At 42.8% G+C, this 1103132-nt stretch overlaps 5 protein-coding genes, 1 long non-coding RNA gene and 3 pseudogenes across 12 annotated transcripts; 3 read left to right on the plus strand and 6 right to left on the minus strand.

The window, feature by feature from the left end:
• Positions 1–21126: 21126 nt before the first annotated feature.
• Positions 21127–768619, plus strand: MAGI2 (membrane associated guanylate kinase, WW and PDZ domain containing 2). The gene is made up of 23 exons (XM_066633432.1): positions 21127–21427; positions 194578–194694; positions 456839–456958; positions 502707–502922; positions 514375–514585; positions 524482–524561; positions 589922–589979; positions 599134–599255; positions 601380–601508; positions 602252–602434; positions 634358–634993; positions 675948–675979; positions 681580–681769; positions 691928–691969; positions 696153–696244; positions 700894–701086; positions 710752–711000; positions 721246–721431; positions 725585–725759; positions 729604–729844; positions 735964–736107; positions 749051–749189; positions 765609–768619. Exons 1-23 carry the CDS (start codon positions 21127–21129, stop codon positions 766406–766408), a joined length of 4656 nt encoding a protein of 1551 aa, XP_066489529.1. The 3' UTR covers positions 766409–768619.
• Positions 48048–48167, minus strand: LOC136657731 (5S ribosomal RNA; annotated as a pseudogene).
• On the minus strand, positions 359067–359180 carry LOC136657849 (5S ribosomal RNA; annotated as a pseudogene).
• On the minus strand, positions 655408–655527 carry LOC136658216 (5S ribosomal RNA; annotated as a pseudogene).
• Positions 768620–785717: 17098 nt separating the features above from the next.
• Positions 785718–900254, minus strand: PHTF2 (putative homeodomain transcription factor 2). 3 transcript variants are annotated; one of them, XM_066633097.1, is made up of 18 exons: positions 900080–900254; positions 872804–872883; positions 844170–844226; positions 834125–834194; positions 832092–832250; positions 827375–827540; positions 826579–826743; positions 818483–818684; positions 814934–815092; positions 809547–809765; positions 809250–809378; positions 808018–808290; positions 807200–807331; positions 800968–801054; positions 795775–795930; positions 791520–791615; positions 790222–790347; positions 785718–788623 (listed from the first exon to the last, which is right to left on the minus strand). In XM_066633097.1, exons 2-18 carry the CDS (start codon positions 872846–872848, stop codon positions 788603–788605), a joined length of 2262 nt encoding a protein of 753 aa, XP_066489194.1. In that variant the 5' UTR covers positions 872849–872883; positions 900080–900254; the 3' UTR covers positions 785718–788602. The 3 variants fall into 3 exon arrangements, with proteins under 3 accessions (XP_066489194.1, XP_066489195.1, XP_066489196.1); XM_066633098.1 differs by lacking the exon at positions 900080–900254 and adding an exon at positions 898177–898211; XM_066633099.1 differs by lacking the exon at positions 826579–826743.
• On the plus strand, positions 899796–906096 carry TMEM60 (transmembrane protein 60). Of its 5 annotated transcripts, none has more exons than XM_066633103.1 (2): positions 899796–900125; positions 905432–906096. In XM_066633103.1, the coding sequence occupies exon 2, from the start codon at positions 905482–905484 to the stop codon at positions 905884–905886; it is 405 nt and encodes a 134-aa protein (XP_066489200.1). In that variant the 5' UTR covers positions 899796–900125; positions 905432–905481; the 3' UTR covers positions 905887–906096. The 5 variants fall into 5 exon arrangements, with proteins under 5 accessions (XP_066489200.1, XP_066489197.1, XP_066489201.1 ...); XM_066633100.1 differs by lacking the exon at positions 899796–900125 and adding an exon at positions 900748–900855; XM_066633104.1 differs by lacking the exon at positions 899796–900125 and adding an exon at positions 900870–900987.
• A 6900-nt stretch (positions 906097–912996) lies between these two features.
• Positions 912997–967750, minus strand: RSBN1L (round spermatid basic protein 1 like). Its single transcript, XM_066633802.1, has 8 exons — positions 967114–967750; positions 940558–940677; positions 935431–936074; positions 924256–924393; positions 923221–923363; positions 920382–920549; positions 914277–914385; positions 912997–914046 (listed from the first exon to the last, which is right to left on the minus strand). The coding sequence occupies exons 1-8, from the start codon at positions 967682–967684 to the stop codon at positions 913399–913401; spliced, it is 2541 nt and encodes an 846-aa protein (XP_066489899.1). The 5' UTR covers positions 967685–967750; the 3' UTR covers positions 912997–913398.
• A 107-nt stretch (positions 967751–967857) lies between these two features.
• On the plus strand, positions 967858–1062968 carry LOC136657079 (uncharacterized). The gene is made up of 3 exons (XR_010794734.1): positions 967858–968005; positions 1006241–1006328; positions 1062315–1062968. It is a non-coding gene; the product is annotated as an uncharacterized lncRNA (long non-coding RNA).
• PTPN12 (protein tyrosine phosphatase non-receptor type 12) lies at positions 975084–1065569 on the minus strand. The gene is made up of 18 exons (XM_066633681.1): positions 1065381–1065569; positions 1017943–1018051; positions 1011669–1011745; positions 1009990–1010085; positions 1008186–1008224; positions 1007070–1007141; positions 1003896–1003955; positions 1001243–1001385; positions 998921–998987; positions 998534–998611; positions 998308–998406; positions 988278–988363; positions 984542–985521; positions 979931–980008; positions 978689–978780; positions 978425–978455; positions 977461–977577; positions 975084–976021 (listed from the first exon to the last, which is right to left on the minus strand). The coding sequence occupies exons 1-18, from the start codon at positions 1065477–1065479 to the stop codon at positions 975960–975962; spliced, it is 2385 nt and encodes a 794-aa protein (XP_066489778.1). The 5' UTR covers positions 1065480–1065569; the 3' UTR covers positions 975084–975959.
• Between the last annotated feature and the right edge of the window lie 37563 nt (positions 1065570–1103132).

A 1103132-nucleotide genomic window follows, 5' to 3' on the forward strand; every position in this document is an offset into this window, starting at 1 on the left:
AGGGACATAAGGATATTATCTCTCCTGTTTTCTTGAGATTGTTAATGCTGATTATGTGAAATCAATAAAAAGCATTTGCTTTACCCACTGATGTGCATCTTGCTTCCAAATCCCTCTGATGTGCATCTTGCTTCCAAACCATTGCCCTCTGGCAATATAAATATTCTTAGTGGTTCAGTATTAATTTGAGGAGTAATCCATGATCAAGTAATCAGGTGATCCATGACTGGAGCGGAGCAGACAACCCCATTTACTACATGTGTGTCCTTGACAATTTCGGGCCATCTGCATGGATCCACTGAAATCCTTTCCAAGGGTCAGAGGTTGCAGCTGTGGGCAGACAGAGCTAGCGCTGTGGCTGGCCTGAGTGGTAGAAGCTGCCTCCGTGTGGGTGAGTGGAGGAGAGAGGGTTAACACTCACTCAGACCCTCCTCCTGGGAGTAACCCCATAGGGTAGGCAGGCTGGCTTCCCTCTTAGAGGGAGGCAGCCAAAAAGCCTTCACCTCCTGCTCACAAACCACCACCCTCAAAATTGTCCAGGGCTTTGAAAGCCCTCATTGCAGGCTGCACAAGATCTTCATTGCCTGGGCAGTCTATCTGTAGCTCCTAGTTTCTATGGCAACAAAATAATTGGACCAGTACAGCCCCATGTGATATATCAATGCGTGGAGTCCAGTGTTGGCCACTTTTGTGGCTAGGGAATGGCACCAGTGTACCCCAAATGGGCCAAGTGAGGATGGGGTGACCGAGGTTTGTGGGCACCCCCAGACAACCAGTACTGTATGCAGTATGACTGGAATATTTTGAATTTGTGTTTAAAAAATAAGACTTGGAGGGTTAAAACAAGAAACTAGTTAGGGAAGCAAATATACATGGACCATCACAACTCTTTTGACCCAAAGGTATTTATTTAATTGGGCTTAGGTGTCCTGATCTCCCAAATCAGCAGTGGTATTTTATTTACACTATTAAGTGAAATGGTTTTTTCAGCCTCTCTAAAACCTATAAAGGGAAGCAATTTGAACAGAATTTGTTTGCGGATGTTGTTTTAAAATGAAAGCTGAGGACTTGTTGATGAAACAGACACCAAAATAGTTCACGCAAGCACTGGGAGACATTTATGAGTGGTATCAGGTCTTCAGGGAAAATTACTAAGCTTTCATTTCATGCATGGTTCCCATGGATTCTTACATTATAGTTTGTGTACATGCAGTAAAGATAGCAGTGAACAAGCTATAAAGTCAAGTAACAGCCCAATCCTACCCTGTGCTGGAACAGATAGGCCGGCTGGCCTGCGCTGTTTCCAGCACAGGGTTGGGGCTGGCAGTGATGTAACCCAGGGCAAGGGGAATTTACTCCCCTTCCCTCGAGTAATGCGGCAGCAGCCCAAATGCAGCTACTTAGATCTGAGCCACCTAAAAAAGATGGCACAAATCAGAGCAGCCTGGCACTAGGCTGGGCCGCCCAGGATTAGAATCCGGCCTAAGTGCCAGACCCTGGCTCCACTTCCCTCCCGGGCCTGGCCACCCATGGACCTACCTTCCCCCCATCCCAGAATACCCCCACAATGCTTCCCACTGCCTCCCCAAAACCCTCATGCTGGTTGTCTGTTACTGACGCAAACTCACCCTCTGCCAGCACTGCTGGGGCCACATTCGGAGTCAGTCTCCAGAGTCTGATGCAACAACCCTGCATCGGCCTCCCAACTCATCCAGTGGCACAGAAATGTCTTACAGCACTTTTGTGACACCGGGAGGCTCGCACAGGGGACTTGTGCTGGCTTAGGGCACACTTTGACTTCGCACTAAGATGTTCAAAAGAATTAACATGCACCTATTTATGTATTTTCCTCAAGTATATAAAATCATACATACGAACAGAAAAATAATACCTGGTCTGTTTTTCTCTCAATTTGATTATTATTGTGTGCTTGGCAAGGTGACTCTCCTGAGCTTTGAATAAAACAAAAAATGCATTCTTCAGACAAATCAAACATACTTTAAATGTATTACATTAAAACACAACTGAGCAGCCACACTTCATATCTTCCTTCAGATTGCATATGCCTTGATTTCTTTTTTTAATGTCAAAGTCAAAAGATTGTTTATTGTATTAGCTAATAGCCATCACAATAAGATAAAACATGTAAATCCAAAAATACATCAAAGATACAAACAATGATAAAATGATAAAATGAGGTCAAAATCAAGCACAAAAGGCACCTACACCCATCATATTAAGGAATCTACAATCTACCGCTATTTCCCCAGGTAGTTGGCACGAATAGTTCTGGCAGCTTTGGCAAACAGCGCCACGCTATAGGTGACCGATGGGTCATAATCGGAAAGTAACCAATACAATTTTGTAAGTGTGTTCTCCCCTTGAAGGGTAGCCAAAATAGGCTCCAAAAATCTTATCCTAGGATTTTGATAAAGCTGACAATGAAGCAGGTAATGTACAATATCTTCAATCTGTCCTGCTCCGCAAATACAAAGCCTCAAATGCCTGGGAATGGACATATATCTGCCATCTAGAACTGCAGTTGGCATGGTTTGAAAACGCAGTTCAGTGAACGCCTTTCTCAAGGAGGCAAAGGTAAGTGAATATAAATATTGCACTCTTGAGTGACTTGGTTTCAAGAAACAGTACAACTGGGAGAAATTTGAAGATCTTACTATATCTAAATCCTGATCATTATCCAGTTTAAACATCCATTCCCTTAGCATTTGTTTTATTTCAGAAAAGACAAAAAAGTCAGTAGAAAGGGCTTTAGATTTTAGGAGCATTTGCACCTGAGTGGCCCAGCCTCCTCTTCTCCACTGCTCAGCCAAACAGAGTTTAGGAAGACGATTTTCCGACATGTCCAGGACTCTCTTGTAATAAGAAATTATAGCCACGGCAGCCCTGGCCTTAATAGATACCATACCTGTCTCCATTCTAAGAAAAGCTGCCGGAGTAGATGGTGGAACAGCTAAAATGTGCCTCAAAAATTTATTTTGAGCAACTTCGGGAATATATATGTTGTTCTGTTTAATACCCCAGATCTCTATACCATATAACATTTGGGAAATTACTCTCCCCGAGAAAACCTTTAAAGCTGGAATTACCAAGTTGCCTCCTCTAGAATGGAAAAATTTTAATAAGGCATAACTTGATTTTTGTGCTAATGTTTTAACATTCTGAAGTTGGAATTTCCAGCTGTTTCTTTCGTCGAAGAATACACCCAAATATTTAAAGGCAGGAACTTGTTCAATCTTGCGATCACCCAAAGTCCAACTAAATTTTGGAGAATGCTTGCCAAAAACCACTATTTTGGATTTGGCGTCATTCACCTTCAATTGCTCCGAATCACTGAAATCCTGCAGCTTATTTAGGATTCTCTTAAGCCCTTTCCTATTCAAAGATAATAAAACAATGTCGTCTGCATAAATGAGGGTTGCAATATTTTGATTTCCAATTGAGGGGGGGAAATGATCTGCATGAGTTAGAACGTTTACAGTGTTGTTGATATAAAGATTGAAAAGAAGTGGGGCCAACAAACACCCTTGTCTAACACCTTTGGTAGAACAAATTTCCTCCGTCAGTCTACCATCTGCACTTATCCTTACCCTCAAGGTGGTATTGGTATATAATTCTTGCATTAAAAGCAGCAACCTCCTATCAATATTAGTCCCACCAAGCTTATCCTATAGACGATCCCTAGGGACTGTATCAAATGCAGAAGAAAAATCTATAAATGCTGCAAAGAGCCATTTAAATGGCCTACTTGTATATTTACAGATTAAATGATGAAGGACAAAGATTTGGTCCACTGTACTATGGCCTTTCCTGAACCCAGCTTGTTCTTGATGCAAAATATCATTTTCCTCAACCCACTTAACCAACTTCAGAAGGAGATAATGACAGTAAATCTTAGAACTAATATCCAGTAGACTGATTGAGCGATAATTCTGGGGGTTGGAATTATCCCCTTTTTTATAAACTGGAAAAATAATACTCTGTCTCTAGCCTTCCGGGAAAAATCCTGTGGCATTAATGTAAGTAAACAATTTGGCAAGGAAAGGGACCCACCATTCAATGTTGGTCTTATACACCTCAGGAGGAATCATGTCCTCACCAGGTGCTTTTCCTGTTGCTAAAGCATTAATAAGTTCACCAACTTCCTGTTCCGTGACTGGGGGCCATTCCGGTGTTAATGCCAAAAGTGACTGACTATTGCTAACATTATTTTGCCTGGCATTGGCATCACTGTCAAATATATTACTAAAATAGGAACACCATGTACCGGCAGCAATACAGTCATTCATTTTACAGCTAAGACCCGGGTTGGGAAGTGAAATCAAAGACCAAAACTTTTTTTTGTTCTTTTCCATGGCAGCCTTCCCCAATTCCTTCCACTGAGCTGACATATATGCACTCTTTTTTTGCTTCAGAAGTTCCTTATGTGTTGAACAAAATTAGGTCAAAGCATCTAAGTCTGAGGCTAGCCAAGTTTGTCTTAACTTCCTAATCAATTGAGTCAGATGTTTTTTGGCCAATCTACATTCCTTATCAAACCAGCTACTCTGGTAATGGGCAGAACCAGGTTCCCGTGACTTCTGAACTAATAAAGGCCTTAACTTTGAGATAATATAGTTAAGGCCTTCAATAGGATCCATATCTCCTTTAACTATGTCCCTATGCAAAGCCACAAAATTAGGACTGTTTAATAATTCCCTGATTGATAAATCAATAGTGGGGGACCATTTCAATTGTTTCCCCACAACAATAGTCCTCTCAGCAAAATCAGTAGAAATAGAAGGCAGCTGAGGGATTACTGTAGATATAGAGAGACACACTGGTAAATGATCACTATCAGGACGATCTAAGATGTCATAGTTCAGCTTAAAAGATAATAACCTGGTGGAACAAAAAATATAATCAATGACACTTGCTGCCCTACTGTTTTTTAAGAAAGTGAAATAACCCTTAGAATTATCCAGAAAACTGCCATGAAGGCATGTTAACTGAAAAGATGACATTAACTCAACTAACCTTCTACCTTGTGAATTAGCCACCCTATCTAAGGAGGAGTGATCAGATAAAAAAGCTTCATTATGATCAAAATACTTTCTACTAATATCCGAACCTACTCTGGAATTAAAATCACCACATAAAATTATAGCAGCATTCGGGTATTGCGATTCACAATAATATATAACCTCCTCCAGATCTTCCCAGAAGGAGGTAACACTCCCAATATTATTAGATGGACAATATACATTAAGGCAAACCAATGCATTTAACTCAGAGCCCCAGTTACCTATCAACAAAACAGATAAAATACAGTTGCTTTTGGACCGATAAATAACTTCTGCCACCACATCCAATTTGACAGAAACCATAATAGCTAGACCTCCTCTTGCTCTTCCTTTTACATGCGACTTAAGGGCAGGAAGCAAAAAGGAGCTGTACCCTTGCAACAACATGGGAACAGCATCAAGCATCCAGGTCTCCTGCAGACAAAGAAGGTGAAAAGATGAAAGAAATTTCAAAAAATCCTGATCATAAGTCTTATTCTGCCAACCTGCAATATTCCAGGATAAAACAGTGAGTCATTGCAGGTCAAACTCTGCCTCTACCAAGGGATTAGATGGAGATAGAATAGGCTGTGATGAAGATTCCCGATCAACTTGCAGCATCATTTCGGCAGGATTCCTATTGGAAGTTGACTTCAGCAACACCTTTTGTGTTACCTCTTTCATCGCCACCTTCCACTGCCACTTTCATCGCCAGGTTCCACCTGGTTTGGGAGAGGCCAAGTTGACTGATGGACTACATGATGTAATTTGCTTATGAGTTGTTGGGAACACAGTTAATTCATCAGAATGAGAGACTGTAACAAAAAAGGTTTCTGGAATGTGTTGCACTGGTGACCTACAAAACTCTGTCCTTAGCAATAGGGGATGAGTAAAAATACTGTTGGACTCACCCAGCTCTAACTCCATATCCATAAGAACAGGACGAACAGCAGCATCAGACACCACAGGGCTCTTGGGGAAGGAAGATGAATCAAGATCCATTTCACTTCCCAATTCCAACTCCATCCCAGGAACTGTCTGACTAGAGGAAAAAATTTTGAGTAGGTTTGTTAATCTGGCCTGTAAATAAACTGAGTCCTCCTCACCCAAAGATTGCCCAGTCGATTTCTCAACTGGTGGAGATTGAGAATCAGCCGGAGAATAATAATCATTAGTCCTAGACCTTACGTTAACAGTCTGCCTTCCCTTATTTATACAGAGGGGCCGAATGTGCAAGTTTTGAAACATTCTATGTACTAAAATTTGAAATCTGTTCTTCAGGCTCTCAGCAGCTCATAAAAGTAGCCCTGGAATCCTTCTAGTTTTAAAAGTTAGAGACAGTCTCTTATATCCACGACAAGAAGGCAAAAAATAATGGCTTGTTAATTCCGAGGGATGAATAAATACCTACAGCAGTTGAGATATAGCTCTAATTATCAGCCGCTTACTCCTCCACCAAGCAGAGTCTGATACAGGAACAGAAAGCAAAACACAGTTTTGCTGTAAAATCAACTTCACTTTATCTTCCTCAGCTTCTGAAGAGGGGGTTAAACACATTACTCCTGGTATTTCTTCATTTCCAACCCTGTGAGATCTTTTGTTAGAGACAGCCAAAGTCTGGGTTAGAGAGCCAATTGATGTTTCAATCGAATTCAAATGACCAAGAATATACAAGAGGGTGTGACTGGATATCAAACAAGCCTCACTTAGTTGTTGGGTGAGTTGTACCATTTGTAATTGTAAGCATTTTTTGTCTCTAGCCAAAGGGTTTGTTTTTATTTTCTTCCTCTTATATATAGGCAGAGACCGTTTGATTTTCTGGGGGGAGGAGGGCTACCCGACACCACAGGACTATCATGAGTAATACATGCCGAGGCCTTCAAAGGGATATGCGTACCAGCAGAAGGAGATGGTAGAAATTTTTCAATCCTCTATTGCTTCGACCTTTTGTAAACACCCTCCTCCAACTTGATAGGACTTTTCCGAAATCTCTTCTTACCTCTTTGTGGAAAGGCACTCCCAGTGAGCAAAGACATAATGACCAATCCCAATTAACAATCCACAACCATCCAGGCTTCAGAAGAAAACATATAAAAAGCTCTCAACCATAAAAACATAAAAAGTGGATCCAATATCAAAACAGCTGATATGGGCAGAAAAAAAGGCCCCACATTAGTAAACAACAGCTAAAATCACGTAGAGCTCTTTAGAGAAGCCTGCATCTGGTCGGCCATCTTATCATCTAGTCTCTCTTTTTTTTTAAATGTACAGTACTTATCCTCAGATGATCCTATTTCTTAATTAACATTCTGGAGACTTTGCAAAAGTATGATGGAAACACTGTACAATAAAATATACACATTTAATTACCTTCAGGTTTTAATCTTTTTTCAGAAGTGGCCACCACTGACCTCTCTGTACATCTCTTTACAACGGTGGTTCAATTCCAATATCAGTGGATGTAGGAGCTGAGAGAAGCCAGGGTGGTGACATGCAAGGGGGAAGTGACAGTTGCTTGCTGTCTCCTTCAGGTCAGGTGCCCACACTAAAGGGGTGTATAATATAGATTGGTTTGTTGTAAATGAATAAGGGCACAAGCCTAAGCAGGTCTACTCAGAAGCAAGTCCTATTGTGTTCAATGGGACTTACTTCCAGAAAAGTGAGGCTAGGATTGCAGCCTAAATATAGCCCATTTTATTCCAAAGTATTATCTTGTGTCTTCGTGGGTGGTGCCAGGGCAATGCCAGGGTGGCAGGGTGGGTGGTGTTATATCTCTTTTGTATAACCATTGGAGCCTGCTATCCAACACATATGAAGAAGTAAAACTTCCTTATGGTGTTATTCTCATCATATTCAGACCCAGGAGCCATGAATTTGACCACATTTGGACTGCTTCATGGGTAAAAGAGAAAGGTGGATACTGTCATTATCAGAAAAAAACTGCAGGAGCTCAGCCACAGTTCTGTTACCAAGCAAATTAAACTGTTGTTTTTTTCATCCTTGGAAATGATGCCACGGATCTTGTTAAGTAAGTTGTAAGATATTTACAAAAGCCCCCAGTGTGTTTGCTTAGGCAGTCTATTCCTTTGTATGCTTGTTTATATCTCTGCAGCCAGTCAGCACTGGATGGTGATAAAATATTCAACGCTTTTTCTGAGTTAGCCATGGGTAGCCCTTCTTGAGTTTCCAGCTATTGTAAAATAAGGCGATAATAAAAGATGTTTTCTCTACATGTGTATGTAAATATTTGTTCCTTCCCAATGGAAAAAAAAAACCCCACACACCCAAAACGCAATTCTATTCTGAAAAGTATTCTTCAGTGTTAAAACTCCCAGAAAAATTTACACTAGAGATCCCATTGTTTACATTGGACCTAGGCCAGGCAAATATAATTTGCGTAAGAGCACCTTGCTGAGCCATTACTATTCAATGGGAAAAGCATCAATAATAGGATCTTAATTATTTCTTAAGGATTTTTCTCCTTACAGTATTTAAGTAGAAATGAGTGATATGACCTTCTGGAAGGATCACCGGACCAACATTTTAGAAGGTGGTATCTGAGATACAGTCAAAATTAATGATGTATGTTTGGTACAACTGCAGTCTTTTGAAATGACTATTTGTTACATTGTGTGAATGTTCCAAGAGAAGAGAGACTACACCTGAAACTAACAGCGTCCCTTGAGAGTAAGAGAGCAGCCCTGCTAGCAGCTTCTTGATGAATTACAGCAGGTTATTCACTGCAGAATCAAATGACAAATTGGAGGCATAAAATATGGTGCAAGGGTGGAAGACTATTTTTAATAATAATTGTAATAACACTAATAATATTATTTCTACTGTTGCTAATAATCATAACAATAAATATAACACCACTATTGTGCTGGTTATATTAAAAAAAACAAACCCTAAATGGCTTGAGACTTGAATAGCTTAAGGTTAGCCTCCTCTCATATGTTTCTGCCTGATTACTCCAGTCATCATTTCAGGTCTCACTCTGGATGCCCTTGACTTTGAAGGCATGGTGAGTATCTTCTAGGAATAGGGCCTTTTTGTGGTGCTAACCTTGTGAAATATCTTCCCTACAGAGGCCAAGTTGACACCCCACCCTTCACTCCTTCAGGAGATGCATAAAAACCTGGCTTTTCCATTTGGCTTTGAGAGGCAGCGGTGATGGTGATGACATTGAGTGGTGTTACTCAGGTGTGGATTTCAGTTTTGTTTTAATTTGTTTAGTGTTTTTGCCTTGATAGGTTTTGCCTGTTTGTTTATTCCATTCCTCTCACCATAAAGTACCTTGAGTTGCCTTAGTTACCAGAAAGTCATTAAAATAAATAACTGACAACGCAATCCTAACCTGCGCTGGAATGGGGAGGCCGGTTGGCTTGCCCCATATCCAGAGCGGGGTTGGGACTGCCTGTGGCTCAGCCCTGGGTAAGGGAAAATCCTCCCAAACAAATGAAATTTCTCTGAAAAGTTTGAGGGCACAGTATGAAAAGCGCATTGACTACAAAGCACATTGACTACAGTTGTGGACCTGTCATTATGTTCTATGGGACAAATGCCCTGGGCGTGAGCCTCTAGGACCCCGCAGAAGCCTCTCTGAGGAAACTGAAGAAACTTTAGGAAGCTTCCCCAAAATAGCCCTGGGTCGCATGAGGCTCTGTGAGCCTCAGGTAATTAGGAGGGGTGGATTTTTGTGTGTGGGAAGGTGATGACAGCCTGAGGGGGGCGCCATTGTGGACCTTTCCCTCCGGGGCGCGGGGCTGGGGAGGTCCACCACTGATTATTACAAATTAATTTGATTCTAAAAACTAGGGAGCAATGCATGACTGTCGACTCTTTTTTTAAAAGGGTGAGAAATATTGATCCTCCAATTGTATCACTTTCTGATAAGGCACCAGGATAGTGTTACTATGGGCTCATTTTGCTGACAGAGATTGCTAGCAGGGGGAAAAAAAAGCTATTGTTGAGCCAATTGTACCATTTGAAAATAGTAACTTACTCAACTGTGTTCACAGAATACCGTTCTGTGTACAAAGTCCAGACTGTACAATAGTGCAATTGAATCCTCTTGAATGCTTGCTTACTTAATATATTTTTCATCATCCAAAATGGGCACATCACATGACCTGAGAGCCTGTGGATGCAAAAATCACACAATGCATAATCTGACACCAGGACAAATGGTACCAATCAGCTGAGCTTGCAAGAGCAGTCACTGAAGATTTTGGCCTAGTGGGGTGATAAAAACACATTGATTGTTGTATCAGAACAACAAAAGCAGAGTTTCAAAATAAAAGTTTGCATTTCGTTATCTTTCCAATATACGGTAACCTAACAGGTTGATTTCATCTCATTGTTTCTGAAAGTGAAAGACAGGAGACACCAGCAAGAGGTGGGGGTTAACAGTTATGCCCACAAAGCCACAAAGGTTACAATCCTAGCCACACTTTCCTGGAAGGAAGCCCTATTGACTATAATGTGACTTACTTCTGAGTAGACAAGCATAGGATTGGACTTAAAGTGTCCAGGATCATTGTGCACACTGGGACTGCTGAAAAGCAGGAGTGGGTTACCATGAGTCCATTTAACTCAGGATGGAGATGATGTCATGAAGGGGGACACTCATGCATAGGCATTAACTGGAACACGAATGAAGGTAGAATGCTCCTAACATCAGGGTGCTTCTTTTTCTTATAAAACAGCACCAGAGGGCTCAGTTATGATCAGGGTAACCATCCATAGGGGAGAGATAAGTTAACTCGTTCACTTTGCACCATTTTCCCATCAAAAATATCTCCTGAAGCAGGGGCATTAAGAGCAGATCTTTTCAGAAATCGTTAGAGCTGAATACAAAGGGTATGAACAGGAGGATGCATTCCTTAACTTGGCAACATTCAGGTGTGAGACTTGGCAACATTCAGGTGTGTAAAGTGATTGCTGCACACTGCCTGGACGTGATGGTCAGATGCACCGGATCCATCCTATGGGCTGGAGTTTAGAGGCTCCTGATCTACAGAAAAGCTTCCAGCTGCAATTTCCTGTACCTCTTTACAAGAATGTGGCTGCAAACCTATGCTCACTTCTCTGAGACTAAGCCCCAATAAAGACAATGGCCCTTACTTCTGAGTAGATAAGCATAGTACTGTGTTCTAAACCAGTGGAGGAAAGGGAAACTACCAGGAAGGTTGACTGGTGGAACCAGTCATTTTGAGGGATTTGAATATTGCTTATAATAAGATGTGAATTTCTGAACCGAGGGAGCTCATATTCAGTCCTCTCCAGTGCCCAAATCCATACCCACCTAGATTCTTCCCCACCCCCTCTCCAGTTCAAGGATCTCAGGTAGTCAATTTCAACTGGGTTCCAGAGGTCTTTGGGAAAGACCACTGCTCGAAAACTTGGAGAGTTGCCCACAGTCAGAGTAGACAACATTAGATTTGATGGTCCATTGGTGGACCATTTGATGGTCCATTGGTCCAACTCTTTTTAGGTTGTTTCATATGTTCATATACTTTTTTAAAAAAAGCACTGTAGACTCTCTCCTTTATTAGTCCTGGCTGCCTGTTCTTATCAAGAGACACATTTACAACTACATTCAACATCAAGGTCAATTTCTCCTGATGTGTTTTTATAACCTGGCAAGTGGCCAGGCCACAGGTGGCTGCATGGACCCTTTTAAGCAACCTGTCCCCGTCTGCAGATAAAACCACCTGGAATAGAGCCAAACAATTTGACAAGAGTACTAGAGCTACCTCCGCCTGAAATTCTCCGTCAAGTGGTAGCATCCCTGTCAAGCCAGATGTGAGCTAATTTATTTACAAAGTGCTCAGCAAAGTGGGCACAAAAAATTACCTTCGAGGAACTCTGTTGGCAAGTACAGCAAAGCTCCAATAGCGCAGCATCTAATTGAACAGTACTCCCAGTAGTCCAGCATCAAAACGGATGTCAAACTGCCATAAGAGCAAAGTAGCCCATTTTGTCATCTGCTTTCTCTTTTTAAACTGTGGTCTTCTATCATTGTTGTGAGGGAAAACAAATAAAAACTGCAATGTACTTTGCAAGTTAAACACACCATATTAATCATTAAAAAAAGAAAGAAAAATGAAAAAAGAAAAGGTTCAGGCAACCAGAGCTTGGGGATCATTCTAATCTGCTTTGGCTACCCAAGCTAAATTGAGGGATCAGAGCCCAGCATAGGTTTCTGCCTCCTCCAAGGGGGCCAACTCTACCTCCAACACCGATGCAGCCATGCAAATGGAGCATGTGCTGCATCCTGGGGTGGTGGTGGGCAGTCACGGAGGCCTCCTCAAGGCTAGGGATAGTTTGTTCCCTTACCTCAGGGCTGCACTGTGGCTACATCTGCGCTGAAAAATTATATAGGATTGAACCCCAAGTCCCTCTTGCTCTTGCTCTGTCTGTGTTGCAAGGGGCAAGTAGAGACTCCCATGCTGGCCATTAAGGGCCACCCCTCTTCCCCAAATTGCACAACAAACTCCTTCTAGTCCCCTCACTGCTTCCTGTCCTCTCACTTCTGCCACTCTATAGCACCTCCTAATAGTCCAATGTATATGATAATCCGGTATCACCTAGGTCCCAAAAGTGCCAGATTATCAGAAGGCTACTGTATATGAAAGCCTGTTCACACCACAGTCAGACTGAATTTAAATAAGGATTGCTACTTATGGCCAGATTTGTAATCAAGCATGAATCACGCCAAATTGACAGGATTTTTCGAAAGAAAAAAAAAGTTCTAGAAATAGGCTAAATGTTTTGTGTTTTTTTAAAAAATCTAAAATAAAAAAAATACAAACTTGGAAACTATTTTTTTTTAATTCTTAGGAAGCAAAGAGAAGAATTTTTGAACTTGAGAAACGTGCATAAATTGTATTATGTTTTATTTGTGATGCAGTTTTTCTTTTCTTGTTAAAAATCCAACTGCACATACCACAATCTGCCCCCAAAGACATATACTGTACATATCCTGAGCATGAAAGCCAACACAGAGCTGCTCAGACTTGTGCCAGAGATTTCTCTAGTGCAGATCCAAGTAGGCCCATAGAGGCTGTTGGGGCATTACCTGGGGCAAGGGGACAAATGTCCCCTTACCTCAAGGAGACCTCCAGTTGCCTCTTTTCCCACTCTGGATACAGCTGAGTTTGCACTGGCCCCGCTGCACCTGCAGTAGAGGAATTTGGTGAGGATTGGGCTGTTTAATATCCATTTATTCCCTGGACCTAAAGTTCATCAGAGGAGGCTAGAGATCTTGGAAGATGATTGAAGAATAGATTCAGGAAGGGGCTTTTTAACTTTTTCCTCTCCAGCAGTTTTTCCTTGAACAGTACTGCTCAAGTTGATTTTTTTTTCCCCAGTGAAGGGAGACTTTTTCAGTAGAAAAACCAGAGGGGAAATAACTTAAGTGATATGGTGGAGGCCTCCCCACCTCCTCCCAGACCTGATATGCTCTCCTCCCCACCTTCCCACACCCTATCACACCCCCTCCACACCCTGTTCCACCTTTCCCCCATTCACCTTTCTCCTGTCCTCCTGCTGAGCTGTGGAGGTCCCTACTTGCTGGCGGGCACTGACCTCCAGCTGGTGGCAGGAGGCTAGCATAGGCCTCTCCATTGGCAGGGTAAGCCTCCATACTGGCACAATGAGCCTTACAGCATGTTAGCAATACTGGACGTGCTGATCCCACCAGTGGAGGCCAGCATAGGATTGGGCTATAAGCTAAAGGTTGCAATCTTACACCCACTTTCCTGGGAGTAAGCCCCACTGAGCACAATGGGACCTACTTTTGACTTACATAAGGTTGTGCTGTAAATCAATGTTCTTCAACCCATGGATCACAACCCCCCTCCCCGGGGTTGTGGTTGAGCTTCTGCCCTCTAGGCTGCCTAAATGATGAGGCCAATGATGAGGCCATTTAGATAAGTCACTGCCCCACCTCCACTGATTCCTGTATGCCATCTTCAATTGATTCCAAGCACAGAGGAAGCATTGCTGGGTCTAGAGTCACTACCCCCTGTGACTCAACTTGAAAAAGTCATAATGGTGGCACTTTCCAAGTCTCCAAGTCTCTTTCTTTTAGAGTCCTTTCACAACTCCAAAGGACTCGAGTTGACTCGCCCCCTTTAAAAAGCCCACCTTGGATAAAACGGGGCGGCTGCTGGGCTGTATGTATGTGTGTGTTGAGATCTCTTTGAACACTCCCCTGATGTCCCTGCCCATCTGTAAACAAAGCAGGAGGGGGTGGGAGGGACTGTGAGAGAGCCGGGAGAGAAGCAGCAAGAGGGAGGAAGGTCACGCGCAGAAGCTAGTAAGTTTACCAGGACAACCCAATCCTTGGCAGCTCTGCACACAAGTAGTTCCACTTCAGCCAGTCATTCAGTGAGGGTCCTCCTCCCCACCAGCCATGGTGGAAAGTGTGATTGCTATGAACTGCCTCCTCCCTTCCCTGCCTCCTCCCCTGGGCTTCTGCAGTCAATCCTATGGCAAGAACCCCTTTGGCTCCTCCTTCAGCCCTCTCTCAGCCAAAAAAATACGAAACCATCCATCCTGCATTCAATGATCATCCCTTCCTTCCTTCCTATCAGAGAGCCTGCTCCTGCCTCTACCCCCTTCCCCTTGGATACAAATGCAAACATTAACCCTTCCCTGCCTTGTATATGGAACCTCCCTGCTGCTCACCTGGTTGGAATGATGGTTCCACAAAGTTTTTCACATTGTGAAAACAGTAAGCAAGGACACCCAGACACAGGCAGACTCAAGTCAGCACATGTGAGGATGAATGCCAAGTCAGGGGAGCCCTGATTCGTGTGTTTTTCTGAGTCTTCCATGCACACAACTCATGAGTCAACAAGTTAGCGAAAAACATGCATTTTTGCAACTCCAGTTCAAGTCATCCAGTCAAGACCCCAACCCTGGCATTCCAGCTAACTATTTTCTTCTGCAAACCTGGCAAGGGTGCTTATAAAGTTGTTTTATTTCTCTTTCAAAAACTTTTTGTGACCCACCAAAAATTATCTAGCGATCCTCTGGTGGGTCCTGACCCACAGTTTGGGAAACACTGCTTTAGTGTTTAATGATAGTGACATTATCACAGAAATAATAGCACTTAAATAGCAGGATGGGTTTTGCACTGCCTCGCTGCCATTCAAGAATTTTCACAACAGAAAACCTCCATCTGAACTATGTACTTAAGCACACATACCTCTGTGTTGAATTGTGGTCATGAGGATCATACTGCTTTTTCTTGTTCTGTGAAATTGCTATTTCTCAATGAGCCCTCCCAGCTTTATAGTTGTACATCCATCACTCCACTGACAATGGAATCAAAAGACTATAATTATCTCAAGTACCATATCTGCTACAAATTAAAATCATATGCAGGTTCATATTGTTACCGATAGGTTTTTAAATGGAAACATTTTAAACAACAGTCTTAAAGTGGGAGTATGTATTATTTAAGACAAGGAATAGAGCATAATACTTAGATCAATAGCAGTCTGATTTTAACAAGTACTGGAAACCTCAAATAATCCTAATGAGCTACGTTTTAAGGTCAGATGGAGGGTTAGGTTTCAAGAAATAAAAGTAAGGCATCCTCTTCTAGTTATTAAAGCAATTCATAAAACTGTAAATGTGCCATTTTCCCCAGTGAGAGCCTTCTCCATAGCTTAGGTGAAGAGACAGAGATGAGATCTCAAAAGGCTGTAGGTTGTACTGTGGATAAACTGAATAGACTGTTTAATATAATTAACTGATTTCTAATATCAATACGCAGTGGACATGGTGCTTTGCAGAGGAGGCTCATTTTGATAACTTAGAGAGAGAGAGAGAGAGAAATATATTATAGGTACTCTGAGAAGGAGTCACATGCATTATGGCAGAAAAACATAAGAACTATTGAATGGGGCGGAATACATTTGGGTGGTTGACTCTGAGGAACTGCTGGAGCAAACATCATGGGCAGAAAGTGGGGGAGGGGGCTTTAATGAAGAATGATTAGGAGTGGACCTCAACAGGTGGGAAACCCTGGCCTCTGAGCTTGGAGGCAGGCTGTGCAGCATGGCCTTTCCCAGTTTGAAGAGACACTTGGCCGACATACTGAGGCAAAGAGGCAAAGAAGGAAGGCCCATAGCCAGGGAGACAGACCAGGGACAGACTGCACTTGCTCCCGGTGTGGAAGGGATTGTCACTGCCAAATCGGCCTTTTCAGCCACACTAGACGCTGTTCCAGAACCACCATTCAGAGCGCGATACCAGAGTCTTTCGAGACTGAAGGTTGCCAACAGATTACACCAATAAATAAGGTGGCCAGGTTTTTTAAAGAGACAATTGTTCTCTCATTTCAGGCTGTCTAAATCCTAGTGATTAGAAGGGGCACCAAGGGCAGATGGCCATGTGGAAAGACTACCAAGTTATCATACTTCGATGCTTTCCCACCAGCATTCACAGCAGATATGGACAAAAGTAGGCATGATGGCAGTAGCCTCTGGTATTCAAATGCAAGTTGCACCCAACAGCTGGGCAGCTTCAAGTAGAAAAACGGTGAGTGAGAAGAGAGCTGAACCTTTCTGCCACCTATTACTCTTCCCTCTCACGTTTTCCCTCAGTTGGGCATTGAGAATAGAAGTAACCCAGTCAGCAGAAAAATTACATAGCCCTGTGAAACAGAGGGTCAAAATTTTTTATTTTTTTTTAAGAACGGTGGTTTTATATGAATGTGGGGTGCTGATTCCAAAAATGATATCTGTTTTGTCTTGACCTATGCTATCACGTCTCATTTCGGAGATACAGCATAGCCTTATTAGTGAATGGTTCAAGCAGCTTGCTTGTGAGGAAGCTATGGAGTAGGCTAATGAGGCTATGCCGTATTTCTGAAACTAGACAGGATAGGGCAAAACTGGTGCCATTTTTGGAATCAGCACCCCAAATATACCCAGAAAGGAGTCTAACTTTTAAGACAGCAACATTTGTGTTGGCCTGTGTGGAGAGAGGTTGCAGTGGAGAAAAATTAAGCTCCATTTTGTCACCTGCTACTTACTTAATAAAAATACACCCCCCCCCCCCAACACACAACACTGCTTTCTTGCTAGACAACATTTGAGGATACAGGCTTGCTGTCATCACTTCCAATGTCATTCCAATAAAGGAATTGATTCCAAAACTGGACATGAGTACTTTCAACAACTGCATTGTAAACACAGCTTCTTGTCATTCCATGCTACGATGTGATACATGGTGTCCTGTGGACTTTCTCCCTTTCTAAAAACCATTGTTGATTAGTACTAATGCAAAGAAAACAGGAAGACCAAGTGCTTTGTACAGTCTCATCGGAAATCTTATAAATGCTACTTCCCAAAGTTCCATCCTGCTTGTTACACTACAGCAGCGGTTCCCAAACTTCTACAAGGGAACACCTTAAGTGTGTGCAGGGGAGGGGCTATCGCAGCTAAGCTGTTCCCAAGATTGTGCTGCTGCTGGGGATGGAAAATATTTTTTTACTTACCAGCAGCCAGCATTGAAGTCCTGGTGGGTCAGGGAGGTCCAGGGAGCCCTCCGCAGGGCTCCCCGCACCTTACCCCGTGACTCTGGTGCTGGCTGCCAGTAAGTAAAAAAAATCCCTCCTGTCCTGGCAGCAGCATTATCCTGTGTAGGACAGGGAAAAGTGCTTCCCTGGCAGGTGGGACGCAACACACCAGTTTGGGAACGACTTCTCTATAGTGTAATAAAAAAACTGAACCCTGGATGGGGCAGGACAGATGAAAGATTTGGCTATGCAGACAGAAGCAGGCTTGATTCTTAAGGACACAGGAAGTTAGGGGCAGGTAACAAGATTAGCCCCTCCCCTTACAATTGTGCCCCTAAATACAACCTTTTACTTTCTCCTGTCAGAAGGGAATGTCTGCCATTGAATTCTATACAAAGTTGATGCACATGCAAGAAAGACAGAAATGCCATTTTCAAATGAATGTGCATCAGCTTTTAAACTGATTAATGGCTGTGTAGGAAAATTGATTTACAATTGCATTTCAAGCTTGCTGCAATTTTTGTGTCACTTGTGAACAGAAGTGTTCTGTCGGAAGGGCATATCAGTCCTCCACTACTCACCATGTTTTCCACAGAGCTATACAATTTTAGATGGGGTTTTTTTAACACTTTAATCTCTCCTGCCATGTATGGAAGAGTCTTTTTGGTCACTATTAATAGGCATGATGTTTTCAAAGTTAGAACACTGTGCCTCCACATTTTTACCTCCCTAACAATGGATTCCACTGTAATGACAAGAGCTAATGTAGCACAGTGGTTAAGGGAATGAGTCCCTTCGGGGAGAAAGGCGGGGTAGAAATAAAGTTATTATTATTATTATTATTATTATTATTATTATTATTATTATGAACTATTAATCAGGATTTATGTGGTATGAATCCTGCATCTGCCATGAACTCACCAGGTGGCCTTAGGCAATCTATGCGCTTTCAGTTCTTTTTCTTCCATGTCTGCAATCATATAGGTCAGTGGTTCCCAAACATTTTACCACCACAGTTCACTTCTGGTCTCCCTTCTGGTCCAAAAAGGGCTCCACCCCCACTCTGCTTGCCATCTCCTGCCCTCCACTGTTGCCCACCTGGGGAAAGACCATTCCCACAAATTCTTACCTTGTATTTTCTGCAGAAGTTCTCTTATGTCAGCATCCAAAAACTCACCCCAGGGGGCCCAACTGCCTCAAGGAGAGGAATACAGGGTGCATACAAGCTTTGGACCTCCACAACATTCAAGTGCACTCCAGGGCAACATGGGATTTTGATACTTCAGGATAGGAACAACATGGGAGGAAAAGGAAATTGCAGGAATGCGTTAAGCTGCTAAGCACACTGGGAAGTGTATTTGTAAAAACTAAATACTCCTCTGGGTTTGTGACCCACCAGAAATTGGCTTGCGACCTACAGTTTCGGAACCACTTATATAGCTAGAAACCTACTCAGTTGTTTGTATCTTCTCTTTTGTCCTTTCATGTCCCCAATTCCCACACACTTTAAAGAATTTTCTTGTTTGTGATATTTAAAAGACCATGTATGGCACCAGCATTGGAGCACATAGAAATATTTTAATTAAAAACAGTAAATGACACTAGCTCTTTTAAGATGACATAACAAGATTCAATGAATGCTCCATGGGAAAGAGATTGTAGTGGCAGGCCTTGCTTCCAACATGCACACTATCAGTTCATTGCTTGAACAGATCCTGTCAAGCTAACCCTTGCATTCAAGCTAACCCTTTTCAGATGTTACATGTGTAGAATGAGTGTCCGCCATGGGTGATAGTGGGGTGTCTGTTCAGACACTTATAGGGAGGAAGACTAGTGCAGTGATACCACATCCTATGTGCATTCATTTTGCATGCATATAATGTGTGAAAGGGGCTACTGTCTCCTCTGTACATATGGTTGTGATTGATGCAAGTATTCTTGCCAACTCCATCTCTGTGGAGGCCCCCATCTGACAGTGCTACCATAGAGATGAAATTGCCAAAGACTGTTTGGCCTTGCCTTATATACAGGGCAGCTTCTTTCTGAGGCTAAGGAGAGAAAGGGGTGGCCTGGGTAGGTAATATGAAGGGGGTATAGGACATGGCTCTATGGAATTGCATTGGAATCTAGAAGTAGGACATTAGGCATCAGCCTTCAGGGAAGTGTGGGAGGGCAAGTGGTGATGTTTAAACTTTTGGCAAAGGGACCATAGCAGCTCTGAGAAAGAAGACCCCTGCTTGAAGAGTCGCTGCCAGTTCATGTTGGAAAATGCTCAGCTAGAGGGACTAATGGGTCCAGTGGCATAGCTAGAGGGGTGCAAAGCACCAAGTTTTGCAGGGAGCCACACTGCAGCATACAAGCGTCCCCTCTCCCCTTCAGAGCCATTCCAGGTGGTTTTGCTCTCCCCACCTGGAATGGCTCTGAAGGGCAGAGAGGATGCTTGCACGCTGCGGTGTGGCTCCCTGCAAAACTTAGTGCTTTGCACCCCCTCTAGCTACGCCACTGAATGGGTCATATGTTCAAAAGGGCAGAAGCACAATGCCTGCTAACCAAAGGGAAGCCTGATTCCCTCATGACCCAGAGTTGACCCGTCCAGGACAGTCCCCTGGCCCGCTGCTGCCTCCAAAGGCCACCGCTTCAGCCCTGCCCCGCTCCGCTGCGCCCCCTCTCGACTCGGAGGCCCCCCCCCCACTGTTGCCTGGCTGTGCGCCTCGCGCCGCTGGGCAGCTGCAGCGTCAGCGGAGGCTCGCCCTGGTCCTTCCCTCCCCGGAGCGCGCGCGCGCGCCTTTGCGCAGCAGGAGCGCAAGGCTGGCGCGCAGCGGGGAAAGGCTCCTGAGGGGGGAGACCAGGCAGAAGGGAGGGGGGGTGGAGGGAGAGAGAGAGGAGGGCAGGTGGGTGACGTCCCTCCCCCAAGCGCGGCTGGCCCCAGACAGCCTGTGGGGGGCAGGCAGGCAGGCTGAGGAGAGCCGGCTGGGGCTGGAGGCGTCGTCGGCGCCTGGCTCAGCGGGTCCTTCTGCTTCCCTCCTTCCCCACCCACCGCTGGCTGCTCTCCGCCTTCTCTCTTCCCTGCTGCTGCTGCCTTGCCAGGCAAGCCCAGCCAGCCAGCCAGCCTCCCTCTCGGTCTTCACTACCGGGTCAGCTCGGAGTGTGTGAGCCAGACAGACATCTCCCCACCTCGCTCCCGCCTCCTACTCCAGCATAGGCGGCGCTCCCTCCCCCCTCCATCCACTTACTGTACAACTAGTACACGCCACACACACACACAGAGACGCAGCCAGCATCCTTGCTGCTGCTGCTGCTGCTGCTGCATTGGCCATGGCCAGCAGCTCCCACCGCACACGCAGCTAGAGAGCTGGCGAGGGGAAAGAGGCGCCCGCCCGCCTGCCTCCCCTCCCTCACCCTTCCATTCTCCTGGCTCTCCACCCAGCCGGCCACCCCCACTCTCCCCCCGCCCCTCCCCCTCCACGCCGCCTCGGAAACTCCAAGGACACCCCAGGCGAGCGCCAGAGCCCCCTTCCCAGGGCCATGTCCAAGGGCTTGAAGAAGAAGAGCCACTGGACGAGCCGGGTGCATGAATGTGTCATCGTGAGGAACCAGGAGGGCCAGCTGGGCTTCGAGCTCAAGGGGGGAGCCGAGAACGGGCAGTTCCCCTACCTGGGGGAGGTCAAGCCCGGCAAGGTGGTCTACGAGAGCGGCGGCAAGTTGGTGCCTGAGGAGCTGCTGCTGGAGGTGAACGAGACCCCCGTGGCCGGGCTCACCATCAGGGATGTGCTGGCCGTGATCAAGCACTGCAAGGACCCCATCCGGCTCAAGTGTGTCAAGCAAGGTAAGGGCGGGGGGGGGCTGGGGGCGCCTCGGGGTCCGGGCTGCGCCTGGAGGCAGCCGCGGAAGTTTCAGGCCACTTTGCTTCTCCTCCTCCCCGCCCTTGCTGGCTGCAGCAGCGAAGCATCCTTGCGCCTGCCTGGAGATGGGGATGTGGTTGCACGGGCGAATTTCATGTGCGTCAGTGAGGGCGCTGGAAGTGCCTGGCCGGCTGCGCCAAAGCTGGGGCGGAGGAGCGCCAGAAAGTTCGGGCAGGGCCCGGCTGGGACGGACAGACAGCCAGCCAGCCTCGCACGCTGATGGGGGCGGGGGGGGGGAGAGATGTGTGGGCAGGACTTCCACTGGGATGATCAGAGTCTTCCCCTCTGCAGCAACCGAACAAAGAGTGTATGTGAAGGCATCGCAAAAGTGCCTCTGAGAACGTCAGTGTGCTTCTAAGTAAACATGCATGGAGGGGGGTAAGCGCTGTTGGGCCGTAGTCCCGGGGAGGCACACTCACCTGGAAGTGAGTCCCATCAGTGGGGTAGCTAGAGGGGGTGCAGGGCATTAAGTTTTGCAGGGAGCCTCACCGCAGCGTGCAAGTGGCCCATCCCCTTTGGAGCCATTCCAGGCGGGGGGGGGGAGAGCAAAATGGAGTCTTGCCCCTCCTTTTTGGTCCCCCTGTCTGGAATGACTCCGAAGTGGAGAGGGAGGGGCCCCTTGCACGCTGCGGTGAGGCTCCCTGCAAAACTTAGTGCTCTGCACCCCCTCTAGCTACGCCACTGAGTCCCATTGAACTTACTTCCCGGAAAACAGGCATCAGATCGGTCTGTGCTGCTTCTAGTACACATGGCATGGCAGGCTTGAGCCCCAGCACCATTTTTTTTCCTCCTAGAAAATGGGGTTGGGTGAGAACCCCCCCCCTTTCTTTTTGCAAGGAGAATAGCAACTCAGATGCAGGTCATGGAGAAGAAGGAAGGTGGGGAGGGAGAGTGTGGCTGAACATCATGACAGCTCTTGAACCAAACATCTTCCCTGGAAAGCATCAGCAATGACTCACAGCCCAATCCTTTGCCTGTCTCCTCAGAACTAAGACCCATTATAGTCAGTGGGGCTTACTCCCTGGAAAGTGTGTTTAGGATTGTACCCTTAAGCCTCCAGGGTAACAGCAGTAGTAATAGTAGTAGCCATGGCGGAGACCAGCCTGTGCTAAGAAGCCGCAACGTGCAATCCAGAGCGTTCCATTCTCCTGGGATGATGGTGAGGATGCTTGTTATGTTATTATTGCCAGTGCTGAGCTTCATCCAATAGGAGGGCGGGTAAGAGTCGGGGGCGGGCCTTCGTTTAGGAGCTGGGTTTTCCCCTGGATCTGCATAATGCCTTGGGCGTGTTCCCCTCAAGGCTCTGGCTTGCTGCTGCTTGTAAGGTCACTTATCACTACAAGTTTCTTCTTTGGTTGAAAACGAGGCTTTTGACCTAGTGAAGGAGAGGATCCCTGCTTTTGTTTTGTTTTTTAAAAGAACCAAACCACTGAAGGGCAAAGAATTGCAAGGGAGAGTTGTGACAATTGATGAGCAGGATTTTATCATCACCATCATCATCATTGCAATCCTAACTTCAAAAAGTAATGATTGCAGTAGAGCAGTGGCTTCCAAACTTTTTAGCACGGGGACTCACTTTTTAAAACAACAGTCTATCACAGTGGTTCTCACACATTTAGCACCGGGAGCCACTTTTTAGAATGAGAATCTGTCAGGACCCACCTGAAGTGATGTCATGACTGGAACTGACATCATGACTGGAACTGAAATCATCAAGCAGGAAAAATTTTTGACAATCCTAGGCTGCAATCCTACCTGCACTTACCCAGGAATAAGTTGAATTTACTGTCATGGTTAAAAGCTTATACATAGTAGCCTGTTAAAAGTACAGGTCTGTAACATTTCCCAAATGCAATAGCATACCATTGTAAAATCAAGTGTGTGTGTGTGTATATATATAAAATAAAATATTGAAATGAATGGGGACCCACTGAAATTGGCTCGCGATCCACCTAGTGGGTCCTGACCCACAGTTTGAGAAACACTGCTCTGTCGGGACCCACCTAGGTTTACCTGACTTTAAAAAAAGATCTAGAAAGAAATAATATTTTATTTAATTTATTTATAATAACTAGTAAAAAGACCCTCAAACTTTTATCTCCCTATATTTACACATGCTTGCAAACTGCAGGAGCTCAGCTCTTGGCAGGGTAATTAGCAGCTACAGTATCTGATTTTTTGAATACCTCAGAGCTTGAGGCAGTTATTTGATCTTAGCATCACCCTTTGGTGACCCACCAGAAATCAGGTCACAATGCACCAGTGGGTCCTGATTCACAATTTGGGAACCACTGCTGTAGAAGTTTTGCAATATAGATTTCCACAGCTGCCAGTTTCAGTGAGAAGCAGCCAGCTCATAAGTAATGCTTGATATAGCAATAATGCTGTGGTTTGAGGGCTATATTATCCATGCTTTGAAACCGGGTTTGTTGGTCACAGAGGCTAAATTCATGTTATAAATCAATCTGTCCTGTTTGTGCTGTCATCAAAAAAAGGGTTGTTGTTGGGTAAAGTGAGGAGTTTGAAATAGGGGAGACAAACTAAATGTACCCCCAGGGAAGGAAATCAGTAAGACTCAGCATGTCCTACTCTTATGGGAATAGGTGGAAGTTTGTTAATAATGGAAAATCAATACTTATCAAATATATAATTGGAAAACTGCCCTGGGGCCTTGGATCCCTAGACAAAAAACAAATAGAAACTTGCAACTAATAAGTTGCTTGTTTTCAGACAAATGCACAGTGTGATAAACCATAAATATTTGTCGCTGAATGAGGAAGACCTTGAGTGCTTATCTAGCAACAAACTGTTTGAGTGTCATAGCTTCAGCAGTGCTACTCTGAGGTTTTGTGTGCTTGTTGAGCATCCTCTTAAAGAGAATCTCACTTATGGACCTGGCCACTGTGGCATCCCAGGGAGCAGGTCCGCTATGCCGCCCTCCTGCATCATGCCACCCCCCCTTCCTTGGGATACTTACTAAAGTGCATGGAGCTTTGTGCGGCATTCAAGACTGCTGCAAAAGCCTTCTGAGGCTTCCCATGCAATCATAAACAGTACTTCCAGTTTCCTGGAAGTACTGTTTAAGACTGCTGTGAAAACCTCTGAAGGCTTTCGCAGCAGTCCTGAATGCTATGCCCGGCCTTGCCTGCCCTTTGAATAGTCCCAGAGGGTGGGCGAAGGCAGCAGTGGGTGCAGTGGTGCTGCCCCCACAAGGCCTGCATGCATGGCACCTGGGGCTTTTCCTCCCTGCCCACCACTGAGCTCACTAGGCCTCTCAAAGAAAAATTCCCAGGGTTTTATGGTAGTAAAGAAATAGTTAAACTCTTTTCACTTTACATGACTATACTTTTGTTTAACTACTGTAGACTTTTTACCATAGAATCTTTGTGACTATTGGGGTCTCTTAGAAATGTGCCCTAAAACAAATAATGCTAATCCATAAGAATCAATTTCCCATGCTCTGTAGGTACTGCCTTGCTGGAACTTTACAGTCCAGTCCTGTGCATATTTAGTCAGACGTAGTTCAATGAGACCTACTTACAGGTAAGCATGTATAGGTGCAGCCAATTTATCCATGGATTTTTTAATCTGCTGATTTGAATGGGGTGGGGGAACTGAAAGTCACACACACCTTTGCCTCCTTTGCCCTGGGCTGGTGTCTCTATCCCTTTCCAGGCAGCCCAAAACACTGCAAAAAGGCTCTGCCTTGCCCAGGCAGAGAAATAGCCCAGGAGCCCTGGTTCTCCTTTTGAAGGAACAGTAACACTCCTGGAGCCCCTGAGCCAACCAAGTCTGAAGAGGGGGAGGGGGGCAGAAAACCTCTGTAGCCAGAGCACAAGCAGCAAGGTGGAGCTCGCGTGCGTGCTCGCTCGCTCGCTCTCTGTCTCTGTCTCTGTCTCTGTCTCTCTCTCACACACACACACACACACACACACACACACACACAGGCAGGTAGGTGCAGTAGCAACAGAGGGGATTGCTTTACAAAACCCAGGGAGTGTTTACTGAATCCCCCCCCCCATGGTGCAGGCAAGCAAGCCTACCCAGCAAGCAAAGCATGAGATTTAGGTTACAATCTGATCCACACTTTCCTGGGAGTAATTGTAGTCAATGGGGCTTACTTCTGGGTAGAAACACATAGGACTGGACTCTTAAAAGCTCAGCATCCCACCTGTGGAAGAAGCAGGGACAGCTGGCAAAGGGAAGGGCTGAGTATGGAGAAGGAGGCAGTAGGTGGAGGAGAGGGGATTGCTTTAAAAAACCCAGGGAGTGTTTGCCAAATTCCCCCCCCCCCCCCATGGTGCAGGCTTTCCTGCTCCAGCCTACACAAACAAAACAGCCCAGCAAGGAAGCCTGCCCAGCAAGCAAAGCATGAGATTTAGGCTACAATTCTCTCCATACTTTCCTGGGAGTAAGCCCCATTGACTATAATGGGGCTTACTTCTGAGTAGAAACACATAGGACTGGACTCTTAAAAGCTCAGCATCCCACCTGTGAAAGGGGAAGGAGGGAAAGGCTAAGGAGGGGAGGGGAGGGAGGAAACAGCTGGTGATTGATAACAGGAGGGGATTGATAACAGCTGCTTTAGTTTCCTTCCAGCCCCAAGTGTCAGGCTGCACTATTTACGTAACTCTATGGAATGTAGCACAATGAAGAAGTGTATACCGGAAAATAAGAAGGGCTCCACTAAGTCCAGGAGGGTGCCTGCATGGCTAACCAGCCAAGTTAGAGAGGCTGTAAAGGGCAAGGAAGCTTCCTTCTGTAAATGGAAGTCTTGCCCTAATGAGGAGAATAAAAAGGAACATAAACTGTGGCAAAAGAAATGTAAGAAGGTGATACAGGAGGCCAAGAGAGACTATGAGTAACACATGGCCAGCAGCATTAAGGGGAATAATAAAAGCTTCTTCAAATATGTTAGAAGTGGGAAACCTGCCAGAGAAGCGGTTGGCCCTCTGGATGGTGAGGGAGGGAAAGGGGAAATAAAAGGAGACTTAGAGATGGCAGAGAAATTGAATGAGTTCTTTGCATCTGTCTTCAAGGCAGAAGACCTCGGGCAGATACCAGTTAAAAGAGAAGATGTTTCAGACCTCATTGATAAATTAAAGATCAATAAGTCACCGGGCCCTGATGGCATCCATCCTAGAGTTATTAAGGAATTGAAGAATAAAGTTGCTGGTATCTTGACTAAAATATGCAACTTGTCCCTCAAACTTTTCCTGTGACAGATCAGGAGAGAGATCTTGGGGTGGTGGTGGACAGGTTGATGAAAGTGTCGACCCAATGTGCGGTGGCAGTAAAGAAGGTGAATTCTATGCTTGGGATCATTAGAAAAGGTATTGAGAACAAAATGGCTAATATTATAATGCCGTTGTACAAATCGATGGTAAGGCCACATCTGGAGTATTGTGTCCAGTTCTGGTCGCCGCATCTCAAAAAGGATATAGTGGAAATGGAAAAGGTGCAAAAGAGAGCAACTAAGATGATTACTGGGCTAGGGCACCTTCCTTATGAGGAAAGGCTACAGCGTTTGGGCCTCTTCAGCATAGAAAAGAGATGCCTGAGGGGGGACATGATTGAGACATACAAAATTATGCATGGGAAGGATAAAGTGGATAGAGAGATGCTCTTTATACTCTCACATAACACCAGAACCAGGGGACATCCACTAAAATTGAGTGTTGAAAGAGTTAGGACAGACAAAAGAAAATATTTCTTTACTCAGCATGTGGTTGGACTGTGGAACTCCTTGCCACAGAATGTGGTGATGGCATCTGGCCTGGATGCCTTTAAAAGGGGGTTGGACAAGTTTCTGGAGGAAAAATCCATTACAAGTTACAAGCCATGATGTGTATGTGCAACCTCCTGATTTTAAAAATGGGCTATGTCAGAATGCCAGATGCAAGGGAGGGCACCAGGCTGCAGGTCTCTTGTTATCAGGTGTGGTCCCTGGGGCATTTGGTGGGCCACTGTGAGATACAGGAAGCTGGACTAGATGGGCCTATGGCCTGATCCAGTGGGGATGTTCTTATGTTAACGTGTTTTTCATTAATCGTGCTGGGAACTAACTCGGATAAATAGGCTCCACCTGTATAGAATTGCAGCCTTATCCACCCTAATGGAGAAATATAAAGGTTACCTTTCCAGACCTACCATCTTGCACTATTTCATTACAGCATACATGAGTAGTGAACTCAGGCTCTTGAGTGCCCATCAGTGTGGAAGCAGTAAAGTCCTGAGCTTTGGGGATTCTTTAGTGCACTGGTTCCCAAACTTTTTAGCACCAGGACCCAGTTTTTAAAATGACACTCTATTGGGATCCACCTAGTTTTATGAGACTTTTAAAATAGTTTCACTTTACCAGCTGCTCAAGCCTCTGTTTTTATCCTTTTTACTATGGTGGGGGGTGGTGGTGACTGCCTTCTGGAGCATTTGTTGAGCTCCACATTCATTGGATTGGGCCAATGGTGTTCCCCTTTGCCTGGCCATTAATAGGAGGTGAGGTACAGTCATCTATTCATGAATAAGTGTGCATGTGTGGCTTAGTTTCACTTTCTGTTGGGGTTCAATACATTTTCCATGGCAACTTGGATGGGAGGAACTTGAGAGTTGGGGCCTGCATTCATCAAATTGGGACCATCTGGTAGAGTTGCATTCCCCTTGGTCTGCCCTTTGAAGTTGGTTTGCCTATTTGTGAGTGAACGGACATGTGCTGCTCCATTTGGTTTCCAATATGTTTACCTTGTCAGCTATCAGCTCATCAGTTTTGCAACCCATCAGAAATCGGGTTGCAACCCACAGTTTGGGAACACTGCTCTAGTGCAAGAGGAAAGACTGTAGAGAATGAGAGAACATAGGATAATTTCCTCCTTTATGAATGCCCAATCCCTGCAAAGTTTGAAGAGCAGTAGAGCAGTAGAAAACACTTGTTCTGGGCATGCTGAAGAGCAGCAGTTGCTGAGGATATACTGAAACACTTTGTTGCAAGTCCCACTTGTTCAGCTTCAAATAGTTAAGTTTAGATAATCTCTTAGGGCGCAGTCCTAAACCACTTTCCAGCACGGACATAAGGGCAATGCAGCTCTGAGGCAAGGGAACAAAGATTACCTTACTTTGAGGAAGCCTCCCTGAGTGCCATCCAACTGCAGGATGCAGCACACGTTCCATTGGCACAGCTATGCCAGTGCTGCAATGTTGATTAGGCCTTGATAACCTGCAATTATTTCTATATTTTGCATGCTGCAGGTGATGAATCTGATCCCTTTCAAATTGTGCTATTGTGACTCATATAGGGTGGTCTTAGGATCAAACATTTAAAGTCTGTCATGTCTTGATTTTTGCAGAGTTTGTTGGTACTTGAGTGTATAGTGTTTAGATAGTATAGGTTTGACCTTTTCTTCTGACACAAAAGCATGGAAGCATGATAATTCACATGCCAAGTAAAGGAGAAATTGTTGGCAAAGATTTATTTTGTAAAACTTAATCTGTGGGAACTGGGATCAGTCATGCTGCTATTCTGCATGTGGTTACTGATGGGAATCTTGTGTTTTTGTAATCTAAGAATTTATAACACCAATGCAGATCATTAGCTTAACAGTTTGTAATACTTCCAAATGAATTTAAATGACAGGTTGATGTAAATAGTCTTCAGTTTAACGTGTCGTTCCTTTTTCTTGGTACATAAAAAATGAAAGTATATTTTCAAATAAATTATGTTGTTGCACATTGTTAGAACTGCACAACAACTGTATCAATATCTTGTGCTCATATTGTTGTGTATGATAATGTGTTGTCTACTGATGTTGGTACTGTTCTACACTGTCCTTTAGCAGGCAACTCCTTCCAAATGCGTGTGTCAGATGACTCAGCTTTTGTATAGAAAAGGCATATCCAATTTATATACAGTGCATCTGCCTCATCCATTGTTCAAGTTTATCTGTTTTATAGTTGAAGTGGTTTTTAAGCTTTTCGGCTAGCAGTTCATAACTGTCTAACACAAAGCTACATAGCTCAATGGTTAAACCCTTCCATGGGGCTTGTAAGCATCACATGCAGTTCACACTGAGAAATTGGGAACCAGGATCTATGAAAACTACATTCATAAGAAGTATCGTTGGAAATATTCTTAGATTAAGGAATATATTTCCTATAGTAACTAGCTCTGTACTACACTGTCTTTCTGCTGATGGCTCCACCAAAGGAGGACTCAACTTTAGGAAAATTTGACTTTTTACAGTAAGTCTAGAGCAGTGTTTCTCAAACTGTGGGTGGGACCCACTAGGTGGATCGCAAGCCAATGTCAGGTGGGTCCCTGTTCATTTCAATATTTTATTTTTAATGTATTAGACTTGATGCTACCATGGTATGTGACTGCATTTGTGGAAATGTTACAGACCTGTACTTTTGACAAGCTCCAATGTACTTACATTCTTTTAACAATGATAGTAAATGGGACTTACTCCTGGGTAAGTGTGGGTAGGATTGCAGCCTAGGATTGTCAAAAAATTTTCCTGCTTGATGATGTCACTTCTAGTCATGACATCACTTCCAGAGGGTCCTGGCAGATTCTCATTCTAAAAAGTGGGTCCCAGTACTACATTTGTGAGAACCACTGGTCTACAGCAAGCTGGGCCTTTCAAATACGCAGTTTGATTTCTATACTCCTCCTGTTTTGAAGTATGCAGTTTCTGAATATGAAGTCTACACACCCATTAAAAAAACATTGTTTCAAGCAGTGTGTATTACAGAAAAAGACAGTTAACTAGTGTCTGTTTCTGTAACCTGGTTCTTTTTTTAATGAGTCATGAGGATTAAGGTTAATTGATGAAGGTTAATTTCTGCATAAATTTATCAGTTATTTTTCTTTAAATTCCTTAACTGAAGATGCTGAATTAATATACGAACTCGTATTAATATTAATTAATATACGAACCCGTATTCTGAACTTGAATAGGCCATATGACTTTCTCGGCTTGTCTCTTGGAGTTAAAAGCCATCAGAGTGAACTTGCAGTGTGTATGAAATGTGCAGGGTAGAGCATTTCTTTTTTAATATGGTAATTTAACGTCTCTGGGTGTATGAATGTTCTTACAAATCTGTAGTTAGGTTCACTATTGAAATCAAATTACTGAATGTTTCTTTTTCACAGTGACTTGTTGAGCTTTTAAGCATTTCAAAATATGTTGCCACTTAACTAATTTGTGGTTGAACTTCCAACAGATCAAAATTTTTAAACAAAAACCAGTTTGCAAAAGATGATTTCATACACCCTGAGAAATTTTCAAAAAATCTGTCCTGATGCTGTTAAAACAGATTTGTTGGGTGTCATTGGCTCCTTTCCTGAGCTCCTTTACTTGTCAGTAAGCTGAATTTTAGCAATGTTTACGTAATTATAAGTGAGTGCAGTTAGAATGTTATCTTGCTTAGGAATCAAATGATGTTTTTGAATAGGTATTGTGTAACTAGACTCAGGCTGCAGTCCTGTACATGCAAACCTGAGAGTAAGCCCCATTGGACATAGTGGGACTTACTTCTGATATATAGGATTGCACTGTCAGTTGCTTAATTACATGAAGCTGTTTGCTCAGGAGGCATCTTGGCGTTATGTACAGGTATGTGCTGTGTAATGACAGGGATGTGTTCTACAAAGCCTGTGGTTGTGTGCATCTGTTGTTGCCTACACAACCACTAATGGCAGCTGGGTTGCTCCCCAAAATGCTTTGTGGCACTGGGAAACAAAGAAAAAAGCAGCTAGTCAGTGGAAGCACACAAAGTACCGGTTACCCAGTTGAGCTGGCAAGGAAGAAGATAAGAAAGCTAGCCCGGTGAGTTTGGTGGGACCACTGTTGAACATGTGGTCGATCATTTGTTGGAACATTGGTATGTGGCAGATACCTGTGCTTTCCTTCTGCCTGTGATGTGATGGTCTGGATCAGGGGTGCCCAAACCCCGGCCCTGGGGCCACTTGTGGCCCTCAAGGCCTCTCAATGCGGCCCTCAGGGAGCCCCCAGTCTCCAATGAGCCTCTGGCCCTCCGGAGATTTGTTGGAGCCCGCACTGGCACAGTGCAACAGCTCTCAGCGTGAGGGCGACCGTTTGACCTCTTGCATGAGCTGTAGGATGAGGGCTTCCTCCACCACTTGCTGTTTCATGTCTGTGATGCAGTAGCGGCAGCAAAGAAAAAGCCAGCCTTACTTTGTGCAAGGCCTTTTATAGGCCTTGAGCTATTGCAAGACCTTCATTCATTCATATAAGTTCATCTTTAATATATTCATATATGTAAACTTATGTAAATTTATTCAAATTTTAAATGTAAATTAATCCCCCCCGGCCCCCCTGACACAGTGTCAGAGAGATGATGTGGCCCTCCTGCCAAAAACTTTGGACAACCCTGGTCTGGATAATGGAAGTACATTATTTATTCAGTTTCTACCTTACTTCCCCGGCAATGTTCTGGAGGTGGCTTATAAAGCATAACGAAGCTAACATGCAGTGCAAAAATATATAAAATGCATCAATCAAATTTAAATTTTAATACCACATCCCAGCAATCATAACACAGCATTGTAGATATGTGTGGAGCATACTGTTTCAAAGGTGAAGGTTAGAGATCACCTTATTGGTCTTTGCAAGTAGGAAAGGTCTAGAACCCACACTTTCAAGTCCTGCTATGACATAAGTGAGTAAACTTGGTTTGTTTTTAAATGCAATTTTGATCCATGTAGACATTGTTATTATTATTTAGTTTTTACATGGAGCTGTTAATTGTTAATAGAGCCTGAGAAGGTTTATAGCCTGCACTACAGAAGGTTGCATTTGTCACAGACTTTTCCTAGACTTTGCACACAGTTGATTGTTGACTGCAGCTTTTTTTAGAAGAAGTTACAACTCCTTATCAAGTGTGCAGGTCTGCACCAACATAAGGCGCAGTCCTATCCAACTTTCTAGGACCGTCGCAACAGCAATGCAGCCCCAACATGAAGGAACAAATGTTCCCATACCTTGAGGAGGCCTCTGTTAATGCCTCCCCACCACAGGATACAGTGCATACCCCATTGGCACAGCTGCACCAGCACTGGAAAATTAGATAGGATTGGGTCCATAGTTGACTCTGTCTCAGTTGTGACATAACTACATTTTGTATGACTGGTAGATTATATTTAGAAGGCAGCAAGACATATAAACTATCCTGTATAGTCAGGTCTAGAAATATATTTAATTGGGAGTTTTGTATTACTATCTCCAGTAATGATGATCTTGCTCCTTACATTTGTAACTTGCAATTTCATATGCCCTACCCCAATTAAACCTTGCTCAGAGATGAAATGTACAGTCTAGTCACTTTTATGCTTTTAATTGCTGAATGGGTGCTTGTGGCCTGCAAGGATTTCATTTTGTCCAGATAAGTGGCATCACAATGAGTCCTGTGTAGCCACTGTTATTTGGGAGTTGAACCACTCAGTTCAGATCATGAGCTAGGGGAGATAGCAAACTGGTGGAAAATACAGTGTCAATGGGCAATTGACAAAAAAGTGGAGAGAGGTGGAGTGCCTCAAGGATCTGTCCTGGGACTGGTGTTTTTCAATATCTTCATAAATGACCTGGAAACAGGGATAAGCAGGGAGGTGGACAAGTTTGTGGATGACACTAAACTTTTCTGAGTGGTGAAGACCAGAAGGGATTGTGAAGTGCTCCAGAAGGATCTTTCCAAACCGGGAGAATAGGCAGCAAAATAGCAGTTGAAACTTATGTGTTTCAATATAAGTGTAAAGTAATGCACTGGTGATGGGAACCAAAGTGAAAGGACAGTGGCTTCACTGTGCACAAGCAACCTCATGTCCCTTACAACTTGGTACGTGTCCAGGTACAATCGGCAGCCAGCGCAGGTCGGTCGGCTGTGTGCAGTGTGTCCACCTATAAAAACTCTTTCACACACGTGCTAGCAAGCGTAGGTAAGGGACTGTCTCATGGCTTCTTGCTATTCCAAGATGGGACAAACCAGACAAAACACATGCCCACAGTATCGCATTCAGTGGGCAACTTATGGAGGGTTAATTAATACTCTGTGCAATGGTCGAAGTGGTCAAGATACAACTTACAGAGATGGTCAATATAGAGAGGTTGGTCTCCCATAGTGTATATGCAGTGTCTGTCCATACTATGAAAATTACATCAACTTAAGGAGGTGATCAGTATAGAGAGGTGGTCAACTTTGGAGGTTCTACTGTATTTTGAAAACTAGGTTTGCAGAAAGACATAGGAGCAAGTGAAAAGATGAGTATGGGGAACATGAATTACAGGGTGACCTGGTGTATTGGAATCGCGGAAGATCTGGTGAGGAGGTAGGGTGTGTGTCAGCAGTGATCCCTTTATGGGCCCTCGAAGTGCGGGGTGCCACAGGGTTCAATTCTGTCCCCCATGCTATTTAATATCTACATGAAACCACTGGGAGAGGTCATCCAGGGGTTTGGAGTGGGGTGTCATCAATATGCTGATGACACCCAGCTCTATCTCTCCTTTCCTCCAGACTCCAGGGTGGCGGTTGAGGGCCTGGAGCGCTGTCTGGAAGCAGTGAGGATCTGGATGGGGGCTAACAAGCTGAAATTAAATCCGGAAAAGACAGAGGCTCTCCTGGTTCGGAAATCCTCGATGCAGGTGCTGGATTATCGGCTTGCTCTGAATGGGGTTGCACTCCCTCTGAAAGAGCAGGTCCGCAGCTTGGGGGTCCACCTCGACTCGCAGCTGCTCCTGGACTCCCAGGTGGCAGCTGTGGCTAGGGGGGCCTTCACGCAGCTTTGGCTGGTGCGCCAGCTGCGGCCGTACTTGGATCGTGCAGACCTGGCCACGGTGATCCATGCCATGGTGACATCGAGGTTAGATTATTGTAACACGCTTTATGTGGGGCTGCCCCTGAAGACAGTTCGGAAACTGCAATTAGTGCAGAATGCGGCGGCCCGTGTGGTCACTGGAGCTAGGCAGTTTGATTCTGTCAGTCCGCTTCTCCGGGGGCTACATTGGCTGCCTATTCGTTTCCGGGCCCAATTCAAGGTGCTGGTCTTGACCTTTAAAGCCCTATACTGCTCTGGGCCAGGCTATCTTAGAGATCGCCTACTCCCGTACAATCCGGCTCGTCCTCTCAGGTCATCAGAGAAGGCCTTTTTACATGTGCCGCCGCCTAAAGAGGTACGTGGGACGGCGGCAAGAAATAGGGCCTTCTCAGTAGTGGCACCAACGTTATGGAACTCCCTTCCCCTTGACTTGAGAATGGCTCCCTCCCTCGAGACCTTTCGGCGAGGCCTGAAGACCTTGTTGTTTACACAAGCCTTCTGACTCTATGACCTTTTTAACATCTTTTATACATCTTTTAGTTTTTTACAGGCGTGATTCCTCCTTGAACTGCTGTTTTATGCTCTTTTTATTCTGACTTTTATCTGATTACTGTTTTTATGGTTTCTCTTAATGTGTTTTTAATATGTTTTTATCTGTTAAATTATGTTTTAATCTGTTTTTTTTTAATATGTTGTAAGCCGCCCTGGGTCCCTTTGGGGAGAAGGGCGGGATAAAAATAAAGTTTATTATTATTATTTATTATTAAGGGTCAGGCCTGGGCATTCAGCAGACAGTGTGCTGCACAGCTGCAGCCACTTGAAGGCAATAAGGCCCTTAGGCATAAAAGCACCTGATGAAGGGAGAGTTTGGTGTGGGTAGTAGAAGGAGGAAAGCTGGAGACTGGATTAGTGGACTGAGGAACTGATGGCTAATGGACTACTGGAACTGTGGCTGGACTGATTGGTGAATGGACTTTGGCAACTGCTGTAACAGACTGCTGGAAACACTGAGATTGGTGTGTGGCTGCCACGCCCAAGACCTGCTGAGGACCAAGGTGGTGCTATAGTGGTAGGAGGTGCTGGCAGGAGAGGGTAGGAAGGAGGACCCCTGCGGTTTGAATGAGTGAGCTACCCTGGTGGTGGGGTCCAGCAGTACAGAAATGGGGCCATTGTTGGTGAACACAGGGGAGCTAATTAGTTTAAAGTGGTTATAGGTTCTCTAGGTGGAGCTTGGCCTTGGAATCTGGCAAAACACCTGGTCCCTTAGCTTTTGTGATGGTCTTTGTAGCTATTGTTGTTAAATGGTACAGGAGAATCATGAACGGTCTGAAATTTGAAAGAGTGTAGATTTCATTATATGGCTCCCTACGTTTTCCCTTGTAATTCAAATACTAAGAACATTAACATATTAATATCTTGGTACATCTTTTCTTCAGTGTACATAAATGTTCCACTTCTTAGGGACAAACTAGCCCTTGTAAGAGAATTGGAGATGCTGCTGCTCTGTGTCTATCAACGTCTTCTTTGCTCCTGTAATGCAAACAATGGAGAATGTGATTGCATTTTTTGACTTCTGCCATCACTTCACATAACTGGCAAGGAGGCACTTGCTATATCACAAGAGAACACAGTGTAGTGGTTCTTGTTACATCAGTTTTGACCCTGGAAAATGAACCAAAAGAAGGAGGAAATTAATGATACTTAGTATTTGTATAGCAGTTTTTGAGTGCTTCATGTGTATTATCCAGATGTAACCTTACAACAGTACTGTAAGGGAAGTGAGTATTTCCCCATATTGTACCTGGAAAGGTGAAGTCAAGAGGGTGTGATGTGCATTTTTTAATATCTGTAGTGTAAGTGTATTACCTCCCACCAAAACAAGTGCTAACCTGACACATTCTGCAAGGATAGATCCAGATCTCTGGCTACTACTAAAAGTGTCCCTCTTAAGCTGATTCTGAAGGGTAACTGAATTCCCAGATCCCAAGAACCATCCGTTTGTATCTGATTCTTATTCAAAAAAGTCCTTCATTCATACTGTAGTTAAAACAAGAACACTTAGTTTCCTCAAGGCAGTTTCCTCATGACATCTGTACTAGCAAATTAGGGTTTGATCAATCCCTCCAAATCAAGATTGAAAATCACATTCATGATCCTTCATACCATGAGAATCAGGAAATGTGACGGTTGAATGCATTATCTATGTCAGTGTTTGAGTCGGGTCCCCTAGGTAGGTTGCAAGCCAATTTCTGATGGGTCCGCCATTCATTTCAATGTGTGTTTTATTTTTATTAGACTAGATGCTACCAAGGTATGTGACTGCATTTGGGAAAATGTTACAGAGCTGTACTTACTATGTACAAGTGGGGCCTCCATATCTGCTGATTCTGTATTCATAGATCTGGATCAACATGGGACATCAGGACCTGCACTGAGCCAGACTTGACCCAACCCGAGCCCTCTGGAGGTGACCAGAGGGCAACTTCTGTCACCTCTGGAGGGCTTAAAGGGGCTGAAACCATGGATTTCATTATCTGAAGTTTTCTGTTTCAGTGGGGGGGGGGGTCCACTGTTGTTTGCAGCTAATGAGTTTCTATGTGAGAATAATGTGCTTCATTCTGGCCACCATCTGCTTAATGACATCATCTCCTGCTAAATGATGTCCCTTCTGGCCCTCAGCAGACGCCATAAAGCTCAGTATGAAGAACACAGTATGAAGCAGGTTTGATACCCTTGACCTAGACCAAAACCTCTTTGGACTTTTTGGCCCCTATATTAGCACCTTGAATTGGGCCTAGAAGCACAGTGCAGGCAAGATAAAATGGAAGTGATATGCTACACAAACCAAGCCCCATCATTAGCAGCCTGGTAGCAACAGCAACATTCAACACTCTTCGAGGGCAGGCCTAGTTTGGTATAAGCTCAGAGCATACCCTGAGGGGAGGACCTGCTGGTGAAAATTCTCATCTTACCTAAAAGCAGGCATGCTGAAAATGTAATTGTCACCTTCTTCCGTAAACCCTAGTAGTAGGTTGTGTATCTGTAATCTATGACGGGTGCCCAAACCCCGGCCCTGGGGCCACTTGTGGCCCTCGAGGACTCCCAATCCGGCCCTCAGGGAGCCCCCAGTCTTCAATGAGCCTCTGGCCCTCCGGAGACTTGGTGGAGCTCTTGCTGGTCTGATGCAAGTGCTCTCAGCGTGACAGCCAACTGTTCAACCTCTCATGTGAGCTATGGGATGAGGACTCCTTCAACTACTTGCTTTTTCACGTCTGTGATGCAGCAGCAGCAGCAGCAAAAGAAAGGCTGGCCTTTTATAGGTCTTGAGCTATTACAAGACCTTCATTCATTCATATAAGTTCCATCTCTAATATATTCATTTATGTAAATATATTCAAATTTGAAATGTCAATTTTTTTCCGGCCCTCAAAACATAGTGTCAGAGAGATTATGAAGTCCTTCTGCCAAAAAGTTTGGACACCCCTGATCTATGAGCTACCTTTTTTTCCTAGGTACTGTATACCTGTACTTAAACTTTCACGAAGTGTTTGGTTGGCACAAGGTTTTTCATATAAACCTGCCAAGTATTTACTTTAAACAATGTCTAGATGAATCATATGCTCATTAATTTTGAAATACAGCTTAATGCAACATAAGACAGTTTTTGGTCCAAGCAAACATCTTAGTATGTTGTTGGCAAAGTAGCACTCCAAAGTAGTTATTCTTTCATGTGTACATTTTTTGATGTGTTGGATGTGAGGCGAAAAATTATTTGCACTCAGGTTTATACACATCTGTGTACTTTTCTCAGATTTCTGACCATTTTCATGATTGTGTCTGCATTAGCACAGCTTCATGAATCAATTGTGCGTTAAATGTGCTGCTACGATATGGAACAGAACTATGGCAATGTTAGAGTGTTACCATAAGGAATTTCCAGGACCATTTGCCCTGCCTTGTATATGCAGGAATCTCTTGTAATTAATAACAATTTTTATTTTATCTACCCATAAGCACTGTGCAAATATAATGTCAAAAAGACAGCCCTGCCTGCAGGCTTACAGTGGCTTTGTACAAATACAATGCTACTCAGTCACCAGATTATGATTTGAGTATTGCCTTTCTCACAAGGGCATTTCTTCTTTCTCTCTTTTCAGCTATAGTATTACTATGGTTAGTCTTATGCGTGCATCAGTGTTTTTGTTAATTGCCGTTTGTGCCATCTAGGTTACAGACCTGTTAGTTACCATGCTGTAGTTTTAGTTACAGTTTACATTTTAGTTACATTTTACTGTAGTTTGAAACTAACTGTGGTTACCAAAAACATTGGTCCAGAAATGATTCTAACCATGGTAATCTCCAATGCTGAAATGGGAAGGGGAAATGAGAGAACACTCAAGCCCAAAGGGCACTCCCAGTTGCCTAAAAAACATGGTTTGGAAAATGGGCAGTATTCTGCCTGCAGTGAGTCAATCTGACTAGCATATGTGTCCTAAAAAGAGGCCACAGAAGAATTAAGAAAAAGTAAAAATGTGAGGTGTTATAAAATATCTTTAATAGTAGAGAAGGGAGATTCTTTTATCAGGCATCTGTTTGTTTTCCTTGGCTGGAAAAGGAGTTGTTTCTTTTGTGAATGGAATTCCAGCCAGCATTCAAATTGATGTGATGGCAGGAGATCTATGAACAGAACTGGATTTATTGTATTGCTGTAAGCAGTGATTTTAAAGTGAAGCATGCACAGGTGAGAGTGCACCCCTCCCCTGATTGACTTTCTGTCCCCTCCTCCCTCTACTTGGAACTGCTTTTTTCTGGTCTTCAACTTTTTGGGGGCTGGAATCTGAATAAATGAGTGCCAGGGACCCCACTGCTGATCCCACCTACTCTACCCCTATCAACACCCACTCCCTGCCTGTTATTCATAGTACAGAGTAATAAAGAGTAATTATTAATGACTAGAAAGATGCTATCACAAGACTCTGTCTTTGAATAGGATAACAAACCCAGTGTCTTCAACAGTGCTTTAGGAATGGGAATTTTGGAGTGATTCTGCTTCCATCTCTGTCACTATCCAGGCATTTGCCCAAGATTGGGGTGAGAAATCTTGGACAAATGCCTGGATGTAGACACCAGTGAAGGCAAAACCACTCCTAGCTGGAACCACCAACTAAGCAGGCATCTGAATCTGTTCTTCCCCAATCCATTCCTTGGTCCACCCACTGTCTCTCTTTCTCTTGTAAGTTATAGATTGAAAAGCCAATTTTTGGGAATCTCATGGATTTGTTGCATGCAACTTTTAGGCTAGACACAATGCTTCCTGCTTAAGCCTGGTAATGATTTGCTTGCACAAGCAAAAATGTGTGTATGAGGGAGGGAGACAATGTGTTCATTTCTTGTTTGATGTTCATGAACAAATTGATGTTCATGAACAAGTTCATACCTTGTTTACATTTTTTACTTGTTGTGATACTTTGTACTTGATTATAAAACTTTGTAAGCCGCCTTAGGCATTTGCTTCGGCCTGGGAAAGGCAGAGTATAAATTTCTTAAATAAATAAATAAATAAATAAATAAAACAAATTTTGCTGTGCGTGGGCTTGTGAGCTCTTTCCCCCCATGCCCAGCAACAGCAATTAGCAACAAAATAAGATACTGGAAGGGCCACTGAGCATAATCAGGGCAGTGCAGATGATGGTTGCCAACACCATGCATTGCAAATGCATTGCAAATGACCCCCCCCTCCCAAGCAGGAGATTTAAGAACAGCAACAAGGACTAAACAAAGATAGTGCAATCCCCTTCCCCCATGTCTCCCCCGGCTTTACACATAACATGCTTTCCCCCTCAGCTGTGCACAACAGAAGCCTTGAGTCTAAACTGTAACCTCTCACACAAACAGCCAATACTTGGACTGACATTGAGGTGGCAGTAGGTAGTGGAGGGCCTGGAAGGGGAATCACAGACAGGTGCTGCACCTGAAATGGAAGTGGGAATGTAATGGGCAGAGGTCTTTGAAAACAGTTTATTTACCTTACTCAGAAGTAAGCACCTTGTGTTCTGTAAGCATGTAATCCTATCTTAGTCACCAGAAACCAATACCTCTAGTAATGGGGCCAGGGACTAGAAAAGAAATGGCACAGCAACCTGAGGGGGAGCACCTCTGGCTAATTTCTAGGGAAAGTTGAGCAAAGGGAACAGGATCATGGAACTTCCAGCCACATTGCCGCCTCACCGGGGAGGCTGGCAGTTTACAATCCTGTTAGGGCTAGAAGGATTGATATCTTCCAATTATTGATATCTCTCAGCTCTCTTCCTGAGAATGGAAAATGGGCCAAATGTCAAGAGCACAAGTTGAGTCATTCTATTTTCGCAAGCTTAATAAGGCAGAAGCTTGCAGGCGCCCCCCACCCCAAATAACAACTCTTGAAGCACTACTGGCAGTAAAGAGGCTCATTGGTGGCAGATGCCACTTGCACCCTGAAATACCAGAAAAGATTTCGGTGGAACTTGAGATCACAAGCAAAATTTAGATACCGTTGCTCATCCCTGTGTCACTAAAGGAAAACTGCTCTGTGCGAGACATCCTACATTTCACAAAGAGTGACATTATCTTGTCATCGAAATGCAGGTCCAATAAAAACAAGAGACTTCAGCATGTTAGAAGAAACTTGCACTTTTATATTCATCATTCAGTGGCACTCAGTGGCAAACCCTCAGTGACTCAGTGGGTTTAATTTGTGTTAGGATTCACCAAGTCTTAGCCCTGGCATCTGTTTCAATGTTTGGTCTCAACCATGGAATATTTGAAGTCTAGATGCAAGTGTCCCTGGGTAGCTGCATTTATATTTCCCTTAGACCAGGGATCTCCAAACCCCGGCCCGGGGGTCAGATGCGGCCCGCAGCGAGCCTCTATCCGGCCCACAGACCACCCTCTGATCTCCTGAGAGTCTCTGGTCCAGTTGACCAAACACAACCAGAGTTGTGCTTGTGGGGCGGGTGAATGGGGGTCCATTTAAGTGTGTGCTTTATTTCTTAGCCTATGTTCATGCTTGGAGAAGTCCTGGACATTTGAGCCCATTCATTTATTCATTCATCTAAGTTACATCTCTAACGTATTTATTTAAATTTTATATTTAACTTTTTTCCTGGCCCTCGACACTGTGCCAGATATTTGATGCGGCCCTTTGGCCAAAAAGTTTAGAGACCCCTGCCTTAGACATTAGAGATTAGGGTAGTAAGGGCCTCTCGGTCCTTCAGACAACTTGAACTTCACTTTTTTTGAAATTAAGTTCTGTTGTGTGGAGTCATAATTTATGTGTGTCAGCAGGCCATCGCAGCTTAATCACTACAGATGGAGCATTCAAGTTGCCTGATGTCGGCTTGGCTACAATACTTTTAAGTGGAGACAGTTCACAAATTAAGCTGAGACAAATCACACAAATCAAATGTGTATGAATTTGTGAGCTAGTTCTTAACTCAAGCTTTGGCATGTCTCCAGGGAACAAAAGTGCCAACATAGTTGTGGAGCAGTCACTGAAATACTTTGCTTCTGTGGAACTGGCACTCAAGACATCCTCTGCATGGAAGTCAGTGGAACTTGGGGAAAGGTGTCATTTTCTGAACTGAGATTTTTTTTTTTAATGCCTGAGTTGCCTTTTCCTTCAGTGCTGTTCGTGCTGATTTTAAGTTTAGTTTCTGATGTTTACAGCCTTTCAAAGTGAGAGACAAACTGGAGCTGATGCACAGAATATGGTTGCCTTTAAATTAATTCATGTGGCAGCTGCCTCCATTCAGAAGTGAGCACCATCCCACACACAGAACAAGAGATTTTCTCCATGCCAATAAACAAGGTTTTGAGAAGGTTTAGGTTTGCAGTGGCATGTTGAAAATGATAGAATTGTATGGTGGGGCAGAAATGGCTTGCTGTATGGCCACCACGAATATTAGTTGGAAGAAGCTTGCACATGATGGCCATACGATGTAAGCTGACTCTAGGTTCTTCTGTTATTTCTTTCCAGCACAGTGTATATAAAATGTTCGTAGCCTCCATGGTTAAAAAACTGGGGAAAATATAAAGAGTTCTACCCTTGTGTAGCATACTCCCTTCACTTTTGGAACTGACTGTAGTGCAGTAGTGCAGCATTACACCGACACTGACATTACTGCTGACTGTGGATGGCTTCAGATGGTTCTGAAAACTCACTTTAAATCCTGGTTGCAAACTTTGTGGAACTTGCCCCCTGGTTTGAAGCATAGTCAGTGTTGGCAATGGTACAGTGTACTTAGTTGGCACCAAAAAGTGAAAGAGGGAGAATTCTCACATGAGACAGGAAAGAGGGGAAGGGAGTATGCAAATCTTTTAATTAGAAATGTTATATCTGTACTGGTACTCTGTCTGGTAGGCTCATCTGTTTACTGTGCACTTTTAAAAGTGCTCCTCTAGAGTAAAGTTGCCTTAAAGGAAGAAAGAACTTATATTTATGTTCCCATTAGTACAGTGTTTCCCAACCTTGGGGATGCACCCCCCTCCCCTGGCAGGTGTTCCCAACTGTCTTTTGGGTTAGGATTTTTTACTTGCATGAATTTGATGGCAGCAAAACCTGGAAGTGCCATTCTAATGGCACTACAGGTCCCCTTAAGAGAGCAGCATCCCAAAAGAAGGTTGGGAACAAGTGCGTTAATACTTTACATTAGAAAAGCATGCAAGCCTGGCTGTACATGAGACTCTGACATATTGGGAAGGGTAACCCACTTAAACTGAAAATGAAAAAACCCAGAACTACTTAAATATTTCTTGCTTTAAAAGTGGCATTATTGTATATCACAAGTGTAATGATATACAATCACAGCACTTTTGAGTTAAAGTAAGTAAACTATTTCACCTGAGCAGCTCATACATTTGGTTCTAGAGTGGAAATATGCAGCAGTTTTTAACAGAACACAACAGAGCTACCTAAGTGTTCAAGACTAGAAAGCAAAGAACGCTCTCCTTACTTAAAACTATCAGGGGATTGGGTTAGGCAGAGTGTAATTATCCAGCTAATTATCTGCAAAGCCACTGTATTAGCCTTCCTAAATCCATCTTTAAATTCATCTCTGCTACAACACCTATGGAATCCTCTGTAGCTTTGATGTACTGTGACTTCTGTAGTATTAAGCATAATTGTTTCCTGTTTCCTCTTCCTCTCTGCTGTCCAGTTATTGTACTTACCTGTATGGCTCATAAGGTGTGGAAAATTAGGAGTTTTTTGAATCCATTTAAGCAGTTCTTCAGCAGCATCAGACAGCAGTACAAATACAATGCATGATGATTAGAGTACTAAAGCCAAGAGCCAGAGTTCAAATTGTGGCTCTTATCTTTGGGTAAGTTATTTTCTGCTTTTATGTGCTATGAAAAGTACACGAGGCTGTCATTAATTCCTATAATCTACTAATCTAAACCTTATGAAAGGGGGTTCAGAGGGAAAATGTATGATAGTGTATCTTGGGTGAATACAAGTGTAGTTCACATCCAGATTATGTTATATTGAGGTAAAAATAGATGACCACTAATGCATAAGCCCTTCTAAAAACCCAGTATGGCTTTAACCTGCAGTCTCTGGCCATGTGGTGTGACCCTTATCACTCTTTCAGCCCAATCCAACCGAAATCCCCACCCGGCGATGCAGTGCCCATCAGTGTGGGCTACTCTACATCACATGGGGGATTTTTGTCTGCTGGAGACAATCTTGCCCAAGTTCCCTCTCCAAACTTTCCAGAGAAGGTAGGTTCACTTTCCAGCTAATTAGTTCCCCTGGCTCAAACTTGGCTAGCTCTAGCAGCATACAAAAACTAGCACTGTATCCCAGCGTCAACCAGTTGGTATCTTGCTTGAGGGGCTGCAGGGGTCTCCCCTCCCAGTCTTCAAAGCAGCACCCCTTCTAGGTGCAGCAGCACCCCTTCAGCTCTCCATCACTCAGCAGTCTCCATTCAGCTAGTTTACCTGGCAGTCAATCAGTCCATTAGCCAGTTCATTAGTCAATTAGTTAGTCTGTGAGTCAGTCCACCAGTTCATTGGTCAGTCTGCCAGGTTGTTAGTCCATCAGCCAGTCAATCAGTCAATTTAGTCTTCCTTACTTCCTTCCAGCTCTCCTCCTTCTACTACCCAAGCTCTTCCTGTTCCATGTGCTGCTTACATCCTGTAATGACCTGGCTACCTCCTGTGGCTGCAGCAGTACAGCACACCCACTGCTAAAAGCCTAGGTTTTGACTGCATGCTTCCTGGACTTGTTTGGGCAAGAGGCCACTGTTGGCACCACACTCTATCTTCTCAGGGGACCTTGCACGTTTCCACTATCAGGTCTCCTTGGGGTAAGCCCCAGTAGCCGTAATAGGTGAACTCGGACCTGTGCCAGCAGATCGAACTGTGCAAGCAGATCAGTTCCAGGAAGGGTTTTCGGATTCAACCCTGAAATTGGCATAAAAACAGAGTAAAAGATGGGGGGATCTAAAGTCTAAAACAGAATGACTAGTGGTTCTAAAATGCAACCAAAGGCAGCATGTCCTTGATTACAAGATGTTGAAAACAAAGAAGTAATGGCCAACTCCAGCCAGTCCTACTTGTGAATTTTTTTGAGACATCTGGCTGGCTACCATATGAGTCAGAATGCTTGCTGGATGGTAGATATGTGGAAGTTGTGCTTATTCTTGTCAGTATGTATAGATTTTCTTGAAGCGACACCATGTGTAAGTACAGGTGTGTGCTGCTTAACAACCTTCCGCTTAACGATGGACCGCATATACAACGGTGGTCAAAGCACAGCAAAGAGGCTCTTAATGAGGCAGTCAGGACTCCCATGGCCTGCAGCAGAGTGTCTGTTTACACAACGAAAACAGTAGATTGGGCTTAATATTCACTTAATGACCTAATTGCGTAATGACAGGAATTAGAGAATGTATCCCTGTCGTTAAATGGCGCACACCTGTATTCATAAATTACAAAGTTTGTATGAAATAAAAATGCACTCAGGTTTGCTGCCTACTGAATCCCCAAAGAAGCAGAAGCAGAGTTTCAAGTCCCTTTCCTTCTAGCACTTTGACTTATTTATTGTACCCTGGCTCCTCCCATTTGGGAATGTGTGTTCATTATTTCATTATCCTTAAAGCTATCATGTAAATAATAATGATGGCAAAATTTGGTGATTTGGGGGTGAAACGTGGGAGTAGATTAAATACCCCTTTCATCCAAGTCGTGTTCCTGCTCTGGCATGGTTGTTACTTTACTATAAAGAAAAAAAATAGCACCTAACTAGATAGTGATTTCTCTAGGCTACAGTCCTAAACACACTTATTACGAAGTAAGCCCCATTGGTAGAGGTAGGTGAAAATGGTTTTATTTTTCGAAGATTTGGTGTTTTCCAAAGTTAGAAAAACATAAAGCACTGTTATGTTTATTAAAATTTACATTATAATTATAAATTATAATTACTTAAAAAGTGTACTAAATAGGTGTCCACAGATGCAACCAGTTTCCTTACCCATGCACCCCCATTAAATAATAAATAAAACTAAATAAAATGGTTTTATTTTTTGCATTTTTTTTTTTACAAAAATGAGAAGTGCAGAAAGTAATGTTATGTGTTTTTATTTCATTACCACCGTTTTCATCCACCTCTACCCACTGGACAAAATTGGATTTCTAAGTAAACATGTGGAAGCTTGTGCTGCTAGTTAGGCCTTGAGAAGCACAAGAATATGTGTTCACTCATGTTTCTTTATGAAGAATGTGGGTTCCTGCAAGCTGCATGTAAATCATTGGGGTTACTTGGGAAGACACTCAAGGCATAGCAGTAGTGTTGCCATCAGTCTAGTTCCACTAATGAAAACTATTTTCTAAAAGTAATTTTTGACCAACAATTCTACAAAACAGCGTTCCTTTCTGCATAGTTACCATGTACCACTTATTGACCTGCATCCATGACTACCATTCTAAAGATAGAAGTGTACTCTACCTTGTTTTTGAAGTCCTTCTTCCTTGCTGTTTCTAACACGTATTTAGCATATACAGTATTTGAGGATGGTTTTGTTTTTTTAAAAATTCCTTCACTTTTATCTCCCTTCCTCTTCTCACTCCATTTTTTAATAATGTGTAGGAACTTCTGATAAGCCAATGCAAAGATTATTTTTCCCCAACACTCTCTCATCTGTGTTCTAGTAAAAATTAGTTTCTGCCTTGTGCTGTAAGTGCACTGACATTGGTGGGATCCCTGTCAGATCCTTTCCAGGCAACCCCATGCCAGCACAGCTCTCCCAGTAACCTACTGGAGTCCTTTCTATAAATGCTAGCAATATCCTTCAGATCCCAGCACAGCCTGTCATCCATGCAGTGGCATCCTGCTGTCGTTAGTGTAACATCAGTACGTTGTTGGTGCGTCATCAGTGTGACATCCAAGGAGCCTATCTCCACACCCACCCAGCCCCAACACTGGTGATCAGAGAAGCATCATTAGGGTGACCTGAACAGGGGGCAAGGACAGGTGCAGAGCCAATATGTGGCTACTGCTGGGGAGACCCCCTCCCCCACTAGTCACTAGGAATGAGCAGCGCAGCAACAGGCACTACAAGGACACCATACACACAAACATACACATCCAAGGAATACCTGTTTGAGCAAGGTATTGAGCAGAGCAAGGGTAGAAATGTAGATTCTTCAGAAGAGGACCCCAAAGTGAAACACACAAGTCTTACCATGACAAGGGCTCATGCCTTTGTGGGGTATTCACCAGCTGAAAGGAAGTCTTTTGCCAGAGGAATAGTATAAATCACGGTCTGAGGCTAAGAGGCAAAGAAGGAAGGCCCATAGCCAGGGAGACAGACCAGGGACAGACTGCACTTGCTCCCCGTGTGGAAGGGATTGTCACTCCCGGATTGGCCTTTTCAGCCACACTAGACGCTGTGCCAGAACCACCTTTCAGAGTGCGATACCTTCAGTCTTTCGAGACTGAAGGTTGCCAATACCAGTATAAATCACAAGGGGTGCCTCAACTGCGCTTAGTCAAAACATGATGCTGGTAGATGTAACCTGGGAAGCAGGTGAGATGAACCCAGCCAAGGGACTTACCCTATCCAGCAAGGCACTCACCTTTTACTGACTGGCCAGAAATACCCATGGCAGGGACAAAAGAAGAGGAGGGAACTGGCTGTAGAACCCTCACTGGGTACATCACAAAACTGCTCTCTAAATACCCAGCCAGAGAAGGAGACAGGCAAAGTACAATTCATCTGCCATTTAACACCTTGTGACATTGCAAACAGGCACACCTGCCGGGGAGGCTATAGTTCATGGACCATTCAGAGAAAGCACTGCCAGTCATAGGCCAGTCATTCAGCTGGAATGTGAACAGCCTGCCCAGCAGAGCTGTTGTGCCATTGCAAGTTATCCAACAGATATTCAAGTAACAGGTTCCAGAAAAGTCTGGCTCCACCAGTTGGTTCACTGTCTGCCATGGAGCTTGCAAAACCTCAGGGGCTTGACTGGAAAGTGGTAGGCCACCAATGTCATCAGGCTGCAACCAGATTCTCCCTGGTCACTGCACGCAAAATGAGGTCTGTGCAATGTCTTCATTTGTAGGATAGCTGCCTACAAGGAGATACAGAGAGAGTGAGTGGCAACCCAGCAGGGGAAACAGAAAAGAAATAGGCAGCAAAAATGGTTGGCAACCTTCAGTCTTGAAAGACTATGGTATAAGTCTACAGCACCCAGTATTCCCAGGCAGTCTCCCCTCCAAGTACTAACCAGGCCTGACCCTGCTTAGCTTCCGAGATCAGATGAGATCAGGCATGTGCAGGGTAACAGTTGCTGCAACATGATTGGGATAACCCTGCTGCCAGGGAGGGAAGGTTTGTTTACACTTAACGGGGGTCGCTAAGGCTCTCTAGAGGGTCTGGGGAGCCTGCAACTCCATCTGCAGCCCTCCCAGCAGCTATAAATTGTGGTTTAAAAGGAAAAAAAAAAAAAAAAAACACTTCCAGTTTCATGATGAAACATGAAGTGCTTTTTTTTTCTTTTTTAGCAGCAGTTTGGAGCTGCCCAGAGGGCTGAAGAAGGGGTTGCAGACTCCCCAGACGCTCGGCAACCCCCAGGTAAGTGTAAACAATGCTACACTCCTTGGCAGCACAGTTATCCCAATTGTGTTGCTGCCCCCTCCCCTGCAAGTTCTTACAGGGTCCAAGTAGGACTGTGGGACCCACTGGAATAAACAGTGCTAGGCTAGATATACCAATGGTCCAATTCAGTATAACTGCCCAATCCTATTGGCGCCATACACTGCCAGAACAAGGATTCTGGTGGCATACAATGCTTTGCAGCTGTTGCAAAAGGTAACACACTGGAGCACATGAGCTAACCACAGATGACCTGCAACCAGGTCCATATGCCAGAGGATTCAGGCACCCACCAGCAAGTATATATAGGGGGTAGGAGGAAGGCAGAGGGTGGGCAGAATGGGGCAGTGATGGAAGCAGGGAGGGGGTGGATTGGGACTGGGTTGGGCTTGGCAGCAGCACTGTCTGCCAAATCCGAACCCTCTTCCCAAGCTCGATCCATCTTCCTGGGTCCATGTGATCTACTTGACCCACCAGGCTGGCAGGCACTTATTCTGTGGCAAGGGAACAAAGCTTCCCTTACTCCAAGGAGGCCTCTGGAGGCCAAAACACGCCTGTGGGATGCAGCCAGTGCCATGTTGATGCTGCTGTGTTGCTGCGCGGGGGGGGGGGGGCTAGGATTGGGCCGTAAGTGAACCTTCATATGTGTATATGCATCAGATAGGATAGTTTTTGACTTTGGAGGCTTTCAATAGTATGGTATTGACAAGACATACTAGTCAGCCCTTCTTATGCCTAGGGCCAACTGCATTTTGAATTACATGTCAAAGCAGCGGTACTGGAATGCTCTCATCACTAGCATAGGTTTCTGTGCATCTGAAAGAGCATAGTGTGGCTGCTGTGAGAATTCTAACTTATTTGACAATGAAAATAGTACATTAGGAGCATGTTCCATTGGCCATTTATTCTCCAACTGTAGTACTCAGATGGTACAATGCAAAAGACCTTGTTGGAAAAGGCATGGATTAATATGCTAACGTGACAGTGTGAACTTGCATGTTTATAGTTTGCATATCTATAAATACTTTGCATAGTGTTCAGGTTATGTTGCCTAAAGCCATAGGTTCTGGATCTGCTACAGCTTGAACTTCCTTTCTGTCTTCTTTATTCTCCTGTGTGTACATGCCAGCCCTAATAATGGCTCTCTCTTAATCCTAGCTTGGCATGCTGTAAGAGCAGAGCAATGGAGCAAACCAGAATTGTGACTGTGTAAACCTCAATTTCCAGGTTTGGATACAATGTGAAACCACAGTTAGTATAAACTGTAGTTTGCAAATGAGCTTCAAAAACATACTGATTTGTTGCCCTCTCACAACCCATGGTTTGGTAGACAGGCAGCAATTCAGATGTTCAAATTAACAATAGTTACGTGAAGCAAACTGGTTTTGTGTGATTTGTTTGAACCTGCCTATTAAACTTCCAGGCCCAGGTTCAGCAGTGTGTCCATTGAACCAGTCTGAATTTCAGCACTGAGATAAACATTTCCTAGCATTTGTATCATTGTAGCAGGCCAGCAAAAATCTCAATAATTTAAAGTATGGTTATTATAAAATCAGCTTGATTAGCAAAAAGAATGTGACACAGAAGAAAAAGGGGAGAGTGTAGACTTGAAGGTGAAACATAGTCATGAATAATTTCTTCTACATGCTTAGCAGAGAATGTTACATATCAGCAGATCACAGCAGGGGATTGCTATAGTGGTGTGACTATAATAGTTCTTGACTCTATTTTTTCACTCTTTTAACCTTGTAAATTCTATTTGGTTATTGTGTCTCATGCATTACATTCAAATAGATCTGACCTGAAAATAGGTCTTGTAAGTGCACAAAATACTGTTCTTTCCACTACTTTTGATGTGGGAGCATCTTTGCCATGTCCCTCCTGTACATGAGATGGAAGCAGGAAATTGGAAACACCCTCGTGAAAAGAAGGCAGGTCAAAAGTAGCTGTCAGTTCATCCTGACTTTCTGTAGCTCAGTGTTCCTCAAGCCATTTCGAATCACCTGGGGGGCCAGGCATGTTGTGGGGTCAGCTCATGTTTTTGATTTGGAATTTTTTTGCAGCAGGGCCCCCTTTCCCAGGTTCTTTTAATTCATCTTAGAGAGAATGACCTGCTTCAGAGGAGGACTGGTTTGGCCTTGAGACATCAGGCTCTTAGTGATCTTGTTCTCCTTCAGGAATGGGCCCCAGGAATTTGGATCATATGGTCCAGTCTCCTCAGTGTAGGGTCTGGAGTTCTAATACTGGGTCAGGTAAGGTGGATAGAGCTTGGAGAAAAGTAAACAGAGGCCTGGGGAGGGTTGTAGTTTGGTCAAGCAGGGCATTTTTTCACCCACATTGCCATTTTATTTTTGGACCCTATATTGTTTTTGGGGGGATGGGTTCCATTCATCTACAGTGGATACAGCTATTTATTTAAAGGACCTAGGGCAGGGGTGCTCAATACATCGATTGCGATCGACTGGTCGATCACGAGGCAAAATGAGTCGATCGCAGGCTTCTCTCCCGTCCACACATCCCTGGGAGTGAGCCCCTGGCAGGCTCCTCCCTGGGAGAGGAGCCGCTGGTAGGCTTTTCTCCTGTCCACGCATCCCTGGGAGTGAGCCCCGTTGACTCTACTGGGGCTGACTTACCTTTCCCCTGTTTTTGCACTGGTATGTATGGAGATCTGCCCCCCCCCCAACTTCCATCTGTTGGTTCTGTGTGCAAGGGGTTTTGCACTGGTCTTGCTGTGATGTCTATATAGAGATCTTCCCTCCCCCACACCTTTCCCCTTTTTTTGCACTGGTCTGTATAGAGATCTGCTGCCCCCCCCCCCACTTGTATTGGAATTGAGGAAGATCTGGTGGGGAGGTAGATGTGGTGTCAGCAGTGGCCCCTTTAAGGGTAAGGCCTGGGCATCCAGCAGAGTGTGCTGCACAGCTGCAGCCACTTGAAGGCAATAGGGCCCTCAGGGATATAAGAGCACCTGAGGCAGGAAGGGCTCCACTTATTTATGTGAGTCAGCCTTTTCCTACATGAAGATCATTAAGTCCAAGTACCGGTCCACCATGACTGATGAACACTTGGAAGTGTGCTTGAGGCTGGCTGTCAGCAGCTACTGTCCAGACTATGCATCCTTGGCTGATTCACTTCAGTGCAAGTGATCAAAGTAAACTCAAGTAATTACAAAAAATGTTTATAGTTAATTATGTTGTGTTGTGCAATATTGGCTCATGCGGTTATGCAAGGTACACCAACATACATTGTGCACATAAATGTTATATGTTATGATGGCACGAACATTGTAAAAAAACTCTGGTAAATCTCCGGGCCTTGCTGGGTTTCAAAGTAGCTCTTGAGCCAAAAAAGTGTGAGCACCCCTGACCTAGGGCATTTGTGACCAATTGATGGCTTGTGGGGTGGGGGTGGGGGTAAGCTCCAAGCTAGAGCTGCCCCATGTTGCAGGGTTAGTGTGGGACAGGGAGTTGACTGGGTCATATGGTGCATGTATCTTTCAGTTTTTGTGAATCTAGAGACTCTGGAATCATATCAAACATCTGATTTAAATGAAGTGTGAAAGAGAGAGAGAGAGATTTTAAGGAGGTTGAATTCAAGGTTAAGAGAGGACAAGTTTTTCAGGAATGCTAAGAAAGGCAGTTTTGCACTGTACATGAAAACAGGGTTACTGGGTTTCCTGAGCTTCAAACACAGCAAAACTTGAGGAGGTGGAGCTTGAGAGCTCCAGAGTGATTCCTGAAAGAACAGGGTCTAATACAGCCTGTCGACACTGGGTAATTTAAAAAAGAGATCATGTTTTTCATTCTAACTTGATCTTTATCCTGGTTTTTTTTGCTTTTTTTCTGGTGAATTTTCAAAATATTTTATGCTTCATTGGTGTTTTGCTTCTTAAGTAACTTCTCCCAAGGAAAGATGAAGCCACTCCCTTGTTTTTTCATCTCCAGCAGCTCCAGTAAAATCTGCTCTTGAAAAGCAGAACAAAAGTGTGTTGTAAAAACTGAGTTTTTACTCCACGTTTTTCTAAACGTTCAGTTTAGGAAAAAGGTTCCTGGGGGAGATATGATTGAGACATACAAAAATATGCAGATGGATAGAGTGGGTAGAGGGATCTTCTTCTCCCTCTTGCACCACATCAGAACCAGGGGACAGCTACTAAAATTGAGTGTTGGGAGAATTAGAACAGACAAAAGAAGATATTTCTTTACCCAGTGTGTAATTAGTCTGTGGAACTCCTTGCCACAGGATGTGGTGATGGCTTCTGATCTAGATGCCTTGAAAAAGGGCTTTGGACAGATTTCTAGAAGAAAAGTCCATCACAGGTTACAAACCATGATGTGTATATGCAATCTCCTGGTTTTAGAAGTTGGCTACCCCAGAATGCCAGGTGCAAGGGAGTGACTAGACTAGATAGGCCTTTGACCTGATCCAGTGGGGCTCTTCTTATGTTCTTAAAATAAATACATGGGATGGAGGAAACTGCAGCACTGTGACGGAAGCTCCACCCTTTGGTCTTACACACATTTCTTATCTAAAGTCTGAAAAGAACCCTACGGGATCTGTTGTTTGACATGGGTGTCCAGGAACTCTGGGTGTTCACTGAATGTATGAAGAATGTCTCAAAGGGCCAATGGGACAGAACTTCACAGTACTGGGGAAACCCATGGTTAGGATCTTCTGCAGTTTTTGTTTTGCTGCTGCTGGGCAACCTGGTAGGTTAGTGCTGAAGTTCTAAGATGATGATATAGATGAGGTTTGTAACACTTTTCTCACATACTCTTTCCCCAATGTGACTGCCCTCTCCCTCCATACCAGGGGTGCTCAAACTTTCAACTTTAGGGATGCTGGACCTTTAACAAGTGTATAGAAGAGAGAATTTCAGCAGGTGCAGCTTGTCATCTGTGGGATGACAAGCTGCACCTGCTGCAATTCTCTCTTCTGTACACTTGTTAAAGGTCCAGCATCCCTAAAGTTGAAAGTTTGAGCACCCCTGCTCCATACTGTTAGCGCTGACAGGAACAGCACCTGTCATTTCTGGTTTGGATATCAAAATCATACGTACCCACTAGTAAACTTGAATGTTTAAATATCTGAAGTCCTCATGTTGTATCCGGACTGTCTATATTCAGATATTGCATACTATTGTTCTATTTAGCTTTGTTAACTTTAACCATTATTTTTCTCTTTTCAGAACTTAGGGATAATAGTGTAGTACCAGCTTTCCTTGCTGATGTGATGGTTTATGACTAGATACATCCCCACATATTGTTATTCTCAGGATTTGAATTAATATATTTTGCTGTATAATCTAGCTATGTTTTTATGAAGGACAGAACAGACTCAAGATATGTTACAAATAACTGTAGAACCTAGTCCCTCAAAATTATGATTCTTTAGTATAAATTCTGTTAATGGGGGGGGGGAATAGAGAATGCATTGTAGAATTATTCTGGCATATTTGTTATGATTTTTAAATATTACTCCTAATTTAAAAAGATAAGAATTGCCTTGCTGGAGCAGATAAAGATCCATCCAGTCCAGGGGTGCCCAAACCCCGGCCCTGGGGCCAGTTGCGGCCCTTGAGGACTCTCAATCTGGCCCTCAGGGAGCCCTCAGTCTCCAAAGAGCCTCTGGTCCTTTGGAGACTTGCTGGCGCCCTCACTGGTCTGATGCAACTGCTCTCAGCCTGATGGCCCTGCTAACTGGGTAAGAGGCACTTTCTTCAAGTGGGTGTTCCTCTTTTTAGCATGGGGAGAGTAACTGACCCACCTCACCCCAGCATTGTCTTTTCTAGTGGCTGTCTGCTGGTTTGTTTTGCCACTTTTTAGATTGTGAGCCCTTTTGGGACAGGGAGCCATTAGTTATTTGATTTTTCTCTGTAAACCGCTTTGTGAACTTTTTGGTTGAAAAGCGGTATATAAATACTGTTACTAATAATCTCTAATATATTCATTTATGTAAATTTATTCAAATTTGAAATGTAAATTAATTCTTTTTTCCCCGGCCCCTGACACAGTGTCAGAGAGATCATGTGGCCCTCCTGCCAAAAAGTTTGGACAACCCTGATCTAGTTCAACCATTTCTTTTTATTTTTTCAATTTAGCCAACTGGATTATCTCCGAATAGATTTGAAAGTGATAGCCTTCTCCTGTTTTGTCATCAACATCTGATATTTAGAGTTTTGCTGCCTCTGAACATGGAGCAATTGTGGCTTTTTTTCCTTTTGGTATCATGTATATGTTTGGGCACTAACCAGAGCTGTTTAGTATAGATTGATCAATTATTTCTATTTTTCCAAATTTGGATGTGAGTTTAAAACTGTTTTTTAGCACAGGTATTGAAGGGGATCTGTAGGTGAATGCTGTTCTAAAAATGTGGGTGAGGGGTAGTACAGGGTTTACCCACTTCTTTGTCTGATACTAATATGTTTTCTACTCTGAAAAAGATTAAGCAGAGCTGTTTCATTTTTCTCCCACTAGACTGGTAAAAATGCCTGGGATGCCAGAGGCAAAGTCAGGGATGTTAGAAATATGAATAGGTTGGGACACTTTGACTAAATTGTTCCTTTTATACATTGGTGAAAATAAGTTGTGTTTCTTGAACAGAAGTGAACGGAAGTATGATTGAATGTGAACGTTTTGTTCCCTTGCATCTGTAAATGCTGTGGTCATTATTTTTAAAATTACTGTAGATACTTGCCTATAAGACGAGAACTTTCTGCCAATAAATCAACTATAAATCGTCTCCTCGCTTTGTCTGACCACTTTATCTGAGTGACTTGGGGCGCGATCCTAACCCCTTATGTCAGTACTTTCCAGCACTGTCACAGCGGTGTCAATGGGACACGTGCTGCATTCTGCAGTTGGGTGTCATGCATGGAGGTCTCCTCAGATTTGTCTTCAGGGCAATGAGGTTGAAAGCTGCAGCCAAAGTTAACCCTTTCAGTCCTCTGAGAGAAAAGTAAGTCAGGGCACAAGGCTTCCATTTAAATCAAGCAAGCCTCATTCTCTTTGGCAGGGTCACACCCAACCCTTCTGCACCATACTGCAAACGTTTAGCAAAACATTTTGCACTATTTTGCAAATTTTGCAATATGCACCATTATTTTATTCTTTATTTTTGAGATATTTATATTAATAGATGTATATGTAGTATATGCAGTATTGAATGTGGGATGGATCCGAATGTGTTATATGATTGCTTGATTATATGATTGTTGTATAATGTTTTATGTCTATGTCTTGGAGTGCATTGAAATGTCGTTGTACTTTATACAATGACAATAAAGTATATTATAAATGTTTGGCAGAGGCCTGGTTTTTAAAACACCAGGATGTAATCCTCATTTCCATCTGAAACAAAGTCCAAGGTGCACCATTACTTAAAAATAACACCCATGGAAAACAATGGGTCTACTTCTGAGTAATTTGGGTTGCAACTATGTGTAGCTGTACTTGCTCACGCTGAGTTCTTATTGCTTGTCTCTCTGCTGTGAATTGAATTGCACACTCCCAGTTATGTGTGTTGTATGTTGTATATTGTATGTAAAGCTTCTGGCTTAACACGCCAGGCACCTTAAAGAAGGATTTGATTAATGGTTCTACTGTTATATTGTTTACAGTGCACTTTCTCAGAAGTTGTGAAGAACAGAGTTTAAAATGTTAATGAATTAAAATGTGTCTTATTATCTTTATATTTTTTTAAAATAAATTAGAGATTGTAAAGTTCTTAGATAATTACTGGCAGGTTATTTTTCAGGATTTGGCTTTGGGTAAAATCAGATAAAACTATAGTCAGACACCCTCCTAAGTTTACCCCCCCCCCAACTTATCTGAGGGTCATAGAAAATATCATGATTTTTGGCTTAAAACCTGTCCTTGACTTATCTGTGAGATCGACATGTACCTGAGTATCTGCGGTAATTAACTCATTTTGACATTCTAACTTTAATGGCATAATCCTATATGGCCCTTGCACTGGTGGACCACATGTTCCACCAGTGCATACTATCACAAAGGTGCTGTAAAGCATGTTTCATTAGTGCTCTGGTGGAAAGGCTGGAGCCTAGCTGCTGGTGCCAGTGCAAGGACCGATACCCGCCAGAGCAGGTAAGCTCTGTGCTGAGGCGTGCAGGGGCAAAGTGGATAGTAGGTGTGGAGAGGTGTAACAGGGTGTGGGAGTGTGGCGACGGGGGCAGGATTGAGCCCAGGAGGAGTGGGATCGGTGGCACTGATCTGATCCTTCTTGCCACTCCTAATCCTCCGGCATGGATCAGCTTGGGCCAGCAATATCTCTGATGCAGGTTTGAGTGGACCCATTGCTCAGAAGACAAATGTCTCCTTCCCCCAAGAAGGCTTTCTGCCTGCTAAACTCCCCTTCGGGATGCAGCTTAGCCTGGACTGGTGCCGCTGCATAAACATGGGGAAGTTTAGGTAGGATTGGGCTGCCCATTGTGTTAATAAAAAGACATGGTGCTCAACTCTTATTTTGCCACACTAAAATAGCAAGACTTTTATATATAACTTTATTAATCCACAGTTTCAGAACAGCCGCACCTTCTGAGTTAAACTAAGGTCAAAATAAGAACAATTTTTAAAAGTTACCCAAATTAATGCATAAATTTGTTCTCTGAAGTGTGAAGCAGTGCCACACAGTTGATGTTCAGGGCAGCCCTCATCCACAGGGGTTCAAATTCTAGAACCCCCGCGGATACCAAAATCCGTGGATGTTTGAATCCACAGATTTGGGCCACCTTAACCCTTCGAAAGTGACTAGAATGAGTTTACAGTCACACCCAGATCCTTTCTGAGGCCCATAGAGACCTCATATGGCCTCTGTGGGCCTCAGAAAGCCTCCCAGGTGTGACTGGAACAAGATTTCAGTTGTGCTGGGAGGTATTTAGTGGGGTCCAACAGGTTTCAAAATCCACAAGTCCACAGTTAATGAGGGCCCACTGTATATTAGCTATTGTAATAAACAGTTAATAGGTAATGGAAACATTACAATAAACAAATGGAAACATTTGCCTTAGGCTGATATTTTTAACAATGTGATCTGGGGAAACGTCGCTATAATTAATTTTCCTTCCAAATAAAATAACACTTGCAATTTTTTAAAAAGCTTTTTCTGTTGTGATACCGATTTTGTTAGAATGAAGGGTTTTGGCATGCTATCCAGCTTTGTACAAATTTTTGCAATTATTGGTGGTGTCGCCAAATGAGTTGGCTGGTGTGGTCTTGGGTATGACACTGATGTCTTCTTAGCTATTTGCCGTGGGAGACTACAATGTTCATTCTGAGGCTCCTTCCCAGGAGTTGCTCAGGATTTCATGGCTGCAGTAGCAACTGTAGGCCTGTCTTGGGTAATATTAGCACCCACATATTTTGGTAGGACAGAATTTAGACTTGATATTTGCTTCTGGGCAAGAAGATGGTGATCTGTTAACTAAAAGAAGAAACTAACATCACTATTTTGTCATGGTCAGATCACTGCCTGGCAAAGTTTAGAGCAGGAGTGTCAAACCTAAGGCCCAGGGGCCAGATGCAGCCCGCAGTAGCTTTTTATCTGGCCCTCAGGCTCTCAGCTGCTGAGCAGTGCTGAGATGTTACTGCTGAATATCGGACTCTCCCGTATCTTGAAATATGAACAAGATTTGCATATTTTCTCTTTGTCATTTGCAGCTAATGAGTTCCTAAGTTAGAAAAAGTGCTTATTTTTGGTTATGGCCTGTTTAATGACATCACTTCTGGCCCTCAGCAGGCATCATGACTGCTATTCGGCCTTGCTATGAAACGAGTTTGACACCCCTGGTTTATATTCATCAGGGCTCCTATGTTCTGCAAGGATGGGGGGGTGCGATTGGATGGTCTGCCCTTTAAGGCTTATGAATCCTAATGGATTGATACTGCACTTTCAGATTTTTCTGTGAATATGTCTGGTGGTCCTGTTGAAGTCCTCACTGACCTCTGGAATGGCGAAATGGCTATGGTTGTCAGTATGATCACTCCTTGGTATCTTCTCCCAACTGAAGAGTCAGGGTGGCCCTTTGGTTTTCTTCAGCACTGCAGAAAATGAAGCAGTTGGGAAGACAAATTGAACAATTTTAGAGGAAAATGCATGCTGAGTTCTACACGGACAGCTCATTTTTGAACCTGCTGTATAGCAACTTCCCTGTCACCATGGTGTCAGAGAGACATCTAGCAGAACTATTGCAAGTGTTATAGAACCTGCTGCCTCTTGGCCTGCAAAGTTAAATAGAAAATACTTTTGGTTGCCTACTGAGACCAATTTGTGAAACACTTTGCGAATGAAATTGTTTGCATCTGCCACAACTTGGACTTCATGTTAACAGTTCTAGGTGTGGTGCCTTTTTTGCCTGTTCCTCCTAAGATAATGAAGTCTTTTCAGCTTATTAAGGCTGCTGATTGTAGACGGGATGCTTGAAAGTGTAGTGAGGTCATCCATGTGCATTCTCAATCCTTGACCAATCTGGCTAGTGAAGACTGCCAGAGTTGAGCTGGTTGATTGGGCAGGGAGGGTAATTAATGCTTGTTGGTAGAGGGTTGTCTAAAAAATGGTAGTTTGTATGCCATCTGCCAAAGAAGGCTCAACCCCATCTGTTAGTTACTGGCCAGTATCCAAGCTTTCATTCTTGGGCGAGGTACTCAAGAATGTAGTGGCAACCCAGTTCCAATGTTATTGCTACTAATTATTACAATCTAGCCTCCAATGTGAATTTGGGACTGAAACGGCCTTAGTTGCCTTAGCAGATTATTTATGCTGGCAACTAAACAGGGAGAAAACATCCCTGATGGGTCTGCTGGTCATCTCAGCAGATTTCAGTACCATTAGCCATGGTAACCTTCTGGGCTGCGGGCCAGGATGGGACTGAGTGATGCTATTTTTCAGTGACTGCAATTCTTCCTGCAGGGGAAGATCCATAAAGTTGTGCTGAGGGGGGGGGGAAGCTCCTGCTTAATACTATGATTCCAGGAACTATGGTTCCTGCTTAATACTATGGCTTATAATGTTCACAAGTTTCTACCTGTCCCTCATGTTCTTCAGTATCTTCATGAGATTGCTGGGGTGTATTATCCATGGGGTAGACATTAGGTGTCATCAGTGTGCTTATGACAGCTTGAGTGCAATCCTAATGGTGCAATAGGCCAGTGCAGGCCTCCAGTGCCAGCCCAAGAGTGTTGTGAACATGCTGGACAAGCTGACACCAGATTTACTTCCATACAAGATAAGCTTGCGCGAGCACGGGCAGGCTCGTTGGGAGGGGTTGGGAGGGGTGATGATTGGACGCAATGGCAGGTGGGGAGGGGTGTTTTTGGGCAGGGGAGGGTGGTCTGAGAGGCAGATTGGGTCTGGGAGGGGAGTGGGATTGACTACGGCAGTGCAGGCAGAATCCTAACCCCCTCCCTGCCCTGAGCAGTCTTACAAAAGTCTTACAGATTAGGAGGTCTTACAGCAGTCTTACAAAAGTCTTGCTAGTGATTTAGCTAGCACTGATCCAAGTAACGCCATGGGGTGACTGGGGCATTACTCGGGGTAAGGGGAAAAATATCCCCTTACCCTGCATTGCGCTCCAGCCACCTCCTAACCTGCGCTGATGAATACAGCGCAGACCACTCAGCCTGCCTGTTCCAGCAGTGGTTAGAATTGGCAGCTAGTTGTATATCTCTCTGCTTTCTGCAGCTAAGGAGGCTATGGGGGTTCTGAACTAGTTTTTGGAGTCATTGATGGGCTGAATGTGGGTGAACAAATGAAATTAAATCTGGACAAGATTAAGATTCTTCTAGTAAGGAGGCCAACTGATTTGGGAATGGTGTGTCGGCCTTTTCTGGACAGCACTGCATTCTCCTTGAATGAGCAGGTTCGGTTTGGGAGTATTACTGGACCCAGCTCTGCTCCTGGATGTCCAGGTGGTGCCTGAGGACTGCAGTGCTTTTAACCTGTTTTGACTGGTGTGCCAGCTGTGCCTGCTTCTGTCTCAAGTTGACCTGGTCATGATGATCCATGCTGTGGGTCAGAGGCATAGCTTATGTATCTGGCACCTGGGGGCATACAATTTTTTAATGCTTCCCTGTCACATCCAGGAGGTGGTCTGAGGCTTTTTTTTCACCTCGGGTCTGCCATTGGGAATGTGGGTTGGCACCTCCTGAAGGTGTGGTACCTAGGGCAATGCACCCCTGCCCCCTAGCTATGCCACTGCTATGGGCACCACATGATTGGGCAGTGTATTCTACATGGGGCCTCACTACATAGAATTCACTGCCTAGAGAGCATTTGCCTTCCTGCAAATGTGTTTTGTCAAAAGACTGAAGACACTTTGCAGGTGTTTTCTGATTTCTCCTGATGTGTTATCCCCATTGATGATTTTGTTATTACTGTTTTATGGATTGTTATTAATTCCGTTGCAGTTTTTTGACCGTGGTTCTGTATTGGCTTGTTTGTGCTGATATTGTAAACCGCCTTCCGTTTCCCAAGGAAGAAAGGCAGGATAATATAAAAATAATGTGCTTAACTGTGCGGGTGACAGCACAGAATCCTGCAAAACACCATAGTACAGTGGTTCTCAAACTCTCTGGGAGTCTAAGAAGCACTGGTAAGTCTTGACAAGGGCGGGGACTGGAATGGGGGAGATGTCCCAATAGTGCCGCAGTGATCGCGATGCCGCAGGCACCCAGGTGAATTTCAACATACCTGGGGGAACTGTGCAGCCTCATGGAGGCTCACAACCCTCTCTATGAGACTTGCCTCTGTTGCAGTGGGTTCAGATCTGCAGTTGTAGCCAATTTTTTGTTTGTGATTGGAGCTCCGGGGTGAAGAGTTTCAGTATAACCAGCACGATTGCCTACTATTATACTGGTTATCTGATATTTTTGTTATAGCAGTCTTCAGTAAGACATTGTTTGTATCTTTCATTCTCTGAGAAAACCACTGAAACAATATCTTCCGTATCACTAACAAATAGGCTACTCTGAGAAGTTGGGGTATATTTATATACATGGGGAAAAAGTAGCCCTTGCAAGGCTCATGAGGTACAGGGGGTGCATTGTTCCTGAGCCCAGGAGCCAAAGGGGGGAGCTGGAAATTTGGGGGGGGGGAAGTCTCAGACAATGTTTGCATATATTGTGTAAGACTAGCATTCACATTTTGTACAAGCCTACATAGTTTCATATATCGTAATTTGTAGAAATTGTGATCCAATTATCATATGAAATTATGGAAAAGGGACCCAAAAGAAACTTTGTACCCCCTGATAAAATTCCTCTCGGAGACCCTGAGCTCTTTATACAGAATTGCAACACTAAAAATCAGCATGGGTAAAACTTGTTTTGAAATGCCTTATTTTTTATGAGAAATTTTCATGAGTATAGAAATATTTGTGTTCACAAGATCTGTCCTAGTTATTTGTTCTCTAAGAAATGAGAGAATAGTAAGTGATTTTATCATCAGTGTGAAGCTAATGTATAACCTGAGATGACACCTGCAGTTTCTAACATGAGCCTTTCCGTGGTTTTATACTTTTGACTAAAATTAGCCTAAGCTTTTATTATTGGCAAAAAAAGGGGGGGGGAAAATGTACTACTGGCTTTCACAGCCTTCAGATGATTTTTAAAAAATCTGTTGCTAAGATTGGTTTGAGCAGGTTTGCTTCTGTTTTAGAAAGATGAATGTAATAAGATAGAAGTATCACTGTCTGTTGTGCATGTGATTCCATTTTTTTCTAGTTAACTGTTTTTTGTAGTGTTTTTAAAAATATGCACAACTTGTTGGAACAGTGATGATATTGGGATAAAAGGTCTGTATATCCCACACCATAAGAAACTATGTCCAAATTACACTACCTCAACTTTCCTAAACAGCAATTTTATCTGTCTGTAGCTTTGATGCAAGCTTTGACAGGCTTACAATACAATCCTATGCGGGGAAAAAACAATCCTGTGCATGTCAATTCCGAGTTAAGTCTGACTGACTTCAGAGGGGCTTATTTCCTGGTGAATGTGTGTAGGATTGCAGTCTTAGTGTTTTTTATTAACTAATAAAATCATCCAGAAACTCCAGAGCACGGTAATGAGAATTAGCTTTCAGTCACTGGTTTTTTATTTTTAAAATTTTAAGAAAAACAGGTTTCAGTCTGTTCCTCTATAGATGATAAGCTGCTCTTGCAGATGACAAGCTGTACCTGCTGAAATTCTCTCCTCTACACAAGTGTTAAAGGTCCAGGAACCCTAAAGTTGAAAGGATGGCCATCCCTGAACTGCATGCAAAAGTTAAATTGCTTCAGATGCCAGGGCCTGTGGCACTCAAGGAAGCAGCACTGTGACTTCCTGCAATGTCATGACGTCACTGTAATGGAAATGTGCAAGATCCCTCAAGGAGATAGGGTATTATGTGGTGTCGGTGGTGGTCCCTTGCTCTGACAGGTGTGGGAAGCATGGGGTTAAAACCACTGCTTTTAGCAGTGGGTGTGCTGCACAGCTGCAGCCACTAGAGGCAACAAGGTCTTCAAGGATAAAACAGCACCTGGAGTGTGTGGGTGTAGAAGGAAGGAGGTTGGAGAGACTGAGAGAGCAGAAGGAAGAAGTTTGGAGGAGAGAGGACTGACCTATGGACTGGCAGATGGATTAATGGACTGAGGGACTAAATGTGCTGGCTGACGGACTACAGGACCTGTTGACTGATCAACAGACTAAATGACTGGTGGAAGGACAGACAAATGAATGGACTACTGAGAATTGCTGGAACAGGGACTGCTGGAACAGAGACTGCTGTAGACGCTGGAGACTTTTGTGTGGCTGCTGTGCCCAAGACTTGCTGAGGACTGAGGTGTAGCTTCAGTGGCTAGAGAGGCTACTGGCAAGAGAGGGGAGGAAGGTGAACCTCTGCAGGATGAACAGGTGAGATGCCCTGATAGTGGGGTCCAGCAGTGCTGCAGCGCAGAACTAAGGCCATTGGGGAAAGAAGGGGGAACAAATTAGCATTATAGTAATAATAATAACAACTCACCTTTCTGGTCATCGGATTACTCCTCTGACTTTATTCAAAGGCGGTTTACATAGGCAGGCGTTTCTAAATCCCTCAAGGGGATTTTTACAATCATAAAGATTCTTTCATTCAGAATGGATCTTCCTGGTTTGGTCTCACTTCTGGCTTACAGTTCTCCCACGCAGGCTGATAAGCAGCTCCATCTCTCACACGGTTGGCAACCTTCAGTCTCGAAAGACTATGGTATAAGCCTACAGCACCCGGTATTCCCAGGCGGTCTCCCATCCAAGTACTAACCAGGCCTGACCCTGCTTAGCTTCCAAGATCAGGCATCTGCAGGGTAACAGGCAGCCAAGACGCTTCTTGCTCACACCAAGAGCAGGTGGAATCACTTGGCTGGGCTTGTCAGCCGCTTCGCCATTCTCAGCTGTTCAGGGAGCTACCGGTGTCCTCAAACTGGTGAACTTCTGATGTTATCTTCGGGCTAACGGAGGTTCTACCCTCTAGACCAGACCTCCTGCCCACCAGCTTAGAGTGAGTATAAGTTATCTATACAAAGCTTGGCAAGGGAATTTGTCAAAACAGTCGCTTTCAGGGTTCTCTAGCTGTTTCCCGACTAGGATGAAAAGGTGCATGTGCCCCAACTGCTCCCCCAGCTGGGAAGCAATTGGAGTGCGCATGCATGCTCAAGCAGCCGGTTGGGCAATTTTGCCTGATAGAGGGTGCATCCACTCCAATTGCTTTCTCTCTTGCCCCAGGGCAGATATGCCTCTGTTCACATATATATGAATTTTTGGTTGTATCATAAGAAAGTTAGTCATGACTAAGTCCCATTGACATTTGTGGGACTTAAGCCTTACTGGACCCATTGACTTCTATGTGTTTAGAGCTAATAAAGACATTTTAGTTTTCTTGTGATTACTTTTTTCCCCAAGTATCACCTCAGCAAGTATAATTTTCATGAATGCTGCCTTTGCAGACAACACTTTCTTTTTTTAAATACTACCTCTGGCAGAAACAGCTGCTGTGTGAAATAGTGTGTGGCTTGCTCCAAGGTTTTCTCTGCTGCTACTAGGTGTATGCTTTTAAACACAGGGTTAACATGCACACATTGGGGAAAGCCATCTTATGTAATGGCATCCTGTATAGTGGCCAGTGGAGTAGCTTCGTAGGGATGAGAGTGAAAAATTCAACTGTGTTAAAGTTGGGATAAGGGAACAATAGTTATACATAACACTACTGGTGAAGGGGAAATTTTTAAAAAGCATTTCAGTGTTTCTGGCAGCCCAATCCTAAACTGTCCTGGAGTAGGTAGGCCAGTTGTCCTGCCCCACATCCAGAAAAGGGTTGGGGCCAACAGCAGCTCAGCTCTTGGCAGGGGGAATTGCTTCCCCTTACCTGTGTGTCGCACTACAGCAGCCTCAATGGGGCTGCTTTGATCTGCGCCACCTAATGAGGTGGCACAGATCTGAGCTGCCCTGGGCTGCCCGGGACCGGGTTTAGGATCTAGCACAAGTGCTGAATCCTGGCCCCGCCCCCTGCTCATGGGCTTGCCTGCCACCAATCCTCTCCCTGTCCCAAAATGCCTCCTCCCTGCCCTCCCCCCCACCCACCCCATGCTGGCATAGGCTTACCTGATCCACTGGCCCAATAGGGCTTGGGTTGGCATCTGGAGGCTCACACACATCTGTGCACCAGCCTCCCTTCTCAGAAGGTGGCACAGAACTGCTTTATGGCACTTTTGCAACACTCTTCAGCTGGTGCCAGCTGAGGGCACCCTCTGGATGGTGCCCTGAACCACTGGCACAACTGCATCCTAAGCATAAGCAATTGCTGTAGACAGAGAAGGGGAATGAAGGGGAAACTTTAAAAGGGAAAGAGGCATATAATGTGGGGAAGAAGGCTCTGTAAGCCTTACAGAGATAGAATTACAAAAGTGGTCCTTTTTAGTGGTCCACTGTAGACCAGGCGGATATATCTTTTTGGGACTATGGGCCAGATGATTTTGGATGAACTGTGGCTGTATGTTGGCTATCCCTGCTCTAGGTGATCTAAAGCAGTTTGCAGTCATACATTAAAACCAAAAACTATTTTTAAAAGTAGCAATAAAACTAGATAGTCAACTTAGAGCATCAATCAGAGGGCATCACAGAGATCAAGGAAGATTTACTGGAAGAGGCAGGTAATTGGGTTCTGTAAGAAGGGAATCAGTTGCAGTTAAGATGAGAGGGAATTCTATGAAGTGGGAGTTACCCCTAAGAAACTCCTTATTGTTCACCAATTCTCAAAAGGTGGAGGGACATGCAAGGGGGCCTTCTTATCAGTTTGTAAAGGATGGGCAGGTTTGTATAGAAATAGGTGATCCTTCAGGTATCTTGGTCATAAGCTTAAAGCTTTAGTGTTACGTCTGCACAAACCTAAATTGTTGTTTAATAACTGTCAACTATGCTTTGAAACCATGATTTAAAGTGTGTTGGCAATCCTGCTTAAAAGCAAACTTGTTTAATGTTAATCATGGTTAGCTCAGATGTAATATTAAATTAGCAATTTTCCTCTGCTGTGCTGTGGTACACTGGTGTGCCACGAGGCTGCCTCAGATGTGCTGCAGGGCCAAGGAGGCAGGCAGCAGCCACATGGGGGAAGTGGCTGCTTTGAGCCTCACGTGGCAGCACAAGTAAAAGCAGCAGCCAGAGAAGGGGCTGGTCGCAGCTGCTTTTTGTCTCGCACAGCAGCATGCTTTTAAGAAGCAGCTGGAAGAGTCCTCTTTGAAGCTCCTCCTGTTGCTTGCTCCTGCTACTGAGCAAGACCGAGGCGGTTGATGCCTGCCCTGCATGCTGATTGGGCAACCAGAGAAGGCTGCAGGAGCTCTGGGCAGGAGCTGTGGAGTGAGTGAGAATGAGGGAGCCTGACGCGGAAAGCAGGTACGAAGCGAGCGAGTCTGCTGAAGCCACCAACCTAAGGATTGGCTGGCTGAAAAGGGTCCTTGAGAGTCCCTTTTCCTTGCCACAGTTTGCCTGCAGTGCCCCAAAGCAACCCTCCCTGCATTGCCTCCATCGACAGGCACTTTTTGGCTTTTAGAGTCAGGGCGTTGGACCGCAATCCTATCCACACTTATCTAGGAGTAAGCCCAATTGACTATAATTGGGCTTCCTTCTGAGTAGACATGCCTAGGATTCTGCTTTTGGTCACACTCTTTTTTTCTCAAATACATGAGTAAGCAATTGGCATTTCTATCTCCTCTTCTTCCCCACCCCACTCCCTCCCGCATGCACATCCCCCCCAAATCTCATAATCGCAGTTAACACCTCTTACTATCCCTCTCCTTTCTCATCCCCAGTTTCCAAAGGTCCAGAGCCAATTACCTCACATTCTCTCTCTCTCTCTCTCCCACCTCCAGTTAAATCCTGCACTTGTTTCGAACATACCTCCTCATTGCCCTTCACCCCACCTTTCTCTGCTATGTGCTCAATCTGACCTCTCTTTGCCAACACTTCTGATAACAATTTGATTACTTTACTTCAAAACATTTTTCCTCCTTTCTAGAAATAACATATACTTCCCTCTCCAAGCTTCTTGTGAATTTTTGTCATGTAATGATTTAATTGTATTTAAAAATTAGTTGTAATAATTTAATGTAAGTAAAAAACTGGTAGCATGCCTTGACAATTTTAGTGCCTTGTCTGTGTGCCATGAACTGAAAAAGGTTGAAAATGGCTGTACTAAACCATTGTTTAATGTCTGACAAAGGAAGGAATGCAGGAACTAATTCTGGTCAGGGAAAAAGCAGTTATTGAAAAACAAACACAGAGAAGACTAGCTCCTTATTTTTGGCATTCGTTGACACTAAACCTAAATGGTTTTTGGAAAGTTGGCAAATGTAGATTAGTATGACCAAAATAACACTGATATTAGCTAAATAAGTGTTTGGGGGGAAAAATTGTTACAATCCGCTCTTCTTCCTTTGGAATCTGCTTAGAGCAGGGGTCTCCAAACCCCGGCTTGGGGGCCAGATGCGGCCCGCAGCAAGCCTCTTTCTAGCCCGCAGCCAACCTCTTGTCCCCTGAAAGTCTCTGGCCCACTCAACTGAGCATGACCAGAACTGTGCTCTGATTGTGTCTGGAGGGTGTTCTGAGGGCCAGAGGGGTTGAATGAATGAACCCATTCATTTATTAACTCATCTAAGTTCCAACTCTTATTTATTTAATTTTATATTTAATGTTTTGTCCCACCCTCCACACCACACCAGATATTTGGCCCTCTGGCCAAAAAGTTTGGAGACCCCAGCTTAGAGTGTTAAATTAGTCTCTTTCGCCAAACGTCTCAATTCGCTAAAGTTCTTTGGTATGCCAATTTGTAATAAAAAAAAGAGGAAATCCTTATGTCAGTTTATCTTAAATCTTGGCATACTTGCTTTGTTACTGGCATATCAATGGGGTTAGCTTTCCACCCTTCTATCTTATGCCACCCTAAATGTCTCTCAGAGGCCGGGCTTTTCCAAGTGCTGAGCCTTCTTTTGACTTCACCATCAGCTTAGTGCTTCTTAGGGTCAGGCACCAGATATTGAGGTCAGTCTGCATTGATTTGAGCCATATGGGCTCCTGTATTTGCAGCAGAGGGAGTGGATAATAATGCTGATACTAGGAAGGAGTGTAGTGAAGAGTGGCACAGAAATATCCTGGTGTTGAGGGAGTGTTAATAAATGCCATTGAGCACAGTACAAGGGATTAACTTTAAAGCCCCTTTGGTATTTCATTGCTGTGTAGCTGATCAAATGTGTTGGTTTTCAGCTCAGCTTCCAAACTGAGTCACCAGTATCATTACTGTGGCTTTAGCTATTTTGAAGAGAGGGAAGAAAGTAATCCCAAATGAGGACAGGGTGCTTTTAAATACCTCTGCATTGGAATGGACAAATATTTCTGGATATCAGCTCATTTTATTTTTCCCTTTTGCATTCCAGTCTGTGGCGCCAAACTGACATGGTTTGTATACCTTGATGTTTAATGTGTTAATGTCAATTGATGTTTATATTTTAGTGTTTGTTTATTGCATTGTCTGTAATGATTTTAGGCGTCATATTATTAGCTAATTATTGTAAAGTCTTGTGCAAACAGCAGTACAGAAATACTTTAAATTTCTATCATTCTGTTATGAAAAATGGGGAGATCTTTGACCTAGAAGGTATCAGTTGACACTGGCCAAGGTAGACAACATTGTGAACTATTATACTCTATGTATGCAACCCAGCCAGAGGTTCCAGTCCAAAATACATCTTAATAGCGTAGCATCTATAGAATCAGCACAGCACCCCATAGCTAAAGATCAGAATCAGCGCAATCCTAACCCCCAGGTTAGGCCTGGACAAGACCTGGGGGTGTCGTGAACGTGCCATAAGAAGTTGTGCTAGCCTTCTCGCGCCAGATCTAGGCCCAGTGGGGTAAGTTCGCATAGGCAGAGCTTGGCTGATGCAGGGGTCTGGGGGTGTGGGGAGAGTGGGGAGCAGACGGGAAGGAGACATTTCAGGGAGGGGAAGGGGGAGGGGGAAGTGGGTGTTCCTGGGGGCGGGAGAGTGGGGAGCAGGATGTGGGGCTAGAATCCGGCAATTATGTCGGATCCTGACCCCATTCCCGGGTGGCATGGAGCAGCCTCCAGCTGCTCCGCTCTACTGAGGTTTGCGCAACTTCCTGAGGTGGCTCAGATCTGAGTAGACCCATTGGGACTGGTACAGCGTGACACGGGGTTAGGGGAAAGTTTCCTGTTGCCTTGGGTTGTGCAGATTCTGTCCCCAAACATGTTCTGGATACAGTGCAGGCCCACTGGCCTATCTGGTCCAGCGCAAGTCAGGATTGCGCTCGACATCATTGATTTCCTTAGGCACTATTCATTTCACATTGCTATTGGCAAACAGTTAAGACAGTGGTTCCCAGAGTTACCTTGGGCTAACAAGTGTCATAATGTAGCCCTGTGAGAGACTACATATATGTTTTATTGATTTGTAAACAGGATGGTAAAATAGAACCATAAATACAAATAATAATTAATCTGCTGTTGTCTGAGAGCTGTAGCACTCTTGAAATGGCCACTGATGAAACACTCCATGCACTGTCGGTGGCCATTTTGTGACAGCGGAACTCTGTTTTAATGTTGTAACATGCTCTGGCCAGAGCATCCTGCATAGGATTGGGCTGCGTTTTTGCTGCCCATTGTCCAAATGACTAGCTCAAGATTTTCTTGTCTGTTCAGAGCTGTAGAGGATGGTAGCGATCTTCCTGTAATTGTTCTGAGCCCTCCAAATTACTATTTGCAGTAAAATATCTAATCTATTCCTTTGGAAATTTACTCAAGATTATAATCTTTAATGATTATTGCAGTGGTTCCCGAACATTTCCGGCTTGCGGCTCCCCTGATCCTTGTAGCCATTGGCCACGGCTCCCCATTAAAACACCTCACCTCACTTAGCCCAAAATGGGGATGAAGGTGTTATAACTAGAAACAAAAAAAGCTGCCAGCACTCTGAGACTGCAATCCTAACCACACTTACCTGAGAGTAAGCCCTATTGAACAAAATAGGACTTACTTCTGAGTAGACCTGGTTAGGATTGTGCCCTGAGCTTGTTAGCAACACACCTAGAGCATTTTGGAAAGGGAGGGGGGAAGTGATGAATTTGCTGGGGGAGGGGAAGACTCTGTTTTGTGTGTATCTGCTAATTGCAAACTGATGCAAACTGAGACCTAGAGACTGTTTGGCTGCAATCCTAACCTCACTTTCCTGGGAGTACGTCCCATTGAACACAATAGGACTTACTACTGAGTAGACATAGCTAGGATTGTGCCTTTTGTCTTACAATAGCAGCCAACATGGGAAGTACCCCCCCCCCCCCAAAAAAAAAAATGGAGGCAGGAGGAAAAAGGGGGATGGCTGAAAAGGAATGGGTATTTTTATTATTTAATCAATTTTTGGAGCCAAAGCCATCAAGAGTGGGGCTTTTTCTTTTTGAAGAGGGAGGAAAAAGAGAAAGTTCAGGATCCTTGGTTAACCTGACACAGACCCCAAGCCCATGTAGGCTTACTCAGAAGGAAATTCCATTTTAGTCAATGGGGTTTACTCTCACCCTAGCTAGGATTGTGCCTTTTGTCTTACAATAGCAGCCAACAGTGTCCCCCCCCTCCAAAAGGAGGCAGAAGGAAAAAGGGGGATGGCTGAAAAGGAATGGGTATTTTTATTTTTAATCAATTTTTAGAGACAAAGCCATCAAGGGTGGCTTTTTTCTTTTTTGAAGGGGGAGGAAAATCCCGATCGCCCAATTACAGCAGGGAGATCGGAGTTTGTACGGCCTGGCTGGAACACAAGAGCCTCTTCCCCTGAGGGGATTGGCGGAGGGCTGTAGCTGGTGGGAGCGGAGGTAATTTAAGGAAACAGCAACAGCCCCCTTCCTTCATTGCTCGTGGGCTAGGATCTCGCCACCCTTCAGGGTTGGGTGCCCGGCATCATGGTGGTCTGGTTCGACTTCCTACAGTGATGGGTGTGGCATGGTGCCAGCCACTGTGCTAAGGTGGAGAGAATGAGGAAGGTTGCCAAAGAGATTGGCCAGTTTGTGGCATGGACCGATGGACGGGTCATTGTGCATCCAGCCATTGCCTTCTCGATGCCTGCTCTCTACAGAGGAGATGGGGGCACTTGTCTGAGCAGGGGGCGGACATCTTTCTGAGAGACCTGCAGGATGGCCTTAAGGCGCTTCTCCCCCTGTTTGGAAGCGGGGGGGGGGGTCAAGTGCTAGGCTGACCCCTTCTTGTGGCAGGTGGTGCGGTAAAGGTGTGCTTGGGACTGTGGAGTGCACCTTCAGACAGCATAGGCAGGGCAGAACCCAACAGCAATCCTCAGTGGCCCAGCGGCATGAGGACATTACCTGGGGCCCTGGCCGGGACCACAGGGGTTGAGGAGGCTCGAGGAGGCACAGTCTGTGGTCCGGCTGCCTTCCCCTTATGGGACAGGCCTGGATGAGCTGCATCACCCAAGAACGGGGCGTGGCTTGGAGTTGGGTGCACGTCCTGCCTGGGGGACAGAGTTGGTTCTGGGGCCGCCCAGTGGTCCCACCTCTGCACCACACAGGGGTTTCGCTGCCCCTGCAACTGTAGGTCTCAGCCTCCTTTTCTGTATTAAAATGCTAATAAAGTGACCCTTTCTCCCACGTGTGTTGTCTCAAGTGTTCATTGGACTGTACCCAGACAAAGAGAGAGGTGAAGATCCTTGGTTAACTGGACACAGACCCCAAGCCTATGTAGTTCTACTCAGAAGTAAGTCCCATTTGAGTCAAATGGGTTTACTCCCAGGAAAGTGTGGAAAGGATTGCAGCCACACCGAGCAAGATTACAGCTCACCCCAAAGTAGATGGGGGCTGCTCACACGCATACACCCTAACATGCAGATGCCACCCCTATTTCCCCCAGGCAAGGCGGAGGAATGCAGGCCGGGGCATTTGGACACCCCCCCCCCACTAAGAGCAGACTGGCTCTTGCTGAGCTGCTTGTACTTACTCTTCCCTCCCAGTTTGAAACCTGCCAGGAGCTCGCCCTGTGCTGATGAGATGTAGCACCTCTGCTGCTGCCCAGCCAGCCTTCTCTCTCCCACCTCCCCCCACCATGCTTCGCATGCCTTACCCACCTCGTTCACTGCTGCAGAAAAGCAGCAAGTCAGCAGGCAGCACATGCAGCTGAGCAGAGCAGTGCAGCTACGGCCACCTCTCTCCCAGCAGCTAGCCAAGCCTCCCTAGGGAGCCGGGATGCACAGATTTAATACCTCAGGATTATTGTATTAGAATGTTCCTTGATATTGATCTTGATCTTGATTGGTATTTGTTTGGTGTTTAACATTCAAAAATACATTTTAATATAAAACAAAACTTTGTTCATTTTCTTTGTTTGCTTGTTTTTTTGTCAATGCCATCTGTGTGTAAGTACATGACTTAAGGCTACCTGTCACTGGTGATTAGGTGGGAGCTAAAGGTGATAAATATTTTGTCCAATAGCTTATGCCTTCTGTGGGAAAGCTTAGACTGAAGTTGTGTAAAAGCTTTCCAGAAGATTGAGTTCTATCCACGTTTTCAGTGCTGGTGCAGCCATGCACATGGGGCATACGGTGCACACTGTGGTAGGGGGTTAGTCATGAAGACCTCCTCCAGTTAAGGGAAGATTTGTTACCTCAGGGCTGCATTGCTGTTGCATCGGCACTGGAAAGTTGGGTAGGATTGGGCCCTGAATCAGTGACAACAAGGAGCTTTCCTAAATCTGGCTCTGGGATTTTGGGATTGCAATTTTTTTTTAGTAAATACAACTTTTTTAGTTTTAATTTATGACATTTCCAACATGAACATTACTGCGTGACAGTGTAAAACTTCCTATTAAAGTTGGCATAGACTGCAATGGGCTCTCTGAATTCTACTTACTACTAGAGGACCCAGGAGGGCATGGCCGCTTTGGCTGTTCAGCCATCATATCTGAAGTTAGTGAAGAATAATAACATGTTAATCTGTGTAAATTTTAATTATTGTAACAGAAATAATCATGCCTTGTTTTCTTTCTAAATTGCTTTTCAGCTTAAAAGGTTCTTAAAGCTATTTAAATATATAAAGATGTAAATACCCTTTTTGTGACTTGAATTCTGTACTGTAATTTTATGTTGAATAGTACACACAATCAAAAACGTTGAATAGGTTCAATTCTACCTGTGTAAATTAAGCTCTAATTCTTTATAAATATCTAGAAGTATTTTAATTTTATGAATCAGTGAAAAAAAATCATTTTACTTTTTGAAAAGGTACCATTTTTCAAAGTATGCTGTAGTATTCATCAGGATATAAAATTAATTTTTGTTCTATTTCATAATAAAAAAGCTTGTGACTTTAGAATGAGGATTATGCATGGCTCATTAATGTTAATGCTCATTAACACATACATACATATACATACACACACACACTTTCTCTTAACAATCTGGCAACTTTAACCATTTATATGGGGGGGAGTTTATTTTGTAGATGAATTTTGACGCTTTCTAAGTTCAAGCATTTCATTTGAAGTGGGTCTGTGTTTTTTATTTAGAAGATTTATACTCTTCCCCCTCCTCCCCCTCTGATAATGGAACATCAGAACAGCTTACAGTATTCAATAAAATATAATGAAAGAAAGAGCACAAATTTGAAAGCAATACATAAAATGCAGCAGCAGCAATAATAATAATAATAATAAAAGCATCTAAAAACAAGAACAGCTTGCCACACCAAATAAATCAAGCAACTAATAACAGAAAAACCAAACAATATCCAACAACAGAGAGGAAATTTAAGGTAGGAAGGCCAACCGAAAAAGGTTTTTAGCCCCTTCTGGAAAGACAAGGAAAGGAAATGGTCACCAGAAAAAAGCTCACATGGAACAAAGCCCGCACAAGCTTTGTCCACATGGGTTAGTGTTAGGGGATTCAGTGGTTAGGGTAAGGATTAGGGTTTTTTTTTCCTGTGGGTAATTCTTGGGTGCCTTTTTTCATAGAACCAAGGAACCCTTCTGCCAGGGAGAGCATAGTTCTCAGTTCAATTAGGAAAGAGTTCTGTTATATATGTATAAAGGTTGGCAGCCCAATCCTATGCATGTCTACTCAGAAGTAAGTCCCATTAGAGTCAGTGGGGCTTACTCTCAGGAAAGTGTGAATAGGATTGGGCTGAGAGTCTCATTATTCGAAAGGGTTCTGTTCCCAGAACTCAGGTGGATAGCAAAAATCATATTAAAGCAAATCCATTTAAAAAACAATGTCTCTTTGCTAGGCAATTTAAAAACAGCCTTGCTGACCTTTGTGATGTAAGACAGAGTCATTAGATAGACAATCCATCAATCAGTCTCTCTCCAGGTGCTTAGAAAGGCTTTGCTCTGAGCCAGTGACCCCTCCAGGTGAACCAGAGAGTGCTGGGAAGGAATGCGAAGTGATTATCTTTCTTTCATGTTCTCAGGGGGAAGGGAGGGGCTGCTTGCATTGGAGTGAAGCTGTTCTAAGTGCCTGGAGAGAGAATGATTGATTGTCAGCCGACTGCTCTCTTTCACATTAATGAAGCTATTGTTAAATGACTTTTTTCCTTTAATTTAAAGGGCCTTTTCATTGTGTTGAGCTAAAACCTCAGGTAAAAAAATCCATGGATAATTAGGTTATACTTATATACAGATATGTGCCATATGGAGATGGTCACTGCTACCCTCACTGCTGTGAACATGGCTTTGATCAGGGCAGCACTCAGAGCCTCCTCAGATGACCTTGGGGCTGAATTGGTTCATATGGCAGAAGGCGGTGCCTCAGGCTGTAAATTAGTTGAAAAGATACCCTTTAATGTCATACATGCTTCTTCAAAGTCTTCTACATGAGATTAAAAGGCATGTTAGAGGTTGTACTTCATGCCAGGCTTACTAATCTGTGCCTTTTATTATTGGAGTTGGGTAACCATATCAAGCTACTAAAAATTAACCTAACTAAATACTTAAGCCATAGATAGCATGGACCCACATAATTTCACTGGCTAATCTTCTATGTCTGTGATATTGTTTGAATATTCAGGAAAGGGTAAACTTGAGACATTCATTTTTGCAAAAGTCTTGACACATACAGAGATGACACAAATGTCCTTTGCTTGCATTTTTTTTTTGTCTCACAGATTAATTTTTCAATTTATGGGCAAACCTCAGATACACAACAGGACGGAGCAGGATATTCCTCAGCCAAAACAGCATCATGGCAGCTTGCATATAGCTATGTCCACATTGTTATACCACAGTATTCATATAATCAACTCAGTTCTCTCTCTTGTTTTTTGTTTTTTTAAAGCAAGCCTTGAACACAGTATAAATGTAGAATACTATGGATACCATAGTATCATAATATGACCTTAACTACAGACTTCAGTTCAATTGTTCCCTTCCTCAAAATCCTTAGATGTTACCTTGCTCTTCTATCAAGCATCAAGGTGACTTAAAGGACTCCCTTAAGTGTACTGTGGGATTTTTATTTCTAAGGGCACAATCCTACCCTGCACTGGAACAGGCAAGCCAAGAGGCTTGTGCTGTATCCAGCACAGAACAGGTACCCAAAGCCGCTCAGCCAGAGGTAAAGGCCGGTCAGGATTGCGTCCTAAGGGAATTTGTTATTTTTCTTTCCCTGTTCTTGTCAGTGTTTGCAACCATAAAACATAAGAGGAGACCTGCTGGATCAGATGAGCCCACATAGTCCAGCATTTGAACTGAATGGTAATCGGCTAGATGCTTCTGGAAAGTAAGCAACAGCACCCCTCAAATACATTACATGGTTGGGTGGAGGATTTAATATCAGTCAAGGTACAATCCCAAATTTGTTTTGAGCCAGTGCAAGTCCCCTGGACTGGCCTATGGGTGTTGCAAATGTGCCATAAAGCATATTTGTGGTAACTAGTGAGCTGGTTACACTGGTACAAAGATACATACCGACTTCCCAGCACCTGATCCCATTCAGGCAGGAGTAAGTTTTTGTACTGGCTGCGGGCAACCAGCCCGGTGGGGTGGTGGGTTGGAGAGGGTAGTGGAAGGGCAGAACGAGTGAGCAAGGAGGGCAGAGGGTGGTGAGAGGACAGATCCAAATAGCCCTATAGGGTGGTTGGTGCATGACACAGGGGAAGGGTAAAAAAATCCCCCTACTTTGAGTTGCACACCAGCCACCTCCTAACCTGCACTGGATACAGCGCAGGCCACTTGGTCTGCCTGTTCCAGTGCAGGTCAGGATTGGGCAGTCAACTGCTTTTTTACTTTCTGATATAAACCCTAGAAAAGTGATACCTGGCTTTGTAAAAGTGGGATTGCTGGGAAGAAAAGATGATATTTCTTGTAATCTAGTATCCTACATTTATTTTGTAAGTAAAATCTTAACAGTCCAGAAGATAGAAAGATCTTTCATATGCACTATTTAACACCCTATTCATAAACATTTGTTCTGACACAAAGCCAACATCTTGTGACAAGGCACTGGCATAGCAATTGATACACATTGTCCTAAGTACCCACATGCTGGCACAGCATGTCCCAGGATTAGGCCATAAGCATGAGAACATTTAACTGAGCAAACAACAAAGAGCATAATTATATTTCTGACAATGCTTTCTATTGAAGCATTTCAGTTTTGAAAAATTCTTCCTTCCAATTTGCCTTTACAGAAATTTGGTAGTTTGCATTGTATTTGCCCTACTGTTTACTTGAAAAACACAAATGAATTAACTGATATTTAACAAGGTTTCTGGAAGTTGACATTCTAAGTGAATATAGAAAGTCAACGTTGCTTAAGATTGTTTTGACATTGTTGCTGGCTGCCTCACTCATATCATCATTGAGGGTAAGGCCTGTTGGAGAATTTCCAACATGTCTTGTAGTGGTTACTCACTAGGTATTAAAGGAGCCAACTTAGACAATGTATTTCTAAGATAATCTAGTTGTCTGATGTTTCTAGATACTTCCCATGACATTGATTATAAATACAGTTGTGTGCTTGCTTGAATAGCCAGTTTAAAATACAAGGCAAGCATATTTTTTTTGAAAATTGGGAAGTTATAGTTTAAAGCAGTGTTCACCTAACTTCTGATAGAGGTTCTTCTTTCCATAAATTTAAAATTGAAGGGAAGTCTATTATATCAAAAAACATTTTCTGTTAAGGGGGTTGAAGAATAAGAATGTTTGCGAAGAATGTTTGTGTTCCTTTCTGCATTGGTACCAATTTGAATGCTTCAGTCCCACCTGGTGAGGAAATGTAGCAGGTTTTTCTGCCCCAACAGAGGCTGATTTAAAGGAGGTGGACCAAAAGAGTGAATCTCACTTTTATCTCAACTTTTCAATGTTAAAAGTTTCTAAGAGTACAAATGTACAACAGATAAAAGTCAAACAGCAACACAAGATCCCATAGTAAATCCTATTTACTATCATTGTTAAAAGCATATACATAGTAACTTGTTCAAAGTAGAGATCTGTTAACACTTCCCCAAATGCAGTCATGCACCATGGTAGCATCAAGTCTAATATATTAGAAATAAAATATTGAAATGAATGGGGACCGACCTGAAATTGGTTCATAACCCACCTAGTGGGTCCTGACCCACAGTGTGAGAAACACTGGCTTGTAAGTCATCGGTTTTAATGGCAGATAACACATGGGCAGCCCAATGTTATCCCGCACTGGGACAGGCCAGCTGTCCTGCCCGGTATCCCGGGGCTGGCTGTGTCACAACCTGAGGCAAGGGAAATCAATTTCTTTTATCTCAGGTAGCAGCCCAAATGGGGCTACTTGGAACTGCGTCACCTAAAAAGGTTGCAGAGATCCAAGCAGCCTGGTGCTAGACTGGATCTCCAGGGAGGGGGTTTAGGATCCTACCTAAGTGCTGGATCCTGGCACCACCCCCTCCTGGGCCCGTCCTGCTCACTGCCTGCCCTCCCCATCCTGGAACACCCCAGTTCCACCCTCCCCAGATCCACGTGCTGCCAAACTGCTGCTGGCACAAACTCACCAGTTCCAAGGCTTGCTCCAGTGTAGGGAAGCTGGCACATGTCCTTGAGCTGGCCTCCCTGACTTTCAAGGAGGTGCAAACATGCCTCATGGCATGTTGGCAACACTCCCAGGCCGGCACAAGGGACTTCCGCTGGCCCAGGATTGCGCCCTGAATAAACTCGGAAAATAAAGTCAGAATTGCAGTTCACTAAAAACTCAGGGAAATAAAAGAAATCTTAACCTTGTGCCTAAAATGTCATGCAATCATAGAGTTTGAAGGGACCTACAAGGTCATCTAGACCAACCCCCTGCCTGTAGCAGGACATCCTCTTAGAGCAGCTCCCTCCAAACTCTGGCCTGTGGGATGGATCCAGGGTTTGGGAGAAGCCGTCTGCTCCATGGGCAAAGCTTACTGTTCCGGCCTGCCACAGCCAAGGCAGGTATCTCCCATTCTAACTGTAACTTTGAATTTTACAATGAATTCTGCTTCCTATTACATTAAGTCTGAAGTGATAGACTGAATATTTCCTTTTTTTCTATGTTACGAAATAAGAAAAAGCATACATGTAAAAACTACTTAAGTTTTTAAATTAAAAGAAAAGGAAGTGTAATTGGTCTATACAACAGGGGTGGCCAAACCACAGCTCATGAGCCAAAGACATATAATATGTGGCTCTTTGAAGTAATTATTTAACCAGTCTATATACCGCTTGGTGACCTTCTTGAAAAGCATTATATAAATACTGTTGTTGTTATTGATGATGATGATGATGATGCATGGTTCATGAAACAATGTTGGCTGAGCGCCTTTCTGCATCATAATTAATATAAATGGTAAATCCAAAATTTTCAAGCTTTATAATTATTTACAGCAGTGTTTCTCAAACTGTGGGTCACGACCCACTAGGTGGGTCGTGAGCCAATTTCAGGTGGGTTCCCATTCATTTCAGTATTTTATTTTTAATATGTTAGACTTGATGCTCCCATGGTATGTGGCTGCATTTGGGGAAATGTTACAGACCTGTACTCTTAACAAGCTACTATGTATATGCTTTTAACAATGATACTCAATGGGACTTACTCCTGGGTAAGTGTGGGTAGGATTGCAGCCTAGGATTGTTAAAAATTTTCCTGCTTGATGATGTCACTTGCGATCATGACATCACTTCTGGTGGGTCCTGACAGATTCTCATTCTAAAAAGTGGGTCCCGGTGCTAAATGTGTGAGAACCACTGATTTACAGGGTATAAACTGAGATTCCACTGGATTAAAACATAAGTTTAATGTTCATAGTTAGTAAATATATTTTGGAATTTAAAAGTTTCTTGAGCATTGTTGCTATCAAACATCTCTTACGGCTCTCAAACATCTGAAGTTTATCGTATGTGGCTCTTAAGCAAGTTTGACCCCCCCCCCCAGCTACATGGTGTGTAGTTTGACTTTCATGTTTAAATAGACCTCTTAGTTGTTTTCTTAGCTCTCCTTATTTTGTTTTACCTGCAATCATAAATACTGCACATAAGGGACCTCTCAGTGTGAAGAAAGTACCAGACGTGTTGGGCCAAACTAATCACTAATGTAAACCCACTGAAGTTAGCGGAAATTTCACCATGAGTTGCTTTGATGCTCACTGTATTAATTATTCATAAAGATGTCTCCTTTGATAGAAGGCAAAAAAAGCCACACTTGAAAGATACTGTGCCTTCTGAGGGTTGGCGTAGCAATCCTGCTGGTTTTCAAAATGTATTTCAGCAGAGGTAGCATAACTGTAAAGCAGGAACTGCTGGATCAGTGAGTAAAACTCAGGCTCCTCTGTGTCACTTTGAAGATGGAATACTCTCTCTCAGGATGTACTGTCAAAAGTCAGAAGGGATGGAGTGCCGTAGCTCTGACTGTTTTTATCATTGTGCTTTGACTTCAGAATCCTTTGGGTTATTCTTTATTAATCTACCACACACACCCCTCAAATCATACCTTCTGGCTGCTGATGCTGTTTGAATTGTTAAGTTAGCTTGACTATTTAGTTTCCCATTCCAAAGGCATACTCTGAACAAATGACCTCGGGTGCTGTTCTAAATATTTAAAACTGTTCTTTGTATTTAGATGTGTTATGCATGTTCTGGTGGCATTTATTTATTTACTTGGAAGAATTACAGTGCAATTCCATGGCAAAGTTGCACCAACTTCACTGCTATGTTGGTCATATCCTAAACGTATCCAGTACAAAGTGGGAGGGAAAAGCAAGAGGCAAAAACACAGGCAACTCCATACTTGCTTAGCCCTTCCACTTACTCCACCAGCATCCATGGAAACTCTCATGCAGCACGGAGCCAAAAACCATAACCTTGGCTCCAAAACTGGTGGCTAGGGAAGCATCATGAGGGTGAACCAGGCAGGTCAGGTGGTGGCAGCAAGCACAAGTCCAATGCGCAGCCACCACTGGGACAATGCCACCCCCAGAAATGAGTAATAAAGCAATAGCTGCTGCTGTCAATCATGGGAAGACAACTGACTCTCTCTCTCTCTCTCTCTCTCTCTCTCTCTCTCTCTCACACACACACACACACACACACACACGTATGCATGTGTCCATGCACACATCACATAAGGAAGCCACAGCACTTCCCACTATTGGAGCTACTGTGGCACAGACAGTAAGGAGGCAAAAGCAGAGACCTGCCAGGAATTCCAACACTCAGAGTTCAACTCACCTTATGCCACTCTCCCAAACACACAAGGTATCCAAAAAATACCTTTTGGCTATAGCAGACCAAGGGAAGGAAGATTGGGAGAGAACAGCTATGTAAATTAATACTGTATGCAAGTCTTTCTGTGGCAAGGATTTGAATTCCTGTGGGGAAGTTCGCCAGCTGGTACGAAGTCTTCTGCAAGGGGAAGGACTGGGATTAGTCACAAGGAGAACTTCAGCACCTTGAAGGGGTGGGGGTGGGGGGCTAAAATCCTGCTCCACCCAGACTAGGAGCCAAAAAAATGCAGGTTTGAGCGGAGCTAAGGGGCTTGATGTAACCAACAGGACACTTTGCATGATTGGCCAGAAACACCCATGGCAGGGAAAAAACAAAAGGTGAAATTAGGGCTTGAACCCACATTAGCAGCTCTACAAAGCTGCTCTCTTACCACTAAGCCACAGCAGGGAGCACGCACAGACCAGCTTGGGCTCTTTCAATTATCGGGTCATTATCTGCTCTCAGCTGATGAGCTGCAAAGTTGTAATAGGAAGGCTGAATGAAATTGGGTGCACTTATTTGCTCTTATCTCTTTCTATGTTCTCTAACTCTTATGTAAGCATGCCACCTGACTGCTGTAGTTGTGATGTGTTAGCAGTACCTCACTTATTGCCTAGAGATCAGACCAGCCATTGCCCATTTAAGATGACTGTGGTTATATACTACTAATGTCATTAACTGCTCCTCACGGTAGAACACTGCTCAGCAGAAGCAGTATTGATGAAAGGGGGGCCCATGATAATTGGGTTCTACACAACACAAAAACACACCGTTGGAGGGCGCAGGCAATCATATATTGACATATGATTATCTAATCAATCAATACATATCTTCTAATCTTGTTCCTCTTCTAGTTTAGCCTCTTAATATCATTTATGTATCATATCCTATCCTACATAATATATCATGTATACAATATATTCATCTAAATGCCCTATCTTATACATCTACAACTTCATTTTCAACCAAGCATAGAATGGTCCCCATTGCTCTATCTGTGTCGGTTTACGTTGTTGAACCAAAATCTCTGTAAGTCTATCCATTTCCTCCACATTCATTATTTTCTCTATTAATTCATCTTTCGTTGGAATTTTAATACCTTTCCAGTATCTAGCATATAAAATCCTTGCAGCAGTTAATATCATAATAACTAAATACACATCATTTCCTTTATAATATCTAAGGTAATATTAAGCAAAAATAACTGGTTTCAGCGGTATCGTAAATCCAACAATCTCTTATATTAGATTCCTTACCATTTTCCAATATACTTGCATTTTTTACATGTCCACCAAATATGATAAAATGTCCCTTCTTCACATTTACACTTCCAACAATTTTTTGATATGTTCTGATTCATTTTTACTAACTTTACTGGTGTCATGTACCACCTATAAAACATTTTATATACATTTTATTTAAAATTTGTTGCTCTAGTAAATTTAATATTTCCAAATCTGTTCCCGTCGTTCTAATGTAATGTTATGGCCTATATTTTGCACCCATTTTATCATACATTCGTTTATTGTTTCTTCATGCATCTCAAAATCCAATAGGAACATATACATTCTTTTGATATATTTTTCTTTTGCTTCTAAGAATATTTGTATGTGTTATGTGTTTGTTTATATTTGTTTGTTTTTATTTTGCAAAATAATTAAAAAATAAAGTGTCCCCACTGGCAAAAAATAATAGTAATTGGGTTCTCCTATATCTTGAAAATGTGATCAAGTTTTGTACATTTTATTCTTCTGTCATTTGCTGCGAATGAATTCCTAGGTGAGAACAAAGTGCTTATTTCTGATAATCATTTGCTAAATTACATCACTTCCTGCTTAATGACATTAGTTCCAGCTCTCAGCAGGCACCATGAATGCTATCTTTGGCCCTCTGTAGAAAATGAGTTTGACACCCCTGGTCTAGAGCAGGCTCCTCCAAGCCCCAGCCTGGGGGCTGAATCCGGGGTTTAGGGATAGCCTTTTGCTCCATTAGTGGAACTTACTGTTCCACCTCCTTGCGGCTCATCTTTTGAGTAGATCAGAGCACCAGGGCACTCTGGGCAGTCACGTATGCCTGGATGTCCTGAAGCATAGCCTTCTGGAATACCAGGCAACGGACGCAACTGCCCCGAGCATCCCAATGCCCAAATCTACTCAAAAGGCGAGCCATGTGGAGGCGGAATGGTAAGCTGCGGTCTGGACAGACTGCATTTTCAGAACACAGTGATCATGAGTTTGGTGACTGCTAGTCTACAGGACGCTCTTGTTTTATAACTTAAAGCAACTATAACTGGCTTAACTTGTTTTATAACTTAAAGCAACTTAAAGCAACTTAAGGTAGGAAAAATGGTAAATTTAGCTTCTTTGTTCTGTAGTCTGCATGAGCATGTTGTTGGCATCCTTCAGTCTCGGAAGACTCTGGTATCGCGCTCTGAATGGTGGTTCTGGAACAGTGTCCTCTCCAGTGCGCAAAGCCTGGGTAAAGTAGGTATGGAGGATAGGCTGTTACCCAAGCAGCAAATCCTCCCTCTCCACGTCGCTGAAATGGTCCAATGGAAAGGCAGAAGCCAATACGTTTGGTTCCAGCGGCGTTGCAGGAGTTGCCAGAACGTGACTGTGTTCAGCCATGAACTGCCTCAGGGACTCCGGCTCCGGATTTTGCCTCAAGGTTGACTCCTGAAGCCTTTTCCATAACTGGATGTAGCCACAAGGCAGTGGAGGTTTGGGATCAGAGTTTTCCTTCTCTCAGATAAGCTGCCTTCCCAGGCTAAGGAGTCCCATCTACCCAGGGGCTGTTTAGTCGCCTCTTACGACAAGTACAGCCAAACTGTGGGCCTATTCTTATCCCCAGCCCCCAGGGGAAATATATGCATGAGCATATATGCATCAGCATATGCATGAGCATATAGTCTGGAAAATGTGGTGTTTGGGGTCCATTTATTTTAAGCTCCCTTTCTTCTATTTTGATTTTGAAGTTGCACTTGCTAACTTTTCTGTGATAGTATCTTTCCTGAAAAATAGATGTTGCTCCAGTCCTCTTCATTAGTGGCGACTGTTGGTATAGATTGTTGTGGAGAATGAGAGATTAGTAACACAATAGGTTATTCATTAGCTGTTCAAGTATAGGAACTTGACAGAAAATCATTGCAATCTAATGATTGTTTTACCTTCTAAATAAAATGAACTTAATGTTTCACACAAATTCTTACAAGTTACATTTTGTTGTCTTATAAATTAATCATTTTACTAAATTCCTTTTATGATTCTATAAATTTCCCCTACAATCTATATTCCTCATCTTTTAGTTCCCTTATTTCTGATCCCTTTGCCCAAAATCTGCAGTCTTACAAGTGAGATTCGCAAACTGGGCATTATTTCACCATATGTCTCTTGAGATGTCATAGGCTGCATATCAGCCAAGCCACTCAGCAGTGCATGTGCAAGAGATTATGTAGCAGATACTCGATTTCGTTCCTTGCGAACTGTGTGCAATTTATGGGCTCATCTGCCCTCCCTGGGCTGTATTTTGCCATTTTTAGGTGTTTTTCCTAGGCACAACCTGGAAGTAAGTGCTGATGATGTCATTGCTTTGTCATGTCTTTGGAACTTACTTCTGGGTTCCATGACTGGAGGCAGCAGGAGCAGGGTGTTGTGGGCCTGTTAGGTTTTGGAAGTGCTGTCTTACAGGTTCTGTGCTACTGGCCCACTCTCAGGGGTGGATCCAAGGGGGCCATAGGTGCATGGCCTCCCCAAACTATCTGGCAGCAGGAAAGGTCTCCTGCTGGACTGGGAAGCAAAATCTGGAAAGGGAACATCCACTGGGCGGGGCACCGGCAAGATTGGGTGGAATGAGAGCCCAGATCAACCCAGCTGGTACATCTGGGCTCCAAATGCAGACGGGAGCTCAGGTCTACCAGCTGGGTAGACCTGGGCTCCCATTCCAGCCAATAACTCAAAGTGCAGGCAGGAGCCCAGGTCTACCCAGCTGGTAGATCCAGGTTCCAAGCCCAAGTCTACCCACCTGGTTGACCTGGAGTTGGTAGTGATAATTCCCCCCTCCCCCCCACACACACAAACACAAACACTGGATCTGCTACTGCCCACTCTTGATGTGGGGTGAAGTCACCCCATCTGGTGAAAAATGGGAGGGATACACCCTGTGCCTGCCCACTGCCTCCAACCAGCTGGAAGAATAAGTGACTGGCTGAGAGAGCTCTCACTCTTGCTTGGCTGCTGCCACTCACTCCCTTGTTTGGCTAGGTGAGAGAGGGAGCAGGAGAGAGGTAGCAGCTGGACCAAGAGTGAGAACTGACTGTATGTTAGCTACATTGCCTTCTCTCCCTCCTCAGCAAGTGGGAAGGTGTAGAGTGGTGGCCACTTTGTCTACAGCAGAAATGGAGTCGGTAGGTAAGGGGGTTCAGGAAAAGCTGCCAGAAAGGATCAGGATGATCCTTGCAGTACTATATTGGGAACAGGCTTGGGCTCGGCCTGTCAAAGTAGCTCATACAAATGACAGAACTACCCTGGAGTGCACTGTCTGTCTGGATCAAGATCACTTTGTCAAGTGATAATTTTGCCACTTGCACATGCTGATGTGTGGTGAAATGGTAATCTTCTCTTACTTCTAACAGTACCTTGTTTATAGCAACGGTGCGAGCCCTTACAGATAGCCATATTTACCCAAGTACTCCGGGCTACTCTGATCCTGCAGTTGCTTGATCACTTCTTATCAGACCTTGATAAGACGATAACTATTTGACCACACATCTACTGCTGTCATAGAACAGTCTCTTGTAAGGCTTCAGGATCCTTTGAAATGTTTCAATCCTGTCTTTGTTAATGTTTTTCTTGTTCTTAAAAACTGTACACATTCCATCAATCCCTTAATAGCAGTAGCTAAACAGATGCTCTTGGTGTGTTGCAAGTGATTAGAGACATGTTGCTGGTTTTCTGGTTTTCTTTTTTAATGTACTTCTTATAGTATGAAAAGTAGTATACGAAATAGTTAGCTGATCCTGCATTACATACACGACACCAGAGATGGATGACTTAATCATCATGGAAGACTACATTAGAAATAATGAGATGGGTGCCCATGGGTATTTGGCATATTGCATTGCATATAATTAACACAATTTATCATTTTCATAGTGATGCTGGATGCCATGCTACCCTGGGTGGACGTTTCCTTTATTATAGTGGTTCCCAAACTTTTTAGACGCCCTAAATGCTGCTGCCTGACTTATAAATGCATGCCCCCCATGCTGTTTATTTACATGAAAGCACGGGGAGGGGGGAGTATCATATGGAGATTTGGAGTTGGGTGACACCAATACTCAGATGACTCTCAGATCTAGGTCTCTTTTCCATCAGTTTTCAAGGAGGCTGTCACAGTGGTTGGGGCCTGAATGAATACCAATAAACTGAAATTAAATTGGGATGAGACAGAGCTCCTCCTGGTCCAGAAGGCTGCGATGCACAACTTGCTCTAAATGAGATAGCACTCCCTTTTAAAGAGCAGGTTCCTCTGGCATGTGCAACTTGCTGCAGGTAGGTCATTTTGTGAGTGCCACAGCAAGAGGTAGTGACATAACAGCCTTGCCACCAGATTCTGCTTTCCCCCCCCCCCCCGCAGGAACTAGTATGCCAGAAGAACATGGGTGGAAGGGGAGGAACATGAGAGTGTATGGGGAAACGACTTGCACCAGTACCCCATTTTTCTCCATTTATTTTCCCTTACTCACCTTGGATCTGTGCCAGCAAAGTAGCTGGTGCAGATCTGAAGTGACCCATTGGACTAATGGAGATTTATCTCCTGATAAAGGAACTAATGTTCCTTACCTGGAGGAAACCTCCATGACTGAAATTAGATCATTAAGTGAATATTCAGTCCAATCTTTTGTGTAAACAGACACTCCCTGCCAGCCACTAACTGGCTGCACAGGCTACTGGAGATAGTTTGCCTCTTCTTTGCATTAAGAGCCTCTGTGTTGTGTAAACAGACACTCTGCTGCAGGCTATGGGAGACATGATTACCACATTAAGTGCATCTTTGTTGTGCTTTGTCCACTGTCATATATGTGGTCTGTCATTAAGGGAACCGTGGTTAAGCGACAGACGTCTGTATTTAGTCACAATAAACAGTGCTGGGAAGACATAACGGGGTGTGGAATGGGTGGTTAGGGTCCCAGGAAGGGGGTGAGATCTCATAGTTGCTTTATTTATTGGGGTCGTGGCACAAAAAAGGTTGAAGACCACTGGTCTAGCCTATATCTATAGCTTAATCCAGCTACTAAAGCAGAGAGATAGATACAATAAGGACCTTTTAAAGAAAGAGGAATTGATGGAAGACAGTGGAAGAACTGGGTTTGCTTCTGTTACCCAAACTTGCTCTATCCTTTTCTAATAAAGGATAGAGCAAGTCTGGGTAATAGAAACAAACTCAGTTCTTCCATGGTTGATATCAGGGGTGCCCAAACCCTGGCCCAGGGGCCACTTGTGACCCTCAGTGACTCCCAATTTATTATTTTTCCCCCACATTTTTATACTTCCCTTCCTCCAAAGAGCTCAGGGCGGTGTACAGTTGTTCCCCTTCTTTTGTCCTGACAACAACCCTGTGAGGTAGGTGAGGCTGAGAGAAAGTGACTGGCCCAAGGTCACCCAGGAAACTTCATGGCTGAAGGGGGATTGTCTAAGTCCATCTCCCAAACCACTACACCACTCCGGCCCACAGGGTGCCCCTAGTCTCCAATGAGCCTCTGGCCCTCTGGAGAATTGCTGGAGCCCGTGCTGGCCTGATGCTACTGCTCTCAGTGTGAGGATGATGGTTTGACCTCTCACCTGAGCTGTGGGATGAGGGCTTCCTCCACTACTTGCTGTTTCACGTCTGTGATGCAGCAGGGGCTGCGAAGGTAAAGCCTTGAGCTACTGCAAGACCTTCATTCATTCATATATTCCATCTCTAATATATTCCTTTATGTAAATTTATTCAAATTTTAAATGTAAATTAATTCTTTTTTTCCTGGCCCCTGACAGTGTCAGAGAGATGATGTGGCCCTCATGCCAAAATGTTTGGACACCCCTGGTTTATACCATACCCTTGAAAAGCCCTGAGAAGTTTCAAATGTTTAGTGACAACACTCAGAAATTCACTTTGGCAGCCAGTTCTCTATTCCCTTCAAGTCTCACCTTTGGAGGCAGGAGTGGTCAGTGGTGGGATGTCTCCATTAGAGTCTCCTAGTAACAACTGGTGAGCAGGGGTTTTTTCCCCGTGCTAGAGATGGCCCTTTTGGGGGAAGGGGGATGGAAGAAGGAAAATTGACAGACCTGGCCCTACTTGAGCAGCAGCGTTGTGATTTTACTGGCTTCTGCCCTATTTCTGAGACCAATTCAAAGTGCTGATCATTATCTTTTGAGAACAGGATATTTGAAAGACCATCTTCTCTTGCATAATTCTGTATTCCTACTTAGGTAATTTGGGGAGGGTCTTCTCCATGTGTCAGAGTCTCGGGATATTTGAAGACAGCCTTTTCTTTAGGGATTCCCATACTCTGGAACTTTGCCCTGGGAAATATGGCTGGCTCACTTCACTTAAGATCTGAAATAAAACAAGCATGCATAGGGCTGTACTGCCTATGTTGTAGCCCTGATAAAAGAAAACAAGCATTCACCTTCATAATGTGTGAATCAAAGCTTTGAGTTGGCTGCATATGACATGATGCAGCCAGGACAGACTTGATTAATGTTGCTATTCCTTAGAAAGCTGATTCTTTTTTTGCTCCTACTCTTAGCATCATCCCTATTACATAAATCATTACCAGGGTAAAAGAAATGTGCCCTGTCTACTTTTCCTAGTTGGAGAACAGGTGCAAATTCAGACTAGTTAAATGAAAGGCTTTTCTTGCTAAAACAACATATCAGAAACGTGGCCAAAGTCATACATTATATAAAAGTTGTCATGAATTCATTCTACAGCACAGTTACCTATACGGATTTATCCAAAATTGACTTTTTGTAACAAGCCATTATCCATAATGTAAAATTGCATAGAAATACTATCCTGTAATCCACTTTCACCTTTAGACACTTAGGCAATACTCAATGAAATATAATAATTTATCTTACTTGTCTTGAAAAGGCCACGAAAACAGTCCTATCATTATAACTTTGAACAGAGCTTCTAGGTAAAAGCTTCTGTGCCTAATGTGACTAAGGGCACAATCCTAACCAGGTCTACTCAGAAGTAAGTCCTATTTTGATCAATAGGGCTTACTCTCAGGAAAGTGTGGTTAGGATTGCAGCCTTTGGGGACAGTCCTAACCCACTTTCCAGCACTGGCATAGCTGTGCCATTGGGGCAGGGGCAGGCATAGCTGTGCCATTGGGGCAGTTGCAGGGCAGTCACGTAGGCCTCCTGAAGGTAAGGCAATGCTTATTCTCTTACCTGGGAGTTGTATTGCCCTTACCTCAATGTGGGAAAATGGGTTAGGATTGCGCCCAAAGAAATATACACATTTGCTGGCTGTGGGAAGTCTGCCATAAAAAAATTTATTTATATATGTAAAATATTTTACCACATTTTCTATATGTTTAAGGCAACTTACAACAAATATATAAAGTGCAAATATGCCATAAATAAAACAATATAACAACAGTAAGAAAACAGGGGGAATTAATGCTGGTAGGTAAAGTTTCAGATTCATCTGGATAGTTTAAAAGCATCTTTATATAAAAATATCTGCAGTGGTGAAACAATACGCAGAGTGGGCCAGATGGCCAGATGACTCTTCTGAGCTAGGGAGTTCCATGAGCTGTGTGCTGCTAGAAATATCTCCATCATTAAAGTGGCTTCTTGATCTGTATATGTCAATAGCACAATGACAGTTTCTCCATTTTAATCAGGGTTTAGCTTTTCAGGTTTCATTGACTTTCAGAAGCGGAAGCAACTTTCACTCACACAAAAGAGGCTACTGATCAACCCTGTTTTTCCTCTCCAAGTGCTGCTCCAGGCACCACATCCCATGTATTCTGGGAAAGTCTTCAAGAGCAACTCTTGGGAGCCATAGGGAGCTACAGCAGCATGGCAAAAATGCCATGCTTCACATATGGGATTTTACTTGCATTTTTTTTTGAATTCTGCTATTAGGATATAATTTGAAAACAGATTTAATGCTTGGTTGCATTAATATATAATCACTTCACCGTCTCCCTTAAAGACTTCTGCTGCTTAAAGATGTCACATTGTTGCTGCCACAGAACAAGTGAAAAAAAAAGAAGTGCAATATTTTATTTGACTAACCGCAGGGTGACCAGATAAAATGGAGGACAGAGTGCCTATATCTTTAACCATTGTATAGAAGAGGAAATTTTGGCAGGTGCAGCTTTTTAAACCCTTCCATGTTGAACTGCTCCCTCCTAAATTTTCTCTTCTATACAAAGGTAAAAAGGTATAGGCACTTTGTCCTCCATTATGTGGTCATTCTTGATCAATACCAGTTGACAAAGGTTACAAATTCTCACTATGTTCTTTAGAATCACGAGAAAGTAATTCATTCTCAGATGCGCAAAGAACAAAATGATATAAAGGTATGCATTGCTTAAGGACAGGGATGCATTCTCTGTTCCCTGTTGTTAAGCGGTTCCATTGTTATGTGGATGTTTGGTGCCATCTAGTGGCTATTTGCAGTATAGTATCTATAGCATGTAATGGAATGAAATTGACTAGCATGTAAAAACCTTGCCTTCTTATCTTAGATGACTGCTGTTTTATATGCAGTTCATGATCTGTGAGAGGGGGTAAAGGGAATAATTTGTGCATGTGTCCAGGACAGTAGTTCTCAAACTCTCTGGGAGAGTTTGAAAGCCATTAAGTTCTTTGGGAGGGGGGAGGCAGCAGGGATGAGGGGAGGCAGCGGTGCGATCCCTAGGATCGCGCCACTGCCTCCTCCCTGCCTCCAGCCTGCCCCCACCCCTTAAGGGGGCAGGGGCCAGGGCCCGCAGGCTGGGGCGTCACAACGCCCCAGTTTGAAAAGCCCTGGCCCAGGGTAATAAAGCGGGCCCAGAACTTTCCTGGGATCTTATATTTTCCTATCTCACCTGTCCATGTGGGATGCTGGGTGTGCGGTTGCTACTGGCCCTATGTACTGGGCCAAGGAATGCATACGTGATACTCCTTGTCAAATCTGGGAGCAAACTGGCCTGCTACAGTAGCTCTTTGGCATGTAGATTCACTTGCCACGAAGGAGTGCATAGGAGCTCAGGGTCACAGCTGTGGGGCTACAGCTACTGCAGAAGTATGTTTTGATACATACAAAACATTCTAACAGTACACTTTCCATTCTAATGTGAACCTAAATACGAGCCTAAATAATATGAGCCTAAAAACTTTCTGCAATGATTTTCTATATTTAAAAGATTTGAGAGAGACTTAAGAGTGTGTTTGGTTTTCCTGTATCTAGCTGCTGACGCTGCACAGGCAGGCAGACCTGGGCTCTGCACTGGGAAGCCCACTAGACCTGGGCTCCAAAGATTTTTCTGGCTGTTGCCATCCTCTCCCTGCCCTGTTTTGCCTCCTCCACACCCCTGTTCTGCCCACCCATGTCACCATCCTCCTCCGCTCTGTTTTGTCGCCTTGCCTTTTGGAAGGGGCCCCAAGGAAACCTTGTACCCCCTGATAAAACTCGCCCTGATGCAGTTGGTCATTAATTGGAACATTGTTAAGCAACAGACACCTGTAATTCAAATCACAAATAGTTTATTGTGCCCCAAGCAAAGCAGCTCTTAACAGTTGTTCAGACAGTATGCTCTTCAGACCCTTCTACTGACCTGAGAAAATGAGCTGTAATCAAATTGCGGTTTGTCAGAGCTAGCACACTTCAAACTTTTTACTAGATTTACTAGATATGTCTTTGAAAGTTTTGGCAAAGGTTATTTCTACAGATCCAAAGACAGAGGCTTCATCCACACGACTGGTTTGTGTTTGCTGGCTCTGGGGAAAAAACTCCACTTGTGCCAAATATGTGAAATCAATATCATGTGAAGCTGGCATGGATCAGATTTTCACACGGATCAGATTTTCACACATATTTTCACACAGTCACAACTTTCAACACAACTTCATCAATTCAGTAGTAACAGGGCAGTGGGAGAGTTGTGGTGCTTAGTTTATATAGATAATGCATTCTAAAAGAGATGTCTTAGAGCACAATCCTAACCAACTTTCCAGCAGTTGGTTTCCTAACCAACGAGGTAAGGGCAATGCAACCCCTGAGGTAAGGGAAACATTGCCTTACCTTGAGGAGGCCTCCATGACTGCTCCACAACTGCAGGATGCAGCACATGCCCCACTGGCACAACTATGCCAGTGCCGGAAAGTTGGTTAGGATTGCGCCTTTTATTATTTGAAACCTTAACTGCCTGCAGAGCTTGACTGGAGTGTCTCGTTTCAAAAATAAAATTACTTAGGATGATCTTGTATAGTCGTTCTCAAATTTTTTGGCACCAGGAGCCACATTTTAAAATGACACTCTATTAGGACCCACCTGGTTTTACCAGCCTTTAAAAAAGGAGATCTAGAAAGAAATAATATTTTATTTATAAGTAATAACCAGAAAAAGACCCTCAAACATTTATCTTCGTATATTTACACATGCATGTAAACTTCAGGAGCTCAGTTCTTTGCAGGGTAATAAGCAGCTACAGTATCTGACCCTCAGGGCTGATGTAGTTCATGGGCTTTGCAGTATTTTGGCTATAGAGTGATTTGTGAATGTAGCTTGCCATTCTGCAGATATCTTTATGAGTACCAATGAAACCTCCTCTGCAACTGAACGGAGGCTGCAGATGGTACTGATGGAACAGTATACTGCTTAAACAATACTAAAAAGATGTCCAATTTTCTGCTGGAGTAATAGCAGCCGTGCAGTGCCAATCCATGGTGGGCAGTTAATGATAAGATTAAAGTGCAGTTGCTGCCCAAAGGATACACAATTTCTTTGTTTCCACTGTTGAATGGTCAGATACAAGGACATGCTAAAACCCCTGAAAAATATCATTCATTTGAGGTAATAGTGGGACACGCAAAGAGTGTACAGCTAGAAGCAAGGAGGCTTCTACCATTATACCTTCAGTTCTTTGAAACAACAATAACATAAACTCATAACAATTTCTCTCACAGTGTAGAGGATGGTCTTGTTTCCCCTCAAACTGTATTCCACAATGCATAGACCTTGATGTTTCTCAAAAACATAATTGCAATCTTTTGGATAAAAACATTATGGGCCAAGACAGCCAAAGTCAAGCACATTTAAGTTCCACTGACTTCAATGAAAGTGTCATGCATGTGCTTCATTTTCTTTTCAACTCTGAATAGAATTATTCATGATACTAAGAAGTACAATGTACTTCATATGTACATATGTAACTAGTAGTACTGTGAAATGCTTAATTTTGATGGAATCCTTGCCTCGCATATTTACCATAGGTAATTGTGTTCTCTCTGTTGCAGCAATTTGACATCTGTTTGTTAATTCTGTGAACTCAGTTACTGAGATTTTGAAGTCCCTTTTCTCATTACCCTGAGCATCAGAGTGATGTCCTAATAGGGTAGGAGGATATCACAGCAACTTAATTCCCAGCTGCCTTGTTTCATTTCATGAGTTAAGACTTTGCAGAGGAGTTTTCCTTTAACTGTTGCTCTGCCTGTTTGTTAATTAAAGAAAAACAGAGGGAGTCTTAATAATTAAAAAAATGTAATGGAGGTGATGGTTGCAAATGGCTTTTCTGATTTAAGCTACATATAATGCTTATTAGAGAGAACCAGGCAATCACTTGTTGGAAGATGACTCACTGTGAGTCTTGGAGAAAAAAAATGGTCCCAATCCAGTTTGTTAGATGTAACTAAGGGCCAAGCTGGATGATATGCCTACTGTCTGCCTTGTGAGTCAGTCTACTCTCTGACAACCTACTGTCAATCATGGGTGCTTGATTTTTCTAATGTAAGTGGCACATGAGGGGAGATCTGGATCAGGACCATGGGGGGAGAGAATTTGTTTTAGTCCTTCATTTTCACAGTGGTCCCAATATGCATGATCCCCACAGCTGCTGTTTTTCCACAAGAGCAAAGCTCCCACTGGTGCCTATTTTTCTGCTGGAGCAAATAGGAACTTCCCTGCTTGTGATTTTGCATTAATAAAAACAACAACAAATAGTCAGATCCCAGTCATGAAATGCGTATCATCAATTTGGATCTAAGACTTAGTGAAAGCAACAGAATTTTAAGTAAGTTAATGGCAACTAACTTGTACCTCTCCTTTATACTGAAGCTTGATCAAAGCCATTGTTGATGTCTTTAGAAAGACGCACACAGAAGGAACTACAATAATGAGGAACCTAAGTTTCAGAACACATCTTTATAACATTATTGTATCTTAATACCACTCCCAGCATTGCTGTTTTCTCTAACTAGATCTTTCCAAAACACTGGTGAATTTTCTTCAAATGCCTTAAGCTTTAATTCCAACACATGGAGAAAGTCTTATGGTATTACAATTGTCAGCCTTGAGTATAGCCAAATAAGTAAGCCAATCATAAATTTAAATGTTTTCATACAGGCTGCGCATATTTTAAAAGTTTTTTTTTTTTTTAAATCTGACATAGAAGATATTTTGATATCCTAATCGCGCATATCTTTTTTGCAAATTGTGCTAGAGTTTTCATAGGTTATACATATAAGCAGAGATCAGCCTTTGCATTTGTGGGAGCTCTTTGACGTATGCTTCGTGAGAATCAGAAATGGGAGTAAAGCTAATTTGCTGTTCATATATGAGGCTTAGCTAAAATGTGACTGGGCTCTGTTGAAAAGATTACAGGCTCAGGGCCCAATCCTATCTGACTTTCCAGCTCCAATGCAGCCGTAATGCAGACCCAGGGCAAGGGAACAAATGCTTCCATACCTTGAGAAACCCTCTGTGACTGCTTCCCCACCACAGAATGCAGTGCATGCCCCATTGGCGCAGCTGCACCAGAACTGGAAAATTGGATAGGATTTGGCCCTCACTGATTACTGATCCAGAGAGCCTTTTCTGGGCACTGTTGGATCCCCAGTATGCCATGTAGACCCAGAGGTATGAGTTTGTGGACTCTAGTCCTTCCAATATTTTTCCAGTCTTATCTGTATTTTTCCAGGTGGAAAGCCCAGGATAGCAGCATTCTTCCAGCCCTGGGGAGTCCCGAGCAGTGGTAAGGCCCTGTGGCATAGCTCAAATGTCTGTCTCTGATTATGTACATGTCTTGAATGTTGAATACATTGGATATAAAATGCGGGGATAGAATGGGTGTCCCCAAGGAAAAGTGAATGAAAGTGTTTTCTCAGTAACTATGGGGAAATTATGTGTCATTTTACCTCTTGATATGCTGTAGTAAATAAATTACCCACTGGCACAGCAGCAAAGTTCAGAGTTGGTAAGAAATATGCTACCCTGTCTTCCATGACTCCCTGCCAGTTCACCCCCTTTGACCAAGAAACCCCCTCCCCCCAATAAATACATGATGCAAGGATTATATTCAAACCAGACTTTCTTTAGCACTCTTACCCCATATAGTGCAGTTATCTACTTTGGAGGAGACAGCAAGCTATAATCTGTTCCCACCTGACTGAGAGCTTGAGGATACTGAATTGCACTGTCTCTACAAGCCAGGCTTTGCAATCCAATTCCAGGTAATTACCAGTCAGCATCCCCAAACCAGACAGCCTCAAGATCAGTTCTGATCCCTCCTCCCCAGCTTTTGCTTTGCTGGGGGTTCACACCAAATCCTGATTCCTACTCCCTGCCTGCACTAGGTCCATCAGTTGTGACTGACCTGGCTAATACCACCACACCTTTAGGACAGTTTGAGATAAGCAAAAATATTCACCAATAGCAAATCAAGTAAGAGACAAAAATGTCTGCTTGGTCCCAAACGATAACTAGCCATCCTCAGACTATCCTGAGGGTAGGAGGGTGGGTGTCCCATTAAGCCCTGAAGCACACTAATGGGTCAGGGTACCTCAAGCCCACTCCTATTCAACCAACTCCCAAAGAGGACTGTAATTTCCAATCCTTCCTCTTGTGAGGGAGGAACCAGGCAAAGATAACATGACCTTAAACATGGTGGCAGAGGTATGTATCCTCTTGGTTCAGCAAACAAACTGGTACTCAAACTGCATTCTGCATTAGTAGTAAAGCTTCTCTACAAGAAAATACTTTGGCTGATATTCAGAGAACCACTTAACTCAGTGTTTCTCAAACAGTGCATCGGGACCCACTAAGTGGGTCACAAGCCAAATTCAGGTGTGTCCCCGTTCATTAAAAAATTTTATTTTTAATATATTGGACTTGATGCTACCATGGTATATGACTGCATTTGGGGAAATGCTGCAGATCTCTACTTTTAACAGGCTACTCTGCATATGCTTTTAACAATAATAGTCAATGGAGCTTACTCCTGGGTAAGTGTGGGTAGGATTGCAGCCTAGGAATGTTAAAAAATTTCCTGCTTGATGGTCAATTCCGGTGGGACCTGGCAGATTCTCATTCTAAAAAGTGGGTCCCGGTGCTAAAAGTGTGAGAACCAATGACTTAACTAGTTCTGCATACTGAAGTAAGCTTTGGACTTACATTTTCTCAAACAGCAGCTCTCCCATGCCATATGACAAACCACTTTTGAGAGTGACTTCAGAAGTTGTTTGTGATATGGCACAGGGAAAAACAGGTAATGAAAAAGTGATAAAACAAAATCCCCCTGGCCATGCCCAAACCCTTGAATGCACCTAAAGTATTTCTTTGGATCCAGACCACAGAAAAGTGAAAATATGAAGCAGTCACCTGTCTTAGAGCAAAGGAACATGAATTCATAGCATAAGTGGAGAGATGGGGGGGGGAGCTTTTCGCCTCATCCTTTCAGAGTAATGGATGGGAGAAATGGAACTGCTGCTTGTAGCAGTACAATGTCTTGTCTCCCTCTGATACCTTTGCACATGGACAGTGTTGTGCAGTTATGAACTATATGACAAAGCTGTTTCATTTCAATGTTAATATCTTATTTTTTGTTCTGTGAATTTTTGGCATAATGCTAGTTGAAATTTTGATCTAAAACTGCATTTTTATCAGTCATATCAGTAGCAGAAATGGGCTGAATGCTACGCGACACTTCTGTAGTGTATGTTTAGCTTAACAACATCCAACCAATTGTAAAATGAAAACTGTGGATGAACTGAGTATCTGCAGAGGGTGAGATATAAAAAATAGTCTTATCCTGTAGAGAAGTTGTGGTTGATGGTGGTGGTGGTAGTAATATTAGGTTGGACATCCCTTATCCAGAATTCCGAAATACAGAATATTCCAAAAATACATAACTTTTTTGAGTGCCAACATGACTTCTAAAAAACGTTTTTGCCTAAAGAAATAAAATCACAAAATGTGTTTGAAAATAATATATGAAATTACCTTCAGGCTATGTGTATAAGGGTTATATGAAACTTAAATGAATTTTGCATTTAGATTTTGGTCCCATCCTCAAGTATTGGCCTTAGGCCCCATCTCCAATGCGTCTCTTATTGTGTATATACAAGTATTGTATTCCAAAATAAGGAGAAACCCGATATCCAAAATGCTTCTGGTCTCAAGCACTTTGGATAAGGGATGCCCATGATGTACTGCTTTTCAACCAAAATGTTCACAAAGCAGTTTACAGGCAAGGTAAAATAACTGAATGGCTCCCTGTCCCTAAAGAGCTCACAGTCTTAAAAAAAAAAAATACAGAACACCAGCAAGCAGCCCCTAGAAAAAGCACTATGCTGCTGGTTACTCTCCCCCTACTAGATATAAGAGCAACATTACTTGAAAAAGTACCTCTTCCCCAGTTAGCAGGAATTGTTTCTCAGCTGAGGGTATCTGTGACGACAACATCGTTTATACTTCTGTTCAGCTTTGTTCTTCTTGCAATGCTGTCAGCTTAAGCTGTAATAGAGAAGGAACACACAACTCCCAGAAGAGGAAGATTTGACCAATTTGCACGGTTAGTTGAAGAAACAGTTACGAAATGACAAGTTCCATGGATTGCTATAGTGTTCTGCAGTAGCAATCTATAGCCAGAATTTCACACAACCAAATTGTGATAGCTCACGTTATGTGAACTGGATCTTACATTGCAACCAATGGTGGCAAAATCGTGGGGCTGTAGCTCAGTGATAATGTACATGTTTGGCATGCGTAATTCCCTGTCTTATTTTCAGCCAGTTAAACATTCTTGGGGTGAGTGGACTATGGAACATTTCCTTTGAGAGCTGCTTTTAATTGGGCTGATTGGATTTAAAGTGAAGCACCTCCCTATATCTTGCATACTTGTACATCCCTGGTAATACAGGTAGTGCTGTGGTTGACTCTGAACTCAAGGACTGTGGTGCAGAATCTACAAATTGAATTCAGTTAGGAATCAGCACTGCAGAACCATAGAAATGCAGATACAGGCTAGCTCTGGTTGCCTGCTCATTGAAAAAAAATCCCTTTTTTTGGCTTTTCCTTTCATAAATAATCTTCTAATATCTGTGGGACTTTGTCGTTTCTTCCAGAACATTGCTACAACTGTATGCTCTGTAATGTGTTATGTCAGTAGTACAGCTCTTCTGTTTCTAGAGATAGCATACTGTGTTCCTGAGGCATTTGTTTTTTTTTTGAGAAGTACATTCTCAGATGTATATTCTTCCTTCTTTGTATGTTTGCAGTTAACTAGTGAGCTGGAAGGCATAACTGGGCATCTGTTGTAATGGGATGTTTTTATGCCTCTGGAGTATTGAGCTACAATAGGCTGAATAACTTAAGCTAAACAAGAAGAGGCAAGATACTGGTATGTTAAACCCTGGGGCATACATCTTATCCTCAGTATGTTGAATGGCAAAAGGCAAAATGTCTTTGGAGATAAAACATAGGTACAGAACAACATATATAAGTAACTTGATGGTTTTTCTAGTTTTTTTAAATTGACAAAATAGAAACCTTAGATTTCAAACTTGGCATAGAAATATAATGGCTAAGGGTGCAATCCTAACCCCTTATGTCAGTGCTTTCAAGCACTGACATAAGGGCAATGCTGCTCTGAGGTAAGGGAACAAATATTCCCTTACTTTGAGGAGGCCTCCGTGAGTGACACCTAACTGCAGGATGCAGTGCATGTCCCATTGGTACCGCTATGCCAGTGCTGGAAAGCACTGACATAAGGGGTTAGGATTGGGTGCTAAGGGTTGCGCCCTAAGTGATTGAGCTGTAGAGCATCCAGTTCTTGTTTCACCAATGGTATAGCTACAGTTGGGATGGCACGTGCCGCAATGTGCTCTGTGACCCTTCCCACTTGCCACTGAAGCTAGTGTTGTACCTGAGTGCAAGGGGTGCAAATGCCCCAGGCACCAGGCTTGGGTGGGCATGCTGTGCTGCCATCCACTCCCCCCAGCGGCGCCCCCCCATGGCACTCAGTCAGCAGGCCAATCTGAGGGCTGCCCCCTGAGGGCCACCCCCCAGAGGCATTCTGAGGGCTGGGGAAGCCGCGCAGAGCCTCCCCGGCCCTCAGAAGGCCTTGTAACACTTCTGATTTTTGGCCTTCAGAATGCCTGGGTGAGCAGTGGGCATGGGGGGGTGGCACTTCCAGGTGGGGGGGCAGCACTCTCGGTGGTGTACCTCAGGCACAGCAGTGGTCAGGAATGCCAGTGGCTGGAGCTGTTCTGGGCAGTGACGGCAATGTGCTGGCGCTTTCCAAACCAAATGAAGTGTTGTACTTGTGTTATACATGTATAAGTACCTGCAGTACTTACTGTGCCATCCCCCCATAGCTATGCCACTGTCCTTAATATCCCATCTGTGTTACTAGGTAGTCTCAGACAAGTCTTTATCAACCTTGCCCTTCTTGCAGCTGCAGCATGGGGATAATCATATTGGCCTACCTTAGAAGATGATTGTAAGGATTTCTTCAACAATCCTTAGCATTTATATTATTATTAATTATTATTATTAACAGTATTTATATACCGCTTTTCAACTAAATATATAATTCAAATAAGTAATTCAACTATATAGCGTTTTGCATGTCCTGAAAAAACTTTATATATGCATTACCTTGATGTAGTCCTTACAACCCTATCAGGTGAATTTTATTATCTCCATATTGAAGCTTATGAGCTGAGGCTGATCAGGATAACCTTGCCTAAGGTCATCTAGTGAGTTTATGGCAGAGGTGAAGCTCAAGCTAGGGAAGCCTTCCTGAGTCATAGTTCCATTTCTTAAGTGCTACACTACAACAGCTCTGTACATCACTTATGTAAATATGTAATATGCATTGAATATTAAATAATATGTAGATCTAATGTTTTATTAGATACAAAATACACTCAGGGCGCAATCGTGAGGCACTCTTGGGCTGGCACAAGTCGCTTGTGCTGGCCCAGGAGGGTCACAAATGTGCTGTGAGGCACATTTGTGCCTCCTTGTGAGTTGGTTAGGCCAACACAAGGCTCTAGGGTGGGCGGGGAGGAGGCGGGGGGGAGGTGGCCCTGGGGGCGGGCGGGTGGGGAGCAGGAGGCAGGGCTGGGATCCAGCTGTTATGCCAGATCCCAACCCTATTGCCTGAAGCAGCATGGAGCAGCCTCAAGCTGCTCCGCTCTCCTTGAATATGTGCCACCTTAGGAGGTGGTCCAAGTCCGAGGAGATCATACTTGAGCCAGTTACCTAACTGGCACAGGTCCAAGTAGACCATTCAGGTGGTGAGGTCTTCCCCCAAGCAAGGGAGCAAATGTTCCCTTACCCATAGGAGACCTCCAGGGTTGCCACTCTCCTTGTGGGATACAGTGCGCTCCCCGTTGGGGCAGCTGCATTGTCACACAGTGGGTTGTGTAGGATCAGATCGCCTGTGTAGTGTGGGGCATAGTAAGGGGTAGGCATCATGGAGGCACAATGGGAGATACTTTCAGGCATGTTGGATAGCAAGGAAGATAATATTATTTATCAGTATGCCAAGGTAGCTACTTTTAAAGAAATCTACTAGTTTAGTTATCTTATCCTGTAGTTTTCTGTTGGAGTAAGTTTTGTTGTATAATGGATTCCTTTCTTTTTTGTTTTTTAATATTTTATTGCTTAATACCTATAAACAAATAATTTTTTTTACAGACTTATTGCTATGTCCCACTGATTACTGTGTGTGACCTAACAGAGTCCTTTACCTGTACACCTCTGAAATAATCACACCGGACAAAGCCTTGGAAAATAGGGTCATTTTATTGAACTCAAAACAATACCTGCAGCAGAGAATAAACAATTTAACTCAACCACCCCACTCCACCCCACGTGTGGGCAACTAAGCTTGGAGAAAGGGTAGTAACTGTCTGCCTCCCCCAGGATACTTGGGCATCACATCCTGGCTCAAAGCTACCTTCAGTCATTGCCCAAGTGAATTTATCCCCACTGACCCCATACTGTCGAGGCAGCAGAACAGTGCAGCTCCCACAGGTGAAGCCGAATGGAGTTCATTGCTTATTCCAGTCATGGGACTTGCCAGTCAGCCTCACTGACCTGGGCAAGTATCATGTGAGTGGTCCTGGCTCAACCCCTGACCTTGCTGACCTCAGAATGCCAATCTCTACCCAGACCCCACGCCACACGGAGGAGGGGTTAGCCAGTCCACCCTGCCCCACTCGAGGAGCAGCCAATTGGCTGCCTCCCTTTACATGCTTTTGCCCGGCATGATTCAGTGTCCAGTAAAGGGGGGAGTGAAGGTATATGACTTTTCACCACCATTCTTTCCCATCTCTTTTTCTTGATAGCATCTCACCCTATATTTTAAAAATGTTTCTCAGTGGTTCTGATTGCCACTTTTCTGTATCTCAAGGACTTTCACTTTAAGTTGGTTTCTGAACCCAATTAAAAGCAATTCCTATGTGTCCTTTGAACATCAGCTTGTGTGGCCTGTGTTAAGGGCGCACATGAATAAATGGCACTTTACAAAAATACTTGATTTTTATCATATAGACTACTTAGCAGCCAGCTTTTAGGTTCACAGTAACAAACAAAAAATATTTAAATTGGTCAAATGATTTAATGTGCAGCTGCCAGAATACAATAGACATCCAATAATTAAGTTTAAATTGCATAGTAGAAAAGCTGATAATACGTACTCAGTTACTATATAAAAATACAGAGAATGTATCCTTAAAACCCTTAAAAGCAGCAATTAAATTTTTTGGAGGGCTTGATAAACAAACATTTTATGTCTTACAAAAAAGAACAGAGTAGAGGGAGAAGTGTTCAGATAAATTCAACTTGGCATCTTTTTTTTATACTGTCTGATTTTTTATTTCTCCTTGCAAGATGCATAAGGTGTTTCAGAGATCATTTTCAAAGTCACGTGATTCTCATTTGTTCCTGGAAGGGTTTGTGTTAAGTATCAAGCAGACCACAGAGAAAAGGAACTTTCTAGCACTGATTACTAAAGCTCTGTCTATGATAAGATCTAGCAAATCTTCTAGCCTAGCTTTGCTCCATTTCAACAGAGGTTTTGTAATTCCCTGTCTCCATTAAACTCAGATTTTCACATTTCTTGGAACTGGTTCTTTTCTTGAATGCTAGGCTGTTTACACAAGCAGGCCTACTTCTGTGACCATTTGAATGCATGAGATTGCAGGCTAGAGTAATACTCGGTGGGAAGAATAGAAAACATAAAATACAAGATCAAGGTTCTCTTGCCTTTCTGTTCTTTGGGACCGCATACGAATATACTCTGTGCACCGTAATTTTGTACCTTCGTTGGTTCTGAGCAGGGGAGGACCAAAGCTGAGGCAATTTTTAAGCTAGCATCAAGCAATGAGTGGCAAGGAGAAACAGAAAGACTTGGGGTACTTTTAATCCCAAATCTATTGCTACTGCAGACAAAGCTACTATAATCTACAATCAGGAAGTGTCTCAGAAGGCAGTAAATCTGCTTCTCCCTACCTCTGCACCTTTCTGCTTCTTTGTGGTCTCTGTAAACAAAGCAGAAATTGCAGGTTGAGCTGGGACACTTCTAACATGTCCCACATTTCCTGCTTTGTTCAACAGGACTGTGCAGAAGGAGAGAGAAGGGGGGTAGGAGGCAGTTTACACAGTGGGAAGGGGGGCAGGAGATCACTTTCTGCTGCCCCTGACTCTGGGCATGTGGATAATCCAGTGTTACTGTATCTTATAGCTCATTGCCCAATCATATAATTGTTCTGTTATGCAGCTAGACTAATTTACACAATGAACTGATTAAAAATGGCATGCTAAAAGGTATCTGATCATATGAGAGAAAAATGCAATGACCTCCTCAGCTGTAACACTAGTAGTGTAATTCTACCCTCCCCGTGTGCTGGTATAGCAATAGCTGCACTGGCCTAGGTTGTTGCAAAATGCTCTGTGACAGTGGTGTCACTAGGATGCAGGACGCCAGCAAGTCACCCCCATGATGCTGCTCCTCCCATGTAGTGGGCGGGGCAGTGCCCTGGGTGGTGGGTGTGGTGATGCACCATGGCCCCGCCCCTGCTGGGTTTTTGGCTATAACTTTTGATAGAATAGATGTATTTCAACACCATTTGTTTCATTGCATTCTGCATTAATTCACACATCCAATGATGTCTAACATGATGGTATTATTTGAAAATATTAATATTTTAAAAAATGTTGTCCAGTAGTGGTGTCATCCCCCCCCATGTGCATCACCTGGTGCAGCCCTCAAGCCCCGTAGCGATGCCACTGCTCTGTGACAGTGTGAGGGTAAAGTGCTCTGCAAGACTGTGGGAGTAGTGAGGGCCAGCAGGAAGGCCTGTGCTGCCTTACAGGTGCTAGATCCACTTGGAGTGCCTGACAAAGCAGGTAAATTCCTGCCAGACAATGCTGGGACTTGGGGAGGGGTGTAACAGGGCAGAGGGAGGGGATGCATCAGACCCGGGAAGGGGGGGTAGAATTGGTGGCAGCAGTGCACGCTGTATCCTATTCTTCCTCCCTGGCTTGGAAGCCCAAAATGAGGCTTCTCAGACCTGTGCCAGCAGTCTCACTGGCGTGGATCCATGTAACCCCATTACGCAGGCTGGGGCTTTAGCTGGGGTGAATGTCCCCTTGCCTTGAGGAGTCCTCCAGCGTGTACCTTCCCAGATCTGGATACAGTGTGGGCTGAGTGACCCCCGTTGCTCCAGCACCAATTAGGATTTGGCTGTAGGTCAGTTTTGGATGTGTGAATTAGTTGAGAACTGACACTGAAAACACACATTAATGTTACATTGAGATATTATGTATATTGCTCCAGAAAATACTGTTTCAATGAGATTTGTGGTGTTCTGTAAACTCACAACAGAAACAGGATGTTAATTACTGATGCAGTGCTAATCCTTTCCCCAACTTTATTTCATAGTGTTCTATTATGTTTAATACTTTTAGAATCAATATGAAGAGTTCTGTTGTAATATTAATTTAAATTGTTTTCAGAAATGATCAGTCCAATTTCCCATTCCTGATATCAGTACTGGTCACAATCCAGCACGCCATTAAGACAAGCCTCTTATCAAGTAAAAAAGATTTCTGTTTAAAGAACCTTTCCTTCATTATGCAGTTTTAAAAATAGTTGTATTGTTTGATTATTTTAATTGTTTGTATCTTGAGGGCCTCTGGTGGATAAAAGAGATGTTTATAAATGTAAATAGCTCATGCTGTTTGCAGGGGGGACTTGTTTATTGTTCCTGCTTAAAAAAATCACTGATGTAAATGTTGTGACAAATCCTTGTCATGATTCTGTAATATCCAATGAAAACATATTTTCAGGTGGTCTTCAAGCTTTCAATAATATCCATTAAAAAATGAAACTGGAATTCTACAAATTTTATCACAGTTCTGAAATTTTAAATCAAGAAAATATTTTTAAAATCTCATAATGAAACTCACCAGAGCAGGCTGGCAAATATATAGTTAAAATAGTGATTTGTATAACTTTGAATCCCACTTCTATCTTTCTGCTATGCTCATTTTTTTATGAGAAGGAAATATAACATTTATGGAATGTGATGTGTATATTACGTAGCTTGTGTTTCTGATCCCCAAAGAAATGATATGTTTTTAAAAGTCTTAGTGCAATCTTACTCTTTCTCAGGTTACAAAACCAATTTAGATAAATCAGGGATTATGTTGTGTTCCATAGTACAGATGTCATCCCTTGTAATTTTCCCTTGTGACATTTTTCCTTGGCTGAATTAGGTATTTAGATACTGATTTTTCTGAACTTTGTGTTACAGAAAGAATTGTATTGTATATTTTGGTGTTTCATCAAATTAATGTTTCAATTTTTAAGCCAAATTCATGCTTTAGTTCCAAAATTTGTATGCTGCAACAATTTACAGAATAAACAGTGTTAAATTCTAAGACACACACTCTCTCAAGGGTCACTGTTACTGCCAAAGTGGTGTTGGCTTTGTTGCACTGCCAGACAACAGCAAATGGCTTGTGTTTTGAAGGATAATGGAACTCTCTCTCTATGGCATCAGACATTTCCTGAATTCATAATTGCTTTTAACGTTTAGGCTTGGTTAAAATGCCACTTCTTCCTTTTTTTCTTTGCTTTTTTTTTAAATGAAGAGCATATGTTTTATGTTGGCAAACAATGGAATGTTTTGGGGGTAGAGGGAAGGGATTAACTCAATGGCAAAACCTACAGAAAAAAAAATTATGGATTCATTATAACATATTGGTTGTTTTGGTCATTCATAAAACATACATGTGTAAATAACTCGTTGCTGATTAGTTTTTACACTCTGTTTATATGATCTGATATGGGGGACTCTGGTGGCTATTTCTCTTGGAAAAGGGGAATGTTGGCAGGTTGTGGTGCAGCTCCAAGTTATTTAGATTCTCTTGTTCACTGCTTGCATTCTGTTTTCCTGTTAGTACTCTGTCACAGGTCTTTTACAGTTGTATTTAGTGTACAAAAAGGCAAACTGTTGTGACACATGCCAGGGGAATCCAGAGTGCCTCCCTCCAGCCAAGCTAGGACATACTGTTTTATGTTCTCTATGTCCAAACGATATTTATAAAGGATTATGCTACTGTGAAAATGAGCTCAAACCACTAGGATTTTCCACCACCCCAGAGAGGCAACACACAGTCCAGTCCTATCCAACTTTCCATCACAGGGTTATGTGCTGCACCCTGTGGGGTTGGGGTTGGGGGCAGCCTACTCAAGGTAAGAGAATGCTTGTTCCCTTACTCCAGGGCTGCATTGCAGCTTCATCAGTGCAAGAAATCTGGATAGGATTGGGCCCACAAAAACCCTAAAAGGATTAATCCTATAGGCAGTTTGGCCTTTCTTGAAACATGAGGTTAACACTAATCAGCTATCACCCCAGCACAACCTTAAACTACAGGAGTTATTAACTTGCCCCCTTATCAATGCACTTTTTTCTTTTTAACACTCTCTGTTGCACCTCTACGGGCTGTTATTGCTTCAACAGTTCCCAGTGCACTGATAGCATTCTTGCATGGCATGTTTCTCTTTTAAAATATTTTTCACCAGGCCTCTGTGGGTAGTGGTTGCTGCAGCTGTGCCCAAAGTGATGATAGCATTCTCAGTAAAAGGGATTGTGTAATGTAAAAGGGAAGTGTAATGCATGTGCCTGCAAAGCATGAGGGTATGCTACCCATCAGGCAGTCATATCACATGGACGGCGCCTCTTCCCCACCAATGCTTGGTTGTCTGAGGATCATGAGGAACACTTCCCCTACAGCCTGCAGGACCACGCTGAGAAAGGGGGTACTTTTGAACCTCTGTCCTACCAGGAGAAGAAATCCAAAATTTGATCTAATCTCTTGGAACTCTTTCTTTGGCACACCAGGCAAATTCTTTCCCTTATCTGCCTCCAAAGCTCAAATTGGAGGGGAAGAGTACCCATTGGGTAAAAATGGGAGGTAGATCTTGGCTCTATAAGAGACTTGGTTGTGTTCCCCGCCCCCAACATTTCTGGACCTTATATAAAAAATCTTGGTATTGTTAGAAGGTCTGGTCTAGAGCAGGGGTGTCCAAAGTTTTTGGTAGGAGGGCCACATCATCTCTCTGACACTGTGTAGGGGGCCAGGGGAAAAAAAGAATTAATTTACATTTAAAATTTGAATACATTTACATAAATGAATATATTAAAGATGAACTTATATGAATGAATGAAGTTAGCTCAAGGCCTATAAAAGGCCTTGCACAAAGCAAGGTTGGCCTTTCCTGGAGGGAGCCCTCATCCCACAGCTCACGTGAGAGGGCAAACCGTCACCCTCACGCTGAGAGCAGTTGCGTTGGGCCAGTGTGGGCTCCAGCAAGTTTCCAGGGGGCCAGAGTCTCATTGGAGGCTTGGGTCTCCCTGAGGGCCGCATTGGGAGTCCTCGAGGGCCGCAAGTGGCCCCAGGGCCGGGGTTTGGGCACCCCTGGTCTAGAGTGTAGAGCCTCCGTTAGCCCGAAGATAACATCAGAAGGTCGCCAGTTACCTAGTTATTGCTATTGTTATATGTATAGTTTAACAGGAATGCTCACCTGGTGCTTTTGCAGCATCCTTTTGGTCCATCTCTCTTTGTATGTTAGACTAGAGTAAAAAAAAATGGTTTATGGTTTCGTTTTTTTAAAACTCAAATGTTTGGCTGGACTTGGCCGCATGCCAAGTTCTCTGCAGAACAATGTTGATACATTTGAACAAAGGCACTGGTGTAACAGGCTTCATTTGCAACTTCTTAGAAGAGAAAAAAAATGGGTTTGTGCTTTTAAAATAAGTCTGTCTTGCCTTTTCAACACACAGGCTCAGTATCATTGCTTCAAGCTCAGAGACTTCATATATAGGCCTATAAGGATAGCTACACAATATTTTTAGAGCAACAGGCGGCACACACACGCTGGAACAGTATTAGACACCAGATCCCCCAGATATATTATAGAGGATCATTGTTTTAAGCTTAGTTCTCTTATTGTTCTTGTTCTTCATTTTAAAACCAGTTTTGGTGCATGCACAAGTGTAACTAACAATATAACACATTATTTTGAGTGAGTTGTAGTGGTCTAACTGTATTGTAAGGGTCTATGAAGACATAACAACAAATTATAGTCATTTTCGGTTCACATTGCAAAGGTTAGGTTCTCAGAGAAAAGCCTGAGGTAGCGGTTTTTGTGTTTTTAGCAGAGCCCGCAACCTTTTGCAAGTATGTTGCATTTCACAAGCTACAATGAAGGCCAAAGTAAGTCATTATGAGATGAGGTCATTTTGAGCAAAATTGAAAGTGCAGTGCCATTTGCTGACTGCTGGGAGTCTGTGAATTTTATATGATGTATGTATAGAATCGCCTAATCTATGATTTGTAACCCACCAATGATGTGTTTCAAGGAGGAAACCCCAGATTGTCATAAAAGCAAGTTCAGGAGGGCGCTCTGGGTGATTTTCTCTCACTCTCACTTACTCTCACACACAGGCTTCTCTCGCACAGTGATTTCACTCTCACTTCTGACTCTCAACCTTTGGAACCTTTGGATTTACAATAAATGCTTGGATTTGATCACCACCATTGCCTATTGAGTTTGCTTTGGAATCTTGGGATCTCTTGCAACATCTGGGATTACCCTGCAACATCTGGGATTACCCTGCAACATTATGGATAAAGAGGGATGGTCTTAATATGTGCAGTACAGATAAGTGAAAACCTGTACAGGGAAGAGTGTATGTCTTTTGGCTGGTGTCTGTGGCAGATTTATGACAAGTGACACAGTTCCCATCCAACTTTATCCACACCATTTCATGAACTCTTAAAATGTGTTGTTTTAAAGAAATAATGCAGAGGGAAAGTGTGTTTCCATTGTCAGTGTCCTTGAGTCTTCATGCAGATTTCAGTCCTTTGAAGTTGTGATACTTTAAGGGAGAAATCAAACTTTTGTGTAATCACTCAACATGTCTGGATATGAGGTGTTTAAAAAATATATATATAGTAGCAAGATGGGGTGCTGGAATACTGCAGCAGGGGTTAGGGGTATTTAGTACTTTGACCTGCCATGGTTTTGATCCCAATTGCAGATCCCCACATGCTAATTTTAGATTAAAATTATCACTTTGTTGTTCCAGTTACTCTCAGTGGGCAAAGAGGGGGCAAAGAGAGAGCCTGTGGTTATAGAAGGAAGAGACAATGCAAAAGGGACGGGGGCACTGAGGAGGGGTATGGGTCGAGCAGGAAAAGGGTGGACCCACAGATGCACTGTGCACTAGATTTCTGAGTGCAGAAACTTGGAATCACCCCTGGATGTTATGCAAATTATATTTAAAACTGACTAAAGAATAGTTCCACCTATCATGCTCCAGGCCTTTACACAGTGACCTTTAGCCCTGAATAGTTAGAGAGGCCTGTTTTATAAATTTCCAGTGCAACTTGTGAATATGGCTCAAAGAGAAGGAATGGAAACATCAGAAAATCACTTCATTGTTGTATGCTGAATGAACTTCTGTGTTGTATTTTAGAAATAGTGATATATACAAGCAATTGTCTACAAGCTATGACATGATATAGCTTGTTGTGTGTGATGAAGGCTATTTATTGTTGGGTCTAGGAAAGGATTCTAATTATTCTCCAGTACTGACACTGTGTGAATTGGAGAATAGCTGTGACATGTTACATGGTCCTCGGCTTCTCAAGGGCTCATTGCCTGAAGCTGTACATCAGGGGTCTCTAAACTTTTCGGCCAAAGGGCGAAATATCTGGCACAGTGTCAAGGGCCAGAAAAAAAATTAAATATAAAATTTAAATAAATACATTAGAGATGGAACTTAGATGAATGAATAAATGAATGGGCTTAAACATCCAGGACTTTTCCAAGCACCAACACAGCCCAAGAAATAAAGCACACACTTAAATGGACCCCCATTCTGCTGCCCCACAAGCACAACTCTGGTTTGTTTGGTCAACTGAGCCAGAGGCTCTCAGGGGAACAGAAGCTGGCTGAGGGCCGGATAGAGGCTTGCCGCAGGCCACATCTGGCCCCCGGGCCAGGGTTTGGAGACCCTTGCTGTACAGTTTCTGGCTAGATGTTTGAAGGCTGTTAGAATTGGTAAGAATTGGCAAACATGAGATTTAAGTGAATGAAGAGTGTTTTTAGTTCCTTAGGCACACTAGGGTATGATAAAAGTACGTATATGAATGTAGTGCTTTCCCATAATAACAAAAGTAGGGTGGAATTTTTTAAAATCCCTTGCGCAAGACTTTAAAACAAACTACCACAAGAATCAAAGCAGGCTGTCTCGTTTTTGTGTGGCTGTATGACTTAGAAATTTATAAACTGTTATCTAGCAAGTGATGGTTGTTGGGTATAAAGATGCTAAAAGAGGATTCTTTTCAAGTGTAGATGTTCCTGCCTGTTTTATGCAAACTGAAGGGTATTCCATGGTGGCTACTGAATTTGTATATACTCAGTATGAAGCTGTTAAAATATCCTCACAAAGTTTTGATCTAAAAGAAAATTTGTCAGCAGTGAAATGGTGGGAATACATGGCTTGTACCAGTCTGAGTAATCTGTATTTCATATAATTCTCCCCTTTGAGCCATTGATCAAAATTTGCTCTACACGCTGGCAATTGCTTTATTTACCACAGGTTTTTTTATTTAGTTATACCAGTGAGAGACCATGGATATCACCACTGTCAACTCTCAAACGTTTTGTGGCAGGATTGAGAGGGATAGGTGTAGTTTGTGTAAGAGAAGAGTAGTGGAAGTGGTTTGAACACACATTTATTGCACTCTGAAACATTTCTTTTCAGGGCTTTGAATGTGTCTTCGTACCACTTTTATTACACTTGGAATTTCTCCATGACATGAGCCTCCCTTGGCTAAACTAACTTGGACACATCATGACTCATGCAGACTTTTGGTCCTGTTCCTCCATGGACAACAATTCAACTGCAGCTCTAAATTTGCCAACCGTGTTCAGCTTACACAAGAACTGAATTTTCTGTTCTGGAAATACATTTATAGGAATTTGAAAGAAAGTTTGAAACCATTTGGTTTTTGAAATATCCTTGTGGCTATGCGTCAAACTTTTCTATGTAGCTTCTTATGGGCACAACCTGTCCCATTTAAGCTCCTCACTCACAGCCCAATTCTGTGCTGCCTGGAGCCAAAGGCTGCAGCAGTGTTGGAATGGCTACTACTGCATCCTAGTGACATCAGGCAGCTGTAGGTGGCTCCCAATGCCTCCTCAGGGGAAGGGGACATTTGTCCCCTTCAATTCTGTGCCAGCTGTTTAGCCCATGCTGTCCTGTGTCGGACCAGGAGGTCTGATATGAGGCTTTGAATACGGTGGAGCTGAGTTCTGCTAGTACCACCCCCCTCCCGCCCCACTCCCCGTCCCTGCCATGCCTTCCCCCACCCCAGAATGCCTCCCCCCCACAACTCCACTCACCTCTCTGCCACCCGGTACTTACATGGAGCGCCAGGCAGCGTTCTGCCGGCCTCTGACCAGTACTGGCCCAGTGCAGTCTTGCACCAAGCCTGCTCTGGAGCTAGGCCAGTGCTGACTGCTGCAAGTGTGCCTTACAGCATGTTTGCGACAGTGCCACGCTGGCGGTGGGCTGGCGCGCGTTGTTCAGTATAGGGCTCTGAGGCAGTCTCCTCTACCACCATCCTATGCTCAAGATTGTGGTTCCCTGAAAAGTATGGAATGTTTGTGCATCTTGACCAGCAAAGGTGTATACTTTCAGAGCTAGTGAACATTAATCCTCTATCTACCAAAACCTACAAACTAAGCTTAACAGACAACTGAAGTACCTAGACTCTTCGGCCCAAATCCTAACCAACTTTCCAGCACTGGCATAGCGGTGCCAATGGGACATGTGCTGCATCCTGCAGTTGGATGGCACTCACGGAGGCCTCCTCAAAGTAAGGGAGTGTTTGTTCCCTTTCCTCAGAGCTGCATTGCCCTTATGTCAGTGCTGGAAAGTGGGTTAGGATTGCACCCTTCAACAGTCAACTAAATACCTGCTGAAATTATTGATCCTAAACATGTTCGTATCTAGGTAAGTTAATATCTAGAACTTATGTGTGTTGAGTATAAGGTCAACAGTAGCTAGGGTTTGCCTGAGGTGCTTGCTTTCTCTTACAAGAGAAAAGTATAGGGGAGATTTCTGTTTACTGTTACGTATAGAGTGGGTCCTTCTTGAGTTTGGCACCTGTGGATTTGACCCAGGTGCTGACCCATGCTGGAGGGCTTCACATGACCTCCTGGACGTGACTAGAAGTGTCTTCCAGTCGCATCTCGAAGTGTTCCTGCAGCTGGAACGCTTAAAAAACTTGAAGGATATCAACAGAGAGCAAATTTAGCACTTCCTGTTGACCTCCTTCAGTTTTTTACAAGTGTGCTAGCTGCTGGACGCCAGCTTGCAAAGCACTGTAAGCCTTTAGATTTACAGTGCTCAGTTTAAGGAAGATTTTCTTCACCCAGTAAGCCTTTAAACCAGGTAAATGGGAGCATGGAGGGGGGTTTTCCCAGTATTCGCAGTTTCCGGTATCCACAAGGGGAACAGACCAGAAACGCATCCCCCATGGATACCGGGGCACACCTGTATAACTAAAATACCACAATAATGCACTTCATACATTTATTCTGGTGACTGTTTTAATAATATATGCATGTTAATAATAAAGCATAGCTACTAAACAGTATTTTGCATAATTAATAAAGTGTTAGTAAGATGGGACGTTAATTGCCGCAGACTTCTTATACAGAAATGTAATAAAATCAATGAACCATACTTTAAAAAGATGCTTATCATGTGTCATATACGTGTCTCTCTTTTATTCTTTTCTAATGTTGATAATTAAGTTTCTAATGTTGAAAAGGCCGCTTACTTTTCAGAAGCACCAGTTTTACCAACAGCCTAATCCTTCCCCTGCCTAGCTATAGCTTGCACCCATGTCAGGAAGGTGCACGCTGCATGCTATGGGAGGAGGAGTAACCTGAAAGCAAACCGGAGGTAAGCAAAAATCTTTTTCTTGCTGGCTGCCAGCAAAATGGCTGGCATGGGTCTGTGGAGACCCATGGGTGGCCTATAGGCTTACATGGTGGTAAGTAAAAAAAAAAAAAGTTTACTTGCAGCTGGCATAAGTCTGAGAAGGCCCAGAGCATTCTCCCAGAGTTGGGATTTAGAGGATATGATCCTGGTGCAAGTTGCCGCTGCCGGGACCCACCCCTCTCCTCCCACAATTCTCCCTGAAACTCCCTCTGTCCCCCTCCCCCATCCATGAGGCAACCCAAGTGCTGATTTACTGAGGCTTGCACAGCCTGGGATCTGCAGAAGTGGGGCTCAGATTGCAGCAGTGGCTTGAAGTGACCCAGTGGCAGAGCACTCCATGCACCATTACTGGGCATTTGCCAACGGGACACTCCTCCGTCTGTCACAAGTGGTCCATAGGATTGGGCCATTAATAGATTATTTCTGTGATGTAGCTTTATAGCTCTGTAGATCTTGTTCACAGGAGTCATCTCTACATTCAGCTGGATCTCATCCCAAATCATAGGCAGAATTCATTTAGGCTGTAAGAGCGGTACGTTTCTTACATAGGAAATTATTATTATTATTAGCTGGTTGATAATATTTGTTGAACTTGAATAACTCCCAAGATAGTATGCATGAGTGTTATCCAGTAGAAGCCTTAGATATGGTAGCTTTTTAATGCTCAAAGTGTATTTTGAACTTCACATGTAAACCATTTTAGCTCCTTGAGGAGAACAGCAATGACTGTTTCATCTTTGGCAACTGGCTATCACCAGCAAAATCTAGTCATTGCTATTAAGTAAATGCAAGTTCAGTGAGGTAATTAAAGATTAAAGCAGAAAATCTTTATTGTGGCATTAAATCAATCCATAGTTCTGAAAAGCATTATCCCAAGCACCAAGTAATTAAAGGGTACTTAAGTGAAATGCATGCTGATAAATTAAGTGATTTTCACAAGCTGATTTTAGTAATGATGTCTTATTCAAATGCCCATAAAATATCCTATGAGGGATTGTGGTCCTGGACTGTTTTAAAAAAAGAAAGTACTATAGTATGACAGAGTGATACTTAAAAATGAAAAAGATGAAGCTAAACTTAATTCATATAAAAGTTTGAATTTATTTGCAGAAGTTATATTACTAAACAATAAAACTGGTACATTCATTTTGTGTGTGCCCACATCACATCCTCAGCTTAATAAAGAGCATGTCACTGAATTAACAGCCAAGAGACCTTTAATCCTGTTCAGATGAAGGCAGTATTTGGAAAATTTTAAGATCTTAAAAGGCCTTTTGAGGGCCCCACTAGAAGGACTTCTGAGGCTGGGGGAGGCCGTGTGTAGGGGTAGCCATGGAGGGGGTGGCATTGCCCCTACGCAAGAGTGCCACCTGGGGTCCTGAGACCCCTGTGACCCCCTCTCAGCTACACTACTGCATAATTAATCGTGATTCCGTGTAATGCTTGTAAGTCACAGACTCTCATACTCTCTCCTTCCCTTTTGCACATAAATAGAAGTCTGGTCCTGGTATGGAATGAGAGAAGAATTTGCTCGAACACCCAAATCTTGCAAAACCTTGTTTGTTCTAACCAAGCTGCCTTGAATGCCCTTTGGGGAGAAAGGTGGATTAAAAATCTAATAAATAAGTAAATATTTTGTGAACAAACCAGGTCCCAATCAATCAAAAACTGTTATTGGCATGGGACCCAGTTTCATAACCTGGTTTGCTTCCAAACTCTGGCTAGAATAGCAAATCCCCTTTCGTTCTAAACCAGAACCAGATATTAGAAACTATCACCACTCAGGCTCTAAAGCAGCAGCAGTCCTTCTGAGGACCATGGTCTGTGGGAGTGCAGCCACTGTCAGTGTAGTTCCCTGCTGATCCAAGGGCCACCCTCTTCTTCCTTTTTAAAGAAAAGGGAGAAGGGGACTGCCCCTAGTATCATCATGAAACTGCACTGACAGTGGCTGCAGGAGTGCAGCCACTTTTGGTGCAATTTCAGACTGTGCTGCCAAACTGGTGGGGGAAGCGGGTTGTAGCAGCGCCCCCACCCCCAAGTCTGGCACGCAGGGTATTTGCCCCATTGCCCTCTAGGTACACCACTGCTCTAAAGAGAATGGGTAATGCAGGAGTTGGAACTCGGAATCAGATTTAAACCATAGTTCTGCATGATGTCTGAAATTGAAATCTGAGTAATCTGGCTGTAACAAGACCCAATGTGGGTGGCTGTTAGTCTTTTCAGAATTCCCTAAAATGTATGGCTAAACTTTGTGTAGCTACATGGGGAATGTGTGGTTAACTTTGAGAATGCAACAGCTTGAGAACCATTTGTTAAATGAGCATATGAATTGCCCAAGATTGAAATCTTGGGGTCTTTCCCGACTCTACCTGGATTTGACTTAGGATAGTGGTTCCCAACCTGGGGTATGTGTACCTCCAGGGATACTTACCAGTATCTTTAGGGTTACTTAAAAAAGAATCAAATAATGGTGGGAAAAAGCAGGTCTGTATTAGAATGCCTTGCAGGGCTGGCAAGGAAGGCAGGGAGGTAGCTAGCTGGTTGCTAAAGCCTCAGAAACTGCTAGTTGCTGGTCATTGACTTGTGTGTTATCAGATATGGACCAATAGTTGAAAACATAAATTTGAAATAACAAACTATATTAATTTTAAATATTTTGCTAATATGAGGGGTACAGTATAGAAATAGGGCTGTCAGAGGGTACACAAGTGAGAAAACATTGGAAACCACTGACTCAAGACCTTTTGCATGCTAACCAGGGGCTCTACTAATGAGCTACAGCCTCTTTTGTTTTATTGTATTTTTATTTTAATTATAAGACATTTGGGGTACTTTCTGAGTAGAATGGCAGGATTAAAATCCCCAGACAAATAAAGACCCCCAAAATAATTTATTATGCTATGGGGCTCTCATTATTCAGAGGGATACAGTAATGAATCCATATCAAATAGATATGATATGCAGAGGTTCACCTAAAAATATCTCCAGACACCAAACAATAGAACTGTAGAAAAGCTATCTATAAAACAATACAGAATACTGTCTCAATAATAAACCCATCAATTATACATATCACTGCAAACAGTCTGTGTCAATATGGTGATTCAGCAATAAGTAAATTCCTGAATGAATCACTTCAAAAGTTGCCCTAAAACTTGTAGGCTGATATGCATAAAAACTTCACAATTTCTCCGCAGTCCAAAGTTTTCCACTGCTGGAAAAAAGGGATGTTATAGCAATTAATTCTTAAACATCTCAAATGCTATGCAAGAATAGTAAGGCACATAAACTGTGAAAGTAATGAAAACATTTATGAAAGATTGATTCATAAGAAGATTGCTACAATATCTTGATACAGGTTGGGAGGCAACTAAAATCCTACAGCAGATCTGAAAAGTATTGTTATGAGCTATACAGTTTTGTTATGCAATGTGGAGAAATAAATCTCCCTTATCTTCACATGGTTCGGCCATTGATGGGAGGACAAATGGGAATGGATGGAAGTTCCAACAACTGGAATGGTTTTGGAGGAGTTTGGTGAGAGTACAAAACTCAGTTTAGTGTTGTTTTGGATTTGGGCAATACTTTATATCAGCCATGGATCTAGTACTGTTTTGGCACAATCTTAAGCAGCGTACACACCAGCAGGCGCTATCCTTTGCGAAAGTGCTGTAAATCACTTTGCAGTAGCATAGCTGTTGAGCCTGGTGTAGTGAGCCTGGGAGGGGGTGTGATTTTAGCATCTGTGCATGCCATATTTTATCCTCCTCCTGGGGCCTGATTCTTTCAGACTTGCACCAGCTATTTAGCTCGTGCAGGTCTAAGTAGAACCAATGAAGCTGCTAGGGCTTATCCTAGGGCAAGAGGACAAATGTCCCCTTACTTTGAGGAGCACATGAGCCTTCCAACTTCCCCCATAGGATGCAGAACATCTCGCAATGGCCCCACTGCATCAGCACGTGCACGGTTGGGGGGGGTGTTGGATAGGTTTGGGTTGCCCATGTATTTATTTCTATACTCCTATAATACCAGCTCAGCTCATTTGAAAGTAAACAAATGATTGCAAGAACATTATAAAGCCTCCAAGCCTCCAGAGCAGGGGTGTTCAAAGTTTTTGGCAGGAGGGCCAAATCATCTCTCTGACACTGTGTCGGGGGCCTGGGGAAAAAAAGAATTAATTTCCATTTAAAATTTGAATAAATTTACATAAGTTTACATAAATGAATATATTAAAGATGAACTTATATGAACAAATGAAGGTCTTGCAATAGCTCAATGCCTATAAAAGGCCTTGCACAAAGCAAGGCTGGCCTTTCCTTTGCTGCCGCTGCTGCATCACAGATGTGAAAGAGCAAGCAGTGGAGGGAGCTCTCATCCCACAGCTCACACAAGAGGTCAAACAGTCACCCTTACGTTGAGAGAAGTTGCGTTGGGCCAGTGTTGTTGGGCCTTCAACAAATCTCCGGAGAGCCAGAGGCTCATTGGAGACTGGGGGCTCCCTGAGGGCCACATTGAGAGGCCTTGAGGGCCGCAAGTGGCCCCCGGGCCGGGGTTTGGGCACCCCTGCTCCACAGGATGCTTGTTAGGGCTATAAAAGTCACTCTGAATTTCTCATTGTTCTTGACAGGGAAAACCATTTAAAACAGTACCTACAGCCTCAGTCATGGGCTATATTCATAGATTCAGCTAACCTGAAAGATACTTGGAATCGAGCCCTTCTGCTGGCATTTGTTTCTGTAGCAAAAACATGAAGAAAGTGTCATATGTTCTCATCAACTAGACCAGTGATTCCCAAACATTTTAGAGACCCTTGAGGCTACTACCCGATTTATAAATGACAAGGGGTGTGGCTATAATGGTAATTAGGCAGCAGTGCTCCCCTGCTAGTAGCAGCTTGTTTAGCCCTTGATGCACACAGCCTAATCTTTTCTGTCACAACCCAAGAAAAATTGGGTCATGACCCTCTGTTGGGTCCCGGACCCACAGTTTGGGAACTGTTGAACTAGGCCATAAGTGAGGGGAAACATTTGATATGAAACTCTAGACAATTTTTGAATATTTATATGTGTAAGTTTATCCTGTATTTCCACATATGTGGGATAATTTTCAAAGGTATTGAGAATGGTAGATCCACTCCAGTTTAAATTTACAACAGAATTATATAACTTGTCACATTGCATTCCTAGATCTGTAAAATAACTCAGCTTTCTAATGGGAAGCTGTTAAGATCCTCAGTTAATAGAAAATCAGCATATTTGGATCAATATCTTCACTAAGTCCTAGTCAACATCCACCTATAAAATAAACCTCAATTCTCATCTTGACTAATAAAACCATCTGTATTTCTAAAACCAGGCAGCTTCAATAAGAGCTTTCTCATACTAATATAGTGTTTCTTAACCAATGGTTTGTACTTGAGGTGGTATCCGGTGGTACGCTCAGGACCTCCAGACCCCTGCCATCTGGCAGCGAGACCAGCGACACAATGTGACAAGCAGTGCTAGGAGGTTTGGCAGGTAGATCTTCAGCATGTGGTTTTCGCATGCTCAAAAAAGCTCTCCCATTTGCCCTCTTACCAGTGTTTGTTGCATCACATCTAGCCTCTGAATCATCACCAGTTACTTCCAGTAGTTCTTCCAATAGGTAGACCATGCAAAGTAGTACGACAGAGAACAAACATTGAGAAATGCTGGTACCCAACTTTTCAGGTAGACATTTTGAAAGCAAATTTAGGTCATGTTACCTTTGTGATTGCCCCTAGTCTAAAAAACAGACAATATTAACCTTCATTCCTCTGCAGTTACTTAAGTAAAAACCATTAGTCTGGATTAGATTCTGTAGTAAAACTGAGAGAGAGCACATACTGGCATTTCTTGACCGAGTTCAGGAAGCAATCAATCATTTGACCATTAAGAAAGGAAATCTGTCTGCGTTTAAACATTCCAGATCAAATTCTGCTCCTTCATCTATATATGAGTGCCTGAGAAGTCAATGAGTAACTGCCCTTTACAGGGCTGATTCTTCACCCATAAATGATATCTTATTAAATAATCTACACTGGTTGCTATTTTAAGATACAAGCTCTCCATAACTAGTGACAGTGGTAGCGTACCCATATATTTATCATGTGAACACCAAGCTTACTAAGGAATTAAATTAATTCCAGTAAATTGGGGAAAATGCAATGGATTTGTCCGTTTAACATGCCTTCCGTATTCAGTTGTAAACAATATTATTAACTGTGTTTTGTGGCTATCAATCTATGCTTCCTCTGGATGTTACAAGAGCTGCTGTAGTATTGCTTCTTTCTTGGATAACGTGAGAAACTCTGGAACACGCTCTCTGCTGTGATTCCTTCTACACCAGTGTTCTCAGTTTTTAAGGGTTGACACTGGTGTGGGGGGTACCTATTGTATTGGCTTCTAACACATGGTGTGGAGATTCTCATTTGGGAAAATCAATGCTTCAAGGGCAGCATTGGTATCAACTGTGAAATAAATCCATTGTCATCTGGGGTACCATTTGGAATGTGATTGTTTTGACGTGGGGTACCATTTGGAATGTGGGGTACCATTTGGAATGTGAACGTTTTGACGTGCACGTTGGGGGAAGAATACCAGGCAAATCTCTAACAAAAACCCTTGACTTCCGACGGGCGGACTTCCCTCAAATGAGGAGGCTGGTTAGAAGGAGGTTGAAAGGGAGGGTAAAAAGAGTCCAGTCTCTCCAGAGTGCATGGAGGCTGCTTAAAACAACAGTAATAGAGGCCCAGCAGAGGTGTATACCGCAAAGAAAGAAGGGTTCCACTAAATCCAGGAGAGTGCCCGCATGGCTAACCAGCCAAGTTAGAGAGGCTGTGAAGGGCAAGGAAGCTTCCTTCCGTAAATGGAAGTCTTGCCCTAATGAAGAGAATAAAAAGGAACATAAACTGTGGCAAAAGAAATGTAAGAAGGTGATAGGGGAGGCCAAGCGAGACTATGAGGAACGCATGGCCAGCAACATTAAGGGGAATAATAAAAGCTTCTTCAAATATGTTAGAAGCAGGAAACCCGCCAGAGAAGCGGTTGGCCCTCTGGATGGTGAGGGAGGGAAAGGGGAGATAAAAGGAGACTTAGAGATGGCAGAGAAATTAAATGAGTTCTTTGCATCTGTCTTCACGGCAGAAGACCTCGGGCAGATACCGCTGCCCGAACGGCCCCTCCTAACCGAGGAGTTAAGTCAGATAGAGGTTAAAAGAGAAGATGTTTCAGACCTCATTGATAAATTAAAGATCAATAAGTCACCGGGCCCTGATGGCATACACCCAAGGGTTATTAAGGAATTGAAGAATGAAGTTGCAGATCTCTTGACTAAGGTATGCAACTTGTCCCTCAAAACGGCCACGGTACCAGAAGATTGGAGGATAGCAAATGTCACGCCTATTTTTAAAAAGGGAAAGAGGGGGGACCCGGGAAACTATAGGCCGGTCAGCCTAACATCTATACCGGGTAAGATGGTGGAATGCCTCATCAAAGATAGGATCTCAAAACACATAGACGAACAGGCCTTGCTGAGGGAGAGTCAGCATGGCTTCTGTAAGGGTAAGTCTTGCCTCACAAACCTTATAGAATTCTTTGAAAAGGTCAACAGGCATGTGGATGCGGGAGAACCCGTGGACATTATATATCTGGACTTTCAGAAGGCGTTTGACACGGTCCCTCACCAAAGGCTACTGAAAAAACTCCACAGTCAGGGAATTAGAGGAAAGGTCCTCTCCTGGATTGAGAACTGGTTGGAGGCCAGGAAGCAGAGAGTGGGTGTCAATGGGCAATTTTCACAATGGAGAGAGGTGAAAAGCGGTGTGCCCCAAGGATCTGTCCTGGGACCGGTGCTTTTCAACCTCTTCATAAATGACCTGGAGACAGGGTTGAGCAGTGAAGTGGCTAAGTTTGCAGATGACACCAAACTTTTCCGAGTGGTAAAGACCAGAAGTGATTGTGAGGAGCTCCAGAAGGATCTCTCCAGACTGGCAGAATGGGCAGCAAAATGGCAGATGCGCTTCAATGTCAGTAAGTGTAAAGTCATGCACATTGGGGCAAAAAATCAAAGCTTTAGATATAGGCTGATGGGTTCTGAGCTGTCTGTGACAGATCAGGAGAGAGATCTTGGGGTGGTGGTGGACAGGTCGATGAAAGTGTCGACCCAATGTGCGGCGGCAGTGAAGAAGGCCAATTCTGTGCTTGGGATCATTAGGAAGGGTATTGAGAACAAAACGGTTAGTATTATAATGCCGTTGTACAAATCGATGGTAAGGCCACACCTGGAGTATTGTGTCCAGTTCTGGTCGCCGCATCTCAAAAAAGACATAGTGGAAATGGAAAAGGTGCAAAAGAGAGCGACTAAGATGATTACGGGGCTGGGGCACCTTCCTTATGAGGAAAGGCTACGGCGTTTGGGCCTCTTCAGCCTAGAAAAGAGACGCTTGAGGGGGGACATGATTGAGACATACAAAATTATGCAGGGGATGGACAGAGTGAATAGGGAGATGCTCTTTACACTCTCACATAATACCAGAACCAGGGGACATCCACTAAAATTGAGTGTTGGGCGGGTTAGGACAGACAAAAGAAAATATTTCTTTACTCAGCGCGTGGTCGGTCTGTGGAACTCCTTGCCACAGGATGTGGTGCTGGCGTCTAGCCTAGACGCCTTTAAAAGGGGATTGGACGAGTTTCTGGAGGAAAAATCCATTATGGGGTACAAGCCATGATGTGTATGCGCAACCTCCTGATTTTAGGAATGGGTTAAGTCAGAATGCCAGATGTAGGGGAGAGCACCAGGATGAGGTCTCTTGTTATCTGGTGTGCTCCCTGGGGCATTTGGTGGGCCGCTGTGAGATACAGGAAGCTGGACTAGATGGGCCTATGGCCTGATCCAGTGGGGCTGTTCTTATGTTCTTATGTTCTTATGATTATGAGTCAGCAATGAGATTAGTGTGAGGAAGGGCAAAGTTGAAAGAGCATATATTGTGATTTTTAAAAAAAAATTTTTATAATCATAGCCATGTCGTCTACTTAAGATACTAATGCTTTTTCTTAAGCAAATAGTTTAATAATAGTTTGCTTTTTCTTAAGCAAATAGTTTAATAATGCCTTTGGCATGCGTACTTACTAGAATGGCCCATTTAGTTGTCTGACAATAATCACACAACATTGAAATAATGAACTGGTCAGAGTCCGTAGTTAATAATTGCATTGTGTCTGAAATGAGGGAATATTGCTGTTCCTACCTACCCTCCCCAAGTGGTCTCACACTCAGTTTTAATTAAGCTTTTCTGGATTAGAAGAGCATTCCTTCAAGCTGTTTTCAATCATCTTCGACAGTAGTACACACAAGATTCTCTCAGGGAATCATGAAACCCTTTCTAACTGATGTGACAAGAGGTTAAAACTTGCTTCTCTCCACTGCAATTCTTTTACAAGCAACTTGAAACTATACCACTACTATAACCACATGACATTCCTAGATAAGTACTTCATCTAGTCCATTTTTCAAAGTAATTTGAAATTTCATATTTGTATGTTTGGGATGTAATTTATATTACCATGCATTCCCCAATAAATACAGCCGACAACAGGTATGGGATTAAATGGGCCACTTTATTAAATTACAACAAGAGCAACAAGGCAAAATAGGTAAACAATACCCATCCCAAGTGCGGGGTTCTAAGTGGGGGAAACGGCCCTAGCCGTCTACGTCCCCCAGTCTCATAGGGCGTCCACGACTCCAGGCGTAGCTCCATAGTTATTAAGCCCGCCTTTCACCATCGCCCGAAGAGGGTAAGCCAGCCGAACTGCTATGCCTTCAGGTCACCCCTGCAAGGCCCCAAAGTTCAGACCAGGGGCTAGCCAGCCTGCCTCCCCGAGCTGGTCAAGCATCCCATATTTTTGCTAACTTTCACCATGCCAGCAAGGACGGAAGGTATTCTATTGCTTTGATTACTGCAGCTGTGTGATTAGCAGGTTCTACTCCTCTAATTCTTTCCAAAGGGGGAACTGTTTGCCTGAGTCACCTCAATAGAGCAGTGCATCTGATAGACAAACTCTGTGCCCTCCTTTCTCAGCAAAATGGGAGATGTGGGCCATTCTCTATCCTGCTGTTGGATGCACATGGGGGGTGGTGGAGGTCATATGTTCGCAATTTTCGGTTTAGTGACTGGCTAGTCAAAGACCATTATTTATGCCTAATATAGTAAATATGTATATGTTTGATTTTTCATCAATACTATGGGCAGCCCAATCCTGAGCTACCGGCACGTGGGGCTGCAGCGGCACTGAAAATGGCTGCTGCTGCATCCAGAGCGCCCCCGGCAGCTGCTGCCTCCTCCTCCGGAAAAGGGGACCTTCATCCACTACCCCTGGATAAAGTGAGTAGCCCCACAATGGGGCTACTTAATTTGATTATGACCCAAAGGTCGGCGTAGAATGAAAAGCCTCCATGTCGGGCAAGCGGCCTGACATGGAGGCTCAGGATCTGGTGGAGCAAAAGTCCACCAGTCCCACCTCCCTCCCGTCCTGCTCCCTTCCCCTGGCACGCTTCCTCCTCACCCTTTCCCCACCCTTCCTTTGCCTCCCCCCTCCCTGGAACACCACCTCCCCTCCCCCACCTACCTCTCTGCTGTCAGGCAGTCCACATGACTGCCAAGTGGCGGAGCTCTGGTGCTCCACTGGTGCTAGCCCAGCACCAGCTAGTGCTGGGCTAGCTCCAGTGCTCCAAGCACACTAGGGAATGCTGCCACCTGGTGGTAAACTGGCACACACTCTTTAGGACCAGGCCTTTAAGAACTCAACAATAAGTTATTGCATTTTGTTATTGACAATATTGTTCTATTTTTGGTATTTTAATTTTGTTGTTAGCCACCTTGGGCATCCCATTTTATGGGAAAACAAGCAGATGCAAATAAGAAACAATACTTTTTAGGCACATTAACACAGGTCATATTTAATTACTGGATACATTCCTTCAGCACCTGGGAGATTTTATTCCAAATCTGATTTGGAAGAACAACATATTTAGAAAATATTGTATAAGGAATTGTACCCACAATTTTATTTTTAAGAAGCCATGCACACTTTGTTAAAATAATTTCATTTCTGTGCACCTGTTGAATGGGGAATTGTTTGCAACTCTCTGCAATTCTTGCCTCCTAGTCACAAAGCTATAACTAACTAGTTAGGGATTTAGCCCAAAATGCATTGCAATAGTTTAAATTTGTATCAGAATATGATCATTTATCCTAATGCTTCTTGAAAGATTTTAAAACATGTGTCACCTTTCCACAGTACATTTATATTTAGTTTGTGTGTTAGATAGCAACTTTGCTTAAGTTGAATAACATGGTTGAAATTCAAATATACAATACATTTGCTAATTTGGTGCTTGATATTAGATAGTTATCTAATCTATCTAGTTATCTAATTTAGGAAAAATTATATTCCTAAAAGCATAAAAAAGTGAATTGTCAAAGCCACAAACTAAAATTAATGAAACACATTGCTGCCACCCCACAGGAGTCAGCATTCACCCTGCCACTTCCCTGCCTCTGAAAGACAGCCTAGAAGTTTGTTTTTTAAAGTTGTAAATGGATGGAAGCCATTTGAACTCTTGGGAGTGGGTTGGCTGCAAATCTAAATAAACATTTTAAATATATATAATTCATTGGATGAATTTATTATTTATTCTTGTTGGCTGAGGGAGTTTTAGCACTGGATAAACTGAAAAAAGTTTTTTGTTTTGTTTTGTTTTTAAATTCATTAATCTTGACCCATGTGGCCATAGAATTTTCTGAATTATTTATGTAGCACGTAATGTTGGGATATTAGTTCATTACTGGTTTCTTAGTGCCATCTACTGCATTTGTGTATGTACTTGTGGCAGTACTTGGTATATAGTAGGACCAGTAGACATAATGCTTAGCTTTGTTATTCCAAGATCAGAATTACAAATAGAGGTGTTGGCAACCTCTGTGTTATAATTTCACTAATACTAAAAGCGGCTTGTAATTCTCACATTTGTTACAGGGTTTTTTTTTTCCAATAAGAGGTTAGGTATGGCTGCAACTGCTGTTTTTGCTGCTGCCATCATTGTGAACCTCTTCAATGATTTTTTAAAGCTAAGTTTTAGGGGATTCTGTGATTCAACAAAACTTTCCAACAGATATTTTTTGTGTAATCATGGTGCTGCACCATAATGTGGCACTACCCTTTGTCCGCCCCCCCCCCCATAGCACATGAGTCAGAGGCATGAAAATGGGGCTTACCCATTAGCTGGAGCCTCTGGAGTGGAGCATTGCTGAGGGGCAGGGCTTTTTTTCTAATGGAACGCGGGGGGGGGGATGGAGTTCTGGCACCTTTTTGCAGGGGCCCCTCCCCTTCAGAGGCATTCCAGGAGGGGGGGGGAGCAAAGCAGAGGCAGAGTAGACAGGCACAGGATTGGACTCTAAGGCTGCCATCCTATCCACAGTAAGCCCCATTCACTAAAGTGGACTTCTGAGTAGACATGCATAGGATTGGGCTCTTAGGCTGCAATCCTAGGCACTTTCCTGGGAGTCAGCTCCATTGACTAGAACAAGACTTACTTCAGAGTAGACATACCTAGGATTGGGCTGTTAATCCTGGCAGAGATATATATCTGCACCCGTTTTCACCTGCTAAGGGCAGGTGAAAAGGGATTCTACATGTGTACAATGTTCTGTCCAGCCTTGCCAGAGATCCTCCTCATCCTTCCCCCACAAGCATGCCCTCCGCCAGCCAGCGTTTGCAGCTCCTCTCCAGCAAAGCAAAGCAGCTGCTCAGGGCAGCAGAGAACATACAATTGCATGCCAAGCACCTTCCCAAAGACACAGAGTATTCTGATACCTGAATTAAACCATATTTAATCACTTGTTTGCAGCTGTTTCTGTGTGCACCTAAGGACCCCTCTCGTGTAAGAATTCCTTTTTTGTTCTTACTCCCACAGTTGCTTAGAGTAATTTTACTACATGGAACTCATGTAAGCCATTTTTTGGAATCCATTCACTGCTTCCTCTCCTCGAAGTAGTGCCACACTACATACTACACGCTACAAGTGCACCTGTACAGTATTTTTCCCCATGTGTAGAAAAAGTAGCTAGGGGGAAGGAGATATGGAGATTGACAGCCCAATCCTATGCATGTCTACTCAGAAGTAAGTTCATCTTTAGGGGGGAAGCACATAAAAATATTTTATTTCTCCAATAAAAAATGGTTTATAAATAAATAAATAAATAAAAGATTAACAAGTTGTGAGTTCCTGCACCTTTTTTTTCACAAAAAAAGCACTGCTGAGGGGGTTGGGCAGATGCTCCTGCCCGACTCCTCAGTTGTGTGCCATTTGCCAAGCCCCTCCTCCTTTGTTCAATCTGAGATTAGCTGGCTGCTCTTTTCAGGTCCAGGTAGGAATTTTTTGCTGTCACCCTGATTAGCTCTTGGCTGGCAATTTTTTTCACCTACCCCAGACTAACATGGGTTTGGGTGTATTAGGTTGTCCCATTGTTGTTTAATTTTATTAGTCACTTTAGACAGCTCCAGCCAGTTGTGTCTTCCTGGAAATCCTGCTGCGGCATTGCATTGTAGACAAAACTGGCTGGAGCATCGCGTTGTCCTGATTGAGGGACAGGGAGAAATGCGGTGTTCCAGAACTCAAACACCAGTTGCACCAGGGAATGCATTTCCGATATGCAGAGGTCGACACTTTGAGCACCACTGCTCTAGAATAAGTGGTTTGAAGAGTGCAGCTATACATGCTGATGACACCCAGCTCTATCTCTCCTTTCCTCCAGACTCCAGGGTGGCGGTTGAGGGCCTGGAGCGCTGTCTGGAAGCAGTGAGGATCTGGATGGGGGCTAACAAGCTGAAATTAAATCCGGATAAGACAGAGGCTCTCCTGGTTCGGAAATCCTCGATGCAGGTGCTGGATTATCGGCTTGCTCTGAATGGGGTTGCACTCCCTCTGAAGGAGCAGGTCTGCAGCTTGGGGGTCCACCTGGACTCGCAGCTGCTCCTGGACTCCCAGGTGGCGGCTGTGGCCAGGGGGGCCTTCGCGCAGCTTCGGCTGGTGCGCCAGCTGCGGCCGTACTTGGATCGTGCAGAGCTGGCCACGGTGATCCATGCTACAGTGACATCGAGGTTAGATTATTGTAACGCGCTTTATGTGGGGCTGCCCCTGAAGACGGTTTGGAAACTGCAATTAGTGCAGAATGCGGTGGCCCGTGTGGTCACTGGAGCTAGGCGGTTTGACTCTGTCAGTCCGCTTCTCCGGGGGCTACATTGGCTGCCCATTTGTTTCCGGGCCCAATTCAAGGTGCTGGTCTTGACCTTTAAAGCCCTATACTGCTCTGGGCCAGGCTATCTTAGAGATCGCCTACTCCCGTACAATCTGGCTCGTCCTCTCAGGTCATCAGAGAAGGCCTTTTTGCATGTGCCGCCGCCTAAAGAGGTACGTGGGGCGGCAGCAAGAAATAGGGCCTTCTCAGTAGTGGCACCAACGTTATGGAACTCCCTTCCCCTTGACTTGAGAATGGCTCCCTCCCTCGAGACCTTTCAGCGAGGCCTGAAGACCTTGTTGTTTACACAAGCCTTCTGACTCTATGGCCTTTTTAACATCTTTTATATATCTTTTAGTTTCTTACAGGCGTGATTCCTCCTTGAACTGCTGTTTTATGCTCTTTTTATTCTGACTTTTATCTGATTACTGTTTTTATGGTTTCTCTTAATGTGTTTTTAATGTTTTTATCTGTTAAATTATGTTTTAATCTGTTGTTTTTTGTTTTTGTTTTTTAATATGTTGTAAGCCGCCCTGGGTCCCTTTGGGGAGAAGGGCGGGATAAAAATAAAGTTTTTATTATTACTATTATTATTATTATTATTATTATTATTATTATTATTATTATTATTATTACATAGACACAGTATATTTAGTATCTGAAACCACTTTGGCTTCCTTCTCCCCCCTTCTTTCCTGTTTAGTTTTGCATCAAGAATGATTTCAGTCTATTAATCTGCACCTGATTCTACCAGGAGATACATTTGCAAAGTTAATTTTAAAAACTGGCAGAGAAAGCAGGGAGAATTCAGACTTTCCCAGTGTCCAAAGTTGAGTGGAGAACTAAATCAAAGTGTCTTTTGTAGACATATGCTATCAAGGGTACCTTATCGACACTTTGTTCTGTTCTGCTTGCTCACTCAGCTGAGTTTATTTCCCCTAACTTCATAGTAATATATATTTGCTCAATAGCACACAATAGTCTCTCCTCCAAGGAGCTGATAAGTTGGTTTGCAGAGTAAAGGATTGTTAAAAGTAATGAAATACTTTAAAGGTACTTAAGTAGTACACAAGAAAGGATGTGCAATTGATAATGATTGCACTATTGATGTTGTAAGTTTGTTCTTACTCAAAAAATATAGCTTCAAAGTGTATCTGCATATTTAAAATGAACATACATCAATTGTATGATATTCACAAAACTGATATAAATCTTCACAAATGGTAGCTGTGAATTCTAGCCAAAATGTTTGGTTTTATGTTTCCCTGCAATAAAATGTACTGCATAACACATTTATCTTTATGCAATTAATGAGGACTCACCAGCCAAAAGCAATTCTCTGCTGACAGCAGAATTCAGAGCCTTCTTTAAGTACCTCTGGACACAGAGATTCATTACTGCTTCTGTCCTTTAGATTTAAATCCTTTTCAACCTTTGGGATAGATCTAATGACAAGATAGACCTTTATAATCACTTGAGCAGACACTGAAGAGATCCTTGTCAGCGTAGCAGAAACATAAAGCCTTGAGTTGATCTTGGTTCCTTGTTCAGTGATGGACCTCTCATTATGAACGATCGGGCACCCAGGTGCGATTAGGACCCCACAGAAGCTTCTCTGAGGCTCCTGACGGGGTCTGAAAGTGTGCTTCCATTTTTCCAGAAGCACAGTTTAAAGCTTTGGGGAAGCCTTAGAAAGCTTCCCTAATGTGGCTTGCAGTCGTGCGAGGCTCCAGGAGTCTCAGATGAGTGAAGAGGGGCGAATTTACACCTGGGGGGTGGCAGCATCCAGCAGAGGGGCCATCTTAGACCTTTGCCCCGGGGTGCAAGGCTGGGGAGGTCCGCCACTGTCCTTGTGTTTCTTTGGAACAATCTGACAATATTTTTGTATATTCCAAAGTGGTTGTGAAAGCTTTATTTCTTGTATTTGTATTCAGGTGGATTGGTTTTCCATACATACATGCCTTATGTGAAAAAAATATTTCAACTTTCTCAACTGTCAGTGGAATCCAATGTAAAAAATTCATTTATTTTCCTAAAATGTAGTTCAATGCCACAAGTTATCTTCTATAATGCCTGCCAAAAATCTACCCGATGTCACATGCCAGTTAAGAAAACATAGTAAGAAAACATGCAGTCTTAAACACACTAGTGCAAGTGGTTCCCAGACTGTGGGTTGGGACCCGCTGGTGGGTCGCGACCTGATTTTTGGTGGATCGCCAAAGAGTGATGGAAAGATCAGATAACTAATTGCCTCAAACCCTGAGGCTTTTGAAAAATTAGATACTGTAGCTGCTAACTACCCTGCAAAGAGCTCAGCTCCTGCAGTTTGCAAGCATGTGTAAATGTAATGCTTGAGGGTTTTTTTTTCCTAATAAATAAATAATTTCTCAATCTCCTTTTTAATAGTCTAGTAAACCAATGTGGTCTCAATAGAGTGTCATTTCAAAAAGTGGTCCTGGTGCTAAAAAGTTTGGGTCACTGCAGTAGGGGACTTTACAATGTCTGCTGAAACATCTCAGCACTAAGGTGTGGTCAGTGTGAGGTTAGGATCTAGAGCAGCGTTTTTCAACCGCTGTGCCACGTCACACTAGTGTGCCACGAGATCAGAGCAGACAGGCAGCAGCCACACACGTGGGGAAGCGGCTGCTTTGAGCCTTACGCGAAGCAGAAGGAAAAGGAGCAGGCAGCCAGCCAGCAAAGGGGCTGGTCGCAGTTGCTTTACACCTCCTGCTGTTGCTTGCTCCTGCTCCCGAGCGACAGGAAGGCTGCAACCCGATCCTGATTTTCCTGGGAGTAAGCCCCATTGACTATTATGGGGCTTATTTATGAGTAGGCACACCCAGGATTGGGTATTAAGTCCTTGCCTCCTCTGCGTGCTGACTGGGCGACAAGAGAAGCTTGGAGGAGGTCCCAGCGGGTGGAGTGAGTGAGAACGAGGGAGTCAGGAGCAGGCAAGCAGGTATGAAGCGAGTGAGTCTGCTGAGGCCACCAGCCTGAGAACTGGCTGGCTCAAAGGGTTCTGGATAGTCCCTTTTCCTTGCCACAGTTTGCTTGCAACTCCCCAAAGCTACCCTCCCTGCATTGCCTTTTAGGGGAAGGGCATTGGTCCCCAATCCTCTCCACACTTACCTGGGAGTAAGCCCCATTGACTATAATGGGGCTTACTTCTGAGTAGGCATGCCTAGGATTGGGCTTTGGGTCACACTTTTTTTCCCCCTTAAATACAGGAGCAGGCAGTTGGCACTTCTCCCCACCCCACTCCCTCCCAGAGGCACATTGCCCTCCAAATCTCATAATTTCAGTCAGCACCTCTCTTACTGTCCCTCCCTTCACTCCTCCGCACCTTCCAAAGGTTCAGAATCACTTGCTTCAAGTTCTCTCTTCCCCCCACTCCAGCTGAATCCTGTAGTTGTTTCACTCATGTCTCTTCACTGTCCCTCACCCACAGCTCTCCTTTGTGCTCAGTCTGACCTCTCTTTGCCAGCACTTTCTCGCATAACACTTTAATAACATTTTTCATCCTTTTCGCAATCACATATCCTTTCCTCTCCAAGCTTCTTGTGAGTTTCTTTGTCATGTGATAATATAATTGTATTAATTATATTAACAATTAATTGTAATGTAGTGATTTAATGTAAGTAAAAAACTGGTAGTGTGCCTTGACAATTTTAGTGCCTTATCAGTGTGCCATGAGCTGAAAAAGGTTGAAAATGGCTGATCTAGAGCAATGATTTTCAATCTTCTTCGTCTTGTGGCACACTGACAAGGCACTAAAATTATCAAGGCACACCATCAGTTTTTTGACAATTGACAAGGCACACTATGCTGTTGGGGGGGGGCTCACATCCCCCAATGGTCCTTCTAATAAATGACTCTCCCCCAAACTCCCATGGCATATCTGCAGACCACATCTGCACAGTGGTTGAAAATGGCTGATCTAAGGGATGAACCAAGAGTAAAGAGCCCAAGCCATGATATAACTGGTGCCCAGTTAAAGTCCTAGTCCAAACGAGAAGTCTGTTAGTCTGTCCAGGAGAGCCCTGTGGCTAGTCTGGCTAAGAGAACCAGCCGAAATCTTTAGTGCCCCCAAAGATGGTACAGCTTGGTAACTCACCACATGAGATAATGGTCAGGACCAGCTCCAGGATGGGGGGTGGGGTCTTTGGCACATGAATATCACAGGACTTCCTCTGTATGGAGCAGTAATTTTACCTTGGTGAGGGGGGAATTGTCTGGCAGTGGAGATTTGCTCCTTCCACTCCTGCAATTGCTGAACCAGTGAATATGTGCAGTGTGACAGCAGCAAGCCTTTCTCTTCCTACCCTCAGATGAGAGGAAGAGGAGCTGCTGGCACCAACTATGGCAGAGGCTGTCTTATCACTAGTTGAGGAAGCACTTGGCATGCTTCTTGGGCACCAGGAGGTATTGAACTAGTCTTGAGCAGCATCTCCTCATCCCTCTCTCCCCACTGGTGAATGAATTTCTTCCCAGGGAATGCTGTAATATTTCTGAGAGGAAGTTCATTTATAGATGTGAAGGGTAGTAGAAGGCAACAGGAGTCTGTACTGAGAGACTTGTATCACCATCCGGTCTGCATGAAAGCAGGTACTAAGATTCAGTGGTCAGACAGGTGGAGGCTTCTGGGCTGGTGCCCACCTTGATCATCCCATGTTACCATCCTTAGCAGCAATGCAGTGAGTCAAAGATTCCCAGTTCTAGTCCCAGGGGCTCCAGACTGAATGTGATTCTGAATTTTACGGGAGTTCAAATAATTGAAGCGATAAAAATTAATGATCCTAAAATATAGCAAGTAATTAAAGCTGCACCTAGGAGCTATCTTCCAAATATTGTTTTTCTCTCAGAGCCAAACTACATGTATTGTAGAAGGAGGCAGGAGGAGGGCAGGAGGTCTGGTCTAGAGGGTAGAGCCTCCATTTGCCTGAAGATTAACATCCACAAGGTCGCCAGTTCGAGGCCACCGGCACCGTGCGACCTTGAAGCAGCTGGCAAGCTGCAGCTGAGCTGTTCCATCTGCTCGGAGCGTGGGAGGATGGAGGCCAGAATGTTAAACCAGATCGGAGTGTGACACCTTGAATGTGGTGGTTCTTGAAAGAGAGAACCTTCTTTCAATTTGTAAAAATCCCTGCGTGGATTTAATAAGCCTGCCTGTGTAAACCGCCTTGAATAAAGTCTTGAATAAAGACCAAGAAAGGCGGTATATATATACTGTATATTATTATTATTATTATTATTATTATTATTATTATTATTATTGTGGAAAATCAATTATTCAATCTCTATGCATATTATTCTTTTCTTTAAAAGCAGCCTCCTATTTGGGGCCTGCTGCTTGGATCAGTGTCATGGGTCTGAAAGGAAGAGGGTTAATCCTTTCCCTCAACTCTTATTTTTTTTTTTTTTTTAAAAACCTATAATGTAATTAATGCCTATATCAGATTAATAGAATGCCTTTCACAAACATAGATGTGCTAAAGAATTTTCTAATGCATTCTGTATGTTGGTTGAGTGTCACTCCTCTAGCACAATCCTATGCATTCATTGCTTACTCAGAAGTAAATCCCAGGCCAGGAACATGTGCATAGGATTGCAGCCCTACTGCAGCCTCACTTGAAAATAAGTATTATCATGGGCAAGGACTAAAGGTGAAAGACTTATTTTAATGCAGCTAGAATTTTTTTAATAAGCAAAATTTATCTCAGTAATCCAGGTGACCTAAAATGGTGTCAGGATTATGTCCTTAGACCCTTTCCTTTTTTATTATTGTTTGAAATGTAACTCGCACCATTGTACTTGTGCAATGTCGTTATAGGGCTTTGATATAGAAGATTATGTTCTGGTATGTATTAACCAAGTAGCAGTTGGTAGTGACCACTTCAGTAATGGTGTGAAATGAACAAATAATAGAGATGTAAACCATGATTAATGTAAGTAAAGAACTTCCTTTGTAATTTGTCTTCTGAAATAAGTTACAAGCAGTTTTCCTGTCTTTCTGACAGCCTTTCAATCTGAATGGACAAGCTAATTAATTTCACAGACACATAAATATCAAGCATCTGTTGAATCAGTGTATGGGGAATTTTCCTATTATGCTTGCACAGAATAGAATATTTAAGTAAGCACTAGGGCATACTCTTAAAATATTTATTTTTAAATGGCTAAAATGGCCCTCTCTCTCATATGTCTTAGGTGGATTGGTTTTTGTTTCACAATTCTGTTTGTTTTTTTAAAATATGTATTATGGTGACATAAAGGCGGTATTCTCAATTAGTGTTATCACCTTTGAATCTAACACCGAATGTAAGACCTTTTTATACACTCACAAAAGACTCCTGGAGTACTTGCTTCCTCTTGTTTCTTCTCTTGGATTTGGATCAACTGATAAGATTTCGCTCTGTTTTCTTTCATCTCTGGAGTTATGGAGCATTGCAGTAAGATCTAGGGCAGTGGTATAAAACATAAGGTTGGCCTGTGGAAGCTCTTTATCTGATCCACATGATAATTGGACTCTCCCAATACTGCCCTTTTAGCAATGCTGGTTCTGTGAGGGAGAAACAGAATGAGGTCTCAGAAGGCAAGAAATGGTACCAGGGAAGGGTCAGTTCAAGAGGAGTGAGGGAGGAGCTGCCAAGGTGCTGGGAGACCCCAATTATACAGAGCACCCCTTCAGCAGCAGCACTTCTGCTGTCAGTTTGCAAAACACCTCTCAGTTGCTAAGCTGCAAGATGAGCCTTGGCAGAATGGCCGCTATTGAAAGGGTGGCCCTCATGTTAAATATGAAAATCTTGAAAATTTGATCAAAGTTTGCATATTTTCTGTCTGTTGTTTGTCACTAATGAATTCCTATGTGAAAACAAAGTGCTTATTTCTGGCTTAATGATGTCACTTTCAACCCGCAACAGGCACCATGAATGCTGTTCTGCCCACTATTTGAAACAAGTTTGACACCCCTGATCTTGGGCATTCTGTATTGTGAGTCCTCATCTTTGGTAGTCAGATCATGGTTTCACTTGAGAGTTTCAGAGTTCTAGTCTTGTTAGAGTCTCTAGGTTAAAGGAATAAAAGTTCAGGTTGAGGTGCAGCAGTCTAGGGCATGTTTTCTGCTTGACTTGACAACTGTTGCTATTCCCTATAGTCTAGTCCCATGTCCATCAGAATCTATCCATGAAGCAACATACATTAGCTTGGTGTTTCCCAACCCTCCAAGTGCTATCCTCTTTCCCCTCCCCCCCAAACAGGCGGCTCTAGGTTCCATCTCCTAAGGACAGGCACTGCCCTTAGTTCCATTGTTCTAGGCCAGGGGTGCCCAAACCCCGGCCCTGGGGCCACTTGCAGCCCTTGAGGCCTCTCAATGCGGCCCTCAGGGAGCCCCCAGTCTCCAATGAGCCTCTGACCCTCCGGAGATTTGTTGGAGCCCACACTGGCTTGATGCAACTGCTCTCAGCATGAGGATGACTGTTTGACCTCTTGCATGAGCTGTGGGATGAGGGCTCCCTCCAATGCTTGTTGTTTCATGTCTGTGATGCAGTAGCGGCAGCAAAGGAAAGGCCAGCCTTGCTTTGTGCATGGCCTTTTATAGGCCTTGAACTATTGCAAGACCTTCATTCATTCATAGAAGTCCATCTTTAATATATTCATTTATGTAAACTTATGTAAATTTATTCAAATTTGAAATGTAAATTCTTTTTTTTCCCTGGCCCCTACACAGCGACAGAGCGACAATGTGGCCCTCCTGCCAAAAACTTTGGACACCCCTGTTCTAGGCCCTAAGTCTCAGGAGACCTGGCATCCTAAGAAGTCCCACATGGCTGACTCTCCCGTGTATTAGACCAGTGTTTCTCAATGTTTGTTGTCTGCTGTACCACTTCACATGATCCACCTACGGATCACACAAAGTGATACAAAGTACCACTGGAAGTAACTGATGGTGACATCATTCCCAGTTACTTCTGGGTTGGGAGGCCAGGTATGACACAACAAACACTAGTAAGAGACACAGGGTGGATGGGAGGGCTTTTTCAAGCTCGGAAAAGCATGCTTTGCAGCTCTGCCTGCTGAGCCTAGCCTTCTAACACTGTTCGTCTTGTTGCATTCCTGGTCTCACTGCTGGGTGGCAGGGGTCCAGGGGTTTCCCAAGTATCGCCAGACACAGGTGGCACCTGTACCACTGGTCGAGCAACACTGTATTAGGCAATGGTTTTAGTATCCACACATGCAGGAATCCCCATGAGCATAACAGAGCCCTGTTTTCTGTCCCACTTTGTGGCACCCACCAACCAATTACACCAAATGAGAGTGGGAATCTTCATTAATCTATCCAGTACTCCCACCTCTACTTGATCCATAGGTTATTCATGAGCTGCCCAAGTAACAGCAGAATCCTATACATCAGGGGTGGGAACACTTTCAACTTTAGGGATCCTGGACCTTTAACAATTGTAAAGAAGAGGGAATTTCAGCAGGTGCAGATCTGTCCCACAGATGACAAGCTGCACCTGCTAAAATTCTAAAGGTCCAGGATCCCTAAAGGTGAAAGTTTGCCCACCCCTGCTATACATGCTTATTCAGAAGTATGTCCCACTGTATTCAATGAGGCTAATTATCAAATAAGTATGTACAGCAGGGGTGCTCATTATGTCGATCGCGAGCTACCAGTCGATCTCAAGGCGAAATGAGTCGATCACAGGCTTCTCTCCCATCCACACATCCCTAGGAGTGAGCCCCTGGCAGGCTTGTGAGCCTAGGGAGTGAGCCTAGGGAGTGAGCCCAGGGAGCCCAGGGAGTGAGCACCTGGCAGGCTCCTCCCTGGGAGAGGAGCCGCTGGCAGGCTTTTCTCCCGTCCACGCATCCCTGGGAGTGAGCCCCATTGACTCTACTGGGGCTGACTTACCTTTCCCCTGTTTTTGCACTGGTATGTATGGAGGTCTGCCCCCCCCCCAACTTCCATCTGTTGGTTCTGTGTGCAAGGGGTTTTGCACTGGTCTTGCTGTGATGTCTATATAGAGATCTTCCCTCCCTCACACCTTTCCCCTGTTTTTGCACTGGTCTGTATAGAGATCTGCCCCCCCCCACTTGTATTGGAATCAAGGAAGATCTGGTGAGGAGGTAGATGTGGTGTCAGCAGTGGCCCCTTTAAGGGTAAGGCCTGGGCATCCAGCAGAGTGTGCTGCACAGCTGCAGCCACTTGAAGGCAATAGGGCCCTTTGGGATATAAGAGCACCTGAGGCAGGAAGGGCTCCACTTATTTATGTGAGCCAGCCTTTTCCTACATGAAGATCATTAAGTCCAAGTACTGTTCCATCATGCGGTTATGCAAGGTACACCAACATACATTGTACACATAAATGTTATATGTTATGATGGCGCGAACATTGTAAAAAAACTCTGGTAGATCTCCGGGCCTTGCTGGGTTTCAAAGTAGTTCTCCAGCCAAAAAAGTTTGAGCACCCCTGATGTACAGGATTACACCTAAGTACTTCTGATGTTTACTTTGACTCTAGAGCAGGTAATTTCTTTAGGTTGCCACCAGAGTTCTCCACTGAGGGGAGAAAACCTCTATTGGTTATGTCTTCATTTCTAATTATATACTTCTCATGTCAACTCTTGGTAATTTATTTTTTTTCCCATACATACACCAAAGAGCCTCAGTTTCTTAAGCCAAGAAATTGGGAATGATATGGGAAAATGACCTCCCCTCCTATAATTTCAGTGTGTGTTCACACCAGCTTGTTTTATGGGATATATTCTGGAAGCTGGTGGTACTATTTGGATCAAATCCTAGTTGGAATTACTATTTCATCGATATCGTTAGTGCTAATCTATAGATCATTAGAACTGCTGATTCAGCCAGGGGTTCCCTGTGGAATGCCACTGTAGTTTTCCTGAGAAGGTGTTAATAGTTTTTCACAGGGGAACTGTTGTCTGCATATCTATAATTGGAAGCAGTAGCAGATGTGAAAAAAGTGTTACTAGAAAAGTCAGTACAAGGAGAACAGAGGTGGAAGAATAGGAAACCTGATAGGCATGATTGTGTCACAGGGAATGACTAAGAAAGCAGTGGTTTTTGTTTGTTTTAAATGTGTGGGATGTGGCTCAAACCAGAGAGGGACAGCTGTTATTTAAAATCTCTCCCATACACACACCACTTTAACCTCACACAATTGTTGTGAAGACAAAACAGTAAAGCTGCATCTGCACAGCTAAAAGTGTGGTCAGAATTATCAATAAAAATAAAAACTTTGCAACTGATATTTGCCACTTCACATTGGGCAGCACAAGTAAAACTTGATTTTGGAGGGGGGGGAACCATATTTTTGTTCTGTGTTTAAGCTGTTAATTTCATTGTAGGAATTAAGTAGTCCTACTTTAAATTAGCTTTTTCTACTGCATGTGAGAACTGTACTACTACTGAGCGTAAAAGTATGTGTTTTGAAGGGGTTAGTGAAGCCAAATAAGTACTTCCTGCAACTTGATGCAAAAGCACATGGAGACCTAAGGACAGGGTTTGGAGGAAAAGGTACCTTTGTCCAAATCAGAAGAAAACACAAAAGAAATGCAAATTCCCAGAAAAACCTCACTGCAAAAAAGAAATCTGATCTCAGCATTTTTTTCCTGACTGTTGACAGAGGCTTTGGCGTCAGCAAGGCACACTACAGACAGATGCTGTAGTTACAAGGGCAGAACTAGAAAGCAGCAGATGTTGCAGTGGTGGACAGGATGACAGCTGCTGTATCAGCACTGCATTTTTTCCTTTGCCTCCTGATGAGAGCCCAGTCTGGAACACAATTGCTCTTGCAGTTGCTTCTTATTATAGCCATTGATCAGTCCCTAATTGCCACAGCCTTTCCTACTAGCTGGTAGTGTTTATGTTTGTGCTAGAAGAGATCTGTGTGGTTCAGCATTTTGTACCTGAAGAACTGCAGTGATCACTACATATGGCTCTGGGGATTTTAGGGGGAGTGTGGGGTGATAGAGATAGTACTCCTGTTGCTTAACCTGAAGTTCTGAAGTAATTGTATTATTAACATTATGTAGCATCATCTGTGTTCCTGGTGCTTTGCACAGAGTGAAAAGATAGGTCCATGCCTCAAGGGATTCCAATCTGGATATTGAGAGAAGAGAAACAACCAATGAAGGGGATGGAGGCAATGTTAAATAGGGGGTGCACATGAGCTGCGTGCATAGAGTAGGGAGCGGGGCCTAAGGCAAGATACCAAAGGCTTTACAGAAAGTGGATTTTAAGAAGGGATTTGAAGGAAGTTAGAGCGCAATCCTAACCAACTGTCCATCACTGGCATAGCTGTGTCAGTGGGGCATGTGCTGCATCCTGCAGTTGGGGGGCAGTCACAGAGGCCTTCTCAAGGTAAGGCAATGTTTGTTCCCTTACCTCGAAGTTGCATTGCCCTTATGTCAGTGCTAGAAAGTGGGTTAGGATTGCACCCTGAGTCTCTTCCACAGACATTCTTGGATATGTTCCTATGCATATGGGGATTCAAATAAGAAAGGGTAGAGTTGTTTGAGGAACATGAGACCTTTGGGTGGTTGAAGGTGCTGGAGCTGAAAGAGCTCAGGTCATGGGCAGGAGTGTCATGGGTTATGAAACGGAGGTGCACAGCTGCATCTGCGTTAGGAAGTTGAATAGGATTGGGTCTGATGGCTGCAATCCTACAGTAGCAAACCTGGCGCTTTGTGAACAGGGCAAATGCCCCAGGCGCTGGTTCTGCGTGCCTTTAGGACTGTGCAGGAAGCCTCATTTAAGGCTTCCGATGAAGTCGGAAACTGCTTCCGGTTTGCCAAAAGCACAGTTTAAGACCAAGGGGAAGACTTAGGAGACTTTCTGGGTTGGTCCTGGAGCTGCGAGAGGCTCCGTTTTGCTTCAGGTGATGGGGGGACAGCTCACACGAGGGGTGGGGGAGTAGCATTGCAAACCTTTGCCCCAAGCACAGTGCTGAATGGGTTTGCCATTGCAATCCTATGCACACTTACCTGGGATTCTCTTCTAAATAAATACGCAAAGTATTGTCTTGGGCTAGCCATGCAAAGATGAGACATAACTGGATGTAATTTACTTATTATTCTCTGAAAGCAGCTAGATTACTGTGCAATTAGGAGTGAAAGCCTACATGCAGAATACTTGGTCGTGATCTTTTGGAATGAAGCTGCAGTTGACATCCAGCAGAATGAAAGGGAACATTTATGCTTGCTGCACACACAGCGTGAGCACTTAGCCACATGAACACTCATGGTGTATTCATGCCTCCATCACTATTATAGCTATGCAAAGCTTTAGAATCAGATGCTGGGGAATTTATCTCACACATGTGACTAATGATTGCTACACATTTAACTGTTATATCAGTACTTCTCAGTGTTCAAAATGTTTTGTGTATATAATCTCAGTCATCCTTCTAAGAACCATGTAAGAGAGATCAGTATTATTATGATACTGTCACAGAAGCAGAGCTGAGAGATTTTGCTTATTCAGGACACATTTTTAGCAGTGGAAGCTTTGGTTTTCAGGAAAACTAGATTTAGGGGGACCCTCATCCAAATGAGGATGATGGGTAATGGGGGGGGGGTTGGTTTTCTCTTCCCAGTTTCATGGTTTCATTCCAGATAAGGGATAAATATAGTTGCTCTTGACAGCACAGACAGACAGCATAGAGGCAGTAATTACATGCTTCTTCTAACATGTAATTTGACCTTGAGTTCATGGTAGGGGTGAGGCTAATAGGGAAGTGCCCAGCATACCCTTAGGGATCATAGTATATTTACAGCCTAAAGCTGATTTCCCATGTTGCCTACTACTTCCTCCCCTCCTTTTGTAAGCAAAAATCAGCAAAAAATTCAGGGAAAAAAATATGGACATTTTAAAGAAAACACCTAATTAGTTTTGTTAGAATTCAGCTTCTCATGAAATTTCCACAAGTTCTCATGAAATTTCCACAAGTCCAAGTTCTTACAGACTGGAGAGTTCTTCCTTTTTGTAAAATTTTAAATGAGACTTCTGCTTAAATAAGCACAATAGACAAAGGGGCAGCAACTGAAGGCCTCCGAAGAATACCAATTGGCTATACAGTTGCCAGGCTAACTAGAAATTGGCATCTGCAAGATTAGAACTTGCTCATAGAGCCACTTAGGAGATGACAGTTGAGGCAGAAACCCTCTGTGATTCCCTTGCTCCTCTAGAAAAGCTAATTTGCTAATATGCATCCAAATTAATAAAAAAGGCGGTTATATGGCCAAAATGAACTGTAGTTCTCATCGCAGCGCACACCAATGACTGTTTGCCTATTGCAGATGGGGCTTTACATAGTAATATTACTCACAGGGGTTGATTGAGTCTACATCTGCCCTGGACCCATGCAAAAGACAGAGGCAGCACCGGAAGAGGAGATTAGACAGTGGGCAGCAAGTGTTCTACCACGACTAGATCTTCTGCGTGCCAAGAAAGTACTCTTTCACTGAGCTATGGCCTCTCCCAAAGTAAAAGCTAATCTTAAAACAAGCAAACAAAAAAAACCGAATAAAGCTGCTAAAGCAACAAAAGGTCTGAGGGCCCAATCCTCAGGGAACGAATGTTCCCTTATCTTGAGGAAGCATCTGTGGCTGCCTCTCCACCACAGGATGCAGCACGCACCCCATGGCATGGCCGTACCTGCACAGGAAAATTGGATCGGTTTGGACCCTGAATCCATAGTATTGATTATAGATTCAAATTGGTGATCTCCAACTAGAGTACACTACTGAAAATGACCTCTATTCTAGTTGTAACCTGTAGAATTGCTTACAGTGTGGATTACTGCCATCATTTCAGGAACTTCCATGTGTTGGTTTTTCTTTCTTTTGTGATACTCTGGTAGATAGCTTTGCTCCATTTTGCCCAGTAAGAACTTTAATGTGCAAAGATTTAAACAGCAGAGAATAAGGCCCCAACATCCAAAAATTAGCTAGATGTTTCTCTTTTCTTTACAATATTCCTTGTTCTTATGTTGTTAGAATAACTTCCAACTCTGACCTTCAGTTACAGGCTCTGGCATTTATTTGTTTTTGAGACTAGTTTGAAAATTGACTAAAGTTTTAGTCAGATTTCTTGAATGAAGAACTTGTTCAAAAAGCTCAGCATGTTTCTGATCACAAATAACCTTTCATCAGGGGGATTTGGTTCCACCCCTTCCCTCCAACAACATACCCCATTATACTCCTCTTCCCCATTCCCGAAATGCCCCCTGTGCCAGCTTACCTACTCTGGTGCAGGTCACTGGCCATGGCAGCAAACATCCAACGCTGCTGCTGCTTTATGGTGGTGGCTCAGACATGGCCACTGGTGACATGCTGGGCACACTACAGCAAAGCGCTTGATGATAGTGGGATTCTGTCCCACTGGCATTAGGCAGCCCATAGATTTTGGCTGGTAGGCTGCAATCCTACATACAATTACTTGGGAGTACGTCCCACTGAACTCAGTAAAGCTTTCTTCTGAGTAGACATGCCTAAGCTAGCACTGTGAATTTCAGATCTATTTTCTACACGCACAGCAGAAAATACATGTACCGTCAGAAGTACAAGCAAAATACACTGTTTATGAATATTACAAACCAGCTTCCTGAACTGATCAGGTGTAATTGACTGTGAAGCACAAAAATTCATAGCTCACCTATTTTCAGAAAGATTTCAGTATGAACCTGAGCATTTCTTTCATGAAGAATGTTAATTACAGCAAGTATAGCAAAGAATAGCATTAGTAAAAAAAAATATCATAAAGCAAAGAATACCATTAGCTATTACATTCTTGTTTGAACAGTCAGTTTTCAGAAGATGGAAATTAATAGGAAATGAAAGCCTTGCAGATTATATATTCAATTCATAATGCTTTATCTGATTCCAGTGAAATGCTACAAATTTGGAATGTGTGTCTGTATAATATCCTAGTGGTTATATAAGAAGCTCTATGTTGTCTTGCTAAATGAGATAAAAGCCTTTACAGTATTTGTGGTGGGAAAAAAAAAATGGGCTGTAAAGGACTGAGTTTCTGGGCAGTTTCTGGACAGTTATATATAATTTATATATAAATTATAAATTTTGTGTTTGTTGTGATTAAAAAATACAAAATTGAACATAATAGAATAAATAGAATACTGCAGAGTGGCTTGACTCCAAGGCAGGGTGCTGAGAGGCAGATCCAATTGCCAAGCAGACAGATGAGGTTCACAGAGGTCAGAAGCAGCAGATGGATCAAGCGAGGCCGGGGTTAAGTGCCAGATCAGAAGGGCCAGAAGCAGCAGATACAGTCAAGACAAGTTGGTGATCTTCTGCTGGTCTGTCAAAGAGAAGAACGTGACTCAGTGCTGTTACTCAACTGAGTGACATTGCTTTTTCCGCTCAAGTTAAAAAGCCCCAAATGTTGTAGCCTTTCCTTGCAAGGAAGATGCTCCAGAGTTGAACCTGGAACAATTATTTTATAGGGCCAGCAAGGCCCCTACTGCCTCAGGTCTAGATTTGGGCCTATCACTTGCCCATGGTCCTGTCCTGTCCTGGCCCTTACACTAGTAGGCTAACAGAATAATTGAATATATAATCCTGGTCTCTCACTTAAGCATCTTCTAGGTCAGTGATTTTCAATCACTGTGCTGGGGCACACTTGTGTGCAGTGAATGTCTGCAGATGAGCCATGGGATTTGGGGAAGGGTCATTTATTAGTAGGGGGATATGAGCCCCCTGCCAGCAGTGCAGTGTGCCTTGTCAAAAAAACGGATGGTGTGCCTTATCAATTTTAGCACCTTGTCTGTGTGCCATGAGATGAAAAAGGCTGAAAATCGCTGTTCTAAGGAATGATGGTTTTCAAAATAAACAGGATAGTGTTTCTCAAACTGTGGGTTGGGACCCACTAGGTGGGTCACAAGCCAATTTCAGGTGGGTCCCCAATCATTTCAGTATTTTATTGATGCTATCTTAGTATGTGACTGCATCTGGGGAAATGTTGCAGCTCTATTAACAGGCTACTATGTATATGCTTTTAACAATGATAGTAAATGGAACTTACTCCTGGGTAAGTGTAGGTAGGATTGCAGCCTAGGATTGTTACAAATTTTCCTGCTTGATGATGTCACTTCCAGTCATGTCATTACTTCTGGTGGGTCCTGACAGATTCTCATTTTTAAAAGTGAGTCCCAGTGCTAAAAACTTGAGAACCACTGAAATAGGACATTAATCTACCATAAAAATAACTAAAACATTACTTATCCCAGTTTTTAAGGGAAAAAAAATGTTTAATAAACATTGCAGGAGTACTTTGGAAAGATGATTAACAATGTCCAGACTGAATGTGGGCTTCAGGGTATTTTGGATGTGGTGCAAGGCGAAGAGATGGAAATGCCAATCAATCTTGGAGACAGGATTTGAATAATTCGCAGTTTTTAAACATAGCCATAGAGGGCAGCAAAGAACTTCCGCAGAACACTTAGCTGAAATGCAATGTGCAATTATTGCTTTGGCTTTCTGACTGCATTTTCATTTTATCAGAAAATTGAAGCACTGTGAAAGAATGTGCAGACCTTTACCCACTTGTCAAAGGTAGACACAAAAGGGAGATTGTTTGTTTTGTGTGTGCTGAGGTTACTGGATAGAGCAATTGGAATTAAACTTGACCCTAGGCAAAGAATGGTATCAAATCAATATAGAGTCTGCCATGAGAGTGAGTCAAACAGGGTTCACCACCCTCCTTGCTTCCAACCACCTGAGATATTTAAAATTAGAGGTTTAATAAACCTGTAAAGGTCTGTTGATGCATCACACTTAGGCTCAAGGTGTTACATTTGCTTTTAGATTATCTATCTATCTATCTATCTATCTATCTATCTATCTATCTATCTATCTATCTATCTATCTATCTATCTATCTATCTATCTATCTATCTATCTATCTATCTATCTATCTATCTATCTATCTATCTATCTATCTATCTATCTTGCAAAAATACATTTTAGAACATGATTTGATGTACGTCCCCCCCCCCTTTTACTTTTTAAAACCTTTCTAATGCAGACCTCTGTATCCACAGTCTTCCATATCCACAGTGGATCTGGGAACAGATCCCATGCAGATACGGAGGGACTACTGTTCACAACCAAGAGTACTTGACATGCATGCTCAAGACTCTGTTTATAATGTCTTTCTGTGGCATGGTGAGGACACTGGGTCTTTTTGACATTATAAACCCATTGTTTTTTCACAAGTAATTCTGGTGAGGTATTCCGTTTTTATTCGTATTTTATCCTTCCTCTTGACTTCATAAGAGAAATGTATGATAATTTAACTGACATTTTACAGATCTTGCCCGAATAAAGAGTTTGACTGAGAATGCCAAAGAGTGCTGATGTAGATGCTCTGGCTCCTTGCTGCTATAGCAGTAACCCTATAAGACAGGTTTGAGATTTTGGTGGTGGTGATTTTTATTACTTCATTAGAAGTGCATAAGGGAGATGACACAACTCGGTGGTCGAGCATCTCATTTGCATGTAGATGGTCTCAGGTTCAATCCATGGCATTTCCAAGCAGGACTGGGAAATATTCCTGAGACACTTCCAGTCGGTTTTGGTGAATACTAAGCTAGATGGTCTGGTGTTTTGTCTCAGTATAAGGCAGTTTCCCATGCATACTTTCTAATGTTTGGAGAATACACTCTATAAAAACCCAATGGAGTCTCAAAACAGAGAGAAAATAAAGCCAATCAGTGTTTATGGAGAGTGGGGGGGATGCAGTGATAATCCTTATGCATTCAAAACATCTAAATATCTGGGAAGATAGGTAGGGTAATTCAGTAACAAAGAACCAAACTTGCTCTGCTTTGCCGGAATATTACCTTGTTTGTTGTAGTACCATGGGATATGGAAGGGAATTACTGATGGAATTACAAGGCTGACATGGAATAAACAGGATTTAAGGCAAATGTAACTGTGCCCAGAATTGCTGCCTCTTTGTCTAGCTACTCTATTTCTAAAGGGAGGCAGCTGGACCCCCAGTACACAATGCATCTGTGAAATTTGTGTTTAATATGGAAGACAGATGAGGCAGACTTCAAAGCATTTGCAATGGCTAATATTGTGTAAATGATGTCATGGTGGTGCAGGATTTATTTTTAATTGTTAGACCAGCCTGGGGAAATACTGTCAGAGTGCAATGATAGCCTGTCCATTGCTCATTTGAGCATAACACAGAAATAACAAAGGGTTTGCCTTAGAGCTAGTTACAGTGCAGAAAAGCATTGTTTGAAGGTTTTGGTTTTCTGTTTTTGTTGTTGCTTTTCCACTGCTCAAACAGCACAGATTTAATTGAGTGCTGTAATAAAACAGGATGTTAGGACTTTTTGTGGTGCTGCAGAAAAATGTAGCTAAGAGATTCTCAAGTTAATTGTAATCTTCCAGCAGGAAATGTTTTATCGTGATCACTTTTTGTATTTTGATAAAGTTCTCTGATGCTTTGAAAAACAAAAGTACATGAAGACAGGTGAATCTGGGATGCTATTTTATAATAGACACATAATATTCTTAGCCAGGCAGCCCAATCCTATCTAAATTCCCATGCAGTGGAATGCAGAGGTGCCAGTGTAGCTACTACTGCACCCCATAGGGAATTTTTGGTTGCTGGAGCTTTGTTTGGGGTAAAGAGATATTTGTCCCCTATGGGTCAACTCAGACCTGTGCCATCTCAGTCTCGCACAAGTCTGCATTGATCCAGGCAGGCACATCAGGCCCAGGAAAGGGGTCGGGATTTGGCGTGTGCTATAAGTTCCACCCTCTTCCTCCCTGGCCTGCTCTGTATTGCCCCTGTTGTTGCTTCTTTCCACCTATGCTCTCTTCCATTCCACCTACCCCTCCCCATTCAACCCCCTATCCGCCTTCCTCCAGTCCCCTGCATGGGCTTACTTGCTCTGGCAGGTCTCCATGGATCGACCAGCATGACTTTTAATAAGTGTTTATTGTTCATCAAGTTTATAAAAAAGAAATATCTCACTAACAATGTAATAAAAGCATAATACAATCAATAAGGAAGACATTTCAGTTAAACATATTTCAGGTTCAGTTTTAATTTCATGTCTATTACATCTGGCAAATACCTGCTTATTTCATATAAATATTATATATCCCAACAATCTAAGGTCAGTAGTGAGACAAGGCCTTTAACAAAGTGGCCTGCAAGCAAGGTCTATTGCTAGACATACTCTTTTTTTCCCTTCAACCATAATGTTTACACTTTCTAATATCAATCATAGGATGTTTGTTTTTGGTGCTTTGAGCCATTGGATAGATGGCTCAAAGTATGTGTGTCTGTGTGCATGTATGTGTACAAAAATATGCAGTCAACCCCTTTTTGAAGAATACATTAGGCTAGAAGTTTTCAGACTGGGGTGTTGCAACGCCCCAGTCCGTGGGCCCTGACCTCTTTTCCCTTAGGGGGTGGGGGCAGGGAGGAGGCAGCAGTGCGATCCCCAGGATGGCGTCGCTCAGGGGGCTGCAGAGGCTTGGGTGCACTTACCAGAGCTTCCTGCAGCCTCCTGGGAGTGCAGGGAGCCCTGCGTGGCTATCTGCAGGACTCCCGGATGCTCCAAAAGTGGAAGTGGAGCGATTGCGCTCCGCTAAAGTGGAAGTGGAGCACGATTGCTCCACTTTCACTTCTAACGGGGTTGCAGGGACTGGGGTGCACTGCCCAGTCCCTGCAGCAGCTGTCCTGGGGTGCGGGGAGCCCTGCATGAGCCTCTGCAGGGCTCCCCAGGTCAGCAGAAGCGAAAATGAGCGATCATGCTCCACTTCTGGTTTTGCGGAGGTGGAGCGCGATCACTCCACTTTCACTTCTGCTGACCTGAGGAGCCCTGCAGACGCTAGCTCAGGGCTTCCCGCACCCTAGTATGGCTGCTGCAGGGATTGAGGAGTGCATCCCAGTCCCTGCAGCCCCCCGAGCGACACCATCCTGGGGATCGTGCTGCTGCCCCCCCCCCGCCCCTGCAAGAATTTACTGTGGCTTTCAAACTCCCTGTGAGTTTGAAAACTGCAGCATTAGGCTGACCCCCTTTTCTTTAGATTTTGTGAAGGAATGAGGAAACTGCTGCTATCTATGGATATCGATTGGTCCAAATATACAGGTGTTGGGAGAATAATAATTCAGTAATCCTCCACAAGACATCTATTAACTGTATCATTTTCTATCTCATCTCTGAAAAAACAATAGTTAGGTGTACAGTACAGATAGAGTGTCCTGAATTGTCCCTTTTGAAAACTGTCAAGTTAAATTTGGTTGAGCAAAAATCGCAGGTAATAATAGAAGGGAAAATATTTTTGCATAAATGTGAAACCTGATGCTTTAGTGACCTACCAAGAGATAAAAACAAGTAATTAAATTGATGAGTATGTGCAGATTCTTCTCGGTCAAAGTCAAGTGAATCAAGAATCAGCTGCACAAAAGAGAAACTCTACAAAGACTAGAATTGATGTAAACATGTCATTCAGCAAATAAATATTTCAGGTCTTTCTTATGATAGTACAAAGAAAATTGAAGAATTGGATTTTGTGGAATTACTGGTTCTCAAGGGCTCAATTTCTTTAAATCTAAAAATTTAAAATCTAAAAAATTTTACTTTAAAGTTAAAATACAGGTGGAGCCTATGTATCCATGTTAGTTCTGTTCCATGACTCGGCGCGATTAACAAAAAGCGTGTTGTGCTAAATTCCATAGAGTTACGCAAATACACTGCAGCCTGACACTTCTGGATGGAAGGAAACTAAGGCAGCTGTTATCAATCCCCTCCCCTCTGCTCCATACTCAGCCCTCCCCATTGCCAGCTGTCCCGTTGAGCTTTTAAGAGTCTAGCCCTATGCATTTCTACTCAGAAGTAAGCCCCATTGTAGTCAATGGAGCTTACTCTCAGGGAAGTGCAGAGAGGATTGTAGGCTATATCTCATGCTTTGCTTGGTGGGAAGGCTTGCTTGTGTCCGTGATAGCCTGCACCATCTCAATGGGGGGGTTGCTTGTGTCAGTGATTGCCTGCACCATCTCAATGGGGGGGGAATTTGGCAAACACTCCCTGGGTTTTTTAAAGCAATCCCCTCTGTTGCTACCTCACCTGCCCCTGTGTGAGTGAGAGAGAGAGAGAGAGAGAGCAAGAGCGAGAGCTCCACCTTTTGCACATGTTCTGGCTACAGAGATTTTCGGCACCCTCCCTTCCCCTCTTCAGCCTCTTTGCTGGTTCAGGGGTTCCAGGAATGTTACTGTTCCTTTGCAAGGGGAACGTCTTCTAGGGCTCCAGGGCTATTTCCCTGCCTCGGGGAGGCAGAGCCTTTTTGCAGTGTTTTGGGCTGCCTGGAATTGGAGTGAGATGCCAGCACCAGGCGAAGGAGGTAAAGGTGTGGGTGACGTTTGGTTCCCCCCACCCCATTCGTGTTGAGACAAGTCCGCAGATAACAAATCCGTGAATAAATAGGCTGCAGCTGTATGTCAGTATTGTACTATTGATGTGTCAATGGCCGCTTATGTAGATTTCAAATAATCACTTTCAACAGAGTTTTGATACCAAAGCTCTGCTTTCTATCAGTTTTGAAAGCAAATGTTGGGCTCACCTATTTGATCTCTGACCGTACTTGGTCTAACTCAGGGCGCAATCCTATCCTGCGCTGGAACAGGCAAGCCAAGAAGTTTGCGCTGTATCCAGTACAGGATAGGGGCCCAAAGTGCCTCAGGCACCTTGGCCCCTATGGGTCTCCTCGGACTTGTGCCACCTCCTGAGGCGGTGATAACAGTGAGAACAGTGATAATTGCTGGGTCCCAGCCCTTCTGCCCGCTCCTGGGGCAGCCCACCCTCCCAACACCCCGGAATGCCTCCCTCCCACCTCCTCCCCACCCAACCCAGAGTCTTGCATTGGCTGAACTTGGCTGATGCAAGACTCGGTGCCTCGTCCGCACAACTCACGAGGAGTTGTCCACACGACTCACGAGGGACTTGCGCCGGCCCAAGTACTTCTCTGGCTTGTGCCCTCAGTGTTTTTCAACTAGTGTGCCACAGGACATTGGTCTAGAAGTGTGCCATGGGAGTTTGGGGAGGGTAATTTATTAGTAGGACCATTGGGGATGTGAGTCTTCCACCGGCAGTGCGGTGCGCCTTGTCAGTTGTCGAAACATGAAGGTATACCCTGAAAATTGTAGCACCTTGTCAATGTACCATGAGATGAAAAGGTTGAAAAATCACTGGTCTAACTCCTCCCTTTACGTTGGTGATGGGAGAGTCAGTATAGAAAGAATGCTGTGGTTCTCTACATGGAACCTTGAGCTCCCTTCCTTTGTGTCTCAAGAATCCTAGTGCTCACAAACTCACTTTTTGGAGAATCTAAGACAACCACCTTAAATTCTAATTTCCCATGCTTTTTGGAGCATGAAGGAAAATGGAAAGCACTTTAATTCTCATCATAAACTGAATTATTTCTCATATTTTAATAATTTTATGCCTTGTGTGAAAATAATATTTCATAATATTAGAACTTGGAGTCTCCCAGTAGAATTCATTGACACTACATTTATAACAGACAAAAGAAAGTGACTCTTTACACAGTGCGTAATTAATTTATTGAGTTTGCTGTCACAAGATGTGGTGATGGCTGTAGACTTTGATGACTTAATAATAGTTTTAGGGCCCAATCCTATCCAGCTTTCAAGCACTCATGCAGCCGCAGTACAGCACCGACACAAGGGAACAAATATTGCCTTACCTTGAGGAGGCCTCCATGACTTCCCCCACCACCACAGGATGCAGTGCATGACCCATTAGCATAGCTGCATCAACACTTGAAAGATGGATAGGATTGGGCTCTTAGACAAACTCATTTGGACTGAGGCTACAATTTTTTGGGAAGAATATCTGTAATTAAAATGAATGTAAATTTTAATGTAATTAAAATGAATGTACTACCAAAAATGCTTTTTCTCTTCCAGAATATACCAATATTACTTTCTGACAAACCTTTTAAAGAGTGGCAGAAAGATGTGACAGGTTTTATATGGCAAGGGAAAAAACCAAGAGTGAAACTTAAGATTTTGCAAGATGCAAAAGAAAGAGGAGGTTTAGGACTGCCTGATCTGAAGACTTATTATGCATCATGTTGCTTTCTGTGGCTTAAAGAATGGATATTGTTGCAAAACAAAAAATTGTTGAAGTTAGAAGGATATGATTTAAGATTTGGTTGGCATGGATATCTTTGGTATGATAAGTTGAAAGTGAATATGGAATTCAAGAATCATTATGTTAGACATGCATTGTGGAAGATATGGAATCGTTATAAGAAAAGGTTTTACAACAAAATTCCACTCTTAACTTCACCACAAGAAGCACATTTTGGTTTGGGAACTGTACCAGGAGATAAATGGTTATTGTATAAGAACTTATTGAAATGTAATCAAGGTCAATGTATTTTGAAGTCTAGAGAGGAATTGATTGTAGAGGGTTTTGACTGCCAATGGTTTATGTATTTACAATTATTAGAAAGATTTAAAATTGATAAAAAATTATATGGTTTTGAAGAGGGAGAGACAATATTGGAAAAACAATTAGGATCAGATGAGCAGGTAATATCTAAAATATATAAATTGCTTTTGAAGTTTGAAACAGAAGATGAACAGGTTAAAGAATGCATGATCCGGTGGGCAAAAAATGTGGGTTATGAACTTTCAATGGACAGATGGGAGAAATTATGGATAAAACAGACAAAATTTACTTTGAGTGTTAGCATTAAGGAAAATATATATAAGATGATCTATCGTTGGTATGTGACACCAAGTAAATTAGCTAAAATGTATGAAACTATGTCCAATAGTTGTTGGAAATGTAAGAAACAAGAGGAAACATTTTACCACATGTGGTGGACGTGTTCAAAAGTTAAAAAATATTGGTCACAAATTCATGCACAGATACAGTTGATCTTAAAAACAAATATACAATTGAAGCCAGAAGTATTTTTATTAGGTATGACAGATGAGTATGTGGAAAGAAAAAATGAAGTTTTATTTTTGTATATGATAAGCGCTGCCAGAATACTTTATGCTCAAAATTGGAAGACTATGAATATACCTTCGGTGGAGGAATGGTAGATAAGACTTATGGATTATGCGGAGATGGATAAATTAACAATTTTGCTTAGGGAGAATTCAATAGAAACCTTTTTGAAGAATTGGAGTCCAGTTATTGATTTTTTGAATCAGAGAGAGGATGGGGATTTGAGGTATTTTGGATTTGAAGATTGATTTTGAAGTATTAGTGGTATAGATTAATATTTGTTAATGTTTGGACTGTATGTATTTGGATTATAAGTATGGGAATGTTTTGGCTTCGCTCGTGCTGCTTTATTGGAATTTTGTTTATGTGTGTATTTGTTTTTCTATTTTATGTTTATTATAGTTAAATAAATAAATAAATGACAGAAAAAGAGACTGAGGCTACAATCTTATACGCACTGGTAGTGCAATCCTAACTTGCGCAGGAAAAGGCGGGCCTGCGGGCCTGCACTGTATTCAGTGCAAGTTTGGGGCTGGCTGTGGCTCAGCCTGAGTCAAGGGGAAACAATTTGCCTTATCTTGGGTAGCAGCCCCAACAGATCTATTTGGATCTGTGTCACCTGAAGAGGTGGTGCAAATCTGAGCAGCTCAGAGCTGCCCTGGGCTGCTCCGGGAATGGGGCTAGGATCCGTCATAAGTGTCGGATCCTGGCCCTGCCTCCCACTCTCCGCCTACCCGCCTGTCATTTGCCCTCCCCCTACCACAGAATGCCTTCTCAGAGGCATCTGGCTGCTGTTAGAAAAAAGGTGCTGGGCTCATGTGATCCAGTATGACCATTCTTGTGTTCTTGTTGTTAGCAAATAGGAGCCACTTTCCCCAAATCACACTTTCATGTACTGGACAGCTCTTATGTAGTTTATGGGAATCAGAGCAAATGGAGGCAGGTTCAGTGATGTAAGTGGTATAGCTGAAATGCCAAGGACATGGCTTGTTCATCAGACTGGAAGAGTATTGTACTTGATGTTATAAAAGAGAGCAGTGGTATAAGGCCATTAATGCCAAGTACCCTTTTAAAAGAAACGTCTATTTTGGTATAGGGCTTTTTCAGAAAAGCATATACTTCAGGACTGAGTAGGTTTCAGCCATAAAGTATGTGCCAATCTCCAGGATAGGAATGAATGGCAAGCTATTAATGCAAAAAAAAATGTTCCATTATGTCCAAAAATAAAAAAAAAGATGGAAAAGGAAAATGCAGTGGAGCATAAATGGTTTCACATAGAATCAATTCTCCTGTGAAATAAAATGATCATAATAGAGGTTTGTTAAAATAACCTTCATTCTTCCCTCTCTTGGTTGATAGATTTTTTTTTTCCCAAAGGAGAAAAAAAGAAATGTAGATCCATAAAGTAAAATAAAAACCCTTTCTAAAAGTTGTTTTGTTTTTCTGATATGCAATCTACAATGCTATTCGAGCTTTTTACATTTTCTGTATAAAAACATTACTCTGACAAAATAAAAATGGTATCCATTCTCTTTGACATCAAAGAGTGTCAGGCACCTTTCTCTCAGGGTAGTGAATACCACTTAGCAAGAGCCACCAAAATTCTTCTCTGCCTGCCAGTGATCGTCTTGACTTTTCCTTTTAGAGGCCCATGAGCAATCAGTGTTTGTTCTCTCCTCCTCGATGTTGCCCTCATTCTGCCTGAAATAATGCATGACAAGCCACACATGTGCCCTACTCTCCAGGTGAGTTCTGCAACACCTGGCATGATGAATGTAGCCAGGCTGGCAAGTTTGTTGCTGTGGAAACACAGGTACTGAGGATGGACCTCCTTGCTCTTTGAGAGCTCCTTGGCTGAAATCATGGTACCTTTTTGTCCCACCTTCTGCCACCCCAGTCATCTCCAAGAGGCAGATAGCATCCAGGAAAGGCAACATTGCCACCTTGTCAGTTGTTCCCAGACAAAGAGATTGTTTCATAATGATTCAAATAGAAAAGCCTTGAGCAGATGTGCCCCTGGAACAGACTGTGACTGTATTGCTAGCCTGAACTGTTCTGTAGGCCTCCACGTGTTGGTCAAAATGTGGGGATACGTGCGTTGGTGGGAATCTTGTGGGAATCTTGTGATCAGTATGTACCACTTTTCTGTTGTACCACTCATTGCAAGGCCAGATGCAAGGGAGGGCACCAGGATGAGGTCTCTTGTTATCTGGTATGCTCCCTGGGGCATTTGGTGGGCTGCTGTGAGATACAGGAAGCTGGACTAGATGGGCCTATGGCCTGATCCAGTGGGGCTGTTCTTATGTTCTCATTTAATTCCCACCTGTGTGCATACACCATTAGGTGCGCATTCGGATCAAAACATGGAGGGTTTAAAGAGGAGGCAAGGCTTGCCACTGTGATAATGGTCCCCTTTTCTATGCTTATAGTGAACATATGTAAAGGCTTGCGTATAATGGCTGTGTGAAATTTATCTTTCATCATGATCTGTCTTCTTCTGCAGTTCATCCTGAAATATTGATGATAATTACCATATCTTTTTTGCTTCTTCTTTTAAAAAAACTTATTTAAAAATACGAAGATAGTATTTTGGCAGTACAGGTGTGCCTCACTTCAGGATGGGATACATTCCCCAATCCCCATTGTTATGCAATTAGGTCATTATGTGAACATTCAGCCCCATCTAGTGTCTTTGTTGTGTAAGCAGACAAAACTCGGCTAGGTGCTCACTGCACAGGCTACTGGAGACTGATTGCCTCATTAAGAGCCTCTTCTTTGTTGCGTACACTCTGTTGCAGGCTATGGTGCAATGGATTAGTTTTATTGAGTATTTCAACTTGAAGAAATTGTGATTTCAGACCAATGTAAATCCAAATTGGTAAAACGGGAAGGTGATTAGCAAAGTTCACAATTTTTACTGTATTACAGATAAATCCTTGTTCTAGACAATGCATATGAAGACTGTTAATGTATGTGTTAAATATAGAAGATTCTGTTCAGATAAAGGATTGGTGTAGATGACATTGAAGACCTTGTAATTCTATCTTCACCCATAAGTGGTTACTACCATTTGTAAAGTATGGGAATGTTTGACAAAGGTCCTCCTTCTCTCCCCCCCTCCCTCCCTCTCTGTCTGTCATCTTTCAATTTTTTCTAGTTTGGCATTATTAATTAACCATGCTGATCTATTTTATGAAAGACAAATAATTAAAATTTTTAAGCAATTGGAAATCCTGTTAGTGATTCCAATCTTGTCAAAAAATATTTCTAGGAGCAATGAAACAAGCACAAAAGATGGTGTTCCCACACGTGCTCAGTGACTTGTTTAAGCTTGCACCTGTAGAGAGACCCATGTGTTTTAGGAACCTTTGACTGTTGGTATGTGGTGCACTTCAAAAGAAAGTTGGCATTTGAGATATTTAAGGAGGTGGCAGGAGTCAGAAGTAATCAAAAAGTGCAGTACAATTTATTGAAGGGTATATTACGATAATAGGGGGGAGTGCAAATGTAACCAAATCAACGTGCAGGCTGTGATTCAAAGAACGGTTTGTATTCACTAAAAGAAGTGCTTCTGAGGCAGTGCTGTACTTTTACTAAATTGTATCTATTTCCATTGAGAAATTCCATTCCATTCCATTCCATCCAATTTTGATGAGGAGAGGAAGAGAAGCAGATCTGAGGGAGAAAAAGATGAGTCATGGGGTGAGGATGGAGTGAGACATAATGTTTCTGAAGTTGGTTAGGTCTGAAATAAGTGAAAAGTGGAGGTCATTTTACTGTCTGGAAAGGGCAGAAAGGGCAGAGCAGAGGCAGGGAACAGGTTGAGAGAATTTCATCTATGGAAATGAGGGTGGTTCCGGGAGGGCACACACACAAAAGGATGTTTAGTGGGCATAATGGCTCTAGGGTTAGAAACACAACCTGTGGATACATGCAGAGGAACTGTGGGGAAGCTAAACAGGACCACAAGAGCTGACTGTGGCTTGGAACGCAATAGCAGAGAGTACTTCCAAAATATTGGTATTAACTCTCAAACAAGCAAATTTTACTCCCAATTTTTACTTCCAGTTTTACTCTTAGGAGGGGCTGAGCAAGCAGTGACTTCCCTAGTTGTCCAACGTCCTTGCTGGGTTAGTTAAGAGAGCTGGGCCTAAGGGAACTTGGAGGCAGATGTCCAAGTTCCCACCCAATTTCAGTAAAAAAATACAGTTGTACCTTAGCATCCACAAGAGTTCTGGGAATGGAATCTCCACAGAAGCTGAAATCTATCAATTGAATAGACTGCGGACTGACTCTTAACATGACTGTTGGAAACCTCTGGTCACATTCAGAGGGTACAGGTTGGTCCAGAGGATCGACCTGTACATTCAAAGGAATAGGGAAACAGAGAAAGAAAACAGTAAGCTGCACTGCCCATGGGCTGTGTGTGAGAATAAGTGAGAGGGAGAAAGGAACAATGGTGAAGGTTCCTTCTCCATTGTCTGCAGAGTTGATTTTTTGAGGAACCAGGCAGGATGGGAAAGGGTGCCTCAAGCCCAGGTGGCCAAGTGCACAAAATCAAACCAAGAGCAGTTACCAAGTAGGATGTGAATGCATTCTGGAAATACTTGTGTAGAGGGAGATAACTTATTGGGACAAGGGCAAAATCTCCTTTAAAGGAGAGCACTACAGCACATAAGGGAGAATCCCAAGGATAATGATGATATATTTATCATCATCATTATTTTTTTCCATTGTGCCACAAATAACCATGGCATGTTATAGCATCACAAAAAACAAAGGATCCCTGGTGCAGATGTATGCAAAGAGTAGAGAGTGTGGATGAATATGAAAGCATGGCTAGTACAGGTATGCACTGCATAATGATTTTCTAACCAATGACAGACCGCATATATGACTGCGGTCCCATATGATTATAATGGAGGTTTGTACAGGTTTGTAGCCTAGGTGCAGTAGGCTGAACCAGATTTTTCCACTAGATCAGGGATCTCCAAACCCCGGCTCGGGGGCCAGATGTGGCCCGCAGCGAGCCTCTATCTATCTGGCCCGCGACCAACCTCTTGTCCCCTGAAAGCCTCTGACCCACTTGACTGAACATGACTAGAGCTGTGCTCTGATTAGAACATAAGAACAGCCCCACTGGATCAGGCCATAGGCCCATCTAGTCCAGCTTCCTGTATCTCACAGCGGCCCACCAAATGCCCCAGGGAGCACACCAGATAGCAAGAGACCTCATCCTGGTGCCCTCCCTTGCATCTGGCATTCTGACATAACCCATTTCTAAAATCAGGAGGTTGCGCATACACATCATGGCTTGTAACCCGTAATGGTTTTTTCCTCCAGAAACTTGTCCAATCCCCTTTTAAAGGCATCTAGGCTAGACACCAGCACCACATCCTGTGGCAAGGAGTTCCACAGACCGACCACACGCTGAGTAAAGAAATATTTTCTTTTGTCTGTCCTAACCCGCCCAACACTCAATTTTAGTGGATGTCCCCTGGTTCTGGTGTTATGTGAGAGTGTAAAGAGCATCTCCCTATCCACTCTGTCCATCCCCTGCATAATTTTGTATGTCTCAATCATGTCCCCCCTCAGGCGTCTCTTTTCTAGGCTGAAGAGGCCCAAACGCCGTAGCCTTTCCTCATAAGGAAGGTGCCCCAACCCCGTAATCATCTTAGTCGCTCTCTTTTGCACCTTTTCCATTTCCACTATGTCTTTTTTGAGATGCGGCAACCAGAACTGGACACAATACTCCAGGTGTGGCCTTACCATAGATTTGTACAACGGCATTATAATACTAGCCGTTTTGTTCTCAATACCCTTCCTAATGATCCCAAGCATAGAATTGGCCTTCTTCACTGCCGCTGCACATTGGGTCGACACTTTCATCAACCTGTCCACCACCACCCCAAGATCTCTCTCCTGATCTGTCACAGACAGCTCAGAACCCATCAGCCTATATCTAAAGTTTTGATTTTTTGCCCCAATGTGCATGACTTTACACTTACTGACATTGAAGCGCATCTGCCATTGCATCAGGATTGCATCTGGAGGGTGTTCTGAGGGCTGGAGAGGCTGAGTGAATGAGCCCACTAATTCATTTATTCATTCATCTAAGTTCTATCGCTAATTTATTTGTTTAAATTTTATATTTAAATTTTTTTCTGGCCCTCAGCACTGCGCCAGATATTTCATGCAGCCCTCTTGCCCAAAAGTTTGGAGACCCTTGCACTAGATGATGCTGTGCAATAAGAATGCATGATGACCAAAACACTTAACAATTCATTTCTCAGATCATAACTCCATGGTTAAAGTGACACATACCTGTAGTGCATTGGTTCTCAGACTGGGGCGTTGCAACACCCCAGCCTGAGGACCCTGGCCTCTACCCCCTTAAGGGGGGTGGGAGAAGGGGGAAGGCAGCAACATGATCCCTAGGATTGTGTTGCTAAAGAGGGGTGTAGGGGCTATTCTTACTTACAGAGGGCTGGTGCAAACTGCAGGAGTTGTGGGACCCTGCACAGCCCTTCGCAAGGCTATCCGTGTTAGAATGTTGGAAAAAAGCAATCAGAAGACACTTCCTGGTTGCAATCCCCAGGATTGCATTGCTGCCTTTGGCCCCATCCCTGCAAAGACTTATCTCCGGAGGTTTACTCCCAAGAAGTTTGAGAACCTCTGCTATAGTGCAAGAACATGCATTTAGTTCAGTTACACATACTTATGTTTATTTTCAGTAGGAGTTGAAGACTCAAATGTAAAGGCAAAGGTTTCAGAGAAGGGGAAACTAATGCGCAGTAGCATGTTTCTCTGCCTCACCACTGCAGTGGAAGCAGAAGCATAGGTGCCAGCTGGTACAGTTTTAATCTTCTCTGGATTATTTGTCTGTTTAATAACAGCAAAGCCAATTTACAGGGCAAAAGGAATCTTATGCTGAGTCAGATTCAATATTTCCACATATCTTTGAACAGTCTATGTATCCATGAAGTCATAAGTGCACACTTCTGCATTATCTATTACCCAATCTTTTTTTGCTCTTGAAAGATGTTCAGTATAGAGTATTCCTCTTCAACAGTCCAGGCTAGCAGGTGTGAAAATTTTTCCCAGCTGAGGATGTGACCCAGTTGCGTTGTGGTAAAGGAATAGTTCTGGGTTATGGAAAATTTTACATTGAACAGGATGCCTAAACTGTGAAACCTCAAGAAAATTACACTTCTATTCTATATGTAGCATTGTGGTGAATCTAACCTACTCTGATGTACGACTGCTATAATTTATACTTTAAGAAACTACAACTGCAATCCTATACTTAATTTTCTTGGAGTGAGCCCCGTTAAACCCAATGAGGCTTACTGTAAGTGTTAACTATGTTAAATATAGTCTGTGCATTTTTCTCCCTGTGGGTTTTGTTATTTCTTTCATAAAATTCATTGTCCTAAAACCACAAATCTCTCTTGGCAGATTAGGAATAGGATTGCTTTGTAATCAACTGAGAATGTCAAGCCCAGATTGGATAACTTTGGGCAAAAAACTCAACCTAAATTTGACTCAAATGGCTCGAAGCACTATTTTCTCTTAAACACTTTTCAGTCACATAGGTCCTTAGGTACTTTGCAGGTACTTAGGTACTTGCAGAAACTGTCAGGAAGATTCCAACAAATACAAACAGTAAATAAGAGTTTGAATTTTTCCAGCTTCTTAGAAAGATGCTACTCATTTTCATAATGCTGAGATTTAGCTAATGTTCATTGAAAAGCAAGAAATATCACCTATGAAATATGGGAATGGATTACTCTTCTTGACAAAATTGTTTGTATAGTATACTTAAGAGTAGTTATATATCTCCTTCAAGTATAATGTTCTTGAAGCAGTTTATATAGCAGAATGAATAAAAAAAATGTTGATGGTTGTTACATCAAAGTAGACATCTCAGTGTTGAAACCATTCTGATTGGTCGATACAGTCTTGTATGGCATCCCTGCTGCAAATTGCAATGAATAAAAGCACCTGGCATTTCCAAGGCAAACCTTGCCATGGCAAGTAACGTGAAGTTACATGGTAATTATGATTTTGTACAGTTGAGGATTATGTTCTGTTTTGGCATAGCTAGGCCCCCAATGCATGTGTGCAACTTTCCTAGGAACAGAGACAGAAGGCCCTGTATGTGGGGCTTCAGACATTTATCACAGCTGCCAGACTGTGGGCATTAGGGAACAAATCTCCAGATTGCTGCATGAGGACTTGAAGACAACAGATAGCAAGAATAACTTAATTTCTGGCAAAATCTTTGGCAAGAAAAATATAATGAGGATATAATTTTGGAGCACATCTTGAAAATTACCAGAATCGCACCCATTTCAGCACAGGAATGCTGGGAACAGGAGGTACCTTAGCTCTTCTAGTCTAGTCAAAGCAGGAGAGAGCTATCCACAAGCATTTAAATATAGGAACTGAATAGATGACTGCTCTCTCTAGTGGTAGCAACAAACACACACATATTCATATCTCTTGTTATTGTACAGGTCTAACTTGGATGCTATCACTCTTCTAGCACACAAAAGGAACTGTTGGTAGTCCAGAGATCACAGTTTAAGAACCACTGCACTAGGTTGACTGACAGCATAATCCTGTGCATTTTTACTCAGAAGTCTGTCTCACTGTGTTCAAAGAGGCTTACTCCCTGGTAAGTTTGCATAGGACTGCAGCTTAAAATGGTATTTTACATGGCCTTCTTATATAGCCTCAGTATAGGCTATACTATACTATACATACACATACACATATACATATATCTTATATCTTACATATATCTACATATATCTTATAATAATTATGACTTCTAAAAACATTTACATAAAAGTACCATAGATGGCAATATTTGGTATCTCTTCTGTGAATTGCCTAGCACTCTTGGTAGTCTTCACTAACAAAATTAACTCATCCATAATAGGGTTTTAATTAGTATGTTGCTCAGAAGAGCTATTTTCCATAAAAAAAATTAAAAAGCTGTGTTTACTGAAGGATAAAAAAGGAAACCTTTATTTTTGTGAGGTGCTGACTTAAGTATTAGATAAGTTTTTTTTTTCATTTTGGAAATGCAATCAATTTATATCCTTAGTATCCGATAGAACTGTGGTCAGCCCCAAATAACACTAGGTCAGTGGTGCTCAAACTGGAGACTCACCATTGAAATGTAAAAGGGTCACTTTCCCCTAAAGGAGAGTGACCCAGAAATGGATGTCCCAATGGTGCCACAGCAATTCCAGCAACAAGGGCACCCAGAAGCATTTTAATGTACCTGGGAGGACAGTGCAGCCTTCTCCGTGAGCCTCCCCTCTGCAGCAGTGGACTCTGATCTGCAGTCGGAATCCATTTCTGGTTAGGCTGCAATCCTAACACTTCCCTGGCAGTAAGCCCCATTAAACAATGTTTAAAGAAGTAATACCAGACCGTTTGAAAGATCCATCTGGAATGTTGTTTGGTTCTTGAAAGATAGAACTTCTCTGTCATTGTAAAAACCCTCTTTGGGGTTTAGAAAAAGCCTGCCTATGTGAATCACCTTGAATACAGTCAAATGACCAGAAGGGTGATATATAAATACTGGTTATTAAATACTGATTATTATTACTTCTGAGTAATCTTGCATAGGATTCTGCTGTAATTATCACATTGTTTATTTTGGGATCAACTCACTGTGTCTCAGAACACCTTCTGGACATGACCAAAGTCACCAACGCAAACCAGAAGTGGCTTCTGGTTACGTCCAGGAGGCCTTCTGAGGAGGATGGTGTGACCTCCCAAGGGCCCGGCATGGACTCAGGTAAGTTATTGCGGCATGGTAACCTTGGTCACCTCAGATTTTAGAATCTGCGAATTTCTGTATTGGGGGGGGGTGTTGTGGAACCAATCTCCCGCGGATACCAAGGGCCAACTGCACTTCATTTTATTACGTGATAATGCAGGCCTACAAAATTGAGGGTCAGAAAAGTTTTTCCCAAACTTTATGGTGATTTGCTATGAATTTGGGGTGCCAATTCCAAAAATGGCATCCGTTTTGCCCTATCAGGTCTAGTTTTGGAGATATAGTATAGCCTCATTAGTGAATGGTTCAAGCAGCTTCCCCATGAGGAAGCCATGGTGTAGGCTTCCTCATGGGGAAGCTGCTTGAACCATTCACTAAAGAGGCTATGCCGTGTCTCCAAAACTAGACGTGATAGGGCAAAACGGATGCCATTTTTGGAATCAGCACCCCAAATATACCCAGGAATTGGTGTAATGTTTAAAGAAGCAAAATGTGTGTTGGCCTGTGTAATTACCTTAGAATTAATCTTCTTCTCTGTAAGTCAGTTGTCAGTGCATTCTACTGAATAAAAAGTTATGTGTAACTTTAGTTTGCATACTCCTGTACTTTTTTGTCTGTCAACTCTTAAAGCTCATTTATTCCATTCTGAGCAGCAGTTAAATTGCTATCATGGCCAGTTTTACTGCATTTTCTGATTTCTATTCAGGAACCAGAGAGTTAGCACTATTCTGCTGACAAGATGTTACGATTCATGCTTGTGTTCTGAATAACCAGACTCTGGCTACTCACCCAGACTTGTGGGTGTCTCACTGGGAGACTTGTATTTTAATGTTTCCTGCAGATGGAAACAACAGTTCTGCTGGTTGTGTGATATTGTAGATCACACATACACTGATGTTTTCAGAGCATTAATTCCAAACTAAAAACAGCAATCTTCATAGAAACAATAGATATGGACTGCCAAAATGATGTTCTCTCCCTCCCTCCCCCTCTGTGTGTGTGTGTGTGTGTGTGTGCGCGTGCACGTGTAAATAAGGCAGCATAATGGGCTGCATGCATGCAGCTTCAGGAGGATTTTGTTCTGTGTTTGTAAATAGCCCAATAATGGAAAACAACATTAACAGAAAGGGCTTAACCAGGAAATTGGCTAATGAGTTGCATCACGTGGTATGCTTCTGAATAGTTTACAATACAATTGTAAGTTAAAATTGAGTTAAAATATAGAAGTACGAAGCATTTAAAAATAATATCTATTTAATGTAAAGCTAAATTGCCTGGCTGTTGTAAGCTGTTTCTTGAATCTACAGTTGAATTAGCAATGAGAGCAGAAAGCATCAAGGAACACCCTTGAATTTTCTAGGTTTCTGATATCATCTACAAGATGTTGCAAGATGCAAGTTGCAAGATGGAGTTGTGTCTTGGTATAATTTTGTTGTGAAGGATGCCGAGTCTGTCAGTTTTGCTTGTCATAGTCACACTACTGTGTTCAGTAAAGTGATCTTAGAATAAATGTCTTTTCCCCAAATACTGTAGTCCAGTGTTAACATGTTTAATGAAGTTTGTATAAGTAGAAAACAATAGTGAAGATGGTGTAGGGGCATCTTATTGCTTACAGAACTCTTGTATCACAAAGTGAATTGAACTTGGACTATACCTGAGTAGCTGAATAAACATGAATGGAGCTGAGTAGCTTCCCACAGTTTTTCCCTCCCCATTTCTTTGCTTAGGGGTTTCTACCAGATTTCTCTTCTTTAACCACAGGTTCCCCTGATAAGGGCTGAAGTACAGCATTACCTTCACCTACTGACTGATTTTGTTTTAATAATTTAATACACTTTAATCTTGTTAAATCAATAAATTGTAATGTGCCTGAAGTCATAAATGACTTCAGTATGTACCATGGAAGGTTGGACAGGGCACCAAAGGGACATCAGTGGTTTGTAGGTAAAGAAATGTCAAAATAAGAGAATAATAAGAGACGCTGTTAACAGGTGTGAAATTTTGCTGTGTCATCTATTGTAAAATAAGTGCAATTCTTTCCGTATTTACCCAGAAGCAAGCCCAACTGTGTTCCATAGGGCTTAATCTCAGGTACGTGTGTCAATGATTGTAGCCTGAGCCATGCATCTCACAGCTTTGTCATGAAATGTGATAAATACCCCAGCTAAAGACATTCCCCCCTTATGTTTAACTATCCAAGGTGCAGGAGTCCTTGCTTCCGTTGTATGGCAAACCCTATTAATGCAAATTAATATTGCAGAAGTAAATTCTGCACGTGCTGTAATTACACACCTGTTGCTGTTTTGGAGCACAGCCAATGCCCTGCTCAAAAAAGTCAAAATTGTTTATTGTATTAGCTAAAAGCCATCCCAATAGGATAAGATAAGATAAAATATATGGATCCAGGTATACATCAAATACAAACATTGATAAAATGATAAAATTAAGTCAAAATCAAGCACAAAGGCATGTACACCCATCATATTAGGGAATCTCTTTTACAATCTACTGCTGTTTCCCCCAAGTAGTTGGCACGAATAGTTCTGGCAGCTTTGGCGCAGTGCCCTGCTCTGAAACGTCATCTACCCAATATTCGATTTGCAAATAATTTTGATAATGCTTCTCTGTGCGCAAAGTACTTTATGACTCTTGTTTTATCTGTGGCACAGCTGCATCTGGTTCCTCCCTGTCTCAAGACAAGACAAGACAAGAGGGAGGGTTCCTCCATCTCTCAATCATCTGAATTACTGCTGCACAAACAAACAAAAGGGGTTCGTCTGTGACTCCCAAGTAACTTAAGAAAGCAAAGCTATTGTCAAGAGAAGGTGGAGGGCTTTCCTTCTTGTGGTTTTACAGCTATAAAGCTTCCACTTAACTTTCTGTTTGTCTTTTGTGTCAAGTGCAAGGCAATTTTTCATGATCTCTCTCCCTCTGAAGTCTTCAGCCTGTTGAGTTCAACAAGAGCTTAAAAACTGACATTAGGAGTATAAAGCTGAAAGCAGCCAATTGATTTGTAAGCTGGAAGAGCCAAAGGCAAAGTTCTTGACAACATACAACTGCTGAGCCACAGGGTCTGCTTCTGAAATGCTGTCACAGATCATTTCCATTTGTAGTGCAAAATGTATAGGACAAATGCAGATCTTAGCAAGTGCCTGTCTTAAAATCCCAACAGCACAAATATTTTAAGATCTTTTATAGTTTTTCAGAGAAGCATTATTCAAAGAAAGTATTCTAATGGGAATTAATCATGGACTGTGCCCTGGCAGGAGTATATTTGTCAGTTAAAAGGTTCAGCAAGCATAGTATATAAAAGAAAAAGTAGTTGTGAAGTATAATATGTAGTGATGGTGATTCCCATTTAAGTATCATGAACTTCAGTTAATTTGCTTGTAAAAGTTTTTGTAACCTGCTGCTCCTCCAAGGAGCTCAAGGTTTTAGTTTCACAACGCTCCTGTGAGGTTGATTAGGCTGAAAGAGTGACTTGACTGAAATTATTTACTATATTGTGAATATTTATATTCTACTTAACCACAAAAAGTTCAAAGTGGTTTACATAGTTTAAGGAATAAGAAATAGTTTCATGTCCCAAAAGGCTTCCAAACTAAAAACAAGGACATCAGCCGCAGCCCCTAAGGGATGCTATCTTGGGTTGAATAGGGACAGTTGCTTTTCTTCTGCTAAATGTAATTTTTAAAAGTGTGCCTTTTACCAGTCAGCTAAGGTTCATGCCTTATTCATGTCTGCATAGCATCTTTGTCAAAGGCTATTTGCTGATCTTTTTTTCCTCTTGGTTTTTTTCGCAGGTTTTGAATCCCTTTGAGACAGAAACCTCTTTTTCCCCCCATTTATTTATTCTGCTATGTAAAGTGCCACTTTTGTTTAAAAGTAGGGTGTGTGTGTGTGTGTGTGAGTGTGTAAATATATACCCACACACATTCTCCTAATAATAGCAATAACTGAGCAGAGATTTGAACATATGTCAAGCCCAGTGTCCTTAACAAATCACCACTCTGGTCTAAGCATGAGTAACCACAGTGGCGCTGGAATACTTATCAGTGGTGCTATCCCATGCTGTCCCAGGAACATTTGGATGAAGGCAGCAGATGGGCAGAGCATGACATGGTGTATTCCCACCAAATCTCACTGGGCAACTTTTTCAAGGGATCTGCATAACCGACACCGCACTCATGCTTGTTTTGCTGGAATAGTGTGAAATCGCACCATTACAGTGCTTTACTTCTTGCTACTTTCTCTTTGAATTATTACCTGGACTTTATTTTGACATGCAAATGTATCAATAACACTAGGAAAGAAGAATAAGTGGAGAAAAATAGACTGAATTGCTCTGCAGATAAGTACCTTCATTTACCAAAATAATGGGAATACAGCTTTATTTCTAGGGGAATGAAAAAGCTCTCACAAACCTAAATTGCAATTAGGGGCATGTTAGATTTTTGCACTGCGTTCCTGTTGGGTATTTTGGAATGACAGGTAAATAGGTACCCAGGAGAAGAATGGTATCTGCTTAACCTTACTTGAATACAAGCTGTTCAGATGCTTGTATATGAATACCAACAGTTGAATCAGTTGGTTATGCCATTGAAACATTCATTAATCTTTAAATATGAGATTGTTCGCTTTGCATACTTGTGGGGATTTTTAGTGCTTTTCATGCACTTAACCTGAAAAGAGCTTTATCGAGCAATGAATTAGTTTTGCTTTAAATTGTGAATGCAAAGCTAACGATTGCTACCAAAACATTCACACGTTAAAGAGTTATTTATTAAACTGGAGGACTGTCACTCTTCACCTGTATATGATGATGGAAAAGGATTAGTGAAGCATAAAGCCATTGTTTGCTGTCTTAATGGTATAGCCTGCAAACGTGAGCTGAACAGTAATATCTGCAGACAACAGACTTGTAGTGAAACACATTTTCTCAGAGAATGAGATGCCAGTTGTTCTACTGGTAGAAGAAAAGAAATTCAGAAATGCCATTGTAAGAAATTCAGGGCCCAATCCAATCCAACTTTCCAGCTCTGGTGTAGTCACAATGAAGCCCCGTGGTAAGGGAACGCTTGCTGCCATACCTTGAGAAGGCCCCAGTGACTGCCCCTCCACCACAAGATGCAGCGCACACCCCACTGGCACAGCTGCACCAGCACTGGAAAATTGGATAGGATTGGGCCCTCAATTAGTACAGAAGAAAAAAAAATATTAGTTTTGTTTCTGTTTCATGATGGTGTGGCTCTTTGTGATATATAAATTTAAAGGAGGTAGATGAACAATTCCATCTAGCTGTTCACAGTCTGATGATCTCTTCTCTTTTCCCTTTTACAGGGATGAGAATGACAATCAGCTTCTGTTCTTGATAGAAGTTGATTGTATGTTGTATGATGTTTATCATGTCAGCTATTTAAATTTGTCTTTACCTGCATGTCATAACCTCACTGCTTCGTTCTATAGTATAGTGTAGTTGTACAATATACGGAAGATGATATTTGCAGTGCATCCAGGGTTGATTCTTTCTTTGAGTACAGAATGAATTGAGAGGGCAGCAAGGCTAACTCAAGGAATTCAAAAGGCATGGATTCCACTTCCCAGCTTTCTGACTCAGGCAGCCCAATCCTAACTTGCACTGGAACAGGGAGGTCAGCTGGCCTGCACAAGGTTGGGGCCCAAAGAGGCTTGGCCGAAGGCAAGGGGAATTGCTTTGCCTTACCCCAGGTAGAGCCTCAGCAGCCCCGGTGGGGCTATCTAGATCTGTGCCGCTTGAAGAGCTGGTGCAGAGCTGAGCTAAGTCGGGCTCCCCAGGAATGGGTTCAGGATCTGACACAAGCACCAGATGCTGGCCCCACCCCTGCTCTCCCACCGGTGGCCCCACCCTATAACACCTATTCCCCACCCTCCCCATGTCCCCCCCCCCCCCCCAGATCTCCCCTGGACCTTACTTGGTTCCATCGCCACAGAGGCTGAGTGCAGCCTCTGCTGGCCAGTACATGTCCATGTGCTTGTCTGGCTGACATCAGAAGAGGTGCAAACAGCACGTTTGCGACATTACCGGGCCGGTTCAAGGGACCTGCGCCGGCCCATCCCCTGTTTAGGATTGTGCCCTAACTTGCTCTTTCTCTCAAGCAAAATGAATGAACATGTAGTGTGTAGGAAGCAGGCATATGAACAAGTGAAAGAACATACAGCTTGTGTTATACGTGTATTGTGTTGCTTGACAAGCCTTTTAAAATTTCTTATATCAATTGCATGAAGCATGACAATGCAAAGATTATTAGATTCAAATATTTCTTATAGCACTATGGAACAAAGAGATAGCAACAGAAAAGCATACTTGCTAATCAGTCACCATTAAACAAGCAAATGGGACATGACTCCAAAACAGTTTGTTTCTTATCACCAATAAAAGTCAACACTCTTACAGGACTAGGAGCATCAGGAAGAAAAAATAAGTGACAAGGTCCATTGATAAGCCGCTACACATACTGGAGGGGAGAGCTGAGATAACCCTTCCTGTTTCACACTGCAATAATTTGGGGCCTCTGGTATACGTGGCTCTCCCATCTAAAGGTAATGGTGGTTTGATGCAGACAAGATGGAATTTCAGAGCTTTTATTCAGATGGAATTTTATGCTTTTTAACATGGGGAAAAGGCCTAAATATAGGGCAAATACAACTTGATTAAAGTAAAAATGAAACGTTCACCAACATCATTTAGTGTTGAGCATTTGAACTGGGACTTGTAGCGACTTGCTACAGACAAGAGTGATGTAAGGGGTTGACCAGACTGGGCACTGGATGAGGACCGCAGTTATCAGAGGTCCCACAAGGCCAGACCAACCCCTGACCCCTCAGTACTCTTGGCAGTGGTGGCACTCAATGACCCATCGGGGGTGGGTGGAGACCATGAGGGTTTGTACAGGGGTTTGCCCAAGTACTGACCACAGAAAGCTCATTTTGCCAATCATTTCCAGTAATTCCATTACTTTGTACATACTAAAAACTTACAGACTCCACTGGCTGGGACTGCTAGTATAGTTCAATGAGGGGAGGTGGCAAGACCAAGAGATTATTTCAGCTTTGATATATTTGAGCTCTTCCTTTTAGCAAGCCAGAAGACTGTCACTAAAATGTTGGCTATCTTCTTGTTCTGCAATATTTGAATAGAAAAGACATAAACCAATTGGAAAGAGAGATTTGACACTGCTGCCTTCATTAAAACATAACCTTTTTTGCTGCTTGTTTTTTACATTCTAGGCAAAAGTGACACTGATTAAATCTGATTTTTTAAAATCATGAACTGCAGAACAGTATTTAATATCTTGAAAACTCCTTCTTTAGGATATTTATACATGCAGACATTGAAGATGAGAGGAATATACAGAAGCAACTGAGAAATGTTTCGGTCTTCATGAACATTCTTTGGCTAGAACCATAAGATTAAAGCTGCATTGGGAAAAATGCAGATAGGCTAAGAAGAGAGAATTTGCAAAGAGAATTGACAGGCAGAAGGAGAATACTTAACCCTTTCCTTGCCTGCGTTCCCCCCAAAATGCTCTCCTGGCCATTTGTAATCATTTTTCTTGATCCCGACTATGCAATCTGATGCAAATATGACTGAAAGTTTCATGCCTTGTTGGGGCAGCTGCAAGGAAAATTTGCAGATACAATTCTCTCCCTTCCTTACACTTGTATTATTTCAGCAAACATGGGTTTGAGAACACTTGAGAGCCTGGATAGTGTAGTAAGTTTTGTGGCTAAGTGAGGTTTTGAACCTGAACCTCCCAGAACTATTTCTCAGCCTAACCTACCTCACAGGGTTGTTGTGAGGCCAAAAGAAGGGAAGGGACCCTTGGAGGATAAGTGTATAAAAAAGTGAAAAATAAACATTTGCCTTGCATTACCTAAACCACACTGACTCAAAGGCAAATCCTGAGCTGCCCAGCTCACAGGGCTGCGGCGGTGCCAAAAATGGCTGCTGCTGCATCCAGTGTGCCCCAGGCAATCATAAGAACAGCCCCACTGGATCAGGCCATAGGCCCATCTAGTCCAGCTTCCTGTATCTCACAGCGGCCCACCAAATGCCCCAGGGAGCACACCAGATAACAAGAGACCTCATCCTGGTGCCCTCCCTTGCATCTGGCATTCTGACATAACCCATTTCTAAAATCAGGAGGTTGCGCATACACATCATGGCTTGTACCCCGTAATGGATTTTTCCTCCAGAAACTTGTCCAATCCCCTTTTAAAGGCGTCTAGGCTAGACGCCAGCACCACATCCTGTGGCAAGGAGTTCCACAGACCGACCACACGCTGAGTAAAGAAATATTTTCTTTTGTCTGTCCTAACCCACCCAACACTCAATTTTAGTGGATGTCCCCTGGTTCTGGTATTATGTGAGAGTGTAAAGAGCATCTCCCTATCCACTCTGTCCATCCCCTGCATAATTTTGTATGTCTCAATCATGTCCCCCCTCAAGCGTCTCTTTTCTAGGCTGAAGAGGCCCAAACGCCGTAGCCTTTCCTCATAAGGAAGGTGCCCCAGCCCCGTAATCATCTTAGTCGCTCTCTTTTGCACCTTTTCTATTTCCACTATGTCTTTTTTGAGATGCGGCGACCAGAACTGGACACAATACTCCAGGTGTGGCCTTACCATAGATTTGTACAACGGCATTATAATACTAGCCGTTTTGTTCTCAATACCCTTCCTAATGATCCCAAGCATAGAATTGGCCTTCTTCACTGCCGCCGCACATTGGGTCGACACTTTCATCGACCTGTCCACCACCACCCCAAGATCTCTCTCCTGATCTGTCACAGACAGCTCAGAACCCATCAGCCTATATCTAAAGTTTTGATTTTTTGCCCCAATGTGCATGACTTTACACTTACTGACATCGAATCACTGCTGCCTCATTGGGAGAAGGGAACTTCTCCTGGGTAAAGTGAGTAGCCCCACAATGGGGCTACTTGATTCTATGATGACCCAAAGGTTGGAGTAGAATTCAGAGCCTCCGTATTGGGCAGCGAGCCTGACATGGAGGCCTGCCCCACTCTCTCCTGCCCTACTCCCTGTCCTGGCATGCCTCCTCCCCACCCTCTCCCCGCTCCCCCAAGCCCTGGAACACCTTGCTTCCTCCCTGCCTTCCCTCACGTCCCGACCTACCTCTCCACTGTTCAGTGGTCTGCGTGACCACCAAGCAGTGGAGGTCCAGTACTCCACTGGCGCTAGCCCAGGGCCAACCAGCGCTGGGCTAGCATTAGAACTCCACCAGTATTAGGGTTCGCACATGTGCTTAAGGGATGTTTATGACAGTGCACACTGGCAGTGAGCTGGCGTGCATTCTTTCTAGGATTGGGCCCTCATACTGCTGAAAGTTTATCCCTCCAAGAAACTGGCGCTGTTCTATGACAGAAAAATACCTGGAAGGTCTCACAAAGTACCTGCATTCTCCCCCACCCCCCCAAAAAAAAATGTCTGAGAGATTACGATGCTTTAATGTTATTAAAGCTAAGCCTTAGATAGGTGCAAATGTGGTCTTATGATGTCCACATAGAAGACCCTGGAGACTGCATTTCTGCAATAAGAAGACAGTGCTTGAGAAATGTATTGTAGATAAATGTTCTGTGTTAACCAGTTACACTGTTACAACAACTGAGGATCAAGCTGTTCGTGCTGAATAAAGTTGCAATCCTGTGCACACCTGCCTGGAAGTAGATCCCATTAAACTTAAAGGAACTTACTTCTGAGTAATCACACATAGGGTTGGTGTAAGGATATATATATTTTAAATTGTACAATTTCTTTAGTCATTTCTTTCTCATAAGGGTTCAGCTGCAATAAAAGTGAACCCCTGGTGAGTTAATGTGAATGGAGAATCAGTTGTAAATTCTTTTTTGCTATAAAGCTAGAGATCTCATCTTTCTCTGTAGTTGTTTCTGTGTCTCCCATCAATTATTAAAGTGGCAGTCTTCACTTTGCAATTACTTCAAGACAGAACAAGAGAGACTGGATATTTGTTTTGATGGTGCTATTAATTGTATCTTTTAGGCTGGTATGTCTTTTTTGCTCAGAGTAAAAATCCATTCTTGGAGTAGTGCCAGTACAATTTGTTGACTTGTGCAGGAAAAGTATTGGAAGCAGAACACCTTTCCTGTAGTCTGTGTCAGAGTTTTTAATATTAATAAGAAAGCTAAAGAAAAAGAATTGGTTAGTTTATTAAAAACTGATCTTTGGACAGAATTCCCCTTGTGGGAAGTCTGACAAGGTTTTGGTAATCTCTTTTTGGACAGACACAGGTTACGTGAAAGAGTCAGGCTGCCAGCTAGGCTGAGTTTCCTCTACCAGAGATGACCCAGCTGGGAGAGGTGGAGGGGGGAATTAGCAGAAGGTTTAAAACAAGCACAGAGAAATGGAGGATTTTAGAAGGGAGGAATTGTTGTTATGACCATTAGAGGAAAAGAAGAATTACCTGTCAGATTGTTACCAACAGATTGTTGGGTAGATTGGCGAATGGTATCCTTTTACAAAGTGGGACTGGACTGTGTGGCTTCCCATTTTCCCAGTGAAAAAGGAAAACTACAGCCAGAAAGATGTCCCTTAGTGAGTAGGGAAAGTAGATACTCTGGAGGTGAGGGTAGCTACTGAGATAAGAGGCTTTCTTGAGTAGGAAATCTTAACCAAAAAATAGACAGGGTGGAAGTATCTATGGAGGAAAGAGACAACCAAATCAGACAGTGTGGACACCTTCAGTGGGATAGAAAACACCAAAATTCTGCCCACAGAGCAGGGGTAGTTGTAGGACTTTGAAGAAAGAAAAGAAAGACATTCTTGGGTGGATTATGTTATCTGCAACATCTCCTGGGTGGGTGGGGGGGGGTGTAGTCAGGAGTTTCCAGGCTTGATTCAGTTAAGGCAGAGGTTCTCAAACTCTCTGGGAGAGTTCGAGCCACAGTAAGTCCTTGGGTTGGGGGAGGCAGTGAAGCGATCCCCAGGATTCACTTAGAAAATGAAAATGGAGCAGAAGTGGAGAACAATCGCTCTGCTTTCAATTTTTCCCTTTGGGGAGCCCTGCAGACGGTTGCGCAGGGCTCCCCACATTCCTGGGAGGCTGCTGCAGGGACTGGTAAATGCATGCCAGTCCCTGCACGTTACTGCCTCCCCCTTGCCCCCCTTAAGGGGAAAGAGGCCAGGGCCCTCAGGCTGGGGCGTCGTGATGCCCTAGTTTGAATAACCCTGAGAAAGTATGTTCTTCTCGGAGGGCACAGAGATTTAATTGCAACCCAGTTGGAGAGGTTCTTGAGGGACAAAAGATATGGCAGACTGTGGCCTGCATCTATGCTTTAGGTCAGGGGTGCTCAATAGGTGGATCGCGATCTACCGGTAGATCGTGAGGCAAAATGAGTAGATCACGAAGTGCCGACCCCCCCCCCCCCGCTTCAGGTGCCTCTGGGAGGAAAGGCCGGAGTAAGGCCCATTGTACTCAATGGGGCTTACTCCCAGGTAAGTGTGGCTAGGATTGCAGCCTCACAGCCTAATCCTAGGCATGTCTACTCAGGAGTAAGTCCTGTTATACTCAGTGGGGCTCAAGGTACACCAACATACATTGTACACATAAATGTTATATGTTATGATGGCGCGAACATTGTAAAAAAAACTCTGGTAGATCTCTGGACCTTGCTGGGTTTCAAAGTAGCTCTCGAGCCAAAAAAGTGTGAGCACCCCTGCTTTAGGTCATTGGTGGGAGAGGCTTCTTTGAGAAGGAATCTGAAAAGACTGTCCAGATACCCTGGCCCCTGGGCAGTTGAACTTAATTTATTACACAGGAAGACTTGTGCTTGCAAACAAGTTTATTGTTTTTGCAAGACCAAATCTGCAAGACCTTAGAGCTGCAGTTTTCAAACTCTCCGGGAGTTTGAAACTCGCAGTAAATCTTTGCAGGGGTGGGGGGGGGAGGCAGCAGGGACAGGGGGAAGGCAGCGATGCAAAAGTGGAAGTGGAGCGCAGTCGCCCCACTCTCCCTTTCCCTGACCTGGGGAGCCCTGCAGGCACTCGCGCAGGGCTTCCCGCACACAGGGATGGCTCCTGCAGGGACTGAAGGGTGCTCCCCAGTCTCTGCAGCCCCGTCAGAAGGGAAAGCAGAGCGATCGTGCTCTGCTTCCGGTTTTGCAGAGTGGGGTGCGATCACTCCGCTTTCCCTTTTCCTGACTTGGGGAGCCCTGCCAAAGGTTGCGTAGGGCTCTCCGCACCCCTGGGAGGCTGCAGGAGGCTTGGGCAAGTGCACCCAAGCCCCTGCAGCCCCCTTTTAGGAATGTCAGCTAAGGAACCAAGATGGAGTTAGGAGAGACTGTGCACACAACTGGAGGATGGTCAATTTCTGTTTAGGGAGGTTGCATTGCTTTTTTCCAAATCACTCTTCTTCATTCATGTAACACAATTTAAACAGGTGACAAACCACAAGGACAGTTGTATGTGCCAATTTGGACGAATTCATAGTGCATTACTTACCAGCCTTTTGTTTACTGGATAGAAAAACTTTTGCCTACAGAACCTGTCATGGAATAGATGGGAGGCATCCTTTGTACATGAGGAGTTCTTTGAAAAACTGTGGCAAAATTCCCATAGCAAAGAAAAAAGCTGGGAAGCACAATAGCAAAGAAAAGAACTGGGAAGTAATAATATTATGCAAGAGAGCAACAAGGCCCCATGAATAGATGAATCTGATAACTAAAAAAAAATCCAGAGTGTGTAGATGTCTCAGCAGTGAAGAAAGTTTGGGGTGTTTGAAAAACAAACAGAAAATGCACTTCTGTGAATTATTTTTTCAGTGAGTAAAAGATGAAATCTGCAGTACCTGTGTCTCTGCTCTTTTTATGAATCAATTTCATGGGTATAGTGGCTTATATAAGATCTATTTTACTTCCTAGAGCAACTTATTCTTCCTTCAAGGTACCTTGAAAATACATAAACCAAAGAGCAATAACTGATGTTGCATCAAAGAAGGCAAAACAATTCTGACATACTTTTGTACTTGCTTTTTACGTTTGCTATCAATACCATGCACTTTCTATTGCATCTTTCTATTCTGGGCTGCCCATGAAAAAGAAAAAATTTAGGTTCGCTTCAACTTTGATTGCTCGTTCTAGTCACACAAAACAGAATGGTGGTAAGCAATGCCCTGGAGATTAATCGTTGCAGAAAGTTTCCTCTCAAAAATATTTATCTTCTAGCTAGCAAATATGTTGATTTGTCTCGATGTTAAAAACATCTGTCACAGTAGATTGCATGTAGTTTGGCAAATGCATGACTTAACCCAGAGCTACCCACTCCTATGGCAAATTGCATGTTGGGTGCTTTTCAGGATTGAAATGATTTTTCATGGTCACAAAATGCTCCTTGGGAAATCTAATGTACTTCCAGAATTTTTCTGTTTCACATCTGTACACAACCCTTTGTTACTTTGCTGATTTGCTGGTGTCATTTATTTTCCCTCATGTCATCCTAGACCAGGGGTGCCCAAACTTTTTAGTAGGAGGGCCACATCATGTCTCTGACACTGTTGGGGCCCTGAAAAAAGGAATTAATTTACATTTCAAATTTGAATCAATTTACATAAATGAATATAATAGAGATGGAACTTATATGAATGAATGAAAGTCTTGCAATAGCTCAAGGACTGTAAAAGGCCTTGCACAAAGCAAGGCCAGCCTTTTCTGTGCTGCTGCTGCTGCATCACAGCTGTGAAACAGCAAGCAGTGGAGGGAGCACATCCCACATCTCACTAAAGAGGTCAAACAGTCACCCTCATGCTGAGGGCAGTTGTGTTGGGCCAGCGTGGGTTCCAGCAAGTCTGGAGGGCCAGAGGCTTGTTGGAGACTTCCCACAGGCTCAATTGGGAGTCCCCAAGGGCTGCAAGTGGCCCCCAGGCTGGGGTTTGGGCACCCCTGTCCTAGACAACCATAGATCACATAGCAAGCATAATTATTTATGATGTGATGTAGCCATCCCGATTGGCTGTGTAGCATTGTCACTGAGGCTTTGTTTGTTCTCATTTACCCTCACTTTCGGGGTGGGAAATGCCTACACAACCAAATGACATAGTGTAATCTTCTAGCACAGTGTTTTAAGATTTCATTGCCAGATAGGTAGCATTCCCTGGACAAGATGGAGATGTGTGGCCTTGATTCCATTCCCACATTTCTTGGATAACCAGATGCTCGTCCATCTGTGAATCCGAGCTGACATCCCTTGTTTTGCACAGTGCTGTAAAACAACAGAGGTTAACAAGCCAGTACCTGAGGCAACAGATTCCTCTTCTCTCTATGAAGACTTTTGAGCCCTTTTGAACACTAAAAGGATTGTCAAAAATAGAGGTGGTGAAAAAAAGAGCAAATTGTGCAAAAAGTATATGTCGTAGTGCAGGGGTGTCAAACATAAGGCCTACAGGGCTGATCAGTCCCACAGAATCTCCTTATCCCAATCAGTGTGATAATTAGGGCTCTCTCAATTATCAGGTCATCATCTGCTCTCAGCTGATGAGCTGTGAAGTTTTAATAGGAATGCTGAAAGAAGTTGCCAGCTGTTATCTCTTTCTGTTGTTCTCTAATGCAGGAGAGAAGCACTGGCATCGCTAGGGGGATGCGGGGGGTGCGGGCCTCACCGGGTGATGCGCCAGGGGGGTGACGCACCCTGGAGGGTGACGCGCTAACTTCACGGAGTTAGGAGCTACCGCGTCATGCCATACACTGTTGGATGCGGAATGGCCAGCGGAGTGCAATGAAAAAACAGAATTGAAATAGCTCCTTTCATTCAAAAGTAATGGCCAAAAAACCGGAAGGAAAAAATGCATGGAGCCCTATGGAAAGTGAAAGTGAGCCGTATCGCACGTTTACTCGCGAATAGGCATGCTTGCCATAGTCCATCGGAAAGGGCAGCTGAGAGGAATCCAATGACACTGGAATGGTTCCGATCCAATGAATGCAGCCCCAAAAAAACACTGGAGAAGGAGGTCCCTCCCTCCCAGCTGCGAGTCTGAGCCCGAAACAAAGCCACATGGCCACATTTACTTGCGAGTAAGAGGACTTGCCTTAGAGGCAAGGTGAGAGGCTCCAAGGACATCAGAATGGTCCTCATCCAATGAGTGCAGCCCCCCCCAAAACACCCAAGAAGGAGGTTCCCCCCTCGTAGCTGTGAGTCTATGGAGCTCTATGGAAAGTGAAGCAGCCTCATGTCGTGTTTACTCATGAGTAGGCAGACGTGCCTTGGCTGGTGGTCAGGCCAGGCAAAGGGGAATGTGAGGACACTAGAAGGGTCCAAATCCGATGGAGCTGGAGATGTTCCAGAAGGCAGCCTCCCCCTCCCCACTAAAAAGGGCAAAAAAGAGGCTTCAGCTGGTAAGGGGAAAGTTTTCTATTTTGCACTTACAAAGCCAGGAGGATCTTTATCTTGATATGCTTGAAACAGAAGAACTTTAAACTGGGCACTGGGAGGCCTGGAAATCTCCCTGATTCTTTTGGGGGGGGGGGTGTTATTGCAGGCAGACTACAGAGTAAGCCCCATTGACCACTATGGGACTTACTTCTGAGTAGACATGCATAGGAATGGGCTCACAGGCTGCAATCCTACCCGCACTTTCCTGAGAGTAAGCCCCATTGACCATAATAGGACTTACTTCAGAGTAGATTCACTTGGTGGAACAGGACTGGTTCCCCCTTATTTAATTTTATTTTAATTTAATTATTTATTTTAATTTGCTTGATGGTGTCACTTCTGACTATGACATCACTTCCAATGGGTCCTGGACAGATTGTCATTGTATAAAGTGGGTCCCAGTGCTAAAAGTTTGAGAACTGCTGCAATAAGGTGTTAGTAAGTTGACACTGTGTGTGTGTGTGTGTGTGTGTGTGTGTGAGAGAGAGAGAGAGACACCATTAGTGACCAAAATCACTAAAATCAGAATTTGGAGGCATAATACCATCATTATTATTTGGAGGCATAATACCATCATTATCATTATTATTATTATTATTATTATTATTATTATTATTATTATTATTATTATTATACCACTGATATATCAATCAGTGCGCAATTTCATGGAGAATGCAATGAAACAAACCACATTGAAATATCTGTGTTCTAACAAAAGGTACAGCCAAACAACCAGTGGGGGTGGGGCGATGGTACATCACCACGCCCACCTTGGGGGTTGTCCCACCCACTGCATGGGGTGATGAGCAGGCGGGAGGCGACGCGACACCTATCAGGCACCAGGTGACGCGAATCTTAGTGACACCACTGGAGAGAAGCCAAGCAATGTGTGTGTGCAGATCACTGATAGAAGTGATGCAAGTATGTGCTATACAAATAGAACTGTCCTCTTGCTTGCCTCATGTCTAAAAGAATGTTGTGGGGAAATGGACACTGTACCTTGTACAGTGGTGCAAAGAAATAAGGGCTCCCAACATGATCAGGGGCTTTTTAGTTTGGGGGGAAGGGAAAGGTGAGAATGGTGTGATGGGTTGGGGAAAAAGAGAGGTTTATGAAATTACCATAGACATGGTTTGTACTGGGAAACAGAAAAAGAGATCCTCAAAATGCAGGGATGTGCCAATCCACCATGGCTTGACTCTAATCTAGCCCTGCTCCTGCCTCTCCCCCTTTGACTTGACTTGTGTCAGGTCTTAATGGGTGGCCTTGGGGACCTGTCCAGGGCATTTTTGGGACTCCATTTGACTTAACTGCAAGTCTTTTTGGCAAACAAGTCAGGCGTGGCCCCACAGGGCAAAAAGGAGGTGTTGGTGTGGGTGGGTGGGTGGAAGTGCTCATTTCACTCTCCCCCAATGTCCCCATCCCATCTGTAAACAAAAGTTCTGCTGTTCTTTGAGTGAGGGCCGCAGTGCAGTAAAGTACTGAACAGTTCCTGACAAACCCCAGCCGCAATAATGTTTTTTCTCTTCTGGCCTTAGAGGAGACCCCCACCTCCACCCACAGGAAGCTACCAGCAGCGAATGGGTTGCTTGTTAGCAGCTAATTAGCAATTAGTTGACCACATTATTCTGAAAATTACCAGGGTAAATTAGACTTCTTGTATTAATTTCCAAATTGCACTATTTTGAAAATGTGCTAATTAAGAATGCGTTAATCAAAAGCTGCCTGTAATGGGGAGGTTTTTTTTAAAATGTGTCTCTAGTCAGTGAAGTATTCTGCACATCAAAAAGACATATTTATAATTCAAAGATGAATTAAATGTTTAAATATTTATTATTGCTATTCTATAGCAGGGTTTGCCAAACTATGGCCCATGGGCTGGATCTGGTGTTTGGCGAAAGCCCCCCCCCCCCCGGTGAGTGGTACTTATTGTTGCACCACGCCGCTGCTTCTCCGTTCACCCAGTCTGGGCATAGGGATGATCTGGGCAGTCACACTTGCCCAGATATTCTGGTGCAAAGCCTGCTAGGGCAATGGGCAATAGATGTGCCTGCCTAAGTGTCCCTTTGCCCAGGTCGTGTGAACAGAGAAGCAGTGGTGCAGCAGAACGGTAAGCGCCGCTCAGGACAGGGAGGGCTTTTTTGGTGCACAGCGGTCTCCAGTTTGGAGAACCTTTGTTCCACAGAATCATCAATGTGCTTTGTGCTTTAAAGGATTACAGAAGAACAGTGCCTTTTCCCATGGAGCTTCATTAAACTTTGACTTGGAGACAAATGGAGAAAGATGAGGAAGGGAAATTGAGGCAGGGGTAACAGGAAAAATATGCCTTTACTAAGATTTATGTTCTGCATTATTGCAATCTGCAGTAGAATAATTCCTTAACTACAAAATGCAAAGATGTTCCTCAGCATCATTTAGAATTTCTCATGAATAATACTTCTGTTTGCTCAATAGGAATGTCATAATTCTTGACACATTTTCAGTGTTTGCTTTAGTCACCACTTTTAAGGTCGCATATAGTTAAAGTCACTTTAAGACATTATTTTTTTTGAGGGCCAATGACTAATTTTTCTCTCCATCTCTAATATGAATCATTTTTAAACACTTGCAGTGAGTCTCTGTTCTGGAACTTGCATATAAAGAGTTGGGTGACTGGTATTATTGGAAACAAATACAGATGGGAAATCTCACATATGCAAAATACTTTAGGGAAGCCTCTGCTCAAATCTTGATGGAGAAGCCAGGTGCAATAGTGACTTAAGCAGCTATTGAAAAATATTATTGCTGTACCATGTGCTGGGTGATGGGGAGTTTAATATGCACAGATAGAGAAGAAAATGTGTTGCTGTGAATCCTGGCTTCAACAGCCTGCCAGGTATCTTTATTGTCCTATGATTTTGATCACTAGTGTGCTGTTTTTAATTAAGTAACAGCAACTGTTGAAAATGTCATAAATGAAATGATTAACAGTATGAGTATACATTAATTTCAGCCAACTAGATTGTAGCAATGGATGCCAAATATTTTAAAAGGTAAATGTGAACTTATTGTAGATGCTTATTGTCTTATTGTGGCTTACAGTCTTTTTGTGGTGCTTCTAGAGATGGAAAACATAAATCCAAGGTGATGTAGCTGTTAAGTGTGTTGTTGCAGGTGGTCTTGGGAGACCTGATCTCCAAGCACCAGGAAGCTCACTGGAGAACATCAGGTCAATCACAGAAATTCAGCCTAACCTACCTTGCAGAATTGTAAGAGTAAAATGAGATAACCTCTGTTTGTCCCCTTGAGGTCCTTAGAGGAAGGGCATGAGATTAATATTGTCTCAGTGGTACTATTGGTGCACACATCAGTATTTTTTTCTGGAGACGAAGGGCATCACTGCTTGAGTCAAGGGATGTGATTCTTCTGGTTTATCCACCATCTCCCTGCATTCAACTTGTAGAGCATTTGTGAGAATTGACTAATTTCAAGTCTGAATAATGTACTTTGGTCTTGTCATTTACATTTGCCAGCAGTGCTAATTAGAGGAACAATAGGGGCTTAACTTAACCAGAATATAATAATATTTTAAAACACTAAACAGCTGGTTCTAAACTGCTGAACTCTACAAGATCAAGCTAATGAGATTTGTCTTTGACTTGCTGTGTATTGTTTTTATTATGACTGGGGTTAAAGTCTTTCCTAGTACAATATGCAACAAAACTTTGATATTTTGTTATTGGAATTATATATAAATTATGGTTATTTTTTCTAGACTGCTGAGTATGGATTATTTTAAATGGGTGCTTATTTCTATGATGTATGCTGTACGAAATGGCAGGAGTGCTACATTCCAATGCCTGTTCTTTTACTTGCATGGGTCTTGCCGCACGACCATCACTTTGTAAATAACTATTGTAAACATTATGCAATATTATACTAGTGCATTCCTATTGACTTCATCTGTGCATCTGATGGCTGAATTGCCTCTGTTTGTGTGGTACTTAGTTCTGTTCTCAACTAAATTCCTTGCCTTATTAATGCTAGTTGACAGACCTTGTTCATGTATACGGTATTTTAACAAAATGGAATTCCTGGAGATGCTATCAAAAATAAAACTGATATATTCTCTGTTGCTGAAAATTATTTAAAATATTCAACAGTATTTTTCGTTTTTACATTTAAACAAGCACTCAGCATTGCAAAATGTGAATGCTTGTTTAGATGTATTTTGACTACATATCCATCAGGCGAGGCTAACCATGCCAGAAATTGATTTCAATGGGCTTTGTGTAAATGGTAAAAAAATACCATCTGTCTTGTTGTTAGGCTGTTTCATCATAATTCTTAGGAAAAAGATACTTATAGCCAGAATGTCATACTAGTCCAGTAGAAGTCAATGATGAAGCTTTAGGTAACTTTAAGAGGCCCTAAACCAGGGGTGCTCAATAGGTGGATCACGATCTACCAGTAGATCGTGAGGCAAAATGAGTGGATCGCAGAGTGCCGACCCCCCCCCCTTCAGGTGCCTCTGGGAGGAAACACCGGGAGTAAGGCCCATTGTACTCAGTGGGGCTTACTCCCAGGTAAGTGTGGCTAGGATTGCAGCCTCACAGCCTAATCCTAGGCATGTCTACTCAGGAGTAAGTCCTGTTATACTCAGTGGGGCTCAAGGTACACCAACATACATTGTACACATAAATGTTATATGTTATGATGGTGCGAACATTGTAAAAAAAAAACTCTGGTAGATCTCCAGGCCTTGCTGGGTTTCAAAGTAGCTCTCGAGCCAAAAAAAGTGTGAGCACCCCTGCCCTAAATGTTGCACAGTGTCTTTAGGGTTCAAAACAAACTCAGCAGACTGAAAATGTGGTGATTTCCAAGTCTTTATTCATTGCCAGCAATGGGCTTCTCTCGGTGGTTCAAAATGGGAAACACAGAGAGCTGTGGTCTCTCAGTGTCCCAGAGAAAAAGCAACATTCCCTTCTGGGTGTGACCATTTATACCTGTAGGTTCTTTGTCTCGAGAAAACTCCAATCATATTTGTTAGAGCCTATGATGTTGGATATGGGGATTTTCCATTGGCTATTGCCATATCTGGAGCATACATTTAAATATCTCAGGTTACTGTATTCGCCATTTTGGAGAACTCCTCCCCTTTCTGTAATGTCAATACTATTTCAAAAGGGGGCAGTGTGCCTCTATCCTAATTTTCCCAATTACACTAATCTTGTAATAATCCATTTATTTAAATCCGTGTTTATACTTATTTTAATCACCAATTTATCTTCTCTTCTAATCTAATTTTAATTATTTTGTAACTTTTTCCTACAAGAAGTTATAAAAGATTTCTGATTTCTATAAAATCTCAGTTCTTCTCTGATATAAACTGCATTTTTAAGAGAAATCTCTAGCTGGAGGCCTCTCTCTTATCGGATTCTGCCAACTTTGATATGTGTAGTCTTCACTAGTTTCATATCTGTTCTGTCAACTTTGAGTTTGAACAGACTCCCTGTTCATGAGTCTGTGCCTACCAAGATTAATTATTCTTATTACTAGAAATATTCTTAAATTCACTATCTATTCTGGTGCCTAGGAAAGTCTGGGTATTTTAGTTAGTTGTCAAATTTGAAATATTCCTGCTTAGATAAGAATTCCACATTCCACATTCCACATTAGCTGTACTGCCTTTATTTTGCAAGCCTCACTCTAAGGCAGACTTAAATCCTTTTAACTTTGTTTTCTCTTATTAATTTAACTAATATTCAGCAAAGAATATACTTGCTAACTTCTGAGTTTACAAACAAAACATTCTATGTGCTACTCTTCCTTTTAAATGACTTTAGAACAGCTTTTAAAGTCCCTATTTGGTACTTGAGCATCTGAATCACTGTTCAGAAGCTGCATTTTCACTTGTGGATTTCATGTGACTTCTGTTGACCTCTAATCTCTCCTACTAATTATTTTACAACTTTTACCTAAACAAAACACTTCTGCTGGTAGTTTGCTTCTGTTTACGACTTCATCAGTTAACCCTCATTACCCCCATTAGGGTTCATAATCTTGCTACTGTCTTAGAGATCATAAAAGGCTCCCTCTTGTCTAAATGTAAGCTTTTCTTCTGCAGCCTAACTCTTAGATGTTACACTGCTTCTTTGTAATTACATTATTTTAAACTTTATTTTGGTTTAACAATGTCTTTTGGCTTTTTTAAAATAATCCAATATGCTCTTCTGTGTGTTTTTCCCTTCTCTGCTCAATGCTGTCTTGGAATTGAAAAAGAAGAAGGGGGGATTCTTTGAAGCTTCAGCTTGAATCTATAAATTTTACTAGTTAGCTTGACAACAAATTGCTGTTATCTTGATTGTGTCAAATTGGTTTATTGCTTAATTAATTAACTACCTCTGTTTATCTATCTGGGACCTCTCTGTGTTAGGCTAGCTCTGACTCTGAAGGGTGACACAGAGTTCCTTCCTAACAGACTTTTCCTTGAGGACTCCTAGCTTGTAGTCCTTCCTCTAAGGCTTCTGGGTAAAATGGATCTAAACTCTTCTTGGCAACTGTGCTTGTGAACATGCTAACATACATATTTCTCTCTAACATAACATAACATTTGATTCATGTAAATTCTGATATCCCAAATGCTCTCTCTCATGAGTCTTCTTTGTGAGATGTATTTGCATCTAAAATATTTTGGTTCAGCATAATGGCTACATACAACTTGTAACTTCCAGGGCCTTCCCTCATAAAATGATACGCATTGCCATTCTTCTAAGCTTTCCTTTTCAAGCAAAAAATAATTGAGATTTGTTTTCTGACTCTATGTTCTGTTTGATTTTGATTTTCGTAAGGATGCTTGGATAATACTCTGTTATCTTCAGGCACGATCTTCAGGCTTCATTTCCCCTGGGGGCTGGGGATAAGAATAGGCCCTCAGTTTGGCTGTACTTAAGAGGCAACTAAACAGCCACCGGGTAGATGGGACTCATCAGCCTGGGAAGGCAGCTCAGCTGAGGGAAGGAAAACTCTGATCCCAAACCTCCACTGCCTTGTGGCTACATCCAGTTATGGAAAAGGCTTCAGGAGTCCACCTCGAGGCAAAATCCGGAGCCGGAGTCCCTGAGGCAGTTCATGGCTGAACACAGTCACGTTCTGACAACTCCTGCAATGCCGCTGGAACCAACTGTATTGGCCTCTGCCTTTCCATTGGACCATTCCAGCGACGTGGAGAGGGGGGATTTGCTGCATGGGTAACAGTCTATCCTCCATATCTACTTTACCCAGGCTTCGCACACTGGAGAGGACACTCTGTTCCAGAACCACTATTCAGAGCATGATACCATAGTCTTTTGAAGATGCCAACAACATGGTATTATTTGTCATATTTCACAATATAACTAGAGCAGCTCCTGAAATTGGCTGTTTTCTAATTTTGGTTTGAAAAATGTCATTTCAATGAACTCAGGAAATGACTCCTAAATTTTTGTTTGTCTTCCCACTTTCTGCATTGCTTTTAACAAATTTGCAATTTATATTTATGATGCAGAAAAATAGCAGACTGTTCTCTTGCATGAGCTTCAGATGAATGTAATATTTCTCTTATGTTTTCCTGAGAGAACTTGCCAAACCAAACTTACTTGGCTGTGGCAGTCCTTAGTAACTGAATGCATATTTGGTTCACTTCCACAAGAGCACGTATGCTCACCACATGACTGAGAAGTAATTTCCCTGTTCTGCTGCCAAGTTCATTACTACTTGGTGCTTCTTTGTTCCTAGCAGTTTTGGGATACTCTCTCTAGAAAGGATAGATAAGCTTGAGCAGTCAGGATCCATTCCAACCTTTACAGTACTTTTCAATACTACTTAACAGTCTCTTTGCTAATCTCACCAGGTTAAATCCACTTATGCCACCCACTCACACACAGAGTCACAAAATACCCTTTGGCTGCAGCAGATTGGGATATTTGGCTGCCCTTAAGATGTAGGACACAGATTTCCCCAAGAGAAGGTCTTGGTTTTCTGTATGTGAGGAGGGGCTTGGATGAGCCACAGGGAGAGCACCAATCAGTAGCACAGGGGGTGGGAGGTCAGTCTGCCTCAGATGACACACTCTGGGAGATGTTGGGTGCACCACCTGAGCCCCCACTGAGCAGAGGTCTGTGCCACGTTTGGCAACAGTTGGGCCTTTCCACCCCCCTAGGCTTCAAATGGCTGTAAAATGGCAGCCCCCAGAAGCACTTCGGCTGTGGTGTAATGACGTCATCACATCACTACCAAACAACTTCTGGGTGCTACACAACACTTCTGGTGGATAAGGGGGTGTCACACAGCACCCCAGGCAGCACCCACACTGTGGACACCACTGGTGCCAACAGCACAGCGAGTCTGAAATTTAAAACCCTAGCTTGTTAACCGTTTCCTGAGTTTTTACATCAGGTGAGCCGTAGTTTGTTCTTAAAATGTCTGACAAAAACATTCATTCTCCCTCTAAAACGTTGCCAGACATGTAAGAAGAGGAGAAGGGAGTATGCCAGCCTGCAGCTCTTTCTTCGAATAGCTCTAGACTATGTTTAATATTCATTTGAACTGGGCTGCTGTGTTTATGTGGTATAGAACTTTAAGCTATTTGACACTAGCAATTATTATTTATTTATTTATTATTTAGTATCTTTCACATTTAAACTGCCCTTCCTACAAGGAGCTCAGGGTGGTGTACGTAGTTTCTCCTCTGTTTTCTCCTCAGAACAACCCTGTGAGGTGGGCGAGGCTGATAGATAGTGGCTGGCCCAGGGACACCCAGGAAACGGATTGAGCATATTGTGAAATCATAAACTGGGTAGAGTATTTTGAATTATCAGTGAAATGATTTCATGTCTGATCTTAGTCAAGGGCGCAAACCTAACCTGCGCTGGAACAGGCAAGCCAGGGAGCTTGTATCCAGTGCAGGATAGTGGCCATAAGCTGCTTAACCGGAGCCCAGGGGAAACTTTTCCCCTTACCCCTGGGTAAGGACCAATGGCCCCCTATGGGTCTCCTCAGACTTGTGCCACATCCCGAACTGCCGAACTGCCGAACTGCCAGCCCCATCTCCCACTGCCCACCCGCCTGCCCCCAAAGCCATCCACCCTTCCCCCGCCCAGGAACACCTCCCTCCTGCCTCCTCCCCACCTACCACCCTGCTTACCTTTTCTTCTTGCATTGGCCCAGCCAGGTCTGTGGAGGCTTCTGTCAGCCTCCGCAGGCCGGCACTTCTCATAGCGTTGGCCTGCTTTCCTCTCGAGGAGGCGCAAATGTGCCTTACAGCACATTTGTGATCCTCCTGGGCTGGCGCAAGTGACTTACGTCGGCCCAAGGGCGCTTTTGGATTGTGCCCTAAGAGATTTAGAGAACAATCCTACCCTGCGCTGGAACAGCCAAGCCAAGAGGATTACGCTGTATCTAGCTCAGGATAGGGGCCCAAAGCGGCACAGCCAGAGGCAAGGGGAAACTTTTCCCCTTACTTCCAGGTAAAGCATGCTGGCCCCTATGGGTCTCTTCAGACTTGCGCCACCTCCTGAAGTGGTACAAGTCCGAGAGTGGAGTGGCTTGAAGTCGCTCCAATCTCCCTGGGAACGAGGGTTGGGATCCGGCATAACTGCCGAATCCCAGCCCTGCCTCCCGCTTCCCGCCCACCCCCAGGGCCTCACTTTGCTGCCCAGGAATGTCTCTGCCCCACCTCCCTCCCTCCCACCCCAGAGCCTTGCGTAAGCCCAACCGGGCAAATGCAAGGCTCATGGAGTAAGCCGCCACGGAAGCTGGTTTCATCTTTCGTGTGCTGACGCGGCTTACTCCCAAGGAGGCGCAGATGTGCTTTACAGCACATTTGCAAGCCTCCTGGGCTGGCGCCAGGGGTGCCTTTGAATTGTGCTCTAAGACTAAAAAAAGAAACAAGGCAAAGTGTTAATGGTTGAGATACTGCACAATTGATTATCCTTTTGGAGTAAAAACAACATGTACCATAATAGGTTCTGCCCATGATGTAAGACGAGTAAGTAGAAATGTATGAGCCATCCTGGATCTATTTTACAAGAAAAATAATAAAACTGTTTTAAGGCTAAGAAATATTTCAGACTTCTTACAATGTGAAAATAGCAATAGAAATAGGAATGTTTGTTTTACAGTTGCCACTGTACTGCAAAATAAAACTTGGCAATAACACTCCATCTGTAACATCTGTGGATTACAGAAAGTCTAGTTTTATTACATCATGGGCTGGAGAATATTATAAGCCTCCTTTTGTTGATCTCTGTCATTTTCTCAGAAATGAAAATTTTCCTCTCTGGGTTTGAATCTTTTAACGAGTTACAGGCTGCTTTAATATTCTTTGTACATGGCTTTCATTGTATTTCTGAACAAAATGGATATTAACAGCTTTGGAGAGATGGGGTGGGACTAAACGTAACCCTATGAAGTGTAACCCTCTAGCGGGGGACTCCAGACTTTTCAGTATGAGAGCCACATCGAATACATTTTCACATTTTACACATTTTCACGGGCCAAATAAAAGTTTCCTAAATGAAGGGCAGTGATTTTCAATATTTTTTTTCCCCATGGCACGCTGACCTCAATGGTCCTTGCCTCTTTTGATGTCATATTGGGCTTCCATGAGAGTTCTGGGTACTGTGACATTTTTTTTAGGGAAACTGTCTGTAGTAACGAATTGTCTGTCCTCTTCCTCCACTGGCTCCCTAGACCCACAGAACCTGAAACATTTATCTAAAGCAAGCAATTGACAATATTAAAAAAAATGGATAATGCATGTGTGTTGGCATCCTTCAGTCTCGGAAGACTATGGTATTGCGCTCTGAATAGTGGTTCTGGAACAGAGTGTCCTCTCCAGTGCGTGAAGCTTGGGTAAAGTAAATATGGAGGATAGACTGTCATCCATGCAGCAAATCCCCCCTCTCCACGTCGCTGGAATGGTCCAATGGAAAGGCAGAAGCCAATACGGTTGGTTCCAGTGGGATTGCAGGAGTTATCAGAACGTGACCGTGTTGAGCCATGAACTGCCTCAGGGACTCCGGCTCCGGATTTTGCCTCGAGGTGGACTCCTGAAGCCTTTTCCATAACTGGATGTAGCCACAAGGTAGTGGAGGTTTGGGATCAGAGTTTTCCTTCTCTCAGATGAGCTGCCTTCCTAGGCTAACGAGTCCCATCTACCAGGTGGCTGTTTAGTTGCCTCTTACGACAAGTACAGCCAAACCGAGGGCCTATTCTTATCCCCAGCCCCCAGGATAATGCATACTAAACTGCAAATAGAACTAGATTGGTTTCAAATATGTACATGAATTTGCTTCTTTCTTGAAGTTAGGGAAACGGAATTTAAGATTCTTGAAAAAGTTGCACAAGTCATGCCTTGCATCATTGCATAAAGGTGAATGACTTAAGTTTGTTATTTCAAATGACATGTTATCCCTGGCATTTTTGAGTGTCAGTAGGCATCTTCATCATTGCGCATATTCTTGGTGTGGTTGAGGGGAACATAACATCTGCAGAATTTTAACTATTTTCATCTTCTCCAAATGGACAGTTAATTGTAAGCATAATAATAATTAGCAGAACCCTTTTTCACTCTCTCTTTAGACAGGTTTCTTTGTATGCATATAATGTGTTAACTGTCATGGAAGCAGCCAGTTCAGGAATTCTGAGATTCAGAACAGAGTTGTGAAAATGAGCTGAAGAATTTGGTTTGAGTGCTTGTAGAGATTTATGAAAGTGTTCTCAGCATTTCATAGCAACTTGGTGTTTCCAACATCAGAAGGCTAACACTTTTGTTTGCCTTTAAGTATGTATTTCATGAATGAAAAGGGTGAGATTAGTGTTGGGAAAGTGAGGAAGAGAATACTGCCTTACTTTTGACTTTTTTCTATACAAAAGAAAATAACATTGTTGCAAATGTACTTTTCAAAATTTTGTGAACTGAAGAAAAGTAATGGAGAAATATTAACCACAGTTCTTTAATTTGTTACTGGGTAAGAATGACTGGTTTAATATTTGCTGTAAAATTGATATTTAACAATGGCCAGACTAAACTGGCTAGACTAGACAATAGTAAGTTTTCATGGTTATCTCTATGTCAAATAATATTTTAGGCTACCATCTTATAATGCTTATCTGGGAATAAGACCCATTTAATTCAATGAGACTTAGGGCCCAATCATATTCAATTTTCTAGTGCTGATGCAGTCATGCCAACAGGGTATGTACTGCATCCTGCTGTGGGGAGGAGGGGTGTCATGGACACTTCCTCAAGGTAGGGGAATGTTTGCTCCCTTACCTTGGGGTTGCATTGCAGCTGCATGAGCATTGGAAAATTGGATATAATTGGGCCCTTAGCAGTGGCATCACTAGGATTTGCGTCACCTGGTGCAGGAGGCCTGCACATCACCCCATGTAATGGGCGGGGCAACACCCCAGGTGGTGGGTGTAGTGATGTACCATCGCCCCACCCCCACTGGTTTTTTAGCTGTACCTTTTGTTAGAACACATACTTTTGCCCTTTTTGGGGGGGGATGCTGCCTTCTGGAGCATTTGTTGCACTCCAGCTCCATCTGGACCCTTCTGGTGTCCTCACATTCCCCTTTTCTGATCACCCTGCCAAGGCTCCTGTGCCTACCCGTGAGTAAATGCAACCACGTAGCTGAGTTTGCTTTCCAAAGAGCTCTATAGGGCAGCTGGAAAGGAGGGACTGTCTTCTCAGGTGTTTTGGGGGGCTGCATTCATTGGATCAGGACCATTCTGACGTCCTTGAGTCATCTCAGCCTGCCCTTTCTGACGCACTAAGGCAAGTTTGCCTACTCACGAGTAGATGCGACCACGTGGCTTTGTTTCCCGGTCAATAGACACAGCTGGGAAGGGGGAAACCTCCTACTCGGCTGTTTTTTTTGGGCTGCATTCATCAGATCGGGACCATTCTGTTGTTGGATTCCTCTCAGCCTGCCCTTTCCGATGGACTATGGCAAGTACGCCTACTCACAAGTAAACATGCGATACAGCTCGCTTTCACTTTCCATAGGGCTCCATGCATTTTTTCTTTCTGGTTTTTTGGCCATAACTTTTGACGGAAAGGAGCTATTTCAATTCTGTTTTTTGCATTGCACTCCGCTGGGAATTCCACATCCAACGGTGTATGGCATGACATGGTAGCTCCTCATACTGCAAGTTTAGTGTATCACCCCCCCAGTGCATCACCTGGTGCGGCCCACACCCCCCTAGCGATGCCAGTGGCCCTTTGTTCTCAGCAGACATGAACAGAATTGGGCTCTTAAAAAAGTAATTAACTGTACTTTATGGTATTGCTTTTAGTAAAAGTTGTACATGGGGATTTGATATCATAGGAACATATTTTTAAGAACAGTATTAGTGAAATAGGGTAAAATATCTATATTGGTCTTAAATTAGTAGTATGTGTTAAGGTAGGAAACGTGATATATCCTGTCTGTAGAGCAGGGTACATAAAATTCAGCAGACACAACAGAGTCTTTGAATTAGCTGTTGTATATTTGGGCGAGGAGTCACACATAGAGTAGTCAAAGCAGTCCAGATCATACACATTGAATATAGCAGTCTCAAGTTACCTTATCCAAGTCAGTATCCACAAATCACAGTCAGTCAGTCAGTCTAAGGTCATATACAGTATATACATAAACAGTAATCCATTTGCCAAAGTCTCCAGCAGCAGTTTTACAGTTTAACACCTACTGCACTGGTGGAGTTGCAGGCTGTGGCTTAAGTGGGCAGAGCAGCCAATCCAGGCCTCCACATCTAATTAGGGTGTAGCAGGCACAGGTGCTGTGTCATTCAGCTGATTCAGCTGCTTGCAACTTTCCTTGAACCAAATTGTTTGCTATGCCTCTGGCTTTACCTGAGCAGAGGGCTAACAGTATGATGCATTCCATAACTAATAATTTATTCCAGAAAGCCTTTGGTGACCGGTAGAGGGTATGATGACTGCTTTTTAGTAATTTTTTTTTCACTGATAGTTTTTATCAGTGCTGCTCTTTGGCTTTTATTCTCTATTTTATAGTTTTATCTGTGTTTTATAGTTTTATGTATTATCTTTTATGTATTGTTATTAGCCACCTTGGGTGCCCTCCAGCAAGAAGGGCAGGGTCCAAATCCAATTCAATCAATCAATAAAATACCAACATTGCTATGGAATTTATCAGTTTTGCTCTACAGCCCAATCCTAACTCTCTAGCACTGATGCAGCTGTGCCAATGGGTCACACCCTGCATTCTGTGGTCGGAGGCAGTCAAGGAGGCCTCCTCAAAGTAAGGGAAAGTTTGTTCCCATCCCTTGGGGCTGAATAATTTTCAGCCCTAGAAAATTGGATAGGATTGGGCTGCTAGATTTATATCAATAAAAACAAAAGACAGTATGATATTTTCCATTTGTTTCTGGTGAATTGCACAGAAATATGGGAATTATTTTGACAAACATTTCAGCAAGGAAATAGAGATATTTTAAGTAATACAATAAATTTTCCATGCATTATTTTCAGTAATTTTATTGGTTATTCAAAATTAATATCAATATTTTTGAATTAGTTATATAGATATTCTGGTGCCTCCCCCCCCCCCAGTATATAGAGAATCATGAACATGTATGGAGCAAAATTATCAAGGGTGTTGCTTATCCAATCCTGTTAAGTGTGTTGCCAGTGAAGTGTTTTTAAAAGTTCCTTCAGTTCATTCTCCATGCATTACAGTACTTGATAGATTCAGCTGTTGCAGTTCTCTCTTTTATCAATGATAGTCCAAACTACAAATTCTAATAAGGAGCTTGGGAGTAGAGTCCTGCCATGCAAATAGCCATATTACTAATTGGATGAGAAACTAAACACACCAATTGGTTCTATGTACATAGCTCTCCCAGTCAAGCTGTCAGAGCTGTGAACCATATCTGTGTGATTAGTGATAGATCACTGTTTCTCAACCAGTGATATGGGTACCAGTGCTACTTGAGGTGGTGTCTGGTGGTACTCACAGGACCCCTGGACACCTGCTGCCTGGTTGTGAGATCAGGAATGCAACACAACAAACAGAGGCAGGAGGCTCAGCTGGGTGGGCAGAGCTCTAAAGCAGGGGTCTCCAAACTTTTTGGTCAAAGGCTCGCATCAAATATCTGACGTGGTGTGGAGGGCCGGAAAAACAATTTAAATATAAAATTTAAATAAATACATTAGAGATAGAACTTAGATGAGTGAATAAATGAATCAATGGGCTCATTCATTCAACCTCTCTGGCCCTCAGAACACCCTCCAGACACATTCAGAGCACAGTTCTGGTCATGTTCAGTTGAGTGAACCAGAGGCTTTTAGGGGACAAGAGGTTGGCCACAGGCCGGAAAGAGACTTGTTGCGGGCCGCATCTGGCCCCTGGGCTGGGGTTTGGAGACCCTTGATCTAAAGCATGCTTTTCCATGCTCAAAAAAGCCCTCCTGTCTACCCTGAGCCTCTTACGCAGGGTTGATGATGTCATTACCAGTTACTTTCAATGTTACTTTGAATAGGTGGACCATGTGGGGGGCGGAGTTAACATTCAGTGCAGTAGCAGGGGATCTCGGAGGACTCTGGAGGGAACTGCTAAATAGATGTGTTTCCAGAGGACCTCAGCAATGAGGGACTCTTCACTCACTAAGAAGAAGACATGAAGGCTGGGAGCTTGAACTCGGGGGATCTCTAGGGATGGTGGTCGCAGAGGAAACCCCCAGAAATTGCTCTATGCTGGATCATGTTATATACAGGACACCATCTTCGGAGAAGATTTGGAGAAGACAGATTCAGATAGCTGGGTACTCCCCCAGGGCCTAGATACAACAACATGACAGTGAAAAAAGCTTTAAACTGTGAGTAACCAGTTCATTAAAAGGCTATAAAAAGAACTGCAATCAAGAGATTGGAAGGAGGGAAAGATAACTTTAAGATTATTTACGTTGGCTGGTAGCCACCAGAGGGGAAAAGCGCGAACCTGGATTTAAAGAAACCCTTGCTGGAGTATTTTTTTTTCTTTTTTGTAATAAGGGTGACTGGAAGAAAAGGAGAGAGATAAGAAGATTAAAGATCACCCTGCTGAAATGGTATGCATGGAAAAGAAATAAATAACTAACCTTTAATGGCTGAAATAACTTTTACTTTCGCTTTCCTAGCAAGAAGGCTTGATTCAGACCTGGTCATTTAAAGGCATACTAACTTAATTTGACAGTGTTATTGACCTGGATTACTGATCCACCCCTTTTGGATATTAAAAATTAAGGATTACCTTGGACAAGAAGGGATGCAAGATAATAAGACTTGGATGACTCTTTAATTGTTTGACTGATTTGACATTGTTATTGACTGGAAGTGGAATATTGATTTACCCCTTTTGGATATAAAAATTGGAAATTAGCCTTACAAGAAGGTAAAACAAGATAATGAGAGTTGGTTGATTTTTTTTAATTGTTGGACCATTTATTTCTGTTTTTTTACAGCCAGAGGTATATTGGCTTGATTGGATATTGATAAGAATGGCATTCAAAAATTTAAAGGATGTTAGTAAAAGCCAGTCCTTATTAAAGAATTTGTTGTGGGATTTCAGAAATGAAATGAAGCAACAGGTCAGAAAATTATCTGAACAAATGAAGCAAATAAACTCCTCCCTGACAAGCATGCAAGAACAGATTACAAATAACAGACAAGAAAAAAGAATGGATCAAATGTCAGATGAAACTAAAGAAGTGGAGATTTTTGAAATGAGACAGGAGATGGAAAAAGCAACCGTTATTATCAGAATTAAGAATTTTAAGGAAGAAAAAAGGGAACTTTCAGAGAGCACATCGTTTCAAGAAGAGGAAGAATTTTTGGATTAAATCCAAAAAGAACAGAATGAAGAAAAAGAAAGAAGAAAGGGATTAAGAAATTTAAGAGAGTTAAGAAGAAATAGGTGGGAGGAGTAAGAAGGAAAACACCAACAAGATGGAGAACAAAGAAAGTACGAAGACAGAAAGTGAAAATGGCTGAACAATAAGTAGAATTTTTTCTTTTTGTAGATATTAATGGACCGAATTCTCTTTAGAAGTGAAGAGTATTCCATTAATTATATCAAATCAAAGCAGATGTAAATGAAAACAAACTTGGAACACAAATATTGCGAAAATTAAAGTGGTATTAAGATAACTAAAAGGGTTATGTTTTAAAAGAGAAATTATATAAAATATTTTATAGATGGTATTTAATTCCAGAAAAAATAGTAAAAATGTACCCTGGGTCATCAAACAAATGTTGGATAAGTAAGGAATTGAGGGAACTTTTTATTATATGTGGTGGATATGCGAAAATGCAAAGAAATATTGGAAAATGATATATAAACTGTTACAAGAGATATTGAAGTGTGTATTACCATTCAAACTGGAAACATTCCTCTTAAATGCAACATCAGAAATTAAGAATCAGATAAGAAATATTTTATTTTAAATATTAGTTTAGTGGCAAGAACAGTGTATAAGTAAAATTTGAAGCCTTTTTATGACTGGATAGATAATTTTAGATTAATAATTTAAACAATCAATTTTTTAATCAGTAGATTTACAAATATGATAATTTTTGGTATTGATGAATAATTTTGTTTTTAGACATTATCAATTTTTTTTTTCCTCTGGACTAATGTATGTTGTAATCGATGGCCAATACCCTCATGTGTAACCTGTGTAGTCTCAGCCCTAACCTATTTTTCCTTACCTGTATCTGTAATAAATAAATAAACTTCATTGCAAAAAAAAAAAAAAGATGAGTAGGTGGACCATGTGAAGTGGTACAGCAGAAGACAAACCTTGAGAAACACTGTGATAGACCAAACAGTAGTTTGGCAGAAACAAGGGGAGGGCTGTCCTTAGATTGTTACTTTCCATGAAGCATGCTGATCTGCAGGATTGTTGGCTAATATAGGGCTGTGTAGGAGGCACATATTTGAATCTGGGCCCAATTTTTTTTTCTTAGTTGCAAAATTATCCTTTCTGAAGTTGTATAGTCAGGGCATGACTATTTGAAATAATTGCAAGTGGAACTCAATATTTAATTTAAAAGTAAATAATCTGATTGATCTTTCTTCTTGTTTTTCTACTAATCAGTACATACTTTGTGACTTTACCAGGAGGCATTGTTGATAAGGATCTTCGTCACTACCTCAATTTACGGTTCCAGAAGGGTTCAGTGGACCACGAGCTACAGCAGATTATCCGAGACAACCTCTACCTCCGAACCGTGCCATGTGAGTCTGAGAAATGCCCCCCCATATGTATTGCTTTCTAATGGCTGATTCTTACAAGTGTTATAAGTGCTGTGATGAACTATCATCAGTTCATTCATCTGATGAACCCTTAGAGGGCTGCCTTCTAAGATGGTTTGGAAACTGCAATTAGTGTAGAATGCAGCTACCTGGGTGGTTACAGGGCTAGATATGAGTCTCCTGAACTACTGCTTCCCCAGCTACACCGGCTGCCCATTCGCTTCCAGTCCAGTTCAGTGTCAGTGTCAGTGCTAGTATTAACATTTAAGGCCCTCCATGATTTGGGTCCAGGCTATCTGAAAGATTGCCTCCTTCCATACGTTTCCAGCCTGACCTCTTTGGTCATCTGAGGGAGCTCTTCTACAAGTGCCAGATGAGAGGGGTGGTGGCTCAAGAGCAATCCTTCTCTGTAGTGGCACCACAGCTATGAAATTATCTTCCAGGGGAATTGAGAACTACAGGCGTGCACCACTTAACAACCATTCGCTTAACAATGTACTGCGTATATGATGGTGGTCAAAGCTCAATAAAGATGCTCTAAATGAAGCAATCGCATCTCCCATAGCCTGCAGCAGAGTGTCTGTTTACACAACAGAGAGGCTCTTAATGCACAGAAGAGGCAATAGGTCTCCTGTGTAGCCAGCAAGTGTCTGGCAGGGAGTGTCTGCACAACAAAGGCAATCTATTGCCAGTAACCTGTGCAACCAGCTAGTGTCTGGCAGGGAGCATCTGTTTACACAACAAAGGCAATAGATTGGACTGAATGTTCACTTAATGATCTAATGGCATAACAAAAGGTATCCGAGAATGTATCTCTGTCCTTAAGTGATGCACACCTGTACTCCTCCCTCATGGCTTTTTGGCAAGGTCTTAAAACATACCTGTTTCATCTGCCTTTTGATTGCTGAGAGGATATTCGTGTCCTGTGCCTCTAAAATATTGCTATGGCTTGACTGCTTCCCTGAACTAATTTGTTCCCGCAATGGCTCAACGAGAGATTTTCTGTTTTACTTTGTTTTGTTTCTAGGTTACAGTTTTATTGTTAGAATTAATGTTTTTAATGCTTTGTTTGATTCTCTTTTTTGGCTTTCTTTTTACATACTGTGATATTTGTACATTTATTATGGAGCTTTTTAAGTCACCTTGGGCATTTGCCTCGGCTGGGAAAGGCGGGATATAAACTTCTCAAATAAATAAATCATAGTGATTGTTGTTAATGTAATCATTTGAAAACTGTTTCTCTGTTCAGAGTGATTATTTCTGGATTATGTATTCTTGCATGGAGGCTGTCCCGAAAGAATTTTTGGATCCACAATGTGTTGAAAACTGTCCAAGTACACATGACTTTATTCTGTGTAAATACCCGAAGCATAAGCTATTGAAGGTCATTCCTGAGAACTGGAATATCCTAATCAGAATTCCATGGGCAGTTTTAAGGCCTCCCAGTTCTTGCAGGCTTTAGAGGGGGAAAAGCAAGAGATAAAGCTCAGAATGTGTAGATGGATAACCATTTGATAACAGATATACTGTTGATCTTAAATAATGTTGGTACAAAATGTTAACATTCTCAGCATTTTCAGTCTCTTTTGAACTTTCACTTGTAAGCATTCTTTGGTTTATTGTATTCTTTCTTGGCATGGAGAAAGATATATAAAATAAGAAATTGTATTTAAAATGAATCAATCTTAAGTAATATTGCAGCTTTGAAAGTACAAATGAAGATTGGTGCTTTTAAACCACCAGGGAAAGTGGTTTATCCATCAGAATAGTTGGTTTTATGTTGGAGGAGAATGGTTTAAAATATGTGATCAGTAGTATTGTAACTAATGGATGATTTGGAAGCTGCAACAGCATCTGTTTTCTTCTTTGAAGTTACCTTTAAAGTCAAGTAAGAAAGGAGCAATTGAGTAGTCTGGCTTGTTTAAAGTGAAAGATAAACATATGTAAGAACAGGTGTCAAGATGGAGTATTTGGTCTAGAGTATTTTAAGCTGTGTTTATCAGAAAACATTTTCTGAATGATCAGAAATATTATTCTCATAGGCTTGTGGTTAGATTTAATTTAAGAAGTATAGAAAATAATTTTAAAGAAGTAGGGCAATGCCAAAACCTGAAAAAAATGAGATGTAACCTTGGTACAAAATAGAAATGCTAAATGTGAGCTACTTAATGAACCACAGAAACTAAATGTATGCAGATTAGCTGATTTAGAGCTGTCTTAGAGCCTGATTTGCATACAAAAGGGATAACATTGGGCTCAAGCATGTGCCTGAACTATGGAACTTATTGATTAGTTGGTTCTTAAGTGTCTTAGGGCGCAATGCTAACCAACTTTCCAGAACTGGCATGGCTGTGCCAGTGGGACATGTTTTGCCTTCTGCAGCTGGGGGGCGGGGCAGTCATGGAGGCTTCCTCAAGATAAGGCAATGTTTGTTCCCTTACCTCGGAGTTGCATTGCCTTTACCTTGGTGCTGGAAAATTGGTTAGGATTGTGCCCTTAAGATAACATCCTGAGCTAATACTTGTATAACTACAAGCCACCCTCACTTCTCCTTTCTGACTCTCCTGAGGCCCCTGAAAAAACACTGCTGAGGGTCAAGGGACCCTTGGTAATGGCATAAGATGTGGCACAGGGAATTTCAGAGGAGGGGGATACTTGAAACCTGTGTGAGAGCCTACTTGCCTCTCTTGTAGCTTCCACTGCAATCTCTTCTTGGCAGTCTTCTGCATCTCATCCCATAATGTTGCTGAAGATCTTTTGCCCTTGACAAAAGGGGTTTTGGGGGAGTTGGAAGGGAGGGCTGGGATAGGAAAGTTGGATTGCACTCGTAACAAAGATTGCTTGTTGCATGAACATACGTTCGTTCAGGATGTTACCATAAGGCAACTGATGTGAGTAACTTTTGGTATGGACTTCTTTTCCTGCAGTGACATTCCTTACCATAGTATTCATACTAGAATGAAGGAAAGTATGATCCAACTGGCAGCAGCACAATCCTGGGGAACGTGTTGCTGCAAACAATACTTTTGTATTGCTGCAATACTGGCCCCTTAAGGGGCCAGACTAAATGTTTGCTTAACTGGTGGGTCATGACCAACCAGTTTGGGAACCACTGTTCTATTGTATAACAGGTTTTTTTTTGTTTGTTTTTTGCCACTTGGAGTGTTCTGACAATACAGTACATTTGTGGGTTGTCTAGAAAGTGCTTGTGGATGGAATGTACCATAAAATTAAATGACTGCTCTTAAATCTCCATTGTGGTGCTATCTAGTGGCACAGAAAACTATTTTTTTACTCTTGTTCTTAGAAGTGAAGTAGCTGACAGAACGGAGGCAAATTCCTTGGTCTGTGAATTCTTGTTGAGAGACTTTGCTGAAGGGAGCAAGTGCATTAATTTTCAAGCTAACTTTTATCACCATTAGTGTTTGAATTCAGTTGAAATGTATTGTGATAAAGGTATAAAGGGCTAAAGAACAAGATAAGGAGTAGTTTTAAAATTACTGTACTATAATAAACTAGGAAGACTGACCAGGAAATGGTTTATACTGATAGGAAAGCTTGGCAAAGCTTTGAGCATCAATCATGACAGATTTCAATTATTGTTACAGTGACGTGAATGACAGTAGCAAAATTTCTAAGTAGGAATGCATATTTTCAGAAATTGTGTTAAACTATAGAAGGAAAAATGGTTTATCACTATAGGGAACAGAAGTAAATGGTGGATCATGAAACTTTATTCAAAACACTTAAAAATACTTGTAAGGAAAAATATTCTCATAGCATCTGACTTTTAAATGAAGGCCTGATTAATGCAGGCTTCATGACAGTGCAGTTGTTGCTTCTTCAGTGTACCTAAAAGGTTTACCTAAAATGGAGTAGGATATGGGATTATGGAAAGTGAGCAAGAATAACAGGCTACATCAGTTATCATGAAATAATCCCATTCCTGGAAGGTGTCAAGTTAAAACCAAAGTTGTTGAAATCTTTCTTGTTTGCTGAACGAGTTCAGTAACTCAGGTGATAGCTACTGGGGAGAGGAAAGCAGGAGTTTTAAAAGAACTTTGATGAGATAGCAAATGTTATTGATGACTTGAAATTCAGCACAGAGATGTTGAGGGCAGGTAACATAAAATCCTAATAAAGTTCCTGCATCTGGCAGAGATGACAAAAAGTAATGGAATAGTACACAAATAGCTTATTAAGCAAGGTAGATTGAAATATAAATTTTCATGTAAGAATTCATTGTGTTGTTTTCAAGATATAAATCCCTAAATGGGATTCTGACTTGGTATGGATTCTAACTTGGCAGTAGCTTCTCTTATTGTGGCATTCTGCCAAAGATGAATGTAATTCTGTACAATTTCCTGAAGTGCCCCGAAGAAGAGCAAATTCTCCCTTGTATAAGAGCAGGACAGCTATATAGAAAACTTTCTTTTCCAGAAAATGACCTCATCAGTATTTGTGTGTTTTCTTTTGGGTGGCGGGGAGGGCGGCGGGGACAGGACATGGTCGATACTAAGGGATATCTGGGTTCTAACTCCATTGTTCAGTCATGAAGCTGACTTGGTTGTCTTAAGTAAGTCGCTATCTCAACTTGGAGGTGTCAAACATAATGGCTCTTTTTCCGACCCCCATGATAATTGGTAATCAGCAGAAACGACAGTGCTGAAAGGGCGGTGCCAAGAGGTACAATTATCATGTGTACCACTCTTTCAGTGATACTGATTCTATCAAGGCATTGGGAGGGAGAGAAGGAAGGAGGCCTCAGAAGGCAAGGGAACATTACAGGGAAAGGGGCAGACAAAGGGGGATGAGAAAGGGAGAAGGGAGACACTGCCAATGCACTAGGAAGCCTAATTATCATGCGGGCTGCCCTTTTAACACCACCGCTTTTGCAGAGCATCTCTGGACTGTTGAGCTGTGAAGTGACACCTTGGCAGAAGCAGCACTGCTGAAAGGGTTGCCTGTGGCTCTCTAATTTCTTAAAAATATTTACATATTTTCTCTTCTATCATTTGCAGCTAATGATTCCCTTGGTGAGAATAAAGTGCTTATTTCTGGTCACATCCTGCTTAATGATGTCACTTCAGGCCCTCTGCAGGCACCATGACTGCTGTGCAGCCTGCTGTATGAAACTAGTTTGACATCACTGCGTTAACTTATTCTAACTCCCCTGGGCTGTTGTGAAGATACACTGGTATTAACATATTCCACCCTCCTTGATGGAAAGGCAAAATGCAAATATGATACCAGTATTAATCTTTTAACTGTTTGCCATTTCATTGATGAGCTAGTTCCACAGAGCTGTAAAATAAATATGTAAATAGACTCTGTTTACATATTTATTTTACTGCTTAATAAAAGTCTCCTGCAATGCATTCTAATAAGTTTGGCTGCGCTTGCATGAATAAAGGGCCAGACAGTTCCAAAGGGCTTGATCACAAGAGTGTGTCCTATTTCTCTTCTGTATATAAATGGGAATGTATATAGCAGTGAACAGAGATACATTTCTCTCTTGTTTCCATGCAAACAGGATATTTACTGAAGTCATGCAGAAATATCCTAGAGTTCTTGTTCAAGGAAATCCAACAATGTTATCCTACGAGTTAGCCCTAACTCAAGACCTCTTGACATTGAAGGCGATGTACCAAAATGCTTATCCCCCTTATCCCTGGATCCAGTAGTGTAACCAGAGGGGCAGTGGGACGGGTAAGTACTGCAGTAAGTGAGCAACCCCTCCCATTTACTCATTCACTGTCAGAGCCATTCCCCAGGCCTCCTAATGCCTTATAAGTCAAACATCACTTCCAGTTTTACAATTAAAAAAAAAGGAAATGACTTTTTTTACTCTAAGACTCAATCTTAGCCCAACAGATGCCATGGATGGATGTGTTCAGCCTCTGCGGGGCTCAGAGGACCCTCTGGAGGTGAGAAAATGGAGGCGAGGGGGCCCACGGAGGGGCGAACCCAATTCTCATATAAGTGAATCCATGGATACGGGATCTGCAGGCACAAAGGCCCCCTCTACTTGGATCTTTTTGGATTCAACATAATATGATTCAGAACAAAAGAGAAATGTGACAATTGCAAAGAAACAATGTCATGGCTAAATTAAGAAATGATATATAATGAGTAAAAATGTCAAACATTAGCAGATGTTCTGACCAAAAAAACACACTGTGGGCTAGATATGGCCCCCGGGCCATAGTTTGGAAACCCCTGGCCCGTAAAAACAAATATGGTGCTGCCATTCCCTACATATACTATGCAAGAGAAGGAATTGAGTGGGGGATAGTCAGATGTGGAGGGATGAAGGGCAAATTAGGAAACATCGAAGGCTGGCACAGAGCCCCACAGAAGGAGTGGGAATAAGCCTTGTAAGAAACATCATTTTGGTAAACTTGGCTGGGTCTGTAAACATTTTTCTACTGAAGTAGATTTTGAGGAATTCTTTAAAAGAAAATTTAAGTGGCTTTGCAAATAGCTGAGACAGAAATTCATGTAAAAATCTAATACCCTCTCCATTAGATTATACTGTCTCAAAGATAGATTCTGAAGAAGCTCTGTATGCCATAGAAAACAGTTTATGTAATGCATTATAAGCTATTTTTGCCTCTTCCAATTATTTCAAGGCTTTTGGCAAAAGTTTCGAGTTGCTTTAATTGCACTCTAGCTGATTGTGCTAAGACTGTGGAATGAGTATGTCTTACTATTTTTCATTATGAGTATTAGACACGTGTATATACACACTGTCAGCGTGAGTACCTAATAATTCTCGTTATGAATCACCAGAAAGGATTTCAGGTTTATTATTTCCTTACTAATTTTAGTTCATGGTTTTAGTGCATGTCAGATTATTGCTTATAATCATAGGTTTCTGCTTTACATTGTGAGACATCATCTCTGTCTCTCTCTCTCTCTATGGAAGGGAGGGAAGGTGAATGCTAACTTTACAAAGTATGTTTCAACTTGGAGTAACAAAAGTAATTCTAATTAAAGATTTATCTGACTGTACAATTAGTGCTGGGAAAGTACAGTAAGATACATATTAATAATAGGTTGAAAGTGGTATGTTTACACTGGCATATCTTGGGAGATAAGTGGCCAATCCTGGTAGGATACAAGTAATAACTGCAGCAGTGTTGCAAGACAGCAGTCTTGATGATGTCCACAAGCAGATACTGAAATGCCAGGATTTTAAGAGGTTTACCTCACATTAAATAGAACATAGATATTAGCATGCAAAGTCCTAATTCTAACAAACAGAAGATTCATTCTATGATGAAAAGTCAGCTGTCTTGCCATTGGCCTTTATGTTGCTAGAAGCAGGTTTTTGTTCTTTGCCTCTTAGGCCAATCATTTTACAGTTTTATCTCACACTAATTGCAACAAAAACAGCTTGTGTATTTTTTTATACCTAGAAAGATATCCTGACCAACATATTCAAATCTACCAAAATTTAAGTGTAGAAAGGTCTGCCATTCGGGGATACAATGTTTCATTTGTTCTTCTCAGCAACCTTCTGGGGTGTCCCTTGGAGGAGTCAGGAACCTCTGCACAACCTGGAAGTGAGTCATTAGTGCTATTTTTAGCCAAGAGAGACTTGGAAACAGCACAATTTGACTACGTCAGGGGTGCTCACACTTTTTTGGCTCGAGAGCTACTTTGAAACCCAGCAAGGCCCAGAGATCTACCAGAGTTTTTTTTACAATGTTCGCGCCATCATAACATATAACATTTATGTGTACAATGTATGTTGGTGTACCTTGAGCCCCACTGGGTATAACAGGACTTACTCCTGAGTAGACATGCCTAGGATTAGGCTGTGAGGCTGCAATCCTAGCCACACTTACCTGGGAGTAAGCCCCATTGAGTACAATGGGCCTTACTCCCGGCGTTTCCTCCCAGAGGCACCTGAAGGGGGGGGGTCGGCACTCTGCGATCTACTCATTTTGCCTCGCGATCTACCGGTAGATCGCGATCCACCTATTGAGCACCCCTGGACTACATGAAAGTAAGAAGTACAATTGTTGTGCTTTTCCCCCCTTCTTTAAAGGGCATTTAATTTGTGACCCTGGTATCCGCAGTGTGTTAAATCTGTGGGTGCCAGGTCTGCAGATACCATGGTTGCATCTGTGTACTGGCAGTGCAGTTGTGAGTGACATATAGTGAGAGCGTATCTAATATGGGGACAGACCCTCTATATGGTTTCTGGAGGGGTTTTAAAACGTTTTTTATTCCACTTGGTTTTTGTGGAGGGAGGGACTTCTTCTAGGGACTCATTTTTCATTTAACACCTAAAGATCTTTGGTTACTGATTTTATATGATATGTAATTATATGTTGCAGCCTTTGTATGTTTTAACTGTTCCAGCGCTGTTTTAATTGTTTCAATCAGTTTTGTTTTGTTGTTTTTACTGTAAGTTGTATTGTATTTTTATTGTTGTACATAATTTTGAGTGCTGGAAAAGTAGGAGAAAAATCTTTTAAATAAAAGAATCTGTAGATTTGATTTTTCAGAAATAGAATAACGTATTTTCAGTTATGTAGAATAGCATGCAGTTGAGTTGACATTATAACCACCGTCCTTTAAATATATTACAATCTTGAAACTAATATGCAACATTTTGAAGGAATTTAACTAGGTCACTTTATACAGCTCAGGAAAAAATTGAATTAAAAATGTTGGCTTTTCTGTACTACTTTTAAAATAAAACCTTGCCTTGAGTTCCTTGCTTTGAAAAGACCAAGCAAAAGACTCCTTAGTCATTGCAAACCTTTTCAGATGGGTCTGGTTTACATTTCAAGTATAAGTAGCAGAGACATCACACATCATGCATTCTATATAAAGGCTTAATTCTCCTTCCGCTAGCATTAAGGATAACATGATTTATTTCAGTGAATGCTAGGACAGGCTCATGCAGCTTAAATCACCATTAAGTTTTCATAGATAGGTGTAAACTTGTGTAAGAATTATTGTAGAATTGTACTTCTGTCACTATGTCCTCTCTTCCCATAGGTGGCATTTCAAAACCAATTTGATGTAGAAAGATATTTCAGTTGCACTAAAAACTTGTGCAATATTGATTGTCACATAGGTTAATTATTCCTCTCTGAGGATTTCTGGAGAACCACAACACTATGTAGATCCTGTGAAGACCAAGTGCTAGGCATACTTGCTTGAGTATTTTCATGACAATGACCTTTAATTGTACTTAGCATTTGTATAGTTGCATTTTGTGCATTCAGTACACCCCCTGACTGCTGAGTTAAAGCTTCCCTACCTCTTGCCATTATCCCCATCCAGCTTGGGTCTGCCTGTACAGGTGGAGCCTATTTATCCGTGTTAGTTCCATTCCATAACTCGGTGCGATTAACAAAAAACGTGTTGTGCTAAATTCCATAGAGTTACGCAGATACACTGCAGCCTGACACTTCTGGATGGAAGGAAACTAAGGCAGCTGTTATCAATCCCCTCCGCTTTGTACTCAGCCCTCCCCAGTTGCCAGCTGCCTGGCTTCTTTCACATGGGATGCTGATCTTTTAAGAGTCCAGCCCTATGCATTTCTACTCAGAAGTAAACCCCATTCCAGTCAATGGGATTTACTCCCAGGAAAGTGTGGAGAGAATTGTAGGCTATATGATTTGCTTGGTGGGAAGGCTTGCTTGTGTCGGTGATTGCCTGCACCATGGAGGGGGGGGTGTGTGCTTTGGTGATTGCCTGCACCATCTCAATGGGGGGAGGAATTTGGCAAACACTCCCTGGGTTTTTTAAAGCAATCCCCTCTGTTGCTACCACACCTGTCCCTGTGTGAGTGAGTGTGTGTGTGTGTGTGTGTGTGTGTGTGAGAGAGAGAGAGAGAGAGAGAGAGAGAGAGAGAGAGCTCCACCTTGCTGCACATTCTGGCTACAGAGTTTTTCAGCTCCCCCTTCCCCTCTTCAGCCTCTTTGCTGGCTCAGGGGCTCCAGGAGTGTTACTGTTCCTTTGCAAGGGGAACCTTTTCCAGGGCTATTTCCCTGCCTGGGCTAGGCAGAGCCTTTTTGCAGTGTTTTGGGCTGCCTAGAAATGGATGGAGACGCCAGTGCAGGGCATAGGAGGCAAAGGTGTGTGTGACTTTTGGTTCCCCCACCCCATTCTTGTTGAGACAAATCCACAGATAAAAAATCCGTGGATAAATAGGCTGCACCTGTACATGCTATTTAATAAGGATGGGCCAAGACTCGGATGACTCAGACTCTACTTGACTTGTTTGGACTCGAGTGTCAAAAACATGGAAGCTAGCTCGGGACTTGGGGGTTTTACCTTTGAAATGAAAAGACTCAAATATACTTGATTCCAGACTTGCTTTTGGTGTGCTTGCGACTGTTTTTGTGTGTGCTTGCTTGTTTTATTTCCTGCTACTTCTGAGGCTTGACTCGCTTTTCAAAAGGACTTGAGTAAAAATGATTCGAAAGTCATTTTCTCATTGGCTCTGGATGAAGGGGCAAGGAGCACAGAAAGGGGGAGGATGTGAGCTTAATGCTCACTTTTAGCAGGCAGACAAGAGGATTAATGTTTCACAATTGGTTGGAGGGAGACAGTGATGATGGTAGTGGCAACCTCAGGATTGAAGGGCACCCAGAATTTGCCATTCTCTCACCCTCCATAATCCACTGCTTATGCAACCCTCATTACTTCACCTGGGCTACTTTGGGGCTCTCAGCAAATGCTCTATGTGGCTGCTTGATGCCAGCCTGGACCCCTCCCCATCAAAATTTAGGACATGAGATCTGTTTGGTTAGTCAGCATTCAAACACAGCAAACTTAGGCACAGATAGGATAGAGCATTGACCTGTGGGAGATCTACAGCAGCCTCAGGTTGTAAAGGGAGATTTTCAGTGGTGATCAGTAATTTAAGATTAAAAATGGAACAAGCAACCATGTGTGAGAGATTTGACTGGGGTTTCAGATCTCCAGACCTGATCATTTCTTTTTCTTATATGCATGGAAACACACTCCTTCAGGTTCTTGCAGTCTAGTCATGGAAGCTTCTATCAATGTCTTTTATTTAATGTTGAACTATCTTGTGAGTTGTAGTCCACCAAGCTAATCACTTCTCTCTATTTTGCTCTTATCCTCTCAGCAGTATATAAGCATCTTGAGTTTTATCCTTTTTAATCATTCCCCAAAGTGCAGCAGAAGCAGGAATTAATTTGATTCCTTTTGCCCTTGCTTGCATTTTGTTAAAATAGTATAACGACTTTTCTGTGTCCCCTGGACACTGCTGTAATGTTTGTAGTGTCCTAATTTCCTTTTGCTCTGTAAATTCCTTGTGGTGTTTTTAAAGATGTGCTGTACACAAAAGCAGTGATACTTCAAAGCTGAAACAGCAGCAGATCAATTTAGTCAGGTCCCTTAAATTAGAGAACACAAAGCACTTCATGCTGCTGGCCAGGAGGATTAATAAAAGCACAAGATTATACTGAAGAGGAAACATGAATAATTCTTAGAAATGACTCCTAGCCTTCATGATTCAGAAGCAATTTTCAGAAGTGCTTAAATATTTCTCATGCTTTATTTCTTCGTCCTCAGTCTTGCAATAGCATGCAATCAGAGCCCCATTCGTTTCAATCTCCTGCTAAATTGCTTTGCTTCTTTCGCTATCATTGTTATGGCAAGACTGTGCCATGGATTGCTTGATTTTAGGTGTGAGTAACTCCCATTGCTTACAGAGCACTGTCATTTGGTTAGGAGAGCCACTGTATCTGTATTTCAGTGTATAACCTGCAATTCAAATTGTTGCTTATCTGTGAAGCCACTGAGTAACGCTGGGCAAGTGAAGCTTTCGCATAGCCTAAGCTGCTTAATGTGAAGTTAAAAATGCCATTCTGATCTCTTTGCAGGGGGAAAGTGTGTTACAAACATATCTCTGTTGGACCTCAGTCTGATCCATTTTTTCTCTTTCCATAGTGTACATATGCTGGTAAACAGATTGGCCAAAGGCTGATGAATTGGGTGACCTTATCTTTCAACTTCATCTCTTTGACCATCTTTGTTTTATTTATTGCTGGCAAACTATGGAACTGTGGATAAAAGTAATATGAATACAGCACAATTGAAGTAAAATTATGCTGTCAACTTCAGTTGTACACATTGTTCAGAATGGCATCCATCACAGAAGGCAGGTGCAAGTACATTTATCGGGGTACATACCTTAAAGCAGAGGCCTTAGAAAATGAATGGAAGAAGAGTGGGTTTGCTAGTTCTAGGCTACAGTTTAATACTGATGTGTCACACATGTCATAGTTTGCCAGTTCAGACGTAATGACAAGCTATGGCTTCCACAAAAGTGGAAGCAACTCATTAAAGTGAATAGTGGAGAGAAAGAGGGCGCATGTAAGGAGCAGCACATGAGCATAAGTTGCTTTCATGTCATGCTGAACCATGGTTTAAATGACTAACCTAAATTAAACCAATGTTAATGATAAACTTTGATCAAATATTACTGGATTTCTGTCACTGTACAATGTGGTATCAATATCACGTAGCAGATAAGCTTATCATTTAAACCACAATAGTTGCAATACTAGGCTTCTTTGTGCAAAGATCAGTTGCACTTAAACATCCAGTATGGTGTAATGGCCGCAGTGTTGATTTTTAGGCATACAAAACACAGGTTTAAAATTTACACACACTTATGAAGTTCACTCACCTATGAATCACTCTTTCTCCACCTAAAAACTGTCTCATAGGATTGTCATGAGGCTAAAATGCTAGTCAAAGCTACTTGAAGATAATACAATTAAATATGCTGGGATAATATGTTAGGATAATACAATTAAATATGCATATTTCATGTTGGCTACAGCTTTTGTATTAACCCAAGGTGAACTAATAGCCTAGACAAGCATTCAGAACTTAATATCCTTGGTATTATACAGAAACAGTAAATATTTTATATTAGTTAAGTTGGGATTTTGGAAAGCCTTGCTCAAGCCTCACTCAATCCATGAAACGTATTTATCAGGTGGCATTGGGTAGGGCATGGTTTTAAACTATTTTACAGACTGCTTGTGGTGATAAGTATTTTAAAATGCTTGTATGGCTTATATATTCTGAATATAAAATAAATACAGTGGGACCCTGGTATCCATGGATCCAGCATCCACGGATTTGACTTACCATGGGTGGCAGTGGATAATGGGGCCTCAGGGTAAATGTACTTAAAAACAAAAAAAGCATCAAAACCAGCACTTCTACCTTGGCATGGTGAAACCGTGCAGCTTCCAAGGCTGTCAGGGCTAAAAATAGTCATGATTTCCAGTCATGCCAAGGTTTTTCTCTCTTCCCAGCATCACTATGCCTTATTCAGCTACTAGATGGCACTAAATGTTATGTGCTACCAGATGTGGGTCTTTAGAGCTATTTTTAGCCCTGAGAACCTTGAAATGACCCAGTTCCACCATGCCAAGATAGGAACACCAGTTTAGGTGCTTTTTTTGTTCTTAAATATATTTCCACAGTATCCATGGATTTCAGAATCTGTGCAGGATTACAGAATGGAACCCCCACGGATACCAAGGTCCCACTGTAACAAAAATGTTGGAGAAGAACACTGACTTGTTGAATTACATAATATTTCTGAATTAGGATTCCTGGTAATTGCATGTGAAATTGTTCATTTGCCTCATTCATATTCATTCTAGACAATGTTTTAAATAAACATGGTTTTAGTTGTAAAATTATCTGAATGCAGCAACCTTTACTCCCAGCCATTACAGGTTTTCTTATTACTATTTCCATGGTAAGAGAAAAAAAATATAAGATCTGACACAAGCAAGCTAATTTGGGAAATAATCACTAAGCTATATTTACTATAGGTGCTCTTCAGGGACAAATGACTCTTCCCAAGGTCACTGTAGTGTCACTTGCTGGATTTTGTATTTTACAGTTAGCAAAGGCTGCAGTCCTGTAGTTCTGACTCCATAAGAAGCTTTGCATTGGTATATTAGCAGTGTGTTTAAATACTATTATAGTAATAGCTCTATTAACCTATTCACCGTGAACTTCTTTTCATAGTACAGAAGGAGTAAATGCTTACAAACAAACAATTTCCAGTTGTAGAATCAGCTACTTTATGTACAAACAGATAAACTGTATCTTTGTTCAAGGCCAGAGAGTTTTGAGGGAAAGGACTGTAATCAGAAAGCAATAAAATTGATATTTAGAAGATTCATGACAATTTTTTGTGGAAAAGGATGTTTACAATTTTATTCTCCAATGTTAGTCTTGTAAAAATGGTTTTACCGCAGTTTTTACAGTTAACCATTTTAGGGTGCAATCCTAACTTGCGCTGGAACAGGCAAGCCAGGAGGCTTGCACTGTATCCAGCGCAGGACTGTGGCCAGCAGCGGCTTAGCCAGAGGCAAAGGAAACTCTTCCCCTTACCCCTGGGTAAGGGCTGCTGGTCCTAATGGGTCTCCTGAGGTGGCACAAGTCCGAGGAGAGCGGAGCTGCTTGAAGTTACTCCGTTCTCCCTGGGAACAGGGGTTGGGTTCTGGCATAACTGCTGGATCCCAGCCCCGCCTCTCGCTCCCCACCCGCCCACTCCTGGGGCCGCCCATCGCCCTCCCTCCCCCCGCCCAGGAACACTGGGCCAGCCAAACTGACAGTTAGGATTGCACCCTTAGCTTATCACACATTCTACTACCCCACTTTAATAGCTGATGCGTATTAAAAAGTTGGGGCTCAATGGTAGAACAAACACTTGGCATGCAGAAGGTTCCAGGTCTAGTACCTGGCATCTCCAGGAAGGGTAGAGAAAAATTCGTCTTTGAAACCATAGAGAGCTTCTGTCAACCACTTGTCAGCTGTACTCAGCTAGATGGACCAATAGTCTGACCAATAAGGCAGTTTCCTATGTAAAGTTTCTTTACATCTTTGTGATAATACAAGCTAGCCCAGCATGAGTTACAGGTTGAGTCTCAGTATCCACAAGGGTTCTGTTCCCAGGACCCACAAGGATGCCAAAAATCACGTTAAAGGAAATCAGTTTAAAAAACAATGTCCCTTTACTCAGCTGTTTAAAAACAACCTTGCTGACCTTTGTGATGCTAGACAGAGGCATCAGACAATTATTCTCTCTCCAGATGCTTAGAAAGGCTTCACTTTGAAATATTGACCCCTCCCTTCACCTGGACGGTGGGGAAAGAATGCAAAGAAAGAGGAGGTGATGATCACTTGTATTCTTTCACATGCTTGGGGGGGGGGTCGCTTGCCTGGGAGTGGTTCTAAGTACCTGAACAGAGAATGATTGATGGTTTGTCTTCCAGCTGCCCTCTCCCCCATTAACAAGGCTATTGTTGAACAACTTTTTCCTTTAATTGAAAGGTCCCTTCTCATGGAGATAAAACCTTGGGTGAAGAATTCATGGATAATTAGGTTAGACCTGTATCTTGTCTTGGAGGAGCTTGGTCATCTGTAGTTATGGGCAAGCTCCCTCCATAGCCCTCAGACTAACTAAAAAGTGACCCGATAACTTTTCTCCAAAAATGGTAAACAAATCAGGTTATTTTCCAAGACACTCCAAAGCTCAGAAAAGGAACTCCCTCTCTGGTGCCTCCCTCTAATTCTTATCAAATACTTACTTTCCCATCTGGGTAGAAGCATCAACTCTCATTTATCCTCATAAGAACAGCCCCACTGGATCAGGCCATAGGCCCATCTAGTCCAGCTTCCTATATCTCACAGCAGCCCACCAAATGCCCCAGGGAGCACACCAGATAACAAGAGACCTCATCCTGGTGCCCTCCCTTGCATCTGGCATTCTGACATAACCCATTTCTAAAATCAGGAGGTTGCGCATACACATCATGGCTTGTACCCCGTAATGGATTTTTCCTCCAGAAACTTGTCCAATCCCCTTTTAAAGGCGTCCAGGCTAGACGCCATCACCACATCTTGTGGCAAGGAGTTCCACAGACCAACCACACGCTGACCAACACACACGTTTAGTTTATCCTCAACTAAAATGGATAGCGTGTACTTATAATTTGTTTTCCATTGGATTTATCTGTCCTTCATTGCATATGAACTTTTCCTTCCTGAATGTGTTCCTGTTTATTTTGGATATTCCTATTCTTGGTACTCTTGTCTAAACAACTTATCATACATATCAAAAACAGTTAATGAAATATATCTTCAAATGCCTGAAGTTGCTCTGTTTTTCTAGAGTACAAATGGTATTCAGGGAACTTACCCCTTTTTAGAAATTACAATAAATGTTGTTTGCTTACAATTACAGTAGTTACAATTACAATAAATGTTATTTGCTCCTTAATGCTGTTCTGAATTAGATGGCAATCCCTGTGAAAAAGAAAACAAAAGCTCAGCTCATCTGAGAAATTGGACTGTGTGGGGATAAGGGAGTTGCTGCTCAAGGTCCCAGCTTAGGAGGATCTGGCTTGAAAAGTTCCTTGTTGATGGTTTTGGGCTCTGCATTGCTCATGTTCCTCTGCAGGTGCTGCTGCTGACCTTCCAGGTTAAGTTAGCTTCTCATCTTTCTCTGTTTCAGAACCCTGGTTACCTCTTAAGACCAGGGTCATGGCTACTTATATGAGTTTTGTGGTTAGTGACTCTTCTTAAAGTTTCTGGATGCACCAACCTACCATTTCCTCTTCTCCTTCTGCTCCATTTTGCTATCCCTTTTTTGAATAGGCCAGTGGTTCCCAAACTCTGAGTTGTGGCTCCCTGGGGAGCCACGGAAACCAAGCAGGGGAGGCATAGAATCCTCACAAAGAACCTGCTGCCCTATACAGTGTATAGGATTGTAGCTCTAAGGGGGAAATGCGTCCAATGGCCCTGTAGGTTAAGGGAGCCACCAGCTGAAAAAGTTTTGGAACCACTGGAATAGGGAGTGAGAATAGGGAATTTTGAATAGGGAGTGAGAAGAGGAGCAGTAGCAGAAGCTGGTCCACCCAATACAGAAATATGCCTCTGTCAAACTCAGTATAGGAAATAAGTAATTCCAGATCCTACAAACATATAGATCAGGCCCTGTAGATGTAGATCTGGGATGGGCAGACTTTAAGCTTCCTGGAACTACTTGTTTTCTACATCCTCCTGGAGTGTTGGCCATAATGACAACTTGGGAAGGTTAAACCTCTCTGTTTTGGTTATTTTTACTTACATACACTTTCTAAACAAAAACCAAGGCCCCAAACCCTCTGTATTGCACTTTGCTCAATACTCATACTCCAAACATGTCTGGGCTAGGACTTGAACCCAGATGCCAGGGAGGATACAAAGAATTCAAATCATTGAGACACAGGGAGGGTGGGTAGAAGATTCAGAAGTGCCATCAGATCACCACCAAACCTACTGATATTTCTGAAGTTCCTTCTGCTTTTTGCTGGTATAGGTACTATGTGGTTTTGGTCCTGTACTTTCAACAATAATCATTAATTTCAAAACTCAGTTTGATATCTTGGTTATTGTCAAATACATTTTATTTAAAAATGTAACTTAATTGGACTCAGTCAATACGCAGGTTGTCAAAGTACTTTTTCCAAGCATAAAAGTGCATTTAGCAGGAGAATTAAGGGCAGTACGGAAAGGAATATCAAAATCTGTTAGAAAACAACTACTGGAGAGAGACAAATGAGATGGGGGAAAAACAAAAAGTTTTTGAGAAAAAGAAGCTTCTATTAATGTGAAACTGTTCCAGAGCTACTTGAAATGAGGAAGATGCTTTGAGATTAAAGTCTGATACTATTGTGCCTGTTAAATTCAAGAGAATGAAAACACAGTATAGAAACAAACAGAATACCAAGTCTGTAGTAGTTGTAGGTATGAATGAGGAAGTGTTTTCTACTGCTGTACTCCTTAGCAGAAGACAGGCAAGACATAGTGTAGAGGCTGAAAGATAAATCAATGCTGCTTCCCAAGAGGCCATGGAATATCTTATCAGATATTCCTGGTCAGATATTCCTGCCACTGTGGCAGAAAATTGCATAGCACTGGTACACAGAAGATATTTCTTGATCTGTTTTATTTTTGAAAGGTCCATTTTGAACAACTGGAATGTTGATCCCCAAAGTTTCAGTTCTGTTTGAATTTCTGCAGTAACCTTTTGTCCTGTTTCATGTTCCATGCCTCTTGACAACTTTCATACATGCACAGAATATACAATCACATGACAAAACCCTTTCCATTGATTCTTTATTTTTCACTTTTTAACCAAACACTCCTTTGTAATTCATCTCATCCTAAAGCACAATTGTATTATATCTTTCTCTTTGCCTCTAGAGGGGGCACACGGGGGGGGGGTACAGATCCAATCTGCAGTTAACTGAAACCACAGATACAGGATCCACAGTCATGGCCCTCCCTGTATATCCAAATAAGTCTTTGATGATTTTTAAAATATATTAAACAATTTTTTTTAAGTTCAAGTTGGTTCAAAAACCAATCTAATTTGCAACTGACACATTTTCAGGTTGTGAAAAACAACTCTCAGTTGCAACTATACTTTCTGCTTTCCCTTCCTCCCTACCTCAGTTTTTGAACCTCAACGAAACCAACGGAAATGTTTAGATTCATGCTGATGGCAGTCAAAATAGTAAGTGGCGTTAGTGTGATATACTAACATATATCGCTCTTGGTTAGCCGCGCATCACTTTCCAAATCATGGCTTTTTTCTTCCAAATTCCATTATAATTTAGAATGGTAAGTTTTACATATGATGTTTTGAAATAACTGAATTGTATTCACATGGGACATTGCCATAGCCGGCAAGGGGGGTAATACATCACATGATCACATGATGGGGTGCCATGTGAGGCTCAGCCAAGATGGTGGCCACCACATCTTACTGTTTTGATCTTGGTCAGGGACCACTTAGAAACTAAGAGGCAGTGGTGGGAGGAGGGTGGAAGCAAGGAAGGAGGAGGAAGAGGTGGTCGCCAGATTGCAAAAGCACGGTATCCTGAGGGAACCCAGAAGTGATATCATGGTGTTGCAGTTGCCAAGGTTCTGGGTCCCCTAGTTACACCACTGTCATGGGATAGGGTTTCAAGCAGCATATCCAGCAGATGAATTAATACTGCAGTTAGGAATATCTAGTGTTCAGTTTTCTAAGGATGTGCTTAATAATACTGTATTGGTATGGGGGGAAAAGTCTTATCAATCTGCAAGAATTCTTTAGTGCTTCACAAAGCTAATACTGTCATTTATTGTCTGCTAGACTTTGCATTTTTGAATTCATTTTTTTCCCTCCTGCTTTTAAGACTAATATTTACTCAAGGTATGTTTTTAGAAAAAATGGCTGCTTACACATGATAAAGATCTTGCTGTATGCAAAAATGGTATTTGTGTGTGACTCGCTGTACAATGTGAATAGGAATGTATGTGTTTGTATTACAGTAAGTACACCATTTTTATTTGGGCCAAAGGTCTTATAATTATTTGTCACCTGTGACATTTAATAAGCACCAATATGTTTCTCTGTTTGTCATCCTAAGCTTTTCCTCTCTACTATTTCTTGTACATCTCTACAAATATTGAATACACTTCTACATTGGATACAACTTGTAGAGAATATCCTTTTTATTATTTCCTTTTATGGCACCAAAAGCATTTGCAACATAAACCTACTGGTCTTTCTTATTTGAAGGATATCTGACAAGATCCAGATAGAACAGTTATTGCCTTTATAATGTTTAATGACAGTGTATAATGTCAATATAATAACATTATACTTGCTTTAAATATTAGATAACTAGTTTGGCAGTAGCCAAACCTCTGTGTCTAATGTCAAGAATGCCCCAGGCAAAAGTAACTTTCTTAGGTTCCATTCTCAGCTCTTGATTTCAGATTGTCAGCACATAGAATTCACTTTGATTTGAGTACAGGTTACTTAGGATTAAACTAAAAGTTGTATACTAGAAATCTTTCTATATCTCTCAAATAATGTTTTGTCAAGGAGCAGCCTGAAGCTGACTGAAATCTTCAGTAATGAAACTTCCTGGTCTCTCTGCTTTGCCATGCTTAACCTTCTGACCAGCACAGCAAATCAGTTTATGTAAATTATTCTTGGGTTTGATCATAATTAACGGCTAAATATCTCCGTTTAAGAAGGATGTAATGCTTAATAAAAAAGCAATCATACTGTAACTTTTTCTGAAAGCATTTCTGATTCTCTTGATCAACAGGCCATAGTTGCCATGGGAACAGAGTAGGGATACCCGTGCATCTGATGAAAGGGGCACACTCCTTCCTATGTTCTGTCTCTGCAGGAGCAGTTATTCATTATACACATTGTCTCAAAAAGGCAAATGATGTTGAGTTGGGAGGAGATCGTAACACAGCCCTTGTGCACGGTCCCTGGAAGGACTGTGAGAAGGTGCAGAACTGGATAAGAGAAGGGAGTGTGTGAAGTGAGGTGACAGCATGACTTAAGTTTGGAGGAAAGTAAGCTCCAGATTCAGATGAACTATAGGGAACCTTCAGTTGTCTGCCCTAATATGACGAGATCTACCCCTGAAATGCTCGGAGACAATATGGGTTGGCAGGTATGGAGGTTACAAGAGTAATTTTCTATTCTGCATGCTTCCAAAAGACAATTATGGAAGCCATGAGTTTTACTATAGTTTGAGCCATACATTCTTGAGATAATTTGAGTGCACAATTCATCACATCACTGCCACACTCTCAGTATGGATATGTGAATTCATTCCCAAAGTGACTAAAATAGATGTATGCTGATTCACAGTGACGTGTGTTTTTAATAAGGGAAGTTGAAGCAAACTCATTTTAGTGGACAGTTTGGTAATGAGAACATCAAAAAGCCCTGCTGCCTACCATGTCCATCATCCTGATTCCTGCAGGGACTAAGCAGATGCCTCTAGGAAGCCCCCAAGGAGGACATCAAGGCTATGGCCTTATCGTGCTCTTGCCTCCCAGCAACTGGTGTTTAGAGCAATACTGCCTCAGAACATGAGGCTGAATTAGCAATCATGGCAAAGGACTGCTTCTTGGCCTTTCCTCCATGAATTTGTTGGCTTCCTTTTAAAGCTATGTAAACCCATCAACCCATCTCCACACCTTTTTAGCAACTGACGCCATATGCTAATTATGTGTTGTGTAAAGAAGCATGTTGTGTTTTATCTCCTGCATCTCCTGTCAAATCAACTTCACTGATTCTGTTATGAGAGAGAGGAAATAATTCTCTGTATCAGTCTTTTCCACACAATACATCTTTTTTCTAACATTCTGTTGTATCAAGTCCTTTTTTATAAACTAAAAAAATTGAATCCTTCCTCAACATAATTTGTACCGTAGATAGTGCCGTAGTACGTGGAATTTTTGCTAAGTAATCAAGCTCCAATTCGCCTTATCTCCGGGTCAATCAGAGGGCAGAACCTTTCAACTCTGAACAGGTTCTTGCTAAAGCAGGCTCATTTGTTTCTATAGTAGTGGTTTTCACCAAGAGGAGGGGACCAGAGGAGGCAGGCAGCAGCCCCTCAAGGGAGAAGCAGCTGCTTTGACTCTCACAAGGCAGGGGGAGGAGCAGCCGCTTTGCATCTTCTGCTGTGAGCAAGAGGAAGGCTGCACCCGATCCTCCTTTACCTGGGAGTAAGCCCTGTTGACTATTATGGGGCTTACTTCTGAGTAGACATGCCTAGGATTGGGTATCAAGTCCCTTGCCTGCCCTGCCTGCTGACTGGGCAACCAGAAAAGCCTGGAGGAGGTCTGGGTGGAGTGAGAAGAGGGAGCCAGGGGCAGGCAAGCAGGTAGGAAGCCAGCCACTCTGCTAAGGCTACGACCCTAAGAATAGGCTGGCTGAAGTCCCTTTTCCTTGCCACAGTTGCCTGCAGCTCCCCAAATCGACCCTCCCTGCCTCGCCTTTGCCTTTCAGAGGAGGGGCGTTGGGCCACAATCCTCTCCACACTTTTCTGGGAGTAAGTCCCATTGACTATAATGGGACTTACTTCTGAGTAGACATGCCTAGGATTGGACTTTTTTTATGAAATACAGGAGCAGACGATGGGGGGGAGAATGTGAGGCAAATGATTCTGGACCCTTGGAAGGTGTAGATCAGTGAGGGGAGGGACAGTAGGAGAGGTGCCTACTGCAATTATGAGATGGGGGAATGTGGCTGTGGGAGGTGGTCGGTGGGGAAGAGGAGGAGAGAGAAGTGCCAATTACCTGCTCCTGTATTTGAGAAAAAAGAGTGCAACCAAAAGCCCAATCCTAGGCATGTCTACTCAGAAGTAAGTCACACAGGCACATCCCCCCTAGTCTTTGGCTGCAATCCTAACCACACTTTCCTGAGAGTAAGCCCCATTGAACAACTTACTTCTGAGTAGACCTGGTTAGGCTTGTGCCCTTTGTCATGTAATGATTTAATTGTATTAATTATATTAATTAAAAATTAATTGTAATATAGTAATTAAATGTAAGTAAAAAACTGGGAGTGTGCCTTGACAATTTTAGTGCCTTGACAGTGTGCTGTGATCTGAAAAAGGTTGAAAATGTCTGTTCTATAGTAACTTTCCTGGGAAATTCCAGCCAAGGTTAACCTTTTATTCTCCTCCGTTCCCTTTCGCTGCTGCAACCTGGTTCCTTTTTGCAAATGCACTTGGCAGAAGTCTTTTTTTTTTTTCAACACCAGGATGGGATCCTCCTTTCCATCAGAAATTCAATTCAGGCTACAATTCAGTTCAGGCTACAATTCAATGCACTGTTACTTAAGAATAACACCCATGGGAAACAGAGGGTCTACTTCTGAGTAAAAAGGTTTGCAAATATATGCAGCTGCATCTCTCTGCTATGAATTGAATTGCACACTCTCAGTTATGTGTTATGGGTTGTATGTTATATGTAGAGCTTCTGGCTTAAAACACCTGACATCTTAAAGGTGGATTTGATTCATGGTTCTCCTGCAGTGGTTCCCAACCTTTTTCACTTGTAGATCCCTTGGCAGCCCATTTCCATAAATTGTACCCTTCATATTAGCAAAATGTTTGTAATAATACAAGCCCTCATCTCCTCTATATGAAAGCCCAGACTTTATGTATTTCACAATGTTTTCTCTTTTTATCTGTTTGAAGAACAGAAGACTCTGCCTTTGCACTGTTTTGCACCAGAAGTGTGCTGAGAAATTCTAGGTGATTGATCATTTTCCATATTAAATGCTTTTTTACTGTGCTTTTTTACTGTGCTGGTTTTCAATCACTGGTTCATACATTAATTGATGACCAAAAGCTAGCTATTGGTGGGGCTTTCACAGCCAACTAGCTACCTCCCTTCCTGCCTTGCTGGTCCTTGCAAGGCATTCTGGAGCATGATCTGCCTTTTTCTGCCATTATTCCATTCTCTTTCAAGTACCCCTAAAGGTCCTGTTGAGTGTCCCTGGAGTAGATGACTACCAGGTTGGAACCACTGTTCTACTGGTATGTTGTTTACAGTGCACTTACTCCAATAGTGTTTACAAAAAGGTGGTGAAGACCAGAATTTAAAAAGAATAAAATTGTATCTTATCTTTTACTATGTTTTTAATAAATTAGAGACTACAGTTCTTAGGTAACCATTAGTGGTAGGCTATTTTTCAGGATCTGGCCTCGAGTAAAATCAGACAAAACTATAGTCAGGCATCCCCCTGAGTTTAAGACTTATCTGAGGGTCATGATTTTGGCTGAAAACCTGCCCTCGACTTATCTGTGGGGTTGACTTATAGGTGAGTGTCTGCAGTAATTAAAGCATAATCTTATTTCAAACTACAGAATCTTTTGTTACATATTATGATGCATTTTCCCTTTGATATGAACGTATTAATCCTAAACATTAGATCTCCCTAAAGGTCCCCAAACTCTGCTGTAATCACAGATTTGCTACTGAAAATGACTCCATCTAATGAAACGGCTGCCTCTCTATTCTGGGACTGACAGTTTTACCGGGAGTAATAATATTATTGTTTGTTGTCATATATTGTCATATATTTATATGCCACTTTTCATTCAGTAGATAATCTAGTTGATTACAGACTGTTAAGAGCAATATAAATGATAAAACAATTTTGAAAACACAATTGAACAATGCAAAGCATTGAAGTGTGGGCAATAAAACAGAATGGTTGCAGTAACAAGTAAAATAATTGGAGGCACCAGTAATTGCATTTCAGCAGGATAAAATGCCTTATGAAGGAAGGTCTGAACCATCCGTCTAAAAATAGTAAGTCAGGGATTCAGCCTTATCTCTATGAGTAAGGAATTCCACAGCTAAGGTGCTACTACTGACAAGGCCCTGTTTCTGATATGTACCCGCTAGATTTCTGTTAATGGTAGTCCAGAGAACCGGGTCTCTCTGCCTGGGCAGATTAATTTAACAGACACTTCTGTCTAACCAACTGGAAGATATGCTGGGAGAATCCAGAGGCTTTAAAAGCCTTTGGAAGAGAGGGCTGCAGCTGGATAATACCTGCAATGATGACACCCAGATTCAGTGCTCTATTTCCTTATGGCAGGTCAGCCTTGACTATTGAGAATGGAGTTCTAAAGCCGCTAAATTTCGAATGGAAACTTTAAAATCACTACTAGTCATCTACTGTCCTGACTAGAAGGTTACAGCCTCAGTACCTGGGTACAAAACTGTGAGGCTGTTAGGGGTAGCCTGGGAATAGGGTTAATGTTTATGGTAAATAGGAAGTCACTAGGGAAACGGGTAAGAATCAGTAAGCAGGTTGGAGGCACAGCCAAGGAACTGTGGACAATCCAGTCAGCCGCTTCTTCCTGCTTGCAATTATGAGGGTTCTTGGGAGGCTGGACCCAAAAAACAAGAAACTCAAGTGCTCTCAGATATGGTTACATTCCAAAGCCAACATGGATTTTGGAAGAGGCAGGATTAAACTGAGGAATCTGGTTGGAGTTGTCTTCCAATGTGGAGGTGTATGTTCTAAGACAGGGCTAGGTAAACCCTGGCCTGGGAACTATTTGCGGCCCTTGGGGACCCCCAATCCAGCCTGTAGGGACCCCCCAGTCTCTAATGAGCATCTGGCCCATCCGAGACTGTTGGAGCCCACACTGGCCGACAACTGCTAGTCGCAACCGCCAGATGCAAACTGCAAGCTGTATTAGAGCAAGGCCTTTTATAGTCTCCATGTGTTTTCTGCTTTTCCTGGGGATTATTTTAATCCCCCCCCCCCCCATTGCCTCTGAGCAATTTACATCTCCATGTGTTTGTGGCTTGGTATCTATGTTTTCACTGTTCAAGAGGTGTGTGGCAAACAGTTCATAGTTCTCATGTGGTTCTACATGCCTATATTATAATTCTCATGTATATTATAAAGTCAGTAAAATTCATTCACTCATATGTTCCATCTCTAATGTATTTATTTATGTAAATTTATTTAAATTTGAAATGTAAATTAATTCCTTTTTTCCCCACAGTGTGAGAGAGATGATGTGGCCCTCCTGCCAAAATGTTTGACCACCCCTGTTCTAAGAAATGTCACTGCTTATAACAATAAATAATGCTTATGGTTTTTATTTGACCCCCTAAGAATTATTACTTAACAGTTGGCTGCATAAATGCTGTATAGTGGTAGTCAGGTTTACAAGTTAAGACTGCAGTCCATTACACACTTAGTATGAAGCAAGCCTAATTGAATAAAATGGGGCTGACTTCTGAGGGAGCATGTATAGCTGTAAAAGGTAACATGAAAACTAAAACGTTTATATTATTTGAAAGGAGACGTGTTAAACTGGACTCTTCAAACAGTTTCCTGCTGCTCATTGCTGTGAAGGTCATAATAATGTTGTCATATAATGCATATTGTATCATTAGAGGTGTTGACAACTTAAAGCAGTATTTGTATTATAACATAAGCCTTGAGAAATTCATAATTAAAGGTTCCATCAGCTTCTTGGCAAAGGATTTTGACATTTTCGACAAGTGTAGCATTTTTGCACCATAGAATGAAATTGACTGTACAATACAAAGCCTCAGGGAACAAATATTGTGTTGTGTAATATTTACTATTCAGGCCTTGAAAGTATAGTCAACTAGGAGGAAGAAAGGTCCTTGTGGCAATACTATCAAGCTTATGTTGTGATGTCTGCTGATCCCTCCTCAGAACTAATTGTTTTTCAAAAGCAAACTCAGGGTTCTGTGTCTTGGAATCCAGAAGTCTGTAGACTGAACACTCAGAGATGGGTTTGCAGTAAATTGCATTTTCTCAAGGTATAATGAAGGTTGAATAAAATTCTGAAGGTTTTATTTTAGCCTCAAGGTTTAAAAAAATCTTTATTCAACTGTGTGAGAGGGAGGGAGGGAGGAAGACTTGACATCGAATATATACAGGATTATATATTCGTGGACAGCCCACTCCGAATCTTATCCATCTGGCAGCAGCCTTCCCATCCCCTTTCTTTCCTTGGACCTCTGCTGGCAAACGTGCTGGTGCAGGTCTGAGGAGACCTGTGGGTTGGGAGGTTTGCGCATGGGTAAGAGGATTTGAAATCCCCTTCCCCCACTGAAGCTACCTGTCTGCAAAATGCCAATATAAATACAAGTCATTTTCCATGCTACATGCCAGCAAGTTTATGTGTGCAGGCACATTGTAGAATGCCCACAAAATGTGGTGCTCACAAAATGTCATGTTGGGGTGAGCAGAAGAGAATGCGTCCTCTCACTCTAATTCTTCCACTCTATTTTCAAATCTAGGGAGCAGATTTGGGTGCCCCCCCCCCACCAAACCTTTACCTAAGGCAACCACCTCAGTCAGCCATATGATGAGCCAGCCCTGACATCAGTGTGTGGCCACAGAAAAATGTTGGCTGTTTTCTAGGACAGACTCCTTGACCCATGGTAGCAACAAGGCTCTAAATGACTAACCTCAGTGTTCTCATTGTACTATTAAGATTGTGTCCTAAAAATCTGCTTTAGTAAGCAGAAACGTTAGTGCAGGTGCTCAGGATTCCTGAGCAGATGCACAGGTTTCCTTGGGAAGTGTTTATGGAAACGGACAGAAGTAAGACCGTTGATGAATTAGATGCTTAGTTCATTATAACAGCTTATACTACAGGCTAAAGCCCTCACCCACATAGGTTCTTGTTTTTCTAGAAGCTTTGTCAGTTTAATGACTTAAAATGTTTTTCTTATGGTAAGAATTAAGCTATTCCATGAACATAGCACAGCAGATCAGGGAAACAGATGTTGATCCTAGTAAGACTGTTAGGGTGAGTAGTGGTCTTCAAAGTCCTGCTTTGCTACAAAAATAACTCTGCATAAGCAAAGCTATGAATATAATGTTTATGTATCTCACCACTGTTTCTGTACTATGATGTAGTATCAGAAATTAAACAACATGGTGCATGACACATCTAAATAGTTCATAGTTCCTGCTAAGTGAGGGTGCCCAATATATACATCCAAATCCTAATAGGATTGTTAATTAAACAAAAATGCTCATAGATTGAAGCTTATATGACTGTGTAGAGAGCTCTACGTCATACCTTGACTAAATATAACCATGTGTCTTGAAATATCACATTTTCTTGGCTGTCAGCTGCCAAGAAAGACCTGATAATTCTATTGCAGCAAGTAGTTGGCAGTATGACATTTGAGGTGCTATGCAAAGCATTTCCCAGGCAAGTTAGCCGAAATACTTGACATCTCAGCCACTGCATTGATCAAGGGTGACAGCTGAAGAAAAGGCCTAAGAAAAGAAGGAAATAAATCCATCAGTCTATGAAAGTCTTTTCATTTAGAGGTGAATTGTTTGATTTGTAATGGCTTCTAGTGAGTTCGCTTGGCTTTTTATTTAAATAAAGGTTTGATTGATTAGGTTATAGCCACCTGTTCTAAAACTCTGCTGCTTGTCTATGAGTAAAATGTTTCTTTTGTCAACTGCCCTGATGCTTAAATAATTTTATAGCAAAACTAACTGTTGACTTTGTTCTCCCAAACCATTCTGCCCCATTGTGTGGTTCATGGTCTGCTAATTGCCATGATTTGAGTCCTGGATCCAGAACAGCCTGGGATGAAGGAGAAGGATGAGAGCTAGAGTGATTGTGCATAACTTAGGACAATTATTTCAGGCAGCAGAAACTGATCCAGCAGGGCATGGTAAGGAATGTGCCACAGGAGAAAGATGTAAGTACTTCATTTTTGCAGTTGCAGTAGAATAGTGCAGCGTGGCCCAAAAATCAGGATGTAATTTCTGGCAGTGGGGGAAAAAGAGCTTGAAAATTGTTTTCATGTTAAAACAATATACTTAAAATGTGTTTAGCACAAAAACAGTGGCTTTCAGTGAACATGAGCGGGAGAGCTGGAGCCTATTGGATTAGTGCTTCAAGTGAAGTGTGACCTGAACGATCCTTAGCTTGTATCTGCTTTTGATTATACAGTTTCAGTTTGGTTTTCCACGATAGTGTTTCTGTTACCAACACTGGAAGCTGTGATCATCTTCCTTTGTGCACTTGTAAATCTGAAATGTAATAAATCTGAAGAACAGCCTAGTTAATTATCCTCCCTAGATATGCATGTAGCAGATGTAAACAACCACCATGTCTTTGCATGTCCTGTTTTTAACTCTGAAACTGAAATTGTCCAGCTTTACTAGTAGCACTAAGTAATAGCAGTAGTAGCACAGTAGCAGCAAATTAGTAGCACTGCTAAAGTAATTTGTGTGTGCTTTTGATTTTAACTTAAGGTGTAGAATGAGAATAGTCTCTGTAGTGATTGGGGGGGAAATGAGTTAGCTTTTGAGATTCGCTAATACAGCAATAAAGGAACAGGTACTGGTGCTTTAATGGCACCAATACTTTCATTTTTACTAAAAAAACAAGAAAAAACACCCAACTGAATATGAAGGAGGGAGAGAGAGAGACCTAAGTGTGGGTTGTTCTTTGATTAGAAATAAAAATTATATTTAGGCAAAGACTACAGTAACAAGAATATGAGTGTGACCAGCATAAGCAATCAACAAAGGCATCTCCCTAATCACTTTTAATACACATTATATTCAAAGAACTGAATGACTAGCTTCTGTTGGCACCAGGTGTTACCTGGCACATTTTTATATACACATGCATGTGATACTGGGTGCATGCCAAGCACACAAGACCAAAACCAGTCTAATGGCATTAGCTTGGGCTGATGGCGAGGAACCAATAGATATCACACGCCTTAGGAAAAAGGGTAAACTTTGGTTCTTCAGAGCAGTCTTTCCCCTGTCCCGTCTCAGCAGACTAGTAGCTGACTTAGGTTAAGCCTTACCTTTCTTTTTGAGAAATTTCATGACCAGCTGCTCCTTGCTTAGTCAGCAGGTCTACAACTGCCACATCTTGGCAGAGTCCTGACTCCAAAGTAAAGCCATTAATATACACGAGGTGACTTTCAACCTTGGCTTCGCTCACCAACTTCACTGTAAACTCAGTCAAGAATAGTATAATCAATAGGGCACAGGGCTTCTGAGCAATCAGAATCCTCTTCAGGACATTAAACAATAGAGCACCCATCTTGGAATGGAAGTGGACCATGGAGGACCATCAAACCACAGAGGACTGAGTCCTTGATGGGTTCACCACAAAGTAGCCTCTATGCTGTATGTTACATACCCACTTCTCCTTGTAAGAATTAATGCATTTTCTTTCCTTCTACCTAGAAACTGCTGACATTTAGGGCTTAGTCGTGAAGGAGATGTAAGAAAAAACATATCTTCCTTGCAGGAAAATCTTTCCTACCATTTCTGGATTGGCCTGGAACCCACTGGAAAGCAATGACACCTGGACCTATTCCAAAAATGCTTCCATGCTAATCAGAAGTAATGCTTATGCCTTCTTTTTTTGAATTTTTTAAAGTGGTATTTAAAAATGGTATATAAATATATTCACAATAATAATATATTCCAGTAGTAGAGGAATCCCCCTATTTTTAAAGTTTTAGCATAGAAAAACCTCTTCCATTCAGTCTTATTATTATTTAAACAATTTATGTTACCCTTTTCAACCAAACAAGTTCACAAAGTGGTTTACAGAAAAAAATGCACACATCCCCAGATGTCAGCCCATGTCAGAATGTATTTGGACAAGCATTACCACAGTGATCCAAAGAACAGTGGGAGTGACCAAAGGAACCACAACTGATTTAATGAGCCATTTGCAGTGTCACTGTAACTCCCTTGTGTACGTAGACATGCATGACTTAATCTTTGAGACAAGCATATGCTATTGGCAGAATCAACCAGGTAGCCACACTAGCTCCTGCTACTATCTCAGTTTCACATTAGCAAAGGCAAAATCTTGATCTTGTGGCACATATGTATGTGCATATATGAAAACATAATGGGAAAATAACTGTATTTTGTTATCACTTAAGGGTTAATAAATATTAATAAAAATAAAAATGTAATAAGAGCTTGGAGCAGCATTGCCCAGTTCTGGCGATACTAGTTTATTGAGGGTTGCACTTGAATTTAGCGCACATGGATAAGCAGCAGCTGACTACATGGCAGCAGAATGGAAAATGCCAGATTTGTTCTAACAACATGATGCTCTGCATACTTATAGCTGATGCAAATACGGATATTGTGTTAAAATAGAGGATCTTTCTAAATTGCTAAGCAGCAGATTAATATCATTAATTATGAAAATGGGTTGAAAGTGACAAATTTGAAAACTTCTGAAAAGTACCTTTATTGTGAGCTATTTACAATACATTTGTTGCCATCTTCACCACGCTGGCCTGTGAATGATGCAACCGATGCAGTGCACGTATATTGGTGGGTTGCAGGGAGCAGCAAAGAGACGGCGTACCTTTCATGGTGAGACTGCCGTTACCTTCCTCCAGCCCAATGTGGATGGAGCAGCTCCTATATTCTTGATGCTTGCTAAAGTGAGCAAGGAGTGGTGCTGGAATTGGATGCAATGCCACTTGCAGGATTCTGGAGGGCAGTGTACTGCCGAGACCTTTTACATGCCCTCTATGATCCTTGTAGGAGGTGTGGTCCCTAATTCTATTTCCTTCCTCCTTTTTTACACAGGATCAATACAGGATGATGTGCTTTGCCTGGGTTCTGTTCCTGCCAAGCCACCTTGCTCGCTCTCGCTCTCTCTCACACACACACATATAGAAGACAGTTCTAGGGTTCTCTGTTCCAAGTTGTAGGAACCTCTGTTACTTCATAAGATGTATATGAAAGTATAACTCTGTGAATAAAATATTTCTTTTGAATCCTTACCTAGTTCCGCTCTTGTGTATGTTTGTTTGATAGCAACTAGCCAGGTGGTATATGTTACCATAGGAAAGCGGGTCCCTTCACTGACTGCTCTGCTCCCCCCCCCACTTTCCCAAGTGGATCAGAAGGCAATGGTCTAACCCGCTATTTCCTCATGTTGCTCCTTCCTCACATGGTTCCTTTAAACAAAACAGAAAGCGTGAAATATGCTGGGAGTGGTACATACTTCCTGTTTTGTTTAAAGGTATTTCCCCTCCCTTCTTTTGTTTGCTTTAAGTTTTAGCATTTTATCTGCATTTCTGCTGGCCATGATTACTATTAATCAGGGTTTCCATCTTCACCAGGGCTTGTAGCATGATTACAAACCTTGATTAAAAGGGATTCTGCTTGGCATTAGCTATGTTGGCTTCCAATTTGCAAGCCATGGTTTTCGGGTAGCCAGTGTTTACAGCTAAACAAGTCTCGAAGTCTATAATTTTGCTGGCCTCATAAATGAATCGTGGTTAAAAAAACGTATATGAATGGTGAGAGTGTGAGTTTAAAAAGTTGATACTTGTGAGGAAGAGTTTTCAGAAATCTACTATGCAGGGAGAGCATGGAGTGAGAAGTGCCTTCACTATGAGGCAGGTCTTACCACCTGCGATACAGTACAGCCAAACTGTTTACAAAGAAAAGGAAATGGGAACCAAAGTTGAATTACAAAGAAGGTACTGTGCAACTGCAAGTACTATAATAAGATAATCTGTTTCTGGATGTGTGCTGTTAAATATAGCATTTCCTAAGCTTTGTAAAAAGGGGTAAATCTATTCACAGGAATAGAAAATGGGGCTGTTCTGTTAACATGTTTTAGACTGTTCTTTTGGGGGCTGAGCTGCAATCTGTTTTAAAAAAGGGCAACTCTTCTAAATCTGTCAGAACACATCATGCAGAAATTTGAAGGATGCAGAATATTTACTTTAGAGCAAATGGCCTCCAGAACAGATGTTAATTTTGATTAATTTTTTTGCAGAGCCAAATGTGTTTTTTTTTTTCCTTCCAGTGGAGGATAAAGTACTAAAACAGTTTAATTTTTCACTGCAACCTCCTCCTGGTTCTTTACCTCTTGTGACACTGTGGTTTTAATCTCCCTTCTCCAGTCACCTAAAACCCTACTAGGCATACTCTAGCTTTTATCTGATTTAAAACAGTTTTAGGTAGAAACTTCAGATGCAAAACCTCTCAACTCTTTCCCAGTGTGGTGCAAATTTCATTTGAATCAGTAATTTTGTTGTTTATATATAGTTCAATATTATGTATTGTTCTTGCTACATTTGTGAACTGTCCTGTAGACCAGTTTGGCTGAGGGGTGGGCTAGAAATTTAATTAGGAAATAAAAGGTATTGTGAATTCATAAACCTAGGATATAGGAATGTATCCTTAACAAGCAGTAAAGTTTTATGTGTAAATAGAGTAAATATGAACAACCTACACATATCATACTTTTTATATGATATAAACCTACCTACACACTGACCTATCATACTTTTTATATGGTATATTCAATAGTCATTTACATTGGTCACTTATCCAAGCCACATATAAAAAGGATGTGAGCATTCCTAACATCCCCTGCCCCTTAAGGACAGGGACACGGCTTCTCTGGCTGGTGGGTCACCAGTTTGAGAACCCCTATGTTAAACCTAGAATTGTATGGTAATATGGAAATGTATTACTGTTTCATTCTCTTCTCACTCAACTACCACCAACCTTGCCTCATAAATATCAGCAGCTATCAAGGATGTGAAGCTTGCCACTTCAGAGGGAAGTAATCCTTTGATTAGTTCCCACTTTGTCAATGACATTCAATCTTGTATAGCAGAAGGTTGTTACTATCCATCATCTGTGCAACTAAGACTACAGTCCTCTGCACACTTATGTGGGAGTAAGCCTCCTTGAAATTAATCAGACTTCATATCAGGTAGACAAAGGGTTGTTCTCTTAGACTCCATAACAAAAAACAGTAGGGAAAAAAATGTATGTTTTTTTCTTATCCAAGTATATTTTGAATATTGATTGAGATCCATAGATTTGCCTTGTGTGATCCAAAAGCTTAACCCACTTAAATGTTTTACTGTTGCTGTTTGTTTGGCATCATGGATCACAGACTTAAAAGTCTCTCAGGCTGCAGTCCTGTCCGCACTACCTGGGAGTAAGTCCGACTGACTATAAAGGGACTTACTTCTGCGTATACATACATAGGATTGGACCTTTACCTTCAAAGGTGGTTTGTGTGTGCTATGGAGTTGGAGGGGAATGTTTTTCAAAGTGAAGCCTATCTCCTTGGGCATGTGAAACTGCTTGCCCAATTCTTTACATCCTGGCTATTATTTGTTACATTGTGTGATGCAAGTATTTTTAAAACATCTGTTCAACTCTTTTTCCTGGCTGTTGTGAAAAAGTGTAGATAACTTCAGTTTCTAATTTTTACAAGACTTTCATAAGCCTCTACAGGCACAATCTATGCCTTTCCAGCATGTGGGATTATGATTATAACTTCAAAAATATGTATTGTGGGAGACTTCAGTTGTAAGGATTGTAATATATTCAAATTCTGTAGACTTAATGTTATTGAAATTGCTGTAACTGGTGCTTTTCAAATTGTATCCTGGTGACACAAATCAAAGATTTTTCAGTGGACAGATCTATATACAGCACAGACAAGATCCTATGAACGACAACTTGCCACTACTACAGATGCTATTACTACATGCATCTGTGGGATACTTCTAGAGCAGGAGTATCCAAACGTTTTGGCAGGAGGGCCACATTGTCTCTCTGACACTGTGTCGGGGCTGGGAGGGGAAAGAGTTAACTTACATTTCAAATTTGAATAAATTTACATAAATGAATTTATTAGAGATGGAACTTATATGAATGAATGAAAGTCTTGCAGTAGCTCAAGGCCTATAAAAGGTCTTGCACAAAGCAAGGCCAGCCTTTTCATCACTGCCACTGCTGCATCACAGATGTGAAATAGCAAGCAGTGGAGGGAGCCCTCGGCCCAAAGCTTGTGTCAGAGGTTGAACAGTTGCCCTCACGCTAAGAGCAGTTGCATCAGGCCAGCATGGGCTCCAGCAAGTCTCCAGAGGACCAGAGGCTCATCAGAGACTGGAGCTCTCCGTGGGCCACATTGGGAGTCCTTGAGGGCTGCAAGTGGCCCCCAGGCCGGGGTTTGGGCACCCCTGTTCTAGAGCATTCACATGGGACCATAATGAGATCCAAGGGGTGGGTTGATACTCCACAGGAATACAGCATGTGCCCTAGCATAGAACATTCTCCAGAATCCTTCATAATATGCCAGGATTCTTCCACAGAGAACTCAGTGTAGATTGCATTCCCCTGTAAGTCATAAATCCCTGCTACTTGGAGAATGCTTTGTATGTTTCTTTATGTGTGTTGGAGTAACAAATACACATGTGCACAAAAACTCAAGCAGAATAAGAATTTATTTATAGATCCCTTTCATTGTATGTTGCATATGTCAGATACTAGGATGTACATTTAAATAGATAATAGAGGGTTTTTAAAATCCTGCTGGGCATGTTGAAATGTGGATTATCTATATAATGTACTTGGAGAGCCAGACTTTCTGCGTATGTTTTTCTTGGGGCTCAAGCTCTTGTACTTTCTCCTGCCAGATATTTTTATAATATCGTTATTCCTAAATTTAGGATTACTTTTACTAAAGCCAGGTGTAATGTACTCTTATCAGCAGTCTTTTTGGGACGTTATGCAAGGCGTCCGTATTCAGAGAGACTGTGCCCCTGCCCTCATAATGTGGTGGAGACAACTGCCCACATTGTTTTGCAATGTCCATATTATGATGATTTGAGATCTAAATTTATCTCCCCGATTTTTGGTACTGAAATGGGGATGCAGGTGGAGGAGCTGCTTGCTTTTCTGCGATCTGATGTATATTCTGATATATCATTCAGGGTTGCCCACTTCTGTCATGCTGCACAGTTGGTAAGAAAGAAAATTGAGAATGTAAATCTCTGATTTTATGACTTTATATATGTGCAAAGGGGTGTTGGTCTTAATTTTGTGTATTTTGTTTTGTTGCCTGTGATTAGCTGGTCAGATGACCGTAAACTAACTAACTAACTAACTAACTAACTAACTAACTAACTAACTAACTAACTAACTAACTAACTAACTAACTAACTAACTAACTAACTAACTAACTAACTAACTAACTAACTAACTAACTAACTAACTAACTAACTAACTAACTAACTAACTAACTAACTAACTAACTAACTAACTAACTAACTAACTAACTAACTAACTAACTAACTAACTAACTAACTAACTAACTAACTAACTAACTAACTAACTAACTAACTAACTAACTAACTAACTAACTAACTAACTAACTAACTAACTAACTAACTAACTAACTAACTAACTAACTAACTAACTAACTAACTAACTAACTAACTAACTATCTATCTATCTATCTATCTATCTATCGTAGTTGTGTTTTATGACTAGTTAATTTTAGTTGTTAACTTTTTGTATTGCTCAAAGTTCCATAAAGCTCTCTGAGTGGTTTACAATGAAAAACATCTACATACAAAAATGAAATGGAACCAGTAATAAAATTAATCAAATAACATATATAGCATAAAAATGAATCATTCCAGTTGAAAAATACAAATATTCCAGTTGAAAAACCAAATTTAAAGCTTTGAAAGCTTTTTGAAATGCAAAAGGTTACTTTTCCAACACCTATCTGAGCACATATACTTGAATTCACCCAAGTCAATCGCACATAAGATGTGGGCCAACTGTATCAATTCTTTGTTCATTTGTATCATTAACTTCTATTGCCTCTCTAAATAACTAAATATATTTTGATATGATCTGACAGTTTTGTAATAGCTTTATCACCATGAAAGATATCATAGATGTGAAAGTTATTCTAGAAGCCTACTTCTCTTCCTTGAACTTGCCTTATTTGATGGAGTTCCAAAAATAAAATGAAAGACAGAAGCTTTCAAAAAAAAGTGAGCTAGCAAATGCACCAGCTCAACCAGTAGAGGGAACTATAACACAATGCATGATGAGGAGATCTACCATCTCCTTCCAGAATTGGGTAAGAGTAAAGATCAAAACTGATAAACCTTTACATATCATAAATTAGTTAGTTTGCTCAATGATGTTCAAGTATCCAAATTGATGCTTTTTGTCAACAGAATTTGCCCAGCTAACCATGCAAAATGTCTTCTTCCATTTTTTTTATCCTGCATTTTTTAATGATTGTTTGATCCAGCCATTGTTTACGTTGTATACTCATAGTCCCCAGAATGTTGTAGAGCTCCTGGTTCAGTCCTTGGTTATCTCCATTGGAAAAGATCTGACTGAGACCCTAGAGAGCTGCTTTCTGGGATGGGCACTCAACTTGGATTGACTTGATTCGAGTCATGCTAAGCGGCAGTTTTTGACGACTCAAGTGGATTCAAGTTGTGGACGTCACTGACCCCAATTCAACACAGGGCCAGTGTCTTGAAAAGTGTTTGAATTCAAAATGACTCAAGACCCTATCTCTTTAATGCAGCAATTTTCAACCTTTTTCATCTCACGGTACACTGACAAGGAACTAAAATTGTCAAGGCACACCATCAGGTTTTTTACAATGAACAAGGCACACCATGCTGCCAGTGGGGGGCTCACATCCCCCATTGGCCCAACTAATAAATGACCTTCCCCCAAATTCGACACACCTGTGGACCATTTGTGGCACACCAGTGGTCGAAAATGGCTGCTTTACTATTTCTGTGTTCTTTCTTACTTACACACCCCACCACCACCTTCCTTTTTCAGTGCATTTTGTCTCAAGGTCTTATGACTCAAAATGACTCAGACTCATAACTTGAAGGACTTGAAATTTTTTAAAATCAAGTCATGACGGACACATACTGTGACTTGCAAGTTGAGTCACAGGGTCGGTGACTTGTGACTCAACTCATGACTAGAGTGTAGTGACTTGGGCATATCCCTGGCTGCTGCCAATCAGCAATGCCTGCTTAGATAGTACTAATGCTCTGAAATGTATAAAGAAGTTTCAGAAGTATTTGGTATAGTTTTAGAGATTGGTCATGGATGAAGGAAAAGATCTCTCAGCTTGGAAACTGAGTTCTGGCAAAAAAAATTCTGCATTTTTTTTTCTTAGATTTAGAAAAAGGAAACTGCCTTTTATCTTTAAAAGATAGCCATGACTCATGACAGGAGGTGTGTGACAAGAGGTTAACATTTGCCTCCTGCAATTTTTTTCCCCAGAAATTGTCCCCTGAAGGCACCATATACAAAACCATTTGTAGTGTCCAAGTTGTCTTCAAAGGCTCTCATGATACTGGATCACAGTGGCCAGATTATCTTTGTCCTAGAGCAGTGGTCTCCAAAGTGGAGACTGCTGCATGTCGCCAAAGGCTTCCCCAGTGCAGAAAACACTTATTGTTCTGCCAGTGAGCCTCAGCAAAGCACCTCCATGCTCCTCCAGTCTCTGCCACATCCAGCTGCTTCTGTCCAGAAATCCAGATGCAAAGCCTGCTGGGATCTTGGAAGCGTTTCTTGGAAACAGCTGGCTGACTTGAAGACTAGGGACACGTGGAGGTTCTTTGTGGAGGCTCCTCTGCAGAATGGTAAGTGCTGTTCACTCGGGGGAAGGTTTAAGCAAGATACCAGATCTGGCCCTTGGGCTGACCTCTGGAAAGCTTTGTCCTAGAGGGTCTACCATTGGTGTGCCATCCTCAGCCGGTGGAAGGCACTTCATGCTGCAGGTGCTGCATGATCAAGGGGGACAGTAAGGCACCTCCAAACAGCACCAATAAACTGTGGACTTACAGCCCAATCCTGTGCTGCCTGGGGCGTGGGGCTGCCGCAGCACCAAAAATGGCTGCCATGAACGCCAACCGGGTAGTGCTGGCGGCACCTCAGGAGAGAGGGATTTCCGTCCCTTCCCCTGGGTGAGGCGAGTAGCCCCAGAAATAGAGCTGGGTGTCATCAGCATACTGATGATGCTTCACCCTGACTCTCCAAATAACCTAGCTCAGTTTTGTTTTGTTTTTAAGCTCCCCTGAATCTTACATGGCAATGTTGTTATGGAGCTCAGTGGCTGCTATATGCTGTCGGTATGCCAAATTTTTGTTTGTTTGCTATTATAATTCAGTATAACAGCAGTTGATTGGGAACATGGTGATAGTTCTGATATAAAGTGTGAATTGCATGATGATTAACTTTTTTGGTAATTCATGTAGCACACCGTGCAGTATTGAAGTGGATGAGTGAGGTGCTACATGCACAATACATGAAGCAGTAATTTGATATCTGTTAAATTATTCACTGGGCATTCTTGTTTAAACATGAATGAATGATAAGTTACCAGAACAGGACTCTGCATGTTTGATTAGTGGGTTTCTATTAATGACTCCTCATGGTTGCTTACTTTTTGATATGCCTGAAGATTCAGAAATGACGTGTATAGATGGAGAGCCCAACTCTTGCTTTACACATGCGGAAGTCAAAGAAGAAGGTTGACTTGCCAAACCGATGTGCAAAGGTATCAAGATGAAACATCAGTCTGCATACTGTGGCAACCATATGAAAGTCTATAGTGATGGGTAAATGCTCAGTTCTGTGAATGAATTCTCAGAAAATATTTGGTTTGTTGCCTCTGAAAGTTCTAAATTGACTCATAATTGCTAGTCCCAATGTGTAAGCCCCACTCCATCCCCTTTCTCTGGTGGCTGCTGTAATGGAGGCTCTCTCACACACACCCTTCCTTGCAGTGGCAGGTCAGGAACAGACACTTTTATGTCTTTACTTTCCACTGTAGTGGCATTCTTGGTGCTTAAGAGGGAGAAACCTTCTACCATTAAGGAGGACAAGGGGAGTGAAGAAGAAAAAGATAGGCTACCCTTTTGATTCAGACAGTGTGTTATCTACCTCGGTATTGTCTATGCTGATGAAGAGCAGCTCCCCAGGGCTTTAGGCAAGATCTTTCCCAGTCCTACCTGGAGATGTCAAGGATTGAACCTGGGACCTGCAGCATGCAAAACAGTTGCTCTGCCTCTGCCGCCTTCTGAAAATTAAGGAGAGACCTTGCCACAGCTGCATCATCAGCCAAGCCTGTAAAGAACACACAGTTTTTATGCTTGTTGATGGTTGAAAAATTATCGCTGGCATGATTGATAAACAAATTATGAGAGCTGACACATAGTTATGGGAAACATTGTGTAAGCAAAGACGAAGGCCAGAATCCAAAAAACGATGCATCTAGTTTCAAGCATCCTGGGGATATTTGGACTTGTTTTTTGTCATTGTTGTTTAAACAGTGGTTCTCTTTGCTGCTTGGCAAACATCTTGTGATGCTGAGCAACCCGATAATGTTTATGATTATTATCCTCATGAAGTCCTTGGGAAAATTCTCATAGGCTTCGGTAGGTATCATGACAATCCCGAGTTTGCCAGCATAGTAGCATTATATTATATAGCATAAAATATCTCTTGAATAAGTGACACTACAAAATCAGTCCTGCATGGAGTAGGTGAGGATCAAAAGAATCAGACCAAGGTGACAAGAAAATCTTTTCACTGCAAGAAATGAGCTAAACAAAAGCTGGCTTGATTGGTTTTCTGGTTAAATGGAGGTGAAAAGGAGAAAGTGAAAGGATGCATTTAAAGAAAGACGTGAGAAGATTTTCCAAAAATTTCAACGGTTGTTTTCCACGTCCTAAAGCTGAGATCAGTTAAAAATGTGGTTTATCGCTAAATGCAATGCCAAAAATCTAGAACTGAAACAAGATTAATCTTTAAAACAAATGCTTGTTCTTATACTTCCCATGTCAGTCTGAGTCTTTATTAAAAAGAGAGAAAGAAAATCTAGTCTACCGAGGTGGTAATAGATTTAAGATTTGCAAACTGTGTTTTAAGTGCATCACAAGGGATCTTTGTGCCATGATGTTGTGGACCAAGCAGTTGCTGTATGTGGTCATGCCCAGTGCTGGAATTAAGTCTGTGGGGGCCAAGTAGGCTGCTGACTTTTGTGGGTAGTGGTGTTCATTCTTTACCTATGCTACAATATGACTTTTCACCATTAACAGTGATGGGGCTGGGTGCCTTGAATTAGAGGCAAATAAAGAAGGTGGGCATCAGCCACCAAAAATGACTGAAGAGCATCCAGGGTTGCTACTGCTGAGGTAAGCTCCCACAAGGGTTTATGTTTGCCCACTCTTCCATTCTGTCAAGATCATCTTGGATCCTGTTCCTGCCTTCCTGGATATTATCTACCCCTCTCCAGATCCATTAACAGAATGTATTAGACCACTTGCCCTTACAGAGTGTATTTCCCCAAAACTACCCGTGTACTTGAAGTTCCCGTTACTAACATATCTCTCTTATTTGAAAATTGTCCATTTGTTCCAGGAAAGCACTGTCCAGGTCTTTCTTCTGGCAGGGCAGTCTATAAAAGACCACAACAGTCATCTCACCATCACTTCCTTTCCCTTTCATTTTTACACAAATGCTCTCATCTGACCTTTCCCTCTCACCTTCATGGATTTCCTCACAGATGTAAACTTGTGTAACTCATGGTACTACTTCTCTACCTTTCCTATGTTTGTGTTCCTCTTGAATAAGGTGTTTGTCTGGATTACTTCAGTCCACTTCTGTGTCTCATCCCACCAGGTTTCAGCAATGCCTACTAGATCATGCTGACCTTTTCTTAGCAACAGTTCTAGTGCCTCTTGTGTTTTCATCATACTTTGCACATAAGTGTAGAGCAGTGATTTTCAAACTTTTTCGTTGCATAGCACACTGACAAGGTGTCAAGACACATCATCAGTTTTTTGACAAATGACAAGGCACACCATGCTCACATTCCCCAATGGTTCTACTAATAAATGACCTTTCCCCAAACTCCTGCAGTATACCCGCAGACCATTCACAGCACACCAGTGTAATAACTTTAATAATAATAACTTTATTTTTACCCCGCCTTTCTCCCTGAAGGGACTCAAGGCAGATTACAACAGGTTAAAACAGATTAAAAACATAATTTAAAATTATGTTTTAATTTAAAATTTAAAATTATTTGCAGTGTACCACAGCACAGTGGTTGAAAATGGCTGGTGTAGAGCAGTAGGTAAATAGTTGTGGAGGTAGGGGGTCTCTCAATGGTGCCACAGCTATCAAGGCACTGCAGGAACCCAGGGGCTTCCCCCTTTACCTGACAGCTTGTGCTGACCTCAGGGAGGGACCAGGAGTCCCGCAGCCCCCTCTGCAGGCTCCTGATGCTTGAAATAGCTCCATTTGGGGATTGGAGCACACTTCTGGTTTTCATTTTCAAATATCAGGGAGGCTTGCAGAGGGGGTTGCAGGCCTTCCAGACCCTCCCTGAGGCCAGTGTGATCCCCTACTTATGGGAAAAACCCCTGGGTTCCTGCGGCGCTGCAATTGCTGTGACACTGTCAAGACATCCATTACTTAAGGGGGAATGGCCAGGTTTTGGTTCCCAATGGTGGGTGCAACTCACTACTTTGGGAACCACTGGTGTAGAGGTACCCAAAGCCAAGAGTAGAATCCTCATCCTCCTCCTCTTTCATTTTCACCCTTGTATAAGCATTTTATATCAGTGCAGTCCCAGTCATCTCTACGTCACCCATGTTCCCTTTGTCTACCTTCAGTTTTGTGTTGAATTTGCAACACTAAATAAAAGTAACCAGGACAGAAACTAGCAACCATGGTTCAAACATTATCCCATGCAGTGCTCCTCTCTGCATAGTGGAGGAACAGACACACCCCTCCCTCCACTACACACATCATCGCATGTATGAAACATTCCACTGCATAGGATATCCTTTTCTGGCACAGAAAGAGCCCCATGGATTAGATGGGTTGGATGCCTTGAGTCCCTCTGGGGAGAAAGGTGGGGTAGAAATAAAGTTAATAATAAGTTAATAATGCCTGTGTGATCAAAATGAAGATGACTTTATACATAAGGTCAGTTGTATGAGGGGAAAAAATGGGGTGTACCTACTTCTCCATCACACAAAATGGAACACTACTGGGGATAATGTATGAAGTAAAAATAAAATAAGACTTGAAAACAATTAGTTTTCAATTAACAAGTGAAAACAATAGGGCAGCTCTTATACTGGTAGCCTGGCAGGCCAGTATTTATAACCAATTATTGTTTGATTAATGGGAGCAACTAACCTCTTTCCAACCCCATTCTGATAGAAAATGCAGGTGATTTTCAAGTCTTGAGTGAAGGAAAGGTATTACCTAAAATGATTCTGCTTTGAGAAACAGAGTGAACTTTTTTTTTTACAGGGGCCACCGCCAGGGGTTGTATTCAAAGAGTTATTTCCTTTAACACAAGAGGTCAGTCCTTGGAGGAAGAACTTTTTTTCCTATAGAGAAGGTTTCTTTCATCAAAGGGAAGATTCAACCCAGTGACTCTGCTGCTATTTCAAACCCAAAGGATACAAATGTGGTCACTTAGGATCCAAGCTGAAGAGGGGGTAGGCTGTTTCCTCCGTGTTTTGAACTTACTGCAAAGTTATCTCCAAAGCTTAACTGTTCAGGAACATGGAGCAGGACCTTTGTGAGGAGGCAATGCAGGCCTCCAACCACGTGACAGCCATTATTTATTTATTTTCCTTGAATACAGTCTTCTGTGTATAAAAGGGATATTTTCAGAAAGTTTGGTGCTGAGCTTAGACCCTGGTCACACACTACACAGGTGTTTTCTAAATGGACAGTAGCCAAAGAATGAGGCTTGAACTTTCACTGTGGCATACATTTGAGTTTTTCATTCAGAAAAAAAATTATGTCTCCTGATAGTTTTTTTTTCTGACTAGATTTCCCAGTAACCCCAAAGGCAGTGACATTTTTCTTAGAAACGACTATAGTCAAATTATACTCCAGCCAATTCAATTGAAATTTTGCAATTTAAATAGGGGGTGCCTATAATCATGGTCATTGCTCTGGAGTGATCCCATTTGGAAGAAGCAACATTAACAGGCGAAACCTATGCAAGCACTGGCAGAGCAGTGCCACCAGGCGAAGGGGGTACTGGGCTCTCTGCCGTTGCTGAGTGTCGCGTGCTGTCAGAAAAGTGCCTTATGGTATTTTTATGACCCTCAGCACCCCAGGTGCAAGTGTACCACCGGCACTGCTCTCGATAGAATTGGGCCCCAAAAGTAATTATTTAAAAGGGACAAAGAAAATATTTCATGATAGAAGGATGAAGGTAACCCAAACCCTCTGATATTTGGCAACTCTGCAAAATTCACCAGCAGTGATACCCCCTTATTAATTTGTGTTTCTGTAACTATGTTTAGCTCAACTTCCATGGTACACCAGAAGAGTGAGAATCACCCTTTTCCTTTTTGTAGAACTAAGTTATTTATTTATTCAATTTATACCTTGCTTTTTTCTCAAACGGGCACCCAAAGCAGCTCACAAAAATAAATCTAATAAATAAATAAATATTGATAGGACATAATGTATCATTTTTGGCAAACAGACTTTGCCAGATGATTTATTATACCTGTAGTACTCCATATTTGGAGTACTTATTTATTCTACATGTAGTACATATTTGAAGTAAAAATGTGGCTAAGCATATTGTCCTCATGGTGCCACTTCATGTAATTTTTGTTGTGCTGACAGTTGTGAAGTTCTGGGTAAAGGTCACTTTGCAGATACATTTTTTTCCTTCCACAAGCCCTCTAAAGAACAATGAGTGAGGATGAACATGACAATTTAGTTCTAATTATAAAGAGCAGGTTTTTTTGGGGGGGGGGTATAAGTTGTTTCATCATGATTCTGATTGGTTAGACTGGAAATTCTTTTCTGTGAAGTCACCGGTTTCATAGGTTTATTATGACTCCACAGTACCCTCCTATAAAGCTCTTAGTTTTCACATCTTCATTAGAGTTGCTGCATCATACGTTGGACATTTATTGATTGATTTGATTTGTACTCTGCCTTTCTCCCTGAAGAACACCCAAGGTGGCTAATAACAAATATATAAAAATACAAAAGGCACTTTTGTATTGTATTGGCAACCTTCAGTCTCGAAAGACTATGGTATCGCGCTCTGAAAGGTGGTTCTGGCACAGCGTCTAGTGTGGCTGAAAAGGCCAATCCGGGAGTGACAATCCCTTCCACACCGGGAGCAAGTGCAGTCTGTCCCTGGCCTGTCTCCCTGGCTATGGGCCTTCCTTCTTTGCCTCTTAGCCTCAGACTGTTGGCAAAGTGTCTCTTCAAACTGGGAAAGGCCATGCTGCACAGCCTGCCTCCAAGCGGGCCGCTCAGAGGCCAGGGTTTCCCACTTGTTGAGGTCCATCCCTAAGGCCTTCAGATCCCTCTTGCAGATGTCCTTGTATCGCAGCTGTGGTCTACCTGTAGGGCGCTTTCCTTCCACGAGTTCTCCATAGAGGAGATCCTTTGGAGATCTAAAAGGCACTAAAATACAGGCAAAACTATAAAAACGATATAAACGGACAAAATAGAACAATAAAAGCATAAAGCAGTATAAAAATAGAACATCCAGCAGTAAAACACCAATAAAAAAACATTAAAACAAATTTCTAAAAACAGTTGTTGTAGGGCTTCAAAGACTTCCCTAAATAAAAATGTCTTCAGGCCATTCCGGAAGGTTAATAAAGAGGACACTGTACTCAGCTCAAAGGGGAGGGAATTCCATAACACAGGCACCACCACTGAGAAGTCATGATATGACCATGCACATTCAGACTTGCAAACTTAAGTATATTCATTCATTCATTCATTCATTCATTCATACATTCATTCAAAAGACTTATTTTCTGCCTTTGCAGCTTTCTGGGGCTTGCATAATAATAGGTGCCTTTTATTACATAATAATAAATATAAACAAGCAATTAAAAACAATACCATGCAAACAGCCAATAAAAAGTAGCCACACCCAAATTAAAAGCTCTACTAAATAAAAAGGTCTTCAGACTCCTGCAGAAGGCCAACAAGGAGAATGTAGTCCTGAGTTTGAGGGGGAACATTCCAGAGGGCAGTGTGCCCCAACAATGAAACTTCCTTTTGAACAGATATGCCTAGGATTGCATTGTTAGTTTGGTTTTTCCAGCCGTATCAACCCATTTACATGTAATCACCTTTAAAGGCATTGCAAAACCACCATTTCCAACAAGTGTATGATTTTACTAGTCTGGTATGTTTTATGATCTGGTAAATCATTTATACAATGATTACTCCATCATGTACCATCTTGGGACAGTTTGCTTTTAAGTTGAACAAGACTGTGCATTACATATCTTTTGTGAAAAGCATTCCAAGTTGCTTTTGAAACTGAATGTCCATGATCTTTCTCCCATTTTATATGTACCCAGATAATAAGCACAACAGAAAAGACTTTTTGGCAAGGGGTTAATGATAGAAGCAAACCAATTGGGAGCTTCTGTGTTTGCTTTGTGTCCCACTGCATTTAAGTTTCCTGTTTAAGGTATGAAATAGCAGCCATATTCTACATGCAGGTCATTACTTTGCAGGGGTTTTAAATACCTTTTAAAACACTTTTGAATACGCTTTGTTAGTATTTAGAGAAAGCATCAAGGCTGCAACTGTGTTCACTTTCTTGAGGGTAAGCCCCAGTGAACACAATGGGACTTACTCCAGTGCAATAACAACAGGATTGTACTGTAAGACTCAAACACAAAAAGATGGATGTCCCATAAGCTTTCTATGCAAATACTTTGATTTGGATGACCCCAGTAATATAATTGTTTCATAAGTCTAGTTCCATGAGTGGGGATCTCTCACTGATAATGTTCATAAGTGTAATCAAACTACAATTCCCAGAATTCTCTGGAAAAAGCTATGATGAACTGGTATATGGGGTGCAATGATAATTTTCCCCGACGTGTGTTTTTACTAATATTTTAAAGCCCAATCCTGTGGTCCGCGGCATGGCTGCGTGCCATAAGACACATTTGCGGGGCTCACCGCCAGGCTCCTGTCGGTGCTAGCTCTGCGCCAGCCGGTGGCCCAGTTCTGCAGCTCGGCGGTCTCCCGGACCACCAGGCTGTGGAACGGGAGGTGGAGGTGTGGACGGGGACGTGGTGGAGGTGTTCCGGGGAGGGGGGAAGCCGGCGGGGGTGGGCAGGAGGCATGCCAGGGGGTGGGCGGGAGGCGTGTTGGGGGAGGGAGAGAGGCGGATCCGTGGAGCTGTGCTCCGCAGGTTCCAGGGTGCTCGTGCAGGGCTGCGTGCCCTACAGGAGCGCCTTTACTTTAGTGCCGACCTTTCGGTCGGCGCTGAAGAAAGTAGCCCTATTGCGGGGCTGCTTACCTTACTCGGGGGAAGGGGACAAATGTCCCCTTCTCCCGAGGAACCTCCTGCGGTAGCGCGGGAGGCGCTGGATTCGGTGGCAGCCCTCCTCGGAGACTCTGAGCCTGGGCGCTGCGGGCAGCTCAGGATTGGGCTGTTATTTTCTAGCTACTTTAAGTCACTTTAGAAACTCATCAGTGAAATTAGCATTGACGTTAGAAAAAATGCTCCTATTTGTACCACTTTGCACTGCTAAGACTCTGCATACTCACCGCAAGTGATAAAACTACTCACACTAACTAAAAGGAAAGGGCAATATGCTAGATTCAAGTCAACTAAGCTAACTGAGATGGTGGTACAAGAAGGGGAAAGGAACTGTTCAGGACATCTCAATGACATTACAGGGTATTTACTCAAACATTATGTACTCAGTTATCAGCAAGAGATGTGATTAGGCACACTTGGTGAATGTGATGGATGAAGAAAATGCCTAAAGCAACATTCTTCATTGCTTGCAAACTCTCATTCATTTGGATATTCTGGGTTTTGTTGTTGTTACTCAGCTTTCATTATTTCCCCTGTTTTTCACCCAAAAAGGTTTTCCTTTTTTTGAGAGTGCTGTATTTAGTATCGTCAGTCTTATTTTCAAAATTACATGCATTTTTCTTTGGCTCTTTGAAGTGACAACAGGCATAAAAAGAAGCCAGTGTTTATTTTAGCTTTTCCTGACCTACTTTGGCTAATTGTCAGACTCAAGGACATCTCTAGCAACAGTATGACATGCATTTGTTGTAATACAGGAATCCACTTTTATTCATGTGATGTATTACATACAAAGTGGCTGCTGAGAAATCTAAAAGATGGCTAAGGACTGCTATTCTCAAATGACATTCACCTATGAATTTTCGGTGCCCCAGGCTGTCAAAAAGTCAACACCAGAATCAAAAAATGTACTGCCAGCCAATTCATCCCAACAATGTAATAGCCTTTCAGTATTTTGGTCATTAATTGCTCTTTTGGAACATATTTGCATACTGTAATTTGGAATTGCTAATTTTGCTGGATTGCATTATAGCATCACAGGAGCCTAGTTGAAAGGAACCAGGAAAATTATTTGGTCTAAAGATTTTCACTGAGATGGGAAATTCATAATGCACATAAGACCAGTGTCCACCTACTGTCTTCTTTAACCCATTAAGGGCACAATCCTAACCCCTTATGTCAGTGCCAGGTGTCATTGTCCTAACGTTCCAGGTACCCAGCTTTAGGGCAGTAGTTTTCTGTTTTCTGTTGCATGGTGCAGAGTTGTCGATCCGCTTGTCGGTTTTCACCCTAAACCCCACGCACCCCATGAGGTTAACGGACCGTGGCGAGGCAACACCTTACTGGCTGGGGACTGCCCAGCTTAAGGCGGGCGGTAGCTGCCCAATGAGATGCAATGATCTCTCCCACCGTCGGAAGCAGCCCCTGGCGTCATGCTCTATGCCAATCGAGCAAAGACTTATAACCGGTAAACTGCTGCTTCCCGTGTTGTGCCGACGCCGTATGGCGAAGTTGGAGTGTCCTCTCCAGTGCGCGAAGCCTGGGTAAAGAAGGTATGGAGGATAGGCTGTTACCCATGCAGCAAATCCCCCCTCTCCACATCGCTGGAATGGTCCAATGGAAAGGCAGAAGCCAATACGGTTGGTTCCAGCGGCGTCGCAGGAGTTGCCAGAACGTGACTGTGTTCAGCCATGAACTGCCTAAGGGACTCCGGCTCCTGATTTTGCCTCGAGGTTGACTCCTGAAGCCTTTTCCAGAACTGGATGTAGCCACAAGGCAGTGGAGGTTTGAGGTCAGAGTTTCCTTCTCTTAGATGAGCTGCCTTCCTAGGCTGACGAGTCCCATCTACCCGGTGGCTGTTTAGTCGCCTCTTACGACAAGTACAGCCAAACTGAGGGCCTATTCTTAGCCCCCAGCCCCCAGGGTAATGACAATTAGGACAATGACACCTGGCTTCTCTGATGACCTGCAAGAAATAGACGACGCACGCAAAACAGCTGTCATCGACATGGAGCTGAGCAGACTGCAGATGGACATCGTCGCCCTTCAAGAGACTAGGCTGCCAGATTCCGGATCTGTCAAGGAGAGAAATTTCTCCTTTTTCTGGCAGGGAAAACCACCAAACGAAACCAGGGAACATGGCGTTGGCTTTGCGGTCAGAAATACCCTGCTGAAATCCATCATCCCACCTACTGTGGGAAGTGAAAGAATTTTGTCCCTGCAGCTCCAGTCATCAGCAGGACCTATCACTCTCATCAGTGCTTATGCACCGACTCTGTCGTCTCCAGCAGAAGCCAAAGACAAATTCTATGATGACCTGGCCACCACTGTCAAGAAAATCCCTGTAAAAGAGCCATTGTTCATCCTCGGCGATTTCAATGCTAGAGTTGGTGCTGATAACAGTTCATGGCCCACTTGCTTAGGTCAGTTTGGCACTGGGAGGATGAACGAAAATGGCCAACGCCTGCTAGAGTTTTGCTGTCATCACGGTCTCTGTGTCAGCAACACATTCTTCAACACAAAGCCCCAACATAGAGTCTCTTGGAGACATCCAAGATCAAAGCACTGGCACCAGCTCGACCTGATCCTCACCAGACGCTCCAGCCTTCCCAGCATCAAGATCACACGCAGTTATCATGGTGCTGCCTGCGACACTGACCACTCCCTGGTGTGCAGCAGAGTGAAACTGCAAACAAAGCGACTGTATCACTCGAAAAAGGAAGGAAGACCTCGCATTGATACCAGCAAGACCCGGGATCAGAGAAAAGTGGAGGAATTTGCACAAGCGCTCGAGGAATCTCTTCCAGGCCCGGCCGACGCAAACGCATCCAACAGATGGGAACATTTCAAGAATACCGTTTACAACACCGCCTTGTCCATATTCGGCAAGAAGACCAACAAGGCGGCAGACTGGTTTGAAGCCCACTCTGAGGAGTTGACACCAGTCATTGAGGAAAAGAGGAGCGCTCAAGCAGCATACAAGGCCTGTCCCAGTGAGCGCAACCTGCAGGTCCTCCGAACTGCTCGCAGCAAAGTCCAACAGACTGCCAGGAGATGTGCTAACGACTACTGGCTCCAGCTCTGTTCCGAGATACAGATAGCAGCTGACACGGGCAACATCAAGGGGATGTATGATGGTATCAAGCAGGCCCTAGGTCCAACACAGAAGAAAATTGCCCCTCTGAAGTCTGCCACAGGCGAGGTCATCCAGGATCGGGCGCAGCAGATGGAACGCTGGGTGCAGCACTACTCTGAGCTATATTCCAGAGAAAATGTAGTCACCGAAGAAGCACTGAACAACATTGAGTGCCTGCCTGTGCTGGAAGAGCTTGACAGTGAACCAACCCTAGAAGAACTTCACGTGGCCCTGGACTCCCTTGCCTTTGGCAAGGCACCTGGAAAAGACAGCATCCCTGCTGAAGTCCTAAAATGCTGCAAAGAGATCATCGTCACTGAGCTGCATGAAATCCTCTGTCTCTGCTGGAGAGAAGGTGGAGTACCTCAAGACATGAGGGATGCAAACATCATCACGCTGTACAAGAACAAAGGTGACAGGGGTGACTGCAACAACTACCGCGGCATCTCTCTCCTTAGCGTTGTAGGAAAGCTGTTTGCCCGAGTTGTACTAAAGAGGCTCCAGGTACTTGCAGAGAGCGTCTATCCAGAATCGCAGTGTGGATTCCGAGCCAACAGGTCCACCACTGATATGGTATTCTCCCTTAGACAACTGCAGGAGAAATGCAGGGAACAACGACAGCCACTCTTTATAGCCTTCATAGATCTCACAAAGGCTTTCGACCTGGTCAGCAGAGACGGCCTCTTCAAGATTCTCCCCAAGATTGGATGTCCACCCAGGCTCCTCAGCATCATCAGATCTTTCCACAAGGACATGAAGGGCACTGTTGTCTTCGATGGCTCCACATCAGACCCTTTTGACATCCGAAGCGGAGTGAAGCAGGGCTGTGTTCTTGCACCAACCTTGTTTGGGATTTTCTTCGCTGTCCTGCTGAAGCAGGCCTTTGGAACTGCAACAGAAGGCATCTATCTCCGGACCAGATCAGACGGAAAGCTCTTCAACCTCTCCAGACTGAGAGCAAAATCCAAAGTCCAGCTGAAATGTCTGCGTGACTTCCTCTTTGCCGACGATGCAGCTGTCACTACCCACTCTGCCAAAGATCTCCAGCAGCTCATGGATCGTTTTAGCAAGGTCTGCCAAGATTTTGGACTGACAATCAGCCTGAAGAAAACACAGGTCATGGTTCAGGATGTGGACTCACCTCCCTGCATTACAATCTCTGCACATGAACTGGAGGTTGTCCATGACTTTGTGTACCTTGGCTCAACGATCTCCGACACTCTTTCTCTCGATACCGAGCTAAACAAGCGCATCGGTAAAGCAGCTACCACGTTTTCCAGACTCACAAAGAGAGTCTGGTCCAACAAGAAGCTGACGGAACATACCAAGATCCAGGTCTACAGAGCTTGCGTCCTGAGTACACTTCTGTACTGCAGCGAGTCATGGACTCTTCGCTCACAACAGGAGAGGAAACTGAGCGCTTTCCACATGCGCTGCCTCCGACGCATCCTCGGCATCACCTGGCAGGACAAAGTTCCAAACAACACAGTCCTGGAACGTGCTGGAATCCCTAGCATGTATTCACTGCTGAAACAGAGACGCCTGCGTTGGCTCGGTCATGTCGTGAGAATGGATGATGGCCGGATCCCAAAGGATCTCCTCTATGGAGAACTCGTGCAAGGAAAGCGCCCTACAGGAAGACCACAGTTGCGATACAAGGACATCTGCAAGAGGGATCTGAAGGCCTTAGGGATGGACCTCAACAAGTGGGAAATCCTGCCCTCTGAGCGGCCCGCTTGGAGGCAGGCTGTGCAGCATGGCCTTTCCCAGTTTGAAGAGACACTTTGCCAACAGTCTGAGGCTAAGAGGCAAAGAAGGAAGGCCCATAGCCAGGGAGACAGACCAGGGACAGACTGCACTTGCTCCCGGTGTGGAAGGGATTGTCACTCCCGGATTGGCCTTTTCAGCCACACTAGACGCTGTGCCAGAACCACCTTTCAGAGCGCGATACCATAGTCTTTCGAGACTGAAGGTTGCCAATACTATGTCAGTGCTTTCCAACACTGGCATAACTGTGCCAATGGGACATGTGCTGCATCCTGCAGTTGGGTGTCACTCACGGAGGCCTCCTCAAAGACAGGGAATGTTTGTTCCCTTACCTCAGAGCTGCATTGCCCTTATGTCAGTGCTGGAAAGCACTGATATAAGGGGTTAGGATTGAGCCCTAAGCCACATGGGTGGCTATTCTAAATTGCTCTGGTCAGCTACCGTTCTGATGGCCCCTGCGTATTTTGAACATATACAGAAAAAGCCCAAGGTCAAGCTTTTTGGGGGACTGTAAAATTTCTGAATTCAGTTGGAGTTTGGCATGTATGCTTTCCTAGCATCAAAAGGTTCCTGCACCTGATGTCAGAAAGAAGGCTATGCTAGATCTCTTGCCCTGGAGATTTCCACACTAGAGATTTCCAGAAAGAAATTGGAAGTTGAATGCTATTTTAGTAGTGCTCATTTGTTCTATTTCCCCCCCCCCCCCAATAAAGACAGAAAGCCTACTGTTCCCATTTTTATGGATGATCTGTCAGGTGGAGATTATTAATCTTTTGATGTTGTTTCTTCCGAAACCTGTAAAGATCAGTTATAATCCTTCATCGGTTTTGCTGTGGTATGCTATATGCACTCAGAGTAAAGAAAATGAAGGGCCCAAATCTATGATCACACTGCACTGCTGGAACTTGGCGTTCCAGTGGCACAGCATGCTTTACGGTAGTTGCAAAAGATGAAGTGCCATTCTGCTCAGCTGAACTGCTGCTGTAAGTGATATGTAATTGTACTCCCGTGTTCCAAGGAAATGCCTTGGTACTAGTAAGTCAACATGGGGAACAGTCAGTTGATGGGATGAACAGAATGGGGTGGGAAGAGGAGAGACTGGGACAGGGAGGAGGGTGTTTCAAGACCAGGAAGGGGGGCAGTACCAGTGGCAGGAGTGCTGCCGATATCCTATCTGCCTTCCAAGGTCTACTTGAACATGCACCAGCAAAATTGCTGGTAAAGGTCCAAGTAGACCAGTTCAGAGAGCAGAGGCTTACTCTCTAGGATTCCTCTGCTTCTGCTGCCTCTCCTCCTTCCTGGATTAGAAAAAGGGGCCAGAAAGAAGGAGGAAATATGGAAAGAAGGAGAGAACATTGCAGAGTGAGAGAAGCAGAGGGTATCATGTAAGGAGGGCATGCCACCTCAGGTGACAGAAGGCCTCAGGTTGGTTATATTCTGAGGAACCAAACAAACTAATTTTTAGCCCGGTAATATCAGGCAAAATGGTTGATTGGAAGTTATTAACCTAGAGGTCCTCTAAAGGAGCTGAAGCTGAAGAAAAACATTTCCTGCAGTACTCTACTGCCAAACTTTGAAGATGCTGCCTTCCTCTTTCATCTAAACTGTGTCCATTTATTTTCTAGGACTGGTAAACTGTCAGGTGAATCACAATTTGCAGGCCTTGGGGTTAATTTATAGAAATACATCTTCATACCACTGATATGGTATTCTCCCTTAGACAACTGCAGGAGAAATGCAGGGAACAGCGACAGCCACTCTTTATAGCCTTCATAGATCTCACGAAGGCCTTCGACCTGGTCAGCAGGGATGGCCTCTTCAAGATTCTCCCCAAGATTGGATGTCCACCCAGGCTCCTCAGCATCATCAGATCCTTCCACAAGGACATGAAGGGCACTGTTGTCTTCGATGGCTCCACATCAGACCCCTTTGACATCAAAAGCGGCTTGAAGCAGGGCTGTGTTCTTGCACCAACCTTGTTTGGGATTTTCTTCGCTGTCCTGCTGAAGCATGCCTTTGGAACCGCAACAGAAGGCATCTATCTCCGGACCAGATCAGACGGAAAGCTCTTCAGCCTCTCCAGACTGAGAGCAAAGTCCAAAGTCCAGCTGAAATGTCTGCGTGACTTCCTCTTTGCCGACGATGCAGCTGTCACTACCCACTCTGCCAAAGATCTCCAGCAGCTCATGGATCGTTTTAGCAAGGCCTGCCAAGATTTCGGACTGACGATCAGCCTGAAGAAAACACAGGTCATGGTTCAGGATGTGGACTCACCTCCCTGCATTACAATCTCTGCACATGAACTGGAGGTTGTCCATGACTTTGTGTACCTTGGCTCAACGATCTCCGACACTCTTTCTCTCGATACCGAGCTAAACAAGCGCATCGGTAAAGCAGCTACCACGTTTTCCAGACTCACAAAGAGAGTCTGGTCCAACAAGAAGCTGACGGAACATACCAAGATCCAGGTCTACAGAGCTTGCGTCCTGAGTACACTTCTGTACTGCAGCGAGTCATGGACTCTTCGCTCACAATAGGAGAGGAAACTGAACGCTTTCCACACGCGCTGCCTCCGGCGCATTCTCGGCATCACCTGGCAGGACAAAGTTCCTAACAACACAGTCCTGGAACGTGCTGGAATCCCTAGCATGTATGCACTGCTGAAACAGACGCCTGCGTTGGCTCAGGCATGTCGTGAGAATGGATGATGGCCGGATCCCAAATGATCTCCTCTATGGAGAACTCGTGCAAGGAAAGCGCCCTACAGGTAGACCACAGCTGCGATACAAGGACATCTGCAAGAGGGATCTGAAGTCCTTAGGAGTGGACCTCAACAAGTGGGAAATCCTGCCCTCTGAGCGGCCCGCTTGGAGGCAGGCTGTGCAGCATGGCCTTTCCCAGTTTGAAGAGACACTTGGTCAATAGTCTGAGGCTAAGAGGCAAAGAAGGAAGGCCCATAGCCAGGGAGACAGACCAGGGACAGACTGCACTTGCTCCCTTGTTGTGGAAGGGATTGTCACTCCTGAATTGGCCTTTTCAGCCACACTAGACGATGTTCCAAAACCAACTTTCAGAGCGCGATACCATAGTCTCTCGAGACTGAAGGTTGCCAACAACAACAACATCTTCATAGATGCAAAATAAATTCACTGTTTTAGCTTCTAGTTGTTGATTTGAGCCACTTCAAAACCATTTCAGCTTTGGTACAAGGGAGCTCTTCTCTGGTATTTGCCTGCATTTGGGGACGGGGAGAATGACTGACATAGCTAATAATATGAGCCCAGATGGAAAGGCATCTATTCAGTACTTGGGATTTCTGTGTTTGATGCATTTGGGAAGTGGTCAAGATCATGTAGGTGATGTTTTCTTACGAAAAGATAAGAGCTCGGGCAGTTGCTTGTGACACTGATTCTGCAATGGTCTGAATTCTTATTCAAAGGAATATATTTCCCCTTTTCATATCCTTTTGGCCCCTAATGGTCCTGGATTATTTTTCCAGTTCAGGTGTTACTTTTTATTACAATGTTATGAATGCTGACATTTGTATATTATAATGGTAGGCTGAAGCCCTATTGTAGGGGTGACCAAACCCCGGCCCTAGGACCACTTGCGGCCCTCAAGGACTCCCAGTCCAGCCCTCAGGGAGCCCTCAGACTCCGATGAGCGTCTGGCCCTCCGGAGACTTGCTGGAGCCCATGTTGGCCCGACGCAAATGCTCTCAGCATGAGGGCTCCACTGCTTGCTGTTTCATATCTGTGATGCAGCACGGCAGCAAAGGAAAGGCTGACCTTGCTTTGTGCAAGGCCTTTGATAGGCCTTGAGCTAGTGCAAGACCTTCATTCATTCATGTAAGTTCCATCTCTAATATATTTATTTATGTAAACTTATTTGAATTTGAAATATAAATTAATGCTTTTTTCCCCTGGCCCCTGTCACAGTGTCAGAGAGACAATGTGGCCCTCCTGCCAAAAATGTTGGACACCCCTGCCCTATTGTAGAGTAGGGTGAAGCCAGACAGCACTTGTGGACCACTTCTCCGTGGTGGCATTCCTCGCCCACCTGCAGCTGAAGGTGAAGGGGAACAACAGGGTTGTGACAACTGGATTATATGGTTTTCAGAACTCTAGTAATATTTTTTTTCTGTTAAACTAGATCTCCTTCTATTTTCATTATTGAGCAAACAGCAGAACCTAATGGAAAGTAAAACAAAATACATTTATGTGTCACAGTCTTTAAGAACATAAGAACAGCCCCACTGGATCAGGCCATAGGCCCATCTAGTCCAGCTTCCTGTATCTCACAGTAGCCCACCAAATGCCCCAGGGAGCACACCAGATAACAAGAGACCTGCATCCTGGTGCCCTCCCTTGCATCTGGCATTCTGACATAGCCCATTTCTAAAATCAGGAGGTTGTACATACACATCATGGCTTGTAACCCATAATGGATTTTTCCTCCAGAAACTTGTCCAATCCCCTTTTAAAGGCGTCCAGGCCAGATGTCGTCACCACATCCTGCAGCAAGGAGTTCCGCAGACTGACCACACGCTGAGTAAGGAAACATTTTCTTTTGTCTATCCTAACCCTCCCAACACTCAATTTTAGTGGATGTCCCATGGTTCTGGTGTTATGTGAGAGTGTAAAGGAGCATCTCTCTATCCACTTTATCCTTCCCATGCATAATTTTGTATGTCTCAATCATGTCCCCCTCTTTTCTAGGCTGAAGAGGCCCAAACGCCGTAGCCTTTCCTCATAAGGAAGGTGCCCCAGCCCAGTAATCATCTTAGTCACTCTCTTTTGCCCTTTTTCCATTTCCACTATGTCCTTTTTGAGTTGTGGTGACCAGAACTGGACAAAATACTCCAGGTATGGCCTTACCATCGATTTGTACAACAGCATTATAATATTAGCCATTTTGTTTTCAATACCTTTTCTAATGATCCCAAGCATAGAATTGGCCTTCTTTACTGCCACCGCACATTGGGTCGACACTTTCATCGACCTTATTTTCCAGTACAAACGCTTTGATTGTGGGAGAGTCTGGAAAAAAATGCAAAGCCTTTATTGTAACACAACGTCCTATCAGTGCCTAACAGGTAATGATAACCAAATTGAATGGTGTTGAAGCTGGGCAGCCATGCACTAAGGAGTGATTGTATAATGTATTTTTCTTTCTTACCCAGGGAAGGTATGCAGGGAAATTATTAAAAATAAATTAATTCAGCTTTCTAATTAAAGAGAAAATGCAGAAAAGGACCGAGTTATTTATTTCTGAACTGCAGTATACCATCTTTAAAATGCACACCAGGCTAGAGCCTTCCTAATTACTTAGCTCCTGTCACTACTCATTACTACGGAAATTCTATTATTCACATGGTAAAGGTGGAGTAAAATATGCCCTAAGGGGAGAGGGCAAGCAGGGAAAATACTTTCCGCAGGCTGTTGATGGAAGTGTTCCATTTACTCCTGATCCGTATTCCAGTCCCAGGAGGGACTGAACATAATATGAGTTAAGGCAATTGCATTTTTATTATTGCCCCCTGTAGGAGAAGTTATTGGTATGAGGATGGAATCTCTCTGCAGGATTCCAATTGTCAGGCAGGGAATTGTGATAAAATGCTAGCCCTATCAGGCCAGTTCAGAACTGAAGGTGAAATATGCTGGTGTAACAGTGTGATTTGATTTTTTCCCCCTAAATGGAGGTAGAGGATAGAAGCTAATATCTTTCTTAAAATATATCAGTACAACTTTTACTTACATCCCATTTATGTGTATCCTAGTTCCAGAGTTTGCTGTACATCATACATGATGTAGTTTGCATCATCATTCTCTGGCTGGCAGAGTCTGTGTAAAGGCTTCAGTCAACATTGTTTCTCAAACACCAAAGTTAGAGATACTATTTGCATACTATGCAAATTAAGCCCAACTGTTTACATAGATCCTGCTCAGCTCAAGAGCAATTATAAAAAAGAAGGCAACTGTAAAGTGAGCCTTAAAATAGTTATCTGATGTATGGATTCAGTGTTATCCAACCCCTGCCATACACATACATAAGGTGCTTCAGGGCGCAATCCTATCCAACTTTCCAGTACTGGTGCAGCCGCAATGCAGCCTCAAGGTAAGGGATCAAATGTTCCCATACATTGAGAAGGCCTCTGTGACTGCCTCCCCACCGCATGATGCAGTGCACATCCCATTGGCACAGCTGCACCAGCACTGGAAAATTAGATAGGATTTGGCCCTCAGTCTATTCTGGATCACATGAGTAAAAAGCAGGAATGTGTTCTAGTCATTGAGCTCAAGTTGTGAGTTGAGTTGTGAGTCAGCAACCCCGCGACTAGACTAGATTTGACTAGATTTTTGAATGTGAGCCTTTGAGATAGCAGCCTGCTTTTCACTTGATGTAAAGCACAATGTACTTGGATGGTGCTGTTGTTGCAAGGTATGTTGCAAGGTTGAAGAATGCAACTCAGTAAGACTCAGTACTCAGGAGTGAAGGTTTGCAGGCTGTTTGTTTATTGCATGCAAGTGTGGCCCATGGAACTAGTGTCCAAAGCAAGGGAGCAGGTTTTCAATAGTGTCAAGACCATTTATACAATTTTTGGCCCTTTGTCCTAAAATCTAGACCTCCCATTAGCTGAAATTTTACATCAGAGATGGGGCAAACACATAATAGGTTACAGATAAAGTACAATTTGCATTAAAGATGGGAACAAGAGGTGGACTTGTACCTGATAGGTGTGTTTCAGGTTACAGATTTCCATGAAAGGTAGAATTAAGCATTAAAACATATTAAATTACAAAGTTTCTAAAAACCAGCAGGGTACACTATAACACCATTTATCCAGGGCTCAATAACCTGGTCATCATTCAAGCCAATTATACCGATTGTTTTGACAAAGTTTAGAATAACATCATTAAAAGAGATGGCATAATGTGATCTGCCTGGCACTCTTATCTGCATACCTTTCCTATGTGTTGGTATAAACACTAAGCAGCTGTGGGGCCTCTCTACAAAATGAAGGCTTTGTCCTTTTATTAAAGAGGTTTTTAAAAGCTTTACTAAAAACAAGCAACCTTGGTTCCCTATGGCCTGCTTCTGGTGACTACTATGTCCCCTATATGTGGGTTACAATCTGGGGCAAGGACTGCTTTGTCTTAATTCTGTCAATTATTATTATTATTAACAGTATTTATGTACCGCTTTTCAACTAAAGTTCACAAAGCGGTTTACAGAGAAAAATCAAATAACTAATGGCTCCCTGTCCCAAAAGGGCTCACAATCTAAAAAGATGCAAAAGAACACCAGCAGACAGCCACTAGAACAGACACTGCTGGGTGAGGTGGGACAGTTACTCTCCCCCTGCTAAAAAGAGGAGCACCCACTTGAAAAAGTGCCTCTTACCCAGTTAGCAGGGGTCAATGTGTGCTTTTTACTCTAAAAGCATAAAAGTATAGTTACAGAGTTTTCCTGATAGATACAGATGTGTTTTAACTTTTGCCAAGTCTCTAGCCGTTGCCTGGTACTGTTATCTCTGAGCTAGATTCCAAAATGTAAACCACCTGAAGCTGAGGCCTCAAGCCCAACTTCAGCCAGTTTTCAGTCAGACTTGCAGAATGATTCTTTATTAAAGCCCAGCAGCTTTTTCCATTGTGTGTTGCTATGCTTTAGCAGTGCAGCTATTAGGCTGTTGACTTGGTGGCCTGCCTGTCACCCTGGTCACTCTGCCACCTTCTGTCACTGTTATCATCATCCTTATCATAAATGAAAGTATCAGACAGTTCTCTTTATATGTGAATTTGCTGTCTGCGAATTCACTAATACTGTGCTGGTCACTTGGGGTGGGGGTGGTCTTGGTGGTCTTGGCAAAGCTACAAGCAGGCAGTTGGGGGTAAGAGAAATTGCATTAGGAGAAGAAGAGAGAGTGGCCTTCTCATGAGCAGAAGGCAAGGCAGCACTGGCAACATGCAGGGAGGAAAGGAAGAGATGCTTATACAGCAGGGGTGCTCAATAGGTGGATCGCGATCTACCGGTAGATCGCGAGGCAAAATGAGTAGATCGCGGAGTGCCGACCCCCCCCTTCAGGTGCCTCTGGGAGGAAACGCCGGGAGTACGGCCCATTGTACTCAATGAGGCTTACTCCCAGGTAAGTGTGGCTAGGATTGCAGCCTCAAAGCCTAATCCTAGGCATGTCTACTCAGGAGTAAGTCCTGTTATACTCAGTGAGGCTCAAGGTACACCAACATACATTGTACACATAAATGTTATATGTTATGATGGCGCGAACATTGTAAAAAAAACTCTTGTAGATCTCCGGACCTTGCTGGGTTTCAAAGTAGCTCTCAAGCCAAAAAAGTGTGAGCACCCCTGCTATACAGTATATGACTGACAAGAAAGGGAATTGCAGTATTCAGCCAATTATACTCGCATTTTTTTAGAAAGTTGTCTGGATTGGGTCAATTTTCCACTTCAAACAGGCATTGGTATTGGTCTGTGCTGTACATCATACATGATGTAGTTTGCATCATCATTCTCTGGCTGGCAGAGTCTGTGTAAAGGCTTCAGTCAACATTGTTTCTCAAACACCAAAGTTAGAGATACTATTTGCATACTATGCAAATTAAGCCCAACTGTTTACATAGATCCTGCTCAGCTCAAGAGCAATTATAAAAAAGAAGGCAACTGTAAAGTGAGCCTTAAAATAGTTATCTGATGTATGGATTCAGTGTTATCCAACCCCTGCCATACACATACATAAGGTGCTTCAGGGCGCAATCCTATCCAACTTTCCAGTACTGGTGCAGCCGCAATGCAGCCTCAAGGTAAGGGATCAAATGTTCCCATACATTGAGAAGGCCTCTGTGACTGCCTCCCCACCGCATGATGCAGTGCACATCCCATTGGCACAGCTGCACCAGCACTGGAAAATTAGATAGGATTTGGCCCTCAGTCTATTCTGGATCACATGAGTAAAAAGCAGGAATGTGTTCTAGTCATTGAGCTCAAGTTGTGAGTTGAGTTGTGAGTCAGCAACCCCGCGACTAGACTAGATTTGCAAGACGTAGTGCATGGTCGTCACAACTCAATATGAATAAAATTTTGAGTCTTTCAACTCACAAGTAGACTCATTTCTAGAAACAGGTCAAGTCAAGGGCTTCCTTGAGCACAACTTCACAGCACAAAAAAGCACTTTAGCCATCCTCCTCCTCTCAACCCTCCATCCGCATCTGCTGGAACCAATGGTACTCTCCTCCCACCACATCTGTTACTGCCGCTGGCCTGAAGACTGGCTTCAGAGACCATGAGGTCTTTGGCACAACACAGAAGCTTTGGGAAAAAGTCAGCGAGAACACACATACACTACAGAGAGTCAGGACAAGTCAGTTCAAGTCCTGACTCTTTTTTCAAGTCACTGGCCCCAAGTTTTGAATCAAGCTGGGATCAGTGACATCCACGACTGACATCCACTCATTTTTGCGCAACAAATCAAGTCAATGCAAGTTGAGTGCCCATCCCTGGTAAAATTGTTCACTGTAGGACAACTTCAGGCTCTGTGCCCTGCATGACTACCTTCCTATATGCCATAGTGCAGGGTTAGGTAAGCAGTAACCTATAAATAAAACCAGGGCCAACCCAAGACCCCCTGCCCCTGAAGTACCATGCCAGATGCTGCCCCCCCTTACCCATTTATTTGCCAGCATCTGGTTCTCCCACCATCCAATGTCTAGCTCAACCCTCTCCTGCTGTCCACATTTCCTCTTTCTCTCTGCCCTCCTCTTCCATTTCCGATCCACAGAGTAGAAGGAAGCGAGGGAAGGCAAGTAGGCAGACAAAGATGGGTGCCCCCGCCACCAGTATGCTTCCTGAGACAACCATGTCAGATGTCCTCATGGATGGACCAGCCCTGAATAAAGCCTACTCATAATAATTTAGTAAGTCTACAAACGTTACATTCCATCTCTCACAGCTCTTGGGCATTTCAGGGTCAAACTACATGTGGTGCAGGAGAACCAGACAAGATCTCCTGGCATCTTCCACTTTACCAGGAGACCAGATCTCCTGGCATCATTTACTTTAGGCCATGGGGAGCCCAATTTTGATCAGACTGTGTGGTGCTATAGGCAAGAGAGGATAATCCTTTTCCCTGTACCATTTATCCTATTTAAATGTTCCCCATAAATGCTGCTATTAGCAATGGCAGTGGTTTCCCAACTGGGGGTTACAAGCCCCCAGGGTATTGTGAACTGATTTTCAGAAGGTCATGGAGGTCTCATTTACTACCATAGATGCATTTGCGCAACATTAAAAAGTTGCATTTTTACATTTTCAGGGAACTTCCAAACAAAGAAATACAGGTTGAGCTTTATTATTTGCATGGATTCCTTTCCAAGCATTCACGTGGATGGCACAGAACGCACTATAGCAAATCAATTTAAAAAACAAAGTTTCTTTGCTCCAGTGATTTTAAAAACAGCCCTGCTGACCTTTACTATGTAAGATAAGAGTCATTAAGAAGACAATCCATCAATCAGTCATCCTCCAAGAGCTTAGGAAGGCACTTCACTCAGCCCTTCCCTTCACCAATGCAAATTGATCTCCTGTCTTTCAGGTGCTCTGGGGAAGGGATGGGTTGCCTAGAGAGAGGAGGATTGACAGATTGTCAGCCAGCTGGCTCCCCCCTCTCTCATTAAGGAGGCTTATCACACATGCAGCCTGCCTTCTTCTACTACAGCAGGCAACCATGTGATCATAAGGGTTCTCAGCTTCCCAATACTTACAGATCTAATCTGGATGAACCCAGAAGTGCTCCCAAATAATAAGAAAAGCGTAATTTATTTACACTAATACTTAAAAACATAGCACTACAAAGGTCCAGAATACTGACATCCCTCACAATACATTCTAAATAGTATTAACCTCCCCAAGAAAGCTCAGACACTCCCCACCAACTGGAGGAGGTTTTATCAGTAACACAGCTCACTCCCCCCCTTCCTTCCCTTCAGCCTCACAGATGTTTTCAACTCCCAATCACAGGCACAATCATCCCAGGTCAAGAGGGAAAAAAATCTCAGTTGGTATGTAAAGTAAAATGACTCCAATTCCTACCTTTCCATGACAAGGCTATTGTTAAAGGACTGTTCAATTTTTTAAACTGATTTTAAGGGGGTACATTTTTTCCCTTCTCCAGGGATCAGCACATTCCTTCTCATTTGCAGTGGCCATTTGTGTTGAGTCAAATCCCTGTATAAAAAATCCGTGTATAAATAGACTGGACTTGTATGTTTTTGAAAAATTTTCAAGGTGTTTTCACATACCTGAAAACAACTGTTGCATTAGGTAACCTGTGGTAGTCTGCATACATGTTTTTTACAGGCACTGATCTGGTGCTGGGTGAGTCCTATGTAATTCATGCAAAAAAGTTGAACTCTTCCCAGAAAATCTTTAAAAAAAGACATTGTTTTACTGACCACACAGCTTAGCTATTGAAAAAATTTCAAGGTGTTTCCATATACTAATTCATCCATGATGAATCATGTGATTTATTTAACAAGTGTGATTTATTAAAACAATGGCTTCACTTCCTGCTTAATGAGATCACTTCTAGCCCTAAAGGCACAGCAATGTCACTTTCTGCTTAATGATATCACTTCTGGTCTTGGGGGGAGGGGTCCTTACAGTACCTAAAAAGTGGAACTTCGTGCTAAAAATGTTGGGAACCATTAAGGTATATAGTAGAAAGAAGCAGCTACTTCTGTCAATTCAGATGGGACAATTTAAGTTGGGTGAATGAAATGGTGAAAAGGGTTTCCTCCTTTCTGCTGCACTTTGATCCTAATCCCAGATTGCTCCCCAGAGCGCTTTAACCAATGCCAAGTTTGGCCCTGACATGCTCAAGGCCAACAAGAGTCACAGTGTTACATTTGCAAACATAGTGCCCTAATAAAGGCAATAGTTTTTTTTAAAAAAATTTCCTTCATGATCTTGTTGATAAACTGTGAATGACTTTGCATTTCTCCTATGTGAATGAAGACATTTGACTGGAATAGGTAGCTGTTTGCATAATGTTTTGCACTTCCATCACACTTCACAGCTTCGATATGCTGCAGAGACATTAATGTCATAAGGCTTTTGCAAATTATCAAGCCTGTTTATAGATCAGCCTTTGCTATTTTGAGTACTCACAACAGCTGACATGTGCAGAGGTAGGGGAATTTTTCATATATGGTGCCCCGTCTTTAAATATATAGCATTATTTTACATTAGATTGGAGAAAACCCCTTTGTTCCCATGCCGCTGGCCACTATCCTCTGAGCCTGGACTTTATTACAGCTGACTCATATCCTCCTAGTATGCTGGCACACTGTGAGGTTTACCCTTACAGCAGCCACTCTGCCAGGATGTGCAACCCTGCCACTGGTGCAAGGGTCAGACATTCACACACCACCAGCAGAACTGGTGTTCTGCCAGCAGAATGCCAGGAGTCATGGCAGGACAGGGCAGATCTAAGTAGCATTGGCTCCCAGTGTATCTGGAGCCCTCATTCTGAACCTAATACGCCTTGCCAAAGTCCTCCCCCTCCCACCCCAAAGGCTCCCAGTTTGGCCCATTTCCTTTCAGAAACTGCTCTCCCCACCACCTTACCTGACGCGAGCTGGTGGCATGCATGTGGGGCCTCCAGCTATTTGCATTAGCAACCCCAAAGCACACAGCAGTGGCCTGGCTTTAGCGTCACTGGCCCAGGAAAGTAATGGATCAGAAGGTCTGCTGCCGTAGGTAAGATTGGACCATAAAATCTTTTAAAGGTCTTGTGGACCCCAAATATGCACCAGCAGAGGACTGTGTTTGATATGTGCTTCTGTGTGATGCATTGTTCATGTTTTTCCTTCTTCTATTCAACTTCCAGTGGGTGTGCATGTAATTCTGTTGTATGTCTGCAGTAAGCATCAGTTAGTTATTCTTGATGAAGAGATTTAGCAGAGTCGCTCACTCTCAGATAAACTAGGGGGATGGGCTCCACTGAAGGTGAACAATTACTGCTCACATATTGAACAATTATTGTTCACTGAAGGTGAACAATTATTACACAAAAATAAACATTTTTAGCTGTGAAACTGAAGTGGGTCTCCAGTTTTAATGTGTGGCCTCAGACAATGCTGCCTTGGGCCAACTCTCTCTCTCATTTTAAATGACAGCTTTCTCAGGTGACCTTGGTTTTGATGGACCTAACAAAAGACAGAAGCAGGGAATTAAACAGCATTTAACATATGCCAATCAAAAAGAAATTATACAATGCATTGGACTAAAATGACAATTGGCACCTTGGGGTGGGACTCTTCAAAAATCATAATTGGTTCAAATTTTACGTGTGAATTCTGACCTGTTGTTAAATTCTCAGAACCAGAGAGAAAACCAGATGCAAACTGGGAGCAGTGCTTAATGACAGTGACAGAGCAATTCTTTGCATATCAGTGCTACTAATTATGCTGAAGCAGATAGTGGCCATTTAACCATTTGCCAGAGAAAGCTTTCATGTCCAAGGCCTGTGATCCAGGCTTTCATTGACCTGGCAGTCCTGCCTGGCACATTTTAAGGACACCCAGGAATTTTAAGCAATAAAACTAGTCTGTTACAAGAAACAAATTGGTACCAATTGATATAGCTGCTTTTCTTATTTTCTTTAATTCTTTCCTCAAAACTCACCCTTTCAGTAATGCCTTTGACTTCCTCCTCCAGTCTCCATTCTGTACTAAAAGTAAACCCAAATAAGGGCCCAATCCTATCCAATTTTCAAGGGCCAGTGCAGCTGTGCCAATGGGGCATGCACTGCATCCTATGGTGGAGAGGCAATCACAGAGACCTCCTCAAAGTATGAGAACATTTGTTCCCTTACCTTGGGGCTGCATAAGTGCTGGAAAGTTGGATAGGATTGGGCCCTAAGTGTGCATAAAATTTTCATATTTTATATGTTTATAGGTTTTCATGACCAGCAATAATCCAACAATTTGACATTTATTTATTCAGGTGAGAAGACCATGGTTGTGTCAAAGAATTAGAATCCATATTTTCACATTTTCTTCACCAATCTTTCTCTACTTCTACATTTCTTCCTTCTTCTGCTGCCTCTCTTGTGTCTCTTTTTGAATGTGAGCCTTTGAGATAGCAGCCTGCTTTTCACTTGATGTAAAGCACAATGTACTTGGATGGTGCTGTTGTTGCAAGGTATGTTGCAAGGTTGAAGAATGCAACTCAGTAAGACTCAGTACTCAGGAGTGAAGGTTTGCAGGCTGTTTGTTTATTGCATGCAAGTGTGGCCCATGGAACTAGTGTCCAAAGCAAGGGAGCAGGTTTTCAATAGTGTCAAGACCATTTATACAATTTTTGGCCCTTTGTCCTAAAATCTAGACCTCCCATTAGCTGAAATTTTACATCAGAGATGGGGCAAACACATAATAGGTTACAGATAAAGTACAATTTGCATTAAAGATGGGAACAAGAGGTGGACTTGTACCTGATAGGTGTGTTTCAGGTTACAGATTTCCATGAAAGGTAGAATTAAGCATTAAAACATATTAAATTACAAAGTTTCTAAAAACCAGCAGGGTACACTATAACACCATTTATCCAGGGCTCAATAACCTGGTCATCATTCAAGCCAATTATACCGATTGTTTTGACAAAGTTTAGAATAACATCATTAAAAGAGATGGCATAATGTGATCTGCCTGGCACTCTTATCTGCATACCTTTCCTATGTGTTGGTATAAACACTAAGCAGCTGTGGGGCCTCTCTACAAAATGAAGGCTTTGTCCTTTTATTAAAGAGGTTTTTAAAAGCTTTACTAAAAACAAGCAACCTTGGTTCCCTATGGCCTGCTTCTGGTGACTACTATGTCCCCTATATGTGGGTTACAATCTGGGGCAAGGACTGCTTTGTCTTAATTCTGTCAATTATTATTATTATTAACAGTATTTATGTACCGCTTTTCAACTAAAGTTCACAAAGCGGTTTACAGAGAAAAATCAAATAACTAATGGCTCCCTGTCCCAAAAGGGCTCACAATCTAAAAAGATGCAAAAGAACACCAGCAGACAGCCACTAGAACAGACACTGCTGGGTGAGGTGGGACAGTTACTCTCCCCCTGCTAAAAAGAGGAGCACCCACTTGAAAAAGTGCCTCTTACCCAGTTAGCAGGGGTCAATGTGTGCTTTTTACTCTAAAAGCATAAAAGTATAGTTACAGAGTTTTCCTGATAGATACAGATGTGTTTTAACTTTTGCCAAGTCTCTAGCCGTTGCCTGGTACTGTTATCTCTGAGCTAGATTCCAAAATGTAAACCACCTGAAGCTGAGGCCTCAAGCCCAACTTCAGCCAGTTTTCAGTCAGACTTGCAGAATGATTCTTTATTAAAGCCCAGCAGCTTTTTCCATTGTGTGTTGCTATGCTTTAGCAGTGCAGCTATTAGGCTGTTGACTTGGTGGCCTGCCTGTCACCCTGGTCACTCTGCCACCTTCTGTCACTGTTATCATCATCCTTATCATAAATGAAAGTATCAGACAGTTCTCTTTATATGTGAATTTGCTGTCTGCGAATTCACTAATACTGTGCTGGTCACTTGGGGTGGGGGTGGTCTTGGTGGTCTTGGCAAAGCTACAAGCAGGCAGTTGGGGGTAAGAGAAATTGCATTAGGAGAAGAAGAGAGAGTGGCCTTCTCATGAGCAGAAGGCAAGGCAGCACTGGCAACATGCAGGGAGGAAAGGAAGAGATGCTTATACAGCAGGGGTGCTCAATAGGTGGATCGCGATCTACCGGTAGATCGCGAGGCAAAATGAGTAGATCGCGGAGTGCCGACCCCCCCCTTCAGGTGCCTCTGGGAGGAAACGCCGGGAGTACGGCCCATTGTACTCAATGAGGCTTACTCCCAGGTAAGTGTGGCTAGGATTGCAGCCTCAAAGCCTAATCCTAGGCATGTCTACTCAGGAGTAAGTCCTGTTATACTCAGTGAGGCTCAAGGTACACCAACATACATTGTACACATAAATGTTATATGTTATGATGGCGCGAACATTGTAAAAAAACCTCTTGTAGATCTCCGGACCTTGCTGGGTTTCAAAGTAGCTCTCAAGCCAAAAAAGTGTGAGCACCCCTGCTATACAGTATATGACTGACAAGAAAGGGAATTGCAGTATTCAGCCAATTATACTCGCATTTTTTTAGAAAGTTGTCTGGATTGGGTCAATTTTCCACTTCAAACAGGCATTGGTATTGGTCTGTGGAGAACTGTCAGACACATCTACGTCGGCTTCTGCATCTGTTGCCCCACCATCTTGGGCATCATCTCAGGCACTCCATCTGAACTTTCACAACCCTGTTGATGAAGAAGTACCTATGATGAGAGGTCTCTGGAAGGCTACCTGAGGGCTGCTCTGGGGCTGGGGCAAGCCCAGGGAAGTAGCCAAGAGTTAGGTGGAGGAGGGCAATGGATGAAGCAACCCCCTCTCCACTGCTGAACTCTGAGGCCTCATTGTTGAGCCAGTAACGAGTCAAGGGATAGCCAGCACAGAGGAAGAAGTATCACATAAGATGTTGATGAGCCTTTACTATCACCCAGTTCAATAGACTTGAAGTTAAGATTCAGGTTCATAAAGTTCATATAGTGTATGGTGAATAGGGTCCCCTAGAACCTAACCCCATTTTTCCCATAGGCTTAATGATTCAGTGTCCGCTAATTCAGTATCCACTAGGTTTTCCAGGAACCTAACCTAGAGGTTAATGAGAACTGACTGTAGTACATTGATGCGTTGTGAAGCTGTCAGAGAAAAGTTTTGGCAGGGGCAGGTCTAGGTTGGTTTATGTTGAAGGCAACCAAGAGATTGATTCTATGTTTATATAATGGTGGGGTGTGAATTTTTGAAATGAACAAAAGCCGGGTTGCACATTAGGGTCAAACAGGCAGTAAAAGATAGGGCAAATGGCCAAGCACAACTCTCGTGGGACATGACCTGTAGGACAGTGTTTCTCAAACTGTGGATCGGGACCCACTAGGTGGGTCATGAGCCAATTTCAGGTGGGTCCCCATTCATTTCAATATTTTATTATTAATATATTATACTTGATGCTACCATAGTATGTGACTGCATTTGGGAAAATGTTACAGAGCTGTACTTTTAACAAGCTACTATGTATGTTTTTTGAACAATGATATTCAATGGGATACTCCTGGGTAAGCGTGGGTAGGATTGCAGCCTAGGATTGTTAAAAATTTTCCTGCTTGATGATATCACTTCCGGTCATGACCACTTCCGGTGGGTCCTGACAGATTTTCATTCTAAAAAAGTGGGTCCTGGTGCTAAATGTGTGAGAACCAGTGCTGTAGGACATGGTCTGTAGGACATGGCCTCCGTGGACTGCTAGTTCTGTTTTTTTCCTCATTCCAACTACAGAAGGCAAGGGTGGAAAATGGAGTTTTGATGACATTAACAATTGCAGGTCTTAAATGTGGGCTGCTATATCATCACGTTCCTATTACATTTTTAAAAATGGGTGAAGAGATCAAATCTGACAATGAAGGATGGGAATGGCTGCTTGCTCATTTGTCCTTGATGTTCACTGCTTCTTCAAACCAGAGGCTGTTTGGATGAGGGGGGACTGCCATGTTTTCTTCATGGCATGATCCATCCTGCACATATGATCTTCCACTTGGCTGCTTTTGCATCCCTCCCTTCTGGCTTCTGATCCAGTTTATACATGCAGAACAATGAAGCAATGAGACTTTACAAGCTATACCACTTTAGGCTGCATGTCCAGAGAGTGTCTTTTGTAGAGAACATCAAACAGGCACATAAATAAATTTTAGTATCCTGCATACTTCTGCAGCTGACTTGCCTACTGTCTTATCTTGATAAAGTGAGGGGAAAATGTTGAAATGACATTAGGAATTGCTGGCTTGGATTCTGTAGCTTGGATTCTGTAGCTGATGAACAGGGTCAGTTACTCTGCATTCCATCACCACTTGTAGGAAGCAAACATCTTGAGGCATCAGTTGCCCCTAAAGCTCCTTTGTGGGTGCTCCTTTATGGTGAAAGTGTTCTGTAGATGTTATATTTATCCTTTTGGATGCTTGTCTAGACTTAAGGTTAGATCTCATGCAGAGGTCTCCCCAAAAACTGTCATAATAGTTTTTACATTTACTTTATTGGTGGGAAAAATTTTTTTTTCAGAGCTTGCTAGACTAGCCCATAACATTGTAGTTAACTGTGCAGTTAACTACACAGTTAACCCCTGCATAGCAAAATTGCAACAGAGTATTATAGCGTTCAGGGTGACATGGATGTGAAATTAAACTATAAATTGAATTACCCTTGCTAACTGGGAAAGAGGCATCCTTCAAAATGATATCCTCTTTTTTTAGCAGGGGGAGAACAGTTGTCCCTCTTCACCCCAGCAGGCATTGTTTACAATGGCTGTTGTTGGGGTCTCTTCTGTATTGGTTGAATCAGCCATTTTCAACCACTATGCCATGGCACACTGGTGTGCCACGGAAGTTCTGCAGGTGTGCCATGAGAATTTTGGGGAAGGTAATTTGTTAGTACGGCCACTGGGGGATGCGAACCCCTGACTCGAGTCAAAATGGCTCAGGAAGTTCCAGAAGTGAGTCACCCTGCGCGCACAATGAATCTTGCATGAATTGAGTCAAAGCAGGCCGGGGGTGGGTTTAGACTCGAGTCTTGCCGTGGTGACTTCAGCCCATCCCGGCTCCCTAGCATCCCCTAACTGGGTGTTGAAAGGGCTACACCATTATATATTTATATATATGTATGTATGTATACGTATATGTATATTGAATGTCTGTGCCCAATAGATTTGTGACTGCTTCTCATTTTATATCATTTTATGCATGTGCAAGCATCCAACTACAAAATATGCACATCTTGCATTAACTAAGAATTTAATATAGGGTGAAATAGCATGAAAGCAGTACCTGGAAGGCATGGTATGCTTCCATGAAGTCTGCTTCCATGACTTTTGCCATTTTGGTTGAAATTCTAGCTCTACGTGACTTGTGACTAGTCAAATCCAGCCTTGTTTGAAAGTCCAACAGGAGCTTTAAACTTCTTTTCTTGTAGCTATAACATTTAGGTTTTAATTTGACAAGCTTGATTTTAGGAATTAGGCATAGAATTTAAATCATAATTTCAGATCATCTTGTTCCCTAAGATGATCACCCACTATGTCCACCAGTAAGGCAAGATAAATTTATACAACAATAACAATGCAGTTCCATAGCACTTTTCACATGCTCAAAGCACTCCATGTGTAATCTTTATGCAAGGTCTTACAACTACACTGTAAGGTGAGTAGGCTATAATGTAGCTGCAACTGAAAGGAAGACATGTACCTCAAGCCTTCTGGTGATTTGATGTTAGATGCAGGATTTGAACCGGAGAAGTCCTGATTTTCAGTTCAGTTATTTTAACATCACTTTCACCAATGCCACTATAAATACCTTCTAATTTTCTCTTCCTTTGGTGTAATAGACAATGCAACTGTCAGGGAGTTACATGGCTTGCGTACACTGATAAAAATCTTTTGGTGTGCAATGGAATTCTAAACTAATGGTAAATGTAACACCCCAAAACTTTATTTTAAGTTAAAGAAGTAAAAGTTTTCCACATAGAGAATATAAATAAATGCAACCATCTTTGCTGGCCAAGAGTGTGAGAATTGGAGCACAATGTTTTTGAGCATCTATCTTTTCAACACCAACATCAACAACTTTCAACCTTGATACAAACGAAGCACAGTTTAATTGCATGAGAGAAAATGTCATTCATAGTCAAGAGGCATCGAGTCATCATTTTCACACAAGTTGTCAGTTCAGCTTAGTCTGTGTTGAATTTAACGATAGACTGTAGCAGAAGAACATGTCATCAAATACCTGCAAAGGTCCTTATAAATATTAACCTAAAATTCAGGACATAACTTTTGTGCAGTGATTTCAGTATGATGCTTAGGATGTTGATGACTTGGAAAGTAACCAAAGTTCCCAGAGGCAAAAGGCCATCATGCAATCCAGTGAACCTCTAGACTTTCAAAATATTTTGTGTGTAAGATTAATTTTTGGTAAACTTGATATTACTTACATGACTGAACAACAGATGGAGCTTCAACAGTCAGATGTACATGTCAAAAAGATTATATAAAGCAAATGGTAAAGACATCTGAATGGTTTTTTAAAAAAATGTTGAACATTAATTGAACTATTTTTTTTATAGACTGCAGAGAAGAGGTCTGTTTTCATTCAAACTAATGTGTATACAGTGGCTGCATGATTTGTTCCACTCCATCTCAGGATGATGGTGGTGGGACTCTCGGTCAGTGTTGCAGTTGTATCATCATATCACAATTTGCAATGTTCAATTTACGAGGAAAGAGATGAATGGAATATGAAGATTATAAATAGCTGAGAAATAGTTATGAAAAGTTAGCAAAATAATTTCAACATCCTTCAATTAACCTTATATCATTTGGAAATTGAACAGTTTCTTAAATTTCACAGGATTCTAGGTATTAGAAATTGAATTAGGTGACATTTACTTGGGGAGGGGGTATGAGAAAAAAAGCAAGTCCTCAGACAAGGGTTGATCTTTCAGGCCTCTTGTCAGGGGTCAGCATTTTGGGCAGCGATGAACTCAGATCTCATGAGGACCCACCAGGGTGGCCTCAGTAGATCTGCTGTCTGAGTTCAGAGAGATCGTTCATCCCTTCATTCACCTCCCCTTTAAATTTCTTTCTATTTTTTTTAAAGGAAACAATCCAGCAGATGGGAGTGCAGAGGAGCAGAGTGCAGCAAATGATCAAGAGACCATCTCCATCTCTTCCTTCTCATCTTACCTTTCAAGTGGGCCATCTGTCCACTGCCGTCACCTCCACTGCCGTCACCTACCCATCCAATTGAAGCAAACAGGAAGGGCAAAGAAGGGGCAAGAGGTGGTGGCAGACTGATGCCCTGCCTGAAAGGTAAGATGAAGAGGCTTGGGGGGGGGGGTGTCTCCACCTCCTTCTCCTACTTGCCCATCTGGCATGGAGGATGAGAAGGAGGTTAACAGAACCAAGCAATTCTGGTCTGATTGCTCATGAAAGCACGCAGTGCTGCCACCCTTTTGCTGCTTCCTGCAGCTTCACTGCCATGATTGCTTGAAGAGCTGACACTGGACCGAGAAGTGGACTGCCATTGTTCTGATCTTCCTCCCACCCACTTTCAGCTAGCAAGAGGAGGATCAAGAGAGCTGACTGAAGCAACGGATCAGGCGCTGGGCTTCAGGGGGATGGCACACAGACTTGGAGTGCTACCCACCCCTAGTCAGTTTCCCTCTCCCCCCAATCTGCAACTTGAAGTGGCTGCTTCAGTGAGCCTGATGGCTAGGCCAGCCCTGGGGCCCACCACTGATCCTTCACTCTTCCTTCTCTGCCACACATATGGAAGCTTCTGCTTCCTTGCCTGTTCACCTGCATGTCTACCTATTGGTGGTATGAACAAGTAAATGGCAGTCATAACTAGGAGCAGCCATATGTTCATTCGTTCTCAGCAGTGTCTGCTCATTTACTTTTTCACTGGCAGGTGGGTGGATGAGCAAACAGCAGTGGTTCCCAACTGCTTCTCTGAAAGAGGGGAGGAACAGCCACAGGCTGAAGTGCACAACTGAAGGCAGGCAGTTAAGGGCCCAATTCGATCCAACTTTCCATTGCTGATGCAGTCATGCCTCTCTGCAGTGGGAGGACAATCACAGAGACCTCCTCAAGGAAGGAAAACATTTGTTCTCTTTCCTGGAGGCGGCACTGGCAAGTTGGACAGGATTGGAGCCTCAGTCCAGTTGTGCCAGGTTTCCAGTCCCATCTCCATTTCATTGACATAAGGAGCCAAGCAGAATGTGACTCAGGGGTCACAAAAACCTGAGGTCAACGCTATCACCTTTTGTGTTTCTACTGCAGCAGTCAATTAACATTTTTCATGAGGAACTTCTTTTTAAAAAATTGTCTCTTCTAGGTAGACTGCAAGAACCATGTATCAAAGTTAATTACTATGAATTACTGAGACATCTGACTGTTGAGCAAAGCAATTGCTACCCTGGACAGTATGAGATATCTTAAGAGTGATTTTCGCACTACCTTCACGTGTGATAGCACTTCGTTTTTCACTTGACAACCTTAAACTGAGCACTTGAGCTCTTGTTTATGAAAAACTCTTATCAAGCCTGCCTCCTTTTCCAAAATTATAGATAGTTCGTATCATGTTCCTGCCTGCTTGCCTTTAGTGAAATGGTAAGCTGTCTCGTTTCCAAAAAAAGACGCTCCATGACAAGAAAACCATGATAACAGATTGCTCAATGAAGCAATAACTGATAATTGAAACTTATTATGAAGAAAATGGCACATGGTGACATGAACATTTATCATATAAATTCATTCTCAGTGATACTGTAGACTGAGTGGGAATGTATACATGTGATGAAGAACAGTCATGAAATCATCCTTGTACTTGTAGTTTTCATTTGATTTTAAAACTAAATACAAGAAGAAGCATGGAGATTGGAGTACGCTCCAAATATATTCACTCAGTCATCCTTACAACAATACTTGTAAGATAAGCAAAGATAACCAAGCATTATTATCATCATTTTGTATATATCGGGCTGAAGCTAAAATAGGGTAACACAGCCTAGATCAGTGGTTCCCAAACTGTGGGTTGCGACCCACCATTGAGTGTGTCAACTGGTCCATTCCCCCTTAAGGGAAGTGGCCCAGTAATAGTGCTTCCGACAGCACTGCAGCAATTGTGGTGCCGCAAGGTCCCAGCATTTTTTTAGTGTTTCTGGGGGGCTGCTGAAGCATCCACGAGGGTCTTGAATGTTCGCTGCTCCCTCCATGCAGCTGCACAGAGCTCCAATTGCCAAACGGAGCTCACTTTTGGTTTGCGCGAGTGAGCTCCATTTGGCAATTGGAGCTCTGTGCAGCCACACAGAGGTGGTTGCGAGCCTCCAGGAACCTCGTGGATGCTTCAGCTGCCCTCCAGGATCACTCAAATATTGCTGAGACCCTGCGGTGCCACAATCACTGCGACATCATCAGGGCTTCCTCCCTTGCTCCTGCCCCATCCCCACAAGGACTTGCAAGTTTCCCTACTCCCTGGTAGGAGTTTGGGAACCTATGAACTAGATAAATCATGTTTGAGGTGAGAGTTAAAATAGAAAATTTTCATTTCCTTCAAAAAATTACGTATCACGTAGCTTCTGAATTAAGGAAGAACTACACATTTACATGGCAAACACATGTTCTCAACTCTGCATTTGTCAAAGTCAGGCAGGATGAAGGGAATGTGTGTGTGTGGGGGGGGGAATCAGCAGATAGAGGGAAGGTGTGCATTAACCTGCCTTCCGCTTATCACTGTTTTTCCTGTAAATGCCTCATACAAGCATTTTTCCTCAGACGGGCTCTTTTTCTGTGTCAAAGTCTAGATAGTAAAAAACTCAATTTAGAACTGTTGGTACAGGGGGCATTTACACAGGACAACTGGTGAATTTGGGAAGGAGTAAGCATATGCCCACCGCATGCTGATTTTCTTAGCAAGTGACACCCTGCCACTACCTTATGCCTTATGAAGAAAATCTTGGATTTAAAAACTTGCATGTTTTCTTATTCATAGGTTGTTCCACTGTTACTAGTAGTAACTAGAAATCTTCATAATAAAGAATATTGGGTAGAATCTTAAGGCCTTCTGCATATAGAAATAGTCTTTCACATGCAGAAGAGCATTGCCCAGGATAGTTACCTGGAGAAAGTGATCTCTGTCTCAGAAGAGTTCTTCCACTGTTGGACAGCATGTTGTACTACTTCCTACACATGGTCATTGGTACCCAATGTGTGGCGGCAGTAAAGAAGGCCAGTTCTATGCTTGGGATCATTAGAAAAGGTATTGAGAACAAAATGGCTAATATTATAATGCCATTGTACAAATCGATGGTGAGGCCACACCTGGAGTATTGTGTCCAGTTCTGGTCGCCACATCTCAAAAAGGACATTGTGGAAATGGAAAAGGTGCAAAAGAGCAACTAAGATGATTACTGGGCTGGGGCACCTTCCTTATGAGGAAAGGCTACGGCATTTGGGCCTCTTCAGCCTAGAAAAGAAACGCCTGAGGGAGGACATGATGGAGACATACAAAATTATGCAGGGGATGGACAGAGTGGATAGGGAGATGCTCTTTATACTCTCACATAACACCAGAACCAGGGGACATCCACTAAAATTGAGTGTTGGGAGGGTTGGACAGACAAAATAAATTATTTCTTTACTCAGCGTGTGATCGGTCTGTGGAACTCCCTTTCACAGGATGTGGTGATGGCATCTGGCCTGGATGCCTTTAAAAGGGGATTGGACAAGTTTCTGGAGGAAAAATCCATTACGGGTTACAAACCATAATGTGTATGTGCAACCTCCTGATTTTAGAAATGAGCTATGTCAGAATGCCAATGCAAGGGAGGGCACCAGGATGCAGGTCTCTTGTTATCTGGTGTGCTCCCTGGGGCATTTGGTGGGCCGCTGTGAGATACAGGAAGCTGGACTAGATGGGCCTATGGCCTGATCCAGTGGGGCTGTTCTTATGTTCTTATTGAGCTACCTTTTGCACAAGTTGAAAAATGTATCTTCTGTTAGTCATTGTATAATAATGTGAAGCACTGTTGCCACTAAAACACCTTGCACAAGTGTAATTGTGGTTGCCACCCTGTGACACTACTGTGGATACCCTGTGATATCTTTCCCTAAACCCTGCAATGCAACCCCATCTCCCTGGGAAGAAGGCAGGGCCCACCACAGAGCTGTACTTTTGAAAGTTGTGCAGAGCAATCCTGTCTTTTGCAGGAACAGGCAGGCCAGGAGGCCTGCGCTGTATCCAGCACTCCAGGGCTCCAAAGTGGCTCAGCCGGAGGTAAGAGGAAACTCTTCCTCTTACCCCTGGGTAAGCTACTGTAGCCCAAATAGGACTCCTCCGACTCGTGCCGCCTCCAGATGTGGCATGAGTTCAAGGAAAGCGGAGCGACTTGAAGCCACTCCATTCCGCTCGGGGACCGGGGTTCGGATCCAGCATAATAGCCAAGTCCCAGCCCTGCCTCCCACTCCCCACCCATCCCCGGGACTGCCACTGCCCTCACCTGCCCTGGAACACCTCCCTCCTGCTTCCTCCCTGCCTTCCCCAGACCCCTGTATCAGCCAAGCTCAACCAATGCAACCTACTTTCCGCAAGCCGCCACAGAGGCTGATGCAGCCTCCGTGCTCCAGCTCACCTCCATGTGCTGGTATGGCTTGCTCCCAAGGAGGCACAAATGTGCTTTATGGCACGTTTGCGACCTTCCTAGGCTGGCGCAAGGGACTTGCATCAGCCTAACGTGAGGTTAGGACTGTGATTATAAGCACTTAATAGTTGAATTTTATTTTTAATACAGAATAAAATCTTGTAAGTTTTGTTGCTTTCTCTTTTGAAATGGGCATCTCTCATCACATGGGCTATTAAAACTGAGTAGAATCAGATGTGGGTGTATGTGGTGAAAGCATTTGAATTTCTTGGGCAATTCTAAATTGGTTTGAGGCCAGAGGCATCTGTGTTATAGGGAGAGGCTGTATATTTTTCATTGATATTTCTGAATATTTGAATCTAAGAAGAACATACAGTTCCTGGCTCATAGAGTAAAATTACATCAGTGACACTAATAGAAAAGAAAATCGACATCTCCGCTACTGTGACAGAGGAATATATATTTATTAACAAAATATATACGGTCCTTACTGCTTAAAATTCATGATCTCTCACTCGCTACAGTGTAAGGGAAGCAGTAAATTTTCCAAGCAGAAAATTAATGTTAGGTTAAAATTTACTAACTGAATTGAAACTTGATAAGAAATGCAATTTCTCATTATCACTCTAATTAATGAGGTTGAATAGATGGTCCCCGTTTGTCAATATGGAAGTCATTGAGGAAAGTACTACGTATTCTTTTTATGCTATTCATGATAGGCTTCAGCAGGTATGGTTGGCAACCTTCAGTCTCGAAAGACTATGATATAAGCCTACAGCACCCAGTATTCCAAGGCGGTCTCCCATCCAAGTACTAACCAGGCCTGACCCTGCTTAGCTTCCGAGATCAGACAAGTTCAGGCATGTGCAGGGTAACAGTTGCTGGCTTTAGCATATTCAACTTAAAATAAATAAAAACTGAAAAGCTTTCTGCAAATGGATGGGTCCATTGTGAAATCTTGTTTTGTTACAAACTATGGCAATAAAAATGGTGAAAAAGGAGAGAAGAATTTGATTTTTGAGGGTAAATGTGTACTTTGGCACATTTTAGTATAAGGTTGCTGTACTTCCACTTGTGCTTCTCTGAATCTGTCTGGCCCCCAGGGATAGATTGTGGGTTACCAAGCCGCAGTCAATTGCCCTGCCTCCCCCCCCCCCTTGATAAGGCACAGGGCAGTGGCAGGAAATCCAGGGCAGCTGACTGCCTGCCTGGGCTGCTGCTGAGCAAGGGAAGAGGAGCAGAGTGAAGGGTCCATTACTTGCCCCTCAGCCGCTCCTTGTGGCTTTGTCCCACCTGCCCTCCCGGTCTTCATCCTGAGAATAGCTGGTTGCCCATTGGGGACTGGGTAGGAAATTTTTGCTGCTAGTCAGGATTAGCTCTGAGGCTGATGGCTTTTTGCCTACTCCAGGAGGAGGCGGGCAGGGTGGTTAAGTATGGTCACTTTAGGCAGGTGTTGTGCGGGTTGGGAGGCAGTCTGAACCTTGGCATCCACCCACAGGCAGCAGGGTCAAGGGGTGAGTCAGATTTGCTGACACCTTGCTTGCCTGGCTCGGGGAGGAGGACCACCAGCCCCTTGGCTGGCTGGGGCAGTTAATGCCACAGGGTCCACCCTGTGGCATTTTCCCCCAGAAAGCTGTCCCAGTCCATGGTTTGCGTAGGTCGGCTATGACAAGCTGGACATGGGCATGGTAGTGCCTGGTCTTTCAGACGGGTGGCATGCCTGTGGTTAGTTGAGGGGAAGGCAGATGGTGGATGCCGTTTTCCCCACGTTAGAACCCGCGCGGCATGAGGGGTTTGAGTCAGGCCCTGCTGCAGCTTTTCCATGTTGCTGTATTTTAATAAAATGGCCCAGGATTAATCCCAAGCTTCTGCCTCGCATCTTCTTTATTGGGGGATGCAAGGGTAAATAGATTTATCATCTTTTAGCCTATATAAGAACATAAGAACAGCCCCACTGGATCAGGCCATAGGCCCATCTAGTCCAGCTTCCTGTATCTCACAGCGGCCCACCAAATGCCCCAGGGAGCACACCAGATAACAAGAGACCTCATCCTGGTGCCCTCCCTTGCATCTGGCATTCTGACTTAACCCATTCCTAAAATCAGGAGGTTGCGCATACACATCATGGCTTGTACCCCATGAACATTCACATTTAACAGTTGGCTCGCACTTTTTAAAATGAATTTATTAATCGTATGTACGGTAAAATTTAAAATCTGAATGCAGACTTCAAGTATATTGTAAAATTATGAAGCACTTCCAACATCATGTTATCACCTTTTCAAAAAATGCAAGGCAGCCTCCTAGAATAAATTATACTTTTTCCCACCATAGCATTGGAGTTGAATTGTGCATCTGAAGGTGGAAATGACATATTTGGCCACATAGTCCTTTTTGACAAGATTGGTGAAAAATAATTCTAAACTTTTCAGCTATAAATAGTTCCATGTGAAATGAATTTTACATCATGTTATTGTCAGTGGTAATGGTCCAGTTACAAAACCATAACATACTAGACAGGGCTGGCATGCTTGCTGAAGAAAAGCTTAGAGCTGGATTTATTTTTTTAAAAAAAAGACTGCACAGATTTTTATTTTTTATTTTTTAGATTTCTAGAGCTGCTGCCTAGACTCATTCACGTGGTTCTCAGAGAAAACCTCCAGACTTATTCATGGCATTCCTCCCAAGTCTAGGCAAGCACAAAGACTGTGAACTGACTTCAGATAAAATATTAAAAAAGGCAGGAGGTCTGGCTCAGTTGGTAGAGCTGCCGCCTTGTATGCTTGAAGATCTGAGGCTGCCAGTTCGAAACAACCAGAAGTACCTGAGAACTGACGACACTGATATACTGATGAGCTGACCCTAGGTGGCAAAGAGGAGTTGCCTTCAAGTGGAGCATGGGAGGCGAAGGGCCAGAGAGAGGCCAGACCGGGAAGGAATCCAGCTGGAAGGAGGAGTTCTATGAAAGTCTAGAACTATTCAATTGTAAAAATCCCTACGGGGGTTTAGAACAGCCTGCCTATGTAAATCGCCTTGGATTAAAGTCTGAGGAGAAATCTGATGACGAAAGAAAGACGTTATATAAATACCTGTATATATGAGAAATATCCATGGTTTTGTTCTTGTTCCAGGGCAGATGGTCAGTGATAAATAATTTCATTCAGAGTTAAGCTGTGGTCTGCATTCAGTTAAGGCCATCAAATGAGATGGATAATTTCCTTGCACCTAAAATGTTGTCCTGCAGCTGTACATTTATTTTTTAATACGTTTATGTACTACTTTCAAAAAAATGTTCACAAAGAAGTTTACAATTTAAAACAAAATTAAAGTCTACAAGTAACAAATCAGCATAAACTAGTTACGTAAGAGCCAACATAAAATCAATATAAAATATTTTAGCTAAGATTCCTTCAGAGCCAAAGGGAATAGCAATGTCTTGAGGACCTATTTAAATATATCCAGTGTATTGCAGTAGAAGGTCAGTTGTAGTAGTCTTGCAGGGAACTCGATCATTACCATTTTTCTCATTGATGGTCTTTTGAGAGGCTTCTAAAGTTTGCCACAGAACAGTTTAAAAACCATTCAGCTGGACATTAGCTAGTCCAGTGGTTGAGCCATCCTCAAATAAATTACTTTTATCTCTAATGAAAAAAAATTAAAGAAATAATCTCTGTAACTTGCTTTTTAAGCATCCTTTGCAGCCCACCAAAAGCTAAACTCCAGTTTCCTACTAGGGAAGCTGTATTCTGTTGCAGAGCATATACTTTACCTGGAGTCTCCAGTTCAAGAGGCATGTAAAGCAGCAGGATTTGGAAAGGTCTTTGCCTAAGACACTGGAGAAAGGCCATAACTCAGTGGTTGAGCAGCTGCTTTGCTTGTAGAAAGTCCCAAGTTCAGTCTTTGGGATCTCCAGCTAGGGCTGGGAAAGACTCCTGCCTACAACCTGTGAGAGCCACTACCAGTCAGCTCAGACAGTGCTGTGCTAGATGGGCCTGAGTTAGTATAATGCGGCCTCATGTCTTTTGTTTTATTACTGTGCGTTTTGTTCTTAACATATGTCATTTCTAATCAAGGAAAGATAGGGCTAAAATTAGAATATTCAGTTTGCAAATTATGTTATCATTTTTTATTCATTTATTGAAGATATTTATGCCCATTTTTCTACCATAAAATGGTCCCCAAGGCAGATCTACTTAACTAATTAACCGCTAATCCCAAACTTCTGTGTCATATTGCTTGTGTTCATGCTATTTATCTTCTTCCTCCTGTCACTTCAGCCTTGTCAAAGGGCGGAATCCTATAGAGCAGTGGCGTCACTAGGGTTCACGTCACCCAATGCAGATTGACACCGCTTCACCCCCCATGCAGTGGGTGGGGCAACACCCCAGGTGGTGGTTGTGGTGATGTATCATCACTCCGCCCCCACTGGCTTTTTGGCTGTACCATTTGATAGAACAAAGATAGAACACATTATGTATGAAATTATGCATTGATTGATATAACATGATGGTATTATTCTTCCTAATTATGATTTTAGTGATTTTGGTCACTAGTAGTGTCACAATAGGTACCAGGGTGTCAACTTACTAACACCTTATTGCAGCAGATCTCAAACTTTTAGCACTGGGACCCACTTTTTAGAATGACAATCTGTCCAAGACCCGCCAGAAGTGATGTCATGGTGGAAGTGACATCATCAGGCACTTTAAAATCAGGCAAATTAAAATAAATAAGTATAAATAATTAAAGTAACACAAATAATTAAATAAGCCAAAGCTGACCCTGGTGAATTTCCTCTGTAGCCTGCCTGCAATAACACCGCCCTTCAAAATCAGTAAGGTTTTCAGCCCTACCCAGTGCCCAGTTCAATTTAGGAACTTCTGTTTAAACCAGATCATTGTCAGGATGCACCTGGCTTTGCAAGTCTCAAAAAAGTTCACCTCATCAGCTGAAGCCTCTGTTTTGATCCTTTTTAGTTTGCTTACGCATGAGTAAACATGACCGTGAGGCTTAGTTTCGCTTTCCATAGGGCTCAATACATTCATCTGGTTGGAAGGAGGGACTTCCTTCTCAGGTGTTTTTTGGAGGCTGCATTCATTGGATCAGGAACATTCTGGTGTCTTTGGATTCCTCTCAGTCTGCCCTTTCCAATGGACTAAGGCACATTCACCTATTCACGAGTAAACGCACAATACGGCTCACTTTCACATTCACTTTCCATAGGGATCCATGCATTTTTTGTTCTCCAGTTTTTTTTGTCATAACTTTTGATAGAAAGGAGATATTTCACTCTGGTGTTTTGCATTGTATTTAGCTGGAAATTCCACATCCAAGGGTATATAATATGATGGGGTTACTCCTAACCACTGCGATTTTAGCGTGTCACCCCCCCAGTGCACGTCACCCCCCGCACTCTCCTAGCGATGCCACTGCTATAGAGTAGTGTTTCTCAAACTTTTTGGGAATTTTACTCCTAAGGTATTTCTTTGTGGGGGTGGGACAAGGGCAGCAAAGTATCCCCAGGATTGTGTTGCTAACGGGGATGAAAGAGGGGATGCTTTTACTTACCTCAGGTTTCTGCAGACTGCAGGATTTGCAGGGAGCCCTATTTTGCGAATACAACTAGTATGGGAATGCTAGAATTGTGCTTCTTTTCAACATTCTAAGCTTTGGGGAGCCCTGCAGAGGGCTGCACAGGGCTCCCCACAACTCCTGCAGCCTGCAGCAGCCTATAGTAAGTAAAAGCACCCCCTTTCACCCCTGTTAGTGACACAATCCTGGGGATTGCTTCACTGTCCTCACCCTCTCCACCGCCCCTTAAAGGGACTTGGGGAGGTTTATACAAATTGGTGGGTTGCAACCCATCAGTTTGAAAACCACTGCTATAGAGTCTATACCAGGGGTGTCAAAGGTACAACCCACGGGCCGAATGCGGCCCGCGCAGCCTTTACAGGTGGCCCTCGTAATCCTGGGGTAGTTCCAGGGCCACCCCGCCCCACTCATGATCACTGACCAGCTCCGGTCGTGTCTGGAGGAGAATTCTGAGGGCTGCAGATGCTACGCTCAGCATCCCCAGCCATCAGAATCAGAATGACGTTTACAGGCCTCGGAGACCTTCTGGTCTTGTGTGAGCTCAAGGCCTAGAGCAAGCACGCGGTTGGCTTTCCCTCGCTGTGGCTGAGGTGTGAGGTGCGCTCCTGCTTCGTTCTTCTCAGCGCAGGCACCACGAAGCGTTCCTCCTTGGGGCTTTGCCCCTCCCCCTGCACCAGCGCTCCTGCGTTGCAGCTCTTGGGGCTTTGCAGTCATCAGCGAACGCTTCTCATCGGGGTTTGCCCCCCTGCACCAGCCACCAGCGAGCTCTCCTGTTCAGGGCTTCACCCCCCCCCCCCCGCACCAGCCACCAGCAAGCGCTCCTGTCTCATCCCCCCTTGGAGTTCCTGCCCCCACCAGCCAGCACACCTTGTGCTTCAGACATTTGGGTTGCCTCGAAGCACTCTCCACTACTTTGTTAAGGAGAAAGGTGAATCTGCCAGCAGCTGCCTGCTATTTTTCCCCTGCTCTTTTTTTCTGTTTAAAAATTAAAAAAATCATAACCATGTGCATGTGTGTCTGCCCCAATTTCTGCATAATAAGTTTCTTAGGCTGCAATCCTAACCACCATTTCCTGAGAGTAAGCCCCATTCTAGAAAATAGGACTTACTTCTGAGTAGACCTGGTTAGGATCCTGCCCTTAGCCATGTGTGTCATGTTCATGTTTGGGACAACTTACTCTTGTTAACTGCTGTTTTCTCTATTCATATGAACAAGCCAAAGTATTGTACTCAGCTCAGTGTGAATGCTGTTCTGAGGGTTGCAGTCACTTGCAAGCAGCAACATAAATGAACAGTAATCACATCATTCAAAAGTGATGTTTTTTTATTTCTATTGTTTCAAAATTGTTCAGTTGTGAGTAACAGCATTATAGGGGTCGGTGGATATAGCCAATAACATACAATAGTTGTGAATAGTGATTACCCGCTCTATGGTCAGTGTCTGTTATATAACTACGATGTGCAATACCGGCCCTCAGCAGGTGTCATGAATCCAATGTGGCCCCAAGGATGAAATGAGTTTGACACCCTTGGTCTATACAGTATAGACACTTACCTTGGAGTAAGCCCCATTAAATATAGTGGGACTTACTTCTGACTAATTGTCTATATAGGGTTGCTCTTTATGCCTGTTTCATCAAAAGCTCTCTTAGCATTCTAGTGCAATTTTGGGTTTTTCAGACTTGCAAGCAGTTTTCATGTCTTTCAGGCTGCAATCCTAACCACACTTTCCTGAGAGTAAGCCCCATTGAACAAAATAGGACTTACTTCTGAGTAGACCTGGTTAGGATTGTGCCCTCAGTCACTCTTCTGAATGTTAAGCTATTTTGGCCTGGCTTTCCCTTAACATAGGTGGAATGGGTTTCCCTTCCAAAACATACATGCACTGAGTGTAATGGTATATTAAGCACTTCTTTGTCCCTGGAAGTTGAGAAAAGCAGCAGAAACTGAAACCGTATTCAATATGGCAGCACAGAGCGAGACATTCAGTGGCTCAAATGGAAAATGGTGCCAGACCAGTTTGGATGGGCTTTCTGAACCTCGCTGGCAATATTTGAAGAATACCAATACTGCAAGCAATTTGAACTGAAAAATTTCAATACAGGCTTTTTCATCATGTACTCCTTCTTTTCCATCAAGCAGCCCTTTTGAAAACAGCACCAATGCAAACTTCAAAAAGTTGGGCTGCAAATTCTGACGTGACATCACTCCATCAACTGTAAACCTCTGGCTAGCCTCCCAGTGTTTCCTCCTCTGCTGCAGCTGTGTGGGAGACATAACCTGCTGAAAATTCCAAGTGATAAAAATTAGCAAATTTATTACAGATGTCTTTCATAAAGAAAATACATACACATTCTACTTTGTTTCAAGATGTAGCATCCCAGTGTTTCTCATAACAGCAGGCGAAGTGTTTCCAAGAATAAAACTCTTCTTGGAGGGCATGTTTATGTAAGAATGTAATTAAGTTTGTTCACATCTTTTTAGTTGCTCTTAAGTCACTGAATGTTTTGAAGATATGGGTCTGAGTCACACCTGAAGTATTGATTCTGGACCAGTTGGCTTGGTCATCCCTAAAATCTCCAATTTATCTGAATTCTGTTATTCAGCATTTATCACCCAAAGGGCAACTTCCTTGGCTTGCTGGTCTTTTTCTTTTTGTCACAAATAGCACATGATGCAGTGCTATCATGTATAGGCTCCACAATTTATAGCAGTGGTCTCCAAACCGCAGCCTGCTGCGTCCCAATATTACCCATCCGAGTGTGGCATGGTGATGGTGAAGTCTTTCCATTCCATGCTGCAGTTTCCTTTTTTCACACCTAAGCTCTGCAGCAACTTGCACTGGGCAGCTTCTTCCCTCCAGAAACCAGAGCGCAGTGTCTTCTGGGGCTATGTGCAGCAGAAGCAACTGCCCAGTGCATGTTGCTGCCGAGATCAGGCACAGAAAAAAGGATGCTGCAATGCAGAATGGAAAGCCTTCACCACCACCACACCTAAATGGGTGTTGGATCAGGCCCGTGAGCTGGGTTTGGAGGCCCCTGATTTATAGCCTTGTATGTATAGGGCTTGTATTTTCTCTCATGGAAGTGCAGGGTGAATTTAGGTCAAGTAGCAACATATAATTTTTGTGAAACCAGAGATAGCTTTTTTGAAAAATAAAGCAGGCCTGGCAGACCTTCCATGTTCCAAATTTGGAATAATGCTAACATGGAAGGAAATCTTGGTATAGAATTATTCACAAGTGATATATAATTTAGAACCTGAAATTTCTTGGAAGGTTCCTTAAACTAGCATTACCAACTCATTCTCATTGTGCCAAGTCTGTAAATTGATTGTTTTTGTATGTGTGTTGTTCATACAAAGTGAAATCACAAGAGGGATTCAGTGCCTTTGCCAAATTATAGCACTAACTAAGGCTCATTCTCTTCCTTTTTTAAGCCCAAGGTTTTATGCAAATTGAGTATTGTGGAGAGAACCAAAGGAATCCAGGTGATGTAAAGTTTTCCACTCGGCTAACTATTCTTTAAAAAACTAATATACGAGTTTTTTTATTTTATCTCGTATATGAGTGTCTCATATCTCAGACACTATTGGAGAAGTGTATAGGTTAGAAGCATGAATCATCTCTCTTACAATACTGCCTTTGAAATATGCTATTAAAATATTTCTTAAACCAAGAAATGAAGGTGCAATTCAACCTTGCTGACAGAGTGGTATGTGGGTGCTCAGAAAACTGATGGAGGTTCAAGGCTTGTCATGGATGTGGGAACCTGAATATTCTCTCATAGCTGGTTGAACAGAAAGCACTGCAGAATACTTATGTGGGGCTGTCACATGACTTGAATGCTATATCAGGAAGGCCCTGCATGTGGAAAGTTGGGGAGAATGGTAATTTAAAGCCCATATCCCACATGCACAGGGCTTTGGGGTAGTATTACGCTTCTCAATTCCTCTGCCACCTCCATTCTGAAGTGACAGTGTATCAGGAACACTGTGCCATGTGCTTTCTGAATGTTTCAGTTGGCTTGGGTTTGAGCCTATCTTAGACAGCACAAATGCATCAGAAAGGAACAAGCAACTGTTAAACCAAAAAACACACCTCCATACAAGGGTTCCTACGTACTAAAGTGAAATATGTTATGCTGGGGGACAGTGGAGATTCTTCCACCTATAGTGATCAGTAGCTCTACACAAAGATAGTTTGTTGCTGTTGGAAAGTATCGCTGCATTTCCTGAAGAACATCACATCTGAGTAACACATCTACCAGTTACCTTTATGAGTGACTTTAGATAAATTGAACCATGAATGGATAACAATCTTAGCTGCTTTATTTCTGTCTATAGATGGGGGAGGGGCAATCTAGAGCTAATGAATCAAGTTGCTTTATTCACTCATTCCCTGAAATTTTGAGTACACAGCAATTTATCTTGCAGTGCAATTCAAGTGCCTGGCAAATAAAATTACAGCTGTAATAAAAGAGAACTGTCCCAGTGTACAAAGCTAATGCTATCTCTAGTAATTAAGATACCAACCAGTCTGATCACTGCTGTTTTCTAATGTACAGTGGAGCTGCTGGATGCTTTTGTCTATTCCCTTTTTCTTTGTGAGTGAACAGATAATGGGATCACGATTTAAGCTGAAAAATAAACTGCATTACAACGTCTTAATTATTTGACCATTTGGAGCACGATTAAATGTCTCTTAAAAAGGGGTTGTTAGGTTAGTTAGCATTTCCAAGTTTTAAATGAAAATCCAAATGATCTTTTAAAACTAATTTGCTTGAATACTTTGCTCTGATGTTGCAGATATCAGCCAATGCTTTTACAGAACAGGTTTATTTATAAGCTAACTGGAAGTGCCAGCTGGTTTCCATTACTGACTTTAGACTCTGGTTGTTGTGTTCACTGTGCTTAACTTAGCCAATATTAGTATGGATATTGTTGAATGGCATAAGTAGCTTGCCTTTAATGAAAAGTGCCATTAGTTTTGTATATGTAAATACTTGAGAATATGGCTGATTTTGAGCTGTCCTGTGGACAAGTTGTTTGGTCTCTTGCCTACTTACCATGTAAAAGATGGTATTCTTTTTATGACATAATTGCATGTACTTGAAATAGTTTCACTGGGTTCAGCAGAACTTTTTCAGTGAAATGCCCTGAATTGAATGGATGGGCACGGACCATTGGTGTAGTGTTTTTCTTTCGTTGGGGTTGTGAACATTGGATGAAGAGGATTTAGGATATGGGGTACATTGACTCCTCCTTGTACCTCTCAAATCCCACCTGCGTCAATCTTTCCCTTGTTTTGGCTTCTCTGCTAGTGCAGTTGCTCTGGTGTCCAAATGACATTCAAGGTATATTGGTGCAATATTTGCACTGATGTCCATGTCATATCTGTCAGCAGGTAGACTTTTGCACCAGCAGGGCTGTCATTGTGCCAGAATGCATGGAGATACATTGCCATATCTTGAGGATAGGATTTGGCTGTAATGGAATCTGATGTACTTTCCAATAATGCAGTGTTATTCAAACTGTGCGGCACGGCTCTTTAGGGAGGCACCAGGAACTCAGTGGGAAGGCGCGGGGTGTCCTCTGGCAGTGATACAGTCACACCCCTGGGCAGAATACGAGCCCATCTTCTGCCCGTCGTCTGCACTTTTTTTTTAAAGCAGATGAAACGGGAGTTGCTCAGCTGCAAGAGTGGCTGCTGCCGCCCCGCCCTCTTCTCCCTCCACTGCTGCCACCTTCTGTGTTCGCTGCATGTTGTTTCCAAAGCTCTTCAACTCCAACCCCCATCTGGCAAATACCGAGCATGCTCATTTTGCAGTCCTTTCCCTTGCTGACCGTCAAAAAGAAACCCTCCTTGATCCTTGTCTGGTTGGTTCCTCGTTCCCAGCCTGGGATCTTTCTCATCAAAGTGAAATCTCTTTTCAACCCCCTCCCTCTTCCACTTCCCCCTTTCAATCTCCAAACCTTCCCGCTTTCCTCCCCCTCCCCAAATAAAACACTTCCTATTTTACCAGGGGTCACCAGGGGTCTTAAAGTTGTTTCCATGCAGTTGGCAAAGGGGGGGGGGGAAGAGAGAGAAGCACAGTCTTTACTTGGCCAGGAGCAGAAAAAGGGTACTGTTTTTAAAGTGATTTATTAATCTTGTTGTTTGACTGAAGAGGAAAGGCTGTATTTTTAAAGTGATGAATCTTGCTGTTTGAAGGGAATACTTATCAGCCATTGATGAAGTGATTGCCAGCCCAATCCTATCCACACTTTCCTGGGAGTAAGCCCCATTGACTCTCATGGGACTTACTTCTGTGTAGACATGCATAGGCTTGAGCTGTGCATCTCCTAGTATAGGAGACAAATCAGCTTCCTAACCAAACTCTTATCAGCTCTGATATATTTTCATGGTCTATTTTTGTTTTCCCCACCAGCTGCTGGAAAAATTTAATTTCATTAAATTAATAAAGGGTTCAATCCTATCCAAGGAGAATGGGCGAAATGACTAGTTGGATTGGGGTCCACAGGAGTGTGTGTGTGTGTAATGTTGGTCAGACTGGTTGTTCACAAAGTTCATTTGATAAAACAATTCTATTGGTATGCTTACAAAGTTTAAAAAAATGAGTCCTCCTGGACCAGACAAAATCTACCTACTCCAGTATCCTGTCTCCAACAGTGATCAGCAGCTGATCATTTATAAAGCATGTATATTGCTGTGTATTAATAATATAATTAATAATTATTATTAATTAATATTAATAATTAATATTAATAATATAATTAATAATAACACCAATTAATAATAACAGGAGAGGAAACTGAACACATGCGCTGCCTCCGACGCATCCTCGGCATCACCTGGCAGGACAAAATTCCAAACAACATAGTCCTGGAATGAGCTGGAATCCCTAGCATGTATGCACTGCTGAAACAGAGACGCCTCCGTTGGCTCGGTCATGTCGTGAGAATGGATGATGGCCGGATCCCAAAGGATCTCCTCTATGGAGAACTCGTGCAAGGAAAGCGCCCTACAGGTAGACCACAGCTGCGATACAAGGACATCTGCAAGAGGGATCTGAAGGCCTTAGAAGTGGACCTGAACAAGAGGGAAACCCTGGCCTCTGAGCAGCCCGCTTGGAGGCAGGCTGTGCAGCATGGCCTTTCCCAGTTTGAAGAGACACTTGGCCAACAGTCTGAGGCAAAGAGGAAAAGAAGGAAGGCCCATAGCCAGGGAGACAGACCAGGGACAGACTGCACTTGCTCCCGGTGTGGAAGGGATTGTCACTCCCAAATCGGCCTTTTCAGCCACACTAGAAGCTGTTCCAGAACCACCATCCAGAGCGCTATACCATAGTCTTTTGAGACTGAAGGTTGCCAACAACATTAATAATACTCGTATATTTTTAAGATCTGCATTTAATTAATGATATGATTGATATAATTAATTTTAATATAGTTAATATATATTTAACATTTAATATTATTAAATATTATAATAGTTAATACAGTTAATATTTCTGGCCACTTCCTGTTTAATGATGTCACTTCCAGCCCTCAGGAACATGATGGGGAGTCATGGCCAACAGCCACGGGGGTCCAGGGAGCCACTGGCCAGAAAAGTTTGAGTACCACTGCAATAATGCATTATATTTTTAGGAGAAGTAATTGACGTGGATGAAATGCAGTTCTGAGTTCTGATTTTTTCCTTCATTTTCTGAGGTTTTATTTTTTCATTTGCCTAATTAGGACTAATTTTTTTTGTTTTATTACTATGTATTTGAGCTCCAACTTAATCATCTCTCACTCCTCATATCAATTAAGTCATCACATTCAGGGCGCTAGCTCAACTTCAGCAATTACAGGACAATCATCTAAGTGCTAAAGGCTTGTCTGCTCAAAATAAGGCCACTGGAATGGACAGATGACCTTTGGGAAAAATTACTTTACTGTTAAAGTGCTTTGATGAACTAAAAATTCTGACTAATCATTTATATTTAAGTTCTACAGGAAAAAAAAACCACTAATAGGGTGCCTCAGTGTGAATATTTACTAATTAAGAGAAGAGCCACAAAATTCACTGTTTCGCTGAAGACAGTTTCTCAAAGTGGATGTTGTATCAGATCTGGCCTTTCTATGCTTCAAAGCTATCTTCCTTTTCGGTCATTGGGCAATGTTTAAAAAGTGAGCAACACATACTGTCAAGACTAGAGTAACAGATGTCACTGCTTTATCTATTATAGCTACTAACTTCTTTGGGACCTGAAGAATCCTCACCTACCTCACCTCCTTGACATGGGAGAAAAAGCAACACACAGAAGCAGGCTGCCTTATACCTATTTTAGTCTACAAGTGTATACAAGTAACACTTGATACAGTATGAATTGTCTCATCTAGTTTTGCAACCACCATCCCCGACCACAAAAGGCATGTTCCACTATGCTGCATACCTTCTCCCTAGTTAAGAAAAAAATATATATTGTGTTAATACTTTTAATTAGTGTATCTGGTTTTAAGACACCATCAGCTGCCACTTGGCAACTTTGTAGCAGTGGGGTTCCTGAGGGGTAGCGGCGGGGGGCAAATGTCTTGGGGCATCATGCATATGTGGCCTGTGGGACACCCCCCTCCACTGTGCTGCTGCCGCCATCGCTGCCTGTTCTCTAGAGCCCTTCTAAGGTCTGGAGATGCCTCATGTGATGTCCTCTGGCCCACCAAAAGCCTTCTGAGGCCTCCACAGGGCATTAAACATTACTTCTGGTTTTCATGAGTAGAAAAGAGTATGCTACAAGAGGCTCCAGAGCAATGGGTAAGGGAGGGAAACAGCAGTCTTCTTGGGGGGGGGGGGAGAGGGTCAGCATTTTGTGATCCTGGTCCTGGGTGGCACTTGGGCAAGGATTGCAAGTGCTTCCAAGTGTCCAGCAATGTCCAGTTCAGTTGTGAAGTGGCAGCAGAGGTAATCCCAGTGGTCAGTGTGGATCAATGCCATTTTTTCACCAAAGTGCCCAAGACACAGTGTCTTATCCTGGGCATTTTAGGAAAAAAAAAGGTGTGTGCCAGTGGGGCTGTTTCTACAACTGCCACCTCCTCAGAATGTTCTGTACTGATGCTGTGTCTGGGTTCTTTGAGGGGAAAATGGCATCCAACAACCACCAAGAAGTTCCAGAATGTTATACCTCTACCATTCATATCAAAGTCATTGTCCTTCCTAAGACCAAAAACAACTGCAGGAGAGGATTTGGTGGGACTGTGGTGTGAGGACAAAGGATTAAAACCTCAACCCTGAGCACTGCCATTCTCGTCCTAATAAAGTCCTCTACAATTGCTATTTACAGAGGAAAAAATTGAATACACCAGGCCAAACAAACACATTTAATATAAAGTGTTGTTTGGTCCTCAGCTTCGCAGGCTTTGTTCTCTGTCCAATTATTGTGGGAAATTAAATTAAAATATTGTTAATAAATTACAGGGGTAGGTGCAGGGAAACAGGGCCTTATTGGTGGCGTTGCCAAAACTCTGCAAAACTAAATACTGGGGTGCATTTTGAGGGATACTTGGACTATCGAGGGATACCGAGGAAAGTGGTTTCTGCTTTAGCTTTGTGATGGGGAGAATATGATCATATGAGGATTTTTATAAAGTGAGACATTGACACTGCTTAGCTGGGCACGATACTACAGTGGACTTGACAAAATAGTTTACCTACATTCCAATACTGTTGATGACTGGACTACCATGCAGAACTCAACACGACACTGAAAGTGACTTCAGCTGTTATAAAATGACTGATCCATCAATGGCTGTTTTGTATGCAGTGCTGCAAGATGCAGCAGCACTACAGCTCCACTGTTGGACCCTGCTGCACCTGCTGGACTAGGTAAGACAGTAGTGAGGGCAGGGAGGAACAGATGGGGGAGAAACTGAGTAGGGAAGAGGAAGGAACAGGGCAGGAGGCAGTAGGAGGGTGGATCCAATGATAACGGCATGTGCAGGATCCTATCACATTTTCAAAACTCCTGCCCCTTTTCTCTCCTTGGGCAAATGCCAACAAAAGTGGTAGAGTGTGTCTGAGGAGGGATAGGTGATCCCAGGGTTGATGTGGGGGTAAGTAGAAATAAATTAGCTCCTATGAGCCCTTTGTCTGCCCCCCCTCCGCCCACTGGATGCAGCACACACCTTTTTGGTTGCATTAGTGTGTGCGTGTGGGGGGTAGAATAGTAGTGGCCTATTAATTCTGAAGAAGGGACATATGAAGCTCTTCTGAAGGTCTTCGGAAGGTCAAAAAAAATCTGCAAATAACTGTTTGCCCTGGTTTATCTTTATATTGTTTGAAAGTTAGCTAGTATGTAAACAAAGCAACTGAAAATAGAATTGTTTTATAGATGAGGGAAAGGCTGAGCAGTGCTTCTCTCCTGTAAATAAGGAGAAGGGAGCGCAACAACCATGGCTGGATGTTTTTGTTTTGAGTAGCATCAGTGCTTGAAAACATATATCATTCATCATGTTTCTCCTATTTTATTATCAAACAAGCTAGAAATAAGTTGATTCTTCATGAGTTATGGCATTCATTTCACAAACAAGAATGTAGGAAATTCATTTCTCCACAGTAAAAGATAAAAAAATCATTAGGGAAATATGTAGGTTGTTCAATTGAAATGATTATATTGTATGAAAGCAAAAAAAAAAAAAAAAAGACTTGACAGAGAGTTGTTTTGATTTATAGTTTAAATGTGCTTGGTAAATAAAGCCAGTTATGTATGTATGCTGAAATTACTATTTCCTGAGTGGAAAAACACACAACAAACTTCCATGGAACTACTAATTAATTTCCTTTTTCCTGAATTACTGGGGAAAAGGAGACAAATGTATTATTGTGTTGACAGCACAATCAATAAAACATGCTGAACATCATTTTGATTTTGCTGAAGTCAATGGTAAATTAACACTTAGCACAAAAGAACCAGGACTTTTACCACCAAAAGTCTTACCACACAGGAAGATCAATTCTGCAAGATAGAGGATTGTCAAGTAATCAAGTACTTGCAGAATCATTGAAATATCTTTAGAGGGAAAGGGAGGACCAATGTCTGTATTCTGGAAACCTTGTATTGGCAACCTTCAGTCTCGAAAGACTATGGTATCGCGCTCTGAAAGGTGGTTCTGGCACAGCGTCTAGTGTGGCTGAAAAGGCCAATCCGGGAGTGACAATCCCTTCCACACCGGGAGCAAGTGCAGTCTGTCCCTGGTCTGTCTCCCTGGCTATGGGCCTTCCTTCTTTGCCTCTTAGCCTCAAGACTGTTGGCCAAGTGTCTCTTCAAACTGGGAAAGGCCATGCTGCACAGCCTGCCTCCGAGCGGGCCGCTCAGAGGCCAGGGTTTCCCACTTGTTGAGGTCCATCCCTAAGGCCTTCAGATCCCTCTTGCAGATGTCCTTGTATCGCAGCTGTGGTCTACCTGTAGGGCGCTTTCCTTGCACGAGTTCTCCATAGAGGAGATCCTTTGGGATCCGGCCATCATCCATTCTCACGACATGACCAAGCCAACGCAGGCGTCTCTGTTTCAGCAGTGAATACATGCTAGGGATTCCAGCACGTTCCAGGACTGTGTTGTTTGGAACTTTGTCCTGCCAGGTGATGCCGAGGATGCGTCGGAGGCAGCGCATGTGGAAAGCGCTCAGTTTCCTCTCCTGTTGTGAGCAAAGAGTCCATGACTCGCTGCAGTACAGAAGTGTACTCAGGACGCAAGCTCTGTAGACCTGGATCTTGGTATGTTCCGTCAGCTTCTTGTTGGACCAGACTCTCTTTGTGAGTCTGGAAAATGTGGTAGCTGCTTTACCGATGCGCTTGTTTAGCTCGGTATCGAGAGAAAGAGTGTCGGAGATCGTTGAGCCAAGGTACACAAAGTCATGGACAACCTCCAGTTCATGCTCAGAGATTGTAATGCAGGGAGGTGAGTCCACATCCTGAACCATGACCTGTGTTTTCTTCAGGCTGATTGTCAGTCCAAAATCTTGGCAGGCCTTGCTAAAACGATCCATGAGCTGCTGGAGATCTTTGGCAGAGTGGGTAGTGACAGCTGCATCGTCGGCAAAGAGGAAGTCACGCAGACATTTCAGCTGGACTTTGGATTTTGCTCTCAGTCTGGAGAGGTTGAAGAGCTTTCCGTCTGATCTGGTCCGGAGATAGATGCCTTCTGTTGCGGTTCCAAAGGCCTGCTTCAGCAGGACAGCGAACAAAATCCCAAACAAGGTTGGTGCAAGAACACAGCCCTGCTTCACTCCGCTTCGGATGTCAAAAGGGTCTGATGTGGAGCCATGGAAGACAACAGTGCCCTTCATGTCCTTGTGGAAAGATCTCTGGAAACCACTCTCCAATGAGTGGAAACCACTCTCCAATCTCTGGAAACCACTCTCCAAACAATGGCCAGAAATGTATTTTGTCACACAAACTGATTCTAACAATATGATCAGAATAAAGTAGTCACTAACTTGTAACTACTGTGAGAAAAAAAAATATTTCCATTAAAAAAATAACTTTTCATGTTAACTTACTCTGTTTCCATTCATTTATTCTTTGTTCATTCATTTTCATTCTTCGTTCACTTTCAGATGTTTCTCTTTTAAGAGACAGTGTTTCTCTTCCTTGAAACTAAAAGCTCCAGACCAAAGCTCCTTGCATCTGGGTGCTGGACATTTTTTTTCTTACCCGTTTGTTCCATGAATCTGCACTGTTATGCGCAGCACGGGTAAAAAATGGCTTCCACATGGAGGTGATTATGCAGTGGAGCTCCAGTCACAGGCTTTTTTTATTACAAGTAAGAGAAAAACTTTCTTTTTATTAAAAACAAAAAAAATTGAGTGGCAATGAACATTAATGAATTGTATATATTTGTTCTGGGCACATTAATTCTGGAATGAATAGAAATAGATGCAAATGAGGTCCATTCATTTCAAAAACAAACGCACATGCCTATTATTTTGCATTAAGGATTTTACAGTTGCAAACTACATATGCTGTATAATTAAAAAAAAAATCCATCTAGGAAAGACCAGAAACTTCATAAAACAGTTTTAAAAGTGTTCAGAAACATAGAAAAGTACAGTTACAGCAGCAGATGAAAAAGACCCCTTCTGTAAAAGCTTGCACAGATAATAAAACCTACTTCTAATGAAGCATTGAGTCTTTGGTCCTCTTCCAAATCAGCTCAGGACCTCCTCCCTTTGTGTTTTTGGGACCTGCATTCATTGAATCAGGACCATTCTGGTGTCATTGGATTCCTCTCAGCCTGCCCTTTCCGATGCAGTAAGGCAAGTTCATCTACTTGCGAATAAAAGTGCAATACGACTCACTTTCCTTAGGGATCTATGCATTTTTTCTTTCCAGTTTTCTGGCCATAACATTTGAAGGAAAGGAGCTATTTCAATTCTGTTTTTTGCAGTGCATTCCACTGGGAATTCTGCATCCACCGGTGTATGGCATGATGCAGTAGCTCCTAAAGCCGCGGTGTTAGCACGTCCTCCCCCAGGGCGCGTCACCCGGTGCAGCCCGCACCCCCCTAGCGACGCCAGTGATCTGGACTTCATTAAGCATGTTCCAGTATGGGGAAAAAAATGTCAGTTTGTCATGTGTCCTGTTGATTAAACATCAGCAACATGTGAACAGTTTGTGGAGCTGCAATCTGCCTTCTCTCTTGTCTCCTCCAGATCAAAATGACTTTTGATCTGCACAATCTGACTTTTGTTGCTGAGACTTAGGAGCAGCCTTTGCTCCCTCTGTATGCCAGGGCACAAAATTGTATATATACTTGATGGTGTGCAAAAGCCAAAGCATGCAATCAAGAATAGCTGTGGCCAGTGGTGTAGCTAGAAGGGGTGCGAAGCACTACGTTTTGCAGGGAGCCTCACCACAGTGTGCAAGCAGCCTTTCACCCTCCCCTTTGGAGCCATTCCAGGCAAGGGAGCCAAATAGAGGTGAATGCCTCTATTTTGCTCCCCTGCCCGGAATGGTTCCAATGGAGACAGGCTGCTGGCACACTGTGGTGAGGCTCCCTGCAAAACTTAGTGCTTTGCACCCCTTCTAGCTACACCACTGGCCACAGCTATTCTTGATTGCATGCTTTGGCCTTTGCACCCCCTCTAGCCACACCACTGGCTGTTTCTAATGTCAAAGGATCAAATCAACTGTATTACATAGGTTGCAGTCCTGTGCACATTTACCTGAGAGTAAGACCCATTCAGCACAGTGGGACTTACTTCTGAGTATTCAACTATAGAATTGTACTGATGATGACACATACTGAATGGATGCTGGGAGAAAAAGCTTTGCTAAAGTCTACAATTAGCTGAAGAGCTCACTGTTGGTGAGATTCTTCAAAATAAGTGCCCAGTTGACATTTTCTAATTCATTTGTGAAAATTATGACAAGCAGAAAGGAATGGCTTTGGAGAAAGAATGCATTACTCATTGTTTGGTTTCAGACAATTGGCTACCATTCAAGGGAAAGCCGACTGTGTATTTGCTTATCTGTTTGGCAACAGAGGGAATTAAGTCTGATGGAAACAAATCAGGAGGTCTATGTAAATAGTTCATAAAGTGCTTTTCGAGGGGAATGATAAAAATGAATGAGAAATATGGTTGGGATGTTAGAACTGCCAGTTACTTAAAGATGATTGTGTGTGTGTGTGTGTGTGTGTGTGTGTGTGTGTGTGTGTGTGTGTGTGTATCATACTACTGCCCTTTGATTTTAACCAGTTATAGTCCAATCATATGTATGTTTACTCAGATGTGAGTCCCACTATGTTCAGTTGGACTTTTTCTAGGCAAGTGAGCATAGGATTGAACACTTACAGCCCACTCCAAACCATTCCTATGCCATGATGCAGTGGCACTGATACAGCCTCTGCTGCATCTAACACAGAAAGAGAGGCTGCTGGAAGTCCCCTGTGGGAAGGGGACATTCATCTCCTCGGAATAAGCCCCAGCAGCCAGCATAGGGCTACTCAAGCCTGCACCAACAAAATTGCTGGTGCAGGTACAAGCAGCCTCATGTCAGCAGATCAGGCCCTTGAGAGGGGATAGGATCTAGTAGAAGCTTCTGCCACTGCCCCACCAAAGGCCCAGTCTGCCCACCCATACTCCCATCACTATCTTCCCCCACCCCATTAACCTCCTCCCCACCCTCCCCCCACCCTGTTCTGCCTCCACGCTGCTTGGTGTGATACTTACTGCCCTTGGTACCCAGTGCCTCTATCACTGACATGAGAGGCCAATGTGCGCCTGCACTGGCTCCTGCCTCCAGTCGGCTGTTGTGAAGTGCTTTCTGGCATTTTTGCAATAGCCATTACCAGGGCAGCCAATGACAGACTGTTGCTGTGGCCCTGGTGGATTAGGCCATTAAGCAACTAATTAAACAACTGCAGTAAAATGTGCTGTGTTCTAATAGTTATTCAATTATTGTTCATCCAATAATAATATTGGAAAAATCTTAATTGTGTTTTTTGCATCACCAGCAATAGGAGATGTAATCCCCCCCTGCCCATATATATATATTTTATTTTATAAGATAAGAGTAAATGAGGAGTAAGCCCTTTGCACTTAGGCAGCCTTTTTTTAAAAAAAAGTATGGCATTACTCTCTCCTTCCAGTATCCTTCTATGACATTAGAGTGAGATAAAAATGGAATTAATAGTATGTATAAAACAGAATACAAAAATGTTCCCTTTGGCTACAGTGATACTTACATGGTGAAACTATCTGGAAGGCAATTGACTCTCCTTTAAAGTCAATGACTCCAATTGGTTTTAGTTCAATTTTGCACTTTGGAGTTTAGCATACTCTTCTTGCTCTATTTTGGCCTTTCAAAATTTTTCTCAAGATTAGTCTATTTTAGATATGAATAGTTTGTTGATTGTTTATTTGGTAACATAAAATAAAGCAAGTATTAGCTAAATTTGGCCTGCATTGGTTTTGATATTTTACCCATAAATAAACAAAGCTGTCATACAAAATTAGAAATATAATATGGAACACTGTAAAAGGGAGACTGACAACAGAAAGGTCGGTTGTCAGGTCAATGTATTTTCTTACTTCAAGTCCCACGATGGTTTTTCCCTTGACTTTATGAATAGAATAGAATAAATGGAAATGCATCACTAACATGTTGTAGTGTATCCCCAGCTCCTAACAGCTGTATGCTTGTTCACAGCTTTGGTCAGCCTGTAGCAAATTTTGGAAGTCACTGTTGAGGTGGAGGTGGGTGGGTGGAGATTTCTAGAAACAAGCAAGTAAAGGACAACTTTTTTTTTCTTTCCATCATCCTGAAACCTTCCCCTGTGATTTAGCACTGAATAATTCAGGCTTGGCTCAGGCTTGTGGCCCCATACCTTCATTGCTCGCTCTCAGAGGCAGATTTTTCTAGAGAGTGAACACAGATGAAGCCAAGGGCATTTTTCTTTTACCACTCCTATTAATTTTTCTGTCCCAAGACATGCAGATAGTGACAGGTTGTGCCAGGTCCTAGAGAGGTGTGGCCTCTGCAAGCATGCAGAGCACCCACCCCTCAGCTTACCTAGCACGTTGGTAAATCCTTCCTCCCTTTCCTTCCCCCTCCCCCCAGAGGATGGAAGAGAAGGTAAGCTGCCACTAGTGTTGCCCCAAGTGGTTCTGAGATAATTCAGGACTGCTTCAGATGATGCCCTGTTGTCCTGTGGAGGGGAGGGGGATGGTAGGGGGAGGGCATTTCCTCCTCTCCACCACCCCTTACTTGACATTGTCATAGGGAGCCTGGCACTGTCGCAGAACTGCCTGGGAGAAAGTTTATTGATTGGCAAGTGTTTTGATCAGTCACAGCAACCTTGAACTAGAACATATAACACTGGTGATTCTATATATTTTTTTAGTTCTATATGCAATCTGCACACATAGTTAAGCAACAAAAGAGTCGCTATGCAACGTTGCATTTTCTAGTTCTAGGCTACATTGATGTACACAGCTGTTCTGCTGGGTCATATCCATCCTGAAAAGACCCTGATATGGGTCTTTAGGCCTGTGACCCACCAGATTCCACATGAGGTGCTGCCCCTGCACATTCCCCCGACCCTGTGCTCCCTTTCAGTGTATAATATACTGCTGGGTGTTTAAGCATGACAATTAATCTCTGTTGTCTTTTTTTTTCTCCCCCAGTACTTTCAACAATGCAGAGCCCTTGAAAGCTGAATGTTTTTGAATGATTAAAGTGTATGTGTTAAAATGCTCTTTTAATTTTAATGGAAAAAACTAATATTATATCAGCATACCTAGGGAGACACCAAGCCTTTAAAAAACTGCCTTATTTCTTTTTGTCCTGTTTCACCTCCAAATTGATAGGCACAGACCACCTCAATCCATTACTAGAGGGAACTATACTACATTTATCAAACTAGAAGATGCCTGAAGTTAATCCAATTTAAACCTGTTTAAGTGTGGCATACCGTATTAGACTTGCATTCTGATTTTGTACTCTTCAATAGTCTGATCCTCTTACTCAAGTACTGAGAACCAACTCTGTCTCCCTATACTGGAAAAAACACTATCCATCAGTGCTGCTGTCTTGGGAAGTGCCATCATTGTTCGTAGTTTCTCAGGGTAGAGAAAGGGAATGGAGTCATTTGCCCAGGTATCCCCCCACAAACATGCGTGATACAAAGACTTGGTTGAAACAGGGCCATGATTTATTCTATAACAAAGCTGCGCAGCGATTGGTGCAATGCAACGGGTCCTGTCTATGCTCCGCCCCCTTTAGCATGGGCACCTAACTGGTGCCTAACAGTTCCTTCTGAGCCCTCCTTTGGGCGAACCACCTTGGCTCAGAACCTGAGCTTGCCCAAGGCACCCCCAGGTTCTTCATCACCAACCCCTGGAAACGGGGGTCAAGCCAGCCGAATTGTTCTGCCCACCCTTAGCGGGGCAACCACAAAGGTGAGCATCCCAATTCCATTATGGGGTCAAGCCAGACTGCCCGCGATCCGGGTAGCCTCGGTGCTTAGCACTGGCCTTAACCCGGCCTGTTGCTTGCCAGAAGGTAGACACCAGTTCCCTATTTCTCCTCCCATTCCCGCACTGTCCTGCCACATGGGGGGGGGGGCTAGCCTGGTGCTTAGCATCTCCCTGCCCCATCTAAGAGTCCCTGCAGGACCCACTGCAAGTCTGACATGCAGAGATGGTTCCCAACCTCTGAGATATGCACGCCATCTCCCCTGTAAAGGTGAGGCAGAGAGCTTGCTATATCAGGGTGGTGAAGCACCAGGCTGCCAGCTGCCAACACTTCCCTCCCCAGGTGCACATTCACCTTCCTTCTGGCTCAGTCACCTCCAGCAGGGCTTGTAGTACACCTCCACACCTGACGCGGAAGCAGATCTGACCATATGATGATCAGGCCCGGCATCCAGCTTCTCAGTGTGGCGAGGTCTTCTGCAGCCTGCTGCCTCAAGGACAGCCCCATCCTCTGGCAAAGGTCATTACCGCCAAGGTGTATGAGAAGCACCTGGGGAAGAGGTGCTCTCTGTATATACTCCCATACCATGGGCAGTAACTGCCCCCACTTCATCCCTCATGTGGTGGCCCACTGCACTGAAAGCTGTGCTCCCAGGCCCAGCTGAGATCCGAATTCACTCTTGAGAGCTTGCTTGTGAGCCCAGAAGACAATGGAGTGGTCACAGATCAGTGCCCTCGCTGGCAGGGAAAGGCCCAGACCAAACAATTAAAGAAGGAAAACAAAACAATGTAAGTAAACAGGAATAATCAGGTGATAACTAAACCCACCTGTCTTGGGCACACTTAGCTCTAAATGCCCAAGATCTCCACCTACCTATTCTTTTGATCTCTCCACTATCCCAACCCATGCCAGCAGCAGCCATTGCCTCCCCTATCCTAAATGAATGAAGGCCAAACTTGACTGAGTCTTGGCCAAGGCCGTCCAAACACTTCCTCACCACAACCAGGAACTGGAACCTGGTGAGGGGCTCCAGCCTCCTCTGCCCCATTGGGGGGCCATCATTAACATCCTGGGAACCGCTCACTTTGTGCGCCCCCTGCGTCACGTTGGCCCCACTCCCAGCACAATGGTGCTTCTTCCACCTGTGCACAAAGAGCGGCCCATTGGACACGCCTCTTTGAGCCACATATTCACGCAGCCCTGCCACCCGGCAATGTGGGGAGTTCCCTGCCTCATTCAGTTGGACCCACTGTCCATGACCAACTTGGTCTGTCTTTGACCACCTTGGCCTCAGCCTCATGCCAGTCTGGGTACAGTGTACATCTGTGACCCGTAGGGCACGCTCAGAGGTGTCCCACCTACTTTGTGCCAAAACTTCACCCAGGCGGAAGGCCCCAAAAAAGAGAACAAGGGTGGTGGCCCTAAACAACAGTGCTTCAAATGGAGTGGAACAGACTGCACTGAATGACTCACATAGTGAGGCCAGGAAGTCAAATATAATAGGCAGCCTACTGTCCCCTCCCTTAGGGGCCTCCCATGACCACCCTGTTAACATTCTCCGAAAGCGAAAATCCCCAGTACAGTCAGATAGCCCGCACACCTTGGCCTCAAAAGCCAGGGCTGCCAAGTAGCCTCCAAGTGTATTACTTGCCCTGCCATTTGACCTGAGCCTGACTAAAAACTGCATCACATGCTCAGGGGGGATGGGCCAAACACCTGGGAGGCCAGCATTAGCCCTGAAGCCCTCAAACTCGCCTACTTTCCTTTTATAACTTGCCTGGGTGCTTCGGGCCAGGGAAGCATTCACTGCCCTGTTGACTTCTCGCTACCAAGGTTCCACAACCACTGGGGCATGGGGTCCGGCTCTTCCCTCATGCAGGGTGCCAATTGGCGAAAACGCTCCTCCTGGAAATGAGAGAGAGCATAGGCTATCCCATTAGCCAAGCCTGGAACATGCCTAGCCACAAATAACATGTTAAGACGTAGGCATTGCGGTACAAAGGCACGTACTAAACGCATGACTCTTGGGGACCGGGAGGTTTACCGATTTATAACGTGAACTACTGCCAGATTATCGCACCAGAATTGCACTGTGGAGTCCTTAAACGCTAACCCCCAGAGGTGAACAACAACTACGATGGGGAAAAGCTCTAACAAGGTCAAATCAGCTGTAAGCTGTGTGTGTGTGTGTGTGAGAGAGAGAGAGGGGGGGGAGAGAGAGATAGAGAGAGCACACTAGAAAAGAATAATATACTTTTATGCAGTTTTTTTCGAGGTACTTCATTTTGCTTCCTGAAATGTTGGCTCATTTTTAAATATTCTACATGTTAATAATGTGTTTCTTAAGCATTAGAAATGAATAAATTGTCCATACTATAAAAGAGTAAAGGCTATTTTCATTGTTCTCTGAATCTTCATTAGTACAGAAGAATATCCTCCTATTCATAATTCTTTCCATAACATCTCATGAAATGAATGCTTTGTGCTAATTTTCTTCAAGACCTCCTTTTGCTTCTCAGGCACCCATCTGTACATCCTTTATATTATGGAAAAAGATTTGTATATACATTTCAATTTCAAACCAATTTAGCAATTTGTTGAATTAATTATTTCAAAACTTCAGCTGAAAACCTCTTTAGAGAAACTCAGATATTCTAATTTCATTTTTCTAAAGCTAGATTGAATTGTTTCTAGTATTAAGCATATATTGGAGTGATAAAGATATAATGAAATTGTTCTGTAATTCACATAACCAGTTGTTACAAGCATGTTGTCCAAAGGTGAACATTACAGATGGGTAGACCTTCCACATCTAATATGGAAATTGTTTTTGAAAGATAAATTAATTTCATAGGTGTTTGCTGGATACTCAACATTGCCCTCACCATATAGACTCAGGGTCCAGTCCTAACGTGCAGCCCAATCCTGAACTGCCTGGATCACTGGGCTGCCGTGGCATCCAATGCACAACTGGGCAGCCCATGGTAGCTCCTCAAGGGAAGGGAAGTAGCCCCGCAATAGAGCTACGCAATTCTGTGGTGGCTCTTGAGCTGGCGCAGAATCAGAATCCTATGTTGGGCTGCGTGGCCCCACACGGAGGCTCAGGATCCAGTGGAACCGAGTTCTTCCCACCCTCCACACATCCTCCCCACCCTTTGCCCAACTTCTCCTGCCTCCCCCAACCCTGGAACGACTCCTCACCACCTCCCCACATACCCTCATTCACCTCTCCATTACCAGGTAGTCCGGGCAACCACCAGGCAGTGGAACACAGTCCCAGTGCTAGAGGTAGCCCAGCGCAGGCTTGCACTGGGCTAGCTCTGGTGCTGGGCCCTTGGTAATAACTTGAAAACATGCTTTACGGCACATTTGCGACAGTGCATGCCAGCAGCATGCCACAATGTTCAGGATCAGGCCCTAAATCCTTCCCTGCTAGTGCAGCTGTGCCAATGGAGCACATGTTGTATCCTTTGGTGGGGGCAGTCACAAAGACCTCTTTTGAGGTAAAGGAACTTTTGTTCCCTTACTCCAGGGCAAGCTTCAATGGCAAGCCTCTGATGCCCCTCTTTTCCACCTGGTGGTGGCCAATCACTGTGTGTTACTACTACCTCATTCAGCCCCTTTGACCTTCCTGGCCAGTTGAAAGGAGATGAGGGGCACACCATGGCATAGCGGCAACAATAAACTCAGTTTTGAAAGATGGAGGGAGAGATAGAAGAAGCCAAGCAGAACAGGGAATACCATGACAGACTAGAGCAGGTGAATGGGTGGGAGATCAAAGGGAGCTGCTAATGGGGGCTTGGCCAGAGCAACTCCCTCAGCATCAAAGTCTCTGGTGGGTTTCATCTCATCTAGGATTTCCAGTCCTGGCTCTTGTTTATATTCTGCTAACCTGAGCGTCAAAGCAAAATGATAATAGAAGTACTGCTGTGGCCCATGTGCACTTTCTGACCCACTTGTTGAAGACTTCTGCTGTAGTGTACAGTGTTCTTTTTACTCTCTGCCAGCAGTCCACTGATGAAGCACTCACCAATTTCTGGCTCCATCTCCTATGGGGGTTGGCATTCTTGCAAACAATGCTGTACTAGATGATCCTTAGTTGGATCCAGTAAAAACTTAGTGAGCAAAAATGCATGCTCAGGGTCACTTACTAAGCTTTAAGCATTGAGAGATCTTTAATAGGCACTCTTGTCTTGTAAGTTAACATGCATCTTAGACCACAGGGATTCTAGTTTTTAAAAAAAGAATAATAGGAGACCGTGCAAGGCTGTGCCGTCCAACCCTACTACATGCCACACCAATTTGCCTGATAAAGCAAATTTTACAATTAATATTATCAGTCAAAATTAAAACAATGTGCATGATAATGATCATGCTTTTTCATGCTGATGATAAGCTGAATGATTTCTAGCACTCTGAAACAAGAGAATTGATCTAGCTTTTTTACTTGAGAACAAATCCTTGACTTCCTGCCAACCAAAATGTCTAGCCACATCAAATGTCCTTAAGCAAACTACACTTGATTACTTTGGAGACTGTGGCTGTTAGAGTCACATGGAGTTTAGTATAAAATTGGTATAGACTGATATCCTCCTGTGCACTACTTCATCTCTGCTATTAGGAAAAAAAATTAATATTGAATGGAAAGAGCTGAGATCTGTAGTGGGGGGAAAAGCGTATTTCTATGATGTGATAATGAAATACAAATGCAGAAGCTGTTTCTGAACATTTAATGAACCTGGAAGCTTGAGAAGCAGACATTATTCCAAAAGGCTACTTTTGCTTTAACAAACAGAATTTAATTGTGTCTTTTTGGTCACTGGTTTTTAAGTTGTTTGTAAATGACAACTGTGTCCTTTTGGATACATGGTATGCTGATTCCCTGTAGAAAATTTAGTACCATAAGTGTGCAATCCTAACTTGCACTTGAAGCAGGCAGGCCAGTGGGCCTGCACTGCATCCAGTGCAAGTTTGTGGCCAAAAGCAGCACAGCCCAAGGGAAGCTGAAATATTCCCCCTTACCCAGTGTCACACTACAGCGGCCCCAGTGGGTGTACTTGGATCTGCACCACCTGATGAGCTGGTGCAGATCCGAGCAGCCCGGAGCCATGCCATGCTGCCTGGGAAAGGGAATCAAGATCCAGCATAATTGCCGGATCCTGACCCTGCCTCCCGCTCCTCGCCCACCCGCTGCCCACCCTCCCCCCACCTCAAAACACGTCCCTCTCACCTTGGCCTTGGAATGAGGTGGAATCCGAGGGGGGGGGGAGTGAAATACTACAGACAGTTTGAAACTTCTAGATAATGCCAAACTCCTACATGAAGATAGCATGGTTTTTGGCACAGTGCAGCCATTTGGAAATTTCCGAGAGACTTCTCCACACAGACTGATCAGAAACAGAAAAAAAAAAAGCCACCTTGAATTTAACTTGAGGCTTCGCACTCTCAAGCTTTGGTCAGGAGGACCTAAGTTTGGCCTCAGTACCATGCCAGTCTGACTTTAGGTGAGAAACACATGTTAGGGCGCCCCCCAAAATAATAGGGTGACTATTATGTCTTACTATGTGTCATTGTATAATGCTAAAATTGATGTTTACTATTTGTTGTTGCTCAGGTGCCCTCGACTTTACTGTAAGTACCAGAGGAGAGTTTTTGTGATCTTTCATTTAAATGACAGTTTACATATTTATAATAAACGTTACCTTTGGCTTATTCTGTTTACAGTTTTATTTTCATAAATGTAAAACTCTCTACTGCACTCTGAGCTTAAAGTTATTTTTTCCCCATTCCTGATGAGTCATTTCATCTGTGGTATTCTTCAGATCAAATTTACCTAATCCATGATTGAGACTACTAACAGGAAACTGGTTCACTGAACATGAATTTATATACAAAAGAAAGAGCTCACTTAGGGAATACTCATAGTACTTTGCTCATTGAAAAAAAAATGCTAACCTCCAGATTTTGTTAGACTCAGATACTTTGGATTTAGCTGCAAATGAAAGGATCTGAAAAGCTATTTAATCCACCAACCTCCTATTTGCTGAAGCACAGGTTTGATGGTGCCTCAATGTTTGTTTTATTTCTTTTAATAGTTGTGTTCCCCCTAATCAGTGATGTTATCCATAAGCATGCCACATTTAATTCTATTGTCTGTTCTGCCATCCTTAAATAAAATAACCCTTATTACATATTCATTAAATGTACAGAAAACACTCTACAAATCATATCTCTTTATTTTAAGAATTTAAAGCATGGGCCTGCTTTACACACAATTTGATGATGTTGACATTGATGAGTGTGATTTTTTCTGAAATCTGACTACACAACTAATATGTTGGTTTTACAAAAATAGGAGCTGCCTTATCCTGTGTCAGATATTTCAGTATTGACTGGCAACAGCTGTCCAGGGTTTCAGACAGAGAGCTTTCCTTGTTCTTCCTGGAGATATCACCAAGACCAGAGTCATACTTTTCTCCAAAACCTTGGTAGGCATTGTGGCTACCAAGTAGCACAAGCTAGTTAATTTTTCAGAAAAGCAAATACTCATGGTAATTTTTATTCCTAACTTTCCAGCTGTTGCACCAAGGCAAAAAATATCCTTTCCACTTTGATCAGTGGGTCTGTTGAAATGCAGCTTTTTTATACCATCACTACACATGGTGTGTTAACATAAAATGAAAACACATGACCCTGCCCCGAGGCACTCGCAATCTAGACCAGGGGTGCCCAAACCCTGGCCCTGGGGCCACATGCGGCCCTCGAGGCCTCTCAATGCAGCCCTCGGGGAGTCCCTAGTCTCCAATGAGCCTCTGGCCCTCTGGAGATTTGTTGGAGCCCTCACTGGCCCAATGCAACTAATCTCAGCGTAAGGGCGACTGTTTGACCTCTCGCGTGAGCTGTGGGATGAGGGCTCCCTCCACTGCTTGCTGTTTCACGTTTGTGATGCAGTAGCGGCAGCAAACAAATGGACATCATATAAGTTCATCTTTAATATATTCATGTATGTAAACTTATGTAAATTTATTCAAATTTTAAATGTAAATTAATTCTTTTTTTCCTTGGCCCCCGACACAGTGTCAGAGAGCTGATGTGGCCCTCCTGCCAAAAACTTTGGACACTCCTGATCTAGACAGACAAAAGTGGAAACAACAAAGGAAGGGGATGGAGAAGAGGGATAAGCAGGATAAAAAGCTGTCATTGTTTCAGGGCACAATCCTAACCAGGTCTACTGAGAAGTAAGTCCTATTTTGTTCAATGGGGCTTACTCTCAGGAAAGTGTGGTTAGGATTGCAAGCTCAGTTGCACATACTTAAGCTTAGTTACTGTAGGAAAGGTGGACTAAGGCATTGCACAAAGGCTTAATGGAAATGATGCATTTAAGGGGGATTTGAAGGATATAAGAGAGGCATCTTGCAGGTGTTCCAGGAAGCAGTTTTCTTAAAGTACTCTGTATGTGTCAGTATTGTCTGAATCCCACTGAACTGAATGGGACTTACTTCATGCATAGGATTCTGCCATTTGTTTCTAACAGGAAGCAATACAGATAAAAGTGAAACAGAAGTGCCGCCATAACACACTTTTTTTGGCTTTTTAAGTAATAAAGTCAAGAATTGTGTTACAGTTGCAATGTTTATGAGACCTAATATCTGGAAACGTAGCTAATCTTTTCCTTTTGCTTTTGATTTGCCCGTGCAGTGATCTAATAAGACATATTCTTTGTAAATCCAAGGGATGGCTTGAAGTAGTCCTTTATGCAACCTCAGTGATAAGGTGTTAATTCAGAGGAAACAGAAATGGGGGGTGTCTGTTTCTTTAAACAGGCATGCAGTGTAATTTGTGCACTCTCAGTTATGCAGTAAGGAAATTAGGAAAGGTTTGCCTCTCAAATTGCTGAATTCTGGGGCCACTTTTGGAGTTGGAAGCATCTTTACCTGCATATGTAAATATTCTAGTTGCACTTACAGAAAAATTTACTTCTGATATCTCAGTTTTGCTGGTGGCATAAGTGCTACTAGACATTGCAGCTTTATGCTTGTAAGGTACAAGACCATCTGGCGAAGTGAGGAGTGATGTCACTCTTGGTAAATGCAACGTTGCTTTTACTGAACACAATGGTGGTGTAATTTTGCTCTGCTGTTGAGTGAAATAACAAGGCAATTGCTTAGTTGCCCAGACAGGCTAGACTGAACTGCCAATTTCATTGTTTAAGGGCACATAGTTTTATGCAACCCAGTAATCATAATTGAATTCATTCATGTTTTAGTTCAGTTCCGTTCATTCCTGTGACAGAATGAAAGGAAAGGAGGAAAAAGCCTTCCTGTGATTTGCATTCATTGTATGAAAAATTCCATGGCAGTTTTCTTTCTAATGGCTGTTTTCCAAAGGATTTGAAAGGGGCTGGGCATCCATATCTTATTGCAGTTCACCATTGTATGAGTACCCATAGTGACTGCACATCAACTCCATTGTTTTGTGCCAATTCGGATCAATTTATATGTAACAGGACTGTATGAGAAATCTTAGCTGTGTGCAAGCATTTCACCGAGGTGCGGTGCCATTTCAAAGGCGTTAATTGTGTGTGCAGGACCATCCATGCACAGCATTAGCATGCCAGCTGTCTGTGGATTGGGAGATACACCCTGCTGCTAACTTCATATTAGAGACCTAGTATGCACTGTATGCACTCTTTAACAAGATGGCAGCAGTGGTAAGATTCTCTGCCCACGATCTACATCACTAGCATTTATTCATGGGATTGTGGAAACTCATGACATGATTGTCCTGTCTCCTCTTGAGTTGTACTAAATCAGGCATAGGTAAAAGGTCACTCCAAAGTGACCACTGGCTCAAATGGCTCAAACTGGCTATAATCATTCTTAGGCTGCAATCCTAACCACACTTTCCTGAGAGTAAGCCCCATTGAGCAAAATAGAACTTACTTCTGAGTAGACCTGGTTAGAATTGTGCCCTTAATCCTTCTGCCCACTTCCTTCCTTTTTCTGGAGAGCTAAGCCGTCCATAGCTCCCAGAAGCTAGGATTCAAATCCTACCCCAGCCTTCTTTGGAGCATGGGCAAAATATTGAGTCAAGTGCACTACTGGGAGGTGTGTTTGTACGTGCCTGTGTGTGAAAAGCAACCCAAAAATGTACATTATTGTTCAGTTTTGTGATTGACTCCACTATCCTAAGCTGCTCTGCCTCCCCAAGCTTCCATTTAAATAAGAGCTTCCAAGGCTCTCATTTAAAAGAAAAAAAATAATTATCTCCTAGAGATGCCTAAAATCTGCTGAAACTCAGTACGGGGATGCTAGTAATCCCTGAGGTGACTGTCATTGTCACACCAACTCTAATTCAAGGCTAATATCTACATTATACCTGTCTCAGGGAGGTCAGCAAAACGAGATTCCTCAGAGTGGATACTCCACAGTGCATTGTGGATAAGCTTGCTATGTGGGTCACTGCTGTCACATAAAGACTTTCCTCATCTTTGCTGCTACCACCAAGGAAGTTCAGTGGGAATGTAGAGGTTTCTGCATCCATCATAGCAATTCACATGATGAACCTTTCTATGTGTTGGACTTTATTTATTTATTTATCTATCTATCTACCTATCTATCACATTTTTATTTCTGGTATGAATCACTTGCCATGAGTTTTTTTCAGTTATGTATCCATTGCAAGTTCACTGGCCTTCAAATGCGGAAGCCACAGATAATTTCTTCTCACATTTATCATCTTCAAAGCCTGCCAATATCTGTTTGCCAGATTATACGCATTCCATGTGACACACATGCCATAAAAGGAAAAAGGATGTTTTTCCCTCCTTCACAATGAATTGCTTGGTATCTGATTCTGCTTTAAAAAAAGAAAAGAAAAAAAAGAATGCCATTTTGGTTTCAGGGCTTACTAGAAATGTGATGCTTGCACGCACAAATTCACATATTTTTCCAGTCAGGACCAAAAATATGAAATTAACATTTAATTTAAAATTTTAATTTAAAAATTTAAATTCTTATTTCAATTTTAATAAAGTTAAATTTTAATTTTAAACATTGTTCTGGATACTCATTCATGTTCAAATAATTGGTGTTTTTCTTTCCCCCAGAATTTGACAACATGGTATTGTGAATTATTCTATTGTTTCACTACATGGTTTTTCTGACATACCATTTTCTTTTATAATACCTGAAGGTTAAGTGAGCAACCTGGAGCCCTCACTGAAAGCCTTCTCCTGTCCACAAGGATTTGAGTAGTTACAGAATTCTAGTGAAGAAAACTGTGCATTTTGAAAACTTGACATGTAGTCCAAAAAACAGACATGTATGTCTGTTTATGTGAGATGGTGCCCTTAGAGTGAAGAAAAATTTAAAAAAAGATTTAAGCTTCTGGTGTTAAGTCTGACAACTAGGCAAAGGCTAAAGACTATCTCTCAGCTTCAATGAAAAATTGATGCTTCATAGTTTCTTATTCTATAATCTTAGTGTAGGTAAAATATCTGGTGAAAATACCAAAGACTAAAAATGAGGCATTGTTTACGAAGCCAAGGTGTCTTGTTGCCACTGTGTATGATTTCTCATGGAGCAGATCCAGTGTTGTGGCCTAAAAAGACCCAGTGTGTGGATGATACATTCCTGTGAGATGTTGTCACAAGTTGTGGCAGCCCAAAACTGTCTGCTAAGGAAGTATAGAATCCCACTGTTGTTTAGCATACCTCCATACTTTCTTAATTCTATATGCAACTTTCTACTTCTGTAATGGATAGTTTTAGGCTCCCATGACTCACAAAGCAGCCAGGGCTTGCTCTGACAGCCTGTGCAGTAATGGAAGGAATCGTGAGAGTGCGCCCTATGGACCAGTGGGATGGAGAGATAAGTTCCTAGATGAGCCTCACACAGGCACTCCATCCTTTCCCCGTCCCACCAACCGATTGGTTGGTTCTCCAAGAAATCTCCACACAGAGAGGGTCCTGAGGGACAAAGCTGATTGATTGTGGTGGACAGGGGAAGAAAGTGACTGTGTAACAGCCAATTTTATCTGTGCAACAGCCAGTTTTACTCAAACCATTGTCCAGCACCTCTTCCACTGGTGCTGACTGCCATAAGGAGATCTTTGCATCTGCCCCTTCCCCCACCAGATGCAACCAGATGCATTTTGGCACTGCTGCATCAGTGGAGGGGGGGGTGTTGGAACGTATAGGATTGGGCTGTAAGACTCATCCAACTGTTTCTTATTTCTCCATCCCAGGCCAATCATACTTGCTGCCCAGGAACCTTCTGGACAGGGAGGATCCATAAGAAGCAACCTGATTGGCCAGGGGAAAGCAGAGGAGCTTGACCACTGGAGTTTACTCCTATGGCCCAGTGCATTATTTTAGGAGCTGTGAGAGTGAGCTGTGAAACAGAAGAGAAACTGCGCCCACACACCAGACTGAGCCCAGACTTGTAAGCAGGGAGAGAAGAAAAGGAAAGGGTGGAATTAGATATGTGAAAGGGAAGCAGTGAGAGAAACTATGTGTTGAGGTTCCCAAGTGCACATACTACGTGCATACAAGTGCACTAGCAACAGCCCTGATTTTTCAGTCTCTATTCATGGGGAACAGAGAGAAAGAGAGATTGTCTTATCTAATGAGGCCACCGTAATTATTAATGACTTCATAACTGATACACTCATGCATCCTAATTCTGTGAGTATTTCAGAGTGCAGTCAAACCAAATCCTGATTGGCTATCCCTGTAAAATCAAAACTTCTATGCATGTCCATTTTTTGTTTGTTTTCTCAATTTCATTGAACGATCTATAAAACTCGTTCAATAAATCAATATGAATCCTATGATCCATATGAGTTGCCTTCTCAAGGTGACTTGTAAAATGACACCTACAGAGAAACAGTCCTGCGAATCCATAAAAAGATAAAATGTATCTTAAAGCTTATCAGTTATGGTTTTAGCAATTTAACAGTGTGTCTTTTGATATTATTAATAAAAATAGATCCAAACAAAAGGAAAAGACAATAGCAAATTCACAGCAATGTAAGGATTCAATAAACCCAGCATGGGGACTTCTCCAATTATATATTTCAGTTGCAAAAGTACAAAAGAATTATTAAGCAGCGACAGAGTTGACTTTCAAAAAAAGTCTTAAAAATTAGATTTTACCTGCCCACCCCATGTTTCCCTCTGAACGCCCACCCTGCTGGCTTACCTGCAGTGCTGTGGGTAGCCAGCAGCAGTGGACCTCTGGCACTGCTGCCATTTGCAGTAGTAGTAGTGGCATGGCCACCACCAGTGCATGTAACACACCGCTGTATGGCCATTTACAACAGCCATTCTGCTGTCATAAGGCCCAGTTAGGATTCAGCCATTTCTTCAATTTCAAATTCTTTGTTTTTATTTACATTTCATTCTTCAGCCAACTAACCATTCATGTCAGAAATTGGAACCTGTTAAATTCTGCATCCTTTCCTGCATTTGATGACGGCCTAGCAAGGTAAATGAGACCTGCTGATTTCCAAATCCTGTAGCATGTGTCAGCTGCAAAGTTTCATTTTCAAACAGCCCAATCTTGTTGAAACCCCTCCCCCACGGATGCAGCTGCATCACCAGAGCACATGCTGCATCCTGAGAGGGGCAGCCCTGAAGGTCTCTTCTGGGTAAGGGAATACTTGTTCCCTTGCCCGGGTGTAAGTGCCCACTGCCATGCTGGGTCTACTTGAGAAGTAGGAAAGCGGATCAAGACTGAGAAGGTGGATAAGGTATTGGTGACAATGCTGCCACTGGTGCCACCACTTTCTGCCTTCAGTCCACCCTCCTCCCCACCCCAGTATCCTCCCCATTCCTCCCCCTCCTCACTCTGTTCCATCCCTCTCATCCCCCCTCCCATGGTTAGTTACAGGTGCCAGGACTCCTTTCCAGGCCACTGGTGTGCGTCTGCACCTGCCTGTGGCAGTGGCCCAGCATTGCTGAATGACATATTGCATTTTGCAACAGCCATAGAGGACCTTATGCTCATGGAAGGCTGGTTCTGGCAGCTCAAGGCCTTCATAGGATTGGGCCATAAATGAACGAGTCTTATTTTATCCAACCACTGCAGTGTTAGATAAGAAGAAACAATAAAATAAAATATGGGGAATGCCCTAGCAGTTGCCTTCAGCTGGGAAAGAATGCTCAAAAGATTAGTCCAAATGTCCTGTAATTCACTAACCAAATGAGTCTGATGAAGAAATAATATGTCCCTCTGTATTCATGTTGTGTGAGCGACTTGGCATTGCGTATTTCAAGAGTTGTGAGCCCTCCAAATTTTTGAGTAAATGTAAATCTTGTCAGCTTCTTGTCTCACATCATTTATATAAATAAGGAAGCCATCCTGTGCAAGGGGTTTTAGCACCTTAGTATTCATTTAAAATGTTCACTGAGGTATGTGTAATGTTAGTGAGCAGCTGCTTGTGACTAACAGGAGCAGAATCTGAAGGTGGGAGGAGGAGTTATAATTACTGTTGGATTGAATCTATTGAACCCCGGTGTATCTGCTATAGCTCAGATGGGGGGGGGCAGGAAGTTCCAATATTGGGGGGAGGGGGAGCTTACCTGCAGCACAGTTTATCTTTCTTTGAAACATATGTGGGCAGTGGCAGCAACAGTTTCTGGAAGCATCACTTGTTTCCGCAGGAGCTAGTTCTTCCCACCTGCCATTTCCTTCCTGGAATGACACCATGGCATGATGTTCCATACCTCCTTGGTACATTCTGGAAGGGAAAATGCCAGGCAGCAGGAGCTGACCACCAAGGAAGGAAGCCATATTTCTAGCACAGCTATCTTCACCCACAAAGGTGGCAGCTTCTCCCATTCTATTTTAAAAGATAAACACTGCCACTGTTGCTGGTAAGCTCTTCATCCCGCTTACCCACCCCCCACATTTTTACAGTGTTTGTGGTCCGCCTGTGAAAATTATGAAACCTCCCCCTCTCACTTTCACCACCCACAACAGTATTGGCAAAATAGGAGGGGAGAGTTTCAAGCATTAGTGTAAGTGAGGAAAGAGAGCCAGAGTATGCAGAGAGGGAGAAAAGGCAAATATATACTTTTATAAATATATAAAGAAATACTTTTTGTTTATACAGTGCACACCATTTTCTTTATAGATGCTTATAGTCTCAGGGTTTGTTAATTATCATTATTATAGGCATTATTAAGAATATATAAATTTACAATTGCAGGCGTGCACAACTTAGTGAAGAACCACATATATGACAGTGGTCAAAGCACCACAAAGAGGCTCTTAGTGAGGCAGTCAGGTCTCCCATAGCCTGCACCAGAGTGTATGTTTACACAGCAGTGAGACTCTTAATGCACAGTAGGGTCAATCTATCTCCAGTAGCCTGTGCAGCCAGTGAGTATCTGGCTGGGAGTGTCTGTTTACACAACAAAGGCACTAGATTGGGCTGAATATTCACTTAACCTAGAGCCCAATCCTAAGCATGTCTGCTCAGAAGTAAGTCCCATTATAGTCAATAGGGTTTACTTCCAGGTATGTTTGGATAGGATTGTAGTCCTAATCGCCTAACAACAGGGATTGGAAAGCATATTCCTGTTAAGTGATGCACACCTGTATTATACTGCAAACAAATTGTTGCATGTGTTTTATTATTTTTTTACTAATTAAAATGTTATTTTAGAACAATTTCTCTACTTCCATAAGTCTGAACTCAAATGTTTACCTGAATATCCCCCTTATGGTGCATGACATATCTTCTTCAGGTCCACTTGTAACTAAAATAGGTCCTGCTATTCACCATCACATGAATCATACCAATTAATGATTATATTATTTCCAGAAACTAACACCTAAGGTGAAATAACAAGTACTGCAAAAATCTAGGCATCACAAGAAAAGAATAAAACATTTACATTAAAGAAAACAGAAATAGTTGTACCTCAATCAGAATACACAGAGAAGCAATCGCTTGAAAATGTGCAAACTTATGATGTAGCTGTCTGGGGATCTGAACCGAAACAAATAATCAGCCCAGTGCTGTGCTCCTCAGCATCCATACCCTGACATCCTTTCAGCATTCTTGCAACACTGACTGATGAGATGTATTGCATGATCTACTGACAGTGTATGAAACAGCATTTTTTTTTTACTTCATATTGTAAGCACTTAACTGGTTGACATTTGGTTCAGCAAGTCTTAGGATCAGGTTAAGTTAGTCCAAAGGCAGTCAAGAAGTAATTAGTCATGAAGAACTAAATAGCTGTTGAAATAAGAAAAAGTGTCATTTAAAAATAGACAGTTACAGTTGCAGTTGGCAACCTTCAGTCTCGAAAGACTATGGTATCGCGCTCTGAAAGGTGGTTCTGGAACATAATATATATATAATATATATACAGTATTTATATACCACCTTTCTTGGTCTTTATTCAAGACTTTATTCAAGGCGGTTTACACAGGCAGGCTTATTAAATCCACGCAGGGATTTTTACAAATTGAAAGAAGGTTCTCTCTTTCAAGAACCACCACATTCGAGGTGTTACACTCCGATCTGGTTTAACATTCTGGCCTCCATCCTCCCACGCTCCGAGCAGATGGAACAGCTCAGCTGCAGCTTGCCAGCTGCTTCAAGGTCGCACGGTGCCGGTGGTCTCGAACTGGCGACCTTGTGGATGTTAATCTTCAGGCAAATGGAAGCTCTACCCTCTAGACCAGACCTCCTGCCCTAGAACAGCGTCTAGTGTGGCTGAAAAGGCCAATTCGGGAGTGACAATCCCTTCCACACTGGGAGCAAGTGCAGTCTGTCCCTGGCCTGTATCCCTGGCTATGGGCCTTCCTTCTTTGCCTCTTAGGCTCAGACTGTTGGCCAAGTGTCTCTTCAAACTGGGAAAGGCCATGTTGCACAGCCTGCCTCCAAATGGGCAGCTCAGAGGCCAGGGTTTCCCACTTGTTGAGGTCCACTCCTAAGGACTTCAGATCCCTCTTGCAGATGTCCTTGTATCGCAGCTGTGGTCTACCTGTAGGGCGCTTTCCTTGCACGAGTTCTCCATAGAGGAGATCCTTTGGGATCCGGCCATCATCCATTCTCACGACATGACCGAGCCAACGCAGGCATCTCTGTTTCAGCAGTGCATACATGCTAGGGATTCCAGCATGTTCCAGGACTGTGTTGTTTGGAACTTTGTCCTGCCAGGTGATGCCGAGAATACGTCGGAGGCAGCGCATCTGGAAAGCATTCAGTTTCCTCTCCTGTTGTGAGTGAAGAGTCCATGACTCGCTGCAGTACAGAAGTGTACTCAGGACACAAGCTCTGTAGACCTGGATCTTGGTATGTTCCGTCAGCTTCTTGTTGGACCAGACTCTCTTTGTGAGTCTGGAAAATGTGGTAGCTGCTTTACCGATGCGTTTGTTTAGCTCGGTATCGAGAGAAAGAGTGTCGGAGATCGTTGAGCCAAGGTACACAAAGTCATGGACAACCTCCAGTTCATGTGCAGAGATTGTAATGCAGGGAGGTGAGTCCACATCCTGAACCATGACCTGTGTTTTCTTCAGGCTGATCGTCAGTCCAAAATCTTGGCAGGCCTTGCTAAAACGATCCATGAGCTGCTGGAGATCTTTGGCAGAGTGGGTAGTGATAGCTGCATCGTCGGCAAAGAGGAAGTCACGCAGACATTTCAGCTGGACTTTGGACTTTGCTCTCAGTCTGGATAGGTTGAAGAACTTTCCATCTGATCTGGTCCGGAGATAGATGCCTTCTGTTGTAGTTCCAAAGTCCTGCTTCAGCAGGACAGCGAAGAAGATCCCAAACAAGGTTGGTGCAAGAACACAGCCCTGCTTCACACCGCTTTGGAAGTCAAAGGGGTCTGATGTGGAGCCATCAAAGACAACAGTGCCCTTGCCTTTATATAAACAAAAGCTAATAGATATATGCAAGAAGTGAGTATGTGGAAGGGAAGAGGATTTTTTTAAAATTATGGATGTCAGTGCTTGCACTTTTGGTACAATGCAGAGTATGTTTTTAAAAAATTGCTAAGTCTTATTGTGTGCCCTCAAACTCTCAGAGACAAAGCAAGTAGTGTCAATGCAATGTTACCGTTCTAGTGTTAATGGTTAGTTAATCACTATTTCCATTAGGCAAGCACGGAGGAGTGCTTCATTTGTTTGCCAGAGGGAGAACAAAACATATTAGTGTTAATTATTACAATTTCAATTCCCAAATCACCTGCCTGCATATGAGAGCAAGAGAGTTCTGTGCATACACTATCCATCCTTATGACTGGTTAGTCATTTAGCATACAGAGTTGTATGGTCATGATAGGCAAAATCTACTGGAAAGGCCCTTCTCAAATGGTTGCATCAGCATTTTTAGCAGAAAATGCATCTCTGTTTTTTAGCCATTTAATAGTACTGGAATTGATTAGATTAAAGCATTCATTCATCTATTCAGTAAAATATCTAAGGGCCCAATCCTATCCACCTTTCCAGAGCCAGTGCAGCTGCAATGCATCCCTGAGACAAGGGAACAAATTCTCCCTTACCTTGTGGAGGCCTCCATAACTACCCTCTCACCACAGGATGCAGCACAAACCCCATTGGCATGACTACACCAGGGCTGGAAAGTTGGATAGGATTTGGCCCTAAGTGTGCTGTTTGAAATTTGAGTCACTTTAATGCAGATTTCTGTGCTATTACATAATGCATGATCAATAGATCCATGGCCATAATGAAAAATGCAGGGAATTAGAGTTTTATTTGAATTAACAACAAAGGAAGTGTGTAACCACAACAGGCACACATACCATCTTCAAAAAGAGAAGAAATGAAAATGTGGTAACCAGGTATTGTGTTCACCTAACCATAAAAATGTGATGAAATTTGATGTGTCAAGGTTTAACAGGATGTGGCTAGATCGTTTCTCCATTGTGGTGTCCTTCCTGCATTCTCAAAACCATTCATAAATGAATGGTTTCCATGCAGTGGGATAACCTTTAAAGGACATTGTTCCAGCCATTTGTAGGTGATGATTGGTGAAACTTTCCTTGTCTTTTGACAGGATGATACAGATGACCAAACTACTCCAGGGGTGGCAGGTTCACAGTGGTTTGGTCACCTGAATTTACTCAGAGCTTAGTTATACGAATGCAACAATGTATAGTGCTGACTGTTCAGTATGTAGCAAATGGGACAAGTCTTTCCTATTACTCTGTACTGCAGATCCAATCAGATTCTACTATTTACACTTAAGGATTGAGTGCAAACCTATATCCTTTAGGTGACTCCATGATGTCTAGAACAGCATTTCTCAATGCTGCTCTTACAATGTACCACTTGCTCTGATGCTCTCCTCACAAGTACCACCAGAAGTAACTGGCAATTACATCATTGCCAAATACTTCCAGGTTCAGACACGGGCAGGAGGCTCGAGACGGGCAGGAAGGCTTTCTCAAGCACATGAAAACTGCATGCTAGAGCTCTGCTCACTGGGTCCTACTACCATTTGAAGCTGCTGACATGGTCTTGCTGCTGCACATACCACCCAGTAAGCATACCACCAGTTGAGAACCCCTGATCTAGAACATTTTAAAGGTTATCTCTCATGTCTGCAAATCATTATTGTTTTTTTTTCTGGTGTCACAGCTCTGCATTTGTCTGTTTAAATTGTAAGAGCACTGACTCACACTGCTGTGCTAGGGCAGTATTCTGTACATACTTGCATGAATTTCTCAAGTATATATCATGATGTTGCAAAAGGATACTACTCTGAGTAGTTCCTGGGGCCCTTATTTCTAACCTGTTTCAGACTGTGGTTTAAACAATACAATTAGCAGGAATCAACACTCTATTACAGGCCAATAGTGAGTTAAAATTGTCTTCCTAGAAGGGTGGCTCTTCCATATACAATTATAGTAGAACCTCCAAAGTTGACCACCTCTCTATAATGACCGCTTCCTTAAGTTGACCTAATTTTCACAGTATGGGCAGACACTGTATATACACTATGGGAGACCAACCTCTCTGTATTGACCACCACCATATGTTGTATCTTGACCACTTCGACCATTTCACAGACCAATGTACAGAGTATTAATTTACCCTCCGTAAGTTGCCCACTGAACATGATACTGTGGGCTTGTGTTTTGTCTGGTTTGTCCCATCTTGGAAAATGTTTTTTAAGATTATGAATTTTCAGGGTTTTTTTTAAACACTAATTGTGGGCTGTTTATTCTCTGTCTCTTGATATAGATATAGATGATATAAATAGTAAGCATCACAAGAGGATCAATTCTCATTGCTATTTGCAATAAAACTTTTAAAAAAATCCAATCTAAATAATAACTTGGCCTTGCATTTGTTGTCCTGGGAGCAAAACATGATAATATTTAAATGCCTTTTTTCCCTATATATTGACCACCTCCCTATGTTGACCAATTTTCTCCAGTCCCTTGGGTGGTCAACTTAAAGAGGTTCTACTGTAGTTTAAAACTAGGGACCCATTCACACATGCATGTACAACACTCATTGATGACTGTTATATTTGGTAGTGCCTTGCAAGAGTGATGTGAGCTCACTTTATCTCCAGCGCAATGCTTTTCCATGACGTCAGTTCGCACATTCAGCTTCCAGTCACCAAACGTAATCAAGTATTCAAATATGTTTAGGGTTTACAAATGGAAAATTTCAGGGCAGAAGAACTCACATGCCCTTCCCCGCCATAATATACCTTCAGTGTGAATGAACTGTGGCATACACATGACCTCCTACATGATCTGTTACTTTTGTGCCCCACCAAGTGTAAAGCCTACACAACAGCGCTATCTGCAAATTGGACCCTGTGGGGTGGGATTTGTTGGCCACTCATGCAATACGTTTTTCAGGTATACTTGTAATGTCTTTGCACCTAACAATGTCCTATGTACAGGTAACTTGCCTATGTTAATGCACCAAAGACTTTGTTTATTTATTTATTTATTCATTTATTTATTTGAATATTTATTCTGCCTTTCCTTCCAAATAAACACACCTGGTTGTGATTTTGCATGTAAACACAATTGCAAACAAGAATTTGAGCCTTATAGAAGGGCACACACAGCTGAAAAAAACTACATGGACCCACCTTGTGACATATTACCGTAATATAACAAGGCCTTTAATAATCTGCATCACAGACACATTTTGTGCACCTTAACACAGTAAAAATGATGTAGGGACCTTAGATTTTCTACTGTTTGTCCTTTCAGTTAGCTTGAGCTACATTTTTCCTTCTTTGTTGCATATCTATTTAAGCAACTAGCACCGAGGTCTCTTCTCAGCTTTAATAATTTGAGCAAGTAATGCAATATTTTCCAGAACAGATGTCCCGTGCTGCTAAATGAACTAACTAGCATGGTATGCCTTGAAATGGTGTTCTTCATTTTAAATTTTTTTCATCTTAAGAGATGCCCCATATGCTTTAGAAACATAAAAACTGGGCAATCCAGTTGCTTTGCAACAGAAAAGTAATATCAATATCATATCCTAGTCCAGTGTTTCTCAAACTGTAGGTTGGGTCCCACTAGGTGGGTCGCAAACAAATTTCAGGTGGGTCCCCTTTCATTTCAATATTTTATTTTTAATAAATTAGACTTGATGCTACTATGGTATGTGACTGCATTTGGGGAAATTACAGACCTGTACTTTTAACAGACTACTATGTATTTTCTTTTAACAATGATAGTAAATGGGACTTACTCCTGGGTGTGGGTAGGATTGCAGCTTTGGATTGTCAAAATTTTTTCCTTCTTGATAATGTCACGTCTGGTCTTGACATCACTTTTGGTGGGTCCTGACAGATTCTCATTCTAAAAAGTGGGTCCCAGTGCTAAATGTGTGAGAACCACTGTCCCACTGTCCTCGTAGCTCATCTAATCCTTTAAACATGATCAGGCACATATATAAGCACCTCCATGATTTGCATCTTATGCATATCAGCACTTAATACAAGCAATATAAAATAATTCTGAATGAGTACATGTAGTTATTTAATGTATGTATAACAGCCCAATCCCGAGCTGCCTGGGGTGCAGGGCTGCAGCAGTGCCAAAAATGGCTGACGCTGCATCCAGCACACTCCAGGCAGCCATCGGTGGCTCCTCGGGACTTTTGTCCCCTTCCCCTGGGTAAACTGAGTAGCCCCGCAATGGGACTACTCAATTCTCTGGCAACCCAAAGTTTGGCAGAGAATCAAGAACCTTCATGTCGGGCGGTGTACCCAACATGAAGGCTCTGGATCCACTGGTCCTGCTTCCCTCCCTCTCTGCTCCATCCCCATGGCACATCTCCTTCCTGCCCTCTCCCTCCTCCCCTCCCTGGAACACTTCCTCATGGCCTCCCCCCACACCCCCGCTTACCTCTCCGCTGCTTGGTGGTCCGTGCAACTGTGGAGTGGCAGAGCTCTGGCCCCCGCCTAGCGCTAGTTCAGCGCTGGGCTAGCACTGGCACTCGCCTGGTGCTAGGGCCCACAGATGTGCCTAATGGCACATTTGTGACAGTGTGCGCCGGCAGTAAGCCAGTGCGCACTGTTCAGGATTGGGCAGTAAATCACCCTTCTTCAATTATGCCATGGCAGTCTACAAAAAGAATAACAGCATTGCAACAATAAAGATACAAAATAAAACAATATAGTAAAGCATCACATAAAGTAGCTCTTTAAAGGTACTAACCAATCATGTCATCCAAACAATACTGGAGGCCATAGCGGTCTTAACATGCTGCCTAAAATATAATAGCAGACCTCCTTAGAGAGGGAGTTTCACAATCAGGTTGTCATAGAAAGGCGGGAAAAACACTTCTTGCAGGTTGATCATCCATCTCAGTACTGCAGGCAAAGCCACCTGAAGGAGAGTGGTGGCAGGTGATTGTATTATTCTAGTGTTTTGATATGGGACTTGACATTCCTTCAAGTAAATGACAGTTTCCCAAGTTGTACCTTGAGCAAACAAGCCAAAATCACAGGTGCTACACCTAGGGATGTGAGCTCAAATCAGGGCTCCCTGCGGCCAGTCTCCAGTGTCTTACCTCTGGCACCACCTATGCTCTGACCTTTGCTAAAGGGTCATAGCATAGGTGGTGCAAGAGGTAAGGAACCTTACCAAATATCCTTTGTAGTGTCTAGGGGACAATCCCCTGGGGGCTGGGATAAGAATAGGCCCGCAGTTTGGCTGTACTTGTCGTAAGAGGCAACTAAACAGCCACTGGGTAGATGGGACTCGTCAGCCTGCGAAGGCAGCTCATCTGAGAGAAGGAAAACTCTGATCCCAAACCTCCACTGCCTTGTGGCTACATCCAGTTATGGAAAAGGCTTCAGGAGTCAACCTCGAGGCAAAATCTGGAGCCGGAGTCCCTGAGGCAGTTCATGGCTGAACACAGTCACGTTCTGGCAACTCCTGCGACGCCGCTGGAACCAACTGTATTGGCTTCTGCCTTTCCATTGGATCATTTCAGCGACGTGGAGAGGGGGGATTTGCTGCATGGGTAACAATCTATCTTCCATATCTACTTTACCTAGGCTTCGCACACTGGAGAGGACACTCTGTTCCAGAACCACTATTCAGAGTGTGATACCATAGTCTTCCGAGACTGAAGGATGCCAACTAAGGGGATAATGTTGGGCAGGATGAAATGGGCTGATTCCTAGATATGACCTGACCACACAGTTGCCTCTAACCCTCAACCAGAGAGATTCCCTAGAATTCAACTACAGCCTGGTCATGACTCTGCCTTTTTTCTAGACTCTCCACTCCATGAATCTGGCCTGTCCTGACTCTAGTCAAGGTGTGACCAGGATGATGGGAAGGGAGTTTTTGTTCTAACATTGCACCAGCGCATGTATGAATAAGAATACCTTTGCTTCATCAGGAATTACCCGGTAGATAGATGGGTGATCAGGAAATACCGAGCTCTGATAGATGTAATTTAAAAATCTCAGGTGTGCCGAACATGTGTCCATGCCATTTAGAAGTATTTCCACATAGAAGTGCCATTACATATGAATGCTTTGCATAACAAATGGCACCTCCTGCCTCATGAGAGGCAAGTAGCTCTTCCTTTTTAAAGCGTTATCTGGCACCCATCATCTCATTTCTGAATGTTTCAGTAGTTGGCTATTTTCAACAAATCAAGCACTGTAGGTGTGAGAGCCTACTCAGCAATGTGGGATGAGTTGCTCATAGAATCTCTTACTAAGTAGTTTGAGGAAGTGATCATCTGCCAAGCATAGGTGGGGCCTCAGTATCTGCAGGAGATCCATTCTCAGACTCGCCCCCCCGCCATGGATACCGAAAATCACAGATAAGCAAATCCACAATTTTTGGCCTCTTATGCCCTCCGAAAGGAACTGGAGCTGTACTCTGGTCCCCTCCGGACAGCTTCTGGAGCCTGGAGAGAAACCAGAAGTGACATTTTAATGCCTTTTAAGACATTCTGAGGCCCTCTGGGGGTTTTCACCTCCATGTTTCACCTCTAAGGGGCACTCTGAAGCCTGCAGAGGAAGCAGGCAGATGTGCACAGATACCGAGGCCCCATCTGCAGTTGTTGCTGAAGAATGGAGAGAATAGAGCCTTGAAATCAGCTGTAATACTGAAATTGATTCTTTACAGTAAGGCACCTACGGAACTTACCATAAAGAATTTCACAAAGCACCTAAGGAACTTACCATAAAGAATTTGTGATTTTTACCGGTCCATGAATAAATGATTGAAAATGACAGACGCTGTGTGATAATATTGCACAATACAAACAGTAAAGTTGTTTTGGGTTTGAACAAAAGGTTTTTCCAAAGCGTTGATGGATGTCTTTGATTTTTCCTGTTTATAGTGGTGTGAAATTGCATGGTAGAGCACTTTTAATACAAATCAGAAAGAAATAATACCTTCCCATTGTTTCACTGTTTTTAGCTGTAATTTACAAACACCGACACTCCTTCCTATGTCACAATGTTATTTATTTGACACTTCCTATTAATGAAATTTAATTACAGTCCCCAAAGTCAGTATTCTGACCCACTTTATTTTGAATTACAATGTCAATATAATCATAGATTATGAAAAAATATATACTGTCATCCACACTTACTCAACTAAAACATAATATAAATGGGGGAAAGTTGAGACAACTAAGTAGAATGATATTGATATCATTCAAATTGAAAGCATTTTACATCCTTGCATTACATCAAGGTTCATGTTTATTTGAACCTGACAAGGCCGTTTGCAAATAAACATGAACCCCAGTCTCAGTTCTAGTAGTAAATCTTTAGCAGTATTCACAAGCAAGCACGTAAGACATCATTTGAAATATTTTTGGAGTCAAACAAACTTCCATAGGGACCCCTTCACTTCTTCTATGTAAGTCATTTCATGTAAGTCTAAAACACTTTACTGAAATTTAAATATTTTCCTATAATTAGCAAAGAGCCTTTAGAGTTGCATTTTTTAAAACCATTTTTTACCTTTGCTTGTTGTAAATAAAATATTTTATTGCAGAGTTTCTCAAACCGTGGGTTGACCCAGCAGTTGGTTTCAAGCCAATTTTTGGTGGAAATAATTAGCTGGAGTGCTAATCTGTGGTATGAAGTAATCTTCATACCCCATTTTCTGTTTTTCTTTTGTAATTGGTGTTCTGTAGATCATGTATGAACTAAGTTTCAGCCTTTCATCTGGCCTGGTCCCTAACTGGCCATCTTACTCTCCAGTTCAGCCTTCTGTGTACCCTGGAAGGACTGTTAAGTTTTGGAGGAACAGTCCTTAGGGAGTTTCTAGGGACTTCATTTCTAGGCAAAGTCTAGCATATGTCTACATATATAATATACAGCAGGGGTGTCCGAAGTTTTTGGCAGGAGGCCACATCAGCTCTCTGACACTGTGTCGGGGGCTGGGGAAAAAAAGAATTAATTTACATTTAAAAGTTGAATAAATTTACATAAGTTTACATAAATGAATATATTAAAGATGAACATATAAACGATTGAAGGTCTTGCAATAGCTCAAGCTTGCACAAAGCAAGGCTGGCCTTTCCTTTGCTGCCACTACTGCATCACAGACGTGAAATAGCAAGCAGTGGAGGGAGCCCTCATGCCACAATTCATGTGAGAGGTCAAACAGTCGCCCTCATGCTGAGAGATGCTGCGTTGGGCCAGTGTGGGCTTTAACAAATCTCTGGAGGGCCAGAGTCTCATTGGAAACTGGGGGCTCCCTGAGGGCCACATTGAGATACCTAGAGGGCCGCAAGTGGCCCCAGGGCCGGGTTTGGGCACCCCTGATATAGAGCACAGGATCTCTATTATTATTTAAAATTTATTAATTACACAGGCCTACAAAACTGAGGGTCAGAAAAGTTTTTCCCAAACTTTATGGTGGTTTGATATGAATTTGGGGTGCAGATTCAAAAAATGGCATCCGTTTTGCCCTATCATGTCTAGTTTTGGAGATATAGTATAGTCTCATTAGTGAATGGTTCAAGCAGCTTCCTCATGAGGAAGCCATGGTGTAGGCTTCCTCATGAGGAAGCTGCTAGAACCATTCACTAAAGAGGCTATGCCGTGTGTCCAAAACTAGATGTGATAGGGCAAAACGGATGCCATTTTTGGAATCAGCACCCCAAATATACCCAGGAATTGGTGTAACGTTTAAGGAAGCAAAATGTTTGTTGCCCTGTGTTATTATTTCTAATAAATAAAATATTTCTATATCTCTTTTTTGTCTAGAGGGCAGAGGATTGTTGTTTTTAAAACTGGGTCCCAGTGCTAAAAATTTTGGGAAGCACTGTTTTATAGGAATGCTTTTGCTCAATGGTTTCTGAGCATTTAGCACCGAGACCCACTTTTTAAAATGACACTATATCAGGATCCACCTAGGTTTACAAGACAGAAAAAAAGATCTAGAACAAAATTATTACACATAGACACAAAGATGCTCAGACATTTATCAGCCTATACAGGTGTGCCCCCATATCCGCAGGAATCCATTCCATGGACGCCCCCCCCCACTATTATAGAAACCATAAATACAAGGGACACCTGTATTAATGGTAGCCTCCATGCACACACACCATGTGCATCCATTAACATTGTTATAAAAGCTTACCAGGCAAAGTGTTCATGTTTTTACTGGTCGTTATAAACGTTTAAGCTTATAAACATTTAAGCTGAACATGTTATATCTTTATTGGGCTTTTATCTCTGGATAAATACTGTAATTTTATCCAAACATGGAATGCATTATATCATTAACTTGGACTAGTTATAATTTGTGCCATGGTCTCTCCAGTATAATTGAGAGGAATCATGGGACCTGAAGCAGCATGCCAAAAGCCTGCCCCCTTACCTGATAATGTGCCAACGTCTGCTCCTCCCACCCTCCAATGTTCTAGCTCAGCATTCTCTTCCCCTCCACATGAGGTATTGGGATGTCCTGGCAGCCCATAGCACTGCCATGATCTACTCAGTCTATTCAACCTGTGCTGTCCTTATTGTATAGTTGTAACTAACCGGCATTGCCAAAATTCTGATAGCTGAGGCATAATTTTTTCTGAATTAAAGATAGTAGCATGTGACACTCTTTCAGCCTATATATATATATATATATATATACACACACACACACACACACACACACACACACACACAGAGAGAGAGAGAGAGAGAGAGAGGTTAAAAAGGGGGGACAGGCTCCTCCTACCCTTGGAGGAGCACACCCTTTGTGTCCCTTTGTGTTTCTGCATGACTCAATGATCTGGGCAGATAATTTTGCTGCATTTCTGCATGGGAATTGATTAAATTATCCAGTATAAGTACCTGCCTGCAGCAGACACTGACTGGAAGAAGGAACAGTAGCATAGCTAGCTGGGGGGGGTCACAGCACTAAATTTTGCAGTCACCTGAACAGCCCATACAAGCAGCCCTTCCACCTCCCCTTTGGAGCCATTCTGGGTGGCTAAAGCAACAAGGAGACCCCTTCATTTTACTCCAGCTGCCTAGAATGGCTCCGAAGGGGGGGGGAAGGGCCACTTGCACGACACATTCAGGTGCCTGCAACACTTAGTGCTGTGACCCACCCCTAGCTACGCTACTGAGAAGGCAGGCCTCAAACAGTGAATCCTGTAGATATGCAACCAATAGTCTCTTCTGAGGGTGGCTACTTCAGCCACATGGTTGCCTTAATTTATTTATCTGGTGTGTGATTACACACTTTTTAGTCATTGTTGCATATAGATGCAGTATAGATCACAACCATAAAGAAGTGGGGACACCACCGACCAGTCTATATGAACAGGCTCCCTGGCTGTGCTGAAGTGGTTGTATGAAGAAGCACCATGAGATAAAATCTCTGATCTGACCATGTCTAACCTGCGAGAAAATTCAGATGTTAACATGTCAAATATAGGAGGAGGGGTTAGTTGTGTTTGCATTCATACAAGACTGAGATACATGACTACCATCTCTGCTTGGCTCTCACCAAGGAAAAGTTTAATTATACATCCTTTCTTGCCACACTACCTTTCATTGATATCTTAGGGGGATTGAGAAGAGGCGTGGATAAAACACTAATTATCTCTTCTCAGAGCTATATTTTTCCCTATTGCTTTGTAATGTAAATGGATTTTTTTTATTTTAAAAAAAAGGTAAAAAGAAAAGGGAGGCAGCTCAAAGACTCCATCAGTGTGCCTTCTGCTTTTAAGAGAGGAAGGGTCACCTGACTGCCACCTAGACAAGCTCTTTTTATCTGCAGGAAACCAAGAGTAATAGGTAGAGATGGGCATTGAATAGGTCATCACTGCTCAGAAGCGTAAAGAACCTTGACTGAACGAGAGCGGAGTTCGGCTGCCAGTGGGGGTTGGGAAGAGAGACAGAGAGAAGAGGGGAGCTGCTGCTGCTGCTTGCTTTGCCTTTAGAGAGAGAAGGGAAAACAAAAGCACTCAGCTGCAGTTTTGTGTTGCTGTGTCTGGCTTAAGCGGAAAATTCTAGACATCCATGCTGAAAACTGCCCAGCACAGCTGAGACTTCTTCCATCGCAAGAAGGTTATTTCCTTCCCTTCAAAAATGGGCTGGATCGGTACAGGTGGCTTGAATGTCAGGAGAAGGCAGACTGGCTGAGTGAGGATCATGGAAAGGTAGGGGAAAGGCTCTGCCTGATTTTTCTGCTCTTATTCTCGCTCCTTTCCTACATTTTTGTCTGGAGCCACTGAGACCCAAAGGCGGCGTGGGTGGGGGAGGTCCAGTGGTAGGCTTTTAAATATCACAATGTCAGATCAGAATTAATAGTGCTAGCTGTCATTGACCCGAAGTGGACTCTAAACTTGATTCTGAGTCACACCTGGCTATGTAGGAGATTTGAGTGGTCTTTTGTGAATATGAGGGGACCTCTCTTTCATTCAGAAACTGTCAGATAATTGTTGTGGTAATGTAGGAAACAAAATCAGCAGCAGCAATCCATTGTGCCAGAAAGGCTGCACAGAGGCTTTGGTTATTAGGAGTTTAATGATGAAGAGAATAATTATTGAGTTTTTGGAGGTGGTATTGTGATCAGGAATTGGGGTGCAATTTGATTTGGATTGGTTCTTCATTGTCTGAATTGAAACAGAGGACTGTGCAAGATAGGTAACTTCTGAAGGTTTCCTTCTTCAGGTATGCCAAAAACTCCTTGTTCTCTTAATGTCACTTTCTGACTGAATTTAAAAGCACAGAAACATAAAATTGCCCAGGCTCCTAATGAGTTAAAAGCAAGTGATGAGGAAGAGCCACGATTTTGCATTTCAGAGTTCTCTATTTGCTCAAGTGTGACTGTTGTCATGTAAGATAAAAGCTCCCTGTCTCAAGCAAACCCAACCACATTTGTGTTTGCTTTCCTTGTGAATGATGGACTTCCTTTTGTTCTTGAACATGCTTTTGCTATTGCCTTTTGGAGGAAAAAGACCAAAAAAAAACATTGTGTGTGAATGCATAGGACTTTGTATTTGTTTTTTAAATATTTGAATGCACTATCTGCACAAATCCCCCATTGTGTAATTGTTTCTGCTCTGAAATAAACAGTGTTTGAGGTCCATTGGAAAGAACCAGGTTCAGGGGGGATGCACAAGAGATGGGCTGATGCTTTTAATCCCATTATCTGAAATGCATGCAGAAACATATATTAAGCAATCACTGACATTCACCCCCATGTCCCATCAAAACCAGAGCACAGCAGAGACAGCCTTAGGAGCATGCCAATAACTCAGATTTGTAATGGGCCCTTTAAATTTTTCTCTGTAAGGGGTGACTGACTGGGTGCCCCCTTTGGCCAAAATAAAATGCAGCCTGACAGTGCACAAGCAGCTGTGTGCTGACATTTTCTCATGAACCTGGTGAAAAATGGCTCCATATCTCCTCTCCAGCACCAAGAAGATGGTCTCTGAGAAGCGATGCGTTTCCTCTGAAACAATTGTTTGTTCTAATCATGGAGCTTTGCTGAGTCTGCCTGCCTGGTTCATTTCAGTTCACTTGTTTTGAAATCTCTGCTGTGTATTGTCAGGGATACTTGGGCCAGGGTGGGGGAAGGTTGGTGTGTGTTTTTCCTTGGAGTGGGGACCCATGGCAATATACTCCTGTCAATAGACAGGAAATGTTTATTACATATGGGCTGTATGCATGCTGGCAACAGCATCACTTCCGACCCTATTAAAGGGAGAGAGAAGTGTGTTTAAAATGTATATGGCTTCAATAGTGCCCCACCCACTAGAAAGGGGGGGATATGCAAAACAGCTCTTGCTAAAAACTGAACGGTTTAACCAGCAATCCTTCAAATATGAGCCATTTCTGAATGAAGAAACATGCTCTTATGCTTAGATTTTATGATAAGATGTAATGGGAAAACCCATGATCGCAGTATTACTAGGCTAGGAAGAAGGGGAGAAGTCAAATTTTTTATTGCATTGTGCTACAGCATGTGCTCATTGAAGAAACTGCTGAAGCAAATAACTACTTAGCACTGGCAAAACTACAGTTTTGTTTTGTTTTTGGAGGGGGTGGATTGTCTATGTACTCAAGAAGGAGAAAAGCTCTTGTTAAAACATGCTCTGCATTTGGGGAAGTTTAGGGATGACAGTCTTGGCTGTCTTCCTGTTGACTCTTAATGCCACGTGTCATATATGATATAATATGATATATATATGATATGATATGCTGAACTCTACTGGAATTAGCTTAAGAGAAAACAAAATTTCTCTGTTACCCCTCCTATGCCTTGCTCAGCAAGAGTTAAAAATGTTTCAATATTTGCTTCTAGTGCAAGCATGGGCTATAGAAAATTGATAAGTATAAAGGATATAATCTCCCAAAATAGTGGGAAGATTGATTTATGAATGTGAAATCAACATTCAGAAAACCCCACAAAACACTCTGCAATGAAACTGCTAATGCAATGGTTTCTTTTATTCTATATACCGAATAGACTGGATTCCAAATATATAATTCCAAATATGAGTGGAATCAGGGAAGCAGCAATTTTCAGACCCTCTCTTCTATTGGCTCAAATGTAGTGCCAGTTGTTTGGTATAAAAGGCATAATCCCATAGACTGTGTTAGAAATGGTGTAATGAATCAAACACAGTTTCCCCAATGTGCGTCCCAATTTGGTTTCACAGAACTAAAAGCCTAGAGGTGCAGAGTAATTCCCCTTCATCAGAGAAAATGGTGGAAATGGACCTTTAAGTGCGCACATGCTGCCTGATTAATGGTTTTATAAATGTAGATAATTTCCCCACCATAAATGGCCTGCTCAGAGGAAAGCAACGCAATTTACATGGTAGGAAGATGGGAAAAGAGAACACGTCGCCAGCAAAAATCCGTCTTTGATGCTAAAGAAGAGCAGTAATGCCATCTCAACATTGCATATCGCATAAGCAGAATGTAAATGATTGGAGTGATGAAGAAAATCCAAATGCCTAATTCCGTTGGGCCATGTTTGTAAAACAAAGAGCAGTGCAGCTGCAGCCTTGGGTACAAGACAATCCAGATGATTTTCAATCATATATGTTTATAAGTGTAAACAATGAAAAGCACATGCTGAGCAGGAAGAGATTAGTTTTCACATTCACCCTACACCATTTGGAGTCTTTGTGTGGAAGGATTCAGCATAGCTGAAGAAAAGCTCCCAAGAAAACAAAAAAGAAAAACACTGTGCAACTGAGGCTAACTCCAATCTGAATAAAACAGCCAGGAGTAAATTGTTGGCTACCCAGAACAGTCTGTTCACCACTGATTTGGCTGCAAAGAGGAATTGTTTCTAGGTGAATTCACAATCCAATTATGTTTGTCTTTTGTTTTTCCCAAAATGGAAAAGGAATTCGTACATATTTGCTCTTTCTTAGGGAAATATGTAAATTAACATTGCTTGTTAAACATATCAATTTAAGGCCTAAGCCTGTTTGTGCAGAGGACTAGTGCAGTGACCGCTGTACCAGTGCTAGGTGTAGCAAATGTGCCATAAAGCACATTTGCAGCACTGTGTGAGTAAGGAGCACTGGCAGGAAGGCCTGTTCCTTCCCACTGATTCCAAATCCAGAGCTGTGGCCTCCAATGCTGGTGCATATAGCACTGAGTGGATCAGGGGCTGGGGGAGAACAGATGTGGGGAGGGGTGTTTGGGGGTGGTGCAAGGGCAGGGAGGGGAGATTCTTGCCAAGGATGGGGTGGAATTGGCAGAGAAGGATGAATTCAATTCCCCTTTCCAGACCTGGAAGCCCTACATGGGGCTTCCTGGACTTCCACCAGTGATTTTGCTGGTGTAGATCCAAGTAGCCCCATTGGACAGGGCAGGCTGGGCCTTGATAAGGGGTAATAATATACAGTATTTATATACCGCCTTTCTTGGTCTTTATTCAAGACTTTATTCAAGGCGGTTTACACAGGCAGGCTTATTAAATCCACGCAGGGATTTTTACAAATTGAAAGAAGGTTCTCTCTTTCAAGAACCACCACATTCAAGCTGTTACACTCCGATCTGGTTTAACATTCTGGCCTCCATCCTCCCACGCTCCGAGCAGATGGAACAGCTCAGCTGCAGCTTGCCAGCTGCTTCAAGGTCGCACGGTGCCGGTGGCTTCGAACTGGCGACCTTGTGGATGTTAATCTTCAGGCAAATGGAGGCTCTACCCTCTAGACCAGACCTCCTGCCCAGGGTAACAAATATTCCCTTGCTCTGAAGAGACGTCCTGTGCTCAAACCCAGCACTGGATACAAGTAGGCCATGCAGCCCTGATGCACCAGCACTGGATAAGATTGGTTTGCCCCATGACCCTCTGGATTTTGACTCTGTAGGAGACACCTTCTCTAGTGAGCAGTCACTTTTGAGGGCCAAGGTGAGCACAGTGGATACCACTGGATTTGGACCTAGGAAAACCAAATTATAAGGAACGGCTACCTTTGATGTTGTCTTTTTCATTCTCTGTTACAGTGATTTTCAATCTTTATTGTCTCATGGCACACTGACAAGGTACTAAATTGTCAAGGCACACCATCAGTTTTTTTGATAATAGACAAGGCACACCATGCTACTGGTGGGGGCTCACATCCTCTAATAGCCCTACTAATAAATGACCCTCCCCCAAACTCCCATGGCACACCTGCAGACCATTTGCAGACCAGTGTGCCATGGCACAGTGGTTGAAAATGGCTGCTCTATTACAATAATACACCAACGTACCTTGAAAAAATACCAGGTTTGCCATCCTCAGAGCCACCAACTCAAATTAGCCAACACTAACCAACTAAAGCAAGAGTTGCCAACTTTTTGTGTTCTTGGAAAGGGAAGCTACTATATTTACCCACTACTATATCTAGGACTAGAAGTGTCGCTTAATGCAATTACATTTCCCCTCACAAATGGTCAAATAGCATAATAATGTTGGTACTATCTAGCACAGGGGTCTCCAAACTTTTTGGCCAGAGGGCCGCATCAAATGTCTGGCATGGTTTTGAGGGCTGAAAAAAAAAATTTAAATATAAAATTTATATAAATAAATAAGAGATGGAACTTAGATGTGTGAATAAATGAATCAATGGGCTCATTCATTCAACCTCTCTGGCCCTTAGAACACCCTCCAGATGCAAACCAGAGCATAGTTCCAGTCCTGTTCAGCAAAGTGGGTCAGGGGCTTTCAGGGGACAAGAGGCTGGCCGCAGGGCGGATAGAGGCTTGCCGCGGGCTGCATCTGGCCCCCAGGCCAGGGTTTGGAGACCCCTGATCTAGCAGTAAGCACTTAAAAATTACAGAGCATATATGCTCAAGGATAACCAGGACATTTCACATACAATACAACAGCAAGATATAGAATCAAAGTTATCTTTCTCTGTTACAACTAGATCGCATTTTTGTTGATACTATAGGCAAACTTTCTATTACAACATGACTGAAATGTGGTCAGGAGCCATACAAAAATGGCTCTGAGGCCTGGGGTTGGCCTGCAGGCTGTCATTTGAGCATCCCTGATCTGCCAATCACAGTCACTAAGGACACAATCCTAACCAACTTTCCAGCATTGGCATAGCTATGCCAATGGGGTGTGTGCTGCAGTTGCACGGCAGTCACGGAGGCCTCACAAGTTAAGGCAATGTTTGTTCCCTAACATCGGAGTTGATTTGCTCTTACCTTGGTGCTGGACAGTTGGTTAGGATTGTGCCCTAAAGCTTGCAGCCCCAATATTGGGTAGATTTTAAAGCATTCCTTGTGACTGTTGTTTTTATTCCATACAAGCTTTGAAGACATCCCAGGGAGGCCAAAGTAGGATGAAGGGACAGAGTGACTCTGGGAAACCTTGAGTTACACATCACATCATTCTGATTGTCAAGTCAAATCCACAAGTGGTGCTGTGACTAACCAACAGAAGAGCCTTGACTAACCAACAGAATGACTCATTATACAACAGGAAACAAATCTGCTTTCCACTGCAAGACAGACATTGCTTGTAATAGGGCAAAACCTGGAGCATAACTTTTCACTTGAATTTTAATGATAGCATGCAGCTAGACTTGAAGTAGTTAAAACAATCAGATAATGGGATCCGATTGCCAACATATCGTCATACATGCATTTTGCACTCCTTTTAGGATGCTGGAACTAGGAAATGGCCCTTAATCTTCAAAGCATTCAAGTACTGGAGAGTCACTGAAAAAGGCTACAATGGAACTGCATTTGTTTCTGTTGATGTACCTAGTTGTCAGGAGATTTTAAAGGTGCTGATTGACGAGGGTGGAATCTGTATAGCCGGCTTCTTGGCTGGAAGATGCACCATAAATCATTGTCTGTAACTGAAACACATAAATCTGAGCAGTGCCTTCTAGTACCTATGATTAATATGGGGGAAGGGCATCATTCTCTGACAAACCAATGGTTCCCAACCTTTTTAGAGGCTGCTGCCTAATTTATAAATCTCCAGGGGTGTGGCTATACACATGATTGGGCAGCAGTGCTTCCCCCTTCCCCAAGTATCAGCTTGTTTAACCCTTGATGCACATAGCCTAATCTGCCTTGTCTGTTTTGCAAATTGGATCACAATCCATTGGTGGGTCCCGGACTCACAGTTTGGGAAGTGCTGGACTAAACCATTGTTAAAAATGCCACGTTATATAAATGTCCAGTCTGGATACACCACAATAGGAAGTCAACGTAGTTCTTCAGGCTATTCTTTTCAGATATGCAGCTTGAGTAGAATCAATTAGATTGGTGCTAGAAGTGATCCAGAGGGATGACATTCTTCTAGAATGTCAATAAAGTGCAAAGTAAAACTGTCAGTGACACAAATGGCAAAGTGGGAGGCCATGGAATACCTTTCAGTACTGTGGAGGGCACAGTTCAGTATTTGCTTAAGGTACCAGGTACATCTGCGTTCGGCATTTGCGCTGCAAGAATGTGAAGCAACACTGTACTGCTTGAAAAGCTAAGCCAGAAGGACCCATTAGTCTGCCCCAATTTAAGGTAGTTTATTTTTTTATTATTGGAGAGCTATTTATTTGTTTCTTGGACAGTGGTAGGACTCGGGGGGCAGGGAGGGCAAAAACCCAGGGTGCAACACCCACTGTGCCCCCACCACCATCTCCACTGCCTGCCATACCACCCCTGTTGGAACCTGTTTCCTGTTGGAACCGTTCCGTGGGCAGGCAAAGCCCCACGTAGTACTCCAAAGCACACAAAAATCCTTCTGAGGCTTCTAGCACAATCTCAGCAAGTACTTCTGGTTTCATCAGGAAACCAGAATAACCCTTTAAGGTTGAACCAGAAGCTTCAGAAGGCTTCTCAAGTTAATCAGAACATCGCATGAGGCTCTGTGTGCTCTGGTGAGTATCCCGGGGGGGGGGGGGTGGCATGTGATGCAGTAGGGTGGCATGATGTGATTGATCCAAGATCAGTAATGGACTTGGCCCCAGGGCAGCATAGGGCCAGGTCCATTACTGATCTTGGATCAATGTGCAATTTGCAAAGGAGTATTCAGGCACTCCAGTTATGTCCTTTTTGTCAGAATCATTGCGTTTGACTAACGGGTATCACTTTGCATTGATCACAATCTTTTACTGACTTACAGCCCAATCCTATCCAACTTTCCAGCTCCAGTGCAACCACAATGCAGCCCCGGGGTAAGGGAACAAATGTTCTCATACCTTAAGGAGGCCTCTGTGACTGCATCCCCAACACAGGAAGCAGTGCATACCCCATAGGTACAGTAGCACCAGCACTGGAAAATTGGAAAGGATTGGGCCCTAAGATAGGCCAATGAGAGGTATTTTTATATATATTTTCTATAATTAATTGGGGCCAAAAAGCCAGAAGTCTCTTCCCCTTAGTTTGGTGAGTTCTTTTCTTCTTCATTCTTCTAGGCATCTCTTAGCTTGGCTTACTTAGGAAAAAGCAAATACGTTACAACATTGTGCAAAAATACACATTTCAAGCAGTAGATGGTTAATGAAAACTAATGTTCTGAAACATTAAATGGCCACATTAATCAAGAGATCACATTAATCAAGATATCACATTAATCATGGATTGGCCTTGCCCATCATTGGGTCAACTTGATCAGGCCAACTCCTGAAGCTTTAGTGTTGGTGGTAGTGTAGTGCCAAAAGTACTATTAGGGGGTGAATTGGAAAACAATGGGGGTCTAGGGCAAGGTTTTGTCCCAGGGCATCCAGCAACCTGTTGCCAGCACCGACACTGGTGGCTCACTGATGACTTTAGCAGTGGCTAATTATTTATTTATTATGTATTTATTAGATTTGTATTCCGCCTTTCTCCCTGAAGGGCACCCAAGGTGGAAGGGCACCCAAGACTGAAGGGCACCTAATCCATCATTGCATTTAAATCACTTTTTTTAAAAAATTTTTGCAAGGACAGCCTAAGTTTATAGGTGCCAACAAAAGTAAAGTCAACAACAAAATAAGTTCATCTATTCTTCTCTTATCCTACCAGATTTACTTACAGAAAGAGAGAATATTAATTTTATTAAAAAATTGAGGCATTCATGATCATTTATAATTACCTGTCTTGCTTACCAGTTTTAAAACTCTCAGGTTCAATTTAAGGTTGTCATTCTCAGGAGACACAGTATATAATTCCTCTATTGTATTACATTATTAGTCATTGTGGTTTTATTTTTTTAATTCAAGCTAACCCATTTTGGCTTCAGAGGCTTCAGGTGGAGTGTCTGCATTTGGGAAGCTTTACAGTTCCATTCTGCGGATTCAGCAGTCCCTCTGGTTAATCCTAGTTGTAACCTTGAGCTATGCGGAGTGAGGACATTTGATAATTATGCTTCCCAACTGTGGACGTTACTGCCGATTACATTTAGAATTGCCCACTCAGTTCTTTTCCCTTAAAACTAAAGTGAGGAAACAGATTTGCTGCTTCTTCCAGATGTCCTTGGCAGGGGGGAGGGGAAACTATTGATAATTTTAATTGACTCGATTAAAAAAAATCCTGTTGACTTTGTTGCCGCTGGAAGGAAATTATTGGTTCCTGAATTGCTAGTCACTCAGCTGAGTCAGATCACATATAAAGTGTTTAATCTTTTAATCATTAAAATAGAGGTGCAGACAATGGAAATCATGTTCCTCCTTTACCTATGCTTACATCGAAGATAAAAAGCTGTGGTCACTTGGTAATGAGGGCGTTGTTCTCTGTTCATGCTCAGAGCACTCTGCTCTCTAACTTTCTAGTGCTGAAGCAGCTACAGTGCAAACCCCAAAGAAAGAGAAAACACAAGGAGGCTTCAGTGACTGCCCCCCACCTCAGGATGCAGCACACACCCCTTTGGAATAGCTGCATCAACACTGGCAAGTTGGATAGGATTAGGTTTAAGAAAAGCGATGACAAGAAAAACTGACAGTATATTTCATTCGTGACTCCAGGAGGTTTGGGATTCACTAACTGGGTGTTAAGCAACTTAACTGTGCGCATGATTGCAATCCAGACTAGATTATTTTTTTATCCTGTGAAAGCATATCTTTTGTCTGTCAGTTTATTGGAAGATAAGTTGTATGAAATTGTATGGCTTATCTACAGGGGTATCTGAAAGCAAAATAGGTCACACTGGAGAATGCAAGGGCTAGGTTAGATTTTATATGCCTTGGTAGCGTAGATAAAGTAATGTCTGAAAAGGAGCAGCAACATAAGATGTTTGCAGCAAAAGATTATCTGGCCCTTGTGAATATGACTCAGTGTCAGAATCTTCTTTTGTACTTAAAATCCATACATTTAAATTTCCTGTCACATCTCAACCGCACTGTTATTTTTTTTTTTACCAACGCTTTATTTTAAACAGTTGTGATCACAAGTGGGTTACCAAGAAAATAAATAAATCAGTGTGACATTCAAATGATTACATGTTGGAACAGAGGTCTTTATTTAGCAGGCAGTGCTTTAGTTGCCCAAGAATGCCAAAGTGCCTGAAAACTACCATCTTAGTGCACACTGAAGCTTTCAAAAAAAGGAATCGGTTTAGGACTCATCAAACTAGGGTTAAGTTGTCTGGGATCAGCATTGCTGCCTCCATCCTTGCACCTACTAAGCCCCCCAGTAGAATTACCTCCCTCCCCCATGTACAGCTCTTGAGGCCCGAGTTCGGGTAATCTAGACCAGGGGTGCCCAAGCCCTGACCCAGGGGCCACAAGTGGCCACTTGCGGCCCCAGGGACTCCCAAACCAGCCCATGGGGAGCCCCCAGTCTCCAATAAGCCTCTGGCCTTTCGGAGACTTGCTAGAGCCCATGCTGGCCTGATGCAACTGCTCTCAGCGTGAGGGTGACTGTTCAACCTTTTGGATGAGCTATGGGATGAGGGCTCTCTCCATTGCTTGCTGTTTCACGTCTGCGATGCAGCTGCAGCAGTGATGGAAAGGCTGGCCTTACTTTGTGCAAGGTCTTTTATAGGCCTTGAACTATTGCAAGACCTTTATTCATTAATATAAGTTCCATTTCTTAATATATTCAGGGCGCAATCCTAACCCCTTATGTCAGTGCTTTCTAGCACTGACATAAGGGCAATGCAGTTCTGAGGTAAGGGAACAAACATTCCCTGACTTTGAGGAGGCCTCCGTGAGTGACACCCTGCTGCAGGATGCAGTACATGTCCCATTGGCACTGCTATGCCAGTGCTAGAAAGCACTGACATAAGAGGTTAGGATTACGCCCTCATTTATGTAACTTTATGTAAATTTGAAATGTAAATTAATTCTTTTTTTTCTCGGCCCCGGACACAGTGTCAGAAAGATGTGGCCCTCCTGCCAAAAAGTTTGGACACCCCAATCTAAACAATCAAGTAACATACTGCTACTAAACCATTCACTAATCCACAGCTAACACTGCAGCCAGTAGCTGGGCCACAGCGAGATTCCCCAACTACTTATGCCTCTCCCAGGGCAGACGTCCTGTGGTGATGCTAGGGAGGCAGGTTCTGGCCTGGAAAAGGGGCAGGGCTGCACATAAGTTTTTAAAAAAAAAAGGTATATCCCAGTATAAAGGGTTCGGTCAGGGCCAGTAATGAGGCAATAACAGTAGGATGCAAGGCTGAAGGTTCTAACTCCAGAGGCAGTGGAGGAGACTGTTACCTGAGAAGGTTGTCCTTTGGCAAGGAGGAGGAAGTGGGTGCTGTATAACTCCCTCTCATCTCAAAGTCAACAGGGGAAGTCTGGGCAGGAGGATCCCAGGTGGATGGAGAGAAATGATCCAGAAGCACAGCAAGTGGATACTGTATGTACAATGGAGGAGGAGATCCCCCCCTCCAATGAGGATCAAGGGCTGAGGAGCCCCACATAAATCTAATTCCATTGATCATGTCCAAGGTATATCTTCGGTTTGGGCAGGGCCAGCATCATTGGGCAGTTGCCCAGGGCCCACTACTGATCCCTAAGACCACCTCTGTGCCCATACCCCCTTCTTGTGGTTGTGATGAAGCAATTTTCTCAGCTTTCACACAGGTGGGTGGTCCTCATGAAATACACAAAATATTTGCCACAAATATTAGGAGTTAGTTCTGTGTGGGGATGATTAGCAAGCTCTGTGTTGTCAGCCAAGTTAAAATAAAATAATGTAGTAGCTTAGTATACTGCACCATTCAAACTAGATCTGCAGACAATTCATTGGCATTAAGTTGCAATCAATTATATGTATTTGCAATTATCCAGTAGCCGTTCATGATTTCTTCTGTGCTTGAGCAGAACAAATTCTGGTCTGTCTCTGAAGCAAACATGGGTTGTCGAAGGTGGAGGTGGAGCAGGAGAGGTTAAATGCTGGCTGGTAATTGGGAATGAGGGAGATGAGTTGGGGGGACTGAAGATGCCTCAACCTTAGCTTTTGCTCAGGAGTGGTCTGAGAGAATTCTTTCAAAAAAACCCGAAAGGGAATACTGAGTCCAGCATCAGGAACAAAAGTCTTGCTGTAACATATGATCATGTCCTAGGAGTCAACCCAAAGTAGAGTTTTATCCTATTTAGTAGAAATGTGGGGGGGACGGGGACCAAAGTGGTGAAGCTGTTATGGACATGTCATTCCACTCCACACAGAACCTCCAATTTCTTTGAATTGTTATCTGTGCCCAGCCTTTGGCTCCCAGTGTATGTAATCGAAGCAGATCCACTTTTTAATCATTAACAGTGTTGAGTGTATTTAAAAGACTTTTAAAAGGGGCAGCAGGAAGGGCTGCTTCATGGATAATGAACACATTTCTGCTGCTTCCCTATGCCAATGTATAAGCCTGTGTTTCTGTGGTGGAAAGATGCTACATAAAAAATATTTGAAGGAGCAGAAATACGTCTCTTTAAAGAAATGGAATGTTGCTCATGTGACTGTGCTCTTATTTGTCTATAGAAGGAAAACAGTTTACAAAAGCTATTCTATTTTAGTCATCTGTGAAATTGTTCAGTGACAGTTCATTATCACATAAAACCTACCTTTAACGTTTGCTTCTGACTTGTCGATACACATTATAATAACAGCCCCTTTTCCGTTATTCTTACCAATGATCTCAATTAAAATGGCCCTACCTACAATAGGTATCCAAGTATAATGGAGGATGGATGCATTTAAAATTGCTAGACACTGTGGATGGAACTATATGCTACACACAGAAGCAGGGACTTGTGGTGGATGGGGAGGCAAGTGAGGCAGAGCCTCCGCACTGGAGTCCTTTGAAAAGTGCCACCACTGTGTGAGGCGCCCAAGCACCCACAACTCACATGCAGAGCAATTTTAAATGCATTCATCCTCCACTATGCTTGGATAACAATTGTAGGTGAGGCCATTTTACCTTCTCACCTGCTTCCCCACCCAACGCACATCCCTGCATGGGAGGGGACAAGACGATAATTCTGTCCAGCTGCAATATAAGAACATAATAACAGCCCCGCTGGATCAGGCCATAGGTCCATCTAGTCCAGCTTCCTGTATCTCACTCACAGTGACCCACCAAATGCCCCAGGGAGCATACCAGATAACAAGAGACCTGCATCCTGGTGCCCTCCCCTGAATCTGGCATTCTGACATAGCCCATTTCTAAAATCAGAAGATTGCACATACACATCATGGCTTGTAACCCGTAATGGATTTTTCCTCCAGAAATTTGTCCAATCCCCTTTTAAAAACATCTAGGCCAGTTGCCATAACCACATCCTCTGGCAAGGAGTTCTACAGACCAACCACATGCTGAGTAAAGAAATATTTTCTTTTGTCTATCCTAACCCACCCAACACTCAATTTTATGTGAGAGTGTAAAGAGAATCTCTCTATCCACTCTATCCTTCCTGTGCATAATTTTATTTGTCTCAATCATGTTCCCCCTCAGACACCTCTTTTCTAGGCTGAAGTGGCCCAAACACCTTAACCTTTCCTCTTAGGGAAGGTGCCCCAGCCCAGTTATCATCTTAGTCGCTATCTTTTGCACCTTTCCATTTCCACTATGTCCTTTTTGAGATGTGACCAGAACTGGACGCAGTACTCCAGGTGTGGCCTTACCATTGATTTGTACAACAGTATTATAATATTAGCTGTTTTATTCTCAATACCTTTTCTAATTATTCCAAGCATAGAATTGGCCTTCTTTACTGCAGCCGCACATTGGGTTGACACTTTCATCGAGCTGTTCGCCACCACCCCAAGATCTCTCTCCTGATCTGTCAGACAGCTCATAACTGATTAACCTATGTGTAAAGTTTTGATTCTTTGCCCCATGTGCATGACTTTATACTTACTTACATTGAAACGTACCTGCCAATTTGCTGCCCATTCTGCCAGTTTGGAGAGATCCTTCTGGAGCTCCTCACAATGACTTCTGGTCTTCACCACTCGGAACAGTTTGGTGTCATCTGCAAATGTTGCCACCTTGCTACTCAGCCCTGTCTGCAGGTCATTTATGAAGAGGTTGAAAAGCACTGGTTCCAGGACCGATCCTTGGGACACACCACTTTTCACCTCTCTCCATTGTGAAAATTGTTCACTGACACCCACTCTCTGTTTCCTGGCCTTCAACCAGTTCCCAATCCAGGAGAGGACCTGTCCTCTAATTCCCTGACTGTGGAGTTTTTTCAGTAGCCTTTGGTGAGGGACCATATCGAACGCCTTCTGAAAGTCCAGATATATAATGTCCATGGGTTCTCCCGCATCCACATGTCTGTTGACCTTTTCAAAGAATTCTATAAGGTTCATGAGGCAAGACTTACCCTTACAGAAGCCATGCTGATTCTCCCTCAGCAAGGCTTCTTTGTCTGAATGTTTTGAGATTCTATCTTTGATGAGGCATTTCACCATCTTACCTGGAATAGACATTAGACTGACCAGCCTATAGTTTCCCAGGTCCCCTCTCCTTCCCTTTTTAAAGATTGGTGTGACATTTGTTATCCTCCAATCCTCCGGCACCGTGGCCATTTTAAGAGATAAGTTGCATATTCTAGTCAAGAAATCAGCAATTTCATTTTTCAATTCCTTGATAACTCTTGGGTGGATGCCATCTGGGCCCAGTGACTTATTGATCTTTAATTTGTCAATTAGGTCTGAAACATCTCTTTTCACCTCTATCCAACTTAATTCCTTGGTCAGGAGGGACCGTTCGGGCAGCAGTATCTGCCCGAGGTCTTCTGCCATGAAGACAGATGCAAAGAACTCATTCAATTTCTCTGCCATCTCTAAGTCTCCTTTTATCTCCCCTTTTTCTCCCTCATCATCCAGAGGGCCAACCGCTTCTCTGGCAGATTTCCTGCTTCTAACATATTTGAAGAAGCATTTATTATTCCCCTTAATGTTGCTGGCCATGTGTTCCTCATAGTCTCTCTTGGCCTTCTGTATCACCTTCTTACATTTCTTTTGCTACAGTTTATGTTCCTTTTTATTCTCCTCATTAGGGCAAGACTTCCATTTACGGAAGGAAGCTTCCTTGCCCTTTACGGCCTCTCTAACTTGGCTCGCTAGCCATGCAGGTACCCTCCTGGACTTAGTGGAGCCCTTCTTCCTTTGTGGTATACACTTCTGCTGGGCCTCTATTACTGTTGTTTTAAGCAGCCTCCATGCACTCTGGAGAGATTGAACTCTTTTTACCTTCCCTTTCAACCACCTTCTAACCAGCTTCCTCATTTGAGGGTAGTCCACTTGTCGGCAGTCAAGAGTTTTTGTGACAAATTTGCCTGGTACTCTTCCCCCAACATGCATGGCAAAACAGATCGCAGCATGGTCACCGTTCCCCGATGGCTCAGTAACATTTACATCTCTGACCAGGTTCTGAGTACCGCACAATATTAAATCCAGAGTCACCTGTCCTCTGGTGGGCTCCATGACTAGCTGCTGTAAGGCACAGTCATTTAGCAGAATCTTATTGTTCCCTCACTTTACCTTCCTGCATCTTCTCAACCTCATATCTTTTTCCTCAACTGGTTTGCAAGAGAAGATTGCATGAGAAGGACTTTGGAAAATGGGCGGGGGGGGATGTGAGGTTCAGAGAGAGTTCAGCACATTCACTTTTACATTCACTCCTTTGGCTAGTAAAATTTGGCCCTAACTACCACCCCCGCCCCGCCCATACAAGTTACTGGGACAGTTCTATCCCTGAATACATGGAATTGTCCCCATCATCTAGTTTTGCACAGAATTCCAGAGAATGGGCTATATTTCTAAACTGGATTCTTTCATTTAAACTGTGGCCTATCTTTAGTTAGTCATGACTAATTCCCATTAATTAAAAGATACAACCAAATGTGTCCAGTCATCACTATAAAAAAGAAGGGCAGAACAATCCTAACCTGCTCTGGAACAGGCAGGCTGATGGGCCTGAGCTGTATTCATTGCAGGTTTGAGGTCGGCTGTGGCTCAGCCCAACACAAGGGAAAACTTTTCCTCTTTCCCCAGGGTGATCTGTGGCAGCCCCAACGGGGCTACCCAGATCTGCACCACCAAAATGGATGGTGCAAATCCAAGCAGCCCTGACCACCTGGGAATGGAGCTCCCCCTTCCACTCCCTGCCCTTCTTCCCATGGGAATACCCACCGCTCGCCCTCCCCCTATCCCAAAACACCTCCTCCCCGCCTCCTCCCCACCCTTCCTACACATCCCCAGACCCCTGTGCCAGCTAATCTAGACCATCATAAATTTACCAGGCCCTGGGGAGTCTGGCATATGTCCATGAGCCAGTCTGTCTCCAGAGTGGTGTGAAAGTGCTTTACAGCACATATACAACATTCTTCAGCCGGAAGAAACTTGTGCTGGCTGAGAGCGCCCTCAGGATTGCGCCCTCAGTCTGCTTTATGTATCAATTCTAGTATCAATTAACTTAATATGTCTGAAGACTAGGAAAATATAATTTCTTAATTTTGACTGGAAAAGGCTGAAAGACTTATCTTTTCCTCAAGAGCTGGTCTTATAGCCTGGAAGGATTTGAGAGGAGAGCTTCGTAAGCGCTTGCAAAATTCCAATCTTGGTGATATAAATTTAGTTTTGCCAGTGCAAAAAGGAGAAGAGAGGATCTGATTGCTTGAATAGTCTTTAAAGGAGTGTGGAAAGCTGTCATTTTTAAACTACCTGAAGGTTTTCAATTTGAGATGAGGAATCTAGATTAAAGAAGCAGCTTTGGAGCATCACTCTCACAAAGGATTATAAACCAAGTGGCACGGTAGTTGTCATGCTTTATTGTACAATGTAATACTGACTCCTCTGTAAGGCTGGGTGGTACACAGTGTCTCCCCTTCCCCTCCTTGGTGATCTTTATGTAAAAAGCAGTAAAAATATTGGCAGCAGTTACTGCCAAGTGCGCAAGTATTCTGTGGCAAAGGAGGGCCATTTAATGTATGGGCTTGCTATTCCTCTATGGCTTTGTTTTGTCCTCTTTTTCCCCAGCTCTTTTTGAAGCCTATTGCTACAATCGAAGCATCTGTGTGACTTCACTGGATGATTATCAGAGTATTTCTATACTGCTTTTCTCATAGACTCAAGATATATATGGAATTCCATGCAAGGAGGGCTACTTGTCTCCTTCTCTTCACTGTCAGAAAATGATTGGGGGGACAAAAGGAAGTACTTCTTCACACAGTGCAGTATTTATCTATGGAATTCAGTTCCTCAACATGCAGTGACAGCCATTAATTCATGACTTTAAAAAGAGGATTAGATGAATTTGTGGAGAATCAGTCATAATGGCTGTATCCAGGTTCCCTTTACATCTGCACACCTATTGCCTGGGAGCAGCACCTGAAGATAGCAGGTTGCTTACATGTCCTGTTTCTGGTCTTCTAAGAGCCAACTGGGTCTGTTGCTGTGGGAAACGGAATGCTGCATAAGATGGACCTTTGGTGTGACCCAGCAGGGCTCCACTTCTGTTCTGTTGATGCTTCATATGTTCATTATTATTGTATGGGCAAAGCAGTGAAGATAAAAGTGCAGCCCTTGTTTTTGTGGAGCTCGGCTCCATGTGTACTTCAGTGCACCTGCAGGCACGTCATTGGCAGTGAACTTTTCATGAGAGCTCAGATTCATTTCCTGAAGGCAATTGTCAGATCTGGTGTGTATGCAATAGCAGCAGTCTGATAAATGATATGAAGCAAATCATTTGTAACTTCAAACTGAACGAAAACTTTGCTGAAATATGAAAAGCTTCATAGGACCACTTATCACATTATGATTCCTGTAAAGGTCTGCAAACTAAGAAAGCTGAATGGGTTTCATATATTTGCACATCTGGCAGTGCAGCTGTTATGTGGGATACTGGTATATGTGTGTGCATTCCTCCAGTGGCTTAGCTAGACGGGAACAAAGCATTAAGTTTTGCAGGCACCTGAGCACACCTCCGTTTTGCTCCCCCTGCCCAAAATGACTCTGAAGAGGAGGGGGAGGAGCTGCTTGCTTGGCGTGTCCAGGCACCTGCAAAACTTAGTGCTTTGCCCCCCCTCTGGCTATGCCACTGCATTTCTCTGCTTGTGAGGATAATGCTTATATTTGGGAGGATGTAAGAAGGAGCTCGTGAACTCTTACCTCCCCCCCCCCCCCAAAAAAAAAAAGAATTGTTCAGTATGCCAAACACCTCTATGGAAGGCAAAAAGAGACATACCCTTTATTTACACTTTGAATGGTGGTTAAGTTTCATTCATCTCAGTAATGAAGGACAGGTGACTTAGATGATAGATGTGGTCCTGTGTAATTGCATAATTGTTTTGAGGCAGCCTACACATCAAGAACTTGTGTTGTCTGTCTACACAAATGAGTAGTACCATTTCATCATCTGCAAGGTGTGGCCATCCCATTAGGCAAGAAACATACGTGATTGATTTATGTAGAGCACTGGCTGTATGAACATGGCATACAAGTTTATTTAGGGACAGTGGCAGTTTCAGAGGAGTCATATTTTCAGACTGTTTAAAAAGTAGAACTTTTCCTATGTCACGTGAAGTTTTTGCTAAAGGGCTCACTAATTGATACACATTCCAATCCTACCTAAATCCCAGCGTGGCTTCTGCTGTACCCTGTGGAATTTTTGGTTGCTGGACGTCTCCTCAGGGTAAGGCCTCAGCAATATCACATGCACAACTCCACATTAATCCATGCAGGAAAATCAGGCTTGGGAAAGGGGTTTGGATGCAGCGCACGCTGGTGCTCCTAATCCTGCCCTTCCTGGGCAGGAATTTGCTCATCTCCTACTCCCATCCCCACCCTGTTCCGCCCTCCCTGCTGTGCTCAACCCCCTGCCAGCCCTCCCCTCACTCCTGTGCTGGATTTAGTTGGTCCAGCTGGTGTCCCAACGACCCCCGGTGCCAGGACAGAGACTCTGGCCTTCCCACAGGTACACCTCCGCCTTGCGCTGTTGCAAAGTGCTTTATGGCAGTTTTGCAACCGTGCATGCCGGGGAACATGTGTTCTGCCAGTGCAGGCCCTCAATCAGATTGGGCTAACAGCCTTCTTTGAGTATCCACATTTTTAAAAAGTCATTTCAGTCTCTCCACCCCTTTCATTTTTAGCCTTGCCCTGTGAGGCATTCAGTCTCAGGCTGAATAGCTGCTTAAGGAAGAGTTGCAGCCACAGATTAAATGAATATGCATCCATGTGTTGCCATGGCAATGTGGTGCAGACAGCTCTTCAGTTCTGTAGGAACCTGGCAGGAACATTAACTTGCATTAATATGTGATATGGACATTGCAAAGCTACACGCATTTTATATTGTCTCAACCTTGGGTATGTCCTTCCTAATTGTGCTATGCAGCCTCCTAATGGTTTTTTGAATATCATATATGAATTGAAGATAATTTGTCTGTATTTGTTTCTGTCAATGTACTATGTTGACTATACAATGTATATGTTGTCTGCATTGATTAAACAAATTACAGGGAAGCCAAAATTCCCATTCTTCCTTAAATGGATATAGGCTACTGATAGAAGAATGTGCTTATAGAGATGCTGTGAGCTTTTGGGTGAGGCTGTTTGAAATACTGAACGTCTCTGCTCAACAGCTTACGAGCAGGACTAGGTTGGGTGCAAACCTCCTTGACCTAACCCTGAAGCTGTTTGCTTCTGTCCATTTTCTCTTACCCCTGTGCCAAGGCATCCAGTCATTAGTTAATTTGGGGCAGGGAGACGAGGAAGTGGCAGAGGGAGAAAGGCATCGGCAGAGCATCTTTTCTCCACAGGCCTGCATAAAGACTTCAGGTCCCAGCAGCCCCTGTGGGAAAATGAAACTCCATACATCTTTTACAGGAAAACATCTGCAGGGAAAAGATGGTCCACAGAGGTTTGGAGCTCCTGTTGCTGCCATCCAGTTCTGCTACCTCTTCTCCCTGCCCCAAGATAAGTGACCGAGGGCCCAATCCTGTCCAATTTTCCCATTACACTGCTTCTGTGCCAATGAGATATGCACTGCTTCTTGTGTTGGGAAGGCAGTCTTGGAGGCCTCCTCAAGGTATGGGAACATTTGTTCCCTTACCTTGGGGCTGCATTGTGGCTGCCCCGGTGCCAGTCCTTGCACTCCATTTCTAGGGAGAGTCTAGCAAATGTCTACACACATGCTATATGTAAGGTCTCTAGCAGCCTTGGGAGCACAGGACTCTTGATTATTATTAATTAATCAATTAATCAATTATTGCTGTTAATAATAATAATAATAATAATAATTAATAAATAAATATTTCTATCTAGGTCTCTTTTTTTGTCTAGTAAAACTATGTGGGTTGTGATAAATTGTTGTTTTAAAAAGTGGGTCTGAAAAGTTTGGGAACCACTGCTTTAGATTAAACAATTCATCCCCTCTTTACCCTCTGCCATTTTGTCACGTATTTGCCATTCGGTTATGCTAGAGAACTGAACTAATTTGTGGAGTACAAATAGGCACTAAGGCTGCAATCCTAACCACACTTTCCTGAGAGTAAGCTCCATTGAACAAAATAGGACTTACTTCTGAGTAGACCTGTTTAGGATTGTGCCCTAAGAGTACTAAATAGACACTGTAGATGAAGACTGTAAAGATAGAAAACAAAACTGTATTATAAAAAGGTCATACGTTTTACATTTTTCAAAATTATAGTATCAATCTAACATGGATGTTTGAAGACTAGGCCCATCCTGAATTCTCTTTAGGAATGTTGCCAACAAATTTTGCTACCAGCTTTTAGGTTTCAATGTGGGGAAATTGCTGGCTTTCATCCTAATCTATTCTATTCTATTTAGATTCTTATAGTTCCCTCATTATCACATCTTGAAGTACAGAAAGTGTTGTGAAACATGTTACATATGGCTCAGTCTTTTCCTCTGGCACCCCCTTGACAATTATTTTCTTAATTAATGGATATACATTACCAGAAAGCAGAGACTCGCTGTAAAAATAATTTTTTTAAAATTAATTACATGAAGAAAAACCACCTCAGGACTTTCCAGTAAATTCTCTATGCACCTGATGGTTATTTTCTTTCTGAGAAAGAGGCCAATGATTTTTATATTACACGAATGCTTTAGAGTGAGAAATTACTCTTTGATTTTGATGTGATTAAGTACATATGAAATATAAATCCGTTACGCCCAAACACAGTGTGTTGAAATGTAGCAAAAAGAGATGCTAAATCTAGCTGATGTTTTTGATTACCATTCAAAGAAACAAATTACATGGCATATGTTTAAACGTGATGTGCCATTGTTTCCTTGCGCTGAAGCCATTGTTCTTTTTCTTTCAAAAGTCTGTGTGACTTGACTTCAGTCTTCACAGCTGATGAGTCCAGACTCTGGAAACTGAACACGATGCTTCACTAATTGCAGGATGAATGGTTGCAGACTTTTTTTTTTGGAAAAGGATTAAAAGAATGAATGGAAGATATACTGTGTTTAGCTTTTTAAACTTTGGACTTGAAAGTCATCATACCTAACATTTAGATAGTTCTTTTGAATATATTACCTCAAACGTATATTAGTATTATCATCACAAGATAATAATGTATATAATCTTGACATAAGTCTTACAACAATCTTAAAAGGTAAGTCAATATTATTAATGTATATCCCAGCTGGTGAAAGAAGTCGCTATTTCATGTACCTTTTAGACTTGTAGGGCTGAATGGGTTTTCCTGGCTTCATTTCGTATCCCTTCTGTGGATAAAATGCTTCATCCTTGTCCATTGGTTAGAAAACTTCTCATATTAGTTTTGTTGTGCCCCCTTAAATGTCATATTAGTTTTGTTGTGCCCCCTTAAATGCCCCCTTAGGAATGTGCCCCCTTAAAGATACCCAGCTACTAGGCTGCCCAGTGAAGCCTCACAAGCCAAAGGGCAATGTAAGCAAATTTCATGTTAATCCTCACACGTGATGCTAGGGGTATCTGGCTTGTGCCCATCAGCAACTATAAAGGCAGCTCTACTAAAACCTGCCGGTATCTTCCCTATTTTGCAAGTCCCTAGCGTAATCCCACCTTCCGCTCCTGGGCCTAACTGAAAGGCCTTGTTATCTAGCACCAGTAGTGAAGGCATGAGAGACAAAACGGGGGGGGGGGGGAGGGGGAGGACCTTCCTTTGGGAAGTGAGCTGACCTGCCAAGTCTGCTGAACCTGCATGTACATAAGAACAGCCCCCACTGGATCAGGCCATAGGCCCATCTAGTCCAGCTTTCTGTATCTCACAGCGGCCCACCAAATGCCCCAGGGAGCACACCAGATAACAAGAGACCTCATCCTGGTGCCCTCCCTTGCACTGGCATTCTGACATAGCCCATTTCTGAAATCAGGAGGTTGCACATACACATCATGGCTTGTAACCCGTAATGGATTTTTCCTCCAGAAACTTGTCCAATCCCCTTTTAAAGGCATCCAGGCCAGATGCCGTCACCACATCCTGTGGCAAGGAGTTCCACAGACCAACCACACGCTGCGCGATGAAATATTTTCTTTTGTCTGTCCTTACTCTCCCAACACTCAATTTTAGTGGATGTCCCTTGATTCTGGTGTTATATGAGAGTGTAAAGAGCATCTCTCTATCCACTTTATCCTTCCCATGCATGTCTTCCTCCAGCAGCTGGATCTGAAAGTTTATGCCACCCATGCTCAGGTGGCATACTGGTCCATGTTGAACCAAGGTCTCAGAGGACTGCGCTCAGAGTCTAGGCATGCCCCTGAGCCGTCTGCCAGGATGCTCTGCCTAAAAGGGGGAAGAGCCTCTGCTCTTATTTATTCAAGAGACATGCTGGGCAAAAGTGTCTGCATGTTCATTTCAAAATGCCTAGAGAAGTGAAGCTCTCCCCAGATGCTTGCAGGGTTTCAATGCTGGTTGCAACTTGAGACTAACAAAACTAACAAAATACCTTTGTCCCAGGCCAAGAAACTAGCAACTACACTGCTACATTGATTTAATGGTGACTGATGGTCAAAGGGTTCAACCAATGAAGTAAATGGGGGGGGGGGCTCTAACTGGTGCCGCTCCCCTTTCTGGCTGCTGGCAGAGGCAGTGCGTCCTCTGCAGCTATCCCGTGCTCACCCTCAGGGTCCAGACTGGGGCCAACTCCACCCTAAGGTGTGCGGAGACCGCTTGCTTTATGCTGCAGAGCCAGCAGGCATGTGCTCGTAAACAATTGCCCCTAGTGACGTTGCTGGACAAGCTGCCTTCAAAAGTGCATGGGATCTGCACCCCTGGCACATTCCCCAGCACCTACGACTACTAAGCCTTGCCGCTAGCTATCAGGTGACTGCTACCTTTCCAGCTCCCCCAAGCCCCTTTGGGCGGCATAACCAGCCATGCCTCGAGCCCCACTGTGGGATCCTCAACCCCCAGTGAGATTTTACTAGGTAGCAAAAGCCCTAAATCTAGAAATGCTGCTCACAAGCATAGCCCTGCTGAGCACAATACACCATAGCCCTGACTGGCATGGTGTCTTATGTCCCCTTATTCCAAATTGGCTGGCCCCAGAGGGCACATCTAAATTACGGCTGAGGCGTAAATCAAAATCCCTTTAGCCAAATTGTCCGATATTTGCAACTCCTTCCTCTCTCCAACCAAGGGGGGGGGCAATATACCTGTAAGATACTGGGAGTTTCTCTACCATCCCGACCACCAGACCCCAGACTGCTCCTTGTCAGGTGCACAGTCTAAGTTGCCCGGGTTTCTTGGGGGGGGGGGAGGCAGCAGCCACAGCCACCTGCGCAAGCCAGTAAGGTGCTCCCTTTTAAGCCCCCCGGGGGGACTGAATTGGGCTGGCGGTAGTGCCCTCCTACAGGCCGGTGCAAGATGGGAAGCCCCAGTTCCTTGCATCCCCATGTGCCCCTTTAGGAGCTACTGGATCTGTGCTGGCTTGCACCCACAGGAGCTCATCTTATGCCTGTATACTCATCAGTAAGTCCCATTAAAACCGGTGTAACACACTCCCAGAAAAGTGTGGACAGGATTGTAGCCTGGACAGGATTGTATAAGTCCAGCTATGTCTATGCGGAAACAAGACCCCTTATCCTCAGTGGGACTTATTCCTTGGAAGTTGGAGCAAGGATCTGAGCCCTATGTTCCAAGCCTCTGCATGCTGACTCAGAGGCAAGCCCCATTATAGCCCTCACAGGGCTTACGCCCTGGCAAGTGGGGTGAGGACTGGAGCCCTATGTTCCAAGCCTCTACATGCCCCCTGGGAAGCAAGCCCCATTTTAGCCCCCACGGGGCTTACTCCCTGGAAAGTGGGTGAGGACTGCAGCCCTATGACCAAACCTGCATACCCCTTTGGAAGCAAGGCCCCTTATAGTCCATGGGGCTTACTCCCATGAAAGTGTGGCTAGGGTTGCGGCCAGAATCCAAGGCTCAGCCTGCCTACTCAGAAGCAAGGCCCATTATAGCCTATGGGGCTTACTCTCAGGAAAGTGTGTCAAGGATTGCGGCCAGAGTCCAAGGCTCTGCCTGCCTACTCAGAAGCAAGGCCCATTATAAACTGTGGGGCTTACTCTCAGGAAAGTGTGTCTAGGATTGTGGCCAGAGTTCAAGGCTCTGCCTGCCTACTCAGAAGCACTCACCTGCGCCCAGGCCGTGCAAGCCATGGCGCAGGCTGCGCCCCATTGCCCCCTGCCCGCCCCCACCGTGACCGCTGAGGCACAAGGCCAGAAGCAGTGAATGGGGGCTGAGGGAAGGGGGGGTTCATTCACCTGCCCTCACGACCTTCCCGTGTGGCTGGGGGCCCTCTCAGGTTGGTGCCCGCCGTGCTGGAGAAGCAGCAAAGGGCCGGACTTTGCACCCCCCCTGCCACTGCCACACCACTCAGAGGTACTGGGGGGTGGGGGGATCGGCTGCCGTCAGGTGGGGGCCCGTCACGGCGACCCCCACAACTGTCCCCATGTTTTGAGGCTCCCCCTGTTCCCGCCGGGACGGCAGGCTGCTCCTTGTGCCCTGGATGGCGGGGGGCATGCAGCTGCGACCAGCTGGAGCCAACTATGCTCCCAAGTGGGGCGTGGGGGGCCTAGCCTGCCGTGAGGCAGCCCGCCGGAGAGGCGATCCACCCCAAACGCCATGGCAAATGCTCCCAAACGGGGCAGGGTGGGCAGCTAAGTGTGCCCCCTCAATTGTCTCCCCCAGCAGAGACCCTTTCCCTAAAGCTTCCCCCTTCCGAGGAATGCTCCCTTACCTCTCCCGGCACTGCACGGCCCATCTCACCCAACTACGAGGAGGCTTCCTCTGCACTTGAGCCTCCGGTGCGTGATGGGTGCTGTCCGCTCGGTGCCCACGAGCAAAGAAGGAAGGGGGGCTGTTGCTGTGTCCTTAAATTACCTCTGCTCCCCCCAGCCACAGCCCTCCGCCAATCCCCTCCGGGGAAGGGGCTTGTGTGTTCCGGCATACAAACTCCGATCTCCCTGCTGTAATTGGGCAATCGGGAGACTGTGAGCTTTTAGATATTGCAGCTGTGCCATGAGATGAACCCATGGGGCAGTGACTTCCATTCAGCCATGTTTACATGGTATTAATATTAATTAATAACTGTATTTATATATCGCTTTTCAACAAAAAAAATTCACAAAGCGGTTTACAGATAAAAATAAGTTATGCATTCAAAAATATCATGATGTATCCTGTCTTACTATGCTTTCCCTAATAATTTATAAGTAAAACCTGTCTATGACCAAACTCCCATTTGTTTCTTGATACTGCCATGTGGGTGTTGTATCAGTTTAGTACAGTGGTATTCAGACTGGGGCATCGCGACCGCCCCGGTCTGAGGTCCCTAGCCTCTGCCCCCTTAAGGGGCGGGGACAGGGGGGAAGGCAGCAATGTGATCCCTGCAGGGCTCTCCAGCCGCTTTGAAGTGAAAATAGAGCAATCGCGCTCCACTTCTGGTTTTTCGGAGGTGGCGCGTGATTGCTCCTCTTTCACTTCAAAGCAGCTGGGAGCCCTGCAGGCGCTCGCGCAGGGCTCCTGACACCCCTGGAAGGCTGCTGCAGAGACTGGTGAGTACATCCCAGTCCCTGCAGCCCCCCTGAGCAGCGCGATCCTGGGAATCGCTTTGCTGCCTCCCTCCCTCTCCCACAAAAACTTAGTTGCTCTCAAACTCTCCCAGAGAGTTCCATTTGTCTAGTACGTTATTTATCTGAATGTTGCTATTACAGTGTTCCACTAGAGATGGAGACGTAAAGCTAGCAGTTTAACATGTTAATGATATATGTTAAATTGCAAACACCAGTAATGAGGAACCGATTCATGAGTAATGAGTTTACAATTCCCCTCCTCCCCATGGAGATGGCCAGATCTATGCACTGCTGAGAATTGCAGCAACCTAGTGTGAAAAACCAATCATTGTTTCTTTCCTCCAATTTAAGAAAAAACTTCACACAATCTGGACAGTAATTTATAACAGCAAAGTCATGTTATCTAGTTGGTCCTCCTTATTTGACTTTTGATATTGCAAGACGGGACAGAGAAACACTACCGTGTAGCAATAATGCCAAAAACAAAGATAAATGCATTTTTACAAATGGTTTTCTCATCTCATATAGTAAAGGATTTTGTAAGTGAGGATTGACAGGTGAAATATTAGAAACCATAATTGGGAAGAGAGGAAAGCATCAAGGCTAGAATCTTATGCACAGATAAGCCATCATGAGGGTCATAAATTTCAGATCAACAAATGCACGTATAAAAACAGCTGTCAGGAGTCTTTAAATGAAGCTAGATCTTCTAATTCACATGCTCCGGAAATCCCGAACAATATCTGTCCTAATGTTGAGCCTGTTTGTTTGCTTGAAAATACTACAATCCTGTCTGCTGCTATTTAAAGCACACAAGGTGGCTCACAATAGACCAACATGTCAAAAAGCAACATATGAAGTCAAAATGAAAGCAGAAAAATACAAAACCAGCTCATCAGATAAATATAAGCCAAAGGCAAAGAGACAGATAAAACAAACCTGGTGTGGGGAGGCTCCAAGAAGAAACACTTAAACAACCCAATGGATCAAAACTAGTCTGCTGGAAGAGAAACGTCTTTCCCTTGGCCTAGAACAGGGGTCTCCAAACCCCAGCCTGGGGGCCAGATGCAGCCCGCAGCAAGCCTCTTTCCGGCCCACAGCCAACCTCTTGTCCCCTGAAAGCCTCTGGCCCGCTCAACTGAACATGACCAGAACTGTGCTCTGTGTCTGGAGGGTGATCTGAAGGCCAGAGAGGTTGAATGAATGAGCCCATTCATTCATTTATTCACTCATCTAAGTTCCATTTCTAATTTATTTATTTAAATTTTATATTTAAATTTTTTTAAAGCCCTCCACACCACCTCATGTGGTGACCCTCTGGCCAAAAGGTTTGGAGACCCCTGGCCTAGAACTAGATCATTTAAGGCAGAACATTCCAGATGTCAGCAATTAGCAAGAAACAATTAGCAGCAATTAGCAGGATATGCAGCAGAACCTCTCTCTGTGGTTTCAGGGAACAGGCAAGCCCTTTACGTATCCTGATCCTACCTAAGCTATTTAGGGTTTTAGACAACAATTGGGGCTCTGTAGCTGTGGGACTCATTGGTTTCCTCCAGTCTTTCAGATTTCATAAAAGAGTTTTTCTGCCCAAAGGATCAGGTGAGGCCCAGCCTGCCTCACAGCAGTTTGCCCGTTGCATGTTCTAGGGAGCCTTGGGGTGTTCCTCAATATGGAATTCAAGCCCAAATCCTATCTAACTTTCCAGCACTGACTTAGCTCTGCCAATGGGGCATGTGCTGCATCCTGCAGTTGGGTGGCAAACATGGAGGCTTCCTCAAGGTAAGGGAATGTTTGTTCCTTTATCTGAGAGCTGCATTGCCCTTATCTCAGTGCTGGAAAGTTGGTTAGGATTGCGCCCTCAATTGATTAACAGTGGTCCAGCTACCCTTTAAGACAGATTGTCCACTACTGTTTATCGTCCCCTGCAACTCATAGCCAGAGAGGAGTGTTATGTGTTTTCTAGGGTACAGCAAGTCCTCACTTACCTAAGGCAGCGCTGGCCTCTGGGTAGTGTGGAAAACCCTGCAGACACCTCTGTAGAGCTCCCCAAGCCTCCAAAAATCAGAAGTGGGTCACAATAGTTTGTTTTGTTTGTTTTGTTTTGTTTTTTGCTTTTTGGAGGCTTGGGGAGACCTGCAGATGTGACTATGGGCCTTCCCACACACCCCAGAGGCCAGCACTGCCTTATGTAAGTCTAAAAATCCCCTTTGGGCCCCAGCAGCAATGTGATTGTGGAGATCACATCTCTGGCTTCACCATTGCCTCTCCCCTTAAGTGGGCAGAGACAGAGCTTCCCTGGCTGGGGTGCTGCAATGCCCCAATTTGGGAACTGCTGAAACCTATCTACAACTTTAAGTGAGGACTTTTTGTATGTTCTTCATTCACATATAGTGAGTCCTACAGGCTTGACAATGCCCCACCCCACATGAATTCACAGTGTGCTTCAGGAGGATTTGGAATCTGCTCCCCAAATCTTTTGCAGTGCACAGAGGGTGTGTGTGTTTTACAGTGAAACTTGAATGTTGCTGTAATTCTAATGTTTTATAAGTTATAGTCTAGTTTGGATTGTTTATAACATCGTAATATGCTTTCCTAAACTTTGGGATATGGGTATACCAATATTTTGTTCATTATTAAATATTGAACTTTGCACAGGATAATAGCTGATGATGTTAAGACATAGCCATCTGAACAAACACATTTGCTGTTTGTATCTTGCTGTGGTTGTCAGTGGGTTTGTCAGAAAACCTGTCTTTCTCAATTATAATTGACACAGTGTTCAGATATCATGTTTCAAAAACACTTTTGCCCTTTCAACTTTTAGGCAATGGGGTGGCTAAAGAATTAATACATTCCTTGTTAGACCTTTATATAAAAGATGATCACGTAGCACTTTTCTGCTTGCCTGTTCTTTAAAGCAGGGGTCTCCAAACCCTGGCCCAGGGGCCAGATGCGGCCTGCAGCGAGCCACTATCTGGCCCACTGCCAGCCTCTTGTCCCCTGAAAGCCTCTGGCCTACTCGAGTGAACATACCAGAGCTGTGCTCTGATTGCATCTGGAGGGTGTTCTGAGGGTCGGAGAGGCTGAGTGAATGAGCCCACTCATTCATTTATTCATTCATCTAAATTCCATCTCTAATTTATTTATTTAAATTTTATATTTACATTTTTTTCTGACCCTCAGCACTGCGCCAGATATTTCATACGGCCCTCTGGCCAAAATGTGAAAATATAAAAAGTTTGGAGATCACTGCTTTAAGGCAAACTATGACAACCACCCTGTGTAGGATTTACAAGAGGGTATTGTTTTTCCCCCCTGGCAATATCAGATGTATGTGCTGCTGTTGCATGTGCTGCTGTTGCTCACTATCAGGAGTGTAACTATTAAGTGGGAACGCACAGAAATGGAATTCAAGTCTAGCTTTGTCTCAGGGGTGGTGTTAAGGATCGGCCAGGTTGGGCACTAGCACAACACACCCATCACACCTGATCATACCATCAATATCAGTTGTAGCACCCAATGAGCCATCAGTCAGCTGGAAGATTTTGTCCCAGGGTCCCCATAAACTGGCCAGAGCACTGCTGTGTGTTCATGTTGAAATGGCTGAGTGTCATCAGATCTGGGCACTTAGACAACTATGGGCGCAATCCTGAAGCACCCTTGGGCCCATGTAACTCCCTTGCACCCTTGCCTGGGATGTGGGGGAATTCCCCTTGCCTCCAGCTTAGCCAATTCTGGCCTCAGTCTTACACTGGATACAGCGCAGGCCTCCTGGCCTGCCTGTTCTGGCACAAGATAGAATTGCACTGCACAACAGTGCTCAGGCATTTATCAACTGTTTCCAGAGACAGACTACAGTACAGTGCAGAGTACAGGACAAAGTGAATAGATGGAGTTTTGACTAGAATAAGAGGAAAGGAAAATAGTAGTTTCTTGGAGAGGCACAAAAGGAGCTCTGTGGCAAAGTAAATAGACTGTTCAGAGCAGCTATTTTCAACCACTCTGCCGTGGCACACTAGTGTGCCGCAAATGGTCCCCAGGTGTGCCGCGGGACTTTGGTGGAGGGTAATTTATTAATAGGACCATTGGGGGATATGAGCCCTCCACCAACAGCATGGTGTGCCTTGTCAATTGTCAAAAACTGCTGGTGTGCCTTGACAATTTTAGTACCTTGTCAGTGTGCCATGAGACGAAAAAGACTGAAAATCACTGGTTGAGAGGCTTGGAGTTTTATAATAATAATAATAATAATAATAATAATAAAACTTTATTTATATCCCGCCCTTCTCCCCAAAGGGACCCAGGGTGGCTAACAACATATAAAAGAGATTAAAACATAATTTCACAAACAGATAAAAACATATTAAAAACACATTAGCAGAACCCATAAAAACAGTAGTCAGATAAAAGTCAGAATAAAAGAGCATAAAACAGCAGAGGAATCAGGCCTGTAAAAAGCAACTAAAAAATGTATAAAAGATGTTAAAAAGGCCATGAAGTCAGAAGGCTTGGTTAAACAACAAGGTCTTCAGGCCTCGCCGAAAAGTCTCAAGAGAGGGAGCCATTCTCAAGTCAAGGGGAAGGGAGTTCCACAACGTTGGTGCCACTACTGAGAAGGCCCTATTTCTTGCCGCCGCCCCACATACCTCCTTAAGCGGCGGCACTTGTAGAAAGGCCTTCTCTGATGACCTGAGAGGACGAACCGGATTGTACGGGAGTAGGCGATCTCTAAGATAGCCTGGCCCAGAACAGTATAGGGCTTTAAAGGTCAAAACCAGCACCTTGAACTGGGCCCGGAAATAAATGGGCAGCCAATGTAGCCCCCGGAGAAGCGGGCTGACAGAGTCAAACCGCCTAGCTCCAGTGACCACACGGGCCGCCACATTCTGCACTAATTGCAGTTTCCGAACAGTCTTCAGGGGCAGCCCCACATAAAGCGCGTTACAGTAATCTAACCTTGATGTCACCGTAGCATGGATCACCGTGGCCAGGTCTGCACGATCCAAGTACGGACGCAGCTGGCGCACCAGCCGAAGTTGAGCGAAGGCCCCCCTAGCCACAGCTGCCACCTGGGAATCCAGAAGCAGCTGCGAGTCCAGGTGGACCCCCAAGCTGCGGACCTGTTCCTTCAGAGGGAGTGCAACCCCATTCAGAGCAAGCCAATAATCCAGCACCTGCATTGAGGATTTCCGAACCAGGAGAGCCTCTGTCTTATCCGGATTTAATTTCAGTTTGTTAGCCCCCATCCAGATCCTCACTGCTTCCAGACAGCGCTCCAGGCCCTCAACCGCCACCCTGGAATCTGGAGGAAAGGAGAGATAGAGCTGGGTGTCATCAGCGTATTGATGACACCCCACTCCAAACCCCCGGATGACCTATCCCAGCGGTTTCATGTAGATATTAAATAGCATGGGGGACAGAATTGAACCCTGCAGCACCCTGCACCTCAAAGGCCAGGGTGTCGAACAGGCATCCCCCAGCACCGCCATCTGGGACCGACCTTCCAAGTAGGAGCAGAACCACCACAAAACAGTGCCTCCAACTCCCAGCTCGGCCAATCGGCCCAGAAGGATACCATGGTCAATGGTATCGAAAGCCGCCGAGAGGTCCAGCAGGACCAACAGGGACGCACTCCCCCTGTCCAGTCCCCGGCGTAGGTCATCCACCAAGGCGACCAAGGCAGTTTCCGTCCCAAAGCCCGGCCTGAAACCAGATTGAAAAGGATCCAGATAATCCGCTTCATCCAAGACCCTCTGGAGTTGGGCCGCCACCACCCATTCAATTACCTTGCCCAGAAACGGGATGTTGGAGACTGGCCGATAGTTGTTCAACACAGTGGAATCCAGGGAGGGCTTCTTCAGGAGGGGGTGAACCACTGCCCGCTTCAAAGCAAGTGGCAACGTCCCCTCCCCCAAAGAAGAGTTGACCACCCTCCCCGCCCACTCAGCCAGTCCACCCCAGGCAGCTCTTATCAGCCAAGCTGAGCAAGGGTCAAACAGGCAGGCAGATGGCCTCACACTCCAAAGGAGTCTGTCCACATCCTCAGGCTGCACAAGCTGAAAAGAATCCCACAACACTGGACAAGCAGTTGCCAGGGGGACATCATCAGACATTGTCAATGTGGCATCCAAGTCGTAACGAATGCGATCGATTTTATCTGCAGAATGTTGCGCAAACACGTCACAGCGGCTGACCGTGTATTCCTCCTGGTCCACTGGTGGGGCCTGATGGAGGAGGCCCCGCACCACAAGGAACAGCTCTGCCGGATGGCTATCAGCAGACGCAGTGGTAGCAGAGAAGAATGATTTCTTCGCTGCTACCACCGCCACGGAGTAGGCTCTGTAATGAGCTCTACTCCGTGTCCGATCAGATTCATCATGAGTTTTCTGCCACCGTCGCTCTAGACGTCTGCCCTGCCGCTTCATCATTCACAGCTCCTCAGTAAACCAAGGAGCCGCTCCGAGTCTGCGACGTGGCAGAGGTCGCTCCGGAGCAATCTCATCCACTGCCCTTGACATTCCAGAGGTCAACCAGGGCCTCAGATGAGGCGCCAGTCTCAGCAGTGGGAAAATCCCCCAGAGCCCTCAGGAAACCTTCAGGATCCATTAGCCTCTGGGGGCGGACCATAGAAAACGGTCCCCCGCCTCTGCGGAGGTAGGAAGTCGCAACCAGCCTAAACCTTACCAGGAAGTGATCTGTCCATGACAACGGAGTGATCTTGATCTCCTCTACATCCAGATCACTGCCCCCGTGCCCAGCTGTAAACACCAGGTCCAACACGTGTCCTGCAGTATGTGTCGGGGCTAAGATCTTCTGGGACAGGCCCATGGTTGTCATGGCAGCCATGAAATCCTGAGCTGCACCTACCGCAGGGGCCTCAGCATGAACATTGAAGTCCCCCAGCACTAACAGGCTTCAATGCCACCCCTGAGATCACCACAGTCAGCTCAGGCAGGGAGACTGTTGGGCAGCAGGGCAGGCAGTACACCAACAGAATCCCAATCCTGTCCGGTCCTCTCAACACAACATGCAGGCACTCAAACCCAGCAGACTGCTGGACAGGGCACCTGGTGAGGGAGATGGACTCAAGATAGACCACTGCAACTCCCCCTCCCCGTCCCTGCAATCTTGGCTGCTGCAACACCTGGAAGCCTGGTGGACAAAGTTCAGAGAGACTAATGCCTCCCTCCATGTCCAACCAGGTAGACTTCCCAGCCAAGGGGAGAGCCAAGACTTGAGACTCATAATATAAAGGATCTAAAGGATGATGTCTAAAGGCAGCTTGAAAGCTAAGAAGGTTCTGTCGTTTCTATGAAACTTGAGAGTCTAAGAAGCAGTGTCTTCTACTTTTTGGCTCAAAGGACTTCTGTTCTCACCTAAAACAAGAGAGTAGGAAAAATGTGTGCGTGCTAGAGAGGGGCAATAAGCAAGGAATCACAGCGGCAGGCTCCTTCCACAGGCAGATCCTTCCACAAGGCAGATCCTTCCACAGGCAGATCCTTCCACAAGGACATGAAGGGCACTGTTGTCTTCGATGGCTCCACATCAGACCCCTTTGACATCCGAAGCGGCGTGAAGCAGGGCTGTGTTCTTGCACCAACCTTGTTTGCGATTTTCTTTGCTGGCCTGCTGAAGCATGCCTTTGGAACTGCAACAGAAGGCATCTATCTCCGGACCAGATCAGATGGAAAGCTCTTCAACCTCTCTAGACTGCGAGCAAAGTCCAAAGTCCAGCTGAAATGTCTGCGTGACTTCCTCTTTGCCGACGATGCAGCTATCACTACCCACTCTGCCAAAGATCTCCAGCAGCTCATGGATCGTTTTAGCAAGGCCTGCCAAGATTTTGGACTGATGATCAGCCTGAAGAAAACACAGGTCATGGTTCAGGACGTGGACTCACCTCTCTGCATTACAATCTCTGCACATGAACTGGAGGTTGTCCATGACTTCGTGTACCTTGGCTCAACGATCTCTGACACTCTTTCTCTCGATACCGAACTAAACAAACGCATTGGTAAAGCAGCTACCACATTTTCCAGACTCACAAAGAGAGTCTGGTCCAACAAGAAGCTGACGGAACATACCAAGATCCAGGTCTACAGAGCTTGCGTCCTGAGTACACTTCTGTACTGCAGCGAGTCATGGACTCTTCACTCACAACAGGAGAGGAAACTGAACGCTTTCCACATGCGCTGCCTCCGACGTATTCTCGGCATCACCTGGCAGGACAAAGTTCCGAACAACACAGTCCTGGAACATGCTGGAATCCCTAGCATGTACGCACTACTGAAACAGAGACGCCTGCGTTGGCTCGGTCATGTTGTGAGAATGGATGATGGCCGGATCCCAAAGGATCTCCTCTATGGAGAACTCATGCAAGGAAAGCGCCCTACAGGTCGACCACAGCTGCGATACAAGGACATCTGCAAGAGGGATCTGAAGGCCTTAGGAGTGGACCCCAACAAGTGGGAAACCCTGGCCTCTGAGCGGCCCGCTTGGAGGCAGGCTGTGCAGCATGGCCTTTCCCAGTTTGAAGAGACACTTGGCCAACAGTCTGAGGCTAAGAGGCAAAGAAGGAAGGCCCATAGCCAGGGAGACAGACCAGGGACAGACTGCACTTGCTCCCGGTGTGGAAGGGATTGTCACTCCCGAATCGGCCTTTTCAGCCATACTAGATGCTGTTCCAGAACCACCTTTCAGAGTGCGATACCATAGTCTTTCGAGACTGAAGGTTGCCAACTGGTACAGTGGCAGGGCTTGAAAACCTTTCAAGGCATGTTGAAAGTTTACTGGTTCTGGACTCTGGATGTAACATGAATAGTTGAACAGTAACTTTCTTCAGACAGTTGTCAGCCAATTGACCATGGATGTAGGCTGGTGCAAAAGGTAAGCCCATGCCTGCCAAACCAGGCCAGCATGGGGGCCTGTGGGGGGAAGGGCAGGAAGGAGGTGTTTCAGGGGAGGGGAAGGGGGGCCATGGGCAGGCCACAGGTGAATGGGGGTGGGGCCAGTTTCCACCCACTTGTGCTAGATCCCAACCCTGGTCCCAAGCATCTCGGAGCAGCTCCCTTGCCCCAGGCTGGAATTCCCCTTGCCCCGGGCTGAGCTGCAACCGGCCCCACCCCCACATCGGATACAGGGCAGGCCAGCCAGCCTCCCCATTTCCAATGCAGGTTAGGATTGGGCTATCAGTTATATAGTATATATTATGAACAGAGAAGTATGCTCACCCTCTTTTTTTCCATCAAGCAAGCCATCCTATTTGGCATTCTTCCATCTTTTAAAGCATCATTTCTGGCAATATGGTGTCTGTAATAGTTCTGTCAGTTCCAAGTCTCCCAAATGGAAGACCAATATTAGTATTAATATTCACACTGCCTCTGGTATATCTGTGCTGGGCTTTTACTCATAGCATATCAGTGTGATCCTTAAGGCATTTATCAACTTTTCCATTGGCATGTTGGAGCATCCTCAAAGAGAACAGAAGGCAGCATACAATTTACAATTTACACTTTGGAGGGAAAAATTGTTAGAACTACAAAATGGAAACTGTAGAATATATTACTTACTAGCAGGCTTATTGAATTGCTGGTTTCTCATAAGAGGGTACTCCTGTCAAAGGCAATACAGAATACATTACATGGCTTATGGACTGCTTCAAATGCTGCTCTATTGGAAATGGAAGGTGGATAAGTGTCTGCAACTTAATAGTTCTGTTTGACAAAGAACTTAAGCAACTGCCTATACCTAATAACAGCTACATATTCAAAGTATTGACCAATTAAGTATCAGACGATTTGGCAAATATTACAGAAAAACCTTTCTATAAATTTTAGAGAGGGTAATGCAGGACCTCCTTGGTAGGAGGTCTGATCTGGAGGACAGAGCTTACCGCAGTTCCTCGTCTATAAGTCGACCCCACAGATAAGTTGAGGGCAAGTTTTGAGCCAACAATCATGGAATTTTCTATGACCCTTGGATAGGTTGGTTGGTTGGCAACCTTTAGTCTCGAAAGACTATGTTATAAGCCTACAGCACCTGGTATTCCCAAGTGGTCTCCCATCCAAGTACTAACCAGGCCTGACCCTGCTTAGCTTTCGAGATCAGACGAGATCGGGCATGTGCAGGGTAATAGTTGGAATAAGTTGGGGGTTAAACTTAGGGGGGTGTCTGACTATAATTTTGTCTGATTTTAAACAAAGCCAGATCCTGAAAAGTAACCTACTACTAATTGTTACCTAAGAACTGTAGTCTCTAATTCATTAAAAACATAGTAAAAGATCATAAGATACATTTTTATTCTTTTTTAAATTCTGGTCTTCACCACCTTTTTGTAAACACTGTCAGAGTAAGTGCACTGTAAACTACATACCAGTAAAACAGTGGTTCCCAGCCTGGTATTCATGTACTCCCAGGGACACTCAACAGGACCTTTAGGGGTACTTGAAAAAGAATGGCAAAAAGGCAGGCCGTGCTCCAGAATGCCTTGCAAGGCAGGAAGGGAGGTAGCTAGTTGGCTGTGAAAGCCCCACCAATAGCTAGTTTTTGGTCATCAATTCATGTATAAACCAGTGATTGAAAACCAGCACAGTAAAAAAAACTGAAACATAATATGGAAAGTGATCAATCACCCAGAATTTCTCAGCACACTTCTGGTGCAAAACAGTGCAAAGGCAGATTCTTCTGTTCCTCAAACAGATAAAAAGAGAAAACACTGTGATGAATAAATGAAGTCTGGGTTTTCATATAGAGGAGATGAGGGCTTGTATTATTACAAACATTTTGCTAATATGAAGGGTACAATTTATGGAAATGGGCTGCCAAGGGATATGCAAGTGAAAAAGGTTGGGAACCACTGCAAGAGATCCATGAATCAAATCCACCTTTAAGGTGGACATGAGGAGAACCATGAATCAAAGACACCTTTAAGGTGTCTGGTTAAACCAGAAGCTCTACATACAACATACAACCTACAACCCATAACACATAACTGAGAGTGTGCAATTCAATTCACAGCAGAGAGCTGAGATATTTGCAGCCCTTTTTACTCAGAAGTAGACCCACTGCTTTCCATGGGTGTTATTCTTAAGTAATGGTGCACTGAATTGTAGCCTGGGAAGGAGGGTCCCATCCTGGTGTTTCAAAAAACAGACCTGCTTTGCAAGCATTTGCCAAGCAAAACCAGGCTGCAGTAGAAGGAAGGAGAATAAAAGGTTAACTTTGGCTGGAATGTCCCTGGAAAGTAACTATAGGAGGTGCCTGCCTGAGCTGAGCAACAGCTCAGCTGAGAAAGGAAACTATTCAGAGTTGAAAGGCTCTGCCCTCTGATTGACCCGGAGATAAGGTCAAGTGAGAAATGGAGCTTGATTAGTTGGCAAAAATTTCACGTACTATATGTGAGTATCTATGGTACTCTGTGCCTGAAGATAACATCTGTAGGTCACCAGTTTAAGATCACTGGGAGCTTCCATGAGTGTCTAGACCTTGAGAGGTGACTGACAAGCTGAGCTGAGTTTTTCCATCTGCTCTTTGGTAAGAGCAAAGAAGCTGCCCTCAGCTGCATGAGAGGGAAGGAGCTGCTTGTCAGCGTGAGGCAACTGTGGCCAGAATGGTTACCAGACTGTTGAAAGATCCATCTGGAATCTTGTTGTTCTTGAATGATTAGAATTCTTTGTTATTGTAAAAACTCCCTCAGGGATTCAGAGAAAGCCTGCCTATGTGAACCACCTTGTATTAAAGTCAAAGGAGTAATCCAATGACCAAAAAAGATGGTATATAAATACTGGTTTTTGTAGTAGTAGTTGTTGTTGTAATACAAAAAGCTCAGAGTGTTCCTGCAGCTTAGGAGAATGGCTACACCACTAAAAGATAACAGCTGGAGTTTGAAGGGTTCTATACTCCTAGAACAACATTGTAAAGACACTTAATTGGATCTAGTAAGCCTGCTGAAGTAAACCACCTCCAGCAATATCTGAAGTGCACTCTGAAGAGAAGGCCAAGTGGTATATCAGTGGTTCCCAAACTGTGGATCCTGCCCTGATTTTTGGTGGGTTATGGAACTGACAAACTGATAGCTACAAGGAATATTGAGCCCTATGGAAACCGAAACACAGCACCATGTGCACATTTGCTTGTGAGTAGGTGAATGTGCCTTGGTTCACTCTGAAGGGCAGGCCGAGGGGAATACAATACAACCAGTGATATTGATATGATCCCAATGATATGATATGATCCTAATGATATGATATATCCCAATGAAATGAATGTGGAGCTCACCGAATGCACCAGAAGGCTTTCTATCCCCCACCATAGTAAAACAGGTTTGAGCAACTGGCAAACTGAAACTTTTATAGTCTCATTAAGCTAGGTGGGTCCCAACAGAGTGTAATTTTTAAAAGTGGGTCCTGGTGCTGAAAAATTTGGGAAAGACTGTGTTATATAAATACAAAAATAAATACTGGCAAATAGTTGTGTTTTGTCCACAGCATATAAGCACGTGACACTATGTGCTATTTATTGTATTTGAAAATTAAACTTGCTCATCCTAAATGGGTGTGTGTGAGCTTGTTTGCACATAAAAGAGAAATGTTTGGTGTTAATGTTGGTCTTTCTGTGCCTGAGACTAGCTCCTAATTCTGTATCCCTACCCAGAACTAGAGTGAATTAGAGATTCTTGGAATTCTTTCAAAGACCTGTTGCTAAGATTCCAAATTGACATTACTGATCCTTGCATCTTAAATCTCAACTACATCTGTAAACTGAATTAACAAATTAACTGCAACAAACTTTGCATATATTTAGCAAACATTATCTAAACTGGGGAGGCAGACAGCATTCATGAAGCCTGCTGACACCTGGAAGTGACATCATTAAACAGGATGGCCAGAAATAAGCATTTTGTTCTCACATGGAAACTCATTAGCTGTGAATGACAGAAGAGAAGATGTATAAATCTTGACCACATTTTTAAGGTATGGCAGAGCCCAATTATCATGCTGGGAGAGAGCCCAAATATCATAAGGGCCAGATAAAGAGTTTCTGGGGTCCGCATCCAGACTGTGGGCCTCATGTTTGACACTCCTGATCTAAACCAACTGGGACAATTTTAAACTTGAACATGAAGCTTACCTCATTTTTGCTGCATCACAAATAAGACCAAGTAGCTCTAGTGTGCATGCATACCGATGGTGTTACTTGACCAACCAGACACTTCTATTTATGTTAATGTTAATTTATTGCTCTTGGGCTGATACCACTGTTATCGATACTGTTGTTGATTTTATTATTCACCATGAAAAAGAAAGGAACCTAATCTTGGACAAAACTCAAGGCTCTCATTGGCATTCCCAGTTCTGGTTCTTCACAAGTTCCTTCTGTACAGCTTTTCCATGAGTTCCTGTACAGCCCTATGGAAAGGGGATGTTTTCATATATTTGTGTATGTGGTGCTCTGGGATCATCTGGAACTTGAGACTGGCTAAACTAGGTACTAGTGGTGCTGGAATGTTCACTGAATTGAGGGGCACTATATTATTACAAAGTTTTGAAAGAAACAATGATAATGAATACAGGATGGGGCCGTTATTACTGTCTCATAGAACCTAGCCATGTACACACTTCATCAAAGGCAGTAATAACAGCAGCAATTGATAAAATTGTGTATATAAGAGCAGGCATGGTGCTTTAAAGATAGGTTACCTGAAGTGTTTTTCTGCTGTGAAGGGATGTGGCTCAGAAATGCTTACTAAAGATCATACCGCACCATTGGTGTAGCTTTTTTTAAGAACTTCAAAGCCTCACTGTAAAGGCCAAATGTACCCTTTTAGTTCTGTTCCAACACAGCTTGACAACCATTGCACAGATCTGGAGTGAGAAACAGCCTTTTCTCCGCAGCATTTCAAACAAATGTACTAATTGATACATAACACAAGCAGCACGCTGTTGGCAGCATGTATGACAGGTTGAAATCACTGTGTTGGTGTTGCTTTTCCTACTCTGGGAATTGCTTTTGGCATCACATTTCACAGCCTGTGGAATGGTCCTTGTGGGGGAAAAAATATTGGGATGCAACAGCACTGAGATTTGTTAGAAACTCATTTTCATTTCTTTTCTTTGTTTCCTTTTTTCTAGTAGGATGAGCAATTTTAATCTCGAAAGAAACTTAATAATTGGTAGGCTGGTGAGTGAAAGCAGTACAAGAATACTGTGGGAAAAATCTGGATCAGGTAAAACAGTCCCTTTCCAGAGATGTTCTTTGTAATCCACACATTGCACGGGCTTTCTTTTGGCATGCACTGTAGTAAAGCTTACTTTCACTTAGAAAATAACAGGTAGTCAACTGCACATTAAGCTCTCATTAAGCTATCAGTGATTTTCAACCACTGTGCAGCAGCACATTGGTGTGCCGTGAATGGTCCTCAAGTGTGCTGTGGGATTTTAGGGAAGGAACATTTATTAGGAAGACCATTGGGGGATGTGAACCCCCTGCTGGCAGTGTTGTGTATTTTGTCAGTTGTCAAAAAACTGATGGTGTACCTGACAATTTTAGTTCCTTATCAGTGTGTCATGAGATGAAAAAGGTTGAAAAATCACTGCTCTGTATCCTTTAAATCATATCCATAAGATAATGTATTTATTAGATTACTTCTTGAGACAGACTTTTTAAAATTATGAATAACTACTGCATCACAGACGTGAAACAGTAAGCAGTGGAGGAAGCCCTCATCCCACAGCTCATGCAAGAGGTCAAACAGTTGCCCTCACGCTGAGAGCAGTTGCTTCAGGCCAGTGCGAGCTCCAACAAATCTCTGGAGGCTAGAGGCTCATTGGAGGCTGGGGGCTCCCTGAGGGCCGCATTGAGAGGCCTTGAGGGCTGCAAGTGGCCCCAGGGCTGGGGTTTGGGCACCCCTGCTTTGGATGACCTTTAACTGCCAAAAAGCAACAAAGTTGTCCATTTTGTGAACTGTGCAATTCTCAATTGTTGCCCTTTGTGTGAACTGTGGTGTGCCAATTGGTCTATTCCACTCTTGTTTGTTTCCTGTTTCCTAAATGGGCAAAACATTCAAACTGACCTGGTTTAAAAGAAAACTTAGAGTTACTGATTTTTTTTTTTAACTCATTAGTTCAGGGGCATACTTGGGCAGGACACAGGAATAACAGGAAAAAAGAATAGGAGAGCAATTGTTTCCACTAAGAACCAACAGTCACTCTCAGAGGAGGCCTGCCTGCCATGCTGTGTTTCAGACAACATTCCTCTGAAGCATCGTCCATGGCTATTATGAGGTATTAAAAAACAAATGCTCTTAAAATACAAAATTAAAAGCTGTAGACTTAGACTTGCTCACAAAGGCAGGTTGTGTTGCCCCTCAGCTTCCAGCCATGTGAATTTTTCATTCAAACGGTGACTTAAGGAAATCCCAGATAGTTACAAGAATGGAAACTTGAGCCTTGAGGAAAGCCAGATAGTAAGAAATGTTCATGTTTCTAGTAGCTGTTAAGATGAACAGGAGCAGGGCCTATTTGGGGGGGGGGGTTAAAGGGGGTAATTTGTACCCAGATCCAGGGTCAAAAGGGGACCCAGGATTCAAAGGAGGGGGCCCAGAAATTTACTGAAATCTTATATTTTCCTATTTTGCTCAGACTCGCTGCCAGCGTGGGATGCTGGGCTCGCGCAAGCCATGTGCACTAGGCCGATGAATAAATACATGACACTCCTTTACACAGTGTCAAATCTGGGAGGAAACTGGCCTGCTACAGTAACTCTTTGGCTTGTGGATCCACTTACCACGAAGGAGTGCATAGGAGCTCAGGGACACAGCTGTGGACTACAGCTGCTGCAGAAGTATATTTTGGTACACACAGAACATTTCTGTTATAGTGTGAGCCTAAATGCATGGATACTAATTTTCTGCAATGATTTTCTATATTTAAAAGATTTTAGAGAGTTGGGAATGCATTTGGTTTTCCATATTACTGCATCTAGCTTCCAACGCTGTGCAGGTTCTGCATTGGGAAACCCGGTAGACCTGGGCTCCAAAGATTTTTCTGACTATTGCCACCCTCCCCCTGTTTTGTCCCCTCCCCACCTCTGTTCTGCCCACCCTTGTTTCACCCTGCAATGATATATTGCATCTCAGCTCTGTTTAATGGTATAAAAGAGGGCACTGTATCTGCAGATCCCATATCTATGGATTCACTTATCCGTGAATCAGGTCCATGGCTTCCCTACATGTGCTCCCTGCACATGCCCCCTCAGAATGGGAAGGGAGCTCCATTTGCTTCACCTTTGGAGGGTCTTCTGAGCCAATCACAGGCTGCACACGTTCCTCTGTTGCCTCTGCTGGACGCAGATTTACTCTTAGTAAAAAAAAAAATGAATTACTTTTTTTCCCCTGAAAAACCGGAAGTGATGTTTTAAATGCCTTATAAGACATTGGAAGACCTGGGAAAGTCCCGTAGGGCCTCCCAGATCTGTTGTTCCACTTTCACATGCAGTGCTGCCCGTATCCACTGTTTCACTTAATTGCGAGGTGTTCCGAAATTGAACCCCCACAGATATGCGGGCACGCCTGTATTCTGTTTGCTTCCAGGGTTCCCTTTGTGCTCTTCAAGGACTTGTTCTCAAAAACTCTCTCTAGACTTACAGTTTCCTATCTTGCCTGTTTTTCTTCCCTGGTTTCACAAGAAGAGGAAAATAATCAGAATATGCACAGGGTTCCCCCTTCCCTTAATGTGACATGCAGATTTTGAACATAGTTCCATCCTTGGGAGTAGTTCCTATTGGCCACACATATGAGAAACCTGCATATCTCTTGGTGATTTCAGGCCCAGTTCACAAAAGAATATAATTCCTTGATGTATCATCAGTTGATTACACAGGCCTACAAAATTGAAGGTCAGAAAAGTTTTTCCCAAACTTTATGGTGGTTTGATATGAATTTGGGGTGCCGATTCCAAAAATGGCATCCGTTTTGCCCTATCACGTCTAGTTTTGGAGATATGGCATAACCTCATTAGTGACTGATTCAAACAGCTTCCTCATGAGGAAGCCATGGTGTAGGCTTCTTCATGAGGAAGCTGCTTGAACCATTCACTAAAGACGCTATGTCATGTGTCCAAAACTAGACGTGATAGGGCAAAATGGATGCCATTTTTGGAAACAGCACCCCAAATATATCCAGGAATTGGTGTAACATTTAAGGAAGCAAAATGCATGTTGGCCTGTGTTACTTAACACTCATTGTCTGGCAGTTGAATTTGAACCAACCTCATTGAAAAGCATTCCGTTTCAGGGGATGTGTAACATGAAGGTTGTATTTTAATTACAGGCACTTGTGCATGCACACATTGTCATGATTACAGTAATTAAACAAGAAACTTTTATGTGTGAACTCATCCTCAGCGCTGAGAAATACTGAATTTGCAGTGATGTAAAACAGGAGTGGGCAGACCTTAAGTGTCCAGGTGCTGTTTTCTTCCCCCTCCCCCCGCACTACCATTGCAAAATAATGACTTGGAGAGATGGAAGGTGTTGCAAAATGGTAGCTTGAAGAGGCGGAGCCAGTTTCAAAATGGCAGCTTGTGCAATAATTGACATATTTGGGTTGACAGAAAGAAAGAGGCATATCAAAATTATTGTTTTCAATTTTGGTAATGGAAAAAAAAATGTTTCAAGAGGAAAACACACACACTCCCACCACTCTGCTGGGAGTCAGGGAGAAAGGTCATTTTAAAAAATCAAACTGTCGAGGTGATTAGAAATGAGGTTCAGGAGTGATTTTAGGTCACCATAGGAACAACTAATAGCTATGATCTTCTACTTCCCTCTGATGCAGAAGCTCCATCTGTAGTGTTTAATAAATGAAGGATTATTCAAAAATGAAAGTCACTAAGTAATGAACACGTATGTGTGAATCAGCCCTCAGTTTTCTATCAGAAATATTCTTTGCTGGAACGATTCTTCTGGGACACCTACTGATCCCAGCAGTATTTCCATTTAATGAAGAGAGTATTTATGCATCCTAGGGCGCAATCCTATCCTGCGCTGGAACAGGCAAGCCAGGAGGCTTGCGCTGTATCCAGCACAGGATTGTGACCAGAAGCTGCTTAGCCAGAGGCAAGGGGAAACTTTTCCCCTTACCCCTGGCAAGGGCTGATGGCCCCTATGGGTCGCCTCGAACTTGCACCACCTCTGGAGGTGACACAAGTTCCTTGCGCCGACACGACGTCCTCGTAAGGAGACACAAATGTGCCTTATGGCACGTTTGTGACCCTTCCAGGCTGGCGCAAGGGACTTGCATTGGCCAAAGGCGCAGTTAGGATTGCACCCATAGTTATGAAATTCTATCCAACTTTCCAGCGCCAATGCAGCTGCAATGCAGCCCCATGATAAGGAAACAAACACTTACTTATCTTGAGGAGGCTTCCATGACTGCCCACCACAACCACAGGATGCCCTATTGGCACGCCTACACCAGCACTGAAAAGTTGGGTATGATTGGGCCCTCATTTATTTAAATAAGGTATGAATATACTGCCTTTTTTGAATATGCTTCAAACATTTTCTCAAAACAGTTTACAAGTAAAGAATGAGAAATATAAAAGTCAAGACTAAAATTAGGTAAACATATACTTGAATATAACATTAATAAAATATTTATAAATCACCAAGCAAATAGTCAAGTTATGTAAAAAAAATAAATTCCTCTCAATTCAAGTTCTAAAGCTTTATTGCAAAGAGTTTCCTGAACATGTTGCTGATAAACAATCTTACAATTCACAAAATGGCAGTGGGAGTGCTTTAAAATGTACAAACTGTGGTTTACAATTATCATGGCCAAATGCTCGCATTCGTACTGTTATGAGAATGACCTAATGATCACACGGTGCATTTTTTGAACTATCAGGAGCTAGACTGAGAACAAAGGCTTTATAAAATAATGGTTATAGAACAGAGGTGAACATGAATTAATTCAACAATTCTTTCCCATGCATCCATCTTGAATCTGTTTCCATTGAAGCTAAGTGTCTGTTAGCTTCAAGCAAGAGATGGAAGCAAGATTTAATGCTGATTGGTGATAAAGCAAGCTCAAGGCCATGAAGGTAAACTCCTGGCATTGCTTATTTAAGCATCAAAAATTTGGAGGACAGTGGTAAGCACATACTTTGTATGTACATATAATAAAGCTCCCAGGTGTAATCTCCTGGTGAGACTGCACATCTCCACTTAAAAGGATCTTGGCTAACAAGTATGTACCATGCAGTCAGTAAAACAACACCAGCCTATATAAACCAATGGTTTCAATCTGTATAGGCAACTTCACTTGTCATATGATTTGTGAACCTGTCAGACTGTCTCTTCTTGCTGGCTAGAGTTGCTGGATCACAGTTGCCCAAATAAGAGATATTTGAAGCTTTTGTCCCTGAAATAAGAGTTGTCTGCTGTGTTCCATCAAAGCACAAACTCTGGAAATAAGAAACATCCACGGTTATCCACAGAACTATAGTCAGGATTATGTATATGCCACAATTCTGTGGCAGTGAAGAAACAGCACAAAATTCAGCTTCCGGAGAATCTCAGCATGTTTCTAGTTGTCACATTTGTGAAAATAGGTTTGAAAATCTGTGAGCAATCTTAAGAAGCCGGAGATTTTCAAGTGGTTGGGGTCAGGACTTCAGTATCTTTACCCTTCCCCTAAGTCAGACAAGCAGTACCAGAATATATTATGTAATAGGAAATGTGTAGCAAACTTTTTGCTTAATTTGCATAATTCAGTCATGTTGCTTAATTCAGTCTTTCTTGGCAGAAAATTTGAATTTTCTGGCTGCACCATTGAAAGTGTTCACCCCCCCCCCCCCCCACACACACACACAGCCCTACCTATGTTGCTGTCTCAGACACAATGATTCTAGAATAAAATAAAACACAGAACATCCATTTCACCCTGTGAAATTAGGTAATGAACCTACTGGCAATAAATTGTGGGAACAAATTAGGATGTGGAGGTTAAGATGTAAACATGACTTTGAAATAGTTTCATATTACTGTTGCAAACAAGAGCAGGTTCCCTCCACACATGCACACACAAGTGAAAATGTTTCCATATATACTCTGGGCTAGTCTAAGACCTCCCAGGGCCAGAGGCAGAGTACTAGTTGCGGCTGGCCCCTGTCTTATGTGGTGCTTTGCTATGTCTATTACCTTACCCAGGAACACAGCAGCTGATCTGCCACACTTCCTCTTCTGCTCTTCCTTTTCCAACTGGGAAAGTGCAAAGAGGAAGAGTGGATGAGCCAGACAGATGGACAGAGGTGGGCACAATGGCTGCTCCTACCATGCCACCTGACTGAACCAGTGTGGACAGGCCAGACCTATTTATCCTGTGCTTTTCTTTACTTTTGCCTGTCTCTTCTGTTGCTACGCAGAATCAGCAAACTGGAACGTAGGAGTATCCTGCATTCTGAAACACTCACAAACACAGGCTTTATAGATACATTGGCTTCCTGCCCCTATGCTAAGGCAGAGTGGACAAATATAGCTGGAGAGAGGGAGGCTTTCCTTTGCTATGAACTCGCCATCTAAAATATAATTGTGAAGACAAATATTTTGAGCAGGCTTCAGTTCACTTTTGCTGCCAGCATTGTTCATTTTTAAGTAAACTATAGGTAGGTTAATGGAATAGATCTGGCAGAGAAAAATGTGCTTTTATTTCAGGATCCTATTAGGAGAGAGGGGATTGCTGCATTTTTTATAGGACGGATTTGATAACCCTTGTGCTAGCAAAACTCATATGGACTTCAGTGACATTTTTGCTAAAGTAGGAAACACCAGATTTGATTCATGCATGTAACCTGAAATTACCTTCAGAATGTGCTTTGGCATCTCAAGTTAGAACCTCTTTAATCCATTTTCCTTGAAATTTATTTTCAGTTCTGCCTACTCCAGTTTCATGTTCCTGCAGTACTGTTTCACTTCTATCTTACAGCTTACCTGCAGCGTTCTCAAATGCAGGTGGATTGTGTAAGCAAGGGCATTACATCAAAGATTTGAACCATTTAATGAAGAGTGGGTGTGCCAGGGTATGGGAGGAGGAGAGGAACCACGTTGGAGCATGCAAAGCAGATTCAGTCCTGCAGTCTGCACTGTACCCATTAAAAGCAGCAGGCATGGCCTTTACACCAACAGTGGCTATTTCAACATAGCTCTTTCATACTATTGCTCCTAGGACGACAGCACCTAGCAGCTTCCAGAAGAGCAGGCAAGGGAACACATCAAATGCAGACATATTCTGTTTTGTTTGAGACAGGACCAACCCTAGACATTTAACCCCACTAGAAGGCCAACAGGGACGGGATAGTTCTCAATTCAATTGCGATTTATCCTTATCATTAAAAAGATCCAAACATCTGTGAAATTGATTGTGATAAACACCTTGCACTCTCCCTCACACATCTGGCTAGCCAGCTGTTAGAAACAGGATGCTGAACTAGATGGACCCCCAGTCTGATGGAGCAGTGTGCTTTGTAAATATTTCTGTGTGTTCCAACCTCCTGACTTGTGTCCATTATGAGGGAGAAGTTAAGTTTTGTTTTGTTTTTATTGTAGTGGTTTTGTGCCATTGCACTCACACATCCATTCATCTAAGTGCCTTGAGACTGATCCACAGTGATTGCTACAGCATGAACTACAGTACTACAGCATGTCACACAGATACTCTCCTTTCTCCCATCAGCCTCCTTGGCCCTTACAAATCCCAGCCATGTCTAGAATCCCAACAGTGCCCAATCAGAGAATAGTGAACCTTAAATTACCGAGAACACACCTTACTACCCTTCATATATTATTCTCAAAAGGAGAAAATGTGTAGATTCAAGCTCTCTGCATGATGGGCAATTGGCTTATGTCAGTGGTCCCCAAACATTTTAGAGGCCTAGAGGCTGCTGACTGATTTATAAATGCCAAGGGATTTGGCTATAATGGAGATTGGGCAGCAGTGCTCCCCCCACAAGTAGCAGCTTGTTTAACTGTGATGCACGTAGCCTAATCTGCCCTGTCAGTTTTGCGAACCACCAAAAATTGGGTCACAACCCACTGGTGAATCCCGGATCCACTGGCTTATATCAGTGGGATATATAGTAGGATATATTGGGATATATGGATATATTGGGATATATATATACAATATATCAGTGGGATATATTGGGAACCGCTGGCTTATATCAAAACTGAATGTATTCTAAACCAAAGAGCTGCAATTTTAAATCTGAAATGCCAGATGTTTTCAGAAGCTATTTATAGGACTGATACAACAAATATAAGTGCATTACATTTACAGGATGTGCATGTTGGTCATGATAAAATATATTCCTCATATTAAGAAGTGTGATTTCAGAGATGCTCCTATCTGTTAATTCTCTTGTGTACAGTAGCAACATATGTTTTTTCTACCTCTACAGTGCTTAATATAATGCAACTGACACTTACAGCCATAGGTTTTTCAAGGGAGTTAGCTCACACTTGGGAATAACTCTAGTGGGGACTCCTGAGGCTTGAATGTATTTACAGGCATATGGAATCAACAGGGGACCACCTAGCCCATCCATGGGGACCTAGATCATCATTCCTCTCTTTGGTTTTATACAATTGAGCTCTCTATTGTTAGTGCACTTGCAAGAAGTTTCTTTCCATCTCCTCAGCTGTTTCTCTCCCACTCCCACCACCAAATGATACTCTGTCTTGACTGTTGTGCCTAAGCAAAAATGTTCAGGACTTGCACAAATTCCTTTCAGTCAATTGAAGCTAAAGCTGTGGTAGTTATGCATCTTGATGACAGACATCTGTTATTGGCACACCATTATTGTTCTTTCTTTGCTGAAAGTTTGTGCCATTCTGTTTCAGCTGAAATTAAGTTTTTGTGACCCTGGCAAGTGCCAAGCCTTTTAGAAATATATGAAGGCAGCAAAAATAAAAGATATTTTTAAAAACAGAAACAGATATACAGCATCTCACAAGGTGATTTCCTGAAATGTGGGTACATAGATATTGTATGCAGAGAACTGTTAGTATCTTTCATGTAAATCAGCATCCTAGAATTATACACTGGGTGAATTGCTGATAGATTGCTGATAGAAGTGAAGCTTGATAGCCAGTCATGGGTTCAGATTTCTGATAGAAGTGATGCTTCTAAGGAAGTCAGTAACTTAAGGCAAGGGTGTGGTGACTAAGGGAAGCAGTGAGTGCTGAGTGTGAGTGCTGGTTGAAGGAGGACCAGAGGATTTGGATGGCATGGTCATTCTAGTTAAATCAAGCTGGTCATTGCCGATTTTAAGATGACACTAGTTATGTACTGCTCAGGTTGTGAACTACTCTGCATGGTAGGGAAAAAAAGATTAGAGAGAATGTAACTCAGCAGAAGCAGTGCTGCTGAAAGGGCACCCCATGTGAGCGTTATACAGGCATGCCTCCATATCCGTGGGGGCCCCCATGTACTCTCCCATATCTTGAAAATATGATCAAGATTTGCATGCTTTCTCTACTGTCATTTGCAACTGATGAACTCCTAGGTGAGAATAAAGAGCTTATTTATGTTCGTAGGTTTTCTTAGCCAGCAATAACCCAACAGTTTAACATGTCCAGGTGGGAAGACCATGGTTGTGTCAAGGAATTAAAATCCATGTTGTTAAAAAAGGTCCAATGTTTCATTCTGTAACTTTTTCAGAACTTGTCAGGGAACAACCTATAGGCAACCTATCTAGGAGTTCTGAAAAAGTTACAGAATGAAACACTGGATCTTTTTTAACAACATGGACTTTAATTCTTTGACACAACCATGGTCTTCCCACCCAGACATGTTAAACCACTTATTTCCGGTCGTTAGTTGCTTAATGACATCACTTCCTGCTTAATGATGGCTCAGCAGGAGCCATGGATGCTAACTTTGGCCCATTGTATGAAACAAGTTTGACACCTCTCTCCAAGGCCATACTATATCATGACCCAAATTGCAATTGTTATATATGAAACTGTCCTTAATAACCCTCACAGAATATTGTTGCCTTGGATGTCTTAAGTTTCCTAATTCAATACCTCCTTTATCTGGAGATTTGCTTATCTAGATGATGTTTTGATTTTTAGTGATAGATATATTTAATAGTATTTCAATATACAGCACTACCTTGACTTTCACCCAATTGATTTCTGTCACTTTGCTGTTTCAGCTGTTTTCAACTATAATCACATTTCAAATTTTGTCCATGTGCTTTCCTCTTTCTTCCAGTTTCATCCAATCTTCCATGTCAGTGTTCTTATTCTTTACTAAGGTTTTGCACACATTTGCATGTGTTATATAGGTAGTTATGTACATTTTTTGCTAGCCAAAATAAATTTGCAAGATAAATAAGGCTATATTTTGATGTTCATCCATTTTTTACTTTCATGCTTGCTCTGGTCCCTGATCTGATGAAGGTAGAAGGTACTGCTATAACTAAATGAACTTGAATATGTAGCTTTTTAGTCATTCTCTTATACAAATGCGTCAATAGCTGGTTTCTAAATTGTCCCACGTCAAGTAAGTGGCCCTGGAGATGCCGCCATGTGGAGAATGCAATGTCTCATCCAGAGTTTCTGTGCCTACACTGACCACTTCCTAGAAGTGGTTCATGCCAAGTGCAGTACAGGAAAAGATAATACTTTTGTCCCATGGATCACTTCCAGGAAGTAGCAGCTTCATCTGTTGGTACACCTTGTATCCAATTGGGATAACTATGAGAACTTATTTTTTCCATGAGGCCCAGCCTCCCATGGCCATGTGGCCCAGTCACTTGGGCAGCTGCATATGGACTGACAAACATTTGAGCTGGTTCTGCTTTGGAATCTCAGTAAGCCGGTGAAGAGAGATCACTCTGCTAGTGAAAGGCACTTTCAGTTAGAATTTCTTATCATCCAATCTTAATTTGTGAGCCTAACTTCTACATTTTACATAGCCTAAATTTTACATAGAAACCGATACATGAAAAATGGTTTGTAATAATGCTTGTTTTCATGACGGACTTGCAGCTTGCAGAGCTGAGCAATAACCCCAGACAATCCTTATGCCTTTTCTCCAGTCCCCATAACAACCTCACTGTCTATTTGAGACACTTGATTAGTAATTACTCTTTCAGGAACAAAGTATGTTATTTTATGGAATGTTTAAATAGAAAACTAGGACTGGTATGCTAAGGTTAAAGGCTTTCAACTTAAATATTCGTAAATCTAAACTTGTTAAATAAAGTACTTTAAAGACTTTCTTTTTCAAACAACTTTTCATCCTCATTTGCTTCTGTACCCCACATTTTATTGCCAATTTGGGGCTGGTATTAGTGATGATTTTCCCTTTTATATTTCTTTCTATCCCAATACAGCCTCTTCCAGTTTTCATTTGTGAAACCGGAAGTGGGTTGCAATATTATTTTGACATTCTTCGCAGGTTGGGGAGCCCTGTGGAGGCTTCCAAAGGGAGGCTGCTGCTGCTGCATCCAAGTAAGTGAAAGAGAGCCCCTTGCGCCCCTGGCAGCAGCATGATCCTGGCAATTAATTAATTATTATTAACAGTATTTATATACCGCTTTTCAACTAAAAGTTCACAAAGCGGTTTACAGAGATAAATCAAATAACTAATGGCTCCCTGTCCCAAAAGGGCTCACAATCTAAAAAGATGCAAAGGAACACCAGCAGACAGCCACTAGAACAGACAGTGCTGGGGTGAGGTGGGCTAGTTACTCTCCCCCTGCTAAAAAGAGCAGCACCCACTTGAAAGAGAGCCTCTTACCCAATTAGCAATGGCATCGCTGCATTCTCCCTCCCTGCCCCTTAAAGGGGCAAAGGCAGAGAGGTCCTCAGGCTGGGGTGTCACGACACCCCAGTTTGAGAATTTCTGCTCTTCTAGTTTGCAGAAATGCTGCCCCCCCCCTTTGTTCATTTGACACCATCACTATACAGGCCCTCCTTGCACCCTAATCAAAGTGAATTATGTGAGAATTGACAAATAGACTAAGGTGTCTTGCTGAAATCTTATGAGGTAGGAGGTTTCATACAGAGAGAAACACTCACTCAGACATCAACAGAAAATCTGGCTGTGGCTATATTTTTATGGAGGGTAAATAAATCTTATTACCTACTAACTTGTGTAGATCAAGCTGCTCCTAAAGACACAGGTGTATGGTGCTGGTAAAGAGTTGGCAACTCTAATAGGATATGTTTCAAGAGTTCAGGTGTGTGGGGGTTAAGTAGAAAAAAGATCTCTATTGTTGTCATTCTTCTGACAGTCAGAATAACAGAGGTTGTAGACTACCCAGCAATTCCTGAAGTGGGAGGAGGTATTCATCCCACTCGCGTGGAGGAGTATTCTCAGATTCATTAATCCAAGCTTCGTTTAATGTGAAAAGTGTTTGCTTCAGACTTCCCACTGAAGTCTGTGACACTGCTGCCATATCCTGCTATGTACTGCTGCCAGGTGTACTTGCTACTTCTGTGAGGATATACAATAGAATGATGGTTGCTTTTTTTTCCTCCTCAATCGACCTTTAAATAGGAGGAGTTTTTCAGACTGTCTGCTGGGAAGCTGCGTTCTGAAGACACTCGAGTGGCAAAATCGTATTGAACTAGACACGGTTTTTGCAGTTATCCTTGTGTTTTGTTTCCTTTTGTCCTTTTGCTGCTGCTATCATACCTGCCATTTAGAAGTAATCTAGGCAGAATGGAAATTACATTTTCTACTGTGAAATAAAAGCATAACATCCATGTTGGCTCCAAGCTCACCCCTGATAATTCCTATATCCTTGTATTTATTATGTTTATGTGGTTACATGCACTATCCTGCCGTTCTTCCATCATGGAACCCAAGGAAGTGTACATGGGTTTCTGCCCAGTCACTCATCCATGTCACACCAGTTCTGTTTAATAGTGGCCAACATGTGAGTTGAAACAGTTTAGAGCCCACCTGGGAGCTTTAAGTTTCTACTTCTGAGCACAGAACCCCATGCTTCATCAGAAGCTGTTTCCAATTATCTAACTGTTGGGAACAGCTTTTTGGAGAGAGGAGTCTGCAGTCTGAATGAGTGAGAAGCCTTGATGCATCTACTCCAGCCAGCTTACTTCAGATAATAGAGACACCCAAAAGAGGCCCTTTTTAAAATGACTTAAATGTCTTAGCAGGCAGTCCTCTGGGTACTCAAGTTCAAAACTGCATAGCGGTACAGTCAGAGATTTAGTTGCCTTTTGGGGCTGGGTAGGAATTTTTTGCTTCCTGCCTGGTTGGCTGTAGAGGGACTTTTTTCACCTATCCTTGACTGTCCTCTGGGTGGGGTTTTAGCCAGGTTGGTCATGTCTGGCAGGATAATGTGGGACAGGGAGAAGAAATAGGGTTTTGGTGTCTGCCCTTAGGTAAGCAACAGATCAGGTCGAAGCCAGTGCTAGTCCTCTGAGGCTACCTGGGTAGGGGTTTGGCCTAGTTTGACCCTAGGCTGGAATTGGGATGCTCACCTTAGTGGTCATCCAGCTCAGGGTGCTCAGGATGTGCAGCTTCATTGACTGCATTGCCAGGGGTTGGCAGTGAGGAACTTGGGGTTGCCTACAGGTGAGTTCATATTCAGAGCCAGGATGGTTCATCCAGCAGGCAGTTCATTCAGGCGGGTCAACTGTCTCCTCCTAGTTAGGTGCCCGCACTAAAGGAGTAGAGTCACAACCTGCTGCAAATAAAAAAGAGGGCCCTCTTTTTTTTATCCCACAATCTGCACCATGCATGTTTTGTGGGGCGATACTATTACTCTAAAGAAAAATAATTTTTAAAAAATGTTTTGTGGAAGTTGCAGCAAGAATTGTGCCAAATCCTGTCCAACTTTCCGGCACCAATGCAGCCGCAATGCAGCCCCAAATGTTCCCTTACTTTGAGGAGGCTGCAGTTTACACCCATGGGCTGCAGTTTACACCCAATTGGCACAGCAGCATCAGCACTGGAAAGCTGGATAGAATTGGGCCCTAAATTAGAAAGCCTTAAGAATCTTTAAATATCAGCTTTTAAAGCCACAACTGGATACTTAAATAACAGGGTCTAAGTTTCAGAAATGTTTTGTTGGCTGTTTGAATGGATAATGTTCAGGACATTGTAACAAAAGGCCATGGATCTATAATTGGATATGGTTTATGTTGAGAACTCATTGAACATTGTTGCAGTTAGATACCAAGCAATTATATACACTTTTTTTCCTATCACTGTGTTGCGTCTATACTCAGCGACTTCCTTGTTGTTTAACAAATTCTGGTAAAGATTAGAATTAAACTAATTTGGGTAGTGTGAATGTAATGATAGATATGGGCCCGCTAAAGATTATATTGAGGGTAGCAATGAAATCTTAGTGGTTTTTACTGACGGTTGAGCCTGTCAAGTTTCAAACCATTGTCCAAAAATCAAATGCAACAGATAATATCTATTATCATGTTCCCTGGGTTGTTGCAATTGTCAGTTAGCTCCATATTAATATTTCAATACTGGTTGGTACAATGTACTATCCTGTGGGAACAATGCCATGTGCATGCACAACATCAATCACTTGAAAGGAATGATGGTTCTATAAGAGTGCAAGATAGGACTACAGTACTTCTACATTTCTCTTGGTGCTAGGGCAGTCTTGCTGTTGTTAGAGAAGAATTTAATATGCCACCATTCAAGCTTGCCACTTAAGAAGACTGTTATTGATCATTGGTCATTATGTGTAAACAGCTCATTGACTTAATACTAGAGAATTGTGGCAACTCCACTACATCAGGTTTTTCTTTTTCTTTTCTTTTTGTCAGAGCTGTATGTCTATTGTTCTGATCTTAATACAAGTGAAATAGGAATTGGATAGATATTTTTCTGCTGGTATTCATTTTTTTAAAAAATAGCATCACTGACAGCTGTAGGTTGGTGTTTTATTAATTAAGAATAAAATGTTAGATAAATGGATGATGGACAGCTAGATGTACTACCCTATTAACTATTTAGCAGGTGTTTGGGATGTTGAATGAGTATGTCATTTGAAGCATAGTCATAGGGTGTTGTGTGCACATTTCTTGGAAACAAATACAGTTGTGTCTCAATATCCACTGAGCTTTGGTTCTGGGACTCCCTGCAGATACCATTAACTACATCAAATAAAAGCGGTTAAGACAAAACACAAGTCAGGCGGTCAACTGTGGCTGCTGTTTCCAGCTCATTCCGAGAGGAGTGGCCCCCTCCCATCACCTTGGCTCACTGGGAAGTGGAATGTGAAAGTGATCAATCACTTCCACATTCCATTCTTCGATGAGCAGGGTCAAAGGGAAGGGGTCAATTTTCTTGAAGCGAGCTGAAAATAGCAGTTGTAGTAGTTTCCCTGACTGATTCCCTAGAAAAGCAATTTTTAGAATGAGGATGTGTTTTTCCCCCCTTCTCCAGGGATCGGCAGGCTCTTTCTTACCTGCAGTGACCATCAGTCTTGAGTCTAATCCGTGGATAAAAGTCAGTATACAAAAAGATTGGACCTGTAATTGGATCGTGTCATCTGATGGGGAAAATGGTCACATTATTTTTCAATTCCCTATGTTAATTTATAAATAAATATTTATTTCAAAACATTTAAAATTTTCTGAACAAATTGATCTCATTTTGGTTCTTTTTAAATTTTGCTTTAAAAAGACAAAAAGAGTACAATATAAAAGATGACATTACAAAGATTAATACAAAAATGTAAGGACATAGAAAAATTTGAATCTTTAAAAATCATAATTGAACATCACTTACATCACATTCATGTAGGTCCTAACTGCAGAAGATTTTATGGAGAAAATGCAAACACAAAACTTTTGTGCTCAAGTTATGGCAGTGGAGCAAAATTCCCAGAAGTTTAATGTTGGGCAGCCCAATCTTGAGCTGCCCGGCGTGGGGAGCTGGCTGCCGTCGCATCCAGCACACTCCAAGAGGCCACTGGCAGCTCCTTGGGAGAAGGGAACTTTTGTCCCGTTCCCCCAGATAAAGTGAGTAGCCCCACAATGGGGCTACTTGATTCTATGGCAACCCAAAGGTCACCATAGAATCAAAAGCCACTGTGTTGGGTGGTGAGCCCGACATGGAGGCTCTGAGTGTGGTGGAGCAAAGCTCTACCAGTTCCACCTCCCTCCTTCCCCCACTTCCTCCCCCCAGAATGTCTCCTCCCCACCCTCCCTCCACCTCCCCCTTTCCAGAACACTTGCACCTCACCTCCCCCGTGCCATCACCTACCTCTCCACTGCTCAGCGGTCCACACAACCACTGAATGGCGGAGCTCCAGCACCAGCCAGCGCTGGGCTAGCACCAGCAGAGCACCGGCACCAGGGCCCACAAATGTGCCTTACAGCATGTTTGTGACAGTGTGCACCCGTGGTGAGCCAGCATGCCAAGCTCAGGATCTTGCTCTTAGTTGTCTACAGCGCTGTAACACTGTCAGAAAAATCTGATAGCATAATATCAGTGTCAGGTGTTCTGCTGTGTTCAAACACACACCTGGACATGTCTTTAAAGATGTCAGGGCAGACGTGAGATTAAAGTGTTGTCACTAAAGCAACAAGATAGACCTGGCAGAGAACATATCACCAGTTGCAGACGTGAGTCTGAACATGCCATGCTCTAAACTGCATGGTGAGGCAACTATCAGATGTGTATTTCCTTAAACTGACCCATGTATCACCTGCAGCCATTCAAAAGCTTATAGATGCACTAGAGAGCCTGTAGAAGCTAGGCCTAAGCACAGCTGCAGCAAGCCCAGTCTCTTGGGACCCTAGCACAGATCGCCTTCAGACAGAAGATAATTAAAGGGAAAATGAATGGCCACAGCCCATTTTCTTGGCTCCGTTTTCTTGCTCTTTGTGTCTCTGAGGAGCTTTTAAAAAAGAATTATAGAAGCAGAGCTACCTTGCCTTCTTTTTGAATAACCAGCATGTTGTAAGAGAACTTGGATCAATCAAGGCCAAATTGTGTGGCAGGTATGCCTCATCAAATTCAAAGTCAGATCCATTGTGCCTCCCTAATGCATACTGCAGCACATATATGGAGCCTGGGGTTTTTAAGTGTTTTCACCCTCTAGTGTACTGAGTCAGGGAAAACAGTAGCACTGCTGAAGCAGCCCAGCACTGCTGACTCTAAACAACAGATAGATCCAAAGGCTGTCCTGCTATCATACAGGAGACCAGTGTTGGAACTACAGGAGAGGCTGAGATGGCCCAGCCTCTTAGCTTTTGTGCTGGACATCTTACAGCCCAATCCTAAATGGGCTGGGAATTGACCGCCCTGCCAGGCTAGGCTGTCACAAACATGCTGTAAAGCACATTGCAACAGCACAGAAGTTAGTAATGCTGGTGGGAAGGCCTGCAACATTCTGCCAGTGCAGCCCACAGTACATGGCATAGCAAGTAAGCTCTTTGATGATCAGCAGAGGATGGAGGAGGGCAGGAAGGGGTGTAATGGGGTGCGAAGGTTAGTGATGAGGGGGTGGGCAAATTGTCCCAGGGAGGGGTGGGATCGGTGGCAACTGCACATGCGGGTATCCTATTTCCTTCCCTGGGCCAGATCTGCTGGCCCAGTTCTGCTCGAACTTGTACCAGCTATTTTGCAGGTGCAGGTCTGAGTAGACCCTTTGCCACAGCTTGGTTTTTCCCCCAGAGGAAGGGAACAAATGTCCCTTTACCTCGAGGAGACATTCAGACTGCATAATTCCCCCCTGGGATTCAGTGCAAGCTGCACTGGCTCTGCTGTATTGACATGGGGAAATAGGACTGGGCTACCAGTTGTGAGTCAATATGTTCCTTATGGAAACCAAGAGATGGGGGAGACGAAGCCTCATAATGTGATGGTGCATCTTCTATCCTGGTGTGACTTTATGTTTTGAAAACAGATAAATCTCTGATTCATGATTAACCAGGAGATCTGCTTTTGTTATCTATTGCTTTTGCCTTACTTCTCTTTCTTTTGTTATGGGAGTGTTAAATATTTTGTAATGTTTCCTACTAACCAGTGGGTTAGAGCAGAAGGTTCTCTTCCTTTAACAGAAGGAAGTTTCTCCCATCAGAACAAGGGAGATTTTCAATCCAACCAATTTAAATATATATATATATATATATTAATCATCTAGATTTTGCAGTAGAAAAGTGCAAATCAATATTTTTAGTCAAGTTTCTTGGCTTTAATTTTGCTTATTAACATTAAATGGAATTAATCTTTGAGATTCATATTACTGTAAGCGCTGTGATGTCAGCATATAATAAATACATGGAGGAGGGAGCATGACCACAGTGGCATTGCTTCCATTGAAATTTGTGTACGGAACCTACTCATGACCGAAGACCATCCATTTCCAAGAGTCCTGGATAGGACAAAGATGAGCTTTCACATATCTTGATCATAGGTATGCAAAAATCATACCTAAGCTTGGAATGCCTGCACAGAACTACAGGTTTGCCAAGATTTCCAGAGACAAGGCATGAGGCATGACACTTGATAAAATACTGACACCTAATTTACTTAATAGGGAAATACTAAAAATAGTCTCAGTTGCAATCTTATGTCATCATCCATAAATCAATAAGAGTGAACTGCAATATTTTATTTATATATGTATTTTAAAACATTAATTTCCTGTCATTCTGATCTAAATGCTGAACTGATTAAGGTAACTAACATTAATTTGTGCTGTTTAATATTTATGAACTCCAGTTAGCATGTACAACAAGTCTATTGGAACTGACAGTCCCTGACCTTTTTTTTTTGCCTGCTTTCATTGTGAATCTATAGTTTGTTTATTCCTGGTTATAGCTGAAAAGTAATGACTATTTTGTCTGGCTGTCCTTTAAAGTATGTAGGAAGAGGGGATTTAAAACAACCCTAGTTGTCATTGTCTTTTTTTTACTTTGAAATGGAAGAACAATACAGAAACCATATTTATTGGCATTTACACTGATGAAATTGAAGAATGGCTTTTTCAGGGTCAGGATTGATTGTGAATTAATTTATCTGAGCTAAAAAATACCAGTTCTGTAAGACTGCAGACGCGTGTGGCCTCTGGGAACCAAGTGCCTCGGGAACTAAGTGCCAGGTAAGGCACGAGAGTTTAGCATCTGGGCGAGTTCAGCAGCAGGGCGAGGAGGCCAGGGCCCCATACACTGCCCTTCTCTTCCCTTGAGAAGAGGGCTGCTATCCAGTGTAGGGTTTATAAAAGGACCCCTAAATAAAACAACAACAACAACAACAACAACAACAACAACAACAACAAAAAGCTATGCAGTCAGACAGCCAGCAGCAGGTTGGGGGCTATCCAGTGTTCTGCATCGAGTGCCACATGTATGATTATATGCCTCTGGGGCATAAGTCATGGGTGTGTCCTCGGTGCAAGGAGCTCCAGGGTCTCAGGGAACGCGTCCCCTCCCTTGAAGCCTTGGTGGCCGACCTGGAGAAGCGCAGGCAGGCAGAGGAGGACCGTGGGGAGACTTCCGGGGACGATCAGGCTTCGTCCCAACCTCAGGCGTGCAGCTCCTCGGCTGCCCGGGTGGGAAGTCTCGGGACTGGAGGACGTCATCCTGGAGAGGAGGGAAACAATCCCCTAGGCGGGACCCCTTCTCCAGGGGATGGGCCCGTATCTGAGCGCACTCGGGATACTCCTCGGTGGGAGGGGGGTCGGGGGCTTCTTGTAGTGGGGGATTCGATTATTAGAAACATAGAGAGGGGGGTTTGCGACGGATGTGAGGACCGCATGGTGACTTGCCTGCCTGGTGCGAAGGTTGCGGACATCACTTCTCGTCTAGGCAGGCTAGTAGACAGTGCTGGGGGAGAGGTAGCGGCTGTGGTGCATGTCGGCACCAACGACGTGGGCAAGTGTAGCTGGGAGGTCCTGGAGGCCAAATTTAGGCTTTTAGGCAGGAAGCTGAAAGCCAGGACCTCAAAGGTAGCGTTCTCTGAAGTGCTACCTGTTCCACGCGCAGGGCCAGCTAGGCAGGCGGAGATCAGGGGTCTCAATGCGTGGATGAGACGGTGGTGTAGGGAGGAGGGGTTTAGATTCGTTAGGCACTGGGGAACTTTTTGGGACAAGCGGGCCCTGTACAAGAGGGACGGGCTCCATTTGAACCAGAATGGAACCAGACTGCTGGCGCATAACATTAAAAAGGTGGCAGAGCAGCTTTTAAACTGATCCCTGGGGGAAGGCCGGCAGGAGCCGAGGGGCATCCGGTTCGGGACTCCTCATCCCTATGGGATGAGGATGGGGAGGTTAGAGAACAAGACAAAGGCAGAGTAGGAGAAGAAATTGGGAAAGGTAGGGTGATGGGATGTGATAGACGGTTTGGCACAATGAGAGGATGCAGGGACAAAGGAGCGAATAAGCAGCCCATCCTAGGGCATTCCGTGTATAAATGCTTTTATGCGAATGCCCGAAGTCTACGAGCAAAGGTGGGAGAACTGGAATGTCTGGTGACAAGGGAAAATATTGACATAGTGGGCATAACGGAAACCTGGTGGAATGCGGAGAATCAGTGGGATACCGCAATCCCGGGCTATAAACTCTACAGGAGGGACAGGCAGGGGCGTGTTGGAGGTGGTGTGGCCGTTTATGTTAAGGAAGGGATAGAATCCAGCAAAGTAGAGATTGAAGGTGGGTCCGACTCCACCGTAGAATCTCTGTGGGTTAAATTACCAGGCTTGTGCAGCGATGTAATACTGGGGGCGTGCTATTGTCCTCCAGACCAGAAATCTGATGGGGACCTTGAAATGAGGAAACAGATCAGGGAGGTGACAAGGAGGGACAGGGTTGTAATCATGGGGGACTTCAATTATCCTCATATTGACTGGGTCAATTTGTGTTCTGGTCACGATAAGGAAACCGGATTTCTTGACGTGCTAAATGACTGTGGCTTAGATCAGCTAGTCACGGAGCCCACCAGAGGACAGGTGACTCTGGATTTAACAGGTGACTCTGGTACGCAGGACCTGGTTAGAGATGTAAATGTTACTGAGCCATTGGGGAACAGTGATCATGCTGCAATCCGTTTTGACGTGCACGTTGGGGGAAGAATACCAGGCAAATCTCTAACAAAAACCCTTGACTTCCGACGGGCGGACTTCCCTCAAATGAGGAGGCTGGTTAGAAGGATGAAAGGGAGGGTAAAAAGAGTCCAATCTCTCCAGAGTGCATGGAGGCTGCTTAAAACAACAGTAATAGAGGCCCAGCAGAGGTGTATACCGCAAAGAAAGAAGGGTTCCACTAAATCCAGGAGGGTGCCCGCATGGCTAACCAGCCAAGTTAGAGAGGCTGTGAAGGGCAAGGAAGCTTCCTTCCATAAATGGAAGTCTTGCCCTAATGAGGAGAATAAAAAGGAACATAAACTGTGGCAAAAGAAATGTAAGAAGGTGATACTGGAGGCCAAGCGAGACTATGAGGAACGCATGGCCAGCAACATTAAGGGGAATAATAAAAGCTTCTTCAAATATGTTAGAAGCAGGAAACCCACCAGAGAAGCGGTTGGCCCTCTGGATGGTGAGGGAGGGAAAGGGGAGATAAAAGGAGACTTAGAGATGGCAGAGAAATTAAATGAGTTCTTTGCATCTGTCTTCACGGCAGAAGACCTTGGGCAGATACTGCTGCCCGAACGGCTCCTCCTGACCGAGGAGTTAAGTCAGATAGAGGTTAAAAGAGAAGATGTTTCAGACCTCATTGATAAATTAAAGATCAATAAGTCACCGGGCCCTGATGGCATCCACACAAGGGTTATTAAGGAATTGAAGAATGAAGTTGCAGATCTCTTGACTAAGGTATGCAACTTGTCCCTCAAAACGGCCATGGTGCCAGAAGATTGGAGGATAGCAAATGTCACGCCTATTTTTAAAAAGGGAAAGAGGGAGGACCCGGGAAACTATAGGCCGGTCAGCCTAACATCCATACCGGGTAAGATGGTAGAATGCCTCATCAAAGATAGGATCTCAAAACACATAGACGAACAGGCCTTGCTGAGGGAGAGTCAGCATGGCTTCTGTAAGGGTAAGTCTTGCCTCACGAACCTTATAGAATTCTTTGAAAAGGTCAACAGGCATGTGGATGCGGGAGAACCCGTGGACGTTATATATCTGGACTTTCAGAAGGCATTTGACACGGTCCCTCACCAAAGGCTACTGAAAAAACTCCACAGTCAGGGAATTAGAGGACAGGTCCTCTCATGGATTGAGAACTGGTTGGAGGCCAGGAGGCAGAGAGTGGGTGTCAATGGGCAATTTTCACAATGGAGAGAGGTGAAAAGCGGTGTGCCCCAAGGATCTGTCCTGGGACCGGTGCTTTTCAACCTCTTCATAAATGACCTGGAGACAGGGTTGAGCAGTGAAGTGACTAAGTTTGCAGACGACACCAAACTTTTCCGAGTGGTGAAGACCAGAAGTGATTGTGAGGAGCTCCAGAAGGATCTCTCCAGACTGGTAGAATGGGCAGCAAAATGGCAGATGCGCTTCAATGTCGGTAAGTGTAAAGTCATGCACATTGGGACAAAAAATTAAAACTTTAGATATAGGCTGATGGGTTCTGAGCTGTCTGTGACAGATCAGGAGAGAGATCTTGGGGTGGTGGTGGACAGGTCGATGAAAGTGTCGACCCAATGTGCGGCGGCAGTGAAGAAGGCCAATTCTCTGCTTGGGATCATTAGGAAGGGTATTGAGAACAAAACGGCTAGTATTATAATGCCGTTGTACAAATCTATGGTAAGGCCACACCTGGAGTATTGTGTCCAGTTCTGGTCGCCGCATCTCAAAAAAGACATAGTGGAAATGGAAAAGGTGCAAAAGAGAGCTACTAAGATGATTTTGGGGCTGGGGCACCTTCCTTATGAGGAAAGGCTACGGCGTTTGGGCCTCTTCAGCCTAGAAAAGAGACGCTTGAGGGGGGACATGATTGAGACGTACAAAATTATGCAGGGAATGGACAGAGTGGATAGGGAGATGCTCTTTACACTCTCACATAATACCAGAACCAGGGGACATCCACTAAAATTGAGTGTTGGGCGGGTTAGGACAGACAAAAGAAAATATTTCTTTACTCAGCATGTGGTTGGTCTGTGGAACTCCTTGCCACAGGATGTGGTGCTGGCGTCTACCCTAGACGCCTTTAAAAGGGGATTGGACAAGTTTCTGGAGGAAAAATTCATTATGGGGTACAAGCCATGATGTGTATGCGCAACCTCCTGATTTTAGAAATGGGTTATGTCAGAATGCCAGATGCAGCGGAGGGCACCAGGATGAGGTCTCTTGTTATCTGGTGTGCTCCCTGGGGCATTTGGTGGGCCGCTGTGAGATACAGGAAGCTGGACTAGATGGGCCTATGGCCTGATCCAGTGGGGCTGTTCTTATGTTCTTATATTAAGACAGAGAGAGAAAGAGAGAGAGAGAGAGAGAGAGAGAGAGAGCCGCTGACACCCGGTGGAAAATCTGAAAAATGTTCTATAGTACGTAGTTAGGAACATCCAGTTACGTTGATGCTGAAGTTGATGCTTACCTGCTTTTTATTTTTAGACTTGCTTTGAAGTGTGGTGTTCCTGTTGTTGTTGTTTTTTAATTTAGTTTTTTGAACATAAAATGGAAAGATAAACTCTGAAGAGTGATTCTCTAGAGGTAGGTTGATACGGGTACCTTGTGGATCACTGAACTTCTCCTCTCTTAGTACCAGAGAGGTTTTAAGGAAGAAAAAAAGCTGTGCTTGTTGAGTTGGTACCAAAATTATGGGACAGTATGCCTATATTTTGAAAACATATTTTGCATTATATTCTTTTCATGCTTTTGTCACTTGTGCATTAGAAAAGAAATGATAGACTGTATAAAGGGGGGGGGGAAAAGGAGGGATACGGTATATCCCTCCTTTCTAAAAACAAAACTGAACTTTATAGAATAAAATAGCAACACAAAAATATCATACAGTAAAATTGGATAGTGTATTGTGACCTCCATAATAAAGAATGAGAATTTTGCCCAAACAGAACAGTGTTACATTGCCTTCTGAAGAAAAATAATGTGGTGCCGAGACAGGCTTCTTAAGAGAGAATGCTACAAACAGGGGTCATCATATAATGAACCATCATGATCAAATTATAACAGAGATACCAATGGGACTAATGGACTTTTCCTGATAATATTGCTGACCCTACAAACTCAGATGGGAAGAAACAGGCCCCAAGATATGAACTTAAACCAGTAATTTTCAACCTTTTTCATCTCACAACAGACTGACAAGGCACTAAAATGGTCGAGGCACACCATCAGGTTTTTGACAATTGACAAGGCACACCATGCTGCCAGTGGCGGGTCACATCTCTCATTGGCCCTATTAGTAAATAAACCTTCCCCCAAATTCCTGTGGCACACCTGTGGACCACTCACGGCACACCAGTGTGCCAGGACACAGTGGTTGAAAATGGCTGACTTAGAGCCCAATCCTGTGGTCCACGCCGCGCCTCTGCGGCACGGACCACAGTCACAAACGTGCTGTAAGGCACATTTGCGGGGCTTACTCCCGGGCTCCCGCCGGAAATGGCTCAGCTCCGGCCAGCACTGAGCCACCGCCCAGTGGGCACCCTCGTTCCGCAGCTCAGTGGTGCCTGCAACTGCCGGGCTGCAGAATGGGGGCATTCCCGGGGGCATGGGGGAGGCATTCTGGGGAGGGGGGAGGCATGGTTGGGGGCGTTCCCAGGGGAAGGGGAGAGGCAGGTCCGCGGAGCCAGGCTCCGCAGGATCCAAGGTGCTCGGGTAGGGCTGCTCGCCCTACACGAGCACCTTCACTTTAGCAGCAACCAAACCGTTGCCGCTAAAGTGAGTAGTCCCATTGCGGTAGTAGTCCCCTTCTCCCAGGAGCCTCCCACGGTAGCGTGGGAGACTCTGGATCCGGCGGGAGCCCTTTGTGGAGCCGCCAGGTCCAGCAGCTCTGAGCAGCTCAGACCATTAAAGGTTTATTAGATCAGCAAGCCAACTAGCACCAGACAGAAGCCAATCAACAGCCAGTGCAGATGCAACAGCGCAAGTCATCTATGCTCATGTCATCCAGCTGGGAACAGATAGTGGTGTCACTCAAGGGATGTGGCTGCACCAGGTGATGTGCATTGGGGGGGGGGGAGACACCACTACTCACCAAAAATGTTAAAATCTTGGTATTTTCAAATAATTCCATCATGTAATATGCCAATTGATGCATAATTTCATGCAGAATGCAATGAAACAAACTGCATCAAAGTATCTCAAAAGTTATAGCAAAGAAAACCAGTGCTGTGCCATCACCCTGCACATCACCCAGGGCATTGCCCCACCCACTGCATGGGAGGAGGTCCATCATGGGGGTGACTTGCTGGCTGTGCTGGGTGATGTAATCCCTAGTGACGCCACTGATAGAGGGCTTTTGCATGCATTCTGAAGCTTTGTAACACATGCCTAAAATACTGCAAGACTCAGTCCTCCAGGTTTCTAAAGCTTGCATGCAATTTACCAAGTCCTTCTGCTGTGAGAAGACCGGTAGCCTTCTGAACCTGTACAGATGGTAATCCCAGATTCAGCCACCAACTAAGACTAACAGCCCAATCCTATCCTGTGCTGGAACAGGCAGGATAACTCGCCTGCACTGCATCCAGTGCAGGGTAGGAGGTGGCCGTTGTGCAACTCAGAGTAAGGGGATTATTTCCCCTTACCCCATGTAGCATGGCAGCCACCCCAATGAGGCTACTTGGATCAGCACCAGCAATTTCACTGGTGCCAACTGAGCAGCCCGATGTAACATCCGGCTGCTTGGGAGGGGGGTTAGGATATGGCCTAGGTTGACCAGGCTGGTCCCTCTCCCCTCCTGTGCGCGGGCCAACCACCGCCCCACCCTTTACCTGCCTTCCCTTCCCCCACTCCAAAACATCCCATTTCCACTATCCTGCCACCCTTCTCAGCCCCCAATGCCAGCCACCCTCGGCCAGCACAAACTCACTATTTGCAGGTCTGTGTCCGACACGGGAAGGCCAGTGCGTGTTCTTGCACTGGCCTTCCTGGATCACGAGGTGGTGCAAACGTGCCTTAGGGAACATCTGTGATACTCCTGGGCTGGCATAAGGGACTTATACGAGCCAAAGGCTGGGCTTGGATTGCGTCCTAAGCGAGTAGTATGTATCCAGTAAAAATGCACACCTCCTTGACCAAGGAAGGATGAAATTCATAGATAGCAGAACCGTGCAGTAACAAGCTGCTGTGTCTTTTTTTTTTGGGGGGGGGGTCTTTTAACCTTCAGCTCCTTTACTTTCATCCCATTGATTATAACTGAATCTGATTAAAACGAAAAATAGTTGGGTGTAACCAGCACATTGGTAGTCTTGCCAGGCCCAGCCTTCCATGAGATGAACTGAAGCAGTTGCTTCAAGCAGCAGATGGGTGGGGGGCACATATCTGCCTACTTGCCTCCACTGCTCATTCTTCTCATTCCACTCCCTGGACTGGAAAGGGAAGAGGGGGATAGAGAGGAGAGGAAGAGGAAATGTTGAGAGGAAGAGTGCTGAACTTAGAACATTAGAGAGTGGAAGGGGCAGAGGCTGGGGCGTAATCGGGTAAGGAAGGGCAGCATTTGCCATTCCTTCTCAGACTGGCCCTGGGCCTTCCAGTTATTATTTCTGTCACACTTCCTTTTTATATTGTGTGTGTGTGTGTGTGTGTGTGTGTGTGTGTGTGTTTAGCTATACAAATCACAATAATGGATCTTGTTCTGATGTTGTAGTAAAATATGTTAGTGCATTATCTTACCTTTTCATAAAAGGTTTTACAGTTGGACCTTGGTATCCATGGGGCATCCATTCCTGGATCCCCTGCAGACGCCAATATGCTCCCTGTACCTCCCAGACGTGACCAGAAGAGTCCTCCAGTTGTGTCAGGGAGGCCTCCTGAGGCACGGGGTGGCCTTGCATGACCTTCCCACACTTCAAAAGGCCTCTGAAAGACCCAGTTTTGGCCAGAAACCGGAAGTGCCTTTCAGAGGCCTCTAGCTTTGCACAACCTCCCTGGACCTCAGATGGCCTTCCTCCTGGATGTGACTGGAAGACTCTTCCAGTCCTGCCTGAGAGTTACAGGGAGGCTGTCTTGACCTGCATTGGGTGAAACCCACAAGTTCCAACCCACGGATAAGGAGGGCTGACTTGTATCTGACTGTTGAAAGAACTGTTAAAATCAGAAAGCCTGAATTTTAACACAATAGCTATCCCACTGATTAAAATTTATTCTGGCATGTTTGTTGCAAAGCACAGAATGCACGAAGAGAATATTTTAAATTTATTTTAAAATTTCACTTCAATTATTAAACTATCAGGGCCTTTTTCCTCTTGTTAGAAAACATTTGGGTTTTTTCAATTCCATCCTGTGGATCTATTATTACCTATTTGATCCATGGTCTCCTGTTTATCATTTTAATAATTGTTAAATGGCTTGTACTGAGTCCTTAATTACTTGCAGCAGCACAGCATAAAGGAACAGGAAGCTTCCATGACAACAGAATATAGATTCATGCATCACTTATTTCCCAGTTTCAGATCTAGCCTAGGCCACTAGATATCCAAGTGTTATTAAAGCTAAATGTGATTGACTGTATCTTTTGACTATATTTTCTGAAATGTCTATTATCCTCTTTCAAAATATAGTCAAAGTCATTTTATTAGAATGTAATGCATGTTGTATACATTATGTGGTCTTTTTGGACAAATTATAGTGTCTATGAAAGCTACCATCATTGCCCAAAATAGCTCAACTTCTTATGACCCAATCCTAGGCTGGGCCAGCACCAGTCTCCCAAACACTGCCTGGAAGATGGCTGTCATGGTAGCCAGAAAGAGGGAGGCACTGGTGGGAAGAGTGCTGGGTCTCTGCAACAGTTGGCCTGGGACCCCTCACCAGTGAGTTCCCTGCAAAGCAGTGAAGAGGCATTCTGGGCTGGGGAGAAAGTGGGGGAAAGCAGAGAGGGGCAAAACAGCATGAGGGGTGTGGAAAGAAAGGTGCTTCAGGCCCAGGAGGGGGGCAGGGACAGCAAAGTAGGCCTCCACTGGATTCCAATTCCAGTTCCAAGCCTGAAAGCCCTACATGGCTACTTGTTTCTGCGCCAGCATTTGAACTGGCCCAGATCTGAGTAGCTCCATTGGGCAGGCTGGGGCTTGACACAAGGTAAGGGAACCAATGTACACTTACCTCAAGGCAGCGGTGTAGCTAAGACATCTGGCACTCGGGGTCAAAGAAGATTTTGGAGCCCTCCCCCATGAATGTCCACCATGAAAAACGGAAGTCCCTGTTTAAATGTTCTTTAAAGAGTCTGAGAATTAGGAACTAATTCCTAAAGCAGGGAATCAACTCAGAAGCAGGGGAATCAATTTGCTACGCAGTGAACACAATTCCTTAAGCAAGAGATAAAATAAAAAAAATTAAAATCATTTGCTGACTTGGGAGATAAAACACCTTGAACAGAATTCATTCCCCAAACCAAGGAATCAAATTCCATAGCAAGAGCAAATTACTGACCAAAGATCCCCTAGAGTAGCAGTCCCCAAACTGTGGGGCCCAAATCCTGGTGGGTCGCATGAAGCTGAGCGCAGCCATCTTGAATCTCCATCCACTAATAGCAGAATGCAAGCTTCTGGCCAGCAGCAAACAAACAAATTTCAGCAGCATGGTGAGAATTGCAAAAGGTGATGGTGCAAAAGGAGAAGGAGTTAGAGTGCATAGATGGGAGAGCAGTGCAGCTCTCTGAGCAGCCAGAGAGAGAAGTTTGGACCACCTTAGACGGTGGTGAGAGAAGTCTGGACCATAGATGACCAAATCACCTTACAAGTTTGGAGCACTTTACATTTGTCTCTTGCAGCCACAAAAATAATCTGAGTAAGGGAGGGGCAGCCCAATCCTGAGCTGCCCGCAGCGCCCAGGCTTGGCGACTCCGTGGAGGGCTGCTGCCAGATCCAGCGCCTCCCACGCTACCACTTCCCCCGAGTAAGTGAAGCAGCCCCGCAATGGGGCTACTCTCTTTAGCGCCGACCAAAAGGTCGGCGCTAAAGTAAAGGCGCTCGTGTAGGGCGCACAGGCCTCCACGAGCGCCTTGGATCCTGCGGAGCTTAGCTGCACAGATCCGCCCCTCCCCTGACACGCCTCCCGCCCGCCACCTGGCACACCTGCCTCCTCCCCAGAACACCTCCCCCATGCCCCCACCTCCCGTTCCGCAGCCCAGCGGTCAGGGAGACCGCCGAGCTGCGGAACCCGGGTGACCAGTGCGTGCTAGCCCAGCTCCAGCCGGTGCTGGGCTATCTCTGACAGGAGCCCAGCGGTGAGCCCCGCAAACGTGCCTTACAGCACTGTGGTACGGAGCTGTGCCGCGGACCACAGGATTGGGCTCTTAAGCATTACAGCAACTCTGCCTGGAGGAGCTCGTCAACTTGTTTTATTTTTCTTATTGCATTTGGGGAGAGGGAGAGCAGAAGAGGCAGAAACACACAAGTGGCCACAAGCCCTCACTTGCTGGTAATGACGGGCACAGGAAGGAGCCAAGGAACTAAAGGTCTCAAAAAATCTCCACATCCCTTCTCAGAGTATAATGCTGTGTGGTGATGCTGTTGTTATTATCCCCAGTTATTACAGTCAATGGGGCTTGCTCCCAGGTAAGTGTGGATAGGATTGTGGCCTCAGTGACTTGTCACATAGGAGAAAGGGATTCTAGATCTGTTTTTGTGAAATACTGTATCCACGCAACCTGGGTATGACTGACAGAACAAGCTGGGTTGGAGCAGCTTCCATCCTGCTCGCTTCAGACTTTTCTGATTGTAGATGAGGGTTTGGCTCTTTTCTTTTCTTTCTGACTTTCAGTTGTAATTCTTTCTTAGTTATCAGCCCGCAAACCCCAAGCAACCTGATTAAATATTTTTCTTGGTTTTCAATCAGTTCATGGCAACTATGTTTATTTATCATTAGTCATGGCATTTTATCTTTCATGTATCTTTGCACTGTATTCATGTGGAGTGGTGGACACACCAGTATCGTATTGAACACCAAAGCAGGATCTCTTCAAACCAGAGCGCAAATGTGCCAGAAGGCTAAGGCAATGCTTCAAACTTTATATGCGCGTGCACACACCCCACAAACTTCAGCCCAAACTGTTTATATTTAGAACAACAACAAAGCAATTGGACCTTAGAAATTTGTACAACTTTTTGTGAGCAGTAATGTGCTTTGGGCGGGGCCTCAGTTGTTGCTCACATCATATCAATCCAAAGGTTAGTTCAAATTTCTGAGATGTCTCTCCCAACTCTCTTGAAAGAGATTCAGTTTCATTTTCCACTGCTCAGGAGATCCTTTCAGCCTTCAGCATCTTTTATAAAGATGTCCACTCTGCTGCTGAGCCCACCAACTGTTTAAAGTCAGATAAACAGAGCCTTGGAGTTTGCTGAATTGCCATTTAACCTTCATAAATATAAATGGAAAAGTTATGCTTATCTTACCTTGCAGCGTGTTGTCCAGAATACTGTCTGTTATTGTCCTGCCTCTCCAAAAGATGCTAACCTTCCTGTTTCCAGACAGATAATTTGGTTACATTATATATACATGCCTGTATGTTCATAGGTCTATTAAAATGCATATTGAAGCTGGATCAGCAAATTATGCTGCATCAGTAGGGACGGTACTTTTTGTGATTTGGTTCATTTCCCAAGAGAAATATTTTTCTTGTATATCATTAAAAGTGTAAAACATTTGAAGACCAACATAAATATTTCACTTACTCCTAATGTCAAGGAAGGAAAAAGGAGAGGAAGATTCTACTCTCTCACTAAGGGAAGATAACTAAGAGGAAGTGTCTGTTGTTTGCTAGTCCATGTTAATGCTTTCTCTAGTCATAATGATTTATCATTGCTTCAAGGGGGTTGGATTTATAAATAAAGATTTATAAATAAATTTGGTAGCTATATTTATCTCTGTTCACTACAGATGATGTATGAAGATGCAATTTAATAAAGCAACTCTAGTTTGAGGTTACTGCCATAGAATAAGTCAAGATAATAAATTGAATGTGGGGTTCTCATAAACGCTTTTTAAAAGAAACCCAATAAAATGAACTTGAATTTTATATCGGATTCCACTAAGTCAATGAATCAGACATTCTTTTTAAAGATTTTTTTTCCATTTATAGGTGGAGCCTGTTTATTCATGGATTTTATATCTGTGAATCAGACAATGCAGGTCCCCCAGAGTTGCGTTGAGCCAGACATGGCTCCACCTGAACCCTCCAGGGTTTTTGTTTTAGCTTTTTAGCCATTCTGAAGCCTTTAGAGACCACAGGCAGATGTGCAGGGCTTCAGAAAGCCCTCCGGAGACAACTGTCCCCTTCAGAGGGTTTAAGGGGCTGAAAACTATGGATTTGCTTATCCGCAGTTTTCAGTATCCCCAGAGGTTCCAAAAATGGATACTTTGTGGATACTGAGGCCCTACCTGTATATTTCTTTAACATGTATAATGAGAAGTTAAATATATTTTTACTGCTCCTACAAACCACAAATCTTCTCATATTAGTCCAAATATTATTTCTATCTTTGTCTGAATATTTCTGAAGTCATATTCCTGTTCATGATTTATCCAAATTATAATGAAATCCAAGCTAAGTATTGAATTTTTTTTCAACATAGATTGATTTTTTTTTTTTAATTTTATGACATGGGTAACTTTCTCCATACTACAAAAACTCAAAATTTATTTAGCCAGGTTGTTATATATGGCTCACGTCCTTGTAAACATGTAAACAGAATGTGTTTTTCTCATTAGAGCCTAATGAAAATCAGCTTAACTCTTAACTTTGACATCACTGAGCTCTCAGGCAGACATTAATAGGCATCGTGAAACAATGTTTAACTGTCCTTGAAATGTATACCAGGTTTTGTGAGGATTTCTGGGATAGATAACTGAAATGTTTATTCCCTACAAGACAGACAAGACAAGACATGGTCATTTATATAAAGCTGAGTTTCTCAAAATCATGGTAGGCAATTAAACCTTTTTCTGCCCAGCCCACATTTGATCCCTGTTGCATAAATGCGACGTTGGGCAGAAAAGGCTTAAAACTATTATATTGCAGCGCAAGTTAGGTGACACTTTCCCATTCTCCAAATGACAGAACATTTTATATTATTCAGTTAAGCAGCATTAAAATAAACACTCAAAAGTCTTATTTAATGTAATCTCTTCACTATGTGACTTTTTAAGGGCAAAGAGTCACCGTTTTTAACAGTTCAATAACAGGCAGAAACCAACCAATTACTTTGTCCCCAGTTGTGATGGCTTTCTATTATGATTTTTGCCAGTCATGGAGCTAGTAAAGGCACAACAACACATCTGTCCATGATACATGAGCAGCCTCGTACAGTTCATAAAAGAAGAAAGATGTTGACCACTGTGACACATTCCCAAGGAGAGGTCCTTGTAACCATCCTTAGTCCAGTTATTTCATTCCTCTGACTGAAGAGTTAAACCCAGCACACAAGATTGGAATTCCTCTCTAATTCTAACAGAAATGGCTCCATTTTTACATATACCTGACCCTTGGATGTATCCAAAGTTAACCCTCATTTTGCTTTGGTCAAAGGCATTTTGCTTTGCTCTTGAAAGGCAGATTCCCCTAAGTGTTTCTTTAGGTTAGCCACACTCACTACTGAATCACGATGTTTTCAGATGTGATGCAGGGCCCAATCTAAGTTACCAGTGCCAGTGAAGCTGCAATGCAGCCCCAAGGCAAGGGAACAAATGCTTGCAAGCTGCAGGAGCTCAGCTCCTTGCAGGTCAGTTAGCAGCCACAGAATCTGATTTCTGAATAGCCTCAGGGCTTGAGGCAATTGGGGCCCAATCCTATGGGCTGTGGCACTGACCCAGACTGTTGCAAAAAATACCATAAAGCACTTTTGCACTGGTGCTAACATTATACCACCAGTGCTGAGCCCAGTTCAGGCTCTGCCACCATATCCTAACCCCACTCCCGGGCCAGGAAACCCAACACTGTGCCAGCTCTATCGGGCACAGATCGAAGGAGTCTCTTTGGGGCTGCCTGGATTTTACACAGGTTAAGGGAACATTTGTTCCTTTACCTTGTGTATTCCTGGCACTGTTTCCCTGGTCCTACAGGGGTTGGTGGTTGCCATTTTGGCATTGCTGTAGCCCTGGGTAGGGAAGGATAGGATTGGACTGTTAGTTATCTGATCTTTCCATCACTCTTTGGCGACACACCAAAAGTCAGGTCACAACCCACAGTTTGGGAACTGCTGCTTTAGAATATTTCATAAAACTTTTGGGAAGAAACCTTATAAGCTTATAAACCTTGAACTGTGTAATAACCTATCTTACAAGGCTGGAGAGCCTCATACCCAGCTCATGATGGGTATTGAGTATACAGTCTTAAAGCAGCAATTTAACTAGATGATCTGTTACCTCCCTTGAAATTCTTATCTGGGTTGGTTCATACAAAAATAGCTGCCTTGTTCATTTTTAATCCATAGTGACTGTATCCATACATTCATTTATATGCAATGGCTTCAACAGAACGGAATTTTCTATAGGATGTAACAAACCTTATTTTTGTGAGTTTTACAACAGAATGAAGACAATCCCATATTCTGCCAGACAAGCTATAGCACACAAGCATATTGACCATGTAGACTCAGCTGCTACTGGAAACATGACAACCTTTTTGTGTGCAATAGCCCACATATAAACTTTCAACACTGCAAAGAGTAACTATTAGAACAAATGTGTACATGTATTAACTACCCCTGCCACTATTACAGTATTTACTGTTACCAATGTTCTAGAACCTGTAAAGAATGACAGTAGAAAAAACCATGCTTCTTCATGTATGGCAGATGGTAAAGGTGGTGAATGAGTAGATAATTGTTTAATAAATGTGTAGTGCAAAGAAGGTGGACACTTTGCAATGAAGCAATATGAGTGGGATGAAGAACAGTACAATAGTTGTCCATAGGGATAAGTTAAGTGAGTTTCTGGGCAAGAGTTCACACCCATCAGAGAGCCCACCTGGAAGGGCTGACCCCTAACCCCCTTCCCTCGGTAATTTGGCAATGGAAGTACAATTTGGCTGACAGATTCATGCCATTGCTGCTCTTGGTACCCCATCTGCAAGAGGAAGCTTTTATAGTGGACCTTCGGTATCATGGGATCTCAGTGTTCCCATTGCCTAGTGTGTGTGAGAGGTAGCTTCTACCTCCCCTTTCCCCTCACTGGGAATCTGAGAGGAAACCGGAAGAGGACTATGCCCCCAAACTCCCAGTACTGTCATACTGAATCTAGACTTTAGTTTCATTGCAAAAAGAAGAAAAATGTTCTTGAAAGGGGAGTTCAGATTTATTTTCATTAGTGCCTATTCTCTGCAGTACAATGAATAATAATGTAAGAACTGACTTATCTGCATTAATGGTTTCAGTTAGAATATGTGCAAACAATTTGGGTTTAAAAACTGCATTTATTAATTTGGAAAGAGATATCCCTCTTAGCTTTTAGCACAAAAGGTATTCCTCTTAGCTTTCAGTACAATCTGAACACAAACCATAGTGATTAATTTAGAAAAAAAAAATATAATTCTTAACTTTTATCTCCAAGTGCTCCTAATTGTATTATAGATGTGAAATAGTTATGAATTTTATTTATATCCCAGTTTTCCCAGATCATCACTGATCTGTCAATTAAAGTCAGCAAAGGCACAATCCTATCTTGCACTAGAACAGGAGTCTTGCGCTGTATTCAGCGCAAGATTGGGCTGCGAAGTGGCTCAGCCGAAGGTAAGGGGAAACTCTTCCCCTTACCCCGGCTAAACCACTGCAGCCCCTATGGGTCTCCACAGACTTGCGCCATCTCAGGAGGTGGCACAAGTCTGAGGAGAGCGGAGCAGCTTGTAACCACTCCACTCTGCTCGGGAACGGGTTGGGATCCGGCATAACAGCCGGATCCCAGCCCTGCCTCCCACTCCCTGCCTTCCTGCCATGGGACCACCCTCCCCCAACCCAGAACAACTCCCTCCTACCTCCTCGCCACCCACTCCAGAGCCTTGCATTGGCCGAACTCAGCCGATGCAAGACTTGCCCTGCAAGCCACCAGCCTCCGTGTACCTGCACACCTTTGTGCGCTAGTGCAGCTTGCCCCCAAGGAGGCTCAAACGTGCTTTACGGCACATTTGCAACCCTCCTAGGATGATGCAAGGGACTTGTACCAGCCTAACTCATTGTTAGGATTGCACTGCAAGGTCCCAATCCTATCCAACTCTCCAGTACCAATGCAGCTGAAATGCAGCCCCAAGATAAGGAAACAAACATTCCTTTATCTTGAGGAGACCTCCATGACTGCCCACAGGATGCACAGGACCCTGTTGGCACTGCTGCATTGGCACTAGAAGATCAGTTAGGATCAGGTTGTTATTCTTCTCTTCCTCCTCACAAGGCTGTTGAATTTTTCTGTGGGGGACCAGGGGGTGGGATTATGGTCTTGAAATGCAATCAGAAGTCTTCCAGAATCGCTTTCATCCTGACAAGAGTTCAGGAGCAGTTAATGTTGTTTTCAGTCCCAGGGCACTGAGGCCCTCCAGGTGCCCTGAATGTGGATGCACCCTTGCACTCTGATGGCACATTTGCTATCACTGGCACCGAGAGTTCAGGGTCTAGCAAAGCCAGGTGGGCCCCCTGATAGGTATCGGCTAGTAGCCACCTGACCAAACCTGGGTATTATCCTGTTTTAAACTTGATACCACTTTGGGAGCTGAGCAAAATTTCTTTGTTGCAGGAATCTGTCACTTTTAACAGCAGCAACAAGAATTCTGGTAACTAAAATGTAATGTAAATGGCAGGAACTAGTGGTGATTAATTGTAGCATATTCAATGCCAATAAAGGTTCCATACAATACAATTGTAGCATATCCTTTATTTAATAGCTGTTAGAACCTTTCAGAATTATGGGCGCCTAGTCTTTGTGATATCGGTAGAATGTGTTTTAGGTCATTGTTATTCCCAGGAATGGAGCCTCACAAATCCTTTATTGCTGAGGGTCCAGTTGCTTCAGATTGGAGAAAAATGATATATGGTGAGAATATAGGACTAGAAAGGAAGGAGTGATAAAGGGAGGAGTGATATGGAAGATTAAGAGTTAGGTAAGTGGAAACAGAAGCACCCTGGTGGATGAAGGAGGTAAGAGCTGGTCTGACAAAGACTGCCCAGGCTGCGCACTCGCCTACTGCCCACAACTATTCGGTCCATCTGGCCAAAACTAGAACTCTCAGCAACTATAGCAGTTGTACCACCCAGTCTACCAGTAGGGGGCATGAGTGGGTAACATAGGGGGACCCAGTCCAGGGATTTGTAACGGTTTCCAGAAACTTAGATCTGGAGCTGCCGAATACACTACTTGAAGGAGTTTCTTGATGGGTGTTAAAGATTTTTCAAGTTCATAAAATTAGAGATGCAGTGAGTTAATTTTATCGTGTGGTGTTCCATGATTAGTCTGAAAGGAACACAATATCTCATTTAATGCTTATGTCATGAGAACTATATGGCTTCTCCACAGCTGTCAACAACAACTTGGCCTGTGCCATTCAGGTTTAAGCTACTTTGGCTATTCCGTCCCTTGTCTCTTTCCCTTTGCTTTTCCATCCTACAAAGACTTAATGCAGCGATTTTCAACCTTTTCCATCTCACAGCACATTGATAGGGCACTAACATTGTCAAGGCACATCTTCGATCTTTTTTTACAAGTGACAAGGCACACCACACTGACAGTGGGGGGCTCACATTCCCCAGTGGCCCAACTAATAAATGGCCCTCCCCCAAATTCCTGGCGCACACCTATGCACCATTCATGGAACACCAATGTAGTGGCGAACCTCCTCAGCCCTGCGCCCTGGGAAAAAGGTCCACGATAGTGCCCCCTGAACACAAATCTGCCCCCCTTACCTGGAGTGCACATCCTCATGCGACTCCAGGATGCATCAGAGAAGCCTCCTTAAGGGTCCCCGACGTTTTAAACTGTTCTTCTGGAAAACCAGAAGCACAGCTTCCGAGAGAGGCTCAGAGAGACTTCTGCATGGTCCTAAAGGCATGTGAGGCTCCACGCCCAGGCATTTGCCCCATCAACTGAATTGGAGGTCCACCACTGCACCAATGTTGAAATACTGGTTGAAAATCACTGACTTTTAAATGGAGTTGGATGACATTTGAATAGTTTTATTTTTAAACAGTGGATTTAAAATTTGTTTTAAATTATATTGTACATCTACTTCATATGACAGTGGATTTTAAATTTGTTAATTTGTTGCCTGAACTACCTAGCCAAATGCCATAGAAAACTCAGCACAAATATTCAAAAGCAAAAAAAAAAAAAAAAAAGGCATCTATGGAGTAGATGTTGTGTACCATTTATAAGTATTTGGCTTTAATTATAACCCTCTGAGTGTTGAAACTTGTGTATTAAAAAAACAAAACAAAAACAACCCTGATCTATTTATGCATGTCCTTATTAGACATCTCAGTGCGCAGACCGTTAATGAATCAAATGACCCAGACTTAATCATGCAAATGCAAACAGTGACGAAAGTGGTACAAAATTGTGCTATCTATGAAAGGGCGAATCACTTTCATGGCACTTTGTCATTCGCACTCTGCATTAATATCCCCTGTGATCTTGTGGCAGACCATAATACCTGGCATGATGGGCAATCAGGGCAATTTGCAAGGAGTCACACTAATGGCTTTGCATTATCTCCTTGTGACAAACCTTTTAACATTTGTCACTACTTTGCATTTATTATTCAAATCTTGAACATTGGTTGGTGCTTTATTCCTTGTAAGACAAGAAAGATATTTTCAAGTCAACGTGTAAAAGCTCTCTCTCGCTCTTTCTCCCCATGTGTCTATCTCTGTCTCTCTCTGTATGTGTGTGCTTGTGTTCCACATCTCTCATGCAAATGATAAATCCTACAGAAGCTACGTAGAATGCAAAGCGTAGGAAATACCATTGTCTTTCCTCTTGCCACACTAAATTCATACATGCTGTGGGGTGGGAAGAGTCTTGAACTGGATCTCCCTGCAACTAGTCTCTGGCTACTTAGGTACTGTGCCACTCATGATCTGGTCCTTCAGCTAGTCAGTCTAAGAGTAAATAGCAAAGTTGATTAGAGGTATGTACCTTATACTTCACCTGGAGAAAGGGTATCTTCTAGGGTGCAATGGTGGACTTGATGCAGCCACCTGGCCCAGCTTTATAGCACCTACATCTCCAAACCAACTAAGTAGTCTGCACAATTCACTGAAATGGCAATATATACTTCCTTGCTTCTGGTGAGTTGCTGGACTGATTCCTTTTGCACTTGATCTCAGCCTGCCACCTATCCCAGCCATAACCAAGGCATGATGCAAGTACTTAGGTACTTCTCATGCCTGCAAATGCCCCAAATGAACAGATTTTATATCAAGAGTTCTTCTCAAATATACTTTAGCAAATGTAATGAAATTCAGTTTAGTTATTTCCATTATTAAAAAATGTACTTGCAGTGTTGGGACACTATTCTCTATTTTCCTTTTTTTTTCCTCTTCATACAATAGGGACTGATTAAGACACCTACCTTTGTAGGCCCTTGAAATAAACTGGCCTTTACTGAAGCTAGCTGTGCAGTGCTTCAGTTAATTGGACGTCATTTATGGTTAGTTTCTCCCCCACACCCTGTGTCTTCTGTAGAGTCAGTCAAAACTATTTGTGAGCTGCAAGGTTATTAAACAGGGTGAAACACTGGAAATAGTAGCTGGGTTGGCTGCTGGGTTGGCCAGCTGGGTGGGCTGCTAGCTAAGGGCCCATGCCAATCAGATGCCTCATTTGAGCAGGCCAAACTTTGAACCCAGCAGTACCAAGCGGTGATGATGGTGGCACACAGTGGTGGCAAGTTGGCTGAGAAGCTTATACTCTGCTGCACCTAGCTCCTGCCTCTACAAATGAAAGCATTCTTTAAAGGCCTCTGCATCACTGTGCAAAGCATTTAAGGCAGTGTTTCTCAAAGTGTGCTCCTAGGAACTCTGGGCTTTCCCTTCAGGGCTCAGTGAGGCTCCATGAGCACATCATAAGTGGCTGCCATCTGTCCCCTGCCCAGTTTGTATGTCAGTCCCTCCCACCTCCCCTCTTTGTGGCTCTCCTTCCTCATTCCCCTCCTATTCTGGCTCTTCACTGCTAGTGGGCATTGGGTTCGGTGCTGCACCACTCTATGCATGTGCCAGCTCTCTGGGACTCCCCAAGACTCCATGCATGCACAAGCAGGGCTCTCTGGGGCTCCTTTAAGGTGTGTAAAAGGCTCTGGAGACTGAAAAGTTTGAGAACCACCAGTCGAAGGTATTCTTTTATTAGCTGGTAGGGAGGAGCTGCTTCCAGCAAAGATTCCATCAGTTCACCAGTGGGAAGGATGGGGAAGCCATTGCCAGCTGCTACCACCTACTCCTGCCATTATGCTTGGTGGGTTTGAGGGCTCAACGTGCCCTGGAGGTTCAGTGCATGGCTTCATCCTAGGACCCCCAGCAATCTGGCATCAATACTGTGTACTTGGAGCAGTTCCTTAACATTTTAAAATCAGTTTCTAAGAAGGCATGTATAGATTAAGATTGGAAGTCAACATAGAAATTTGCAATCTGTTTTTATCCAATCAGGTGTACCATGCAGTTCAGTCATCATGAGGCATCATGGTGGGCCATTGTGAGATACAGGAAGCTGGACTAGATGGGCCTATGTCCTGATCCAGCAGGGCTGTTCTTATGTTTCTTTTTCTGACCTGGCACTATGATTTTGAGGATCTAGACTAGGGGTGTCAAACTTGCTTCATACCAAGGGCCGAACAGCATTCATGATGCCTGCTAAGGGCCGGAAGAGATGTCATAAGGCAGAAAGTGACGTTATTATTCAAGATACGGGAAAGCCAATTTTCATGTGGGCTGCCCTTACAGCAGTAAGATATCAGCACTGCTCAGCCGCTGAGAGCCTGAGGGCCGGATAAAAAGCTTCCACAGGCCGCATCTGGCCCCTGGGCCTTATGTTTGACACCCCTGATCTAGACAAAGGCAGAGATATAACAGCAGTACCAATTTTGAAAGAGGTCAGGTATCAAGCTCTATACCATCTCCTATTTAATCTATGGATTGTTGTAATGTGTGTTAGAGCCACAAATCCTGGGAATTAACACAAAATCTCATTTGGCCCACACTAATAGAAGCTACCATCCCACATCCAAAAATGTATTGATCAAGGGAGATTGTTTGTGTAATTTTGGTTTTTCATTTGTTTGAATGATGGAAGTATCTTGCTTGCTAATGAATTCACAGATGAATTATGTAGAGAGCTCAAACAAAGGGCACAAGTAAGTCAAATACTTCCTTGAGTACGGGCTGTAGTTAGTCCACTGAAGTGTTCATTGTCTGATGCAACTCTGTGCTCCTTGACATTATATTTGTATTCAGCATATGAATTACTATCACGGTTTTAGTCTTACTGTAGAGAGATGTTGTTATCTTTTCTGATAGGGCCTGTGGGCCTCTGGTACTGCAGAATATAACAAGGCAATGATGTTTCACAAATTATTCCTCTCCTGACATTGTTCCCAACATTTTTCTTTTATCTTTTTTTTTCTTCTTCATACAATAGGGACTGATGAAGACACCTACCTTTGCAGGCTCTTGAAAAAAACTGGCCTTTACTGAAGCTAGCTGTGCAGTGCTTCGGTTAATTGGAAGTCATTTGTGGTTAGTCCCCGTCCCCCCTGCATCTTCTGTAGAGTCAGTCAAAGCTATTTGTGAGCTGCAAGGTTATTAAACAGGGTGAAATGCTGCTAATAGTAGTAATGGGAAATACACCAGTTGCTGACAGCTTCAAGTTTTTGTTCACTAAAGCGGATAAGCTGTTCACCCTTCAGTCTTGTAAGTTAAACCTGTAAAGCAGGGCTTCTCAAACTAGGGCATCACAGTGCCCCAGCCTGAGGGCCCTGGACCGTTTCCCCTGAGGGGAAACAGTCCCTGAGAGTTTGAGAACCACAGCTGTAAGGTATCTGTTGATTACATTTGTATAAGAATCAATCATATTTTTAAAAATTATTTTTAAAAGTTCTACTAGTATTACTATTACAGGGAATGATTTCCCCATTACTCCAATCACATCTTTAAAAGGTATGCCATGGATCAACTGAATAGTCCCTTTCTTATACATACATAAGCCAAGCAACACGGATCCAGGGTTGACCCCAGCCATGAGGTGAGTGAGAAAGGCTGCCTTGATGGGTACAGGCACCACCTCTCATGCTGCCTCAGTTTGCCTCTGCTTGTCTCCTCCATGGTCTTTCTCTGCTGCCATGTTTTCTCCCTTGTTGGAAGTGGGGCAGTACTTCTTTAAACTTTCTTTTTCCTATCCACCACACTGCACTGTTTGAAAACAGAATGGCAGAGCAAAGCCTACAGAAGCAGCAGGTAAAAAGGAACATTAGGATGGGGTCTTCCAGAGCCACTGCAAAGAACTGAGGGCCCAATTCTGTCCAACTTTCCAGCAGTGATGCAGCTGTACTAATGGAGCGTACGGTGCATCCTGTTGTGGGAGGGCAGTCACAGAAGCCTTCTCAAGATAAGGGAATGTTTGTTCCCTTATCTCAGGGCTGTATTGGTGTATTGGAAAGTTGGATAGGATTGGGCCCTGAGGCAGCAGAGCTGGAGGAGGCTATTCCCACCACCACCACCTCCTCAACTAGGTCATAAAGCTACCTCCTCCCCCTTTTCTTCTCCTTGCCCAGCAAGGAGGGAACAGATCCACTTATCTTGTCGCTACTGCTCCCACTGTTGCCTCTTGTATTGGTTCAGCATGGCCAGGCAGGGGAAATTCAGCCATGACACCACCATCTCTTCTCATGGCTGGGGTGGGGAGAATTACCATCCCATCAGTTTCTCCTTCTCCGCCATCTTCTTCTCCTTGTCAGACTCATTTACCACATTCAGCCAGCGGATCAACTGGGGCCACCCCAATTGAATCATATCATTTGCTATATACACACAGTTTACTCTTCTAAATGTCATTAGGGCAGTGTGGGAAAAGACAATGAGGGAGTCAGATCCTGCACACCTCTCCTAATGTATGAATTAGTGCATAGCCAGAATCTTGCTTAGGCTGGGCTTACCCTAAAAGGAAGTTGCTGCTACCAGGTTCAATCTGATTTCTGCCAATAAAGACTGGTTTTTTACACAAGTCTTTTCACTTGAATCTTCTGATTTGTTTCTGACTAGTATGCATGCATGCATGTGCGAACACAAACACATACACCTGATTATATTATCCATGTGGTACTTAAGGATCATTCTCCTTTAAGACCAACATGGAGCTTAGAAAGGTAGCTGGTGCAATGGTTGGTGGCAGAAGCTTTCCAGTTAATCCCCCCAACTTACTGTCTGTGTCTGGACTTGGTCCCAGAAGCCAACCAACCTGTTCTTGATAAATGTAGTGCAATAGAATCTTGAAATTCAGTTGGGTTGTACACCCCTCCCTATTTTATTATGGCTATTTTGTCTCCTTGGAATTCCAGTCCCTGGAGCCCTTAGGCTTGCAACAGACCAGTTCAAATGTTGAAATTAGACCAAAGAAATATAAATGTGAATGTGTGTTGCCAACAGCTTCTGCTGCAAATGTGAAATATATTAGCCTTTCAGTTCTCAACCACAGTGAAATCTGCAAGTCTCAGATGATGCATTTTCATTACTGCCTGGAGATACCCAGAAATAGGGTCAAATATATATAAGGAAATAAACAATCCTGCAGAATACTCATTCAGACATAAAATTTAATCCAACGTATTTGTATACTTATTTATAAAAGTCTATCTTGCTTTTTCCTCAAAGACTGTCCAACTTACTTGGAAATAGGTTCCACTGAGTTCAGTTGGATTTCGGCATTTTTGAGTGTGTTTAGGATTGCATCCTTTGACAGAGTCAAGTGTTTTGACAACAAAGTGGAATATGAAGAATGAGTGAAATGAGGAATGACAGAAATGTGGTTGCATTTTTGCTTCAGAAGGACAAGTCTTCTCTGAGGTGAAAAAAGCAAGGGTAGCACTGGCAAGTTATGAAAATTATTTCCCTCCACCCCTGAAAAATCTTTCTGGAATTGCATTATCTTTGGCATTTACTATCCTGAGTTTTATGTGAGTTTTGTTGTACTTGCTTCAGAATTTAAAGGTGAACTGAAAGACTTGCCTGCCAAGACCCACATCAGAGTTCTCCAATTCCACTACTACAGTTGTAACTAAGAGGATAATAAATAATGCCGTGCACCATGTGTGTTGATGAATGTGAACAATTTGCCTATTTTTAACTCATACAGAACTAATGCTTTAAAACAGGGGTGTCAAACATAAGGCCAGGGGGCCGGATGCAGCCCACGGAAGCTTTTTATCCGGCCCTCAGGCTCTCATCCACTGAGTAGTGCTGTGGTGTTACTGCTGAAAGGGCAGCCCACATGAAAATTAGGCACTCTCATATCTTGAAATACGATCAAGATTTGTGTATTTTCTGTTGTTTGCAGCTAATGAGTTCCTAAATAAGAAAAAAGTGTCCAGCCTATTTATACATGGATATTTTATACACATATTTGACTCAACATGAATGAGGCCCCTGCAAATGAGAAGGAATGTGCTGATCCCTGGAGAAGGGGAAAATGCATCCCTTTAAAATCAGTTTAAAAAAACAGTCCTTTAACAATAGCCTCCTTAATGGGGGGGGGCAGCTGGCTGATAATCCATCAATCCTTCTCTCTTCAGCGGACCCCTCCCTTCCCCCTGAGCACGTGAAAGAAAGGTGATAATTTTGCATTGGTGAAGGGAGAGGCTGAGTGAAGTGCCTTTGTGAGCTCTTGGAGGAGAACTGATTGATGGATTGTCTTCTTAATGACTCTTATCTTACATCACAAAGGTCAGCAAGGCTGTTTTTAAATCACTGGAACAAAGAAACCTTGTTTTTTAAATTGATTTGCTATAATGCGTTTTTTTTGCCATCCACCTGAGTGCTTGGAATGGAACCCACGTGAATATTAGTCTCAACCTGTATTTTTTATTATGACCTGTTTAATGAAATCGATTCCTGCCTAATGGCATCACTTCTGGCCCTCAGCAGGCATCATGAATGCTATTTGGCCCTCAGTATGAAACAAGTTTGACACCCCTGCTTTAAAAGAAGGTTGTCTTGTTAAAACCTAAAATTATGACTAATGGCCCCAACTCTATGGATCTATCGATCCACTGTCGTAAATGACCCTGTGACTGCACCAACGTTGCATCACTGTTGCATGTGATGAAGTTGCTGGTGAACACAGATAGCAGCCCTGCAGTTGCACCAGAATTGCACAGATAATTAATTGGTCAACCCAGTGAGAGGGCAGTTCAGTGGAGATTTGGGGCAGAAGGAGGGAGGGCAGTGGGTGGGGAATGAGCTGCAGAGGGTGGATCTTGGTAGGAAAAGCACATGCAGGATTCTAACCCCAGCTCTCTAACCTACGCGCGCCCTTCCTGCACTCAGCAAAATAGCTGGCCTGAGTCCGAGGAGACCCATAGGCAATCAGGCAGCATGTTTGGAAATATGTGAAAAAGTTTTTTACTTATCTCTTGCTGGCTGTCTGCTCGTCCCCTCCCATCATAGCATGCAGCATGTGATCCGTTTTAGCAGCTGCATGCTATGAAGTGGTAGGGGATATACCCTTTGATTAGGCCATAAGGCAACAAAATACAGTACGGTCATATATCTATATGATACATTTACAGGGAAAGGACACCATGGCAACAAACCTTTCAATGTTTCCCTGTTATTGTACGATGTTATCTGTTTCTGTACAACAACAATAAAATAAAAATGCCATAGTACTGTATTCTAATCATATTTCTTACCTACAAGCACTTCTGTTGTGTTTCTCTCTGCTCCTCTGGTCATAGATCTGTTGGTTTCTCTGTCCTTTTAATCTTCAACTGAAGTCCAACTGGATTTACCTTGGATGTTCTCCAGTTACGGAATCTAGCTTGGGTCAGTAAGGGATAGGCCCATATGTCTGAAGAAATGTCTGAATTTATAGTGTTCTGGGAAACAGAATAAATTTGAAGTGTGTCTGCCTTAAAAGAATAACTGTTGTCCACAGCTGTAATCATTCTGCTTCTGAATACCAGTTAGAAGGTAAGAATAGGAAATTAATATTTATTTAAAAGATTTTTACCCCACCTTTCCTCTGCCAGAGCAGACGCCCAAGGCGGCTTAAAATTCCAACTAAAATATACAATATAAAAACAATAAATAAAATAACAAATATATATAAATTTATTTATATTTATTAAATCAATGAATGAATACAAATAAATGTAATGAACCTACAGATACAGAGTTGAAGTGTACTAGCTCCGATTGTTTCTCTGTTTTTTTATGAATTTGCACAAAAAACCATTTGATAATGGAATCTGCATCAAACTTATTGGAGCTGAAGGTTTAATGAAATAATAGACTTCAAATTTATGTAGTCAATCAATTTACTGTAATTATAGGTATAACAAGGCATCAGGGGACAAGTAAAATAATGAGACAGAATGAAAAACAATGATTTACAGCATAATTGTAGGCATGACTACTCAGAAGTAAATCCCACTGTGTTCAACAGGGCACACTTCCAGGAAAGTGTGTATAGGATTGCAGACTTAGGGCTCAATCTTATTGGGACTGGGCCGGCCCTCCATTGACGCTGAGTGTCACAAACGTGCCGTAAGACACGTGTGAGTCAGGGCCAGCTGAAAGCCTGTCCACACACTGCCTGGGGCTGTGGGCAAACGCTGGGCAGTGGAGAGGTGAGTGGGGTAGGGGGAGGCATTCCAGTGTGGAGGAGTGCAGGGGGAATGCGGGGCAGGGGAGGTAGAGGAGTGGGAGAGGGTGGGACCAGCAGAGCTCTGCTCTGCCAGATCCAGAGCCCCTCATTGAGCCTCCCGGGGTTACTTTACTGCTTTAGTCAAGTAGCCTCATTGTGGTGCCTCCTCCCTTACCCGGGGGAAGGAGACAAATGTCCCCTTCCCCCGAGGAGCTACCAGCAGCTGTCTGGCAGCCATTGGTTGTAGCGGCAGCTATTTTGGTGCTGCTGCTCTTCTGGTTGCTGAGCAGCTCAGGATTGGGCTGTTAGTTATTTCTAATGTACAATTTGGTTTCTTTCTGAGTAATTTCTTTCTTTCTTTGCTTTTTCTCTCTTCAACCCACCCTCAGAAAAAACAAAAACAAAAAAAAACCACATCAAGATTAGTGTTGTGACTCCAATTGATCTAACTTCTCAGAACATGCCCAGACAACAAGAAAATGCTTTCTCAGGCAACAGCAATTAGGTAGAATCTGATTGTACCCTTCCCCCAGCCTGTTCCTATTTCCCTGCACTTTTAACTGCTCAGAAATAAGCTCTGGACCTCTAGCCTGTAATTAAAATTTATCAGGATAAATCACTGCAAACAGATCACCTTAAATGGTTATATCATTTGTAAACAATTAAGCATTGTACATTTACTACATGCTAAAGCAGCAGGTTAGTACAAATACAAAAGGCAGAACAGGAGAGAATTTTCAGTAAAATTCCCTGATGCAATATAGCCAGTTCGTATTTGTAAGTGCACTTGCAGGAAGCGCTTCTGTTAATGATTTTTGCAAGTGATGCTGAGAGCCCATTTTGTCTCAATAAAAACATGTAAATGGGGTACTAGCTATGGTGGTATGCAGCTGTTTAATGCACAGGATCTAGGCAAAGGTATACATTTGTGTGTTAAAGAACATAAGAACAGCCCCACTGGATCAGGCCATAGGCCCATCTAGTCCAGCTTCCTGTATCTCACAGCGGCCCACCAAATGCCCCAGGGAGCACACCAGATAATAAGAGACCTCATCCTGGTGCACTCCCTTGCATCTGGCATTCTGACATAGCCCATTTCTAAAATCAGGAGGTTGTGCCTACACATCATGGCTTGTACCCCGTAATGGATTTTTCCTCCAGAAACTTGTCCAATCCCCTTTTAAAGGCATCCAGGCCAGATGCTATCACCACATCCTGTGGCAAGGAGTTCCACAGACCAACCACACGCTGAGTAAAGAAATATTTTCTCTTGTCTGTTCTAACTCTCCCAACACTCAATTTTAGTGGATGTCCCCTGGTTCTGGTGTTATGTGAGAGTGTAAAGAGCATCTCCCTATCCACTCTGTCCATCCCCTGCATAATTTTGTATGTCTCAATCATGTCCCCCCTCAGGCGTCTCTTTTCTAGGCTTACTATATCTAGGTTTACTGGTTCAGATACTGTAATAAAGTATGCGCTACAGATCACTGATTGCCTCTCTCTCTCTCTCTCTCTCTCTCTCTCTCTCTCTGGTATCTGGTCTGTCTTCCTAACCTCTTCAATAATAAAAAATGGCTACTACTGAAATTTCTCTAATATGAAAATGGTGAGTGGTATTTAGGCATGCATAATGTAGTGGTGGTACTAGAAAAAATATTGGGAGACACAGAAGGGGCAAAGTGCAGTTCTGGAGAGGTGAGGTTTGCCCCATGTTAGATTTTGGTGGAGACACCAACCTTGTGGAATGCCTAGCCCACAGAGATCCAGCTAGCTCCTACCCTACACTGCAAGACACACCATGAAGCTGGCGGGATGCTGACATCCCCCATTGGCCCTACTAATAAATGACTCTCCCCCAAACTCCCACAGCACACCTTCAGACCATTTGTGGCACACAGTATACCATTGCACACTGATTGAAAATCGCTGGTCTAAAGGATGATACTGTGCTACGTGGCAACAATAGAGCCACGTAGCAAAAACACCACAAATCTGATATCAATTTTATATTAATAAAACTGTCATTCCCCTCTCTCCCCAGAATCCATAGAATTTTAGTTTGGGGAAGGTGCTAAAGGTTCTTTCCTAATGTCCTTAGCATCTCTGCTAGAATGGCAGTTCCCATGATTCCTTAGGGCAGGCCTTTTCAAACTGGGGTGTCGTGACGCCCCAGCCAGAGGGCCCTGGCCTCTTTCCCCTTAAGGGGCGGGGGCAGGCAAGGCAGCAACGCAATCCCAGGATCGCATCGCTAAGGGGCTGCAGGAACTGGCATGTACTCATCAGTCGCTGCAGCGGCCTCCCTGGGGTGCGGGGCTCCCCGAAGCTTAAAAAGTGAAAGCGGAGCAATCGCACTCCATTTCTGGTTTTGCAGAGGCGGGGCGCAATTGCTCTGCTTTCACTTTTCAAGCTTTGGGGAGCCCGGTAGATTCTGGGGACCGCGTCGCTGCCTTCCCTTCACCCCCGCTGCCTCCCCTGCAAGGACTTACTGCGGTCCTCAAATTCCCTGTGAGAACCACAGCCTTAGGGAAAGGAAATGGCTGTTAAACTAGTTGAAATTTGTGTAAAAACCTGCCTTTTTATTTCTGTTATCTTTCTGATGCAATTCCCTAGTGATTCTTTTGCACATATTTCAGAGGAAGACATACATTTGTCCTAATTCATGCATTCAAAAAACAAAATCTCTCTCTCTGTCATATAGAAGCCAATCTAGATTCTCCTCCATCTCCATAAACTCTAGCAGATACTCATCTGTGTAATCTTTATCTGCAGCCAGGGCTTCTTCAAACGTACTACTTCTCTGGTTTCAAATCAGATCAGGGTCTCTGGCTTTTTATAGATTATCCTAGCTACTGTACTGCCTTGAAGCTGGCTTTACAGCATCATTTTGATGACTCAGGGCCCAATCCTATCGAACTTTCCAGCACCGCTGTAGCTGTAATGCAGGCCCGAGGTAAGGGAACAAATGTTCCAATATCTTGAGGAGGCGTCTGTGACTGGCTCCCCACCACAGGATGCAGTGCATGGCCCATTGCACAGCTACACCGGCGCTAGAAAACTGGATAGAATTGGGACCATAGTAAGCTACAGACCATGCTTTTGAAAAGGACTGTGCAACCATGTTTTCAATAGAGAGAATGTGAAAAACAAAATTTAGGTAGAGACTGTATTGGTATAAATTGTAAAGGGCAGTGTAGGCATCCCTCCTGCTGTCATACAAATTGATTACATTATTTAATTTTATCCAATTTGTCTCAATTCATCAATCTTTCCTTGACTTACCGTCATTGTTAATCTAATCCAGGCAGTGAGTCATCCCATTTCTTTGATTTTTTTTCTCTTTTGTTTCCCAGGGAACTTATTCATTCCTCTGCTATTTGTGGAGGAAAATAACTTATACTGTCAACAATTTTCATTTTCTTAAATGAAATAGTAGTAACTAAATTATGCTTACTAGGGCAGCCTCAGGAAAGGTACATTTCATTCATCTACTCAATGAGCACTGACAAACTTATGTATATGCTTCCAAGAATGTATGAATCACACAGATTGCTCTTATTATCTTCTCTTTCTCTCCATACTCATTTTGAACTGCTGCAGTGTTTAATATTTTTGTTCATCTGTTCTGAGCTGTCAGCCTGAACTCTTTACTGTGGCAAAGTGCTTTCCAACATGAACTGTCCCCCTCACAAATACTAAGGAATCATGATTACAAAAAATACATACAGAACAATAACCATAGATTGTCAGTTGACTGAGCCTTGTTTCACTATTTATTGTAAAGCATAGGCCAACTAATCTTATAGTTGTGCATGCCATGTCCCACCTATGTTGGTCTAACATCAGTGTAGCTTCTGTGCACTCCCAGCAGAAAAGCAAATAGAAATGGTAAAAACAGCAGAGAGCATAGGAACTGTGTTAAAACCACTGCCCAACCGTCCATGCACCAAGATGACTATGAGAAGGGTTATAGGTATGAAAGTATAGGAATACCTTTTCATGCACTTTAATACAATCGCTCGCTGTTGGTGGACTGTTATGCTGAAATACCTGAACCGAACTGGTTTAGTTCAGGGTATGATTGGATTGCCAGTAGGTGTCAGAACAAAGCTGAAGTGATGGGTGTCCAGACCAGGAGTGGATAACAACCAAAACTCCCTGCATTTAGTTACTGAAATAGACTATTCAAGAGGTTTTACTTTGTTGAGCAGGCTTCTAATATTTTTTCCAAGCCTGGAATAAATTATTATTTATTCCAATAATCAAGTGATTCTCAAACTTTTTAGCACCGTGACTCAATTTTTAGAATGACAATCTGATGGGACTTTTTGGAAGTGATGTCATTAACCTGGAATAATCTCATAGCCAGAAGTGACATCATCAAGCAAGAAAATTTTTAACACCCCCATATGACAAAATCAAAGCAATTAATTAAGTAAGGGCCCAATCCTATCTAACTTTCCAGTGCCAGTGCAGCCGCAATGGAGCCCTGAGGAAAGGGAACAAATGTTCTCTTACCTGGAGGAGACCACTGTGACTGTTCCCCTACTGCAAGATGCAGCACATGCCTTGTTGGCACAGCTGCACCAGCGCTGGAAAATTGGATAGGATTTGGCCCTAAGTTAATTAAAGATTTACAATAAGTATAAGTTTAAACATTTGTTCAAAATACAGAAAAACCCTCCTAGCCCTCCCAAGCATTCGCTGATCTGTTTTTAAAAAATTTCCCAAACATCCCAAAGGCTGCAGTCCTATGCATACTTACCCAAGAGTAAGCAACATTGACTATCATTCTTAATAACACGTACATAGTAGCCTATTAAAAGTACCTATCTGTAACATTCCCCAAATGCAGTCACATGCCATGGTTGCCTCAAGTCTAATAATAAACTGTACATTGAAATGAATGGGGACCCACTTGAAATTGGCTCATGACCTGCCTAGTGGGTCCTACCCCACCGTTTGAGAAACACTGCAATAATCCAATGTATTCATATGATTGCCAAGCAAAGAAGCTGATATTTTGCCATTCCTTTCTGGGACTGAAGGGGACTCTGAGACCTCAGCATGCAAAGTCCCAGCTTGATCGTGCCTTATTGACTGTATAACTTATTACTGAATGTGAGCTTGAGAAATAATATGTATCCTGTAACAGCATGTGAATGGTGTAGGGAGCAAATGTTCCCATTCAAATAATCTGTATGCCATAGCCACATAACGTTTTTGAAATGGTATCTTCCATGCTCATGCTGTCCTGTGAATAATGCTAGAATTTGAAATGCAGCTTGATACTAACCTGTATGACCATTGTGTAAGATTTGCCCTACTGATATTAGAACTACCATATTTACATTGCAGTTTAACCACTCTCCGTAGTGCTTGACCCTGGTGTGTTTATTTAACTCTCTTAAATGGTATGTCCACAGGCATAAATCTGACCTTGCTTGATAAGCTGCTCTTTCAGAAGTCATCATTTCTTGAAATAATATGCCAGTGATTCTATTTGATCTGTAAACCAGAGGCATTACATTATTCTAATTGAGTGTATTTAATATTACGTAAGAGTGAATGCACAGTGCTTGAAATCTTCAAAGCAAATATAGTTATTTTTAACACACAGCATTATGTTAACAAAGATACCAGCTTGAAAGAGCCTCTTTAGCACAGAAATACCAGTGTTAGTGGCATATTTGTTATGAATGTCCAACTGTTCATGTCTAGGTGAGGGGTTATTGGCTCAGTTCAGATCCTATGCCAAACTATGTTTTGCACTAACCATTGTTAAAAGCCAAACCATAGTTTTTAACTACTTGGCTACTTTCATCTACTGTCTGCTCAGCATTCCAATCTGTAGCATCAGTGATCTCTGAAGGCAAAACAACAGCAAAACTGGTTTGTTAATTCACACATTATATCATACTTCACTAAGCTCTAACCAAGCTTTGCAAATTCACGTCAGACAATTTTCTATTCTGTTTTGCTGACTGATTTTAGAACTATGTTTTGCCAATTCTGACTTTGACCGACCTTTAATCCTGGCTTGGCATGGTGTTAAGATGTAATGTTTTCAATATGTGCCTGAAGGCTGTTTTTGTCCTTGTGCAGGATCCATACCTATGATTTCCAATGAAAGCCCACTTTGAAGGCAAACTATTGCCTGCTCGCACAAACTTTGTGTGGACTTGTACAAAGTCCCTACTAATTCTTGTCCCCACACCAATGTGCTTGCTAAGCTCCATTGCCCATATGTACAGTGTTTATCTACACAAACACTGTACCTAGAGTCTTTTTCTCCATTAACTGGAACACCATAAAATCTACATTACAGATCATGGTGAGAAAGGTTCCATAAGTATAATGGTTTTTCTTTTTTATTATTATTGTATTGTATTGGCAACCTTCAGTCTCGAAAGACTATGGTATCGCGCTCTGAAAGGTGGTTCTGGCACAGCGTCTAGTGTGGCTGAAAAGGCCAATCCGGGAGTGACAATCCCTTCCACACCGGGAGCAAGTGCAGTCTGTCCCTGGTCTGTCTCCCTGGCTATGGGCCTTCCTTCTTTGCCTCTTAGCCTCAGACTGTTGGCAAAGTGTCTCTTCAAACTGGGAAAGGCCATGCTGCACAGCCTGCCTCCAAGCGGGCCGCTCAGAGGCCAGGGTTTCCCACTTGTTGAGGTCCATCCCTAAGGCCATCCCTTTTCCTTTTTTATTAAATTACCTTATATTCAGTAAGGAAACAGGCATAAGGTGACTTACACCTAATGGCGCCGCCACCAGGTGCATCTGCACCAAAGTGGTTACCGCTGCATCAGGTCTCCTGAGGGGAAGGGAACTTTCATCCGCTTTCCCCAAGGGAAGAACCAAACCCTGCAACGGGGCTTCTCAAGTCTGCGATGGCTATTTTGAAGGCATAAGGTTCCTCCCCTGTCCTGCCCTCTCCCACTTCAGAATGCCTTCCCCTCACCCCTGAGGCCCTCACTGCCACCTGGAGCTCTTACCTAGCTCTGGGTGGCATCCAGCTTGGCTCAGTGGTGCTTGGCTCAGTGCCAACTGGAGCTGGGCTGGTGCTGACTCAGCGCAGGATGTTCTGGGCAAGCTTTATGGCACATTTGTGACATTCAGCACCAGCGGGTACACTTGTACTGCTGATGCTAAAGAGCTCAAGACTGGGCTCTAAGGGCCCAGTCCTATCCAACTTTCCAGCACTAATGCAGCCATGCCAACAGAACGTGTGAGGCATGCTGCAGTGGGGAGGGCAATCATGGAGGCCTCCTCAAGGTTCATTTGCTCCCTTGGGGCTGCCTTGGTGCTGAAATGTTGGATACAACTGGGCCATAAGTGCATGTATATAAGGATTGAACCTGTTCTTTTGAAGCTATGAGAGAGGCTCGTTTCAGTAGAAGATGATATCTTGCACCAAGCCTTGTGGGATCCATCTAGTTGTCAGTGATGGGCTATGCAACAGATTGTATGCATTGTAGTGAAATGGATTTAAACTGCCTATTTGCAAGATTGCAAGCTTCGTGGGTGAGTTAAAAGGTGCTTCTAATTTCAGATAGCAATGGAAGTGCATATATGCCAAATGAAGATGATCCCATTAAAACATTCACAAGCTCAAGGGGAAAAAATAGAAACCAGATTGAAAGCCAAATTTAAAAATCTATAATGGAACATAACAATGCAAATTACACAGCGAAGAGTTTTTCCATGTGTGGGTGCATTATGTCATGAAAAGACATATACAGCGACTGCAATCTGTTCTACTATCTGAATATTGGAAACATAACATTTTCTAAGAATGTGGACTTGGAATACACTAAGTGGCCATGAATGTGTGTGTTTGCTACCTTTCATGTGAAGATTCAGAAGGAGGTGTCAGTGCCCATTTGCTGTAAAAACTAGTAATTTCCCTTTGAACATATTTGCAAGAAATAGAGATATTTATAACCATGCCTCCTACAAAGTGTTTTCTTTATCACCATATATAGCATTATAATATTTAAAGAATAAAACACACATTGAAAACATGAAAAATTAGCCTTTATTTATACGCTTTGATTGAGGTCCAAGAGACGCAGCACAGGAAAGCCCCATATGTTTGCAAATTCTTTTCTCCCATAGGAAGCACTCTGTACTCAGGGCTCTGAGGAATGGAATTTGTATCAATGGCACAGATCCAGGAGCTGCTCTATTTGAGTCAGTAAATTTTTCATATTTGGACCCAGCTCTATGATTACTGAAGAGGAAATAAGCAAATCATATTTCATATTTCACAGTAGATTCACTGTCACCACAGATACCTACTCCAAGCATCTTGTCGAGTTGAAGCATCATTCCAGGAAGCATTAAGTACATGACACATGGTTAAGGCAACAGCTGTCAGGGAAGAAAATACTGTTTCTTTGAATGAGGAGTCTATAATTAATCTGATGAAACCATTGGCTGCAGGAGGCTGTGATGGTAACTTGCGTACTGAATAAAGGAATTGGTGGCTACTGTATCTAATTCATTATCATATGCTGGATAAATATCATGGTTTCATCATCCCATGCTTGTCATTAGATGATCAGGCCCTGGGCCCATCTAGCCGAGCATCTTGTTTCTCATTGTGGCTAGCCAGATGCCACTGGGAAGCCACAGGCAGCAGATAAAGCATGCCCCTCACCTGCTGGTGCTTCCCAGCAATTGGTATTCAAAAGCATACTGCCTCTGGAATTATCATCTCGCTATGATGGCTGGTAGGTGTTGATAGTTCTCCATAAATTTGCCTAACCCCCTTCAAAGCCATCTAAGTTATTGGTCACAAGATCCGTGTGACCTCTGATTGGCCACCATTGAAACAACCATACAGAAAAGAAATAATCTGGACCACAAACAGAAATCACAAAAGCTCAAGCTTCAAAAGGGGGGGAGGGACAAAAAATGTATCCAATTTATGCAGAATGGATTTACAGTAAACAAAAAGAAAAAAAAATTAAACAATTGCACATTTGGAATGAATCAAACAAGTAGTAGCTACAGGAAAAGAAATTAAAATCACTATAATATAAAAAATGCATGAACAGTTGTATAATAGCCAGATTTACAGCCCAATACTAACTTGCTCTGGAGCAGGTAGACCAGCGTGCCTGCTCTGTATCCAGCGCAAGTTTCAGGCAGCCAGGGGCAAGGCGAAATGCTTCCCCTTACCCCTGGGAGAGCCAGTGCAATCCCAATGGGGCTACTTGGATCCGTGCCACCTCTGGAGGTGGGGCAAATCTGAGCAGCCTGAGACTGCCCGGGAACAGGGTCAGGATCTGGCATAACTGCCAGGTCCTGGCTGCGCCTCCCGCTGCCCAACCACCCGTCCCAGGAATGCCTGCTGCTCGCCCCCACCCCAAAATGCTTTTAACTTAACATAGTAACACCTGTATCCCAATACATAGTATCCCAATACAATAACACCCAGTAACACCAGTTCCCAATACATTTGACATACAAAAGGACTGCTGGATGAGTCTTTAAACTTTTTTCTTCCCCACCCCAAGAAAACCTTTTCTGGAGGACAACTGTCTATTGTGAATAAATTCTGTACTTATTTATACATATGTGCTGGGTTTTTGTTAACCCTGACTTTTTGGTGATGTTTTGGCCCCTACTGGATACTCGGTATTAAACTACCATAGATACTCACGTGAAATTAGTATGTGAAATATAGTACGTGAAATGTTTGCCAAGTAATCAAGCTCCAATTCTCACTTCCCCTGATCTCCGGGTCAATCAGAGGGCAGAGCCTTTCAACTCTGAAAACTAAGCTGTTGCTCAGCTCAGGCAGGCACCTCCTATAGTTACTTTCCAGGGACATTCCAGCCAAAGTTAACCTTTTATTCTCCTTCCTTCTGCTGCAGCCTGGTTCTGCTTGGCAAATGCTTGCAAAGCAGGTCTGTTTTTTGAAACACCAGGATGGGACCCTCCTTCCCAGGCTACAATTCAGTGCACCATTACTTAAGAATAACACCCATGGAAAGCAGTGGGTCTACTTCTGAGTAAAAAGGGCTGCAAATATCTCATCTCTCTGCTGTGAATTGAATTGCACAATCTCATTTATGTGTTATGGGTTGTATGATGTATGTAGAGCTTCTGGCTTAACACACCAGACACCTTAAAGGTGTCTTTGATTCATGGTTCTCTTCATGTCCACCTTAAAGGTGGATTTGATTCATGAATCTCCTGCAGTGGTTCCCAACCTTTTTCACTTGCATATCCCTTGGCAGCCCATTTCCATAAATTGTACCGTTCATACTAGCAAATTGTACCCTTCGTATTAGCAAAATGTTTGTAATAATACAAGCCCTCATCTCCTCTATATAAAAGCCCAGACTTCATGTATTCATTGCAGTGTTTTCTTTTTTTATCTGTTTGAGGAACAGAAGACGCTACCGTTGCACTGTTTTGCACCAGAAGTGTGCTGAGAAATTCTGGGTGATTAATCACTTTCCGTTTCAGCTTTTTTTCTGTGCTGGTTTTCAATCACTGGTTCATACATAAATTGATGACCAAATGTAGCTATTGGTGGGGCTTTCACAGCCAACTAGCTACCTCCCTTCCTGACTTCCTGCCTTGCAAGGCATTCTGGAGCACGGCCTGCCTTTTTCTGCCATTCTTTTTCAAGTACCCCTAAAGGTCCTGTTGAGTGTCCCTGGGAGTACGTGAATACCAGGTTGGGAACCACTGTTTTACTAGTATGTAGTAGTGCACTTACTCTGATAGTGTTTACAAAAAGGTGGTGAAGACCAGAATTTTAAAAAGAATAAAAATGTATCTTACGATCTTTTACTATGTTTTTAATAAATTAGAGACTACAGTTCTTAGGTAACAATTAGTGGTAGGTTATTTTTCAGGATCTGGCCTTGGGTAAAATCAGAGAAAACTATAGTCAGACACCCCCCTAAGTTTAACCCCCAACTTATCCAAGGGTCATAGAAAATTCCATGATTGTTGGTTCAAGACCTGGGGTCGACTTATAGGCGAGTGTCTGCAGCGGATTGCCCAAGCGGTAGATTCACATGATATAATTTTGTGTAGTCTTTATAGTGCTTTTCCAATTAACAAAGCATTTTGTATACATGCAGTCCTTAATTTATGTAAGGGTTCGATTCTGAACACCCCTACCCAAGTCGATTTTTATGTAAGTCAGATCTCTTTCTGCGCATGTGCAACTCCATGGAAGGGTTTGGGACACGTCAGGAAAGAGTTGTGCAATGAGAAGATAAGCACCAAGTCTTGTTGTGAAGGGTTATGGAACACTTTGCTTACGTTCAAAATTATGTATGTTGAGGCTTACATAACTTGGGAACCTTCTGTATTACTCCCAAATCCTAACAGCAGCCTTGTGGGGAAGGACAATAATAATCTTTATATTGAAGATTAGAGAGAAAGAAGCTGAAAGAAAGTGGCTTGCCCAAAGCCATCAGTGAAATTCATGGCTTGGGTGACATTTGAATGCCTGCCAAGTCAACAGAACATGTAAGCTGCAATCCTATATATGCTTCCCAGTAAGTCCTGGAAGTAAGTTCCATTGACCTCCATGGGGCTTAATTCTGAGTGGACATATATAGAATTACGCCATAAGGTTCACAGATGTACACAACCCGATCATCTCAGAGCACCTTTGAGGAAATTAATACTCTCATAGTTGAAATAGGTGTCCTGGAAAAAAACATTAGCCCCGCTCATTTCAACTGGAGAAAGTGAAGCCTAGTCTTAACTGTCCCATTGAAATCAATGGGGCTGAAAGTGCCTAATTTGACTGTATTGTGCCAATTCTGTTCTGCAGATAAATGAGCTCCCATCTTATGCACTTAACATAAGGAAAAAGCTTTTCAGCTGAGACTAGGCAGGCTCCACATCATTAAACTTTAACACTGGTAGATAGCACTTTGTCCAATACAACATCAGTTTCCTACATTCAGTATACTGGATTGGAAGTCTTTCAGGCACCAAATCAGCCTCAGCATCTAAAAAACACTTACTGAACCGAGGAAATAAGGATGAACGTATGTTAATGAAGGGTGACTAGTATGAAGTGGACTGACTTTCCTATATTATTGGTCATTACTCTCTTTCTGCCTTTCATGCATCTAGGATTAATGAGGCATTTCCCCTTACCACAGAACCTTTTGCGAGTGCAATTTCTTCCATTTTAGGCAGCAAATGAATTAACTGCAGATCTTCCCATTTTGAAACTAAAGATAATTTATGGTAAATTGATTCTCTCTATAAATATTTTGAGCAAGAATATATTGGTGGGGGGAGGGAACAGGCTCATGAATAAGCAAATCTATTATCAATTCTGCTATTATTTAACATTAAGAAAAATCAGTCTGTCTCAGTGGTACCAGAATTTCGTTTAGTTGCTTCAGTGCTTAGCTCTGAAGTTCTCAAGACACTTGGAACTCCGTGCACCTGTTTTGACTGGACTGAGAGGTGGCCCTGATGTGCAAAGACTGGGAAAGCCCCTGCTCACATGGCATTTTGTGTGCACATTAGAAACGCGGTATCTCTAGCAAAGGAGCTAGATTCATGCTACAATTTCATTTCAAAGAGAAGTACAGTAGAAAAGAATAGTGTGTTGCATTTGTGATTCAGCCATTCCATGAGCTTGGGTGGTATTTGGAATGTTTTGGGCTGGTCACAAACTGGGCATCCATTCCAGGATTTATATAGGGGCTGAAGGGCAAGGAAAATTCAAAAAAAGCAGTCTGTACAATACAGAGTGCATTTTGTTAAGACCGTTCTGCTGAACTAGTCTCATTTTCAAGAGTTTTTATCTATCACTCTACTACATAGAGGGAAGATAGACACAACTGTGTTTTTTTTAGTTAATAGTTATCACTATGTAACATACATAAAATATCATAAAACAAATTCGGGCACGATCCTAGGAGCGCCCTGGACTGATGCAAGTCCCTTGCACCAGCCAAAGAGGGTCACAAACGTGTCACTTGTGCCCCCTTGGGAGTCAGCTGGGCCAGCACAGGAACGGGCGCCAGCTATCAGAAGCTGAATCCAGCCTCCGCACCAACTTCATGGGGGAGCCTTGCATCAGCCGAGCTTGGCTGACGCAAGGCTCTGGGGGGGTGGGAAGGAGGCAGGAGGGAGGCGTTCTGAGGCAGGTGGAGGGTGGTTCTGGGGGTGGGGAGCAGGAGGTGGAGCTGGGACCCAGCAGATATGCCAGATCCTAGCCCCTGTTCCCAAGCAGCGCAGAGCGGCTGCAAGCCATTCTGCTCTCCTCTGACTTATGCCACCTCCAGAGGTGGCGCAAGTCCAAGGAGACCCATTGGGGCTGCGGTAGCTTACCCGGGGGTAAGAATTTCACCTTACCTCCAGCTAAGCCACTTTGGGCCCCTGTCTTGTGCTGAATACAGCACATGCCTCCTGGCCTGCCTGTTCCAGCACAAGATAGGATTGTGCTGTTAATTGGATAAAGGCTGCAATCCTATATCCATTTTATTGGGAATTAAGCACCATTGAACTTAGTCCGATTTGCTTCTGAGTAAAAATGCTTAGAATTGCACTGAACATGAAATCCATGACCATTGGAACTATATCTTAAACCTGCAGTTTATAAATCAATCTAAAATCAATGGGTCTGTCTGTACCTTGAGAACTGATTTGGTTTTTTCTATGCTTAAACAATCTTGAAACTTCATTTGCAAAGGAATCTAGTCATTTGCATCAACACAGCATCATAGGATGATTAAAAGAAATAAACCATTACATTTACCTGTACTTAGTCAAAGCACATTCTTATGCAAGTACATTAAAAAAAATCATAAGAGATTCTTGGGCCTTTTGCTATCATACACTATACTTCTTTGTGCTTCTGAAGGTTATAATTTTCCTCATGTACTTTCAAAGCATTTCTGTTTTAAAATTATATCAATGATTTATCAGGCTCGTTTTAAGTGTCAAGCAGAGTGAAAGCAGATATTTTCCTACATAAGACGGATATAAATTACCAAAAAATGAATTTCATAATTAACATAAAATACAGATAATTTCAGCTCCTGTGATATATGGCCTTTCTGGCTTCACTGTGTTAACATGCTAATAGCACAATCTTGGACAGTCTGACTCCTTGGATAGTTTAAAAATACAGGAGGCGACCTCGTAAAACAAGATAAAACACTGCAAACAGTACTAATTTCTCCTCAAGTGAGGATGAAAAAGGGAATCAGTTTTATGCCGGTCAGGACTTGGAGAGGTGTGCCAAATAGCACCCTCACTTACCTAACAGTGCACCACCTATTATTACCACTGTAGCTTGTTCCTCTTCCCTCTAGTTCCTAGATTCAAACAGGAAGAAGAGAATGGAGCAGAAGAGGAAATGTGAAGAAGGAGAAAGTGGTGGGCTAGAGTGCTTCTGTTATGAAGGCAGAGGTGGGCGCCCCTTCAACAATCTTCACCTGAGCCAACTGCGGCTACAATCCTATCCACATTTACCCATTGACTATAATGGGATTTACTTCTTACTTACTTCTGAGTAGCCATGCATAGGATTGGGCTCTGCATCAGTTAGCCTCATGGATGGACCAGACACTTCTGTGGAGATGAAGCTAAGAATTGGTATCAAAATTTAAATGAATCTCTTTCCCCTGAAAAAATCTGACTGTCTACTTGCACTCAACTCAATAGATTTTGTAGGGCAGGAAATAGAAAAGAATATGCCTTCTGTTTCATTTGGCACTGCCATTTGGTGAATCAACCTTTCATCACTGGAGTCTTCAGATAACAAGATTACAGAAATTTACATGAGCACGATTTACTCACAGTTTCTGGACATAATCTGCTGAGACCCTCTCTTGTACAAATCCCAAATCAGTAGAAGCTTGCCAAGTGCATGCCTGTCAGTGCTGTTTCCGTTTATCTTATCAAGGAAGCCAAACCCCTTAAAGATCTGGTAGAGCGTCACATATCCACACTGGTTATACAGGCTTATTTGGAGTGGGTGTGAGAGGGATCGACTTTGACTTGGAATAACCTGAAATAAACCCTGATTTGCACTGCTTTGCAAGTGATGTGTGTGGGGGGATGCCTAATAAACAACCAAAATACAATTAGACCAGTACAATTTCTGAAAACAAAGGTTCTGTCTATTCTAAAATTTCCCTGATACACAGGCCATCATCCTCTTCATTAGGACAAACATTCTGGATCAGTAGATGATGCTCCTACTTCCTAGTGAGTGTTTTTAAAAACCAACACCAGTTTTATTCAGCCATATTTTTCTCAGCATTCTTTGTGCTTTGTGGTTAAAACCCACTTTGCAGTATAATTTATTTTCTCTTTCCATTTTGCCTTGTTCAAATGAAAAGTATGTTAAACAGATGGCAACAGGTTTGGATTTTTTGTTATTGGTCTTTTTTTCTTCCAAAATGAAGGGCAAGCCATGCCATAAGTATTCATGCCCTTCTATATATTTCTGGCATGCATTTTAGAGTTGTTTTAAAGGAACATTCTGTGGCTATTAAAACAGAACAAAAGGTTAAATCAGTCCATAACATAGCCTGCTAATGAGACATAGTTGGCCTTGGAAACTGAATGTGTTTTTCCAAAGGAAGAATGCACCCCAGAGAAAAGGTCATTGTACAACTACAGATAATCTCTTGCATAACAACTCAGATTAATAGCAGCCAATCCCTGTGCTTGAATGGGTGTACATTACTGTGGCAGTGCATAGATGGCCTTGTACCAAGGCAGCCATAGTGGCAGTCTAATGCCATGGCAACAGGGGCATTATATTTATTTCTTAGTCCTATATCCTTGCTTTCTTCTATCATGTAACATAGGATAATGTAAGTGGGGCTCCTGGGAAGCAGTCTCTCATTCAGGCATTGACCAATCCCAGATTTGCTTCTGTTGGGCAGGCTAATTCCATGAGAATGACTTTCCTGCTACTAATGATTGTATACCCTGATAGATCAGTTTCATTTTAGGATTGGCTTTTGGATTTGTGTAGGTTGTAGGCCCACGAGATGTTGGAGCCCGCCATCCGACATGGTATTTGTGTTCAAATTGTTCCACTTTGTGGCAGTGACAAAATCATGGTTTGCAGGATTGATAAAAAGTTAATTTTTATCTTTTTGATAAAATTAAGCAGATAATAAAGCAGAATCTGTCCGGTAGGAACTATGCATTCTTAAGTGTAAGTTGCATTGCTGTATGTCATCTGACTCCTCTTAGCTATCATGTAATGTCTCTGAGGAAGTGGCCCATCTTCTCCTTGAGTAGTTCCAGCTATCTTGAGGCTCATATACACAGACAGAGGTTGCTGAAAAGTACAACCATGGGAAATCATGTACACAGATCGGGGGATATAGTCACTCTACTATAAACTATCTAGGAAAAAACAATATCCAATGAATGAGTGTAAAATGACAGATGAAGCAAATTTCTTCAGTGATTGCGGCATGTCTGGAAACCAAAAGAAATTTCATTGATGTGTTTGTGTCTGTGTTTGTGTCGGTGTTTTAAAATGTGTGGGCTCTTAGTGCTATCAATTCTGAATCATGTGCACCCACTTAAAATTGTGTATGAATGTTGTGGTTGCTAGCTGTTAAGTTAAATTCTTCTTGTTGTTGTTTCCTCCTTTCTGTTCTTGTCTTGTTGTAGATGTTTTTTGTTGCAGCAGAGAGAGAGAGAGAGAGAGAGAGAGAGAGCCCAATCCTAATGAGTGCATGCTGGCTTATTGCTGGCATGCAGTGTTGCAAACATGCTGGTCCTAGCCCAGCACTGACCGGCACTGGGTTAGTGCTGGTGGAGCACCAGAGCTCTGCCACTTGGCGGTCAAGTAGACCACCAGGCAGCAGAGAGGCAGGTGGGGAGAGGCGGAGAGGGCGTGTTTCAGGGTGCAGGGAGGCGGGGGAAGAGGGTGGAGAGGGGGTGTGTCGGAGGAGGGAATGGGGCAGGAGGGAGGCACAACTGGTGGAGCGAAGCTGTCTGCCTGACATGGAGACTCTAAATTCTACACTGACCCTTGGGTTATTGTAGAATCGAGTAACTGGGTTACTTGCTTTACCTGGGGGAAGGGAACAAAAGTCCCCTTCTCCTGAGGAGGTGGCGATGGCTGCCTGGGGTGTGCTAGATGCAGCGGCAACCATTTTTGGTGCCGCTGGCAGCCCTGCACACCAGGCTGCTGAGGATTGGACTGTAAGTTCTTAGAATAATGGAATGAATCACAAATGGAAAAGAGGATGGGGGTTACAAAGAGAGTCAAAAAGTATTGTATCACTGTTACAAACGTTCATAAAAATAAAAAGTTTATGTCTGTATAGATATGGCACTAACAATGCATAAAATGAAGAAAAAAAACTATCATTTAAGCATTCTTAAGTTTATTTCTTTCAATAGAAAAACAAACCGCATGCTTAAACCTCTCACACTGAATTGTTTTAAAAACTTTCCCTATTCCTGTGTCTATTTCCACCTCACTGAAAAGTGGTATTACATTTTTGGGACATTTAGCTGCAAAAGAAGATCTGTAATTTTCACTGCTTTAGCTAGGTGGTGACCTTTGCCCTTATCCGTCCAGTTTAGATTGGCCTGTATGACCCAGTCTAACGTGCAAGTATGTGTGTATAAGCCCCACTGAAGCCAATTGGCTTAAGCACACCTAGATCTGTGATGGATTGTGGCAGCAATGTTTATATGTTGCACTCCATATTAAAATATGAGAACAGTGTGAGGTGATGGCATTCTGTGTATACTTATTTAGTTATGCTGTTTTTATTTATAAGCATCATATTCTGCCTTTCTCTATGATTTGGGTGACTCACAACCAGAATCAAAATGTAATACAAATTATACAAAAACAAAACTAACAGAGCACACTATCAAAACAACAGTGTAAGAAAAAAAAAATTATAAAAAGCACTATATCGTCCCTGCATTCTTCTTGGCTACACAGTATCTCTGTCCATCTCAGTCCATGATCTGTTCAGCAGAGTCCGTGCTTCAGTGTTCTTTAACTCTGTATGGGTGAACTAGTCATGACAACAGTTTGTGAAATAGGTGTGAGGTACTGGTTGCCACTGAGTCTGTAACAAGATGTTGGAGAGCTGCTGCTGTCAAATGCCTGGATGAACCATTCAGAGTAATCTGAAATCAAGGCGAATGATTCGAGGATCCAATCCTGAAACCCATGGCACCCAGCGCTCCATCAGCACCAAAATGGCAACCGCAGGCTCCTGTGGGCAGGGCAGTTACTGCCGGAGTCTTCTCAGGGGAAGGGAGCATTTGCTTCCTTCCTCCGGGCAGACAGCAGCCAGCGGCAATGGGTCTCCTCAGCTCTGTGCCTGTGTTTTAGTGGGTGCAGAGTCTAGGAGACCCCGTGTTGGCCTGCCTAGCTCATGAGGGGGGGGATCAGGATGCAGCAGCAGATGCTGTGCTATCTTCAGCCCCCTCACGGGCCCGATTCTCCCCTCACCCATTTCCACCCTCCCCACGCCTTTTCCCTGCCCCCCCCCGAAAATCTGCACTGCCACTCACTGTGGCACTGAGGCTCAGTGTCAAGTGGTACTGTTCCAGCACCAACACTCAGTCCTTGCCAGGTGCCACAAACATGCTTTAGGGTATGTTCGTGCCACCTGTTGCTGGCTCAGAGGCTCAGTGCCAGTTTCAGGATTGGGCTGTGAATGGTCAGTTTGCTTTTTGGGTCCCTGCCTGATGTGCTGAATGACCCATCCATAGCTTTGTCATATGCTTACTTTAGGGCTGCTGGATAGATAAGGGCTGGGAACACATAGGAAGGCGAGTGCCAGAGACATAGCAGGTTGCTGGGAAATATGCTTGGAGGTGGCTGAGGTGTTGGCTTCTGTGAAAAAGGGTCAGAAAAGTAGAGAAAAAATACCTTTTCAGAGTATCTTTTTTTTCCCCTTGGGATATTGGAACCTTCTGAAATAACAAAAAAAGCATCATAATTGTGGTATCAGTTGTCATGAAAATTGAAGACCCAAAACAGTATGTGACCATTAGTAACTCTGAGCTGTCTCATGTATGCATATATCTTATATGGTATGTCACAGGTTTTACCACTGTATTGTAAAAATCCATATAGCCTCTGTGTGTAACCATTTTCTTGTAGCAAGAGGCACATTTGTTAGCTGAAGATGCTTGGGAACAGACCTTGGCCTCTTCTATTGTTTAACTAAAGCATGTGAATCTAGCTTTATTAGGCCATATCAGTAATAGAAAGATAAATTATGTTTGATGCATATCAAGAGGGTTCTGACGGTCATTTCTGAACAATGGGTGGTTTTGGAGGTGGAGAGTCAAGTACAACCACTGTGCATGACAACGTTTTATAACTAAATTCTGAAAAACTAGAGTAGTGCACGTACTTTATTTTAGGTAACAGGAATATGGCCAAATATGGTGGTAGGTAGGCTTATTTTATGAATATTATGATAGACATGCGTAATAGGTTTAAAAGCTTTAGGCACCATTGTTAGGATGTGCAGTCCTTCGTAGCTGGCCTGTGTTAGGTATACTGAATGTGCACCAGAGCAATTGTTCTTTAAAATAAAGAGAAGAAGAAATCTCTAAAGTGGGAGCTTCCTCTGTTTCAGTGTGTGATTTCTCCAGATTCAGAACTTTGGAAGAAAGGAGTTAATTCTTCCCACACAGTTATCAGGTATCAATTATGTTGTTTAAGTAACAGAATGTTTACCATGAGAGCATATTCCAGAGTCCAGGTGGGAAGATTATTGTGGTTGGGGGCAAAATATTCTCCAGTTCAGGGGTCACAGCCAGCGGTTGCTTCTATCTCAGTTGTCTCTGAAGCACTTTTACTTCTGTTACAAGGTCGTTGCGTTAATTGTTGTGTCCGCAGCAATCTTCAAACAAGCTCAAAGTGAGCTTGAAGAGCAAAGTTGAAAATAAACTCAAAAATAGACTCGGTAAGCAAGCTTGGTGAAAATGAGCAAACATTTATTCATTGCCAGCAATGGGCTTCTCTCGGTGGTTCAAAATGGGGAACACAGAGAGCTGTGGTCTCTCAGTGTCCCAGAGAAAAAGCATCTTTCCCTGCTGGGTGTTACCTTATATACCTTTAGGGTCCTTTGTTTGAGAAAAATCCCAATCTTACTCGTTAGAGCCCATGATGTCAGAAATGGGGATTTTTCATTGGCTATTGCCATATCTGGAGAACTCCTCCCCTTTCTGTAATGTCTATACTATTCCAAAGGGGACACTGTGTGTCTATCTTAATTTTCCTAATTTCTCTAATTTTGTAATTATGGCTGTATTTTAATTAGTGTTTATACTTATTTTAATCATCATTTTATCCTCTTTCTTATTCTGGATTCATATATTTCATATCTATTTTCTAAACAAAGTTATTAAGAGATTTCTGATTTCTTGTTGGACCTCTCTCTGTTCTGATATAAGTTGCATTTTCAAGAGATTCACATTCCTGAGATAATTGTCTCTTATCGGACTTTGTCAATTTGATATGTAGTCTCACTAGTTTCATATCTGTTCTGTCAACTTTGATTTTGAACAGGCTTTCTGCTAATGAGTCTATGTCTACTAAGATTAACTATTCTTATTATTACTAAAAATATTCTTAAATTCACTATCTGTTCTGGCGCCTAGGAAAGTCTGGGCATTTTAGTTGTCAAGTTTGAAATATTCCTGCTTAGATAAGAATTCCACATTCCAAATTAGCTGTACAGCATCTATTTTGCAAGCCTCACTTTAAGGCAGACTCAAATCTTTTTAACTTAGTTTTTTCCTTATTAATTTAACTAATATTCAGCAAATAATATACTTGCTAACTTCTGAGTTTACAAACAATAAATTTTGTAACATTCTATGTGCTACTTTCCCTTTTAAATGACTTCAGAACTGCTTTTAAAGTCCCTATTTGGTGCTGGAGCTTCTGAATCAAACTGTTCAGAAGCTGGCATTTTAAACTCTCCTTCATCATTTGAGGACCATGTGGCTTCTGTTGACCTCTAATCTATTCTACTAATTATTTTACACTTTTATTCAAACAAAACACTTCTGCTGGTAGCAGAATCTGTCACTCTCTATCTACTTTTATTGCTTGGCTAATTTGCTACTGTTTTAGAGATCATAAAAGACTCTCTTTGTCTAAATGTAGGCATTTCAGTCTGCAGCCTAACTCTATTTTAGATGTTACACTGTTCCTCTGTAAATATATTATTTTAAAACTTTATTCTGGTTTAACAATGTCTTTTGGTTTTAAGAGGCTCAAAGCTATTTGGATTTTTAAAATCCAAATTACTTCTCTGTTCCAGTCTGACATACAGATGGGGGGGGGCCATTAACTCCAGCAGCAAGCAATTTGAAGTCAGATGTCATAAATCTTGTCAAGAGGGATTCTTTGAAGCCCATAATCTAATCGAGGTGTCAAATTGTTTTATGACTGGGGAATCTCCTGCAACATTCCATTTCATTACTCCTGCTTCAACGAACTTGCTACCCCTAGCTCTGATTCTAAGGATCACACAAAGTTTATTCTGATTTTCCTGTATTCCCTATTTCCAAACTTATTCTTGTATTTCCTAACTTATTTCCTCTTTGCATCTACATTATTAAACTTCTCCTTTAATTTTGTTCTTATAAAAGAGCAATTGGGGATGTATCCTTGATTCCTTCCTAACAGACGTTCCCTTGAGGACTCCCAGCTCGTAGTCTCCCCTCTAAGGCTTCTGGGTAAAATGGATTCAAACTCTTCTCATATCTTCTTGGCAACTGTGCTTGTGAACATGCTAACATACATATTTTCTCTCTAACATAACATAACATAACATTTGATTGACATAAGTTCTGATAGCTCAAAATGCTCTCTCTCTCATGAGTCTTCTTTGTGAGATGTATTTGAATCTGGAATATTTTGGTTCAGCATAATGGCTACATACAACTTGTAACTTCCAGGGCCTTCCCTCACTTTCACGTATAGAAGTCAATGGAAGTCATTTCCTTTTATGATAGAACAAAATGTGTCATAATGATGGAGAGATCTATAACAATCTGATAAGTAAGATGAGTCTATGTGTTAACAATAATTAGCACTGCACATGCAGAGCCTATTGCCATATAATCACCTGCTTTTTGATTATTCACAAGTGCTTCTGAAAATATTCTCAAATGGAATGCTCAAAGTTGCACATTAAGGAAGATTATTTTGAGGTCGATGAGGTAGCAGCAGGAATCATAATCAGCTGAAAGAACATGTATACATTGCAGAGGAGTCACCACCTGAAACTTATCTGTAGCTGGACCGTGACCAGTAGCCATTATATGTTGGCAAATTATATGTTTAAACCTGGAACTGTGTGAATGAAGGTGCATTATCTCTATATTGCATATTGGATGTATGATCTTTGATTCAGCAATAGATATGTTATGGATGACCTAAGTTTGTGTCCTGATACATGTAATAATGCTGGTAGGTTTCTGTTTGTTTGCCTCCCTCCACCCACCCCCCCAAATGTTCAGACCAGAATTGATTTAAATGTTGATATTTTTTCTTTCTTGGCACCATCAACTGAAAGAAGATATCCCCTATATAGGAGATGTAGTGTGAGATACAGCCAAGCTTCAACTGTTTCCTCCATTGTAGCATGAGTGTTTTGCTTGGGCAAAACATCTGAGGAATTTTAAGGGGATCTAGAAGAGTTTTGATAAGATCAGTGAACTCCTTCCAGATGATTTCTCACAACCCAAAGATTACTTCTCTGAATAGCTGAATTGTATATCAGTAAAGTACAGTGGATGAATTTATACAGTAGAACTGGAGTCCAAGTTCAGATATGGACAGAAGAAGAGAAGCTCAAAGGCCCATCTAGGTTATCATCCTTTCTCACAGGGACTGGCAGATGCCCAGAATCAGGAGCTTAAGGCATATCCCCACCTACTGTTGCTCCCCTGCACCAGGTATTTGAGGTATATTGCCTTTGAATCTGGAGGTAGCATATAGCCTTCAGAAAACTTCTGTCTACAAGTTTGTGTAATCCCTTCTTAAAGTCATCTAAGATAGTGGCCAGCATCATATCTTGTGGTATTAATTTTCACAGAGTAATTGAACAAGCTGGGTATAATACAATTTTAAGAGCTTTGCATTATATTCCATATTGTGAAAATGGAACACAGCCCCTTCTATCATTACAATGTATCAGGCAATGAAGTCTGTCCTAAATGTTTGCTTTATTTGCTTGCAAAATGACTCAAGTGTTTGGGTCATAAAAGTCCTAAATAAGTAATGTATTACTGCGCCAGTCTTGAAAGCTGCCAGTTCAAAAGTATTCACATACCATCCAAGATTTTGTCTGTGAAATTTGAGTCCACTGTGAAATTTACATCTCATTCTGAAAACTGCTGAAACACAGTATTTGTATTTAACTGCTGACCATCCATCCATTCTAGTGATGTTTGAAAATTACATCTCTGCACCAAAAGCATTCCTGAACAGCCCTGAGTGTATAACTCTTATAAGTACAAGTCAAATAAATTGGTTAATAGGTAGGCCTGTTTCAGTTTTCAAAGCATCAGCAACCAATTTCCAATCCAGAATATGTTTGTTGTTCATGGAAGGACAGTAGTAAGTGAAGGTATACTACATTTTACAACTCCCCAGTGGAACAGCTTTGTATGTAAGCCAATCTTGGAAGTTGTAAATGGAGTTGGCAATTTATACAAACATTTTGTTCTTCTGATGGAATGGAAACTCGGGGGGGGGGGGGAGATGTACCTTTGAAGGAATGGAGACAGGGTGTCAACAAAGAGCATCTCCTAGACTGATGTGCCATCCCAGTACAACAGGGGAAATTGAATATTTCTTTAAAAGCTCTTGCATAAACAGGGACACTTATTCAGTTCATCTTTAAAGATTGAAAAAGCTTCCCCATATCTTAACCAACTTCTCATGAATACTAGACAGATTTTAGATGAATTACTGTATATAGTAAGTTCTAGGGGAAGTATTCCATTTTGCTACATCAAATGTGATGCCCCTGAGCAAGAAATCACCATGGCAATGCTGTACATGCACCTCATATAAATAAATGTTTTCATTCTCTGCCTTTTGTAGTCAGTTTTTCTTCTACCAAGTTTTATCCCTTCATCCATACAGCAAACCAAAATGAAATAAATTTTATTCTGCCTCTCTTTAGGTTCATAATCTACTTCTGTGTGTTTGTACTTAAAATTCCTTCTACATAACTAGACCCAAGGTCTGCCAGTCACTTTTTTCCCATTAAAAATCATGGGTGGAATCGCTTACTTAGATCAGAACCAAGCCAGGGGCAATGAACTAAAGCCTCCATAAGTACAGCACCCCAATTTTGGCCCATTATGTTAGCCCCCATGTACTATTTGTTAAAGCAAAAAACATGGAAGTTAAACATATTTAGGGTAAAGTCTAGTTTGACACTTAGTAGAAGACTGGAAACAAGCATTTCACTCAAACATACTGTAGAATTACTTTTTAAAAGAAAGGTTAAAATAGGTGTTGTATAGCTACGGTATTTCCTTAGTCAAAACATGCTGCTCTTCAGGGGGAAAAAAGCAATAATGGAAGTTGGCTGATTCTTTGGACAATCTTCAGACAAAAGAGTTGCACACACACTTATGGGTAACAACACTCTAAGGCAGGTCAGTATTATTATCCCCACCTGATGTGGGGGAAAGACTGCAACTGAGTAAACAGTAGTTTGTCTAGGGTGAACTAGTGAGTTCATGGTAGAGGCATAACTGACTGTACCAATATGTTATGAAGGGTGCAATCCTAACCCCTTATGTCAGTGCTTTCCAGCCAATGGGACATGTGCTGCATCCTGCAGTTGGGTGTCACTCACGGAGGCCTCTTCAAAATAAGGGAATGTTTGTTGCCTTATCTCAGAGCTGCATTGCCCTTATGTCAGTGTTGAAAAGTACTGACATAAAGGGTTAGGATTGCATCCTTAGGTGTTAAGTAGGACAAAAGACCTTCTGAAGTTGCTGATTTGTGCACATGGGCATGTTTTTATAATTTCACCTGAACACTATTGTGCAGGTGCATAATTGTTATGACTGTAAGCTGTAAGCCAGAAAGTCCAGGTTGAAATTTCATCTCTGGGCCAATTTAGCTGTGACTGTGGTGGACCCTACTCTATTTGCCCTTTTCACATATAATGCAGGAGGGCAGGGTCTCACCTTAACAGAAAAAGAACACATGGGAAATGGATGCCGGACTCTCCCCACTGCTGTGACCAACATCCCTAGAGTTGGTTGTTCCGACTGCTTTTCTCCATTTCCAACATACATCCTGAATTGTTCTGGAACCTTCACTTTGTGTATATGTGTGTGGGGAGGTGGTTTGAAAAAATAAACCTTACTTGAACACTGGAGGGAAAGATCTTCCTAGGAATTCACTTCTTCCTAGCTGGCAGCATCAAGGTTGGGCTTGGCAAGCATCAAGGCCCAACACACATGTTGCTGAGTCTAACTTCTATCTGATCTAGATCTGAGGTTCTCCATCAACCCAGCTGGGCAGGTTGCTCTTGTTCCTTTCAGGGAGCCTACCCCCCCCCCCCTTAAACTCTGATAGGCTGGTTTTAAGTTAACATTCAAATTACCCTCTCTCATGTCTGGTGAGCATCACTGGACCAATGCAGGTGTGAACTTGATTTGAGTCATAGCTATTGTTCTCTGATAACACCAGGCAGACATGTGACTCCAGTTAGCATCTTAATGAGGAAGGCTATGTGTGAAACATGATAGAGCACTGATTAGAACAGACAGTGTGACAGGCCCCTTCCTAGACCAGCCTCAGTGTCTGCAGACATCTGTCTTCTAGGGGCAGAGGAGTTGTTTGGTTTGGTTTTAGGAGAGGGGTGTTTCTCATGACAAGCTACTTGTGGGATTGCAACTCAGGTGCAATATGAACAGGGAAATTCTGAATCCACTGTCATACTCTTAGCGTGTTACACCAGCGTCCCCTCAGACTTGTTCTAAACCAGGGGTGTCAAACATAAGGCCCAGGAGCAGGATGCGGCCCCCAGAAACTTTTTATCCAGCCCCATGGCTCTCAGCTGCTGAGCAGTGCTAGGGTGTTACGCTGAAAGGAAACACATGATAATTGGGCTCTGCCATATCTTGAAATAGGATCGAGATTTGTGTATTTTCTCTTCGGTTATTTGCAGCTAATATGTTCCTAAGTTAGAAAAAAAGTGTTTATTTCTGGTTATGACCTGTTTAATGATTTCTCTTCCTGCCTAATGACATCACTTCTGGCCCTCAGCAGGCATCATAAATGCTATTTATGCCTCCTAGCTTGCCTGTTCCAGCACAGGATAGGATTGCACCCTTTAAAAATTTGTGCAGAAAATTTTAGAAGCACGGCAGCCCCAAATTCTTAATCTAACAGATGCATTTTAAGCACCACTGACTTTGAATGCATAAAACCACAGAGTTGAGAGCAGACTAGTCATATTATGTGGCCCTTTTCATAAAGTGTTCAACCACTCTATTTAAGGGGCAAATCCCAGTCAAAAGCGATTATTAAAACAAGCCCATAATCAAGAAGTACAGAAGCAAAGCACATTATTCTTAATAAAAAGGCATGAGTATTACTGTTACGAATCAAACTAGGCTTGGTGGGCTGTGACAATGCACACAAGGACTCCATGCTGGCATGAAATGCTCAACAGGCATTTTGTGGTAACTGCCACAGAAGTCTTTATGTGGCTTCCCTCTAGCAGTGTTTTTAACCCCAGCTAGCCTTCACAGACCCCAGTATTTAATTCCTCTGCTGCAGCTCATGAAACCCAAAGCCTCAGCTACCTCTGTCTAAATTTCAGTATCCTCCATAAGTTACTGCATTAACAGTGAACTGTCTCCATCTGCATTCTGCAGTTGCCAGCAGCTTAGGGAAAATTGAGGTTGTCTCTGCAGTTTCTGACTTCTTTTTTTCTTTTTCTAGACTTGGGTTTATTAAGATGGATTCATATCTGTTTGGTTACCCTTCTTTTGACTTGCTCTCTTCCTTTGGTCACTCTATTAGTGTTCATCTCTTATTATCCATATCTGTCTAATTCTCATCTGTTGAGTGAGATAGGCAAAATGCCAGCCTATCAGCACCAGGCTTTTGGCTGTATTCCTAAATTTGATGAGACTTTGGGCACAAGCCTAACCAGGTCTACTCAGAAGTAAGTCCTATTTTGTTCAATGGGGCTTAACTCTCAGGAAAGTGAAGTTAGGATTGCAGCCTTTGTCCTATTGTACTGGAATTTCCTCCAGTGGCAGACCTCCCATGATACTTGATGGGGCAAATTCCCCGGGCATGAGCCTTTAGGACCCTGAAGAAGCCTCTCTGAGGCTCCCAACAGGGTCAGAAACTATGCCTCCATTTTTCTGGGAGCACAGTTTAAAGCCTCTGGGAAGCCTCAGGAAGCTTCTGCAACATAGCCTGTGGTCACGCGAGGCTCCATGAGCCTCCTGGGAGTGGGATGAGCGGATTTGCACATCGTGGGGTGGCAACATCCTGCTGGGGGTGCCATCGTGGACTGTTGCCCCTGGACATGGGATTGGGGAGGTCCACCCAGTAGTGTTGCTAGGGGGTGTGGGGGGTGCAGGCCACACCAGGTGACACACACTTGGGGGGTTATGTGCTAAAATTGTGGTGCTTAGGAGTAACTCCATCATGTTATATACCATTGGGAATGCAATGCAAAAACCAGAGCAAAATATCTCCTTTCTATCAAAAGTTATGGTCAAAAAAAGAACAAAAAATGCATGGAGCCCTATGGAAAGTGAAACTGAGCTGTATCGTGCATTTACTCACAAGTAGGCAACCTTTCCTTTGTCCATCGGAAAAGGCAGGCTGAGAGGAATCCAACAATACCAGAATGGTCCTGATCCAATGAATGCAGCTCCCCAAAACACCTGAGAAGTAAGTCCCTCCCTCCAAGCAGATAAATGTATTGAGCCTTATGGAAAGCAAAACTAAGCATTTACTTGCAAGTAAGCAAACATACCTTGACTGGTGGTCAGGCCAGGCAAAGGGGAATGTGAAGCCACCAGAATGGTCCTGATCTGATGGAACTGGAGCTCAACAAATGCTCCAGAAGGCAGCCTCCTCCCCGCACTAAGAAGGATCAAAACAGAGGCTTCCGCTGATAAGGTGAACTTTTTTGAGACTTGCAGAGCCAGGTGGATCCTGACAGTTTAAACAGAAGTTCTTCAACTGAACTAGGCCCTGGGTAGGGCTAAAAACCTTACTGGTTTTGGAGGGGAGGTGTTATTGCAGGCAGGCTACAGAGGAAATTCACTTGGTGGAACAGGGCTGGCTTCTGCTTATTTAATTATTTGTTTTACTTTAAAGGTATCATGTGCAGTGGCAGGGTAAGCAGTGGGGTGGAATGGTCCACTTCTCCTAATGGGCTGCAACCCATCAGTTTGGGAACAGCTGTGCTAGAAGTGAATTCCATGACCTTCATTCTCTGGCTGGGAGCTCCTACAGGCTTCTGGGTAGATTCTTTTGCAACATAACATGGCACTATGGACTGTTCTTTGGATTGTCTTGTCAGCAAGAGAATTCATAAGTGTATAAGAAACAGGGTGAAAAACATTCATCTTCTAAAGAGTGGAGAAAGGGGAACGGAATTTTTCTGGTAAACAGGAGCAACTTGATCGAGTTCAATTGACAAATGTATATCTGAAGCAGCTGCAGTGTGTCTATCTTTCAGTACCCTTATTGGGTAATATCCTTATTGCTGCAAACGTTAACCCTATTACTTCTGCCAGATACTTAGAGTCCTTGAAGATCATCTATACTTGAAAGAGACTGGACAGTTTCAGTGTCTTTTTATGTCACAGTTGGCAGCTCATGCTAGGTGCCAATTGCTCTGAAACACAAAAGTACAAGAGGATCAATGAAGATTTAACACATGACTGAACACACCCCTATGATGTTTGTGGTATTCTGCACTCACTTGTTTGCACTGATGGTTATATGATACCAGCAGCTAGTTAAAAACTCTTGCCTTTGTTTTATATTCTCAAGTGCTTTCAAAAAACGGTTAAAGATGTTACTGTTAGGAACCTGGTCACCCAAGAAAGTGTAAACACATAGGGGCATGTTTGTTCTGACTCTGGAGCTCCTCACAATCACTTCTGGTCTTCACCACTCAGAAAAGTTTAGTGTCGTCTGCAAACTTAGCCATCTCACTGCTCACCCCTGTCTCCAGGTCATTTATGAAGAGGTTGAAGAGCATCGGTCCCAGGACAGATCCTTGGGGCACACCGCTTTTCACCTCTCTCCATTGTGAAAATTGCCCATTGACACCCACTCTCTGCTTCCTGGCCTCCAACCAGTTCTCAATCCAGGAGAGGACCTGTCCTCTAATTCCCTGACTGTGGAGTTTTTTCAGTAGCCTTTGGTGAGGGACCGTGTCGAACGCCTTCTGAAAGTCCAGATATGTAATGTCTACAGGTTCTCCCGCATCCACATGCCTGTTGACCTTTTCAGAGAATTCTAAAAGGTTTGTGAGAACAGCAGCAGCACTGTATATGTATTCTGAAGCAGTCAGCTGCACCTGTTAAAGGTGGGAGTCACATGACTTGGGGAGAGATGTGTGCAGAGTCACGTAGGCTATGGTGGAGTGGTGCAATGCACCACTGGACAGCCAATCAGAGTGGGTCACAGGACTGTCTTGCGACTATGAGGTCGCCCTACTTTGATTGGCTGGCCCTGGTATATATGAGGTAAGCACAGACACCAAGGTGTGGGTTGTTGTGGTGGAGTTTCTGTGTGCTGGTTTGTGTACTGATTTGGACTGCCTTCTCGTGACTGTGACCTGCTGTATCCCTGACTTCTGGACTGTATGACTGACTACTCTTCCGCCTGCTCCTTTTACCAATACATGTTTCTGCAACAAACAAGCCTGTGTCTGCTTCTTTGGCTCTGTTTGGGATCGCCTGCTTCTTGTGCTGTCTTCCTATGCTCCCATGCCACTTTGCTATCGGGAAAGCAAGGGCTATCCTCCCCTGCTGACCTGACATTTCCAGCGTCATCCAAGACTCTCTTCTCTCAGATGAGTAACATTACTCTTGTGTCTAGGCATGTATTGAGTTCAACAAAAATGTTTTAAATTTGCAAAGATAAAAGCATAAGTGCTTACAGATAATTTAGAAGGAAACAGAAAGGTAAATAATAATTTGATCTTGTCTTTGCAACTTTGCCTTTTTTCTAAGCTGACTCTAAGGGTTGGAAAGAATCTAGACTTGAAAACCAGCATATTCACCCCTTAATATTAAAAATCACAGCATTTCCCCAAGAAGGGTGATGTTTGACTTCTTCTCATGGCAAACGTCTCTTTTTTCCAGAAATGTAGGTTTCAAAAGCCTTTCAAAAAGGCTTTTGGACGTAGAATATGTTTTGGTGCCTCTTGGCCATTCAGGTGAGAGAGTCTTGGCTAAATATCACTTGCACATTTGGTTTCAACCAGTGGAGAAGTTTGTTTTGAATCTAGTTCTTCCATGTATTTTGTTAAATATTAAAAATCAATGAAATACTTAACTGGACATTTATCCTTTTGCTACCTAGTCAGGCAGGTAGGAAGCTTCTGAGTTTGACAGAACAATGGGTATGAGACAGGCTCCCTGGGGCACATTTTCTGTTTCCTGGGTAAGAATTAAATGGGGGGTCAATTTTAATTTATATATAACTGTGCTATCAGAATGTATGCAAAAAGGATGGTTCATCATAGTGGAAATTTACAGGAAATTTTCAAAATACTTCTGACTCCACCATATGAATTGAAAATTTTTCATAAAAGAAGCCTGGCTTCATCTCAGATCATTTTTATTTTATAGATGAAAATTGAATCCATTATCTGTAAATTTATATTTTTAATTTCTACCTGGCCAATTTTTTCCCCCTTTTAGATTACAGTGGAGGTAATTATAGACACCTTTGGCAATTAACACATCTAAGACTTTGAGTGCTGAGGTTTCTGCTTTAGCCTTCAGGAGCCAGTCCTGCTCTTCCAACTCTTGCTTCACACTCTGTCGTGTTATCCTATAAAGTGATCAACAAATGAAAGACTGGGAAACCCCCTCTCAGAGTAGGGAGTCACTATAACATTGCCACTATACAAATTAATAGCAACGATTCACTTTTATGAAAGAAAGTAAAAGTGTTGCTTCCAAGACATCACTATCCTCTGCCCCAGTGACCCTAGTTTCCAGAATGAAGGTCACATTACTCCCTTTTCAACTGTGTCCAAGAGTATAGTCTGTTCACTTATCCCACATAATTCAATGGCAGCCATTTAGAACTGAGTCTATCCTTAATTTCATATATCATCTTTATATCCCTTCTTCGGAGCCTTGTTTTCTTGATATTTCCTTAGAATGTTATTCTAAAGCGTAATGGAATCCTTGGAATTGGCTTTGGGAAAGAGGGGGAAAAAGTGGCATCATTACAGGAGTGCAGACTGCACCAAGTGAAGCACTTGGGGGGGTAACACCATAATAGCCACAATTGTGAAATCTTGGTATTTTCAAATAATTCCATCATGTTATATATAATTCAATAATGAATTTCATGCAGAATGCAATGAAACAAACTGTGTTTAAATATCTGAATTCTATCAAAAGTTATAGGCAAATCACCAGAAAAATAAAACAAAACAACTACCTTAAGTAACAAAAACCGGATTTTCTTAACTCATACTGACTAATGAGACTGATTGTTCTGAGAGTCAATTAGGTATCATGACACAGCAGGGAACCAATAAGTGGTTAATATGGGGGGGAGCCGGGGGGGGAGAGAGGAGGCAGCAGAGTAAGTGGCGGCAAGCTGTTGGGGGGAGGAAGTGGATTTTCCCCCATTTTCAATTTTTTAAAAGGCCGGGCATGACGTCACTTCTGGGGCATCATTTTGAGTTTGGCATCAGGCTACATGTTCATTAGCTACGCCACTGGGTTTAACACTTGACTTAGCCACCTCATTTAAACAACTCAGAGAGGAGTTAAACCTTGGAGAGTGCCTAAACCAGCATGAAACTTGTTCCAGAAAAGTGGAAGGGAACCAAAGAAAGCTCATAGCTGTTACTTCATTTTAATTTCAGATGTTTTGACTAGTCCTGCTATTCTTGTGCTAGAATGCTGGCTGAGCTTATATTCATGAAACCTAGCTTTGTTTATGAGATTGGTTCTCGCATTCAAAGTGTCTGTTTTGGAAAAATGAAAATTTGACAGAAATTCTTGCCCACTTTTTCCAGATGAACCTTTGGAAGTTTACAGAGAGATCTACTTTTTTGCCTTTTGCAATCTGTAAATTGGATCTGAAACTGACCCCTTTGGTGAAAACTGGGTGTTTTTCTGAACTGTTGAACGACATCTGATTGCTGATGATTAGAACCTAATTGATCCAAAACTGGGTTAGCCAAATAACATGTCACCTATTTAGTTGTGGCCATGTTTCAGATAAGCTGCTTGTAGAAAAAGTAGAATTGAGATAATTGCGGAAGCTCCTGGCTGATTCCCCAATTATTTTTTTGGAAAGGAATGTGAGGAAATTGGAATGCGCTCTGTTTTGCCTGAAGAACCTCAGTGATCTTTATCAGACTAAAAGAACATGAACTTGCTGCCCTTTGCTAAAGAGCTTTAGCTAAAATAGATAAATTTAAGTACTTTAGTTCAAGCATTTCCTTTTCCTTAGCTACTGATGCTCACAGTTGCTCTTCTCTTTATTCTTGCCAGGGTGGGTAATTGGGGAGAGCCAGTCAAGGCACAAAGAAATACTGCTAAGATGGAGGTTTGGTGACTCTCAAAAGAATGATTAGGCTTGTGTGTTACTGTCACACAGCAATAACATCAAGTACATGCCTTAAATACAAATGACCAGGTGGGTTTAAATGAGCACAACAAATATGAGATCAGCTTTGTCGCCTATGTAGTTTAAGCACCCAATCCTATGGGCCTGTAGCATCTGCACTATGTGTTGGAAAGCACATTTATGGCACCCTTGCAGTAGGAAGCGCTGGCACTGGGCCTCAGCACTGGCAAGAGGATGACATGCAGCCACTGAGTAAAACCGCCAGGCGGTGGAGCGGGTTTTCATGGTGGGGGGAGGCATTCCAGGGTGGCAGGTGGGTGGTGGGAGGTGGAACTGGATGAGGGAAGCAGATTTCATCCTCTGTGTCCGGCTGTAAAGCCGGACACGGAGTTTCTCCAATCTGCCCTGGCAAAATAGCTGGCACGAACTCGAGTATTCCCACTGAGGGGCCTACACCCTTACTCGGAGTAAGGTGACAAATGTCCCTTTCTCCCTGGGGGGATCTTGGGCGGTCTCTACAGGGCTGCTGGATGCAGCAGTAGCCCTTTTGGGGTGGTCAGGATTGGGCTGTCCGTGACCTCTTGCACTGTAATGTCTGTCTTGGAAAGATTATTCTTAGAAAGGTCTTAGAAAGATTATTCTGATCAGCTGCTGACACATAGCTACTCTTACGCATTTTGGCACCCAGTGTTAAATATTATAAAGTGCCCAACAGCCTGTCCCTTTGTTTTACACTCGAGGGGGGGGGGTGCTGTTGTTGTACACTGGGTTGTCATATTCTTTGAGATGTCTATGAAAACTCCCAGATCTCTTTTCTGATTCATCATCAGCTCATGCGCCATCAGTGTATATGTGAAGTTGGAAGTTTTCATCCCAACATGCATAATTTTATATTTTTTCACTGAACTGCATTGGCCATTTATTGAGTTTGGAGAGGTACTTTTGGAGCACTTCAGTATCCAGTTTGGTTTTTACTGCAGTGAATAGTTTGGTGTCATCTGCATGTTGGTTAGCTCGCCGTTTATCCTTTACTCCATATCATTTATGAGCAAGTTAAAAAGACCAGTCCCAAGACAGATCCACTTCTTGCTTCTCTCCACTATAAAAAATGGCCCTTTTCTACTCTCTGCTTCCTATTCTTTAACCAGTTACCAGTCCACAAAGATATATACACTTATTCCATGACTGCTACATTTTTTTCCAAGAGCTCTTGATAAAGGGCATTGTCTAAAGTTTTTTGAAGGTCCAAGTGTCAGCTGACAGTATTGGAAAACTACAGACATTCCATCAATAGAGGAATGGTGGATGAAGGTTATGGACTTTGCAGAAATGGACAAACTGACAACCTTACTTAAAGAGAAATCACTAGAAAATTTTATGAAGACTTGGAAATCAATCATTTACTTTATGCATGAAAGAGAGAACAATGAGTTTAAGATTAGATTTTATGGGACAGAGAAATTATTCCGGAATAAAAATTTGAAAAGGGCTGTTGGAGATATGACGTATATATTGGTGGAACTTTAAAACTAAAACTAAAATTTAAAACATAAAACTTAAGGTTTTATGTAAATTTATTCAAATTTTAAATGTAAATTAATTCTTTTCCTTCCCAGCCCCTGACACAGTGCCAGAGAGATGATGTGACCCTCCTGCCAAAAAGTTTGGACAGCCCTGCTCTAAAGGGTGCAATCCAGACTTGCCCTTGGGCCGGCACAAGTTCATTGCACTGGCCCAGGAGGGTCACAAACATGCAGTAAGGAACATTTGCGCCTCCTTGAGAGTTGGCAGGGCCAGTACGCGGAGGCTGAATTCAGCCTCTAAGCTGACATAGGGAGCAAGACTTGCATTGGCCAACACAAGGCTCTGGGGAGTGTGGGGGGGAGGAGTTAGGAGAGAGGTGTTCCAGGGTGGGGAGAGGGCAGGAGGAGGTTGGTCCTGGGTGTGGGCAGTTAAGGAGTGGTAGGTGGGGCTGCGATCCGGCTGTTATGCTGGATTCTAGCCCCCATACCTGAGCAGCATAGAGTGGCTTCAAGCCACTCCGCTCTCTTCAGACTTGTGCCACCTCCTGAGGTGGTGCAAGTTTGAGGAGACCCATGGGGCTGCAGTGGCTTACCTGGGGGTAAGGGGAAATGTTTCCCTTTACCTTTGGCTGAACCACTTTGGAGCTCTATTTTGTACTGGATACAGTGCAAGGCTCCTGGTTTGCCTGTTCCAGTGCAAGATAGGATTGAGCTGCATGTTATATACTTGGTTTAAATTTAATCAAGCTTCTTAAAGTTTCCTTTGAGCTATTTGAAATCAAAACAATATTTGAGGAGGAGGAAACAACTATTAAGTGAAGCTGAATTTCATCTAACACAGGGTGTCCAAACTTTTTGGCAGGAGGGCAACATCATCTCTCTGACACTATGGCAGGGGCCAGGAATAAAATTTTAATAATTTTACATAAATGAATATATGAGAGATGGAACTTACATGAATGAATGAAGGTCTTGCAATAGCTTAAGGCCTATAAAAGGCCTTGCACAAAGCAAGGCCAGTGCTTCCTTCACTGCCACTACTGCATCACAGATGTCAAACAGCAAGCAGCCCTCATCCCACAGCTTATATGAGAGGTCACCCTCACGCTGACAGCAGATGTGTTGGGCCAGCGCAGGCTCCAGCAAGTCTCCAGAGGGCCAGAGGTTCATTGGAGACTGGGGGCTCCCGCAGGCCGGATTAGGACCACAAGTGGCCCCCGGGCCAGGGTTTGGGCACCCCTGATCTAACATCATGGTATAGATCAATGGTTACCAAATTGGTGGGTTATGAACCACCAGCTAGGGAAGTGCTGGCTTATGTCGCTTTAACAGGTCGCTTTAATGGGTGGGGAGAGGGAAATCAATCCCCAGGTTTGCACTACTGCCAGGAAGGGGGGGGGGTTTCACTTACCTCCAGCCAGCACTGATGTCCTGGGAGATCAGGCCGGGGGGAAGGGGAGGTTGTAAGCCTCTGTAAATAAAAAAGGGGGCACTTCCAGTTTTGTTGCAAAAACCAAGTACCCATTTTTTTTTTTCCTTTTTTTCAAATTTACAGAAACTTGGGGAGCCTGCTGGCTGGAGATAAGTGAAAAAAAGCCCATCCCATCCCCAACAGCAGCGCGATCAGGTGGATCACATTGCTGCAATCCCCCCCCCCGCCCCAGCAAATACTTATGTGGTTCCTTCCTCCTAAGGAGGGCTTTGGGAACCACTGGTATATATCATGCCGCATAAATTCATTAAAATATTTTATGTGCTATTTAATTATAGGTTTTAAGCTGCATGTCATTTAACCTTATGGTACAGGCAGTGCTACATAAAATATCTTTTACATTCTGTTTAATTTTTGGATGCAACTTTCAAGTACACGCTGACAGACTCCCAAAGAATTAAAAATAGTATTGCAGAACAAAATAATTAGAGTTGATTCTAGATGTTCACCATATTTTACTATGGAAGCCAGTGCAAGCGAAATTGCTGGCGTCTGAAACACCTACAGGTAGTTGTCAAAGTTACAATGCCCCAAGGGAGCCCATCACTGATGCCTGCCTTGGGCTGGCTGCTTGGCCCCTCTCCCCTTATTGTGGCGGCAGACATGGATTTATTTCATTCTTAGTGACCCAGCAGCAGCAACAGTGTTCGTGAAGAGAACACAAATTCAAGCTTCTGCTTAACTTTTCCATTAAAATCGATGAGACAGAGAAGTCTTCATTTTAGCTGGACCATGCCTCCAGGAGGCAGCTAAATACATAATTATAAATCAATGTGGCTCCTTCTAGCCCTTCCCTCCCTCTGCATTTTACGCAAAAATTAGGCTGCTGCTGCTCACTCACCCTTACTACAGTGCAGCATGTCTGGCTGTTTGGTTGAAGGAACAAATAAATCTGTTTCCCAGCTGTCTCTAGCAGTCTTTCAATATGCGGCTTTGCTGCATCGCTTTGTACTACCTTGGCCATAAGGAGTAGACACAGGATGCTTTTTATTTATTTAGCACTTTTTGGTCTATTGCTAAAAAAAGACCATAGAGTCCTAGCATTCTGAAACAGGAACACTAGTCAGTTTAATTAAAAGATGCTTAATGCCCAATTCTATCCCCCTTTCCAGCACTGATGCAGCTGTGCGAAAGCGTTGTGCCCTTCATCCTGTTGTGAGATGGCAGTCATGGAGGCCTCCTCAAAGTCAGAGAATGTTTGAGGCTGAATTGCCGCTGCATCGGTGCTGGAAAGTTGGATTGGATTAGGCCCGTAGTGTTTTACAAGATATGGCTAGTTAGCTTCTCTGAATCGTGCACATTAAAGAGACTTCAGAGGAAAAAAATGGACATTTTGCAAAATTCAAAGGTTATTTCTGTGCATCTTTCACCAGATGACTGCTTAAGCAACCCTTCACCAAAGCAGTGAAACTCCTAACAGCCATGTTGCTCTTATATTGAAATGCCCTTAATTTCCTAAGAATTATGTAGAACACATTTGCTGTGCTTCTTTAACATAATAACCTGTGCTCACAACACTTCATATATTTGTTACAAGTATGACAGCAATCTTCTATGCCTGATTTAACTCAAAGTGTTCACTTCACACCTCCACTGTTAAGGTTTTTCTTTTTCCTTTTCCTGTGAGTATTATTATTAACATCTTGAAAGGTACTCTCGACAAAGATAATGAAAAAAAGATGTTTTATGGGTTAGGAACAGAGTTAAGAATGAGCTCCTTTGTAGATGGGTTTAATCCTCGGTCAGAGCTGCTCTCAAAAGTAGATGCATTGTAGATGGAATTGGGAGTTTGCCAAGGAGACCAAGATGGCTTAATTAACTCTCTGGTTGCTAATCTACACATTATGGGATTGTATCCAAAGAATCATAAACAGAAAGAAAATCACCACTATTAAGACTATTCTGCAAAGGCCTGTGCAAGCACTTACGGAAGAGTTCATGTAGTGCTAACCCATAGGTCCTGTAGCAGTTCTGATGCTTCCCCTTGTACAAATGAAAGAATATCTTCTGCTTTCATTTTGGTTTTCTCTTGTATTTTACAGGAATTTGTCAGACAACCCTTTTTTTGTGCAAGGCACTTCCTCACCATGGGATCCTTTCCAGGTTGTTTTGTAATGAAAATATTCAATAGATTAGCTTCTGCCACATAGCAGCATTGTCATTATAGGAGACTAGTGCCTCCCCTGATCTCTGCTGGAGTAAGCTACCGTAAGCTGTACAGAAGTGCTGTGGTTGCTGTATATCCTACCTCTGAAACCAAGGAGATTCTATTGAATTGTGTTCAGTATTTTCTTAATTAGAGAGCTAAGCGTGATTGGACTTAAGCAGGTCAACCTAGAGGCATATGTGTAGGTGACTAAACAGTACTCTATTTATTGTTCTCTAAGACCCAGTTCATTATTCAGTGACACTCAATGTGATCCTCTTCAGGAGTGTGCAGTGTTGCTGTTTGTCCAGGGTGTCTTGGAGACAACAGTTACTGTATATGATCCAAAATAGTATATTAATAGCCATAATATGATTGGAATTATATTGCATGATATTATTTTAATCAAGAAAACAACAGGAAGAATATAGTCCCTTTTCTCACTGAAAGCCTTGGCTACAGAGAAGGTTTTTCTGAACTCTTATGGTGTGTTTGCTGCTGCTGTACTGAACAAATAACATAAACACTTGGGGCTTCCTGCCTTGTAATACATGAAAATCAGTCTCCCTGAAAATGATGTTCACTGTTTTGAGCCATCTGGGAATTTAGAAAAAAAAACAAAACAAATGTGATTTTTTTGTCTGCTTTATGTAACTCTAACAAAAGGAGGCAGAGACTCTCAGGCAGTTCTATTCCTTGTGGCAATATCATCACTCTATACAGTGGTAAAGCTCTCAAAAAGAGTTCATTGAATATTGTTAAGGCTTGCTGAGGCAAGGTGTATGGAAGGTTGTATTAAGGTCTCATGTGATGCTTTTTAAAGATTAGTAGCCTAATTCTATGGGAGCCTCTGGCTATATTAAGGTATGATAAGCCTTGCATGCTTCTTTCAGTAACAAGCTCTTTCAACTGTAGAACGTGCATTCCCTCTATGTACGTGTCCAGAAAAACCAAAGAGCATCATATTCTTTGGAGATTTTATTTCAACATTGGTGCAAACCTTCTTGCTATAACTTGAACAAATGAGAGATGCATTATTTCTTTAGGTCTTGATTTGCATTAATACTTTATTTTCCCCTGCAGCTAGAAATGACTTGGAAGGCCTTTTGATATGATCAGTCAAAGCACGCGCCAGCCTTATTTTAGCCTTGGTACAGTAACCTCATATAAGTCTTCTCTATTGCACTAGTGTGACCTACTGTCATTGAAGAAAACAATGAGGGAAGGGCCAGTGCTGCCTTTTGCCCCCAGATCAATGCACCTGTGCAGGAGAGAGACCTACACAGACCAGTGCCTCCATTTGAGGATAGCCACACAGCCACAATTTGTGCTCTTGCTGCAGCCTTAATTAAACTGCAGCCGACATGCAGATATCATAGTTGTATATACTATGCCCCACACCTCTGTAGTGATTAATGCAATAAGTTCTGCCACACACAAGGAAGTAGTTAGGTTATGAACCTGGCAGTGGCTGCTTGCACTCTTGCAGGCAATTGCAGGGACATTACCAACTGCATTGTCTACAAGCTCTATTGAAATCAGTGAATCTTAGCAAGATGTAACTGACAGTACAGTCAGTTCTTATTATCTGCCAGAGTTAGGTTCCTGGAAAACCTAGTGGAATCATTGAGCCTATGGAAAAAATGGGATTCGGTTCCAGAGGACCCTCTTCACCATACACTCTATGACCATGCTTCCCAAACTTTTTAGAACTGGGACCCACTTTAAAAGATGACTATCTATTGTAACTCATTAGACAAAAAAAAGATCTAGAAAGAAATGCTTTCTTTCTTTCTTTCTTTCTTTCTTTCTTTCTTTCTTTATTTATTTATTTATTTATTTATTTATTTATAATTGAGGTCATGTGCTCCTGAGGATGTGCAGTTAGGGCCAGACAAAAGGCTGAAACTGGGTTCACACATGATTTAAGGCACACCAGTTGCTAGAAAAAAATGGGAAAATGTGACATTTTTATTTGGGGTGTGACTATCTCATACCAGCTAATGAACACTGCTCTATGAACTTTATGAACCTGAATCTTAACTTTATGGGGCTGAGTGATAACGAGGTCTCAGTAACATCTCCAACATGAAGATTACCTCATACCTCATGTATATATATGAAGATTACCTCATACCAGCTAACAATTTTCTTCTGCAAATTGGGCAAGGGTGCTTGCAAAAGTTTTTTTTTTTTTTTAAATATTTCAAAAACTTTTCACAACCCACCAAAATTAGGCTCATGACCCACTCGTCAGCCCCAACTCACAGTTTGGGAAACACTGCTTTATGAACTTTATGAATCTGAATCTCCAACATCTGGTGCTTCCTCCTCAGTGCTGAATATTCCTCAGTGGTTGTGGCAGTTTCTCTATGCTGGCTATCCCTCAACTCACTGAAGTTGCTAGCCCAACAACAAGGTCTCAGAGTTCAGCAGTGGGGAGAGGGTTGCTTTACCGATTCTCCACCTTCAACATTCTCTTTCCAGGGCATGGTCCAGCCCCAGAGCAGCTCTCAGGTAGTCTTCTAGTGATCTCTCATCATCACCAGGGTTGTGAAGGTTCAGCTGGAGTCCCTGAGATGGTGCCCAAGGTGGTGGGGCAAGTCTGGAAACTGACACAAATGTATCAAACGATTCGCCATTGGTCAATATCAATGCCCATTTGATGCAGAAAATTGACCCAGCCCAGTATTAGCGAAACAGAGTCACAGATAATGAGAGGTAGATGGCAATTTCACCAGTTAGCAAATTTGCAGATTTGCATATAAAGATAACTGACTGTACCATTAAACACTGAGGATGAATACAAGATGCCGCATTTTGAAAGGATGTTCTGGCTCAGAGGTGTCAAGGCCCTCAGGCCGAATGCGCCCCCCAGAAGTAATTTATCCATCTCCCTTCATAACTGGATTCTCCCAGAATGATAATTGGGCTCTCTTATATCTTGAAAATATGAACAAGATTTGCACATTTTCTATTCTATCATTTGCAGCTAATGGGTTTCAAAGTGCTTATCTGCTTAATGATGTCACTTCTGGACCTCAGCAGGCACCATTAATACTAACCGGCCCTCTGTATCAACTCTGTATGAAATGAGTTTGACACCCCTTCTCTAGCCAAATGCTAGCAGCAGACCTGGGCGAACAGGGCAATGCCCCGGATGCTGAGCCAGCGCATCTCTAGGTCCATGTGGGAAGCCTCCCTGAGGCTCCCAGTGCGGTCACAAACTGCTCTTCTGTTTTCCAGAAGTGCAGTTTAAGACCATGGGAAAGCCTCACAAGGCTTCCCCGGTTGGCTTTAAGGTCATGTGAGTCTCCGTTGCGCTTCAGAGGTGGGGGGCTGGCTTTGCATGTGAGGCGGGCAACATTTTTCATGGGGGTGGCCAGCTTCACAGTCCTGGGAGCTGGGAGGGGAAGTTTGCCATTGCCAAATGCTGTTGCCTGGGATGACAGACCAAAACAATTACTCCAGTGCTACATGATTCTTTTAATGCTAAGTTTCCTGAGTTATTGTCGGATCTTCAGTTTAACTCCAACTACCTTTAGGAAGGCAAGAAATGTGTTGTTCTAGGGAAGCTCCCAGCTCTGAATCCTGCAGTAAACCAGGGACTACATGCTGATACATACACAGGCAACTGAAACTTGTCAAGCAGTGACTGAGCAGTCGCATTGCTGAGATGTTAGCCTCAGAAGACGCTAAAGGAGTTACTGTACTGAAGCTCTTTGCTGACATAAGGATGTGTGGTGTGGTGTGGTGTGTGGATATTCAGTGCACAAAGCCTTGGAAATGCCTAGATTACAGTGAGTGAAGACAACCACTTTGAAACTCTTGGTTTAGTGCTGATGTAGCCAGGTGCATGCTGCATCCTGTGTTGGAGGGGCAGTCATGGAGACCTCCTCAAGACAAGGGAACATTTGATCCCTTACCACAGGGCTGCATTGCAGTTACATTGGCTCTCAATAGCTACACAGCTGGATAAGATTGGGCCCTAAGTAATCCCAGGATGAAAGAGTTCAACCCAGGATAGTTTGGTCTTCTGTGTGAATGAATGTGTTACAGTGCAATGCTATGCGTGCCTACTCAGACATAAGCCCCATTGAGCTCCCAGGTACATGTGTAAAGGATTTTAGCCTTAGTAATCTTTTCTCAATATTTGCAAACTCAAAAATTAAACTGTAGGTCTGACTTAGATTTGCATTCCTTATTATGATCTATTTTCTCAGCCTAATCAACCAAAGTAATTAAAATATATATTTATCGCTGTGGGATCTTAAGTGTGATATCCGTTTTGAAGATCATTGCAATATCTCTTGAAACAATGCCTGTTGTTGTGACACACTGGTACGTTTATTTTCCTGTATATTTTAAAGATTGCACCCGCTCTCTTCATCTCAGTGCTTGGAAACAACTAAGGAACAACAGGCATATAAATTATACAGCTCACCCATGTGGATAGTTCTCTACTCCCCATCTGCCACACACAGAGCCTTAAGATTGTCACAATGTCAGCTAATTGAGCATGTAACTCAAGCTGGTCAGGAGTGCATCCCGAACAAGCAAATTCCAAATGACAAAAGATGCCTTCCAAGGACAAATTGCCTCTCAGGTGATAGAAATTTCTGACAGCAACTGTGCCCAGCTGATCTTGCAGTAACTGCTGTGCCAGAGGGCACTAGGGACTGAAGTCATCAAGCTCAGACAACTTGGCCTCAGATGACCAAAGCCTAGAAAGATCACAGACAAGACGCTGAACATGATAGTGCAAAATGTAGAACAACAGTGATACTGTTGTCAATCTATATGCATGCCAGTCTACAGTCTAGGAAATACCACGTCATGTCACTCTGAAGTTCTGTGTTTAGCGAGCAGGTAGGATAGACATGATAGACATACTCATTTTGAAACCTCTGAAAAGATGTCAATCAGTAACTAAGCTGATTTAAGTGCAGTGCTTTAATCAGTACATACATCACATCTAAGTACCCAGATGCTACCAATATGCAAGTGCAATATGGGATTGATACTGTTGGGCATGTGGCTGTCCTTTCTTATCCATGTGAAAACTTTTGAGGCATAATGGAGTATCCTGAAGGCTATAGGCAGCAAGGCTGGTTGGAGTTGCAAGACCTTGAATTGCAATGTGCTCTGACACATTTAAAGTCTGGAGCTTTAAATTATCTTACTCTTGATTACTCTTCTCCTGGTTTGACTTGGGCCTGGAGAATCTCTTCTTGCACTCCATCTCTCCATCACCATTGGCTTGGACATGGAGGTATGGGGCAGCACATGTTTACTGGTGTGAACAAGCCAATTCCTTGTTGGAGGCGTGAGTGATCAAGCGCAGGATATGGGGCCAGAGGGGACTCCTGTTCTAGGCTCTCTAGGTTGACAGACTGTGGTTCTAGCTCGGTTTCGAGACCTGGTTCTGAGTCTACTGCTGGTCATTCCTACCTGTTGGTCATTCCTACCTGGCTGCTCTCATTGGAATAAGAATCCAAACTGCTTAGTGCTGGAGTCATGACATGATTAGTGACCCTGATGTAGTAATCAGGAAAATCCATAGGTATGCATTTTATTTGCTGTCATAGCAAATCATTCACAGTACACCTGCCATCAACATTGTTCCAGTCCTCATCCATGTTCTCAATAACAGTCCTCATCTGGACAGAACCAGGTCAGTGTGGGATTTCCCATGTTCTGTTTTGTCCTGTTATTTAGCTTCTGGTTTCTTGGCCTGCTTTGGCAAAACTATCCTTATTGTTCCCAGCATAGCATCTCTCCCAGTCGTTGTCTGCATGTGTGCCCCATCCTTCCTTGCTTGGCACAAGACAGAAAATCTCTAGCATTTAATTGGCACTTGAGTGAAAAAGAGCAGTTCTTAAGCAACTGCTTACCCTCACAAATTTGGTTCTGCTAAGCCTGGTGACATTCCCCTTTCATCCACCTGTTGGACTTGACTTTGGTTCCCTTGACTTTTGTCACTTTGTTCTTTCAACCATTTTCAATGATAACCACATTTCAAATATCGTACTTTCCTCTTTCATCTGATTTCATCTTTGATTTCATCTGATTACCCTTTGCATACTGAAAAGGGTAGGGAGCTGAATCAGTCATACTAATCAAGGAGTTGAGTTAAATAGCAACCCATGAAAAGACAATGTGGATTTGATCACTTCGGCAGGATATTCCTGAATGGAGAGATGGATTGCAACTACCTGGTGGCAAAAGGTGAAGAGCAAAAGATTATTGTCGGGGTTCCCCTGCTCCCACTGGTCCCCAACATACCCATGGAGAAGGCTTCTGGGCCAGAGGATCAGGAAGGAAGCCAGTGGAACATGGGACCACCTTCCTACATGCTGCCTGGGCGCTCCTGGGGGCAGCAAAGTGCAGCAGAGGAACACTGCACACCAAACCCCCCACTCCACCCTCCATCACAGAGGATGGAGAAGGGAGACAGAACGCAGACCGTTTGGCTGCCGGGCAACCGCCCCTCCCCTGTCAAGGGGGAGCTCTCCCATGCCCAGTCAGCCAGGACCGATGTGCTGGGTGGGGCGCCTGACTATGATATCGGGAGCCCATGACTGAACCTCCCAACATCGTCTGCAGAACTGCGGGACCCAGGTGGGCAGCGCCAGCTCACTCCCCAGAGACAGAGACCAGGGCAGAGGCAGCAGCCTCACCAACCACCTCAGGAACAACCCTGGTAGCTCCAGGTGAGAGGAGGTGGGAGGGAGACAGAGAGAGGAAGAGGAGGAGTTGTGTTAGACCTAGGGGAGGGCAGTTCCAGAGACACACCCTTTTTGTGCCACCCCTGTGAGGGAAGGGGAGGGGCCAAAGGGGAGTGGCCTGCCCTACATAAATCAGGAGGCCAGGAATTACAAGGCAGTTGGGGATTGGGGGAGCAGGCAGGAGGATGTGCTGACAACAGCTCCTGATCCTGACCTAGGCAAAAGCTACCAACCCAAAAGAGGGGGCTTGGTGACACAACCCCCCCCTTGCTTCTGGTGAACTAGTCTGAAGCCTCCACAAGGGTCCCCTCAGAAAGGCCTTGTGGGCCAGCCACTCCCCCCCCCCACAGGGAGGCTTCACAATTATATAGCCAATATATGACTGAAGCAGGTGGTCTCACACTGCCTGGAGACTGCCACCATTCTGTGCACCTGTGCAAGTGCTTGCTCTCGGCTGCCTTTCATAGCGCTGTCTGGTAGAAGCTTCTGCAGGAGGGATTTTATCAGCTTTGAATGCATGCAGGAGTTGCACTGAATTGCTTCTCTTTTCTGCATGTAAGTCACTTCTTAGCATAGGCAGCATGGACTTTTAAAAATATTATTTAGACTGCATTCATCCTTTATTTTCATCCATGCTCTGGTCCCTAACCACACTAAAGTGCAAGGTATTGCTGTAGTCTGAGGTTAGCTTGCTGCCATCATGGAGCTGGACAGGACTTTTTTGTTTCTCACCTGCTTAGTCTTTGGTGAGGAGCTTTTTCACCTGCTTTTTTTCAACTATCTGTTCTATGGGTTTTTATATTGTTAGACAAGTCAGTCACAGGTATTGTGTGGGACAGGAAGTAGGAATACAACAAATTACACAAAGAATCATAGAGGGAGTCAGAAGCAATCTCAAGAGGCTGTCTGGCTCAAGGATGCTGGCCGTTGACCCCTTGGGCTTGGATCTTGGGGGGTGACCTTGGGGGTGGTGGCACAATTCAGCTTTCTTGGCTCTTTTCAGGATTGGCATAAAGAAGCATGGATAAGCAGCAACTGATTTTCAGCTTTGAGTTAAGGTAATAGGCAATAGCATGCTTCCCTCCAGGGAAGATGCCACACTGAAACTGAGAGGAATATTTGGAGATAGGACTCACTACAGGGTTTACTCAAATTGCTCACTAACATTGAGTTTAATAAAACTTTAATTTTAATAAATGTGACTCGGTTTTAATCCCAGCTCTGCCTCATGTATCACGGACGGAGGGGTATGTGGACAATCACACAGTTTTGATTGTAATTTTATATTTTATTTTTATCTGGGTTTATTTGTTGCAGCTGTCCCATTTTTTTTTAATTTTTGATTATTTGTTATTTCATTGACTTCATATTGTTTATTTTCATGTCTTATATATTAAATTAGCTACTTGAGAGAATCTTATATGAAGGCAAGATTACAGATGGAAATAATAAATGCAAACCTAGTAATGTCTCTGAAAGTTCTTGTCACTTGAGAATTATAACATGCTGCAATAAAAAGCAGTATTTAAGTGCTTTTCAAGAATGACCCTTTTCAATTCACTGCCATTTTTATTGCAAGGTATCATCCCAGGAAACCTTGTGTCCTTTAAGCATACTAACTTTAATTATATTTAAAACTGCAATCCTCTTCACACTTACCTGGGAGTAAGTCTCAATGAATTCATCAGGGCATACACCTAAGTGGACATGCATAAGATTACACTGCAAGACTGTAAGTGGCAAGAGTCGAATTTCATGTTTCAGGGAGAGAATCTTACATTTTGACAGACAGCTACTTTCAGCATCAATTGCAACAACATTTAAATAGCTTAGGATACCTATAATGAGATGGAATGCTGAACTGTCAGAATTTGCTCATTCATTTTAGCATCAGATTAACAATTGGTACAGCTGAGATATTGGTCTTATCATGTGTTAACGGCCTGATGTTTTTAAAGGCTTTTCCCCTTTAGAGAGGAGATGATACCACAGCCCTGCATTCGTTATTTCCTGCCTCAAATGTGAGGGCTTTTGGGCCCTGAAGAAGTTTGAGCAGTAGTCACAATTAGCTCCACTGGCAGCTTTAAGCTTCAAGGTCTTCAAGAAAGAGCAACATTGATTTAAAATAGAGCACAAAATGGATTGGAGAAAGCTTTGACTAATTAAGCTATCCTTGTCAGTTAAACAATACTTCACGCCCTGTGATCCACGCACAGGGCTGGCCCAGCCATGAAGCTGCCTGCAGTGGCTGCTTTGGGCAATGGGCTGGACAAGGCAACAAACTGATGAGGGAGAGCCATTTCTCCCCCTCCCCATCAGCCTGCCACCTACCCAGCCACTTCAATCAGCACTCTAATCCTCTGCTTGCATGCTAAAGGTAAACAAGAGATGGATCAGGACAGTTTCAATGCACTTCTTTCTACAACACTACTGCTTCAAGAAGCACAAGCATGGTGATTCTGTTTGGATTCTTCACTTCCAGGAGCAATCAAAAGAAGATTGCTCCACCTCCTCCTTCCTCTTGCCCACCCAGGAAGAAGACCAGGTTGGTAAGAAGGAGGCAGATAATCTCTGCCCCTTCTTCCTTAAGGAAGAAAACAGTTGAGCAGTCAACTCTTCCTTGTCTTACATCCATCCATCACCTGTTCAGCCTGTTCATTTGACCAGGGTCAAGTGGGAGGGAAGAGTCTGGAGAAGGTAGTTAATGGACATAAAGGTAAAGAGGAGGGGGGTTTCTGACATTGCTGCACAGCACTCTCCTCTCCATCTGCTGCCTGCTCAACCACTTTCTTAAACAAACAGGCAGGTGATACAGAAGAGATAGCAGCCCTGGTGGGGTGTATGCACACACTAATGCACATGCAAGTTAGAAAATGGGAAGATTTATGGGAAGGCGATGGCAGGGACAATGGATTCCCCTTCCATGCATATTGCAGAATTTAAATCTCTTTAAAATTCCTCCAAAAATATTTATATCTATGTATAAATCTCACTCAACAGGCAGCTATACTAGTCAAATATTGCAGTTAGAAACCCATAGTTATTATGAAAGCAACCAATGCAGCTGATGCAGCACTTCAAATATCAAAAGCTTGACAGTAAGTATGTGTTTTCTATTTTTTCAATTAGGCACTACAAGGCCTCATAAGGAGGGCGAAGTCCCAGGTGTGGATTATATTTTCATCACTGTTGAAGATTTTATGGAACTAGAGAAAAGTGGTGCTCTTTTGGAAAGTGGGACATATGAAGGTAAGCACATTTTTACTGCTAAATCAGCTTTATATTTTTGTTATGTTTCCCCTCATTTTCTGAAATTTTATTAGGATATCCTATTAAAAATGTGTTATGATACTATTATCATAAATATATGAGGATCTAGATGGAGGTTCTGCAAGGTTTTTCTTTCTGTGTAAAAAGCTGTATGCAAATTTGCTCAGTACAACTGGGATGCATCATCACACAGGATGAGGGCAAGCAATTATGACAAGTGAAAGTTAAACCAGTCACCACCCTGCAAAGCTAAGCTGACATGCAGCTGAGCAGCACAGTACTTGGTAGTTGCTTGAGAGAAGTTAGACCCAAATGTAACTTAAGGTAGGTATGTTTCAAACCAAATAATTGCTCATTCACCACACTTCCAAGACAGAGACCTTGAATGAAAATGCTCTGTTGGAGTGAACAGTTCCTTAGACATAGAAATAGGTCTGCTGTGACTTCTTACACATTATTGATGGTTCTGCAGCTGACGTGTATGCTCTAGAAACTTCATCAGCTTTTTCAAAGAACCTGTATAGCGTTATGGAGATTTTTGCAAAGTTTTTAATAAGAAATTCAGCATTTTAACTCTCTTAACTAAGTAGATAGGGAATTTCAGTGGTATGTGGTTTTAAAGATACAGTATGTAATTGAGAGGTGAAGAGCTGGAAATTTAATGTTGCCCCAAGGGTTTATGTTGATTCACCTCATGTCAGACTTGTTCAGGATCATAAAAAAGTGTGCGTGAAATGGAAGTATGTAGCATTCAACTGAAATATTTGGAATAGAGTTAATATGTGTAAGGTCATTGAAGAAGCATCTTTATACACCAGGTTTAAAAGTATATTTGTGTTGGAAAGTACCTTTGTATTTCAAAATATTAATCAGACAAAATAGTGGAAAGATATTTTGAGGCAGATAGATGACTTTTGACAAGAACACTGTAGGATCTCGACTTGGGTTTGAAAGATTTGGCCTGAGTTTTGTTTGTCAATAAAAACATTTAAAGGTAAATTAGGAACATTCCTACTGCCACAAAGACGATGTGTGTTATGTGGCCTGAGTGGAAGATCAGCTAATCTGCAGTACCTGTGGAAAATTAAATACATTTGCATGTCAGTACCCAAAATGTAGCATATTGTTACCATCCATTTTTCTTTATTAATTGTCCCCTGGACACTGTCGTCTGTCTAAAAAAGAAACCTGAACACATCTTGTCAGAAATGCAATACTGCAGTGAAAAATGCCTTGAGATTTGCTTGCTCATCCCTTTACATTAAAGCCGTACAGGTGTGGTCTCAGTATGGGGGGGATCAATTCTTGGACTCCCTGCAGGTACCAAAAATTGCAGAAAAGCGAATTTGCGATTTTTGGCCCCTTGGGCCCTCTGAAGGGAACTGGGGCTATGCTCCATCCCCCTCCAGAGGGCTTTCTGGAGCCCAGAGAGGCAGTGCATGTCTGTCCGCTGCCTCTGCAGGCTTCTGAATGACCTGTAAAGGCAAAAAAAAAGCCACTTCCAGTTTCCCAAGGGCAGCCCTCCAGCAGTTTTCTGAACCCAGCAGAGACAGTGGGCAGAGGCCATTCTGAAGCCTGCAGAGGCAGCAGGCAGATGCACACTGCCTCTCCAGGCTCCAGAAAGCTCTCCATAGGGGACCAGAAGGTCCAGGTGGAGGGTCCAGGTGGGGGCCAAGTCTGAGGAGGATCCAGGTGGGGGCCAAGTATGACTCAACATGTGCCCAGTGAACACACGTTGAGCCAGATCTGCAGATACAGGATCTGCAGATATGGAGCCCAACCTGTATAGATTTGGCACAAACCTAATCTATTCTGTGACAGTATGACTTCATTTATGTTGAAAGGAACAGTACAGGCCCAAGAATGACTGCTGCAGTCAGGTTGCCTTTTTTCTCTCCTAGGGATATATTCAAGAGTAGATGTTATTAATTGCTTCTCAGTGAGGCAACATGGCAAAGGTATTTGAATTGTGATCAGTTGGGGAATGCAATGGGAGTGTGCTGAAGAAATAAGCAGTAGTGGTGACAGCTGTAGCACAATGAGGGGCTAGAGTGAAGTTTCTTATACAGCAATTGGTTACAGAATTTGCTATATACAGTATTTGCAAACCTTTCCAAAAGGTGCAGTGAAAATAGCAGTAAGATGCAATACTAAGACTGCTTGTAAGGAAGGCTTTTCTTGATCCCTCTGTTCTTGATAACCAGCAACCATTATCAAACATCCCCCTTTTGACCAAGGTGTTCAAGAGGGTTGTGATGTTCTATCTCTGGATAGTCTTGGATGAAATATATTATCTAAACATGTAAAAGTCTGGTTTCTGACTTGGCTTTAGAACTGAAATTGCCTTGATTGATTATTTGTGCCTGGAGTTACAGCAGGAGAATGCATTTCAGTTAGGTCACCAAGGTCTATCAGCAGTCTATGGTACCTTAGCATATCAGGTAGGGATGGGGTGGAATGGTCTTGTGCTGCTCACAGTTCTGCCTGAAATGCAAGTTCCAGAACCTGTTGCTTCAGGACTGCTTGTTAGCCCTTTGGCTATTTGTTTAGTCTGGCCCAGGGTTCAGTGTTATCTCCCTTACTGCTCAATGTCTAGTGTTGTCAATCAGTAGGAAATCTTATCTGGGTTTGGGTATTCAGCTTGTTCCAGATGAGGTAGCACTCATCTGAAGAATCTGGTTCACAGTCTTGGGATACTCCTGGACACTGCTTTGCTCTTGAAGTATCAGGTGGTGGAGCTACCTCACAGTGGCTTTGCTACAATAAAGTGATATGTGGCCTTTATTGGTGAAAGCAGATCTGACTATTATAATACATGTGATACTTCTATACGTTCTGCATGGGGCTACCTATGAAGATGATTCAGAAGCTGCAGCTAGTATAGAATTCTGGTGCCCAGCTGCAGTTAGAGGGAGGATCTGTTTGTTCAACTATATACTGTTTTGATACTTAAAGCCTTAAATGTCTTTGGTCCAAGGTACTTGAAGAACTTTCTTATTTCTTATGAATATGCCCACTATCTATAGTTATCAGGGGAGGCTGCTTTCCCGGTTCACCAACTGAAGTAAGGTTCATGAGGTTCATAACGGAGTCTTTTCTGTAGGTTCGCCCAAGGTGAAGAATTCCTTCCCCTTTATTTCTTGCCTGCCCATGTCTTAACTGTATTTCTGAGGGTTATGGAAACTACTCTCTTTTGCCTGGACTGTTGGCTCAGCATATGTACTTTCTCCTGTCAAGGGGAAATTGCTGGGTAGGTGAAATGCCAAGCCTCTTCTCCTTTCTTCTTGTCTGCTGTCTGTTGTCTCCTCCTGAAGTTGCTCTGAAAGTAAGAAGCCATCAGACTAGGTTTACCTGCACTATAATGTGTAGTTTTGTTTCCGCTTCTTGGAAGTAAAGTAAATTGTGTGAGTGTGTGTGTTTGGCATGAGGACATCAGAAGTGCTTTGTGCCATGCAATTGCAAACCATAAAATGCTGCCCCCCAAAACATCACTTTCAATTTTTGTGGAAAACGGGCTCCAAAATGGACCAGGAAAAAAGAAAAAAAAAGTGGTGGGGGAAGGGTTGTGGTGCTGCTGCCCCCCCCCCCCACAGTGTGCTGCCTGGGGCATTCCCCCCCCAACTTCCTCCCCCAGGTACACCAGAGGTACCACTGTTGGTCATTGTCAAGAATTACAATTCACCACTGAGCACCTGACTAACTTCCACTCACTCACTGAAGTCTTCAAAAAGTTACTTCTCTTTTTGTCTGCTTTTTCTGCCCTTCATTCCTGTGAAAGCCACAAGTGATGAAATTCACCTGTCTTCTACAATGCTGGCATCTGTTCCATTTCACTTGCCAGATGGTTCCACTGTTTTTGTCTCCTTTCTGTTAAGGTTATCGCCAAAGCTCTCTAGTCCAGTGTTTTCCAAACTCCTACAAGGAAGTTGGGAACACTGTAAGTGTGTGCAAAGGAGGGGCTATGGCAGCAACGCAATCCCCAGGATCACAGTGCTGCCGGAGGTGGGAAGGTTTTTTTTTAAAAACTTATCTCTAGCCAGTGCCAGAATCCTGGGTGGGGAGTTGGGGGGCAGAATCCAGGGATCCCTCCACAGGGTTCCCTGCAGCTTTGAACATGTAAAAAAGAGGAAAAGATGGGTATTTCCAGTTTTTATCACAAAACCGGAAGTGCCTGGGTTTTTCTCTTTTTTTTTTTACATATTTGAAGGCCCAGGGAGTCCTGTGGAGGGCTGCCCAGACCCCCCAGGACTCCAATGCTGGCTGGAGGTAAGTAAAACAAACACAAAACCTCCTGTCCCAGGCAGCAGTGTCATCCTGGTGATTGCATTGCTGCCTCCCTCGCCCCCCAAACAAGCAGGAATAAGTGCTTTCCTAGCTGGTGGGTCACAACCTACCAGTTTGGGAACCACTAGTCTCTTTGAGAAATTCTTTTTAAACCTAAGCAATCCTTGTGCTGTACAGCTTGTACTTCTTGTAGAGAAAACAGACCCCTTTACTTAACTCATGCAGTCAATATCAGAGACCAGATAAAGGTCAGGCTGCTCCAATATAGCATACATGTCAATACCCTCTTAAATAACTAAGTGATGATTTGAAAGGGGACTTGTGTATGTTGTTCTAGCTAGTGGATTTATTTACAATCATTGGAAAATTATACTTTTGCTCTGTTTTCTCACCTTTTTTTCTCAAGTCTGCCAAGAAGAATTATACTAAAGATATCCTTCTTATCAGATCTTTATTGATGTTTGTGCTGGACATCTCAAAACCATCCTATGTCAGAGGCAATAATGAGGCTGGGGAGGGATAAAAACTGTCTTTTTCAACCTTCTCTTCTATATTTCAGTCCACATATGATTATTCTCACAGATAGCTGTCGCTTGTGTCCTAAATTTCATTAGCCTGGACTGACTTCGAGCCTGATCCTGAGGTCCATGGCCTGGCTCTGCGCCGCGGACCTCAGTCGCAAACGTGCTGTAAGGCACGTTTGCAGAGCTTACTGCTGGGCTCCCACCGGAGCTAACCCAGCTCCGGCCAGCACTAAGCCAGCATGTGGTGGGTGCCCAGGTTCCGCGGCTTGGCAGTCTCCCGGACCGCCGGGCTTTGGAACGGGAGATGGGGCGTGGCCGGGGGCGTGGGGGTGGCATGTCATGGGGAGGAGGAGAAGTGGGTCAGTGGAGCCAAGCTCCGCAGGATCCAAGGCGCTAGGGTAAGGCTGCTCACTCTACATAAGCGCCTTTACTTTAGCGGTGACCAAGAGGTTGCCGCTAAAGTGAGTAGCCCTATTGTAGTGCTGCTTCCCTTACTTGGGGGAAGGGGACAAATGTCCCCTTCTCTCGAGGAGCCTCCCGCAGTAGCGCAGGAGGCGCAGGATCCAGCGGGAGCCCTCTGTGGAGCCACCGGGTCCTGAGGCTCCAGGCAGCTCAGGATTGGGCTGCCCCTTGGTTATGACTGACTAAACTGACAGCATAATCCTGTGCATTTCTACTTGGACATAAGGCCCATTGAGTTTAGTAGGCCTTATTCCCAGGTAACAATAGGATTGTAGCCAATCTAATACACCTTTTGCCCTTTATATGTATGTATCAATCATCATTCAGAACAGCAGAATACAAACTGTATTTGTGTTGTATTGTATTATGCACCTGAGGCTATAGGTAGAGATCAGTTGTAACAACCATTGCTGTAACCATGGTTGCATAGATTGCACTGTAAATTACTTCTTTATAAGCTGGGTGCAATCCAGCCAATGCTACCATGATTTATCGGGCACCTCTTACATTCAACAGACAAAGAGCAACTATTCCTGAACACCTCCGTATAGCATCCAGCTATCCATCCCTTCTCTGTTGTTTAGATAGCATTCAAGGCAGTTTACATGAACAAGCTAGGGTAAACCACCATTTTTCAATGGGGTTTTTACAAATGCAGTCTGTGAATCTACAGAATCCTTATTTACCAGGTGTTGCCTCTCAGTGTGGTTCTCTCCTCTGGCTGTATGCCATTCCAACTTCAGCAGGCAATCATAAGTCAAACCTGGACAGTTCCTCAGGGACATTCTTTGCAGGCTGGCCTTTCCACCCAGTGGGTAATCAGCTCAACAGGTACTCTGTCCTGACACAATGGGTACTGTAGCTTGTCATTTTTGGATGGGAGACAGCCTGGCATTCTGTCTCCCATCCAAAAACACAACCACAGATTCTGCCGCTTAGCTCTTCAGGCAGCACTGGCAGCTCCACCATCAGTCCACACCTCCTTTCCAGTGGTTATTTGCTGGTGCTTCTTCTACATCTTTTTTAGATTATAGTTCCTTTGAGACAGGGAACCTTTTGAGACAGGGAACCATTCACTTAGCTATGTAAACCTCTTCATGAGAACAAACTTCATTTGTTGTTGGAAAGCACTTCATAAATATTTCTACTACTTGTTGGCATCCTTCAGTCTCAGAAGACTATGGTATCTCACTCTGAATAGTGTTCTGGAACAGAGTGTCCTCTCCAGTGCACGAAGCCTGGGTAAAGTAGATATGGAGGATAGGCTGTTACCCATGCAGCAAATCCTCCCTCTCCACGTCGCTGAAATGGTCCAATGGAAAGGCAGAAGTCAATACGGTTGGTTCCAGTGGAGGAGTTGCCAGAACGTGACTGTGTTCAGCCATGAACTGCCTCAGGGACTCCGGCTCCAGATTTTGCCTCGAGGTTGACTCCTGAAGCCTTTTCCATAACTGGATGTAGCCACAAGGCAGTGGAGGTATGGGATCAGAGTTTTCCTTCTCTCAGATGAGCTGCCTTCCCAGGCTAACGAGTCCCATCTACCCGGTGGCTGTTTAGTTGCCTCTTACGACAAGTACAGCCAAACTGAGGGCCTATTCTTATCCCCAGCCCTCAGGGAAGTACTACTACTACTACTACTACTACTACTACTACTACTAATAATAATAATAATAATAATAATAATAAAACTTTTAAGCCTCATTGCTATTGGTGGGGAAGTTAAGTTTGTACTCACCTGAGAGTAAGACCCATTGAATACAATACATCTGAGTAAGCATGTTTAGGATTATTCTTAACTGTTTCATTGAAATGAATGGGAATTCAAAGTTTTTATATTTGGCTGGTGTAATATAATTTTCTGTAACTTTGATACCTACAGCAATCAGGAGACATGAAACATGTTCTGTTCTGAGTGTGCATTCATATTCAGTACTGAACTTAGAAATGAAATTAAAATTTAATTACCTTTTCCTCTGCCTCCCCAAGAGAAAAATCTTGTCAATCTTGTTTGTATTATCAAACTAAGAAGGTGACTTTCACCAATATCTTGCATGTATTTTTAAACTTCTGCAGCTCAGAGATTATTTGACAGCTCGTTCCAAAACCTGCCTGAGGTGAATTTTACCTACTGTATAAATATTGATTTCTTTAATAATTGGCATTCTGTATCTCGACATCTTAACAAGATTTTTTTTTCTAATGAGCCTTGTGGCATTAAAAATGCCTAATTCAATTACAGGGGCATTGACATGTTACCTAAAACAGCTGAGAAGTGTTGTCGGTGCTACAAGTGAATTGTTACTCAAACACGTGCAAAGGTTGGACAGAATGAAAACTATCCACTAGGAAGTTTTTTGGGGGTTTTGTTTGTTTGTTTTGTTTTTTGTTTTTGCAGAAGCTCCACTGAAATGAATGGCTGCTTCACAAGTGCTGCCTGTTACATGCTGAAGCTCTTGGACATTTCAGTGGAACTTCTCCAGAGGAACTTCACAATAGGATTAAAACAATTGTTGGAAGAGAACTATGTATCCGACAGTCTTCATTGGGGAAAAAGGAATACATCAGTATGCACCAATCAAGAAAAATCATGACACTGATCTTGGATTTAATTACAAATGGTGTAATTGGTTTATAAATAGAGGTGTTCTTAAATATTTTTATATTTCGAGGATTTAGTTTTTTTGATGGAAAAGAGAAGTGCATAAAGCGGTGTTAAGTGTTTTTATTCTAAGGACACATTTTAAGTGCAGAAAGTGGTGCTATGTGTTTTTATTCCAAGAATACATTTTTATAAATTATAATTATAAATTATAATCACTTTAAAAGTGTACTAGTTAGGTGGTACAGTGTGAGCAGATGCAGCACAGGCCACAGTCATTACCCATGTACCCCCCTGTAACCAGACTACTGTGACCAATATGTAGATGTGTTAGAAAACTTTTAGTTTTTCACAGAATTTGAGATTTGTTTTGTTTTGTTTTACAAAAGTGTAGAAAGAGGTGTTATGTGTTTTTTATTTTGTTATCACAAAAAAAAAATCACACCTTTATTGTTTAAAATTAAGCAATGTCCAGTAGGCATTTCATCTATAATTCCACTTGCTGTAGTTTTTGGCTGGAAGGGAAAAATGGGTTGAGTCACTAGTTTCTAGTTTGATCAAGGTTATTACTAAATCTATTGGTAAAATTGATTATCAGAAAAACAGAGCAAGTAAAATCACACACACTATTTTAAAATACATGTACTATTTATAAACACATATACATATACTGCAGACACTCGCCTATAATTTGATCCCACAGATAAGTCAAAGGAAGGTTTTTGAGCCAAAAATCATGAAATTTTCTATGACCCTTGGATAAGTTGGGGGTTAAACTTAGGGGGGTGTCTGACTATAGTTTTGTCTGATTTTACTCAAGGCCAGATCCTGAAAAATAACTTACCACTAATTGTTACCTAAGAACTATAGTCTCTAATTTATTAAAACATAGTAAAAGATCATAAGATCTTTTGTCTGACGATGTCCCCTTGGCAACTGCTTGTCCAGTGTTGTGGGATTTTTTTCAGCTTGCACAGCCTGAGGATGTGGACAGACTCCTTTGGAGTGTGAAGCCATCTGCCTGCCTGTTTGACCCTTGCCCAGCTTGGCTGATAAGAGCGGCCCAGGGTGGACTGTCTGAGTGGACAGGGAGGGTGGTCAACTCTTCCTTGATGGAGGGGACGTTGCCACTCGCTTTGAAATGGGCGGTTGTTCACCCCCTCCTGAAGAAGCCCTCCCTGGTTTCCATTGTGTTGGATAACTACCGGCCAGTCTCCAACATCCCGTTTCTGGGCAAGGTAATTGAGCGGGTGGTGGCGGCCCAACTCCAGAGGGTCTTGGATGAAGCGGATTATCTGGATCCTTTTCAATCTGGTTTCAGGCCGGGCTTTGGGACGGAAACTGCCTTGGTCACCTTGGTGGATGACCTACGCCGGGGACTGGACAGGGGGAGTGCGTCCCTGTTGGTCCTGCTGGACCTCTCAGCGGCTTTCGATACCATCGACCATGGTATCCTTCTGGGCTGATTGGCCGAGTTGGGAGTTGGAGGCACTGTTTTGCTGTGGTTCCGCTCCTACTTGGAGGGTCGGTCCCAGATGGTGCTGCTGGGGGATGCCTGCTCGATACCCTGGCCTTTGAGGTGTGGGGTGCCGCAGGGTTCAATTCTGTCCCCCATGCTATTTAATATCTACATGAAACCGCTGGGAGAGGTCATCCAGGGGTTTGGAGTGGGGTGTCATCAATATGCTGATGACACCCAGCTCTATCTCTCCTTTCCTCCAGACTCCAGGGTGGCGGTTGAGGGCCTGGAGCGCTGTCTGGAGGCAGTGAGGATCTGGATGGGGGCTAATAAGCTGAAATTAAATCCGGATAAGACAGAGGCTCTCCTGGTTCGGAAATCCTCGATGCGGGTACTGGACTATCGGCTTGCTCTGAAAGGGGTTGCACTCCCTCTGAAGGAGCAGGTCCGCAGCTTGGGGGTCCACCTGGATTCGCAGCTGCTCCTGGATTCCCAGGTGGCAGTTGTGGCTAGGGGGGCCTTCGCTCAGCTTTGGCTGGTGCGCCAGCTGCGGCCGTACTTGGATCGTGCAGACCTGGCCACGGTGATCCATGCCACGGTGACATCGAGGTTAGATTATTGTAATGCGCTTTATGTGGGGCTGCTCCTGAAGACGGTTCAGAAACTGCAATTAGTGCAGAATGCGGCAGCCCGTGTGGTCACTGGAGGTAGGCGGTTTGACCCTGTCAGTCCACTTCTCCGGGGGCTGCATTGGCTGCCCATTCGTTTCCGGGCCCAATTGAAGGTGCTGGTTTTGACCTTTAAAGCCCTATACTGCTCTGGGCCAGGGTATCTTAGAGATTGCCTACTTCCATACAATCCGGCTCGTCCTCTTAGGTCATCAGAGAAGGCCTTTTTACAAGTGCCACCGCCTAAGGAGGTACGTGGGGCGATGGCAAGAAATAGGGCCTTCTCAGTAGCGGCACCAACGTTATGGAACTCCCTTCCCCTTGACTTGAGAATGGCTCCCTCTCTTGAGACTTTTTGGTGAGGCCTGAAGACCCTTCTGTTTAAACAAGCCTTCTGAGTTCATGGCCTTTTTAACATCTTTTCTATATCTTTTAGTATTTTTACAGGCCTGATTCCTCTATGATTTGCTGCATTTTGCTCTTTTTATCTGACTTTTTATCTGACTACTGCTTTTATGGTATCTGTTAATGTGTTTTAATATGTTTTTATTCGCTGTTAAATTATTTTAATCTGTTTTTAACATATTGTAAGCCGTCCTGGGTCCCTTTTGGGGGGAAGGGCGGGATATAAATAAAGTTTATTATTATTATTATTATAAGATACTTTTTTTTCTTTTTAAATTCTGGTATTCACCACCTTTTTGTAAACACTATCAGAGTAAGTGCACTGTAAACAACATACCAGTAAAACAGTGGTTCCCAACCTGGTTTTCATGTACTCCCAGGGACACTCAACAGAAGTGTCCCTGGAATGGAATAATGGAATGGAATGGCAGAAAGAATGGAATAATGGCAGAAAAAGGCAGGTCATGCTCCAGAATGCCTTGCAAGGCAGGAATGCCTTGCAAGGACCAGCAAGGCAGGAAGTGAAGTAGCTAGTTGGCTGTGAAAGCCCCACCAATAGCTAGTTTTTGGTCATCAATTCATGTATGAACCAGTGATTGAAAACCAGCACAGTAAAAAAGCTGAAAAATATGGAAAGTGATCAATTACCCAGAATTTCTCAGGACACTTCTGGTGCAGAGCAGTGCAAAGGCAGAGTCTTCTGTTCTTCAAACAGATGAAAAGAGAAAACACTGTGATAAATACATGAAGTCTGAGAGGAGATGAGGTCTTGTATTATTACAAACATTTTGCTAATATGAAGGGTACAATTTAGGGAAATGGATATGCCAAGGGATATGCAAGTGGAAATGGTTAGGAACCACTGCAGGAGAACCATGAATCAAATCCACCTTTAAGGTGTCTGGTGTGTTAAGTCAGAAGCTCTACATATAACATACAACCCATAACACATAACTGGGAGTGTGCAATTCAATTCACAGCAGAGAGATGCAGCTGCATATATTTGCAACCCTTTTTACTCAGAAGTAGACCTACTGCTTTCCATGGGAGTTATTCTTAAATAATGCTGCACTGAATTGTAGCCTGGGACTTTGCTTCAAATGGAAAGGAAGATCCCATCCTGGTGTTGGAAAAAAAAATACTTCTGCCAAATGCATGCATTTGCAAAAAGGAACCAGGTTGAATGGAAGAGAATAAAAGGTTAACTTGGGCTGGATTTTCCCAGGAAAGTTACTGTGGAAACAAATGAGCTCTGCATTGCTTCTAATAAGCTTGCTTTAGCTATAAAATTTTCAGAGTTGAAAGGCTCTGCCCTCTAATTGACCTGGAGATAAGGGGAAGTGAGAATTTGAGCTTGATTACTTGGCAAAAATTTTACATACTATAGGTGAGTATCTAATACACTATTTATTTGAAATATTGCATGAAAACTTTCATTCACATTCTTCATTAAGTACTGGTGTTCATAACAAAGATTGAATGGATAAACTATTCCTCTTTGAGAAGAATCTGTCTCACGGCCCAATCCTAACCTGCCAGTGGAACAGGCCAGGTGGTTGACCTGCGCTGTATCCAGCACAGGGTTGGAGATGGACCTAGTGCAACTTGGAGCAAGGGGACTTATGTCCCCTTACCCCAAGTAATGCCCCAGCCATCTCAATGGAGCTAAATTACTGGAGAAGATCAGAGCAGCCCTGTGTAAGACTGGGCAGCTTAAGAAGGGGATTAGGGTTTGACCTAAGTACTGGAGGCCAATCCCACTCCCCCTCCTTGGCCAGGCCAACCTGCTGGCCCACTCGCCACCCACCGCCCACCTTCCCCAAACCCCCATCCTGGTGACCCACCGCCGACAAAAACTTACCTATGCTGAGTCTGCTGCAGGCAAGTTGGTGCGCATGCTTGTACTGTCCTTTCCAACTCCCATGGTGGTGCAAACATGGTTTACGGCACATTTGTGACTTCCAGAAGTCGGTGCAAGGGACTTATTCTGGTTTAAGCACAACTTAGTGTTTCTATAATTGCAGACTATCAATTTAGAGATAAATATGCACCAAGATCCCAACACAAAATGGGAGGGTTTTAAATAGAAGAATTCTATTAATTATTCTCTACCCTCCATAATTAATTCTCTTAATTATTCTCCAACCTCAAATCCCACCAAAGATTTTTAAAGTCAACCAAACTTTCTGGATTGAGGTGGTTCAGTGTCAGAGCAACAGAAGAAACAAATAACCTGCATCTTTCTGGTTAGGAGCACTAGTGGAATTTGCCTACTGACTTCTAAATATTGAATCTGTCAAAAGAAGACTTTGGTGTAATTTTTAATTCATAAGGATACCAATATGTTTCTGGTCAACAAGTGGTTTTATTCCCAGAAAGCTAGTGAAGAGTGATGAGCCAATATCAACCCCCAGCCTTTACAGCAGCCACTAGCAAGTTCTGTTCCTCTTGGCAACACTTTCATCTTCTGGAAGGAAATTTCTTGGGATGGGGGGGTTACATCTCTAAGGGCACAATCCTAACCCCTTATGTCAGTGCTTTCCAGCACTGGCATAGCAATGCCAATGGGACATGTGCTGCATCCTGCAGTTGGGTGTCACTCATGGAGACCTCCTCAAAGTAAGGGAATATTTGTTCCCTTACCTCGGAGCTGCATTGCCCTTATGTCAGTGCTGGAAAGCACTGACATAAGGGGTTAAGATTGTGCCCTAAATGGCCACTGAATTTCACTGTAGGTAAAATACAATTTCTCTCTTATTGGATGAAATTTGTGCAAAAAATGTAAACATTCTGGTAAGATGTGAAATGCCTCAGGAGGATTTTACACATCTTTAGAAATGATAACTATAGACTCCAGAAACTATGTGCTTCAATATTTCCTCTAAGGAACTGACACAGCTTTTAGCAGGAAAAATACATATATATGAAAATGATGCATTTCAATTATAATCCTGGTATTATCTCTGGGTCATGGCATTTCTCTGCCTAACTCTAATAGAATAGCATTTTCCATTACAATAGCTGTAATGGAAAAGTTTGAATTGAGTAACACATGCAAGTTATTTCACCATTTATTTATTTGTTTCACATTTGTATACCGATCTTCCTCCAAAGAGCTCAGGGTGTGTACATGGTTCCTTCCCTCCTTTTGTCCTCACAGCAAAAGGTAAGTTAGACTGAGAGTGACTGGCTCAAGCTCAACCAGGAAGCTTCATGGCTAAGCAGGGACTTGAACTTGCATCTTCCTTCTAAGTCCGCAACCACTATACCTTTCTGGCTCTCTCATTTAATGAGTTCAATCTTTAATTAAGAATAGTTTTTGAGTGTTTAACTATCAGATCTAAACAGCCTCTTGCAAATGGTTTTGTTATACCTAGAAAAAAAAAAGGTTTGAGTAGCCCCTAAGTGGGGGGGGGGGGGATTGGCACCCAACACATGCAGGCATGCATATGCACATGCACACTTCAGTAAATATTTTCATTTGAAAAATTGATGGCAGATCCTTAGGACTGGCACTTCTCTGCTTGTTCACAGTTATAATTTATAGCTCCCATCAAAAGTTATCCAATATTGCAAGACTTGATAATTGGGCTCAGAGACTTCAGTGAGACACTGTATTCTCTGTTACATACAGTACAGTACATCTTTACAGAACATCTGCCCCCCTTCTCAATGTCTTTGTGTCAGACTTCATTCTGCTGCAGTGCAACTCTGAAAATCAGAAGTATTAGAATCCTTCCTATATGATACTGCTGAAGCTGTGTTAAGAATGTTTTAAGTTTTCCAGCAATCAGAGGGAAAGTTAAAATAAAGGAGCCCTCACAATTTCTCTTGTGATTTCAGTATTTTGCTATATATCCTGCTGTTTCCAGAAATACCTTCTTATGCTCAGAGGAGAAAAGATATTGCTAGTTGAAAGGACAAGAGGGGGCAAGGAGGAAATGTAGACAGCTGTGTGAGGACCTTTCATTAAGCTGATCTCATGAGCCAGCTGGCATACCTGAGAGAGATGGAATGTCTGCCAGAATCTGTGGGCTGTAGGATCACAGGAGGGGGTAGACTAGGGGATGGCTAACCTGTTAATCTTGAGACACAACAAGCTGAGGATTACATGTTGTGCCCTGCCTGGGGGATAAAATAAGCCTAATTATCAAGGTGGCTGGCAATAAAGTGTAAAGCCAAACATTTGCAGATTGGTTCTGGACGGTGCCACATTTGTGAGTCCTGACCTACAAGAAGAACCCAGGAAGCTCTTCAAAGCATGGAAAGACTTCAAGAATAACACTGATTACCTTTGAAGTTAGAGGGGACTTGATCTGAGGACCTTTTGATAAATGTATGAATAAACTGTATATTTATGCTTGTACAGAAAAAAAAAACAGCAAAGGGGGGGAGTACAATTTAATGAAACTGGCTTTAAAAACTGCTGTTATGTTTTAGTGTTTAATTTTCATAGCCAGTGATACAAAGTAGACATAAACAAGATTGAACAAGCCAACTTCAATGGGTGTATGTTGACAGGATAATATAACGTGTTATAATAAATATAACCCCTGGGGGCTGGGGGATAAGAATAGGCCCTCGGTTTGGCTGTACTTGTTGTAAGAGGCGACTAAACAGCCACTGGGTAAATGGGACTTGTTAGCCTGGGAAGGCAGCTCATCTGAGAGAAGGAAAACTCTGATCCCAAATCTCCACTGCCTTGTGACTACATCCAGTTATGGAAAAGGCTTCAGGAGTCAACCTCGAGGCAAAATCCAGAGCCGGAGTCCCTGAGGAAGTTCATGGCTGAACACAGTCATGTTCTGGCAACTCCTGTGACGCCGCTGGAACCAACCGTATTGGCTTCTGCCTTTCCATTGGACCATCTCAGCAACGTGGAGAGGGGGGATTTGCTGCATGGATAACAGTCTATCCTCCATATCTACTTTACCCAGGCTTCGCACACTGGAGAGGACACTCTGTTCCAGAACCACTATTCAGAGCACGATACCATAGTCTTCCGAGACTGAAGGAAGGAATATAATGTAGCAAAGTTTAATAGGAAGTCTAGACTATAATATTTTATAGTATTTCAAACATAGTTTATATAATATGGCACAGATGCATCAGTGTTGGAAATTTGTTTAGGACTGGATGCTTAGTTGCCATGTCTTTGTATTCCATGGACTCTTTCCAACCATCTCTAGGTGGTTCCAGTACAAAACAGCTATCATGTATCCCTCTCCAAAAACATAATGCTTAGTCACACTTACTTTTTTCAAATAGGAGAAAGTTCTTCATGATATTGGGATTTCCAATAAAGGCAACTGGTTGGCCACTGAAGCTGACAATAGTGCTGCAATGGATGAGTCTTTGGCTTGAGAGCCAGGGTGGTGGACTTAGACCTGGAAGATCCAGGTTCAAATCCCACCTAAACCATGAAGCTTCCTGCGTGACCTTGGGCCAGTCACTTTCTCACAGCCTCACCTACCTCACAGGGTTGTTGTGAGGACAAAAGGAGGGGAGCAGCTGTGTACACCATTCTGAGCTCCTTGGAGGAAGGGCGGTATAAAAATGTGAAAAATAGTAATAAATAATTTTGTTCTTGTGAGAGAACACAGCGAAAAAATCTCACATCCACACATCTTGTATGATGAATGATTTAACTAGAGAAAGTTTTCACTGCATAATATGTTAGCATGCATAATGTGTTACAGATAAAGAATTATTTTCTTCAGAAAAATATCACAGATTATGGATTAAAAGGTCTAGGGAAAGTCTATTAACTCAGAGTGTAATCTCCTGCTGGTTATAGCAACTTCCCTTACTAAGATTTGGGTGATGAAAGGTGAAGCTCTATCTGGCTGTATGATGGGGCAGCAGTCAGATCATGGAGAACTGTCAGCTCCAATACTCCTTCAAAGTATGCTTAGTTTTGATTATGTGAATCACCCCAGAGTAACCAATAAAGCAACAGACAATAATACTAACCTAATTGTAAATGATTTCTCACAGCCAGAAGAACAAGCTCTAGAAAGAAAACTTACGATCATGGCATACTTCCTAATTTACATCTGTAACATTGTTCCAAGTAATAATTTTAAAAATGACTAAAACAGATTTTAAACAGGGAAGCTATGTTTTGTGCAACATAGTAAATAAATTATATAGAGGCATTCTTTCGCTCAGCTTCAACACCAATCCATGCTAGAGATATGGTCATGGAGGAAGTTGTTTTAACTTGTTTAAAATTAATCCAAATTGCATGTGTGCTGTATGATATAACCCTTTCTACATGGTTAGCCATGTATCATTTGATTGCTGTTGATTGCAAGGTTAATATGTGAAGTGGACCCCAGACAATTTCACGATTCTCCAAAGGTTCTGAAATGTGATTTTCAGTAAAGGTCTTGAGTTCTGCTATTAGCTTCATTCAGAATGGGCCAATTTGCAGAGAATTCATCTCTTCTGCTAACAGCATGTATTTGTTCTTTTCCTCTCAAGGAGTCCTGTCAGTTCCATGGCAGCAGCAATTTTGTCAGTGAGTCTCTTATGGGGTAGAAAATGACTCCTGGCATGAAAAGATTAAAGGATGATATCTTAGGGCATTCATTTATATATCAGAATGTTTCTTCAGAGCTTTATCTTATACATATAGTATCTTTGTTAGCGGTGTTTAACAGAACAGTGCTTGTAAAGACTCTTTTTTTCTGAATATATTGTTTACTGGTGTGACAGCTTATAACTGCTCAGGAGACATTGTTTTTGAATGTCTTTGATTAGATAAGGGAGACCAGTGAAGGAAACTACATTACACAGACAATAAATTTCACAGGAACTATTTTGTTATTCACAGAGCAGTCTGTTTTTCTTCTGGTTGTATTGTTAACTTGTACAATGATTTTCCCCCCTCCAAATTCTACAGTTGATGGTTTCAACTTCCTATCAGTTTCTTTGAGCTGTTTTCTTGGCTGTAGAAGCAGTACTGTTTGTTTTAATAACTGTGGCCCAAATCCTAACCAACTTTCCAGCATTGGCATAGCTATGTCAATGGGATGTACGCTGCATCCTGCAGGTGGGTGGCACTCACTGAGGCCTCCTCAAAGTAAGAGAATGTTTGTTCCCTTACCTCAGAGCTGCATTGCCCTTATGTTGGTGCTGGAAAGTGGGTTAGGATTGTGCCCTATAGCTCTATTTAAAGTACAGTGCCTCAAACAATGCTTCCCTTCCCCATTCTTTTGCCAAATGTCTTCATTTTAAGTGGCTTTATTATTACTGTGTCACCGACTTGCATATAGGCACACAAAGTTATTAGTCCGCCTACCCATCCTTAGCTACATGGAACACTGAGGATCTCGGTATGTGACCCTGCATATGCCTGATCTTGTCTGATCTTGGAAGCTAAGCAGGGTCAGGCCTGTTTAGTACTTGGATGGGAGACCGCCTCGGAATACCAGGTGCAGTAGGCTTACACCATAGTCTTTCGAGACTGAAGGTTGCCAACCGAGGATCTTAAAGAAGAAAAAAAGAACCAACTATTTTCTCTTCCTGATCAGGTGGAGAAGATTCTTAAATTCTGCCATAAGTGTGCAGAAAAGTGGATATTTACAAGCCTGAGTTGGTCTGTGATGTTGTGGTGAAGTTCCATAACCCATATTCTTTAGCCTGCTTGGGATGTTATTTGAGCTATTATAACAATGCCTGAATCACATTTTTGTAGAGACTGAAGATATACATGCACACAGCAGCAATAGTGGATAATGCGTGAAGTGCTGGATGCACTTAGCATGTGGATTTAAAAACTAGAAGCTGTTGTTCATTGGCAGTCTTTCATCCCGTACACTGAGGGAAATTATGTTTCTGCAGAAAAAAAATAGCCTGTGATCAACATAGCAAGACTTTGGCAAATCTCTAAATAAGATTTATGAAATTTCTGGCGCTATAGTACAAACAGAGACAGTTTCTCTGCAGATGAATCTGCAGGACCTACAAAAGCCAGGTTATGAACACAGAAGGAATAACAGTTGTTATACAATTGTTCACTTAAGCAAGGGCACTTGCAACAAAGACCTTGTAATGAAAGATCAAACAGAAAAGCGCTGAAATAATTTTCTTTTGACTTGTTGCCTGTAATGCCAGGATACTGCTTTCCCAAAAACTGCAGTTTTCAACCTTCTTCATCTCACAGTACAGGGCAAGGGCTAAAAGAGTCAAGGCACACCATCAGTATTCTGATAATTGACAAGGCGCACTGTACTGCTGACTGGGGGCTCACATCTCCCAATGGCCCTACTAATATATGACCCTCCCCAAAACTCCTGTGGCACACCTGCAGACCATTTGTGGCACACCAATGTGCCATGGCACAGCGGTTGAAAATTGCTGGACTAAACAGCCTTGCAAAGCATTGTTTCCTGCAAGCAGTGTGACTACTACTGAGATCCTGCGCAGCTTCTCTCAGCACTCTGCAGCTTAGTGATGATGGAGGTCTGCCTGCATGCAGTAAACCTAGGGCTTACATGCTCCCTGGGGGGCAGTTACAACTTCCTTGTCCTTTTACCAAGGACATAGTGCTTGGTATAGTCCTTACATAGTGTTGCTATAGGTTGACATTCCATTGTCTCACAGTCTGATACATTACAGTAATGGTGTGGTTTCTGCCAAAAGCTAACTTATCAACCCTTCATTAAAAAGAAACATAATTAACTTTCATTGTAGTTAATTGGCAATGTAATGCTTAACTATGTTTAAGTGGGCAGTAGGAATTCATGACAATGAGGTCGGGAGAGAAAGGCCAAAGCATATGACCCATTCCTTATCCCTTAACCACAGTTAAGATATGGCATAATCTAGTGCAGGGGTTCCCAAGTTTTGTAGTACCAGGTCAGCTGAGGCGCACTGGAGGGGGGGAGGTGACACCACTACTTGCCAAAATTTTTGAAATCTTTGTGTTTTTAAATTCCATCATGTTGTATATCTATCAATGTGAATGTTCATGCAGAATGCAATGATACAAACCACGTTGAGATATCTCTATTCTAGCAAATGTTATAGCCAAAAACAAGTGGGGGAGGGGCAATGTCACATCACCAGGCCCACTGCCCAGGGCGTTGCCCCTCCCACTGCAAAACAGCCATTAAAACTGTTGAAAAATATTGTGAAAAACATGATTAAGTGGTTTTTCATTGAGTCCACTTGCATCCCCCCCCCCAAATCACTTCCTTCATGGTGAAACACTCACCTGGAAAATATTCATCCTCAGACCTAATTATGTGCCAACTGAAACATGGGGTGGGGACTGCATCCCTAAACAACTCCTTCTCTTCTTCCTACTGGGTAACCTAGCAACACCGAGTATCTGTAAAGTTGCCCACTATTTCCCTGCCATATAGTACAGAGGTTCTCAAACTGTGGGTCGCAACCTACTTGGTGGATCGCAATTGAATTTCTGGTGGGTTGCGATAAGATGGCAGCTGCCATCTTGAAAAAGGGCAAAATGAAGTTGGCTGTGCCATTTTGAAAAAGGGCAGACCTGGGCAGCACCATTTTGAGAAAGGTCAAAGTGACCCAGGAGGAGCCATTTTGAGACAGGGCAAACAGACCATTGGGGAGCTATTTTAGGCTTCTAGGCACAGAGTAAATAAACATGTGCAGGGCAGGCAGCGTGCCATTTTTCCTCTGTGAGTGTGCTGCTGCCTAGCCCCATTCAAAGGAGGGGAGAGGAGAAGAGAGCGTGTTTGGAGATTTTCAGGTGAGTGCTCCCTCATTCTTGGGGGCATGCAGGACCCCTCTGTTTGGCTCCCTTTAACCTTAGGCAGGCGAGAGGGAGAGTGAAAAAGCGCCCTGGAGTGGGGACATGGTTGGCGCATGAGCAGGCTTCAGCACCCACACTCTGCTGCCACGCGCTCAGCCAGGCGAGAGGGAGTGTGGAGAGGCCAGGACAAGCAATCGCTCCCAATATAGCTACCCCACTGTTTGGCTCCTTTTAGCAGCTGGGAGGAGAACAGTAGGGCATCCCTATCTTTCCAGCTGTGAGGGGGATGCTCCATGGCCCCGCCCCACACTTCTCTCATGCAAACCATTAAAAGTAGTCAAACAGATATCATACATCTCTCCAAGTGCCTTGGTCATCTCTTCTGCACTGAATATAGGTCTGAGAAGCTAGAGACTGGAGGTTGGACTAGATGACCTTTTAGGTCATTCCATGATTTTGGTGATCATCAGGGTTGTGTGTGAAATGGGCTGGAAGTAAGCACTTAGCATATGTCTGAGAAGCTACAGATGGGGGTGGACTAGATGACCTCTTATGTCCCTTTCAGTTCCATGATTTTCATTATCTTTAGGTTTGTATGTGAAATTAACTGAAAGTAAAGTCAGTGTTTGTGGCAGAGAAGCATTTGGAATCTTCACGGTAGTTTGTGAAATGGGGTACATTACTGATGATGGGAATGGTGGTGGCTGTCCTGGCAGCTGAGTGATTTCAAAGCCCACAAGGCTCACTCCTTGCTTGTATCTCTGGTTCAATCTTCAGAGAATTACAGCTCTGCCATGGTCTTTCACCAGTTTTGCTTTATTGTTGCCAGCTGACAGTTCTGGCATATGCTTAAAACTTCCTACTTCTTGGTGGTGGTTTTACTGATGCAGGTTGTTAAACTTTCATATTTATTCCTGGAAGCATTAAGATACTCAGTAGAAATGGGTAATTGCTTTTTAAATGTAAACACCAGACCTTTTCAGATCACAGAATCATGTCATTAATTTTGCAAACTCAGGAGCCCTGACTTCCACATTGCCCTATGCCTGCCCAAACACTGCTTCACCTGCTGGCATCCTTGTCTCCAAAGCACCATGACCCAGGCTAGTTCCAGGGAGTAATAAGATTTAAGGACCTTTCCTTTTGGAGAATATTTCAAAGCTACATCAAATGATGTTCCCAACTTAACACAATGGGGAGTAAGAAGGGCTTACTTCTGGTATGGTACAATGGTATTGGGGGGCGGGGAAGAATTGGAAGAAGCCTCTGAGCTGGAATATTTTCTATTTACAGTTTGAGTTCCTAGGTAAGAACAGTGATGTCACTTCCTGTTTGATGAAATCACTTCCGGCTCTGATATCACAGTGATGTCACTTCCTACCATGATATCACTTCCAGGTTGATGACATCACTTCTGGTGGGTCCCAGACAGATTGTCATTCTCAGAAGTGGGTCCCGGGCTGAAAAGGGTGAGAACCACTGAGGTAGTATATAAATAGTCACCATGCTCTGAGCTCTGATGAATTTCAAGGAAATTCTACAAAGAGAACAGTACAGACCTCCATCCTCAGAAGTAGTCTCTGAATTGTGGCAATCTACAGACTAATCTACAGCGCATGTGGCACAATAGTTAGCCTGGACTTGCTTCTAATAGCTCTGCTCTGTCCTTGTCTTTGACATTTAAGATTCTTATAAATGACTGTGACATTCCCCTTCTCCTGAACTCCTCTCTTGACTTTCAGCCAAATGGCAACAGATTGGTCACAGTAATATCTTTTTGCTATTATCTTCATCATCCTTGTAATTAAGCACAGTGATGGCCTGCAGAATACTGTGCCTACAGTCTTTCAGAATGCAAGCAACTCAGACGTAGATGTGTGTCATAGTCCACGGTCTGCAAAAAAATTGGTGAGACATTGTTTCAACAGTGTTTTGAATCCAATAAAAGAAAAGCCATAAATGGCAAAGTGAAAGTTAAATGCTTCCTGTTTCCTGGTTGGTTGCAGCAGTCTCAGTGTTCTGAGAACAGCAAGACAACATTAGCAGAAGATTTAAATATAATATTATCAGTCTAGGTCAGACACGTGTAGCTTGTGAATGCAACCAGATATACGAGGGCTTCCCGTGTTTGTGTAATCCCCGGCAAGCAGCTAAAGAATAAGGTTAATTGGGTCACCATAAGTAGCTGTTCGTCTCAGGCTGGCCTGGTAGGTCACAAGTTCTGCAGGCCAACTCTAGGCCTTCTAGCAAATCAAAAACTATATCTGCATAAAGATGAACCAAAGTGCTAAACTTGTTCAGAATATAGAAGACATTAATTAGAGACATGAACTATGACAGTTTTCTGCGTGGAGGCAAATCTTTAGTTGTGTCTCAGACTTTTTATGCTCTTATAGCTGCTAAAATCAAGCTGAGGTAAGGTCTGAGGAGCTTTCTGTTCATTCTTTCTGTAATTCTGTATTTCCTTTATCCATATGTGGATATTTTCAATTCACTGTGTTGTCTAACACAGTGGAAGACACTCACCAGAGTCTTAAAACTGTAGCAAGTATGTGGGTGAGTATTACATATCTGCAAAAGCTTTCTGCCGTGAACCATCTGCCACCCCACCCCATTTCAACTATTCATCTCTAGGACATTCGAATGATATTAAATAAGCCCATTTTTAAAGCTAATGCTGCCCGGATATGGTCAATAGTTTTTTAAAAAAATGCTGAAACAATATATCAATACCAATAACTTCCAACCATATTGTATGCCATTGATTGTCATAATATATGCATGTTATTGTCAAAACACTTGCTGGTAAAAGCAGAATTCCATGAAGTTTTTTTTTGGGGGGGAGGGGGGGCTTTATAAAAGGCTTTTTTATTTTTTTGCTGGAAGGGCTTGTAAGCCTGCTGGGTGCATTCAAAGGGCACTGAGAACATAACAGCCATAAAGTCATCCAGACCCTATGGGAAGTTAAACTGGCAAATCCATTCCATTATTCATTAATCTGCTAGTGCTGAGCTGCCTTCTCTCTTCAGCAACAGCCCCATTCCCAGTATTTTTTTCTTTCCAATACCTCATTCCCCTCCTGTTCATTATTTGCATTAGAGCCTTGGTTAGGAATGAAGTCTTGTTTGCTAGCTCAGTTGATAAAATGCCATCTTAAAGGATTTCTTGAGCAACAACCATATATATCCAAGTTTCTAAAGATCACACTCACATACCTCCTCTTACTTTCGCACTGTCGCTCTCCATTGCAGTACATTCAGATCAGATGCTTATTATTATTCTTCTGTTTGGATTACTCAAACCCCACATGAGTGAGAAAGAAAATTCTGAGAGCTTTTGTGCCATTATTGTTGCCAGGGAAACCACTTCCTTTTTATTTCAGTGCATGGGACATCTGTGTCACTTTGAGTCTGGCTTGCAGAAAGACAACTTCACAGCAGGGCATTGGGGGATGGAAAGTGCAATTAATGAAATCTCAGTGCTTATCGTAAATAAAGAAGGACTTGTGTAAAGTGTTTCCAAAACTATCTGGTGACCTGCGACTGTGGGTTATTTAGAATGCTGAGCAGTGGTGAGGTATGTGCATTTGTTGTCTTATTAAAAATGCAGGCTTCTGGATGCACTGCAATACTTCTTAGGGAAGGACTGTTGCTTTTTCTAACAGATCATTATACTGTTATAGCACAATCCTATGCATGTCTACTCAGAAGTAAGCTCGATTGCATTTGATGGAGCTTACTCACAGAGAAGTGTGAGTTTGCAGCCTTAGTCAATGATAGTCTCCATACTTTGAAGCTGCACAAGGCCATCGAACTCTGTGTCCCTTTCTCCAATATAATTTTCTTGTTGCAGGTAGCCTTGTGTTGTAATATGTACAAGCAGCAGGATAAGCTCATGCTTTGAAAGTTTTGGGACCAAATTAGACATGGTGTTAAAACACAAGGAAGCAAGAACACAAAATGGGTGCAACACCTAGCTGTTTGCAGCTGCTCCCTTCTTCCTTGCATTACACACAACTCTTTTTACTGATTAAACTGGGAAAAGGGAAGGAAGGAAGGACCCAAAGGAAGAAAGCCAAAAGAGAAGCTCAGTTAAGAAAGCTTCACTCCCAGGTGAATAAAGAGCCACACAGTCAGGGAGGTCTCCTTCAGACCAGCCATGTGGGACAACATTCACCCTCCCAAGTAAACCAACACCAGGCAGGTAAAACAGTAAAAACACAAGAAAGGATGAAAAATCTGAATAAGGGAGGGAAAGGGGATGAAAACAAGGCATTGATCAATGGGCAAAAAGAGGAAAAGTGGCAGGAAGAAATAGGATAAAATTAAGATGCTGATCATCAAACAAAATAAGAAAAAGGGGGCAGGTGGGTAGGGTTGGCATGCAAGTTAGCAGGCAAACTGTAAACAAAACAAATCCCTGACACTGCTAAGATTCCTACCCTAAATGTGCATACTATTCCAGGGTTCTGGTCCCTCCGCTCACGCAAGCTGCACAGACAGTAGACAAGCCTTTCATGAAGAAGCCGCTTCTTCCAGCAATGGACCTGGGAAATAACGCTGAGTGGGGAGTTTTGACTCTGTTTTTATGCAGCCTGTGCGTACTAACCCTACTTTACCTGTGGGGTTGGATATTTTGGAGTCCCCTCAGCTCCTGAAATTCACATTCTTGGAAATCAAGTGGGCTTCATAGATCAATGAACTGACTCAAAATCAAGTTTCTTTGTTTTCTGGCTGGGGGTGGGGGGTGGGGAGATGAGGACGTTCAGACAAAGTATAGCATCTCAGGATAATGGTTACTGTACCTGGACAACTGCATCACTCTTTTCAGGATGATGATCAAAAGCCTCTTGTTTCTCAAAGTGTGCTCCTAGGATCCCTGGGGCTCTCTGAGACCCCTTCAGGGGCTTCACAAGCACATCATAAGTGGCCGCCATCTGTTCAGTTCAGTGCCATTCCACGCATGCACCTGCTCTCAGGGGCTCCCTGAGACTCCACACGTGCTCTGGCAAGGCTCTCTGAGACTCTGTTAAGGAGTGTAAAAGGCTCCTGGGTGAACACTAGAGAATTAGTGCTTTAGAGGGTTAGAATGGTCAAAAATAGGGAAAAATCAGGAATTTTCATCACAGTGTCATTTTGTAGGTTTTTTTCCATGTTAAAATAGCAACTGTGCATTGGCCAGATGCATTGTTTTCTCACTTAAAATCCTTCCCTGGAACTCGGCCCCCAAAGAAGACACAAGCAACTGCCATAGCAGTTGATGATCCACAGCAGATTCATGCAAACATAAGGAAAGCCTTGCTGGTTGGGAAAAACCCATCTATTTCAGCTTCCAGTATTTCACAGTGGTTCACCAGATATCTCTGGGAGCACACAAACAACAAGATATCTGTGCCCTGTTGCCACTCCCTTGCACCTGGGATTCAGACTACCTCTAAAACCCAGAGGTGGCATACAGATGGCAAGCCCAGAGGTTACAAATCATCATCATGAACCTGTTGAGGCAAGGTGACTTTTGACCCCAGACTGTAACCCACATGTGGAGGCCCCTGGATGGATAGCCCAGTATAAGCATAGCATACATACAGAATGGTAAAGAACTGCTTGATTTTATTAAAAGCAATAAGGCTAGTATGACTAAAGATGCTTGGGCCTCAGAGTCTGGAATGTAACTCAAATAAGCAAATACCAGTTTTGGGCAGACGACCTTGGCAGAGACAGAGATGTCTTGGCAAAAACATTCACTCACTAATTAAATGCCTGTATCCCTGTAGCTTTTACTGTAATGCTTTAGGAGCAAAGGTATACATATGGAGACCAAGTAACCTTTGATACCAAACCAAAGTACGTACCCAAAGTAAAAGGTCACAATAGTTTTATAGAATTAAGACATAGAAGTAAAAATGTTTGATTTTAGTGAAACTGTTAAAGGAAGTTTAAAGGTCTTTGCTTCACAGAGGTTTGCAGAGGGCCCCACAGTGTTTTACTAAAACCAGGAGAAGAAATGCAGAAGAGATAAGATAGGTGGCTAAGCAAGGCCATCCTAATTAGGATGAGTCTGAAGGGGATGTATGCCAAGAAATGGGTCTGAAGTTCTGCCAAAGATGAGGTCTTCACACCTGTGTTCAAGTGTTTTTGTGTTCTCTTCTAATGAGGTTAGTGAGAGGACTTGTCAATTAATTTCTAATTGGAATGATTAAATGTGAGTAAGGGTCAGCACTGGGTCAATACTGGATAAAATGATATTATATCAACCGCTGCTGGTTCTTGAAAACTTTGTAATTCAATGTTTAATTGTTTAATTTTACCTTTTATGGGAACTATAACCTGAAACAAGCCTATCAGGTGTCTCTAAAGTTATCTATAGCCTATTAAGAGTTAGCCCCATCTATGATGTCAAACTTCAGCCAATGGGAAGTTCAGATTTTCAAACAAAGGACCCAGAATGGTATAAAGGGTCCAGTTAACATTGGGAAATTGCTCTCAATGCTTTGGACATGAGTCCCTTGAGATGCCCATTGCTTGCAATGAAATAAAGCCTGCAGACTTTCACTCCTGAGTACCAAGATTTCTTGAGTTGCCTTCTTTCTACCCTGCAACACTGTGATGGACTTTTCCTCCATAAATCTGTCCAATAACCTTTAAAAGGCATCCAGGCCAGGTGCTGTCCTATGGTAGTCCTAGATGGGGCAAAATGCTGTTTTTTCACACGCAGGGATGCCTGTGTAAAGCGGCCCCCCCTTGCCTTCAGAGCCAGTCACAACTTTGCTTTTGTCATGAGCAGCCACTTTACACAGGCATACCTGCACCTGAAACACCTAGCTTCCTCCACCCAAGAATACCACTGGTGCCATCACAACAACCTGTGGCAAGGAGTTCTACAGATTCTTTACACACTTGGATAAAGAAAGGTGTTTTTTTTTGTCTGTTCTAACTCTCCTGCCAGTCAATTTTAATGGATGACCCCTGGTTCTGGTATTGTACAATAGGGAAAAGAACATCATTGTATCCATTCTATCCATCCCATGCATAATTTTATATGTCTCAATCATGACCTCCCTTAGGCACCTTCATTCTAGACCAGGGGTGTCCAAACATTTTGGCAGGAGGGCCACATAATCTCTCTGACACTGTGTCAGGGGCCAGGGGAAAAAAGAATTAATTTACATTTAAAATTTGAATAAATTTACATAAATGAATATATTAGAAATGGAACTTATCTGAATGAATGAAGGTCTTTCGGTAGCTCAAGGCCTATAAAAGTCTTTCCTTTGCTGCCTTTCCTTTGCTGCCTCTGCTGCATCACAGACGTGAAACAGCAAGTAGTGGAGGGAGCACTTGTCCCACAGCTCAGGTGAGAGGTCGAACAGTCATCCTCACACTGAGAGCAGTTGCATCAGGCCAGCACAAGGTCCAGCAAGTCTTCAGAGGGCCAGAGGCTCATTGGAGAATGGGGCTCCCTGTGGGCCAGATTTGGAGTCCCAGAGGGCCACAAGTGGCCCTCGGGCCGAAGTTTGGGCACCCCTGTTCTAGACTGAATATCCCCAAACGCTGTAGACTTTCCTCATAAAGGAGGTGCCTCAGCCTATTAATCATTTTTGTCACTCTCTTCTGCACCCTTTCCAGTTCCACTACAGTCAGATGATGGTATCAGTGGAGACTTGTAAAATAAACATTGTCTATTTAATAGTTTACTGTTGTTGTATTTAGCTTCTTTCACAGATTACATCTTCTGAGATTTGAGGATCATTGTGAATAGCTGAGTTTTGTCCCTGAGCTTATTAAAGTTTTTTTTTGTAGAACAAACAAACTTTCCACCACATGTTTAAATATATTTTAACAGAAAGATCAGATGTAACCTTGATGTTTCAGTGAGACTGGGATGCAGATTTTTATATGCAGGATTCATTACTTTGCATGCCTGTTCATTTGAATTGTAAATGGCAAGTTCCCAGTTGCCCTTCATCTTATGAGAGGTCTACGTTCCAGAGTCAGCAAGTAAAGCTAAAATTGTGTACACTCAAAACTTCCTTACATCTGGAAAAAATGTACTGACTCTTTAAAAATTTTGAGAAACAGCTGGGAACTGAAAGTGAATGAGGGAATGACAGCTTCATGCTTGATTTTGTGCTCACTCTTAGGCAATGTATTTAGTAAGTGGAAGGACAGATGGAATCACCTGCACTATTTATGGTTTGCCAATTGTATGAAGTTGAAATTGCACAAGTCAACTGCGCCTAAAATAAGGGCTGTCTGTGTGTGATACAGTTTATTTTTACTGACTTTTATAAAGCAAAATAGAATTCTGCAGTGAGCAGGTACAAAAGTGTTTTCAGAGTAAGGAAACCTGGGGGCAGATAAGGAGCCCTGGGAAGGCTTTCAAGACATGTTTGGCTTGTCTAGCTGTGGTCTACTGTGTGAGCATATGATTTATTTTCCTTTGCTAATGAGCTATCTGCACATATAACAGTCATAGAACTGTGGATATGTTTGCATGACCTCACATTTCGACATGGTTGTTTTCTGAGGAGACTAGAGGCTGGAACATACCTCTCTGCCTGATATGTGCTTTATGGCCACAGGAAAACATGCATAAGTGTGGAAGTTTACATGTAAATGGAGGGCTGACTGCTTAGCAACTGCAAAACAGACAAGTCCCCCAAAGGAACAAGCTGTCAGGAAATGCAAAATACCAAGTTTCAAACAGAATATCACAGCCCCAGAAAGCACTGCAGGATAAATGGATTCATAATGTTCAAGGATAACAAATATAGTTTCACCTTAGTAATAATTCCTGCTCTAGATTTGTCAAGTAACACAGAGATGAAAACTCAGCTGAGTCCTCCATGTCTTCACCTGAGATAAAGGAGCAAACACAAACTTGGACTTAGGAAAAGAGAGGGGTTGGGTGTGTTAATGGATGTCTGAGGGAGCTGCAAAAAAACTGCAGGGTAGTTGGGTAACAGAAAGGCGAAAATGGGGGGAAAGAAGCAAAGACTGGGCATGGGTCATAAAAGGCAAGATGGAAATGACAGAGAAAAGAATAAGGAGTGGTAATACTCATATATTACATTTTTAGCTTATCCATCATCCAAAACTCAGGGTGTTCCATTTTCTTCTTTCAAAAACCTGGCGGAGGTTGAGACAAAGTAACCGATTCAGGGTTACCCACCAAGTTTCTTGACTGACCTGGGCTTTGAACCCAGATCTCCACAATCCAGTATGCCAGTCTGACTTGCATATTCACTTGTTGCTGTTGTTTCCCATAATGGCTAGTTAAGAACAAAGGCCTTAGGTTTGTATCTTCCCCTGTATGGCAAAGGTGTAAATGCTGGGGGGTTAAGTATTTACTGTAAGCATGTGACCCTATTCTTTAGTCAACAGAGTTCCCACAGCAACTTACACAGAATCAATATAGCAATAGCAAATCACTAAGACAGCAAAACAAGCATTTGGTCTACAATAACCTATTAAGTGTTGGCAATGATAATTCTTTAACTTCCTGGCTTCTTATTCTCTTCCTGCTCTCAGGGTAGTTGGTTCTTCTGGTTTCTGGGGGGAGGGGAGGCCTGTCCCACATGCAGAAACAGCAGCAAATGAGGGTGGTGATGATGGCAATTTGACTCTCTAGTTCTTTCTCTCCCCCCTCCCCCGGCCAACTGGTTCTTCCAACCTTTCTGAGGGGAAGAAGGACCTGATTCCAGCTTGAGAAGCAGCATTAAGTGGTGATAGCTAATGGAAATTGAGCTAATGGCAGTTCACCACAGTGGCTGCTTCTGCCCTGGTCACAGGGCAGTTTCTTCTTTCAAAATTTAAACAAGCAAACAATACAATACTGCACAAAACAGATCCTTATATACAAATAAGAGACATTCAAATTATATAACTACATACACCAGTGGTTCTCAAACTTTTTAGCACTGAGACCCACTTTTTAGAATGACAGTGTGTCAGGACTCACCAGAAATGAAGCCATTAACCTGGAAATGATGTCATGGCTGGAAGTGGACATCATCAAGCAGGAAAGTGTTTAGCAATCCTAGGCTGCAATTCTATCCACACTTACCCAGGAGTAGGCCCCACTGGCTATCATTGTTAAAAGCATATGCTTTTATCTGTACCTGTTAAAAGTACAGATCTGTAACATTTCTCCAAATGCAGTCAAAATAACTGATTCAGGGTTACCCAGCAATTCACATACCATGATAGCATCAGGACTAGTATATTAAAAATAAAATATTAAAATGAATGGGGACCCACCTGAAATTGGTTCATGGTTCGCCACTGACATACATTTTAATAATATCATGATAATTCAAAGAAAGGTAGGGAAAGAGAGTTTTATAAAATGTACATTTCATTCCTGAAGAGTTGACATTTTAAGTAGTCAATGATAAATGCTCTTTGTTTCTATGTGATATTGTTAGCTTACATTAAAAGCCACTATATACTGAATGTTTAAAATCTGAATTTGTTGTGGTGGCGGGGTTGTTTCCTTAAATTAGAAATAACTCTCTTTGAGTGCAATCTAGTGAGAAGGATGTGCTTGACTTACTGAAAGGAGTAAATATAGTTTGTCAGAAAATGCACACAGGAATTTGCTATCTTCTGAGGGCATACGGCAACCTGAAGCAGGAAAACAGCATACTGCACAAAATGAAATACCACATAAAGGCCCGCCCCATTAAATCACATAGATTTACTGTGAGTTACCATACGGAACATCAACATTTCATGACTTCGAAGCAGTTTGCCAGGTGAATTTGAATTCTTTAACAATCTGAATAGTTCTAGGAGTGAAATGAAGCCAGAAAACAAATAGGAGGCAAGTAAGCCTGACAGTTCCCTCATGAAACGTGTTCAGTCTGCTTTGTGTTTTGTACATCTAATTTCAGATCAGTCTCTGTAAACTCTGGGAAATCAATGTATTGCCCAGAAGATTGACAAGTCATTAACATTGCAGGAAGGGCCATACAACTTACTGGTACAGCTCATGCTTTGCATGTATAAGGTTCTGGCCTCAATCGCCAACATTTCTAGCTGAGGAATCTCAGGAAGGAATTGTAAGGTAACTGCATGAGACCTTGCAGAGCAACCATCAGATGGGGACACAAAGCACCCAACATTTAAATACATTATACATTTCCATTGACATTTTCAATGGGATATAGGCATCCTAATTTTTACTTGGGTTACACTGTGGGCTGGTTCAGGTAAAAGGGCCAAACCATTGTTTCTGGTTCTGAGCCTCAGGTTCATATGTTCTCTCCTCCATCACACTCTTGTATTCTGTTTCCTTTCCTGACTTCTTGGTTCAGGCAAACCACAGTTTGCTTTTAAATTCAAATCAACAAACTGTAGTTAGCACTTATCTTCCAAACCAGAATTGGAAAACCACTTCAGACTATGGACACTCATTCTGACTTGGACAGAAGGTACAAACCATAATTTCTCTGATTCAGATGTAATATCGAACTACAGGTTGATTTGCCTGAACCAGGAAGGCATGAAGGGAATTAGAGAAGGAACAAACCCAAGGCACAGGCTCTGTAAGGCTTTCCCCATTTTTGAGGTTCAGGCTGTTCATCTTTTTCCATCAACAATTTTCATGTAACTATTATGTATGGTCCCGTTTCTGCTACCGCATTTTTCCCCTGGTTTTGATTCATGGCTAATTTTCTTTCTTCTTGGTTTGATAAGATTTATTTTAAAAAAATTTACGCCACCTTTCCTATGCTCAAGGAAAGCATTTCCTCTGTACTCTAAATACTCATATTGATGTCCCTGTTCCTCTAATTGCATTTTCCTTTTTATCACTTGATTCTTTGTTTCCGTGGTCTACACTACCAATTCATGGTCACATTCTGGGTTTGGTTATTATGACTAATTGCTTTACCTCTGGTTTCTTTCATTTTTCCTTTTTTTCCTTATCTTTATTTGATCAGCCCGCCCCCCATTCTGACCTGTTTGAGAGCCCAATCCTGGGCTCAACACGCCAGCTTACTGCCAGCACATATTGTCGCAAACGAGCTGTAAGGCACATTTGTGAGCCTTGCTGCCGGGCAAGCGCCCATGCTAGCCCAGCACTGGGCTAGCGCTGGGTAGGTGCCTGGCCTCCGCCACTTGGGGGTTGCATGGACTGCCAAGCCGCGGCACAGTAAGTGGGGGTGGGGGTAGGCGGGGAGGAGGCATTCTAGGGAGAGGGGAGGCGGGTGGAGAGAAGACGGGGGGAGGTGTGACGGGGAGGTGGCGAGAGGGCGGGCAGGAGGTGTGCCGGGGGATGGAGCGGGGAGGGAGGGAGGCTGGTTCGGTGGAGCTCTGCTCCACCAGATCCTGTCTGTTCATGTGGGGCTCAGTGCCCTACACAAACGCTTTTATCTTACTGCCAACTTTTTGGTCAGCAGTAAATTGAGTAGCCCCATTGCAGGGCTACTTCCCTTACCCGGGAGAAGGAGACAGAAGTCCCCTTCTCCCGAGGTGCCACCTGCAGTAGCCCGTGGTGCGCAAGATCCGGCGGCAGCCATTTTTGGTGCAGCCAAAGCTGCATGCCGCGGGAGCTCAGGATTGGGCTGTGAGACTTTGATCCTAATAACATTTCCTCAGTTTTGTTTCATATCTTGTTCCTTCTATGTCTACTGAGTCCACTGCTTCTGCCACTGCTTTCTTGTACACTGGAATTTTGGGCTTCTTCAAACTTTTAGCCACTCCACAATGTTTCACTTTAAAAGTAGTTAAATCTAATTTTAAGGCATTTTCATTTTTCCTCCAGAGCTACTGAACTATGGTGCAAGTTTAATTCCTGCCCTGAATTTCCTCATTTTAAGTTTTCTTTTCCTACATATTTTTCTACTCTTATTCTTATTTGTTTGTGCAACCCCCCAATGAACACTTGAGACAATGTAGATGGGAGAACCGCCAACTTTATTAACTAATGGTTATAGGAAAAGGAAGAAGCAGAAATGAGACCTGCAACTCTTATTGCAGAGAGGCAACTGTAGTGCGAAGGCTTGATAATCGAGAGGCGACAAAATACTATCTGGCCCACCGGGCCGGGTGTTACCACCTGACTCCAAGCCTTGCCCCTATTAAGGCAGCACCAGCTTATCCTAGTCAACCCTGTGAGGAGACTGAGGCAGCTGAACTGTGCAGGGCCACTCCATGCTGCTGAGCCTTTTAGGAAGCCTCTCCAGTCCAAACCAGGGACAACCAACCTCTCACGCTGCTGGGCCACTGAGGAGTGAAAGTGAATTCAGACCTGCCTTTGGTGATCTCAGGGTGCACACCAGTGGCCATGTTCCTGCCTTTGAACCTGCAATACCTGCAAAAGTGACCAAGAGATTATACAGGTAATGTGGAAAAAACCCCAACACACCAACAGTCTGGGGTAGATTAAAAAACTGTCCACCAACTGCCAGTTCTGGTGAACAAAAAAATTCCTACCCAACCCTGAAAGGCAACCAGTTAAACCCAGACTGATCAAAGGGTGGGTGAGTGAGCAGGTGCCAGTAATTTTGCATGAAAACATGCAAAGCGGAAGTGAGCCGGGAGCAGGCTGCTCAAATGAGCTAAAGCCCCACCCCCTGCTCCATTTTGCCAGCTCTAGGGGGAATCTCGCATGCCTGGGGTGGGCCAAACTCTGGTCTCATGCTTAGAAACTCAGGATTGGCATAAACAATGTTTTCCTTGTGGTTCATGTTCTGTCTCCAAAATATTTGTTCTTTTCTTAGTTCCCTAATTTGGTCATCTACCTTTCCAAATCCTTCTTCACTATCTCCTGATGTTTTTGTTTCTTATTCTGGAATGTCTTCTATTTGTTCAACCTAGCAATTCTTTGCAAATCACCTCAGTTTCTAACCCTTTTTCACTTCACTCCTCTGTTGTTTTGTCTTGCATCGTGTCCATGCCCCATGTAGAAACAAGGCTAAGAGCCCAATCCTAAACAGTGTGGGCCAGCTCACTGCCAGTGTGCACTGTCAAAAACATGCAATAAAGCATGTTTTCGAGCCCTTAGCCCCAGCGTCCAAGGGTTGCCGCAGAATCGAGTTCTCCCATTGCAGGGCTATTTTCCTTACCCGGGGAAGGGGATGAATGTACCCATTTCCCGAGGAGCCGCCAGTGGCTGCCTGGTACACTTAGGATACTGCAGCAGCTATTTTCAGTGCTGTGGCAGCTCTGCACACCAGGCAGCTTAGGATTGGGCTGCCCAACATTGCTCCCAAAATGGTTTTCAGGCAGGCATCTTGAATCATGGAATGTACGTATAACTCCACACTTCTTTGCTATTTGTTGCTGTAGAATGTTTCCCCAGCTAAGAACTTGCCCTTTTAAACAGAGAAAATTAGGTTTGATCCAAATGGCCTAATCAAAAGGAAATTGCTGAATGAAGTCATTAAGCAAATTAATATTTTACTCCTTTTATAGTAGCACTGTGCTTTTTAAAAAACAACAACAGTGTTTGTTACATTCATGCTTAAATGATATAATGGCTTTACATTAAATGCAGATTTCAATTAACCTTTACATACTCTTGAAAATATTTGAAAACTTGCCCTTGTTGTTTTGAACTGAATGGTGATATTTATTATTTTTTTAAGTACTGAAGAGATGGTGTTTCTTTGCTTACTTGATTGGCTCAGGAATTCTGTTTTACTTATTAAGAGGAAGCAGATAAGTATTAATGATGAGATTAGAAAAAAACCGGTAGATTTAGTCCAAAATGTCACTACCACAACAAACTAAGCATCGTTCTAAAGTTATAACATGCTTAGATGGAAAAGGCAGCCTGATTGGTAACCACTATGGTATTCTTAAGATGTTGTGGAGCTCAAACCAGGAGTCTTGAAGATCAGGTATTGATTCCCTGCCCCTTGTGCTACTGGAGCTATTGTTCAGAGGAGGGGACTACAGGCTGTTCATGCTGGAACACTTGCAGAGCAGCCAAGAATCCTCTTAGCTTAGAGATAATAGAGGGTAAATATGCTCTCACTGTTTTATATAAAGCCCCCCAATCGGCTGTGCATTCTTAACCAAGTCCTTCCTCTGCATCTGGACTACTAGTCTTCACAGCACTAGTGGCAGGTTTCTGGGACCCTGGGACAGAGTCTTGTACTGGCTCTTCCTCCACCCCCTGATAGCACGTTTGGTGCTACCACTGCTATCAGTGCAAAACGTTAAGAGGTCACACAGGCCTGGTTAGTCCTCTGATGGGCATGGGCCCTCAGTCAGTGACTGACCAGGCCTACTTTTCTTGCCACCCTGACAATTGTGAGGCTGCATGCAGCCTGCCAACCCTTGTGTCCACATGCCTAGTTTTTCCCCTGAAAGCATGGAGACAGTTACATTGTGCAAAACTGTGAACCCAAATGCCTATGCTTAATTCGTATTTTCACATGATTATCTCAACATAGATAATTTATGTTGATTAGATGATTATAAACTAATTAATGTAGTTCATGTCACTGATTTGCTTAAATCCTAAGAATTAGGGCTGTCAGTCTAATAAAGAATTTTTAGTTGACTGATCATGTGACAGTCAATTAAAAATAAATTTTATGATATTATCAAATGTTAATGTAGGTGCTGGCTTGAGATAGTGAAGGAGGTATAAGATAGTTTTTGTCGATAAAATCACTAAGTTCACTCAACTTTTAATATTTTCATTTCCAATCTCCATTACAGCAACATACCAGAACAACCACAAGAAACAGATATGTACTTAACTCATAAGCCTATAAAACAAAATTTGCCCTCACCAAATCATATTGGTTAACGTTGATAAATCTATTAACTCAAGTCACAATCGGTGACTTCTGAATAATTGAATTCTGCAGTCCTAATGAAAATGTGATATAGCTGAATTCGTAAACTTCATTGAAATTACAAAGACCACTAAATATCCACTTCCTTCTGTATGCCTGTATTTGTTTCAGTGGTCAATGACACACCCTGTATTGGACATTGGGGGCTAACTTGTGAAATAAACATGCTATTCTCTCTCTGGCAAGGGTTTGAATCCCTGTGGGGAAGTTCGCCAGCTGGAACAATCCCTTTTATCAGGGTTGGAATTGGAACAAGACACAAGGGCAACATCAACAGCACTCAGGCAATCCAGGATGCTGTTGCCCACTGCACAATTATGCATGCTGGGAGCCAGGCAAAAGAGGCTCAAGCCCAGCCAAGGGACCTGCTGTAACCAGTAGCACACTCACATTTGCATGACTGGCCAGAAACACCCAGGCAAGGACAAAAGAAGAGAGGGCAGCAGGTCTAGAATCCACACAGTCCAGTCCACAAAGCTACTCCCTAACCACTCAATTACATCAGGAGACAGGAAAGTAGCACCTCATGCAACTTTTAGTATGCTGCTTTACTGTGAATAGGCTCATGTGGCTAGGAAACAGCACATGACTAACCAGAGAGATCACTGCATGGGCCAATCACTGGGTTTGCATGTGACCCAAGGTCTGTATTACAGCTATTTGATACAGAGAAACAAGATTTACAAGCTGCAGTAAAACTTGTTCCCCCCTGTATTTTGGTCTTTCATGGCCCTCTGATTCAAGTTCAAGCTATCTATCTTTTATGCATACACCTCAGATTCGTAGAGTCTTTAGGTTGGCCAGGTTTAATGCCTACAAATGTACTGAGAGCAAAATGTAATAAGTCATTGGAGAGTTCCCAGTCATGTAATGTGACCTCAGTTGAGTCTTTGACCCATGTGCTATTTTATTGCCTCCACTATACTGATTTATGTCATCAATTCCTATTCCTATTTCTGGAAAACTTTCATGGATCGGATAATGACACTGTTCAGTATCTGCTGGATGGGAGAAATGAGTGTTGCTCATTATATTTTGCAAGATACTTGCTCTCAGTGTTGTCAAGGCATAAATTTTTATGTATTTCTGTATAAATTTTTATGTATTATGTAAATTTTTTATGTATGTTCCCCTACATAGTGATCCTGAACAATGAGTGGTTTCAGCTTCAGCTGTTTTATCCCTCTGTTTGTTGTAAGTTTCCTTATGATTGATATTGCTGTCATCTATTGGATATTGTTTATGCCAATAAAGGTTAAACAAATAAATAAAATAAGTAATCCCAGTGTAACTGTCACTATGATGCCCTCCCTCTCTCCTCACCAACTGTCTGCCATATATATCATGGCAGCAGAGAACCGGTGACTCATGCCCGACAAGGAGGCGTTCTGGTCACCGCATCTCAAAAAAGATATAGTGGAATTGGAAAGGATGCAAAAGAGAGCAACCAAAATGATTGCTGGGCTGGGGCACCTCCCTAATGAGGAGGCTACAGCATTTGGGGCTCTTAGTCTAGAACAGTGGTTCTCAAACTTTTTAGAGGCCCTAGAGGCTGTTGCCCAATTTATAAATGTCAAGGGATATGTCTGTAATGGTGACTGGGTAGCAGTGCTTCCAACCCAAGTAGCAGCTTGTTTAATCCTTGATGCATAGAGCTTAATGTGTCCTGTCAGTTTCATGACCCAACAAAAATTGGATCATGATCTACTGATGGGTCTGGACTCACAGTTTGAGAGCCACTGGTCTAGAAAAAAGGTGCCTGAGGGGGGATATGATTGAGACATACAAAATTATACAGGGAATGGATAGAGTGGATAGAAGGATGTGTTTTTTCCCTCTCACACAACACCAGAACACCAGAATTTTAGTGGAACATCCACTAAAAATGAGTGTCAAGAGAGTTAGAAACTATTTCTTTACCCACCATGTAATTAGTCTGTGGAACTCCTTGCCATTCATTTGATGGGGCAAATGCCCCAGGCACAGAGCCTCGCGTGCCTTTAGGACCCCGTGGAAGCCTCTCTGAGGTTCCTTATGGGGTCGCAAACTGTTCCTTCAGTTTTCCGAAAGCACGGTTTAAAGCGTCAGGGAACCTCAGAGAAGCATCCCCGACGCATCCTGGAGTCGCATGAGTCTCTGTTGCACTACAGGTAAGTGGGGAGGGGCGGATTTGTGCATGGAGGGGCAGTGACACCTTGCGGGGGGGCGCCATCACGGATCTTTGCCCTGGGACATGTGGCTGGGGAGGTCCACCGCTGGTGCAAGAAACCTGGAAGTGGGTCTTTAAAGCTTTTTCCACTGATTTGGTATCCACTTTTTTTTTTAATCCACTGGAGGTTCTGGAATGGAACCCCAGTGGATAACAAGGCATGAACTGCACTGAAATATTTGTGGGGGGAGGGGTAAATGCATGAGAAGGATACAGCATCAATATGTTGCAGCATGAGGTTCCCTCCCTTCCCCTCCCACATAATTCTGTGGGTTATGTTGTTCTTGTTCCTCTATCGGTGTGATGGAGTAGAGGTTCTGTTTGGGTGTGGAGTCACCTCCTGGGCCAGAACACCTGCAATAAAAATTCTGAGAAGACAAGAGTTAACCAAGTACGTCATCATACATGTTATAATTGCAGCAGGCTCCTGGTGCGAAGTGTTCCCTTTGCATGCAGTGTCCTATCTCCATAATTCCCATTACCACTGTTCTGGTGCGTGTGCAGATGCTTGTGTGCACAACATGAGGATAGGGAGGTATAGCTCAATGCCATGCAGCCTGTCACCCAAATCTTGGTTTCCTTGGCAAAGTTTTACTACTGGAGTTAGTGTACTATGATTGACTATGTTGTGTAGTCATGGTGTGTAGTCTGTATCCTATTGTTCACTTTTAGAAAGTGGGCAGGTTAGGGAGCTGTTCTGGTGTTTCACCTTCTCCCCTTTCTTTCCCATGGCTTTAAAAATTCCTTTAAATTAAATACCAGCTCTGATATTTCGCTGATGTTGTCCTTTGTGGTGTGTCCATTGTCAGGCGGAGGTCTGGGATATGGTTATGTTGACTCCTTATCCCATTTACATCCCTCCCACATCTCTATCCCATTTGAGGGATTGTGCTGGCTATAGGTGCACCAGATAGCAGAGGCAGATCAATGCAGCATTGTGCTGGCATCCATGGCACGTTCATTGGTAGAACTGGATCAATGATGGCAGAACTATAATTGCTCTGGCATCGCTGTCATTGTGCCGGCATAGCTGTCATATGCCTTTGATGGCATATCCTATGTCGGTCGGCCTGGCATTTTAGAACTATGGGATTGCACAATGTAGCTCCTGTGATTGCAGTGACACCTCTGAATAGTGACACCTTGGTCACGAACATTGCTATGGCATATTTACAAGCATAACATAAGGTATATTGGGGGGGCAAGATTGTACATGGAGACATTTCACTTTTTCCACATACGGTACATAAACTGTTTCAGTATGTAAAACTGAAGTTGTTGTTGGAGTTTGTTACAGAAAGGAATTAATGGTTTCATAAGTTGTTTGTTCCCTCAATGCATTATTTTCACCAGAGGTTAATGTTGAGAAGCCTCTTTATTTGCTTACTTGTTTGTATATATAGAGTAATGTTGGCTAGAAGGTTACCCCCCACCCATGTACCAGCTCAGAATTGATGTGTTGTTGTTGTTGTGTCCAACTCTTTGTGACCCCATGGACCATAGCATGCCAGGCCCCCTGTCTACCACTAACTTTCAGAGTGTGCCCAAATTCATGTTCGTTGCCTCCGTGAAACTATCTAACCATCTCATCCTCTGCCTTCCCCTTGCCTTCCGTTTTTCCCAGCATCAGGGTCTTTTCTAAAGAGTCCTCCCTTCTCATGAGATGACCAAAGTATTTAAGCTTCAGCTTCATCATCTGTCCTTTCAGTGAACAGTCAGTGTTGATTTTCTGAAAGATTGATTCCTGTAGGATACTGTACTTGCATTATAATCAAAGTATTTGCAGGCACAGGCCTGCAAGTCAAAGTGCTTTAAAAACTTATATGATGGACTTATTTGGTTTTGTTCTTTTCATTTGCAACCAGTGGCTAATGGGATATAGGTGTCTCAGTGGTGTAACTGGAGGGGGGCAGAGCACCCAGTCTGGCAGGGAGTGGGCAAGCGGCCCCTCCCTTCGGAACCATTCCCGCCATGGGGAGCAAAACGGAGCCGTACGGGAATGGCTTCGAGCCGGGTATGGCTCCGAAGGGAGGGGCCGCTTGCCCGCTCCGCTGAGCCTTCCCGCCGCACTGGCTGCTCCGCCCCCCCTCCAGCTCTGCCACCAAGGTGTCTGTTAAAAGCTGTTGAGAATTCAACTGTCCAAAAAAAGCAAGAAGGGAAATGAGACTAAACAGATACAATCCACCACCACCCCAGGCAAAATGGCTTGCCAATGAGATACCTAAGATGTATGAATCTGCTGTGCACATTGATTCCCATCTGCATGCCTGTGAGAAACACACGTTAAAAACATTTGGTTGTTCTTGATGGAAAAAAAAAAAATCACTTTTTGGTCTCTTAGCAAACTGTTGAATGTCAATTTCACTTGCATGGGCTCCTTTCAGAGATATTGATCTAAGTGCTTATAGTCCATTAGTGGAGACTAATGGGAAATCACATTTGTAATTCCAATTTATTCATTAATCTAATCCTCTCTCTATTACGGATCGCTTTATATGCACTCTGTCCTTTAGAAGCTCTACATTTTGTTTTCTGTCTTGGTGCTGTGTGGCAAGACTCAACAGCTTTCACACCAATTGTATTATTCAGTTGGACAGGATCCAAGGAGCTACTTTGGATGTGCCAAAATGCTTGGGTATGTCCAGTGGAATTTTTGACTTTATTATTTTTTTCTTTGAACAGGAGAACCCATGCCAAATAAAAGTTTGCTATGTATCATAGGGGACTGCTGTTCCTCATAACTGGGGCAGATGGGAGTAACTGTGTGGTTATTTAGATCCTGGCTAAGCTAAATAATAAAACACAGCAAATATTGACCCTTAATATTGTTTTTAAAGTGAAAGATAGAATTTTTAAGAGTCCCTGTATTCTGTTACATTTAACAAGATTTTAAGGAATAAAAATATCCTAAGTTACCTGAAAGTTCAATAACATCCAATTATTTGTAATCTTTCTTATTAAAGAATGGCACCTTTACACAGAATGTCCAGTTTGAAGAGATTGAAATTCTCCCTGGGTGCTGCTTTCAGTGGGAAATAACTCTCAACTAAACATATGTAGGCCTTCAGCTTTAGAGTAGTCTAAGAGGGTGTTTCTTCCATGCATTCATTCATCACTTCAGAGTACTGTATCTTCAGAGTATCTACTGAATAAACACGTCTCCCAGAATGCAGGAAAATGAGAGGTGATAGAATCATTGTAGAGACAGTGTACATCCTGCATTCTAAACATGCTTATGTTTTTATTTATTTTTTAAGAATAGAAAGGCCGTTTTTAAAAAATAAATAAGAACACATATTGTGACCACACCATAATTTAATAGTTCAGATTAAGGAGCTGAATTTTCAAGACTTTAAGGACCATCTTCAGAGACATGAACTAGTACAGTGGTTCTCAAACTGTGGGTCTTGGACTAACCAGTGGGTTGTGACCCAGTTTTTGGTGGTTTACGAAACTGGAAGGACAGATTAGGCAACAGAGGTGAAACTCACCCTAGTGCCCAGAGCAGTGATGTTGCAATGTCATGTGACATTGTCATGTCACTACCTGTATTGAAATAGCGGAAGATCTGGCGAGAAGGTAGAATGTGGTGTCTGCAGTGGCCCCTTTAAGAGTTAAGGCCTGGGCTTTCAGTAAAGGATGTGCTGCACAGCTGCAGCCACTAGAGACAATGAGGTACCCAAGGATATAAGGAGCACCTGAGGCAGGAAGGGTTTGTGGGTTGTAGGAGTCTGACTGGACTTTGGCTTGGCAACTGGCTGATTTGACTGACTTACCTGGAATCTGACCTTGGACTGTGACTCGGCTTATTGACTTTGGCTTACATACTTTGACTGATTTACCTGGAATCTGACCCACTGGACTGTTGACTTACGGCTCTGCCTTCTGGACTGACCTTCCGGCTAATTGATTATCTGGCTCACTGACTAACGGACTACTCGAACAGGCTTTGGAGAGCTGGGGAGCTGAGGTGTGCTGCTATACCTGGAAGGACTACTGCCTTAGGAACTGGGTCCCTGCTGTTTAAACAGGCAAGCTACCCTGGTGGTGGAGTCTAGCAGTACTGCAGTAGAGAACTGGGGCCATTGTTGGGGAACGAAAGGGGAGCTAATTAGCTTAGAGTGGGCATAAGTTCCCTAAGTGAGACCTGGATTGGGAATCTGGCAGAATACTACCGGGTTCTCCCCAGAGGAGGGATTACTGGTGGCTTTGCACCCCCTTCCTTCTCCTATGAAGACTTCCCTTTGAAAAAGAAAAAGCAGGGTGTGCAAAGCCGCCAGCACCTTCTCTGTAACTAGGGTGGAGTCTGAGAGGCAATCACGTGTCCCCTTGGCATAGTGTCCAGGGCAGGTGCCCCTCAGATTCAACCCTAGTTATGCCTCTGTCAGGCTATGCGCATCAAGTGTTAAACAAGCTACTACTTGTGGGGAGCACTATTGCCCTGTCACCATTATAGCCACACCTCTTGTCATTTATAAATCAGGCAGCAGCCTCTAGGGCCTCTAAAAAGTTTGATAACCACTGCACTAGTAAGAGCATAACACAACACCCACTTATGATATATTTCCCTAACCGTATTAGAAGTTGATACTTCATACATCACAGAGCAGCATTTGCCTTCTTTGAGGCAACATCAGTTTGCTGACTTGTACGTACTTTATGATGGATCAAGATTTGTGTATTTTCTTCTCTGTCAGTTGCAGCTAATGAGTTCCTAGGTGAGAACAAAGTGCTTATTTCTGGTCTAAACCTACTTAATGACATCACTTCCTGCTTAATGACATCAATTATGACCCTCAGCAGGTGCCATTAATGCTATTTGACCTGATGTATGAAAAGTGTTTTATACCCCTGCTGTAGACTATTCAGAGCATATTATTATGAAGGTCTGCCCTCCATCCAGTTCATTCATAGCAAAATGCCTTCCATTTCACTAATGCAAAGCAGCAGGCCCAAATGCATTTATAGTTTGGGCAAAGAACATAAATAGAAGCTCCACAGGGCAGTCAGAACCCTCTTAATTTGCCGTTTTGAAGAAAAAAAAAAGCTGCTGGCACCAAAGGCAGTTTATTTCCTGGAGCAGATTGGGACTGTGGTGGGCACAATGGCTTAAATCTCCTTTGTCAGACCATGCTCTGAATCTGGATTGTCCCCCCACAGCTGCTGTTTGGAGAATACAAAAACAAGTAGCACAACCAAGCACATTGTTAATGTAACTTGTAGTTTGGTCCTATGTCAATTAAGAGCATGTGTAATTCTGGCATATTAAAAATTTTTTACTCAAATAAGTGTGAATTGTCAAAAAGAAGGGAAATATTAGATTTGCATTGGGTATTTAAGAGAAGACCATTCCAAAATATTGTGTATTAATCAAGCCCTGTATGAGGTTTAAAGCCATCAGGCACAGTACATTTTCCTAGCATATCACTATTACAAAAACATCTGTTCTGTATCACTTTGTTTCAGTATGAAGGTTTCAAGAGTAGTTAAATTTCTCGATTACTTCTCTATAACAGTGGCAGGTAAGCTCATTGAGTGTTAAATGCAAGTACCAGTAACTTTTTGTGTATTCTATTTTTTTCTGTTTCTGTCATGTTTCTACCTTGTTTATGTGCATGTAGTAAACATACACCAAGGAAGAGTATGCAGTGGTGTAGATATTATTTATTATGGCTTGCAGTGTTTCGGAAAGGTGTTGATTCACATAAAGAAATAATTGTTTCAAGCTGATAGAGATGGTAGTGAAGTGTGTTCTTAAACTACAGAAATGCTGACCAGTTTAAGTAGCATGACAATAGATGGAAGCTTCCTAGAACTTTTTAAAATTTATTTTTGAGAATGGATTCTCTGCTTGTTTAGTTTTTCCACAGATCTTGTACATGGAGAAAGATACATGTATCCTTTCTGGCCTGTACTAGTGATGTGTTTAGTTTTGCATTTTAGGCAATCGTTTTTAGCTCACTGGCAAAGTGAGGAGAAACCATGTTCTGTGGGTAGGATTCCAGTTACCTAACCTAGGCATTTTGGGAACCTGTTTTTTCTGTCCACCCTGGATTGTTGAGGCCCTCAGGATCTGAATATCAAACTGTCTAATAAATCTAATGGATGGGGAGTGATGGTGAGACATTTCCTAATGACTTAACAGAGGACTTTTCCACTTCCTTAACATAACATTGTAATGTTCTTGAAGACTGATAAGTAGGGAGAGGGGGGTTTAAAATCCAAACAATTTCAGGCTCCCAACCAGAAATGCTGTTACATTATCTGGGGAAGATCCGGATATTCTGACTAAGGATAGTTGCAGCACATTGTAAAGTCATCATGGCACAGTGAATAGTGACATCCCAGGGAGATATGGCTTTAAAATCTTTCCTAACCAAGAAGCTCACTTGGATCAGTTAACATCTCTCAGCCAAACCTGCTTTCCAGGGTTGTTTATGAGGGAAAATCGGCAGGAAGGTTGTTGGACTGTATGCCTTATGGTAGCTCCTTGGAGGAAGGTGGGTTTGACGGTGAACTCATCAAAATCCCTAAAGACTGTATATTTCATGACACAGTCTGTTCAAATTAATTTGAACCATCTCTCTAACGAAACCAATTACTATTTCAATTAAAAATTAATTTTTAAGTTCACGCAAAGATTTTTTCAGTGACTTGGAAAAGCAATAGCAGAACAGCTCTAAGCATACTTGTAAGCTTACTTACAAATATCATTGTAGTATCCTCAGGGAACAAATGTGAGCATAAGGAGCAGTTGGGTCTTAAGACCTTAAATATCGTTTTGGTTTGGGATACTGTAGTAATTCATCAGTTTCCATTTCCAGCCTTGATATTGTTGTCCTGCTGCTATCTCAAACTTTGTTTGTTTTGCTAGAAAAAAAATGTAGGTGTTTGAATGTACAACCTTGCCCAAGCCAGACAGAAAGGGGGAGAGAGATTGAATGCACATCTGAGTGCAAATGTCCGTTGGCACAGTAGTTTTCTCAAAAGTCTGAACAGTGCAATATATATTTGAAAATTGAATGCATGTAGTTAGCCCTTGGTATCTGCAAAGGATCTGTTCCTGGACACCCCCCCCCCCCCGAGATACTGATATCTGCAGATAATGGAATCTGCGGTGAGGTGTTCTGAGACCTCCAAAAGTTTTTTCTGGGTTTTCCCTAAAACCGGAAGTGCCTTTTTTGAGGTCCCCAGAGGACTATGGAGGCTGCATGCAGCTTCCCTGCACCTCAGAAGTCCTCCTGGAGGCTTCCAAAAGACACTTCTGGGCACATCTGGGAGGTCCTTAAGATCCTTCAGATGCAGGGTCAGAACCCACATTGTGTCAAACCTGTGGGTGCTGAACCCACAGGTGAGATGGGTCCGCTGTACGTGCGGCTATAACACACAACAGTTTGTGCATCTGCTTCTTCAGAGGGGAAAAAACCTTATATGAAAACCACTGACTTTCTTGGGATATCTGAAAACATGGGAAGGGAAAGCTTAAAAGTACAAGAAAATACGGGGACAAATGTTGCACATTCCAACTTCTGGTCTTTTTCCCCTCCTTGTTTTTTTGCCCTAGACAACTACTACGGCACTCCAAAGCCTCCAGCAGAGCCGGCTCCATTACTGTTAAATGTAGCAGACCAGATACTCCCAGGTGCAACACCCAGTGCTGAAGGCAAACGCAAAAGAAATAAGTCAGTGAGCAATATGGAGAAGACAGGAATAGAGCCACCAGAGGAAGAAGAGGAAGAAAGGCCTGTGGTCAATGGAAATGGCATGGCAATCACACCAGGTCAGTGTTGGTATCCTCATCTGCTCAATTCCTGTTATTTCTCACATTAATTTTCAACTGTTTGCTTTTGTGACAGCACCAAACTTATTATTATTATTATTATTATTATTATTATTATTATTATTAACAGTATTTATATACCGCTTTTCAACTAAAAGTTCACAAAGCGGTTTACAGAGAAGAATCAAATAACTAAATGGCTCCCTGTCCCAAAAGGGCTCACAATCTAAAAAGATGCAAATGAATACCAGCAGACAGCCACTAGAACAGACAGTGCTGGGGTGAGGTGGGCCAGTTACTCTCCCCCTGCTAAAAAAAGGAGCATCCACTTGAAAAAGTGCCTCTTACCCAATTAGCAGGGGTTATTGAAAACTGCTCCCATGTATCTAACTTTCAAGTGCTGTAGTTCCACTATGGATGAGAACTAAATGCACAGGGCCTGCTTTCTGCAGCAGCCGTACTTTTGCTGAATCATCTAGTTTTATCTAAAGGCATACAGCCCAATCCTGAACTGCAAGGTGTAATGGGCTACAGTGGCGCCGAAAATGGCTGCTGCCACATCCAGCGAGCTCCAGGCAGCTGCTGCTGGCTCCTTGGGAGAAGGGAACTTTTGTCCCCTTCCCCTGGGTAAAGCAAATAGCCCCACAATGGGGCTACTTGATTCTACAGCAACCCAAAGGTCAGCGTAGAATGCCCTGTGTCGGTCGACAAGGAGGCTCTGGATCCGGTGGAGCGGTCCACCTCCCTCACATCCTGCTTCCTCCCCCCAGAATGCCTCCTCCCTGCCTCCCCTCTCTCCAGAATGCCTCCTGCCCGCCTCCCCCCACACCTCCACCTAACACTCCACTGCTCAGCAGTCTGTGCAACCACTGAGCAGCAGAGCTCCACTGCTTGCTTAGTGCTAGCCCTTCGCTGGCCAGCACTGGGCTAGCACTGGCAGAGTATCGGCACTAGGGCCCACAAACATACCTTACATCATGTTTGCAACAGTGCACTCCAGCGGTGAGCCAGCACACCAAGCTCAGGATTGGGCTCGTAGTGATTCTCAAGTCAGGGCTTGTCTTAGGAGCTGTGGGGACCAATTGGAAACACTTTTTGCAAGGGATCCAGTTTCACAGCCAAGCACTGTAGAAACTTAGAGATACAAATAAAATTTATTATATGCTTTATATCTCTATGGTAGAAAAGATAGCAGTTGAAATGTGTGCTTAAAAAGTGCATGAGAGTTAATGGACCAAATAGATCTAAGTACATTTTAATATAAAATTGCATATGAGATTAGAGTACTTTACTCTATCGAGGGGCCCCCTTAGCCATGGGGCTCAAATGAGAGCAATTGCTCCAGCTGACTTAAAGCAAGCCTTGTCTCAACTAGTGCCAAGCTGAAACTGAGTTTATATTTTCAATCTAATTGTTACTTTTGTAACAATTTGTTAATTTTGTTACTAATTGTTACACTTCATGTGCCCCTCTTAAATATGTTCTCAGTCAATCCAATCTTTATTATGGTCTCAGACCAGCAAAGATTCTACTGTTCTTGTAATGTCTTGATGTCATGCAATATGGTATAACCTTGTCATATGTGTTAGGCAGTCTTTAGCATTTAGATAGTGCTTTGTCCTAAGTTCTCCTAGATCACATTCATATCTTGGTTCATAAGTTGTCTCTAAATGGAAGTTCCCTTCTTGTTTGCAATCCTAGGAAATTCCCCTCTTGTCTCCATTCAGTAGGCAACCTTCAGTCTCGAAAGACTATGGTATTGCGCTCTGAATGGTGGTTCTGGAACAGCGTCTAGTGTGGCTGAAAAGGCCACTTCGGGAGTGACAATCCCTTCCACACCGGGAGCAAGTGCAGTCTGTCCCTGGTCTGTCTTCCCTGGGCCTTCCTTCTTTGCCTCTTAGCCTCAGACTGTTGGCCAAGTGTCTCTTCAAACTGGGAAAGGCCATGCTGCACAGCCTGCCTCCAAGCGGGCCGCTCAGAGACCAGGGTTTCCCACCTGTTGAGGTCCACTCTTAAGGCCTTCAGATCCCTCTTGCAGATCCATTCACTATTGAATGTCTTCATTCACCAGCATTGTTAATCAGGAAGAAGGGTGGGACAGATTTGGAGGTATGATGCCTATCAGACATGTAACATTTAAAAGTACTACTCTTCTGCACTTTGGACCATAATGTTGTAAACCTTGGGTTGCCTTTCAAAGGCTATTAGGTATGTTTAATTGGGACATGGAGGCACTTAATATGATGGCTGTGCTCCATACAGCAATTGCTTTTAATATTATGTATCAGGTCAGAATAACTTAACATTAGAGACTCATTTTCTGTAGTTTGGCTCTTTTACCACTGTGACATCCAGTCCTGACAGTCTTCAGGCCATACAGAATTCTTAAAGTCCTCTTAGAAGTATTTTATTGACACAGAGCACCACCTGTAAGGACTGCCACCTTTTCATCTCTATAACTGATAGCCCAATGCTATCCTTTTCCCCGCCATAACAGGCTGTGCTGCATGCTAGGGTGAGGGAGGGTCTGATCAGGAGACTTGGGAGGGGAAAGGGAAAATATTTCACCATGAAAGGGTCTCCTTGGATCTACATCAACTCTTTGTTCAAGGAGACAAAAGAGGTGTGTCAGCTTATTTAGAGGGGATAACATCTGGCACAAGTTGCTTGGACCAGGTGCCAGCCCGTCTTACCTCCAACAAGCCCTAGCCACTCCTGAATTCACCATGTTTTAACCACTCCACCCTGTTCTGCCCACCCTACCAACTTACAGCATCAGCAGAGCTCCTATTCACAATGCTGCCATGCATTGTGTCCTCCCAGTCATCTGTGGTGATGACTCTGGACACAACTCCATGTGCTTCCAAAAGTCTGGAACACTATTTCTGGTGGTGGTTGCATCCACTTGGATTGGGACATCAGACTTTTTGAAAGTGGTTGACAGTCAGACATTAGCAGATATTGATATCTGTTTCCATGGAATGAAAGACTTGATTCAGACGGCTCCAAACCCCAGTCTGCAGGCCTGATCCGGTGTTTAGAAAAAGCCTTTCTCACACAGCACTTTCTGTTATGTGCCACAGCGTCTTATCTTTCAAGCTGATCTTCTCACAAACAGCTCAGGTAGCTACTTCTACTTCAAAATCAAGGTGCAGAGCCTGTCAGTGCAACGGGCAGCAGAAGCGGCTACCCGGTGTATGTTTCTGAGAAGATTGGCTGGGAAGATCAGGTACTGTGGAATGGAATGTACTGCGCCGCACAAAGACCACTGACTTCATCTGATGATTTCTGTAGTTTAAGTTGGTGTGGAAAGTATGTATGCAGGCCAGGCTGTGCTTTCCTGGTCAGATGCAACCCTTCTCACAGTCCATGGTTTTAATTATTACATTGGAGATGAAAAGGACAAATAGACACAATCATATGTTCCATTTGGTTTTTTAAGAAGCAAGGATATGTGAAACGCCAGGATTATCCTATTGAAATGAGACATTCCAAAAAATGAGACTGAAATTTAAATACCTGCCATGTAGATTAAGGGATAAAGCAATGTATGAAAATCTAAAGGCTAGCATAGAATAGTATATCCAGTGTCTTATCTCTAAGATCTGTGAAAATTGTATTCAGATTGCTTTGTAACATTGTCATATTCCATCTGGATGAATCAGCACATTTATTGGCCGATTTTCCCTTACTACAAAGTATTTTTTCTGAGATTGCCAGACTCAGTACAATGTAGTACTCCAGAATGTTAACAGTTGTATAGAATGAATACAAGTGCAGCTTTTCTCATTATGATGTGAAAATCTTTCCTTACACAACTTTGACCATTCTGAGGCTCACTGGCAATACTGGCCCCTGTGCCCTTCAGGGCCAGAACTGCAGAATGCCACCTCCCACTAAAGAGAATGCTGCCCCCCATGTCTGGGAGCCTTCTGAGGCCTAGAGGAGGCCACAAGTGATCTCGTCCAGCCCTGCAAAGACCTTCTAAGGCCTCCAGCAGGCCTTAAATGTCACTTCCAGTTTTCACCGAAAACGGAATTGAGGTTTAAAGGACCTCCAGAGGCCTTAACAGAGGTCTTTGGAGGACTGGAAGAGGTTGTATATGGCCTCCCCAACCCTCCAAATGGGGTAAAGAAGGTGGGGTGAAGAAGGTAATGCCACGCCTGCAGGCATGTTGCCCCAGGGCATTTTCCCCTTTCTTACCCTCCCTCAGTTCACCAGTGCTGAGGCTCAATTTCCAACCTGATGGTTTCATATATTTCCATAATTTTGTGTTATGGAGAGAGGAGAGATCATTTCACATGGAACTGACATTTTTAACAGCAGCCCCACATTTATTTCTCATGTCTAGTTGGGCCTGCAACTTCTTGGATGCTGTGCACAGATGTTATTTTAAAAGCAATAAATCCATGCTGCATCATGCTTTCATGAGGCTAACTCAGAGATGACTCGGTATTAAAACTGCATGACAAAGCTACACGTTTTGAAGCTGTAAATGTCTTTTGACAAGTTAATGTTTAATATTATTTCTTTGTGTTGCTTTTCTGTCAGTTTTTTGTGGGCTCTTAGATTGCTCCTTCACTACCAAAAATACATATTCCTTTAGCTACTGTGCTGATACATAGAGTAACAAGGAATTGCCTTTCGTATTTCAGTTGACTGGACAAAGCTTCAAGATTTTTAAACAATGAATGTAGTTTGGGAGAAATACAGCAGAAATATATTGGAGCAGAATTTTAGGCTTTTCGATGTCCACTGGAACACATTAAAATGGGGTCTGCTTTGCAGGTAGCCAAGCCCGGGATCTTTCATCTCCCTTCAGCTTATATGGCTATGAGGTGATCCTGTTCTCCCATTCCCACAGCCATAACAAACAACCCATGCTAGCTCTTTTCACTCCAGCTTCTGTGGTCCACTTTTGGCCTCTTCATGAATCCAGTCCCAATAGGCTGCTGCTCACCCAACCATACCTAACATCTGTACACACACCTGTATCCCCTTCCTGTAACTTGTTCTCCCTTGACTCCCTCTAGCAGTCACACTAATTTTTTTACCTTCTTCTGCACTTGGAAAAAATAGACAAATATACAAGTGGTTCTTGCATTCAATATAGAATGCAAGCCAGTTGTATTTTAAGGTGTTCTGCTGAAGCCCAGAGATGTCTTTCCTTTAATTAAGAATTGTGACTGCAGTACATGAGGATGCAGGAACTCACCTTTTCACTAATGTCATTTTCCTATCAAAGATTGGAAGATTGCCCCCCAGAGCAACCATTTGTAGCAATTCTTGCTTTCACTGGCAGTGAGTTAAAGAAAAGGTATTTCTGGAATTAAACACCCCTCTCTAAAACACAATTAGCTATGCATCTAGTTTAACCCTAAGAAGAGATTATCATTGCTGTCCTAGGTAGCTGCTAAGTATTCACCTGAGTTCTGGTTATTATTTTCGTTGCTGAGTATAGTCTGTCTGATCTGCAAGTGAAACAATATTCATCATTGCCCGCTGTAGCCCATTTTTGTGCATGGAACTTTTTGGATAAAGCATGTAGCCACTGAAGTCAATATGACATGACCTCTTTTAAAAGATACTTTTAAGGAGCAAGGTATATTGTTCCTAGTTTGCCATCAAATTTCAACTACAGCAAATCTGCTGGACAAAATGTGGACATTTCTTTTTACTTTACTCTTCTTTACAAATATCCATGACAAATGAACTTCCTCAGATTTCAGCAATCCTTCATTGCAGCCATGTCTTTCTAGTGCCTACTGTGGGTAAAATGTCAAGGACCATGGGGTTTCTGTCGGGAGTTAGCTAGTAATTTGACTGATGAAATGTGAAACAAAGTGGAACCCACTTTCCTGTGTCACAACTAAAATGTAAACAACTAGGGAAAACAGCAAGGAAGTACAGTTTGTCACTGCAGGAAACAGATGTGTTTCAGGGAGACATGCAGAGCACATTTCTGTCAACTGCCTACTGCTATGACCTTTACTTTTCTAATAGTGGGTTTCCACACTAGGTGGGTTCTAATAGTGGGTTTCCACACACACACACACAACTTTTTTCATTGTTTTCTCTCTCCGTGATTAAGGCTGCAGTCCTAAGCTCACTTACATGACACTAAAGAGGAAACTAATACGATGAAAATAAAAACTTAGTGGCAAGTTTCCCTTTTGTAAAGTCCAATTCATTGGTTCCCAGATGCAACCCTTCCACAGTGTCATGAACCACCTTGCCCTCCATGATTGGTCACGAAGTCTGTCATGCCACAAAGCATTACTGGGAGTCTCCAGAGGCTGTTTCCAGGTCGCGTTGGGCCCACAATATACTCCCTTGGCTTCCATGGGCCTCAGAATACCTTGTAAAAGCAAATTGGAAGTCAGTTCACTTCTGTAAGGCATTCTGGGGCCCATAGAGGCCAATGAGCTCAGTGCAACCCAGAAACAGACTCTGGAGGCTCCCAGTAATGCTTTGTGTCATAACGCACTGCTTATTGGGTTGCAACCCACCTGTGGCCTGCAGTTTGGGAAATGCTGGTCTAGTTCTCATCTTGAACCTTTTGTCCTGAGGTCATTACAGTGTGCACTTCCCCATCCCACACTACATCATTGACTTGGTGCAGGCAGTAATGAAATCAAGAGTTGGGATGCAGGGTAAATTAAAATAAGTTTTATAATGAAGGAGGGCTCCCCCAAACCTCAAGAAGGAACACCTTAGACAGGAGGAAGGAGTCACTGAGAAAGTGGTAGTGGCTATGGAAGACATAAATTGGACTTGGGGGTAAACTATCCAGTAGGCTGAGAGGCACAAACAAACTGGGCAACTCATAGGATTCTGGTGGCTATGAGCTTTGGCCTAGCAGCCACAACAGTGGGAAAAGGTGCACGGGGCAGGATGAAAGCCTACTGAAGAGATCCAACATGGCAGGTTGAAAGAGAAATTGTCTGTGTATGTCATTAAGACACTCTTTTGAAGTTCAGTTCAAAAAAATATCTACTTATCACCGTTAACATTGGTGAGGGCAGCTGGCAGCTCCTTTCTTTGAGGACTGATTATCCAAAAATTTCTCACAGCTGCAAGTTCTTCCCCAATTTATCCTTGCCTCCTTTTGCCTTGTCTTCCGCTGCTGTACTCATTGTGTCTTTTTTTCTTTTTTTTTTAAGATTGTGTCTCTCTTTGGAACAGGGAACCATCTAATTCCTTTTCTATGTGAAGTACTTTGAGAATTTTTAATTTAAAAGTGGTAGACAAATATTCAAAAAATAAAAAATAAACAAACATGCTGTTAACATACAAGTACTCTGTAGAAATGCTGGGGAATGTTAATGATTCCAGCAATTAGTTGGAAAGGGTGTATGGAAAGAGGCCTGGAGAGCTAGTGGAGACCAACCAGATTGCAACTCCATTACCAAGTAGAAAAAAATCAGAGACTAACAGCCCAAGCCTATGCATCTCTACTCAGAAGTAAGTGACATTACAGTCAATGGGGCTTACTCTCAGGAAAGTGTGGATAGGATTGGGCTGTAAGGCTGCAATCCTAACCACACTTTCCTGAGAGTAAGCCCCATTGAACAAAATAGGACTTACTTCTGAGTAGACCTGGTTAGGATTGTGCCCTTAATTGTACATCATTTAAGGATATTTATAGAAACTTCCCTGCATTTATGTACCTATTGTCCATATCTGGTGAGATTTGATGGGGCCAGTTCAAAGTAGTGTTAGACAAGAACAAACAACATTTTAATCAGTGAGTTGCTGGCTCAAGCTCCCCTCTAGAAAGAGAGAATGTGTTTGTGTAGCTTGTTAACTAGGATTTATAGTTTGAGAAACAGATAAATTTGTATTTACCTCTTTGATATGCTGTCTTAAGAACTACCACTTCCAGAGTTCTTGTGCATAGAAAGAAGGAAAAGGTAGCTGGTGTGATGTGCATAACACATCACTAATAATTATAATTATCTTAATAATTGAGGATACTGATACTAAGGACAGCAGGAATCCTGAGCTTTTGGTAGGATATAGCAAATATAAGTGAGTAAATGTCTAGTTTGTGTATGCAGCATGCTCACACACACACACACACTGCCATTTCTGATTATTATAAATGCAAATGAGACAGCCAGAAAGAAGTTTGCACTGGGCTCACAAATACTGATGCCTGAACCCTGTGTATAACTATTTTCACCATCTGCCAGCTAAGACTACACCAATAATAAAATTATTGTAGGGTAAATTTGGCTTGAATTATGGGCAGCAGTGGACAGCCATGGAGGTGAAAAACTACCTTTTTAGCATTTACACAGATGAAGAGCTTACCGCTGCTTTTCCCAGTCATCAGAAGGTAATTACCTCGGAATGCCCTAGGACAGTGGTTCTCAAACTTCTTAGCACCAGGACCCACTTTTTAGAATGAATCTGTCAGGACCCACCAGAAGTAATGTCATTAACCTGGAAGTGATGTCATGGCCAGAAGTGACATCATCAAACAGGAAAATTAACACCCCTATACAGCGAAATCAAACCTAATTAAGTAAATTAAATGTTTACAATAAGTATACATTTAATAATTTATTTAAAATAAAAAACCCTCTAACCTTCCCAAGAAGTCGCTGATCCGTTAAAAAAAAAATTCACAAACAATTGGCTGTAATCCACACTTACCTGGGAGTAAGCCCCATTGACTATCATTGTTAAATCATATACACAGTAGCCTGTTCAAAGTACAAATCTGTCACATTTCCACAAATGTAGTCACATACCATGGTAGCATCAAGTCTAATATATTAAAAATAAAATGCACATTGAAATGAATGGGAACCCACCTGAAATTGGCTCATGACCCACCTAGTGGGTTTCGACCCACAGTTTGAGAAACACTGCCCTAGGAATTACATTGTTACAGTGCTGTAGCTTGTTCAGAGAAACATTTTGAGAAATAATGGCAGCTCCACAATGATTGCCACAAGTCGGTTTCAAACCCCCCCCCCCCCACTCACACCTGTACAAGAAATGTGTGTATTTGTGTGTTCCCCCTTATGCCACTTGCTATGAAATTGGGGTGTTTGTTTTGAGTTAGTCCTAAAAGCTACACCAGGAAAACTGTGTGGGGCAAAAATATCCTTTCAGAGTAGTTTCCAACTTTTGAACTCCAATAATACGTATTTCTTCAAGTGCATTTCTGCACAGATGATTTTCCCCGTGTACTTGCCATCTCCATAGTCATCCTTACTAGAGCTAATGTTGCCTAGCTACAAAAATCAGTTGGTCCTCCTTTTGAACCTCACTATTGTCATGAACTCATTAGGTGGCTGTACCTCATAGCCTCAGATCCCACTTGCAGTGTGGGAATAATTCAGACCTTTCAGGGCTGTTGTTCCAAGTGAATTTATACAAAGTACTTTGAACTGTCTTCATTTAAATAAATATTTGGTGGTAGTACTAGCAGTCATCCAGGTAGTAGACTGCCTAACAGCCCTCTTCATAAGGTGAAGCTTTCATTTGAAGGTCAGATTATTCTCCCCCCCGCCTTTTTTTTTTTAAAGTAGCTTAATTTCTGAAAGTAGGTCGGCTCAAGATGTAAGAATGTTACCCTGGTTACGGAAGGAAGACTTAATTTAGAATCTCATTTTCAATCAGGAAAGCATTGCCTATGTTTAATATTTGGCTTCAGGTCTCTGGTAGGTTGTATATGTGAAGGAAGGATTTAAAACATAAAATAATAAAATTCCACATGAAACTAGACAGGATAAACTTTTTGTTTGCTTAAGCTGTTTCTGCCCAACGTTGCATATACACAACAGGGATCAAATGCATACACTTGTGGGCTGGGCAGAAATGAATTAAGGAAAACTATGGGTTGTCTATATCAAGGCACACTGCATTAGATGGCCAGAATCCAAAGCTTCCCTCATGATTGTCTGCTGACCAGACAAACATCCAAGGGAAATCCCTCAGCACTGTGAGATAGAATCATGGTATGTGAGAATAAATAGGTGACACTAGCCCTGCAGATGCTCTTGTTGTACCATGGGTCTGCACAGCTTGCATCAAATCAAGGGAGGGCACCAGGATGAGGTCTCTTGTTATCTGGTGTGCTCCCTGGGGCATTTGGTGGGCCGCTGTGAGATACAGAAAGCTGGACTAGATGGGCCTATGGCCTGATCCAGTGGGGCTGTTCTTATGTTCTAAATTCTTACTGCCATCTGGCTGGCTCTGAGATGCCCAGAGATTATACCATTTTCAGGTGTTGCAGAGTTGTTGGCAGACAGCAGTAGCTGGCATAGACAGCTAAAGCAGGAGAGGGTGGAACCAGCAGAGGGGGTCTTTGAAGTCAGGGAAAGTGGGTTGGTGGAGGAAGGTGGAGGAAGGCTGCACTGGAATGGAAGATGGGCAAAGAAATGAGGAAAGAACGAGGACGCAGGGCGAAGCATTGATGAAGGAGCACAGGAGGTTTGGAGTAAGGTACTGCTGAGGAAGAGACAAGAGGAAGACAAAGAGAGGAAGCCCCAGTTGAGGGGAGGGAAAGTCTGAGGCTGAAGAGGGGACAGAAGGAAGGAACACAGAGGGGCTGGAAGAGATGGAGGCAGGAAGAGGAGAAGATACAGGGACCAATACAACTCAGCTATCGGCAAGATTTCCAATCTTTGCAGTGCATTTTTATTTAAAGCATTAGATTCCAGCAGGGCTGGCCTGCCTATGATGCTAACTGAAAGGTTTGCATCAAGCAGCAAGTTGGAGGGAGTGGCAAACTGACAAGAGCTGCCATTCAGCCCTGTCTGCCCTCCACTGCCCACCAAGCCACTTCATTCCGTTCAACAGTCCTATTCCCACTAACTAAAAGTAAGCAGGAAAAGGATTGAGCTGATCTCAGTGGCTGATCTTTTCCTCCAGTGATGCTTGATGAAGGGGGGAAGGGAGAAAGGTTATGATGCCATCCACTGCCACCTCCTTGCCTACACCCTGGTGCTTAATAAATAGCCAAGTGTGGGCAAGGAGAGGGAGGTGTGGCAATTTAGAGCCCAGCCACCTTACCTGGAGCTCTGGAGGTTAAACAGAGCATGCTGGGAGATTTCCTTATTTATATAAATATTATTACCTTGCCTTTCCATCTAATGCTGTCCATGGCAGTTTCTTTGCTTCTGACTGTAGCTTGCTACTTCTGGCAAGGTGATTGTATTGTGATGGTGCCACACATAGAGCCAGACTTTCTTTCATAGCACTGCAAATCTACGTAGTTCACGAACTTCCAGCTTTATGCATGGCTGAAAGCAGCCCCCATGTTTCAAATATACCTCATGCTTCTGGGTTGTTGTTGCCTTCTGCTTCAGCCTAGGTTTAATTTATGTGTAAGGAGTAAAGTCTTCAGATTTGTTGAACTGTACTACTACATTTTCTGCATAAATGCTGTTGGAATGACACGCTTATCTTCATGTACCTGTTTCCTTTTATGTAGAATCAAGTGAACATGAAGAGAAGAGCACAGGTGCCTCAGGTGAAACATCTTCTCAGCCTTATCCTGCACCTGTATATAGCCAGCCTGAAGAGGTAAAAGAGGATATGGATGTAACAAAGCATCCAAAACCAGAAGAAAATGATGAATTGGGAGCCTTGCCTGACAATTGGGAAATGGCTTACACAGAGAAAGGGGAAGTCTACTTTATTGAGTAAGTACTGCACATTTCAAAATAGATGTATGTGAGCTACAGTGTTAAGAATAATATCATGCAGATTCTGAACCAATATGGTGTATAATTTGAAAATGGTTGCCTTGATCTCACGACTTATTTATTTCTTCTACAACTGACTTAAAATTGGGCACAATCTGTCTATTGTTCTGCTGCACAAGCTTTATTGAAGTGAATGAAAGGAGCACTTCTGTTCTCTTGCACTCCTCCCATTCATTTCAGTAGGGTTTATGCAGGAGAAATCTAACTTGTATAGATATACATTACATAAACTAATCAGGAAGACCAAGTGTAAATTAAACATGTGGAAGGAGTCTTGAGTAATATATAAAAAAACATGTTTGCTAAATGCTGGAATGTGGACTTACAAACACTCAATAATACACATTCCTTGTCGCCTTTTTAATCGTTTGATTTTTTGCATTACTCAGACTTCAGAGGGTTAAGGGGGATCTCATGCTGTGGAGGTTCTATTAAATTACCTCTTTGTTTATGCCTCAGTTTGGTTAATGCCATAAAAAGACTCCCTTTGCTTTAGTGGGGAAAAAGGAAACAAAAAGCTATTTGTTTAACACCAATGCCCTGAAGAGAGCCATAATAAGTGTATCAGATTGTTAAATAATAGATGAAAAACAATTATTGTAACATGTAAATCCTGCTAGATTGAATAAATGCCATTCCAAGGATGTTTCTATTACCATATCATTCCAGAGTATAGTGGGAAGCCTTTAGTTTGCATCCCAGCAACTTCATTCCCCTTTTGGTAAAATCTCTTTGGCAATTTCATGTTGTCATTGGACTTCCTCCCATTCAGTATGGGATGAGGCTTCTATTTATACACCTGGCCACAATCCAGTTCACAATCTCAGTTGCATGCTTACTAAAATAAAAGCATTATTGCATTGACAGTCATCATGTGGCTTTCTGAAGATCACACAGAAAGTAGGAAGAGGATTGGAACACTTAAACAGATAAGACATCCTATCAGACTAGCTGGACTATTCTTTCTAGAAGAATGTTAGCCACACAGATTATTTCCTAATAATCAGCCTAATATGCAATGAAAAAGCCAAAGAAGACTCCTCCATCCCCACCTGACATATGTTTAGAGCCAACCTGAATGATGTACTTTATAAATTAACATACTGTCGAGTGGACTCAAAAGGTTTTTGCTGGAGTAAGATCTAATTGTGTTTGTTTCTGTTTTGATGTATATGCTTAATAGCTATTTTGAGTATGGACATTCTTATTGAATAGTTCCAATTACAGGAGTTGCCCTGTATCCTCAGGGTAACATATCAGCCTTCCCCCCACCCCCCACCCCGCAGATACAGAAACCATGGATATGAAGCAACCCTATCTCTGTTGCGCCCTGCGACCTCCATGCCGTTTTATCTGTGGCACAAAGCAAGCATGTCTCTTCCTTTAACAGAACACTATATGCTAGAGCAGTGGTCGCCAAACTCATGGCTGCTGTGTGGCCCTCCCATTTGCAGCAGCTCTTACCATTCTGCCACGCTGCTCACAATCAGCCCACCCAATCTCCACAGAGCAACATCTGGACAGTCGCGTCTAAAGCCCACTGCTCCAGTAGGTTTAGTACCCAGATTTCTGGGCAGACGCAGCTGTGGAGAGGGTCGTGCTGTAGAGATCAGGTGGGCTGATTGTGAGTAGTGCAACAGAATGGTAAGCACTGCTCATAGTGGGAGGGCTTCAGTGTTGCACCAGATCTGGCCCACGGACCATAGTTTGGCAAATGCTGTGCTAGAGAGATGCATCTAGAATGTTAATGGGAAACAAGAAGTAGACTGGGATATATGCTTAGCATATATAACATGGGGTTTCTTGCCCAGTTATAATGGGATGCAAATAACTGGGTGCCCCCCCCAAAAAAAAAACCAATGAATGTCCAAGGGCACTAATGACTGGGACACATTTTATCAGGACACAATCGTCCAGGATGCAAATACCCTAATACTGGTCTAGTAGCAGAGCTGAAGGAGAAGTGTTTGCTGCTTCCCCTTCCCACAATAAACTTTCCTTTTGGGCTTTGGCAAACTTATCAGGCCACACTGGGCCATAGCTGATGCTTTTTCTTGAGTAGTGATGCCATTTTAGATTTCTCATATGCCCCACTATTTGGGAGGGGCAAGGCATCGGGGAAATCTGAAATGGCGCTGTTGCTTATGGAGCATCTGCTACTGCCTGCCATCATTTGGTGACCATGCTAGGGCCCACTGGGGAGGCTAACCTAGTGGACAGCAGTGGATGCTTGCTGTACAGAGGAAGTTGACCAGATGGGTCTTCTGATGTGTTTGCCTAGCCAATCTCTGACAATATTTTCTGTAGGAAAGAACAGAATAAGAATATTGCTGAACTATTTACATGTTCAGGGAAGAAAGTTGAAGAAAAGGATTATACCAGTTATTAAGACCCAAAACCTAATGATATAAAAGGAGGAAAAACTGAGTGGAAGTGTTTTTTCTCCATCTGCTTTTTCTCCCCAATATTAATGAATAATAAAAAAAATTAATGCAACATGTGACCACAAACCGTACTGCTAATCTGTTGTATAGAAAAAGCTATAAAATATTACCTCTGGAGACTATGAAAATGGAAGAGCTTGGACTTCTATCACTCAGAGTAATATTTTTCATTCCCTTCATTCTGAGAATTCTACTCTCCACTTGATCTTCTCTGTTTTATTCTGTCTTTCTGATTGCTTGCCTTGTACGTCACTTTTAAGTGATTTCCTCTCTAATGCATGTTAAGTGTAATGTTTGTAACTGTTTACATTTGCAGACCCACTCATTAACTATCTGAGTAAGCATTCCTTTTGGTTTTAGTAATTGTAATAGTCTAATTCCATGGGTTATTGTAAATTATGTGTGTAATAAAACTCTTGCCTTCTTTTGTACCAAGCTGAAGTCATTATTTAAATGTAACCGTTGGGGAAGGGGTTCATAATTTGGTTCATTAGCTTAGTTGTTCATAATTTGGTGGTTACTACCAATGGTAGTAGAGAGTCTAGATTCTGTACGCTACCAGCATGCCATTAGTGTAGTGGTTGGGTCACAACCCACTGAGGAACTGGAAGAGGGCCATTCCCCCTTAAGTGGCATGGCCCAGAAATGAGTGTCACAATGATGCCACAGTGATTGTAGCAGCACTGAGAGCAAGGGGCTTTTACCTGGGGGGGTCGCACTGGCCTCTGGCAGGGTGCAGGGAGCTCGCAGCCCTCTCTGTGGGTCTCCCTGCTGCTGCAAATAGCTCCAGTTGTAGCGCTGTCACTGGCCCCCTGACCCACTGCTGCCAAGACTTCCAGGGTTCCCAACTCCCTTGTAGGAGTTTGGGAACTGCCACATTAGTGGGTTCTCAATCAAATGGCTGATGCCATGTTTGAGCTGCATCAAATCCATCCAACTGGTCAGTAATTATACCCTTCTGAACATAAAATAGTATCTTGTGGCAGTATTTCACTGGCAGCTTCCCCCCCCCCAGTTTGAATAAAGCAGTGACCAACTATTTAAAATATTTTTGTTTGTTTAACAGCTATTTATTAATCAAGTTGTATTGCAATTTATATGGCTTTGGTTATGTTAGTGCCTAGCAGGTACTCCTTTGGGTTTCTGGGATCCAGCACATAGGCAGGATTACATTCTGCCTAGCCTGGGAACTGTATATTCTTTCAATTACTGACAGCTTTGTAGAGCCTTGTACTTAAGGTACAAAAGACCACACCCAAGGGAATCCTCTTAAAAATTGCGGTTGTAGAAGAATAGAGGTAGAGTTCCCAAACAAATAGTTCTTGGCATCCTCACCAAACTGAAATTCAAGGGGCAGGGGAACAGCCGTGGCAGTTAAAAGTGGCATAAAACCTAAGTGTGGAGTACAGCTAAGTCCTTTTGGCTTTTCTACATTTGTCAGCTTTGGGAAAACTATTTCTGACTTGAGATTGAAAGACCCTGTTGTTCTAGAGCGATTCCTTGCAAATTAATTAGTCAGTTTAGTAATCAAGCTTTTGGAGATGACCTTGTGGAGTTTTACTGGAATTTTTTTTTCTAATGATGAGGTCAGCTGGATTTTTGGCTGACGGAATAATAGCCAGTCAGAAAATAAAAAGTTAATGGCACTGAAATAATAATCCCTTTCTGGGTGCTCTTCTTCTATCTTTCCACTCCATCCTCTGCCAGTAATAATTTGCCTTCAATGAATGCCTTGAATGGAATGCCTTGAATGAGTGCATGAGTAGCACAAATGCCTTGAATGAGTGGGTGAGCAGAAGGTGACATTTAAAAAATAATTCTTGGTTTTCCCTATTTCAGGACTTTGCTGTAATTGAAGTTTCAGGATTGGTAAAGGTTAAGTTTAAAAAGTGCAGCCTGGGAATAGGAAACAGGTGGGTGCTATGAGATCAGAGGCTTGAGAGTTCTAATTGCTCATACAGCTCCTTGCCATCTATGTAATTGGAAAGTTTCCAGGGAAGTCCAACACAGACACATTTGACTTCAGAAGAAGGACCTTCTGATAAATGAGGGGACTAATAAAAAGAAAACGGAAAGGGAAAGTCAAGGGGGTCAAATTTCTCCAGAGTATGTGAAGGTTATTTCAAATCACAATAGCAGAAGATCAACTAGAATGTGTGCCATTAAGTAGGAACAGCAGCTCCAGGAGAATGCCAGCATGGCGCATGAGTGAAGTCAAGGAAGCTACAAAAGACAAGATGGCTTCCAGAAAACAAAAGTTTTGCCCAAATGAAGAGAACAAAAAGGAACACAAACTCTAGCAAAAAAAAAAAAAAAAAAAGGCTGACCATAAGAGATATTAAAAAAGAATAGAAGGCACGTGACTAGAACATTAAGGCAGCAATTAAAAGTTACAGACTGGTTGGTTGAACTTCTGTTCCAGTTATATTAGTAGAAAGCATGATTAAAGATGCATTTATTAAGCATATAGGAGAATGGGCTATAGTGGGAGAATTTGGCAGTCATGGAGTAAGAGAATAGGTTCTTTTATAGATTGTACTGTTAAAGAACTGGAAACAGAAAATAGGAATAAACAGGCTGTGTTCATAGTGGAGGGAAGTAAGAAGTGAGGTCCCCCAATGATCTTTCTTGGAACTGGTGCTTTTTAGCTAGTTCATAAATGATATGGATTAGGAATAAACAGCAAGGTGGGCAAACAATGAGGTTGCAGATGACACCAAGGTAGACATGATGACATTCAAGGTAGTGAAAACCAAATCAGATTGTGAATGGACAGCCAAATGGCAAATGCATTCAGTAAGGAAGATGAAGTGATGCATGTTAGGATAAAACACCTCACAGCTTCACATATACACTGATGGGGTCTGAACTGTCTGTGATGAACCAGGACAGAGATCTTTGGGTTGTAGTACATCAGTGTAGCCAACTGAAAATATTACCAGAGTGTGCAGTAGCTTGGAAAAAAGTCATCAGAAAAAAGATAGATTGCTGATACTATACTATTACTATACTGCAGCTCTACAAATCTATGGTGTGGCCATGTTGGGAATACTATGTATAGTTCTGGTCACCACACTTCAAGAAAGATGTCATGGAACTGAAAAAGATGCAGAAGGGAGCAGCCAAGCTCAACCAAGTACCTTCTTTACAAAGGAAGTCTTTTTAACTTAATTTGAGACTTTTTAACTTGGATAAAAGGCAATTAAGTGGGAACGTGATTGAGGCATAAGATTAAGCAAGGTGTGGAGGGAGTGGAGAGGACTTCTCCCTCTCTCTCTCTCTGACAGTATTAGAACCAGGGGCCTATTGTCAGATTAAAACTATTAAGGTTCAAGTATTAGTAAATGCTGATATTAGCTGTATAAGTGGTGTAACAGCTGATGAAAGGCCAAACAACCATCTCCCATCTTGTGTGCCTGTCAGCTATCTTCTGTGCATCTCCCAGCTGTGCGAACTATCTGCTTTCTCATTGTTCCCATGAGAAGTTGGACTCAAACCAATTACCTCAGCCACTGTACCTGACTGATCTTATGAGAAACAGTGATGACATAAAGCCCCAAACTCCTTCAAAGCCCCAGACTATGTTTATTCTCCAAATGTATTAATTTATATGTACCTGCCAGATAACCCTCTCTCTAAAGAAGAGAACATCAGCCTGGTCACTGTCCTTGCACGTCTTGATCCTAATGATGAGAACATCTTCTGTTGGCATCAGTCCAGCTTATAATCTGTTGCACATGGCTGGTAAGATATCTTTTAATAATGAGAATACCAGCTGTAGTCAGACATACATCATCTTTGCTGTTAAGTGCTCCATCTTTTACCAATTTGCACTGATTTCTTGATAAAGCAACTGGAGTAAACACCTACCACAGGATTTCTCAAACTGTGGGTCACAACCCACTTGTTAATGGGTCACAAAGCTGCAACTGAGAAGCTGATAGCGGACTAGGAAATTCATTAAGCCCTATGGAAAGTGAACTGAACCCCACTGTGCATTTACTAATGAATAGACGACTGTGCCTTGGTCTGTTGCAAAGGGCAGGCCGAGAGGAATCCAACACCGCCAAAATTGTCCCGATCAACGCAGCCCCCCAAAAACACCCGAGTAGGAAGTCCCTCCCTCCAAGCTGATGAATGTATTAAGCCCTATGGAAAGCAAAAGTAAGCTACACAGTCATGTTTACTCATGAGTAAGCAAATTTACCTTGGCTGAACAAGTGCTCCAGAAGGCAGCCCCCCCCCCCCAATAGTACAGTATAAAGAGGTTTGAGCTGGTAACTATTTTATTGCAAACTGTTGTCTTTTTCAGATTCTTCTTCCTTTCCCCCCGCCCCCACCCCTGATAGAGGAGCCTAACTTTTTCTCATCATTCTGGAATTTTTAAGCTGTATAGAGGGAAGCTTTGGAATCTCAATCTAGCCCAAACAAAAAACATGTTGGATTTAAAATTGATTTTGTCCCAAATCACACTGAATTTGCTTAAATACAAGAACTTACACTGAACTGGGCACTGGGCAGGGCTGAAAAATCTTACTGATTTTTTTGGGGGGAAGGGGGGTGTGAGGTTACTGCAGGCAGACTACAGAGAAAATTCACTTAGTGGAACAGGGCTGGCTTCCCCATCTTATCTCTCCTTATTTATTTGTTCTAGTTTATTTAATTATTTATAGTCTGTCTAACTAGGGAAAATGGCACATTTCAGTGATTGCCATGGGCAGTTTCAGTGTTGCTGCATTCTCAGGAAAGTACTTCCTGCTTGATATAATGGCCATGACCTCTCTTCCATTGGGTCCTGGACACGACACATTGTCATTCTAAAAATGGGTCCCAGTGCTAAGAGATTTGAGGTTACCTAGCCTATAAAAGCCTCTGTATTCAGCCATTGCTTTGCTCTCAGGTGAGTGAGTCACCTTGAGTTGTGGAGTCTTATAGAGATGCCTGTCTTACACCTAGAAACATTGTGATTTGTACCTGGAGCTGCTTCTGTAAGTTGATGTGCTTATGTTTAGAAAGCACCCCTCTCACTCTGCTTAGCAATGTGATCCTGGGGATTGTGTCACTGCCCTCGCCTCTCCCCCACAAAGACTTACTTAGGGAGTAAATCTCCCTAAAAATTTGAGAACCACTGGTTCAGACAGCCTTGGACTAGACTTGCTTCTTCCTCGGAACCCTAAATAACCTCCAGTCCCAGTGAAATCCACAGGCCGGAACAAGTGGCTATTTAGAAAAACAGGTAGATGATATAAGTCAGCATTTCTCAAATTTCAGGTAGCACTTAGCTCAGCTGCCCTTGAAAATACGAAACTGAAAATACAGGATACAGAGCTGCTGGACAAGACAGACTCCTGGCAGGAAAGAAGCATGGTACTTTGCCCTGAATAGGTGGGAAGATGAAAAGGGGGGGAGGGTTGTGTGGAGAAGGATCCAAGTGTATGTTCTGCATTGACTTCTAAGGTGGAATGTTTGAATTCCATGCTATGCAAAATAGCAGCATGGGTGTGCTGCGTAATGGGATCTTTTCCTGATCGTGGCTTAGGTTTGAAGCCTAAATTGATGATGTCACTTTTGGCCATGACATCACTTCCGGTGGGTCCTGGCAGATTGTCATTCTGAAAAGTGGGTTCCAGTGCTAAAAAGTTTGAGAAATACTAATATAAGTGATAATGTAAGGTCCCTGGCTCTGTTTACTGGAACCCTAGAGAGAATTTGTAATGAATACATGAAATCATATAACGGGGTGGTGGGGAGTCAGTCAAAAGTCCAAGGAAAAATCATCCATTCCATAGATCAAGCCCTCCCCCCCCATGGGTACACATGCGCAATTGTAAAATATGGTTGTGTGTGCATGCATTGTTTGGCATTTTTTCTTTCCAGTGCATGTGAGTGACAGCAAAGATATGAGAATTTTAGATAGGAAATGTGATGTTAAGTATACACGTGGACTATTCACATTTGACAAAAAGGGCCACTACAGTTGCATAAATTGAACATCTGTTAGTATTGGGTCCTGAGCCAAGTAATAATCCTACATGAAAAATCACTAGGTTCTAAACCGGTCTAGTATACATTTGATGAAAGAGTGGTGGGGTTGGCTAGGTTGAATGCTAGCTGAGGGCTACACCCATCAAAGTTCTTCAGGCTGAAGGAAGCCCCAAACTCTCAGTCTTGGTGGCAGGAGTAGAACCTAATGTGCTGAAGAAGATGATATGCTGGGGTGAACTTGTCCCCCACTCAATATGAGAGAGCCACAGTTACTTGTCCCCCATTCAGTATGAGAGCCACTTTTCCAAAGGGGCTTCTTAGCCCAAATAGCAGGACTTCTTTACCATGAATGCCAGCTACGCTTTTCAGCAAATGCCTTACAGGTCTTTTTAAATTAGTCAGCAAATGTTACTTAAATTTTAAAAAAGCTTAATAATTCAGCAATATGTAAACTATACAAAGCGAGCAGCCTCCTAGGATGTGTTTAATAAATAAAACATGCACTACAAAAGGACTGTCACGCTGAGTGTGTGAAAGAGGGGATGAAACAGAGTGCCTTAGAGAAAGAGCATTCTTTAAAAAAATAAAACAAATATCCATTTCTCTTTTCTGGTTTAAAAGCCCTTTCTGGCTCAGAGTTTACTTGGCTGCAAAAAAAAAAAAAAGGATATAAAATTTAAGAAAACATTGCATATAGGTCTGTGTAGCTGGTTAAACTATCTTTTGGGAAACCACTCTTAGTGAAGAATTTTCTACACCAGTTCAGGGTCCATTTCATTGCTTTCCGGGGGGGGGGGGGAAGGAGAACAATCTATTCTGGGCTTTGCAGAATAAGCCACGTGATTCATTCAGCTTCTGCTAAATGTACTTTTATCATGGGAGGTGAATTAGATATGGAATAGATAACAGCTGGTTAATCAACCTGACATTAATCATCCTGTTAAGAAACAACAACACAGAGGCACAGTGCCATTTGAGCCCCTTTCTGCCTGTGTGGCTGTTGAGAAATATATTTAGGAAGCATTTAGGATTAAAATAATTCTCTGCTCAAACTCTAGCAAACGGGTTCAGAAGGCTGTCGGCTGCACCCGTTCAGTTGGAGAGCGCTGTAAATTCCTTTTGCCCTGGATGAGTTCTGCATTTACAATGAGGCTAACTTGGCAACATTCTAGTTGATTTTAATAAAAATAGCTGCTTTGAGGACAAGGAGCAGAGGCTGCCAAATTTAGAGCTGCTCTGCCCAATCGCTCTTACACCTCCTTCAGGTCTACTTAGAACCCCGTAAGCAAATTAAGTATATTGATTGCAGTTTTGTTGCGCTACCCTCCCTTCCCCCTCGTCGGAAGACATAAACTTGGTTCTGTTCAGTATGTGCCTGATCAGGGTGATTTCTTTTCTTTTCAGCCATAACACAAAGACAACATCATGGCTGGATCCACGACTTGCGAAAAAGGCTAAACCTCCAGAAGAATGCAAAGAAAATGGTAGGCTATTAAGTTTTCATTGCTGCTGCTGAAAAGGGGGTTTTGTCTGTGTTTTGTTATAAAGAGAAAGTGTTGGGGGAATGACGGGGAAAGGTTATTTAATTACTGCTGTAGTTATGTGTATTCCTCGGTTCTTGACATATCATGTATTACTGTTTGTCTGTAATATATGTTCTCATGATATTCCAAGCTAGGAATATAACACATGTGTGTCCAGGGTTGGGGCGGGAGAGTTGCTTGTAGTGTGCTTAACTCTTGAACTGTCCATTCTGCCCATCTTGGTCTGCAGTGTGTTGCTTTAAATCCTTTACATTGTACACAATGCAGTGCTCAAGGCAATCATTTGCAGGGCTGTAGTATGAATATTATGATGTGATTTGTTTTGTAAAGGGATGGTTCTGTGCCAGTTAAGTAGTAGCTAGTTTCGTAAACCAATGTCGGGGGGGGGGGGCAGAAGAGAGGGGGAAGGAATGTCAGATCTGTTGCTTTCTCAGTAAAAAGACATTTTTTAATCTTGTTGACATCATTTATAACAATGAACAACTGTTCATTCCTCTTTCTGATTGTACTATGAAATATGAACATTAGTGTATTTGTCAATATTGCTTCTGTTAACATTCATACAACTCTCTATGTCTTTTTAAACAGTCGGTTTTTCCAGAGTTTCCAATTAAAACATGTACATGCAAATTAGGCTGATTTAGCCATTTTTTAAAAAACTGCTATGGATGGCTGTTGAGACACTGTACAACTATTTTCTGTTGTTGCATTTAAGCTATAGTGGACAGCGGTTCCTTCCAAAGTAGTCCTGTTTGGACAAAATATACAAAATAGATGTAGCATAAATAGATGAAGATCTAGTGCGATCCTTTCCCCTACCCCCACACAGAGACAGAGCAACAGGATTTCCTAGACTGGAAGAATTCCCAAGTGGTACTCATCCATTTTCCATTTACATGCATCTTAGAAATAACATAACAAAATCTCTTTGGAGAAGTATGCTCCATTGTCCAACATCAAGAATGCATTTCTACTACAGCTTGCTCCTGATATTTTTTGTGCTGCTATTAGTAGCAATAGCAACTGCTTTTTCTCTCTTTTTATTACAACCAGTAGATGTTTGAAAACAGTCCCCACTCAAGCAGAGTCAATGTATACAATAATTTTATGTGGAAAAGGTTATGAGATGATTTATTGTAGAAAGATTACATTGTAGAAAATATTATTTCAAATCATTTTTAAATTACCTTGTAAATTCGCCTGAACTTAAAAGTTTCTTCCTTCAGCTTTCCATCATCAAATCATGTGATAGATACAAATATATTTTTCTTTCTAGTTCGTTCTCTGGACCCCCCTCCAATTTATATGCTTAAAATGAGGAAACAACTGAATTTGACATTCCAACCTAAGGATCAGCTAGTGCTGAGCAGTGTTGCTATAACCACCAGTGCAGACAATATTTCTAAGAGGGTAACATGAAAAGTACTTATCTTTCTACAGCTTACAGCCCAGTCCTATCTTGCAAATTGCCACTGTAAGGCTGCAATCCTATGCGCACTTTCCTAGGAATAAGCCATACTAAACACAATGGGACTTACTTCAGAGTAGACAGGGATAGGATTATGCTGTAAATCCTGGTGCAGCATCACAAAAGGCAAGCCACTGTCATGCGCTGTGGGACTGCTGGCACAAATCTCCAGAGGCCCTGCACCCATGCCAACAGCTCATTTGTGCAAGAGCAGGTAAGGTGGTGGTCAGGGATATGGTCAGGAATGTGTGAGCTAGCTAATTCTCCTGGATCTTATGTTGGTTTTCAATTTGATCAATCATAGTATCCTTCTGAACATGCTATTTGGGGGGAACACCATGTTTTGGTAGTTCCATTGCTTGGAGAGATGATTCCAGAAGATAGTGCTGGGGGACTACTTCGCAGCCCCATGGCATTTAAGCTATGGGATCCTGCTAACATCTAAATGAAACTGTTGAGTTAGTTCATTTGGAAATTTAAAACAAGGTGTCATCTATACACTGTTGACACCTAATTCTATTTCTCTTTTAATCTGCTTTAGATGAGGTGGGTAGAAATACAAAATACAGTAGTGAACTGAAGTGGATCAGTAGTGCAGTGGCCAAGAAACTTACATTGATTTCTGACAAGGAGGTTCCATTGGGAGGTGGTTCATCTGCTCAGGGTGGTGTTGTGGATAAGGTTATCTTACCCTAAAATAATGATCAGCTTCTCAATGCATTTGAGTAGGTTTTAAAAACCCATTGCAGGTTACCCCTTATCTGGACAGCCAAAATCTGGACTATTCTGAAATCCAAACATTTTTGTCCAAGAAACAAGAAGACTTGTTTTCTGTAGTGTGAACCCTAGAAGGTCTTGTGCTCATTCCCATGTACAACACAGGTACAGGCTGTAAGTTCTGTATGTAATTGCACAGACATTGTTGAAAGACACCCATATGAGTTACACTGTAAAGTGCAAGATGAAGCATTTCTCATTATATTTATGCAATTATTCCAAAATCCAGACAGATCCAGACACCTTCCTGTCCCAAGCAGTCTCAGTGGATACTTAACCTGTATTTGCAAATATCAATTCTTGAGAAACAATGAATGGCAAATTGTTAAATTCAGAGCAGACATTTAGGGACCAAGTATCATAAGTGGTAGTTGTTGTATGTGTCAGATTGTACTGTTATCATCAGGGCCTGTTTTTGGTCTATTTTTTACATTGTCTTGAGCTTGAAGGTACTTGCACCTTTTTTGTGGTTGTTCCCATATGACTCTGAGTGCATAATATTTAATCTGGCCATTGATTGATGTTTTGATTGAACTTCCCCACGACCTGCAATTATGCAGTAGCAGGGTGGCTTGCCAGATTGGGGAAACTTATGCATCCATGTTCTAATCCCCACATGATTAGAAAGCTGTTGGACACATTGTCCTCAGAAAAGGACTAACCAGGATGACTCTGTGAACTTCATGACTGAGTGGAGGCTTGAACCCTGGTTTTCCCAAGTTCTAGACAACATAATTTGATAGTACAGTAAGATTTATTGGTGGCCCCTTATTGTGGTTTTGCATTATCTAGCTGTATCAGAAATGACCTGAGTACTGTATTTTGAAGTTTAATATTCTGAGGTTCTTGATAGAAAGCCTAAAAGGATTAAAATTTTCCCCACCGTCATTCTCCCCCCTCCTCGTTTCTGTTTTCCACATGAAATTTTAATCTATTAATTGCTTTTCTTTCATATAATTCAGTCTGGTCTGTGTGGTATACACAATGTTTGTAAAGATGCAAGTTTGGGAATGTCAAATTGATGCAGCATTGATGGATAGGAACACTTTCCTGGCTTTTTGTTCCATCTCAGTCGATGGCTTAAAGAGAATGTGAAGTCCCAGCCTGTGCTAAATCTCCTGTCTTTTAGTAAACATGATGATTAGAATAAATATTGAAGGAGAGAAAACAGACTCCCTCTTTTCTGGCTTGCTCTAAAAATGTATCTGGGGTAAACGAGTACAGTACATAACTAACAGAAAACCACTCAAATCAAAGGAAAAATCAATTAGCTCAGGTAATTAGCAGTATTATCCTTGCGCCTCTTTTGTGTACAAGCTCTCTTCAAGTCACTCTAGCTGTTATTATTTCAACCTAAAAGTAACCAAGAGTAGAAATATTACCCTAAAAAGTCTGTACATTTAAATCAGAATCAAAGAAGCTTGTTTATCTCAGTACAACCTTGTGTTTCAAGGATAGAAAGAGTATACCTGAAGCCAGCCACTTTGTCCCTCTCATAATTTGGTGTTAAGAAATTGTTTTTGTTGCAAGCCCAGGCAAGACAACAACGCTGCATAAACTTCTGCAGTTATTCAGTGATTTCCCAAAGTCTCTTAAGTTACAAAATTTGATACTTTCACATATTTTGAAAGTCTCATAAAGACTGATACTGAGAGTCACACATGCTCTAACTGTCCCCATTTGCCATAAATAGTAACTGTTTCCTGGGACCTCTCCATGGTCAGTCACTACCCCTGTTTTTGTGAGTGCTGGAGAACTCACGTACTGCGAGAATGTCAGTGGAAAGACAGAAGCCTTCTCACACACTCCTGAGTCAGAAGAAACTGCCAACATAGGTGACCTGCATGATAACTGGGCTCTCCCAGCACACTTCTTTCAGCTGTGCTGCCTCTGCCAAAGCACTGGGAGGGAGAGATGGAAGGAGGACTCTGAAGGTGAAGAATAGTATGGGCGAAGAGGCTTACCAAAAGAGTGGGAAAGGAGAACCTGCTGAAGTGACGTTGCAAAATGGTACCTTGGCAGAAGCAGCACCGCTGAAAGGGCAACTGGTGTGATAATTAGGCTCCCCATATCTTGAAAATTTTATTTGTTTATTTACCATATTTCTATCCCACCTTTATCCCCCTAAGGGGACCCAAAGTGACTTTATCAACAGGGATGGGCACTCATGACTTGCAAACTGAACTCCAGTCATGAAAACATGCATTTTCTGAGACTCGTGGGAACTCGAGTCACGTGCATCACTGTCTCCAGGGTTATTACCTGAAAAAGTCAAGACTTATAGATACACAAGTCAGTAAGTCTCATAATTTGGGGCCCAAGACTCGGCAACTAGGCTTCGTGTGTGTGCATAAGAACATAAGAACAGCCCCACTGGATCAGGCCATAGGACCATCTAGTCCAGCTTCCTGTATCTCACAGCGGCCCACCAAATGCCCCAGGGAGCACACCAGATAACAAGAGACCTCATCCTGGTGCCCTCCCTTGCATCTGGCATCTGACATAGCCCATTTCTATCATCAGGAGGTTGTACATGCACATCATGGCTTGTAACCCGTAATGGATTTTTCCTCCAGAAACTTGTCCAATCCCCTTTTAAAGGCATCCAGGCCAGATCCCATCACCACATACTGTGGCAAGGAGATCTACAGAGCAACCACACGCTGAGTAAAGAAATATTTTCTTTTGTCTATTCTAACTCTCCCAACACTCAATTTTAGTGGATGTCCCCTGGTTCTGGTGTTATGTGAGAGTGTAAAGAGCATCTCTTTATCCACTCTGTCCATCCCCTGCATAATTTTGTATGTCTCAATCATGTCCTCCCTCAGGCACCTCTTTTCTAGGCTGAAGAGACCCAAAAGCCGTAGCCTTTCCTCATAAGGAAGGTGCCCCAGCCCCGTAATCATCTTAGTCGCTCTCTTTATCACCTTTTCCATTTCCACTATGTCTTTTTTGAGATGTGGCGACCAGAACTGAACACAATACTCCAGGTGTGGCCTTACCATCGGTTTGTGCAACGGCATTATAATATTCGCTGTTTTGTTCTCAATACCTTTTCTAATGATCCCAAGCATAGAATTGGCCTTCTTCACTGCTGCTGCACATTGGGTCGGCACTTTCATTGACTTGTCCACCACCACCCCAAGATCTCTCTCCTGATCTGTCACAGACAGCTCAGAAGCCATCAGCCTATATGTAAAGTTTTGATTTTTTGCCCCAATGTGCATGACCTTACACTTACTGACATTGAAGCGCATCTGCCATTTTACTGCTCCATTCTGCCAGTCTGGAGAGATCCTTCTGGAGCTCCTCACAATCACTTCTGGTCTTCACCACTCGGAAAAGTTTGGTGTCGTTTGGTGCAAGTTTGGTGCAAACTTTGCCACCTCACTGCTCACCCCTGTCTCCAGGTCATTTATGAAGAGGTTGAAAAGCACCGGTCCCAGACAGATCCTTGGGGCACACCGCTTTTCACTTCTCTCCATTGTGAAAATTGCCCATTGACACCCACTCTCTGCTTCCTGGTTTTCAACCAGTTCTCTATCCATGAGAGGACCTGTCCTCTAATTCCCTGACTGTGGAGTTTTTTTAGTAGCCTTTGGTGAGGGACCGTGTCAAACGCCTTCTGAAAGTCCAGATATATAACGTCCATGGGTTCTCCCACATCCACATGCCTGTTGACCTTTTCAAAGAATTCTATAAGGTTCGTGAGGCAAGACTTACCCTTACAGAAGCCATGCTGATTCTCCCTCAGCAACGCCTATTCGTCTGTGTGTTTTGAGATCCTATCTTTGATGAGGCATTCCACCATCTTACCCAGTATAGATGTTAGGCTGACCGGCCTATAGTTTCCCGGGTCCCCCCTCTTTCCCTTTTTAAAAATAGGCGTGACATTTGCTATCCTCAATTCTTCTGGCACCGTGAGCATTTTGAGGGACAAGTTGCATATCTTAGTCCAGAGATCAGCAACTTCATTTTTCAATTCCTTAATAACTCTTGGGTGGATGCCATCAGGGCCCAGTGACTTATTGATCTTTAATTTATCAATGAGGTCTGAAACATCTTCTCTTTTAACCTCTATCTGACTTAATTCCTCGGTCAGGAGGGGCCATTCGGGCAGCGGTATCTGCCCGAGGTCTTCTGCCGTGAAGACAGATGCAAAGAACTCATTTAATTTCTCTGCCATCTCTAAGTCTCCTTTTATCTCCCCTTTCCCTCCCTCACCATCCAGAGGGCCAACCGCTTCTCTGGCGGGTTTCCTGCTTCTAACATATTTGAAGAAGCTTTTATTATTCCCCTTAATGTTGCTGGCCATGCGTTCCTCATAGTCTCGCTTGGCCTCCCGTATCACCTTCTTACATTTCTTTTGCCACAGTTTATGTTCCTTTTTATTCTCCTCATTAGGGCAAGACTTCTATTTATGGAAGGAAGCTTCCTTGTCCTTTACAGCCTCTCTAACTTGGCTGGTTAGCCATGCGGGCACCCTCCTGGATTTAGTGGAACCCTTCTTTCTTTGTGGTATACACCTCTGCTTGGCCACTATTACTGTTGTTATAAGCAGCCTCCATGCACTCTGAAGAGATTTGACTCTTTTTACCTTCCCTTTCAACCTCCTTCTAACTAGCCTCCTCATTTGAGGGAAGTCCGCCCATTGGAAGTCAAGGGTTTCTGTGAGAGATTTGCTTGGTATTCTTCCCCCGACGTGCATGTCGAAACGGATCGCAGCATGATCACTGTTCCCCAACGGCTCCATAACATTGACATCTCTAACCAGGTCCTATGTACTACACAACATTAAATCCATAGTCACCTGTCCTCTGGTGGGCTCCATGACTAGCTGCTCTAAGGCACAGTCATTTAGCATGTCAAGGAATCCGGTCTCCTTTTCGTGACCAGAACACAAATTGACCCAGTCTATATGAGGATAATTGGTCCCCCATGATTAAAACCCTGTCCCTCCTTGTCACCTCCCTGATCTGTTTTCTCATTTCAAGGTCCCCTTCCGATTTCTGGTCTGGAGGATGATAGTACGCCCCCAGTATTACATCGCCCCACAGGCCTGGTAATTTAACCCACAGAGATTCTACGGTGGAGTCGGACCCACCTTCAATCTCTACTTTGCTGGATTCTATCCCTTCCTTAACATAAACAGCCACCCCACCTCCAACACGCCCCTGCCTGTCCCTCCTGTAGAGTTTATAGCCTGGGATTACGGTATCCCACTGATTCTCCGCATTCCACCAGGTTTCCGTTACGCCCACTATGTCAATGTTTTCCCTAGTCACCAGACATTCCAGTTCTCCTATCTTTGCTCGGAGACTTCAGGCATTCGCATAAAAGCATTTGTACATGGGATGCCCCAGGATGGGCTGCTTATTCGCTCCTTTGTCCCTGCGTTCTCTCACTGTGCCAAACTGTTTATCACATCCCATCATGCTACCATTTCCAATTTCTTCTCCTACTCTGCCTTTGTCTTGTTGTTCTCTAACCTCCCCATCCTAGTCCCATAGGGATGAGGAGTCCCGAACTGGATGCCCCTCAGCTCCTGTCGGCCTTCCCCCAGGGATCAGTTTAAAAGCTGCTCTGCCACCTTTTTAATGTTAAGCGCCAGCAGTCTGGTTCCATTCTGGTTCAAGTGGAGCCCGTCCCTCTTGTACAGGCCCTGCTTGTCCCAAAACGTTCCCCAGTGCCTAACGAATCTAAACCCCTCCTCCCTATACCACCGTCTCATTCATGCATTGAGACCCCTGATCTCCACCTGCCTAGCTGGCCCTGCACGTGGAACAGGTAGCACTTCAGAGAATGCTACCTTTGAGGTCCTGACTTTCAGCTTCCTACCTAAAAGCCTAAATTTAGCCTCCGAGACCTCCCGGCTACACTTGCCCACGTTATTGGTGCCAACATGCACCACAACCGCTACCTCCTCCCCAGCACTGTCTACCAGCCTGTCTAGACGAGAAGTGATGTCCGCAACCTTCGCACCAGGCAAGCAAGTCGCCATGCGGTCCTCACATCTGTTGCAAACCCCCCTCTCTATGTTTCTGATAATCGAATCCCCCACTACAAGAAGCCCCTGACCCCCCTCCCACCGAGGAGTATCCTGAGTGCATTCAGATACGGGCCCATCCCCTGGAGAAGGGGTCCCCCCTAGGGGGGCCCTGGCCTCCTCGCCCAGATGCTGAACTCGCCCAGACACTAAACTCGCAGTGCCTTACCTAGCACTTAGCTCCCAGTGGTACTAGGGGTCCCAGAGGCCACGTGCTCCTGCAGAGAGGCTCACGCGTTATGCCCCTAGCTAGCTCCTCCTCCCTCCCTCCTTGCTGATTGAGAGGGGGGCTGGTCTTCCCAGGTGTGATTACAAAAGCTCAGGAAGACAAAGGCTGCTGATGGGCTTAATCCCAGAGGCCATATGCTCCTGCAGAGAGCTCCTGCTCCTGCATGTGCTTACTATTTTTTGGCTGCTTCTATGTCACCCTGAAAGACCTTGTGGGTGATCTGGAAGCCAGTATCCAAACCAGCACAAGCAGCAGTAGGTAGGAGGAGGGTAGGTTGGCTCCAGGAGAGTTGGGGCTGGGGTGGGGAGGAGGAGAGAGGCTGCGCAAGACTGAGGGAAGGAACCAGAAGAAGGAGGGGCAGTCAGGACAGGGGGGAGCATTCCTGTCCAACTTGGAAGGAATGGATGATTGATTGGCCGATTGATGGATCGCTTGATTTTTTTTTCTCAGAACTAGGGAGGGGAGTAGGAGGAGCCCAGTGGACAGGGGAGTGGGTTCTTGAGATATTTTCATTTGCAGTTAATCAGTTCGTAAGTGATGAAAAAGTGCTTATTTCTGGTCACCTCCTGCTTAATGACATCACTTCTTACTTCCTGTTATCACTCTTGACCCTCAGCATGCACCATGAATGCTATTCAGCCCGCTGTATGAAGCGAATTTGACACCCCTGGTGTGCTGTATATGATTTTTCAAAATTAAAGAGTGTCCTGCTGACTTTTGCTGCTTAGGGGGCATTTGCTCAAATGGTTACTGTTTGGCAAAGTATGCCCAGTGGCAGAGAGCCATGTGCTGTAAAAGGCCTCCAGCATGGGGTGCAGACTTGATGAGATTGTAAGCTGATTCTCTTTCTGCTTCTGCACTAAATGATGTTTAAGTAAGTGGCAGGAGGTCTGGCTCAGTTGGTAGAGCTGCCGCCTTGTATGCCTGAAGATCTGAGGCTGCCAGTTCGAAACAACCAGAAGTACCCGAGAACTGACGACACGCTGATATACTGATGAGCTGACCCTCGGTGGCAGAGAGGAGTTGCCACCAAGTGGAGCGTGGGAGGCGAAGGGCCAGAGAGAGGCCAGACCGGGAACTAGAACTATTCAATTGTAAAAATCCCTACGGGGGTTTAGAACAGCCTGCCTATGTAAACTGCCTTGGATTAAAATCTGAGGAGAAATCTGACGACCAAAGAAAGGCGGTATATAAATACCTGTATAAAATAAATATAAATATAAGTAAAGCCAGATGTTTACTGTACACTGCAGTTGCTCTGCATCGTTGGTGTAACATCACATGACAGAGGTAATTCTTTGATGGCAAGTAGAGTAGCCTCTTAATTGAGGCCATTTAATCTCAAATTAATTGAGAATATCTGTTTTATTGACAGGGATAATTATCCCTTCCTTTCCCTCCTTTTTTTTTTTTTTTTTTTGCTCAAGAAAAATATTCCTAAAATAAGGTTTAAAAATCTCAACAATTTACAATCTAGTTTCCCTTTCTCTGGAGAAAACAAATTTGCAAATTACTAATGTTTTCCCCTTTTCTGCGTAACATGGAATTGTTCCCACCATGCTCCCCAGTACAGAAAATGTCATAAGAACATTAGAAAAGTGGTGGGTGGTGGAAAAGGTACCACTTCATGAAGTGGTAGATAGTGGAAAGGTCTCCAGAGAATTCTCTGACTGAGCCTAGGGGTCTGGTCTGTTTTGTGGATCTCCCTGCCCTGTTGTCAGGGATTAGGTTGTCTCTTTCTTTGTTTGTTTTCTGTTGGTTATTTACAACTTGTCTTGTCTGCAAATTTTAAAATCTAGTTTCTCCCTACTGTTTTTACTTTATGATCTCTTTTGAACAAACCAGGGGTGTGTGTGTGTGTGTGTGTGTGTGTGTGTGTGTGAGAGAGAGAGAGAGAGAGAGAGAGAGAGAGAGCATATGTGTTTTAATTGGATGATTTTTTGTGAGATCTGCTTTTGTTTACTGCCTTCTATGTTTTATTGAGTTTTCCTTTTGGTGTGGGTTTTCTTAGATTTTAAGTCAGCTTGGATACCGCTTCTTAAGAGGGGAACAATTTAATATAAATAATTTTAATAAAAACTTTCCAGATCAAATTCTGAGTTTAAGCAATTCTTCCAAAACCTGTTGAGTAAACTGTACAGTGTAGGATACCTTTTGATATAGGGGGAAAAAATTCAATATCTCTACTGCATATCTCCATAGTAAACACTAAGGAACCATTTCAAATTTCAGTATGGGTCAAGACAGATAAATTTCAGGTGAATGATACGAAATTATACTCACCAGTCTCAAATATATTGAAGGTTACTACAAAAACAAAACCTGATTTTCAGAGTAGTCATTTTGGTAGTAAAAACCTGAAATTCGTTATTACTAGTTCTGACTAGTCAAAACTAGAGGGTCCAAGTGGCGTTTGAGGTTTCTAGTGTCATCTAGTCAGAACTAGAAATGATCATCTTTGTTGGGAACAACTAGTTCCAACTACCCCCTTTGAATGGGGTTGTACCTCCCCTGCAAGAATGGGTATGTAGCTTTGGAGTTTTCCTGGACTTCCAGCTCTCTCTGGAGAAATAGTGGCAGTGCGCCAACTGAGACCATACTTGAGCCATTTGGACCTGGCCATGGTGATCCATATTTTAGTAACTTCAGAACTGGACTACTGAAATGCATTTTACATGTGACTACCCTCTAAAATGGTTCAGAAACTGCACAGTGCAGAAAGCAGAGGCTCTGGTAATTATGGGGACTTTAAATCTGCTGGACCACTGCTTCAGCAACTACACTGGCTACCCATTAGTTTCCAGTTCCAATTCAAGTACTTTTGAGGCCCTACATGAGTTGGGTCCAGACTATCTGAAAGATTGCCTCCATCCATACATTCCAGCTTGGGGGCAAACCTTCTCTGTAATACTGCCACAACTATAGAATTGCCATCCAGGGGAGAACTCTCTCCCTCATGACTTTTCAGCAAGGGCTCAAAGCATACCTGTTTCAGCTGGCATTTTGTAGGCCACCTTGCACATTTGCTTCAACCTGGGGATGGTGGGATATAAATTTCTCAAATAAAATAAAATAAAAAACTAGGAAGATTGAGAAGCTCCAGATGTTTTCAAGATAGAGACAATGACCTTTTCTTAGTTGGAATTAGTTTGTCACGCCTGGCCATAGTACTTTCTAGTTTTTATTAGGCAATATTAGAAACCTTCAACAGGGTCTGGAGTTTCTAGCTTTCACTATTTAGAACGTGTAATAATGAATTTCAAAGGTTTACTGTTTACACACATGCACACAGAGATAGAGAGAGACTGCCCGCTTTAGAAGTTATATCACATTTAACTTTTTAAGCAAATGAATGCATACCTCATACACAATACATTTACTTTTTATAATAGTAGGCACTCACTGTTGTGATAAATTTTTAAAAAATGTGTTTAGAAATACAGAGGGAGGCAATTGCATACACCTCTCTTCCCTTGCTTTACAGCATTCACCAAAGAGGCACATGGTGGACAAACAGGACCTTACCTTGCCTGTAAAATGTGAAATGTTCATCTAGTAAGCTTCAGGGATCCCTAATTTAACCTGGCACATAACGAACACCTCTTAAATCAAGAAGTCTAGTGCACAATAATTGTAGTACTAGCATTGTATAGTGCTTTTTGAGCATGCAAAGCACTTCACATGGAGGTAATCTTTAGAACAACCCCATAAGGTAAGTATTCTTTCTATATATTGCAGTTGGGGAACACCTTGCCTCAGGCCATCTGGCAGCCATTCTCATCTAGTGTCAGAGAGAAGATTTGAGCAGTTCTGATTTTCAGCTCAGTCTTGTAGCCACTAAGCTATCTCAGGTCTCAACTTAAGCATTCCTTGTTAATGGTTTATGTGTGTTTATTTGCCTAAATGTAGACACTCTAAACTTCAAACATTGCATCAATTGCTTTTTACAGTGAAAAGGAACTGTGCCTTTTTAAAATGTTGCTGTAGTTGTTTTGGCCAGTAGTTCTCCAGAATACACTTACAGAGCTTTGTGGTAAAACAAAAAAGCAGAACTTTGCCTCTATGGAGGCACCATCACCAGAGATGCTAATCTCCTGAAATACTACGCAGTGACCCACGAGTCAGGACATGAATTCTTTTAGCTAATTGGGAATGTACGGTATTCACAAAATCACATTTGTTTTGTGATGTGAAAGGCTCACATTTTTGTCAAATCCAGGCGGGAGCTTAGTGAACTGTGGGACTCTGCATCTGGGAGTTTTGGAATAATTTGTCTGAAGTAATGAGGAGTGTCATGTGATGCTGTATCAAAGCAAAGCTGAAGTGAAAGCCAGCTGGGTACAGCAGTTGTATATCAAACAGTTGCTGGATTTTGTCTCTCTGGAAAAATTAGAGAACATAATGAACAAAATCAGAAAACCTGGGGAGTAGCCTGTGTGAATACCGATTAGCAAAAAAACAATTTTATTGGTGAAATTTGTTCACACTAAATTCATTATTCCTTCACCTAAGGTTCCACAAGTTATTTCAGAAGCACACTCACAGACCCAGTCCACGTACAGAGGCAAACTAGGCAACCACCTTGACCCACATTCTGCCCAAGCCTAGGTTATGTAAATGTCTTGGAGGCAGAGCCGAAGCATGCACGTGGCGACTGTTTAGGGGGAGGGATAAATAAATGGCAAATATCAAAACTGAACATTTGGGGCTCCTCAGTATAGAAAAGATGCGCCTGAGGGGGGACATGATTGAGACATACAAAATTATGCAGGAGATTCCCTCCACAGTCAGGGAATTAGAGGACAGGTCCTCTCATGGATTGAGAACTGGTTGGAGGCCAGGAAGCAGAGAGTGGGTGTCAATGGGCAATTTTCACAATGGAGAGAGGTGAAAAGCGGTGTGCCCCAAGGATCTGTCCTGGGACCGGTGCTTTTCAACCTCTTCATAAATGACCTGGAGACAGGGTTGAGCAGTGAAGTGGCAAAGTTTGCAGACGACACCAAACTTTTCCGAGTGGTAAAGACCAGAAGTGATTGTGAGGAGCTCCAGAAGGATCTCTCCAGACTGGCAGAATGGGCAGCAAAATGGCAGATGCGCTTCAATGTCAGTAAGTGTAAAGTCATGCACATTGGGGCAAAAAATCAAAACTTTAGATATAGGCTGATGGGTTCTGAGCTGTCTGTGACAGATCAGGAGAGAGATCTTGGGGTGGTGGTGGACAGGTCGATGAAAGTGTCGACCCAATGTGCGGCGGCAGTGAAGAAGGCCAATTCTATGCTTGGGATCATTAGGAAGGGTATTGAGAACAAAACGGCTAATATTATAATGCCGTTGTACAAATCGATGGTAAGGCCACACCTGGAGTATTGTGTCCAGTTCTGGTCGCCGCATCTCAAAAAAGACATAGTGGAAATGGAAAAGGTGCAAAAGAGAGCGACTAAGCTGATTACGGGGCTGGGGCACCTTCCTTATGAGGAAAGGCTACGGCGTTTGGGCCTCTTCAGCCTAGAAAAGAGACGCTTGAGGGGGGACATGATTGAGACATACAAAATTATGCAGGGGATGGACAGAGTGGATAGGGAGATGCTCTTTACACTCTCACATAATACCAGAACCAGGGGACATCCACTAAAATTGAGTGTTGGGCGGGTTAGGACAGACAAAAGAAAATATTTCTTTACTCAGCGCGTGGTCGGTCTGTGGAACTCCTTGCCACAGGATGTGGTGCTGGCGTCTAGCCTAGACGCCTTTAAAAGGGGATTGGACGAGTTTCTGGAGGAAAAATCCATTATGGGGTACAAGCCATGATGTGTATGCGCAACCTCCTGATTTTAGGTATGGGTTAAGTCAGAATGCCAGATGTAGGGGAGAGCACCAGGACGAGGTCTCTTGTTATCTGGTGTGCTCCCTGGGGCATTTGGTGGGCCGCTGTGAGATACAGGAAGCTGGACTAGATGGGCCTATGGCCTGATCCAGTGGGGCTGTTCTTATGTTCTTATGTTCTTATTGATAGAGTTGATAGAAAGATGCTCTTTTCCCTCTCACATAATGCCAGAACCAGGGGGCATCCACTAAAATTAAGTGTTGGGAGAGTTAGGACAGAGAAAAGAAAATATTTCTTTGTTCAGCATGTAGTTAGTCTGTGGAACTCCTTGCCACTGGATGTGGTGATGTCTGGCCTAGGGGCTTGGACAAATTTCTGGAGGAAACGTCCGCCACAGGTTACAAGCCATGATGTATGTGTGTAACCTCCTGATTTTAGAAGTGGGATACCCCAGAATGCCAGATACAAGGGATGGCACCAGGATGCAGGTCTGTGTGCTCCCTGAGGCATTTGGTGGGCCACTGTGACAGGGCCTGGGGGGGGTAAAGGGGGTAATTTGTACCTTTGCCCTGCGGGCCCAGGGTCAGAAAGGGGACCCAGGAGCCAAAGGAGGGGGTGCAGAAAGTTCCTGGGATCTGACATTTTCCTATCTCACCTGAACTCGCTACCTGTGCATGATGCTCAGGCACAGCCAGGTGCAGTGCCTGCAGTGTTTGCTGCTGCAAACCATGAACACCAGGTCCAGGAATGCATCCAGTGTCAAATCTGGGAGGAAACTGGCCTGCTACAGTAGCTCTCTGGCTTGTGGATCTCCTTAACAGTGAAGAAATGTATAGAAGCTCATGACCCAGCTGCAGGGCTATAGCTGCTGCAGAAGTTCATTTTGGTCCATTCTAGTATGAGTCTAAATATGAATTTAGAGTAAATGAGACTAAGACTCATTTAGAATGAGTCTAAATATGAATTTTCTATATTTCAAAGATTTTAGAGAGACTTAGGAGTGTGTTTGGTTTTCCATATTACTTTAACTAGCTGCCAATGCTGAATGGTCAGGTAGACCTGGGCTCTGCATCAAGAAGCCTAGTAACCCTGGGCTCCAAAGACTATTGTGGCTGTCAGCACCTTTCCCCTGCCCTATTTTGCCCCCCATTCTACCTGCCCCCATTGCCTCCTCCCCCTTTGGGAAGGGGCCCAAAAGAAACTTCGTACCCCCCAATAAAATTCCTCTTGTATGCCCTGCACTGTGATATACTGGAAGCTGGACTAGATGGGCCTATGGCCTGATCCAGTGGGGTTGTTCTTATGTTAGAATTTAATTAAGCTTGAGGCTTCTTATGTTGTAATCCTGTTAGGGTCAACCCAAACTACGTATAACTATTCTGTACTATAAAACCTCCTTGTCCTTCTTGTGTAAATATTGCCACCTGGTCCTGGCATTTGCTTTGGTTTGCATTATGTTCTTCTACTTGGCAAGTTTCTCCTTTGTCCTGCGATTCATCAGCAGTGCAGGCCAATGTGATCGAAGACTTTTTGGCAGCAGCAAATATCCTGTTTTCAAAGTATCAGCATGGGAGAATGCTTGGCACAAACCCAGCTGGTATGCTTAAGTGTCCTGTGTAAGTCCTAGTTGCTATGACCTCTATTGTCATGATAAAGCAAGCCAGTTTGTAAAATATTCCCCTTTTATCTAATATGACTGACATGCAATAAATAAGAGTCACAATAGTAATAATTAAGGCAGTGTATCACAGTGTTGCACATTTTACATAGTATCTGGAATCCAAAGTAGTACATTAGGCACTCCAGTAGGCTTGGGCATGGTGAGTAAAATTATTTACTTTTTTTTAACAGTAGACTCCTTGCCATGTTACAAACTATTACTGAATGTAACTTCAATTCTTAAAGTGCTCTTCCATGTGTCATGGGGATGGAGGAGGGCATGGCTGTTTGAGAAGCCTAGGTCCAAGTCTTACAACTTACACAGTTCTTTAGCTCATTCACAGTCTACTTGAACCCAGGTCTGTACCCGAATTAGGCTGCACTTTACACATGTTTCACTGGAAGTAACAGTTCAGTCCAATACTTCCCAGCACCCAGAGCTGCAACAGAACCAAAATGGCTACCTATGGGGCTGGGAAGCAGCACCAGGGCTGTTCGGGGCAACAGAGCTTATGCTCCCTTATCCTGTGTAATCCCCAGGTGGCCTCGATGGGTCTCCTTGGATTTTTGCCCAGAATCGAATGGGCACAGATCCAAGGAGACCTGTGTCAGGTCTCCCAGGCCGGGGGAGGGGGTGGTGGTTAGGATATGGCTGCAGAGCCTGCCCATTGAATTTCCCATTGAATTACTTCACAGTAAGCATGCTTAGGACTGCACTGTTAGTCCACTTTATTGCCATGGACATTAAAGGATGGCACTTACTAAATTTGCTCAGCTAGTCAGGTTTTGGCTGGGTGTCCGTCCCCCCTAGTATTACTACTCCATTGTCCTTGAAGAATACTGAAGAACACATCTAATCCCTCTCAATATTCTATTTTCAATGGTCCACTCCATTCTTAATTTCTACTCTATCAAGAAGTTCATTGTGTTCAAAACTGAAAACTGTTGTTGCAATGTTTCTGTAGGCAAGAGCAGCTTTGAAATGAAAGCATAATAACATTTGCTTGATGTTTATGTCTTAAGCATTAAAGAGTCCCTTCTGCTCTTGAACAGGAGTATACTGATATTATATCTCATTTTCAAAATGATGGCATCTATATTTAATTAGTATTAGTATTAGTAGTATTAACAGTATTTATATACCACTTTTCAACTAAAAGTTCACAAAGCGGTTTACAGAGAAAAATCTAGCTGCTGCCAAACAAATACTATTCTAAAACTAATTTATATAAGCCTTTCTCAGCTTTTATGGGCTAGGGAAGTATGGTTTTTCTTTTCCTTCTTTCATATTTTCCAGTTCTTGAAAGAAATAGAATGTTATATGAACTGCATGGTTCAAAAAGAAGTTATTAAAAAGTGTTTGTTTTCCCCCCCATTTTTATAAAGGCCTATCAAGGACTGGGTTTCACAGATCTTTGAGGTTGATTGCTGGATGGTAGTGAGGAGAAAACCCACTCTCTTGTGTTGTGATTAATGATTTTAAAGTGGTGTTTTGCCAAGGTAAATCATATTTCTCAGCACCTTCCTGTTATACCCTGCCCCCCTATATCAGCAAATAAGAATATAGGAGCAATTTCAAAAGGGATTTTTGTATTTCAAAAAAAAAAAAAAAAATTCTTAAGGTTCCATTAAAATGTCAGGATTATATACTACATTCCATATTTTCTATTCAGTCATGCCAATTCAGATTGCAAGAGACACTGATCATATATGTATTGTACTAATTTGAAAAAATGAATTCATTTATACCCCATTCCTAAGGGCAATATGTCAAATATTCGGTTAGGTCTAACCATATGTGTTGCTAGATTCTCAGTGTTTACATAGACCTGTGTATATCTGTAAGCTCAAGTTACTCAAACACACTGTCCAATCCTATCCCCCGCCATAACATGCAACTATGCCAATGGAGGTAATGGTGCCAATGGTGGTGGGGAGGGGGGAGAGACAGACAGCCAGCAGGAAGAAAGTAATAATAATTCTTTTAGAAGTACAAATATTTTTTACTTATCCCCCCCCCCCCCAGTAGGCTACCTAGGGCCCAGTCCTATCCAACTTTCCAGCCCTGGTGCAGGCGTAATGCATCCCCAAGATAAGGGAACAAATGTGACTGCCACCCCACTGCAGAAAGCAGCATGCACCCTGTTTGCATGGCTGCATCAGTGCTGGGAAGTTGGATAGGATTAGACCCCAATCTCCTAGGGGTCTGCTCGGACCCATGCTAGCCGTTTAGCTAGTGTATGTCCAAGGAGAGAAAAAAGGCAAGGAGAGTTCAAAAAGAGGGGATAGAATCTGAGTGCAAGTTGCTGTTGTTGGGTTCCATCCTCTCCCTCCCCACTCCCAACCCTCCTCCCCATCCCCAAATTCCCCCTGCCCTTCCTCTCCCCAACCACAACACATATCCATTGCCAGCTTACCAGTACCAACAGAGGTCTCTGGAGCCGCTGCTGCATACACCACTGCCCATTTCTGACTTCAGCCCAGCAGCACACTGCTGCAGCCACCAGAAAGCACCCTGTGCTGCCAGGATTCAAGTTCTGGCAGCACATGGAAACCATAGGATTTTTTTATTTACCCATTAGTTATTTACAACCCAATCCTATGGTCTGCTACCACCAGCTTAGCGGCCTCTATACCGGCACTAGCCATCATAAAAGCACAGGAAAGTGCTTTTCAGCATTGCAAAGCTTTGGAAACAAATTTTCCCTTACCCTGAGGAGACCTCCAGCCTGCCCAATTTCTGCACTGGATATTCTGTGGGCTGTGCGCCCCAGCTGTGCAAGCATTGCATAGGATTGGGCTGTTAGTTGCTGTTCCTCTAGCAACTAGAGGGTGAGAACTCAGCAATGCATGGGTAGCATCTGTGAGTGCTAGAACACACACTGGTACACACTAGACAGTTCCTTTTATGGCGATTTGAGGGATCTATTTGAAAGTCGGGTATCTGAGGGCTAATCCCTTGTATCTCTCCTTGGCCATGATCAAGTGAGTGGTCTTTATGAACACACCGTTTTGAGCAAAACCCAGCAGGGTGCTGCCTGGTTTTGCCTTGGTCACTGTTTCTCCTATGCTAGAGATGGATATTTTGGTATGCCCAATTGATATCTGAGCTTAAGCTTTTATAGTGGACATGCAGTTTACTAAGGCCAAAATGGAAAAGACTGCCCAAATTGACTCATCCAAGTAGCACTATGTAACAAACACAGAGAGGTTTTTCTATTAAGGTAAAGGGTCCTTGTTCACCACATGAGTTTTTAATAATTTGCCTGTTCCTTGGTTTCTATCTGCATCACACACACACACACACACACACACACACACACACACACACACACACCCCTACTCTTATTTGCAGCAGGTTAAAAAAAAGTTCCATGGAATTTTAATTGAAGTTTTTCCCTCTTGTAAATATAATCTGGGGACACATAGTCTGGATCAGATGGGGGCAAACTATTTAAAGTATTAACCCCCTGCCCCTGTCATAATTGTGCTGCATTTTACTTTTCATTGACTTTTCAGCATGCAGTTTATTGATCTGGTGTAGTGCAGTGACTAAGAGATTCAGCTGCAAATCTGAATTTCCCCAGTTGGAATGTTGCCTCTGATACTAGGTAAGACTCTCATCTCACCTCTTCCACCTCAACAGGCTGTAGGCAAGCTGTTTCCTATAAGCCTCAGCTCCCTAGTTGCAAAATGGGGATAATAATGCTTTCCTAGAGGGTGGTTGTGAAGATTACATCAATAATACATGTGATGTACACAGTGGCGTCACTAGGGTTCGCGTCACCCAGTGTGGGATGCCATCCCCCCCATGCAGTGGGCAGGGCAACACCCCAGGTGGTGGGCGTGGTGATGTACCATCACTCTGCCCCTACTGGTTTTTTGGCTGTACCTTTTGATAGAACAAAGATAGAACACATTCTGCATGAAATTACGCATTGGTTGATATATAACATGATGGTATTATTCTTCCAAATTTTGATTTTAGTGATTTTGGTCACTAGTGGTGTCACACACTCTCCCATGGTGTCAACATACTAACACCTTATTGCAGCAGTTCTCAAACATTTAGCACTGGGACCTACTTTTTAGAATGACATTCTGTCCAAGACCCACCAGAAGTGATGTCATGGTGGAAGTTACATCATCAGGCAAATTAAAATAAATAAGTATAAATAATTAAAGAAAAACAAATAATTAAATAAGCAGAAGCCAACCCTGTTCCACCAAGTGAATTTCCTCTGTAGTCTGCCTGCAATAGCCTCCCCCCAAATCAGTAAGGTTTTCAGCCCTACCCAGTGCCCAGTTCAATTTAAGAACATCTGTTTAAACCAGATCGCTGTCAGGATCTACCTGACTTTTCAAGTCTCAAAAAAGTTCACCTTATCAGCTGAAGCCTCTGTTTCGGAGGTTCTCAAATTTTGAGGGAGCTTTACTCCCTCAGTAAGTTCTTGCGGGGGAGGGGCTAATGGGGCGAGGGGGGTGCTTTGCACTCATATTATGTAGGCAGGACTGCAGCAGGCTGCAGGAGGTGCGGGCAGCCCTGCGCAGCCCTGCACAGTGCTCCCCGAGGCTTGGAATGTTTGCTAAAAGCGGGTGCAAAGCACCTCCTGCAAAATGGAAATGCTTTGCACCCACTTTTAGCAAACATTCCAAGTCTTGGGGAGCACTGTGCAGGGCTGCGCAGGGCTCCCCACACTTCCTGCAGCCTGCTGCAGCCCTGCCTTCTTGAAGTGCAAAGCACCCCCTCTCACCCCCCCTTAGCGATGCGATCCTAGGGATGACATCGCTGCCTCTCTCCCATCCTCCAACCCTTAAAGGGTCGGGGGAAGCATTACATGAACTGGTGGGTCACAACCCACCAGTTTGAGAACCACTGCTCTGTTTTGATCCTTTTTAGTGGGGGGGGGGGAAAGCTGCCTTCTGGAGCATTGGTTGAGCTCCAGTTCCATCAGATCAGGACCATTCTGGTGACTTCACAGTCCCCTTTGCGTGGCCTCACCACCAGCCAAGGCATGTTTGCTTACTCATGAGTAAACGCAGCTGTGAGACTTAGTTTTGCTTTCCATAAAGCTCAATATATTCGTCTGCTTGGAGGGAACGAACTTCCTTTTCAAGTATTTTTGGGGACTGCTTTCATTGAATCAGGACCATTCTGGTGTTGTTGGATTCCGCTCAGCCTGCCCTTTCCGACAGACTAAGGCAAGGTCACCTACTCGTAAGTAAACGCGCAATACAGCTCAGTTTCACTTTCCATAGGGCTCCTTGCATTTTTCTCTGGTTTTTTGGCCATAACTTTTGATAGAAAGGAGATATTTAACTTTGGTTTTTTTCATTGCATTCTGCTGGAAATTCCACATCCAAGGTTATATAACATGACACTATTACTCCTAACCACCGCGATGTTAGTGTGTCACACCTCCAGTGCATCACCCCCCCGTGCACGTCCTGCGGTGCGGCCCGCTCCACTCACACCCCCTTAGTGACACCACTGGATGTACAAATACCAAGTCTTGTTGTTCTTGATCATAAAATCAATATATTCTGTCAAACAAAGCATGGCATGAAGAATCTACACTGGGAAGGGTTTAATGTTTGAGCTTGCATTTGAAAATTATCATGAAGAATTCATTACTTAAAAGTATTTAGAATTTTGGCACTGAATAGCATGCATCCCATGTTTACAACTGTTTTAGTGTCAGAACATACCTAAACTTCTCCCTTGGACAGTTCAGATCATTAAAAAAAATTAGAATATTTGCAACTGTGTGCAAGCAGTTGTGGTGAAATTAAAGCACAACAAGTCTACAGCTCTGATAATTTTACAGTGCAATCTTATACATATTTACTCAGAAGTACTGAACATCCCATTGGGTTCAGTGGGAATTACTCTCAGGTAAATGAATATAAGATTGCAGTACTAGATGGTTATTTTGTTGGTTTTACTATTGGTTCAAACTGCCCATGATTTCAGTCTAGAATTACAATAAGTTTTGCAACAACATAAGAACATAAGAACTGCTCCGTTGGATCAGGCCATAGACCCATCTAGTCCAACTTCCTATATCTCACACTGCCCCACCTAATGCCCTAGGAAGCACACAAAACAACAAGAGACTTGCATCCTGGTGCCCAACAAATTGGCTGAATCAATTAATAGTCCACAATTTAAAAACCTGAACTTAATACACATGGATATAGTTCTAGCAGAAGCTTCAGCATTTCCCTATTCCACAGAAGAATATGATTGGAGCTGAAAGATCAAGAAAAAGTGGATACATGGAAGCTAGGTTTTAAGTGAGCACAGTATGATAGACTATACAGTGTGTTTACTGTATACATGGTGTGGAAGTTGTGTACACACTCACATTTTCCATGTGTTTTGGCCCATGAGTGAAAATAAGTTATATAAGTAGCTATAGTTTCCTTGATCCTAGAATATGAATAGTTATCACATCTTTTAATTCATTTAATTTTAGTTCCAGAATTTCCAAACCCCTTTCTAGTTTTTGAATTTTATATATTATCCCAAATATGGAAATTATCTTGAAATTTTATGTAAGTGCCCTATATTCCTGTAAGGTTTTTATTAATGCAATCTGAATTTCTGCATTGATTTTTATACCATAATTTTAATGCATTTTTCAATAGATTTTTTAAAAGCATTACATATCGAACTATTTCTTTTTATTAATAAGTTCTATAATAAGATAAAAATTCACAAGGCTACACAAAATACCCAGTATGTAATAAGGGAAACTGTCTTTAGTAGGAAATAGATTTTTTTGAAATTTCTAGATCATAAAACATTAGCTTTACCTATTTCCTACTAATGCATTTCCATTATTGCAGAGACATGTCTATATTAATAGTGCTATCTGGCTTCACTAACTATGAAGGTCTGCTTGATAGTTATCTGAGATTCAACAATAACAATGGATAAAACAAATAACATATAAAGCCATTGTTATAAAATCAGTGGTATCATTAGGAGGGTGCAGGGGTGTGGACCACACCGGCTGACGTACTCAGGGAGGGGGATGACACCCCTGTTGGCCAAAATTAAGAAAATCGTAATTTTTGAATTATACCATCTTGTTATATATCATTTGTTGCATAACACAGTGCAGAATGCAATGAAACAAACCACATTGAAATATATTTATTTTATCAAAAGTCATGGCCAAATAAGCAGAAAAGGAAAACACAACTGCATTATGTAACAAAAAGTGTATTTCGTTAACTCAGAACTGACCAATGAGACTTATTGTTCCAAGAGCCAGTGATGTGTTGTTATGACTCAGCAGGGAACCAATAAGGTGTTAGTATGAGTTAGCTCTCATTTTCAAGTAGCAGAAATAATACTAGAACTCATATGCAGTTGTGTGAGTGCCATTAAGTTGGCCACTGTTTTTTTGTTGGTTACTAATTTGTTGTTTGACCTGAACTGTTATATATTAGAATTAAAAAATGAAGAAAGTTACTGGGGATTACACCAGCCCTAGTGATGCCACTTCATTTAGGTTGTGTGTATGATACTATAATTTATTCTGTATAGTTTGGTACAAAAGGAGGTCCATCATGGGAGTGATGCAGTAAGTTCTCACACCAGGTGACACAAACCCTGGTGATATCACTGCCTCCAGTATTTGCACGGGTTCCATTCCTGCTGCTACTATGAACTTGAAACCGCAGATCGTAGCAAACCCTACTTAAATTCCCCTCATAGCCCTCATGACTCACCTCTCTTTGTTTTCAAACACTTTGCAAATGAAATTTCTAGTGCAGGTCTGAGGTGACCCATGGCAGAGCAGGAGACTTACGGAAGCATAAGGGGATTTAAATTCCCTTTCCTCTCTGAGACTTCCTGATCCCTCACCCACTGGATACGGCACACTCGTTTTTGGCACGGGGCAGGGAAGGATAGAACTGGAATGTAAGGCAGTCTCCTTTAAGAAGCTGTAAGGGCAGCTTTGTCATGTTGAAACTTAGAGAAGGCAGTCTTTGCACCTATCCAATTGTGATGAACAAATGTGTCAGCATTTCAAGTCACATTTCCAGGTATGAAGAACTAAGGGGACAAAGCCCTTGTTATTCTGATGTTGGAGCAAAAGTTGAGATGAATTCTGGAACTGGTGAACGTGGCTTGATTTTGCATTTTCCTGCTGCATACACATCAAAAGTGACAGAGCTTGGAAAACTACATTATTTAATTATGCTAGCAAAGAATGGAACAGTAGCTCATGCCATTTGGACTGTCTTTTTGGAGTATTTAAATGGTGTGGCCATATGGTGCTTCTGGTGAGTTGTCAGACAGGGAAGAGCCCATGGCTGCTTATAAATACATCAAAAAGAAGAGCTGTACTTGTATGAGTGCAAGTACAGAAGGTGGAATAAAGTGTAAACTGGAATAAACAGAGTTGACTTTTCTATATGTACGGTTGCCACCTAACTGAAATTCCTCTGAAGGCCAAACAATGTGCTACATTAAATCTTGAGTTTGGTTCTTAAATACTCATCACTCTTATGGAAATGGCAGTCATGGAGTGGGGGTGATTTTAAGACAAGGAATACAGATATGGGAATCTGCATGGGGTGTAAACTACCCCACACAGGGGTGGAAACTTGTTGGGCCTTGTTGGCGCTTCTGAGGTAAGCCATTGAATGGGAATTCTCCCAGATCCTGGCCCTGTCCTAGAACCCAAGCAGGACCTAGTGCTGGCCCTTTGAGTGGAAGGGTTGTGTTGAAGCATATCATTATGTTCTGCTAAAATTTTGGCAGAGAGGCAAATAAAATCATTCTTTTAATACCAAAACTCTGAAGTAGGTTGTGGATGGACCTCTGTGGTGAAAATTCCTGGAATTTGTTTGCTATTTTTCCCCTATTTTGGACCTTCCAACCCCTTCCCATGGTTTATGCGAGACCAGTGGCGTCACCAGCACAGGTGTCGCCTGGGATGAATGTCCCTTCCCTGAAACACAGGACACCCCCCCATACTCACTGGAAGTGATTCATGGCATCTAAAAGTGGTTGAGCAGTGACATGATTACGTCATTGCATTATCACATGTACTGCTGAATTACTTCAGGGTGGGGGCATATTCAGTCATTCAGATCATTGGGGATGGGAGGGCCCATCCCCACCAAACATGGCACAGGAACCACTCAGCAGGAGCTCGGGTAGTGCTTCCAGCATCACCTGGGACGGACTGCCCCTTGCTCCCTACTTGCTATGCTATGGTGCGAAACCTCAGTATCCTAAAAAATGGGTCCCCAAGTTATGGATGTCCAACTTACAGATGCCTTTACTTAACAACAGTGTGCAGGTACAATCTGTCTAGCCTTGTGCTTTCGCACAGGAGCAATAGCACTGTTCTGACTTACATTTGTTTCAAACTTCCAGAATGGAACCAGGATATATCCCAATGGCCCAATCCTTACTAAATCCCGCCTTGCTGATGCAGCCATGCCAATGGAGTGCATGCTTTATCCTGTGTGTGTGTGGGGGGGGGGGGGGACACAGTTCCAGAGGCCTCTTCAAGGTAACATTTGTTCCCTTACGTCAGAGTAAACCTCTGCCTTCCTGATAGGTTTACTCAAACCTGAGCCAGCCCTTTGGCTCGTGCAACTCTGAGTGGACCTAGGAAGGTGTATCAAGGCTGGGGAAGGTGGTTAAGATATTGGCAGAGCTGCTATCAGCAGCAGAGCTGCTGTCGCTGATAACACAAACCTACAAAATTGAGGGTCAGAAAAGTTTTTCCTAAACTTTATGGTGGTTTGATATGAATTTGGGGTGCCGATTCAAAAAATGGCATCTGTTTTGCTCTATCACGTCTAGTTTTGGAGATATAGTATAGCCTCATTAGTGAATGGTTCAAGCAGCTTCCTCATGAGGAAGCTGCTTGAACCATTCACTAAAGAGTCTGTGCCATGTCTCCAAAACTAGACATGATAGGGCAAAACCGATACCATTTTTTGAATCAGCACCCCAAATATACACAGGAATTGGTGTAACGTTTAAGGAAGCAAAATTTGTATTGGCCTTTGTAATCACTCCCTTACTGGCCTTGACATCCTCACTCTGTTCTATTCACTGCCTCCCCCATGCCTACTTACAAGTGCTGGGGCATCTTCACAGGCTGCTATCATGTGCCTGCCACCTCTCACTATTTTTGTTGGCAGACTGGTTGCATGCAACTGCACTTTGTGTTTTGTGCACAGGAAAGGCCACTGCACTCCTGGAATGCAACATCTAATGGTGCAGCAGCCTGTTAGGATTGGGCCCTTAGTATATTTTTCTTTTCAATACATGCCATGTTAGACTTAAAGTGAGGGAAAGAGGGTATATCACTCTGCCCAGAATTTTATTCCCTCACTGAAGTATAATATGAGCAAAGCTACACTAAGTAAAGAGAAATACTTTTTTCCTCAAATGTTATACAGATAACATTTAGATAGCCAGTGATGTCTCAAGAAAATGTACTTTCTGACACTGACCTCTAGTTAAGGTACTAACGTAAAACCAGAGGCAGCATTTGCCTCAGAAATGGAAGGCAGGCTTATTTGAGTATTAAGCCGCAGAATACTAAATAAAACAGAAAACATTGTTCTCAGTGGCATAGCTCCACGCTGTTGGGGGGGGGGCCTCCACACTGACTCAGGAACCTTTAAGCCATTTCTGGCCCAAAGTTGCATATACACAATAGGGATCAAATGTGTACACCTGTGTGTTGGGCAGAAATGGGTTAAACAGAGACTTCCATTTTACTCCAGAAAAGTGACATCATACTTTTCTTGCTTTCTAGCAAGAAGAAAGAAGCTTTTCTAGCTTTTCTAGCTCCACATGGGCTGGCTCTCCCCTCCTCTGGATTTTGTGAAGGGTTCTCCCTGCTTTGTTTGTTTTTTTAGGGAATTTTGGGAATCCCCAGCAAGGTTTTTGCATTCAAATTAGTTTTATATTGTATCAGGGTCTCTGCCTTTTTTTACTCTTCTAAATACTTTTTTTGACACAAGCAGGGATTCAAACCTGTTCTCTCTGGCTCTCCAACCTGTACTCGCTGATTCTCTAGCCAGTGTACTAACTCACTGGGTTATTCAAGTCCCTATTGAATGAGTAAAAAAGAAGGTATATAGCCAGCAAATGGCAGAGATTTCAACATAAGCTATTCATAGAGAGACAGAACATTTGGCTAAATTTTTTTTAAAGCAGACTTGATTTCACTGCATAATTGATTGTTCTCCTTACTTAACAAAGCAATCTCCCCACTTTTGAATTGATCCCTTGCTTTATGAATTGGTTCCTTTGCCTCAGGAATTGGAAAGCCAGCATAGTGTAGTGTGGTAAGAATGCAGGACTAGAACCAGGAAGATTTGGCTTCCTAGGTGTGAATCCTTCTTTGGTACAAAGCTCCCTAGGGGTTTTTTGGACAGTATTTAGCTCTTGCTAGTGAATTTGATTTCCTGGTTTGGGGAATGAATTTTATTCAAGGACTTCGATCTCCCTGGTGAGCGAATGATTTTGATTTTAATTTTCTCTCTTGCTTAAGGAATTGTACTCCATGCTTAGCAAATTGATTCCCCTGCTTTTGAGTTGATCCTCTGCTTTATGAATTAGTTCCTAATTGTCAGAAGAGCTCAAAAAAGACCCTGGAGCCTTTAAATTGGGACTTCCAGTTTTCATGGTGGACATTCATACAGGGAGAGAGGGCTCCAAAATCTTTGATCCTGGGCATCAGATGCCTTAGCTACACCACTGATTGGTCTAGCCTGTTGGGCAAAAGGACACAAGAAATTTGATTCAGAAACATGAGAATGACTCTTCTCTTGACTCTTCTCATGACTCTTGCAGTCTTTTCTATCTTTTTTTCATAACTGGCTTTCTCACTCTTGTTGGGCTTCTGTCTTTTGCATTGCATGTAATAAAACAGTGAGCTGGCAAGTCAAATACTACTCATGCTTGCTTCTGTTAAATAGCTCATTTTTGATATCTTCCCTTTTAAAAAAGGTACTGATAAGAGCAAGTTACCTACGCTTGTTATTTTAGGGATTAAAAGTGACAGCTGAGAGAGCAGATGAATATCGTTAAGAGACACTGAATTGTATTTACTAGCCTTTCACAGTTGTTAGGGGTTCCAAAAGATTAGCACTACAATGGAACTCGGCATCAGTTATAAAAATACTAGACTTATTGCTTGGGAACACTGATTTCTGGAAGAAAGACATATCAACTGGCTTCCACTCAGAGTACTTCAGGATGGCTCTAATTTAAGGGATCAGAAAGGGCCCATCCTTCAAGTTTTGCTTTTCTCTCATAGGAACTAGGAAGACACCAGTTGCTCCTCTCCCTTTCCCCTACAACACATAGGACTTTTTGGTTTGATAGCACTTCATGCCACACCAGGCCACCACCCAAGGAAGAATATTATGGTAGAACATAATAGAACTGAACCATGTTCCCAGTCCTTTAGCGACAAGGTCATAAATCAGAGTATCATGTAAGCTAAGCTTTAGGAAGCAGTAGAACAGCCATATTTTACCCTGCTGTGTAGAGTGGGGTGATTCATACTTGCCTTTTGGGGGGGGGGAAGCCTAATAACTCCTGAACATTAGCTTCAGTACTGGAGGCTCAGACTGTGAAATCTACAGAGAATGAGATTTCAATATCATTGAAATATTTTCTAGTATATATTACCAGGATAACTAAGGAGGCAGTATTAAGCACACTTACTAGGGAGTTAGGGCCCAATCCTATCCAACTTTCCAGCATCGGTGTAGCCACAATGCAGTCCCAAGGTAAGGAAACAAATGTTCCCTTACCTTGAGGAGGCCTCTGTGATTGCCTCCCCACCACAGGATGCAGCACATACCCCATTGGCACAGCAGCACCGGCACTGGAAAACTGGATAGGATTTGGCCCTTAGTCTCATTGACTTATGCAATTTATTTTTGAGGAATGTGCACAGGATTTGTCCCTAAAACATGCACACAATTCATTTATTTCTTACACGTTTGGATATGCATACTCACGCAACATGCCACCCAAATACTTCTCTCACAACAACCACATTCTCACACATGTGCAAATGCCCTCTATCACATAACACACAAAATGCTCCTCAGTCTAGATTCTTCACTGCTAAACACTTGCAAGCTTCCAACCCAGCCTAATTAATCTCTGTGTGACTTTCATGCATATTAGCCCAGCAGCATCAGTTGCTCCTCTCCCCTTCCCCTACAATACATAGGACTCTTTGGTTTGATAGCACACCAGGCCACCACCCAAAAGTCAGTCCCAGTCTTTGGTTTATGAGCAGGAAGTATAGCAGTGGCTTCTTTTATCTATTCTTTAAGAGTATTAAATGCCATATGAATGCCCGTGCCATATGAATGTCCTGGGAATAGTAAACAACTTTTGCTGTGGCCACATAAAGCCTGAAAGACCAAGCAACCAGATCCCTGATGCAATTGGAGAGCATCAGGATGAGGTCTCTTGTTATCTGGTGTGCTCCCTGGGCATTTGGTGGGCCGCTGTGAGATACAGGAAGCTGGACTAGATGGGCCTATGGCCTGATCCAGTGGGGCTGTTCTTATGTTCTTAATCTCACAATAGATTTTGCATTTTTGTTTGTTGTTCTTGATTAATTTTTATTTATAGCAAAGTAACTTATGATAAATGTAGACTTTTTCAATACTTAGAATTCTTTATTCACTCAATCATAATGAAATAATAATTATTGACTCACTTGTATCATTTTAGCTATAGCACAAACTTACTGAAATTTTATTCCTTTTTTTAAAAATGACTGATAATAAATAACTGATAAAGGAGCTATTTTAGCTGCCTTTTGAAGTTTTAAAATATGTGAAGGAACATCAGACAGTACTGCCTTTAAGTTATTCTTTGTGGGACCCCCTTAAGGAATTTATGATACGGAGCATAACCCATAAACTCCTTCATCCAATCAATAATAATGCAAGTAGATTTGTCCATCTCAGTGTATGCTAAATAGATATTTTGATATTTTGTGGGGGGAGGCCTTTTTTCTTGACTATATCTAAAGGTTTGTGGATGTTTAGCAAATTTTCTCAAGAGGGGGCTGAATACTAAGGCTATAATCCTATGCAAACTTTCCTGGGAATGAGCCTCCTTGAATATAGTGGAACTTACTTTTGTGTAAATATGTACTGGGAGGGCATATCTGCATATTCACTTCTCCGTGAATCAGATCTGCAGCCCCCCCCCCCCCGTGTGTGCCTCCTCCAGGGGCTAGCTCCCCTTACCTCTGGAGGGTGGGGGTTGGCATCCGTCTCCTCATATCCTGCAGATTCAGGTATCTGCAGGGGGTTCCAAAATGGAACCCCTGCAGATATGGGGCACACCTGTACAGAGTTATGCTGTTAGAGAATAAATCTGTGAGATGTGCTCTTTGATGCCTGTCAGCCTTCAAGTAGGTTAATAAATATTGACTACTCCATGATTGGCCCAGCTCAAGAACCCAATGAGTCAATGTTGCTGCTATCACAATCTAATATTACCGGTAATTCAGCATAGATTTCACCCTGCTTTTCTTATTGCATTAGGGCTACTTTAGTCTTAACTCTTAATGGGAGTATTGAAAATGACTGATGTAAGGCAGAAAGCCACTAATGCAGAATGAAAAGTCCATGCTAATTGCTGGCCCCTGTCAACGGGGGGGGGGGGGAGGACCAGTACATGTTGACCCTCCCACATATATGGACTATGGAACACTGCTGAAATAGGGCTTCCTGAAAATTGTGCCCTCTGGACATGACCCTCATGTGTAGTCTACTGTTCTGACTCACTCAACAAGGAGCCCATCTGCCTGGGCTGACTCCTGAACTCTCAGTACCAGTGACAGCATGATCTTTATTTTTAGATTTTTTAGATTTTTAGATTTTAGATTTTATGAGGCTTGGGGAGGTGTCTGCAAGGCTCCCCACTCCCACCAGAGGCTGGTGCAAGCTCAGGTAAATGTACAAATACCTCTGAAAGCCCTGGTAGTTGTACAATCATTCCGATGGTGTTGCTGCATTCCCCCCTCCCCTCCTTCTAAAGGGGCACAGACAGAGCTTCTCTGGCTGGGGCATCATGACATCCCAGTTTGAGAACCTCAGCTCTAGCCCGTTACTCTCCTCTTCTCTGGACTTCTTCATCTGGTCCATCTCTCACTCTCTGATCTAGGGAGCACAAGGAGCAGAGGCTGACACATTGCCAGGTATGGGAGCAACACTGAGCATGCTGCCACAGGTGCCAGAACTTCGTGGGCTGTCCCTGCTTGAGGTTCTCATGGCATATGTCTAATTGACACAATGCAGATAGGTCGGTCCTCTGTTTCTGCCTCTGGAGGTATCTATGTAATGAAATAAACTTTTCCTGTCACAATCAGGCTCATATGCAGTCAGAATTTGTACATGGGTTTTTAATCATTTAATTCAATGTGCACATGGGTTTTTAATCATTTTAGAATAATCTTTCATTTCTGAAATGAGCTACCTCTATAAATCAAAAGAATTCTTTAATTTCAGTCATGCAATAGCCTGTTCTTTCTATATTTTTACTGTTTGTAGCAAACTCCAGATAATGTTGGCATGTTCCAAATGGCAACTAGACCAATACAGTACTTTCCAGTATGACTGGTTCCCCTGCAGATCCTTCAACATCCCTTTGACATAGCCATCTTAAATGTTGCATGGCAAAAATAAAAATAAACCACCACAAAAAACATGGCCCAATCTGTGATAGCATTAGTTTATTGTAACTGTTCGTCCTTTCTTTCCTTCCAGCCAGGCCTATACTGAACTCTCTGAAGGTCATTTTCCATGTTTCCCATACTCGCCTGTCAGGAGAGAAACCATAAACGGCTTTCTAGCTATGCAATATACAGGTATTAAGAGTGGGGTACTTTTAATATATAGGACCCCTCATGGAACTGTTTTGGGTCTTCATACAAAACTGCATGGTACTTAAAAGAGTTTTTCAGTACTTCAGAGTTAAACCATCCCAGCTCACTTCTATCCAAAATGGTGGGAAATTCTGCATCTGTGATAGTGCCTTATTTTGAATACATAATAAATATATGCTCCTTAACCATAATAAAATGAAACTATAGTTACAGGAATATTGTTTAGACTAGTTCACATGAATTATTCGTAGCAAAGAAACTGTAATGGCATCGTAGTAATATAGTGAACATCCAGGACGACTTCATATTTTTGGTTACTTTTGGTTACTTAGATTCCTTTAGGAAAATTGTATGCAAGTAATTTCCTTTTCAGTGCATAGGTTGTGTTAGCCTATGGAGACCTTAGATAATAGAATTAGTTAAACTTTATTATTGGAATGTCTGAATTTATTATCTCTAAAGAGATTTCACCCTTCCAAATGTTATTATTCGTATTTGACTACCTGCAGTTACTTTGCAGCAAGACTGAAAAGGATTTAAACCAAGTTGCTCTCTTTCAGTTATTTAGCCAAGCTAAATTTATTTAGCCACAAGTATTTAAATTTAGGTTGCAGCGAATATAGCAACTAATAAATGCAGCCCAATTTAAAATGTCCTTCAATAACATGTTCACAATGCATTGTTTGAAAGTACCAGATCTAACAGCACCCTAGGCTACCTCTGTATGGGCTTGCCCAAGGTTGATATGTAAATAAAGTAATCGCTAACCAGATGTGATGGTAAGTGCTTCATTTGGGTTTGCATTTCTTTGAATTAAAATTGCAGGTGCAGTGATGGGAAAGAGTGGGAACATAGGAGGTTGCCTTACACTAAGTCCACCATTTGTCCATCTAGTTTAGTGTTATCTACAGCAGCGGTTCTCAAACTTTAAGCACCAGGACCCACTTCTTAGAATGGCAATCTGTTGGAACCTACCAGAAGTGTTGGCATTAACCTGGAAGTGATACCATGGCAGGAAGTTACATCATCCAGCATGAAAATCTTTCACACCCCCACTCGACAAAATCCAATCAATCAAGTAAATTAAAAATTTACAATATGTATAAGTTTAAAAATGTATTTAAAATAACACAATAACTCTCCTAACTCTCTCAAGCAATTGCTGCTCTGTTTAAAAAAAAAAAAAAAATTCTTCAAACATCCCAAAGGCTGCAATCCGTTGCAGTGAGGCTGCAAAGAGAAAATATCTTGTTTAGTTGCTTCTAATCGATCTGGTGCTTATTTGTGATTCTTAATTTTGTTGTACTGTTATTTTAGCACTGCCCACCCATCTCAAGGGAAGAATTTAACAGTGATCCATGCAATGACATTTTGGGATTGAGGAAAGTCCTTTTCGTACTTCTGCCTAGCCCTGAAAGAGACAGATAACTTTTATCATAACTTTTCTGTTTTATGCTACACAAGCCTGTTAAATATGTTCTGGTTAGTTGTAAAAAATCTTTTCTTCTTCAGAATGGTCTCTCATGATATTGCTGTATCAGTTATGATCATAACTGGGGTATTAGAAAATTGTTTTACTCTAAGTTGGGGCTCTCTAAACTTTTTGGCCAAAAGGGCTGCATCAAATACTGGCACAATGTCAAGGGCCGGAAAAGAAAATTAAATATTAAATTTAAGTACATTAGAGATGGAACTTGAGTGAGTGAATGAATGAATATCCTGAATTTCTTGAAGCACCAACACAGCCCAAGAAATAAAGCACACACTTGAATGGATCACCATTCCGCCACCCCACAAGCACAACTCTGGTTGTGTTTGGTCAACTGGGCCACAGGCTCTCAGGGGATCAGAGGCCCGATAGAGGCTCTCTGCAGGCCACATTTGGCCCCCGGGCCGGGGTTTGGAGACCCCTGCTCTAAGTGAAAGAGATTGATTCACATCATGTTTCCTCTTTATCTGAAACAATAGCATGCCACTCTGTACAAAACATTGTTAGCTTCTTTGAGTTTTCTATATGAGGATTTTCTTTGGGGACCTCCCTACATCTACTATATATCTCTTTTAATCTATATATATATGCAACCTTATTCCAGAACGTAATTTACGTAGAGATATATAAATTATGTTCTTGGAATAGCACTGCAAGGTTGCAACCTAAGTGTTTCCCTTTTACCTCTAAATGCTTGTCGGGGTGCCCTCCTCCCCGCCAGACCCATACTTGCCTTGCGAGGGGGCCAAGGAGACACAAGGGGAAGGCAGCTTTGCCAGGCAAGAGGGAGAGCCACCTGGCTCAGGCAAGTATGCCCAACAACCTCCCACATCCCCAGCTTGTGGGGAGAGACCTGCTGACAGGGGACCACTCCCTGACTGGAGCACTTGGTGTCAGGGAGAAGGTGGGAGGCCAGAAGGACCTGACCCAGTAAGAGTTCAGGGAGGAGGGAGAGACAAGGGAGGTAACACAAGGAAGAGAGGCCCTGGGCAGGGTCCCTTTTATGCCCTCCCCAGTAAGGAAGGGGTGGGGCTGGAGGAAGAAGCAACCTATATAACTGACAGGAGGCCCATGATGAAGGTGGAAAGCCAGGACTGGTGAGGCATAAGAACATAAGAACAGCCCCACTGGATCAGGCCATAGGCCCATCTAGTCCAGCTTTCTGTATCTCACAGCGGCCCACCAAATGCCCCAGGGAGCACACCAGATAACAAGAGACCTCATCCTGGTGCCCTCCCTTGCATCTGGCATTCTGACATAGCCCATTTCTAAAAATCAGGAGGTTGCACATACACATCATGGCTTGTAACCCGTAATGGATTTTTCCTCCAGAAACTCGTCCAATCCCCTTTTAAAGGCATCTAGGCCAGATGCCATCACCACATCCTGTGGTAAGGAGTTCCACAGACCAACCACACGCTGAGTAAAGAAATATTTTCTTTTGTCTATCCTAACTCTCCCAACACTCAATTTTAGTGGATGTCCCCTGGTTCTGGTGTTAGAGTGTAAAGAGCATCTCTCTATGCACTCTGTCCATCTCCTGCATAATTTTGTATGTCTCAATCATGTCCCCCCTCAGGCGCCTCTTTTCTAGGCTGAAGAGGCCCAAACGCCGTAGCCTTTCCTCATAAGGAAGGTGCCCCAGTCCCGTAATCATTTTAGTCGCTCTCTTTTGCACCTTTTCCATTTCCACTATGTCTTTTTCAAGATGCGGCGACCAGAACTGGACACAATACTCCAGGTGTGGCCTTACCATCGATTTGTACAACGGCATTATAATATTAGCCGTTTTGTTCTCAATACCTTTTCTAATGATCCCAAGCATAGAATTGGCCTTCACTGCCGCTGCACATTGGGTCGGCACTTTCATTGACCTTTCCACCACCACCCCAAGATCTCTCTCCTGATCTGTCACAGGCAGCTCAGAACCCATCAGCCTATATGTGAAGTTTTGATTTTTTGCCCCAATGTGCATGACCTTACACTTACTGACATTGAAGCACATCTGCCATTTTACTGCCCATTCTGCCAGTCTGGAGAGATCCTTCTGGAGCTCCTCACAATCACTTCTGGTCTTCACCACTCGGAAAAGTTTGGTGTCATCTGCAAACTTATCCACCTCACTGCTCAACCCTGTCTCCAGGTCATTTATGAAGAGGTTGAAAAGCACCGGTCCCAGGACAGATCCTTGGGGCACACCGCTTTTCACTTCTCTCCATTGTGAAAATTGCCCACTGACACCTACTCTCCATTTCCTGTTCTTCAACCAGTTCTCTATCCATGAGAGGACCTGTCCTCTAATTCCCTGACTGGAGTTTTTTTAGTAGCCTTTGGTGAGGGACCATGTCGAACGCCTTCTGAAAGTCCAGATATATAATGTCCATGGGTTCTCCCGCATCCACATGCCTGTTGTCCTTTTCAAAGAATTCTATAAGGTTCGTGAGGCAAGACTTACCCTTACAGAAGCTATGCTGATTCTCCCTCAGCAAGGCCTGTTTGTCTATGCGTTCGTCTCCAACAGCTCCTGCCTAGGACTCAGTCTAAAGGGTTATGCCAGGGAGGAGGACCAGGGTGACTTAACCCCCTCCCCTGAGCCAACCTGAGGCCTCCTAAAGGGCCCCAAACAGGGACCATCCCCAAGCAGAAGGTGCCTTCTCCCCCAGCCCGCCAGACACCCCTACAATGCTCGACTAGGAATTTCCTACACTATCTTTCCATCCCTTATGAAATACTCAGGCAGCTTACTATGAAACATTTAAAACAATAAAAATTCATAATACTGCCCAACAAAAAAAATAAAATCAATAATGCCACAAAAATTTAAACAGAGAGCGAAGGCAACATCTAAACAGTAATGACACATAAAAATAAGCTTTAACTCACATGGGGTGCACTTGGGTCAGCCAAGTTGGGGCATGGCAGGAAGCCCACACCATGTCCATCAAAGGGTTCATCACTTCCACATAACTTCTAGACCCTCGGCATGGGCAGCATTCGGGGTTGGGAAAGCTGTTAGGAGAATCACAAATGTACATGCACTACGCCTAGGCACTGGGCCCCAAATGTCTCTTTGTCTAAGGCCCTGCCACAACTTGGTGCCATTCCAAACTCTCAGTATGAGTGGCAGAGGTAGCAGTCAATGTTCTGTTGGAGGGACCCAATGCAAGCAACCTGAGCTCTCCACAACCTGGAACCAGCCTTGACAAATGAAGAGTTGACAAAGATATTTATTTATTTATTTATTTATTTATTTATTTATACAGGTATTTATATATCGCCTTTCTTTGGTCATCAGATTTCTCCTCAGACTTTAATCCAAAGCGGTTTACATAGGCAGGCTGTTCTAAACCCCCGTAGGGATTTTTACAATTGAATAGTTCTAGTCTTTCATAGAACTCCTCGTTCCAGCTGAATTCCTTCCCGGTCTGGCCTCCCATGCTCCACTTGACAGCAACTCCTCTCTGCCACCTAGGGTCAGCTCATCAGTATAACAGCGTGTCATCAGTTCTCGGGTACTTCCGGTTGTTTCGAACTGGCAGCCTCAGATCTTCAGGCCTACAAGGCGGCAGCTCTACCAACTGAGCCAGACCTCCTGCCCCAGATATGCCCCAAAGTGTTCAGATTTCTGCAGAACACCAAAAATGCAAGAGCAGTTTTGATGTCATGGGGATGGAAGTCCCACACACTAAGTACATGTCCAACCTTGTTATACACGGATTTTTTATACACTGATTTGACTCAACACGAATGATCACTACAAATGAGAAGAAATGTACTGATCTCTGGAGAAGGGGAAAAATGCACCCATTTAAAATCACAGTTTAAAAAACTGCTTTTTACTGTTGTAGAGAGATAATGATGCAAGTGGTCACAGGTATAACCTAATTATCCATGTTTTTTTCAAGGGGGGAGTGATGAGAAGTATCCTTTAAATTAAAGGAAAAAAATTTAATAATAGCCTCATTAATTCAAGAGAGAGTGAGAGAGGGCAGCTGCTGACAATCCATCAATCATTCTCTCTCCAGTCTTCACTCTTCCCTTCCCCCTGAGCACATGAAAGAAGGCTAAATTGTAGTGATTATCACCTTCTCCATTCTTTCCCCCTCACTACTGCTCCTGGTGGAGGGAGAGATTGCTACCTCCTAGTGAAGCCTAAGCTCCTGGAGACAGACTGATTGCCTCTGTGTGCATTTCAAAAGGTCGGCAAGGCTGTTTTTAAATCATGGGAGCAAAGGAACTTTGTTTTTTTTAATTGATTTGCTTTAGTGCGTTTTTTGTTCTCTCACAAAGAGTTCTCTCACAAAGAGAGTCTGGTCCAACAAGAAGCTGACAGAACATACCAAGATCCAGATCTACAGAGCTTGCGTCCTGAGTACACTTCTGTACTGCAGCGAGTCATGGACTCTCCGTTCACAACAGGAGAGGAAACTGAACGCTTTCCACATGCGCTGCCTCCGACGCATTCTCTGCATCACCTGGCAGGACGAAGTTCCTAACAACACAGTCCTGGAATGTGCTGGAATCCCTAGCATGTATGCACTGCTGAAACAGAGACGCCTGCGTTGGCTCAGTCATGTCGTGAGAATGGATGATGGCCGGATCCCAAAGGATCTCCTCTATGGAGAACTCGTGCAAGGAAAGCGCCCTACAGGTAGACCACAGCTGCGATACAAGGACATCTGCAAGAGGGATCTGAAGGCCTTAGGGATGGACCTCAACAAGTGGGAAACCCTGGCCTCTGAGCGGTCCGCTTGGAGGCAGGCTGTGCAGCATGGCCTTTCCCAGCTTGAAGAGACACTTGGCCAACAGTCTGAGGCTAAGAGGCAAAGAAGGAAGGCCCATAGCCAGGGAGACAGACCAGGGACAGACTGCACTTGCTCCCGGTGTGGAAGGGATTGTCACTCCCGGATTGGCCTTTTCAGCCACACTAGACGCTGTGCCAGAACCACCTTTCAGAGCGCGATACCATAGTCTTTCGAGACTGAAGGTTACCAATACAATACAAAGTGCGTTTTTTGCCATCCACATGAGTTCAGGGAACCTTCGTGAATAATGAGACTCAACCTGTACTACAGCACAGTGTTTCTCAACATTTGTGCACTGCTATACCACCACACATGGTCCACCTTTTCAAAGTACCTCCAGAAGTAACTCTTGGTGGCATCATTACCAGTTACTTCTGGGTATTTCTGGCTCAGGTTTGACAGGAGGGCTTTCTTGAGCATGGAAAAGCATGCTTTGGAGCCTTCTACCACTGTTCATTGTGTCACGTTCCTTGTCTTACTGATAGGTGGCAGGTATCCAGGGTCCAGCAAGTACCACCAGACACCACCTCAAGTACCACTGGTGGTACACATACGACTGGTTGAGAAGCACTGCTATAGCAGAAATGGCCCTACCATTGGTTGACACTAACAACCCCACCACTACTTATAGCACCCACAAGAAAATCCTCTCTAGATCTCAGTGTGGACAATATCCCCCCCCCCCCCGGAAGCCACCCATCCTTTTTGGGGAGCACATGAAAAAAATGGTACATTGGGGGGCACCCAAACTTAACTGCCTGGCGTATGATGAAATGAGGCTTATGAGCCTCTTATGAGGCTCAGAATGGGACCATGAGCAAAATTATTATTATTATTATTATTATTATTATTATTATTATTATTATTATTATTATTATTATTATTATTATTATATAAAATTTTGTATAAAATACAAAATAACAGTATTTACAAAATAATGTTGAGAAACTCTGCCTTGGTGACCTTGGAGGACAGGCAAATTCATGTGTGGTCCTTTTATACCTGTTTTCACCATTTGTTTCCATGCAAAAAAAATCTCTGGGTTGCAAACATGCATCCCTCTTCTCAATGTGTTTCCATTGAATCCAATAATCCTTTTAACCCAATAATCTGGGTTAAATGGAGTGTGCCCATCAGCAGTTTTCATCTTTCTGTATGCTAGTAAAAGCATTCAAGGTTGGTAGAGTGATTTCTGTGGATTACTCTTGAAGCTTCACCAAGACCTCTTCACTCCAGGCAGTTCAAAATTCACTATGAAAACCCTTGAAGTGGATTTGGTACTGCTGATACAAATAGAATTTGAAAAGGTGGCAAGTCACCAAAAACCCCAAATAGTTATGGGCTAAAGCCTGTCTTATGGTTCAGTATTTGCCTTTGATTCATGAGCTCCATGTATATAATTGGGATGTTTGCTGAATATTCAGTTTAATAAGTATGGCAGTATTCTGAATTCTTTTAACAACATACTGAACTTACAACTGCTATCTAAAGCTTCTTTTATGTGGTCAATTTTTTTTATCCTTTCTTCTGTAAATTCCAGTGTGGGGTGGCGTGGGGGTGGCTCAGAATTTAGCACTGTTTCCAGAAACGAGAAACAAGTAAAACGTGGCCTCAAAACAGCCATGGTGCCAGAAGATTGGAGGATAGCAAATGTCACGCCTATTTTTAAAAAGGGAAAGAGGGGGGACCCGGGAAACTATAGGCCGGTCAGCCTAACATCCATACCGGGTAAGATGGTGGAATGCCTCATCAAAGATAGGATCTCAAAACACATAGACAAACAGGCCTTGCTGAGGGAGAGTCAGCATGGCTTCTGTAAGGGTAAGTCTTGCCTCACGAACCTTATAGAATTCTTTGAAAAGGTCAACAGGCATGTGGATGTGGGAGAACCCGTGGACATTATATATCTGGACTTTCAGAAGGCGTTTGACACGGTCCCTCACCAAAGGCTACTGAAAAAACTACACAGTCAGGGAATTAGAGGACAGGTCCTCTCATGGATTGAGAACTGGTTGGAGGTCAGGAAGCAGAGAGTGGGTGTCAATGGGCAATTTTCACAATGGAGAGAGGTGAAAAGCGGTGTGCCCCAAGGATCTGTCCTGGGACCGGTGCTTTTCAACCTCTTCATTAATGACCTGGAGACATGGTTGAGCAGTGAAGTGGCTAAGTTTGCAGACGACACCAAACTTTTCCGAGTGGTAAAGACCAGAAGTGATTGTGAGGAGCTCCAGAAGGATCTCTCCAGACTGGCAGAATGGGCAGCAAAATGGCAGATGCGCTTCAATGTCAGTAAGTGTAAAGTCATGCACATTGGGGCAAAAAATCAAAACTTTAGATATAGGCTGATGGGTTCTGAGCTGTCTGTGACAGATCAGGAGAGAGATCTTGGGGTGGTGGTGGACAGGTCAATGAAAGTATCGACCCAATGTGCGGCAGCAGTGAAGAAGGCCAATTCTATGCTTGGGATCATTAGGAAGGGTATTGAGAACAAAACGGCTAGTATTATAATGCCATTGTACAAATCGATGGTAAAGCCACACCTGGAGTATTGTGTCCAGTTCTGGTCGCCGCATCTCAAAAAAGACATAGTGGAAATGGAAAAGGTGCAAAAGAGAGCGACTAAGATGATTACTGGGCTGGGGCACCTTCCTTATGAGGAAAGGCTACGGCGTTTGGGCCTCTTCAGCCTAGAAAAGAGACGCCTGAGGGGGGACATGATTGAGACATACAAAATTATGCAGGGGATGGACAGAGTGGATAGGGAGATGCTCTTTACACTCTCACATAATACCAGAACCAGGGGACATCCACTAAAATTGAGTGTTGGGCGGGTTAGGACAGACAAAAGAAAATATTTCTTTACTCAGCGCGTGGTCGGTCTGTGGAACTCCTTGCCACAGGATGTGGTGCTGGCGTCTAGCCTAGATGCCTTTAAAAGGGGATTGGACAAGTTTCTGGAGGAAAAATCCATTATGGGGTACAAGCCATGATGTGTATGCACAACCTCCTGATTTTAGAAATGGGTTATGTCAGAATGCCAGATGCAAGGGAGGGCACCAGGATGAGGTCTCTTGTTATCTGGTGTGCTCCCTGGGGCATTTGGTGGGCCGCTGTGAGATACAGGAAGCTGGACTAGATGGGCCTATGGCCTGATCCAGTGGGGCTGTTCTTATGTTCTTAAGTAACTGATTTATTTCTAAGGGATGAAAAAATGACCAAGTTGGTAAACCTATAATCATGTTTATTCGCTATTATTAGACCCTGATCTAGAAAATGCTAGATGCAAAATCATACTCTGCTGTCTTATTTCCAAGTAATCTTATTGCCTTTGTTTGATTTCAGAGTTTTAGACATTTGAAATGGAGAAGCTAAATAGCAGACCCTCAGTTGCCCTTAAGGAAAATTGTCTAGCACTCTCTAATCAAACTGAGGCACACGTGTTTTGTTGTATTGAGTGCACAAATTACTGTATTCATTTTAGGGAAGGTAGCTGTGACTTGGAGGTAACGTCGCAGTTTTGCTATGGCTTGTGTGGAATAACATGATGGCCTGCTGAATGTGTGATAACTTGGATTTTTGTTGTTTTCTTGCCATTGACATTTCAGGAGGAGATTTCTGTGAGGTTTGTTTAATATATTCACTATAGGCTTATCAGCAAACATTCTTTGGGGCTCTGTGCAAGCTCCTGTGAGGCAGCTGTGTGATAAAGGCACTTTGATGTTTACTGATGCTCATAATTCTGAAATCCCTGATAAAACCACAACGAATGGGTTTGTTGTAGAAGATTTGGCATTTGTTGACATGCATATTTATTACAGAATGATATTGATGTGCAGTAGTTGCCTTGGGAGAATGAATGCCAGTGTTCAAATGTGAGGCTCAGAAACCTCTGACAATGTCCTTAAAATGCTGCGGCAAAGATAATGCTTTTAAAAAAAGAGGCAAGAATTTGTGCAAGAGGAATAGTATGATTTTAGGCTGTGATCCACAAAATGGTTAAAGCCAGCATGCTTGCCTTTAAGCCAGTTTAGTCCTATACAGTTCAGTGAGCTAAGCTATCTTAAAAACATGTGTGCTGTCACTGGGTGAAAATGATTTGTGGATTGCTGCCTAAAAATTAACCCAGTTATTTTACCAAGGTTTTAAGAGCTCTGCATGATTGCTGGAGAGAGCCAAGAAAAAGAGAATTGCCAGCTGAATGGTAGACAAGATAGGATGATTGGCTCCTGCTCCCCCTTATTGCTGAGAACTAAGTAAAGTAAAATGTGAAATGTGAACTCTTTGAAGCACCTGTGCCTCGGAGTATAAAATGTCCCCATGCCAATGTGACGCTAGGATCCCATTAGCACTCTGGGATGCTGCTTTTGTTTGCCAGACACCAACCCTTTTAGGGCGCCTCTTCCAGATTTTTGAATTCCCACTTTCTGATTTTTATTTTCAGCAAGCACAGATAAGCTGCATATGTTGAAACTGTACGATAGGCTATCACTGAAGAAAGCCATCTTTGGGCAACAGGTCTGACAGTTCAGTACAATCCAACTCCCATTCAGTTTTCCTGGAAAGCTGATTTTCCTTTAATTATCAAAATAATAATAATAATAATAATAATAATAATAATAATAATAATACATAACATTTATAAAGTACTTTGAGTGTACAAAGTACTTCGCATGTATTAAGCTTGATGTATCTGTCTGTGAACTATGTTTATTATCAGAGATCCTGCTTTGGGTTCCACTTGTCAGTGTAGCATGAATGGTGGGAATGACGGACAGGCCCTTTTCATTGGTAGCACCTTAATAATGGAATTACTTCCCCTGAGAGATATGGATGGTTCCTTCCCGTGTGATTTTTAAAAAGACAATAAAGACCTTTTTAATTTTGATTAGCTTTTTATGAAGTTTGTTCATTGTAACATCTGATATTATTCGTTTTCTAAAACATGGCTTTAGATACTATAGGTTCTATGATCTGTGGTTTTAATATTGTTGTTTTATTATTTTATATGATGATGTTTTAGTTGTATTGCTATTGTTGTAATCCACCCTGGTAGCCCCTGCTTGGTTGGAAGGATGAGATCAACATGTTTTAAATAAATAAATGTTGCCATGACAACAAAATTTTAAGGTAAATACTGTATAATGTTGCCCATATTACAGCTGGGGCTAGGAGGGAGTGGCATATCTAAGGTCACTTAATAAGTTCATGGCTAAGACAAGATTTGAAGCAAATGAGTTTTGATTCATTTTTATTCACTCCCACACTTAGCCACTATGTTACTATGCTAAGCCAGTTTTTTAATGAAATATGATGCTGTCCTTAGGAAAACTTGGGAATGTTTTTATAGCTTGGGAATAGAGCTGATGTAGTCATTGACTCTAGAAAACATATGTTCTTTAGTAGTTACAGCAGTTTCCAAACTGCTGGGCTGTGGCCCACCAGTGGGTTACAACCCAATTTTTGGTGATTCGCAAAACCGATTGTAGATTATGCAATGTGCATCAACTGTTAGACAACCTACTACTTGGAGGGCCATGTTGAGGCCACCTTGGAGTAAGGATACATTTGTTCCTTTGCCCTGGGTAAGCTGCAGCTGCCGCCATGGGTCAAATTGAACCTCCACCAGCAATATCACTGGTGCAAGTACATGTTAAGTTAAGAGGCCGAGGACCCAATCCTACTCTTCCCCCTCTCTGGCCAAAGCAGTTCAGCTTATCTAAATAACTGGCATAGGTCCACATGGACTTGTGCTGCAGGATCGAGTTCAGGAGGGGGGTTTGGATTCGGCAGGTGCTACTGCCACCAAACATGCCCTCTTCTGGAACTGTTCTACCCTCCCCCTACCCCATAGCCACATCATTGAAACAGGCAATCCTATTCACTGTACCTACCCACACAGCAATGCAACAGCATCGATGCAGCATTCACAATCTCCCATAAGGGAGTTTTAGCATGTTGAGGCCACCTTGGAATAAGGATACATTTGTTCCTTTGCCCTGGGTAAGCTTCAGCTGCCACCATGGGTCAAATTGGACCTCCACCAGCAGTATCACTGGTGCAAGTACACATTGACCTGTGAAGGTGGATCAGACCCAGGAAAGTGGTTAGGATTCAGCAGGCACTGCTGACACCAAACCTGTCGCCTTCCTGGGTCCAGTTTTCCCTCTCCCCAGCAGCACGCACCTTCTCTGGGTTGAGCCCAGAGGTGACTGCCTTGCACTGCTTGTGGCACAGTGCCAGCAGTGGACCTCCCCAGCCCCCGCCCAGGGCAAAGATCCGCAGTGGTACCCTCCATGGGCTATCGTGGGCCCCCCACGCAAAAATCCACCCCCTACTTACCTGAGGCTCACGGATCCTCACATGACCTCCACCCACGTTGGGGAAGCCTCTCTGTTGTGTATTTCTTTTTCCCTAATGCTATAAAGCCTCAGAGAGGCTTCTGCAGGGTCCTAGCGCTCTGCACCTGGGACGTTTGCCCCATCGGACCGTATTGTAGGTTCGCAACTGCACAGTGCGGCCACTTCTGGGTTCTCCCTGGGGAAAAGGCAGCTGCTTTGCGCACCATTTTCCCTCTGCTATGGAGGCTCCCAGCCTCTGCAGGAAAGGGAATGGGGAACATGAGGCCACCCACAGCAACTTGTAAGCCAGAGCCTGGGAATAGTCATGTGCCCCCACTTGGCAGAGCATCCAGGGCAGGTGCCCCTCAGACTCTGCCCTAGTTATGGCTCTGTCTGTGATATCACAAACATATATACAAAAAATTCTTGTTTTTAGCAAGAACAAAATTTCCAGAAACTCCAGAACAGGGTTGTTGTTTTATTTTGGTGGGCAAAAGATGAGCATATGTATGCATTAAAAATGTTGATCTGTTGCATAAGAGCAGGGGCAAGGTTTCAGCATGAATACATTTACAGCACCGGTTCCAAACTGGTGGGTTGCAACTGCACCGTAGCAATCATGGCATTGCAGGGATCCAGGGGCTTTTACATTTACCTGGGGGGTCACGCTGGCCTCCTGCAGGATCTGGAAGGCTCACAGCTTCTTCTGTGCACCTAGCCATGGCTGCACAGAGCACTGATCGTCAATAGGAGCCCACTTCTTGTTTCTTATCAGAGCTTTGATTGGAAACAGGAAGTGGCTTCCAATCGCTACAGTGCCATCAGAACTCCCCCCCCCCACACACACACACTCAGTCCCCGCAAACACTTACCATGGTCCCAAAGATCAAGTAGGACTTTGGGAACTGCTGATTTACAGCACCTAGAGAACAATGCAAAGCAGTTATAAAATCTTTCTTTACTGCTACAAGAAGTGGTTCTGATTAGCTGTTGTGTATTTCTTGTTCCCTGAAGCTCTTGGAAATAAAGTGGATGCTACATTATGTACTAGACTAGAACTGAATTAAAGAGGCATCATAAATGTAACCCTGAAAACAGAATATGCAACAAATGTTCAGCAGTTTATCAGAAGATGACAGAATGTGGTGAAATGCTCATAGCTCAGCTATCTCAATCTGCAACAACACTGGTCTCTATTAAAAAAATTAAATAGTTTTCCTGTTGGCTTGGAGCTAAGGCTTCCTCCAACCTCAGATAACAGTATTTTATCACACCCTGCTATTTCCTTTCTTTGCTGGCTTGGTATTTGCCTGGCAGATATCAAGGATAGGACTGCTTTTGGCAAGAACAGAACATACTCAGGCCAACTGTTCCATTTATTGATGATTTGTATTGCACAAGTACTGTGTAAGTACATATGTGCAACCATTCAAACTGAATTAAAATATTTACTACCGTACTAAAACAGCAAGTAGCCCTTATTTACTTAATACCAACATATGCTGAGTTAAATTGCTACCTTTTCCATCAACCTATGCACCATAGTTCTAGCTACCATTCATAGGAAGCCCTGAACCTCAACTACATCTCGTAGTTTCCCTTTTATTTGTCATCTCTATCCACATTTTACAATCCTTTATTTCTGCAGATGTAAGTAGTCATGCCACTGCATAGAATTTATGATGGCTGCATTCATCATTTTAGCCAGTCTTCCCTTGGTACCTGCAAGGCATTCTGGGAAGCAATAGGAGGGGAATGTTTAACTTTGTGCTTACTTGGTGACCCAAGACATTGTAAGCGTCAAGCTTCAGAGTTTTGTTCTTTTGGTTTTGTTTTTTTCCTCAATCTCAAGATACTCAATGCTCTCCAAATCCCATCCCTACCATCACAAGAAAAACCAGCAGAAAACAAATGTTTATTCATAATAAATATAAGCTGTGCAGATTTATCTAAGCAGTGTGGTATCTGCCCAGTTATATTTGCCATCTGTTTGAACCTGTATGGGTATGATGTAATAAAGTTCCTTCTGAGATGCTTGTATAAAGATGTGCTTTTCCACTGCAATTGTGGCTGTAAATCAGAACAATGCTGTAATTTGACTGCTTAGGTTGAGTTTGCTTAACCCACAGTGTAGGCTGATTTTTTTTTTTTAATGCCTGCTTTGCAGTTGTCAAGAAAATTCTTTGGTGTTTAAAATGAGCAATTGTAGAAAGCTTTTATTTGTTTCATCCAATAAGTTTTATCCTCTTGTTTGGTTTTTATCCTATTTTCCCCTAATCATTGAGATAGCTGTGTTTAATGAGATGGAACTCTAATAAGTCAATTTGATGTTACCTACATAATTAGAGGAGGACCAACCAGCTATATGAGTGCAATTAGAAGTTCGAAGGAGAATAGACTTCGATAGTTTGCGATGTGTGGCTGAAGGTATCTCAGAAAGCCAAGAGTCAAGGGCCAATTTATTCTTTTGTGCTTCACTAATTGGTCAGAAAATGATACTTAGGAGAAAACAGACAATATCTAGACTAGAACTTTGTGTCTAATGCTGCCTTTGAAGTAGAAGCTTGGTCCTCTGTTAACAACTTGTGTCGTGCCCAGTCATGGGAAAGTGGCAGCTGCAGTACTGGGGTTGCTGGATTTTCAATTATTGTAAGACTGTGTTGTGGGTAAACAAACCCTAATCATGAGAGTCCCTTTTAAAGACAATAAAGTTCTCTCAGCAGTGTTTTACCCCCAAGTCTTTTGCTTCAGGATCTTCCTATTTAGTTTTTGTACACCATGCATTGTGTTGCATATTGCCTTCTGGGCTAGATATGATTGTGTGACATTCATGAGGGACAGTAGAGAAAATGGTCATCTAGAAGTTAGGTAGGATCCTACTCTTCCACAAACATCCTATATGCCCAAGAATGAATTATTAAAATGATGCTATACTGTAGTATAGTGTAGTATAGATTGTGAGCCCTTTTGGGACAGGGAGCCATAAGTTATTTGATTTTTCTCTGTAAACTGCTTTGTGAACTTTTAGTTGAAAAGCAGTATATAAATACTGTTAATAATAATAATAATATAGTATAGTTTCCATCTGTGAATGGTATAACGCTTCACTTGCCTATAGAAATGCTGTGAAGTGCTGCTTAACAAAGACTTGGAGTTATGTGGTTATTGTGGTGGTAAGAGCATGCATTGCTCTCTTTTTATTAGGCATGCCACGTAAGGTTGCCATATTCCAGTCCAAATCCAGACAGCCTAATTTGCACATTATGCAAATGCTGCTAATTATGCCAATCAAGTGGCAGGCTGACGTTAAGCAATGTTATCTCTATTTTTCCACTTCAGATTGCCACTCAAATCCTGCTCCAATGTAAGGAAACAGACCACTGAACTTTTCATACACATTTTTGCACATCATGTATAGCGGAAATCTCAAGAGTGAAATAAAAACTACAGCAATTTGATACTATAAGAAGTCAGTGATAAATTAACACTTTATTGCACAGACTGCTATATCCATAGTTTCTTTTCTGCTTTGAAAAGGTCCGTATATTCCTCATTGTATGCAATTTGGGCCTCTCTTTTCTTGTCAGTCTTAGTGACTTTAAGATGGCGTTATCATCTCTGACACTGACATACCCTCTAGTATTTCATGAATGAAAATAGCAGTGTACTTGCAATATCTTCTCAAATCAAGGTTCACTTTGTAAATTCCACTCACTGCACGTTGTATATTGTGGTAAGCAGGGCCTAGGAGAGGGCGCAGTAGCTAGTGGCCATGTGTACTCACTGGTAGCAAAGAAATTGTCTACTGGCTCCAGGTAAGGCAAGGGTAAGGACAGGTGATGGGAGGGATGGGGAAGGGAGTAGGAGGAAAAGGGGAGTTGCTGGGTGGGGAGACAGGTGGGAAGGGGAAGGCTCTTCTCACATCTTGTCTGCATGCTATGTTCATTTGCAGTGCCTTCCAGTTCAGTCCTCCACTAATCTAAAAGAAGAGAATGATTACTCCATTGGTTAAAGAAAGGCTAGTTATAATTGTCCAGCTAACAATAAGTTATCAACAATTCCCCCCTCCAGCAACTACAGTGTGTCTGTGTGTGAAATCGCACTGCATGATGCCTTAATGTGTGTGTGTATGCATATTTACATGAATGTAGAGACATGATGTGTCCATTCCCCAGAGATTTGACTTCAAGGGACCTGGGGTTGGGAGCTGAGCCATAAAGAATCACAGCTTAGCAATGCATATTAGCAAAATGTTTAAATGACATCCTCCAATAGGCAAACATTGAGAAAATCATTTACCAGGATAGGGACCAAATTTGGTTGTTAATGGGTACATTGGGATATGTGTTGATACTACTATAAGAAACAATTAAGTCTGCAATTCTATGCATATTTTCCTAAGCATATATCTGACTGAACTTAGCTGGGCTTACTTCTAAGCAGGCCTGCATAGAATTGTGATGTAAATCACTATACAAGTGTGCCCCCCCCCCATCCACTGATATAAGCAATGGATAAAATAGCTACAATCTGGGCAAAATAACCATAAAATTGCAACATTAATGGAATGGCCATGAGTGTGTGCACATGGTACCTTCAGTTCTTTTCCTTTTGGGTCAGCTTTCACATCCAAGCTATGATACCCTTGTGGGACTACAGAAGTCCATGGGCCTAATGTGGGTCTCCCAGTACTGCCTTCTCAGGGAGCTAAGAAACAAATCAGCATAAAACTATGTCTCCTTCCAGTCAGGAGTTTCAGTAGAATGCCAGGTCAATTTCTTTGATCTACAAATTTTTCTATAGAAAACAAGGAAATGTATAATTTCTCGCCATGAAAATACAAGTCTGCTTTGAATTATAACATTATTCACTCCAGAAAACAACCCAAGACATATTGCATGCTGTCAGTGTCCTTGCATTGTTTTTCACCTCTAACAAAAAAAATACCTTACATAAACCCATTTGTATGCATCAGATGTTAGATAGAAATGCTAAGTGACAAAAGCAGACACTGGAGCCATATGTTGCAACACAGCAGCATGTTATAGTCCATTAACACCCCTTCACCACCACCACAAAAAAAGAAAAAGGCTGTAAAGATAAGTTATCTAAAAACATCCTGCTAACAGAGTGAAATAAGGATAAGAAGCTGTTCTTAAATTAAATATGAGCAGGACACCGTGTGTTCTTTTCTGCAGTCTCCACAATATCCAACTTTTTTTTTTTTTTTTTTTGGCTCTTCGACCCACTTTTCCTGCCATTCTAGCAAATCAGATTATCCTGATTCAAAGAATGTTCCTGAGGCCACTGAAGGCTGTGGCTTTTGCGTTCTGTGTGCTGCCAAGGCTCCTCTCAACCTTCAGACAAATTGACACAGTGAACCACATAACTAAGTAGAGTAGCTGTGATGCGCTCAGTATCCATTTTTGCTCAAGCATTAAATTGTATTTGGATTGAGAATGGGGATGTTGTCCCAAGATTATATAATCTTGCTAAGAAAATACAACACAGGACATGCACTGGCCTTAAAAGCTGGCATCGTAGGATCAGAGCAATATAGATGACTGGATCAGTTGTTCATGCCCTTAGTAATGGTAGTGTCAAGTCTTGGTTGAACTTGGAGCCAGGTCACAGCTGGAGGTCCAGTTCAAATGAAGGCAGAGGAGACTTGAAGGGGCTAGAAGGCAGGATGAGTGGATTATGGCAGAAGATGTGGCTGAGGTCAAGTGGTTAGGTAAGGCATAATGCAAAGGTTGAGTGGCAGTAATCAGACAAATTTCTGAGAGTGGAAACCTAAGCCTGAAGCAACTCTTATATGCAGCCAGCCAGCCAGCCTCCTATTGGTTCCTCATGCTACTGTAATTTGTTTGTTGTAAGGGAGGTGGTGAGGCACTTCTTTTGTCTAAACTGGTCTTCCTCTTTATATTCTACAACTGAAAATATCAGTTGCAGCCCCTGCAACTCATGGACTGTGAGAAGGAGTGAGTAACTAGCCTATAGCAAAAGCCTATCATTTGCAGTTAAAACTGAAGTTTTTGGAGGGAAGTTCAAAGGGGTAAAAAATCAGCAATTGTGCAGGGTGTCCACAAAAACACTCCCTGATTTCCCTGTTATACCTGTTTGAAATCAGGGAGTGTTTTTGTGGACACCCTGTATTTAAAAGAATGCTTTGTGCCATTTCTTCGCTATCCTCAGTGAGACCATTCTGTTATCAACAATTATTGTTCTGGTATCACCATAAACTAAAACATTTTAAGGAAATGCTTTCCACCCCTCACTTCTGGAGGAATATTGGGAATATCTGTACCATTTGTAATTGTGTCCATTTCTGCCCTAACTTCTCCCCATTCTTCTTTATTTACCTGTTAATTTATATAAGCTGAATATAATATAAAGTAGTATATTATAATCATTTATACTATTACAGCTTGTAATAACACAGCCCTGTCAAGTATTTTACGCATCAAAATTTAGAAACTTTTCTCCCTGTATCATCATATTATTGAGGTACCAGCATCTTTAGAAAACCCTGGGAGTAAGAATTAGAAAAGAAAAGTTAAATATAGACTGGGACACATCTTAGGTTTGCAAGAGAAAGGAATGCAAGCGAGATTCTTTCCTTAAACCTTCGGCTAGTACACACTTCTGTTGTAAACTCAGTCTCTGCTTGACTTTGATCATTAATTAGTTAAGTTTTATCTCCTGAACTTGATGCCTTTGAAGAAAGAAGATATGCAGTAAGAATATATAGGATCAATATTTGGACTTAATGTTCTGTACAGATTTACAAGCAGGATTTGTGGGTTTAGTTTGGCCCCTTTGATATGTAATTATATCATTGCACTTCACAGACTAGCTTTGCATCTGCTTCATCAGTTTCTTCTCCCCTTAAAAGTTTGAAGAGATTCCAAGGGAGCAAAATAAGCCTCCAAAGCTCATGTAAAATTCTCACAATCAGAATGTATATGTTGTGCACATGCATCCATACACGCATGTGCAAATTTATTTATTCTCCCACGTTTGCGACAGTGCGAACCTGCAGTAAGCCAGCACGCGCTGTTTAGGGTTGGACCCTGCGTTAGCAAAAATCAAGTATTCTCAGCTTAGTTCCTGGCATTTCTGAAAAGCAAACTAAAGTGGAAATGAGACTGCAACATTCCATCTCTCCCATACACCCTAGATATAATCTGTATGCTAATGCTGCAAAGAAGGAATATAAGTTAATGCCAATTAAAAATATGGTTTAATCTTTTTATAACTATTTTATTTTTATCCTTTACCAAATAAGAAAATGATCCAGTTAAGAACCTGATTATTTGTGTCATTGTTACAAATTGGCATATTAATTGGACCCTCAATTTGCAAAATGCCCTGTGTCATTGTGAATGCCAACAAAATATGTCACTTTTCGATTAAGACCAGATGCCTCTTTGTTGTATAGGCTTCATTTCTGATGATGCTGTCAGAGGAAAAGCATTTAGAGACAGAAAGAATGAGTTAGGTTTGGCAGATGGCATTACAATTCAGATAAAGGAAAATAAGCCTCTGAATGCATGCATTCTTTCTTGTCATTCAAATGTGTGAGAAGTGCTCAACATAATTTTAAAACTTAGAAAGATTTGATCTGAGTGTCTTCATAAATATAAGCATTGCTGTTGGATGATGATGATGAAGTTATGACTGCTAGCTGTTAGAGTGCAGGAATATCTGGAATGACTTTTCTATTGTGAAACAAATAAAACATATTTCAAAGATTATTTTAAAATAACTGTACTAGAATAATAAACCATTGATTAAAATATTGCTATTTATACAAGCTTCACAGAGTAGGGGGAAGCAATTGTCACTGGGTGGGATGGGCAGATCGTACATTACAAGAGCCTGTGGGGAGAGCATGAAGTTGCGTGAGACAGCTAAGGGTTTGTGCCACAACTGTCACCCTGAACAGTGGCTTGGAGTTCAACCTGAATTGAGACAAGTGACTGAAAAAAGCCAAAGAGACTGCCTTGAGTTCTGCAAACGCAACAAAAGTACTGTGCAACAAACCGGCAAGTTACTGGGTGCGTTTTTAAAAAACATGCTTGAAAATGGTCTGTGGAACTCCTTGCCACAGGATGTGGTGATGGTATCTGGCCTAAATGGCTTTAAAAGGGAATTGGACAAATTTCTGGAGGAAAAGTCCATCACAGGTTATAAGCCATGTTGTGTAATGTGCAACCTCTTGATTTTAGAAGTGGGCTACCTCAAAATGCCAGATGAAAAGGAGGGCACCAGGATGCAGGTCTTGTGTGCTCCCTGAGGCATTTGGTGAGCCGCTGTGAGACACAGGAAGCTGGACTAGATGGGCCTATGACCTGATCCAGCAGGGTTCTTTTTATGGTCCTCCGGTATCCCCAGCATCCTTATTCTATCCCTTATTCTATCCCAGAAGAATAACTAATATTTTCTTGTCACAAAGGATTTTTTTTCTTGCTGTCTAAACTTGAATTCTGAGCTCTTGAGTACAAGATGAGCCACAAAACTTATCCTTGTATGTCTGAATACTTGCATAATGCCAGATAGGGAGACACCAAAGTGAAATTAGATCAAGGGAAAGGGAATGTAACTGGTTAAATGTATGGAGGAAACATGGAAAATCCAAGCTCTTTCTCCAACAGCTGTTATTTAAAAGAAGGTTAAGATTTCTAACTGTGGTTGACCTTTATGATCATGTGTTGGAGATGGCACATTAGGTTTGATAAGATTAGTCATGATGATCTCAGGTTACTTTAATTGATACTCTTGTTTCTTAGTCAGGTGATCTAAAGTTGCAATGGCTTTGCCTTCTCAATTATTCTACCAAAGTGCTTTTCTTTCTTATGCAATGCATGACTCCAATGCTTTCTTTTTTTCAGAATCAGTAGGTATAATGTTTTCAACAACTTCTATGCAAAGTAAACTTCCATATCATAGCAGGGAAAATAATTGTTCCAGCCATTCATCAGTACAGGCTAAACTGTGATGAACTTCAAATTCTGCTGCTTTGAGTGGGTGCAGGGGGATAGAAGAACTTTAGGACTTCTCTTATAGCAAGATCAGTGATGTCACCAACAGGAGCAGACAGGTGCTTCCTTTGAGACATTTTTTTCTGAAGAGCTTAGCTGAGAAGAACCATCAGGCTCCATAAGAGGAAGAGACATTTTTCTCAGGGACGCAGATTGATGTCTTGGCTACTGTGCTTCCCAAGGGTTGCCGGAAAGAGACAGTATGTAGCTCCTGTAACATTGAAGCTATAATCTTATGCAAACATACCTGGGAGTCAGTCATGTTGAACACTGTAGGAGTTACTTGTGAGTAAGCATGTATAGACTCTAATATACATTTTACATTTATATAGGATATTTTTTAATCCACTTTTTTCAATTTTTGTTCGTTTTTTCACCTACTCCAAGAGTCTAGGGCTAGATCAGTGTTTCTCAACCAGTGGTATGTGTACCACCAGTGTTAACTGAGCCGCTGTCCAGTGGTCCACGAAGCTTATTCTCCTTATGAAGCTCTGCCTCTGCTGCCCAAGCCAGTTTTGGTGGAGGATCAGCTTCTGTCTCAGGCAGGCTCCCACTCACCAGCTGATTGTCAGCAGCACTGCAGACAATCTGCTGGTGAGCTGCCAGCCAGTAGAAGTGCAAAAGTTTCCCACCTTCTTCCTTCCTTGGGAGCTTCTGCATGGCAGGACCAGAAGGGGTGAACCCATGTGTTGATGTCACTGGTATTTGTGGTACTTAAGATGATAGATCATGAGAAGTGGTACATTGGGAAACAAAGGTTGAGAAACACTGGGCTAAATCTTAAAATGAAGTATAATATGTTTCAAAGCAGAAAAAGTTAACAGGAGAAGATAGGAGTTTAATGAAGAATTTTAGATTTGTTTTTGTTAGTTTTTGTGCAGGATGGCCCTGGGGGCTGTCATGATAAGCTCCTGAACTTTAAAATGTATCATTTAGGAGCATCTGTGGCTTGCTTGCTTACTAACTTAGGATGCAGTCCCACTTTCCAGCACCGACATAAGGGCAACGCAGCTCCAAAGTAAGGGAACAAACATTCTCTTATTTTGAGGATGCTTCTGTGAGTGCCACCCAACTGTACAATGCAGCACACATCCCATTGGCACAGCTATGCCAGTGCTGGAAAGTTGGTTAGGATTTGGGCCTTACTTACTTAAAATCAAATCAAGTATCAATTGGTTTGAAAGCCTGACAGAATGAGTCTTCAGATTAATTAGGTCAACATGTCAGCAGGGAGAGAGTCAGATGTATCTCCCATGGGGAGTCTGTAGTGGACTATAGCACCTATAGGCCAGTAGCCCAGGGCTGAGGTAGGAGCAGAACTAGGCACTTCCTAGATCACAGCTAGATCACATCTCCCAAGCAAAAGAAGATCAGAGATACCCAATGAGCAGAGAGATCAGCAAGAGAGGGCACTGAAGAGAATAATAATAATAATAATAATAATAATAATATTAATAATATTAATAATAATAATAATAATAATAATAATAATAATAATAATAATAATAATAATAATAATAATAATAATAATAACTTTATTTTTACCCCGCCTTTCTCCCCGAAGGTACTCAAGGCGGCTTTTCCCAGAATGGTAGCATTTGAATCATTCACGCAGTAAGGTTTGATGGTATAGGACTAGGTTAGCTGCAGTGCATACTGTGACATGTAGAATGCATATAGGGTAGTTGAATTATAATGAAAGCTAGTTTTGCAAATGACAGAAAGTAGGATGTAGAGTCTTGAATCCAGTTTTTTATTGCCTTGGAGCTTCATTGAATTTTTGATTCTTTGTTTATAGTAATAAGATTTGAGTGCATTTGTTTACCGCATGTCTTCAAAAGATTTTGCTTATTATTGTGTTAATCTCCAAACAGAACAAAAGTCTTGAATGCATGGCAGATGTCTGAAATAATGCCACAAATATCTTGGACGTGTAGCTAACTGGATTCTGCTTCCTCAGTGATAAAATGGTTTTTTAAAAAAGGATATGCAGTAAATGATGAGCAAAAGGCCAGGCTTTCAGGATCTCACAGCCATGTGTTCAAAAAATTTCTACATCTGAACTATGGCTACTGTCTTGAGTATTTTAATTTTTGCCTGTACTTTAGGGGCCTGTTGCTATTTTTCACATATGTGGTATTTCTGAGGCACAAAACGCTTCAGTGTATTTCACCTTTATCCCACAGTTTTGAACGCTGTGCAGAAATAGGTTTGCATGTGTGGATTATTTGGTACATTAAAGTGTCCTGCATGGAGGGGATCCTACACAAAGCAATGGCGGATGGGGTTGACATGAGATCTTCTCTGGACAACAAGCCCTATCTTTTTTTATTTGTTTTATCCATATTACTTTTTCTCCAACGAGCTCAGAGTGCAAATGTCAGGGAAGGAAACTCCCAAGAGAAGTAGGCTGCCCCAGGGGAGTAGTACCGAGTAGTTAGCATGCCCACACCCCTTCCTGCTTTCCCCTTTATTAGACTGGTAGCTGAATGAGGGGAAACCTTGTGCCTGTGTTTATATCCCACCCACCCCCAGGCTGCAGAGACCAGGTAGAGGGAGCCATCTGGGAAAATCCAGTACTGAGCCTCGGGTTCCTGTTAAAAAGCAGTCCCACAGTTGCATCTGCAGAGCAAAGAGACATGACTATCCACTAATTACCTGTGAACATGGACCAAGCAGACCAAGTATCAAAATATAACTAGTTTATTAAGTCTACACAAAAAGGATTAGCCAAAATGGGAAAAGAAAGATAAACAGAAAAAAAATCTAAGATGGAAAGGAAAGGATAAAGAAGGGTTTTTACCAAAAGAATTCAATAACCATTAATGCTCAGCAGGTGAGATGCTGAGCATTTTTTGGTTATTGCATCCTTTTGGTGAATGCAAACCCACCAGAACTGAGATGCTCCTGAACCTGAGCATTTCAGGTTCAGATATTGTAAGCCATACTGGAAAAATTGCAAATAGCGTTCTAGCTAGATGTTCCCTAGCTAGATGTTCCCTACATTTATTTACATGGCAAGGAATCTTCCATCCTTTTCACTCGCAATTGAGTAAGTGGGTGCTCCTCTCTGAGCTCCCAATGAACGGGTCATTCAGGCAACTGGTAGAGAACGACCCCTAGTTCTTGTGGGCTTGAAAGTTTTATCACTTGGTTGTAATGACATCATCACATTACTTGACTGGATGAGTGGTAACTACCTGGTCACTCCATCGAACCCTTTGGATCAAGACAGACAGGTTTCTTCCCATGCACATTCCAGTCTCTGCAGTGACCTAACGGACTCAGACAGGAAGAGGAGCGGAATATGCACCTAGCCAATGGCATTTGCCAAACAAAGGGGGAAAAGCTGCCTGTAAAGAATTTCCCAGCAGCTGAATGGCACAGAAGCTGCTTAGGAATTAAAAGCCATCCAAAATACAGAAAAATAGGCAAAATGTGTGTGTGGGGGGGGGGGGGGGAAGGAGGGGAAAATGGAAGGGATTTATCATAGCAATGCATGAGGCTATCCAACTGTGGGCATAATCCTAACCAACTTTCCAGCACTGACCTAAGGGCAATGCAGCTCCAAGGTAAGGGAAGAAACATTCCCTTACCTTGAGGAGGACTTCGTGACTGCCCCAACTGCAGGATGCAGCACATGCCCCATTGGCAGAGCTATGTCAGAGCTGGAAATTTGGTTAGGATTTGAGCCTGTATCTTCAACAACTCTTGTGGGCAAAGTTATGGCAAGAGACAGTAACTTGTCAAAGGCAAACCCAATGCATTCAGATAGCAACTGGAGGAGGGAAAGAGTTCAGGATCACTACTTCAGAAAGGACACATTTAACCCCTTTCCCCCCTTCATAACACAGTTCAAATTGGCCTCCCTGAAACTTCTGCAAGCCCCTGGAGGAAAGCTGCTAGTGCTCCATATGGAGCAGTCTCCTGATTGTGGCGCTTTCTGCCCCCGCAGCTGCTAATGTGTTGAAAAAACACAGAGAAACAAGCACAGATGTGTTCAGCCATGGCATGTCTGGTTGGGCTGTAGGCAGGGATTTGAAGCTGGATCGTCCAGCTTAGCGCTTATTAGAGCTAAGCAGAGATTTGATACTAGAGAATTGTCCACAATGGAAGATCAATCAAGATGATGTCTTCATTCTCACACATATGCTGTTAATCAGAGGATTGACTATAATGTGTGCTTTACAGGCAGTGCTGTAAAATGTTAGTTTTCATTGGTGTGAATGGCTCTCAGTCTTGGTAAAAGCTGAGGTCAGGTTTGCTGCATTGCCCACAAGATAATATACAAAAATTCACACTACTGTACTTCATTTTACAATGAAGAAAAACTGGCTGAAGAACTGAAAGTGAGAGAAAGCTCCCTGCAAGAAAACTAACAAGTTAGAGAGCCAATTTCACATCAGTCTTGTTTACCTTGGCTTAATACTTTTTTCTGATAACTTTCCCCACTCTAGTTTACCCTAGCTATGAAGGGGTGGGAATGTGTGGGAGCATGCAGAGTTTTCCTGCTACTTGATGCTAAACAGTGTGTACCAAATAAATAACAGAAAATGCAGTGTCTACATTCCCAATTTGGAAAATGCCTACCTTGCTTTTTTGTAATCTTTGGGTTTCGTTGCAGAGACCAAAATGGTGCCATTATTTAGTGATATGAAAAATCATCACAAGCCAATTTAAAGAAAGTGTATCCGGCAACTGCTCTAAAAAGTAGCTCTGCAGTAAACTAAACTCTTTAAACCTTATCTTATGACCTTCAGCTAGCAACTCAGAGTTTGAGTTCTACTAATTTTGTTTTATGGGCTTACATAGAATTTTAATTAAATATAGCTTGCAGTTTGCATTGTGGATGGAAAAATAAAATTAACACATGTCCCTATGAGGAATTTATGTGACTTTTTATGATCCAGAATAGTAGAACTAATTTTTTTTTTTTCCAAAACCTTCAACTGGAATGGATATAATAAAGTTAGCAGCTCTACCCGTGCCTTTAAAAATTGGGTCCTTCATAATACTCCCATCTCATTAAATTTTTACAGGCTTTTACACTTGAAAATGGAATTTGCCATCTGAACTCTCAATGGTTTGGCTAACTCACAAATACCATTATGCGTCATTACACTAGAAAAACATCGAGGAGTAGACTAATACCAAATCATAAATGGATTCCAATTTTTTTCCTGAGCACAATAATAGAAAACACAATCCTTCTTAAGGGGCCTAAGAAAAACAGCTTATTTCAAATTCATCAAAACATATATTTAAATTATTTTTAAGGACTATAATCATGGATGGGGATCCAGATTAAGTTACAGAGCATTGACAGTTTATTTTTCCCTAGTGCCCATTTATGCTTGCTCTTCAGCAGTTAACATAATAAACCAAAGTATTAAAGGCAAAACCAGGTGAATGCAACTGATTTAGAAGAAGAACATCACAATACCAATAACCCCATTGTTCTTTTTTAATCTCGGGCATATATGAATGTTTATCATCAAACCCTATATGCTTGTTATGAGACCCAAACATGATTCTGTCATCTTTTGGCTTCAATTATCAAGCCCTTTATCATTCTGATGTAAAAGAGACAAACTGCAGTATAGCAAACATGAGTACTGCTCAGAGGCTCAAAACAACATGGAGATTTTTAATTCATTAATTTTTTTTCAAAAGTAGAATACATGGATGGTGCAAAACAGTAACAGTAGTCAATGAAAAATTGCTATTGAAACTCAGTCAGTGAAAAACTAAGTTATAAATCACCATCTGTGATAAGCCTTTATGGATTAAGTGTGAAGGTACTGACAATGGAATACAATTGCCACTACCTGAATGCCAGGTACAAGGGTGCAGATGCAGGGCCTCTGAGACAAATGTTATCAGGGGGTACAAAGTTTCTTTTGGGCCCTTTGCAGAGGGGGAGGGGTGAAACAGAGTGGGGGGTGACGGGTGAGAGAATGGGGGCAGGGAGGGATGAAACAGGTTGGAGGGGAGGGTGGAGACAGCTGGGAAAGACTTTGGAGCCTAGGTCTACCCACTCATGTGGCATCAGCAGCTAAATACAGTAATATGGAAAACCAAACACACTAAGTCTCTCTCTAAAAAATTTTAAATACAGAAAATAATGCAGAAAATTAGCATCACCATATTTAGGCTCAAGCTAGAAAAGAAAGTGTCCTGTGCATACCAAAACTTGCTTCTGCAGCAGCTGTAGTCTGGCAGCTGTGTCTCTGAGCTCCTATAAGCTCCTTCGTGGTAAGCAGATCCACAAGCCAAAGACGTACTGTAGCAGTCTAGTTTCCTCCCAGATTTGACATGTGTTAAGGAGTGTTATGTCTGCATTCCTCAGCCCAGCATATAAGACTTGCCAGCAGTTGCAGTAGCTACAGGGATGCATTTTACACAAGTAGAATATTTGCAAAATGTGACCCTTCTGTTCTATCCATTAGACCAGTGTTTCTCAACCAGTGGTACTTGAGATGGTGTCGGGTGGTACTTGCATGACCCCTGGACATCTGCCACCCCACAATGAGCTCAGCAACATGACGCCACAAACAGTGATAGAAAGCTTCGCTCCATAGGCAGAGCTCCAGTGTGTACTTTTTGCATGTTCATAAAAGCCGTCCCATCTGCTCTGACCCTCTTTCTGTTGTTTGTAGTGTCACATCTGGCCTCCTAACCTGGAAGTAACTGGTGATGATGTTAACTTCCCATGATACTTCCAATAAGTGGACAATACAAAGTGGTATGGCAGGGGCAAATGTTGAGAAATGCTGCATTAGACCGAGAATACAGTAGTGTAGGCTAAGACAACATTATAGACGAGCTCTACCTTTTGCCATGTTGGTTGCATTAATTCAGAGCATGTATATGGAAACTTCTCTTTGCTGTTTTGAAATGAGATATGGTCATCAAGGTTAACTAAAGTTGAGCAAAGTCATTCATAGATGAAATGTAATCTATATGTAACATTTTTGTATCCTGTGCTACAGAATTTAACCAGGAAACAGATACATATACATTCATTTTGTTTGAAATGGTTATCCCACTTTTAAGATAACAATGAAAATACTGTCAAAATTAAATAATATGTAGGACATAACCTTATCACAAGCACTAACATTTTTAGTACAATCAAAGTTCACTGGTTTAAATCCACATATAGTTGTGTTTCTTCTTTGTCCAATTTTTTTTTAAATTTAGCTCTTGTGTTTTTGAAGCAAAATGAACTTTGTAATTAATAAGTCCCTTGAGATTAAGCATGCTCAAGTTAGGTTTTTCAATGGCTAGGAATATAAATTTCCTCCCTATTTCCACATACCTTGAAAGTGTTTAAAGACTGCATGTGGTTGACTGGTGAGACCACCCCATTTCATGTGTGTATCTTCCTCACAACTAGTGTCCAGTTCCATTACCTAGTCTACACAGACAATACATTTAAACTGGATCTTTGAATGTAAAAGCCAATGCTGATAGACCTGATCAAACAATCCAGGCAGCCCAATCCTAAACGGCGCTGGCGCAGTGGGGCCACATGGCCTGCGCTGCATCAAGTGCAACTCAGGAGGTAGCTGGAAGTCTCCTCAGGGTAAAGGGGTATATTTTCCCTTACTCCAGGTAAAGCCCCACCTGCCCCTATGGGGTTTCTCAGATCCGTGCCAGCTATATAGTTGGCGCAAATCCAGGAAGTTCCATGTTGGGCTGCCCAGCTGGGAAAACGGGTTAGGATGTGGTGGGCACCACCAATCCCACCCCTCCCAGGCCCAATCCTCCCCCTGTTCCACCTTTCCCCTGCTCAGAAACAATTCCTCCTGCCTCCAAAATGCCTTTCCACCACCCTCTCCCAGTCCCCACACTACCCAGTGCAATCTTACCTGTTCCAGCCTTATGATACATTTGATCCAGTGCAGGTCTGACCACGCTGGCACAAGTGCACATTAGGATTGCACTGTTAATCTCAAAATAATGAGTCAAGATTCAGTGGATAATGGACCAATAATAATAATTAATAACAACAACAACAACAACAACAACAACTAGTTATTTATATACCGCCTTTCTGGTGATCGGATTACTCCTCTGACTTTATTCAAGGCGGTTTACATAGGCAGGCATTTCTGAATCCCTCAAGGGGATTTTTACAAACTGCCCTCAAGGGGTCCTCAACTGCCCTCAAAATCAAGGGGATTTTAGCCGCCCTGGGTCCCTTTTAGGGAGAAGGGCGGGATATAAATAAAGTTTATTATTATTATTATTATTATTATTATTATTATTATTATTATTATTATTATTATTATTATTATTATTACTACAAACATAGAGCTTCTCTCTTTCAACAACCAACAACATTTCAGAATGGATCTTCCTGGTTTGGTCTCACTTCTGGCCTCCCACATAGGCTGACAAGCAGCTCCATCTCTCATATGGAGGGCAGCCAAGACGCTTCTTGCTCACACCAAGAGCAGGTGAAATCACTCAGCTCGGCTTGTCAGCTGCTTCAAGGGAGCTTCAAGGGTGTCCTCGAACGGGTGACCTTCTGATGTTATCTTCAGGCTAACGGAGGCTCTACCCTCTAGACCAGGGGTGTCCAAAGTTTTTGGCAGGAGGGCCACATCGTCTCTCTGACACTGTGTCGGGGGCCGGGGGGAAAAAAAGAATTAATTTACATTTAAAATTTGAATAAATTTACATAAGTTTACATAAATGAACATATTAAAGATGAACTTATATAAATGAATGAAGGTCTTGCAATAGCTCAAGGCCTATAAAAGGCCTTGCACAAAGCAAGGCAGGCCTTTCCTTTGCTGCTGCTACTGCATCACAGATGTGAAACAGCAAGCAGTGGAGGGAGCCCTCACACGAGAGGTCAAACAGTTGCCCTCACGCCGAGAGCAGTTGCGTTGGGCCAGTGTGGGCTCCAACAAATCTCTTGAGGGCCAGAGGCTCTTTGGAGACTGGAGGCTCCCTGAGGGCCGCATTGAGAGGCCTCAAGGGCCGCAAGTGGCCCCAGGGCCGGGGTTTGGGCACCCCTGATCTAGACCAGACCTCCTGCCCAACACATTAAGTTCTACTCATACTGGTTCAATTTAAATGCTACCTCCAACATATGGATGTAAGGCTGACTGAGTGGAAGGCAAGATCCTGCTCCCTCACCAAGCTGTTTGCATAAGACTTTAGTCAGTTTAAAGCCTCTTGGCCCCCTTTTTATTTACAGCCTAGTATTGCTATTTTTTGGAAAATAATCCTACTTCTCCAGTTTTTTTGCTTTTTTCAGGCAAAAGAGCAGCAAATGTTAGTCTCAGACCATTTTTGTGTCATTTCTGACCTGGCTCCTTTACCATTGCGCCCAAGCACCAATTTTCCCCCCAGTTTTTCATAGGTTGACAATCTTGCAACATCACTAGGTCCTCTCTTTTTTCTGAATGCTTCTGACCTAGCAAACTGGCTACAGCCTTTGCTTTCCCAGGCATACCTAACAGTAGTTTACGTTGCTGGCTGCCCTCTCCTGTTTTGCTACTACACTGCCTTACAATGTCGACAAAATGCTCTGTGAACAGCTACCTAGTTGTTGTAGTCCTCGTAGGCTGCTGCTGTCCTGTTTAGTAACATACAACATTGCATTTAATCTGGATTGAAAACACTTCTGATGTAGCAGTCTCTGTGATGTACATTTTTGCAGTGTTATGTGGCAGCAACAGAACTGGCTTCCTTTATCTCTGTCATCTATGGCAAATTGTGTTTCGTGGGGGAAAGACTCCCCCCATCACTGGTGAAGCTAGGGGGTGTGTGGGGGGTGCGGGCCGCACCAGGTGACGTGCCAGGAGGTGACGCGCCCTGGGGGAGGACACGCTAACATTGCGGCTTCAGGAGCTAGCCTGTCATGCCATACACTGTTGGATGCGGAATGTCCAGTGGAGTGCAATGCAAAGAACAGAATTGAAATAGCTCCTTTCCTTCAAAAGTTATGGCCAAAAACCAGAAAGAAAAAATGCATGGAGCCCTATGGAAAGTGAAAGTGAGCTGTATCACACATTTACTCACGAGTAGGCATACTTAGCATAGTTCTTCGGAAAGGGCAGGCTGAGAGGAATCCAAGGACACCAGAATGGTCCTGATCCAAAGAATGTAGCCCCAAAAAACACAAAAGGGAGAAGGAGGTCCCTGCCTCCCTCCCAGCTATGTCAGTTGAGCTGGAAACAAAGCCACATGGCTGCGTTTACTTGCACATAGGTGAACTCACCTTAGTCGGTGGGAAAGGGCAGGCAGAGAGGACTCCAAGGACTTCAGAATGGTGCTGATCCAATGAATGTAGCCCCCAAAACACCTGAGAACGAAGTCCCTCCCTCCTGCAGTCTGTTGAGCTGTATGGAAAGCAAACTCAGCCACATGGTTGCATTTATTCCTGGTTTACAAGCCACATGCCTTGGCTTGTGATCAGGCCAGGCAAAGGGGAATGTATGGTCACCAAAAGGGTCCCAATCCGATGGAACTGGAGCACAACAAATGCTCCAGAAGGCAGCCCCCCCCCCCACTAAGAAGGACAGAGGCTGAAACTGATAAGGGGAAAGTTTTCTATTTTGCAGTTGCAAAGCCAGGAGGGTCTTTATCTTGATCTGCCTGAAATAGAAGAACTTTAAACTGGGCACTGGGGAGGGCTGGAAATCTCACTGATTCTTTTGGGGGGGTGTTATTGCAGGCAGACTACAGAGTAAGCCCCATTGACCACTATGGTAGACATGCATAGGCTTGAGCTCACAGGCTGCAATTCTACCCACACTTTCTTGAGAGTAAGCCCCATTGACCACTGTGGGACTTACTTCAGAATAGACATGCATAGGATTGGGCTCACAGGCTGCAATCCTACCCACACTTTACTGAGAGTAAGCCCTATTGACCACAATAGGACTTACTTCACAGTAGATTCACTTGGTGGAACAGGACTGGCTCCCCCTTATATAATTATTTCTTTTATTTTAATTTAATTATTTATAATTATTTATTTTAATTTGCTTGATGATGTCACTTCTGGCCATGACATCACTTCCAATGGGTCCTGGACAGATTGTCATTCTAAAAAGTGGGTCCCAGTGCTAAAGGTTTGAGAAATGCTGCAATAGGTTGTTAGTAAGTTGACACAGCGTGTATGTGTGGGACTCTACAAGTTTTCAAAATCACTAAAATCAGAATTTGGAGGAATAATACCATTATGTTATTTATCAATCAATGCATAATTTCATGCAGAATGCAATGAAACAAACCACATTGAAATATCTGTGTTCTATCAAAAGATACAGCCAAAAAACCACACCCACCACCTGGGGCGTTGCCCCACCCACTGCATGGGGTGATGTGCAGACCTCCCGCACCAGGTGATGCGAATCCTGGTGATGCTACTGCCCCCCTATTTCCCCTAGACAAGGATGTCACAGAAGATATGCTACTATTCCTAACAGGGATAACTCTTGATGCTGTAAGAGAGACTCTAACTGTATTCTTAGACTGTCTTTACCCTGTATTTTCATGCCAAAACTACTTGTAACTGCCATGGAAAATTTCTTACATTTGGCATTGGTTTGCAGTACTATATTTAACTTTGTTATGCAACTGCTACACCTGACAGCAGTACTTTTTCATTATTGTCGGATGTCTTGGCATCCTGTGCTGTATTTACTGAGAGACATTACTCTTTCTTTTTCAGAGCTACCATATGGCTGGGAGAAAATTGATGATCCCATTTATGGCACTTATTATGTTGAGTAAGTCTCCACGTCCAATATTAATTTACTATTAATATTTCATAAACTGTTGTTAATGTCCCCTGTGGAATGCTTCAGTTGAGGAGATGTGTACCCCACAGTTACTTTAATAATAGTTAACAATGACATATTTTGTTTCCTGAGTGTGCAAAGTGCTTAATACATATTTACTCTGAAGCTGTAAATATGTACAACTCCTATACTTGGGAGTTGATCCCATTGAGCTCAGTGGGACACTTCTGAGTAAACATGCATAGGATCAGGCAGTATGATTATCCCCGTACTGCAGCTAATACTGAGAGGGAGTGGCTTGCCTATGGCCACCTACAGCCCAATCCTATCCAATGCTGGCTCAGCAGGACTACCTGGCATTTGTTCCCTTACCGTATGTAGCACCCCAGCCCTTACATTTGTTCCCTTATCCTGTGTATCACCCCAGCCTGCTCAATGAGGCTACTTGGATCTGTGTTAGCTATTTAACTGGCAGGCCTGGATAGGATGTGGATAGGATGCCCTGCCATCACTACCCCTCCCATGCCCGATCTGCCCCCATTCCACCTTCCCCCTGCCCAGAAAAACCCCTCCCCACCTCCAGAATGCCCTCCTGCATTTTGTGCTTATAGACCTATCCCCGCTTTGCTATCAACCTAAAGAGGCCTGATCTTTGACTCTTGTTTGTCACAGGAACAGGGCTTTTTGGTGTTGGTGCCTCATCTTTGGAATTCTCTTCTTGTGGATATTCCTTCAGCCCCTTTTCTTTCTGATTTTAAATTTGTAGTAAAAAAACGTTCTGCTCTGTAAATCTTTTAATCACTTGTTTTAGCTGACATGTTTTACTGCTGATTTTAATGTTTTATCTGATTGTTGTTGAATGACCTAAAAGGACTTGTCTTAAAGCACAGAGCACATACATTTTAAATGAATTGCTAACTGGAAAATAAGATCTCTCTTTTTAACAATGAAGAGGGTCATAGTGTCACCTCTGCAGTTGTTGACTAACCAATGTTTTTACCATTAGCCGCTTAGTTTCCTTGCTGTTTGATGAAATTCTCATATTCAGGTTCTCTAGAGCAGGGGTGCTCACACTTTTTTGGCTCGAGAGCTACTTTGAAACCCAGCAAGGCCCGGAGATCTACCAGAGTTTTTTTTTTACAATGTTCACGCCATCATAACATATAACATTTATGAGTACAATGTATGTTGGTGTACCTTGAGCCCCACTGAGTATAACAGGACTTACTCCTGAGTAGACATGCCTAGGATTAGGCTGTGAGGCTGCAATCCTAGCCACACTTACCTGGGAGTAAGCCCCATTGAGTACAATGGGCCTTATTCCCGGCGTTTCCTCCCAGACGCACCTGAAGGGGGGGTCGGCACTCCGCAATCTACTCATTTTGCCTCGCGATCTACCGGTAGATCGCGATCCACCTATTGAGCACCCCTGCTCTAGAGCGTCTCTTCAAGCGGTGTGTTGAAATGAAGGGGGGCAGAGAAGAAGACAAATTTGTTTATGATGGGCATTAAAAATGATCTGTCTCGGGTGTCAAATATACTAACTATGCCACTTCAAAGACCCACGGCATATAAGAAATATAAGAAATGTGGTTAATTATAACGATCTATCTGTGAATTCTATCTGTGAATTCTTGAAACGCAGAATACTGTGGTCTCCCAAATACCCTTTAAAACTCAGCTGCCTAGACTACAGCTTATGTTCCTATGTGACCAAAGTAGCTCAGAGGTACCCTGAAGAGGCACTTTTTCAAGTGGGTGCTCCTCTTTTATTTAGTAGGGGGAGAGTAACTGGCCCACCTCACCCCAGCAGTGTCTTTTCTAGTGGCTGTCTGCTGGTGTTGCATCTTTTTAGATTGTGAGTCCTATTGGACAGGGAGCCATTAGTTATTTAATTTTCTCTGTAAACCGCTTTGGGAACTTTTTGTTGAAAAGCGGTATATAAATACTGTTAATAATAATAATAATAATAATAATAATAATAATAATAATAATAATATTGCTACTTCTCAAGGCAACTGTTGCATTAGTGAGTGGCCTTCTGAAGCCCTTAGCACTAAGTATTTGGTGCTAAGAAATGTATACAGAGGCATATACTACAAACAATTGGATCTTCTAGAGATGCTGTGTCATTTTTTCAAATTTTAGATCCGGAATGTATTCATGTGTGAAAATGTTATACTACCAGTCGTTAAAGGGTACCTTAAACTAACCACAGGGAGCTTTTAAACTAGTGCTGCTAAAACCATATGATCTTGTGGAAGCACAACATATTATTCATAGCCTGAACACAGACATCACTCTGTCACTGATCCCAGAAAAGTATGGTTTCTGTGCCAGCTTTGTGCACTGTGGGTAGTTTGACCCCAACAGAAAGTATTCACAGGTAAGATGGGCAGGAAGAGGAGGAGAAATTCCTAATGTGCAATTATTGGACAAAGGGCAGGGGCTGAGAGATTTTATTCCAGTTCTGTGCTGATGTAACCTCTTTCCTGGTACTTTAATAGCCATTATGTTACACGCATTCTGATGGGATTTCTAAAATTCTGAGTCAGCAAAGTATCAAAGTATAATCACAAACATATGACCTATTTTGAAAAGACTGTTTATTGGGAGTGTTGGAAATAAGTTCAAATGGTCAAATCTATGGACAGAGAATCAGAAGACCATATACATTTTTAAGAAAGTATTTGTTAGATAATGGAACTTTCTGGATGGAAGTGTAAAGTTGGATCAAATTGTTTTCCTGTAATTTAATATGAAACATGTACGCAAACATTTTTTTTAAAAAAGCAATAGAGACATGTAATCACAAATGAGGAAATGAGAAAGTTTTACCAATAATGGGATGTAATAAATTGTGGTGTATGCAACCCTGACCTATCAACAGAGGTGTTTGTTTCTGGTGAGTAAGATCGGATTATAGCCTAGGTCTTACTAAAAACAATGGACTTACTTCTGAGTAAGTAAATAACACCATTTTCAAACACCCCAATCAACCATAAACCTAGTCATGTTCCTAGTCCCCATACTAAGTCTACAAAGAACCCAATCCAGGCGGCGGCAGGAGAGGGCAGAACGGGGAAAGGACTAGCCAGGGAGCAGGGTGGGACTGATGGAGGCCTCTTCTGCCAGATCTTATCCCTGTGTCAGGCTGCAAAGCCTGACCAGGGACTTCTCAAGTCTGTGTCAGCATAATAACTGGTGCAGACTCAAGAAGCCCCATTTTGCAGGGATCAGGGCTGTATTTGGCATAAGGGAATGAAAGTCTTCTTCCCCCAAGTAGACCTCTAGCAGCCTCCCTACCCCTGCTGGATACACCAGTAGCCTGTAGGGAGGATGGGATTGGGCTGAAATGTAGTCCTGGGTCTAGTCCTCTTCACTCATTTCTTTAGGCAAAATCATCCTGTACATGAGGTCATGGAGACTGCCTTGAAAACAGTAACTAAATAAGTCAGATTTTTAACTTCAGCTGGTGAACTAAAACTTCAGAACTGTTCATAATCCAATAAAGATAATTGCCAATAAAGATGGAGAATTAAAGATAATTTTTACTGTATCTTGCGCTTTCCAAATGGTTTTACCTGATGACAAGTGGCAGAGCTTTAATTGCACATGACATAAAATTGTTATATATTCATTCATGTGGCATTTGCAATGGAAAATGTCACTTCTAATATTTTCATAATATAATCCATGTTTCCACAAGGCTTTATGTGTAAGTAGCATCAATCATGCTCCATGTGCAAATAAGTAATAAGGATAAATTGTTTCTATAAATAAGTAGCACTGATTCTGTTACATCAATATGATTCTTTTTCAAAAGTGCAAGTAATGAAATAGAAGAAATACAAGCTGATCATCCACTGATTGCACTTTATACACTCAATAAGAGCCCAATCCTATTCCTTCTCCTCTCTGCCAATGCCATGGCACCAAAATTACTACCCCTGCATCCTGTGGAGGGGGCAGTTGTGGAGGTCTCCTCTGGGTAACGGAACAATCTACCCATCCCCAGCCCTCATTGCTGTCCCGTTCCACCTTCCCCTGACTTTCCTCCCTAAAGGTCACTTTCAGCATGTATTTCCATGTCATTTGGCCTTACCCTGCAGCTCTTATACATTTTGTATTCTTGTTTTCATTTTTCATTTGTGTCTTGTTTCTTGCCAGGTACAGTTCATTCCTTGTGGAGGTCTGTCTGTCTGTCTGTCTGTCTGTCTGTCTGTCTGTCTGTCTGAAGAGCTCCTGGAGCCTTTAAACAGGGACTTCTAGTTTTCACAAAAACCCAAAGTCCCTATTTAAAGTCTTTGTAGTAGGCATTTGGAGTTGCATGGCACCCCCTGGCAGCATACAGCCTGGGGCAATTGCCCCCCTGACCTCTCTTCGCTTACCCACATGATCCTTTGGTATGATAGTTAGTCTAGGTCAGGGGTGTCCAAACTTTTTGGCAGGAGGGCCACATCATCTCCCTGACACTGTGTTGGGGGCCAGGGAAAAAATGAATTAATTTACATTTCAAATTTGAATAAATTTACATAATTTTACATAAATGAATATATTAGAGATGAAACTTATATGAATGAATGAAGGTCTTGCAATAGCTCAAGACCTATAAAAGGCCTTGCGCAAACAAAGGCTGGCCTTCCCTTCACTGCTGCTGCTGCATCACAGATGTGAAACAGCAAGCAGTGCAGGGAGCCCTTGTCCCACAGCTCACGTGAGAGGTCAAACAGTCACCCTCATGCTGAGAGCAGTTGCGTTGGACCAGAATGGGCTCCAGCAAGTCTCCGGAGGGCCAGAGGCACATTGAAGACTGGGGGCTCTCCGTGGGCCGGATTGGGAGTCCCCAAGGGCCGTAAGTGGCCTCTGGGCTGGGGTTTGGTCACCCCTGGTCTATATGACCAACGGTGATGTCTGATAGATGTGAAGGCCCTGCAAGTCAGCTGATCATCCAGCTAACATTGTAATCTGATGCACATTTTCCTGGAACTCAATCCCATTGAACTCGAGGGGCTTACTTCTCAGTAGTTATTTGATTTTGTCTCTAAACTACTTTGTGAACTTTGTTGAAGTGAAGTGTAATATAATATGTAGGCTTGTACTGTTAGTGGCATGACAGTCCAGTAGGATAACAACCACTCATTGCATCACAGAGGCCTTGGACAAATCCCTTTTTCTCAGTCTCAGTTTGCCATATTTAGAAATATGAGTCAACCTCCAAGACAGGCATGTTCTTTTTTCTCATATATTTATTTTCTTTATAGTAATAGTAAAAGAAAAACAATAAACAAACAACGATATAAAATAAAATACATAAAAAATACATAAAATAAAAAATAGAAAATAAAAATAAAAGAATGTAGCAAAAATAAAAGAGTGTAGCAAGAGCAAAACCAAAAAATTCCAATTATTTTTTACATTTATATTAATGATCTAAATTTCCACCCTTACAAAAGCTATATCTCCAACAATCCCTCTTATTTCTAATCTTCAAATCCAGAAATCATTAACAGCCCAATCCTGAGCTGCTCGGGATGCAGGGCTGCAGCGGTGCCAAAAATTGGCTGTCGCCTTATCCTGCACACCCCAGGCAGCCGCTAGAGGCTCCTTGGGAGAAGGGGACTTTTGTACCCTTTCCTGGAGTAGCCCCGCAATAGGACTATTCGATTCACCACCAACCAGCCCAACACGGAGTCTTTGGATCTGGTGGAGCTTAGCTCCACCAGCCCCACTCCTTCCCTCTCTGCTCCCTCCTCTCTCACACCTCCTCCCTGCCCTCTCCCTGCCTCCCCCCTCCCCAGAACACTGCCTCCCTGCTTCCACTTACCTCTACACTGTTCAGCTGTCTGCAAAACCACCAAGCAGCGGAGCTCAGGTGCCCGTCTGGCTAGCTTGGCTACCACCGGCACTTGTCCAGTGCTACGGCCCGCAAATGTGCCTTATGGCACGTTTGCAACAGTGTGCACTGGCAGTAAGCCGGCGCGCCAAGCTCAGGATTGAGCTCTAAATCATTTCTCTCTCTCTCTCTCTCTCTTGCAAATAGTCAATGATCCTACAGGCATGTTCTGACTCTTTGCAAATAAGAGATACCACACAGAACAATATCAGACCACACTGAAGCTGCTAAAAGCTCATTGTGTAGGTCAGGGTTTCCCCAATTCCTCCGAGGGAGTTGGGAAGCCTTTAAGTTGTCGTGGGGGCAGGAGCAGGGGGGGGGTGTTGTTGTCATTGTATCAGACTTGTTAAGATCGGTTTCATTTCTATTAGCAGCTTTCTGTACTGCAATCAAAATTATTTTGGCATAAGTGCTTATGAGTTGTTTAATTGCTTCTGGCACTGGGGCTAACTACATATTTCATGCACAAAATTGTGAAGCTGATTTTATAAAATGAAAACTCATTACACAATGTAGAGTTGTGAAAGAAGCTGTGCACCTGTGTTAATAAAAAAAAATGTCCCAAATATTCCCCAGTTGAATTTTATCATGCAAAAATTTCCTCTGACCTCTGCATTACCCTTACTCCATATTAGCTTCATTTGTCCTTTGTGACATCACATAGCCAAAAAGATTTGGCTGCATGATGATAGCAAGAAAGTGACTATTTTGAAGTTCCAAAAGGGTGTTGCAATTCAGTGCCTTGGAGGGGCAGGGTGTGTGGCTTGCACCAGGTGAAATGCACTGGGGGGGATGACAACACTAGTGGCTAAAATCGCAGTTTGTAGGAATAATGCCATCATGTTATATACCATTCGATATGTAATTTACAGCTGACTGCAATGGAAAAAAACCCGAGTAAAATATCTCTATTCTATCAAAAATTATGGTCAAAAAACCAGAAAACAAAAATGCAACTGTTTTATGTAACTGAAAAGTACATTTCCTTAATTCAAAATGGACCAATGAGACTGATTGTTCAAAGAGCCAGTGAGATGTTGTTATGAGGCAGCATGAAACTCAATAGTAGAAAGCTACTACTACATAGTACACATTGGACATAGTACATTTTATTTAAAAAAGAAAAAGAATGAAAAAGAAAAAAGAAGGGGGTTTCTAATCAAGAGCTGCAATAATTTGTTGAAACCCCAATGGTATTAAAAGTACAGCAGTACCATGTTCATAAAGACTTTTATAGTCAGCATAAAGATCTGTGTTTTAATCTGCTGTCTAAGCTCAATAGGTTTGAAGTGAAAATTGCTTCTCATTTTTCATTATAAAAAGTGACAGTGTTACACTTTCCTTTATTACTGGTGTTTAACAGATGACTTCGTTTTTAAGGAGACAATATCACATTATAATATAGTATCTTAATTAAGTCATAAAAATGGATTAATCATAAAAAGTTAGATTGCAAGCCTTTACACAGCAAATTTAGACACTAGAAAAATGTGCTGCCCTCTGCATCTGCAGGCATCTTTATCTTTCTGTGAGCCAATTCGTACAACCCTTTTGACCTGTGACCATCATGGTTTGCAGTCATCCTAGACTGATTTTCAGCCAGCCAGTTTCGCAATGAGACACAAGTCATTGCCGTACACTGGAAGCAATCTGCTTTGGGTTTGGGGTCACTGCAAGCATAGGTTATCATGTTTCTGCAACAGTGTGCCAAAAGCTGAACTGAGTTCTGTAGCACTGTACTGTAGCATGTAAACAGGCATGCCATCATCACAAAACAGATGTAGCTGAAAGACTGTAGGCGCAATCCAAACTGCGCCTTAGGCTGACACAAGTCCCTTGCACTGGCCCGGGAGACTTCCTTATGAGGAAGCTGCGTCGGCACATCCAGATGCACCAACACACAGAGGCTGAATCCAGCCTCTGTGACAGCTTCCCTACCAAGTCTTGCGTCGGCCTGTCTCAGTAGGTGTGGCGGAGGCGGGGAGGAGGCAGGAGGGAGACGTTCCTTGGCAGGGGAAGGGCAGGCGGTGGGTGGCCCCAGGGGTGGACGAGCGGGCAGCGGGAGGCGGGGCTGGGATCCAGTAGTTATGCTGGATCCCAACCCCTGTTCCTGGGGAGAACAGAGTGGCTTCAAGGCACTCTGCTCTCCTTGGACTTGTGCCACCTCAGGAGGTCCAAGAAGGCCTATGGGGCTAGCAGCCCTTACCCAGAAGTAAGAGAAATGTTTCCCCTTACCTCTGGCTGAACTGCTTCTGGCCACTATCCTGCGCTGGATACAGTGCAAGCCTCCTAGGTTGTCTCTTCCAGCACAGGATAGGATTGCGCCCTATGAAGTCTCACTGAGAACCAGGGCTGTAACGGACAGAAATGTTTGTGTCGTAGCTATGAGGAGCAGTGCACAAGGATGACCTATTAAAATGATCACCTTACAATAATTTTGTTCTCCACATTCACAAATGTAGGGAGCAATTGACTTGGGCTGGTGCAAGTCTCTTGCACAGGCCCAGGAGGGTCGCAAACATGCCATCAGGCTGACTTCCTCCAAGCGCCTTGCGTCAGCCTGGCTGCACCAATGCAAGGCTCTGAGGTAGGTGGGGGGAGGAGGCGGGAGAGAGGCGTTCCTGAGCAGGGGAAGGCAGTTATGGGGAAGGGGGTGAGCGGCCCTGGGGGCGGTTGGGGAATGGGAGGCAGGGCTGGGATGCGGCAGTTATGCCGGATCCCAACCCCCGTTCCCGGGGAGAATGGAGCAACTCCAAGCCGCTCCACTCTCCTCAGACTTTTGACACTTCAAGAGGTGGCGCAAGTCTAAGGAGACCCATAGGGGCTAGCAGTCCTTATCCGGAGGTAAGGGGAAATGTTTCCCCTTGCCTCTTGCTGAGCCGCTTTTGGCCCCTATCCTTTGCTGGATATAGTGCAAGCCTCTTGGCTTGCCTATTCCAGCACAGGATAGGATTGCGCCCGTAGAGTCTGTTGTTGAATGCAAACCTGATATTCCAAGGTTGCGCTTTTCTTTTAACAGAAAACACTTTTCTACCCTTCATGGTTGCAAAGAACAACAAAAACAACACCTAGCAGTACGTCCCATCTGCAAGCCCCATCAAAAAGAGTGGCAGATCAACATAGTCAAATGCAGAATTTACTTGCATGATAGAGATACATTATTTAATAGATATTATTCAATAGACATTATTAAATACCAACTTTGACAAGGATCAACTTTGATTGATAGTTGATTTCTTTTTTCAGCCACATAAATAGAAGGACACAATTTGAAAATCCTGTTTTGGAAGCCAAAAGGAAGCTACAACAGCGTACCATGCCCAACACAGAACTTGGAACAAAGCCTATGCCGGCCCAAGGTTTTCGAGGTACAGTATCATGTCAGTGCACCATATTGGAAATGAAAACAAGTCCTTTAAATTTCCTTTTCCTTTGATAACAACATTGTAAACATATGACAATGAAAAGTGCATTCTATTTTTTTCCTATTAAATATGAAAATAAGGTGACTGGGGTTCAGCCGGTGGTCATAAAGTTTCTAAGGCAACAATCCTTTACACACTTCCCTGGGACTAAACTCCATTGAACACAATGGAATTTTTTTCTGAGTAGACACGCATAGGATTGTGCTATATCACAAAGTCTAGCAAAAATGTTTCAAACTGATTATGCAATCCTATACATGTCTACTTAGAAGTAAGGCCCAGTGAGTTCAATGAGACTCCCAGATGTGAGTATAGGATTGCAGCCTGAATCTTTTAATACAGGGGTTTTCACATTGTGTCATGATTACCTTCATAGGCAGCACAATTCTAATGGGCAGCCCAATCCTGAGCTGCCCAGAGTGCGCGACTGCAGTGGCACTGAGAACGGCTCCCACCGCATCCTGCATGTCTCAGCCTGCCGCGGGCAGCACCTTGGAAGAAGGGGACTTTTGCCCCTTCTCCCAGGTAAGGGAAGCTGCCCCGCAATGGGCTACTCACTTTACCGTAAGGTAAAGGCGTTCATGTAGGGCGCCGAGCCACACACACAAACACCTTGGAGCCGGGGGAGCAGAGCTCCACGGGACCCACCTCCCTCCACCCGGTATGCCTCCTGCCTGCCCTTTCTCCGTCTCTCGCCTCCCTGTCATGCCTCCTCCCCGCCCTCTCTCCAACCTCTGCCTGCCTCCCCCCTCCCCAGAACGCCTCCTCCCCGCCCCCTCCCCGCTCCCTTACCATGCCATGGCTCAGCGGTCCATGAGACCGCTGGGCAGCAGAGGACGGGCGCCCACCCAGCGCTAGCCCAGTGCCAACCAGTGCTGGGCTAGCATGGGCACTGGCCTGCAGGTAAACCTCGCAGACATGCCTTATGGCCCATTTGCAACAGAGCAACTGTCTGGTGGCAAGCCGGAGCGCTGAGCTCAGGATTGGGCTCTAAATACCCATGTGGCAATATAGCAGTGCTGGCACCAGCATCTCTGCATCCCATGGGGAAATTTGCCTGCAGGATGTCTCTTTAAGGTAAGGGGACAGCTCTCCCCTTGCTCCAGGTTAAGCCTTAGCAGCTGCTATGGGTCAACTGGGACCTGCGCCAGCTATATCACTGGTGCCAGTCCAAGTTGATCCATGCAGGCGGATTGGACCTGACTGGCACTGTTGTCCCTACCCCCTCCCAAGCCTATTGCTGCCCATCCCACCCCACCCCACCCATTGCCGTACACCCTTCCCCCTCCCCATTCCACCCCTTCCCTATCCTTACCTGGTCTGGTGAGCATCCTTCTCTCCGCCAGCACGTGCAGGAAGGCTCTGGTCTTCCTGCTGGTGCACTGGCTAGTAGCACTGTTGCAAAATGCTTTACAGAGTTTTGGCAACAGCATGCACTATGGAACACATGTTCCGCTAGTGCACTAATTGGTTAGGATTGGGCTGTAAATCAAGAAAAATGATCCTGTGCCCTCCAGCCTATTTAAGACAGAACAAAAACCCAGCTGCTAAGCTGGTATGATTGTGTAAGGACTCAAGAAAATCAAATATATCAATGGTGTTACACAGATAAGACTATGGAAGGTTTTTATAGCCCCAAAGGGAAGGATCATCTAAGAAAGCAAGAACTGAGTGGAAAAGAAGGAGGTGACTCACTGGCCCTCTGCCATGTCACCTCAACAAGTAGGTAGGAGCACAGCTGTTCATAATGTACAGTGTTTTATGTTTGGGCTGGTACTGTGTCCTAGTGAAGTCAAAGACATAGACACTAACTAGATGGTGTGCTGTTAAAGGAGCTTACACCTCCCATTAAAATGGCCTATTCCTCCTCAGGAACTTCTTCTCACCTTTTAAATATAATGGCTTTATAGCATGGTTTGGTGGGAAATATTTAGAATTAATATCTTGGTGATACAGAAATTAATGCACATAGGGATAAAAGTGGTTAATTATCTATACGGGGTGTAGAGTTGAATTTTTTTTGTAAGGTTGTAGCCAAAGAATGAGGCTTGTTCTCCTTTGTAACAGTAGAAAGCTCCTCATCAACATTACCTAGGCCCAAACATGTTCACCCGCGTCCTGCTCCTCTGAGGTCTCGCAGTGTGAGTGACCTGTCTCAGTGTCGGCTGGACAGTGCTGGAGTGTACAGACTGTATGGTATGTCCAAGTGCTGCTCCTTACCCAGGCTGCACTTTTGTAAACAAAACAAAAAAAAAACATAGTGAGCTAAGTTAAAACAAATCACCAACCTTTTCACCTTTTCCCATACCTTTTCTCACACAATAAAGCACAGAAGAGAGGCACTGGATGTCAGGTGAGGGCTTTCTTTTGCCTGCTGGTCTTTGTCACACTTTACACCAAATCACACTGAAAGCCGATGCCTAGGTCACTCAGCTGTCTCACAAGTTGTAAATGTTATCTGTCAGGTATTGAAATCCTGCTTGTTGAGATTACACCAAAAGGAAAAAAAAAAAAACCTGCGTGTGACTAAGGAGGAAGTAAATTTTATAGCTATTTATTGACTAAGTAGCATCAAACCAAGCTACTTTAACAGATTAGTAAAACAAATGTGATTAACTACCATGTCAATTGCTTCATTTTTGGATAGCTGCTTTACTATCCCAGCAGTCCAACTCCAAATTGACAGAGAGTTCCTTAAGGCATGGAGAGAAATTCTACCTTAGATAAGCAAATCCTTCCCATGTTGGTTTTTGCCTTAATAGAAGATGTCACTTAATGCTTTTGTTTCTCTGAGAATGCTTTGTATTTTTCTGTTGCTTTTCTTTTTCCAAAACGCCACCCTGCTGCTTGCTATTGCTTATGCTGCCCTTCAAGAACCTAGTCATTCCTTACAGCATGACCCAAATGTTGTTCGTTTTTGTTTATGTTGACTGATGTAGAAAAACCGCTCTTCACCCGTGACGCCTCACAACTGAAGGGGACTTTCCTTAGCACGACTCTTAAAAAAAGCAATATGGGCTTTGGATTTACCATCATTGGTGGGGATGAGCCTGATGAATTTCTCCAGGTGAAGAGTGTCATTCCCGATGGGCCTGCAGCACAGGATGGCAAAATGGAAACAGGTAAGTCAGAAGCTTTACTTCATTTGCAGGAGGTGCAACAGCCCTAAGTGACTAAGGCCCAAATCTTAACCAACTTTCCAGCACTGACACAGCTTTGCCAATGGAGCATTTGCAGCATCCTGCAGTTGGGTGACAGACATGGAGGCCTCCTCGAGGTAAGGGAATGTTTGTTCTCTTACGTTGGAGCTGCATTGCCCTTACCTTGGTGGTGGAAAGTTGGTTAGGATTGTGCGCTAAGTCAGATCACCCATGCAGAAAATGATATAATAAATTAGGCTGCAGTCTCCCAATTAGTATCAACTTCTCATATACATTGGACTTCTCATTCAGGAAGTAATGAGTCAGGTTTTTCTTCGACAACTCAGACATTTCAGGGAAATCAGAGTATTTCTCCCTTCCCGTTTACCTGGCTTGTGAAATTAGCTCAGTGCAAAAACCAACTAGAGATGCTTTGGGAGATGCTTTGATCAAGTCATCTTCTAAAAAGGGGATGAAAAACTAGCCCTATTCTCTTAAATACCAGAACCATAAGAATAATTGGGTAGTGGCCACTTTATGCAATTTATATGTGTGTATTTTATACTCTCCATAATAGTCTCTAGAAACCAGTCTGATAAGATTTCAGTTGATGCATGTGCATCTTTGTGTTTCCATAACCAACAGTGCAAATACTGTGCATTCTTGATAATGTTGAATCATGCCTACATGCTCCATGTAGTCCCAGAGTCACTGCCCTCATCCTGTTTGATAGAAGGGAAAATAAGGATGTAAGATAACATCTTCCACAAGGAGACCCACTGAGGCACTGTTTCAAACTGCAGAATTCAAACCACTAATCCAATGATTCTCAAACTTTTAGCACCAGGACCCACTTTTCAGAATGAGAATCTGTCTGGACCCACTGGAAGTGACATCATCAAGCAGGAAAATTTTTAATAATCCTAGGCTGCAATCCTACCCAGACTTACCCAGGAGTAAGTTCCATATACTATCATTGTTAAAAGCATATAAATAGCAACCTGTTACATACAGATCTATAACTTTTCCCCAAATGCAGTCACTTACCATAGCAGCATCAAGTCTAATACATTGAAAATATAATATTGAAATAAATGTGGACTCACCTTAAATTGGCTCGTGACCCACCTATTGGGTCCCAACCCACAGTTTGAGAAACACTGCACTAGTCAATGCCATAAAGTCAGTGCCCCAAATATCTACTTTGGGGACTATTTTGAGAAATGTCTTTCAGGGAACAAATATAAGGAACAAAAACTAGAAAGAGCATCTGTAGGCCAGTATGACATTCTTAGTTTACATCTTGTTTCTGTGTTTGATTTGTGCATGTGCATATAATGGGGGATACAGCATTTGTAACTATGTAGGATCAATGTGTGTTATGTGAGTGCAAAGATGTTGATAAGGAAATTGATAAGGAAACTGTGGGAAATTGTAATGAGCCTCAAAGTGCTCAAATGCTCTAGGGCCCAATCCTATCCAACATTCCAGTCACAGTGCAGCCCCACGGTAAGGGAGCAAACATTCCCTTACCTTGAGGAGGCCTCTGTGACTGCTTCCCCACCATAGGATGCAGCACATGCCCCATTGGCACAACTGCACCAGCACTGGAAAATTGGATAGGATTGGGCCCCTAATCAAAATTTTATCATCATCATCATCATCATTACTGCTTCTGCCACCACTGCCACCAGTAGTGTCTCAGTCCACCAGATATTTGGATATGGGGATTTGGGGGTTTATTATCATCATCATCATCATCATCATCATCATCATCATCATCATCATCATCATCATTATTATTATTATTATTATTATTATTATTATTATTATTATTATATTGCTTTTGTAAAACATATTGCTTTTCATTAAAGAAAGTTCACCATGGTTGATATACCAAAATAAATTATTCCCTTTCCCAAAAGGGCTCCTAATCTAACAAAAGTTGAAAAAAGCCTTCAGCAAACAGTCACTAGAAAAGACACTGTGTTGGAATGAATAGGCACATCTGTGAACTGGACATCTGTAAGATTTGCTGGTTTTAGAGGATGAAATTGAATAACAAGCAATATTGGTGACTCCAAATCACATCTATTGAAATTTATTTACTTCTTTCTCCTTGACCTTAATTTGAAAGTTGGTACCAAATAGCAGCGTTCCAAACTGTTGGTTAGTAAAAGAAATGGCACACTAGGGCTTTTGCTAGAATTCAGAAGAGCCTCCTGAGCACTCTTAAAAGAAAACCAATTAATTCCCTTTGAACTGGATCATGACCTTCCTACCTTTTTTTTCTGTCATTGGTTTGCTTGGAATGCTTTGGCTCAGTGTACAGTAACAAGGCATCTTGCTGATACTAAAGAGAGCTATGCGTGTCCTTGAAATTAAACTTCAGTATAACTCTAAGAAAGCTGGTACCTTTGCTGCAGTGGTTCATATGTTCGCTGACTGTATTGGAACTGGCAGAAGGACCATTTTTTACACCTCACTGTAGTACAGAGTTCTCATAAATGACACAAATGAAAGGCAATAGAACTGGGGGGGAAGATATCCTCAAACTGCACTTTTGTTATATCCCATACTTAAGATTAGTGTAAGTATTTAGTCAAGCAGAAATTAGGCCAACTTCTATCAATATTTAAACCATTTAAACCATTCAAACTCACTCCAAAGTATAGAAAGCCACACAAATGTGTGTGTGTGTGTGTAGACACACACACACACAGACATGCCAAACCAAAAGTTCTGCATACCAATATCTGCTTAAGCCAACGAAGTTCTCACATCAGCCTGCAAAAGGCAAATTCATCCTGCCAAGTATAGTATGGATTGTATTCCCCATATCACAGGTTGCTGCAGTGGAGCAGCTGTGTCATTGGTTGAAATGCCATTAAGATTATGCTTAGCTGTGCAATCCTATCCTCCATTTGCTCTGGCGGAGCACATTGAGGCATGTTGCAGAGCTTGTTGCACCATAAAGCACGTTGATAGGCGTTAGTAGCCCCTGTGGGAAGGCCTACACAATCCTGCCAGATCTAGCTGGACTGCATGCTGGAGCAGGTAAGGGCTGCTCCAAGTGGTGCAGAGGCAGGGGAAGGACAGGAAGGGGTGTAAGGGATTGGGGAAGGTGTGGGTGGGTGGATCAGGCCCAGGAGGGGGATGGGATAAGTGGCAGCAGGGCACATTGCATCTTATCCCCCTCCCAGGTCACATCTGCCATCATGGATCCACTTAGACCTGCACGAAGTCTTAGATTTGCAAGAAGTAATACTAACAGTTCAACCCTACTCTTCCCCCTCACACACCGATACAGTGACACCGAAATGGCTGCCATTGCATCCTGTTGGGGAGGGTCAGTTGTGGAGGTCTCATCTGGGTAAGGGAACAATTGTTTCTTTACCAGGGGGTAAGTCTCCGCGGTGTGTGTAAGGGGTCTAGTCGGTCCTGCACTGGCTAAATAACTGGCAGAGTTCCACGTGGACCCACACTATGCGATTGGGTCTGGGAAATTATTCACTAAACATTTATTTGAACCTATATTAATATGACCTTGAAAGGGCAGATGAATTTCACTTCCCTTGTATTCTTCTTTTTTAGAAAAATGTTTTTCTTTCTACTTCACAGTAATTCAGTCCCCTCATTCAATCTGGGCTCCTCTGGTGCCAAAATAATATCTGTATATTCCCATTTATGTTAAACAAAATCTTTGGATAAAGTCATTGCTTGTATTCCAGCATTATTGAATTTCAAATCCCCTTATGGCTTTGGTTTTATTGCATTTTTTTCAGCGTTCTTTTTTCCCCTTCCACCCTTCTGAGCCTGGCAGATCTCTGTACTCTCTGCATGCTGTTGAAAAACCTAAGATAAGCCACGTTTTCAAATAAGATTTCAAATATTGCAGAGCTCAGGTTTTTCTTGGTTTGCCATGAAAAATAATGGGATATGAATCAGGAACAAACCGTCATAAGACCGACATTTGTTTGAGGTCTATCAGAAAGCGTAAATTTATAGGAGAAATGGTAACCTGCGCACAAAAGCTTCAGTATTCCTGCAATACGTTCGCTGTGAGCTTCTGGAGACACGAATCACTTAAAGTCACTAAATTATTTGCTCTTTACCTCTATATGTCTTTTGTTCCTTACATTGCAGTTTTTCCTTCGTCTTTAACCCTTTTCTCCTCCTTGATATGTTATCTTTATTCATCCATATCCAGGCATGATTACATTGCTATTAAATTGTTTTCAGATATGGGCTTCTATTTTTTAGCTTTATTAGAATTCTCACATTATTCTTTCTTGACCTTAGAAAGAATACCACCTCTGATATTCTTTCTCAAAACTTAATGTTATGCATTATTGTCAATACCTCTGAGAGAGGGTGCAGAGGGTTCATCATACCTGGGGGTCCCAGGAGCCAAAGGAGATGGGCAGATTGGGCCCAGGAGGAATCACAAGAAGGCAAAAGGTCTAAAAGGAACTTTGTACCCCCTGATAAAATTCCTCTCAGTGTCTGTTTGTTTTACTTGCACAGGAACTCATGGTCAGGCTTCAGGAGCTTGGTGCTGGCACAAGACCAGACAACTAGAGTCCTTGGTCACTAACAGCCACCTTATTATCAAAGACAGTTCCAGCCTGTCCATGAGGCTGACTGAGATGTTTACCTCAGGTGGTGCACTGGCAGAGAACACTTGCCTCCATTGCTTTTGCTTGTGCACTTTCACTGCTCCTCAACTCCGCAACACCTAGATCTGAAAAGGAAGAGGGGAACAGATTAGTAGTGAAAGTATGGAAGAGAGGAGAGTTGTGGTGTCAGGGTCAAGAGAGAGGCTGCCAGCAGCTGCACACCGATCCAGGGCAGTAGTGCCTAGTGGTTGGCATGCTCACACCTTTACTGATTCCTTCTTTCCCCCGTTTGGACACACAAGTTACTGGGGGAAAGCCTTAGTAGATTGACAGTCCAATCCTGAGCTCCCATGGTGCGCAGTTTTGGTGGCACCAAAAACAGCTGCCGCTGCATCCTGAGCACCATGGGCCACCGCAGTCGGCACCTTGGAAGAAGGGGACTTTTGTCCCCTTCTCCCGAGTAAGGGAAGTAGCCCTGTAATAACTGCAGATAAAGGCGTTCATGTGGGGTGCCGAGCTCCGCTCCACCAGACCCACCTCCCTCCCCCTGGCTCACCTCCCGCCCACCCTCTCCCCGCCTCACACCTTCATGCCTCCTCCCCACCCTCTCTCTGCTCCCCGCCCGCCTCCCCCATCCCCGGAACGCCTTCTCCCCACTTCCCCCCATGCCCCTGCTTTCCTTACCGTGGCTTAGCTGTCCATGCGACCACCAAGCAGCAGAAGCCGGGCACCCACCCAACGCTAGCCCAGTGCCGGCCAGTGCTGGGCTAGCACAGGCGCTGGCCTAGCATTAGGCCTTGCATATGTGCCTTATGGCACGTTTGCGACAGTGCACGCTGGCGGTAAACATCAAGCTCAGGATTGGGCTCTGAAACCACTGCCACCTGGAGATCAGGCTAAGCAAAGGGGCTTCCTGAGCAGAACCCTCCACCCTAGTACTGAAACTCAGGGGTCTGAAAAATCACTCTCATAGTAGTGCCTGCAGAGCAAGGAGATCTGACAGTCTACTGTACTTTCCATACTAGGCACCAGGCAGACTCAGGGTTAAACTGTAAAAGGTTTATTAAAACTCCAATAAAAGAAAAAGGGGATTAAAATGAAATTAACAAAAGAGTAAGGATAATGGAATTTGGCATAAGTATTGCAATTATACAAACAGCCAGCAAATGGCACTGAGGCACTATGGAATCTCACAGATGTGTTTTTAACTCAGTGCTGCTGCCAGAGATTTTCAGTGTAAGGTTTACAACACATTCAGGCTTTATGACATGACTAGATATAGATATACCCCAAAACAACATAAAATGCTAACAATTTTCTACCTACACAGTTCCTTATCTGATCTTACTGTGGTGAAGGACCCACCAACTCTTTATTCTGGCATCCAGTGAGGCTGATGGGCTCTCCCAACTGGAGCTGGAGGAAGAGATAGAGATTCCAGCCAGAAAATGGCTTTTCTTTCTCAGCTGGAATGACATCATCTGTCTCTCTGATTGGAGCAATGCCTGCTGTCTGGCTCACTCCATCCCACTCCCTTGAAACCAGCTAAATCAGTTTGGCTGGTCCTGACTGCTCTGAATCAAATTTGCATTCCTTCTCCCTCCAAGCTGTCTGTAATTTGCATTCCAGATGTACAAAGCAGCTGGAATGGCCAAACACAGAGAAGTAGGCAAAGGTAGGAGTGAAAATACCCGAAACCATGAGGATCACATAGAACATACACAGAAATGCACAAAATATAGGCATTTTATGACAAACCTGTGTTCTCCACACTTCTTCTGTTCTGTTCTTGAATCCCAAGAATGCCTGGATGAGGTGCAATAGTGTCAGCAACAGGTGCACCAATAGATAAGGGGGAAAGGACAATGGTGCATCATACCTGGCATCCGGAGATTTGGGGCTGGCCCTGATCAAAAAAGTAGTCACTTCCAGATTTGTGTCCTTTACGTTAGGTCCACTTTAAAAGACAAATTTACTTTTCTGAAAACTTAGAACATATTTCCTTATTTAAAAAACAGCCATGATGTTATCTTGCTACCTTCTGCATCTACTGGTCACCTAAGGTAAAGCAAGCATCAAAATATTTCCTTGGTCATTCCTGAATCATCTTCTGCCCTTGATCATGGATACTACTGTATCCGCTAGCCATAACCCTAGTCTTGATGTGCCATGCTGGGTGGAACACAAAGAGAGTCACATTGCATACTGTATTTCTGCAGTCATAATGTGCTATCTCCTGCTGTGATAGTTGTACATTTGTGATGTGCAAAAAAAGGGAAAAAGAATGCTATTAACATTTTACTGAAGTAATGTCTATGGAGTTGGTAAGATACATTTTCTGTTTCTTTAAGTAACAAACCCCTTCTCTAATGTTGTTTTTAAAGCTCTTCCAAAACAACCTAAACATGTTTTTATGTATACTTATGTTTTATTTCTGATAAATCATGCAGCACACAAAATATTCATTGGGTGTAAAGATCTAATAATATAAATTATTCAGCTTCTGTCTTGTACTCTCGTAATAGTTTAATTTTGCTTTCTTTTCCTTGTTAACGTGCAAACTAGAAATATATTTCAGAGAAGCAGGACATCCTCTTTTTTGATGGCACACAATAAAAGCACAATTGGTAAATACATGTTGATCCTGAGCAGACATGGTGTGTGGCACAAATTTTTATTCTGGTGGCTGTAGGGCAGACAAAAAGAGGTAGCCAGCTTATTCTTTCAGTCAGAGCTTGTTGTGTGGATGAACAGGCTTCCTACTTGCTCTGAGGCTGGGTTGACGAGGCATGGCATTTGTACTGGTTTCCAGATTGAGGTATCCCTCTTCTGGCATGGGTTTTTGAGGTGTATTGCAACAGCGGGAGATGTCTGTTGCCTTCGTGCCTTACTTGTGAGGTTCCCCAGAAGCATCTGGCTGGCTATTGTGGGGGGGGGGGGAATGCTGGAATCAATGGGCTTTTGGTCTGATCTGCAGGGCCCCTTTTAAGTTCAGTGATCCCTCCTTGCTAATCACTCCCTCACACCCAACCCCCTGTGTTTGTATGCCATAAGTTTCATGGGGCAGCCACTGTACATTGGAAGCACCCTTTTCAAGCTTATCCAGCCAAACAGATTCAAGTTAGCAAGCATGTGAGCTGTCAAGACAGGGATGTATTCCTTTTGGGGCTATCCTATTCCTATGCTTGTTCCCATTATAGTTTTCCCACCTCTGCAAATGCCCTATGAACATATTGAAACTGTTTCATGCAGAATCAGACTGTGTCTTCCATCTAGCCCAGGGGTGTCCAAAGTTTTTGGCAGGAGGGCCACATCATCTCTCTGACACTGTGTCAGGGGCCGGGGGGAAAAAGATTTAATTTACATTTAAAATTTGAATAAATTTACATAAGTGTACATAAATGAATATATTAAAGATGAACTTATATGAATGAATGAAGGTCTTGCAATAGCTCAAGGCCTATAAAAGGCCTTGCACAAAGCAAGACTGGCTTTTCCTTTGCTGCTGCTACTGCATCACAGACGTGAAACAGCAAGCAGTGGAGGGAGCCCTCATTCCACAGCTCACGCAAGAGGTCAAACAGTTGCCCTCACACTGAGAGAAGTTGTGTCGGGCCAGTTCGGGCACCAACAAATCTCCGGAGGGCCAGAGGTTCATTGGAGACTGGGGACTCCCTGAGGGCCGCATTGAGAGGCCTTGAGGGCCGGAAGTGGCCCCAGGGCCGGGGTTTGGGCACCCCTGATCTAGCCCATTATAACCAGCAGTAGCTCTTTAGGGTTTCAGGTGTAGGTCTTTCCCAGCCCTACCTGAGGATGCCAGGAGAACATGGGGTTTTTTTGCATGAGAAGCATGTCATGTATCATTAAGTTAAGAGCTTTCTGCTTATAAGGAAATCTGGCCTGAGGGTGCTGAACGTTTCCCTCTACTTCCCCTTATCCTTTTGGGTTTGTATGTATGCACCTTAGCCCTTCAATCACAAATTTGTAGCAAAAATTAAAAACGTCGACCCCATGAGACTAGAAAAACATTCATTGGAAAGCACACATCAAATGTGACTGGGATTCCATAGAACTGGGATCTAGGAAGGTGAAAGCTTGCCAGCCTGCTGCTTAACCCAAGACTTGGCATGAAAATAAACACTTTCCAAGCACTCATGAAGAACAGCTAGCAGTATAGTTTTATTGCCGGTTTTGTTTGTTGTTTTATATGGTGGTTCATCACTTTGACCATTTTATTTATTTATTTATTTATTTATTTATTTATTTATTTAGCATATGGCATATAATACATGGACTTATATATCAATTAGACTAGATCAAATGTCAATGTCCAGTTTGTCCAGCCATTTAAGGACAGAGTTACCTTCATTGAAAAAGGTCAGACCATGGACCAATATACACCCTCATTTTGCACCCACACACAATGTGGTATATGGTTTGGCGGGAGAACCGGCAATCAAACTGTGGGTCGATACTAGCCCCCATTTAAACATTGAGTCCTGACTAACACCATGTAGGATCCTGTTCAAAGTTTTCCAGTGCTGGCGAGGTAGGTCAAAACCTTGGATCTTGCCTCTGCTGGATTATTGTTCTTCATTTTCTGTGTGTGTCTCTTGAAGGATTGCCATATCTATATTCCTTTCTAATAGAAATTTAGAGATGTATTGGCTCTTAGATCTACTGAAACCTTCGACACTGAATTGTAAGATTCTAATGATGTTCCCTATCTGTCTCGTCATTTGGACCTGAAAAGGCCTGTTTTGCTTTTCCATTGCCATGTTTTAGAAAGCCAGGAAATCTATGATGCAGTCTGGCTGCCAGCTGATTGCTAGTTCATTTAGCTCACACTTCCGTGCTATCCAAGTTGCACCATGAGGAAGTGAACTAGCATCACACCCCTTTTATTAATAAAGTAGTATATAAAGCCTCTAAATAAATGGAAGTAAGATGTATTAATGTGATGTCTGAGAGCTGATAGGCTGTTCATGGCCTCTTGCTATGTCTGGCATGGTGCAAAATGAACTTTTGTACATTTGCCAAGCATCTTGTAATATCATGTGAGATTTCAAGCCCCTCTTGGGATATCCCTCTTGGGCAGGAGGTCTGATCTAGAGGGTAGAGCCTCCATTAGCCCGAAGATAACATCAGAAGGTCGCCAGTTCGAGGACACCGTCAGCTCCCTGAACGGCTGAGAATGGCGAGACCTTGAAGCAGCTGACAAGCCCAGCTGAGTGATTCCACCTGCTCTTGGTGTGAGCAAGAAGCGTCTTGGCTGCCCTCCATGTGAGAGATGGAGCTGCTTGTCAGCCTGCGTAGGAGACCTGGAGGCCAGAAGTGAGACCAAACCAGGAAGATCCATTCTGAAATGTTGTTGGTTCTTGAAAGAGAGAACCTCTATGATTGTAAAAATCCCCTTGAGGGATTTAGAAATGCCTACCTATGTAAACCACCTTGAAAAAAGTCAGAGGAGTAATCCGATGACCAGAAAGCCGGTATATAAATACCTAGTTATTATTATTATTATTATTATATCCTCAAGGTCTAACAAAATCTGGGGCTTGGTTTTTCTCTTCTCCTCCACTGCACAGCATCAGTCAAGCAACTGTCAGTCCCTAACTATGTCCAACAGATTGAACTCTTCTAATGCAATCAACTTTTCATGACCCCTCCCCACAAGAAAACATGAGAGACTGTAGCCCTATAAACAGCAGTTGCAAGAGAAAAAATTCTTGTATTAAGCATAATTAACATCTTGTCAGTTTTCTATTTTCATAAAGTGACAAAAATCTAAGTCGGAAATGGTAGTTGTCATCATCTAATACCTCATTTTATTCACAAATGACAAATTATGTATATTGTTGCACTACAAGAGCTATCAAGAGGGTGAAAAGATCTGGTGGTCTTGCATAAAGGAATGACAAGCAAGTGAGACTTTATAATGATGTGTAATGATTAATAACCTCAAAATGTCTTTTGAAATTTCCTCACTTCAGCATTCCTTCTTTGGTTTCAGCTTTAATAGTACTAGATTTTCTGTCATCTTTACTTTTTACTATTTAATGGTATAATTTCTTTTCCTAATTTTATTCCTCTAGCATATCTGGATTTTGCACAGTTTTTTAAAAAGCCAAGTAACTGAGTTTGGTGTTACATGGGAAACTGCCTCGATAATTAGATTCTTGTAGTAAAAGCAGGGCTTTTTTTGTAATGGAACGCACTGGAACGGCGTTCCGGCACCTTTTTTCCCCTCCTCTCTGCCCCCACCTTTTCCCCCCCGCCTGCATCGCCCCGCCCCCTTTTTCCCTCCTCCTTGCCCCCACCTTTTTTCCCCTGCCTGCACCACCCCGCTCTGCACTGATGGCTACGGAGGGATTTGAACCTCCAACCTTGTGCTCCACAGCCCAGCACTCTCTCCATTGGGCTATAGGAAAGCCTATTGTTAAAGTGTTCAGAACTAATATATAAGGTCTTGAGCCCAGCTGGTGGCTATCAGTGCCTCAAGTATTAGTTCCAAACACTTTGAGCCTAAGAGCTCTGGTGGCTGAATGGATAAACTGCAGGTCTGTAGGGGTTCAAATCCCAGTGAGGAATAATTTTTTTTTTAAGGTGGGAAGGTGCTCCATGGCTGCAAAATATAAAGGTTGGTTGCTAGTTGCCAAAAGGGGGGCCAGTTGAGGCTGCAAAACTCCTCAAAGTTCAGTCCCAGGCAGGCTCTTTTTTTAACTTTTTTTTTTTTAAAGTCCCAGGTAGGACTTAACCCACAGCCTCCAGCAGGGGGCTCACTCCAGGAGCTTAACTGTGGGTTAAGTCCTAACTGGAACTTAAAAAAAAAAAAAGGTCAAAAAAGAGCCTGCCTGGGACTGAACTTTGAGGAGTTTTGCAGCCTCAACTGGCCCCCCTTTTGGCAACTAGCAACCAACCTTTATATTTTGCAGCCATGGAGCACCTTCCCACCTTAAAAAAAAAAAAATTATTCCTCACTGGGATTTGAACCCCTAGCCTCTGGCTCCATAGACCTGCAGTTTAGCCATTAAGCCACCAGAGCTCTTAAGCTCAAAGTGTTTGGAACTAACACTTGAGGCACTGATGGCCACCAGCTGGGCTCAAGACCTTATATATTTGTTCTGAACACTTTAACTACTGTATAGGCTTTCCTATAGCCCAATGGAGAGAGTTTCCTATAGCCCAATGGAGCACCTCCCCACCTAAAAAAAATGGGGTGTTTCACTCCAGCTGTGGCAGGAGTGCTTTTGCTATCAGGGAGCTCACATGGGATGGACGCGCGCGCGCGCGCGCGCGTGTGTGTGTATAAAAAATGGTTTAAAAATAAATAAGTAAATAAATAAAAAGTTGTGAGTTCCTGCACCTATTTTTTTTACAAAAAAAGCACTGAGTAAAAGTAAACACTTTTGTTTTCTATGGAAGCTTAAGCATTTGAGGGTGCTTTAGGGGAAAACTAATTATTGCTAAGCCAGGCCTGTTTTGTTATATGTGGTTTACTCAGTGGTATAATGATAAATGCTGAAGTGCAGGAACATATCATAAGACCCCCCCCCCAAAGCCCTCCACTCCTTATCCACATTCCAGTAAGGCTACACAACAACAAAAATCAACTTTACATTTATTCATTTTATCTGACTACATTCAGTTCTAAGTGATGTCCCAAACTCTTATATTCAGCTTCAGTCATTAAAAATAAATGTGTAAGAATGGAAAAATAAAATTAAAAAAAATCTTCCAGGGAAATAGAAAAGGTATATTAGAGTGTTAGCCAATGCATGTTATACTCAGAATTAAGTTCCACTGTCTTCAGTAGGACTTACTCATATGTAAATCTGCATAGGATTATAGCCTTACAGTACATTCCTAAGCAGGTCAACTCAGAAGTTCAATGGGGCTTATTCCCAAATAAGTGTGTATAGAAATGCAACCCTGATGTAGCATGAGTTATATACTGGTGGACCCTTTTTATCTGCGGGTTTGGAACCCATGAATTTGACTCAGTGAGGGTTCCAAATCCACCTGGCCTCTTGGACATGACCAGAACCACCTTTTGGTCATGTCCAGGAGGCTTTCTGAGGCCTGGGTAGGCCACATGCAACCTCTGCAGGCCTCAAAACACCTCCTGGAGGCAATGGAAAGGCACTTCCAGTCACACCTGTAGGTCATGTGAGGTCCCCTACCCATGGATTCAATTATCCATGGGTTTCAGCATCTGCAGAGGTTCCAGGAATGGAACCCCAATGGATGCCAAGGGCCAAGTGTACTTTCTCTCAAGCAGCGCCTGAGAAAGGCCTAGGTATTAGCACATGCCTATAGGCTTGTTTCTCAGTTTTCCTCCTGCTGAGTCTGATGCTTCTTCTTAGCTAAGGTCCTTTGAAAAAAGTTTCATGATCAGCACCTGAAGATGAAAGTGTCGACCCAATGTGTGACAGTGGTGAAGAAGGCTAATTCCATGCTTGGGATCATTAGAAAAGGTATTGAGAATAAGACAGCTAATATTATAATGCCATTGTACAAATAGATGGTGAGGCCACACCTGGAATATTGCGTCTAGTTCTGGTTGCTACATCTCAAAAAGGATACAGTGGAAATGGAAAAGGTGCAGAAGAGAGCGACCAAAATGGTTACTGGGCTGGGCAGCTCCCTTACAAGGAAAGGCTACAGTGTTTGGGGCTCTTCAGTCTAGAAGAAATGCGCCTGAGGGGGGACGTGATTGAGACATAGAAAATCATACATGGGATAAAGTGGATAGAAGAATGCTCTTTTTCCTTTCACACAACACCAGAACCAGGGGACATCCACTAAAATTGAGTGTTGGGAGAATTAGATCAGACAAAAGAAAATATTTATTTGCCCAGCGTGTAATTAGACTATGGAACTCCTTGCCACAGGATCTGGTGATGGCATCTGGCCTAGATAACTTTAAAAGGGGATTGGACAGATTTCTGGAGGAAAACATCACATGTTACAAGACTTGATGGGTATGTGCAACCTCCTGATTTTAGAAGTAGGCTACCTCAGAATGCCAGATGCAAGAGAAGGCACCAAGATTCAGGTCTCTTGTTGCCTTGTGTGCTCCGTGAGGCATCTGGTGGACCACTATGGGATATAGAAAGCTGGACTAGATGGGCCTTTGGCCTGATCCAGTGGAGCTCTTCTTATATTCTTATGAGCACTCTTGTTGATGACATCTCTGCTCCTGCTATAGGTGAAGCCCCAGAGTTCTGGTCCATCCCACTGTTCCCCTCAACTAAATACCTGGTTTTACTTTTCAAAGCATAAGTAGGGAAAAGTTGCATCGGAAGCAACCCTTATGAAGGATTTTCTCCTTTTCTAAAAGGTCTTTCTTCCCCTTCCCAACCCCATTGTTTGAATGCACATAGCTAAAAACTCTTTAATAGCTACGCATATTCTTCGGATTTTACTTGAAGCTATCATTGTGGCATATTTTTAAGAGCATTTTTAGTTTGAAAAACTTATAATGGATACTTCCAAGTTATGACCTCAATGAAATCTTCTTACTTTGCATTCTGTGAATTGCAGCACATTCCCCCAGTATCACTTGTCTTGCCTCATAAAAAGTTCTGACATAAAAACAGAGACTGTGAAAACTATATTAATTAACCTCTCCCAGCGTGACAAGCATCTTCTTGGAGAGGTCATCTACCGGGTAGTGGGACAGGTATTATGTATTTGGTTCTTACTGAATTTGTGAGCCAGCAGATTTTCCTTCTGTATTTCACCACTACAAGAGGATAGCCTACTTAGTGAAGCAAAGATCACCACTGGCCTTGGTGGGTGCTAATGTTTCACTTTGATAGCACGGCTTAGTGAACTAACCAGCCTTGCATTCTTATCTGTGAATTTTTATAGCACAGTATTAAGAACTATTCCACCCTGCTGTTATGTGCTTTGAGAGTCTAGAGCCTGAACACAAAGGCTCCCTCTGACTCATGTGGGTGCCTCCATGCATGTATCATAGCTTCCACAGCTTTTAGATTATAGCATCTTGGTTTCAGCGGAGCTTTCTCTCAAAGCCGCTTATCAGATGATATGAGAAGGACAGGTTTTCAGAAGGGGAGTCTCAGAAACCCAATTGCAGGCATGAAAACCTTCCAACATGGCCCTTTGAATCCTGGTCTTATGATGCCAAGTGCCTTGATGCAGCTTACAAGGAGGCAGAGGAGTAGCAGCGATCTCTTCTCCTGGCTCCATTTCACAAATCCAGCAACTCCTGTTCTCAATATCACCTGGTAAGCCATCCAAGGTCAGGACCAGGAGGCTGAAGGGAGCAGGTAGAGAGTGGGCATGATACCTCTGTGCTGCTGCCCATAACTGTAATGGTAGTGTGATGAATCTTCCCTCCCTGAACCACTAACTCCAATTAAAATATCTATCAGCTCTTATGGAACATTATCTCAAGTATCCTGGATTTGTAGCAGCAATGGAGGCAAGGAGGTGGGCAGATAAAGCCTGGGAAGGGGTAAGATCTGCAGGGCCAGTGCAATTTTGGTTGCCATGAGAGGTTGCCATGACCCCACAGCTGAGGCTTTGCAAGAGATCTCAATCCCAAGGTTGAAAAACACTGCGCTAAGATAAAGGAATGCACCAAGCAAATCTATATATGCATTTGAGGCCACTGCTATAAAGCACCCATTTTCTAAAATTGTTTGATAATATTTGTCACGTACATGTAATATCTTTCCTGATATAGTGTTCTGCCTTATAAATAGCCCATGAAATGAGCATTATCAACCCTCTCCTAATTTATTTTGCTTTTGATTTCTAAGTAGTTACCCAACCAATTTATGCAGTAAATTAAATGGTGAGGGTGAATATCAACATATTAGATTACATGTCTTTTCCAATTCATCAAACCCCACATAGATTCAGAGTTTTATTCTACTTGTGGTCTCATTATGAAGATTTTCTTCCATAATAAAGCTCAGCATGTACTTAACAATTGCTGTTTGAATATTTAGACACTGAGAATATTTACTCCTTTTCATGATGGGATCTATGTGTGTACTTCAACATTTATATCACATTTATGTTTCATTTCCACTTTGTCTTATCTTGTTCCAGTACAGATCTTAACTTATTTATTGTAATAGGTGTATCCCCCTTTCAGTTTCCCCCTCCAAGGTGAATTTACCAGGCATTTATATAAACACAGTACATTTAATGCGTCAAAAAATGGGGACAGGGCATTTGAGACAGAATTGTGACATAATCTGATTTAATTTTAGCTAAAAGAAACCACCAAGTTCACCCAAGGAACTGGCTGCATGGGTGGAGGAAATTCATTGTTTAAAAAAAAAAAAGAGAGGAAGAAGGAGAGGAAAGTTCCAATGGAGGAAGGGTACAGCAATGGCTAAAAAGAGAAACCTTTTAGCAACCTTGGTTCAAATTAATTAAAAGAAGGAATCCAGTGTTCTCAGCAACTTTAATCTTCCTCAGCTAAGAAAAATCATTCATGCGGAATGCTAAGCAGGGCTGGAATCCTGTGGTTTCAACTCTCGTTCCACATAGTTGTGTTCAGTATAATCCCATAGTGGTTCCAGGTGGAGAAATCCCTTTTTGTACAGGAGTAAGGAACTGAAGTGGTTAAAAGAAATGGATCACACTTCTGGTTTAGAGAAAAAAAGACCTGGGCTGCGTGGTTGGGGGCACAAGTACAGATTGGCGCTTTGATGTGAGGAAGAAGGGACTTCAGCCCTTTGTCCCCATGACAGATCCAATCCACATTGGTCCACAGGACTCCTCCCCCATACTCCTGTATAGAAGAAAAACAAACAAGCACTTCAGCTCTAATGACATGCTCAACATAATATGTACTGTAATTTTACTCTAAGAGCTGGTGCTGATATTTCATTTTGAAAGATTTTCCCATTTGTTTTTCTGTGTCTAACATTTGAAAGGGGAACACATACAAGGTCTGAACAGCTACTCCTGTGTCTTGAAAAATGTATTTTGCAATTTTGCCAGTCATGGCAATTGCTATTTCAGCCTTCTGTGTGTCTCAGTTCCACTTAAATAGTTAGAACTTGGAGGCATTTAATGAAACTGGCTGGAAGAAGATTCAGTAGAGACAAAAGAAATATGCCACACATTTTGCCACGAAAGAATTGCCATATGTAGGCAATATGTGGAATTTGCTGTCACAAGATGTGATGACAGCAACTGGTGCTTAAGGTCACGATTCTGATGAGTGCGTGCTGGCTCATTACCAGCACGCACTGCCACAAACATACCATAAGGCATGTCTGCAACCATTACTGTCATGAGTCCGTGCTGGGACAGTGCTAGTCAGAAGCCAGCAGAACACCATCTGCTGCTCCGTGAGAAGCACCAGGCGGCAGAGAGGTGAGGTGTGGAGGGAGGTGTTCTGGGGTGGGAGGAAGTGGGTAGAAGGTGGGGGTGGAAGGTGGGGATAAAGCGTGACAGGGAGGAAGAGGATGGGACCGACAGAGCTCTGCTCCATCAGATCCAGAGCCCCATGTCGGGCCTCGTGGCCCGACATGGGGCATGTTTCCTCTGCACTGGCTAAATAGCCAGAGTCAAGTAGCCCCGTTGCAGGGCTACTTTCCTTACACAAGGGGAAATTCACCCCCTTCCTCTGAGGAGCCACTGGTGGCTGCCCGGTGCAATTAGGATACCACGGCAGCCACTTTTGGCACCGCTGCAGCCTTTTGCATCGGGCAGCTGAGGTTTGGGCTGCCCATCCTGTGAAGTCATCCAAGGAAGTGCTTTCACTTTTGGAAATATAGCTGGTTTCTCATGATAGGGCATTCTCTGTGATGGTTCCCAATTCTCTCAAGATGAGGCATTCTCTGTGGTGGTGCCCAATTTATGGAATTTACTCATGATGGAAGTTAGGACTGGGTCTACTGTATTGAAGTTCCAAAGGGGGAGGAATGTTGAGACTTTTCTTTCTCACCTGACTTTTGACAGATTTGTTTTGTTGGGAGGTTGTTATATTAGGCTTTGTGTTTTTAGATTGCCTTGTGGATTTGCTTGTTTTTATTATTGTATTATGATGTTCTTGTTTTAATCCTGCAAAATGTCTTGGGCTTTCCTCTTGAGTTAGGGAAAGCAGGGTATAAACGTTTTAAACTAAACAAATATGGAACCTTCAGGGTCAGGGAGCAGTGTGCCATAGTGGTTGAAAATTCATGATGGGTCAAATCAAACACAGGTTAGACCTCATATTAGAACCTATTCTGTGGTGATTGTGGCCAAGAAGGGCTTTTCTTTGTTGCCACTGTGTGCGTGGAGAGCCATCCAACTGCATTTTCAGGTTGTGTAAGGCTTGCTGCATCTGGTCCCCAGGGGGGCGAGGAGGACAATTTGGTTGCTCTCTGTGACCATTTTGCTAGGCACTTTGCAGGTACATTTGCTTGTGTTTATCATGGCTTGGACTCCACCTTGACCGTGTATGTTGATATCCCTATGGCATCTCTTGATCCTACTATTATGGATTCTTTTCAGCTTGCTCAGCCTGAGGTTGTTGATAGGCTCCTTTGAATGTGAGACCTTTTAGCTTCTGCTTGACCCCATCCTGGCTTGACTTATTTGATTGCCCATGGGGGTTGGCCAAATGAGCAGGGAGGATCATCTCTGAGGGAGGGGGGTGTTGCTGGCAAGTATTGAAACTGGCTGTGGTCTGCCTCCTTCTGGGGGGGGACAACATCCTTGGACTGTGCCACATGGATAGTTGCAGCCTCAACTCTCCCATTTTTGGGTAAAGTGAATGAGCAGGTGGTGGAATTTTGGCTTCAGCAGGTCCTGAATGTAGCAGATTATCTGGAACCCTTTCAATCCAGCTTCAAACCAGGCTTCAGTATGGGGTTTAATCATCCCTGGTGGATTATCTCCACTGGAGACTGGACAGGGAAAGTGCATCTCTGTTGGTCTTCCTGGTCCTCTCAGCAGCTTTTGACATAATCAACCATGTTGTCTTTCTGGATTGTTTGGCTGGGTTTGGACTTGGAGTCACCACTATAAACTGGTTCCAGTCTTTTCTGGCTGACAGATCCCAAGATGTTTCTAGAGGATGCCTGTTCAGCACCCTGGCATTTGGTATTGGGGGGAGGGATGCCATGGGATTCCATTCTGTTCCCCATGATGCTTAACATTCACATGAAACTGTTGGGGGAGATCATCTTGAGTTTGGGATTTGGCTGTCACAAAATATGTGGATGACACTCAGCTTGATCACTCCATGCCATCTCTGTGAAACCCTGGACACTTGTCTGCATGCATTTGGGGACCCCATAAAGGTTAACAAGCTGAAATAAAGTCCGGACAACATGGAGGTGCTCCTGCTTCAAAGAACTATGACTCTGGTGCTGGGTTGTCAGCTTGTCCTGAGTAGGGTTGTACTCCCTCTGCAAGAGCAGGTGTGCAACTTGGGGATTTTTCTGGATTCCCCACTGCTGTAGGATTGCCAGGTGGTGGCAGTGACTAAGGGGACCTCTGCCAAGCTAAGACTGGTGCACAAGCTATGTCTGTATTTGAGTTGGTCAGAACCTGACCGCTTATGGTTCATACCTTGATGACATCAAGGCTTGACTACTGTAACGCATTTGATGTGGGGCTGCACTTGAAGACTATAGAGAAACTACAATGAGAGAAGAACGTAGCAGCCCTTATGGTCTCAGAAGCTCAGCAATTTGACTTTTAGCAAGAATATTCTTGCTAAGTGGGTTACACTGCTGTGCAAACTCGTTCACCATTGGTGCCGCGGCCCCATGGCATTTCTGGATGCATGGCAGTGATGTCAAACATCATCACTGGATTTCCGAGAATGCTAAGCTCCAAGCTGCGCAGAGCTTGGTCTCAGTGGCATTCCTGGAGGGAGCAAAACACTAAGTTTCTTTAGGTGCTGGGACGCCCGTGTAAAGCTGCCCCTTCCCCTTGGCTTCTGAGCCAGTTGTAGCTGCAAAAGCAAAGCACAGGCTTCTCTAACTATCTCAGAAGCCAAGGGGGAGAGGCCACTTTACAGGGGCATCCTGGTGTCCAAAAGAAACTTAGCATTTTGACTCCCCCCCCCCTTCCAGGAATGCCAGGGCTTTGATGAAGTTTGCGTTGCATGGCCATGTGGCTTCAAGGGAACAGTGCGTCCTTCAAGGGTTACACCCGACAGATGCCAAGATGGCTGTGACAAGGGATAGGTCCTTCTCTGTAGTGGCACAAATATTGTGAAACGTTTTAATTTGGAACTATACAACAACTAGAGCAAGTTGTAGGTCTAGTTCCTGCATTGCGTCTTCCAGATACATTTGTTTTTCTGAAATTCTGCATCACTTGTGCTCCAGCACAATCCTAGTCCTCAACTTGCTTCTGATGAGAGTGTTATATATTTGTCAATGGCAGCCATGATGACTTGGGTGTACAGTGTGTGCTTGGGGTCATAATTCTTCAGATTGCTGTGTATGCAGTGCATTTATTTGTTGAGCTCATCATATCAACAATAAGCCACCCTTGAAGCTACCAGTATTGATCAAATGCAACTTTATCCCTGAGTTCATTATATTTGCCTTCTGCTTTATTACAGCAGTTTGTCACAGGCAGTTTTTTTCATTCTGTGGAACCCATTTGCTCAAATAGTGGAGCATTGTTGTTGTCCTAGGAAAAAATGCCACCTTGAAAATAAAGGCCGGCACTTTTGCTTTCATTTCATCTGAAACATTCTATAAATATTTGCCACAGATATTAATTATGAATTAATGTTATTTAACATTTCTGAATGCTACCATTTTAATCAAAGCAAAACTATGAATAAGTTAATAATTAAGCCTGTAAGTTTAAAATGTAAGAATTCTACCTGTGCCTAAGGCTCACCAAAAAAGAAAATAGTAAAGAAATTCAGTGTCAGAAATGAAAGTGATACAGGATGCATTCTTATCCAATTTCCAGCACTCATGCAGCCACAGTGCATCCCTGAGGTAAGGGAACAAACAATCCCTTACTTTAAAGAGGCCTCTGGGATTGCCCCCGCACTGCAGAATGCAGTGCAGACCTGGTTTGCATGGCTGCATTGGTGCTGGAATGTTGGATTGGACCCCCGATAAAAGAAAAAATTAAATGAAATTATATTATAAATTTGTAGATCAAGAACACCTAAGAATATAATAGACAAATATCCAATTACATAAAATTCAAAAATATGAGGGTTTGAGGAGACGGTTCTAGAGGGAAAACACAGATCTCGTACTTGGATGAAAATCAACATTCTTGTACACAACGAAGTTTCAGGAATCCTCATAGAAATGAGGTGATATTGAGAAGATAACTTCTCAGATCAGGGAATACTCTCCAAGGGAATGAGTACAATTTCTCAAGATCTTGAAAATAAATATTCTAGAGAGAAGAGGGTGGATGAATGGGAAAGTGGAGAAGATTCTTTATGTTCCAGACTTCAGTATAAATATGTTGCATTTTTACTTTATGAAGAGCAAGCAGTTCCCTCTGAGCGTAAGGAGCATACATTTCCGAAAGAGTAAGAAGTGTAAAAGTATATGCCATCTTTTTCACTGACATATATTTCTTATATCCCTTAAATCTTAGAAGGATGCCATATAAATATAGTTTGTTAACTATTCTCATAAAATGCCATATTTATATTGGGTTATAGCCTAAGAAAGTGAATCCTGATAAAATCCCATTGAAATCAATGAGAAAAGACTAACTTTTCCCATCAGTTAAAATGGGACTATGAGTCTCATCCTATCCTTTCCTCCCATTACTTCAGCTGTACCCAAAACAGGTGTGCTGTATCCATCAGGGGAGGCAGATCAGAAATCTTAAGCAGGGAAAGGGTAAGGAATTTAAAGGGTAAGGGACTTAAAGGGTAAGGGAAAGGGGTAAGGGGATTTAAATCCCCTTACCCCTGCGTAAGCTTCCTGACTCACAATGGGTCTCCTTAGACTTAGGGTAGCAATTTCACTAGTGCAAGTCAAGGAGGGATAGAGGGTGGGCAGGCAGCAAAAATAGGGGATAGGATCCACCTTTCGGTGCAAGCTCCCTGCCCCATCATGTCTCCATCCCCACCCCATTCTGCCCTTCTCCCACTGTCTTACATGCTCTGGAGCGCAGCAGGAGAACTGATGAAGCCGTTGGGAAGGCTTTGGCTTTCTTCCATTGGAAAAAGAGGACTGCAACATAAGTGTTTGTAAGATTTCATTGTCATGCTGTTTCTGGGTTGCAGTGCGGTGCAGTATGAACCTTAATGTTGCATATATATTTTTGTGTATATCTGCATTTCAGTCACATTTTAACTCCATTTCATTCATTTGCCATTAGAGACATGAACACTTTGAATATTTTTGGATTTGGATTAGGCAGTCTTCTGTTCCTTAGTTGAGAAGTGTGTGAGGAAATGTTCACACAGGCAATTTATTTCCTTTTTTTGTGGAGGCAGCTTTTAATCTTTAACATGTTTTGCTGCTGCCTGAGAACATATGCACCTGACTTAGCCGATTTAATTTGTTCCTCACTATGCGTTTTGAGCAGTCTTCTGAAATCCATGAAGCGAACATGTTTGCAGTCAGAAAGATGAAAATTACTGCTCCTCATTTTCAGCTGCTTAACTATCCACACCTTTCCTGAAATGAAAGTTGACATTAATTAAGATTTCACCAGTACCACTGTCAAAACTCTTCTCCCATTGTCCCAATTTGATGGCAACCAATTCAGAAACTTCACACCTCATAGATAGCAATAAAGAATGTAAAAAGTGTCCAAAAAGTCCTAACTACTTTTCTTCCAAAATCTAATTCATGACTAGAAATTCTAAAAAGCCTCAAGTAACAAAACTGTGCTCTTTGGTGGTTGTTATTAGACATGTTTGTTAACAGTAAGATAGGATTACATCCTAACAACCCAATCCTAAACCCAGTAGCACGTAGGGCTCCAGCACCAGAAATGGCTACCACTGGATCTACAGGTGCCAGGCTACTGCTGGGAGTCTCATCGGAGTAAGAGAGCATTTGCCCCTGGTTAATAGTCATGGCACCAATGGGTCTCCTCAAATCTGCACCTGCTTTTGAGCGGACACAGACTCGAGGAGGCCTGTGTCGAACTGCCTGGACTCGAGGTTAGGATTTGGTGGCAGAGCTTGCTGCCGTCTCCGTTCTCCTCCTGAGCCTGTTTTTCCACTCCCTCCACCCTCCTTAAACCCTGTTCAGCCCTCTCCCCACGTCCCTTCACCCTGAAAAGACTTACTCCCGCTGGTACTGGAGGAGCACCAGCCATCTGTCCATGCAGTGCTGAGGCCCATAGCCGGTGACCCCATGGCAGTGCCATGCCCCCTTATGGCACATTTGTGACACGCAGAGCTCAGTGCCAGTGCTAAGAGAGGTTAGGATTGGGCCCTCAGTCTTACTGAACACAGTGCATTTACTTCTGAGTAAAGTAAATTATGCCATTTTCAAGCACCTCTAGTTATTGTGTGTTATGTCTAGGAATGCTTGGAGTTCTTCATTCAAGCTTTGCTACCTTGTAACAAGCTGGTACTGTCTCTGAGCACATTCTCATCTCATCAGAACATAAAATTTGCACTGCCAGATGAGGCCAGAGTCCATCTAATCCAGCATTCTGTTTCCAACAGAGGCTACCCAGCTGTCTCTAGAAGCTGGAGACTGAGTGAAGACTGAGGAAAAGCCATTTCACTCACTAAACAATGTGAAATGGGGAAAAACTATGATTTGGTTGGGCTTCCTAATCTGTACTTACATGGCCACAGCTGCAACTGTACCTAGTTTTTTGATAGGAACTTGCTTCTTAGACAGACCGAAGCATCTCATTCTGCACTCAAAGACGTTTGAATGCATATTCCATTCACTTGTCAAGATGATACATTTTAAGCCTCACTAGCTTTATAACAATGAATTCATCACAGAACTGTTGAAATCCATTCGGCTTTGTGTTCAGCTAATGAGAAATGTAAATCTTTGCCAAAACTGCAGTCACTATTTCAGTTTAAGGTATATGTATTTTGAAGCAGTGTGATTTCACCTCTTCCTGTGGTTTTTTTAAGAGGAAAAACATCCATTTGCTAATTCCTACTTCTTGTTTTTGTCCTACTGAGCCATTTTTGAGAGGAATCTAGGGTCACAGCGTGGCGCAGCAGGGAAGGCAGGCAGAGATTTTCATGCCACATGGCTCCTTGCCAGGCTTCCTGTGCAGTTACAGTGGTTGCTTTGTAGTTACCTCATGCTCTGTCATACAACTAAGCCTTTAGGCTGCTGGGAGGGGAGCTGAGCTCCTTCCCCGCTTCTCAGAGCCATTACTTAGATAAATGTGACACTTCATGTGGAGGAATAAAATACAGCATCCTCAACAGCAAACGAGTTATAAATTTTGACCTCTTTGCATTATAGACCCTCCAGTTGCCTGTGCGTCTATGCAGGCGCATGCATGCAAGGATTTTTCCGCATGCAATAATCTATTTCAAAATGCTCCCGTATAGCAGCGTGGAAGACGTCTTTTGCCATGCTCTTCAAATCCACTGATGTCATACAGGTCATTGGCTCCAGGTTTTTGCAGTGATAAAAGGTTTCCAGATGCACAGCCAAGAAGTTGCAAAGCCATTTTTTACCCACTGAATGAGTAACCTTCCACTGTAAGCATGTTTATCCTTATTGTATGTGGTCTCCACTCAAAAAAGACTCATTGCTTTTGTTTATAATAGCTTGCATTTGAGCAAAGCAGGAGCTTCTCTCTTTCATAAGTTTGTCACATCATATCTAGCACAGGAGGGGGAACCTGCTTGCTCCTTGCACTCAGCATTCATTTTATGCATTCTCGCTTTGTGCTTCCCTTGCAGTTTTTTAATCGGAGCTGTTTCATGTTTTCAACATCAGCAAATAATCAAAGTCTTTACATTCTCATAATTTATTTTATTCTTCCTTTCCTTCCCCCCCCAAAAGAGAAAAAAGTTAAACGCTTTCATTTAAATAGATCTTACCACCACTGTATGCAGAATACAATAGAAATGTAAATAGCCTTGTCAGCTAATCCACATCTGCCTGTGTGTAATTACGGGATGCATGCTGGTTAAGCACAAAAATGTTGAAAAGCCAGCTTTTTAATTAAAACATGTGCACTGGGTAAAAGTAGAATTACCCTAGGTTTCTGGATTTCTTCTTAAAGCTATACAAAATGGCACTCTCTTACAAAATAGATCTGCTTCCTCTTCTTATCATGTGCAATGGTTATATTGTTTAAAATGCCCCTTTACCACATTATAAACTTATTGTGATCTTTATGGGGTTGTATCTTGTCCCTGTCCACATTCAAAGAATCTACCAAAATGCAGAAAAGGCAGGTTTTTGTTTTCTTTTGAAGCAACAGGGAATCTCGCACCAGGAGAAGCTCACATGCACAATTGGCCTACTTGCTGTTTAAAGTTATTTCACACCCTGGGCATGGAAGGGTGACACCCTGTATCCCATTCAATTTTCTGACCAGAACAGAAACAACCCAACCTTGCAGTTGAAAACTAGTTTTATTATCAAAGATGGCCCATTGCATTTTGATCATCATCAGAAAGTGCCTTGACTCATTTCAGTGGGCCTACTATTAGTAGGCTTGATACACCCAGATGTTCCACTGTACTGCCTTCAACTAAATATCAAAATAAATATCAAAATTTCCTGCATTTTCACAACAGCCTTGATCCTTTGCTGAGTAAAGCTATCTCATATTTGCTAGGAAAAGATTTGCGTTGAACAGACTACAACCCACCCTATTTGTTGGCTGTTCCATAGCATGAAATTTTGGAAGGATTCCGTGTTAATGGGTACTGCTTATTGGGGAGTGGAATATACAAATCTCCATGATCAAGAAAGGCAAATGTAAGCACAGAAATAAGCAGTGCTGTTCCTATTCTTCACAAGCCGAACGCAACATATTCTTGTTGCTTGGGCAGAATATAGTGTGAATATAGAGGTAGAAGTTATATCCTAATGATATTGCCTTATCTATCATTGGGCTGGTGGTTCAGGAGTCCACATAATTCCATATTATTTGTAGCGTAAGGCTGCTTCCCACATCACATTTGTTCTCCTATACATAACTTGCATATCTGAAAATATAGTATGGAGATGCTTTACATATGTATTTGCTTCAAAGATATATAGTTGCATCACATCTTATATGAGGGTTACGTTCTGAGATTGGAGTGTAAAGCCAGAATCATGTATAGTCAAAAATCCTATAAAGCCAACAAATATGTATTGTCTCTTTAAGAACAGAAAGCACAGGAACTGAAGGAACAGCGGCTTCATTCTCCAGTTTCATGCTCACACCAGGACATAAACAGTGGATTGGCAAGCAGAGTTGCCTGCACTATTTAAATTATTGTTTTTAAATTATGGGGGAGCGTAAGTGCATGTACTTGAATGCACACAAGTCAGACATGTGCAAGATGTGGGCCAACTGTATATGTTTGCTAGCAGTGGCATAGCTATCCCATCTGGCCCCTGGGGGCAGAAATTTTTTTAACTCCCCCCCCCCCCCCAACCTTAGGAGGCCTCATAAAAGCACTTCTGGTTTAAGGCAAAAACTGGAAGTGCCTTTCTAAGGTTTCCGGCAGACCTTCTGAAACGTTCCAAGGCTTGAGAAGGGCATGCAGGGCCTCCCTCTGCCTCAGAAGGCCTCCAAAAGGCACCCCTCTGACACCCCCAGGTGTGGCATCCGTGGCAATTGTCCCTCCCAACCTCCCTTAGCTATGCTATTGGATGCTGGCAAACCAATGTGTAAATTCTTTCTACATTTTTTTTTAGATGTAGGGGTTGCCTTGTGAAAACCATCCTATGATTTAAAAATGAAGTTGTGTTTAGTTCCATTCTCAGCATCAGATTTTCACTCTAGTGCAATCTCAGGGCTTTATTGCAATTTCACAGGCATAAGAGCCAGGATGGTGTACAGGTTTGGGAGTTGGACTTAGACCTGGACGTTCCAAGTTAGGATCCCCACTCATCCCCAAAGCTTCCTGGGTGACCTGGAGCCAGTCACTCTCTCTCATCCTCATCTACCCCACCCGGTTGTTATAAGAACAAAACGAGGAAAGGAACTATGTTCACCAACCTGAGCTCCTTAGAGAAAGGGTGGTATAAAAATGTGAAAAAATAAATATAAATAAATGAGGATATTTTCTGAAGATTTCACATTTATCATGTAAGATACTTCAAAGCAGCCAAGATATTAATTACAGGTGTCAGCTCTAGAAAAAAAAAACCTTCTCTACATTCAGATTCTCCTCCTGATTTAAAGAGCTTAGAAAATTAATCTTTAAATAAAAAAAATAAAAATGTATTTCAGCTACCATGTTACTGAGTTTATTTTGACATATTTTTGGTCACAGAAATGTAAAGCTTTCTGCACTCTATTTCTTGCTTGTGCAGAGCACAATACATACACCCATGTCCTTCAGAAGCTTTAGAAGTTGGGAAGAAATGCCAGACAATCCTGCCTTCATGCTCTGTTTGGCTGATAAGAGGGTGGTGGAGCTCTGAGTGGAAGGTACAAGCCCTGATTCTGCTTACCAGAGAGAGGTTATCTGGGGAGGTTACTGTCAGCCTCTCCAGATCTTTTCCCTGATAAACTACCATTGGAGGAGATTTAACTTCCTCTCTGATCCTAGTAAGTCTTTAATCTCAGTTCTTTCCTCCAGCCCTTATCACTCTAGCTGCTTGCCTAGGTCAGCATTACCTTGTAAAGTTTTGCTTCTTTGTAGCCTTAAGCACGTTCACTCTGTACAGGCTATTCTATCCTGGCAAGTCAGAATTTTTAGGGTAGGTCATCCTGAACTCACCCAACAAAGAATCCAGAGGCTGTAGATAAGGGCAGTTTATCCAATAGTCAAGAAGGTCTCCAGCAAAAGGTCCAGACAGACAGGAGGACACCCAGGAAACACAGGACAAGAACACAGAAACAGGAATCTTTAGAACCTAGGTCACATCCCAGAGAACACACAGCTTGCTTCTCTGAGATACCCAGCTTGGCTGCATCCTTGTTTCCCTCTCTGTTAGTACCAGCTGTCCCATGTTCTACCTTCTCTCATAGGACCACATATCTTTAAAAGTTGTCCTTGGCCACTTTTGCCATGGAGGCTAGCACTCTGCCACTGTTCCATGGTTTCCAGATGGATTCATAGCCATCCATGGCAAGCAGAGACAAGCAATCACAAAACTTTTAGAGGAGAACATAGTGGTTCTTCAGAGTCCCAGTTTGGGGGATTTCAGTGGCCTGTTTGTGTGGAACCAGTTAACTGCATCCCAGATTGGTTTCTCGGTCAGATTCCATGCCCAGTTCCTCCGCTGGCCAATCTGCAGGCCCACAGAACCTGCAAGGGTTTTTGGTGCCTCTTCTTCCAAATGGGCATCCTTGGCTTCTGCTTGAGGCCATCGTCACAGCCCCAAGTCTCATGCATTTCACAAATATAAAGAATAATAAGAGAGCACTATTTCTGCCCCAGCATAGGAATGAAGAGAGGGATTAATCATCTCAGGCAGTGGTTCTCAATCTTTTTACCACCAGTACCCACTTTTAAAAATGACTGTCTGTTGGGACCCATGAGAAGTTACTGTATTTTTCGCTCTATAAGACGCACCTGACCATAAGACGCACCTAGTTTTTAGAGGAGGAAAACAGGAAAAAAAATATTCTGAACCAAATAGTGTAATAAAATATGTCTCTCCACTGCTCTGTTTCCATGCTCCTTAGCATATTTTACTACCTCTAGTTTAAAAGGAATTTTATATGCTAGCCTTTTCTGCTTTATCATCCTTGCACTGGTAGAATGAGGTACTGTAGTATTTTTCTGCAAGTGCATTGTCACTAAGTGCTGAACATTTGCATTACCATTGAGCGACAGCATTTGCATTACAATTTGCATTCGCATTACCATTGCATTTGCATTTGCATTGAGCGCAGGCAGGACCCTGGTCAGGGGCAGAAGCACCTGCCAAGGAGGCTCTGCTGCCCTGAGAACACCTGCAGTTTTGCAGTATTCGCTCCATAAGACGCACACACTTCCCCCCCCCCACTTTTTTGAGGCGAAAAAGTGCGTCTTATGGAGCGAAAAATACGGTATTAACCTGGAAGTGATGTCATGGCTAGAAGTGACATCATCAAGCAAGATAATTTTAACATCCCCCTATGACAAAATCAAATCAATTTATTAAGTAAGTAAATAAAAAGTTTACAGTAATTATAAGTTTAAAAATGTATTTAAAATAAAGAAGAACCCTCCTAACCCTCCCAAGCAGTTGTTGATCTGTTTAGAAAATATTCCCCAAACATCCAAAGGGCTGCAATCCTATCCACACCTATTCTAGAGTTTGCCCTATTGACTATCATCGTTAAAAGCATATACATAGTAACCTGTTAAAAGTATAAATCTGTATCATGTCCCCAAATGCAGTCACATGCTATGGTAGCATCACGTCAAATACTGTATATTAAAAATAAAATACACATTGAAATGAATGGGGGCCCAACTTGAAATTGGCTCATGACCCACACTGAGAAACACTGATCTAAGTGTTTATCTGCAGCTTCTCCTGAAGAGATTTGAAACTCAATAGAGAGATAGGGTTCCACAGTCTGAGAGCAGCAACATTCCATTCTTAGCAGAAGAAGCAACACTCAAAGCTGAACCATTTTCTGAGCAGAAAAGCTAGAAATAGTTTTGCAGCTTTAGGAGGGAGTGCTTTCTTTTTCCACTCTACCCATTTAATTCTGTGGGTGGCTGCAAGAATATTAGATCTATTTTAAAGCTAATCGCAGAGCGGTGAAGTCCAATGTGCTCAGTGTACAACTCTCTTCCAATCAATAGCTACTGCTTGTATAGACATGAAATCCTAGGAGATTATGGTTGGACATTTTGCAATTGATTTAGACTTCATTTGTGAACGAGTGCAGTTATGCCTTTTCTTGACAGGCGCTTTAAATAGACCAGTAGAAAAACATTTAGGACCCAATATCTTAAAAGAAATATGTAAGCTGAGTTTCTGAAGCCATTCTTCCTAATGTCCTAGTTCACTCCTTACAGGGAATTGTTTTTTAGGGAAGCATCCAAACTCATTACCACCTTTCTGCATTCTTAATAGTTGTACTCCCAGATTTTATCACATAAAATCAGAACAGGTCTTCCTGAACGTCTTTCTCAAATGAACCTCCTTGAGGCTTAGGAGCATCTGGTGAAGGTTTACTAATGACCCAATCCTAACAACAGTTTCTGCTGACAGTGCATGTTTCACCAGCATAAACTCCTTTACGGCCATCACTAATGCGACTATACCAGTGCATGAGGCCTGGCTTCTGCTGCAAGCATGAGCAGCCAGGTCCATACTCCAATGGACGAGGGACACCCACCTGGGGAGAGAAGGCCATGTAGGGAGTGGAACAGGGTGGTGGCCAGAATAGGGCAATGACAGGCAGGGAGGCAGGCAGATCAGGCCCTGGAGCACATGACAAATCCTTACCGCCTTCCTGGGCCTGATCTGCCTTCTCAGATCAACTCAGACTTGTGTGAGCTATTGTGCTGGTACAGGTCTGAGTTGACCCACTAGGCTCTCCGGTGCCTTCCCTGAGGCAAGGGAACAAATGTTACCTTACCCTGAGGAAGCCTCTGGAGGCCAAAACTCCCCTGCAGGATGCAGCAGAGGCTGTGAGGAGTTAGATGGGACTGGGCTGTAATTGTACCTCTTCCTTTTGAGGTTAGGTTGATGATGAGGCAGAGCATGGTCTTCTCTGTTATGGTAACACATTTATGGACTTCCCCCAAGGAAGCCTGTCAAGTTGAGCTGGGGTCTTTTAGAATAATGGTCAAGGCATTTCTTGAGCAAACTGGTGGTAATTCTTGCTGATGATGTTTTGTGCATGTGTTTTAATTGTTGTTGTGGAATTTTAAAATGGTATTGAGTTGTTTTGCATTATTGTCCAATAAAGAAAAGCAGAATATAAATTTAAAAATATTAACTACTCCACTCAAAAATGCCCCAGAACTGCAAAGGACCGGGCACTGATCCAGTAAAGCAGGGGTGCTCAAACTTTCAACTTTAGGATGCTGGACTTTTAACAAGTGTATAGAAGAGATAATTTCAGCAGGTGCAACTTGTCATCCCACAGATGACAAGCTGCACCTGCTGAAATTATCTCTCCTACACAATTTTAAAGGTCCAGGATCCCTAAAGTTGAAAGTTTGAGCACCCCTGCAGTAAAGCAAAAGTACTGCAGTCAGTGTGTGGTATGTCACTGCAGAATTTTGAACCTTTCATTACAGTGTTTCACCTATGTTGTGGTGTTGTTTATTTTTAAGTCACATTCTTTGCAACTGTGTTATGCACCAGCTACTGTGAAATGTGGTGAGCTGCATTACATTCTTAGTGAAGGTAAGGGCCAAGCTAGATGTAATATTAATGCTTCATTGCCTCATTAGGAGCTTGTTTTTATTCTGACATCACTGTTACACAGGGGCTTGATTCTACTGCAGAAGTAGGCAGTGTTAACCTTTTACACCATTTCCCCACAGAAAATATCATACCCAAAGCTCCAGTGGGCCCCAAAAGTGTGCATGGGTGCCCTCTCGGTGCTAGCCCAGCACTGGCGAGCGCTGGGCTAGCACGGGCACTGGCTCAGCAATAAGCCTCGCAGACATGCCTTACAGCACGTTTGCAACAATGTGCTCTGGCTGAAAGCCGGAGCGCCAAGCTCAGGTTTGGGCTCTAAGCCCCCCATGTGGCTACTATGTTAGAGTAAAAGTAAGCCCTAACAAGATATTCAATGTCACGTCTAGATTGGGCCTCAAGAATTACCTGATAAAACTTGCAATGAATATCTATTGTGGTTGTACATAAAATCACATCTGAACAAGAAATCCTGTTTCACGCATGTGTTCAGAAGTAAAAGAATCTAGCTGTAAATATTAGTTTCTGTATGAAATTTGAAAATAATTAGCACTTTGCATTTAGCTGTGGCTATGGAAAAACAAAAACTGCACATCTCTGTGCACAAGAGATAAAAGTAATCTTTCTTTTGCTATTTATTTTAGTGAAAGTCTTTCTAAACTTCAGGCAAAAAGCATGCCACCTCTTCAATTGCCAAAATTATTTTTATTGGCAAACAGACTCCAGTCTCAAAGCATCTTAAGCCTACTGGATCAGCAGCTGCAGCAGGGTGGAGATTCCTTTGGGGATCCCAAATTTGTTCACTTTTTAAGACGCAAGTGTAGTTGAAGTTATCTCATGTCACTATTTTTTTCTCTTTCTAGGTGATGTCATTGTCTATATTAATGAAGTTTGTGTCCTTGGGCATACTCACGCAGATGTAGTCAAACTCTTCCAGTCTGTTCCCATTGGTCAGAGTGTCAACCTGGTGCTATGTCGTGGATACCCTCTACCCTTTGATCCTGAAGATCCTGCCAACAGCATGGTGCCACCACTTGCAGTTATGGAGAGGCCTCCTGTAGTAGTAAATGGAAGACATAACTATGAAACCTATTTGGAATACATTTCTAGAACTTCTCAGTCTGTTCCAGATGTAACAGATCGGCCACCACATTCCTTGCACTCCATTCCAGCAGATAGTCAGCTTGATAGCACATTCCCACCACCTGTTCACGATGATAATGTATCAATGGCTTCTTCTGGGGCCACGCAAGCTGAACTCATGACCTTAACCATTGTGAAAGGGGCCCAGGGCTTTGGCTTCACTATAGCAGACAGTCCCACAGGACAGAGGGTGAAGCAAATCCTAGACATTCAGGGATGTCCTGGTTTATGTGAAGGTGACCTCATTGTTGAGATCAACCAGCAGAATGTACAGAACCTGAGCCATACAGAAGTAGTGGATATACTTAAAGAATGTCCAGTTGGAAGTGAAACTTCTTTGATTATCCATAGAGGAGGTAAGTCTAGAAAGTCTGCACAATTACAATAATATGTATGAAAGGATCTAAAATATGCTTTCTATATCATTTTGTGTTTAGAAGAAGATTCTCTTCCTAAATCTGGGAGGAAGAAATGTAAAGATAATGAGACATGTAGGCAAAATGCATCATGATAAAGTCCCCTTTTTTCTTGTTATGAGATATTAAACACACATCAGTATTTTTGTTCTGTAAGTGGAAATATAGGTTCTCTGGCTGTCCTGGCTTCCTTTTCTTTTCCTTTGTTTCCTTTGTGTTTGTTTTTGTTTTTCTGCATGATGTTTGTATTTCGAATGTTACAAAATGTTTAGTGTTGCAGTATATAAGTGTAACTCTCATATATGTTTTGGGTCTATGAGATCTAATGTTCAGTTCAACTAAGAGTACTGTACATAGGTCACACAGAATAGGGTTGCTTGTGTTATACATTCACACATAACATTTTCACAGGTGTCCATGCTTAGTTATTGGTTCTGGGGTTATTCTCCAGGTTTTAAAAGATAATCTATGAATTAGTCCACATTAACGCTGCAATCCTATCCACACGTACCTGGGAGTAAGCCCTATGGACTATAATGGGATTTACTTCTGAGTAGACATGCATAGGATTGGCTGTAAGAGATGCAATTACAGATTTTATTATTATCTGAATATATTACTTAGATCTCTACAAGGCTTTGATGACCAGTTACTGCTGATTAGTTGAAAGGGAAGTTACTCCATTGAATTAAAATTGACTGAGCAATCCTGCCCCCTTCAAAAGCGGGGAGTAATAGTATTATGTAGTAATAGTAATGTGTAGAAGAATAGTAATAAGTAGATCTGAATAAATCCTGAAATCATCCTACATATTGTGACTGATAGTCTTTCAGCACCTCTATTAAGCAAGCAATGGTAGAATTTTAGAGCATGCAAAAATATACATTTCAGTTGAGCAAAAGTCCTGCTCTCCTCCAGCCCAGAACATACATGTGCACACAAGGAACATAGGTTGCAAGCAGAATCTGCCCTATACCCTCAACTACCCTCAAGCAACTACCATGATGGGCACAGTTCCATGAGACCAGGAAATGTACTTGAAGCAGACTATCATGCCTTTCATGTGGATCATCCTGAAACTTGGTCTTCCCCTTGCACTGCACGCAGCCCCACACCTGCTGAGGACCACCCTCTAAACACTGGGGACCTAGGGAGGAAAGGGTTTCCTAACTGTCCTTTATGAAGCAATATGACAGTTGCTGTTTGAAGAGAATTGCCTGATTGCTTTGGGATTCAGTCAAATGTTATTGACAGGGAGGGAACATGTTATTGACATGTTCTGTGACAGGTGTGCAGAAAGAGACAAGCTTGTATCCTAGGACTCTAAGGAAAGACAATCTACCTTGATTTTAGAGGAAAGGACTCTTAAGGGTCCCACTTAAGAGACACCACCCAAATCCCTGACAAAAGGATGGCAGTGAAATAAAAGCACAGCCAGTTCAGATGTGGCATTGGTGAGGAATATTAAACAATGTTTATATAGAAGGTGAAATGAATGGGAGCATCTAATTTTTTGATGAAATCCACTTTGATAAGAACTTTTGTTTTTGCTGAATAATATAAAAACTAGATCCAGAAATAACATCTTATGGCCAAGGGGTGATTTCTTACTTTTGTGAATAGCAGTCCTGATGGAAAGTATAATGTCAATATCTTTGCACATCACTGCTGGATCTTATCAATACTCCATTGTAGTCTAACCCTGTGTTTTGACTCTAAAGCAGGGGTCTCCAAACCCCAGCCTGGGGGCCAGATGTGGCCCGCGTTAAGCCTCTATCTGGTTTGCAGCCAGCCTCTTGTCCCCTGAAATCCTCTGGCCCACTCAACTGAACATGACCAGAACTGTGCTCTGATTGTGTCTGGAGGGTGTTCTGAGGGCCAGAGAGGTTGAATGAATGAGCCCATTCATTCATTTATTCACTCATTTAAGTTCCATCTTTAATTTATTTATTTAAATTTTATATTTAAAAATTTTTCCGGCCCTCAACATCACACCAGATACTGCTGTGGCCCTCTGGCCAAAAAGTTTGGAGACCCCTGCTCTAAAGTAACAAAGCTAACTCAGTAGTGATGACACAGTAAAAAGACGTTGTGCCTTGAAAGGGTATGTATTTAACTACATTTTAATATTAATTAATTAATTATGGGAGCATTAGCTAGCAAAGGAGATAGTGATCACTTTAAACTGTATCAGTAACCTCTTAATCAAAGTTTGCCTTTTGCACACCTTGCTGAGATAGACTTTTCCCATTGTTCTGATGTTTCTAGAGTCTGGTACATATGTATGTACAGGTGTGCACCAGTATCTATAGGGGTTCTGTTTCGGAACCCTCTGCAGTTAGCTGAAACCACGGATACTGGGGATGCCCTCCTGCCCTCCGGAGGCAAGGAGGGTCTTCTAAGCCTCTGAAAGGTCTTCTAAGCTCCCCACATATGTCTGCCTGCAGGTCTCAGAATGGCCATTGAAAAAATGGCCAAAAAAAACACTTCTGTTAAAAAAAAAACAAAAAAAAAACCCTGGAGAATTAAGCTATTGTGTTACTGGTATTTAACATACCAGTAAACAAACAACATTCTTTGTGCTTCTTTTTCATGTAATGTAAAAATAGCAAGCTGAATATACAAATAATTTCATTTCATTTCTGTTTCTTTATGGTCTTTTTTTAAATAAAATTGACTGGTGATCTGTGCCATATTCTGAAATACAATATTCTTCTTTCCTGTGTTGACTGCTGTAATTAAAGAGGGAATGTACTACATTCCCTAAACTAAAGAGGGAATGAGGACTGTCAACAGTTCTTAGAGTTTAACAGAATATCATAGTCTTGGCATTTCTGTGTGGTACAGCATAGAAAATACATTTTCTAATCTTGAAATCTTGCACACATAATCCAATCCTTACTGTAATTGTGAAAACTGGATGGGGAGAGCAAAGAGCTTTCTGGAGGGAGAAGAGACTGTCTAACAAGTCTGAATTGATTTTTGGAGGAAAAAAAAAAATTTCCCCCCCCCCCCCTCAAACCTAAAGGTTAGCGTGTTCAGTTTAAAAAAAATGTGTCTGGGAAGAGGAACAGTTTAGCCCTGCACAGGCCTGTCCCAAGGGAAATGCTACCTGAAGCCCCTTCTTCATGCTGCTACACCCGTTGCTGTTCGAACATGTGGGCGCACATGTACCCACTCCCATTTCAAGTTAGAAACAGAGAAGGAAGCCAACAACAATGGCAGTTGCCCCCACATTAGCGCACTCACCTCCTCCTCTGCAAGCAAGAAGGAGAACAATGATTATGGGTGGCAGCCATCCTCTTATTCCTCTCAGAGGAGGAGGGGGTGTCTCCTTTCTCCTCCACATTCTCACTCATGGAAGAGGAAAAGAAAATGGTTGTGACAACAACAGTGATGGTGTTGGCGGCGGCAGAGTCAGTGATCTTTCTAATACAAAATCACCACCACTCAGTGGCATTGCTAGGGGGCGAGGGGTGCTGGCCACACCAGGTGACACGCATGGGGGGGTGACATGCTAAAATCATGGTGGTTAGGAGCAATACCATCATGCTATATACCGTTGGATGCAGAATTTCTAGCGGAATGCAATGCAAAAAACGAGAGTGAAATATCTCCTTTCTATCAAAAGTTATGGTCATAAAACCAGAAAACGAGCCCTATGGAAACTGAAACTGAGCTGTATCGCGCATTTACTCATGAGCAGGTGAACTTGTCTTAGTCCAGTGGTATTCAAACTAGGACGTCACGATGCCCCAGCCTGTGGGTCCCGGTCTCTGTCCCCTTAAGGGGCAGGGGCAGCCAGAAGACAGGGGGAAGGCAGCAGCACAATCCGCAGTATCGTGATGCTCAGGAGGGCTGCAGGGGCTTGGGTGCACTTGCCCAAGCCTCCTGCAGCCTCCCGGGGGTGCGGGGAGCCCTGCGCAACCTTCAGCAGGGCTCCCCAGGTCAGGAAAAGCGAAAGCAGAGCGATTGTGCCCCACTCCGCAAAACCGGAAGCGGAGCACGATCACTCCGCTTTCCCTTCTGATGGGGCTGCAGGGACTGGGGTGCACTCACCAGTCCCTGCAGCAGCCGTCCCTGTGTGCGGGGAGCCCTGCGCGAGCGCCTGCAGGGCACCCCAGGTCAGGGAAAGGGAGAGTAGGGTGATTGCACTTCGCTTCCGCTTTTGCAGAGGCAGAGCAGATCGCTCCACTCTCCCTTTCCCTGACCTGGGGTGCCCTGCAGGCGCTCGTGCAGGGCTCCCCGCACACAGGGACGGCTGCTGCAGGGACTGGTGAGTGCATCCCAGTTCCTGCAGCCCCCTGAGCGACGCGATCCTGGGGCTCACATCGCTGCCTTCCCCCTGCCCCTACTGCCTCCCCCCCACCCCCGCAAAGACTTACTGTGGGTTTCAAACTCCCGGAGAGTTTGAAAACCACAGCCTTAGTCTGTCGGAAAGGGCAGGCCAAGGGGAATCCAGCGACACCAGAATGGTCCTGATCCAATGAATGCAGCCCAAAAAAACACCTGAGAAGGAGGTCCCTGCCTCCAAGCAGACAAACGTATTGAGCCCTATGGAAAGCGAAACTAAGCCAAACAATCATGTTTACTTGCAAGTAAGAAAACTTGCCTTGGTCAGGCCAGGCAAAGGGGAATGTGAGGCCACCAGAATGGTCCGATGGGACTGGAGCTCAACAAATGCTCCAGAAGGCAGCCTCTCCCCCCCCCCCCACGAAAAAGGATCAAAACAGAGACTTCAGCTAATAAGGCGAACTTTTTTGAGACTTGCAAAGCCAGGTGGATCCTGACAGTGATCTGGTTTGAACAGAAGATCTTAAATTGAACTGGGCACTGGGTAGGGCTGAAAACCTTGCTGATTTGGGCAGGGGGGGGTATTGTAGGCAGACTACAGAGGAAATTCGCTTGTGGAACAGGACTGGCTTCTGCTTATTTAATTGTTTTACTTTATTTTATAATTATTTAGTTTAATTTGCTTGATGATGTCACTTCCACCATGACATCACTTCTGGTGGGTCCTAGACAGATTGTCATTCTAAAAAGTGGGTCCCAGTGCTAAAAGTTTGAGAACTGCTGCAATAAGATGTTAGTAAGTTGACACCCTGGGGCAGGTGACACCACTAGTGACTCAGATCACTAAAATCACAGTTTTAAGGAATATCAATCAATGCATAATTTCATGCAGAATATGTTCTAGCTTTGTTCTATCAAAAGGTACAACCAAAAAACCAGTAGGGGGCGGGGCGATGGTACATCACCATGCCCACTGCCCACGGTGTTGCCCTACCACAGCATGGGGGTGACGCGCTGGCCTCCCTCACTGGGTGACACAAAATCTAGTGATGCCACTGCCACCACTGCTGTTGCTATACACCTCCTCCTATGCCCTAGCTTACCTGCTTCCCCCTTGTGGTTCTGTTTTGAAATAGCATAGAAAAGTGGGGCAAAAGCTGTGAGAAGTGGAAATGAGGCAGTGCTTCTCCCAGCTTCCTTGTTGCACCACTCTATTTAAAACTGTGGCAGAACCAGTGGCGTAACTAATGAACGTTTAGCCCAGTGCAGAGCTCAAAATGATGCCACGGAAGTGATGTCACAACCGGAAGTGACATCACGCCTGGGCTTTTTTAAAAGTGCAGATTGGGGAGAAACCTGCCTCCTACCCCCAGCAGCTCACCACTCAATTGATCTGCCACCTCCCACCAGCCAGTGGCATAGCTAAAGCAGCTGTCTGCTACATGGGATCAAAGAAGATTCTGTAGCCCCCCCTTCATGACAAAATCAAATTTAATTAAGTAAGGAAATAAAAAAATGTACTTTCTTAAGTAAAGAAATAAAACTTATTGATTCGATACACTGTGCTGGGGTGAAGAGGGATGGTTAGCATCACTTGAAAAAGTGCCTCTTTACAAGTTAGCAGGAGTAACTATATTGAGATACATGGAAATGAGAGCTGACTCATATTAACACCTTATTTGGCTCTCAGAACAATCAGTCTTATAGGTCAGTTTTGAGTTGAGGAAATCCACATTTTGTTCCTTAAGGCAGTTGTGTTTTCGTTTTCTGGTTAATTGGCCATAACCTTTGATAGAAAACAGATATTCTAATGTGGTTTGTTTCATTGCATTCTGTATTAAAGTACCTTTCCAATAATATATAACATGATGGTGCCATTAGTACATACAAAGATTTTCACAATTTTGACCATGAGTGTAAAGCCCAGCTTGTTGCCCCCCTAAAGCTTGTTGCTCGGTGCGACTGCTACCCCCTGCACGCCCTTAGCTACGCCACTGGGCAGAGCAAATTGGAACAGGTGAAGGATGCAAATGGGGGCTAGGTGATGTGGCCTCAGACATGAACAATGAGTGCAGGATGCTACCTGCACCCATCTGTTGCCTGAGGCAGCCTGCTTCACATCGCCATCATCACATGTACAAGAATTATTCTCCCCCTCTGCATAAAATCTGTTTCTAAAAGTCATGTGACTCCCTGGAGTAAGTGTCAAAACTGGATTCAGAAGTGGAAAAAACAGCAGTTGGGACTAGGTTAAACCTAGTTAACCACATTCCAGTAAACATTTTACTTGTTCTAGGTGTGCTTATTTATTAAGTTGTTTTTTCCCTCAACTTTCTGTTACAAAACGTACCCCCACCCCACCCAAGGTGGCTAACAATTAAATCACAAAATATAGCAACAATTATTATAGTTAAAAATAAATTCAGCAACAAACAAATATAGATGGCATTACAAAGTGGCAGAAAAAAGCTAAATTTGTTAGACACAAATACAGCTATGAGTAATTCTCTGTCTGAATCTTCACTTTAATGAGTCTTGACTTATATTTAAAGTGTGTTTTAATCTGGTAATAAAAGGGCTCACAAAAAATTGCACCTTGAGAACTGTGGTTTGAGTGGATCTATGCAAACTTTGTGATGTGACAAAGTGGTTGCTTCAGTATGCAATCTAACTCCCAAGTCACCTGACAGTTGTTGTGGTTTCTCTGCTTTCAGCACCTCTGTGGTAGTGCAGTGCAAGTTTGATGTGTGTTGAACCAGTTGCCCTTAGTGCTTCAGCGTATGCTGACCTCTGCACAGATCTTCCCTCCTCCCACCCCATATTCTCTGTACCCCAATTTGGAGATGAGAATTGGCTTTGGGAAATAGCTTACTGGTGGCCTGCTTGTTGAACCATATCCTAATGCTTTTTATTGCTCCTTACTTCTCCCATTTTGCTTCCTATCCAACCTTCTGTTCCCCCTCCTGTTCCTAATATCCAGCTGCATAAACATTTCTCTTTCCTGTCTCCTTGGCTGCATGCCATGCCTTATAGCCGTCCTTCAGTTTATCCCTTAGCCACTAATTAACCTTTTCCAGGATTAAATTTAAGATGGCACTGATGAACACTTATGCTTCTCCCTTTCTTTTCAAAGCGTTGCATCTTAAGATTCTATCAGAATCTCAGCAAGCTCAAAATCAAACCCGTTTTGTTCTCACACACGGGTGTTCTTTGGCAATCTTTGGATGCAGCATTTCTACCAGCTATTTTAAAAAGACACACTAGTGCAGATGTTTCCCAAAAAGGCTGATTGGGTAGTACTATGGTATAGTATCAACTACCGTCCATACATAGGAAAAAATAAATACATATGCATAGCAAATATTTCTGTTTCACCTATATATTCAAACCAAAGTGCACTAAAATGAGCATGAATGGCTTTCACATATTTTGTCCTGTCTTTCTGAATAGCTGTAGAACAGTGTGACTTCCTATTTCCAAATTAGAGACAAGGGACCATAGGCCATCATAATTAGGCTGTTAATTTGTTAATGTATAAGCATAAATAGTACTTAGTATGTATTAAATTGAGACTATAAAAGTATGGTAAGTGCATTCAAAAAGCAGCTATATGAAAATGTTGGATCTTGTTGTTAATGTTTCATAACGCATTATATTTATGTATAATATTGTCGTTATATTCGCAATGTTGTTTTCATATATATTTCATAGTAGGTCTCAGTATTTGCAGATGTTTCTGTTTTTATAACTGGTATAATTGGTAGAACAGCCTGCAAACATATGCTTAAGAAGTATATACTAAAGTGGTAATTTTCTTAATAAATTTAAGGAGCAGATATCAGGGGGACTATATATATGCTGGTTAACTCACATTAGCATTAATGAGAGCAGCATTGTACACAAAAAGAAAAAAAAAAACAGACCTCTAAAGAATGCTTTTTATTAAAGGGAAATATTCATTTGTGCAGATGTTGGCACTTCTATTGCATAAAATATGGGAATTGCACATTAAAGCCTCAGTATGCAAACCAAGGCAATCGTATGCTGTTTTAATTCTGTAGCTAATATAGCACTGCTAAGAATAGCTCAAGGTCAGAAATTGAGCATTTCTTTCCATATGAAGTAACAGAACTATTTAGTTAGGCAGAAAGCAATTGCTTACATTGGAAGTTGGTTGGAACAGAAGGGCCTGAACTTTTGTCCTTGTTGAAAGTTTTGTGTGATATTTACTGTAGAGTGTAGGAAAAATGTCCTTTTTGTGAATCATAAGGGAGAAATGGCAACTTTTGGTGGCATCTTCAATTATCATGGTGGAATGATGGTTTCATGCTGATTTGGGAAAGAGATAGATACTTGCTGAAATAAAGCAGGACTGTTGTTAGTTTTGATTTGAAAGAACCAGTGAAACCCAATTCTTCATATCTGATTAGATGGGGTATGATGATATTTAGCTGCGAGATGACATTGGAGATACCTGACGCTTTAAACATTCTGTACTTCTCTTAGGGCGAATGTACAGTTTACCTAATATACTGAATGGCTTTTCTTTTCATCCATATGGTCTGTAATTTTTCTGTTACTTTCTCTGTTGGACTTGACGTACATTGTGTAGATAATGTGATCTGTAACCTCAGTTTTTTGTGCAAATAAGAGAAATAAAATGAGATAATATTATATAAAACAAATGATATCGTTATTGTGATAGCTATAGTAGATGTGGTGTTTCTGGGTGATTAAGAAAACAATGGAATTCCTTTTTGAGAGGGGAAAAAAAAGCACCAAAGCATTCTTCTTTATGCATATCAGATCCAAATAACTGTGACTGGGTCACTGAGTGACTCATGCAAGACTCTCCTAGATTGTTGTACATCAGCTAAAATCCTATTGCAAACAATTAAAAGGATCTGGCACTAAAATTTGATTTTGTAGTGGCCAAAAAGCCATCAGAAGAGTCTCTAAATTAGTTCGGCTTCCCTCGTGCCCTGTATGTCACAGCTTTACCCATCTGGTGGTGGCCTCAACTGTAATCATCTCACATTGCTGTGCCAGTACAATATCCTGTGTGGATGCAAGTGTACAGTTACAAATGAGAATGTCACAGCAGCCCTTGCATCAATGTCATTTCTTGTTGCTGCAGCAAGCACAGCAATGCCTTGGCTTTCATTGCTTTGCTCATTCAGCCATTTTCAATTATAACCATGTTTCAAATTTCGTCCATGTGCTTTCCTCATTTGTCCAATTTCATCCAACCTGCCATGATACGTTAATTTTTCTTCCAGTTTATTTAGGTTCTGCACGCATTCTCATGTTATATCGTTAATTATTTATGTTTTTTGCTGGCCAAAATAAATTTGCAAGCTAATTAAGACTATGCTTTGACATTCATCCATTTTTTACTTTCTTCCATGCTTGAGTCTCTAACCTGGTGAAAGTGCAAGGTATTGCTGTACTGTTTCACAACATATTATGTAACACAAATGATGTCATAGTCAGACATAAGTGCATCCATGAAGATAACTTTTTTGGACAAGCATGTAGTAGATGCCAGTTTTTACTGTGGCTGTTTTCTAACAAGAGCATGGGTTTTGTTCTTTTTATAATGCAGATATTTGACAGAATATCTTTGTTTCTGAACTCTTCCAGCATCAGTGACTAATAATGTGCATGTACATTATTATTTACAGAATATCTCTTGTTGGCAGCAGACACTCAAATGACACAATTCTAGTATCATTTTTTTCAATTTCTCAGTTCAGATCCATAATTATCTTACAAATTACACACACAACTAACCCTTAAACCTAAATACATTTTTGAGATATTTTTCAGAACAGCATGGAATCACAACTGGAACAAAACATGCCATAATAATGGAGAAATGCTTTTTAAAATAGAGAAAGCTAGGGAGATAATAATATGTTGCATTTATCGGGGGTGTTTTGAATGTAAGCAGTCCTTGTAAGGCGAACCAGTTTTATCTGCATATCACATATGTAGTGGCAGGTCTAAGGATATCTAAGAGCTCTTGGCTGAGGTGAAACTTGCATTGGAGACTTTCAAACTCTCAGCCATGCTTTTATCCACTATGTTCCACCAGCTCTCTGTATATGGATATATAGTGCATAATTCAATAATGTTGTAAGGCAGAGTTAAATCCTAGCTGAATTTATTCTACAAAGTAAAATTTATTCAATTATATACACTGACTTTAGCTTCAGGGCAGTGTCAGAGTCACCCACATCATCAGATAGTTCAGCTTTCCTGAGTCTCCCACAACTGATGGTGGCAGTGGGACATGTCCACCAGGAGTTTCACACCTCTGCTATGCCTGACACATCCACCTACAAATTTGAGCAACCCTCCCCCCCCCCCCGACTCCTACATCATTGTGAGGCCTTTGGGTTGCTGGGGAAGGCAAGAGGAGCCCCATTATCTGCTGTTCACTACCAGTGAGCTTGGGGGAATGCAGGGGCTGATCGTGCCATGGGGACCCATGCCATGCTTTTGTCCAGGGCCTTCAACAGTTTGTCACTATACCACTGCTTGGCTTATTCAGAGCGTATAGAGACATCATTTCTACTTATATGACAGCAGTATTGCATAAATTCTACTTGACAAGTACTGCGAGATCATTTTTTTCTCTAAAAAAATAAAATTCCCTCCCTTGTGCTTAAGTGGAGGGATTTTAGCCATATAATTAAAAAAAAAAATTCTATGCATGAATTTGCAATATGGGGAGAAATCAAAGACTCCATATGCGAGTCTTAAAGCACTGCCTTTGTCATTTTCTTTTGGGCTAGAAATAATTTGCATTTCAGCATTTCTAACAGACCTGCATCTTAATGTCTAGGGAGAATAAATCAATGCAGCTTCTTAAAAAAATAGAAAATAAAAGTAGCTTATGTTAATTCATCTGGGATTAGTTAGCTTCACAGAGAAAAAGAAACCCTTTGGACACAGTTTTGCAACTTCAGTATGTGTTTTAAATGGCAAAAGTTACATGAAATCAGGTTATAAAACCCTAATTGTTTCTAATGTCCTTGAGCCATTTTGGATCTGCTAGCTTATGTGCATGGGAAGACACATAGGCACATACATCTTCCCCACTCCCCTGGGGGGAGTAGTCAGTATTTTCTGACTACTGCCTAATAGTGTGGGACACTGTTCATCTGAACTGCTGCTTGACACACAATTGACATGCTACTTTAAAGCAGTACCAGGGGGGTGCACATCCTTGTGCCTCTCCCATGTGGGTAAGCCTAACTGGCAGTTATATTGTCCAAACCAGTCGCTTATGAAATTTTTATGGTGCAAACTAGTGACTATCATTCAGTGTTCAATGGTGAAATATCTGCTAATGTTAGGCTGGCAATAGCAGCCATTACTTGGGTGGCAGTTAAAATACCATAAATTGTGGACTGAGCTGAAGGAGAGCTATAAAAGGATCAGAAACAGTGTCCCTTTTCTACTGTTTCAGCTGATATTTGAAGATGCATAGAGTCCTTGGGACATATAGGAGTCACATAACTTTGTGGATATACAATTGTGTTCCTTTGCTCCTTATTATCAGCTCTGTTCCCTTCTTGCCTTGGTCTCTTCTATTCCCTCTGTCTTTCCTGAAACTTTCTTTAGTGGAGTCTTCATAGATGTAATGTTATGTAAAAGAGTTCTACTGTCAGGGATAAGCTTTGACACTCTCCTAGAAGAGGTAAACACTAAGATACATGTCAGAATATTCCTCAGAGCATCCCACTGTCCATCTTATCCACTGATGTCCACTGTCCATCTCATCAACTTTGGGACACTTATCTTAACTTCCTATGACCTGATCAAATGAGTTTCAATTTGGATCAGAATGATTTCACATCCAAGCCTTGCTTAAGCAATCCTAAATGAGAGTAAAGTGGGCCCTCCTTATCTGCTGCCTTGGCACTCGCAGATTTAAGCATAGAAGTCCTCAGAAGGCTTCCTGGGCATGACCAGAAGTCACTTCCAGTTTGCACCAGCAACTTCCAGTCACATCTAGAAGTCACTTCTGGTTCATGCCAGTGCCTTCTGGTCTGAGAATTCTGAGGGGAGAATTCTGAGGGGGCTGAGAGGTTTCATGTGACCTATGGAGGGCTGGGCTCTCCCCCTCAGTAAGTTATTGCAGTGTTGTACCAGGCCCCCTTGGACTTAATTATCCATGGATTTCAGTATCTGTGGGGGTGCTAGAATGGATCCCCTTGGATACTAAGGGCCCACTGTATATTTCTGATCTTGTACACCAAAGTGGTATCTCCTTTTTACAAGTAGTTCTGGACTTATGTATTCATGTTGACCATGACCTCTTCTGTCATGTCATGTCCTGCTGTGAATTGATTTCCTACCAATGTCTTGACTTCTAATGTCTGTGAAGGTCTTGGTTGTCCACCCTGACTGTTGATCCTCAGTGAAGGTCTCAGATTATGAGAAACAAAAATGAATGAAGGGTTCACTAGACATTAGATTTAGAGTGCAGTCCTAAAGGAGTGCTTGGCCAGCTGGGAGGGTTGTAAACATGCCATAAAGCATGTTTGCACCTCCTTGAGTGTCATTTTGGCCAGCACAGTGATGTGCATTGCTCTGTGGAGGCTGCATCCAGCCTCTGCACCAACAGAGAAAGGTAAGTCGGGGGTCTGGGGGACATGGGGAGGGCGAGAGAGAGGGGGAGAAGAGGCATTTCAGGACAAGGAGAGGGTGGATGGCAGACAGGCCCATCAGTGGGCAGCGGGAGAGCAGGGCATTGGCCGGGACCCAGCACTTGTGCTGGATCCTGACCCCGTTCCTGGGCAGCGCAGCGCAGCGCATCTCTGGGCTGCTCAGGTAGATCCATTGGGGATGTAGCGGCTCTCGCCAGGGTAAGGAGAAGCATTTCCCCTTGCCCTGAGCTGAGCCGTTTGCAACCTGAAACTCTTGCTGGATATGGGGGCAGGCCTGTCGGTCTCCCTGTTCCAGCGCAAGTTAGGATTGTGCTGCCTTTTCATTTTCATTTTTGTTTTCTGGGCTCATGGCCTTGAGACAAGACCTTTCTCAGATGTCTTCTTACATTTGTTTTGACAACCATTTTCAGCAAACCAGTTGTAATCATGCACATAGCATTTCTTACCTCGTGTGTCTTACTTTTTTTATTTTGTCTAATTTAATTGCTTCTACATCTAGTCTAGAAAAGCTCTTGGGAGACTGTCTTCCACTCAGTCAGCCTAAACTTACTGTTTTTTTAATGCCTTACAAGAGCAAAAGAGAACAATTTGCTTCCCTAAAAGCATTTATGCAACTGCCTGTTTTGATTAAAACAACAGAAATTGTGAATCTGAACATAATAATAGAGAAAGGGAGAATTGCCAGAGATATTACCGAAAAAAGAGATTGAAGAAAAATCTGCTTTGTGGCATTCTGGAATGTCTGGCCTGTACCCTACAGGGAACAATTAAAACACAACTGAAATCATCACTTATTTCTGTGTTTTCACACAGTTTCCATTTCACCTAAATGTTTTTTTTTCTTTCTTGAGTGCACCACCTCACATGCCAGCAGTACATTTGCCTGGACAAATGTGCTATTAATGTGTAAACACTACATGCATATGGGCAGGCGCACAAGATAAGCACGTGTGAACAAGGTCACAGGTAAATACTTTCTACCCATACCTTGTGTCATGTTTAAATCAGACCAGATTGCATAAACATCGATCTGTCTCAAACAGTTGGGAAAAGGTGGAAGCAAGTCAGTTTTTAATGGATAAAGGAGTGCATGGGTGGAAGTGTAGGACCCTTCCCCTACACTCACACGCTCACACACTCCAGAGCTTTAGTAATGATATTGTGCTCGGCTGAAACAGAATTTGCACACTTTACAGAAAATACTTACAGCAGGTTGAAAGGAAAAAGGAAGAGAAAGGAAAAGGTGAAAAACATGCCACTATTTTGGCAGAGAATAGACAAGACTGTAAAGCAAGATAAATTGATTATGATGCAAAGTTTAGATGTATTTATTATTTTGATGTAAAGGTCAAGAAATAGATGTTCAGGACTCCTGAAGGATGAAAGAGGTTATTATACAGAGACAAAGATGTCTGCTCTGATGTCTTATGAGAGGAATCAATAGCATCAGGGCTTTATGATGATTGGATCGATTGCTTGCATTGCACATGTTATTTTGTGTGGCACCAATTAAAAAGACTGAATGAGTACACTGTGAAAAGGCTATGCTGATGGGCAGCCCAATCCTGAGCTGCCCGGAGCTGCGGAACCCAGCAGAACGGAACGGAACCCTGTGGAACGGAGGGCTCCCGCGCTACCATGGGAGGCTCCTTGGGAGAAGGGGACATTCGTCCCCTTCCTCCGAGTAAGGGAAGCAGCCCCGCAATGGGGCTACTCACTTTAGCGGCGACTGTCTGGTCACCGCTAAAGTGAAGGCGCTCGTGTAGAGTGAGCAGCCCTACCTGAGCACCTGGGATCCTGCAGAGCTCGGCTCCGTGGATCCGCCTCTCCCCCGCCCCCAACACGCCTCCCCCACGCCCCTGGACATGCCGCCCCCACACCCTCGGACACACCCCCATCTCCCGTTCCGCAGCAGAACTCGGGCGCCCACCACGCACTGGCTCAGCGCCAGCCGGAGCTGAACCAGCTCCAGCAGGTGCCCAGCAGTAAGCCCCATAAACATGCCTTATGGCACATTTGCAACTGTGGTCCGCAGCGCGAACAACAGGATCAGGCTCAAAGTCTCTTTGTATCATCATTAAATGAACACGTTAAAAGGACAAGGAAGTAAATTCAGTTGTGAATGGGTCACTTCCCCCCCTCCTCTGACAGCGCTCCACCTCTCTTCAGGACAAAAATTGATTCAGACTGTTGGGATTTTAAAGACGTGCCTAACAAAATGGTAATAAACCCTCAATAACCGAGAAAATTGGAAACAGTGCACAAACATGACAAGCTAAATGAAGAACATTTATGATGCTGACAACCATGAAGCACTTTATGGGCGTCATAAGTAGCTCTGTTCCCACCCCTGTCCCTTACTGGGGGTTGTCTGATGAAGGGACTGAGCCATGCTCTGAAATAAAACAGCAAGATGGTTATGATGCTTTCCTGAAAGCATCAGTCACATAGTTACTTCTAGTGCTCTGGAAGCAACTAGAATCTTTTACATGATCTGTATTACTGACATACCCGAAAGCAGAACTTTGAAGATTTAATTCACAAAATGATGAGAAAGCAATCAGAGCACCTTAGCAGTGCTGCACAAATGAAAAATTATGACAATATTGAGAATTATATCTAGTCCAGGTGCCACGTTCCCAGAGACCCTCTGCACACTCCAAGCTTACAGACAGCAGATGACAGGTGGAGGTAGCTCCTTTCTTCTGGCCAATGGGAGCATCTCTTTAGAGACTCATAATGATACAGGGGCTTCTGAAGGATGCTTCCGTTTGTAGTTGGGCTACTGAACACAACAATCAACTGATGCCACCACTGCAACCAGTACTCAGTGGTTCAGGGGCTGGGCAGGGCTGGTAGGCCATCTAGGACGCGGCCCAGTTCCTGGCATCAAACCTGATAATAACTCCAGAGGGGCAGTATAGCAAGATCCCTTATGCAGAATGTATCTGCCCTGCAATCAGGGTCAAACTGAAACTATTCATCCTATTTTGTTTTAGTGTCCCTGTCATGTTAGTTCCCATTCCATCTATTTGGCATGATTGATACTTAACAGAGAGGGGTTTTCTGATTTACAGAACTTGAAATTTTCCTCAGTGATTGTCCAATTGATATAATGGAGGTAGTTTCTAAATTCTTGGTTTCAGTGTCCTCCACGTATACTTAGGGCGCAATCCTAACCAACTTTCCAGCACTGACATAGCTGTGCCAGTGGGGCATGTGCTGCACCCTGCAGTTGGAAGGGGGGGAGCAGTCACAAAAGCCTCCTCAAGGTAAGGCAACGTTTATTCCCTTACCTCAGAGTTGCATTGCCCTTACCTCAGTGCTGGAAAGTTGGTTAGAATTGCACCCTTAGTCTACTTGTTAAGCCTACTACAGATAATGTTCCGTATTTTATTTTATTAATTCTTTTTTTACCCTGCCCTGTGTGTCCTCTATGCTTTTTCTCATAGCTGGTTCTTGCCACATGTATTATGTATATATGCCAATAAAGGGGATTGGATTGGATTGAACTCCTGTGCCACCAGCCACCACCTGCCCCACATCTTGCTTGATTTCAAGGTTGGCAGAAAGAAAATAAAGTCCAGTGGCCCAAAATACCTTAGACGGTGTCATCCTGTATTAGGAAATAGGAGACTCAGCCCTTTAATAACTCCAAATTCCTAACAACACTGATAGGAGACAGGCAGCCCAATCCTGAGCTGTCCAGGGCGCCCAGGCTCAGCGGCACCAAGAACAGCTGCCACTGGATCCTGCATGCCCCGGGCTACTGCGGAAGATGCCTCAGGAGTAGGGGACTTTCGTCCCCTTCTCCTGGATAAGGTAAGCAGCCTCTCAATGGGGCTACTCACTTTGACACCGACCAAAAGGTCGATGGTAAGGTAAAGGCACTCATGTAGGGTGCCGGAAGACCGCCGAGCCACAGAGGCTGGGTGACCGCCCCGTGCTAACCCAGCACCTGCCAGTGCTGGGCTAGCATAGGCGGGAGCCCAGCGGAGAGGCTCGCAAACGTGCCTTATGGCACGTTTACAACAGTGCTCGGCAGCACAAAGCCATGCCGCTGAGCACAGGATTGGGCTCTGATCTGATAAACAGTTTCAATATTTAATTAGGATGAACAAGGAGCATTGGTGAACACCTATGCTTAACAAGTGAACTGAATGAGCAGTGTGTTTGCTTTCTGTACCATCTGATTGCTGACCTCCTTCCATTCACCCCACACAGTTCTTTACCACACACTTCAGCTACGTCACTTACTTGTGGAGAAGAGTGGGTCCAGGGCATTGCTGCTGAAAACCCACAGAGCTTGAATGTGTCCAGGGGACAGTCACTTTTCATGAGTAGTGCTGCTATACACCTAGAGAGTTATTTCCATTTAACAAGATATTTCAGTTGTATTTTGATTTGCCTCTGTTCCCCAACATTGTACTTAGAACTGTCTATTTGCATAAATAACTTTCAAGATTCAAAATTTTAAGCAATGGAATTTCTTTGCTCGATTGCTGGATATTGGAAGAACTGAAAGAACAAAGGTATGGAGACTAGGAACAGATGAGTTGATTCGGCAGGAGGCTGGGCACCAAGCTATATACATGGCGTTAACCATGTCATTAGCCCTAATGGACTTGTTTTTCTTTAGCAATAGCAATCACAAGAGGACAAATCCAGATTCAAACCATGGAGAGAGAGGAGCTTTAACTTTCTGCCTTTGTCATGGTCTGAATCTGGACCACCACCAAAGTTGCCATTTGCCCCAGGTGGAAAGTTCTAATGTCACTAGAACTTAATATTTATATAGTGCTTTTCAAGTTTTCAAAGCACTTCCCAAACATTATCTTGCAGTAATTCTTACAACAACCCTGTAAAGTATTATTATCTTCCTGGTACTGCTGAAGTTGAGAAGGCTTGCCCAAGGCCAACTTATTCATGGCAGAGATGAGATTTGAAGCAAGAAAGTCCTGATTTGTAATGATTACCTATTACAGCACACAGCTCTCATTGAAGCTATGCTGGCATGGAAGTCTTTACTTGACAGCCATGAATCATATTCAGAAGCCCATTTTTTTTCCCTTTTTGAGAGCTTGGCAGCCCTCATGAGTTATAATTTTTTTTCTTTCAGCCCAGGGAACTATAAACTTGCTTTAAAACAAAATCAATCAAATAAGGTGCCAAACTCCATGCTCGCATGGTGATCCTATGGACACCTAGGATATGTTCCAGCAAATTCTGTTCTTCATACACATATTAGAAAAATTAAATCCTAAACCAGAGTTTATTTTTTAACACCTTATAATTTTTGTTAATTTCAATTTTCACATTTGTACAAAACCAGAATGCCACCAAATTAAAAATAGTCCAAGTCCAGTTTCTGAAGTGCTCAAGTCATATGTTGCACTTCCCTTGTGCTTCATCTTCCTTTCTATGAACAGCTAATGTATGCACATATACTTTAACAGAAAAAAAATTGAATCAGGCCAGAACTTTTAAATCAATTCTCTGAGTTGTACAGCTGCAACAAAATAAGACTCAGAATAATGTTTGTCGCTATATATATTCCTAGTTTAAATTTTGATTAACTGTTCCCCTAAATTCAAGGTACTGGTTTTCACTATTAGAGCAGCGGTTCCCAAACTTCACGGAGTCACGGAGCACTTTTCAGGAGAGAAATTATTCACGAAGCACTGTCGTCGCCCTTATGCCAAAGGCACATATGTGCATTTTTGGCTGTTTTTACCTCACTGTATTTTTCAAGTTGTTGGTCAATATTTTATTGTATAGCAAAAACACAACTTTTTAAAAATATGTTTAATAATTTAATAGCTTAAATTTTGATCTAAACTTAATTTTTCCCATTGAAATTCATTAAAAATTGGAACTTTAAATACTGTTTTCTCAAAACATCAATTTTGCACATATGTGTCTTTGTCATGAGGGCAATGATATTTTCACCTACCACCTGCATAGCTACTAACCAAATGACGGCAGTATTGACGATAGAAAGTATTTTTTAAGCCTTTGGGCATGTTAAACATCAACTTTTATTTCATTCAAAATGGTATTTTCTCCACTAATTTCAGAGAAATAAGGAACTTACTTAACTCCATAGAGAAAAACAATAACAAAAAATACAAGGTAAAGCAAAACATTGTGAATGAATTCAAACCAGGTATTGTAAACCCACAAGATGTTATCCACATAGATAGGGTATTTAAAACTATTTTTACCCTTGCAAAATTTATTTCATTTTTCACATTTTTATACCACCCTTCCTCCAAAGAGCTCAGGGCCCTGTATACAGCCGCTACCCTCCTTTTTGTCCTCATAACAACCCTGTGAGGTAGGTATCACCCAGGAAGTTTCATGGCTGAGGGGAGATTCAAACCTAGATCTTCCAGGTCTAAGTCCACTTCCCAAACCACTACACCACCCTGGCTCTCTAAACGAAAAATGTCATTTGGCATCGAAAGGAGAACAATAAAGCATAGCCCGGGAACTTAGATTCTAATGAGAGGCATGAGACTATTTTGATTTGCCCAGTGTGGCTATATCTGGTTGAATTTGTGACAGCTGCAACTGAATTCCTGACTCTGCATTGAGGCGGGATCTGTATTTTGTTTTAGTAGTCACATAGGCAGAGAATCCTAATTCACATAAGTAAGTTGTTGCAAAGGGCAGAAAGATGATTTTCATTTTATCTGACAAACCTTTAAATTCGTCTTTTAGCTGACACCAAAATTCTGATAGTGACTTCTTAGATGCAAAATTCTCTTTTATCACAGAATCTGATGTCAAATCAAATAAGCATTCATACTACTGCAATGTCAGACAGGCTGACTTTTCCCACACAGCAGAGTATGAGTATTCAACCCAATATTTTAATTTTTTCATGGAGTTGTTCCGGAAAATAACAGTTGAAACTATGAAGCAAACCTAGCAGGTGAATGCAAAACACATCTGGACGCTACCCAATACTTATACACTGTTGAGATCTTGTCACATTTATTTTTATTTTATTGACAATCTCTTCGTGGAGCACTTGGAGACATTTCGCAGAGCACTACATACTCCACAGAGCACAGTTTGGTAACCTCTGCAATAAAGCCATAAAAGGCTTGGGCCAGGGATCCTCAAGTATACCTCCTACATCTGAAACTGCCCATCCTCTGAGATAAACTGAAAAGACTTTCTTGCATGTCTTTCTTTGGCAGAAGTGTGTTCGATAGTAATACATGGGAGGGTCTTTTTTCCTGTGACACCCCATTTATGGACTTCCTTGGACTTTGGATGCAAAAGTTCTTATCATTCTAGTGTCAGCTGAAAGTGTTTATGTTTCATTTATCTCTTGGTTGGCAACCTTCAGTCTCGAAAGACTATGGTATAAGCCTACAGCACCTGATATTCCCAGGTGGTCTCCCATCCAAGTACTAACCAGGCCTGACCCTGCTTAGCTTCCAAGATCAGACAAGATCAGGCATGTGCAGGGTAACAGTTGCTGCCGGGGCCTACGTTTAGCCACTTCGTTTTTTCTTGGCCATACAGTTCTGATATTGTTTTTGTCTTTCGTTTGGTTGGTGCTCTGGCTTGGTTAATTTTGTCATTTTTTTTGTATACTGAACTTATTTTTAATTTTTGTTGTACTATTTTAATGTATTTTAGTATATTAGCCACCTTGAATTTAATTCACCTTGTATTAGCCGCCTTAATTTTTGTTGGACTATTTTAGTGTATTTTAGTGTATTAGCCACCTTGAATGCCTCATAAGAGGAGGGGAAAGGTGGGATACGAAAATTTTAAATAAGAAAGAAAGACAATGCAAAACACCCTGGAATTTGATCAATAATGTAGGAATGAAAATGTAGTAGTAGCCAAACAAAATTTGCAATTTAAGTGAAAGTTACTACCATTTAAATGAGATCTAGTCATCCACTCTCTCTCTCTCTCTCTCTCTCTCTCTCTCTCTCTCTCTCTCTCTCTCTCTCTCTCTCTCTGTGTGTGTGTGTGTGTGTGTGTGTGTGAGAGAGAGAGAGAGAGAGAGAGAGAGATTAAAACATCACCATCCATCACTAAACTATGTGCCTTAAATGTCTAGTTAAACATTATACAGCTGATGTACTGAAGTTTCCCATTGTTATAGTTTCTAAAGACAAATGAATGTTGTTTTAAAACATGTTGACAGCTTAATGCATCTTGAGTACAAGAGTCGAAACTTAATATTTTGTAATTCACTGGTGAATCTAAAAAACCAGAGGGAAATTGATGGGCATCCCACTGGTACTATTGCCAATGTTTAACTGTTCAGTTTCATTTTTTTCTTCCTGTTATGTGGCAATTCATCTTGCCATTACCAGTCTGTGCCACTGGAAGATACCCTTGAATATGTCACCTGTTCATGCTATAGGAAGCACAATGAAATATTGCCATCTCCTTATGGTGATAGGTAGCTCCTGCTAGCAGCTGATTCTTCCCAATTCACCAAGAAAATCTATTTCCTTCCCTATACTCACAGGCAGCCCAATCCTGAGCTGCCCAGCGCCCAGAGGAGCAGCAGCACCAAAATGGCAACCGCTGCATCCTGATGCGCTGGGTAGCCGCCGGCAGCTCCTCAGGGGAAGGGGACATTCGTCCTCTTCCCCCAGGTAAAGGAGCAGGCTCTGCAATGGACTACTCCAGTCAGTGCTGGCTATTTAGCCGACGTAGTGTTGAGTGGCTCCGTGTCAGGCCCAGAGACCCAACGCAGAGTTCTGGATCCAGCGAAACAAAGTTTCACCAGTCCCACCCCCTTCTGCTCCCTCCACCACCCCCACCTTCCCCAGCCCTCCCCCCACCCCCTAACGTCACCCCTGCCCCGACTCACCTCTCCACCACTCAGAGCTCAGCCCTTGCTCTGGGTGGTTTGCAGTGGACCTCCAGCTGGCGCTGGCTCAGCACAGACTGGCACTGACCTGGTGCTGGGGCTGACCTGACATTTAGCCTTGCAGGTGTGCCTTATGGCACGTTTGCAACACTCAGCGCCTGTGAAGGGCTAGCACTGGGCCTTCAGGATCGGACCCTAAATGTCTTACATAGCATTTGAGGCCTGATCATGCATGCCGGTTGCTGAATTGCTCTCAGCCTTTGATTTCACTGCAGTTTAAAAACACTTATCAGCATACAGGACTAGACTCTCTAAAATTCAATCCTATCCATCTTCCCAGCCCCGATGCACCTGCAAGCCAGGAGGTAAGGGAACAAATATTCCCTTACCTTGAAGAGGTCTCCATGACTATCCCCCCCTGACTGCATGATGCAGCATGTGCCCTGTTGGCACAGCTGCATCAACTCTGGTAAGTTGGATAAGACTGGGACCCAAGACTACTTATAATCAACAGGTCCCTCACCTTTTCAATATTGCAATGCATTTACATTGCTGCATTTCAAGTAGTATAAAATCTGTCAGTAGTATGAGAAAGTTTGTAATATGTAAAATGCCAGTCTGGCAAAAGAGAAATTCAAATAGGGATAAATGACATTATTCACGAAAGCATAATGAGGCAAGATAGATTTATTAACCCAACTGTCAATGGGTACAAATTAAAAGTACACATGTATATCACTGTTGCTGCCTGCCTTCAAAGCTACTGCTGATGTGTTATTTAATGTTAAACACTGGATAAGTAAATGCCTGGTAACAGACTACTTTGTGTGATGAAACCGATTTTCCACACATTAAGGTCTTATCTTAAAGTTACATCCTCTTATTCTCATACTTGTATCCTCTTCAGCTCCTTGTGCTGTAGAACTATTCAAGTTCTCCTCTTTAGATGACCTTTTCTCTTCTGTTCCCCCAAGTGTCCTCGACACACTACTACTTAGAACAGGGGTGCTCAATAGGTGGATCGCGATCTACCGGTAGATCACGAGGCAAAATGAGTAGATAGCGGAGTGCCGACTCCCCCCTTCAGGTGCCTCTGGGAGGAAACGCCGGGAGTAAGGCCCATTGTACTCAATGGGGCTTACTCCCAGGTAAGTGTGGCTAGGATTGCAGCCTCACAGCCTAATCCTAGGCATGTCTACTCAGGAGTAAGTTCTGTTATACTCAGTGGGGCTCAAGGTACACCAACATACATTGTACACATAAATGTTATATGTTATGATGGCGTGAACATTGTAAAAAAAACTCTGGTAGATCTCCGGGCCTTGCTGGGTTTCAAAGTAGCTCTTGAGCCAAAAAAGTGTGAGCACCCCTGAGTTAGAATCTTATTATGCAGTCAAACTTCTTACAAAAACTCCAGTCTTGATTACCATCAGTTTGATCTTTTGCAAAGACTTGAACATATCTTTTGCAAAGACTGTTCATGCTTTTCCTGATTCTTCTCTCAGACATTCAATCAGGGGAGCTCAATATTTGAAGCTCTCTGTTTAGCATAGTTGCAAATAATTTGGGTGAAGTCAGTGTGTGTCTGAAGCCATTTAAACAATGTTCTGATCTAGGGCTCTCCAAACTATGGTCCGCGGGCCAGATCCAGAGTTTGGAGATAACCTTCCCTCATGTGAACAGCGCTTATGATTCCACTTCGCTATTGCTCCTAGCACCTGATCTTTGTACAGGAGCACACTGGGCAGTCGCGTCTGCCCAGACATCTTGTCACAAAGCCTACTGGAGTGATGGTAATAGATGCAACTGCTTAGAGGGTCCCTGTGTTGAGATCGGGTGCCAGGAGCAACAACAGTGCAGCAGAACCATAAGTGCTGGCCAGGATGGGGAGGGCTTTTTAGCTACACAGTGGTCTCCAGTTTGGTGACTGCTGTTTTAATCTTTGAATTAACCATACACTCATCATTGGCCTCTGTCCTCAAAAAACATGATGTGTTACTTTAGCTGTTATGGAGCTGGTTGGTGCTAAAGTCAAACAACTTCAAATTTGCTGATCTGTATCTTACTTACTTAGGGTGCAATCCTAACCCCTTATGTCAGTGCTTTCCAGCACTGACATAAGGGCAGTGCATCTGAGGTAAGGGAACAAACATTCCCTTACTTTGAGGAGGCTTCCGTGCTGTAATGCAAATGGGATTATATAATAGTGTGGGGGATCTCCAGGAATAGATTCAGTCATGTTGACTCCTCCAGCCTAGTCATGTCAGTGCTGTAACATAGTCCTTTTGGGAGCTACTTGGGGTATGGCTGTATTCATGTAATCAGAGCCACTTTTGCAATGGATGACATTAGTCTGGGTTAAAATATTTCATTGTATATGCTTTTAGTTAATGCATTTGCTGCTCATGGAAGAATGTTTGGCACATGTGTGTGTATGCAAAGGGTGCTGTGGGGAGATTGATTGTCACAGCTCATTATCTAACATCTGCTAGTATAATTCGCTTTCCTTTCAGTAAAGTCTACTCTTAAAATCTCCAGTGTAGCTATTAAACATCCAGAGAGTGAACCATTTGCAGTATGAAGGAAGGGAAGTTGCTGAAGCATCGGCTTTGATAGCAGATGGAGGTTCTGATGGGCAAGTTCCCATTAGATGTTTCTTCAACTTTCCTTGCAAGTTTCTGTCATGCATAGATATGCAGTTCTCATCTGAGGAGAAAATAATGTGTGGTCCTCCATAAACTATTTAATAATCCCTTCAATAGATATAGGTATGATCCTGTACATTTGTGGCTGCAATCCCAACCACACTTACCTAGGAATAAGCCCCATTGCCTATCATGGGACTTACTTCAGAGTAAACATGCATAGGGTTGGGCTGTGTATCCCTTAAAAATAGGAACACCTAGACACAGCACACAAGAGCAAGCAGTGTCAATAATTGGGAAGGGTAGTAAATTGCAACATGTTTAGCCACTGTGCCACTCCAGCTTTGTTGCTGTGTTATTATGAATACTGTTGTACTTGAAGGTTCTGCATTGGCAAAGCAATATAAAAAAATGGTGAGAGGAAGTGACATAAATCAACTGGATGTTTTCAAATAAAATTTGTTTTAAAACAAATTTATTTGTTATATTTCTACACTGTCTTCTGTAATCTAAAGTGTTAAGATCACTGTCTGAGCCACTCAGTAGTCTGTGAAGTGGATAAGGCTGAGAGATAGTAACTTGTTGAAGGCCATCCATGGACTAGTTAGGTGGAGGAGAGATATTCACATGGCTTTCCCACCTTCAGACCCAATGTTCCGGCCACTGTACCACATTTGATCTGGAGAACATTCTGGTTTTCACACAGCAGTAGTGAGCAAACAAGAGTGCATACTTTATTTCATTCTGTTCTGAACATGGACATGTTAAAAAAAAAGGTGCCTTCAGAATCCTCGGAGATTGTTGGTCATTACCTATTATCTTTTTTAAAATTATATGAAGTTTGATAAAGACGCTCATTGATAGGCAGTACACAGAGCAATGGGAAGCCACATAAAACAGATGTCAGTCTGTTCATTTCAGTGGAAATGAGCTCATCATTACCACAGTGTCAGTATCTGACCTTTACTGACAGCCAAATTCCTGCTGGGAAACATAAGTCTTATAGATTCCCTTGATAACAACTAAGATCTTGTGAATGATGACTGCTGTGCCTCATTGCATCCAAACAGTGCTGTCTACTTTCTTGGACAGTTTCTTGAGGGAGGGATGTTCTTCTATCATCTACTTGCTTTAGTCTGTAGACACAGTTCTAATAGTTTTGGAAGGAGACTACAGGTGGGAAGACAAAGAAAAATGACTTCGACAAATGACTAGCTCAGTTCAGTAAGACCTTTACTGGCATAAAATACAGAGAAAGAACACAACAAAACTAAAATATACAAAGACAACACAACATAGACATCAGTCTTTTCCTCACACGCTGCCCAGAGTCCCAGAGCTCTGCCTGGCAATTACCCCAGATAAAAAGGAAGCGACCTTATCAAGGGTCTCAGAGTCAGGTGTGGCAAGGAGAGACTGAAGCATGATTGAGTCCTCCCAGCCCTGCACCCTAGCTAACAATGGGCCTAGATATTTCTTGTGTGAAACATCATGTAGCGGGCAGTAGAAAAAGGTATAACTAGCATTTATTATCACCTCTTTTGGTCACTGCATCAGCTAAGCAAACCATGGCATAATTTACTTAATTCTCCACAGCCATGTGATTTGCGCAATGGTTGGCAACCTTCAGTCTCGAAAGACTATGGTATAGGCCTACAGCACCTGGTATTCCCAGGCGGTCTCCCATCCAAGTACTAACCAGGCCTGACCCTGCTTAGCTTCCAAGATCAGTCAAGATCAGGGCTGTGCATGGTAACAGTTGATTTGCGCAAGGTGAACTGGAAGACTGAAGCATGTGGCTGGCACTCTTGCTAGAATGTTTCACGGTTGTTTGCAAATGGCTGTGTGGGTATCAGTAGCTTGAGGAAATGTCTGTTACATCCCTTAATTAGCAGTGCAATCATATGCATGTCGACTCAGAAGTAAGGCCAATTGAGTTAAATGGAATTTACTCCCTGGTACACTTGTACAGGATTGTAGGCTAGCAACACAATGTAATGCTTATCCTATGCCAGCGGAGCGCTGCTGCAAAGCACTTTCCAACAGCATAGGAGTTTGGGGTGCCAGCAGGAAGGCCTGCACCAGCCCGCCAATATCAATGACCCATACGCCCTACAGGCCCATGCCATGCAGAGGAGCAGGTGAGGGTGGGGAAGGGTGTAAGGGCCACTGATGCATTGGCATGGGGTAACTTCCATAGGATTGGGCTGCCCAGCATATTGTGATGGGTTTGCTCCTGTTTTCTAGGCAAAATTGCTGCTAATCACCTGATCTGACCCAGTCATTGCTTTTTCATGTGGGCTCAGTACTGATATTGTACTCTGGATATATGATCTCTGGTCACCCCATTAAGGGGAATCGTCCTCTTTTGGTCCTGTTAGGTTTTCTGCAACCTTCAATTATAATCAGCCTTTGGTGATCAACTGAGTTGAGAAATGGCATGCTTTCTAGGCATGCTGTAGAGCAGGGGTATAACTCATTTCATACATTGGGCTGAAAAGCATTAACAGTGCCTGCTGAGGGCCAGAAGTGATATCATTAAGCAGGTGATGACCAGAAATAATCACCTTTTCCCCCCCTTAGGAACCTATTATTTACTTGTGACAGATCAGAAAATATGCAAATCTTTATCATATTTTCAAGATATGGGAGAGTCCAATTATCATGTGGGCCACCTGTTTAGCAGCACTGCTTCTGCCAAGGCATCACTTCATGCTCAGCAGAATTGGTGCTCTGCAGAAATGGCTGCCCACATGATACTTGCTCCCTGCACTCAGCAGCCTCTACCTTTCTCACCCTTTTGGTTTGCCTCTTCCCCCCATACTGTTCATCACTTTCTGAGGCCTCCTTCCATCTCTCCCTTCCAGAGCCTTGGCAGAATCTGTGCTGCTGAAAGGGTGGTCCTGGGAGAACCCGAATAACATGTGGTCCACCTTTTCAGTAGTGGCACCTCAGCAAAAGTGGCACTGCTGAAAGGGTGGGCTGCATGATAACTGGGCTCTCTCAGCACTGCCCTTTCGACAGTGCCACTTCTGCTAATGTGTCACTTTGCAACTCAACAGCTAGAGCTCAACTGTCACATGGGCCAAATAAAGATACAGTGGATACAGCCCACGGACCTTAGGTTTGACGCCCCTGCTCTAGAGTGCTTTGCATTTTCTAATTAAGGAAGTTTCGGCTCTTGTTGATAGGCGATTGTTTTGGCTAGCTTTAAACAGCCAAAGTTAAAGAGAAGTTTTGTTTGCTTTACATAATATTTATTATAAATACATTTATAAATAAATAAATAAAACAAAATATTGTTTTATTTTGCTAGCTTTTATTTATGGGTTTTTTTCCCTGGTTTTAAATTGTTGGCTATCCTAAGCGCTAGTGGATGATACAACTATTGCTGGAAATGGTTTTCTGTCTTTATTGAACCCTGGCTGTCTTGTGTGTGTGTGAGATTGAAGGTTGTGAGCAGTAGCGTAGCCAGGGGGGCGGGTACAGTAAATACAGCAGGCACCACAATATACCCTGTAAGCGGCTCCTTCCACTTGCTGTCAGAGCCATTCAGGGCAATGATGGCAATGCACAGAGCCCCTGCACATTGCCATCACTGCCCTATACGGCTTCAATGGCCAGTGGGAGGGGCTACTTACACAGTGGATTTTGGTGCCTGTTGTATTTACTGTGCTGGCCCTCCCCAGCTACACTGCTGGTTGTGAGTGCTTGTTTTCACCAAATATTATTTATCCTGAATTCAAAGATTAGCTTTTATGCTAATCCCACCTGCAAAGGGGGAAGAATCGTAATTCTTTAGAATACTCTCCCACATACGCTGGATATGTGTGATTTGTAGTTTGGCTCACTTCATTGAGTTATCTGCTCAGCATTTACTTTTCATGCTTCCTGCTTTCCAGTTGTGGCCCAGTTACAGTCTGGACTGTCACTTTTCATTGTGGGCAGCCTATGTGGCTTCAAAGAGACATGTGCTCTTCTGTGGGATGGAACTATTTTAACATGTTACAGCAAGTCATCACTCAGCCATGGTATTCCTTATCTTGAGAATGGGATAAAAATAATTTCATGTCTTCTATATGCTTATTTTCTCAGTCTTCAAGTGACTTGATCTGTTGTCTGTGACGGCTCAACCCCTTGAGCTACCTGCTCTGCATGCATTATTTATTGTTTCCTGCTTTCTGATAGTGGTACAATTGTCATCCTGATTGGGTTGCGATCTGTGGGGATCTGATCTCATGCATAGACAATATTGCTTAGCAACCAGAAACCTGTAAGAGCATGACATAGCTGTTCACCATTGATGAACAGGCTTATGCAAATTTCCCCCCTGACTATTGAGTAACCAAAAAACTATTCTAAGGCTGTGATCCAAACCACACTTTCCTGAGAGTAAGCCCCATTGAACAAAATAGGACTTACTTCTTAGTAGACCTGGTTAGGATTGCGCCCTAAGGCTGTAATCTTATGCACGCTTATTTGAGAGTAAGCCTCATAATGAGATTTATTTCTGAGTAAACATATATAGGATTTCACAATAAGTCCCCTATTTATGCACAGGTTAGATTTCAGGGGTCTGTACTTACACTGAAACATACTTAAGTTGAAACATCTGGTTATTGCAGCCCCAGCTATCATGCCTGTGTGAAAGCGCCACCGAAGGACTTACCGTATATGCATGAAAGCACCAATGCAGTTGTCTGTAATTTGTACATCCACAACTCAGATGTCCATAACTTAGAAAACCAATGCAGCTCATAAAAACTAGTATTAGAGATAAAGCTTTCCATTTCAGAGACTGTGGTTTCCAGGAAGATCTCAATCACATTTTCAGCCTAATCCTAACTTTACCTTACACTGGTGCAGAGGTCGCTGTGCAGGCCTAGGGTGACACAAAAATGCTATGTAGCACACTTGCAGCACCCAGCAAGTAGGCTGCACTGGCAGGAAGGCCTGCCGGTACTGCATCCAGAAGCTACACTGGACAGAGCAGGTAAGCTACCACTGGGCAGCACGGAGGTGGGGGAAGGCAGAACAGGGGCAGGGAGGGGTGTAACAAGGTGGGGAGTGGGATGGTTCAGGCCCAGGGGGGCAGGATCAACACAGAGCTTCTTGGACTTGCGCTGGCAATTTCACTGACGCAGAACTGAAAAGCCCCATTGCGCATGCTAGGGCTGTACATGGGGTAAGGGAACAAATGTTCCCTTACTGCAAGGAGACCTTCAACCCACTCCTTTCCAGAGCTGGATACACAGAAATGAATAAAATAAATCACGATTATTACACAAAAAAGAAGTTTAAAACTCAACTGGAATTACAGTTCAGATAAAAGATTACTGCCCAGAAAAGTTGCTGTGATAGTTACAACATACAGTGTAGCAAACATGAAAAATTATGGCATTTAATGGTCCACTATTCTTACAGTGTCTTACAGCACAATCCTAACCCCTGGGTTAGACCGGCACAGGTCACTTGTGCTAACCCAGGGGTGTCGCAAAAGTGCCATAAGGCACGTTTGCGTTGACTCAGGAGTCGGGGAGGCCAGCTCAAGGAGTTGCGCTGGCCTCCCCACGCCAGATCCAAGCCTGGTGGGATAAGTTTGCGTCGGCCAAGCTCTGCTGACGCAGGGGTCTGGGGGAGGGCAGGGAGGAGGCTTTTCAGGGTGGGGGAAAAGAGCGCAGGTGATGGGTGTTGCTGGGGGCAGTTGAGAGGTGGGACCAGGATCTAGCAGTTATACCAGATCCTGACCCCGTTCCCAGGTGACACAGAGCAGGCAGCATGGGGTCAGGATTCGGCATAACCTCCTGAGGTGGGGCAAATTCAAGTAGACCCATTTGGGCCAGTGCAGCATGACACGGGGTAAGGGGAGAGTTTTCCCCTTGCTTCGGGTTGTGCCGCTTCTGGCCCCAAACTTGTGCTGGATGCAGCACAGGCCCACTGGCCTGACTGCTCCAAAACAAGTTAGGATTGCACCCTTAATTGCAGGTCAATAGTAACTTAGATGTGGACTTGTGTGGACTTAGATGTGGACTCTAGGCAGGTTATCCCTCTGGGCTACCAGTTTGTGATTGGCTTTTGGTTGATATACCCTGCGGCTCTGGTAACAAAAGATTGATCATGATAGTCTGAAGTCAGCCTCTACACCAGTCATTTTCAACCACTGTGCCGTGGCACACTGGTGTGCCGCGAGTGGTCCACAGGTGTGCCACAGGAATTTGGGGGAAGGTCATTTATTAATAGGGCGAATGGGAGATATGAGCCCCCACTGGCAGCATGGTGTGCCTTGTCAATTGTCAAAAACCTGGTGGTGTGCCTTGACCATTTTATTGCCTTGTCAGTGTGCCATGAGATGGAAAAGGTTGAAAATCACTGCTCTGCGTGCTCTCTAACAAAATACTATTATTCTGAATTTGAAAGACTTGCAGGTTACAGCATCAACTAGCTTTTTTTTTTTTGAGCGGTTTATGTTTCATACATCTACAACCCAGTCTTGACACCAAGGTAAAGCACTTTAATTTTAGCAGCTTGTGGAGCTTTTGATTATTGTTTTTATGTGTGAGATTAATGGACCATTAAGTGTTGTCATTTTTCATGCTTCCTGTCAATGTAGGTTGCTATAATTTTCACAACAGCTATTCTGGTTAGCATTCACTCACTGAATACGTAATCCTTTTTTATTGCCATTGGGTATGAAACTTCTTGTGTTGTTATGGTTGTGGTTTCTTTTATTCATGTTTGTGTTTTTGAATCTTCACCACAAAGTACCATTGGGGCTGACTAAAATCTGTTAGGGTTTTGGAAACTATATTGGCATTGATAAGACCAGAATGAATGAAACATTCCTTATTTGACTAAGTTCACACATTTACTCACCAAAGGAACTGAGCAGGCATAGTGGGCAATTTTCATAAGTGTCCACATCCTCTCTTATTAGGGATATTAGGGGATGAGTGATGTACTACCCCCATAGGCCCAAATCATTCTATTTTTCCACCTCATAAAGTGGGGAACAGTGAGGATGGAAAATCAGATTTATATGGGGCATTATTACTCATGAATAATCTCTGCATCCCATGTCTTGTCTAGCTGGCAAGAAATGTGTCTGCCTCCAGCCCTTTGCCTTTATCCTGTTGGCCATGTTTGTTTTTTTCCTACCATCTCTTTTTTTTCCTTTGTTTTGCAATGCAGAACCCTAACTGGTGTTTTTCAGAATTATCTTTTTCCAACTGATTTAAATATTTACATCTGGACATCCGTCCAAATTAACGCATGCCTTTTAATCCGTGCGTCCTGGCAGGAATCTTTATAGTGTTATAAGGATAGAGTGGATAGAGATATGCTCTTTACAATCTCACATAACACCAGAACCAGGGGACATCCACTAAAATTGAGTGTTGGGAGAGTTAGGACAGACAAAAGAAAATATTTCTTTGCTCAGCGTGTGGTTGGTCTGTGGAACTCCTTGCCACAGGATGTGGTGATGGCATCTGGCCAAGATTCCTTTAAAACAGGATTGAACAAATTTCTGGAGGAAAAATCCATTACGGGTTACAAGACATGATGTGTGTGTGCAACCTCCTGATTTGAGAAATGGGCTATGTCAGATGCAAGGGAGGACACCAGGATGCAGGTCTCTTATTATCTGGTGTGCTCCCTGGAGCATTTAGTGGGCCACTGTGAGATACAGGAAGCTGGACTAGATGGGCCTATCGCCTGAACCAGCAGAACTGTTCTTATGTTCTTATGTTCTTAGTGTCACCCTATCCATGCTGACCTGGAAAAAAGCCTTGTGGAACATAGTGAAACTTATTTCCATGTAATCATGCATAGGATTGCTCTGTACATCTGTGCTTGTGCAGGGCATAAGAACATAAGAACAGCCCCACTGGATCAGGCCATAGGCCTATCTAGTCCAGCTTCCCGTATCTCACAGTGGCCCACCAAATGCCCCAGGGAGCACACCAGAAAACAAGAGACCTGCATCCTGGTGCCCTCCCTTGCATCTGGCATTCTGACATAGCCCATTTCTAAAATCAGGAGGTTGCGCATACACATCATGGCTTGTAACCCATAATGGATTTTTCCTCCAGAAACTTGTCCAATCCTCTTTTAAAGGCATCCAAGCCAGATGCCGTCACCACATCCTGCGGCACGGAGTTCCACAGACTGACCACACGCTGAGTACAGAAATATTTTCTTTTGTCTGTCCTAACCCGCCCAACACTCAATTTTAGTGGATGTCCCCTGGTTCTGGTGTTATGTGAGAGTGTAAAGAGCATCTCCCTATCCACTCTGTTCATCCCCTGCATAATTTTGTATGTATCAATCATGTCCCCCCTCAGGCGTCTCTTTTCTAGGCTGAAGAGGCCCAAACGCCGTAGCCTTTCCTCATAAGGAAGGTGCCCCAGCCCCGCAATCATCTTAGTCGCTCTCTTTTGCACCTTTTCCATGTCCACTATGTCCTTTTTGAGATGGACCTACTGTCCCTACTGTTTTTTGAGAGGACCTACTGTCTTTCAGAGATTTTAAACATACATATAGCTTCCCTAAACATTATAGCACCAAAGTACAGACCTGAAGATATCCTTTTAAATATGGAGTCAAAACCAACACAAAAATTGCCAACCCACTCTGCATGCAGAAGGTCCCAGTTTAATCCCTGGCATTGCCAGACAGGATAGTGAAAAATTCCTGTCTGAAACCCTGGAGAATCAGCAGCATATTGAGCTAGATGGACCCTTGTGGTCTCATCCAGGGCAGCTTCCAAATAAAGCCATTTCTGGAAAGTTCCCCCCCCCCAATTGCATCACACTTGAAAAGATATCCTTAGAAAAGTGTCAGAAACCCATCTGCTCATTTTCAGTAAAAGGTCCATGCAGTACCTCAGACAGTTTGGCTAAAGAAGCCATATGTGGAAGCATTTAGATGACAAAAGACACTAAGATCAGCAAAGACTAATGGACATTATCATCAGTGAAACAAGTGATGTGGAAACAACATGCCATCCCTCAGCCTTTAGATTAAAGGTTCTAAGTTCAACCACTTCCAAAAGAACATACTCAATACATCTTGCCAAGCTCCCAAAGACCTTCTTTGCAAACTACATCCAGAATAAGTGCTTGGATCTCTGAAAGGTTTTCTGAAACTCCAAAAAGCTAGCATAACACAGTGGTTAAAATGATTCCCCTATTGGATATGTAAGGAGGAAAGAGCTTCACCTAGCATTCCTGCAACAGAAGCTGCAAACCAAGTTATACAACCAAAAGTTGACTTCCCAATAGAAGAACTTTCCAACTACCAGAATCATGTGCAGTATGAACTGAAACTCAGACCAAGGATGTATCCTTGTAAAAACCACAAAGTCTGTGGTGAGACTGGTTTTGCTATGATAGTGCAAGTTTAAAATATGTGACTTTTTAAAAAAATACAATAAAATTGAGATGAATGTGACCTGGGTATTTTGTTTGTTTATCATAGGGTTTCATCCTGCAGTGAGGCTCAGAACAAGAGACTGAAGCTGAATTTTGCCTTTTTCTTCAAAAAGAAATAAACTGAGCATAAAGACAAGTACTCTAGCTACATTTTTTGTGCTGGTCTTCATTGTGTTACTGAAATTGTGCAAGGTTCTCATTTTGCCTTGCAAAATGCATGTTGGGCATGTTGATATGCCTCAAGCTTGTTCATAAACTCTCTTCGTATCCTCTACAAACACCCACTTTTTTATCAGACTATTTGCCGAAAAAGTTCACTATGAAGATTTTAAAAATATTTACTTCTCTCTGTGGCGCATCTGTACTTAGGCTGAGGCTATTTTTGCACATCAAAAGAAAGAGAAAATAATGCTTGTTTCAGAGGATTATTCTTAACAATGGACATACCATTTTGAGTGCAGTTTAGCCCATTAATATCGGTTTGAGTTTTGACATGGACCTCAGTGGGAAATTAATGCCCCCCCATTAAGAGTTAACTTTTTTCTCATTTTTACTGTAGAATACATACTTACGTCACTAAATGTTTCGTGATTGAATCTGGAAGTGTCTCAAAATAACTGAACTTGTGGGGAGTCTTAAAATGGATTTCCACAGTTTCGCCATCAAATGCGTCAGTTTACCTTAGGACAGAATGCTAATTACTGGGGTTTGTTCCAGCTGAAATAAATACCATCAGCTGGTTTTGCTACCCTGGTCACTAGCATAGGTTATTGCTGCTTGGAACACAAGAACACATCCAGTTATCCTCCACAGCTAAACCACATTTTGGAGCTGCCCAGCCCATCAACGCTCATTTCTTTGGCAGGCAAACATGCAGAAATTCTGGACACCACACCACATTTGCAGCCCACTGCTCTGAGCACAAGGATCTGTGGATTGGAGGCAGTAACACAATATTGGCATAACACAATATTGGCAAGAGGACTAGATTGGCACACCAGACTCTCCCATAACACCAGCCAGCCAGGTCTTGAGGGCAGAGAAAAAAACTGCTGTAACAAATTTGTTTGGTTTATAAGACGTTTTGGTGACTGCAGTGTTGAACCTATTCAGAGGAAAGTGTCTGTGCTCTAGATCCTGCTTTGCTCTAGAACAGCATTTCTCCAACTGTGGGTCGGGACCCACTTGGTGGGTCGGGACCCGATTTCTGATGGGTCCCACAGAGCCTCCAGTGAAAACATGGACAATGGATAACTAATTGCCTCAAGCTCCGAGGCTACTAAAAAATCAGATGGCTGCTGTCTGCCCTGAAAAGAGCTGAACTCCTGCAGTTTGCAAGCTTGTGTAAATATAAGTGTTTGAGCGTCTTTTTTTCTGGTGTATTTTTTTTCCAAGTCGATCAATGACAGGTAGTGGGGGCAGGTGAAAGCTGGGTCACATAACTAAGCCCCTCAAGCTTTGAGGCTGTTCATTAAGGGCTGCCTCATTATGAGAAATGGATCGAATTTTTTTGCAAATAACTAAATAAATAGAATATTACTTGAAAGTAAATAAATAAAAATATTTCTTTCTAGATCACCTTTTTTAAAGCCTTGTAGAGCTAGGTGGGTCCCAATAGAGTGGGCCCTGGTGCTAAAATGTTTGAGAACCTCTGCTCTAGAACCTTAAAGTATCTTACTACCCCATCAGTTCAATAATACATTCTTGGTGTACTGATTAGAATATTGCACTAGAACGGAGAGATCAGATTTCAAACCACCCTTCCCTATCAACAGTGGGACTCCCTGGGTGACCTTGGGGCCATCACTGTCTCTCAGCCTATTATGCCTAATCAGCTTTGTTGCACTTATAGAAGTTGGAGGGAAGAAAAACCATGTACTGTATGCAGCCCTGAGTTCCTTGAAGGAAAGGTGCAGTGCAAGTGTATTAAATAAATAAATCACTTTAGTTTGCAGGTCAGCACGTGTTTGTAATCTTGTATATTTCTCAGTTATTCCTAACACCCACTGGGAGCTAAGACTCATTCTTATATTTTATTCATTTTCTTTGTACATGCAGGTCAATACTTTCCTACAAAAAAAATGTATACAATGCAATAAGGGCGGTGCAAATTTACATTTTCTTTTGGTAAGCATTTCAGCAAAAAATGAGAATCAAGGAAAATTCAGCTGTTTTAGGTTTCTGATCTGGTGACCTGAAACAAAGGGGCAGGTTTGATTGCTTTGATGTTCTCTGCACCTTAGGAGTAGTATGTTGAGCTGAAATTGATAGTTGAGCCGACACATCCTGCTGAGTACAATTAACCCTGTGTGTGCTAGATGACAGTGCTAATGAGTGTCTTTGCTGGAATATTCATTGTCTTGTTGGCATCCTTCAGTCTCGGAAGACTATGGTGTCACGCTCTGAATGGTGATTCTGGAACAGAGTGTCCTCTCCAGTGCGCGAAGCCTGGGTAAAGTAGGTATGGAGGATAGGTTGTTACCCATGCAGCAAATCCCCCTCTCCATGTCGCTGGAATGGTCCAATGGAAAGGCAGAGGCCAATACGGTTGGTTCCAGCGGCGTCGCAGGAGTTGCCAGAACGTGACTGTGTTCAGCCATGAACTGTCTCAGGGACTCTGGCTCCGGATTTTGCCTCGAGGTTGACTCCTGAAGCCTTTTCCGTAACAAGGCAGTGGAGGTTTGGGATCAGAGTTTTCCTTCTCTCAGATGAGCTGCCTTCCCAGGCTAACGAGTCCCAAATACCCGGTGGCTGTTTAGTCATCTCTTACAACAAGTACAGACAAACTGAGGGCCTATTCTTATCCCCAGCCCCCAGGGATTGATTAATATTGATTAATCAATATTTGATTTAATCAGTCAATATTCATTGACTGATTAATTAAACCTGTGTTTGCTGGGATTTGGGGAAATCTACCCTCAAAATAAGGTGCTAGAGGAGATGGAGATCTAAGGTTACAATCTTGGACACACTCACCTGGAAGTAAATCCTTTTGACCACGGTGGGACATTAAGTAAAAATGCATAGGATTATGCTGTGAGAATCTGCTGAGAACAGGGCACTGAATTATCAAATGACCCACTAGCCCAGTTCAGATGCGGTTTTGATCATGATTTGTTCCTTAACTATGATTTGAAGTAACTTAGGGCCCAGTCCTATCCAACTTTCCAGTACTGACAAAGCCATGCGAGCGGGGTGTGCACTGCATCATTTGTTCCCTTACCTCGGGGCTGCATTGTAGCTGCATCAGCACTGGAAAATTGGATAGGATTATGCCCTGTTTGTGTGTGTTGTGTGTGTGTTTGCATTCACGCCTACTTGGGCTCTGGCCAAATAGGATTTAATGCTTTTCTCAGTGCTTCAAGCTGTACTCTAAAACATCAATCTTAGCCCCAGAACCTAGACCAGTACTGTTTCAGTAGACATGTATTTTGTATGACTATTATGGGCACTTTGGGATTAATTCACAATAATTGTCAAACTGCATTTTCCTCCCAGTTTTTGCAAAAGCCTGCTTAGGCTACAATCCAACACACACCTACCTGAGAGTAAGTCCTATTGAACTCAGTAGAACTTACTTCTGCATAGCCATGTGTAGGCTTGCACTGGTAGTCAACTCTAGGCATATGTTAGCATATGAGGCCTATTTTCCATTTGGAATGAATCAGCTTTAAGGGGAATAAAAAAGTTGGAAAATGTATTAAAGTTCAGGCAACCACCAGCATGGCCAAGCTAGACTGGCTCCTGAACTGGTGCCCAATTCTGTTCTCCCCCCCCCCCCCTTTTGCATGTGTATCAGCATTTACAGCACCCACCTCCCAACCACCTCTGCCACTTGGCATTTCTTCAGAACTGGCCCATGGGGAAGATTCTGGAAGTGGAAGATGTTTCCATTCCCAAGATCCTCTGCACCCAGCTTGAGGCTATGGAGGTGGGGCAGCAATTGTGATGATACACTTCTGCCCCAATCCCCCCATTGCTGCTGGCTCCTTACCACTTCTGCCTAGGGCAACTTCAAAATGAACTCAGCCAGAGAGGATCCTCAGACTCCCAGTTTAGGAAGTAAGGAGGTGATGGTGGTCTTTCTGGAGAGCCATTGAGAACAGGATTGCAGTGGCCCCTACTATCTTTTCCAACCCTGCTCCTGTTATTCATTTATTTATTTGCAGCAGTGCTAGAGGAAGAGATAAGCAACTGACCCCCTCTTGTTCACTTTCCAAGCAGAGTGAGTGAGGAGAACCCAGACAAGCAGGGAACCAGAGGTATTGGCAGGCCGATGCAAGGTAGTCCTCACCAATTTGCCATCTCTTCCAGTTCACTCCTTAAAGCAGCTGTTCCACTCTACTTCATGGGCAACCATACCTGACAGAGGGGCTATGCCAGGTGGCAGTGCTTAGTGCCAGGTTGTGCTGAGTATTTATATACTATCAACAAAAAAGGTCACAAAGCAGTTTATCTAGCACAATAAATAAATCATCTCCTGTTCCCAAAGAGCTCACAATATAAAAAGATGCAAAAGAAAGGCTAGCAACCAGCCACTAGAAATGATACTATGCTGGGGTAAAGAAGGACAGTTGGTTTCCCCCATGAAATATAAGAGAAGGACTACTTCTCTCAGTTAGCAGGCATTAAGTTGCTGAGGAGAGAGTCTGGAGCATGACATGACTGTGGCATCAAAAGGCAAGGTGTGAAGTTACTTCCCAGGAATCCCACTGTTGAGATGTACCCCCTTCAGAGGTGATATTGGTAATGCTTAATATGTGCAACCCAAAGCCACATCACCAGGATGTGGTGATGGCATTGGCCTGGATGCCTTTAAAAGGGGATTGGACAAATTACTGTCCTGAGAAATGGGCTGTGTCAGAATGCCAGATGCAAGGAAGGGCACCAGGATGCAGGTCTCTTGTTGTCTTGTGTGCTCCTTGAGGCATTTGGTGGGCCACTGTGAGATACAGGAAGCTGGATAAGATGGGCCTATGGCCTCATCCAGCGGGGCTGTTCTTGTGTTCTTACTAATGATAAGGCAATTATCCTGGTGACATTTCTCTCTAGTAATCATGTCTGTGCTTCAAGATGCATAAGTCAGGAAGAGTTATAATCCTGTTTGACCCAGTAATAAGACTACCTCATATACCAATAGTGATGAAACGAAGTAGTGGCTATATTCTGGCTCCTTGGTAGTAAGGGTTGCCCCCAGTGGTAACTTCATTGTGCCAATATTTTTGTTCCTGCAAAAATAAAGTTAGACATTTTTTTCCAGATTTAAAGAACCTCTTTCCATGTATTTATCTGGTGAAAATTATTTTTAAACTAGTGCACATCCATGAAGCAATATTTTTACATATGCTGTATTGCAGTGGACTACAAGACTTTTTTGTGCTTTATACAAAACAAATATGTGTTCATTTGTAACATTATATTAAATTAAAAGAATAATAAGCATTTGTACTATAATTGCATTACAGTGTCCAATAAACAAAGATCATATTTTCACATATTAAGCAGTGTCTTATCTGAAGTATTAGAACAATGATAACGTAAACTAATTAGCAGAAGGAAAAATTATGTTACTGTCATTATACAGAAAAGTGACACTTGATCTCTGTAGCCAATACTGTTAGTTGTCACTGCCTTCAGGAGAGAGTTTAATGTAAATATTTGTATTATGCTGCAGTTAATTACTGCAAATATTCTGAGTTGCTCTCCATGTTCATGATATTCAGTTGAGTGCCTTAAAACTATCTGGAGCACAGCAAACATTTGTTGGAATAACAGCCCAATCCTTTGGGCCTTCTGCATCAGTAGATCTAATGATCAACTGACACAAAAGACCCATTGATGGTAGAAGCTTCCTGCCACTGCGGTGCACAGCACAGCCACAAGCAGAAATGGTCAGCAGCTCCATGTGTGCATTAGATTTGGCTGGATGCTCTGCTGGTGCTGCTAAATTGGCGGTGGGGTGGTAGGCTGTGGGCAGGAGTGGGAAAGATCAGGGCATTTTGCAGAGGAGCTAGGGGGTAATAATAATAATAATACAGGTATTTCTATACCGCCTTTCTTGGTCCTCAGATTTCTCCTCGGACTTTATAAAAGGTGGTTTACATAGGCAGGCTAATTAAATCCCCATAGGGATTTTTACAATTTGAAAGAAGGTTCTATCTTTCAAGAAACCACAACATTCAGATGTTTCTTTCCGATCTGGTCGCAACATTCTGGCCTCCATCCTCCCACGCTCAGAGCAGATGGAATAACTCGGCTCAGCTTGTCAGCTGCTTCAAGGTCGCACGGTGCCGGTGGCCTTGAACTGGCGACCTGCGAATGTTATCTTCAGGCAAACGGAGGCTCTACCCTCTAGACCAGACCTCCTGCCCAGGGTAGTCAGGGGAGAGGGGAAGGGTTGGATCTACTGGTAGTTACACATGTCATATCCTATCCCACCCCAGAAAGCCCCCTGGTTCTCCTCAGACTTATGCCAATTCCAAAGCTGCTATGGATCCGAGGAGACCCATAGGCAGCCAGAAGGCCTATGAGGAGGTAAAAGATTGTTTTGCTTACCTGTGGTAATTTGCCTTCTGGTTGCCCTCCTCCATAGCATGCAATACAGCCTCTGTTGGCATGGCTGCATGCTATGGGGTGCAGGGAATGGAACTAGGCTGTTATTCTCCTGTTATTCTCTGTCCAGAGAGCAATACCTGGACAATTTGTGTCTCGCCCTGCTGTTTTTCAGGCAAACATCAAATCCATTTCTGTCTTCACTGAGCACAAGTTAGGTGACCTGTGATGTTTAGCTTTTGTTCAGCAGAAATATTGTTCGTCTAGGTATATTCTTCCACATTGTATGTGCAGTTCATATTGGTCTTAATAAAATTGAGCATTTATACAAAAAAGAAAAAATATATATATATCTGTTATTGTCCAGTTTGGAACATAAAAATAAAAACCGAGATGCACTGATGTTTTCTTTTTCTTTCTTTGCTTTGGTTTTTTTAGGATTCTTTTCACCGTGGAAGACTCCAAAGCCTGTAAGTTTTCCTTAAAAATTGCTTGTATTAGAATGCATGGGCCTGATCCTTCCCAAACAAAGCACTTTCAAAGTCAATTGATTTCACTGGGCAGAGATTCCACGACCTGTTTAACTCTGCCCCCTTGAAAAAAATAGGATTTAAATGGCATTTGACGGTATCATCCATTACATTTCTTTAAGTTAAATGCATCATTTGGCCTGTATGTGTATGTGTGTATTAGCTTAAATAGCAGCTGGGGAGAGGACAGGGAGGCGATCAAGAGCATATTGTAAAGAGAGGGAGAATTTAACCATGGCTGACTTTGTAGTGCCTGAGATAGCAAGCCAAATACTCCTTTCCTTACCCAGCAATGCTTCAGCTGCCACTGTTCCTTCTCCTGCTCCCTGGAATTGGAAAGGAAGAGGAGAATTCAGGGGATGAGGGAGTGTGGCCAGTGGCATCCCTATCTTGTCTTCTAGCCAGCATAGTGACTTACGGCATCATTCCACTGAGTAGAAGTAATTGGCATGATGTGATGATGTTTACCACCAGGGAGAGCTGAGCAGAACCACCCCATCAGAATCTTCTGAAAATCGCCACAGCCGCCTGTTCTGAGGAAGTGGCTGGAGCACAGCAGCAACTATGGCAGTTTTTGGAGGGCTCCAATAGGATGACGGTTCTGCCTCACCTGCTGCCCACCCATCACACATCCCTTCCAGATGGAGGAATTTATGGTAGCAAAGAAGTGCCTTGGCTTGGGCTTTTTGGAATAGAGCCTAGCCAAGTCACTTCAGGGCTGCTGCTTGCCCCAAATTCCGCCACCACCATTTTGGCTGGGCCTCACACAACACCACCTTCCAGTCTGGCACCCATGGCAGACCACCCTCCACCTCTCGTTTGCTATGCTACTGGGTATGGAGAAGAGTAGTCTAGTCCACCACTCTGCTCTCTTCCACACTTCCTCTTTCCATTTTACAACCCGAATAAGTGGGGAAAGCAAGAGTAGTGTAGAAAGCAGGTTGGCAGAGGTGGGCACTCCCTTCCAGTCTGATGCCTAAGGAACATAAGAACATAAGAACAGCCCCACTGGATCAGGCCATAGGCCCATCTAGTCCAGCTTCCTGTATCTCACAGCGGCCCACCAAATGCCCCAGGGAGCACACCAGATAACAAGAGACCTCATCCTGGTGCCCTCCCTTGCATCTGGCATTCTGACATAAAAGGCAGCCACTTCAGGAGGCCTCATGGACGGAATGGCTTTGCATTTAACCACTTCCCTATTGTCAGAGTCCCAACAAAAATAGCCCTTCCAAAGCTGTTGCAAACCTCCTAAGGGAAACTCCTGTTGGCACCAATAGCCGCTTTGGAGGGAATATAAGTAATTTTATAAATGAAAATGAGACAGAGCATCACTTAAACTGGTCTGCTCTCTTACTGTACAACAAGATAAAACTAATTCTTCACCTGGATAGTGTTTACCCCATAATATCTTGATTTCAAGGAGTTGTACATGCATTTCAGCCTGATCCATACTTTTCAGGAAATGTCTCTAACTGCATGGGACTTACTTCTAAATTAGCATCTTTGAGATTATGCTAGAAACATTGTCCCTCTGTTTTTCATGGTCAGGCACTACTGTGCTTTATGTGCTTCAAAATTCAGTGCAAGAGCAGTTTGCGTATTAATATTTCTTCACATAATCCTCTCTGCATCGTTTTTTATGCTCAGCTGATTCATAAAGCATTTTCTCAACAGAATTAGGCAAACGTAAGTAAAGTATATTAGATCCTTATTGCCTTGGGCTCTTATCATAGGCATAGGTAATCATTTTCTAGCTAGATTTAGACCTGTGGGAGAACCGTAACCAAAGAATTCTAGGAGTGCTTTTAAAAAAGCATTTAATCAGCCCATCTTTCCTTCCTTAGGAAAATGGAACTGGAATGCTTGCCTGATGAATAAGTTATTATGCTGTTTCCATCGTCTATTCATTTAACCTCCTATTAGATCAATTTCCATTTATGCTTGGATTGCTGTTTGGAAAGTCAGTATTAGTTTTCTCGACAAGATCCCAGCTACATCTCATATTCATAACATGAAAAGTAGCCCAGCTTTGGTGATAGTGAATTCTGTAGGCACCTTCTGGTCAGTCAAGAAACATTTGGAGGTATTTGCTTTGACATCAAGCTGAAAGAGAAGGAGCCACTGCCGGCCTGTAAGTTTTTCATCTTTTGGTATCAGACAGCCCAAACTATGCTGCCTGGAATGTGGGGCTGCCACACCACTGAAAATGGCTGCCGCAGCATCCTAAAGAGCAGGAGGTCTGGTCTAGAGGGTAGAGCCTCCATTTGCCTGAAGATAACATCCATAAGGTCGCCATTCCGAGGCCACCGGCACTGTGCGACCTTGAAGCAGCTGACAAGCTGAGCCGAGTTATCCCATCTGCTCTGAGCGTGGGAGGATGGAGGCCAGAATGTGAAACCAGATCAGAAAGAAACATCTGAATGTAGTGGTTCTTGAAAGAAAGAACCTTCTTTCAATTGTAAAAATCCCTGCGGGGATTGAAATAGCCTGCCTATGTAAACCACCTTGAATAAAGTCTTGAATAAAGACCAAGAAAGGCGGTATATAAATACCTGTAATATTATTATTATTATTATTATTATTATTATTATTATTATTATTATTATTATTATTATTATTATTATTATTATTAAACACTAACCAGGCAGCGCTGATGGCGCCTCGATAGGAGATTTTCATCCCCTTCCCCCGGATAAGGCAAATAACCCTGGAATGGGAATATTCGATTCTGCGGCAACCCTTGGGCTGCCATAAAATCGAGAGCCCGTGGCCTATCACAGAGGCTCTGGCTGTGGTGGAGCTTAGCTCCATCAGTTCCACCTCACTCCTGCCCCACTCCCTCCCCCCGGCATGCCTCCTCCCTGCCCTCTCCCCACCTCCCCCCCACACCTCCACCTACCTCTCCGCCACCCAGTCGCCCAGTGGTGATCCACTGGCACAGCGCCACCCGGCGCTGTGCTTACACTGGCCCTGGACCAGCACTGTTGGCCACAAACTTGCTTTACGGCACGTTTGTAACACTTACCACCTTTGGAGCGCCAGTGGTACAAACTCAGGATTGGGCTCTCACTCAGCTACTTTCCTTTAACAACTGTGAAGCTGGGAAAGTTAGTTGAGCAAGATAATGAAAAATCACAGCCTGTTAGCCAGAAGAGGTTTTTGTCTTTCAGCAGGCCAAGGCAACACCTCTAAGCATTTCTGAAACGTCACCTGGCCAGAGAGCACCTACAGAATTCTGAGTAGTCAAAAGTTTGTCTGTGTTGAAATAGGCAGAAAATGGAATTGCAGAAGGAACAGAATATTTGAGAAGCCCTAAAAGCATTTCTGTTTGGGCATGTTAATATGCATTAGAGTACTAGTTTTTAGTTATGATTAATGCTGCATTGACCAAGATCCAAAGGATTATTTTCTCAATCATAAAGTGCTTTTGTATTTGCTGTGATTCTTGCTTGCCTTTTTGGTTTTGTTTTTCTCCACACAAGCATAAGATGTCCACTTTTATCTTTGTTGATCTGTGAAGTTGGACATTCTGGAACAAGGCAAAAATATTTATTTTTCTTTGCCTCTCTAGGAGATTGTGCCTCCCTTGAAAACAATTTGTCCATAGGAAACATACCAAACAGCTTTCCATCATCTCAGTTAATTATCTGTTTCCCCACATCAGAATTCCTTTCAAGTAAACTTATAGATAATGAGAAAATGGAGGAGGAAATAGTTCTCTTGATATGAACTGAACCTGTCACTTAATAAAAATGTCTGAGGGCCATTCCACAATAAGGCTGGTTAATGTTTTGCTATTGAGAGTTATTTTGGAGATTGATGACATGCTGGGGAAAAATAAAACTGCCAAGTTCTCAGAGTGATCATCATGCAGAGAACATTAGGAGAAGTTACCTAAGTACCTTTGGCATGATAATGGTTGCTTGCATTGGTATCATGTACTGAGAAGGTCACTAACAAGTGCTGTAGCTGTACAAGTTTCTCAAGCTGACTCATACCACCACTGGTATTAGGGGTTCAGCCTGGCCAGGTGAGCCCTCTGATGGCCACTGGCCCTTGGCCAGTGACCAATCTGGCTGACCCCTGTCACCAGTGCAGTTCACACTTCTCCTTTTTTCCACTTCTTTGTAATATCTGTAATTTAAAATGGAGGCAGTATTGTAGCCCTATCATTGCCCATGATTGTAACACTTAGGACGCCATCCTATCCAACTTTCCAGTACTGATGCAGCCATGCTGAGGGGCAGTTCACTGCATTTTGGGATTGAAAGGCAGTTACAGAGCCCTCCTCAAGGTAAGAAAACCTCTGCTCCCTTACTTGAGGTTGTATTGTGGAGGCATTGGTGCTGGAAAGTTGGATAGGATTGGGCCTTATGTTTGTGTGTGTGGGAGGAGTGGGTGGGTGGGTGTGTTTATATGCACATGTACATGAGCTCTGGCCAAATAGGTTTTAGGGGTTTTCTTACTGCTTGTTCTAAAAAAGTCAACCTTAGCCCCAGAACCTAGACCACCACAATTTCAGTAGACAGGATAGTCTAAAAGTCTCCTTCCCCCAAGGAGACCTCCAGCAGCCCTGCTGGAGCAGCTGGATGCAGCAGTAGCCATTTTGGCGCCACTGCAACTGGCGGCACTGCAGGGGATAGTTTTGGGCTGCCAATCCCTAGAGAGTATTTACAGGATTAAGCCTACCTAGGCTTTGCCATTCTACCTATTTTTTTTTCCTTTTGGTATTCCTTCCCAATTTAAAATCTAGCAATTTATTAAAGTGATACAAACCTCCATGTGATTTGTCTGTACAGAAGTTTCATGCTCTTTTGTTCTTTCACTCTTTTTTCCTCTCTTTCATGTGAGTTTGCATCTGTGCATCCTAAACTCCTGGTTAATGATTTCATTCAGGTGCTAATTTCTTTTAGTACAAACTGAGCCTGGCTTCTTCCCCCTCTTTGGGTGCAGTACACCATGAATGTACTGAGGGAGCTATATGCTGGAAAAATGCAATATTTTTTGTCTAATACAGAAATGAATAATTTTTTAAAAACAAGCAAGCGTGAGAGTGGGACATTTTTTTCAAAAGAAATGAAATGTGAGAAGAGCGTTGGCACTTATCCTATGAAGTTACCCAAAGTTTTCACATGGAAGCAACAGCAAAATTGGAGGAAGTTTACCTAAATCTCAAAGAATTTAAAAGAACTTCTTAAGAATAGTACATTTTCCACTTGTTATGGCAGGCAGATGTTTCAAAATGAATGTTTCTGCTTAAATACTCATTTTTCCAAAGTATCTTCACACCTTGACATCTTCACATTACACAATACAGCTGCCTACTCACCCCCACACACTATAATGCACTCTTAAGGAATTTGCAGTGGTTCCAGTACTGTCTACCAAGATATTCTCCACCTATAATAACAATATATATTATTAATCAACCATCTAAAAACATCTAGGCACTGCAGAACTGTAAAAATAAAACAAACACAATGCCTGGAGGCCTTCAGTCTAAAACTTGTTTTCTTGTTTTCTGTTATTTATTATAGATGTTGGAACGATGGGAGAATCAAGGCAGTCCTCAGACAAGTTTATCCGCTCCAGCTATACCACAGAATATTCCCTTTCCACCCACCCTTCACAGGAGTTCTTTTCCTGATTCAACAGAGGCCTTTGACCCAAGAAAACCTGACCCATACGAGCTATATGAGAAATCACGAGCTATTTATGAAAGTAGGCGTAAGTGAAAAACTGTGGCCCCTCTGCCAAACCCCAGAAAACATTAAACATTTCCCTATAAGTGCTCCAAAGCTGGCCTAATGGTATTGGTTGTAATCAAAGTAAATCAACTAATGAAACCAATTCCTATATATTTTTTTGGAGAGGGAAATCAAACAATACCTTTGTTCATGTATTATTTTAAAAGGTCAACTTGTCTTTCCTTTTTGCTAGCAAAACTTGCAACTACAGGCAGGTCCCCCTATCTGCAGATACCATATCCACTGTTTCAGTTATCTGCAGGTACAGAAGCCCTTGCACACACCCTTTAACTTGCTTTACAGAGTTACTGAAGCAAAAATGTCTTGCTTAACAAGGTTGCTATAAGCTTACAAGCTTATTACAATGTTCAGGCTGTTCCCTCAGCAGCCTAGGTGCTTGAAAAAAACAACAACAACTAGATCAAGCTGAACAGGAAGCAAAAGTTAACCACATCCTGTTCAGCTTGATCTGGTTTTTTTTGTTTGTTTTAAAGTGTACAGGAGGTAGCCTCAATGTAGCTATCAGTTTGTAAGCTTATTGTGACTTTGTTAAGCAAGACAGTCTGTAAAGCAGGATAATAGGCGTATGGAGGGGTGCAGAGGATAGGGGGCCAGTGAGACAGGTGTCTCCCTTATCTGCAGTTTCCATATCCGCAGGGGGTCCGTGGAACTGATCCAGATCCCCTGCGGATACAGGGGCACACCTTTATAATCTTTGGTGGGGTGAGGGGTTATCATATTACAAAGCTATGATAAAAATAACACAGTTCGTATTGTATTGTTATGAAGAAGTGGTTCATCACAATCTTATTACAGTTTATCTTAAATATTGGCTTGTTTAATAAGCTAGGATTGGCACCACAGGCAATCACCAAACCCTGACTTGTTCAGTCTCATCTTAGCTTCCTTTGGCTCAGCCCCCCCGCCTATCTTTCCATTACATTTCCAGATTAAATCCGAGCATCTTTGTTTCTTCTGAAGTCTTAGGAAAGCACTGTCTTGTCAGCTATCCTCTTGCCATTGGTTGGGAGAAGGAAGGACACATTGTTAATTGATCAGTAGCTTCTTCAGACATTTTTGCCTACTCTCAGCTCTGCTGACTGAAAAGAACAAAGCACAATTCTACTCCCCTCCCCCTTCCTAGAAATATTAGTAATTTCTTGCCCATTCCTGCAAGAAATATATTAAAAGTGCTCTGAGGTAAGAGGAAAACTTTCTGGAAATATTTAAACAACTTTATTTACATGCAGGGGTAACCCTAGCCAAACCAGCTCCCCAGGTGGGGCCAGATTCCACCATCCAGGACCTTTCTAAATTCCACAACCCAATCCCATCCACCCACACTCACTCACTGCCTGGTGTTTTTCAGCACTCCACCTTCTTCCCCCTCCCTCTCTAGGCATCACACTTTCTTCTTCTCCATCCTTCTCCTCCCTCTGCTTTCCAAAGTATGGAGAGCATGCCATGGGGAGGGGGGCAGAGGAGATGAGTCCACACAGGACTTTTGCCCCAGAGCCTTCCTGAAAATTTGACCCACCCTTCCCTGCATGTGGATAGCTGGAGGCTTTGGAAGTGGAACAGAAACACAGAGTAAAAAGGAAATAAGCGATGTCATTTTCCCCCTGACCTTGGAAAAAAATGTATTGTCCAAACTGGGTCTTTGTTCAAAGCTATATGTAAAAAGGAAAAAAGTTTGGTTGTATTTGCTTCCATGAAAAAAACCACCAAGGGTGCAACACTTTCAAACTGAAGTCAATGACAAAATTGTCACTGTTTTCAAGGAATCATAATGCAGAATTAATGGGTACATGCTAGGAATCAGAATTCTGTCAAAGAACACTTTTTGTTCTTATTTATAAACTAGTTAAAATTCCATCAGATTTGATAGGCACAGGTATGGATGGAATGTGTCAGAGGTAGGCATGGATGGAGTGTGACAGTCTCAGTTTCATGCCCTATCCCCATTTCCTTCTTCTTAATCTGTACTTCATCACTTAAATCAGTGCCCCAGGTGGATCAGGATGCAGAAGTAAGCCTGCTATTCCAAACCTGGATGGCCTTATGCTCCATACAGGCTGAGCTCAGTCTACAAGAATTCAGGAAGGCTTTCTCACTCACCCATCCAAAATCTCCATTAGAAACATATAGACATTCTCTAGTGCTAGAGAGGGATACTTTCAGTGTAATCTCCCACATGGGCTCTTCTGTCTTACACAGTGGAGTTCAGTGTATGTGCAGAGCCCAGTAGCATAGCTGGGGGACAAAATGATCAGTACTGCAGGTACTGCAACACACTGTGTAAGTGGCCCCTCCCACTTGCTGTCAGAGCAATTCCAGGCAGCAAAGGCAACATGCAGGCACTCAAAGAACCAAGCAGTGTCTCCTGCGCATTGCCATTGCTGCCCAGAATGTCTCTGACAGCGAGTGAGAGGGCCCTGTGCCTTTTGCCTCCCTCTAGCTACACTCTAGCATAGCTAGCTATGCTACCCAACCTCAGAAGCTTCCAGAGCTTTATAAAACATTCTGCCCCTGCCCTTGAGTTAGGAAACCCTGTGCATAAGTACCTTGATGATGGGAAGAACACTCTTCTCCCTCAGTTTCTTTTTTGACCACTCAGTGGCCTCAGTGGGAAGACAGCCCTGTATGCTCATTGAGCTCAAGCTGCCATTACAACAGGTAATGAAAATGCTGTATGCCCACAGGGCTCTGGACTGCCACCATGGTGTTCCTAACAATTACCTTACTTGTGGACTATTTACAAGTGTGGGCCCTGAGGCTTGGCACGGAAGGACTAATGGCTTTATTCGAACACATTTTTGGAAAACCTCTGAAGTACGGATTGACTTTTGACTCTTTTTTTCTCACATCCATTGCTTCAGTGGCAGAATAAAGATACCATGCTGCAAAGTTAATCCCCAGTGACCTGCCTGTGGGAATGGCTGTCAGAAAGAGAGAAGGAGAACCTGTAATTAGCAAGAGTATTTTTTTTAAAACCTCAGCATCTTTGCTTGAGAGACACTTGACTTGATCTAAGACTTGAAAGACAGGACTGTCCTTTGCCAGTAAGTGCTCCCCTCTATGGGAGTCACTCAACAGTAAGTGAAATATTTTCACAGAGCCTTGCACTTGTTCTTCAGCCTCCAGAGTAATAGAGACAGAGCAGAAAAGTGCAGACCACAGCCTAACTCTCAATTTTAAAAAAAATGCTGCAAGAAGAATTAGTTTAGGCATAAATCAGCAAGATAAATTGGCTTCAACCTCCTGGCAGCGAAGGTTTTCTCTGTTCCTGCCGCCCCCCGAGGTTTCCTAGTATTATTCCTAGTACAGTGGTGCCTCGCAAGACGAAATTAATTCGTTCCGCGAGTCGTTTCGTATTGTGAAAATTTCGTCTTGCGAGGCATCACTGCAAACTGCAAACAAACAAACAAACAAAAATTTGCAAAATTTTTGCATTTGAACTGAGTTCCACTATTGAACTGAGTTCCACAGAACTGAGTTCCACTATTGTAAAATGGGTACTAGTGGCAGTCACAGCATGCTGTGCTGGCAGCCATTTTGAGCATACTGCCACTGGACCGGCACAGGCAGTCCCTCAATATCCGCAGGAAGCACAGAACCAAACCCCCACAGATACTGCAGTACTACTGTAATTTGCTCGATGAGTAAGGCAAACTAGAACACATTAAGAGTCTCAATATTTGCATTTTGGCATCACTGGAAAGCGGTATGTGCCACAGTCTGAAAACATGAAAAACTAAGCAGAAAAGCCCACAAGATGCATGTTTACTTGGAAGTAAGTCCCACTGTGTTCAATGCGACTTGCTTCCATGCAAGCACACAGTAAAATTACAGTCTTGGTGCTGTAGTCTTGTGCTGGTATTAGTTCAGATTCCAAAACCTTGATCAAAGGACGCAGATCATGCACCTTTTTCTCTTGCCATGTTGCTTGCTAAAAAAAGAACTGTGAAATCATAGAAATCATATGGAATCAGCAAAACAAAATTGGAAGTAAATGATGTAGCATTGCTTCTTACTCTTTTTTTTCTTTTACATAAAATGAGTGTGAGATGCTTTAGTTATTCCAACCTTTCCTCAACTATTTTTCTGCTTTCAAAGCTGGCTGCAATACAGAAGGTGAGAGTTTTCCCGAGGCTTTCTATATTAAGCCATCAATCATGCACTGAAGTATAATGTTGTCAGAAATCTGCACAGCTCTTTAAATTCAATTGTACACAACAGAACATCTTTTGCATTTCCTTACCACAAGACCAGCATAATAAGCTTTTCGTCTTGCTGATTAGAACATATATAAATTATCCATACAGGCCTCTATTATCTGGTATTGCAATCCAGTGCTGGTGTGTGGCATATAAATGCCATTAAATAGGAATGCTGTGAACTAATGGAAATGTCTGGTTCAAGTTAAAATGTGAACCATGATATGCTCAGGTTCAACTTGTAGAAATGAACAGGTACCTCAGATGTAAGTTTAAAATGCTTACTATTGCTAGCACTTACAATGCTCTATAAAGGAAGCAATGGGAAAATATTCTTGAAGTCCTGGGCATTATTAAAATTCATTGAGGGAAATATGTTTTTACTTTGTTATATTAATTAGTATGAAAAAGTTTGAGATTCATCTGAATCAAACTGAAAATTCATCTGAAGCAAATCTAATACACCTTTCCCTCTTTATATGTACATAATTCCATTCCTGAAAACAGTCTTTACAGTGAAAATATGACTGTAGTAATTACATTAATTTCAATGGGAAAAATTCACTTCAAAGTCATTCCAAGTTCACTTCAAAAATCACCATGAATGCCTAATAATAGCAAAAGGAAAAAGTTGCATGATACAGTAAAATAGAATAAGTAACATTTAATAACAACATTATACAGCATCAGTAAAGTGTTAACAACGAAAATGTTTCAGAAGTTCTAGCATCACATAATGAGGTTTAGCACCTCAAGCTTTAGTTGCAGACTCTGTTACATTTCATCTGTTTTTCTACTTTTCCCATTTTTTTTTAAATCTTCTGTTCTTTAGGACTCATATGCACAGTAATTTGTAGATACAAAAACAAGTTCACTGAAAAAGGGAGCATATAATGCACATGCCTTGAAAGCATGGGGCAGTGCATCTCATGTGGAGAGCATCTCTTCCTCACCCATGCTCAGTCTTCTATAGGTCATGAAGAGCACTTCCTCTAAAGGCCATAGGAACACACCTGAGAAAGGGGGAGCTGTTGGACCTCTGTCCTATCAGTGGGAGAAATCCAAAATTTGATCCAACCTTCTGGAACTGACATGTGAGACAAATTCATCCACTGTCTCCAGAGCTCAAAGCATTAGGGAGGTATACCCACTGGGTAAAATAAGAGGGAGACTGGGTCTCCATGAGAGGCTTGGGGCACAATTCTAACCAGGTCTACTCAGAAGTAAGTCCTATTTTGTTCAATTGGGCTTACTCTCAGGAAAGTGTGGTTAGGGTTGCAGCCTTGGTCTTTTTTCCCCCTACCATTCCCGGACCTTATATAAATCTTGATATGGATAAAGAGGGATTGTCTTAATATGGATAAGTGGATGTCTGTATAGTGAAAGTACTTATAAGTAGTTTGAAGTACTTAAAGTACTTATAAAGAAAGAGGGGTGTATACACTATGGTCTTAAAATTTATTTTGTTTCTGGTATGGCAAAGGGCAGCAAAACTTTTCCATCCCTGGGTATTTTAAACACCTTTTCTGTAAATGATTAACTTATACATTTTTAAGGCATATTTCACACTTTATATCATGTATATCATTGCAGGTAATAATTTAAGAACTGTTTAAGTACCGTAGATATTCACGCCTGATCTCCAGGTCAATCAGAGGGCAGAGCCTTTCAACTCTGAACAGTTTTGTTTCTCAAGTGGCAGATAGGCACCAGGCAGGCAGGGCAGAGATAGTTTCTACTGCAACTGGGAAATTCTAGCCAAAGTTAACCTTTTAATCTCCTTCCTTCTGCTGCAGCCTGGTTCTGGTTCTGCTTGGCAAATGCTTGCAAAGCAGGTCTGTTTTTGGAAACACCAGGATGGGACCCTCCTTCCCAGGCACAATTCAGTGCACCCTTACTTAAGAATAACACCCATGGAAAGCAGTGGGTCTACTTCTGAGTAAAAAGGACTGCAAATACATGCAGCTGCATCCCTCTGCTGTGAATTGAATTGCACACTCCCAGTTATGTGTTATGGGTTGTATGTTGTATGTAGAGCTTCTGGCTTAACACACCAGACCCCTTAAAGGTGGATTTGATCCATGGTTCAACCTTTTTCACTTGCATATCCCTTGGCAGCCATTTCCATAAATTGTACCCTTCCTATTAGCAAAATGTTTGTAATTAGTAAGACAAGCCCTCATCTCCTCCATATGAAAGCCCAGACTTCATGTATTCATCACATATTTTCTCTTTTCATCTGTTTGAAGAACTGCCTTTGCACTGTTTTGCAGTAGAAGTGTGCTGAGAAATTCTGGGTGATTGATCACTTTCCATATTATGTTTCAGCTTTTTTACTGTGCTGGTTTTCAATCACTGGTTCATACATGAATTGATGACCAAAAACTAGCCATTGGTGGGGCTTTCACAGCTAACTAGCTACCTCCCTTCCAGGCCATGCATTCTGGAGCATGGCCTGCCTTTTTCTGCCATTATTCCATTCTTTTTCAAGTACCCCTAAAGGTCCTATTGAGTGTCCCTGGAGTACATGAATAGCAGGTTGGGAACCACTCGTATGTTGTTTACGGTGCACTTACTCTGATAGTGTTTACAAGAAGGTGGTGAAGACCAGAATTTAAAAAAGAATAAAAATGTATCTTATGATCTTTTACTGTGTTTTTAATAAATTAGAGACTACAGTTCTTAGTGGTAGGTTATTTTTCAGGATCTGGCCTTTGGTAAAATCAGACAAAACTATAGTCAGACACCGCCCTAAGTTTAACCCCCAACTTATCCGAGGGTCATAGAAAATTCCATGGTTGTTGGCTCAATGCTTGCCCTCGACTTATCTGTGGGGTCGACTTATGGGCGGGTGTCTGCGGTATATGTGCAATTGTGCAAATTGGTTGAAGAGCATCTGCAGTGTGTCATTTTAAAGAATATGAAATGAAGGAATGTGTTGTCACTACAGTTTACCCAGTTTGTTCCTAAAACTCTGTTAAGCATACTTTATCTTAATAAAAGCAATGGACAGTCTAAGATTTGTTTACTACGAAAAATGATGTTAATATCGGCATCCATGGAGCAAGAACGTAGGGGAGGACTTCCTGTGCCCAACATAGGCCAACTGAGGCCAACTGGCACTCAGTACACTGGGTGCTAGCAGGAATGTATGCATGTTGAGAACCAGGATTGTACAATGTAAAAGAAATAGCACCCTTGCTCTATCCTTGCAATAGCATTTCTAAGAACTTTGATGAAGTGTATGCAAAAACAGATTAAAACACAAGGATAACCCATGTGGAACCATTTTAAGAGAGGAAGGAATCTTTATTCTTACTGTAGAACTCCCACCCTTCTTCCCACCCCCATGGAAGAACTTTTCCCAAAATTGATTATGTTGTCTGCTTAATTGAAGTACATAACGAGAGATATCAAAGTTAAGATATACAATGCTGTGATCATTCCCTAAATCTTTGATCTGATATGCTATAGGCATTTGTGTAATATGTACTTATTTGCAAAAGGGAGATAGGAAGTTACAAAGAGAGAAGAGGGAGAGAATACAATGACAGAAAATGGGACAACTTTATATACTTAAGAAACTTTTCAAACTCATTTGAAAGGCGTAGAATTTGGCTCTATAGCATGCAGCTACACCAACAGAGCATGCACTGCATGCTATTGGGGGGGACCATAAGGCTAACCAAGATGTAAGTAAACCTATTTTACTTACTTCTCAGTAGGCCTTCTAGTCGCTTTTGGGTTGCCTCAGACCAACAGCAACTATGTAGCTGGTGTATGCCTGAGGAGAAGGGGCAGAGCAGCCTGGAAAAAGAAGGATAGAATCTGGCATGCAGTTTTGCCTCTGAGATCCACCCTCTCCAGGTCACTGCTTACCTCCTACCCCCAACCTCAAACTGTCCACAGTCCACCCCCACTTTATCTAAGTCTGCCATGTGTACAGTGCTGCTGGCCATTTCCACCAGTGGCTCCACCATGTGTGATAGTGACGTGCCTTTTGCACCACTGCAATGATCCACTGCCATAGGTCCTTGATACAATTGGGCCATAAATATTGATTTAGGGGTGTTTCACAAATGATTTTTTTCTCACCATGTAAATTAAGGCTCTGGTGACTCCATGACAAGTATATGTCACAAAGAATAGGAATTTTGCCACAGTGTCACAAAAAGCACAAATTCTGTTAAATTCCTGTGGCAGCAGGATTATCTCCTCTGCTTTTAGTAGGTGCTATGAGCTGCTATGGCAGCTTATTATCAACAACAGAAAAAAGGCATATCAAAAAGCCATGTTTAAAGGTACTGATTTATGGGTCATTCCAGTAATTTGCCTTCATTCTGATAAATTATAAATGAAACCAACTTGTGCTTGTAGCTGCTGAGCAAATGCAAAGTTTTTTCCCCAAAATTGTCTGTGTATATACATTGGGCCCTCAGTTCCAGAACCCCTGCAGATACCAAATAGCACATACAATGAAATTCACATTGGCCCTGCACCAGCAAACCAGAAGTGTCTTCCAGTCATGTCAGGGAAGCCTTCTGAGCCACTTCTGTTTGCATTTGAGAATCCTTAAGGATTCTCATGGGCTCCAGACATGGGCTCAACATGAAAAACAAAACCACGGATTACAACCCCGCAGATAAGGACAGCCCACTATATAGGATTTTAGTAAAGTATCACTTTAAAGCAGCATAAACTTCCCATCCCCGTGTAACCATATACATAGTTTTTCTATGACATGGAGCAGTTCATACATTTTGTGACTACAAAGTAAGAATTAACCCTACTGGCATCACAAGAAAGGAAATGAAGAGGAAAATGTAAGACACTGAACTTTTCCCTGTACCATTCATCTCGGCAGAAAGTTATTATGACAAAGTATTTTTGTTGGTGATAGGAACTGACAATATATCCAAAAGCATTTTCAGATGAGATTATGAAAATATCAACACTAGAAAGAGGACTGTGGATGAGAAGTCGTTTTGATTGCTGGTTGGCAAGGAGTTCCCAGAGGAGTTATGCTAATAGAAAATGTCAGTTCTACAACTGATGGCTATATTAAAGACGTAGCAACCCCTTTCTCTTAAACTCACCACATTTTTAAAAAGTTACACAAGCCCTTTTTTCCATTTAGAAAATTAGAAGACTTTTATCTGAAAAGTGACACATGTACAATTGAATTTTCACAGCATAACTGGATGAATGGATCTATAAAAAGGAGCATCCTATAAAAAATGTATAAAAAGGACGTATAAAATGGTTGTATAAAAAAGAACTTTTGTCTGTAGCTAACACAAGTCTGAGGAGAGAAAAGGGGCAGGCAAACTGCTGATGGGGGCATAGGATCCAGTGTACACCATCGCCATTGGATCCACCCCCCCACATCCTCCCCACCCCTTCTTCTTTCATTCTCCCTGCCCAGTTTCACCCCTCTCCCCCCTCCCACTCCTGCTGCTGTCTTACCTGGGGATGAAACTGTGACCCCAGGCACACCATAGAGGTCCAAGCCTAGGTAGTAACATCCACCTATCAGGCCCATCCTCTAGCAGAAGGTCATTGGCATGGCAGGTTTTTTTCACCAGAGGTGCTTAACTAACCTTTAAGACTGTCATTGAAAATTAAATACGATGTGGTCATTTTTACCAATAGCTACCAAATTGAATTATTCTCAGTGGCAAATACAGTAACTGCCCATATCATTGAGTTAAAACTTCATCTGTTTCCAGAGAACTTTCCTAGAGATATAGAAATATATATTTACCTAAAATATGACACCTAAGTATGCGAAATAAAATGTAGCTATTGAAACTTTAAAATTAGGTTTCAGTATTTTTATATCAAAGCAAGGAAAGCAGTATTGCTTATTTAAATGTCTGGAAAAATTTATTTCACCTTTAATTCCACGTTTTCCTATTCAGAGCAAGTGCCGCCCAGGACTGGTTTTCGAATGGATTCCTCTGGCAAGTATTCTTCAGCCTTCATTGTGCTGTAATGTAACTGTTCTCCATTTTATGTTGAAGTGACTGTGCTTCCTTCAATCATGGCTCAGGGGCATGGTCAGTCATGAGTGTCCAATCACCATTCTGCATAATGTAGCTTCTTATTTCTGTACTTAACAAGATAGGGAGTTTTCATCTAATATGCACTCATTGTGAGGTGGAATGAGCATTCCTTTTTTTAACCCTTTCAAATAACATACACATGAATATGTTTAACCATTGTTACTGTTCATTCACATTAGATTAGTAATTTTAAATACATGTCAGAGGATTATTGTAATCTTATTTAGACTTAAATTTCTACATAAATTTGAAAAAGGTTATGTGGATCCAGATGATCCCCCTTTCTATAAACTTCACCATCTTGAATAAGGAAGAAAGAAATTCTTGAAATGTTGGTACCAAACAGTAACTACACTCAGATGGGATTAAAGTTAAGATCAATATCCAGAAAATACTTAGATATATAAATAACTTCAAATTGTAATCCTATGCACCCTTACCTGATAATAAGACCTACTGAACACAGTGGGACTTACTTCCAAATTAACCTGCATAGGTTTGTGCTATTACCTACATTAGGAAGTGTAGAAAACAAGACAAATTGTTTTAAAGGGACAACAGAATAAGCGAAGGCTACTGCCCTTATTTCTGGCAGGACTCTTGCTGTCCTTAATAGCTGTGTAGTAGACAGATGTTCAACTGTTGAAGTGCTTTGTTGTTCCTTTGTTGCATGTCCACTCTGGGAAAAGTGACACTAGTTGACTTTCTTCTTTCCAGATACCTGCTAACAAACCACAAATACTACCAAAAGTTGGCAGTCCTTATGCAACTCTACCGTTAGCCTCAAACTTTCATCTAGTGGAGACAGTGGTTCTTCGTTTACATTTACAGGCAGAATGTATAAAATTATGTATGGTGTGGGGAGAGAGAGAAATTCTTCTGTCTCTCACACAACATTAGAACCAGAGGACATTCAGTGAAACTGATTGTCTGGAGATTTAGGACAGGTCAAAGGATGTAGTTATTCACAAGACAAATATGAGGGAATAATCTCTTCTTAAGGTCACTTACTACTGTATGACACTGGTAGTGTGTAACCACTGTGTCATGCAAACTATAATCCCTGCCTGTGCTAGGATCTTTGTTTCTCTGTTCTCTCCCCCCACCCCCACCCCAGGAAACTGAACAACCATAGGAATCCTCACTTTTTTTTTTTTTTGCAAGGCTCTCTACTTTTAATTCAAATTCAGACAAGATTCAAATGTTGACATGTATAACTTCAGTGTTTGTAATTTCATTCTGTGTGAAAGATTAATTCACTGTTCCACTGGTGAGAATGCCATCCATAAAAAAACAGATCTTTGCAATGATCAGTGAAATGATTTTGGTTTTTACTGTTCATTAATTTAAATTGAAAGGGCTGCATTTTCTTATGCAAAGGACTGCTATCATAACCTTGCTATTATTTATTAATAATATCCCAAATTGCACATACACTGAAAAAGGCCATCACATACGCTGAAAAAGGCCATCATCTGACATTTAAACCAAGGTCCCAGTACTGCCCTTTATTACTGAGTAGCTTTAAAGTATCACTTTTTAAAAATGCAGTGCCAAAGCTAGGCCTCTAGCCATTTGTGATGTAATATTTTTTTATCCAGAAGTGACTGTTTAGAATTATTCTTGTGAAGCAGCACAAGTTGAAAGCTTGCCATTGAAATTTTTTTTTGGGGGGGGGGGGGACATATGCCACCTGAAAGCAAGATTCCTTTTTACTCCTGCTTGTAAATCTTTCCTGAAAAATTGATGTGAATTTTCTTTGAGACAGGTTCTCTCCGGGCCAACCCTATTTTCCTGTAGTAGCATCGCATAGGAATAGTTAATTATCAGGTAGAAGAACCCTGCCAGCACAGAAATGCTAGAAATGAACATAGGGTGCTCTTTTGTTAGTTTCAGGGTATCAGGATGTTCCAAGAATAGGCTTCAAGGAATTCATTCACGTTTAAGAGAGTGGACTGTCATGCAACATAGAGGTACCAAATAATCACTGTTTAAAAAACAGGGAGTTTGTGTAATACCCGGCCTTCTCCTAGATTGTGCTTCCCAAAGCTGTAACACAGAAACAAATTTTAACCATTTTTCTTTGAAATAAAGTTCTTGTAGAAGGTATCTTAATAAATGTAACTAAGGCCATTCCATAGTAGTTAGGTAGGAATCACTGCATATTGAATGGTAGTTTATATTTGCCAAAATGGATGGTAAGCTTTGAGTTGTTCTATTGTATAATAAAATCAATCTCACACATTTTGTGACTGGCCTCTCATTGGCCATTTTGTGACTGACCCCCCCCCCCCGCCCACCTAACCCTTGTGATATTGACCACCATTCCTCATAATTTCTGCAGTGCCCACAAACAACATGAGGTCGAGGGCCCCTGTCTGCACATTCAGCAACATCATGTGGTAGAGTTGTTTTTGGATTGTAACATTTCTCAATAAATGTTTTTTATTTACTGCCACATCTTTGAATGCCTCCCATGCAAGAAAGCTCCCTACATGTGGAAAATTAGCATATTAGGAAAAGGTCTAGGATAAAATATTTCTCTGAGAGATTTCAACATGCAGACTCACACCTGCAATCTGATGTGGTACAAGGACTGTACCACATCACATTACTGAACAAGTTGTTCTGCTAGCAGAGTTGTGAGTCAATTATTAGATGGAATTTGTTGGTCTATGAATGTTAAGATTGGTCTGAAGAATGATTCTCTGTTGAAAAAATATTCTACTTCCCAGCAATTTTTCCTCCTAGAAGCTTATTTCAACATCACTGAAATAATCCCATTGTCTAAAACAAACATCAAGTTGGTACACCAGCATTGCAATTCAGTGCACACATCCTGTGGCCTGATCACTTGTCTGACATTTTCACTGCACATATAAAATTGTTCATGTTTTAAAGCACTTCAAGAGCATTCAAAGGAACTCCACAATAGTTCAGGGCCAAAACTCGCAAAAGCAGACCTGCATGGTTAAATCCAGATCTGCCACAGTCAATTTGAAAGTGGGCTGTATGGGCAAAAGACATAAACCGTCTTCCTATCTGCATCATACTTCCCTGTAGTTGTCTACTCAAGCACTGTTTCCCTAGCCAAGATCAGAGCCAGGCTGAGAGAAACGTTCCTGGGAAGAAGCTGTGGGGGAGATAAGTAGCAGTGTGGATGGAGTTTTCACCAACCTCTGTCCATATGTCCCTTTTGCTGCTAAAACCAGACTACACCTACATCCACTTACATGATTTAGGGCAGACCCAGTTTTTAAGCACATAGATTTGTCCACCATTGCATCTAGTTTGACTCTGTCAGTCACAGATTTTAAGAGATGGCAATAATGACAGTGAACATGAGCCTTGTTAACAGAGATTGTGCAAAATAGTTTATGTCCTGGCTCATTATTTCAGGGGGATGGAAAAAATCTGACGATGCAGGTCGTGTACTTTATTTCATAGATTCAGTGTGGGAAGTAGATGATGCTCCAGCCCACATCTCAAGACCGGACAGTCAAGGCGAGAAAGCTATCCACTCTGCCATATATTAACTGACTTGTCATACCTTGATTTGCATTTTCCATTACAGAAATCCAAAATCTGCAGCAGGTGTCATATTACTGAACACCATTATAGACATCCCTAATGGTGGACATGTAATAGAAAAGGAGAATCGGAGAAGTCTATATGTTGTTGCAGGCAATGCTGGGTGAAGGGCCTAGAGCTACAAAATAGACACTTTAGAACAAAATGGCATTTAAAGCAATGTTAGCTGCAGCAACTTTGTCCCCTGCGTATTTTCTACATTGCCTGCCCAAACCATGACATAAAAAGTATTCACACCACTTAAACACTGTGATGAATTCATATTGTGCAACATGGACAATCTGCCCTGTAAAAATAGGCAACTTCATATTCAAGTATTTGTGTCTTCTGCCTCTGTGCATTCAACACATGGTGTCTCCTTTTCATTTGCATTGACTCTGGTGGAACTGTCGTGTCTCATTTAATTAACTAAACACTGGGAAGCTAAGTTTCTTATTTTAAAAAAAGCCCCAACCATACTGCATCTCAATAAGGTCTTATTTTAAACCAGGTCCTGATTACAAGGAATTAGATGTTCATCTTCGAAGAATGGAATCTGGTTTTGGCTTCAGAATTCTTGGAGGAGATGAACCTGGACAGCCAGTGAGTTGTTGTTTCGTGACTTTCCTCTTTATAGCTGCAGTATCTTTGTAACTGTCAGAAAAATATCACTTCCTATAATGGTCATATTGGAATGGCACTTTTTCTTGTTCAGGCATTGACAATGACAGGTCTCGCAAGCTATCAGCATCTCTATCTAAAAGCTGTCATTGTGAATCAGTCTGTATAAGAGTATACTGTCCAACCTTTTACACGGCTTGGTTTTTCTTGGCATCTCTCAATTATTGACTTGCAGGACATGATTGGCTTCTGTAGGAGATCAAGGCCTTGCTTGAACGCAAAAAGAATTGTGTTCCAGCTTTGTAGGAATGACTGCCAGTCAGCTCTGAGAAATGCTTGCTGAGGAAGTATAATCACTCTGAAATTTGAAGCGAGTCTTAATATTTTTCGTTCTTGGAAAACATTCTGCACACATCCTGATCCGATACACATTGCTTCATGAAATGCACAGCCTAATGACTTCCATTAGTCATATACCAAAAGACCATGGTATCAAAATAGAAATATGATGCTTTCAATCCCCTTGCTATTTCTCCTGAATGAGCAATAGGTTTAAGGTCTTATGACTTACAGTGCATCAAACATGGAAAAGAGAACATTACTCTTCTTTTTTTTTCGACAGTGGCATATTCTGCATGTATTTTTAGCTTTTATGTCTCAAGACAGAATAAGAAAAGTTAGAATAAGACTTTGGACATGACTGAATCCAGCGGGGACACAAAGCAGCTGTGTTTTTTGTGCTTTGCAGTGTTTTGTCATATCTAAAGTAGCCTCACAATATCTCCTTCTCCCTCCTTCGATGAAGAGACACAAGCTGAGTCCACCTGTGCAACTGACTGAGGATAATGACAACTGAATTTTATTAATTTATTTAAAATATTTATACCCTTCTTTCTGCTCCCAATAAGGTAGCACTTAAGGCAACTAACAACTTGCATCAAAATGAATCCGGACTAATCACAGCAAAAACAAAGATACAGACATTCCCCAATATCCACAGAAGTTCTGTTCCAGACATGCCATGTATACTGGGGATCTGTGGATACTGGGGTTGCCCTTTAAAAAGATAGGGAAAATGAAGGAGTATGCTAAAAATAGCTGTTTATCATAGTGCAACATAACTCTTGCATTTTTAGGACTGTAGACAATCTTCCTAGCTGCCTGTAGCCTCTTCCTGGTCACACCGACACTACTCCTTTAACTCAGTCTCACCCCAAAGTGCATTGCAATGCATTCCTGGTTGCGATGCATTCTGTGATGACATGTGCAGCACAATCCTATCTTGCGCTGGAACAGGCAGCCCAGGAGGCCTGTGCTGTATCCAGCACAAGATAGGGGCCCAAAGTGGCTCAGCGGGGGGCAAGGGGAAACTCTTCCCCTTACCCCTCGGTAAGCCACCACAGCCCCAATGGATCTCCTCGGACTTGCGCCACCTCCAGAGGTGGCATAAGTCAGAGGAGAGCGGAGTAGCTTGTAGCCACCCTGTGCTACTCGGGAACGGGGTTAGGACCCGGCATAACTGCCAGGTCCCAGCCCTGCCTCCTGTCACCTGCCCATACACACGACCACCATCCACCTGCCCTCCCCCCACACCTGAACTCCCCGGCCTCCCCAGGCCCTTGCATCAGCCGAGCTTAGCCGATGCAACCCTTCGAACCAGAGTCAGTGCAGAGGCTGGATTCAGCTTCCGTGGACCGGTGCATGTCTTTGCACTGGCCCAGCCAACTCTAGAGGAGGTGCAAACAAAGGGACTTGCACCAGTCCAAGGCACATTCTGGAATGCACCCTGAGTGAAAGGAGGAGCCTCGGCATCATCAGGAAGAGGCTGCAGGCTGCTCAGAATACTGACTGCAGCCCTGAAATTACAGTGGTGTAATTTCGCTGTGCTATGGTAAACAGAGCTATTTTTAGTGTACTTTCATTTCCCCTATCTTTTAAAAGGGCCTCCCCAGTATCCACGGAACTGCTGATAACTGAAACTGCGGATACCAGGGTACACCTGTACAAGCAAAAAAAACAATCGGCAATGAAAAGCAGCATAACGGACAATCACAGGGCAGCAAAGAAACCAGAATTAAACACACTGGCAGCTAAACTCTAAACCCCAAAGGCTAAACAAAGTTCATGGCTCTTCAACAGCTATCAGAATGCTGGCAGAGGAGGTGAAATCAGTCTCCAAGGGCAGGGAGTTTCACAAACCAGTTGCTATCATAGAAAAGGCCCTCTTGTGCATTATTCCGCTTGAGCCCCTGTTGGTGGCAGAATACATGAGGGGGCCTCATCAACTGATCACAGTGAATGAGCATTTCCAATTGAAGGTGTTCCTTCAAGTATGAATATACCCCCTTTTCTCCCAAAATCAAGTGGTCAAAGTAATGTGCATAGTAGAAGGAATGAGAAAAGCTTTCCCTGTTGCAGAGATGCTCACAGTCTAAACAAGGACACCTTGTTTAGCAATGTGCGAGGCCAGCAAGCAGCTCCTGGGAGGAATGCTGTGCTACAGTGAATGGGAACTGCATGTCATTTTAAACATGTGGCTGCCATCCATTTTATGATGCAGTCGTCCTAAGGACCGGGTCACACCTATGTGTTCATCACATGTTGACTGGCACATATGAATAAACCATCACACACAACAAAACACCACATATAGAACATTCATGTTCACTCTCACCAGTTCAATGTTTTCAGTAGAGGTGGCTCACAAATGCATCTCTGACATATTCAAAGTGGCCAATCATGCAGCATGTGGTGATTAGCAACCCAAAAGACCAGGTCCAGGTGAAGCCTGGCCCAAGCTAGCTCCAAATTTGCTGTATGTGTGTGCACACATGACTGCCTTTCACACCCAGCAATGGAAGCTTTTAGTGTGTTTTTCCTTTCCTTCAGTACCACTGGAGAAAGAGATGGGCAGCGGCTACCCAAATCTGTCTCCCACTGTCTTTCAGCGAGTGGTGAAAGAATCAGAGAGCCAACGGAAGTGTCTTAGGGCCCAATCCTATCCAACTTTCCAGCGCTGATGCAGCTGTGTCAATGGGGCATGCACTGTATCCTGTAAGAGGGCCTCCACAAAGTAAGAAAACATTTGTTCCCTTAATAAAATTCATTTTTGGGTTCTTAGGCCAGGTTCAAATGTTTTGAAAGGTTTCCCAATGTTTTGCACCAGCTATGTGGGGCTTTCTCAAGGTGGGAGTACTCAGATGGGAGTAAGCTCTGTTGGAGGCAGGTGCATTTACCTCTGCTTAGGGCTCTTTTGAGCTTTTAGCTAGAATACTTGCTGTATTTTTTAGTTTATGAGGCAGTAGGGTATGTCACTTCTTTCTGAGTTTGGGTGTTAGTGTCGTTATTTAATTCCCTTGAGAAAGCTCCACATGGGTGAAACGCTGGGAAACCTTTCAAACTTTCTGAACATGGCCTAAGAACCCAAAAACAAATTTCCTTTCTGGTGACAATTCTGGCTGCAGAAGCCTCAGTGCGTACATTTGTTCCCTTACCTTGGGGCTGCATTGCAGCTGCATTAGCTTTGGAAAGTTGGATAGGATTAGGTTTTTAGTGAGCAATGGACTGGAGGAGGGTTGTGGGGAAAAATAGGGTGTAATGCACTCCTCATCAATTCACTGCTCCCCCTAACTCAGTGCTTGCTGTCAGTATTTCAGTTGGCATTATGGGTGAACCAGCCCTCAAGGACCTGATTTGAATATTTCATTTTACTGTTGTTGTTTTTCTCTCTTACTATAAACTTACCACTAGCAGAAATAGCACAATGTGCGAGCAAGAAATTTCACCAACTTCCAGGCTCCTATTACATTTAGTCCATATGATCAACCACTAGGATGCCAACACTGAACTCCAAATGAATTCCCAGTTCAGTAAACTACCTGAGCAGATGTTCAGAAGAAGAAAGATGCAGGATGAATTGTGTGATCTAAAATTAGATACAGGACTTTGTAGAACAAAGATTTCCTCTCTACAGGAGCTAACCATTCTTTAATAGCACAAATCGTTAATCAACGCCATACAACAAGAAATCTGCCATCCCATCAAGCTGCACATGGTGTGCAAAATGAACCATATCAGGCCATTGTAACTGCCTTATCACAAAGTCCTTCTTGCAGTTTCCACATTGACTATCTTATCCCTTATTAAATTACAGTGCTGAAAAATGCCGTTGCTCCCCCAGGTGCATGCTTTCACTATTGTGGATAAATCCCATTTGAAAGCAAATATACAGCTTTATCCTAAATGTATTGGTGCCTGCAGTTCATTTAATCATTTCAGATGCCTTAATAATACAATCATTCATATTTTAAAATATTAGGAGGGTGTCCTCCACAAGAATTTAGCCAGAACTGTTAATTCTTATCATATTCATTGCTGTTCCGATTGTTAATCTCATTATTTCTTTAGAATAATTTTAACTATAATTAGTACAAATTGCTACAGTTAACTGCAGATGGTTATGGACCTGTCTCCCTGGCTTATCTGAGGCATTCTAGGAGTAGCATCCTGAAACTCTCTCTGGAACAACCTCCTCCTCCTCCTCCTCCTCTCCAGAAACATGTTGAGATCTCTTTGGTGGTTTTTTTCATTTGCATTTATGTTAGTAAGATTAGTTTTGCTTTACTATATAGATTCTAATTGGTGCAGTAATTGCCATGGGCTCAGCAGACAGAGATGGTCGCCTACATCCTGGTGATGAGCTGGTCTATGTAGATGGAATTCCAGTGGCTGGAAAAACCCACCGATACGTGATTGATCTCATGCATAACGCAGCTCGAAATGGGCAAGTGAATCTAACTGTGAGAAGAAAGGTGCACCCCACAGGTATGATAAAAGGACATTCTCAGACACTCCCTTGGCCATTTCTCTCCAAGGGGGTATATTGTTTTGAATGCTTTCACTTCAATTGTGCATTCACCATTTTCACGTCTAATCCGTGAAGCAATTATTTTATTTTTGTTATTGTTTTAAAATGTAAAATTACAAATCAGGAAGGTTTTCTAAAAGAACAAACGTCAAGTATGGTTTATTGAGGACTGAGACACAGCCAAGTACAAATCACACGTAAAGAGTTTTGACGGGGCGAAATAAAACTCTAATATTCAAAGAAATGGTTGCTTTCAAAGAGAGCATCAAAAATATTTGTGTTCCAGCATTGCCTTTCAGTGCTTGTGACATAAATGCTAAACCGTTTTATTTCTTATCTAGAGTGCCGGAAAATAAAACTGACCCAGAACTGTAATGATCATGAGTCACTTTGTGTGTGTACTATGTTCTACTGTTCTGCCAACCACCACACTTGCCTTTGCTTGGGCACAGTGTCTTGTTGACATCTGCGTTGTGGCCAGTGCAATGTAGGTCAATATCTAGACCGTTAGGACTTCAGGGCAAGAAGTCTTTTCAGGAGTTTTCAGTTATACTCACTCAGCAGCATGGTACAAAAATCTTTTAGCACTAACCAAACAAGAATTACACACACCATATCTAAATTATAACCAATTAGCATTATACAAAAAAATCTAAGGCTGCAATCCTAACCACACTTTCCTGAGAGTAAGCCCCATTGAACAAAATAGGACCTACTTCTGAGTAGACCTGGTTAGGATTGCGCCCTAAATCTTACAGAATGGCTTTGGCCTTATCAATCTGAGGCATCATTATTAGAGCTTTGTTTTCTGACGCAATACCTTAAATCACAGTTTTCTAATTGAGATTCTTCTTACCCATCTGTTTGGTTTGTTGCTAGTTTTCAGTTCAGTGGCAGAGGACATGCTTTCAGTGGCATAACCAGGCTGGGATTGCCTGATTGTTTTCAGGGCTTTCTGCTGTGAAGTGCGCAGCACTCACCATCTGGTGAGGCCCTCCCACCCGCACCTCTGTTTGACTCAGAATCAGTGATGTAGGGTGACACAATGACACAGGGGTGACATGACAGCATCATCATGTCAGCCCAACTTAGGCACCAGCTTGCCAGGTAACGTCCTTTCATGCTTTGCTTGCCAGAGGTCACAGGTTCAATTTCTGACATCTCAAGGTAGGTCTGGGAAGACAAATCTGGATGGAATCCTAGAGAGCTGCTGCACATCACCTCGTTGACAGTAGCTAGACCACTGGTATGATTCAATACAAGGCAGCTTCCTCTAGATTCATAATGTGATATCTCAACATTGTAAGCCATGTCATGCGGCAACAAACCAAATATTCAGGAGTGAACTACACTCAGTATCAGTCTCTGACAAGTGTTCCCAGATGTTGCATGTGGTGTCAAGTACCTGTTTGTCACAATCACATTTTGTATTTTTATGTCGATGCCTAAAAATGTAGTGAGAATAGAAAAGCCTCATGCAAATCTCATTTATCACTTGTTCACTTTACTGAGCAAATTAGAATAAAGACATGTCTTCAAAACCCTCATGTTTTACTCCTTTCCATTCAATTAAGAACTATTTTCCTGCCACTATTTACTTCTTTACCTTTGCCTTTTTTTCCTACAAACCTTACCAGACCCCAAGCCTCATATTCCGAACTCCCTCTCATTGTTCACAGTGATGTCTTTCCAAGTTGATGCAGCCCCACATCCTGTTGTCAGCTCCGTCACAATCTCCCCTGTTTGGGGTCTGACATTCTTCTGTTGCCCATTGTAGACTCCTGGAGTCAGAAAAATTCTCTCCAACCGGGTGCAACGCCCCCAAGCAGCTCCCCAAACCCTAGGAAAATGGCCAGTAACCAAGGTAATACACATAGTGCTGGATAATTAATTCCCACAGGAAATTAATTATGCTTCTGCCTCTAAACCCTTATGTAGGCTTTCATTAGTTGCTGGCTCTTGTGGGAAATTACATTCTTCCGACCTAGAATATTTAGTAGAAGATTCTCTTTGGTTGTAGATCTCAGTCATTCCATTGTCGTAAACCAGGGGTGCCCAAACCCCGACCCTGGGGCCACTTGCGGCCCTCAGGGTCTCCCAATGTGGCCCCCAGGGAGACCCCAGTCTCCAATGAGCCTCTGGCCCTCCAGAAACTTGCTGGAGCCTGCACTGGCCCGACACAACTGCTCTCAGCGTGAAGGCAACTGTTTGACCACTCCCGTAAGCTGTACACTCCCTCCGCTGCTTGCTGTTTCACATCTGTGATGCAGTAGCGGCAGCAAAGAAAAGGCCAGCCTTGCTTTGTGCAAGGCCTTTTATAGGCTTTGAGCTAGTGCAAGACCTTCATTCATTCATATAAGTTCCACCTCTAGTATATTAATTTATGTAAACTTATGTAAATTTATTCAAATTTTAAATGTAAATTAATTCTTTTTTTCCCTGGCCCCCGACACAGTGTCAGAGAAATGATGTGGCCCTCCTGCCAAAAACTTTGGACACCCCTGTTGTAAACTAAAATTCAAGTGATGAGCCACATCCATGGCAACCTTTGTTTTGGAACCTGAGACCAGAATTTAGAGAAAGTTCTGGAAAAAATTTCCCCACGTGCCATTATTAGCAGAGTGGCTATCAATAACTGCCAGGTAGTGTGAAATTCATGCTGTGTTGTCCCCAGTTCCAAATCTCTTTCACTACTGTGCTGTTTTTAGTTCCTATCTGAACAGTTCTTTCCCCAGTAGAAGTTCCAGTCCAAGACTTTCTAGTTTTTGAGGCCAAATGCTACCAGACAACACACCAGCCATGACCTCTGCTGCTGTTCCTCTCACTTCCTAGATTTGAAAAAGGAAAAGGGGACTGGAGTAGAAGAGGAATGGAGTCAAGGACAGGAGAGTAGTGTGGTTCCCAAACTTTTAGAAGCCCTAGAGGCTGCTGCCTGGTTTATAAATCCTCAGGGGTGTGGCTATAATGGTGATTGGGCAGCAGTGCTCCCTCGCCAAGCAGAAGCTTGTTTAATCCTTGATGAATGTAGCCTAATGTGCCCTGTCAGTTTTGCAACCGGAGAAAAATTGGGTCATGACCCACTGGTGGGTCCCAGACCAACAGTTTGAGAACCTGTCACTCTCCTCTTCACTTCCTCTTTTGCTCCATTTCCCCTTCTTTTTTGAATCCAGAGTGTGAGCAGAGGAAAAGCATTGGAGGCAGGTGTCCCTGTCAATCCCCTACTTGGAACAATGGTCTCAGATGACCTCATGGACAAAAGAAGCCCTCAGAAACACAAATTGACATTAGCTGGAGGACACATATCACTGTTGCTGTTGCACAGTGGCAGGCACACAGTTCAGCTGGTATCATTATAGTGCAAAACATTTCACCATAATCCACCAGACAAACAATTTGGAGCTGGTTGAGGGCATCTTAGCAAGCAGATAGTTGAGCTGTGTGTGCTGGACTGATGGATTGATTGTGACAGGCTGAAGAAAATAATATATGAATGTTTAGATGGCACATGGGTGAATGGTATAGATTGTGAGGGTGTAGAAAGCATTTTTTAGGTGCAGCAATTAGTCCTTTGGTCTGAAGTGCATTCAAAGCATGCATGAGTTTTCTGTGTTTGTCTGGAATGCATGTCTAAATATAGAGTGTTCATTTCTGTGCAGAGCACCAATGCTTGTATTTCCTAGCCATAATGCCATTAAAACTGAAATCATGGTAATAAAGCACCATGGAATGTTTGCTCAGTTTAAGAGTAATATTCAGTGTACTAATTCTTATATCCAGAGTTGCAGACAAATCATATAGGAATTGTTCTTAAGAAACATGATACAATATTTGCCCAATGAAGCTAATGAAACATTAATTAGGTTGCAGAGGATACAAAAATAAATTTATCTGCCTAACTAGAATAATATTAGTTTCATGAATACAGAATTAAGATCAGGATTAGACTGAGAGTGCAGTAGAACTCTTTAGTATTACAGCACAAAAATATTTTAATTGCAAGTTTTACTCCATTTTTACCTATGCTGGTTTTTTTTTTTAATTATACACATTTAATTAACCACTAGGTCCATTAGAATTGGGATACAAGGATTTGTGAAATGTAAGAAAGAAAGTAAAATCAGTCACATACATGTTGCTATCCTTTTAGCATGCATCATTTAATTTCTCATTCAAATTAAACCAATAGGATTCCAAGTTCTACAATAAAATTAACGACTAACTAGAAAAATGACCTAATATGGTTGGTTGGTTTTTCCAATTGTTTAGACTTCTTTTTTTAGGTAGTTTCTGAACCTAATATTAAGAACATCAATTATACAAATAAAAATAATCCACAGCTTCACATTTCTTTTTCTCAGAGAATAGTCCAACATACAGCAGCTGACATTAGTCATGATTAAGTCCCATTGAGAGCAATGGGACTGAATGTGACTGACAGCCCAATTCAATTGCCTGCCAGCCCATAGCATGTCATGCTGGCACCAGAGCCTGCTCTGCATACTGTGGGGTGGGGGGGGGGGAGGACACCAAGCAGCCTAGGACAGTTAAGCAAAAAAATTTTTTACTTACCTCCCCAGAGGCCATCTGGCCACCAAGGGTCTCTTCAGACCTATGCCAACAGCTTAGCCCACACTGCTGGACCGAGTCTTAAAGTAGTGTGTGGATAAAGTAGTGGATAATGACAGCAGAAGTAGCATATAGGCTGAGTGAGCTGAAAATAGAACTCCCTGGTTGGAGTCTCACCACTTCCATGACTTGCTGGGTGTCCTTAAGCAAGCCACATCTGCTCAACCTCAGTTTTCCAGATGCAATATTAGTAATACAGTAGACCCTCCTTATCTGCAGGTTTGGGATCCGCGGATTTGACTCAAGGCAGATTCTACCCTGTGGCTGAGGGGCCTCACAGGACTTCCCGGACACAGTTGGAAGTGTCTTCCAGTCAGATCTGGGAGGTCTTTTGAGAGGCATCCTGGAGGCCTTCTGAGGTACAGGGAGGTTGCGCACAGCCTCCCCACACTTTAGAAGGCCTCCTGGAAGCTTCTGAGAGGCACTTCACGTTTGCTGGCAGGGGCCCCTGCAGATTTGTTTATCTGTGGAAATTGGGGGGGGGGGGTGTTTCCTGGAACAGATCCCCCATGGATAGTGAGGGCCCCCTGTACTTACCTTTGAGGGCAGTTATAAGGATTCCTTCTAGATAACACATGTAGCACAATTGTAACACGTGACAAAGTGCTATACAAATGTTTATAATTATATTGTGGGGTTGAAATAGCCTGAAATAGTCTCTCAACTCAAACATGGCAGAGGCCAAAGGCAGTAAAAAAAACTGTGAGCAGACATCAGCCAAAAATTGCCTGAGGCCTGGAGTTATGCTGATGGGAAGCAAGACCTTTGCCATTTGCTTCTCTTCAGAGATAGAAGTCAAGGGATATAGTCGTTTGAACTAAGAAGGGGATTGCCCCACTCAGACTAAAGGACTGCAAGTGATGGTTAACTCTGAAGCCAATTTCCCTGTTCGCCTATCACATTTTTTCACAGATCCCAGATTGTGCCAATATTCATAGAAGTCAAACATTGGGGATATTTTTAAAGGACTGAAGCTCTGAACTGAGAGGGAATTCCATAAAGTGTAACATTGTATTGAAAGTGTAGCAGAACATTTAGCAAGAATTTCTCTGTCTCATTAAAGAATCATTAGATCATGCAAGAAATTGTTCCCTTTAGTTATGCCAAAGTTAGTTAACACCAGAACCAGGGGACATCCACTAAAGTTGAGTGTTGGGAGAGTTTGGGCAGACAGAAGAAAATATTCCTTTACCCAGCATGTAATTAGTTTGTGGAACTCTTTGCTGCAGGAAGTAGTGATGGCATCTTGCCTGGACAAACCTTAACTTGTGACAAATGGTGGGCCTTTCTTCCTGCCCCCAAGGCTTCAAATGGTCAAAAATAGTGTCCCCCTGGAAATACTTTGGTGTTGGTGCAATGACACGATGTCATAATCATATCACTGCCAAATCACTTCCAGATGCCACATGTCATTAAGTTTGGGTTAGTAAAGGGACTTCCACATGGCATAAGGGTTGACACCAACCCCGGGGCGATGTCTCCACTGGCAACGACACTGCCCCATCTCCTCCTCCAACAGTCATTCCCTAGATCAGAGGAGAAGGAGAAAAGGTAGAGGGAGGTGGCAGTACTCTTCCTAGTATCAAAGTGGCTGCCTTTGGCCTCCCCCTCCAACACCACGTTCTTTGACAGTGGCTCTGGAGAAGGAGGAGGTAAGACCCCCCCCCCCATTAATAAGAACAGTAAGTGAGAAGAGAATGGACCAGCAGCCAAGTGGTGAAGCAACTAGTCAAATAAAGGACCGGGGAGGCAGCAGATGGCAGGGTTCCTCCTGCCAACTCACCACCTCCACCAGTCCACTACTTGAAGCAGATGCTTCAGTTCATCTCAAGGAAAGACTGGTCCAGCTTGGAGACATCTTCCAAGGCTCTTTCTAGCAGAACTTGGATGGGGGGGACGGGACTCTGTATGCTAAGTGTTCAAGAAGCTCCCGGCTATAGCCTCATCTATCAGACTAGAGACTGCTGAGAGTTTTGTTTTTCCTCTGATGTCTTAAGAGGACAGAACAACTAATGGAAAGAAAAACAACAAGAAACCCTTCCATATGCTCCATTTGTCCTGTCCCTTAAAAGAGCTACTCTATGGCTGAGAGCAGTGCTCTTAAACTGAAGAGGGGCCTCTCTTGCAAGAGAACAACAGACAGAGGAAGGATAGCTTGTGCTGCATGCCTGTCTGAGAGCTTTTCCCACGTCTCAAGTGCTTTTGTCCCTGTGAAGAATGGACTACTGTGAGAATGGGAGGAATCTAATAAACCTTGTCTTGAAAGCAGTGCAGAGGAAAAAGTATGTATGAGCTAGCTCATTCTGAGAGCACTTACTAGTCTGAACTGGGTGTTAGATCAAAGAATCATAGGACTTTTCCTTTCTTTCAGAAAAAGAATCACCACGTATTGAAAGTTCAATCATCACGAACAAGTGACATTTTAGGAACTGGGTGGGGGGGGGATAAAATGTAACGCTTTGCAGACTTAACTTTTCTTTTCCTGATAAATAAATCTTTCAAAATAGATAGAAATCCAATAGCAATATAAAATCTGCTCTACCCGCTTTATCATTCTTTCCTGTACTTAATGGGAATCTGTTACATTCATTTATAGCAGAGGCAGCGGTTGGTAATTCAGTGGGGTAGGATAATTTTCTTTCTGTTGCACCCGCACTGACATAAACACTATTCAGCTCTCTAAAACATGACAGCCAGAAAATGAGATCTTTCTTGTCACTGACTATGGCATTTAGTTGCAGCTCCAGTTCAATAACTTTTGGAGATTTTCAATTCAAATGTTGAAGCATAATGATTGTTTGTTTTGCTTCCCTCTTCCTCACGCTAATCACTTTACTTTAAAGTTGTACAAGGACTACTAGAGGACAAACTTACCTGTCTCCGAAAATAACAACTTTTCCATGATGCAGAGAAATGGAAATTTTGCTGTTTATATTGCTATATGTATAGTAGGTGGAAAGCTAATCAGCTATTTTGTAATAAGCCACTTCGTTAATTTAGAAATCATTGGTTTGGATTTTATCTGACACTAACAGTCCAAATCAGAGCTGGCCCATCCATGACACCAAGTATTGCAGCTCAGACTGAATAGCAAGTGGTGAGGGAGCTGCAGAATCAGGGTGTCTTTGGTCCGAGTGTGCTGCCACTTTCCTCTAACCTGCCTCTAAGCCACATCAGTCCACTTCCCTACCCACTCACATCTCTCTTTCCTTGAGGTTCCTTTAAATAAAACAGAAAGTGTGGGTGTTCTGTTTGTCAAAGAAAGGTTGCACAGGAAAAAGTGAACTAGGTGGCTGCATTTATTCTTCTGAGTTTTTTTTGGGGGGGGGGGGTGCAGAGGCAACAATGGGTTAAGGATGGCATCAAGCAGCAGATTTGGTTGGACAGTGCCTGGTCCAACTCTGAGACATATGTGGTGGATAGCAGGCAACTGGTTCCCTGGCTAGGAACCAGATTCCCTGGCTAGGAACCAGTTGTATCCCTGGCTAGGAACCAGAGTCATTCAATTGTTTAGGAATGTTTTAGGGATGTATTCTGGCCAAGCCGGTCTCCTACCATGCGATTAGGGATGTATATAAGCAAGTCCTGTTCCCGCTCATGAAGTGGGACTTCACAGGGAAGAGGAGCCATCTGAAGCCCACCTCCACATGCAATTTCAGCTGATATTTAGATTGTTTTAAGGAAGAGGATTGGACAAATCCCCCACGTGGTGACATGGAAAATTAGACTATTGTAACTTGTTATACATGGGGCTGCCCTTGAAGACATTCTGGAAGTTGCAGCTAGAGCGGAATACAGTGGTTCATGTGGTTGCTTTACTGCCAGGGTGAAAGATTCCCATTCCCCCGAGTGGCACAGGGGGCCAGGAAAGCACACCTTCCATGACTTGCCGGACCATTGGGCAATGCACAAGAGTTTGTATCGAAGCTCACATATATTAAAGCATGTTGAAAAAAATTGAACTGCCATGTACATAAATTGAATTATTCCAATTCAGTATGCATGTACATCTTCCTTTTTTCCCCAAAACAAGCCATCTAAGTTTGACAACAGAATAATTATTTGGGATTAGTCTTCCCTGAATTATACCTGCGGCCCACAAGCATCTTTTGAATAGGATGTTCTCTTTTTAAAAGGGAAGCCATGCAGTTAATCCTAATTACTCTGTTGGTTGCCTACTTAAATTCTTTTAGTTTGAAGGCAAATATCTTAATATTAAATTAGACTTTAAACGAGGCATTGTTATGTGACAAAGCACCCAGAGAAGGTTAGACAAGAAAACAGTTCTGATAAATTTTCTGAGATCACCGCAACCCTGAGAGTAGTGATAATCTGATTTCATGTAGTACTTTTATATCATGATTTTGTGTTATTATTACTGTTGTTATTTTAAATGCTATCAGTATACACAGCGCTGTACAGCATACGCATACGGGGCCAGGCGGGCAGGAAGTGGAATCCTAGCCCCCGTTCCTGAGCAGCACTGAGTGGCTGCAAGCCTCTCTGCTCTCCTCGGACTTATGCCACCTCCAGAGGTGGTACAAGTCTGAGAAGACCCATTGGGGCTGCAGTGGCTTACCTGGGGATAAGGAGAAGAATTTCCCCTTACCTTCAGCTGAGCCACTTTGGGGCCCTTTCTGGCTCTGTATACAGTACAGGCCTCCTGGCCTACCTGTTGCAGCGCAAGATAGAATTGCACTGTCAGTCCTATAGGATTGGGCTGGCACACGAAGGGATTTATGACAGAAAAACACAGGCACAGCCTGGGGAAGGAACCCATTCTGAATGCCGGGGTTTCACTTTGAAACACAGGAAGTTGTAGGAATCAAGAGGAAAGCCTTCATTTGCTCTGTTTTATCAGAGTACAGTATATTTTACTTCAGTTACCATTAGCTTTGTGTTCCCTGTGTGTGCCCTAGAAACAAAGAATTGTGTGTAGTTACCAAGTTCATCAACAAACAAGCCAGACTGAATCATTATGTGATTTCCGTTGTAGGGGAACAGTGTCCAGAGAATGGCAGAAGTCCAGGCTCTGTATCTACACACCACAGTTCTCCAAGAAGCGACTACGCCACATACACCAACAGCAATCATGCAGGATCAAGTAGCAATGCTACACCCCCAGAGGGCTTTGCTTCACACAGCATGCAAACCAGCGATGTCGTCATCCATCGTAAGGAGAACGAAGGATTTGGCTTCGTTATCATTAGCTCCTTGAACAGGCCTGAATCCGGATCTACAATAAGTAAGTTAAACCTTTGTGCCACTGGTGCTTTCGTTTACAAAAATGTGACAAAATTTACAAGATGTAAAGTGTCCTACTGATCATGGCCTCTCTGTAGTCTATGACAGGGGTGTCTAAACATTTTGGCAAGAGGGCCACGTCATCTCTCTGACACTGTGTCGAGGGCCAGGGAAAAAAAGAATTAATTTACATTTAAAATTTGAATAAATTTACATAAATGACTATATTAGAGATGAAATATATGAATGAATGAAGGTCTTGCAGTAGCTCAAGGCCTATAAAAGGCCTTGCACAAAGCAAGGTCATCCTTTCCTTCACTGCCACTGCTGTATCACAGACATGAAACAGCAAGTAGTGGAGGAAGCCCTCGTCCCACAGCTCAGGTGAGAGGTCAAACAGTCATCCTCATGCTGAGAGCAGTTGCATCAGGCCAGCAAAAGATGCATGCAAAAGAACAGCTTGGCAACTCAATGCACAGAGTATCCAGCATTACAAATGTTGTTGACATTGATGCTACCACAAATGTCAAGAATTCTAAAATATCATGGATTTATCACTATAATTTCAGAACTATTACTTAATATTACTTGAGATGCATGATTTTGGCAGGAGGTGTGACGTTTCACTGTAGAAATCTGCTGTGTCCTCTTTCTGTTTTTTACAATTCCCTCCTTGATGGAGGCAGAATGTTTTTGGAAAGCACTCAGGCTGTTTATGCTCCTAGAGCCTTTTTAAGCCCCAGAAGGACCAGGTTCGAAGCCACTGGAAGATGCAGTCAAGAGAAAGCTAAGTCACTTGAAATCAATGGATTTGCAGCTTTCAAGCCTTAGTAGCTTGAGCAGGCAAACAGGCAAAGGGTGAAAAGTCACCATGCAGATACAGTTGCCTTATGGTATCAGGTCGCTACACCTTCTGTTCTGTGTGTATACAGTGCTGTATCCACGATGAATGGAGGACAGGGCACTGAAGCTGATAGGGAAGGGCTTGCTAGCATGTTCTCTTTTATTGCTATAACATTCTACAAAAAAGTTTGATAATAACTATGGGTCTCAAACCAGCGACTCAGAAGGCACCAAGAACTTAGCATGATGCCCTGCAGCACCATTCCGAAGTCAGATGTTGCTGTTAAAGTTGTGACTTGAGGGACCAGTAGTTTTCCATCTGGTCCTGTCAAATTTCGCTCACACGCTCATGCATGCACACATGATTATGTTATTAACCACTTTGGATGAAGGTGACAGGCAACAAATTAAATTTAGGTTAGATGGACCTTGATCTGACCTTGGAAAACAGTTCCTATAGACCTGTGACCAATCTAGCAGTCTGTTCTAAAACACTTAGGGATAAGACTTGCCCAAAACCCCAGCATACCCTTAAATAATCCTTCTAGTTGTCCAGAACCTTATGGGGTGGAACCTATGTTTAAGTGGCAACTTCCTGCTTCATTTTCAGCCCTGAATAGCTAGCATACTTTTGACAAAGTAGTTTTAATGGAACTGTGGCATTAAGCATTTGTTGTAGGTAACATAAGGTACATAAAAAAGTTACATCAGTCAATGGTTTCTTTTATCATGTTCAGAAGAAAACAGTCTATTGGCTCCTTTGGTTGTCCCAGAACTCATGGAGTTTCCTTAGTGCAGGCACATTGAGATAAGACTGTTGAAGCTATTAGTAATATATGCTGGATGGCAAGAATGCATTTGAAGAGAGCAAGCTTGCCTACTGGGCTATACGTAAGTTCTGCCAATTAAATTGTGGCATGCTGGGAGTTAAAGCTGAATGAAAACCTTCAGACCTATGGAGAATTGAGAATATCATAAATATTCATGTGATCAGCTATGTAACATATTGAAAAGGACAGCTGGCTCAGGAGGGTTTGTTTGCTTAGTTTAGTATCGGTTTCTGTTTACATGAAAAAATACAGTATTGCAATAAGTTATTATCCGCCAGAGGTATAGTAGTTACAAAAGAGGTTTGGATTTTTCTCCCCTTTCACCTGATCACCTCTGACATTTACCTACTGTATGGCAAGAAATGTGAGAAAACAGACAAGTGATTTTCTTACAAAATACAATCTCTACTGTTAAGGAAAATACATGCCGGACAGATGAAAAGATTCTGCACTTCTACAAGCAAATGATGTTATTTGTCAGTGACATCAGCTTGTAGCAATCAGCATCTTCTAGGGGGCATGCTGTGATATTAGCTAGTGCACAGTATGGGCACAGTGATTTCATGTCAAGAGGAATAATTTTTGTTTTAATAAGAGCAAGTAACATACCGTGTTTAATTCAGCACTCAATGGTGGTTATAGCTTTGTATGTGTGGATGTGGGAGGTAAAGGGTGTGCCTCTTAATAATCAACCTTATGCATTGATTTATATATATATAAATCAAATCAATATATTTCACACGCGCACACACACACACACACACACACACACGTTCGAGACCCCGGTGTTATGGAACAGGGTGAGCTCCTGTAACTTGCCTCAGCTCCTGCCAACTTAGTAGTTTGAACGCATGTAAATGCAAGTAGATAAATAGGTACCACTTTGGTGGGAAGGTGACAGCGTTCTGTGTGCTTCAGTGATTAGGCGTGCAAACCACATGACCTTGGAAAATGTCTTCGGACAACGCTGGCTCCCTCAGCTTGGAGGCAGAGATGAGCACCGTCCCCTAGAGTCAGGCACAACTGTGCAGGGAAAACCTTCACCTTACCTTATAATCTTTACATATGCAAATACTTTGGTAGTAGGGAAGCAGCATGGTATTAGAAGACTATCTTTAAAACCAGGGGGGATTTTCATCCTGATCTTTCCCTGACATAATGCATTCACAGAGCTGCACACTATGGAGGGGACATTTCTGTGCAAATATCTCTTCGTGCATGCAGAGTTCCATTGAGTACGTCTGGCCTTTTGATGATATAAGTGCTCTTGCCCAGCAGTGCCCTTACCTTACACAGTGATAAACTCTCACTTCTTCCTGACCAGCAGCTTCTTTGTAGCTGAATCTAAGGATTCAGTCTTATCCAACTTTCCAGCACTGATGCAGCCAAGCCAAGAGGATGTGTGCTGCATTCTGCAGTGGGGACAGCAGTCACAGAGGCCTCCTCAAGGTCAGGAAAGTTTTCCTCCAAGTTTATATGACAGTTATCAGTACTAAAATCAAAATGGCCAACGTGCATAGGAGCACACAAGAAAACTGCCATACCATTTATTTTGCTGGAAGATACTACTAAGAACTTACAAATGTATGGTGCATATGTTATCTTTCAGGTTATAAATCAACCAAAAAAAGATCTGACAGTTATCTCTCCTATATAGTGCATCTGTCCTGACAATGGGTGTTGTGTTAAACCTCCTGTTTTATAGATCTCTACATATCAGAAATAAGGCTCAGCATGTTTCACTTCCATGTAATTTGCATGAGATGGACGGCAAATTCTTCAGCATGCTCACCAAACATTTGTGCTCCTTTGCAGTAGCATGGCCACATACACAGCACCATTTACAGGAGTCCTCCCCTATGACTGTGCTATACAAACTCAGAGTCAAGTCCTTGGCATCTACAGGAATGCCAGGGTTCTACATAAGGCTCGGAAACTTGCAAAATAGTTTTACTTTCATAATTTGTCAGTTAAGGCAAAACAAATGCTCATGGCTGTGAAAGAGTCTCCCAAGCATATCTTGAATTTAAATAACTGTTAATATTATTGCTAATGTTACTTAGATCAGTTCATGAGTTATGGCCTATTAATGACTTGCCCAACTCTTCCTTTAAATGAAATAAAAATCTTAAGATGCACCATGAAAATAAAAAACACAATTTGTTGGCAATGTGATTTTGTGCTTCTGAACTGGGAGGAAAACAAGGAGTTATCCTTGTGTTTAAAAAAAAAATGGTTGGCTTTTACAATGTCAATTTTGTGTAATGGGTGGGCATAATCTCATCCTTTGCCTCAGGCTGCAGAATGTCTCAAACCAGGAATGGGGAATGACTTATGGACGCTATCTGCACGTAGAAGGTTTCATATCCACACCAGTCTGTTAGGTTGAAGAGTCTGCCTTTCAGCATATGCCTTGTTTTGCCAGATTCCTGGTCCAAGCTACACTTAGAGAACTTATGCCCACTTTAAGCTAACTAGCTCCCCTTTGTTCTCCAACAATGGCCCCAGTTCTCCACTGTAGTATGGCTGGACTCCACCACCAGGATAGCTCACCTGTTCAAACTGCAGAGGTTCTCCCCTCTCCTGCCAGCAGCTTCTCCAGCCACTACAGCAACACCTTGTTCCTCAGCAGGTCTTGGGTGTGGCAGCCACACACCAATCCCAGTTTCTCTAGCAGTCTCTAGTAGTGCTCAGAAGTCCATTCATCCATCTGTCCATTAGTCAGCTAGTCCATTGGTCAGTCAACAGGTCCAATAATCCATCAGCTAGTCCATTAGTTCCACAGTCCTTTAATCTCTCAGTTTAGCTTGCTTGCTTTTCCAAGCTTTCCTTCTTCTACTATCCACACCCCTTTTCCTTCCTGCAGGTGCTGCTTTTAACCCTGAGGGCCTTTCTGCCTCTAAGTGGCTGCAGCTGTGCAGCACACTCACTGCAATCTGAGGCCCTGGTGTTAAGCCCATGCTTGCCTGCCAGAGCAAGGGACACCACACCCTATCTCCTCAAGGGATCTTTCCTATTTCCATTACATGCCTGGGTTGTATTATTAATGTATGTCCCTGTTCTGCTCCCATTACCTGGAGTGGCTCTGAAGGGAAGGGGGAGGAGCCTCTTGCATGCTATAATGAGGCTCCCTGCAGAACTTAGTGCTTTGCCCCCCCTCTAGCTACGCCACTGCAGTAGGTTATCTATGACATAAAATAGAATATTTTACTTTTTCTGTTGTCCAAAAAATTAAGTAGCTTAATAAATCAATTTGACTGGCCTTCCACATTATAAAGAATATTTTGTTCTAGTCTTTGCACAGAGTCCAGTGAGTCTTTTTTTCTTTAGAAAGGAGGGCCTTTTTTCCTTGCAGTGTGTTTCACACGCATGAAAAATTGCTTCTGAAGCTCATTGGGATACAGTAGGCAGGGGAGTGTGTGTGCTGCCAGGGAATAAAAGGATGCCAGTCCCATGGGGCCTCAGAAATTACTGCACACTTCTCTGTATCGCTGTCCATACCTGCAGTTGACAGCTGAGATAATTGACAACCAAGGATCTAGTCAGGTGTGGATAGACGTACTGTGTAGGACTATAGGAGACCTGATTAATACAGGAAAAGTATCATCAGCTTACATATGCACTAAGTAACTTGTTAATATGTGGGTGGTAATTTATGCTCTCAGTATGCCTGCTGATCTCTAAGAGGGGCCCATTCCAAATACACAGAGAGAAACCTGGTAGATCCACCCAATGAGTTAGACCAGGGGTCTCCAAACATTCTGGCCAGAGAGCCGCATGAAATATCTGGCGCAGTGCTGAGGGCCGGGAAAAAATTTAAATATAAAATTTAAATAAATAAATTAGAGATGGAAGTTAGATGAATGAATACATGAATGAGTGGGCTCATTCACTCAGCCTCTCCAGCCCTCAGAACACCCTCCAGATGCAATCAGAGCACAGCTGTGGTCATGTTAAGTTGAGTGGCCAGAGGCTTTCAGGGGACCGGAGGCTGGCCGCGGGCCGGATAGAGGCTTGCTGCAGGCCACATCTGGCCCCCGGGCCAGGGTTTGGAGACCCCTGAGTTAGACCATCCCAGAACGTATGTAAGATTTACCATGAAATTTCAATATTTAAAAGCTCCCTGTGCGGAAACCTAATATGTCAGGGAAAGGCTAGGCTAGAAGCTTTCTCCCTGCTATATTTTTTTTCAACAATAAGGAATCAAAAAATAAGATTAATATACAGTGGGCCCTCCTTATCTGCAGACTTGGCATCCATGGATTTGAATATCCATGAATGCTGAGTCTGCTCCTGGAGTGCTTCAGAGGACCTCCCAGACATGACCAAAGTGCTTTCCAGTTGTGTTCCTCCTCTAGCATTCAGTAAAAGCTGCGGACAAAGAGCGCTGCAGAGGAAGATGGGTAAGTAATGAGCATGCAGGGCAGAGAACCAGATTACACAGAAGCAGGCAGTCCCTAAGGTAACCTGGTCCCAGGCTGCAAAGGGCTTTAAAGGTTATAACCCTTATCTTGAATAGGGCCCGGAATTGAATTAGCACTCAGTGCAGCCACTGAAGCAATTGTCCCCTCACAGAACTTATAGGCCACACTTGGCAAGGATCAAGTGGGCAAGCAGCTGGCCTCACACACCAAAGGATCCTGTTCACCTCCTCAGGTATTATAAACTGAAATCCAAATAACTGGGCAAGCAGATGCTAGGAGACGTGTTGGACATAGTGGAGTCCAAGTTGGGGTGGATGGAGCATATTTTATCCATGAATTACCTGGCAAATTCATCACAGCGAGTCATTGAGTAATCCTCACAATCAACTTGCAGGACTGGATGTAGTAAGCCCTGTACTATACAAAACAGCACTGCTCAATGACACTCTGCAGACACAACAGCAGCAGAAAACGAAACTTTCTACACTTTCTTTGCTGCCATTACTGCCACAGAGTAGGCACAAATACGAATTCTAACCCATGTTCAGTCGGATTCATTATGACTTTTCTTCCAGTGTCACTCTGTCTGCCCAGTTGTTTCATTGCCCACAGCTCCTTATCTGAAGGCATCACTCTGGCTCTGCAATGGAGTAGAGGATGTGCAGAAGCGATCTGGTCAACTGCTCTGCCTGTTTCCCCTTTCCAGAGGTCAACAAGAGATGCAAATAAGCAACCATTCCTGGCAGTAGGCAACTCCCCCAGAGCCCTCAGGAATCCATCTGGGCCATCAGACTTCAGGGAAAGACTATACAACTTGGTCCTCCACCCCTGTGGAGGCATGGAGTCAAAATTAGCCTAAAATCTACTGGAATGCAATCTGTCCACGACAAAGGAGTGATCTTAATCTCAACCAGATCACCATCCCCTTGCCAGCCATAAATACCAGGTCTTATATGTTTCCAGCAACATGTGTTGACACCATAATCAACAAAGACAGGCCCATGGTTGCTATTGCAGTCATAAAATCCTGAGCTGCATCTTCACTGTGGGCCCCGATGTAAACATTGAAGTCCCCCAACACAACCAGCCAAACACACTCCAATGCCACCACCAAGATCACCCCAGCCAGCTCAGGCGGGGAAACTGTTGGACTGAAAAGCAGACAGTACACCAACAGAATCCCAGGCCGGTCTTGGCTCATCACCATGATGCAAAGGCATTCAGACCTGGCTAACAGTGTGCCTGGCAAGGGAGATGTTCTCCCAATAGACCATTGTGACTTCACCTTCCTGTCCTTGTAGCTGTGGCTGCTGCAGTACCCAGATACCTGGGAGAAACCAACCCCACCTGCCTCCTCCAGCCATATCTCTGTGATACGTGCTAGGTTAGCACCTTCCTCCAGGATGAAATCCTGGATCAGGCTGATCTTATTAACAACTGACCTGGCATTCAACAGCAGCAGTTTCAACCACAGACAGAGCTGGACTTAGGGCAATTTGGCCAAATTGAGCCTGCACTGGGGCATTGAGCAGAGCACTTGCAGGCAGCAACTCTTACTATAGCTGATGCTTTGGCATGGAATCTTCCATGCTGAGCTGTTGTGAGGAGAGTGCAGCGACTGGAGCATTGCTGCTGGATAGTCCTTCTCGCCCACCCCTGAGCCTGATTGCACCCCCAGAAGCAGTTGGCAGTGATGCCACTGCTTGGTGTCTCACTGCTGCTGCTGCTCATCCTGGGGGGGAGGGGGGAGGCTGCAGGGATGGCGGACTCTGCAGAAATGTTTTGCATACGCCCTGCAGCTCCAAAGCCAGCCCTAGCCGTAGGGTTGCACCAGGGTCACCAGTACTCCAGAATTGTAAGGAGGGCCAGAAAGAGGGATAAGCCTGTGACTAATCCTCTTTCTCCTTTAATGGCTGCCCCCCTCACCTTATCTTCCTTGGTGTGTCAGCCTTGGTGTGTAAGTTCATGTTGAAATGCAGCAGCTGCTGCTGAACTAAACCCTGTTTGTGTCTGATTGTAGTTAGAGCTTTTAGGAGTGGTTATGGTCAAATTCAGAAGGCCAGTTTTGGCTGCTCTTAGTACAGGCATAGCTATAGTCAGGATGCTTTCCACAACCCTTTGAGTCTGTAACAGTACAGGATGACCAAAAACTGTGCCTGCCTACCACACAGGGGCTTATCTGAATAAGCTCTCTAGGCCACTTCACCTACCCACTACCTTTGTTGTAGTTCAGATCCTGGAGTGACTCAAGCTATCCTCTTCCCCCCCCCCCTTAGATCTAGTAACATGAAAATGTCCAGGGTGTCTTGCATTTCCTTAACCGTGCCTGGTGTTTGTGCACAGTAAAGTGACTTATATGAAACCAGAGCATTAAATCAAATTACAATTTGCTTAATTAAAAGTGGTTTTAATAGTACGGCACTAGAAATTAATGAGGAGTTTATTCTGTGCTAAAAGCCATGCATCCTTATCCTGTTTCTTGAAGAAAGCACGACTAAAGCACTTTTTCTTTGCAAAACTGTAGTTTGTCAGCAAGTATTTGAATTGGGTTCTTGGAATGTTTTGAGAGGGGAAAAATGATGACAAAAGACATGCTTCAGTTTGACACTTTCATTGCTAGCTAACAATTTATGCCAACAGTTTAATGGGATAACGTTTAAATTTATTTTAACTGATCTGGTGAGCCACTTTCTAAGTATCTTACTAAAGGTTCTTCAGTAATGTTCAATAAGGTTTGTTTCTTTTTTAAAGCTCTTTAAATTCTAAGGGGAAAGCGTGCAACCTTGCTGGCCCTGTACCTGTAAAACGGTACCCTGAACAGCCCCATAGAAGAAAGCAATGGTGTCGGTACAGTGGGTGGTGCAGTAAGTATTCCAGGCACAGGAATGTGTGTATAAGTGACAGCAGTGCAGAAGAGCGAAGGGCTCTCCTGCGTATTGTCATTGCTGCCTGGAATGTCTCCAACAGTGAATGGGAGAGGCAGCTAACACTGCATGTTGCAGTGATTGCAGTACTTTCTGTGCCCCCCCTTAGCTACTCTACTGGAGAATAGTATGGCTTCTCCCCTCCCTGCTGATTCAGTGCTGCACAGAATTGCCACAGCATTACCAGCCAGGCATAGAACATTGCAAGCAGCTAGTGCATTTGAGGTCTACCTCCACCTTGCAGTGCCTCTGCTGCTTACCTGGCAGTAGTGTGGCAGTGGTGTCACCTTCAGTCAACTAAATAAACTGCAATTTCATTTGTCCTATGAATGTAGAAAAAGAAGGACATTTTTCTCCAGGTTAATCTTCAGAAGAAGACTCATCAATAATGACCGTCATGGCCACCAAAGTGACTGTTGATGTTTTACTTAGTTATCAGCATGAGCTCCAATAACACTGATTTAGGGCGCAATCCTAACCCACTTTCTATCATCGACATAAGGACAATGCAACTCTGAGATAAGGGAACAAACATTGCCTTATCTTGTGAAGACCTCCATGACTGCCCCCCAACTGCAGGATGTAGCACATTCCCCACTGACATAACTATGCCAGTGCTGGAAAGTTCATTAGAATTGCACTCTTAGCTGCCTAGATTTTGTACAGAAACCCAGGCATGCTGGACATGGAGTGTGTGTGCATGTGATTTAATGCTGAATGCTGAGACCACTTAAAAAGCATTTCCCAGTGGAAGCCATTTTGCTTGTGTACAAACACTGATTCTGCTTAAAACATAATTTAACATGTTGCTCAAGTCTGTAAGCCACGGATTAAAACACATTGCAGGATCTAGTCCCAGCATTCCACTTTCAACTCTGGAAAGCATCTTCAGGGGTTACAAAGAATTTGTATCTTCTCATTTGTTAGTTGGCTGCTGGCTTAACTGTGAGCTCCTGCTTGAATTTTTAAAAGCATACTAACACTCTTTTGCCTGTTCATCAGTATCACAATTTCTTATATAAATTTCTCCTCCAAGTTTTTTATTCTAGTATATTTGAGTGCTGGAAGCCAGGCATTACTCATGCTGAGAGCCTCTTCTTTTTTGTTCATATTGTTTTTTTATGCTTTATTTACTCTGCTTGTTTGTACCTTCCAAATCATGTTAACAGTAGACTTGTGTTAACTATACATATGTACCTCTTTTCTCTCTCTCCTTCTGTTCTAGCTGTACCGCATAAAATAGGCCGGATAATTGATGGAAGTCCTGCTGATCGCTGTGCAAAGCTAAAAGTTGGAGACCGGATTTTAGCTGTGAATGGCCAGTCTATTATTAACATGCCTCATGCAGATATTGTGAAGCTAATTAAAGATGCTGGTCTTACTGTAACTCTTCGCATCATTCCTCAGGAGGGTAAGTAATTGACCCTTAAAACCCAGGAGGAAAACAGAAGTAGCAACCAATTAAACTGAACTGCACCCCTGGGAAAGTTAGGCAGTTTTTTTCTATGCGCAGCCAATGTGTAGCATTATATAAATGTTATTACTGGATTCCTGCAGACCTTGCTAGAACAGAATCTGAGCCCTTCAAAAAGACTTCAAATGGTAAAAGTATGTTTGAACCACCAGGATATGCCTTGATGAAGTACTGCAGGGTCTGTTTCTTTGCCTCATGGGAGAACTAACATTACAGAGCCGTTGGAAGTAATCACAAGCAGTCCATGTTCCATCCTCCCCCCCTCCCTTTTTACATAATTGCAACTCCACTGACATCAGTTAATTTGCTTGGGTTCCCCCCTCCATTTCATGCAACTGAGAACAGACTTGGAACCACAGGCGTTCTAAGAGAATGACTCATAAACATTAATAACTAGCTGCTACAATGGCTATGAAGACTTGTGTACTCACTTTTATTTGTGCTCAGCCTGGGTGTAAAAACTCTGCCCATGTTGTAGAGAGAATTCTCATTTGATGGTGTTTAATCTTAATTTTGCTAAATCGTCTTAAGGTTGGGGAAGCTGAAAGGGCATTTATTCTTGAACTTTCACCACTCAAAGTGAAGCCAGTTGCAGATTTCCTCTGTCATTTTAAAAAAAAGATTAGTAGAATCTTAATTCTAATTGTTCTGTCATCCAGTGAGCTGCATACAAATAATGATAATGGAGCTAACCCTAACTATTAAGGGAGGAAAGGTGGCCCAATTTAAATGGCCAATTTTCAAGTTCCACAGAAGAATGGCAAATTATCAAGATTTACGACCCAATTGTATCCCAGGCTGGTACACATGATGCAGGGTCCCTGGTGCAGTGTCTGTTGCATCCTGCACACCAACCAGGGACAAGGCCAGTTGAGAAAGGAAAGATTGGAAAGCACCTTTGTGTCAGCTACAGAAGGTTCCCCAATGGGATTCCTCAGATCTTCGCCAGCTCTTTTGCTCTTATAGCTCTGAGGAGTCTGCTGGGGATGGATTGAGGCCAGACAAGGTTTGGGATGCAGTGGACATTGCTGCCACTGAAATCTGTCCCCATCTCTTCCCTGATCTGGCCCCTCTGCCAGCGGAACCTATCAGTAGCCTGTCTGCCTCATGCTATTGGCTGTGCATGGTCTTCCAGCCCTTGCACTGGTGCAGTGCCAGCTTATTGTGATGAATGGGGGCTCGATCCTATCCAACTTTCCAGCTCCAGTGTAGCCATAATGCAGCCCCGTGGTAAGGGAACAAATGTTCCCACACTTTGAGAAGGCCCCAGTGACTGCCCCTTCACCATCGGATGCAGCACACACCCCACTGGCAGAAGTGCACCAGTACTGGAAAATTGGATAGAATTGGGCCCTGGGTCATTAGTTTATTATTATATTTTTTAACAGTGGGGAGGTACCATTTGGATCCCCCCCACAAGTATGTCAGTGTCTTTGACACAACAACTTACGCTTTCCGATGTAGCATAGTGACCAAGAGACTGAGCTGTGAATCAGGACTTCCCTGGTTAACTTTCACTTCTCACATTCACTCATTAGGCACATACCGTTCGCACTCAGCCTTTGCTCTCCAGCTGCAATAAGGGCGTTAATAAATACTCGGTTATCTTACTGAGCTGTAGGGACAACTTCAGAATGATACATACGCAGTGCTTTGCACACTCTGTAAGTGCTCCACAATTGCTAAGTATTATTGGAGAGAAATCTTTTAAGCAGAGTGACAGCCCAATCCTAACTAAACCCCCATGTGGTGATACAGCAGCTCTGGCACAGTTTCTGCTGCATCCCATTGAGGATTTTCAGCCCCTGGAAGTCTACTCAGGGTAAGGGGACATTTGCCCCCTTGCCATGTGGTAAACACCCAGCAGCCGCTATGGGGCAATTCAGACCTACATCAACTCAATCGGTGGAGGCTGATTTACAACAGTTGTCAAGCATTGGTGCAAGGTTAGTTATGCTGGCAGCTGGAGGGGGTTAGAACTGAGGCATAAGACCTTAAAAAATCAAAAGGGTCAAAAACAATTCCTTCCTTTTCTGCATCATGTGGTCTGCACTCCCCACTCCCATCCCACTCTACTTGGTCCCAGATATTTATATTAATAGCCATGAGCCTATGCTGAGATAAAAGTACCTACAAACTGTGCAAGACACAATTGAGATAAACAGACACTTCTGCCTGACTGTCTTCCCACAAAGGAATCAATATTTAGTGTGAACATTCTCTTAGAGCTGCAGGGTTAGTAGATGAGTACAACTGAATTTCACATCCCAGTAGCACAGTATTAACAGACTAGGCATGTTGAATACATCAGGAGTCTGATTTGGTAGCAGTTTGTGTTGCTGGATGCAGCACTTCCTGCTTCTCAGAGGACTTTTTCCAGTTGAGACAGCTCCACTTCTAAAAAAGATTAGCTTAGATGTCATATGCACACTTACACGCATCTTATAAAAGTGGTTGCCATTCATCTTATAAAAGTGGTTGCCATTCATCCTCCTAGACAGGACCTGACCTAACATGGCTGGTGTTCTCCAGCCATGGAGTTAAGTAGTTAGGATTGTGCCCATGGAGTTAATGTTTTAGGGCACAATCCTAATTAGGTCTACTCAGAAGTAAGTCATATTTTGTTCACTCTCAGGAAAGTGTGGTTAGGATTGCAGCCTTAGTTGAATTCACTCCTAACTACCATTCCAGCACTGATGCAGTCATGTCAACAGGGCACACGCTGCATCTTGAAGTGGGGGTGGCAGTCATGGAGCTTACCTCGGTCCTGCATTGCAGCTGCATCAGCACTGGAGAGTTAGTTAGGATTGGCCTTTCGGATACAAGCCCCATGGAACTCCTTGGGGTATCTGAAATAGCATGACTAGACTAGGGTTAGTCCTTCAGACTAGATCATGCACACTCGTTATCCCCTGCCAAATCATTTTGTATCCAAGGAAGGTTTCCCTCTTTCTGTTCCCCTTCCATACCCCTTCTCACCCTGGGCAGCATCTTGTGACAGACTTCCAGAAGGCCACCTATTCAAACCTTCTTTCATTTGACATGACTGCACTCACAGTCAAGAGATGGAAGCCTAACAGCCCAATCTGATCCAATGCAGTGGCGCCAGCACGGACCACGCTGTAACCTCGGGGGGGGGGGAGTTGGAAGGCTGGCAGGCTCCTTGAGGTAAGGGGACATTTGTCTCCTTGCCCTGAGGTAAGCCCTAGTCTGTGAAACAAGTCTACTCGGACTGCATGAGCTAAATAGCTGATGCAGGTCCACATGGATCTGTATCAGCAAATTGTGTTTGGGAAAGGGAAAGGATACAGCACATGTGTATGCAATCCCTCCTCCCTCTTTGGTCCAATCCGCTCACCCCCACCCCCGTTGTTACCCTCCCCTCCCCCATTCCATCACCTCCCCCTGCCCCATTCCGCCCTATTCCACAAGTTTGTGTCCAATATTCTATCTGTTCTAAATTCTCACATGTTCTCAAAACTGAAACTTTCCAAATGCTCATAAATTTCTGCTTATAAAAGAAATAGTGGGAAATGGGAGCCATTTGTTGATTTTGGTTAGGCTTTAAATAACACCTGCCTCAACCAGAACTGTGTGAGATTTCAAAACATATAGAATTAGCCTATCAAGTTTGTGTGTCTTAAAACCAAATTAAAGATGAGTGTCGCTTAACAGACTTCCTCTTAATGACCACGTATATGATGGTGGTCAAAGCACAAAGAGGCTCTTAATGAGACAGTCAGGTCTCCATAGCCTGCAGTAGAGTGTCTGTTTACAGGAAGAGGCAAAGAAGAGGCAATATATCTCCAAAAGCCTGTGCAACCAGCTAGTGTCTGGCAGGGAGTGTCTGTTTACACAACAAAGGCACTAGATTGGTCTAAATGTTTGCTTAATGACATAATCACATAACAACGGGGGGAGAACATATCCCCATCTTATGCGATGCACATCTCTACAAACCAAGATAATAAAAGCAACAAAGCATAAAAGATCTGAGGCAAAGTGTGACACGATGATTATTGCATCCCTTTGCCCTTTTCCAAGTGCTATGTTGAGCCACCCCTCTCATTTCTGGTCTTCTGTTATGCAGAGCTGAACAGCCCAGCTTCCGCACCCAGCTCAGAGAAACAGAGCCCTATGGCACAGCAGCACAGCCCAATGGCTCAGCAAAGTCCACTGTCACAGCAGAGCCCTGTAGCACAGCAGAGTCCCGTAGCACAGCCAGCACCTCCACAGCCGCTCCAATCTCAAGGGCATGAAAACAGGTAAGGAAAGAACAATGTACTGCTTCCTTTGGTTGCAAGATTTGGGAACCTTCTCGGAGAGCAAGGAGGCAGCCAACTGTATTCAGTATTTTCTTTTATTATATCGGTGAAACACTGCAGAAAATGGTTGCTTACTTCTCCATCTCAGTGTTGGTATAGTACAAGCAGTAAATGGAAGGACTCAGTATTTCTGGGTCCTTGTAAAGGTGTCAAAACTTGGGTTTTCCAAGCAAGTCAAAATGGCACTTGTGTTTTCCCTAATCCCTAAATGTGAGCAGCAGGGAACCATTTGATCAGAGCATCAGTATGATAAATACATGCCAGGTGAGTAGCAATCTTCACTCTAAGGGGTCTGTGCCAATGTACGGACCCATTCTTCTTCTGCACAGTGTCCCAACTGTGTCGTGATGCCATCCCCAGACGCCCAGCAATGACATCATTGCATAGGATAAGATACAGCACATGCCAATCCTACTGATCCTGCCCCACTCCTGGACCCAATCAGCTCACCCCTTGTCCTCAACACTCCATGTTACCCCACCCCCTCCCCCTGCCTTACCTCTGCCCCTACACTGCTCTTACCTGCACCCAGGGACGTCCCTATGCACTACAGTGCCAGCAGGAAGGCTCCAGCCTTCCCACTGGAACACCAAACCTTCATGCTGTTGCAAAGTGTTTTTTGTGATGATTTTACAACAGCACAGTAGCCTGGATAGGACTGGAACCAAAATGTCCAAACCAGGGATGGAAACTCGAGTCAGGTGACTCAAGTCAAGTCATAAAAATGCATGTTTTTTTCTGACTCGTGTACACTCAAGTTATGCACATGGAAGACCCTTGACTCAGCATTCATCCCCACGCACGCAGAGTCAAGTCTATCTTTGTCTGGGTGTGCTTTCTTACTGTTTTTGCAGCGTGAAAGACCGCTTGGGGCCATCATTCAGACCGAGCGAGCAGCAGGGAAGTTCTGGTCAAGAGGCAGGGAAGGATTAATGTTTTGCTTTTGCCCATCTCTGAAAGAATCGATGATCATTGGATGAAGGAAACATGGGACTCCCTTATCCCTTATCCACCATTATGCCACATTGGCTGTCTTGGTATCAACCACAGTGGTGAAAGACATAGTATCATCTGTTCATTTTCATGATCAGAATTCTTGTGATGCTGGCCCAGTGGGCAGAGTCACAAAATACAAGCCTTTGAAAATTCCTTCAAAATGCTGAATTTCAAGATAGTATAATTATTTTAACCACACAATTCCAAGAAGACCTTATCATGTGAAAATGATGACTAATAGTCATGTTCAGGAATTTTGTCATAGCAAAAGCAGTTGTGAAAGTCATATCTGATATAATGATAGTATTTCATCTTCAACTGACCCCTCCGCCCATTGTCTACACATAAACCACTAGAAATTAGTTTCTTAAACAAATGTACAGCAGTCTTTTTTTCCAGAAGGTCACTGTAGTTCTGGATCATTTCTCCATCCTATTTGCCAGAATACCCTTTTTGTTCCTTAGGCACAAGTCACAATGCATTGCCTAAGAATAATTAGTACGTTCAAACTTCTGTGGCCATTTTGTGATGTCCAGACAGTTATATTTTGTCCTCGGATTCACTTTTGTCTTGTAAAATGTGACCAAACACATTATCATTATCCTCACTTCACATCATTGATTTACCAATGTACCTCATGCAGAACCTTAACCCAACATTAAACGACAGTTTCAAAGTTTCTACACTGTTTTAAAAAGGACTAATTAATTGTGGTTCATGTGCAAAGCCCTGTATGTCATCTTCATTTAACACTCCTACTTAAAATAGATTGCAGTCCTAAACACATTTGCCTGGAAGTGCATGCCACTGAAATCAGTGGGGATTCGTTTCATGTAATGTTCTAAAAGTCGGGTCCTAGTTATCCAAAACTTTTACAAGATTAGGCTCCAAAGAACTACTTTAGTCTTTTCCAAAAGGCTTCTTTTTTAATGTTTAATTTGTTATACTTTTTGGAGAGCAAAGCTCCATGTCTTATGACAAAATGGTATTCAAATGCTTTTCAGTTTCAAATGATTCCAGGTTGTGGTCTGCAGCCACATGGTACAACAACCTTGCAGAAGCTAAATAGGTCTGGTTCTGGTCAGTGCTTGGATGGGGAGTTGCAGTGGTGTAGCTAAGGAAGGGACAAGGGACATTTTCCAGGTACTGTGCCTTGAGGAGGCCTCCAGGAGTCCTTCTGAGGCATAGGGAGGCTACATGTTGTCTTTCTGTGCCTCGGACCACCTCCCTGATGCAACCAGGTGTGGGGGGGGGGGTAAAATTTGATTCCGTTCAAATAGGGGGTTGTTAAAAATGGGTGCGTGTTAAAAACTTTTTGTGCCCCCGACTGCCAGATGCCTTAGCTACACCACTGACGGATGGCCTCTATGTATGCTGCATGTATGCTGGCCTCCATGTATGCTGCATTAAGCTTCATGATGGAAGGAAAGCTGGATTTAAATGTCATAAATAAATGATAGTAGTTGGCTATGGGAGATGAAGGGCTTCTCTTGTTTCACTAACACAAGTTAGGTTTCCCCCTGACTAACTGATTTGCTGGATCCTTGCCATTGAGTAAAGATGAAACCCTGAGGACTCATCCAGCCTCAGGATCTTCCTATCTGGTCTTCAGCTTAGCTGACAAGTGCGAGAGCTGTGCACCCGCCATCGTACACCTCAGCCTGTATAAGCTAATACATGTGCAAAAGATTAATATCAACAGAGACATGGCAGAGGCCTCCCCACAAGCAAACAGAACCTCAGGCAAATTGAGAAATGGAGGATTCTTTGAGTTTCTCTCATAGAATAACATTTGTAAAAACCCTTTTTGGAAAAAGGGGGGGTAGTGGCCAGTCTGCCAATTTAAACTGTCTTGAGTCTATGAGACTCAAGTCTATGAGAAAAGTGATATATAAATACCGTAAGAAAGAAATAGATTGGGAGGAAAGGACAAGACATGACCTTAACCTATAGCTGTTGGGAGGAGGTGAAGGAGGCAGGGTCCTCTCAGTCAGCACTGTGCATGCACTAGCAAGCTAGTATCCACTTTAGCAGCACAGAGCACTAATTTCAGTGAGGACTGCTCGACTAGTCAGCAGTTGCAGACCTACCATAAGGTCCGATGGGGCAAAAGCCTCAGATGCGAGGCACCAGGACCCTGCGGAAGCCTCTCTGAGGCTGCCGACGGGGGCAGAAACTGTGCTTCGGGTTTCCCGGAAGCATAGTTTATAGTGTTGGGGAACCTCTCAGAGGTTTCCCCGACGTGTTCCTGGGTCGCACGAGGCTCTGTGAGCCTCAGGTGAGTGGGGGGGGTGGATTTCTGCATGGGGGTGGCGGTAGCCCGCGGGGGGGGCACCATCGCAGACCTTTGCCCCAGGCGTGGGACTGGGATGTTCCACTGATGCTAGTCAGTCACCAGCTAGCAGATACTTCCACAATGCCGAGTGGGCTTCCCTATGCCTCCCTCCTCTGCTACTTCACAACAGTGGCTAATAAGGATCTGCTCCCCTCTCCCCCCTCCATTGTCCCACATCAGCAGATGTTTTCTGTCAGCAAAACTGCAAGCCACACATATCCACTGTCAGAAAGAGTCCTTTAAACATCATGTCTGGTTTTTCTCTGAAAGTAAGCAAATCAATGCAGGCACTTATTCCTTGGCTAAGCCTCATGTTACCCAATCATACGGTCCAGAAGTATGCTTTGCATTTAATGGAATGTATTGAATAGCTACTTGAATAGCTACTCTTGTTTCTTACTCTTTTTTTAAAGCCTTCTTAATGTTCCAGTATAACTATTCTTTATTATTTAGCTATAGGTCAGAGGTAAAAGCAAGGCAGGATGTGAAACCCGACATCCGGCAACCTCCATTTACGGACTATAGGCAGCCATCAACGGATTATAGACAGCCTCCGTTAGATTACAGGCACCCTCCAGTATTGGATTACCAGCAGCCTCCACCTCTGGACTACAGGCAGCCCCCTTTGATAGACTACAGGCAACATTCTCCTGACACCAGGCAGTACCCCCTATCGGATTACAGACAACCCCAGGTATTTGCCTATTTTATATGTGTACATATATGTGTATACTGTATTGGCATAGTGGTATATGGGTTATGGCAGCATGCCCAGACTTGTGCAAAATAAAGTTGATACTTATTTCTGCTAATATTACGTTGGGTGCAATCCTAACCCTTTAGGATGCCCAGAATAGGGTACACAGTGCCTAGGGTGAGGGCAAAACAGCATGTAATTTTGGAGGGAGGCTTTGGTACAGTACTTTGCTTCCACTGCAGCTCAAATCCCAGTTGCACATCCCATGTATAATAATACAGGTATTTATAATAATACAATTATTTGATGGGATAGAATTGTACAATTTTGATGGGATAGAATTGTACAATTTTGATGGGGTAGAAAAGCTTTCAGCGAGGGTTTTTTTTACCATTAAAAATAGCACATGGAGGAACACACTTGAGATTGGAAATGTGGTAGAAGTAGAATACTTAAATAAATAAATAAATAAATAAATAAATCCTTCCCCCACTCCTAAGGTTTCAGGCCATTTCATCATTGTCATGCTCCTATGCACAATTTACTTAAATAATCCCCAAAACAGAGACTTCATTTATGTGTTTAAAGTCATACCCTTGCATTGCTTCTATGTGTTGCAAAAATGCTTTTCAGGTGTGCATCATTTAATGATGGGGATATGTTCTATGATCCCGTTGTTATGCGATTAGGTCATTGCTCTGATTATGGCGAGAGAATCTCAATTGGAGGCTCATTATGTGCATCTAAAAAACTTAAAAAAGCAATTTAAGGAAACCATCAAACTTAAGAAGGAAATCTTCATAAAGATAAATTGGGAAGACTTAATTAGTGCGGCCATTCAGAAAAATACTTCTCTTTTCTGGCATACTATTAATCCACTACTGAAAGTGTCTCCCTCGGAGCCTCTAATCATATTACAGCATCAGAATGGGTGGAACACTTTCAGGGGATTTATGCATCAGAGGAACCCCCCTGTCCAGATTTAAGATCAAAATTATTAGCTGAAGATCTTCCATCCTGGGAACCTGTAACTAGTGAGGAGGTTGTCTCTCTTATCAGGAGAGTAAAAAGTGGAAAAGCTCCAGGGGAAGATTTTATTAGGAGTGATATGCTTAAAGAACACCAGGATTGGTGGGCTCCAACTTTGGCTGCTTTATTTTCGTATATCGATGAAACTGCTAATATGCCTTCAAATTGGGGTTGAGCGATTATAGTTCCCATTTATAAGAAAGGAGCTCATGAAATTCCCTCAAATTACAGGCCTATTAGCCTGCTAAATGTTATTAGCAAACTCTATGCTTTACATCTAAGAGATAAGCTATTAGCCTGGATGGAATCTCAAGACATTATAGCTGATATTCAGGCAGCCTTTTGCCCCGGAAGATCACCCCTTGATCAGACTTTGGTGCTGCAATTCCTTGTCGAGAAACATCTGGCCACTAGGGGCTCAAGACTTTTTGCAGCCTTTGTTGATTTCAAGGCTGCTTTTGACCTAATCCCTAGATCAAGGCTATGGGATAAGTTTGCAGCTTCATCTATTGATCGTTGATTATTGTTGCTTATGGTCAGCTTATATAGCAACTCTGGCATAAGGATTAGGTGTTCATCTAGTGGTCATTTAACGAAACCGATTTTAGTTAATAAAGGGGTCAGACAGGGCTGTGTTCTTGCCCCCCTTTTATTTAATTTTTATATAAATTCACTGATTACCTCCTTTGATGATCTGGCCTTACATCCTCCAAAGCTTGCTGATCGTTACGTCCCTGTTCTGGCATATGCTGACGATGTACTTATATTATCAAGAACACAGGTCGGCATGAGGAGGGCCCTTCGCCATTTAGCCCTGGTTAGCTCACAGGAGAAATTGATCATTAATTCTGATAAAACAAAGGTGTTGGTTTTTGCCAGACGCTATAAGGCCCATCGATGGCTCCTAAATGGGAAACCCATCGAGCAGAAATTAATAAAATACCTGGGGGTGATTTTTCACTATCAAGGTGGCCGTTTGGCCCATAAAAACTATGTCGGTCAATCAGCACAGAAAACATCTGGTGCCATTTATCGTTTTTATTCATCCAAAGGTGCCAAATTTCTCCCTGCAGCTCTAAGGCTGCATAATGCTAAAATTAGGGCTCAATTGCTTTATGGTTCTGAGATCGCCCCATATTTAAACACCAGGTCTTTAGAGGTGATCCAGACCAAATTTTTGTGTCAACTGATGTATGTCCCCCGATGTGTGCCGAATACTGTGGTTAGACTGGAATCCGGCATCCCAAGTATAGAGATGTCGATGTGGCTAAATGCCTTGCATTATTTCTTGAAGATTCTCTCGAGACAGAGTAATTTTACTCATTTGATCTTTTTGGATCCCTTTATAGGCTCCTGGGAAAAGAGGTGCCTGGACTACTTTAATTTTTGCGATCTTTCCCCTGAGTCTTTAACGATGATGAGCCCGGGAGACGCAAAAGAAATTTTGCGTCAGAGGTTGGTGGATCTTGAATTGAGATCTGCGAGAGCCAGACTTTCTACATATGTTTTTCTTGGGGATCAAGCTCTTATGCTTTCTCCTGCCAGATATTTTTATAACATCACTATTCCAAAATTCAGGATTGCTTTTACTAAAGCGAGGTGCAATGCACTTCTATCAGCAGTTCTTTTGGGACGTTATGCAAGGCGTCCTTACTCAGAAAGACTGTGCCCCTGCCATAATAATGTGGTGGAGACAACTGCCCACATTATTCTGCAATGTCCAAACTATGATGATTTGCGATTTAAATGTATTTCCCCGATTTTTGGTGCTGTAACGGGGATGCAGGTGGAGGAGCAGCTTGCTTTTCTGCTATCTGATGTTAATCCTGACGGGCTCAGGGTTTTTGCCATGCTGCACAGTTGATAAGAAAGAAAATCGAGAGTATAAACTGATGATTTTATGATTTTATATATGTGTAAAGGGATGTTGGTTTTAATTTTGTTGTGTTGATTTGTGACTAGCTGGTCGGATGACCGTTAATAAAGTATCTGATCTGATTAGGTCATTAAGCAAACATTCAGCCCAATCTAGTGCCTTTGTTGTGTAAACAGACACTCCTTGCCAGACACTAGCTGGCTGCACAGGCTACTGGAAATAGATTGCCTCTTTGTTACATTAAGAGCCTCTTTGTGGTGTAAACAGACACTCTGCTGCAGGCTATGGGAGACCTGACTGTCTCATTAAGAGCTTCTTTGTTGTGTTTCTTTGTGCTTCTTTGTTGTGTTTTGACCACAACAAAACACAATATAAATAAAGTTGCATATGCGGTCCCTCATTAAGTGGAAGGTTGTTAAGTAACGCACGCCTATATATGCTTCTCCATACTTTCCAGGCTAGTACAGCTCTGGGAGGTGAAATTTGGACCAACTGGAAGCATATAATCTCTTGTGCTTGTTTAAGGTAGCACGTTGGATTGGGTCTGTAGTCAATTATTAAAAATAAAAAAAAACCAGGACATGCCACTTTTATCATGCAACTAAATGTGAGTCATAAAGTAACTCCACTGGATGGATTGCCTCAATACGAAGCAGATGGAAGCTGATCTTCTATCACTGCAGTAGATGGAGATTGCTTGTAATTAGGAAACTATAAAATTGCCTGCAAAGGCACTCAGAAGGTCATACCTGTGCATGTACTTGCATTGTGATGTGACTCATGCAAGCAAAGACATTCTGAACATAAATTGAACAGGTGCCTCTCTGCACAGAGCCTCCAGATCTTGACATTTTGATTCTCACAAGTCTAGTGACCTCATCTTAAAGCACGCTGCATCAGTATCTAAATGCTGGGAATGGGGCAGAGGCAACAAGCAGATCCAATGGACCAGAGTTTATGTGAAGGAAATTATGTGCATTCACATGAACGGCACTTCTTACAGGAATCATCATTATCAGAAAGGACATACTCAACTGGTTAATGGCAGCTGAGGTTAGATTCAACAAAGCATTTAAACCTGCTTAGTTCCAGGGACTTGAAACAAAGACCTCGGAAGAACAAGCACATCTATCTGAGGGCCAGTTTATACAACAACAGAGCTAAGGAGAAAAGCTTTCCCTAAATTGTACTACTTCTGCCTTCTCCTGGAAAAAGAGAGAGAGGAGTTGTAGATTTAAATATTCCTCCACACAGGTAAAAAGCTTCCCTGCACATAGAAAACTAGCATGCCGGGGAAAAGAACTGTAGTGTAATTGATTTTGTTCTGCGTGCAGGAAAGACTTTTTTCCATTCAGATGTACAAATACTGTTACATGGCTTCCTTTCATCTGCAGCTTGAAGGGGCACAGTTGTCATGTTGCAACAAAAAAATCCTACTGTCTGTCACTTGATTTTGCTGATGTTTGTATAAATGGGAGCTGTTCAGAAGATGTGCATACAGACAGATGTGTCAGATGATTTTGCCCTAGTCATTAAGGAGTACATTGAAACATCATCTTGGGTAGCTGTACATTGACAGGTTTTCTAAACTTTACAAGAAAAGTGTTAAAGATTCTCAAAATCCACCTTATAGTCTTATACAAAATTGAACTTCTAAAAATGTAAGCACATATATGCAGTATTTCACTCCTATAGCAATTTTCTTGCAAGTGTGTCCCATTTATTTTACTGAAATTCTTTCCACGTGCTTCCATTTCTTTTTGTTTCTTTGCCTATAATACTATCTTAATGATCCACACAGTGGCAGGCCTAGAAGGGGGCAGAGGAGCAAAAGCCCCAGGTACCATTCCCACCACGCGCCTGCCACAACCTGCCATTGCCGTCTCCGCCTCTGTGCAGCATCCGCCTGCCCATCAGAGCCATTCAACAGGCAGGCGAAGCCCTGCATGGCACTCTGAAGTGTGAGAAAAACCTTCTGAGACTTCTCACACACTCCTAAAGAGTATTTCCAGTTTCATCAGGAAACCGGAAGAGCTCATTAAGAGTAGTGAAAAAACCGGGAAGGCTTCTTGAGTTTGTTGGAGCGTTGCACGAGGCTCCATGTGTTTCGTGAGTATCCCTGGCGGGGGCATGCAGTACAGAACATCAGTGTGCTGTGAACCTGGCCCCAGGGTGGGATAGGGCTGGGTCCATTACTGGATTCACAGTTCTGAAATAATGTCACGTTTTGTGATGTTGCTTTGCCAACCTAGAATGGGGTATTGGTTCACCCCATCATCGCTTACTGTACATTCTGATATTGCAACTGTCAATTCCAGTTCAAACACCCACCAGATGGCAGTAGTCATAAGAACATAAAAACATAAGAACAGCCCCACTGGATCAGGCCATAGGCCCATCTAGTCCAGCTTCCTGTATCTCACAGTGGCCCACCAAATGCCCCAGGGAGCACACCAGATAACAAGAGACCTCATCCTGGTGCCCTCCCTTGCATCTGGCATTCTGACATAGCCCATTTCTAAAATCAGGAGGTTGCACATACACATCATGGCTTGTAACCCGTAATGGATTTTTCCTCCAGAAACTTGTCCAATCTCCTTTTAAAGGTGTCCAGGCCAGATGCCATCACCGCATCCTGTGGCAAGGAGTTCCACAGACTAACCACACGCTGAGTAAAGAAATATTTTCTTTTGTCTGTCCTAACTCTCCCAACACTCAATTTTAGTAGATGTCCCCTGGTTCTGGTGTTATGTGAGAGTGTAAAGAGCATCTCCCTATCCACTCCGTCCATCCCCTGCATAAGTCTGCATAAGTCTGCATCAGTCTGTGTGTGGCTGAAAGAGCAAGCACACCCCTTCCTTCCTCCACGCACCTAAAGTAACGTGTAGCACAGACATATCTACAGCAGCCTAAACATGTGATAGAGAGAATTGTTTGATTCTTGCCCCTCAAAAAAGAGTAGGAAGGAAGTAGGAATAAACTTGGGATGATGCTTTTGCATGTGTGACTGTCCATATGGAGGGGGTACACATCATTTTATACCTTCCAGCACATGCAGACTGTCTAGTAAGCATCGGAACTAGGCCATTGTATTAAGCAATAAATTGGCTTTTCAGTTAAATGAGCTGTGGATTGGAAATTTTAGCCTCGGTGAAGGAAAATGCTATTACTGATCACAATAATTTTTTTCCCCATTTCTTTGCTCATACAGGATTTTGATTATTTTACTGTTGATTTGGAGAAGGGAACCAAAGGATTTGGATTCAGTATCCGAGGAGGAAGAGAATATAAAATGGACCTTTATGTATTGAGGTTGGCAGAAGATGGGCCAGCAATAAGAAATGGAAGAATGAGGGTAAGATGGGCTGAAGAAGTGGGTGCTAAACTAAAGCTGTAATCCTGTTACGGCCAAAACAGACATGAGGTTAATTACATCTCTGAGTGAACAACTGGTCCTCTAGTTATGTACGCATCTAGTTTGCTGTATTGTCACGTATGATCTGTCTCTTTTTGTGTTCCTGCTTAACTAAGACAATCCAACCTTCAAAGTTTTGGTTCTGCTAAGGGTATTGCATTCCCAAGCAGCTCTATATGCATTTCAATAGCCTCTATGGTTAAATGTTAATTTAACTGATAGCCAAGTCATGATTTGAGAAGCTGACGAAGTGACTGATATATCTTACATCTGATGATAGAATCAAAAGCCTTGCATGAGGGTTAAAGAGAAAAAGAGAAATGACATAGGAAGCTAGGATACGTTTGATGTCATGTCTGTTTTGACCCTTATTTGAAAGTCAGTTTCAATGGGACTTCCTTCTGTGTAAACTGGATTTCATGACTGCTATCCAACAACCTTTTCTCATAAACACCTGCCACTCAAGTGAGTGGGACTTGCAAACCAATACTGGAGAACTTTAGTTTAACAACCCAGTCCTATGCCTACTGTTGCTGCAGGCTACAGTGGTGTTGAAATGGCCACCACTGTATCCTGTGGGGCCAAGGAAGCCACCAGAGATCGGGGAGAAAGGGGACATTCATTCCCTTACCCCAAGTACAACCCCAGCCCTCACAATGGGGCTACTCAAGGCTGCTCCAGCTAAATTGCTGGCACAGACTTCAGAAGCTCCATATTGGGCTCCCTAGCCCGACACAGGATTTGCTAGAGGAGGCCTCTGCCAGTTCCACTGCCCTCCTGGGCCTGTCCCTCTCTCTGTTCCACCTTCTTCCTGCCCAGGAATACTTCCCCCACACCCTCCCACGACCCTCTACATGTCCTGTGCCAAACATTGCTTACCTCATCACAGGCAGTGACCTGGCCTTCCCCTGCGGTGCTGGCAGGGTGGTGCAGGCCTTCCCACCAGTGCAGCTTACTCAGTGGTGCCACAAACATGCTTTATGGCATGCTTGCGACACCCAAGTTTCATTTTAAATGGCTTGTTTTTGTTAGTGTTTTGTTTTACATGCTGTGAAAGTTTGTTGTCATTGATGAACAATTGAAAACCAGTCATGCCCTTAAGAGGCTTTAGTGCACTGATGATTCACACATCCCCACAGAAGATCATTTTCTCTTCTTCTAGTGATGGGTAGTCCAATCCAGTGCAAATCCACACACAGCTATGTGCTGGCCTCAGTGTAGGCTACGCTGCATCCTGTGCATGAATTTTGCATGCTAGAGGTCTTCTCGGGGTAAGGGGGCATTTGTCCCCTTGTCCCAGAGAAAGCGTCAGCAGCCACAGTGGGGCAACTTCTTCCTGCATGGGCTATATAGCTGGTGCAAGTCCACATTGCCCCAGGTTGGTGGATTGGGCCCCAGTCCACTTCCATGCTGCTCAGCACAGAAGTTAGTTTCCACAGCTTATGCTGCTCCTTGTGTTGGAGAATGTGAGCCAGCATGGACCTTTGCACCAGGGCCAGCAACTGCTATATGATCTAGCTTAGCAACTAACCTAGCAACTAACAGCATTCACCCAGGAGACCAGGATGGTTTGGAGTATTCTGGTGCTCCTATACCTTTGAAAATGCTTGCCAGAGTTGCAGGCAAAACATCAGACGAGAGAGTTTTTACTGGACCGTAGCCATCAAACAGTTTTAATATCGTTAACCGTTACGCTGTCACAAAGTACGGCATTTTTGCAATGGCAAGCACCAATGCAGCATGTGCTGTGCCAGTGTGCATGCTGCTCAGGATTGTGCCATAACAATCATAAACAGGATTTTTTTTCTAAACCCTCACTGTGTTTTAATGTAGGTTATAATGCTTCTGCACAGTAAATATCTGCACCTGATCTTACAAGATTCTGATCAAACCAGGAAAAGGTACAAAGCATTGAGCCAAAATATAAATAAGTCAGAAAAGGAAAAAGGCTTGCTGAGCTTGAGAAACATAAAAGAGTTCTAGTAGCTGGGGTGCTGAAGCCAATTCAACAGCAAACTCATATGAGAGAAGCCAAGTGGGTGAAGAAAGTGAAAAGCAATACTGTATTTAATAGAATGTGCAAGAGCCTTTTCGGCAAGGTTCACAGGATGGGTCACTAAGCTCAGTAGGGATGATGGGTATACAAGGCTGATGGAACTGAACTCGTCCGAGATTAGAGGAGATGTATTCATTTACAGAGGAGTCACTAGGAACATCAAAGAAATAAAAAAAAACACAATTGAAACTGCTGGCTGGAAAGGAAGCAAACAGAATTTGTCTGAATTCAAAAGTGCAATAGATCAAAGTTCCCTGTGGGCAAGGAACAGAAGTACAATACAAGTACAATACACCCTCAATTTCTGATTGCCCTGGAGAGAGCTCTTCGCCTTAGTGATCCACTGATATGGAAATGCTCAAGAGGACATTAAAGAATCTTGTAGTACCTAACAAATTTATTTCAGCGTAAGCTTTCATCAGATGCATGAAGTGTGATCCTCACTTGGCAAGTATACACATGGACGACAGAGAACAAAAAATAATGGTTAAGATATGGAGTCAAAAGGACAATGGGATGAAAGGGGGATGATCAGTGGTCATTCTTACATTGATGCTGCTGTGACGATTCACAACAGTAATAGTGGGTAAGTCTCTGATGAGTTAAGTCAGTGGTTCTCAAACTGTGAGCCGTGGCTCCCTGGGGAACCATAGAAACCAGCCAGGGGAACGGTAGAATCCTTGTGAAACACCCACTACCCTATACAATGTATATAGGATTGTAACCCTAATGGGGTGTTACAATATAATGCCCTATATTGTGCAAAGGGCAGCTTTCATGATGGAAAATAATTCCGTTTTTGCAGCGGAAGGCTATAGATGTGTTTGGGGATAAACAAGCATATACTTTACAAGCGTGTCTCTGTTCAGATTGTGGTTTTGTCTGATGTACATTTTAGTACTCTGATACTTGATTCTATTTTGTGATGAACTGTCTTGCAAAAATAGTTGAGAGGAGATTTGACAAACCTGCAAATATATTTGAGGTGATAACATCTGGTAAAGTGGCCTGCAGTCCAGAAAAGCTTATACTACATTTGTTAATCCTGAAAGTGCCCCAAGCGTCTCTGAAGTTTTTATGGCAACAAGCTAACACAGCTTCCATTCCACAGTTTGCCAGATATCTGATTTACAGAGCAAGCCTATGCATGTCTACTCAAAAGTAAGTCCAATTATGTGCAATGGAACTAACCCCCAGGCAAGTATGCATAAGATTGCATCTGCAGTTGCCTACCTCTTCCAATATTTCAGCTAATGAATTAGCAAGCCTGTCATCCTGATTTTTATCCTGTGCTTCCTTCATAAAGGTTGGAACAGCACACATAGTTGCCTCTATAATTCTCACAACCCTTGTTAGGGAGGCCGACTGCGCTATGGCCACCTAGTAACTAGGGGCTATACGTTGCACTGGCCATCTAACAATTTGTAAAGCATGATAGTTTCATCTCCTCCTTTCCGTCAGGGAATTTAGTTTTAAAGATGTTTCTAGGTCACTGGTTTCCAAACATTTTATCATTGGGACCCACCTAAAAAAAAATTTCACTTTACCAGCTGCTCATGCCTTTGGCTAAAATGGTGATTGGGTAGCAGGCAGCTTGATGCACATAGCCTAATCTTCCTTGTCAGTTTCACGGCCTGCCAGGGACCCACAGTTTGGGAAATGCTGTTCTAGACTATTGTTTTTAAGTGCAATAAAGACCCCATTAATAGTTGCATATGCTCTTTCTTTCAGGCACAGCTTTGAGTGCAAGGAAAAATGCTATCTGGCTGTCTGCATCCCTAGTTAAGGGTTCTGTTGCTATCATGAATGTTGCTATTATGACTGGACTGTGGTTGTAGGAGAACCATGTTTGCCTATTACTCTTAGGCCCAATCCTATCCAACTTTCCAGGACCAATGCAGCCATGCCAATGGGGCATATGCTGCATCCTACGGTGGGGGGGGGGTCTTGGAGGTCTCCTCAAGGTAAGGGAATTTGTGTCCCCTTAACTTGGGGCTGCACCATGTCTGTATCATTACTGGAATGTTGGATAGGATTAGCCCCAGTAGTAACCCCAAATATAATGGCAACTGATAGATTCATTCTTGGGCAGGATGAGGAGAGCATGAATGCAAAGGTCCCAACTTCATTGCCTGCTCCTCTTGCACAACTGACTGAGAGTAGCTTTCAGTGTATACTTAGGAGCACTGACACTGGAACTGAACAACTTACGCTTCCTCATTTCTTATTTTATTTTTTGCAGGAGTGCTCATATGGGAGAGATGCACAAGCTTCAACTGTACATCTCCCCGTCCAAGCTACATGTCAGACATTATTGGCCAACTCATCTAATAGCAGCCATAGATGTATCTTGAGCAGCCTAGTGTGAAAGGCTCCTGGTGGCAGTGTCATCACTAGGCTTTGTGTCATCCAGTGTGGTAGGCCAGCACATCACCCCTATGATGGACCTCCTCCCATGCAGTGGGCGGGTCAATGCTATGGGCAGTGTGCATGGTGATGTACCACCTTCCCACCCCGCTGTTTTTTTTTTTTTTGTCCATAACATCTGATAGAATATATATCAACACAGTTTGTTTTAATGCATTCTGCATGAAATTACACATTGACTGACATGATGGTATTATTCAGAAATACCAAAATTATAAAAATTTAGCAAGTAGTCATGTCACCCCCTGTGCATGTCACCCGGTGCGGCCCACACCCCTGCTAGCAATGCCACTGTCTGGTGGTGGTTTTGCATCTGGTGGTGTTTTTTTTTAATTACCATCCAAAATCACTCTAAATCTATGCAGTGAATAATATGGATAGATACTTCAGTGTTTCATATGCATTGTCTTCTTTTAATTCTTACGCCAGCCCCGTATTCAGGGTCATTGTCTCTATATTACAGAACTGGAGTTCAGACTGAGGAATGGTGACTTAATAAAGGCCCCCCAGTAAATTCATGGCTGAGGTGAGATTTCAGCCGACAGCTTCCCAGTTCACAGCCATTACTGTCTACCACCCACAACTGACAGCAGCCTGAGCACTGAATCTGCTTGCTCTTCCGAGAGCTGCTATAATTAGTTAAGTTTCACCAAGGTAGCAGCTATAAGTCAGGGGAAGAGGAGGCTTCAAGCTGTGAGGAAACTTTTACAATGCCGCACCTCCCTTGCTGTCACTTTCTGTCAGAAGGAAGGATGGGGGGGGGGGAGAAAATAAGATATTGAACATTTAATTTGGAAACTACAATGCACGTATAAACATGAGATGTCACTTTCCATAGGGTAATTAGTCTCTTTCAAGAGGTTTAATTATAAAATGCATTAAGAAGATGACAGACAGCAGTGCCCTTTGTGCACAATCATTGGGCTGTTTTTACCATTAAAATTCCCCACTTAACATAGGTTGAAAGCCTGTGCAAGCAATTACATTCATTTATGGTGCAGCAGGGAAGCGGTGCACCTGTAATGAGTTTTTTGTTGGCAGAGGCTTGCTCATTCAAGAATGGCACAGCAGGCGACTTGCTTGAAGTTAGGCAACTGTAATTGCTTTGAAACTTCATAAACCAGCCATGCACATAGACTGAAAATATTTACTAACCCACTAAGCACCAATCTTGTAACCTACATTTATCACAAGCATCACATGCTCCAGTTAACATCTGTCTTTCCTGTTGACCCCATCACAGTTCCATCTCTTTCTCTGTATTCCTGCCATTTCCTTCAGGTTCAGTTCGTAGATCTTCATTATGTTCAGTTTTCTTAGGTCTTCTTCAGCTATTACACTTTTCCTACTCAGGAAATACTACCTCTGTGTAGTTGTTTTTTTTAAAAAGTGAAATTTACATGTGGATGATCACTTGTGATGATGTGTGTAGTGGCAGCACGTGACTCAATGGAATATCTACACCAGGGGTGCTCAATAGGTGGATCGCGATCTACCGGTAGATCGCGAGGCAAAATGAGTAGATAGCAAAATGCCGACCCCCCCTTCAGGTGCCTCTGGGAGGAAACACCGGGAGTAAGGCCCATTTTACTCAATGGGGCTTACTCCCAGGTAAGTGTGGCTAGGATTGCAGCCTCACAGCCTAATCCTAGGCATGTCTACTCAGGAGTAAGTCCTGTTATACTCAGTGGGGCTCAAGGTACACCAACATACATTGTACACATAAATGTTATATGTTATGATGGCGCGAACATTGTAAAAAAACTCTGGTAGATCTCCGGGCCTTGCTGGGTTTCAAAGTAGCTCTCGAGCCAAAAAAGTGTGAGCACCCCTGATCTACACAGTTACACATAAGGATCAATATATGCTCTATGTTTATGCTCAGTGTTTTGTATATGTTGGTTGTTGCATCAATGATGAGATACTTGGGATTCTACCACATATTCTAATCACTTAAGAATTCAGGACTTAAGAATTTAAGGACAGCATATCATCTAAATATAGGTTGGAAGGGATCTGATGTGCATCTGTACTTGGTGTTTTTAGTACTCTTCAGGTCTTCAGACTACACAATTTGCAACACTATACATCATAGAGTCTGCAAGAATACAGTAACAAAAGCAATAGAGGGGCCACCACAAACTATGCAGGTTGTTTGATCAGGTCTACAATGTCAGTATAAGATCCTTCTATGCTACATTGTACCTGTTTTGTTTGTAAGTTGTTTTTTTTAAAGAACACTCCTCCTATTTTTTCATGTAGTGCTTCAGTGCTGAACCAGAACCATGGGAAGGTTATCTATAGACATGACTTAAGGGCAGCCAGCAGTCTAGAGATCTGCAGAATCAATTTAAACATACTTGTATGGGAAGGCTTGATTTGTCCAAGAAAGTCAATAGATCCTGGTCTCATTGGGAGAAGTATAGTTAGAGGGAAATTATTTACCTGCTAAATAGAAGTAATTCCTTAAAAAAGTGTATATTAATGTTGCACACATCTGACTCTCTTTATTTTAATGGTTTTGTTTAAAGCATTACACTTTTATTTGCAATTAACCTATCAATAATCATGTCACTTAAATGTTCCCTAGGAATATTATCTCCTCATTATTGTCACAAAACAGGCCGCCCAATTTCATAGCTCACTTGTTCTAGTGCATGGCTGGAGAATCTGAATTAATCTGAACTGAAATGACTCTTTCTTTTAAGCGATGCACTCTACTGCTCTCATAAGTGTAAGGAAAGAGTAATTAAGATGTAACTGGCAACTACGTAGGAAAAAAATATGTGAGTTACGTATTGGTGTGTATGACACTCCTGTCATACATTCTGCAGAAACCCAATATTCTATTTACTTTGATTTGGAATTGCACATTATTCAGTGGGAGCAGCCTGTACATCTCATCCACACGAGTTCTCTTCTGCATTTTAGAGTAGCTGCAAAAAGAACCCAGAAAGCATGACTCACGAACATCTGCATCCAGGTAACATTCAAGCCACCTAAACAATCTGAGTAGGCTCTGGCCTTCAGCCATCTTGCCACCCAAATTTCCTGTTTCCCCAACCCACCTTCCTGAAACAGCCACTCCTCATAGCCCTGTATAAGGTTTTCCTTGTAGCCAAATTGATTTTACACATATCTCATGGAAGCATCAGCGTTCTGTGGTTGTGCCTTCCTCCTCTCCTAGTTAGGATGTTCGTGAACTAATAACTGATGAGCTGAAAGGTCATCAGTAATTAAACGTATGTGGTATATCTGCAGTAGAAATGGTTTAAAAAAAAAACCTGTTTATTAGATTTTTCAATACTATGCAGATAAAACAACAACAAAAATGCAACAACAAAAATGCACACACACACATCCAGCCATGGCCTAGAAACTGTATTTTTATCCAGCAAGCACAGGAGAAAAAAGTAGCAAACAAGTCAGTGTCAGTTACCAATTCTCTTTCAATTTATTGACAGGGTAGGATAGTAAATATGGGGGGGGGGAAGAGAATGATTTGTCCAGGCATGTCCATCTTTACGGATATTGCCAGAAGGGTTCCCAATGATAGCAACTATCAAATTTCTAGCGCCCAACCCTATCCTCCTCCCCCCCATTGGTGCAGCCTTGCCAAAAACAGGTGTGCTATATTCAGAGGGGATGGCAAATTGGGAGGTTTTGGATTTAAATCCCCTTACACTTCTGTAAACCTCCCACCCAGCAATGGGTCTCTTCATACCTGTGCTAGCAGTTTTGCTAGCACAAGTCTGAGGAGAGAAAGAGAGCAGAGAGGGTTTAGAAAAGGGGGATTAGGTCCTTTGCATGCCATCACCACCAGATCCACCCCCTCTTGCAGCCTTTATGCCCCCCGATCCTCCCACTCAGTTTCACCCCCTCCTGCCTCTGCTGCCACCTGACAAGCTCTGGCCTTCTCAACAGCACAGTGCACTGCCAGAGTATGCTTTATGGCTGTTTTGCAGCAGACACTGTCAGCAGAATGTGCGCTCCACTGGCAGCAAGGCCCAACAGGATTGGGCTGTAGGTGACTGTTATGATGAGAGGGAGAAGTTTCAGAAAGGCTGTCTTCCTATGTACTTATATGCTTTTTATAAAGTGGTGCCAAATCTGAGTTTCAATGCGTTACAGCAAGACTCACAGCTTTGTTTGTGGATTAAGACAAAGCACATGGAGCTCAGGGGGCAAAGGTTACAATCACAGCATGGCACACCACCCCACAGAAGCAATATTTGCTGGCCTCCATGTGGAAGTATTCTTTCTTTCAGGCTACTTGAAAGCGGTTGCTTTTCAAGAGCGACAAATAGGAAGAGATCAGTGTATGGCAACAAAGCTTTCATGTGGCTTTCTTCCGTCATAAACTTTTTCAGTCATTGCTTCTTCCTATAATTGGCTTCACATTCTTTCTATAAAAATTGCGTGCACACAGACAGAAGTGTCTGTAGTATCCAGGTGCCTCCCATGGTGAGAATTCTCTCCGTACTAGCAGGGAGAACTCTCCCCATGCTGAGCTATTGCAGAACAGGTGTGCTGCTTAAGTGTCGATAAATGTGTTTATTTAATCTGCTCAGCCATGAGGCCTGCTTTCCAACAGCTGGACATTATTTAGACAATCCCACTGTAGTTACATGTCATTCTGCGCTACAATAGTCAAATGCCTCTGCAGATTTAACTGAGGTTTTTCTAGCTGAAAAATATTGACAAGTGGGTGGTTTTGTTTGGTTTTGTTTTTTGCTCTCTGGCTTCTTCATGTGAGTTGCCACATACAGCTGCATGTGTGGGTGATAACCCCTAGCACATCCATAGATAGGAAAACTGACAGGTCTGAGGTTTAGGGAGCTGTTATGTTCCATTGTCTGTGCTTAACTGTACAACTGGTTTGACAAATCAGGATATTCATTCTTGGGGGCAAGGCTTGTACATGTTTGTCAAGACAGACAACCCAAGAAGCTACAGTCAGGAATAAAAGATATCCTTATAACATAAAAGAAGCATTTTGTGAACTTTCTAAACTTAAGTATATTGCAGTTAAAAGAGACAGAAGGTGCGCATGAGAAGTCAAGTTTAATGGCAGCTTCTTCATTAGATGAAAAATCTGGTTAAGCATTTATATCTATGTATCTCTAGGTATGTATGTGGATACCTACAATTTCCTGAGTTTCAGTGCACCAGGAAAATGATCCCAGATGATACTGATGAACAGATGGAACTGGCTCAGTTCTTAATAATACAGTGATTGTAACCTCTTCACTTTTCTTCACTTACTTCCTTTGGGCCAAATAAAGAGGCTACAATCTGTAGCACAGTTAAAAGGAATCAAATCCTCTTTGAAAGGATGGGCAGCCGAATCCTATCCTTCCCAGTACAAAGAGGAACAGTAGCACCAAAATGATTACAGCTATATCCTGTGGACACCTGGAAGCGGCCAGAGGTCTCCTCGAGGAAAGGGAAATTTTGTCCCCTTTCCCCCTTTTGTTCCCAGGCCCTGCAATGCGGTTTATCACTTTTTACCAGCTACTTTTGCCAGCACAGACTTGAGAACCCTTGGATAGGATCCAGCGGAGGAGAACTCTGCCGGTCCCACCCGTCTTCTGGGCTGGTTCCACCCCCCTGCCCTGCTGCTGCCTTGGAATGCCTCCCCTTGCCCTGAAAGGCCACATCACTGCCTAGCACTCTTACCTTGCTATTCAGCCCAACACGGAGGATAGAATCCAGCAAAAGAGGCTTCCATCAGTCCTACCCAACCCCCAGGCCAGTTCAAACCCACCCCACACTCCCCACCCTAGAACGCCTCCACACACTGCTGCCTGGTGCTCTTTCCTTGCTCCTGGCAGCTGCTTGGCATCCTCCATCTGGTGCTGAGCCAAGCGCTGACTTGACCACACTGGAGACAAAAACCCATGCAATCCTTGGCATAGGCCTCCACCATCAGGGGTCCTAGGCAGGAGTGTGTTTGTCTCTATAGATTTAAGCCCTTCAGCCATATACCCCTTTGTCTGTCAAACTGATGAGTATTTTACTAGTAGCTCAAAGAATTGCTATCACTACTACAGGTATATGACATTATGGACAGCTAGATGCTAGATTTTTGGTTAATTCCAGGAGCGCTGTTGAGATACTTTATCTTCTGCGAGATCCTAGCACTCAGTCATTTCTCTTATCATGTACCAATAATGAGGTCTTTTACAATCAGTAGATACTACAGAAGACTTTAATAATCTTTGAGGCATTATTTTCTGTTATTGTTGCTGAACAAGTGTTAATGTAGCATGGAGGTAGATACGTATTCTGAATCTTAACCATGCAGGGATTACATGGTAAATTACAGACACTTGATTCTGTCATAAATTAGAAACTTCCTTTTCCCTCCAGAGTCAGTGGCGGGTGATAAAAACTTACGATAGGGCTGGCTGTCATCCAAATTCCTTCAAGGTAGTTTAATAAGGGCATGATCTGGATGCAAATAATACAGTCACCTTGTTGAAGGTAAGCAGTTCTGGGTCTGGTCAGACCACCGTGGATCTCCACATACACCAACTTGAGTTCCACCACAGAAGAACGACAGAACTGGTGAAGGATCATTTGCTCAGTGAAAGGGCAGATCCCAGAACCTTAGCATCTCTAGGCAGAGCAGAGAAAGAAACCGATTGAGAGCCGGCATAGACAATACTGAGATAGGTGAACCAGTGGTCTGACTCAGCATAAGGTAACTTCCTGTATTTGAAGAAATGAAAGTAACAGAATAAATCATTGATACATCATCATCCATAATTCGAATTATTTTCTATTACTCGCCTAAAGAAAAAGCTACTTACACACGAGTGTGCTGTTTTTCAAGTGTGATCCACGTTTTATCCAACCAAACTAAAATACTCATCATTTGCAGTGATGTCAGGAGAAGGAAGTTAAGCCTGTGCTTAACACTCCCATTTGGAAATCAATGAGACTTATGGTAACTTGGCCTAGAATTTGCCCCTAATTATTTCATCATATAAAGTGAACTGTGAAGATTAAAAAAAATGTATCCATTAATTAAGCAACAGCCCAGTCCTAACTAGTGCCAGCCTGCAGGGCACAGCAGTGCTCTTCTTTATCCTGTGGGCCGGCAGTGATTATGCTGACAGAGAGGTAAGTAAAATATAGTTTTACTTACTTTATTCTGCCACTACATAATCCCCTATGGCAGTGTTTCTCAAAAAAAGTGGGTCGCAACCCACTAGGTGGGTCACGAGCCATTTTCAGGTGGGTTCCCATTCATTTCAATATTTTATTTTTAATATATTAGACCTGATGGTCTATAAGTCTATGGTCTATGGTATATTAGTCACATGGTATGTGACTGCATTTGGGAAAATATTACACATCTGTACTTTTAACAGGTTACCATATATATGCTTTTAACAATGATAGTAAATAGGACTTGCTCCTGGGTAAGTGTGGGTAGGGTTGCAGCCTAGGACTGTTAAAAAATTTTCCTGCTTGATGATGATACTTCCAGTCATGACATCAGTTCCAGTGGGTCCTGACAGATTCTCATTCTAAAAAGTGGGTCCCGGGACTAAAAGTTTGAGAATCACTGTCTTATAGTTCTGCTCAGCTCTGTGCATGCTCTTCGGCTAGCATAGGTCGAGTAGAGCCTACAGGGCGTGTCAAGGCCAGGTGGGAATAGCAGATATTGCTGGAGCTGTTGTTGCTAATACCCCTTTTCTGCCCATCCCTGGAGGCTTCGATCCCCAGCATCAGCTTTCCTTTGGTGGTGAAGGTAGCTGGGTCCAGTGGCCAGCCTCCAGCATTGCCACTGTTTGCGGCAATGGTGCTAAAATGTCTGTCAGTGGGTACACTGTGTGTGCCACCAAAAAATATTTTGTAACAGCAGAACTAGGTTCTGCTGTCCCAACTGGCAGCACAGCCCTATGTTGGATTGGGCTGTAGAGGCACCAAAACTATTTTCCACTAATAGCCCACAAATCAGGGCTATAGAATTCTCTAGAATTGGACTGTGGCTAACCAGCCCACTATTGTAATAAAACTGTAATATTTCTGAATGGAAAGGAGGTCTAACTTGTTCCATGTGTCAAATACCTTTGATGTTCCTGGAAGCCATTCAGTATCCAACCAGATCTGTTCTGTTCCCTGTGATACCTTGAGTATTTGTGCTGAAAGTGTGGTTGAAGGGTCAGACAGAGATGGGTACAGCACTAGGATATGATTTAGAGTTGTATTCCCCTGAGCTTTAATTTGATAATGCCCAGGTAAGAGAAAATGTTAGATAGTATCTGTGTATTTCAGATTCATTGACACAAATGCTTTGATATAGCTCTGTGGTATGTACAGGTGTGTAAAATTAAATGCTCCATTGACTTTTGACTAACTTGTGTTTTGTTTTTTTTTACTCTGCAGGTGGGGGATCAAATAATTGAAATTAATGGGGAAAGCACAAGGGACATGACACATGCCAGAGCAATAGAACTAATCAAATCTGGTGGCAGAAGAGTGCGGTTGCTTTTGAAACGTGGAACTGGCCAGGTCCCAGAATATGGTGGGTTTTCACTTTTTTTCATTATTGACCTGTGGTTCTGTATGTTGAAATTGTTTTGCTGATGTCTCAAACCTGTGCCGTACTTCTGTCTGGGTGTCACTGTGAATGCTTTATAAAGTTTATTTAAATCATAGTATGCTACCAACAGCCCAATCCTAACAAGGGCCTGTGCTAATGAAATGCATGTTCAATCAGTATATGCTGTCACAAAAATGCCATAAAGAGTTTAGTGACAGCGCAAGACCCAAGAGCACTGGTGGGAAAAGCTGAAGCCTTCCCTCTGGCACCAGCACTAATTGGGAGACCCGCTGTGGGTTCAGTGCAGGGTGGGGGAGAGGGCAGGGAGAGGGTTGAATGGGGCAGGGAAGGCAAAACAGGGAGGCATTGGGGGCGGGTGTGGACAGTTCAAACCCAGGACGAGTAGCATCAGCCATGCTGGCATGCATTGTATCCAAACCCCCTTTTCGAGCCTGATCTGCGTGCACGGATCAGCACAAATTTGCACCTATGATATGGCTGGCACAAGTCCAAGTTGACTCTTTGTGGCTGCTGGGCATTACACCGGGGCAAGTGGACCTCCAACAGCCAAAAATTCCCTGCAGAGTGCAGCATAGCTTGTGCCAGCCTTCTGCATCATTATGCAGGGATTTACATTGGGTTGGGCTGCTAATGATGCTTATCCGCAATATAGGTATCATTGCATTACATTCAACTCTAATGATTCCCAAAGTTGCATCAGATGCAATGTTTGAAATGTATGACTTGGGGTGGGGGCAATGATATAAGGGGCATTTAGCGAAGGTTTATTTTTTGTGTTACTTTTTCATGTGAAGAGCTTTGGGAGTGTGTAGGGAAGAGTATGTAGTTCAATGGCTAATCAAAATCATTCTCTCTTCCATTAAATAATATTTATAAAAAGAGATAGCCAGATTTTGTATTTTTCAGTTGATGCTGATTTTGAGTTGCTTACTGTTGTTAATTGGGTTTTATTGTGACTGATTTTATCTTTGGTGTTTTAATGAGTAATTAATTGATTGCAGTTTCAAAAAAAAATTGCATGTGCCTTGACCACCCAATGGGTGGAAAAGTGGGGTTCAATTTCAAAAAAGAAATTAAAGATATGCCAAAATAAAAGCATTAAAATGGCCACATAAATGTGTTTTGCCCCAACGTAACCATCATTTTAGTTATTTGGTCATTTAAAATATTTTAGGGCAAAAATGTTCACTTGGGAACACATTTCTTTCATTATTTGAATAATAATGAATAATCACCCCGATCCAGAATTCTGCAGGAGAGTAATTGCAAAGAAAGCACTTCCATAAATGGCCCTATAATGGAGGAGGTAGTGTTTCACATGCATCCCTTTCCACATGGAATTACTCCTTCTATTGCAATGAATGGGCAAGCACTTGGGCATACTGGTTTGATTTAAATTCAGAGCAAAGCAGCATAAAATTCAATTGATAGTAGTCATCATAATAGTAGTAGTAGTAGTAGTAGTAGTAGTAATAGTAGTAGCAATAATAATAATATCTCCATGTTGTCTATGGGAATGCAGAGTCTGTGTTCAAAGAAACAGAAGACTATTACTATCAGAGAAAGAAAAACAAAATCTTAAACTCAGCCTGAACTTTCACTATCATTCATGGATTTGATCAGGAACTCTATACAGGAAGAAAAGAGATGATTAATGCTCCAAGAGGGGAGTTGCCTTCACAGAAGAATGCATCAGCTAATAGCTTAGGGAAAATGGATGTTGCATATCCACCCCAAATCACAGAACCCATTTGTCGAGGATAAGAATGGCTAGAGAAAGTGAAACCTTCACAAGAGAGAATGAATGCTCTCCTCTCGGCAAAAAGAACATCAGAATTTTGACAAATAGGTTCAAAGCAAATAGATAGAAAAGTAGCAGGGCAGCTTTAAACATTGCAGCACTAAGCCTCACTGTATACATGCATGTCCTCAATTCTTGGGATTATTCCCTCTTTAAAAGCCATGGGAAGCTTTGAGTGAATGTGCATCCAATTTACACAGATACTGCCCGCATCACAAGTATCATACACCTGGTGGGAGACAGTCTGATGACCCTCCACACATAAAGGATCCTAAGATTGTAGTTTGAACCAATCCTAAAAAATAAGTATCCAAACAGGTCCCCTAATAAACTACAAGAATCCTCTCATTTTATGTGAGGGAATAAGCTTTACATTCCATAGAAGAATAATCAGTCATTGATTAGTTGCCTCATAACCAATCCTAACTCTCCCAGCACCATTGCTACCGCATCAGTGGGGCAAGTGCTGCATCCTGTGAGGCCTCCTCAATGTAAGGGAACTTTCATTTTCTTACCTCAGGGTAAGCACTTCTCCAATGGGTCTCTTCAGATTTACACTAGCTATTTTGCTGGCATAAGTCCAAGGAGAATAAGGAAGAGAGAATGGAGATAGAATCCTTGCACAAGCCACTGTCACCAGGATCCACCCCATTCCACCCACTGCCTGCCCCTTATACCAGCTCACTTGTGGCTCCAGGGCAACCAACACCAGGAGTGACTGTGGGCTGCCAACACCTGTTTGTGGCAGAGGCTCCAAAATTGCTGTCAGTGGTACACACTACACACCACCGTAACCATTTACAACAGCAGAGCTTCTGTTCAGCAGTCATAACTGTTAGTTTAGATTGAACTGTCACTTGTTTAACTTTAAAATGGCTAGCTCCCAGATTGCATAAACACACAGAGCTCAACATGGCATCCTGAAGGTTTGACTTCCTGACTCCTAAAATGTCATTTCATTTTAGTACAAGGGTTGCTGAGCTGAGTCCTTGTTTATCATATTTTTCAGAAGGTAATTCAATTTTTCAGCTAAACTGGAGACTTTAGAGAAGAGCTGCTATGCAAAACGCCACAATTAAAGGGTTTGGGCTTGATCAGGAATTAGAAATGGAGTCCAAGCTAAAAATGAAATCTTTTAATGTTAAGATCAGCCAACCCTCCCCCAAACACTAATTTCCAACGTCTTGCAAAACAATATGTTTTTCTAGAATGCTTGCATTTCAACACTGCCAAGCCTACACAACTTGTGACTCACCATGCCAATCACAGCTGTATAGCGTGGCCTGCCAGATACTTAACACCTCCTTTCCTGTGTTTACAGTTCCAGACAGGCAGTAAGAAGCAGGACTTGGATGAAAAACTTTGGTTGGCATCAAGTTGTGTAGGGCTCTGCCCTAATCAGACCACCTTTCAGATTAATCCCAAATAGAAGAAATACAGCTGATCGTCATTCAGTTTCTCATACCACACACTAATTTTCATTCTTAAAAACAATATTAAAATATTAACAGTCCAATCCTACCTATACAGTGGTGCTAGTGCAGCATCCACTGATTCCTGTTGGGGAGTTTCGGCTTCAGGAGGCCTCCTCAGGGTAAGGAAACAGTTGTTCCCTTCCCCCAGGGTAAACCCCCGCCAGCCAGTGGGTCAACTCAGAACTGTACCACTGATATCGCTGGTGCAGTTCCACGTTGACCTGTGGAGGCTGATCAGACCCAGTCAGGGGATTAGGATTTGGCAAATGCTGCGCCCTTTGCAGACCCAATCCACACACCTCTCTGCCCCATCTCTTCCCCATTCCACTCACCCCTTCCCCTCTCCCAGCCCCTGCACAGACTTATCTAAGGCAGTGGGCATCCATGGTCTGTTGCTGCACGTGCCCAGCTGCTTGCCACTTCTGGTGGCAACAAGGCCACATTCTTCAGCATTGTCACATTCTGTTGGCGTAACAGCCAGTTAGGATTGGGCCGTTAAATATTCATCAAAAGTCACATACATCTTCCACACTCCCATGTAGTGTGCCCTTGGATTACCATTTTTCTTGTCTATGTTTTGGATTTAGTTTTTATTCTCAGTCTTTTATTGTATATGTGACCTGTTAAAGAATAAACAAAATACTTGAAAAAGTGAAATTAATAACCTATAGTGTAATTTCAGGATCTATATGGATACATCTATTTTCATATCTGTAGAATATGAGAACAGTCAATGAGAACAGATGGAAGACAAAGTTAAAGATGAATGTATCCAATTCATAATATTCCTAGAAGTCATGAATCCACAAAGAGATCACATAGGGACCAATGTACGCTTCCTTTCTCTGCTTGGCACATTGATAAAAGTGTATGCACTGCAGCACACCAGCCATTAGCCCAAATGGGAGGCTTGAACACTCCCGGCCCTCCTACCTTTCCCCAGCCCTAGTTATCAAGTTAACCGGGCCCAGAGCATAAGTGATTTGAGAGCTTAGGGCCCTGAGGAGGAGTGTGGAGAGCTAGCCTCCCATTGTGGGTAGTAGCTGGCAAACATGCCAAGGGGAAGGAAGGAGGCTGTGATCGCCTGTCTTCGCACTCAGCGAGGAATCACTTCCCTTGTTAACGAGTCCATAAAACAGGTGTACTGATAAATCAAATTAGGTGAAATTGTTGGTCTCCAGCTTATTTTGACTGTATAAATGGCAGAACAATTATATTTACACATGAACAATCTAATTTTAAACATGGTGTAACTTTTCAGTGTTCTATGACACCTTATCAGAGCACCTCAAGATTGTTCCCACATTTCTCTAGAATCTGCTTCTCAAATATGTCTGTAGAGTAGTTCATTTTCTCACTAATATAAATAAACTGTCTGCATGCTTCTTTGTCTGACCTGTATTAGAAAAAATAATTTGCTTGTTACTTATTAAACTTCCTATTCAGCTATTCTAATAATCTAAGAATTCTTTGCTGCTATAATCTTCATAATAATAATTAATTATTGTATTAATATGTCTTAATGTCACTGGTTCTGTTAATTCTAATGATTGGTCCTAGGCTGTTCCTCCCCTTCCTTTAGGAATGGTACCTTCCAGCCTCTCCATGTGCATGAAAAGTGACAAGCATGGCTCCCCATATTTCTACTTATTGGGCCACCCTAAAGACACGGTGTGTAAAATCTGCATGTATATTTATTGCTCTCTAATATGCTTTCATTTTACAGAACTGTTTTAATGGAATCTTTACCAAGTTGTTCTTACATCTTATTGTGTCATACCTCCTTGAGAGTCCACTTGGCAAATGAAATTATGATCAAGAGAATGTTCAAAACAGGGCCAAGCCAGGCCTTCTTAGTGCTTGATATGGCCACCAACTGCTGCCCCCAGTACCCCCAGTATTGCACTACCCACTGCCTCTGCTGCTCCTCTCTACCTCCAGTGCTCTAGCCCTGTAGTGTGCAAGCATGCACATTATGGGTGAGGAAAGCGACACGGAGGTGTATGCCTCTGTTTTGCTCCCCCTGCCTGGAATGGCTCCAAAGGGGAGGGGCAACTTGCATGCTGCAGTGAAGCTCCCTGCAAAACTTAGTGCTTTGCACTCCCTCTAGGCTACACCACTGCTTATTGGTGAGATAACCCTCTTGATGCAAAGCAGATCATTTCACTTACAAATTTGCATACATGCAATTTTTCATTGCTTTCTTATAAAGAAGGCAAAATGAAAACTTCATTTTAAACAAATCAAGGCTATGCATGTCTACTCAGTTCTATACAACAGAATGGGACTTATTATTCCCATATAAGAGTGTTCAGGATTGCAGCCTTAATCTATTTTAATGGTTGTCTTATTGGTCAGTCCATTTTCACTGTTCAGCTCTCACCTTCATGGTACTGTTGAGAGAGAAGTTCTAGAAGCATACAGTGTCGACAATGGAAAATAAAGCATAGAGCCAAAGACAAGCACTTCTTAATTCCATTGATTTATATATGAATGAAGCACTGAAATCAATGGGCGACCTCCAAATGCTTTTAACCTTGTCTGAGTTGTACCTATAGAGTTTCCTCATAGTAAAAAAAAAAAAGTCATGAATCCTTCACTGAAAGCAGGATCACACATAAAATATAATAATTTGTGGTAGTTAAAAGTACAAGGATCATCTTCATATCCTACTGTGTTCTGCTTACTGAGTTCATGTGTAATGCAACTCTGATATGATGTTGGTAAAGGTCTACAGTGGTGCGTGCAAAGTTCATTTTCATCCTTTAATGAAGAGGTCAGAATAAAACACTTTCTGCCTGGATGATTTTTTCAGACACAGAGGATTTTAGAATGAAAATTTCCAGTTCTTGAATAACTAATAGAGACAATTTTGGGACTACGGGTTCTCCCGCCAAACCATATACCACATTGTGTCTGGCTGCAAATTGAGGGTGTATACTGGCCCTCTGTATACTGGTTTTCAATGAAGGTAACTCTGTCCTTGAATGGCTGGACAAACTGGACATTGACATTTGATCTAGTCCAGTGGTTCTCAAACTCCCTGGGAGATTTACTCCCGGGGTAAGTCTTTGTGGGGGCGGGGGCGGGGGCAGCAAAGCGATCCCCAGGATCTCGCCCCTGCGGGGGAGGGGAGCTATTTTTTAACTACCCATACATGCTCCCAGGGTCCAGGGGGTGTCGGGAGCCCTGCGGAGTGCTTGCAGGTCTCCCTGCAGCTTCTAAACAGTGAAAGTTGCAAGCGCAATTAAACCAGCAGTGGAATTTCCCCTTAAAGGGAACAGGGCATCCTTACATGAGCTGGTGGGTCGCAACCCACCAGTTTGAGAACCACTGATCTAGTCTAATTGGCCGCAATCCTAACTCCTTATGTCAGTACTTTCCAGCACTGACATAAGGGCAATGCAGCTCTGAGGTAAGGGAACAAACATTCCCTTACTTTGAGGAAGCCTCCGTGAGTGACACCCAACTGCAGGATACAGCACATGTCCCATTGGCACCGCTATGCCAGTGCTGGAAAGCACTGACATAAGGGGTTAGGATTGCACCCTGACATAAAGGCAGTGGTCTCTAACCAACAAAAGTTAGTCACACAATTAACAGTCCAATTCTGTCTTAATAGCCTGATCCTATCTGGGCCTTGCCCTGACAGAACTCATGATCAGTCAGCTCAAGGCCCGGGCTGCTGATATGACAGCTGCTGTGACAGTCCTTGAGCTGGGGCCATGTCTCCGGCCCCAGGCATGTTTCAGTGCCATCTGGGGTCCACCCGGAGCAGATAAGTAGGCAGAGGGGGCATTCTGAGAGAGGATCAGGGCAAGGATCAGGACTGACAGGGGGCATATCAAGGGTGAGCTGGGGGGCAATACTGGTGGCAGCAGTAGGGCTGATATCCTATGTCCTCTCAACATGTTCCCCATAGACTCATTCGGATTTATACCAGCCAAAAAGCTGGCACAGATTCAAGTGGGCCCAGTGGGGACAAGGCAGTGGCAGAGTAGGAAATAAAAAGGTTTTTTTACTTCTCTGTTACTGCCTGATCCCTGGCCAGCCCATAGCATGCAGCGGAGGCTATGCTAGTCCTGTTGCATACTCTATGCCAGCTCAGGATAGGATTGGGCTTTAAGTTCCATTGATTTCAATGGGGAAAATTCACTTTAATTAGATTATGTAAAATAACTTCAATTCCTATAATGAAGAATTCCTTTCCAATTATTAGAGGCTATTCTTAACTGTTTTATATACCTTTTTAAAACAACAACAACAAAATTATTGTGGGAAAATTCACTTATAGAGATTTCAGTCCAGAAATCAGTGGAGATTAAAAGAATAAATGGGTTTCTAATTGCAGACAGAATTTTTTTTAATTATTTAAAACAGTATAATAATTGGTTCCATTTGCTGTTCTTAATGAATGATTATCTTCAAGTCTCCAGTAAATTAATGTAACAGTAATGACAGAGGCTTGTCATTAAAATGTACCCTGCATATAATCCAATCATTACAACATATCCTGCCCGATAAACATATTTCTCTACACTCTGTCTTGTGCATCTTGCCTATGTAAGTACCAAGTAAATTTGGTAAGTGCTGCTTTCCTCTGGGCCCAATCCTATCCTTTCCCCAACCCCTGCTGCTGCAGTCGCACTGAAAAGGAGCGCTCTGTATGGGGTGGCTCCAGAGGAGAAAGGAGTTTTAAATCCCCTCACCTGTCTGTAAGCCTCCAGCTCAGCGATGGGTCTCCTTGGACCTGTGCCAGCTCTGCAACTGGCACAAATCAGAGGAGAGGAAAGGGGCTGGGAAGGCCACTGGCAAAAGCAATAGCGAGTTTCTTACCTGACATTTTTTAAGGCAGGCAGTCCAATAAGTGGGGTTTATTCAGCCTATGAGACAGTAGGCAGACTCTTGGTGACTGACAGATTTTGATAGTGCCACAGAGGAAGAGCATAAGGCTTTGTTCATCCAGTCATAATTCAGAGTAGCAGGTTAAGTGGCGGTATAAATGTGGTATTCATCACATCAGCAGGGACAACCATTTCTTCCATCACTGATAGAGCAGGACATGCTATTCTCATTTCCATGAGAAGATGTTTTGCACTCAGTCTCTGATGGAGCGATGGCTGCTGACTGGGTGTACTTGGTGCTAAGAGGCTGTCTCTCTTGAGCCATGACTAAGAGGGAGTGGGGTCTGACACTCTTGGCAGCAGGAGAAACAAGGTAGAGGCATGGATGGCTGGAGTCAGCATCATTCAGATGCATTGATTCACACTGGCTAGAATTATCATTGGCCACCGGTTGCTAAAAAAGCAAACAATGTAGCCATTGTGTGCGACAATCTTGGTGGAGCTGAGAATGTTCATTCATATTAATGCTTAATCACCATCATATTCTTATTACCAGCAATACCAATTTCAGAAACCTGTGGTGTGGAAAAGAAGAGATTAATTAAACAGATCAAAATGGTAGTTAATAACATTGGTCTGTAGCCTTCAATCCAAATATGAGATCCATAAGGTCTTCTACCTCTGGGTGAACTATTCAAAGTGAATAGTCTTCTAGTGAATAGTCTTCTACCTCTGGGTGAACTATTCAAAGTGAAAATACAGAATTTAATAAATAGGTAGCAGCTAATATGAGCACAAAACATGTGTGAATTGTAAAATCTTAATGGCATGTAGGAGCATTTGCAACAGATCTCCTGTATATTTAGTAGTTAAAACTCAGCAGGAACGAATGGAAAGCATTATGAGAATGAAAGCCATGAGAAAAAAAGGCAAACTCCAGGCTGGTGAAGGTTTTTTCTTGTCAAAGAGTTCCATAAGAAGCCATATGTGTTACAATAAAATTTTACTGGGACAATGGAATTTTATCTTTTTTCCTTTTTTTGTGATCTTTTGGAGAACTCTCACAAGATGGGTCTCTCTCACAGTAGCTATATAGCTAAGCAGGCCTTAGCAGCACCTGGTATTTTTCTGCACTGAGTAGTCTTATGAAAATCTCTCTCTAGAGAGGATCTCACAGTCCAATCCTCAATCCCCTCCCCTGTCGATGCACTGCATCCTATGTGTGGCGGTTGGAGAGGTCTCGTGGTGAGCACACTTTTGTTCATTTGCCCTGCAGTAAGCTCCAGCAGTCCCTACAAGACTCCTCAGTCCTGCAACGCTCTTTTGCTAGCAAAAAAAAAAAATATTTTGCTGGCCTACCAGCTCTGTTGACAAAAATTGTGTTCCACCAGCAGATAATTTTAGGATTGAGCTATCTGTGCATGATGAAAGTTTAAAATGGCCTTGAAGACAGTAAAATGCAAGCAGTTTGGATGACACCAAGGGCATTAGGGTCAGATCTTTTCCCAAAGAACCACTTTCATTCCCTTTCAGCTCAGAAAATCCAACAACTTGCTATTGTCTAGATTCCTGCAGCTCACACTGGTTTCTGTTGTGAAAAGTTTGTGGGACAAGGTCTGTGGGAGAAGTGGGCTGCTGCAGAGTTCAAGGCAAGGCAAAACAGACAATCAGTTTCATGTGAATGGTCCCCATTGCAGCATCTTTGAGACAGTATTGATGGCAAAACACATGCTGGGGAAGGGAGGATTATGCTGAAGTCTTATGTGAAGTTATACGGGTAGCCGCGTTGGTTCTTAAGGGAAAAAAAATCCAAAATTCATGATCTGGTATTAGCTATATTAGGACCAACCAAAAGTTCCAATCTTAAGCAAGTTTTCAAGTTCTCCAGAACTTTAATCAGTTCTGAACTCTAAACAAAAAGAGGGGTAGCTGGGCATGGTGTAATAGCCTAATGTAAACTAATTTCAGCAAACTACAGCACTAACTTGGAAGATAGTGTGACCAACCATTATTCTTACACATTACTACTACCTGTAGTCAGATAACCACATTGGCTATGATCATTTTTGGGAAGAGGACAGAGAGCCCTTCATCTAAGAAAAGCTTACAGCAGAACAAATAGAGAGAAAGTAAAAATTGAAAGTACCGTATTTGATCTGGCATACCAGTAGGAACTAGGAAGAACTCTCTGATCAGAAAAAATAGGGTGAGGAAGAAGGACACCTTTCACGCAAACACTGTTAAAATCATTGACAGGAAATCTTAGGATAGGAGAGACTGGTGAAAATGGTGGAAATGGATAATAGAAAGGAGCTACAAACAGGGCGCAGTTCAAACAGAAGTTACAGGGGAATTGGTACTTGAAATATGTTCACTTTGATAAAATGAACAAAACTTCAGAGAGTTACATCAAATATAGACATATAGGAAACTTGTAGCCCATGAATGGGGTGGCTTTCTTTTAACCAATTACTTCAGCACTGTTAACTATGAAGTTTTAAAAACAGTGGCTACTTGTTGGCTGGGTGAATAAATACGCTGAACCATTAAATAGAATGTCTGCCATTGGAATCACCAGGCTTAAAGGTACTTAAGTCTGATGGTTTCAGTGGCAGACATTCTATTTAACGATATATCATTTATATTTAAATAAAGGATGACAACTAATAAATTGTGCAGCAACAAACTCCTAAATTATTCAATGTATATAAAATACAGTCCGTTTTATTAATGTATTAATGTAATCCATGTTACTAACTTATTTATGAACACCTTTTATGGCTGAATATATCTTAATTATATTAATAAAAACTAATCTAAAACTCATTATAATTTCCAATTATACAGCAATGTGTGATATAGTTTTTCAGCATCCCGTCTGCTCTGCATATGATATATTCTAGCAGGATTTCTTCATCCCCAGACAGAACTCATTTGAAGGGGGGGGAAAGGAAAGAAATTATTGATGGGAAAGTTGCCTTTTTAATTACTTTGAGCATGCCTATGCATTAATGTGAAAAATTTGGGTACCAAAACCACAAGTGAATTATCCATTTGAGGATAGTATTGAAATTGTGTTCTAGTAAGGATATGGAGTGGACAGAAGCCTGGTACTGTGACTCAGGTATGCCCCTGAAGTACAAAAACTGTACAAGGAAAAAAAAGGTACACTGAAACTGGCTCTCAAGTTTAAATGGCATCACGGAGATCTTTTTTCCATGAAGGGCAGCCCAGTCCTAAGCTGTGGTGGCATAGTGGAGCTTCATGACTTCTGCTGCATTAGAGTAGGCTGGAGGGCTCCTAGGGGTAAGAGAATATTTTCCCCTTCCCCTGAGTAATGCCCAGCCTGCCCTATGGGGTACTCAGTTTTCTGCCATTTATTTCGCTGGTGGAAGTCCAACCAGCTTGGTGTAACAACGGCTGGCCTGGGAGGGGGTTTAGGATATGGCAGAGCCCTGCTCTGTTGATCCCACCCTCCTCCCAGGCCTGATCCACCATGAGCCGCCCTCCCCAGCCCCGAAATTCCCTCCTCTGCCTCCCCGCCACCTTCCCCATGTCCCTCTGCTGTCCAGCTCAAATCTTCTCTCCACCCAGCTCAGCTCAAGCTCAAAATTTCCCCTGCTCCACCCCACCCAGCTCAAACCTCCTCTCTCCATTGGGCTGGATGCAGCATCAGCAGGGAGGCACAGGCCCCCCCTCCCAGTGTTGCCTACTCTCCAGGTTTTGCAAGCACATTTACAACGTGTTTGCAATACCCTCCAGCAGCTGCACCACTGGATCTTCAGTTTAGAATTGGGGTCAGATATGGCTGCATAGATACAACATAGATACAACTGTTCCATGGTCTAAAGGCAAATGATGCAGCAGCTTGCCTGAAGCTAAGTAGATCTGGGCACTTGGGATTCCCAAGTATACCTCCAGGAATTTCATTATGGAAGGAAGGCCATAAAGGCTACACATGTGAAAAATGTCTTACTAAACAAGCTGGCATACCATCTGATTGCTCTGCACATGATAACATGCAGCAGTGTAGTGACAAAGTCCATCTGTGCCGTTGGATCTGAAACAGTCTCTACAAACACAAATCACCACTTGATACTACAGTCACCAATTTCAAAATATATGTCAAAATGGTTCTAATATAGGGGCGCAATCCTAACCCACTTTCTAGCACCAACTTAAGGGCAATGCAGCTCCAAGGTAAGGGAACAAAGATTACCTTACCTTGAGGAGGCCTCAGTGAGTGCCACCCAACTGCAGGATGCAGCACATGCCCCATTGGCACAGCTATACCAGTGCTGGAAAGTTGGTTAGGATTTGGCCTCGGTCTGCAACTTGCCAGCAGCATGAACTTATTCCATTCACTTTCCATAGGGTTTGAGCATAGCTACATTGGAGCAAGCTGCCCTCAGTAGCATCATAAATAGATTTAGGGTGTCAGAAAATGAGCCAGGTGTATTACAGTAATTCATTTAAATTCAGTGTATTCCCAGTACATTGTACTGCTCTCTCTCTCTCTCTCTCTCTCTCTCTCTCTCTCTCTCTCATGCAGCACTATAGCATTAGGTTTAGCTCTTTACTCCTCAAATGCAGCATCTCCCTCTTTAGTTTGCAATTAAAGAAAAACTGAAGTTCAAATTAGTTTTAATGTGAGACACAGAATTGTCAGTAACTAAGATCCTCACAACTGCCAAAGGATGAATGACCCTAGAATGAGAGATATGGTGGAAATGAATAATGCATTCACTATAGGGTTATAATTTATAAATTAGAAAATAATGTGAATAACGCTAAGCAGGGTTGGTGCAAAAGTGCAGTAATGAACTCTGCTTAATAATGGTTTGCATAAAATGAGAATCATAGTTTGCAATGATTTTCTCTTTTTAACCATATCCATCATCATCCTTAAGATAATCTGATTTCTTCCTATACAGAAAATATTCAATAAAAATTAAGGCAGAAACAAAGACTCGTAACATTTTAGAACGTTCCTTTAGGACCATTTTTTCCTTGCATTGAAAAGGATTTCCACCCCAACCCTCCAAATTCGGCATTGTTCATTTGATGACATTGATATTCATCTCAGTATCACCTGACAGCCTTGTCCACATTCCTCACGTGATGTTATTTGGTAGACCATTTTTATCTTCATTCCTTGTGATTTTATCTTCATTCCTTGGGCCTTCCAGCATAGTATTTCCAATTTAAAGAAAGTGTCAATGATTTTCAAGAGGATCCAGTATGTGAGTTCTCATAGCTAAAATCAGATTGCAGAAAGGAAATCAATGATCTCTTCAAGTAAAGGCAGTTCAGGGGGCACATATGAGCCTTCCAGGTCTCAAGTCTTTCTCAGACTAGAAAAGATTTAAAGATGCAAAATGGGAAATCTTGGGCAGCCCTGCCTTATCCTCTGTACCTACTGCAAAAGCCAAAGTATTGACAATTATGGGTATACTGCAACGCCATGATAAAGAGCTAAACATTTATTTATGGCACCAACAGCCCTTGTAATAAATTGTCACAGCCTTTATGAACTATATCTATGGAAAATAACATTTGCCTGTTTCTAATACTCTTTTTCTTCAGGGTACAAATGGTAATATGCAATCTTTTGACTGTTACATAGATTGTTCTGCTTTCCCAGAAAAAAAAAAGCTCCATTAAAACAGGATACTAAACCAGGATATGACATCTTAGGACGTGCCTTCTGCCTGATGTGGCACTAGTATAGCACATTGACTAAGAGCCCGATCCGAACAAACTCCCCCTGCGCCAATGCAGGCATGCCGATGGGGCGCATGCTGCATCCCGCGGGGGATGGGGTTTAGGCCTCAGAGGTCTCCTCTGGGTAAGGAAAAGTTTTGTTTCCTTGCCTGAGGGTAAGCCTATGCCACCTGCATGAGCCTAACCGAGATCTGTGCCAGTTGCTTTGCTGGTGCAAGTCTGGGTGGATAGAGGCTGGGAAGGAGGATAAGATAGCAGCAGCAGCACTGCCACCGAATCTGCCCCTTTCCTGGTCTCAATTCTCTTCCCCATTCTGTCTTCCTCCACCCTGTGCTGTTCACAGGGTGGCCTCTGCCCTGACACCATTCAACTTACCTGTTCAGGTCTGACTGTGGTCCTCCTGTTTATGTGTACTACTTATGAACACATTAATAAATAATACAAGGGAATTATTCCAAGATCTCAACTTGTGGGTTCTGGGTTTCTAGCCAAAGAATATTCTTTTGGGATTTAGTGAATTTAAATGGGAAAACCAGAATAAATTATAGTGATGCATATTAGGGCAGGTTCTCATTGGTATCTGTACAAGCCCTTAAAGAGTGATGAGTAATGCATTCTTCAAAAACAGCAGCAAATGTCTCCAGACTTTTACTATAACCACAGAAAGAGAAAAATCATTTACTTGTTGGCTCTAAAACATAAACTATGCATTTGTCATCATGGTTAGATATGCTATGAAAAGCAATCATCTTAGTGATGGCTGGACAAACCCAGGCTATTACAGTTTAATGATTTTCTCTTTGAGCAGCAAATCATTTGATCTTAATGCCCTTTGATATACCCTAGAAATGTTGATATTTTCCCATAATGTTGGGGACTAATTATTATACTTCTTTTTTCAGTTTCCTGTGCCAGTATTTGCCCACCAGGCAGCTAAACATTACAACAGTAGTAGTTTCATGACATTCACATTCACAGAAATTGAGGGGCGTTTTTTTTCAGCACAGTGGTGTCAGTTTCAGTTAAAAGGGTGGTTCCTCCCCCTCCCTTTTCCCCACCTATCACCTATCACTGTTAGACAACTCAGTATGTAACTCTGATGGGGGCGGGGGAGAAGTTAGGGCTGTGGTTGATTCGGGCTATTTTTCTTCCTACATTATCAATCCCTTCCCTGTAGGGTCAGGGAGATGAAGCCAGGGGGAACTGAAGACCAAATGCTGCCACTCTTAACCTGTTGGTAAAACAGCTGCTGCCTGCCTCCACTTTTCCTGTGCCCTAGATCAGGAGTCTCCAAACATTTTGGCCAGAGGGCCGCATCAAATATCTGGCATTGGTGTTGGGGGCCAGAAAAAAATTTATATATAAAATTTATATAAATAAATTAGAGATGGAACTTAGATGAGTGAATAAATGAATGAATGGGCTCATTCCTTCAAACTCTTTGGCCCTTAGAACACCCTCCAGACGCACTCAGAGCACAGTTCCAGTCATGTTTGGCCAAGTGGGCCAGAGGCTTTCAGGGGACAAGAGGCTGGCCACGGGCCAAATAGAGGCTTGCCGCGGGCCGCATCTGGCCCCTGGGCTGAGGTTTGGAGACCCCTACCCTAGATTCAAAATGAGGACAGAGTGGAGGAAGGAAGAGAGGCAGACTAGAATGTCTTCATTGTTCTAGCCCACCATTCTCTTCTCCTCCACATTTCTGCCACCACGCTGTTCTCCTCTTCCTTTTTGAATTCAGGGAGCAAGAGGAGGGGGGCAGTGGAAATGGGTGACTAAACAAAGGTACCCCCCCCAAGCAGCCACCTGAGGGGGAGCTGGGACAAGAATGGAGCAACAGAAGCATATGTTGCAGGTGGAGGATTGCATGCAGTCTCCTTCCTCCCAGTTAATTAGTGACAAATTAGTGGGTAGATGTTTATGAATTACAAGGGCTATCAATGGCCCAGAATTGTGTTGTAAGTGTTAGTGATCCTTCAAATCTGCTACAGACAAAGTTAAAATGAAAGTTAGTCCATTTCCAAATACAGGAAGGAAATAGCATGGGGTACTGACAAATTCTCTCTTCAAGAAAAGAATTGATAGCATTATTTAAATTGCTGCTTGCAGTTTATTTTTCTGGGAGCAGCCTAAGAAGAAATCAGGCACTTAATTATAGAGCATATGCAGATAGCTAAGTGTTATGGAGGCCAAGAAACCGTTGTCATTTTAAATTACTGAGTACTGTACTTTAGCCCATTGCAGCAGGGTACAGAGTGTGATGGTGAATCCAGCAAATTTTACCGGCCTATAATATTATACTGTATTTGTAGCAATGCTGAACTCACACAGAAGAATCTGACTTTTAAAATTTCCTACAATGTTTCAAATTCAACGAGTTTTTCTCAGATAAAATTATTTTTATTTCCCTGCCCCCGTTTTTTCTCACTTTCACTGAAAAATGTCTCCAGAATTTAGTCTTAATTTAGCTCCCAGATATTCTAATGTATATTCTGTGCAAACATTTATTTATTTATTTATCTATCTATTTATTTAACAGACGAACCAAACTCCTGGAGTTCTCCCTCTGCCGCCTCCCCAGGTCTGCCGGAAGTAACTATTTCCCTTGATGACATTGTCGCACCATTATCTTCATCACATCTAGCCCAACCCTCTGACCCTTCCCGCCAGATAAGCCCAGAACCAACATGGGATATCAAGAGGGAACATGATGCAAGAAAACCAAAGGAGCTTTCAGCAAATGGCCACAAAAAGAAAAGGTCAGGTGAGCAAAGAGAGAGGTCTGCAAGTCCTAAAAAGGCAGACAGGTCAAAGCATGAAGAGGCCTCTAGGAAAGGAAGCTCAGAAGGCAAGAGTAAGACTGGCGAAAGTAGCAGGCCAGCGTTGGAGAGTAAGGCAGTCGGGCTGAACACAGTGGCCGAGGCTGGCGAACAAGATTGTGGGTGTGCTGGAACCAGTGATGAACTGGCTGAGAGATCCAAGTGGCTGGAAAGCAAAAGAGGAGGGTCTCTCAGTGAAAAAGATCAAAGCACCGCAGTTGCCACAGAGAAGAAATTAGCTGCAGCTTCTGAACACGTCAAGCTTGATTCCATTGGTGCTACAAAGGCGTATAGTAGCAATAGCTGCAGCTCTCATGGAAACGACATGGACCACAGCCAGAAGGAACCTGACAGGAAGCCCAGTGAGTTCCCACGGAAGGGGCACCTCCACTCCATTAACACACGCAGCACCAATACTACAGCTCGGAAGGCAACTGTCTCTCCAGGACCATGGAAGATTCCTGGTTCTGACAAGCTACCTGGTGTCCTAAAATCTGGCACTTCTGCCATGAGTAGATAATTCAGGTGCCCATTGCCCTCTGTTTCAGTGATACAAAACATCCTTCATAGCTTCGGTCCCACCTTGATTTATTTTAATTTATTTTAACTATCACACACATACATGCTCCAAACATTGAGAAATGGAAACAATAATGTGTAATTTCATGACAACGTGCATAGAGTCTACTAAGTTGAAGCAACGTAGTCACACAGTATTTAAATGTGGCCCTCAAGTCCCCAGTTTCATTTCAGAGACTTTGGCAGCTATGGAAGAAACCAAAATAATATGAAGGACAGTTGACCACAAGAACAGTGCAGTGTAGCTTTAGTATGTTGTTTTTCACTGCATGAAGGACTTGGGATTTTCATTCAAACTTTATATCAAGAAACTGGAAGAAGTTAGAGCAATCACAAAACTGGAACATCGCCTTAAATAAAACTGCACGGAACAAGCTGAAAGTGGGAATAGAATCTTTTATCTGAGTTAAATGTTGTAAATAACTTGTTCTCACCATATCCCGACAGGGGTTTGAAGCATCAGAAATTGTACATCCATTACATGTCTCCACTGTTAACTCTTTTGGAATAGACCGTCTGATACCAGTAAGCATAATTCATTATGCAAGGTAAGAAATCCTAGGGGATTAGCCGGTGTGATTACCATTTCTACTGCCATTTTTGTGAACAAACCATATTTCTGTATGTTGGGGGGAAAAAAGTTAGGGTGGAATTATATTTGCCAATCTAGCCTCAAAAGCAATTTACCACAGGTTGCTCCCACAAACACACGCACATATATTCACACATCGAAATTACCAGGTACCGCACAAAGCTCAACTAATTACATGGCGAATAGTACCATGCAGTTGCCGGCCCACAATGAAGAGAAGATTAAAAGCTGCAGCTTCCTTTCAGAACAGCCTCTGTCTCCTGCAGGAACTAATAACTATGTCTCAATAACTTTGTCAAGCTTTCATTAACTAAGACTTTGGATTCTGTTCTTCTAATCACTCTCTGGGAATTCTGTGGAAGATCCATCAAGATCCTCATGGGTTTTGTAGTCCTAGATTCATCAGGTGTCTAGCTCTCTTTTTTTTTCCATATTCGTATTTAAGCCTTTCTTGCTTTTAATTTTCAGCTTTAAAGTAAGTGCCACAAGAGCATCTCATTCCACACCGATGAAGTACAGCTTCCCCAGTGAGCTCCGTTAATCATCTCGTAATCCTTGAGAGGTTTGCCAATTTTTCAACAATGTCAAAAGTCTAAAAAATAAAACCCCACAGAACAATAATAGATTTTTTTAAAATCACAAATATGTTTATATTAGGGAAGATGTCTTTGGCAAACCTTCACATGACCCAGAAGTACATTGCTCTATGATTGAGCAATTCAGTTGTGTTTAAGGTCAGTGGAAGTTTTGATTTGGAGGAGGAAGTGAGGAGGTGATGGGATGTTAGTCATTCAGATTGTGTTTGGTGCAAGAGATCACCAGCTTGCTAATTCTCACGGACCATTTATTACAGAGAGCTATTGGCCTTTCATTTTTCCTTCAGGAGATATGGCAACATCTTTCTACTGAGGTAGTTGGAGAAGATTTAAAGGATTTTGCACCTTTGAAACAAAATGCTTATTTTAAGAACTAGTCCCATTATAATTTTTTAAGAAAGCACAAAGATATGTAGCTGTTTACAAAAAATATATAGTTTTTAATTAAAAAAATTATAGATATATCTTTATCCCCAACCTAGATATTTGCATAATTTGCTGTTTATTTATTAAATCTGGTTTTTGGACTGTACTTTCCTAATATAAATGGAAATGCACGTCCAACTCTATTATTTCCTACACATAATGAACAGAAACAAACAATGGGAAAAAATATCCAGTTGAGATTATGCTTGCATAAACTCCAATTTGCACAGTGCCCAGCTACTTCTTGTGCAGTAATTGCTTTATGCGGCTGTAATTGATAACCTGTGAAGACAGCACATCATCTAAACCCCATTCCAAATAATATTTCTGTGTAGTGTTAGCTGTGAATTTACCTTGTACAGCTCTATCGCTATAAATATAATTCCATGTATTAATAGTCACAGAAAGGCTGTAAGTGAGCAACTATTTTTATGAAACGCACCACTATGGATAAATTAACTTTTACAGAAATCTTGTTTACTGTATGATATTCTAAACCACTCAAATAAAATATATATCCAAGAATCTTTTTTCCCAACCATTTATACTGTGTAATTAATTATGGAGGAGGGAGGGGAAATTTTCTTAGAAAATATTCATTACACACACATTGCAAAAAAATTCCTATAATGTCAGTGCATATGGAATGCCTTTCTTAATTCTTACACAAGGAAAAGTACACTGAAGAGATAAAAGAGGCAGAAGATACAGAAGGATCTCTTGCAAACCTGCCCAAATTGATTACTCTAATTTTATTTTCCACAATAATTTATTCTTCATGTTAAATATTATGAGAAATCTTAATTCTTGCTTCTGCAATGTGTACAACTGAACATTTCTATAATGCACACTTCTAAGGGGTGGCTGACAAAATAGTACTCTAGTGGGGAGGAAGCTGCTGCAGTCCATTCCTGTGTCACATTCCTTGAGAAGCCCAGGCCATTGGAGATGAGCATACGCTGTGGGTCTGTCCCATGCTGGCTTGTCCCAGCTGTGCTATGTACAAAGGGAGACATCACCAAATGGGCTCCTTCCATGTGGCTTGGCACTTTTCATGTTAGCCTAGCAGTGCAAGAATGAACAAGAGCACTAGCTGAAAATGAGAAAGGTCTCGGATGTCACCATAGCATTCCTTCCTCCCTACAGTGAAGCACAATGAAACAAGTTGCTGTTGTTTCCCACAACTGTATCCTCATTTGTGGTGTAAGGCCAACTACAAGCTTTCATTTGATGTGCCTGTGCTGTGATACAGGATTAATTGTCTGTTTGCCAAATTATAACCTTGTGGCAAAGCGGGTTCAGCCAGACCACCATTTGGAGAAGCAAGGTGGAGTTGATATCATGGACGATGGGCTTCCAGCATGGAATACATAAAAAAGAACTACCCATGGACAGATTTCACAAGAAATGGACAAGAGTTTGCATGGCTGTTCCCCCCCCCCCGCCACACACACACACACACACACACACACACACACACACACACACACACACACTTACATAGCTGACTTTACAAACTTCCTTCACAAAGAAACAAAATCAAACATTTGTGCTCAACTTAGCTGGCTGAAGCTCAATAGCTAAGCACAGCAGGACCCCTTGTTTTACTGGCAGTCAAGGGTACAAAAAAGATGGTGATGGGGCGGGGGTGGGTGTTGTCCGACATCTCATATGCCACCAGACAAATGTTGGGTTGGTCGGGCCTGCTCAGCATGGCACTAAGGCAGGAGGACTAATTCAGGCCAAAAAAGATACTTGACCATTTTGGCTTAGACTTGCTGAATTGGTAAAGGCCCAAAATCACAACGTACATTAGAGACTACCCATAATCTAATTCCCGATAGTTCATGGCTATAAGCTGAGCACAAAAGCAACATAATATTATTGTTTTCAAAATACAGATCCTATCTCCCAAACCATTCATGAACAGCTGTGCCAGCTGACTATAGACCAGTTCATATGATACTTAAATCATCTGACTGCCCACATCCGTGTTTAATGACATGCATGCTCACAGCACACTCACATCCCAGCTCCTTCCTTCACTTCCTGGAGTATCTGGTGCCAGTTTCCTTACTCACCGGGAAGGGTGTCTTTTATTTGTTGATAGACAAGACAAGACAAGAAACCTTTATTGGCATGTTTAAAATGCAAACAGTGTAAAGCACAAAATTGGCTGGAGGGCAACATAAATCAAACAGTTCACCTTCAACCAGGCCTTGCTGCATCAATTCAGCCATTTGGGACCAACATAGTAATACATCTCTTAATAATCATTTTTATATATTTGGCCACCCCCACCCCCCCAGAAAGCTCTTCATTAACCCCACCGAGTATGTATGTAATTGTGTTCTGGTCATTCTAACCCCAGATAGTGGCCAAGATTGGTGCTAAGTAGCATATACAAAGATCTTGGTATAGTGTGCAATGCAATAACATGTGGGAAAGAGTTTCTAAATTTCCCATCCTACATGGGCAAACTCTATCTGCAGCTGGAATGCCTCTATATCTGCCAAATAACTGCTCGGATGGGATGACATTGCATCTCGCTAGGGTAAACGCCCTCCGTTCTTGGGGACATTCCAAGAAGTCAAAATATTTAGGCCTCCTTCCAGGTAGAATAGCAAGATGGAGATGTACTGGAGAGCAATTTTGTGGGCATTGCTATAAAGGTCCTATTGCTCAATGTCAAGGAGCCTTTGTTTCAGGGTTCTGTAGGCCTGCTCTGCGTCTAGAGTGCCTAGCAAGTCTAAGGAGAGCCCCACAGAGCAGATTTTCTTACGCAAAAGAGCTAAGCCTGGAAAGAGAGGAGGATCGGGTAAGATGCCCCAAACCAGGCTGCCTTGATCTGACATGTGATATACTCTGAGCCAATATCAAAAAGTCCTAAGCCATGCCAGGGTATCCACTCTGTGATGGCCAGCTTCCAAACAAAGAGTTGCATACTACACAACATTGTGCCCCTAGTATCTTACATAAGAACATCACCTGCACTCTCTCAATTGTGCAGTCGAAGGCAGATGACCAGACGGAGCTTCCATATAAGAGCTGGGAGATAGTTTTTGCATTAAAGGCCAACAGTGCAGCAGGAATGTAGGAGTTACCCCTGGTGAAATGGAAACGCAAGATTGCTTGGGTCGAAACTTTGGCTAGATTTACTGCCATTTTACGATGCATCACCCAAGAATGCTTGTGATGGAAATAGATCCCTAAATATTTAAACTCTCTTACCTGTTCAATTACCTTCCCTTTGAAAGACCAATAGAGAAGTTTCCGAGATTTGCCAAATACTACTATCTTAGATTTATCAAAATTTAGAAATAGCTCATTTTTCTTTAGGTAGTCAATACAGCTTGTCAAACATTTCAGTTATCAAACATTTCAGACCTACCCTCAAAGTTGACAGTAAAACCATATTGTCAGCATATAGTACGAGTGGGATATGATTGGGGCTTAATTTAAGATGAGTATTGAGGTCATTTAGAAATAAGTTGAACAAGGTTGGAGCAAGAATGCAGCCCTGCTTCACTCCCTTGTTAAGAGGGATTGGCTCTGAGAGGTTGCTTCCAAGGGAGACTCTAACCTGGCAGCTATTATCTGTATATAGCTTCCTAATTAGGATGAGTTATCTGTCCATCAGCATATGTGAAAGTTTATGCCACAGAATGTCTCTAACCACTGCGTCAAAAGCGCCCTTTATGTCCAAAAAGGCAACAAAGAGCTGTCCATTAGTCCGGGCTAGCTGTTTGTTAATGAGATGAGAAAGGACCATACAGTGATCTAAAATGGATTTACCCTTTCTGAAACCTACCTGTTCACCTCGATCCAATCCAATAATCTTGATAATAAATGTTTTGCGTACATTTTACCGATAATTGAGAGCAAACTAACTGGCCTGTAACTTCCTGGTGTTCTTGTATCCCCCTTTTTATAAATTGGTACCAAAATAGCTTTGGACCAGGCCTTAGGTATTTGGGCTGTTTTATCCACCATGGTGAAGAGTTGGGCAAGAAGAGGAACCCACAAATCCGGCGGGGCATTTATCAGGTCAGGGGCTAGTACATGGGGGCCAGGTGCCTTGCGCGGATTTAATTGACTGATAAACTCCGAGATTTCCGCGATGGAGACCAGAGGCCACTCGGGTATATTGTCAAGGGCAAGCCCATCCGGATAGGTGGGTAGCCTAGGGCTCTCATAAAAAACTCAAAGAAAGTGCTGTTCCCAGGTCTGATGGGGAATCACTGATGGCTCATGCACTTCTTTTCGTGAAGCCCCCGCCACGACCTTCCAGAATTGTTTGCTATTGTTTGATCGAATGGCCTGCAAAAGACAATGCCATTGTCCAATTCCATTGTCTTTTGCTGTAGGCCATACACATATCAACACCACATGTGGTGTCAATACGTGTATGGCCTACAGCAACAATTTCATAATTCATAAAGAAAACCTAGTTCTCCAAGAAATGTTAATCTGCGTTTACTTCTATATTATGCATATTTTTTGCATTTTTATAGCTTCCTTCCTCCAAGGTGCTCAAGGTGGTGTTCCTAGGTGCTCCCCTCCTATTGTCCTCAATGGCATAGCCCTGTAAGGTAGGTGAGGCTGAGAGATAGTGACTGGCCCCGGGGGTCACCTTTCAAGGCCAAGCAGGGATTTGAACATGGCTTTTCCACATCTAAGTCAGACTCTCAAACCACTACACCATCCTGGCTCTCATTTGGGCCTTTCAACATGAGTGAGACACTCCTTTTCTGCAGTCGGGTAGATGCAAATTTAGGTGGTGATGCCACACAGTACTTAATACTGCAATGCCCTTCCCGTGACCAAGACTAACTTGCCCAAAAGTTCCATTCAGCAAAAGTTTCCCACAATGTTACTTAGTAGCTTCTGCCCTTTTTCTTGCTGTTCAGTGTAGCTGGGATAATGCATTGCCCGTTAACAACTGGTTTTCATTGTTACTTAATAAACCATAAAATAAACCACAGACTTATAGTCAATTGGGCTTTCACCAACCTGCCGTATAACATGGATTGCCTCTCTTGCAAGTCCATGGAGGTCTGCAGTAGAAACAGCAGTACAATGCGGAGTCTGCAACTTTCCTAAACAATATACAGATGATGGGGAGGGGGTGGTGTCCAGATAGGTACAGGCACAACATAATGTTGTACAAGCCTATTGACCTTGACAGTGTATGGGAACAAAATTCCTACTATCTTCATTGGACAATAGGCATGAATGTGCATTGCCATCCAAACTGTGCATCAGATGCCTCCCACCCATTTATGTCGATGTTTCCCTCCCAGTGTTGTTGTGCAATTGCATTTGATTTGCTACAGTATTCCCACTCCAGTAAGGATTCCATGCATAGAAACCTATTTCTTAGCTCCAATCTCCCGTGATCGAAAGAAGCATGGTGTTAATCTCACTTTTAGCAGTTGTGAAACCAGAACCAGGAAGTGTAGTAAGTTTACAACAGCTTGCCAAAACAAGTGATAATTCCAGGTTAATAAAAGATGGTGTTCTTGTAAATGAAGTTTTGTGTAGATGCAGAAAGTCATCCTTGCTATAAACTTTTGTTGGGTCACAGAGCCATCTGGTGGCATTAAGAGGGAAGTGTCACTTGGAAAGAGACTGAAGTGAAATATTTAATGCACCTGTCAGAAAAAATTTGAAAAATATAAAAAGGTTCAGTTCACATGCATTATTTCTATTAAGCATCAGGGCATGGAGACAGACAATGTATATAAAGTGGGATCCCGGTACCTGTGGGTCTGGCATCTGAAAATTTCACTCACCACAGATGAAAGAATCTGAATTTAAATGCTTTTAAAAACAAAAAGTGTACCAAAATCGGGGTTTCTACCATTTTTGTGGTCAAACCACACAATTGTCAAGACTCCACAACTATTTTTAGGACAATGACCTATGTCTGACTGGCACGGGGGTTCCTTTCTCCTCCCAGCCTCATCACAGATGCACCCCAATTTTGACAAGCTTTTTTTTGTTTGTTCTGAAAGCCCTTTAAATTTGGACCCCCCTATCCACAGATTCCATATCAGCAGGAAGTTCCGGAACAGAACCCACCCCACCCCCCACAGAAACCAGGGTACTACTGTATTGTCAAAAAAGAAGCCATACCTTCTGATATGACAATGAAGGATCCTTTCAGATGTAAATTAGTTGGCTGTACTAGCCTAGTGAGGAGGAGGAGGCACTTTGCATAGGTGTAGAGCAGGGATGTCAAACTCATTTCATATAGAAGTCCGAACAGTATTCATGGCGCCTGCTGAGGATCAGAAGGGATGTCATTAAGCGATGACTAGAAACAAGGACTTTTTCTTGCTCAGGAACTCATTAGCTGCAAAGGACAGAAAACATGCAAATATGGATCATATTTTCAAGATGTGAAAGAGCCCAGTTATCATTGCATGGGCTACCCTTTTAGCAGCATCACTTCTGCCAAGATGTCACTTTGCAGCTCAAAAGCTGAGAGGTGCTCTGCAAAAGCGATTGTGAGGAGCTCCAGAAGGATCTCTCCAAACTGGCAGAATGGGCAGCAAAATGGCAGATGCGTTTCAATGTAAGTAAGTGTAAAGTCATGCACATTGGGGCGAAAGATCAAAACTTCACATATAGGCTAATGGGTTCTGAGCTGTCTGTGACAGATCAGGAGAGAGATCTTGGGGTGGTGGTGGACAGCTTGATAGAAGTGTCAACCCAATGTGCAGCAGCAGTAAAGGCAGCCTATGCTTGGTATCATTAGAAAAGGTATTGAGAACAAAATGGCTAATATTATAATGCCATTGTACAAATCGATGGTAAGGCCACACCTGGAGTACTGTGTCCAGTTCGGGTCACCACATCTCAAAAAGGACATAGTGGAGATGGAAAAGGTGCAAAAGAGAGTGACTTAGATTATTACTGGACTGGGGCATCTTCCTTATAAGGAAAGGCTATGGCATTTGAAACACTACTCTCTTCAGCCTAGAAAAGAGGCGCCTGAGGGGGGACATGATTAAGACATACAAAATTATGCAGGGGATGGACAGAGTGGATAGGGAGATGCTCTTTACCCTCTCACACAACACCAGAACCAGGGGACATCCACTAAAATTGAGTGTTGGGAGAGTTAGGACAGACAAAAGAAAATATTTCTTTACTCAGCGTGTGGTTGGTCTGTGGAACTCCTTACTGCAGGATGTGGTGACGGCATCTGGCCTGGATGCCTTTAAAAGGGGCTTGGATAAGTTTCTGGAGGAAAAATCCATTATGGGTTACAAGTCATAATGGGTATGTGCAACCTCCTGATTCTAGAAACGGGCTATGTCAGAAAGCCAGATGCAGGGGAGGGCACCAGGATGCAGGTCTCTTGTTATCTGGTGTGCTGCCATTTGGTGGGCTGCTGTGAGATACAGGAAGCTGGACTAGATGAGCCTATGGCCTGATCCAGCAGGGCTGTTCTTATGTTCTTATATTCTTATGGCTGCATAAGGATGTGTGCGTGGAGGCTTCTATTTTTATAGCATCCCCCAGATTTGCAGTTTCCGTAGGTGGGGGGATCATGGAACAGATCCTGCATGGATACAGGGGCATGCCTATATTTCTAAAAGTACAGGAGATTCAGAAGTAAATAATGTCATAACTGGTCTAAAGAGAAGGTATGGAAACTGCAGGTACATACTTTACAGCACCAAGTAGTGTGTGACCAGTCGCATTTTCAGATTACAGAAGCATGGGGAAAGCTAGAAAAGCATTCCTTTAAAACAGACTGGATGCAGGGTTTGGAAAAATCCCTCCCCCCTGTGAGTGGTGCTTAGCATTCTGCTGTGTTGCTGTGTTTCTTTCAAGCTGCTCTGGACACAGGGACGCTCTGGGCAGTTGTGTCTGCCCAGGCATCCTGCTGCACAGCCTTCTGAGATGCTAGGCAATAGATGCAACTGCCCAGAGAATCCCTGTGCCAGATCAGCTTGAAAAACACAGCGACATGGTGGAACAGTAAGCGCTGGTCAGGAAAGGAGGGCTTTTTTGGAACACAGGGTCTCCAGTTTGGAGACAGCTGCTTTCAAGTCAAATAGCTAGCTTAACATAGAAAGCATGAAGTACAGAATAAGGCATATGGAAAATAAAGCTATATGAGCTGGCTAACTCAAATTTTCCCTTGGCTGTCAGTTTAGGCCACGGCTCTCCAGACTCCAGCCCACAGGCCAGATCCGGTGCCCTGCTGACTCCCTCCACCATGTGACTGGCGCTTACTGTTCCACAGGGGAGCCTCTCATTCACACCACAGAGCACCCCTGGCCTTGCTTGCTTTCCAGGGCCTTTCACCCTAGCTGGCTTTGCGCCTGGATTTCTAGGTATGTGCAGCTAGCCGGTGCGAAGGTTGGGGGTGATCTTCAGTGCCGAAGGGAGGCCCCCTGGTGGAACAGTAAGTGCCATTCACACCAGGGACTGGTTTACTGGCACACAGCAGTCTCCACTTTGGAGACGGTGATTAAAATTTGGCAGCAAAAGCAAATGCAGGATCTTATCACGTCCGTTTCAAACTTCCCTGTTCATTTTTTCTCCTCAGATATACACCACCAATATAGGTGGTGAATGTCTGAGGAGGCCCATAGGTAGGCCCAGGGCTTAGGCAGAAATAAAGATAATTTTTACTTACCTCCAATTTGTCCTCGGGTCCCCCACCACTGTATGCAGTGCTTATCTTTTTTGGTGTGGCTGGATTGACGCTGGTTGAGGGAGATAGGATTGGGGCCTCTGTGTCTCAACTTTTAGTTATGGTACTCTTCCATTTTACATATCAGAATGAACAGGATTTTAGATGCATTTTGACTGCCTTTCCTACACAGGTAAACTTCCTAGCAGATACATCCGAATTAGGACTACCATTGTAGGGGTACCCCTCCTGCTTGGATGTTTTGCAGTGCAAACTTAAGCAATCTTGTAATTGCCTTCCTTGCATATTAAGAAGTAGCCCACTGCACAGAAAACATTTGGATATCTTGCTCAATTGCCCTTGAGTATTGCATTTTAATTAAAAAGTGAGCATCAAGCACACTTCAAAGAATTCTGCTTTATTGATCAGACTTTGTGCCTTGGAGAATAAATCAAATGAGCGAATAGGAGAAGCCCGCCGATTCTCTAGCATACCCAAGGGTAACAGTCTTGCATTTTCCCCTTCAGTCTGGGCAGAAGGCTTGCCTTATTTCCATTTACAAGCAGTTCAGTCATGGGATTCTGTAGAAGTCCCTAACTAGAACATTGTCTACTGGTGAAGTGTTTTATTTTTCTTCCAGAAGTACTTGATGGCAGTCACTCACTTACATGGGGAGAAGGGATAATACTTATTCAGGGATATCAAAGTGGGGGCTTAATCTGGCTCCTCCCTGGTGATGGCAGCATCTGGAATGAGAAACTTTCTGTATGCCTGCAGCCTGCTGACTCCATATAACTTTTACTGAGAACTGAGCCAGACACTATCAGTGTAGTGTCCATAGCTGCATAGTCCTGTCTTAAGTAATCATCAGGGGTTTGCGTCATTCCCATATGAGGATCCTATTGTCCATAGTAAAAGCTGTCAAGTCTGTGGCTTCAGTTCCCCCTTCTCCCCTGCTGTCTCCCCTACTGTCCAATTTCTCTACGTTTTGAAAAGGAAGATGCTGTTCCCAGGCTGAAGAAGGAATCCGAGGAGAACAGGAGAAACTAGAGTAGGTGGATGAACTAGAACAGGGGTGCCCAAACCCTGGCCCTGGGGCCACTTGTGGCCCTCAAGGAATTCCCAATCTGGCCTGCTGGGAGCCCCCAGTCTCCAATGAGCTCTGGCTCTCTGGAGACTTGCTGGAGCCCACGCTGGCCCGACACAACTGCTCTCAACGTGAGGGCCAACTGTTTGACCTCTCATGTGAGCTGTGGGACGAGGGCGCCCTCCACTGCTTCTTGTTCACATCCACTGCATGTCTGTGATTCAGCAGTGGCAGCAAAGGAAAGGCCAGCCTTGCTTTGTGCAAGGTCTTTTATAGGCCATGAGCTAGTGCAAGATCTTCATTCATTCATATAAGTTCCATCTCTAATGTATTCATTTATGTAAATTTATTCAAATTTGAAATGTAAATTAACTCTTTTTTTCCTTGGCCCCTAACAGTGTCAGAGAGATGATGTGGCCCTCCTGCCAAAAAGTTTGGACACTTCTGATCTAGAAGCCAGACCATCACTCTAGTCCAGGGGTGTCCAAACTTTTTGGCGGGAGGGCTGCATCTTCTCTTTCACAGTATGTTGGGGGCCGCGGAAAAAAAGAATTAATTTACATTTCAAATTTGAATAGATTTACATAAATTTACACAAATGACTATATTAGAGATGGAACTTATATGAATGAATGAAGGTCTTGCAATAGCTCAAGGCCTATAAAAGGCCTTGCACAAAGCAAGGCTGACCTTTCCTTTGCTGCCTCTGCTGCATCACAGACATGAAACAGCAAGCAGCGGAGGGAGCTCGCATCCCACAGCTCACGCGAGAGGTCAAACAGTCGCCCTCACGCTGAGAGCAGTTGCGTTGGGCCATTGCAGGCTCCAGCAAATCTCCGGAGGGCCAGAGGCTCATTGGAGACTGGACGCTTCCTGAGGGCCGCATTTGGCCCAAGGGCCGGGGTTTGGACACCCCTGCTCTAGTCTCTACTGGTCTCCCTCGTTTCCTTCTTCTTCCCATGCCTGCCTTGCCTTTTCAATGGCTGAAGGAGCAGCTGTTGCAGCCATTGCCTAAAGGAGACGGGGGGGGGGATGAGTTGTCTGCTGTCCAAAGTAGGCTGCCTAAGAGAGGGAGGGAGTGTACAACATCCTGTGAGAAGGGAGTTGGGAGAGAGAGAGGAAGAAGAAGCTGGGTAGGGGGATGGGATAGTGCAGAACAGGACAGAGAGAGAGACAGGGTAAAAAGTCAGAGAAAGAAGGAAGGAAAGACCACGTGGAGAGGAAAACCAGAGGAGGCTAGGAGAAAAAGATCAGGGGGAAGAAAGTGAAGGAAAATTTATGGGGAGAATGTAAGAGAGAAGGGGGGAGGGAACATGCCACCTAGAGACAATACTGTGTGTGCAATGCTCTATATATCCACTGAAGTGTAATAAAAATTTCAATGAGCCTACGAAGCTGCCTTCTAGTTAGACCAGCAGTCTCCAAACTGGAGATTGCTACATCCCGGAAATCCCTTCAATCCCTGCGAATGGAGCTTACTGTTCCGCCAGAGAACCTCCTTTCCATGCCGCTGATTGCCAACAAGCATTACCGCAGCCAGCCACATCTGCCTGGAAATCTGGGCAGAAAACCTGCTGTGGCAATGGAACCTGGAAGTGGCTGGCTTCGGCAATGTTCAGGGGCAATCAGTGGCGTGGAAAGAAGGCTCCCCACTGGAATGCTAAGCTCTGTTCACCCAGGGTGCAGATTTTGGCAGACACTGGATCCAGCTTGCCAGCCAGGATTTGGAGCCTGCCAAATTAGACCATTTGGCTCAGTACAGTCAATACTGACTGGCAACAGCTCTCCAGGGTTGCAGATACATATGAAAAACTTGAATTTTTTTGTTGTAGAATATGATTCCCAGTGTCAACTCCAGTTGTGGAGGCTAGTGAATGTGGTTACACAAGTGTCATGTATAGTAGGCCCTTGGTATCAGTGAAGGATCCAGTCCAAGATTCCCCACAGATACTGAAATCTGTAGATACTGAAATACGCAGGGGGGGCTTGGTGTGACACCTCAATAACTTACATGGGGTCTGTGGCTCAAACCTCCAGAGGTTGCATGCCTTCCCAGAAGCCTCCGGGACACAACTATAGTCACTTCCAGTTGAGTCCAGGAGGCTTTCTGAGGCCCTCCAGTCATGGGCTTGGCACGTGCAGATGGTCAAATCCGTGGATACTGAGCCCGTGGATAAGGGTCCACTGTACACCTGTTGGCTAGTACCCAACACCTGTGACACATTTGTGATGTAGGCATGAAGTGGGAAATGTGTCATTTCATGAGCTCTTAAAATTTGTGTTTTAAAAAGTTATTTAAATGCTAAAGTACTGATGGATCACCAGTGTCCATCAGTAGTTTTGCCAAGTATCCATAGCTGGTGGTCATGCAACTGAGAGATGTGATTTTGGGAGACCATGACAAAAGCAGAAAACACTGGGCACTGGTTATCTCACTAGCATATTTGCTACCTATCAGAGCTTTGAGGGACTGGGTATCTGAAGTCAACTGATAGGACTTAATCTGTTTTACTGAGAATTGTAACCATTGTGGGTTGTTGCGAGGTTCAAGGCAATGACATAGGGCTGCATGAGGATGAGGATGGATATTCAGTCTGGTGTTACTCCTAGCACGTCATAGTAGATTGTTCCAATTCCCAGGTAAATGTATTGATAGAAAACTGAATGCTGGTGATGGAGATTACACCAAACATCTCAGTAGTAAAACAGCGCAGGCACTTCGTTGTCCTAAAGTGGTCCTTCCTGAACAAGCTGTTAAAGCAGTGATTTTCAACCTTTTCCATCTCACCACACACTGGCAAGGCACTAAGATGGTCAAGGCACACCATCAGTTTTTAGACAATTGACACTGTGCTGCCAATGAGAACTCACATCCCCCAATGGCCCAATAAATGACCCTCTCCCACATTCCCACGGCCTACCTGGGAACCAATCACTGCACACCAATGTGCAATGGCACAGTGGTTGAAAATGGCTGTGATAAAGCTTAGCATGGTTGTCATATGATTTTGCAGAAATCCAAACATTTGGGCTTGAAATTTTACTTGCATCCCATTTGGAAGCATTTGCAGAAAAGGAACAAGCAAGAGCTTCATTTAATTCACTATCAAGCCTCCAGGGGTTTGGATTGTGATTGTGTTAGAAAGGAAGCAACCTAATCCCTCCTAAATAACTTTCATTAACAGATAGATTAGGCTCATTTGGGAGCTGTTAGTAAATAATGACTTCTAAGGTCTGAACAAGCATAAAAGAGGACAGCTACAGCTACAAAGAAAAATAGTTTATATTGGGTCAAATGAGATGTAGCAGGGGAACTGTTCAGCCCTTCTTTGTTAACAGACTGAAAATAAGCCTGCTCAGATATTCCTTTATCTAAAGAAAGGGCAAATCCTTTTAATAGCATTGAAGCTCTTTTTTCATCACCTAGTTAATATGTCACATTGGGAAGAACTGAAGTCTGAAATTAAATGCTGTTGCTGTTTGGTTTATAAATTAAGGTGACTTGATCTCCAAAACTTTCAGCTGTGGCTGCATGTTGTAGGGGAAGACTAGTCATAATTGGCAAGCTTGTTTAACTTTACACATCTTCTCACTGAGAAAGCTCTAATACGCATTCAAGGAAGCCTTGGGTTTCCCAGAACACCGTTTGTAAAACATTCTTCCAGTAGAAGAGATTTCATCAGCACTAATACTCGTTCAGTGATGCTTGGTGCCTCAGTGTCCAATTAGCACAGAAAAAGTCCCATTTTTGCTTAACCCATTTCTGCCCAGCCCACAGGCGTACACATTTCATCTCTGTTGCATATATGCAACATTGGGCAATAATGGCTTAAGTTATATAATAACTTATTATAAAAATAATGGCTTAAGTTATATAATAAGTTATATAGAATGACTTGGAGCAGAGCCTTATGTTTTTGTTAAATATCATTTGGGCAAATGAGTTTCTGCAGCCTTATTAGGGCAGAAGGTCTGGTCTAGAGGGCAGAGCCATCATTAAGCTCAAAGACAACATCTGAAGGTTGCCAGTTCAAGAACACCAGGAGCTTCCGTGTGCAGTTAGACTTTGAAGCTGACATGCTGAGTTGAGCTCAAGTGGGAGACAAGAAGCTGCTCTAGCTGTTTCTCAGTGTGGGAGGCAACACAGCTAGAATGAAGACCAGACAGAAAAAGATCCACCTGGAAAGTTGTGTATTCTTGAATGACAGAACTTTTGTTCATGTAAAAACCCCATTAGGGGTTTAGAGTAAGCCTGCCCATGTAAATCACCTTGAATAAAGTCAGAGGAGCAATCCAATGGCCAGGAAAGTGGCATATAAATACTAGTATTATTATAATTACTATTGATTTTCGCAGAGTCAGGAAGTTGCTACTGACTGGTTTGTTTTATCCAGACATCGACTCCTTCCCAAGGACCTGGGATGCCTGACTTTTATCATATTTTGATGTTATAAATACCATCACAAAATGTAAACTGTTCCCAGTAAAGTGGCTTTTCGTAGTTGATGGATGGTAATTTCTGTGGCCACCCTATGCTGTTAAGCTGTTCTTCAAGATGTTCTGGAATTACACCAAAGGTGCCAATCACCACTGGGACTACTCTGGTCTTCTTTAGTCATAACCTTTCAATTTCTATTTGTAAATCTGTGTATTTTTATTATTTTTTCCAGTTTTTTCTTCTACTCTACTATCACCTGGCATTGCTATATCAATTATTTTGTTTTTCTTTTTCCCCCCAACTACAATTACGTCTGGTGTATTGTGTGATAAATGTTTATCTGCTGCCCGAATGGCCCCTCCTGACCAAGGAGTTAAGACAGATAGAGGTTAAAAGAGAAGATGTTTCAGACCTCATTGATAAATTAAAGATCAATAAGTCACCGGGCCCTGATGGCATCCACCCAAGAGTTATTAAGGAATTGAAGAATGAAGTTGCAGATCTCTTGACTAAGATATGCAACTTGTCCCTCAAAACGGCCACGGTGCCAGAAGATTGGAGGATAGCAAATGTCACGCCTATCTTTAAAAAAGGGAAAGATGTCACCCTAACATCTATACCGGGTAAGATGGTGGAATGCCTCATCAAAGATAGGATCTCAAAACATATAGATGAACAGGTCTTGCTGAGGGAGAATCAGCATGGCTTCTGTAAGGGTACGTCTTGCCTCACAAACCTTATAGAATTCTTTGAAAAGGTCAACAGGCATGTGGATGTGGGAGAACCCGTGGACATTATGTATCTGGACTTTCAGAAGGCGTTCGACATGGTCCCTCACCAAAGGCTACTGAAAAAACTCCACAGTCAGGGAATTAGAGGACAGGTCCTCTTATGGATTGAGAACTGGTTGAAGGCCAGGAAACAGAGAGTGGGTGTCAATTGGCAATTTTCACAATGGAGAGAAGTGAAAAGCGGTGTGCCCCAAGGATCTGTCCTGGGACCGGTGCTTTTCAACCTCTTCATAAATGACCTGGAGACAGGGTTGAGCAGTGAGGTGGCAAAGTTTGCAGACGACACCAAACTTTTCCGAGTGGTGAAGACCAGAAGTGATTGTGAGGAGCTCCAGAAGGATCTCTCCAGACTGGCAGAATGGGCAGCAAAATGGCAGATGCGCTTCAATGTCAGTAAGTGTAAAGTCATGCACATTGGGGCAAAAAATCAAAACTTTAGATATAGGCTGATGGGTTCTGAGTTGTCTGTGACAGATCAGGAGAGATATCTTGGGGTGGTGGTGGACAGGTCGATGAAAGTGTCGACCCAATGTGCGGCAGCAGTGAAGAAGGCTAATTCTATGCTTGGGATCATTAGGAAGGGTACTGAGAACAAAACGGCTAATATCATAATGCCGTTGTACAAATCTATGGTAAGGCCACACCTGGAGTATTGTGTCCAGTTCTGGTCGCCGCATCTTAAGAAAGACATAGTAGAAATGGAAAAGGTGCAAAAGAAAGCAACTAAGATGATTGCGGGGCTGGTGCACCTTCCTTATGAGGAAAGGCTACGGCGTTTGGGCCTTTTCAACCTGAGGGGGGACATGATTGAGACATACAAAATTATTCAGGGGATGGACAGAGTGGATAGGGAGATGCTCTTTACACTCTCACATAACACCAGAACCAGGGACATCCACTAAAATTGAGTGTTGGGAGAGTTAGAACAGACAAAAGAAAATATTTCTTTACTCTGCGTGTGGTCAGTCTGTGGAACTCTTTGCCACAGGATGTGGTGATGGCGACTGGACTGGACGCCTTTAAAAGGGGATTGGACAAGTTTCTGGAGGAAAAACTCCATTACGGGGTACAAGCCATGATGTGTATGCGCAACCTCCTGATTTTAGAAATAGGTTATGTCAGAATGCCAGATGCAAGGGAGGGCACCAGGATGAGGTCTCTTGTTATCTGGTGTGCTCCCTGGGGCATTTGGTGGGCCGCTGTGAGATACAGGAAGTTGGACTAGATGGGCCTATGGCCTGATTCAGTGGGGCTGTTCTTATGTTCTTATCTGTTTGAACAACAACAACAAAAACAGATCGAAGGAGACAGAAGGATTAATTTTGGCTACCCAAGACCAGGCAATAAGAATGAATGTACCAAAATTGAGAAAACGTCTGTTGACAGCAAATATTGCCTGTGTAAAGGCACTGATGAAACTGTAAGGATCATGAGAACTGACTACAAAGAAAGGTATGACAAAGTCACAACAATAATTCACTGGAACATGTGTAAAATGTATAAACTGCCTGCAAGTAACAATCGGTGGAACCACAAAATTGACCAAGTTAGTAAAGAATGAAGAAGTCAAAGTGCTCTGGCATTTTAGAATACAAACCGACAAGCATTAGCCACACAACACACCAGACACAACCATCCTTGACAAGAATGATAAGAAAGTCTGGAGACTTTAACATTGCAATTCCTGGCAACAGTAGAACAGAAGAACTGGAGAAAACCAGAAAACCAAGCATAAAGACCTGCAAATAGAAACTGAAAGACTGTGGCACAAGAAAGCAAGAGTAATACCAATTGTCATAGGGGCCTTGGATGCTACCCTGAAAAAGATGAGCACAAGCACCACCAGTCAATTACAAAAGGCTGCCTTGTTAGGAACAGCGTACATACTACAACATTTGTAGCACAACAAAAAATAACTATCTATCCTGGCTCTTGGGAAGGACTTGGTAGGTAGATATATACAAAACCCAGTCAAAAACAAAATTACTGTGCAAAAATAGATAATAACAAAAACTTTGGTTGTTTCAAACAGCTTTCCTGGGGCTGAAAATGTCATGTGCACAGCTTCGATTAGATTGTCATGAACGGAATAGTTCATTAATTTGGTAGAGGGGGAAGAATGATTTCAGCCATCACCATTGGGTAGTACTTTTTAACCTAAGTGCCTGTAATACCTGTTCATGTGTCAGTGTCTTGGTGAGATTAGGGCAATGAGAAGTACAACATGCTCCTTCCTTTTGCAAATAAGACAGCCAGTTTACAAGAATAAATCCTCAGCTTATGCTACTGCTCTCACACATTACGATGTACACCAGCCTTGCACTTCACTGCTCCTGAGCTTGCAGCCAAGTGGTACGCAAGACACCTCTCTCCTCCAAAGGCTAGCATCCATTTGAGAAATGATTACATTTCTTAATATTTCATACTCCACCTTCTAATCGCGACCTACCAAGCAGGTTAGTCTATTTGATCTATAAAGTAATAAATTTGCTTCTTGCCAAAGGTAGACATCAGTCCCAAAATATTTCATAATCAAGAGAACGAGGTTTGTTCTTGTCTACATTTCTTCTTCTGAGGTCAAATTCACCTTTCTGAAAGCTTTCACTAAGTATTCCAAGTCCTATCAGGCTACTGCTAATTTTGTTGCAGGAAAAATACAACTGATTTGTTTTATACTATCAGCCACAGAATATTTTATTCCAAGCCCAGTCACATTGTCTGTTACAAACAAGTGTCAAAAATAGTCAATAACACATAAGATCTGTCAAATTTCTGCTTGCCTCTATTTTTCCAGATAAGGGATGTAAAATACACTTAAGCATCTCATCTGTATAACGTACATACAAAATGGCAACAATTCAAACATACCTGTTTTTATTGTGAGGTATGCTTTATATTTTGCAAGCCCTCATTTTAAGGACCCCCATGCTGCCATAATTAGTGCAACAATCCAGCATATGCTAGTTGCTGAGGTATAGTATAGTTACAATTGAGCTTCTCCCTTCAACTCAAATTGCTACTCCTCTTTAAACAAGAACATCACAGTCCAGGCTTAAGTGTCTAAAAATATTTCCACTGTGAAAAACAGCTGCTTGTCCTTTTAAAAAAGAGAGAGAAGCAGCCTGTGGAGATGAAGTCTCATCTTTTATCTCTACACAATTCGTGGTTGTTTTTTTTCTTAAAATATATTCTATGCAAAATTTAGTTCTGTGAAGGTCTACCATATTTTGGAAAAAAAATTATAAAATATACTTAATCCCCTAAACACAACCCCAACATCAGACAACATAGAGGAAGAAGAACAGATCAAAGAGCCATTTTTTACATGATAAACTAGACATAGCATGTTCTTAAAGCTCTAGTAATACATTCCTTGGGAGAAACAACAACAGAATGCACTTTGGTCATTATTAACATTAGTACAACAGATAAATACAAAATGTTTCTGTCACTTTATATATAAAAAATACCTTATACCACACAAACTTAAAGATATATCAGTAATTCTGAAGTGTGCTCTGAGTTGGGGGGGGGGTTAATTTTAAAAAAATTGTTACATTTTCTGCAGTTTACATCCAAAAAAGACTGGAACAGTAAACACACCACATGCATTCACCAATGCAGAATATTCTAGGAATGCTAAACATGATAATGTTGTCCCTTTAACAATTTCTGATTACAATTTTATGTTGTAACCCAAACTGATGGCTGTAAAATATTTTCAGTCTGTCCATATTCAAACAAAAATGATACTCTTTCAAAAACAGTTGATCACACACCTAAATCCAAAAGCCCATATCTGCCTACACAAATGGATGCTCTTCATCCAGAGTCTCAATTTCACTCCAGTGCATACAGGATCAACTATGAATGAGAACTATCATATTCACTTAAAGAGAAGCAGCCTGGTGTGTACATCTCTTTGTGCGTGTAAGGCTGACCACTCCACTGAAGTGAATATGACAATTCTAGAGTAATCAGGGAGTTCTGTGTGCATTTAATGTAGCACAGCAGCATATCATTGGATCACAGTGACTGTTATAGCTATTATTGGAGTTCAAACTGAGAACTTCATTACATAACTAAAAATTAGTTACTTATTACTAAAGACAATACAAGCTAGTATTATCTTTAGTCTTCTGCAAATTAAATAAAATTACTGTCAAATATGACATGCTCATAATTTCACCTTCGTTCCAAAATCATTTATTTTCATTCTATTGAGGTCAATTAAACTAAGCTCAACGGTCTAATAGTCTGGTCCAGTCTATGAAGTAAGCCCAATATTTTCAGTGGAACTTGCTTCAAAGCAAGTATGGATAAGATGACTTAAATTTGCTATTCAAGAATACCTGCTTGAAAAAAAGTTCCACTGAAATAAGCATACTTCTAAATAGGTTTATGACTGAAGTTTGAAAATCAAAATTGTCCATTACAGTATGAAACATGTTATAATAGAAATTCTTTTTTACATATATTCTATGTGTGGTATACGTAACATATACTACAGTGTACTATGGAGGAGCATTTCTCTTGATGTAATGTACCTTCTTTCTTTCCAGAAGTCACCATCTTGTAAAAGGCAACACTATTGCACCACAGTCCACCATAATATATTCTATTTAGTATATATAAAGATCATTATTAAAAGTAACAATAAAAGTGCACATATTGAGCGGCACAGTCAGAGCTGCACAAACAGCTCAATGGTTCAAAATAAATACTATAGCTAATTTTTATCAAAACATATCTTACAGCATGGTAACAGTTTATAGTTATTGCTCTAATAAAAATGTAATCAAAGAGCACTTGTTGACTTGTTATGCAATACCTTATTAATAGAAAATAATGCTTCAGTTCAGTGGGTGGCATCCCCAGTTTCCTGTTCTCTGAAGGAAAAGTCCTAGTTTCAAAGGAAGGTGTGGCTACCACCCAGTGCACTTAGGATCCTGGAATCACTTCAGTGAGGAATCCACTGGTACTAGCATTTTTGTACAGCTACCTGGCCTACTGCATTGTCATTACAGTAAATGTCACTTTCTACTGTAACCAACAATATGCTGGTGCTCTGAAAATACCCCTGAAATGATGAAATACAATAAAATGTCCTAAACATTTTATAGTACATTTTCAATAAAGTGACTTCAGCATGACATTGTTGAAGTATGAAGTTCAAAAGTCTAGCATTATAGCTTCATATCTGACAACAGATGGAGCATATTTGTTCCTTGAGCAATTTAGTGTGACCAATTACCAGGATCTCAAGTATACGGATAACCATTTTTGACCCTTTCAATTATCAAAGCATATTAATGTCGTAAAATAAAATACAATGTCAGCTAAAATAACGTTTACAAAAAAGTGAAAAGGTAAAATAAATATAAAGATTGCACAAGACAGTCAGGTGTAAACACTTCAGTTTTTTTTCAAATGACATCCTTGAAGATTTCGTAACTTCTCAAATACAGAATCAGTGACTGCTTTTGAGGCAGCTTAGTCTATCAGTTCTCTTCTCCAGAAGATTGTGTCCATTTCCTTTTTGCAAAGTGTCAGGATTTGATCTTCCAGAGCTGAAAAGCAGGAAGCAAAGAATCTATTCAGATTAAGTTCATCTGTAGTTTTACCATCTCTTTGTTCTGTGTTTACAGCATTCTCTTACATGGTAGCACACCTGAATACAGGTAGACTCTGGTTATCTGCGAGGTTTCGTTCCTGGACCCCTCATGGATACTGAATTCTGCGTGATTTTGGGGTCCATTGAGCTCCAAATGCAACAGGAGCATTGCTCCGGTCATGTCCTAGCTGCTCTGAGCACAGCTCCAGTCCCCTCCAGAGGTTTCAGATTGGGCCAAATGCGGCTCAGACGGGGTCTAGGGGATCCATATTGAGCCAAATCCATGGATCAAAAATCTATGGATAAGTAGGCTCAATCTGTAATCTCATATGTCACATATCCATCTGTACAACCTCATGTAATATATCACCCCCCCCCCCAAAAAAAAGTGTAGTTTTATTTTCTTGAAGCAATTTCCGAAAAATGATTAAGGTTGCAATTTTGTGTACACTTTTGAGGGCATTAACCCTATTAGACTGTTTTCCAAGTAAATATGTATACCATTGCACTGCACAGTTGTAATCCTGTACACACTGATTTGGGAATAAACTCCACTGAACTCAATGTAACACACTTTTGAACATAGATGTGAAGGACTAAAAATACAAGATGTGACAACTAGCATGCCATCATACGAAGAATTCCAACAGCTCATGGTGTGAAGAACAACCAGTACAGGTTGTTTTGGAGTGCTATCCCCATGGAAAATTAGCATTAAGGGTAGAGGGCCTGAGCTCACAGACGACAAGCTAAACCTGCTGAAATCCCTTCTTCTACACCAGCGGTCTCCAAACAGGAGACCGCTGCATGCTGGGATGCAACTGGCGCTTACTATTCTGGTGCACTGCAGGACTTCATGTCCCCAGATTAGGGTGATGCAATGCTCTGGCCAGTCATGTCTGTAGTGAAATATGGTGCATTGTACCTGGATTTCCAGGCAGACACAATTGCCCAGAGTGTAGCATCACCCCACTCTGGAGACATGAAGTTCTTCAGTGTGTCAGAACAGTAAGTGCCAGTCACAGGGGAAAAAGGATTCACCCAAACTTCAGATCTGGCCGATGGGCCTGGGTTTGGAGGGGCCTGCTCTACACAACTGTTAAAGATCCAGGACCCCTAAAGTTGAAAGGTTGGCCACCCTGTTCTAAAGCAACCTCTGCTTGACTTACTTCCTCTGATCTGATCATTCAGGCAAGCCAGAAATACTGAAAATTTTCCATGGCTAAGTCATTTTAAACTCAGCAAACAGTAGCTTAAGTTTTGTACTTCTCATATGGTAAACAGAGGCATATCACCCCCAAATCAGGATATTATGACTACATTCCAGGATTATTTGAGGGTTTCAGGAAAACACATTACGGCAAATATATAAAGCTGGGATGCAAAGAAACCAGTATAAGTTTGCCTCATTAGTACTGGTATTCTCTTGTTATAATTTCATAGAATGAATCAGTTATTTTAAATAAAACGCATCAGTTAATAGATAATATCAGTAATTTCATAAACTAAACTGATTTACTAAATAAGATAAAAACTGCAAAACATAGTTCATACCTTTAGATTAAATCCAAGCAAATCACTGATAACACCAGAAACAGCCGAAAGAATGACAACTTGAGTGATATTATAAAGTAGAGGATTCATTGTCAAGCCATATAATCTGAATGGGCTGTCGAGTTCCTATTGATGAGAAATGTACTTATATAAGTAGAAATCTATGGAACCTCACATAATCTGAGAAAGATCTTTTCCATGCCTGGAGGAGCCATATTGGTGAAGCTTTAGGAGAAATAGTCTTCCACTAAAAACATTCAAGTGTATATTTTGCCTGCAGCACATTCAATCTCTGAGAATTAGGAAAGCTAAGAAAAAACATCTATTTGGAAACCCGGAGAGCCACTTCCTATCAGAGTAGACAACTGATCTAGGTTATCCAACCAATCATCTGACTCAGGCTGCTTCCTATATTCCCATTTGTTCCCTTTCCTTCTGACTGTTGAGGCAGTAATTACTTTTATATTAAGCCTCTGATCTAGCTGAAGGTAGGAATTATAGGGCTGTACATATGAATTTTAATAGCCAGTTCACTGAAAACTACCCCATGCAGTTCCAGAACAATGGCTAGATGCAATTCTTAACAGAAGTAAAAAATGTGAATGAGTCACAGCCAAACATGCACAACAATTCTTTCTGACATGGGTCCAGGTAAGTTTAATAAGCAGATTATCTCTGCAGTAGGTTAGATAAGAGACAAAGGCAGTCATGTACATAGCCAAAGTAAAAGAAAAATTGAGGCTCATGTTTCATTGTAATTGCCAGTTGTGTGTATTATATTCTTAAACATGAGCATATACATTCCAACACTTGGTCTGGAATGAATCTTGCAAGTTACTTTTTGAAAAGGAAACCAAACCACTCTAAGCCCTGATCTCCATTATCTCATTTTATGGAGAGTGAAGCTTATGTACAGCTGTAGTTTCCTCTCTTTATTCTTTATCTCCAGATATTATGTGACTTTTACTTATGGTTTTAATAAAATTTTATTTGGAAACAAATACTATTTATTTCCAGAGACCTTTTCGGGTAATGGATGCTAATTTAGCTCTACACTTCTTTTAATAATTTACATTATTGTTTTCAATGGCTGCCTATGTATTTTACTGCAAATTATCTGAGGAACCTTTTAGAGCAGAAGAGATTAAGTATAATCTTTTAATAAATAATTAGAACTGGCAGAACACTGGAGAGACAGAGGGAGAGACCCCACACCAAAATAGGCCAAAAAGTGCCTCATTGAACAAGATGTCTTTAACAGTACGCATGCTAATACAGTATTCAATTTTTTTCCTTACCTTGAGTAATTTTGTAGCAAGTTTCAACACATTGTTCACTAATGTTAGTTCCTCCTTCTTGTTCGGCTTCTTTTCCATTTTCAAGTACAGATTTATCTAGTATCAAAAAACAGTACAATTTTGAATCTGCCTCAAAATTCAGAGTCATCTGTAGGAGTCTCAAGTGGATCATATACAGACTGCATTTCTCTCATCCATCATTGAGTAACTAAAATGGGTTTCTCTGAGTAACTGGCTAAGGATGAACATCACCCATCTACACTACAGTGGCCATAATTCATTTGAGAACTTAGTATTTTATATTCATTGAAAAAGCTATGAAGCACTGTGTGGAGCAATTCTGCCTATTACCCAAGTCTTGGGTGTCCTATCCCCATGATGCAGCCCACAGCAGCTCTTTATCCAGCTCAAAAGGTTGTTGGGCTCTCCTAGCAACACCACCAGCTGCTCTCCATTGAGCTGCAAAGTGACATATTGGCAGAAGTAGCACATCTGAAAAGGTGGAAAGGCTGGAAAAGCCAATTATTGTACAGGTCACTCTTACAGCAATGCTGGGGTGTTAATGCTGAAAAGGGTGACACATGTGATAACTGGGCTATCCCAGTGCTGCTTTCTCAGCAGTGCCATTTCTGCTGAGGCACTGGGAGAGATAGATGGAAAAAGGCCTCAGAAGGTGAGGAATGGTATGGGGAAAGAGGCAGACCAAGAGAGGTGAGAAAGAGAGAAGTTGCACATATGCTGGAACTGCCTAATTATCATGCAGCTGTTGTTTTAGCAGCACTGCTTCTGCTGAGGTGTGACTTTGCAGAGCACTGCAGAGGAGGTTGCAGGCTCCCCAGATGCTCCAGAGAGCCATAGCAACCCCCAGGTAAGTTTTAAAAACCCCTTTCCCCCTGCAGCAGAGTGATTGTTTCGAATGTGTTGATGCCTCTTCCCCTCTCAAAGCACTGTTAGTTTCCCCCTCCTTTTCCTCACCCCAGCCCCCGATCCTAAGCAGAGCAAAAGATCAACCAAAAGTCACTTTTGCTGCTGTCCATCCTATGCACTACAAGTGGCTCTTTAAAAGCTGGGCAGGAGGTTTGGTCTAGACCAGTGATGGCTAACCTATGGCATGCGTGCCATGGAGGGCACGCGGAACGTTGTTGGTGGGCACTCGAAGCCATCACCCCAGCTGCCAGGCACAAGCCTCTGCTCGCCACCCCTGGAGGGAGGGGCGAGGCCAAGGGAGGGGAAAAGGAACAGACAGCAGGGGGAAGAGCCAGGTCCCCAGGGAGGAGTCACCCCCAGCAGCCCAATGGGAGCGCTTCCTCCCTCCCCTGCCTGGGGTAAGGCGGAAGGCTCGAATGCAGCCAGCGTGTCGGGCAGGCTCAGCAAAGCTGCTGCTGCTGCTTGGGGCTTGCTCCAAGGAAAGTGTGGCTGGGATTGCAGCCTCAGAGCCCAATCCTACTATAGGATTGCATGTCTACTAAGAAGTAAGTTCACTGTAGTCAGTGGGGCTTACTCCCAGGAAAGTGAGGGTAGGATTGCAGCCTAAGGGGGGGGGGGGTGCTGGTAGTTTAAGAGCCAAAGCCCAAGCATGTCTACTCAGAAGGAAGTCCCATTAGAGTCATTGGGGCTTGCTCCCAGGAAAGTGTGGCTTGGATTGCGGCCTGAGAGCCCACTTCTATGCATGTCTACTCAGGAGTCAGTCTCATTAAAGTCATTGGGGCTTGCTCCCAGGAAAGCATGGCTGGGATTGCAGCCTGAGAGCCCACTCCTATGCATGTCTACTCAGAAGTAAGCCCCATTACAGTGGATGAGGCTTACTCCCAGGAAAGGGTGCCTGGCATTGGAGTGTGTGTCTCCTGGGAGTAAGCCTCTTCCACTCTAATGGGGCTTACTTCTGAGTAAAGAGTGGCTGGGATTGCAGCCTTGGACCACACTCCTGTGCATATCTACTCAGAAGTAAGCCCCATTAGAGTCAATGAGACATACTCCCAGGAAAGAGTGCCTGGGATTAGAGCCTGCTCCTGTGTATGTCTACTCAGAAGTAAGCCCCATTAGAGTCAATGAGGCTTACTCCTAGGAAAGAGTGACTGGGATTGCAGCCTTAGAGCCCACTTCGGTGGGTGGGTCTTTTTTAAACAATATATTTTCTTGTTTGAGAAAATGAGCAGTGGCAAGGTCTTGCATCCACCCCCTCCCTGACAATAGTTCTTTGCCCAGCATGTAATTAGCCTGTGGAACTCTTTGCTGCCACAGGAAGCAGTGATGACAGCTTGCCTAGATGCCTTTAAGAAGGGATTGGACAAATTTCTAGAGGAAAAGTTCATTAAGGGTTACGAATAATAGTGGGTAAAAGATGTTAATGTATGAGTTGTTTTTTCTAAACTAAATAAGTGGGTTTTGGGTTGCATTTTGGGCACTTGGTCTCTAAAAGGTTAGCCATCACTGGTCTAGACTCTAGAGGGTAAAGCCTCCGTTTGCCTGAAGATAACATCCGAAGGTCACCAGTTCAAGGCCATCAGCACGTTGAATGGGGAGACCTTGCAGCAGCTGACAGGCCTAGCTGAGTTATTCCACCTGCTCTTTGGTGTAAGTGAAGAAGCGTCTTGGCCGCCCTTCTAGTGAGAGATGAAGGAGCTGCTTGTCAGCCAGTGTGGGAGGAAACTAGAGGCCAGAATGAGATCAGAAAAAGATCACATCTGAAATGTTGTGGTTCTTGAAAGATAGAACCTTTCTTCAATTGTAAAAATCCCTACGTGGATTTAGAACTGCCTGCCTATGTAAACCACCTTGAAGTCTGAGGAGAAACCTGATGACCAAGAAAGGCGGTATATAAATACCTGTATTATTATTATTAACAACAACAACAACAACAACAACAAGAAAAGGAGGTGCTAAGGCAAGCAAATTCTCCCCAGGACCACAATCTAGGATGGTATCTTATCTAGCAAACTCACAGATGGGCTTTGTGACAATATGTTGAAAAACCCACATGGAAGGCTGCAAACTCATGGGTTATGAGAAGGAAAAGTGATAAAGTGATACCTGGATAGTCTGTAGCACAAAACCCACAGGATAAGGAAAGCCATTTCAGTGTGACTTATTCTGTAAAAAATGTGCTTACTCTGACCAACGCACTTTGCCATATGGGTTTTTGCAAATTTGGGTTGGGCCTAAACCTGTTCCCTGCCAGTACTTTATCACTTGAAACTGAGGGAGATTTACTGATCCCCCCCGCCCTGCAGATTGCGTCTGGTCCCAGAAACGCATTGGGGGGAAAGTGGGCAAAAAGATGCACTCAAGGGATTCAGCTCTCCCTCCTATCAATCCTTTAAATAGCTCCTTCCATCCCATGACTTTGCAGAGATTAAATAGCAGATGCAATTTTTCTCATTGTCATGCTGCTATCACATCCAGTGATGCTCTTCAGTTCCATGACTGCTCCATCAATTTATACTACACACAGACCTCAAAAAGGGCAAAAATGCTCTCTTCTCACTCCATCTTAAGAGACATCTGATCAGGCAGTTCTATTCTATAGGCAGATAAATGTTAAACCTTAAATTTACCCAATTACGGAGATGCAAATGACTACAAACAGTGGTCAGAACTCACTTCCAGTTTCATAATAGAAAACCAGAAGTGAGTTCAGACCATTACTTTTTGTCATACTGAGGCTTGGTGAACCCTGCAGAGGTATCTGTGGGCTCTCCACACACCCCTGGAGGCAGGCGCTGCCATAGGTGAGTAGGAAAACCCTTCTTTGTCCCTGGCAGCTGCATAATCCTGGCAACCACATTGCTACCATTGCTGCAGGGAACTTCTCTTAAGGGGGAATGCCCGCTTCAGGTTCTCCTGGTGGGCTGCAAATTTGGGAGCCGCAGTTCTAGAGTATAAATTTGCTTAAACACTTGGTCTTCTGCATTCTATGTATGCTACCATCTCCTCTCTAATTCGTACAAGTTTTTCTAACTACCTATGCACATTTGTTAGCCATCTTAAAGTTTTCAATGTTGAAGAAACATATGTTTATGCAATACATACATGTTTATGTATGTAGACAGGTTTGCGTAGATTGAGGTTTATACTCTGTAGACCTAAAAAAGTTACTGTATCACAATATCAGATGACAGTAATCTAAAACCTCTTGTATTTATTCTCTAAACAAACAAGATATGCTTTTGCTCACCATCCTTGACCTGAAAAAGACAAAATTCCAGATATAATTTCATGTTGGGAGATAGCCATCTCCTACCTAGAGAATTCTCACCTGTTCAGTAAGTAATATTGAGGTATTACTGTACTTTTTACTTGTTTCAGATCCAAGTGTAACAAATCTTAGAAGAAACAGAGTTAATGAAATGCACCAAATCACTAGTTCCCAGTTGTAGTGGCAATCAAGAAAGATATCGTGTACATGTAGAAGCTAAAAGGGGAAAAAAGAAGAAAAACTAAAATGTTAACATTCCAGCATGTAGGTTATCTGTACATCATGGAAGAAATTTTGTCTTTTACAACACAGCTTATCTAAGGAGGCGAAGATTAAAGAAAGACAAAGCTTCTCCTGTGCATGCTCCACTAAAATCAATGGAGTTGTGCAAGATTACAGCCCTGTTCTTGGAAAACTCATTTCAGTGTAGTTAGTTTAGAACTTTCTGGTGAATAGTTCACCAAATGTAACAGATATGAGTGTGAAGAATTAAATCATTGTAATTTATTCTTGGTGTACGAGGGTCGCCCAGAAAGTAATGCACCACATTTTTTTTTCTCAGCCTACAGTAATGGTACGAATGCGAAACTTTAGATATACATTATTTGAATTTTCAGGAGTGTGCACACAAATCTTTGGTTTCTTCAGACACATAGCGTAGCTGCAGCAGTGTTTCGAAATGGCGTCTGTAAGTGATGTTACAAGCAGCGTGTCGTCATTGAATTTCTCACTGCGGAGAAAGAAACTGTTGGGAACATTCACAAACGTTTGTGTACAGTTTATGGAGAATCTGCAGTCGACATAAGTACGGTTAGTCGCTGGGCACAGAGGGTGAGGCCATTAGAAGGCGGTTCGGCAGAGCTCCAAGATTTGCAGCGTTTGGGGCGGCCATCCACGGCTGTCACACCTGACAAGACGCAGCTTGCTGATGTGCTCATTCGCAAGGACCGACGCATAACAACTAGGCAGTTGGCGCTGAAGCTGTCAAGGAAAGGAAGTGTGGATGCAATCATCCGTGCTCTTGATTACTCAAAAGTGTGTGCACGATGGGTTCCGCGCTGTCTTACGGTGGACCACAAATCTCTCAGAAAAAAACATTTCTTCTGAGTTGCTGAAACGTTTTGAAGATGAGGGGGAAGCGTTCTTGTCCAGGATTGTGACAGGTGATGAAACCTGGGTTCACCATTTTGAGCCCGAAACAAAACGACAGTCGATGGAATGGTGTCATCCTCAATCTCCACAGAAGAAAAAATTCAAAGCAACTGCTTCCGCCGGTAAGGTCATGATCACTGTGTTTTGGGACTGTGAGGACGTCATACTCATTGATGTGATGCCAAGAGGCAGCACCATTAATTCTGAAGCTTATGTGAAGACATTAACCAAACTCAAGAAGCGCTTCCAGCGACTTCGGCGCCATAACAACCCAGGTGAATGTTTGATTCAACATGATAACGCTCAGCCTCACACAAGTTTGAGGACTTCGGAACACATCACTAAACAGGGTTGGACTGTGTTACCCCATCCACCCTAAAGCCCTGACCTAGCTCCCTCAGACTTCCACTTGTTTGGGCCATTAAAGGATGCCATTCGCGGAAGACATTTTGAGGATGACGAAGAGGTGACTCGCACAGTGCAGAAATGGCTTCGTGACCAGAACAAGGAGTGGTACCGACAGGGCATACATGCCCTTGTGTCTCGCTGGAGGAAGGCCATAGAACTGGACAGAGATTACGTGGAAAAATAGGAAGTGTAGAAGAAACATCATTCTTGTGTGTAAGTTTCATTGTGTTCAATAAATAATTGTTAAAGAAAAAAATGTGGTGCATTACTTGGGCGACCCTCGTACCTAGGAAAGACCTAATTGCACACTACTAAACAAACCAAGCAGCTGTGACCCCAAATGCAACAACTGAGTTGCTATGAATGGCAATGGGTTATGCTGAGTTCTGTACCACACCTGCTTTCTTTCTTATGGGCTGTGGAAGTACTTTCCCTTACAAGCACCTGTCTGCATGAGCGCTGTGCAGCATATGACTAGCAGCCCAATCCTGCCTAATTCCCCTTGCACTGATGCAGACATGCCAATGAGCCATGTTCTGTAGCTTGTCAAGGATTTTCAGGTGCTGGAGGTCTCTTACAGGTAAGGGAACATTTGTTAACTTGCAGCCTGTATGAGTCTGCAAGTATGTATCGCTTAACAACCAGGATACCCTGGGGAGAGGGGCCAGCCAGCACTGAGCAGATGTGCCTTTCTCTGCTCTTGAAAGGCACTCTGTTTTTTCCCCAAAAACTGTGGATCCGAGGAGATCCGAGGATTGTTTGTCAGGAAAGACAAGCTCCTCCATGTGATGGCACGATTCCTGAGGAGATAAAGCCTGGCCAGGGGGCTTTCCCAGGAGATTCTGCCATCTTGGCAGCAATGGTGAAGAATTCATTTTGAATCAAGCTGAAGGCCCCTGCAGGGAAAGACACTGAAAGACTTAAGTAAGTGTTACTTAGTCTGTGTATGCCTGGCGTGAACTGAGTAATATGATTGCCTGATTTGGTTCTTTCTTGCCATGAGAAGAACAGGAGCAGGGAGATTCCCCCCCAGCTGCTTATCGGTATGAGGAGAAATCGTAGAAGAGATTTACCAAGTTTGTTATGGTTATCTGACAATATAATTACAACATTGAATTTTGCTGGATTATAAATCAACTGTCCTTGGATAAAGTTTGTGCATTGGAGTGTTTATTGCCTTGGTTTGCTACTATTGTTTGGGAGTGCGGCTGGATGTTTTGACATTCTTGCAGATTGAGGAATGTGGTTGCCAAGGCTACAAGTATAAACACAGTAGATAAAAAACAAAAATAAAACAAGAACAGTGTACCAGTGACATCTAGTGGATTTTAAAAGACATTGCAAGAACTGGATTTGTGTTTATAAGTGGAGCAAGGAAGATAATACACTGAGGACATCTAGTGGTCTTAAAGGACATTAACAAAGATGGCAGCTAAAACAGCGAAAGTCCGAAGCTTGCCAGCGTTGGAGATGGGACTTGGAAAATTAATACAAAAGGAATCAAAAGGGAAAGACTGGAAACAGACTATGCAAGATAATATGGAAAAACTGTTGGCAATGGTACAGCAACAAATAAACCAATCTATACAGACCCAGCCAGCATGGATGCTTTAACGAAACATTTAGATGAACTTATAAGAAAAGAACAAGATAAAATATTGGAGACTGAAGAAAATCAGCATAACGCAGAGACAATGTTAATGGAAATTCAAATGGATAGTGCAGCTATAGTGCAGTGGTGAGGATACAAAATATACCAGAAGAGAAAGGAGAAGTTACGTCACAATGGATTGCCAGATTAATATTAGAAGGGAGGATATACATCGATGGAGGAGATATTTAAAGAACTGGATCCAGTGAGAAGAGTGAGCACTTTTTATCTGAGAAAACACGAATTACCAAGAGAAACTTATGTGAAATTCATCAGAACCATTTACAGAGATAAATTACTGAAGGCCTCACAGAAAAAGGAATGGATAGCGGATGACAAAGTTAAAATTTTGAGATATGTTCCATGGAGAGTGAGGAAGAAGAGAAAATAATGAATGTGGTGGAAATGGACAAACTTTCAGAAATTTTGGATCACCCACAAAAAACGACACAAATTGAGCAATGGAAACCTTTTTATGCTTGGTTGAAAATGAAATTTTAGAAATATATGATAGGGCATTTAGATGATTGTATTATGTATATAATTTGATATATGATAGATCAGGGGTGCCCAAACCCCGGCCCTGGGCCACTTGCGGCCCTCAAGGCCTCTCAATGCAGCCCTCAGGGAGCCCCCAGTCTCCAATGAGCCTCTAGCCCTCTGGAGATTTGTTGGAGCCCACACTGGCCCGACACAAATGCTCTCAGCATGAGGGCCACTGTTTGACATCTCACGTGAGCTCCCTCCACTGCTTGTTGTTTCATGTCTGTGATGCAGTAGTAGCAGCAAAGGAAAGGCCAGCCTTGCTTTGTGCAATGCCTTTTATAGGCCTTGAGCTATTGCAAGACCTTCATTCATTCATATAAGTTTATCTTTAATATATTCATTTATGTAAACTTATGTAAATTTATTCAAATTTTAAATGCAAATTAACCCCCCCCGGCCCCCTACACAGTGTCAGAGAGACGATGCGGCCCTCCTGCCAAAAACTTTGGACACCCCTGCGATAGATGAATGATGAATGAAAAATGATATTAAGAGGTAAATTTAGAAGAGGAAATTGATTAAGATATGTAATGATTTAATAGTTTTAGCAAGATATGATGATATATGATTTCCTGCATCCTCTTTTGTGTAAGTGTTATGTTTTTTGTTTTGTTTTTTTGTGTTGTGTGTTTAAAAATATTAAAAAAACAAAAAAAAAACAACCAGGATACCCTGTTGTTAAACCATTTCATCATTATGCAAAATTCTCACTTTTGTGTTGGTGGTGTGGTGTTGGTGGTGTCATGAGGAGGCCTTAGAGGCCTCTTTTGGGTTGTGCCGAGCCTCTATGAGCCTTAGAATGGTCTGCAGCAGCATCTAGAAGCTGATTTTGGAAGCAAACCAGAAGTAGCTTCTGAAGGCTTCTGCAGGTCATTCTGAGGGTTGTGGAAACTCAATGCGACCCAAAAAGAGGTTAATGACAACATCTTCTAATGACAGTTTTCAGCCATATATGCAGACCATCATTTAGTTGGAATGTCACTAAGCAACACACACCTGCACTTGGATCTGCACCAGCTATTTTGCTGGTACAAGTCTGAGTGGACCCAGGAAGGCAGATCAGTGGTGCTGCCACACCAATACAACTTTCTGACCTAGATTTACCCAGTCTCCTCCTCATTTTGCCTACCCCCTTACTTACCTTCCTGGGTTCAGTGATAGTTCTCCTGCACTGCCACCATATGTAAAATGACTGCTGGTGGAGCATTTTATAACAACGGAACTATGATCCACTGTTGTAAACCCTCTAGTGCCAGCCCAATCCTGGATAGGATTGGGCTGTTGGCAGAGGAAAGGCAAAATTCCGGTATCTGGCATCTGGGCAAGTGAATAGCTGCACCTGCCACTTCTTGGCATCTGCTGTTACGCCATGGTTATTGAAGGACTTCTGAACTTTGCTGGCCACGTAAAGTTGGGTGTGTGTGCCATTCAATGTTACTCAAGAGTTTTAAAGACTTTAAAGTGAAGCAAATCACTACTTGTCAGATTTTCCTTACCTGTGCACAACAGATAAATACAACTGAAATAGTCAGCAAAAAAGCAGATGAGACTATTACATCCACTGACCGTTGAGGACCCCGCCGCTGAAAAAGGAAATATGAAATTTTTACTCACAAAGTTTAATGAAACAGGCTGTTCAATCCTAAGAATCTTTACGGACAATTAAAAGAAAGAAACAATGTCTCAAGAAAATAGTCTTATCATAGAGAGAATATTTCTATCTCTCACAGTACAGAATTACACCTATGCTATCTTTTCCAGAAAAGTCTGTCTCCAAGCATGGTACAATTCACTTCTCACTAGAAAGGAAGCAGCACACAAAAAAGAAAGATATCCAATATAATAGTAACAAAAGCAATTATAGTACATACCATATATATAACTGCCCTTAGATAAAGCTACTCCCATATGGAGAGTAGGTGACCAATACAGCTTATCCTATGAGTTTCTGCCTTGTGCGTGGGGTATTGCTGCATGAACCACCAACTGCCTAGAATGAAACTATCACCCAAAATGAAAAATCATAAAATCTCCAACTGTTCTGGAATTAGGAGGGCACTAATTCACATATCAGTTTGATAAATATTCTGAAATTTGCATTGTGGGAGGCTAAAGTGAGGAAACAGAGGCAAGACAGAGGTGACCATGGGAACTGGAGGTTTCATAAATTTAAATTGTGCTGTTGTCACTGAAGATCAACTCACTAATTGTAGTGGGTTTATTATTTGAGACATGAGCTCCCTCTGCTGGTCTGAAAGGCAACTAAGGCCCAAATCCTAACTAACATTTCCAGCAATGACATAGCTATGCCTGGACGCCTCAAGGTAAGGGAATGTTTGTTCCTTTACCTCAAAGCAGCATTGCCCTTACCTTGGTGCTGGGAAGTTGGTTAGGACTGCACCCTAAATTAAACAAAATTTTGTCTTAAATTTTCCATAAGCATAAAGAGGTATATCAAGTATGTGTCCAGTCATACTGCTATAAAAAATTCATTTGTAATACAGTGAATCCAAAGTACTACCCCCCCAAAACAGGACAAAATTGTTGAATTCAGAGTCTACACCTATGCAAATATATTTTCTTGGTAAAAATTCAAGAGAAGACAGTTGTCCTTGAACATCTGTATGACTGGACAACATGCAAAAAATGTACAGTTTAATTACATTCATACATCCTCTTATGCATTATGACAGACCACCGCTTCAATATGAGACTATAACTCTTTGGCACCAATGCTCACAATAAGGAACAAATATTTGGTGCAGTGTATTTAAGGGAGTTCTTGGAACAGTAAGGCCATACAAGTATAGACAAAAGAAAAATGCCATCAATGGAGAAAATGTTAAAAAAAGGATGGAAAAGGTTTTCTTCATACAGTATATTCATAACAAGACTTTCAATATTAAAGCTCTTCCACATGGAAAAGTCTCCTCCCACAACAGCACCTCAGCAGATGGGTAGCACTGGCCAAATAACCCAATATTTCCACTGAACATTATGGAAGGGGAGCATGATGATCTTGAAACCAGAGGATCAGTAGCACTGTTCAATAGCGTTGCTAATGGGGGTGCGAGGGGGCGGTTGTCCCAGGTGTCACACTGCCAGGGGGCAGTGCCTAGGGTTACAGCCTGGCTGCCCTTAATTGCACCGCTGCCCCCTGCTATGATTCGTACCGGCTTCCATGCTATCTCCTAAACATTTGCTTTCCTCCTGTGGCAGAGCAACAAATTTATCCAATTAGAATGCTGTCTCTCGGACCACAGCCCCACCCTTTGGCTTCCAGGTCCAATCATTGGGTTCACTCCTCTGTATCTTACCCAAGTGATGTTTTATTGAGGAAGCAGGTGCAGGCTGTGAGTGAGTAAGCAAGCTAGGCAGGTGGGCAGACTGAGCTCCATACACCGCAACCGGGTTGGAGGTAGAGAAGGCACTTCCTGGGATGATACATAGCAGCTGCTCCTGCTGCTGCCATGCTGTAGTCATGCTCATCTAGATAGGCTGATAGAGAGTCCTGGGGAGGAGGTAGCTGTTGTGGTGCATGGTTGTTGCATGCAACAACATGGGGAAATGTGGCCGGGAGGCCCTGGAGGCCAGATTTAGGTTATTGGGTGGGAAACTGAAAGCCAGGACCCAAAAGGTAGTGTTCTCAGAAGTGCTGCCTGTTCCATGCACAGGGCCACCTAGGCAGGTGGAGATCAGGGGTCTCAATGCATGGATGAGATGGTGGTGTAGGAAGAAGGGGTTTAGATTCATTGGGGAACATTTTGGGACAAGCAGGGCCTGTTCAAGAGGGACGGACTCCACTTGAACCAGAATGGAACCAGACTGCTGGCGCACAATATCAAAAAGATGGCAGAGCAGCTTTTAAACTGATCCCTGTGGGAAAGCTGACAGGAGCCAAGGAGCATCCGGTTTGGGACTTCTCATTCCTATGGAATGAGGACACGGAGGTTGGAGAACAACAAGGTAATGACAGAGTAGGAGAAGAAATTGGGAATAGAAGCATGATGGGATGTGATAGATGGTTTGGCACAATGATCGGTTGCAGGGATAAAGGAGTTAATAAGCAGCCCATCTTGAGGAACAGAGAGGGGCGTGTTGGTGATGGGGCAGCCATTTATGTTAAAGAAGGGGTAGAATCCAACAAAGTAGAGATTGAAGGCGGTCCGACTCCACCATAGAATCACTGTGGGTTAAATTACCAGGTTTGAGGAGCGTTGTAATACTGGGGGCATGCTATCATCCTCCGGACCAGAAACCAGAAGGGGACCTTGAAATGAGGAAACAGATCAGGGAGGTGTCAAGGAGCGACAGGGTTGTAATCATGGGGGACTTCAATTATCCTAATATTGACTGGGTCAATTTGTGTTCTGGTCATGAAAGAGAGAACGGATTCCTTGACATGCTAAATGACTGTGCCTTACAGCAGCTAGTCATGGAGCCCACCAGAGGACAGGTGACTCTGGATTTAATATTGTGCGGTGCTCAGAACCTAGTTAGAAATGTAAATGTTACTGAGCCACTGGGTAATAGTGACCATGCTGCAATCTGTTTTGAAATGCATGTCAGGGGAAGAGTACCAGGCAAATTTGTCACAAAAATTCTTGACTCCGACGAGCAGGCTTCCCTCAAATGAGGAGGCTGGTTAGAAGGAGGTTGAAAGGGAAGGTAAAAAGAGTCAAATCTCTCCGGACTGCATGGAGGCTACTTAAAACAACAGTAATGAAGGCCCAGCAGAAGTGTATACCGCAAAGGAAGAAGGGCTCAACTAAGTCCAGGAGGGTGCCCGCATGGCTAACCAGCCAAGTTAGAGGCTATAAAGGGCAAGGAAGCTTCCTTCCATAAATGGAAGTCTTGCCCTAATGAGGAGAATAAAAAGGAACATAAAGTGGGGCACAAAAAATGTGCGATACGGGAGGCCAAGTGAGACTATGAGGAACACACGGCCAGCAACCTTAAGGGGAATAATAAAAGCTTCTTCAAATATGTTAGAAGCAGGAAACCCGCCAGAGAAGCGGTTGGCCCTCTGAATGGTGAGGGAGGGAAAGGGGAGATAAAAGGAGACTTAGAGATGGCAGAGAAATTAAATGAGTTCTTTGCATCTGTCTTCACGGCAGAAGACCTCGGGCAGATACAGCTGCCTGAAAGGCCCCTCCTGACCAAGGAATTAAGTCGTATAGAGGTTAAAAGAGAAGATATTTCAGACCTAATTAAGAAATTAAAGATCAATAAGTCACCGGGCCCTGATGGCATCCATCCAAGAGTTATTAAGGAACTGAAGAATGAAGTTGCTGATCTCTTGACTAAAATATGCAACTTGTCCCTCAAAACGGCCATGGTGCCAGAAGATTCGCGGATAGCAAACATCACACCAATCTTTAAAAAGGGAAGGAGAGGGGACCTGGGTAATTATAGGCCAGTAAGCCTATCATCTGTTCCAGGTAAGATGGTGGAATGCCTCATCAACGACAGAATCTCAAAACACATAGACGAACAAGCCTTGCTGAGGGAGAATCAGCATGGCTTCTGTAAGGGTAAGTCTTGCCTCACAAAACTTTCAGAATTCTTTGAAAAGGTTAACAAGCATGTGGATGCAGGAGAACCTGTGGATATTATATATCTGGACTTTCAGAAGGCGTTTGACATGGTTCCTCACCAAAGGCTGCTAAGAAAACTCCAGTCAGGGAATTAGAGGGCAGGTCCTCTCCTGGATTAGGAACTGGTTGAGGTCCAGGAAGTAGAGAGTGGGTGTCAATGGGCAATTTTCACAATGGAAAGAGGTGGAAAGTGGAGTCCCTCAAGGATCTGTCCTGGGACCTGTACTTTTCAACCTGTTCATAAATGACCTGGAGACAGGGTTGAGCAGTAAGGTGGCCAAGTTTGCAGATGACACCAAACTTTTCCGAGTGGTGAAGACCAGAAGAGATTGTGAACAGCTCCAGAAGGATCACTCCAAATAATAATACTGGTATTTATATACCGCCTTTCTGGTCATCGGATTATTCCTCTGACTTTATTCAAGGCAGTTCACATAGGCAGGCTATCTCTAAACCCCCAAGGGGATTTTTACAATAACAGAAAGGTTCTATCTTTCAAGAACCGCACAGCATTTCAGATGGATCTTTCACAGTATGGTATTACTTCTGGCCCCCAGCTGCCTCCCATGCTGGCTGACAAGCAGCTCCTTCATCTCTCACTAGAAGGGCGGCCAAGACGCTTCTTCACTCACACCAAGGAGCAGGTGGAATAATTCAACTCAGTTTGTCAGCTGCTTCAAGGTCTCACCATTCACAGAGCTGCCTGTGGCCTCCAACTGGCCACCTTCAGATGTTATCTTCAGCCTAATGGAGGCTCTACCCTCTAGACCAGACCTCCTGCCAAACTGTGACACTGGGCAGAAAATGGCAGATACGTTTCAATGTAAGTAAGTGTAAAGTCATGCACATTGGGGCAAAAAATCAAAACTTTACATATAGGCTAATGGGTTCTGAGCTGTCTGAGACAGATCAGACGAGAGATCTTGGAGTGCTGGTGGACAGCATGATGAAAGTGTTGACCCAATGTGCAGTGGCAGTGAAGAGGGTTAATTCCATGCTAGACAGAAGTCCAGATCCTAACAATGCTAAATGGGATTCCATTCACGGAATGAAGCTTTATTGCTCTCTCATCTACCACCCAAAAAGCCAATCAAGGACACTCAAGAATTATGCGCATTATGGCATGGGCAGAAACTGTGGATTCCTCCCCCCCCCACCGCTGCAATTAGAAGAGTCTTTACTCATGGTGTGGGTCCCTTTAGATCCAAGCAAACAGAACAAGGAAAGCAAAGATTCAGGAAACGTTTACTCTATAATATATTATAAACTGTATATTAATAACATGGATCTACAGCAGTGGTTCTCACACATTTAGCATTGGGACCCAATTTTTTGAATGAGAATCTGTTGGGATCCAAAAGAAGTGATGTCATGACTGGAAGTGACGTTATCAAGAAGGGAAATTTTTAACAATCCTACCCACACTTACCCAGGAGTAAGTCCCATTTACTATCATTGTAAAAGATAAAAGAATGTATGTAATAGAATATACAGAATATAATAGAGTGTATGTAAAAGAATACCGTATTTATCGGCGTATAACACGCACAGGCGTATAACACGCATCTTCATTTTAAGAGGGAAATTTCAGGAAAAAAATAAGGGTAGCTCAGAACTTTTTTTTATTAATATTATTACCACATAATCCCTCCCCCTCCCCTCCCCAAAGAAAGGGTCTCCACTTACCATATTCATCAGCTGCCAGCGGCTGTGATAATATGCGGCGGGCGCAGCGCTGACATCACGTCACGACGCTGCGCCGCCGCTAGGCACTATTGGGAACGGGATCCCTTAAAGAGGATTCCGTTCCCTGGGCATCGGCGTATAACACGCATACATCATTTGCCCCCTATTTTCAGGGGGAAAAAGTGCGTGTTATACGCCGATAAATACGGTATATATAGTAGCCTGCTAAAAGTACAGGTCTGTAACATTTCCCCAAATGCAGTCACATATCTTGGTAACTTCGTCTAATATATTAAAAATAAAATATTGAAATGAATGGGGACCCACCTGAAATTGGCTCACAACCCACTTAGTGGGTCCTGACCCACAATTTGAGAAATACCAATCTACAGTACGTTCCTATTGTAAACATCAAACATAAAAGGAGAAATTTTCACCAACAAACCTTAAGGTAGGAGCGAAGGGAAAGCCACATCTTAATATTTTGGACCTTTTTTAATCGAAAGTGAGGCACCTCTGACTTTCGTGCCCTTCTTGCAGATGTTAAATGGCCAAAGAGTTTAGCAAAAAGTAGTCTCTGCAAAATAACAGATTTTAAAAAGCGCATTAAACAAAACAGATTCAAGGTAAAGTCATCAACCTGTACTATTTTAATGTGGTAGGTGGGGAAGGTAATCATCACTCCAAGATTTTTCAGAGAAGGGCAGAATTAAAAATGTCTTATAAATTCAGTAACAAAACCAGGTTGCACTAGAAGTAGAAGGTTCCATTCCTCCAGAGCAATGGTTCTTAAATTTTTTAGCACCAGAACTCCTTTTTTAGAATGGCAATCTGTTGGGACCTACCAGAAGTGATGTCATTAACAGAAAAGTGACATCATGGCCAGAAGTTACATCATCAAGCAGAAAAATTGGAGTAAGCCCCATTGACTATCATTGTTAAAAGCATAAATGATACATAGTAGTCTGTTAAAAATACAGACAATGAATTAAAAATATTAAATGAGTAGGGACCCACCTGAAATTGGCTCAAGACCCACTTTGTGGATCCCGACCCACAGTTTGATAAACACTGCTCCAGAGGATGAACTTCTTTCTAAGGAAGCCCCTTCTATCAGAGGAAGGGAAGCTTTGGGGCCATCCCAATGCACTTATGTGATCTTTCGAAGATGCAAATATAGTAAGATATTTATATTCCAATCAAAGTCATTTTACTGTAGTTCTTTTCCCATGTTAACTATGAGGGATTTGGTGCTATGCCTACCTGTTTGTAAGTTCTCTCAGCCACACATAATAGGAAAAAGAAAATCCACACGAGGGAGACACGCACAATAAGGCATATTATAACCATGGAAAGAACCATTATGTCTCCATTGGATCCAAATGCAATAGTATAAAGTTCAGTAGCAGAATGTGTAGCTAGATGCTCCAGATCCTTAGACTGAGAAAGTCGAAATACAAATGGCGTTAAACCCAGGATTAGAGAGACAATGTTTCCAAAAATCTGATATCCTATTCCTGGTATATAGCTATTCACCTAAAGATGAGAAAAATAAAAAATAAAATAAAAAACTAATTTTAATATAATGCATGTTAAAAACAAATCCTGATCAGTACTGTCCCATGAGAAAAATAAAATGAACAGTTAATTTTAATATAACACATGTTAAAAACAAATCCTGATCAGTACTGTTCCATGCAAGTACTTCTCAAAATACTCTTGATGTCAAACACCAATGAACTTTAAAGATTTCTCAAAGGTAGTCCAAAGGTGAACATAAGAAGGGCAAAAGCTATTCTTATTGTCATAACAGTACTACATTGTGTCCAGCAATTTCCTGGAGTCAAAATGTATATATTATTAAGTGCCCGGGGATCAGAAATTACTAGCTTTGATCTTCGTGGAATGGTGCTTTTTCAACTTCTCCATTTACCGCGACACCTTATACCCTAAAAAAGGTGATCATGATGATCCAGGAACCTTCAAAAGCAGTGTAGAGTAACACACAGGGCCTTTGGCTGATGGAGTTTTGGCAAAACTGAGCAATTGGCTCTGAACCCCTACAAGAAGCCATTTGAATTTAACCAGTGTTTTTGAAGCCTTTTTTATGGTTCATACAAGGCATTCAACTTCATAAACCTTTTACAGTCTTGTATAGGGTTGCCTAGTTTCAAAGATAAAACAAACATGCTATTTGTGTCTTCCTACTGATACAAATCAAACTTTGTGATGCTTTACATTTTGTTCATAGCTTAGCAGTAGTTAGCAATCTGGAATTAACACCACACCATGTGAAGTAAGTGAAACAAGCTCGGATAGATCAGGTTCACTTCTCATTAAAAGGGTGCTTCCTATCTAGTTGAACAAACAGACCAAAGCATCAAAAGAACTGCAACAAAATAGGAATATTCCTGCAGAATCTTGCAGGATGTCTTTCAGGATGTTAGTTGAGATAGAAGATGTTATGAATCCAAATAAAGATATAAGATACTCACTCTATTCATTATCATGCCACTGATTTCAAGCACTGACATATCAGCTTTTTTGCAGTCGTTACCTTCCCAGACAATTGCACTCACTTTTTCTAGTCCAGGATTAGAACTATGGAACCAGGGCAAATGACTCTGCAAAACACAATAGTATTCCAGATATAGCGAGTTTTGTGTGCCAAGTTCTAATTCACAATTACCAAACAAGTAATTGTATTTCATTCCATTTGTTTCTTTTTGGCAACAGTTCTAACTCCTGCCGAGTTTGGAAAGATGTAGACAATGCGTTTTTATTGCACCAACCTGATGAAATGGGTCATCTCTATACTCCTTTTTCATACAAGAACTGACTTGAGAGTTTTCCACATCTGTTTCACTAGTACAGGATGAACGGCACTCTGCACAATGCAAAAGATCCTCCCACAATATATCTTCAGTCTCAGATTCTGGCCGTGTGCTCTCAGAATCTTGCCTGGAACTTGAACATCGAGAACTGCAACTAGTGCCTGATTTAGGGACATCCTAAAAGAGGTAAAATATAAATTTAATATTGAATTCTAGTTTGTTTTAAAATTATTTTAAGAGCTTTCAGAAGGTTTTTAGTTAAAGGCTTTCATAGCATACAAAGAAAACTCACTACTAGTAATATTAAGATTACTGAGACATTTATCCTTAATTGAATGTATCAACTGCAAACTGCTGCTACACTCTTTTGTATGTTCAGCTACAAGTAGAGATCAGAAGGTCAAGGGATCTTATTCCTTTCTCTAATGCTGCACTCAGTTTCACTCCTGATTCTGGGTGAATACACCAATTTGTGACTTTTACACCAGTCTTTTAGGGAAGCAGTCCCTACAGATTCCTGCATCACACCCATACAGCTATTGAATCAAACCCATGCCCCTAGCACTGGCAGCAAATTGTATCATTTACCAGGGGCAGTATACCACTCTACCTGTTGATCAGCTAAAGTAGAAGTCAACTATAATATAAATTACAGCCGAATCCTAATGAAACTCCTCCACATTGATGCAGCTGGGCCAGTGTAGCATGTGCTGTTCCCAACCGGGGAATTTTGCAATCTGGAAGTCTCCTCTCAAGGTCAAAATCCGAGCCATAGCAAAGGGTTTACTCTGACCTGCACCTTCTAAATCGCTGGCATAAGTCTGACTGGATCCATGTCAGCTGATCAAGGAAGGGAGGCAAGATATGGCATGTACCATCACCACCAATCCCAGCCCCTTCCGAGACCCGAAGTGTTTTCCCCTGCCCTGTAACACCCCCCTTTCGCACTTCCCCAACCCCTCCACTGCTTACACAGTTTACCTACACATGGAGGCATATACTGGTGCCAGGGGGACGGTGCAAGCCTTGTGACACAGCACAGAGGCACAAAAGGATTATGCTGTTAGTTTCAATGCGTGCAGAGGTCAATCCACAGGGATTCATTATATTCTAGTATTATATTAAGAAAACAGAGATACAGACGGATTGAAAAGTGTTTTTATACATATACAGGTAGGGCCTCTGAATCCACGGATTATGTATTGGTGGATGTGGCTCAATGCAGGTCCCCTGGATCCGCACTGAGCCAGACATAGCTCAACCTGAGCCCTCTGAAGGCAATGGGAGCTGCGCTCTGGTCATCTTCAGAAGGTTTTCTGAAGCCTGCAGAGGCCGCATGCACTTCCCCAGACCTCAGAATGCCTTAGAAGGCATAAAAATGTCACTTCCGGTTTCTCTCAGGAAACCAGAAGTGACTTTTTCGGCCTGAAATGGACATTTAGAAGCCCACAGAGGCCTTATCCACCGTTTTCAGTATCTGCGGTTTTGCTTATCCATGGTTTTTTATATCTGTGGGGGGGTCTGAGAACAGATCCCTTGCAGATATTGAGGTCCTACCTGTAGATGTTAACTCGGTCAGTAGCTGCCATCAACTTTTATAGGTCAAGGAACATGGGCTACAAGCTGGGTCATAACTGAGAGGAGACAACAAAATATGTAACTCATCTCAAAAGTTGTAGCCACTGATTGGGATGGCCCCAGGTGATCTGCTACCCAATGGAAAAACCCTGCTGCTATTGCTGTGTACCCCTCCAAACCACATGGAAGGCCCCCCAATTCCTCATCTTGCTCCTTCCTGACATGGTCCTTTTCAACAAAACAAGAAGTTCAGGATACACTGGGAGCTCCTGCTTTTCCTGTTTTGTTGAAAAGGCCCAACCAATGGATATATTTGTGGATATTTGGAAACCTTTCTTATATACATATAGTGTACGAAATACATAGAGCTTGTTTAAATATCTTTATATTTCCTTTTAAAAGATAGATATATCTTAGTTTCTCTTCATAATGTCTTGAAAACAGATATAGGTGGGTCCTCTGTATTCGTGGATTTAACACCTACGGTTCTGACCTACCGCGGAGCCTTAATCCACAGCCGAGGACCCACTGAATTTCCTTGTTCCAGTTGTGTCCAGGAGCCTTTCTGAGGCTCCGAGAGATGTTTAAACGCCACTTCCAGTTTTTGCCTCTACAGGCCTCAGAAATGTTCTGGTCACATCCCGAGTCCCTATGGACCACAACCCAGGGAACACATTATCTGCAGGTTTCGGTATCTGCAAGGGGTCCAGGAATAGATCCACCGCGGATTCCAAGGTCCCACCCATATATTTTAGTTTCTGTTTATAACCGTTTGTCCTGTTTGTAATTGTATTGTGTTCTCACATGTATTTTTTGTTTCTCCCAAATAAAATGATTTGTGGGAGAAACAAGGAAGGAGATAGATGAGGAAACAATTGATGCCTTTTACACATTTTAAGGTATATGGCAGTAGGAGGAGCGATGTGATGCCCTGCCCACTCACTTGATTTCTTCCTTGTATTGTTACAAGTACAGGCGCGTAACAATGAGAACACATTCACTAGTCCTCCTTGTAAACAAACTTGTCGTTATGTGAACAACCAATACCATCTAGTGGCTGAATGCAGGGCTTATAGCAGGGGTGCCCAAACCCCGGCCCTGGGGCCACTTGCGGCCCTCGAGGTCTCTCAATGCGGCCCTCAGGGAGCCCCTAGTCTCCAATGAGCCTCTGGCCCTCCAGAGATTTGCTGGAGCCCACACTGGCCTGACGCAACTGCTCTCAGTGTGAGGGCAACTGTTTGACCTCTCACGTGAGCTGTGGGATGAGGGCTCCCTCCACTGCTTGTTGTTTCATGTCTGTGATGCAGTAGCAGCAGCAAAGGAAAGGCCAGCCTTGCTTTGTGCAAGGCCTTTTATAGGCCTTGAGCTATTGCAAGACCTTCATTCATTCATAAGTTCATCTTTAATATATTCATTTATGTAAATCTATGTAAATTTATTCAAATTTTAAATGTAAATTAATTCTTTTTTCCCAGCCCCTGACACAGTGTCAGAGAGATGATGTGGCCCTCCTGCCAAAAACTTTGGACACCCCTGGTTTATAGCATCTATAGTGTGTAATTGAATGAAACGTAAGAACCTTGTATTCAAAGCCAATGCAATATATCTGCAAAAGTTTCTAGCAAGTTATTGAATGAAACTGACTAGCTGTAAGAACCTTGTGTTCTTACCTTAGTGAACTATTGTATATGTGATTGGTCGTTAGTCAGAAAGTTGCCAAATGTACTCCTGATCGTATTTACTTTCTCCCATATACAGGTATAACCTAATTATCCATGCATTTTTTACCTAATGCATTTTTCATGCATTTTTCAACCTAATTAACCATGCATGTTGGTTTTATCTCAACATGATGAGAAGGGTCCTTGAAATCAAAGGAAAAAAGATGTTTAACAATAGCCTCATTAATGGGGGAGAGGTAGATAATTCATCAATCATTCTCTCTCCAGGCTCTTAGAACAGCTTCACTCGTAGGCAAGCGACCCCTCCCTTCCCCCTAAGCATGTGACAGAATGCAAGGCATTATCACCTCCTCCATTCTTTCCCTGCACTGGCTCCATGGACGGAAGGGATCGCTGCCTCGGAATGAAGCCTTTCTAAGCACCTGGAGAGAGACAGATTGCCTCAGTGTGCAATACAAAAGGTCAGCAAGGCTGTTTCTAAATCGCTAAGCAAAAAGATATTGTTTTATAAATGGATTTGCTTTAGTGCAATTTTTGCCATCCATGCGAGTTCTGGGAACAGAATCCTAGCTAATACCGAGACTCAGACTGTAGATGAATAGATGATTTTACTCATGTGGGAAAGATACAACATGTTGCACATGGGGATAATGTGAGAGAGGGGGTAAAGCCTGAACACCATCTCTTACTGGAAGTGGCCTGACAATCACCAACCCTTACCCCACTCCAGGGTGTCTGCAATATTAAGAGTACTTATATACCACTTTTCAATAACAGTAGTTCACAAAGTTTACATAGTAAAATATACAGGACTCCCATACACCTAACTTCTACCTAGGATGATAATGGGTCTTAAATTTATTTATGGCTCAGCCCACTGCAACTCCCCATGCAGTGGCACCAGTACAGCACCCACTGCATCCTGCAAGGGAGTTTTGGCTCCGGTGGCCTCCTCAAGGTAAGAACATTTGTTCTCTTCCCCCAGGATAAGCTCCTGCCAGCCCAAAGGGTCTACTTGCAAATCTATGCCAGTATCTATCGCTGGCATCTATGCCAGTATCTATCGCTGGCGAAAGTCCATGTTGAACCAGGAAGGTGGATCAGGCCAAGGAAGAGGGTTCGTATTCAGCAGGCACCACTGCTGCTGAATCCACCCTATTCTTGAACCCATTCCATCCCCTCCTAACACCTGTGCAATCTTACTGTTGATATGGGCATCCGACAGCAGCTGCTCTGCAGAGCTGGCTGCTCACCACTCCCAGCAGCAACCCGCCCATTCACTCCAGAGCATGACCTTTACAATGGCCAGAAAGCACACTGTGCCAACAGAATGTTTGTTTCAGCAGCATAACACTCTGCTAGGATTGGGCAGGTACGTAAGTTAATCAAGAAGATCAGTTCTTTGTTTTCTTGAGGTAGAATGAAACAACCCTGTTAAACCTGTGCTAAACAAGCGTGCATGCTGAAGAGGCACTGACATTTGACTGTTTTCCTATAGCTATTTTTCCTGCAGGCAGTTCATGAAACAATTTAAAGACTTAGTATTGTGTCAATGGTGCTCTATTATTTTAGCACAAATAGCTGTATTTATGTAATTTTAATATTTTCAGATTTATAGTCTTTGGAAGTCTATTGTAAATTACAGCTTATAGAAATTACAATTTAAACTTTAATTTAAATTGTATTCCTGCCCTTTTACTACAGAATTCACAAGTATTCTGTGCTAACAAATATTTTAAATATCATTCAAGACAATATGTAAACACAGATTAACACTACTGAAAGAACAGCATCAAAAATAAACTGACAGATGCAGAACAGCAACAAAACTACAAAAAAAAACCACAACCATCAAGCTATTTAACTTTTGTGTGAACACATGAACTCATGTTGAAATCAAAGGGGACCAAGAAAATGAGAAAGCCCTGTTCCTGGAAGCCACCTACCTATTTCCCCAGATTAGAAACAAAACCCACAAGGATGACCTCAGTAAATAGGCATGTATGTACGTGGGAAAGAAGTCATCTCTCAATGTATATATTACTGCTTGCCTAAAATGTATTTGGAATTACTGCAACAGCATACCTCCACAGGATAATGTTTTTTATAATGATGGGCTTTTCTGTTTCGAAATGTACAGTCACTGGAAGCACGTTCTGCGTTGCGGCGCAAGGAGTATCCAGTGTCTGGCCCTTCCTCGCTTGAAACTTCATCAGACACATTTGCCACTGTTCTGTGAGTGTCCTAGGTCAATTAAAAATTGGTAAAACATTAATCCTATTCTGTTAGTACTGCAGTTAATCCCCATAAATGTTAAGATTATAAAGCAGAACAAGAACAGTATTTTCTCTTGATCAGGTAAATCCTCAAGTAGTGGAAAATAGAATGAACTCAGCAGATACAAAAATTAAAAAGCACAATGTCTTTTTATGTTTGTGTGGCATCCTAGGAATGCTCTTCTGTACATACTTTTCTGTACACTACATATTGAAATCTGGAGTGGGATACACTAGAAACGTCTCCTCCTGTGGGTTTGCTTGCTGATTGACTGCCAAGTTGAAAACATGCGCACGTTTAATTTTGCTTTGATTAATTTTGCTTTGAAGGGTGGTGCACATATGTGTATGAATATGACAGAGAGAGAAAAAATACAAGTACAGGTTGGTTCTGGAACGCCCGCAAATGCAGAAAAACGGTGGATAATGATATCCGCAGTTCGAACGCAGTTGCATACAATCTCTACATGTCTCACTCAAAATGCCTCAGTGAAAACTGGAAGTGCCTGCCATAAGGCTCCGGAAGGCATTTTGAGTTGCAAGGAGACCCTAAGCCCTTAAGATGTGCTAGCTAGACAGTATCAAGCATTTCCATTTATTTCCCCTTCCAGTGGCAATTAAGGGATTTGGGGACGTATCTGGGGGACAGAGGTCCCAAGTTACAGTTGGGGGGGGGGAGGAACAGACCCAGGCACTTCAATTTATTTTTAAAACAGCAGCATGACTTTGGATAGTAGGTGAAAGACAGCAACAGCGAGAGGGCAGGGTTGTTGCCTTCAAACTGTTTGTGGGCTTCCAAGGTGCAATTGGTTGGCTGCTGTAGGAAACAGGATGGTAGATCGGATAGACCTTTGATCTGGGGCCCCAGTCAGAATAAATTGTTTGCTCACAAGTAATTGCAGCAACTTATTAAATCAATCATCCTCTAAGAGCACCTGCTCAAAGACATGGTTTGTTGAATATGTTTTACACAGTATCTTAATATTGAGTATAAAAGATAAAGAACTGCCAGTAATCACATAAAGAATACTTCTATTTTCTTTGTCTCCTATTATTTATTTCAAATATTCCAAAGCCAAGGATACAGTCTCACTGAGTTCAATGGGGCTTACTCCCAAGGAACGGCTAACAGGCCTTAAGCATCATGAATAAGCATAATAGCAAGACAAGCATCTTTCACGATGAACCATCCCTAACCCACAAAAGCATTCCAGAGAAGTTGGTTTGGCATAACGAATATCTGATCATCTTAATTGTACAAATCTACAAATCTATGGCACATGTATGTACATCTATGGTACATCTACAAATCTATGGTAAGGCCACACCTGGAGTATTGTGTCCAGATCTGGTCGCCGCATCTAAAAAAAGACACAGTGGAAATGGAAAAGGTGCAAAAGAGAGCAACTAAGATGATTACGGGGCTGGGGCACCTTCCTTATGAGGAAAGGCTATGGTGTTTGGGCCTCTTCAGCCTAGAAAAGAGACGCCTGAGGGGGGACATGATTGAGACATACAAAATTATGCAGGGGATGGACAGAGTGGATAGGGAGATGCTCTTTACACTCTCACATAACACATCCACTAAAATTGAGTGTTGGGAGAGTTAGAACAGACAAGAGAAAATATTTCTTTACTCAGCATGTGGTTGGTCTGTGGAACTCCTTGCCACAGGATGTGGTGACGGCATCTGGCCTGGACGCCTTTAAAAGGAGATTGGACAAGTTTCTGGAGGAAAAATCCATTATGGGGTACAAGCCATGATGTGTATGCGCAACCTCCTGATTTCAGAAATGGGCTATGTCAGAAGGCCAGATGTAAGGGAGGGCACCAGGATGAGGTCTCTTGTTATCTGGTGTGCTCCCTGGGGCCGCTGTGAGATACAGGAAGTTGGACTAGATGGGCCTATGGCCTGATCCAGTGGGGCTGTTCTTATGTTCTTAATTGCCAAGACAGAATGCACAGTTTAGCAGGTTTTTACTGATGTTACAACATTTGCCATATTGTCCATGCACCCTACTCCAATAACCAGGTGGAATACAAAGCTTGGGAGAAAATGGCACCTTATTTTGCATATGGTCACATGAAGATGGGAAAAACCTGAATCAAAAAGTGCCTTGAATTTTCCTTCCCCTCAAGTGTGGTGACTAACTTTAGGGGAAAAGCAGTTGACTGCCTATTCACCAGGAAGGACATCCCCTCTGATTGAAAGCTAAGTTCCCATCAAGGATTGTCCATGCCAAATAGAAGTACACAGGTAATTTTCGAGAGGCCTTGCAGCTTTATCACCTACCCAGATTGTCTTTGGTTAGGTGCACTTTTTCCCCTTTTTCAAATGCACCTGGTCAGTTTGGTCATATTTTCCCAGGCCTGGGGGACAGGAGTAGGGATTTCGGTATGCACCCTGAGGTATGCAAAAGTCAATAAGTGAACTAGTAGTAGTAGTAGTAGTTCTCTTCAGGAGAATAGTGCTCTTCAGAAGCTGCCCAGCTTGTTAAGGCTGGTTGGTGAACCCTGACTTGGATTGCAGAGGCTAACTCAAAGGCTGCCTGGCTTTGGGGAGTCTGTGTAGTCCAGCTACCTTAAACCTTCATGGTTGGCATTGAAGCTCCAGCCATCTAACTTGTAGCTTGGAGTCAGGATGGACTGCCTGCATTGGGGAAATAGACGGTCTTTACTGTTTCCCCATAGTTAACAGCCCACACCTTCATACGTAGGAGTTTCAGTTTGCCCACTGCAGGTTCTCATTTCTGATTGGTATTCAACCCAAACCTCTCTCACTCATGATTACTAGGGGACTCATGGGCAACTGAATCATAAAGGACTTCATTCTATTTAGTCAAGCCAAAAAATGAGTTCCCTTTCGGGTTTTCTACTTTCAGGCCTGCGGGACAGGAATAGGGATTTCATTGTGCACCCTGATGTAGATTAGACCAGTGATTCTTGAATATTTTAGCACCAGGACCCACTTTTTAAAACACTTTATCAGGATCCACATAGCTTTATGATACTTAAAAAGTTTCACCTTACCAACTGCTCGTCTGTTTTTATTCTTTTTATGCTGCCTTCTGGAGCATTTGTTGAGCTTCAAGTTCATCAGATTAAGACTATTCTTGAGACCTTGCATTCGCCATGCCTTTGATAGGAGCCTAAGCATGTTTACTTATCTGCAAGGGCCACTCCATTTTTATTTTAATAGGGCTCAATACATTTTCATTCTCAGCTTGGCGGGGACGACTTGATGGAGAATTGTGGGCAAAATAGGCTTTTGGTCTAACAAATATATGGCAAATATAAATTTGAAAATGTTGAAATTGAGCCATTGAAAACAATCTAGAAGGAAAAATTAAACACTTACTTTGTGGTGACTGGGATTATTGTATGTACTTCTGACTGTCCCTGTGCTCCAACATGTCTCTTCTGATCTAACAACGTCACAGTGGGGCTCATGGGACTGTAAACCATCTTCATTGCTTTTCCCTGTCTTTTTTCCATCAAGGGAAACGTACCCGTTGTCAGTTTCTGTTGACTTATCTATTGAATTTTTTGTTTTCTTTGCTCTACATATCAAACATATAAAAAGTGATTCATTTAATGCATATGAAGAGTTCATCTTTCCCTTTCTCTCAAATTGCTACAACAAAAAGCAAGAATACTCATATATTAAATTTAACATTTAGCATTTGAACTGAGTCTGTTTAGCCTATAAAACTCCAAAAAAGAACTTACATTTTAGCCTACAGAACACCCCAAAGGGATTTATATTTTACTTCTTCAAGACATATAAGTAGGAGTTTGAAAAACAATAATATTTTACTCAGAAGTAAGCCCATTGTGTTTAGTAAGGCTGTAATCCTATCTTACTCACCAGAAATGAACACCTCTACATATAAAGCTATTTGCCAAAGTCAACTGCAAAGGCTGAAGGCAGTATGTTCCTTAAACATAGTTTTGGCTTTATCATATGAACATGCTACTTCTTTAATGCTGCTTTCTAAGACTAACAAAGAGTATCATTGTGGCCTTCGAACAGGAATTGTTGCATCTTCTGTGACTAATCTTTGTTTGCTACTCTTTGCTGTTAGATTTCTAAGTAATGAAAAGTTAAGGCCTCTATATGCAGCATAATCTCAACAGAAGGACAAAAGAAAATTCATCTCTGTAAGAAACTGGATAGATGCAAGCAAGGAACCCAAGAATGTTTGCTATTTTTTTTTTAATAATGGAAAAGATGATTATGCATGACATGGGTGGAGAAAGATAAACAGCAAGACTATTTTGTTTAGTTGTTTGCATATGCTTATAGTTACTTAGGGGAACCCCCCCCCATTCCTCCTTAACTTACAATGTGGAAAATGAACCCTTCTCAACCCCATGAGCAAAATATTATGGACTTGAATCCAAAGATGTGATAATGTTAGCAGAAAGCACATTTGATCCTGCAAGATAGTGGAGTCTATGTTTGCCGTATCCACCTATTACCTAGAGCAGGGGTGCTCAATAGGTGGATCGTGATCTACCGGTAGATCGCGAGGCAAACTGAGTAGATCGCGGAGTGCCGACCCCCCCCTTCAGGTGCCTCTGGGAGGAAACGCCGGGAGTAAGGCCCATTGTACTCAATGGGGCTTACTCCCAGGTAAGTGTGGCTAGGATTGCCGCCTCACAGCCTAATCCTAGGCATGTCTACTCAGGAGTAAATCCTGTTATACTCAGTGGGGCTCAAGGTACACCAACATACATTGTACACATAAATGTTATATGTTATGATGGTGTGAACATTGTAAAAAAAACTCTGGTAGATCTCCGGGCCTTGCTGGGTTTCAAAGTAGCTCTCGAGCCAAAAAAGTGTGAGCACCCCTGACCTAGAGCCAACTGCACCCCATGAAAAGCTGCTCCCAAGGGTTAGAAGGCCCTCTAGAACAGTATGGTAAGTGGCACCACAAGGCTGCAATAGAACAGGAAAACTGGCAAAAATTGCCTTTCTGCAAAAGAACTTTCTGCTTATTTGGATTCTCAAGTAACAGCAACTAAAACTGTTGTGGACTTGAATACACGTTGACTACAAGGATGAGAAACTGCACCAGAAAAGAGTAGCGAAGTCTGCACAAAAGACTAATAATTTTAGAGCAGTGTTTCTCAAACTCTGGGTCAGGACCCACTAAGTGGGTTGTGAGCCAATTTCAGGTGGGTCCCCATTCATTTCAATATTTTATTTTTAATATATTAGACTTGATGCTACCATGATTTGGGGAAATGTTACAGACCTGCACTTTTAACAAGCTACTATATATTCTTTTAACAATGACAGTCAATGGGACTTACTCTTGGCTCAGTGTGGGTAAGACTGCATCCTAGGACTGTTAAAAATTTTCCAGCTTGATGATGTCACTTTCGGTCACGACATCATTTCTGGTGGGCCCTGACAGATTATCATTCTAAAAAGTGGGTCCCAGTGCTAAATGTGTGAGAACCACTGTTCTACAGCAGGAGTGTCCAAACCTTTTGACAGGAGGGCCACATCATCTCTCTGACACTGTGTCAGGGGCCGGGGAAAAAAAGAATTAATGTACATTTCAAATTTGAATAAATTTTCATAAATAAATATATTAGAGATTGAATTTATATGAATGAATGAAGGTCTTGCAGTAACTCAAAGCTTATAAAAAGCCTTGCACAAAGCAAGACCAGCCTTTCCTTTGCTGCTGCATCACAGATGTGAAATAGCAAGTAGTGGAGGGAGCCCTCATCCCACAGCTCAAGCAAGAGGTTGAACAGTTGGCCATCACACAGATGGTGAGCAGTTGCGTCAGACCAGCATGGGCTCCAGCAAGTCTCCAAAGGGCCAGAGGCTGGGGGCTCCCTGCGGGCCGGATTGGGAGTCCTCAAGGGCCACAAGTGGCCCCAGGGCCGGGGTTTGGGCATCCCTGTTCTAGAGGGTTAATTCTCAAAGTTAACTCATTTTGTTTAATGTGTTAAAAAAAAACTATGCTTCTTGATTTTGCTGTATATTATTCAATACATTTTGTCACTAATAAGCTACCATGCGAGTCCTGTCAAGAGATAGGAAGCAGGGAGGAATTTTAATTAAGAGAGCATCTGCTAGCAGGTGAATAGTCTGAATCAAGAGACAGTAGTAACAAGATGACAGTATCAAGACAGTATCAAGATGACAGTATCAAGACGACAGTAGTAACAGAACTCCTGTTGACAGGGTCCTTGTATGAAAGACCAATATCTCTTGCTTCTACTGTCCTTTAGTCCAGGGGTCTCCAAACATTTTGGCCAGAGGACCACATCAAATATCTAGTGCGGTGTGGAGGGCCAGAAAAAAAATTTAAATATAAAATTTAAATAAATAAGAGATGGAACATAGATGAGTGAATAAATGAATGAATGGGCTCATTAATTCAATTTCTCTGGCCCTCAGAAGATCCTCCAGACACAATCAGAGCAAAGTTCTGGTCACGTTCAGTTGAGTGGGCCAGAGGCTTTTGGGGGACAAGAGGTTGGCCGCGGGCCAGAAAGAGGTTTGCTGTGGGCCACATCTGGCCCTGGGGTCTTTGAAGACCCCTGCTTTAGTCCCACTAACACTTCTGATGTGAATAAGCTCCCTAAAGGGACTTATGGATCCAGGGCTGAAAGTCAGGGAAAGTACATGAAAGGAACTAGGTGCCTTTCATTCATTTTTGCAGGATTATTGCCAAGTGTAGAATAATGTTTTCTGATGTTTTAACAATGTTTCCATGTACTTTTGGGTAGGGTGCATGTTGTAGCAATAGTTTTATTTGTTGGTACTTTAATAGCCCAATTCTATGCTACACTGGAACTAGTGTTCCACACTTCCTTGCATCATAAATGCTGTTACAGAAGAGCACATAGTCATGTGCTTCTGGGCTACTGCTGTAGCTGCCAAAGAGCACCATGTGCCAGGAAAGGCCCCACCAACATCAGTAAGCTTCCTGTTAATGTTCTCAGACTCATCCCTCTAGTATGCAGGCTTCCTGCTCGCTTGTCTATAAGCTTCATGCTTATAGTGATCAGTAAAAGTAAGACATGTTCATCCTTGGCACTACTAAAAACAAAGTTAAATGGAAGTTCTTATCTTGGATCCAAGTAATATACAGCTGTCCCTTGTTATCTGCAGAGGTTCCATCCCACAAACAGATAAAGAAATTCACAGATTTCAGGTTCCCTAAACCTCCGAACTCGACTGGAGCTCTGGTTTGGTAGCCCTTCTGAGGCACACAGAGGCCACGCGCAACCAGCTGCAGTATCTGCGCTGAGGGTTACAGAATGGCAGTTTAGCCCCCCCAACAAACAGTGACTTTTTTGCCCTTGTAAGGCATTGAGGCTTAAGGAGGATGCAGTGCCTCAGAATGCCTTGTAAGGGCAAAAAACCTTTTTTTTTTTTTTTTGCCTAAAAAGCCATTCTGGAGGCTGCAGAGGCTGCGGGCAATCGCACACAACCTCCGTAGACTTCAGAAGGGCCTCTGGCTTGTGTGTGTGCGCGCGCGCGAGAGAGAGAGACAGAGAGAGAGAGAGATTTAAAAATCATTCCTGTACTATGTACTATCTAGAACTCCACCAACACAGAAAAGCACATACCAGATTAAAGCAAATTTGCTCCACACAAAGCCAGAAGCAGTATTTTCTACATTAGCAATTATAGTAGAAGACGAATAGAGAAATAGCATGAAGCTTTGAACAGCCAAGTTCTAAGGCTGCAAGTAGAGCCTTCTAATGAAGGAAAATAAAAATAACCAGTGCGCTGCCATTTTTAAACAATAACTAGAATCCACTATTTTGACGCATTTTGATTTTGGAAAAAAAGAGCTTCAAGTCATAGTTGTTTAACTGATATACCGTATTTATCGGCGTATAACACGCACAGGCGTATAACACGCATCTTCATTTTAAGAGGGAAATTTCAGGAAAAAAATAAGGGTAGCTCAGAACTTTTTTTTATTAATATTATTACCACATATAAGGTAAATAATGTAAAAGGACAGTAAAAGCAACTGTTTTAACAAAAGAAACTTGGATATTTTGTTTTTACAAAAGTTTACTCAGAAATCACTATCTGGGAAACCAAGAAACTCTTCATCTTCACTGCTATCTTCAAAATCGCAATGAACACTGCTGCTTTCACTGCTACTATCTTCATAAATCAGCTCATCTTCTTCACCATCCAAAGCATTACTTATGCCACCTCACCTCAATCCCTCCCCCTCCCCTCCCCAAAGAAAGGGTCTCCACTTACCATATTCATCAGCTGCCAGCGGCTGTGATAATATGCGGCGGGCGCAGCGCTGACATCACGTCACGACGCTGCGCCGCCGCTAGGCACTATTGGGAACGGGATCCCTTAAAGAGGATTCCGTTCCCTGGACATCGGCGTATAACACGCATACATCATTTGCCCCCTATTTTCAGGGGGAAAAAGTGCGTGTTATACGCCGATAAATACGGTACTTTTTAAATTATGACTCCAAGTTTAGTGGATTATCCTTCCGTTGGCAATCTTTCATTCTCTCACCCTGTATTGTATTCTAGTGTCAGGATATTTTAAGAACAGAAAGCTCATTTAAATGGTTGAGACTGGGGTGGCAACAGTGATCTACAGGAGGGACTACAGTATCCACTTATTTGACTTGCCACTGATACCGCGTTCCTTTAACAAGGAAAAAAAGGACCAAAATCCAATTTCCTTCCCTCAAACTGCACCAGCTGCAAGCTTAAGGAAACGTCAAATTATCCAAGTTAACTACAAGGATTTTTTTTTCCTCATTCCATGCCATGACGAAGAAAGAGCTGAGCTTTCAAAAGGCTATTTTTGATGATAGATGCTGCAAGAAATTGCTACAGGGTGTGGAAGTTATGAACATTTAGTGATTGCACAATCGGACCTCTGTTGTTGTGAACATGTTGCATAACCAAATAAGCCTTAAAGATCAGTATTCCTGGACTTTCAAGACATATTACACAGTGAAAAATATCAGGTACTTTATGTTAATTAAAAAGGGATGGGAACTCCTATTGCTTAAAGTGTTTAAATACCTGCCAGAAGCTACATACACTTCTTAGAAACTATAATGAAAGTTTCTAGAAAACAGCATAATCATTTGTAAGTACAGTTATGACAAACATTAGCAGAATGACACTGAATGTACATGTAGAAAACTGCACTATCCCTTTTCCTATTTTTTTTTATAATAATAATTGAACAGAGATCTCTTGAAATATTTCCAATGAATTTTTAAGGAATTAATAATGTTTAATCAGATTTATAGTTCAAAGAAAAATTCATAATTATTTTCTTCTTCACATTTTATATTAGATGAACTACGTAGTCTGCACTAACAAAGCTTGCCTTTGTTTGAATCCTATTTAGAGCAAACATCTCTGTACTGCTTTTACCTAAAGAACCATAAACTGCAACATGGAGATACTTCATTTCAGAAATGGACATGGCTTCAGTGGGTGGGGAATGTCAAGTACAAACAGAGGGCCCAATTCTATCTGACCTTATGCTACCAGATCTCACAATCCACTACCATAAGGCCTATGCCACTGGAACAGTTTGCGCTCTGCTGCTCTGTGGGCTGCTGCTGCCAGCACAAAGTTACAGAGGCTACACACAGGCAACACTGATCCACAGAATCTCCAGTTTTGCTGGTAAGTCAGTGGTGCTGCACATTATGGGCCAGCAAGGAATAAGATCGGGTTTTTATACTACTAAGCAATTGCTGTTGCAAATAGATTTGAGTGAAATCTCCATATATGCACAATTAGTAATTTGAAGGAAAAATCCTCTACTATTATTGTCGTCTATTAGTCTTTCCTCTCTCTGTTAATGTTAGAAAACATGGTTAATGTCAGAAAGAGAAATCACTGTCATTGACTAAATTATTGCATGAAATTGATGGTTCTATTCTACTGGCAAAATTCATTGCTTTTTGCTATCAGAAAGAAGGTGAAGATTCCAATATCAAATGCAGTTAGTCTGCTTTTACTACAACCAGTGAGATGGTCTTCAGTACAAACACTAGCCAGCTGAGTCATAATGAATGAGCAGATTGTCCTTTTTCATCTCTGAATTTCCAGCCCTCTATAACCTTTTAAGTTTCTCTACAAAGACATGTCTTCTGGAGTGTATGGTCTTGTTCATATCATCCTGTCGATACCATCAGGATTTTTTCCAACCATCCACACCACACTCTGAATCAAGACTTAGGTCCACATCAGTTTAAAATTCTAGATTCCACCCTGCCACACACTATACTAAGGGTGTCAAACAAAAGGCCTGCAGGCCAGATGCAGTGCCTAGTAGCTCTTTATCAAGCCCCCATTATAACTGGGTTTTTCCAGAGTTGCCCTTTCAGCAGTGCTGCTTCTTCTGAGACTCTGAGAGGGAGAGACAGAAGAAGGCCTCAGAAGGGAAGGAATGCTAGGGGGAGGGGCTGACCAAGAGGGTGTGAGAAGAAGACCCTGCTAAGGAACCGGGAGATTCCAATTATCATGTAGACTGCCCATTCAGCAGCAACACTTCTGCCAAAGCATCACTTTGCAGAGCACCTCTCAGTTGCTCAGCTGCAAAGTGAAAGCAGAAGCAGCACTTCTAAAAGGGTGCCCATGTGATGATTGGACTTTCCCGTATCTTGAATATATGGTCAAGATGTGCTTAGTTTCTATCATTTGCAGCTGATAAGAACCAAGCACTTATTCCTGGCCAGCATCTGTTTAATGACATCACTTCCTGCTTAATGATGTCACTTCTGGCCCTCAGTAGGCACCAGGAATGCTGTTCAACCCACTATATGAAATAATATCCCTGTACTAAACAATATCAAGAACCTTTCTCCCACAACACAGCCATGCAAATATCCAGGACATCTCGGGGGGGGGGGGGGGGAGTGAACCCAACATTACAGGTGAATCCTGGTTTAGACAGGTTGAAACCAACTGCACTAGTGAACTGTCAATACAATAACATCAAAAACAGACTAGGGCTTCAGTCCTGTACATACTTTCTTGATAGTAAGCACCACTGAACACAGTGGAGTTCACTTCTGACTATATATGCCTAGAATTGTGGTGTAAGGAAACTTATGGTGAAAGACAACAAGAAGTCTTAGAAGAATAGTACCTGCAGATTGGTTTTCTTGATTGTTGGCATTTGTTGTACAGTGTTATTTTTGAGTCATCCATCTCTATACATCTAATTTGATTTTTTTTTAGTGCAGTCTAAGTAAGATTTGCCACAGTAAGGAAAACAAATGTCACACATTCTAGAACATGCTGCTAAGGTTACATAAAGAGAGTTATAAATCACAGACCTCAGATGGGCTGAAGTGGATGCACAGAAGAATGCTGGAAGTATAGATAAATGTTTACTTTGTCAGAAAAGGGATAGTGCACGTTTAAAACAAACAAAGCCCTGAATAAAATACAAACCCGGATAAAAAGAAAACGGCATGCCAGATATCTCTGAAGACAGCGCCAATACTGAAAGAGGTGCTTGGGCCGTAGCTCTGCACTGTTCCTTCCTGTGTGTTATCTGTGGTACTAGAGCCATCTCCTTCCCTGTGTACTTCTAAATGTGCTGCTTTCCTTAATTTCCTTCATCAGAAGAGATTAAAATTGGAAGGTATCTTGTAAGTGTCATTGACTAGCACTGCAACACAGTCAGCTTTCTCATAAGCATGCAAAGAAAACTTTTATATCCAGCCATCACCTTTGGGTTAATACATACTTGGTTATTCTGCACATTAGAAAAATTAAATTTTATTATAATCTTTTCTATCTTCCATACTGACTATACGTGTTTCTCCGAATGGAAGAATTTTGATCGCAATGTAAATTCATTTCCCATTATGCATTTTAAGCTCTTTTAACTAATCACTATTGAAATTAGGAGCAGTGCCTGTTTTTGCACCCTTTTTAGTTCAACTATCTGTTTAACAGTAAAAGATACTGATCTGAACTGGGTACAGTTTCATAACATTTCACAACTGTATTTGCAGGATAACCATTCCAATATTTAAGAAATACAGTAACATTTCATTAGAAGATCACATACAAATAAAAGGAATTTCAAAGTTTAATAAAAATATGAACACCATCCAGTTTTTTAAAGACCATAACTTAGAATTTTAAACAAAAGCTTTCCAAAAATACAGATTTTTAGATTATGTAAATAAATTAATGCAAACGCATGCATAAAGGGCCAACACTTTAGTGCAAACTGTACCTTCGTCTTCTTCCTCCTGTACCTGGCGATGGTTTAGGAGTTCTTGTTGAAACAATCTGGCAATGCACAGTTCCAAGGAGTAACATGAGCAATACTGGCCCTATTACTTCAGTCAGAGGTATATTATGTGGGCCTCCTATTGTATAGAACAATACTACTGCAGCAACTTTTGAAATAAAAAAAAGAATAAGTGAAGCATCAATTTGGCATCAATAATTTACAATTAAAACAAATTAAAAACATAAGATTATGCATTTGAAGAGTTTTACTATCTATTATTTATTTAAGGAATTCATATCACACTTTCCCACTCCGCTTAAGGGTCCTCAAGGCAGCTAACAAAGTAATATTTCAATACAGTAAAAGCAATGCTAAAAAACATTAATGTAAAACAATTAAAACCATAAAAACATTAAGACACAACTGGATCACAGTTAAAAAATGTTTCATAAGAAGCGTCAGCAACCCAATGTCAACATTTAAAAGCTTCCCTAAACAAAAAGGTCTTGAGACCTCACCAGAATGAAAGAGGGAGGTGTTCTCAATTCCAGAGGAAGGGAATTCGACAAACAGGTGCTACCACCAGGAAAGTCCTATTTCTTGCTGCCATCCCCCTCACCTCTACTGGTGGCAGCACAGTTAGAAGGGCCCCCTCTGATGACCTGAGAGGACAGGAAAGATTATATGGAAAGAGGCAGTCCCTCAAATACCTGGACCTGAGCCATAAAGGGCTTTAAAAGTCAAAAGCAGCACTTTGAATTCAGCCCTGAAATAAACCAGCAGCCAGTGAAGTCACTGAAGCATCGGCCCAACAGAGTTGAGCCAGTGATCCCCAGCAACCACACGGGCAGCCACGTTCTGCTCTAACTGCAGTTTCTGAACCATCTTCAGAGGCAAACCTACATAGAACACATTGCAGTAAATATATGTGTCTCTAGGGCAGGGGTGTCCAAAGTTTTTGGCAGGAGGGCCACATCGTCTCTCTGACACTGTCAGGGGCCAGGCAAAAAAAAAATAAAAAAATAATAATTTACATTTAAAATTTGAATAAATTTACATAAGTTTACATAAATTAATATATTAAAGATGGACTTATATGAATGAATGAAGGTCTTGCAATAACTCAAGGCCTATAAAAGGCCTTGCACAGAGCAAGGCTGGCCTGTCCTTTACTGCCACTGCTGTCTCATTCGTGACAGCAAGCAGTGGAGGGAGCCCTCATCCCACAGCTCACACGAGAGGTCAGTCACCCTCATGCTGAGAGCAGTTGCATCGGGCCAGCGTGGGCTCCAACAAATCTCTGGAGGGCCTGAGGCTCATTGAAGACTGGGGGCTCCCTGAGGGCCGCATAGAGAGGCCTCGAGGACCGCAAGTGGCCCCAGGGCCGGGGTTTGGGCACCCCTGCTCTAGGGCATGGATCATTGTGGCCAGATCTGAGCGACCCAGGTAAGGCAGCCAAAGCTGAGCAATGGCCACAGCTGTCACCTGGGAATCCAGGAGCAGCTGTGGATCCAAGAGCATCTCCAAGTTGTGGACCTGCTCCTTCAGAGGGAGTACAACCCCATTCAGAGCAGGACAATAGTCCAATACCCGTGTCATGGACTTCTGGACCAGGAGAACCTCTGTCATATCAGGATTTAATTTCAGCTTGTTCGCCCACATTCAGCTCCCAACTACCTTCATACAACCATCCAGAACTTCAACTGCCCCCTCAGAATCAGAAGGAAAGGAGAGATAGAGCATACTGATGACACCCTACCCCAAACCTCTGGATGACCTCTCCCAGCAGCTTCATGTAGATATTGAACAGCATGGGGGATAGAATGGAAACTTGTGGCACCCCACACCTAAGAGCCCAGGGTGCCGAACAAGCATCCCCCAGCATCACCTTCTGGAATGTGACAGCCAGGAAGAAGTGAAACCACTGCAAAACAGCGCCTCCAAGCCCCAACTCAGTCAACCGACCCAGAATGATACCATGGTTGAGTCGAAAGTTGCTGAGAGTTCCAGCAAGACTAACAGGGATGCATTCCCCGTCGCTCCAGGATGCATGCCCCCCAGACGCTCGCGCAGGGCTCCCTGCACCCCCAACAGGCTGCTGCAGGGACTGGTGCGCACATCCCAGTCCCTCCAGCCCCCCTTAGCAAGGCGATCCTGCCTTCCTCCCTCCCCCACTGCTTCCCTCCCCTCCCCTGCAAGGACTTACTGCAATTCTCAAACTCCCTGAGAGTTTGAAAACCACAGACTTTGCCCAAAAAAGGAATTTTTGAGACTGGTCAAAAGTTGTTCAAATTATTGTGATCCAGGGAGGGTTTCTTCAGGAGGGCACAACCTCCTCCCGCCTGCTTCAAGATCATTGTCAACACCCTCTCCCTCCAAGATGAATTCATCCCTCCCTGTCCATTTGGCCAGCCCTCCTGAGCCAGGTCTAATTAGCCATGTCATACAAGGGTTGAGTGAGCAAGAAGATAGCCTCACACTCCTAAGAATTCTGTCCACAGCCTCAGGTTCTACAAGCTGAAAATAATCTCACAAGATAGGATAGAAAGATGCCCCAGGGACATTACCAGATACTCCTAATGTGGCATCCTAGTCATGCCGGATCTGATCAACCATGTCGGTGAAGTGCTGTGCAAACGCGTCACGACAAACCTCCATGTGCTCCTCCCTGTCAGTAGGGGGACAGACAGAGTAGGCCACGGACCATACAGAAGAACTCAGCTGGATGATTCTCCATGGACGTGATGGTGGCAGAGAAGTATGACCTCTTAGCTGCCACCACTGTCACAGAATAGGCTCTAAGATGAGCTCTAGCCTGAGCATGGTCAGACTCGGCACAAGTTTTTCACCACTGTCACTCTAGATGTCTGCCCCACCGCTTCATCATCCACAGCTCCCTGGAAAAATAAGGAGCTGCTCTTACTCTATGACTGGGTAGAGGTCACTCAGGAGCTATCTCATCCAGGGTTCTGGTCATTTCCTCATTCCAGAGGTCAGCCAGGGCACTGGGTGACTTGCCAACTCTGGCAACAGGAAAATCCCCCAGAGCCCATCAGCCTCTGGACTGGTCCCCCCACTTCTGCTGAAGTGAAAAGCTGCAATAAGCCTAAATCCCACCAGACAGTGATATGCCCATGACAAAGGAAGGATCTTAATCTTTTCCATATCCAGATCACCATTAACCCAACGAGCAATAAACACCAGCTCTTTAACATCAAAGGTTCCTGAGAAAACTCAGCTGTCAGGGAATAAGGCAGCAGGTCCTCTTATGGATTTAGGAACTGGTTGAAGAACAGGTAACAGAGTGGCTGGGTACATTCACAATGGAAAGAAATGAAAAGCAATCTGCAGCAAGGATTGGTTTTAGGACTGGTGCTTTTACAATTTGCTCATAAATGACCTAAAATTGGGGATAAGCAGTGAGGTGGCCAGCTTTGCAGATGACACTAAACTTTTCTGGCTGGGATTGTGAAGAGCTCCAGAAAGATATCCCCAAACTAGGGGACTGGGCAGTAAAATGACAGATTAGCTTCAATGCAAGTAAATGATGCATATTGGGGCAAGAAAGAATAAGTTTACATATACGATTATGCATGTTGAGCTATCTTTGATGGATCAGAAGAGATCTTGGGGTGCTGGTGGGCAGCTCGTTGAAAAGTGACAACCTGGTGTGATATGGTTATGAAAAAGCCTAATTCCATGCTTGGGATAATTAAAAAAGGGACTGAGGATAACAAACATAAATTGGGTTGTGGAAAAACAGGCTGTAGGACAAGTGAGAGAAAGGCAGAGAAATCCTAAGATTGGAAAAAAAAACTGGCAACGCCAGTGAAAGCATGAGGATGTGACTGTGCTTCAGCTGGCTATACCAGGAGGTAAGGTAAAAATATTACATAGGCTCTCCTTAGAGTTGTGTCACACACAACCTCCACCACACCAACTAAATCAGTCCAGGAAAGGTGGGTGTGCATGAATCTCAGGAGAACTCATCCTATTGTAAGTGCCACCAACCCTTTTAACAGCCAGCCCTTCAGCTAAGGGGACAAGCTGAAAAATGCCACTGACTCCTCCTTTTCCAACAACAGGCTTATACACATTTAAAGGTAGCTTCTGGCCAACCAAAGGCTTGGACCATCTGAAGCTTCTCAGAGGCAACTTCATCAACTGATGTAGCCCTCTGCAATCGTGCTCCCCCTCCCAACTGGAGAATCACAGTTGCACCTTATTTTTAATTGGGTGGCCCAGTGCCCAGTGGGAAGGCCACCTTATCAGGCCTGTGAGTTTGACTGTTACATATTTCACACTATCTCCAAACAGCACAGCTTTCCCAGGACAAGCTAAGATGGCTTCTGGTCTAAGAAAATAGCATCCAGTCTGACAATGCTTTCTTACTCGGTTTATCACAAACTACTAGCTGAAAAAATTATTGGGTCAACATAAAGGAAAAGCATACAAGGGAGGGAATTTTAAAGGTGACCCAAAATGGATGCAATACTCTGTAAGTAGGTTTCCCATCAATGTGTATAACATAATATTGCCTCCTTGGAATCACTGTAATTCACTTCTTTGCTCTTACTGCAAATCTGAGTTCTCTTTTTGAGGTAAATGGCATTTTAAAAGAAATGGAAAGTGGCAAATGGAAGTGCTACGTTAGAACTCTGATGAAGATAATCTTTTAAAGATACTTGCTTTATTGATAATGCCATGCAGTTTTTACCTTGGAGAAGATAAAGGACAAGAAGCCAGAAGAAAATAACCTTTGACGTCACTTGTAACCACCACCTGAAGAAGAATGGGAAGAAAACAACTCTAACGATTCCCTTTCGAGTCAGAGAGGTCCAAGGACTTTCAGGTTTAGCTTTAGCAAAGGCAGAGCCTGAAAATAAGACAAATTATTTCATTATATAAGAGTTTACCAGTTTCTAATCTTCATTCATATGGGCAAAGCTCCATGTCTGTTATCAACCCAAGCTATGTTACTTACAACAACACACTTGCATTTCATAAATGACAGTATAAACATTATTTCCCTATATGAAGAATTTATTTGGCACAGGAAACACACCATATGGAACCTGTCCCCATGTCTGAGAAACAAAAGTACAGGCTGCCAGAGCATGATGTGGAGGAAATATCCAATGGGACACTGGCTTCTTCTTTCTACTAAGTATAAGCCACATTGATTCGGATAAGAAATGCTGTTGGTTCTTGAAAGAGAGAACCTTTATGATTGTAAAAGTCCCCTTGAGGGATTTAGAAATGCCTGCCTATGTAAACTGCCTTGAATAAAGTCAGAGGAGTAATCCGATGACCAGAAAGGCGGTATATAAATACCTAGTTAAATACATAGTTAAAGAAATCCTGCAATCTTTTTTATTCATCTGGTATAACAGAAACCCTGCATATGCAACTGATTAATTTGTAATTGTTAAACAAATATCTGCACTAAGTTGGAGATACAAAAGTAGAAAAAAATCAATCCTTGGGCAATAGAACACCCAAACAAGAGCAGGATAAAGGCTCAAAAAGGTAGGCTGTTTATGTTAACAGTGAATACCATAGGCCTGCATACTTTTTTTTTTTAAAAGGAGTAGCAAGAGTACAGATTTTTTTCCCATAGTGACAGAAAGTTTTAGATTGTCCATCTGGTATGGAAAGACTGGGTTGTGTATCTCATGACTTTATTTTGATTTCTAACCAAAGAAAAATGGGCAAGCGACAGAAATCCAAAAGGATATTCCCAAACCAAGTGAGTGAACAAGAAACAGTGTTCTTTGATTTTAAAAGTGCATAATTTTAGAGGAATTTCTTTACCAAGTAATTTGGTAATATTGTCCATTTAGAATAAACTCAATATAACAAAGGGAATTCTTTCTATGATGTGTATAATGTGATAAACCTACCACTGGGCAAGGGAAACAATGCTCTAGGACGGTGTGAGCTCCTAGGAGCCCTGAGGCTTCTCAAACCCACCATAAGTGGCCACCATCTGCCCCCTGCCTGGTTTACTCCAGCTATCTGGGGCTCCCTGATACTCAACGCATGCGCCAGCAGGGTTTCCCAAGTGTAATGGATTCCGGAAACCAAAAAAGGTTGAGAACCATGGCTTTCTAGGATATGATGGCAACACTAATTTCCAATGCTGCTGAAAGTATAATCACTGAGATCTTGCCAAGATTAGGGGGGTTCCCCTAACCTCAATCTATTATCCCACTCCAGAGGAAATGCCAAGTAAGCACAGGCTATTTAAATATATATTTGTAATTGGTAACTTCATTGGAATTCCCATAAGCAAAGTTTGCTATTCTTAAGAGAAATACTACTTGAGAATGGATACTTTCAGGACCATAAGCTACACCAAACAAAAACATTGCAAAATTGTACCTGCAAATTGTTCTTTATGAAAATGTTCACCTTGCAGTGCAGGGTACCCATGACCCTATTTTAATTTCAAGCACACACACTGAAGCTCTTAATTTGCTCTCATCACAGTGACCCAATACTGTGGTCATGTGTGTATCCACTCTTCTGCTTCTCCATTAAAACTGTCTCCCCTCTCCTCAATAAGCTTCCCACCAATGGGGGCTAAACTGCCTGCCTAAACAAGCAGCAGCTCCTCATTATCCGCCCAATTCAATTCATCTTCACCTGTTAAAAAGACTCCAATTTGAAACACATACAGGATGCTGAATTTTGTAAAGTGACATACGAGTTAATATTACATTCCATAGACAGGAGATTCATCCCTACCTCTTACAAGATCCACATCTATGAGATCTGGCTTTACATGTCCAGTTTTCTTTGGCTTGTTCTTCAAACCCTGCAATATATAAACACTATTAGAGTACCAATATTATCTCTAAAAAGAAAAAAATATTTAAAATCTAAAACAGGAATCAGTAGCTGAATTGAATGTAAAATTTCTCAGGTTCTTCTCTTTCCTAATGTCTAATATATATAATCTGAAATTTGATTTAAGAACGGTTTCAAATAGCAAAGTATCTTTACAACCACAATATTGCATTCTAATTGCATATTCAATGTTGTATTCACAATATTTAAAAATATTCTAAAGAGAGAAGAATGTCAATAAACAAACTAATAATGAAATTACTGCCTCTTATGATATTTCTAAACATCTGCAGAAGTTAAATAATTAATTTCAATTACACAGGCACATACACATGCTTGCCAGAGTTAGTAAGATACTTGCTTTGATACTGATTTAATTTTATCCTTGAATTTTCATAGAGGCAGTAGCTACTGGACTCTGAAATTCAAACAGTGAGGCGATAATAAATGCTAACTACAGACTTCTTTTTAAATCTCGTAAGTCTGAATCTTTATATGCAACTATGTTCCTCTGTAGGAACATGCAGCGTGGGGCTGATTTTGAATCACAATTCAATTCTTTAGTACTCATGCCATTATTGGTGCATATTTATAAACAGCTTTAACTAAATCAATGATTATATAAAGTACATTAAGTTTTAGAGTACATGCAAAATAACTTGGCTTGTTGGAGAAAAATACCCAAACACACTCCAGGAAAATATCACCTCGCTACCATTACTGTGGGATAAGGCATCCATTCTGTCCTATATCCATCTCTGTACAGTTCTCTCCAACTCCATGAAATAGTAACCAAATTTGAAACCAGACCACACTCACTGGTTTGAACCACTCAATAGTAGTGGCTATCTCAAATTTTATTATTTTTTATGGAAAACATGGGCAGCTTTTTCAGTCCAATAGCAGGTCAGCAAACTTGTTGATGTTTCTACTTAACAACTCTGAAATCAGTTCAATTGCAAGGAGAAATGGATAGGAGAGCAGCAGCAGGTACGGGGGAAGATTAAACACGCCTCCCTGTTGCCTGCTAACTCTTCCCTAAAAATGCTTCTTCCATTTCTCCATTCACATTATCTTGTCAAGCATGGGGTTGAGAACATGTTTGCCAAGATACCATATAGTTCCGCTTTTAGTTAAAAGGAAGTCAAAAGACAGTGCTAGGTAGTCAGATCTCTTTAGGGCAATTATTTTAAACAATAACAGAGGTTCAAAGTTAAACATATACTACAGATTAGAAAAGACAAGGTCAAACAATTCTACTAAACAGCAGAGTCAAGGAGGCTTTGGAAGGCAAGACTACTTCCTGCAAAATGTGCAAGTCTTCTTCAAACAATAAAAGGCAACACAAAAACACACTGACAATATGATAAGCCAAGAAGGAATTTTAAAAACAAGTTGGAAATTACTGTAAATACAAATAGCTAATAGCAGGAAACCAAAAGACGGCTGTTAGGTTAAGAAAAGAAAACACATGGAAAAGAAAAACTGCCAAGAAGTTGAACAAATTTATTTGGAAGAAAGCAACAGGTGCTCTCCATGATTTTTTTAAACCAAAGAATGCCCACAATTCCATAATCAAATCACACACCACAGTGTTTCTCAAGGTTGTCCTCCACTGTACCACTTCACATGATCCATCTACACAAAGCACCACAGGAAGTAACTGGCGATAACATCATTGTAAGTTACTTCTGGGTTGGGAGGCCAGATGTGACATGACAAACACTAGTAGGAGGCTCAAGGTGGACGGGAGGATTTTTTCGAAAACAAAAAAGCATGCTTAGGAGCTCTGCCCACCAAGCTGAGTCTCCTGCCACTGTTTATTGCATCATGTTCCTGGTCTCGCTGTCAGGTAGCATTAGGCCAGAGGTCCTGTGAGTACCATCAGACATCACCTCAAGTACCACTGGTGGGGGTATGGTTTATGTGTATTGTTCTATGTTTTTATGTTTATTTTATGTGAATAAAAGGTTCCTGAATCTGAATCTGTACCACTAGTTGATAAACATCAAAGTATCACAGTTCTAAAGGTGACAGCACAGAAATCATGGATCTGGAGCTTTTGGGTACCTCACTGGTAGAAACATGTGATTTTTATAGTATCTATGGATCCAGATATGGTTTGTGATTCAATGGTGATTTGGGGATTTTGTGCAAATTTATGAGGACATGTGTCTTGGATCCATTACCTTTTGCCAATGCAGAAGGGGAGATACATAACCTCTAAATGCCACGGTGACATTGAGGCTAGATTATTGTAACACGCTCTATGTGGGGCTGCCCTTGAAGACAGTTCAGAAACTGCAACTAGTGCAGAATGCAGTGGCCTGTGTAGTTACTGGAGGTAGGCGGTTTGACTCTGTCAGTCCGCTTCTCCAGCAGCTGCAATGGCTGCCCATTCGTTACTGGGCCCAATTCAAGGTGATGGTTTTGACCTTTAAAGCCCTATACTGCTCTGGGCCAGGGTATCTTAGAGATTGCCTACTCCTATACAATCCGGCTCGTCCTCTTAGGTCAGCAGAGAAGGCCTTTACAAGTGCCGCCACCTAGGGAGGTACGTGGGGCGGCAACAAGAAATAGAGCCTTCTCAGTAGTGGTACCAACACTATGGAATTCCCTTCCCCTTGACTTAAGAACTGCTCCCTTTCTTGAAACTATTCAGCGAGGCCTGAAGACCCTTCCGTTTAGATAAGCCTTCTGAGTTCCTGACATTTTAAACATCTTTTTAACATCTTTTAATATCTTTTTTAACATCTGGTTACAGGCCTGATCTGACTACTGTTTTTATGATATGTCATTATGCTTTTGTCTGGTTTTTAAATTATGTCTTTTAATTTGTTTTAACCTTGTTTGTAAGCCGCCTTGAGTCCCTCCGGGGAGAAAGGCGGGGTAAAAATAAAGTTGTTGTTGTTGTTGTTAATAATAATAATAATAATAATAATAATAATAATAATAATAATAATAATAATAATAATAATAATTAATAAATGATTGTGTCAGTGGAAACAGAGAAAAAAGTGGAAATATTTCACAAAATAAAACAAAATTGGATGGCATTCACCCAAGAAACAATTCAACCAGGAATCAGCTAAACTAAAATATGCAAGCTTAGCAACAATGAGAGAAGAGGTAACAAGTTAACTGATCAGCAACTGATTAAAAAATAAAAAGCAGTGAGTAGGAATCACTGACAATTTACATTCCGGCATCAAAGATATCATGGGTTTTTTCAGTTGCTGTAGCTTACCAGTGGAAATTCTACAATTCACAAATGTTTGTGGAATGTGATAATGGGCTCTTTTCCCTCCCCCCTTTCTGTCCAAAAGAAAAATCTGATCCCTTACTGTGAGTGATAGATTGCACAGTTGACAAACTTGGTTTTAATTCACTATGGATTCATGAAACTAGAGAATCACCGTCAGTTTTCAGCCTGACAATTTTTTTTAAAGGATTTTCTTTCAAAGGGTCAGTCCATCTAGCCATCTATATGTGGCCGCTACTCAAAGAAGAACATTGAGATAGCTACATTTGCAGAGGACAACAAAATAGTTACGATGTTAAGATCTCAAACAAATTGTAAAGAGTTCCAAAAGGATATTTCCAAAGTGAGTGTACAGGAGAAAAGTAGACAAGATTCAAATTTAGCTAACTGCAAGAGAGGACCAGCAATCCAGACTTAAATCCAGACTTCAGGGCAGGAAGTCTGGTCTAGAGGGTAGAGCCTCCGTTAGCCCGAAGATAACATCGGAAGGTCGCCAGTTCGAGGACACCGCCAGCTCCCTGAACAGCTGAGAATGGCAAGACCTTGAAGCAGCTGACAAACCCAGCTGAGTGATTCCACCTGCTCTTGGTGTGAGCAAGAAGTGTCTTGGCTGCCCTCCATGTGACAGATGGAGCTGCTTGTCAGCCTACGTGGGAGAACTGGAGGCCAGAATTGAGACCAAACCAGGAAGATCCATTCTGAAATGTTGTTGGTTCTTGAAAGAGAGAACCTCTATGTTTGTGGGATTTAGAAATGCCTGCCTATGTAAACCGCCTTTAATAAAGTCAGAGGAGTAATCACATGACCAGAAAGGCAGTATATAAATACCTAGTTGTTGTTGTTGTTGCTGTTATTAAATCCTAATTTTACATATACAGGGTGTCCATAAAGTCCGTGTGCACTTTAAAAAATTTATAACTTTGTAAGTATTTGTGCTAGAAAGAATCTGTAAAAAGTATTAGAAAATTTAATGTACCTAGTTTTTAGTAAAACTATTGAGCATTCCTTCAACACAATATTTTTAACAATTTTGCTAAACTTTAAAAATACTTATTTTTCAGAATTACTTATGACCCATGGCTTCAGCAGAAGAAAAAATAAACTGTGTCCTTTGGTTAGCTGAACTGAAATCTACTGTTGCTGTACAAAGAAAGTTTAGAACTGAATATAGTAAAGAACCACCTCATAGGAACTCTATTACCAAATGGATGAAGAAATTCAAAGAGACAGGCTCTGTCCATGGTGAGCCGCGGTCTGGCCCCCATGTTCACCAGACTTGACTCCATTAGATTTTTTTTTATGGGGACATGTGAAAACAATTGTGTAAGCAAGTAAACCTCATTTGTTAGAAGACTTGAAAGCTAAAATAACTAATGTGGTTTCAGGCATTACTGTAAATCAGTTGGCAAATGTTTTTGGAGAACTGCAAAATTGTATTAACCTTTGTATTACTAATGATGGTGGACATGTAGAAACTTAATAAAACAATAAAAAAAATATAGATTTTCTTCTTTCTAATACTTTTTACAGATTCTTTCTAGCACAAATACTTACAAAGTTATAAATTTTTTAAAGTGCACACGGACTTTAGGGACACCCTGTATGTTGATGGGAATCTGAATGGATTAGAAAACATTTGAGGTAATATCTTTGGATACAGAAGAAAAGTCATTGAATATACCAGAGCTACTGCAGTTAATAAAAAAAAGAGGCATTTTAAAGAAAGGTATAGAAAAATAATACCGCAAGTTTCATAATCTTGTTATGTAAATGGTTGGTGCAGTATGTGGAGAACATTATACGTTGCTCTGATCAATTCAAAGAAATACTGAAAGACTGGAAAAGGTACTGAAGACTATTACTGTTTAATGGCACTTCTTAAATAGTTTCACAGAGTGCTCTATTTTAATGCTGTTCTAATGTTTTCATTATTTCACAGAGATTGCTATTTTAGTCTATACGTTTTCCTGTAGGTCTGAAAGGCACAACATCGATTAAATGAATCAGCTTTTAAAATAAGGCTGGATAACTTCCTCTATAAAGAAAGGTATAAACAGCTGAGTGTTTTTAATTTAGAGCAAGTTTATGAAGGGGGATAGATATATTAGAAGTTTGTACAATTATTTGTACTGTTCACACTATTCATAGAGAGGCACTCAGTTAAATGGACAATAGGTTTAAGACAATCGAAAGAAGTTGTTCATGCAGTGCATACATTAACTTATGAAATTCATTATCACAATACTACGATCACAAAACTACGATGAATACTACGGATATATCTACAGTCATAATAGCTAAAGATGAAACCTCCATGTCAATTTTTGCAGTAAATTTTTTGTAACAAGACATCATGCCCTCTCAGGGCCCAATCCTATCCAATTTTCCAGTGCTGCTATGCCAATGAGGTATGCACTGCATCCTGTGGTGGGGAGGCAGTCACAGAGGACTCCTCAAGGTATGGGAACATTTGTTCCCTTATCTTGCGGCTGCATTGTGGCTGCACCGATGCTGGAAAGTTGGATAGGATTGGGACCTCAATCTGTTTAGGTGGATTTGCTTAGCTATTGATGAAAGTGATTAACTCCTGGTTTGACACAACAAGTAAAATATTCTTATTTCCAGATAGGTGTTACCTGGGTGTTCTAGCATATGTTGCAATGTTTCACTAACATCAATTGGAATGCCTTTGAGGAAGACTGTGGCCTTAGTATTTAAATTTTAATTAAAACAACATTATTAGAGAGCCATATTTCAGCCTAGCGAATAAGTATGGAGATGAGTTTGCTGCTCACCTCTGTTGCCCCATCGCCCTCCCTTCTCCACCACTATTACTGTGTGTGCTCTCTTCCCCTTTCTTTTATCAAAAAAGAGAACGAATGCACTTGCCACAGGCTCAGCACTCTGCCAGTCTTGTCTCACTCCCCTGATCTCTCAGCCTGCCAGAAGAGATAGGGCACACACAGTCAAATTGTTCAGCTATGTTTGCCCAACCTGAGCAACTCACAGTGCGATGGTAGCTACCAGTCTCATGCTGAAAGTGACACAAGCAAGTAGGCACAAGCAAGAGGAATGAGCAGACAGGTGCATTTGCCATTTGGATGCTTTCAGAGGTACAAAGGTTACAAAAGGTGAGCAACAACTTAAAGGGATATTTTATTGTCTGTTAATAAGGAGTCCCATTACTTCAAATGTTTTGCAGGAAGAAAAAACTTTAGGCTTCTAACAGTCTGCTCATAGCACCCTACCAATAGACTGGTTTCCAAAACAAATTGATTTTTCTCCTAGTGCAGCACTTTGAGTGTAAAGCCCAGACCAAACATTTAAAACCCATAGGGACATGGCCATTTGCCACAGAGTAACTGCATGTTTAGAAGCAAAACCCACATGGTTTCCTCATCCATGAGACAGGCAGAATATCAAAGTATATATTTTCAGTTTACTTTCTGTGAGTTCCAAATCCTCCATGTGGATTTGGAGTGTATGAAAGGATAATTCAGTTTTTTATATCCATGAGTTTCAAGTCCACAGAGGTGGTGAGGTGGCACACTAGAATGGCTCCTGGCAGAACCCTCCTTCACCACCACTCCTTGCTTGCAGCTTTAAAGGGCAACTGACTGTACCCCCTTGCTTGTGGCTAGTAGGAGAATGAGCAGAAAGAGTGGCTTTTGCTTGATTTTTTGCTTTGTGAATCTGGTTGGGAGTCTGAGGGAGAAGAGAGGGACGTGGAAGTCCACGCTTCTAGGACACTCAACAAAACTTTAATTCTATTCTTGTTGGTGAAAGGGGGAGGTGTAGAGGATGCTGCTGTTTATGCTTCCCTATGCATACCTACTCAGAAGAAAGTCCAGTTGTGTTCAATGGTGTTTACCACAAAGAAATTGTGTACAGGTGTGTATGAACACAATTATTTCTGAAATTGAGATGTCTTTGATTTTCTGAGTATGGCTGTGTGGGCGACTGTTTAGGTGACCGTGCTCTCTCCCAACATGCCTGCTTTGGGGCACGATCCTATGTCTGTTGGTCAGAAGCAAGCCCCAATAAGTGACCAATGACTTGCTCCCAATCAGCTCTTCATACACACTCGCACAGTAAACAAAACACATGTGAATCCTGCTGTGCCACACTAACCCAGCTCAGCACTAGCTGGAGGTTTATGCCCTCAAAAAGCCAAACCCACATGGGGAAACTCCCACCCTTCTGGCTGGCAGCTGGATACATGTAGGATAAATGCTGCTGGATACATGTAGACACAGGAAGTCTGTCAAAGAACAATTGCTAGCACTAGAGGCAGGATTAGCAAAGCCTTTTCCATTAAAAAAAATCGCAGACTGCAGTGAATGTGCGGTCGCAATTCTCAAGTGGATGGAAATGCACAGATGTGTTCTCCCACAGAATAATTGCATATTTGGTCTGGGCCTAAAGGTTGTTCCCCATTTCATATTTGGAAAAAGAAAAAAGTAGAGTTTAGGAAGTTAAATTGAAGAACAAAGACTGCAATGAAAATATGATGTCAGAATCATTTTATCAAAAACTCGAAACAAATACAAAACACTTTACGCCTTTTCTTCAGGAAAGCAGCTGCACATTATGCTCTCACCATGACTATTCCATATATCTTTAGAAATATGTGCAACTCCTAAAAGTGAACGCAAGTCTTTTGAACAGAATGGAGAAATAATCTAAGGTATTTAAATGCTTTTGAGATCATGCCTAAGGTATCAGTTACTGATGGGATTTTGTTAGTTATAGTACGATGCAGAGACACAGTTAATCTACAAAAGCTATTTGCTTAACACAAATCATAATCAAATACTTACCAATTTAATAAACTGTTCAAAACAATGACAGGATGAAAAATGAGGAAAAGTAAACTGGAACTATAAAGGTAACCATGTGAAAGTCAGTCACATCTGACAAAATTCACAAAAACACATAAAGGGAAGTACTATACTCCGATATAGTATATGGCAAGTACAGCTTAGTACAACATTAACTCAAAAATACCAACAGCACTAGGACTTCACCCTGGCAAAACAAAAAAGATCTACCTCTGCCTCCAAATTCAGGCTCCATATTCACATAAAAGTGGCAAATAGTTTGGACCTCAGTGAGACACAAAATCTACTTCACAAGAAAAGATTTCCTGACTCTGTAGTTATATCCCTCTGCCCTCCAACCCTTGTACCAGTCTCATTTCAGTAGATGGATAAGAACCAATTTAAAATTACTGAAGAGCTATAAGAAGCTAAACTAGTAATATTAATATTGAACAAATAAGAAAATACCTAAGAAGGAATAACTGGCATAACCTTTGTTCTTTAAAAAAACTTGTTACTTTAGCCTTTTCAAAGTGAATTTTCTGAATTTCAGTAAAGCAGCAGTCTTCCTTAGAACCATGCAGTTCTTCCTCAGTTAACTGATTGCCCAATCCTGAGCTGCCTGGAACCCAGGGGCTGGAGTGGCACCAAAATGGCTGCCACTACATCCTATGGACACCAGGCAGCTACGGGCAGCTTCCAATGCTCCTCAGGGGAAGAAGATAATTGCTCCCTTTCTCCTAGTAAGGGAAGCACTGCTGCAATGAGGCTAATTGACTCTGCGCCAGCTACTTAGCCGGCGTAGAGAACAGAAACCCTCTTTCAGGCTGGGAGGCCCAATGAGGGACTATGGATCCAGCGGAGCTGAGCTCCATCAGCTCTGCCCCACTCTCACTCCCTAACCCGGAATGCCTCCCCCCATGCCCCCACTCACTGCTGCCTGCCTGGCCTACACCCAGTGCTGGCTCAGCGCAGGCTTGCGCCAAGCCAGCGCCCATGTTGACCCAGCAGTAAGTATCCTAGGTGTGCCTTACAGCACATTAGTGACACTGAGCTCTGGCAGTGAGCTGGTGCAAACAGGTCTGGATTGGGCCGAGTCTCCTCAATGACAAAATAAGTAATGGAAGGCAAGCTACCCAGAAGATAGTTAATCCACCATTACTCATATTATTCTCCAAGCACAGTTGAATCAGGGTATTGAGCATGTCCTAGAGCAGGGGTGGCCAAAGATTTTGGCAGGAGGGCCACATTGTCTCTCTGACACTGTGTCGGGGGGCCAGGGGGAAAAAGAATTAATTTCTATTTAAAATTTGAATAAATTTACATAAGTTTACATAAATGAATAGATTAAAGATGAACTTATACGAATGAATGAAGGTCTTGCAATAGCTCAAGGCCTATAAAAGGCCTTGCACAAAGCAAGGCTGGCCTTTCCTTTGCTGCCGCTACTGCATCACAGACGTGAAACAACAAGCAGTGGAGGGAGCCCTCATCCCACAGATCACACGAGATGTCAAACAGTCACCCTCATGCTGAGAGCAGTTGCGTCGGGCCAGTGTGGGCTCCAACAAATCTCCGGAGGGCCAGAGGCTCATTGGAGACTGGGGGCTCCCTGAGGGCCGCATTGAGAGGCCTCGAGGGCCGCAAGTGGCCCCAGGGCCGAGGTTTGGGCACCCCTGTCCTAGAGTGTACACCGGACAACAGAATGGCTGAGGAGTTCTTGTTATCTCACAAAAAGTGAGATAGAGTACTCCAAAATTTTCTGTAGAGTTCACAGGAATTCTGCAGTCAACCAAATTATGTGGATGGGTTTGCCAAAGACAGGAAGTCTGAAATTAACTGCCAGCAAATAATAACTTACCTTGATTTCTCTCTGTTCCACAGATTTTTCCCATATCTGCTGATCATATGCTCCAATCTAAACAGTAAAGAGAAAAATCTACATTAAAATGAGACTCACCATAATATAATGTAGCCCTTTTTCACTGTAAAATATGGCATGTAAAATATGGCACTCTTGCAAATAAGAGACTCAACCTGTATATGAAGCTGCACTTGCTCATCTCTCTGCTGTGAATTGAATTGCACACTCCCAGTTATGTGTTCCAAGTTGTACATTATATGTAAAGCTTCTGGCTTAACACATCAGGCACCTTAAAGATGATTCATGGTTCTCCTGCAGTGGTTCCCAACCTTTTTCACTTGCATATCCCATGGCAGCCTATTTCCATAAATGGTACCCTTCATATTAGCAAGATGTTTGTAATTAATAATATAAGCCCTCATCTCCTCTACATGAAAACCCATGAAATACTTAATGTATTCATCACAGTATTTTCTCTTTTTATCTGTTTGAAGAACAGAAGACTGTGCCTTTGCACTATTTTACACCTGAAGGGTACTGAGAAATTCTAGGTGATTGATCACTTTCCATATTATGTTTCAGTTTTGTTACTGTTCTGGTTTTCAATCACTCGTTCATACATGAATTGATGACCAAAAACTAGCTATTAGTGAGGCTTTCAGAGTCAACTAGTTACCTCCTTTCCTGGCCCTGCAAGGCATTCTGGAGCACTACCTGCCCTTTTCTGCCATTATTCCATTCTTTTTCAAGTGTCCCTAAAGGTCCTGTTGAGTGCCCCCGGAGGTACATGAATCCGAGATTGGGAACGACTGTTTTACTGGTATGTTGTTTACAGTGCACCTACTGATAATGTTTACAAAAAGGTAGTGAAGACCAGAATTTAAAGAGAATAAAAATGTATCTTATGATCTTTTACTATGTTTTCAAAACAAATTAGAGACTGTACAGTTCTTAGGTAACAATTATTGGTAGGTTTTTTTTTTCAGGATCTGGCCTTGGGAAAAATCAGAAAAATATAGTCAGACACTCCCCTAAGTTTAACTTGCAACATCCAAGGGTCACAGAAAATTCCATGATTTTTTTTGCTCAAAAACCTGCCCTCGACTTATCTGTGAAATCGACTTATGGGTGGGGGGGGGCTTTGGGGAGTGACCTGGTATAGTTACATGGGGCAAAAAAAATTTCTTGCTTGATTATGTCACTTCTGGCCATGACATCACTTCCATTGTGTTCCAAACTGTTGTAATTCTAAAATGTGGGTCCTGGTGCTAAAAGATTTGAGAACCACAGGTCTATTATAATATTTTCAGGTATGTGATGGTGTTACCATAGGAAAAATCCCAGTTTCCTCTTCCTTACTAGCCATCTCTCACTCCATCCTGGTTCCATGCCTTTTGAAAAGAAAGGGGCTGGCCCAAGGACAGAAGGAAATCAAGGAGAGCACTAGAGCCTAGAGTGGATATTTTATCCACAAGTCCATACTCCTCTCACCAGTTTCCTTCTTTCCCATGAATGCCTTGCCTTTTTCAAAAGACACAGAGAACATGAAGCAGATGGAGCTGGATGAAGTTGCAACAGTTGCAGCCACTATCAAAAGATTGAGCCATCCCTGGAACAAAGTGAAGGAAGGAAGACTTCCTTCCAATCATCACTTAATGCAGTGGTATTCAGACTGGGGCATCTCCCTTAAGGGGAGAGGGCAGGGGGGAAGGCAGCAATGCAATCCCCAGGATTGCAACACTAACGGAGCTGAAGGGACTGGGATGTACTCACCAGTCCCTGCAGCAGCCTTCCCGGGGCATGGGGAGCCCTGCCCTCCAGGGCTCCCCAGCCACTCTGAAGTGAAAGTAGAGCAATCATGCTCCACTTCTGCAAAACTGGAAGTGGAGCGTGGTCGCTCTACTTTCACTTCAAAGTGGCTGGAGCCTGCAGGCGCTTGCGCAGGGCTCCCCGCACACCGTGAAGGCTGCTGCAGGGACTGGTGAGTACATCCCAGTCCCTGCAGCCCCCCAGAGCAGTGCGATCCTAGGGATTGCATTGCTGCCTCTCTCCCTCCCCCACAAAGACGTGGTGGCTCTCAAACTCTCCCAGGGAGTTTGAGAACCACTGACTTAATGTGATGCCTGGGGGGAGGGAGGGAGAGTGCCCTAGGATATGGGGAAGGGGAGAGGGGGTTAAATGAGAGGGAGGAGAGGAAAGGGGGTGCCAGTAAGAGAGAAGAAGGGGGGAGAACCAGAAACAAAAAAGCAGATGGGGAAAAAGCCAGTGGGAGATAGAGAAAGGAAGGAAGGTGAGCAATAAGAAGGTGCCCAATGCCACAATCCAAGACATATTTTCTAGGAATAAGTCCCAAAGTATTCAATGAGGTTTACTCTCAGTTACATAAGCATTGGAGGAGCACTGAGGAAGGTGAAGTGAATGCAAAACAGTAAGAGCTGGGGGGAATGAAAAAGCTAGCCATTGAGAGAGAGAAAAATAAAAAGGAAGAAAAATAGAGGGTAGGGAGGAAAGGGTCAACCTTAGGCTGACTTAAGTAACTGGTTAAGGGCACAATCCTAACCAGGTCTACTTAGAAGTACGTCCTATTTTGTTCAAAGGGGCTTACTCTCAGTGTGGTTAGGACTGCAGCATAAGTTGCTTAAGTGGCAAGTTGGAGTGAGCAGTAAACTGCTGAGGGGTGCACTGCACTGTGCATCTGTCCAGTCCCCTCTAGCCTGCCATTTACCTAACCACTTTAATCAACTCTTCAATCCTCTTCCCTCTCATGCAGAGAAAATGGGATCAGGGCAGTGTCAGCCCCTATCATTATCTAGCACCACCAGATGAAGAAGAAAAGAAATCATGAGATTAGCATAGAAAACAATATGGGCATTTACTGCTGCCATCTCCTTACCCACCCACCTGCTCAGGAAAGTAGCTAAGTGGGCAACGAAAAAGGAGGCAATGAGGTGACAGGAACAACATGAGGTTGGGGTTATTTCTTTTTTTCACTGCCACCATCTCCTCACCTACCCAGCTGCTTAAAGGAAACAGATGGTTGGGCAAGGAGAAGGGGGCAAGGCAGATCCCCCTTGCCTTCAGCTCCAGCACTACTTTTCTCATGCTTTGCCTTCTCCTGTGTGAAATTAACCAAATAACTGGGGCTTCTTGGTAGCGTTCTGCTCATCCTGCTTACTTCCAACAGGGCTGGGAGGGTAAGCAAGAAGGAAGTATCTGAAGATGATGGGGTTCTGTCTTGCTTCTGCTTCTTCTTGCCCAACTGGCTACTTTCCTTTGCAGCTGGATGGGCAAGGAGCAGGCAGCAGCAGTAATGTCAATGGTCAGAGTGCTGCAGGCAGACCAGATAGAAATTGATAAATTTCTATCTATCATCCTAATCTACCTCACACAGTTATCCTAATAAGCACTCCAAGGCTGCTGTTCCAAAGAAGGCAGGAAGCTGATAAAATATATTTTGAAAGGGAAAATATTTGCAATAAACAAAGATTCTTACATCCTCAATAAACAGTGTTTCTCAAACTGTGGGTTGGGACCCACTAGATGGATCACAAATCAATTTCAGGTAGGTCCCCATTCATTTCAATATTTTATTTTAACTATATTAGACTTGATGCTTCCATGGTATGCAACTACATTTGGGGAAATGTTATAGACCTGTACTTTAAACAAGCTATGTATGTTCTTTTAACAATGACAGTCAATGGGACTTACTCCTGGGTAAGTGTGGGTAGGACTGCAGCCTAGGATTGTTAAAAATGTTCCTGCTTGATGATGTCACTTCCAGTTATGACATAACTTCCAGTAGGTCCTGACAGATTCTCATTCTAAAAAGTGTGTCCCGGTGCTAAATGTGTGAGAACCACTGATCAATAGAAACCATACATGCCTAAAAACATATTTAATATATTTATACTGCTTTTAAAATGATGAATTTTTTTAAAACTTAAAAATTCACACACACAAAAACATACAATCAACTAGAATGCCAATAGTTCAAAGCTAGTAATAACAGACAAAACAGCAATACATAAAAACCCAGTGGTACCACTAAAACATAAAGTAGCATAAAAAGTCAATTAAAAGATAACAGAAAAATAATGTTTTTAAAGGCTCATTAAAAAACTGTCACTGTGGGATCCACGACAGAACCCCAAAATTGAGAAATATGCATACACAGCATACCCATAGGGGAGACAGGGGCAAAAACTCTCACCTTTCCCATAAAAGGAAAGTCCTAGATATTTATACACACATTACCCTACTGTATTTCAAAGCAAGCAATTTTTTTTATTGTATTAGCTAATAGTCATCACAATGAAATAAAAAATATATCAGTCCAGGTATACATCAAAATACAACAGTGATAAAATAACCCTACTGTATTTGAAACCTCTGCTTGCTGGCTAAAACTAGTTTTGGCAAAGAGATTCTGCAGTCTTAAATTCCACTTGCAGATACAGTTACAGGTACTTAAAGCAGTTTCTTTGAAGCTATTCCTGTCTGTCAAGCCTGTAAATAGCAGTGAAAGATGACATTTTTGTATGGTAGACCCTAAATTAACCCTCAAGGTTAGAAAAATTCCTAAACAAATCCAGCTGTTGTGCACTACAACAGGAATGTATATATTAAAATGTAAGTCATTTTTAATTGCATCCACAGATGTGTGTGTTCCTAAGCAGCTTTAGTGAAAGTTTACTTTAAAAATACTGAATTAAGTTGAGCTTCCTTTAACTTTTTCACCCCCAAGGGCATAAACTATAACCTGAGTTACAAGTACTGTAACAATCTTACTATATTTTGAAAATTATATTTTTTAACTTTCACTAATGAGACCAGCATTTACTATTAAACCATGTACAATTCTTTTTTTATTAGGCTTTAAGACTAAAAACATTTCATCCCTTTCGCTAGAATACTTAGGAGGTCACAGGTTTATCTTAACCATTTTCAAAGTTCCCCTACAGACAAGGAATTTTTAAAAAACATGCACCAAAACAAAGCCTGCCAATGGCAGGTAAAGCTTGTTTTACAGGAATTTAGCATATGTTGTGTGCTTTTTAATATGAGAGAGGACCACAAAATCTATGGAAATTAACAACCAAATGCCATACCCCTAAATATCCTCTTCTGCATTCCCCTCACTAATGAGTAGACATGAATGACTGAACTAGAGCAACTCCACATATATTTTGATGACTGGATTTCCATGACCCTGCAAAAAAGGAAGATCTCTTGTTTATGGAGTCATCCCAAAAATGAAGCTGCCCAAGGCAGTTGCCTTGGTGGCAAAATGGTGGGGCCACCACATTTTCAACTCCAACCAACTCTACTGTTCCTTATCTTCCTACTTTCTGGAACTGGAAAGGTAGAGGGGAACTTGAGTTATGATTGTGATTGTCACAAATACTTATATAACACTTTTCAAGAAAAGTTCACAAAGCTGTTAACATAGCAAGCACAAATAAATAACAAATGCTCCTGCATTTATTTGACCCAAAAGGGTTCACAATCCAAAAAGATGCAGAAGAAACACCAGCAACAGCCACTTGAAGAGACACCATGCAGGGGTGATTAGGAACAGTTGCTCTTTCCCTGCTACATATTAGAGATCCCCCCCACTTTAAAAGGTGCCCCAGTTAGCAGGAATTAGGAGCTCAACTGGTTCAGTTGTTTACTTCTACTCACAGGAAAAAGGAAGTGAAAAGAAGGGCAAGCTCAAAGCCCACTCACAATTTCCACCAGATATAGTTTGCTTACCTTCCTATCTCCCCTGATAGATAACTATGAAAGCATCTGAACATGGCAGGAGAAAGGAGAAGAGAGAGAACACGAAGTGCTGAGAGAGAATACTGGAGCAAAGCTAAAGCTGCAGGCAGAGCAGAGAAACTGGGTTGAAATGCTGACGTGCCCATTTGTTAAAGAGAATAGTCAAACAGAGGTAATGTAGAGCTTGGCATAATCCTGCGTGCTTTAACTTATATTTTAAAATAGAATCCACTCGCCAACACAGTTACAGATTAAAAAAAATTAAAAATCAGAATTTCTTACCAGGGAATTCCTGGTCTGGGAAGAGAAAGGGTGGCATTCTAGACATGCAAGCCACCCCTTCTACCGGGAGGCAGGGCCAGTCACAGACTGTCTCCACCTTGTGGAAGGGCTTCCCAGCCTGAGACTGGTTCAAAAGAACCGGAAAAAACCCAATTCCCCCCAAACCAAAGCAGATATCAGAGGTAGAAGGGTTCCTCTAAGGAGGAACAGGCTGACAGCCCAGAAACTGATAATTCAAGATAGGCTACATGTGAGGTAGTGTCCCTGAGACCTATCACCTTGAAGAGCAAGACACCAGGGCTGGTGAAAAGGTAGATGGAATGCCCCCCTTCCTCTCCCTATTACCCAGAACTGGTAAGAAATTCCAGTTCTCTGGTGGGGGGGTGGGTGTTCCTGACCCTTCAGGTTACATCAAAGACATCATATCTCATTATGGACAAGGTGAAGTAATATCACTCAGGGCCCCACTACCTATTGCAGTCCACATCTGCCAAAGACAGCATCAGCCAAGGCTGCAGTGACTATATTTGGCAAAGGTGTGAACCAATGCTATATGGACGCCCTACATCTTTGCCTGTGATGAATAGCCATCAAACAATGCTCAAATAGCAGCTAATTCAATGCAGGACCACAGCCAATGGGCCAGGGCACGGACAGAAGCCTTCTGCCCCATGGATGAACCCTGAAATGATACAAACAGGGCCTCGGTCCTCCAGTTCCCTGGTCCTCTTGGTGTAGAACCTAAGGGCCCATCTCATGTCTAGGGTATGCCAGGCTTTTGTCCTAGGATGAGACTTAGTGAAAAAGATGAGAGAATCAGTTCCTGGCTACAATGAAATAGCATGTTCACCTTGTGTACCACTATGGGTACCATCTTCAGCACCATTCAGTCACTAAGGAAAATTCAGTTTTGGGTTGACAAAGAGCCCTAACTTCCAATACTCTAATGGCTGAAGCTGTAGTCACCAGAAAGAGAACCTTATATGTCAGCACCCTCAATGGAACTGTAGCAATTGGTTCAAAGGGAGGGCTTATCTATCATGATAGCACCCAATTAGGATGCCAGCTAGGACCCTAAGAAAGGTGGGTGGATTGATCAAAGCAATTCTTTAAAAAAGCACATAATGTGGGTGTGCATCAACAGTCTCTCACCTAACTCCAACCCCAGGGTCCCAGTGAGCACTGCCACCTGTCTGCATAAGGTATTTGTGCTTAGGTCTTTATCCAGACCATCCAAAAGGAAGATTAGGGTGTGTCTGACCTTTGACTTGTTAGCCCTTATCCCCCTATCTATGCATCACTTCAGAGATATGCACCAGGTTGTAAACTGTAAACCTTTTAGGTGGACTGGCACCTAGAGGCCAGTAAGGTGTCCAGAACCTTACTAAAATAACCACTCCCACCATTAAGCTGCCAGCTGAAACAGCTGAGGTTGAGATTGGTCCTTGTGCTAACTGTTCCTCTATCAACAACCTGACAATATAGTGCTCCTGTACCAACAACCCAATTAATACAGGAAACCAAGGCCCCCTGGGCCACTTGAGCAGCAGTAGAAAGACATCTGCTTGAGCCGGCCAATGATGCTGCTGCAACAGGGTGCCGTGACTGTGGTACATTTGGGAACTGCTGTATTAGAGGAAGGCCAAACCTGTTTGTCACTTCCCCTGGATTCAGACACCATTCCAACTCCTTAAGTCGATATCAACTGATCCAGTCTGCTGATGCACTGCAGCTCCCCTTGCATGCTCAGCTTTCAATGGAACCAGGTGCTTCTCTGCCCACCTCATTATCATCACCGTTCCCAAAGAGATTGCTTAAGTGAGTTCCTTCCTGCCAATTTACCTAGGCCTTGGATGTCATTCATTTGGACTAGCATGTATCTGTTCTGAATTTGGTTCCTGAACTCTTAAGAGCTCTAGACATATGGTTCTGAGCTCCAGCCAATTTGTGCTTCACTACCATTCCTCCTTGGATCAAGAGCCCTGGGTCATGGCCCAATCCATATGCACCCCCTATCCCAGGACGCTGGCATCCGTTATTACCAGGTGATTTGGCTTCCCCAGGCTCATTCCTTTGAACATACGGCACCTGTCCATCCACTACCTAAGATCATTCTTTAACTGCTGGGATGTTGAGATCAACACGTTTGCATCTCTCTATTTTGTACTGACAGGGGAGCAGTAGGTGCTGCAGCTGCCAAATGTGAAACTGGGCCCAGCTGAGAATGTCCTGACATGATACCATCATGGCCAGAAGTTTGGCTAGCACTGTAACTTTCAACTATTCTTTTCATATTAAGAGTTTGTCCAGTAGTTATTCCCTGCTAATTGGACAAAGAGGCACATAAATGGTGCTCCTCTTATATTTAGCTGGGGGAGATTTACTGTCCCTTTCATCTCCACAGTCTCTTTACCAGTGGCTGTTTGCAACATTTTAAACTGTGAGCCCTTTTGGCACAGGGAGCCACTTAATTAATTCATTTTTGTTTGTAAACCGTTTTATGAACTTCTTTGTTGAAAACCAGTTCACAATTTATTATTATTATTGTTGTTGTTTGTGTTGTCTGTCCTTGGAGGTTGAGATCTGGAAGGCGCTCATGTCCAGTTAGAAGACAAAATATTCCAACACCTGTGTTGGAATGAGCATGCTCTTTTCTTTGTTTACCACAAAACCCATCCTGTCAAGGGTCAGGATAGTTAGCTGTACATTCTGAGACGCTTGGACTCTGGACTAAAATCTGATGAGGATGTTGTCCAGGTAAACATAAAGAAATGTACCCAACAGACAGAGACAGAGAAATGTCCCCAGTGACAGAGATACAAGGGCCACCTTGTATCTGTGTGTAGACCCTGGTGCCTGCCACCAGCCCAAAGGGCAGTTCCCATTACTCAAAGTGCCACTTTCTGTAACAGGAGGAAACAGCAATGTTGCAGTAGTATAGGGATGTGCAGGCATGCCTCCAACAGTTCTGTTGAGACTAAGAAATCTCCCTTCCCGAGCTCAGCTGTGATTAACCTCCATGTTTCCATCTTGAACTCTTCAGGAAGCAGTTCAATCATTTTAAATTCAGGATTGTCCTGACATCCCCATTTTTCTTCTCCCCCCCTCCCAAACCACTGAGCTCTGCCACTGGCCACTAGACAGGATCCTAGGACAAGAGGTAGACTTCCTCTATGTGCACAGGTTAACAGAATTTAAAAGCACATTCAATAACAGCACAGTTCTATTTCTAATCATATTTACACATTTTACACCCTGGCCATGATGACTGCAAAGAAAGAAACAAGATAAGAAAGGAGTAAGGGGACCTTCTTAGTACTGAACATACAGGGATGGCTTTATTAGATGGACCTAACTCAATATAAGGCAGCTAATTCGATATTGTCTGATTTGTAAGGCTTCAGACAGGTGCCTCTCATTCCTATCTGAAGATGGAAGGACTGAACCTGGCATTTTCTGCATGCAAAAGTATGTCTGAACTACAGACCTGCTCCCAGAATCTGGCAGGAAGTGTCCCATGACCTCACTGTCATGTCTCAATGCTAATCATGTTGCCATCACTGTTATAGTAGAGCCATTCAGAAGATGATCACATGTTGCAATACTTATGCAATAATTGCTGTTTAATTTGACAACTTCAATAAGCAAAACCACTATAATGATTCATTCACACTGCTCATACCAAGAAATTAGAAGCAATTGTTTGCTATAAGCTTATTACATAATAGCTGTCCTTTCAATAGAATGTTTGCATCTTCAAGTGCATGTTTGTTAGTACAGAATATGAATGTGGACAAGCAGGAAAAGGTTATTTTGGTTTCATAGTGATAGTGCTTATATAAAAGACTTATTTTTCAGTGAATACATATACAGTTTGGTTTAATTTTCTTACAGCTTTGTGATCTGATAATAAATAATGGTTTCAAGGAACCTAAAAATGAAATAAGAAGCCACCAAATAATGCCTATATGCCAAACAGAAAACCAAATTTATCATTCCCAGCTAAAAGTGAACCTAAACATAGGTGTTCAGCCAAGGCATTTAGAGATCTAAACAAATACAACTATCTTCATATCTAATATCTACATTTTGGGCATAAGACGTTTCTGATGCTGGGTCTTATGCAAGGGACAGAACAAAAGGATATGTTCAACTGACTCCACATGGTTCAGATCACAAAGACAGCCTTGTGGAGATTTGAAATGAAGAATAAGTGGAAGAATATTATATTTGTTGTATTTGGAATTATAAAAAATGTAGCTATGATAAAAGACTTTTGCTTCTAATCAGATCTCTGTACACCAACACATCCTGTAAGGTGCGGTGTCCCCAATCTGGGACTTTGTCCCAGAAAATAACTACCAGTAAAGGGGTCAAAGCCAGTGCTTTTATCACATTGGTTCCATTTTTATCTTCAGTAGCAGCTGATGATAAAAATGAAACCAAGTAGCACAATTAACTGGTTTAACTTCCTGAGTTAGAAGAAAAATTATTTAATTAACATGATTGTGAAAGGTCACGCCTGATAGGCCACATACACTGTGGAGCTGAAGTTAAGGCATGAATACGCACTTGTTTTAAGAGACTGATAAATAACTGCTAAGTGACACACTCATGCTTCATCATTTGGCTTATTTTTCATAATTCATGATTCATCCTTAAAGAATCCTACTGATCAACCATTTGAGTCAAGCAAGCAAGCACAATGACTGGACCAAATGTAAAGTGTTGTTTCCAGAATAGCCAGTTGTCTCAAGTTCAAGTTTATTAGATTAATCAGCACATAAGCCATATACCTATTTATCTAAAATCTTAAAACCAGAGTTTAAAACCACACAGAAACTGAATTTGGCTACATCCAAAACACACTCTTTGCAAAGACTACAAAACAGTAATTTCAATCTTAAAGAGTCTGAAAATATAGAAAATTTATGTATCCATTCCTTTAAGAATCGATCTCTCCCTGCTGTATATTTTGGGCATCGGAAAAAGATATGCACCGGGGTATCTAATTCAGTTAAGGGACAATCACAATAACGCTGCTCGGGAAGGATCCTTTGAAAATGACCCTTCATTTATACAGGTGGTAAAGCATTGCATCGTGCAATCATATAAGCACGCCTCAACTTGGGAACCGTCAGTACATAAAAATAAATGGGTAAAGAAAACTTAGAAGGAAATTTAATTCCAAAATAAGAAGTCTACGGCCATACTACTCTGAAAGTACCCAATCTCATCTGATCTCAGAAGCCAGTTGTCTACTAAGAACAGAGGAGAACACCAAACTGTTCATATCCACCTTCAGACTCCTTTGACTAAAAAATATCTTTTCTCCCACTGAAGAGGATGTTACATGTGAGGACTAAAAGTTTTTAAAAAGGAATGGCAGAAATTGCAAACAAAAGCTGAAATTAGAACAGTATATAGACAAGCACTTTGGCAAACCCATCTTAGTCCAATATCAAAGTACCATTTTTGAGGAAAAACGTAAGAATCAAAAGAGCTATTAAACACTTGGTTATGGCAGATGCCTTTTCTCTTTAAGAGAAATAATGAAATATATTTTTTCTAGAAAGTCTAATAATGAGAGGTTATATTTTCTTAAAAACATAGCAAAACAAGATTAAAACTATTAGTAATATTCCCTGAATTATACAAATACCCTTATCCCAAGTTCATGTCATCCTGTCTTTCTAGGTATTTTAACTTGCCCCAGATTTTTATAAAATTTAAGTCATTTTTAAAACAGAAGTACAGTATACCAATTGTGTGACACTGCAAGTTACGGATATTCTGAAAAAAATAAATTATTATAATATTTTCAATTGCAACACACAGAATCTGCAATAACAGAATTCAGAGTTTCTGAAAAGAGCATTTTACCTGCTACTATAATGAACACTACCTAGCTCACTAAGTTCAATAAAACTTATGTTTATAATGGTTATATTAGACTTAGATGGTTATAATGATTATGGTTATATTATTCAAGTCATTCTTTTAGTGTCTCCTTATCAAGCAATAAACAACCAAATTAAGAACTTTCACCTGTGCTTTACCCAACAATGATGAAAGCAAAATTAAGAGCATGGATATCAGAATAGCTAACATTTGCTTAAAAATAATGTTGTGAAAAAATAAATCTATCAATTTACAATTGTCAGAATACAAATCATTTAAAGGGTTAGGAAAAGCCTTGTCATAAACTGTATATGCTTTATTGATCGATTCTGCTCAGCATTTTCCCTGTACTAAGAAAAGTGTATTCCTTCCAAGACTAAATTTGAGCTTGTGACAGACACCGATATTCACTTTAAGCATAGGCAGAGATAGTATCAACACGTAGTCCAATGTTCACTAAGCCTGGTGTTTCTAACAGAAACACTAAATATTTCAGAAGACATTTATAATTAATGTTCAAGAGGACGACCATCCTCCAAGATTATAATCCTGAGCATAAATATTGTTTCATCAACTTGACTGCTTTAAACATTTGAAATAAATCTTAAAGAAAGGCTTAGCAAAGTATACATTCTGCTAGCTCACGCTTAGCATCCTAACAGAAAGAAACATGCATGTCCAAAAGAGATCAGATATACTTCCTGATTCCAAATGAAACTGAAGTTTAAACAATGACTAGCACCTAACAAAATACATTTGAACTTCTACGGAAGTAAATTTTTTTAGAATGCCAACACCGAGATCATTATGTAGCTATCTTAAAAGTAAAACCCAGTCATTTATACACAATTTATGTATTCCTGTTTTTAAAATTTTATTTACTATATTTTTGTCCCACTTTTCTCCCATGTGGGCAACCGAAGCGGCCATTTAAAAAAATATTCTACACCTTAGAACAGCATTTCCCAAACTATGGGTCATAAGCCCATGTTTGGCTTCCCCACTCTTTATTACGGCCAGCACGGTCTAGCCTTCCATTGCTGCAGAGGTGGTGATTCCCTCTGACTAGCCCCTTCCCCCCCCCAAACCCCAGGGTTTTAAAAAATTGTCCTATATTTCTCTCTGCTACAAATTCGTAGGTAGGGCAAAGGGCAACCATAAAGTATGACCATGCCAGGCTTGGTTTTCTTCACCAAGCCTACGCCATGGGTCATCTTCCCAGCACACAGCATTTCAAGTACAACCTGGCAACAGTACTGGGGCCAAAGGCTTTAATAAAACTAACACTGACTCCTCCTTAACATGGGTTCAACAGCTGGTCTCAAAGGAAGCCCAGAACACTCTAGTTCAGTGCTTCCCAAACTCCTACAAGGGAGTAAGTGGCCCTCCTCACCCCAGCACTTTCTTTTCTAGTGGCTGTCTACTGGTGTTCTTTTGTATCCTTTTAGATTGTGAGCCCTTTTGGGACAGGGAGCCATTAGTTATTTGCTTGATTTTCTCTGTAAACCACTTTGTGAACTTTCCATTGAAAAGTGGTATATAAATACTGTTATTGTTACTGTTATTATTACTGTTATTGTTAATAATAATATTAATAATAATACTGTAAGTTGTTGCAGGGGAGGGGGAAGGCAGTAACACGATCTCCAGGATCATGCTGCTGCCGGGGACAGGAGGGTTTTTTTTAAATCAACCTGCAGCCATCAATACAGTACAAGGGGGGGACCAGGGAGCCCTCTGCAGGACTTCCCATGCCTGCAAAAGTGTAGAAAAGGGAAAAGCAGGCACTTCTGGTTTTTGCAATGAAACCAGAAATGCCCTTTTTTTACACTTTTGCAGGCTCAGGGAGCCCTGCAAAGGGGCTTCCCACATCCACTAGACCCCCAGGAATGCAGGTAGGTAAAAAAATCCCTCCTATCCCCAGAAGCAGCACGATTCTGGGGATCGAATTGCTGCCTTCTCTCCTTCCTGGCCCTTAAAGGAGAAGGGACAAGTGCTTCCATGGCTAGTGGGTCGAGACCCACCAGTTTGGTAACCACTGCTCTAGCCTCCGGCAGGTCTAATACAGTCATGCAAGCAGCCATGGACCCAGTCCATCGTCAAGAACAGGGTAAAGATACAAACACTCCACAGACAAGGGCAGTAGTAGTTCTTGCACAATGCCTGGTAAGTATGCCAGGACATGATACAAAAGTCTTCCATCACCCTCTCTAGAGATAACACTGCCCCCTCTCCATCCTCATCCTTTTCCAAATATTAGCTTTGATTATGAACAACTTCTCTCTGTAGAGCTAAATTACTTACTCCTCAAAGGAGTAGGGGAAGCTGTCTCAGGAGGATCAAGTGGAGAATCAACAGGATATTTGCCTGTTTCCACTTCTCTAAGCTCCATTATCTGTGAGCATATGGAATCATCTGTAGCTTTTCACTGATAGGTAGACATAACATCAGATAGATGGGTCCTTAAGACCATGCAACAGGGGTAGCCAAGGCATTGGGATGTGGACCTCAGTTCTCAAGCATCCCTTTCACCCAAGGAAAGTTCTTCAGAGATTTCCTGAACCACATCACGGGTGATACCACAGAAAAGAAAAAATGCAACCTACTAGGAAACACGGGAGTCACTCCTTCAAAGGTCAATGTTCTTCTTAGGGTTCCAAGACCAAACACAAGCCAAGCAGTCTTCAAAAACCAGTCTCACCCTCTTCCTTGTATGGTTCCAGAGGATCCACACAACAATCCACATGACACAATAACTCCATTGCTGCGAGCAAAGGGAGTCACTTGTAGCTTTTCACTGACAGGTAGATATAACATCAGATAGATGGGTCCTTGAGACCATGAGGGAAAGGTATGCACTTCACAACCCCCAGGGACAGGTTCATGGAATCTTAAAGGGTGAGATGCAATTCCAGACAATCTTTTCCTGGGTGCTATCAATCACCTTTTTCAGACTGGAGCCATTGAGCCTGTGAGCTGCACTGGATCTGGAGTCTATTCACACTTGTTTAGTTCCCGATAAGAACAGAGACATCAGGGTGATACTGGATCTAAAGTAGCTCAACTTTTCATGAAGAAGCAATGGTTCCAAACAAGACTGTGCTCAATCCTGATGGTGCTCAGGCAAAACAAACTTCCTGGCATTCCTAGGTTTAGCACAAGCTTATTTCCATACTCATCAGCCATCCAAGTGGAGATTTCTTCATTTCATTTATGTGGGACACCACTTTCAGTATTGGGCCCTGCCATTTGACCAGTTACACAGGCCAACACACATTTTGCTTCCTTAAACGTTACACTATTTCCTGGATATAGTTGGGGTGCTGATTCCAAAAATGGCATCCATTTTGCCCTATCATGTCTAGCTTTCAAGACATGGCATAGCCTCTTTAGTGAATGGTTTAAGCAGCTTCCTCATGAGGAAGCCTACACCATGGCTTCCTCATGAGGAAGCTGCTTGAACCATTCACTAATGAGGCTATACTACACTGCTCAAAACAATAAAGGGAACACTTCAACAACACAATGTCACTCCAAGTCAATCACACTTCTGTGAAATCAAACTGTCCACCTAGGAAGCCACACCGATTGACAATCAAGTTCACATGCTGTTGCACAAATGGAGTAGACAACAGGTGGAAATCATAGGCAAGTAACAAGACACCCCCAATAACGGAGTGGTTCTGCAGGTATGACCACAGACCACTTCGCAGTCCCTATGCTTTCTGGCTGATGTTTGGGTGACCTTTGAATGCTGGTAGTGCTGTCACTCTAGTGGCAGCATGAGGCGGAGTCTGCAACCCACACAAGTGGCTCAGGTAGTGCAGCTCATCCAGGATGGCACATCAATGCAAGCTGTGGCACGAAGGTTTGCAGTGTCTGTCAGTGTAGTGTCCAGAGCATGGAGGCGCTACCAGGAGACAGGCCAGTACACCAGGAGACGTGGAGGAGGCCGTAGGAGGGCAACAACCCAGCATAAGGACCGCTACCTCCGCCTTCATGCCAGGAGGAACAGGAGCACTGCCAGAGCCCTGCAAAATGACCTCCAGCAGGCCACAAATGTGCATGTGTCTGCTCAAAACGGTCAGGAACAGGCTCCATGAGGGTGGTATGAGGGCCCAACATCCACAGGTGGGGGTTGTGCTGACAGCCCGACACCGTGCAGGACGTTTGGCATTTGCCAGAGAACACCAAGATTGGCAACCTCGCCACTGGCGCCCTGTGCTCTTCACAGATGAAAGCAGGTTCACACTGAGCACATGTGACAGACGTGATAGAGTCTGGAGATGGCAGGGAGAACATTCTGCTGCCTGCAACATCCTCCAGCATGAACGGTTTGGCAGTGGGTCAATAATGGTGTGGGGAGGCATTCCTTTGGGGGGCCACACAGCCCTCCATGTGCTCACCAGAGGTAGCCTGACTGCCATTAGGTACCGAGATGAGATCCTCAGACCCCTTGTGAGACCATATGCTGGCGCGGTTGGCCCTGGGTTCCTCCTAATGCAGGACAATGCTAGACCTCATGTGGCTGGAGTGTGTCAGCAGTTCCTGCAAGATGAAGGCATAGATGCTATGGACTGGCCCGCCCGTTCCCCAGACCTGAATCCAATTGAGCACATCTGGGACATCATGTCTCGCTCCATCCACCAGCGCCACGTTGCAGCACAGACTGTCCAGGAGTTGGCGGATGCTTTAGTCCAGGTCTGGGAGGCGATCCCTCAGGAGACTATCCGCCACCTCATCAGGAGCATGCCCAGGCGTTGTAGGGAGGTCATACAGTCACGTGGAGGCCACACACACTACTGAGCCTCATTTTGACTTGCTTTATGGACATTACATCGAAGTTGGATCAGCCTGTAGTGTGTTTTTCCACTTCAATTTTGAGTATGACACCAAACCCAAACCTCCATGGGTTAATAAATGTGATTTCCATTGATGATTGTTGTGTGATTTTGTTGTCAGCACATTCAACCATGTCAGGAACAAAGTATTTAATAGGAATATTTCATTCATTCAGATCTCGGATGTGTTGTTTAAGTGTTTCCTTTATTGTTTTGAGCAGTTTATATCTCCAAAACTAGATGTGATAGGGCATAGATGTGAAATGGATGCCATTTTTTGGATCGGTACCCCAAATTCATAACAAAAGACCATAAAGTTTGGGAAAAACTTTTCTGGCCCTCAATTTTGTAGAGCTGTGTTATCAGAGTACATCACTACCTGCTGAAGGTGAAGATGGGCTACAAGTGCCTCAAGCACCTTGGAAAAGACCATGTGAATTCCCCTTCCTAGTGGCTCCAAAGTGACTCACTGCACCCACCTTGGTTGAATCAAACTTTGCATGCTTGGGAATTGGTTGTTTGTAAGCCTCCCTTAGTTGGATAGATTGTATACAGTTTTTAGATTTCCTAGTTTACAGTCTGGACTGGTGCCAAATTTGTTCTCATGTAGAAGTGTTGTATTTAAGATCAATTCATACAAGAGTTCATTTAGATGATGAAAGGGCAAAGATTAACCTTTTCCAGCCATAACAAATTTCTAAAGACTTAGGAATTCAAGAAAACCTAATGAGTAGAAGGTGTAACCACAAAATGTAAGCAATTTAAACTCCTGACCTAACTTCCGCTCACCTGAAGTGATGCTGAATGACCTGAACACTGACTCAACCTTATATAACAATTAAAGATGGCAAAGAGTGGCTCAGCAATAAGAGTTTGTTCTTCAGAATGTGCTTGCTTTAGAAAAACTCAGAATAAATCGTATCAAGTAGACTAAAGCAGGGATGAGCAAACCCCAGCTTGGGGGCCATTTGTGGCCTTCGGGGTCCCCCAACCTGGCCCAAAGGTAGTCTCCAGTCCCCAATGAGCCTCTGGCCTGTCAGGAGACTGTTGGAGCCAGCACTGGCCCACGATTGCTGGTTGCAACCACCAGATGCGTGCTGCAGGCCAAGTTAGAGCAAAGCCTTTTATAGTCTCCATGTGTTCGCTGCTTTTCCCTGGGTATTATTTTAATCCCCTCCCCATTACCTCTCCCCATGTGTTTCTGCCTTGGCCTGTATATTTTCACCGTGCAAGACATGTGTGGCAAACAGTTCACAGTTCTCATGTGGTTCTACATGCCTGTATTATAGTTCTCATGTGAATTATAAATAAGCTCAGTAAAATTCATTCATATGAGTTCCATCTCTAATTTATTCATTTATGTAAATTTATACAAATTTGAATATAAATTATTTTCCCTGCCACACCCGCCCCCCAGTGTCAGAGAGATGATGTGGCCCTTCTGCCAAAGTGTTTGCTCACCCGTTTTGCTTGCTAATGTTTGCTAAAGGAACAAAAAAACTAGGACAATGACCCATGGACCTTCCTGGAGCCATTCTACATCCATAATAAAGACAACTTTTTTGTAGTTACAAGTATTTGATCAGTGTAATGGTGAGTGTCCCCATCTTTCATGTAAGAGACCTGTTCAATTCTCCAACATGGAAAAAAGTTAGGAATTAATAAAAGCATTATACAAATGCTAGGCTATTTTTATGCATACACCTTGCTCTTAAATGCAACCACCACAAAGGAAGGATTATGCATATACCCTTTTCCCCAAAGACATGGGCCCCTCAGGGGATATGAAAGTTTTTAATGACCTTCTTTCTTTTGCATGTATCCTGATTAAACCAAGCAACAGAGGCAGAAAGGGTTCTTTCCTATCCCCCTACAAAATTTTTAGAACAATATTTATTCCCATAATTAGAGTTCAGTGTAGCAGTCATCTACCTTTTGTCAGATTTTTGCTTTCCTGAGGTGCATTCTAAAAGTTTAAAAAATGATGTGTGCAAATTTTCCATCCTATGCTTTGACTTGCATCTCCCATGGCCAAGAGGGAATAAAAACATGCTTTCAAATAATTTCAAATAATATTTCTTACTTCTGAGGCTCAAACTCAAACAGTTGTTTTCTTAATTATGACCATGTTTGACAACTGACAAAGATGCATCAATAAAAATGACATTTAAAAGGTTCAGTATATTGCATTGTAAAACCCCAGAAAGATAGCATTATATCATGGTTCACATGACATCAGTCATGCTGGTCTATGTGGAAACCTGCTAGTCTACCAGTGGGCTAAAACATTCATGAAGGTGATGTGATAAACTAAACATGCTCACTTGTTGCTGTCATGTCCTATCCCTTGTGGCAAGCTTCCAAAGTAAATCTCTTCTCTGCTGTAACTCAGAGTTCATAGTTGAGAAATTCCACATAAATACAGATGGCATGACTGCATCTGCTTGCATGGCTAATGTATCATTGCCTTTGGATACTCTTGCTTCAGATGCATGAAAAGAAATTTCAGTTACCAAAAAGACAAGAAAATTTCAAGCTCCTTCTCAATAATTCTTCAGCTTGCTTTACCCTGAGTACAAATGTGCATTTTAAATGTAGACATTTTTTACTTTTACCACCCAGTATCAACTTTGGTAAAAAGTAGTATTTATATTAACACCAGTGAAGCAGCTCTACACCACATTGGGTTTTTATTTAGAATACTTTATTATATAATTACAAATTATAAAGAACTTTGTCAGATTTTATTAAACCAAATGTTAGGCTTCCAGATATGTCATTTCCGTTTAATTGAAATTAAAACAAAATTACAAATGACAGTAAGAACTAAAAATATTTGAAAGCTACAGGTGTAGGGCAGTAAAAGAGTATTTCAGAGGGTTGACAAAAGAATATTAAAGTGTGTTAAAATTTGTGAATGGTGTCCTCAATGGGCAATTGACTTGTGGGGTAGTGTTTGGGTCAGAGAAGAATGCCAGGCAGGTTTTAGATTGTGAGCCCTCTGGAGATAGGGAACCATTTACTGATTTTATTTTGCTATGTAAACCACTTTTGTGAACTACTCTTGTTGAAAAGTAGTATATAAAGCCAGCTGTTCCAGGGGGTCCTGTGGATACAGGTGAACCCTATAGTGGCCCTTGCACACCCATTACTGTACCTTTTTACTTCCATAGTAGTGCTGGCAGCACAAGTGTTTCTGGCTTAAACATTCTTCCTGAACTAAAGGCAACAAGCCTACATTCTATAGAGAGACTAATGGAAAGCAGGAATTTTGCTCAACATCACCAAGCCTTCTTGCATTACCAACTATCCTTTTAGAAATTTAGTTTCCCTTCACTATTAAACAGTCTTAGAAGGAACGGAACTCAAAACTCACCCTGAGCCCAATGGACTTCTTAGTCCTCCTCCATCCCCAAAACGATAATGGGAAGAGAGAATTTGATCAGAGAAGATGCTTTCCCTAAACTAGCGGTTCTTAAACTGTGGGTTGTGACTAGATTTTGGGTGGGTCACGAAACGCTAGGCGATGCCATCTTGGATACTGGCAAAATGAGCTGGGCGGTGCCATTTTGGAAACTGGCAAAATGAACTGGGCAGCACCATCTTGGATATTGGCAAAATGAGCTGGGCGACACCATCTTGGAATCTGGCAGTGGGCGCCGCCATTTTCCAAGCCTGCATCAGTCCTGCAGAGAGAGAAGTTTCTCTCAGCTGGGTCTAAAAGAGCGGCCTGTGCAGGTGCAAAAGAGCGAGGCAGCGTCTGTTCAATTTCTCCAGTGAGCGTGGCCGTACTGGCAGAGCAGAACAGAACAGAGCCTGTCTCTTGAATTTCAGGTGGGAGTCTGAAGCTGCCCCTTCCCCCCCCCTTGCCTCGGATGGGCTCCTTTGCAAAGATTATTGCACAAAGTTTGGGAGGGAGGATTCAGGGCTCAGAAAAGGATCTTTCCTCCCACAGTGAAAGATTCACTTCGTGAAAGTTTTGGTGTTCAGCAAATACTGAAACGAAATCACTGAGACACCCAGGAGAGGGATGGGTGGGGGAACTGGGAAGAGCGGGCTGTGCATGCGTGTGATCTGAGAATTAGGAGAGAAATGGGGTGGGGGAACTGGGGAGAGTGGGCTGAGCATGTGTGCAGTGGCGTAGCTAACCAAGTTGCTGCCTGGTGCAAAAAAAATTCTGTAGCCCTCCCCTCCACAGCAATGACATCAAATTTAATTACCGTAGATAAGGGGTGCTCACACTTTTTTGGCTTGAGAGCTACTTTGAAACCCAGCAAGGCCCGGAGATCTACCAGTTTTTTTACAATGTTTACTTAAAATTGGAGGTAACTCGCTGACTAGCTTGTTAGTTTTGCTGCACTTAGCGCCGTTGTTTGCACATGCGCCGTGACCTAAAGGTCAGAAAAAATCAGTTGTCATCTGAACGGTGAGGTGAACGGCAGATTCAGGAGCTATCTGTTGGGACATATATTCGAGTGACAATCCACTTGAAATTAATAGTGAACAGTATTTGATTAAGGGCACAATCCTAAACAGGTCTACTCAGAAGTCAGTCCTATTGTGTTCAATGGGACTTACTCCCAGAAAAGTGAGGTTATGCACACTTCCCAGACAGTAAACCCCAATGAAAACAATGAACTTACTTCTGAGTAGACAAGCATAGGATTGTGCTGCAAGTGGTATTTAATAGAAGAGGTTACTTTTATCAAGTGAGCAGTACTAGACGACATGGACTAGGCTTGTAGATCCTAGAACAATCACGGGTTGCTCAGCATCCTGCCTGACCTGCTCTCCTTCCTAGCTGTGAGAAACCTTGATTGCCAGCCCCTTGGGGCAGACACCTACCTCCTGCACTAGAGGAGTGGCAGCAGCTCCTTCCCTTTCCTCTTGCCCTGGAACAATCTTGGGCTGCTTGGCTTCCTCCCCTTTCTGCTCCTTTCCCTCCTGGACTGCAAGCCCCTCAGGGCAGAGACTTGCCTCTTGCACTGGATCAGCAGCAGCACCTGCTCCTCCTTCCCTCCCTCTTTCCCTCCCCCTGGCACAGTCTTGAGCTGCTGCCCAGTTCTTACCCTGCCTCCCACCTTCCCCCCTGGACTGGGAGCCCTGCCCTCCTCCCTCCCTACCTGCCCCCTTCCCTCCTGGATTGCCAGCAGCCCCTCGGGGCAGAGACCTGTCTCTTGCACTGGAGGAGCAGCAGCACCCCCTCCCCCTTGCCATGGCAGGGTCCTGGGCTGCAGCCCGGCTCCTTCTCCCGGCTGCCACCTTCCCCCTGGACTGCAAGCCCCTCGGGGCAGGGACCTGGAGAAGGAGCAGCACCCCCTGGCACAGCCCTGGGCTGCTGCCTGGTCCTCACCTGCCTGCAGCCTCCCCCTGGCCCGCCAGCCAGCAGCCCCTCGGGGCACAGCCCCCTCCCAGACCCTCCTGCACTGCCAGCCCCTCGGGGCAGAGACCCCCCCAGGGGAGGGGGGCGTGGCCATACTCACTCGGTGCGTGCCCACCTTCCCCTCAAGCGCTCCGGTGGGGGTGCCAACGGCCGGCCGAGGCAGGGTTGCGAGGGGGGGTCACGGAACGCCCTCTCCGCCGAGCCTCTCCGCCGAGGCTCCTCCGACGCATCCCAGCCGCTCCGCCGCATGCATGCTGCAGCTCCGCCCCCACCTCCCACACATGCCCGCCCCGCGCGCCTCCACACTGGCCTTTGTTTGGACTCCGCACATCCTGCGCGCGCACGCTGAGGGTACGGGTGGCCACTCAACCGTCGCCGGGCGGCCGGCCAATCGGAGGCGGGAGAGGCAGTTGCTAGGTGACGGCAGGCTGGGTTCTCTCCATTGTCCTGAGGCGGAAGAGGGCTGGAGTCACCTGACCTCTAGACTCTCAGAGTCTAGACTCCCAGCCTGACTCTAGACTCAGCCTGAGTCTAGACTCTCAGGCAGGGGTGCTCACACATTTTTGACTTGGCAATCTACTCATTTTGCCCTCGGGATCGACAGGTCGATCACGATCGACCTATTGGGCACCCCTGCCGTAGATACTCAGGTATAGTGCCTGAAATTTTTGCAAAGTAATCAAGCTCCAATTCTCACTTCGCCTTATCTCCGGGTCAATCAGAGGGCAGAGCCTTTCAAGTCTGAACAGTTTCCTTTCTTCCCTAAGCTTAGGCAGCTGGTTAGTTGCTATAGTTACTTTCCTGTGACATTTCAGCCAAAGTTAACCTTTTATTCCCCTCCGTTCCCTTTTGCTGCTACAACCCGATTCCCTTTTGCAAAGGCTTTTCATTTGGCAGAGGTCTTTTTTTTCAACACCAGGATGGGATCCCCTTTCCATTTGAAGCAACAATTCCCAGGCTACAATTCAATGCAGCATTACTTAAAAATAACACCCATGGAAAGCAGTGGGTCTACTTCTGAGTAAAAAGGATTGCAAATATATGCAGCTGCATCTCTCTGCTGTGAATTGAATTGCACACTCTCAGTTATGTGTTATGGGTTGTATGTTGTATGTAGAGCTTCTGGCTTAACACACCAGACACCTTAAAGGTGGATTTGATTCATGGTTCTCCTGCAGTGGTTGCCAACCTTTTTCACTTGCATATCCCTTGGCAATAATAAATTGTACCCTTCATATTAGCAAAATGTTTGTAATAATACAAGCCCTCATCTCCTCTCTATGAAACCCCAGACTTCATGTATTAGGTGAGAACCTGGAAGTGATGTCACTTCCTGCTTAATGATATTACTTCCGGCATTAGCATGACATCACTTCCAGGTTAATGACATCACTTCCAGTGGGTCCCAGACAGATTATCATCATGAAAAGTGGGTCCCGGTCTAAAACGCCCGAGAACTCTAAACCCAAGTTTAAACCCAATCTCTAAACCCAATCTCACCTGACGCTCTAAACCCAACGCTCTAAACCCAATCTCACCTGACAATGAAGGTGGGCTTACATTATGATCAGCCCTTATTAGAAATCAACGATGATAGTGAATTGGGTTCAGAGAATATTCTGTTTTCCCCTCAGTCAGCAAACCTTCCTGCCTGACAATGAGGTATGTTACCTGTATGATGTACTTTGCTTCCAGGAAGATTCCCCGTGGCATGAAGGAAGAAGCCCACAACAGTTTTACAAGTAGCTTTAGGCGTTTTCTATCACTCTTGCCAAAGCTAGGGGCCTCCACCAATGTTCTTCTTACTTTACCTTCTAGTTTTCTGCTTTTAACATTTGCTTTGTTATAGACAGAACACCAAAGTAATTTTGGAATACAGACTTCAACAAGTTTACATATTGCTCTTCAGTGTTTTTCGCCAGCTCTCTGATGTGATGAATCTGCTATTACTTCCTACTCAGGGGACTCCAAACCACTATGGAGATTGGATCTGGCACACAGCACTCATTTATCCAGCATGCAGCTGACTCTTTGCTTGGTGCCACAGATAAGGGAAGCAACAAAGCCAGCTCAGTTTTTGTGGGAGAAGTCAGACCAAGCACATGAAATGCAAAAGGCACAGACATAAGAATGCAAGGAGGTTAATGAGGGAAGAAGAGAAAAACAAAGCAAAGGTGAGTTAGACACAGAAAGGGAAGTGGAGAAAAAACTCAGAAAAGAGAGAAAAGGAGGAAGCAAGATGGGGAACAAAATAAGCAGCAGCAAGATAAGGGACAAGGGAAAATTGATCCTAGGAAGCTAGAACAGAATCATGGACTGGGATTTTTTTCAACAGATTTGTTACTGGGCAGGTAAATCTTTTTACATGGCTCAGCCCAACCAGGCTGTAACAAATCCTAGCAAAATTAAAAACAGAGGATGTAATGCATGACCCATCTTAGGTGGTAGGAGTGAAACAGGATGCTTTTGAGGTAGAAATGCCTGCATGCCCTGCTCCTTTTTACGCCCCCCCCCCCACTCCACTGTTGCTTCCCTCACAGGAGTCATTATAAGCCTCCCTTTCCTCCCTCCTCCCTGATATTCTGCAAAATCCCTGAAAGTCCTACCAATTTAGAGCAATTTCCTTCAGTTAGAAATACCTGGAAGATTTTCTCCTGTTGCTGAACTTGGATGTTACACATATCCATACTGGCTAGTAGCCACTGATAGACTTGTCCTTCTCCATACATTTGTCCAATCCTCTTTTAAAGCCAGCCAAGATGGTGGCCTTCACCACATCTTTACTACACAAAGCGTTGCATTCATATACATAGTGTGTGGCATGTGCACTATATGTATGCTGCTCTATGACTTTTCCTTTTCTTTGTCCACTGCATCCAACACCCACAGATCTACTGCCACTGCTATGCTAGTATAAATGTACATTTAACATGAATACATACACATTTATTATCTTCAGCCACTGAAGCCCCTTAAAAAATCTAATGTGATCCTCATCCCTAAAAGTTTGAGTCCCCTGCTTTAGCACAATGGTTGCAGACCTGGAAAACAAATACATTCTTGCCCTATTTCATCTCCAATGAAGCAAACTCATGACTGACCATCTCCTCCCTTCTTCCTCCAGCTCAATTATTATATAGCACCATCTGCATGGTACACTAGGCATGTACCTACTGCACGTAGACAGGACAGGTTTCTACATGAGAGACTTACAATTTAGAACAGAGATAAAAGAGGAAGGGGAAGGGAGTGGTGGCAGAGTAAATGAGGAAGAAGATGCTGTTATTTCAAGTACACATATTTGGATTTAATTGCAGTAAACAATAAATCTTCTACTCAAATTTAGCAAGCCACTGAAATGGGGAGCCCTGACAGATCAGACTGCCTCAGTTGGCTGAATGCCTACTTTGTGGTAAGAGAGATCTGTGCATATAGATAAAGAAGATGATATACTGCAATGCTCAGCCAATTCCCACTGAATTTAACAGACTGATCTGATGCAGAATTCACACTGTTAGATATGCTTTCCCTCAGCTCCACTGAAGGAAAAGAGAGAGCTCACAAGCCAACATGACTACACCAAAGAAGAAGGTGGCAAAGGGAATGGAGTAGATAGCTGCATCTACAATATTTATTTGCAAGGGTGCAGTATCATACTTTAAAGCAGGGGTTTCTAAACCCCAGCCTGGGGGCGAGGTGTGGCCTGCAGAGAGCTTCTATCCGGCCTGCAGCCAGCCTCTGATCTTCTGAGAGCCTCTGGCCCAACTGATCAAACACAATCAGAGTTCTGATCTTGGGGTGGGGAAATGGGAGTTCATTTAAGTGTGTGCTTTATTTCTTGGGCTGTGCTGGTGCTTGGAGAAATCCTGGACACTTGAGCTCATTCATTCATTTCATCTAAGATCTATCTCTAATGTATTTAAATTTTATATTTAATTTTTTTTTTCCAGTCTTCGACACTGTGCCAGATATTTGATGCAACCCTTTGGTCAGCCATAAGGTTTAGAGATCCCTGCTCTGAAGGACAACATACTGAATGATAATCCCAGGTTTACAAGTAGTCACTTCCCTGCAATGGCGTTGCTAGGGGGGTGCCGGCCGCACTGAGTGACATGCACAGGGGGGTAACGCACACGGGGGTGACATGCTAAAATTGTGGTGGTTAGGAGTAACCCCATCAAATTATATACCGTTGGATGCGGAATTTGGAGCTGAATGCAATGCAAAAAACCAGAGTGAAATATCTCCTTTCTATCAAAAGATATGGCCAAAAAACTGGAGAACAAAAAATGCATGGAGTCCTATGGAACGTGAAACTGAACATTATTGCGCGTTTAGTAGGCGAACTTGCCTTAGTCCGTCAAAAAGGGCAGGCTGAGAAGAATCCAACGACACCAAAATGGTCCTGATTCAACGAAGGTAACCCCCAAAAACACCTGAGAAGGAAGTCCCTCCTTCCAAGCAGACGAATGTATTGAGCCCTATGGAAAGTGAAACTAAGCCTCACTGTCGCATTTACTCATGAGTAAGCAAACGTGCCTTGGCTGGTGGTCAGGCCAGGCAAAGGGGAATGTGAAGCAACCAGAGTGGTTCTGATCTGATGGAACTGGAGCTCAACAAATGCTCCAGAAGGCAGCCCGCCCCCACTAAAAAGGATCAAAACAGAGGCTTCAGCCGATAAGGTGAATTTTTCTGAGACTTGCAAAGCCAGGTGGATCCTGACAATGATCTGGTTTAAACAGCAGTTCTTAAATTGAACTGGGCACTGGGTAGGGCTGAAAACCTTACTGATTTTGGAGGGGGGTGTTATTGCAGGCAGCCTACAGAGGAAACTCACTTGGTGGAACAGGGCTGACTTCTGCTTATTTAATTGTTTTACTTTATTATTGATTTTAATTTGCCTGATGATGTCACTTCCACCATGACATCACTTCTGGTGGGTCTTGGACAAATTGTCATTCTAAAAAGTGGGTCCCAATGCTAAAAGTTTGAGAACTGCTGCAATACGGTGTTAGTAAGTTGACACCCGGGGGGGGGGGGTGACACCACTAGTGACCAAAATCACAGTTTGGAGGAATAATACCATCATATTATATATCAATCAATGCATAATTTCATGCAGAATGTGTTAGATCTTTGTTCTATCAAAAGGTACAGCCAAAAAATCAGTGGGGGCGGAGTGATGGTACATCACCACACCCACCACCTGGGGTACTGCCCCACCCACTGCATGGGGGGGGTGACTGAGTGATGCGAACCCTAGTGACGCCACTGCTTCCCTGGACACATGTGGCAAGCATAGGACACCTCCATACACAGAGAGACTACTGGTCCTCCTAACCCAGTCCTGTCTACCTCTGAATGACAACAGCACTCCAGAATCTCAAGACAAAGGTCTTTCCAAACCTGATATTTGAAATTCTTTAACAGAGATGCCAAAGATTGAACTGGAGATTTTCTTCAGGGGAAGTCTCTAGGTCAGCATTTCCCAAACTGTGGGTTTCAACCTACTGGCAAGTTGCAAGCCCGTGTGATCTCTCCCCGATACTCCTGGTATCCCCACAAAAACTTAATGGGAGGTTACAGAAGCCTCTTCCAGGTCACAATGAGCTGGCGATCCACTCTATTGGTCTTCAAATGGCCCAGAGAAGTGACTAGAAGTGACTTCTGGTTTGCAGACACAACTTCCAATCACTTCTATAGGTCACTCTGATGCCTGCAGAGGCCAACAGAGTGGGTTGCTGAACTCGCCCGGCCTGGAAGAGGCCTCCAGGGCTTCCCACTAAGGCTTTGTGGAGCTATCAGGAGCATCACATCACAATCTACCACATTGGGCGAGGTGGATTGTGGCGCTGAAAAGTTTGGGAACCACTGCTCTAGGTAATTAGAGTATAAGAAATGTCCACAGGAACTGCTCCTGTCTTTTGAACCAACCCTGAGGCAGAAAAATATTTCCACTCAATACCCCAATAACATAACAGCTAAAACCTTGGGTTAGCTCCTTCTCCCTTTGCACTCTTGCTCTCAGACCTCCCAGTCTCTGAAGCTGCAACAGAAAATATAGGCCACATTGCAGTGGGGGATGTAAACTTATAGACTCTGCTGTAACACTGGAAATAAGAGAAAGTGGTAAATAAATAAACAATGATTATCAAGCATTGTTCAAGAATAACTTCCAATAAATCTCCATCCTGGTGAGAGCCAGAATGGTATAGTGGTTTGGGAGTTGGACTTAAACCTGGAAGATCAAATCACCACTTAGCCATGAAGCTTTCTAGGTGATCTTGGGTTATCTCTCAGCTTCACAGGACTGCTTTGAGGACAAAAAGAGGGAAGAAACCATGTACTCCAGCCACAGTTCCTTAGAGGTATGGCAGTAAAAAATACAAGAACTAAATGTTAGCTAATAACCAAACCAAACATTTTACATCATAAATATTTTATCTAAAAAAGCTTACCTTCTTCTGGTACCAAACTATAGCATCTGTTACTTTGGACGCCATTTATACTATGGCACTTATGCAGTAGTCATTTTAGGCTGCAAAAAAAAAAGAGAGAGGTACAGCTTTACTGTCATATCTAAAGGTTAAATAAAAGTACATAAACATCACATTCTACTTTAAGGTTAGGACACTATTCAATTGACAGATCAAACACTGCCAAATGACAACTTGTTATTTGACCAAGTTAAAATATTGTCAGACACTCCCTAGCCAAGAATACCCTTGTGTAAATGGTAGCCTTATCTTTTTATATAATTATAGAATCAATCTTATAAGAATGGCAGGAATGCAGATGCCATGCTCCCTAGATCTACAGGGGCTAGGATTAATCTTCCCCCTCCCATGACTGACATACTCCTAATCCAGAAGTAGACATCCACTGCCTTTCTGCTTCCTTTTTCATTCTGAATTAATCTAAATGGCCTAGCTTCTCCTACCAGCATCTCTGCACAGAAACACAGGTAAGTGTCACGGAAGTTGCCTAGGTAACTTCAATGACTGTAAGTAATACAGGAATCAGGGACCTTGGGAGAGCAGAGAAAGGTTTGCAAGGGTTAAGGTGAACCTTATGTGGCATCCTCTAATACAGGGGTGTCCAAACCCTGGCCCTGGGGCCACTTGTGGCCCTCGAGGCCTCTCAATGCGGCCCTCAGGGAACCCCCAGTCTCCAATGAGCCTCTGGCCCTCCTGAGATTTGTTGGAGCCCACACAGGCCCAAAGCAACTGCTCTCAGCGTGAGGGTGACTGTTTGACATCTCGCGTGAGCTGTGGGATGAGGGCCCCCTCCACTGCTTGCTGTTTCACTTCTGTGATTCTGTGATGCAGTAGCGACAGCAAAGGAAAGGCTAGCCTTGCTTTGTGCAAGGCCTTTTATAGGCCTTGAGCTATTGCAAGACCTTCATTCATTCATATAAGTTCATCTTTAATATATTCATTTATGTAAACTTATGTAAATTTATTCAAATTTTAAATGTAAATTAATTCTTCCCCCCCCCAGCCCCCAACATAGTGCCAAATAGACGATGTGGCCCTCCTGCCAAAAACTTTGGACACCCCTGCTCTAATATGAACAGATATTTTTAAGTAACATACCATGTTTAAGTCAGAGCGGGATTTTGCTAGGGATGGGAATTTGAGTCTGAGTTGCAAAAAATCAGTATTTCTCGCTGACTCATGGCACTGACTCGAGTCTAAGCCCACTGACTCAGCACTCTATCTCTACACACGCAGACTCGAGCCTGCCTGTGTCTGAGTGTGCTTGCTTGCTTTTTTTGCTACATGAAAGACCTTGTGGGGCCATCATTCAGACCTGGTAAGCAGCAGGGAAGTTCCAGCCGGGGCCAGGGAAGGGTTAATATGTTTGCTTTTGCATCGAGCAGGAGGGGGAAGGCAGGAGCAGGCTCTTTTGCCCATTTCTGAAGGAACCAATGATCATTGGACAAAGGATGGTTGGTCTGATTTGTTTCTTTGGCTGAGGGAGGGCAGCCGAAGGGGGTGCTTGCCTTGGAATTGGATGGAAAAGCCCAGGGGGGAAAAGATGCAGGGAAGCAGAGGAGGAAAGTGCCCTGTTATGACTCATTGTTGAGTCATGGGGACAGAGACTCATGACTTGACTTGAGTAAAGTCTGACTTGCCCATCCATGGCTTTTGTAGGGAAACACCTAGCCTTGCAACCAGGAGCAAGATAAGAGCTTGGAACTGCTGATAAGAGCACCAAGTGGATCTAGAGTTCAATAAGCATAGAACTGTAGAAATTTAGATGTTGATTATTTTCTTTGCTGCCTTTGCTATTATGTATCTATGCGAAAAGCCCTCTTGTGATTGCTTCATTTGAAGGAAGAGGGACTTCGATATCTTATCTGCTTACTTTAATAATAAAACTTTAAGTTTATGAAACTGTGAATGTGTGAGAATTGCTTCAAAGAACTTGTTAGAATCTTGAAAGAATCTCCTTATCTCAGAGATTAGCTAATATGTTGAAATTCTTCCAGAATTCTTCCAGCTTCCAATCTGTGAAGCTGCCCTGGGCGGAGAGTTGGATTTGAAATAGTTGGAGAGGGAGAAGTGTTAAGCCATTTCTACCCAACATTGCATATATGCAACAGGGACCAAATGTGTATACCTTTGGGCAGGGCAAAAATGGGTTAAAGTGCTTGTGGTAGAAGGCAAGGGGATCACAGGTTTGCAACTGAGCAGTTAAAGTAAAAGCTGGTGGGACGGATTATGGGTTTGAAGGACTAGGCCAGGGGTCGGCAACCTGCGTTTCTAGAGCCACATGCGGCTCTTTCAGCTGTCTGCTGCGGCTCCTCCAGGTGAAAGTGGCAAAGAGTGTGACAGGAGGCACCTGTGTTGGGAGGGTGGGCTGCTTCCCTCCACCGCCTGAGCTCACTGCCCTCCTCTCCCTTCACCCCCACCTGCCCCGCATTGGTTTCCCTTTTCAATTTTGCCGCTCTGCAGGCTTAAGGTCCCTGTTTTTCCCTTCCCCAACTCTCCAGCAGGCTCAGCCAATCAGCATCCAGCAGGCTCCTGGCTTTTTCTGTTGGAATGGCTCAGGGCCCTGGCTGACCACCAGCCAATCCTGAGCCGCCTTCCTCCTCAGCCATTGCAAGCCCTTGCAGCCAGACTTTCCCTGAGCAGGTCCCCACTCAGTGCAAGGAAAGGCTTTTCCTCCACAGTAGAGGAGACATCCTGTGTGTCTACTCAGTAGTAAGCCCCATTACAGTGGATAAAGCTTGCTCCCAGGAAAGGGTGCCTGGGATTGCAGCCATGGAGCCTGCTCCTATGCGTGTCTACTCAGTTGTAAGCCCCATTACATAGGATGAAGCTTACTCCCAGGAAAGGGCGCCTGGGATGGCAGCCTTGAAGCCTGCTCAAGGCCAAGTGCAAGGCCGGGTGAGTGGGAGCCCGTCTGTTCCAGAGTAAGCCCTGATGTAGTCCCTGGGCTACTCCCAGGAAGGTGTGGAGGGCTGTATCCTCAGCCTCCTCCTGTGCAGGTCTACTCACAAGTAAGCCCTGCTGTAGTCAGTGGGGCTTCCTCCCAGGAAGGTGTGGAGGGCTGCAGCCTCAGCCCCCTCCTATGCAGGTCTACTCACAAGTAGTCTGTTAGGCTTTCTCCCAGAAAAGTGTGGAGAAGACTGCAGCCTGAGAGCTCAAACCAACTTGTCTGCTCAGAAGTCCCATTGTAGTCAATGGGGCTTACTCCCAGGATAGTGTGGAGAAGGTTGCAGCCTGGGTGAGGGTGGGCAGGCAGGCAGGGCAAAAGCTGGCCTGTGGTTCTTCCCCTTCCCCCCTCCAAGGTAGGTCTGTTTGACCTTTAAGCCAATGGGGCTTACTCCCAGGATAGTGTGGAGAGGGTTGTAACCTGAGAGAGGGAGGGCAGGCAGGGCAGAAGCTGGCCTGTGGCTGGCCCCCCTTCTTCTCTTCCCCACCTCTGGGGTCTGTGTCCTTTTTTCCTTCCAGCAGGGTGCCTCTGGAAGGTGGGGGGAGTTCTTTAGTATCCATGTAAGATAAGTAGATTTCATAACCGCCTTATGTATTGGAAGCCTGGAAGATCTGGTGAGGAGGTAGATGTGGTGTCAGCAGTGGCCCCTTTAAGGGTAAGGCCTGGGCATCCAGCAGAGTGTGCTGCACAGCTGCAGCCACTTGAAGGCAATAGGGCCCTCAGGGATATAAGGAGCACCTGAGGAAGGGGGTGTGGGTTGTAGAAGGAGTGCAGGTTGGAGGTAGGAGAGGAGACTGACTGGGCTTATTGACTTTGACTTGGATACTCTGACTGATTTGACTGACTTACTTTGGAATCTGATCTTGGACTATGACTTGGCTTACTGACTTTGGACTCTGCCCTGGATGCTCTGACTGACTTTGTGACTAATGGACTGCTGGAGACACTGGAGTTTGGTGTGTGGCTGCTGTGCCCAAGACCCGATCTCGTCTGATCTCAGAAGCTAAGCAGAGTCAGGCCTGGTTAGTACTTGGATGGGAGACCGCCTGGGAATACCGGGTGCTGTAGGTACGCCTGAGAGGGGACATGATTGAGACATACAAAATTATGCAGGAGATGGACAGAGTGGATAGGGAGATGCTCTTTACACTCTCACATAATACCAGAACCAGGGGACATCCACTAAAATTGAGTGTTGGGCGAGTTAGGACAGACAAAAGAAAATATTTCTTTACTCAGTGTGTGGTCGGTCTGTGGAACTTCTTGCCACAGGATGTGGTGATGATGTCTAGCCTAGACACCTTTAAAAGGGGATTGGACAAGTTTCTGGAGGAAAAATCCATTACGGGGTACAAGCCATGATGTGTATGCGCAACCTCCTGATTTCAGAAATGGGCTATGTCAGAAGGCCAGAAGCAAGGGAGGGCACCAGGATGAGGTCTCTTGTTATCTGGTGTGCTCCCTGGGGCATTTGGTGGGCCGCTGTGAGATACAAGAAGCTGGACTAGATGGGCCTATTGCCTGATCCAGTGGGGCTGTTCTTATGTTCTTATGCTGAGGACCCAGGGTCTGCTGTAGTGGTGGGAGGCTGCTGGCAAGAGAGAGGACCTCTGCAGGTTGAACAGGTGAGCTACCCTGGAGGTGGGGTCCAGCAGGACTGCAGGGCAGAACCAGGGTCTTTTGTTGGGGGAAAGAAGGGGAGCTAATTTGCTTAAAGTAGGCATAATTCTCCAGGCAGAGAATGGCCTTGGAATCAGGCAAAACACCATAGAGGACCAGGCGTCTGAAAACACAGGACAAGAATGTATGCCAAAACTAACTAAAAGCTACAAGAGGGGGCTACATTATAAAAATGGGACCTATAAGAGCATAAAGGTAAAAAAAACTATATATGCAGTATTTTCATTTTAGACTTCAAAAGGGTTTTGTGGCTCCTGAGGTTTTTTTTCCTCCGGAAAATGGGTCCAAATGGCTCTTTGAGTGTTTAAGGTTGCCGACCCCTGGACTAGGCTCAAGCACAAACACAGTGACTGTAAAAAAGAAAAATACAGTACACACACAAAATCATCACTGACATTGACCTAGTTGCCAAACAGGTTAGAATTTTACTGGTGGTAGTAGATGTATCTGAAGTGAATATATGCCTAGTGTAAATTCCAACACATGCACACAATGCTTCTCCACACAGCTCTACCTCTAAATAATAAAGAGAACCATGTCTGTTACCATTTTGCAGTAGGGAATAAGAGTGTATGTGCTCAAGTGTAACATCTCTCAGATGCCATTCAGTCTACACAGCCAAATTCTCCCCTTCAGTTCAGTAACTGCACACACACAAATGTGGGTCATTTGGGGGGCTAAAGGTAAGGCATACATATCTAAATAAACCTATGGCAATTTAACCAAAGCAAAAATATTGAAATGTGCTGAATTTAAATTTCATATTCAGAAAATTTTTTTAATTTACATCCCACATCCCATGAGTCTGACAACTTTTTTGTAAATGTTAGTAGCAAATGTCCCCAGGGGACTCTCAATTTAAAAAAAAATTGTTCCATTTACATGGACCAGGACAGATAACTCTGGATTCTGTTTCTATTGTTCAGTACTACTGAGACTGCAGCTCCCACAGCTACCTCGCATCTTCTGGGACTGGTAATCATTAGCACTGAAATTCATTTACATTGGGCTGTGCCAATGACAGTACCTCTCCGCCTTCTGTTCTTGATGACAATACTGGTGAAGGGAAAGAGAACCAAAATGGAATGGACTGCTTCCAGCCTGGGTGTGGACATGCGGGGGGGGGGGGGGGAGACTGGATGGGATGGGACTGTATAAACAGCAGAAATAGGACACCAGCATTACCCAGTGGTGGACTGTAGATGCTCCCAGAATTTGCCAGACCAAAAACAGTGGAGTGCTATAGTGCTTTCCTTAGAAGCTGCAGCATGATCCGTTGCCTGTAGTAAATTTTTGACTTGACTAAGATAACAGGCAAGTGCCTAATTACATTCCTAATCCTAATGCTGTAGTCCCAGCTGTAAAGAATTAATAGTTTTAAATTGTTAGAGAAATTAAACAGGGCACCCTAGTGTCGGTTATTTATTACAGTTTGGTGGGACCGGAAATAATTTTTACGTAAAGAAAAAGAACTGCGTGTACTATGAAAGCTTATTTTGATGCTCTGAAAATTTGAAGAAGCAAGCCACTTTTTAAACTGTGCCTTCAAAACATCTCTATGAGGTACTGTCATAGTTGTTACCGTTCACTTGCTGAAAATCAACTATAAAATGCCCAGGCAGCAATCATTTGGGAATCCCAAATCGTAGATGAATGTAACAGACAAGTTTATAACTTAGCAATGTTAGCAATCATTTATAATCGTTTATAATCGTTAGATGAATGTAACACAAGTTTATAACTTCTCAGATTATTTAACCCTTATCAAAGTGATTTATGGTGCCTAATGCATCTACTTATTTTAAAATATTTCTGCTTTGCCTGTCCCCAAGTAACCAAGGAGGCTTATAGAATGTAAAACTTGATTTTAATGTATTTTATCAAACAAAACACAACAAACAAGAAAAACACAGCAACATAGCAACAGGAGCCCCATACAGCAATCAATTAATAACAGTAAAGACAAAGTAGAAAAGGCAAAATGAAACAAAATGATTTTTAACTCTGTCCAGAAAGCCAACAAGGAGGGTAAGATTCTCAGCTCCAAAGAGGGGGAGCTCCACAATTGGCTCACCTTCACAGACAAGGCACCACCATTAGCCTAGCTTAAGATGGTGATGGAGTATATTGGAGAGTTCTCCCAGGTGACCTTAAGGGAGAGGCCATCTCATATGAGATGAGGAAGTTTTTCAAGTACCCTGGTCCCAAGCCATAAAAGGCTTTAAAGGTCATCATTAGCATTTGAATTATGCCCATAAACAAACCAAAAGCCAGTGCAGCTGTAGGAACAGAGCCTGACCAACTGCCAAGCTTCCATTCTCACACAAGCCACTGTATTATGCACCAACTGCAGTTTCCAAGAGCAGCCCCACACACAGTATGTTGCAGTAATTGAATCTTAATGTCACCAATGGACTACTTTTGTTGGCCCTGAAAGATGCAGGTAAGGTTGCAGTTGGCACACAGAGAAGAGTTCCAGAGACCTTCCAAACTGTGAATCTGTCCCTGCAGAGAAAGCACAACCCTGTTCAGAAGAGGTTGATGATCCAATACCTGTAGTGTAGGTCTCCAGACCAAGAGGACCTCCGTTTTAATTTCAGCGTGTTTACCCTCATCCAATCCCCTACCATCAGCAAGCAAAACAGACTTCCATAGCCCCCCTAGCATTCAATGGTACAGAGAGATACAGCTGGATATCATCAGGGCAAATCTTTGCAAGGTAAACAAGTGTGTCACATACCAAAAAGCACATTCCCTGATCATGATTGGGAGGGCTTATGAACTACAATAGCTGTTCTAACATCAGGAAGTAGAACATGGTATTTTGAGCATCTGAAAACAGGAACCTAGTACAGACTAGGATCCTGCGACCACACTGCACAGATACTACACAGGAAGTAAAATCCCGCTTCTTATGCTAGCCTGCATATAAATTTACTCCATAACTGAACCATCAGTAGAGATGAAAAAAAAAAAAACTAACAAAATAAAAACACCTAACACTGCTTTCTGCACTTTTCATTTTTGTTAAAAAAAATTTTTTATTTTATTATTTAATAGGAGGGATGCATGGGTAATGACTGTGTTTGCATCTGCTGACACTATTCAGGTATTATCTAATTAGCCATGAATTTTTCACCTGTGGTTTTATCTCAATGTGATGAGAAGGGCCCTTTAAATTAAAGGGAAGGTCATTTAACAGTAGCCTCTTTAATGCCAGAGAGGGCAGCTGGCCACAATCCATCAAACATTCTCTCTCCAAGCACTTAGAACAGCTTCACTCCAAGGCAAGCAACCCCTCCCTTTCCCCTGAGCACATGAAAGAAAGATCATCACTTTGCATTCTTTCCATCCCTGTGCACTGGGTAAAAGGAGAGGTTGCTGGCTCAGAGTGAAGACTTTCTAAGCATCTGGAGATCTACCATCTACGTGAGTTCTGGGAATGGAACCCTCACGAATAATGAGACTAACCTGTACCATCCATCTCACCTACTCAGTACACTTTTAAAACAATTATAATTTATAATTATAATGTAAATTTTGAATAAAAAACACTGCCTTCAGCACTTCTAACTTTTGGAAAACACAAAAATCAGCAAAAAATAAAATTGTATACGCCTAACCATCAGTCAATGCACAACTAGAAAACACACCACAGACAAGTACAGCAAGTCATCTTCATTGTTTGGGTCAACACTGTTTCATTGTGACACTGGTGAAAAAACTTTTCAACTGCTCCTGGCAAAATGCTGTGGCCATCAGAATAGGGATGGAGCTCCCAGTGCTGCTTCCAGCCAAGGCCAGGTAGATTGTGCTCCCTTGGTGCAGCCAGCAGGGAATGTGGAAGAGTCAAGCATTGTGTGTTGCTAGTGGGAAGTTTTTAAATGAGGACAGTAAACTGATGCCAAGGATGGGGGAAACACAGGTGCATGACCCAAAGCTGTGTTTTCAAGCAGTTTATAAGCTTGTAATAAAGGACCCACTCACATGTTCACTTTGGAACCTGATATTAAACTGTGCCTTGGAATTGCACATACCCTATTCCCCCCCACCCAATCCCGGTAAAAAATAATATCTGATACAATACATCAGCGGTTTTCAAACACTCTTGGAGAGTTTGCACCACTGTAAGTTCTTGCTGGGGTGGGAGGGGGCGGGGGGAAGGCAGCGACACAATCCCCAGAATCGCACTGCTCAGGAGGGCTGCAGGGACTGGAAAGCACTCACCAGTCCCTGCAGCAGCCTGTCAGGGGTGTAGGTGAGGCACGGTGACCCCAGATTGTAACCCACATGTAAAGGCCACTGGAGCAACACACACAATGGTAACAGAAAAGCTGCTTGAAAGAATCATATTGGTAGCTGATTGTTTCACACAAGTTTCACAGAAGCTGGGACTTTGGGGCCTCAAAGGCTGTGTTATACACGTTGGAATTTAGTTTAAATAACAGTATCAGGCAATGGCTGGAGATGTAAGCCTTGGCAGAAGTTAAACACAACTGTGGCCCCCAGAAAAACTCTGTAACTATACTTTCATGCTGTAAGAGCAAAAGCATACATATGGAGACCAAGTAACCTTTGATACCAAACCAAAGTATGTACCCAAGGTAAAAGGGTCACAATAGTTATATAGAATTAGCCATAGAAGTAGTTCTTAAGGAACCAAAATGCTTGATTTTAGAAAAGAATAGACAAAAAGCCTTAACAGCAGGAAGGCTTCACAGGTGTTTCTGTATTGACATTAGCATAAGAGAAAGGCATGCAGAGAAAAGATAAAGGTACCAGTCTTAATACATTGTGTCATCTTTTTAATGAGAATGGTAGGGAGACCTGTCAACGAAGTCCCTAAATGAATTGATGGATGCGAGTAAGGGTCAGCATTGGGTCAGTACTGGATAATATGATATTATAGAACCCCCTGCTGTTTCTTGAAAACTTTGTAATTCGATATGTTTAATTGTTTAATTTCACCTTTTGGAAACCTGTAACTTGCAACTCACCCATGAGTCACTCTAAGGTTATCTTTAGCCTATTAAGAGTTAGCCCCACTTATGATGTCAAATTTTCAGCGAATGGGAAGTCTAGATTTTCAGACAAAGGGCCAAGAGTCATATAAGAGTTCTGGACACAGTCAAAACCGGGCCCATGCTTTGGACATGAGTCCCATGGACCAACTGTATACAATACAAAAGCCTATGAACCTTCATCCCTGTGTACCGAGTTGTTCTTGAGTTGCTGCTATCAGCCTTGCAACACAGGGAGTCCTGCAGGGCTCTCCAGCTCGTTAGAAGTGAAAGTGGAGCAATTGTGCTCCACTTCTGGTTTTGTGGAAGTGGAGCATGATTGCTCCACTTTCGCTTTTGATGAACTGGTGAGCCCTGCAGGGCTCCCCGCACCCGCAACAGGCTGCTGCATGGACTGGTGAATGCTTTCTAAGGCCTTAGAACAGGGGTGCCCAATAAGTCGATCCCAATCTACCAGTCAATCGCCAGGCAAAATGCATTCTTGGGAGTGAGCCCCGCCTGGGAGTGAGCGCCGCCCTGGGAGTGAGTAGTCTACTGGGGCTGACTCGAGAGTAGTCCTGGAGAGGAGCCACTGGCAGGCTTCTCTCCCATCCACGCATCCCTGGGAGTGAGCCCCGTTGACTCTCCTGGAGATGACTTACCTTTCCCCTGTTTTTGCACTGGTATGTATGGAGATCTGCCCCCCCCCCCACTTCCATCTGTTGGTTCTGTGTGCAAGGGGTTTTGCACTGGTCTTGCTGTGATGCCTATATAGAGATCTTCCCTCCCTCACACCTTTCCCCTGTTTTTGCACTGGTCTGTATAGAGATCTGCTCTCCCCCCCCCCACTTGTATTGGAATCAAGGAAGATCTGGTGGGGAGGTAGATGTGGTGTCAGCAGTGGCCCCTTTAAGGGTAAGGCCTGGGCATCCAGCAGAGTGTGCTGCACAGCTGCAGCCACTTGAAGGCAATAGGGCCCTCAGGGATATAAGAGCACCTGAGGCAGGAAGGGCTCTACTTATTTATGTGAGTCAGCCTTTTCCTACACGAAGACCTTTAAGTCCAGGTTCATCAGTTCCACCATGACTGATGAACATTTGGAAGTGTGCTTGAAGCTGGCTGTCAGCAGCTACTGTCCGGGCTATGCATCCTTGGCTGATTCACTTCAGTGCAAGTCATCAAAGTAAACTCAAGTAATTACAAAAAATGTTTATAGTTAATTATGTTGTGTTGTGCAATATTAGCTCATGCGGTTATGCAAGGTACACCAACATACATTGTACACATAAATGTTATATGTTATGATGGCACGAACATTGTAAAAAAACTCTGGTAGATCTCTGGGCCTTGCTGGGTTTCAAAGTAGCTCTCGAGCCAAAAAAGTGTGAGCACCCCTGCCTTAGAAGATAACTCCTGGTTTGGGGGAGAAACCAGAAGTGACATTTAAAGGCTCTTAAAAGGTCCTCCCCAGGCCTCCCAATGTCTTATAAGACATTAAAAAGGTCACTTTTTATTTTATTGTAAAACCGGAAGTTGCTTTTACGCCTTTTCAGCCACTCTGAGGCCCACAGCAGCCGCGGGCAGTTGCACGTGGCCTCAAAAGACTCTCTGGAGATGAGGGAAACAAAGAAAGAAAGACTAATCTGTAACTCAAAATAGAAATTGAGGTACAGTTTTCACAGATGTCTCACTGCACAAAATTAACTCAAAATGTTGTACAATTATAAACTCCAAATTAGCAATTTGAAGATTAAATCTTTATTTAACAAATGGTTCCAATATACATAAATGCTTACCTAGTCTTATATCCCAAGGAACAGATGCAGATATAAGCTCACAGAAGCAAACTTTGCTGCAACAATCAGTAATAACCAAAAATCTGCTCAGGAGGGTGCTGGAGGATTTTGCAGCAACAGGATTTTATAGGGCACAGAGACTGCACAATTACAAGGGAGATCAGCAAAAATTCCCCTCTGTGCATGAACAGAAGTACTTTCTGTTTGCATAAAAACTTCAGATACAAACATGAACTTTTAGAACTTATATGCTGTTTCTTATGAAGTCTTTAATAACTTTACAATTCAAATACAGTCTCTGACAGTAAGTGAGAAGAAACTATTCTGCAGTAAAATGCATAATTTAATCTTGTTGTAGGAATGAATGGTGGGCACATTGTTTCATATATTTAGCATTCAGAAACTACAAGAAGGTTTATACTCGTATCCTAAATTATCCTACTCACATGAGGGAGTGTGCACGCACACAGAAACCTCACTGGAAACCTGACTTGGCTTTGCATTTGTCTAAAACCTAGAATAATGTGTTTTGTGCAAAATTCCTCATAATGCCTTTTAAAAGGCATAAAAATGTCACTTCCGGTTTTACGAAAAACCATAAGTTGCTTTTTCAGCCTAAACATTCTGAGTCCTGTAGAGGCTGTGGGCAGACATGTGGCCTCTGTGACGCTCAGAAGTGCTTCTGGAAGTGACAGGAGTGCAGCTCCCCTTGCCTCCAGAGGGTGGAGGGGAGCAACCCCCATACTTGTGGATACAGGGACACACCTGTATACTGGAGAGAGTATGCATTGTATCCTAAAAATTTCTTCCATTTACAGAAGAGATGCCGTTCATACAAGGGAAGGGGAAATTTTCACCTATCCTCTCTGCAGAATTTAAATTCTTAACAATTAGATGACAGTCGAGGCAGTTGCATAGCTGTGGGAAGGGTCACAGGGATGCTGTAACCCTGAGTGGCACTATTTAGGGGTCCTGCCCCCCTTGCTCATAGCCAAGCTCTCCTGACCACCGCAGCTGTCATTCTCAGTATGATCACTTGGAGCCAGGCCAGTAGCTTCTTCCATCACCACAATTACTTTTGAGTTGGGGGACAGTAGGACGACTGGCAGCAGGGGGACATGCCAGTTCGCTACACCACTGGTCAGGGGTGATTTCACAAAGGGAGGTCTTGTGGGGGACATGCCAGGAGGCCATGCCTAAGGCAGCAAGTACCTGCTGCTACCACTACTCCCCACTGCCATCCAGTATGGTAAACCTATGGAGATGCTTGCTTGTGGAGGAGGAGTAGCAGATCCTACTGTTATTTTATACTTCCCAGATGCTGCACCAAGTGTCCAGACAACCAGAAATATTTAAATACACTGAAAGGACAGTCTATGGCTGTTGCCTCCTCCTTCTGCCTCCTGGTGGAAGGAAAAAACTGGAAAGCAGACAGCATATGGGTAAAGAGAGTCCTTCACTACCACTGCTATAACTGCAAGTGGTGGCACAAAGGAGGACTTCTATTCATCTGTTGCTGATAGCTCAGCAATGTCATCATCACTAAGTGCTCTAGAGCCACCCTCATGCAGCCATAATAGGGCTCTGCACACTTGGGGATGAGGAGAGGTCAGAGCAGCCATTTTCAACCACTGTGCTGAGGCACACTGGTGTGCTGCAAATGGGCCCCAGATGTGCCACGGGAATTTGAGAGAGGGTCATTTATTAGTAGGGCCATTGGGGGGATATGAGCCCTCCATTAACAGTGCGGCTTGTCAACTGTCAAAAAACTGATGGTGTGACTTGACCATTTTAGTGTCAGTGTGTCGTGAGATGAGAAAGATTGAAAATCATGCAAATCACTGGGTTAGAGGGCATACTGCTGGTACACGGGCAGACACTCCAGAGTATGGAGCAACCTGCCAGTGGAACAGCCTATAAGGATTTTTTCATTCCCCAGAGGCCCCAAAACCTGAAGCAGTAACCAAGCACTCTCCTAGTTTCTATATCATGTCAAAAACTACCACAGGCAACTTCTCATGCTGTCAATCTGCCGAAAAAATACACCAAAGCACTCCACTCTCTTTCAGCAGGCAGAGATTGAGGCTAGCCTTATGTCTATCACAGAGTCAAGTGTGTACAACTGGACAAAATTCCATCACCAAAGCATCTGTTTAATTAAGAAGCATCTTATCATACAAAACAAAAGGGGGAAAAAATCAGAGGATAGTGAAAATTGCAATTATACACAAAAACCAAGCCAGTTTTACACAAGGTTGTTACTTTTTATCTCATTGCTTGGGGTACAGACATTCCCAGAATTCTTTATTAACCTTATTCAGTGTCAGCAGCTATAATTCACTTTTCATGAATTGTATAACATTTATCCAAGAGACTTCCTGGTCCAGTAACACGCAGCATTTAGAATTTCCTTCTGCAATACATCAATTGGATTTGTACACAGCAGCATTGTATCACCAGTATATAACAAGTCCATTTTGTCCTGTTTTTTACCCTACATGTTTCAATTATCCAAATGGTTGAGCAAATGATTACGTTATCATGGTACTGATACCAAAACCACTTCTTTGTAATACTAAGCAAAGAAGCAATTAAGGGCCAAATGACATGAGAAACAAATTTGGCAGGTTCTTCTTTTGTTTAAATAGCACCGCAGGGAAACATGTTAAATTGTAGTTGGGGGATCTTAAGCTTCTGCCATAGCCCTATCTCAACCACACACCAGGCACTACACAGTATTTTTTAAAAAAGCATCAGCTACTCCCCCATTGCAGTTTTGCAGGATTCTGCACATCTGTCTCCTCCTACTATTCAAGGTAAAAAATGAGTTAAAATACATTCTGCAGAACATGCAGTTTAGCTCCAAGGTCTAGAATGTTGAGAACACTAAAACATATACCTATCAGTAAACAATCAAACCACCATCCTGTTTCTAACTGTGGCCAGTTGAATGCATCCAATAAGCTTACAAGAAGGGCAAAAAACCACTTCCTCCACTCTTATTATTTCAAAAGCTATATGAAGATCCAAACAAGCCATAATAAATCATTATTTTGTAGTATATCTGAGCTCAGTCTTGTTAGTGTTAACTTTTTAAATTTAAATTGTATCGTTAAAAATAACTGGTTCAATTTTAAGTTCCTCTTTTGAAAATGATCATGTTTTAAAATGAAATCTGAACTTAATGCAGACATTAAGATCTTAGAATTATGAATTTATGACCTATTATGAAAGCCTGTTTTTCTTTGTAAAGAACAAACTGGAAAGAAAACAATTTCTCAGCCATCAGTACAACAGTGTATGGACTTGTATTATAGCTGGATTCTGGCAATCAGGCAAGTCACCAGAGGAGTCATCCACTGATCACAGTAACTTTTACTCCTATTAAATGCCTAAAAACCACCCAAGTTCTGCAACTGGATCTGAATCAATGCTTCAATTACAAAAATGTATGGCTCTGCAAATCTATCAAACACGAACATTTGTCTTCTATCTCATGAAGAACATTGATCTGCCCAATAAATACTATCCTTTGTTGAAAACAATCACCTATCCTCCCAGTTCTTCAATCCCCTGGATAAAGAGCCGGGGCAAAGAGTTCTATCCATGGCAACTACATTCTAATTCCTCCTTTCTCCACTTCTATTAAACTTGACAGGTCTTTTGCTAGTACAGTTGGCCTTCCTTATCCGTGGGTTTGGCACCCATTGATTTGACCAAGTGCAGGTGCCAAGCCTGCATCAGAACGGTCACAAGGACTGCCTGGACACAACCAGAAGGTGCTTCCAATCACATCCTGGAAGTCCTGTGAAGCCCTTCTGCATATTTCATTATCCATGGAAACCTGTATCAGCAAGGGGTCTTGGAATGGATCTCCCATAGATACTGAGGGCCCACTGTACATAAGCACTGAGAGAAATGTATTGAAAATAACACATTATGAATGCTACATTGCAACATTAAAATTAGAACATTTGTCTTTGGCAACAAATTAAGGCTGAATGCAGTCACATTTGTAAAATTTCATTGCAATGCATTCAATCAATGTTGGAATATACAGGCATGTGTTGCTTAACAACGAACCACATACACAACAGTGGTCAAAGAACAAACTTGAGAAGTCCCATTGCAGGGCTTGGGGTTTTCCCTGGGGGAAGGGACAAAAGTTCCCTTCCTCCAAGGAGATCTCCAGAAGCTTCGGTGGTGCTGATGGATACAACAGTAGCCATTTTGGTACCGCTCTACCAGGTGACACTACCAGGGATAGGACTGGGTTGCCTTACTGAAGGTTTCTGGGTCAGATAGCTATGACAAACAAGGACCTAATGTAATGGAAGACAGACCACCATGAAACCTCAGGCCTACCCTACACATTGTCAAGTAATAACAGGCTTTGAAAAACTATGGCCAGATGCTAACTCAAAAGTGTAGTAAAGGCCCAATATGACACCAAAACAGTTCAGCCAGTGGCACCCAGAGAGACCAGGCAAAAATAAGTAACAAAAAAAAGAACATAAGAACAGCCCCACTGGATCAGGCAATAGGCCCATCTAGTCCAGCTTCCTGTATCTCACAGCGGCCCACTAAATGCCCCAGGGACCACACCTGATAACAAGAGACCTCATCCTGGTGCCCTCCCTTGCATCTGGCATTCTGACATAACCCATTTCTAAAATCAGGAGGTTGCGCATACACATCACGGCTTGTACCCCGTAATGGATTTTTTCTCCAGAAACTTGTCCAATCCCCTTTTAAAGACGTCCAGGCTAGACATCATCACCACATCCTGTGGCAAGCAGTTCCACAGACCAACCACACGCTGAGTAAAGAAATATTTTCTTTTGTCTGTTCTAACTCTCCCAACACTCAATTTTAGTGGATGTCCCCTGGTTCTGGTGTTATGTGAGAGTGTAAAGAGCATCTCCCTATCCACTCTGTCCATCCCCTACATAATTTTGTATGTCTCAATCATGTCCCCCCTCAGGGGTCTCTTTCCTAGGCTGAAGAGGCCCAAACGCCGTAGCCTTTCCTCATAAGGAAGGTGCCTCAGCCCCGTAATCATCTTAGTCGCTCTCTTTTGCACCTTTTCCATTTCCACTATGTCTTTTTTGAGATGCGGCGACCAGAACTGGACACAATACTCCAGGTGTGGCCTTACCATCGATTTGTACAACGGCGTTGTAATATTAGCCGTTTTGTTCTCAATACCCTTCCTAATGATCCCAAGCATAGAATTGGCCTTCTTCACTGCTGCCGCACATTGGGTCGACACTTTCATCGACCTGTCCACCACCACCCCAAGATCTCTCTCCTGATCTGTCACAGACAGCTCAGAACCCATCAGCCTATATAAAGTTTTGATTTTTTGCCCCAATGTGCATGACTTTACACTTACTGACATTGAAGCGCATCTGCCATTTTGCTGCCCTTTCTGCCAGTCTGGAGAGATCCTTCTGGAGCTCCTCAAAATCACTTCTGGTCTTCACCACTCGGAAAAGTTTGGTGTCGTCTGCAATCTTTGCCACCTCACTGCTCAACCCTGTCTCCAGGTCATTTATGAAGAGGTTGAAAAGCACCGGTCCCAGGACAGATCCTTGGGGCACACCTCTTTTCACTTCTCTCCATTGTGAAAATTGCCCATTGACACCCACTCTCTGTTTCCTGGCCTTCAACCAGTTCTCAATCCATAAGAGGACCTGTCCTCTAATTCCCTGACTGTGGAATTTTTTTAGTAGCCTTTGGTGAGGGACCGTGTCAAACACCTTCTGAAAGTCCAGATATATAATGTCCACGGGTTCTCCCACATCCACATGCCTGTTGACCTTTTCAAAGAATTCTATAAGGTTTGTGAGGCAAGACGTACCCTTACAGAAGCCATGCTGATTCTCCCTCAGCAAGGCCCGTTCATCTATGTGTTTTGAGATCCTATCTTTGATGAGGCATTCCACCATCTTACCCGGTATAGATGTTAGGCTGACCGGCCTATAGTTTCCCAGGTCCCCCCTCTTTCCCTTTTTAAAGATAGGTGTGACATTTGCTATCCTCCAATCTTCTGGCATCATGACCGTTTTGAGGGACAAGTTGCATATTTTAGTCAAGCGATCAGCAACTTCATTTTTCAATTCCTTAATAACTCTTGGGAGGATGCCATCAGGGCCCGGTGACTTATTGATCTTTAATTTATCAATGAGGTCTGAAACATCTTCTCTTTTAACATCTATCTGACTTAACTCCTCAGTCAGGAGGGGCCGTTCGGGCAGCGGTATCTGCCCGAGGTCTTCTGCCGTGAAGACAGATGCAAAGAACTAATTTAATTTCTCTGCCATCTCTAAGTCTCCTTTTATCTCCCCTTTCCCTCCCTCACCATCCAGAGGGCCAACTGCTTCTCTGGCGGGTTTCCTGCTTCTAACGTATTTGAAGCAGCTTTTATTATTCCCCTTAATGTTGCTGGCCATGCGTTCCTCATAGTCTCACTTGGCCTCCCATATCACCTTCTTACATTTCTTTTGCCAAAGTTTATGTTCCTTTTTATTCTCCTCATTAGGGCAAGACTTCCATTTACGGAAGGAAGCTTCCTTGCCCTTCACAGTCTCTCTAACTTGGCTCATTAGCCATGCGGGCACCCTCCTGGATTTAGTGGAACCCTTCTTTCTTTGCAGTATACACCTCTGCTGGGCCTCTATTACTGTTGTTTTAAGCAGCCTCCATGCACTCTGGAGAGATTGGACTCTTTTTACCGTCCCTTTCAACCTCCTTCTAACCAGCCTCCTCATTTGAAGTGAGGAGTTAGTATGCTCATGGCCTTGCACACCAAGTCCTTGGCTGGAAAATATCAAAACGGATGCGAAAAAAACCAACATGAAATATACTAAACACTGCTAAGCTGCTGCACAGAAAAACAGAATCCTTTCTAAACTGTAATATTCCACATTTGGTGGCATTTTGGGTTAGTTTTTATTAGTTGTCAACAGAAACACTCTTTGAACAGGAAAGTTTTCCACTGCTGTGCTGCCTCCACCAATATCAAGGGAACTTACTTCCATGGAATATACTTAAGATTAGACTACACTTGTATAATCATGATTTAGTGAATCAGTTAGGAGTATTTCCCTTTTATCACTGGCATTCCTACTTGTCCCAATACAGAAATCCTGCTGATTTGCTTTCTGTTGAGTTCTTTTAGTTTAATCTTTTTAAACCCTAAACAATGAAAAAGGTATTAGTTGTATCAACACTATAAGCTATCAAATGCATTTCTCAGCTGTGGATTTAACACCACAACCTTATGCATGTTTACACAGAAGTCCCACCTTGTTCAGTAAAATTTAGTCCCACCTAAGCATACGTATATTTGCAGTCCAAGTCACATTAATAACAATTTATAAAAATAGCCCCAAAAAATTGAGAAAGAGTGGTTTCTACCCAGAAGTAGAACTATGTTCTGCTAGTGCTCACATTATAGGAAAGGAAATACACTAAGGGCGCAATCCTAACCCCTTATGTTAGTGGTTTCCAGCACTGGCATAAGGGCAATGCAGCTCTGAGGTAAGGGAACAAACATTCCCTTACTTTGAGGAGACCTCCGTGAGTGACACCCAACGGCAGAATGCAGTGCATGTCCCATATGCCAGTGCTGGAAAACATTGACGTAAGGAGTTAGGATTGCGCCCTAAAAAGCTTACTGAACAGTCAACAGTGGAATGACAAAGCTGTTCTATATTTGTAAGTGCCTGCAGGAAATGGAAAAACTTGCACAGTTCAGTTTTTCAATCTGGAAAATGTTTGGCACTCTAGAGTTTATTCAATGCTATGAGGCTTCCTTTTACAATTTATTCAGCAATGCAGTATCTTCACAATATAATTCCTTTGGAACCAAATGCCTTCTAAAAGGGTTACTGTGAAACTATGGCTAAGGAGTACATTTTTATTACCCCACATTTATATGCACAATTTGATAAATCTCTAATTTAACCCTGTTAGAATGTCAGAGGTTTGCATTCAAACAGTGATTTAGGTTCGTTAAATTGATCATAGGACTGTGCATTTTAAAAAATCTGACAAAAATTTACAACAGCTTTCTTGAAGAACCACAATATTAGGTCTGAAAAATTCATAATTCAACATCTTATCTTCCTTATGATTCTATATGAATTTTTAACATTACCGTTACACCTGAGATGACAAAACTATGCATTAAGAACTCTATTGGGGAAAAAGCATTGCAGCTTTAGGAGGATATTCCCATTTATCCCCTAGCTGCTGCACAATTTGTTTTAACAAAGTGTACTGGCAAGAGTGTAGAAAATGATCGTACTAAAAACATCACTTGTGATTCAACTGTCTTAAAATGAGAAGAGCATTACACTATGAATTTTGAATAGTTTTCTACTGCTTGTTATGTTTGCAACATTTTTCCCTTAAAAGTCTTTGGCCTTGAACAGTTTTGCTGAGTTAACAGACTACTTCAGTTGTCATTTTTAACTAATGTTCATTCCATTCTGGAACACCACACAAACTACAGGATGCATAAGTGTAGAACACTGTGGAATGTCTCTTGATTTAGAAACATGTAAACATTTTTAAAGATTTCAGCATCGCTGATTTAGCCAAGAATTACAGAATGTATATATGGCTTATTAAAATATTTTATCCCACTTTTACACAGTTCAAAGCAGCTGACAACAAACACACACTAAAATCACACAATAAAATAATATACTGTAAAACACAGAAACAAAGCCACATGAGCTACAGTCATTAGTTGAGTTAAAAGCCAGTTTTAAAATATGTGCTTTTAAAAAGCACCAAAAGTACTGCAATAAGGGGGCAAACTGAGCTCCTAGGGCATGGAGTTCCATATCCTAGGTGCAGCCAGACAAAGGCTTTTATTCAAATAAGAACATAAGAAAAGCCTGGCTGGATCAGGACAAAATGCCTCAGGGAGCACACAAGACAACAAGAGACCTACATCCTGGTGCCCTCTCTTGCATCTGGCATTCTGAGATAGATTCTGAGGTACCAGATTCTCGTAAATATATCTGAGATAACAAAAGAATGGTAATAGAAGCAAATTCCCCACCTACTCAGATACTAACTGCCATCAAGTCAGCTGTTTCTGGAGGAACTGTGTGGCAAGAAAAGGTAGTCTTCATTAACACTGGGGAGGAAATAGCAACAACACCAGTAAGCTCCCTAACCCATAGGTATCTAACTGCCACTGAACCTATGAAGAACTATGGCAGCAGGAACCAGAACTGTCACCAATATCAGCTAAGGAGCAAGGCAACTCCATCATGCCCCATCCTGTGAGAAGTGCCACATCAAACTGTAACCAAGGTTAAGTGGCTATGCAGCAATAATATACTCTTCCCCATTTATCCTTGTTTCCACATCCTGCTCCTTCCTTTGTTGTGTTCTTGAGTTGCAGTTTAGATTGTGAGCCCCTCTGGGCTGGGGAATGATCTCATTCCTTTGTAACATAACTGCTTTTGAAAGCTTTTTGTTTAAAAGCAGTGTGTCTGCTTCTGGACTTGTTCCACCATCTCTACAACTCCAGCAACTCCCTCACAGCCCCGGCGGGCGGGGGGGAAAGCAGACACTAGCAGTATATGGCCAACATCTGGCTATATGTCTAGTCCCTCCACAATACCCCAGGTCATCAAGGTACAAGGTTGGTTGCTCCTCACAGGATGAGGGCCTCTCCACTCTGGAATGATGCTGGCACTTTAACCTCAAGGCTGAACCAGGTACAGCAGGATGTGGAGATGGGGAAGACACAGCTCAAGACTGGGAGGGCCCAAGGCTTCATGAAGCACTCAGGACTGGTGATGAGAGGTCTCTGGACAGGTTACCTGAGGACTGCTCACTAACTGCTCCCCTGAGACAGGGGCAAGCAGAGGGAGGAAGGAGGGAGACAGGTGGAGGAGGAGGAAGAGTAAAACAACCCCTTACCCACTGCTGAATTCTGGGAACTGGCTAGGGATCCTGGATGCTGGGCCAGAACCCCCCCCCCCCCCACATTTCTACCCCTCTTTCCCTGGGGCCAAGGACTCCGATACCAGTGGAAAACACCCTTCTCACAGCAACCCTGCCTGGGGTGGAGGAGAGAGAAATTTGCAGGCAGTACAATAAATAAATTCTTGCTTCTGCCTTAACTAAGGAGCACCAACCAATCATGCGTGAAAACAAATTTTAAGACCCAATTCAGATGTTAAGGGAAACTATAATGATGAGCTCTAGAGAGTCATGGGTAGGGCCCATGAGAGGATGGTGTAGGGGTTAAACTGTACCCAGGTACAGGGTAAAAAACAGGGCCCAGCAGCCAAAGAAGGGGGCCCGAAAATTTCCTGGGATCTTGCATTTTCCTATCTCAGCAGGGCCCATAAGAGGGGATTTGGGGGGTATATCATATCTGGACCCAGGGTCAAAAAGGGAACCCAGGATCCAAAGGAAGGGAGCTGGAAATTTCCTGGGATCTCAGAAAATGTTTGCATATATTGTGTGAAGACTAGCATTCATATTTTGTGTAAGTATACATAGTTTTATATATCATAATTTATAGAAATCATTATCCAATGATTGTATGAAATTATGATCCAGAGAAGAGGTTCAAAAGAAGCTTTGTACCCCCACTCCAAAGAGCCCAAAGGAAACCCTGATAAAATTCTGTCAGATGCCCTTGTCATGGGCTTACACACACTCCCAGTTTTCTGCTCCTGCTTTATGTACCAAAGGAGATCAAAAGCATCTGCACTACAATTCAGCATGCTGTCCAAGCTCAGAGAACTGTGGTTACTTTAACTACTCACAATCTAGAATCAGCAACCAAAATTTGATCTGGGCTTGTCTGAATAAACTGTGATTAAAAATTATCATAGTACCCCAAGGTGAATGGCATGGGTGCTTTTGCTAGTTTAAAACCAAAAGCTTTCAACCTTCTTCAGCAAACATAGAAAAGGGGGATAAGAAAGCATGCCACCATGGCAGATTCACATAGCAGGGCACCATAGCAATTACAGGTCCTGTCTATTTATACACGGATTTTTTTATACATGGATTTGACTCAACGCGAATGACCCCCTGAAAATCAGAAGGAATGTGCTGATCCTTGGAGAAGGGGAAAAAATGTATCCCTTTAAAATCAGTTTAAAAAACTGAACAGTCCTTAAAAGAAACAATAGCCTCCTTAATGAGAGGGGGGGCAGCTGGCTGACAATCCATCAATCCTTCTCTCTCCAGGCTACCCCTCCCTTCCCTGAGCACCAAAGAAAGGTGATCAGTTTGCATTGGTGAAGGGAGGGACTGAGTGAGTGTTTGGGGGACAACTGATTAATGGATTGTCTTCTTAATGACAATTATCTTACATCACAAAGGACAGCAAGGTTGTTTTAAATCACCAGAGCATAGAAACTTTGTTTTTTAAATTGATCTGCTATAGTGTCATTTTTTTGTCATCCACATGAGTGCTTGGAACTGAACCCACTTGAATAATGAGGCTCAACCTATATAGCTGAACTGGATCTTTATCTTGTTGAGCTTTTACACATTATAACAAACATGACATGACCAAAATAACTGTTAAGGTTCTTACAATATCCAGTGAATCTCAAAATTCAACTCCTCAATACAATTACCTATATTCTTTGATTTTAAACAAATATGTAAAGATTAAGTGTTATAAATATTCACTAGTATTTATAACATAATAGAGGCATGCCCCTATATCTGCAAGGGTTCAGTTCTCGAACCCCCGTGGTTAAATGAAACTGCACTGTTTTCATTGGACTAAACAACACATTTAGCTGAAGCTTTTTTTGAACCAGAATGCTTTTGGCAGTTTGCAAACCATAGAGAAAAAAGTTCCTGCCGTATATTAATAAAACTAGCAGAAATACACATGTATGCGTATCATCTCTCTGAATATTCATAATACATCTAGGAAGCAAGGGTTGGGATCAACTGAACTATGCAACTGGCTTCACACACCCAGCTCTCTGGGCATGCATTTTTTCAACAGCTACAAGGCAAACTACCTTTGAAACCAGTTTGTGATGCATCATGTTAGTCCACAATTCAAAAGTAAAAAGAGAAAAACAACAATCCATTGAGCTTGCTTGGAGCAGCTGTTTGGATCCAAACCAAGGAATTTAATGCATTAATTCCTGTACTGGGACTTACCCATGTAGACCTAGCCCACAAACTAGATTTAATTTGAAGCTAAAATCTTTGCAGACTTACTAGTATGTAGTAAGTCCTACTGAACTCTGTAGGACTTAATTCTGAGTTAATATGAATAGAAACATGCCACATCTACATAAAACCTATTCTGAAATATGGAATCTAATGGGCTGATGTAGTTCCATAGGCTTCTGTGGAAAGAACTTCTAAGAAAATTGTTTTCTTAATTTTGTTCAAGTACTTTAGAAACCAGTAAGCAAGTCATTTTCAGCTGGGTGCACAGAAGGAACTATCAAATATGACAGCACATCAAATTATAATAGATTTTGAAAACACTGAATATTTACAACATTTTGATACAGCATTTGTTAATCCTAAACTAGCAGTTTTAACATATAATCATTCAACATCTAGGTTACAAATCAGTACAACATTTAAATTCAAATTTAGCTGCAAATTATTCATTTTTTCATGCACTGCCTGGTACAATACTATAAAAACAATAAAGACCATATACAAACCCAACTTCAAAGACAAATTACACTGTAAAGATTTTACACAATGGTCCTTAAAATTACCTTTCCCCCTCCCTCTCCCCCCTATTAATACAGATGTTTTTATTTAAAATATGGCACTTAAGCTATGCAGTGCCTTAACAAAGATAAGTTTACTGTGAAATTTATAATCCTGTCCAGGGAAAGATAAATTAAGAAGCAAAACAGACCTGTCATGAGAGATTGGTGAACCAGAAATAACCACATTAATAAAGATTCTTGTAAAGAAGCCACATGGCTCACCCACACATACAAGACTGGCATTTGAAAACTGCTAAAATACAACTGAATTATAAGCAGTGCTCTTCAAAAAAAAACCTGAGCTTTACCAATACATTTCAGAATCTGAGTTAGAATTCTTGCATTCAAATATTTCCACCCACACACAAAAATTAGCATAAATTGATTTCCTTAGGCAAGCTATTGGAGCCTGCCTCTTGGATTTTTGAAAATCCAAAGGATTATGCCTATACAGTGATTGTGTTACTGTAATCAATTTTGCATAATTTCAAGGCAATTCTTCAAAGGATCTTGCCACATGTATCAATCACATTATTCAAAATTTAGCACACTATAAAGTGGATAAGTGCCACAAACGTTTAGCCTAAGGTCATGGAGCAAATTGCAGCCAGGCCAGAGTGTAAACTTCAGCTAGACTTAATTGGCAATAAACAAAATAATTTAACCATTGGCCATAAAAAATAAATAAAATGCAAATAAACTAATTAAATAAATAAATGAACTAATTAAAAAACAAGCAAAGAAAGAAGCATTTACACATATCTTGATGTTTCAGTTTCTTTCACCTTCCTGCAACTGCCTACCCCTCTCATAGATAAAAATCCAAAGAGATTTTTTAGATAAAATTTTACTACAGTGGTTTAACAGCTATTTTCAGTTAAGAGACACTCCCAAGTATAAGAGAGAACATGGAATGCTTGGGGGGGGAGTAGTAGTCTATACAAACCAATATCTTCATACAATAAGGTATATAAGATGCAATTGGGTAGTGGAAACAGGTTTGAAAATCTAGAGTTTTTAATACAAGGATTATAATTATTCCTACAATCTGCTTCAACCATTAAAAAACTCTTCTTGAAAGATGAGCAAGTCATGCTGAATTAAGGAATTAACAGTTAACTTCAGGGGCTAACCTTCAACACATCTTATTGAATTTTACCTGGCCAAAAGAGCATCACCCCCTTCACCACCACGAATCCTAGAGGTAACAGATCAAGCATAATGTTGCAGTAAGGATTAGAGAGGGTCCTAATACAAGTGAAAAAAAAGTAAAAGCAGATGCTGCTAAACCCTGATGCAGAGTACCACTTATCAAAGCGAGCAAGGTCTCAACAATCCCTCTCCACATCTACATACCAGTTCACCTATTTCAAAGATCACCCTGGTGGTTGGTGTGATTACAAACTAAATGATTCTACAAAAACAAAAAAAGCAATGACTTTGGCACTTGTGTTCCATCTTGGGAGCTAGTTTGCTCTGGGAGGCTATAATCCTATCCACACTTTCCAAGGAGTAAGCCCTATTGACTATAATGGACTGACATCTGAGTAGACATGCATAGGATTGGTGTCTTGAGATCCTGCTTTAGCCAAGCTCCATTTTCAGAAATCTCACATGTCAGGAAGGCAAGCAGACAGGAGAGCTGGAAGCTCAGGAAGAAAAAACATCCAGCTATAATAAGACCAGCTTTATACCCTCCCCTGCGCCTGCCTGTGTGCTTGAGCTGCTTCACACACACCCATTCCTTTGCTCTCTGACAGTCCGTCACATCCACCCCCTTTCCTTTCCAATTACAGTCGTACATTCTTTCCTGACCCGGCATGAACTCCCTCAAACATCCCCACCAAGCTGGCGATGACCATGTGGGCACTGAGCCTGCAGTCGCCTTGTCTGCACACACAAGCACACATACCTCCCATCCGGCCACCTCCATTCTTCACATGAATACACAAGCACAGAAACAAACCCAGATCCAGTGGCATAGCTGGGGAGTAAAGCACTAATTCTTGCAGGCACCTGAACAGGCCGTGCAAGCAGCCCCTCCCCTTTGGGGCACGGGGAGCAAAACGTAGGAAAATTGTATGCTTGCAAGACTTGGTACTTTGGTCCCTAGTGATGCCATTGCCCAGGCCACCTCAGTTTTCCACCCCGCAAGTGCTTTGCCCCCTCCAGCTACGCCACTGCCCAGACCACCCCCACCCCACAAGACTTAGTGCTTGCCCCCCCAGTTAGACCACTGCCCAGAACACTCCCACTAAGACTTACTGCTTTGCCCCCCCCAGGTACACCACTGCCCAGACCACCTCAGTTCCCAATCCTGTAAGATTTAGTACTTTGCCTCCCCAGTTGCACTACTGCACAGACCACCTCAGTCCCCCAACCCACAAGACTCAGTGTTTTGCCCCCCAGCTGCACCACTACACAGACCACCTCAGTCCCCCAACCCACACGACTCAGTGCATTGCCCCCCAGTTGCACCACTGCACAGACCACCTCAGTTCCCCAACCCACAGGACTTAGTGCTTTGCCCCCCGCAGCTGCATCACTGCCAGTCCCCCAACCCGCAAGCCTCAGTGCTTCCCCCCACAGACCATCTCAGCTCCACACCCCCTCCCCGCGGTGTGCTCCCTGCCTCCAAGGACAGCCTCCTCTTCCCATCCTCTCCCGCTCGGCACCACAAGTGGGAGCTGCCTCCTGGCGACTCCCCACCCGCCCACCGACTCCAACACAGACGGCCCTCCTCCCTCACCTCGCTCTACCCGAGGAGCCCCCTCAAAGGCCTCACGACCCTCCCCCACCCCTCAAGGAGAAGCTGCCGCGGGTTTCCCACGCTCCGCGCCTCTCTCAGCGTCGAAGACGCGTCCGTTCCCCCCCCCCGACCGTCCTCATCCCTCTCCGGGGAGCCGGGGCCACCCCTCGCCCTCCCCCGCTCTGAGGCGCTCGCCCACCCCAACCCTCCTTCCATCTCCTCGCATTGCCCCGCGCGCCACTCGAGTGACCGTCGCGAGACCACAAGAGGGACCGTTGCGAGTGACCGTTGGAGGGGGGAGTTCGAATCTCACCGGTGAGCCGCAGCCACCTCACTGCACTCACGCACGCGGCACGTAGGTAGGTTGAAGCGCGGCGACTGACTGACTGAGTGGCAGAGGGCACGAGATGGCACGCCAGGCAACAGCTCGCGGCGGGACGCGCGTGTGTATGCGTCTGAGTGTGTGTGTGTGTGTGTGTGCGCGCGCGCTTGAGGTAGCGGCGGCAGCAACAGCGCGCCCCCGAGGAAAGGGCGGGTACCTCCATCATCGCCCCGCCTCCTCCGTACCCGCAGGAGGTTGGTGTGTGGGGAAGGGAGTGATTAACGCCCACAAGTGTTCTCGTTGGAGGGCAGCCCCCTGGGGAGGCGGGGCTGAGATGCTTGATTGACGGGGCTGTTTGACCCAAGAGGGGAAAAAGGAGAAACCCAAGATTTAGAAAGACATGAATGGCTGAGAATCCGGAGCGACGGTAATAGGCGGCTCTTCTTACGAATAGGCGGCGAGGGAAGATTGTGCTTTGACGAATGGACGCTCTGAGGAGGCGGGACTGGGTGCAAGGAGGGGCGTGAGAGCTTAACCGGAGAGGAGGTGGGATTTGGGGCGGCAAAGCCAATGCGAGCGCAGCAAACGTTATGACAGGCAGCTCCTGCGGCCAGTGATGTGGAGCGACGCGTCCTCGTCAGAGTGTGGGAGGTGGGCTTTTGTGGCGGCGCGGCTTCTTTGCTCGGCTGGGGGGGTTGTGATGAGCTGGGTCGTCCGGGGCCGTCCTAGTGCAGCGCGGCTGCTGCGAGGGGCTCGGCGCTTGACTGGTGAGCCGCTGGGGAGGGGGCGACTGGGCTGTCCTTGGAGGGTGGCCGAGGCCCCGCCCGTGACTGGACTCCTGGCTTCCCCCCGCCCGCCTGCGAGGTTATTGGTAGGCCCTGGAATGCCTCCTGGGGACGGTGAGCTGGAAAGCTGGCGCCGTGACTAAGGCTGCAGTCCTGCCCACACTTTCCTGGGAGTAAATGCCATTGACTAGAATGGGACTTTCTTCTGAGTAGACAAGCACAGGATTGTGCTCTGAAAAAGGTCCTGTTTGTAGTGGACCTCAGTTTCATTAGGTAGAGGCTCCCTACGCAGGGCCTCTGATGTGGAATGGGGCCTGTGGGAGGGGGCCGTCCTCAAGATGCCTGGGTTACAAGCAGGGCCTGAGGGGGAAGTCAGGCGGGCGGTTTATACCTGGGCCAGGGTCAAAAAGTGGAGCCAAAAGAGGAGGCCCAGAAATTTCTTGGAATCTTACACTTTCATATCTCACTGCCCATGTGGGACAAGAACATAAGAGCCCTGTTGGCTGATGCCAAAGGCCCATCTAGTCCAGCTTCCAGTATCTCACAGTGGCCCCCAGCTGCTTCAGGAAGTCACCCGTATAGGGCTACTCATTAGCCTATATGTGAAGTTTTGATTTTTTTGCCCCAATGTGCATGACTTTACACTTACTTACATTGAAACGCATCTGCCATTTTGCTGCCCATTCTGTCTGTTTGGAGAGATCCTTCTGGAGATCCTCACAATCGCTTCTGGTCTTCACCACTCGGAAAAGTTTGGTGTCTTCTGCAAATGTGGCCACCTTGCTGCTTAGCCCTACCTCCAGGTCGTTTATGAAGAGGTTGAAGAGCACCGGTCCCAGAACAGATCCTTGGGTCACACTGCTTTTCACCTCTCCTCTCTCCATTGTGAAAATTGCCCATTGACACCCACTCTGCTTCCTGGTCTTCAACCAGTTCCCAATCCATGAGAGGACCTGTCCTCTAATTCCTTGACTGGGGAGTTTCCTCAACAGCCTTTGGTGAGCAACTGTGTCCACTGCCTTCTGTAAGTCCAGATATATAATACTGGGATTCTAGGTGCATGACTGCTATGGAAAACCATGTGTGTTGGGTCAAGGAATGCATACGTTACGCTCCTGAACATGGTGTCAGATCTGGGAGGAAACTGGCCTGCGATAGTAGCTCTTTGGCCTATAGATCAGCTTTCCCTGAAGGAGTGTATAGGAGTTCAGGGACACAGCTGTGGGACTACAGCTACCACAGAAGGAAGTCATGGTATACACAAAACATTCTAGTGTTAGCCTAAATATGATTATGCTAATTTTCTGTAATGATTTTCTATAGTTAATTTTAGGGAGATGGAGGAGTGTGTTGGGTTTTCCATATTACTATATATAGCGGCTGATGCTGCACAGGCAGGTAGAGCTGGGCTTTGCATTGGGAAGCCCTGTAGATCTGGGCTCCAAATACTTTTCCAGCTGTTGCCATGCTCCCCCTGTCCTGTTTTGCCCCATTCCCACACTTGTCACCACCTTCCCCCCCACTCTTTTATTCCCTCCCCCTTTCGGAAGGGTCCCCAAAGAAACTTTTATCCCCTGATAAAAATACATTTAAATTTGTAAAACAGTTAGCCCTCATTATTCACACAGGTTCTGTTCCCGGAACCTCTGTGGATAACGAAAACTTCAGGTATTCGAAACCTGCGGTTTTCACCCCCAACCCAAGCTCTGGTCAGTCTCAAGGCTCTTCTGAAGCATGCAGAGGCCATGTGCATTTGCCTTCAGCCTCATTTAAAAGTTACTTTAAACAAAAAACTGGAAGTTGCCCTTAAATGATTCTCAGCTTCTGAAGCCCGCAGAGGCCATGGGTGGGTGCATACAGCCTCTATGGGCTTCAGAAAGGCCTCCGAGGCAAGAGGAGCACAGCTCCCTTCACCTCCAGGGACTCCAGGTTCACCGGCAGCTTAGGTTCGGGGATTAGAAAAGATTTTTAATTAGAAAAGATTAGAGATTTCTTATTTATAGAGATTTGTGGTTTGCTGCTTTTGCTGCCAGCTGTAAGTGGTCTGATCTCTGCCCTCTCTGGTTGTCTATGGGGGATTGCTTACTCAGCAAGATGCTGGAAGTGATCAAAAGCAATTTTATCTTCCTGAGACCTCTCGGACTATTTCTTAGGGTCTTGCGAACCACCTGTGGTCCCCAGACCACAGATTGGGAACCAGTGTTTTAAATAGATTAGCAACTGATTGAGAGGGTTAGGAGGGTTCTTTATTTTAAATAAATTGTAAATGTATATTTATTGTAAACTTTTGATTCACTTACTTAATTTGATTTTGTCGTGTGGGGGTGTTAAAAATTCAGCTTGATGATGTAACTTCTGGCTATGACATCACTTCTAAGTAAATGACATCACTTCCAATGGGACAGACAGATTATCATTCTAAAAAGTGGGTCCCAGTCTTAAAAGGACTTCAGATATGTGAAATGTGGTTGACCAACTGCTACACAACTTTGGGTGCAATGCAATTCTGAGGTAAGGGAACAAACACTCCCTTACTTTGAGGAGGCCTCCGTGAGTAACACCCAACTGCAGGATGCAGCACACGTCCCATCGGCACCACTATGCCAGTGTTGGAAAGCACTGACATAAGGGGTTAGGATTGCGCCCTTTGTCAGATTTGCATGGGATGGCTTAATATCAGTGAGGATGTTGTTTCAGTGGGAACTTGTTTTATAGCATGGCTATTGACAATTTAGACACACACACACACACACACACAGATGTTTGGTTACATGCTTTGTAGTCTGAAGTGGTATATCCTAGGTGCAGGTTCATCACCTTGGTGGCTGTAGTCTGGTGACTGTAATTCAAGAGTGGGCTGACTTCCATCTTGTGAACTTCAACTGCATGGGTCACAACCAGATGGATATTTTCTCTTGCATGTACTTTTTTTACTGTCAGGACTAATGAGATGGCAGAGCATGTATAAAAAGTGTATTTTCAAAGTCTACTGACCAAAAACTGGGACTTGGTAGGACATATAATATAATAATAATAATAATAACTATTTTTACCCCGCCTTTCTCCCCGGCTTATGGAAAGCAAACAATTTGCAAGATATATGGTAGTTCACTCGATGCCATAGCATGAAAAAATGAACCAAAAAAAAAAAAAGGTGACTGTTAGGCCATAAGTATTTTCTGTTCAAAGCAGGATGATACTTTATTTAGAACATATTATAATTAATGAAGAGCAAGACTTTTAGTTTTACAGAATTGGGTATATGGTTAACAAAAAAACAGAGGAGCATGTTGTAGGGAACCCAACAGTCTGCTGTTCATAAAATCTAAAGTAGTACAGGTGTGCCCCAGTATCCGTGGGGGTTCTGTTCTGAGCCTGGCAGAGTCCACATACAGACATACACACTCTGCTAGGCTCAGAAGACCCTCCAGAGGTGTGGGGAACTCCGCTGCCTTTGCCTCCAGAGGGGATGCATGCCAGGGGTGCACACGGAAGGGCAGATCCACTGATATGTGAATCCATGAATATGGGATCCCCCTGTACTTTCAAACTTGGTTCAGTCCTTAAAAGGTACAAGATGGGTGGATGGTCTGTGTGTGCATGTGCACACACAGCTACTTGAAGGAAGGAAGGAAGCCAAAAAGAGTTATGTCCCTCTCTTGTTCTTTCTAGCAATGTAAATCCTAGAAGTCAGTTCACTCTGGTTTCCACTCGAAACTTGAAACATATAGGCTCTTTCCCAGACTGAGTTCAGAAAAAAAAGCAAAACTGGAGGTGGGGAGAGAGAGGACAATGCTGGAGCAAACTGGAGGGAGAAAAGGGGCAAAGCTGGAGGAAGGGGGGTGAGAAGTGAGCAGATAGCTCTCTATGGGGGAAAGGCGGAGCAAGAAGAAACAAGGCGATACTGTGGGTAAGGGGGCTGAAGTGAGAGTACAACATTCTCCATTGGCTTACTTTGAAAATAAAAGCACACTTTGCTGGCAAGCAAAAACCACACCATAGGTGAATTAGATCCTGCTCATTTAGGGTGAGACACAAACTGGCTTTGAGAAGAGTGGTGGCTGTTTCCTGTCTGCAGCTCACTGTAGGCGGAATGGGAGAATGCTGACGAGGCCCTGGAGTAATGCCTGCTGAGCAGCAGACAGTCACTACTCTACTGACTAGCTTCAGGGTTCCTAGCAGACATGAATGGGAGGCTGTGCCTACAGTGAGGAGGGCAGGGCAGTTTTGTTGCCCTTCTGGCACTGCTAAGACTGAGAACTGCGATGAAATGGAACAGTGCTAGAGCAGCAGTGGATTTTGCTGCCTTGCTAATCTGCTGCTCAACACTATCTTTTCTGCTTGCTTCCTGGCAGGTTGGCCATGTACCTTGCCATATAGAGTCCTGTCCCATAGAACTTAGAAATATTGACTTAATACAAGTCTTGGTTTAAGAGACTTTTTGAGGTGGGAGGAAAGCCACAAGTTGGGAGGAGGTGCCATCTATAAACCTAGTAAACTTCCTGTCACTGGTTGCTAGACTGATATCATTTCTCCCCCTCACTTTTTTTTATTCTAGGAACTAACCATCTTTTCTGCTGCTACAGTCCAACTACTAAAGCTGTTTAAATGAGAATGTCTTTGGCGCAGAGAGTGCTGCTCACATGGCTCTTCACATTGCTATTCCTGATCATGTTGGTGTTAAAACTGGATGAAAAGGCACCATGGAACTGGTTTCTAATATTTATCCCTGTTTGGATATTTGATACAATTCTTCTAGTTATGATCATTGTGAAAATGGCTGGCCGTTGTAAGTCTGGGTATGACCCTCGGAATGGATCCCAAAACCTGAAGAAGAAAGCCTGGTACCTTGCAGCAATGTTGCTTAAACTGGCCTTCTGCCTTGCCCTCTGTGCTCGATTGGAACGGTTTGCTGTAATAAAGCTAGCCTATGTCTTTATTCCCTTTTGGGCTTTGCTCATTGGAGGGATGATAGAACTTGGATTCAACATCTTCTATGTACAAAGGGTCTAACTTTTCTCCATAAACTGGATTTACTATTTCATTAGTCAGCATCATATTGCTGAGCAGCTTTAGTTTAATAAAAGCTTACATCACCTAAAGAAACCATGAATTAAGCTGTATGTTAAAAAAACCTTTATTCTGGACCTCATTCTTCAGTATTTGGAGCACAGGTGTATGGTTTTTCATGTAAATATTGTAAATAAAACCTTTCTAATAACATGCTTTGTATGCATTTATACTATTGCATGTGTGACATATCCATCTACACAACTTGAGTCACAGGAGAGTAATACTGCACAATAGCAGACTGGAATTACTGGCTTTTTTTGGTAATAGTCTAGGCCAGGGAACTGTGGGCCGAATCCTGCACCCTCAATAACCTGCACATGAATGAAGCTTACTGTTTGTGGGCCTAGCAACCCAAAAGGGGCTTTTCAGCCCTGCACAGAGGATAGGATCTGGTTGAGAAGGCTCCACTGGTCCCACCCCCTTCCTGGGCTGGTCACTTATTTGCTGTTTGACAGATGAACCAGAAAAAGTTGTGAGAAGGTAAAACTGATTGTAGTAGGGATTCTCCCTGGCTATTTATCTTAAAGACAAGAAACTGCCCAGGGCAAGCGTGCCTGTGCCTGCCAACAAAGAACAGATCCAGTGCTACTGAGCCAGCCAGGCCTCCATGCCAGCCCATCTGGCTTTCAAGTAACCACAAATATGCCTTATGGCATGTTTGTGACACTGTGGGCCAGCGTATGTTGCTGCACCAGCCCAATGGATGGTTTGGATTCTTCCAGTTTGAATTTTCCTTCTGGCATGGTCTTACTAGGTCTTAAGCAAGCCCCTACCTCTCAGCCTAAATATTTCAGCTGCAATGTGCAAATTATAAGCCTGCCTTACAGGGTTATTGCAAGAACTTCATTAAGATAATATATTATTTTATGCCAATAAAGATCTTACTGACTGGAAACACTAGTGAAGTACTTTGTACACTCAACGAGCAGTTTATACAAATACTTAGTATTATTCAATTCACAGGTTTGGACCACCTCAGGGACATTGAAGGAGCAACTGCTCCAAAATTTGCAGCAGGATTAACCTCATCTAGAACTGTTAGCCCTGCTATTTTTAAAACTGCAGGCCTGTGTCTCAAAACAGAATGGCAGTGACAGCAGTGCTGTAAACTGCTTGAAGTCTGGTCATGACCCATCCATCTGTTGGAGACTTCCGCCCTAAATGACTTGGATAGCGTACCTTAATCAGTTGCTCCTATATTTAGTTAGGACCTTCATATTCTGCCTTCATTGGTGGCAAGTTTAAACATTACAAAAAGCACATTTTCACACAACCCCCCCCCCCCCCCCGGCAGTGGTTTTCAAACTCATGGAGTTTGCACTGCTGTAAGTTCTTGCGGGGGGGGGGCAGCAGCAAAGTGATCCCCATCGCTCAGGAGGTTGCAGGGACTGGGATGCACTCACCAGTTGCTGCAGCAGCTGTCCCGGGGTGCGGGGAGTCCTGCGAAAGCATCTGCAGGGCTCCCCAGCCTGCAGAATGTGAAAGTGGAACAATCGCGCTCCACTTCAGCAAAACCAGGAGCGTGATTGCTCCACTTTCACTTCTGATGAGCTGGGGAGCCCTGCAGATGCTTGCACAAGGCTTCCCCTACCCCAGGACAGCTGCTGCAGGGACTGGTGAGTGCATCCCAGTCCCTGCAGCCCCTTTAGTGACATGATTGCGTTGCTGCCTCCTCCCTGCCCCCGCCCTGAAGGGGAAAGAGGCCAGGGCCTTCAGGCTGGGGCGTTGCAACGCCCCAGTTGGAAAACCGCTGCCCTAGGGGCATGTGGCCATCTCCCTACTTTCCTTTTAGAGACAGAAAGCATTTTGAGGTAAATGAAGGCTAATCTTGTTCCACAATTCTAATTGTAATTAGATTGGATCCACAATTCTAATTGGATTGGATCAAAAAAACCAAAAGCAGAAAATAGTTGTGTTCTAAGTGCAATTCAAGGATCTTGGTTATAACAACTCCAGGATACAGCCCTATCACTAGTGCTGTTCCACAAATATGTACATGGGAGTGTTATCTTCAGTTCTGTAGCAATGTTCATGCTATAGAAACAGAACATCTTTGAATTAACCCATGCTAACTAGGCTAAGAAGTGCCTTTTAAAGTGGTGTCTTATATTTAGTAGGGGGAAAGCAATTGTCTATCTCACCCCAGCATGGTGGCTTTTCAGTGGCTACTGCTACTGTTTCTTTTATATCTTTTTTCAGATTATGTGCCCTTTGGGGGGACAGAGAACTATTTTTGGTAGACTACATTTTGTTAAAAGCAATATAAGTATTCTTAATAATACTAATAATAATTTAGGATCGCTTTTCTCATGCAACACTCTACAGCAAAGTAGATATATTTAAGAGAGCTCTTCTATGGTTGACTTTTGCTTAAACCCATTACATATTTGATCGTTTCTGACGGTTGCCTTTTTAAGTATTTCTTGCAAGTCACATTGATAAGATACAAAATGTTTAAAAATGCAACTGAGTGTATGCAAATTACAATTTCAAACAAGGCTGTTGTGTTCTGCTAGGAATGCACAATAGGACAATGCTGGATTTGGTGGACGAAGGACACCTAGCCTGCTACCTCTTAGTTTGCTTCTGCATCCTCCTTGAAGGACAACAGAAGAGCAAGGCATAAGCAAGCGCCTCCAGTTCAAGTGCAGTGTTTCCCAGGAACCTTTGTATCATTCGAGAAGATGTTGGGGCACATTTACCTACTCCTTGCATTGAGATTTGGCAGGTTCCTTTGCTTAACTTTTCCAACGGTGGCTGAAGACTTGCTTTTTTCAGAAGACCTTCACATTATTATGAACATTGGTTGGCTCTTGCCTTCTTTGTTCTTACATCTGTCTTGATCTGTATGTATTTCTAAACCACCCAGCGTCTAAAGAGAAAGCATAGGGTAATTTTTTTTCAAATAAATCAGAGGCAACTAGACATGCCACAGATGACATTACATGCTCCTGTTTAGTTTCTATGCCAAGTTCAGCAACATAATTCATCCCAAAGTAAATATATAACCACAGGTTTTGGTAAAAATGTAAACCAAGAAAAATGTGTGCATGTGTATGTGTATGCTTTTAAGAGATTGCGAATATTAATATCGGAAACTGGGATGCAGGATTAGAACAAAAGTCTGTTATGACAAATGTGAAGAGACATTAGAAGTAGATTATAGCATTTGCTATTTTATTTGCACCTGCTTTGATGGCATGTCAACCAGATTTATCAATAGATATCTTTCTACAGGAGGCACTAAAGAAATACGGTTAAAAAATGAGTAGTGTTCCTATTACTAAGAACTGGAAACTGAGTAAAGAACTTCCTTCTCAAGAAACGTTGTAAACATGCCTATCTTCATACTATCCCAGAGCAGAGATCTCTGTTTATTAAAAAAAAAATCCAAAGTCCAAGAATTTGCATTTAAGGAAATTTTTAATCATTGTCAACTTTTTCTGAGATGCAAATATAAAATTTGAATTAAAAGACTTTTATCTGAAAGTTATGTTTTTCTCAGTTTCCTAGTGGCAAAAGGAGATGAACTATGTACCAGTAGCAAAACTGTCGTCCTATACTGGAACAGCCTGGGGTTGTTACACAGACTTGGTTTAGGACTTAAATTAAACAAACACTAGTTTAAGTAAAAAATATTTTTGAAAAAATCCTCTGCCTACATAGCAGTTCCAGCATCACTGCATTAAAACAAGCAAATGCAAATTTAAAGAATTTCTACCTGAAAGAAAGCCAGAGAGTTCTAAAGTGAATCAAAAGGCATAAAGACTAGAATGCTAGTGTTTGGAAGTTGAAAGAGATCAAGCTGAAGAGATTGGCACTCTATACCAGGGGTCTCTAAACTTTTTAGACAGCAGAATGGCCAAATCAAATAGCAGGTACAGTGTCAAGGGCTGGGGAAAAAAATAATAAAATTTAAATAAATACATTAGAGATGGAACTTAGATGAATGAATAAATAAATGGATTCCAATGCCCAGGATTTCTCTAAACAGCCCAAGAAATAAAGCACACCCTTAAATGGCCCCCATTCCCTCACCCCAGAAGCACAACTCCAGTTGTGTTTGGTCAACCGGGCCAGAGGCTCTCAGGGGATCAGAGGCTGGTTGGCCTGATTTAGTGATTCAGGGGATCACTAAACCCAGGCCGGGGTTGGCCACTTGCTGTATCTGGCCCCCGGCCTGGGTTTAGTGATCCCTGCTCTATACCATGGTTTCTCAACCAGTGGCACTTGAGAGGTGGTGTCTGGTGGTACACTTAGGACTCCAGACACCTGCTGTCTGGCTGCGAGACCAACAATGCAACAAGCAGTGGTAGGAGGTTTGGCTCAGAAGAAAACTCCAGCATGTGCTTTTTGAGTGCTTGAAAAAGCCTTCCCATGTGCCCTGAGTCTCTTACTGGTGTTTGTTGCATCATGTTAGGTCCCCCCCAATCTGGAAGTACCTGATGACATAATTACCAGTTATTTCCGGTTGGACTTCCAATAGGTGGATAATGCAAAGTGGTAAAGCGAGGGACAAATTTTTAGAAACGCTGCTCTACACTCAATTACCCAGTAGCTACTACTTATTCCTTGCCATGTCTGTCTTCAAAAAAATCTGCCTCCCAGTGGATGAACTGGAGCGCACACCAGATGTCTGGTCCACTGAGGGGTAACAAATAGGGAGAATGGAAAAAGAACAGTCAACTGGAAAGCAAGTAAGGTACATCCCAGAAGATAAACAGAAGCTGGAAGTGGCAATTCACTAGTAGCTCAGTCGGACATGAACAACTTTGAGGTCTTAAGAGCGTTCAAGATAAAACCTGGAGGCTCCAGGCTTCAATATGTTGAAATCAACATGATCTGCCCTTGCTAGGACTTTAAGTTACAAAATGATTTATAGCTAGAGGTGTTTCAAAATGGTGTTTTTATACCTTACTCAGAAGTAAGCCCATTGCATTCAGTATGACAGTCTGTAATCCTATTTTACCAGAAACATCTCTATTTATATTTCCCCTCTCCCTCCCCCAAAAAAGACTTGAAAGGTATACTGAAAAGTTCCTTGGGAATAGAATTGCCTGACATTGAGACGTATGCATAAACCCTTATAAGAAAAAAGAGAGATACTAACTATGCAGGTGCTTGCAATTTTCAGAGTCCAAGATGCCCAACTGATTGGCAGTGTTCCCTTTGCCCAACTCTCCCCCAATCAATAATTTCATGTTACATTCTATAATAGAAACACTATACAAAAATGGTTGCATGATTTAATGGCACCCCCCCCCCCCCAATATCAAAAACACTCCCTGAAAATAATAGTATTATCAGGAAGACAGCGAGGTCAAAACTCTCCTCTCCAATGCAATAGCTTTCCTCAGATAAGAAGTTTTTGAATGCTTCCCAACGATCTTATACTTCCCTATCTTCATTGTAAAGTACTATAATCTGTGCAAGGCTGTACCTTTGATGTATAAGATCAGATCAAGTTCTAGTTAATCTTGGAGCCATTGGTTATAAAAAGGGGGGACTCATCTGAACATTTTATCTTTATAATGTTTTAATACTGCTAAAATTGAAAATGTATCCAAAAAAGAGCAGATAGTGTTTATTTGTTTTGTCATCAATTTCACAAACAAAATCTTCGCTGTTAGGACTGCTGCCATGATTACTTTTTTTGATTATTATATATCCTTGACGAGTTTGACCAGACTATAGGAGAATCATGACCACTGTTGCCACTACTGCCAAGTCTGGTAAGCCTTAAAATAATCTAACATATACAGAATAGTCAGTTAGATCACAACTCAGCAACAGACTTAACATCAAAGATTGTGTTTGTACATTCCACAGTAAATCCCAACATTAGTCTATAACTAAAGACAAATACAAATAAATGCAACCTTCCATAACTTCCCTACTGGATATTCATTCAGTTTTAGGACATGCTATGATAACAGAAACAAAATACTGCTCAGATAAAAGATGAGACTCCCTTTTGTAACTGTGGTAAAATTCCTAAACTTTGGAAACATAGTACTAATGTCCAAATAAGATTCTGACTCTTGCATGCAATCAAGCAGCTTAAATATAAAGGGTTGTATCCGAAGGTTATGCCTTGAAAACTCCTTTTATTCCCAGGAGCATTCAGCTTGTGCAAGGATCTCCTGCACAAGTGGAAAGCTCCTCCCCAAAACCGATGGAGCTTCTGATGACAGAGCAAAGCTCCGTAAGAGATACAAGCTATAGTGATGATTATAGTAGTTATTGCACAGTGCTTTACAAAATTCTGAAAGTCCAAGTTTACCACAATGCTTTGCTCTAAGAGGATGTATATTAAAATTTGAGAATACGTATGCAGGTTTAGCTAAGGGCAAAGAAATAAAGAACATGACTGAGTGTTCCCATAGGTCAGGTAGGTCACATTTAAGCTGACTTCAATCTTGACTCTCTCTACAGGTCTGCTGTTCTTTCCCATGATCAGAGTTTTATGGCCACCATAACTACTTTCAGAAGTAGCCCTATACTGTTAAAGGACCACTCTAACAGAAGTAATTTTTTTAAAAACTTTTTTTGCATACTTGTTAGTGTCTCAACACAGTTGGAGGGGGGAAAAACAAAATAGTAGGAGAAAAGGTGATGTGTGTACTCTGGATACAAAAGAATAAAGATTAGGGTGATCTGTTTTTGAACACTTCTTATAACTTACAATTGCATGGCTCTGAAATGTGTATGATTAAAGCGTTTCAAAGTACCTGTCAATGCAAGACATGATGAGGAATAGTTCATCACAAGTCTAACCACCACTTGAACTATTCATCCAAATTCATCTTTAAATACTGAAGTTCCCAAAGTGAGATTATGACAGTTCAATATCAAGATTACTTGTGTGTTTAATATTACAAAATGTATTGTAACATTTTGTTCCAACACATAGAAGAATTCTTGCAAGAATGAACATTAAAAAAAATTAACTTAGAAGTTGAGACTTTTGTTAGGGACTCAAACAAAAAATCCATTATAGTTATTATGAACCTTTATTAAGTGGCTCACATTTCAATATAAATCACACTAAAAAGATTCTTTTAAAAAAAAAGCTATTTACACTACAATGCTGACATATTAAAAAGAAAAAAAACTTGTATAAATAAGCTCTATGGAAAAGCCTGGAATTGTCAAAAAGAATTCTGGCTCATCTTACAAAAAATATATGTTAAATGTCAGCTCTACTCTAAAACCTACAACTTATATTTAAAGACTTTTATGTTACACCTGCAGTGTTTACAGTGCATCTGGCCCTAAGTGCTTTGATACTTTCACAGTTATGGACAGGCACTGAGGAATGTTACAAAGCTACATAAACTATTTTCTGTAACAGATGTGAGGACAAGTAACAAACCTGCCTCACAGAATTTAAGCATCTTTACATTATTATGTCTGTCTAAAAAGGAATTTAAAAACATATATACAACAACTTCAACACAAAAAGTCGTCCTCTTGTTTGCCATGCAGACTTGGATATGTTGAACTACTTTGTCTTGTATCTGCCAGACTCACTTGACCCCCAGGGCACAATCTGTCTTGTGAATCTTTGTCATCAGATTCCAATTCAGAGTCAGGTTCAAACTTAGATCTCGTTAACTGAACATGATCCAACTTTGCTTTAACATTCTGACATTCCATAGCATTAAGTGCTACTGTCTTTTCGGGAAGATTAACAGTAATTGATTCCTCTTTAATTCGGTGAGATGCAGCAGGTTCATGTTGCATGCGTGAAAATTCCTGTTTCATATGTTTAGTTTGCAGGCTGCCTGAAAATTTGGTGTCTTCAGAGGCATTTTTGTTTGCTGATTGCATTACATTGTCAGCTTGAAGTCCTATAACTAAAGATGTGGGCTCTGTTGGTGGGCTTTTTTCATGGATGCTTTGCTTTTCTCCCTCCGAGTGGTATAGCTTGAGCCGAACATGCCAAGCCAAACTGCACACAGCTGAAACTGTCTTAAACTGATGCACAACATTCCTTGGAATAAAATAAATATCATTATCATACAACTGTATTCTGGCATATCGAATGCCTTCCCTTCGTAATTGGTTAAGTTTTGCATCGTCAACCCACTGGACACACTAAAAAGAAAGAAAAAGAAAATTAGGTATTTATTTATAGAATTTATATCCTGCCTTTCTACCCTGCAGAGGGCACTCAATGCGGCTTATAAATCAAATGGTTATATATATAATATTTAAAACAATGTGCGCCATGCCCCCCAGTGTCAGCATAAAAAGGTCTTAAGACCCTGCTGAAAGGACTCTAAAGAAGGAGCTGTTCTCAAATATTACACTATCAGAACAATTACCTGTGAAAGTGGAGGTTCATGCAGATCTAATTGCATTCGCTGAACTACCTCTAAGAAATCTTCTGCATGAAAGCAAATTACATCTTTGGTTATACGAGGTTGTTCAGGCCTGTACAAGGAAAAAAAATGTTGTAATCAGGAATACAATAAAATTAGCAACATTATTGTTGCTTTGCAGAGATCTGTAAATACAAACTAACATTGTGAAAACACATGAGAGTTGTTTGCCACCTTACAGGTGTTCCACATAGAGTAGCAAGATAAACTATAATTACTTCTGTACATATGGCAGCAGCAGCAGCAGGCAGCATCGGCTGAACTCAGCGATGGCTGCATGAGAAAATACAACAATACACAGATGTCACACATCCTGGAATGAAATATACCCTTTTATTTAGAGTCTAAATCCAAGACACAAGGGTATGCTTGTAGCCAAACAGATGCACTATACGTAAGCTTTCTACTGTAGATAAATAAAAGGAAACAAATCCAACTAAAGAAGTCTGAGACATTTCAAGCTTTTGTACATACCATGTTGTAAAAAATGTAATCAATATCATAGTCATTAAAGGTAGGAAGAAAATGGATGCACAACTGCATTAGGGAAAAATGCACGGCCTGACATGACCGCAACAAGATCTTAACTGCAGGGAACACAGGATGACTTATTGTTCTTGAAGCATCTCTGCAACTGGCATCTCTTTTCTCTTCATTTCTTAATAATTATACCAATACAGAGCAATTTAATGAACTGAGGTTTTTAAAGCAGAAAAGGAAAACTCTTTAACCTTTAAAAGGAGATTCTTGTGTGTACAACCACACAAACTGGTTCCAAACTGTTGCTAGAGCTTGCGTATTCCTAAATTAAGAGTTAGTACATCAGCTTGATGCATGTTTAGAATATCCTTAAACACAATTTCTAAAACAGTTTCAGCATAGGCCTGAAGTTAACCAAACACGCATGCTCAGTACAGTACAAATATTTGAAATATTGGTTATAGATTCAGCAAAACTATAAAAAGTTATTCAAATATTACAAGCATTCTAAAAGGATTCCTGCCCAATCAAACAGAAGTATTTCTACATTAATAGATTTTCTGATTCACCAGCAGGCAGTACAAAGTGAAAAACACACAAAAAGCAGGGCAGTCTTTAGTCAATCATTTTTATTAAAAACTACATTCAGCTTCATATCTTGTCTCTTATGACAAGTGAAAGCACTTGCCCTTTAGATAAATGTGAGCGATTTCCACAAACTGTGACTTAGGCCGCAATCCTAACCAACTTTCCAGCACTGACATAAGGGCAATGCAACTCCTGCTAATTGCTAACCCCTGCTAAATGCTAACCCCTGCTAATTGGGTAAGAGGCACTTTTTCAAGTGGGTGCTCATTTTTTTAGCAGGGGGAGAGTAACTGGCCCACCTCACCCCAGCACTGTCTGTTCTAGTGGCTGTCTGCTGGTATTCATTTGCATCTTTTTAGATTGTGAGCCCTTTTGGGACAGGGAGCCATTTAGTTATTTGATTTTTCTCTGTAAACCGCTTTGTGAACTTTAGTTGAAAAGTGGTATATAAATACTGTTAATAATAATAACTCCAAGATAAGGGAACAAACATTGCCCTATCTATGACTGCCCTCCCCTCCCGACTGCAGGATGCAGCACATGCCCCTCAACAGGACCTTTAGGGGTACTTGAAAGAGCATGGAATAATGGCAGTGCTCCAGAATGCCTTGCAGGGCCAGCAAGGCAGGAAGGGAGGTAGCTAGTTGACTGTGAAAGCCCCACCAATAGCTAATTTTTAGTGATCAGTTCATGTATGAACCAGTGATTGAAGACAGCACAGGAAAAAAACTAAAATGTAAAAAAGTGATCACTCAGAAGTTCTCAGGACACTTCTGATGCAAAACAGTGCAAAGGCAGAGTCTTCTGCTCTTAAGCCAGAAGCTCTACATATAACATACAACTTAGAACACAACTGGGAGTGTGCAATTCAATTCACAGCAGAGATAAGCAACAGCAAATGGCTGTGACCAAGTGCAGCTGCACATAGCTGAAACCTTGTTTACTCAGAAGCAGACCCATTGCTTTCCCTAGGTGTAATTCCTAAGTAATGGTGCTCTGAATTGTAGTTTGTGAGACATTTGATGGGAGTGTTTCCACTTTCAGGGAAGGTGCATCCTGCAGCTGCAACAAGCCCACCCTCACCTGGTCTGAGGGCTGTTTCCTCCTTTTGATTTACAGCAGGATCAAGGCTGTCAGGGGGTTTCCTGGTCAGTTTCCCTGATTGCATGGCTTGTAAATAGGGGGCAGAGAAAGAGGGACAGTGGGGAAGGGAGAAGAGAAGGGGGAGAAAACAGTACAACAGAGTGAAGGCTCATGGAAGGAAGAGAGGGGCTGGGGCTGAAGGGCAGAGAGAAGCAGGCAGTGCAGGAGTGGGGGTGGGAGGGAGGCTGTGTGGGGGGCTCCCCTCCTCCCTCTTGTTCTGAAGAAGCAGATGCAGAGCTGTAAACACCTCATGAAGAAGCAGCCCTCCCATTTCTCACCCCATCTTCAAGCTATAATCTTTTCCTGGGAGTAAGCCCCATTGACAATAATGGAACTTACTTCTGAGTAGGCATGCACAGGCTTGGGCTCAAAGGCTGCCATCCTATGCACACTTTCCTGGGAGTAAACCCCATTGACAACAGGCATGGGACGCACTCCTGGTTCCTGCTCCCCTTTCCTGTCCTTGTGAAGATGAGCAGGGGTGGAGGAGAAGGAGGAAGTCAGAGCCAAGGAGACCAGGCTCGGGGAGCCTAAGCAGGCAGAACTGCAATGCCCAGGAACAGCAACGAGGCAGGCGAGCGGAGCAGCTCCGTCAGGCTCCCCGCTCAAGGTGGGAAGGAGGGAGCAGCAGGCAAACCGAGCAACTCCATCAGGCTCCCTGCTCGGAAGGAGGGAGCAGCAGACTCCCCATGCGCAGTGAGGGAATGAGTGGCGCGTCACCCTCCCCAGCAGCACCACAGCTGCTCCACAGTGTGCCTGAAACAGCCCTGACCCCAAGTAGCCCCGCAGATAAGGCGAAGGGTAGATTCAGGAGCTATCTGTTGGGACAAATTCATTGCCCTATAGGCGAGTATCTATGGTACTTAAGTTCTTCCTTAAGTTACCACACTTTGGGCGCAATCCTAACCAACTTTCCAGCACCGAGGTAAGGGCAATGCAACTCTGAGGTAAGGGAACAAACATTGCCTTATCTTGAGGAGGCCTCCGTGACTGCCCCCCAACTGCAGGATATAGCACATGCCCCACTGGCACAGCAATGCCAGCGCTGGAAAGTTGGTTAGGACTGCGCCCTTTATCACTCACCACTCTCCTCCCACAGCTATAAATACATAGAGGTGAAAAAGACAGATTTATTTAAAAAAACTCAAGCCTGGTCTCAGTAGTCGCCCTTTCTGAAAAAGTTCAGCCTAGTTATCAGCAACTAGACCAATGCTCCATGATTGCTCCTAGCTGTCACAATGCCTTTTTAAAGTTTGAATTTTCAATTTTTTAAAAAATAAAACACAAAATTCAGGCAACTGGAAAACAAAAGGCCACCCACCTTTATCAGGGTAAATAACCTTCCAAAAAAGATGCCTAAAACAGACTACACTAGAGTTGAACTTTGAAGGAAAGCTTGCATAAGAGAAAGTCTTTACATTTCCACCTTTCCTGACATCTTTAAAGTATACTGTTGTTCTAAATCAAGATAATAAGCATCATAGCTTTGATAGGTGACACACTGGATTATTCTCTGTCACAGGGCTTAGGCCTGTGAACATTAACTATGGGGGAAGGGGCACAGACTCAGATTAGATTATATCAGATAAACTTTGTCCACGGATCTGGAATGATCTCTGTGCCACACAAACAACAAGCATTCTTCTGGATAATATTGTGAAAAATTAGTATCAACAAAACCCTTAGGAAAATCTGAATATTTTGCAAGTTAAAAAAATATAGGCTCCTTTCAGTGTGTGTGTTTTGTTGTTTTTGTTTTTATTATGCACAGTTTCTCATGCTTCCTTATTTCTTAATCAGAGAAGTACCAAAATGCTCGCAGACAATGGATGCTATTTGTGCAATGTTAAGAGAAGTGCCTATACAGATCTGACTACAGATATTTTGACAATATACATCAGCAGTCATCAATTAGTGGCCACAAATCAGGGTTCTTATTAGAAAAATTTATATCCCGCCTTTCCCATGCCAAAGCAAATGCCCAAGCAGCTTACAAAGTTACATAATAAAATGTACAATGTATTAGATCTTTAAAAAATATAATACAGAAACCACCTGACTTACACACATTCAAGTTACAAACGGGCTTGGTTGGGGCTTTGAAGCAGTTGCAGCTGTGAAGGCATCAGAACCTGCTTGAAGACCCCTTGCTGGGGCAATGGGGAAGAACAACTCAATTACATTAAACAACACTGAAAATCTGGGATTCCTGGAGGCATGATGGAGGGAGAGGGAGAAGACCACAGTCAGCATGGCCTAGGATGGTTTGGAACAGGGAGAGCTGAGATATTCCAAAGCATAGGGCAGTGGTACTCAAAATTTTCTGGCCCGTGGCTCCCTTGACCCCCATGGCTGTTGGCCATGACTCCCCATCATGTTCCTGAGGGCTGGAAGTGACATCATTAAACAGGAAGTGGCCAGAAATATTAACTATATTAATATTAATTATATTAATCATATCATTAATTAAATGCAGATATTAAAAATATATTATTAATACACAGCAATATACATGCTTTATAAATGATCAGCTGCTGATCACTGTTGGAGACAGGATCCTGGAATAGGTAGATTTTGTCTGGTCCAGTAGGACTCATTTTTTTTAACTTTGTAAGCATACCAATAGAATTGTTTTATCAAATGAAGTGTGTGAACAACCAGACTGACCAACATTACACACACACACACACACACACACACACACCCACCCACCCTGTGGACCCCAATCCAACTAATCATTTCTCCCATTCTCCTTGGATAGGATTGAACCCTTTATTAATTTAATGAAGTTAAAATTTTTCCAGCAGCTGGTGGGGAAATCAAAAATAAACCATGAAAATATATCAGAGCCGATAAGGGTTTGGTTAGGAGGCTGATTTGTCTTCTATACTAGGAGACACGCAGCTCAATCCTATGCATGTCCACTCAGAAGTAAGTCCCATTAGAGTCAATGGGGCTTACTCCCAGGAAAGTGCAGATAGGATTGGGCTGGCAATCACTTCATCAATGCCTGATAAGTATTCCTTTCAAATAGCAAGATTCATCATTTTAAAAATACAGCCTCTCCTTTTCAGTCAAACAAGATTAATAAATCACTTTAAAAACTGTTCCCTTTTTCTGTTCTATAACCTTGTTATACACAGATTTGACTCAACACGAATGGCCACTACTAATGAGAAGGAATGTGCTGATCCCTGGTGAAGGGGAAAAATACATTCCTTTAAAATAACAGTTTAAAAAACTGCTTTTCTTATTGTTGTAGTCATGCAGGCTATTACAGGTATAACCTAATTATCCATGGATTTTTCTATCTCAACACAATGAGAAAGGTCCTTTAAATTAAAAGAAAACAGTCATTTAACAATAGCCTCATTAACGCTGGCTGACAATCCATCAGTCATTCTCTCTCTAGGTACTTAGAACAGCTTCACTCCAAGACCCCTCCCTTCCTCCCTGAGTACTTGAAAGAAAAATAATCACTTTGCTCTGGGTAAAGGGAGGGGGTTGCTGGCTCAAAGTCTTTCTAAGCACCTGGAGAAAGACTGACCGATGGATTGTCTGTTTAATGACTCCATCTTACATCACAAAGGTAAGCAAGGCTGTTTCTAAATTGCCTGGCAAAAAGACATTGTTTTTTAAATGGATTTGCTTTAATGCTATTTTTGCCATCCACTTGAGTTCTGGGAACAGAACCCTCATGAATAATGAGACCCAATCTGTTTGCTCTTCAAAAAGCAAACAGAGAAAATCTAAGATTAAAGTGACTAGAAATTTAGACCAAAAGGAACATTTTATGACAGCATCCTTCCCAGGCTGAAGATAATGGAAAATACATACCACTCTCCACAATGCACTGCTTTTAATACTCCTACAGCAGCTGTAGTCTGTCGTTCAAACCCTTGTCCTATGTGATCTGCGTGGGCTCGTGTCCTGTCTTCAAAAAGCATTTCACGAGGCTCACTAGTACGAGGTAGGTACTGCAGGTTTTTAATTTCATTGGTAGTTCTGTTTAAAAAGAAAACAATCCAGAGACACAGGTCAAATTTCTCCTTAAATTGCTAGCTTCCTTCATCTGGAAGTCTATTAGGATAAAATTGTATGTATGAAAAAGGTGTGTTCAGCAGAAGAGGCACAGATTTAGAATTTTGAGACAGTGATAAAAACAAATTGTTTTCTCACAGTTTTGAAAAAAAAACACATAAGAAAGCATTCAAAAAAAGAAGTACCATCTAAATTAGACTAAAATCTACTTACAAAATCACTATACAGTTATTAGCTTCTTAGTGGTGGCATCCCAACAAGTACTTCCCCTATTGGGAGCTCCCTGTTGAAACAGAACCTTCTTTCATGAAGGTAAGGAGCTGACAAGTTGAACACTCCTCTTGCTCTCAGAGAAAGCTTCTGTTTGCACAGGGGGCTTCTAATTGCAGAAGCACTAGTTGGGATGCCACACTAGGCCTCTACCTCATGGTCAATATATAAACATTAAGAAGTAAACTCTCAAGCTCTGTAACATGTGTGTCAATCTTCTAAAGACTGAATAGCTAGATATTTGCACATGTTAAACTCAGCACATGAATCTTTTACGTAGGACGTTAAAGAACAGAACCCATAAATTTGTCTTAAATATGCTCAAAACGCATAACAAGAATTAAAGAAGAAAAGCTGAGATGAATGCAAGCTGCAGTTTGAGACTTCTCTTGCCATTGGCTGAGCAGCTGAAGTAGAATGTTCCATGAACATTCTTACTATGCAGGATTTAAACTGCCTTAAGAAATGAACTAGAGCAGTGTTTCTCAAACTAGGTGGGTCACGAGCCAATTTCAGGTGTGTCCCCATTCATTTCATTTTTAATATATTAGACTTGATGCTACCATGGCACGTAACTGCATTTGGGGAAATGTTACAGACCTGTACTCTTAACAAGCTACTATGTATAATCTTTTAACAATGATAGTAAACGGGATTTACTCCTAGGTAAGTGTGGGTAGGATTGCAGCCTAGGGCAATTTTGTGAAATTTGTGAAAAATTTTCCTGCTTGATGATGTCACTTCCGGTCATGACATCACTTCCAGTGGGTCCTGACAGATTCTCATTCTAAAAAGTGGGTCCTGGTGCTAAATATGCAAGAACCACTGAACTAGAGTCAGAAACGGCTGTACAAATTCAGATCAATGCAGGGAAGCTACTGAGACAGCAACATTAAGAATGCAGTGATCAACTGCTAGCCTAAGAAAAGTTAGAAGACACCCCCCCCCCACAACAGTTTCAGATTTTTAGGTGCACACATCTTACCCCAGAAGATATCACTGCTTCATTCTACTCCTCTGTATTCTTCAGAGAAGGATGCTGGAATGAATGCTTAGCTTTTTTCTTGTATAGGACACAACAAGATGGGAATCCAGCCCATTCCACACAGTTATAATAGAAGCAAAGCTGTTGTCTTTAGCTCAGTTTTCTACACTTTGATGGAGGAGTGTAGAGGCTGAGCTGCAAATCAAGATTTTTCTAGTTTAAATTTAATCTGTCCCATGAACTTACTAGGCAAGCTACTCTTAGTGTCTGCTTCTCAACAGCAATATGGAAACAATATAATTTGCTTTACAAGGTGGTTGCAACAATTACATCAGTACATAATGCCCACCTGGAGAAGCACAATACAAATGCTCAAAATTAATATGCCAACATTCAACTGACTTAACAGAAAGGCCCTTTTTCTTGCTTATTCTTTTTGAAGTTTTTTCTCCTCTCAAACTTCCTAAGCAATACCTTGACTTTCATCACTTCGCTCTTTCAGCTATTTTCAATTATAACCCCATTTCAAATTTCATCCATGCTTTTCTCTTTTGTCTGATTTCATCCAACCTTCGACAACATTTTTGGTGTTCTTGTGTTAGATTTTGCACGCATTCACATGTGTTATATAGATGTTTACATTTTTCACTGGCCAAAATAAATTTACAAACTAGATAAGGTTATGTTTTAACATTCATCCATGCTCTCTACTTCAAACTCCCACTGACATACAAAAGTGAGAATGACTATGTATCACAATTCTACATGTACACACCCATTTTTAATCACTCAGAAAAATCTCACACACACCATGTTTGGTGTTTCCTAGTCTCTTGTCTATGTTTCCTAGTCTCTTTATAATACAGAGCCTGCTCTGTTAAAACAAATGCAGCTCCTGTCTTCCACTGACAAGGTGGTAGCAGCCAGTGATGATGGACTGAATGCAGGTTCCTACGTGTCTGTTTCAACACTCCTTGCAGTCATGTGCTCACTCTCTAAGCGGCAAGCAGGGCAACCTCTTGCTATCACAAGATAATAATGTATATAACTTCATATATTAACACTAGCCGAATCAGTGAACACACCTTGCAATTCAGCCAATTTCTACCGGCAGAGTCAAGCACACAGCAATCTGCTCTGAAGGGCCTGGGAGAGACTATGCTACCCATAGACAGAAGCAAAAACATGCCATTCTTGCTTGTGAGCTTACAACAGATTCTCCTAATGAAGTCCTTAATTGAGAGGTTTGTTTATTCTTATGCAAAAAAAATTGCTACTTGAGATGTATAGCATTTCTTAAAAGGCAGTGGAGAAAACATGAACTAGCATTAGGACAAAGACAGTAGTCAAGTATTGAACAAGCCAGACATTTCAACATACCTTTTCCTTTTGAAAGGTGACTTTGGCATGTCTGCCACAGGGATCATCTGTTCTCCTGGACGCACCCACATGATGGGACCATCATCACTATCTTTACGACTTTCTAGTTTCAGACTAGAAAGTGTCCCCCATGGCAAAGTACACTAAGAAAAATAGTTAAACACATTATTTTCAACCACTGCCACTTTAAACAACAATCATCTGACAAAATGGAAGTCTTCTTGTAAAATTTGGAAATAGATTTAGACAGAGATAGACAGAGATTTAACTTAATTATGAAACTGAAATTATTGGTACCTTGCTTATTGTATAGAGCCACAACTGCATACTATTAACAAAGTTCTTAAATCATATTCAGGGGCACTCTATAAAAAACTTCAACAGAAATACATTCATGAATTTGACTTACCACAAATGCAGGAGTCCCAATGAATATTTTCATTCCACTACATTCGGCCTCATCTAGTGCTGAACGCAGTATAGACCCAAAAGTTGGTCTTTACACCTATTTTAAAGAGCCCAGGAAACAGCATGGTTTTGCCATGAGAGGCTAGGAAACCCGATTTTTGCATTTTTTATGTATTTAAAGACCTTAAAATTGGGACCCAGGTATCCACAAATTTCAGTATCCGCAGAGTGTCTGTATGTTTCTGGAACAGAACCCCCACAGATACTGAGGTCAGACCTGTACACTGTGTGCTTAAGTTAAAGAGTTCTTGTGCTTTCAGTGTTCATCAAAAATGTGAGTATGACTGGATTGTAATCATTTTCTATTGGCTCTTGAAATATGCATGTAGAATGCAGCTGAATGAACAATAAAATATATTTGCTAAATTTCTTCTCAATTCTTTGCTAACTTTTGCAATTAGATTTTGGAATTAATAACTGCAACCATGAGGATTAGAAATGAGATTTTGTTTTAAGTGAATGCTCAAGATATAAGAAGTAGTAATAGCCCATGCACAAGTACCTCAGAATCATACTGCCCAACTAATCAGCTTCAGAACAGCTGTTTTTCCCCTCTTTTTTTCTTACTTTTAAGAAAGGTGAATCTTCCAGCATATCAAGGAATTCTGGAAAGTAGTCCCCAACTTCCTCATCCACTGCTCCAACCAAGCTGATTTGTCGCATTGGGCCAGCTCTATATGTACCATGGGAATATGTTCTTTTTACCTAAAAAAAGCAATGTACGTAAAATAGTGTTGGTTATTTTGTGCTCTGAACAATTCACAAAACTATTTTAAGCAACAGAAATATACTGTTTTCTAAAATATCTAAGTTGTTAATACAGGAAACCCATGTCATCCGCGAGAATTCCGTTCTCCGTTCAAATTTGCAGATTTTGGGGCCCCTTAAAGTCTCTAAAGGTCCACCTAGGGCCTCTGCAAGCCTCAGAATGGACATTTAGTCTGAAAAATCGCTACTCCCAGTTTTACGAAAAAAACAGAAGTAGAATCTTTAAGCCTCATAAGTGTTCTCAGGCCTGGGGAAACCTCAGACCGTGGTGGGCGCATGCTGCCTCTTCTAGGCTCAGAACACCCAAGGATTCAGAGGGAACTGTGGATAATGAAATCCACAGTTCTGAATCCGCACATGATGCAGGAGGATATGTACTCCTAAGAATCCAAATTTGTGCACTATGCAGCAACTGAGAAATACAGCACACAAAATGCTTTGTAATCACATTATTCTCACAGTACTAGAAGTTTTAAAATTATGAATAATTCATTTAAGATATGACAAATAAAATGCTAGTTCACTATTGGAATTCATATTTAAATCAATGCACATATTCAGATAAAGACTATGAGCAACAACAATACATTAGAAGGCAGCTGTTAAAAGAACTGCCCCTAAAATTGTAAAAAGCCACCTTATATGTGGGAAATAATTGTATTTTTAAATGTTGCTAAAACCTAGTGGGAAAAGAGAATGAAAATGTTTGACCTTACTGAAGAGAGGATTAGGTATACATATAAACAAAGGAAACATCGTACTTTGTTCATGCTGTCAGGCACAATTAATTACAAGAATCAGTATGTCACACTATCATGCCATACTGGAGCAGCAAATCTACTGAATATAGTCTAAAGTAACAAGAAATTTGACTAGAGAGGACTGGAGCAAGGGATGGGCATCCCAATCCTATGCTTCCTGGAGCCAGTTGGAGCAATGGTGTCAAAGCAGCTACTGCTGTATCCAGCAGGTACTTGAAAGCCACTGGGAGTCTCCTCGGGAGAAGGGAACTTTTGTTCCCTTCCCCTGGGGAAAGCTCCTAGCCCTACAATACGGCTTCTCAAGTGTACACCAGCTATTTTGCCAGTACAGACTTGAAAGACTCTGTGTTGGGTTTCTCAGCCCAATATAGAGTTTAGGATACAGCAGAACAGAGCTCTGCTGGTCCCACCCCCTCCCACTCCAGTTCCTCCCCCTGCTCTGCCCTTGTACTGCCCTCCCCCCACGCTCCAGAGGCCACACTGCCATCCGGCAGTTTAACTTACCCCCGGCGGCAGCACGTCCTCCTGTTGGCACTGGGCCCAGCAGCTGACTGGCATAGGCTGCACCAGTGCTCCCTACTGTCCTGGTGCTGTAAATGTACTTTATGGCATGTTTACAGCACTGAGTGCTGGCGCCAGGGCTCAGCACCAGCACTGGGAGGGTTCAGGATTGGGCCTTACGAGTAACTGAATGGCATATATAAACTAACAAGTCATACTTTTCCTATTAAGAAAAGAAAAGCAGTGAATGCTATTTCCACAAACGCTATGGTCAGTTCAAACACAACGTGAAACTATAGCTTAGGGCTGTGGGAACAAGCCTATGGGCGTCTGGGGTCACATACTCTTCCACCTTTCTCTTTTCCCATTTATATGAGAGAAATCCTGCTTTCACTTTAAGAATACCACAGTTTCCCATTACATAAGAACTCAAGGAATTATATTAACTCTTATACTTCAAGTTATCAGATGTGATGAGCAAAGGCTGCAGAAAATAATGGTTTCCTTTCAAAGCTCCAAAAGATAGCAGGAAGGGCAGTTTTGTTTAAAATTTGTTCCAAAAGGAGAAACTAAAAGGGGAGTTAAGCAGCCCTAAAGGGTACATAAGAGCCAGCTCCTAGCCAGTGTGTGTGGAAGGTTGGTGTTGGAAGCAAACTGATGTATCACTGTGTGACTGCACTGCTGGAGAGAAACATGGCTATTAAAGTTACAGAAATGGCAAGAAAGTTTTTCCAGAAGGTAACTGACAAAGATTTCTTGGGACTAAGCTCTGCCACTTACTGCTGTCTCAATTCCTTTGCCAACATCTTTGAACACCTCACTGAGTTCTCAGCCATCGACATCAGTAGCCACTCCCACTTCCAGTAGCCTCCTTCCTCCCCCTACACCATGTTGGGCAAGCAGAAGTCACCAGTTGTCAGCTCGTGCATTAAATGACTTTTCCCCTAACCCGGGCCAATCCCATTGTTTCCTTTGGGGAAGCCAGTTTTCATTTGCAGGCTTTTGATATATATGCGGTTTTCCAAGAACATAACCCCGGCATAAAGTGAGAACTGCAAGTACATTTAAAAATAAACAATAAAACATTATGGCCTTTCCATTCATCCAGTCTTTATATTCAGTCAAATATAAACAATAGCCATGCAGACTAGGAAAAAAGGTTCAGTAGTGATTTTAAGTGCTGCTATTTTTGAAAAAAGGAAGTAGTAAGCTAGGAATACAGACATATGTAACAAACTATGATTTTTCCACCAAGGAATTTCTTTTTAGACAAAGCTTTCAAGCAACATAAAGTACACTTGTGGAAAAGCATAGTTGTAACTGAATTCAAACTAAGGCCCAAAACAGATACCAGAGCAGATGCAGTTCATGTTCCCAGCTCTCCTGCATGTACATGTGCACAGTCCATCCCCAGTTTTTCCAACAGATAAAAACTAAACATTCACTTGACCAGCGAACTATATGAACACTGGCACCCAAATAAAATGCATAGCTGTTTCTTTCACAATGCAGATCCCTTATAGTGGTCCCTAACTTTTTCAACTGGCGGCTCCCTTGACCTACTGGGCCATTGGTCGCAGCCAAGATAATGAGTCTCAGCAAGGAAGTGCTGGAGCTGAATCATCCTCACACATTAGTACACCATAACCAAGAATAGCAAACTAGAGACTGACTTGACAATGCAGTACAGTGGGATCAAGGGAGGGTTCCTTCAACAGAAAGTTGACAATTAAGGACTTGAAGCAAGTTTGCATCATACAAACATTAATCACTCCCCCTACCCACTCCAACCCTCTCACTGCTTTTATTTAGCAAGGACAGGCAATTATTGAGGGTGCACATGGATAACCTTGCACTACAAGAATCCTGTCAACATCCTCCAGCTGCACAAGCAGAAAAGAATTCATAACCGCAAAACAAGTGGGTACCAAAGGTAGCTTGACAAGACCTGAAAACGTGGAATCCAAGACTTGACAATGGAGAGTGACTTTTATCTGTGAATGGTTTTGCAAATGGGTCGCAGTGGACAACTGACAATTAACCTCTAGATTTAGTAATTACCCAGTTTATTTATTGAAAATATTTTCTACAAAAGGACATTCAAGACATAGAACCTAATACATTATACATAATAGATGAAAGAAATAATTAATTCCACAAAAGTGATAAATGAAAAATTTTCTACTACTATTATAGTCTTCCCTAAAGAAAGTGTTCTATTTCCAAAAATATATTGTTTTTTTAAATAAAGTTATTTATGGTTCAATCTTATAGAGCCAGGTGGTACTGGAACGCAAGTTCTGCTGGTGCAGACTGCCATAAAGCAGTCAACACCAGCTTTAAAAGGCCCTCTGGCAAGCTGTCTGGGTGCTGGCCTGGAAGGCTAGTGCCTTCTCACCGGCACCAATGGATTCCTAGTCTCTTGCCAGGCAGGAGCAGGTTGAGGAAGAGGGTGGAAGGAGAAAGGGCATTAATAGCGAAGCTTTGGAGGGGATGGATCCAGCATCAATGGCATGTGTCGGATCCTATCCTCCTTTTCTGAAACCTCCCTAACCCCTTTCGATCTTCAGACTTGCACGAGCAAAGTTGCTAGCACAGGCCTGAGGAAGCTCATTGAGGAGCAGGAGGCTTACAGAGGTGTAAGGGAATTTAAATCCTCTTTTGCCTCCAAAGCCTCCTGATCCACCCCTTTCCCTCCACTGGATACAGTGTGCTTGTTTTTAGCTTGGCTACATGGGGTGGAGGGTTAGGATGGGATTGGGCTGTTAGGAACAAAGGATATACTATCAGTCCAAATGAGTAGTTTGAAAGTTGTAATTTACTTCCTTCATGTAATTATCCCTATAAAACAAAAAAATAGTATTTTCATCATAATAAAATCTATGCAACAATTTTTAATACCTTTGTTTTCTCTTAGCATCTGGTGTCTAGCATCAAGTACTGTCAGTTTTCTTTATATGCAAATTTGCTATTAGTGAATTCACTTACTCACAAGGGGCAGAACTGCTATCTTCTCTCATTATCTGCATCTTGTTATCCGCATCTTGTTATCCGCTACGCAGAGACCTTCTGGAAGCTGCAGGGTCCTTCAGAATGGCACAAGTGACCAGAACAGACCCCTTTAAAATGGCCAATGGATGCTTCCACTGGTCATATTAAGGGGTTTGCGCTGGATGCAAGCATCATTTGGAAGGTCCCTGCAGCTTTTAGAAGGTATCTACAGCATACAGAGATATTTTGGCACTTCCTGCTGTATTCTGCTGGCTTCCTGAGGGTCTCTGCTGGATTGTTCTGATGGTACCCTTGTACCTAACCCACTGATCCTATGGGATCAATGATTTGTTATCCTCACATTCGCTATCTGCTAGGGTTTCCAAGAACATAAACCTAGCAGATAATGAGAACCGACTATATTCCAACACAAATAATTTCTAATACATATAAAGCACTGATTAAAAAAAACAAAACTAAATCCATGTCAAGTACAGTTCTATGCACACTTACCACAGAATTAAGGCCCATGGATTTGGCTCCAAGAATAAGTCCATGATTTTTTTTCCTAATCAAATGTTTTAGCTCAACTATTTTTGGCTACTGGAAAACTCTGAGACATTTATTCAGTATGCAGAATGAGCAACAGGATACTTCTTGTTTTAAAATAGTTTTATATGAGTCACATACACCAAATCAGATCCTAATCTATTTAAAGCACGAGAAAATTTACTAGAAAAGTCACATTATTTTTCAGCAACCTATAAACCATCCATTGTGTAGACCAGTGTTCCTCAAACTGTGGGTCGGGACCCATTAGGTGGGTCATGGGCCAATTTCAGGTAGGGCTCCACTCAATTCAATATTTTTTTGGTAATCTATTAGACTTGTTGCTACCATGGTAAGTGACTGCATTTGAGGAAATGTTACAGACCTGTACTTTTAACAGGCTACGATATTCATGCATTTAACAATAATAGTCAATAGAACTTACTCCTGGGTAAGTGTGGGCAGGGCTGCAGCCAAGGATTGCTAAAAATTTTCCTACTTGATGATGTCACTTCCGGTCATGACACCACTTCCGGTGGGTCTTGATAGATTCTCATTCTAAAAAAATGGGTCCCAGTGCTAAATGTGTGAGAACCACTGGTGCAGACAAACAGTGAAAAAAGACAAACACTGTGATGATTACATTCACCAAAATTAACTACCAAACACTTATAAAAAGTCATCTGTATAGAAGGTTCAGATAATGGCCCAGTGAAGAGAATGCCAGATTGACCTTCTTTGTTGCAGGAATGTAATCTGATAACACATGGGGCAGACCTAGCTTAATCCAGGAGGTGTATTTGGATAGTGAGCTTTATTTAACAAAAAAAAAAGAAGAGGAAGAGGAAGAATAGCTGAAGAGCACTGATCTTTCCAGTATATCTTTTCAACACAGTATAAGTCTTTTGGCTATAGTGAGGACACAAAACAACAAGTTTCGGGTGTCCTGCAGATATCCTCCCATTTTACAAAAGCTAATTCAGAAGAATATACACAATTGTGAACTTGGCCCTGCTGCCGCCCAGGTCCTGGACTGCAAAATGCTGCCCCCACATAAAAAAGTCACTTTCGGTTTTCAGCATTTTGAAGGTCTCAGAAGGCCTTCTGAGGGCCAGGGAGGCCACATGCATTTGCCCCCCCCACCCCTCTCCAGGCACACCAGTAAATATACGTATCTACAGATATCAAAGTTTGTTGTAAAACACAATTCTTTGGTATTCCAGTCTTCTTTAATGGACAGAAGACCTTTTAACCCTATCAGCATTTGAACATATGGTTTATAAAAGAATGGATATATTCTTGGATATTTGGAAGGATACTAAAAAAAGATTAATGCATATATGGCTTAATATATGGCTTATAATATCTATTTTACAGATTGCTGTGAGTCTGGATGTTTGTCTTGCATATTATTTTTATATATTGACATAAAGACAGAAAAAATACGCAGGAAACACCAAATAGATAAATTATTTCACAATATTGGAACAGACATGGACAAATTGGAATAGCATGCTAGGTTGATGTCTTGAATAAATGTGTCAGATTATAGTACAGGCGTGCACCACTTAACCTTCAGTTTAAAGATGGACCACATATAAGATGGTGGTTAAAGCACAACAAAGAGGCTCTTAAGGCAATCAGGTCTCCCATAGCCTACAGCAGACTGTTTACACAACAAAGAGGTTCTTAATAAAAAGAAGAGACAATCAGACTCCTGTAGCCTGTGCAGCCAGTGAGTATCTGGCAGGGAGTGCCTGTTTACAGAACAAAGGCACTAGACTGGGCTAAATGTTCACTTAACAATCTAATCTCGTAACAATGGGAATCAGAGAACATATCCCGATCGTTAAGTGATGCACACCTGTACTTAAAATTAACATATGCTGAGGATTTGCACATTTTTATTTTATTTATAAATATATTAAAATAAATTATGTTTAACTTTCTGGGTTTTTTTAATTTGAAAATTTATGTTTATTAACCCTCCATTTTGTATTTTCATAACTTAAGACACATAATTTGAATCAAGAGAAACTTGATCAACAAAGGATTCATTAAGAGCACCAATAACATTAACAAGATGTTATAATCCAAAACAATTATTTCTAAACTCTCCTGCCATAAAATTTAAAAAACTTAAAATAAAACAAACACACAGAAGCTGTAAGAGAGACTTTATTGAAAAACACAATTAGTACCAATGCAGTTTTGAGTGCTAAGTTCTTTTTCAGGAGATAGAACAGGAATCTCTCAGCAGCAGTAAGAGTTCAATACTATTCTGCAAGCTATCACTGCAACCCTGCTGGGGCTTAGCCTCTAACCACCGGTTACCCCATACAAGCCTACAGTGGATGGCCACTAAAAGTGGAAGAATTAAAAAGCTGCTATCACCACCCCTCAAGTCCGAAATGTAAAAATTTCAAGCCTGACCAAAATCTGAAAATTATCTTATGAAATAGTCCCTTTTAGAATGGTGTGCAAAATAATTTTTTTAAGCAGTTTAAAATAATCTTGTCAAATAGCCAATTCTGCAAGCCTCACAGACCCAAAAATCAAATGTTAGCAACAAGATAGTTGCTTACTCCTGGGTAATGGTGAATAGGACTGCAGCCTTTGCAATTTTTTTTTAAACAGATCCCCAACTACTTAGTAAGGCATGGTGACCTTTGACCCCAGACAGCTTGGTGTTAAGAAAGAATCATTTTTAGGAGAAGCTGGCTGAAGCCTCAGCTCAGGGTGTTTACACTTTGTAGCTCAAGAGATAGCAGATGCTAGGCAGCTACTGAAGAGGAATGAGCTCTTATCCTTGACAAGGGATAAGGGCATTTACTGATTTATGCTTACTAGGAAAACTCTGTAACTATACTCTTATGCTTTTAGAGCAAAAGCATACATATGTAATATGGAAACTAAGTGATCCCTTTATGCTAAACCGTACCCAAGGTAACTGGTCACAATAGTTAGAAGCCAAAATGCTTGTTTTTAGTAAAGCTTTTAAAACCCTCTTTAATAAAAGCAACCAAAAGCTGCTTTGCTGTGTTCCAGAAAACCTTGGCTTTGCAAACTGGGCCCCATGGTGTTTACGTTAAGCAACAGGTGTAAAGATAACACTAGGCAACTGTATCAGGCCACCCTAATTAGGATGAGTCTGAAGGGGATGTATGCCAAGAAATGGTTTATTATCTGTGATTTATCTTGCTTTCTACCTAAGCTTGAATATTTGTATCATACTGCACTCTACCGGCGCCCAGAAACTTTTTACTTGTCTGAGTTTAAAGATGAAATCCCACCTATTTCCATCTTTAATGCAAATGAAACCTGAAATGTACCTATCAGGTATGGTGTGCCTTATCTGTATCCTATTAGGAGTTAGCCCCATCTCTGATGTCAAATTTCAGCCAATGGGAAGTCTAGATTTTGGGACAAAGAGCCAAAAGGTTGGAATCCATATTGGGAATTGCTCACATGCTTTGGACACTAGTCCTGTGAGATGACCATTGCTTGCAATGAAATAAAAAAAGCCTGCAAACCTTCACTCCTGTGTACCGAGTTATTCTTGAGTTGCCTTATCAACCTTGCAACACTTAGGAGTGTTCTCCTTTATTTTAAATCAGTGTTTCTCAAACTGTGGGTCAGGACCCACCAGGGTCGCAAGCCAAATTCAGGTGGGTCCCCATTAATTACAATATTTTATTTTTAATATATTATACTTGATGCTGCTGTAGTATGTGACTGCATTTGGGGAAATGTTACAGACCTGTACTTTAAACAAATTATTATGTATATTCTTTTAACAATGATAATAAATGGGACTTACTCCTGGGTAAGTGAGGGTAGGATTGCAGCCTTAGATTGTTAACAATTTTCCTTCTTGATGATGTCACTTCCGGTCATAACATCACTTCTGGTGGGTCCTGACAGATTCTCATTCTAAATAGCAGGTCCTGGTGCTAAATGTATGAGAACCACTGTTTTAAATAAATTCTTAAACTTATACTTATTGTATGATTTGATTTTGTCATATGTGGAGTGTTACAAATTTTCCTGCTTGATGACGTCACTTCCAGAAGGTCCTAACAGACCGTCATTCTAAAATGTGGGTCCTTGTGCTAAAATGTTTGAGAACCACTGGGTTAGGCTGATAGTGACTGGCCCAAAGTCACTCAGGAAGCTTCATGGCTGAGTGGGATCTTGAACTGGGACCTCTCAAGTCTAAGTTCAACTCCAGAACCACTACAACATCATCGCTCACCATTAAAGAACACAACTAAAAGGTCAAAGAGTTGGGAAGCTTGTAACAATTCATGCATGCTTTCTATTTTCAGAAGTTCATGAAGCTCCTCAATGTGAAAGTTCAGAATCAAAATTTATGCATCTCATAGACACCAACTGCCATAAGACACTGGTTCTCACTTTTCGGGAGTTTTACTCCCAAAGTCTTTGCAGGGGAGAGGGCCAGGATCGCGTTGCTAAGGGGGGACAAAGGGGAGTGCTTTTACTCACTGTGGGCTGCTGCAGACTCCAGAAAGTGTGGGGAGCCGCACGCAGCCCCCCCCCCCCCCCCGCTGAGGTCCCCAATGCTTAGAATGGTGGAAAAAAGCAATCTTTTTCCAGTTTTGCAATCGCAACCAGGAAGTTATTTCCAATTGCTTTTTTTCACCATTCTAATCATCAGGGAGCCCTGGGGAGCCGCATGGGGCTCCCCACACCTCCTGGAGCCTACAGCAGTCTGCAGTAAGTAAAAACACCCCACGATCCTAGAGATTGCCTCTCCCCTTCCGCCACCCCTTAAAGGAATTGGGGGACCTTTACACGAACTCGTGGGTCGTAACCCACCAGTTTGAGTACCCACCACCATAAGAGAAATAAATGCAAATTATGCTTGTTTTTCCAAGGTTAAAGGGTAAAACAACTAAAATCAGGAAATACAGGTTCAGGACAGTCAATTCTGTCTCTAGAATTCTTTAAGCCCAATCCTATGCACATTTGATGCAAGATCCCCTGTAGGTTCAGTATGCAAACTCCTGATGCCCATTAGGGGATTCACCTAGCATAAAAAGTACTGGCAGCAGTAATAGTGACCAATGTGACATCAGGTAGCAGGCACAGAATGCAAAGTGGGCCAAGTGTGGGACTTTGCTGTAGGGCTCTCATTAACTCAGCAGCAGCACTGAACTGCACAGAACTACAGCCTTACCACATATGAAAATACAATGAACTCTTGAACAGTATTATGAGATGTAAATGAGTATCGACATTTACGGCTATTCAACTACCTGGCAGGACTATTTTCTAAGCTTCCCCAAAGTTCTCATGGCAAGGTACAATTTATTTTTTAAATTAAAACTTAAGGCACATTTCACTCTTACAAATTCTAAAGTTTTAGGTTATAAGTGATTGCATGGTTATATCTCTACTGCCACATACACTCAGAGGGTCTGCCTACTTGATTTTTGTGCAAGTCACTGTTTTAGATACACCACCTTTGACAGTGGGCAATTCTGATGCAGAGAAGTGACATCACCAATATTATTATATTACACCAGCACATCCCAAACTTGCCCAGCCAGCAACATCCCTGTCGAGCTCTGGATACAGAAGTAAGTGCCAATGATGCGCAATGTGTCAATATCATCGGCACTTATGTCCAGGTTGGCGCCTGGAAAAAGATAAAACTGCACTGTAGCACATCGCATTGGACTTGCACTGCTGAGTGGCTCAGCCAGCACAAGTCCCATAACACCCCCAGACATGTGTCAACGACACTCCATCTGGGAACCTTTGTATTATATTCTAAGCAACATTACCAAAGTGCCATCTCCCTTATGAACTGGAAACAGCCAAAGTTCAATCAATGTATCATTCAGAGATGCAGGAGGTACCCTGTGCTGTGAATGGATACTAGGCTCATAGAAGCCTTAGATTATTCAATTTTAAGGCACATTAATGGGCCCCAGAGCATAGTTTGAGTATTATTGTTGTAGAAACTGAAAACACCATCTGTTCCTCAAAAAGGCTGTATATAGGAGAGAAGCATTTGATTCCATTACTATTGCACTATTAGAGTTGTAATTCACCTATTTTAACACTTTTAATTTATAAAGAAATAGACAAGTGTATACATGATTTGAAACTATTAGATTTTTAGAAATTAAAAGAATCCTCTTACCTGAGCGTGAAAATTTGACATAGTTGTCGTTTCTATATCTTTCTTTCCCAAAATCTCCATTTTCACTGGTGAATTGGGAAAATTAAATGAAAAATAGTCTAAAAAGTCAGGTAAGTATGTAGCTGCCCCATGAACAATACCCATTACGTAGTAAGCTGCGCAGTTCTCATTTTCACTAAAAACCAGGCCTACAAATTCTTCTGCAAATCTCTCCATCTCCACAGGAGACAACTGGGAGAGTTCATCACTGTAGGCATGGATAACTGAAGCACCTCCATTAGGCTGGTGCTCAATATGAATGAACTGTTTGAACTCCAACGTGTCCAACCTTTTGAGTTTATTCTGAACCCGTGGCTCCTTTAACGAGACAAATGGAAACTCACTGTTCTCTGGTATCTTGTATTCAGAGTTGTTCTTGGGATCCAGATTTTTTCCATTGAAATCCTTAAGATGATTATCAATGATGCCTTTGGAGTCTTGATCCTCAATATCAGAAAGCAATCCTGAGCAAATGGTCTGAATAGATTTACTGTACATTTTTGGACGCTTCCTTTTCTCACACTCTTTGTGTTTCTTTTTCTTTTTCTTCTTTACTTTTTTAATCTGTAGATCTTCTGCATTACTTTTTGGTTTCTCTTTCACACCTGTTAAAAATGAAGGGTTTTTTTTTAAACACAAATGTCTATAAAGAGACATTGAAAGAAGAGAATGAAAAACTCTCTTATAAAAGATAATAGAAATCTAAACTCTGCTGACAATTAAACACACAGCATTCTATACCAGTGGCTCCCAAACATTTCAGCACTTTTAAAAAAATGACACCACCACAGTGGTTCTCAACCTGGGTTCCATGAGACCCTGAGAAACGTTCTATGATGTCTCAGAAAAAAAGATGATTGTCTTCTATTTCACTGCATCTCGCTCCAGCATCTCACTGACGGAGTGCTCCTCCATCAACCACCAAAGAGAGTGGAGAACACATACCCGCAGCCATAGCCAACATTTTGCCAAGCGAGTGCTCTCTCATGATCAACCAAAAATAGCAGAGAATGGACTGCCAGTAGCTGACACTGAAGTGACCCCTGCAACTGTGAGCAGTCCATTCTCCACGCTCTCTGGTAGTTTGTGGGAAGCACTCGCTCAGCAAGATGCTTCCCCAAGGACCACCTAACAGGGTGGAAAACAGACTGCCCACAGCCGGCACTTCTTGACGGACTACCAAATTTAATTTTTTTCCTGTGCAGTGGGCTGCAAGTGGTCCACAACAATTACAAATTTTGCCTCAGTGGTCCATGGGCTTCTAAAGTTCAGGAACCACTGCTCTGTCAGGATCCACTAAGCTTTATGAGACAAAAAAAAGTTTCACTAAACCAGCCACTCAAACCTGTTTTTATCTTTTTTACTTTGGTAGGGGGCACATCCTGGAGCATTTGTTGAGGTCTACGTTCATTGGATTGGGACCATTCTGGTGGCCTTGCAGTTCCCTTTGTTTGGTCTTTGATAAGAGATGAGGCACATTTGGTTACTTCCAAGTAAACACACATGAGCAGCTCAATTTCACTTTCCATATGGCTCAATAGTTTTTTTCTTATCAGCTTAAGGAGGGATTTGGAGCATTTCTGGGGCCTGTGTTCAAAGGGTTGCGATCAGTCTGGTGGTGGTGTGTTCCTCTCAGTTTGCCCTTTGAAATGGACAGAGACAAATTTGCCTACTCATAAGTAAGCATACATACTGCTCAGTTTCACTGTTCATGGGGTTCAATACATTTTCCTTGTCAGTTTCACTTTCACAACCCACCAACAAATCAGGTCATGACCCACTGGTGGGCTGCAACCCACACTTCAAGAAACACTGGTCTACAAAATAATTGATGTAGTATCCTGAATGAAGTTAGGTGTAAAATTATTAGGGCAGCCAAGCAACTAAATATTGAGTTGAACACCTGGCTTTTAGACTGAAAAAATCTACACATTGGCAAATCAAGTGCTTGTCGTGCTCTGGATTTGCACTGAACTTTCATGATGTCATTTCTACTAAATTGAGTAGGACACAACTTGCAAGTTCTATAAAACAAACACTGCAGGTTACATTTTCAGCTGTACAGGTGTGCGCCCCTTAACGAACTTTCGGCCAGCATCAGGTCGCATATGTGATGGCTGCCACTGGTCAGGAGGTTGCACCCCACAAGCCTCCAAAGCTGAGGGGAGCTCTGCTCCCCTCAACTCCAGAGGCTTTTCTAAGCCTCCCAGAGGCTTCCTCTTGCCTTCGGAGGCTTCGCATAGCGTCAAGCCCTGCTTGACAACTGGGATGCCGGTCTGCATCCTTGTCGTTAAGCAGTGCACGACTGTACACCTAAAATGGTATGAGTGAAATGGCGCTTTGAGGGCACTGAAAAGAGAGAGATTTGAGACCCTACTTCAAAAGACAGATTGTGTGTATGTGTAACAAGGATTACAAATCAACTGCCAAAATATACTCCACAAGTATTTGTTTCTATCTGAGAAAGGATCTGTGAGATTTATGGGAAGATAAAAGGAAACAAAAAATTTTAAGGAAGTCCTCTGGTTCCTCCAATAAGGATGAAATACATACAGGTTCTTAGAGAAAAGAGGTGCATTGTGTTGACTCTCTTTGGGAGTGGGACAGGAGAATGAAGAGTATCCTTAAGCAGTGACCCCTTCTATACCGCTGGGAGCATATAATGCTACCAATTACTGTGGGATCACCTCTTTTTATAAATTGGTAATACACCTCTCTCTTTAATCAAACAATTATAAATCGCTGTCTGCTTCTGGATTAATACAAGGAGAAACTAATTAGCAACAGAACAACGGCTGAACCCAGTGGTTCCCAAACTGGAGCCATGACTCCCCAGAAGACACAGAAACCAGCCAGGGGAGCTGTGGAATCCTCACGAAAAACCTGCTGTCTGATACAATGTATAGGATTGTAGACCTAATGGGGAGTTGTGGCCAAAGGGCCAGTTCCCAACTGAAAAAGTTTGGGAACCACTGGTTGAATCCTATTTACCTCACTGTTTTCAACTCCCCCTTTCCTTCAGATAAAAATCAGCAGGAAACGCCCACTATAACTCTTGTTCAATAAATTCACTTAACAAAGTATCTCAAGGACCCTGAACGGATACTAGTAAAATTACAGAAGAAACACATCACTTCTAACAGAATCATTAACTAATTCAAATTCATTCATTAATTCAATTTTTTTTAAGTCTCTTGTGAAACTAAGTAAAAAAATTGTGTTAGAAATTCAGATCATAAATACTAAACATACTTGGAGTAAAACAGATGAAAAAGGAAGTAGGAGGCAAAGTGGAGTTTCCTTCCAATTAAATCATGCTTGACTCTTGATGAATTAAACTGTACTTATAATGTACGCTGTAACTAAGTCTAGCCAATTTGTACAGATGCAAGATTGGATTCATTGTTAAGTATTGATTTTTTTCCTAGCTTTTCTCTCTACAAAATGTTTCTAAACTGTCTTGATAAATCTATTGCCCAGATCTTTATCTGTAGCTGTAGAATCACAGATAATTGAACAATTTGGAGAGAAAAAAGATTGCTCCAAAAGATTCAGATTCTACAGACATCTTCAAATTTACTTGCCATATTTACGTCCACATTCTCCTCTTTAGATTGGACGTGAAGTGGAGGTGGGGAATCATTTAATGCTCCAAGCACCTCCAAAGCTGGCCTGAGATCAGACCTTTTCTTTCTCACTCCCAAGTCAAGGAAGGGGCAGAGTCATGGCAGCCACAAATTTAGGCTAGCCAACATCCCTGAAAATATGAAGGTCAGCTGATAACACAGGTGAAGTGAATAGAGGATTTTGTGCCAAGACAGGCAAGAGGATAATTTATCTTTGGTGCAAGTCTTTACCATTTAATATACTGGGGTAGCCAAACCATGGCTCACAAGCCACACACAGCTTTTTAACATACAACGTGCAGCTCGTAGAAATATGTTGGCTGAGCTCCTTTTTGCATCACAATTAATATTTTTTAGAAGGTAAAAAAAAGTTGTTCAAGCTTTATAATAATTTACTTGGTAAAAACTAAGAGTCCACTGGATTAAAATGTAAGTTTAAATATAATGGTGTGTGAATATATTTAAGAATTTTAATGCTTCTTAAATATTGCTGCTCTCATACTCCTGTGGCTCTGAACATCTGAAATTTATCACATGTGGTTCTTACATTAGGCAAGTCTGGCCACCCGCTGTAATATACAAAACCTAATCACCCACTGTATAAAGAATAATCCATCCTTTAAAAATCTTTATGATCTGAAATCAAGGTATCTTAAGGATTACATCCTCCCATATCAACTTGCAACTACTGGGATTTGCAACCAGAAGTTTTATGTGGTGACCCAAATGGGGACCGCTTTTTTGTAATACAGTGGTCGAAAGTTTGATGACCACTGCTACAGATAATGTTTTCAGCTATGTTCTTAGTTGCCAATTTTTGTTTTCATTGCTTATGTTTTTCTTCATCACTTGAACAACACAGCCCCACAACCACACGGCACACTGCTTCTCAACTGAAGAGTTTCAGAACCAGTTTGTGACACAGCATGAATAAGCTGGAGAGCAGCTGTTCATTAAAACAAGGTTAAATTCAACTAAAATTTAATGCAAGCCCCTTGCATGAAACATCACAGCTCTTTAAATCCTTGTCTGTAAAAACATACACTTAATGCATTTCTTCTGCCTTGAAAATGAAAAACCCATAAATGCTATGACATAATCTTGTAATTGCTAAACACTTTTGTGCTATGTAGCGATGGGAGTCCTATGCACAACAGAGTATACTCCAAATTCAGACTTTATGGTATGAGAACTGAAACAGCATCACTGATTCATGAACTATAATAATCAATATTTTGTTTTTATAACATGCTAAATAAACCATGCACGTCTCTCCATGCTGAACATCTGAACTTTAAATCGTTCTCTTTTCTTTAAATACTTAATCAAAGTTATTTTAGGGACCGCGTTTCTACTCCTTATAATATTAGAGGTCCAAGAATCAAAATCATTATTTTGATAATCTGGGAAGACTACTATGCATAAAAATGAAGCTATACAATCCATACTTGTGCAAACTTACTTTTCTGAAATAATTTCATCTCTCCATTCTCTTTCTTGATGTCAGACATTAACCGGTGTTTCTTCTTTTCTTTCTGCTTTTCCTTGTCCCTTTCTGTGACTTTGTCTCTTACAATTTGATCTAAAAAGGAAACATAGGAAAGCTCATATAATCACGCTCTCCATTTCTAAAGTCCCCACTTACACACCCTGACAGGACTGTAGCCAAAACAGGATCAACACAAAGAAAATGAAGGGCCCTGGGTACATACTGAGCTCCAGGCTGTCAGAAGTTGGAAACTTCCAAAAACAAAAATCTCAAAAGGTGCCAGCTCACCATGGAGAAAAGGGTTAAAAGGCAGAAATCAGTACAATATTCCTAAGGAGATGTTATATTCTTTCTGCTTGGGGGGGGGGGTGCAAGAAGGAAGAAGTTGGGAAGGGAAGGGAAGAAGTTGAATTACAAGCAAAATTTGAACAGCATTTTAACAGAAAATGTTTAATGAGAGGGGTGGGTGGGGAACAGATTAGAAGCGCTAGGAGAGACAGAAACAAAATTAAAAAGCAGAACTGAAAAGATTTGAAACAAAGAAAACTGAAAGAAATGCAAGACCACCCATTCAATGCCAAAGACTCCAACTCTGCTCCTGCAACTTGTCACTGCGATTCTGAGCATACCTACTCTGAAGGAATATCTCTCGAGGCCACTGAATCTTACTCAAGATGATGCTCATACTGCAACATTTTGTTGCAGGACCCCTCTTGTATAGATTGATTTTGAAATACATGTGCAGACACACAGTTATACTCAAAGATTATCTTCTTCCAGAAAAACACAACCCATTTCGTTACTCATATGTAATAAAAACAACTTTTAAAAAGTAGAAATAGGAAATCTGTAGGCACACAATACCATTTTCAAAGTATCATGATTGAGAGGGCAATCTACTGACTTACAAGATGGTCTCCATGGGACTGGAGGTTGTTCTACAATAGCTTGGTACACTTTAACAGAATCAGAAAAATGACCATGTAATGATTTAGGGTCCAATCCTATCCAACTTTCCAGCACAAGTGCAGCTGCAATGCAGCCCAAGGCAAGCAAACAAATGTTTCCTTACCTTGTGGAGGCGTCCGTAATTACCCACCCACCACAGGATGCAGTGCACACCCCATTGGCATAGCTACACCAGGGTTGGAAAGTTGAATAGGATTTGGTCCTTAGTTCTTAGACCATCAAAATTTTCAAAAAGAGTGTTTGAATGGGTTTATTGCTTAGATGGAACTTATAATCAGGTTTTTGTTAAGCATGAGGTGTATGAGACCAAGAAGCCAGAATGCTTTATTTTAAAGTTAAATGGCTTCACCATGATTCATTGAAATAACACCTTCTTCCAGCATTACAAAATATAAGCCAAAAAGTTTCTGAAAGTCAGCAATGACAGTTATCCATTAGAGGTTTCTTATATACACTCAAATTTATTTATAATCTGCCCTTTACATATTTCAAAAGTAGCCAAGAACAATCTTTAGTACAAAATAAAGCCTACAAAATACAATTTTAGCTCAATAAAATCCAAACTACAGTACTACTATTTGTGCTTACAATTTTTGTTACTCACAAACAATTTCAATTTGTGCTCACAATTTTTGTTACTCACCCCCAAAATCTTGGTAAATATTTTATAGCTAGCAAAAAAAAATGAGAAATAGATGCCAAAGAGATATTCTAAAGTGTAAACTGAGAACACAGGTTACACTCATCTTGAAAAACTCTGCCATGATCTAAAGCAGGGGTCGGCAACCTGCGGCTCTTTCAGCTGTCTGCTGCGGCTCCTCCAGGTGAAAGTGGCAAAGGGGGTAACAGGAGACACCTGTGCTGGGAGGGCAGGCTGCTTCCCTCCGCCCCCTGAGCTCACTGCCCACCTCTCCCTTCACCCCCACCTGGTTTCCCTTTTCAATTTTGCCTGCTCTGCAGGTTTAAGCTCCCTGTTTTTCCCTTCCCCAACTCTCCAGCAGGCTCAGCCAATCAGCATCCAGCAGGCTCCTGGCTTTTTCAGTTGGAATGGCTCAGGGCCCTTCATTGGCAGACAGACCAGCCAATCCTGAGCCTTCCTGCTTCTCAGCCATTGCCAGCCCTTGCAGCCTGCCTTTCCCTGAGCAGGGAGAGGCTTTTCCTCCACAGCTGAGGAGACATCCTGTGTAAGTTGTAAGCCCCATTACAGCGGATGAAGTTTACTCCCAGGAAAGGGTGCCTGGGATGGCAGGCTTGGAGCCAGTGGGAGCCCGCGCAGGTCTGTTCGAGAGTAAGCCCCGATGTAGTCCCTGGGCTACACCCAGGAAGGTGTGGAGGGCTGTAGCCTCAGCCCCCTCCTGTACAGGTCTACTCACAAGTAAGCTGTAGTCAGTGGGGCTTCCTCCCAGGAAGGTGTGGTGGGCTGTATCCTCAGCCTCCTCCTGTGCAGGTCTACTCACAAGTAAGTCAGTGAGGCTTCCTCCCAGGAAAGTGTGAAGAGGACTGCAACCTGAGAGCTCCAACCAACTTGTCTGCTCAGAAGTCCCATTGTAGTCAATGGGGCTTACTCCCAGGATAGTGTGGAGAGGGTTGCAGCCTGAGTGAGGGAGGACAGGCAGGCAAGGCAGAAGCTGGCCTGTGGCTGCCCCCCCCACCTTTCCCCCCCAGCTCTGGCTTCTTCTCTTCCCCACCTCTGGAGTCTGTGTCCTTTCTTTCTTCCAGCAGGGTGCCTCTGGAAGGTGGGGGGAGTTCTTTAATATCCATGTAAGATAAGCAGATGTCATAACTGCCATATGTATTGGAATCCTGGAAGATTTGGTGAGGAGGTAGCATGTGGTGTCAGCAGTGGCCCCTTTAAGGGTAAGGCCTGGGCATCCAGCAGAGTGTGCTGCATAGCTGCAGCTACTTGAAGGCAATAGGGCCCTCAGGGATATAAGCAGCACCTGCGGCAGGAAGGGGGGTGGGTTGGAGAAGGAGTGCAGGTTGGAGAGGAGACTGACTGAGCTTATTGACTTTGACTTGGATACTCTGACTGATTTGACTGACTTACTTTGGACTGTGACTTGGCTTATTGACTTTGGACTCTGCCGTGGATACTCTGACTGACTTTGTGACTAATGGACTGCTGGAGACACTGGAGTTTGAAGTGTGGCTGCTGTGCCCAAGACCTGCTGAGGACCAAGGGTCTGCTGTAGTGGTGGGAGGCTGCTGGCAGGAGAGAGGACCTCTGCAGGTTGAACAGGTGAGCTACCCTGGAGGTGGGGTCCAGCAGGAGTGCAGGGCAGAACCAGGGTCATTTGTTGGGGGAAAGAAGGGGAGCTAATTTGCTTAAAGTGGGCATAATTCTCCAGGCAGAGAATGGCCTTGGAATCAGGCAAAACACCAGAGGACCAGGAGTCTGAAAACACAGGACAAGAATGTATGACAAAACTAACTAAAAGCTACAAGAGGGGGCTACATTATAAAAACGGGACCTATAAGAGCATAAAGGTAAAAAAAAAAAAACGATATATGCAGTATTATCTTCATTTTAGATGTCAAAAGGGTTTTGTGGCTCCTGAGGTTTTTTTTCCCTCCGGAAAACAGGTCCAAATGGCCGAGTGTTTGCCGACCCCTGATCTAAAGACTTGATGTAGGCAAGCCCAAAGTCTTTGGTATATCCAGTAGAATTTTGACATTTTGTTTCTTTGAACAACAAACCTCATGCCATTTCATGAGCTGCTTTTGAAAGACGCCCTCAGTTTCAGAAGTAGTCTGCCATAAAGTATATGGGTTCAAGAAGCCCAAAGGTTCCTTGGGCACATAGAACTAACTATGTGGTTCTTGAAGACAGTTGAGTCTATGGCTAGGGTTCAGTCTGATAGTAGTGTCAGTTTAAAAAAAAAAAGACACCTCTAAGTATCAAATAGCAACGTGTTCTACCAAATACCACCAACCTAGAATTTAGGACAAGAGATACATAAAAACAAATATGAAAAGCAACTGAACAGAGAAATTTGAGCTTGCCTGTGAATTCCTGATTCTAAAGGATCCTGCTGCCTGATGGCAAGGCAAGCTCAGTCTGGGGAACCAATCCCAAGACTCTGATAATCTGCTTGGTGGCACAGAAGAGTTTCCCAGATGCAAAGACTGGGCCACCCTGGAACCACTAGAGAACAGGAAATTTTCAACACTAAGAACATAAGAACAGCCCCACTGGATCAGGCCATAGGCCCATCTAGTCCAGCTTCCTGTATCTCACAGTGGCCCACCAAATGCCCCAGGGACCACACCTGATAACAAGAGACCTCATTCTGGTGCCCTCCCTTGCATCTGGCATCTGACATAGCCCATTTCTATAATCAGGAGGTTGTACATGCACATCATGGCTTGTAACCCATAATGGATTTTTCCTCCAGAAACTTGTCCAATCCCCTTTTAAAGGCGTCCAGGCCAGATGCCATCACCACATACTGTGGCAAGGAGTTCCACAGACCAACCACACGCTGAGTAAAGAAATATTTTCTTTTGTCTGTTCTAACTCTCCCAGCACTCAATTTTAGTGGATGTCCCCTGGTTCTGGTGTTATGTGAGAGCGTAAAGAGCATCTCTTTATCCACTCTGTCCATCCCCTGCATAATTTTGTATGTCTCAATCATGTCCCCCCTGAGGCGCCTGAGCTTTTCTAGGCTAAAGAAACCCAAACGCAGTAGCCTTGCCTCATAAGGAAGGTGCCCCAGCCCCGTAATCATCTTAGTCGCTCTCTTTTGCACCTTTTCCATTTCCACTATGTCTTTTTTGAGATGCGGTGACCAGAACTGAACACAATACTCCAGGTACTGTAGATTTGTACAACGGCATTATAATATTATCCGTTTTGTGCTAAATGACTGTGCCTTAGAACAGCTAGTCATGGAGCCCACCAGAGGACAGGTGACTCTGGATTTAATATTGTGTGGTACACAGGACCTGGTTAGAGATGTCAATGTTACGGAGCCGTTGGGGAACAGTGATCATGCTGCGATCCGTTTTGACATGCACGACGGGGGAAGAATACTGGGCAAATCTCTCACAAAAACCTTTGACTTCCGACGGGCGGACTTCCCTCAAATGAGGAGGCTGGTTAGAAGGAGATTGAAAGGGAAGGTAAAAAGAGTCCAATCTCTCCAGAGTGCGTGGAGGCTGCTTAAAACAACAGTAATAGAGGCCCAGCAGAGGTGTATACTGCAAAGAAAGAAGGGTTCCACTAAATCCAGGAGGGTGCCTGCATGGCTAACGAGCCAAGTTAGAGAGGCTGTAAAGGGCAAGGAAGCTTCCTTCCGTAAATAGAAGTTTTGCCCTAATGAGGAGAATAAAAAGGAACATAAACTGTGGCAAAAGAAATGAAAGAAGGTGATACGGGAGGCCAAGCGAGACTATGAGAAATGCATGGCCAGCAACATTAAGGGGAATAATAAAAGCTTCTTCAAATATGTTAGAAGCAGGAAACCCGCCAGAGAAACAGTTGGCCCACAGTCAGGGAATTAGAGGACAGGTCCTCTTATGGATTGAGAACTGGTTGAAGGCCAGGAAACAGAGAGTGGGTGTCAATGGGCAATTTTCACAATGGAGAGAAGTGAAAAGCAGTGTGCCCCAGGATCTGTCCTGGGACTGACCGGTGCTTTTCAACCTCTTCATAAATGACCTGGAGACAGTGAGCAGTGAGCAGTGAGGTGGCTAAGTTTGCAGACGACACCAAACTTTTCCGAGTGGTGAAGACCAGAAGTGATTGTGAGGAGCTCCAGAAGGATCTCTCCAGACTGGCAGAATGGGCAGCAAAATGGCAGATGCGCTTCAATGTCAGTAAGTGTAAAGTCATGCACATTGGGGCAAAAAATCAAAACTTCACTTATAGGCTGATGGGTTCTGAGCTGTCTGTGACAGATCTGGAGAGAGATCTTGGGGTGGTGGTGGACAGGTCGATGAAAGTGTTGACTCAATGTGCGGCAGCAGTAAAGAAGGCCAATTCTATGCTTGGGATCATCAGAAAAGGTATTGAGAACAAAACAAAACAACCCTACTAGATATTTCCCAAATAGGAATGATGCAGTAATGCCAAAATGGTAACATCCATCTTGGTACTAACATTAATGAACCCTGCCCATCATGCATCACACAGATTTATATGGCATGGCAAGATACTCATTCAGAACAAACAGTCATCTGCTCACTGAGGCACTTAACAGGTAGAGCCAATTTCACTTACTGGATCACTCTGTTTACTAATTTATATGAAGCTTGTTCTCACTTGTCATGATTTTCAAGAACGCCATTTCTTGAAGCATTTCAAGAAAGATTTCAAAAAAGCATTACCCACTATTCAAACTTTTTTCCAACAACAATTCTTATTAATCTTGGTTGCTCCAGGAGTTGAGTCAATTGTGCCATTTCCATAACAATTGCTTTACATTATTCAGACACACAGGCATCTGAAAAACTAAAGATGTTTTATTTCACTTTTTTCTAAATAGGACTTAAAACAGCTAAATTGAGAAATTAATAAAATCTAAACTGTCATTTAGTGATCTGGCTATTTATGCAAACAGAAAGCAGCTGCTTTGCAACAACTTCCAGAGGGCATCACACATCAGGAGTCAATAACACATTACACAAGCAGCACAACTAGATGAAAAGCAAAAACTATACACGAGACACTGGAATTGCTGCAATATTGCAGTAAAGCACGAGGGCTAATCACCATACAAGGCCCTTTCCATACTCTCACTCTACCCCAAAAGGCAAAATACTCATGCTCGGGTTTTATTGGCTCTACTATAAGAGATAACAACTAATTACTCAGGAAAGCAATTATTATTTTGTAAGTTCTTAGTGCATTCAGCACAAACAATATCACAAGGTTTTAAGGATGGTGTCCAACTTGGTATTTATTAGGGTGGGTGCTCTCCTTTCCCTAAGATCTGTAAGGAAAGCAGCTTTGTTAGCCACAGGTTCTCCCTAATCCATTTACTATTAAAAACTGAATATTTCATTAAAAGCAGGGAATATTGTATATGACAACGTCAACAGTTTTGAGTAGAGTGGTGAACATTTGCAAAGAAAAGGAAAAAGGGGAAATTCGGGGGACACCGAAGACATCTCAATACTTCTTAGGACTGAGAATTGCAAAGTTACTTTCAAATGTTACAAAATAAAGTACCCCTCCAAGTATACAGACAATTACCACAACAACATGACTACGAGTAACATGACTACCAGCAACATGGTAGTAAGGCTTTTGGACAACACAGCCTGTTGCTTCTTTTGGTTCAAGTTCTTCCAACATCTCCAACAAATTAAATAAACTGAGGAATATTTGGAAATGCACCACCACCAAGAAACAAAACTAGAAGGGAAAAGCATTGGGAAGTTTGTTACAATAAATGTACAACATCCATTTCCTGAGGTCCTTGAAGCCAATGTGGAAGTTCAGAATCAAAAAACTATGTATCTTTTAGAGACCAGTTCTCCAAGCCAGGGGTGCCCAAACCCCGGCCCTGGGATCACTTGCTGCCCTTGAGGACTCCCAGTCCAGTCCTCAGGAAGCCCCTAGTCTCCAATGAGCCTCTGTTCCTCCAGAGACTTGCTGGAGCCCACGTTGGCCTGATGCAACTGCTCTCAGTGTGACGGCCAACTGCTTGAACTCTCACATGAGCTGTGGGACGAGGGCTCTCTCCACTGCTTGCTGTTTCACATCTGTGATGCAGCAGCGGCAGCAAAGGAAAGGCTGACCTTGTTTTGTACAAGGCCTTTTATAGCCCTTGAGCTATTGCTAGACCTTCATTCATTCATATAAGTTTCATCCCTAATACATTTATGTAAATTTATTCAAGTTTAAAATGTAAATTAGTTCTTTTTTTCCCCAGCTCCCAACACATTGTGAGAGAGATTATGTGGCCCTCCTGCCAAAAAGTTTGGACACCCCTGCACCAAGCAAATGCAAGTTAAACTAATTTTCCCAAGGTATATAAATAAAAAGAGATATAAATTTAAACAATTGATGGGAATATAAATGGGTAGATCCATGTTTAGGCTAGCCTATTTTGTCTCCAGTTACTAGGACACTTTCTGTTCAACTCAAACTCAACTTGCATGTTTGAAGCAAGATCGCACCAAGCAAGTCAATGGGTTGCCTCCCAGGAAACTACAGACTTACCATATATGATAAAAACAACAGTGAACTCTTCATGAAGTGTTAATAGTCATATTTATACTCCTAAACTACAAGAAAGGAATATTTTCTTTTTCAGCTGAAAGTATTTTATTTTGCTAATAATGCAACTGCACACAAACTGCTCAGTTCAAATGATAACACAGGACTATAAAATTGAGGGTCAGAAAAGTTTTTCCCAGCCTTTACAGTGGTTTGAGCTATGGTGTAGCCTATGGTGTAGGCTTCCTCATGAGGAAGCTGCTAGAACCATTCACTAAAGAGGCTATGCTGTCTCCAAAACTAGACATGATAGGGCTAAACAGATGCCATTTTTGGAATCGGCATCCCAAATATACCCAGGAATTGGTGTAACATTTAAGGAAGCAAAATGTGTGTTGGCCTGTGTAATCTAATTCATGGTTTTATATTCTGGCTTAACAAACCATATTTTCCCAACTTCTAATATAAACAGCAGCTATGGTGAGTTTGAAAACTCAAGCTTTGGATCACTTCCTCTGGCACACAGATGTTGAAGAGAAGACACAATAGCAGCCTCATTATTTGCCATCTACTCTTGACAAGTAATTCAGAAAGAAATAGATTACCAGATTAGTAAAATTGGCAAGAGATGACCAGATTAGTGAGAAATTGAAAGGTCAGTGGTAAAACAGAAGCAATGGGAATCAACTTGCCAAAAGTTACCATGCAACTCAAATAAGAAAATTATGTGTTTACTGAAAAGAATGACAAATGTAATGACATGTTTTTAGAACTGCCAAAAGTTTTAACGAGCCAGTAGCCCAAGGCATTTTGCTGCATGAAGTGGAAGATCAATTGGTATCTTCCCCCTCCATGCACTATTTTTGGCAATATGCCTTTGCAGCTCCAGAAGCATCTGATTAGAACATTTGAAATTCTATTTTATTGTCTTTGTAAGCTGCTGCAAGAACCCTTTGTATTAACTGTCATTGTATTAATAATTAAAACAGCTTAGCATTCACATAGTAGCTTTTTTCTATAATCTATATTTGGTTAAGATTTATCATTGTCATCATCTGCTCTGCTCCTGAGAGACACAGAGTTTCTGGCTTGGAGGGGAACAGAAGAGTCCAGTCTCCAAGACGAGATTTGTTGGAGCAACAAAGGGCAAGCATAAAATGTATTTTTCTCTGTAGATTCTCCAGTCCTCAGCACCCATCTAAATTCAGGGAGCAAGAGACAGAGGGAGACAGAGAAAGGACAGGATTCTCTGAGGCCCAGAAGAGAAAAAACTCAGGACAGAAAGCAAGTGGGGGTGAGGAGGAGAAAAGCAAGCCAAAAGGGAAAGCAAAACTCTAGATATGTAAGAACTACCCTGGGATAGGAGGAAAGATAGACCTCATAGGATATACATGGGAGAAGAAAAAAAAAACAAGATAAAAAAGGAAAGGAAAGCTGGGAGAGAAGGGTCTTGGAAAACAAGTACAAAAACTTCTAGTGAGCAAGTAATGAGTATCACGTGCAACACACACTTATGCTGCTCCTCTCACCTTCTCACACACAGGGCAGAGCAAGCACATATGGAACATACTAAAACATAGGACAATAACTGACAATAGGGAAGATACAGTTACCTATACAGAAGAGAGGACAGTCACACAGGAAAAACGTATTTGTTGATAGGGAACAATGGATGCTACTTGCCCATAAGGAAACCATGCCTACCAATGAATAGAGGTGTTTGTTTCCTGCAAGATAGGCTTGGGCTGTAAATCTAACTGAACACAATTGGCTTACTTCTGAGTAAAATATAAGTTTTCCAACACCTCTACCATTAGGGGAAAACAGATGCTACTTGCCCACAGGGAAGCAGAAAACTGACACTACTCGTCCATGGGGAAAAATGTGTGCTACTTGGCAACAGATTCCATGCTTGCACAGTACTTGCCCATAACGTATGGGCCACAAAGAAACCACACTTGCTACTATTATCTCTATTGACAGTGTTCAATGTTCTCTATTGGTGTTTATCGTCCTGTGTTTTAGTATGTCCAGCACAGTACAAAGGCACCTCTGCCTCCAAGCAGTATTGCTCTCTTTCCCTTCATGCCTACTGTGCTGGAAACACTCCCATTCTCCATGGAAACAAAAACTGCTTATTTGCCACCTCCCCACAGCTGTCACCTGAAGCAGAATGCTAGAGGTTGTTGCAAATAACCAGCTCCTTTGCCAGCTCCTAGCAAATACAGAAGGTTACTGAATTTCCACAGAAAGTAATACCATTGATGGCAATTTTAAACAAAGATTTACAAATGCTTAATGTGCAAATTTTTGACTAAGTGCCAATGAATGCCAGCTTGACTCATATGAAGCACCTAGTCTCTAAGGATCTTCAAGACAGGAAAGGTAGCAGAGATATAATAGAGAAAGAGAAGGAGGAGAGATACATGAGAAGGAGGAGAGATACTATATCCACCAATAACAAAAACTCTTTAACATTTGTACAGTGCTTTCTGAGTGCATAACACACTTCACAAGCATTATCCTGATTATCCTGATATCCTGATTATCCTTACAGAGTTTAAGTATTAATATTCCTATAATGCAGCTGGATTGCTGAGGCCAAGAGGGAGTGACTTGCCCCAGGCCACGAAGAGAGTTCAAGGCAGAGGTGAGATTTAAACCAAGAAAGTCTTGCTTCAGAGCTCAGCTTCTTGGTCACTATGCTACACCAGCAACATTAAATTGTTATAAATTAAACAAGATGCTGCTTGTGATTCTTCCTATACCAGTGTACTTGAAAGTGAGAAGCCACTCCAGGAGTGCAGCCAAGTTATACCCGTCTTTGGGAGAATCCATGGGGGAGAAACCTTGAGCACATGCAGCCTCCCCATTACTGGGCTCTCTTTCCCCCTGCCAATGTGTATTCCTCCTCCCCTGTAACCTCACACTATCCTGTTTGGTCCCATGCTGAGGTAACCTGCCTGGATACCTGCCAGTAGGCTTGTTCCGGAGGTTCCCTAGAAGCAACCTTCCTTGGGTAGGAAAAGGAGAAAGGTCTGAGCTAGCCCAGCCAAACTGGGACAAACATGCCTTACAGCTTGTTTGCGATGCTCAGGAGCTGGTACAGGTGGAATTTAAGATTGGGCTGCTCATAGTTTTGTGCTATCCTCCAGAAGAAACCTATACATTGAGTTTTGAATAATATACAGGTGCCCAACCCCCATATTCACAGCAGATCCATTCTAGCCCCCGCCCCCGATACAGAAACTGCAGACTAGCGAGGACCCTGTAAGTACAATGCTCCACGTCCATAATCTTCCATTTCTTTTATTTAGCAAGCAGGCATGTTTTGTCCTTTTACAGAATGCAACATGCAGGCAGTGCCCAACCCTTCAGAGGACGCATGTGGCCTTCAGGCTTCCTCAGAAGCCTCCAAGACATGACAAGAACTCATGGCTGGTTTGTGCCATTGACTTCCAGTCATGTCTGGGAGTTGTTCTGAGATGTGCAGAGGCCACACATGAAGGATCCACTGAACATCAAATGCAGGTTGACTTGGTAAAGCAGTACAATCTTCTTCCTGATGTGTTAGCTTCACACAGAAATGAATCTTTTTACTGTATTTAGAACTTCATTAAAACATGCATTTCTTTCCCCCTGCCCTGGCAGGCCACAATTAAATCCTGAAGTGTTCGTCCTTGTGAGACTATATTACATGCTATTCCTGAATGTTTAGGAATACAATCTGAGCTAACTCAGATCTACAGAAGGACACCTGTAGATCTGAGTTAACTCAAAGACAGAAAATGCAATTTCTGAGTATGGAGGAAATGTTGGCCAGGTGAGGAGGGAAAGGGACAATAAAATGCACATGCTCTGAGAATCTTAGGGATTTATGTATATAATACTTCTCCGCTCCACTCTGGAAGTCAAACGAACAATTCAGACAAAACAAAATTTACTTGGGAAGCTTACACAAGGTGGAAAGTGTGTTAATGTGTGTTTATGTTTTTTGGTTGGGTTTGGTTTAAGTAAAAGTTGGTAAAATGTGTGCCTCTATTGAATACATTTATTGGCTCTCAATCATCCCTATTGTCTATTTTAACATATGTAAGTACATTTACAAAATGAAAGCCATGATCATAGTATCTCAGCACTTGAGCTAGATACGGAATTTAGATGAAAGTAAAGTTTCCACTGCCTATGTATATTCCAATGTACTAAGATTTTGAATTAAAAGGACTTTCTAGGGCAGAGGTGCAAAACTCATTTCATGTAGTGGGTTGAATAGCATTCATGGCACCTGCCAAGGGCAGAAGTGACATCATTAAGCAGACAATGACATCATTAAGCAGATGATGACCAGAAATAAGCACTTTGTTCTCATCCAGAAATTCATTAGCTGCAAGTGGCAAAAGAGAAAATGGGCAAATCTTGTTCATAATTTCAGGATATGACAAAGCCAGTTATCAAGCTGTGAGAGTTCAATTATAGGGAGGGGGTGAATAAATTGCTTCCAGGGCCCACATGCGCTCCATGGGCCTTAAGTTTGATACTCCTGCTCCAGAGTCATCTAGTCCAGGGGTGTCCAAACTTTTTGGCAAGAGGACCACATCATCTCTCTGACACTGAAAAAAAGAATTAGTTTACATTTTAAACTTGAATAAATTTACATAAATGAATATATTAGTGATGGAACTTGAATGAATGAAGGTCTTGCAATAGCTCAAGGCCTATAAAAGGCCTTGTACAAAGCAAGGCCAGTCTTTCCTTTGCTGCTACTGCTGCATCACAGATGTGAAACAGCAAGCAGTGGAGGGAGCCCTTGTCCCACAGCTCACGCAAGGGGTTGAACAGTTGGCAATCATGCTGAGAGCGGCTGCATCAGGCCAGTCTGGACTCCAGCAAATCTCCGGAGGGCCAGAGGCTCCCTGGAGACTGGGAACTCCCTGAGGGACAGACTGGGAGTCCTCGAGGGCTGTAAGTGGCCCCAGGGCCGGGATTTGGGCACCCGTGATCTAGCCCAACTCACATGTGTTTCTCACTCTCTTATGTATTGTTCCCAATTCCCAGTGTCACTTTAGAACAGAGAAATGACAGGCTGCTGCTGCTGCCATGGGACCATCCATAAAGTGAATTTTAAAATCCACTTAACTCTTCCATCCCTATGGGCATACTTTGTTCCATTTTCACCAATCACCCAACCCTCCTCAGTCAGAGCTTTGTTATCATCTCCTCCCTCGATGGCACAACATACTTTACAGGTGGCTCCACATTTCCAACATCTTCAGGGTTGGGACCTTGAAAGAATTAGATGGCTATGCCACACTTATTTGAACCGTAATTTGCATACATTTTAATTAGTTGGTGTAGCACAATGGCTAACAGGCTGACCTGCAAATCAGAGTTTTCTTCCTTTGAATGTCACCTCTGTCATGAACTCATTAGGTGGCGTTGGGATTTCATCAAATCTCTCTCTACCTCAAGTGCAAAATAGGGGTAATAGTACAGGTCATCCCTCTTTATGCACTTAAGTTCCTTTCTGGATAAAAAAACCCATGGATTTAAAAAAGTGGAAAAATAGATTTAAAGATCCACTGCTCCTAATGAAGTGTTTCTCAAACTGTGGGTTGGGACCCACGTGGTGAGTCGTGAGCCAATTTCAGGTGGGTCCCCATTCATTTCAATATTTTATTTTTAATATATTAGGCTTGATGCTACCATGGTATGTGACTGCATATGGGAAAATGTTACAGATCTGTACTTTTAACAAGCTACTATGTATATTCTTTTAACAATGATAGCTAATGGGACTTACTCCTGGGTAAGTGTGGGTAGGATTGCAGTCTAGGATTGTTAAAAATGTGCCATGAGATATCTGTGGTGCTTCACAGCTGTGGTTCCCAAACTGTGAGCCATGGCTCCCTGAAGAGCCTCAAAAACCAATTAGGGAGCTGTAGAATCCTTGAGAAAAACCAACCACCCTATATAACTGAGGCATTCAATCTGAGCATCCGGCCTCCCTAGGGAGGCATGGCTAGCCTCCAGGGGTGTTGTGAGGCATTGGGGGGGGGAAGGTGGCAGTAGCTGCTCTGCTCAGCTGCATGTGCTGCCTCCCCACTTGCTGCTTTTCTGAGGCTGTGAACAAGTTGGGTGGGGCAGTGTGAGGTGGGGAGGGCAGTGTGAAACATGGTGGGGGGAGGTGGGGGAGCCTCCCCATCAAACCAAGAGAAGGCTGGCTGGGAGGTGTGCAGTGGAGAGAAGGCTGACTGGGAGAAGCTGGAAGGTGTGCAGCACTTTCCTCTGCTTGGGAAGGAGGGAAACAGCCTGCTCTTAGGAGGGGGGTGTCCAAATGCCCCAACCTGCATTCCTTCATCTTGCCTGGGGGAATAGGGGTGGCATATGCATGTTGGGGTGTAGGTGTGTGAGCATGCCCCCATCTACTTTGGGGGCAAGTTGGAATCTTGCTCGGTGTGGCTGCAATCCTATCGACACTTTCCTAGGAGAAAGCCCCATTGACTCAAATGGGACTAACTTCTGAGTAGACCTACATAGGCTTGGGGTTTGTGTCAGCTTAACCAAAGATCTTCACCTTTCTCTTTTTCCTCCCCCTCCAAAAAAAAGAAAAGCCACACTTGATGGCTTTGACTCCAAAAATTGATTAAAAATTAAAATCCCCATTCCTTTTCAGTCATCCCCCATTTTTCCTCCTCCCTCCTTTGGGGGGGGGTACTTCCCATGTTGGCTGCTATTGTAAGACAAAAGGCACAATCCTAGCTAGGTCTACTCAGACATAAGTCCTATTGTGTTCAATGGGACTTACTCCCAGGAAAGTGAGTTTAGGATTGCAGCCAAATAGTCTCTGGGTCTCAGTTTCACATCAGTTTGCAATTAGCAGATACACACAAAACAAAGTTTTCCCCTCCCCCAGTAAATTCATCACTTCCCTCCTCCCTTTCCAAAACCCTCCAGGTGTGCTGCTAACAAACTCAGGGCACAATCCTAACCAGGTCTACTCAGAAGTAAGTCCTATTGTGTTCAATGGGGCTTACTCTCAGGTAAGTGTGGTCCAGATTGCAGCCTCAGAGTGCTGGCAGCTGTTTTTTTTATTTATAGTGTATAATTATAACACCTTCATCCCCATTTTGGGGGTGACTGAGGTGAGGTGTTTATAAGGGGGAGCCGTAGCCAATGGCCACAAGGATCAAGGGAGCCGTGGGCTGGAAAAGTTTGAGAACCACTGCTATATAATGTATAGGACTCTACATAGTTCAGTAGGTCAAGGGAGCAGCCATCAAAAAAACTTTAGTAACCACTGCTTTACAGGGTTGTTGTAAGGATTCCATCACAATAGTATATGTGAACTTCCTTGCTCACTCACAAAATCCTATACAAATAGTAAATATTAGCAAATTTACTAATGGCCAAATCCTATCCAATTTTCCAGTGCCAGTGCAGCTGTGCCAGAGGGGTGTGCCCTGCAACCTGTGGTGGGGAGGCAGTCACAGAGGCCTCCCCAAGGATGGGAACACTTGTTCCCTTACCTCAAGGCTGCATTATGGCTGCACTGGTGCTGGAAAGTTGGATAGGATTGGGCCCTTAGTCAGGTACTGATGCAAAAAATCATCCAAAAGTCAAGTATATTTTACATATCCTGGCTTCACAGCTTACCCATTGATCTGTCATAAGAAGAAACACTGTACTGTGGTAAACACTGTTTTGTCTTTAATGCTATCTTCTTCCAAGTTACTTTCAAGAACTTGCATTTACAACATTTTTCTTTTCCAAAATATTTAATTTTTCTTGATCAGTCTGCTGCAGCACTGTATTTATGAAAAGGCATCTTACCATTTGGGCACTGAATGAGTGAGTGTGTGCGTGCATTCATTATTATTTTCAAAAACGAGAAGATATTACTGTCATGGAGGTAGGCTCTTCCTTCTCCCCTTTACTATAACATCACATGGAATGTTGCTTTGAAATGGAATGTTGCTGTTCTGAATTTCTGAATGCTTTGAAATGTATTAATATTTTCTGTAACATCTAGTTGAACTAAAGTGTGAACGTATTTGAAGTTAGCCAGAGAAAGCCAGGGGTCAGTCCAGAAGCCAGAGAAAGCCAGGGGTCTGTCCAGAGAGAAGAATAAAACTGTCAAATCAGGCATCAGGAACAGAGTTGCAGCCTGAGAAACTGAACAGAGTGATTCATTGGTGGCTGCATTCAAAAGGCTATCTGATTAGCCTGAAAATTACAAGGACACTCTCCAGGTGTTATTCATTTGGGATTACGCCAATTATCTGAGCCACATGCCTTGGCAGATGAGTGGTCAGTTCTGACTCAGCATATTTTTGGGTTATGCACCAGACTTAATTCACCGCAAACACTCACATATAAGTCGATCCCACAGATAAGTCGAGGGCAGGTTTTGAGCTAACAATCATGGAATTTTCCATGACCCTTGGATAAGTCAGGGGTTAAACTTAAGGGGGTGCCCGACCATAGTTCTGTCTGATTTTACTCGAGGCCAGATTCTGAAAAATAACCCACCACTAATTGTTACCTAAGAACTGTAGTCTCCAATTTATTGAAAACATAGTAAATGATCATAAGATACATTTTTATTCTTTTTAAATTCTGGTCTTCATCACCTTTTTGTAAGCACTATCAGATTAAGTGCACTGTAAACATACCAGTAAAACAGTGGTTTCCAACCTGGTATTCATGTACTCCCAGGGACACTCAACAGGACCTTCAGGGGTACTTGAAAAAGAATGGAATAATGGTAGAAAAAGGCAGGTCATGAAAGCCTTGCAAGACAGGAATGCCTTGCAAGGACCAGCAAGGCAGGAAGGGAGGTGGCTAGTTGGAGGTGGCTAGAAGGGTGGTGGCTGTGAAAGCCCCACCAATAGCTAGTTTTGGGTCATCAATTCATGTATGAAACAGTGATTGAAAACCAGCACAGTAAAAAAGCTGAAACATAATATGGAAAGTGATCAATCACCCAGAATTTCTCAGCACACTTCTGGTGCAAAATAGTGCAAAAGTCTTCTGTTCTTCAAACAGATAAAAAGAGAAAACACTGTGATAAATACATGAAGTCTGGGCTTTCATATAGAGGAGATGAGGGCTTGTATTACTACAAACATTTTGCTAATATGAAGGGCACAATTTATGGAAATGGGCTGCCAAGGGATATGCAAGTGAAAAAGGTTGGGAACCACTGCAGGAGAACCATGAATCAAATCCACCTTTAAGGTGTCTGGTGTGTTAAGCCAGAAGCTTTACATACAACATACAACCCATAACACATAACTGGGAGTGTGCAATTCAATTCACAGCAGAGAGATGCAGCTGCATATATTTACAACTCTTTTTACTCAGAAGCAGACCCACTGCTTTCCATGGGTGTTATTCCTAAGTAAGGGTGCATTGAATTGTAGCCTGCTTCAAATGGAAAGGAGGATTCCCATCCTGGTGTTTCAAAAAACAGACCTGTTTTGCAAGTATTTGCAAAGCAGAACCAGGCTGCAGCAGAAGGAAGGAGAATAAAAGGTTAACAAATTGCTTCTAAGGAGCTGCCTGCTGCTTGAGAAACTTGGAAACTTGAAACTTTTCCGAGTCGAAAGTCTTTGCCCTCTGATTGACCAGGAGATAAGGCAAAGTAATAATTTGAGCTTGATTACCTGGCAAAAATTTCATGGACTATAGGTACTTCAGAGACCCAATCATTGTGAAATGAGAAATAGACATTACAAAGACATAGCTCCAAATACTGCCATCTTCTTCCATTCAACCCAATTCTACTAATCCCAGTCCTAACAGGTAACATTAATTTTACATGAAAATTCCTTCCATGAAAATTCAGAGCCATGTTACCCAAACTAGAACTAATCATGTAACTATTAGCCTCCCTAATAAACTATAATATTTCAGGTTGAAATAGACATCCACCAATAAGATAAATTTAAATAAAATAGAGTTCAGGTAGAAATAGTCCTCCCATCTAATTATTACAGAATATGGAATTATTCTAAGAATTCTAAAATGGACAACCAGGACATCTTAAGTTTCACTCTGACACAAACAATATGGAAAAGGGAATGTTCTAAATAAAAGTGTCTAATAACTATGATAACATTTCACTGTGGTGCTACATCTCTAGCATGATCACATCAATCTGTACTTCAACATATCAACAAAACAGACAGAGAGAGAGAGAAGTTATCCATGCTTAGCAACTCTCTGGCAGCAATATTCCCCAGTCCAAAATACTTTTGTAATTCCATTTAGAGGTGCATTTAGTGCTATAGAGCTGGGAAACCCAGTCATGAAATCAATGCAGGAGGAGGGTCTGAACAGCTTAGTTCTGAAAGTACTGATCATAGACTGTGTTTCAAATTCAGAGAAGCAAAACTCAAAATTACGGTCTAATCAGGAATGAGCATCCTTCAGACAGTGTTTGTTTTATTCCCAACATAAAATGTTTACTGTTGTATTTCAGTATATTTATTTTAACCTTCCTATAAGTACTGCAAGATGGTACACACACAAGTCCTTAGCTCCCTCACCCTTCAAAATTTTTATAACTTTGGAATTTATTGTGACACAAAATAACTGGCCAAGGATCATACAGTGAACTTCAAGGCACAGTGGACATCTGAACCTCCAGTCCAAGTTAAATAATATCTACTACACCACACTAGCTACAATTTAACTATCAAGTATAACTCACATTATGACTGCTATGTGTTAGAATGCTACATTGATCAGAAATGCTGATCTGCTTCAGGGCATCACCTTTCATATCAATGTGACTGGTATATTGATCAGCCACATAATTCATTTTTTCCTAGACTGAATATGTACTATAGTTACTTCTAATCATCTGTTGCACATTGACTGGTTGAAAGGATGTGGTGAAAACTCATCTGCTTGCAAATTTACAAGAACTCCCTTGGTTTCACGTGCAGGTACTTACTAACTCACCAGACCTGTAGCACATGGACTGAAAAAAGGAATAGTTACCAGAAGAAATCAAAATTTTCTTCCCCCTTTTGGAAAATTTTACCTGTAATTATTCTCTAAGACAGTGTTTGTGGGTCAGAACCCACTAGGTGGGTCGCGAGCCAATTTCAGGTGGGTCCCCATTCATTTCAATATTTTATTTTTAATATATTAGACTTGATGCTACCCTGGTAAGTGATTGCATTTGGGGAAATGTCACAGGTCTGCATGTTTATGAAGATGCTTTTAACAATGACAGTAAAAGGGACTTACTCCTGGGTAACAACAACAGTATTTAAGGGCAGGGGTGGATAGGATTGCAGCCTAGGATTGTTAAAAACGTTCCTGCTTGATGATGTCACTTCCGGTCATGACATCACTTCTGGTGGGTCCTGACAAATTGTTATTCTAAAAAGTGGGTCCCAGTGCTAAAGGAGTGAGAACCACTGCTCTAAGATAATACCACTGAAATGTTTGAAAAAGCAAGACTACACCAAAATTTCTTGAAATGCTATCTTCAACATTACAGTCATATATGATTTGATATGTTCAGTCCAAAAACTAGAAAAATAGATGCATTCTGGATAGTTTGGATGAATGAATGTTCCTGCATTTGGAAGCCATACATTGAGAACAAATGTGATGTCAAGCAGTAGTTGAAAAGAATATATTTACATGGTTTTATAACAGAAACTTCAGGATAAGGCATGACTGTCTGATTTACATATAAGAGTAAGGTTATGTCTTTTTGCCCAGACCACAAAAAGAAACACACAGTCAAGTGAACCTAAAGCTTCACTCATATAACTTTGCTAAACCACCAACAGGTCAAGGTATTTTCTCCCTAGCCCAGCTCATGCCTAGAAGCGCAAGGTGGAAGAAGGCAGATGGTTTCACACACATTGCCTGTGTGTTCCATTCACATAAAAAGTGAAAGAGACACATAATTGTGAATGGAAGAGACACTGTCATATGCCTGCCCCATCATATCTAGTTTGATCCTCAAATACTTATTCCAATCTATAGTCTTTATCTTGTCACTGAATAACACAATTCAGAGTTCCTAATAAAAAGATCAAAGACTATTTACAATAAGACTTAAGCAGTAGCATCTCAACTGACAATTATTTCCTTCAGTGTCAAATCTAAGGGCTTACACAAACATGTGGAAGGAGATTTAAGGACATGGCGAAACCAGACATTCCGCCACTAACAATTTTCAATGATCAGAAGCATCTAGGGCTTCTAGGGTACAAAATATATTTATCTGAGGGTAAATCCCAATGAATTCCTATTGGGCTTGTTTCTGAGTGTATAGAATTGTAGGCCTAATCTCTTTACAATGCAGTCTAACTACATAAGCCAGTAAAGTTTCTTTGAAATAATGGGGTTGAGCTACCTTAAGTTTAAGCTTGAAATGTTAAATAACACTTTCTATCTTTGGAATTGTCCCACATCAACTTAGCACTGCAGCAAACCCTCAATTTAATGAACCAACTTGGGGCGGGGGGGGGTCAATGATCAAACTCTACAAAATCCAAATGAATTTATGACAATGCACATGTGCAAACTATACATAACTAGTTTTTAATGACATCAACAATGTTCATTATTTCCAGATCTGTTAAATTGAGGGCTCACTGTACTCAGTGTAAGTAGATTCCTCAAAAAACCGCAATTAAAATTTGCTAACATGATGAAGAGAATGCTGTTTTTACTGTACTCTGCCTTGGAAAAGGCAGCCCAATTTTATACTCCAGCTAAGATAGCTCCCACCGCACTCCTGTATGCTACCATCTCAGGGCCCAGCCCTATTCAACTTTCCAGAACTGATGCAGCTGCAATGCAGCCCTGAGGTAAGGGAATAAAAATGCTGCCTTACCTTGAGGAAGACTCCATGACTGTACACCCACTGCAGGATACAGTGTGCATCCTCTTGGTACAGTGACACTGGTGCTGGAAAACTGGATAGGATTGGGCCCTAAGACAGTGCATACTATACCAGCTATCTTGCTCCATCACCACTCTGTTTGACTAACAGTTTATGGGTGCTTTGCTCCCAGTGCTGAGCTAGCTGTTTTGCTCACCTCTGCCTCCTCTGCAGTGACTTTTCCTATATTTGGAGGTCTAACCTCCATGATGATATGTACAAGTACATTTGTATGTGGCAACCTGAGAAGCTAGGTGTACATGCAGTGTTCTCTGTAATCCTGCCACTTATGCATGTGAAAGAAGATGTACATTCTTCTCCATCCTGCCTACCAGGGGACTCTCCATCAATAACACACCTATTTTTGAAATGCTGTCTTGTACAAAATGCTGTCTTATCCAACCAACTTAATAATGCCCTGTTATTATGACAAGCATTTATACCCTACTTTTCTTGCATAAAGGCAACTCTGTGATTTACAATCAACAGTACATCATCATAATAAAAATAAAACAAGAAGGCAGCTAAGAACATTGCCTATCCACAATAAAAGTCACAGTAAACCCGCCATCACCCACAGCAGCCCACCTTCCCCTGCAGTGTTTCTCAAACTGTGGGTCAGGACCCACTAGGTGGGTTGAGAGCCAGTTTCAGGTGGGTCCCCATTCATTTCAATATTTTATTTTTAATATATTGCTACCATGGCATGACTGCATTTGGGGAAATGTTCTAGACCTGTACTTTAACAAGCTACTATGTACATTCTTTTAACAATTATCATAAATTGGCCTTACTTCTGGGTAAGTGTGGGTAGGATAGCAGCCTAGGATTGTTAACAATTTTCCTGCTTGATGATGTCACTTCCGGTCATGATATCACTTCCAGTGGGTCCCCGATAGATTCTCATTCTAAAAAGCGGGTCCAGCTGCTAAAAGTGTGAGAACCACTGCTAAAGCATGGGTTCCATTATTGCCTATATGAGAAATGAACCTTGTATAGTTATGTTGAGGAAGCAGGGCTGCCTAAATACACTATACTAGTGCAAATTCAGCAAAATTCCTAGCTGCACAACTACCAATCAAGTGGAATTGAGTACACACTCTCCCCAACCTACCAGTGGCATAGCTAACCAAGTTGCTGCCCGTGCAAAGAAGATTCAGTAGCCCCCCTCCGCCACAATGACATCAAATTTAATTAAATTAATTAAATTGAGTCTTTATTTGTTATTTATTGGGTGTTCGGGGTTTTTATTTGTATAAGTGAGTGAGAAATGTTAGCTAATATTTTGAAATAGCAAGCACTTGTTGCACTTTTACAGCACAATCTATTCATGTCTACTCAAAAGTAAGTTCCATTGTGTTCAGTGGGGCTTACTCTCTGGTAAGTGAGGTAAGGCAGGATTGTAGCCTTACACAGTTTGAGAGGTGCAGAAGGGGGCTGGAGACAATCGTAAGAGCCAGCAGCTTACCTTTAGGAAGTGAAACTGAGGAATTATATCAAATGATGAAGCCAAGCCAAGTGCTGCTCAGTGCTCCTGCTGCAACTTGCCTCCCAGGTTGCTGTGCCTTGCTTGCTACCCTCTTCAGGTTCCTGCACATGCGCAGGTAACCTATCACAGTCAGCCAACTCAGAGCCCAATCCTCTGCATGTCTACTTGGAAGTAAGCCCAGTCTAGTCAATGGGGCTTACTTCCAGGAAAGTGGGGATGGGATTGCAGCCTTGGAGGGGAGCCCAATCCTCTGCCTGTCAACTTAGAAGCAAGCCCATTATAGTCAATGAGGTTTACTCCCAGGAAAGTGGGGGTGGGATTGCAGCCTCACAGGGGAGCCCAATTTTCTGCAAGTCTACTCAGAAGCAAGGCTATTATAGTCAATGGGGCTTACTCCCAGGAAAGTGGGGAGAGGATTGCAGCCTTGGAGCCCAATTCTCTGCATAATTGAGAGGAGGCTCAATCCTCTCAATCTCACAGGAGATCCCGCCCCCGCCCCCGCAAAAACAAGCAATTCCTTACATCTCGGCTGCAGGGAGGGGAAACTGTATGTTGCCGTGACTGTTGCCTTCCCTTAGTCTCCTGCCCTCCTCCCTCCAAGTGCCTGGCAGGGTTTTCTGCAGCAGCTCAATCGTCACACGCGGGCATTGTTGCCCCTCAGCCACCTTGCTGCCTGGTGCATTTGCTACCCCCTGCACCTCCCTAGCTACGCTACTGCAACCTACAGACATCTGAGTTACAAACAGCTGTATTGGAGCTTTGGTGCAGGTAGAATAGTGCTGTGCTGCTAAGAATCAGCTGTTTTGATGAAAGATGTGTGGTAAAGTTAATGGCTGGTGCCGTAGCATGGCGCTGCAAGGCATTCTTGGAAGCCATAGCATCTGTGCAATCACAGTAAAGGCTGAGTTCTTGTCTGCTGCATCTCTAGTCTCTCCCTGTATATTAACAAGCACGTTCCTGTTACTATACAGCTGCAATTTTCAAACTCTCTGGGAGTTTGAAACCCGCAGTAAGTCTTTGCGGGGCCAGGGGAAAGGCAGCAGGGGCAAGGCAGTGGCATGATCCTGGGGACTGCAGGGGGGCTGCAGGGACTGGGATGCACTCAGTCCTGTGTGCGGGGAGCCCTGCGCGAGCACCTGTAGGGCACCCCAGGTCAGGGAAAGGGAGAATGGAGCGATCTGCTCTGCCTCCGCAAAAGCAGAGCATGATCTCCCCACTCTCCCTTTCCCTGACCTGGGGTGCCATACAGGCTCCCTGCACCCCTGGGAGGCTGCAAGAGGCTTGGGCAAGTGCACCCAAGCCCCTGCAACCCCCCTGAGCGGCACGATCCTGCGGATCACGCTGCTGCCTTCCCCATCTCCTGGCTGCCCCCGCCCCTTAAGGGGGCAGAGGCCATTCTCTTTGGAATATGCCTGCATGGCTCTGGTTCTAACTTACATTGGTTTCAAGTTATGAACAGACCCCTGGAATATAACCTCCCTGTAAGTAGGGGATAGAAGATAGATACAACTTTATTCAGAACTAAGTCCCCTTGTTTTCAGTGGGGCTTATTCTCCCGTAAGTGTGCATAGGATTGTAGCCCTACTATACTGTCTGTGACAGGGACACATAGTTCACAGTCTTATGCGCAATGACTTGGGATATATGCCACTGTATTCAGCTGGGGCTTGCTTTCAAACAAATGTGCACAGAATTGGGTGGATAGCATCCTGTCCAGCAATGTTGCTCCTTGACATTAGACAGGCTTGTGGCCTAAACTACTTCTACAGCAGCCATTTTCAACCACTGTGCCGTGGCACACTGCTATGCTACTGATGGTCTGCAGATGGGCCAAGAGAGTCTGGGGAAGGGTCATTTGTTAGAGCTCCTGTCAATGGGTGTGCCTTGCCAATTGTCAAAAAACTGACGGTGTGCCTTGACAATTTTAATTTGGTGTGCCTTGTCAATGTGCCATGAGATGAAAAAGGTTGAAAATCACCATTTTAGAGAGCCACCTAATTAAGATTTTAAGAGCACATTTGGTTATAATCCATTTACAAGACACTTCCACAAACTATTGTTATAATTTTTAAAAAATTGTATGCCTCCCCTGGTCTTCAAACCTTATATATAAGAAATACAAAACAGTATTTTTCAATTTACAAAGCCAAAATTATGCTTTGTACTTTGAGTGTATCCACGATATTTACATAGCTGTAGACATGCTAGGAATGCCCATATCAAGAAGCACATCTGCATTTTACCTGGGATGCTACCTATAAAAGTTAATCTTGTTTTTTTAAAAAAAGCCTCTCATGCATCTCACACAAAAGGCCCTCTCAATCTCCATCATCCTCAAACTGTTTCCTTTATAGATTTTTACCCTTCATAAAAGGCACCCTGATTTCCATAACACACTGTTTCTCAAACAGTGAGTCGCAAGTCAATTTCAGGTGGGTACCCATTCATTTCAATATTTTATTTTTGGTATACGAGACTTGATGCCAACATGGTATGTGACTGCATTTGGGAAGATCTGTACTTTTAACAGGCTACAATGTATATACTTTTAACAATGATAGTCAATGGGGCTTACTCCTGTGTTAGTGTGGATAGAACTGCAGCCTAGGTTTGTAAAAGATTTTTCCTGCTTGATGATATCAACTTCTGGCCATGACAACACTTTTCTGGTTAATGACATCAGTTCCAGTGGGTCTTGACAGATTATCATTCAAAAAAGTGGGTCCTGGATCAGTTTGAGAACCACTGCCCTAACAGATCTGAAAATCTAAGCCCAAGGGCTCTGGCTTCCACCTAGGCAACAACAGTCACTTCCACACCCCCTTTTTGACAGGACCTGCCAGACTGCCCTGCTGTGGTCGCTTTCCCCACAAAACTTACAAATCATCATTATCCTTATTCCCTTCCTGTCCCCCACATCACTGGGGTCTCTGGAGTTTGGACATCTGCAGCTCCATATAGGCCTCCAATACATGAGAAGAATGCAGCCCCGGAGATGAAGGGTTGGTGACAACCACCCACAAGAGACCTGCTGCTGCTGCTCACAAGCCAATGGGTTTACTTGATGTGTGAGCAGGCAGACAGCCATTCCAGTTACAGTCTCACTAGAGAGAGCACCCCTTGCCTGCCCTGCTCCCCTCTCTTTGGGGCAATGATTTTCAACCTTTTTTATCTCACAACACACTAACATGGCACAGAAATTGTCAAGACACATCATCAGGTTTTTGACAAGGCACACCACAAGGCCAATGGGGGGGCTCACATCCCCACTAGCTCTACTAATAAATGACCCGCCCCCAAAATTCCTGTGGCACACCTGCAGACCACTCACAGGGCACACCAGTGTGCCATGGCACAGTGGTTGAAAATGGTTGGGCTAGTGACAACCACCCACAAGAGACACGCTGCTGCTGCTGCTGCTGCTGCTGACAAGCCAACATGTGTTTAGTCCATGTGCGGGCAGGCAGGCAGCCATTCCTGTTACTGGAGTGAGCACCCACTGCCTGCCCTGCTCCCCTCTCTTTTGGGGAGAGCTCCAAACCAACAGCACAAGGAGAGGCAACCTTCCCCAGTCACACCATCGCCAACATGGCCCAATGGTCACATCTTCCCCCATCTTCTCCAACCCCTTCGGAACTGGCCATCATATGCCTCCGTACTCAGAAGCAAGTCCCATTATAGTCAATGGGGCTTACTCCCAGGAAAGTCTGGACAGGACAGCAGCCCAAGAGCCCCATCCTGTGTCTGCCTACTCAGTGGTCATTCCCATTATAGTCCATGGGGCTTACTCCCAGGTAAGTGTGGACAGGACAGCAGCCCTAGGGCCCCATCCTGTGCCTGTCTACTCAGTGGCCAGTCCCATTAGAGTGCACGGAGCTTCCTCCCAGGAAAGGCAGCCTCGGGCGTGCTGCTGGTTCGGGGCTCCCCAGGAGGGGAGGCAGGCCGGGGCTCTCAGGAGCCAGCCGGGCGGCACTCGGTCCGGCTGCTCACCTTCCTGCTGGAGCAGCAGCTTGAGGTCGCCGTTCTCCTCCCGCCCGGCCGCGCCGAGGCCTCCGCCAGCCGCTTCCTCCACGGGCAGGGCGCCGAGCCGCCGCTTCTCCTTCTCCCGCCGCTCCTTGGGCCTCTTGGGCTTGCCGCCCTCGCCGCCCGCGGACGGGCAGTGGTGCGACTGCGAGGAGGGCGGCGGCGGCGGCAGCAGCAACTTGTGGGGCAGCTGAGGCGGGAAAACGAAGGCGCCGCCGCCCCCGCCGGCCCCCGAGAAGGCCGCGAAGCTCCACACGGCCGGGCCGCCGGGGGTCGGCGCCCCCGGGAGAGCAGGCGGCGGAGGCTGCCTGCCGCCCCCCTCGCCGTTGACGCGCTTCGGGCCCTTGAGGCCCCGCTCCTCCGCCCCTCTCATGCGCTTGGCGGCCGGCTGCAGCCCGCGCTGGGAGGCCCTGGCCGCCGCCGCCGCCGCCGCGCTCGACGCCAGGGACTCCTGCTGCTGCTGCCGCCGCTCCTGCTGCTGCGGGGGCGGCGCCGGGGTCACCAACGCGCCTCGGAGGGGACTCGGCGGCGCCGCCATTTTGAGCTCCTGCTTGCGCTGTATTTACCTCAGCGGCCCGTCGCCCCAGAGCCGGGATGGCGGGGCGGGGAGGGGCGGGGCGGCGGAGAGGCCGCCAATGGCTGCCTGCGCCTGGAGGGAGCTGGGCGCAGCTTCGGTGGCGGCTCTGCGGCGCGCTGCTTCGGTGGCGCTCAAGGGCGGGAGAAGGCGGCTGGCGGGAAGGGGCCTCGCTGACTGGCCCCCGGCCCGGAGGTGGAGCTGCGGGGCGCCAGAGGAGGCTGCCCGGTTTACAGCCTGTCTACTCAGAAGTGTCCCATTACAGGCAGTGGGGCTTACTCCCAGGTAAGTGTGCGCAGGATTGCAGCCTCACCACTTAATCCTATGCGTGTCTACTCGGAACTAACTCCCATAAGAGTCAATGGGCCTTACTTCCAAGTAAGTGTGGACAGGAGTGCAGCCCCACAGCCCAATCCTGTACTTGTCTGCTCAGAAGTAAGTCCCATTAGAGTCAATGAGGCTTACTCCCAGTAAGGTGTGGATGGGATTGCAGCCTCACAGCCCAATCCTGTATCTGTCTACTCAGTACTAAGTCCCATTTTAGTCAATAGGGCTTCCTCCCAGGCAAGTGTGGCTAGGACTGCAGTCTGAGCCTGCAATCCTATCCACACTTTCCTGGGAGTAAGCCCCATTGACTATAATGGGGCTTGCTTTCTGAGTAGACGCGCATAGGATTGGGCCTTGCTTCGGGATTGTTTAGAGGGGACAGTTTTGGGGCAGTGGGGATCAGGGATGTGTGTGGGTGGAGAGGCAGGTGAGGCAGAGCCTCCCCATTGAAGTGCGTAAGTCAGTGTTTCTTAAACACTAGGTGTTTCCCCAATCATTTCAACATTTTATTTTTGATGCTACCATGGTATGCAATTGCATTTGGGGAAATGTTACATACCTGTATTCTTTTAACAATGATAGTAAATGGGACTTGCCTGGGTAAGTGTGGGTAGGATTGCAGTCTCGGATTGTTAACAATTTTCCTGCTTGATGATGTAACTTCCAGTCATGACATCACTTCCAGTGGAGCCTGACAGGTTCTTATTCTAAAAAGTTCCTCCCACTGCTTAAATGTGTGTGAACCACTGGCATAGGTTAAGTATGTGAGGGAGGCTCTGCCTCACAGGGTGGTGGCGCTTTTTGAAGGATTCTAGTGGGAAGGCTGTGCCTCACCTGCCTCCCCAACCACTGCACCTCCCTGGTTGAGATGATCCTGGAGCAGTCCTGAGGTACAGACTGTGGTTCTTCCTCGAGAACCCTGGAACAGGGAGAAATGTTCTGAGCGTGGCAGTATTTTAACAGGTTAGATCAGCAATTTTCAACCATTGTGCCTTGGCACTTGGTCTGCAGGTGTGCTGTGGGAGTCTGAGAAGGGTCATTTATTAGTAGAGTAATTGGGGGGTGTGAGCAGCCTCCCAGCAGCATGATGTGCCTTGATCTGTTTAGCACCATGTCAGTATGCTGTGAGATGAAAAAGGTTGCATTACCATTGCATTTGCATTTGCATTACCATTGAGCACAGGCAGGAAGGACCCTGGTCAGGGGCAGAAGCACCTGCCAAGGAGGCTCTGCTGCCCTGAGAACGCCTGCAGCTTTGCAGTATTCGCTCCATAAGACGCACACACTTCCCCCCCCCCACTTTTTTGGGGGGAAAAAGTGCGTCTTATGGAGTGAAAAATACGGTAATTAAAAAAACTTTGGGTTCACATTAACATGTTCCCCCTGATTAATCAAGCACTGGGGCTGTTTAATATACTTTAAAATACATTTACTTTAAGTAAATGTATTTTTTAAATAGGTGAATCATCAAACAGTGGCTGGCAGCCATCTTAAAAGAGGTATTCCCCCTTCTCTCACCCACCAGGGAATACCTCTTCTAATTGGTGCCTTCTGTGACATACACTTGCATTATCTGAAGATGAAAGTGTGCTTATGTTGTCAGAACTACTGTTTTTATTCATATGCAGTTTTAATCAACTGATACACATAATTAATCAACTGCATTTGCAGTGCTATATATGATTGTGCTGTAAGATTTTTGAATTGGATGAGAGTGCGAGTTCAAACCATGGTCACATACTGAAGAACATGGAACATGGGTTGCATCCTTCTGTGCTTGCAGTAAGAGTGATTAAGTAGTGAAGGAAAGTAGTACATGTTCTTCCCTTTAAGGAGAAATGTTAATTCTTGCTAATGGCAATGAGTGCACAACCTGGAAGTTATAATTATTTTAGATTATTGGCATGGCAGTGTTTGTTCCCTCACCTGTGCTACCACAAATTTTCCTGTATTAGCTCAATTAGAACTATCCATGGGTATATAGGAATACCAATATGATGCGGCTTGCAGTAGTGCTCTGGTAAAGTGAAAAAAGTAGGAGAGAGCATGAAGTTCCCACTGTATATTGTAGTAAGTGGAAAAACAGCACTAAATTTTGTAATTGTAATAAATTTTGTAATTTTGTACTCAAAGCTCAGTTTCCAGTCAGTATGATTCTAGTGCTTGGCTCTGCTCTCAGTGAAATGCCCAGAGGGAAAGAAAGAAAGTAGAGATCTCCAAGTCAATTGTTACGAAATCATAGCAGTCACTTTGTCTTGGCACTATCCTGAAATATCTGTTAATAACCATTTTCACAATATTGTTAACTGTATTTATATACCACTTTTCAACAAAAAGTTCACAAGAGGTTTACAAAGAAAATCAATAACGAATGGCTCAATATATAAAGTATGTTTTTGTTGGAATTAGTTCAAGTTCAAATTGGAATTAGTTCAAAAGCGCTCTTCCACATACTGAACCATTAGATGCTATAAAAAAATGATGCAACATTCAAGGACTGTTGGGTGGCAACAGTTAATGTTCCCCTACAACCCTTAATTTTATTATTATTTTATTATTATTTATATATTATGTATGTGTTTATATATTATAATGATCTCTGAACATTTCAGTTGCAGTATTATGGAGAGACCATGTTTACATAATTGTATCTAATGTTTGCACCAATAGCAATTTTTCTTCCTCACAATTTTTTCCCCTACTGTAAAAAGTATAGTTGAATAGTTTGAAGGCAAAAAGTATTGAAAATAGTGTAGTAATTGCCTAAAGTAAAAACTTACATCAAATCTAAGTCAGCATACATCAAATCTAAGTTAAGGTACTTCAGTATAACTTGAGCATATGAAATATACCATTATTAACAGCTCACTTCAATCATCATGATATACCAGCATATTTCCATGTATGCCAGTGTAACAACAGCCCCACCAGTGCAGAAGTCTGCCCACCGATGGATGCACTATAGTAACTAGTACAACACTGAGAAAATACTATGCCACTGTGACTACTCTCTCGTGCTGGAGAGATCAAAACATGGAGGATTTTGGAGCATAATGGGGAAGGTACAGGGGTACAATGGCTGGGTGAGTGGTTTTTGGAGTAGCCAGTGAGTATTCTAGTCCTGCCTTCCCTCTTCTTTTGTCCCTGCTATGAGTGTTTCTGGCCAGTCATATTAAATGTGAGTACTTTGCTGGTTAGGGCAAACCCCTTGGCTGGTTTAAACCTAGCTTGCCAGTCTCCCAGCCTTCATCTCTGTGCAGTGAATTACCAGCACCCTACTTTGCCTGCATGCTGTTAAGGCTCCCCTTGTAACTCATCTCACTCTCTCTCCTGGTAATAGGCATCCTTCTAGCTCATGAATGCCCCCACAAGAACTCAAACCCTTGCCCAAAAGAGACTTGTATGTTTGTTTCACATGCTGCCCTCTTCCAAGTAAGTTATGTTTCTGTGTGCTAGTGGGATAAGGGGACTTGAACCCTGGGCAGAAGGATGGATAAGAATTCTTTCACTTGATCCTACAGTAATGTAGCATCTGCATGGTGGGGTTTGGATGCATGTAGTGATTGGCTCTGACATCAGAGCACCATTTCATGGCTGATGGGTTATGGCAAGGTTTCTGTGGACCCTGTTAACATTACTGGGTAGGGCTGTGCTGATAGAGGAGCTTACTATACAGTGGTTATACCAACATCAGTGTGGTATGGCATAGCTTCTGAACAGGAATCAGCCATAAGACTTTTGAAATAGTTAATGAAATTAGCTTGTTGAAGTAAACTTAAGCCATATCTGCCCAACATTGTATATATGTAATGGGGACCAAATGTGTACACCTATGGGCCAGGAAGAAATGGGTTAAAGGGCAATTTATGCTACTAATATGGAGTAGAAACATGCACGAGCTTCCACATAAGCCTGATGCAGAAATAAAATGTTTCTCTCTCATTTATTGCAAATATAAGCCTATTAATCTATCTTCACCCAGGATGCCTAGAGGCTGAAATACACTATTGCAAACTTTTCAGACTGGGGCATCACAATGCCCCGGCCTGTGGGTCCTGGCCTCTGCCCCCTTAAGGGGTGGGGGCAGCCTGGAGGCAGAGAGGAGGCAGCAGCATGATCCCCAGGATCATGCCACTCAGGGGGCTGCAGGGGCTTGGGTGCACTTACCCAAGCCTCCTGCAGCCTCCCTGGGGTGTGGGGAGCCCTGTGCGACCTTTGGAAGGGCTCCCTGCAGCAGTGAAAATAAAAGCAGAGCTATCACACCCGGCCTCTGCTAAAGCCGAAGTGGAGGGATGTGCCACTGCCTTCCACCCACCTTGCTGCCTCTCCCCGCCCCTGCAAGCACTTACAGTGGCTCTAACTCTCCATGAGTTTGAAAACCACTGCACTGTTGACATCACTGCAGCCCCCCAAGACCAGGAGGGCTTGGAAGGACATCTTCCAGATGAGAAACAGTTTCCATCACCATAAAGCATTTCTGAAGCAGACAGGCACCTCTGAAAAATCTTAGTTCCATCCATTTTCATATTTTCAAATTTATAACACCTCCCTCCTTGCTCTTCAAATAGACCTTCAGGGATACTCTTCAAAATTGTGTATTATGGGCTAGTCAACTGTGGTGCTGTATTATGTCTTCAATAAACCAGTCACTCTGAACCTTTTATGATTCTGTGGCCTTTTGTACAAGTTATGAATGGTGCTGGAACTAGAATCTATTAACATCTGAAACAGTATAATCAGTACGTACTAATAAGGTTGGGTAAATCCAAATAGAAGCACTGAAGGAGCTCTCTATGGTAATTGTGGCTTGGGGCAGACATATGCTATCTTTCAGGTCACCCTCAGTGCTGCTGCTGTCCACTTTGCCCTTGCTGGGGGTACTTTAGGAATATCTCCATTGCTAAAGCATCCTGGTTGAGAACAGAGAGAGAACTGGAAGCCTGCTCCTGACCTTTTCTCATACCTACCTTAAAGAGCTCCCACAGTGCTGTCACTCCACTGTCTACCAAGACATTCTAGGAACAGAGACCTCCTCCATTCCTCAGGCTGCCCTCCACACCCCTTCCCCCACTAGTCCATGGGCTCACTGTTTAAGAAAAGCAAATTGTGTTAAACATAGGAACAGCCAAATATCCTCACATTCTGACACTGACCAATGGTTAGGGGCCGCTTAAAATGATAAAAATGACATAACACCATCATGAAATTGGGCTTATAAAACACACAATATCCTGCTCAATTAACAAAACGCTGCTCTGTACCTACTGAAATGACTGCAGAGTATCTGTGGATCACCCTGCATGCTTCTGTGTTTCTAAGCCCCAAATTCCCTTGACACTCCTATTGTTTTCACTGGCTGTAGAGTCTTCTGAGCATGCTCGGAAGCTGCCAAGGAAAATGCATGGCGCTTTATGGAAAGTGAAACAGCCACAGTGCATATTTGCTCATGAACAGGCAACCATGCCTTGGTTCATTTGAAAGGACAGGCCAAGAGGAATGCAACACTACCAGAATTGTCCTGATTCAATGAATGCAGGTCCCAAAAACATTCAAGGAGGAAGTCCCTCTCTGCAAGCTGATAAATGTACTGAACGCTATGGAGAACAAAAATGAGCTACACATTCATGTTTACTTATGTGTAAGCAAATGTTTATGGCCTTTTATATTGGGCACTAACAGAAAATGGTCAGAAGTACCTATCTGATACCCAAACTAGTTATAAACAAAGTTGATCTCAATCAACTTATCACATTTTAAAGTGCAAGTAATCAGATTTTCCCTTGTATTGCTTTTGTTGTATATATTATGGCAACAGAAGGTATGCAATTGTTGTCAGGCTACAGTTGTCAGTCCCTAAGCTTGAGCTACAGTGGAAAGGAAGAATGGGTCTGTAATACACTGAATTAATCTTTAAAGACAAGCAGATCCTTATCTGCTTTGTCACACTCAAATGTCTACAATTTACATAATCTGATGCTGGAAATACTAAAGGGATTCTCAGAATGGCCCTTGCTCTTAAAGCCTCTCCTTTTTCATTACGTTAGAATGAGACAGAAACAGCTGTAGTAACAGATATGATTCAGCTATTTAGCATTACAGATCTGCAGTGATAATGAAATGAATACTGTCTGCTGCTCAGCAGGGTCAATGTCTGTAAACTTTGGCTATGCTTGGCAGCCAATCAAAAATGCTGCTACCCTAATTCAAGAAGAGATGATTGTTTGATCCAACACTGAGTTTGAGGTGCTCCAAGCCTCAACTTGGAGGTACAGTCTTCCACAGTTACAAGTTCACAAGAAAGAAGCAAGTCAAGGGGAGATAACATATTTGTATACTCCTTAATACTCCTATTTATGTGTATCCTTTTGATATTGAGTGCCTAATGTCTAGTACTAAATACTGGACTAAATGGACCACTAGTCTGTTCAGGAATAGTAGAATGAGGTTCAAAACAGAATCATATTGTGCTGCCTTAGTAGTCAGTGGGGAGTGTTGGCAGCTCAAAAGCTGATGGAACAGGCCCATACTTCTTGAAAACTGAAACAGTTCTCATTTGGCACCTAAGTGCTGTGGGAAATCACTCCTTTATACACTGTCATTGGGCAGGATTTGTAAATAGAAAAGCAGCACCAATTTATATTTTCTATTTTCATAATCCATGCAAAAAGGCAGCAATACAAGAGCATCGTCATTAAGTTCCATCTCAGCTATTTTACCTTCTATGTGGTACATATGAAACACCACTAAAGAAACAGAGTTCTCTCTTTAATTTAAAGATTCTCTATTACATAAACAAAAGCATATATGTAGTGAATTCTTATGAGAATTAACCTTGACATTGTACATTGCCAAGATACAGTGTTGCTGCAAGGGCCTTGAGAACCTTCAGTTTTACATATATACCTTCTGAATGAGAAAAAAATTTGTCCAACAGAAGTTGTCTCAATGGTCCTTTTTATCAGTGCGACTCTGAAAGGCTTTTCAATAATACACACTAGTAGTATACTGTAACACTAAACCTGATGTCATTTAGAAATGGTTTCTTCTAGAAATTTATTCTACAGATTGTAATGGAAATATACTATGAAGGATAACTGAAGAGTGAATTAAAGTGTTTTTTTACTGGCATTTCAAACATTTGATGATATGTTAATCATATTCGGTGAATGTATTCAGGCTAAAAATTTGATATTTCAAGGCACTTATGTACTCTTCAAAATGATAAAACCAGGACAAATTAGGACTGACAGTTAAATGGTATATAATATAAAAATAACCTTTTGCTTACAATTTACAAAATGTATTACAATCTTCATCTCTGCTATCCTGTAGTTCTGGATGTCCACCCAACTTTGTTTTTTAAAAAACAAACTATTTACTAAAACATTAGGGCAAATAATTTACAAATAAGATACACAAAAATTTAGACCATGCAGAGATTTCTTACACCTTCTGTTAATACTTTATGATTGCAGCTTTATCAAATTATATACCTGCTTGCCCTGGACATATACAAATAAAATGTACATGATAATCAAATGTTAGCAAAAAAGTTGTCCATAAACTCAATTTGTCAAAAGTTTCACCATATTAACATGTCTATAAACAGTGTGTAACAGGGTTAAAAGACATTAAGGCAATAATACTTGAAGTAACAAAATAAACCATATGTAATACTTTCTCCTACGTGTAATAAGGCAGATTGATGGCCCCAGCAAAAAGTTAGACTGCAATACTAGAGTCCACTGTTGTGAATGTTTAAGGTTTCTGTGATGTATAGCAAGAATGTACCATAGTGTAGTCATATCTACACTCTGTTAGTCCCCGAAAATAAGAGTGGAATATTACTGATCTAGTTCAGTGGCACTTGAATATTCCAGTATAATTTAATAACTGTCCATTTGTTCTTGCATCATGTCCATTCTGAAGGAGGTTCTCTTGGTCCTCTTGGTTTTCCACAACGGTTACCAAAACCTAAAAAGGTGAAAAGGTCAAGTACATAGTGTATCAGGGGAAAAAAGTAAATTTAGAAAACTATTCAGAAAGATTACTGGCTTACAGCTGCTCTATCATTCCCATCAAATATTTAAGACTTCTATGAGTACCACTTATATACTAGTTACAATCTAGAGCAGTGTGTGTGTGTCAAGCTAGTTTCATACAGCAAGCCAAATACCTTGTGAATAGCTGTGAAACCTTAGAAGCACAATAAGTTGGCAAGCCAGGATGATGGTTTACCACTATGAAGGGGAACATCTGGAGAAATGGAAGGCTATATGAGTCTCTCTCATGGAGAAATACAGGTGTGTGTCATTTATTGACTTTCCAGCTAAGGCAGGATCACATATATGACAGTCCTCTAAGATAGGAACACAAAGTTCTTACAGCTAGTCAGTTTCATTCAGTTACATGCTACAGACCAGTGTTTCTCAACCAGTGGTACTCATATCACCAGCAGTATTTGAGGTAGTGTCAGGTGGTACTTGGGCTGGTGTCCAAGGCCACCAAATCCCCACAACCTGGCAGCAAGAACAACAATGCAACATGACAAGCTTGGCTTTGTGGGCAGAGCTCAAGTGTGTGCTTTCTGAGAGCTTGAAAAAGCCCTCCCACCTACCACAAAATTCTTACCTCAGAACACCACCTAGAAGTTGCCAGTGCAAAGTGACTTCTGGGAGGCCCTCTGAAGCATGGCCTTGGCATCCGCAGATGCTCAAACCATCTTCAGACACATGCAATAGCAAGATATTTATAACATAGAACAGGGTGTCCTGTATCCATTGATCCCATATCCACAGATAGAGTCCATGGTGCCCCCCCTCGTGTGCACCCCCTCTGGAGCGCCGTCTGATCTTACTACTCACATCTGTCCACAACCTCTGCTGGACTCAGACTGAGCATTAGAGGTGAAAAAATGTCACATCTAGTTTTTCAGAGAAAGCCCTCCTTGCCTCTGCCTTCCTATCTCAGTCAATGACACCATACACAAAATGGTCACCTCAGATTATCTTAGGGGGCCTGCTGGAACATTGCTGAACTATGATCATACATCTTAAAGCTTGTGCAACTTTTTTGTAGCACCCCAAGGTAATAACCACCCATCCAAGTCTAAGCTATAATTTCTGTCAATGGATTCTTATCTATCTACAGCCAATTAACTTCTTTCTGACATCTAGAAATAAATCTATAGTTATTTTTTCCTTTGGTTAATATACCAGGAGGAAAATACAAATATATTAATACCTGTGCAATATATAAGATACATACTCTGGACAAAAGTTGCAATCCTATACACATCTACCTGGGAATAAATCTCACTGGCTACTGTGGTACTTCAGAGTAAAGGTGCATAAGATTGCACTGCAGGTTTATAAAACATTATGATACAGATAAAGTAATAAGTAATAGTTTACCAATGGCTGTAGTCTCTACTGGAACTTCTGGTTCCAAACTTCTTTTAGCAGTGGGACTGGAAAGGGGAGGCTGAAGTATTGAATCGGTCTGCGATTTATCTCCCATTTCATGATAATCTGAAAAGAGGAATCACTGATGTATAAATCCAAGAGTTTTGCCATTTTAAGCATCTGGGTTAAGGCCAGCCTTAAGGCAACATGGCTTATGACACTGGGCCCTGCCCTCCGCACTGGGGCAGCAGGTGGATCTCCCACTGCTGCAGCCAGCATCTGGCAGCCTGTGAGGGCAGCGTGGCAAGTAGAGTATGGGCTTGCTTGACCTCCCCTGTGACTGTTTGGCCTGAAATGGGCCTCCCAGACGTAATTGGCAGTGACATTATGTCACAGCTAACTATTTATGAATGCCATGCTTTGCACGTAATACCAAAAGGATCTGGTTTGCCACAGCTGCAGTTGCCATGGCAGCCTGGTGAGTGGAGGGGGCCAGTCCTGAGGCAGGCCCTGCCTCCAACTGTCAAAGCAAAATGTTTTAATATCCAGATTTGTTTTATGCAATTTGGTTTAGAGATTTCCTTAATTTCTTGAATTCCAAGAGAAACACAGAGACCTAACATCATAAATCTAAAAGCAAACATAGAGGCTGAAGCCAGCCTAATTCTGCTTGGACAGAATCTCCATTTCAACAGCAGTCCCCAACAGCATTAACTTCACCCACCCCAGTTAGTAGGCTCTCCCAGGGTAGCAACCCATGAAGTAGAAGGGAGTATCAGAACACAATTTTGTCCCTCTTCTCCCACTCACCCTCCCCCGCCCAGGTACACAAGTGAAGGAAGTTGCGGAACATGAAACTGGGGACTTCATCAATGACGGGTTAAAGCCAATTAAAAGTCCAGCATATTTCAGACCCCTCACCTCTTATCTGACTATTAACCAATACTTACTAATCAGAAAATGAACTGCTTACCAAGTTGTGCAGGCGCAGCCATTTTCAATCCCTGTTAACATAAAATGTTTTAAGAAAGATTTAAGGTAACATTTCATGGAATGTTTGAGCTAAACATGGAATATGATCCAACTTAAAATAGCTGCATGTAGGTTGGATTGCAAATTCATGATTATATGAATGTATACTACAGCACACGTGGAAACCATAAGACATATCCCCAAACACTGAAGTGAATACATTGTGAATGTTGCTTTCACATCCCTGAACTCTTGCCATACTTACCAGACATTTTGTTTGTTCTGATGTTTTCTGATTTTGCGACAAACTCCATTCAGCAGATCGTGGAAGGAGAACAGCTCTGGGCAAAGTTGTGGCTATGAAAAATCATTTTAAGAATAAAATACTGTATTCAGTAGACATGCGGATATACACCAACACAATAGAATCATGAAACAGTCTTTCAATGTTACGTTTACAGCTGTGGTTCCCAAATTCCTACTGGGGAGTTGGGAACCAGGTAACTGTTTGCATGAGTGGGGAAGGGGTCAGCGACAGCACCACAAGGATTGCAGTGCTGCCGCTTCCAAGGGGCTTTTTTACTTACCAGGGTGGGGGCAGCACTGGCCTCCTGCAGGGTCCTGGAGGCCCACAGCCTCTCTTATCTCCTCTGCAGCTGCAGTAAAAAGCCCTTATCTCTAATGAAAACAGAAAGTAGCTAGATCAGAGATAAGGGCTGTTTACCACAACTGTTTAATTCCCACAGGAGATCAGAGGGGACTGAGAGCCTCCGAACCTGCCATAGGAACAGGGCCACTCCCTTTAAGGGGGAATGCCCTGCTTCCAGTGGCCCTGGTGGGTCATGATCCACCACTTTGAGAACCACTGATTTAGAGGAAAACTGCAACGCTTAAATACATAGGTTGCAACAGAGAAGCTGTATATGGGAACTCTTTACACCAGTATAATCTTTCAAGAGACAGTATCTCTTATGGAGGGACCACAGCTCCTTAGTAGCAAGGCAGTCTTGTATCTGAATAACTCTGGGGAAGGACCATGACTCTGGGAAAGCACATGCTGTCCCTTTAGAAAGCCCCTGATTCAATACCAGTTAGCCTCCAGGGAGGGCTAGGAAAACACCCCACTTGAAACCCTAGAGAACTGCTGCCAGTCTGTAGAGCAGGCAATACTGACTTAGATGGACTAACAATTTGACTCTATATAAAGGCAGCATCAGATCATAATCCTGCAAAATATAGGGCAGGGCTATAGTGTCTATACACATGGCTCTCGCTCTCTCTCATCCACCCATCCACCCACCCACCGGGACTGCCACACAGAACCAAAGCAACAAGCAGGATGTATGCAGACTATTGCATTAAAGCTCTAAATTAATCAATATTTAATCGTGTCCTATCACATACATTTAGATTCCAGCTGCCTCAATACCTGCCACTGTTTAGCTAAAATAGTCATTTTCATACAGCAGGTTCATAATTCTTGTAAAACCAGTAAGATGAAACTCACTTTGCTCGCCTGCAAGCACCAGAGATTCTGGAGTTCGTTCAGGCAGAGGAGGAGAAGAGTCTTCAACAGCACCAGCATCTGAAGTCATGTAAAATTATCAATATTGAATTACAATAAAAACCTTTCAGAACACCTAAATAGTATGGAATTCTGTTAAGAAGTCCATAGATCAAAGTAAATATAAGCATTCATAATAAATGCTTACCGCGTTATTTTCATAGTGGAGCACAAACATGCTGGCTTGCAACAAGGGTGTTTTGCACAATAACCACAAAATGGCTGGCTGCCCACAATGTATTTAGCTTCCTTGGCTGATGCTATTTATTCACCCGGCAAGATGCCAGCTTAAAGCAGTAGGAAGCATTTTGTGGAACTGAAGCAACAGACTGCTTCTTTTTAAGGAGGGCTGGGTGCTGACAATTAACCAAGTTCACTATCAGATGTAATAGATTTGACAGTTTTAAGCAAGATATTTTTTTTAAGGAAAGCACACTGTTGCAATAGCAGCTAAAGTGCTCACATTATCAAAAACAAGCAGTTTTTAGGGTTTTGCTGAGAATAGCAGCAGGGGCTTAGTACTAAAGAAGAGCCAAAATATTTCACATCTGGCTTCCAGCTGCACATTGCCAGTGAAAATTGTATATATACAGAAGTTTGCAAATCACCTTGAAGACCCTCACCACAGAAGTCAGACTGAGAAAACCCATTGAGGTCAATGGGACTGCTGATCAACAAGTTTGGAGAGCTGCTATCTTCATGGTCACATCTTGAGGAACCACAGAGATCAAGACAGTTAAGCATTAATTGGTAGTAATAACAGAACACTGACCTGTTCAAGTCTCAAAATAGCTAGTGCCCTGCAGTATGTGGGGTCTAGGGCTGCCCCAATGTGAAAGAGACTCCCCTCCAAGGTATTCAGATTTCAGGCAGCTCTCAGTCCCAACCACCCTATAGCACTACACAGTAATACCTTGGATAATGTGGAAGATGTTTTGATCTAATAGGCAGAGAACCTGTGCAGATTGATCCAGAATGAGCAGGTCCAAGTGGGTAGAATGGCAGTCAATCATGTCAGGAGAAAAAGCACTGTAACAAATCAGTGCTAAATCAAGCAGCCTTACCCAAAATATGACTTCACCACAGAGGAAGGTTTAACTAAGCCATCATTTTCCTCCCCATGAGTCTTAAGTGCTACAGTGCTTCTGTTCTAGCCTGACTAGAACCCTGAAGAGGAACAGTCATATAAAGGGATGCAGATATGCAGCAATATTTTGTTGCAGGTCTCCATCTGTACACCATACAGACCTGCAGTATTCTTTTAACTTAGTATCAATGCAAAGCCATGAATAAACATCTCTGCAAGTTCGCTATGCGCACTGGAAGAAAAGACCAGCCCAAGGAGAAACTGTGCCTTGTTCTCCAGGAAAGGAGAAACACTGCAGCCAGTCCAGGTGGTACTGCAACCAACCCATCTGCTATTTCCACTTAGATTGCAGCAGCCCTTGTTGCTCAGCTATTGCCAGAGAAGAGGTGGCAATGGGAACTCATTCCTTCCTTCTCTTTCTGCCACTGTATGTATTTAAATTGAACAGCAAAGCAGACTTAGAACAAGGAAGCCATGGAAAGCAGAAGTCAGGTAGTGCTTCTCTCTTTTTCTGCCCAACTTTTAACATCTATTTAATATAGTAACAGAGTAGCAAGGAACAGCAAATAATGGATGCAAAAGCAGTGGCGTAGCTAAGGCACCTGGTGACTGGGGTCAAAGAAGCTTTTGGAGTCTTCACCATGAAAACCAAAAGTTCCTGTTTAAAAGCTCTGGGAGATCTTGTGAGAATTAGGAACTAATTCATAAAGCAGGGAATCAATTTCCTAAGCATGGAGCACAATTCCTTAAGAGTGAGAGAGAAAAAATTAAAATCATTCACTGAACAGGGAGATCCAACACCCTGAATAAAATTCATTCCCCAAACTAGGGAATCAAATTCACTAGCAAGAGCAAATTACCAGCCAAAGTTTCCCTACAGAGTTTGATTCATGATTCAAGTCCAGCATTCAAACCACTATACCACACTGGCTGTCCCAACTCCTGGGGCAAAGGAACCAATTCATAGAGCAGGGATTGTTTTGTTAAGCATAGAGGACAATCCATTACATGGGGAAATGAAGCGTTTTCTATACTGGAGCCAGATTTCCTGCCTTTCTATGAAAAGCTTCTACTGAAATCTCTGACTTTTGTTAGCTATATCCCTTCTCTTTGGCAGGTATTCACAAGGGCCTGAAATGGCTCAGTGCAGCTAGTAACTGCACTGGGTTAGTAAAAGGACTACAGGTCCTAATCCTGCTGATGTCAGCAAATTTTGTATTTATAAAATACAATTAATAACTAAATTTAAGAGGATTGCATCAGGCAGTGACCATGCTAGTACTTTTGCATTGCAGCATGGTCCCTGCCTGATGCAACCCCCTTGAGTTATTAATTATATTTTATAAACGCAAAATTTGCTGACATCAGCAAATGCGAAGATCACCTGACCTTGCTGGGAAACCCCAGGAAATCCCTTAAATAAATGACAATGGAGAACCCTGGGGAAATCCAGGGAAGGGAAGCCAGCCCACGTGGTGCCAGGAACCCCTGAACTCCGGAGCAAGAACTGGAACTCCCTACTTAAACGCTCCAGTGGATTCCAAGTCAGTGTAGAACCTGGGGAAACTGACCCCCTCACCCCCTTAGCAATGCCACTGTGTAAAAGTTTTAATACAGCTGAGCTGTTTTACAGATATGTTCAGTTAGTAAATTTCTTAGCAGTATAAATACTGTGCAATTTTAGTTTATCTGTTCTCTTTGTTATCCACAACTTCTGGTCTGCTTGCTAGGTGGCATCCCAACTAGCACTTCTGCCATCAGGGGTTCCTCTGAAAAGAAGCAGGAAAGGTTTTTGAATGAACAGAATGCTCCTGTTTACAGAGGGAACTCCTAGTGGTGAAAGGTCAAGTTGGGATGCTATCCTCTGGAGCCAGATTTCCTAGCTCTAGTTTCTATATTTAAAATCAGATGATTCGGGTTTGGGTAACCTTACCAAGTTAGGAGCACAAGCAGGAAATTTATTGGTATGTTAATATCATGGTCATTGCCTTCCTCAAAGGTTACTTAACTGCCATGAGTTGCATGTTTTCAATCAGAAATTTCCAGAAGGAAACTGGTAGAGTTAACAGATCAACTGATTTCTTTGCAGGAATTTCTCCTTTTTGTTTCTTGTCTTCACTACGATGGAGAAACACCATCCAGGACAGCCCACACATACCTCAAGTATCCCAAGAATGCAAAGACCTATCCAGGTTAAACTGGGATTGGCAACCCCACAAATCCTAGATATATTTTGGAAGAAAATTTGAAACTAAGAAAAACAGTTTCATGAAATATGTTTCATGAAATATCTAAGTAGTCATGAAGATGTTTCATGAAATATGTTTCATGAAATATCTAAGTAGTAAGGAAGATGGGACAATACAGCTAATATTTAATTTTCATCTTGACATGTTTTATGAAATATATTATGAAACAATAAAATTATAAACATAACTTATTAAACTTTCAATAAAGCTCCTGCTTGCATAATTTTCTGATCTCTGCTTAATACACCTATACAGTAAGGAAAGATAGGAAAAAAATATGCATGTAATTCTAAACCTTTTACCTGTAAATTAGAGATTAATACAGGGTCAACAAAAATGGACTCTGTGCCCTTACAATGGCAAAAAAGACTTAATTGGAAGAAATGAAGCCCACCAATTAGTGCCCAATGGATGGGTGGCCTTTTGCACCTATCAGTCTTCAAGTGAATGGCTTATCAACAGCAGTCACATATGGACATACCTGAAAGTATCAGGAGGCCATTCCTTGACCAAACACTTAAGCCATACGAAGCATGAAAATTACACACACACACAGAAATATTTTAGACTGTTGATATATCTGTTTATGCGTTTGTTTTAGCAACTGGCAAATTAAAAACGATCACATCTATGTATGCTTTTGTTTCTTTTATACAAAAAGAAAACACACACACACAGGAAAAAAACAGAAAACCCTTCTGTGATGTAAATACTTTGGTCTCATGCACTCCTAAGCAATGAAACTTTTGAGTACAGCTAAGCTTCCCCAGGGAAGTAACCCAAAAAGGCAAGGAATTCTCCCTAGTCTCATCTGAGTTATTTCTGTCCAATGTTTCATATACACAACAGGGACCGAATGTGTGCACCTGTGGGCCAGGCAAAAATGGTTAAAAATGCATACAATGCAACTGCCAATACCTCAAATCCCTGCAACTCCAATACTGTATTTGGTTGTTTAATAAGAGAGAACCAGGGGGAGAGGAAAATGCTTCTGCTTGAGGTCTAGAAACTTGGGATTTCATTCTGTCTGGAATTTCTTTCACCAAATAAAACTGGGTACATAACACAGATGCAATCAATGGTCTGGGATGTGAAATTAAGTTCTACTTCACTTTATCCATTTAGCTACAGTGGCTCTTGGTTACAATACACAGCCTCTTAATTTTATGTTTTTAGTTTTTCTAAACCACTATGAGTAAAAAATCTAGCACAGCTTACCTTTATCAGTTCTAGAATGTACTACAATTGGGGCGTCATGTCTTGCAATGGACATTGGCAATACTTTTCTAGCAGAAGTATTTTCTGTACTAGCAGCTGCAGAAACTGTGGCACTTGCAGTTGAAACATTAGACATGATTTGAGTCATGGATTCATCAGAGTTCCTTTCATCTGTATCTGAATCATCAGAATGCAGAGGATTTGTAAAACAAAGGGGTGCTCTAAGTGAAAGCATGCCACCATGATGAGAATCAGCCAATTCATTGGAAGAATGATCCATCTGAGATAGCGACTGTGGTACTGCAGACACATTTTTAATGCCATGATCTAAATCAGCTAAAGATGCATCCTCTGGCATGGATGCCGATATGGGCTGTGTATTTTCAGCTCCTTGTAGTGACCACATGGCATGTCCCTTCTCTTTGAGAGGCAAACAGTCTGGTCTTTGTAGAGCATCAGAACCCGTCAGACGTCCTTCCAGTGAAGATGTTACAGCTTTATTAAGTGCCTGCATATTGCATTCCACACAAGAGTTTTCCAAGACATCTGTAGATGCATCTCCTGAGCCCTGTTCATGTGGCTTAGATGTCTTATCCACTACACTAGACGAGCCAGTTTTTATTTTAATTGCATGTCCCCTATTCAGGAGGGTGTTCCCATCAAAGCTCCTTGGTCCCTCCTGAAGAGGTACCTTTTTAATTTCAAAACTCAAGTTGCGCTCCAGTTTTTTCTCTGCATGTTCAGCGAATTCATTCTTCCCTGGATATTCTATTGATTTATTGTAGTTTTCATTGAGGTCTGTTGGATGTCCTGAAGAAACCATGTGCAAAACAGGCTTCGGGTGATATCTATCATTGTCCTGCCACACAGTTGTGACAGTTGGATAGGCTGAAGGAGGTGATGGTGTTAAAATTGGTGGCACTGGATGAGGCTCTGGAGGCTGCAGAATTTCTTCCTTAACATCTCCTTCTACAAGGCAGCTAAAATGAAACATTGTTTAAGTTCTCCATAATTATAGTTTATGAAAAATGTTTATTATACAAGTTACACAGCCAGAATTAGAAGGAATTGGCAAACATTTAAAGATTAAAAATGGGCATTTTTTTACCCCTAATAGTTATAATTGTCAAGATCCCCAATAATGAAATACAAGATGAAGGCCAGATATAGTTTGCAAGTGACGCCAGGAACCTTTTGCTCCTTCCCCTTAAGCTGCATGACTATGCAGCTCAAAATGGAGCTCTCAAAGCTTAGCAACCCAGAAGGCAGCAATGATGTATGACATCAGTGTTGAATGTGTGGTAATGTTGCTGCACCATCATGCAGCTATGGAAGGGCTTGGCACAGCAGTACAAAAAGGAAGGGGGGGAACACCCTTGATTTTTACAGCAAATATTTGAACAAGAGACCAACCAGAATCATGATAGGGAACAAGAAAGCCCAACAAATGAAAAAAGCTTGCTTTACATTACTAGTTTAGCTTTTGGACAATTGCTATGTGCCATTCTAAATTTATATTCTACAATGAAACCTATGGTAATTTGTCTTGCAAGCAGTCAAAAGGAGAATTATGCCCTCTTGTGGCAGTATGTAGAAAGAATGTGTGAGATGGGTGTTAAACTCACAGAAGCAAACTACCCCAGCTTCTAGGAAAAATTCAGCAAACATTTGATTTACATCTGACATTAGCAGATTTGAGAAGCAGTCTTTCAGAACCTTCTAAGTGCGATCCTTTCTATAGTGTCTGCAGTAATTTTCAATAAGTCATAATGAACAAACTTGTCCAAGTAATGATTCCTGTTCAAAAATGTCAACTAGAAAAATAATTTTAGCAGAAGTTACACAAACTAGGCTTAAAGCCTAATCTGATGCATATCTACTCAGAAGTAACAGAGTTTAATGACACCTACTTCTACGATTGCAGCCTTAGAAACCAAATAAACTATCACAACCTATAAAAGACCTTTCATCAAAAAGTATGAAGTTAACAAAACGCCTGTACTTTAAAAGCTTCACTGTCAGTAATTAAGAGATGTTAAGCTATAATTTACATTCCATGCAGCATAGCACATAATTGCCACAAAGTATTATATGACAAACAATACACTATGTAACATTATCCAATAACCTGGAACCTGAATTGGTCTACTCTCCTGTTCCCTTCTAACCCCTTTTTTACTTTTGTATCATGTCTACTTGGTAGTATGCCATTATTTTAAACACTACCTTGGATGCATTGGCAGAAAAGTACCACAGCTGGCCTGTGGTATCTGCGGGGGATCCGTAGATACCAATTTCCACAGAATCAAATCTGCAGGGCGGGGGCACTGCCAGCAAACTGGAAGTGCCTGTTAAGAGGTCTCCGGGAGGTCTTCCGAGACACAGTGAGGCCACAGTTCCATCATCGGAAGTGATGTCATGACCAGAAGTGACATCATCAAGCAGGAAAATTTTAACAATCCTAGGCTGCAATCCTACCCACACTTACCCAGGAGTCAGTACCATTTACTATCACTGTTAAAAGAATATACATAATAGCTTGTTAAAAGTATAGTTCTGTAACATTTCCCTAAATGCAGACACATACCATGGAAGCATCAAGTCTAGTATATTAAAAATAGAATATTGAAATGAATGGGGACCCACCTGAAATTGGCTCATGACCCACCTAGTGGGCCCCGACCCACAGTTTGAGAAACACTGCTATAAGGCATAATATGAGTATTTGAATGGGGCTCCAAGGTTTGGCTATATGACTGACTGAACTGGAGATAGCTCCCATTCATTAATGAGATTCACCAAATGAACTGAAACGTCAACATTCATGGAAATTTGTGAGGAGTACAGTACTTCTATAACAGCAGCCTCACAAGGACTACAACTCCCAAAAGCTCCTTCACCTTTCTGACACAGTGGAGAGCGGAAAGTGATGTGTGAATGCTAACTGGACATTACACAAACAGCCTGGCTACTAAACCTCTTCCCTGACAGATCTATTAAGAAGCCTGCAACCCCCACTGCAGCCCTCCTTGCACCTCCAAACTCCTGTAAATAGCAAAAAACCACTTCCGGTTTTTGAAACAAAACTGCTCCCCTCCCCATTTACAGGAGTTTGGAGGGGTGGGGAGGACTGCAGGGGGGATCACAGGCTCCTAACCCTCCGGAGAGCCATAGTGACCCCCAGGTAAGTATTAAAAAGCCCTTTTATTTCCTGCAGAGACATGATAATGTCAATCATATTGCTGCCATCGCTTTTGAGCTGCCCTTTAAGGGGGGCAATGACAGAGGTTTCTGACTGGGGCATCACAACACCTTAGTTTGGGAACCTCTGAACTAAGACGACGCCAGATTTAGAATGAGTTTAACATTCAGAATTTCTGAAGATCATCATCATCTGCTTCCAGAACTGTTGTGTTTTGCTGCAGGTCCACCAATAGTGAAAGAAATCTGCTTCCATTTGACCACATTTTCAAGAGGCTACGTACATACAGCAGGCTTACTACATTCTGAAAATATTTTTGAAAAAGTCTTATGGGTATTAGAAAATCATAACCTTCTATCAAGAAAGTGTCCACAAACTCAGTGCATGCATTTGTAAGCATCTGATAGCTAATTACTATCCTCTTAAAATGCTGACAAGATTTTAAAATGTTTTGTATACCAATATACTAACAGATCTTGTTCTTAGAATTATGTTATTCAAATTACATACTGGTCAGAGATAGTTCAAAAATACCTGCGAGTTCGAGGTGGCTTTGGTGGAGGAGAATCCTGTTTCTCGAGGTTTCCAGAGCTGACAGTGTTCTCTGTGCTCACTTCATTCTGCCAAGGAGATTAAATCCCAAAGTGTTTATTCAAAGATAAGACCATATCCACTGTAAACACAGCCAAAAACTGATGTTCTAGAAACAGAATGAAACTGAAAAAAAGAAAGCTAAAGTCTTTTCACACAAGATACGAACTTGAGCTTGAGCTTATGCTTATTATTCCATAACCTTGAAAGCAGTTAAAATACCTAATTATAGATTACTCATTTCAGTTTAAGTAGGATCTTTCTTTCTAGCATGCAGAAATCCAAGATAAAAAGCTGCAACACACTTTTATCCTGAACTATTGACTGATATTTTCAATTTCTAGGGTGAAGTCCGTAGGGGCACTCTTTCATAACATGGGTGCTTAACACTCCAATTATCTACACTTCTAATGAAAAGTTATCAATCCTGTAGGGAAAGGATCTGTGCTCAACCACCACTTGATGAAAGTATTGAGACAATCTTCATTTCTTGACTATAATTAAGTATCTCACTGTACTCAACTAAACAATATCTATAACATATAAAGGTGGTTTATACTGAGCAAGACCACTGGCTCATTTAGCTTAGTACTGTCCACACTAATAGACAACAACTTTCTTTCACAACTTTCTTTCACACTTTCACAACAAGTGTTTCATGCTTGGATCTTTCCCAGTCTTATATGGAGATAATCAAGGGCTGAAACCAAGACTTTGTGAATGCAAACATATACTCTACCATTAACCTTTGGCCTTTACTGGTGATCTTCACGAGCAAGTATAAATTGGAACATCTCTGCTTAGGCCACACTGTCCAAACATGGAGGACAAAAGGGGCCAGAACAATCCAATCTAAGTAGTGAAGATATTTAAGCTAATAAAATTTACTCAAGTCAACAATTTAAATTTTAAAAGCACAAAATCAAATCTATTCTCTAAATTTTTTCTACTAAGGCTGAAATTCTCAACACACTTACTAGGGAGCAAGCCCACTGAACATAATGGAACTCTCAAGTTAACTTTCAGTAGAATATTTTGACAGCACAATCCTATACATGTTTGGTATAATATTTATCTATTATAAATATATATAACCTCTAACTGAGCAGAGGTACTTTCTAAAATGGTGGTCTTCATATTTAGAAGGAAAAGAGCTACTGTCCCCATGTCTCCTCCCCCCCATTAATTGGCCCTCTTTTTCCCATTGGCTGTTCGGTAGTATGTCTTCTACATCTTTTTTAGGCTGAGTACTTTCAGAACAGGGAACCATTTATTTTGCTATGTAAAGCACTTTGTGAACTTTTTGTTGCAAATCTCTATATAAATATTCTTAATATTATTTTGTGGCTTCCCTGCCACAGGATCATAGCATTTTACAGAATATTACCCATAAAATGACAAAAAAAAAATTTCCAGTTCTATTCTCAAGATATGCCAGTCTGAGTGGAGTCTACTGTGGTGTATATCTATGGATGCCAGGGCAGCGTCTTCTCACCAACAAATGCTCCATTAACTCTTACCTACCACTGTGCCCACAACTTGAATGCTGGCATGACTCTGCCAGCAGAGAGGCCAAACTATTGTGGGGCATAATGTGAGATGACTGAAGAGGGATCAGTGCATGCCATATCCTAATCCTCCTTCAAGCAAAGACACACCAGTGCTGGAATTACATAATACTAACAATAGAGCTGGTATGGGAAGGAATAAACTCAAAGGGAACCATGGGGAAGGAAAATATATTCAAAAATTTCACTTCCTGCCACACCACCATCCCACTCACTTTCCTATGATGAAGCATACAACACAGACTACATGGCACAACCAATCATAGCACACCAGCCCCAATACTTAAGCCCCTGCTAGGAAGACTACAGCTCAGATAAGATGCACACCATGGAGCTACACCTCTCTGGCCTCCTGTTGCTCACATTTAGAGAGAAGAAAGAGGAAGCTTTTGCAATGGGAACTTTGGTGAAAGGGCACTTGGCATAGAGTGTATGTGGTCACCACACACGCTGACAAGGTATTTTGGTTAACACTTACCTTCTCAGAATTCCGATTGCAGAGATATGCCCAGGACTTCACACACAAATGCCTAACTGGAACCTCGCCTCACCACCCCAACAGGAAAAGCAAGGCCAAAGCACTCCACATGGAGAAACAAGTGAGAGGGGGGAATTTCATGCCACTACTCATTGATCCTGCATCTCAGTTTCATGTCTCAATCCCACTCCCCAACTGCTACTGTCCCTTCAGGATTGTCAACGAAACACCTTATTGTATATATTGTTACAGCGGCAAGAATACTGTTTGCGCGAAAATGGAAATCTATAGATTTGCCATCTAGAGAAAATATAATAGACAAAATTTATGAAGTAGCAGAAATGGAAGTCTTAACAGAAAGAATGAAAGAGCGATTTAGATAGAGTAAGAAAATATTGGAAGTTTTTTTGCGATTGGGTAGGCAAATTTAGTTAGACAAGATTGAGTGTTTCGTAAAAGTCAATTTTTTATATTGATAAACATGATAGCCTTTGTACTGATAATTATTGTGTTTTGTTCTGTTTTTTTGTTAACTGAATGATGTATGTTGGAATCTGGGGCCAAACCTTATGTGTAACCTGTGTTGTACCCACCCTAAGTTAAACCTATTTCCTTACCTGTACCTGTAATTAATTAATTAATTAATTAATAAAATAAAAGGGATTGTCAACGTGCCTTTGGTATGGCCTGTGTGATCTAACCATGTCTTCCTTTTGCAACAGTAAAGTACAGGGACTGTCTGCTCTCCCATGGAAAATGCCACAGACACCTACTATTGCTACTGATGGTAAGGAGAGGGAAATGTAATGTTTCAAGCCACTGTATGGTTGCTCCCAAGAGGGGACCACTGCAGGTTGTATATAGACACCATGGCTGGAACTTGTGATGGACTTTCCCTCAATAAATTTGTCCTATCCCCTTTTAGAGATATCTAAGCCAGGTGCCACCATAATATCCTGTGGCATGGAGTTTTACAAATTACATGCTAAGTAAAGAAATTTCTGTCTGTTCCAACTTGCTCATCAGCAATTTTAGAGAATGACCCCTTGTTCTAGTGTTGTAAGAGGGAAAATCACTTTCCTCTATTCACTCTGCCAAATCCATGCCTAATTTTATGTGTCTCAATCATGACTCCCCCCAGGCTACTTCTTACTAGACAAAACCCCAAACATTGTAACCTTTCCTTAGAAGGTAGCTGCCCCAGCCTACTGATCATTTCACTCACATAGCTTGACCCCTGAAGAACAGCCCTCCAGCAAGTTGTACTTTGATCGAAAGGGAGAATCTACCTTTAAACTATAAATATGCATAAATGAGTGTTCCAATCAGTCCAAACTCAGTAAAAACCTAGAGGGTAACAGTGGCATGTTGTAAGTGGGCTGCTGATAATAGGAACCAAATTTCCACCCCCTCTATTGCCAATGGATTCAATGAAACAATTTGATTAGTTATGGTCCCTAATATCTTTGTGGAAGTTCTTCTAACAGTATAATCCTACGCATGCCTTGTTAGAAGTAAGCATGTATAGAATTGTAGCCCAACTTTCTTAAATAAAAATGGAATACATAAAAGTTTACTGTCAATTCTAAAAAGTTATTTGAAGTAGCCCCTCAATCTCAGTTGCAGTCCTATATAGTGTTACTACCACACCCTTTGGATAATTTTCCAGATATAATCCTTCTAGTATCAAATTCTACACGTTTTTCTAGAGTTTGTAACATGTCATTCAATGTTGTATCTGGAAAGCATTTTTTAAGCCAAGCATTATTCAGTGTTTTCACTGGAGCTATCCACCATCACTCCAAGATCTTTCTTGGTTCATCACCAACAGCTCGGCTCTCATCAGAATATGTCAGTGGTTCTCGAAGTTTTCCAGCTCGCACCTCCCCTGATCCTTGTAGCCATTGGCCACGGTTTCCCATTACAACCCCTCACCTCAGTTACCCCCAAAATGGGGGTGAAGGTGTTCTAATTATACACTAGAAACAAGGCTGCCAGCACTCTGAGGCTGCAATCCTAACCACACTTACCTGACAGTAAGTTCTATTGAATAAAATAGGACTTACTTCTGAGTAGACCTTGTTAGGATTGTGCCCTCAGTTTGTTAGCAGCACACCTGGTGGGCTTTGGAAAGGGAGGGGGGAAGTGATAAATTTGCTGGGGGAGGGGAAGACTGTTTTGTGTATATCTGCTAATTGCAAACTGATGCAAACAGACCTAGAGACTGTTTGGCTGGAATCCTAACCCCACTTTCCTGGGAGTAAGTCCCACTGAACACAATAGGACTTACTTCTGAGTAGACCTAGCTAGGATTGTGCCTTTTGTCTTACAATAGCAGCCAACAGAGTACCCCCCCCCCCCAAAGGAGGCAGGAGGAAAAAGGGGAATGGATTAAAAGGAATGGGGATTTTAATTTTTAATCAATTTTTAGAGACAAAGCCATCAAGAGTGGCTTTTTTCTCTTTTTTTGGAAGGGGAGGAAAAAGAGAAAGGTGAAGATCCTGGGTTAAGCTGACACAGACCCCAAGCCTATGTAGGTCTAATCAGAAGTAAGCCCCATTTGAGTCAATGGGGCTTACTCCCACGAAAGTGTGGAAAGGATTGCAGCCACACCCAGGAAGATTACAACTCACCCCAAAGTAGATAAGGGCTGCTCACACACATACACCCAACATGCAGATGCCACCCCTGTTCCCCCCAGGCAAGACGGAGGAATGCAGGCTGGAGCATTTGGACACTAAGAGCAGACTGGGCTCCCCAAGTGGAGAACTTACTCTTCCCTTCCACTCTGAAGCCTGCCAGGAGTGCCCCTGTGCTGATGAGATGCAGCACCTCCTAACTTCTCTCCTTCAGCCTTGACCAATCCCAGGATGCCCAGGGCGAGGGGCACACTGGAAAATGTAGTCCTTGGGGCAAGGCTGCACACGGAGACAGCTCCATGATGAGATGCTGCACCTCTGCCTGCCCAGCCAGCCTTCTCTCCCACCTCCCCCCAGCATGTTTCACAGCCCTCCCAGCCTCATGCTGCCCCCCACCTCGTTCACAGCTGCAGAAGAGCAGCAAGTCAGCAGGCAGCACAGCAGCCCAGCCCCTCTCCCCGAGATGCCTGGCGATGCCTGGCTAGCCGTGCCTCCCTAAGGAGGCGGGATGCACAGATCGAATACCTCAGGTATATGTGATTGAGGTTTTTTTTAATCCCAACATTCATCACTTTATATTTGTTTATGTTGAACCACATTTGCATTTGGTTACCCATTCAGGCAAGATCCTTTTGGAACATTTAATAAGGCGCTTTGGTTTACCACCTTGAATAGTTCAACATCTTCTGTAAACTTGGTCACCTAATTGCTCAACCCTAAACTCCAGATAATTTATGAACAAACTGAACTGCACCAGCACTGACAAATTCTTGGGCAAAAATCTGTCCTTCACTGAGAACTGCCTATTTATTGCCCCCCTCTGCTTCTTGCTCTTTAACCAGTTAGCAATCCATGAAACAACCTGTCCTCTTACTCCATGACCACAAAGGTAATTTAAGAATATTTGGAGAGGTTAACATAATGCAATCTATAATGAGATAAGAGGTTGCTCAAGTAATTTGTTTTTGAGAAGCATTTTTTATATATAACAAAAATGTCTGAAGACAGCAATTTGAGACTTTGAGGTACTGACAGGAGGAAGCCAATAGCTGATAAGCTTGTGTGTAGAAAGTAGAAGAGTTCAGGGAAATAGAGTGAAGGGCAGTGTGCTAGAGATCCAGCAAAGCAAGGCCAGGAGCTTAAAGCATTAGTAAGATTAAAAGCCATGATCTGAGCAAGCCAAACACGCTACATAAGCCCACCTAGTGCAGCATATTGCCTTAAATGCTTCCTTTTTCCCATTACAGAAACTGAACTACCTTTAACTATTCAAGGAGAAAGACGTACCTATGCTCCCATGTTAACATCAGTTATGTTCACTACAGTAAGTGCCTGCATGGGAGAGGGGAAGGCAGCGGGGCAGGAAGAAGGCAGCGATGCAATCACCAGGATCGCATTGCTAAGGGGGCTGCAGGGACTGGCATTTACTTACCAGACCCTGCTGCAGCCTCCTGGGGGTGTGGGAAGCCCTGCGCAACCCTCTGCAGGACTCACCAAGCTTTACAAAACAATGGAGTGATTGCACCCCACCCCCACAAAACCAGAAATGGAGCGTGAACAATCTGCTTTCACTTTGTGAAGGCTGGGGAGCCCTGCAGAGTCCCGTGGGGCTACTGCAGGGACTGGTAAGTAAATTCCAGTCCCTGCAGCCCCCTTAGCAACATGATCCTGGGGATTGCGTTGCTGCCTCCCCCTCCCCTTACGGAAAAAGAGTCCAGGGTCCTCAGGCTGGGGCATCACAATGCCCCAGTTTGAGAAGCCCTACATTACAGTATCAAGGGGCAGCCTAATCCATTCCACATCACGTATCCAATTAATGAACCAAATATTATGGCCACTGAACATGTGGATTAAGACATTACCATCTGGCAATAAAAAACCAAAGCATTTATAGTGGATTTTGTAACAATGCACTCATCCACTGTGGGGAACAGATGGTGGTCTTGAAGAGAACTACTTGCCTTTCTAAATCAGATTGTCTTCAGTCAACTTATTGTCCATTTGCCTACACAAAATGTTATTCTCTTGTACTTCAGTAGTTATATTTAGGAAAAGGCAATGCAAAGGTCCACCCACTAGAACCACTAGTCACTAGAGTCCACCCGCTAGACTAGAGCCTGATCCAGTAGCTTTCTAAAGCTGATTATACCTTTATGAACCAAAATGAAACTTATGGAAAAAAGGATCCAGGAAACTGCTGTGAGAAATCAAGCTCTCTCCTACTATGACTGAGCTTCTGTCAAAGCAGCAAAAGAAAGCAGGATCCTTTAAAAAAAATGCAGCATTATTTGCCTGCGTGTTGTGTTGGAACAGTTCCCATGTTCTCTGCAATTCATTGTGAAATTGGGTGAAAGGATTGAAGGTTTTAGAATGAAGCTGTATCTGCTGCCCTCAGTGTGGAATCAGCACACTGATGACACAAGAAGATTCTGTTTTCCAGGAGGAAACCAGAGTCCACCTCCCAAGGTGGAGATTCTCAGAAGCCTTTACGAACTCCTTTAATGTGGTAACTATAAGCCAAGAGAAAATACTTTGTCTGGGGTTACTTTGCTTGGATTAGCCTGTCTTTTACATTTTGATTAATCTTCACTCTTAAAATGCATGTTGCGCAATACATTTATTGTCAAACAGTCTAACTGCTGTCTAAAAATGAAATGTGTCTTACAACATTGAGGAAACACCAGTAAGACAGAATAGATAAGAATGTAGTCAACTACACTTGGGCCAGAACACTTCTTTGTTATTTGGGTATGACTCTGGTTCAATCTTATCTGGACTACCAAACCTTATCAAGAACCGCTTCTTGGTTTCAGCAAAGAATGGGCTTCAAAATAACCTCCCTTACAAAAGTATTCAGCTTTATTTCTATCAGCTGAATACTTAAGTGCAAACCAAAGGCAAGCCCCAAAGAGCTAAGAATTATCCATTCCAAACCTTCAAACTACACTATACTAAGGTTAGTTTCTGGCAACACAGGTGAACGTTGCTTAGCAACATTCTGATCAGCAACAGACTACATATATGACAGTCCGTCGCTGATCCCTGTCCCTCACAACCCAAGTCTCCAGAGCAAGGTTTGCTGTGCTCCTTGTGCCTCCAGAAGCTTTTCTGAGCTCTGCTGAAGCCATGTGCATTTGTCCACAGCTTTAGTGGACTCAGAATGGCCAGTCCAAAAACCACTACTTCAGGTTTCTGGAGAGAAATGGAAGTGTTGTTTGTATGCCCTGTAAAGCAGTGGTTCCCAAAGTGGTGGGTCATGACCCACCATTGGGAACCAAAATTGGGCCATTCCCCCTTAAGGGAACTGGCCCAGTAATGTGTGACCCAATAGCACTGCAGCCATCGCAGCACTGCGGGAACCCAAGGGTTATCCCCTTACCTGGGGGGGGGTCCTGCTGGACTTGGGGGGGGTCCAGGAGGCCTGCAGCCCTCCCCACATGCCCCCCCAATGCTAAAAATCACTCCATTTGCAGATTGGAGTGCCCTTCCAGTTTCTGCATGCCTTCGGGACACCCCCCCCCACTCCAGGCCCTGCTCCCACACATACCCACTTGTGATCCCAAAATTCAAGTGGAAACAACTACTATAAGGCATTCTGAGGCTCGGGGGAAAGCCCCTGGAGTACTTCCCCAGGCCTCAGAATGCCTTATAAGGCATGAAAACGTCACTTCCGGTTTCCCTCTGGAAACCAAGAGTAGTGGCTTTTGGGGGCTGAATAAGCCATTCTGAACCCCACAGAGACCGTGGGCAGATGCACACAGCCTCTACAGGGCTCAGACAAGCTTCTGGTGGCTAGCAGAGCACAGCTCCCCTCAGTTAAGGAGGCTTTAAACAGTTGACATCATTAAACGACAGTGTCACTTAAAGTGACACTCACCTGTATACATTACTTAACTGAAAAATCAACTTCAGAACAAATCTATTGAAAAGAGCCAAAGAATGCAGTCTAAATGCTAGAAGTGTCATCTGCCACTAGTCAAGCTAAAATCCAAAAACATTTTGTCAGGTGACAAAACTGTTTCACATCACAGTAGTTGCCATTGAACAAGACCCAAAGGACATTTCCTAAACATGCACATACACCAGGGTTTTTTGCCTCCCCTACCTCTGCATCCTCTTATGGTGCTCAAAAAACAGATGTACTAAGTCAGGAACCCTTCAGGTAAGATTTATCATGACATAAGAGAATGCAGCCAGCATAAGGGCCAGGCATCCCAGGTCCTTGGGAAGGACTTGATGTCTAGATAAACCAGTCGATAACACCTGTATGAGGTTGCAAAAATCTAACAATAGCAGCCAATACCATTATCTACAGACCAAACCAACCATTATGCCAGAGGTTCCCAATGTGTGTCACAACATGCTGGGGTCCTGGCACATCATAAGGCCCCCCACTGAACAGTGACACTACTGTGCAAGTCTAAAAATAGCAATAAGGAGGCACAGCATGGAAGGCACAGCTGCTGTGTGTGAAAACCACATGATTGAAAAAGCTCTCCTACCTGCTCTGCTCAGCTTTGTACATCCTTACCACTAGTTTTAGGCTCCTTATTGGCCTCACAACATGGAAGAGAGTGACTGGTAACCCCTCCTTGTGTGATACAAGACACATCATTGCCCTTCATTTCCGGATTCCAGTGCTGCAGAGGGGAGTTGCCAGCCGGCTGAGTTTGGGAAGCACCGCATTATGCTATATGCATAATTTAACCCTACTTCTCCACCCGCCCCCCTCCAAAAAAAGGTGAAGAGTATGGCAAGGGAGCGGTGATCAGGACTGCTGCATACAGGGAGGGGTTACATATTCTCCTCTATATGCCACAATCCCAATTGTCACTCCTGAATCAGCCTTTTCAGCCACACTAGGTGCTGTTCCAGAACCACCATTCAGAGCGCAATACCACAGAGACTGAAGGATGCCAACATGCCACAATCCTGACAAAACTGCCACATAAATATCAATATCTGGGCTATGTGTTTATGTCTGGAGGAGAAAGAGAGACATGGAAGGTTGAATTATGTATTAATGCACTGTGGCAGATTGACTCCCCAGTTTTCAAAAGCCAGGGTTGTTGGTTTTTTGCTTCAAAAACCTTCAAAAGGTTATCCTGAACCAAAGTCTATAGTAATCAGTTAATCCCACTGAGAAATAGAGCCCAAATGTCAGCATACTCATGCAAACAAGCATATATGTAACACTTCAACACTACAAAAAAAAAAGTCCAACAGAACATGAATTCAGCTCAAGAGAAATGCAGTAATTTTAAATTAAAGAGACGACCCACACATACCAGTCCATCTGCAATTTCCCAGTTTGCACAACTTTCATACTTTTTTAGTTGCTTTTCAAACAATTGTGCTATGGCTCGATGAACAAGTTCATACTGCTCCTATGTGTAAAATAAAGGTAAGAATAAAGAAAGATTAACATCCAGATACATTGTTTTTCAAGAAAGACTATTTCACCACAAGAACAATAGTCATATAAGTGCAGATATGTGCTCAAGGCAATATTACCTTAGTTTGTACTGCAGAATGCCTTTGTGTTCTCATTTCTTGTATTAAACTAAACACATTGAACTCCTCAGGTATTTTCTGGAACAGAGAGGGGGGAAAGGTTTTCTCCAGAAGTATTTGTTTTCAAATTCTATCTGAAAAGCTACAATACACTTCAATTTTGATTATGTGCAGATGTAAGAAACTCATCTACTTCAAACAGTGAACCTGAACAAAAGTTTCATCAAAACTATAAAGAAAAGTAATTGTGAAAAAATACTGCCTAACACAGAATTCGTTCTTAAATTATTATCAGTTTTGCACATGTACTCCATTATTCCCCAAGAAAACTCTACTTTAATCACTGGCATAAGATGACCTAGTTTTGCAGCTATAAATCCTCCTTACCCCAGCTTTCAACAGATTCCATGTGTAATCTATGGCACAGATGGCTCCTGTTCTTCCACACCCTGCACTATAGGGGAAAAAGATTAATACAGTTATGAAAAGTATATTAAAAACTTCATTTCAGTAGATAGTGAATTTTTTGATAACAAGTAGTGATTCTCTCTAGAACAGCATTTGTAAAACAGTAATACACGTACCACTGGTGGTACTTTGAGATGCTGTCCAGTGGTACATGTGGCTCCCAGAGGATATCCACTGCCCAATAGCAAGACCGCAACACGATGCTGCAGGATGCTACAGTTCTAGGAGGCTCAGTTCAGTGGGCAGAGCTCCAGCATGCAATTTTCACACACTTGAAAAAGCTCACCCACTCACCCTAATCCTCTTAGTGTTTGTAATGTTGCATCTGACCTTCCAACCAGGAAGTAACTGACTGATATTGCCAGTTACTTCCAGTGGTACTTAAGATAATTAGACCATAAGAAGTGGTACATCAGGAGACAAAGGTTGAAAAACGTTTTTCTAGAAGTTATTTTACAGTTGACATTTAAGCAATTACTATGATTACTCAATAGAAGAAGTTCTTGGGTAAACATGTTCCTGTTTAATAAATAGGTATATGTTGCCTATTATCATACTAAAGAATAATTTCCAGTTTGCTGACTTGACAGATATTTAACCAACAGACCCGTTTCATGCCTGATTTCACTATTCCTGGAAGGGGGCAGGGGACAACAACTGTGGGAAATGTAGTTTTGGAAAGGGTGCTATAAATACATTCATAAAGCAGTTCACATGGGCAGGCAGGGGAGGAGACAGGACGTTGAAGAAGAGGTATACCTTATACTATACACTGCCTGAAGAACAGGATGGGGGGGGGGAGCTCAGCTGGAACTTTTCCAGCAATGGTAAGACTAAAATCACACACAGGCAGAATTTTTTTTGTTTCAATTTCCATCTTACCATACCAGGGTTGAGGTAGATAGCAACCTTTTTCATGGTTATACATCACTCAGCTTCAACTTCTACAAGTATCTAAGTAGCATTTTTCTTTACATCGCAATAAAGTTATGCTCACGGCATTAGCTTGTGCCTTGCAATTTGCATGCCCATTTCTCCTCCCAAACTGGCAGATTCAATTTTCTTCTAATATGCTGAAGATTTGCACAACTGCACCCCCAACTCTTGGCAAAGTGCATAGTTAAGAGTGGAGGTGGGGAAAGTATTCAAAAATAGACTTGGCTCTGCTACAACTAACTAGCAAGCTGTCTTCGGGAAATTGATACACAGATTCAAGTATTTCTGTCATTGTAGAAAAGATGCTCTGATAGTAGAGGACGAACAGGAGAATGACTTGCAAGGTGAATAGCATGAGACTTCTGTCCTGGCCAAAAGGCTATTTTGTACCTCTTTAATGAGCTCCCCGCATTTACACCTGACTCGAGATTCAAGCAGAACACTTTGTGACAAATTACATGAAAAACTGATAGCATGGATATAATAATAACAACAAACAACAACAACAACTAGTTATTTATATACCGCCTTTCTGGTCATCAGATTACTCCTCTGACTTTATTCAAGGCAGTTTACATAGGCAGGCATTTCTAAATCCCACCAGGGGATTTTTACAAACATAGAGATTCTCTCTTTCAAGAACCAACATTTCAGAATGGATCTTCCTTGTTTGGTCTCACTTCTGGCCTCCAGTTCTCCCACGCAGGCTGACAAGCAGCTCCATCTCTCACATGGAGGGCAGCCAAGACGCTTCTTGCACACACCAAGAGCAGGTGGAATCACTCAGCTGGGCTTGTCAGCTGCTTCAAGGTCTCGCCATTCTCAGCCGTTCAGGGAGCTGCCGGTGTCCTCGAACTGGCAACCTTCTGATGTTATCTTTGGGCTAATGGAGGCTCTACCCCCTAGACCAGACCTCATGCCCACAACAATTATCACAACAATAAGCATGACACGTGAATTCAATGTATACCAATATGTGTTCCTTAATATCATACAGGAAACAGTATTTATAGTATGAACATGATGCACAAGTCATAAATTCTCCGTGCTTGCACTTTTATGTTAAATATACCTGGAAGGATTCTGCTGCTCTACCATCAATTCTTTGTAAAAGCAAGATCTGTGTTTAGGACTCTGAATTGTATTTTACACACCAGCTGACAGCATATGCACAGGTAAAGTTATATATGCAAACATAAGCACAAAAGAACATCAACTGCCAAGTGAAGATACAGCAAAACACATATGTACTTTTGAAACCCCTCCCTTCGAGTTGCTAAAATAACAAAAAATTTAAATTTGTACCTGCAGTGTATACAAATAGGAACATCTTCATGCTCCTGGTATTCTCTCATTAAGCTGATCATGTCCAGAATAGAATCAAAAGACGAAGGAACATCATGATCAGGCCAATTCACATAATGAAACTGATATACTCTACGCGTTTCCTAAAGGAGAAGAAGCAATATTGCACACTTGAGAATTTCATTTTTTTTAATCAGCATTTTTGACAAGTTACTCATTGTTACCTTGCCTTTATGTTGTGTATGAAATACCATTGAAGTTGAAAAACATTTTGAAAAACAAAATCACTACAATCAAACACACAACTGACAGCAGGTCTGAAACAGGTCTAAAGTCGATCATCGTTCATGCAATTGTTAAAACCTTAGAGCAGGGGTCTCCAAACTTTTCGGTATGAGCCCACATCGTATATTTTACACATTTTCGCGGGCTGAACAACATCAATTTTTAAATGAATTAAATTTAAATTACATAAATTTTCTTACTTGTGAGTGTTTGAGCAGGTTTGGGTGGCCTGGTTACTCCTGGAGTGCCTCTCTGGGGTTATCCAGAAGCCGCCCGTTCACACACTAGCAAGCTGGTGCAATACTGAACTGTGTGGCCATTTATGTTGTTAGCCGCTTCAAGGGATGAGTCCCTGTCCACGTTGCTACCCCTTCACCACGTTGAGGTGACACAAATTTAAATGACAGTTTATGTATAAGTTTTACTTGGATCTTATTTGTAAGAAGAATTTTGATTCGAAAACAAAAGAGAAACTGACAAGTACAAAGAAATAATGCTGTGCTTAAAGAGAAATGATATATACAGAGAGGCCACCATATCTGCGGATGCACTTACTCGCACAGATTGGGTCCACAGGAGCCCCCCCCCAACGCGCACACTCCCCCAAGGGTGAGGGAAGCAGAGCAGAGCTCCCCTCACCCCCGGCAAGTCCTCTAAGACCAGCAGAGGCAGCAGAAATCACTTCTGGTTTAACTTAAAGAACAGAAGTAATGTTTTTAATGCCTAATTAGTCATTAGGAGACCCGGGGAAGCCGTCTGGACTTCCCCTTGGAGCAACTGTCACCTTCAGAGGGTGGGTGTAGGCATCCCCTCATATCCATGGGGGGGGACGGATAAGGGGGCACACCTATAGTAAGTAAAAATGTTAAACATTGGCAAATGCTCTGACAAAAAAAACAAGTTGCTGCAGTCTGGATAAAATCTTGTGGCAGGCCAGATATGGACCCCAGGCAGTAGTTTGGAGACCCCTGCATTAAATTATATTTTTCGCTACCAGTGTGTAAATGTGTCAACTCTATACCCAACTAAATAACAAAAAGGAATATCAACAGCAAGATGAAGATGACTCATAATGCCACTGAAACAGCAAAGTTTCAATCCTATCCAACTTTTCCATCATTGATCCAGTGACATTTGCTCCCTTACTGAGGGCTGCATCAGCACTGGAAAATTGGATAGGATTTGGCCCACAGTGGACCAATGTCTTACAGATATTAATCTAACGGGGGACATATACGCAACCCTTTAGTTTTTTACAAAATGCTCCAGGTGATATTTTCCAGCCTAGACTTTTATGCAGGATATTTTAGAGACAATGGTGAAAAACAAAAGAATCATAATGTATTGCAGATCAATAACATCAGAAATACCTGGAATGTGACTATTTCTTATAAACATGAATTTACAGTTGAATTCAGTTTCCTAAGCATCATAGCTTTAATCGGGGGGGAAAGCTAAAAACTTGCTTCCAAAATAAAGGAAATGAAACCCTGTTAACAAACGTTTAAGTTTAGCCCAGATGCCCAAAGTACAACTCAGTTTTTTAAAAGCTGAAAAATTAAAAGTCAGTCTAAAAGGACAATAGAGTGCCCTATCATACAGCAAGCAGTACTTAAATCATGCTAATTAGCAAGGGGGGGGGAGAGTGCCATGTGAAATTCAGGATTAGTCTGCAGAAACCAGATGGCACGCAAAGAATTGGAAATGAACATCCTCAATCAATTTCTTTTTCTTTCTTAACCTGCTGCTGGGTCGACTGCTATAAATATTATCCTAGCCTTGCAATACTTATGCAATGAGTGCCTGCCCTACATCTTGCTTGCTGGTCTGCCAATATATTATGCCCACATTGCCATTACAGCTGTTATTCCAGCATGCTGCCACAAAGCTATAGCTGTCCAAATTTTTACTATGTCTTTGATGTGCCAGACAATATAGCTTGGGTCTTCCTTTTCCGAAAAGTTTGTATGCCCAGCTGTCAATCCCAGCCTTCTACAGACTGGCAATTGAAACAGTCTTGCTATATTCTTTCCAGAGACAGAAAATAGTTAGCACATGGCCATTCCCAACTTGAAAAGGAATAGTATGGGGCTAAAAGCACTAAGGAAAGGAGGGGTGGTTGGGTAGGTGTCAAAGGACAAAAAAATGTGCTAATTCGAACCACTGTTATCCGTTCTGAAATATTCCAAGGCAACTATTTTCATGAATTGAAGAATATATTGCTGTCAGTTATCCCAAATGGAATGCCATTCCTGTACTCTATTAACATGCTGTCAAAAATGGGCAAAAGAATTTGGTTCACAGGAGAAATCACTAACACAATTCTACCATGTTTTGTATGACTGCAGAGATTTTTTTATTTACTTACATTTTGAAATTCAAATAGCAGAGTTCTAATATAGTAATCTGTTCTCGCTTGTTCAGCTTCCTAAAATAAAATATATATATTTGTGAATAGAGTGCAAATTCTAGTTTAGTATAGAAAGTGCTATATTTTAGTCAAGTACAATCTTAAGTGGCCAAGTTCACAAACATTTCATTTATTCATACAGAACATGAATTTGGATTTGTCTGAAAAAAACCAAGTGAAATTGGCCACGTATGCTAACTTTAAGGTTTAGAGTAGAAAAGATATAGCAAACACATCTATTCTACTTCCTAGCTAGTGTGGACCTCACCTATAATTAGGCTCTAAGGCTAGTTTCAGATTCCTGAGAATAATAGAATAGATCCAGCAACTATGAATGGAAGCAAGATAACCGCAATTGCTTCATTTGCATGAATGCTTGTACAGGAATTTGACAACGTTCAAGACAGTGCCACAACACATAGGTTCTATAAGAATTCTCACACTTAAAATTGCGCAAGTTGCAAAAGCTCTTGCATATGCAGAACATCTTTTGCTTCTCATGCAATACTTTTGTGTAAAGTCTAAAAGAACGCATACGTGAGGATATGCTCACATGCAGAAGTGCACCTTTGGCTCCAACTCAGACTCTTCTATATTCTATAACAAAATTATATCATTCCTTCAAATAATCTCTTCCTACAGAGGTGCACTTAACTTCTGTTTTTCCCCCTAGTTTTTTGTATTTCATTTTATGCTATGACTTTCTTAAAATTCCTCACACTCTGAAGCTTCTGTACAGCTGTGTGACCTCATCTTTCTAAAATCCACAATAAGATCCAAAGGAAGTACAGTGGGCCCTCCTTATTCACAGGTTTGACTCAGCACAGGTGCCAACGATGCTGGAGGGCCTCACCTGACCTCCCAGACATGATCAGAAGGCAATTCTGATTGTGTCTGGGAGGCCCTTTAAGGGCTTTCACAGACCCCAGTGTCTGTAGACATCGGTATCAACAGGGGGTCCTGGAATGGATCTCCTGCAGATACTGACGGCCCACTGTAGTTACAAAGCTCCTACCACTTAATCTGAAAGTGTTAAAGCACTGAAAGCATATTGCTACCAATATAACCGTTTTCCTCTAATTGTCTAATGATAATGTTCTGCAAAGTAGTGAGTTGGTTCCTCAAATCATTCATTGCATGCTTGCTTAATTATAAATTGTTTGGCTTCCCAAGGAGAGAACTGCTGGTGTGATCAATTATTCCGCAATATTTAAAAAACCCTTTACATAACATCTGTTTACCCTGACCATCTAATTTCTGCATTTATATTTACCTACATCAGTTGGTTCAATCTACCATTTTCAGAAGAAACAAGCTAGATAATAAGATGAGGCAGACAATGGCTCACTAAGTACAACAGCCTACACAGATGTCAAATTAAACTGTCTTTTTATTATTGAGGAGGTTAAAATTATTATACAAGTGGAGACTGCTCTCCATGTATTCTTCTATAGTCTAACACTCAAAACAGAGAACAGGCTGATGTACTGCTGTCCTCAGATGTATATTAGAATGGCACTGAAATAGCTTCCATGGGCACACTATCAATTACACAGGCCAACACACGTTTTGCTATTCCTGGGTATATTTGGGGTGCTAATTCCAAAAATGGCATCAGTTTTGCCCTATCACATCTAGTTTTGGAGATACAACATAGCCTCATTAGTTAAGCAGCCATGGCAGAGGCTTCCTCATGATGAAGCTACTTGAACCATTCACTGAGTGTATGCCACACCTCTGAAACTAGATGCGATAGGGCAAAACTGATGCCATTTTTTGAATCAGTGTCCCAAATTCATATAAAACCACCATAAATTTTGAGAGGATTTTCTGACCCTCAAATTCACAGACCTGTGCTTTAGGTACTAAATATGGATTATGTGCAACCACCAAAAAGCTGCAGCTACTTGCAAAACATTTCCAGAAAGTAGATATTGTACAGGCACCTTACAGAAGTACAGTCAGCCCATATCTTGCACAAGCATTACAATCCAGAGACAACGCCTAAAGCCAAAATCACATATACTCAAATCACCTAGAAAATCCCTTACAGCAGAAAAATAAGTACTCTTTAAAAAGAACCTCTTAAAAATTATAAAAGGCAGATGGGAACTGAGGCCAAATTAAGGAGCTTCATTCTCAGATCTTAGACTTTTTCTGGGGCAAGTATTTAGTAAATAGAAGGACCTGCACAATTTACATTATTGTTTTTCTGGTTGTTTGCCAAGCACATGTAATTGAATTCATGCAAGTAAAGCCTGAGTTAAGATGCCAATTGTACTCATTTCCACTTTCAATCATAGCACTGGAAGGAACTGAAGAACCTCTCAACAAAGCACAAAAATCCAGAAGATACTTCCTGCAGTGCAACACATCACAGCAAACAGTACAGTAAGCATTACATTACAATCTTTTCGTCAGAGCCATTTATTAACAGGACTCATGTGAATGGTTAAGGTGCTTTGCACCTTACAGTAGTGCCAATCTATGATTACTGCACCTTTTAAATTTATTCTGCTCTCTTCCTTATGCCTTATTTTGTTAGATCATAAGCCATTGGCAGAGAACTGTTTAAAATTAGGATAATACAGTGAAAGTTCCTATTTCTGGTACAATGATCCAGAAAGCTCAATTAAGTGGCTCAGTGGGAGCACCAGCCCCAGCTTCTAGTTTGCAGCAGCTCAGGAGAATTCCGAAAAAGTTCTACAGGGAGACTGTCGGCATTCTAACAGTATCACCAGTGAAACAAAGAGCACTGACAGCATCCCCAGTAAAGCTGATAGGCACCACAACAGAGATGTTATATCCAGAGAGTATCTCCTCCAGCAACCCTTCGGTCCCAGAGAAGCTGGATATCTATATATCTATAGATATAGGCCTTACTTAAAAGAGCACTGGACAAAGCAAGGCTTACTAGTCATTTCTGTATCAGACTTCTGCAATCTAAATCATAAAGAACTAACCCATTTCTGCCTAGCCCACAGGTGTACACATTTGTTCCCTGTTGTATATATGCAATGTTGGAAAGAAATAGCTCAAGCTATTTTCATTTTACTACCTTTTACATTTAACTCAATACTATAGGAATTTGTAATACAGCAAGCATATTTGATGTATTCATTAAATACTTACACAAGAAATATGAAATGGTCCAAAAGAAATGCCTTCTTCCCCATACAGAGGCCAGTAACGTTCACATTTTTTCTGTTACCAAGAAACATTTTTTTAAAAAAGTTTTAGAATCAACACACACATCTATAAGTAAATATATTACATGAATAAATTACATATATAGGGTTAGATTTGAACTGGGCACGGCCAGTCTTCCTAATCCTTGCAAACCCTGTGATAATAGTTTGCCTCCAAAAACCTTCTTCATTTACTTTGTGGGTTTCTATGCAAGATCTTTTTAGGACCATGCATGCTCTACAGCAATGGTTCTCAAACCTTTTAGCACCAGGACCCACTTTTTAGAATGACAATCTGTCAGGACCCACCAGAAGTGATGTCTTTAACCTCAAAGTGATGTCATGGGCAGAAGTGACATCATCAAGCAGGAAAATTTTAACACCTCCCCTGCAACAAAATCAAGTCATTTAAGTAAACTGAAAGTTTACAATAAGTTTAAACTGCAGCACCATGGTCACCAGAAGTCTCCTTGGGGGAAGGGGACTTTTAGGGGAAAGCCCCAAGCCCTGCAATGAGGCTTCTCAAGTCTGTGTAGGCTATTTTACCAGTGCAGACTTAAACCTAAACAGTGCAGACTTAAAGAGTTCAGGATTCATTGGAGCAGAGCTCTGCCAGTCCCCTCTACCTCCCATCCCGCCCTCCCCCCACCACTGCCCGGAGTTCTTAGCACTTGGTGGCATCTGGCCAGTACTGGCATTGAATCAGCACAAGGTGTTGCAGGCATGCCTTACGGTACGTTTGCAACACCAGCATCGGCACTGGCCCAGTTCAGGATTGGGCCCTACATCTGGTGCAAGAAAACTTGCAAGTTTATGTAAAGCAATACCAATAAATTCCACTATCATTGTGTTGAAAACTGTATGTACATTTTTATTAAATGATTTTAAAACATAATATGGAACATTTTGAGATACCCACAGAAATACCTTAAGGGAGGGGGCTGTACAGATATTTTCTTTACAAAATAAATATAGGACAAGAAAGACTAGGTTTATCTATTATACCACCTATGGAATATTTGGCAAAGACCATAAACAAGCCAATGCTATTCATACATACCCTTCCCATTTCAAATTCTCGACAAGCCATTACAATAATCTATAAAAAAAAGAAATGTAACTGTACAAAGTTTCAGGAATGCTTATTCTATTAAATCTCTACACAAAAATACTCTCAGATATGTTGATTCGCCACTACTGAAGTCAACAGCCTAGGATTTAATACATAATTGCATCTCTCACATTCTACATTTTTAGTCCTAAACATGGTGTGGCTGCACCATGAGATGGGTGCAGGAAGATAGAGGCAATAAATTTCCATTCCTTAAGCAGAATTCAGTTCAAAGAAGTTAGGATTCAAACCATATGGTGTTTGTTGTATAACTAAAATGTTCCTAGGTTGTAATCCTATACAGGTGTGCACTGGTATCCACAGGGGTGTGTTCATGCTCCCCTCCCCATGGATTCCAGAAACCTGATATGGGGGAATGCTTTATAAATTTAAAAAACTACACACCCATTAAATTACTTAAGTTGTAAAGCAGAAGCACTTGCAACACAAGTGTTCTCGTTTAACACTCTGTCTGAACTATAGAGTGGAAAGTACAGGCAGCTAGCCTGCATGCTACAGAGGCTAACAGGAAGCAGGAACTCATGCTTCCTGTTAGTCAACCTTTAGTGTGCAGACCAATTACCTGCACTTTAGGCTCAAAGATTATCAATCAGTAAGCTAAAACTCCAGTATTTTAAGAATCATGCAATTTCAAGTATGCATGACATGACAGTAGATTGTCATCGCTTTAAGGATGGGACTTTCTGCTGGGTTATTTGCATAGAAGATCTCCTACTAATGAACGCCTAATTTACAAACATTTTAAGCTCTAACATTCGGTTGCAACCAATGCCGCCAAGAACAAAAGCCACTCAGTAGCATTTTGTGCAGCTCCACAGCAAAACTAAGACTTACTTGGAAGCTATCAGTTTCTCTCCAAAGTTCTCAAGGTTGGAAATGAGAGGGCTTCTCCAGTAAACAGACAACATTAAGTGTGAAACTGACAACACTGACAGTGTCCAGAAAGAATCTGGTAACCATGTAAAACTGACAGTACCCCCCAGTGAATCTGATGACCAGAATTAAACATCAGTAGTGCATCAGTAGAGCAATTGCCAGTCACAGCAACAAAGATGGGGGCACTTTTGTACTTATGAACAAAATGACTTAGAAACAGACCTCTGGAACCTGATGAGTTCATAAATGCAGAAGCTTCTGTACAGGTTAACAGTATGAGAAGCTGGCGGAAGTGAAGCCAGAATCTACAATTCTGAATTGCAATTCTGAATTGCTCCTTGTTTGTGGTTTTTAACAGCAGGAGTAGTGCTGGCTCTTCCCCATCTCAACCCCTTCCAGACTCTTTTGCTGGAGAAACATACACTAACACAGAAGGTAAATCTTGGAGCAACATGTCTGCGAATCTTCAGCACCTGATGTACCAACAGCTTGCAGTATCAAGACATAGAGACAATACAGTGCTCATGGAACACAGAGGTGTGTGTGTGTGCACACACACCATTTTAAGAAGTGGGCTGAGAGTACTGTATTCTTGGAAGATCATTATTTTTCAATGAAGCAATGCTTCATTTTGGATATCTGGATAATAGCAGTATCATGTGACAAGTTCCAAGTGTGCCACTAACATCTTTCTTAAAAAAGAGTCTGTGGGGGTAGTCAGTACATATACGATCACTGAGTTTCTTGCTCTGGAGGAAACTGTAGAAGCTACTCAGGAAGTTCATTAGCTGTGAAGTGTCTACACAAAAATAATCACATCAACACAATGCAATTAGTCCCAAGGTAAGATACTTACTGCAACATTGTACTCCCAAATCATCCTCCAGAAATCTATTACTGTATTTGCTAATGGTCCCTGGGTAGCAACATACGCTTTTGGTCCATGTACGCCCTAAAATGTCAACATACAAATGTAACAGACTGATCATGAGACTATGACCACATTTATAACACAAACTGTCATTTTAGATATGACAATTCCAAGACTACTACAGATGCAGTTATAGAGTCAGCATGTGAATCTTTTCAAACCAAGATCATCATAATGGAAGAATACTGCTCCATTCAAAAACTGATTAAGCTTAAAGAACCGTATACTTCAAAAGGGAAAACCCAACTTTATTTCATACTAATCAGTAAATTTCAAAGTCACACTGGTGATTTTAAAGTCACTTGGGAAGCAGTTATTAAGCATTCTTAACCATCCCTTTAAGTAGATTAAGAACCATCCCTTTAAGTAAATTCTATCTAACCTGTATCACTTCATTTCGTCACTTCTTCCTACATTAAGGAAACAAATTGTTCAAATGCCTTAACCATTTTTTCTAATTGGGAATTTGACTCAAAGGCTACAGGAATCCTTTAGAACTCAAAGAGAGATGGGGTAAAAGAAAAATTTTGGTTTATTTAGCAGGCTCCTGCTCCCTGAGAACCAAACTACAGTAACACTTTTATGTTGATTTAGCAGTGACAATCTCAGAGTTGATTTTTGCTCATACCTTCCAGGAAATGTTTTAAGTACAGAAAGGATGCATGGGTACCATGGACAGAAAGTTAACACTGGGGAACTACAGACCACAATTGTTATATTGTTATACTATTGTTTTATACTATTGTTTTATTTTTTAAAAATAGGCAACATTACCAAATACACCTTTAGCTTATAAACTGATTTATTTGGAGTCTAATCCCAAAGGTTGATTAATAAATTAATTTTCCCAAGTAGTTAGAAGTGGTAACTTCCAGTGCTATTCAAAGACCAAGGTACCGTAAGTGCTCAGTTCAAGTGTACTTTGAATGAACTAAAAAAACCACTGCACTAGTACAAAAAAAATCATTGAGGTACAGGACTATAATACATCTCATTACAACCACACAACACACATAATTGAAAAACAATATTCTGTTCTCACGCAATCAAGTCAAACCTACAGACACTGACAGTGTCCCAATATGCAAAAATCACAGTTCAACCACAACACACAGGACTACAATGCTTGTAGTGAATCAGATGGAAGCACACCTACCCTCTGCAGTAAAGTCCAAGTTAATCTTAGAACCTCTTCCCAATGATCCATTTCATCAAATCACTGATGATGTTTTCACATTTGTCCATAAGCATTTTGTTCCACTGGCACAGATATCTATGAATAGTATCTGGGATAAAAACTACTCCATATACTCATGATTAAAAGTGTGGTCTGGATGAGGAAAGAGATGCTCTACAACTAGGACTTTAATGCACGTAACTGATTATTAGTACAATTAGAGGCCTTCGACAGTACTGCAATGGTGATTTTTGGTATATTACCATGGAGCTCCCTTATTCCTGCACTAATGGCTTTGGAATTCACTTTTTCTCCTTTTTTGAATTCAGGTTTTACACAATATTGGCATCAGTTTGGTTCTTGTTCCAGGAAGATGTAGTAAGAATTAAAAGGTTTAATCATGGAATGAAGTTATGTTAGCACATACCTTAATAAAATTTGCATTGATGTAGTCTGAATCTTGCGGGGGAGTTTTTAAAGTCAGTTTAACTCTGCTGTGGTCAACTAAAAAATAGCAATTTTAGAAGAATTACTATATAAAGAATGTCTGTGAGCATGCAAAATTGTATAATTCAATAAACCAAATAAATGATTAGTAATGTTTTGAGCTATTTTGAAAAAAGTGAGTAGACTCAGCAGTACTGAAGGTTACCGAGAAACACTTGCTACTATCAAGTCATTCAAAGTGGGTTGTTCAACCTACTATAACAATATGATTGCATGCAATGATAGATCAGGCAGGCTGCAGGAGGTGCGTGCTCACTTTCTTCTCGAGTAAACACACAGAACACACAAAGAAACTTTGAATAAATTGTTAGGATCATACCATAAAGCCCACATTTCAATGGGATTTGCCCTTGGGTGGTGTATTTAAGGTTGCAGCTTTACCACAGTAAAAGTCTTACAAGTAAGCAGTGAGGGGAAACAGAGCCAACAGCAAAGAATTTTATACAGTACAAAGGAATCATATGAAAAGTTAGAGCAAATAAAAAGATAGACAGTTGCAAAGCTCAAAACATTTTATGTCATAGAAAGAAACAGAAGAAAGGTTCTCGCTTTAAAATAAGACATCATATCAAAAGGCAGCCAAAAACGCAGCAGTCACCATTAAGTAAGGTATCAAGCAATTTCCAAATGGCTACAGTAGATTCTGGTTTATGAATTGCATATTCCAACTGTGTAATTCACTCAAAAACATAACTTCAAACATACAGGTCCAGCCTATTTATACATGGATTTTTAATACACGGATTTGACTCAACACAAAAGGCCCCTGCAAATAAGAAGGAATGTGCTGATCCCTGGAGAAGGGGAAAAATGCATCCCTTTAAAATCAGTTTAAAAAACTGAACAGTCCGTTAACAATAGCCTCCTTAATGAGAGGGGGGGCAGCTGGCTGACAATCCATCAATCCTCCTCTCTCCAGCAAACTCCTCCCTTAGCCCTGAGCACGTGAAACAAAGGTGATCACTTTGCATTGGTGAAGGGAGGGACTGAGTGAAGGGAAAGGCACTTGGAGGACAACTGGTTGATGGATTGTCTTCTTAATGACTCTTATCTTACATCACAAAGGTCAGCAAGACTGTTTATAAATCACCTGAGCAAAGAAACTGGAGCAAAGAAACTTTGTTTTTTAAATTGATTTGCTATAGTGCATTTTTTGCCATCCACGTGAGTGCTTGGAACAGAACTCACACAAACAATGAGTCTCAACCTGTACACCCTTTCTTGTCAATACTACTGAAGAAGCAAGGATGTCAAAATTTCTTTCACTGTATCCAGATACTACTCTAGTCTACCATAAGAGAATTCTGCTGTCATTTTTACAACTGCTTATTCTTCTCCATGTTTTGTAAATAGAATCCCCAGAATAGAATTTCATGGGAGCATTTGTATGAAGAAATTACTCATGAACCCCAGAAAAACATTTTGGTAGATCACCAGGACATTTATGGTGCAATGGTGGCAACACCAAGTATTGCAAAGGACCTGTCTCGAATTTTCAGACTTCTGGGGATAAGTCAGTTTCCAGGCTTGGAAGGAACTTTCCTAATAGAGTCTAATCAAAATATTCCAGAACAGACGTTAACATGAAACTCATGGTAAATTTACACAAGTGAATGAGGAAGTACAGGTGGAGCCTATTTATCCATGTTAGTTCTGTTCCGTGACTCAGCGCAATTAACAGAAAACGTGTTGTGCTAAATTCCATAGAGTTACGCGAATACACTGCAGCCCGACACTTCCGGATGGAAGGAAACTAAGGCAGCTTTTATCAATCCCCTCCGTACTCAGCCCTCCCCAGTGCCAGCTGCACAGCTTCTTTCACAGTTTGGATGCTGATCTTTTAAGAGTCCAGCCCTATGCGTTTCTACTCAGAAGTAAGCCCCATTGTAGTCAATGGGGCTTACTCCCAAGAAAATGTGGAGAGGATTGTAGGCTATATCTCATGCTTTGCTTGGTGGGAAAGCTTGCTTGCGTCCGTGATTACCTGCACCATGGGGGGGGGGGGTTTGCTTGTGCACCATCTCAATGGGGGAGGAATTTGGCAAACACTCCCTGGGTTTTTTACAACAATCCTCTCTGTTGCTACCGCACGTGCCCCTGAGAGAGAGAGAGAGAGAGAGAGAGAGAGAGAGAGAGAGAGAGAGAGAGAGAGAGAGAGAGCGCACTCCACCTTGCTGCACGTGTTCTGGCTACAGAGATTTTCAAACCCACCCACCCATCCCCGCCTTCCCCTCTTCAGCCTCTTTGCTGGCTCAGGGACTCCAGGAGTGGTGTTACTGTTCCTTTGCAAGGGGAACCTCTTCCAGGGCTCCAGGGCTATTTCCCTGCCTGGGCGAGTCAGAGCCTTTTTGCAGTATTTTGGGCTGCCTGGAAATGGATCAAGATGCCAGTGCAGGGCAAAGGTGTGTGTGACTTTCAGTTCTCCCACCCCATTGAGACAAATCCGCAGATAAAAAATCCATGGATATATAGGCTGCACCTGTACAGACAGGATATGGCTGTATAGAAGTACAGGGCTCTCACCTAAAGGTTCATGAATAACTGCAACACAACAAGAATTGTGATTTAGACTGGCAAAGTAAGGCAACACAGTGGAATGTTATCCGAATACAGCAAGGACAGACTTGTAGTGAGAATCTAGTTCTCTATTTTATACTAGATAGCCTTATACACTTAGTTTGTTAAAGTATTTTAGAACTACACACGAGACTCATCACACCAATATATTATGCCAGTGGTTCCCAAACTGTGCATCATGGCTCCCTGGGGAGCTGTGGAAACCAGTCAAAGGTGTCACAGGCTTCCCAGTCAGGAGAATTTCATGCTTCCCTCCCCCCCCCCATTGCTCCCTGCCTTCTTCCTCTTAGCTCAGCTCCATCTGAGCAAGGGGACATTCCCAGGCAGCTACCCTTTCAGCACTACACTGCAGACACACTGCAGCCCAAAGCCTGCCTCTGGAACAAGAAGAGGGAGGTCAGCAAGTGAGAAGCTCTCCGTCTCGCACACCCACTTCTTAGCTGAGAGAAGAAAAGCAGGGGAAGAAAAGCAAGTCTGCAAAGGCTGCCCATAGCAGCCACTATGCAGTTCTGCTTGCCCCTGCCCCTGCCCCAGCCCAAGCCCAGCACTGCTGGCTTATCTCCCTCACTGCATCACCTCCAACTTGCTGGCCTCCCTCTTCTGCTTCTTCCCTGGGTATTACAGCACCAAAAGGGCAGACTCCACTTAGCCTCTGCTACGTGGAGGAAATCCACAGTGTGGAGCAAGCGTGCTGCGTGGAGGTAGTTTAGGCTGCAAGGTAATGCACCACCGCTACTGCCTCCAGCCCGCTCCTTCCCACGCCTCCCAAGCAAAGTACGTGAGTGTAAGCATGGGTACAAGTCCCATTGCACACCTTGCTCTGTGCTCAAGTGCTGCCGCCACCAGCAAAGAAGGGCAGGAGAGGCACCACAGCACCATATGGGCATTTAGAGAGAGGAGTATTGTGGAACCACACCCACACACCCCATTCTGAGGAAGGGGAGGAAAGAAAGAAAGGAATGACAAGGCCGCTGCAGATGAGACAAAAGTATCTCCAAACTAGCACGCAACTAGCTTATAGGAAGGACAAGCAGAACAATTTCTTGTTTGGGGGTGCCCTTTTTTGGAAGGCACATGGACACCTCAGCCATGCAGTAAGCTGGTTAAATTGTTGCAATAATTAAACATTCAAAACCAAAACACTTCCACATTCTTTTGCAGAAAGGGCAAGGGGGTGGGATAGATTCATAGTCAGTGCTCTGAAACCATCCCTGCTACTCCTCATGAGGGGTGCAGAGTAATAATATTCCTATTGTAATACCTTCATCCCAATTATTTTCAGGGGAAAAAAATGGAAATACAGGGCCACCCACATTATCTGCATTTCATTCCCAGAACCCCTGCAGATACCAAAACCTGCAGACGCTGGAATCTGCAGGTTTCAAGGGGCCCCAAGCCTCCAAACACAACTGGAACTGTGCTCCTGACAAGTCCGGTGGATTACAGGTTGCTCACCCCATGGGTATTTAAATCCACAGGTGCCAAATCCATGGATAATGTGGGCGCACCTCTATTACCGAGACTGGGCTTACCCTAACTCTTTTTAAAAAGTGATATAATAGGGAGCCGCAACCAATGTGGCCAGTCAGTCAAAGGAGCTGTGGATCTAAAATTTTGGGAAGTACTGTATTATGCTGATATTGTGTTCTACTGAAGCAGAATGCCTGAAGCATTTTAAAAACTGATTTAGTTTTTCCAGAAACACTTCATAAAATGATTAATATTTGCTGCTCAGTACACATGTTCGATACTAAAGACTACCCACAAGTCTGGTATGCAAGTTTAATACTGGTGGCTACACACAGGTTCACTGCTAATGGTTTTATTCTTGGATGTTCTGGCTGGCATACATCAAACTCCAGTTACTGTTATTTCTCTTAGAGTTCCAATTTTACACAAATGAATATTCCATAACTCAAACTTGTCTTGTACACAATCTTTTGCAATAACTACCTCAAATTCAGTTGTTAGCATTACCAATTAAAAACAACATATTGGCCCATCCTCCCTCTTTTCCTTATGCAGAAATAAACCGATATAAGGGGATGGGCTTCTCATTAAGTTTAGCTTCAAGGTTATAATTCAAAAATACAAGATGAAAACCCAGATTTCGATAGAAATACCTGCCAAGCAAACATTCATTGCCCAAAAAGACTGTGTAACGCTATGGAGATAGTTTAAGTCATTTGAAAAAGGTTAAACATTGCTATTATGTAGCCATGTGCCATGACCAATGACTATGGACTTTGCTTAACCAGCCATTTTATTTTTGGTACATCTAACAGTTTACTTTTAGTGCTGTAGTTCAGATTACTGTTACCAGTTTTCACTGCTGAGCAAGCTGAGCACAAGCGAGAAACCCACTCAGAGCAGAAGAAAGCCTAGAAGTACAACCAACGATTGAAATCTAAGTTTAAATTAGTCAAAAAAGAAAGAAGATGGCTACGTGTTAACTTTCTTAGTCAAGTCTCATTGATTACAACAGAATGTAATCATGAATGACTAAATTTAGGATGAAACCCAAGGAGTCTCAGAGCACCTTAAAAGCACTAATAAATTTTAGCTTAAGCTTCCATGGCATGAAGTTCCAACTTTCTAATCCACTTACAATTCAAATCTATTACTTGTTTTTGATAAGGAGAAAATTAAACCCAATATTTCAATACATCTTTTTCAACAACTTGGATTAATAATCAAACCATATTTTCAAAACTTCAGTATCTATGTAGACAATTTTGCAGTCTCCTAGAAATTTTAATCAAGCATTATAGAGAATGATAATGTGAATGATTCATTATAGAGAATCAGGGTAATGGGAGCCAAGGGGTAAACCCATGCACTGGGCCCCCAACCATACCTGCAATATACTAGGTGCTACCACTGCTATTCTGAGGATTTGGGGCAGTCTGGCCCTCTGAGGTGAAAGTTGTGATAGGTTTGATCCCTCAGTCAACACCTCACCTGGCATTCCCCTGAAGAATTAATGTATTTTACAAGGGCTATAGTTTCAAACAACAAGAAAGTGATTGGAGCTTCATAAATATTATGCACTGTGTCAGTGGGCTGTATCCCAAGGTGCATGTGGGTGGAAGGAAGCTCACTGAAGCAAACATCCCCACCACATCCTCCACACAGAAGCTCTCTACACCCACTGAATATTTGCTCTGGTGAGTTGAGAAATCCCAGGAAAGGACTGTGTGGACCAAAAAGGGCTGCAGAATTGATAGCTATGTGAAAATCCGCCTACCTTGCACAAATAGAAGAGAAACTTAAGATAAATTTCCTTCTCATTCCAGGTTCTCCCAATAATTCAAACTTTCCATTAAACTGGCATTTTGAATAATGGTATGTATCTGATAAGAAAAGCTTTTGCTACATTGGTTTGGTAGTCAAACTCATTAACAGACTCTTAGCTTTGAAAATAGTTTTAAATAGGTACTGGGAGGTTGACATGTATACAAAGAAACAGCCACTTAGGCAGATGAAGCATCTTTTTAAAAACCCTTTTCAAATAAATACCATCTAATTTACCTTTTCAAGAGACTGTAAATGTTAACTAGCAAGATATCTTAATAAATGTTATTAAAATGTCTGTTGAAAAGAAGAGTAAGGCTTACATGGCAGTATGTCCTTGTATCTGTTCTTTTTCACATTTTCTTCTTTTTCTCCAGTAACTGTTGGGTAGATCTTTTCTGTTCTGTACTTGGTTGATAGCCTCCTCAGTCTCTGTAATTAAAATGTTCTGGTTTAGTTTTGTTTTTTTCCCCAGTTACTCCAAATACTTCTTCAGAAAACTCAATTCTGTATGAGAATAAGTTTAAATATGTTCTTTTCAACAACCATTGCCCTGCACAATTATCAACGTGAAGCCCATACTAAACAACAGAGTTGGTCAGGTCATGGAAACAATTCACAGCACAGAAAACTTTAAACATACCAAGTTCATTTTATACACTGATATTACCATAGCAAAGTTTCCACTCATGCTTGGAAGTGAATTTTCTGGTGCTGTCCACATAATTATACAATATGCCATTGTAGTTCTAATACAAACTATGTGTCAACAGCTACAGCATAGCTACTGGTATGAGAAGAAATTGAAGAGGAAACATTTTAATTAAATTAGAATGAGATTTAGGAGGGAAAAATGCCCACACTACTCAGATTACACTAAATTTTAGAGATGCTGTTTTATGCAAGTCTGCTGTAGGCCCAAATTCTAACCCACTTTCCAGCCCTGGCATAGTGGTGCCAATGGGACGTGTGCTGCATCCTGCAGTTGGGGGGCACTCATGGAGGCCTCCTCAAAGTAAGGGAACGTTTGTTTCTTACCTAGGAGCTCTATTGCCCTTATGTCAGTGCAGAAAAGTGGGTTAGGATTGTGCTTTAAAAGTCGAATACATCAGAGGCACACAATATCCTGGGCTGAAGCCCACTCTAACCCACAAAAGTATATACAACAATATATTTGTTAGTCTTTAAAGGTGCCACAAGAAGCTTGTTCTTGAGTTCTGGATACGTTTCATTAACTACACCTGGAGGATCAGAAATGAACTAGGAAAGGTACAAAGAAGAAACAAAAGTGATTTCTAGAATTAGAAATGTTTTCATGGAAAGACAGAAGAAATCATTTCATTGCCAAACAAACAAACCAGTTTACAAAAGTATCATGAAATAGAACTGCAAGTTTACCATAATCCTGGGAAAGAGTATTGCAAGAAACCTTTCCATAGTGTGAATGTCAATGCTCGGAAAAACAGGTAACATGAAGTTTAAACAATTCAGTGCACATTTAGAATACCCAAAAAGGCTAAATATTATGCCTTAGTCAGATTTAAGAAGTTATTGCTTTTATGAAAAATTCTGTCCATCACAGTTACTGCTTATTCACTCTATTAGAAGTGGTTACAGAGATAGTGACTGTTGCCACGTGTAGCAGAAGAGATATTTAACAGGAACAATATGCTTCCTGTTACTTTCAAAGTTGTCAAGCAGCAATTTTATCCATTACTGAAATTCCGACTCACTACATAATGTAAATGGCATCAAAAGTCAAACTCTGTATTATGGAACAGCCACTAAGTAGGATTAGAAGCAGTAATTTTGGCAGACATCTCATTTCCTAACACTGTTCCTCGTTCCTCACTATAAATCTTAATCTGTACATCAGTTGTTTCCTCTTTAGAACCACTTTAGAACCAAAAAAATTTCAAAACCCTGGTGTGTACAGGCATGTGGGGCTTAACAACCTTGCTCTTAACCAGGGACTGCATATAAGATGGTGGTCAATTCACAACAAAGAAGCTCTTAATGAGGCAGTCAGAACTCCCATACTCTGCAGAAGAGTGTCTGTTTACACAGTGAAGAGGCTCTTAATGCAAAGAAGAGGCTATCTATCTCCAGTAGCCTTTGAAGTCAGCTACTTTCTGGCAGGGAGTGTCTGTTTACACAACAAAGGCACTAAATTAGGCTGAATGTTTACTTAATAACCTAATCGTATGACAATGGAGATTGAAGAAGGTATCCCCGTCAATAAGAGACAACACCTGCATATGTTCCATACGTTTTGCCCTATACAGAAAAAAATGACAACCGTACAAAATACATCAGGTCACAGAATGTTTAATGTTATAGGCTGCAACTGCACAGAAAGCTGTTTATATGACAAAAAAGCTTCCTAAAGCAAGTTTCTAGAAAAATTCGAATTTGGTCTGAACAGGAATCTATCCCATGTAATAATGGGAAATACAATATAAACACATCCCATGCTGCAGTGTCCAACTATCAATACAAGTCAGACAGACAACACAAATAAAGAAAAATGTAAGTTAATGCACAAGTTCCCAAACTGTTGCATTGTGATGTCCAGCCAGGGAACATCTGTCACTATCGCCCCCTTAAGGGGCAGGGTGACAGCAACAGCAGGAACGTGATCATCACAACCGTGACACTGCACCTCCAAACTGCTATAAAATGCTTTAAAAAGTCACTTCTGGTTTCACAATGGAAAATGGAGGTGAGTTTTTTTTTGTATTTTACAGCAGTTTGGATGTGTGGGGAGGCCTGCAGAGGATGTAGTAGGATCCCTAGACCAGGGGTGCTCACACCTTTTTGTCTCGAGGGCTACTTTGAAACCCAGCAAGGCCCGGAGATCTACCAGAGTTTTTTTTTTACAATGTTCGCGCCATCATCACATATAACATTTATGTGTACAATGTATGTTGGAGTACCTTGAGCCCCACTGAGTATAACAGGACTTACTCCTGAGTAGACATGCCTAGGATTAGGCTGTAAGGCTGCAATCCTAGCCACACTTACCTGGGAGTAAGCCCCATTGAGTACAATGGGCCTTACTCCCGGCGTTTCCTCCCAGAGGCACCTGAAAGGGGGGGGTCGGCACTCCGCGATCTACTCATTTTGCCTCGCGATCTACCGGTAGATCGTGATCCACCTATTGAGCATCCCTGCCCTAGACCCTCCAGAGAGCCATCGTGACCCCCAGGTAAGTTTTAGAAAAACACTCTTCTCCCCAGCAGTGGCACAATCTTGGCAATCGCATCCCCACCACTTCTTGCAAGCACTGGTTTCCAAACTCTCCCTGAGTGATGCTTTAACAATGAATAAGATACTTTAAGTCAAACAGTATCTTAGCTTTCAGAACCTCCCAATTGTTCATACTTATGACAGTGTGCACTAAAAGTTAGTGCTCCCCAAACCGTGGGTCATGTCCTGATTGTTGCTGGTTCCTGAACTGACAAGCTCATAGCAGAGAAAAAAGTGTATTTAGCCCTATGGAAACAGTTGCACCTATGTGTTTACTCAAAAGTAGGAATCCATGCCTCAGTCCACTTGGAAGGGCAGACCAAGAGGAATGCAAAACCACCAGAATGGCCCCAATTCAAACACAGGCCCCCCAAAACACTCAAGAAGCAAGTCCCCCCCTACCACCACTAAAAAGGAAAATGTATTGAGCACAATGAAAAACAAAACAGCTACACCTTTGAGTTTACTCATGAGTAGGCAAGTGTGCCTCCACTCTTATCAAAGGCCAGGCAAAGGGGAACACAAGGCCATCGGAATGTTCAAGCCAATGAACATGGAGCTCAAATGCTCTAGGCCCCCTCCCACCATAGTAAAAAGGGGGAAAGCAGAGGCTTGAGCTTGCGCATAACATTAAAAAGGTGGCAGAGCAGCTTTTAAACTGATCCCTGGGGGAAGGCCGACAGGAGCCGAGGGGCATCCGGTTCGGGACTCCTCATCCCTATGGGATGAGGATGGGGAGGTTAGAGAACAAGACAAAGGCAGGGTAGGAGAAGAAATTGGGAAAGGTAGGGAGATGGGATGTGATAGACGGTTTGGCACAATGAGAGGATGCGGGGACAAAGGAGCGAATAAGCAGCCCATCCTGGGGCATTCCGTGTATAAATGCTTTTATGCGAATGCCCGAAGTCTACGAGCAAAGGTGGGAGAACTGGAATGTCTGGTGAAAAGGGAAAATATTGACATAGTGGGCATAACGGAAACCTGGTGGAATGCGGAGAATCAGTGGGATACCGCAATCCCGGGCTATAAACTCTACAGGAGGGACAGGCAGGGGCGTGTTGGAGGTGGGGTGGCCCTTTATGTTAAGGAAGGGATAGAATCCAGCAAAGTAGAGATTGAAGGTGGGTCCGACTCCACCGTAGAATCTCTGTGGGTTAAATTACCAGGCTTGTGCAGCAATGTAATACTGGGGGCGTGCTATCGTCCTCCAGACCAGAAATCTGATGGGGACCTTGAAATGAGGAAACAGATCAGGGAGGTGACAAGGAGGGACAGGGTTGTAATCATGGGGGACTTCAATTATCCTCATATTGACTGGGTCAATTTGTGTTCTGGTCACGATAAGGAAACTGGATTTCTTGACGTGCTAAATGACTGTGGCTTAGATCAGCTAGTCACGGAGCCCACCAGAGGACTGGTGACTCTGGATTTAATTTTGTGCGGTACGCAGGACCTGGTTAGAGATGTAAACGTTACTGAGCCATTGGGGAACAGTGATCATGCTGCGATCCGTTTTGACGTGCACGTTGGGGGAAGAATACCAGGCAAATCTCTAACAAAAACCCTTGACTTCCGACGGGCGGACTTCCCTCAAATGAGGAGGCTGGTTAGAAGGAGGTTGAAAGGGAGGGTAAAAAGAGTCCAGTCTCTCCAGAGTGCATGGAGGCTGCTTAAAACAACAGTAATAGAGGCCCAGCAGAGGTGTATACCGCAAAGAAAGAAGGGTTCCACTAAATCCAGGAGAGTGCCCGCATGGCTAACCAGCCAAGTTAGAGAGGCTGTGAAGGGCAAGGAAGCTTCCTTCCGTAAATGGAAGTCTTGCCCTAATGAAGAGAATAAAAAGGAACATAAACTGTGGCAAAAGAAATGTAAGAAGGTGATAGGGGAGGCCAAGCGAGACTATGAGGAACGCATGGCCAGCAACATTAAGGGGAATAATAAAAGCTTCTTCAAATATGTTAGAAGCAGGAAACCCGCCAGAGAAGCGGTTGGCCCTCTGGATGGTGAGGGAGGGAAAGGGGAGATAAAAGGAGACTTAGAGATAGCAGAGAAATTAAATGAGTTCTTTGCATCTGTCTTCACGGCAGAAGACCTCGGGCAGATACCGCTGCCCGAACGGCCCCTCCTAACCGAGGAGTTAAGTCAGATAGAGGTTAAAAGAGAAGATGTTTCAGACCTCATTGATAAATTAAAGATCAATAAGTCACCGGGCCCTGATGGCATACACCCAAGGGTTATTAAGGAATTGAAGAATGAAGTTGCAGATCTCTTGACTAAGGTATGCAACTTGTCCCTCAAAACAGCCACGGTACCAGAAGATTGGAGGATAGCAAATGTCACGCCTATTTTTAAAAAGGGAAAGAGGGGGGACCCGGGAAACTATAGGCCGGTCAGCCTAACATCCATACCGGGTAAGATGGTGGAATGCCTCATCAAAGATAGGATCTCAAAACACATAGACGAACAGGCCTTGCTGAGGGAGAGTCAGCATGGCTTCTGTAAGGGTAAGTCTTGCCTCACGAACCTTATAGAATTCTTTGAAAAGGTCAACAGGCATGTGGATGCGGGAGAACCCGTGGACATTATATATCTGGACTTTCAGAAGGCGTTTGACACGGTCCCTCACCAAAGGCTACTGAAAAAACTCCACAGTCAGGGAATTAGAGGACAGGTCCTCTCGTGGATTGAGAACTGGTTGGAGGCCAGGAAGCAGAGAGTGGGTGTCAATGGGCAATTTTCACAGTGGAGAGAGGTGAAAAGCGGTGTGCCCCAAGGATCTGTCCTGGGACCGGTGCTTTTCAACCTCTTCATAAATGACCTGGAGACAGGGTTGAGCAGTGAAGTGGCTAAGTTTGCAGACGACACCAAACTTTTCCGAGTGGTAAAGACCAGAAGTGATTGTGAGGAGCTCCAGAAGGATCTCTCCAGACTGGCAGAATGGGCAGCAAAATGGCAGATGCGCTTCAATGTCAGTAAGTGTAAAGTCATGCACATTGGGGCAAAAAATCAAAACTTTAGATATAGGCTGATGGGTTCTGAGCTGTCTGTGACAGATCAGGAGAGAGATCTTGGGGTGGTGGTGGACAGGTCGATGAAAGTGTCGACCCAATGTGCGGCGGCAGTGAAGAAGGCCAATTCTATGCTTGGGATCATTAGGAAGGGTATTGAGAACAAAACGGTTAGTATTATAATGCCGTTGTACAAATCGATGGTAAGGCCACACCTGGAGTATTGTGTCCAGTTCTGGTCGCCGCATCTCAAAAAAGACATAGTGGAAATGGAAAAGGTGCAAAAGAGAGCGACTAAGATGATTACGGGGCTGGGGCACCTTCCTTATGAGGAAAGGCTACGGCGTTTGGGCCTCTTCAGCCTAGAAAAGAGACGCTTGAGGGGGGACATGATTGAGACATACAAAATTATGCAGGGGATGGACAGAGTGGATAGGGAGATGCTCTTTACACTCTCACATAATACCAGAACCAGGGGACATCCACTAAAATTGAGTGTTGGGCGGGTTAGGACAGACAAAAGAAAATATTTCTTTACTCAGCGCGTGGTCAGTCTGTGGAACTCCTTGCCACAGGATGTGGTGCTGGCGTCTAGCCTAGACGCCTTTAAAAGGGGATTGGACGAGTTTCTGGAGGAAAAATCCATTATGGGGTACAAGCCATGATGTGTATGCGCAACCTCCTGATTTTAGGAATGGGTTAAGTCAGAATGCCAGATGTAGGGGAGAGCACCAGGATGAGGTCTCTTGTTATCTGGTGTGCTCCCTGGGGCATTTGGTGGGCCGCTGTGAGATACAGGAAGCTGGACTAGATGGGCCTATGGCCTGATCCAGTGGGGCTGTTCTTATGTTCTTATGTTCTTATGTTCTGTGAAACAGATTCTTTGTTTTGATTTTTTAAAGTCTCATAAAGCTAGGTGGGTCCTGATAGAGTGCAATTTAAAAAAGTGGGTCCCAGTGCTAAAAAGCTTGGGAACCACTGCTATTAGGTAATTTCTGTGACCTGAAGACATGTACAACTCTCAGGTTACCTTACCTTTGTCTTGTTCTGCATATAAAACTGTAGTATTTTTGGAAATACACACCAAACCAAGAAGCAAGCGGAAATTGTAGAAGAATAAAGAAGTTCAGTTTAATTGTGCAAGTTTGCAATGCTTTGAATTTCCTGGAAAGTACATCAAATATTCAGAGGAAAAAGTTGATATGATAGCATGACCTGGAGTCAGGGATAAGCAGCAAGGTAGCCAAGTTTGTGGATGACACTAAACCTTTCCAAGTGATGAAGAGCAAAAGGGATTGTGAAGAACTCCAGAGGGATCTCTCCAAACTGGGAGAATGTGCATGGCAGATGCATTTCAATGTAAGTGTAAAGTATTGCACACTGGAGCAAAACAATCAAAACTTCGTATATAGGCTAATAGGTTCTAAGCTGTCTGTGACAGATCAGGAGGGAGATCTTGGGGTGCTGGTGGACAGCTTAATGAAAATGTTGACCCAATGTGCGATGGCGATGAAGACCAATTCCATGCTTGGAATCATTAAAGGAACTGAGAATAAAACAGCCAGTACAGAGGAGCTCCAGTATCCACAAATCCCATATCCACAGATTCCGTTATCCACATTCATTGGATAGGGACCATTCTTGTGGCCTTGCAGCACTGACCCATGGTTTTAAGGGTCAATTTTAAAGCATACATTTTTCAACTTATCGTATATACTGGTTTACACTTTGTCTAGCAACACATGAACTGAAGTTATAGTATATAAGATATAGTACTCGGCTACCTCTCAGGACACTAGCAAGGTTATTCAGCCATTTTAAAAGATGTGAAAATAACACTCTTAAAGACAACACAAAACACTCAGAGCTCTGTCACACAAAAATACAAGATCTTTTAAAAAATCAACTGAACCTTCTCCTATCTGCAAACATAATATGCAAGAACATAGTCCCACTTTTACAGATTTAAAAAGGTAAATAATTGGCCTCTCCCCCACCAAAAACCCACACAAATCTGGCTCTCAGCATTTACCATATGCAGAATTGGTATTTGTCTGCATTCGTTGTTGTTGTTTTTTAAAACAAAAAAACTCTACAGATAAGCTCAAAGTTACTGAATACTGAAAGCCTGAATTATTTCTAGTATTTAGTCCATTGTTACATGTAGAAGTTTCCCTTTGGATTACATCCGAGCAAACTTTTACTAACTGCAAACACTGGTCGACAAAAATCTATACCCATCACTAAAGAGTTTATTTCATGTAATCCCCTGCAATTTGTTTGAGTAGACAGTCTCTAAAGATAAGTTTTAGGCCTGCAATGCTCTGGCAGACAAGTACAGATTGTTCTAAAAGGAGGAGACGCCTCATGGAAAATATGTATATATATGTATGGAAAACATTCTGATTTAAGTTTTATTCATCTTTCTGTTTTTCTTGGTGTGACACTTTGAATTAGACAAAGACTCCTTAAATATCAAGTATATAAACTGCAATGGGAATGCAAAGTTGAACAGAGATGAAGCCTTGCTTCACATTGATATGTGCCTAGGAAACCAACAGAAGTATCCTTTGCATTCCCAGCTTAACCGCTCCATGTAAGACCAGTATTCAGGGGACAGAATGGTCTACTTGAAGAAACAGCAGGTTTCAAAAGTAGACATTCCCTGTTCTGGAACCTCCCCCCCCCCGTTCTGGAAACTGTTCTGGAACCCCCCATGGTTAAGCAAAAACGCCCCCTCCCAACCCTGTGGAGGCAAGGGGAGCTCTGCTTTCCTCACCTCCAGAGGGTGTTCTGAGCCCAGCAGAGCTCCCCTTGTCTCTCAAGGGAGCACGTGTGGGGCAGGCGGGGACCTGATCCACGAATAAGTGAATCCATGGATACAGGGCCCCCCCCCACACACACAGTTTCCTATCTGGTTAGCTTCAAACTCCTCCAACAGCAATGGAGAACACATCATATTTATGGGAAAACCCTGCCAGTCACGAGAACAGACGTCTGGAGATAGGGCTTGTACCCTGCAAGAATCCTCAGTTATCTTACACAAATTTGCATGTTTATTTAATACATTTCCCAAAGCCTTCAACATTAGGAAAACCTGCAGTTTCTTTTGAAAAGTTAGGAGGTCCAAGCTCTTCAAGTTAGTACTGACTTTTTCCTACCCAAGGTCTGCATCTCACCATTCTGCTCTTTTTCTGCTAAATGAACAGACGGGGTGGCAAGGGAAAGAGAAATCAGGTTAAAGCCTCTAACAAACAAAAGGAGGATGAAAACTAAAGATGTGAGCAGAGAAATAAAATTGAGAGCAACAGAATAGGTCTGGTTAGATATAATTAGCATTCTAATGCAGGTACAAAATCCAGAGTGATACCCCTTATCAAAGAATTCGTTTTAAACTTAGAAAATCTTGCAAAGCAAATTATGAAATTACAACAAGGAGTTCTGAGTTAGTGGTACACTATATATCAGCATTTCCTAACCAGTGGGTGCAGGTGATTCTAATTTCCACAAGTCAGCAAAAAATGCTGATTTTTGCTACACAAACTCGAGTCACCTGACTGGAGTTCCTATTTCGGGTATAAATTGATCCATGCTTTCAGGGACAATTTTAAAGGCATAAATCTTTTGACTTATACACAATCATATACGGTACATTACTATAATAAGCATTATTGAAGTAATAACAGTTTGACCTCAGTTGCATGAGAAAAAAAGAAAACCTTCCCTCCCCCCTAAAAAAGCCCAAGTCTAACTGGACAAAACATGGTAAAAATGTTTACTCTTCCTGTTCACCCTATTGCTGGGAGCCAAAGAATGTGCTTTCTACAAAAGACCTATTTGTGATAGAGCTCTATACTGTTTTAACAAGTGGTAAAAAATGAAATTTTTACAGAAACTTCAGCTTTAATAACCCTCACAACTAATTTAATACTGGCTATCAAAGAGGAATGTCATGCTGTAATAGTTCACATTTGGAATATCTAATTGTAGCCAACTATACAAAATCCAACTGCATATAAGTTTAAAATGGACACCAATTTTGTTTTCAAACACAGAAGCTTTTAGTATACCAAGAATAGAAGGGCTTCACATAATGGGCAATGCTGCTGTATAATTACAGCTATTGTAAAAATAAAAGAAAACCACGTCTAAATGGGGTGGGGTGGAGGTGGTCCTCAGTACTTTGGAAATTTTTCTCTTCTTATCCTAAGAGGAAGCCTGAAATTGGTTTCTGCCTTCAAGAACCAGTCAGATTTTACGATTTTTGCATTTATTGTTTTTAAAGCTAACTAGGATAGAAAAGTGATGGCAAACCTTTTGGACTTGGGATGTCAAAAATTCTGAAAATGTCTAACTTGGCTCTGCTGGCGTGTCACCCCCTCCCCAACCAAAAGAAAAACAATTCTTTACATATTCATTTATTTTAAAAATACATTCCAATATGTATTGTGCTATATATTACATAAAGAAACATCAAATAATTATGAAAATGAAAATGAGTAAAATGTAACTGTCACTGCCAGGTGTTTGTCACCTTTGGGTGACACACCACAATGTTTTGGGTGACGCCAGCATTCACCAACACCTGATAATGACAGTTATTTTACCCAATGGTGACATACATCGTAAGTTTGCCATCACTGGGATAGGAGGTCTTATGTCTTCCATTTTAGGGAATGAATCTGGAAGAGTTTGATGTTTTTCTCATTCATAGGAATTTCCGTATGTTTTTTGTAGCTAAACCAGCAGTTTCAAAACTTTTCAGTGCCGCAATCCATCTTATCCTTAGCAGTAGCTTGCAACACTATATTCCTAGTGGTGCTGGAATGCCTCTTTGCGAGGACTTTGAAGCTTCTTCCAGGCTGCGCCAGGCCTGCAAACCCATTCTATTTGGCCTCTGTGGGCCACAGAATGGCCCACAGAAGCTACCAGAAACTACTTCCAGTCAAACCAGAAGTTGCTTCTGTGGGCCACTGTAAGGCCCACAGAAGTCAATGGAATGGGTTGTGGGCCCAGCACAACCTGGAAGAGGCCTCTGGAACTTCCCAATAAGATACTCTGGCACCACCAGGAGCATCAAGTCAAGACCAGCGCAAACGGATCATGACATACACTTGGGGAAACACTGAACTAAACTGTTTCTGTGGCTGCCAAGAAAAATTGTTTTCGGAGAACAGCACAAAAGGAAAGCAATATGGGGGCCCTGTATTCGCATATCCTGTATCCGCAGATTGGGTCCACAGGACAACGCCCCCACGCGCGCCCCCTCCAAAGGCGGGAGTTCTGCTTCCTTCACTTCCAGAGGGTGCCGTGAGCCCAATAGTAGAAAGAAGGGTGCTTCTGGTTTCATGGAGAAACCAGACAAAGTGACAATTTAATGTCTTATAAGCCACTGGAAGGCCCAGGAGAAGCCCTCTGGGACTCCCTAGGCTTCCCAATGCTTTATAAGCCATTTAAAAACTTCACTTCTTGTTTTCCCATGAAACCAGAAGTAGTGTTTTCTTACTATTGGGCTCAGAGGACCAGAGGCAAGAAGAGCAGAGCTCCCCTCATCTCCAGAGGGTGCAGGGCATTCACCAGAATCCACAGTTTCAGTTAACTTTGGGGATATCAGAATGGAACCCCTGCAGATACTGGGGCACACCTGCACTTCCCTCTAACTTGTCTATGCATAATTCAATGTTTAAGGTCAACTGACTTGCTATACAGCCAGATGACACAATTTAAGTATTCCCTCAAGTTTCTGTGTGAGCAGGATTCCACACTATGGCTTGCCATTATTGCCATAACAAAAGTACCAATGCCTTCTGGTAAGGGAGAAGAGTCCCCAAGTCCTGGTTTGTAGCTGGGATGGGATGGGATCACCCCCACATTTATGCTGAACTTTAGAGTGCCTAGTGCAATTACAACAAAGAACTCTGTCCACTTCTCAAGCTTCAAGCTGGAATGAGAGGCTAGGGGGGCTGGTATTCTTGACTCTGAGTCAGAATTGCCTGGCACATCCAATGCAAAGGAGGTGCAAGTCTTTCCTGCCTCTGGGGAGAGAGGTTGGGCTGGCCATTCTGGTACTAGAAAGTTTATGCACCAATCACCCTGTCAATTCTGCACCAAAACAAACTCCTGCTTTCCCTCCCAGCTCCAGTATAGAACTCCAGAAAGGGGGGGGGAACAGTCACTGCAGTTTTAGTGATCTTTGCACTCTCAAAGGTAGGGATCGTCCGCAGCCACCCATACTTTGCAGCTCCAAGCTTTAAGCTGAGAAGGTAGCAGATTACCATCTTCCTTAAATTTTACATTTCCAAAAGGCCTTTTCCAGAACAACATACCAACACAGTACATCCCAAATAATTGCAGTCATACCCTGTAATATACAAATTCAAGTTATAAGAATCTGACTTTGCAAGGAGCTTCATGCTTCAGTTGTACTGTACTTCAGCTTATAAGGCATCCCTTCATACTTACAAGGACCAAGTCCATGCGGCCTGCAAGCAGCTGAGCACTGCAAGACAAGAGCCACAATGCAGATGTTTTCACAATATTGTATATATGTTTTCTTTGGGAGCATAGCCTTAAGTGTACAGTGTGTAACAGCTATAAAAGAGTTCAACAAGAGCAGATAAACAGGGTAATTAATGAAGGGAAAATGTTTTGTTTGGTTGTGTTAAATGTCAATTATTGAAGTAATTATGTCCATTTTAATGGAATTTGGTGTTTTAGCATAAATGGGGGTCAATTTTGGGGCTAAGGAATGCATAAAAGTTTTTCCAATTGAAATTACATTTCAACTTACAAGAATTAGTCCTATGAGGGGTTTTTCAGGAACAAATTACAAAGACAGGGAAGACTGTAAAAGCACAGAGCACAGATACTAGTTTTAATGGCAGCAACCTGGTACAAACTGCCACTGTTTTCCAAGGATTTCATACAAAGTCAGTTGATTTCATACCATCGCATCAAGGAACTGATGCTTGCTCTACAAAAGTTCTATCAACTATATCTTACTGCTAACTCTTTTATCACCTGTGTAGGAGAAGCACCAGTAAGAAAGCACCTTCACATTTAAAAAAATGCACTTTGCAAAATATCAAAGTCTAGCATGTTTTTAGGTATTTGCTTTAGGGTACTGGTTTCTGTTTTGCTAGATGTTATATTATCTGTTTTTGTAACAAATGTTTTACTAAGGCAGCAGATCCTCCATGATGGTGCCACATCTTTGAAACTAAACATTTTTACTCCCCTGTGCCTTTAGTTCCAATATCTATGTTCAATTTTTATTGATATTTTCTGTTTTGCTGTAAAATTGCCTCAAGTTTTTAACAGAATGTCAGAACATAATAAATAAAATTTCATTCAACAAAACATTCAAAATGCTGATTTTTAAAAAAAACAAAAATGTATAATACTCAGCTGCACTCTTTTAGATGTAAACGAAGTCCAAATTCCACATCAATGGAATGTGTCATTGCCTTGGAATTCTGTTTAGTACATTTAGTACACAGGTCCTGGAAAAAATGTTGGCTGCTCTCCATCCCAAGCATAACATTGGTGTCAAAATAAATCAAATGGAGCAATATCATGTAGTAGTAGTCGTAGCAGCAGCAGATACGCCAACAGCAGCAGTTCACTGAAATTTGATTCCTGATTAATTCCTTTCTCCTCAGTGCCCCAAGTTCAAAAATTGTACTTAAGATAGTAATAATTTACTGTCACTACTTTAACATGAACTAGCTTGTTATTTGCAAGGACTGAGTTTAAAAAACTCTATTTTTACCGAGAAAGTATTATTCCATTGGGCTCTCCCACACTGTGGTGAAACAGATGCCAAGCAAAGTGACGATTTCAATCCAGTGTAGAAAAGAGAGCACTAGATATTTACAGCATTTTTGCCAACACAGTGAATATGCCAGTCAATGTAGAAAATACTAAGCTAAAAGTACCAATATTCTAACTGGTCTAAGGCAGCTTTATATCTGCACAAGAGAATTCAGGGAGACTGCTGTCCTATGATTCACTGTGAAATCAGCCCTATGTTTATGCCAGCTGTTCTACATGCCATGAAACAGAGTACTGTCATGCCTTTTCTCTCCTCATGTCAAGGTTATATAAAGTCTAGTGGAAACCAATAATCCATGAGATGATACTATGCACTGAGCAACTAGGGTTCTACATCTGGGAGTATGCCACGAAAGAGACTATTTTAATAGCAATGCAGTTGCAGTTATCCTAAAGGACATGGGGTAAGAGAGTACTTAATGAAGGTAATGGGAAGAAGCAGACAAAGCACAGTGAGCAGCAAGCACGCACAGGCATAAGGAGTTCATTTGTTTCAAGTTCACACTAATTAACCAGATTTCCCAGGAAGAAACTTCCTGAGAAGTGCTGGCACACCTTATATCCAAATGTGATGAGACATCCCAAATAGTTTGGCAGGAAAAGCACCAAAGGAATTTGCAATTTGCTATGGCTTGGTAGAATCTACAGGATCTGTAAAACCATTCTAGAGGACATGTAAATCCTTAACGTCATGCTTTTGTTACTAATGGGATAATAGCTTGTACTAGAGCAACTACCATACAACTCGGATATGTAATCTTAACTCCAAAACGGACTATTTCTGCTGTGTTACGCAGATAGTCCCATTTCAGGCAGACGGCTTCATTTTGAAGGCATGCAACTGAGGTTGCAAACTTTGGCAACATACATAGCAGCTTCTGTGAGCTATGGAAATGTCTCTCACAACTTCAGTAAAGGGCAGAGTCCAAGAAACAAAGAGCCTTCCTGACCAGAAGCAGACAACTGCTTCAGTAGCACTACTGAACTACTGCTTCTTGACTATCAAAACAGGAGGGCCCAGGAGCTTCTGAGAAACGTCTAGCACAACCTCCTCCATCCAGTGTCTTTCCAGATCTTTCTACTATATACATTATTGCAGTGTATCTCAAACTGTGGGTCAGGACTCACTAGGTGGGTCATGAGCCAATTTCAGGTGGGTCCCCATTCATTTCAATATTTTATTCTTGATGCTTGACTTGATGCTACCCTGGTATGTGACTGTATTTTGGGAAATGTTACAGACTTGTACTTTTAACAGGTTACTATGTATATGCTTTATAACAATGGGACTTACTCCTGGGTAAGTGTGGGTAGGATTGCAGCCTAAGATTGCTAAAAATTGTCCTGCTTGATGATGTCACTTTCAGTCATGTCATCACTTCCAGTATGTCCTGACAGGTTCTCATTCTAAAAAGTGGATCCCGGTGCAAAAAGTTTGAGAACCACTGCAGTAGTGTATACACATCAATGCGTCAGTTGCCTCAGCTATTCACCTTGAGTGCCCCATCTAGTCCTTCATTAGTCTTTAGATTACCGATGCTTCCTTCTATGTCTGGCTACTCATCTGTATGGTTAGACTTCTTTTGCCCTTCCCCCCTTTACCCTATCCTGACCCACCAGAATTCATGTTTCCCAGTCTCCACAACATCCATAATTACTCCTAGATTCCAAAGTCAAGGTACATATCTTCAGCTGCCAGTCACCTAATGCTGTGTTAGTGCCCCTAAACTGAGCCAGCTGGCACCAACTCTGAGCTGAAATCACAAAAGCTACCCAGAAAGACACTTTGCATTCAGACCCTGGAACCTCTGGCAGTCTGATTTCCATGTATATGCATGCAGTGCTCAGGGCTGTTTGTACAATTCTGCCTTCACCAGTTTCCTTCCAATTACCCACTTGGACTAGTTGGGTGCCCCTTTAGATCTATTGGAGTACTTTGCTTATGTTTTTGATTTATGACTGCAGTTTTCAAACTTTCAGCAAGTTTGAGGACTGCAGTAAGTCCTTGCAGGGGAGGGAGGTAGCAGGGGGGAAGGCAGCAACACGATCCCCACGATTGTGTCGCTAAGGGGGGGCTGCAGGGACTGGGATGTATTCACCAGTCCCTGCAGCAGCCTGTCAGGGGTGCGGGGAGCCCTGTGCAAGTATCTGCAGGGCTACCTGGCCTTTTAAAATTGAAAGCAGAGCAATCACGCACCACTTCCGGCTTTGCATAAGTGGAGAGTGATCGCTCCACTTTCACTTTTGGAATGTCGGGGAGCCCTGCAGACGCTCGGGCAGGGCTCCCCACACTCCCGACAGACTGCTGCAGGGACTGGTGAGTACATCCTAGTACCTGCAGCCCACCTTAGCGACATGATCCTGGGGATCACGTTGTTGCCTTTCCCCCACCCCTTAAGAGGGCAGTGGCCAGGGCTGTCAGGCTGGGGCATCACTGATGCCCCAGTTTGAACAGCTCTGATTTATGAAATACCTCTGATAACCCCAGGGGCCAGTTCCTGAAAAGCCAAGCACTGCCTGAAACAGTACTATAGGAGACTTCACTGAAGGAATTGAAAACTGGCCAGAATGCACTGCTCCCATTTGCTATAACACCATTAATGAACCAAGAACAGAGACCACTGCAGCACTGTGGTAGAGATGGGACAGGAATGGCACTAATTTTCAATGCATTGGTGGGTGTGTAATTGTTTTTAGGCGTTACTGGCAGTATGTAACAGACAGCTAGAAAGATACCTACAAATACCAGCAACTGATCAAGGGTACAGAAGCTTTGGAACAGGGTCCTGCTCCATAAACTAACCTTTTTTCAGAGATATGGGGAATTTCTATATGCAAAATAATTCTTGTATATAGGCGAACAACATCATCCTTATGAAAAGTGTAAGAATATGTTCTGCATCACATTTAAAAACACTGAAATTCTACAGATATGAATTTTGATGTATCAGTTAAAAATGTAACTTACAGAATTCAGAAAACATAGGAGGTTTACTGTTACACCAACATAAAGTTTGTAAACTGTTCATCTTCCAACATTTATGCACGTTGGTTTCGTTAGAAATGTTTTTTGAAAAAACTGAAACCTGAGGATGCCTGTCTAAATTCCTGTTCAATGGGTCAAGGAACTTCCTGAAACTTGCTCAGACCGGTTCAGAGATCACAAAATTCCCTCAGTTCAGAAATTTCTGAGCTTGTTCCCATAGGGCACATGGTTCAAAAACTACTTAGTCCAGGGGTGTCAAACCTGTTTCATTCAGTGGGCAGAATAGCATTCATGACTCCTGCTGTGGCCAGAAGTATTGTCACAAAGCAGGTGATGATCAGAAATAAGCATTTTGTCATTTAGGAACTCATTAGCTGTAAACAGAAGATAAAATACGCAAATCTTGATCATATTTAAGATATGGGCGAGCCCAATTATTAATGTAGGTCACCTTTTCAGCAGTGACCCCAGTATGGCTCAACAGCGGAGAGTGGTTGATGATGGTGATGAAAGGAGCCCTATGATCATGCAGGCTGGATAGTGAGCTTCCACAGACCACATCTGGTCCGCAGGTCTTACATTTGGCTTAGTCCATCCACCTCACTTCACCACTGTGTCTTAGAAATCGGCTTTTGGGGCTTTTACATAGCACAACTGTCTAAGGCTAAGCCACAATTAGGGACCAGGACTTGAACAAAAATTAGATGAAATGACCATTGAAAACATGATTACAGATGTACAGAAGCAGGACTGTACACTGGTGTAGACGAGGCCTTCGTGCAATTCAGGGAATTGGCTGGTTTAGGGTTCTAGGGCAGGAGGTCTGATCTCGAGGGGAGAGCCTCCATTAAGCCCAAAGATTTAACATATGAATAAAGAATATTTTTTGTCCTAATAAAGTTATTAACACTGGAACATTTGATCCTGTACAGAGCGATTGAATTTCCTCCTGGTTTGTTTCTATGTAATGATAAAAATTCACTACTTGGCTGGGAATAAACATAATTTAGGTCTTGCTTGGGTTTATTCAAAACTGGATCACTTTTCTTCTGCTAGAGCAGTGTTTACCAAACTGTGGGTAGGGACTCTCTAGGTGGGTCACAAGCCAATTTCAGGTGGGTCCCCATTCATTTCAATATCTTATTTTTAATACCTTGGACTTGATGCTACCATTGTATACGACTGCATTTGGGGAAATGTTACAGATCTATACTTTTAACGAACTACAGTGGTGCCTCGCAAGACGAAATTCGTTCTGTGAGTCGTTTCGTATTGCGAAATTTTTGTATTGCGAAGTGCGATTTAAAACAAACCAAAAAAAGCAAAAAAATACAACTTGCGAAGCACAGCCATAGAAAAATTCGTCTTGCGAGTCACCAAAATCACAAAACGCTTTCGTCTTGCGAGTTTTTCGTTGCGCAAGGCATTCATCTTGCGAAACATCACTGTACTATGTTAAAAAACTTTTCTGCTTTATGTTACTTCTGGTTATGACATCGTTTCCAATGGGTCCTGACAGATTCTCATTCTAATAAGTAGGTCCTGGTGCTAAAAATTTTGAGAACCACTGCACTAGAGTTTCTCTTCCAGTGGGGACTGTAAGATAAGATTCCCCGTCATACATTCATCAAGCAGATGAGGGGAAGAGTTCCCAAGGCTTAAGTGACAACTCTGCTTAATCCAAACCCTGAGATAATTCTAAAACTATCCTTTAGAACAATTTCTAAAAAACTAGAGAGAATTCACGAAATAGGGTATAAGATCTTAACTTTATCCAGTGCCTTGTGCAGCTTCAAAAATCAGTAGGCTAGTCCCAGCTCATCTAGAAAGTACAGAAGTAAAGCACACTTTGGGACTATTCCTCAGGAATGACTGAGCCAGAACTACAAAATTGCTAGCAATTATGGTTTCCCAGAAGTCTTGAGGAAATGGGCAGGACCATGAGCCTTGCTTTCACTATGACTGAATTAGTAAGTCCAATGGTCAGCAATGAAACTATGCTGGAGACCTTGTGCTGGAGTGCCAATTACTAGAAGTACTCCCCAAAAAAATTTTTAAGGCTATGAGTCAACATTTGTAAAGCTTGATCTCTGAACTCATGACAAACTGAAAATACCCACAACAAACTGACACTAATTCCAATATCCCCTAAACAAAACTAACTTCAACCTGTACCAGATTTCTACAAAAACTCCATTTGTTGAGATCCAAGAAAATCAACAACAGAACTACAGAGTACATGTGTCAACCCCAAAAGGTAAGACTCAGGGAAGCTTTTCATCACAAATGATCACAGCCAGCTTCCCCTTTTGTTTCTTGTGCTTCCTGTTCAACAGGATCACTAGAAGCCCAACCTGCGCACCACCAGTCAAATCAGTTGGAAAGGGGAAGCTTGCCAAGCTCATTTGGAACAAAAAGGCAAAAGATTTCAACTAGTTGTATGGCTTAAGAAGTAGGAAGCTCCCACTTGACTTAATTTTTGTGCTGCTCAAATGGCAGTGTCATCAACTCTGGAAAATTAATACGTTAATGAAGTTTAAGATCATGGGTCAACATGCAGATACCTGCCAAAGCCATCAGAGAAATGTCTAATGCAGTATTTCTCAAACTGTGGGTTGGGACCCACTAAGTGGGTCAAGGGCCAGTTTCAGGTCAGTCCCAAATCATTTCAATGTGCATTTTATTTATAACACAGTACAAGACTTGATGCTACCATGGTATGTGACTGCATTTGGGGAAGTGTTACAGAGCTGTACTTTATCAGGGTACAATGTATATGCTCTTAACAATGAGAGTCAATGGGGCTTACTCATGGGTAAGTGTTGATCGGACTGCAGACTTTGGATATTTGGGGAAATCTTTTTAAACACAGAGCAGCAACTGCTTGGGAGAGTAAGAAAGTTTCTTTATTGTAAATAAATTTTTAAACTTACGCTTATTGTAAACTTCCAGTTTACATGCATAATTTAATTTGATTTTGTCATGGGGGAGTTAAAGATTTTCCTGCTTGATGATATCACTTTCAAGTTAATGGTATCTGGTTCGTTCTGACAGATTGTCATTCTAATGGGTCCCAGTGCTAAAATGTTTGAGAACTACTAGTCTAATGAAAATTTGTCCTAAGTAGCATTTTACAGCAACATAAACTCTTAGTACATAGCATTTGCAAAAATAAACATGGGTTAATATATTACCATATAATGATCTTGCCATGACTATCACTGAGGAATCCAGTTAAGCCATATATAATTAGTTACATGTATACTAGGATATAAAACAGGCACAATGTGCAATTAACATAAGCAGGCAGTCAGCATAGCCATCCTTATTCTCAACTATAAGAGAATTTGTTTACTAATTCTTCACCCAAATGCAGGATTCCATGACCATCACCAAGTAACTATGAACCATGTAGAAGTCCTGTCAGTACAACTCAGAGCATGCAAATTCCAGACATGATCCTGATATTTATGTGTAGACCTCAGAATACTACAAGAGTCTTGTGGATTCCAGCTTTCTGTTTCCTCAAAACCAGTTATACCTTTACACTATTTCTGTTCCTAGGAATATAATTAAGGCTGAAACGCAAATTGTTTTCAGATACTATGTGCAAGTTAGTTCTTAACTTCTGGGAAGCAGTAGGAATTCCAAAATCCCTATGATCTGTCTACATTACATTTTGCAGACAAAAACCGCTCACACCAATGCTGTTGCCCATGTGGTTAGGACGTAAGAACCAGATACAACCCACTTTGCCCAATATTAGGAATAACTTTCAGATTATTCAGAATAATCTGAAAAGGCAAATAAAAATGTACAGGCTACATGGAGACCAACTACATGCACACTCTTACCTGTCATGGCATAAGGTGGCTAGAATCATCTGGGTGTACCAGCCTCAGGAGTGGTGAAGGAAGATGTGATCTTAGAATGTGGGAAGAGAGATTCCTCCTGAAAAAGCCTACACCAAATCCAGCTTCCCTACACAACTATCATCCAGTATCCAACCAGCCCTTTTCTGGCAAAATACTGGAGCATCTAGTGGCTCTGGGTAGTTCTGAATAAGCAGGGCTGTGGAGTTGGAAGCAATTTTGGGTGGAATTTGAATTGGTAAAAATGTACCAATTCCAACCTTGTACAAAATCTTAGGAAAATACTGTTTTAACACTTTCACTACCATGCAACTGCTGGCAGCCTCATGCTTCGGGAGATTCAATGACATGTTGAGCCATGTTTTGCAACTTTGGCTCTGGCACCTGAATAAAACCGTCTACAAATCAATCCTGCAAGGATGCAACATCTGATTGCATCCCCTCCAATTCCCCCCACCACCACTATGCAGTGAATGACCCAAGTGGTCTATAACCACTTAAACCTTTAAATGAGCAATGGTTAGTCTGACCACTAGGCAGTGAGGCACTGCTGAAAAATCACAATTAAGACGAGCAGGTGGTATGCTTTCATGTTCATTAGTCATAACGAAGAACTACATGATCAGTGCACAGTTAGCTAATTAAATGAAAGATACCTATACTTGAATTTATTATTGTTTTTATTGGCAACCTTCAGTCTTGGGAAGACTATGGTATCGCGCTGTGAATGGTGGCGCATCATCTAGTGTGGCTGAAAAGGCCAATTCGGGAGTGACAACCCCTTCCACACTGGGAGCAAGTGTAGTGTGCCCCTGGTCTGTCTCCCTGGCTATGGGCCTTCCTTCTTTACCTCTTTGCCTCAGTCTGTTGGCAAACTGGGAAAGACCATGCTGCATAGCCTGCCTCCAAGCAGAACGCTCAGAGACCAAGGTTTCCCATCTGTTGAGGTTCATTCCTAAGGCTTTCAGATCCCTCTTGCAGATATCCTTGTAGCGCAGCTGTGGTCTACCAGTAGGGTGCTTTCCCTGCACAAGTTCTCCATAGAGGAGATCTTTTGGGATCCGACCATCGCCCATTCTCACGACATGATCAAGCCAACGCAGGCATCTGTTTCAGCAGTGTATACACGCTGGGGATTCCAGCTTGTTCCAGGACTCTGTTGTTTGGAACTTTGTCCTGCAAGGTGATACCGAGGATACGTCAGAGGCAGCGCATGTGGAAAGCGTTCAGCTTCTTCTCCTGTTGCAAGCAAAGAGTCCATGACTTGCTGCAGTACAGAAGTGTACTCAAGACGCATATACTTGACACATATATACTCAAGACTTATGTACTTGAATATAAGTAATAATCTAAAAAGGAGCCTGATTATTCAGATAGTGGTGATGAAGTGTCTTATATTGCGATTTCCCATTTTAGTAGGTTTACTATTGATACACATGAAGGAGTCAGATGCAGAAGCTGAGAAGAAAAACTGCCTTGATGAATTACCTTTGCCAGAAGTTAGACAGAATGCAACTCCAGTGCGCAAGTTCCAGCCTTCAGTAGAGAAGCTGGCCCTAGAGTCAGTCACAAACACATGTCAATCACATCCAGAACTGACTACTGCAATACACTTTATGTGGAATTACCTCTGAAGGTAATTCAAAATCTTCAACAGACTAAAAAAAAATGCCGGTCAGGTGATAGTAGGAACCTAGCAGCAAGAGTGCGTAATGTCTATCTAGTACCGGATACCCTCTGCTACTCTTAAAGGACCATTAAAGCCATAAACAGTCTGGACCTGAATTACTCCAAGGACCAAGTTTTACCACATGTGCCTGACCATGCTTTAAGATAAACCTCACAATGACCTACCATAGGTATCAGTTCAGTTAATAGAAAGCAGAAACAGGCAGTTTTCTGCACTGGTGTCTTACTCAAGAAACCAGGGTAAAATTAATCAACTAGCTTTCAAAACACTGAGCACCTTCATTTTAAATTAAGACTGGATTTGGTCAAAGACTAACCTTTATTTTCACTATTCTTATTACCTGTGCTGATATAAACTTTTATTAAAATCACTCAGTGGCATAGCTAAGGAGGTGCAGGGGGTAGCAGTTGCACCGGGCATCAAGCTTTAGGGGGGCAACAAGCTGAGCTTGACACAAGAGACCAAAATAGTGAAAATCTTGGTATGTAAGAATACCATAATGTTATAAATCATTGGAAAGGTAATTTAATGCTGAATGCAGTGAAACAAACTGCACTGGAATATCTGTATTCTATCAGAAGTTATGGCCAATTAACCAGAAAATGAAAACAAAAAGTAGATTTTCTTAACTCAAAACTGACTTATGTGACTGATCATTCTGAGAGCCAATGACATGTTATTATGTTATTTACATGTTATTGACATATTATCATGATACAGCATGAAACCAATAAGGAGTTAATATGAATCAGCTCTCATTTCCATGTATCATAATACAGTTACCCCTGCTAACTGGGTAAAAAGGCACTTTTTCAAGTGGTGCACCTCTAATATTGAGCGGGGGGAGAATAACCATCCCTCTTCACCTAGGGGCACACTTTTTATTTATTTTATTAAATTTGATTTTGTTGGGGAGGGCTACAAATGTTCTTTGACCCCAGGTAGCGGATAGATGCCTTAGCTATGCCACTGGCTGAGGGGAAGCAGCAGAGCAAGTGGGTGGCGAGCTGCTGGGGGAGGAAGTGGGTTCTTCCCAATTTTCACTTTTTAAAAAGCCTGGTTGTGACATCACTTCTGGGGCAACATTTTGAGCTTGGCACCGGGCAATCATTTGCTATGCTACTGAAATCACTATCACGTGATAGACGGTTTGGCACAATCAGAGGATGCAGGGATAAAGGAGCTAATAAGCAGCCTATCTTGAGGCATACCATGTACAAATGCTTTTGTGCAAATGCCCGAAGTCTCCGAGCAAAGATGGGAAAACTGGAATGTCTGGTGACAAAGGAAAACATTGACATAGTGGGCATAACGGAAACCTGGTGGAATGCGGAGAATCAGTGGGATACCGCAATCCCGGGCTATAAACTCTACAGGAGGGACAGGGAGGGGCGAGTTGGAGGTGGGGTGGCCGTTTACATTAAGGAAGGGATAGAATTCAGCAAAGTAGAGATTGAAGGCGGGTCCGACTCCACCATAGAATCTCTGTGGGTTAAATTACCAGGCCTGAGGAGCGATGTAATACTGGGGGCGTACTATCATCCTCCAGACCAGAAACCGGAAGGGGACCCTGAAATGAGAAAACAGCTTAGGGAGGTGACAAGGAGGAACAGGGTTGTAATCATGGGGGACTTCAATTATCCTCACATCGACTGGGTCAATTTGTGTTCTGGTCACGAAAAGGAGACCAGATTTCTTGACATCCTAAATGACTGTGCCTTAGAGCAGCTAGTCATGGAGGCCACCAGAGGACAGGGGACTCTGGATTTAATATTGTGCAGTACTCCAGACCTGGTTAGAAATGTCAATGTTACTGAGCCACTGGGGAACAGTGATCATGCTGCGATCCGTTTCGACATGCATGTTGGGGGAAGAATACCGGGCAAATCTCTCACAAGAACCCCTGACTTCTGACAGGTGAACTTCCCTCAAATGAGGAGGCTGGTTAGGAGGATGGTGAAAGGGAAGGTAAAAACAGTCAAATCTCTTCAGAGTGCATGGAGGCTGTTTAAAACAACAGTAATAGAGGCCCAGCAGAAGTGTATACTGCAAAGGAAGAAGGGCTCAACTAAGTCCAGGGGAGTGCCCGCATGGCTAACGAACCAAGTTAGAGAGGCTGTGAAGGGGAAGGAAGCTTCCTTCCATAAATGGAAGAACAAAAAGGAACATAAAATGTGGCAAAAGAAATGTAAGAAGGTGATACGGGAGGCCAAGAGAGACTATGAGGAACACATGGCCAGCAAGATTAAGGGGAACAATAAAAGCTTCTTCAAATATGTTAGAAACAGGAAACCTGCCAGAGAAGCAGTTGGCCCTCTGGATGGTGAGGGAGGAAAAGGGAAGATAAAAGGAGACTTAAGGATGGCAGAGAAATTGAATGAGTTATTTGCATCTGTCTTCACGGCAGAAGACCTCGGGCAGACACTGCTGCCTGAATGGCCCCTCCTGACCAAGGAATTAAGTCAGATAGAGCTGAAAAGAGAAGATGTTTCAGACCTAATTGACAAATTAAAGATCAATTAAAGATCAATAAGATCAAATTAAAGATCAATAAGTCACTTAAATTAAAGATCATGTTTAAATATACACATTTATGTATATTTAAACATAAATACATATATATATATACACATATACATATACATATATATAAATGTATGTATATACATTTATATATGTATAAATGTATATACATAAATATACACATTTATGTGTGTGTGTATACACACACACACACACACACACACACATAAATATACACATTTATGATCACATATTAAAGTACAATTAAAGATCAATAAGATCAAATTAAAGATCAATAAGTCACCGGGCCCTGATGGCATCCACCCAAGAGTTATTAAGGAATTGAAAAATGAAGTTGCTGATCTCTTGACTAAAAAATGCAACTTGGCCCTCAAAATGGCCACGGTGCCAGAAGATTGGAGGATAGCAAGTGTCACACCGATTTTTAAAAAGGGAAGGAGGAGGGACCCAGGAAACTATAGGTCGGTCAGCCTAACATCTATACCGGGTAAGATAGTGGAATGCCTCATCAGTCTTGCCTCATGAACCTTATAAAATTCTTTGAAAAGGTCAACAGGCATGTGGATGCAGGAGAACCCGTGGACATTATATATCTGGACTTTCAGAAGGCGTTTGACACGGTCCCTCACCAAAGGCTACTGAAAAAACTCCAGTCAGGGAATTAGAGGGCAGGTCCTCTCATGGACTGAGAACTGGTTGAAGACCAAGAAACAGAGAGTGGGTGTCAATGGGAAATTTTCACAATGGAGAGAGATGAAAAACGGTGTGCCCCAAGGATCTGTCCTGGGACTGGTGCTCTTCAACCTCTTCATAAATGACCTGGAAACAAGGGTGAGCAGTGAGGTGGCTAAGTTTGCAGATGACACCAAACTTTTCCAAGTGGTGAAGACCAGAAGTGATTGTGAGGAGCTCCAGAAGCATATCTCCAAACTGACACAATGGGCAGCAAAATGGCAGATGCATTTCAATGTAAGTAAATGTAAAGTCATGCACATTGGGGCAAAAAATCAAAACTTCACATATAGGCTGATGGGTTCTGAGCTGTCTGTGACAGATCAGGAGAGAGATCTTGGGGTGGTGGTGGACAAGTCGATGAAAGTGCCAACCCAATGTGCGGCAGCAGTAAAAACGGCCAATTCTATGCTTGGGATCAATAGAAAAGGAATTGAGAACAAAACAGCTAATATTATAATCCTGGTGTACCAATCAATGGTACGCCACACCTGGAGTACTGCGTCCAGTTCTGGTCGCCACATCTCAAAAAGGACTTAGTGGAAAGGGAAAAGGTGCAAAAGAGAGCGACTAAGGTGATTACTGGGCTGGGGCACCTTCCCTATGAGGAAAGGCTACGATGTTTGGGCCTCTTCAGCCTACAAAAGAGACGCCTGAGCGGAGACATGATTGAGACATACAAAATTATGCATGGGAAGGATAAAGTGGATAGAGAGATGCTCTTTACACTCTCACATAACACCAGAGCCAGGGGACATCCACTAAAATCGAGTGTTGGACAGACAAAAGAAAGTTAGGACAGACAAAAGAAGTTAGGACAGACAAAAGAAAATATTTCTTTACTCAGCGGGTGGTTGGTATGTGGAACTCCTTACTGCAGGATGTGGTGACAGCATCTGGCCTAGATGCCTTTAAAAGGGGATTGGACAAATTTCTGAAGGAAAAATCCATTACGGGTTACAAACCATGATATGTATGTGCAACCTCCTGATTTTAGGAATGGGCTATGTCAGAATGCCAGATACAAGGGAGGGCACCAGGATACAAGTCTCTTGTTATCTGGTGTGCTCCCTGGGGCATTTGGTGGGCTGCTGTGAGATACAGGAAGCTGGACTAGATGGGCCTATAGCCTGATCCAGCGGGGCTGTTCTTATGTTCTTATCGTAGATCAGCCATTTTCAACCACTGTGCCGTGGCACACTGGTGTGCTGCGAGTGGTCCATAGGTCTGCCACAGGAATTTGGGGGAAGGTCATTTATTAATAGGGCCAATGGGAGATGTGAGCCCCCACTGGCAGCATGGTGTGCCTTGTCAATTGTCAAAAACCTGGTGGTGTGCCTTGACCATTTTAGTGCCTTGAGATGAAAAAGGTTGAAAATCACTGTTGTAGATCATGGGTCCATCATTCAATCATATAGAACCACAACATCTCTGGGTTAGAGGAGCAAGCCATTGTTAACATTAGGAAAACAAATTCTCTGTGGTTCAGACTTCCCAATGAAATGAACAGTAGAACCTGTTAATCCAGCAGCTATTTACTAGCACAATCAGACTGGCAAGTTGTTATGAATGAGTTGTTGCATGGCTTCACATTTCCATTGTTTACTAACAGCTGCAGCTACCTGGAATAGCATAAATCCCCAAAACTTTTATTTCTTCAAATGAGCTCATTTCAAATCCCCTCCTCCAAAAGTGGAGCCGCTACTGTAAGTCCATCAAAGGAGAACTGACCAAGTTGATTCTCCTGAACCTCTCCAACTTTCAGTACTACCTTTTGTGTTTAGGCTCCTTGTACCACTTTGTAAAGGTTCTAATCCATCTCATCTTCAAAACTTCTAACATTTATATGAAACCAATGGGTGAGGCCATCTGGGTCAACCGAGTGTAGTAGCATGTTAACACTCAGCAATATTAGCCCTTTCAGATAGATTGCGTTCCTTCTAACTTTCTCCTAAGTTTGAAATTTGAGGATAAAACCCAGTTTCGCTTCTTGAGACCTACCAGCTGGGGCCTGGAGTGCTTTCTTCAGCTTTGGACAAGTTGGCAGTTGCTACCAAGACATAGAAGTTTGACCATTTCCAAATTTAACATCTAAGACCCCGTCTAAAATATGTAAATACCACATGATTGCTTTGTCAAAAGAAATGAGTAACAGATGAGTTAAGGTGAAACAGGAAGGGAAGTTCACAAATCCTGGAGTTTAGCAGGCACCAATACCACGTGATTTACTCACACACAGGAAGAATTATTCAGACCAGGTTAAATACATTCTAAAGTGAGATGTCATTTAAAACTGCCTAGAGACTCCAACTAGTACAAAATGCTACTACCCACTTTTTGACTAACATAGATTACTGGAATTTTACTGGCTACCAGTATGCTCCAGGATGGTTCAACTTTCAAAGCATTAAAATAAAGCTTGGCAATCTTCTTCTGCGCAAGATCCAGGGGCAATGTCCGTGAGTAAACGGCAGGCAAAACCAACTTACAAAGCTAACCAGTGCCAGGTCCCTTGCTACCTCTGGCCACCGCTGGTATCCCTGGGCTACAGAGGAAAACAGAGTTGGTGCCAGGGTTCTAGTACCACCTCTGTTCTGCCGGGTGTAAGACATAGTCAAGCAGTTGGAGCAATTCCCAGTTGCTTTGCAGCAGTTCCATGTTTAATGCAAACACCATTGGCACAAATTGGTCTCATAGCAGCTGAGTTGCCAGAGCAGCCATCAGCATCTGGGGTGGCTCCTCAGCCTCCAGAGGAAGCAGCAGTAGTGGCCGCTGCTGCTGAAGAGTCAGGAAAGAGGTGGAAGAATGGAACTGGGAAGAGTGCTGTTGAACCACTTGAGCTGCTATTGCTGTGGCACCTCCTTCTCTGCCCATCCTGGTCTCCTCTGGGTTTGACTCCTTAGAGTAACTGAGGATGGGGTTTACAAAAGGGGGAGCTATAGGCTGGACTATCTTGGGTGGTGGGCAAGATCCAACCTGTGGGTTATAGGTTGCTATCCCTGCCTTAAAAGGTCTCAAGTATCTCATGTAGTGTTTGCCTGTATGAACTCTGCCATCCTTTAGTACCTGCTAGGGAAATGTTTCTGCTCAAACATGATCAACAGAAAATAAACAGTTTTGCCACCCACTGTCTACATGAAAAAATGTAACACATAGACGAACAAGCCTTGCTGAGGGAGAATCAGCATGGCTTCTGTAAGGGTAAGTCTTGCCTCATGAATCTTTTAGAATTCTTCAAAAAAAGTCAACATGTAGATGTGGGAGAACCCGTGGACATTATATATCTGGACTTTCAGAAGGCATTTGACATGGTTCCTCACCAAAGGCTGCTGAGAAAACTCCAGTCAGGGAATTAGAGGGCAGGTTCTCTCCAGGATTAGGAACTGGTTGGGGTCCAGGAAGCAGAGAGTGGGTGTTGATGGGCAATTTTCATAATGGAGATAGGTGGAAAGTGGAGTCCCCCAAGGATCTGTCCTGGGACCTCTACTTTTCAACCTGTTCATAAATGGCCTGGAAACAGGGCTAAGCAGCAAGGTGGCCAAGTTTACAGATGACACCAAATTTTTACCGGTGGTGAAGACCAGAAGAGACTGTGAAGAGCTCCAGACGGATCTCTCCAAACAGGGAGACTGGGCAGCAAAATGGCAGATGCGTTTCAATGTAGTAAGTGTAAAGTCATGCACATTGGGGCAAAAAATCAAAACTTCACATATAGGCTGAAGGGTTCTGAGCTGTCTGAGACAGATCAGGAGAGGGATCTTGGGGTCCTTGTGGACAGTTCAATGAAAGTGTCAACCCAATGTGCTGTGACAGTGAAGAGGGCTAATTCCATGCTTGGAATCATTTGGAAAGGCACTGAGAATAAGACAACTAATATTGTAATGCTGTTGTACAAATCAATGGTAAGGCCACACCTGGAGTACTGCGTCCAGTTCTGGTCGCCACATCTCAAAAAGGATATAGTGGAGATCAAAAAGGTGCAAAAGAGAGCAACCAAAATGATTATTGGGTTGGGGCACCTTCCCTTTGAGGAAAGGCTACGGCGTTTGGGTCTCTTCAGTCTAGAAAAGAGGCGCCTGAGGGGGGGACATGATTGAGACATACAAAATCACGCAGGGGTTGGACAGAGTAATAACAGAGACGCTCTTTACACTCTCACGTAACACCAGAGCCAGGGGACATCCACGAAAGTTGAGTGTTGGGAGAGTTAGGACAGACAGAAGAAATTTTTACCCAGCATGTACTTAGTTTGTGGAATTCCGTGCCATTGGATGTAGTGATGGCATCTTGCCTGGATGCCTTTAAGAGGGGATCGGACAGATTTCTGGAGGAAATGTTCGTTACGGGTTACAAGTCATAGTAGGTATGTGCAAGCTCTTGGTTTTAGAGGCAGGCTGCCTCTGATTGCCAGATGCAGGGGAAGACACAAGGACGCAGATTGTGTCTGTTGTCTTGTGTGCTCCCTGGGGCATTTGGTGGGCCACTGAGATACAGGAAGCTGGACTAGATGGGCCTTTGGCCTGATCCAGCAGGGCTCTTATGTTCTTAAGTTAGGTGGTGGAAACGATGAAGAAACAATGAAGAAAGAAAGATTAATAGATCCAAGAAGATAAAAACCACCCTCCGTGCAGGTTTTAACATCTAGGTTGCACTGGTTTTGCCATATACCGCGTATGAACTTTTGTCAAGTATATAATGCCAAAAGTACTAGAAGGCAACCAAAAAAAGATGGCTTAACACCCCTAGAACAGTGGTTCCCAAACCTTTTAGCGCAATGAGCCACTTTTAAAAATGATTCACTATTGGGACCCACCTAGCTCTAAGAGACTTTTTTAAAAGTTTCACCTTACCAGCTGCTCAAGCCTGTTTTTATTATTTTTTTCTATAATGGGGGACCTGCCTTCTGAAGCGTTTGTTAAGCTCCAGGTTCACTGGATTGGGACCATTCTGGTGGCCCTTCATTTGGCCTCCAATAGGAGCAGAGGCATACTCATGAGATGGACCTGTGTGGATCAGTTTTGCTTTCTATCAGACTCAAACATTTTGCTTGTCAGCTGGGGGGACTTCCTTCTAGAGCGTTTTCATTTGCTTTCCCGTACTGTAGTATTTCCTCTCCACAAGTTTATTTGGCAAGGATACTTGCCTCCATTAAGAGACAGGTAGACTTCTGAAAATAAAACCAATGTTTGCTGATGAGTACTGATCCAAATACTGTTGAGTTATTTTTATTGCTTTTAATTGATTGGATTTCCTTTAAGTTTGTGACCTCCTGTGTAAGTTAGGTAACTTGAGAAACAGTATGAACACATAGCAGATATAATTAAAAATCTGAATAATCAGGTACAAACAAATGAATGGGAATAAAATCAAACCTGGTCTGGGGCAACGTTATCTTAAGGACCACTTACTTCCATATGAACCTATCCAAGCCCTTAGATCGCATCAGAAATCCGGCTCATTCACTTGTCATTAACTGTAAGTCATCCACTTCATTGTTCAGTAGACACACATTCACATGCATTTCATAGCTCTAATAATCAAGCAAGGAATGTTTAGGGAAGGTGCATAGGGAGTAGAGAGTCATAATACAGTTGGCCCTCAATAGGGGATTCATTCCTGTACCTGCATTTCTCCAGAGTAGAATCTGAATACAGCAATACCTAGCTCTTTTGTCTGGTTAGGGACCAGAGCATGGATGAAAGACAAAATTAGATGAATGTCAAAGCATAGCCTTATTTAGCTTGCAAATTTATTTTGGCCAGCAAAAAACATGAACTATACAACACATGCAAATGTGCACGAAATCTAAACAAAAATAAAATAAATACACATAATAACATTGAGGAACATCGTGAAAAGCTGGATGAAACTGGACAGAGGAAAGCATGTGGATGAAATTTGAAATGTGGTTACAACTGAAAACAGCTAAAAGAGCAAAGCAATGACAGTTAAGATGACAAAAGTCAAAGTATTGCTGTACCTATTTTTAATTGCTACTGCCTTTTTGACAATCTAACCCAGCAACTAAGGAAATTGAAAATATGTGTTAAGTAGGCAGAAAAAACAGTCAGAACCACTGGGACCAACATAGTTCACAGTAAACTTTAAAAAACATGCTTTGCATTAAAACAGAGGTTCGCAAACTATGCATCGCAATGTACTGGGGAATTGCAAGACACTCACTGGGGCATTGCGGGATGTTCAATACTCATCATGGAGACTGCAACATGACCATGCAAGCAGCAGCAAGGGGTTCGGTGCAGTAGGCAGAGTTCCCGCATGCAGTTTCCACACACTTAGGAAAGCCAGCCTGCCCAGAGCCTCTTATTGGCATTTTGTGGTTGCTGCATGCCTCCAAACCCAGAAGTGAATGGCGGCAATGTGATCATGCATGGCAAAGCATGTAATCATCATTCACTTCTGGGTTCCAAGAGCTAGGGAAGGATGTCACAGGCCACGTAAGTTTGGGAAGCACTTCATTAAAACATGCAGATCTCAGATTCCGTTCCAGAACTCCAACTAAAAGCATTTCAGCTGAGAAAATAAGAGCTGCTGCTAAAGTAGACAATGGCCTTCCTGGGCTTAAATCATGCACCTCTACCTCTTAACACCAAAATACAGTACTCAAGAAACACTAAATATCTAACCCAACACAACTAGTATTAAAACCAACCAGAAGAACCAAGACTAAAGAGCAAGACACAGCAGAAAAAAGATCAGCCTTCCTACAATGATTTTTGTAGAACCATCACACTTTGATGGAGGGATGAAATGTGAAAGCCCTTATCACTACCAGTGCCACAGCTGAAACAGCCACGCTCCTTGTACTTACCTGCCAACCTGCTGACAGCAAGGGGTAATGTTGACTGAAGTACAAGCAAGCTCTCCTTCAATTAACAGGTCCCCAAGTTGTTTAGGGCTTTAAAAGAGAAGAACCAGCATCTCAAACTGAGCCTGAAAACAGAGGCAGCCAGTGTTCATAAAAGACTGAAATGATGTCTCTCAGGACATCACCAGATAAGAGTATGGCAGCAGCATTCTGAAACTGTGGTCTCACTCAGTATAAGGCAGTTTCATATTTCAGATTGTTTTTAAGTATGATTAAGAATCTACTCTGGTTCCATCACATACAGTCTCTTTAACTTACATGCTCTTCATTTACAGACTTCAGACACTGTTAAAACACCGAAAAGTACTTCGGGCTAAGTGCCGTGGTTTAAATTTTAAAACAAAATCCTAACGGTTTTAAATTTTGTTTTGAAATTTTGACCACATCACTTAGCCCAAAATACTTTTCACTGTTTTAACATGGATGCCAACCATGAAAGCCGCAGTACGTTCAGGCTCTTATGTTTTTCTACTAGAATTCCAACTGGAGCAGATAAGACAGGAGTTCAGACATACATATGTCTTTAATCACTTGCTCAGGGCAAGAAATTGTTTCTTGCATCAGAACTATTTAGTTCCCAGTTCTATCTAATTTTTCAATGCTAGTGTACCTGTTCCCGAGGAAAGGGAACCAACATTCCTTTAACAGGAAAAGGCCTCTGTGACTGCCTTCCCACTGCATGATGCAGCACAGGCCCAATGGGTATGGCTACACCAGTGCTGGAAAACTGGATAGGATTTAGCCCTTAATACTTGCATTTCTCAATGTTTATCCCTTGCCATACTACTCTGCATGATCCACCTATTGGAGTACCACTGGAAGTAATTGGTGATGACATCACGACCAGTTACTTCTGGGTTGAGAGGCCAGATGCAACGTGACAAACACCAGTAAGAGACTCAGGGTAGACAAGAGGGCTTTTTAGAGTGTGTGAAAAGCATGCTTTGGAGCTTTGCCACTGAACAAAGACTCCTACCAATGATTGTCACGTCATGTCACTAGTCTCGCTGCTGGGCAGCGGACGTCTGGAGGCTCCACAAGCACACCACCTCAAGTACCACTGGTAGTACCCTTACCAGTCATTGAGAAACTACGCACTCTTGACTTTCCCACCCCACCCTGCTTTCACAGCCTAGAAATAGGTATTTATTCTTGTTAAACAGGAGTCAGAAACTACTGAATCTATTGCAAATCACTCAAAAATCTAAAAGACGATCCAGAGCTACATTCAGTTTACTCCTGGTCCAAAACACTGATGGTGGGTACAAACCTGTTATTTTCACTCCCTCTAAATCAGAAGCAGTGCATCTTTTACAGCAGGGGACTATAATCCAACTATACTCAGAGAGTCTCAAGGTATTTTCCTTGATATGCCTGCCCTACCGTGGCATCTCTCTCCTTAGCGTTGTAGGAAAGTTGTTTGCCCGAGTTGCACTAAAGAGGCTCCAGGTACTTGCAGAGAGCGTTTATCCAGAATCACAGTTTGGATTCAGAGCCAACAGGTCCACCACTGATATGATATTCTCCCTTAGACAACTGCAGGAGAAATGCAGGGAACAACGACAGCCACTCTTTATAGCCTTCATAGATCTCACGAAGGCCTTCGACCTGGTCAGCAGGAATGGCCTCTTCAAGAATCTCCCCAAGATTGGATGTCCACCCAGGTTCCTCAGCATCATCAGATCCTTCCACAAGGACATGAAGGGCACTGTTGTCTTCGATGGCTCCACATCAGACCCCTTTGACATCCGAAGCAGCGTGAAGCAGGGCTGTGTTCTTGCACCAACCTTGTTTGGGATTTTCTTCGCTGTCCTGCTGAAGCAGGCCTTTGGAACTGCAACAGAAGGCATCTATCTCCGGACCAGATCAGACAGAAAGCTCTTCAACCTCTCCAGACTGAGAGCAAAGTCCAAAGTTCAGCTGAAATGTCTGCGTGACTTCCTCTTTGCCGACGATGCAGCTGTCACTACCCACTCTGCCAAAGATCTCCAGCAGCTCATGGATCATTTTAGCAAGGCCTGCCAAGATTTTGGACTGACAATCAGCCTGAAGAAAACACAGGTCATGGTTCAGGATGTGGACTCACCTCCCTGCATTACAATCTCTGCGCATGAACTGGAGGTTGTCCATGACTTTGTGTACCTTGGCTCAACGATCTCCGACACTCTTTCTCTCGATACCGAGCTAAACAAACGCATCGGTAAAGCAGCTACCACATTTTCCAGACTCACAAAGAGAGTCTGGTCAAACAAGAAGCTGACGGAACATACCAAGATCCAGGTCTACAGAGCTTGCGTCCTGAGTACACTTCTGTACTGCAGCAAGTCATGGACTCTTCGCTCACAACAGGAGAGGAAACTGAACGCTTTCCACATGCGCTGCCTCCAACGCATTCTCGGCATCACCTGGCAGGACAAAGTTCCTAACACAGTCCTGGAACGTGCTGGAATCCCTAGCACGTATGCACTGCTGAAAAGAGACGCCTGCATTGGCTCGGTCATGTTGTGAGAATGGATGATGGCCGGATCCCAAAGGATCTCCTCTATGGAGAACTCGTGCAAGGAAAGCACCCTACAGGTAGACCACAGCTGCGATACAAGGACATCTGCAAGAGGGATCTGAAGGCCTTAGGAGTGGACCTCAACAGGTGGCAAACCCTGGCCTCTGAGCGGCCCGCTTGGAGGCAGGCTGTGCAGCGTGGCCTTTCCCAGTTTGAAGAGACACTTGGCCAACAGTCTGAGGCTAAGAGGCAAAGAAGGAAGGCCCATAGCCAGGGAGACAGACCAGGGACAGACTGCACTTGCTCCCAGTGTGGAAGGGATTGTCACTCCCAAATTGGCCTTTTCAGCCACACTAGACGCTGTTCCAGAACCACCTTTCAGAGCGCGATACCATAGTCTTTCGAAAGTGAAGGTTGCCAACAGTAATGCCTTTGGAACTTACGTCTGAGACTATATTCTAAAACAGCAAATACTGTGGAAGAGAGACATTTCTGAAGAGATCTGTCTACCACTGTGCCAGCAAAAAGTTAAGCTATGAGAGTTGTGCACAGAGAGACCCAGATGCAAATCACAGACCAAGCTGAGCAATACCAATTCCTTACTTTTTATATTTTTAAACTCCCCAGAGGCTTCTGTGATGCTTCAGCATCTTAGAAGTCTTCAAGTCATTTTCCTGCAATAAGCCCTATCTTTTTGTAATCCAGCACTGTTACTATAGGGCCACATGACATCACTGGCAACCACTGTATATATTCACCATCTTCATGGTGGCAGCTTTCCCAGAGACAAAAGACACTGACTAACCCTTCTGCTGAGTTTGGACAGCCAAGCCCATCAGTCTAGGAAGGAGTGGGATGAAGCAATCTGTGGTTTTGCCTCATGCAATTGGATAACCTTGAATATTAGGCATTTTTAAGAGCATGCAAAGAGTTCTTCTGGGTCACCTTTCTAGTTCATTCTTGAGGTGCTGTGTCCATGCATTAATGAAGAGTTCACTCCTTGAAAGAGAGCAGGAACCAAATACTCCCATTTTCTCCTGGGCAAAGTAAGAAACCACTGACAAACATAATTTAGTGTTAAGCCGCTGAAGCTCAGTACCAACTTTACCGGACCCTTTTTGGGGGACAGTCCTGCTTTCTTTTGACCTGCATCTTGTTTTTTTCTGCATCTGCCCCTCCCCCATGTCTTTTATTTGCCTTCATTCCTTTTAAATATCTCCTTTTTATTGTCTTGTTTAGTCTCAGTTCCTCACTGTGGGCTAACACTTTCTTAGACTGCTCAGCCCTCACTGTTTAGGTTTTTGCACAAGTGGAAATCCCCCAGATTTTGGGAACCTGTTCACAGATCAAGGAGGAAAGTTTCCAATACGTGTGGCTCCTCTCACCTTGGCAATAGCCTACCAAAATTTCCCAAATATTCCTCAGATCAACCAGCTGGGAGAGCTGCTGCTAAGAATACACTTAGAACATACAAGCATCTCATGGAAAAAGGCTTTTGAAATTGAAGGAAGGAATTTCATTTTGGTCACTCATGTTATCTATTAAAAGTGATGTGGGAAAATGTTTGCAGTATTCTCCCTGATCAAGAATAGAATCCTTTCTATTATTAGTTTTTACTATGACTTGGACTAAGAATTGTGAGAAAAAAAGAATGTTCTTCTCAATTAAGTTGTCTCAGGCTTGGTTACAGAAATACATCCAGGCTATGTAAAAATAACTACTGCTAAAAAGCTTATACATTTGGTCCTCGTTTCAACCAAAATGCCCCACATTGAACTGTCTCATGATATTCAACCTTTCCCAATCACTCTAAATGCCCATTTTATGCAACCTCCTGCCCATTTACTCAGTCCACTAGTGCTTGTTTCAGAATTATAGTAGCCACATAATACAGGAAAAGCTCTGCACAGAGTAAAGGCCCACCGATTCTTGAATGCCATCTCTGACAGTGGCCCACCAGCACTGGGAAGCCCAAAAGCAGAAGCAAAAGTCACACTTACCTCTTCCACCAGTGATCCCCTGAAATGGTATTCAGTAACTGGTATTCAGAGGTATATTACTGCTGAACCTGGAAGCGCATCACCATCATGACTAGTGGTCATTAATAGAACTGGTGATCAACTCCATGATGTTGTCCAATTCCCCTTTCAAGCCATCCAACTAATGGTCATCACTACATCCTGTGCCAATGAAGTCCAGAGTTGTTATATACTATGTGAGGTATCTCCTTTTGTCAGTCCCACAGCTCCTGCAGCTCAGTTTCACCCCTGGTTCTAGCACTGTGATAAGGAAAAACTTCTCTACCCACACCATACACAGTTTTATAAGTACAGTCACGTTCTCCCTCAATTGCCTTCCTCCCCACTCAAAGTTCCAGTGTTGTAACATTTATTTATAAGGAATGTTACAGTCTATCATTTTGGTTGCACTCCTGTGCACCTTTTTCAGCTCCAGAAAATTCTCCAAAGTGCTATAACTAGAACAGCATTTCTCAATGTTTACCCCCCCGCCATACCCCTTTGCACAATCAACCAGTTCAAAAAACCACCAGAAGTAATTGGTGATGATATATGGATTGAGAGGTCAGATGCGACATGACAAACACCAGTAAGAGGCTCAGGGTGGATAGGAGGGCTTTTCAAAGTGCATAAAAACATGCTTCGGCGCTCTGCCCACCAAGCCAAGCCTCCCATCAATGTTTTTTGTGTCACATCATCTGTCTGACTGCTGAGCAGCAGATGTCTGGGGATTCCACATCACCTCAAGTACCACTGGTGGTACCTGTACCACTGGTTGAGAAACACTAAACTAGAACATTACATAGTATTCCAAATGTGGCCATACCATAGATTTGTATAGGGTGTCATTCACAGCCTTAATCGTGATTCCTTCCTTAATGATCTCAGCATTAAGCTGCTGCACACTGGGTCAATGCTTTCATTAAGCTATCTCAAGATCTCTGGCTTGTCACCAATGGATCAGATGGCCATCAGTGTGTGAAGCTGGAATTATGGCCCATTTTGCACCACTTCATGCATTGAAACAATCACATTTGCCATTTGGTTGCCCATTTACACAGTTTGGAGACATCTTTTTGGAGCACTTCCAACCGTTTGGGTTATCATTCTGAATACTTCAGTGTGATCTTCAAACTAAGCCTGCTCATTGTTTACCCTCATCTCCAGGTAATTTATAAACAAGTTAAAATGCACTTGTCCCAAACATGTTTCCTTTAAGCTGAGCAGCTACACAACTCAAAACTCCAAAGCCAAGCTCTGCACAGCTTGGATTTCTGCATTACTGGAAGTCTGGCAACAGCATCAATCCCCATGTGTCCAGAAACACCAAGTAGCATGCCAAGTAGCATGGACCTCTTCATGGGAATACTGGTCCCAAGACAGATCTTTGGTGACAAACCTACCTCTTACTGCCCTCCATTATGAAAACTGCCCATTTCTACTCTGCTTCCTGTTCTTTAACTAGTTATTAATTGGTAAGAGGACCTGCCCTCTAATTCCATGACTCAAGAGCCTTTGGTGAGACAAATTCTGTTGATACTGTTGACACACAAGTACACAAAATCCAACTACGTAAATTGCCTCTATCTACTTGATAGTTGACACTTAAAAATCCCTATAAGGTCAGAAAAGTAGGACTTCCCTTGCAGAAGTCATGACAATTCTTTGGTAAGAATAATTCTAAATGCTTAATCATTTTATCATTTAAGGATACTTCCTAAGGTTTACCCAGAACAGACGTTAATCTGACTGGTCTAATTTCCTGGATCTCTTAGATTCCTTTAAATCTCAGTGTTACATTGTCTATCTTCCATTCTTCTGTCATAGAGGCTGATTTAAATGACATATTACATGTTTCTGTTAGAAGATAATTTCACATTTGAATTCCTGCCTCATGATCAGGTTTGCTGCTTTTGATGTATTTAAAGAAATGTTTAGCCACAGGTTCCTCTCTTCCCCACATCCCTCATTATCAGCTTATATCTCTCTTGCCAAAATTTGTGTACCTTTTTGTTCTCATTTGGGCAGGCCTTCACCTGCTCATTCCCACTCTTTGCCCCATTTGCTACCTCTGCTCCATAAAGTCTTACTCTATAACCACCACCTCTCTTGCTCTCTCCGACTCCTTAATCTCACCAACATCTGTCTCACTGCTTATGAAGTGGGACAAGAGAGTATCTGGATGCTGCCAGTATTTCTATCCCCTTTTTGGGCACCTCCTCCACACTCCAAGGACCATGATGGCCACCTTCTTGCCAAATCCTACTAGCTTAGTCCAATTGTTCCTCTAATTTCAACTTTATGTAAGTTTCTATGCCCCTACACTTCTATCTCCATTTTACAGCAGTATATCATCCCTAAGGTCCCCTTCCAATTTTATCATACTCTTGGCTTTCTAACTCCAATACTAACCCAATCTTGGATTCATTCTGTCAACATTCAGTCAACATTCATTCTGATTACTGTATTAATCTGGCTGCCTCTCCTCTGGCCTCCATTTCTAGACTGATTCCTGCATTCATTGCCATGGCCACTCTTGATCTTGTTTACCTCCAAGACTGTTTATGGTTGCATTTCTCCACTATAGAAATTTTTCTTTTCCAGTTGCCACCTGCTGCTTTCAAGGTTATACTCTCTACCTTCTTCCCCTTCACTTCTCACTTCTGAGAACTGCAATCTCTCAATACAGTGGCTTTTGAAAATCTTATCCCATCCATCTGCTCTGCAACTTCTTCCAACTCCTTCGTCTCCCGTTTCTACTTGCAACTTATTCCAATCCTTCCCTATTCAGCTTTTTCACTTCATTCATACTCTTAGGTTGCCAAGTGCCTATGGAGAAAGTCAAGAGAGGTGGTTAACTTTGCTCACTTTAAGATTCCTACTCTCTCTTTTCAGCTGCTATGTACCTGGCCAAGCAACAATCTATACCAGGGGTGTCCAAAGTTTTTGGCAGGAGGGCCACATCAGCTCTCTGACACTGTGTCGGGGGCCGGGGGAAAAAAGAATTAATTTACATTTAAAATTTGAATAAATTTACATAAGTTTACATAAATGAATAGATTAAAGATGAACTTATATGAATGAATGAAGGTCTTGCAATAGCTCAAGGCCTTGCACAAAGCAAGGCTGGCCTTTCCTTTGCTGCTGCTACTGCATCACAGAAGTGAAACAAGAAGCAGTGGAGGGGAGCCCTCATCCCACAGCTCACGCGAGAGGTCAAACAGTCGCCCTCAAGATGAGAAGTTGCCTTGGGCCAGTGTGGCCTTCAACAAATCTCCGGAGGGCCAGAGGCTCATTGGAGACTGGGGGCTCCCTGAGGGCCACATTGAGAGGCCTCAAGGGCCGCAAGTGGCCCCCGGGCCGGGGTTTGGGCACCCCTGATCTATACCATCACACTAATTTCAGATATAGTCCAACAATCTCTAACCATTCTTTATTTTTGCTACAATGCTAAGATCTGTTTCTTGCATTCAACCCAAGCTCTCACCTCCTTCCCATGGCACAACTGATGCTACCCTGTTCACCTGCCCTACTAATCTCCCCAAAACTTCTCATCTGCCTTCAAACCTTTCCCAATATCTCTTAACAGGTTGGCCACTCAGCTCTCCTCATCTAACCCCTCAACAAGTCCCTACTCCCCAATTACCATCTCACCCTTCATCATGAACTTATCAAGACATGACATCTCATCAATTCTAAAAACACACCCCTCCTTTAACCTTTCTTCATCATCTACTGGCTAGTTTTGCTTCTCTTTTGTCTGCCAACTTCTTTTTCACTATGACTTTGCCTTCTCCCTTACACTCTATTGAAAACACCCTTGTCTGATCTTAGCAATCTTCTCACTGCTATCCTAAAGGCCCCTACTCTGTACCTGTTTGCCAACCTTGATACCTGCACTACATTTGACTCTGAATTGCCATTCTATGTTTTAGGAGAACTGCAGAAACCTTTATTAAGCTGCAATCCCATACATACTTTCCTGGGAGTAAATCCCACTGAATACAATGGGACTCCTGGGTAGACTGACTGTAGATTGTGCCATCATACTGCTTGTTCAACCTTTCTATTGATGGAAGTTCCCCCTCAGCTTTTCCCCTCACCATTGAGGTTCCTCAAGGTTCTGTTCTGGGTCCCTTGTTTCTCTTACTCCCAGGCAAACTTCAAATTCCATGATTTCCAATATGCCACCTCCTCCATCTTGCATCTCCATCCATCTAAATATATCACCATCTTAAACTCAATACGTCCATATCCAAGTTACCAGTTCATCTGGCATGCAATTTTAGCATCCAATTCTTCTCTTGCCACTTAATGTTACTTATCTCAACACACCATAACAAAAATCCACCTGCTCCTCTGTTCCTTTGGTAATCTTCTTGTCAACAGCACTTCTCTCATGTTCAGTCATCTCACCTATAACAAGACGTCATTCACCCTTCCTATTGTTACAATCATGCACAGGAGATGCTTCCCATCTTATATTCTATACAAAACATGAAGTCTTTGTCCTTACATTTAAAAAATTCCACTGCCTTGTGCCACCTTCAGTCTAAGTCCTTGTTTTGCATTATAGACCTATCCATTACCTTCTCTTGTCTACCAGCCTAGACAAAGTACTTCTTTAAACTCTCCTGGTTGCTGCACACAAAGCTTCCTCTGTAACAGGAGGTGCCACAAAACTCCCTTTACTTCAAATCTTCCCTCAAAGTCCATTTTGCTCCTCAAAACCCATTTTAATTTCTAGTTATCAAACAGTACATCTGCTTAATGACTGAGTGCAGTACTTCACATACGCAACTCCTATCCCAATAAAAATGACATATAACCTTTGTTGCTCTTGTTGTCTATCACACTTAAGTTAAGTGGTGCTACAGGAAAACAGAGCGAACTTGTACTTCCTTTGTGGTCTTCAGGACACCCAATCCCTCATTCCCAATTGTATCCAAGCTTAAACAAAATTTGCCCAATTTCTTCACTTCCTAACCTTGTATCTGACATCCTCACTCTTGTTTCTCCACTGGTCTATTCCATACTGTAAGCTCCTTGATAGCAGGATCCATCTGCATTGCCTATTACAATTATAAGGCTTTAAGTATAGAACAATGGTTCCCAAACTTTTTCTCATTGGGACCCACTTTTTAAAGTGACTCCTTTGGAACCCACCAAGCTTTAGAAGACTTTTTAAAAGTTTCACTGCACCAGGTGCTCAACCCTCTGTTTTTATCCTTGGTGGGGGAGCATTTGCTGAGTTCCACATTCACTGAATTGGGACCATTCTGGTGGCCTTGCATTCCCCTTTGATAAGAGCAGAGGCACACTTCCCTACTTGTAAGCAAGCACACATGTGGCTCAGTTTCACTTCCATAGGGTTCAATACATTTTCCTTGTCAGCCTGGAGGGGGGGACTTCCTCCTCTAGATTTTGTTGAAGCCTGCATTCATCAGATCAGAACCATTCTGGTGGCAATGCATTCCCCTCAGCCTGCCCTTTGATGTGGACCAGGACATGTCTGTCTACTCCTAAGTAAACATGCATGTGCTATTCAGTTTGTTTCCATAGGCTCAATACATTTTCCTTGTCAGCTATCATATCTGTTTGTCAATTTCGCAACCCACCCAAAATCAGGTCCCGATCATAGTTTGGGAACCAGTGGTATAAAATAATGCTCATGTCAGGTACTGTTCAGAACATGAAAAATAAGCTAAATCACTGCCAAAATGCTTAGAATCCAAAGTAGATAGACAAGAAAATTCAGTTAGAAGCAAGTATAGATATTTTTAAATTAAGGATCAAAATAAATAATCATAAAACTAAAACCTTGAGTAGACACTTGGAAAACATGGAAATCATACACATAGACATAAGGGAAAGTATGTAAAAAGGGCACTAACAAAAACTTTGAACCACTTCACGTATTTAGCCATTTAGTTATTTGATTTTTCTCTGTAACCCACTTTGTGAACTTTTAGTTGAAAAGCAGTATATAAATACTGTTAATAATAATAATAATAATAATAATAATAATAATAATAATAATAATAATAATAATAATTTACAAGATCTACATCTTCTACAAGAGAAATTATCAGAGGGACATATGAATATGACCACTAAGACAAGAGATGAATTGCTCCAAGCAGGAGAAATACAAAATGGTACACAGGATGTTAACAAACAAGTCACAGACCCAGCTTAAGAATGTATGTCAGCAACTAAGCTGATGTGAGTCTAAATGGTCAGCCAGACAGAGGCAAGCCTTCAAAGTATACTGCAAAGAGTAACTGCCTTTTTGAAGGATGCAGACAACTTAACAGCTCACTGGCTGGGTGATGACATCTGCATCCCAGAGAACAAGATCAATGCCCTCTGATACCTATTAGTGCCCATGGTATAGTAACCGAGTTGAGGAAAGGGTTGATACCAAAAAAGACAAAAAAAGTTTAGCAGAGATATTCTGAACCAGGGGTGTCCAAAGTTTTTGGCAGGAGGGCCACATCGTCTCTCTGACACTGTGTCGGGGGCCGGGGGGAAAAAATTAATTTAAAATTTGAATAAATTTACATAAGTTTACATAAATGAATGTATTAAAGATGAACTTATAAGAATGAATGATGGTCTTGCAGTAGCTCATGGCCTATAAAAGGCCTTGCACAAAGCAAGGCTGGCCTTTCCTTTGCTGCTGCTACTGCATTACAGATGTGAAACAACAAGCAGTGGAGGGAGCCCTCATCCCACAGCTAAAGTGAGAGGTCAAACAGTCGCCCTTACTCTGAGAGCAGTTGCATCGGGCCAGTGTGGGCTCCAACAAAGCTCCAGAGGGCCAGAGGCTCATTGGAGACTGGGGGCTCCCTGAGGGCCACATTGAGAGGCCTCAAGGGCCGCAAGTGGCCCCAGGGTCGAGGTTTGGGCACCCCTGTTCTGAACTAACCACAGTGGGGAGTTCCAACACGGACAAGGAAACAGAAATCTGAACAATGTGAACAACTGAATAGCAGAGATGAAAGGGGAATTGATTGATCTCAGAGATGCCAAGGACAAATAAGATTTAGCAGCTGCATGATAGCAGGAGATAACTAAGAAGTTAACGATATCAGTACTGCATACACAGCAGACAGACAAGATGAAAGCACCTCGAATAGTGTCAAAAAGTGCATAGTGGGGAATGGTTTGCTGGAAATGTTTGTGGATAACAGTTCCACTTTCACTGTGTTCAACTTCAAATTAAGTGCGACAACCAGGGAGATATGTGAGCAAAACAATTCAGTACTGTTCATAAGATAGGTGGAACTAGCAGATTCATTTTGGAATTCAACAGTAATGATGGTAGCCAAGGGTTTAAGAATTAATCAGATCCTCTTTTTATTCTCATAGGAAAAAAAAAAGGACCAAGGAATTATTCCTCTGGGGCCTCTACAGGAAGAAGAAAGAAAGGAATAGTTTGGAAAAAACCAGGCAATAGATAATGGGATCTCCAAAGCTCCAAATGGGATACACCAACGATCTGCTGTTTTGAAAAACAGTTCAAGAGTTCGGACTGAGAGACTATTTGATTTGCTCAAAAACATCTACAACGACTTTGCAAATGCAGGCCAACATAGCATAAGAAAACTGTTTCCTTCATACTATTTCCATGCACAAACGTTTCTGGACAATAGGGTATCAGGTTGTGTGAACTAAGTGACTTAAACAAGTCTTTAAGTTATTTTATATAGAGTTACAATTCACAACAGCCTTCATTAGCACACTTACATTTAGTGAATATTAGGCAAGCATTCTGAAATGAAGTTAATTTATACAACTAAAGCAAGCATCAGGTACAACACTTGTATTTCCCTCCACCCTTTATTTAACACTTTCACTTCTTGCTACAACATGTCTTCAGATAATTGTAACTGTACTTTTAAACATTTAAGAACTCTTTTCCAATACTGTGAACGTATTAACTTAAAGACACATTTATCTCCAGTCCAATAATTGTAAGTTCTTAATACAGTAGTGTTATTAAAAACTGAACTGGATTCTAAATCAACTATTGTATCTATGTTAAGTAATGGTGTCTGCAACTTGTACAAGGATATACATTAATCCTTAAACAAGAACAGTTAACACAAACACACCATCAGTTGAATCTGATCCAACATTCTCACTTTAAGCAGCAGATACTCCAGGATAGTAACATCAAAGAACATGCAATCCAGGTGACCTCTTCAAGGCATGCAGCTTGCACTCTTCCAACCCTTCAAATCCTGTTTCATTTACTTCATGTACAATAAGATCTTTCCAGCTCAAAGAGCCATTCCTCTTTCCCATGCCTCCTCATCCAGGATGAGGAAACCGCTTCCTAAAATCCACTTCCTCTTCCATGCCTCAGACCTTAAACAACTTTCAATCCCCCCCCCTCACACTTTCACAATATCCGGTGGCCACCTCCCAGTATTTCAGGCAACCCTTAATTTGGCACTTGCATCACAATTTGTATGTTCCCAAACCATCATTTCACAAGATGCTGAACAGAAGATAAAAAAGGAACACGTTAACACTCAAGGTGCTTAATCCAATCCTCTTCTCTGCCATATAAAAACTTGTGCTTCTATATGGAAAGATTGCTATAAGACAATTCTTCAATAAACAACAAAACAAAAATCTTTAACAAGAAAGATGCTTGTTAGGATCAATCCTTTTACTATTAAAACAATTGTTACCATCATCAGCCAGCCCAAGAGAAAGATGCTAAATGTTCTTTCAGGAAAAGGGAGTTTTAAAGAAACATTTGCATAAATATGGTTGGACCATATCAATGCACATATAAACCTCCAAAAATGGCTATAAGCAAGTGATTAAAAATGAAGATACAGCTGCTCATTAAGAAAGGTAAGAGGGAAAAGCAGAGATGGTGCTGGGGAGAGCACTGCCCCCCCCCCCCAAAAAAAGCAGAGATTTGCTGTTAATAGTAGGGACAAGAACTGAAACAATACAGTGATTAAATAGCCATTACATCCCCATAATATAATCAGATGCCACTGTATTTTAGCCACACACCCTACCTGGACTAGAACTGTACTTGAATGGGGGGGGGGGGGCTGGCAAAAGGGGAAAGAAAAGATAAAAGAAAGCCACAGCCTCCACCCTCTCACATTTCACTTCTAATTCTTTGGGGTAGCGATTTTCAACCACTGTGCGCCATGGATAGTCCACAGGTGTGCTATGGGAGTTTGGAGAGAGTCATGTATTAGTAGGGCCACTGGGTATTTGAGCCCCCTACCAGCAGCAGGGTGTGCCTTATCAGTGATCAGATATGAGGGAGGGAACCAGGATGCAGGTCTCCTGTTGTCTTGTGTGCTCTCTGAGGCATCTGGTGGGCCACTGTGAGATACAGGAGGCTGGACTAGACGGGTCTTTGGCCTGATCCAGCAGGGCTTCCTGTATGATTAAAAAAGTGATGGTGTGCCTTGACCATTTTAGCATCTTGTCAGTGTGCCCTGAGATGAAAAAAGATTGAAAATCACTGCATTAGGGTAAAGGAGTGTCCAGAAATAAGAATGTCTGAAAGAGAGAAAGGGAATCACCAACACACAATAGTAAGGAATGGCTTGCATGCAAAGGACACCAGTGAGCTCTCCATACCTCAGGCACACACCCATTGGAAAGCAGAGGGAGACATTCACACTAGAAGCATTTGTATGAGGAAAGAGGATGCAGCCCTTCCTTTCTGCACCCCCCCCCACTTCCTCCACACACTCACACAGCCCTGATGGAGAAATGGGGCGGTGGCAGGGAGGGAGACTTAGAGCCCAATCCTACGCATGTCTACTCAGAAGTTAGTTCATTATAGTCAATGGGACTTACTCCCAGGGAAGTGCGGATAGGATTGAACCTTGTGGCTGCATGCACACTTACTGGGCTAGAATTAGCCTCATTAAGTATAATGGAGCTTACTTCTGAGTAGACCTGCATAGGATTGGGCTCTATGGCTACAATCCTATCTACTTACCAGGGAGTAAGCCTCATTGACTATAATGAGGCTTACTTCTGAGTAGACATGTATCGGATTGGACTCTGAGGCTGCAATCCTACCCACATTTACCTGGGGTAAGCCTCATTGACTATAATGGAGCTTACCTCCGAGTAAACATGCAAAAGATTGGGTTCTAAGGCGACAATCCTATCCACACTTACTGGAGAGTAAGCCCCATGGACTATAAAGGAGTTTACTTCTGAGTAGATAGGCTTGGGCTCTGAGGCTACAGTCCTATCTACACTTACTGCAGAGAAAGTCCTACTGACTATAATGGGGCTTACTTCCGAGTAGGCATGCCGGGACGGGGTTGGCAGCCAGGCGGGGACACGTGCATCCTCCCCGCGGCAGCCAGGCGGACCACCGACCAGGACCGGCGCAAACACGACACGCGGGTAGAGCGTCACGTCAGAACGGCGTACCATGAAGTCGGTGGCGAAGTTGTCCTCCCCGCTGTGGTCGGCGCTCTTCATGGCCTGGACGCGCTGGATGAATTTCCTCAGGATCTCCTCCTGCTCCATCCTCCGCCGCCGCCGCCGCCGCCGCCTCAGCGACCAGTCCGCGGGGCCGCCCCACAAGCCGGCTCGCCGCCGCGCCCCGGCACTGCTCCCTCAGCCACCTCCCGCGCAGCGCCCCTCCCCCGCCACTCAGCGCTGCCCGGTCGCCCCCTCCATTCCACGCCCCAGCGGCCGCCGCCCCTCCCTCTCGGTGGTGCCGCCACCGAACACTGAGCCGCCCCTCCCCCGCCCAACGGCGCACGCGCAGTCACCCCACTCGCTCCCGTCCTTCAACGTGTTGGAGCTGCCCCGCCCTAGCAGGCCGCCCCGCCATTGGCCCCTCGTACCGAAGCCTCGCCACTATTGGTCCGGCCCCTTGTCACTCCCTGTCCCTATGCTTGTCTACTTGTCACTCCCGCCTCCCCTCCCTACCCCCTGAGAAACTTCCTTTGCCCACCCCTATTCCCCCGTGAATAAGCGCTTCCCTGAGCCTGATAACTGGGACGCTGGGAGATACCAACGTGGTTTGTGGGGGGGAGGAGGAAAGAAAGAAAGCTGCTCGGAGAAAGAAGCGCTCTGAGGGCGAGACCCTGAGCTCTGCAGCAGTACAGCCTTGGGTCGTGCTGGGTGAGGGGCTGAGAGTGTTGCGCAGAGGCCACTTGCACACTGCTGACACACTGTGCGCAGACCCCTATGGAGGAATCTTAGGCTGCAATCCTATCCACACTTTCCTGGGAGTAAACCCCATTGACTATAATAGGTCTTACTTCTGAGTAGACAAGCATAGGATTGGACCCTTAAAGTGCAGTTTTAGGCTGGCATTAAGACTCAGTCCAGTCACACTGTAGTCTGCATCCTAAAGTCGTCCAGCAAAAAGAGGGAGGAGCAAAGAGCTTGATAAAACTCCAAGGAGGTGCAACTCTGTCAACCATTTCCCCCGACATCTGTGGCAACAGCTCTAACATGTACCAATCACCCTGCCGCATGTTTACAACACAGGGATTTGCGGTGGGTGGGGAGGCAAGTGAGGCAGAGCCTCCCCGCCAGGCTCCTTCGAAAAGCAGCGCCACCGTGTGAGGGGTGCAAGCACCCACAAGCAGTGGCGTTGCTAGGGGGTGCAGAGGGTGAGGGGCGCACTGGGTGATGCGCGGAGGGGGGGTGGCGCGCTAACTTCACAGCTTTCGGAGCTACCCCATCATGCCATACACTGTTGGATGCAGAATGGCCAGCGGAGTGCAATGCAAATAACAGAATTGAAATAGCTTCTTTCCTTCAAAAGTTATGGCCAAAAAACTGGAAAGAAAAAATGCATGGAGCCCTATGGAAAGTGAAAGTGAGCCGTATTTCGTTTACCTGCGAGTAGGCGTACTTGCCATAGTCCGTCGGAAAGGGCAGGCTGAGAGGATTCCAAGGACGTCAGAATGGTCCTGATCCAATGAATGCAGCCCCCAAAAACACAAAAGGGAGAAGGAGGTCCCTGCCTTCCTCCCAGCTGCAGTCTATTGAGCCCTAAGGAAAGCAAAGCAACCTCACGCTACTCGCAAGTAAACACTTGCGAGTAAACACTTGCGAGTAGGCAGACGTGCCTTGGCTGGTGGTCAGGCAGGCAAAGGGGAATGTGAGGACACCAGAATGGTCCTGATCCGATGGTGCTGGAGTGCAACAAATGCTCCAGAAGACAGCCTACCCCCCCCCCCACAAAAGGACAAAAAAGGAGGCTTGAACTGGCAAGGGGAATGTTTTCTATTTTGCACTTGTAAAGCCAGGTGGGTCTTTATCTTAATATGCCTGAAATAGAAGAACTTTAAGCTGGGCACTGGGCAGGGCTGGAAATCTCGCTGATTCTTTTTGGGCGGTGGTTATTGCAGGCAGACTACAGAGTAAGCTCCATTGACCACTATGGGACTTACTTCTGAGTAGACATGCATAGGATTGGGCTCACAGACTGCAATCCTACCCACTTTCCTGAGAGTAAGCCCCATTCACCACAATAGGACTTACTTCAGAGTAGATTCACTTGGTGGAAGAGGGCTGGCTCTCCCTTATTTAATTATTTCTTTTATTTTAATTTAATTATTTGTAATTGTTTTAATTTGCTTGATGATGTCACTTCTGGCTATGACATCACTTCCAATGGGTCCTGGACAGATTGTCATTCTAAAAAGTGGGTCCCAGTGCTAAAAGTTTGAGAACTGCTGCAATAAGGTGTTAGTAAGTTGACACGAAGTGGGGGTGTGTGAGACTCTACAAGTTTTCAAAATCACTAAAATCAGAGTTTGGAGGAATAAGACCATCATGTTATATATCAATCAATGCATAATTTCATGCAGAATGCAATGAAACAAGCCACATTGAAATATCTGTGTTCTAACAAAATGTACAGACAAAAAACCAGTGGGGACGGGGCAATGGCACATCACCATGCCCACTACCTGGGGCGTTGCCCCGCCCACTGCATGGGGTGACGCGCAGGCCTCCCGCACCAGGTGACGCAAATCGCAGTGATGCCACTGCCCACAAGCCACACATAAATAACCAATGCAGACTTGAGAAGCCGCATTGCGAGGCCTGGGGCTTTCCCTTCCCCCAAGGAGATTTCCAGATGCCCCAGCAATGCCACAGGATACAGCAGTAGCCATTTTGGAACCACTGCACTCAGTGGCACTAGGGATAGAATTTGCCTACAAGACAGTCCTGAGGCACCCTGAGAGTCACTTCCCTACGAATTGCCTAGGAGTCATTGACAAGCAGTCTCTGGACACGGTATGCCACATATCCACCCAATTGTAAACTTATAGCCTGTATCCCACCAGTTTGTCTACCAGAATGTTGTAGGGAACAGTGTAGGGAACCTTAACAGTCTATCTGACATCCAGATTATATCTACAGCATCCCTTCAATTTACTGAATTAGGGCCCAATCCTATCCAACTTTCCAGCACCAGCGCAGCCACAATGCAGCGCTGAGATAAGGGAATAAATGTTCCCATACTTTAAGGAGGCCTCTGTAACTGCCTCCCCACCACTGGATGCAGTGCACACCCCACTGGCACAACTGCACTGGCCACTGGCATACCTAGGGGGGGCAGACAGGGCAAATGCCCCATGCACCAACCCTCCAGGGGTGCCTCTCAGAGCCTCACCCCCACCCCCCCAGGAGGAGCGCCCAGGAGCGCTGACGGAGGGGTAGCTTTCTGCCTCTCCATCAGCGCCTTGGCGCCAACTGAGCCGCCCCCTCCCCTCTTCCTTCATAGGAGGAGAAGAGACAGGCACCCTAGAGAGGCACTGACGCTCTAGGGCGCCCATCTCCTCTCCTCCTATAAAGGAGCAGGGCGGCTCAGTCAGAGCCCAGACACTGCCTGGGAGGCAGCGTCCTGCCGCCTCCCAGGAGTGCTCCTGGGCGCCCCTGCTCTGCCTCTGAGGGCATCCCTCAGAGGCAGAGCAGAAGCAGCGCGTGCCTCCTCTGACTTCGGAGGAGACATGTGCCGCTTCCTGGCCCGGGTCACCCCTGCTCTGCCTCTGAGGGCATTCTTCAGAGGCAGAGGGAAGCGGCACGCGCCCCCTTTGACTTTGGAGGAGACACATGCCACTTCCCGGCCCCCACGGAACCTTCTTATAAGCTGCGCGGCTTCTTACAAGCTGCGTGGAGGTCTCCACTGCAGCGGTCTGGGGCCACTGGAAGCAGGCACAGAAGGCTCCGTGGGGGCCTCGGCTGCCTCCTCCATTCCCCCTTGTTTTCAAAGACTACTGCCAAGCAGCCACCAGAGCTCTGCCACTCAGGGTCGCATGGACCACCAAGCAGCAGAGAGATATGGTAAGTGGAGGCGTGTTCCTGGGAGGAGGAGGCTGGCAGAGGGTGGGGAGAGGGCGGGAAGGAGGTGCTACAGGGAGGGGAAGGCAGGGAGGAGGCGGGCAGGGAAGAGAGGAGGGAGGGAGGGAGGCGGGACAGATTGCTCCACCTGATCCAGAGCCTCTGTGCCAGGTTCACTGCCCAACATGGAGGCTCTTGATTTACCGCCAACCTTTCGGTTGGCAGCCAATCAAGTAGCCCCATTGCGGGGCTACTCGCTTTACCTGGGGGAAGGGAACAAATGTTCGGAGCACACAGCATTTTCAGTGCTGCTGCAGCCCCGCACAGTTCAGGATTGGGTTGTTACACTTTGGGACAAACTATTTGGTCTAGAATTTACATTTTATTACTTCATTCTTTGTGGAGTGTTCACATGATGTTGCAATCTATCCACTGTCCTCCTGTATAAAGGTCCAGCCTATTTATACATGGATTTTTTATACGCGGATTTGATTCAACACAAATGGCCACTGCAAATGAGAAGGAATGTGCTGATTCCTGGAGAAGGAGAAAAAGCTTCTTTTTAAAATCACAGTTTTTTAAAACAGCTTTTCTTACTGTTGTAGAGAGACAGTCATGCAAGTGATCATTCCATTCATCAACGGAGCCAGGCAAAGGCAAGGGGTCCTTTGCAGTTATAATTTCTAATATAATATATCTAATATATACCTAATATATTATAATTTATAACATAATTATAATTTCTGACTCTCTACTACAGTAAGAAAAGCTGTTTTTAAACCACAATTGTAAGGGGACACACTTTTTAATTTTTTAAAAATTGCTTTTATTTATGGTGTCAGCAGGGAGTTCCAGAATTGAACTCCTGTGAATGTCAAGGCACAACCTTATTAGGGGCAATGAAGGGGCAAAATCCTGGAAGTGGGTCTTTAAATCTAGTTTTCCACTGTTTTTTATCCACGGATTTTTTTTATCCACTAGAGATTCTGGAACAGAACCCCAGCGGATAACGAGACAAAACCTGTAGCTGATTCAAATCAATGTCCATAATTTGCAAAGGGCATGAATTTCTGTAAGGTAGTTTTACCTGAACAAAGTATCCAAATTTAAATTTGTGAGCTCAAGGACCGTTTTTATGACCAGCTTATATTTTATCTTCTTATTTTATATTTTATCTTCTTATCTTATTTCATGTTCTTATCTTAAGAACATAAGAACAGCCCAATGGATCAGGCCATAGGCCCATCTAGTCCAGCTTCCTGTATCTCACAGAGGCCCACCATATGCCCCAGGGAGCACACCAGATAACAAGAGACTTGTATCCTGGTGCCCTCCCTTGTATCTGGCATTCTGACATAGCCCATTCCTAAAATCAGGAGGTTGCACATACATATCATGGTTTGTAACCCGTAATGGATTTTTCCTTCAGAAATTTGTCCAATCCCCTTTTAAAGGCATTTAGGCCAGATGCCATCTCCACATCCTGTGGCAATGAGTTCCACAGACCAACCACACGCTGAGTGAAGAAATATTTCTTTTGTTTGTCCTAACTCTCCCAACACTCAATTTTATTGGATGTCCCCTGGTTCTGGTGTTATGTGAGAGAGTAAATAGCATCTCTCTATCTACTCTGTCCTTCCCATGCATAATTTTCTATGTCTCAATCATGTCCTCTTCTTCAATCAACTTCAAACAAATATGTTCATGAACACACTCAAACACTATATTCGAAGTCTGCATGCAAGGGTGAGTGCTAGACGGGTACTATAAGTTTGTATTGACTTCATATCCCAAACAATTCAAAAGAGATATAGGCGTGCCCCCATACCTGCAGGGGTTCTATTCTGGAATCCGCAGATACAGGGGCCACCTCCTGCCATCCCCTCCAAGGCCAGGGGATTTCTACTTCCTTCACCTCCAGAGGGTTTTCTGAGCCTAGCAGAGGCCACACGCATCCACCTGTGGCCTCTGCTGAGCTCAGATTGACTGTAGGAAGTTAAAAAACATGACTTCCAGTTTTTAATGAAAACCGGAAGCAATGTTTTTAATGCCTTATAAGAGCTCCCCTCACCTCCAGAGGGGGTGCATATGGGGGGGCACGTGGGAGGGGCCATGAACTCGATCCACTGTTAACTGAAACCACAAATACAGGATCCCCAAAAATGGGGGACTCCTAGTAAATCTATTTTTTTAATGTAGATCGTACTGCAAAGAGCATATCTCATAAGGAATCTCAAGCTCCTTATTCTCTCAGGCAAGCCATTAGCTTGTGGATGGCACAAGAAAACAGTTCTGTGTTTGATGCCATTACAGTGGAGGTATTACTGCTTTTTCTGTAAAAGTTAGCTGAATTCCATTATCTGTAATGAGTTCTTTAGGGAATCTCTCTCTGGTAAAATTAAAGACATGAATTTAATCACAATTTCTGTGGTAACTTTTGCAACAAATGTAATTTCAGGCATGTAACATTTGTACATGTACAAATGTACATTCAAATTGTAACTTGCAGATGATGACTAAAGGGAAACACCTGGAGAAATTGAGGTTCTGCACCAGAGCTAGCAGTTGTAAAAGCACTGTAAAGTGCTTTTCAACTACTTTAGAGTTGAAACCCTGCTACCTGGGTACCCCTGCTCTGTGTGGCACAGGGGCGGGGGAGAGGGGAAGGGGTGGATTGGGCTGGGGGGAGCAGATTTGGCGGAGGAGGCCTCCACCATATCCTTACACCTGTTCCAGGCCTTAGAGCCCTACAGGGGACTTCTCAGACTTGCGCCAGCTATTTCACTGGCGCAGATCCATCCATGCCCAGTTTCATCACTGGATATAGTGTGGGCCGTACATCCCCATTGTGCCATTATTGCATAGAATTGGGCTGTGGGAAATACCAGCTCATACTCCTAGCAGCCAAGCCACATTATCTTTTGAATCTTGAATATAGGGGGGGGAATCCCCATGACTATTTCTCTGGTCTTTGCTCTATTTAGAACATAGGGAGGAAATCCTAGCCTAATTTTAAAACTTCCTGGGTCACTGCTCAGACTCTTTGCCACTGTACCACACCAACACATATACATGTCTGCCAGACCTGCAGTTAGAAAGTTTTTCAACAACATATGGGCATATCAGCAGAGGATGAGAGAAGAGAAGACATTATGGAGGGGGGAAAAATCTGGAGCCACCTTTGTTCAAATGTTTCTACAAAAACATAAATAGAATATATCAGCCATTTTCAACCACTGTGTCGTGGCACACTGGTGTGCCATGAATGGTCTGCAGGTGTGCCGCAAGAGTTTGGGGGATGGTCATTTGTTAATCGAGCCAATGGGGATGTGAGCTCCCCACCAGCAGCACGGTGTGCCTTGTCAATTGTCAAAAAACTGATGGTGTGCCTTGACCATTTTAGTACCTTGTCAGTGTGCCTTGAGACAAAAAAAAGTTGAAAATCACTGGAATATATTGTGGAAATGTTTCTAAATGCTTAATATTGCTTTTCTGATGCGCTCTGAGCCCAGAGTTTGGAATTCCTTGCTGCAGAACTTCAATTGTTCATTTTTGGCTTGTGCAGCTCAACTACAACCTGATCCTACCCATGTTTACTTGATAGAGCAGGAACTGGGGTGGTGGGGTATAGTGTAATAGTGTATAGTGTAATAGCTAAGGGCACAACCCAAACATTGACTTCAGCTGTCAATCTTGGGCCGACCTGGGAGGGTCGCAAACGTGCCATAAGCATGTTTGTGCCTCCGTGGGAGGAAGCCAGGCTGGTGCTCCCAGAAGCACCAGCCTGCAGAGGCTGACGGAGACCTCCGTGCTGGCTTCCTCCAGGCTCCTTGTGTCGGTTTGGATGAGCCTAACCAAGGGTGACAGGTAGATGTGAGGGAAGCAGGGAAGGGGAGGGAGGGAGGGAGGGATTCCTGGGAGGGGGATGGAGGGCAATGGGCGGCCCTGGGGGCGGGCACGCGGGGAGCCAGAGGCAGGGCTGGGATCTAGCAGTTATGCCAGATCCCAACCCCGTTCTCGGGGAGAATGGAGTGGCTTCAAGCCGCTCCACTCTCCTTGGACTCCTCAGGAGGTGGCGCAAGTCCGAGGAGACCCATTGGGGCCAGCAGCGCTTACCCAGGGGTAAGGGAAAAGTTTCCCCTTGACTCTGGCTAAGCCGCTGTTGGCCACAATCCTGCGCTGGATACGGCGCAAGCCTCCTGGTTTTCCTGTTCCAGCACAAGTTAGGATTGCATCCTAAGACACACAAAACATACTGTCCAGACCTTCAGAAAAAGTAAGGTGTTGGTCAATATTCTGTTGAAAAGAGACTACTGTAAAATTATGATCATTTTTTACCATCAGCAACCTTCTGTATCAGCCCTGTTGTCACATGTAATAATATTACCCACACTAAACATAAAGTGGCCTCCAGATGTCTTTGTCTGGAAAGACAATAGCTCAGCTGTGTCATAATGTCTATTTGAGAAACGGAAGGAAGTACACCCTTACTTCCAAAGCAATCAAGTGACATGGTGGTGGGTGATGCAAAATTGTTCACTGTAAACAGGAAATGGAACCAGGATGTAAACTGGACAGTTTCCCTGTCCAGACATTTCAATTAAAAATAAACAAGTGACAAAAAAGTTGGACAGAACTACTTGTATAAATGAAAAAAAATTATATATAAAAATTAAGATTGCTCACACATGCAAGACACTAAACAATTCAATGGAATATGCTTGCTGGGTTAAACAACATCCCATTAGAACAAAAAAAAGGATGAAATTAAATTTTAATTACACTAAAAGGTTGCTGTTCAATTAAAATGAGCCACAAAACTATAGGAAATAAACACATAAAACTGCATCAATAAAGGCGTTGTTAGCTGAATGCTTTTCCAGCTTTGTCCAGACCTAGCTGTATCCCTGAGCTTTTCTGTCTATGTTCCACTAAAGAATGCAACTTTACAAAGCTTAAAGTCTACCAAGCAGTTGTGCTAACTACTCTGATGTATGTCAGTGAGACTTGAACTGTATACAGGATGCACACCAGGCAACCGAACTATTTCCAAACGACATGCCTCCGCAGACTTCTGAGGATCCGGTGGCAGAACAGGGTGCCAGATACAGAAGTCCTCTCCAGAACAGGACTGCCATCAGTTCACACCCTGCTGATGAAAGCCCAGACACTCTGGGCAGGTCATGTTGTAAGGACGCCAGACCACCACATCCCTCAACAGCACTTATATGGTGAGCTGTCTCACGGAAAGCGATCACATGAGGGACAAAAGAAGCGATATAAAGACACACTGAAAGCCTCTCTCAAGTCTCTGGATATAGACACCACCACCTGGGAAATCCTGGCACAAGACCGATCGACATGGCACACGCTGATCCACTAAAGCTGTCAGACATTTGAAGCCAGAAGGACAACCATAGCACAAGAGAAGCGAGCACTCCGTAAAGCCAGAACTGCAAATGCTGCAACAGTGGTGCCTACACAAGTCTGCCCGACATGTGGCCGAACATTCCGTGCTAGTATTGGCCTTATTAGTCACCTGCGGACACACCATGGGCAGTTCACAACCCATTAGATGTCAAGGTCTTCTTTGAAAATGGTGGACAAACATCATCATTACAAAAAAAGGAAAGCCCACTATGACTGACAGTTTCCCCACTACCAATCACATGAAGAACGTTCAATGGAAAATCTTGTCTGACTTACTAATTACAAACTATTACCAATCCTGCTTATAGTATTTGACCATACATCTCTTACTACAATATCTATCACCGATTTATCTTATCAATACTTATCTAGTACACCATGGAGTTGTGTCAAGTGTGCCCTGCTTTCTGCTTGTCAGGTAACAAAGTAAAGCCCCTGCCTTCAGTGTAGCTAGAAGCAGAACCAATATGCAATACACCTAAAAGATATGCCCATATAGTATATAGGGGGTCTCAGCACATCACTAAGTGTGGCAGTAAGAAGGTTCAATCACATGTGCACATCTCACCTGTGCATATGCATATACAATGAACCCTTGATTTAATGAACTAATGGGGGAAAAGGTGTCCATTAATGCTGAAAGCCTGTTAAATCCAGACACCCCTCTTCCCATTCTTGCATCAAACCCAAACCTTAGAACAGGGGTGTCAAATATAAGGCCCACCAGCTGGATACAAACTTTGGAAGCTCTTTATCTGACCCCTCCCAGGGCCACCTTCAGCTGCTCTCAGCTGCTAAGTGATGCATCTGCAGAAACAGCACTGCTAAAAGGGGTGGTGTTAGGAGAGCCCAATTATCATGTGGGCTGGCCTGTCAGCAGTTCTGCTGGGGTATCACTGCTTAAAGGTTGACCTGCATGATAATAGGACTCTCCCAGTGCTGCCCTTTCAGCAGCACTGCTTCTGCTAGTTCATTGGGAAGGAGAACCAGAAGGAGAACCTCAGAAGGTGAGGAATGGTATGGAGGAAGAAGCAGACCAAGAGGAATGAGAAAGGGAGAAGCTGTTGAGATGCTGGGAGACACCAATTATCCCATGGGCTGCCCTTTCAGCAGTGCCACTTCTTCCAAGGCCTCAGCATGATGATTAGGGTCTCTCATATCTTGAAAATATGATCAAGGTTTGCATATTTTCTCTTATGTCATTTGCAGCTAATGAGTTCCCAAGTGAGAAAAACATGTTTATTTCTGGTCATCACCTGCTTAATTATGTCAATTCCTGTTAATTACATCACTTCCAGCAATCAGCAGGCACCTGAATGCCATTTGGCCCACTGTATGAAGCAAGTTTGACACCCCTGCCTTAGAAAGCTACCTTGGCGCTACTATACTGTTCCACTCTCCACCAGGTCACTCTAGGAATCTCAATTCCTAGAGTGCCAAGGTGGAAAGCGGAATGGCAGCACCCACACAACTTTGTAAGGTAGTTAAGTACAAGAGGGGTATTGAGGGCAGGCTTACCTACCTTCCAGGGCAACTCTCCTCCCGTCTCCACTTTTGAGCAGAGTGCTTTAGAAATGGAGGGCTTTCACTATTCCTGAGGCCACTCAAGGAATGGAAACATGACATCTCCATTCCTGGAGCACCCAGCTCAGTGGCAGAAAGGAGAGCCATAACAGCACAGCCAGTGCCAAGGGAACCCTGGAAGATAGGTAAGCCTGCCCCCACACTTAATTATCTTACAGCTCAATCCTATCCATCTTTCCAGTGCCAATGCAGCCTCAAGCATCCAGAAGGTAACTGGATGAATATTTCCTTGCCTTGAGAAGGCCTCCCTGACTGCCCCCCCCCCAACTTTAGGTTGCTGTTCATGCCCTGTTGGCACAGCTGCATCTGTGCTGGAAAGTTGGATAGGGTTGGGCTCTTACAGAGCTCCATCAACACAGCTGAATGAGCTCTATAAGGTAGCATGTAATTGACTTCTGTGGACTTTGGGAACAGTGATTTCTGAAATCTGTTGAATTGAGGTCCCTTAAATTAATGGTTCACTGTACTTAACGGACAACAACACAAAGCACAGTGCATCCCTTGTAGGAACACAGCAATGTGATTTATTTTTATTATGCCTTTCAATTATTAGAGTAGCAGGGAAGAAAGGAACCAATATTTCCATACTGTGCTTAGCCCACTAAGGTATGTTCATGATGAGGAGCAATTTAATTGAACAGATGGTCTTTGACTGATTTTACAGCTGTTGCTTCATCACAGCTCTTAACAATGTTATATCATAAGTAAATGTTAGAGCATTTATACAAATAGTAGTGGGAGTTAAAATACTGGTGGTTTTGGCCTTTGAGTCAGAAGTGTTCTGCGTGGGAAGTCCTGTCTTTCATGTGCTAAAATGCAGTAGTTAAAAATATAGCCATTAATTGTAATTCAGAACTTTGATTCTGCTGCTGAGAAAATTAGGAATTATGATTAACCCAGAATGTATTTCTCTAACTCAGTCAAGGGCTGCGCTTCTGGCTCAGCATGAGTTTGTTCTCTTGCATACTTGCTTGGAAGTAAACCTCATAGCATTCAATGAGGATTGCTTTCAAATAAGCAGGGCCTACCAAACTATGAGGTGACCTGAGGCAGCTTAACCCTTTCCCTATGCATCATTTTCCTTATAGAAATGGTCTCCTTGCTTTGCAAGGTAACTTACAGGTAGCTCCAGAATAAGACTGCTGGGGACAAAGCTTTACCTTGGGCCCCCATAACATCCACCCACTCTGATGGTGCACTGGGCGCTCCCACTGGCATGAGTACTGAAAGGATCAGTGGTCAGCCTGGTCTGGTGGGCCCTCAGCCAACATCTGACCTGGCTTGCTGCTAATATCAACCCTGCATACAGATACCTGTATGATACCTCTGTGTTTTCTCCTGTGCCGCAGCCTCAGGTGTTGGGAAAACAGCATGGCTAAAAAGTACTTCTCATATTGCAGCCCCAATCCAAACTGGGAGCCCTGGAAGCTGCTTTAGCTGGGGGGGGGGGGGAAGCAGGAGCTCAAGTCACAGATCTCCTGTCATTTTGTCTAGTTTTATCCAGAGTCCCCATGCACTGTTTTTTTTTCAGTAAGAGAATGCACCTAGATGACAATTGTGATGGCTTTCTGAGGGTCACAGATGCAGCCACAGGGATGCTTTTCAGCAGGATTCCACCAAAGATTTGCAGAAATAACAAACAGGTATGTTGTGAGCACAATTACAAAAGGATAGCTTTCATAATTCCATCACCAGCCCACTCAGATTCTCAAGCCCAGGTAGAAATATAGCTGGTAACAAGGACCCCTCCTTGCAGTTTGAAATGGTAGGGTTCAGCTGCAGAATGACATGTCCTGTGAGTCAGCTGATCTTGTAGTTCAGTTGGGCTCAGTTCCTGGAATGCCCAATATTAAGCAACACCTTTGCTGTCGCATAGACGGGGATTGAAAACAACTTTAAAAACTACTGTATTATTGAAACCTACAATAGCTTCCATGGTATGGGCAGTTATACTACAAAAGAGACCTGCGTAAGGCAATCCTGTGTTGTTTTTCAGTGACACTTCAGCTCATAGATTACTTCTAATTTCTCCCACCACTCTGGAAATCAAGGAACTCTTCCTAACACACTGCCAGCTTACATTTACCCTAACTGGCAAGGACAAAATGAGTCAACGTTTTAGGCTCCAGCTTCCACAAATGATGACTCTGTCATTGGTCACAAGCCACTTCATATGGAATTGTATTTCATGAATATATCCTTTTTCCATGCATTTTGCCAAAATCAAATCACATGATATACTGCCAGATGCACAATCAATAAGACTCTCCCTCCCACCATGTTTTTACACATCTGCCCTGCTGCTCAAGGACGTAAATTGAAACTCCATCAGCCAATGCTGTCCGGATACTTGATATTCTCCAGAGGAGTTTCTACCTATAGATCAATGAACCAATTATGCTCATTAATAAATGTAGCTTGTGCATCTATTATAGAGAACACAGATAGTATTTCATCTCAGATATGAAAGCACAAGTCAATAAAGAGAAGTGGCAGTAGCAAGTCATTTTGTTTAACTGGTTTTGGTAGGCTGTTCTTAAGCTGACCCAGTTGAAAGGAATTATTCAAGCAAAAGGAGGCACAGAGAGAGAGAGAGAGAGAGAGCGCGCGCGCCTGCAGCATACTGGTACAAGTTATGTCTCTCAAGGGGATCAGAAAATATGCAGCCTGCTGTTCAAGGGTGGTCAATTTTTGTTTGTTTGTTTTAAACCAAGGCATGTGACCTAAGATGAGTTATGCTTTTTGCTACACTCAAAATCACACGACATGTCACCAAATGTTGCTTCCTTAACTGCAAAGAAATAGTGAAACATGCATTAGCAAATGATAATAATAATAATAATAACAACAACAGGTATTTATATGCTGCCTTTCTTGGTCTTTATTCAAGACTTTATTCAAGGCGGTTTACATAGGCAGGCTTTCTTAAATCCCTTATTAAATAGGAATTTTTACAGTTTCAAAGAAGGTTCTTTCTTTCAAGAACGACTGCATTCACCAAATGTTGCTTCCTTAACTGCAAAGAAATAGTGAAACATGCATTAGCAAATGATAATAATAATAATAATAACAACAACAGGTATTTATATGCTGCCTTTCTTGGTCTTTATTCAAGACTTTATTCAAGGCGGTTTACATAGGCAGGCTTTCTTAAATCCCTTATTAAATAGGGATTTTTACAGTTTCAAAGAAGGTTCTTTCTTTCAAGAACGACTGCATTCAAGGTGTTTCATTCTGATCTGGCTTCACATTCTGGCCTCCATCCTCCCACGCTCAGAGCAGATGGAATTGCTCGGCTTCAGCTTGTCAGCTGCTCCAAGTTTGCACAGTGCCGGTGGCCTCAAACTGGCGACCTTGTGGATGTTATTTTCAGGCAGACGGAGGCTCTACCCTCTAGACCAGACCAAATGATACCATCACTGTGTTCACAATATTTATGTTAAGATTGTAACCAGATCACAGAGATTGGGAATGAGGTATGTGTAAAAGTCACTCCAAGTGAATTACACAGCTAGGTGATTACAGTAGATACTTGCCTATAGTAGGTGAAATTTTTGCCAAGTAATCAAGCTCAAATTATCACTTCGTGTTATCTCCAGGTCAATCAGAAGGCAAAGCCTTTCAACTCGGAAAAGTTTCCTTTCTCAAGGGCAGACAGATGCTAAGTTTCTCAAGCAGCAGGCGGGCACAGCTCCTTAGAAGCAATTTGTTAACCTTTTATTCTCCTTCCTTCTGCTACAGCCTGGTTCTGCTTTGCAAATACTTGCAAAACAGGTCTGTCTTTTGAAACACCAAGATGGGAATCCTCCTTTCCATTTGAAGCAGGCTACAATTCAATGCACCCTTACTTAAGTATAACACCCATGGAAAGCAGTGGGTCTACTTCTGAGTAAAAAGGGCTGCAAATATATGCAGCTGCATCTCTCTGCTGTGAAATGAATTGCACACTCCCAGTTATGTGTTATGGGTTGTATGTTGTATGTAGAGCTTCTGGCTTAACACACCGGACACCTTAAAGGTGGATTTGTTTCATGGTTCTCCTGCAGTGGTTCCCAACCTTTTTCACTTGCATATCCCTTGGCAGCCCATTTCCATAAATTGTACCCTTCATATTAGCAAAATGTTTGTAATAATACAAGCCCTCATCTCCTCTATATGAAAGCCCAGACTTCATGTATTTATCACAGTGTTTTCTCTTTTTATCTGTTTGAAGAACAGAAGACTCTGCCTTTGCACTATTTTGCACCAGAAGTGTGCTGAGAAATTCTGGCTGATTGATTACTTTCTATATTATGTTTCAGCTTTTTTACTGTGCTGGTTTTTCAATCACAAATACATGAATTGATGACCAAAAACTAGCTATTGGTGGGACTTTCACAGCCAACTAGCTACCTCCCTTTCTGCCTTGCTGGTCCTTGCAAGGCATTCCTGTCTTGCAAGGCATTCTGGAGCATGACCTGCCTTTTTCTACCATTATTCCATTCTTTTTCAAGTACCCCTGAAGGTCCTGTTGAGTGTCCCTGGGAGTACATGAATACCAGGTTGGGAACCACTGTTTTACTGGTATGTTTACAGTGCACTTACTCTGATAGTGGTTACAAAAAGGTGATGAGGACCAGAATTTAAAAAGAATAAAAATGTATCTTATGATCTTTTACTATGTTTTTAATAAATTAGAGACTACAGTTCTTAGGTAACAATTAGTAGTGGGTTATTTTTCAGGATCTGGCCTCAAGTAAAATCAGACAAAACTATAGTCAGGCACCCCCCCCCCCAAGTTTAACCCCCGACTTATCCGATTGTCATAGAAAATTCCATGATTGTTGGCTCAAAACCTGCCCTCGACTTATCTGTGGGGTTGACTTATAGGCGGGTGTCTGCAGTACTTCTGATCCAGCAAAACTATTCAAAGGTTTAAAATAATAAAGTGATTTTACTACCTAAACAAACCAGTTCTAGCAATATATACCTGGTCATTACGTGTTCTCATTATTTGTAATGGTAAAAATCACATTAAAGCAAATCCATTTAAAAAACAATGTTCCTTTGCCAGGCAATTTAAAAACAGCCTTGCTGAACTTTGTGATGTAAGACAGAGTCATTAGGCAGACAATCCATCAATCGGTCTTTCTCCAGGCACTTAGAAAGACTTCACTCCAAGTCAGCCCCTTCACCCAGAGCTCAGTGCTGGCAAAGAATGCAAAGTGATTATCCTTCTTTCACCTACTCAGGGGGAAGGGAGGAGTAACTTGCCTTGCAGTGAAGCGGCTCTAAATGCCTGGAGAGAGAATGATTGATGGATTGTCAGCTGGCTGCCATCTCTTGCATTAACAAGGCTATTGTTAAATGACTTTTTTCCTTTAATTTAAAGAGCCCTTCTCATCCCATTGAGATAAAACTGCAGGTAAAAAAAAATCTGTGGATAATTAGGTTATACCTGTACTTCCAAATTAGAAAAGTATTAACTATCTGGGATATTAGCAGGGCCTATTTTATATCATGCCACAAATTTGGTGTTTTGGTTTCCTTAACAGGCATCCAAAGTATTCCTTTGGTACTCCATTGTACTTTTTTCTAGCATTCTTCAGTTTTTGGTCAGACAATGCTGTGAATCAGTCTTTCTGCTATACAGCACCAAAGCCCATTGGCTCATCCTGCAGGTTCCCACTCTTTTCCCACTTTCCCAATCCTTTTCATAACTTTCTTAACACTGCACCACAACCATGATTGCAAGATACTTGCCAACAAATCTAACTGCTGGCACTGTGGCAAATCTGAAGCATCACTTGGGGTCCAATCCTATCCAACCTTCCAGCACCAGTCATAAAACACATGGAGACATAAATTGATCAGAGGCAATTATGCACATGGATGGTTAAAATAACACCAGTCAGAGACAATGAAAGATGTACTTCAAGACTTGTGAGACTCACCATTTTTCTCTTCTCTGTAGGTAGGGTTAAGGATGGCAAGCACATGGGCGGCCCCGGAGAGCCCAAAGTGGAAGCCACAGAGGTCTGAAGTTCTTGTAATAGTTCAAGTCTATAAAAGGCCTTGTGCAAAACAAAGCCAGCCTTTCCTTCACCACCACTGCTGCTTCACAGATGTGAAGTAGCAAGCAGCAAAGAGAAAGCTTGGCTCGCAGCTCACGTCAGGCAGTCGCGTTGGGGCAGTGCGGGCTCCAGCAAGTCTCTGGTGGACTAGGCGTTTGTTGGAGACTGGGGGCTCCCCGTGGGCCAGATTCAGGGTTTCTGAGGGCTGCAAATGGCCCCCAGGTCGGGGTTTGGGCATCCCTGCTCTAGAGTCTAGGACCTCTGCACTATCAACAGAGATATGCAAATTGTAACAGAGGTTCATGAATTGTAGGCAACATATTTTTCTTTCAAACATTTTAACTCCTTCTTCTATTTTATTGTTTGCAGCAAACTAGCAAGGGTTGGTGGGGAGTAATTGGGAAAAGTGTCTTCTGCAATATGACACTACTTGAGTTACATGCAGAGATTCCTTTTTCCAACAAGGGGAAGAGTGCAGGGAATTCAAGTATAAGAGGAGAAGGCTAAGGAAGGGAACCCGTGTTCTCATCACCTACTTTGATCTCTTAATCATGTCTATTAGATTACCATGTTAAATCCATACCACCAGAAATGAGAGCCTAGGAGAGGGGTGTAAAGGGGGTAATTTGTATCCAGGCCCAGGGTCAAAAAGGGGGCCCAGGAGCCAATGGAGGGGGCCCCAGAAATTTCCTGGGATCTTACATTTTCTTATCTAAGACTTGTTGCCTGCACAACATGCGGCTGCAGCTACTGGTAAGCCATATATGCTGGGCCAAGGAATGCTTACTTGACAGCCCTTAACACAGTGACAGATCTGGGAGGAAACTGGCCTGCTACAGCTTATAGATCTGTTTACCATGAAGGAGTGTATAGGAGCTTAGGGACACAGCTGCAAGACTACAGCTGCTGCAGAAACAAGTTTTGGTACACTTTCTATTCTAGGGGGAGCCTAAATATGATAATTTTCTGCAATGATTTTCTATATTTAAAAGATTTTAGAGAGACTTAGGTGTGTGCTTGGTTTTCCTCGTATTACTGTATCTAGCTGCTGATGACATATGGGTGGGTAGGCCTGGGCTCCAAAGACTTTTCCAGCTGTCACCACCCTCCCAACCTGTCCCTGCCCGTATTCTGCTTACCCATCACCACCCTCCCCTGCTCTGCTTCCCCCTTTGTAAAGGGACCTAAAAGAAACTTTGTACCCCCTGATAAAATTCCTCTCAGAGGCCCTGGCAGAAGCATGCACAGGTGCCAACAGCTGGGAAACTACTGTTTAATTTGTATGATATATAATGCCTAGAAAACGGTTAAGGACAGTGCTTTCACACCTTGGAACCTGATATTATTAACAGGACAAAAGGGCACTTTTAGGACCCAATCCTATCCAACTTTTCACGATCAATGCAACTGCAATGCAGCCCAGAAATAAGGGAACAAACATTCCCCCATGTTGAAGTTATTGGCTTATACAGGTGTGCAACACTTAATGATGAGATACCTTTTTTACATTAAGAGCCTCTTTAAACATACACTCTGCTGCAGGCTAGGGGAGACCTGAATGCCTCATTAAGAGCCTCTTTGATGTACTTTAATCACCTTTGTCTATGCTGTCAGTTGTCAGGTGGAAGGTTGTTAAGTAAGGCACGCCTGTATATGGGGGGGGGAGGTAGTAACTGTCCCTATTAATCTCAACATAGCGTTCCCTTACAATGACTGTTTGCTGGTGCCTTCCTTGCTTAATTTTTTAGAGACCCCCTTTGGAACAAAGAAGCATCTTCTCATTCCTTTCACTGTGTAAACTGGTACATGAGCATTTTTTTGTTGAAAAGCAGCATATATTAGTTAGTTTCATGAAATTAGTCAAAAACAAAAATAGTAACAATCCATTCTTCTTTCTCATTTTGTTGTAATTTTAATATGCTATATGGGTGCCCTTTGGGGAGAAAAGCGGAATACAAATTGAATGAATGAATAAATAAATATATGCAAGTTACTGACCTAATAATGAATTTATTTTCAATTCTACCCCATTATATGCAAAGTCAGCCTGAAAATAATCCCACAAACATGGGCATTTACTATATGACCTACGAGAAACCTCAGTTGTTGCTCAGAGGGACTAACCTTTGAAGGCTAAGAAGTAATTCATTGTCTCTGTTAGCCATTTCCACACATCTGAGCATAAGCCATCAATCACGGCAAATTATGCTAGCCCTTGATTGCTTGCTAAGTTGCTGGATGTACATTTCTGCCCATTATGAGCCAATCTATCCTATTCTCTTCTGAATTAGCACTGAATAAGAAATAAGTCTGATTCCAGCTTTTAAAGGTCAGAGTGTTTGTTGACATCTCTTTGATATGGGTTTTCATCAATCACTTTCAGAATAAAAATGCTGCAGGCCCCTTTCTTTTATCTGGCATGCAGCTGATAATCAAATTGTAGAAGAATCACCAGAAATGTAACTTGAAATCTGAAGCAATTAACATTATGCTTTGGTGCACTGTATTAATAGCACTTGTGCACCAAAACGCCAAAGATTACACAACAAATGTCTGTGGTTTCTAAGTGTTTATACATGTGTAAACATTTATAAGTTATATGGTATAATTAGGGACTACTCCAAGCAGTGTGCAAAATAAGATTTTTAGTATTTGCCTCATGCTCTTTTAAAAAATATTTTGTATTCAAATTCCTTATGACAGCACAAACGAATGCATGTCTACTCAGAAGTAAACCCCATTGACTTCGGTGGGACTTATTCCTATGTAACAGCCCAATCCTACCTAAGTTCCTCTGTGCTGATGCAGTGGTGCCAGCATGGTTTCTGCTGCATCCTGGGGGGTGCGAGGGTGGGGTTTTACCTCTTTGAGGTAAGGCCCTGGGATAAGCCCTGGCTAGCACAATGGGTCAACTCAGACCTACGCCAGCTATAGGATTCCTGCCACGCATATGGGCGGTCCAAGGTCAAACTTATTGGCACCAACTAGCAGAGAAGCTGACAACCTATCAGCAAGTAGATCACAAGAGGAATAGAATACAAAAGCTTCTTCAAGGTAGCATGGTTGAAAGTTCAGGTGAGACAAAAGAGGAGGGGAACTTGATTCTGTCTCTTCCTGGACTGCTCCCTTGTGCAGTTCTTCCCTGCAGTTACTTCTTCTCTGCATGCTCTTATTTCATGACTCGGATATTAACTTGAATTGATGGTAGGAAATAAGCTATATTAGCTATACAGCACACAAACACCTATATGGTGGGTGTGGTTTTCAAATGCAATGTGCATTCTTAAATAGATTTAACATACAGCTCATATTTGCCATATTATTTCAACTTCAATTAGATACTACTTGCCTTTATTGCGTACAAACCTTTCTTTCTATTGAAATGTGTTATTTCCTTTTCATTCCAAACATTTTTGAAAATGCTTTTCACTTCACTCTTATTGCACCCCCCCCCCAGCTAACTGTAACATGTGTCCTTCCTGAGCTCTTTTTCTTCTACTGTGGTTTAAGCGTGGGTGTGGAATACAAAAAGCTATCTTTAAGACCTGATTACAGTGTTCAAAATGAACACCGCAGAATATAACTCACAGCAGCTTTGACCATGTCCTTATGGCACAGTAGAATATACCCCTAGCATCTGCTACAATGCAGATGTCTTAAGTCAACAGCGTTACTTTAATGTTAGTGTTATCACTGGTGCAAGACAAATCCAAATAGATGATCTGTCATCATGTGGTAACATCCTGGGCCTTGTGCAGGGAAGTATCTTTTTTTTAAATCATTCTTCGAAGGGGTTCTATTTTAGGGAAGAAAAATAAAACATGCATGATTCTCCCTATATTTATGCATTGACACTAATGGCTGCAGATTTAGCTTCTATTCCCTGTAGCAATTCTTAGTCTCTTCGTCTTCGCTAATTGGTCTCCCCCCCCCATCAGTACATTTCCCTTTAGAGAGAGAGTGAGAGAGAGTGCACAGCCTAGTTCAAGTTGTCAAGCTTCTCTGGTTCATCCCCAGCCAATAGCTGCAGTCATTCTGTGAGTTGGGTAAATGTAAAATAATGTATGGACACTCTGCTCTTGTCCTTGTATCACAGCATTGTCTGACTGGCAGATTCTCTACAGGCTGTCATGCAGGGCCTTTCCCAAGCCTATTAATTGTTACAGGAGATCCTTTTAACTGGGTCCAGAAAAAAAGAACTGCTCTGGTCTTGGGCATTTTAAAATGTTATAGAAATTTGATTTGCAGCCAGCCATGTTATTTCTCTTCCTCTGCTGTGAATTTTAGCTTGAGATCAAAAGATCGGAGCTTAGATGAGGCCTGGATTCAAATTAAGATCTCACCAGGGCTCCTCTCAAATAACTCTTTTAAATAGGAATACATAAATACATTATAATAAAATGTTCCTTATGAATATACATGTTTATGGGTATCTGTTAATGTGTTTTAATATGTTTTTATTTGCAGTTAAATTATGTTTTTAATATGTTTTTAATATGTTGTAAGCCACCCTGGGTCCCTTCGGGGAGAAGGGCAGGATATAAATCAAGTTTTTTTTTATTATTATTATTATTTCTTCCAAGTAGGCTTGAGTTTTATCACCTGCCACTTTAGGAATTAGCCACGCTGTTAACAGATACATAGGCAAGGCTGCTGAGAGCTGGCATTGGGTCCAGGGCAAGATGGCCAATTAGGACCTCCTTCCTAAATTTGTTTTGTACTTTGCATTTTTTTAAATCATGGCCCAGGCCCCAGGGATGCCGCCACCCCTCTCCCTAGCCTGTACATGGAAAGCAACCTTATACTGAATCAACCCATTGGGTCTCCAGGGTTTCAGACAGGGTCTTCCTAAGCCTATCTGATACCAAGAATTGAACCTAGAACCTTCTGCACACACAGCAGGTGTTTTACAGAATTATGACTTTTCCTGAAGGACCTATATAATACCTGGAAAGTTAACGTGTCCAGTTCTTAGTCAGGCATCACTCCAAGAGATTGCGTTGTAATAACAGTTTACCTGCTGAATTTAATCCAAGCCATAGGATTGCATTGGCTGTGCTGTCCTGCAGTATTTCTCAATGCTATGATAAGGTATGATTAGTGGGCTGGAAGTGTGGCTTTGGAGGCGAACTGCTGCCCTTTCATTCTCAAGTCTCTGGTGCCTTGACCAATTACATTAGCAGCCTATTTTATGGAGACAACTGAACTCAGCTGCACATGAAAGAATGTCACTGCTCTGAAACTAATTTGCTATCTTGAGTATGTGGTTTGAGATGCTGTTTCTCTCCTTTCCTGCTTGGCTGGGTCTTATGCAGTGTTATCCTAAGCACTTTCAGACAAGAGTTCAAAGCAATTTACTCTAAATTTAGAAAGAGTTAGAATTCCAGCCCTAGTATTCCACTGAGGATCTATGGAATCTTCTGTACATCTTCCCTCCACTGGCCTTAACAGCCTCAAAGGATTTGTTCTGAGTTTCAGATAAATCTCCATCTGATGCTTAATTTTTAAAAGGTGACACATTAGGATTTAGCATTTTCTAGAAATCCTGTTCACTAATCCAGAAACAATGGAGATGATTAAATTGAGTGGTTCCTCCAATTTTTGATGGACTCTGGCACAAAAAACCTTCAAGAGCCCTCCCCCCCCAGTGGGGGGCCCAATCCTAAGGGATCGAAGCGCTGGTGCTGAGCTCCATCATCGGCACTGGGTGTCGTAAACATACCATTGGACTGGGTCTAGCACCAGACAGACGACGCCTGGAGCAAGCGAAGAGCTTCAGGTGGTGGTAAGGACTTTCGGGGTAGGAAGGGAAGTGTTCTGGAGTAGGAGGAGGAATCCTATCCTCTGTGTCAGGCTTTGTAGAGGTTCTATAAAGAGACACAGAGGTTCTCTTGTCTGTGTCGGCAAAATAGCCACTGCAGACTTGAGAAGCCCCATTGAGGGGCTTGGGGCTTTTCTTGGGGGAGGGGAACAAAAGTTATCTTTCCCCAAGGAGACCTCTGGTGGTTCCAGTGGATCACAGGACACAATGTTCGTCATTTTGGTGTCACTGCACCTGGCAGCACTACTGAGGATAGGATTGGGCTGTCACTCCACTGGGGATAGGATTGGGCAGTCTGTTTCCTTCAGTTCTTATCCAAGCCATAAGACTAATTTCAATAACTAAAGGTGGGAGGAAAAGGTGATAAAATAAACACAAAACACTGCTTTCTGCACTTCCAATTTTTGAAAAAAAAACAACACACAAAAACATGAATCCACAAAAAAATAAAATTGTTTTCTCCAACCTCTGTCATGAGGTAGTGGCCAATAACCAGCAAAGGCCATTGAGTGTGCACTTTTGGCTAGCAAATGGTAGAAAAGCCTTGAAAAAAATGTCACTTTGCATATCTAAGAGAATATATATAAGAGAATACTTGCAATACAATTTTTGTGCCAGTAACTATAGTGAATGGTTCAACTGCTGGTAATTTACCAAACTTAAACATGACAACTCTTGTCAAGCTTTAAAATTAAAACAGATTTTATATTTTATTTTCCAGTATTAAATAATGAGAAGGCAAACAGTCAATGCAGTATCATATTTGTTCACAGGTTACTAAGAACTTTTGAAAAATATTGCCATTTTGTGAATATCAAAAGCATTCTCCTCAATTAAGTGGAAAACCAAGGTCAAACTTGTGAGGAAACAAAGAGTTGAATTCCTAGTAGACTGATTGGCCTTAATGAGGCTGCCTCTGGAAGAGTAAACACACACAGGCTATACAGTCTTAAGCAGCTATACAGCCAGTAGGTATTCAGAGAGCTTTGATCAACCCCAGTGGGAGCAAGTCTGTGAAAAGAACAAAGGGACCTCAGAGATGGGAAGCAAACTGAAATAAGAAAATAAAATATTTTATCCTCGTGGGTCTTCTGTGTCTCTTATTTCGGGTGGATTCTAGCAGCTGTTGGCTTATTGCTATGCTCCAGTCAACAAGACAACTTTTCAAATGAATAATTTCTAGATTGTGGTCTTTGTCAGATCAAAACTACATGTTACACACAAATATGTTGCAGGGTAGCCTGATGGCCCCTAAAATGAGGAAAAACTGCTTCCTATGGAGACAGTCAAAGGCAGACAGGCAGCAGAGAAAGAGACTGCTTAACCCTTTCTCAACTGCCATCTCCCAATCACTGTCTAAGAAGCTATTTTGCTTGCAATTCCACTGGGGTGGGGTGGTGGGGAAAGCCTTTTGGGTGGTGATCTGGAGTGACAAATCAGCCGATGGAGAAAGAGTTAAACATCCTCTTTGTCCTCATTCCTGCGAGCTGTCTCTCTTCTGGCTGATCATCCCCCATGGGAAGTGTTTTTTCTTCATTTTATAGATGGGTGAGGTTAGCATTAAACAGTTTGCATGCACACCTGTAGTCTGGATCTCAAGATTTCACTATCAGGATTTCAAGGTTTTTATCTCAGTGTTCTCATCCCAGGCCTGATGTCCTGAGTGCATGAGCAAGTCCTCTCAAGGGTGCCTGCCACTCTTGCTTTCACCTTTGGCCATTTAGCAGTCTCTGTGGCCTGTTTGTTACAAACTGTAGCAGCTCCTCCCAGAGAAATGCAGCTGAGGGTCATAGGTTGGTCTTATACTCCTTCCAGGCAAAAGTCCCTCATGGTTTCTTGGAGAATTCTGTCATACTGGCCGTTGTCAAGAATGCAAACATACATGCTATTTGAGTGGCCACACAGTTGTGTTATAGTTATGCTGATTTCAACTTCTCAATAAATCCCCTATAAGCCGCTTTACATAAAAAGTTAACTGTACCAAGCAGTGCCCACATGGCAATTAGGCTGACCCCTAAACTCTCAATACCAGTGGTAGCTTAGCAGTGGCATAGCTAAGGTATCTGGCACCCGGGGGCACAAACTTTATTAATACCCTCATACCACCCCCAAATTTTTAACATCCTGGGAACACATCTGAGCTCTTGGGTACCATGCCTTGAGGGGGTATCTTAGAGGCCTCCAAAAGAAACTTACAGTTTTCACCAATAACTGGAAATGCCTTTCAGAGGCTCTAAGACACCCCCTCAAGGCATGGTACCCAGTGCGATGTACCCTCTGCCCCCCTTAACTACACCACTGCAGCTTAGTAGCAGGAGGTAGACAAGGAGCACCAGGGAATGTGGGCTCAGTGCACTGCTTTGTCCTGGCCACCTGGTGTAAGCACTGTAACTATGCCACCATGATGTATGTATGAACAATACAGGGGGTGGCCCTCAGATTGCTGTGCCAGCCAACTGGGTGCCATGGAGGGGCATTGCGGGGAGTGGTAGATGGTGGCACAGCACCACCCCCCATGCCTGGCCCCTGGGGCATTTGTCCCCCTTGCCCCTCCCAGGGACGCTACAGCTGATATGGGAGTCAGGAGATGGGATCTGTGGATTTCATTAAGGGCTCTCGCTGTGCCCAAGGCACGCCATCAGTCTTTTGATAATTGACAAGGCACACTGTACTGTTGGTGGGGGGCTCACATCTCCCAATGGCCCTATTAATAAATGACCCTCCCTTAAACTCCTGTGGCCCAACTGCAAACCATTAGTGGCACACCTGTATGCCATGGCACAGTGGTTGAAAATGGCTGCTCTAGGCCAATAAAAGTTCTTCTTCTACTACTACTACTACTACTATTCATACACTGCTTTCCTGGATTCTCTGGCCTCAAGTTCCAGATGGTTGAAAGCTTACTATGGTTACTTAGAAGAAGGGAGGTGAATATATTTTGCATATCCTTAGAAGTACTGTCTTATTTATATTGCATGTCCTAGTGCAGATCTATATTGAAAAAGATACACTGAGAACAGACTCAAAGCAGTTTGAGTTACATGCACATGTCTGGGACTAATGAATGAACAGAACCTCATAGAACTGGAGTTTTGAAGTCAATGGATCTGTCACAAGTCAGACATTTGTTCAAGGTGTTCTCAAAATACAGTTTGTTGTTGCATGTCAGGTGCAGTGTGATCATTCCTTGTTGCCAAAGAGTCAAAGAACAGAAAGTGAGGATGAGAGGCTTCGACTTATTTAAGAAATGCTGTGGGACAACTTTCTCAACAAACTGATCAATCCTAGCAGTCTGTAGTAAATCTTCTGTGAGTTCTTCACAGAAGAACTCTTCAGCCTAGAAAAGAGTCACCTGAGGGGGTCATGATTGAGACATACAAAATTATGCAGGGGATGGACAGAGTGGATAGAAAGATGCTCTTTACCCTCTCATACAACACCAGAACCAGGGGACATCCATTAAAAATGAGTGTTGGAAGAGTTAGGACAGACAAAAGAAAATATTTCATTACTCAGCGTGTAGTTGGTCTGTGAAACTCCTTGCCACAGCATGTGGTGATGGCATCTGGCCTAGATGCCTTTAAAAGGGGATTAGACAAGTTTCTGGAGGAAAAATACATTTTGGGTTACAAGCCATAATGGGTATTTGCAACCTCCTTTTAGAAATGGGCTACGTTAGAGTGCCAGATGCAAGGGAGGGCAGGAGGATGCAGGTCATGTCTTATGTGCTCCCTGAGGCATTTGGTGATACAGGATACAGGAAGCTGGACTAGATGGGCCTGTGGCCTGATCCAGCAGAACTATTCTTATGTTCTTATGAGTTGGGAAGTCAGAAGGGAGCTTTCCCCTGTGTTTGTGATGCCCTCCAAATGAGCTTCCAGAAGCAGCTTGCCAAGAAGCCAAGATGGTAATGAATTGCCTAGGAACTGTTTTCTGGCAGTGTCTACTGTGATCAGAAGTGTTTATCATTGGGCAGAGAGAAGTAAAAATCGCATGGAAGCCTCACACACAGACATTCCTTTCATACTATTCTTCCTTTAGAAGTTCAATTGCACAAAACTAGACTAGTACCCATTAACAGAGGCACTCATTTTGGAAATTGTGCTATATAATGTTTAAAAGGTTTAAGAGAGCAAAGAATCATGAAATGGACTAAAGATTCTTGGAACATTTCTTGGTAGCAGTAATTTAAACAAAAATGCAGATTTTTGGTTACAAAATTTCTTTTGCTCAGTGCAGCTTTGCTCTCCGTTACTCAATGCAGCTTATAATATTTAAATAGCAGGAAATCCAAAAATAAAATGACAAAAATTTAAACATGATTTAGGGAATTGTAGTGTTTTTTTAACTAAACAAAACAAACCAGCTTATCTTTACTATCGAAGTGCGTTTAATAGTGGTACACTGATATAAAGGATCATCATGTGTGCTCCTGTTCATCCTTGTGGTTGTTTTATCTAATTGAGCAATCTTTGTGCTTTCTGCCACACTGGAGCCCTACATCCAGAACACTGTCTCCCTCTAGCTGTTGAGTGTTGCTAATTTTTTTTCTTAAGAAATCATGGCAGTCTGGAGAGAGAGCTTCTGTTGCGAGCTGCTGTGCTCAGGCCGCTTGGACTCCGCTCCGATATCTGCTGCTGGAGCTCCGCCGACGGCGTGGCACGCAGATAGCTGCCCAGTTGTTATTGTGCCTATCTCCCAAGGTCGGAGCGCTCTCTGCTCCCGGCGAGAAAGAAGGACTCAAAGGCAGAAGTTCTCCACCACACTCCTTCTTTACTATATACAAATATTTACAGTCCAGATAGTACATACTGTACGCGATTCTCAATTCAACGGACGTAGCCTCCGGCTCAACACTACTCTGCATCTCCCACAACTTTGCTTGCCCCTGCTGGAACTTATACTTCTTGTGACCAATCAGAGTGCAGGAAATACTGCACAGTCATGCTGACTATGCAGGTGCAGTCACACGCACACACACTCACATACTGTCACCTGATGCACATCACCCGATATTGCATCAGCTCCAAGTTCCCAGGGTGCTGTGCTGGCTTGCTCTGGCCAAGGCTTCAGGCCTGCCACTATGCAGCCAGTAAATTACCTGTCAGGACTGGGGATCAACCCGTGACAGCTTCTGAGCACATGCAGAATAATGTTTCATGCAGGGATTGAAAGTTTTCTGAGAAAAAGGATTGAGTGTTACAGCATGTGCAGAGTATTTGTTCTTTAAGGGAACTAATTTCTGTTTTGAAAGTAGACCTTTGAGGTCTTCCACCACTACTTGCTGGGTGGCACCACAAGCACAGTTATGGCTCAGCTGACACATAGCTTGACATGGCAGTAGGCAGGCTGACCTGAGAACTGGCTCTAAACCTGGCAGGATTGTTAACTGCATGGCTTGGCTATAATCTGTAAACTGGGAGACCAGAGGATGCATTCATTGAGAGAATGTATGGTGTAAAATAGCACCCCTGCCTTGTGCATATGCATTAGAACAGTGGTTCTCAAACTTAGCACTGGGACCCACTTTTTAGAATGAGAATCTGTCAGGACCCACTGGAAGTGATGTCATGACTGGAACTGACATCATCAAGCAGGAAGAGTTTTAACAATCCGAGGCCGCAATCCTACCTACACTTACCCAGGAGTAAGTTCAATTTATTATTATTAATAGCAGTATTTATATACTGCTTTTCAACAAAAAAAGTTCACAAAGCAGTTTACAGATAAAAATCAAATAACTAATAGCTCCCTGTCCCAAAAGGGCTCACAAACTAAAAAGATGCAAAAGAACACCAGCAGACAGCCACTAGAAAAGACACTGCTGAGGTGAGGCAGGCCAGTTACTCTCCTCTGCTAAAAAGAGGAGCACCCACTTGACAAAGTATCTCTTACCCAGTTAGCAGGGGCTTATCATTTTCATTATTAAAACATATACATAGTAGCCTATTAAAAGTATAGATCTGTAATATTTCTCCAAATGCAGTCACATACCCTGGTAGCATCAAGTCTAATATATTAAAAATAAAATATTGAAATGAATGGGGACCCACCTGAAATTGGCTTGCAACTCACCTAGTGGGTCCTGATCCACAGTTTGAGAAACACTGCCTTAGAATAAGCAGTCGCTACAGCTGCACTCACAGTACCAATGTATGTACTACAGCAAAGGGGGAACTCCAAATGGCTGTAAAGCTAATCACAGTCTGAGCAAAAGCAAGCAAAAGCGATGGCTTTCTGCCAGGGCCGAGGATAGGGGGGTAAAGGGGGTAATTTGTACTCAGGCCCAGGGTCGGAAAGGGAGCCAAAGGAGCCAAAGGAGGGGGCCCAGAAAGTTCCTGGGATCTTATGTTTTCCTATCTCACTCGAATTCACTGCCTGTGCATGATGCTGGGGGCACAACTGTGGGCATGCAGTGGCAACTGCTGCTGCAAGCCATACACACCAGGCTCAGGAAAGCATTCATGACCCTCCTTGACACAGTGTCATATCTGGGAGGAACTGGCCTGCTACAGTTGCTCTTTGGCTTGTGGATCCAATAACCATGAAGGAGCGTATAAGAGCTCAGGGACACCACTGCTGGGCTACAACTGCTGCATAAGTTCATTTTGGTGCACACAGCACACTGTCCATTCTAGTGTGAGCCCAAACACAATGATGCACATTTTCTGCAATGATTTTCTATATTTCAAAGATTCTCAAGAGAGTGTGTTTGGTTTATAATATTACTATATTGAGTTGCCAATGCCACATGGTGGGGTAGACCTGGGCTCCACATCAAGAAGCCTGGTAGACCTGGGATCCAAAGACAATTCTGGCTGTCAGCACTCTCCGCCTGCCCTATTTTGCCCTCTGTTCTGCTTGATCCCATTGCCCCACTCCCCCTTTGAGAAGGGGCCCCAAAAGAAACTTTGTAGCCCCTGATAAAATTCCTCTCTGCCCCCCATCTTGATTTTACAGCCTCTTGTTTGGGTAATTTCTCCTATTTGGCCTTTCTCTCAAGCCAATTCCCTTCTCAAAACTCTCTTCTGCAAATGCTTTTCTGCAGCATATTCTTGTCTGCTACAAGTTAATCATATACCCTTCCTGGTTTTGTTTTTGGGAAAAGCCTTGTGCCTTTCTTGTGTCCTTTTTACTTCATCATAGAGGCTCCCAAGGGACTTTGCAGCATGCAACAAAAATGTTGTAGCTTGTAGCTGTGTTCTCGACCAGGTCTCAGGCATCTGGGCTTTGTTTGCTGTGAGTTTCCAAACATGTGACTGTTCTCTATTCATTACAGAGAAAATGTGGTCAACATGTGGTGGAACTGTGGGGGTCTGTCTTTGCAGTAACATCTGAAGTAATCTTAAAGTTTAGTGACCAATTTTGGTTCTTTGGCAACTCCATATATAGCAATCCACTGTTCTAATCTATTGCTCATGAATATTGCTCATCCTGAAAACCAAATTCATAAAGTGGTTTATGTAGCAAAAATAAATAGTTCCCTGTTCCAAAAGAGCTCACAATCTACAGTGATGCCCCTACCATCCAACCCCTACTAATTAGTCAAAGAGGCACCTTTTAAAGTGGCTCTCCTCTGTCAATGTCATCAGTGTTGTATATTTTCCAGTGGCTGTTGTTAGTAACTCTTCTGCATCACTGTAGATTGTGAGCTCTTTTAGAACAAGGAACTATTTATTTTTGCTATGTAAAGCATTTATGAACTTTTTCCCCTTGAAAAATGATATTATAATGATGATGATGTTAGTTGTCACCACTGGCATTCCTGGGGCTTGTGCCTTGCAGGGTGCCCCTTTAAGTGCCACCCCCTGTCCTGACTCAGAAGTAATTGCAGTATCGTGATAACATCACTGCAGTTACATCCTTCATGCTCTGAGTGGCACCAGGAGGGAGGGCACCAGGATGAGGTCTCTTGTTATCTGGTGTGCTCCCTGGGGCATTTGGTGCGCCACTGTGAGATACTGTGAACTAGATGGGCCTATGGCCTGATCGAGTGGGGCTGTTCTTATGTTCTTATGAGTGGCTGTGGTTGCTCAGAGCAGCCAGGTTGTCCACTTTTTGAAATCTCCCCCACCCTCCTCAGAGTGGTGGCTCAAAGCAGCTGCCTGAAAGAAGGCCGCAGCCACTCCGAGTGAAGGTTACAGCTCCTTCCTCACGGCCATGCAGAATGACTGTGTGTCACTCGAAGTAGCCACTCTAAATAGCTACAAAGGGGGGGTAGATGGCACCACCCTCATAGGCATGCCACCCAGGGTCACTTGCACCCACTAACACCCCCCCCCAGTATGCCAGTGGTTGTCACAGCACTGCTTTGTCACTTCTGTGAGCAGCAATGTCTCTTCAACTAAAAGTAAGGCATTCTTCATTGTTTGGTGGGCTTTATCATTACTAATTTCTCACCATGGTGATGAAATTCATGTTAGGAATTGCAAGACAGCTCCATTCAAGTTAATTTGCTTTAAACAAGAGATATGTTGCACTTAGAATAGTGAGAAAACATCCAGAATATTTTTTTGAACATATTGCACACATTTTTAACATAGGCCCAACCATGAAACAAGGTGAAGTGGGTGGCAGGATTCTGGCTGCAGTTTTTTCATCAGTTCTTCCTGTGAAGGAAAGCAGTGCAGTCCACCCACCATAGTTCTTATGGATTGCCTGTAGATAGGGTTGCCAACCCACCAGGACTAGTGTGGAGTCTCTAGGAATCAGCATCTATCTTCAGGAGACTACAGAAATCTCCAATCCTGGAGATTTTAAGGTATCACATTGGGGGGGGGGGGGGGAGATGGACTATGGCTAGGAATAGCTTCAGTCTGAGTAGACAACCTGACCTGCTGAGGAAGAAAGGCAAAATGGCACCTAACTAGTTTACCTCATCTCCTTCCCCTTTTTCTATAAGGAAGGGGGAGAGATGTGAAAGAAGAAAGAACTTGGGTATGTGGTTTTAATTGAAAAAAAAAAAGCAGAAAGGGGAAGGAAGGGGAACTTCAGGAAGCAAAATGTCATGGGTTAGCATTGATCATATTTGTGAAAAAAGAAGGTAACCCACAAAATTGTTTGCAAGTACAAACTGATTAAGAATGTTAAGGGCTAACTAAATTTCCATTTTGGAACATAGCCATCGTAGCTCTTTTCTTTTGTAACCATTGATTGCCCACCATCTTACAAGTGATACATGCAGTTAAAGCTGCATCCTATTTTAAACGAGCTCGGTTTGGCCACTAGAATCCAAACCTATAGATTCTTAGCCTAATGCAGGGCTTTTCAGACTGGATCCCTGCCTGTTTCCCCTTAAGGGGTGGGGGCAGCCAGGAGGCAGGGAGGAGGCAGCCGCAGGATCCCCAGGATCATGCCACTCAGGGGGGCTGCAGGGGCTTGGGTACACTTATTAGAGCCCCCTGTAGCCCCCTGAGTGGCATGATCCTGGGGGTCCTGCCTTCCCCTGCCACCAGTGCCTCCCCGCCCCTGCAAGAACTTACTGAGGCTTTCAAACTCCCTGGGAGTTTGAAAACCACAGGCCTGATGGTATAGTGGGCCCTGATTCTCTGCCTAAATTACATTTCAATTATCTGCATTTATGCTGGTGATATACCTTTTCTATTATAAAGTCTAGGTTACAACTTTTCTCAAGACAGTATTTAAACAATGCTAGGGAGAATTGTATCTGAATGAGGCCTGCAAAGAGGGATACAGTGTTCATAATATGAAAGAATGTCTCTCTTTGTAAAGCAAATTGTTTCAGGGCCTTGGTTTCCTGCGAGTAATATTGTTTACCACTTCCTTTCAGCATCATAGCCAAATTAGATTGAGAGATAACACATGCAGACAGGTCTGCTGGTTTCTCAGTGGTTTATCTGAATGAGACTGAATCTAGCCATCTTAGATAAGCAGAATTTTATTTGAGGACAGTATAATACTCATACTTTGCATTAAAGAGCAGCTCAGTTGTCTTCAAATCATGTCTCCTTTCCTTTAAAGTTTCTTGTTACCACTGAAAGTGAACAAAACCAAATACAGATACAACAGTGTTTCTTCTTCATATTCAGGACCTTCAAACCAGACAGAAATGCTAAAACTCTCTGTTGTGTTTCACAAATGGCTAGTCGTGTGTGAAAACTGCAATGCTTGTAAGTTGTTTAAATCAGTGTTTCTCAACCACTGGTACTCATACCACTGGCAGTACTTGAGGTGGTGTCTGGTGGTACATGTGGGACCCCCCAGACCCCTACCACAAGGCAGTGAGACCAACAACACAACTTGGCAAGCACCTATAGGAGGCTCAGATTGGTGGGCAGAGCTCCCATGTGTGCTTTTCTCTTGCTTGAAAAAGCCCATCAACCCTGAGGCTCTTACTGCTGTTTGTGGCATTGTGTCTGGCTTTCTAATCTGGAAGTAACTGGTGATGACATCATTGCTAGTTACTTCTGGTGGTACTTTCAATAGGTGGACTGTGTGAAGTGGTATGGCAGGGGAAAAACGTTCAGAAAGTCTGGTTTAAATTGAAGGGAGGGCCTAAAAATATATGGAAGTTAATAGATTGCTTGAAAACAATGTTTCCAATTTGGTTTGATTCTGGATCATAAAATAGCTTCTTGAAGGGCAACCTTTGTTGAAAGTATGGGGATACCTTACAGTGCCAAACTATACTTCTGAAACACCAGTCTGAGTAGCATCTGATGTGTAACTACAGTAGCCCCAGTTTCACTGATGGACATGCCATGGAAGCCAGCACACCTCTTGATTGCGCACCTATTGCCAGTGCAAACTCCCAAATGAGGCGATGACATGGGAAGGATGTAGGTGGGATGAGGAGGAGTTGATGTACACCATGTCCTAAAGCCTGCCAGGCAATGGATGTGTCCCAAACATAGGGTAGGCAAAATACTACCCTAATGTCGGAGCTGCTGTAGAAATTTAAAAAGCCATAGGAAATAATGGTAAAGAAAAAAACACCAGAAAATCACAATTCCTGCCCCCACTTTGGCTTTATTACAGCTGATCACGGGACACCAACCCCAGTACTAATACCAGTGGTTTTCAAACTCTCATGGAGAGTTTGAGCCACTGTAAGTGCTTGCAGGGGAGGGGGGGAGGTAGTGGCGGGCAGGTGGAAGGCAGCAGCACAATCCTGGGGATCTCACCGCTGCCTCCTCCCTGCCTCCAGGCTGCCCCTGCCCCTTAAGGGGGTAGGGGCCAGGGCCCACAGGCTGGGATGTCATGACACCCCAGTTAGAAAAGCCCTGACTAATACTAATGCCAGGGACACCAGGACTCAGGCTATATCTCTTGGCAGTAGCATAGCTTCCAGTAAGGGCACAGCACTAAGTTTTGCAGGGCACCTCAATGTGCAGTGCAAGCTGCCCCTCCCCCTTGCCATTCCAGCAGTGAGAGCAAAGCTGAGGTGCCCCCTCTACTCACCACCGCGAATGGCCACAAAATAGCTTCAATGGCCACAAATGGCTCCACCGTGCTGGGATTTCCTTGCACTTCCCCCTCCTTACCGTCTGTGCCACAGTGGCTACTCTGGAGTTTTGGGACAGACTGTGGCAGACTTGTATCATTTGTGTGTGGTGGAGGGTGCCATTGAGGCATCTCTTCATGGTTGGTGGTGGAGGCTGTTGTTGTGCTACTAATTTCTGAAGACCACTGTGGGGTGCCATCACAGTGGCGGCCGCTCACTGAGTTTGTGCCTATGGATCACATATGAGGGCATTAAGAAGCACCAATCACAAGTCACATCCTTAAAGGGCCCCACTTCTTAGTTCACTGTAAGAATGGCCCATTTATTCCTACTCATTTACTAATCCATCAGAGATGTGTCCTCTTATTCCATCACTGCCAACATGGCACAGGTATCTGTCCTGCACCTTCTGTAGTGAAAGCAAATACAAATAATTCATTCTCATTTCCTGAAGAGGTTTTTAGGGTTAGCACAGAGTTTTTCAGTCTAAGAGCCCAATCCTATGCCTGCCTACTCAGAAGTAAGTCCCACTACAGTCAAAGGAGCTTACTCCCAGGAAAATGTGGATAGATTTGCAGCCTAACTGGGCATGATGCTAGCAGCTACTGCTGCTGCTAGGAGCTATTAGAGAACCAAAAGGAAGTGCTGCTGTGTTATGGCTTAGAAAGCTGACTGCATCCCCTTTCTGGATTACCAGGAAGTTCAGCTGACTGGGAGGAGAGAGATGCTGTTGTCCTGTTGCTGGGCAGAAGTTCTTTGCACATAACCCCTGCTGACTGAGGCACCTTTTACAACAGTGGCTTTCTGTCCTTTGCTAAATACAGTACTTTGAGAACTTTTTGTATTGAAAAGTGGTATAAAAAGGTTAGGTACGAAAGAAATCAACTGATTATAATTACACAGGTCTACAAAACTGAGGGTCAGAAAAGTTTTTCCCGAACTTTATGGTGGTTTGATATGAATTTGGGGTGCCGATACCAAAAATGGCAACCGTTTTGCCCTATTATGTCTAGTTTTGGAGACATGGCATACCCTCTTTAGTGAATGGTTCAAGCAGCTTCCTCATGACTTACTCCCAGACTGGGCCTCTGAGAGGAATTTTATCAGGGGGTACAAAGTTTCTTTTGGGCCCCTTTGCAAAGGTGGAGGAGTTATACAGAGTGGGTTAGGGTGGTGATGGGAGAGAATGGGGGTAGAATGGGGGTAGGGAGGGATGAAACAGGATGGATGGAGGGTGGAGACAGCTGGAAAAGCTCCAAAGACCTTTGGAGCCCAGGTCTACCCACCCATGTGACATTGGCATGTGACAGTAATACAGAAAACCAAATATACTCCTCAGTCTCTCTAAAAAAATTTAAATATAAAAAATCATGCAGAAAATTAGCATCATTATATTTAGGCTCATACTAGAATGGATAGTGTCCTGTGTCTACCAAAACTTGTTTCTGCAGCAGCCATAGCCCCTCAGTTGTGTCCCTGAGCTCCTACACACTCCTTTATGGTAAGCAGATCCACAAGCCAAAGAGCTACAAAGAGCAGGGCAGTTTCCTCCCAGATCTGACACTGTGTTAAGGAGTGTCATGTATGCATTCCTTGGCCCAGCATATATGGCTTGCCAGTAGCTGTAGTAGCTGCAGCTGCACACTCATGGTAGTGTCCCCAGCATCCCATGTGGGCAACAAGTCTAAGTAGACAGGAAAATGTAAGATCCCAGGAAATTTCTGGGCCCCTTCCTTTGGCTTCTGGGCCCCCTTTTGCAAGTAAACCCTGCTGAACATAAGTGTACTTACTTCTGAGTAGACACAGGGTTGTGCTGACATGCATTCTGCACTGCTTGGCCCAGCATCAAGAAGATATGTGCAAATGTACCAGAAATCAAGTTATTACAGATTATTGCACACTGCAGACAAACAAAATTGTTGTTTTTTTATACCTCTAGCTCCACAAGAAAGCAGTACCTCACATACTTGAGATAAGACTTGAGTCCTTTACTCGAGCTGCATGCTTGCATGGATTCAGAGAAGGAAAACAAGTGGTAGTGGCAACATTTGCGCAATTGCCTTCAGCCGTTTATTCACCACCACCAGTGTTTAGGATCTTCCAGCCTATCTAGAAGAAGGTGCCTTTTGCACAATTCCTTCTAAGTGTCAACTATTGCTGCCTAATATTCAGGGCCTCCAAGTGGAATTTTATCAGGGGGTAGAAAGTTTCTTTTGGGCCCTTTCCTAAAGAGCAGAGGATGGTGACAAGGGTGGGCAGAACAGGAGTGGGGAGGGGCAAAACAGGGCAGGGGGAGGGTGGTAGATCTTTGGAGCCCTGATCTATTGGGATTCCCAATGCAGAGCCCAGGTCTACCTGCCTTTGCAGCATCAGCAGCTAGATACAGTAATAAGGAAAACCAAACACACTACTAAGTCTCTCTAAAATCTTTTAAATATAGAAAATCCTTGAAGATTAGCATTATCATATTTAGGTTCACACTCAAATGGAAAATGTCCAGTGTGTACCAAAACTTCCTTCTGCAGCAGCAGTAGCCCCGCAGCTGTGTCCCTGAACTCCTATACACACCTACAGGCCGAAGAGCTACTGTAACAGGCCAGTCTCCTCCCAGATTTGAGGCTGTGGCCCATTTCTGCCAAGCCCACAGGTGTACACATTTGGTCCTTGTTGCATATATGTAACATTGGGCAGAAATGGCCTGAGTGTCATATATGCATTCCTTGGCCCTGCACACATGGCTTTTGGAAGTAGCAGTAGCCATGCAGGCAGTGAGTCCAGGTGTGATAGGAAAATAAAAAATCCCAGTAAATTTCTGGGCCCCCTCCTTTGGCTCCTGTCCCCCTTTTTGACCTTGGGCCTAGGTACAAATTACCCCCTTGCAATCATGGTGACCAGCACCTCTGAAAGGATTTTTATCAGGGGGTACAAAGCCTCTTTTGGACCCCTTCCAAAAGGGGGTGGGAGTGGCAGAATGAAGGCAAAACAGGCAGGGGGAAAGTGACAACAGTGGAATAGTCTTTGGAACCCAGGTCTACCAGTCTTCCCAATGCAGCACTGGCAGCTAGATATGGAAAACCAAACACACTTCTACAGGGCCTAGGAGAGGGGGGTAAAGGGGGTAATTTGTATCCCGGCCCAGGGTCAGAAAGGGGGCCCAGGAGCCAAAGGAGGGGGTCGAGAAAGTTCCTGGTATCTGACATTTTCCTATCTCACCTGAACTTGCTGCCAGCACATGATGCTGGGGCACAACCAGGTGCATACAGTGTTAACTGCTGCTGCAAGTCATACACACAGCAGACCCAGGAAAGCATCCATGACCCTCCTTAGCTCAGTGTTAATCTGGGAGGAACCTGGCCTGCTACAGAAGCTCTTTGGCATATGGATCCCATAACCATGAAGGAGTGTATAGAAGCTCAGGGACCCAGCTGTTGGGTTACAGCTGCTGCAGAAGTTCATTTTGGTTCATTCTAGTGTGAGCTTAAATACAATGATGCTAATTTTCTGGAATTGATTTT

This window comes from Tiliqua scincoides, chromosome 7, assembly GCF_035046505.1.
Source record: "Tiliqua scincoides isolate rTilSci1 chromosome 7, rTilSci1.hap2, whole genome shotgun sequence".
In the NCBI taxonomy this organism is placed as follows: Eukaryota; Metazoa; Chordata; class Lepidosauria; order Squamata; family Scincidae; genus Tiliqua; species Tiliqua scincoides.

What these genes read in the sequence shown, in the direction of transcription:
- MAGI2 (XM_066633432.1), top strand. Translation starts at nt 21,127, where the DNA reads ATGTCCAAGGGCTTGAAGAAGAAGAGCCACTGGACGAGCCGGGTGCAT. An exon ending in TTTGATTATCCATAGAGGAG is followed by an intron (nt 634,994 to 675,947) that starts GTAAGTCTAGAA and finishes TGGTTTTTTTAG; the next exon opens with GATTCTTTTCACCGTGGAAG. An exon ending in TAAGAAATGGAAGAATGAGG is followed by an intron (nt 736,108 to 749,050) that starts GTAAGATGGGCT and finishes TTTACTCTGCAG; the next exon opens with GTGGGGGATCAAATAATTGA.
- PHTF2 (XM_066633097.1), bottom strand. Translation starts at nt 872,848, where the DNA reads ATGGCGTCCAAAGTAACAGATGCTATAGTTTGGTACCAGAAGAAG. An exon ending in AAAAACATTATCCTGTGGAG is followed by an intron (nt 809,766 to 814,933) that starts GTATGCTGTTGC and finishes TACCTCTTTTAG; the next exon opens with GATGTCCCTAAATCAGGCAC. An exon ending in TTGCTACAAAATTACTCAAG is followed by an intron (nt 790,348 to 791,519) that starts GTAAGGAAAAAA and finishes TCTCATCAATAG; the next exon opens with GAACTCGACAGCCCATTCAG.
- TMEM60 (XM_066633103.1), top strand. Translation starts at nt 905,482, where the DNA reads ATGAGAATGTCTTTGGCGCAGAGAGTGCTGCTCACATGGCTCTTCACA.
- RSBN1L (XM_066633802.1), bottom strand. Translation starts at nt 967,684, where the DNA reads ATGGCGGCGCCGCCGAGTCCCCTCCGAGGCGCGTTGGTGACCCCGGCG. An exon ending in GATGAAATTATTTCAGAAAA is followed by an intron (nt 936,075 to 940,557) that starts GTAAGTTTGCAC and finishes CATTTTTAACAG; the next exon opens with GTGTGAAAGAGAAACCAAAA. An exon ending in TGTCAAATTTTCACGCTCAG is followed by an intron (nt 924,394 to 935,430) that starts GTAAGAGGATTC and finishes TGCTTTTTTTAG; the next exon opens with GTAAAAAGAACATATTCCCA.
- PTPN12 (XM_066633681.1), bottom strand. Translation starts at nt 1,065,479, where the DNA reads ATGGAGCAGGAGGAGATCCTGAGGAAATTCATCCAGCGCGTCCAGGCC. An exon ending in CCTATTTGTATACACTGCAG is followed by an intron (nt 998,988 to 1,001,242) that starts GTACAAATTTAA and finishes TTTCCCCTATAG; the next exon opens with TGCAGGGTGTGGAAGAACAG. An exon ending in ATTCTGCAGTACAAACTAAG is followed by an intron (nt 998,407 to 998,533) that starts GTAATATTGCCT and finishes TTTTACACATAG; the next exon opens with GAGCAGTATGAACTTGTTCA.